Raw genomic sequence first — 1,153,433 nt, 5'->3', positions numbered from 1 at the left:
TCGGTAGCCCGTCAGCCAGAAGCACAGGTGACAACCTGGACTTGCGATTGACATCTAAGTGGAGGGTAGTCTTGTGGGACTGAGTCCTCCTCGGTGGACTCTGAATGCTCTCTTTGGGTAGAGAGTGTCAAAATTGAGCTGAATGGTGGGACATCCAGCTGGTGTCAGAAAATTGCGTGGTGTGGGGAAAGAATCCCACATCTGAATTGGGGTCAGCGTCAGCATCAGAATGCCAAAGCATGTCAGAGCCCTGAACATACCAGGGTTAAGTTCCATTTCAGTCTAGGGCTGACAGAAGATCCTGAACTCAGGGGGAGTCAAACCAAAGCTGATGTGAGGGTCCTCCCTGGAAGCCAGCTAACAACTGCCGGTGGGTCCAGACGGGTGGTGGACCCTGCCGGCCTCCTGAGGGTGGTGCTTCTCAGAAGTCTATAGGACGCAGAAGCAGTTCTCAGAAGCACCAGCAGCTCTGTTGATTAAATCTGAAAGCCACTCCTGGCACAGAGGCCAGTCCATCTTTCTCTGCCAGGCTTGTCACGTGTGTACGACTGACCTCGCAGGAGAGAATGGATTGTCCAGAACAGCCCTCTCCCCTTGTACTTACAAATAACTGTGCACCAGCCTGGTTGGGTGTTGGGATTACACAACTTACCAAGTATTACTATGAAGACCTTTGGTCGCCTTCTGGTCCTTTAGCAATTCAAACAGAGGTGTGTTCGCCAGGCTGGTGTGAACTGCTTTACTCTGCCTGCTGCAACCCTACCTTCATTCCCCATGTGTTTAAAAGCAGCTTATTTTAAAAGCTGATTAGATGAGCCCTTAATAACATTAGAATTTAAATGGCCCCAGATAGGCTTTCAACTTCTTGCTAAATTGAGATAAATGTTATATTTGGGGAGCTGAGTTCCCAGCTTTAAGGCAGCTCTGGACAGCAGACAGGTTTTGAAGCACCGGGTGTGTTACACGCCCGTTGAGTCAGCTCCGACTCCTGGTGAATGAGTGACATCTACAGTGCCCTGTTCTCAACAGCCCTGCTCAGCTCCTGTAGACTCATGCCTACGGCTTCTTTTATGGAGGCAATCCATTTCCTATTTGGTCTTCCTCTGTTCCTGCTGCCTTCCATTTCCCCCAGCATTATTTATTGTCTTTCCAAAGAACCCTGCCTTATCCTGATGTGCCTGAAATAAGACAGCTTCAGTTCCGTCATCTTTGCCTCCAGCGATGCTTCAGGCTTAATTTGCTCTAGGACCCACTTGTGCGTCTTCCTGGTGATGCAGGGTAACCGTACAGCTCTCTTCCAACACCGTATGTCAACTGAATCCCCTCATTTTCCTATCGGCCTTTTTCACTGTCCAACTTTCACATCTCTACATAGTAGTTGGGACTACGAGGGTGTGGCTGATCTTAGCCTTGGTCTCTGATGACACAGTGTGGCTTAGTCATCTTTCCTAATCCTTCCATTGCTGTCCTTTGAGTCTCAGTCTTCTCTTGATTTCTTGGCTGCAGTCTCCATGGGAATGGATGGCTGAACCAACGTAAGCGAAATCTTTAACAATGTCAGGGTCTTCATTGTCTGTGTTAACGCTGTATATTTCTTCTGTTAGTCATGAGTCTTGTCTTGGTATTCAGATGCAGACCTGCTTTGTCACTTTCTTCTTTCGCTTTCCTCAGAAGTCAGTTCAAATCATTGCTACGTTCCGCCTCTACCATGGTATCACTTGCATATCTTAAGTTATCAACATTTCTTCTACCAGTTTGCACTCCCCCTTCCCCTGAGTCTAGCCCAGTTTTTCGTGTGATACATTCTGCATACAGATTAAACAAATGGGGAGATAAAATGCACATTTGTCTGATATCGTTGCCTATAGGACACTACCTTCTCTCATGTTTTTCTGCAGCCTGAAACTGGGTTTGTGTGCGTCTGTAAGGTCTCTTTCAGCTCTAAAGGACTAGTATTGTGTATGTTGATGTGTCTTGCATTTTCAAGGGAAAGTGGTAAGTTGAGGCCAGGACAGAGTTATAATCTACGTGTGGTACTATGGGAAAACATCTCTCTCTATTCTCACACTCTCCGATAACTTTCAGTTCCCGGCAATAAACCTTTTGTATCAAGCAACTACTACTCAGTCATTTAATTCAATATTAATGTTGCTAATACCTGGCTTTTGCTGAGAATAATGCAAAATGGCCAGAAGTATGAATGTTTCATCTTGGTTAATATGTTTAGTTCCCTCTGTAACTCTTATAGGTGGGTTCAGTGCTGTGAAGGGGAAATGCACTTATCAAGCTATAAAAGTATGACTGCTTTCCAATTATACTCTTCTGTAAGTTTTAGTAAAAGTTAAACAACAGAATAGGAAGGGGCGGAGTGGGAAAGCAATGAAAGGTGAACATAAACGACTGCTGCAATATTGAGGTAAAAGTATTTTTACAAATAAAACCTCAGTTATCTTCTCTTCTCCATCTTTCCCCAACTAAACTAGACACCTGGGATTCCTTAGAATTAAATCTTGAGATTCTTAAAAACATGGCTTGCCCTTTTGATCTGGTGGTCATTTCAGCAGTGACCCTGAATTTAAGCTTCATTTTAGAAGACTCACCAAATAATAGCCACTCTTGGAGCGTTTCAGTAGAAGCTAAACCTTGAGCTTAAAGCCTGCATTTGCATTCTGGTCTGCCATGGATCCCTGGAGTGATGTTAAGAAATCTAAGGACCAGGCTCAGAGAGGAGGGGAGACTGTGGGCCTGGGCACAGCTGTGAGTAAACCCACTCTTCTTGCTCTGGCCCTAAGACCCCAAATCTCACCCATCCTCCAGAGACCCTTTAGGAGCAAAATACGGGTTGTCCATTGAAACTGTGGTTTGAATGGATTCAAACAGAAAGGACCGTTTGAATGTGAATGGCCGCTTCGCTGCCTCATGACAACAGGGTTCAGGAAGATGAGTGAAGTGGGGCTCCAGACTTGCAGGATTTGACTCTCTCCAAACTTCCGGTCAGCCTCCAGTGGGACACAGCTCACCTGGGCTCCCACGCTGCTCCACACTGAGGAGAAAGAGTGTCAGAGTGATCTCCACAGAGCGTCCTGCTCCGTTCTACTCCTTAGGAAATTAAACACCCCATTCAGCGGTGGTAAACTTTTACTAAGAGCATACTAGTACCAAAAAGGCCGTCGCTCGTTAAAGTACTTTCTGAGTATTTGTGTTTTCTCTCAACATCTTGCAGTTGATGGGAAAGGTACTGGTGTTGGGTTGTCAACTGGCCCTTTGCAGGCAAGCTCACCTCTCCCTTTGCCAAGCCTGGGGGCACGCAGAGTGGGCATTGCTTAGTCCTGCTCCTCTCAGTCTCAGAATGCCGCTGTGTGGCCAACCCCTTGATTTGCTTTGTCCTCTGTCTGGAGAGAAAGGGTCCCTGTCCTTGCAAGGCAGCCTCTTCCGCTGCGTTGACGCTCAGTCCCTTCCCTACCATCTCCTCCAGAACCGGCATCCATTCTTTGGATCCTCACTCATATTTCCTCTCACTTTCTATAAGTTCTTTCCCTTTTGTGTATAAACAAGACTTGGCTCCATTAAACAAACAAACAAACAAACACAGTTTATGAATGATTTTATGACTCTCTCCTTTTATTCCACATTCTGTGAAAGAATATTCGACATTTACTCCCCTGCGTGTAGTTACCCCATAATCCTGTGCGAAATGGTGCATCCTACCTACCCACACAACAGACTCAACTGAATTCAGCAAACGTGCATGGACCACACACTATCTGCCACGCCAAGCTGGATCTGACCATAGAAACACTCTTATAAAGCAGGCAAGCGTGCGTCTACCTTCCCCAAATTACAAAGTGTGTGGGATGATGAGAGGCATGATGGGACTTGGGGGCCGGCGTCAGTGAGGAAAGTGCCATACGAGATCTCTAGACAAATGGGGAAGTCAGGAAGGGAGAAGAGAAAAGAAGACAGGGAGGGGGCTACTCGGGGGAGAAGGAGCAGCGTGGGAAGGTCACTGAAGCCACTGAGGGAGCGGGCCATGTAGGTAGCACTACGTCCATGGCGAGGACACAAGGGGTGTTGAGGTTTCAGAGATGACAGAAATTTCATCTTCAAGTGTGAGGTCCTCAGAACCTTGACTGCTTCTTGCAGACAGTGGGAAACAGTGGAGGGTTCAAAGGCAGGCAATGACATAATCAGATTACATTTTTCTAAAAAATCACTCAGGAAGCAGCAATTAGAGGGGGCGATCAGATAAGAAGCTGCTCTAATCATCCAGATGAGAGGTGATAGAGGCCGAACCCACAGTGGCCCTGAGGGTACAGAAGAGGGAATGCTAGCACCCTCTACCCTCCATGAGGCCCCTCTGGATTCACCCAAACAGGTGATGGCTCTTCCTGCTCGAAACCCTCGCGCATCTATTGTGCTTTTCTTATTGTACTTACTTGGCTTGTATTACCGTCAGTTGTGTATTTCCGTGGTTTTCCTGATCAGATTGTATCTTTGTCTCCTCAGATTACAGTACCTTGCTCATAATAAGAGCTACAGAAAAGGTTACTTAGTTGAATTGAATTTTCGAGAGCTTCAAACCATGAATAATTGAGGAATCAGCCATGTACAAGTGCTCATCATTTACATAATTGTGTAAACAAGCTGATAAAAAATTTTCATTTTTTCCCATTATTTTCATTATCCCACAATGCCCTGCCGTCTTCTCAGGGCTCCAGATTTTAGGGGAATAGTAAACAAGTCTTCTCTCACACACACAAGTGGCAGGGGCGCGGCTTGGCTCTCACCTCTGCAGTCAAGGGAAGCTGTTAAAAGGAGGGAACAGATGATCGCATTGATTGGATATGAAAGCCATGTGCAAATATTGAGAAATGTGCTGTCTGAAGAGACAGAGTGGCAGAGCACGCTGCGTGATGGAACTGGCGCACGGCGTCCCGAAGGTCAGTGTGCAGATACAAATTGATTAAGCGAAGTACTTACTGAAATTGCTTTCCAAAGTACTGATGAGAATTGATCATAACCTGGGCCCATATTTCTAGCGAAAATGCTTATGTAAAGTTACCCTTTGGTTTGTCATCAAAGCCAATTAAACCGTCCAGATTTCCCCCCAAATAAAAGTACCTACAGGATAGTTAACAAATATGTGGTCAGGAGTTAACCAGCATTTACGATTTTGTCGTTGACGTTCTCTGTGTGTAGCCCTGATTGGCCCCATAACAGCTTTTATTGTGGCACCTTTTTATGACCCCGAGGTTAGCCTCTCCCGCTTTTCATGCCAAACCAAAGAATGCTGATTGGCTGAGAGTCAGTCCTATCTAGTGCGGTACTCAAACTGTCACCCTTAAACACAATCCCTAGCTCCTAGGACGCTAAGAGCCAGAAATTTCTTGAACCAGGACTGTCTCCAACAGGCTGAAGCCATGACTGAGAAACCCACAGCCTGGGGCACTTAGGCAGCAGAGAGGAAAAGGGGAAGTGGAATGGGGTGGGTGAAAGGAAGGAAGATAAGGGGAAAATAAGAGAAAGGGGCAGAAAGGGCAGTCAGCAAGTCTTTATTGAGTAATTCTTATGTGTCCAATACCAAAGGATGTGCCATGGGTCACACTAAAGAAGTACAGTCATGGCTCCCGCTCTCCAGGAGCTTAAGATTTAGTCCACAGGTCAATTCTAAACCCAGAAAACAAATAGAAAACCAATGCCTGACAATATGATGAAGCACTAAATACTACACCCAGGCACTGGCTGTGTCACATTCCTGAGAACCGAAAAGAGCGATTGTCATAGGCGCAGGGAGGTGGATATGGCCAACCCAGAAGACCTCATGCAAAAGGGCGTGGGCATTGAAAGTACAAGCTGAGCCTTGAAAGAATAGGTGGTACAAAGCCAGGAAGGAAAATGAGCACGACACCTCAGACAATGGAAAAGCAAGACTTACAGGAAAGGGAAAGGGAACAGGAAACGGGAAACTTTGCCGGTGCCGGTGCTGGTCAAGCAGCTACCACAGCTGCCTCCCATCACCCAGGGCCCCTGAGCCAACCCTTAGATTGCCTTGGCCGAAGACCAACAGTTTAGAGGCAGAAAATGTGCTGTGGTCCCAGTAGTCTCTGTAGAATTGGACCAGCGCCAGCCCATTTTTGTTGTCTCTGTAATCAGAAAGTGAAGCATCGTTTTTCCTCATGTTTGCTTGAGAAGAATGCTGTTTACATCGAAAGCTTCACACATCTCAGCCTGATCTTTGACAACTGAATTCTCATATTACTAGCAATTGGGGGTAAAGAACCTACAGAAACTTCACAACAGATAAGATGGCTTCATTAGCCATTAGCTGATGGTTCCATAGCCTCTGAGAAGTGGAGAGATTTGTAAATTAAGCATAATTTATTAGGTGCATTTCAAGTGGGTTTCATAGAGAGCAGGACATGCCCACAAAATATATTTCGATTGGCACTGTGAAATCACCCTGCTCTGAAAAGTACTCCCCCACCCTCCCCTCACCCACTCTCAAATGTTCAAAAAACAAAATTAAAAAGAAATCGCCTGGTTCTGCCCCATCATCTGAAACGCTACCATTTGAGAGACATTCTTGGTAAGGCATGGTGTCTCCCAAATGTCTGCTCAAAAAGGCAGGTGACCCCAGAGAGACCCGTTCATCCACATTAGAATGCTCATTATTTTATGAGATCATTTGCAGTCTAAAGGCCACTGGTGGAGGAAAATGCAGCAAAGAGGAGGAGAAATGATGGTGGAAGAAGAGGGAAAAATAATTTCAGAACATGAGGTTCTGCTGGGAAAGGCAGGATTGCGGAGGGTATTGAGTGCAAGGGGTGGATGGTCTTGAGAGCTAACAAGCAGAAGAAGGGCAGGGGGGCAGAAGCAGGGTAAGGGAGGGAGGGGAGAGAGAGAAAACACCAAGATAGAACAAAGCTAAGCTACAGTCAAATGCTGTGTCCTTTGTCGTGTGGCCTGGAGCAGGCCTGGCTGATTGGATGGCTCCTGCATCATCGTTGAGTATATTCAGGTCCCACCTGAAAGCTCCCAGCATTACTCAAAAGAAGAAAAAGAAAGAGAAACAGGAGGACAAGACGAGCAGGGAGGGCTCCTTGTGAGGGTTTGCCAGTGTAGGATGAATGTACGTGTATGCAGCTAAGTCAGGTTCGACCGCAGCAAAACCACCGCGAGTCTTCATTAGGTGCCAAGAAGATGCCTAGAGCTCACTCCCCCCCCCCAACCCCCACGCCTGGTGCAGAACAACTGAGACCATGGGCCACAGGAGCACTGTGGTTCCCACTGACTCAGCAGAGTGCAGCGAAGCTGGGAAATGATTTAAGAACTGTGATGATGAAACCCTGCGAGAACTCTGACAATCTGACACCAGAAACGCAGACCTATTAAATGTTCAGTCTAGGACTTGAGAGATTATTCTAGTCTAATCTCATCTTCTAGCCAAGGGGAAAACGGAGCCCTGCGAAGTGTTAAGATTTGTTGAGTGCTTTTAAGTGCTATTTTGATTACTTTATGTGCATTAACTTATTTACTCCTCCCAACAACCAACAATAATAGATATTATTATTATCTCCATGCTACAGATAAGGAAACTGAGGGATGGAAAGGCTAAATAATTTGCCCAAGATCAAACCACTTAGTAAGTGGCAGAGTGGGGATTTGAACCCAGGCGTTTGAGTCCAGAGTTCCTCCACATGAGCCTACTCTGAACGATTGCTCTGAGATCACACAGCCAGACACCAGGAAGTAAAATATGAACCCTGGTACGTGCAGGTCAGTGTAAGTGTCACTTGTGCAATGATGAATGCCTGTTGGAGAGAGGCCACAAGACACCTGGGCATTCCTTGTGGGGGCTGAGGGCTGTTCTGAAAGGGAAGCAGGGCATTGTGGTGGAGTAGCCTGTCCCCCAATTACTCAAGGCCACATGGTGGAACTGTCATGGAGCCACGGCCGTGGAAGCCATGATGATTATTGAGATAATGGCCCAGTGATGGAAGAGTAGATGGATCTCTCCTAGAAGAGGAGGGTAATGAAATCCTAAAAAGTGTATTGATGAGGGTTTGATAGTGATCAATGAAACAGCAATCAAGTGAGTGTAAAGAGAAAGGAGAAGTGGCGATGCATTGTCACCCAGTCACCCACCCTCTTGGGGTGCTGACTGTCCAGCTGCTAAGCACCCTGCAAAGGAAACGAGGCCTGGTCCAGCATGAGTTTGCAATGTCACAGATAAAACAGGGCAACGGTAAACAATTCACCTCCCCTGATGCGCACAGTAGAAAGTCAGAAGTGCAGGAGTGTGTCACCAGTTATATTCACATGGGCCGCTTTGAAGAAGAAAGCAGTGGTTAGGATTCTTGAAGTCAGACAGGCAACTGTAACAGGGCTTTGTAGCGGAGATGCTGCTGTTTTAAGATGAGAATTATTATTGTTTGTGACAGAGAGAGAAATGAGTAGTGAGTTGTAAATAAAAATGACAATGGCAATAGTGAAAATGCCATGGAAAGTGGCAGATCTTTTGTGGTTAACGTTGTAACGGGCAGTTAGATAAAGGAAAAGAAAGGGCTTCTAACATGAATGGGGATGTTGGAGTACATGTCTAGTGTGTAATAGGGACGCCTGTAGCTGTATCAAAGGTGGCCAGGGTCTTCCATCGTAGAGGGGTGGATAAAGACATTGAAATTGTTATGGGAACAATTATGACTGTAACCAAGGTAATAACAAAGATAATGGACCTGTAATTGAAAAGCTAGTGGCTGAAAAGAAGAAGATGAGGGCAACTGAAATGTAGAGGGGGTGATAAGGGAGGTAATGGTGGTGATGGGAAAAGTAATGGAGTTCTAATGTAGATGAAGCTGAAAGGTAATGGAGTTATAATGAGGTGATGGCTACAGAGTGGGGGGGGTTGATGGTCTTAATGGAAGCAAGAGGGACTGTGTGATACAGGTGAGAACTGTATGCAGAGTAGTCATCACAACAGCTGGGGTTGTGGGTGACCAGCAATGTAATGAATAGCTACACCCCCAATGCTCCTTACGGCAGGCATTCTAATGGACCCTGGAATAAGATAATGATGTTAATGGAAAAGATGATGGCCGCCAGGAAAACCAGGAGCCTTGTGATGGTATTTAGAACGAGCTATGTAGTGGGCGAGACGAGAGGAGGCATGGGGGTGGAGTTGAGTGTGGACTGGTGTGGACATATGTGTGAGTCCCAGGACTGAGGTTCCTGAGAGCTGTTCTCTGGGCAAGTCCCTGTGGGTTATTTGGCTTTAGTGCCATTGCTCCTGCTGGTACAAGTCACGTGTTGTGCGTGAAAAGAGTCTGGGGTGACTAGACGTGGGCATAGCAACAATTCAAGCTTACTGTCTACATTTTGTTCTTAAATTAGGCCTGACAATGCACTAACTGAGATATAATACTTCGGCAAGCACATGGGTAAACACAATGTCTGGGAAATGCATGAGTTTGCAGCAGAAGTGAGTGTGCACAGAGGATTTTTTAACATCTATGTTTTTAACCATGAAGGCCTCTTCCAAGTGGAGAAGTGGGAACTTGGTCCTCCGGTGTGTACTGTTCAACTTCAGAGACTTTGGTTGGGGAGAGAGGCTGTGGCAGCTTGTGCTGGTGAGCTGGCCAGGAAAGCTCTGAGGTGGGCTCTGGGCGAACAGGAACCTGGGGGAACGGTCTTCACAGGAGGCCCCAGTGCTGCTCGCATCTCTGCATCAAGCAGCCTAGAGATGTACACAGGGGGTAGACCATATACCTGAAAACAAACAGATGGCCCCAGACCCACATCAGGCATCCAGGAGACATGGGCAGACGTCGAGCCTCTGAGGGGAGCAGAGACAGCCAAACAGACTCACTGTCTGGACAAGGACGCTTGCATCCAACACAGGTGTTCTCTGCCTCTGGTGCCTAAATGCCAGCCCTCAGACCCACTACATCAACCTACTGGGGAAGCTTTTACAAACATACAGATTCCTAGGACCCACTTCATGAAGAGTCCGATTCTGGTGCTCAGGCACAGGACCTGTGCATCTGTGTTTTGAAAACTCCCCAGGAAATTTCCCCATGTAGTCTAATGTGGGACTGTCTATGTGCTGACCTGGGCCTTTATGAGAAGAAGGTTAGGGAAGAGGTAAGGAAAGCATATTTCATGAGTGTAGGCCAACCCAACCTTTGGAGCAGATTTGTCCTAATAGTAGGATTTGAGGGGCACTCAGAGCCTCTCTTTCTCAATAGAAAATTGCCTTCCACCTGCCTGCCCCTCCACCTGCCCATGGGGTGTACTTTTCCCTCAGTGAAGACTTACACCATTGACCTAAGCAGTTTGCCAGCAAGGGTCTCCTAGGATGGCACCATGGCAGTAGGCAGCATAGCGCCCCGACCCTGTTTCCACTAGAATAGAAGGAATGAAGCAGTACAGAGACTGCAGTATCTGAAGGGAGTACAGGAGAAAATGGAGTGCGGAGAAGTGAGGAAATGTCCAGAAAAGATGTTTCAAATACCTCTGGTTATGGGAATGGATATGGATATAGAGATGGGGGTTTGCACCCCCATGTTCTTTTAACAGTCTCTCCCACCCAGCCCTCAGGTGTCCATTTGTTTTTCAGGAGTCTCTAGGGTTAAAAAGTGTCAATATCGTAAAAATAGTCCATTTATGTTTTGGGAAGTACAAATTATTTTTGTCCTTAAATGGCATATCAATTGTGTGTCTGTCTGTACATATGTCTACACCTAAATCAACAAAATTAGAAAATGGATATGATTACTAAACAATGCATTACAAAGAAAATGTGTTTTTTCAATCGCTGAACAAAATGTTAGAATATTTCTCAATAGCCTGTGTCTTGATTCTCCCTGTTCCCTTCAACTTGAACTTTTAAAGAGTCCAGGAACTCACCGAAAGAGTCTAATACAAAGCCAGTCACTCCAGATGAAAAACTTCAGGTCCCGTTAGGACCAGCTTGCCTGAGTCTGTCTCAGAGAGAGAGAAACTCAGGGTATTAGTCCACGTCCCCTCAGGGGAGCAGTGGAGTTAATCCCTCCTTGACCCACTGGGGAAACCTGAAGCCATCAGGTTGAGGCTGTGGGAAAGTGAGTTCATGAGCAAAGTGATGGCCCTTTCCTCAGCCCGTCACTTCTCCCTCTCTCCCTGGTCACCACACCTACCAGAAAGTGGACCACACAGCCCTTTCAAAGCAGTGACTCTCTTTCCCGGGGATGGTGACCCACCACTTGAGAAGTGCCACCTTCTTCCTGAGCCCTATTGTCATTTGTTAGCTGCTAATCGTTCATTAACCTCCCAGGAACCTCACGGAAGCCAGGACCTCACCTTCTTTTGCGAAGGTGGTTCACTGGGTCCCCCTTTAATAAAATGACAACTTTAGGAAATAAATCATTTATATCAAATACAACCCCATGGCCTCCTCTTATGTTAATCATTTCAGGCAGGTGCTATTAGGTAATTCAATCACCAGGCTACAGAAAGCCACCACAGAATTAATGAGGAATGAACTCAAATTCTGAATAAGAGATTTTCTGAATAAATGGCTCTGAATGAAAAACCAGGAGCCAAGCCTATAATCACAGCAGATGACAACAATACACAATGGCATATTAACCACAGCCCTCCCTTCCATCTATTCTCAGTCCACACACTCTCATGGAGCCAAAAGAACATATAGCGTCCACCAGCAGTAGCCTTCCACATTCGTCACTTTCCTAGTATTTCCTTAGCACTTTTTCTGGTGAACTGAATAAATTCCGAAGCTCTCATCCCAATTTGGAATAAGCCTTCGTTGGTCCCCAAGACTGGTCTTTCCTTAAAAAGGGCCCATTTTCACATAACCCCACTCAGACTCTGACCTTCTCTTGCTTCCATCTGGTCCACCTGCCTGCCACCCATCCAGGACAACTTCCTCACAGCCACCAGGGTGATCTTTCTAAAACTTCAACTCTCACTGTATCACACCCTGCTTCGCACCCTCCATTCATTTGCTCAGTCCCTACCTCCTTAGCGCGTCACATGAAACGCTTCATGCCCAGGCCCCTGCTTGTCTTTCCAGCTTCACTGCTCTTGTTGCCCTCCAGGAACGCATCCTGAACTCCACCCCCATCCCAGTTCTCCACGTCTCTGAATGTTCTGTGTTCCTTCAGAGCGCCATGCTGCTTTTCCCTCCCGAGTGCCTGCCGTAGCCTAATGTTCATGCTTTAAACTTGATCTTGAACTGCAGCTCCTCCTCCACCTCTCTGATTCCCCCTTGCCTCCATTCCTAGACTGCGTTGGGTGCCCTTTCTCCATGTACCTGGGGGCAGAGTTCAGTTATTGAACATAACGCTCAATGGTATCATAGTTGGAGCACAGTCTTCCTCTCCAACAAGACTGACATCTCCTTGACCTTGTATTCCCAATGCTGGGCATCTGGTAGACGCATGATAAATATTTGATGAATGAATGCACCAGCGATAGAGTCAATGAAATCATGGTTGGCTGAATGAATGAACCCAATGAACGAGTTATGCCAATTCTAGCAGCCACACTTTCATTCCCCACCTCTGGGCAGAAACGTTTAAAAAGTTTAGTTTTGGAATCTGAAATCCAGTCAGTGAAGACCTGGCCCAGAATGAGCGAGTCTCCCTACAGCTGGTGATGCCATTACAGTATCTTCAGCCTCACCCTCTTTAGTGAATAATCTGAGAAAACAGACTCTGCAGCGTGGGTAAGATGCTGCCCTGTGGCAAGAAACCCCTTTGGGAAGGAACCACGTGGTGACGCATGTCGTTTTCCTTGGGCCCCGGCACGCGGCGCCGCACAGCACTGGATCTGGTTTTCACAGAGTCATGGCCGCCTTGCATGTATCACGCTGTGCTTCATCAGGGATTTAATGAGGTCTGAGTTTTTCACAACGTGCTCGTCATGCTCACTTAACTTAAAATCAAGTCTGTTCAGGCATTAGTGGGTCCCTTTCACTCAGTCCGGTAGTTCTGTCATTTAAAACTTTTAGAATTTGTCATCAAGGAACACAATACTTTTTTTTTTCTTTACAAAGCATCCCTTGGATATAAAGCCTCTCAGGCTGGTTTCCTAGTTGAAATACTCCAGCCTTAGGGACTCACGCTGCTATGGTTAGTGGAGTTCTTCTCACATCATATCAGTCTGGCCTCCTCTGCTACCTCCCTCTTCCAGTTTTAAGGACTCCCATGATAATATTGGGCCCATCTGGTTAACCCAATATAATCTCCCCATTTTAAGAACAGTTGGTTGGCAACCTTAATTATTTGCTACCTTAATTTTCCTTTGCCATGGAAGGTGACATCTTCACAAGTTCCAGGGATGCAGGCATGCACATCTTTGGGGGACCGTTACACTGCCTACCACACCTGTATGGCTCTGGACCTCTGGAAGGCATCCTTTGTATAACTTCATAGGTGCAGTGTGGACTTCCCACCAGCAGCACTGAAAGTTCGTTGAAAGTGCAAACTCACAGGCCCCACCCCGACCTTGGGAATCAAAATCTCCATTTTTACGAACTGCCCAGGGATTAGGTATATGTACAGTGAGTTTGAGAAGCACCACCCCAGAGGTTCCCCCAGGGGCAGAGGAGAGCTTGGACTTGGTTTTGGACAGACAGTGCTCTTATCAGGAACTGTGTCTGTAATAATGGGGGACCTCAGGGAGCTCAATCAAGAGCTTCCCTCTTCCCTGTCAAAGAACACAGATGTAAGACAAAGAAATGGGCCAGGTAGGACCAAGCTGTCGCTTGATCAGCTGAGATCTGGTAATGTAGCTTTACCTGCAGGTATAACGTTGAACCTCACAATGACATCGTGCCACCCTGCCGTGGCTGCGCTAGAGTAGGGAGTCCCTGCTAGCAGGGGCAGAGCCTTTGTAAGAGGATCTTTAGCCAGCAGGGAGTCTGAGAGCATGGGCTCTCTGCAAGCAGCTTAGCTCCCAAAAGGAAGGCGAGAAAGAGGCAGAGCTGCACGTGCCTGATTTCTCCTCCCAAATTCAGCAACCAGACAGGTCACTGATGAGTAAGGGGATAGAGATAAAATAGCTAGTGGAGCTGCCTCCAGTGGAAGGAAATATTTGGAGAGGGAATCAGCATTTCCCTGGATAAATGACGCCTATGTCACATGGTCATTGTGAAGAAGGTGATAGAGCATGCGTGGCAGCACTTGGTCCTTTGCAATTCAATTACAAGGATTATTGTGTTATCCAGAAGTTCTAACACCTGGCGACCACAGGACTACCCTAATGACTTGTTACAAGATGTCGATTCCTGGCTCCCCATCCAAGGGGAGTAGGCTTCAGGTCTAAGGGGGGGCTTGGGAATCAAACAGACCTGAAATCCTGAGCACACATAAGGGAGAACACAGCTGATGTCATGGGCCCCTCAGTCTTTTAGGCAGGACTTTCCCTAAACCAGAGAGAATTACCATAGACAAGACTCTTTGGGTTGCAAGTTACAGACAGCAACTTGAGCTGACTTACCCAAAAGGAGGAATGTGTGTAGGACCCATGGGTGTGTTACAGAACACAAGGACAAACGGTGTGTGTTGGGAGACACCTGGCCCTGGGAACTAGAAGCTTTCAGAACCCAGTGGGGCTCTTTATCCATCTTCATTTCCTCCTCTCTCTATGACCAGTGCTATCTTCTCTCTGTGTTTTCATGTACATGGTGAGCAGAAGATGGACTCTACACAACTCCTGAAGGTCTTTGTCCCAGGACTGCAAACAGATTAGCCTCTTTTAGTCCCAATTCTAAATGCCCAGGACAGAGAATCTGATGGACCCAGGTCAGGTCAGCCATGCCCACCGGGTTCAGGAACTTGAGGTCATAGGAATTATTCCTCCATCTTTGTGGGGGAGGGAGGCCAATTCTCAGAGAAAAGGAGTCATTGCAAGTTTGATGGATACCCAAAAAAATCAACTAGAAGCTGTTATCTGTCCTATGTTTCTATTTTTAACATTGCTTTCCCTTAGTAACCAAAAATCCCCCAAAACAAAAAGCCATGTGAGTTTGGGTGTCTATTAAAAATTTTTTCATATTTTTCATTTGTACTTAGAATCAATCTCATTGAAATATTAGCTCTAGTGAAATCCTCAAGATCATGTCTCTCCTGCTTATTTGGAATGTCAGCGATCTTAACTTCTTTTGAGAGGATGCTTCTATTTCTAAGTGAGTTCACTTCCCCACATAGTTCAGGGCCCTCCTACATGCTTTTTCTGGTGTGAAGAGGGTTCTTTTCCAAGAATACATTTTCTCGGCCTGACTGCCAAACTTAGGTTGTAATTATTTTTTATGAATGTGTCCACCTACCAGGTCCCAAGTTCTTCCAGACTAGAGATTCCATCTCACTCATCTTACATCTTCAGTGCCTATGACAGCGCCTGGCTCAGAGTGGCCACTGATTACATGTCTATTGACTTTAGGAATGAATGAGAGGCATTGTCCCTCAGAAATGATGTAATAATATCATGCTTAGCAAGACATCAGTATGTACCAGGGAACGATGCCAGAAGAGAGTCCCAGAATTCAGGTTTGCTATGCCCTTCTGAGAGGAGAGGGCACGATCCCCTGACTGGGGGGTGAGGAGAAAGAAAGCAGAACACTCCGAGATCTGGCTGTGTGAGAAGCGGGCACAGGAGTTAGGGCTGGAGACTCCACAACCCACACATTAAATTCTCCTCCAGGCTTTCCTCTTTCCCTGAGGAGAGGGAAAAGTGCTCCTTCTCTCCCTAAAGACATAACATCCCCTTCTCTTGTCAGTCTGCTCAGGTCCCCACACCTCACTCCAGGATATGCGTGAATCATGGGAACCAGGAGTGTTACTTCTCAGAGGTGCCAACTGGCAGCTGTCATAGGGTCCTCATAGGGAGAGGGGTATACAGACCCTTTATGAATGCTTTTTTTAATTGCAGTAAAAAAAAACCCTTAGACTCACCATCCATCATACTGCTACAAAATCGATATTACAGAGCTAAAATATCTTTATCGTGACAGTGTTTTATTTTAAAAATGTATTTTCTTCTAAAAATGTATGTTATAACTTCTAATAGAATAAAAAATGTAGCTTTGGCATGACAGTCGCCTGACATAAACGAAAACACAATTTAATGAAATAACATTTTATGAATTTAAACTGAAACAAATATTTGACATGCTTTATTTAAATTAATTTGTTGGGCATGCTCTGTTGTTCCTACCGGAGGTGAACTTTATTATGTTACACATTTACTGTGCTGGGCTCTGGGACTTGCTACCGAAGAAGCAAAGCTGAGGGATCCAAGGGGACCCAATTCTGAGGGTCCGCCAGCCCCACCCTCTGGTTCCATTGGCAGTAAAAATTGGCTGGATTGGGCAGGAAGTTGTTTAACAAAACTACTAACTAGCTCTACTCTTGCAAAGCAAGAGGCAGGGAGGCACTCAGCTCCACGTTGGTGCACTTCTGCCATATAAACGTCAAAGCGCCTTCAGTAATCCCAAACCAGTCCTCATGGGAGTTTTATATCAATTTGAATCTGAACGTTATGTATGCATGCATGCATTGTGAATACCATCTCTTTCTAAACTTTCTAGAAAAATGCTCTGTCAGTTCTAGGACGCTAATACTATCACTTCAGTTGGGAAACTGAAGGACAGATATGTTCATTAAGTTACTGTTTGGTCCTATAAGAAAAAGCGTGCCAGCCCCTGGATCTATAGAATAAAATTCATCTGCAATAACTGAATAATACTGGTTTGATTTGGAATCCCAGATATTAATTCAATTTCTTCTTTTTGCAACTTCCTGGGCCACAATAACTTGTAGATCTGATTTAAGAGTTTCCCGACAGTTTATAGTTACAGAAACTGTATTTGACTATGGTTATCGTTTGCTTTCCGTGAGCACTAACCTGACATAATGGCCTCTATCCTGGAAGGGGGGTCTGAAATAGTAATGATGGTGGTGACAGCCACCGTGATCAGGCGATGACCATCCAGGATAGATGTTGTGAGCTGGCTATGGGTCATGATCCAAAATAACATGTAACTTTCACACATGTGGATGGTAACTTGTGGTGCCATTTTGCTCTTGGACAAAAGTCTTCACAGCTCTTAGAATCAAGTGCACTTTGAAGATAAGGATATAATGTATAGACAAAATAAAGAACCTGGACTTAGGAGGGGAACCTAAATTCATTTTAAAAAGAGATTTCACACACACACACACACACACACACACACACACACACAGCCCATCTCTACCATCTTAAAAACTTCATTCCGCTTATAGAAAAAAAATGTAAATGCAGTGTAGATGGCCCCTTATCCAGAGATATCTACATTTAACAAAGCATCTATTCTTCATTGGTCAGAAATTGTTTAGATGCAGCCCTTTCAAACCAACGTCAGACAGGGTAAATTCTTAGTTCTTCAAGATTACCGTTAGGCCAAGTCATTGAGTTGACTGGAAAAGATCCCTTTCTAAAAGCCTGTGCTCTGTGCCCATTGTTTCTCATTCCCAGTATCAGTCATCAGAGGTGAGGCAGTTTGGAGGTGCCAGGGACAAACTCTTGAAATGAGAGTGAAGAGGGGAGAAGTTACTTAGGTACCCAGGCAACTGTGAAATAATGTAAATGAGATAAGGGCCAACAAAATCAAGAGGCAGCAGAAAAACTGGAAGCAAAAGAATATAGTGGATTACATTTTTCTCTAAGATAACCTGGAACAAGCTTTATCCCCCAAAGACCATTTCTTCTCTCATCTAAGAATTCAAAAAGAAGAATGAAAAGTATCAGTTCTATAGCAAAGTTCAGCTTAAGTAACATTACCAGGTAACTGAAAAAAATCTTTCAAGTGTTTGGTTATATTTTTTTGTTTTTTACTGTTATCAAATAAAAACTCTTCTGGTAGGAGAAACCGTTGTTCCTATGTAGGATCAGAGGAAACTAAATGTTGGAGAATAGAAACAATTGACTCATCAAGTAATGGCTTCTGATTTTCCAATAGGAAACAAGAAAAAAATCTCCCAAGTTAATTCAACAAACACTCTGTAAAAAAAAAATTTTTTTTTAAATGCCTATTTACTTTGTAAGATGCAGTCCCTGCCTTCCAAGAATCTGTAATCTTTGGTGATAGGACTGACTCATGTCATTAGAAAATAACATATTATATTGTGTTATCATGCGCTCACTCTAATGGTGCTGTAGGAGTTAGAAGGGGGAGACACAGGGGACCAGTTTGGAGCACGTCACTGTATTAATTACCTACTGCTGATAACAGATTACCCCAAATGTAATGATCTAAAACAATAATCATTTATTCTCTCACAGTTTCTGAGGACTAGGAATCTGGAAGAAGCTTAGTTGCTTGGTTCATGTTCAGGTTCAGGGTCTCTTGTGAGATTGCAAGCAAGCTGTCAGCTGAAGCTGCAGTCATCTCAAGCTACAACTGGAGGAGGAGGTGTATCCAAGCACACTCATGTGGTTGTTGGATGGTCTCAGCTCCACACCATGTGGGCCTCTCCACACACACTTCACAAGATGGCAGCTGGCTTCTGCCAGAACTAGCCATCCTAGAAGCAGTCAGAGAGACAGAGAGAGACAGAGAGAGAGAGACCCAAGATGGAAGCCACAGTCTTTTTATAACCTAACCTTGGAAGTGACATCTCATTACTTCTCCCATAGTCTATTCATTAGAAGTGAGTCAAGAAATCCAGCACATACTCCAAGTTCTGGAGGCTGCAAGTCCAAGATCATGGTGATGGCAGGGTTGGTTTTCTCTGAGGCCTCTCTCCTTGGCTTGCAGACAGCCACCTTCTCACTATCTCTTCACATCGTCTTTTCTCTGTCAATGTACACTCCTGGTGTCTCTGTTCTTATAAGGACACCAGTCAGATTACATTAGAACCCACCTTAGTGGCCTCATTTGAACATATTTACCTCTTTAAAGGGCTTATCTCCAAATATAGTCACGTTCTGAGGTTCTGGCAGTTAGGACTTCAACATATGAATTTAGGGGGGACATAATTCAGCCCATAACAAGGATTAAATGAGCTAATGTAAGTGGTTAGAATGTTGTCTAGAATATCATGCCATAAAAATGACTAAGGTTACCATGAACACTTTGGAAGGAACAGGTAGAAAACACATTGTCTGTCTCTGAACCTCTATTACAAAGCCACACTCTAGACTCAGCTCCTTTTTAAAAAATGTTTTGAGTTTTGAGGCTCATTCAGCAAGTCAGAAGGAGAGAGCCATAACTCAGTGTTCCTACATGGATCATGCTCCCAGGGCAGCACTGGTCCCCCATGCAAATGGCTCTCCAATCCATAATCACATCCCATCTTACCCCACAGATAACTATCATATCGTCACTTACAAAATACATTTCATCTGTTGTTTCCTACATGCTCTTCACAACAACCCTGTAAAGCCAAAATTATAATTTTACAAATGGGAATAACGTGGTCCAGAGAGGTTAAGTAACTTGCCTAAACTCACACAGCCAATTAACGCAGAGCCAGATTCAAACCCACACATTTTCACACAGCACACTCTCCACAAATGAGGTGCTGGTCCAGTCGTGGAAGTTATCTTCTCTGGATCTAAATTTCTGCTTCAGCCCAGAAACACTCTGACGTCTCAGGCCCCAAACATGGATATACTAAGGCAGAGGGCCTGACTGAGGGTGGCCTAACCAGGAAATGTCCCCAGAGTGTCCCCAGGTGAAAGGGAAGAAGGATGCAAACACACATTTAGTGGGATCTGTTCCCCACCTGCTTGGACAACCCTTTGGTGTCACTCAGCTGCCTCTCAGTCAGTCACTTGTCCTTCCTGGGGAAGGCAGAGGTAAGCATAGCCGGCAAGAGCTCTGGAGCAGGGAAGGCTTCCTGTTATGTGCAGAGCCGCTGTGTCAGCCGAGAGCTCTAGATGAACACCACACAGCAGCAAAAGGAGCACAAGTCTAGGGAGAAGCAGTGGTGGGACACCAGGAGGGGACACATCGGAGGTCATACTTGTGTTAGTCACATGGGGCTGCCGGCACAAAATACCACAGACTAGGTGGCTGAAACAACAGACATTTATTTTTTTCACTGCTCTAGAAATTCAAGATCAAGATTGATTCCTTCCGAGGGCAGTGAGGAAAGACTCTGTTCCAGGCATCTCTCCTCAGTTTATAGATGGCCATCTTCTCGCTTTGTCTCTCCACACGGTCTTTCTTCTGTATGTGTCTGTGTCCTAATGTCCTCTTCTTATGAGGAGACCAGTCATATTGGGTTAGGGCCCACCCCAGTTACCTTATTTAATTTAATCACCTCTTTAAAGACTGTCTCCAAATACAGTCACATTCTGAGGGACTGGCAGTTGTGCTTCAACATGTGAACTCCTTGGGGGGGCACAGTACAGCCCACACAGCACTGACCCAGCTTCTCTGAAGCTTGGAAAAGTTTCTGACAAAACCTTCTTTCTGAGGAGCTGGGGCCCCGTTGCCTGGCGTGGGAGCAGCACAGTGCACTGACCCCCTCCTCCCCACCACAGGGCCTGGGGTGGCAGCTGTCAGGGCAGGATATGCATTCCAGACACAGAGCCAACCTAGAGACCAGCAGCCCAGGCCAGAGCCAGTGCTCAGACTTCAGAGTGAGGGGTGAATGAGAACCTGTGTCACAGCAGAGGCAGGTCAGCAGTTAGGACAAGGTATCAGGGACTGCTAGGGGATACAAGACGGTGGCAGCTGCACCAAGTGTTATTCCCGTTAGCTTTTTTCACTGCTGTCCTGCCTCCTCCGCTTGGGTGGACGACTTATCCACTCTCTTGAAGCCTCAGTGTCTAACAGGTATGAATAGTGCCTACCTTGTAGCTGTGTAAAGAATAAAGAGAATGCATATAAAATGCCTAGCATCAAGCCTGTAAAGGGAGCCATTTCTTCAACACTGGTTGAATGGAAAGTGACAGCTATAATCACAATCATATGAAATATTAAAGACACCAGCTGAACCACCCAACCCAAGGGAGATTTTTCACCTTAGGAAATGAAACTTCCTTCAAAGGCCAGTTTTCTCTAGGACCAGCCTCATCGTGGGTGAAGCAAGTGTGAATGTTTGAAGAGTTCCTGGGGGTCAGCCCTCTAGCCCATCGTAGCATCTACCATAGGATGAGCTTTGCGAGACTCAAAGCCTTGTTAACATGGCACCCCCACATCCCATCCAGGAGGGCATTCCACACGGGCACAGTTTTGCCTTGTTCCCATTCCCAGTATATTTTTCATCATGCAACAGACTACAAATTTCTAAATCATTACAAATTTCTGCCTGCCTCCTTCTCTTTCTTCCTCCTCATCTCCTCCGTCTTCTCGAGATCTGGTAGAGGAATTTTCTTCCCTTTCATTGACTCTGCAAATTGCTCCGCTTGAATACTCTTGTTCTATGGCTCTGTGAATGGAGCGTCGTGAGCTTTCAGCCCACTCGCTCTGCAGGCAGCGATCATACTTCAGGGAGAGAGCTGCCCTTGCCAGTGGGAAGCCAGGACCCGCCTGCCCCAGGCCTAAGGTACCTTGTGAAATAGCTAATTATGCGGCTTCTCATTTGCATAGGGATTTATGGTCTCCGGCACACAGCTCATTTACATAAATACCGCAGAAGACATAATTCCTTTCATCGGTACAGTTCTTTTCCCGTTTATCAAGTACTCTCATCTATTTTACCTAATTTATAGATAATATATGATACTATGATGCTCTAAAAATATATTGATTCCTTCCATATGAATAGTGCTATTACAGCCCATTACTGAAAAAGAACATGGGCCAGCTGGTTCCTGACATGCTGAGCACCAAAGAGAAAGCAGTGTCCTTGCTTGGGACCCATCCTTGGGGCTAGTGCGGTGGGAACACAGCCTTCCAGATGCAGCTACAGGCCTTCCGTTCTTTCAGCTGTGGACCCAGTGGCTCTGTCCTGTCGTTCTAATTGATGTCACTCACTGAGCCTGGTCCTAAGGACCTGTGTCCACATCTCTCACAGCTGCAGTGGGACACCCTGCTCTCTGGCGCCCCCATGTGGTCACCCCTGGGAGCTGGATTGGGATGGGCATATATGGTAGCTGCATTTTAAGACGTGGTGACTGGGCGCTTAAGCTGTGGTCTAATATTTAGGGATTAATTGTAGAACACCTCAAAAAAACCTAAGTATATCCTTGGTTCACCCAGTAGGTGCAGTCCATCCTGCAATCTTGGTAATCTTTAAGGGGCGTATTTGGTCAGGTCCACCATACCTGTCTTTCTTTGCCACCCTCAGACTCTCCATGTCTCTGTCAGCACTTGTTATCCATTGTCTTTTTGAAAATAGTCATCCTGACAGATGTGAGGCGGTATCTCAGTGGCTTTGATTTGCATTTCCCTGATGATTAGTGATGCTGAGTGCCTGTCTTACTAGCTCTTATTCATTGCTTTAGATTGGTTTTCCTGGAAACAGACTCTGAGCCAGAGTTGCATGCGGACAGTTTATGGGGAGACAAATCTGTAAGGAAGTGAGGAGGGCAGGACTGAGCAGAGGGAGGAGGTGACTTCCAAGGTGGTTTTCGTGGAGGCCTCAGTCAACCCCACAGGGAGCTCTGGAGCTGAGAAGACCCATCAGAATTGTTCCAAACTGAGGCAACGGGCCAGGCCTTTGTATCCCTGCAAAGGACTAAAAAGGGAACCTTGGGTGGGGAAATCCCTGCGTCCCTGGGCAATGCCTCGTGAGGGGCACAGCTGGGAGCCTTCAGCAGCCAGAAGTCCCAGCATGGGGGCTCCATGTATCTGCCCCGAAGAGGGGGTCTGAACAGGACACCCCCAGCATTCGCGCTGTCCCAGTGGTTCCCACACCTGGCTGCACCAGGGAAGGAATGTTGGAGACAACCTTGGAATAGCACGCTGGAGTACAAGCCCATCGCCATTCTGCGTGGCCCTGCCTTTCTTCCTCACCCATCAGGACGGGACAACTGTCTTTGCCGAGACCTCATGCAGGTGACAGCACGACTGCTAAAAGGGGAAAGTTGGGCAAAGGGTTGTCCCGCCTTCTGCTCCATACGTACGTCTTCCGTCCAGCCCCTGTGAACAGGGCGCCTCCCCTTCTACGCCGTGGGCATGATCAGGCTTTTCTAGGGCGTGCTACATTCCTTGCCCTGCTGCCTCCCTGCAGGGAACCCTCTTTTCCTCATTTATTTTCAGCCCTAAAGCTGAGCTCAGAGGCAGCATCTGATTCTGCTTTTAAAACACAGTTCTGGCTGAATGGGACAGAGGCACACAGGAGTCAAATGCACACTTGTCCCCACGGTGACCCAGCAGCAGTCAGTCCAGCCATGGTCCTTCCCTGCCCACACCACCTCCTCCCAGCATCCTTTGTTGTCAACGCACACCTTCTATTCACCTGGGCCTATGACAGGGTCCTGGCGTCAGGGAGGCTGCAGCGAGGTCAGAGCCACTGGGCTTCAGAGACCCTCCCAAGCCCACATCCACTCAGAAATTCCACATCCGGACAAGGAAAATGGAAACTGAGGAGAATGTGACGTGAAGCTGAGTGCCACGTTTTAGCTTTCCCTTTGGCAGATGTAGAGTCTGCCAGCAACCACCAGGGCTCAACATTCAATATCTAGAAACCCAAGTGACTGATGTTAAAGTCACAGAAGTTAAACTACCCCCAAAACGCGGCAGGAAGTACTGAGTCATTCGTGACTCCCAGGTGGTGAGAAGTCAGCCTTTGCACTCCATCGGGGATGTTGTTCTGACTTTTCTCTTGTTCCCATTTTGGTTCAAGTCTCAGTAAGACTGAGGCTTTCATGGAACGACCGTCATCACCCTGGGGGGGGCAAGAGAGACATGGAGCAAGTCATTTGTGCAGTTAAAACTCTCCTCAGATGGTGGAAAGGGCTCTTGCATGGTGACCATGACCATGGGCATTGCATTTTCTGGGGTGTTTTCACTTTGAACTATTCTGTTGTGATTGTCCCATAATTTGTGTTCAATTTTAGTCTAAAAATATGATCACAGTAGCTCTGTAGTGAACCAACTGGAAATAGAGGTGGGGGGAAGGAAGATGGAGATGGGCTGAGAAGACAGGTGTGCTTCCTGCTAAGAGACACCACACAAAAAATGTAGGTTCTTCCTTCACCCTAAGGCCACATCTATGTTTCCCCACTCCAAAAGGACGTCAAGGGCAGGACACTGAAGGCATTGGATGGCTGTCAGGGGGGATCACTTTGATTAACGAGGTATGGGAGGTGACTGCTTGGTTAGCTCATTTGTCCCCAGAGGAGGCTATCCCAAAGGAAGGCCCTCAGAGAACAGGGCATAGGGATGTGAATAGAGTCTATCATGCCCACTAGGACTAAAACATGGAGACACCGAGTCTGGGGGATCCCCGAAGGGAGGGTGTGAAGGGAGGTGGACAGAGGCAGCTAATAGAAAACATGCGCAGGTCTGAACTTCAGCTGGGGGTCCAGAGGAAACACAGATGTGGGAGAATGTAGGTCAGCATTTCCGCTCAGCTCTTGTCCCTGCAGAGGGAGCTGGGCTCTACCGTCCTGCGTTTGACAAGTGTAGCTCTTACAGCTATGCCAGATCCACATTAAATACTCGGAAATGTCCGTTATTGTTACTGCAATTATTGTTACTCATGAAGGATGCTCTCCTTTGTTATTTTTGATTGGAGGGGAGGACAATGCCACTCCCAATTTCTACTCTGAAGAAATGTTTCCCTGCCCCTCTGTCTATGTTTGGAAAGGAAAAACCAACAACAAAAACACACAAACAAGGAAACCCACAGAAACTAAACACGTGATTGCAGAGATCCTGCACAATTTCAACCTTGAAGGAGCCAGAGTCCAAGAGATGTGCCTCGTAGAAAGTTGGCTTCCGTAGGTTTTGCTTCTGGTTTATGTTTCCTCTGTTGCTGTCGTTGTTGTTTAATTATGATCAAATGACCTTGTTACATAAGGTGTGGCTCGAATACAGGCAACAGAAGGTTGAGTTTAATGCCATAATCACATGCGACCTACAACCACACATACGTGATTGATAGATGGTGACACTTCTAGCTTTGCGTGCCGCTTGGCAGTTGGCCACCCCTGCTAGGCAGTGCACTTCAGTTACTACTGGGACGATGACACTTCTAGAGTCAGGTGTTAGGTGGCCTCTGCTCGGCACTCTCTGCCAGCTCTCCAGCATCTACACCCTCCCTCCGTGGTGGTTTCTCTGGCACCATGTCCCTTCTCTGCTTTGTCTCAAGCTAGGGCACACAGCATCCCTGCCTTGAGAAAAACACAAGAATCAAAGGATTGAAAAGACACCTAAGGTGGGGTGACACCAGGCGCTGAGACAAATAGACATCCCCCAACAGAATCCCAGTGGGGGTGGGCCTCATTGGCCCACAGTTTTCCTCCTTGCGGTGACTGAGGGTCTCCGGCTCCTCTGTCTGTATCCCTTGGTCCTCAGAGTTCTCCGCACCCAGGTACCCTCTTTCCCCGAAAATAAGACCTAGCCAGACAATCAGCTTTAATGCCTATTTTGGAGCAAACATTAATATAAGACCCAGTCTTATTTTACTATAAGACCAGGTCTTATCTAGCATGATATAACATAAGACTGGGTCTTATATTAATGTTTGCTCCAGAAGATGCAGTAGAGCTTATTGTCGGGGAAACAGGGTAGCAGAGGGAGAAGAGAGGGGGAAAGATGCACCTACACACCCTCCTGGGCCGGGAAGTGACACATCACTCAGGCTTACGTCCCACCAATGAGAACTTGCATGGATGCGAGCGGGATGGAATAATGCAGCCCGCGATGAGGCCGCTGCGTAGCATAGCATGGAAACAGTTGCACAAGTTTTGGGGGCAGTCAGCCGTCTCTGCTACAAGGCATTTTGCAAGAGCCAAACAGGACCTGTCTGGTTTAAGCACTAATAATTATTACCTAACACAAGCACTGGGGGTTCCTAGGAACAGACTTACGGTACTGATGAGGGATGAGGGCAGAGAACACGCACGCGCCCCGGGGAACCCGCGAGCATGTATTCTTATATAAAGTGGAAGCTTGTTGCTCCCACAAGACCCCCCACCAGCAGCTGCCCCAGGCTTTGGGATCCAGGAGCCTCTGTGAAACACAAATGCCTATTTGTTAGCCCTTTACAGCAAAACCACGTTAAGCAGATATTGGTTTCTTCAAAGGAAGCAATTGTTGTTGCCCAGCTAACTGGATACTTTGTCATGCTCCAGTAAAAATATCAGATTACCTGAATTTGTTAATTCAAAATCCATTCTTCCTGGTCCCTTGCTTTTCCAATTAATGACATTTGCTGAAACTGACATTGAGAGGGAGGGTGATGGGGCAGGTGGCAAAGCCAGGATTCCTGGAAGTCAGTGCTTTCCTCTCCCACAGTCCTGAACCTGAGGCGATGTCAAGGGAGGAGGAAGGTGTGGTGCTGGCTGGAAAGTGTGTGTACTGAAAAGTTAGATTTTAAGTACTATTTCCCCTCCGAAGGACTCTGGGAAGGAACCAGGAAGGTAAAGAAAGCCCAGGCAGCTGAAATTAGGGTCACAATTAAGAAGTTTAGAGAAGGGTCGGGGGCAGGGGAGGGGGTCCTTTTGATGGACTTTGTTCTGTTGGAGTCACCCTGGTGACACCCTTAGGCTGGGCAAGCATGACTTGAAGTCCAGGAGCTGTGAGAGGTGACCGAGGGCTTGGCACCACCGTTCAGAACCAGTTGGACACCTGTATGCATGTTACTTAGCCCCTCTGTGCCTGTTTCCTTATCTGTTGATGTCAGACAGCATCTACCTTGAAGTGTGGTTAGAAAGATGAAATGTATTACTATTTGTAAAATGTTTAGAGTGGCGCCTAGAACACAGCCGGGCCTATGCAGACGTGCATAAAATTAAAAGGCAGTTTCTTATTCGTAAAACGAGGCTCATTTTGTGGCCTCCCAGAATCGTCTCGTAGGTGGTGAGCTTCGCTGAGACTGCAAATGTGAATGTGCTTCCCCAGTGCCTGGCACAGAGCTGGCAGCTAATAAATGCTAAATGTGCCGAATGTGTAAAGAATTCCCAGATCCCAGCAAGACAGAAAATGAGAGCCGTCGGTAGGCAGTGCCAGAGAAACGCCTGTGCAGGGCAGCCCCGAGCCACCACGATGAGTGTGTGCCAGCTCACACTTTAATTTTTACGTATTTCACAGAATAAGCAGCCGTGGGTGTGCTGAGCTCCCACCCAGGTTATTAGCGAGACATATGGAGCACATCCACACAGATTGGCAGGGTGGGAAAACAAGAAGTCAGGGAATACCTGGTGAAAGGTACTTAAGTAAGTGAGATGGATTTGGCTCCCGCAGCAGGCTTCAGTGGCATATATGCTGGGAGTTTTAAAACAGTGCAGAGACACAAGAATCCAAGACAAGCAGGCACTAAAAAAATAAGAGCGACGAGCCTTTCTATTTTAGTAACAGGAAAATGTACAAGAACATGAACTTCTCTATACAGGAAAACTATCAAAGACTTCTGGAAGTCAGCTCCGAAATGCCTGGAGGAGGATGTATGTTAAACATCGGCCAGTAGGAATCAGCCAGCCTCCTCCCCCTGGAGGGTAATCCAGTGTCTCTGTGTCCCCGTGACAGTCTGGGAAAGTGACCCAAGGTAATACTCAGGGACTGTAGCAAGGCTTTTGAATTCTGCTCTTCTTTCTGAATAAATTAAAAACAAAAAAAAAGAAAAGGAAAAAAAAGACAGCTTGGGTGTGTGAGAGTTCGTGAGACTGCCTGTGTAAAACGCCTCACGCAAGTCCCAGGTTGGCATAAATGGCACCTATGGTGTCATGATTTGCACACGGTCTCGATAGACGACTTCCGTCAGCCAGCACGTACTGGTCCGGAGTGTGTCACAGGGATGGCAGCAGGCTGGAGTATTCCCGGTGCATGGTCCTGAATCTAGTGTTGGGGACTTTCGTCATCAGGGACCTCAGTAATATTTTGTTCCCCAATACTGCTCCTGAGAAGTCTAAGCTCCGGATGGCAGGGGTCCTCATTTCCATCTTTGTGTCCTCAGGACACCTTCATTCTCTCGACAAACATTCAGTCGGCACTTACACTGAGCCAGGCAGGGTGCAGGCGTGAGAGTCAAAAATACAGATGCCACACGATCCACACCTTGAGCTTATAATAGTCCCGCCAGAAGCAGACAGCAAGCAAACGTTTAGTGATGTTCTGTGGGTGCTGAGACGTTCCTTACGGAGTTCCATGGGGGAGGCTATGTAGAAAGGACGTTCAGAAAACCTCAGGGAGGAGGTTACCTTGACCTGCAGGAAACATGCTAAGTGGATGTTTGCAGGTATGATTGTTTACTTAGAATCAAATGTGTCTACATGTGTGAGAGACGGGGAGGGGGTGGGGGAGAAGGAGAAGAAGGAAGACTTGATACGTTGGGAAATTTCAGGCCATTCGGAGTCTGCTTGCCTTTGCTTCTGGGGCTTTTCCTCCACTGGGGGAGGCAAGTAATGGGTCTGGGTCCTCCATGGATGTTATGGATGAGTGTCTGTGTCCCCCCCAAATTCGTATGTTGAAGCCCTAACCCCTAAAGTGATGGTAGTGGATGTGGGGTCTTTGGGAGGTGATTGGGATTAGAGGAGGTCGTGAGGGTGGGTTCTCATGATGAGATTAGTGCCCTTATAAGAGGGGACACCAGCGAGGACTCATCTTCCCCCTGGCCTGGCCTGGCGCCGTGTGAGTCACCCAGTAGGAGATCCATTAAAGGGCATTGAATGCATGAATGAGCGTGTACAATGAGGAAGCAGGAATGAATGCTTGTCTCCAGGCCTGTGGAAGTGACTGCTGACGACAGTGTGTGAGACCTGACAGGGGTCAAGTCCAGGAGGAGATTGCACCTGGGGCCACATGTGGGACTGGATTCACTATAGGCAAGAATCTCCTGATGCTGAAATGTTTTAGACCGCGAGGACAGTGTGCCCCTTCCCTCCATTAATCCGTCCTTAGAAAGAAGCTCGCTTGTCCTCTGTCTGATATCACGGAGGCTTTGTCCACACTCTATTAGAATTACTAGGTTTCAATGGCAAAGATGGAGTAGATACATGGCATGTAATCCTTACCAACAGAGAGAAAATGGATCAGCAGCAGGTGTTGTAGGAGCCACAGGACTTTTTAGCATTCAGTGCATGGCCGGACGGCTAAGTACAAAGGTGGTAAACAGGCTGCCAGGAGCCCAGTGTCAGATACCTGCCTGTTCTACAGGTCTGTCCAGGCCTCGCAGCCAGCAGACGCCCTACATAAACCATCCCCGGCAGACAGGTGGTCTCGTGTCTCCCCCCACAAAGCAAATGCAAAATCAATGCTTCTCCACGCAGGCCGTCCTTTCCTGGTCATTCTGCTGCCGTGATAGTGGCAGCGACTCCGCCAGGGACGCGAAATCAGCTCGCATGCCCGATTAACATTCAGGCAGAGGCCCTGGTGATGAATATTTTAATATAGAATGTTTACTGTTTACTCACATGAATGGAAAGAACTTGCATCTGCCAGCGCCACCTGTGCGCATAGAACTGCAGCCCAAACAGCCAAATCCCCAGAGAGCCCAGCTGTGTAGAGAAGCCAGGGGGCAGCTGGAGGGAGGGGCCGGGCCAGGGAAGAGTTAGGGAGGGCAGATGCAGACCCAGACAGGAGAAAGGACATAAGACAGGATGGGTCGGAGGGAGGAAGAGCAGGGAGAGCAGCTGATAAGAAAGAAAATCTGAGGTTAGCAGGGTGAGCCTTTGAGAAGAGAGCTGGGAGGGCCTCCCCACTGGGAGCGCGTGTGAATCCAATGCTCAGCGCTGGTTCCAGAGGAGCCTCTTCAAGTGGGTGCAGCTCTTGGTGAGCACACAGTTATCGGGACTCCCCGGAGGACAGTGAATGCTCTTACCTCCTGCCCAGGTACTGGCTCCCACGGCCTGGCCTGGTGGGACCGTCCCCACACGGGTGTCAAGCTCAAGCAACTCTTCTCCAGCAGAAAAAGAGGGAGGGAACCCTGGAGGCAAACTGGGAGCTAGGAATGGAAAGTGTCATTCACAAGCTTAGTGCAGAGTGTTTGTGGTTTGGGAAGGGTCTGGAAGGTGACCTGGCAGCGGCTGCCCTGTCTGGAAAGGTGGTCACCACTTCTCCCACTAAGGTTGTAAGAAGCTGGCAGTGGCCTTTGCCTGGTGGGTGAGGGCAGAGCAAACTGCTCCCAGATGGGCATCCGCCAGAGAGGGGTCAGGACTCTTCTGACGGCCGGAGTCACACAGGCCCACCTCTTCTGGGCACCTGCCTGTTCTGGAAGCAATGGCCTGTGGAAGCCTCTCCCCCAAAGATGAGTGCTTCTCATAAAGCTGCCTGGGTTTTGTGTTTACTTTGTCACCCTTCTATTCCCTCTCACCTTGCTCTCTTTCTTGCATTACACCTTAGATTAGGGCTGGCCTCTGACAGAGGCTTTAGTCCACATTTGATTTCTACCAGCCACTTCTCTGGTCATATCACTAGGCTGCATGGAACCCCAAGCTTCCTTCCTTGGAGAAACTGCCAAGTGTTTGGAGAAGGATGGGGGAACAACTATGGTGCATGAGAAAAAGGCACCTGCGTTCTCATGGTGCAATAGAGAATAATGTGTCACTAAGGGAAGTGTGTCAAATCCACTCTTTCCCTCTCTCTCTCCCTTCCCTTTTGCTTCCTCCTCTCTCGGCCTCTTTCTTCTCCTCCTTTCACCCTTTCGTGTTCTCCTTTCTCCCTCATCCACACATTTCTTGCTCCTGCTATGCCTGTTTCCATTCCTGCCCTCCAATGGCCGCCCACTACCTGGAATTAATCAAAGGCCAAATAGTATTCATTGTACTTCTTGGAGCCCAGATGTAGGAACAGATTCTGTTTTTAACTTTTGATGGCAGAAAATTGTTTAAAGTCATAAAAATAGAGAGAGTTGTCAATGAACCCCATGAACCACTCAGCCCTAAAAATCACCAACCCTGCATCTCTCTTGTTTCATCCAGAACCCTCAGTCCCCACACACCCACACACCCCCATGGGATTGTCTTTAAAGAGATTCCATTTGGCCGTGTCATTGTGTCCATAAATATTCATGGGAGCAGCCCGACCAGTGCGCTGATGCCCTGACTGTCTCAAGCCCCAGAAACCAGTTCAGGCCTTGGCACCCATCTGCCTTGGAGGATGGAAATTCGTTGACCCCTCATTGTTTTATCCTGTGGATTTCATCATCTTGCCCAAAATACCCTTCTCAGCAAACCATTGTTAGAAACTAAGCAGTGTCCCAGCTCTGGACAACTTCATCGAAGGCCTTAGGCAATTCCTTTTCTTCACTCCCAGAAGAAATCATTTTGTGAGCAAGTCAGCCTGTCAGGAAACATACCTGCATGCCAGATGTGCGCAGCTGTGTGCAAGCAACTGCCCCTCCGTCTGCAGAGCTCTCTAAACGAGGGAGGTGCATTGTGAACACCCGATGAGTCGTAAGTGATAGCAGTACATGCAATATTCAAAAGCAGCAGACAACACAAACTTGGGCGTTCTCCAGGGAGAAAAACCAAGAAGTAAATGCTCCTCCCCGCTCCCTGATTTGATGAAATCTGTTCATTCATTGAGCAGGAAAACAAATTTGTTCTTGAAATGGTCACGGGGAGGCCCGAATTGGAGCCCCTCATCTGACTGCCATCAATGGCTGTTGGTTCATGCTAAGTGTTATTCCTTTATGCAACTTTTAAGTAATGCAGGGGACAACTGTCCCGAAGTTTATGGTTTCAAAGTCTGGGATTGGGCATTTAGACAGAATTACATTGGCGCTTGTGCTATGGTAGAAAGGGCAATATTTAAACTCAGGAGGTCTGGGGGCGTGATCCTTGAGGCAATTACTTGACTGGTCTGGGATTCTGTTTTCTCATCCATGAAAGGGAGTAAATCATCAGTTTAGTCTCCCTCATTGGTCAGTAGGTGAAGAAGCCAGGAGATGAAATACTAGAAAGATATTGTGAAAAGAATAGGAAATAAATTAATATTTGAATTATTATGTTTATAAGAAATCCATATCTTGTGGATTGAAAATGTATAATTCTTTTGGTTGATGTTAGAAAAAAGTATATATACTGTGTATATAATACTATTATACCATTATTATATATATACACATATATATCAAACTGTTTCAACTTTTTGAACAACACGAGTGACGATAGATATAAAGTTCTTAGAAAAATAAGAGTGTTATTTTAAATTTAAAGAGTGTTATTAAAAATGTAACATAGGGGCCAGCCCGGTGGCTCAGGCGGTTAGAGCTCCATGCTCCTAACTCCGAAGGCTGCCGGTTCGATTCCCACATGGACCAGTGGGCTCTCAACCACAAGGTTGCCGGTTCAACTCCTCGAGTCCCGCAAGGAATGGTGAGCTGTGCCCTTGCAACTAAGATTGAACATGGCACCTTGAGCTGAGCTGCCGCTGAGCTCCCAGATGGCTCAGTTGGTTGGAGCACGTCCTCTCAACCACAAGATTGTTGGTTCGACTCCCGCAAGGGATGGTGGGCTGTGCCCCCTGCAACTAGCAACGGCAACTGGACCTGAGCTGAGCTGCGCCCTCCACAACTAAGATTGAAAGGACAACAACTTGACTTGGAAAAAAGTCCTGGAAGTACACACTGTGCCCCAATAAAGTCCTGTACCCCTTCCCCAATAAAATAAAATAAAATCTTTTAAAAAAAAATTTAACATAGTTGGGCCCAAAGGGCTCTCAGCCCACCATCAGCAGTTTCTTATGAATGTTCACAAAATCAAACAATCGACAGGTGCCCTTGAACTTCTATTCAGCTGGGTCTCCCTGGGTGATGAGACCACAAGGCAGGGAATGAGGGTACACGGTCTCCCCAGGAAGGCCCACACTGACACAGGGTTCGGTTGGCTCAGCAACCGTGATTTACATGGGAGTTGGGAAAAGCACATTCTTTGTACAAACCCTGAAGGGGACTGTAGAAACGCCCAGCTTCTCCCCAGCAAGGGTTGCACCCTCTGTAGGGTGCAGCACTCATCCTTGATTCATGAGGACCTCACGAATCGCTCAGAAGTGGAGCTGGCCCGGGTGAGCCAGGCTGAAGGGAAGAACACTGGGCCAGAATTCAGGCGGTTCTGGGTTGTTTGTGGCTCTTCCTGGTTGACCTTGGACTGTTTCACTTTTCTGGGGTGGCTCTGCTTGCCCATGGATTCAGTGGGGATAATCATACCACTACTTTCCACCCTCGTAGTGTTGACAAGAGTCTAAAATGTGTGTGAAGATGGCAACAAATAAATTGATAAGGTCATCTGTGGAGTTCCAGGGCTGTGACGAATTCACCACTACACTGGGTGAATTTTATTCATCTTCCTTGGGGGAGACTTTGAATTCACTTGCAGGTTCAGATCCCCTTAACTCTGAACATTGTTTTGTCCTCTAGATTCCTGTTCCTTTACCTCAATTTCTCCACTATTTTTAGCCTTCCCTCAAAGTGCAGGCAGCTTCCCCACATCCTCACGATGTCTCATCTACCCGTCTGGGGACCAGCAAAAATATTCCCTTCTCATTCCTCCTTCTCCATGTAATCTGCCAGCTCCTCATAGTGGCAAGGGATTCTGGGAGTTTCATCTTCTTGAATTTCCTTGAGTGGCATGTGCACTGGCCCATGCAGGCACTTCCATGGCCGCCGGGGATCAATAATCAGGACTCTGACCCAAGTGACTTTCTTGGAGAGAAACGCCTGGGAAACACTTGAAACTGCCCAACTTTCCACCAAAGACTGTGCAGGGCCACTGTTGATCCCCTGCCCTGCCCACCACCACCCCCACCCAAGTCAATTTCCCAGCCTAGCAGAGAAACTGGTCAGGGTTGTATTGAATCTATTCCCCTCCATTGCCCCCCACTGAATTCCCAAATCACATCTGACTTCCAGCACTTTCTTCCAAGCAGCATTTAATCCTCAGTGGTGATCCTTTTAAGAAATTTAATTTCATCCCCCACCCTTCTCTCCCCACCCACCAAGAAAATAGTTCTGGGAATTTTCAAATTTTTTTGCACCCTGAGCAAATGCCTTTGTTCTACAAAGTACTCATTCTCAATGCCCAATCCATCGTCCAGGACCATTGGCAGGGAGGCACTGCACGTTCCTGGGGTTTATAGATCTCTCATTTGCTTGCTGCTTCTTACAACAGCAGAGAAGTTCGGCCTTTTAAAAATCAATCAGGCGCTCTGCTTTCTTGCACCCACCTCAGCGTTTGCACAGAATGGCAGTCTGTGCGCTGAAGTCTCCTGAAGATATTATTAGCTCTTATTTTTGCAACCTCCCCCAGGCCTGCAAGAAAACACCAGTGCGATGGCCTCTCCCCAGGCTCACATAGGCACATGCACAGCCATCTACACACTCAACCCCGTCCTTCCCACGAGGAGCATTTTGGGAATTTGGGTGGTAAGCTCAAAAATCCCAGGTACCATCAGAGAGCTCTAACTAGAACCCTATGAATCTGTAAATGACCAGGAGAAACAACATCAATGACAATACAGTAACAATTAAAATGAGAATGAAAAATCAAGAGCACTATTTTTTTTTTTTTTTTTTTTTTTTTTGGGAGCTCACTCCATATGAGGCACGGGCTACGTACTTTACCTGAATTGCAATCCCCAGAAAATGTTCAGTAGTAGGCAGTGTGATTATCCCCATTTTTCAGAGGAAGTCAAGGCACGAGGCAGTGAGTGACTCACTCGGGATCACACAGCCAGGAATTCATGGAGTTTGGGTTGAGTTTAGGCTGTCTGACTCCAACGTCTGTGGCAGGTGTCCACCACAACACTGCTTTCCTGAGACCAGCTTGAAGTATCTAAAGCAGGGCACAGTCTTTCTGATAAACACGCTGGGGGGTGCTGGCGGAACCAAGAACAGGAACTGAGCCTCAAGAGCAGCGGGAACCAGGGACTGAAGAGCCGTCATTGTGCTCTAGGCCTGTGGTTCATTCTCACTGTCTCCCCGCAGGGCGGGGGCCTCGCTCCTCCCGGTCATGTGCCAGAAAACATGGCTGCCACCACATGGTAGCACTTCAGACTGGCCTTGCTGTCTCTTTCTGGATTCAAAAATGCCTTGGAGGGTGAAGGGGTGGGGAATGATTAGCAGGAAGAGAGTCACAAAAACATCATGGCGGCTCCCACAGCAGCCATGTGGGTGGAAGGGAAGGGAAGAGCAGTTCCCAGAAGGAAGGTCGTCAGTTCCCCAAAGAAGAGGATGCTGGGGAGATCTTCAAACGGGTGTGCCTGAGACCTTGTGTAGGTTAAATCACCTTGTGAAACCTGGATACCTCATCTGGAGGATGGTGGTAATAGCACGTTCCTCACAGAGCTGTTGTGAGGACAAAATAAGGAATTATATGTAAAATGCTTGGCAGGGTGCCTGGCACATGGTAAATACCCAATAAATGTTCGCTATTACCATTATTAAGTCTGTGGCCGTTGCAAGCTCACAGGGCCTGGCTCAATTTTATTCCTTACAAATACACATTATTATACAGAAGCCCTTGGCACACAAAATTCTCAAAGCCAGGTCTTTTTCCATTTTGGGAAAGTGAGAATGAGCTAAGGGAGAGCCATGATGTCCCCAGAAGGATCTGCTCTAGGATTATGATGGATCCAGCAGGTATGACAGGAAAGCTGGGCGTGTCTTTCAATGCGTCTTTTCTGAGTCCACACCAGACCGGAAAGTCGAGGGCTCTGAAGTTGGCTGTGATTTCTCCATTTTGGATGCCCTTCCTCCTTGCCAATGGCCTGGTCTTCTTGGCATATTGCCCAGCCTCCTAGACACCACTGACATGGACGAGGTGAGGGACATCCGGAGTCTTTGGCTATTGAGGAAAGAAAATGGATTCCTTGCTACTTCCCCCTTCGTCTTCAAAGCCACTTATGGTTTGGGAAACTTTCAGTGCTGTCAAGACCTCTCGTGCCTTCTCCTCACCCCCTCCTCAGACTCAGGGAGTCCAGCATTCGAGAATATGTTTTGGTTGGCAGGTTGGGGCAGAATGAGGGAATCAGACACTTGGAGCCTTGAATGCCAAATGCATCAGTCTAATTTATTCAGACAAGTTTCCATCTGGGTATTTTCTATCCTACCAAACTCTGTATCCTTCAGTGAAGACATTTGTCTTAGCTGAATAAAATCTCTTAATGGCTTAATAAAAAGCACTTAACTCAGTTTTCCTAGTTTTATGAGTGCCTTGAGGTCCTTTAGGAGAGCAAACATCTTTGCTGGGATCATTGAGGGAAACATAATTATTTTCCTGCCTTCTGATATATTATTTTCTGGAAAGAACAGTTCCAGATGCTCATCATATGCTCACAAATTCTCTGAAGCTTCATCAAAGGACAGGGTATTCTCAAAGAGGGCTAAGTGTTGTCCCTTCCACCTTCCCCAGCTGACCTGCCCGTCCCTTCAAAGACAACCTCTACTTCTTTATTCCTTTCTTTGCTGAAGTAGCATCCATGCCATTATCATCACCAATCTGCTCTGTTCAGAATAAGTGGAAACAAAGAGTCTGGAGGTCACTTAGCACCAAGTGCTAGGAGCACCAGGCAAGCAGGAAATTAGGTTAGTAGAAATTTCATGAAGACAAAAACGTTTGGAAAAGGAAAGGGTGAGTAAATGAAAAGAAACAGGGAAGAGTGAGAGAGAGAGAGAGAGAGAGAGAGAGAGAGAGAGAGAGAGAGAGACCCAGGAGAGCCAGGAAGGAAGACGCAGGCAAGAGGAGAGTGACCTGACCTGCACAGGGAGGGAGAGGAGAGACGAGGGGAGGGAATGTATTAAATAGAAGAGCGAGGATACAGTGAAGGGCTGGGACATAGCACATGAACACATGACCATAACACATGAATACAACACACAATCATAGCACAGGAATCATAGCAAGGGAAAGAGAAGAGAGGGAACATGGGGAGAAGAGGAGGAAGAAGGTAAAACGGATGTAGGGGAAGAGGGAAAGCAATACATTCAGGGATTGTAGAAGGTGGGAGTGACGATTTCATAATTAGACAGGAGCATAGGGGTGGTTTCACTTCACCCATGAAGTAAATAAGGGCTCAGAGAGGGTTTATTCATCTGTCTGTCCGCTTGTTCACTCCCTCAGTCAGGTGAGCGGGTATTTGTTGGCCACCATCTGTGCTCCCTGCTCTGTGTTTGGCACCAGGGACACCATGCTAGACAAGGTCCCTGGCCTCAAGGAGCTCACAGGCCATGAGGGCAGATGGACAAGTAAGGGGGCAAGTACCACACCACAGGATGAGAGGAACAATGTGCAGGGGCCCTGGGACCCTGCAGAAGAGGCCCCTGGCAGCTGTGTGTCCCGGGGAGGGGACCTGCAGGCCCAAAGGCCAGCCTCCAAGGACCCCCAGCTTCAGAGGAGTTCAGTGACAGAGCCTGCACTGGGAGCCCAGCCTCCTGGTTTCCAGCCCCCTACAACCAGCTGCCTCTGGGTTTGGTTTTGTTCTCTTCAAACTGCAACATCCTGAGAACTCACCTCCAAACTGAGTGCAGAGGATCAAATGCAATGTTTCCCATCTGTCTGGACACGAAACATCCAGGGTTTCCTATCTGTCTGGAAATCCTTCAGTGCTCACCATTTTCTTTAGGATCCAATCCAAACTCCTTGCCTCCAGGTCCTCCCTCCTCCTCCAGCTGTCCTGTGTTCACCCTCTGTCCATCTTCTTACCCGACCCTCCTCCCCACTGTGTTCTAGCCACACTGAAGCATGTGAAGGCACGTGAATGGGGCTCCATTCTTTGACAGGTAAGGCCCTCTTTGCTGGGGCATCTGCCTCACCCATCCTTGCAGTGCCCTTGACATACACTCCGAACTCACCCCAAGACCCAGCCCAGACTCCACCTCCTATCAAAGAGTCCTCTCCCTCTCGCCACCCTCTCTGAGCGGATGTGATCAGGGGTCCCCTCCCCTGGGCTCCCACTGCATCTCTCACAGCAGTTACCACATGGATGTCTTAGTCATCTCGTGACTTCTCTGCCTCCCCGTGTAGACTGTGATTCCTTTGAAGGCAGGGACGGTGATCTGTTCACTCACCTGTTTACCACTGGCACCTGGCATAGCTCCGTGTGGACACAAAGTGCTTAATAACTGCTTGGGAAGCTGACTCGAAATGATTCCCCAGTGAGTTGTGGTCCAGGCACCCTCTAATTTGGTTTGGAGTGAGTGTCAACCTCTCGTCCCACGTGAGACAAGACACATCTTGATCTGCCAAACAGGACTGTCAGCTCCCCCATGAGAGTCCGTGGGGTGAGGTCTCCATCTGGTGAGGTCTTGCTTCCTCTCCTGGCTGTGTTAGCGCAGGTCGAATCTCTGCTCTCTTGGTGCTGCCTCCACGTTTTGTAGAACCTTAGAGAAGTTTCGGTGAGCTTGGCTCCTGCAGTCAATCATGAAGGCAATAGAGGGATCTCACCTTGTTCATTTACCGCATTGTTCCCAGCCAGTTAATTCACTCATATGTTCCACTGATAAGTACAAACTACCAGGCTAGACAGTCACCTTCTTAGTGTATCCTCTTGGTTTACATTTATTTTACATTATGCTCGAGGTACAGAGTGTTACTGTTCTTTGCTGGGTAAACTTTAATCAGTTTTGTGCTCATTAGCCTATGGTAGCATACAAGCTTATGGTTCATGCAATTCATTTTATCTTTTTAAATTTAATAAGACACAAGTTGGATGGTCATTAAGGGTCTCCTGTTGTGCGTGAAGAACCGAAAATAAACATGGATAAAATTAACTCCGGTTCATTATGTTCAGCAAGAAAAGTTGTATCCCTTGCAGTCACCATAGCAAGGGCCACAGTGGCAAATTCTGTTTTCATTCCCTTCGCTTTCCTGTCATACATGTGACAGAAGTAATGCACCATTTAGATAGCAGGTCTGGTTCACTGGGTCATCCTAGTAGCGGATGGAATCATCACCGTGCAGCATAGTGGATTTCAGTCACTCATTCTTGTAGGACTTAAAAATGAAAGAAAAGAATAACGGTCTCTGTCCTTGAAGAATTCGTACCGTGTTTCCCCAAAACTAAGACCTAGCCGGACAATCAGCTCTAATGCGTCTTTTGGAGCAAAAATTAATATAAGACCTGGTATTATATTATAGTAAAATAAGACTGGGTCTTATATTAATTTTTGCTCCAAAAGATGCATTAGAGCTGATTGTCCAGCTAGGTCTTATTTTCAGGGAAACACAGTAGCGACGTACCCAGAAAAGGACAAACTGGCCACTCAGTATGGGTATGTAATGTGATGACCCCTGGGGCACAGGTGTGGCTAAGGATGCACAGTGTGGCGGGGGCATCACAGAGCCAGGCACCCCTAGACACTGTGCAAGTGGTTCTGCCACAGAGGAATGCCAAGCAGAGCAGATATTCCCCCCGTGCCCAATAGGAGGCATTGGGACAGTGCTTTGTGGGCAAACGAGTATGCTTATTCCTAAAAAAAAGTCCTGGGTCTGTCTAGGTTCCTAGATTCCTGTCTGAGTGAAAGTGTGAATTGGGGGGTTATCTAGCATACTGCCTTCTAGGCGTGCTCTAGTCAGAAGGCGATACCAAAAAGCAGAAACTAACCTTTAGCCAGTGGTCCTTAACCCCAACCACCATCATCTTCCCCAGAGCCACCCACAGATGCGGTCTGATAGGGTAGGTTTTGCTCTGATGATTCTATTCAGGCTGGGTCTCGTGGCTGCCCCAACAGCATGGATCATTCTAGGCCCCGGGGAAGGGTCCTTCCTTCTCTCTAACTAACAGAGAGAACAATTCCTTGTGTGTATACCTGAAACCTCCGATGAAGGGCTTGGTGAGGGGAGGGAGCCCATTGAAATTCATATCTGAATCTTTTCCCCAGAATCAACCTTCAGGATAACAGAATGTTCCATGCCCCAGGCTCTCCCTTCAATGATTAGTGCTAACACAGATGTTGGAAAATGTTAACAGTGGCCCCTACTGTCCAGAAATAGTATCACCACATACTTAAATCTTGTCCAGATATTTTCATATTCATTCATTTCTTTTCACTCATTCATCCAGTCAATTTTCATTAAACATTTATCGAACATTTACTATATGTCAAGCTAGTAAGTTAATGTGATTCAAAGGGAACAGGAATGAATAACCCTCTCCCCTTCCCCTAACCTCAAATTTTCTCTCTCAGTGGTCCAGACATAAAGCCTGAGATTTGCAAATTTATCTGTCCTTGGTGTTGAGGCATAGTAGTCCACTGTGACAATGCAGAGAGTTTTCAGTTTAAGATAAAATATTGCTCCTTGATAGTCATCAACACTTTAGCAGAAATTAGTTTCTTCTGCCAGAAGGCATCCCTTGGATGAATAAATACAGAACCACGTAGTGTGGATTACTAACAGGACAAGAAGTGGTCCGGGATATACCCCTGGAAAGGGTAGTGCAATGAGGCCCAAAGGGCTAGGAAAGGAGAGTTGAGGACATTAGCCACCCGGGGAAAAGAGGAAGGTCAGAGAAAAGGCAGAATAAATGACTAGAGGCTTTAGGGGACGTGTTCTGAGTTCAAATGTGACCTTTTATTTACTAGCATTTGATTTTAGGTGAGCATTTAACGTCTCAAAACCGCCTTCCAAACCCTTTCTATAGCATTGTGGGAATTAAGTTATTTAATGTCATATGAAGTTCTTAGCACAGTGGCAAGCATAGTGTAAGCCCTGAGTAAATATTAGTTATTATGACTAGAGGGGAGGAGAAAGGAGGCAGGCTGTGGAGGCAGCGGGGACAAACTAATGCTCAAAGTCACACTAAGTCCAGCCCTTCCCTCTGCTCGTCACGGTCTCTGGGCCATAGATGCTGGTGCTGCTTTCTCAGTTTTCCGCAGCTCTCCTTGAATGAGCACAGCCTCAGAGCACATCCAAGCTCCTGACCTTGCAGCTGGGAAATGGTACCAAGGATCCATCCAGAGACCTACCTATAGGAAAAGTCCAAAGGTCACTGTCAGTCCTGGGGCTGCTACCAGGAGGCTGTGGGAAAGCCTTCATGGAGATTCTACCAGAATTTACCACATGTGGGCAGACGGGTCCCGGGCCCTCCTCCATCTGCTCCTGCTCCAACTTGGCTCGTGTCACCATCCATCCTTGTTCCTTCTAAGGAATATGAAGACAGGAGCTACTTCCTGAGGGTCTAAAATGCCTTAGCATTTTTCTAGAATCTCACTAGCATCCTATTCCTGGAGATTTGAACTAGATTTGTCGAGGGTTATGCATCTTCCAAAATTAGCGTGCCTCATTAGCTTGGTTCAGAAGTAACTGGAAATGTAGCTACCCATAGCAGCTGGGAGGGTTTTCAAGCAACCAACGAGCCACAAAGCATCTCAGAGGGATGCTATGAGATCCTTAGAACTCCAGGGCTCAGAGCTGTGTGAGTCAGTAATCAGCGAGTAGCCAAGCTGTGTTGTTATTTTAGCTTGCTATTGAGAATGGTATGTGGGCCTAATCTGAATATCAACCTCGGGAACGCTAGCTGCCAAGTTCAGCCAGAAGACCCGTGTGCAACAGGAGCTGACAGACCCATGGAGCGCTTAGAGAAATTAGGGGGTAAGTTTAAGGTACGAGGTCACCAGGATTATAATTCTTAAGGAGAAGAGGAAGACAAAGACTCTTCACTTAGAGAGTCACCATGTAAGTAGCCTAATTGCCTAACACAGTTGGGGTTGTAAGCACCACCTGAGGATAACTGACTCGGGGAGACTTCTTCAGGGGGTGTCCCTGGGAGAGGCCCTCTCAGTGTAGTCCAATCCAGTGTTAGGAAAATAGTTGCCCCAAATTCTTCAAGGAAACCAAAGAGTTATACCACCAGTGGAGAAAATGTTCTTCTTATAGCAGAGGGCCAGTTGGGGAATGAAAATCAGTGTGGGGCAAAATCTCGCCAGTGGTTGAGAACAAATTGTCTTGAGTTTGAATCCCAGCTCTACCTTGTGCATCATCTTGAACAAGTATTTTAACTCTTCTGAACCTTAATTCTGTCGCCTGTCAAGTGAGGATAATAGTGTCAAGCTAATGAAATAATGTACATCAAGGGCTTGGCACAAGATAAACGCTCCAAGAACATGGGCCAACCCAACCCATATGTCCCAGGATTTACTAGCCTGGAACCATAATGTAAGTCCTATTTCCTATTAATGTCTGCATTTGTACAGTACGGGCCCCAGTGGTCTCATCGCTAATGGTCCTAAGTGGAATTTAACAAGAGGATGCTGACGGCTTACACACAATTTCTAGAGAAACACGAGCAGGTCCTACCGTGGGAAAGCAGCCATAGGACCTTATGCCAATAAGGTCCCTCGATGTCCTTCTGCACAGCGGTGGGGGACTTGACCCAGGTATTGCTCTCCTTCCGTCCGTTCTTAAGTCATCCACCCTGGTGATTGCTTGCTTGAAGGAAAGTGCAGAGAGTGCTTTGTTGTTTTTTAATGGAGGGTGCATAGGTATCCCCATAGGATGCGGGGCCGGAAAGGATTCATTCACAGACACAAAGACGAACGTCAGGGTTGACTTGACTCTACCTCTTGAACCATACCAGAAAGGTAACTCATGTTTACAGAGCATAATCAGAGGGAGAAACTGAGGCCCAGGGAGGATACACAGGGCCAGACAATGGATCAGTGTGTACAGTAGACTCCATGAATGCTGTCTGTTGCAATCTGCTTTCTTTCTAAATTCATGTGGCTGAATCCTGCCTGCTCTGTTCACCCTCCTTTCTCTTCTTCTCTTCCTCTCATGCTCCCATCACTCCATGTGGGTAATATATGCACGCATACTGAAAGTTGGTGCAAGTTTTCTCACCCAAGACTGTGTAGGGCCGTGTATAAATTAAACGGGTACTTTCCAATTACCCACTCTACAGAGAATTGCCAACGAAGTGAAAAAAATCCAAGAGACCAATTGTGCATAACCCCAAATGGTTTGTTTCTAATGTGAGAATGAAATATATGCCCCTCTATTTGCAGCACATTTAATTTCTCTATTATGCCTTGCAATCACTAATGCTCAAGTGAATTTGCATTGTTTGAGTCACCCAGCAAGTGACAGCATAGGCAGCCAGCCACCCAGACGCATGCTGGGTGGCAGCGGAAGCCAGCTGGAGATTAAAAACACAGGGGGAGGTAAAGGGGACAGATAGTTTCTAAAGGTTCCTTCCAACCCTGTGTTTGTGTAAGAACTGACTCTCTATAGGCCTCTGTTAGAATATCCATCACCTAATTTTCCTCCAGTTCCTTCCCTAGCTTTTCTCAGATCCTCTAAACCCTGACTGGCCTTCCCTGATTCCTAAGCCAACAGCATCTTTCTGGGTCTTGTATGTGTATGATTTCCAGTGTACGAGCCTGTCTACTTTCATTCAATGGTGCTCTCCCCAGGGCAGGGAACTGGGTCCCCATGCAGCGCTAGAGCACTGTGTAGGTCCAGCATTTTATAAACAACAAACAGACAAGAAATTGGTTAATGCCTGAGATAAGCAGTTGACACAGAAATCCACATGCAGATGGCATCTCAATGAGAGGTAAAAGCACAGCCCTCCATGTGGGGTTATAGGAAGTGAGCTCTTCAAAGAGATAAATGCTACAACCCAGCAAATTTCATCAGCAGAAATATTCTAAGCAGGTTCCTCAGATTGTGTGTGGAACATATGAAAACGGCATATCTTGTTTTATGCTGGAGCTAGAAAAGAAAATGTTATTAGTGGGACTGACATATGAGAGCTTCACTGTGAATAAATATAATATAACATAATATAATATATATAATGCATAATAATGCAAAATATAATATATATATAATGCATAATAATAATACCTCAAGTCTATACAGTGCTTTTCTTCCCAGGAACTGAAAATGATCCATGGTTATTACTGTCTCATCTATCTTTGCAGATTTTTTTTCATTTGTATTTTGCTAGTGTATTACCAAAATACAGAAACGTTTAAGAGCTATTCTTTTGGCACTTCTGTCCCATGCAGTCTTACCTTTCCTTTATACACTCCTCAACATGTATTTGGGGGAAAGAGCTGTAATTCTATTAGAGGATTCTGCAGTTTATTCACAGGCCTTGGAAGCAGACTGCCTGTGTGCCTGCTGGGTGCTATTATGGGTCTCTAAAGACCAACAGGCATGGTTTGCTCCCCCAACCCCAACCCTGAGCTTCTGTGGAGTTCAACTTTCCAAAAGGGTCACCATTTGGGCTTTGAGGAGTAGCATGTCAGGTGATACGTCTCTATTACTTTACAGGGGAAGAGTCACACACAATGCCCTTATTACCTGATAATGCTTTTGCAAAAGTCACTTAGCAGATAAATTAATCAACTTTCCAGCAAGCCTGAAAGGGATTTTTGAGTAGAGACTACAGGCTTTTTGATGGGGAGTTGTGACTTTGGGAGGTTGGGAGGGAGTCTGGACTGTGAATTGTTTCAGAGGCCTCCAAGGAAGGGAGGCTCAGAGGGCCAGGCTGGCCAAGGCATCCTCAGGTCACTAAGCAGCAAGAGGACGTTGGGGACTGCAGTTTGGATGATCAAAGGAGTGAGATGCCAAGGCAGGGAAGTGTCCTGAGGAGAACCAAAGCCACCAACAGAGGAGTTCTTCCTCGAAGCAAAACCTAATCTGTACAGAGTTCTAAGTTAGAAAAGCACTGTTGGATGACGTCATAAAAATGGTAGCGTGAGGTGAGCCTCTTGAAATCTCCCCTAGAATTTACAACAAATCGAACAACTATAACTCCACCAAGGACTCCCTGCACAGCAGACAGGCAAGACGAAGAGGCTCACTACTGAATTTACCTAAAGATGGGCAAATTGCCTGAGCAAGGGAGGAGAGAAGGGAGAAGTGCAGAGACAGGGACGTGTGGGCGCAGGACGCAGACCTAGCTCAGTGCTCCAAGCTCACTGCATCCTGGAACTACCGCAGCTGCGGGACAGGGAAGAACTCGGACTGCTAGGGCTCCGTTTATGGCCCACAGGGCTGAGGGGACAGCATATAACACAGCTGAACCCAACGCTCATGGCAGAGACCTTGGAGCAAAGACTGAGGGAAGAAGCCTGAAAACAGTGGTTTAAGCCCTCACTGCCACAGAGAACAGAAGCCTTAGGCACTGAGACTAGCCGCCCTTCCCTACCCTCCCAGAGCTCTCCCCGCCCCCACTTTCCCAGTGCTAGAAGCGGAACAGTAGCAGTGTCAGATCAAAAGAACAGAATATTTGCAGTTCTGAGAACTGTGGTACACAGACACGGACTCACAGCCCAACTAGTTCCAGCAAAGGGGAGGGAGCTGTGGAAGCAGGACAGGCTGTGGTGGTGGTCGCTGCCATTGCTCTGGGTCAACTCTCACAACCCACCCTGCCCCTGTCCCCACTTATGTGGAGGGATCCCTGCAGGAGTAAACAGAGAGGCTGAAACACATGGGCTCTGAATCTGGTGCAGGAAGAGCTTTGGAACTTCAGAAGCTCTCCACATCCCCCCATGGAGGTGGTGCCCTATGACCCAGGCAAACTGTTCACAGAGAAACCTGCCTTCTAGGGAATCTCCCCAGTGTGTGAGAAGCTGGAATATGATGAGAAAATATAACACTACAGTATGAGAGAGAATAAAGAGCTGCAGTCGGAGAGAAAATAAAACATTCTACCAACACCTATTGGAAAACAAAAGAAAGACCTCTTTCTTTTATTTTTGAAAGACCTCTATCAACCTGTTGCAGAGGCCACTCCTGCAGATGTGTAGGAAGGGAAATAATAAATCATTAATTGCCATGAATAACCAAGGTAACAAGACAGCTCAGAAAGAAAATGAGAATAAGTCTCCAGAAAATGAACTTAAAGACATGGAAATGTGTGACTTAAATAACAAAGAATTCAAGATTGCAGTTCTTTATAAACTCAACAAGATGTAAGAAAACACAAACAGACAGTTTAATGAACTCAGAAACACAATGAAAGAACAAAATGAACATTTTACCAAAGAGATTGAAATTTTAAAAAAGAACCAAATAGAATTTCTGGAGATTAAGAACTCAGTAGAAGAAGTTAAGAATGAAATAACCAGCTTAGGTAGTAGAGTTGACCAAATGGAGGAAAGAATCAGTGACATCAAAGATAGAAATCTGGAAATGACATGGATGGAAGAAGAAAGAGACTTGAGACTTAAAAGAAATGAAAGAACTTTACAAGAACTTTCTGACTTCATCAGAAAGAGCAATATAAGAATAATGGGCATACCAGAAGGAGAAGAAAGAGAGAAGGGAACAGAGAGTATATTCAAACAAACAGTCGATGAGAACTTCCCAAACTTGTGGAAAGAACTGGATCCTCGAATCTAAGAAGCAAATAGAACACCTAATTACATCAACCCCAACAGGCCTTCTCCAAAGCACATTGTATTGAAGCTATCAAAAATTAACGACAAAGAATCTTCAAGGCAGCCAGGGAAAAGATATACGGTATATAAACGGAAAACAACAAAAGAACAAAACAAACAAATGAAGGAACAAAAACTCATAGACATAGACAATAGTTTAGGGTTACTAGAGGGTAAGGGGGGATGGGGTCTCTAGAAGAGTGTAAACGGGGTCTAATATACGGTGATGGAAAGGAACTGACTCTGGGTGGTGAACACACGATGTGAGATATAGATGATGTATTACAGAATTGTACACCTGGAATCTATGTAACTTTACTAACCATTGTCACCCCAATAAACTTTAATTTAAAAAAAAAAAAAAGAAAAGCACTGTTGTCAGTCACGGTTCACTTAGTCCTCTGGGCAGTCTTAGAAATCAGACCATTTTATCGATGGGTAAACTGATGGTCAGAGGTTGTGGTTTCCCTGAGATCTCTCTGTACCTCCATCATGGCACAGACTCACTTGCTTCTAGACTCTGGGCGACAGTCAGACAGTCACCAAGGACTCTTGCCTATTGTCCCTGATGTCCAAAGACGGAATGGAGTGAAAACAAGACAGCAGGCTACCAAGCATAGATGTGTTGAGGAATTTATTGCCTTTGAGCTGACAAGCGACATGACGTTCCTTTGATTCTCCCACGTGGGCCGTGTGTGGTCTTCCTGTCCAGCCCTAATTTACTGCCACAAGGCTCTTCACCCTTTGTCCTTAATGTCCCCATCTGGCTGCAGAACTAGCTTGCTCCTTCACATATAATTTTATTATAGGACTGTTGAAATTTGGAGGGACAGCCATATACTCTGCAAAAATAAAATGCTACTTTTAGTCCTTAGAGGATTTCAAACTCCTAATTATTTCTTGGGTTCTTCTTCTTCTATGTATGAATTGATAGTAAGTAAGTTGGATAGGAACAAGTTTTCTCTTCTTATCCAGGATGAGGAGTGAATTCTCATTTGGACAGCAATGAAGGAGACTTCTGAGGGAGGGCCTCTGGGCTTTAGAAGATGAACATAAATTCACCAGATTAAAAAAGAGAAGGAAAAGTGCTCCCAGGCAGAGTCCACACAGGGCTGAGCATGTGCAAAGGCACCGTGGCATCGACCCAGCACTGCACGCATTCTGCATTTGCGTAGCATAAACTGTGAGTGATAGGAAATAAAGCCAAAGAAATGTCCTAAGGATCAGATTATAAAAGACTCTTTTGGCGCCAAAGATCTTGATTTTATCCTTCGCAACCCCCAAAAAACTAGCATATCTGCAACACTTAGCACGTCATTTCATGCAATTCCTTAACCATCTCACCCACACCCCCACACCTCCTGCCCAAGCTCTTAGGTAATGGAGATCCTAAGCAGAAATGTGTCATGATATTTAAAATGTTGCTTTGGCAGAATCGTGGAAGAGACATCAGGGAAGAGAGGATACAAGGAAGGTACCCCTGGAACACAGAAGAGAGTCTAGATGAGAGTCAGTGAGAAGCTAGAGGAAAGCAGTGCGAGGGACAGAAGGGAAGGAAGGAGTCAGGGGACACTGAGGTGATAGACAGGACTTAGTGACTTGGGTGATGATGAGTTCATTGTCCCCAGGGGTGTCCTGTTCTGTTATTGCATGAGCCACTGTTACAATAGATTTCTTAACATTGAGCCAAGTGACTCACTTACTTATCAAACACTCTGCTTGTGCCAGGCCTTGCTCTAAGCACATAAAAAGCAGTAACTAATTTAACCCTCACCACAGCCCGTGAAGTAGGAACTACAGTTACTCCCACTTCACAGATGGAAAACTAGAGCATAAAGAGGTCACGTAGCTAATACCTGGTGGGGCCGGGGTTTCAGTGTCTGTGCGTCGGACAGCTATGCTATGCCATCTTTCAGTTTGTTCAGCAACGTTCAAGTAACGTGAGCTGAGCACCTATCTACCTCCCCACCTATGAAAACGCGTTACTGGCTGTTGTCAACACTGCCGCCTCCTGTGTGGCGTGCCCCAGTGTTTTCCTTCTTATCAGTGGCAGCATTTCAAACATTCACAGACAGCGATGGCCGCTACTACCAACACCCTCATTCTCTGTTTTCCAGACGTTCTCAGATGTCCCCACTAACCTCACTCCAGGAAACACGTAGCTATGGGCAACCCCCTCGGGCCCTTGGGTCACTTCCTCCTCCCAAAGAATGAGCTCATAGCGCCCTGCTCCAGTCTCAAGCTTTGGGTCTTGGGTTAGGTTGCTGGGGCTAACATAACAAAATCACAGACTGGGGGGCTTCAACAACAGCAAATTGATTTCTCACGCTCTGGAGGCTGGAAGCACAAGATAAAGGTGCCGGCAGGGTTGGTTTCCTCTGAGGCCGCTCTCCTCGGTTAGCGGGTGTGGGGGGGAGGCCTCTTGCTGCCTTTTCACATCTTTCTGTGCACACATGCCCCTGGTGTCTCTCTCTGTGTCCTAACATCCTTATAAGGACACCAATCAGACGGGATTAGGACCCACCATAGTAGCCTCATTTAACTTAATCACCTCTTTGCAGATCTTATGTCTGATACCTTCACATTCGGAAGTACTGGAGGTTAGGACTTCAATATATGAATTTTGGAGGGACACGATTCAGCCCGTAATAGGACTCTTCTCCCCATCATCTCCCCCTACCCGGCTCGTAGCTCAACTTTCTTTGGAAAGACACCATATGAATGGAAATAGAGTGACGTGAGTTGACCTATATGCACCAGTAATGTGGATCTTTCCAGAAATATGGAATTGTTGTGGATGTGATTCCTAAAATGACATTCTTCTGCCTCCCGCCTACAGAGTAGCGTGTGCTCTGACAGCTCAAGGGAAGGCAATAAGATAAAAGCACACAGGCCGGCCATGAATCTTCTTATTTTAACGCACTTCATTAAAACCAGCATTTTTATTACCAAGACCTGCCAAAGTGAATATTAGACAGAAACGCATGTTAAGCTGCCATTGATCTCTCCAGGTAGATTGTACATTAGACAGTATAGTTTCTCACTCTGTTCGCTGCTCACACATAAAAGGAAAGCAAGAATCAAAGGTAAAGAGCTTCAGCCTTATTTCTCCAACCTCAGCCCTATGTCTCCAATGCCAGCACGGCTCTCCAGTGGGGCTGAGTGGGCAGAATCAGGCCAAGGGGTGGGAGCCACCCAAACCTCGTTTCCAAAGCTTTTTAGACATCCGTGCCTTGGCCATCTTCTCTGCCCACCCATCTGGCCTTCCTGCTCCCATGAGGAGGTCGAGGCCAGTTTACCAGGTTGCTCTTTCTAACCTGGAGCCTCTGGTTCCCAGGAGAGACTCTGAGTTGTTCCATTTCTCGGGAACAACCTTTCAGCTACAAGGCTGTGCAGGATAAAGTTTTCCCCATGGTGTTTCCTCATCAAGGGGGCATGTTAATTCAAACTGTAAGCCAGGGGCATCTTTGAGGGTCCGCTGGTGATGAGCAGATGTCTGTGCTTGTGTGTTTGTATTACCATATTGACAGGGACAGAAGCCAGGCATTTCATGGAAAGAGGAAGAAAATTCATTTGGCAGCGGGGAAAAAGGTTATATGAAGAAATCGTGCGTCTGGGGTTTACTACAGCCTGAGATGGAGTCAGGGCCTGTCTGCAGACAGTTCTACAGTCCTCACTAGGATTTCTGTCTGCTAAACTCTAACAATTCAAGAGGAGTGAGTGGGGCTTAAGCGCTAAGGTCCAATCCTGCCAGAAAAAATATCATTTGTTCCAGGACCACCACTTATTTTTAAACAGTCACCTTTCCCATCACTCCTGTGTTCCCCACCTCTGCTCAGACCCTTCTGTCCTATACCCCATCTTAACTTGCGCCCCAGTGGAACCTTTCCAAGCTAGAGGCCAGACTCCTCAGTAGGGCTGTGAGATGGGCCCCCGCAGTGGCCCCGAAGTGCTGGTTTCAGGGGGCGCAGCAGAGGCCTGATTCGTCATCAGCTAAGCCAGTGGTGGTAAAGGTTAGAAATCAGAGATCCAAGCACTCAGAAGGGGCCTACACAACCTGATACCCCCTTCCTTTAAGATAATCATCTTTTCTGAACTTGACAGCTCCCCCAGTCATCGCAAGCCATCATACAGCACAAATTACCAATATTGCAACAAGTACGGACTGACGTGATTCCGGGTTCTGTTAAGGTCCCCAAATAAATATTCCTACCAGCTGTGATGCAATAACCACAGAGATGGGAAGGGAAGGATTTAGTGGGTTTATTACTCGGACCAATGTATTAACTTTAGTCTTGTCATGACTCATAAGACGGCTCTTCGGTGTGACTAGTTGCCGTGTATTTATTGCTCTGCGCTGCTGGCTGTCTAGTGCAGCTATGTCGAGCAAGACCGGTGAGCGTCCTGTTCCTGACAGTGAAGACTAGCTTCTTCCTTCCACCCCCAGGGGTGCACCCCCCACCACCCTCACTCCAAAACTGCTGACGTTTCTAGTGCGTCCAGTTACTTCTATGTCTCCATTTTGCCTGACTCTCTGCAGCATTTGCTAGTATTGAATCGTATTGAATTATTTGGCAAACGTTCATTGAGTTCCCACCTAATGCCCAACATTGTGCCAAGTTTTCATCCAACTGTGATGCAGGACTCAGCCCCTGAAATCCAGGAGTCCAGGAGCAGATGGAGAAGCAAGGGAATAAACAGAGCCGCACCCCGTGTTAGAGGGACACCCAGGAGCTTAGAGGAGGCACGTTTCTTCTCTCCGACGTCTGGCTGCTTCTCTTCTGAGTCCTCCATCGCTCTGAGTCTGCTCTTTCTACAAACTGTCCTCCTCTGCCAGCCCTTTGCGTGCAGTGTCCCCCTGCTTCATTGTCGGCCCTCCTTTTATTCCACTCTATGCATTTCCTTTAAATGATCTAATCCATTCCCAAGGATCCCGCTCCATGTTTACACTGGTGACTCTGAAATCCAGCTGCTTTCTTCCATTACTTCCCCAAATGCGCCTCTTCCCGAGCTCTCTGTCGCTTGGTGGCAATCTCCAAACTGATGGCCATTTTTGACTCCGCCCTCAGCCCTGTTCTCTGCCCATTTTAGTCCCAAAAAGTCTCGAGTGTCTGCCCTCCTCTCCATTCCCACCCCAACACTCTTTCTGACCGTCAGTGACTGTCCCTGGGACTGCTGTGCAAGAGTCCCAACCAGCGCCCCCTCCCCAGGCCACCTCCACGCACTGCCAGCCCCACGGTCGTCTTCTTGACAACAGCCCCTCCGGGGATCCCTTTTACAACTGAAGAAAAGTCCACCCTGTTAAGCATGAACCCTCTGGGGGCAGAGGCCTGCCTTGACTCCATCTTCCACTCTGCCCCGGGGATCCCTTAAGCGCTCCACGCCGGTTCTGAGGACCACGCTTTTGCGCCTGTCCACCCCCTGCCTGGAATGCCCCTTTCTGCTGGTGCTTACGACTAAACATAGGTGTCACCTCCTCTGCCTGGCAACTTTCTCAGGTTTGTCCCCACTTCCTCAAAGTGGGTGAATTCCACCTCCTCTCTGTTTCCGTGGTCTCTTCCTCGTGTTTCAGTTGTTGCACTTCCCACAATGTCCGATGAAACTTGGGGTCCGGAGCCATGTTGTTTATGATAGAAATGCAACACATGGGGCGTAAATGAATATATTTTGTTAAAGGAATGTCTAAAGTCAAAGGGAATGAGCTAATATTATTATATGCCAGGTACTTTATATGCACTCAGTTAAGTCTCACACAAACCTTATGGGGCAAGTATTATCACCCTATCCATATACGATTGAGGAAATGAAAGCTCAGAGAGGGTAAGCAACTGGCCCAGAGGTGACCAGGAGGGATTCAAAACCACATCTACCCCTCCATAACCATGCCCTCCCCTCCACATTGTGCTGCCTCTGTTACTAGACTGGCAGCAGCAAGCTCTCCTGCCCTCAGAAGGTCTCCAGGAAGGAAGGCGGCCCAACATCCCCAAGATCGACTCCCTGCCCTCCCCTGGTCCCTCCTGCTACTCTGCAAACCTCCTTCAGCTCTGCACGTCTGCAGGCGTGGAGCTGAGCAGAGCTTTCTCTGCTGCCATATCGTATTGCAAACTTCTATCTAATTTGCCGTTCCCTCTCTCCCTGTGGGCACATTTACGTTAGTACTTTAAAGGCAAGCTTCTCTCTATGAAGCAGGCACGAATCCATTTTTCACTGGCATTCACATTATGGGAAATGTGGTGCTTTATATATTAACGAGTAATTTTCTTTGCCCAATGCAGTTCAAAATTCAATAAATGCCGTTTAAGCCCAATTTTCCCACTTGTAGGTCAGAGAGCAGCCGCGTGGGGGTGGGGAAAAAATTCCCACAAATTTCCTTGCCCTCATCCCAGGGATATCAGTATGCTCAGTATGACTGTCACTAACTGTCAGCATGGTATCCGCAACCTCCAGCACCAGGGGTCAAGGACGTCTCCAGACGCATCCTGTCATTTCATCTCCCACCTCCCGATGTCTGTCTGTGGGTGGGCCCCTCAAGCATCACCCCAGTGGGCCAAAATCCCACCATGAGAAAGGTCATTCCTCTGAGTTAAGCGCTGCCTAATTCTGTCCTCTTTTAGAATGGAAATGCCCCATTGAGTCACTTACACCTTATTTTCATCAAGTTCATTGTTCCCTTTGGCGAACCTGCCCAACTTGTGGTTTGAACTTGGGTTTCAAGGGTTAAGGAAAAGGGGGAGACAGAAGGCAAACTGCTCCGTCTTTGTCATTCTTCCCAGGTGGACCTCGGGCAGCAGGGCGTGGGAGGAGGGCAGGCAGAGAACAGGCTGCCTCTGGCTCCCCCGGGGGCAGACCATATCCACCCAGCTCTGCGCACAGGACATCTGGGACACTTAGGAACATGGGGCCAGGTCTGCTCTCTGTGTTGCATAATAATTCAGGAAAATCTCAATTAAAACCAAGTCATAAATCACATTTAATGTTGCCCTGACGGGTGGACTCCAATATGCCAGGCCTTTTAATCACCTCCCAGGCCCTGGGATCCCAGCTTCCCTCTCCTGAGGAGTCAGGGGTAAGGCCTGTGTCTCCCACCTCTGCCACCATTTGATCAGACCTCAGAGAGTACGGGCCAGGGAGGTGTGGGACCAGGTCATGTCCCAAATAGGAGGCTTGGCAGCCGGCATACATTGGGGAAGCCGTAGGGTAGAGGAGACTAGGTTCCTCAATAGGCCGTTTATCTGCTGGGTGTGGACCATTCAGGTGATACATAGATGAAGTTTCAGGAGCCAGGCGTACAGTCTGCCAGGTGAACAAGTTCTCCGCAGACTAGACAATGCCAGGTAAGCGTCAGAGGTCTGAGGGAAGACATAGGGTTCCTTGACAGAAACAGATCAGTGATGGGGAGCCCCCATAGAGGCAGCTGGTAGGCTATCTGGCTGGCCCAGGAACACATGGCCATGATGGAGGGAAGATTCAGGGCAGGACTTGGGTTCCTGGGAGGGTGCAGTCCAAGCCTGGAGAGACCGTGTCAGCAGCATACAGTTCTCCTGGGAGATGGGGAGACCAGAAGGGAGGGTCTTTCCTGAGGCCTCAGGGGAACTCTGAGAGCTGAGGTGGTGTCCCTAGAAAAGCCAAGGCTGAAGAATGCTAGGACGTGAGATTTGAAGCCAGAGACTGACATTGGAGTCTGAGCCATGTCTCCCTGAGCCAGACACTATCCCCCTCTGAGTGTCCGTTTCCCCATCTATAAAATAGGAGTCACAACGTGTAATTCCCAGGATTGTTTTGAGAATTAAAGGACATAATAATGTCCGTTGTGATGCCCACATGTGACAAGTCAGGGCTCGAGTAAAGAACTCTATTGTTAGTGCAACGGTGGAAAGGCCACTTCTGCATAAGTTCAAGAGACCAGAGGCTGAATTAAGGTCAAAGTGGTAGAGCCAGGGTCCAAGTTGGTAAAACGGGAGGGATGAAAAGGTGAGGACCAAGTGAGTGCTGTCTTAAGCCACCCTACACCACCGTGGGGCCCCACCAGTGGCTATGTCAACCAGCAGGTCTGCTTACTGGGGGTAGATGGGCTTTAGGGTCAAAGGCGGGGTGGACGTGGACAGATTGCCACGCTGGGTGTCTAGGTCAGGGGGGCAGTCCTGGCTCCAGAGGTCAGCCTGGGCCATGGGCAAGGCTGCCCCAGAGTGAGAATAAGGTGGGCCTCCTGGATACTTCCTCACTCCTCCATCCCTTCCTCGTTCTTTTCTTCCTCCTTCCCTTCAACCTGTATTTCTGGGTCCCTACTACGTACCAGGCATTAGAAGCTTGATCCTAGGAACTTGGATAGAGCCAAATGGATAGGGACTCAGAGACTGGCCAGCAGGCTGCACCCCCTCCAGGGGGGAAAGCAAGCAAGTTCTTACTTTTGAAAGAGCTCGTTAAAAAAAAACAATCACATAAGGGCACTTAGCTGATCCATGATTAATACTCTTTGATATCCACTTACGCATTTCTCATCACGTCTCAGTTTATGCCGCTGACTGACACAAAATAATAGTTGGCATTTATCGAGCATTTACAGTGTGCCAGACACCGAGCTAAAAAGCTTACAGGGGTTATTTATTTCACTCTCCCAATCTAGGTGTTCTGGTAGTTTTGCTATCCCCCATTTTACAGATTAAGAAACTGAGGCTTAAAGAAAGAAAGGAACTTACCAGGGTCTTACAATAAGTAAGTAGCAGAGCTATGATTTCAATCAAGACCAGCTGTTCTTTGAACAGCTATGTGTCATAGGCCCTCCATCCAGGGCCAGCAGGGGTCCTGCTCATTTCTCCTGGCTGCCACCTGACACGCGGGCCTGGAACCCAGTGATGTTTCTCCCACCAATCTGTGAAAGCTCAGAAACAAATAACCTGATCTGCCTGCTAGCTTTGCCCAGACTCAGTGCCCACTTCCTCAGGAGCAAGGCAAGAAGGGCACCTGTCAAGACTGACAGCCCCCTTCCCCACAAGCCCAGGAGAAGCAAAGCTCTGCAAAGCTGGCTCTGCTGCAGCAGGCACCTGGCTGCTGATTCCCCAAGCCTTGCATTTGAATAATTGTCTTCATTTTCAGTGCCCTTTCCGTGGCATTAGAATGGAAAAAAATATTAAGTCAATTGATAGGGTAGGAGACAACCAAAAACAAATGTTATCTATTATAATGAGCATTTTCTGGCTTCTGCTAAGATAATAGGACAGTGGAAGGTCCTGGAAGGGCTGGTTTGCTAACTGAGAAAACGACCTCAGCCCCCATGAACTGTTGTTGTCCACGTACATCCGTTCTGTTTCCAACGTTTGCTCAGCCCCTTGCTAGGGAACAGTCCAGTGTACGATGCAGAGGTTTCGCAGGTGCTTGAATGCCTGTGTTCTGAGGACTGTTACACGTGAGGTGTGTGGCTTTCCCAGCAAGTCCTGGCTTCTCATCGCTCATCTCTGCTTCCCAGAGCCTTTTGCTCGTTTCTCATCTTCCTTGGAGCCGGCTGTGTCTTCTCGCTCGTCGCCGCCAACAGGCTTTAGGATGGGCTTTGCTCTTCTTCAGGAACATTCACATTTCACTCAATATTTTAATTCTGGGTATTGGATTTCTGAAGCCCTGGGGCTCCTAGGACAAAGGTTAACCCATGTCTCTTTAACCTGGTGGGCAAAATGGATTTGTTCCTCATTCAGAAGTGCAGACTTCAATGCAGTGGGGATTTTCCTATTATCAAATAATTCTTCTCCTTGACAATTCCCCTTTGAATTGAAGGCTTTCTGTCAAGTTTGGGGGAGAAGAGATTTGCGGCTTAGATCTTGTGAGGGAAAGTCACGTGAGGACCAACTAGTCAGAATTAACAAGCCTATGTGATAACTGCAAATTCTTGTTGGTAACACACCAACGCTTCAGGTTCAAGAATCCTAAGACAGGTCAGACCAGAGAAGGAATAAACATCACTCTTTGGAATCCCTCTGCTTCATATATTCTTGATTATGTTACCAACTCCACCGGAAATCCTATGTTCTGTGTCTATCTACCCAATAGCCTTCTCTCATTGCTGCCTTGCCACAGAATCTTAATTTGGTTCAAGTGTCTGATGGCAATCAGTTTAGGAGGAGGCTGAGTGCCACTCCACCCCCTGGTGGGAAGCGGGGAGTCTTGATCAGTCTGAACCAGTGATGGGAATTCTGTGCTTCCTTGCAATGAATATTCATGGCATGGACATGCACAATTACAGCTGCTGAGGTGGGAGGAAGCTTAAGGGAACATTCCCACTTTTAAAAAGCGACATTAAAAAGGGAGATGAAGAAGGGACAGTCCCTCTTACCCCACTTCCAAACTTTGCATATTGCAGAGTAAGGAGGTGATAACCGGAGTGGTGGCAACCATTTTGGAATCAAGAGGAGTCTCGCCTGAGAACAAAAGCCAACGTGACGAGAAAGCCAGGGCAAGACAAACATAACCTCTTTCCTTGATGATGCATCGAGCTGCTAAATAAACTGGCTTTGCCCAGGCTTTGGCTTTGACAAGTGCATCCCTTAAAAGGGTGGTAAGAGAAGAAAGTTTGAGGGTGCTGGCAAGAGCACACTAACTGGGGTTTATGAAATAAAACTAGGAAAAGGCCCAAATCTCTAGGAAACATGGAGGAATCAGGAACTCCTGTTGAAACCTTCGAGTAGGTGGTGGAGGTGAATCTAATGAGGCCCCACCTGCAGGTCACCTGCTGCATGCAGCATTCTTGCTTTGAGCTCTGGGCTCCCTATAGATGCAAACAGATACAGACTCTTTCAAGGCAGAGCTTCTCCAATGCAATTCAGAGAAAACTGCCCTTCTGCTCTGGCCCCGGACTTCTAGAAAAGTCACTGATGATCTGTTGCTTCCTCTAGTAAAAGTAAATAACACCATTCTGCATTCTGCAGAAATCATGTCCAAAACATGGTATCTCGTTATGTCAAAAGAATAAAAATTACCTTGCTGGCAAAGCAGGTTATTCACTAAAATATCCCGCTGCTCTGGGTGCAAATTTTTGCCACCCCCTCGACCCCCAGCCCTTTCAACTATTGCTCATGTTCTGTGACCTTGTCTCACTGCTGGGTTCTTGGTTTTCTTTTCTCGGTGGCTGTGGGATGTTCTTATTGTTGATAGCATGGCGTTATTTGCAAATCATCACACTCACCTTGTCAGGATGAATTAACTAACTTTTAAGGCAGCACAGATGTCCCCCCACTGTTATCATCATTACAGTTCCAGAACTGGGTCCAGTGAACCCAAACACTGAGAATGCTTGTTTTACTGAAGAATCCAACTACACAAAATTAGCAAGATCAGCGCTTGGAGAGTCGGCCCCGCCAAATAAGCATTCAGGACACTGTCTGTGTATATATTATTACATTGCGCATGAGGGTGGTGTGTGCCTAGAAAATGACTTCCCTGGACGACAGCATCTTTATCTCGCAGCCCATGACAGCTTGTTTGAACCAACGAGCACATTTTGATTTTTCTTCCCCATTTGTCACAGTGTGTCCAGTGCACGCACGGAGTGTAAGGGGACTGATGGTCGTACGCATGTCAGCCTCGTAATTCCCTTCATTGTCTAAGTTGCTTCTGTGTGTCTCATTTGACTTGGCAGCCAATCAAACCCTCCCTGTTTGAGATCTTGCACATACACCAAATTAAGGGCCTTTCTACCTTTATGTGACCTGATTAAGTCATGCAATTTAGTCTAGGTAAATTAATGACTCAGAGAAGGACAGGAAGTAGACACATTTTATGGCCAAAAGAGAAAGGGTTGAAGGCAACTGGAAATTTTGTGGGTACCTGTTAAGTGTCAGGTCCTGGGATAGGTGCTTCCCCACGAACTCTCATTTAATTCTCTAAACAGCAGTACATTGTAGGTGTGATTAGACCATATTTCAAATCTAGAAACCGAGACTTGGAGACCAGTGCAAGACTTACCAAGGTCATGTTACTATGAAAGTGGTAGAGTCTGGAGTCAAATTCGTATTCATGCCCCATCTCAAAGCCCCTGCTCTTCCAAGAACACCTCTCTGGAAAGGATGGAGGGGGAGACCCAAAGAGAAAGGTGAGAAAAGGCCCATATCCCGAGGAAAGTAAAAAGCAGAAGAACTGGCAGAAATAAGGGACTGTCTAGACAAGGAATTCATGGTGGCAGAAGGAAAAGGTCTCATCTGGAAAAAAAAAACCCTAAAAAGTGACAGAAAAAAAAAGTATGAACAGAAGCCTATAAACACTTGAACACAAGGAGTAAGATTTCCCAAGAGATGTTGCAGAAAGAAATCGAAGTAAAAGATGAGCGCTAGAGGGCTGTGTGGGGGGAAATATTAGATGTAGAGAATTCGTTTTCTGTTATTTCACAGAAAGTTCCTTGTAGATTATTTGAGTGGAGAATCGAGAAAAGACCCTTTGAGAAAATCACGAGTCAGCTCTGACATTGATGTTATCTAATCTTTGGGGAAGTGGATTTAAAATTTATTTAAAACTTTGACACTCTCTCGTCTCTCAGCGTGATTCCTAAAATCCAAAGGTGAGCCTGGGGAGGGAAAACATTTACTTAGGAGCAAGAGATGTCCTTCCTGTGAGGTAAACTACATCTTCCCGGACACTGAGTGCTATCAATCGTCGTCCCAGCAAATCATTGCCACTGACTGCTCTGAACCCCAACTGGAAGTCAGTGGCTTAAAGAGGCTGTGGATCATGATATCCCAGAACTGCAGACCCCTGTAGGGTAGAAATCGTGTCCTGGGGCTCCTGGCTGGCTCCGCCCATCCATCTGGGACCACCCCGAGGAGGGATTCTTGAGGCTTTAAGTGATTTCTCACTGCAGTGAAAGGAAACAAACTGAACAGCCGAAACCCTCTCCTACTGGGATTACTCCTGTGGCTTCAGCTGTGCAAGTGTGCATGTGTGTGTGTGTGTGTGTACCTGCACGTATGCAAGTGTGTACCTGCATGCATCCATGTGTGCGTCTGTGTGATGTGCGTCCGTGTGATGTTATGTCCCGTGCATGTGTGGGTGAATGCAGACGTGGGCGTGTACGTGTGCCCACATGTGCATAACTCCCCTCCTCCCCACACACAAAGAGCAACAAAGTGTAGACGTGGCTCTAGAGAGGCAACCTTGAGTAGGAAAAGCACTGAACTTGGAGTCAGAAAACCTCACCTAGAGCGCATTTGGAGTAAATTCTTCCTCTTACCCACTTTGCTACCATGGACAAGTTATGAAACATTTCCTAACCTCAGTTTGCTCCTCTACAAAATGGGGGTAACAATTCCTGCCTCATCGTTGTGAAGCTCTAAGGAGAAAACATGTGGGAGGACACTTTGTAAGCCCAAACACATCGCAAAAACCCATGCGTTCTCCCTTGTTTAGGGGAAAATGGAAGGTAGTAGGTGAAGATCAAATTACTCAGGTTTCACCTTCGGTCTATTTTTCAACTTGTTTGTCTCCTTGACATCGAAGGGCTGGCAGATTCGGGACAGTTTCCCAATATCCTGGTGCTTCTTCCTTCCTGGCAGGAGTGAGGGGTCCTCCACTGGCCTTGGGGGAAGCCCACCAGAAAGCTGGGGTACAAACCTCTGCACCCTCCCGGGCCCACTGGGTCTCACGGACGTAATTTGATGCAAAGGGAGAAGCTAGAAAAAGGCAGCAGAGCAAGGCTCTCAAGATACTCAGGTTCCCTGCTTCCCGGGTCCTGGTGTCTCCACCGTGGTGGCACAGGTCATCCTCTCGCCAACTCTTCCTCGGAGCCGAGGGCGCACCAAATCCTCCATCTTCTGCCATCTCCACGGCCCCCAGCTCAAGGGAGACGCCAGGTTAACCTTCCTGACACTACAGCAATGTTAAGAGCCTGCCTTGCCTGTCATAATGCCAATCCAGACACCAGTCATTCACCGTCTGTTAGAAACACAGAGACTATATGTCAAAATTCAGCCACACATGCCGAATCGGAAAAGAATCGTTATTACTGCAAACTCCATAGCCATTATTTATCAAATGAACTCTCTGCAGTAGGAATACAATTCATTTCTACTCTCCCTCTTGTTCTTTCATTTCAATAGGAGATGAAAGAAACCATTTATAGAATCTTTCTGGGCATTACTCATGCAGCAGTATCCCTGGCTAGGGTTTAAAGTCAAGGCTGTCTATCGCCTGAAGGGAATGGGCTGCTTCGAAGGGGAGAGAAACAGCCCCTGTCTGCCAGGTTTGCTCAGTCTCCCCTCTCCACGGCCCCACCTCCTGGATCTGGATATGGCTTCAGCTCTCCAGGCGCACTTGAAAGAGGTGGGGACCTTGGCTCAGCGTAAGGCAAGTACCTTTTAAATGCATTTTCTTTGTAACATCAGCTTTAACAAATTATCATAAAGTGGGAAAGATGTTCCCAATAGATCATTTGGGGTCAAGACCAGCACCCAGTTGGCCGCCCATTAAAGAACAGAAAAAGTAAAGCGCTTCCTCAGTTTAAACCAGTGTAGCCCTTAAAAGGAAGTGCACTCATGTTCATAATCATCTTGGCTGAAAGTTAGGCGTTTTGCCTGATAGGGGTGGTAATGGTAGTGGTGGTGGTAGTTATAGTGGAGGTAATGGGAGTAATAATGGTGGTGATATTAGTCGTGATAGTAGAGGTGATAACGGTGGTTGTGGTGATGGCAAAGTGGTGATGCTGCAGGTGATAAAAAATGGTGTTGATGATGGTGGTGGGTGGTGACGGGAGGATATGGTAGTGCTGTTAATGTGGTGGTGATGGAGGTGATGGTGGAGGTGATGGAGGCAATGGTGGTGGTGATGGAGGTAATGATGGTGGTGATGGAAGCAATGAAGGTGGTGATGGAGGTAATGATGGTGGTGATGGTGGTGATGGAGGTGATGGAGGTAATGATGGTGGTGATGGAGGTAATGATGATGGTGATGGTGGTGATGGAGGTGATGGAGGTAATGATGGTGGTGATGGAGGTAATGATGATGGTGATGGTGGTGATGGTGGTGATGGAGGTGATGGTGGTGGTGATGGTGGTGATGGAGGTAATGATGGTGGTGATGGAGGTAATGATGGTGGTGATGGAGGTGATGGATATGATGACAGTGCTGATGGTGGTGGTGATGCTGGTCATGGAAGTGATGGTGGCATTGGTGGAAATGATGACGGTGGTAGAGATGATGATAATAGCGGGGCATAGTGGAGGTGGTGAAGATCTTGATAATGGGGATGCTCCGTGTACTATGGTAGAGCGTGACAATATAATCTTTGCATTCGAAGCAATTTCCATTAAGGAATGGAATACTTCTTTTGAAAGAAGGCACTTTGTTCCTCTTTCAGATCAGACCTTCATAAAACCCTTTATCTGAATCCCATCCAATTTTGTGTATCTCAGAGTAGAGATTGCAAAATCAAAGTTCCATTTCTGAGAGACTGATTGCCTGCTGGTGCCCAAAATACTACCTTGACTTTGGGACTAGATGTCCTGACCACCTGATTGCTTTCGAGCCCAGCTCAAGCTCAGCTCCATACCTCTGGCCCATGCAGCTCCCTTCCTTATTTGGCAATCTATTAGCTTTCATTATTGTATCTCATGTGTAAGCTTGTCCATCTCAACCAGATTGCAAGCTTCTTGAAGATGAGGTCACATTTCTTGTCTTTCTTAAATCTCATACCCTTTAAATAAACATATATTGAACACATGAGTGAAAGGACTGATGAATGTATCTACAGTATTATCATTTTCTCCCAAAACTACATAGCACAGTGGTGCATACAATAGTCAAGAAATTAATTTGAGCATAAAGATCTTCTCTGTCATTGTAAGAAAGAGGGAATTTGATTAATAATACTACAGTAATCCCTGACATTTATTGAACTCTGTACCAGGGTCTGTGCTAAGCACTTCACACACATTATCTCCTTTAATATTCCCAATGAGTTTACGAAGTGGTTACTGTTTCCCCATTTTACAGAGGGAAAACTGAAGATCAGAGAGTTTCAGTAATTTGCGTTAAAGCCTCATGAGTTAAAAGTACTATTTTAGGATTAAGATGAACTTGGTTTCAAATGACAGCTCTGTCGTTTACCAGTTGCATGGCTTTGACTAAAGTCAATTGTTATCTCTGAATCTTGGTTTCCTCATCTGAAAAAAGGGGCAATACTTTATTGTACTAGGGAGAATTGATTGAGATGACTTATATATTTATAAATATATAAATAGTTAATATAATATTATTACAGATTTTACACATACCCACATATGCACACATACTCCTTTGCTCAGTGCCCAAGACAAAGTAATTGTTCAATAAATAGTTGCTCTTGTTTTTCCTTCTCTATTTTCTGCTTAAGGTCTTATAGCCTTTGAATGATGAAAACAGGGCTTCAACTATGTATCTAGTTGTAAAGGCCGTGCTCTCACACACCATATGTTCAGCCTCCAAAATGAACTACTTCTGTGGGCAGCGAGGGTGAGTCACAGGGCGTCTCCAGGAGTGATGGTGCCACACCACCCAATCGATGAAAACCCAGACGGGCCGGTTTGTGTGGCCATCCCTATGGTCTAACACCAGTCTACAAAGTCAATGCCTTGCTTAGTAATCCACCTGCATATGGCCGTCAACCTTAGCCTGGGACCTGGCCAACATCAATTATACTGCCAGCCAGCGCTGCCTATGCAAATACAGCTCCACCTCCATATCCAAATGGTGCTGAGGGGCAGCTTGTACAGGGATTGGGCCGGTGTGGCAACTCCGGGGGCACATTTCTCTTCTGCTGCTTTACCCAAGTGTTAAAAATTAATTTAACTCTGATCGTACTGACGGGAAAAGTTAATAGAAGTTTTATTTTTAATATATGAGGGACCTTAACAGGATTTAAACTAAATGCCTCAGAAATGGGAAGGACTGCTGACAATTTATCTACCAGAATCTGCAGACTTTAGTGGGGAGCTAAAGAAATGGAAGAAGTATTATTTCAGCAGCTGGAGGCAGGATTGAAATACCCCCCACAGCCACTGGGAGAAATCCCAATAGTCTGCCAACCCAAGGAAATTGACTCATAAATTGCCCAAATCCTCAGTTTCCCCTTATTACCCTGACCTCCAGTTTTCTTTACTGTCCAGAAAAAATATATATCACTTCGGTTTTTTAAAGACATAACAGAGCTAGCTTTTCACTTAGAATCTTAGAATTTTAGAGCTGATTTCTTCCAGCTATAATAATTTATGGTACTAAGAGATGTGGAGGGAAAGTTTATAACAGAAAATTGTGCTGAACATGGGCCATCCATTTTGTCGTAGACATGGCTCTTGGCTATTTTCAAAAGCTACAAACTTAAAAAAAATCTGTCATGCAAAACATTCTTCAGTACCCTTACACTGACCTGCCCCAGACTATTCATTGTTAGACTGTATTTCACTGAGGAGACCAGTCGACTACTTTGGCTTAGGATTTCTTTCACTGGGTATTTATCGTGTGCCTACTAAGTGTCAGGCGCTGTTCTGGACAGTTAGGGGTGCGGCAGCTCATGCAACAGCCCAACTTCCTTGCCTTTCTGGAATTCACATTCTAGCAAGGGAAGACAACAATAGGGACAAAATAAAGAGTAAGCTATATAGTCCATTAGAAAGTGATGAGTAAATAAAGACGTGAAAAAGACAAGGCTGTTGAGAGAGTCCATTTGAAGCAGGGTAGGCAGGAAGGGACTTCCTAAGAAATGACATTTGAGCAAAGACTTGAAGAAAGTGAGGGCATGAGCCGTGTCACTATCCAGGGGAAGGACATCCCAGGCAGAGGCCAGAAGGTGCAGTGAGGCTGAGGCAGGAACTTACATCGTGTGATCAGGAGTCATCAGGAAAGCTAGCGTGGCTGGCCTGGGGTGGGCAAGGCAGATGGAGAAGGAGGAAGGTTGGCCAAGGGCCTTCAATGTGGCCTGTAGGGATCGGCCTTAGAAAGCCTAGAGGTGTGCTGACCAGACATCCCAACTGCCTAGAGCAATCTTGAATTACACTGTTGTCCTGGCAGAATTATTAATAGTGGCCCTATTCATTGTCAAAGTGCCCCAGTTTGGATGAGGCATTACTGTGGGAGGAGGTCACTGAGAGATGTGGCTGCTGGTTGACCATAGAGCTAGACCGGGTCACTCAGAGGCTCCCTTCCCTGTCCTTGGAATGTACATTCTGCCCTCTGTTCCCATAGCTAGAGCCGTGTCAAGGTCAACAACACCTTGAGAATAAGGTGTTGTTGAGACCACCTATACTGAGTACATGACTGAACCCCATGGAGGGCTCTGTAAAAACTCTAAGCTTCTGGCAGGTGGGCACAGAGCTCTATCTGCTCACCTAGCAGCCGCCCTAAACAAGCCTCGTACGTAAGTCCCCTTCTTGTCACACATGCCACCTACTGATCTGGGGTGACCTGCTTCTTTCTTCGGTCTCTCCTGCCCTCTGTTTACAGTGGGCCTGTTTAGAATTTCACCCAGGGAACTCCCAAGGGTGCAAACCAACAATTATATGAGCTACTGTTCTGTCCTCATGGGCTACCATTAGGACTTTGGCTTTTACTCTGAGCCAAATAGGAGCTGATGGATTAGAACAGAGAGACTGGCCCTGACTTATATCATCAAGGACTCACTCTGGCTGCTCTGTTTAGAAGGGCCTGAGAGGCCGAGATGGGAGTAGGAAAGTGACCTCAGAGGCCTTTGCCAAACTCACGCTGTTGCCTGTCTCCCTAGAGAGGGCCATCTCCCACTTTGTCTGGTCGGTGGCCAAACAACCTTGCTAGTCTTTCGGGCCTGATTTACATGTCTCCTTCCTCTGAAGTTTTCCCTGACACAGACCCACAGCCCCCAATCCCTACATATACATAATATTTCGTAGTTCCTTGATTGATTCTTTTTTTTTTTTGCCCTTTGTCTTCATATCTATTACAAGGCTTACACATCGTACTTAGTAATTAGTTTCCATACGCACTTCTATTGCTAGACAGGGAGGAGCTTCCTTTTGAAAGGGGAAATTCCTATTTATCGGGGCCCTAATGCTATGATCGAAATGTTTGTGTCCCCCCACTAAGTTCATATGTTGAATCCTAATCCCCAAAGGTGATGCTATTATGTGTGGTCTTTATAATGGGCCCTTCGTGCTCTTTATAATGGGCCCTTCGTGCTCTTATAAAAGAGTCCCCACAGGGCTCCCTAGCCCCTTCCACCACGGGAGGACACAGTGAGAAGTCTGCTCCCCAGAAGAGGGCCCTCACCTCACCATGCTGCCACTGTGATCTAAGGCTTCCAGCCATCAGAGCTGTGAGAACTACAAAGCCGATGGCTTCCATAGTAACACGCCCAAGCTCATCTTTCTTTCCCTGTAAGGATGCTGTCCACCTGAGAACAGGGGGACAGAGTCCGTCTCTGAGAAACCGACCCTGCCCACCGCCCTCAGTAACAGCCTGACCTGTTCGTAAAGGTGAAATGTGGCTAAAATGAAAGCAGCTTCACCCTTGATCAAAGACCGCACACCAGAGACCCGAGCTCACATCCTGGCCCAGCCATGCATTGGCTGCGTGTCCCGGAAGAGCTCACCTCACCTCCGGGCCTCAGCTGTGTTAGCTGGAATTTCGTGGTCTGCAGCCTGATCGCTGCCCTTCCACCTCTAACGTTCTGTAGTGCCAGGGAATAAACTACCAATGTCTCTCCTTCCCTCAGCACTCACGCCTAAAATATGCATACATAATATACAATTTACCATTTTAACCATTTTTAAGTGTGCAATGCAGTAACATTAAGTACATTCACACTGTTGGGCAACCACCATCTCCAGCACGTTTTCATCATTTTAGGCTGAAACTCTGTCCCCATTGGACACTAACTCCCCACGCTCCCCTCCCCCAGCCCCTGGCAGCCACCATTCTGCTGTCTGTCTCCATGGATTGGGAGCTCTCTGGGGACAGAGGTACCTCTCTCCAGGTACCTCATATAAGTGGAGCCATACAATATTTGTCTGGCTGATTTCTTCTGACTGGCTTATTTCCCTCAGCACAGTGTCGTCTAGGTTTTTATCCACGTTGTAGCAGGTGTCAGGATGTCCTTCTGTTTAACACTAATAGTCTGTTGTACAGAAATACCGCACTTGGCTTCTCTATTCATCAGTTCATGGACATTTGGGTTGTTTCCGCTTTTGGCTATTGAATAATAGCGGCTGTGAGCATTGAGGTACTGAGTCATCTTTTTAAAAATACAAGTCCGTTCCTGTCACTCTCCACTCCTGTAAAGTGCTCCAAAGCTTCATGCTAACAATCAAATCCAAATGCCTTTCCCTTGTGCCCTAGCCCTCCAGGTCCCCTCTCTCTGTCTTTTCTCTCACCTGAACTTATCTGGCTCCAGTCACATCAGCCTTCTCTCTGTTTCTGAGACACACCCACCACTTCCTCATGAGGGCCTTTGCACATGCTGTTCCCCCTGCCCGAAATGTTTTCCCCAGAGCTGAGCATGGTCTGCTCTGCCTCTTGATTCAGATCTGGGCTCAAATAACCCCTCCTTGGAGAGGCCTTTCCCATGCAGGAGCCCAGGCACCCATCCAGGCACAGGGCCTGTTCCCAGGTTTCTTTGCACCCCTGACGTGACATAACATCCCTGTCAGGTGCCGTCAGACTCTCCCACCAGACTGAAGAGCAGGCTGCCTTGTTCACTGCTGAGTCTCAGAGCCCAGACAACGCCTGGCACCCAGGGGCACTCTGTGTGTGCAGAATGAATGAAGGCTGAATATCTGAATTGACAGCCCACAGAGGGAGTGCAGCAGGATAAAGGAGTCACAGGACCCCAAGACGAGCTGACAGAAGGGAGTGCAGGGCACACAGTGCGGACCCCCATTACCGTCTCGCTGTGACCTCTTCCTTTAGGCGTCTGGGGCAGACAGACGTATGACATGTCAGGGTACAGGTGGTACAGTCCTACCCAAGGCACGTGTCCACTCACATGGTGCCAGGCTTTGCGTCCAGAGAGCTCAGGGATGGCCGGGGAGACCTGGCTGGGCCCGGCCAGAGCCATTCTTCATAGACAAGCCCTTAAGTCACTGTACGACATAATATATGTCAGGAGAGAACGCATTAGTCTGTGTCCCTCCAACGTTCAAAATGCTAAGTCATTTTTCAGGCTTGGCTTGATTTCTCTTTCATCAATAAGAGCTACAATGCTGCCAAGCTGGGGACAGACCGCTCTGACTGCCCCTGAGATGGCTGGTGGCTCCATAAAAGGTGGAGGGAGTGCCAGTTGCATCCTGTGCTCAGTGGGGGGTTCCACTGTCTGTTCTTTGGGGGGCTGTTAGGGGGTGGGGAGCACAGCAGGATGGCCTATCTTGATGCCACAGTGATAGTATCCCCCAATGGGAGCACAACCGAGATTTCCGCAGTGGGAAACAATGTGGCACGGTGGACGCAGCAGCAGCTTGAAGGCCTGGAGGCCTGGCTCCCAGATTTACTAACCCTTTACTAACTAGATGGCATCGATAAGTCTTCTAACCTCTTTGGACCTCAGTTTCCTCAAGTGAAAAGGCAAGGAATTGGGCCAGAGGGTCCATCAGACCTCTTGGAACTCAAAAATTCTAACCCTTTAGTGCAGTGAAAGGGTACAGAGAGACATGTGGGGGAGACGGAAGACCCAAACGCTGCTTTAATCCCCTTTCTGCTCTGCCTGCCTTGCACCAGCTGTGGTCAGAGGGGCACTTTAGGACTCTAAGCCAAGGGTCAATTTATCTGGGTGGGAAAAAAGAAATTACTCTTCCTCCCCGCGAAATGAGTAATTGAAAATCTGCGGATGCCAGCTGATGAAACAGCTTTCTCATTGTTATAAGGATGCAACTGGCTGTGCTTCCAGGCCACTGTGCTGCAGATGGCTTCTCAGGACCCCTTAGATTTGCCTGGGTCCCTTCAGGGACAGCCCCTGGCCCTGACTACTCTGTCCCATACAGTCTACCTGGTCAGGGTTCACGTTTCCATGAAGGATAGGCTTCATTCATTCATTCATTCATTCATTCATCAAACAAAAATAAGCTGAGCACTTACTTTGTGACAGACACTCCAAATAGAGATAAAGGATATCGGCCTTGTTCTCTAGGAACTCCCAATCCAGAAAACCCAGTACACAGAGTGAACAAGCCACAGCAGTCTGCTCAGAAGTCGGGATTCAACAGACACGTAATCCTCTTAGATCGGCGCCAGCCCCAAGGAAAGGGCTCAAGTGTGCCCAAGCGGCTTCAACATTCCCTGGACACCCCCACGCTCCTCATGTGGGACCCAGTGACAGACCTAGGCTGCTGTCAGCATGGAGGGACACAGGGCAGCTCAAAGCCACAACCTGCTCCCCCGCCAGGCTGCCCTGCCTGCCACAGGGGCAGGGACAGCTCCCAGCTCAGTCCTGGACTTCTAGATGTCGCCAAAATGCGCGTCAGGAGCCTTGAACCAGGAAGCACCTGCTTCCCACCCAGGAGGGCATGTGCCTGGTCAGCTTCCCCCCACAGCTCAGCCTCTGCTGAGCCCACACAGCCAGGCCTCTTCATGTCCCAGGTGACCATCCACCTTGGCCTGGTCAGAGGTGGACAAGGGGAGCACAGTGGGCCGTGCCCACCAGACTGAGAAGCTAGCCAAGCCCCCGACCACTCCTGAGAGCAGAATGTGGGAAGTAGAGCTAGAGCGTTGGTGCCCAGGCTCAGGTGCCCAACTGGGGTGGGGCGGCCAGTGATGGGAGAATGGCACCCAAGCAAGTCACTGGGGCTCTGATGTGGCTTCAAACCACCTGTGTGCACTCCCAGTGAAGGCACATCCAGGCGTCTGTTGTCTTCTCCCTGTGGAAAGTAATAAGCAGCACGAGAGTAATAGTCATAAGAGGTAATGCTTTTGAGCCCTTACGCAATAGTCAGCATGTAAATGGTTCTCATGGATTAGCTCATTAAATCGTCATAACAGCCTGAAGAGACAGGTACATAATTGGTCTCATCTTACATGAGTTAGAATAAAATTTGATGTTAGTAACAGAAATATTTTCCATGCCGAGCACCACACACCTCCCTCCCCATGTGGAGCCAAAGCCTTCATTGCCTCAGAAGTCACTCCTTGCCCTCGAGTGGGGAGGATACAAGATCAAGAACAAAAAACAACCAATAACGAAAAACAGAAAACACGGACATTGACTGCGTCTCCAAACAGACATTGTAAAGTCACCGCAGAGACTACCGTTTGGAAGGAAGTACAACGCCTTCTTGCAAGATGCTCTGGGTTGGAAACCCTCCTCTCAGGATCAGGGGAGAAGGAGAGGCAGACATGGGTTCGAAAGTGACAGCCACAGCTCTGCAGACCTGGGCAAGCATGAAGCCCCCATCCAGCCAGAGTCTTAGAGATAAGTATGAAGAGATTTAAACAGCCGGACACACAGGAACCACATGTTTCCCAGAATGATTCAGATGAAATTATATTGTCCAGCACGTTTTAAACGCGAGGAGCTTATTTCAAACAGGGCCACACAGAGGCTACAATATACACTGTGACAGCTCAGTAAAGGAGGGCATCTATGAAAACAGGTCATGCATGAATTATTAACCTCGAGGAGTTTTCTGTCAGTTCTGGGAACGGTGGATTGCATCTCAGGTATACAATTTGGGAGATAGTCGTTCTCCATTTCATAATAAAGAGCTTGAAGCAGGAAATGTAGTTATTTCTTCTTTAAATATGTACTGTAATTATCAGTCGGCAATGACTAAATGTTATTATCCATCTGTTGGCTCTTCAGGGACCTGTAATAAATAACCCTTAGCAGGTTCATACTGTTTTCTGTAGCATAGTGGCTGGGGCATGTACACACCTGTAATGTATTAAGAATTTGTTTGGGGAAATTTTTATAGAGACCAAGAAATGAAAAAAAAAAAGAAAATCCTTGAACAATTTAAAACTTCTGTTCAAAATCTTTTGATGAACTCCTATTACAGTCAGAATAGAATCTAAGCTCCTTTGTTTAGCTTATAAGGCCTTATATGATCTGATCCATGTCGCTCCTCAACTCTGCATCTTGCCTCTTGTCTCTTTACTATGTGTCAGCCACCCTGGTCTTTAAGAGTTTTCAAAGGGGTCAGTTCTTTCCCAACTCAGGGCTTTTGCACATGCTTTTCCCTCTCCCTGAGCCATTCCTCTCCACTGCTTGCTCTCTGCCTGACTCTCTCTTTCTCACTTTTCAGGTCCCAATTTAAATATCACCAATGTCTGAACACCTTTCCTTTTTCTTTTTAAGTAAAAAAAAAATGTTTTTCAATTATAATTGACATACACTATTTATGTTAGTTTTGGGTGTACAGCATAGAGACTAGACGTGTATATAACTTGCAAAGTGATCACCCCAATAAGTCTATTACACACCTGGCACCATATATACTTATTGCAATATTAGTGACTATATTCCCTATGCTGTACATCTCTGTAACAGTTTTTATATCTGGCAATTTGTACTTCTTAATCCCCTCCTGTTTTTCACCCATTCCCCAAATCCCATCCCATCTGGCAAACATCAATCTGTTTTCTGTATCTATAAGTTTGTTTCCATTCTGGTTGTTTAATTTATTTTGTTTTTTAGATTCCACATATAAGTGAAATCATGTGGCATTTGTCTTTCTCTGTCAGACTTATTTCACTTAGCGTAATACCCTCTAGGTTGCAAATGGCAAGATTTCATTCTTTTTATTGCTGAGAAATATTCAGTTGTATAAATGTACTACATCTTCTTATACATTCCTCTATCAATGGACACTTAGGTTGCTTCCATATCTTGGCTATTATACATAATATTGCAATGAATATAAGGTGCATATGTTTTTTTGAATTAGTGTTTTTGTCTTCTGTGGATAGATACCTAGAAGTGGAATTGCTGGGTCATAAGGTAGTTCTATTTTTATTTTTCTAAGGAATCTCCACACTGTTTTCCATAGTGGCTGTACCAATTTGCAATCCTACCAACAGCGCACGAGGGTTCCCTTTTCTCCACATTCACTCCAACACTTTTTGTTTGTTGATTCATTGATGATGGCCATTCTGACAGGTATGAGATGATATCTCATTGTGATTTTGATTTGCGTTTCTCTGATGATTAGTAACATTGAACATATTTTCATAAGTCTGTTGGCTATCTGTATGTCCTCTTTGGAGAAATGTCTATTCAGGTCCTCTGCCCATTTTTTAATTGGATTGTTTGTATTTTTGGTGTTAAGTTGTATGAGTTCTTCCTAAATTTTGGAAATTAACCCCTTATCAGATGTAACATTGGCAAATATCTTCTCCCATTCAGTAGGTTGTGTTTTAATTTTGTTACTGGTTTCCCTTACTGTGCAAAAACTTTTTAGTTTGATGTAGCCTCATTTGTTTATTTTTTCTTTTGTTTCCCTTGCCAGAGGAGATATATCAGAAAAATGTATTACTAAGAATATATCAGAGAGTTTACTGTTTATGTTTTTTTCTAGTTTATGGTTTCAGATCTTATATTTAAGTCTTTAATCCATTTTGAGTTCATTTTTGTATATGGTATAAGAAGGTGGTCTAGTTTCATTTTTGTGTGTGTATGTACATGTATCTGTCCAGTTCTCTCAATTGAATAGACTGTCTTTATCCCATTGTATATTCTGTTTCCTTTGTCGTAGATTACTTGACCATATAGGCATGGGTTTATTCCTGGGCTCTCTATTCTGTTCCATTGATCGATGTGTGTTTTTATGCTAGTACCTGCTGTTTTGATTACTTATAGCCGTGTAGTATAGTTTGATATCAGGTAGCGTGATGCCTCCAACTTTGTTGTTTTTTTTCTCAAGAGTGCTGTGGCTATTTGGGGTCTTTTGTGCTTCCATATAAATTTTAGAATTATTTGTTCTAGTCCTGTGAAAAATGCCATTGGCATTTTGACAGGAATGCATTGAATCTGTAGATTGCTATGGACATTGTAACAATGTTAATTCTTCCTATCCATGAGCACAGTATATGCTTCCATTTACTTGAATCTTCTTCAATTTCTTTCTTCAATGTCTTATAATTTTCTGAGAACAGGTCTTTTCCCTCCTCAGTTAAATTTATTCCTACATATTTTTTTGACGCAATTATAAATGGGATTGTTTTAATTTCTCTTTTTGATAGTTTTTTATTGGTGTATTCCAAAAAATTCAAGACGAGGGAAGGCTCCCAAGCTCATTTTACGAGGCCACCATTACCCTGATTCCAAAAACAGACAAAGATGTTACAAAAAAAGAAAATTATAGGCTAATATACCTGATGAACATAGATGCAAAAGTCCTCAGCAAAATATTAGCAAACCGAATTCAGCAATAGATTAAATAGATCATACACCATGATCAAAGTGGGATTTATTCCTGCCATGCAAGGTTGGTTCAATATCCACAAGTCAATTAACATGAGACACCACATAAGGAAAATGAAGGATTAAAAATTATATGATCATATCAATAAGTGTAGAAAAAGCATATGACAAAATCCAGCATTCATTTATGATAAAAACTCCTTACAAAGTGTGACTGGGAGGAACATACCTCAACATAATACAGGCCATGTATGACAAACCCACAGCTGACATCATTCAGTATAGTATTGGATGCCTATCCACAGCAACCAGACAAGAAAAAGAAATAAAAGGTATCCAGATTGGAAAGGAAGAAGTAAAACTGTCATTTGCAGATAACATCATACTATATAGACAGAGCACTAAAGATCCTACCAAAAACTATGAGAACTGATAAATGAATTCAGTAAAGTAGCAGGATACAAAAATTAATATTCTGAACTCCTCTTCTTAAATAGCTTCTGCCTGCCGAGCATTATTCTCCCTCTCAGCATCCTGTTGGTTTCCTCCAGGTCACTGATTGCAATTTAGGGTTATTCAGTTGTGGGTTCACAATGTTAGGCGTCTGTGTCTCCCAAGGGACGGAACGGCAGAGACTGTGTCTGTATTATTTACCACTGTCATTCTAGCAATAGAAATGCTCCTGCTATTTATTGAACAGATAAATGGATGAACCACGCCATTTGTTATTTCTCATATGTGGTGTGTGAGGAACAGATTTGAGTCAGGACCTATAACACGTTCATGTGCATCAGGGCCCAGGAAGCTCTGCCCATAGACCAGTGGGGAAGGCACCCCATGGTGTGCCAGCTGCACTTCACGTCCCCCGTATTGCATCTCTGTGTGCCTCTCTTTTGGCATGCACCCAAGTTCCCCTTGGCTGACCCAAATCCCTAACCCTCCTAAGGACTCTGTTAAGTCTCACTTCCTCCTTTGAAAAGGTCTTAGATAGCTTGGTCAGAAAATGAAGAGACTCCTTAAAACCCTCATCTTGCAGGGCTCCTTTCTCTCCCTCTGACCCACCACAGTCCTAACTCTCAATTCACCACTTAATTATATGCCGTCTCTATCACCCACCTTGGCAATGTATGCTAGTTTTGATTTTTTTGCCAGACTGCAAGTATTTTGATTCGAGTCTCTGATTCTGGTGCCTCCCTATCCCGAGAGACCTAGATTTAATGGATAGAGACCCCCAAGTCCATGGCCAGATGAAGCTAAATCTCTCCTAGGGGCTATGGTTTCACGAACCCCTCTGCCTCATGTCCGTGTCAACTAGAAATTCAGTCCTCTATTAGATTTCTCTGAAGAGACTCTTCCCCCATCCCCCCCAAAAAAATCAACACCCAAACCGAACATTTGTAGGGGCAGTGAAATTTCCTGAAGATTTTGGAAGGTGCAAAGAAGGAAATTACATCTCAAATTATGGAGCAACCAATCTCAGAGTCGACCTTGTTGCATTCCTTTCATCTCAAATCCTTCCCAACGACTCCATCCAGACTCTATCATTCTTTCTCACAGTCCTTCCTCCTCTTTTGTTTCCATATCTCCTTTCCCCCCTCTTCCTCACAGCCAAAGCAGTGTTCCTTGGCTCTGGCAGAGAAATGTAATGATCAGCGATGGAAGCTGAAACATGCATGCACTGGGGGTCTTAGGCTCCATCCCAGACTCAACTTGGCAAAGCTTTTTAAAAATTTCTTACCGCAGAGTATGATCTTGCTTCATTATTTCCCCTCCGTCCCTATCGCAGTGCCAGGCACATGGTAAGTGATCAGGAAACACTTGCTAAGCGTTGGCTAGATGACCTGGGTGTGTGGCTTAAATATCATGAGCACTTGGTAGTGATAGAACATTCTAGATGGGCTTCATGGCCCCAGTCCTGTTGTGTGGAATTAGAGTTCCCTTCTCCAAATCTATAAGGAAACTCTGCCATCCCAAGAAAGGAAATCCATAGCTCAATTTAAAATAAGATGGCAATAAAGTGACATGCAAATATCTAGTTGTAAACGCTGAAGGGACTTAACTTAATCAAGCAAAAGGGCACAGCTTTTCTATTACAGCATTATGTAAAGGCATTTTATTACTCTGGCAATTGGCAAAAAAGTCAAATGACTTTATGGGGCTCTTTCTAAATGACCTTTATTAATGCACGTAATATTGTTGAAAAATTATACTACAGAGTAAATGTTCCACTGAGCTACAAGTTGCCTGCAGGAATGTGTTGTAAATATACTGGGTGACTATGTCGCTATCTTTGCAACTCATTTTGCACTTAATTATAGCCTTCCGAAATGCAAGTCGCACTGAGTACTTGGAAAACTGTGGGTATGTTACAATAGCATGGGTAATATACAGACAGCGTGGGTAAACTTGTGGAGCCTGGAAATACACCAGTAGTTTTAGAGTGTGGTAACCTATTTGGGAGTTGTTTTAAGCCATCTTTTTTCCAGATCCCTCGCATCTTTCTGCTTTGTTGACATTTACTTTTAGAAACCTTTTCTGGCTGATTTGAATAACTACGGTCTTGGCACTTGACAGGACTTCTCATATTTATTGTACTTTAATGCTTGGAAACAGAAGAGCTAATGGCTGAGAAGGATGCCAGGACGGATGAGGGTAAAAGCTTTCGCCTCTTCCCTCCGGTCATTCTGTATGCATCTATCTTGATAGACGATGCATCTAGTTACGGTCCAGGGATTCCAAACACAATCTCTCTTTGACTGTCTAGTCAGCTCTGAGACTCCCCTCTCCCTCTCAATGTTCTAATAATCCAGCCAATATCATTTCAGAGCCCTAGGATTCAACACCAATGTTTCAATCCATCCCTCTCCCATCTCACAGCCTCTCCTCAGGCGTGACCCCAGGGCCACTCTATCTTTATTCGCTCTCATCTTGTTTCTGCTTAAGTCTCCTACCACTTTCAAAGCTCTAAGTCAAACTGATGAGAGTCGTCTTGTCCTAAATTGTGAGGCTCATTTACGTGTCCTGCTGTCTGCTCTTCACAGTAAATTCCACACACTAGTTGAAGAAGGAGAATGGCGGGGGTGGGGGGATCCAAGAGAAAAATAAGGTGTAAAAAAAGATAGGTGAGTGAGGCAATTGACCGCACTGCTTACTTCATAGATTCCTCCAGAGGTCCCATTTTGGAGAAACGTGCCACCCCTTCTGCAGACTGAAGCCACAGCGGTCCCCGAGAACCCAACATCATCCCATAGATGTCAGGCTTTGCCCCCTCTGTTTCCACTGCAGATAGTTCCAGCTGAGAAGACTTCCAAATCCAAAATATGTCACACTGAGACATAACTTTTAAATTCTGTTTTTTAGTAATCCACATTCCCTTTCTTTGCCTATCTAACCCCCATCTTGTTGGTCTTTTATTTTTTTGGAAAAGCCCGTCTTTATGTTTTTCTCTCAGCAATATGATAGAGTATTAGAAGTGTTTGAACCAAGTCACTGAGAAGTAGGTGCTTAGAATCATCAGCTGGGAAGGGAGAACAGGACACAGTCCTACCCATTCCAGAGTTAGGAGAGTGTGGATGAGATATAGCAATGTCCCTAACGTATCTCCAGGGGCTACTAGAAGCCCCCCTCTCCCACCACAGCCTCCTCCTCTGCCTCCCATCGGCCTGACTTACCACAGTCATTTCTACAGTTGCTGTATTTGTACAGTTGGATATTTCTACAGTTGCTAGAATGTCATCCATGTCTATAACAGCAAAGAACAATGACTTCAGATGGTTTATCTAATACATGGTATTATAATTGTTAACATCTATGTAAATTGCTTTAATCTTTCTAAGTATGTATATGTAACATATACGCATATGTGTGTGTGTGCATATATATACTTATGCATTTATATGCATGCACCTTTTTAATCGAAAAGCATTTTATTTCTACTGTGGGATCCCATCTTGTTGTACAAGTCCAGCAAATGTTCTGAACACATAAATAGCGCAAAACTAGAGTGATGACACATTTCCCAGGCAACCAGAAAATGCCAAGTCATTGGGTAGAGTTTCAATACATCCACCATGCATCAGTGCCAATCATGTGTCAGGTGCCATGTTAATTGCTGGGGACATAGAGATGAATGAGAGATGGGCCCTCGCCTTCATTTTCAGCTAACAGCCTGGCTTCTTACTTCTCTGAGACATGGAAGCAACCAGAAGAGCAATCCCATCCACTTCTCCTTTCCCGTCTACCAACCCACTTGCCTTCCCTCCAGTGACCAGGCTCTTATCTAAAACCAATTCTCCCCATTTGCATACTGGATGCCATTCCCTCTTGCCTACTCAAGGACATCGGTCCACCAAGTGTCCTATTCTGCATCAGCTATTTTCCTCTGCTCTGAAGTCACTTATCACCTTCACATGGCACAATCCATGGTCACTGGTCAGTTCTCCTCTTACTGGATTGACCGGTAGCTCCTAACACAACTGAATTCTGCCTCCTCCCTGAAACACTGTCCTCATTTGGTTTTGATGAATCCACTTTCTCTTGGTTCTCCTTGTACCTCAGTAGGTGCTCCTTCTCATTCATCTATGCTGATTGCTCACCATCAATTGAATCTCTGAATGCTGGCGTGCCGTGGGGATCAGTCCTGGGGACCCTCCTGTTCTCCCCCTACACTCACTCCATCCGTTTCTGTGAATTTTCACTGACCACTTTCAAGTTTCTATCTCTAGCTCAACTTCTTCCTTGAATTTCAGACTCCCATATCCAACTCCCTCCTGAGTATGACCTCTTAGAGGTCTACTAATTACCTCAAACTTTATATATCCCCATTCGAGCCTCTGATGGCTCTGTGCTCTAACCCTGATTCTCCTGGTCTTTCCCATTCTAGTTAATGGCAATGCCATTATTCTACTGCACAGATCCCGCATTCTGGTGCCATCCTTCATCCCTTTCTTTCCCTCATCTATCATATTCAATCTATCAGCAAACCCCTTAGTTTGTCCCCCAAAATGTCCCATCAGTCACATCATATCACTTCTCTGCTCATAACTCTCCAGTAGTTTCCCATCCTACTCAGAGAAAAACCCACACTCTTTCCATGGCTTCCAAGGCCCCACGGAACCAGCACCGCTCTCAGAAGCTCTCTGACTTTATCTCATGCCTTTCTTCCTCTTACTTACTTGCCTTCTTACTATTCTTGGAATGTCTCAAACCTTACCTACCTCTGGGCATTCGCACGTGCAGGTCTCTCTGACTAGACGGCTTCTCCTCCAGATATCTGCCTGGCTTGTTCCCTCCCTTGCTTAAAGTCACTACTTAAATATTTTCTCATCAGAGGTGTCCTAAGACTTCCCAGTCTATTCCTTTTTACTCCATTTGAACTTTTTAAACAACACTTGTCATTACTTGATTTATTATATTTATGTGTCTCTTTTCTCTCCTCCACCACTAGAGTGTAAGTTCTTTGGGAGCTCATTTGTTCATGGCAGTGTCCCCAGTGCCTAAAACACACAAGGTACTCAATAAAAATGTATTGTGGGTGGCATTAAAAGCTCAGTCCTTGCCCTTCAGGAGTTCACAATCTAGCAGAGAAGACCGAAATAGAACAATACATTCGCAAGGCGATATAGAAAGTGCAATGACAGAAAGCTGTGGGGGTGAAAAGGGGGCACAATTATTACCCCAACCCAGGCAGCTTCCTGGAAGAGGTGAGAATCAGTCTTAAAATTACGGAGGAGTTAGCTAGGTAAGGTTAGCATCGGTGGGGAGAGAAAGGTAGGGAAGTAGGGAATAGGGAATAATTGTCAAGAGCGTTGTAGGCAGAGGGACAGCAGGAGCAAATTTAGAGGATTCAGTAAGTCCACGCTGCATGCTGGAACATGGTAGGAACCAGCATAGGTAGAAACATGCCTGTAAGCACAAACCAAGAGTCCCAGAGTGGTAAGAGGTGAGGTTGGAGCCCTGACGAGTCATATCATGCAGCACCTTCAATGCTGTAGGTGTCGGGGAGACATTTCAAGGTTATAAGCAGAGATAGGATGGTGTTACTCAGAAACTCCATAAATTTCTTTTGAATTAATAGGCAAAGTGCCAACCATAGGGCACTGAGGTCACAGTGTCACAGTCCAGCAGGAGACGTCTGTGAGCAGCTACAAGGCAGGAAAGGATGGAGAATGGCCTGGGCCAGGTCACCTCCCTGGTTGTGGGGAGAATGGCCAGGAGGGAGGCACACAGGAGGCAGTGACAGATCAGATGGCTGACTCTCTTTCCAATTCAGGCAAGAGATGATAAACGATCAGACCCAAGGAACGAATGTGTTCCCAGAGCCAGTCTACACCCCATATGTTGTCATCATAAAAAGGAGAGCATTTCTGGAGTCTTCACTCCTTTTCCAGCGTTTCATCGCACACCTGCTCTCTGGAAATGGAGAGGCCTTACCTCCCAGGCTGCCAGAACCTTCCTGGGAAACCAGCATGTGGATGAAGCTTGAAAATTCAAACTGGCTCCATCCTGCGAGCTTCACATGCTGGTTCTCTGGGACCACACACTGAGACACTTTGCAAGAAAATTTAACAGAAAACAGATGGCAAATGTTGGGGGGCCTCACACAACTGAGAAAGCAAAAGAGTAAACCAAAAAAACAAAGTGCTATGACCAGAGTTCTGAGAGCAGAGTCCCGAACGTGGTCCCCTCCCCTCTGCCCCTTGACTGGGAGGTGGGAAGGTGACTGACCTCCCGTGGGAGCCACTCTGCTCTCTGTGACCCGAAGGACGGTGGACAGGCATGGTGCTTAGCGTGACGGGTGGGTTGTCTCACATCTCATTCTGTTCCTTCACTCCGAATATTCTTTGAGCTTATTACAACAGCTCAGAATGAACCCTCTAAATTTAGACTCAAAGTATTTCATGTTTCCAAGGGAACTGTAAATTGCTTTGTAAATGTACATACAACGCAACCAGGAAACTCTGCTTGATGAAACCCTCTCTTACACTTGGTGTCTGAAGGCACCACATAAATTGTTGCTTCGTTCAGGCTCCAGAACAGCTGACAGCCTCAGACAGATAGCCTTTGCTTCCCCATATGACACTTCTGTCAGTGACTCTGCTGTGGGTACAAGGGACTCAAACCTTCAGCTGCTGCAGCTCCAAATCCCCAAAGTCCCACATGTGCCTCTGAAGGGTTTGTTGGATGGAGAACAGAGTCAAGGAAATCCCATGAGTATTATGAGCCCCCTAACATGAGAGTGCCCAGGCTGTCCCTCCAAGCGTCAGCGTCCTACCTGATGGTGCAGACAGAAGAGTCAATGACTCGGGAAGGAATAGTGGAGCATGGGAAACAGTTATTGATGAGGGTAGTGGATCACTTGGGACTGAGGCCAGTTGTAGTAAGAGAGACTAGCAATAACAATGGCTTCCACAACCCAGAAATGCATTTCTCTCTTCATGAATAAGAAGCCCAGAGACATCCGGTCAAGAGCTAGTTACAGCACCATCACCAACCCAGACACCTTCCATCCTCTCTCTATTCTCATTGTGTAGTTTTCATCCTCAAGGTCACTGCATGGGCCAAGATGGCTTCTGCTGCGCCAGCTATCGTGTCTGTGCTCCCATCAGCAGGAAGGAGGAAGGTGGGAGAGCAAAAAGGCTGCAGTTTTCAGCTGTCAGCTTCCTGTACGCAACTTTCCCAGAGTCCCTCTTACACTTCCCTGGCCCAAGCTTGATTACCTGGTCACTCCTAACAAGAAAAACTGGGAAACATAGTCTTTTATTTGGATGCAATATGGCCCCAGATGATATTAGGTGTTTGCCACCAAGAGAGAAGAGGAGAACAATTGTAGAGGGGACTCTAGCAGTCTGGGCTGCAGTTAGGTTGTAATCATATGAGGAGCGGAGACCCCTAAGCCCTTCACATAACACCATGGAATGTAAAATAGCAGCAAGGATTCATCAAGAGGAATGAGTCGTAAAATAATGGAAGGGCAGAGAGAAGGAGAGAACGGAAAGAACGACTGAGAAGGGAACGAAAGGGACACGAAAGGAGAGAGGGACGAAAGGAGAGTAGAAAAAAAGAGCAGGGACTAAGAAAAAGATATCAAGGGAAGGCTAAAGAAAGGCGGGAAAGGAAAACTGTAACGCAGGTGTTTCAGGGAGCCTTCATTTTCCATCCTCAGGGGTAACTTCTGCTACCTGGGGAAGTTGTGGCTTCCTCTTTCTCAAGCCCAGGGTCTTCTATGCCTCCCTGTTTCCACTTATAACCGCAGATATTCTAACCCCTTCTCCTTCAGTGCCTAGAAAATGGTACCAGCCAGGTCCCTATATCTCTGGGCTGCCCTTGACCATGAGCTGTCACCAGACTACGCGTTCTGTGTCGCAGTGCACACCCTCAGAGTTCTCTGCTCAGTTAGACAACCCCTTCCAGTCTGTTCTCTACAGCATGGGGTCCTCTAGATTGCCTCTTACAGCCCGGGACACACAGCCCCTGCATCAATACTCCCAGGCAGGCGCCCTACCCCCTCTCCCGCCCTCCCTAGAAGAGGAGGCTGGCCCACATGTCTCCTGGCATCTTGCCGGTTAGAGCAGCAATGCCTGTCCTCACTTCCATCAGTAACCTGCAGAGAGAGCATTTACGGTCCATAAACAGGAGGAATGTGGATCCCCAGTGAGGGTGAGGCTGGTGTCCTTCCTAGGTAGCCTATGAAGGAATCACCTTTCAGAGAGGCAAGCTTTGGTTTTCCTCAGCTTTTGACCCTGCACTTCAAGAACCGGAAGACCCCCCCACTATGGCCTTCACCTCCTGCTCTATGATTGTGCTAAGAGGCATTAGTTCTTTCCTGCCCTGCGGCCTGACCCCCATACAGGAGGAAAAGTCACTGTCAGCAGAAGCCCTCCTGGCCACCTGGGAGAAAAAGTGCCCACACTGATTAAATTATTTTTATTCTGGAACCTCCTGGGACCCGAAGCATTGGGTGGATGTAAGTTCATTCTTCCACGGAAGGAAGGAAAGAGGGGAAGGGGGGATGTTGCCTGTGGTCATCACCTCAGTTAGGATTTTAGCTTCCGTGGAGCGGAGCCTGTGAGCTCCCTCCATACCAAACACGGTGCTCTCCACACGTGGTAGATACTTGATAATACTCGTTAAATAAACAGAGCAGACAATATCTATTGTTTTCCAGCTCCACAAAGCTGAGACACAAACCTTAAACTTTTTTTTTTTTTAATAGCGAATGAATGTGAAACACTTCCGAGGAAAAGATTCAAGTTCTGATTTTTCTCCCAGTTGATTCGTTCCTTCCTAAGTGTCCATTTGGTACAGTCCCCAAATGAAAAGGCAGTTTTGAGAATGTCATGCCCATGATTGTGCAAAATACAGGCTGGTCCCCGGGCCCTGTGGGGGGCTGTGAACGATTCAGTTACATGAATAGGTACTCTTACGAGAAAAAGCAGGTTACGAGGACAGTACCTCTCCAGTCCACATATATACGCACAAAACAGGGGTGCCCAAACTGGGCCCCAGAGAGACTCCAAAATACTTGAAATGGCGCTAAAACAACATTTTCCTTCTCCTCATAATAAATGGCATTTTCCCTCCAAAATATGAAAGAACCCGTTATTGCAGGAATAATTTCCTTTTAAGTAATGATGTTTCACTGGACCCTCTTCTCTACACAATAGATATAAATAACTTTTATCTAAGTAAAGGGAAGTAGAGAAGAAATTTGAAGGATTACAACAAAAAAACATGATACTCTGTGGGTATAAAGGGAAATTATGAGGCAGTATCGAGAAGGAAGATTGTAAAGTGGAAAGAGCCTGGAGCCAGGGGTCAGGAGACACACATTCTAATCTCAGGTCTACCACTAGGAAGTAGCATCAGCTCTTACTCACCTGTCAAGTGGAAAGGTCTAAGGTGAGCTCTAAATTCTGCTGATTCCATCATTTGGAGTGTGTACCCATTGGAAGTACAGAGATGGGAAGGGAGGGTACAGGAAACGAATTCTTGGACATGACAGGATCTCAGCTACTAGAATGATCCTTCTATCCTGAGATATGAAATAACAAATGTTCTCACTAAGACTTTTATCTGATTTTTGCTTCAGGAACCCTGTTAATTCCTTCAGAAATTAATTCCTAAAGGTTGTCTGTGTGTCCATTGAGGCACCTCCCCCACCAATTTCTTTATCATTTTTACTATTACTATGACTACCACAACTTTTGTTGCTATTTTTCTTCCTCAGGCTGTAAACAGAGCCAACTCTAAACAAAGTTGGCTGGAAATTTGGTGACTTGGTAGGATGAGTTGTCCAACCCACACATTGGGGTTTCAGCAAACCACCTGTGGTGAAGTACTGCCGCTCTCTTCACCACCAAATGATGACTGACTCAGGGCTACAAAGTAGGTTCTGATGCAGATTCCATCCTTCTTGGAGAGATGCATGAAGTGCTATGTTGAGAGGATGGCAAGAAACAGTGTCATGGTCCATTAGCAATGTCCGTCATGAGGGAAGAAGGTAGAAGTAATGGCATGCGTGCCACTTACTTGCTGTCCCTGGGCCCCAGGCTCTTGGGCCAGCAACCTGTGCCTTCTTGGAGATGAAACTACAATGGTGAGGACCAAATGCCTTAGTGACAATACCTTTCCTTAGCAAGTGACATCATACAAATACAACACTCCCCTCCAATCTTCCAGAAGATGCCTCCCCAATCCTACCCAGTTTCTCCACCTTTTCCAACCCATGCTCTAAGTCCTTGAGAAGCATTTTATAAAGAGTATTCCATGGAAAATGAACCCCATAAGGTGTTATAAAAAGAAGAGTCTTTGGTCATACATTTGGGAAATGCTACATGCTAAATATAGTCAACATTTTCATCAAATAATTATTGAACATCTGTTATGTCACAGGTTCTGTTCTAAGTGTTTTGCATGTATTAGTTAATTCTCACCACAACTCTATTAGGTAATGTCCATTGTACAGATGAGGAAACTGAGGCAAGAGGTCACACAACTAGCAGCTATTGGAACCAGGGTTCAATCTAGCAATCCAAATTGAGAATCTATTATTTTAACCACTATGTAATGCTGCTTCCCATTTCTATGTCTATCTGTCTATTTGTCATTGTAATTGGTATTGTTACCTACATATCTAATCTAAATCTATATTTACAACTACATCTATAACTATCTTAATGATTCACAAATCACGTTAAAGGCTCTGAAAATTTCTTTTGTAAAGAAATCAATTTAACTCTGTCTAATTAGATGATTGATTTCTAAACTTATTTGACACAAGATGTCCCCTACAGACCCTTTTCTTTCCTCTCTTTGCTTAGCTTCTACTAACCACTCATGTCTAGAATGTTCTAGAGTGCCATGAAAATATTATTTTGAGGATTTTCTGAAGGATGAGAATCTTGAATCCCAGATTTAGCTTTCTGCTTTATTTAGACCATTATTAATATAACCAGAAGACTCGAAATCCACGTGAGATTTATCCAACTTTTGTGGTCCTAAATGAATTTAAGGGAGTAGGTAAATGTGAAAAACAGAATGGACTCTGTCCTGAATATTAAGCTGTTTAACTGATGACAGATGAGTTAAATCAAGCCAAGAATAAACTGATAGTAGATTCTGAGCATTTGCACTTACATAAAATGGGAATAGTACAGTACGGCATAAAAAACACGAAATTTGAACTAAGGAGATTTTCATTTGAGACCAAATTCAACAAGTATCTGGAACTTTATTCCTTGTTATATGTTCAACGTATAATATAATATCTGATAGGTGCTTAAAAACATATATGTTAATTTGAACGAATGCTTGATCTTAAACAATTCACTTAACTTCCCTGGGTCATTAGTTTCTTGGTATATAACGTGGAAGAGAATTTCAACTTTCAGGATTGCTGAGAAAATTAAATCAGATGCTGTATTTGTAAGCAAGTCTTAATTTCAAAGCCTGATGTAAATGTCAGCTGCAAGAGCTGACATCATCAATAATAATAAACTTAGTTGAATTTGAAACCCAGTATCCCAGTTCACACCAGTTCCCTCAGCCATTCTTCACCCAGAGCTACACCCTGGGTAGGGGGTGCTGGTGTGCAGCAGGTATGCAGGGAGAAAGAAGCAAGCCCCTAGGATGGAAAGAGTTTTTAAAAGGCCACAAGGGACAAAGGGGGGACAAACTCTAAGCAAATTAGCTTCTGTCCTCGTGCCCAACACCCTTAGGTGTTGCGACCTTGGTGTACTCTTGATACAGAGTAAACTCTCAGTAATTGTTTGTTGAATTCAGCTAACTTACAGGTCTTAAGGTTTACTGAGGAAGTAGAATGGTATTTCCCTAACCTTCCCCTCAACTGTTCCTCAAAGCTACAAAAAAGATAGGATTTCTAATAATAAATCCAGATACCAGTGTCAACTCCATTCTGCTATAATGTATTTATTTCTTGGTGCTAGAGTAGAAGCGGCTGGGAAATGCAGTTTCAAAAAAGAAAAAAAGTGTTGCCTGTAGCTCACCCATCTGTAAAGACTGATAAACACTTGATTTTTCTTCCCTGATGGGTCCTCTAAAGCTACCCAGGCCAAAAGGGCGTCACCAGCCCCATATGACGACTGAGGAATTGAAATGTGTCTAGTCCACGTTGAGATGTGCTGTCAGCATAAAACACATACTGAATTTCAAAAACTTAGGATTAAAAAAGTAAAATAGCTCATTAATAATTTTTAATATTAATGACATGTGGAAATAATATGTTAGCTATATAAAACATATTATTAAGATTAATTCCATGTGTTTATTTTTACCTGTTTACTGTAGCTACTGGAAAATTACAAGTTATATATGGGGCTCGCATGGTGACTTGCATTATATTTTTATTGGACAGTAGTACTCTAAAGCAGTGGGTTTCAAATGTGGCTTGGGACATATTAGGGACATCAACCAGTTTCGTGGGTTATAACCTATATTTTTTCTTCATGAAGGAGAATAGAATAAACTATAATAGACTGGATTAGAATATATTCAAAACAGTATTGTTTTGTGAAATTTGGTTTCAATTTTACATATATATATATATATGTATGTATATATATATATGATTTATGCATTACATATTGAGTTACAAAGTAAAAAATATTTCTACTACCCATAGAGCAAAGAATGTTTGAACACCCCTTTCCTCAGTGATCCATATGAGACAGAACTTCCTTGAGTCTCAAAGTTCCAGGATAAACACCAAGACTGTAGGAATTGTATCTGACTAGGGAGATTCAGAGACCAGTCAGGTCAGTGCTGTAACGTTGAGTGTTACCCAGGGAAGCCTTGCAGTCTCTCCTGACATTGTACTCAAGTGGGAGAGAAGGGCGCCCGAACTGCCTGTTAACCTGCAACCCCCCAGGGGCTCCTGGACCCCGGTAGACAAGGGTGGGGGGCAAACGGCCTCGGGGTGCCCCGAGTACCCCAGGAGCAGGGAGCATCCCCCTCAAAGGCATGTTAGACCTGGTGTTACTCATTTTATCCAGAGAAGTCTGCTTCCTCCTTCAGCACATCTCTGCGTGCCCGGGAACGTTTCTTCTCCAGACAGCTCAGGGAATTCCCAAATCCAAAGACTTCTTCCCTCCAGATAATTACATTAGAAAATACTCCCACTGTACTTTCTGGAAGCTGAGCATCAGTGATCTCAGCAGGCTCCCGAGGCAGCTCTCTCTGCGGTCAGAGGTGGCTCCGTGTTGATTTAAGACCCCACAACAGCATGGTGGGGAGCCATCGTTTGAAAAACCCTGGCCCTACAGGTGGCAGAGGGTGAGCCCCACACAGAGGTGGTCCTGACCTGACCCAGTGATCAAGGCCATCACAGCTGTGGAAGCTGCAGCTGCCTCCATTGCAACAGCTGCTTGAGCCCACGCTGCCCCGGGGGTCCCAGCACTGGGAAGAAGGGCTCTTGTTCCCCGGGGAGGTTGGAAAAAGGCTAGTCTGCCAAGTCAAGTGCCGAGGCAGTGGGCAATGTGTAGGAAGAAAGGGTGCAAACTCATGCCATTGCTGCCAGCTGCCATGTACTCTGTTGGGTCATTGTCACCAAAGGGCCTTTTCATAGCTGATCAGGACCCTGTTTCAGGAATGGATGTCACAGGTTTGGAGAACAACCAGTTCTATTCCATGCTTTTGAATTACTTAGGGTACTTAGATCAAAATGCCTCCATGTCCCACCAACGACCTCGGGAAACATTGCTAGTCGGGCTAACACACTTTGCGAGCACTTACTTTGTGCTAGGCCCTGCATTATGTGCTTCAAACAGCCCCGGGAGATCCATACATTATTACCTCTATTTCACAGACGAAGAAATAGAGGCTCAGAGAAAATGTGTCCCTTGCCCACAGTCCCAGCAGGCTCAGCTCCAGACCTGTGTGAGTCCCTAGCTCCACACCTATGGCGCCGTCTCATCTCCCACTTACAGTAGACTTAATTCAAGATCTTAGACAACGGCTGGATGAGCCCACAATAACACCCACAAGTCTGAGCTCCAAGGTCATTGTAGTGCTTGGGGCAAGAGTCTGTCCCCTCCACACCCACAGGGATGCTAGTAGTTACAACACTCCAGGTTTGAGTCGCCCTCCAGGGTCTTTGAATTGATATGGCCTTCAAACACCCAGAGCTTTCTTAGCACACCCTGCATCTTTGCCATCTTTGCCAGCAGCATGTCTTCCATCCAAACTTGGCCACTGGCCTTTCCTAACGCCCTCTGATGGAGCCTAGCCAGACAGGCTGGCACGTGGGAACCTGGGCCTTCCACCTCCATCCATCATGCCTGCTCTGGCTCCTGCTCCAGTCGCTCCCACTGTGCTGAAACTTCGTCCACCCTCCTAGGTCCCCTGCTGTTCAGATTGGTCAGAAATCCCAGCATCGGGAGGGGAGCAGAACTTTCTCTGCCATAGGCCTCTCTCTAACAGACTCGATCCATTAATCTGATCAGGACTGAAACCGAATGGCCCCACAACAGCTACATGTTCAGCTCAATTCTACACACCTGTTAATGAGGAGAACTGTACAGAGGAAGCTAGTCACCCTGTCAATGCTTGCCCAGGCTCCCAACTGACAGAGAGGTGTGCTTGGTGGCAGGGGTGGACGGGGAAACACAGAAGCTGCTCCCTTGTTGGCATCTGCCCAGCTCCCCCCACTGCCTGGCCAGGACTGCCACCTGCCTTTCCTGTGGGACCCTGCAGCCTGGCAGCTGGTGTGGACCTGTGTGGGCCTTAGACCCGCCTTCTGGGCCTGCTGGAGTGGGACAGTACCACCGGGCGGTGCTCCCTCAAAGACAGCAAACCCAAGAAATGTGTGGGTTTAAAGTATCCGTTCCAAATACTGTGCACTCTCAATTACGTAAATGAACAGAGAAAAAAATTGGGGGGAAAAACCATGCCAAAATAACTAGTGATTTTTGCTGTGTCAGGATATTAAAAACATAACCTTTCTGTATGTTCTAGTTGGTTTATAATGAATATTGTTTTTCTGATCAGAAAAGAAAAAAAAAACCTTTAAAAAATATATGGACATATTGGGTTAGCTTTAGGCCATGGGTGCAGGCATTCTAACTCCCAAGGCTTATAATGTTTGGCACAGCCCTCCCTTTTCCCTTGGGACATGTGGGGTTTGCATCCTGGTTCTCTTTACGTGTTTCCTCTGCTTTTAGTTCTGACCCTAGTGGCTTTAATCCAGCTCTGTGACTTTCAGACCCTGGCTGCACCCGGCATAAGCCACATTACACACCTCAGTCTTCCCCAGCTCAGGACAGTCCACCTTGGCGTTGGACCTGAAGATGGCCTCCTTGGTCCCATGTCCAGCTGCTGTGGCCAGGTGAATAGCTTCACCCCCTGGTGCCCCTCTGGTTTCTGGGAGTCCAGTTTCAGGGAGCAAACACAGCCCAGGAACAACCAAGGGATAATTTAGGAATCAGTGTGGTTCTCTTTACATTCTAATCACCTTGCTCTGGGAAGCAGACCATTCCCTGGACGTTGTTGACCATCTGCGTGAAATTACGGCCCTCAATACTATGGGGCAAGAAAACGCACAACGTCCTGCTCAATTCAACAGTTACCAACTCACCATCCTGATTATGCCTCTCTAAACCCTGGGGCTTAGAAAAGACCGGAGAGGAAAGCTGTCCCATGAAGAACCTCTGAGCCACGCACAGATGGAGACCACCTGAGGCATCATTCTTCACGTTAGCAATGCTGACGCCTTTCCACTGGTTACGTGCCGCATCAGAGTTTATACAGTATTTTCACATAGACTTGATTCTTACTCTGTCATTCCCACTTTACAGATAGGGACACTGAGACTCAGAACAGTCACCTGACTTGTTCAAGCTCATCAGACCAGGAAAGGGAAGGGACAGGAGACCCAGAGAGATGTTGTGCCTTCAAGGCAGGTGCCCAGCCCACCAGGAAATGACCCCTCTCCCAATCTCTCTGAGGGGCTCCCTGGAGGGGACGAGCTATGGCCAGCGCACAGCCAACAATCTCCATCAAGTCCAAGGGCAAGAAGGCCACAAATCACTCCTTCATTTCTGAGAAGAATCAAGTAAATCCATCAGAGACTGACAGGGCCTGAGTAATCAGAGAATCCAGCTTTTCAGTGAAGATGGACGCGTGGCAGATAAAGACAATTGGGGGGTGTGAACCGTCTGACAGGTACCAAGGTCAATAATGAGAAACAATGTGACAGCGGCAGTAATCAAAAGAAAAGTGAGGGGGGAGACCTATGATCCTGAAACTCTCAGTGAGAGAGAGAGGGCAGACAGATCATTATTACCCTAACAATAAAAGGAGCTGATGGCTAGCAGAACAGCGTGTCCCCAGTCCCCTCAGAGTACCACACCCGCTCCTGGCAGCAGTTCTTCTGACAACACTTCTGGGAGGAAAATGTCAGAAACTGTGGAAGCAGGAAAAACCAATCTGTGTGACTATGCAGCCACCCGAGGAGAGAAGCCTGGCTGGGACCACGTCACACATACACATGACTGTATGCGTGTATTTAGAGAGATTGAGAACCGACTAAACTTCAGGATCTGTGCTCCATGCTGGGACAAAGGTTAACTGGATCACAGACCTGCCCTCTAGGGACCCTCCCTCAGGGGGACATGTGGGGGGTGGGGGTGGGAACAACTCTGTGGATAACTACTGTGATAAGTGTAACAACCAGTTCTGCTTGAGCTCAGGGAGGGAGATAAGTGTCACAAATTCCTTCTCACATGAAGGCTCCCCAACCTTCTGGACACATCCCTTGACATCCCAAAAGACTTTGGAGCCAGGCTGCTGAAGTTTGAATCTTAGCGTCATCACTTAACGGCTTTGTGATTTGAGACGAGTCACCTAACTATCTCTCTGTGCCTCAATTTCCTCATCTGTAAAATGGGGGTGAGCATAGTAGCCTGTGTGATTGCTGTAAGATTAAATGAGTTAATATATGAAGACCTTAGCAGGGTGCCTGGCATGTGCCTAGATGACGTATGTGTCTGTCAAAGACAGACTTTCCTTTCTTCATGGTGCAACCCTGCCTGCTTATGGCGATAAGTGGACCTCACCAGGCTGTGCGGTTGTGTCTGACCAGCTTCGCTGAAGGTGGTGGGGGTTTTCTTTCCAGTCAAATGCAGCAGATTTGAACAAACCCAGCCAGCAGTCCCACATTTTCAGTCATCTAGGAAAAGCCCAGAGATCTTGTGATTTGAGAGAAAGGTGATAAGTATTCATAGTTGATTTCATACTGCGGACCCCACTTGTAGATCAAAAATTTGAATCGTTCTAGATACATGTGTGGGTCTAGACTCATGAAGGTATAATATTCCAGAACAGTAGTAGAAGGCATGTTACTGCCTACCTCACAATTATCTTCCAACACAGCCCCTGAGAGAGAAGGCATGAAAACGTCTCAGAAGCAGTTTGGGAAATGGGCCCCCCCGTGGGGCTTCCCATTCAAGTGACTCAGGCTGGTGTCTGGCTCAGCAGGGGGAAGAACACTTTTATGAGTTCCCTGCGGGAATCCTTTGTGATAACAAACTAGGATCAAAGGAATAGGTTTTCCTCTTACAAACTCCAAAGAAAGGACTCAGTTTTGAGTGGTTGCTAGGGGAACCTGAGCCCCTCAAGGTGTCTTCCCCCAACTCTTCTAGGAGGCTTGTGAGATAAACCCACAGAGAGAAACAGAGAAAGGGACCCTCTGCTGACCAGCTTGGGCTGCTCCACTCTCTCTCCTCTGACCTTGGCTGCCAGACCCCACCCCACTTCCAGCCCTGAAGCTGAGACTCAAGGGGGGTGAACCCCTTTATTCTCACCCCAGCCAGCTTCTCATTAGAGCAGCTATAGATGGCCAAAGAGTGGAGAAGAGAGAAGGCTGAATTTTTATGGCTTGTTTTTTGCACCAATGAGCCTCAGTTTACTCATCTGTAAAGAGGGCCAATATACCCACCTTACAAACTTTAAAAAACGTGTAGGAGGATCACATGAAACGATGTCTATGAAAGCATCTTGAATGCTACAGTGAGCTCTGCACGTGCCAGGAGTGCTGTTACTCCGGCTCATGTTAGTGTTTTTCAAAAGGGGAAAGGTAGAAAGATCAATGTGAGAAAAAAAAAAATGCTGAATCTTTTCACAGGCAATGAATCTTATTCTCTGCTATGGCATGAAACCACACTGAACCATGTCCACTGTTAGGTTAGTTGAAGGCTGTTGTTAAAATGAAAATGTCACTGTTATTTATGGTGCAAGGCCTACCTGTTCCCAAATAGGTTTCCGGAAGGTGTTAATTTATTGCCAATACTGGGTCTTGTATTACTTTAGCATTTGACTGCTGAGGGAATGAGGCACAGAGGACAGGTGGGGACAGGAGAAATGCCTGGGTAAACAGCCCTTTCCGGGAAGCCAGGCCCCTGGTGGTTCCTGCAGGGATGAGCACGGGAAAGCTGCTGTCCATCAGTGAGCACTCCGGACCCAGACCACCAGGGCGAGTAGCAGCTGAGCTGTTACCATCCTTATACCCCAAAGGAAATGAGGTTATACCCCAAAGGAAACTTGGCAGAGAGGTTACCAGAACCGAGAAAGAGCGTCAGTCATGCACAGAAGGTCACCTTGAGAGAAGCAATGTCCTCCCCCTGAGGGACACAGCCAGACCTATGGCCCTCCCAGAGAGGAAGCCAGGACCCCTGTCTCCTGCGAGCTGGAGCTGCAGCTCTCCTGCTGGAAAGCTCAAGAGAGATCAGGAAGGAGAAGGGTAGACAGAGGGTCTGGGGTGGGGGGGCAGATGGGAGAGCTGCAGAAGTGTGTGTGCAGAGAGAGGGAGCCAGGCCCGGAGCAGCACACAGGAAGCCTGGGGGAGGAAGGAGTAGGTCCATCGGGGAGACCAGGACACCACACACAGGTTATTTCGGGGACAATCCCAGCCCATCAGAGACATTTTGCATCCTTTCATGGGCTTCTTTGTACCCTATGCAAATCGCACGTGGACTTCGGGAATCCTCCAAATATGCTTGGCTCACCAATGCCTCAGCAAGCGGCTATACTCAGAGCCCCCTCCCTTTCGCCTGCATTCTTCATTCGTCAGAAAGGCAGCTGCTTGTAGCGAAATGGTCAATTTTTGTCTTTGTTCAGACTGAAAACATTTAAGTCCGATATTTTACAATACATCTTCCGAATTTAGCAGTCACTTAAACAACATTTGGATTTCACTGGAGCCCCCTTTTCACAATCAGGAACAGAGATGAGACTGTGTCACTTAATGGGGAGCGAAATGCCTTTTGTCGGGACAGAGCGGGAGAGAGAGGCAATTTTAGAAATTATGTTCCCTGAAAACTGTCACTCTCTAAAGTCATGGAGAAGGCTGAGCTGGGCCTCACCGACTAAATCACTGCAAACTAACATCAACAACAAGCAAAACAAATGTTTGAGTTTTTCGCATCGGAATTCATCTTTGGGACCAATTGCAACCACAGGTGTGAAAGGGTTTCTTAATCGTGTCCTGCCCCATCGGAGAAACACCGATGGCTCGACAAGCCCACAGGTCCCAGAGCCCATTCATGAAGACACCAGTCAAGACTCGCTGACATTGTCTTCGAACCTTTCATGCCTGAACACACACAGTCACCCCTAGGTCACCACCCCAGGGACCATGCCCTCCCGCACGCATGGTGTCACTCTGAGTGAGGAGTCCCTCACTCACTTCCGCTGCCTTTTCCCCTGCTGCCTCTTTTCAAACTCTTTCTAATTCATCGAGACCCATCGCAAAGGCCACCTTTTCCATAAAGGCTTCTCTAGAGCTTCTTGCAGAGCACATGCTTCCTTCTGCTGGGCTTCCAGAAGAATTTCCCTAGACCGCTGATAGGATGCTCACCACGGTCGGCTGTTTACTCTCCACTGCCTTCCTCCTGGTTGCCTGGAGGGTTAGCTGAGGTTTCTCTAGCACACCCCTGACATCTCAATGAAGCCGAGCCCAGCTCCTGGCCTGTGATCGGTGTGTAACTGAACTGAATTAAGCAAGTTGTGCTCTACCCACCAGTAGTCTCAGCGCTTCCTCACATTTCAGTTAGAAAGTAATTATGTTATTTCATGCACTAGAAAATATAATTCACCTGTGTAGAGTCTTTGGGTCAGGGGGGTGCTATTTTTTGCTCTAAGAGACAATTTACACAATGAAGAAAAAAACTCCTTTACACCTTTAGAGTTGAATTTTCATAAGCTGTCACCTCCAACATACAAGTCATCTGAAGAAATTAATGCATATCCAATAGAAAAGCAATTATTCTGCTCCTCCTGGAAGGATCAACTCCAATATAGTTATGTCATAATTGAAAACAGCATGAATTTGATATTTGAATCTGTCATTAGGTATTTTTAGAGCAGATGAAGTATCTGGTATTCTGCCTGTGGGTGGGTATAATTTTTAAAGGTGACTATTCCTAAGATTTGTTAGTTTCTAAAGGCCCTAGAAATCAAACAAACAATTTCTACATTTACAATGATAATTAATTAGATGTTCTAAGGCCACGTTTATAAATTGTCATGGCCCCACGTTGGCGTCCTGGACCCACTGGCCCATGGACATCAAGCCCTAGAAGCATTGCTCATACATGATCAGCTCCTTTTCTCATAGGCCCACACAGGGCATGTAAGTTATATTCATAATCTAGTTTTAATGGAGTTTAAACTTTTGCAAAGACTGAAGATGGTCCTTTCAGAGACAGAGAACTTCCCCGCATTTGACCTTGGGGCTCCAGTGAACTCTGCTTATGCTTTGTCCTTTGACCCCTCTTCCCACTGCTCCCCATAACTCTATCCACCTTTCTGGCATCACCCCTCCATCTGGACTGGGTCCCTACCTCTTTAGGAGGCCTTCTTCCATTACTTCTCCCACACCTACCTCTGTTCACTGTTAGGAGTTCCTATTAAACTTAAAATGAGTGATTTTCAGTTTAATAATAAAAATGGACTGCCTTGCTTTCTCTTTCCATTTTATGTGTAGGAGTTTAGTCTTCTCAACTAGATTATAAGGCCCATGAGGGCAAAGACTGCTTTTTCTATTCTGAACCAATTTCTCCATCTGTTCTAAAGAGCATCGCAGGCAGGTGATAGAAATCGTTGGTCTGGGCTACAGTATTGCTGGCAATCTTTCTTACAAGGAATTTGCTTTGCAGTTTTATTAAATGTAAAGAAGATAAAGATGAAAAATAAGACGATGACTCTTCAAGAAGAATAATTGAACAGCAAAGGGTGACACGCTGTTCTCCCAGCTCAAGGAGCACAGACGAAAAACAAATATTAATGGTAGCAAAAGGTCAGACTGTTGGAAGAATTTTTGGCCAAAATAGTTGACACTAATTAGGAATTAATTATTTATAGCCTGCCTACTTCCAAAGGATAGAAACCACTGATGGAGGGAGGCTGTGGCATCTGTAACTGAACTGAGAGTCTGGAAATAGGATTCAGGATTTAGCTTAGCTCAATTGGGCAAATCATTCCCATACTTTAAGAATCATCTATAAAATAGGAATAGTCCCATCAACTGTTGTAAGTGTTAAACAGGGCTATATTTAATGTATATACTTATATGTATGTCTTCAAATGCTCTCCAGATGTTAAGAATTCTCTGGGGTCTATAAAAATTGGATCAATTCTCACCTAAATGGGCTCTCTATTAATCAAAAGTCACGGAGGAAACCTGGAAGGCAGACTGTCAGCTGCCCAAAAGGAAATAGGTTCCTCCCAGGGGTAAAATTTGCCCAGCCTTCCCAGTTGTGTTGTAAAATGGGAATGCACACTTGGGTGACCTCACACTCACTTCCAATCGCGAGACTTCATTCCTCCCTTGGTATTAGTCCCTTGCTTGAGCTCCGACACCCTAATTTTCAGATGAAGAAGGAATTGCTCTGAGAGGTCAAGTCCATTAGTGTTCTCACAGACCATACAAGACAGAGCCAGAGGACAAGACCAGAAGCCAGATCCCACATCCCAGCCACTTCTCTAGTCCACATTGACACAAAGCCACGAACAAACTGGGCTGACCACTGGTACTGAAACATGGTTGGGCTCTTTCCGGTTCTGCACCAAACACCCATCCTGAAGATTCCCAACGGGGGCTCATCAGCGTGCACGCAGCTCAGGAGCCTTGGGCAGCCAGACCTGGTGCGAGGCGACGCCCAAGCCTGGCTTCGCATACCCTCCCACACTGCTCTGTTCCACGGCCTTCTGACAGCTCTGGGCCAGCCATGCAGCCCTGTCTGCAGGGAGTTTTCTGCCCTCAGGTTCTTCTCAGAAATCTGACAGGCCCAATAAAGTCTCCGCTGATGGAGAGAGCGGGCTCCGCGTCCTCCCAGCACTCCTGGCGCTGCCTCTGCTGACACAATGGGGCCGGCTGTAATCACATTACACCTCGTCTTTCATAATTACTCTCTTTCTCCCAGTGACAGAGTATCCCAACGGCAGGGAAGGGAACTATTTTTAAACTATTTCTAACTAAAAAAAAAAAAAAAGCCAGAATCATTTTTTCACAGATATAGTTCTGGTTTATAAATCATCCCTAGGGACAGAGTGGGGACTAAAGTTGGCAGAAGCTAGAAATCCGAATAGAGCACTGGATGCCCATATTCCCCCTATAAGAGATCGCCTCTCCCAACCAGCCCCACAACCTACACATTCATTTGTTTCTCTCCCTTTTTGTCCCTGAGGTCTCTCTGCCTATGTTCATCTCTTCTATCCCCTCTCTGACTCTAAGAGAAAAACAAAAGTACAAAGGCACAGCTTCCGTGTGAGTGACTTCTGGCCTTTTCTCTTCCTCTCCGTCCCCTCCCAGACCTCCCTCCCACGCCACACCCCGTCTTCTTGCGGCTAGTTCTCCCCTCCCTTCTCCTCCAGTCTGTGTAAAGGTGAGGGCCTGCCGAATATTTTTCTATAACAGTAACAAAGCTCTTCAATGTGAGGAAATAAAGTCAGGCGAGGGCATGGGGCAGGGGCAGGGGAGGTCAGTAAGGGAAAGGAAAGCCATTTTAAAAACAAGCTTAGCAGGGGGCAAGAGTTTTGGCCAAGCTCCAGACCTCCCGGGACAGGAGGGGACAGGAGACTGTGCTTCAGTAACTTGGTACCAACTTGGCTGGAAGACCATCCTGCCATCCTCGTATCTCTTACAAATTACCCGGAGACACCTCTGGTGCCGGCCACGGTAATTATACTGATAAGGAAGCAGGAAAGGAGGCAATGAATCAGTGGCAGCTCATGGATTTCCTGAGTATCAATCTATCGAATTACTGCAACTCTCTGGCACTGTCATGTGTGGGGTCAATAACGATCTGTCTTGTTCACCACGGTCAGTGTATCATTGCATCGGGAGTCTATTATCTGTCCCTCAGGTTTATATTGTCTCACTCTACCTATAGAACTCTTGTCTGATACCCTGGCCAGCCGGGCACGCTGCCACGTTTTTCCCCCCTCCATTTGCTCTGCTTTTCCCTCCCCTCTCCCACCTCCACTTCATGTCTGGCCCATTTTGCTTCTAGTCCTGAGTCTTACTAGCTCTAATCAGAGGACGCATCTGAGAGATAGGAAGGTAGTGAAGGGAGGAGAAAAGGCTCTGCTGGTCCCCTCCGGCTTCCTAAGTTGTTTTTGGTGACAGATTTTGTATCTAGCTCAGCGATGCAGCCACCACCTCACACCAAAGCCAGACCATGGGTCTCAGAGCATGTAGGACCCACCTAAAGGAGACAGAGGTATCAAATACAGCACCTGGGTATGCCAAGGATTAGACCAGCCCTTCCTCGGAGGAAGTTGTGAAAATCTGCCCACTAGCATGGCTGAAAAGTGCCACAGAAAGAGACCTGGAGAACAGTCAGCATTCCTAGAGATATAGAGGAATGGGACACAGAGAAAGAAGCAAGAAAGGAAAGCTTTCAGGGACACAAGGAAGAAAGGCCACTTTGAAATAATTATTACGTGACACGAGCTTAGCAAAACTAAAGGCACAGTTATTAAGCAAACATTAAATAAATGTTAGTTTTATTGCCCCTTCAGCAGGCTTCAGATGAAGAGAGAAAAATGAAGCCCCTCATGCCATCCATCCCACCCTCTCTCCCGCCTGCCCCTGGAAGCAGACACACAAGAGAAAAGCAGAGAGGTCTGTGGTGTGGTTAACAATGGCTGTGACTGAACGTGGTGGGGACTTACCAGAGGGAACTCAGAGCAGTAAATGATGTCACAGGAACTGGGGCCCCCCTGGCTTTCTAGAACCGCTGTCTCAGTGGGGAATTGTCCTGCCAAAGGGCAAATTTAAAAAATGCCTCCTGGCTCCTCTAGGAACAAAGTTTCCCGGTTTAGAATTGCTCTTGATTCTTTGGGATGCAGTGGAGACTAGGCACCATAGACAAGCCCTCCCTCCAGGAGAGACGGAAGTGATTCCTGGATAGGTGGGAAAACACTAAGCTGAAAGTCATCGCTGTCAGGAAGTCCTAATTCTGATCCTAGGAGAAAAAAGTGTTCGTTTGTAAGTCTTTTCATGAGCATGGTCTGTGGCCCCTAATTAAAGCTGGCTGAGACATAGCCGTGAAGGGTAGACTATGGTCAGCGAGATCTGGGTTCAGTCTTGGCTGCTCTGCTCATTAGCTGTGCAGCGCTGGTCAAATTCCTTGGCCTTTCCTGAAGCTCATTTTCCTCATCTCAAATAATAGAAAACAAAAGAGGACCTACCATCATAGCGAAATCACCACAGAGCCCTGTTGGTTGTTTACAGCCAATCTGATTCATTGATGCCTCTTCTGATTGGTCGTTGCCTGAGCCAGACCAGTTACTAAATATCACTCCCCCCTCTCCTACAGGGTTGTTGTCAGGAACAAACGAAATAATATAAGGAAAATGCTTGGCTTGGTGCCTGGTAAATGCCCAGTTAGCTGTTGGTATTTGTTATGGATCGAATCGTGTCCCACGGAGAAGATAATGTTGACGTTCTTACCCCCAGTACCTCAGAATGTGACCTTATTTGGAAATAAGGTCATTACAGATGTAATTAGTTACGATGCGGTCATCCTGAGTGATGGGCCCCTCATCTAAAATGACTGATGTCCTTGAAAGAAGATGGCCATGTGAAGACACAGAGACACAGGGAGAAGGTCCTGTGATACAGAGACGAAGATTGGAGTGAGGCATCTAGAAGCCAAGGAATGCCAAGTGTTGCCGGCTGTCACCAGACGCTAGGCAAGAGGCATGGAATAGATTTTTCCCTCAGAGCACTCAGAAGGATCTAACGTTGCTGACGTCTTGATTTGGGCCTTCTTGTGTAGTTTTAAGCTACCCAGTTCATGGTGGTTTGGTATGGCAACCCCAGGAGACGAACACAGTCTATAGTGGGTAGATTCCTCAAAGCCATGAACTCCTAAAGTAACAGGAAAGAAAAGTCTTTAACGTTCATTTTAGTCCAGTCTCTTATGTGATGCTTGAAAGCCCATCTGCAGCATTCTTATTAAGTAGTCTTTCAGCTTATGCCTGAACCCCTCCAGTAACCATGAACTCACAACCTATCAGGACAACCCAATAGCTCTGACTGTTACAAAAGCTATTCCTTACATGGAGCCCAATCTCTGTTTCCCCATAGATTCCTCCACTGGGTAGAAACTACCTCCCTTGCCATATACAAGTCCAATCCCTTAGCATTTAACATCCCTTCAAATACTTGCATTTCACTGAACATGCCATGTGCTTGCACATATCAGAGTTTTAGCAAATGCAATTTCTTTTGTGTATAATGAACTTCTGTCTTCTCAACCTAAAGAGTGATCTATTAAAATCCAGTTCTGTATGACATATCTCCTCACAGACTAATTTATGCTGTGGGCAAAAACAGTACCAACATCTGTGCTTTGGGAAACCCAAGGGTCATATCTCTCTCGTGTACTACACATCTGCTATGAATCCTCAGGGGCTCTCTGTTTGTCGTAGTCAGGGACCCAGACTGAGAAAGCAGCCACCAGCCTGAACATGGCCAGTCACTCTGCCAGTCACTCTGGAGGGTCTCCCCTCAGGGATTAATGCCCCAGCCCAGAATGGACACATACCACTTTTTCTCACAACTTATTAGCCAGTCCTAGTGGCACGGCCTCACCTAACCAACAGGAGGCCCCAAAATATAGTCATGGACAAGATAGTCCTACCATGTGTCTGGAAGCCAGGCCAGAAACCCTCGGCCAGGGGCACTGATGACCACCCCACCCCCTCTGAGTAGTTTTCCCCACTGTCCCAGGACACAGCTGCTCGGTTCACCTCTAGCCCTCCAGAGCATTTTGTGTCCTTGTTAGTCCCAGTAATGATCACGTTACAATGTCATTATATACATGGTCGCCTCTCCTCCATGAGACTGAGCGTTTCTCGAGGACAGGACTAGATCATAATAAATACTTGTGATGTGGATGTATTTGAGAACAGTGACCATACTTCCAGTCAAAGCCAAAGTCCTATCAGTGGTTACAAGGCCATCTCTGATCTGGATAAGGAAAGAACCAGAACCATCATTCTGGTCCAGAAACCATATTTATTTTAGTGAATGCCAGGTACTAGTTAAGTGGTGTACAGATAATAACTCAATCATCACTACAATTCTGTAAGGTAGGTACTATTATTATACCCACCTTATAGATGGAGAAACTGAGGCCCAGATGATCTACTCACAGCTAAAAAACAACACAAAGGAGCTGGGTTGGAACCAAGGCAGTCTGACTCCACAGTCTGGATCTTATGTTTGTACTGAAATCGTAACCTCTCCAGGCAGAATTTGCTCCACTGTGAGATGGGAATAATCATAACGCTCCATCATGGGGTTTTCTGAGGGTCGAGTTAGGTCACGTGTGAGCCGCACAGAGCAGTCTCCACACAGCACACGTTAGCTTCATTTGTTGCCTTCTCCTCAGATTCATTGTTACTCACACCCCATCCCTTCGTCCTTCATCTTCTTAGTAGCTCTAACGCTGCCTTAGACGTAAAGTTTGTTAAGCCTCTTTTCTGTTTTACATAGGGAATAAAAAAGAAACACAATTTCTGTAAAACTGGTTTGCATTACAGTAAATGGATTGTTCTCTGGGGTTCTTGGTGAGTCGGTAACCAGCAGAGGAGCTAATTTATTATTTTAGCAATTTAAACAGGACCTCGGCAGAAAGGGCCCCGGTGATCACTAAGCACTGGGACGGTACTAATGAGAAGATTAGAAGAAAGTTCAGCACAAACAGTCCCAGATCATCACAAATGGACCCAAGGATTATTAACAACCACAATTACCTGGAACTGTATTATCTGCCTGGTTGGTTACTCTAAAGTCAACTTGTATTGAAGAGATGAGCTTAGCGGGGTTGATAAGTTACTTTGAAGTGGCTGGCAGGGCTCCTTCATAATAAATATCTGGGGAAAGACGAGGGTGTGGCTAAGCTTCCACAATGCCCTTCATCCTAATTCTCACCCAAAAGGGAGAGGAAGCTCTGAGCTCTGGGAGGAATAGCCTCTCCACTGGGCTCCCGGGGGCCCATCCTTGCAGGCCTTCTTTGCTGGAACCACTTGCCCACCCAGGGGGCCAGACTCATGCGTTCTAGGTAAGTGTTCTGGAAATCAAAACGTCCTTCTGCAGAAGCGGCGTCCATTTCAGGGATCCATCCCTCTAGGGGACAAAGCCCCGGGCTTTTAGGATGCTGGTAGTCACCGTCCCTTCCCGACCTCCCCTTTGAAAAGCTCCAGCTGCCTGCTCTGTGGCTTTTCAGGACTGTGTGTGCAGCGTGAGATTCCCAGTGCGGGTCTCAGAGGGCGTCTTGCTCCTGCTTTCTCTTGCAGATCCCTCCACGCCGCGCTGCGTGCTGCAGGCTCATCTGGACCCCAGAGCTGTGCTGAGAGGATGGGGGCTGACGGGGAAACAGTGGTCCTGAGGAACATGCTCCTTGGCGCCCACCTGCTCCTTCTGGGCTCCATGCTCCAGCCCTCGGAGTGTCAGCTGGAGGTGCCCACGGAAAGCGTGGAGAGACAGGCAGTGGAGGAGGAGGGAGGCGTCCCCAGCATCGCCAACTACAACACGTCCGACAAAGAGCCGCCCGTGGTCTTCAGCCACGTGTACAACATCAACGTGCCCCTGGACAGCCTCTGCTCCTCGGGGCTGGAGGCCTCGGCTGAGCAGGAGGTGAGTGCAGGAGATGAGGCGCCGGCAGAGTACCTGGGCCAGACTTCCGACCCGGAGACCCAGGTCACCTTCACCCACAGGATCAACCTGCCCAAGAAGGCCTGCCCGTGCGCCGGCTCAGCCCAGGTGCTGCAGGAGCTGAGGACACGGGTGGAGATGCTGGAGAGAGAGGTGTCAGTGCTGCGGGACCAGTGCAATGGCAACTGCTGCCAGGAAGGTGCGGCCACAGGTAGGGCCGGGGAGCAGGAACTTGCCATGGGTCTCCCGAGGGGCAGGGGAGGGCTGAGCGGAGAGGGAGAGCCCGCAGCCGCTCCCTCTGGACACCCCCGCCCTCTTCAAGCAGAAGGAAACCAGAGCCCCAGGCTGCAGCTCTCTGTTAACACATCCCTAAGATCTAAATGCCATCTTTGGCGTGGGGGGCAGGCGGGACTCAGCACCACTTGCTTAGCCAGTTTGAAATACATTAACCTGATTTTGGGGGGATGAGTCAGGTACATCCGTTCGGTACAGCGACTTCTGTGGCGAGCAGGGAATTCGATGTCTGTCTTCATTCACCTTTGGTTTTCACAGGCTGTTGAATGGATATCTATCCATGTTACCCTGAGGGACTAGAGAATGCAGGCGCTGCATTCACTCAGGCACAGCCTTTCTCCCATCTGAATACATGATAGTCATCAAGATCCCCGAGTACCTGTCCCTGTCTTCTCCACGAAGCCGGAAGTTGTGGCCCCTGCCGCCTCCACCAGCACACACATGTACACACACATTCACAGAGCTTATTCCATCCCCCAAAAGGCTGAGTGTCCAAGACAAGTATCTCTAGCCTCTCCCACCCCTGACTATTAACACTTATGGGTCACTGTCTGTGACGCTCTGAGAGAAGTCATTACGTCTCCAGAGCCAGACTGCCCGAGTTCAAATCCTGGCTCTGCTACTTACTAGCTTATGACTTAAGCGAGTTCCACACCTGTGTCTTCCTTTCCCCATTGACAAATGGTAACAGACTGTAATTGCAAGGAGTTGCTAAATGTCAAAGCATCTCTTCACATGAAACCCTGGCTTCTAGTAAGCCCCACATAAGCAATAGCTGTGACCAGCAGACCGTCAATGAGCAGAAATTGTGTCTGTCCCCTTATGGGCCCATCTCCTCTCACCCAAGAGGTACCTTAGATTCATGCCAACTCATTCCCTAATGAGAAGAGGAATTTGTCTTACTATCTTGGGTTCAAGCTTTCGCTTCTATGGGGTTCAATATCCCCAGGCTTTCACAGGAATGACAGCAGAAGGTGGCAGGCATGGCATTTTCACAGGGCCCAGAGGACTCGCATGTCCAGAGGGACATCACACATGTTCACCCAGAGACACAGTGAGATTTGGGGCAGTCTCTGAGTAGCGAGATATTTCATGGGTCTTCTCACCTCTTTCTCCACCTCACAACCAAAACTATAAATAAACAACCTGAAGAAGAGAAGAAAGTCCAGTTTTTCAGACCCCCATTCCTCAGTGACATCTGTCAGGTCAGTTCGCTTTTTCCATGGAGCCAGGAATAGAGGGAAGCCATAGCTGTCTGTGGACATGGGCTCTTTGCTGCCCAGGACGCTAGGCAGCTTTTATGGGTGGCTTTTTATCTGTTTCCTACCTGGCTCCCTGACAGACGTGGAAAATTATACAAGTGAGAGCTATGTTAAACAATGTCAGTGTAGTATCCTTTCAGAACCCCAGGGGCTGCGTGAAGTGGCAGAATTAAACAGGATATAACTTACTGGACTTCATGTCCCCAGGGCCAAGTGCAGAGAAGGATGCCAAACAGGGACTGGATTGGCGTTTGCTCAATACGTTTGTGTGATTCATGTTGGCCAGATAAATTCACCACTGTAGTTATAGAGCGGTAAGCGCTAGGACAGAGGTATGCGTCGAATCCTGAAACGATCGCAGCAAACAGTCTCTCAATGAGACTGAGTTTCCAGGAAGCCTTTGCGGTGACCCTGGTGCTGAGTTGTGATGAATGAGCAGAGCTCCACGGCAGGCAGCAGAGGGAGTAGGATGGGTCTATACGACCTTGCCCTGAATAGCAGGCTCAGCGCTCAGCCTACATCCCCTCGGGGCCCCTTCTGTCCCCACAGCACCTGCGTGTCTTTGTCAGGGGCTGTCCTTGGGCTGTGGGGACCTCCTTGGCTTGCCTAGAGAGAGAATGGAAGAGCCTGGGCACTTATACACCCAGGGACAGCTTTTAGCCCAGGGTCACGTGTCACCTGCTCTGTGACCAGAGCATCCTGCAGGATGGAACCCACGTTACCACCACCCCCCCCAGGACGTGGTGTGATAATGCAGCCTGGTTTGGGCTTCTTCCCTCCCCCAATCTTCCCCTGTCCCCAACCAGTTTCTCCTGCGAGCACTTTCTAATAAGTCCCTTTCACCTGACTCCTCATATAAAGGCTCCTCCTCGGGAACCAAAGCTGAGACACACTGAGGGGGGGCTCTTGACGACAAGCGACCCGCTCCCATCCATCCTCGCCCACAGCACTGTGCGAGGCACAGACAACACGTCAGGTGAAATACTTATGAAACTGATTACACAGGCTGAGCTTAACTCTCAGCAACATAAATCTGATCAGAGAGGTCTCTCCCCACCCCTCCCCATGCACCATCTACAGGAGGTGCCACTGCTGCCCTCTGACCTTCTCCTTGGCCTTTCCAGGACAGCTGGACTATATCCCTCACTGCAGTGGCCACGGCAACTTTAGCTTCAAGTCCTGTGGCTGCATCTGCCACGAAGGCTGGTTTGGCAAGAACTGCTCAGAGCCCTACTGCCCCCTGGGCTGCTCCAGCCGGGGCGTGTGTGTGGATGGCCAGTGCGTCTGCGACAGTGAATACAGTGGTGAGGACTGCTCTGAACTCCGGTGCCCGACCGACTGCAGCTCCCGGGGGCTCTGCGTGGACGGGGAGTGTGTCTGTGAAGAGCCCTACGCGGGCGAGGACTGCAGCGAGCTGAGGTGCCCCGGGGACTGTTCGGGGAAAGGGAGATGCGCCAATGGTACCTGCTTATGCCAGGAGGGCTACGTTGGTGAGGACTGCAGCCAGCAGCGGTGTCTGAACGCATGCAGTGGGCGAGGACGCTGCCAGGAGGGGCTCTGCTTCTGCGAAGAGGGCTTCCGGGGCCCTGACTGCTCGGCAGGTAGGAAGGGAAGCTCTGAGGGGCATCTGGCCAGCGTGGTCCAGCGAGCTAACTGGAAGGGGAAAGTGAGATGGAGGGAAGGTGAAGTTTAGGGAAAATGATTCCCAATTGGGTTGTGTTCATTTGCTTCCCAAGAGCGCTGATTTCTTGAGTCCGTCCCAATTGATGAGGCTGATTTGACAGGGGGGAAGGGCGGAAACCAGAAAAGGTCAAGTTCAGGATGAAAGATGGCTCTTACCCTTGGACTGGAGCAAAGGCAATGGTAATGGTGACAGCATTGCACTGTCCTTGAGGTAGAGGAAAGCCATGGGGCCACTCTAGGCCAGGCCACTCTAACTCAGAGGGCATCCAAGAGCTCGGCCGGTTCCAAAACGCCCCCTTTGCTTGGCATCATGTCTCGGACATGTCTTCTCACAATGCCGCCGTGTGAGAAAGCACTTAGTCTGTGCTTACCCGACTAACCAGCCCCTCTGGTTATTTTGGAGCTTACATATTGCAAAGTGGTGTTCATTTATGAAATGGTCTAGCGTCTGCGTGGAAAAAAGCATTTGTAGGCAAGGAATTAAGCGTAAATGGGAATAAAGCACTAAAGGCAACGCTCAACAACTCACATTTGTACCAATTAGTACAGAATATGGAAGGCTGTGAGTCACTTTGCCCAGACGAGATATAGTAAAATGGAACCAACCCCATATACACGAGTAGTCTACACCATGGAAACCAAAACAAAGGTAATGTTCTAAAATGAAGATCTAAATCCAGCAGTGGGAAAAATACCACCTTCTCCTTGGAGACGCCTTCTTTTTGCCTCAAGTCAGATGATTTTCATCACCTCACTATTGCCTCTCTCCTCTTCTGATGAAATGAGTGACTCTTTGCTGTTACATCAGAGTGTGTTTTCAACAGTACTGATTAAGCAACTCACTGTGACCCTTTCCATTGACAGTTCAGCCTGTACCCATGGGCTCAGGGTGCCCGTGGGGGAAGATTTAAAATTTAAAAATAACAACAAACAAATATTTTTAAACCTCCTGACAGGTTGATTCTAGGAATTTTTCTGACCAGCCTCTGACATCGGTTTACGGGAGAAAGCCTAGGAGGTCTCTTTAGCATCGTCCGTGGTTCACACCTGGATAATAGACCAGTTAGACAAGGTTCCTGCACCTGTGGCTTCATCTTAAAGCCTTTCCAAAGATCAATGGCAATAGCAACAACAAAAAAGAAAGCCTCACAAACATACAATCATGTACTGCTTAGGGGAAAAGAGTCTCATGTTCCTTCATTTTATTTCAGAGTCAGTTATTTCATTGAGCCTCCTAATTTTGTTCACTGAATTGAACAATCTTTCTAAAAATATGCTGAGGCATTCTATCAATTTTTCTGCAGGAAAATTCAAGCAGAAGTTAAGCCTCGATGTTTCTGAATGTAAAGTCACTAGGTAGTTGCTGGGGAAGGGGAAGCTGGAGTGTGGCCCTAGTTCCCGCCCACAAGACAGGCTCCATGAGGCCCCATCAGAGGATGCTAAGACTCCACGGGGACCACTGCTACCTATGGCGATTCGATAGTCCACATGCTTCGGAACAGAATTGATCTCTTTGGGGCTGGACATACCTATAATGTTGTTGACCCTGCTTTTCTACAGGGACAGGTCCCTTTGCAGACAGAATTTTAACCTGATCCAGGGTCCAGCCTGAACTGGAGAGAAACCATCCTGGTCACTCAAGGAAGACTCAGCAGCTGTCAGCACAACTACAACTGGGCTGAGTCCATACCATGAACACAGGTTCCCTCCAACACATTCCCTCTGTGCTGTTCAAGGAAGACTTCTAGAGGCCCAGATAAATTACTTTCCAGGTTCCCAAAGCATGTGAGGAAGGACAGTTACATAATCTCCATCTGTTTCTATAGCAACCCTGGAGCCACCACTCATCGCAGGAGGTACTGCTCTCAATGCCTGCCTTTTAAACCAAATGCCACGGGTCGCTTCCAGAGAAGTATCTAGGTCATTATCTAAAGTGCTACTTTGCTTGCTCTTTGTGAAAAGGCTGTAGGCGAGGGGGCTATTTGTCCACTGTTGGACATTTCTGGCCAGGTGCATACACGACAGTGTTACTGCTGCTCTCGCCAACGGGAGTGAGGAGAGAAGAGTGAGGAAGGCAAAAACATGGAGAGCCACAAAATGTACTGCCTTGTAGTTCATTCTTTCCTCTCTGGAAAGGGCATGGAAAATAGCTGCCCATTGTGTGGATTTTATTCTGAGGCCCCCTGGGCAGCTGGAGCCTGAATATAATTGAATCGTGCTGACGAGGTTACCGTGTTTGACTCCTGGCCTTGATCTTTGTTCATCGTGTGTCTTGGGATGAAATCTCAACCTTTCTGCCTCTGTTCTCTGGCTGTATGAAGATAATAGGACACACAAAAAAAGAAAACTCATGAATATGGGCACTTAAAACGGACCGTAGAAAGAAGCTACTCTGGGCTTCTCATTTCACAAATTTAAAGAACAGCAGCCCAGAGACCAGAAAGATGTTTCCAGAGCCAGACAGCTAATTAATGGTGGAGCAAGAATGAGAACCCTGGTCTCCTACCAACTTCTAGCACTCTTTAATCCTCTCCGGGATGCTAAGTAAAATTAAAAAATGTAAAAGCCACATACACAAAGAAATAGTCTTTTGATATGAACGTCAAGCCCTGTCAAATGATTTAAGAATAAAATTAGATGTTGGAGGTGGGAAGAGAAGCACATTAAACCATTTGTCCACTCCTACCCCCAGCGAGGGAGGTCAGCGCAGATGCTGGCCAGTGAGCTGGCTGAAACTCATTCCAATGAGTCAACGGGATAAAAGAACCACCAGAGCAGGGACTTGAAACAATCCAGAAAGCTGTTCCCTGGACTTCAGTCAGACCTGTGGGGAGTCATGAACGTCAGCTTCTGCCTCTGCCAGCACTGCGTCCAGCCCAACCTTTGGCACCTGAAATCACTTGCTCCTTGGAGCAAAACACTGCATGGAACTAGTTCTAACTGTTCTCACCACAAATGTGCCAAAGTGATGCAAGCCTACAAAGTAAACAGCATGGCTCCCTTGCAGATAAGCAACTTCAACCGTTCCTGAAGCCACAGTGGCTCCCTTTTGAACTGCCCGCTCTTCCCCAAGTTTCAAAGTGGGAACCCCAGAAAGGAAGGCTAAGTTTACTTTGCACCCACCCTAAGTTCCCTGGATGGAGGCATAGGACTCTTTTATAGTCTGCTTTGTACTCCAGCATCACTTTGTTGTGTAAGAATGACTGACACCCAGTGTACACAGCTGCTGCTCGATTACAGAGCAAGTGGTAATGGTTTCCTCCGTTGGGCTGTCACTCTCCAGAGGACTTCTGCCAGGAATGACACTTCCTGCTTTCTCATCAGAAGTGAAGGCAGTGGCACCACCAGCCTCAGGTCTCAAGGTAGAACTTTGCCAAGTTAAGTGCTCGAGAAAAAATCCTTCCACGCCTCTTTTTTACTTTAAATTCCTAAAATGCTCTGCTTGGAGCATTTCCTATTGTCATTATTAGTTTGATTTCCTGGAAGAAGGAACCCAAAAGGAATACTGGCTTGTCCCAAATACCCCCTGGGTTGTTGGTCACTTGAAATTTGGAATGGCCATTTCTGTCACTCTGACAGGAGAAGTCCTACACAGGAAGCCTGGAAGCAGTGTGCTGAGTCACAGGAGGCAAGCACCAGAGAACCTTTTTGAAAAGAAGTTTTTACCTCTAGGAGAAGCACCAGTCTGGAAGTCACCTCCTAAAAGAGTCTGAATTATTCTCTAATCCAGTTTCCCTTTGAGGGCTGTGTGTATGTGAAAAAAAGGCATGTGGCACAATCTGTCATCCATTTGACAAACTACAGGGGAAAGAACACAAAGTGTAGAAGATCTGGGTTTGAGAATCAGTTCTGTTATGACCCAATTCCCTGACGTTTAGTGAGGGTCTCAGTTTCTCCATCTGCGAACTTGGGATCATGAGATCTACCCCATGGATGTCATAGGGCTTCCATTAAAGGATTTAAAATAAAAATTATAGTTGGATGGTATGTCTGAACATGTTTTATAGATTGTCAAATGCTATGCAAATGTAAAGTGGTGTTGTTTACTGGATAAGAGGTTCTAGACTCGTTCTGCCTGGTTCAAACCCTAGCATATGTGTTGCTGCCTGTGCAAACCAGTTTCCTGACCTATAGAATAGGAGTAGGAATAATACCTATCTCACAGCATCGGTGAAAGGATGGAATGAGATAAGGCGTGGAAGACTGTCTGACACTGTGCCTGATGAATAATAAATACTCACGATAATCATACTGATAGGTTCTATTTTGTGTGCATTTTTCAGGCTATCCCAAAATTCTTAGTGCGTTCAGAGCTTTAATAATGTCAGAATTCGAAACTATATAAGCTTATAAATTATCTTTTGAAAGTTTATTTAAATTTCATTTACAGTTATTTAGTTTCATACATTTAAAAATTATATTTCACATTTTTTCTTTCGGTCACCATTTGCCATCTTCCATCAGAGGAAGCACGGCTATCTAGGCTGTTGTATACGATGAACAGTTCTGGGCAAAAGCAGTCGAAGCAATTGCCTACCATTGCAAATGTATGTCCCTAAATGCCATCCCCTGAGTCTGAGCTCCTCATTTCTGCTGCTGACAGAGAACAGGCATCCTCCACTCCCAGGTCCCGGGCACAGCAGCTGGCTCTGCCCTACGCTCTTGTAAAGCTGGAAGAGTGCAAATTCTCAGAGGAGAAATTCTAAACCAAAGACAACACTTAAACTAACCATGCCTCCTCTACATATAAATTGATCAACTAATTATGCCCATTTAAAGAGTGGCCCGATCTTTGATTCAATCTATATGCAGCATCAATTACAGGCACCCTGGAGTTTGCCTCCTAATTGGTCTTCAAGGTTCAATTATTAAACACCACACTGCAGGTGAATCTTCCCTTCTCAAGAGAACCATACATGAAAGGCGGTATCAGTGAGGTTTCATCTTTGGCAATTCTTTGAATAGCGTTTGAAAAGTAGAACACGGGAGAAGAGCAAAGCCCTCAAGAATGTTTCTTGACCATCATCCCCAAGATCAAGGCTAATAAAAATTAGTTCAACACAAGTTTCATGTGTTTCAAAATTTAAACAGTCTCCTTTTAACAGAGAAAATGACACAACAAAGTGTTATTGAATCTCTTCAGCGGTCCATGCTATCCCGGACTCACTGTTTTGGCGTCTTCTATTTTCCACGATAATTAGGAATAAGCCGTTATTTCCACTTGCAAAATCAAATATTGGCCCCCAGGGTCATCTGGTGACAATTACTTATTAAACTACCAAAAATGTTGGCCAGTGGTATGCTGTTAAATATCTAACTAGCTCCCTGTGGGGAAAAGAGAACAAGCCCTGCTTTGTAGCATTTGCCAATTTCCATGGTGTAAACACTCCCTTTGTGACCAATTCCAAGTACCAACATGATGCCACTAAAGATGGAGTTGGCAACAGCTATTCAGCCAAACACAATCCTATAGCATCTCCACCAGAGAGACACAGCCCACATAAATTACCTTAAGGGTGCAGATAAAGAGCGGAGTTTTGAGTATTTATTAGCTTTGTTTTTAATTAATGTACCCACTTGTGAGTTTATGAAGTTTTATCTTTCATAATGGCTGTATTTAACAACTGTCTTGCAAAATTCCTGAACATTTAACAGCCAACTTTCAGGAGCCAGTGGGAGCGGGCTTCAGCACGCCGCTAACTCAGGGCACTGTGGAGATAGGAGACCTGAGCACAGAAGGAGGAGAACCTGCCCGCGAAGGGAGTTATAACCTCCCACAGCCACTGAGCTGAGCAGCACATTCAGACAGGGCACGTGGGCGAGATGAGAGGCAGAAGTTGAGTTGAGGATGGGGAAGGCGGTCCTCTGAGCTCATGCTGTCTGTGTTGCCTCCCGGTAGCTGCCCCTCCAGAGGACTTGCGAGTGGCTGGTATCAGCGACAGGTCCATTGAGCTGGAATGGGACGGGCCGATGGCAGTGACGGAATATGTGATCTCTTACCAGCCGATGGCCCCGGGGGGCCTCCAGCTCCAGCAGCGGGTGCCTGGAGATTGGCGTGGTGTCACCGTCACGGAGCTGGAGCCAGGTCTCACCTACAACATCAGCGTCTATGCTGTCATTAGCAACATCCTCAGCCTCCCCATCACTGCCAAGGTGGCCACCCGTACGTACCATGTCCCCACCCTGCTGCATCGTTCTTTTCTCCCACATGAGATCATGGGCATTCATCATAATACACAGTGTCTTGTCTTCATTCTCCGGGGACGCCTGCAGTTATCACTGCTCTCAAGGGGCAGGGCTTCCGACGTGGCCCACTTAGGAGAGGGGACAGCCTTAAACAGGCACTGCCGATAAAGAGAGTTTCCAGATTCAGTCAGCTCCCATCAGTGATAGAATCAAAGGACAAAAAGTACTTTAATGACTGAGCTATGACTTGTTATAAGCTAGAATCTGAGTGGAAGTCAAGGAAAGTATGAGGATTACGCAGACTTTGAATCGAGTTCGAGTTTCAAAACCAGGAGATGTGAAATAGGAGGTATCAGACGAAAGGGCTAAATACTAGGTCACAGATGGTAAGTAATAGCAGAGTGGGACAAATCTTATGTAAAACCATAGCTGAAAACACCCACTTCTCATAGAGAGGGGGCATCATTTCTTGCCGGTCTTTGGTTTTGCAAAATATCTTGATAGTTCACTTTGGTTATAAAAGTCGAGGCTTTAGAATACGGATTAGAAAAATTCAATGGGCAGAAAAAGAAAGCGAGACTGAGGCAGAAACAGAGAGCAAGCTAAACTGCTCACCATGAGAAATGGACTTTTTTATTTCAGACAGGGAAATACTCCCACAGGTGTGTATCCATATAGTGTATGTTTATTGAAGCATAGAGAAATTTTAAACGGTTGCATGCCAACTATTAAAATTGACTACATTAAGGAGTAAACTAGGAAGGCACTGTTCTTTTCTTTTTCTCTTCAACCATCTTTTCCGACACCCCTTACTTCTCCAACTCTCGGACGCCAGCTAGGCAGCCAACACTTCAAGTCAGTTCTGACACTATTTACCTGGAGTGAGTGTCAGATCCCACAAAGTTAGGCCACAGTCTCACAGGACTGCCCCCACTTCAGGTACCAGTCACAAGTCCCAGGTTGTCACCAGTACTTCTGACCCACTGGCTATAAATTCAAAGGGTTCCCATAATCCCTTTAGATTGGATGATTCATTAGAACAACTCACAGAACTCAGGGAAGTGCTTGACTTGACTGTTCCTGGCTTATTATAAAGGATACAAAGCAGGAACTGCCAGGTGGACGAGATACACAAGGCAAGGTGCGGGGGGAGGGGCGAGGCGCTTCCATGCCCTCTCTGAGCACAACCCCTAGCCATGGCTTGGTTTTTCTGGAGACGATCGAGGGGCCCCAGCCAACAGGTATCTCGTAATCATACAAAAGACACTCATTACTCCAGAGATTCCAAGGGCTTTAGGCGCTGTGTGCCAGGATCCGGGGACGAAGACCAAATATTTATTTTAATTATATCACAGAAATTATATCACACAGAGATTTTTAGCAGCAGCAGGGAGCTAGGACAAGAAGTGACCATGAGACATAAGTCCCGGGTCAGCCAATGAGACTTATCACCAAATATGGGATAAGAGACTGGAGCCCATATTATGTAGATCTCAAATGACAAGATGACATTCGCATGACAAATGCCATGAAAGTTCAAAAAAGGAGGAGGTCAAAGTAAGAAGACGTGGCTTGGAGGTTTCACAGAGACCCAGGGGCTTGACCTGAGCTTTGAAGGATGCAAGGATAGGGACAGGCAGAGGGGACAGGATTTGAGAAGTCGTCTTGTCCCCTTGCTTTTCAGATGACAAACACCTTGTTAGCATATTGGACTATTCCTATGAATGCTGACTCTGTTAATATGCCTATAATTATCTCTGTTTATATTTGACTTTTTTTTTTCAATTCCTCTGGTGCCTGAGAACTAGTTTTAAATATCTGCAGTGATTGTGGAATGCAGGTCACCATCTGCCGCTTTCCCCACCTTGCTCCGAGATGAGTCACCACAGCAAGCACCAGGCCTGGCTCCCAAGCGTCTTCTCTTTGATCCATGGGCACATGCAATGATGAGGTTTCCATCTCCTGTGTCATTTCTGATGCCAATTCAGGGCATCCCCTCAGGCAGGCTCCCAGGTGACAAGGACAATTCATGTAAACTCACCTGACATGCCTTCATGTGGGCTCAGAATCAGCCCCGCCTTCCCACCAGGAAGCGTGAGGAAGCTTCCACACAACAAGAATGAGACGCTCTGTTTTTCAATGGGAATATCCCAAGGGAAGCAAAGCTAAGATGGGAGCAGGCTCCCCCCAGAACTGAGTAAAGTCACACTGGCGTATTTCAGGGTCAGTACTTCCACCTAGACCTGTCCGTGTGTGTGTGTGTGTGTGTGTGTGTGTGTGTGTGTGTGTGTGTGAGAGAGAGAGAGAGAGAGAGAGAGAGAGAGAGAGAGCAGAAGAAGGAGATTAAAAGAGGAAGAAAATAACAAAATAAGGGAGGCAAAGGTGAGTGAGGGAGAGAAGAGAGAAATAATAATGGGACAACTGGAGAAAAAGAGAGAGTGAAATGAGAACAAAAACCCTGCTGTTGTCCTTTGTATGTGCCTTTGCTTTGCTCATGGACATGAAATGGAAATTTCAGACCATCCAAGACTTCATGGTTTGAGCTAAAGAAAATACTCTTACTGCCCATCAGAGGATCCGAGTTTCTATTCTGAAATGGGCTTGTTCCACATCTTTAGCCAACTCTGTGCTTCCCTTTTCCTGGGTATGAAATGGGAATGCTGATGTTAGCCATTGTATTGCTTCTCAGGAATCCGTAAGGCCTCCAAAGACAGCATTCGATTTCTCCAAAAAAAAAGGGCATTACGTTAAGTTCTAAGATTTACCACACTAGTAAGGAAAGTGTGACTTATGTATTTTCATATTAACCTATTAGGTATTGAAAGCATTAAAAGTACTGATTAGCTTGTTAGTTATGTTTACTGAACACTTTGCACAGGGTCACCATGGAGTGGGCCAACCCTGCGTCTGGGACCCACCGTGTATGTAGTAAAACAGGGCTCATCCACCACATCCATGGCATGGCGGGGGCGCCCCGGGCCAAAGCCCAGGTGGTGCTGTCCCTGCCAAGGAAGCCATGACACGGTCTCCCGCCATGCTGTGTTCCAGATCTTTCTACTCCTCAAGGCCTACGGTTCAAGACCATCACAGAGACCACCGTGGAGGTGCAGTGGGAGCCCTTCTCTTTCTCTTTCGATGGATGGGAGATCAGCTTCATTCCAAAGGTAAGGCCCACTGCCAGACTGCTAAACAGCCTCGTTTGGAGTCTTTCTACCCTCAGCGTGAAATTGGACAGCAAAGAAGGCACTGCCCAATCTCTCTCTCTCTCTGCACCACTCAGGACACAAAGGGGCATTGTGTGGGTGTCTGGGCTAGAGAATATTCCTTTCACAACGTGTGGTGAGAACCCCGCGATGCACATACTGGCCTTAGATGACAGGATGTGGAAGCAGCAGACACCATCCCCAGCTCTCTGCTCAGGAAGCTCTAGCGTTTAGCAAGCTGTGATTTTTAGCCAGTCTGATAACCAGACCTTCAAAAAGCTGGGGCTTCTCTTTAGGACCTAAGGGAAGCCACACTGAACCCATCACGTGATCTGCTCTCAACTTCATGCTGTACACAGATGCACCAAAAGTCAGCTTACGTGGCTTCAGTCTCTAAAGGTTAGAAGATTAATGCAAAAACACCTTTTATAACCTGTTCATTGAGAAAATTTTTTCTTCAACCGATTCACATTCTTGGCCTTTGAGTTAAAAGTATCCTAAGATTCCTTTCTATTCTTTAAAGTAGTATTAATCTAAAACTAATGTTTCCAAGTTGCCAGAGATACCTGACTAGTTCTAGTTTTCCAGGATCTGTTGACCCTACTGATGTTTTCCCTCACTCTGTCACTCATGGGGGTATAATGTTTTCTTATACTCCTTCCCTCTGTCTTCATCTTTCAATATCAAAGAGCATTTCTTCAGTCGTTCATCAGACTTAACGACACATGACACATTTTTGGCCAATAAGACTGTGACGACACCCTTCTTAGAGGCATGGATGGTTGGAGCTATGAAAGACCTTCAAGTTCACGGAGTACAACCCTTCATTTTAGATCCAGTTTGTGTAGTCTACAGAGACTAAGACTCTGCAAACTTAAATGACATCAGGCAGCTAATTGATGGCAGGTTTCAAACAACCACCTGGGAGTCCACTTCCTATTCCAGGCCTCTGTCCACTAAACCAGGATGCCCCCTCACCCCCGCTTATGTGGATACAGTCATGTCATCGCATGCTACATACATCTAAACAGACATTCTATACAAATACTATATCATATGTCTTATTGGTACTAACATGATCAGTAAAGTATGGCAGGCAAGTGGGTTTATAACAGTTCGGAGAGAATGATGTCACCATACTGCTCAGGCAGAAAAAAGCAATGCAGGTTTGTCTGCTATATGTCTAACGTGAAAAATAAGAGGGGTTGGCTAGGGCATGCCAAGGTCAAATACATGGCCACATAGAATACCGGTGCGATCTGTAGGTTGAGGCCACTGGGGGGCATTTGTCACACTGATTTATAAGCGTATGGCTCCAAATTACATATAGGGCATTCCAAAGGACAGGAGAGAAGGGCAGTGCCACAGAGTTCTCTTTGTCTCCTCCATTTCCAAGGACACGCATAGAAAATGTATAATAATAGACAGACAGCTAGGTAGGTGGGTAGGTTGGTAGGTAATACGACATCATCACGTTGATCTTTCTCATTTCTCTTCCACTGATTGGTCTCTTTCCTTTCTCTTTTGTATTATTCTTTGTTCCATGCTTCCTTTTTCTCGTCTCTGTCCTTCATAGTTGGTTGTGTCACTGACTCCTAACTCATCTGGGTGAAAGGGAAATAAGACATTGACAAATTTGTACCCAGTGTAACACCATGAGAAACTCCAGACATAGCAAAATAATAGCCCTGGCTCATTAAAAAATGGGAATGTCTTAGTTTGGAAAATGCTGTGTTTGTACACGGAGATGTTTACACACACACACACACACACACACACACACACACACACACTCTACTCTTCTATAGCCAGGGACATGCTCATCATGATAAATGCCCAAAAATCTGATGGATATTAACTGTAACCATCATTTTATTTATGGCAGGAGCCAATTTACATCATTTTATTTATGGCAGGAGCCAATTTACATCACCTGATGACTAATTTTTATTGGAATACTTGATAGACTCAAAAGGCCAACGAAATGTCCTTGAAAATTGGTTTTCTCCATTTGCCAAATCCTCGTAGAGTGGTGGCCTTCTTACTGAGCCTGCTGGGAGTTGTCCTGGCCCCAGACGCCCAGCTCCCAGCATGGGGGGAAAAGAAGTAGTTCCCCATTTCTAATTCACAATGTGCAAACAATGGAACCCCTTTCTCTGCCAGTGATTGTCTCTTTTGCTTTCTCTGCTTCTCCCTTCCCCCCCCCACCCTCCAGAACAATGAAGGAGGGGTAATCGCCCAGCTCCCCAGTGATGTTACCTCCTTCAACCAGACAGGACTGAAGCCTGGGGAGGAGTACACTGTCAACGTGGTCGCATTGAAAGAACAAGCCCGGAGCCCTCCCACCTCGGCCAGCATCTCTACCGGTGAGTGCCTCCAACCTCCCCCGCTCTGGTACCCACCCCGTCACCCAGGGGAGAGAGCTGCAGACTCACCTGAGAAATAGACAGACAGTGGGGTGCTAGGACTTCTCCCGGAGCTGAGAACCATGTTGGTACCTGAAGATGGAGCTACTCTACCAGATACTAAGATGAGCATCTTCCGTATTGCTTCTCCTGGCAAGTACAGAAATCTGGGAGAGAATTCTCTGGGGAAAATTCTTGGCAAAGATTTCCAGTGTATTTCTTGTGATCTGACTCGTCAGGAGGCCTCCTTTGTCAGCCCCTGGTATCTTGAGCTTTGGAACCAGCAAGGGCTGACTCACTCTTACCTACTGTGAGATTGGAAGAAAGTCATCCAACACTTCCCAAACCTTCATTCCCTTTAAGATGATGAACCATAATACTTCCTTTCTGGAGTTGACAGGAGGATAAGACAAAGCACTGGGAGTGACTAGCACTGTGTGGCCAAGAGTCCGTGCTCAGTACCTGGTACACATACACAGACTCAGAGAACACACTTGGAAGTGAACGCGTAGAGAACAAGTCGTTTAAAACCAGTAGTGTCGGCTGGGTCTCTGTTCAAGGTGATGACTTCAGTTGATTACTCTTTCATCCCCACAGTTCGTCTCATGTAAGATCATATTTCTAGGTTTGATTCATTAACTGTGTTGTGTTTTGCCATATCGTTTTCTTGGTTGACAAAGGCTGTTCAACTTGAATGCTGTACATGAGCCATTGGGGTGCGCGTGTGGAGGCCCTCACCACACATTTTCACAAGTTATAAATAGCATCTGGAATCATTCTCGGTTCTCATTTTATGGATGGGAGAGCTGAGAATCGAAGGTTAAGCAACTTTCCGTGTTAGTCACGGAGATATGTGAATATTGGTACAGCTTTATTTTTCATAAACAGAAATTGACACCTAAGAAAGCCAGTCATGGGTCGAGGACAAAGGCCGAGTTGGCCAGAAAAGGGAAACACAGCACTGGGTAATGAGACGTGTTTGGATAAATGAGTCATACTTTGCTCATTGGATCCAAACTAAACAGCATCAGGTGCTGAGGCTTATGGTCAGTCTAGAAAACATTGATTTAAAACTCTTGTGGTATTAGATTATATTTCATTAAAGCACTGGGGTTCCATGGCTGTGCCCTGAGACAAAGACAAAGTGGACATCCAGGCCTCTAATTACTCTCACTTCCATGCCCATCACACCCTTCAACTAAAGCAGCTCCATTTTTATCTGTTTTACACACTCATTTAAGATTTTCTTCTTAAAAAAAAAAAAAGAATATTATCATCCCAAGGAAGGCTTTAAAACCAGTGTTCTAATCCAAATATGTTTTAGAAGCAACCGCATAGCCATAAAACCTAAAAGTTCTCTGTAGGACTCTCTGCAGATGCTAGGGGCTTTGCTCCCCGAGGTTATCTGGAACCCTACGAGCTGATATCTCATAACATGTATATTCTCTCCTCCTTTGATATGAAATGTTTCAAGGTCCCCAAGTCCTTCTGGGAATTTAATATTCAGAAAGCATTACTAGAAATCCAAAGGCCAGAAGAAAGAGATGGTTTGTAAGAGGGCAGAGAAGAACACTGCAGTTGTAGAATGTTTTTCTTCCAAAGTACCGACAGCTCTTAGAGAAGATAGCCCAACCCGACCTTAGTCGTCTACTCAAACCACATTTTTTATGAATTTTGCAGTATTATTTGGTTTGGAAGTTTCTTAAGATGAAAATTCAAAAGTCCAGATCTAGAAATTTGTGGTAAAGCTAGGGAGAATTATTTTTCCAATTAAGAAAAAATGTCCCAGTTAATATATTGGCATTGTATACCGAGACATGAAGAAATGGAAAGAAGAATATTTATTCCATCTTACTTTTTGAGTAGGACTTGTGTTTGTTTAGAAATTAGGGCCTAAGTTGAAAGCAAGCTGATACCTCCTTGACTGGAATGGAACATCGCAACTAAGTGGCCAACTCAAGGGCAGAATCCAAGAGTGGCCACAGAAAAGATGGTTGGCTCCCAATCCTGTCTGCTGTTTTTAGAAAACAATTGTTTAATTCTTTCCTTCTGCTGAGGTCTGACCTACACCAACCGCCTCCTATGAAGCTCTGAGTCCTCACCAGGCTCTCAGACTGGCTTCTTCCAGGCAGGTCATTTGGGGAATACAAATTACAAGACTTCCTGCAGCTGGAACTATCTTTTACACCATCATGTTCTAATATGGGCAATCCATTAAGACTAGGGTTCGGGAGATAAAAAGAATTGGAGGACAAAACTCTTACATGGTCATTTGAGTTTCTGTGACTTTTTTTTTTTTTTTCTAAGTAAGTTCCAGTTCATTCAAATGCTTTCCCTTCTTTCTCGTGGATACAAAGGATCATCCATTCATTTCATATACGTAACACCAATCTACGAGTGTCTACTATGTTTCAGACATTATGCTTATAGAGCAGCTAGGAGACCATTTCCCCCATTTCACTGTTAAATGAAATTTAAAAGGCCCAAGTTATCTAAAACCACTACATACAGCATGCTGAAAACATCTGGATGTGTTCTGTTAAATCACATTATTACCCTAAATATGAAAAACAGAACTTTATTTTAACTTCAAACCAGGTGGCACCAAAATTGTCTGGTGATTTTCATTTTGGCTTGTGTTAGACCAAAAATCCTAAGCTGCTTAATAGAGAACAGGACCGGGCTAGACCCAGAAAGAGGATTGAGAGCCCAGGGAAAGGTTCAGGGTCAGACTGAGACAGTCCCAACTTAGACACTCCATTCTGGAGACAGAGGAGGTGGTGGTCCAGCGTGGATTGATTACAAAACCAGTCTCGTCAAGATTTTCTGGTAACAAGGAAGCAAAACTTTCTTAACTAGCTAAAGCAAAAAAAGAAAAATTTACTGGAAGGACACAGAGTGTCTCATGGAACCCCAGGGCCAGAAATGCATCTGGGTCTCATGAGAGACTTGAACCAGAAAATGGAAGTCGGGAATCAAGTTACAGTCTATATCTAGAAGCTCCACATAGTCACTCATTTCTGCTTCTCTCTGTATATTTGCTCCTAAAAATCTGCACCCAAATCCAGTAGGGGAGAGCACGGAGGTTCCCCACACCAAGCAATTCTCTGAGACACCAGCTGGGTGTCCCACCATTCAGCTCGGTTCTGACACTGTCTACCAAAAGAGAGCATTCAGATTCCACAGTTGAGGGCTCAGTCCCACGAGACTACCCTCCGTTTCAGATGCCAGTCACAAGTCCAGGTTGTCACCTGTGCTTCTGACCTACCGGCTACAGACTGGAGGTTCCCATGATGCCCTCTTTACGTTCAATTAATTTGTTAGAGCAGCTCACAGAATTCAGGAAACCCGTTTGCTCACTAGATGACTGGTTTATTACAAAGGATATTAAAGGATACAAATCAACAGTTAGATGAAGAGATACATAGGTCCCAAACAAAGGAACCTCTGTCCTCGTGGAGTTTGGATAGGATGTGGTAGCACATGGAAGCCTTCTGTTTCTCCAACCTGGAAGCTCTCTAAACCCAATCCTTTGGGGGGTTTTATGGAGGCTTCACTACATAGGTATAATTGATCAATTGACTAGAAATCAGGTAGGACTGAAAGTTCCAACCTTCTGATCACACGGTTGGGTCCCCTGACAATCAGCCCCCGCCCCCTTCCCTCTCTCCCCTCCTTTTGTTTCTCTCTCTCTCTCTCTCTCTCTCTCCAGCTCACATGTTTTCTATTTAGGTGTGACTAGGGTAGAGAATGGCCACACCAGCTTTCATGATTCAAATCTAAGTAGCCAGAGAATCAGAGTCTCTGGTTCCAATTCTAAATCCTTGAAGAATATTAATATGAATATGAATCAGCTCCAGCCAGAGGGGTGTAGTCACATAATAAATGCAAACATGGAAGCTGGGCCTACTCTTTAGAAGGTCATGAGTAATTCACAGAAGAGCATGCTGGCCATGCAGACATACCATGAGAAGTGGAGGTCATTTTCTGTTTTCCCCACTAAGTCCTTTCTCTTTCTATTTCCCCTCCACATTCTTTCACCTTCCCTCACCCCCACCACCATCTAATTCCATATGAACAGGACCCTATGTGGGTGCTAGAACCATGGATGGTGGGCCCCCTAGGAAACCATCCAGCTTTTCTAGGGTGATGCCATCCCATCATGGTGTCCCCTCAGCTGCTTAGCGTCTGAGGCAGGACGCATGAGGGACATATGCTGAGTAATCTTCAGGGACTATGTGTGACTGCAGTGTCCTTCTGGCTCAGGAATATGCAAGAAAGGTGGGGGAAACATAGCCCACAAGAGACTTCCAAAACTGAAGTTTTTTTTTTAAAAGAGAGTTTCACCAGAAGGTATGTTTCATGTCACAAATGCAAATGTCTGTTGGGTGTTGGTAGTCTCTTAGCAGCTGGCTTGACTGAGTTGTTCCTATGGCTGAACAGGGACATTTTTGGGTACTCATGATTCCCTGTTTAGCAACCAAGTTGGACGTCTCAGATGTTTAGATACGGCTGATAATTTTATAGATCTTTCCTCGGGGATCAAAGAAGGTGAGAGCTGGGCAGCAGGGCGTACCCCAAAAGTTCAGTTTTCAGTTCTCTGTCCCACTGTCTGCAGATGGAAGCTGTGTTGTCCCTCTCAAGCCAGCAAGTGCTCTTCCCCTGCTCAAACCGGGACAAGCCAGCACTGAAAATCCAGAGCCAATGAGAGCAAGATTCGGGCGAACTGAGTCCCAGAGCCTGTTCCCTCATTGCGAAACTATGTGTCCACAGGAAAGAGATTTCTTCCACTGTGTCTCATTTTCCTCATCTGTAAAACAGGATACCAGCATCCATCCTCTCCCTGACTGACCAGGCTGATGTATGAAGGAAGGGAGAGAGCGAATGTCAACTTTCACATGCTCTTTTCTCAAACTGTCTTTTCTGTTCGATCCTTCTCATTCAGTCATCGATGGGCCCACACAGATCCTGGTGCGAGATGTCTCTGACACGGTGGCCTTCGTGGAGTGGACCCCGCCTCGAGCCAAAGTTGATTTCATCCTCTTGAAATATGGCTTGGTGGGTGGGGAAGGCGGGAAGACCACCTTCCGGCTGCAGCCTCCCCTAAGCCAATACTCAGTCCAGGCCCTGCGGCCCGGTTCCCGTTACGAGGTGTGGGCCAGCGCTGTCCGTGGGACCAACGAGAGCAAGGCCACGACCACTCAGTTCACAACAGGTGAGGCTGTGGTGGGGGTAAGGCACGAGGAAGGAGCGAGGGGGTGAGCCTGCTGGGGGTAGGGGTTACTGAGGGAGTGAGGTGACGCGTGCTGGAGGGTCCATGTTACCACAGATATGGCAAGAAGGAAGCGAGAGGTTTCGGGGCCTCTGCTCCCAGCCTGACCTGTAACCGGATACAAGTCTCTTCCCCGTGGTCTCAGGTTTCTCATCTGTAAAATGAGAGCTCTGTCCTGAAGACATTCACGTATCCACATAACTAGCCCAAGGGGCACTTTGGGGAGAGTTAAGGAAAGGCACAGCTGCCTCGAGACAATATTGCTATTAGCTGGATACTAATAATTCTATAAATCCATTATGCCTCCCCCGCCATGATGGCTCCCATTGGATGTGTGGGAAGCCCCACCTGCCTGACGGGAAGTAGACCTTCACTGGAGATTCTGTGCCTCACTCTGCCATGTGGAAATACTACTGAGAAGGCCAGTGGGGGGCCTGCCTCCCACAACCATCAGGCTGAAGTAAGCCCATGTCAGTGCTGCCTGCCATGCCCACCCACCTGCTTCCCAAGGCTGTCGGTCTGTTAAAGAGCTTCCCCGACAGTCAGGAAAGGCCAGACCTTACAGTGACCTGCTCCCTGCCTGTCATGGAGCCCATCAGGCTGGCCATCTAGTAGGCAGATAGGACAGGCACCATCCAAAGACAGACTTCCTGGCACCCTCACAGGGCCTGTGATCACGTAGTGTGACCCAGAATCTCAGTCTGGGCCCCTCTGCCCTTGGGAGGTCACATGTCAAGGAATGTCTCTGCTAACACTCAGTTGAACGATCAAAGGAAACTGCTCGTATCCGTAAGACCCAAGAAGCAGCGTCTTCCGACAGGGTGAAGTAGAAGGAGAATCATTAATTTAAACATCCCACCTGGGTTTGTGGCCGAGGGGCTTCAGGGAGGTTCAGTAAATAGCACCCCTCTCCTCTACCTGTGTTGAAAATCAATTGATAAGGAAGGCAAAGAGTAAGACAGATGGGCGCCAAATTAGCCCCTAGATGGAAGCAGGTAGCTTAGTGTTAGAGCCAGATGGGCTTGCAGACTGACAGCCCCTGTGGACCTGGCAAGTCCCCCATCGGGTAGAAGTAGTGGAGGGGGCAGTCAAGTTCAGACTTACAGTACAGAGGAACCACCAGAGGCCTGACCCCTGGGGGCAGTGGATCCCACACGAGAGGGGAGCAGCAGGGCCGGGCCCAGGTCCCGCCACAAAGCTCACCATCGAGTCAGTCAGTCCTCCCCAATGTAGGAAAGACAGAGGCCAGGAGTCTTATCCTGGGGCTCCCTCCACACAGAAAAAAACATCGGGAGGAGAAAAAGCTTCCCTGTTAAAGGCAGCACCTGTGGACATTGATAAAATGCAGAAGACAGGGTCTGATTCTGAAAGAGACCCTCTTAGGGTTTCTCTCCAGCCCCCGGCTGGACGGCACCCCCCAGACGCACTGGTTAGATTTGTTACTGAACACATCTTGGCAGCCCAGTGACCGAGTGCACAGCTTTAAAATAAAGGCACTAAATGCTGCCTTTTTCTCTTCCCTTCTTTTCCCTCATTTCACCAAAACTGCTCAGGGCTTGGCATGAGGAGTCACCTCACACTGTGTCCCTTCACGGTGAATTCAAGGTCAGCCTTTCCTCACCCAGCCCTCCAGTGCCCCCACAACACTGCCCGCACAGACTGTGGGGGACTCCTGGGGGCCGCAAGTCCTGCATTCTTTTAAAATTTAAAATAGCAGTGGTTTGAAAAGTGGTTTCTTTGTGCTTTGCTCAGATAAGGAGTTTGAACAGGCAGAAGAGGGGATGAGGGGACGAGAGCTCTTGAGCAGCGGGATGAAAAGCCAATGCTTGATGTTTAAGTTGACAAGATGGAGGCAGGGCTGGCTGGTGGCCCAGGAAAATTCCAATCAAGACAATTACATTCTACCTCCTGGAAGCTCCCCCTGAGTTTCGGGTCTTTGCTGCGCAATTCTGTATTTTGGGCGGCCTGGCAGATTGGCAGCTGTGAGGTGGCTGCCTTCTCCATGTGGCCTCCCCCGGCACCTCCAACCTGCTCCCTTCTGCTCTAGGGGTAAGCGGGTGTGGAGGTGGGGAGATGTGAACAGCTTTGCAGACAATCCGGCAAGGCCCCGGGGTCGGCAGGTGCCGGTTGAATGATGAGACTGCCTGGCCCCTCACGGTAGGACCCTCCGTCATTTTAGTCATTTCAGAACTCCGCTTAAATTCAAATTAGCCAAAGTGCTTTTCCAGGTGATGGCTTCAACACCAGGAGCGCACTAATCGCACAGGCAATTAAAACAGAGATTAACTTCCTGCGTGGTGAGCAGGATGTCTGCCTGGGTCTTAGAGCTCTTTGGAAAGAGGAGAGCGCTGACAGAAGCGCACTGAGCGAGGCCAGCGGCCAGACAGAAGCCAGGCTCCAGACCCTCCCTGCCCCTCTTCGCTCTGGTTTCAGTTTCAGGAATGCCTGAGACTCTGTCCCCATTGGAGGCCTTCTCTCTGAGCACATCCTTCCAGCCACCAGGGTGTTCGGCCAACCAGAGGCTGCTGCTTTAACCTGAATGGCCCGGACCTCTCCTGAACGCCGTTATGGAGTTGAATTGTGTCCCCTAAAAAGACGTGGCAGTCCTACCTTCAGTCCCTGTGTGTATGTGACCTTATTTCAAAACAAGGTCTTTGCAGAAGCTCAGATTAAGCAGAGGTCATTAGGATGGGCCTCAATCCAATGGGACTGTGTCCTCATCAAAAGGGGAAATGTGGACCCAGAGATGGAGACACACACAGGAAGAACAGCATGTGAAAACGAGGGGAGGGATTGGGGAAATTCTTCTATGAGCCAAGGAATGCCAACGCTTGCCAGCAAACCACCTGAGAGAGGCAGGCATGGAACAGAAGCTCCCTCACAACCCCCCAAAAGAAGCGACCCTTCCAACACTTTGAGCTCAGACTGTATGACACAATACATTGCTTTGGTTTAAGCCACCCAGTCTCTGGTACCTTGTCGTGGCAGCCCTAGGAAACTAGGACAAAGGCCCAAGTCACAGCAGTTGGTGCCCCATCCTGCCCGGCAGTGACTGGACTCTGGACTCAAGTTCCACCCGGATGGCACCTGTCACCCCAGCTGAGACCAGCTGCCCTCCGGCAAAATGATTCGTTTCCCTGAACCACTGGCCCCAAGCATCCTCAGCCCCCACAGCTGAAGTATTGAACAAGACTTTTCTAATGGCTTTAGGAAAGAAACTGACAATCGTTATTGAGTCACTTCACATGTCCTTACTGAACGCCTACGAGGTGCCAAGCGCTGTCCTAGGCACTGAGGCGACACAATAAACAAGATAGACAAGATCCCAGTTCATGGGAGTGCCATTCGGTGGAGGGAGCTGGGCAAGGAAGAAGCAAACCACACGGGGTCATGTCGATCAGGAGTGCTATGCCGAGAAGGGAAACGGATGATGTGGACGGAGCCGTTCAGAGATGCCTCTGTGAGGAGGGGAAGTTTTAACCGTGACCTAAGCCTTGTGGGGATCCAAGAAGAGCATTCTAGGCAAAAGTAGCAGCCAGTGCAAAGGCCCTGAGGTGGGAATAAGCTTGATGTATTCTAGGAGTCAGGAACAAAAGGCAATGCAGCTGGGACACAGTGAGTAGAGGTAGAAGTGTCCCAGCATGACGTGTGAGACGCAGACGGGACTTACCTGATTGGACATGCAGAGCCTGTGGCCACGGCAGGAGTTTGTAGCGGGAAGTAAGAGGCACGTTTTCAGCAGGAGAACTGCTGGCTCTATGTTATGGTTTAGAGACGAGATATGGCTATTTCCAGAGTCCACAGCCCCAGGCTGGACCAGCTGTCTGCTGTCTTTGCCTTGCCCCAGGCTTGCTGACATGTCACAGGGGTGCCCTTCAGCTGCCCCTCCCAGAAGTCAGGCTTCAAGGCCCAGGGGAACAAGGCATTTCATTCCACTCTAGTCCTAAGACCCTCCCCTCCCAGGACTCAGTCCCAGGATTGACCTCTTCTGGGGTCATTGACATTAGGAGTATCTGGTCCCTTCAGAGAAAACACTGCCCGCTATTCACAGGACACAGGCCTTAAGACCAAAACAACCAAAAAACAAAAACCATAGTTTCCAAGGTCTGGGATTGTTAGTTGTGAAGAGCAGTAAGTCGGTACAAGACTCAACCTGAACCCTCACCCTAATTTGTATTCACTCAAGTTCCGTTCAGGCCCCACACCCCAAGCCGGGTCCAGTCCCTTATCCCAGCCACTCTGCCTGCGTGAGATTTAGGGGTGTGCAGTCCAGGGCCGTCCTCCCACAATGCCTCTCAAGCTCCCCTCTGCATCCAACTGCCAGAGAAATAGCACATGCAGCCTGCCAAGAATGCACAGTGTCTGGATGCTAAAGCCACACCGAGTAAGGAAACATTTCCCAGAAAAAGCAGCTGCAGAGACATCACTTTGCTAAAAGATTCACCCAATTTACATCACTGAACAGAGCCCTTCTCACGCAGAAGCAGCTACATGCAGACTGAGTCACATCATTCTCATCTTCCCCAAGCACAGTTGGTGGACACTTGCCCGGCGCTTGCAGATGAAAACTGTCTATTAGAGGGTTTCTCAGAACAAAGGGCTGGTCCCCTCCAAAGTTCAATCCAAGTCTCAAAGGCAAGACCTACTTAGAACTTTTTAAGTGGCCGTTTTTCATGATAGCACTTCGTTACCTGCAAGTTGTCTGTGTTGTTTGTACCAAAATAAGCCTGAGGAGATGACCAGTCCGGGGCGAGAGAACCAGCCCCCCAGGATTGTGGGAGAGAACGCAGTGGTGGTGGTCTCTTCAATGCGTTGGAATTACTGGAATCCCAGAGAGCCAGCATTGGGAGTGACATGTTTTTGGAACTCAGGAAGAGCTTTGGAGGCAACAGGAAGTCCGCCCAGGGCTGGGCACCTATTTTTACACAAGGCATCATGCCATGCACTTCGCATGGATTGTCCAACCTGTACAGCAAGCTGAAATGGCGGTGTGACTAGCCCATTTTACAGGTGTGGCCATCAAGGCCCAGTGAGGTGAAAAGACTTGCCCGTTGTCCCTTTACAAGAAGTGGCAGAACTGGGGCTCAAAACTGACACCTGACTCCAAAGTCCACGTTCTTCCCACTATATCACATCCTCTCTATATATAATTTTCTAACAGTGTCTACGCTGGTAAATCCAGGGGAAGACAGCTTATACTTCAAACTCTGGCCATCAACAGTCTTTTTGCTTGGTGGTCAAACCTGATATTACTCTATTCCATCTTAATCACTTGGACGCCATCTCTGACTTTCTCCTACTGAGCTTTTCCTTGCTGAGTTGCAAGCTTAGGATGCTAACTGGCTCATATTTAATTTCTAGAACACCCCTGGAACTTCTGAATGGACAAGGGACATACGTAAAGTGTGTTGATACCTAACTCCCAAGTCAAACTCTCCGAATGGCCCACGAGTCTGTCGTGGCCAACCTGGCAGACCAAAAGCTGAGGGGCAGCCCTGGGGTCATTCACACGTGAGGCAGAGGGTCAGGAGGTGCAGGCTGTCGCCACAAAACCTGGCAGAGTTCAGGATGCATGACAAAGGCACGTTACCCTATGTGACACTGATGATGTCTGACTCTTTTCAGAGATTGACGCCCCCAAGAACCTGCGGGTGGGCTCCCGCACAGCATCCAGCCTTGACCTCGAGTGGGACAACAGTGAAGCAGAAGTCCAGGACTACAGGGTCGTGTACAGCACCCTGGCGGGCGAGCAGTACCACGAGCTGCTGGTCCCCAAGAGTTTCGGTCCTACCACCAGAGCCACGCTCAGCGGTGAGTCAGCCCTGGCTCCCGAGGCCACGCCCTTGCCGCTCTCCCCACAGCCCACCCACCCCACATCCAACCAGAGCCAAATGCTATTGATTTAATCGCTCAGGTGCCATCACGTCCATCTACGTCTCCTGCTCTGTACCATCGCCTGGTCTAAGCTACCTCTTGGGTTTCTGATTATGCCATCCCATTGTGCCCACATTTCAGAGTTGCCGTTGCTCTTGGGAGAAATCCCAACCCTCAGCACAGCCCACATGGCCCTGCCTGGGGTCCGTGAAATCTTCCGCTGTATCCCCTCCATCCCACGTCCCCTGGGGCTCCCTGTCTCTTTCAGTTCCTCAGACAGCCTGCCCTCCTGCCACAGGGCTGGCATATCTTATTCCCACCGCCTGAAGGCTCTCCTACCACCCTCTTCGTCTAGTTGTGTCTGCTTCCCTCTCTGCTCTTGGTTGACATGTCACTACTCGGGGAGCCTGCCTGGTTCCCAGGGGCGGTCAGATCATTTGTCCTGCAGCCTTAGCTCCCTGGTTCCCACTCACCTCCCAGCACTCCTCCAGTTACCACGGCATGCTTGTGGTGTGATGATTCAGTGGTCCATCCCCACCCTCAGCCTGGAGCTCTGTGAAAGCTGGACCATAGTTGGTGTTGCTCATCATCGCCCTCCCCCCCCCCCAGTGCCTAGCACTTAGTAGGTTCTAGATAAAGCAATGAGTGGACAGATGAATGATGGATGAATGCCTGCAAGCATTCACTATGACTGGGGCAGAGACAAGAGGTCAGTGATATGCTGAGAGCCTGCTCAGGCCTTATCCGGTAAAGAGTGGGCGTGGGAATCAGTGAGAGACTTTAAATAAGGTGATGTAATGACTACATTTGTGCAGCGCTGCTGTGAAGAGATGGGAGGAGGGCAAGGCCAGAGGCACAGATCGGTCAGGAGGCTGCGCTGGGGTCACAGGGAGAGACGATGCCACAGGTCCCCGTGACGCTTGGCTGGGGAGCATTCCCTGTCCCCAGCCAGCGCTCTGCCTGGGCCGCAGACACACCCATCCAGGAAGACCTGCCTGCGGGACTTCTCTGAAAGGTAGATGACTGGTTGGTTTTCCGATGAAGGAGCCTGGCAGAGCAGCCATGCACCCGGGGCTGCCAAGGGGCTCGCAGACTCTGTATAGCTGTGTCTTGGCTTCCTACAAAAGCATCTGCCATCTTCGCAGACAAGGGACATATAGCAAAGGCTGTGTACAGTAAACAAGGGCAGTAAAATCAAAGCTGTTTTCCTCCTGAACTGAAATCCCAGGCCGCCTTGCCAAATGAGGCCAGTTAAAGTAAATATAATAAATGCTTTTTCCAGACAGATGCACTCCTGAAAACACAGCAAGGAGATGGAAAGATATGCTGACCAAGCAGGTTAATGGGGGTGAATTAGACATAGCAGGAACAGACCAGCTGGCAGAAGGGCCTTTACGGAGAGCTGGAGACATTCACAAAAATTAAGCTAAACAAAAAAAAACTGAAATGATGCAGGAGGGAACTGATTCTGAGTGCAGCCCATCCCTGCCTGGAGCCTCAGGCTGATTTGGCAATTAGCAACTTACAAGGATGCTGGCTAGCTGTTCAGGTGGTGGATGCACCATAAAATGATGAGAGAGACAGGGAAGAACCCAATCACATCCCACTCATTGTCACCTACAAGGGGGCAAAAGATTCTACCCTCAGTGATCATCTGTGTAATTCCAGGCATCTCCACATAGTTACAGTCTATTTCATCTTCATAACAACCTCGTGAGGGATGTCAGCATCCCCATTTTATGGATGAGGAAACTGAGGCTCAGGGAGCTTGGAAACTTGCCCAAGTTCACAAAGCTAGCGAAGGGCATGGCTGTGACTAGAATGCAGTTCTGAGTCCTAGTCAAAAGCTTCCCAGGCCGTGGCCGCTCCTAGTACAGGAATACAATGAAAGGGACCGTCAGAAGTGAAATGCTGCAGGCTTCTAAGGAAAGGAAAAATTATGACTGAGCAGTGAGCTCAGATAGGTCGATTTTTGTGGCTAGAGTTGAGCTGATGAAATTAAACTATAAATATCTATTACTCATAATTATCCCAGGGAGCTCACTGCTGGGGAAACCTATAAAGGCAAATACCTTTATGTGATTTAAGCAGGGATTATAGGCGTGTAAGGAAATCAAGTATGTCTGGACTTGCTGACATGCAAATTACAAGGACTGTTGGCTCTCTTGCTGTGGCGTCTGGGGAAGAGAATGAAGGACCGTGAAGACAGAAAGGCAAAAATGACGGAGAAGTTTGGCCCCAGCTCTAAACAGTTGTGTTTTCTCCCTCACTCGGGCCCCCCTTGGATGCTGAAGGGGAGAGATTGTCAGTCTCCAAGGCCTTTTTTTTTTTTGGTCTGGTTCCAAACAAGTTGTTTTTTTGCATTTAGAACCCAAGACCCTGGGAAGGGGACTCCAGACTCCCCTGCAGCTATTCCTCCCTGGCCAGAAAGAATGGGTAGGACCAGGAACTGCAGTTCTCCCCAGCCCCACCCCCATCCCCTAGTAAGAAATCTTTGGGGCTCCTAGCAGGAGGTCCCCTCTCTCACCCCAGTTTTACTTGAATGCTTTGAGGAACATATTAAGAGCCAGGACTTTAGACTCTGTATCCAGGCCTGGCCACGTCCAGTGTGGTTTGTACCAATGGACTTTACCTTTCTAAGCCTCTGCTTAATCACCTGTAAAATGGGAATGATATCACTTACCTCATAGTATCATGACGAGGTCTGAATGAGAGCTGAGAGCATATATTTACTGAGTTTAAGACAGCACTTCTAACAGCAAACTACTCCATGTGTACCTAATGATGGTGATGAAGGAGGCGGACGAGGTCAGTGAGCTGATGGATGGTTTAGGACGACGTCCTGTAATTGGTGTGGTTCAGTGCAAAACCTTGCTTCTCAAAGTGGGGTGTGGGGACCAGCAGCAGGGTATCAGCCCGAAAGAAGTTAGAGCCCTGTCCCCCCAGACCTACCAAATCAGATCCCTTGTTTTAGAAGACCCCAGTCGTCCGCGTGTATATTAGCAGGCGAGAAGTCCTCCTTAGAGCCTGGCTTCCAAAGTTACCCACTGGGGTTTGAGACCAGCGTCATAGACATGTGTCCCTGGGCATATTCCTTCAACTTCCTGGCCTAAGGGACATCATGTCTACCTCATAGGGTTGTTGTGAGGATCAAATGAGATCGTATCATCAATCTATCTATGTCTCTATCTAAGCACTTAGGATGGAGATTGGTACATAGTGACATGCAGTAGCCGTTTGACCTTTGATTGTTTTTAACCCCCACAAAGCTCAGACCTGGATCTGTGGCAACCTGGCCTTTCCCTGGTATAAGTTCACACCCCTTCATTCTCACCACTGACTTCAAACCCTTAAAGTCCTCTGGCATCTGCATTTGTTCTTCCCTGCAGAAGCCCTTGTCTCTGCTGCCCACATTTACCCTCTTGCTGTGGACCCCAGGCCTCCCTGACTCTCCAGGTCCCTGAGTCAGGCAGAGGGTTGCAGCATGCACCCCCTCCCGACCTCCCCTTCACAGACCTCACCCTTTGTATCACTCAGGCCAGGCTGGAGCACAACATACAAAACATTTCTTTTTCATTTTTCTCTCTAGCAAACTCCCTCTGGAGCATGAGTTTGTTTCTGAACAACAGACTCAGTGTCTGCAATGGTGTGTTTTTTCTCTGCACTGGTCGCTCCTGGGCCCTTAATGATACGTCTTTCTTTAGGCTCAGCCTGTCCGCCCAGATGATATCTTCATGGTCTGTGTGCCGTACCTGGCGTCCCAAAGGGGTCTCCAAATATTATATACTTCGCAGGCTCATCAAGGGGCCTCCAGGTTAAAACTGGCAGCACTCCCCAGGATCTCATGCCACCACTGTTTTCTGGGTAGCAATACAAAGCGATAAACCACACAGAAAACTCCTAAGGAGGGAGGGAGAGCGAGAGAAGAAAGGAAGGGAGGGAGGAAAGAAGGAAGGAGATTCTCATTCTTTGACTGGAATTTGGTCAAAAAGCCCTGCCCGGGACAAGTGTAAACTCGCAACCCTGCTCTGGCCTCTGCCTGAGGCGACTCCTCTCATCCGGCGTTGAAAGGCCTGTGGCTGCAGTGTTTTGCCGGAGTCTATATACTCTTGTCTGGTCCTCCCTCATGAACAGGAGCCCACCTGGACGACCCCGTGACCAGGAAGAAGGCAAAAGGAGCTGGGCCATAGGTCCTGTGAGCACGGGGCTCTAACCCAGCCCTCCAGGGCCCGTCCATCGCATCCGTCTCCCACCCCACGGGCACCTACCTGCATCCCTCCTGACGGCACTGCCCAGCCAGCTGCCTCTGCATGGTGACTACCTGGTCAATGGGATGCTAATCAGAAAAAACATCCACGGGGCTCGAAGACTCCCCAAGATATCAGAGTATAACGTAGGAGGCAAGAAAACAAAGACCTACAGCCAGCCACACCCCTCCACACCCCTCCCCGCCCCACCCTGACCCAAGGCTGCCGTCTACAAGCATCCCCAGTCTGGTGTGCGAGTCGCCACCTTCGAGGCCTCTGGTTGCTGGGGACATGTTCTCCTGGGGGCTCACATGGGGATCTAGTGGTGAGGAGGTGGTCTCCTCGAGGTGCAAAGGTGGGAGATGTGCTTGTCCACAGGAGGCTTTTCCATGAAGAAATCCGAGCCTCCTGGAGGAATCCAGCTGGCAAATCAGCGCTGACCAATGCACTCGATGTTGACTTCACCCTGTCTGCACCCTCTGACGGGCCAGGGCGCGAACACCAAACCAAGTGCCAGACCTTCGCAGGCCCTTCTGGGGTGAAGGAGTCGGGCAGCGGGCCGGGCCGGGGGCCAGGCCAGACTGTGCTCAGCCTCCTCTGGGCGAAGTCACAGTGACCCCCAGTGGTCACTTTGGGAAGGCACCGTCTGAACAAGGCGCCACCGGAGGGTGGAGTGGGGGCGGCAGAGACCCAAGCAGAAGAGAGAAAGGGCAGAGGCCCCCATGCTCCTCCTTCTCCAGAGCTCGCACCTAAGGGTGTCTGTCCCCTTCTGTCTGTTAAAGGGCTGGGCCAAGGGAACCCGGAGAAGAGCCAGGTGGGAATTTCCAGAGACAGACATTCCTGTAGAACAGGGGTTGAAAAGCCATGTTTCTCATTAACATCCCTGGCAACAATGGAGTTGCATCTAAGAGTTCCTTCGTATTATTATGTCTTTTAAAAGATAGACGTGTGGGGCCAGTCCCTTCCTTCATGTCCACATAGAATTGGCTGCTTCTCTTGATGCTTGAACCTCATCTACACTCAAAAGGCCAGGAGATGACCTCCAAAGCCTGGAGAAGCATCTGTCATTATCCCAGGAGATGAGGATGGGGACCCTAGGAGCTTAGCCCTCCATAATATTAAAAAGTGGATTGTTGCCCATCTGGTGTGATTTCAGGGGCTTCCAGAAGATTCCCTGTCTCCAAATAGCTCCCCATCTATGAAACCTCTGGTATCTAAATTCCACTGCTGGAAATTTCCCCATGAGGGGTCCTACGTTAGGTTCCTGGTTTTCATAAATTATTTGACCAGACCTGTCTCTGCATGTGTTATTCCCTCTGCCTGCCATGCCCTGTCCGCACCCAAATGTGCCCTGATCCTTCCAAACAGTTCTTCCCAACACTCCCCACCACCGCCACCCTGGTCAAGCTGCTTTTCGGCATCATTTCTGTTTTCACTATGTGACTTACTGAATTAAAATATAAAATAAAATCAAACCCCTTCACCCAAAGACCTAAAAGTCTAGTGAGGACACCAACATGAAAACTAACAATAACAATATAATAACATAATTGTTCTAAAAACTGAGAGATTGACTGCAAACTCTTTGGGAACAGGGTCCTCGGTGGGCCCCTCCCTTTGAAAGCAGATGTCCTTCAGAGGCATTACAGCCCACCAAATCCCTCACCCTAGTTTGGTAAACTTGAGCTTCACAGAACTTGACAGATGAGCCCAGGGCTTTAGCGATGAAAAGGGTCCATATTTCTACATGTTCACCTGAACCCAACCAAGCCTGCAGGGCCCAGGTGTCTTACTCCGGTTTTTGCTGGCAAGAGACAGCAATCTCCATTTCTGGGGTGCCCTCCTCCCCACTACTTCCCAGCCAGCAGCAGGAAACGTGAAGGCTAGGTCTCCTAAACGGGGAACGTGAGTCCTTCTGCCTTGATCGGCCATGTTCCTTGCAGCGCAGCTGAGAATGTACTAGTTCCTGTTGCCTCCAGCCCTAATTCATCTCTTCCTGCTCACCACGCCCCATCCTGACCACCAGAGAATTCCACAGTTCCTTCCCTCTACCTTTCCTAATTTAGGCTAGCTTCCAAGGTTCAACTCAAGTCCCTTTTCTAGAAAGCCTTCTGTAGCTACTTCAGTTCATGCTGGTCTCACAAATCCCCCCACCAAAATGATTTTCTTAGCAGCCCTTGGTGTAGCACTGAATCAGTCTCCAGTTCCAATTTGCTTACTCCACTCCCCTCATCTAGCCTGGAAGACTCTTAGAGACACCGGCCATGACGGGATGTGTCAGAAAGAACAAAGGACTTGGGCTCCAAACCATTTTATCGTATATGAGCTTCATGACCTTCGTCATGGAATGGACCTATGTGTGCCTCTGTTTTCTCGTCAGGGTGCCCTCCCAACAGAGCTGCATAGGAACTCAACAGCAGGACACATAGACTCTCTAAGAAACTGTAGTTAATAATATTACTCTTGGCCATCAGACCCTCACAAATTTCCTTTGATTTTTATCCCTCCTTCCTTCCCTGCCTTTCTTCTTCATTACTTTCCACATTACCTATTGCATGCATGTCGGTGCTGGGCATAGTATAGATGCTCAATAAATAATTAATTTCCTTCTTGAGTTCAGATTTTTTTTATCACATGGAGGGCAAGGTCGATGTCCATTCAGCTCACCCTGGTGTCCCCAGGACACAGCCTTGTGCCTGGCACAAAGGAGCCTGTCAGTCACGTCTGCTGAGTGAGTGCGCTGTGGGCTTCGGGCGCTCAGAAGAGAATGGGTGTGCAGTGAAGGAGATGAGCACAGCGTCACCCCGCCAGCGGAACAAAGGGGGGTCTGTGAGGGATGGAGACCGGTGGTTTCCAATGGGATGCGTTTTCTGAGCCATTGCTAAGAAAGGGAGCAGAGCCGTTTCTATGCTCCCACTTGCAGGAGTTGGATGGAAAGATAAAGGGAGAGAGAGGGAGAGCAATGGGAACTCTAAACGTGGGAAATCCCGTGGAGTCCTACGAGTGCTGATAGGTCAGTGCCCTGGATATGCTTCAGACACACATTTTCTTCTCCAGCAGAACTGTATTTTACCTGCTGGCAAAGAGCAACAATTCACGTGTAGCACAGGAAGAAAGCTCCTGAAGACTCAAAGGGAAGCAGCAGGCAGGAGCCCTCCCCCCCTCCCCCACTCCCCCGACAGAAGGCCTGGGAAGGGGGCTCTTTAAATTCTGCACCGGTTCTTCTGGAAGGAGATGCCTCCATTGTCAATTACTGAACATATCATTTAAGCTTCATCAATAAGAAACTCGGAGAAAACACTACATGTTAGATCCGCTTGGCAACATATAATTTCTGTCTTTCTCCCTTGATCTGTCCCCCTTCATCTGCGTCGGAGAATTTCTACTTCATTATAGGCAATTGAAGGTCTCAATCAGCTGCCTGGGAAAAGTAGTTTATGTCCCAAAGGTAATCTAATTTCTCCAACCAAGGATGTACCTGGAACTCGCCAAACATACTGACAAAGATAAATGTGTATTTTGAACAGATCTGGGGCCATTGCAATCACCCCATCAATCTAGTGACGGGTACGCAGCCCAGCCAGGGGCCAGCTCCTGACTGACAGCTGGACTCCCTGAATCACTGGTTTTATTGGAGCCAACAGGCTAAGCCTCGCAAAGCGACAACAGGTGTGCCGAGGCCCAGCCTGTATCTGCCTGAGGGAACACACTACACAGGACTCAAAATCCTGGCATAGTTCTCTAGCGAGGTTATAATGATATTGGCTTCTATCTCGATGAGCCAGACGCTGTGCTTCACACACATTGGTTCATTGAATCCTCACAATGACCCTCTGAGATAGATACAATTATTCTTCCCCTGCTGCAGCAATGGACGCTCAAGGAAGTTAAGAAATCAGTTAAACGGGTAAAACGTGGCAGAGGCTGAATATTCATAGAAGTATGGCAGGTCTCAAAGCCTGTCAGCCTTCAGAGTTGACCTCCACTGGTGTTGGCACTTTGAAGGAAGAAAGAACTAAGGGTTAGGAAATGGGTGGAGCTGATTTGAGAAAGAAAAAAGAGGGCTGATTCTAATACATTCCTGCAAGGGAGCCTGGTCAGTAAGGCCTGCTAGGTCCTGCCATCCTCATGCCTGGGGGGATTTATTGCATAGGCTGCGTGTAAGCCATACTGGGAAGGGGGTGTAGAACGCTTGGGCTTACCCTGCAGCACTCTGTTAAACCAAGGCGTTTGTGAAGCAAAGGTTGCTCCGTGCAGTTTCTCTCACGATTATTCCTGATACCTTGGGGATCTTATGGATAAGATCCACATACGAAGACGTATGAGGATTATAAAATATGAATTTTGGGGGGACACATTTAGTCCATAACATCACACGTCAGGAGATGGGACCTTTGGGAAGCGATTAGGTCACGAGGATGGAGCCCTCACGAATGGAAGGAGTGTCCTTACAAAAGAAGCGCCACAAAGCTCCCTCGTTCTTTCTGCCACGTGAGAACACAGTGGGAAGACTGCTCTCTATGAACCAGGAAGTGGGGTCTCACCTGATGTCTGCTCTGCTGGCGCACTGATCTTGGACTCCCCCATCTCCAGAACTGTGAGAAATAAATGCTTGTTGTTTCAGTGCCCCAGTCTACGGTAGTTGTTAGAGCAGCCAGAGCTGACAAAGACACCCTGGGACAACAGAGGCAGAGAACAGGTGACGCAGCCACAAGCCAAGGCACGCCAAGAACTGCCGGGAGCCACCACAGCTAGGAAGAGGCTGGGAAGGACTCTCCCCTTAGAGACTTTGGAAAGAGCGTGGCCCTGCCAACACCTTCATTTGGGCTCTCTAGGCCCCAGAACTGAGAGAGAACACATTTCTGTTGTTTGACGCCACCCAGTTTGTGGTCATTTGTCACGGCAGCCCCAGGAAACCAATGCGGATGAGAAAAGACTCCTCGTCCTCACAAGGTTGTGGTGAGGGTCAAACACGCAGCTGTTTTGAAAACAACAAATGTCCTGTCAGCACAGAAGAGTGTGACCACCAGCTATGGCTGTGGCGGCCCACACAGGGCCTCACAGAGAGCCTGCTGGAAAGACTCAGACTGGATCTCAGGGTCCCCGTGGGTGATGGTTTGCTCTTGCTGCATTTCGCTACAATCCCAGTCCTAATCAAGGAGGGTGAGTGTGATACTAGTTTGACGCCACCATAATGGCTCCCAAAGAGCCCACATTCTATCTGCCTTGGCTCCTGTGACTATGTCATCTTACGTGACGAAAAGGAATGTGTGGATGTGATTAAGTTAAGCCTCTTGAGATGAGGAGAGTAGCTTGGACTATCCAGGTGGGCCCAGTGTCATCACAAGGTTCCCGACAAGAGGGGTGCAGGGAGATCAGACTCAGAGGAGAAGATGTGATGATGGAAGCAGAGGTCGGAGGGAAAAACAGATTTGAAAACGCTATGCTGCTGGCTCAGAAGATGGATTACGGGGCCACAGCCAAGGGATGTACATGCCTCTAGAACCTGGAAAAGGCAAAGAAATGGCTTCTTCCCTGAGCCTCCAGAAGGAAGGCAGACCTATGCAACCATCTTAGCCTTCAGACCTCCTAAACTGTAAAAGTCTGAGCTACTTGCTTGTGGTGATTTCTTACAGTAGCAATGGGAAATTAATACACCAGTCAAACCAGTTAGTCTGTAAATGAAGGTGGGAGAGTATGGAGATGCCCCCAGATAATTCAGGATGTTTGTTTTAAACCTGCAAAGGATTTCCCCAGAAAGGATTATACCCTTTAACTGGACAGTTTTTGCATATTTCTCCATATTCCCAGAGTTCCCCAGCGGTCATCCTAAAATTGGAGACATATCTGTAGCCTGAATTGCCAACATTGGTAGGAAGCTCACCGCAACAGGGCTTCTGTGTGTCCCTTCATGAAAGGCCTGACAGCCCTGTGCCCAGAGAGAAAGCCTACCCACTGTCACTCTCTACAAGGGACCCAGGAGTCCCACATGGCCTCTGTCACTATCTACAAAAGGTGCAGCTTGGTCTCCACGTACAACATCCAAGATGCTTTAAAGGCCTACGTCCACATGGTCTCTCTAGATTATACTCTACTCTCCCTAGTTCACAAATGAAGCAAGAAATCCCTTCACCAGTTATAGCCAGCCTGAGACCCTAAGTACCACGGGGAGACCTTCCACAGGAGAGCATAGTTCTGAAGGTCGCGGACAACGGTAACCTCACTACCTTCCCAAGGAGACCAACAGGAAAAAGGCAGCTCTGCCCTGACCAGCTCATCCTACTGACTTGGTGTAGATTTCCTAAGTGGTGAAATTGGGATTTCCTAATAGGTAAAACTAGGGGAGATGCAGGAAGGAGTAAACACAAGATCTGAACAGGAATCTAAGATCGTTTGTTTCCCTTCTGTCAGTCTTCCCACCCACACACAGAATAATGTTTGTTTCCACATCTATCGATAGATCTGGTACCTGGTACTGAGTATGGAGTTGGAATATCCGCCGTCATGAACTCACAGCAAAGCGTGCCAGCCACCATGAATGCCAGGACTGGTGAGTAGAGGACTGGTGCGGAAAAAGACCAGGATCCCCTATAAGCCCGAGGAGCCATGGAGGCTGGCCTGGCAAGGACTGGTCAGAAGGCAGTGCCCCCCAGTGAGCAGGTCCCTGGGCATCAGCTATCAGCCTAGAAGCAACAGGCACCTGCAGTTTTTTGGTTCCCTGTGCCAAACCCCTGGCACCTGACTTGCAGGATGGAGTCCTACCCTGTTCCTCGTACATCTGTGCAGGGGCCCCTGTGGTCTGAGGGGCTGTCCAGAGCTGTGTGGAGCAGAGGTAGAAAAATCCCAAATAAGTTGCCATCATAGTGGGTCATGTTTCTTGCCCACCCCACAGCAGGCAGGATGTGGCAATCCTCACTAGGTACCACAGAAGCCTGCAGAAAGGCATGAGGTGAAGGTCTAGACTTGGAAACAACCCACGAAATCTAAGAGCAATGGAGTTTGAGGCCCTTACTGCTCTAGATCCAGCAGTTTTACTTCCAAGCCCCAGATAAATTTCAAAATTGGTACAAGCCCGAGGTTGGGCTGGAGATTTTGGACCAACCCCTTCTCCAAAGCCCAGCCAAGCCTAGAGAGCCTCTCTAAAGAACCACATGGACATGGGTCCCCAGGAGTCTTCAGATCTAGTTGCCTGCCTACCCATGGCCAGATCAGTGAAAATGGCCTCAGGAACAGGCGTAGCTACTGTTGCCAAGAATGGCATAGCCCTAATTGATGGTGGCTCCTGTTTGCCCTGGTTGGCTTCCTGAGAAAGGCTGGGAGACAATGAATTTGCAGAGCTTGAAAATCAGCAGCAGCTTTGTCCCAGAGGTGGATGTATTCCAGTGGCCTTGGAGCTAATCACGCCTCTCTGCAGATTGTCCATCTGTTTGCCAAGCCCCTGGCCATCTTTCAGAGGGAAGGTGCTTCACACAAAGTGAGCTAAGTGTCAGCAATGACAAGCTAATCCTCATGTCAGCGGGCCTGCTGTATAGCTTAGAAATCCACAGGGGGTCCAAGTCCCACAAATACTGGCCCTCCTGTGGAACCTGTGTCAGACTGACTGCTTATGTTGATCCCCAGAACTTGACAGTCCCCGAGACCTCATGGTGACAGCCTCCTCAGAGACCTCCATCTCCCTCATCTGGACGAAGGCCAGCGGCCCCATCGACCACTACCGAATTACCTTTACCCCTTCCTCCGGGATCGCCTCAGAAGTCACCGTGCCCAAGGACAGGACCTCGTACACCCTGACAGACCTGGAGCCCGGAGCAGAGTACATCATTTCAATCACCGCTGAGAGGGGCCGGCAGCAGAGCTTGGAGTCCACTGTAGATGCCTTCACAGGTAGCAGGGCAGCAGTCCCGCTGGGTTCAGGGATCACCGGATCTTAGTGTGAGGAGGTCATCCAGGCAACCCACTCTTCCAATGTCTCATTTCATTTAGAGAAAGGAGGAATGTGGGCAGAGAAAGAAGAGATAAAGGAGAAACTAATAAATCGTCAAGAGGGGATGGTTGGGAATAAAGGGGAGAGGTGAGCAAGGCTACCTACATGCCTGCAAATGTGTGTCTGGTTTGGTGTAGCCCAAGGCTGCTCCCATCCATCTTTCTCTGCCTGCGCTCAATCAGTGGGCCCTGAGAGGATCCATGGTGTCATGTTAAATTCCTTCCAGAATAGAGCTTTGAAATCCTGGATGAGTCTTACAAATAACTCACAGAGGTAATGCTGGTTTTACCCTCCCAAGGGTATTCATTTTTCAGTCTCTGGCTTGGAGAAAGGAGAGTGGCCAGGACTGGAGAGTGAGCAGGTAGAACCTCTGGGTCAGAGGGTGGAAGTGTGGTCCTCATTAGCAAGGAAAGCTGATCCCTTCAGCCAGATGGCTCTGCGAGCCCAGCGGCCCCACCACCTCACGTGTGTTTCAGAACCATCCATCTCCTCTGCTTTGCAGGCTTCCGCCCCATCTCGCATTTGCACTTTTCTCACGTGACCTCCTCCAGTGTGAACATCACCTGGAGTGACCCGTCCCCTCCGGCGGACAGACTCATCCTAAACTACAGCCCCCGGGACGAAGAGGAAGAGATGATGGAGGTTTCCCTGGATGCCACCAAGAGGCATGCTGTCCTGATGGGCCTGCAGCCAGCCACCGAGTATATCGTGAATTTGGTGGCAGTTCATGGCACAGTGACCTCTGAGCCTATCGTGGGCTCCATCACCACAGGTGAGGCTGGAGGACTGGACAGCAGGTGGTGAAGGGGGATCCCACCGTAGCCTTTGACAAATCAGTGAATTTACAAAGCAAAACACCCAAGGACTTGGAGACGGCCTCATTTGGCTCACGGGCGGTCTACGAGCTGTTCTGAAAAAGCCACCTCTTCCAGGACTGCGTATGATAGGACACTCCCATTTAGAAGGGAGGGTAGACCCGATGTCTTGAGGAGGCCAAGCCTTAAATGCATTGGTCCAGAGATACTTCTACTACCAGCCTAGGAGAAAACCCTGGGAGGAGCTAGTATCTAAGAAAAAACCCTTGTACAGTAGGAGATATCCGTTCCTATTCTGGAGAGCCACTTCTTGACTACCCAACAAGGTCACTAATGCAAATGATGCTTCCTCAAAATCAGATGGGGCTGGCATTCAACTGAGTAGGTCCCCTGTGCTCAGAGGATGAGGTTGATTTGCATGTTGTTTGGAAAACACAGGCACTCAGAGATGGATCGGCTCATTCTCGTCTCATCATCCCCAAATACAATCCCAAACATGAGTGCGCGTGTGGGCAAGGGTATCTTTTGGGTAGTTTGCTACATACTGTCAAGAACTCACATATTTGACAGGTGGATTAAACACTCACCTGTTTTGGATCCTGTGATACTCCAGCAGTCAAAAAACTAAAGTACATAGTAAAAATGAAATACAGTTTGGGAAAGTGAATTTGCTCTGGACTTGTGCTGTGAAATCCCTCTATTGTCAACAGGCAGTTTCTCCAAATTAAACCAAAGGTGGATGCTAAAATATAAGAGACAGAGACAGAGGTTGGTTTGTCCGGGAGAAGTTGGGTTTGCCCAGGGTAAAATGGCCACGTTACTCCCAGTTCAAACAAAACATACAAACTTAAAGGAAAGTTCCCAGCTGAGCTTCAGTGATAGTTGCTTCACAGGCACCGACCTTGCCAGCTTGACTTCGTGTTGTTCACTATTCTCCGTGAACATGGCTGGGACCACATCTATGAGGCTGCAGGTGAGACTTCAGCCTGACCACGGTTTTAAGGATGCCCTAGTCCTAGTTCCCAGGAAGGTCTTAGCTGCCTCTGGGACACCATTAACTCTTAGTCCACATAAAACCAGGGACAGGAATTCCTTTGTCACACTGTGCTTTCTGTCTTTTCCCCACAACCACTTGGGTCTTTGTAGGAATTGATCCCCCGAAAGACATCACAATTAGCAACGTCACCAAGGACTCGCTTGTGGTCTCCTGGAGCCCCCCTGTTGCATCGTTTGATTACTACCGAGTGTCATATCGGCCAACACAAGGTAATTAAGTAACTCGATTTCTCACAGATGAATGGGACTTGGAGCTGAGGGAAGGTTGTTATGGGAGAACTAGCATATCCCAGAGGCTATCACGCCCGGCTTGCATTTTTCCTCCTCTCTGTGGCAAGTTCCATCAGAATGACAGGGGGTAGATGAGGAGCGGCCAAGGGACCCCGACCAACTCCTCTCGCAAAAGACTGGATTCTATTCACCCAGAAAGCAGGCCTCTCCCCAGCAGAGCTCACTGGTCACTGTTACCCAGGCAGTGCAGTGAGGAACAAAGAGCCCTAAAAGAATCTACCAAGAGCCAGGGTCATGTGCACGCCCCTGAGAGAGTGAAGTCTAGACTAGGACCCAGGGGCATGCCAAAAGACCAGCGGGGCCAGATGCAGGCTTGGAGGGAACCACGGTGATGGTGGTCCTATTTCTGCCACGCCCGCCGGGTTATGAGTCGGAGGAAGTTGTCCTGGACCTCACCTGCATCCTGGCAGTTCTTACTGGTGCATGTGGCACTGCTAACAAAGTGGGGGGCACACTCACTTCCAGGGAGGCAGTGGGGATAGTTTTGCAGGCTCCTGTGTCTCTGGCCTGTGTGAACCACTCTTTGCAGTCAATGCCCTCTGTACTGCCTTAGAAAAAAACCAGCTTGTTAGAGAACCACCTCATAAGTAGTTCTTTTTACTTTGCTCCAAGGAGCCTGTGAAATGAGGGGGTGGAACCAGCATACAAGGCCCTTCAAGCGCCAACATTCCCCATCCATGAAGCTTCTCTTCCCTCCCCACTGAGCGCTCGGAGCCTTGAGCCCATGACCAAGTGCTGCCGGAAGCCCCTCTGTAGACAGTACCATGAGCTGCCTTGATGAGAGCTTCACTGACCCTTAACTGTGGCTTCTGCTCCTCCTTAGTGGGACGGCTGGACAGCTCAGTGGTGCCCAACACTGTGACAGAATTCACCATCACCAAGCTGTACCCAGCTACCGAATATGAAATCAGCCTCAACAGCGTGCGGGGCAGGGAGGAGAGCGAGCGTATTTGCACTCTGGTGCACACAGGTAGGCGAGTCTCCCTGTCGTGGGCCAGGTCAGGACCCGGGCTGAGGACCGGCCACACACAGAAGAGGCAAAGAGTGAAGGTGTCCCGCTCAAGACAGGACGCTGGTTCTGGGCTGACGGGCTCCGTTCCTGGGCGCTCCTCGGACTCACTGCGCCAGGCAAAGTAGTTGGCACCTTCTCTGCCCGCTGATAGTCCTCTCTACTCCTAGGAGTATAGTCACCCTCTAAGAGTCTCCCTGGGTGAGGTCAGGAATTTTCATGGCACTTCCAATATGAGAAGAAAGCTTTCAAAGATCCACGATGGAAGGGAATTTCAGAACAGATGTCTGAATCATCCCATATAATGTTTTTTAAAGACTCAGAGAAGGGAATGTCACCTCAGGGAAGGAAAGGTTGGCTATTCCAGTAACAACCTTTGGGGTCACAGAACCTCTCATCAAATATGTCCACAAACCACCGAGTAGCTGCCTTTGCTCTTGGTTTATGCTGCAGGGAGGAAGAAGGGGGTGGCCTTCCTCTGGAAAATAGGCTCCTTGGATGGGCCTGAGGACAGCTCCTGCAGCAGCTCCGCTGTTCCTCCCTCTCCGGCCCCTCTGCCAGCCCGCCATGTAGCACTAGGTCAGATTCACTGTAGAAGTCACCAGAGTACACAGCCCAAGTTTTCTGTCCCCAACCCCCAGACCTAACTTCCCACTTACACTATCGTTCCCATGGTAGGTGGGAAAACATCCAGCTTGCCTCATTAGCAGAACACCTGGGTTTCCTGAGATCACTTACTTTCCTCAGAGACCGGTATTTCCTAAAGGAGCGAATGGTATTACCTGCACCTTAGGATTCCTCACCGCTTTGTAGATACTCTCACAGAAACAGCATCTCCAAGGCCATGGCCAAAGAAACATTCCTTCAGAAACTCAAAAACTTATTCTTCTAAAGATACCACAGGATAGTCTAATCTTCCCTAGTTTTCTTCCAGGCCTGTGACTACAGATAACCCGGCCATGTTTTGGGTTCAGTCTCACCCCTTTCATCAAATTATTTGTAACCATTAAAGTATGAAGAAATATTGACCCAAAGTGATGGCCAATGAGTCAAAAGAAGCCCCCCTCACACCTTCCTGAAAGGAAGAGGAGGGGCTAAGAGCACATATGGAGTTAATTAATTAATTAAAAGGGAGATGGGAGGGTCAGGTACTTGAGAGGAAGACAGGGAGAACAGGAAGGGCTGATGGAACCAGAAGGGGAGAAAGCAAAGCCATCTCCACGCCACTGTTTTGCACTACACAGCAGCCAACATTCATCATGGGTGAAACTATGGGAGACACGTTGGATGGAACTATAGGAGATCATTCACGGACGTCCACCCTGCAGCTGCTCCTACATTACCTGACATTCTCCGATTCCATTTCAGCCATGGACAACCCTGTGGATCTGATTGCAACCAACATCACCCCAACAGAAGCCCTGCTGCAGTGGAAGGCGCCTGTGGGTGAAGTGGAGAATTATGTCCTTGTTCTCACGCACTTCGCAGGTGGGTGTCTGCAGGCCTATCCATCAGGCAGGTGGGCATGGTGGGGATTGCGGCTGGAGATAGTATGAAAGTAAAAAAACAACAACCAAACAAAACACTTTGTCAATCTGACGGACAAATCAGGAATTTTCCTGTGCTTAAGATGTCCCCAAACTCTATCAACGTTGGGAATTGAGAAAGCAGGATCTGAAAAGTTCAAGAAGGACATGTGACCAAGGGCAAATACACAATCAGAAAAATCACACTGGGAAGACAAACTCAGAATTGAGCTAAGACTTGCCCCAAAATGCTACAAGCAAGAAAGCAAGCTTCTCTAGAAATTTACAGAGCAAGAAAAACACTAAAATTACAGGACCATGCTTGGAGCAGATAATGCATAATAAGTGACAAAGGACCCAGAACTAGTAACCTCTTCTGTAGCCTTGCTCTTTTCTCCCCGTATCGACCCCAAAAGTTTGAGCCCGCGTAAATCTTGAGTTCCGGTGTCTTCTTCACTATGCTTGTTCACCTTACACTATCTGGAATCTAACAGAGAAGCCCAATGCAAAACAGTGCTGAGTGGTCCAAGTCTCTAGGCTTACGAAAAGGATTTCCCCTCCTAAATTATGATCACAGAATTATTGTGGGTTATACTCGGGAATCCAGAGAACAAAGATACCAGAAGACAGAAGGCAGGCAGATGTCTTAATTTTCAAAATTAAGAGAAAGCCAATTCTGTAAGCTGCAAAAAAAATAAATTGATTGTCAACACTTGGGAAAATGAAAACCAAAACAGACTATTAAACAAATTGCAAAAAGAATTAGTGATTGCCACATATCAACAGAGGTTCCCTAAGAATAACTTTTACCAAAATTATTTTATGTCCTTGTTGTTTTTTGGCAAATCTGCCAGCACATTTGTATTTCAGCCAAGTATTAGAAACACCCACTTATCACTTAGATGGTAACATACATGATGGGTCATATTTGGAGTTCCACAGAACCATAGCTGATTCAAGGACCCTCCACAGAGAGTGTATATCATTCCTCTGCGTGTGTCCTAACCCCTCTGTGTGTGTGCACTGTCCATTTCAACTCCTAGCACCTCTCCTTGCCTATCATGACCTGCATTTCTTACTTCTCACTGTGCCTTCTGTAGCCACCATGCATTTGCACGTGCCGTTTCCTCCACCAGGCAATTCTCTCCCCAACTGTCTGCTTAGAAAACCCATCCTTCAAGTCTGAGTTTCAACACTACCTCCTGTGTCAAAGCTTCCGTTAGTGCCCCAAGTCAGTCAGATGTACTTGGTTACAGGTGTACAAACATACACAGCTCCATCCTAGCAATTAACGGTCATTCATTCAACAAATCCTTCTGATGCCCTCCCAGGTGCCATATATCCTATTGGGCTCTAAGGATTCAGAGACAGAAAACACAGAGTCACAGAACTCATGCCTAGTGGTGACACAGATAAGTAAATAGTTATAACTTGATGTGAGCAATCATGGTGTAAGCAAGCACAAACTATGATGGTCCACAGTGACTGAGATAGGACTGGTGAGGGGGAGAGGGGAGACAGAGACAGGAGAGAGAGAGAGAGAGAGAGAGAGAGAGAGAGAGAGAGAGGCCAAGAAAAAGAGCAGTCTGTGTGCTTTTGCAGCAATATGAAAGAGCTTGGGGGGTGTGAAGAGCTGCCATAGTTTGGTATGGCTGCATCACTGACGATGGCAGGATGTTGCAAAGGAGGATATTAAAAAGCTGGAGGTATTGTGTGCACTCATATGGAGAATTAGTTTAGATTTTGACCTGTTAGCAGGCCTTTTTATGCCTTTAGACCACAAGAAACTTGACACCTCAGGTCTTACGTTGTTTGAAGAAGTGCCTGGTGACTTTTGTTAAATGCTGAATGACTCAGGAGTATTCTAAAGGCATAAGACAAGGCTTGGCCCTTATCTAATGAACAGTTTTATCAACAGCTTGAATGAATACAGAGAAGACGTGGTTACCAAATTTGTGTATAAAACAAAACTGTCATTGGTAGAATCCAAATTCCAATATATTCTAATGAACTGAAAGAGTGGTCTAACACCCAATCAACAAAGCAAGATGCAATAGAAATAAATGCAAAGCTTTGCCCAGGGGTGCAGAAAGTCAACTGCACAAGGTTGGGTTGGAGGTGGTTACAAACAAGGTCTTTGATGAGTAACAATCTGCTTGTGACAACAATATCACATGACTGTCTCAGAACCTAATGAGTGAACATAATTGGCACAAATTAAAGCAGAGGTTGATCCGGTTTGTCTCATTGGTCAGTACATCTCAATTATTGTTCTCAATTCTCTCCTGAGATTTACATTTCATCAGGGACACTGATTAACAATTACCTGTCTAGAGAAAGGAAGCCAGGATGGGGGGAGTTTTAGAACTGTCTCATACATGTAACGGGGGTTGGGGTCTGAATGTTCTCAGTCTACAAGAAGAGAAGGGGGTGGGAGAGGGAGGAAGGATTCCTGCAGACAAAGGGTTCGGCTTACTCTGCAATGCCAAAGGCCTGAGTAGAAGTTACAGAAAAGACAATTCGGCCTCCAAACAAGGTATCTTTTTCTCAGTTAAGATGCAAAACAAGACAAGAGGGGATCCTTGCGTGGAATCAAATGCTCAGCTAAATAATCACTAAATTATTTTTTCCAAAATTCTCACATACTGAGTCCTTGTGAAATGCCTTTGGATTTGGTCTTTCCTAAGTTGAATAACCTTATCCAATCCATATCCATCTGGCTGTAGTTGCTGGAGAGACCATCCTGGTTGATGGAAGCAGTGAGGAATTCCAGCTGATTGACCTGCTTCCTCGTACCCACTATATTGTCACCATGTATGCCACCAGTGGACCTCTCACCAGTGGCACCATCAGCACCAACTTCTCTACCCGTGAGTACATGGCCAGCTTCACATCCGACCCCTGGAGGCTTCTGTGGACCCTGAAAATGGTCAGGTTCATGTGGTCAACTAGGTGCTAGTCTCCAGGTTGGGACAGCGTGGCTGTGAGTTTACTGAAGCCCCAATACCAGTGAAAGTGAGCTGTAGCTCTCGGCTAGCAGACACACATCTATTTTCTGCTGTCATTCTGGGTCTGGTGACAGTAGTAGACCCAGGCCAAGAGAAGCCAGTACTGGTGATGCATCTGGCCCAGAAAGCCTGATGGATATTAAAGGGCTGGAGTTGGGGGAGCCAGTTGCTGGACATGGTCATGGCCGGGAGAACGGTAGACAAAGTTATAGATGTGAGAATGTTTTAAGTTCAAGAGTGAGTTCACAGACGTGCAGGTGTAACAAGGTCATAATTTCAGACAGAGGGTCAGATTGAAAGATGTCACCCCTAGGCCCAGAGGCCCTGGCGAGGGAAGGGGGGAACAGCTGTGAATGATTATGACACTAAAGGATTCTCTTTGGAGCCAGGGGGCTCCCTGTCGTCCACGCTAGAACCGGGGCAGCACGTGAGCCGCCCAGAGACCACATAGGCAGGCAAATAGATAAACCTGCCTGGAATCAAATAGGGAGGAGCCGGAGGGGCAGATGCTCCTGAGGTTTTCTCCTCTTTGCAGTCCTGGACCCTCCTGCAAACCTGACAGCCAGTGACATCACTCGACAAAGCGCCCTGATCTCCTGGCAGCCTCCCAGAGCAGAGGTGGAGAACTACATTTTGACCTACAAATCCACCGATGGCAGCCGCAAGGTGAGATTTGTCTGCAAATGGGGAAGACCATTTCTATCAAACAATCCCCAGGGAACAAACACGGTTTCCTGCGATGGATACACACAGCATGCTGTTGACGAGGAGCCCCAGTCTGCAGCCAGAGATTGGGGTACTTGTCCTGGCTGTCCCGTGTCTCTCCATACAGGCTGAGGCAGAACACTAAACCTCCTAGATAATGGGGTGTCTATCCTGCAAAGTCACTCAGGTGTGAGGGTGCTTCCAGGACGATGGTGCAAAGCACGCCGGAGACCTCCAGCCTATGTGCATGGTGCCGGAGGGCTTTTCACTGGCGGGGCTGAGCAAACATGAGCAGGATACCAAATTCAACAGCCTTTTATGCCCCTTGATAGGCGTTCTAAAGGCTACATCTGTATAGCCCACAGTAAAGAGGTGACAAATCCCTGTTTTATGTGACAGTTGAAACAGGCCTTCTAGAGCACTGCTTGTCAAACTTCGGTTAGCAGTGAAATGCTTTTTTAAAGTGAAATCACACTGAGAAGCTGAAAATACAGAACAGATATGAGCAGAGCTAGTCTGTTGCATATGGAGTAGGGAGGCCTAGGAGTCCACTTACTCTGTTCTCGGGAAGCCAAATTCAATCTGAAAAGCACCCGATTCAATCATCCAGGTGCCTACGTTTACCCAGTGTGGGCACCTGGGAGCTAGGAGGTGTCCTCTCTGCTATTGGCTCACTTTTCTCCTTGTCATGGGGAGAGAGGGAGACAGTGGCCACTGCAGTAGTGGCCCTGCTGGCCATGGGATGTTGCCCTCTCGTCCCCACTCCCCGCACCCCTGCCTCCCAGCTCCCTTCCTCTGGGAATGAGCTTCCTCATTCCACAGGAGCTGCTGGTGAACGCAGATGACACGTGGATCCGGCTGGAGGGCCTGTCTGAGAGCACAGACTACACCGTCCTCCTGCAGGCGGCCCAGGACACCGAGAGGAGCAGCGTCACCTCCACCAGCTTCACCACAGGTGAGAGCCCACCGGCACGTGATGCCTTCTCCCCTGCGTGAGTCTGGCTCCCGGGCTCTGCCGAGACCTGGCCAGGGAGGAGCCTGGCAAAGAAACGCACCTGCTTCTTCCTGCAAAGGTGTCTCAGAACTTCTGCCACTCCTGCCTTTCCCCCTTGAAAGGCCCTGCCAGGGAACCTCTTCTCACCAAAGCAACCACAGGCAGCAGCAGGATAAATCCCTGGTCCCACCTGACCAACGAAATGCGCCGTCTAAAAGCATCACGTTCCTGCTCAGATTCCTGCCGGTGTTTTTCCAGCAGTTTGTCCCTCTCTCCTTCCTCTGCTGTCTGTAATCAGAGGTTCACCTAGAAAAAGTAGCAGTCACGAACCCTTAGTATTAACTCTATGGTTCTCCTCCACACACAAAGCACTCTTGCATTCCTGGGGTCTCCACTCAGTCCTTATACCTGGTAAGGGAGGCCTTATTATCCCATTTCACAGATGGTGAAATGGGTACATGGAAATCCAGTGACTCCCATGGCTAGTGAGTAGCTGGGTCAGAACTTGAACCAAGGTCTTCTCCTGCCTTCCCTCATTCAAGCATCAGCAAAGGATACTTGAAAATGTCCTTAAGGGATAAGAGTGTCCTAATGGCTATAACAGCAAATAAACTAATATCTAACCTTTGAGGGCTCTTTGGCACTGTTTTAAGTGCCTCACATGTATGATCTAATTTATCCTCCTGACAGCTTATGAGGCATGTTTTATTATCCCTACTGACAGATGAGGAGATTGGGCCATGGAGCGGTGAGGTCACTCACCCGGGATTCCACTACTTTAAGTGGGAGAGCGGGGATTCAACCACAGTAGTTATAGCCGTGGGTTCTGTGCTGTTAATAGCCCTTCTTTCTACTTCCCACGTGCCTTTCTACCATCTGTGATGTGGGACTGCCCCATCCAGTCTGTGCTCCACATTTGGGGGGCGGGGAGGCTGTGCATGTGTGGGGCAAGTGTGAGCCTGTCCCTTATCCCTAGACAATCTCAGAGCACCAAGGTGATGGATTCCTGACTATGCCCCAGAGCCCATCCCCATCCCCAGAGAGAGAGTGATGGAAAGCCGCCCCCCACCCCTGCCTACCCAGGTGCCTTTCCCACTAGACTTGTTCTAAATGACAAAGCAGGACATCGGATCAAATACACCAAGTGTCCCCAGTGGTCCATTAAGACTGTGACATTGTGAACAGGTCCCCTTTTTTCCTGTTTTATACTTTTCAATGTCTTACAAAGTGTCTACAATGAGCACCTTAATCAGAAAACAACTTTTTAATTAAAACAATAAACCTTGGTCTCACAACCAAGACATGAATCCAAGACGTGTCCTTACCGAGTAGAACTTGGAGGACACCCCCTCTCTCTCATGGGGCTAAAGTCATTTATGCCCACTCTCCATGCCCTTTCGAGGGGCTCTTATCTCAGAACCAAGGTGCTGCCCTCTTCTCGTTCAAGGCCTTGCCTCCATACTGACAGGCCCATTAAAGCGTCCTCCATGCTCCTGTCTGCCAGCCTACCACTCAAAGACCCCTGGGTTGAGCTTTTCATTGAATTAAGAATTTCTTTCCCATAAAAGGGACACAGGCGACATAAACGTAAACAGGGATCCCATTTTGCAGGTCTAAGCTAATCATTTCATCCCCAAATGCATGGGTTTCAGAGCTTGCTCAATGTAGTATGAGCTTTTAATTCCCATCCTGCTGATGGCATAGCCGTGGTTGGGAGCAGTGTGACAATGTGCCCCAGGTTTCTGTGGCATCTTGCAGCTGTGCCTTGTTCCCAATCCACCTGGGCTGTCAACGTCTACCAGCCTCTGTGCCCACCACTGGCCTCTCTTAGCTGAAGCCACCCCAGGGGCTGTGCCACAATTTGGGTCTAGGATCGCAAGTCCAGCCGGGGGTTCGGCAAGATCCAATAAGCAGAGGGTTAACAATTCACGGAAATTTGCCGAGAAGGCCAGGGTACTGCCTGTGTTTGATGGACAGTGTGTGTGTGGGGGGGGGGCATCAGGATGAATTTAGGTGTGTGTTTGTTTTTGCAAACCTCCCGTGGACACTGGGCTCCTGGGGCACGACCAGTACCAACTTGGAAAGGAGAACTGAAGAGCTCACATTCCTATACAACCCATGCAGTTACTGACCGAGCCACTCATGCAGCGTTTAGGGTCCCAGAGAAGGACTCGCCACTACTACAGTGGTACGTGGCATAGAGGTGTCCATGTTAGGAAGCTTTGGCAGAGGTTTCCTGGAAAGCTCAAATCTGACTTTCAGTCACTGATGCTCCCAAACCCTGTGGGCTTTGTCGTGGAGATTTATCAGAGCCAATGGAATGACCGTTTGTAAAGTGGACAGAAGTAACACACATGGGAGGACCTTGCACAGAGCCTGGCACACAGCGGACCTAATAAACGGTGGTTGAACTGAATAGGTAAGTCCCAGCTGCTGTGCACAGAAGAGGGTTCTAGAAACAAGGCTCTAGAGGAGAGGATTCTCCGTGTCCCTCGCAGGGACAAGGCAAATGGGTACAGCCTGCAGAGCTTGATGCCCCAAGTCCCTCTAATGTCAGGCTCTCTCGCTGTCACCCCGAATGTAACATTCCCTGGATAAATCACACTCAGCCTGCACAGTCGTCTGAATATCAGTATTCATGGGTTCTCATTGCCTCACTATGCCCCTCCATCAGGACCCTCACTGACTCCACACACACACACACACACACACACACACACACACACACACACACACAGGAAGCCACACAGCATGCCCTGCGGGCTCCTGGTTGGAAGAAGGAGAAGAAGGAACGAAAACAGAGAGCAGAGCATACCGCTTACTGGAAAGACTGGGGTGCTGCCAGTCTGAACCCCAGGAATTACTGCTACTGAGCAAGAGGTCCGAGGGACATCAGAGCCGCCTCTCAAGGGTAAACCTGGGCTGATGGGTTTAGAGGCTAATTTTATCCTAGTAACCGGCATCCTTTGCGACTTCACTGACAGAACCTAAGCATCCTGTTCTAGGACAGGCTGGTCTCGGCCAATCATTCAAAGCATTTCGTGTGCCTTGTCTTACAAAATAAAGGGGCTTAAACTTGGGCCACTTAGGCCCCTTTCCACTGACAAACCCTCATCTTGTCCTAGGTGGGCCAAGAAAGATGCCTACTTAATAGACTGGAAAAGAGTTGAGGTGTTAAATATAAAAATAAAAGAGAGAGGAAAGAGGCGGACCAGCTCCCACAAAACCCCCTTTGATCACGACGTCTCCCCTTGCTGCATTCCTGCCTTAGAACGTAAGCCCATGTCATTCTTTCCACCATGTTAATAGCTTCCTAGCCTCTTGTCTCTGGTGTTTGCACAAGACTCTGAGGGGGGACTTAATAGAAGTACAAGGGGAGAGAAAAAAGGTGGATACATTATTTATAATTTGCTGTCGTCTGAAATTTCATCCAAGGTCTACTTGTCTTTTGGAGACGTGAATATAAATGAGGAAACAAATACTCCCCGCAGAGCAACGTGGACCGGTGAGAGGATATTCGGAGAGGCAGATTTCATTGTCTGTTTTAATACTATAAGAAGCAAACAAGGCGCTCGGTAAAGCTTGTCCTCAGAGACAGTGAACACTCTAAAAGAGGCTGTCTTGACCTTGAGGTTAAGTGAAGACAGCCACTCGCGGAGGTTCCCAGAGATGGGTAATGAGACGTTTACTCTTTCGCTTTTGCTCCTGTCCAGGCTGTCCCACCACCAGGCTGAGCTGCAGCCTGAGGCTTTACAGAAAGACTCCAAGAGTCTAACACAAGCTTCCGTTTTGGAGGTGGTGAAAATTAATGAAGGTTGGCAAACCCTGGGCTCTGGGGCCATCGATGGTGGATCGGGCCACTCCACGTAGTTCTCCGTTAATAGCGTACTATTCAGGTTATGCGTTTCATCTCGGGCGACTTTGTGGTAGAGAAGGATTTTCAAGGACTTGGTCCGTTTCATCCAAGATGTTGAATGTATTTAGATAGAGCTGTTTGTACTATTCGGTAGGACAGGGATATGGGATCCCTCTAGAGGGAGAGCAGTGGATTTTGTCAGACAGTAATACCATCTGCCACAGGTCGTAAGATGACATCGTACATGTTGTAGAAGACCTTGTATGTCACCACAGACAGAATTTGATCTGGCCCAATTTCAGTCGTGTTGCCGCAGATGTTTACAGAAAATCTCATTTTCATTTCCTTTTTCATAATCTCAGGCGGGAACATGGTGCTTACCTGGTATCATACATTTCACAAATACTGATTGAGCATCTACTGTGGGTTAAACCCTGTCCTGAGTGCTGAGATGGAGTGAAGGGCGAGATAAGTCAAATGTCTACCCTCATGAAACTTCCATTCAAGGGGGTGAAGCAGTGGGGAGCAGACAAAAGAAGGGCATAGCGTCATGTCAAGTAGTGATTGTACGATTGAAAAATAAACAGAGTAATGAAATAGGGACAGATGTGAACAGCTAACTTCTAGGACAGCTCCTATAGTAGCAGGCTTTCCTGATTGTCACTTGCCATTTCCTTCCCCTTACCCTAGAACCCAGTCTCAAGTCGGGTGGTCAGGAAAGGTCTCTCTGAGCTGAGATATTTGTGCCAGAACATAAACGATGAGACTAAATCAGACAAAGAAGAGCATTCTGGGCCTAGGGAAGAGAGGGAGGTGTACATTTGGCACGTTCAATGGATTCAAAGAAAGCCAGTGAGAGAGGGGGAAGCGTGCAAGGCAGAGCCAGGGCACGCAGGGCGATGTAGGTCATGATAAGGGTCTGGGGTTTTATTCTAATTGCAAGAAGCTGTTTCAGTTGGAGCCGCTGTATTGGAGAAGCCACTGGAGGGGTGTTGGCAAGTGAGCAATAGGATGAGAAGGGATCGCACGTATATTATAAAAGATCACTGTGTTACAATATGGAGAATGGGAACAAGTGGGGCCAGGATGGCAAGAAGAGACCAGGTAGGAGGCATTACCATCCACTAACCCTCTCCTTGCCATATTGAATCAAGAGACACAGTGAGGGACCAGGCTGGCAGCTGCCAGTCTTTGATCAACCAACCTGCCATGGAATTGGGTTTACTGATGTACGTGAATCCGAGGAATAGGGAGACTAATTATGTGGGAACGTTTGTCTGCTCTTAGGGTGCCTTTAGCTGGTCTTTAAAGGGAGACTTGGAAACCTGATGGGTAGGAGGCAGGTGGTCTGCAAAGCTTGGGACCTCCTTCAGCCGCTCTGCTTAAAATGAAGACAGCCAAGCTGCCTGTTACTCTGTTGATTCTCTGTTTCCATCATCCCCTAAAGGCTGGTGCCACCTGTCCTCTGGAGTCCCACTCCTACCTCATGAACGGGTCTTACCTCCTGTCTCACCCCCATCTGATTCATTCTCCACACCACAATGAGAACAATCTTTCTAGAAACGGGAGCTTCAAGTCTCACTGGGCTCTTCAGCCGTTTGCCTTCAGGAGAAGGTCCAACTCCTTAAGTGGCATAATCCAGTCCCTACTCCACTCCCCAAGGCTCGCTCTCACCCACCCAACCAGCTCTTGCTCTGTTTCCTGGCTTAACCAACAGTTTCCCAAACTGGCCATGTTTTCTCACTGGCCTGAGACACCCTTCTCCCACCAGTTGGTGGCTCACCTCCACATCAGTTCCTAAAATAAGAAGCCCTTTATGATGAGCACTTGCCAACCCCTACCCCATCCCAGGCCCAACTGCTCACCCTCCCCTCACCGGCCCCAGGCTTCATTGCACGCTCACTTCCATATTTTGTTAGGCCCCTATGTTTATCTCTTTTCCAAAGCACATAGAATTTGGGATTATATTTGTCTATTTCTCCCACCAGAATGGGAGCAACCTGAAAGCTGGAACCATATTGTTTTCTCCTGTATATTTCCATCTCTTAGCCCAGTATCTGGAACCCGACAGACCCTTCCTATAAGTTTGTTGGATGAATGCATAAACTAATGAACAGGTAAATGAATTAGAAATTGCTGTGAAGGAGGCTAAGGTGGTAGGTTTGAGAGCCCTTGTGGACTGACCAGGTAACCTTGCCCTCTCCGTGGCCTCAGGCTGCCCTCCATGAATCTGCCCTCCACAAACCCACCTCTGGGAGAAACAAATCTAAGTTCTGGTGGCCAGAGGTGGTCACCTGTGCCTCTCTGGAGCATGCCGCACACTGCTCTGCAGTTCGAGAGAGACCTGCTGAGTCTGTTCTCAGAGCGAGGAGCCGCCATTGGCTTTGGTTCTGATGCTGAAGCCGTAAGGGCGGGGCGGGGGCGGGGCAGTGGACAGTAACTCTGACCAGTTTAAAGACAATCCAAGAAGGCAACACAAGTAAGGCACAGGGCAGGGACCGAGAAGCTCTCTTCCTTTACTCCCAGCCTACAGGGAGCTGGCTGATTGCACTGTGTCGCACAGCTCACTTCACACAGCATTCAGCCTTCAGAAGCCCAACACAAACCAATTTCTGAGCAATTCTTCCGGTAAATGCCCCGCTCCTCTTGAGCTCACAATTACATCTAGAAACACTTAACCATGAGACAGGCAGTGTCCCGATCCTTTGGTATTGCTTTCCTCTTAACTTGGTAATCACCACAGTCTGTGCTAAAAATAAAAAAAATAAAAATAAAAAACAAGGCCTCTTTGTCAGGCCAGGCCCCAGTTATTGCACGAAAGGGAAGAAAAGCCTTCCAGTTTTGCTCTCAGTCCAAACATTTCTGCCTTGGGAAAAATTACTGGAATGATCTGTTAGGGTGAAAGGTGAGTTTCTGATAATATTAGATGTTTTGACATCCAGAGAGCTCGGGATGCCTGAAATCTGCCCCGACAATCCCCTGAAACTGTCTGAACCACAGTACACACCCCGGAAACACAGCCTAACAGAATCAGTGTCGTCCTCGTCGTTAGCTAAGCCAAATTCCAATAACCCCCAAGGCAGAACTTAATGGTACAAACTAGAACCCAAGGCTTAAGTTCAAGGGTAAATGAATTTCTTATCCCCTTTCTCCCATCCCATCCAAACTAATTCTTGGGACCCGCCCACTCAAGACACACCGACCAGGAAAGAGAGAGGGAAGGAAAGGGAGAAAGGGAAAGAGGAGAGGGAGGGAGGGAAGGAGAGAGAGAGAGAGAAAGAGAGACTCGCAGACTATTTATCCACTCAGCCATATAAATCTAGACCCTTAGGGACACAGTCTAGCTCACCCTTTACGCCTCTTGGCCTCTCTGAGAAAAGGAGACATACAGTAGAGTTCCAATCCGGTTGGTCTTCAGATTCATTGGAGGAGTTTTGGTAAAACACTGATTCCCTGGGACCCAGCCCCTGCCATTCTAGTTTGGTAGATCTGCCATGGAGCCCAGGAATCTGAATTTAATCAAGTCCCTGGCTTGGGAACAATTAGTGAGCCTCTGACTCTTCTCATCCGGTGACAAGGAATAATCGTTTCATAAAAGACTGGTGAGTGAGGCAAAACTTGTGGTAACATTGAGGGAGAGAGGACGGAGTAGAGTGGTTTCATGGTGAAGTGTGTCCTCTAAGCTCCCAGGATGTGAAAATCTCAGGTCGCTGCTCTTGATATTCTTTGGGGTTTTTTAAAAGATTTTATTGAGGAAGGAGAACAGGACTTTATTGGGGGAACAGTGTGTACTTCCAGGACTTTTTTTTTTCCAAGTGAAGTTGTTGTCCTTTCACTCTTAGTTGTGGAGGGCGCAGCTCAGCTCAGGTCCAGTTGCCGTTGCTACTTGCAGGGGGCGCAGCCCACCGTCCCTTGTGGGAGTCGAAACCGGCAACCTTGTGGTTGAGAGGACGCGCTCCAACCAACTGAGCCATTCGGGAGCTCAGCGGCAGCTTAGCTCAAGGTGCCGTGTTTAATCTTAGTTGCAGGGGGCGGAGCCCACCATCCCTTGCGGGACTCGAGGAGTTGAACCGGCAACCTTGTGGTTGAGAGCCCACTGGCCCATGTGGGAATCGAACAGGCAGCCTTCGGAGTTAGGAGCATGGAGCTCCAACCGCCTGAGCCACCGGGCCGGCCCTCCTGTTCTTGATATTCTGTGCAATTAAAATGCTTGTTGATTGTCTTTCCATCAGTGCCACAGACTACATTACAGTAAATCGAATCTGTAAGCAACCAGGTGGCCTTGCAAATTCTCAAAGGTGAAATAAGTGCACCCAGCAACTATGCATCAGCCCCTCCCACATTTGGGGAGTGCCTCCGCCAACCACCCCAATGTGGGGGCCCTTCCTCTTTCAAGGTGAAGTCTGGCGTCTTCATCCCATCTAGACTTTTAACACCCCTTAATCACACTTTATTCCTAAATTGATTACATTCCCATTTTCTGAGTTTAAAAAAATGAATTCTTCTTTTACATGACAGCGCTTCAGATATTTAAAAACTTCTCCAGGGCAAGTCATCCCAGTTTCCTAAATTAGGTTTTGGTAGATCTACCTTTAAAGCAACTAATACGTTTGAACCTTTTAAAAGGATCTCTAACATAGCTTTTACCTAAGTCGTGATCAATGTGCAGAAGCCAGCACAAGGTCATTTGTCATTTATTTACTTATTCTGAAGTTTGGTTTAGTTGTATGTGTGTATTTGTATGAAGTTGTCGTTTGGAGGTTTGGGAAAAGATGCTCTGTTGGAGACACATTGGGTGTTGGGAAGAACTTTGGGGTTCTGGCTCCTTTCAAAAGCTGACTTGATTCAGGAGAAAAGGGCTATTCATGCATAAGGTAGGAATGCGCGGAGAACATCACATCAAGAACATTATGTGTTGATCTTCTAAAAGGAGGAACTCAGGCAGTGAGAGAAGAGGGCACAAAGGAAAGCAGACGGGCCGGTTGCCCCAGAGACCAGGTAGGGAATGGTCTGGAAGCCGGGAAATAATCACGGTGTTCCCAAAGCAACAGAGAGAGGGAAAGGAGCTCACGGGCATCTGTCCCCTGAAATATAATGGTGACCTCTAGGAATCGGCGTGTCAAACGCTAACGAGCTGTAGCACGTGCTGGAGATAAAAGTTAACAGCTTCTCTGCAGCTACTAAGGAAATCAGTTTTCGGTTTTGGGGGATAAAGATATTTAATGTGAACATAGCACTATTTGAGGTCATTTTAACTTTTGGGGCTTGATGTGCTTACAAGATAAATGGAGACATTAACGAATCCTTGGCTACATGGATAGATGAATATATGCTGTTCCAGTGCCTCTGTGAGCCGAGTGCAAAGAGCACTTGACTTGAGGTCGGAAACTGAAGTTCCAGGGACCGGAGGAAGCCATGTGATTTTTTGAGTGCAGTTTCCATCTCTGTAAAATAAGTTTTTGATTTATAACAACCTGCCTTCCTCTCACCTTTCCTGCAAGAATTAAGCGAAAAATAAAAACACAAGTTCTACAGAAATGTACTGTTATTCCCTGGTGTAACCATGCCCAAAGTCGGTGGTGCCTTGGTTCTAAACTGCCTTAAATGGGCGCCACTCTCCACCGAGGTGTGGCAGCTGCCAAGGGACAGTCCTGTGCTAGAGGAGTTAACACACCTCCAGAAGGGCCTTCCGTAAAGTCTGTGGAACCCCCAACAACCTCTTCCTAACACAGCATGCTTCACTGATGATCCATGACAAGTGTCTTAGATGACCCAGGACTCCCGCGAGGTTATGTCACCTTCCTCTTGCTCTGATGCACCGCAGGCTTTCCAATTGGCCTTTCCAATTGGTCCCACCTGCAGTGCATGAGTACTGCCACTAGGGGACACTGTCGTGCCTAACACGTGAGGTCAGTACCCACCAGCCGCTTCAGGACTCTGCTACCGTCAATCACAGCATCATATTTACAGAACGTCCAGCTCTGCCTTTCACTTGCTCCATCAGCTCCGGTAGTCAGAAGAGCTCCCCTGCTGGGATGCCCGCTTCTCGGCTGTTCTGCTAAGCAGTAAAATGTGCCCTGAAGCTGAGCTCTTCAAGAAACCATTTAAGCTTCTCTTTCAGCTAATTAGATATTGTTCTACAAATTGGGCTGTTCTCCCTGAAAGATGAGCAGCAATTTATTTCCCCTGCCCTCTCCTTAAACTTAAACTAAATTGTGAAGCATGGCCGTTGGATTGTTTCGTCTAATCGGGAGATTGTTTTGCAGGAGGAATAGATATCCATCTCCTCGCTAAGGCTGAGCTGGTCTGGGCATTCCTTAGTGGCTCCTGTGACAATGGCGGCAGGCTTGGCTTAGATGCCTGTAGGGACAGAGTCCCAGAGAGCAGTTTCCAGGCTCACAGCCTCACATGGAAAGTTGCTGGCTCAGGTAGTAGACGGCCATCAGCTGTGACTAGTTGGCCGTCAGTTATAACCAGTTAGCCATCACCCACCAGTATAACTGCCGTGGCTATGCTAGGGAATTGGTTGGTTGGCAGAGAAGCAGATGCCAGATTGCGGATCGTGTGGCTCCTGCTTCCTGTATCTCCAACCCAGCCGCCAGCGAGAATATAGTGGTATGGACCCCCTATCCATGGCTCCGTGGCTGTTCCTTTTTGGCCTCACCTTATCCTGTGTTCTTGTGCGGGGAGCAGGACCAGAGACTGCATGACAATGCTTCTCATTCGTTTGAAAGGTGGGCCCTACAGTGATGTGCTGTGGCCTATACATCTGTAACCATCATCTGAGTCACCCGTCACCAGCTGCATTAACACACTCTTGAGAGGAGGACGTTTTTATTATCCCCATTTTACTAATAAGCAAACTGATGCTCAGGAAAATCAGGCCATTTGCTAAGCTAAACCAACAGGTACACGGAGGGTCCAGACCGGAAACCAGCTCTTTCCTCCCATCCCATGAGAATGTATATTGTCTTACAAATCCACCATCAGCTGGAGAGGGGGGATGCAAGCTGAGGCAGGGTTCCCACACGCCCTGTGTGAGATGCAGACAGGATGTCGTACGGCTCTGGATGGAGTACCAAGAAGCCCTCAAAGACCTTCTCCCATGCAAGGGGCTCTCATGCAGAATGGGAGACAGGACCCTTTCTGGAAATCGCCTCTCTTCCTGCGCAGGGGGCCGGGTGTTCCCTCACCCTCAAGACTGTGCCCAGCATTTGATGAACGGAGACACTCTGAGTGGGGTCTACACCATCTTCCTCCACGGAGAACTCAGCCAGAAGCTACAAGTATACTGTGACATGACCACGGATGGGGGTGGCTGGATTGTAAGTACACACAGCTGCTCTCCGTGCATGCAAACACCCTTCTGTTCTAGGCCTCCTGGCTCAGCGCCTGTGGGTTCAAACTTCACCGCCCTCTGCCCCTCCCTTCATTTACCGCCCCCCATCATGTCCCTCGTGGGGGTCCCTCCTTGTCCTCAGGGCCATTGCTCTGCAGCCCAATCATAGGTTTGCCGAGCAGAGAGCAGAATAGCATGTCGAGGCTGCAGTGGCCTGGCCCAGGGGAGGGGCACCCTCTGAGGACAGGTCATGCAGCGGGGGGGCCAGGAGAGGGAATATTGGCTCAGCCAGGCCCGGGGTCTTGCCTGCCGGGGACTGTGGCTGAAATAAAGGAAGAGGAACTGAGCCTCTATGGGGAGGATCCTTCTACCGGACGACGGCATATGGGGGAGCACAGGAGAGGGACAACACAGATAGTCACCTCTAGTTACAAAGGCCACCCCACTGCCATCTGTCCTTGGCTTCCCTGGTTCTTCCCCAGAGCTGTCACAGCCTTCAGGGAGCACCTTTGGTCAGGAAAAGAAAGACACTATTTTCTGCCACCACCTTCCTCCCACGTTTGAGAGGGCAGGCGGGGAGAAGATAAAGGGCGGCCTCACACATGGCCCCCTCATCAGTGCGGCCCACTGTGGGGATGGGAGGGTTCCCGCAGCCTGGCCCCGAAGCAGCCAGCATCCGCTGGGGTGGGGGCTGATGGGAACCAGCTTTGGAATGGAGTGAAACGGTGGCTGTGCTCACATTAGCTACTCTTGGGAGACATTTTCTTTTATGTTTCTGACATAGTTGTGCCTCCTTCTTAAAGAATAATTGGAAATTGGATCCAGGGCTGATGTCTGGGAGGTTAGATGAAATTAGCACTTAAACAGCTCAGAAAGTGAATGATACACAATAGCTTTGCCTGTGATAGGATGATGGCAGTTACTAGCTGATTTGAAGTTGGTCCTGTTCTCTTGGGGACAAATGTTTCTGCTGCACTCCATGGCCCAGAAAGATGAATTTGAGAGCCACGCCAATTTCCCCCGACTATGTCGGGGCTCGAGGCGTCCCTGAATCCTTCCTGCATCACAGGGATGGAAATCGGTGTCCACATCACCACGCAGCCTATCCATCCGGGGCCTCTGCGCTTCGAGAGAAGGGCTCTGAGCATCTCCCCGGGAAACGCTATGCAGATAGATACCCAGCTCCGTACTGCAGTGTCCCTTATCTGAGCCTCTTCAGCATCGCAGATGTAAAACTCAGTTCCAGCAGTCTTACTCACGAGAGTCTTTTTTCCTTGGCATCCCAGAATTTTCCCCCCCTTTCTCTTCACAGGTGTTCCAGAGGCGGCAGAATGGCCAAACTGACTTTTTCCGGAAATGGGCTGAGTACCGAGTTGGCTTCGGGAATCTGGAGGATGAGTTTTGGCTGGGTAACGCCTCCTTTTTGCTTTCCCTGGGCGGGCTGCTCTGGCTTTTTGTCCCCCTCTCTCCTTTCTGTGTCTGCCTGGGATTATCAGCTCCCCCCGTGTCTGCTGAGAAGTTGACAGCTCGTGAATTGCTTTCGGTACCTCTGGCTCTGTTTGGCTGCACTATTGATCTGTTTTCATCTTATGGTGGTGTTTTCCTCTTTGCTCTGTCTCTTCTCATCCTCATTAATAGTCTCTTATGCTCATGGGTTTTGATGTGAGGCGACTACAAAGAGTGAGCGGCCTGGTGGGGGCGGGGGCCGGGGACCACCCGGCTGGTCATCTCTCTCGCAAGCCGGGCACCAGCCAGGCAGCCCACCAGTCAGGACAGGACTGAGGTAGTCACTGTATGCTAATTCCTTGGAGGAATGTTATCACCTGACTTGGCAAGGGGGAGAGAAAAACGAAAATGGCAGTAGAGGCGACCGGCAATTTCCTAGAGGTCTGACCGAAGAAGGAGGTCCAGATTGAAAACTGAACTGGTGTGAGAAGCTAAATACACAGCCGACGCAGGCAGATGGCAGTGATGGCAGTGATGCCAGTTCTGGAAAGCAGTACATTTGTTGTGACCTGCGTCTCCCTCTTGGTTAGATTTTCAGAGTGATTTGTACAGGGAGGCAGGGGGAAAGGAGAACAATTGTGTCCATATTTGAGGCCTCCTCTCTGTCTTCCTGTCACTGTCCCACCCAGCCATCAGCATCTTTCTCCTGGACGCTCACCTAACAACCCCCTAACAGGCCCCCCAGCCTCCCCTCATTTCCACATGGCCACTACAATGCTCTTCACACCCCCACTCTAAGCAGTGGCTAACCCCATTTCTAAAACTTCTCAGTAACTCCCCATCACGACCAGGTGAAAGCCAATCACCTTAGCTCAGGTACCAGGCCTCTCTAATCTACCTCGGAGCCTGCTCCCCACCACTAAGGACCTGTTCTCCCCCACCCCCCACCTCCAGCCCAACATTCACAATCACTAATGTTTCCTTTGCAAGGAAGTCTCTCTCAGCCACCTTTCCGCTTTCCTATATGCCTTGATGTCCATCTACATGATAATCAAAGACCTGGAGAATCCCTCCTACACATTTTTCTCACCCTTTGCCTGTGGGAGAATTGGTCACCCCCTCTTCTGGGGGCCCAAAAGTGTCCATTTTCCTTTCTTTCTTGGCCATATTATGTGAACTTCTTTTAGGGCTGGGACCACATCATATACATCTTTTAACCCCACCGCCTATCACCGTGTCTGGGTGATAACAGACACCTAAAGCATAGAAATCAATCAATCAATCAATCAATCGTCAGTCAATCAATGATAAGGATTTATTGAGTACCTGTTAGGTGCCCAGATCTGTGTTTGCTGATGTAGGTAATGAAAATATAAGGTAAAAAATATAGAGAAAAATATTGAGAAAGAGGTCAATGAATAGGAAAATAGCCTTAGTTTCTAAGAGTTTGCAGACAGTTTGGGAGACAAACACTGTGCCCACACCAGACGGGGTTGTGTTCCCCAAACCTCGGCCACTGTGCACGGCTGTCGCAACTTTTGTCATATCTGTGAAATAGCTGAGTTATCATGCACTTCCGTTTTCTACATATCCCTTGTTTTGTTTAATTAAATCTATTGCTTTGTGAATGAAACTTCATAGCATCGCCCAACACGGAAAGCAGGGTATCACGTACAGTGATGAAAGGCAGGCTCAAAACTAAATGCAGCGCAAAGACACCAGCATTAATATTACAAAATTGACAGTGAAATGTGGGGGCTCCAAGCCTGTTGCTGGTGGTAACAGTGGAGATTAGAAAGTGTTGGGTGTTAAACCACAAAGTACTAGAACCGAGCTGAGTCTGCGAAAAGGAAACGAGGTCAAGGGGGTTGATTGAAGGCACGTGGTGGTGTCTGAAGTCGAGAAGAGAAGTCTTGACTCAGTGTCATAGGTAATAGAGAACCAGTGAGAGGCATGGCCTAGTGACGTGTTGTTTGGCAACAGTCCTCAGGTTGGGGTAACACTGTGACCAAAGGTTTATGTCCTACGTGGGGTTCCCTAGGAGCAGAGGCCAAGACAGAGATTTTTGTCCAAGCAATTTATCTGGGGGCGCTCTCAGGAGAAGGGAAGGGAGGATGCAAGATAAAGCAGGAAAAGTGCAAACTTGTGGGCTTTGGGGGAGACTCGCTTCCCCTGGCACATTAATTGCTCCCCAGAGTTGGGACAAAAGGACCAGGCTTCTGTACGCCCCACATCAGGCATTGATGGAGGTCTGCCCCAAGGTAGGCAAATGGAGAGGGTAGCCTCCAGGCAGAAGTGACTCCCGTTTGGCCAAGAGCAGTTCTCCAAGAAGGAGGCAGCTGTGCGTTGTTAGCAGCTGGAGGCTGAGAGAAAGAGGGTGGTGTAATGAAAGGTGCACAGAACCCCTTTGCGGGCTAGAGGAGATGGCCGGATGTGGGATATCCTGGGCCCCAAGGCCCGCCCTGAACTCCTCTGATCAGGGCTCTACATTTTATTTCCTTTCCCTCAAACCAAAGGAGTCACGCCCATGTGACGCCTCCTGTCACTTTCACTCAATGCCATAGTTTAGAGTGGGATGTGGCGTGGACAGGGCCAGGAATCCTGAGGCTCAGGGCTTGTAGTCACTAGGTCAAGAGTAGGTGTCAGGACCCTTGAGCCGACCTGTGGTGGGAACTGCTCAGCAGACCTGGCCACATGCAGGTAGAAACTAGAGTCTGGAAGGGTCTGTCTGGTAACAGCTTGGGAAGGGCTGATGTCCAAAGCTCTCCAGATCCCCCCTCTCCCCCATCACATTTGTTTTGAGACCACTTCCCCTCCCACTTCCAAAGCCGCTGGGGCCAGGCTCCCTGCATTCTCTGTTCTTCTCTGCAGGGCTGGACAATATACACAGGCTCACATCCCAGGGCCGCTACGAGCTGCGAGTGGACATGCGGGACGGCCCGGAGGCCGTGTTTGCCCACTACGACAAGTTCTCCGTGGAGGACAGCAGGAACCTGTATAAACTCCGCATAGGAGCCTACAATGGCACTGCAGGTACCTTGGCCCCGAGCAGCCCCCCAGAACCCCCATATTCCAGGCCCAAGTGGCCCAGGCAGTGGCAGCTCCCGCTCAGCTCATGAATTCCCAGCTCGCCCATGGGGAGGGCAGAGGTCTGCAAATTGCTGGCTCTGGGCCAGGCTGTCCCTGACCACGCAGGTGACCTGAAATCAATTTCCCAGGACTTCACTCTCCTCATCTGGAAAACCGTAATAATGATGGCTTCCCCACTTCACAGAACAGTCAGAAAAAAAATGTGATAAGTGCAGTGCACGTGCTTTTAAAGTTAAAAAAAAAAAAGTGCAGTGGGAGGGCAAAGGATTATTTTTCTTGTCTCGATTAATCAATAGGGGCTCTTATCCAGAGAGAGCGTAATCATCTACTGTCTGGGGAGAAATCTCCCCTGTAATGAATGACACCGAGGAAAGCCGTCTTTGAACTAATGAAAATAAACCGGACCCTTCCTGATTCTGAGATCCCCCCGCCCCGCTTTTATAGCGGTCATCATAACACCCCATCAAGGAGCAAACAGCGGCACTTAAATGTCCCTCACTGGCCACATTTCTTCCCCTTCCTCTACGAGAACCACGTACATGGTCACGTTTTCTCTATAGATTTTTGTGACATTTCTACTAAGCAGAACAACCATGTCTAGAAGCCCTGTCGCATTAATAGATTTGTCGGAACATAACATTGAGTCTGCTTCTGAGGCTTTGCCCATCTGTTTCCTGGGTTGTATTACGGCATGTTTCATAAAACCTGTTTTGCCAAATATTCCACTGTTTGGTACATGGAGTTCTTGGTCCTTTCATTAACTCCAGTTTTAGGGCCGAATGCTAGAGTATAATTTTAGCAACATTTTTATGCCTCTTGGAATTAAGACGACCATCAAGGTGTTGACCTTCCCGTTTCTGCATCTGTCCAGTTATTGCTCTTTTCAGCCAGGTCTATAATGCTTTCCTTTGTCATTCTTCATATTTCCAAGCATTCCCAGTGGCACTGAGACCTGCCTGTAGTGCCCAATAAAAGGTGCAATTTACCACACTTTAGGCATAAAATAGTCATTGAAATGGAGTATATTTAACAAAATATCGGACTAACTCATTTCAAAAACAACCAGGCTGCATGGGGGTGACCCAGATTGTCTCCCGACACCGTAATTCATCACGGTGTCCTCTGGAGACAAAAGGAAACACGAATGTGTGTGTCCCAGTGCTGGCCTGGAGGAAACAGATGGGGGGGGGCAAGGGGGTGGAGCTGAGTGGACAGAGTTCTGAGCAGAGGTCGGGGGATGAGGAAATGAGTGGGAGAGAGCAGCATGGAGGTCTCTGACCCCCGAGGTGAGGCGGAGTAAGAGTTCAGTACAGCCAGGCTGAGGAACCAGGTGGAAATGGGAGAGGTAAGTGGCAGGTCCCTTACATGGAGGTCAAATTTGTTGAGGGTCAAATGTCCAGAAAGTCCTGACAGAAGAGTAACAAATTGGACAGCCTGACAAATGTGTCTTTATCCAGGGGACTCCCTCAGCTATCACCAGGGGCGCCCTTTCTCCACCGAGGACAGAGACAATGACATTGCAGTTACCAACTGTGCCATGTCCTACAAGGGCGCCTGGTGGTACAAGAACTGCCACCGGACCAACCTCAACGGGAAGTACGGCGAGTCCAGGCACAGTCAGGTAGGTGACGCTCTGCTGTTGTTTGAAATGTTTGAGGGCTGTGGAACCCACGGCCCCTTAGTGTTCTGTTTGGAATGGACAGAGCTGTGAAACCCACGCCCCTCAGCGTTCTGTTTACAATGATGGAGGGCTCTGGAACCCACAGTCCCTGAGCTTTCTGTTTGGAAAGATCAGGGATGTGGAACCAACGGCCCCTTAACGTTCTGTTTGGAATGATCGAGGGCTGTGGAAACCATGGCCCCTTGTTTTTCTGTTTGGAATGGTCAGAGTTGTGAAACCCACGGCCCCTTCATATTCTGTTTGGAAAGATTAGGGCTGTGGAACCCATTGCCCCTTAGCTTCAGGTTTGGAAGAATCAGGGCTGTGGAACTTACGGCCCCTTAGCTTTCAGTTTGAAATGATCGAGGGCTCTGGAACCCACGATCCCTGAGCTTTCTGTTTTGAATGATCAGAGCTGTGGAACCCACGGCCCCTTACCTTTCTGTTTGCAATGATGGAGGGCTCTGGAATCCACAGCCCCTTAGCTTTCTGTTTTAAATGCACATCTGGGTCTTACATTCCCTGTTAAAAAGAAATACTCAGAGTCTCAGGAAAGGACTATCATGAAAAATGATGCAGATACTGGGATATTGGCAGGACAGAGTAGAAAGCAGAGGAAGAAGGGGAAGCTTTTAGACTCAGGAGCTAGAACGCACCCAGGGAAGCCCTTGACAACCAGTCAAGTTCCATTTCCTTTCCTCGTCTAGGAGATTCCATCGCAAGCGCATCAGTTCCAGGGACAGCTTCACAGGCTCAGCTTCATCCTAAGAAGTGTACCAGGAAGGGAGTGATTAGAAATATCAGGGTAAACTGGACTGTCTGTCCCCATTAGAGACCACATGGCCATAGGCTGGGCTGGGTGACAGGGTGGGGTGACAGGGTGACAGCTGGATCAACTGGGACCTTCTTAGTGTTAGCACTGCAGCAGCCAGGGAAAGCCCTTAGTCCTGCACAAACCAAGATGGTTGGTCACCGTGCATGGAAACCCCTGACTCTCCCACCAGGAAGGAGCCGCCAAACACAGTTATTCTCTTCAAAATGAGTCTATGCTGTCGGGATTTTGAAATTCAACTCCAATTACCAGTACATGCAAATCCTAAAGGCCAAAAACAAAGGTGGTGAAACGGAGTGACCTGAGACACGTTCCAGATAAATACCCAAGCCCCAGGAGTGTTTAAAAAGAAAAGCTGGAAAGAGACTGCTCCTTGTACCTTCTTTGACAAAGCTTGGTGTTCATGGAAAACGGTGAAACCACATCGTGGGTGATCTGACGTGCTTCTCTTTCTCCCTCCCAGGGGATCAACTGGTACCACTGGAAGGGCCACGAGTTCTCCATCCCCTTTGTGGAAATGAAGATGCGTCCCTACAACCACCGGGTCATGGCAGGGAGGAAACGGCGGTCCTTGCACTTCTGAGCAGTGGGCAGCCGCGAGCCAACTGACCTTTCCTGTCATTCGTTTGTATTTTAGAATCTGAAACGAGGGGTGGGGGGTAATAGTAACGTGCTTTGCAACATATTCTGAGTGTCTGAAGGAAGCAGGAAGTAGCAGGGATCAGCTGAGAACCAGCGGTTCCTCCTGCCCCCCAGGGCCTGACCCTCAGCCATCCTTCCTCCTACCCAGCCATCCTTAACCTTCCTCTCTTCTCCCACCAAGGAGGAAAAGTGAGACGTTTTCGTAAAAGACCAAGTCAAAGGCAAGTCCTGGAGTCAGGTCGTGATGGTGACAGGCACGTGCCTTCTTTCCTTCTAAGCTGCGCTTCACTTCCGGGTATCTGTGCTCTGGTCACTGCCTTCGATGGCCAGGTTCTCAAACCAGCCCATGGAAGAAACCTCTGCAAGAGAGCTTTGCGAACACCTCCCCTTAAGAGGAAACATTAACCTCACCCCATCCCAGCAACCCAAGTCCTCTTTCATGGGCCAAAGATTCTCACCTCACAACACCTTTACTCTACCAGCCCAGTGGCCTCTGTTACCTTTCAAGAGTCGTAGGTTCCCTTCATGCCCCAGTGAGTCCATCCTACCCTCAGAGTCCCACGATCCCACAAATCCAACCAGCGTTTGGATAATAGTTCCCCATGACTTGCGTTCGTTGCCCGTGACTTTCCCTGTGGGTCATAAGTCACTGCCCCCACCCTCAGGTCAGACATAGAACAACCTTCTTTGGGGGGTGGGAGGGGGAGATGGTTGTAGCTTTTAGTGCTTAGGGGGTCAGGCACTGAGGAAGGACAGAAGTGGAATTCAGGGTACCTACCATCAAGATTCCAGATCCCACGGGGAACACAGGTCTTGGGTAGCTCCATTTTCTCTATTTCTTGTCCTGTTGGTCATGGATTGTTTTCTGAATTGCAAACGGAAGGCCTCCTCCTCCCTCCAGCCAGGCTGTCCTTTGAGTAGGGGGAATTTGGGGGGTTTTGTTTTTTCCTCTTTTTTGGTCCTGTGGGAAACAGGAATGACCTCCTTAATGGGGAGCGATCACGAGAAGCCTTTCTCCATCTTCTTTTATTATTCTGCCTTTGAGAGGGAAAATGAAAAGTGCCAGAGGAAATGAAATCTAGGAATCCAAAGGTGAATAGGGGAGGGCCGGGGGCCTACCTCCCGTTTTCTGAGATGTGCTCTCTTCACTAGCTTGATTTGATTTTTAAGTCTAAGACAGCTGGAGGCTGTAGAAGCCATGACCCTTCAGCTTCTCCAAAGCAAATGCCAGCTGCAACCATCCCGATAGCATCTGCCAAAATCCATGTCCAGTTTCCCCAGCTGCCCTCTCCCCTTCCTCAAGGCCCCAGTCCCACTTTCTCTAATACCCAGGTTTACTCAAACTGGGGCATCTTGGTACCTTGCCCAACCATTTAGAGGATGCGCCCGAGAGTTCGCAGTTTTCTAACGGAAACATCCACCATCTAACCAAGCCCAGATAACCAGGAAAGGACAGTCCCTCAGGCTGATGGTCACACCTGTAGTGTTGGGAGATGACACCAGCCACCACTCTCTGTAGATGCTCTCCCGTTAGCCGGCCTCCAAGGTCTTGCTCACGGCTGTGGTGTGGATGTGACTGACATACCTGGTGCTAGGAAACAGAGGTGACATTTTCATTTCTCAGTTCACCGTGGGCGTCAGAACAACTAGGAGAAGGAGGAAGAAACAGAAACAATCCTTTCAAGAAACCTGTGAATTAAATAAGATTGAACTAGAGTGAAACACCGATGAACAGTGGGAAGCACACTGAATGAGGAACCTGGGAGCTAAGGTACAGGCCTGCCACTGCCATTTTGCTCGCTCTAGGATATGAGGGAGGTGGCTTCACCTCTCTGGGCCTCAGTTTGCTCACCTGTTGCATGGAAGATTATACTAGAATGGCTTCTAACTTTCCTTTCCAGTTTGGCAGTCAGTACTGCTGGTCTCTGAGTAGAAACTGTCATTGGTGCGAGAATACAAGTAATGAAAATTCATTAAAGCCCCACTTTATTTAGGGAGGAGAAGAGAGGAGAGGAGAATTGAAGGAAGGAAGGAAGGAAGGAAGGAAGGAAGGAAGGAAGGAAGGAAGGAAGGAAGGAAGGAAGGAAGACTGACTCAGAAGTCATAAGTAAAACACACACACACACATACACACACACGAGAAAACACTACAGACGAGATTATGCCAAGAGGCTGAACTCATTTTGTCCATGAAAACAGAGCCAATACAGCCCACCTCATGAAGGAAACTGAACTGGAAAGGGATGATAGGTCTTCATTCAAGGAGAAGCCAAGAAGCATCAAGGGAAACCCAAACCTGCCTCTCGCTGGCACCATCTTACCTGGTAGAACATGGCTATAAATAGTCTCAGCAGCATTGCCTGGATTCATTTTAAAGCAACTTCAATGATTAGCTCACCCAGTCCTCTAGAAAAGGATTTATAGATTCCTTTTATTAAGTAGAGTGTTCTCAGGAGTTTTCACCACGTGTACGAGACACAGTACCCATTCTCTCCCCAAGGCCCGTGGTCAATTTGACTCAAAGCTTTTCCCCTTTACTCACTGACTCCTGCTTAACCTGCTCCTCCAAGCACCTGTGGTCTTCCACGGGAGGACCCATTAGGCAATACTCAACCTAAGCACCCTCACAGGACACGAAAGGAATTAGACGTGGACCCTGCCCAGGGGCAGCTTAACTGCAAACACCTCAGGATATGTACTTACAAAAACAAACCAAAACCTACCCACGACTGCACAGACTCACTGCCTAGACCCAAGATCCAGTTTTCCCTTTTTGCATTTCCCCATCAGAGAAAGGTAGTTTTTAACACAGCAAACTCACGTTCTCCACGGTTATTTCTGGAAGGTAAAGGAGATTCGTACAAAAGGGGGTCGGGAGGCAGGGGGATGCGAAAGACTAATCTGTGGAAAACTCCAGCTGGCCTTTAGACCAGATTTAACTGGAGAGAGGGAGACGTGCTAAGTGTCACCACAAGGTGGCGGTCACAACCCTCAGCCCCTTCCTGTAACCCTGGGCAACTTATCTTGGGGGTGAGGACAGTAAGTCCCTCCACGTTTCCAGGAGAACTCACACCAAACCAGGACCCAGGAACACTGGCCAACACATTTGCACAGCAGATTGATTTATAAAAGAACAGCAATAAGAAAAGTGGCAGCCAGGCCACGCAGAGCAAAGTTCCACAAATAGTTAAATCCGCCCTACGCTTCACCTACCCACACCCCACTCCACTCCTCATAAAGTGGCAAGACACCTCACACCTGCTCCCTGCCGCCTGGGAACCAACCAGCACCCCGCACACTGAAAACTGTTCTTTCAAAGACAGACCTGAAGAACCAAGGCTGCCAGAGAGCTCAATGCCAAACCAAACACTCCTCACCACGTGTAGACTTTCACATCCAGTCCCAGAACAGAGCTGTAGATTAAGGGACAAAAGGTCATTATGGAACCTTTTCAAAGAGCTCTTTTAAAAGCAGCAGTGGAGAAAAAGTTTATGAGCTCCTCTTTGTCCTCTCCTCTGGAAAAAAATAAAACAGAACCCGTGAGACCAGTGGATGCACCAAACCAAGGGGGTTGAAATAGACTAGCGAGTGGCCCAGATTTGCAAATTCTCCTGGGCCTTGAAAGCATTTTTTTCTTTTTCTTTTCACCTGCACCCAGAATTTCAGAAAAGGTTGAGTCACTGACTCAGGATATGTGTTTTTCTTTCTCATCGGCAGACTCCTGTTCGATCTAATTCCTTGCTTGCATTTCTTTCCCTCCAAAGGGGAACTCTTCTTGCATCTCGCTGTCCACTCTTAAAATTTTGAAAAGGAACCTATGAAAGATTCTAACTTGAGTTCAGCTTCCATAATCCCACAGCAGCTGGGAAAGTCTGTCTGCACGCGCCTCAGATTTGTAAAGGCGGCAAGAAGGGCCTTGGTCCTCTGAAGCCTGGGGCCCTAATCTGGGCCCAGAAGTCTGCGTGATGCACAAAGCTCCAGGTACCAGACTCTGCCTGGCCTCCCTGGGTGGTCGTTTTCCTCTAGGTAACAGTGACAGAGCTATGCTGGGCTCTGAGCGAAGGTGAGTCACAGGCAGGGCTGGATTCTGGGCTGTGCCTGCAGCCTGTCTCTGGCTGCACCTCAGGGGCCCCTGGCCACGTTCCAAAAGATCTTTGACTAACTGCTTCCTTAAACTTTTGTTTCTTCCGTAACCCAACCCCACACAGATGTGATAAAGTTTTCCTCAACAAGTGTGGCACCACCAGGCCTCATGGGAAATGACCAACCAAACAAAAACCTCAAAAAAGCAAGTAGGGGAAGAACTCCAGTCTACCTGAAGAGGGTGTGCTGGTGTAGCCTCGGGTCCAATTTAAAAGCAGTGGCTCTGGTACATCCTAATTGTAGACACACTAGATTTGCTTCTGTCCATTCTGTGCTGTTCAAGCCTTGAGAACGAGCTGAGAAGAAGGAAACATAAAATATAAAATACCAAGGAACATAAAAAAATATGCTGATGGAGCATTAGAGACTAGAGCAAGCTTTCCACAGGAGGCCCCCAGTAACAGTGCAGAGCTCAGGTGTGAGGGGTCCTGGTAAAGACCTGGAGCTCCGGCCCCTGCCCTCCCACCAGAGGCCTGTCGGTTCACCCACTGCCTCTGAAGAGAAAGGAAGGCCCCAGAAGCCTGCCCCCTGCACAGACCCAGAAACAGAAGGACTTTCCTGGTTTGCTTAACCAACCCTGCCTCGACCTCCATTTTCCTTCCCAGTCCCAAGCCTGGTTTGTTACCTCCAGCATTTCTGATTAATTTTTCAAGGTCACCCCTCGCCTAAAGCATGACTTCATTGTCCAAACGTCCTTGGCAAACCTCACAGCCTTTGGACAGTGTTGCGTTTCCTCCAAACCGGAAATCCTCGCTCGCTCCCCAAGCTTAATAAGGCTATTACAGAATATCCAAATAACACAGCTCTTGTTCCTCAGAAAAACTTGGCCCCTCTCTTAATAAAACAGCTCCTAGTTGTTGTCAGCTGTGAGGCTGGGCTGATGCGAAATTTCCAGTTGAGAGATATTTAACCCTTTCAGTCTCCCTGGGGTCGCTCTCCCAGGTACTGGCTCATTAGTCCCACGGGTTCGTTGGAGGCAGTGCAGACATCCCAGGAGGCCGGGGACACCTAAGCCACAGAGCAGGTTTGGGCTCAGACGCAGGGCCAGGGGGCAAATGCATGGATGAGCACTGTTTCCTTTCTGTCACTCTTTAGCATCCCCCAGGGAGACTCTGTGTTGCTTTTTAACATCCTGTCTTTGAATGCTAATATGCTCATCGCTGTCTCCAAACGAAGGTGGAAACACACCTTCAGAGCTGGAGGGAACTACAGAGAGAACATCGGACCCAACACACAATTTCAAACTTGAGAAAACCGAGGCCCAGAAAGGTTAGGCAACTTGCCCAGGTTAGCACAGCTAATTAGTAACAGAACTGAGATCAGATCTGGCACAGGCTTTTTAATTTTTCTCTCCCCAGACGAAGACGAAGAGAAATGGTATTTATGGCACACCTACTGGTTTCCGGATACTGGGCTAGGAGATCAACATATATATTACTTTGTTAAATCCTCACCAGAACCCTGACTCAAGTTTAACCGTTTTACAAATGAGACAGTGGAGGCACAGAAAGGTTAAGAAACATGCCTAAAGTCACACAGGATTAAGTAGAGCTACAATAGGAAGCTCTTTGTCTAACTCTAAAACCCTTGCTTTGCTACTTCAGGAGACTAGAGCCTTTTATATTTATTTAGCCAAGTGGCCACCATCTTGGATTTGTTGATGTTTTCACAAAGGGGCTTCTGATACCACTTCCTCTCTCCTCTTCATCTTTTCAGAAAAGGGAGTCAGTCTTTGCGCTGTTTTTGCCATATATCCCAGAGGATCTTGAACCTCACTTGGCAGCTCTTTTACTTTCCTTTTTGTTTCGTTTTCTGTTTTGTTGTTTTGTTTTGTGGGAGGTGAGGAAGGGGGTCACAACAGGTTGGGAGGGGAAGGTAAAGAACACAACACAAACACTATTTCCCTGACCCCACTCCTTCAGGAATATGCAGCCTCTTTCTCACCCAACATTAGAAGAGTGGGAAATTGCAGAGTCATTCCTCCCAAACTGGGGCAGACAATGTACCCAGGATTGGGGAAGGGGAAGCCACAGAATAAACGTGGTGGCACGTGTTCCTAGAGTATCAATTTTATGCCTGGATTTGAGAGGAAAGTGGTTACATTATTAATATAATCAAACCAATGCAGATGGTATCAAATGCAGAAATCCTGTGAGTTTTTAGGCTAAAACCTGTATGTTACAGACTCATTGGGGTGCCCTCCTTCCAGACTCTCAGAGGTACAAAGGTGTCTTTCTTCGTGGTCCCCTGAAGGAGCACATCAGTGGAATATTTTGAGGAATGAGGCTAGAAGAAGACAGGAGACAAATTAATTCATTCCTTAGTTTCTTTTTCCCTCTCCCTACCTGCTCCCACCTCCCCCAGTGGGCTGGGGGCTCAGAGGACCGTGGGCTACAAGCTCAGCTCTCTTTGTCACTTGGGGGAGTTGAGAAGGAAATCAGTTCTTGGTAACTTGTATTTTAAGCTGCCAGGTCAAAACTCCAGAAATGAACCCCTTTCTCTTCATCGAATGACATTTCTACACACAGGAATAGATAGATCTCCCCAAGAAAGAACTCTGCATTTTAAGGTCCTCTTCCACGTGGGGGCTGTTTGGGCAGCAGTGATGCTTGCTGTTAGCAGTGACACCTATATGTTAGATGCACCAGACACCATGGTTTCTGCAAACACATCAGCCAAGAAAATGCTCTCCCACCATCCCCCTGCCTCCGCCCAGCCCTCTCGGAGGCCTAGACTCACGCCAGGGTCCCACAGGCTCAAGGTTCAGAATCTATGAGACCCTCCCTCCTATCACCCACCCGCCCAGTTATTCCAAACTCAAATATGCTCCAGGCCCAGAGGAACTCCAGGCGCCCTAAGCAAGTCACTGTGGCTTGGAGGGAGCTGATCCCTGGGGCCAGGCCGCTGACACCCACCCCGTGGTCTCTAGATGGTTGTCCCGAGAAATCCCCAACACCAAGCCCTCCACTCGCTCCGAGCTTGTGTTTGCCATTTTAACCTTTAACAGCCTTTTCAGGTAAAAATAACAAAGACCAATTTACTGACTTTATAGCTACAACGTGCTTGGGAAAGCATTTCCTCAAAAGGAAGGCTGGGAGGAAGAAGAAAAACACGACAGTGGAGTAGACACTCCCTGGGCGATGTACACGGTAAAGAACTAAACTAAAAATGAAAGCCTACGGAGGAAGGGAGCGGACAAACCAACATGCCCACCCTTTCACGGCACTGGAGCTCAAAGACTGGAAACTCCGCTCGTTAACCATTGTTAACCAGTGTTGTTAGTCCTGATTACTTTTAGCCTCTGTATAGTTCCTTTTTTAAACACATTTTCTATACGTTAATAAAAGATCCTGAAGGACTGAGGTGCATCTTCTGGGCCCTGTGGGGAATGAAGGGGACACGCCTTTCTGCACCAGTGGCCTGCCTCCCCCTTTGCTCCGTGTTCACCTGTCACTATGGCCAGATGTCATCTCTGCACCCCCCGTTCGGGTAGGCTGTTCTCATACCTGGCATCCTGTTCCCCCATCCGGGTCCCTTGCCTTCCCTGTTCCTCTTCTCGCGTTCTATCCTCACGACCTCTTTTACCTACTCCTTCTCCTCTTTCCACCGCACCCTTTCTTCCTCGCCTGTCTCCCACCCACTTTGAATCCTTCATCTTCCCCTTTGCTTTTCACGTCAGAAAAGGTCATTGATGGGTGGCAGCCTCTGCTGGCTGTCCCAGCATCACCCGATTGGTCTTGACTGTCCCACTGCCCAGCTCCCTCAACCCCAACCCCGGAGCGCCCGTGGTAGGCAGATCTCCAAGGCTCTAGTGCCATCTACGGGCGCTGGCGGAGAATGTGCAACAGGCCCAACTTGCTGAGCCTGCCTACCCTGGGCTCTGTCAGTCTCCAGCGCCTGTGACCACCTGCCGCTCAGACTTGGGCACCTGGGAAAACATTCTCCCTTTGTCTCCCTTGAAAATGGGCCCAGTGTACATTGGAAGGTCAACTCTAACCTCCAGGTAGCATTAGGCAGGTTACAGCCCCAAGAGGAGGGTCATGAGGGAGACTTACACCCAGTTCAGGGCCAGGAAAACAGAGATACCTGTAATGCAGGGCGGTGCTGAAGGTACCAGAAATGCAGACGAGCTTTCTCGGCTGGAGTGGCTAGGGGTGTGCAGGGAGACTACCTGGAGAGGTCCACCTGGCTGGGGCTCACGCCAATAGAAATAATTCAGCTTGGGGAGGGAACAGCGTGACTAAGAGTCGGAGGACAGAAACAGCACAACCTGAAGGGGCAGGGCCAGGAGAGGTGGAAGATGCCTGGCCCGGCCCCCACATTTGCCTGGCTTCCTGGTCCCTGAGGTGGTCAGGACAGACTGAACACTGTGACTCCCCAAGGCCAAGAGGGAGGGACCTTGCTCCATGTCCCCTTGTAAAAAGGGAAACAGAACGTATTTTTAAAAGGGATAGAATCTCAAACTTGGAATTAATTTTTTTTTTTAAAGGTTCATTCCTGCTAGTCTTTTCTAGGTAGAGCAAGCCCTTCTCAACCCTGGTGCCACGTGAGAAACAGGGACAGAATCCCAGCTCCCAGCCAGGTGACCGTCTCCCACTGAAGGTGCCCTACGGGAACAGGGGGCAGAGAGCTTCCTTAGCCCTTTCCCTGGGCCTCGTTTCCTCTTTCTTCGTCATTTCCTAAAAACAGATTTCTAGACAATAAAGGCCCTTTGCAAGCAGCCACATTTCCTGGTCCTGTTTCAAACAGGCCACTCTGGAAACCCATACCTTAAGATTATGTTACTGAAGCAGTGACTGTTGTTATATGCACATAAAACCTGTCACCCGCACAAATCCAAATCTTGACTCTCACCCTGCATGTTCTCTGGGGATGGGAAACTCACGGGAGGGAGGGGGACTTCAAGGAATTTCAGTAATTAGTGCTAATTCCTGAGGTGACTGAATGCTAACATTACGTTCTAACTTAAATGAGTATAATTCACCCATTGCTTAAGACCTCTGGGTGTATTTACAACCATCTGAACAGAGATTTAATTATTGCTGTGTTGTGGGAACTAAGGACTGCCAGGGGTAAAATTAAAAGTGGGTTATTAAGCAAGAGAAATGTTAGCAGCATTAGTAATCAGTGCAATTACCAAGAACCCGACTAAAACACAGTAGCCGTGTCTCTCCTGTAATGACCCAGTGTCCCTGGGGACATGTGCCTCAGCAGCAGTCAGCAGTGACGTCATCATGCAATAAGGGCCCTCGGAGCCTGTATTTCTCCTCTCGCATGATATGTGCAATATACCCCATTGCCCAGGCTTTCAGGGAATTACAAAAAGTGTGCACTCAATGCACAGACCCCACGCACCTGTGTCTCTATACGTCTTCTCTCATCTCACCATCCCCTTCAATGAGCACCTACTATGGACCAGACCCAATGCTGTCTGGATGTGCAGGAATGAAAGGCCTGGTCCCCCTTGAAAAGATGTCATCTCATTTGCCTCTTTTGCCTCTTTCGTTTCCAGCCACTTGTACCAAACTCCCCACTCCCTAATAAGCCCCTCACATGAAAGATTTTAAAACAGAATAGAGTACAATTTCCAAACTTATGTTTATGTGTTCATGAGGAACTGGAAAGAGATATGCAGTAAAAGAATTCAGCTAATTAGGATGAGGGTTGTCATTTGAATGTTGACAATATTTTTTTAAACTCAGACACATTTCAAACATGTCAAACACTAAGAAACGTGGCAATTAAGGAACTTCTGGAATCCAAAAAAGCTAAGAGAAACTTCTCAAAGGATTAATTACTATAGCATCTTCCTTGGGGGAGCTGAAGGGAATGAGGGCATCGGAAAATGTTCTGGAAGTTTTAGATGTTTATGTTCCTTCATGCCTTAAATAACAATTGCTATGAGCAGAGATCACAGCTAAACGCTCATTCATAGCTTGTGTGGAAGCTTCGGGTCTGCTCTTTGTGACAAACAATAAGCCCTTTAGAGGTTTCTGGGAAATGAGGGTACATTACAAGAAATGCGGTAGCAATTATGAAAATCCAATATGCTAGCTGTGCAGGAAATTTAAAGATCCAAGAAAAACAGTGAGAGAACGCTGAGGGAATGTGTAAATTATGTCTGTGTGCAGGCAATACCCAGTGTGATTTGTGATCCCCACTCACTTTTATGACTTTCCTTCCATAAACAAAACCCACGGAGTAATAACCAAAACTTGTATTTACAGCCAAAGCTACCCTGAAACAATTGGCCACGATGACAAGCTGGATCACTGTTGAGGCAACTCAGCTAACTTAGCTGGCCAAGAAGACTCAGTAACAACGGAGTCTGCAACACGGAAACACCTGCCCTCCCACCCTCCCTCCAACTCCATCATGTACCATTTAAATACTCTGAGAAACATTCGTGTACATCTGGTTTTCAACCCTCTTTTATTTTGTCCCAAGGAAATGACCTGAATTTTAACTCAGTTTGAAATGTCCGTGGTTGCTGTAGGGCAGGGTTTTCATATAGCAGTACTACTGACATTTGGGTCAGAGAAATCTTTGCTGCAGGAAAATATCCCACGTGTTGTAGAATAGTCAGCAGCATCCCTGGCTTCTACCCATCAAATTATAGTAGGACTAGCACCACCCTCCAAGTTGTAACAACCTAAACTATCCAGACACTCCCAAAGACAGTGTGCCCTCGGGGTGGGCAAATCACCCTCAATGGAGAATCAGAGAGAGATTTATCACCGAGAAAAAGATGACTTAGATTCAGACTTCATTAAAGCAACATTTTAAGAAGCATCAGTCAGGCCATTTCAGTCTAAAAGACAAAAGAGCCCCCCCGCAAATAGAACATTGCTATAGCTTTTCTATGGAATCTTTTTTTGTATAGGTTATAAATGTGTGAAAAGCCTATCTATGTTTTATTGTCGCTTCGTTCTGTTGGAATCACTCTGGGTATTTTTGTGGCATGAGATTAGATTCCAAGCAAAGGGAGTGGAATTTATAAGCTGGTGCTAACAGAAAATGAGTTTGGCTTACCATGGTTCGATTTATCATGGCTTTCCAGGAATCAATTAAATTCAAATCAAGGGTCACTTGTAAATTAGACCTTTAGCTCTGTGGCTTCCCCTGATGGACAATAATAAATGATATTGATTGTTTAGGAGCCCCAAATACCTCACAATCTCATATGTCCTGGAGGTTTCTTAAGAAAAAAGAAACCAAGGGTAAGTTAGGCACCAAAGATAGAAGAAAGGGAAGGCTTTGTCCCAAAATTCTGCCTACATTCCAATTCTAGTATCACTCACTGCCTGTGCTCAACAGGAGAATGTGGATATAAAGTCACACGCCTACGAGAGTGCTCCGTGACATTAGGGAAAGCACAGGGTGAACCAGACTCTCAGCCAAGGAAAACTTGAATTGTGTCACAAGAACAGAGATGGAGCAAAAGGGGAAAATAGATAGTCGTCCATGAAAGAAATCCACTGCACCCTCAGTACGTAACAGAGAAGCACACCTACCACCAAACCCCTTTACCTAGCTCACCCTCCAAAACAAGCTGTTCTGGGACACAGGAAGGGGCGTGAGGGGAGGACGCCATGCTTCCTTCCAGATTTTTTCAGAGAAAACACAATGTTGATGTTTCTGTCCCATGGTCCCAGCCATGCTTGTTGGGCCATGTGGCCTCATTTTGTGCTTGGGAAATGCAGCCACCATGGTAGATCTGTGTAATGTTATGTAGGTTGTGAAAGTCACCTGGGATCAGGAGAGGGTCAATATGCAAGTGTGATTGGCAGCAGTGGCCCTCACATTTGCTTCTCTCGGTCAGATGGGACAGGTCTGGGTCAGTCTCTCATGTAATCCGATGAGGTCCCTTCCTGCAGCGGTGTGTGTTGCCACAGAGCTCACAGCAAGTGAGGAAAATTTGGGGTTCCCATCTCGGTGCCAAAGAAGATGGTCTGCTTTCTATTGGGATCTTTTTCCCCACAGAGTCGTCTTCAGATGAAGAGCCACTGAGGCAATTCAGAAAGTGCCTCTACCATTAGGGTCGGCCTACAACTCATTATCAGACTTCTAGAACCATCTATTTCTCTTCCAAGATTAAGCTACTCTGAAAAGCTGAGCCAGCATCATCCTCTATCCACTAGGTACCAGTTGTGTTCACACACACACACACACACACACACAGCTATGACAACCAAAAATGTCCCCTGAGGGCAAAATCATCTCGCCTTGAAAATCATTGACAGGACACAGAGGTTCAGGCCTGAACAAACCAGCACAGTCATATTCGGACCCACAGTTACTGGTTCAGGGGTGAACACAAGTCTCAATTCAATCCCCGAAGATTAGAGGAAACATGTTTAGGTGACTTCAAAGAATGAAACGCTCACTCCCTCCGAATCTGCAGTATGTGGATGAAACTCTTGGAACTGTGTATCCGTTTTCTCTTCATGAAAAAGGTTGGGTTCAGAATGAAGCTGACACTACATGGGGCTAAACACAGATACCTAAAGAAACCAGGTACTGATACATTAAGGGACTGAATCCGGTCTGACCTGGATTCATGAATACATCTCCCTTTTCTATTTAAGACAGTTGGGTTGTCTGTTATTTGATACTAAAAGAATCTTAACCTCTAAACTATGGTAAGTAGGCTCATGACATTTAGACCCCAGGAAATTTTTGATCCAGTCTAAAAACTAACCTACCGTTAATTTCTAATTTTGAACAAAAACATTTGACAAAAGTTGAAATTGTCCCTTTCCATCTTTGACCTCAGCACATCCATCCCCAAAATCACGTGTGTTATGTACTCAAAAGAGTTCCACTGTATATCCCCCATCAAAATGTCCTTGATTACCCACTTGGTCAGATGGTCCTGAGACCCTATGACAGAACAGAAAGATAACTGAACACCGGGATTCTAGATATTTCTATCATTGCCTTGCTGTTGACATTGAGGAAATCACCCATCAAAGGTAGCAATTGTCAAGCTGTGGTCCATAGATCCTCAGGGGTCCATGAAACCTTTCCAGGGGATCCACAAAATCCAAACTATTTTAATAAGACAACTAAGATAATATTTACCTTTTTCACTGCATGGACATTTGCACTGATGGTGGTAAAACAGGTGCTTAGCACAGATCAAGGCAATGGCAACAAACTGTACTCATGGTCATATTTTTTATTCACAGTAAAAAAAAAAAAAAAATGCCCTGGGGCTGGCCGGGTGGCTCAGGTGGTTAGAGCTCCATGCTCCTAACTCCGAAGGCTGCCAGTTCGATTCCCACATGGGCCAGTGGGCTCTCAATCACAAGGTTGCTGGTTCAATTCCTCGAGTCCCGCAAGGGAAGGTGGGCTCCGCCCCCTGCAACTAAAATTGAACACGGCACCTTGAGCTGAGCTGCCTCCTGGATGGCTCAGTTGGTTGGAGCGCGGGCTCTCAACCACAAGGTTGCCAGTTCGACTCCCGCAAGAGATGGTGGGCTGCGCCCCCTGCAACTAGAAACAGCAACTGGACCTGGAGCTGAGCTGCGCCCTCCACAACTAAGACTGAAAGGACAACAACTTGAAGCTGAATGGCACCCTCCACAACTGAGATTGAAAGGACAACAACTTGACTTGGATAAAAGGTCTGGAAGTACACACTGTTCCCCAATAAAGTCCTGTTTCCCTTCCCCAATAAAATTTTTTTTTTAAATGCCAATTTCACTTACCAAAAAAGTAAAAATTATTAATATTATTGTATCTTGACCATGAATGCATATCTTTTCAATTCTGTGACTAAATGAGAAGAATTCTTAAAGCACTTCTGTAGCACACCAAAGTACAAAAATTGCTTCGAGGAAAAGAACTGGTGCCATTGTCTGAATGTCCAGCTAAACTAGTTGCTTTTATCATGGGCACCATTTTTACTTGAAAGAACAACTGACGGACAAACTATGGTTTTTCAGACTTGGGTATTTGGTAGACCTTTCTCGAAAATAAGCCAAGTGAGCCTGTCACTAGCTACAGTGTTTGTAGCTAGTGATAAAATTGGCGCTCTCAAAAAAAAAAAAATTAGAGTTTTGAAAAACTTGTACCCACCATGCTAAGCTTAACAGCTTCCCAATGCTAAAGAACTTCCCTGATGAGATCAACGGTAGTGTTAATAATATATATATACATAATTTTTTGATTCTGTATAATAAAATATGTCAAATTTGAAAGATCTGTATAACTCCTTGAATCATTATTCTACTAGTTTGCCTGTCATTTTCTTATTGATTTGGGGAATTATTTTTATGTATTCTAAATAGGAAGCATTTATCAGTTATGTGAGTTTCAAATATCTGTTGCTTGTCTTTCCACTCTTTATGGTATTTTTTATAAAGAGAGTTTCTGCTTTCGATGTAATCAAATTTATCAATCTTTCCTTAGTGGTTAGTACTTGTTGGTCTTGTTTCCTGATTCTGAGACGTGAAAATGGTTCTGTGTTACCTATGGTTTTATCTTTTACATTTAGGTTTTTAATCTACCTGGAATTTTTTATTAGGTAGAATTTTATGAAATAGCCTATATTTGACTGTTTTTGACCTACAAAAGAGACAGTTCTATATGGTTCAACAAAATCTATGATGTGAGGCAGGGTCATATTTTTATTTTTCCGTATGAATAATAAATTTTCCCAGTAGTATTTATTTAAAAGTCTACCCTTACTCACTGATCTGCAATACTATCTTTCTAATATGTAGTCTTTTTGCCAATTCCAGCCCCAATCACACAATAGCTCAGTTATTATGGGGTTAAAGTAAAGCTTGGTAACTATAGGGCAAGACTTCTCACTTTGTTCTTATTCTTCAAGAGTGTTTGGCTATTCTTGACGCTGTACTTCCAAACAAATTTTAGACTCAGCTTGTCAAGTCCCACGCAGAAAAAAAATTGGAATTTTTATTGGAATGGGATTGACTCTAATAATTTAGAAGAATGGGCCTCTCACAAATCTTAAGTCAATGAACACAGAATATCTCTCAACTTATATGTTCTGTGATGTCTCTCAATAAAGGCTTATAATTTTCTTCTGAGAGGTTTTACACATCTTTATTAGATTTACTGCCAGGTGCTTTTTTCGTCTGAGATTCGATTTTACCTACTTACAAGCTAATAAGTTAGCCTATTATCGTTGCATGAATGCTGGTGGAAGACACAAGCTTGACATCTGTTGGACCACCCAGGTCACAGGAATTTGACTTATATGTCCACACAAAGGTCAGCTCAAGATTTTAATCATCAGGGAGAGGTTGCTTTATTATTATTATTATCATTATTATTTATTAACTCTGTTTTGTCTGGTGCTTAGGCAAGTTGCCTTGAAATCTACTGAGTATGGAAGGGGTGCAGTTGGGTTTAGTTCTGGATTACATTTATACTTAGCCTGGAACTCACTGCAGTTCCAGGATTTGGGGACAGACATTAGACTTTGCGCGCGCTCTCTCTCTCTCTCTCTCTTTCTCTCTCTCACACATGCACTTGTCCTAAAAAACTATGAAAACTGAAGCTCAAGTTCATCAGATTCAGTTACAGCCCTCAGGGTAAAAACTTTGCTTACTTCTCTTGATTCCCTCCCTCCCTGAAATGTTGAGCTGAGAAATCCTTGCTGCTGTATTTTAGCAGTTCTTCACTGTTTTTTAAAAGATTTAAATATATACATATATATATATATATATATATATACACACACACACACACACATATATATATATACACACATACATATATATATATATATATATATATATATTCTCATTTTTCCTTGTTATTAGCAGGAAGTTTGTTTTCAGGTACCTAGCCATTATGTTACCAGAAACAGAGCTAAACCTGCAAGTTTGCAGCAAGTTGACAATTCAGAGTGAATTCCTACCAAACAGGACAATGCAGAATGAAAAATAACACTTTTTCAAAGGGAACATAAAGAAATATGATGGTAATTGCTTTTCTACACACATTTATATACCAAACTAGAAGTTTTAGGCTGGCAGAGATTAGAGGTTCAACTTCTTTTTGTCAGTGAGGCCTAGGAAAACTAGTTCTTCTCGAAGGAGACAGAATTCATTAATTCTACAAGTATTTATAGTGCAACTATTCTGTATTCTGGGACTACAGCAGTGAAAAAAAAACCCAACACGTTCCCGTCCCCACTGAATATAAATTTGAATGGAGATTCACGACTGTGCCTTTCTCAGCACCACGTTCTAACCAGCAGAGTTACATCGCAGAGTTGGGAGATAGCTCTCAGCGAGTGTCGTATTTCCTCAGCAGGTGAAAAAAGATAATAAAGTGAAAAGGTTTTTCTTTTTTTTTTTCCTGTAACACCAGTGCCCCACAGATGATCCGTTATTTTTCTTTCCTCTAAGTCTCCTTAAAGCTCTGCTCTTTCCACACTGGGCACAATTGGGAGCCACACGGATACTGTACGCCCACTGCGTGCCAAGCCCTGCTGCAGTCGGTCTGTTGCCCTTCAGTTTCTCTCTTTGAGGAAAACCAAGTTTTCTCTCTTCCTTTATAGTCTGTGTCAAATCACCATGAATGGTCTCACCCTTAAGCTTGGGGAGTGGGTGAGAAGTTCGAGATGCTCTTTAGTGAGTTGGAAATGCCCAAATACATTAAATTAATTTCAGGATGAGGAGATCTCGGCCCTCGTATCAAGTCCTGACAACCGGCTTCTATCAGAATGTACATGATCAGAGACCAAGGGGCATGACGTGGTCTGCTAGCTCAGGGCAGCAGCTGCCCCTCGTCGCCTGCTGGGTGAGCCCACATTCTCGGAACGAGAGAAGCTTCCTTTTTCTCCAAAGCCTTGTCCTCGCAGTTCCTATGGCACAGAAGAGGAAAGCAGGGCCCAGACCACCCAGGCCTCCTCAGCGCCATGATGTACGTCTCTTGCATCTACAAAAAGAGTATAAGGCAGCATTTTGCCGCATGTGCGCCTCAAAATCTTTGAGGAGTTTCCAGGAAAACACATGTAATTGTTTATTTCTTTCTTGAATCTTCTCAACATGAGCTAACATACTAAAGGTTTTGAGAAGTTAAGTATTGAAACAAAGAAAACTGTGTAATGATGTAGAACATCTTTCAAATTTCCAAAATCATTTGATGATGGAGACTTTTTCTGTCCCCATGATACCTCGTCTCCTTGGAAATACTTTGGGAAAGTGTCTTGAGGAGATCAGAGGGGTCATTATTTTTGTGTTAAAGTGATAGGATTGTGGGCGCCTTTTCAAACATTTCATAACCTACATTGTTGGATGATTTCGCTTGTTGTTTATTTAGCTGTCGAAGTTCTCAGACGCAAGCTGGGTGACTGTGGCAGAAAGGGAATTACTAAAAGATACTGGGTTGCTCATGGAGGCCCCGAGGATCAGAATCAGGGTTCAACACCACCCGTCCAAGAAAAACAACCCAAATTCTCTCATAGAACTGATTCGATGAAGATATGATTGTTGCTTCTACTGGACCAGACGCAACTGCTCGTTCCACTGACAACACTGCTACTGGATGCCTGCCCCGGTGCTCGAACCGGTATCCCCATGGACTCTGGAAGCTGGGTCTAGCTACCACAGGCGCCGTTAGCCTCACCAAGATGGGGCTTGGGTAGCCCCAGCTCTTTCAGATTCTTAGCTTCCCAGTCAAAGTCCACTCTGGCTGAATCTGATTGTGAATCGGCAGTCATGTGACTGTGGTCTAGCTGTCAGGAAAGCTGAAATGCTATCGAGCTTCTACAGAGAAAAGAGAATACTGCTCACTGGCCAGATAAAGAAGGTCTCAGAGATAAAGAGGGTCCGGGGAGGAGTTGGGTAGGAGGCCGAAAGGAGTGACAAATGCCCTCTTCCCCCAAGTATTTTTCATCCCCTGCCCCAACTTTCTTTCTTTATATTCAATTATACTTTGTTCTGCCGTCACCCACACACATTCCATCTCCTCTGTCTAGTACAAATTGCAAGTTTCAGTAATCCTAAGAGCGGACACTCTCCCGCAAGCTCTAATAGCGTGTTACTGATGAGCCGCATGCACTCAAACCAAGGGAGCTGCTACCGCTGGCAGTGACTCAGGTCTGAATGTTCCCACCCAAACTTCTGGTGTGTTTGTGTGTCCACTTCACCATTCCCGACCCCAAGTACGTAGCCATTCAGAGCTTCACTATACACACTTTCATGTTTGGAACAATTCTATTGAATTCCACAGCCCTGGAATAAAACCATACCCCTACCTACCCTCTCCCTGACCCACACACATAGCTGACTGGGTCATTTTTGCAAGGTTGGGCAATCCTTCCCCAAGAAGTTCTGGGGATTTCCTTGAGCATGTTTAGAGAACTTCTTAACTGCCAGGAAATATTCCAGGACCCTAAAATTGCTCCCTAGTAATAGCCCTTGATATGCCTGGAGCCCAAGAGAAAACCAAATCATGACTGAACATGGTGGTGGAAGGGGTCCGAGATTTGGAGAAGCAAAGGTTCCGGAGAAGTATGTTGTGGAGCCTGACGTGATCCCAACCAACCCCCTGCTAGGTGAACTGTCCATTCTGGGACAGCTGTGGGGCAAGGAGAGACTCTGCCACCGAGGTCCAGCAGCACTGCTATACCAAGCACCCCTGAAAGAGCTGGTCAGAGAGACTGGCATTTCCCAACTAACCCAGAGAAAGAAGAGTTCCAGAGGCCAACAGACCATCTGGACATATATAGAGCATCCCTGGTTGGCCGACGTCCGTGGCCAGCCAAGGACAGAGTTGTCACAGCTGCTGGCGCAAGCTATGAGAAACCACTGGCCCCAGGAGACCGAGAGATCATTTGAGATGCACAAACAAAATCTGTGAGGAAGGGCCCAAAAATATTCGGGGAGAGAAACTCCTGGAAACGAGAGAACTTTCTGCCTGCCAAAGATAGACAGGCTCTGAGCATTGATATTTTGGGTAGTACTGTAAACCTGATTTGATATCCCAGCCACAGATCTGGCTATGCCACTGAAAGATCTGGACCTTCCAGTTAGCAGGATTGTGGCTCTCCTCATTTCAATTTTAATGCACCCCTTTAAACACTCCACAGGTCAGAAGTACCATTTTACTCATGCACCCTGATTCATAGTCCCTTTACAGGGAGGAGACATTGCAATAAACTCCAAATACCAGCTTCAGATAGAACCTCCTCTTCACCCTCCCTTTGTATGTGGCCCAGCTACTCTGTCTGGAAATAGCCCTAAAGTCATGAGGTCACAACTCACACAGTCCTGGAAAGACTGAGGTCGCACTCAGGTTACTGAGGGGCAATGTCAAGATAGAACAATCAATCTAGTACTTCCTTGTAGCCAATCTAGACAGACGAGCTCCCGTAGAATAAGCTTCCTGAGCCCTTTTACCTTGGACTAGTGCTACCTGGGCACACGAACCATCCCTTTTCTTCTATTAGAAGCTTCTTGAGAGCCCAGCCCATACCTGCTCTTGTTTTTCTCTCTGTAACTCCTATGACCGTGGTGGATATTTGAATGAATGAATGAATGAATGATAAATGATAGATATTTGGAGCAGCAATGCTGTACAACCTGACAGCCCAGTGACAAATCAATCAACGCCACCCATTCTTATCACAAGAAGGCTTTTCGTTTTCCAGGCAAGAAGTTCCCCATTCATGCTAAAAAATTACTTGAAGGACGCAGTCATTCAATGCCCTCTTCTCTGGTCGGTCTGAGCACTTCATCCCATTTAAGGTTTCACATTAACACACATAGACACACACACACACACACACACACACACACACACACACACACACACACAGATTAAAATAACTAACCAAAGAATGCAATAATAGGATTGGCCAGGACCCATGAACCCCTACAAATGTTCTCACAAAGTCATTGTAGAAACCCAATGTTGTGTGTCTAAGTGGTCTCCTGAGTGAAAACACAGTCCCCTCCAGGAGATGTGACTTGGAACATGAATGGAGTTCTAGCTTGAGTTAGAGGGGTAGGCATTAAGAAATAATCAGCTTCAGCTCACTGATTCCTGGGCCCCCCAAGTCCGCTGTAATCTGGCTTCTAAATACCACCTACTCCAAAAAAACTCTCCAATGAAGGTCACTGACAACTTCCTTATCAGTAAAATCCACAGCCCCCTTAACCTCCTTATGTCACATAATATTTCTGCAGCTACCAGAAGCTACAGGCTTTTGTCCCCTAGATAGAATAACCTGCTCTTCTCTCAGAGTGGAAATGGGAGGCCATCTTCCCATAAAGCTGGGGAAACGATTTGGGGGTCCAACTCTTTCTCTAAAATAATTTGAACCAATTCTCCTGGTTTTAGATCCTCTACTTCCAGAGTGCCCATTACCTCTGATTCCTGAGACTTCGGGGGACAATCTCTGGTTCAAATTAACTTCCTATTGAGTTCTCCCCACTGCGTACTAAAGATGACAATTCCACTTTCTCCAGTCTGCTAAATCAATTGCCACTCTTCCATGTATTGCCTAGCTTCTAAAATGTCTTATCTGTGTTTCTCCTGCTCTGTTTGTCCTTACGGCTTACATATTTGTAAAAACCCATTATCATCCCTTTAATAGAGTTTTGGCAGGGAGAGGAAGAATGCCTGTGTTCACTTTATCTTCTTGAAATAAAAGTCCCCTTGGCCTTTTGATTATATCTCTTAATACCCTTCCAGACACACTGTCCTGGTGGTTCTTCAAATGAATTCTCTCTCTCTCTCTCTCTCTCTCTCTCTCTCTCTCTCTCTCTCTCTCTCACACACACACACACACACACACACACACAGAGAGAGAGAGAGAGAGAGAGAGAGAGAGAGAGAGAGAGAGAGAGAGGTTTATGTTACTCTCTCTCCTCAGATTGACTTTCTTACTTTCCCATTCCCCACATCTACCTGAAGAGGTCCCACTCATCCTGCATCAGGGCACCAGACCCCATGACCCCACAGCTCCCTGGATATCTCCCTCCTACAGCACTGTCTTCCAGATAATAACTGCTTATTTACTTTTCTTTCTTACCCACTGGACCTTAAAGACACCTGGGCGTCTCACAAGCCTCCTTCTCCCAGGGATGCCTCTGGCAAAGGGAAACTTTATTTTTTAATTGAATGGAAAACCAGAGAGTATATGAGATGTTCCCGGAAGGCAGTGTTCCAGACCAAGAGAAGGCCTTAGTCCAAACCGTTAAAATAAACTATTATTATTATTCTCTCCTAGATTAGTCCTCCAAATTAGACCAGAAATTGACTGCGCTAGAAATTATGTATAGTGCTTTCTCACTCAAACCACTTTCGCACTCAAACCACTTTCGCACTCATCAATTAATTATGATAATTTACCATCATTAGCTGGCAAATTAAATTTGCAACTGAACCTCCAGAGGAGAAAGAGCAATTTGGAAATACCTCTCCAAGCAGATGTCCACAGGCCCCGCTCCTTATTTCCTGACCTTCCACAGGAGAGTGGGCTCTGGGCTGGAACTGGGCCAAGCAACCATCCCAGGGGATCTCCCTCCCCATGATGCAGCCCAACGCCTCTCCTCTCCAGAGTTCCAACAACAAACAGCCCTAAGTGTGTCCTCCCAGGTGACACATCCATCCGAATCACAACATTCTTATTTTCAGTCAGAAGAAGAGGTTGTCTGTAACACAAATACACACAAAGTACAGAGCCCTTACTCATGTGGCCAAAAGGGGGATACATGGCTAGAGCTGTAAACTGAGGAAGGCCTGCTGTGTTTGAGGGCGGCTTCAGGAGTGTCCTTGTTGGAGGGAGTGGAGAAGATGGAAACAATGCATTGCAAGGCAGCTCTTTACAAACTTATATTGGGGGAACTAGTATTCTAACACAGTACAGTCAGACTCCGATTGATTTCTCTTCCAACCTCAGGGACTAGTGCCATATGGTTAATACCTGTGGTGCTGGATACAAACACTGTAGAGAAAACCTCGCTGACTGGGCGTGAAGAGACCTGAGTTCTAATCCAGCACTAACTAGCTGGATGGTCTTAACCTGCCTAGTAGAGACTTTCTCCTATTTTTACAGTAGATAACGATACCTGCCTCACAGAATTTTGCTTCATCTAAATGGCTTGCTAAATCGTTATTGCCATTCAGGTGAAGCCACTTTTCCAGTGAATAAATGTAACGGTTTTGAAGGCCAGGTGAGTGCACTCCTGGTGTCTGGCCCTAAACCCAGGACAAGGATCCCTGTCGGCCAGCATGTGAGCTGCTTTTTAGAATTTACCATGAGGTACACATAGGAACCCACTGTCTGTCTTTGCACTTTAGAGAAGCTATGAGATGAGAGAGGTGTCAGGGATCTAAGTGACAGTATGTCCTCCAAGTGAAGCCACGGAGACTCCGAGAGAACTCAAGGTGGGCTTACAGTGCCCTGGCCCCTTTTGTTCTTTGCAATATGAGGGCTGCTTCATCAAGCACTTTCTTCTCTCACAAGATTCCTGGGTATCTTTCTGCATGGCTCTTCCCTCTCACTGGTCACCTCCTCTGGACTGAGATTTGTTCCCTGATTTTAACTGCCTCGCTGAGTCACTGAGTCAAACTTCACTGCTAGATCCATCCTCCTGATGTGTCCACACCACTTAATTTGTTCTATTTCCTACAGCAGTTCTGTCAGCTCTCTGCCTTCATCTCTCTAACTCTGATAGATTTTAGCTGATTGCCTGTAAAGAAGCATATGATCAAACCATGTTCAATTGAACGGGAAGAGACACAGAGATCATCTAGATTCCTGCCACAAATCTAGCCACACTAGCATCACCCACACGCCTATCAGAAACGCAGAATCTCAGGCCTGCCCCCGAATCCACATTTGAATGAAATCCTCAGGTGATTCATATGTATATTAAATTTTGAGAAGTGCTGAACTAAATCAATTATGTCATGTCACAAAGAAGTCAAGTGACTGCTCTAGGGTCTCACAGCAAACCAGTGACTGAGCTGAACTAGATCTCAGGTCGCCTGATAAATAACACTGTACCACACTGCCTCTGAAATGCCATCGATTGATTTTTATACTTAGCTAGTTTATCCAGCTTTCATTTCCATATAGAAAAGTAGGCACTGACACAAAGGCAGGCCAGCATTTGGCTTTCAAATCCCTTCTCTTACCCACTACTATCTATTATTTTGACAACGTAGTCCTAGTTTTCTGCAGCCTTCTTGTCTTTCATCTCTTGATATCATTAACTCACGAGGGCCTGCTCTGGTCCAAATATGATGTGAGGACAGCTTCTCTTTAATGTATTTCTACTCACCCCTTCCTTTCCCGTTTCCCTTTTAGAACTCCATCAGCTGGATTGTCAACTAGTCTACCTTCCAATGTTTTATTTAGAATTCTTGTACCTTGATCTAAAATAAAAATACCCTAGATTTTCTTTTAATTTTAGTTTTTGGCAAAGACTTTGAGATTAAAATTATGATTGCTTTGTAATATGAATTGGGGAGTTTGAGAATTTTAAAACTTATGGTTCTCCTCGCTGAAGGATTTGGCAGGTCATACTTTATGGCTCATCTGTATTTTGAACACTTTTATGAGATTATCTTATTTGAAGGATCCTGACTACCTAAAATCAAAAGCAGAATAATGTTTTTTTTAGGCAAAATATACCACCATGTTTGAGCCTTCGAGATTTCTGGTACTTCTTGGCAAGGAAGGAAGGATGACGAAGGGGAACTAGGTCCCTCAGACCTCCCACTCCATTCCCCACTGCCCCATCCTGAAGTATATAAAGTCATGTGTGTACAATGATCTTTATCTACCCCTTGCCTTCACCCATGACCCCTCCACTAGCATTTTCCAAATCTCATCTTGTACCAAGCAGCTTAGGAAACTAGCCCTAGATTCCAATGCAGTACATTCTTGGGATTTTTTCCACTGCAGTGCCCTAACAGTAGGGAGAGAGCATTTGGACAGCTCACAGTCACACGCAGGGCATCTGATGAGTAGCATGTGTCAGCATGCACGGGCACAGACATGGGTGACCCTGAGGCCCTCCCTGGTCTGGAAAGATCTGGTCATAATTCATGTTCTGCCGCAAGTGACAAGAGAAAGAACAGAGTCTGCCACTTATTAGCAAGTGTCCGCACTGTCCTCGTCCTCACACACTGTTATTTCCTATTAAGTTGGTGCAAAAGTAACTGTGGCTTAAAAGGTTAAAAATAAAGGCAAAAACCACAATCACTTTTGCACCAACCTACTAGGTTAGAACTGTCTCAGCCTGAGGGAGTAGGCATTTAGAAGTTCCTGCTAACAAGTCTATAATCTTATCACTACCACCCCGCCCCCTCAGTTTACTTTGAGACATCTCTATGATTGGAAGAAGTTGAGGAATATAAAGAAAATCTGAAGAATCTGAAAACTTACTGCTCAAAGACAACTGCTTCCCTCTCTTAATTAACAGGTCAAGTGGGCAATTGCATCTCTAAAGTGGCCTGAAGGCATTCAGCAACAAAAGGTCTGCCTACCTCATGCATTTCCCCCCTCTCTGAAGTTCTGTCACTAGTCTGCTGATGGAAGAGCCCTCCTTCTGTCGTTGCAGGAGGGAGGAAACATGAGACACTGCATCTAAATCCAGGTGGTCCACAGTTTGCCCAGGACTACACTTGCTCTGAATTTTCCACACATGTTCAGGAGGGTAGAGAGGGTGCCAAGTGGGTATCAGGGACAACGGGGCCGGGGGATTGGAAGGGGAGAGTAGGAATCACAGAGAGAAAAACATTTCTAAACTGGAAAAGACTCCCAATCTAATGCTGTGCTCTGTAACATCCAGGGAAAAGCAAAGTCGGCAGTGCCCCTCATTCTCCTGCAGCTCTAAGAATTTCCTTCTCTGGGGAAGGATCTTTTCTCATCCAGCAACTCCGTGGGAGAACAGGATGTATAGAAAAAAAAAAAAAAAAAGTCAGCAAACACCATCTCTATGGTAGCCTGAGAATAAACATAATGGTTTATTTATGTACATGTTAATTATGTTAATTTTATGCAAATAATCCCAGAATCATAAATTGCTTTCACTATTTTTTGCATGTGGATCCATGGAGAAATCCTCTTAGCTTTCCAACACCAGAGGGGTGACAAAACAATTGGAGAATTACAATAGGATGTGAAATACGGGAACAGTGACAAGGTGGTCTGAGAGGTGTCTGCAGCAGTTGTTAGCTCACACTTCAGGTTCTGGATTGGAGCCTCAGAGGAGCTCCACCTACACACAGGTCGGGGAACTGAACTTCCTAGAGGATATGCGTGTACCTCCAGCCATTCCTTCGCCAAATACTAAGGAATCTGTACTACGGGCCAGGAATCCCTGCTAGGGACTGCTCACTGGCAGCCCAGATGTTAATAAGACTGCTCTCGACCGTCACACAGCAGAAACCACAAAGTAGTGTGGTAAACTATAGAGGTAAAATGGCAGAGTCCTGTGGTAGAATTAAGAAATGGCATCCAACTTAGAGAATTAGCTTGGCAAAGTGGTGAGAGAGAGAGAGAGAGAGAGAGAGAGAGAGAGAGAGAGAGAGAGAGAGAGAGAGTTGAGAAATAGCATGGCATGCATAGGGAATGAAAGAAACCTTGTGTTGCTGGAGCAGAAATTGTGAGGCACATGCCCGGGGATAATCCTGGAGAAGCCAGCAGGGGTCGCTCATGAAGAACCTTGTCTGTCCTGTGAATGAATGTGCACTTCACCCTGCAAATACAAACTGAGGAGCCATGGACGGAGTTCAATCGAGGGCATATCATAGTCAAACTTAATTATGAAGATGCAATCCTCTGTCAGCTGTGTGGAGGATGAGTTGGAAGACGTAGGGAGAGCACTTAGGAGGTCATTGTTGCCGTTAGGAGAGAGGAGGTGGGGGCCTGAACTGGGGGAGCGGCTGTGGGGATGAAGAGACAGGCTGAATAGGACTGAGCGCTATGGGGAGGCAACACGAACTACAGTTGGTGGCAGATTGAATAAGGAGTGGGAAGAAATCTAGTTAGAGAACACAGAAGGGAGGAAGTTTGGTAGGGAAGATGATGAATTCAGCATAGCTTTGTTAGGTTTGCGGGGAGCTAAGAGGCATCCTGGTATAGATTTCTAGCAAGTCATTCAACAGAAGGATCTGAAGGTCAGGCCAGAGGTCTGACAAAGGAAACGAAGTAGTTAAAGTTGGGTCAGACTAATTATGTTTCCTTCACTGGGGTTAGGCCAGAGCCCAGCCTCCCTAAAGAAAATGGCCACCAAATACCTAAACCAGGGTTCTGTTATCAAGAAAGAATGGGTGGGCATGGCTGTTGGGTAGGCAACCAAAGTGTCTGCCAGGTGGGGACAAATGTGGAAAAGTTTGTATTCAGGGGTAGAAATTATGTTGAATTTCCTTGATTTTCTTGTTTGTCTGCTGAGAGAGAAGGAACAGGGATTGGATAAGAAGCTTGAAGAAATAGATACGATTTCAAAGTCATTGAAGGAAATGAGAGAAAGAGTTGACTAAAGACAAAAGGTTGAGAGGCAATGCTACAAAATAAGCTGAGATGGCAGACCATGAACTTTTCAACATGCCAACCCATGTATGACTAGTTTTCTAGCATATTCCCCTATTCTGGTGCAACAGCAAAGGCGGTAAAAGTAATAGTAATAGTACCATTAGTTCTAGCTTGGGATTTTATGCGTGATAAGACAGAAGGATAAAGGATGGAAAGGAATCAAAGATGCTTGTGAAAGAATGGTTCAGCTTTCCGTAAAACCCATGGGATCAGGTTGTATAGAGAAAAAGAGTTATAAAGTTTCAGATAACTCTGAGAAAATGACGAAACCAAGGGACAGAAAGTGCATATGAGGTCAAAGTATCATGGGAAAGATATTGTGGGGACAGGACATTGTGACCAAAGAGTAGGGTGTTGGAGTGTTGTCCAACTAAGGTTGGTTGAAGAGGAAAAAAATGAAGGACATTGGACTTAATGATGTCCAGGAGTTTGGAGACTGGATTGTTGGGTGGGTTGTCTCATAAATGGTAAAGTATTCTAGGATTGTGTCTGCCTGGCCGCCATCTCGAAATCATCAGTGAAGGAAGGGAACTCACCAGGAAATAGGTAACATCAGTGACCAGGAGGAAAAGAACATGATGTAACTGGACGGTATGACCTGCAAGAGAAAAGAGTCTCTACGTGAAGGTCAGTGAGCACCGGTCTGGCAGTGGAGGTGAGCATCTGGGAGCTGCCTGTTTCCTGCGAGGGTGCTGCACGGATTGTAGAAGAGTGAGCAGCCTCCCCTGGTGGGGACGGCAGAGGAAGGCGAGACTTGGAAGAGATTGAGGTCTCAGTTAAGAAAGGAGATTGAAGGTCTTCTGAAGCATCTTTGAGCATGTAGAGAGGAGTGTATGTTAACAATGGAAGGGGGCCAAATATTGCCAGCACCCCCAAGAGTTCTCAGGTCCTTGGATGGGGTAGATGACTGTCTGACTCCATTTCAGTGTATGTTTCAATAAGTCTATGAGTCCTTCATCTACTGAGGGAGGATTTCAATGTGACCATGACTTCTAGATCCCATAAAACATTAACAGTATCATCACTAATGCAAGGAAACCTTTTTATGTCAGAGTCAATAAAAAATAAAGGTGTGAGTTTAGATATGGGGCCATGTGGCTCTGAGCAGGAATTTATATGATTCTGCTAAGCTGGCACCTGCTCACTCACACTCTTTGTTTTTCTTCATTTGCATTTTCTGGTTTCTTTTCTCATTACAGTCACTATTTACTTGACAGATGATAGAAGGCCAGCTGAGGGTGGAGTACGATTAGCATATAAACAAGATTTTGAAATAGCTGGAACAGAGAAGGACTTTGCATCCTGCTAAACCCTGGAGACTTGACCTCAAAATAATCCAGAGGAAAGTATTTGGGCAATCCTCAGCCAGTCCCAAGAATGCCCTGCCTGGCCTCTGGTAACCTAGGCTGAGTCACTATTTAACGTGGGGGCAACCTGCCCCTGGGTCTTTCATTCAGCTAATATTCTATAAAGACTTAGTAGCAAATACATAGTCCTTGAAGGCAATATGGAATAGTGTAAAAAGTGAAGGCTTTAGATTCACAGCAAACCTGGATCTGAATGTCAGTTGCCATGCCAAGCTTATTGCCCTTCACAAGTTACTTGACCTCTGACTAAGGGAAGTCACCATTTAAGGTAAGTCAGCTATAGGGCAAGTGCTTTGTGTTCGTCACCAGCTCCAACTGCACCAGCCTCCTGGGGTCAACCATCCCAGTGAAGTAGTGAGTCCCTACCTAACATACTACATTAGAGAAACTTACGCTCTTTTCCAGGATTCCCAAGGTGGGCACAAATGTTCTTTAAATTCCTACTGTCAGCTCATGTCTTCCCTCCTATGGCCATATCCCTCCTAAGCTGCTGTCCTCTGTCCTTTTCCAGTGAGAAGTGGATGCGGCCCTGCCTTAGGCTTCCACACAGCACCAGCACAAAGCTTCTCTGAGGGCTTGGTGATAATGGAAGCAATAATGGAAAGGAAGCAGACTGAAGTGGAATATCACCCCAGGCTAGCCAGCATCCCTTTCACCCCCCTGACCCTGGCTTCCATGAACCTGTGATCCTGATCTCCCACTGTGAGCTTTCTCTCTCCTCTTTCTTCTGAGCTCCAGGGCTGGGAAACAGATATTCTCTGCCACTTTGTTACGCAGGGCACCCCTAGTTCCCCTGGGTCTCACCTGGTCCCCATGCTGCTTCGCTTTCAACCACCACAAAGGGCCTTTTAATGTGGGTTTCTCCTCAGGGCTCCACCCCAAACAACACAAAGCATCATCAGAAGCTTCGAAACAGCCACTTTTCTCACACCAGCCCCAGATCACACATCTGGTCAGAGATCCCTGTCCTGTAAGTAGCTCTTGTAAGTAGAAAGGAAAGAAATAGGAAAAGTTATTCTCCCCCGGCCTTGCCAACTTCTGGGTTCTGAGGGTCTAGGATTCTAGTCTCCTGTTAGATACAGATCACTTTAAACCTTCACAGCCACACTCAGAGACATGTATGATTAGACCCATTTCACAGATGAGGAATGTTAAGCTTAGAGAATTGAAATAACTTGCCCAGTGTCACAAAGTTCAAAAGGAATAGACTCAAGACTATTCCTTTTGTCTCAGTGCTAGGATGGCTGCTGTCTTTTGGAAACCAGCTGCCACATACAAAATCCAACTGGCTCGACACCGCCATGCTGTGAGGAAGCCCCGTTAGCCATGTGGAAAGAGAGAGAGAAAGCCTCAGAGGAGCATCAAAACAAAGTGTGAGCCGGGGACCAGGGCATGCGGGAGGTGGGTGTGGCAGGGAGCAGGCTCTATTTTCAAAGTCCTCTCTGAAAAAGTGACTTTTGAGCAAAGACTATGTGGAGAAATGAAGGAAGACTATTCCAGAAAGACAGGAAAGCACGTGTCAAGGCCCAGAGGAAGAAACAGGCTTGGGCTCCTCAAGGCAGAACAAGAGGGCAGTGTGACTGGAGTGGAGGGGGAAGGGGTGAGACTGGTTGGACCATGGGGGTCCAGTGGTGGACGCCTCCATACTGCAGTGGGGCCTGTGGGTTTGATCCTAGCGTGTTGTGGGAAGGCACTGCAGGCTCTGAGTAGTTCGCTCTGACCTGCTGTGTGGAAAACAGACTCTGGAGGGGAAAGTGTGGAAGCAGAGAAGCTAGTTGGGGAGTTACTGCAATTGCCTAGAAGAACAGAGACAACAGCCTGAACCTGGGTGGTAAGAAGTGGTAAGACACAGGATGTCTTACCGCAGGTAGTCACACAGAATGAATATTTGGATCGAGTTCCTCAGCTCTGAGATTTGGAAGCATTTCTATTCTTCCAACTGATGACTGAGAGAGCTAGCTGGGTCCTTCATCCATGACCTGGAAGGCAGTGTTTGCCATTCCAAGCCTGCTGCCTGAGAGCAGAGAGGCCCAAGTCACCAGGGCAGCTCCAGGGCAAGGAGACAAGAGGATTTTATTTGATACCAAAGGATTGCTCCATGTACCCATGTGCCAGAGCTGTCACTTGCTTCTCTGCCTCGGCAGACAGATCCGGTAACTTTCCAACCAGTCAGACAACTATCCATTGAGCTCGCCCTAGTTACCATCTTGGAGATCTTAGTTTTGTGACATGTTTCTTAGAGAAGAATGTAATTAAACTCTGTGTAGCCTGACCAATATTCCTTGAGATGCAGAACTCGTTTCTGGGAAAGAGGAGGAGCGATTTGTAGAAGGAACGCAGCGTCTTCCGGGAAGGAAGGACCCTACACGCCTACACCCAAGATTTAAAATTAGGGAAACAGAAGTAGCCCTGGCCATGTTTCGTTGGCAGGAGAAGACTCCAAAGGCCCCAAAGACAAGAAGGACAAAGGGTCAACGTGCTGGGAACCCAGGGTCATCGCTAGAGCCTGAGGTTTGTAGGGCAGGGCCAGTTCCAGGTAGCAGCTGGCTGAGGCACAAAGACCCTCACAGTGCAGCCACCAGGCCCATGGTCAGTCTTTGGGGGACAATGCTTGAGAGAAGAGTGAGAGCTTAGAGAGCTGTGACTCTGGAGCCCAACCATGGGGTTCCTAAAAGTAGTGGGGAGAGACTAGACCTGTGAAGATATCACAGTACTGGCAACTAGTTTTCAACAGTGGTGCCATATGGCAGCCACCAAAACAAGTGGCATGGGACCCGTCAGACCTGGTCTTGCCACCTTCTGTTTGAAAGCAGCTCTGGCTCCCTTTGGACTGAGTGAGCCCCTGGTGTTGGTGGACAATGCCAAGAGGGAAGGAAGGGCCTCAAGATGGGACCCTGGACTTCCTGCAAATACGCAGACGGGGACCCTAGTGACTAATCAAGGCAAGAAGGAACACTGTATAATTGATAGTGAATATATGGCATGGGCCATATACATACACATACACGTGTGGTAAGGACATACTGCCTGATAGTCATGGAGATTTGTCCCTGGCTATCTTTACTGGTAGGACAATGTATGCTTTTATCTTTTTCGTTTGTATTTGTTTTCCAAATAGCTACAACGAGCATGCATTATTCTTTTCAAAAAAGAAAAAAAAAATCAAATACAAAGTAGAGAACGTTTCGTCCACATCCCTCACCCTGCCATACAAGATCCATCCCCTGTGGGTGACCCCAGAAACCTATAACCAATGATGATTCCCGGGTGTCTCTGTGGCTCCTATGCTGAACATGGAGGGTGTGATTCCTAGGCCAGTGAGTAGCTGGAACCTGCCATGACCCAGCACGAGTCCTAGCCAGCCTGTCTTCTGAGCTGACGTGAGTGGCCCAGCCCAGGACAGGACAGTGGCAGAACCTTCCCCCACCTGCTGTTACTAATCTGAGCTCCCTCAACAATTCAGCTGGCGATCACTCATGGGTGTCGGTGGGGGGGATTTCCCACACAGGTTCTCTGGCCCCTCACATGGACTCTGCAGAGTTTCACTTCAGGTACCAGGATGGCACCCACAGAGCAACAAATAGACCCACCCTCATGCGATTTGCATGCTACGGCCTATCCTCCTGGGGTCACTTCGTTGTCACAAACATTTCCATAATATTGCCTCCACATAGTCAGGGGTCTGAGCAGAAGGCTGAGGGGGACACAAAGATGAAAACCTTGACTCTCTGCCTTCAACAAGCCTCCAGTTCAGAGGGGACAGGAGACATAGAAGGGCCTGTGACACAGGTAGAAAGCACTGCTAAAATGGAAAATGGAGACCAACAGGTACGCTCATGATTGACGGCCAAGACTACTGTAGGGATCGGGTCCTGTCTTCACTTTAAGAGAGTCCCCAGGCATCCACTGCCTCTGAATGGTTCTGCCCTCTCCAGATCACACCAAGACACACACCAGCCTCGGACCACCTTTCAACCTATTCCCCGTGCACTGCCAGAAGGATTTTTCAAAAATCCGTATTTCCTCCATCCTCACTTTAAAAAGTCAACAGCCCCGGATTACCTTCTGAAGATTGTCTTTCCTGATCAAACTACCTGCTTCCTGCCCTCCAGCTCCCAGCAAATCCCTACAGCCATCCTCCTCCCTCCACACCTCCTCCCTCCACACACACCCAGAACGCTCTAAGCAGACCAGGCTTATCAACATTCCTCAAATACAGAACCGCCTAGAAGATCGGTTTCCTTAATCTCTGCTTGTCAAAATTCTATTCATTCTTCAAGGTGCAATTTCAGTGTGTTTTCCATAGAGGCTTCTTCAGAGCTCAAGTCAGAATTAATCCTACCTCGGATCACAATACCGCTTTGCTTATACTTGTATCTTCTTAAATGCCCTCATCATGTTATGCTCTGACATTCTCAATTTCACCTTGAGCTCCCAGAAAACAAACATCACATGCTTCCCACAACACAGGACCGAGCGTGCAGCCGATCCTTGGTTGCCACTTATTGAATCAAAAAGCAAGTCCTTCATATGAGGTTGGACAATTAAGTTCACGAAGTCATCCTAGAAAAAGTCCTACACACCTCATTGCTGAACATCAATCATTACGGTCACCTTCGAAGCACTCCCCTTGGGGGATATATATGTATGTATATATATATCAAGCCTCATGGCTCAGACAATGGTCCACAGATCCTAGAGGTGAGGTACTAAGTGGTCCAGGGAATGATGTCCTGCATGTCCGGCTGTAAATCTTTATAATTTAATTTTATTCAGCAAATGTACTTACATTGATGATATTCTCTCTCTCTCTCTCTCTCTCTCTCTCTCTCTCTCTCTCTCTCTCTCTCTCTCTCCCCACACACACACACACACACACTCACACACACAGATAGAGACAGCGATAGTCTATTGATTCTGTTATTTCCTTGGAGAACACTGACTATATAGCAATCAACCCTCAACAGGCCAGAAAACTAAGCAGCTCCTGCCAGTACAGAGGCCCTGGCCCTAGTGGGAATTGCATGTCAATGCAGTACAGTTGTTCATGCAGGAACATTTTTTACCAAGTCCTGATGTTTCTTCCACGTGGAGGGATATCCATTAGTGTGACACATCTGACCCTCTCTACCCCTGACTCTCCTGCTTGGTGAGTTAAGTGAAGAAAGCAGACAGAGTTGCCCAGCTCCTTCCTAGTAAAATCACTTGTTGGGGATTTTCAGAAACACCTGGGAAAGGGACAGGTTTCCTCAGACAGGCAGGTTGGGGCTCAGATTATGACAGCTAGATATTAAGAGTGGTGACCACTGATGGCTGGAAAGCCTCTTGAAAAAGAGCTAGAACTTGGTAGAGGGATGAAATTTCAATTATATTTGGAAGAAGACTAGGATTGGATCTCTAACAAAACACAGAGCCTATATCGAAGAACTTCCTTTGTTAAGTTATCACTAAGCTGAGACAATTAATTTCCTAAAAGCACTGACCAGAACGGTCCCCTCTTCCACTTGGCTACATTGCTCTCCCTGCTGGCACCACCGGAATGAGGGCCGCGCTTGCTGAGAGGACTTGATAAATCTTCCCTGATCCAATGCCAAGGGCGAGACTGAAGAGGTGGATGGGACAGCTCAGTTCAAGTAAAGCCCTGAAAGGGCCTGGCATAGCAATGGGGACAGGCAGGGTGACTTTCCCAAACCCTCACTGTTACCCATTCATTCCTTCAATAGGCCACGATCGCTCCAGGCGCTTGGCTGGAAGCTCTCTGGTTCCTGCTCTCACGGCGCTTATACGCTGGCGGGTGAAAACAGACAATAAGTACTAATAGCATAATAAATAAGTCGATCGTGTGGTATGGTGGAAAGAGATACATGCTTTAGGAAAAAAATGTTGAGCAGGATAAGGGCAATCAAGAGTCTTGGGAAAGGGGCCCATTACATTTTTAATACGGTGGCTAGAATAGGCTAACATTGAAGTAAAAATTGAAATAGGTAGGAAAAACATTCCAGGCAGCGGGAATAGCCAGTGCAAAGGTCCTGAGGTGGAGAGTGACTGAAATATTCCAAGAATAGCAGAGGCCACTGTGGCTGGTCTGTGAGAGAGGGTACAGAAGAAAGGGGTGAGAGGAAGAGGTGATAGGGGTTGCCTGCCATGTGGGGCCTTGTAAGCCACTGTTACAACTTGGAACCTCCCAGCTTAGACAGAAACTGCTATAAGCTCCATTCCTGAGGGGGTTGCGAAATTTCATCTCTGCACCCCCCACACCTGGCTTGCTGAGAGAATCACGCATGTGGGAGGCACTCTTTGTGAAGTCCTAATGGTTTGGGTCACTGCTGAGTCATCACCACGAGTCCCCACTTCCACACCCCCTTCCAGCCCTGCAAGTGTCACTGATGCAATATCAGACAGCATTGTCCCCATCCAAAAACATGTTCTCATCCGCCCTAAAGGGAGACATCACACATCTCCAGAGCCTATATGATAACAAATTCATTGAGAAAAGGGCTGGAAATACAGGTCAGTGTGAGCAAATGAAACAAGTCAATCTGTCAACCTTCTCTCAGGCCCTGAGTCCCTGACTCCACCTTTTATGGCTCTCGTCAACGCAGCCTGTCCCCTCCCTTCCTTCCCTCCCTCCTCCCTCCCACAGAGTCCATTTAATGAGCACTGAAGATTTCCTCAGGAAGGAATTTCTGTGCAGCGTCAAGACATGTATAAGGTATACTAATAAGCAAGAAAGGTGGGTGTACTCGTTTCGTTTTCATTGGAGAGAGTACAAGTCAGCATACCGAATTTTTCCCAGAGCCAAACCATGTTAGCCAACAATTGAGAAGAAAGGAATGATCAGAGCCCCGTCCTCTCCCTCCCCACTGTTACCCCACCACCCCACCTGTAAGTCGGGGCCCTCCATTCATCTGTGAGAGACCAGGTGCGGGGGAGGGGGAGGGTCAGTACAGGTCACCATGTTCTTATGAGACCTGTCTCCCAGAAAGGAGGCCAGTGACACCTCTGGGCCCCTGGGCTGTCCCACCTGGGAATAAGGTATGACTGAACTAGAAACTTTTGTAATGAAGTTTTGCAAATGCTTTTCAGATGATCAGGCCCCACCAAAGATTCTCCCTGACTCTCAGAGTTGCAGTAATCTGACAGCACCCTGGCCCCCTCTCTCAGTCACCCCGTCTTCACAGGACTCAGAGGAGCTGGCACCTGCCAGCCCTGCAAGAATCCTCATGCCTGTGGACCCAAGTCAGAAGAGAACAAACAACGCAAGTGAATGGAAAGGTGCTCTCGAAAGGTAAACACTTTAGACAAATGTCAGTCAGAGGTCAGCGGAGGTCACTGTGCCCCTTAAAACACACATCTGTTTGGTTCAAACCTCTATTTTATGTTCTAGGGAAAAATCTAATGCCTGCCTTGAGATTTCTGCAAATCGCAAGGGAACCAAATTCTCCTGTCACCTCTGGCTCCAATTTCCTGCCCTCGCTGAATTCTTAGTCTCTGCTCTCCGTATTCTGTACCTTCTTCGCCCAACCCTCTTCTCCTCTCACCTAAAAGCAATCATTTTCACGAGCGTGGCACGTCAGCCGAATTTTTATTGATGGTTTGTAGGTCACGAGGGATGGGTTACATTTTCTCACCACACAGTAAACAACCTAGCATCTGATACCAGATGTCCCATTTCTCGACATTCTCTAGGGATTTCTAACTGGCCATGCCTTAATATGAAGCACCGAGGGGCCTCTGTCCCTCTCTCCCCCAGGAATTCTTCCCATTGCTGGCTCAAAGCATGGTAGCTCCCTCCCCTGCTTTGCATATTCAAAGGCTGGCTAGAATGCAATGGAACCAAAACCCATTCACTCCTTTAGAAGAGCCAGTTTTGGAAGACACTGGCTTTAAATGGTGATCCTTTTTCCTTTGCTTCACCAATAAAATTATAACTTTAATTCTAATTCACTAGAAAGCAAAGCAAATGTCTTCCGTTTCACTTTATAAGTTCAGCCCCAGATTTCTAAGCATCCTCTGCCTACTGCCCTTTAGGCTTTGGGCCTCTAATTGCCTTCAGAGCTAAAGAAATGGACTTTCCTACCTCGACACCTCCCCCTACACATCCGGCCAACAGCACCAGCACACGGGCTCTTATGCACAATGTACACAATGTCTTGTCCTTACCATGTTATAACTGCTGCAAATGCCTCAGCCACTGAGTGGTCTTTACCAAGGGGCTTAGCCTGGGGTCTCAGAACCCCTACAGAAGCTAGAACGTCTGTGAATTCCCTAAAACTGAAGAGAGGGTTTATAACTTTAATAAGCTATCCGCCCCCCAGAAAGTTTTAACCAATATCAGGAAGCTAGTGAACAGGACCAAGGTCTGTATCAACAGGGCAGCCTGGGGTGCTCACGTAGCCTTAAACCAGGTCACTAGTTAATTGGCAGTTTGGGAAAGAGAAGAAATCATTATGAAAAGACGTAAGTTTTCAAAAATAGCTACTATGAGAGTTGTAAAAAATCAACAGGCGTTAAGGGCAGGAAAAATAAAAACACAGATCCTTGTTTTTCATGGAGAGTTTTTAAAAATGTGGCTCATTCAATAAGTGAATGCCTTTTCACAGACATCAACAAAGTAATTCTGAAACGGAGATGGTACACCCATATTTCACATTCTGAAGAGCCCAGTTTTATAACCTTAAAAATATTAACCATAAAAATACAGATGAATCAGACATATAGATGTATGGTATTCATTGGAGAACTTAGCTCAGATAAAACAATTGTGACAAATAAACCCAAAGTTAAGGATGGTGGATGCCTGCAGCCAATTAAAAATAAAAGGAAAAAGATTTAGGTCTGAAAATTGAAGATAAGGGTTGGCAATTATCCTGCTATCTAACCAAACACACAACTGCCACTGTTCTGGATGACTTGATGTGTTTTCAATGATCATATCAAGCATTTGACTCTAGAAAAAATGTAATTGACCTAAAAAATTTTGCTCCCTCCCCCATAATTCAGAGCAATGTTCCTTTCTGCCTGCACAGTATCTCTACACAGAGACGTAGTGGTGCAGTGCCTTTTACACAGCGTCATAAATTATAGAGATAGAACGCTTCCAATCTCCTGAGCTGTGTTTACCTCATATTAATTCTCAATTGAATGTGGAAATGTTTAGTTTTGCCTCATTTACATTGCTAATAGTCCTACACTAGATTAGGAGAAAACAGCTTTGAAAGGCCTTTAGAACGTAGCAAAATCGCTTAAAAGTCTTAGCCCAACTTGTTCAGTGGAAGACAATAAAACTACCCTTAGGCTCCGGGCAAGAGAGCCGCTGGCCTGGACCTCTGTGTTAGAGGAGCTCCCATACGGCACCGTGCACGCGTGCATGCTTGCACAAGCGTGTGTACACGCACACACATGCGTGCACACACAGAGTTCGTGATGACCATGTAAAGACCTGTTACTTGGGCTGTAGTGCTCAGTGCTGGAGCAGAACAACCCAAAACCCCAAACCTCCACCCTTGTTTCTAACACCCTCCAGGCCCCAGGGAAATTTTTCACACCTCTCATTCAAGGTGTCAAAACAGAAGGCAGCTGCATCTGGGTGCCCTGAAGGCTTATGGGTTTTGTTCAGCAGACATTGAACCATGGGGGGAAGTGGGGCAGCAGAGCACATAGGTGTAGAGAAGAGACAAATTAACTCATCAAATCTTTCCTCTCCACATAAACGCAATACCTCTTACAACAGAATCATCGTTTCCTGGTAAGCACCAGGTGTCTGTTTCCTTCCTTCGCTTTGTACTCTAATTGAAGTTTCCAGATTATTCGCAAATGATTGCAGTATTTACAACAGATGCAGGTAGCCGGCAAGCAACACTTTGCAATATTAAACAAATCGTCTTACCCTTAATTTGCATATGTGGATAAAGCATGATACCAATATTTTTATTGGTAACTAGAAGAAACTGTAAATGGTTTTGTTTTTTTAAAGATGCTTAAATTATAAAAACATCAAATTAAAATTCAGTTTTATTTAAAATACTTACATTCGATAACTTCTTCAAGGAAAGTAGAGTAGATATACTTAGATATACCAATTTCTTCCATTAAGTACAACTAAACAACCCTGGGCAAAAACCTTAACTGTATCAATTTTAATACCTTAGTTATAAAATTGCACAAAAGTTTTATAAGAGGAAAATGGGTGAAGGTACATGGATCTCTCTGCATTATTTCTTACAACTGCAAGTGAACCCACAATTATCTCAAAAATGTAATTAAAAATTACATTCATTTATCACTTGTATTTTTCTTTTAATTTTAATATATAATTGTAAATGCTTTAGAAGACACTTTTGCAGTAACATACATGAAAAATAATGTTAAATTTTCCCTTCTTACAGTTGACCCTTGAACAACGTGGGGATTGGGGCGCCGACCCCCATGCAGTTGAAAAATCCGTGTATAACTTTTGTCTCCCCAAAAAGTTAACTGCAGCCAAGGGTCCTTCATTACCCACAGGACACTGGTTCCAGGACCCCTCCCCCAGATACCAAAATCCACAGATGCTCAAATCCCTTATATAAATTAGTGTTGAACAATGCATGTAGTACTTCTTTCTATAACTTTGATGAAAATATACTTAAACTCATTCTGATGATGACATTCCCTTGTTAAAAAACCTTCCATGGCTTTCCAAGGCCTATAGGATACAAACCCCTTGGCTTGGTATTCACAGCGTCCCTGGTCCAGACCCCTGACTCACCCTTCTCTGCTGCCCACCTGCACACACGACCCTCTCCACGTCTAACTACTCATAATTCTTCAATGTGCTTGGCTGTCTGGCATCTCTGCCTGCTCACCCGGCTCCCTAAACGCCCTCATAGCTTTCAAGGCATCGAAGGATCTTCCTATTGTTCAAGACTCAGCAAAACCCACCTCCTCTCGGAGTCTGGCCTGTTTCTCCCCATCAGGGCCCAGACCAGCGAGAATTCACCATCCCTCTGCAATCACACCAGAGCTGGCGTATCTATAGCTCAGCACCTACCAAGCACTCCGTTGCTCACGTGGTTTCTGCCCTCTTCTAGTCTGTGAGCACCTTGAGGGTGGGCACTGTGTAATGCCCACCTGTGCATTTTCAGTGCCTCAAATAGTGCCTGGCGCATAGAAGGTGGTCGAATAAATGTTTGTGGGAAGGCTGAATATCCAGCTCATGTGACTCCTCCGTTCTGCTGGCTTCCTTGTTCTCCCTTTTCCTTATCCTTCCCCCAATATAATTCCTTTCTTACCCTCCTCCAGTCGCTTAGACTTTGCCCACAGAATTAATATGGAATAAATATATTGTCTTGCGCGAGTTCCTCAAAGACGGGCAGTGTGAATTTTTCAGACATGCTTTCCACACATCAAAGAGCCCAAAATTGATTGATTAAACAAATTGTGTGATTGATTGAATGAACAAATGAATGAGTGACCTTGAAATACCTTGTAAATTACACACAAGGTAGGTTATTATTACTATTTACTCTGCTCCAGGACATTTTAGAGAGAGAGAGAACAGAGAAAGACACACAAACCACATAACTCACAAGGAAGAGCCCTGTGTAGCAGGAGCACAAACATAAAAGAAGGGCTACGTGGTTGGACTCGTGAACACCACTGCACAGCTTTTGAATTTGGGGTTCGGTCTTGACGGACGGAGGGAGGGTGAGAAATCATCACATCGTTTCAGCTGCTTAGGAAAGAATCCCAGGATGAGTCCTATTTTCCACATATAAGGAAACAAGAGGCACAGAGACATGTCAAAATCACCAAATGGCATGTTTCAGTTTTAAGCACAGCCCTAGCCTCGAGGAACTTACAATTTCCTTTCAGTTGCTATAATTCTAAACGTTTAATGTAGTACAAAAATAATGCATGGGAAAGAGTGTGGGCCTGAAGTCAAGCCCTGGCTTGACGCTTTGCTAGGTATAGGAGCCTGCCATCTCTGAATCTGTTTCCTTAGCCGTAAAATACAGTATGAGACCACGTGCATATGGGGCAGGTGTGAGAACCAAATAAGATAATGTACGTAAATTGTGGAACATAATGCCTGGCCAATAAATTATGACTGTCCCATTAAAGCTACCAATCTCTGGATTATGAATTTCAAAACACCTTGCAGTGAAATATTTTTCTCATTTAAACTGTATTAGAAGTCAAAGTTATTACACCAGGAGAATACTTAAGAAAAGTGTATGTGTTAAAAAAAAAAATGTTCAATAGCCTGCTGGGCTCTCCATAAATACTTCTTGACTGACAAATGCATTGTCAGAGCATAAAATCACAGAGATGGAAAGAGATAACAGCAGAAAAATAGCCGTGGAATCAGCACACGATGATGATCATACTTCAATACGTATTTTATTTTTCAAAAGCAATCGTAAAGGCAACTGGAAGTCATTTGGAAAAAAATCAGGTTTTCCTTTACAGTCACAAGGTTATATGATCACCTACAGGCAGAGTGTCTGAAATGCTGGAACCTCTGGCAACATTGCTAAACTGGAAGCAATGGTAGGGAGGGGGATGTGTATTTATGACACTGTCATCACTTTTTGCCACATGACCCAGGGAGCAAGACACCCAGCTGCCCCATGCACCCATAACTGAAGCACCTGCTAGAATACTCTTTAGATCATCATGGTCCTGAAGACATGGTTCACCTACCAAGTATTTAGAGAGCTTTCCTATGTTGCTGGAACCATGTGGGCTCAGGGACCCCGAGATGGCCAGATCATACCTGTGCTCAGGAGAAGAGATGGACCTATAAAGAAATAATTGCAAGTAGAGCCTAGCTGGCTAAACTTGAGGTATGTAGGACACACGGTGGCACAAAGGAAGGGTCCACTTCACCTGAAGGAGTAAGGAAATATTTCTCAGACATAGTAACAACTGAGCTGGACCTTAAAAGATGAGACACTTGCCACACCAGTAGGAAGTAAGGGCGGTCCACGCAGTGGCACCCCTGGGACAAGTACAGGGATGATATCAGGGACATTTGTAAGTCACTCGTAACGTATGTACATGTAGCGTCTCACATGTGTAGTGTATACATATCTTACTATCCTTGTGAAATTGTCAGCAAATAATTATTTCCACTTTGTTGATGCGTGAACCATGAACTTACATTTCCTATTCCGTGAACTCAACAGGTTCACCTAATATTTTAAAATTAAACACCTACAGTTGATATCTGTGATGGGTCGTTCAATGGCCCTTGGTCATCAATACCTTGCTCTTCTTGAACTTATCTGAGAGAGGCCACCCACGGTTATGAGGTTCCTGAGGAGGGATGGGGAGGAAGATGGCTGAAGGACAGCGGGTCACGACTTCCAATGTGGGCATCTCAATAGCGCAACAAAAAAAACAATATCCTGGAGAAATAAATATTTCGGACCTGTCAGGAAGATGATAGAATTGTGAGTTGTACATGAATCAGCCATGTACATTGTGAAGCCTAAGCCATGGTTCTTTATTCCGCAACCAAAAAGTAGAAAATTTTCCATCAGGATTGAAAAAACAAAGACAAAACCTGCCAATTTGTGGAGCGACTCATAACACGCGAGGGTGTTGGGCTACTACGAATTATCTTATTTATGCTACAGAAAGAGCCAATATGTTGCACATGGGCCTCCACTACTGGCATCATGGGACGGTCTCGGTATGTTTTCCCAGTGAACCTGACATAAGAGGACAAGGTGAGGTCAAAAAAAGTAGAAATAGGGCTTTTCAGCCATCATCAAAATGGCCCCATGGTGGCATTAACGTTGCTACTGCAAAATGTCATCTTCCCAATTTCATGTCCAGACCTGCCACCAAATGGTTATGTGACCTTTCCCAAGGTCACATCATTTCTCTGGGCTTCTAATTCCTCTCCTGTGCCCAGAAGACCTGGACCTGATAAACTCCAAAGCCAGTTCCTGTTCTGACAGTTTATAATTCTGACTTTCCTCTTTACCCCACATCTGGTTATCCCAAGCTTCTGTCTGTAACTAACAACCAATTGCCTCGGGCAGCAGGAATCTAACCCCTAGTCTCTGAAGGCAGATGGGTGGATTCTTGGCCCAAACGGCACAGTTCAGTTAAAATGCTCCATGGGCCGGGCTGCTCAGTGTCTTGTCATCCCCCACCCCCCACCTCAGGCAAATGTGTGCTGGATGTAAAGCTAGAAGACAATGATCGCTGCCCCCAAAGTAGTAACTTGCAAATCAAGATTTACCTTGCCCTCTGTGGTTTCATTTCCTGCCCGGAAATGGAGCTGGGTGCTGCAGAGGGGCCTGAGGTGATAAACACTCTAGTTCAGCATGGTTTCCTTTGCTGTTAGATGCTGCTAAACACTCCAGAGCTGCTTCTTTTTGCAGATTCAGGCAGAAAGCACGTCACCTTGGATTTCCCACTTCTGGATGAAATGAGTGTGAAGTGTACCCTGGAATTTTGGTGTTAGGTGGAGCCCTACCGTCAGTGGTTTCCAGCCTCTTGGATCCAATGAGTCGGGCAAGAAGATCCCTGCCTCCCCCACCCGAGGTTCCAGCCAATAGGCAACAGGAGTGAGAGAGGAAAGGAAAAATCAATAGTCCTGAGCCTGTCTTTATTTAAAAAGTTGATATTTTCTTCACGCGTTGTTTGCATTTTTTAATTAAAAAAAAATAGTGCCTTCAATGTATTACTTATTTTGATTACTGGGGATTTTTTTGACAGCCCCCAAATCTTGCACACTCACCGAAGAACTCAGTAAATGGTAGTTGCCACCATTTTACACTCATCACACAATGACTGCACACTATAGTTTAGCACTTAAGTATCTCCTGTCTTCTATTAGTCATTGTTCCAAATACTTATGTCCTGTGTTCCCAACTAATTTGCACACTTATTAAGGGCAGTATTATGACACAGGCCATTCACCCCTAAAATGGCTGAGTGCATAGGAGAGCCAAGTAAGTACATGTCCAGCGGTAGCTCATAGCCTGTGGCAGACAATCTCCCACTCTCCTTTCTCTGATCATTTCATGTGTGTGAAGGTTTCGTTTCATGGTCCTTGAGGGTAGACATGCCATCTGGTATTTATCCTACACCACGTCCGGCACAAAGCTGGGGGGAACGGAATCAAAGAACTGACAGGGACCTTTGAGTTCATCTAATCCTACCTGTTAATTTTACAAATAAATCATTTGATGCCCAAAGAGGTTGGATGATGTAGCTAAGCCAATCGATCAGTGATGACGCTGGGACAAGACTTCAGGCCTCCTGGGCTCTTTCCCTCTGAATACTTTGTCGATTTTCTTTTATCTCTGCACCCCTTTCAGTAGCAAGCGCAGAGTTCTGCATGTAGGAAAAATCAAACTGATGGAGACTATTGACGTGTGAAACTTGAGTAATCTTTGCTAAAAGGGGGAGTAGGGAGTCACTGCCTGGAAAAGTGTATGACTATTAACAAACTCTCCACAGCTCCTGGCTCAGTGTGGCAAGGGGGTGACGGGGATGCTGGATCTGGGGGTGACTGCTCTGAGTCCTGGCTTCTCTACTTCCCAGCTATGTGACCTTGGGTAAAATAAACTTCTCCATTTAATTTTCCTCAACCGAAATGTGAACATAATAATGGTCCTTACCACATAGAATTGTGAGAAATACACAAAATGAAAACATGTAAAGAATATGGCAGACTGCCTAACACATAGTAAAGGCCCAACAAATATTAGCAACTGTCACTATTCTAAAAGTAAGCCCTAAGAGTTAGGTGGGCTTTAAGGGCAGGGATAATTATAGGTATGCTGTGTAACATACCCACGTGTTTATATTATGGTGAATAAAAATTGGGAATGAGGAGCTGACGTACCAATCAAGCACTTGACGATATTTCTCTATCTATTCCTGAGCCTCATAAATAACTCTACTATCCAATATATGCTATGGGATTTCAGTTCCACAGAACCATGACAGGGACCCCACACACACATACACCAGCTGCCTAGCTCCTGAAATTTTACAGATTTCTAAAAGCACCGGGAGCCCAAGCCAGCAGACTATAAAAAGGGACCTGTCATAAAGTCAAGAATGCCTAACCATAATTCCATTTTCAGTTCCATTTCAAGAGAAAACAAACTCTATTAGCAAGGACTCCCAATCGATAAGCAGAAGCCCAGACAAATATAACAAGACACTCTATGACCTGGAATGTTGCCAGCACAAGTCTGAACAATGGATAGAGTCACTCCAGAAAACCAGCCACACAATTGAGTTCACACAATACCTCACCTACCTTTATTCTCTTTTGCCCTCAGCCCAAAGGAAGACTAAACCTAAACTTATATGGCTCCATAGGAAGTCATGAGATAGAAGTCTGTGTGAAAAATACCCTGCTTTTTAGTACACAGAACCTGGAGGGGAAGGAGAAACAGACTTAAATACCCCAAATTTCCAGTCAAGGATACCAATATATTGCAGCATCTTTATTCCAAAATTCTCAACGCAATGCAGCTTGTCTGGCATTAGTATCTCCGAAGAAGCTAAACATTCATTGAGGCCACAAAACTTTAAAGGGCACTTAATATTCAAAGCACTTTGGTAAGAAAAATGAGGGAAAAGAAATAAAAGTGTTTCCCATCCTGGGCAAAAACCCGCCATTGGCAATCTGAAAGTTCTCTTACAATTCAAGGTTTCCCCAAAGCAATGTGGTATCCTGAGTTAGATCCTAACTGGGGGGGGGGAAAAAAAAAAGACATTTGTAGATGAATTGGTGAAATCCAGAGTCCATAGTTCAATTAATAGTATAATACCCATGCTAATTTCTTAGTATCGACAACTGCATCAGTTACATTAGCTGTTAACATTAGGGGGAACTGAGTGAAGGGTATACAGGATCTCTGTATTTATCTTTGTAACTTTTCTCTAAATCTACAAGCACTCCACAGTTTATTCCAAAATTTATTTTTAAAATAGAAAAAAAAACACCAGTATGTCATGATTTATTTGCCAAAGACCCTTTGTTTGGTGGGCGGGAGGGGTGAGGATTATTATTCCAGTGAAACAGTGTATTAAAAGAGCAAAACTCTCCAGCCTTTTCCTAGAGATCAACCCAAAGACGGTGGCCAACTCCTTTCCTCCTCCAGGTAACGTGTTGGGAAGGTAAAGAGAACTCTGAGCTCAGGATTGGGCTCTCCGGTTATGAAATGGAGATGGTATCTCCCTCAAGCGTCCCTGGGCGAATAAAGTCAGATGGACGTAGGGTACTTGACCACATCAGGATCTGGATACTGGCATTTCCCTTTCCTCCTCCCCAGAACACCCCCCGCTGGCAGCTCCTGGCAGCCCCTCAGGGAAACTCTTACAGATGGTCCCTGTGGGTGGGCGGATGGCGCCTCTGCCTTGGCAGGCTGGGCTCCCCGTGTCCCTGGCCTCCTGGGGACATGGACAGTGAGCTATGGTCTCCTAGTTCCACTTCTAAAGAGCAGCTCACTCGCTGCTGGGCTCCTGCCAAGCCCTCTGGGTCAGCTGGGTCATTGTACCACTTTTTAAACAACAGCTCACCCGTCACTCGGTCGGGACAGGGAGACTGAAAAACCTATTGCACTTACTTACAAATTTACTTTCCAGTGAGAGAGAGAAGGGAAAGAATGGGCCGTGAGCTGAGGCTGGGGTCCCAGCCTTGCCCCACAGAATGGCTCTGTGGTGACTCGTTTCTAGAGTAAACTTTGCTTCCCTCGGCTTGGCCCAGCTTTTAGCACATACAGCCCTTCTTCCTGGCATTGTCTGGTTTCATAAAAAGGGACTGTTTGGTGAAAATCCCAAGTTTTTATGTCCTACTTCCATAGGTTGTGAATTTTCCCGAATATTCCAAATATTCTGCCTCATTGGTCTGAGAAACCATCCAAATGTCCCAGAAATTGAAAATGTGTTAGTGTGTATTCTGTGCCAGACAGCCGCGTCTACCTAAAGGTGGCCACATGTTCTTGCTAGCTTACGGGCTTTCTTCAAAAGCAGTCAGAATACCCCCTGGGAATGTGGGTACAGTCAAGGACATTTGTCATGCTTTTTGGCCACTTAGCATCTGAACCCGCTTCCTATGTTTAGGGAGCCCCTCTCCTGTGGTCTGCCTCTGCGGAGGCTAGCAGTGATGGACATTTTCTTACTAGCCTCCCTTGGGGCCAGAGAGCTAACCATGAACGAGGTTCCACCAACCAAATGCACTTAGTCCAGACTTTAAGGTGGAAACTAGTCATACAAAAAAGCAGGAGTCACACAGAATCCATTCTGGCAATGGGGACCGCTCCACCCAGCTTACTGACGTACCGATGGTGGCAGATTCAGGGCCCGTCCCCAGCACAGACTGCCCGTGTGACCTGGGAACAAGCTGTAGTATCAGCGCTCAGCAGAGCACAGATCTTCACTGGACCAGTTCTCCAGCACAGCTTGGGTATTTTCCCGGACCACGCAGCCTCTGAGCCTGACCCTCTGACCTTTCTGAAAATTCTAGGAGCCACGGGTCAACAGCATGTGTAGTCACACAGGTCTCCAGGCTCAGTATGGTCCATGCTTGGTTTAATGCTCTGCTGTCCATCTTCCAAGTCTTAAAACTTTTGGACCAAGAGGCTACACATTTGCATTTTGCTCTGGGCCCTGCAAATTATGTAGCCAATCCTGCTGTGAGTTCACTAATATGCTTTAGGTCAAAGAGTTCTGAACCTTTGTGTGTCATGGAGCCTTTTGGAGGTCTGGTGAAGTCTCCGAAGTATGTAAAGAACATTTTTAAATGCACAAAATACATAGGAAGCCAATTACACTGAAATATAGCTAAACTACTTTTTAAATACATGATAGCATAATACGTGTGCTTTTTCATTAGTGCATTAAATAAATCTAGTGGCAGGTCTAATAACTGCTGTTACCCAGCAGTAGTAATAAACATAAAAAATATTTTGGAATGTCTGCGACATCTGAATTGTTACTTGAAAATATCTATAACTTCTAAAGGTGATAAAGTCACAGATACCTGGTTTGTTGTCTATATTTATGACTTAAGGACATGCTAAATTCAGTGAGAGACTATTTTAAGTGATTCATCCAAGTCACAGTCCTTACATTTTAATTAAAATTTAATTTTAAAACTTAATGAATTAAAATTAATTTAAATAAAGTCCTTTTCTGCTTCAATCAGCCAAAGCTTTTATGTTCTTGCTTACAACAGAGAAACCTGTATGATACAGGGACCCACTGTGACCCAGGCACCAGGAGAGTCCTGGATATGCCAGAGTTCTCCACAGAAAATAAGCCAACACAAGAGTCACAGTGGCCCTGGGTGAGTCAAAATGTATCCAACACAGCTCTGCCCTCAGTCGTTAGGATCTTAGAGAAGTGTCAACGGTGACACTCTAGGACGCTGTCTAGAAAACACATGACAAGCTCTGTGTGTGTGGTATAAACATAATAGTGACCTACGTGGAGGAACAAGTGGAAATCCCATCTAGCTGGGAAGATCAACTGTTAATAACGCTTCTACATTATGTGAAGGGAGATAAGACACACAGCAGTAACCGTCGTGCCAAAGCTCGCAGCCAGTGAACAATGCTGAAGAGCCCTCTTTCTCCATTTCCCAAATCCTGATCCAGGATTCTTTGTTCTAGCCTAGATCAACGCTCAGGTTTTTCAACAGGTGTTTGTTCTTTGCAGATCTCAAAGGAAAAATGATCAAAACCTCGCCCCTCATGTACTGGTCTCTTGCCCCCATTCCACGCCTCCTTTTTGGACGGAGGATTCAAAAGCCCCTTGAGAAAAAAGGACTATCTCTATCTTTTGGCCCCACTTGAGAAGCCTGGGTTTGTTTAGCAAAAGTAGCAAACACTCCATTTGCAGATATCTTGCACTTTTCAAAGTTGATTCATAGCCACGATTACACTTCAGTTCTCGGCATATATTGTTATCCCTATTGTACAGATGAAGAAACTGAGGTCAGAGAGGTTGTGACTTGCTCAAGGTCACAGAGCAAGGAAGAAAAATCCAGATTTCTTGCCTCTTTAGCCCAATGTCCTTTCCTCTGCCCACACCTCTCCTATCAGCAGATCATAACAGAAGGGGAGGCTGTCTCTGAAAGGGAAGTGCATTCATGCAGATCACGTAACAACTAAGATACCCACACCTCAGACTCAGGAGAGCAGGTGCCAGCTAAGAGAAGAGAGGCTCAAAAAAGAACACAGATCACCAAATCCCCTGGCCCTGAAGAGGCTTTGATTGGAGCCCCCAACACAGGAGAGAATTTCCTTGGTGTGTGACCAGTTCAGGATCCTTCCAATTCCTGCTCATAACAACAGTCACAGCAGGAAGAGGGCTCCATGAACATAAAAATAAACAAACTTCTATTTTTAGCAGGTCTGCAGCTGGGAGAGCCTCATTATTTGCCTTCCAGCTGCAGCCTTCTGAGAGAGGAGGGGTAAGAGTGGAGAGGGTGGGGGCCAGGACAACTAGAGACTAGAAGCCAAATTTTCCATTGCTGAAGCTAATTACATGCAGGCCACAGAAACCAGTGTCCAGCCTGGAAGTCTCTGGAGTCTGCCCGTCTGGAAAACTTGGAGAGCGTCAACCAGGAAGTAGGCCCGTGATTGGGCTCTTTTCTGGCCATATATAGAAATAAAGAATCTTTTACCCACATGGCTTTCAGAGCCACTGAAAACTGTGTTGCCTAGTGACAACATCAGAGGAGGGGAAGATAAGCTTGTAGGTGGAGACCTTTTTCCTCTTAACTTAGGTTCTAGTTGGAACCTGTGTGAAGCTCTCAGGAGCTCCGATGCAGCATCTTCCAGGCTTAAACCCTGGGTTGAGACTTCTCCATGAGCCTGAAGCGTTGTCTCCCGCCCAGCCCTCGCTGACAGCTGGCAACTTCAGGAACTTAGGAAAGGACAACCCTACTGGGAGAGGTGGGGAAAAATAGGAGCTGGGTTCTTCCTTTCTGTTTGCCTGGCACAAGACTGGACATTGAGAGAATGGAGTGGCAGGCCACCACATGGAGGGGCGGAAAGGGCCTTTTCTTATAAATGTCGCAGCAGCTTCAGGAAAAGCATACACCGGATTTGATTGCAGAAATGCCTCTTTAGCCAGGATCCCCTGTCGCCTTTATGTTCTTGTGTCCCTTTGCATGTATAGTCCCAAATATATTTTCAGTTCTTGGGGAGGAGACAGAACTGCAAACCCCAAGACAATACCGAGTGAGGACAGACCCAGTGCTTCGGACGCTGACAGGAGAGAAGTGCACGAGGAAGGAGGCACGCCATGCTCAGAAATGGCCTCCACAACTTCCCAGATGGGGTCTTACAGCCAAAGGTCTTCGTTCACTGGGAAACGTTTCCCAAGCGACTTGTGCACCATCCATGCTTACACAGAGCTTGCAGTCCAGTGTGAGGAGCAGATAAACAGGCCAGTTTATCACTGTGGCGCAGGCTCTATGCCACGTGAGCACAGAGACCCGTGGGACTACAAAAGACTGGGACCCAGGCAGGTAGAGACTGGGTAAGGTATGCGTTTCTCCTTAAATGCTGTTCACGTAAGCCTAACTCTCAAATAACAACATGGCAAGCGAACAGAGCAGGGCTAAATATATAAGAACTTAACCCCAGAACCTCAAAGATGATTTCTACCGACAAACATTCACCATGGTACTCAATAGCATTGTACTGAACAAACCAATTGCTGTTGTATTGTAAGAAAAAAGCCAGTATCGTAATGTAGTGGAATGTGAATGACCACCGCTAACAGTGGAAGGCCTAGAATCTTGGGGTCAAAAGATCAGACGGGCTACTGAATCCTCTCACCCGTGGAACAGCCCTTCTATAGGATCCTTGCCACGTGGCCATCCAGCCTCTGCTGAAATTGCTCCAAGGATGGAGTGTTCTCCAATGATCAAAGCAACTAGTTAGTTAGCTAATTAGTCAGTCTGGTAGTTTTAAAGGTAGGGGCTTGACAGTAGTCTCCTGCCATACTGTAATTTCTGACACCAGTCCCCCTGTATCTCCACACTCCAATAAACCCTGCAAAAGCCCACCAGTATTGTTCAGTATTGTTCAACATCAGCAGTGACCCCCAACTACTGACATACAAATTCTCATCTCCTACGAAAAGACCAGAGTAGCCCAGATCAGAAGGCAACATTGGTTATCGTTAGTCCTTAGGTGTATGGATATATTTCGGTTTTCTCCTCCATACTTTTGAGTCCCTCGTTTTCTGCATTCAAGAAGGAGGGGAGAGGTGCTGAGATTGAGAAAGGATCATCAAAGACTTAATGTGATTTAGCAAAAAGTCCTACTACGTACAATGGTATCTCACAGTGTTATTAGAAATTTAGAGGTGATAGTTCTAAGCTTCTCAGCACAGTGCCCGCTACTCCAAAAGCAATAAGGCAATGGTAGTTAAAACAGAGGAAGCAGGTGAGTGCGTTTCGGCCACTTAGTCAATGAAGGCTGTCCCATTATTTTATATTGTTGTCAGCCCTTCCTTTTACCTGTTATGAAAGAGCCAAGCCAAAAGAGAGGAAGTGTGTTTGTGGCAACATTGATGTTCTGAGTCACTGAACTAGTGAAGGAAGCAAATTTCAAAAGCACAGTTACTTTGTGGGCCCTCCAGGCAAGCGGAATAAACAATTTCAGCCTTCACAGAAACTTCTGCCAGAATGAATGTGCTGGGCAGGGCAAGCTGGGGATTCCCAGACGTCTCTCTGACAGAGTGGCAAACAATGTTTCACCTAATCCCCGTAAATGCTATCTGAAACTCAGACAAGGGGGCCCTCTCATAGGCTGATAAATAAAGCGTCCCCAAAAGAAGAGCAGAAGGCCAGGGCAACCACAAAGAGAGGCTAAAGAAGGACTCTGTGGGGCTCTCCTGCTACCCTGAGAACGTTGCCAGAAAAATGGAACCCAGAAGTCCGCTGTTTACCCTGGAACAAAGCCACTGCTGAGTCCCCCCAAAGCATGCGGAACAGAAGTGCCGGCCAGTTTACAACTGCCAGCAATAGTGCCATAAAAACAGCTTTCAGGACAGAGCTCTGGGGTCTGTGTGCCAGGTACAGAAAATGAAAACGGAGCCCCTTCCTACCCTAGGGGTATAAACAAATGGCCTACCAAGCAAGCACCCCCCATCAGCCCACTACTGGAAGGTGTGCTCCATTGAGGGAACCTGCAGGAACGCTTAAGAAAGCATAAAGCACATGGAGCAGGGGACTTGTGGGGGCTGGGGGAGATGTGGATTATTAAAGGAGACATTCAAGAGTGTCCCAAACTCCCCCCAGTGCCAAGATTTGGAGCTACACCCATGAAAGGAACATTTTTCCTAACCTCCTGGATGCAGCATTGAAGACTTTTGAGGTGCTGCATTAAAACGAGCTCCTAAGAAAAGTATATTGTCACTGCTCTTTTCAGAGGAGCTTTCATAATTAGAGTAATTTATGTCAGAATTGGACAGTTCAGGAGGGGAAGGTCTGAACAGAAATCTAATTGCAAGAAATAAATATAATAGCTGGTATGAAAATAGCCTCTCAAAATCTGTTTATAAGTCCAAAGCCCAAATGGATAAAGTGATGCATTTTAAAAGCACTTCCAGAGGTGGGCGGTGGGGGGAGGCGGAGGGCAGAATACTGCCTTTGAATGGCTTTAATTAAGCTGGAAAACTCGATGCTTTTTGAATAACCTGCTAAAACTGAACACGTGTGAGACTAAACCAAAAAGACAGTATCTGTAGAAAATGCTTGGCAAAGGTGAAAACAACAAGGTTTTGCAGGCTTCATGAGGCAAAGGGCACAGAGACGGTAGCATTTGGGAGGCGGTGTTGGCACTGCTAACTGGCTCAAGTTTAAGGTCTGTCGAGGCCAGGTCTCTTGTCCACAGATCCCATGTGTGCACAGCGTAAAGGGCTGTTGGGCCACCTTGAACTGCCGACCACGGGGAGTAGACCTCAGCTTCCTACAGTTCTTCCTTATGGCTCTGCCATTCACATGTCTGTCCAAACCCATCTGAAATCCATTTATGTTGCCAGCTTGAGCTACCTCTGGAAGATATTCCGTCCCATAAATTCATTACCTGCTGTGTGGTGCAGGATTTCCGCCCACTTGTCCTAAACTTGCCTCCCTCATGGTTCCCAGGCCCTACGGTATTTCAGGATCTGATGAACGAGTCTGCTCTCATCTTATCCACAGCATTCATAGGCCGATCATTTCCTCCTAACAGCCTGCGTGTGCCTGGTCAACAGCCCGTCTGACTTCCATTCCAGTTGTTCCTCAGAACATGCCGGCTCCTGTTCAGTGACTTCTAGCCTCTCGCCCAGGTGTCGCAGGCAAGTACGCACCCCAGTTTTGGGTGAGAGTGATATAATCTTCTCAGTTTCATATTTTCCGTACCTGAAGAATATGCCCATTTGGGGGCAGCACTGTCCTGGGTGCGAACACGTTATATTTGACACGGTTTCTGGAAGGGAATTTGCAAACTGATGGGAAAGTGTCTGCAGGCAACACAGGGTGACTGATGCTGACCAAAAGTGCAAGTCATGTGTGTGAAACAGGGCATGGACGGAGAGAGAAGCAGGTGGAGCCAGTCCCGGCATTCCCAGCAGGCTATGCTCTGTATTAGACACCCCACTGCTTCTCACACGCTGAGAAGGAAGCAGCACCTTTTGTCCCCAACATACTGAAACCAGAGTCGGGCAGGTGCTAGAGTTAGTAGCGGGTGGTCACTCAAATTTCCAGTCTCAGTTCACAGATCTGCTTAATTTGGCTTCTTCTTCTTCTGTTTAAATTAGATGTCAGTGCTGCTTCACTCTATTTAGAGACCACTAACCTCTTGACCACCTTCAAATATCTCTACTGAAAACATGAAAAATAATGAGCATGAAACGGAAATGGGACAGCACGGTGGTTGCCTGGGGCCATTCCTGAGTTCATCCAAGTTGGGATTTCACGGCCAAGAGAATGCAATAGTAGGTGGGTGTTCCAACCTGCTTTTTCATAAGGGATGCATCATCTACCCAGAGTGAGCGCATCCTGGCCAGACGCCCACTCCTTCTCTTCTGCCAGAACCGCATCTTCCTTCCTAATAGCGTCAACAGGCCTCGCAGGCTTGGCAACCCGTGTGAACAAGTCCGCCATCTTGCTCCCCTCGGAGTCACTGGTTTCTCTTACCTCACCTACTTCCTGAGACATCACAGAGACGCCACCTTACGAACAAGCCTCTGAAGTTCTTTCCACCATTGACAGTTATACCATGAAGCCCTGAGCTCAAGTCACTTGCTTCAGTTTCTCTCGTTCAGTTTCTTCCTCTTGTCTCTGAAAAGCAACCCTACATAATTGTCACTTAGGCCATCGCCAATCTGTAATGTTGCCCTCGATTTCCAGGAAAGTATTTCCTGTAGTTTTCCCTCCATCGGCCTCATTCCAGGCCTGAACATGTCCCCTGCTCAAGTGTGGGATTCCTTCACAGAAGGCGAGGTACCCACTACTTGATGACACAGTGGAAGAAGGATGAAATGGGGGGTGAGAAACAGCTGGACTCAAAAAACGCCTTGTAAATGTGTTGTGAAAGACTGAACGATCTGTTATGTGTAAAGCTTCTGGCACAGTCTGTCGTGTCCTTCCTTAGCGTGGACGGTACTATCCTTTCCCAAATCCTGAGGCCAGCCCACGACTTCACCACCAGCCCCCACTCGTGTCCTGTTAGTGCTGTCACAGCCTCCACACTCCTCCTTTAAGCTCCAGGAATGAGAGGAATCAATTCTACCTGGTAGATAATTGTAGGCTCCAAGTGTGATTACAGACCGGGGTTTTCCAAGCTGGTAAACACATCCACTGAGGGCAGCCCTCCGTCTGGACACTTCCATGCAGCCGTCCAATGTCTGCTGGCCCACCTGCTTCTGGGACCCACCTTCCCCCTTCTTGTTCAAATTCAGGCTGAGCTTACTTCACATGGATTTCTGGGAAGAGCGTCTCCTCCAATCTCCTTACATTGGAAGAAAACATTTTTTTTTTTCTTTTCCCTTAATCATCCTTGGCATTCCTGACTGGATGGCTGGGTGTCCTCTTTGGCGTTTCAACTCACTGCCATTTGGTTTCTCCTACATGAACAGAAAAGGGTCTCCTGTTCCTGCATTTTAATGCCCACACCTGGAGGCCGAAGGACACCAGCGCTCAAGCACAGTAAGTGAGGGCAAGACCCTGCTTAGCACCTGGCACCTAGCAAAAAGTCAAGGGTCTCATGCCCGAGTCCTGGAAGCACTTCCCGAGATGCCCCTGAGGAGCCCCCCCCCCCCCCCAGGGCCAGGGCCTGGCAACAGGCCAGTTGCCACTTTCCACACACAGTAACCTTGGAGACCTGACCCACACAGTAAACTTGGAGACCTGACCCACCGTGCAAGCTCCCTGCCCTAGGTCATCAGAAGCTCTGATGGGGGGAGTCCTGGCCCGAAGCAGGCTCTTCATTGTCTAGTGTCCCAGGTGCAGGGCCTCCGGGAACCGGACCCATGGAAATCTGAGTCAAAGTGGATGGAGAGCAACTGAGAATGAGAAGGGAGGGACCTGAGAGCTTTCTGAAGACGGTTTTCCCTCCCATCTCCGCTTCTGACAGCTCCTGTTGGTGCAGTGTCCCTTCATGCCTTCAGGGAGCCGCACACACTTTACAGAGGTGCTGCCTGCACCCCACTGAGCGGACGGCAGTTGACTAGGGGAGCCTGTCACTTTTGTGTATCCAGATGAGGCATTGCACCCTTACCCAATCCGCCCCAGGGCCTCCCTCTCCTACCCGTTTCCAAGAAGGCTGCTCTATTAGGCAGCCCTGGGCCGTTTCCACTTAAATTGCGTTTCCCCGACTTAGGTCTCACGTGCTGGGAACGTTCCAGTATCTATGAAAGCGACTGGGGACCAGCGCCCTGCGAGGAGGGGCTGTGTGTCCCGCAGGAGGCGTGTCCCGGGACGGAGGGGGCACTGACACGTAACGCGGGGGGGGGGGGGGGGGGCGTGTAACTGGCGGGAAGACTTGGAGGGAGGGCGCGGCTAGGGCGTGTGCGCCCAAGTCCTAGGGCACCACAGTCTGTGTGCCCCAGTGGGACTCCTGGGCCGAGCCCCGGAGCGGAGCGCGGCTGATTCAGGAAGTTGAGTCTCTGACATCAGGGGCAGGACAGAGTTAGAGTGAAACCTCAAAAATGAGAGGCGTTGGCTGGCAGTCGGGCAGGGAAAACAGAGGGTGCCCTTCTCAGTCTGGCGCAGGTAGGGCCGCGTGGGGCAGCCTCTGCTGACCCTGCCCTTTGGCTGCGGCCCCGCGGGAGACCGGCAGGGGCTCCAAAAAGGAGCCCGGACCTGCCCGCCGACCCGACCGCTGTCAGAGGGGCAGCACCTGGCAGATCCCTCCCTGGGCCACAGCGCCAGCAGCAGGAAGCCCTCCGCAGGAGACTGAAGGTGAGTCACCAGACTTGCTCTGGTTTGGGGGTATGTGTGTTTTAAATACATTTTAAGCTACTCTCTGGAAAGGGACTTCCTGCTCACGTCTTTCTTTAGGAGGATGAGGCCAGTGATAAGTAAGATGTAAGGGTTGTTTCTGAATCTCCTCTGGCCCCACCACAACTGCAGTTCTCCAAAGTTTCCCTTCTTTGCGGGGATTCTCCGCAGCCTCACATCTGCTGCTGGGCGAGGTCCACATGCGTTCCTGGGCGGTTGGGGTGGAGTTCTCTGACTCCAGTTGACAACAGCTGCCGGTAGGAGCGGTTTGAAGGGGACAGAGGGACATTCTGTTTGCTGCTGGAAAAGTTAGGGCCTGTGACCCTCCAAAAAGTTAGGCTTAGATGTTGCTGAATTATTCCCGGTGCAGCCAGATTTTCACAGGGCTAAGAAAGTGGTCAAAACGAAAATATGGCCTGGAGCCAGGGGTGGAATGGGAACCTGCCGGCTCTTCCATGAGTCTCTGGGGATTTCTTGTGACACAGATTGCTTCCTCACTTCTTTGACTCTTGATACGGTCCCACTCTCAGCCCCCACCCACCCATGAAGGCAGAAGGGAGGACACAAGAAGACCAGTTTCCCTAGTATTCTGAAGAGCTTCACAGGAATACGTTATGTAATAATAGAGTTAAATAAACTACAGACATTCGCCAGTGAGAACACCAGCCCTGCCAACCGAAAGGGAAACCGAAGCAGACCAGCACCACCCTAATTTCACAGGGAACCCCGCAGCCAGCATGCTTGCAGGACCGCTCTGCAGACTGAGAAAGGGGAGGGAAAGTCCACTTGAGCCTTTCAGAAGCACCTTTCTTTCAAAGCTGTTGGCATTTCATTCACTCCACTAAAGAACATGGTGAAGCTACAAAGCTAATTTTAAGGAACTTCATTTTGAAGTCCTGTTGGATAATGGGAAAGCCTTGAGTTATAAGGATCAGGACTTTAAAGTAGCATTGATGTGTCTCGTGTCCAACCCTTTTGCGAATAGTTTGCAAGTTCCACCTACAGAATTCAGCAAGGGTCTTACCATCCACTTCCCGGTCTCATGTGCCTTCCCTTTCTTTGCCCAATGCTGGGCTGGGGAGGCAGCTGTGCTGGCAAGTCTGATCTGGTCCTTTGGTCTCCTCTGAAATTCTGGCTCCCCATCCTCATCCCAGATAACAATTTTAGGAAAGAAATGCATTGCAACACAAATGTTTCCCCAGCCTCCACACTCTGTCAATGTTTAGCCTGTGAAATAAAGAGAGGATGATTTCTACTCTTTTCCCTAAAGACGAAACTCAAGAGAATAATGAACACTCAACAAGCTAAGTTACTGATTTCATCAAAGAGGGAGGTACATCTATCCCATCCATTCAGTCAACATTTACTGTACCTACTGTGTGCCAGGCCGTATGCCAAGACCTGGGAGTCCCGAGATATGAGACAGTTTCTTCTCTTGAGGATCCCCAACCTGATAAATAAGACAGATATAGAAACAAACTACAGTTCAGAATAATATACATCATAATAGCAGGAGCCACGGGACACTGAAACTATCCAAAGGAGGGAGTGATAAACTCCTCCAGGAATTATCCGGAAAGTCAACACTGCAAAAGCAACGGATGAGCAGGGTGCGGAGAATGAGTAGGAGGTCCCAGGGATGTGTGTGTCCTGGCATAAGACAGAGTATCTGCAAAGTCAAGGGCAGGTTAGGGGAACTGCACATTATGGGGGTTACATTGCTACACTGAGAATGGTGAGCTCTCTCTGGTAGGCATGGGAAGTCATTTGGGGTTTTTAAGCAGGGAATTTGTGTGTGAAGAGAGAACGAATGGCCCGATGGAGGCTGGCTTGGAGAGATGGGATGCAGAGGTAAGGAGGACCTTAACTAACATAATGGCAGCAGAAACGGGATGTTAGTGGTCTTTTCAGGAAGGAGAGTCAAAAGTGCCTGGTGCCCAAGTGGGTGTGGTGAGGGAGGAATGAATGGAAGAGAGGATGCTGACAGGTTGTTGAGCTGGGGGTGGGGGTGCATTGTGATGCCTGTAGTGCAAGTCATATGAACCACAGGAGTGGGCTTGAAAAGCGGATTATGGGAGAAGAAGACAGTGAACACTTCAGACACATTGAAGTTAAATATTCCCCGGAGATGTCCGGGTGGAGATACATGGTAGGCAGTGAGTATTTAGGTCTGGAGCTCAGGGAGAGACGGAGGATGCTCCAATGTAACTATCCAGCAGTGCAGATGGCAGCTAAAGAAGCCTGTGGTAATGCCATCGCGAGACCATGATGCTGCTGAGAGCCTTGGATTTGCCGGTAATGGCCTACCGATATTATTTTCATATCATACAGTGACCTACCAAATGACTCTCTAGACTCCCCAGGGTTTCCCCGGGTGCCTTACAGGGTGATAACCTGATATGCTGGCGAGAGTCCTGGGTTAACGGTGTACAGGTAATACAGACGCATTTAACCAAACAAGCCAATCCCCCAATCCCGAGGAATCAATTCCCTGTGTGAGAAATGAATACGTTAGTTCAACTGTAAGATGTGCCAACCTCCCCAGAACTCAAATGCCTAGTCTAGTTATTGCACCTGTGTGGGAGAGTCCTCTATCGCTAACACAAGAAGTGTGACGTTCTCAGACTAATTCTAAGCCTCTAGAACAGGGCTGTCAAAACTGCGGCCCGCGCGCCAACTGCGGTCCGCAATCCATTGTTAATTGGCCCTCAGCAAATTCCAAAAATATATTTAGTTTACTTAAATAAACCAGGTGAGACAATACGTACTTCACCTCGAGTGAGTGGCCTGGCTGTTTGTGTATTTTACCGCATATGGCCGTTGGTGAAAAACGTTGAAAAAAGTTTGGACACCCCTGCTCTAGAACGTAGGCCTTTAGGCCTGGCTGCCACTGCCCACATCAGGATCTTATATGACCTGCAGTAGAAGAAAAAAGCCTTGAACTTGGAACTAGACAGACGTGAGTTCAATTCTTGCCTTGAGCATTTACTAGCAGCCCTCGAACAAGTCTTTGAATCTCTCAGCTTCATTTCCTTTATATTTAAAATGGGGATAATTATTACTCACCGGGACAATGGTGAGAATTAGAATCAAATAAAAAAAAGTACATTTCAAGTGCTACATAAGTTATAAGGTTTTATAAAAATGTAAGGGGTTTTATTACTACTAATCTTGCCTCTTGAACCTGCAAAATCAGATGGACTGTGTAGGCATAAGATCTGGGCAGCGTCTTAGGCCCAGACTTGCAGGTTTTAACTGCATGACGTATTTTAAGGCAGTAATTATTAGGTCTTCTGCCGTCCTATCAGTGACACACATCTATCCTGGCCACTTCCCTTTCTACTCCTTACCTACAGTCATTAGAGCCCAAAGAAGTGAATGCTTTACAAACTGCATGCAGGTTGTGCTCTCCACAGGGACTCGGGGGCTCACGGAGCTGCAAGCAGCTGCTCTTTCACTCCTCAGGCCATGAGTCCAGGCCATGTGCAGCTGGGTCCACGAAGGTGACGCTTAAACCAGCAGTGGCCCCGACTCTGAGAGTCAGTTGATGCCTTGGGTATATCTGTGATTTTTACCCCCCCTGTGCTAAGCACGGAAGCCTGCCATATTCCAACCCAGTGAAGTTTAAATTTTATGCTGGCATCAAAACTTTCAAGTCAACAAACTTCTGATAAGGCTGGCTGTTGGTGAGGAAAAGGCAGTAACCACAGACGCAAAGACTTCAAATGGAAAAACACTTGAGCGAGGAGCCAGCCCCACCCCCTCACTTCACAGATGAGCAAACTAAGGTTCAGGGAGGTGAAGTGTGTGCCCGGCGGGTCAACAGCTGGGTAAGGGAGAGACCGGAATCCAAGCTCGGTCACTCCGTTCAGGAATAGTGGACACGCTAGGGTTTCCACCAGCTGGACCTTCTGTACCTCACACACAGGGACACACACAGGCGCTCGAGAGGTAAAATAAAAAGACTGCATTTGAAGCTGAGTCTTCCCCCCCAAGTAGCCTCCAGCGAAAACCAGGAGCAGATCTGTGTGATGTGGGCAGACCTCATCTCTTCTGTTCCCTCAACTTCAATCCTTCAACTGCTCTCAAGAATCCCCCAAAAATGCCTGCAGAAGGGAACTAGCACTGGGAGCCTTCATGAACTAAAACCCTTTGGTGTTTGGGGAAACTTCTCATGAAGACTGTATGCAAACCAGTGGCACGGCCAGACGTACACATCAAATATCGATACACAACTTATCACTCAATGAGAAAGGCTCGAGGAAAATCACAGGAGCTCCTGAGACTTGTCACAGGTACAGTGAGTGGCAGGAAGGCCTGTTCCCCTCTCCGAGCAGCGAAACGAAATGTACAGCAAATTTTTTGCAGGCCACAGAGCAGCTCAGGTTTCTGACTGCTCCCATCGGCCTGCGCCATCTCAACAGAGCATCACCTGGGACATGAGTGGACCTTTAGTGAAGACTGGATGAGGGGTGCTGCGTTCCAAAATGAACTTCATGCAAACACGAGATTCCTTTTTCAGGGCAACTCCCGAGGGGCTGTGGCAGTGTCCAAACCAAATCCCGGACCCTGGGAAGATGCTTGCTCCCACGACTGCAAACAAGCGGCTCCATGGAGTTTGTTGCTAAGAAATGAAAAAAAAAACCTCATCCCTGCTCTGTTTCTTGGTCAAAAGTGAAGGCTATGTGTATAAGCCACTGCAGACCTGCGCTTGCTCTAAACCGTCTATAACTCCTTCCTGTGAAGATGCTTTTTCAGTTGACTTTTATTCTCTTCAAATACAACCCGAATTTCAAGCCAGATACACTTAAGGAGAGCCCCCCAGTACTGTCTTCTCATTTTCCAGGCAAGTCATAAAAGAGAACTGCAGAAGAGAGGGAAACGCTATCATCACCATCAGGAGAGCTGCACGTTATAGTCCTTTTGGTTTTCACACTGTCCTGAGAAGGAAACGGGGGGCATGCAGGTTTAGAGATGGGTGTCGAGGCTGGGGTTGGGGGCAGAGAAGGAAGCAGTGGAAATGGGGTAGTTCCATTAGCTGTAGTATCATAGGAACAGAATGGCATCCAGTGGACATGCCGTGTCTTAACCTAATCACACGTGACCATGGCCACCTTAAAAAACAAAGAGAATTTCTGCTGCATTGCCAGTCAGGAGTCTGCCCTTCCCACCCCAACCAAGTAAGATCTTGAGTCTGTGTCCTTCTCCTGCTCTCTGATCTTAGCTTCTTATGAGCTTCCCTAGGGGGACAAAGTATTGGCCTCCCAAAGCCCCTCTGCTGTCAGTGACGTGGGATTACGGAGAGCCACTCAGGCACAGTGACCTGAAATCACCCAGGAACTAACACTGGGGTCTAAGTGACCTTCCCCATGATTAGGGACCTGGAGTCAACAAATTCCATCCAACCTGTCTTGGCCCCCACAGATTTTCAGTGTGCAGGCTAGGCTCTCCGTAGCCATTTGCTGAACTGCCGCTAAGACTCTGAAGCACACGAGAACAACAGCCATCGCGGCCCCCCACCCATCAGGTTGCTTTATGAGCCCATCACGGTTGTTTAGTCACATTACGCTTGGGAGAAGTGGCAAAGCTGAAAGAGAGCTCTTAATTAAAGCTAGTCCTGCAGACTCGCCCCATCAATCAAGCCCCTTTCTTGTAAATGACTGATGGCTTCCACCCTCCCTCCTGTTGCTCCACCTTCCACTCCTGACCGGAAACATTCCCTCGAGCCCAAGGCCCACAGTCTGCTGAGCAGCAGTTCCCAGCACAGCACCCCAGTGGCCTAGCTGGGTGACCCACACCCATCATGAAACCTCCACGGGGAGCGGGGAGCACATTTGCAGGGCACGTCACCAGACAGGACCTGCTCGGAGCTTCCTGCTTTCAAATTAGAAACTCGGATCCTGTCCACGGGGTATTTGGCTCAAAGCCTTTTGTGGTTCAGAAACAAGGCAAGACATGCAGGGGGTCAGGATACTTGCTGATTTCCAACTACTTGGTAGTTTTGCGTGAGGATATGGTTGACCCCTCTGAGGAAAGAGCTGGCTTTTCAATGATGGATGGTACAGATTTTCATAGCCGGTCATGGAAAGAATATCTCATTTCCAGACAGATGCCCTGCATGCCCCCCACCCTGTCTGGGACAAGGGAACACAGTCACAGAGCATGTGCCACATGGGGAAGAAGGTCTGATGCTCCTGACGGACATTTTCCAGGAATAAGTTTTCAGTGGTTTAAAAATATTATTCCTTAAATAATATTTATACCACTGAGGTATGTGGTCATTCATCATTTGGTTTTGGAGTGAATAAATATACCGTGTTTCCCCAAAAATAAGACCTCACTGGACAATCAGTTCTAATGTGTCTTTTACTATAAGACCCAGTATAATATAATATAATATAATATAATATAATATAATATAATATACCAGGTCTTATATTAATTTTTGCTCCAAAAGACACATTAGAGCTGATTGTCTGGCTAGGTCTTATTTTCGGGAAAACACGGTATTCACACTAAAAAATCAACTATGACATTTTATACTTCTTAAATAATTAATAATGGGAACTATACCATTCTATTCTATTTCTTATCTATTAACTTTTAAGAAATTCTTCTCATGTCTCCCTCCACGTTTTTTTAGTTGAAATTCACATTATATAAACATAACCATTTTAAAGTGAACAATTCAGTGGCATTTAGTATATTCATCACGTTGTGTAACCACCACCTCTGTCTAGTTCCAAAATATTTTCATCACCCAAAATAAATCCATCTCCACTAAGCAGTTACTCCCTATTGTTCCGTCTTCCCAGCCCCTGGCAACCCCCAGTCTGCATTCTGTCTCTATGGATTTATCTATTCTGATATTACATATAAATTGAACGGAATCATACAGTGCATGAGCTTTTATGTCTGGCTTCTTTCATTTAGCATAATGTTTTCAAGATTTATCCATGGTTGCACATCTATTGGTGCTGTATGGTTTTTCATGGCTGAATAATATTCCATTGTGTGTGGATTGCACAATTGCTCTGTTCGTCTGTTGATAGGCATTTGAGTTGTTTTTACCTTTTGGCTGTTGTGAATATACGTGCACAAGGATTTGTTTGAGTACCTATTTTCAATTGCTTGGGGCATATACGTATAAGTGGAATTGCTGGGTCATAGGGTAATTCTTAGTTGAACTTTTTGAGGAACCACCAAACTATTTCCCCTTCTCCCACAATCTTATCAACGTACTTACAAATTCACTTCCTTTTCGTGAGGTAATATGCATATTTAGTGGCATACTAAATTTCTAGGCCTGGTCTCGTATTTGTTGCCTTTGATCTCATGTGTAAATGAGATATTACATTTTGCCTCTTGTTGTCCTCGAGATGCAGAGTTATTTGGATGCTTGACCAGGAACATATTTGGTTAAATTAGAAATCATTCTTGGTGTGAGAAGGAAGAAACAGATAACAACAGCCACATTTATGGAGGACTATGCATGTGTACTGGGCCTTGCTTTAAGCTCTTCACCTACTTCCTCTCATTTAACTCCCATGACAGCTCCACCATTATCCCTATTTTACAGATGAGAAAACGGAGGTGTCTACCAAGAGCTAAGTGTTCTTCCCCTGTCTCCAGAGTACTATCCATAAGCCTTTCCTACAAAGGAACTGTGCAACTGCCACCAATAATGAGGAAGACAGTTAGTCTGTTCTGGCAAACGGACAGATGAAGAGGCAATTATAATACAGTGTCATGAATGGCATGACAGGTGTCACCACAGGGGCCCATAGAAACAGCACTTAGCCCAGCTCTGGGCAAACAGACTTCCCAGAGGAGATGAAATCTAAATTAAGTGTAGTCTTTTATTTAAAACATTTGCTACCCTTGGGAGGACTTGACTCTCCCCCAGTCACCCTTCTTTGGCACCACCCTTCACCATTGTATTCCCAGGGCACACTATCTGCCACATAATAGTTATTCACGAGACACACATGTTCTGCAAATGGAACTTCTACTGGGTCATGCTGGTACACGACTCCAATGCCTGGGACCTCTTTCAGCTCACAGGCTTTCTCAAAATAGATGTGGCCCAGGGAGCACAGGAGGGAGATGGTTAGACAGCTCATGAATGGGGGGGCCAGGCTTTGACCCAGGCGGGCCCACCTAAAAGGCGGGGTGGAATAGAGAGAGGACATGCTGTGAAATTGGAAAGCTAAAGATCAAACAAAATCCATTCGCTGGTTACATCTACCTGGTGGGTGGGGTTTCGATTTGCAACCTCTGATCTAGGTTTGCCCCTCTTGGACAAATGTCTCATTTGGTTTCTACCAATCTTGTGCTAAGAGTGTGTGTGCGTGCATGTGTGTGTGTGTGTGTGTGTGTGAGAGAGAGAGAGAGAGAAAGCTATCCCTTTAAACTAGAGCCAACTGAATCCAGCTTTGTTTACCCTTGTGACCTCAGATTTAAAATTAGGATTATCACCAAATTTAAGAACATACAAAGGGATAAAGTGTGTTTCAAGTCGGGGGGAAAAGGACTACTCCCTATCCACTCAAGTTTTCTTACACAATTTGCTTTCATGGTCAAATATGAAAAAACATCCCTGAAGGACCGATCAGGGCTTTCCAACAGCATGGTGGTAGCCTTACGTTCAAGTTGAGTCATCTAAATATTCAATATGGCACCTCATGAGGCCAGCGACCTTGGGAAGTCAGATCTCACTGCTGCCCTCTCTGTTTCTAGTCATAGCCTCACTAGACACTCAAACGTAACCAGTCACCCAAAGAGGCCTGCAGAGTGTGCCTGCATGCTGGAATGTTCAAGAATATCCGGCATCTGAGCCCAGGCTGTAAGAGTTCTCCAAACTCAGAATACCGAAATTTCAGCTGGTGGATTTTTCTCCCCTCCATATCTTGTTCTTTCTGACGACAGTCTCTGTGTGAACTCCAAAACACATGTGACAGCATGGAGCGAGCTCTGGATAGTTAGGGGAAGAACAGCCCCTGCTTAGCTGTGAGACTGTGGGTATTTCACTTCAGTGGGCTTCGGTTTCCTTGTCTATAACAATGTTCATTAATTCAGCAAATATTTTCCAAGAGTGAAACATGCCCCAGATGTTGGGCATGCCGTGATGGAAACAGATTCTGTCTATAAAGGAAGATTGACTAAATAAACAATGAGACTAAAGCAGGTTGGGGCTTGTGGTAAGGGGACAGTGAAGGGTATGAGGACGGACTGTTTACCTCAGTGAGGTCGTGGAAGCTTTCCCAAGGGCAACGCTATTTAAGCTGAGACTTAAATAAAGAGTGTAGTGGTTGGGGTGGGATTAGGGGAACGTTGGGGGTTCCAGATAAAGAAGTGTGTGTGAGGCCCCCAAACAAGAGAGGCCCCCAAACAAATCTCAAGAGTCTGAGAAATGAAAAGGCTTGTGAAGTGCAAAAGGACTGGTTACCCTCTTCGCCCCTGCTCACTCCTCCTCTTGGTGCTTTTAGGAGTTAGTGTAGTGAGAGGGCGTCCCACTGGGGAGGCAGGAAACTAGAACCCTGTCTGCCCTTGGCCACTAACCCGCTCGGCCATTGTAAACAAACTTTGAACACATTTCTGCTCTTTAGTTGCTTCGTCTGTGAAATAGGGTAAGAAATCCCTTCCCTCCTCACAGCACAGTGGACTGAATGAAAAACACGTTTGCAGACGCCTTGAACAAATTAAAATGAGGGGTAAGCGCAGGGTCTTTGATGGTTGTTCCCCCAAACATAAACCGCGCAAGCCCGTTCTAGTGTTAGTTCGAGGGCTGGAGGAGTGACTGCCTCAGAGCTTTTATCTCCCTCCCACCATTCCCAGGGGGTTGGGAGATAAATAGCAGTTTCTTTCTGCTGGGTTTGGTGATATTTCATTTCAGTTCATAATCAGATTTTGTCGAAGGGAGCAAGTGTGCTTCCTATTAATAAAAGGATTTTATTTTAATTGTAATATTTGTGATTACTGAGCCAAAGGGTTCGATCCTGCACAGGCCTGGGCTATGGCCAAGCATACTTCAAATTACGAGAGGGATCAGGTAAGAGACTGTGGCCTCTGAAACCTTAACGCTGCTCTGTCTTCCCTGCTCACCAACTTCCGGGACCTACGTTAGGCCTTCAGAGCCCTCTGGAATCTCCCCAGCCTTGCCTGTACCACCTCACTTCCCAGCCTTCCTCAGAAGGTGTCTTCACTGCCACCCAGTCCCAAACTCTGAATGTGCTGGCCTCTGTGCCTTTGCTCTTGCTTTCCCATCCTATCCAGCTCACCCCAACTTCCCTTCTCCCACCTGGATGTCCACCCCTCCATGTGGTAACAGGCAGTGCCAGGACCAGCATAACCCCATCCCCTCCACGCGGCCCCCTTACATGCTGTCGTTGACCCCTGCCTCTCTAGTGGGGCGTGCATTTTGGTATTTTCTGATACTCACGTGAGCCTCTAATTGCTTACTATTATCTCTGGAAATTAAACTTGGGAGAGCATTTTCACTTTATCAAGAATGCTCATGAGCTTATTATGGGACTTTCACAGCAACAGTAGATGGTGATGAAGTTGGGGGCTTACTTTATTCCCATCCTAGAGATGAGGAGGTTTGGGGGTTCAGGGACTTGAACTACCAGCCACCTGGCAGGACTTGCAGTGCTTCCGCTTCCAGTGAGAAACCCTCCTAGGTTAGGAACCAGTTCTCACACTTCTCTGCCCAGCTCTGCACCATGCTGCTCACAGAGTAGGTGCTTCAATTAACTAGCACTTCCAGAAATGAAATCCATGTGCCATCTCCGGAAAAGTGATTCAAAGGGCACATTTTATTAATGCAGATAATTGTTATTCATACTATTAGCCTCTTCGCATACAAAGAACAAGATGCTCACAGAGTTACTTGTATTATAGTGACCCAGTGAACAGCCTAAGGGAGACTCACACCCACTCTATACAAACCTCCCACCCCTAGTCAGTCCCTAGTCAGTCGGGGGCAGCTACACTGCACGTACCAAGCCCCTGCTCACACCAGGCAGGTTGGGCCCCACGGCCTGCAGGCAAAAGTGGAATGTGCTTGTCAGAACTTGCTCAGCAAGGTGGACACGTTCCACGCATGGCCAGGCCTGGGAAACCTGCGTCTTATGGCACATGGAGGATCCAAGTTGCCCAGCACCACTGCTGCCCAGGTAGGGTGAGCGGGGCGGTGCCCACCCATCCACTCTGGGTTAGAGGCGGGAAGACCTCCCATCATGGGAGGAAATTTCCCAAGAACTCCAGGCCACTGATAACCTGGCAGAATTGAGGAGTCACACTCTTTGCTATGTTCCAACCTTAGTCGGGAATAACACCAGTCATGACTCTCAATATTTGTCTGGCTCCTGACAGCCTAGGAGCACATTCTCGGGCATCGTGTGCTTAGACACAAGGACCTGTGAGGCAGGTATTCACTTCCAGGTTCTGGTTTACTTTAGAAAGCACATGTGTGTGTATGATCAGACCTTTGGAGTGGTACCAAGGGACTGAGAGGAAAACCAGTCTCCCTTCCAGCCCTGCCTCAATGTCCTCCCATCAAGACATCGCATACTGTCACTGTCTTGTGTATATATATACAGACTTTCTCCCCATTTTGGAGATAGAGACACTGAGGCCCAAAGCAACGGAATGCCCTTCCCAAGGACGCACGCTAAGTCACAGGTGAGAATTTGAGCTGGCTTCTCATTAACAGTCTATGAGCACCCCCTATGTTTCAGCCAAGAATTCAGCTCATAGGGTCCTAAACAAATACAAGCAGATAAACGGCAAACCCAGAACTGGGGTCCCACAGGCTCTCCCCTGAGGAGCAGAACTGTCCACCCCTATTCAGGCATGACATGATACGCACCCCCTCCTCTGGCTGCCCCAAGCCAACTCCTATACCCAGGACCCTCTCCTGCCTTCCTGCCAGCCCAGGCAGGGCCACATGTTCTGACTGACGGCTCTATCAAAAGGTTCCCACCCAATTTTCCATTTCTCCAAGACCCTGACACTTGCAGTGTTAGTCTGATCATAAAAAACAAAACAAACAAAAGGCATTCTGGGCTGCTGATGGAGATAAAGCCTCAAGGTTAGTGCTGAGCCTCCAGGCAGCCGAGCAGTGAGGCCAGAGAGCTCAAGACAAGGTCTGTGTCCCAGCCTCATCCCCTCACCCCCAGTGGCCCATGTGCTTTCCAGAAAGTCTTCCATAAAGCTTTGAGTCTCCATGCAGTAAATCCTTAGGGCACCCACATAGGTCCTATGCATACACCAATAATTATTTAGCAAAACTGCAGATGGAAACAAGCTCCACGCGACCTTAGGGACGCAGACAGGAAGTGGAGGCTCATCCGCCAACAGCATCAGCCCCTCTAAGGACCTCTGGGCTGCGTCCTCCGCAAGGCTGAGCTGTGATTGACATGACATTACTTCTGCTCACTCCCTCTGCGCTTTGGCCTTTACCTTGTAAGCCCTAATATGACAGCAAGGGAGCTCCGGGCTTTGAATTGCCCTGAACTTTTGTAAACATTAAATGAACGGAGGACATGGAGAGGAAAATAAAGCCCTATCTGTATGGCTTTTTAGTTGCATAATTGTGTGCTTTTGCGCCTCCGTTAGTTTTCAAGTGTTCCAGTCCATCAACCTCTTTCCCATCACCGCCGAGACAAATAAATCAGTCATTCTGTTATCACTGCCAAGTTTGCAGAACTCTGAGTTCTCTTCTCCAATATTATGCGACTTCTCCAGAATTATGCGACTTCTCCAGAATTATGCGACTTCAAATTTAAGGTCTGTTTTTGAAGGGTCCCCTGTGTGGGAGACTCTGAATCACACAAGTGCTTGGTTGTCTTCTTGCTTTTTCAAAAACACACTTTCCTTCCAAGAGGATATGACCTTTGAAGCCTTAACTGTCTACTGTTGGAGTCAGACACAGAGCCTCCTCCCCTTTATTTGCGGAACAGAGAAGTCACCGCCTCTCCCCAGCCACTCCTAACTCAAAAATGACCTCAAAGGCGCTGCTCACCATCTCCAAAAATAAAACTTTACCTAGATGCTTACCACACCCACAAAAACGGGCTCAAGACTCTTACCAAATAGGTTTGAACGGTAAAAATGAGAGCTGTATGACCAAGGCATTTCATTGTAACCATGGCTACAGGTTTTATTAGCACTAACACCAGGATGTGGTCAGATTGGATATATCCAGACGGCAAACAAGTGTGAGTGGTGTCAGAGTATGTGCCTGTAAATCCTCCAAATTGGAAACCTAGCTCCTAATGACACTGAGTCATAAAGGACCTGGGGGAAAGGGAGGGGAGAGGTCAGGAGGGTGGAGGGCTGCGTCAGTAAGAGCAGCCCAGGGTTCTCATTTTAGCTTTAATCCAGCTTTTTTATATAATCCACTAACATACTACTATCTTGCATTTAGATTGCAATTTTCCCTTCTCGGTGTCCTTTTCACACGTCCTGTCCTTCTTCACAATAATCTTGAGAGCTATCTGGGCTGGTTAATAGCCTCATATTTCAGATGAGGAAAGGGCTCAGAACGCTTAACTGATTTGCCCAAGGTCAGAGGCTTGGAGGTCAACTGAACCTGGACTAGAAGTGGGTCCTCTGACCCCTGGCTTCATATTCCTTCCACTGCACCTCTCAGCCAGCCTTTTGTATCGTACCTGGGGACATTCCGATATGTACTAATTCCTCTTGCAAAATGTCCCTCGTCCTTATCTTTTGATTTAGCCAAAGACCTGGGTCAGACCATCTAACTGGAGGTTATAGCTGGAAAGCAAGGCTTGCCTTTTTCTCTTTTTTCAAGCCCCCCTGTGTGGCTCTCCCCTACACAGACAACAGCACCAAGAACAGGTAATACAGTCCCCACTCTGGACTACATGTTACAATCCAGGGGCCGCGAACTTAAAATGCCTGCAGGTGAGAGAACTGGGTGAAGAGGCAGGGTGGGGCCTGCAGTGTGGAACGGAGAGAACACAGGCCCTTCTAAAGCTCCAGCCCATCTCGGGTATATGGGAAGTTAGGGTGGCCACATTTTAGGACTAGCTAAAGATTGAGAATTTTATACGCAATCAGAGGAGGCAAAAAAACAAAAGTGCCTATGGGTTGGCTATAGCTCCTGGACTGCCACTGAGCACCACAGGGAGTGTCATGCATGCTTTTGGGTCCCTAACACGCACTGTCATACGTGACACTGTTCTATATTTCTTACATTTTTGGTCCTCTTAAAAAGGGATCTCCTTGAAGGCACAGAAGATGTCTTAATTAAGCATGGGTGGGGTGTGGCACACATGGCAAGCTTTCCAATGTTTGATGGATGAATGAGTGGGTGAACACCCTATTATCCTAAGGGAAGTCCCAGAGACTAAAGTCCCCAGAGGGGGACTTTCCTGAGGATGGTGGCTGTGTGGTTTAGTGGTTACAGCAAGATGTTTGGACTCAGGCAGGACTCGAGTCAAACCTCTCCTGCACTTTAGTAGCTGCATGGCCTTGGGCAAATCATATCATCTCTGGTAGTCTCGGTTTTCTCACCTGTATAATGGGCATAAAAGGGCCCACCTCCTGAGTTGTTGAATGAGGCTGTGTTTATAAAATCCTGATTACACACAGAGTAGTGCACTTACTAAAAACGCAACAAATGGTGGCTTTTTCATTCAATGGACCGTCCCCTGTCCCTGTGAAAGGTGATAGGACATGTGCCAACCCTCTGTTTTGAGGCTTTGGCCTGCTGAGGTATCTATGTCAAAAGAGGCCAGTCAAAGGAAAACAAGTGAGCATTCTCGCTGAAATGAAGAGCAGAAAGTCGATAGTGATGGACAAAACAAGGCGCCCCTAAGAAACCAGATCCCAGAGGTCAGGAAGGCTGAAAGAGGGAGGCGCGGCTGGGAACGAATGGGGATCAAGTCAGCAAGAAAGGAGTGGAAAGGCCATGCGTCTGCCCTGATTCCCTAGCAGTTGGCTGACTCGCTCTTTAAACCAGTTTAGTGACAAACTGACTCATTGGTTACAACAAAATAAGTCTTTAAATGGATATTTTCACCTTTCACACAATATGAATAGTATAACAAATATAGTATTATGCAGTTTCCAAGGCAATTTTAAGGCACCCACTGTGTGAGGTACACTTAAGCTGCATGCTTCACACTCATGATCTCTTTTATTCCTCCCGGCAATGCAGTCACTCACTCACTCATTCATTCATCCATTCAACAAATGCTTATTGCCACCCCACTTTCTTCCAGGCGCTGTGCTAGGTCGTGAGGTTAAAATGATGTGGTACCATGGACAAGACACCTAACCCTCTGAGAAAGGAGCAAATATCTCGTTCCAGAGGAGAAAACTTAAAAAGTGCTGAATGCGCGTTGCCCAGACGCCACACTGTGTTAGTGGAGGAGGCAAAATTCTTGACCACACGTTTTCTGGTTTAGGAGCAGAAAACCCAGGACATTTCCTTGACGATCCCAGGAACGTAAATCTGAGGAATTTGTTGACTGTCTGACAGGCTGAAAGTACTGTATTCAATCATAATTAGTACAGGTGGAATTTTCACAGACTCAGACATGATTTCCAGCATCTAATCCTAAGGGTAACTGAAAAAGACGAATTATTCAGAGTCCGCGGCATGGATCTTTGGAGACGATGAAATTAGGGATAAGGAGAGAGAAAAGGAAGCAGAGAGGGAAGGAGGAAGAGGAAAGGAAAATAAAGCAACTAGAGACGCCAGGCCTCCCATCACAGAAAGCCCAGATGAAACCTTTGTGAACCATTCCCATTGTTCTTAAATCATTCTCTGTTTATTTCCCTGGTACCGTCTTTGAGTAGAGAGAGGGTGTCTCTTAGCTCCCCTGTATTTCCGAGCGTAGCTTAATTAATCCTTGATTGATTGAAAGGCTGACTCATCTGAACCTGGAGTGAAATGGAGCTTTTTAATTTTCTTTTCTGCTGAACCTGAACTAGAGCATGTAGTAATCAGGAAAGGATCCCTTGTTATCAGAAAGTCCCAGCTACAATGCGCCCTTTGTGACTGAGCAAAAAGAAGGTGGGTGAGTATTTAGGAGCAGATAAAGCACACCCCCCACTCCGCACTGCCTTCAGCGATACGGGATTTTTCTTGATCGTTATTTCCTCCTGAAATGAGTCACGTGGCTGGGGACCTGGCTGGCCTGTGGGCTAAGTGGTGGGTAATTCTCGTCAAAGGCTGGCCACCAATGAGACTGAGGGTCACTGTTCTGTGCTCTTCGCTGCCCCTCCTGTCTCTCCCCAGTGACCTGGGTTGACTGATGAACATTTCTTTTTTTCAAGATCTCTTTTCTTAGACCTTTGCGTTAACTGGCATGACTTCATTCATTCCTTCAGACTCTGGGCATCCAAACAGAATATGACAGGCAAGGGCCCTGTTCTCACTGAGCTCACGTTCCAGTGTGGGAAGACAGTCAATACATGTGCAAACAAGTGACAAGAACGCGACCTGTGAATGAGAATCTTCAGCATGGGAAGTCCTACAAGGGCCGTGAGACAGGATGGGGCAGTGGAGGTTGACTGGGGCTAGGCCTTTTTCAGTTACTTGGTTAAGAAAGCCCTCTTGATGGGGTAACAGTTGAGGTTACATTTTAGCAGAAATGCATTTGAACTGAACTCTGAATGTTACGAAGCAGTCAGTCATGCCAAGATCTGAGAGCAAATGTCCTAAAGGGACAAAAAAAGGTCCTGAAGTGGGTGTGTCCATGGCATGGCGGGGTAAGAAGCGGGGGGTGAAATGAGATTGGAGAAGGAGGCAGGGCCAGATGATGGAGGCATTTGTGGGGTACGGCGAGGAGTTTAGATGTCACTGTACAGGCGTTGGGAAGCCACAGGGGAGCGGTGGTGAGTGGAGGTGTGTGCGTGTGTGTGTGTGTGTGTGTGTGTGTGTGTGTGTTCGTGTTGGGGGGGGGGGGTAACCTAATCAGGCTCATAGGAGAACAGGCTCTAGAGAGGGAAGAACCCGAGATTGGATAGGAAGCTGTCACAGTAATCCAGGTGAGAGATGGTGGTGACCTAGCCATGGAGCGGAGAGAAGCAGATGGATTTGGGATATAATTTGGAGACAGAGCCAATGGGACGAGCTGATTGGGGTGCAGGTGGGGGTGAAGCAAATAATGTATACTATTAGTTTCCTGGGGCTGCCATAAAAAGTGCCACAAAGTGGGTGGCTTAATCAGCAGAAATGTATTGTCTCACAGTTCTGGAGGCTAGAAATCTGAACTCAAATGTTAGTAGGGCTGGTTCCTTCCGCAGGCTGTGAGGGAAGCATCTGCCTCAGTCCTTGCACCTTGGCTTGTAAGTGGCCGTCTTCTCTGTCTTCTCCCATGGTCTTCCCTCTATGTATGTCTGTCTCTATGTCCAAATTTCCCTCCTCACAAGGACACCATTCTTATTAGACCACGGGCCCACTTGACTCCAGTATGACCTCGTCTTAACTAATTACATCTGTAATAAGGTCACATTCTGAGGTACTGGGGGTTAGGACTCCGATCTATAAATGGGGGAACCAAAGACACACAGTCAGTCTTCTGAGGAGCCAAGCAGTGAAAGAATTCATTCCTTCATCAAATATTTATTAGCACCTTTTGTATGATAGGCACAGAGCGAGGTCATCAGGTCACACAGACGACTGAGACCATTGCTATCTAGGGACTGGCACGAGTATGAGAGAATCAAGTCCACAGGTTTTACATATATTTAAAACTTACATCTCAAAGAAAAATGATTATAACACAATAAGATAAAGGCCACGATAGGTTCCTGATTCTGTGAGAGCTCAGAAAAGAAAGAAACCTACTCGGGGGGGTTTGGGGACAGAGGCCCTCCTAGAGGAGGCTTGAAGGACAGACAAGAAGTTCTTCATGACTAGGACGAGGGACGAAGGTGTGACGATATTCCAGGCAGATGGAACAGCATGTGCGAAGGATGACAACAGGAAAGAACAGAATGCTGGGAGAACTTAAGGGAAATGGGGCCACAAGGGTGGCAGAGGGCGATGGTCGAGGGGCCCAGATCACGAGCGATTTGTCCTCCTTGCTAAGCAGTTGTGATCATGATACAAGCACGGAAGAGCCAAAGGGAGGCTAAGCAGGGGCCATGAACATACGCGGGTTTTAGAAAGATGAACTAGAAGAAGGAAACGCAGAAAGCAGTTTGAGGCTCGGACAGAGATGGTAACGATGGGGATGAAGAGGGGGCCGCCGGAATCTGAGGACCCTTTCTGTCTTCTCCACCCTCTGCCCTCCATCCCACGCACAGAGCTGCCTGACTTGAAGCCGGTGTCACCTTCAGGGCTCCTGGGCTCCAGCTGCACCGACCTCCTCACCCCTAGGGTTTGGGAAGCTCCTTTGCACTTCAGAGCCTTCACCCTGCTGTTCCCTCCCCCCTGGAAGGCCCTTCCCTGAGCTCTGTGCACAACTGGTCCCTGTCGACCTCAGTTCCGAGTCCCCTCCTCAGAGCCCACGCCAACTATTTCCTTCCTGGCCCTCACAGCACATTCTGGTTTATTTATTTGTGCACTTGTTTATTACGATGTACCTTCGCCCTGTGGAAAGTGGGCAGCTTTAGCGCGGTGTGTCGTTCATGACTAAATCCACAGGCCTGGGACAGGAGCGGACATGTCCTAGGAGCTCATTAAATGCATTGCACAAAGACAAAGGGACATCTGGCTGGGGGGAGAGGAAGGAACTTCTGTCCAACTGTGCCCAACAATGTGAGATCCATGATGAGAGAGAGACGAGACCGTCCCCTCACCACGCTGCTTCTCAGCAATGTCTGTATGTACTTCAGTTCTGAAATGCTTGCTTTGAAAATAGATGGAATAATTTAGAAAGAATCTCCTTACTACAAGAAAACTTGAGAGAGGAGAAGAAAAATGCCTTAAGGGAGACCTGCATAATCACAGTCGTGACGCTAGAACCATCCCAAATTCTAAAAAGGCAAACGAAATCATCCTTGGCTCAGGAGGTGAGGCATGTTTCCCTTGGCCAGGCTATTCATTTTGGGCCCAATAATAAGGGCACAGAGGTAGCGCCAGGCTTGGCTCTCACACGAGCCTCATCCACTGACTCACTTACTTTTCCCAACAGCTTATTATCATCAGCTCCACTTTACAAATGAGAAAACTGAGCCCGAGAGAGGTTAAGCAACCCGCCCGAGGTGATACAGTTGGCAAAGAGCAGAGTGAGGGTTCGAACCCGGGATATTTGGCCCCAGAACCAGCACTCTGAAGCAGCCCCCTCAGGTGAAAGCTGCACTACAGGAAAGTTAATCAACTCATCGCATCGTGGTCATCACCAACATCAGCTTGTTGTCACTTGTGTTAGTCAGCATAGGCTACTTGCTATAGCAGAGGATCCTTGAATCTCAGTGGCTTCACCCAACACAGGTGTATTTCTCACTCACTCCGCTGTTGACTGGTCACAGGGGTGCTGTGCGCCACACCCTCGTTCGGGAACACCTTCCATCTCTGTGACCCCAGGGGTCTGGGAGTCCTCTCCGGGGCCCTTTGCCCATGGCCAGCCAGCGTGACAGCAGAGAGAGAACACGAGGACCTGGGGGAGATCTCAGGAGGCAGTTCAGTCTAGCTGTGCCCAGAGTGGAGAGGTCGGCATCTTGCCAAGCATTGCCCCATGCTTCTTTTTAAGGACTTTCGTAGGAGAGACCTGGCCGGTGCAGCTGCCAGGAGTCGGCAGACATTGATTCTGGTCCTGACCCCCCAATCGCCAGCTGTGTGCCCAGTGAGTCAGAGCCTCCTGTGGTCTGGGGTTCCTTATTAACAAAGTGGGGAACCCGACCACCGGCCCCATGTCTGCCCCCTCGCAGTTCAGAATGTCTACATGATAAAGCATCATTTTATTACTTTTAATAATCGTGGCGCTTTAATCATTTCTATATTGATGTTCTGTTTTTATGCCTTTGTTCAAAACGGCAACCATAATTATAACATTGATTCTGAGAGGAAATACTATCAATTTTCTTCAAACACTCAATACCTCGTTATATACCATCTATGCATACTCCAGGGAGGAAAAAAAGAGGCTCTCCCTGTGTATTTGGACTAGTTACTTGAAGCAATTAATTAAACTGGGGAAACTACAGATTTCTATCTCATCAGGCCTAGAGCCAGATTTCAGTTAGAAACTTAATAATCTACAAGCCGATTATGTGCTGTGATGTGACAATTTTTTTGTACAAAACAGTACTTGCATCCATCTATTAGAGAGCATCTGAGCATGTCAGATGAGCAAGGTGAAAACTGCCAGGAAAATACATATCCGGACGGCGGAGTTAATAACTGACTGGGGTTCCTTGTGCCGTTCACTGCCAGAGGCCGGGCTTCTGAAGTGTGTGATGTTATCGTGACCACAGGCATGTTGTGAGGATTTTGAGAGGCGGGGCAAGGTTGGAGCAGGCAGGTGGAGACACCTGGGGTGAAGAAGAGATTTTAAACCCCCAGGAGAGATGGCGGGGAGTCCGGTAGAGACGGAAGGGATCCCTATTTTAGAGAAAATAAAACAGGCTCGTCTCAACAACCTGAGAAGCCAGGGCCAGAAGATGGAGAGCAGAGCACAGCCCAGGGACACTTCTGCTTGTCCCTCTCCCATCACATCCGCTGGAAAACACTCAAGGCAGACACTTGTCCCGCCTCCACCACCAACCTCAACCCATCCCGGCTGCCATTTTCCCTGAACCACTGTAACTGTCTCTTCTCACTCCTGCCCTCGGCGATCTGTTGTCCGTCACCTCAGTGACAGTGTTCTTTAGGAAACACAGATCAATTATGTCCCCTCCTTGCTTAAAACCCCATGGCTCTTACAGCGTACACCAGACATTGACATGACTCAGAGGTCCTGCGGGAGAGGGGCCACCTACTCTGTGGGCCTCGTGTCACCCCGCTGTCATCTGCACTCGCTGCTGTTGAGTTCAGCCACACTGTCCTTTCAGGTTCTTTATAGGAGAAGCAATGGGTCCAGTTGTTCTTCTGGAGAAAAGCACAGTAAATGCGTCATTTCCCTGTGTTTCCAGAACGTTGGGGGACACTTTATAGGTGCACTAACAACTGAACACATTGCTTTACATTTAGAGGCACTTCACCTGGAAAGGTAGCTGAGGGTTGAAGAAAAACCTATCAAGCCTGTGACTTGAAAATGTGCTACATGCTCATACATTTATTCTATGTCAAGACTTTTCAGACAGCCTGACATGTGTTTGCTGGTTTCGTAACTCAGATCTTAGTGAAGTCACCCCCACTGAGAGCCGGCCCCGACCTCCCCGAGAGGTAGCACTCACTGTCCTGGCATCATGGGCTTCTCCTTCTGGCACTTACCCACATGTCTGCTGGGCTCTTTCATGCGTGTTTGTGTCCCACACTAGACTCTGAACGCTAAGAGGACAGAGATCTGGTCTGCATGTTCCACCAGGACTCAACACATGGATCCCAGCCCATAGCAGGTGCCCCGTAAATAGTCATTGACCAAATGACGGAGCAGACCCCGTCCTGATGGCCATTTCCTTCCAATCACGTTCCCTTAACCCTCTCCAGGCCAAATTGCTTACTCCTCCTGCTGTGCTGCTCCCATGTCCCTTGGCACAGAGCGTGAACCCCGGACTCACCACACTGTACTTCTGCTAGCTGTCTCTTCTCCCGGGGCTCAGGTCTGAATGCATGGGACCAAGTACGGAGTGGGTGTGCAGTGAATGCTTACTGGGTTGAATTGTGATCTCCAGGAAAGTAGCTGGGGCCCAGATGCCCTGACTACACCAGAGCCAGAAGTGATGCCCCAGGAGGTGCCCCGAGGCAGGTGATGGTGCCGCCGTGTATGAAGAAAAGCCTTCCCCACCCGCCCTCACCCAAGATCCATTCCCTCACTCAAGAAGGCACCTGGGCTCATAGAAAAGAATCATTGGTCCACTCGCTTAGACAGCAGTTTTCGAACTTGACCATTGTTCAGGAAACTTGGGCGATTTGTTACAAACAAATCCCGGGGCCCACCTCGACCTACTGAAGCTGGGTCTCCAGGAGGGCGGCCCAGGAACTGGCATCTGTAACTCCCTGGGTGACTCTTAGGCAGCTAGCCTAGCCAGGAGTCCATCCTGCTGTCACCTGAGATCCTCGGGTGAGGAAATATGTAAGCACAGCAATAACCACAGTACACGGTAGAGGCTCCGAGGAAGCATTTAAGGCCCAAGGGGAAGTCTTTGTTCCTAGCTTTCAATTAAGAAGTGGCCCCATGCATACCCAGGAGTCTGCAGCTGTAGCAGAGGAACCTTCAAAAGTTCTGAGAGAGACCTGAATCTCCCGCCTCACCCCACCCCTCACCAGAGGGATAAAGATCTGGCCCACTGGTCACTCGAGTTGGTCTCAGGAATTTTCATCGGGTGCCATCGTGATCTTTATCATGAACATTTCTAGGAAGCATTTACTACCCGACAGATACTGTTCTACAGCTTACACATATTACTTCACCTAATAAACAGGAACAGCGAGAGGCTGGTACAAAGCAGAATGCCCTGGCCCCTGCTTGGGGAGCTCCGGAAGCATCGTGGGTCGGAGTGCCAGCGCCGGACACAGTTCTGGAGCAGCTCTTGGCTCTCAGAGGTGGATCTGACCTCCCTGGGGAAGGACCCCTCCCGGTACACTGCCAGGGGTTCCAAAGCCTGGGAGGGGGCTGGGGCCTGCAGAGGGCTAGGCGCTCTCCCTGGGGCTCACTTTATGAGCTCAACAGTCCTCCAGAGACCACCAGAAGTTCCCCAAGTGACCCTTCTCCATCCTGTTGCTGGATGCCAGAGTCTAGAATTACAACCACAGATATGGGGCCCACCCACAGGGAGGTTACCTGCAAAACCTTGGGTTTGGGGTTCATTGGGTTGGAGTCGGGGCCCACGGTTCTTTGGATTCTTTGGCAGTGAGGATTATGCTTGGACGTAAGAGACGGTGAAGAAAAGCCCAAAGCTAGAATAGGCCACTGCTATCTGGAGATAACCCACTATTTTATGGATTATGCTTTACCGCATTTAACAGTTTACAAAATATACTAAGTATATTGAGCGCTTATAATCCTCACAACATCATAACAAGGGAAGCTTATTAGCTTCATTTTGTAGCTGAGGTTCCATCACTCGCCAAGGTCATGTGAGTTGACCCAGGGCTCACATCCAGGTCTTCTGGCTCCAGGATCGTTGCTCTCTCTCAGTGCCTCACACACAGACAGACAGAAGTTTGTTGGAAGAAAGAATGAATGAATGACTCTCTCCCCAGCTAGATACTATTGAGGATATAGAGATGGATACTGAAAACAGCCTTTCCCCTCAGCTTTCTCCTCACACCCACCCCCACAACCACAAACAATCATGGCTGGCTGACACCTACTGTTGGTTTTTACAAGAATAGATGAATTACCTTTCAAACAGTGTCAGCAGATACTAAGAGCCAACAAAAGGATGGGTTCATCTGCCCAGCGAGAATTTCTAAGGCCCAAAAGGTGGCTCCTTTTGCAAAATGTTCTATGGAAGCTCTAACTTTTAATTTATACTGCCAAGGAGATATTTGATTGTTTCCTGCAAATGCTAATAGTGCAAGGCTCATAAATACTAATGAAACACTATAGATTAGCAGAGCTCAGCAAGTAACCTGGGGCATCTAGAAGAGAGTTATTAGATTAAAAAATATAAAGAATACCTTTTAATCAAGTATTCCCCAGACTGGGTTCCCAAATGTTAATGAATACTCTCTCTGGCTGTATGGAGAGCAGACTCAAATAAGTACCTTTAGGAATCCCGAAGTGAATTATTGACATAGCTTGAGCTTGAAAAGAAATCTATTTATTCAAAGGCTATTTTAGGTGCCACAGGATGGAAGCGCTTAAGACAAAGGTTGGGAGGGACACTGAGATAAACATAATTTAAATGCATACTTCTGTTTCAGCCAGCTAAGCAACCTAAGCTGGAATTCGCTTATTAAGTTTTACTTTTATGACACAATCCCTCAGTGACCATAACTCCCCTGGAATGTACAAGGCTCCATGTTATCAGAAGCTGTATCTTTGCGCTTTATTACTGAACCTTCCGTCCCCAACGGTACTTATCAGGTGCTCAATAAATATTTGTTAAATGCTTGAAGAACTCTCTTAAAACATTTTCCAGAGCTTTTCAGATGCTGTTGTCTGATCTGATCACAACATCCTCCTGTAACAAAACCCCCAAATTAATACACGCCCTATGAAGGCCCTGTCTACCCTGGCCACAGCCTACAGCCCTGCTCGCTCCTGCCCTGAGCTACAAGCTCACCAGAAGACCCCCATTCTCCTGCCCAGGTTCTGGAAGTTTCTCTGCTTGGAATCTTTGAACAACCTTTTTACCTATGTTTCTCGGGCAGACCCTACTCATCTTTCATAGTCCTCGTGACCCCCCCCCCTTGTGAAAACTGCCCTAATATTCTCCAAGGGCTCAGTGTCCTTCCTCGCTCTTCCTGGCTGAACCCAAAAGTGGGTCCCGCATGCCTGTATGTTCCCCGCGGGACCAGCCTCAGCACTGGCACAGAATTCTTTGTCAGCAAACGTGGTGGTGGTGTTATCTGATCTGAATCACAGAAATGCAGTGCAAAGAGCATTTGGTCCCAGGAAAGCTTATGTGTGGACCCAAGTAGAGAAAAGCACCCAAAGTCTCCCCACCACAAAGCAGAAAAATCCTTCTAGGTGGGCTGAAAACTACTGGGCCATCCAAGGCTGAGGTCAAAGTAAAGGTCATGGCAAAGGGAGAAAGAAAATACAGAGACAGTGGTATGAGGAGCACGGCAGCGAGTGGCCTGCGGTGAGGTTCCAGGTTACCAAGGGTGGATTTTCTCTATAAAGAGCCTGCGTGGTGGCGTGTGGGCAGACCCATGGCGTGGGGGTCCCAGGTCCTCAGAGGGGCTCGGGCAGAGCCTCCGTTGAGGGGCTGTGACTTCTCAGCATACTTTTCTCTGTTGCCTGTTGAAGTTCCGGCAGCCATATGCTTTCTATAGACCTCCACGTGAGCCAGACCGGATGTTTGTTGTATGTCTCTTCATGCGTTTGTGATGTATCCATCAACCTCTTTGCCATCTTCTATAACAGAGCAGGATAAACATTTAAGCCAACCTGGGGAAGAGCCCATTATCGGAAGATTCTGTAACTCCCGGGCAATTGCCAAATATGGATTAATTCCGCACAAAGGAAGAGGAGGTGCAGAGCAACACCTGAGAAGGGCTCATCGCTGGGGCATCTGGAGCCGAGCTCCCCACAATCAGCAAACCCAGTTTCTCCACTCACTCACTGTGTGACCTCTCTGGCTGCAGTGGGAGAATTACTGTACCTACTTGGTAACACTGTAATGAAGACTGAATGAGTTAGTACGTGTACAGTTCCTACAACAGTGCCTGGCATGTAATAAGTGCCACCTTACAGTGTCACTTCCCTTCCATAGGCCAAATGGCACAGTAGCATGTGCCAATCTACACAATCGCGTAGGTTATACCATGAGGGTGTGGGGCCTCAGTCCTGCCAACAGACCAGGACTGAGGTCAGGTGGGGCTTTGATGGACAAACCCCACCTAGGACACTTCACAGAGTATGTTTCCAAGGAAGCAGACCTCAGGGACCACCCCTGGGGTACCACACCACTGAGGTGGGGCCATGCAGTTATGCACCAGCACACAACAAAATGCCACAGAATGATGCTGGACCCAAGTCCCCCAGAGCTTCTCTCCTTCGACAGTGTGCCGTCCTGTTGCTCACTTACAACATGAAGGTGGTTGGGAAAGTATCAAGGGAAATACAAGCATAAAATCACGCCATCGTCCTGTGCTGCTGGCCCGGCAGCCTTGAGAAAGTGCAGGACCCCCTTGTCCAGATGTCTGGGTGTTCCTCACAGCTCTGTGTCCTCGGACATGTCACACCCCCACTCTGGTCTCGGATTCTTCATCTTGACGTGAGAGAGTTGGTCGGGATGACCTCTAAGGTCTCCAGCCTCAACATCAGGGACTCTGAACTTTGGGTCCTGGGCAATGTCTGGCTCCAAGAAGTCTCTTCAAGTTCCTTGAATGACGCCTGTCCTCCGAGTCTTACTTGGTCACAAGAACTCGTGGATTCCAGAACTGAGGGAGCCCCGAAGACCTTCTACTTGAGAGCTGAGGCCTACAATACGTGTGGCGAGTTGGAGGGAGTGCCAAAGGACGAGGGGCCACTCTGGACAAGCAACCAGAGCAGACCCAGCCATAAGCTGAGCTCAGGAGGAGTAGGAGGCGTCCAGCCCACCCCAGTTTCCAAGCACCATGGCTGAGCAGCCTTCGAGACTCCTTTTCCACTGAAGCCAAAGGGAACCGGCCAGGAAGGGGACTTGGGAACACTTGATGAGGGACAGGGAGCAGGGACAGGAGTAACGAGGGAGAGGACGATAGAAACAGAGAGAACCAGCAGATGGTCCCCTACCCAAAGCACCATGAGTCCTGTCAGACACAGGAGCGGGATGTAAGGGGGAGGGGTCATGAACAGGGAAGAGAGCAGGAAGGGACAGGAAGGGAGGAAGGAGTGAGGCCGATGAGGACTGGTGGCCTCGTCGCCTGGGGACGTCCACGTCCCCTGCCACAGGCAGCAAGACATCAATTTCATCTTGTGCTTACGCTTCAATGCATGTGCAAATGTCCTGCTGTGTTCACAGAAGGTCAGCTACCAAGCTGTCTGTGGGGAATATGTGTTTCACATCTATCAGGTGAGCTGCCGTGGAGAAAAGACTGAGAACTGCGCTTATGGAGAGTCCAGAGAGTCAATTCCTAACAGAACACTGAATATACACGTTGGTTCATTCATCCGACAATTTCTGAGGACCTACTATGTGCCGGGTCTCATATACTATTAATTTCTATATCCTAAGCCCAATATCATGTATAAGAGTTAGTTAATATTCACTGACTACATGCACGTATTTCTCTTCTTTATTGAATCTCAATATAATTTCTCTGAACTCTGGAAATGTTTGATTCCCTCCCCTTTCCTAAGCCTAAAATCTAGGATCTTATTAAAAACTGTCGATCGTGCCATTGCCTTTTTCTTGAATTGTCTGTTTTGCTCCCTTCAGGTGCTATCCATGGCCTGCCCAAAGCCAGAGCTGGAAGACAAGTAAGTTCCCAATGGGCAAGGCTGTGTCCTCGTGAGCCTTGGACGTGGCAGTCAGCTGAGGTTTCTCTGGAACCTACCAGCCGAGCACCATGGAGAAAATCAGCTCCTTCTTGAATGCCATCTGGGACACCATCTTGAACAAGCACGAACAGGGCCTCTTCAACACCATCTGCCTGGGTGTCATCCTGGCGCTGCCACTACTGGTGGTCCTCACACTGCTCTTCATCTGTTGCCACTGCTGCTGGAACCGGCCACGCAAGAATGGCCAACAGCCAGTACAAAACAAGGGAAAGAAGAAAAAGAAGAAGAAGGCAGAGGAAGACCTCTGGATCTCTGCTCAGCCCAAGCTTCTCCAGATGGAGAAGAGGCCATCACTGCCTGTCTAGTCGGGCAGGAAGCAGAGGTGCCCCCTCAAGGACTCGGCTGTCTTCCACCTACACGCAGGCAGGGAGCAGCGATCCCTGACCTGACACACTCACATCAACAGAGGAACTTCTCAACCAAGGAACAAACCTCAGGCGAGTGTCCCCATGGAGGGCACTCCCAGGGAGCATGTGGACAGCTCTTGGGCACGGTCTTGGCAGCTACGTGTCCAGTAACAATGCTCTTCCCTACAGACTCAGGCATGCCATCCAACGGTCCCTGGCAAACTACATATGCAAAAGCACAAGGAACATGTATCTATACATCTTGACATGTCTCCCCAAAGCACACACACACACGCACACACACACACACATGTGGGTACTTGGGCAAGTGTATTTTGTTCATCAAATGGTCACTGAATGTCTACTGTGGGCAAAGCCCTGTGCACGGCAGTACATTATCTGCTCTTACAAAAACATCCCCCAGGAAGGCCCGGCCAGACGCGGGCACATATGCACAGTTCTAGGACCAGGCAAGGTGCACATCTTCCCCACAAACTCAGGTTAGAGACGTGTGCTTCCCTCTTCCTATCCCTACATAACCTTTGACTGGAAATCCTCATCACTGGGCATCCAGCAACCTGGTCAAGCCTCCATCCCTGTACGATACAGACTCAGCAAGTTCCCATGCTTTTGACCTCCCACCTGGGAGGAAAAATTTAAAGTGTGACAGATCAAAATTCATTGACAGCTACTGTCTTGCAACTCTGGACAAGGTCCTCGTTCCCACTGGTCAATATTTAATGTGGTCCCAGACCTCCCTCCGAGACGCTAGAACCACTGAGCAAGGCGTCTACTCCACGTGAGAACAAACCGCTCTTGGTAGTGACTCCCAGAGAGCTATGGAAACCAGGTTTCTCCAGGGGAAAGTATGCTTCCCGATGGAAGGGAGGTGCTACACCCGAGTGAGGAGTCTTCCGCGGAACCGAAGGTTTTCAGCGGGGAAGGAATTACGACGGTCCCTGGGACAGCCTTGCAAGAAAGCACACTGGACACGATTTCCTACGGTGGAAATGGAGGCCTTGCATGTTGTAGGAAGGCTGACTGCAGGAGATACAGAGTCTCAAGGAAAGCAGGATGAAGCTATGTAGAGGTTTATCGATATTTATGTTGAGGTTTGGACAAGTGCCTTGCATGCAGACGGTACTCCTAACTGTCTGCGGAGGCCGTTGGCTTTGTGACGATGTTAAGGGTAAACTACATACCTCACTAATTCCCCCAACTGACCTTCTGAGTGAGTCCGCTCGTGCTGCGATGCCTGGGGGCTGAGTGTTGAATTCTGCAGGAAGGTGCACACAGAACCAAGAGTCAGCTTGGCACAGGTGTCGTTTGGACGTGTAAACTAGGTCCGTAGAGGGTTCCCCTGCCAGGCTGAAGTTGGGGGGCCATGTTAATCCACTTGTATGATGAGCTGGTTGGTGTTTTCATTGTATTGTGACCATATTACAGTGACGGGTAATTCCCAACGTGGGAGTAGGCTGTGCTGTCCAAGTTCATTTGCAAATCTGCTGGGTAGCGCTCATGAAATATTTTCCCATGGAAGCTCTTCTAATGGTGGTGAAATTGAGATTTAAGAACGTAGCTAAACTATGATATTGAGAGTGGCAAAAACTAAATTCTATAAGAGTGCAGTAATGGAAAAATGCACTCTATCTGTTCTCTTGGCCTACTTGGTACTCACCTGCCCTCCAGGTCTACTCCAGGCCTGCGAAGGGCAGGTGCTGGGTGGTGACTGCTGCACCAGGTCTTCTAACAGGTGACCCTGTGACTCATAATTCACGCCTGCATATATTTTAGGACCAGTAACGTTCACCCTCTCACCTTAAGTGGCCCTAAGTACCCGGGGCACTCAGACCCTCACTCCTAAACCGCTGTGACCAGAGGAAGAAGCGCCTTCTGATTCTCTGTCCCCTTGTCACATGGAGAGTTTTTCATGGAGCATCTGACTGTCCCCTGGACATCACAAGATGATTAGTCATCTCCCCACACAAAATGCACGAACCTCACCACGTCCACCACTGCCCACCAGGACACATTCCACTTCCTGTCTCCAGCACTCAGCACCCCCCGAAACGCATGTCTTGGGGGAGTCGTGGAGGCTGACGGCTGAGACTGGTGTCAGATATGATCCCGGCGAGCAGATCACTGGGATCAGGGCCAGCAAAGGAGCATGGCTGCCATGGCAACCGGCCGCTCATTTGAATTAAGACAGCAGTCGGTTGTCACTGCCATAAGAAGGCCTCAGTCTCCAGGTGCAGCGTCCCACTGTTTCCTCATAGAACAGACCAGCTCTACCTCCGGGCACAAAACACCCCGAAACACATGTCTCAGTTGCTTCCATAGCCTAGGACCCCGGACACCTAAGCCCTGACTGAGGCCTGTCTGTTCCCCATCCCAGTTTCCCGACAGCCTTCCCTGGAATACCTAGGACAGTGCCAGGTGCACGCACGAGCGGCCCTCCCGTTTCTACTGAATGAGCCCAAGGCAGTTACTGGTGTCCACTCCCTTTTCTTCCCACTTCATTCTCATCCTTCTCTCACTCCCTCTTCTCCTGGCACCAGCCCAGCTCCATCCCTCTAATCCTCTCCAGTTTTACTCCTTCCCAGCCTCTGTCTCAGAGCTGCCACTGGCCATGGGGGAAGCCCAGGCTGACAGCCTGCGTGGCCCATCTTGGGGGATTTAAGCTCATGAAGGACAAAAAAGATTGTAAAAAAGAGGCTTCCTAAACCAGCACCAGCTTGGGGAGGAGCCCCCAGGTTTCTACGCACCTTCAACCAGAGTCAGAGAAGGTCTTTCCCCACCCTCAATGGATTCACTTTTGTATTTCTTGGGGAGAGGGGGAGGGAGGCTACAGAGAAAGGGCAGTCGCCTTTTCAAGAAGACTATAAATGGTCCAAGTTGTATAATATTTGTCAATATTTTTTTTCTGGAAAATTCAAACACACCAACAGAAAAACTTATTTAAATAAAATACTTTGAACATAAAAAGCCATGCCTGGCTTCCTTATGTGCTGGAGTCAGACGCTCTCTTGGTATTAGATGTGACCCTCTCAATCAGATAGAGTGGGTGCAGTGACTCCTGGGATACCAAAGGCCCAGCCTTCCAGCACTGCCCCCGCCCCCGGCAGGGTCACAGGTCACAGGCGAAGGAATGCAGTCACACCACTGCCTGCAGAGCGTTTGCCTGGGGACCAGGCACCCGCAGAGGTGCCAGCTGCAGGAGAACAGACTCAGGTGCCCTGGCAACACTTACAGAACATTCCCTTCAGTGCGGTCAACTGATATCTTCTTAAAGGAAAAAGAGGAAAACAGCAAAAACTAAGTGAAAACAGACCTGTGCGTTAACTCTGGTGCGGCCAAAGGGAGAGATCAAAAGCCTCTACAGTAGCTGCTAGGGAGATAGACAGGTAGATAGATTCCGTGTTTCCCTGAAAATAAGACCTCGCCGGACAATCAGCTCTAATGCGTCTTTTGGAGCAAAAATTAATATAAGACCTGGTCTCATACTTTATATTATATTATATTATATTATATTATATTATATTATATTATACTATATAAGACCCGGTCTTATAGTAAAATAAGACCGGGTCTTATATTTAGGTCTTATTTTCAGGAAACAGAGTAGACAGACAGACAGATAGACACATGTATGTATAGGTAAATGTTTCTCTTTTTTCATGTCAGCCATAGCTTTGCATTAATTATGAAATATAATGATTTCTATGCTCCTGATCCATCCCTTAATGACGGGCATCAAAGTTGGTCATCAAAGCAGAAACCATCTAGAACAGAGCCGCCCAATAGAACAAGGAATGATGGGCCTGTCCCATACGGTACTATTAGCCACATAGAGCTATTTAAATTAAAATGAAATAGCATGAAAAGTCCAGCAACTGAGTCACGTCTGCTACATTTCAATTGTTCACTAGCCACATGGTCCAGAAGCTCGTGGGAGGCGTGGTCAAACACACTCGCCATCAGCTAGGGCTGAGGAAGGCAGGCTGATATTCCTGTGGTTTCACTCGATTCCTGGGCCCCGTCTCCACCACCACACCGTCCATGACAACCTGAGAACAGATTCTCCATTCGGGCCTCTGTTCTCTCCTCCGGGACTTCCAAACCTTTCCAGTGTAGAGGACGGAATGTTGCCCAGAAACTATGTGGGGAGGAGCAGCTGCGGCACAGCTGCGGGGACGCCAGAGCTAACTGCCATCAGCTCCACCTGCCCAGGCTCGGCCCTGACCTGAGGAGTAAAGGAAATAATGGGTAGGACGCATTTCAGACAGACAGGGCCTGGCTTATAGTAAGTGCTCAGTAAGTGTTAGCTGTTATTCTTAAGTGTAGATGGAAGATCATAAGCGAGCTGTGTTCTAGAAGTCAAAGGAGGAGAAAGTTTCAAGAAGAAAGCAAGAGTCCATCAAGTCTTATGGTGTAGTCAGTTCAAATGAGATAGGGGTTTAAAACAATGTACATTTTCTCTTCCTCTTGGTGTAATACATTCCTGATTTCACCAGACACGGCACTGTCTGCAGCACGACCAATACCCCATGAGTAAGGAGGGCTCCCAGTTTGCAGTATGTGATGGGTGAGTTTGTCCCCTCTGCCCACAACCGAGCCATCCTACGGTGACAGTGGTGCCCCCTGGTGGCCAGATCAGGAGAGTATTTGCATCAGCGTCTTACTCCCCTCACAGCAGTTTCCCTTAGAACATCAATCCAGCACGATCACTGGTCCTCAGACTAACGGTGCGAAAGACTCACTGGGTTTCCTGTGATATTCACGAATCTGTCAGGGTCAACACTGCCATGTTCATTGGACAGATGAGGGATACTCAGAATCCTAAGCCTTAATTGTTGTTACAGACATTTCTGTGACGTGGTCCTGATTTTACATCCCTGCCTACAGGAAAGCTTCCCAAACCACATGAGCCTTGCCCATCACAGCAAAAGCAGATGATATGGCAATTGTCTCTGTTCCTCATTCAAAGCACTCCACTCCCACCCGCATTAGAATTCGCTTTTGTGAGGCCAGAATTGTATCTGTCTTATTCACCACTGTATCTCCAATACGTAGCAGGGAACCTGGTACATACTACATGCTAAATAAATGCATTGATGAGGGGGAAGAAAGAGAATCACTGGGTGTCTCCCTCTGACCTTCTGCTGGATTTATTAAATCTTGGATGAGGCCAGACTACCTGCTCTTCTAGCAAGCACTCTAGGTAAATGCCAGTGGTCCCTGAATCACACCTTGGAAATGTTAACTAGATACTCAGAAAACAAGCAAATTCTATGGTCAGTGTTTGCAAAACACTGCATACTGTGACTTTCCTACTTTTCTTTGAGGTCCACGGTGAGTGTATTGCATTAGGTTCTAAGAGGCACTATAAGGCAGAAACTGGTATAACTCTGCTTAGCTCAATGCTTTCCCAAGCTTATTTGACCATGATACCTTTTCTTCTTCTAGCACATCTAGAGGAGGAAGGGTTCCGAGGAACACAGTTTGGGAAACGCTGCCAGGGAGGGTCTGCATATCCCCCAGGGTTCATCTGTTCCTATCTTTGTTTATAACTCAGTCCTATCATCCCCAAGGACACCCTTTCTGAAATGCACACAGATTCTCCTTTACCTCTCGCGGCCTTTGTTTCTCACTCTGCCCTTTGGCTTTCTTCCGTTAGTGACCCACAACAATCCTACTGGTAGCCATTCATGGCCCACATGCCTTAGAGCTGGCTAGAGATACACTTCTACATCAAGAGAAAAAAATAGAAAATCCCAAAGTTGTGAATGAAGGTATAAAGACTAAAGATCCAGGCGGCCTCCATCTTGCCTTTCCAGAGCGCTTTGAATCACGTAAGAGCCCTCAACATCCCATTTGATTCTCACAGCGACTGACACAGTACATCAGGGACTGATGTCATTCCCATTTTATACAAGACAACGAGGCCCAGAGAAGGAAAGCAACTCACCCAGAGCAGCCATGGAAACCAAAGCCTTCAGACTCCTACCCCAGCGCCCCTCCCACACGCCGCGGGGCACCTGGACCCAGGCCCACCTGCTGGTCTTGGCTCCTCAAAGACTGTTAGCTGCAGGGGCAGCTGCTCTGCTCAGAAGTGTATTGAGTACAGCGCAGGGCTCTGCCCACAAGCCCCTGGAGTCCCCGGATGTCTCCTTTAGTTGTCCCATACCTGGCTCATCTGCCTCCTCCTCCTGCTCTAATGAAAGCTAACTTTCTTCACGCATCAAAATCAAGAGCTATTTTCATTCCGTTTTTCCCCTTCTTTTATTTAAATTACAACACTACAATACCGTTGTTTTCTATTTCTGTCATAACTGCACTGCAATTTGTATTATAGAATAAGCAGGCTTTTATGGGCTAACCTGGGAACCTAACTTTTTTTACATAACATTGAAATGGAAATGGAAATGGAAACAACCCAGTTCCTGTTTCTCCTGTAGAAACCCCCTCTCTCCCCCAGCCCCCAGCCCAGTACACCAGGTGTGCGGGGGAAGAAGGGGGGGGGGGTCCAGGCTCACTAGGCCATCTCTTCAAGGTATTTCCCAGTCACTTGTTTTGCGCCTTAGTTCAGCAACCACACTGCCTGCACAACACTCAGCATGGACTGCATGCTGGGCCGTGGCCCACAGGCTGACTCTCAAAACCACGTTATCCAGGAAGCAAGAAAAATGGGGACTCCCCAGAACTCACCTTTACGGCGGCAAGTGGCGTCCAAGTGAGAGGTTCCCGATGGGACAACACTGCCATCTCCTGGCCTAGCTGGGTACAGCGTGCCTCCCGCTCTGGGCTGCTGGACCCATCCGCACTCTTAGAAACTGCTTCCTGATGCCACCGCCCTGGGGACGGGCTCAAGGGAATGACTTGGGAATTTTTGTAGTGAAGGGCTTCCTCCAGCAAATGATTCAGTTTTGCCAAGAGCTCTTCATTATTTATACGTGTTTTTCCTTCTGCCATGCTGTACCTCTGTTTGCATCGCTCCCTGTCCACATTCTTGCGCTCTCTCTCCACATACCATGTCTGGTCCTTTTCCTTCCAGGCACCCCCTTGATCACAATCCCTTGGGTCATTCTTGTCTTTCTCCCTGGCTCTTCCAGCATTTTCTGGCTTTAACTGATCTTTGAATCCCTGAGAACTCCAAGTTAAAAAGCAGAGCTCTTATCGTCTTATGACAAACACAAACTCTGGGACTCTATTCCCAGAGGAAGCGCCTGCCAGGAACCAGGTCTAAAGACCCCATAAAAGGACCCCTTCGCTGCCTTTACCACCTGTTTGAGGGGACAGGATCCCCTCAAATCCTGTCGATTCCTCCTCCTAAATCTCTCTTTAATCTGAGCCCTTAACCCCGTTCCCATTATTTTTGCCACAGGCCAAGGAAGTCATTACCCATTCCAGGAGCCTTCGTCGACCTGTCTGTGAGCCTCTACCCTTCCCCCAAACTGCCCTCAACACCTGCCTCGGAAGCTTTAAAAAGCTCAGGCGAACAGGACTCAGCTGAGACTCATTGAAGCGGAGTCCCAGAGGCAAAGCAGATCCGGGTACAGGAAGTGAATCAGCTCCAGCTGATTTCGGTGGACAGTGCCAGCTGAAAACCACGGTATCTCAGGGCCAAGACAACAGTCCCCACCCATCGCTCCAGCGTGGCCCCCACCAAGCTCTCCTCAACCCACCAGCAAACCACTTTCCTCCCTCAAACTCACCACATTCCACCCTTTTCATCTTTACCACCAAGTGTCCCTTGCCTGAGGTGCCCTGCAAACTCAGATTCATCCTTCCAGACCTATCGCCGACATCATACCCACGACACTTTCTCTGGGACCCTCGCTCTGCTCCCAGGGCCTGGTCCGTATCCCCATTGACTCAGTCTCCCCATCTCGCTACCCACTGCCGTGGTTGGTACCCACCACACTGCACACACGGGCTTTGCTAGTGTCTTGTGCGGAATTGGCAATGGCTTGGAGACTTTATCGAATGCTTGTGATCCGTCTGTCCTTGCTTCTACCCTCGTGCCCAGTGGGCAGCCTGTCCCTTCTGTGACAGCTGTTGTTTGCTTTGCTTCGTCCTTTAGGGTGGAAATTCCCTTTAAACTTCAAAGGCCCTATGGCTCATAACCTGACTCTAAGAAAAGTGTTTAACCCTCTGAAAAGCAGGCTTATCCAGAAATCCATTTCTGAGGCCCATATTCAGCTACCAGAGGGGGGGCTGCCAGAGCTGGTCACGGTAAATGAGCTTAGGCACAGAGGTTTAGGGCTAGAACGTTCTCAAACATCCTTTGAAAATGAGCTTCCTTCTACTTCCTTCTCTGCCCCCCACCCCCGTAGAACCCTTGAAGGGTCAGCTGAGGTTTTCTCCACCCTGAACCTTCGGGGCAATATGGGTCCTACAGGTGAAAGAATGCAAGAAGCAACTCCAGTTTCCCACAAGCCCTCATCTTGGCCAGTGGAGGACAGACGCTGGGGTCAGAGGACACGGGGGTGTGCGGCTGCCATCACAGATGCCTCCCAAGTGGAAAGACCATCAGTGGGGGCCCCCTATGTCAGAGCTAATCAGAGTGGTCAGTGATCCAGCTGCAGCCCCAGTCCAGACCCACTGAGTCAGAAGGTCTGGGGGTCTGCTCAGCACGTTTGACGAGCGTGTTCAAAGCCAGGAAGTACTGACAACCAGCAAGACTCCTGAGGCACCAAGGTGAGGAGCTTATGTGCAAACAGAAGAAGAGAGGACACAGAACTGGGGGCTGTACAAAGGGACCTTCAAGGCAGATGAGGAAATGAAGCGCAGGCATCCGCCTGGTGAAGCCGGATCAAGACTAAAGAACTCAGGCAGGTCTCTGCAAAGACGTCCTCCTCAGGGAGGCCTGTGTGGCCCCCCAGCTCCAGCAGCGTCTCTACCTCCATCTCTTAACCCTCCTGTAGTTTTCTTCTAGGGCACTTAACACTTCTTAGAATTGTGTATTTCTGTGTTGTTTATCGTCAGTTCCACCAGTATAAAATAAGCACAGGGGCAGGAATAATATGTTTATAGCAGCAGAACCTGACACACACTGATGCTGAATCATTATCTGTTGAATGAATGAATGAATGAATGAATTACAGCACCCACACTCCATTAGTGCAAGGACCATGTCTAGCTTGCTTGCCTCTGAGCTCACCTCTGTCTCTCCAGTGCTAAGCACACTGCCTGGTAAGAAGCAAGTAGACAAATTCCTGTGGAAGCCACGAGCAGGCATATTTTAATGACCAGCCCCAACCCTGGAGCCATACGTCACTGAGATCACCGGCCATCAGCTCCCGCAGTTATTATGCCATTGCTCAGTGTGTGTGGGGGGGAGGCGGGGGGGGATGTGCTAAAACATTGAAAGATTGACAAAACTGTCTTCAGAGTATGTCTTGGCATTCAGCCAGAGATTAAAACTGGGAAAAGCCAAGGCAGTAAGCCACACGCCGGTCCTGGAGGGGAACTGCAGCTTTTAGGGCATTTGTCCTCCCCACTCACTCACTTCTGCTCCCAAATACCATTATTTGCCACCGTGCAAGTAAGAGACCACACCAACCAAAGTCCACTATAACGCACAAAGTTCACCTCCACTGCACTTAGGTTACATTTAGAGTTCAAGTGCACTTAGGTGGGGAAAATAACACAAGGCAATTCTTTTCCAATCACGTGGCTTATTATCTTCTTCTTGAATAGGAATTTTGAGTTACTTCAATGGTCACTGATTTGCCTACAGAAAAACCTTCCCAAGAGACAGGAAAATAAGCCAAAAGGATCTGACCTGAGGATAAAACAGATCAGCGTCTGAGCTGAGCACTTTCAGGAAACCAAGGGGCCCCACAGAGTGGGGGCCAGGAAAGGAGGGAATATGAAAAGGAGTCGCAGGGAAGTCTCTGGGAGGAACCAATTATCGAGAGAGAGAATCAAATTATTTAAAGTTGAAATGAGTGAGAATTTATTCACAACATATGCGGATCTATGAAAATGATTATGCAAATGGCTGGAAAGAGGGCACTTAAAAATAGCAGTAACAGGCAGCTTTGGTTTCCAGCCTGCTGGATACTAGTCAGAACTGAGCTAAATGCGAATCCACTTGGTCCCTTTTGGTTCCCTTTATTCTGCCTCAAAACACCAGCAATTTTTTTAAAGGGGAAGAGTTACACCTCTTCCCTCAAAACGCAGTTGTACAGGGAGGTCATTAGCCTCAGGCTACCTTAGCACCTGGGTCATAAAAGAGAAGCCCTCCTTGGTGTTTCTTTCCAGAGAGGAGCTTCGTGTTAGCAAAACTTTAAATATTATATACATATCAGTTTGTATTAGCAAAACTTTGCATATTATATATATACCAGTTTCCAAAGATTTCCAGTAGGTAAAGTGCTAGGCTTTTTTTGGCCCTAATCCCATATATTTGTTACCAAAGATAGACTGAAAAAGCTTGCGGTTCCAGTGCTGTCTTTCCCATTCACACTCTGCAACTACTATTGCGTTGGTGTGCAGGCCCCCAATACATGAGGTCGGACAATTAAGTTCACGAATGCATCCTAGAAAAAGTGCTCCATACCTCATTGCTGAATATCACTATGGTCACCTTTGAAGTACTCCCCTTGGGAAGCTATGCACCAACGCCAGCGCCTAGTCCACCCTTCAAAGCAATTTTGGAACTCTTTTTCTGGAATAGCCTTCAGAGCTGTTGTCGTATTACCCTTGAGGTCCTGAATGCCATCAAAATGTCTTTCTTTCAATATCTCCTTTATCTTTGGGTAAAGAAAGAAGTCATTGGGGGCCAGATCAGGTGAGTAGGGAGGGTGTTCCAATAGAGTCATTTGTTTACTGGCTAAAAACTCCCTCACAGACAGTGCCGTGTGAGCTGGTGCATTGTCGTGATGCAAGAGCCATGAATTGTTGGCGAAAAGTTCAGGTTGTCTAACTTTTTCATGCAGCCTTTTCAGTATTTCCAATAGTAAACTTGGTTAACTGTTTGTCCAGTTGGTACAAATTCATAAGGAATAATCCCTCTGATATAAAAAAAAAAGGTTAGCAACATCATTGCAACAAGTTCACGAACTTAATTGTCTGACCTCATAGATGGGCAAAATTGCAGGTGACAGGGAAGTACCCTCTATGGTGTGGAGCTCAGTGACACGCTTTGTCCTGCAGGTTATCCAGCATCTCAGAAACTAGAGACTATGACCATCCCTCCAACTTCCATTAACCAGTCACCACAACCCACTCCACCCCAAGCTTATGCAGTCCCAACACTGGGCTGGTCTTGCCTCGTGCGATGATTGCTCAGATGGGCCGTCAGAAAGTTCTCGAATTTTTCTCCTAGTGTCCGCTTCCTCCTGCCCAGGACATGCTCCCCACTGTAGCCATGAGGGCGAATTTTCAACTCCACATAAGGAATGGAGAATTCGTGTCCTTTCCACGGCTCCCAGTTCACGCCCTACATAAAAAAGCCAACATCAAATAGAGGCACTTGGGAGGAGGGCAGGGTGGGTTACAATACAAAGGAATGCTTCCTTGTCAGGGAAACGGCACACTCACTGCTTAGGGGAGAGAAAAAGAGAGACAAGGGGTGACTGGGGTAGTTACAAGGCAAGCGGGGTGGACTCGAGAAACATGCGCCCTCTGCTGGGCAGCTGGGGTTAGACAGGCTGGCGGTTTGGAAGCCGCAGGGGTGGGAGGACCCGGGATGTGAGCCCAGGACGGGGGTGAGGCCTGGGCAGGAGCAAAGATAACACAGGGTCAACCTGGCCAGCAATGATCAAATTATCTTTGCCTCCCTCCTTTCCTTTCCAAAAAATTAAAGGCAAAATAGACATATTAATTGGCCAATTGTGTAAAATCATTTTCAATTTAGACTGTTTAGATATTAGCTCTGGGGTAAAGAACAGCCCGCTGAAAACTAAATTTCACTTTATGTCTTTTGACTACTGAGCGCAATAATATTTAATTCAGTTGATAACCTTGCAACCTGGCCAATAAAGAGCCCAAGTGACCAATTTTATGTATTTTAATTTGTGAGGTAAATGATAAACAAGAAACTAAATGCCTTGCAGACTCTGAAAAGCACATTAACCAGATGAATGTCTTTTATTAGCAAATACAGGGATGGTTTCGGGCATGCTGGCCGCTCGTTTCAAATATCTGACCTCTCTCCCATCACTGGCTTGCGTGAGTCAGCCCACATGCTGCCACCGTGATTCATGGGCCCAACCCCCTCAGCTTCCCGGGGGACACATTTCTTCTTCCCTTGGAAAAACCAAAGCACCAGGAGCCCCTGCAACCTGGTCAGGACCAAAGGACTCAAAATGAGCCTGGACTTTAGGTGCGCTAATACCTACAGTAATATCGTTACAAGGTGAGTTCTAGGGAGAGATTAGATGCAGGACTCAGGACGGGAGATTAGAAACCCAGGATGGGGACTTCGAGAGTTCTTGGAGGGGACAGATTAATGATGAGAAGGAACAAGAGGCAACTTTTAAGAAGCCAGAGGAAGCAGGCAGGAGATGCCGAGAACCTGGTGAGGAGTCAACAGCAGGTTCACAGGTCATGGAGGTTCGAGGAATTGCTGGCAGGAAAGTTTCAGGGTGAGGGAGGGGAGAGGAGGTCTCAAGAACGCTTAGCCTACGTGCATACTCGTCACCTGGGAGACCGGCTTAGCATCGTGCTCTGGGCCGACTCTAGGGGTTTGGGATGAAACGGAGTGAAGACTGGGCCTGACCTAAGGAAGGCTTTGTTTCCCTGGTGATCAAAGGACTTGAGGAAAACAGCTCTGGTTAACTGGGAGAACAACTAGAAAGAATGAGGAAATGTCTGTGTCCCCCTCCAAATGCAAGTGTGGAAGCCCTAACCCCAGGGTGATGGTATTAGGAGGTGGGGCCTTTGGGAGGTAATTAGGGTTCGATGAGGTCATCAGGTTGGGTCCCCCATAGTGGGATTATGAGGATTATTATTCTAAGAAGAGGAAGAGACACCAGAGCACTCTTATTTCTCTCTCTCTCCCCCTCTCCTCTCTCTCTTCACTATGTGAGGATTCAGAAAGAGAACTCTCACCGGGGGCTGAATCTGCCGGCACCTTGACCTTGGACCTCCAGCCTCCAGAAGAGTGAGAAGTACATGGCTGCGGTGTAAGACCCCCAGTTTACAGTATTTCATGCCAGCAGCCCAAACCGACTAAGCCAGTGTACATGTGTGACCTGGTAAAGCGAGGTGGGGTGGGTCCCACATCCTGTGTCTCTATCCAGCAATGAGCAGCCGGAGCTCCCGCCTACCTGCACGGAAGTGTGTGGCACAGTGGGAAACGCAACGTGTGGAGGACTGCCACAAATGGGGGGGGGGAACCTCAAGGCCATGGAACCTGGAAAAGAAGCCCTATTGCCCTGACTGGAAGCCTCAGAAGGAGAAAGCAGCCAAACCAAGCTGGAGGATGTCACTTTGGGAACTGAATGTGGGCAGAGCCTGGGACAAAAAAAGATGTTCACCTGTCACCTACCTCACTATGCTTGGTCTCCCCGTATCTGCCATTGGGGTTGGCCAAGTGGCAGTTCTTGTACCACCAGCCGCCATGATGCGTCAGGGCACAGTTGCTGAGGGCAACATCATTGTCTCTGTCAAAAGTTGTAAACTTCCATCCGTTGTGGTAAGTAAGAGCGTCCCCTGCAGGAGAGAAGAGAGGCCACGTTTCACCGCTGAGAGGGTGACCACACTCTGGCCCGAAAGAGGACTCAGCAGAAAACTCTCTAGGCATGAAAATGCCCAGGATCCAGTCAGTTATGTCACAGGATTCCTCTCTCAAAATGCCCAAAAGACAAAGACAGGATACAGACGACAGATTCTCTTGCCTGCTCTGCCATCCAAACTTCAGGCCTGTTTCTCCAATCGCCTTCAGAGCATTCCACGTAGGAGCTTCACAGTCATGTGAAATAGCCACATGTCCAATACCAAACTCATGCACTCTCCCCATAGTGCCCGAGCGCCCTTCTCACAAGCTAACCCCTCTCCCACCCTCCCTGTCTCGGCTCAAACATCGTCCCAGCCACCCAGATGTAGAGCCCCCAAGCCACGTCGGCAATCCCATTGTACGCCTTTCTCAAGCCCTTCCTTCTGAAGGTAACCTACGTGCACCCCTGCTCCCACGGCTGCCACCCTGGGCCTTGTCTCATCTCTTTGGGCCTTTATGAACACAGCAGCCTTCCTAGCCCTTCTGAAGTGTAAGCATCCATTATGTCAGGCCTCATGTGCCACTTCCTACCACCCGGAGGAGCATGGCTCCGCTGTTCCCAGCACAATCTCACGGCCCACTGCACGCACCAGCTTCTCTCTGCCCTTCATCAGTCCAAATCCCAACCATGCCTCAAGGCCCAGCTCAACCCACTCCTAAGGAGGAGTCGCCTTATCAACCCTCGCTCGCCCCTCCTGACACACATGCCTGAACTTCTAGAGCCTTCCTGGGCTCACATACACAATTCAGTGCTTCATCGCATCCTGTCTGTTAATCTGTAATTATTTCACAGGTACTTCTGCTATTTCCCCATCATATTTGTCATCCTTTTATAAGTTTGCTTTTTAATTCAGCTCATAAAAGGAAATAAGGACCCACATCAATCCCAGGTTTAATTAAGTTCTGTTTCTACTCTAACAACACTTATATTTACATCTGGTCTCTGAGTTTACCAGGCACCTTCACATATATATTCTCACAAGCCTCCGGGTAGATCGGGAACATTTTAGTCCCATGAGGCAACAAACTCACGGAGGTTAGACTCTAGGGACCTGTCAAGGAGCCGACCCCTCCCACCTTGTCTCCTCTCTTGTCACTGTGTCACCAGGCTCACACCTTCACTGACCCCAATGGAAGCAATTTGGGTCTCGGAGACTATTCTTTACAATATAAAACATCCTTAAAATTATATAGAAAGGTCTTGCCAGAAATACCGTATTTTAAACTCACCTATTCTGTTCCAGGGCCCACGCTAAGCATTGGGAAATAAGAGCAAATGCAAAATTCATGTAATTAAAAAACAATTAAATCATAAAACCTGAAAGACATTTTGTATTAGCAGTCAGATACTTCAGATTATGGTGTCTGTTCGCAGTCTTCTGCCATTACAGGTCGTTGAGCAGACAATTTTTGAGAAGGCCTGCAAGGTCTGCAAGAGTAAACTCCAATGGCCTTGCCTCAGCTCTCCCTACCACGTATGAGACTCTTTGCAAAAGTTACCTTATAAGACTGTCCATTTCCATGTGAGCCTAAGGGGAGCGACATGTCTTAAACAGTCAGTGGATCTGGCTGATAACACATTCCTATCTAGTTACATCCAAGTCAAAAACATGCAAAATGAAACAACAGGCCCACTTATTAGGGTTTTAAAATCTATAAATTCAGGTTTAAGTATAACATTAAAACAATAACCACCCTCCCCTCTTAAGTACAACATTCGATGGGATAATCCCCGTATTTCCATCACGATGCTCAATTTTGTTCTTTCCCTTCATAACTGAACACACCATCAACTGGCTCAAACCCAGTGAGCAGCTTATTGAGGCTAAAGATTCTGCTCCCGGCTCAGCTGCTCATTTCTGTGTTGTCACAGTCGTAGGAAGTTAATGAGATGGATGCTTTATTGTTTGAATCAGCACTTTCGTTTTTCTGTCTTCGTTTATGGCAAAGTGCCGACCCACTATTTAAATAACACACACACACACACACACACACACACACACACACACACACACACACTGCTGTGCAAAGATGGCTGCCACCCCGCTGAAGCTGAGTGAAAGGTGGGCAGGACCACGCTGTCACTCACAATGTGGGTTCATCAGCCAATGTACAGCGACCTGAATTTGTGGAATACAAGAGGAGGGTTTTCATTGGCTGGAGGTGGGGTGGGCGTTGATGTATAACATACAAATGTTCCGATTTTATGATAGTCAAGGATTGCTTTAACGACTTGGTTCACTCCCAACCCCCTGCAGGGAGCAGGGCGTGAACTGTCAATGAGGACAATTCCCCTTCGCAGGACATTCCGTCCCCTAGATCCATGGCACATGGCAAACCAGGGCTTAGACACACAGAGCAAGAGAAACCAGCAGGAAGGAAGCTATTTCTTACCTGCTGTGCCCCTGTATTTCCCAACGGTGAGCTTGTAGCGCTCCCTGGGGGAGGCTACCTGGAAGAAGTCATACACGGCGTAGGCGGACTCGTTGGCGGTCTGCAAGTCCACTCTCACCTCGTACCGGGTGGGGGTCCCAGTGGTGAGATTGTGCAGCTTGTCCAGTCCTGCAAACGAGGAATTCCAACCCCTGATCAGCTGGTGTGTGTGAGCATTCACCACCGGCATCCGAGACTTTCTAGCCTCTACCGCCTCTGCTTTCTCTTAGGGGGGCTCATTTTCTCCTGTGATTTCTTTGGCACTTAGTATAGAAGCCAAGTCCTGTAGGCGGGCACAGTGGGGTCCTCATAGGTTGAACCTGACCCACTGACGCCATCACTCTAAGGCATCAGCCGTCCTATTTGTCGTCCACTTATCTCGCCAGCTGGGAGAGGAGATCAACTGGTCACTCTACAGTCTCTGAAGGGACTTCGGACCAAGCAAAGCACAAACCTCACCTACTCTTTCAGGCACTGAGTCATGATGATGGATTCCTTCATCTCTCAGTTGGTGCTTGTGGCTCTTTCACTCTCCATGAACATCCACCCCAGAACAGAGCGGGAGGAAATGAGAGCAAACTGTCCCATAATGACTGGCATTACGGACAGAATTTCTGGGACGACTTGTCTGATCTCCCCATCACAGCCCAGAAGCCCAATTGATCAGCTCCTGTTCTACTCTGTGGTTTTTAAGAAGTTTGGGCTTCAGGCAGATCCTGTGGGGCTCAGGTACAGCATAAAGACCCTCTGGGACAGTCTGACCCAGCCCAGAGCTTGGGAACCTTCCCAGTGACCCGGCCCCAAAAACACACAGGTCGGCAGCATCCTCAGCGTGTCCCTGTCACTTGGACCTCTTCCTGACTATGGTGAGCTTCGTCGAGCTGCCTGACCAGCTTTTCGAGGGGGAAATCTCCCCTTCACATCCCAGCCCTCCTGGATTCCCAAAGATCATACCAAGCCAGAACTCCTTCATGGGGTCCCCAAAGCCTTCCACGTAGGTCCGCCAACGCTTGAAGAAATCCAACTGCCCGGTGTTCCGCCTCTGGAAGACCTGAGAAGGGAGATGGATGTTTCGCTGACACACTTGAACAGTCACGACTGAGGGACAGAGGACAGTGGCTTGAACGGGGGCTGCCCTCAGGATAGACAGTGTGAGGGTCTTGCTTATAAGAGTGCTTTGGAGAGAATAAATGTGGGTAAGACATACATATAGGGCATGATGAGACAGCGACAGACCCACGAGCCTTCACAGCCATCAGCCTTAGCCTAACCATGCCGGCTTTATCCCAGGCGTGAACTACTTCCGGTTCTATTCCTACAGGGGGTAGGATTTCTCTACACACAGCTGCAGGCCACCGGAGTGCCTGTGTCTTGTGGATAAAGAAGAACTAGAGTTCCCAGGGCTCTGGGTAACTCACAGTCCAGCCGCCTCCATCGGTGTCCATGTCACAGTACACCTGCAGGGGCCAGCTGGTGTCACCGTGCAGGTAGATGGTGTACAGGCCACTGGCGACGTCGCTGTTCTGCTGAACTTGACTGCAGTCCGAAGGATGTGGGAAACGGGCACCAACTGGGAGCCAAACAGGGGGACGGCATCGTTAAGAGACAGGCAAGGGAGAGGGCAGCGGGGCGAGTCCCTATTTTAAGTTAATTTATTGGTTTAGGGTTAGTCACAACCCACGACCACTTTGCTTCTCCCAAGTGTTCACTCATCTTATTTTTCTCTCACTCTGCTCTCATCGAACCCTATAAATGGACCACAAATAAGGTCAAATTCACATCACTTCCACCCCTGACCCAACTGCCCTCCAAAACAACACTCCTGTTCACTCTCCTCTGTAGTCTCTCTCTCATGGGATGGATTTCTCCTGACCCCATTTCCGTTTCCCCACGCCTAGAGAAAGCCATAGCTCTGCAGCCTTCGCTCCTCTGTGGACAGCATGTCTGTCCTCTGTCATGCTCCTCCCCCTACACTCTTGTTCCGAGTGCGGACATATTACCTGTGGAAAGATTGGTGGCTACACTCCTGCTCCAGTGATCCCCCTTAAAGGCCACCAAGGAGATGGGGTAGGTGACGCTCTGCTCAAGGCCTTGCAACTCCAACCTCTGGTCCCCTTGTCCGAGCCGTACCTCCTGCCCAACAAAGGAGACAGTCGGTCAACATTCAGTGTGTCACCTCCAGCACTAGGTGTCGGCAGCATTCTGCTAGTCACAGAAGCTCTCTCCCGGCGCAGGGTTTTGTCCCTTTGAGGGCTCAGTGGCAGCGCAGGATCCCAGTGGGTCCCAGCCACTGCTGTGAAAGGCCATGCTGTGTAGATTCGGCAGCGCTGGGAGCCAGCGCCCCTGGGGCAGCGCCAGCCAGGCCTCCCGGGACCTCTGCCCTCCAGACACACACGGGGGCACTCAAGGCCAGGCTGAGGAGGGAACAGGGAAGGGAGGCAGGGAGACAGTTGGTTTCTCAATAAACTTCCTTCTGACCCTGTCTTCCTTCCTCTAGCAGGGCTGTCCTAAGCATTAATTGAGATAATGAATAAATCAATGTGCCTTTTGTTCCTTCCTCCCTTCTTTCTTCCTTGCCAAGGAGAGAGATTACTAACTTTCCATTGGAACAAGTTTTACAAATTTACTGGCCTTAAGATTCCAGGTGGGAGATGTCACCCTTGAAATAAGGGTTAACCAATTCATTCAACAAATCTTAATTGAGCACTTACTATGTGCCAGGTTCTAAAGACTTTACATACAATGATGAACAAAACAGGCAAAACACCCCTGTCCTCATGGAGCTAATGTTTACTGGGGAAGATAAACAATAAACAAAATGAGCTGGGGCCGACGTGTGGCTGGCAAATACGCAATCGTCAGCTAGGAGCAGGCACTGAGGTTAGTCCTATTGGATGACAGCTCACTGTTCACAAATGACGTATTTAGCACAATCCCTTGCACACAGCAGGTGATCAATAAGAATCAACTCATTTATCAGCAGCTTGTCATGAGCCCAGAAATCGAGCTGGTTGGTCCGAGCCAGTTTATACAGAAGCCAAGCACAGGCGCCAAGTACGGACGGGGAGTATCCAGTACCTTCACAGTACCACCTGGGAGCTGGTAGGTCAGAAGGTAGCCATCAATCTGAGCAGAGGGGGGTGTCCAGGTCAACAGCCCACCAGTCTGTGTTACAGCAGACGGACGAAGGTTTCTGGGAGGGTCGATGTCTGCAGAGCGAAAGTCAGGTAATTATTATTACTAAGGTGCATCTGAGGTCAGGTAATTTTTGAAGTGTTAGCTTGTATTTTCTCCCTACATATCCTTCCATTTGTCTTCTTCCCTTCAAGCCGGTAGCAGGCTCTTTTCTTTCTTGCCACCAGGTCTTTGTGACCTTTGTTTCCTGGACCCACTGAGGACAAGGATTAAGGAGCAGGCACGTGGGTGGGGCCCACATGGAGTGAACCTGGGCTCCCACTTCCGGGCAGAGTGGTGGGTAGGAGGCTAAACTAGCCGACAGATCCTGAGGTGGCCGGGCTCCCACAGTGGCATGGAAATGAGTAAATGCAGATCAGAAAAGTCCCCACACATGGAAACCAGGATGTCTCAGCAAAGAGCTACCAAGAAAGGTGACCGAAATGCAGGATGAGCTGCTTGCGCCCGGCACTGGGGAACTACCCAAGGCTTTACATACAGCCCCGGGGAAGGAGCATGACCTTAAAGGCACTGAGATTTCTGCCCAACAGGCAGAGTGGGGCTTACAATGGACATTAGGTTGGTATAGAAATATAAAGTTCTATTTCTTACGTATCTAAGCGGATGGCCTTTAGATGCATACTGTGTACAGGAAGTGGGGGGAGATTTGTACAAAGGAGGAGTGAGAGGAGGGAAGGAGGGAGGGACGTAGAGACGGCAGAGTTTTTCCTCTGGTTCCCATGCACTTTCCCACACAAACACCAGTGGGAACACACAGGCACACATGCACTAGACCAGGAAAATTAAAGCTGGGCAAAAATTGTAGTCAACACCATAGTACTTGGTCAGACAGCTCATTTTTTTTTTAAACCAAATAAGCTATGAGTAGAAATTTCCCTGTTGAAAAGTCATTATCATAGAAGGTGATTTTCATTTCTAAGTTCCCAAAAAAGACGTCTGCAGGCTATATTCTACCCAGTAGCATTTCATCTGAGAAATGAAATGCATTTTAATAGAAATCAGGCAGCTGCTGTTTTAGGATGTTTTGACAAATTTTGAGTTTCTGTCATGTCAGCGTGGTTTGACTTTCTAAAGCGTAACATTTGGTATGGATTTCAGTGTATCCATCACACGAAAAAAACTGAACTTCTCCCTTGCAAAATCAAAGGAAAATCTGAATGATTTAAATATCTCAAGCTGGCTTCTGCCACCTCTGTGACTGCCCACCATCCCCACATATGGGCTTGAGATGTGGTCTTCGTTCCTTTCACATTTCTATGAAGTAGGAAGATGCTAACGTTGTCTTTAAATATGGGGAAAGTGAAGCAAAGAGAAGATAAAGAAGGAAGAGAGGAAGGAAGGAACAGGGGAGGGAGGAGAGGAGGGTGCAAAATACTGGCTACCCCTGAAAAGCATGAGGATGAGAGAGTCTGGGATGTGGAAAAGGGTTTTTCCTTCTACACACCCTTGCTCAGTTTGAAACTTTTTTACATAAACACGTATTACCTTTTTTGGTTCAAAACTCCAGTTAATTGTAACTAATAAAAATAATAAAGAAATTCAAGTCACCTCTAAGTCCAGTGGCCACACATGGTGGACTTGGCCACAGAGGGGACGGCCAGGCCTCGTCCAGACTGTCTAAAGGGGCCCGCGGCTCTTCTCAGGTCCCCCTGAGACCCGATGCCATAATGCTCAGCGAGACCAGCGGCCCCGTCACACACACAAAATACAGGCCTCCAGACCCCTTCATCATCGACTGGAGAGGGCAGGTGACGGGGGAAAGATGCCCCACCACTGCCCCAATCTGGAAGATGGAAACAGAAGAGGCTCCTGGCCTCCCTCTGAGCTGAGGCCCAGGCAGCTCCTCATATCCGGGGCGCTGGGCGGCTGGAGGGGGTGGCCAGGGAGGCTACCTTTGCAGGACCATTTTGCAGTCACACAGGCTTACTTTGACATCGGTTCTCCTACCCTCTTTCATCTTAATCTGAACTGTCAACGTATTTCCTCAAAAGGCAAAAAGAAAGAACCCTTTTGAAGAAAGTCCTCAGGTGAAAGAACTGCCTTCCTGGCTCTTCCCCCCACCCCCAGTTATGGCAGAATACTCTTTCCTGACACACGTGAAGGGTTCTATGTCCCGGTGTCTCACAGTACCTGTCCAGGCCTTGGTGTCGGCCTTCCTGCTCTCCTGGTCCCCCTTCTCAGCCCACACGTGGACCGTGTACTCCACGCCCGGCCTCAGGCCCGTCAGGACGGTGCTGTTCTGCTCCTTCCCCACAGGAACCTCCCTGGTGTCCCCATCGGGGGAGGTATAGCGCACCATGTATCTGTCAATCACAGCCTGCACCGGGTCCCAGGAGACGGTGGCCGTGGTCTCCGTCACCCGGTTGGTCACCAGGTTTCTGGGGCTGTCAATGTCTGAAAGAAAAAGTGTTGCTCAACATGCACTGTTAATGGGCCAGAAAGTACTGAAACTCGTGGCCATTTTGCTTGGGGTGAGACCCTTTCACGTTTTTCTATCTTTTATGCTCTAACTGTTTCGTGGACATGTCTTCCCTCCTCAGGTTGACTTTGGCTCCTCAAAGAGAAAGCATAGTGGACCAAAATCTGAACACCCACACCATTACCTCTACCAAGATTTAGCAAAACAAATCTTTTAGTTCATTTAGTAAGTGTACATCGAACTCCCGCTATGTACAAGGCATAGAGCTGGGCAGTGTATGGGGTCCAGTTAAAGAAGATGTGGTCCCTGTTCACAAGCTGCTAATAATACTGTTTCTAGCATCACAGCAATGAAGACCTCCCATTTCATACAAGAAGATTCTACCAGCCAGATGCAAATGTAAGCTCCTAGAAAAGGAGGCTATGTCCTATGCCCCTGGGGGTTCCTACTGCCTAGCAGAGGACCTGGCAAATGGAAAGTTCTCAACACATGTTGTTAAATGAATCAGCAAAAATGAAAACCTGGTTTTAATGTTCTTCACAATATCACCGATTCACTTGTAATGCTCATTTGCTGGTTAAATCACCATAGAATTATCTGGTCACACATCTATTTCACAATAAGATAAGAATATAACATAGAAGTCACCCTTACCCTCAAAACCAGAATTATCATGATTCATTCATAGCAAAGCAAACCACGGACATCTACTTTCTCTGATAGCTGTCAAGCTTACTTTTAGGAAGGTAAATTTTCAACATCGTATTATTAATATTAACATCACTTGATTTTCATTTTCTGTTCCCACTCACAAACTCAGTAGGAGACCCTCAGCTCTGTCTACGAGAAGAGATTCTTGTATTCAGAGGAACAGTGGCTCGACATGACCATCCCAACGTGGCAAAACTATAGTTTGCAGATGGCAAGGAGGACCTGACTCATAAAGAAACTGGTTCAAGGGAAGTGAGGGAAGGTGTATACAATCTACTATAAGCAACCTCACTCTGCTCTTCCATAACTTATCGATTCTGCCAGTGTCAGAGCAAGAAAACTAAACTTGACCAGCCATAGGTTTAGCATGGCAGGTCTTACATTCCCAAAGAACGAGGCTCCATTACCTGTCGGGGCCTTGGTGTCGGCCTTCCTGCTCTCCCGGTCCCCCTTCTCGGCCCACACGTGGACCGTGTACTCCACGCCCGGCCTCAGGCCCGTCAGGACGGTGCTGCTCTGCTCCTTCCCCACAGGAACCTCCCTGGTGTCTCCATCAGGGGAGGTGTAGCGCACCATGTATCTGTCAATCACGGCCTGCACCGGGTCCCAGGAGATGGTGGCCGTGGTCTCTGTCACCCGGTCAGTCACCAGGTTTATCGGGCTGTCGATGTCTGAAAGGAAAAGTGCAGTATTAACAAACATCAAAAAGTGACATTATAATGGTCAGGGGGAGGCAGCTTCCGGTTCTTAGGGTTTCCCTTCCCGTACACTGGTTTTCAGTGGGTCATGGGCACAGACCTTCTCTCCACAGCTGGTCCTCAAGGAGGCAGCACAGGACAGAAAGAGCACTGCTCAGAAGAGCTAGGTGGGTTCTAGTTGCAGCCGAGAGACACAGCAGAGAGGCAGGACGAGCCCTGGCTGGAGCCAGCAGACCAGGTATCGAGGTCCAGCTCTGCTATCAGCCACCTATGGCCTTGAACAACCTGCTGCCTCGGGCTGAGCCTCAGTTTCCTCATCTGTAAAATGGGGGCCCACTAAGTAGAGTTTAAAGTACCGTAATACTCCATGAATACGCCACAAATCTGACTCATGAAACATCAGTTAACTTTGTGACTTGTCGCGGTCACACACATGTGCTTGAAGTTGTTTCTGAACTGTCAAATGGAAATATTGATTCCTGCTCTACCTATCTCAACAAGTCTCCCTGAGGACCAAGTAAATGAGGAATGTAACTCTCATTCATTGCTAGTGGGAATGTGAAATAATGCCACCGCTCTGGAAGCAATCCAGCTGTTCCTCAAAAAGCTAAACACAGAGTTACCACGTGACCCAGAAATTCCATTCCTAGGTATTTGCCCAAAAGGACTGAAAACACGTCCACATAAAAATCTGTACACCAATGTTCACATCAGCTTTATTCATAATAGCCAGAAAGTGGAAACAACCGAAATGCCCATCAACTGACAAATGGATAAACAAAACATGTTATATCCACACAATGGAATATTACTCAGCAATAAAATGAAGTACTGATACAGGCTACATACAGCACGGATGAATCTTGAAAATATCATGCTTAGTGAGCGAAGCCAGTCACAAGAGGCCACATACTCATACTGTGTGAATGCGTCTACATGACATGTGCAGAATAAGGAAATCTATAGCGACAGAAAGCAGTTTTTCCTAGGGCTGGAGGAAGTGGGGATGTGGAATGACTTTTCACCCTTGTTAGGGTGGTGAAAATGTTCTGAATTAAGTAGTGGAGATGGAGACACGGCTCTGAGTATACTAAAAAAACCACTGAATTGTACACTTAAAAAGGGTGAATTCTACGGTACATAAATTGTATCTCAATAAATCAGTTCTTTAAAAATGAGGGAGCAGACGAAAGAGCTTTAAAAATTGTGAAGTGTTCTTATACATTAGTGCAACCTCAGAGCCCTCAGAACAGAGCACAGAGTACTCAAAAGAGGATTTACCCACTAAGAAAGCAATCACCCTTCCTTGTTCCAAAGAGATTGCAGCAAAAGCCACTTCCCTAAAGTATTTAACCCCCAGATCCTAACATATATTGTTTCTTCATATTTTTTTCCTTTCAAAAAGAAATATTTAATAATTGATCACAAAGGAAACACACAACGGGGAGAACGGCAGATGGATAGGACTACTCACCATTTATCTTTACAAAACCAACGTATGAGGCCAAATATGAGCTCCTCATTTTGAGATAACGTGTGAAAGGAAAGTGAGGGAAGGTGTGTGTAGTTTGGTGAGAAGTCTGCCACGCTGCTCTTCCATAACCCAGCGATTCTGCCAGTGTCAGAGCAGGAAAACTAAACTCGACCAGCCATAGGTTTAGCATGGCAGGTCTTACATTCCCAAAGAATGAGGCTCCGTTACCTGTCGGGGCCTTGGTGTCGGCCTTCCTGCTCTCCTGGTCCCCCTTCTCGGCCCACACGTGGACCGTGTACTCCACGCCTGGCCTCAGGCCCGTCAGGACGGTGCTGCTCTGCTCCTTCCCCACAGGAACCTCCATGGTGTCTCCATCGGGGGAGGTGTAGCGCACCATGTACCTGTCAATCACGGCCTGCACCGGGTCCCAGGAGATGGTGGCCGTGGTCTCTGTCACCCGGTCGGTCACCAGGTTTTGGGGGCTGTCAATTTCTTTAAGAAAATGTTTGGAGAAGCTTAAGTTTTGAAGCCATGGAAGAGAGACCCACCAGCCCCTCACCTTGACTTCACCTGCTGGAGCACCCTAGGCACAAGGCAATGGTAATCCCGTACTGAGTCTCTCCCTGAGTGGGAGGCAAGGGAGAAAGTGGCCCCTAGTTCTCAACTGCAAAGGGCTACTCGTCACAAACTTGACATACTTTCAGCTCCCTACAATGTGGGAGGAGCGATGTCTTCCTAGCTACACTATGGTGCATCGAAACAACCAATCAAACATCTGCCATGACGTTCAGGGTACCTAATTGATCATTTTAGCAAGGGCTACTTCACAGGTGACCATTCTAAAAGCATTACTGGGGCAGCTGGATGGCTCAGCTGGTTAGAGGGCGAGCTCTCAACAACAACGTTGCTGGTTCAATTCCCGCATGGGATGGTGGGCTGTGCCCCTGCAATTAAAGATTGAAAACGGCAACTGGATTTGGAGGTGAGCTGCACCCCCGCCCCCCACAGCTAGATTGAAAGACAACGACGTAGAGCTGATGGGCTCTGGAGAAACACACTGTTCCCCAATATTCCCCAATTTAAAAAAAACACAGTATTATTATAAGCATTGCAATGAACACATCCTCCGAACGTCTCTGCTGAGTCTGCTATAAACATGGCTACTGCACAACCTATGTTTCCCTTCTAGTGGGTCGAGGGTTTTGTGAACACGCCATCACTGTCAGGGGACAGCTGAGCTGCTCATGGAGATAGCCACTAGACTGGCTGTCCTTTTTGATCATTAAGACTTGCTTTGTAATCTCTCAACTCAGGCCACATCTTTCGGTACCACGTACATTCAAACCCACACACTCAAAGTCCGATTCCAATTGACCACCTTTCTCTTGTTACCTGTCGGGGCCTTGGTGTCGGCCTTCCTGCTCTCCTGGTCCCCCTTCTCGGCCCACACATGGACCGTGTACTCCACGCCCGGACTCAGGCCCGTCAGGACGGTGCTGTTCTGCTCCTTCCCCACAGGAACCTCCCTGGTGTCTCCATCGGGGGAGGTGTAGCGCACCATGTACCTGTCAATCACGGCCTGCACCGGATCCCAGGAGATGGTGGCCGTGGTCTCTGTCACACGGTCAGTCACCAGGTTTATTGGGCTGTCGATGTCTGAAAGGAAAATGATCATCAGTAAACAGTATTAATGGAGTGAGATCTCGTAGCCACGTTCCTTGGGGTGACGTAGTTTCCTGTTCTTATGGTTTCCCATCCCGTACACTGGTTTTCAGTTGGGTCACAGATATAGACCTTCTCTCCACAGCTGGACTCTTGGGTCCTCAAGGAGGTGACACATAACAGTAGAATGAGCACCAAATCCAGGGCCAGAAGAGCAGTGACCCTGGACAAGTCAGCTGCCTCTGGCGGGGCGTCAGCATCTCCATCTGCAAATCCGGGGTTCGGGCTGGATGGACTTTACGGTTCAGATGAACACTACATTCCCTGCACGCATCTAATTCCATACATTACTGAGTTGTTTTGTGACCTTGGGCAAGTCATTTCACGTCTCTGCATTTGTAAAATGAAGTTGTTAAAAGGTATTACACATAGCTCTCTGGGTAGCTCTGAAAACCAAGATATACACCGTCATGCAGAAAAGGGGCCATGAAAATGTTAATGTGTCACAGTGTCTACAGCCTAAAGCCACAGGATAGTCACTCTACAATTCAAAGTGCAATTGAGGGCAAACCAGTCTCTGTGCCTGAATTTCCGTCACGGCAAAAAAAAAAACAAGTGGGGATTGGGCGGATGCAGGAGGAAATGATATTAGAGTCTATCCTATAGAGCTGTTGTATTGTATGAATTAATGACATACCCCAAAGACAGGCCCTGGCACAGAGCTGATGCCCAAGGGAGCATAAGCTATTATTAATGATACCAGTTCATTGATATTTTATGAGGGTAAGAGATTACGCTCTTTCATACCACACACATACGCAGAAGGTATTCAAAATGCATTCACCAAGAAAGCCATGGCATTTCTTCGTTGCAAATAGTTCACTGGAAAAGCCATTTCCCTAAAGTCTTTGCTCCTAAGCCTCAGCACACCTGTGCAATAGTATGTTAAAGTGGAACTATTCTTAGCTTGGTTTAGAGGAAACTATACCCTCGAAAACTGGTATCTACATTCCAACCTCAGGGCCCATAGCCAAGGCAGACCACCAGTTTTGTGGCCCTTGACTGACCAACCACCTCCAGACTATGAAAGAGGAGAGGCCAAAGAGGTAGGACTTCAAGAGCGGATTTCTTTGGAGAGCTTCACTGTGAATTGTGGACGAGACCCACGCCTTGAATAAGCAGTTGCAATGGGACCCCTCACAGAGCTTGTTATGTATACTTGAGAGCAGTGGTTCTCAACCAGAGGGCATTGGCAATATCTGGAGACATTCTTTTGTGTGTTTTTTTGGTTTTTTTTTACGTTTTATTTATTTTAATTGTGGTTTTCCAGAACCCATCCGCTCCAAGTCAAATAGTTGTTTCAACCTAGTTGTGGAGGGCGCAGCTCGTGGCCCACGTGGGGAATCGAACCGGCAACCTTGTTGTTAAGAGCACCGCGCTCTAACCAACTGAGCTAAGCAGCCGCCCCCTGGAGACATTCTTGATTGTCACAATGCAGTGTGGGATGGGGAGGCGACTGGTTTCTAACGGGCAGAGGCCAGGGATGTTGCTAAACATTCTACAGTGCACAAGACAAACTCCAGCAATAAAGATCATCCAGCCCAAAATATCAGTCGGGCCTCGGCTGAGAAATCCTGCTTGGGAAACCCCAGGGGCTGGTGCATGAAATAGCTAAGAGGTGAGGAAACGCCCGGTTGCTCTGATGGGAGCCGTGAGAGGCCGCTGTGCTGCCAGAGACATACATGTACATCCTGTACATCCGGTGGATTAGACAGAAGACGTGTTCACATTCCCCAGGGACCAGATGTGGGACAAGCAATGGAGAGCCTACCTGGGGTTACTTTAGAAGCTGTCCAAGAGGATCACCAGGAGGGGTGAGGTGACCCCCCCCAGAAAGGCAATGAGTGCACCCCCAGTTATGTGGGCAGAGGAAGGGGAGTAGGAGGCCAGCAGGACAGATGCGTTTGCCCACAGGACCACTGCAGTGAGAGGTCCCAGGAGACAAGGACAGATAAGCTGTCTCTGAACAGCTCACAGAAGTGTCCCATGAGGGAAAAAGGTTAACACTTGTCAGAGCCCATGACACACCCAAGCTGGTGCAACCCTTAGTCAGGAAGTCCCATGACCTCTTGCCTTTCCTCCTTGCAGACCCTTCATTTCTCCTTCCTCCTGACCCTTTACCTCCCTCCTTCCCTCCCTCCCTCCCAGCTGTGCCAAACATAAATGGGGCAGAAAAGGCAGTTCGATGCTGGAAGGACAGTGCTTGAAGTGCAAGAAGGGAAATAAAGAGAAGCCGAACATGCTCCCTCCCAGTGACAGGCGGTGAGTCCCCAATGGCCAGGATGATGGACATGACAAGCTTTAGCGCTAAATGAAGTATGTACGATTACATGGGTGTGGGCATTTTAATTACTAAAACATACGTTTGGGGGACTAAAAGTGATGAGATATTTGCGTATTTTTAGCGAATAAAACATTCTAGCTCATAAAACATCAGCCTAATGTGTTCATCCAAAGGGCAGAAACAAAATCAAGCTCCACAGAAAGGGTTTAAACAGGTGAGGAGGGTGGGAAAGTTTGCTTTTGGATCACAATCGCCAAGCCTGGCTCCCTCAGCAGGATAGTTACTTGTGTTTCTTCGTGCTTATTACTTATCAGGGTGAAGCATTCAGTGCGTGAGAAACAAAGAAGGTACACAGGCAGAGAACAGAGGATTTGGAGCTGTGACATCAATCTTACTGCTCAAAATTAGTTTGGAGACCACAAGATGAGTCACGCATTCTAAGAGAAGCCATTACATGGACAGAAGGAGTATACAATTTACTGCAGAGGGGAACCAACCTGATCCTCATAAAACCTCCCCTTCTGACACGGTCAGAGAAGAAAAACCACCCTAGACAGACCATGAGCTTATCAGTGACACAGTCACCATGCAAGCTGCATTACCTGTCGGGGCCTTGGTGTCGGCCTTCTTGCTCTCCTGGTCCCCCTTCTCGGCCCACACGTGGACCGTGTACTCCACGCCCGGCCTCAGGCCCGTCAGGACGGTGCTGCTCTGCTCCTTCCCCACGGGAACCTCCCTGGTGTCTCCATCAGGGGAGGTGTAGCGCACCATGTACCTGTCAATCACGGCCTGCACCGGGTCCCAGGAGACGGTGGCCGTGGTCTCCGTCACCCGGTCGGTCACCAGGTTTCTGGGGCTGTCAATTTCTTTAAGGGAAATGAAAGAGTATAGCATTTACCAACTGTCCAGTTCATGAAAGGCCAGTATACACACAACTAAGCTGATGACCTCAATAAATATCAGAGACTGCTATATGCCAGTGATTGAGACAGCTTAAAGGGTTAGTTAAACAAGTGGCCTGAAATTCCAAACATGAGCTAACAGTATTCCATGAGAAGTAGGCTGTTCAGACTAAGCCACTATAGTCTCATTCTATCAACTTTTCCCACAAGTTGCCTTTGCATAAAAAGAATTGGTCTTCATATACAAATTTCTCCTTTCCTCTGGATTTATAGAATACAGTCCTTAAATTCCTGATTCCTTCTACCTGCAACAAATTATACTTCAATAAATCTCTGTATCAACTTTAATATTTTCTTGGGGAAGAGCATTATCCTAGAAGTGGAGGCTGTTAGTTCTTTCATATAAAACATTATGTCTGTGGCCAGAGAACCAGGAGAGTTTTTAATGAACAGTTTTTGAGGTCTGGGCTGATAAAAAATAATCCTACTTGTAGAATTGATAGGGTGTCTACGTGATTAAACTGTGTTAGAACCTGGGCTCCACTGTTTCAGGTTGCTAGCTTTGGACAAGCTGTATAATTTAAGTCTCGGTCTCCTCATCTCTACGAAGAGGGAAATCTCAGTTCCTGTCTAACATGTTATGGTGACTAGTAAATGAGATATTCATAGGAAAAGCTTAAATATGAGCCTTTTGTTATTGTGAATGTCATTGGAGGTATGAAATACCACGTTCTCCTCAAAATGTAGAGAGTTAAAAATCCAAGATCCTGGGTGCATGATGAGCATGCCTTTATTCTCCCATTTCCAAAACTACCTCCTCCAAAGCCTGGGCTTCCTGTGAGAGCAGCTCCAGTGCAGCCAGGTTGGGCACACAGTGAAGGGAGGTGACTTGCATTCAGAAGCAGAGTTCAGAATGCAGCACAGACGGCTGACATATAAGGACAAACAGTGTGCGCCTGGCATTCTCAGCTGGCTTTACTACTCCAGGCTCCAGAACTATGAGAAATAAATTTGTATTCTTTAAGCCACACAATCCAGGGAATTTTTTATAGCAGACCAAGCAGACTAAGACACATTCTAAGAAATACTCACTATGTGGCACTTGCTATGTGTCAGGCACTTACCTGCATTAGGTCACGTAACCCTCATAAGATCCCTATAATGGAGACATTCATATGCTCAGTTTACAGATAAGAATCTGAGGAACACAAGGGAAGTAACTTGCCCCAAACCACTCAGCTAGTAAACAGTAGAGCTGGGATTAAAATGGACAGTCAAGCTTCTGAAACCATATTTGTAACTAATTACCTGCTTCTCTGAGAGTCTCCATACTAAGTGACTGTCCAGAACAGAGCCCAGCCAATAAGGGAATCCTTTTCTCTGATTTCCTACAAGTGTTTGGAACCTCAAGGGTCCTCCAGGATCAGGATTCTCTGAATTCAGGGACAGTGCCAGAGGAGGGCTATGCCCCATGCAGCGGTGGGACACCTGCAGGCTAGTGCGGAGCAGAACCACTGGATGAACTATGCAGACCCTCGTGGTTTCTGAAGGCTTCCAGGCACAATCGGTACATTTGGTGATTGCTGATTCAGGAGGCAAGCCGTCTCCACAGCCTGACAGAGAGCTCCAGACTACATGCAAAGTGCCTGTACAGTCGCTGCCAACTGAGATACGCACTCAAATTCACTGCCCGACAAATATTTTTAGTTTTCATGTCCAAAAAATGAAAATTAGGAAGTGTTACTCTACTCTGCATGTGGGAACTGCTTGTGGAATTCCAACCTAAACAACTATGACCTTCTGGATCAGATACAAAGGCTGGTCTCTTTCATTTTAGGTTAAAAAGGAAGAAACTTATAATTATGAAATCTGGAGTTGCTTTTGCAACTCCCCACCCCAATCCTTACAAACAAAACAGCTGCGGCCAGATAGGTATCAGCCTCCTGATTCAGAAACCAGCTTCTCCCTGGCGCGAGGAACCCTGGTTATGCTCCTGTCCTCCCGTCACCTGTGAGGGCCTTGGTGCCCGCCTTCTTGCTCTCCTGGTGGCCCCTCTCGGCCCACACGTAGACTCTGTACGCCTCTCCTGGCTTCAGGCCCGTCAGGACGATGCTGCTCTGCTCTCTGGGCACTGCCGTGTCCTTGGTCTCCCCATCCGTGGAGGTGTAGCGTACCACGTACTTGTCTATGACAGCCTGGACGGGGTCCCAGGACACCACCGCTGTGTCTTCTGTCACTCGATCAGTGACCACATTGGTGGGGCTATCAATTTCTTCATAAAAAATAGATGAGAAAAAAACTTAAAAGAAGCCACTTGGCTGGTCAAGATCACAGATGCTTCAAGATCTAGTTCATCCGGGTGACCTAGTTCCACAAGGTCTCGGCAGCATCTGTGACAGGGGACAGTCTCTGCTTGAACCCTAAGCTGAGAAAGGGCTTCCTGATGGACAAAACAATCCCTTCCATTTCAGACCACAGAGCACATTCGATAAAGCTCCGAGTGTCGCTGCTTGAAATGTAACTGCTTCAAGGGAGTCTACACTTGGTAGGCATCTAAAATACATGCGCCTGACTCCTCTTCCGGGAGACCATGCGGCAAGTATTCAAGAACAGTCACTCTTCTCCTCTTAATTCTCCTCTAATCAAAACAGCTTCACCTCTCCACCTTATAGACTTACGGTGTGGTATGGTACAGTGTATGGTATGGTTATTGGAATGGTATGGTGTATGTTATGGTGTAGCCTACGGTACATGGTATGGGGTATGGTATGGTTTGGTATCATATACTTCAAATTATAATTTATGACCTGGCACTTACATCTCAACAGGCTCCTTTCTTTTCCGGTTCAGAGAAAAATCCCCAAAACTCAGTTCATTCATTTAACAATTCATTGTCATCCATGGAGTATAATGGCACCGACGCGGGACCAACGAACAAAACAATCAGAAAACGCGGTCCGTGTGGAGTTTATGTGCTAAAAGGACCAACCCAGACCAGTGTACCCTCCATGTCCTACACACTGTGCTCCCAATACCAAATCCTCAGCCACAGCCTCTGAACACCCCTAAGGTTTTCCACACATGTGCCTGCTAACCCAGGGGTTCTCAACAGTTGTCAGCTGTCAGCACCTACTAAATACCACAGGAGAGTCTACTTTAGGAGGTCTCAGCTAAGCCCTGACATCTCTACTGAGAAACAAATAAGTATATACTCAAAACTCGACAGGTGTCTCTGATGCATATCACAGGTTGCAGCCTCCATGTTAAGCCATATCTTCCCCGTTTTATGCATATATAATGCGTTTCCTGAATCCAACAGTTATCCTTATTATATTTTATCTTATGCACTCCCCTTATACCATGTTTCCCCCAAAATAAGACCTAGCCGAACAATCAGCTCTAAGGCATCTTTTGGAGCAAAAATTAATATAAGACCGGTATTATATTATATTATTATATTATATTATATTATATTATATTATATTATATTAATTATATTAAAGACCTAGTGTTATATTATAGTAAAATAAGACCAGGTCTTATATTAATTTTTGCTCCAAAAGATGCATTAGAGCTGATTGTTCGGCTAGGTCTTATTTTGGGGGAAACATGGTAATTTAGTCATTCACTCAACATGACCACTTTCTTTTCTGACTTATCATTTGCAAACTTAGTAGGTAAGCCACCTGAGGGCATCTGTCAAAGTCACGGGTAAAGACGCTGCACAGAGCAAAGCTGAGACATTCCACAAGAACCCTCCCCACACAAGACACACAAGACGGTTCCTTACTCTCAGAAATCTAAGCATTTTTCCTTCCTCCCATCCTGCTCTAGTTCTCTTGGCCCAGGGGTTCCGGCAGAGAAGTTACAACTTTACATAGCTGTATTTTTTAACACCAATTATGACACACCCTTCTAGAGCACAGTGGCAGTGTTTAATTGTGTGCAAGGAAATGTAAATGTGCCATCACCAGAGGCAGTGTGTATTTTATTTAATAAATCACTTGCCATTTATTGAGCACATACTAAGTGCTACGTGCTTTTCACACATTATAAAACCTCATAGCAATAACACAGGCATTCATCAGATCCCCCAGGGACTGGTTTGGAAAATTAATAATAGTTACTATTTTTAGAGCACTAACTATATGCCAGGCTGAGATGACTTGCCCAAGGTCACTCAGCCAGTAAATGGTGGTACTGACTCGTTCCGCAAGTATTCACTGAGTGCCTATTTTGAGCTGGGGATTCAGCAGTGTGATGACTTAAATTGTAGCTTCCCACCCCCAAAAGATATGTTGAAGTGCTAACCCTCAACACCTTAGAAAGTGACTTTATTTAGAAATAGGGGCTTTCTAGAGATAATCAAGTGAAAATGAGATCATTAGGCGTATCAGGAAAATGCATTCCATTTGATAACAAGATTCACCACAGGGCTGCTGGGGCATGGCTGTCCTCAGTTTGTGCTGGGACACCCAGCACACGTCTACACAACAGCTCCTGCCACAGGCCTGAGGAGCAGCTTTCCCCGTGGGCACTCGTGAATCACCCAGCTGATGCAGCGGCAAATGGTCCAGCAAGGAGGTGGACTGACTTGTTTGCTTTCCAAAGCCGGTCTGCTTCCAAAGCCTTGCCTTTCAGAAAGGCCCTTCCATGCACTTCAAATGTGTTAACAGGCTGAAGGTTTTCAACCCTGTGTCTTTTCTAGAATCGGATCCACCAAGTGATTCGTTAAATGGAAAATATCTGAACTGTGTCATCTCCTCCTTGCATGTGCTTACGCGGTTCTTACCTTCCAGTGTCTTTTCCAACTATGGAATGCAAAACATTTGGAGAAAAGAGAGAGTCTTCCCCCTCCCCTTAATTAATAAACAGTCTAGCTGGGCTTGAGAGCATTTCCTGTGTCTTTTTCTGTATGTTGGTAAGACACATGTCCCAAAATTGTTTGCAATCCGATAAAATATCCCATCCTGCTTTAGAATATAACTGACAGTGAAAACATTGCTTGAATGCTCCCATTTTAGTTGGGATAACATACCTGAAAGGTTAAGTACCAGTTCAAGGCCATATGCGATTAAATGCTCTAGGAACTCAGTGGCAAAGATGGCTGCCATTTAATGTGGTCCTAGACGGCCTTGGTGGAGTGGCTGAGGTTGGAGCGGAGCCTCGAAGGGGGAGTGATACTGCTATGCGCCCCTGCAGGGCAGGGATCAGGCCTTATCATCTTTGGAAGCACATAAGGGACCAGGACTCAAATGTTCAATGGTAGGAACTCCGCAACGAATGTGAGTGGAGCTGAACTGATAGCTAGAAGTAGCCATGGAGGGTTCCCTAGGCTGGGGTAACGGTATGAATAAAGCCACGGTGTAGAGACAAACCTTCTGTGTGAAGAAATGCCAAGAATAGTCGGGCTGCAGGAAGGCTTCTTGTTAGGAAGTAGTGAGAATAACAATGGCCCAGGTTGGATGGGGACACAGGCGCCAAGATAAAAGGATTCTATGTTATCCACAGGCAATGGGGAGTCATTGAAATTATTTTAGGTAGGGAGCAAACAGTATGAAAATTAACCAGAAATAATGGACAAGAAGGTAAAAGCAGGAGGCACTTTGGCTTTGTGTCCACCCAAGGGGACAGCCCAGGTTCGAATCTGAGCTCAGCCATTTCTTCCTGGGCAATCCTGAGCATAACTTCCCTAAACCTCAGTTTTCTAATATATGACTTAGAAATAATAATAGGACCTACTGCATAGGATGACAGTGAGAACTCACTGAGATAATTCACGAAACGTGCTTAGTGAATATAATGCCTGACACAGAGTACGCTCTCCATTAACTCACCTTGGGCTCTCAGTTTTAGCCCTCACCTTGGCCCTAACAAGATTTCCAATGGCAAGAAAAATTTGAAATAGGAGAAAGGTGCCTCCCCGCTTTTGCTTCCCCCCGCCCCATAGACACCAGTACACAACGACAGAACCTCTCTATACACAGATCCCAGCGTTTCTACCCAGAGAGGAGTGAGCTGAGAAACACATCAGCATCAAATATGGGAAAAGCTCCCAGTGCAGCCAGGCAGCTCTTACCTGTCCTGCCGTTCAGGATGATGGGCTTGCCCTCCACATCTCCTCTCACGGGGACAACTGTGATCTTATACTCCGTCCCGGGCTGCAGACCTGGAAACCAGTGCCGGACCTGAGTACAGGCTGCAGACCCTCGGTCCCCAGCAGTGTCCCTCCCCAGGATTTCTCTTGTGGGGCGGGGGGGGGGGGGGAGGAAGGGGGCGACGCTTCTCATCTAAAGATTAATCCATCTAAGGCAGGTAAAGAGCTGCAGGACCAGTGGAATTCAAGGCCTTATCCTTCGGCCAGACTGGGGGGTGTGGGGGCGGCGGTGGGGGGAGTGGATGGGACGAAGCTGGTGAAGCTCTGCCACCTCTATCGGGCCACCTAGCGCTGACGTCCCAACTTACTTACAGCTCAAATGCTTTCCTGCTCCCAACAATCCTTTTCCCTCAAAACGGTCTTTCCTTCGCATGGTAATAATTAGCCTATTGTTTTTTTCTTTTCTGTGCCTTTATTGTTGTTGTTATTTCTCTGTAGTCTCAACTTGACAGATTGTTCTCCATGGTACAAACACTCAGACTTTGGTGGCAAAATGCGGGCTCACCATGGAGATAATAGGCCTCGGGCCCTCACTTGCACAGGCCCCTGCCAAGGCCATGCCCAGAACTGAGCATTCACGACTGTGTCTTGCTTTCCTTAAAGAGGGCCCTATCCTCTGGATAAGCTTCTGGAGTCACACAGCGTGATCCCGCCCTGCACGGCCCGATTCCTTCGCAGCCACCTGGTTTCCTGCTCTTACAACATTAGCCTGGGCATTTGCGGCAAGGATCTCCGACAGCCCAGCCTCCCAGCACGCATCATGCCCAAAACGCCGAACTCCATCAGGGCTTGAGTGACTCCTAAGGCCTCGGGACCTGTGTGCCCCGAGTGGTACAGGTGTCAGTGCCGTGGACACACTGTCCCCGCCTCAGCATCCTCAGCAATCATCTCCCATCCCCAGCGTTGGCTCTCACCGGTGATGTCATATCGGCTCTTGGGGTCACTGCTTTTGGGCACGGTGACCTCGGCTACCTCCTGCCCTGTCAGGGAGCTGTACCGCAGCTTGTAGTAGTCCACTGCGGTCTGGGGGTTCTCCCACTCCACGTCGAGGGAATTCTCCGTCTCGTCTGTCACCCAAGCGGTGCCAAGCACAGCAAGATCTAGGGCAGAGGTGGGGGATGGCAAGAGAAGGCGGTGAAGAGCAGGTCTGTGACAGGCCACTGGCTACCAGGTCAGCTCCCTTTCTTGACACACTGAGAGCAAGCGTCACCCTGGGACACAGTCCTTAATAGGTGTCTTAGAACCACCCACGCAGCCAATAGACTGTTGGTTTGCACACTTTCCACGGAGGACGGACTTTTCTGGAGACGCCGCCTCTCCCCATCCCATCCCATTGGAGGCCATGCAGCCCTCTGCGCCCACGCTGCCATGGGCCGAACCCTGAACCACACCCCTCAGGCTCGCTACCCTAACCCCTTGGCCCAGGGCGCTGCTCTGCACTGAACACTCACACTTTAGTTACAGAGCCCCGGCCTCAAAGACTCAGTCTGGGATGAGAAGCTAGGTCCCTGTATGTAAAGTTCGGGAAATGCATTTCATATTTTCAGGAGTATAACATTGACAATAAAACCAGCTCTTCCCTCCAATCAGAAAACAAAATTACAAGGATTAACAGAAGGAATTGATCGCTGACGTGGCTCTAAGGGGAGAAATTTTAGGGGGGGGGGGTTGGACATGGGACTGGCATCTTGGGAGCACGTTGGATTCCAGCAGCCAGATCCCAGGCTGAGGTTGCCTGGCCTGAGGTTTAGAACGTAAAAGACAAGTCTCCAGACTCTGAGCCTGTCCCCTTCCTCAGGCACAATCCCACCTGGTGGCATTCCCACCCAGGCTGACTGACCCCTTGTCAAGGACGTGGGACAGAGAATGTGTGCACTGGGCAGGGGGTGAACTCTGATCTCAAGGTCCCTGGGCTCTGAACGCTTCTGATTCACTCTGTTATAAACAAAGAACCTCACAGAGCCTTTTCCCTCCCATCCACTGGCTTCCTCTTGCCAGCCTCCAGGTTCTTCCTTCAAAGATGAGAATTCCCTGAGGGAACAGGTCAAGAAGTGAGTAATGAAAGTGATTCAAGGATTACAGAAGGGGTCCGACAGGGCTCATAAATGAAAAAGCAGGAGTTTAATGAAAAAGTTCAAGATTATTATGGGGATAAGTGTCTCTCGGGCTGAGGCTCCCCTGAGGGGCCAATAAGAAGGGGTTGAACTTGAATCAGATTAGACAGAAAGACAAGGTTCAGAGCTGCAGGATTGTAGAAGCCCCTGGAGCAAGAAACCAAGAAGGGCCGCTAAGACTTTCAGAACAGCTGTCTCTGCTGTTCACTGGAGGCTTTAGACTGTTGGGAGCTGACTTGGCTCACAGGTAGGCCTTCGTGAGCTCCCGTTAAACACAATTGCAGAGTATCAACATCAGAACAGCTACTCTGTGACCGCTGCAGATCAAGACAGAACAAGACCATTCCGCGATCACGTTCGAAACCAGACAGAACCGTGAACGTGGTCCAACGATGAAACGTCCTCTCTCCTGATGAAAAGGAGTGGCCGCTGCTTCTTTACCAGTGACAGTGTCAGCCTCCCTCTAGGCTGTCCCCTTTCTGGATAAGATTCACTGAGGTGCCAATCAGAGACTTACCCCCACTTCCTGACAACATGCAATCGACAGCAAATCCCTGCCTCCTAAATCCTCCCGAACCACTGACACAGCCCCAATTCGATAGCAATCTTTCCAACACTCTCTCCATCATGACCATGGTCCTCCCATGAAGCAACAGTCAATAAAACCCACTTGTTCAACTACAGGGAGGTTCCAAGAGGGGTCTTGGGTGGGAGGGTGTTGACAAAGGCAATCACGAATTGGGCTGATAGGATAACAAGTCCCTCACGGCCCTTTCCAACACTGAGCCATCCCTACCCCACCCTCGTCATCAAATAGGACAGGCAACCTGATGTTTCTTCAAAGAAACCGTGTGCCAAAGGCCCATCCATCTGGGGCTCCCTGGATCTTTCCCCAGCGGTTTAGGGCAGCTCATTTTTATCAGCATCTAGAACAAGGCCTGGCACATCAAAATGCTCAAGAAAACATAGGATGAATCAGAATCACTCAGACAAGTAGGTTTCTCCAAGCCTTGAAGATCTGAGCGCCTTCAAGAACTTTCATGAGGAAATCAGAGTTTCTGAAAAGTAGCGATGCTTCTCCTTCCAGACATTTTGGTAGCATTGGATGGGGCCCTGGAGGCACTGTTGTCCCTTCAGAACCGTACCCCACCCTGCTCTATGTCCCAGATTATAACCTCTATGGACTGCATTTGTCAGGTTCCCTCACCCTCTGGGGTTCAGCCAGTGAGAGTCACCAGGAGATCAGTGGGCAGGAGAGAGAGTCTGGGCCACTGACCTCCTATACTCCCACCCCCAACTCCAGTGGGGGCACAATGGCTGCCTGAACCCTCTACCAAGCACCTCCCTGGCAGCCCTCTCCTACAGCTCTCTCTGGGCCCCAGGACCAACTGGCATCCCCACCCCTTCAGGCTGCTTGTCCTAGTGTTACACCATCCAAGCCCTGCCCACACCTTTGTAAATAACCTCTTCATTACTACTCTTCAATACCCTGTGTGCCCCCTCTTTTCTGCTCAGATGAATCCAACTGGTGTCTTCAGCTTGAACTTGCTGAGTGGGCTCAGAGGCTCAGTGAGGGCCTAGGGAGGCAGGTGTACCCCTGCTTACATGTGGGTGCAGGGCAATCGGACCTTACTAATCCCAGCAGCAGAGAAGACCCCTGGAGTTCCAATCCAGCAGGCTCTGTCACCGGCTTGGAGGACCCACTAATCGGCAAGTGGAGAGAGGGGAGTAAGAACCGAGACTTCTCCAGAACCCAGGACAGCAGCAGCTCTGTGTTTCAGCCCCAAATCAGGGCAACAGCCTGACTAGTAGAAGGGTGCTTGGGACAATGGAAGACAACGTTCAAAATGGGGCTTCTCCTGGGAAACCTGAGGCCTCTGGCTGCCCCCTCACCTGTGGTGGCGAGTAGATGCTGTGCACCGCTGGAAACCTCTTTCTTCACATTGCGAAGGGTGACTACATACTTGGTTCCAGGCAGCAAACCGAGGATGTCATAGCTGTGCTGCTCCCTGGGCACCTGGATCTGCCGCCCAGACAGCTCCTGCCCCAGTGGGTAGTAGCTGAGCAGGTAGTGGTCCACCTCGCTGGAGGGCTCCCAGCTCACCAGCAGGGAGCTCTCTGTGCTCTTGAGCAGCTGTAGGCCCTGGGGGGCGACCACTGCAGGAGGAACGGGATGGAGAGGGTGAGAGAGAGGGGCTGGGAACCCACAGCCAACGAGTGCTCCTGGGGCCCTACTATGCACACACTTAACACTATGGTGGTGGGTGTGGGAGACAGGGAGGCTGGTGAGGCCATTCTGGACCCCCAAAAGCAATTATCTGGTTGGGAGTTAATACTGACCCCTACACACACACACACACACACACACACACAGCCATTAGATCACATAGGACCACTGGTCCTCAAACCATCAGTAGCAGCCTGACCTTGGAACTCCTTAGAAATGCATATTCTCAGGCCTCGCCCCAGCCGGGCGGAGTCAGAAACTCGGGATGGGCCCAGAAAGCCCTCCAGGGAATTCTGATGTGGGCTACGGGCCGAGGACAAAATGCAACTGATGGTTCAACGGGGCCGTAGGGACCGCGGGTCCCGGGAAAGAAGCGAGGCTGGCGGACCAAAGCGCATCTCTGCTCTCACCCTGGGCGCAGTCCAAGCCGGTGAAGCCCTCCTCGCAGTAACACTCGCCGGTGTCGCAGAAGCCATGGCCGCTGCAGTCGCGGGGACAGCGCCGCTCGCTGCAGTCCTCGGACGTGAAGTCTGCGTGGCACTGGCAGACGCCGCGCACGCACACGCCCTGCCCGCTGCAGTTCCCGGGGCAGGCGGGGTGGGCGCAGTCGGCCCCCACGTAGGGCTCGTCGCACAGGCAGCGGCCGTCCTCGCAGCGCCCGTGTCCGCTGCACGCCCCGGGGCAGGCCGGCTGCCGGCAGTCAGCGCCCTCCCAGCCCTGCTCGCAGCGGCAGCTGCAGGTCTCGGGCGAGAAGGTTCCATGGCCGCCGCAGTGGTGGCTCAGACCTGCCAGGGAGAGGGAGACGAATAGGCTGGGGGTGAGGCCCTGCCGGTCTTAGCTCTTTCTTTGGCGTTGGGTGGGGCCCCTGAGGAAAACAGGGGTTCGGCCCCTTCCAACTTGAGCCAGGCCCTGACCTGGAAATCTACAAACATTTCTTCTTTTTCTGCCTGAAAAGCCACAGGCACCATCCTTCCCTTTCCCTACCCACCCCAAGGGCTCCTGTGAATTTCCCAGTTCCCCGCCGTCTAAAGGGTGGTCATTTAGTCTCTTTCTATGAAGATACCTCAGCTGCTCCAGCCTGGACCTCTTATAGGGCCCGCTTACAGTAAAGGGCCCGAGGTGAGATGGAGGATGGGCCGCAGCCTGTCTTATCTTGGCTGGAGGGGGCCGGACCTAGCAAGCCAGGTCCTTGAGAAATTAGCTCACATTGAAGTCTGGAAAAGTGGACCTGCAGAAGCTACGAAATAGCTCGGAAGCTATGGAGGGGAGGGGTGGGAGACGGGATTAACCAGGCTCCCCTCTGTGACCCTAGACAGCAAGAGGCATGAGTCAGTGAACCCTGTCCCTTCACCAGCCACAGCCCAGTTTCTCAGAACACCTGCATTTTCTCCTAAAAAAAAAACGCTTTCAACGTGGAGACTCCTCAGGGACAGTTCCATGCTGTCTCATTCCTGGCAGTGTCCCAGGTGCCAAGTTCTGTGTCTGACATATAGGAAGTGCTCTTAACGGTAGCAGTTCCTTCGGGCATAAAAATGTAGCTGAAGGGCCACTCATTGTTATTTGGATCAGCCTGGGCAGTTTATGCTAAAATAAAAAAACTTCTGATGGGGGTGGGGGCTCACTATGTGTAAAATCAAATTATAGTACTTTATTACTAATAAAAGAGTTAACAATTTGCTGAATATCTACGACGGTCCAGGAATCTTACGTATATCGTCTACAGTTCTCAGAACTAGACTAGTTGATAGAATTATCCTCACTGCATAGTGGAGGAACTTGCCCAAAGTCACTGAGCTAAAAAGTGGCAGAACCAGGACTTGTCCCTAGGCCTGTCTAGCTCTCTCCTCTCCACCCCACTGCTGTCCCCTACAGGAGAGACTGGACCCACGGGTAAAACAGCACCCGGAAGCAGTCTCCTCTGGAAGCATTATCCCAGGAGTCCAGACTCATTTTAAGGTCCCTCCCTGCTCAGGCTTCCAGATGCCCCCTGGAGCTAATGCCAATGATAAAGCACCCCCGGGAAAACCCAGAGAGGTGGACATGGACCACACGCGGAGTGCTTCTGAGGCTGGTGGAAGACCTGGCACGAGAAGGTGCTCATTCAGTGTTTGCTGAATGAACACCAGGTGGGGCACTCACCGGCAGCGCCTGGGCAGCAACGCTGGACGTTACACTGCTCCTTCACCTCTGCCATCTCTTCCTCCAGCTTCTTTACCCGGGTCAGGAGGTCCTGGACGCTGTCTGCCAGCTCACAGTCCTTCTGTGGTGTCTGCAGGCGGATGCTGTGTCTCAAGATGATGTTCTGTTCCTCAGCTTCCCCCTGGGCCAGGGGTGAGGCCCCACCCTCACTGAGGGGCTGAGGGTCGGCCTCCACCTGGACCATGGCGGGCTTGGGCACGTCAATCTTGTAGATGTGGCTGATGGTGACCTGTGGCTCCTTGTCGCTGCAGCCATGAGGCTCAAGAGTGGCCGGGACTGAGGCCACCAGGAGCAAAGAACCAAGTAGGAGCCCCAGAGGGAAGCAGAACATGTCCTGGAGAACCATCCTTGGAGAGATGGGGAGCAGGCCTTCCAGGAGACCTGTATCCAGAAAAAAGGCAAAGACTGCCACTGTGATTTCTTGATGGAAACTAGCATTTTTAATGCATTCTGAGAGCCCACAGGAAGCTGGAAACCCAGCAGACAGATTTCATCCTCTATCTACCGAGGTCTTTTACTATTTTTAGTTCCTTTCTCACACACCGTACATTCCTGTCTCGGCTCACACAGCTCACACTACTGGGACGCCCTTCTCGGCACTTCTAATTCTGTACTCACTTGCACTGTAATAATAACGAGAATAACGGACTTGTACTGTGTGCCAGGCTTTGATTCCCCCTCATTCCTCATCTTTACAACAACCCTAATATCATGCTCCCCACCGACAACACCAAAAATAACAGTGGAGCATGTGTGAGCTGCTTTACTGGGTCTTTTCCAGGAAAGAGCCCAATGCCTGTTCCTGGACTGGAGGAACTCCAGTTTGCCAGGAACAGGCTGAGTAATAGACATTGGAGGGCGGCTGCGGTGGGAAAGGCCTGCAGCCAAGAGTTTGTGGGGACGAGTCCCGCCATCGGTCAAGACCACAGAGAGGAGGCATCTGGGGGACGGAGCTGAGGTGCAGCCCCACAGCTCAGCAGGAGTGTGCTGCCCCCGTGGGGAGGTGCCCACCGGTAGAATGAGTCCTACCTGAAGAACCCATAAAAGGTTCCCACAAGAGGGGTGGGTGGAGCCAGCATTGGAGGCAACTGCCTCAACAGGGCGTCTGGTAACCAGAGGGAGCTGTAACAGCCCCAGCTAAATGAAAACTCCTTTCCCTTCTCTTCTGACCCCTCATGTCCCTGAGTCAGCCTGAGTCAGCAACTTGAGGAAGCCAGCAACAGCTGGACAAGAGAGGGTGGGGAGTGGAGAAAGGAAAACACAAAGCCAAGGATGGTCCCCTGCCCTCCCGCTGACCTGCGAGTCCAGCCTTAGGCCTGATGGGTGAAAAGAAAAGATGTGGCCTGAATGGGAGACTGAGGCACTGATTCTGGGATGGGCCTGCCTTTCCCAAAAGGGTTCTCTTCAAAGACCACAGGTGACCAGAAAAGCTCTGGAACCTCTTGAGATTTTTGTCAGAGGATGGGGGAGGTGAGGAGAGCCGATAGAGTGAGTTGGAAGGCAGGCGAAGGATAAAAGGACTGATATTTCACAATTGCTGTCCAGAAGTTCAGCTAGTCCCACACATATTCTCTGCTTACTCCCCAGATGGGAACCGGGGCTCAGGGCATCGAGCAGTGTATCCCCGGTTATGCACGGACAGGGCAAGGCCAGTCTCAGATTTGGGCACAGCGCCCACTAACTGAGCCATTAATCCCTGTGGCACCTCTGCCATCCCCCAAACCACAGAAAGTGATCTCAAAAGCACCTTCTGTATACACGACAGCACATGGTGTTTCCACGGCCCCAAATCCCCTCCCTGGGCAACAACAGGGCTAAACAAGCAGACCGGCCTCCTCTGCCCATCCTTCCATCCAAACCCCAGGCCTCTCATAGTGTTTGTTTTGTACAAAACCATGTAATAGTTAGACATTTACACCCCTCACAACGTGATAGCCTCCCTCCCCCAATCTACTACCCCTGTGACATCATATATAGGTGTTACAATTCCACTGACTCTATTCCCTATGCTGTACTCCACATCCTGTGACCATATATAATATATATATATATATATACACATATATATGTATATATGTATATATATATATATATAATTATAGTCGACGTTCAGCATTATTCAGCTTCAGCTTTAGGTATACACTGCAGTGGTCAGACATCTATACCATCCATGACATGGTCTCCCTAAAAAGACAAGTATCCATCAGATATCCTACCAAATCAACAAACAGTAAGTGCAACAAGTGCTGGCAAGGATGTGGAGAAAAGGGAACCCTCGTGAATTGTTGGTGGGACTGCAGATTGGTGCAGCCACTATAGAAATCAGTATGGAGGTATCTCAAAAAACTGGAAATGGAACTACCTTATGACCCAGCAATTCCACTCTTAGGTATCTGTTCAGAGCAATCCAAAATGCTAATTCAAAAATAAAATATGCACCCCTATGTTTATTGCAGCACTATTCACAATAGCCAAGACATGGAAACAACTGAAATGCCCATTGGTAGACGACTGGATTAAGAAACTGTGGTACATTTATACAATGGAGTATTACTCGGCCATAAAGAAGAACGCAATCTTACCATTTGCAACGATATGGATGGACCTAGAGAACATTATGCTAAGTGAAATAAGTCAGACGGAGAAAGACAAATACCATATGATCTCACTTATATGTGGAGTCTAAAGAACAGAATAAATGAGCAGACTAATCACAGTGTTTGGTTTCTGAAGCCTGGAATATGAGAAACCCCAGAAGCCCTTGTACTAGCCCTCGGGGTTGCCTGTCCTTGAGTTATAACAAGACGTCCTTGCTAATTATAGCCTCTCCCATTCCACATGTTGAGCTCAGATTTTCCTGGGCAGAGTGGTTGCTAGAAAGAAGAGGGGCGGGCGAACCTCAAGCCAGTACTTCTGGGGGTGACCGGCGGAGGAGCTGCCCCTGCCTGCCTGCGGTTTGGCAGCGGAGGGACGTGCCTTGGGTAAGCCCGTGACGAAGGGGATGACGACACCAAGTCCTGTCCGCACAGCAGACCACAGACAGGGCGCCATGAGGGTGGGAAGGGGGCGCACAGGGCCACAAAGCTCACCCAGAAAAATGCAGGATAATGTTCCGAATGGGGTGGTTCCTCTACTGAGGACGTTTCTCACGGAAATGGGGCGAATGCTGCAGGAATCAGTGAGACCAAGGGGGTTCACATGCAGGGGATGTATGTGCAGGAAACCGGGACACCAGGTGTCCCCAAGAGTCAGGCTCGTCCACTGATCACATCCTTAATTCTGCCTGCAGGAGGGGTGGTGGGTGGCGTGCACGGCTGGAGGCTGAGGCAGAGTCTTTAGGACAAATGCTGCATGAAACTGCTTTTCCAAGAACGGCCCTTTGAGGTGTGTGCTGCTGACCATGGGCCGGATGGACAGGACTCTACGTCTGGGGTCTATTTGTTCTTCCTTGGTGGCCACATCTACCCGCATGGCTTTAATTTCCAGCCAAACACTGACAGCTCCCGAGTTTGTATGTGAGTTCCTAGCCCAGACAACCCTGCACGCTCAGGGATGACAGTGGCCATGATTGTGTGGGTCCCCTCTGTACCCCCAGCCTCATAACACAGGCCTGGAGGCCAAAGTAATATTTGGTGTATTAAACTATACTAGCCACTGGGTTTTTTGCATATGTGCCAAACACTTTAAGAACATTATTCTCATTTAATCCACAAAATCCTGAGAGTCCATTGATATCACTTTGTTATAGATGCCCAGAGAGGTTAAGTACCTTGCCCCAGGACACACAGCTAATGAGCAGCAGAGCTGGGATGAAACACCAGCTCAGTCCATTCCCCATGTCTGTGTTCATCCTCTGTCTGCTGTGTGTCCTGCCTCAAATGAGAAAATCCAACGAGAAGATTACTGCATGTGAAAAAAAAAAGACCAAATGTCCTCTTTCCTGAAGTAGTTGAGAGGGGGTTCTTCTGAAAATAAAGGAAACCCAGGGCATAGTAGGTGCTCAGTTAAACATGAACTGCCCCATAATTAAGTCCTATGCCTGGACTTCCTCTGAGCAGTGGCAAGCGTGATCCCTGGAAAGATAAACTGGTGTTTTTCCCATAGGGAGGTTAAATCCTGAGAGGCTGGAGACTTCCCTTTCTAGGAAGCACAGGGCAGACTGACTTCTCTCTCTAGGGGCAGACATCGACTACGCCCTGGCCAGAGGAGAGGGGCAGACTCCGAATCCTAGATGGTCCTCTCCAATCCTACAGTTGACCATCTCCAGGTTACCTCATTTTTTCCAAAGGAGGACACACACCCTGGTCAGGAATAAAATGTACTATTTGCAGCAAAGAGAGCGGCAGCCAGTTTCTCAGCTGCCGTTACAGATCCTTCTGCTTAAGTCAGGGTTTTCTCTGGTTCCCTCATTACCTCATCCTGCCCTTTCAGTTAACCACAAGCAAATGAAAGCACTGCTTTGGGTTTTAGGCAAACTGCATTATCATGGATTTCCAGTGGAGTCACTTAAAAAGATACTCTGTTCCCAAATGACAGGGTGGACACCACTGAACTATGAAGGAAGGCAAGCATGTACAATGCCCAAGGTGGCACTGTGTCTGCTAGGTCACTGTGCAGGCAAACCCAGGACATATACGCACATTTTTGTTTCATCTCTGTGACACTTAACTCTGCACAGGCATTCCATATAGGACTGGGTACGAATGAAAAATTGGTTTTATGTGGTCTTACTAATCTGGTCACATTCTAGGAATCACTCTGTCCCCCTGCTCCCCACTTCAGTGGAATACACCCAGCGAGTGCCCGAGAGATCCTCGCAGATGACTCTCACACGGCTGTGTGATACCCTTTTCTTGAAGAACTCTTTCCATCAAGTCTGCCCCCACACCAGAGGCTGGCAAAGATAAAGGATGGCGTCCCTGACCCAGCCTCTGCACTCTGCCCCCTTTTCATGGGGGCCACAGGCTGGTGTGCTAGTTTTGTGCTGTCAGCTGAATCTTAGCCCACCTTGCAAAGGCTCCAACAGATGAGGGTAATGGTGGCTCCCATAGTTGAGCACCTATCACGTGCATGCCTCTGCGCATGCTGAGCGCTTTTACAGCTCTTCCTGAGCCAGGCAAAGATGCTCAATTTACCCCAGTCACGAATCCCTTTCTAACAAAAAGACCTCCCTGGTGCTCTTATGGTAATGCAAGGGCACAAATGGACACACTCCCATAAATTCCTCCTGTCCTATTTCCCCTTCTTCAAGAGTCAGCTGCAACCCGCAAACTAGGGGATGCAGCAGGGCTTGAAATGCATAAAAGAAAGTTAGGTATGTTGTTTATTTTTCCCTCCTCCTTGGAAACACTGAAACTGAGGTAGCTGCTCCCTATTCCTTCCTAAGTCCCTTCTCCCAACCATTACCGGGCATTAGTCCAAACAAATGCCAAATGCCAAAAAACACATCCTTTCCACACAGATCCTGTGCCCTGACAGCCACCAGTCTGGAGTCCTGGCTGACCAGGTGTCACCTGATACCTTGCTGCTGGCTCCGGCTTCTCTAAGAACCCCTGGACTTTAAGGCATTCTGGCTCTCGGGTGTCCAGATGTGTGTAGTTTGTTACTTTCCTCGTAGGACTTGTTCTTTGTTTAATGCTTACATAAGCAATTCAAGTTTTACACTTTGAAGAGGTTGTCCTCACTCATTCTTTTCCTCTCCCCAGTTCTCTCCCAACTGCAAAAATAGATAAATAATAAGACCTCCAAAAACCAGTCCGCCATATCATGTCTTGACATGTTTCGAAATGTCTTCTTTGAAGCATTGTGAGGGTAATAGCATGAGGATTTGGGGAAAAGATATGGTCCTCTTACAAATAAGAATCAAAACCTATAAAATTAAATATTTGAATAACTTCAAAGCTCTTTAAGTCCATTGAAAACATCATCTTAATTGGTATATACAAAATCTACAGAAGGGGAAAGTTATAATAGTAGTTTCCTAATCACAATTAAAATCAAATTTCTATTTTAGGATTTTTTTAAAGTGAAATATAACAGATAAATTACAAAAAAACAAAACAAAAACCCAACCAAACAAAAAACCAACCTTTGACATTGGAACGAAACCAGCAAAGAAATAAAGATGAGAACGTGCAAGACTTAAGAGGAAATATCTGGTACAAACCTCTATTTATTGCTCCTGGTGGAAATGTCCCTAGAATGTAACACAGACTGCATTTGACTGTCCCTACCGTGTTTCCCCAAAAATAAGACGGAGCCGGACAATCAGCCCTAATGCATCTTTTGGAGCAAAAATTAATATAAGACCCGGTCTTATTTTATTGTAATAAATAATAAAATAAGACTGGGTCTTATAAATAATAAATTATTTATTATAATAAATAAGACTGGGTCTTATTTATTATAATAAAATAAGACCGGGTCTTAATATAATAAATATAATATAATAATATAATATAATATAATATAAAATATACCGGCTCTTATATTAATTTTTGCTCCAAAAGATGCATTAGAGCTGACTGTCTGGCTCCGTCTTATTTTCGGGGCAACACGTAGTCCCGTGCTGGGACCGCCTACACTGCTAAGCACACATTACCTGAATGTTTCCGAACTGGCTTCCACCCATCACGGATGAGCCGGGAGGCTAGTTCCACAGCTGATGCTCATGCTGGGAACCTGGCCACTTCCTCCTCTCACAGGGAAAACCTCGGGAAACCAGAGCACTTACCTGGGAAGCCGCTGGGTACCACTTCTGAGCTTCCTCCACCCGGGCACTGCTGCCGTCCTCTCCTCGCCTCAGGCCCTGGGTTTAAATACCAGCTAGGCCAGGGGGTGGAGCACAGAGATATGGGTATTGCCCCCTCTGCTGGCATGGCACTCAGTTAAGAGGTAATGAGCAACTCCTTTTTCTATGAAAAGGGGGAAAATACACAATTCTTCCTTCTTTTTTACTTCGATTATGCAGCAGCTGAAAATTCTGGAGCCTTTTTCCATTTAAGTACATCCAAATAAGGTCATTAAAAGAGCTTGCCTGTCTCCTGGCCGGGAGCTGGGTCTTGGGGTTTAAAAGTGCATTTCTAAAGGCTCTTTCTCTTTTGTTGGTTGCAGACGCTCTGGGATTTATTGTCTACCACTTTTAAAATAGGGAAAGACCTTCAGCACACAAGGAAATGAGCAGAGACCCTCTGGGACAGAACCTCCTGTGACCACCCCTCCCACACCCTGACACCCCACACCCCCACCCCCACCAGCTCCAGCGATAAGTGGCAGGGCACTGATGACAGCTGAGAACAAGAAGTGCAGACCCAGGGCCACAGCCTTCCAGGACCCCCTCTGGGAGCTCTCCCACAGGCCAGCCAGCAGGAGACCCGTCGCCAGGAAAGCGTGGCGGTGCCCCTTTTCACACCTGTGTCTTTTGCCATCAGATGGACAGACCTTTATCCTTTCTGTGAGTTTTCCCATGAGGTCATGAAGACACTTTCTGTTCTCTCGACCCTCCAGCCCTCACCTGCCCTGCCCGTCGTGCAGACCTGTGACCTATGGAAGGACATATGTGTTTTCAGTACACGTAGGCATGGGCTGCCCAAGTAGGCATGGAGGGCTGTTGGAGGGAAAGGACAGGGAGAGGACAGGAGAGATGGGGGATCAAGGAGTGGACCCCAGAATGTGAAGTGCGCCCACAGCCAGAATGCCTGTGTCTGAAGCTTGTGTCTGCTACTCGCATATGACCTTTGACTTAACTTATTTGTGCCTCAGTTTACTCATCTCTAAAAGAGGGGTGATATTGTTACCGGAGAGGGGGCCTCTTCGGCGCTGTGTCCAGGTTCTTGGAGTCTCGAGCAAAGAATTGAAGGAGGTAAAGTAGTGAAAGAGCAATTTATGAGAAGAAAAAGTACACTGCAAAGGGTTTGCAGCGGGCCGAGCGAAAGGGGCTCAGAGGCAAGGACTTGGGGGTTTTCCAGGACGGGCTGTTCCTCTCTGGGCGTGGGGCCACTTGACTGACACCTGTGATTGACCAGAGGCTATTATCTCTTCTTCTTACACTGTACATGTCCTTTCCCAGAATTCAATCTATTATAATGAACTTCCGGGCATATGTATGATATTATAATGATGGTATAATGAGGCCCAAGTGAAACGAAGGTCGTGGTGGCCTTTACTGCACAGGTGTGAGTGACCGGTTTAATCTAGTTGGTCATTTTGTACCCATTTGTTCCTCATAGGGGTAGATAATTACAATGAAAAGGGGAAGTTTTGTACAGAGACGGGAGGTCTTCCGGGCAGGCGCCATCTGTAGGTTGTGTTGGACGTGCAGGAATGCAGACCCGATGCCTGTCTCTAACTGCCTGCCTTGCTTTCCCCTTGAGAGATGTGATCCCCATAAAATCTTTATGGGAAGTTGAGGGACAGGAGGTCTTTTCTTCTCAATCTGTTTCCTGCTGGACAGGGGCATAGAGCTGTCCCTACCTAGTGGAGGATTCACAGGACTCTCGCCCTATCTGATCTTAGATGAAAGGAAGGGGTCTTGAGATCCGCCTGGAAGACCATGTTGGCTTCTTTGGTTGGGACTGGCGATCTCGCTGGGGTATCATCTGTATCTCCAAGGCCCCTGCATGAGGAAAAATAGATTTTAATTAATAAATTTCTTCAAGAGGAGAGCTCAAAGCTGTTGATGCGAGGGGGGCGGGCTATGAAACATCCATCAGCTCTTATGGAGCCTGTGGCCATTCAACTGGTCACTCAGGTGGCGTCAATTGTCCAGAAGCTGGGCCCAGGATGGGTTGGAAAGAACATTAGGCTTCAATGATTACAATCAGTAAGTATAAATCACAAATTTCAGGATAAAATCTCGATAGGAAAGAAAACTTCAAGTTTTTTAGTGGGGGGGGGGGGCGGAAGGGCTATTCGCTTGGCCAGTATCAGCATATTGTCTGAGTGGGTGGTGGCCCTGGTGTAAGGTGTCCGTGACTCTGGGAGCTGGAAGATGCGTGGAGCCAAAGGCGGAGTAGACGTGCTTTATTCACTAGCTTTCTGGGCACAGCCAGCCTTGTCAGGGTACCACCCGCCTCATCTCTGGGCGCAGCCCTGGGCACAGCCAGGTTTTCTGGGCACAGCCAGCACAGCCAACCTTGTAAAATGGCCAGACCTTTTTATACTGTAGGAGACAACAGTGGCTCACAGCCCAGATGCTTACGTAAGCGTATACAGTGACACCTTCAGGATGGACCGCGGGAGCGCAGCATTCCATCTCAGGTAACCAGCGGGCCACTGCGGGCCACCAGTCAGTTTCGGGCAGGGAGCCTGACTGACTCCTTTTGTCTCTCCACATATGTTATGTAGATTTAAGTTGGAGCCAGGAGTGGTTCCCACAGAGATGCAAAACCTCTCCCAAGTCATAGGGCCAGCACTGGGGTGAAGTAAATGGAAGCACTGAAGCTGGTATGCATAGTAAATGTACGGTAAGCAGAATCACTAAAAGGCAAAGAAGGAGAAGGAAGTTTTCAAAAAGACCAGAGATCCAAAGAAAAAGGGAACTTAAAATCTCTATAGTGAGGGGGCTCTCCCATATTAGTATGGTTATGGTGAGGATTCCATGAGTTGATACATGTGAGAATTTCGACTAGTCCCAGGGTCGCAGCGAGGAGGCAGTAAATGTTAGCTGTTATTGTCGCAATTGTGACCATCATGTTTTAGTCTCCAGCCTTGATAATCTCCACTTCAGTCAGGTTGGGTCCACAGTTCTCTGCCCTTCCTTCCTTACAACCACAAATAGTCCTGCTATCTGCCCCTGGCATTGAAGCCGGCTATGCACAGAGGTGGCCACTGTGGTGTGAAGCGGAGCTCACCAGAATGCCCCCCAGCCCCCAAACATTTCTCTTTTCCCTTGGACCTATTTTTCTTTACTTCTTAAATAGCAAAGTCTCCCCAAAAGGCTCCTAGGATCCTGCTGTTTCCCCTGTGGATGGAAAAGGGGGTCACAGATTAAACCTGACAAGCTCAGGAGACTGAAAATAACCACATAGGATGGCGTGAACATGAAAGTTCCTAACTAGGGTGGGCTATGGCAGGAAGTCACATCTTTAGCCTGTAGCTTCCTTGACAAAGGTCAAGCTTTACTTTAAGTGAGTCTGTCTGTTGTCCTTTTCCACCTAAGATAACACCCTTGGAATGTCACTAATCCCTTTTTCTGGACCAGAGCAGGAAATTACAGAATCCCTCATTATTATTCTGATTGCCATCTCTATGTGCTGTAATATGCTATTAACTATCCAGTACTCACCTATGTAAAATAAGTACCTGTTTCTCCAATTTACTTTTATCCAATTCCAGAGATTTCCCCGCTTTGCTTTCTCCCACCCCTTAATCTACCACCAGTGGATTTCATGTAACCCTCCTCCTTTGGCTCTACGTATAAAATAAGCAGCAAACCGTCATTTTGCAAAGCATTTTCTCAATCCATTGAGACTTGGTTTCCTGGCAATTGTCCTCAGTTTAGCTCAAATAAACTCTTATAAGCTTTCTCTTAGGCTGGATGTTTTTTCCTCGACACCTCAAACTGCTCTTCTATTCTTAATTTCCTTTCCATTTTTCTCCCCAAATGAGTGGACTTCGCCAACTCTCTCCATTACTCCACCTTCCAGACCCTAAATAGGTGTAAGTAAACCAATGTCACAGGCTCCTTAGAAGCCACCTTCCTCCAGCCTAAATTAGTGAGGGGCAGGACATGTTGCAAGCCCCCCCACCCCCATGCAGTAGCCCAACAAGACAGAACATGATTTCTCTCACATGACAGTAGAAGAAGGTGGTCCGATGCTGGTAGAGCACATTGTCACCACTCTCTAGGGCCATCTCCCAGCCGGGGGGAAGTACAAAAGCAGAAGGGAGAGACAGCGTGCTCATTCCTTAAAAACACGAAAACAAAACCTTTTTATTTCACAACCATGTCAGACTTGCAGAAAAATTACAAGTCCTCCCCCAAAAAGGTTAAGTTTATTTGCCCCACTACTTGAACTTGGCCAACTTTTGTGAGTTCTTTTGCCCAATAGAATGTGACTAAAAGTGACACTGTGAATTCGAGTGGGGGTCTGCAGTGGCCTTGCAGCTTCTGCTCTCACCCTCTTGGAAGACAAGCGCCTTCTGGAGAATGAATGAGCACACGGAGAAAGAGGCCTGGCCCTCCTAGCCGAAGCCCTGACATGAGTGAGCCCAGCAGATGCCGTGTGAGTCATCCCAGCCCAGTCTAGCCCAAACTGCCAACCCACAGAATTATGAGCAAATAAGTAATTGTTTTAAGTCGCGGTATTTTGGAGGGCTTTGCTATGCAACAATGGAAAAATGATACATAGCCTGTACCCAAACTAAGGGAATAATTTAACTTGAAACTAATTTCAACCCATTATGTCCTCCTGTAACCCATTCCAGAACAATCTGGAAAAAAAAAAACAAAGTTACTGGTTCATAGGATGGTTCGACCAACATGTTATTATATCATCTTCTTGTATCTGAGAAAAATGTAGGAAAGAGCATTCCAACTGCAGTCATCTCCAATTTATTTGTCCTAAGAAATCACCCCAAACCCAACAGACCGATGTGCTGGCTCTGAGGAAGCCTGAATCTGCATGTCTAGTGTGGTGACCTGCAGCTCGTCTCAGCTGGTTTGGGTCTATATGAGCTGGTCGGAAGGTATGTCTTAGTTTCTTTAATTAGGATTCTGCTGAATCTAAAGGAACTGAAACCAAACTTAAACAGACCTCCACTGTCCAGATCTTGTCTCAGCTCACTCGCTCCGCTATAAATTATATACATTCTATACTCAAAGGGTCATCTTCCCTTTAGGGTAGATTCTGAATTCAAACCTCTAATAGAGCTTACAGGGATGTGCCATCTTTGACTTTAAGTGAGCAAGTGCCTGCAAAAATAGACAACAGAATATAGCATTCAGCCAAGAGAAAGGTTTATTACTCCCTTCAAGGCCATGAAAGACCTTGATTCTTCTTCCATCAATATTTTCTTCTCTTGGCTCAATACTTTTTGATATCCGTCTCAGTAGAAGTCAGTATCTTCTTATTAATCTATTTTGGCGCTAACAGTTGCTAAGAGCCATGACCTGAAGTGTGTGGGAGCAGAGGGCCGGGTTTGCAGCCTGGAACTTCGGAGGGGATGGCAGTTTGGTCCTTAGGAGGTTCTTCGTGCATCATTTGCCCACAGAGTGCTGTTGGGTAGACATCATTATTATTTTCATTACAAAAGTAACTTGTAGACTAACTAGAACATGAAGAAAAACATAAAGAAGAAAATTAACATTTCCTGTAATTCCCACACCAGAGTAACCAGATTTTTCTTCTACAAATGTGTACATATATGGAAAGATGTATATATCTGTGTGCATGTATTAAAAAAAGATTAAACAATTAAGATTATATTATATAGAGTTTTTTTCTGCTCTTTGCTCTAAACTTTATACAGTAATTTTTTTCCATTTTTTTCACATGTGTTTTCAAGGACATGCTTTTTATTGTTGCATAGTATTCTAGTATGTGCATCTAATACACGGGGGAAAGGACTGATTGCAAAGGGATGCAAAGGCACTTACAACATTTACTTATTCTGTCAGCTAATTAGGATCTCTAAATCCAACTGTCCATGTCTACACATCAGTGGGTCCACTGTCTAATAGTTGTGACTTTTAAGTGCCAGGTTCCCAGTAGGTCTTTAACAAATACACTTTTTTGATAAATTGATCTTGAGGTTAATCAATTTAAAAGACATAGCATAATTTGTTTCTAATCAAGTCGATTGGTCTGATTCAGGTGAATCTCTCTGATCAGCCAAAAGGACCAAACTGACCTGTAGAAGTCAACAATCTGAGGATCAGGATAGTAGCAGCATTCCTAGGACCACAGTTGTCTACCAAGCAGAATCCCCAATTTTGTCTGGGTGTTTACCTCTACCACATGTAACTCATGGTTAAATCCTGACTTATTCTAAGCTCATCACAGTAATTGCAGTCTCTGACATGACTTGATTTAGGAAAAGACATCTGACCCATTTCTGTCAAATGGGGCTTCTGGGAAGTTTTCCTCTGTCAGAAGAGTTGGTTCTTCTTCCAATGGCTGTTGCCATGCTTGCCTGGCATATGGCAGGCACCTTATAACCATGAGAGAAACTAAACAGGACAAAGGATGACAAAGCAGAAACATGCGAGGAATCTGGGTCCTTTATGACATTCTTGAACCCTGGAATTAACCAATGTTGGGATTTCTCATTATCTGGGATAATAGATCTCTTCATTATTTAATTAAGCCAACTGGGTTAGAGTGCTATGTTACTTGTACTCAAATCATTCTACCCAATAGGGACCTCCTGACTTCTCACAGAAATGCTCTTCAGACTGCAAAACTTTCAGGGCACTCTAAAACTGAGCACAATGACCCAGGGATTTGAAATTCTGCAAGGGGAGTTTCCAAACTTAGCCTCAGGGGAAGCTTCCCCAGCTCTGCAAGGAGACCTGCCCTCCAGGGAGCTGACGATGGGGAGTGCTGTACGTAAGTTGAACTCCACCAGCACTGAATCCCTGCCTTCTTCAGAGAGGACAACTCATCTCTATTTCTTTCCTAAAAAAGGAATAGGGTTTTGTTTAAGGTGTTTAATATATTCTTATCCTCTGAAAACGTTTGGCTATGAAGGAAGTACTGTTACATTCTAAGCAGAATAGTGAAATCTCAGCCTCCTGGACTGAGAGGGAGCCAGGAGAGGGCATGGATACAGGGGTCATCCTCCCTGGCTGAGACCTCCAGCCAGGGCTCCCCAAAACCGTGGTAGGAAGGGAATCTCAGGTGTCTGTTGAAGCAGCATGTATGAGTTTTCAAGAGCTGGTTATGCACATTTCTCCCTGACTCTTCCCAGCTCAGCACTCAGTGACGTTCCACTGGTAGCTTAAAAACCAGCCACTGTGAGAATATTTATATGATTAAAATCAAAGAAGAGCCAGCTGTTAAACATTACCAGCACATCACTGGACATTCTCTCAGTCATCCTGGGAATTAGAGGTTCCTTTACACTACCAAGGTATCATAACATCTCCCAATCTTCATGGCTGTAAAGCAAAGAGAAGAAAGACCCCACTGTCACTCCCTGTAAATGACTAACTGGTTAAAAAAAAAAAAAAAATGATAGGAAAATCCAATCATTTGCTTTACGTTCTGAGTCAGAGCCTCCCATCTCAAACGTTCTTCCAAAGGGCAGGCAGGCCAGGTGTTGGTGGGGTTCTTTTGTTTTAAACCATTTTGATTCTCCCTAATAGCCTAACTATCAACATTTTGGATTTTTGTTTTAATTACTGTTTTCTAAGCGTGTAGGATTATAGCAAGGCTGCTGTGTGGTCACTGTTCCATTGCACGCAGACAAAGCTACGGATAATGATACGGTCTTATTGTGGAACTGCTGAGGTCACCCCTTGAGGCCATCTGTGGTCTCGGCAAGATGAGTGCATGGGTGGCTCCCCAATGACTGAGAGACAGGGTTCCCACGGGGTATTTCTGCAGACTGTTATCCCTCTGGCCCTCCCTCCTCCTATCTCCTTCCATCTCGGTTACCCCATATCCATCCCCAGCTTGATCTTACAGACTCTTCTTTCTCTCATTCCCTCTTGCCAATTTCAGTGGGCGAAAAGTGGGCAAACTTCATTATTAACACAATGTCCTCCCTACTGGAGCCTAAAGCTGAAGACAGATGTTTTTGTGAGTTAAGGAATATTGCAGATATACAAAAGGCTTAGAGAAAAGTATCATCAACACTCTTATATGTCTACCCAACTTAGGAAATAGACACTACAAATACTATTAAAGTCCCTGCATATGGCTCTCTGATCATATTCCCCTACCTCCAAGAGAAAAACACTTTCCTGAAATTGGGACTATCACTGCAATGCATGTCTTTATACTTTTATTACACATATGTATACATCAAGCCTAAGCAGTATACAGAATTTCTTCTTATGCTTTTAAGATTTATGTAAATGGTATCATATATGTTTATTGTATATCGATCTGGCTGCATCTTGGTTTATTTCTATAAACATTATGCTATTATCCGTTCTTGCATTAGTTTTTCTTGCTGCATAACAAACTGCCACAAAGACAGTGGCTTAAAACAACACACATTTATTATCTCATAGTTTCTGGGGACCAGGAGTCCAGGTCTGGCTTCACTGGGTCCTCTGCTCAGGGTCTCACAGGCTGCAATCAAGCATTGGCTGGGCTGTGTTCTCACCTGGACGCCTGACTGGGGAAGAATCTATTTCCAGGCTCTTTCACGTTGTGGGCATGATTCATTTCCTTGAGTTTGTATGGCTGAGAGTCCTAGTTCCTACAGGACACTTGGGGCCCTGCCATGTGGCCTCTCCCTCGGCAGGTCACATCATAGCAGCTGGCTTCTTCAAGGCCAGCAGAAACATCTCTCACTCTGGTCTGCTAAAATGGAATCGTATATAATAGATAAGTATTATCCCATCCATTTTGTCATATTCTATTAGTTAGAATCAAGTTACTAATCAAGTTACACTCAGGGGGGCCGGCACAAATCCATGGGCACCAATAGATGGGATTATTGGGACCTGTCTGCCTAGGAGTTATCTGCCACAATGTCGATGCCTGTTACTCTACATGTCCACTTATCTCTGCTGTTATGTACCATTGCAGTGTATGAATAGGCCACAAAAATCTACTCATGTTTCTGTTAATGATTATGGTCAGGTGATATCCAACGACTTGCTATTACACACTATGCCGTGCTAATAATCTTTACAGGTGTCTTCTGCACATGGGAGAACATTTCCAGACCTACAGCACACATCTTTAGCTTCATTAGATATGGCCAAACTACAATCCAGAGAACTTATACCTATTTCCGTTCTATTGAGAAGTGTGAGACTCTTCCCCATAATTCCACATACTCTTCTACTCTCGCAATGGACACAATTATTTTTACATTTTGGTATTGTGGGCAATGGCATCTCCTACTTCTGATTTTTATTTCCCTAATTACTAATGACATTGAGTATATTTTCATATGTTATTTTGGTTTCTCTTTCTGGGAACTGTCCTGGAGTTTTAAATTTTTCTTATAAATTTATAGTTCTCGATGTACCCTGGGTCTCTTCTTTGTCTGCATTATTGCAGTACTGATAGTTTCTTCTTATTTGTGCTTCTCTATTAACTTTCTTTCTGGTATTTTGATATGCAAAAAATTTACATTTTAATTTGGTCAAATTTATCAGACTTCCCCGTTATGACTTATTCTTTTTATGACTTGTTTAAGAAATATTTTCCTATCCTGAGGTCAAAAAGATAGTCACCTATATTTTCCTATAAATTTTTTTTAAAGTTTTGCTTCAACACATTTAGGTTTATAATATACCTGGAATTTATTTTTGTCCAGGGTATAAAGCAAGCATCCAATTTTATTTTATTTTTCTATATGGATACCTGGTTGTTATAGCACTTTGTTGAATAGGCCAAGTTTGTCCCTCTAATATGTCATGTCATCCCTTACTTATCAAGTTTTCATATATGAGTGGGTTTGCTTCTGGATTCTCTATTCTGTTCCCTTGATCTGTCTGTTTATTCCTATACCAGTACACTCTGTCTTATAATTTTTAAGTAAGTTTTAATATCCAATCAGGCATACCCTACCATCTCATTCTTCAAAAAGATTTTAGTCTCTATTTGACCTTTGTTCTTTCATATAAACTTAGATTCTGATTATCCATTTCCATGAAAAGCCTTGCTGGGATTTGATTGGGGTAGTTCTCACTTTGCAGATAAATTTAGAGACCGTTATACACTCAATAGTGTTCCTCCCAAGTTTATATATTAAAGTACTTATACCTGGTACCTCAAAACGTGAGTGAATTTGGAGATAGGATCTTTAAAGAGGTGATTAAGTTAAGTGAGGTCATAGGGATAAGCCCTAATCCAATATGACTGGTGACCTTCTAAGAAGAGATTATGACACAGACGTGCCTGACTATGTGGAGACACAGGGAGAAGACGGCCATCTACAAGCCTAGGAGAGAGGCCTCAGAAGAAACCCCTGCCAATACCTTGATCACAGACTTCGAGGCTTCAGAACTGTGAAAAAATTAATTTTCTGTCATTTAAACCACCCAGCCTATGGTATAGTAGTCCTAATAAACTAATACAGAGAATATTGATATAGTCACAGCACTTGAGTTTTCCTGTCTACAAACATAGGCTATCTGTCCACTTATAGATCTTCTGTCAACGAAGTTTTATAATTGTTTCTGTGGGGATTTCATATATCTTTTGTTAAATGTACTCTAATTTTGTTTTTATTCTTATTAATTCCAATGTTTTCTGTAGATTTTCACAAGCTTCTATGTAAATAATTATATAATCTAAATAATGACAGTTTAATTTCCTTCTTTTCTATCCTCATAATTCTGACATAATTAAATAGAAGCACTGAAAGCTGGTAGCCCTGTTTTGACCTGTTTTGACCTTGATCTTCAAGGGCATGCTTCTGCAGTTTCAAGGATACAGGATATATATATATATAACTTTTATTTTTCCCTTGAAGGGGTGTTGCCACCTGGCATCCTGCAGCACATGCTCAGTAAATCCGTCTCCAGCCCCCTCTTTCTCTGGCCCCTTCTTGCTCCTCTCCTTCCATTACAATCTATCTGTCTTGAAAATAAAGTGAGTTAATGTGACGCTTCACACTCAGATGCTGATGTCTGATCATTGATCAGATGGCACATTCACATTTTGGGCTAAAAGTCGAGGCAGAAGGACTGAATGTGGCCACTGGGGGCTTGAGTGTTGACATCTTCTCAGATCCCAACAGTAACGGAAAACATCACAGTCCCCGTTTTCAACCCCCTTTTAAAAATACCACTTCTCTGATGCTTGCTATCTGGGTTACCCAGGTCGGACTAGCTCAGATGGAACCAGAAATTCCAAAGGATGGGGACTTGATGTGTCCCCTTATTTTAGTCAAACTACCCAGGTTCACACCCCACTTGCACCACTTAGTCATATGACCTTGGGCAAGGTGCTGCTCTCTCCTGCCTCAGTTTCCTGACTTGTCAAATGGGGTCACAATGGCACCTCCCCACGAGTGGGATGAAATGAATCATTCATGTAACACATAGTACACACGGTGTGTTTACTATGTGGCCACCTTTGCACTGCCCTTCAGTTACTTAGTGGGTTTTCACATTTCTTTTCTTTTTCCTTGAAATCTCACAGTATGGTATTTAAATGTTACTCTATCCCCTGTATGTTCCGCCCTGCGGCCTGGCACAAGAACACCGCTCTAGTTCATTGTAAAAGTTCACGCAACCCTGCCTGTCAACAACCACGTTACTACTCTCCGTGCCTGTTTTTCAGTATTTAGGGTTGGTTGCCACGGGCTTCCAGGCCGGCTTTCGACAATGAATGAAATGCTGAGCAAGAAGCAAGCAATCCTAAAAGGACCACGCTGAACTAACCGTAGAGACGCTGGTACGCTGGAGGACCCTGACCTCTTAGAAAGTCTAACGTTATGCTGGGGGCTCAGTAGGCCTGCTGAGCTTAATGACATTCATGCCCAAGTTGCAGGGAGTGGGGTGGCCTCGTTTTCTTCAGTAATACCCATCAAGCAATGAGATTGCCAGACTGTAATCTCTGGGAAGGCAGAGAGCTGCCGCTCCTGTTCAACATGAATTATAATTCCAGCACCTAGCACCATGCCTGATACGTACTAGGCACTAAGCAAACAGACACGATTCATTGTAGTTCTCCCCACGTCCAACCCAAATAAGGCCTAATGCAGGCTCTATACACACACTAGCCAGTTTATAAATACTGGTGGGCACCCGGAGTGGGGACTGTGCTGTGAAGTCGGGGCTAGCCTCGGTGAGCCGAGTCACCGACAGGCCCACCTGCCTTGCAATGCTCTTCTGTTATGTTTGTGTGAGTTCACGTGTCTTCAGTAAATTGCTGCAGAGATACTGAAATCACTGAACAAACATGGCTCTGTCCACACGAGGATGCTTTGCCCACAGTCATGAAGCATTGGGTGTCATTGTCATTGTCAGCAGCAGCGAATGTGTTGCAGAGCTCAGCCAGGCAAGGCTCTCTGCAGGAGAGAAGGTACCAAGACGCACAGGAGGCCGGCCTTGCCCACCAGGGAGCTCAGTGAGACTTTGATGAGGAAACAGAAGCCCTAACAGAAGGCGATAGGAAGGGACAGAAGAGCAAAGGCCAACTCTCAGGTTTGCCTCTACCTTTTAGAAAATCACGTGCTTCTGGGACCATCTCAGCTGCCTTCAGCACCAAGGTAGGAAATTTTCAGGGGATCACCCAGCTACATATGAGCCTTCACAGTCAGAGGAGCAATAAAAACACTTCTGCCTCTTTCTCATTCCAAACCTCAGGTGGATGCCTCTCTTTGGTGGAATCCAACTGGGAACGCTGCCAGCAAAGGATCCTGGGAAGTGTAGTTCTCAGGTGTCCAACCCTGAGAGAAAGGTGGAGTATGGAAGGGATGGGATGATGTTTTGGTGTCAACAGACAATTCATCGGGAAAGGCTTCTAAGTGTAAATTTAGAAAAACAACACTGGAAGGCAGTTAACCTTTGCTAAGGACCTGAGAGGCAATCTAATCTGTGTTTAAGACAAGCACTGTCATGAGAGTTGGAGCCTCAGAAAAGGGTTTGGATAGAGTCAGAACCTAAGGCAAGCCTCTGTCGAACAGGTAATGAAAAAGAGGCAGAGGACATGGAGGTGAGAACACCTACATTTATTCACTCGCTCCCTTGTGCGTTCAGTCATCCTTTCATGTATTGCTAAGCACTGAGCTAGGAACTGGGGCCCTAGACAGCGAGCAGCCACGGGTCGTGTTTAGGAAAGGAAATTATACGAAGAGATTTTTAGTGCAGGGAGATCATTTTGAAAACGCATGTGTGACAGACAACACTGAAAGAACATGCACCTCAGGGCAAACAGAGCTTGTCCCTGGATGGTGAGACTGTGAGTCATGTTATTTTCTTTTCTAAAGCTTTCAGTAATTTCCAAATGCCCTACTGCGGGCCAAGGGTCCAAAATTTTGATCCATACAGTCAAGATTTGGAGATAGGAAATAGAGAGTTGCCTAGCAAGAATATATACACAATGAATGTACATTATTTTTTATCAGGAAAAAAAACATTTTAAGAAAGAAGATAGAAAGATCAAACGGGTAACAGTGTGGAGGAAATTCATCACACATTTTTCATTTGATGTTTTTCTGACTAAAATACCCTTCCTTTCCTTTCACCTTCTTCCCCTTTACCTCCTAGTCATTCTTCAGTGTGCAGCTGAAATTTTCCTTCACTGGAAAAGACCTGCCTGACCCATAAGCCTCTGTGAGGTCTCCATGTTTGACACACTCAGCCCCTGGGGTTCTCTAACCACTTGTCATACTTAGAAGCCTGGGTTGGATGTCTGTCCTTCTCACCAGGAGGGAAGCCCCACAGGGCAGGCATCATATCTGCCTTGTTCGCAGCTGCTTCCCAAGCTCATTGGCCACTTCACAAATATTGTGGGAATGAACTGACAATGGCTTTAAAGGGTGCAAGACTGGACACAGGCAGATTAGTAAGGAGGCAACTATGACAGTCTGGACGAGAGAGAGAGAGCCGAGAGAAGGGCAGAGTGATCCATGAAGGGGAGAAAACAGCCCGTGGAGATGCTGTGGTATCGAATCTGCAGAACGTAGTGACTTCTTGGGTTTATTCAGCAAGGAGTAGAGGTTTGGGGAATGTTTTAGGGGTAGAACTGACAGGACTTACTGATGGAGTGAATGTGGGAGTCACGGAAAGAGAACGCTCAAGGAGGCCTCAAGAGTTTTTGTCCTGAGCAGTTAGACATATAATGATAAAACGGCATGAGATGGAGAAGGCGTTTGTAGGGGGAGAGATCAAGAGTTCCAATTTTGGAGGAGAAGTAAGGATGGGTAAGAAACGTAGGGTGGATCCCAGGTTTTGGCATGGGGGTCCTTCTCTTAGGAGGGGAATATAGAAGGTGAACCAAACTCGGGGAGAAATATGAATTCAGTTTTGGACATGTTGAGTTTGAGGTGCCCCCTGAGAGATCCAAGACATCCAATGAGATCATAGGGGTCTAGAGTTTATGAGAGATTTCTGAGCAGAGACAGAGATGCAAACTTCATCTTGGTGGCTGAAGCCATCAGGTGAAGCAACATGTATAAAATGAAAAGGGCAGAAAACATCCAAACCCTCAGGAAACATATTTATGGAGGAAGAAACGCCCTTAGAGGGAACTGTCAGAGTGAGAATATCAGATTATATGAGACAGAGGAGTGTCACTTTAATCAAAGCAAGAGTTCAAAGAAGGGAGTCGTGCAGTGGAATGAAAAGCAGGAGCCAGATTTTGGCGGTCGTTGGATGCAAAGGTAAAGCAGCTGACTGTTTTTCCAGCACCTTCATGATCAGTGGTGATGACACATGTGTATGTGTTGTCTGGACCTGGCTGAGCCTCCCAGCGCTGCAGGGGAATTGAGAAACACTGTGGGCCAAGAGTCCAGAGTTTTGATCCACACAGTCAAGATTTGGAGACAGGAAGTAGAGCGTGGCCTGTTAAGAATATATTTCTCATAAAAACATATGTCCTCTAACCCAAGTCACCACGGACTTGAATGAACTGGATTTCAAACCCAGAGTTTCAAAGGCCATCATTATTTTTGCTTGGTTCTTACAGGCATCCCCTCAGCAATGACAAAGGACAAAACACATCCCCCAGGAATCCTTTTGGTCTAACCAACTCCAAAACCAACCGCAGCTCATCTGATAGCTTCTATGATGAGCCTCTGTTACACAGCCTTGGTGCCACACGAACCCTGTGTTCCTGTATGTTCCAGAAGGAAAAATCAGAAAAGTGCAGGAAAATGTCTGTCCTCCTTTGCATCACAATGTTCCAGGAGAAAAATGACCTGGGGCAGGGGAACCCAGGCATGATAACTCTTATATAAACCCTGACAGCCTCACCTTTGGCCATACCACTGTGGTTTGGGGAGAGGCTTAAAGCTAAGCTTCAGAAACAATTACAAGTGCAGGATCTGGCTAAACATAACCATAGAGGAAGACGGACATGAGGTGGGTCTTTGTAGAAGGCGTGGGGTGGCTGCTGAGTATATGTGAACCTGGTGTATAGGAAGGCACCTCAGCAGACACCTTGGTGGGTGGCATGTAGCAGGGAGCGTGCGTGCCACAGGAGGACGTGCCCATCTGTGTGGGCTACAAAGAGGAACGGCCATTCAGGCTGAGGGCAAGAGCAGTAAAGATGGCTGTCCTGGCAGTGTGCCTCCAAACATCTGCATGAGACTGCTCGACAGAAACACCTTGCAGACACACTCGGTGAGGCTGCTTTCAGAAAGCCCTAAGGTTCCAGCCACTGACAAAGCCAGTAGCTGCAGAGACTTGGCTGGGAGATGAGCTGGACCGGTCTGCTGCCCTCGGAGCAACGGGCTGGCCCTGATGTAACCGGAATAGTATCATCAACAACGACGAGGTGGTACCCATCCTCTCTGACGGTCCCTGGTGTGAAAACCAACACAAAGCGGAGCTCAACCTATCACTACAGAGGGTGAAGGACAACAAACAAAGCACAAGGGGGAAAGAGAAGCCTGTAAAAGGCCCCGGTGGTGGCTGTCGACACCCGGCTCACTCACACGGATTCTGCAGTGAGAGACCCACGTGTGTGGGCCTGCTCTCTCCTTCATCACATCAGCTTTTCCTACTGAGTCACGCTTTCCCTTCATTACCGCAAATGCTCCCCGTCTTCCAGAAGCAGACCCCTGTGGTAACTAAAAGGAAGAGGCTGAGGTTTTTCACAGAATCCCAGATCAAATCAGAGTGGGAGATCCTCGGCCTGACGTCAAACCTCAAGGACAGACTTAAAATGAACAAGAGGACAAGTCTAATCGCTACTTTGCTGATTACCACAATCTGTAAGGTATCACTAAATGTAACCGAACTCCATTCATTCAAACACTTAATGAATGCAATCGTCATCATTGTTGCCCTGGTGGGGTTTCCATTCCTACAGGAAAAGACAGACCAGCATTGCCTGTAGAAAAGGGACTCAACACTAACAAAGCGTCGCCCTGGGGGTCTATGAAAGAAGTGAATGAATTAACGGTAGTTTACACACCTCATGTATCTTTCAGGGAATGTACACTAGCTTCTCAGTGCTTCACAGGATACTAATGACCCCACAGCTTGCCTTCTATGCAGATGTAGTGACTTAGGTAGTTACCACTGTACTTTTTTTCTCTCTTCTCTTCCCTGAGCAGAGAAGTCGAGGGTGCTTATTCATTATGCATTACATCCAAGGAAGGAAAAACCCAAACCCCAAATGGAACACTGAAAGCAGACGTCCAGCAAGTCAAACTCAATCCAGAAACTTACTCGATGCAAAGGCATCTAGTGAGGGCTGAATGCCTACTACGAGCTGTGCATCCTGAGAAATCCAGGAGTCCTGACATGACTCCTTCTCTCAGTCAGACAAGACAGGAAACAACTAGCGAATAACACAAGAGTACATGAGCTATTTATACAGCAAAGAACAGAGAATGAAAAAAACATCTGGAAGCATAATTTTCATTTCATTTTCTAACACAAATCAGGACAAAATTCAAGTTCACCTAATTTGATGGACAACCGAGAAACTCAGCGGAAGTAAAGGTGTATCCAGGAACATTTTTCTGATTCTAACATAACTTAGCCTGGAGGAGGGGGATGGGATAGAACTTAAGGATCTTTGGGTTTCTGGGAGAAAGCCGTGGAGGGGGGTCTTGGACAGATGTGGAATGTAAAGTGACTGCCCCAGCATTGACCACGGACATAAGGACACCACTTACAGTTGCTCTGGGGCTGCTGGGTGATAACCTACAGGGTCACCTGACCACGTATCTTCTCCAGAAAAGGGGGACCTGTGCCTTGTGCTGGCATCATCAGGACTCACCCTGTGGCTTTGCAGAGGTTTTCTACCCTCGAGTCCCACTAACTTACGGCTCTGATATTCCCATGCCCACAGCTCCCCAAAGCAATGCATTTCAGCTAAATTGCTAACATTCTGCCTTTTCATTTCAGGTGTGGAATTCAGAAAAACTAGGAAGAGGAGAAAGAAAAAGGGGGAAATGATGTGAAAGAAAGGAAAAGCTGAGTTCCTATTAATTCCCCCAAATGAAAATCTATTGAGGACACCAAGAAATAGCTATGACCTCATTCCTGAAACCACACGACACATTTTGTGTGGTTTTGGAGGGAGCTCCAGGCAGCTGGAGGAGAGGGCACTGAGTCAGTCCAAACCTCAGAGTAAGTACAGATTTCCCTCTGGTAAGAGGAGAGGGAGGTACCCACACAGCCGCAGAGGAGACAGAGCACCAGAATCCGTTTCACAATCACAAGCGCCCAGGCCTTGGGCACAGAGGCCGTGGGGCAAAGAGAGTGCTGTGTTTCTCCTGGAACCGCACTGAGGCAGGACGCCTGGGATCCCAGAAGGCCAGGGAACCCTGGGGGTCCTTGTCTCTCAAGGTAGCAGGCGAGGCTGTCCTGGACATTCAGGGGATAGCAGTGACGGCATGTGCTTGGGTTTCAGCCAGATGAATAAGCACTGTCGTCATCATCTGGGATTTGTTGGCTCTGTGCCGGGAAAACATGCTTGATCCTAGGTGTACAGAGGCCAAGCCTTGGCTCTGGCCTCACTTTCCTACCAAGGGGGAAAGACTCAGGCTTTCCCACTGTGTTTCAGAGAGGCCCACGAAAGCCCTTCACTCGCCCATCGTCCTGTGGAGGCAACTTAGGGTCCTCTAGTTACCCCCATTAGCATATGTGCCCGGTCTTTGCCAGTCTAGGGGAGGGAGAGGCAGAAGCGTACTCTTTTCTAAAATACTAGGCCAGCAGGTTGGACTTGAAGGAAAACTCCATAAGCAATGAAGAGAGAATTCTGTGCCAGTCCAGTCCTTTCCCATTCAGACTGGTGTGGTCAAAGGTGCGAGTTTGAACCATTTATGAATACCTACTACATACCAGACACTCAGCTCGGAACTTGGGTATTAAGTTGAAAACAATACTTTGCCTTAGAAACTTTCAAATAAGTTGGGGAAATTAATAAAAATACTATAGATAGATAGATACAGATATATATATATATCCAAAAAATTATATAGGAAAAAGCTATTAATTGTAATACTCAATATATACCAATAACAAAAGATGAATACAAGTCCCGTTTGACTTCTGCAATTACAAGAGGTGCTCAGAGTGGCTACCATCAGCGTCCAGACACTTCTGATTACGGCAAACATTGTTTGGTAAACTTCTGTGGTGAGCGTGTAAGGACAGCTTGGGGAACGTGTCAACCAAGAACAATATTGGAAGTATTGTATGTGAATATACCAGTCCCACCCTGCCTGACTTTGACCTCCTCCTATGAGAAATTCTAATATATGCTCGCCTTCGTATTTCTCTTTAGAAAGTCAGGATGGCCGAGTCTTGAGCACACAAATTATGAGTCACTTCTAACGGAGTCAAATAGAGAGGTGAGAATAGAAAAAGGCGGTGGAGCAGGTGGCGTAAGAAGCAGAGGTGCTGGCAACGCAGTCCTGGTTACGTTGAAGGAGATGAGTGTAGTGGGTTGAATAGTGCCCCCCACCCAAATTCCTGTTCACCCACAACCTCAGAATATGATCTTATTTGAAAATAGGGTCTTTGTAGGTGTAATTAACATAAGGGTTGTGATGAGATCATCCTCGATTAGAAGGGCCTGAATTCGAAGGAGAGTGTTCTTAAAGGAGGTAGAAAAGAACAGACACTCACGTGGGAGAAGGCCATGACGATGGGATCAGAGACTGGAAAGGTGATGCCACAGCCAAGGAATGCCAGGAGCCACCACTAGCTGGAAAAGGCAAGGAAGGGTCCTCCCAAGAGCCTTTGGAGGGAGCGTGGCCCTGCTGACACCTTGACTTTGGATTTCTGGCCTCCAGAGCTACAGGAGAATAAATTTCTGTGTTTTAAGTCACCCAGTTTGTGGCAATTTGTTAGGCAGCCATGGGAAGTGAGGACAGTGAGGAAAAGGAAACCAGGTCCTTAGAACTGGGAATTAGCCTGAAAGGAAGGAGGCAGGTTGAACAAAGATTCAAAGAGGAGTTGATAGTACATGCTTTTGCACACAGAGACTAAGGCCCTGGCTGGGAGGATAACCCTGGGACCTGGGTAGAAGGGTTGAGAATTATCTGCTGAGCTATGCCCCACTGGTTAAATAAGATTATGCCAAACAATGTCTTCTATCACCGGCACCAACTTACTGGACATCTCTGAGTCATAGCAGAATTTAAGAAAAGCAATGCAGCAGTGAGCCACGGAGAAAGCGTGGCTGGACATCAGGCCCAGTGCCCCTGGGCAGTCCAGCTTGTGCCCTGTATCCAGAGGCCTGCAGGTGGAACTAGGCCAGTGGGAAAGTAACCCTTCAGAGTCCTCAGGTCAGGAAGATACTGAAAGCGTGGATGGAAAATGAGACTCAGAAAAGAAAAGCCTCTTTGTATGCATATTATGTGCCACAAATCAAAACAAATATGCAAGCATGTCCTTGAAACTGCTGGAAAGAAAATGTACCACACTTTTGTGAGTCAGGAATGGAAACTCGAAATTGAATAACATATCCATTGCTACTAATTTAAAATGTGCAAAATGACAATTGGGTTGCCTTTATTTGGATATCGGTCTTTATGATTCATGTAAAGACAAAAATGTTTTTATACGAGGTTGGACAATTAAGTTCGCGAACTCATCCTAGAAAAAGTGCTCCATACCTCACTGTTGAATATCACTACTGTCACCTTCTAAGTACTCCCCTTGGGAAGCTATGCACCAATGCCAGTGCCTAGTCCACCCTTCAAAGCAATTTTGGAACTCTTTTTCTGGAATGGCCATCAGAGCTGTCATCATATTACCCTTGATGTCCTGAATGTGATCAAAATGTTTTCCTTTCAATATCTCCTTTATCTTTGGGTAAAGAAAGAAGTCATTGGGAGCCAGATCAGGTGAGTAGGGAGGGTGTTCCAATACAGTTATATGTTTACTGGCTAAAAACTCCCTCACAGACAGTGCCGTGTGAGCTGGTGCATTGCCGTGATGCAAGAGCCATGAATTGTTGGCGAAAAGTTCAGGTCGTCTAACTTATTCACGCTGCCTTTTCAGTCCTTCCAAACAGTAAACTTGGTTAACTGTTTGTCCAGTTGGTACAAATTCATAATGAACAATCCCTCTGATATCTAAAAAAGGCTCCCAACATTGTTGTAACAAGTTGGTGAACTTAATTGTGAGAGGCCCCCTCCCTCCTCCCATCAGAACCTTATTTTCCTACAAGATTTCACATTCTGCAAAAGCAAACACTCCTGTCTCCCCACCCAAGCCCTGCTGTGGTTCGGCCTGGTGGAAAAGTGTTTCCAGGCCCCTCAACTGGGGCGGGTCATTTTGACATGGGACCTATTCTGCGAACTGACCCCAGTCATCCCAGTCATTTGCAACGTCTCCTCCACCCACCCTTCTTGTCGCCTGCTTTACACCCCCTCAGATGGCAGAAACTACTCTGTGCCTGGTGTTCAATTAGGCATTTGATGAACCAACCGAACTGAATGGAAAGGTTGCCTGAAACAGAGTCTTCACAAGGCAGAAGGACTGAGGAGAACCTTGGAAGTTGGGCAATCCAGTGTGTCTGGAGGGGTTGGGGGGGATGGGAAATGGCGCTGCAGAGGTCGACTGCACTAAGGGACAAAGTGAGTAATTGTGTTTTAGAAAATTCAGTCTGGCAGCAGAAAAGGATGGATGTTTTCTCGGGGGAGGTAATGGGTTAAGTTAAAAAAAAAAGGGGGGGAGCAAAAGGGCAAAAGAGCAATTAGGAATCCGGTTAACACTAGTTCCGGCAAGAGGTGAGGAGGGTCTGACCTCCAGGGGCAGGAGTAGGAACACAGAAAGTTCAAAGACAACTCAAAGTAGAATCAACACCATCTGGAGGATCTGTTGGATGGGATGCTTTAGTCTTCGTCTGAGTTCCCCCACAACTCCCTTACCACCCGCAAAAGTAGAATCCAAGACACAGATTTACGTGCAGGTAGGAGATTTGGGCAACGACACCAGGGAGGAGGGGTATCAGGGCAGTAGAACAAGAAGGGACAAAGCGAAATGAGGAGGCCCTACTGTGGTGGTGACTCCGTATCCCCGAGACCTTCGTGGAACCATAGGCTCCCATCACCCACTGGTTTGTGGTGTCCCCACGGGCACCTACTGCCGTGCACTAGGCAGCCACACATGTGAGTGCCGGCAGGCCTCTGGGTCCGCAGGTGTCCGTGTCACCTCAGAGAACCTCCCAGGAAGAAGGGAGATGTGCCTGAGATAAGCCCAAGGAACTGTCTCACTGCACCTGAACTCAGCTCTTGTAGTTTATTTTTAACAGCAACTTTTTCCTAATTTTTGAACAAGGGGCCCTACGTTTTCATTTTGCACTGAACCCTACAAATCGTGTAGTCTGTCCCGTCTGTCCCTGCTACAAAGGAGGCAAACTCAGTCGCAAACACACGTCCGACCTGATGACAGGCAATGTGTCTACATGTCATCTTATTTGGAGGACAAGTGTGTGTGTGTTTCCAGTTTGCATCCGGCCTGTGTGGGAACAGGGCAAGGATGGCCCGGCAGGCTTTGGAGCTCAGATGTGCTGTATTACTGCCACTTTGTGTTCAATTCGTGCACAGCAATGGCTCCAGGAGGAGACGCCCAGGAAGGGGCGGCTGGGACACTTCCAGAATTAAGTGCTAAGGCCACCACCCACACTCCATGGCCAAGCTGGTACTCCAAGAGGGTTACTACCCGGCTGGTGGTGTTTAATGAAGTCAGACGACCCATACACAGCAGTTCAGAGCCAGGGTTGAAATGCATGTGTGTGCGTACATGTGTGTGTCTGTCTCAGTGCCTTTTTCCTTCCACGGTTTTTTCCTACACTCCTACCTTCCTCCTGTTTGTAGTGCCTCTCATAGCAGACCTCACACAAGCCCCAGAAGTCTGGCACTTTTGAGTGAAACCATATCCAGCCCTCCATATATGGGAGGCCTGGCCCTGGAGGCCCCTCCTGGGGAACCCATGTGTCGTCAGGCTGTGCCAGAGCCAAGTGGGGACAGCGGTCAGGTCCCAGGAAGCTGCTGAGTCAGCCTGGGCCTGACTCTAGTGATCACACACCAAGTAAATATTCTACTGTGTGACTCCAAGGGCTGCTGCCAGGGGAGCCCTGTAATTTACAAGACCATAAAAAGGAATGATTAATTAATCATCTTAAAATAAAACAACAGAAGTTTAGGAAAGGATCGATGTATCTGAAGTATAGACTAGGTGCCAAAGAAACAACGACTTATCCACTTATTTGATGGTAGACACACAGGAGTCCGAGAAATGAAGCCCCAAGTGGGAGTGAATGACCTAGTACTAGATATGAAGGACACAAGCAACCTGAGTTCTCAGTTTCTTCTGCTCTGTCTAGGGTTCTGACTACGCCTGTTCCCAAGGACAGGGACCACAGCGGGACTCCTTTCTTCATGCCCCTTGAGAAACACATTTTACAGATATTTTGGGTAAAATAACAGAGGCATAAAAACAAGAACAGGTTAATATTTTTAAATCAACTTCAACATGTTTGTGAATCTAAAACTAAAACGTGTAAATTATAGGGAAATTGGAAAAATTTAAAGAACATAAAAATAACAAGTAATCTGCTCACTCACCTATTACTCTAAGCATTTATTTCATTTTAATCTTTCATCTATCTGTCTAACCCATACCTATGCTTGTATCTATAAATATATATACCGTGTTTCCCCGAAAATAAGACCTAGACAGATCATCAGCTCTAATGCATCTTTTGGAGCAAAAATTAATATAAGACCCAGTCTTATTTTAATATAAGACCCGGTATATAACATAATATAATAATAGAATAGAATAGAATGTAATATAATACCAGGTCTTATATTAATTTTTGCTCCAAAAGATGCATTAGAGCTGATGGTTCAGCTCGGTCTTATTTTTGGGGAAACAAGATATTTAAAATTTTGGAACCCCTCCCAGATTTTTAAAACAAAAATAACAACACGTTATTGCTGAATTCATTTAACTCTCCCTTTATTGTTAGACTTTTATTTATTTGTTCTTATTTTAAATTACCCAATGGTAGTGTCCTTGTATATACATTTTAGAGTTTCTCGGTATTTCCTTGGACTAGATTCCTAAAAGTGGCATGACTGGGCCAAAAGATAAAACATTTTGAAAAGACTCTTGGCAAGTGCTTTGTAGACAAATTATGCCAATTTATATTTCTCCCACTAGAATATGAAATTACCCAGTTCTCCAAACCCATAAGAAACTGAATTTTTAAAAAACCTTCGTTTCTTTGCTAGATTAAATTGTGTCATTGTTTTAATTTGCATTCTATTGGAAAATAGTGAGGTTGAATACTTGAAATGTTTTTAGACACTCTGAGAATTGTTTACTGGGATTTGAGTTTAAAAACATATTCATCATTATCAAGGCTTATTAACATTTAACTCTAATTTATCTAAAATTTATTTTGATAAATGGCAAGAGGTAAAAATATAATTAAAATATTTTCCGGGCAGCTGGTTAGCTCAGTTGGTTAGAGCCCGATCAATGCTCTTAACAACAAAGTTGCCGGTTTGATCCCCACATGGGCCCCTGTGAGCTGCACCCTCCACAACTAGATTGAAGCAACTACTTGACTTGGACTTGATGAGTCCTGGAAAAACACACTTAAATAAATAAAAGTTAAAATAAACTACATTTTCCCCAAATCTTTAAATAGTTATTCTAATACCACTTGTTCAATGATTTTTTAATCCTTCCTTTAATATACAACCAAATTGTAATTACACTGGGGTTTTCTTTCTGGCTTTTCTATTCTAGTTAATTTACCTGCTTGTTGATTTTGGCACCAGTACCAAACTAGTTCAGTCATGCTTTATAACATATGGCATTTTAATATCTGGTAAGGCAAGACTGTTAGTTTTTTGTTTTGTTTTTCCTCAAAAATTTCATAGCTTTCTACCTTCCTCAAATCTTACTTATTTATATATTTATATTTTTAGATTGCCAGGGCCTGGGGGTGCAGGGAAATGGGAAGTTATTGTTTAGTAGTTACATAGTTTCAGTTTGGGAAGATAAAAAGTTCTGGAGATGGGTGGTGCTGATGGTTATACCATAATGCGAATGTACTTAATGCCACTGAACTGTACACTTAAAAATGATTAAGATGGTAAATTTTGTTATATGTATTTTACAACTATTTTTTGGAAAGTTACTAATGAAAAAGACCACTGTGCACAAAGCTGTGCATTTCACCCATTTCGTGAGATAATTACAGAAGATGACCCCTAACATGGGAAGGGAGAGAAAGGCATTGCATGGGCTAGAATTAGATGTCTGCCTGACACTGGTCCAGGAATCTTCTGATTTTATCACGGCAGGGACTTACACTGTCCTTTCTTGCCAGCTGCCTGGGTCAGTCCCTCCCCAGTCCATGTCCAATAAAATTGAACCCCTAAAGAAAAAAGTCTGCATTGGGCTTCTCTTCCCAGAAGGCTCAACAATGGAAATAGCTCATGAGCGTATCACTTCATCCATCAACACATCTAAGATACAGGTCTTTGCTAAGCTAATGTATACTCCTGGATAGCCGTCTACCAGGAGGTAGGTGGTGGCACTTGCCTTACATTCATACAAGGGAAATGGGCCCCTCACAGGGTTCATTCCAGACCAAGAACATCTCTATGAAGATGACCTAAGAGTTGCCTATACTACAGGCTGAAATCTGCAGCTTTTAAATGGCAATGCTCCCCCTCCAATACAGTATACATTTAAAACAATACACATCTACCCTAGACATATATGGGGACTACCTTTACCATCGCCATCATCAACATAATCATGATCACCATTACAGTGGAAAGGAGAGATTGGCAAAATTTCCAGAAGGGACAACAGAGGAGTTGGCCATAATTCCAGGTTTCTGGCAAGTAGCACCCAAAACTGAAAGGAGATTATATGAAGGGGCGCAGGTTGCGCCAGACCAAGAACGATTTAGAGGAAGAGAAATTGGTGGCGACGAACTAGAAGGTGGGGGGCGGGGGCGGAAGGAAAGGAGGTGGGTAGGCTCGGAGGTAACTTAAAAGTGTGTGCAAACCGAAGTAAAGGGAGCAATAAGTGAGAAGATTCTGACTGCCCCATCAGTATCCACGATGCGCCCCCAGGTTTGCAATTTGCCCAAATTCCGTTTAAATACTGCGAGAACGCAAATCCTCCTTCCTGGAGTCTCAAGACCCGCCAGCCGCCATGCCCCGCCCCCTGCGGCCCAGACTCCGCCCCTACGAGTCTGTGTGCTCGGCAGTGTCAATAAAGTTGCCGTGGTTTGACGACTGCGGAGGACAACATGGCGGCCTCCATGCTGTGCTCGCTGCTGCGGACAGTCCGGCAGGTCAGGCCAGCGCCCTAATCCCACGCCTCTCCCTCCCCGGCTGAATCCCCAAATCCGCGGGTCCCTCACTGCTCTGCCGTCTGTGTCGCCCAGTGCGGACACGTCCCAGGGGTTCCCTCCGCTCACTTTCCTCTTGCGGCTTGATTCAGGGGAGGGCGGCCCGAGCTGCCCATGTACATCGACTGCCCATGTATGTAGTCTGTTATTCGTAAACGTTTAACAGACTAGCATTAAAAGCTGCAAATTGACTCCGATTTATAAGGAAGTACTAAGTGGAGAAGAGAAAGGGTCCAAGGATTGAGGCCCCAGGGACTCCAACGTTGAGAGAGAAGAGTGGGGCAAAGCAGACTGAAAAGAGCTCAGCGAGGCAGGAGGAAAGCCAAGGGAGTGTGGTGGCCTGGAAGCAGGCGGCGACAGAGTTTCAAGGAGCAGGGAGGGGCAGACTCTGTCCTCAGAGGTGACAGGTCAGTTAAAATGAGGGCTGAGAACTGGCTGTTGGGTTTAGCATGGTGGGAGCTGTTAGGACCTTGATCATCACGCACTTTCATTGGCTCTCAAAAGAGAATGGGAGGAAAGAAATTGGAGGCGAGTACAGACAAAACATTGATATTTTGCTGCAAAGGGAGGCAGAAAAATGGGTCAGTAGCGGGGGGGGGGGTAGTGGGTGGTGTGGGTGTGTTTTAACATGACCAAAGGAACTGCATGATTTTGTGGTAAAGGGAAAGAGTCTGTAGAGTGGGAAAAATTGAGGATGGATGTGCAAGTGGAAACAATCTCTGGAGCTCCTCCTAGTGTCGGCAAGAGGTGATTTCACGTGCGATCCTTTGGTCTTAGGAACACAGACACTTCATCTGTAGTAGTCTTGTCCAACAGAAATGTAATGCCAACCACATATGTAATTTAAAAGTTTCTGGTAGCGCATCAAAGTTTTAAAAATATGAAAGTAATTTTAATAAAATATTTAACTAAGTGTATTCAAAATATTATTTTAACACATCATCTATAAAAAGGAGTTAGGAGATATTTACATTCTGTTTTTCATGCTAGATAGTCAAAGTCCAGTTTGTATTTTACACTTAGGGAACGTCTCAGTTCGGATATTAAATTTTCCAACCATTAAAATGGAAACAGTAGTCCTACCAAAACAATAAAGTTGTTTAATGTTTACATTGCTTGTTTAGATTTTTAAGAATAAATACCATTAGGAATTACGTTTTCCAGTTGCCCTAGTTAATTTCAAGTGCTCACTAGCCACGTGTGCTCAGCAGCTGCTCTAGTGGACAGAGCGTATCTTTAATCACAGGAGGGGATGCAGAGCACGTGACTCCAGGTGCTGGGAAGCGGGTGTTGATGCAGTAGTGGGAGTTTATGGAAATTTCCTTCTCACTGCTTCTAATTTCATAATTAAAGAACAAGTGAAGTCATCAGCTGAGTGTGAGGATATGGGAGCAGGGGTTTAAGGAAAAAGAGGAGATAGTGTGAAATAGTCAGGAGTACACAGAAAGAATAGTGGCAAGAAATGGAGCAAGTATGGTGAAGTGAGAGCTGCCAGGGAGTTGAGGGTGTACGAAAGGCAACATTGTATTTACGGACCACGGAATTCAGGCTGGGTAAAGGGGAGACAGGAAATCAAAAGCTGAGAGACAGTGAAAAGCTGGCAGGATCAATGGATTAAAAGTCCCAAAGGGGTTGCTAATTGGGGTGTTAGAAGGTGTGAGCTAGAAACAAGTGATAGAGAACGAGATACACAAAACTGAGATAATAGAAATTATTAATTTTTACCACTTACTGGTAATAAAAAGACCTAGTGCATAGAAGCGAATAGATGAAAAAGAGTGGAAGATGAAAATCACTGGGGAGAGGAGTTCAAGGACTGGAAAGATCAGCGTCTAACTGCATGTATATTAAGATCACTAGGTATTAAGACGGGAAGAATATTGGACAGTGACAGTGAGCCACGATCTAAATTCACTGAAAAATGGAGTGGCAGGGGCTGTCAGGGATGGGTGGTGGGAGGTATAACCCAGCATGAATCAAAACTTACTTTCAGGACGGAAGGAGGGTCTGCAAGCTGCAGTGAAGAACAAGGAATATCTCTACCCCACCTCTGCTCCGTTGTGGGAGAAAAAAGAGATAAAGGAGAAACTGTCAGGAGGGATTCAAAATTCAACGAGAGCAAAAATCTGAAGATTATCAAAAGAAGAAATTGAGGATTTAGGAGATTTTGATGGTAGTAGACCATGAGCTAAAAAGGGCCCAATGGAAGAGTTTTAGGAGGTGAAGAGGAATGAGGGCCAGGATAGCATGTGTACAAAACAGAATAAGCGGCCATCTTAATATACAAAAGCACTGTTATAAACTGATGAGAAAATACTGACAATAGCAATGTGGGCAAAGGATATAAAACATTCACAGAAGAAATAATATAATAGACCAATATATTTTAAAAGTGTATTTTAAAATATTGCTTTTATAGTCAAGGAAAAAGTTACACAAAAAACAAAGGTGTTTTTTTTTGTTGTTGTTTTTTTAATAAATAGAAACAAACCTATTAGGAAATGGTAGCGAGGACGTTGATTAGGAATAGTTTGAAAAAGAACTGAAGGAAAAAATGTTTGCTTTCTAAGTCTCCTTAACTTCCAGTTTCATAGGTAGAAGCAACCTCGTATTGCCCCTCACCATGAATTTAGGAAGAATGATCTCCCCTGATCTTATGAATATGTCTTGTTCATTTCCTTGTTTGGTTTGGATAAACTTCACCTTCTCTTCCCTCCCCTATCCCCCAACTGTATCAAAATTTGTCCGTCCTTCAAAGCCTTGCTGAAGTCCTTTTTCTAATGACACTTATTTCCAGCCATGGTGACCACGGTCTTCATTTGACTCAGTCATGTGTCAAATCAATATTGAAATTCCAGTCATGTTTGTCTTATTTCCAAAAGGTAACTGTAGAATTATTGAATTTCCCCATGAGACTTTAGCACTGAAGGTGCTGTGTTTATCTTGTTAATTGATTGAAAAACTGTTGACTTTCTAGTATAATATTCCAATTTTGAGTTTTATATTCTGTGTAATGCTTTACATGTATTTCTTCTATAAACAGCTGTTATCAGAAGTCATTATTTTCTGTAGCTGCAATTTAATTAACGTAATGTTTGCTTTGGTTTGGGAGGTACTTGAGTATCTAGTGGCCTATACACTCTCTGCCTGTCCTGTCAGTCAGAACTGGAGACTATCACCATGTAAATGTGTGACAATAAGGAGCCTACTGTCTTATTATTGGACAACTCATGCTAAGAAATATTAGGTCAATGATAATTTCAAAGTACCCTTTGACCCTGCAGTTCTGTTTCCAAGAATTTACCCTGCTGATACACAGAATATGTATGAAATGTTATTCCCTGCAGCATTGTTTGTAATGATAAATGGTGAGGGATGGTCTAGCTGCTCACCAGTAGGTTGCAGATTAAATTATGCTGCATCTGTGGGGAGGAAAAACATCATTTCCTTCTCACCCTCTAAGTTCTTAGCTGGGGCCCCTTAACAGAAGACAGATTGACAGGAGAAAAACATACAAATTTATGTTTTACATGACATGGGGGCCTTCAAAAGGAACTGAAGACCTAAAGAAGCAGTTAAAGGTGAGTATTTTTATGCTAAGTTTGATAAGGAGTGGAGAGTCATAGGAGAATGTGATCGGCCAAAGGGCATGAGCTAAGGGGAGACTAGGGGAGACTCAGCAAGGCTGGCTGGCTGGTTCACATTGTTCTCTGTGTCCCTGCCTTCAGAGATAAGGACGCTCCTCACCCCCCACCCCCACTCCACGCTGAGGGTCTTAGGACCTGCTTCAGGGGAAAGTCCTGAAGCAGTCCTGTCCGCACCTGCCTGCCATTTTTCAAATTTCTTTTGCTTGCAATAGTCAGTATGCCAAGGTGCTATATTCTGAGACAGTATCTCCTGAACCCCATCACATCCTTACAGTGGAAAGGTATGCAACCTAAAGAAGGATGCTTTTTAACATGTGGATATAAACGATCCCCAAAATTTATTTACAAATGCAAATAAAGGGGTGAGGGATGAAGCATGGGACGGAGTATATACATGTATCTGTATACACAAAAATCTCTGGAAGAAACTAGTAACAGTGGACACTTTTGGAGGTGGACATAAGTCACTGGGTAGGTGAGGTGGGAGGAAAACACTGTATGTCTTTTTATACTTTTTTGAATTTTGAATCACATGACTATTAGTCTAAGTAAAGGTCAAATAGAATTATATTAAAAATCTCAGAAAATATTTCACCTTCTAACACATTGGCGTTGTATTAATTCCCACCATTTGGGCTTAATGTACATCCATAAGTTATTTATTCTGAATTAAGAAGTCTATTATTTAAAACTATTAAAGTGATCCAAAATTACTAAAAAACGTTGGTCTTAAGTAGTGACTAAAAGAGGACCGCAGGATGACATTGACAAAGCTGGAGTCTCACTACCCTTCACTTGAACCTTGTCTCTTTTAGATGGTTCCTTCATCAGCTTCAGGTCAAGTTCGAGGTTACTATGTAGACTGGAAAATGTTGCGTGATGTGAAGAGACGGAAAATGGCCTGTGAATACGCAGATGAGAGGCTCCGGATCAATTCTCTCAGGAAGAATACCATTTTGCCAAAACAACTTCAGGTTAGCTAATTAAGTCCCTATCTACCCAAGGTTATTAACTCACATCAGATCGCTTTTGATACTGTTTGTTATGGCTTACTATCAATATAGTTTCTGGAGAATATGATCAAATACTCCCAGTCAACACAAATGAATACCCTTGAAACTGACTTCGTGAGTTTCAGTTTAACGAGAACTACTCATTCCTAACAAGCCTTTTACCCATTTGATCAGGTGACCCTTACAAAGTACTGGGGAAGGTACCAAGTACTGAGCATGGTAACCACACAGAAATGGCGCAGTCATTTTGAGCTCAGCTCTCCCCCACTTCATCTCAATCTTTCAGTGCTCAGGGCAGGGGAGGCTTTGCTGATGCACGGGGCCACATGTTCCTCACCCAGCGCCATCCCTAGCCTGCCTCACTGAACTCCTCTGTCCACCCACTTGTGTGTGCCGAGGAGGCTTTCAGTTTTGGCTGACTTTCTTAGCAGGCTCCTTAACTCGAATAAAAGGATGTCAACCCTGTTTTGCTTCCTGAAGCATAAGGGCCTGCAGGTAATACAGAATTTAGTAATCAGGTAATACGGTGATGCAGAATTCTGCATTCAAGAGGCTCATCAGGCAGTAACTCAAACTCGGGCCACTCAACAACTTATCAAAAGCTCAGAGTAAAACTAAAGTATCATTTGTAGAGGTTGGCAGAATAATACACAGGCCATTCGTTACTATGGATCCAGATTAAGCCAAACGAGAAAACAGAGTGCCGTGGACCACTCTCCTATGGCTTTGACCACAAGGGCATCAAGGTCCTTGCCTATATTTAGGGAATAAGAAGTGGCCATCTCAGCTCAAGAGGTTGTGGAGGACACTGCTTATGAAGCCCCCAGAAGAAACGTCTCTGATATGAGAACCAGCAGTAGTTGTGCAGAGACTTTGAATCCTGGGAACTGATCCTGGCTCTATGTTGCCTCCAAGTAGCTTACAAGTCAAATTGATGTCCCAGTTCTAACCAACTTACAGGCTTTCACAGCACATACTTTTGTCTCATTTTCCCTCTGTCCCAATTTCCTCCTTGTCAACTGCCTTAAATATTTTTGGGAACAAGGAGAGGTGTACACACACACACACACACACACTCATACACAGTATGCACATCCATAAACAAACAGTTTGCAGCTACTCTTTAGGTCTCCCTCCATGAAACCACTTTATTCTCCCAGCCTGGTCATTTTTCCTCTCCAGTTCCTCCTACATTACTTATTGCCTACTATTCATTGACTTAATAGTGTTGTTTGATATAACTCTCTAAGTATTTCATAATAGCAACACATGAATAAGGTTTTGGAGATCAGGAACTATTCTTAATGCTTAATAGTTTAGTGGCTTTTATATGCATTTTCTCATTTATGTATTTTTAATATATTAATTATTTTGCTTCCACCAGTTTAGCATAGGGTCAGTCACACTTGTCAGATTAAAGTGAATACACACACATACACACACACACACACACACACACACACACACACACACACAGCTTTTCAGCATATACATAACAATAAATCTCAACTGACAAAACCAAGGCACAAACTACTGCAGTAATCTCCTTTTCTCTCCCCTCAACCACTTTTGCCCCTACCAGATTCATTCTCTAAATCATAAATGGTCTTTTAAATATGTAAATCTCATCTGATCACTTATCTTTGATTCTCCATCACTCAGAATCTTTACCACAGATGTGGGATCTTACCCTGCCTCCTCCTTCAGCCTCATCTCAAACACATTTCCTCCTATTCATCTTCAGCCCAGAAGTTTCAGTTTCATGATTCAAAAATCATTTGGGAAATAACCTAACTTTACACCTCAAAGAAATAGAAAAAGAAGAGCAAACTAAGCCCAAAGTTAGCTGAAAAAAGGAAGTAACAAAGGTAAGAGCAGAAATAAATGAAACAGAGACCAAATACTTTGTCTTTAACCAAAGATCAATGCAACTGTGAACTGATTTTTTGAAAAGATAAACAAAATTGACAAAACTTTAGCTAGACTAACAAAGTAAAAAAAAAGACGACTCAAAAAAATAAAATCAGAAATGAAAGAGGAAATATTACAACTGATACCTCAGAAATTCAAAGAATCATTAAGAGAATTATGTGAATAATTGCATGTCAACAAATTGGATAACCTCGAAGAAATGAATAAAGTACTAGAAATATACAACTTACCAAACATTTGAAGAAGAATTAATACCAAACCTTCTCAAACTTTTCCAAAACATTGAAGAGGAAGGGACACTCCCAAATTCATTTTACGAGGCCAAAATTACCCTGATACCAAAGCCAGATAAAGACATTGCAAGAAAGCTACAGGCCAATATCCTTGATGAACATAGTGCAAATGTTCTCAACAAAATACTAGCAAACCAAATTCAACGGCACATTAAAAGGATCATACACCATGATCAAGTGGGATTCATCCCTGGGGTGCAAGGTTGGTTTAACATATGCAAGTCAATAATGTGATACACCATATTAATAGAATGAAAGATAAAAATTATATGGTTTTCTCAACAGATGCAGAAAAGGCATTTGACAACATTCATCATCCTTTCATGATTAAAAACTCTCAACCAACTGGGTAGAGAAGGAACACATCTCAACATAATAAACCCACAGCTAACATCATACTCAACAGTTAAAGGTTGAAAGCTTTTCCTCTAAGATCAGGAACAACACAAAGTTACCCGCTCTCGCCACTCCTATTCAACATAGTAGTGGAAGTTCTAGCCAGAGCAGTCAGGCAAGAAAATGAAGAAAAAGGTATACAAATCAAAAAGGAAGAGGTAAAACTCTGTTTTCAGATGATATGACCTTATATATAGAAAATCCTAAAGACTCCACCAAAAAACTGTTGAACTAATCAATGAATTCAGTCAAGTTGCAGGATACAAAATCAACATAAAGAATTCAGTTGCATTTGTATATACTAACAAACTGTCTGCAAAAGAAAGAAAACAATGCCATTTAAAATAGCATCAAAACCAATAAAATACCCAGGAATACATTTAACTAAGGAGGTGAAAGAAAACTGTAAGACATTGATAAAAGAAATTGAAAAAGACATAAATAAAAAGATATCCTAAGTTCATGGGTCAGAAAATTAAGTTAAAATGGCAGTACTACACAAAGCCATCTATAGATCCTGTATAATCTAACAAAATTCCAATGGCATTTTTCACAGAAATAGAATAATCCTAACATTCATAGGGAACTTCAAAAGACCCCAAATTAATCCTAAGAAAAAACAACAAAGCTGGAGGCATCACACTTCCTGATTTCAAACTATTACAAAGCTATAATAATCAAAATAGTATGGTACTGGCATAAAAAGAGAATCAAGAACCAAGAAATAAACTCACACATATATGGTCAACAAATATCTTTAACAAAGGAGCCAAAAATGCTCACTGGGGGAAAGGATAGTTTCTTCAATAAATGGTGTTGCAGAAACTGAATATTCACATGCAAAAGAATGAAGTTGGACCCATATCTTATACTAGTCACAAAAATTAATTTTAAATGGGTTAAAGACTTAAAAGTAAGACCTGAAAATATAAAACTTCTAGAAGAAAACATCAGGAAAAAGCTCCTTTTTCAATTTTTTAGATATGACACCAACAGCACAAGCAAAAAACCAAAAATAAACAAGTGGGACTACATCAAACCAAAAAGCTCCCCACAGCAAAAGAAACAACATGAAAAGGCAACCTACAGAATGGGAGAAAATATGTGCAAACCATATATCTAATAAGGTGTTAATATGCAAAACACATAAGGAACTCATGTAACTCAACAGGAAAACAATCAGATTTAAAAACGGACAGGGATACAGGTAATATAGTCAACACTGTCATAATAACCGTATGTGGTGACAGTTACTAGACTTACTGTGGCGTCATAAGGTACATACATGTCGAATCACTATGTTGTACCCCTGAAACTAATATTGTTAACTATACTTTTTTAAAAATTATTCCAAAAAAAAAAGTGTGCAGAGAAACTGAATAGACATTTTTCCAAAAAAGACATACAAATGGTCAATAGGTACATGCATTGTTGGTGGGAATGTAAATTGATACAACCACTATGGAAAACAGTATGGAGCTTCCTCAAAAAACTAAAAATAGAGCTACCATGTGTTATCCAGCACTTCTACTTCTGAGTATGTATCTAAAAGAAATGAAATCACTAGATAAAGATAGAAGAGATATCTGCACCCATGTTCATTGTAGCATTATTCACAAGAGCCAAGATATGGAAACAACTTAAGTGTCCATCAGGGGATGAATGTGATATTCAAAGAAAATATGATACTATACACACACACACACACACAGTGCAACACTAGCCATAAAACAAGGAAATCCTGCATTTTGCTATAACACGGATGTACCTTCAGGGCATTATGCTAAGTGAAATAAGTCAGATAGAGAAAGACAAATATTGTAATCTCACTTGTATGTGGACTCTAAATAAGCAGAACTCATTGAAACAGAATGGTGGCTATTAGAGGCGGGGTGGGGGAAGTGGGGATATGTTGGTCAAAGTATACAAACTTCCAGTTATAAGATGAATAAGTCCTGGGAATCTAACATACACCATCACGGTGACTATAGTTAACAATACTGTATTATTATATATACTTGAAACTTGCTAAGATAATAAATCTTAAATATTGTCACCACACAAAAAAGGGGGGGTGGAGGTGTTAACTAACCTAATTGTGGTAATTATTTTGCAATATGGCCACCTATCAAATCATCACAATGTACACCTTAAACTTAATAATGTTATGTCAATTATATCTCAATAGAACTGGGGAAAAATCATATGGGGAAACAGAAATGCATTCACATATTTTCCAGAAACTATGAACTACCCAGATGTCCATCAACTGTAGAATGGATAAATGAATTACGGTACAATGACAGTATACCACCAATGAGAATAAATTGTGACACATGCAACAGTATGGATGAATCTCACAAGCATGTTGAAGAAGCCCAACAGAAATGGATAAAAAGGAATGCATACTCTATGGTTACGTTTCTATAAAATTCAAAACAAGGAAAAGTAATCTGTGGTGTTAGCCAGGTCAGTGCCTGACAGAAGGCAAGGCAGGCCCTGGGGTGCTGATAGCGTTGTTTTTTAATCCAGTTGCTGGTTACGCTGGTATGTTGTTTGTGAAGTATCACTGAACTTCACAGTTATGGTTTGTGGATTCTCGTATGTCTATGTTACGTTTCAATTAAATTTTAGAAAATCATATTGGGGCATGTCAAACATTTGTCATTTTTCTGGTCTGTTTGTTTCTACTTAGAAGTTAAGGTTCACTACCGTGTCCAGGGTTCTTTGGCCAAACTGGTTACATTCATGAATCTAGCCCATTGTTCTCTTCCTCTAAGCACTGATGTTGTTATTTCCCTTAGGAAGTGGCTGATGACGAAATTGCTGCCCTTCCCCGGGACAGCTGTCCTGTTAGAATCAGAAATCGATGTGTTATGACATCCCGTCCACGTGGTGTGAAGCGGCGTTGGAGACTTAGTCGTATTGTCTTCCGTCACTTAGCCGACCATGGCCAAATGTCTGGAGTCCAGCGAGCAATATGGTAATCAGCTCCAGAACCTACAAGCTTGCAGGCAAACCGGTTCTGACAAGAGACTTTTCTAATAGACAAAAACATAGTTTTAATAGGGGTCCAGTATAGGAGTTTGGTCTACCAGATGTCTATAAATTACTTTTAAATTTAGATGTTTCATTTTGTTGAATTCTGGCTGTCAGTGAATTATCTTTTCTGTTGGACTTAGTGTTCCTGTGCACGGTGCAGAGTAATAAATATTTCCTGTGAAAATATACTCTGTATGCTTGCCTTTTTAAGTTTAATCTTTTAGCCACATGTAAGGGTTCTTGTATTTTTAAGGCCATTATTTCATCAAGCAGTATTACCTTAGTTAATCCAGCTGATGGGCGTGGAGCTCACCTATGGCAATGTGTAACGCTGGGCGGCTGCCCAGACCTGCAGTCAGTTTTACTATTAGTTCATTGTTAGAGAAACAATACACTGAAAGGTAGAGCTAGTGTCTGAATTATCTCACTAATGCTCAGCTTCTGTGTGACGGCTAAAAAGGCAGAACCACTGTTTTCTTGTTCCATCTTCAAGGGCCCTTAAAACAAAGCCCCTGAAAACATCTATCCCGAGGAAAAATTTTGTTGGAATAGTGTATATTCTCTCTATTCATGTTTGTCACCTGTACAGAAATGAGTCAAGGTAGCAAAAGGTTGTCTCGTGCGGTGACTTGTGTGATCAGCCCAATGATAAAAACGTCCACGGAGTAGTATGGAAGCACCTAGTGACATCGGGCAAGAACTGGAGCTGACACCTGCACTTAGATCCGGAGGCAAGGAATGAGGAGGCTGTTTGCAGAGAACAGTGGAAGCAAACTGAAACTGTAGGCACTTCAATGTATCAGAAGTATGAAGCCAAGACACGGGCCATATCATGGGAGATACCATCTATGTGAAGGAGTTGACTGAATTGAAATACCAGCTGTTGGAGAAGTTTTGAGGAATGACATCAGCTTGCTCTACCCTTGACTGACAGCTGTGTGCTAGATGGCCAGGAGAGGAAAAGGCAACAAGCAGGGTAACCGGGTAGGATGTCTTAATTGTTCAGGAAGACAAGGGCCTGCACTTGGTGATAGCACCGAAGGAGATGAAAGCATATTTTAAAAGTAGTATTTAGGAGAGAAAACTGGGCAAGACTTAGAGACTGCTTATATCTAAGAAGTAGAGGCCTCTCTGGGATCCTGGTAAGGTTGTCTAGGTAAGATGGTAGAAGGCAACTTCCAGAAAATATGGGGGCGGGGGGTGAGGGCTTAGGGGAAACAAGATATGGAAGTTCAAGTTTGTCATGTAATGTCTGAGATGCTGATGTCATCCCAACAGAGAAGTGTAGTGAGCAGCTGGGAAGCAGTCAGGAACTCCAGTGGAGGCAAAGTTATGAGAGGGAATTACGATGTACCTTGGATTCGTATTTCCTAAATTTAAATTACAACTTAAAAACTGGAGTGCTCCAGCTAATCCCAACTAGAAACTAATGGTCACCAAATTACACTATAACATCACATTTGCTGATTTCCGGCATATCACTGACAGTACTCTCCCCCCCACCCCCGCCTTTTCCTTTGTTTGAATCAGGGTCCAAGCATGATGCATGTATTTGGTTGCTATGCGTGTCAGTCCTTTTTCTTGTCATTCATTTGTTGAACTCAGGTCATTAGTTTTGTCCTATAGAATGTCCAACTTTTAGCTGTTTGTTTCTTCATGAGTCCTTTAACTTACTCCTCTGTCCCTATAAACTGGCTGCTACATCCAAAGGCTTGACTAGATTCAGGTCCCATCTTTGAGGAATGAATTTTCCCAAGTGTGCTGTGTACTCTGTGACATCACATCAGAAGGCGCAGAGCTGGTCTAACTTTTAGTGATGCTTGATCAGTGGGTTCAGCCTGATCCCTGCATTTCAAGTTCACCATTTAACCTGTCACCTATCATTAAGGATTGTGATGGTGATGTTCTAAATGCCACCATTTTTCTGCATTAGCTGGAATTTTTCTATAAGGAACTTTCCCTTATGAACAATTTATTTCTCTGAAATACATTTCTTACAAAAAGAGCAGATAAATCATGATTTTCTATCAATTTTCACAGTAAATGAGTTGGTGCTCTAGCAATTTCCAAGGTAACAAATGATTTTTTCACTGTCATGAACTTGTAGATTTTCTTCGTTTTGGGTTTACTCTTCCAGTTACTTTTTTGAAATGTGTGAGCAAATACACATTTGTGTGTCTAATTTGCACCCTAACATTAAGGTATTTCATGCCCCACAGCAGTGTTCCGGTGGTCACTGATACAGCACACAGAAACAACTTCTTTCTGTGACAATGAGTACTCCCTGTGGACATACAAGTTTACTCAGCTAGGCCCCTAGTAACTGACATTTGGGTGTTCTGATCTTTTGTATGTATCATTCCAAGTTTTGCCAGTGTTATCTTTGTGGAAAGCCTAGTAGAATAGTGAGTCAGAGGGCAAATACATATATAATTCTGGTACAGATTACCAACTACCTTTCTATGCAAGTTTCAATCTTAACTTTTCGTTCCCATATGTATATTTCCCCATATCCTAAACAACCGGTATGTTAAACTTCAGTTTTTCCAATAAAAGGTGAGTAACAGTATGTTTTTATTATTTCTCTTCTGAACAAGATGAGCATCTTTCCATGCTTAAGTTCACAATTTTGCAATCCTCTTGATATGTTTTTGGTTTTTGTGGGGTTTTTGACATGTAAACATTTATTATATAGTTAAAATTATCAATTTTTAGCCTTATTACTTCTAGGTTTTAAGTCACATAGTGTAGTTTTCCCACACTCGTAGGTTGTATTAGAGTTCTATCCATGTCTTCTAGAACTCATATGGCTTCATTTTTACATTTAAAATTTAGATCTTTCATCTATTTGGAATGTATCCATATGGTTTTTTAGTTATCTCACTATCACAATAAAAGCCCATCTCTCCCAGTCCTGAAATGCTATTATAGGCATACCTTGGAGATATTGCAGGTTTGGTTCCAGAACACCAAAAAGCGAGTATTGCAATAAAGCAAGTTGTAATCTTTTTGCTGGTGGAGGGTTTCGCCTTCAATTTGCAAAAAATGCAACACCTGTGAAACGCAATAAAGCGAAGCACAATAAAATGTCCATATGCCTTGGGTCTTTTCTATTCTGTTCCATTGGTCTGTTTATTCATGTGCCAAAATCACAGCTTTAATTACAGAGGTTTAATAATGTGTTCAGTATTTAGTAACAGTGCTCCTATTTTATAGGCTGTTTATATTAATTTTTAAATGCTACACCTACTAAATTTTACACTACCACTTTTACCAAATTCTTATAGTAGTTTTGGTTAATCCTCTGGGATTTTTCCTCTATGCATTTAATTGCTCTGTTATCTAAGTTGCATTGGCAAATGACTCCAATACAACACAGTAATGGAGGTCATAGGCACCTTGCTCTTATTCCTGATTTAGGGGGAGTAATTCCCTCTAAAATAAACAATTAAATACAAGTCTGACTTTTCCTGGACAGATAGTTAAGCTATTCCACTGAATAAAAACCTTACTTTACTGAACATGGATTTTCACATTTATTTGATTTAATTATCTGACCCATGGCAAAACTTACTAATAGGTACTATACAAAGATGTCTATTCTTGTCAAGATTAGGCTTAGTTTCAATTTTTTCATAAACAAATATATTTTAATCTATAGGAAAACATTTGTGATTGGATTATTGGGGCATAGTAATGAGTGGTATATGCATTACTTAAGCAGCTATTGGAAAAGAGATCAACTTCTACAGGCAACCTTGAAGTAGATACAAATTTGCATTTTATGCAAAAATTCAGGTTTTATTTTTTACTTATTACATTGGTGAGAACTGACATCAGGAACTTAAAAACAAGCAATAACTTTTGTTTTCTACCTCTCAGCTGAAAAAAAAACAAACACGCAAAGTGGCATTTTCATTAGGCAAGACTTGCTTCTTTACATTTCACAGGAGAATGCAGTATTACCCTTTCTTGAACAAAATCACCAGGTTACTAAGGAAACCATCTTTGGAGGAAGTGTTCAATAAGCATATTTTATTTAAGTAAATCCTCCAGTAAGAAATGGAGAATTCATTGCCTTTACTCAGAAGCAGCTTCTGTAAAGTTATCTGTTAAATTTATCTGTGCAGCTCACCAACATGTCCTTACTGGAAACATCAATATTTCCACATCACAGTTCCCAAAAGGACTTTAGTCTCAAAATTCTGTGTCTCCTTTGGCTTGCTTCTCTCTTGATTCTACCCAGGCTTTATTAATGGTTCGCTTCATATCATCATCTCCATCTTCATAAATTTTCTTTAGAACATTCATCAATCCCTCACTAGGATCTGTTTCAGTGTCATAGGAGGGCTTTCTGTTAAAAAGAAAACACAATAATTGAGAAAATACATATATATGGAGAAATATGAATACATATATGTGTGTGTATATATATGTGTGTGTATATATATATCCCATTTACTGACAGAAATCTTATATGCCTGATTACTAAGTACGGATAGACGCAAATCAGATGTCAATATTGGTAGGAAGTGGAGGGATAGAGATAAGGGGACAATGAAGGGTATCCAAAGATATTCACAATTAAAATCGCATGCACGAATTCATCTTAACGAAAACAACATATACCCATACTTAGTGCATGACGGAGTGATCATCAAAATGGTTAGGGATCTTGGGACAGTGGGATTATAGGTGCTTTTTAACAAAAAAGGTAAGTAAGCATTTTTTTCCCTGAACTTTCTTAATTTTCTAAAGCATGCTTCCTCTTATTATTTGAGAAAATACTTCGAGAGAAAAACATAAACATACATTATACAGGGACACACACTGAAGTTCACACATTTTTTGAATTAGAAAAGGCCTCCTCTAAAGCCTGAGATATACGGAGCTGGGCCTGGTGGTAAAAGCATAGTCCTTAATGTAAACAATACCTCTAATTCAATCAATGTCCGAACTGAGCCAATTAACTTTATATCTGATTCTTTACTCACCTAATTTATTAAGTGCCAGGTTATATACTGGGCACTCGGATACACAGTAAGAGTAAGACAGCGTCTGGCACTTAGGTAATTCATTCTAGATTTAAAATCAATTCCAACTCCAATTCCAATTCTAACTCTGCCAACCATATCCCAAATGCATGTTGGCTATCAGGAGTGGGAGAAAGGTGTGTCGCTAACTGACTTAATGTAGTACATTACCACGGCAAAAAATTTAAAGCAGAGGAACATGTGACACAGAATGAAAGTGTCTTTGAATAAAATTTTTTAGAATAGTCATTATTAAGTAGAATAAAAATATTCTATCTTTTCTACTCTACATCAGTGACACTGAAACTCTGTAACTAACTACGTTATCAGAAATTTCTGTGGAATTCAAAAACCACATATGGGTATCTAGGCCTCTCTGAATCTGCTGAAATGGAGTCTGGGAACATGTACAACATTTCAGAGAAGCACCACTGGCCCAGGGTTAAGAACCAGTACAAAAGAGCTGACCCAACCTACAGAGACCTACTTAAAAAGCAACTTGTTGGATATTTCAGTAGATTCTGACAGTTGGAAGCACATGTTAAGACAATCGGGTTAGTCAATGTACATTAAGAGGGAAATGGTCAAATCACAGACTATTACAACTCTGTTATCCATACAGACAAATTAAAAAGCTATAGTCCCAGCAAAGAATACATTAAAATTCTTAAAGAAATGAAAGTGAACTCACTCTTTCTCTTTGCATTCTTTTTCTACCTGAGTCAGGTACTCCCACTGTGTGTTTTCCGCTTTCTTTCTACATAAGATAATCACTGTATCTGTCTTGACCTGGAAGAAAAGCAGGAAAATAGGTAAAACTTAGAACACAAGCAGGTAAGGAGAAAGGCTCCAAGATAGGATGACTGGTGTGTTTGAAAAACAGGAAGGAAATATGGCTGGATTTTAAAGGACTGAGTAATATAGTAAAGAGGTGTTAGACAGGCAAAAAATCCAATCATATAAGGCAGTATGTATGGGTAATGAGTCTGGAAGGTGAGAAAGCAGAAAGAGCAAGAACATACAACTCTTTCAACAAGGATCCATAGAACTCCAAGGAGTCTTCTGAGTATTCCTTCAACTATGAGATTAGTAGATGAAAAGGGAGCAGTGGGCCACAAGCTAATCAGTAAGTTATATTCTAACATTACCTTTACAAGCTGTTATACAATTCTTGGTAAACATAGATGACAGAATGGCATGTCTATACACCAGGAGCATTAAACATTATTTATTTAAATTAGATAGAAAAGGGATTATCTGAATTATTGAAAAGTGTAAATAAGTTTATTAAAAGTTTATTTTTATAGTTTCTACTAACTCCAACTAGGCTAAGTGCTTAAGTCCTTTTATGTATCAAAAACAGAGCTTCTAATAGTAGCTACTATTAATTTAAACACTTTATATATTTCATTTCAGTATATCATTTCAACTTTGTGAAATAAATTATTATTCCCATTGTACAAAAGAGGAAACTAAGGCACAGAGTTAAGTGAGCTATCAAAAACCAGTAAGACTGGCATTAAAAGTCAAGTCTCACTCTTAATCATTTTAAAAACTTATTCCCCTCCTGATTTTAATGCGATATTCTTCTAATCATCTATTCTTCTACAGCAGGAATTGGCAAAACTTTTTCTGTAAAGGGTCAGTTAGTAAATATTTTAGGTTTCATAGGCCATACGGTCTGTTTTACCTACTTAATTCTGCCATTGTATCAACTAGCACAAAAGCAGCCAGACTACACATGTAAAAATGGGCCAGGCTATGTTCAAATAAAACATTGTTTACAAAACAAGGAACAGGCTATAGTTTGCTGATCCCTGTAATAGAAGATTAATTAATTCTAGTTCATCTTAATTCCAAATTGGCCAGATTAAATTTAATGAGGTTTCACATATGACAATAAAAGCAAACTTACTTTTTTTGAACTGCCTTCCACAGAGATGGGTTTCAAGAGATTGTTCACAATCATGGAGTAACTCTTCCCATTTAGGTTCTTTACCAAAAGATCAAATGACCTGCAACACAATAGCAAATACATTATCTTTCTGGTTCTATGAAAGGTGCTGTCTAGTTCTTGTAAAAAGAGCCACCAGTTTTATTTTAGGATGAGCATTTGGCCGTCCCAGATGATAAGACCCACCCCTTCAAAGCAGGTATAAAGGATAATTAGTTATAAATTTAAGCAGAATTTTAAGCAGAAACTGCAAAGAGCCCCTAACAAGGCAAGCTCTGCCTTAATGATCACTGTCTTCCCCATGAGAACTCACCTTTCTGTGAAATGCACCTGCACGTTTTCCGTCGGGACTTGATGAACTCCAGTTAACGTAATGTAGATTTTCACAAACTTATCTGACTGATCCCATCCTAGCAACAAAAACAAAAAATGGGACATGAGTAAAGTCTGATACCACCTCTAGAACAGCAAATGCGTATGGCTCATAATAAAACTCAGTAAAATGAAAATCCAGTAATAGAAACAATATGAAAATAAATATTCTAGATGGAGAAATTAAGTTTCAAAGCATTAAATAATCTACCCTAGTTAGGCATCTAACTGGTGGTAGAACTTGGATTCAAATCCAGGTTTACTGAACACAAATCCCATATTCTTTTTATTCCGTAGAACAAGGAATAACAATCCTTAAACATGCTTTAATAGCAGCTCACTTTTTTTTTATGGAAATAATTTTGTCATATACTTAAATATTGGTGATTCTCCACTAAGCTGGATGGTTGAAAATCAGTACTGTATAATTCCATAATCATTTCTACTTCTCTAAGCGGTTCAACAAACACAACCAATCCTGGCTTCCTCAATTCCCTTCTCTGACAAAGGAGAATATAAATTCAGAGTTTGATTCATCCAAATCTGCTCATCTGATGACTAACCTACCAATATCTACTGAATGCCATTTGAGTATACATTATCAAATTCTTTCCATTAGTCTCTAAACTAAATGAATTCAATCAACACAAAAAATAAACTTCACATAAAAAGCATTCATATAAAAATCTGTGTTTATTATATATATATATATCCCTGACACTTCCTCAGTCCTACAGAGAAATGTAGTATCAAAAAAAGAAAAAGGCCTACAGACTTCTATAGAATTTTTATCTTGTTTCTTTCCATTCATTCAATCCATCCTTCACATTGATGTTTCCCCCAAACACCAATCTATGTTCCTAGTTAATATGCCATAATCCTATCACCTTCAGACCAATTTCCTGTATCAACTAAGAACATGGCCTAACTCCTATAGTAATAATAGTAATAGTACATCTCTTAAGCACGACACACACATAGCTTTCCATTACGATAATACTCAGAATATATGATGCCTTTCATGTCTCTATTTGTGTCTTTTGCTCATGTGATCCCCTTTTTCACTTGTTGAACTCACCCTTCAAACTCAAACTTGAATGTCTCTTCAATTCTCCCTGTTCCTCACTTTCAGCAGAATTATTTCATCAGCTGTATTCCCATACTTTATAAATCTCTACTCAGTTAAACAAATATTTATTAAGTACTTACTATGTGGTAGATATTGTGAGCAAAAAGAAACATAACACTTCCCTGCCCTCATAAGAGCTCATCATTCAGACATAAGTTGCAATGCTTCCAAAGCAAAATAGTTCAAAGGTATTGAGAGAAAATGGTATTATTACATTGTTATGCTGTTAGTTGCATGCCTGTGTCCCAAGCACACTACGAGCAGGGATTGGGTCTTGGTCACTGCTGTGTACCCACAATTCCAAGCACAATAGTGGCACATATTAGGTGTTAAAAAAATGTTTCTTGAATTTAAATGGATTCCTTTCTCCAGTTAATACTGGTGGTAGTTTGGCAAAATGAAATGCAAAACAGGATGAAAAACAAAACAGAAAGCTGTGTCCCCTATATACTGAATATGTTTCAGAAGAGGTTCTCTTGTCGCCACTCGTTGTTGTACTAAATCATCTTGCTCTCGTTAATAGCTTCTAGAATGTATCCTTTCCTTTCTCATCTCTAAAAAAAGCATCTTACTAAGTAAGTGATGGGTCTTCTCTTTCACACCACTAAAAACAAACTCTCAAAACTATTTTAAAAATTAAGTTTGTTAATTGATCACTACTGAGGAATCGGTTGCTCAGAGGCAGAAAGACGTGGTGGTAGGGGAGCAAGTCATACCATAGTTACTGATTTTCACTGTATATCCTGTAGCAATGGGAGCAACCACAGCAGCTGGCTTTTCATTGTCAAGAAGTTCTGCTTTCTTCTGTGATTTCTGCTGCATCTTGTTCTTGATTTCTGTCTCAATCTTGGATTTTTCAACTGTAAGAGCATCCCGTACTCTCTTTCTAGTGGTCTTTTCTAGCAACGCCTTTACTTCGTCTAGATCTTTCTGTAGCTGCGTTAAAAATAAAAGGTAAGTTAGTTATGATAAATAAGATTAATAGGTTGATATTGTGCTTATTGGTCATTTCAGTTTACTGAAATAAAGCTAAGAATTAAGAGGTTCATTTATTTTCTAGGGTTGGGTTGCAACTTGGATTCTTTACTCCAGCCTCCTTAATTTTTGGAAATAATGCAAGCTTCCTTTTTTTTTTCTTAAGGAAAACAATCTTAAAGTAACAATAGGTAATCAAGCCTAAATTTTCCAGTTTGGTAGGCTGTTATCTACCTTTATTGTAGAACATTTTATTTACAAAATTCTTTTGTGATATATAAATTCGGATGAAGAAATCTTAAAAAAAAAGAACTCAAGGATTTCTTATACGAGCCAGTCATCAGATACTGGAAGTTTTTTAAGTATTAAAATAAAAAAATTGAGTACATACATGAGTGTGGTGAAATACGACAGCAGCTTTACTGAGGTAATCTACTTTTGTCGGTGATTGTGCCTCTGATCTTCCTACACCACATACCCAAATGTTACACATAAAAAAGTTTGAATTTGTAAGACAAAAGATGAAAAAAAGACTTATTTCTGCTTTCAAGAAAAAGTGTTGTTCTGAAGCTCTGGGTTTAATCTTACAGTCAAAAGTCTGGGAGTTGGTTGCACAGTAGAGAGAAAAAAACTGGGCAAACAATCCAACAAACTCTTGGAGCATTGAAAAAGCCACCTGTTCTTTTCTCGTGCCAGTATATTGCCTACTCAAGTCTATTTCTACTTTCTAGAGGTAGAGCCAACATTTTATATGGAATCCAAGAGTTAAAGGCACTCTTAAAAAATTAATGGGCTTAAAAAAAATACTAGCAATTTGACTGGAAGATGTTTCCATTTATAGCCTGAGATCACATAAAAGGCTCAATATAAAGATCTTTAAATGCTTAATAACTCAGTATAACATCCGAAGTACAGAGTTTGAAATTCTTTGTTTCTTGTCTTACAAAATGCAGTAAGAGAAAAACGGTTTCTTTTACTGGGGTCTTTTATTGTCCTACTTAACTCAGATGCCCTTGCTTCACCATCTGTAACTGATAATATGGTATAACAAGTCCAAATGTGCCCACTGTCCTGTCCATACTCCACACACCCCCAAACACATATTACTAAGATCAAAAAAAGAAAATTGCAAACTCATCTCTGGAGCATAGAACCAAGATGCTTCAGTGCAAAGCAATCTTTTTTATTATAATGATTTAAAAATTTCACATTGATTCTAATAACAACAATATTGAAATGTAAAATTAGTGCACTTGTTCCTAGACTAAGTGATTTAGCTAAAAAGTGTATCAAGTCTAAATAAGAAGTTTACTTCTTGACTAGAATAGAAATCCTTTTCCTATTAGACTCCAAAAAGAACTCTGAGAATTCAGGGATTCCCAGGCCCTATCTTCATAGCCAGTGTTGGCTCTCAAGTACTACAAACAGAAGGTACTTGTAGCCATTGTAAGTCTGAAGCAACTTACAGCAGGCCTGTTTTAGATACTCCTCAGTTCTTCTGTCAAGTGCAGACCTGAAACCAGTAAAACTGATCTCTCTGGTGTTTTTCCTGCACACACACTTTAAGATGTCTTTAGATTCAGCATTTTCTCATCTAATTTATCTTGGTACTCATTTGTTTTCCTATGCAAAATCACATATCCCCTGTAAAGCACCACCCTTAAACACATTCAAGCTTTATCTTCTAACCTAGTTCCAAATTCTTCATTAGGAGACATTAAAATCAAAGTGCTTCTAAATGGGCAAAGGACTTGAACACACATTTCTCCAGAAATATACAAACAGCCACCAAGCACATGACAAGACGCTCCGTTTCCTTAGCCAGTAAGGAAATGCACCTCAGAACCACAACGAGCTACCACTCACACCCACCAGGACGGCTAACGTCAACAATAATAAACCACCCAGAAAACACCAAGTGTTGATGAGGACCTGCAGACGTCAGAGCCTTCAGACACTGCTTGTGGGACTGTCAAATGCTGCAGCCACTTTGGAAAGTTGAGCGGTTTCTGTTAGTTCCCATAAGACCCTGCAATTCCACTCCTAGGTATATCTACTCCAGAAAATTGAAAACATATGTAAAATGTTGAAGTCGGTATTCATAGCAGCATTGTTCATGCTAGCCAAAAAGTGGAAATACTTCAAATGCCCATCATCGATGAACTGATAAACAAAATGTGGTACATCCATGCAAAAGAATGTTATTCAGCCATAAAAAGGAATACCGGCTACACCCACGGATGAACTTGAAACACGATGCTAAGTGAAAGAGCCGAAAAGCAAAAGGCCACATATTCACCTAGTATAAGATTTCATTTATGTGCAATGCGCAGAACAGGCAAATCCAGAGAGAGACAAAAGTAGGTAAGTGGTTCCAGGGAGGGAGGAGGAATGAATGGAGACTGTTTAATGGACACTTAATAGTTTTCTTTTGGGGCTGATGAAAATGTTGTGGAATTAGTGGTAATCGTTGTGCAAAATTGTGAATACACTAAAATGCACTGAATCGTACATTTTAAAATAGTTCAGTTTTATCTCAAACAAAACAGAAAACCCCTGAGTGTCCCCAAACGTTTGTTTTTAAGTACCTCAATGGAGAAAGTCCCTTGCTTCGAAGAGGATTAATACTGAGCCCTCCATATATGTGACAGTAATGTCACTTCAGAGATTCTTTCCTCAGGGCACATGGTAGGTACTCCAAGGACAATGTCTAATACATAAACACAAACTGGCAGCAAGTTATCCAGAATAATAAACACACAGACATTTTTTGTTGTTCATTTAAAGCCGATTCTTAGAATTAAAGAGTCAAATTTGAGATTCCCCCGTCTTGTTCATATTGAGGAAAAGATTTCCAGGAAACAACTCCAGTTACTAGATACCCAACACTTCACTGTGAGTAACAGTACGATGTACTGACATCTTAGGCCAGGAAACGAGCAACGCCAAGTATTATTATTCGCATTTTGTAACCGCCAAACTGTCTCCCCGACTCCAGCCTCCCCTGTTCAGTGTACAGACCTTAAAAGAGAAAAAGGCTATTTCCCACCACTGGTTACAACAAACTTTCCAATTTACTGATTTCTAAAGCCGCATAGCGCAGATTGCTGTTTGCCAAATACTCGGTCTTCATAGCCTATGAAACGGGGACGCGTGTGGCACAGAGAAGCACAACAACGGGCCCAAAGTAACACAGCGACTCCTCTGCGTCGAGAAAACACGCCTCAGGGAACTAAAGTGCTGGGACCAAAGCCTTCTCACCGGCCACGACCCTCTGCCACGGAACGACCCTCGGTTTTCGCCACCAGCTGGTATTGAACGAAGCTTCACGTCCCCGGGCAAGTGGAACGCGCGCGGAAAGGGCCTGAGACAAACGTGAAGGTGGTCAGCTCGCCGGGTCCACGGTCGGCAGTCCCGCAGCCACGAAGCACGACACACCCCACTCACCCACAGCTCGCGCGGGGCCGCACCGCCGGCCGGAGCGGCGGACGTCGGTCGGCAACGTTCCCGCGGGAGCGGAGGCCCAAGTGGCGGGGCGAGCACCAGGGGCCGCTGCAGGTGGGCGAGTGGAAGGCGGCGGAAGCGCGGGGACCCGCAGACGCAGGAAGCCGCCAAGGAGGCGGCCGCAGGACCCTCAGCACGGGAAGGGCGGTGGGGGACAGTGAGGGGCGACGGGGCCGAAAGCTCCGGCACAGCGGACTGAGGAAGACCGGGCGGGACCTCTTACCTCTTCCACAGCTGAAGCCATGGTCGGGCCGGGTCAGGCAAGAACCGAGAAGCAGCCCCGCAGCGGAATGAACCGGAAACGCCGCACCGCCACAACGCGCAGCGCCCGCAGCCTGTGCGCACACACGACCCTGCGCGAGACCGCGGCCCGCCTACTGCACGCGGCGCCTCTGGAACCTTCGCGAGTCTGGCGCCACCGCCCCCAGCCCCGCCCCACCCCGCCCCGCCTCGCTTAGCCCCGCCCCGCCGAGCCTGGCCCCGCCCCGCCCGCCATGCCGCCTAACAAGGCTCAACTCTCGCGAGCAAACCCGCAGTTCGAGAAGAGTAACGCCTCTTCCTCCCGCCGGGGCAAGTGTATGCTTATAGTACTTTGACCTCGTTTGCCCTGGCTGCTCAGGCGCAGTTCGGAACCGCCGCGTTCGCGTACCTTACCCCGACCCCGGAAATGACGTACATATCTTCAGGGTCCAAATCGGAAGCGAACTAGAGTCGGCTGCTTCCGTCCCTTCTAGGACGTCGGGCGCGCTGGGCGGCCATCTTGTTTAAGGGTAATCTGAGAGCCCCTACGAGGAAAGGACAAAAAAAGGAAAAGGGCAGCCTATTTATGTTAAAACGGGAAAAACACGAAGACGTTAAGTGTGGAGGATCCTGAAAGGAACAGATTTGATTTTTAGTGGTTTCTGGAGGTCTGGCGACGTCACCACCATGTAGTAGCTGCGACGTGGTGGCGTCATCACGGAGCGCGGTAGGACGGCGCCGGGGTTTACAGTTACAAACACAAGGCGCCACGTTCTGTGACAGCAACAGCGGTTTCTCCTTTCCGGCGCAGTGTATTGGAGCGCTTCCTGGTGCCTTCGCCTCCTTTACCGACCATTCCGAGAGTCTCCGCTTCTCACCCGAGTTTGGGTTCGATTTAAATCAGCTTATTGACCAGAGAAAATGTGGGCTGAGTTTTCCTGGGACGACATCTATTCTGCTCTGCTGGCTCCAGCAGCTCTGCTCAGTAGGGCCCCTGGGAAACCCGCTTTCTGGGTATTTTAGCCTCTGACAGCTTCCAAACGTCTGTAACACGGATGAGAACATAACAGTCACCCTTGAGGAGTCACAGAGCTGCACTCACGCAGCTTCATGTGTCGCCAAGGTAGCGATTAGAACCAGCACGTCAGAGATGGAGAAAAGCTATTAGAAAAATGCAGGTTGACCATTATCGTACAGAAGTGGAAGCATGACGTTAGGGGAAGAAGCCAAACAAACATCATGGGTTCATATAGTTTGGTTCCACTTAAACGACGTCTGAAAACAAAACTAATTAGCCTATGGTGTTAAAAATCAGGATAGTCTTTCCTCTGGCTGGAATGACAATGACAGGAAGGAGCCACGAGGGGGCTTTTGAAGTTCAGATGCTGTTCTCTCTCTTGATTTGGATGCTGCCTACAGGTGTGTACTTTGTAGAACTTTGAGCTTTAAACTTGTATTTGTGTAGTTTCGTTTGCATGTTATACTTAACTAAAAGTTATATTTAAGTAGGCCCAGGAAGGAATTTTACCAAATGGAAATGTTACAATGATACGTAACTCGTAAGATCTGTGCATTTTATTGTATGTTAATTATAACTCAGTTTTTTAAAAAGGTGCCCGATCAAATGCCTGTAATTATTTCAGTACTTAATTATGAACAAACATCCCATTACACCACCTGAAAATGTGACCTAATGCAGTGATTTTTCAAATTTGCTTGATTTTGCACCTGAGACAACTCCGCCCCCTAGATATCCTAAAGTCACAAGATTGTAAATACCTTCTATTATCCGGTGACGCTCATGTCTGTGTCTTCAGCTCCACCACTCTGAGCTCCAGACTCTGCCTCTGCTTGCATGTCTAATAAGCACATCAAATTCAACTGGTCTACAAAAACAAAACCCCTCCTCCCAGTTTCTCCTCCTCACACCCAAAATCATTTCCTCTAGTTATTCTCCAGCTCTGTGAATGGTCATCTCATTCCTTTAATTGCTCCGGCCAGGAAGCCATACTTGAGTCTTCAGTCTCAGGTCCGACAGCCCATCCTGCAGTAAGTCTTGATGGCTTGGCCTTCAAACTATGTTGAGAATCAAACCCCTTCTCACAGCCTCCACTCTACCACCCAAGACCAAGACGTCATTATTTTGTCTGGATTTTTAGCCTCCTGTTTTTTCTCTCCTTCCCCACTGTACCTTTACAATTGGTTTTCCACACAGTCGCCAGAGTAATCCTCAAGTCTTTATTTTCCTTTGCTTAAAAACCTCCAATATCCTATTAGACTTAGTTAGAATAGAGTCCAAACTCCTTACCATGACCTAGAATGTTCTACGTGATATTATCTCACCTTTATGAGCCTCACAGAACTCATCTCTCATCACTCTCCCTGGTTTAAACACTGGTATTTGGTTATTCCTTGAATTCACTGAGCTTGCTCTCACCTCTGTACTCTGTGCTTTCTCTGCCTCTGGAGCATCATATAATTTCTTCAAGTAACCCTAGGGAGGCTCATCCTGACTGTGTTAGTTAGGGTTCTGTCAGAGAACCAGAATCGATAGATAAACAGTTATTACAAGGAATTAGCTTACACAGTTGTGGGAACTGGCTAAGCAAATCCAAAGTCGCTCGGCCAGGCAGGCAGGAGTACAAGATCACAGGCAGCTTGGGCCCTATGAGAAGAGGTTGAAGCTTCCATCCACAGGAAGTCAGGGAGGAAAGAACACAAGCCTGAACTTCCTTGCAAGTAAACTTTTCAAAGATGTTGCTCTGAGTGTCCCTTTGACAGTAATCAAGTTTTGTTAAAGTATAATCTCAAAAAGGTGAAATCAAGATTCTCATGCAAATATAAAATGAACATGTGACAAATATTTTATTCATTAGTTAATGAGGGAACCAATAATATGTTAAAATATAAAGTATGTTTGCATAGCTGAGTATAACAATGGAATGGCAATTTAACAATGGAATGTTAGTGTAAGGTTGCAAAGTTAGGCACAAACTGGTTAATAAAAATCCTACAGGGTAACTATAACTGTTGGAGTTACCTGTTGCACTGGAAAGTAGGAATGTGTATCCCTACCGCACAAAAATCTTCAAGTTAATGTGTAACCACTAAGGGTAGGACCTTTAATAGTGAACAAGGAGTTCCACTTATGACCTAACTGCCAAATTAAGTAGATGTTTTCTGAATAATTTGACTATTTTACTTTTTATGTGAAATTTCTCAATTTAAATACCACATAGACCAAACAAAAGATGTCTGTGGTCTGGGTTTGGGCCACAAACTATCACTTGACAATCTCTGATTAATAGATGTTTAGTACATGCTGAATTGTACGAGGAGGACCTGACTAATCTCTTGGCTTTCACTTAGGCTCCATGGACTCTCAGAACAAAATGCAAATTAGAACAAAAAGCAGTTCAGGATTCTCTGCAGTCTGCCTCGACCTCCAGGAGAGCCTCTGGAGTTCCGTTTGCATTGTGTATCACCCACTGTGCTGCACCTTGAGAGACCAGCCATAGCCACCTAATCCAGGATTAGCCAATCATATTTTGCAAGACTTTGGAATCGGGATACTAAGATGCCAGTCCGTCTCTGCTGTCACCTGAGAAGAGGACATGTAGACTTGGAAATTGTGCGCTTAGACGCAAGGAAAGCTTGTTTGCAGAGAGAAGCAGCAACAGATACGCATCATCTGGCAAGACAAGCAGAAGAGCGGTTATGAGAACAGTTGCTTAAGTTCCAGATGGCATCCCAGTTCCTTGTCCCAGTGCCTCTCAGGCCCAACTGTTTGGCTGTTGATATCTATGATAAAAAAAAATCCCTATTCCTTTTCAATTAATTGCCTTATTATTACTTCACTAGCTTGAGAGAGTTTCTGTTACTTGCAACCAAGCACTCTCTATAGAGAGGAAAAGAGGGCATTTGGCAGGGCTGCTATACAGGATATCATTTTGCATGGTACAGCCTGGAGGAAGCTCCTGTATATTTTTTCTTTATAAATGGACTGGAGTCTAGTGTTAAATAAGAGGTGTTACATTATAAACACTGAGTTCACATGATTCAGAATAAAATCAACTAGAAAATAAATCAGACTTATATAGACTGCAGAACAAATTTTTATTACTGTTTAATGGGACCAAAGGGGCAACACAAAGCATTGAAAACATCACTGGCTCACAAAAACGGTCACCTTGTTACCTTCTTGTTTGCATTTGTTTATTTCACAAGGCTTCATTCACACCTGAAAACGATACTAATCCAATTCAAGTTCATAACAATTATAAAAGTAAACATTTGTTGGGAACAATGTACAATAAATTGCACTTTTCTTAACAAGCATTACATTTACATTTATAGCGTGTACTATACATAATACATGGAATTATGGAAACATCTAGTTGGTCAGTGTTTATAGAGGAGAGAGGCTGCTCACTAATGTTTCTTTTGTAGTCAATTAGCACTGTTTGGGCTAATCAACTCCTTTATCCCAGAACCTGTTTTCATTAGAGGAACTATAGACAAAAGTCATACAATTCATAAAAATAGATGGTAGAGAATTTCTACTACCTCCTCAGCAAAGGGAAGGTAGGAGTTGAAAGAAAGGAAATGGGGCTGACTGAGAAACTTTTTTCCCTCATTTGAACTAAGAATCTATACATTATGCAAAATACTAAAAACAGAAACTGATGTAAAAGGCTATTGAGACATCTTGGATTCTGGGACCATCTTCAGCTTTATTTTTGTGCTTTCATGACACCAGAGTCTTGATGCATTTACATCCTTATAATTCAGTTTCCTATATTTTATTCCATATATAATATATAGTTATTAAGTTACATTTTAATGGAAAAGATTTTACTGCCAATAAAAAAGGAAAGTAAAATGTTCATTTTCTATTCAGTGACTTCTTTTTTCTTACATTTTTCAGAATACCACAAATGATAAACCAGGATGGAGGTGGGGAGAATGGGACGTGCTGACAAAGATGTTTTTAGAGCCGGTAGCAAATTCATTTGGAGATAAGCCTGACATGTATGTAGTCTTTTCGATAGAAGCCGAGAAAGGAACGCCTGCTGACTAGTCACTAAACTATCAGTAAACATCCACTTTTCTCATTACAACTCAAGGTCATCTCCTACTGAGGTGCAGCCCACACTGAAGTGTTCATTCAAAGATAAGGAAATTCCCAAGGTAAAGGGCTCTGGCTTGATTGTAGAAGCCACCAGGACAGAGGAAGGATGTTTTGGAGCTCTAGTTCCAACGTGACTATCACCATGGCAACTAGAGGGCAAGAGAGTTTTACATCTGGTAGTGCCCTAGTAGGAAACAGGCCACTGAGACCTTGTCTACCCTTCTGTATTTGATGGCCGTGTGTGTTCAGGTGCATGGTACCTGGGTGTACGAGAGGCGGGGATGCTCTATAAAATTCTACCAGACACACACACACACCGAACAAGCAAGTTTGTCCACTCTCACATTTGTCATCGAAGTAAAGAGAATCCGAGCTTTTTAGAGTGTTGTTTTTAAGACTAAGTTATACAATAGGATTATCTTGGTAAGTGAAGTGTTCTTTCCCAAAGAGGTAAAATGGTGTTTTTTAAAAGCTCCTTTTTCCATTAAAAGGGTCCTGAAATCAACCACCTTAGCAGAATAGTTAGTAGACTGATTTCAGCTAAAGAAAAAGAAAACTCAATCCCTTAACAATAGTTACATACGTGATCCTCAGTAACCAGTCAACCCTGCTTAGGATCTCTATTTCGTGTGCCCTAAACTGTGTATTCTCTTGTTTTTCTCACTTTAGCTAGAAAATGAAGCCACTAGTTATTAACCGGACAATATTTAAAGAAAATAGAATAGGGGCTTGAGAAAAATAAATAATACATAGTGAAAAGAATGAAAATTTGGAAGAAATGAAGAAAGATAAATATGATTAAATATTCCAACATCTGTACAAAGATGGCTTTTCTACTTTACTATGGAGATTTAAGAAAGCCAATAAAGAAGAAATTGTTAACAGCTGGGACGGGAGGACAGATACCGGTTGTATGGAAGGAGAGGCCATAGGCCTATATGACATCCCTGTTAGTGTTTCTGATAGGCACTCATATACAGAACATTAGGTAACTGAGAGTTTGGTGTTTGCATTAAATTATGCGTAACTGAATATTAGCCAAATTGTGCCATGGCTAAGGATATGGGAAGCTAGCGAACATATGTGTTGCAAAATTCAGCTTGGTTTCTTTCAGCTTTAAAGAATGCGTTAAACAAGATTTTCAAGATGTAAAAGCTAATGAACTCAATAATCAAGTTGCATTTCATTTCTTTAATTTATTCTACAGAACGTAATGAAAACAGAAATAATCATTTTTCAGAATGTTGCAAACGTTGGATTTGGGGAGAAATATTTTATACCGTGTATCCTTGGAAAAGATGAAAAACACTCGACTACCTGAAAATTTCCTGGATGTTTGGGCTGATTAATCTCTTTTAACAAGAAGGTAAGAAAAGAGTAGCAATTCTCAAATATATATCAAAATATGTGAAATTAAAACTAGCAGTTACTTAATGCTAGGATGCACAGTGAAGGATGTGGTTTGCGACAATGCTATTACAACATATTGTATGAATAATCATATCATATACTGTATTTTGAATTTTCTTTCTATCTTTACTATTGCAACTGACCCAAAGGTATTGCAGTGAGGAACAGTTTAGATTTATGGTACCAAACACATACTCAAGTACGATATGGAACTGGAAAAGAAAAAAAAAATATCAATAGATTGCCATTATAATCTTTTTAAAGAGTTAAAAGGAAATTCAAAAGATAGACTTATTAAACGTTTGGAATGTATATACCTGGTGATTTTGTTTAAAGAAAAAATGTAAAGAGCTATGAAATTGAACCAGGTCTACAGGTAAGGACCAGGCCTAGAGCCATTCTATTTCTACCATTTAAGGAAAAGTATGCAATTTAGGCATTCTGTGGAATGTGCTAATTTTTTGGATGTGACTAAGAGATCTGTACCATAGAACTATGAGATTCACAAAAACAAAAGAACCTTTTAAATTTAGCTGGCCATTTGATAAGGCAACTTGTACAAGGTTTCTTGGAATCAAAGCATAAAATACCAGTAAAGCTAACAAATTATACTAAATGGTTTACAGAAACAAGTACCAAGATGCAATTCTCTGGCCATAATCATACAAAAAAAATTAGTTTTTCAAAACCATCATGTAGGGAATGTTAAAGTCAACATAGACACTCGGAATGCGGGGTTATTTTCCTTTTTGATGAAATGAATAGTATGATGAAAAATGTCAGAACCAAAAAAAAAAACTGTTGTAAGAAAAGTATTATTCAATGAGTGTAACCAAGGATAACAGCCCTATCAGATTATGGGTGGCAGAGGATACAAACACTTACCGGTGAAGAGGACTTCACTTTTTAGAGTTTGCTGACCATTTTAGAGGGAAGGATCCACCAGGAGCACTTTTAGTGCACGCTCCTGAAGCTTAAATGGCTCTTTATTTTCACTTCCAAGCGAGTGTTGCAACATATGTATGGCACAGATGAGAATCACTGGTGATACAGAGTTTAAGATCCTTTGCAAAGAATATGTTCAACAATAAAGCCAAGGATGAGTATTAGCAAATGTTATTGTACATACCTGACAGTAGTTTGGCTGGTGTAAAAGGACCAAAAGCCTCCAAAATAGCTTAGAAAATGAGAAAATTAGTTTTGCCCTTACCAAAGGATTTCCTGCAAGGATTATTTATATAGACATGTGAAATATAATTGAAAGAAATATTTCCACCAACATTTAAACAATAGCTTTCTTTACTTTTCCTAGAGAGAAGTATTTCTATAAAGGTTTCATATTCAATCAAAAATGTTACAAACACATTTGCATCTCTTCCTCTAGGGGTCCCAATGGCACACTTTTAGGAGCTACAGAAATCAGGAAAAGTTGCCTAACATTAAAACTGAGATGAAGTGAAGCTGGCCTGTTTCCCATTTCACAACCTTAGCAGGGTTTACAGTATGTTAGTGTTTCCTTAGCAGTAAATGTCCCAGGTTCTGTATTCCAGTCTGAACACAACGGCTGAACCTGGGACCTCCTACGCTTCTCTGGTGAAGGCTCCCTAGGACTACAGTGCACAGTATCCACTTCTGACCTTCTGATTTCCAGAACTCACACTGTATTACACTTAGCAACTTGCAATTCCCGAGTGGAGTTCTCTAAAGGACCTGTTAGAATACCAGGGCCGAAGTGATTCATTTCGTCCTGTGTTTAGCACAGTCTCAGTGCCTTTTACCTCATGTGTATTCTCAATAGCCTATCTTAGCCCATGGTTCTTGGCACTTCGTTTCCAGATGTACCCAACAGAAATGAAATAAACTAATTCTCTTTGGGGACTGTTCAATCCCAGGTCTGTTCTTTGCTGCAGACAGGATTACTGCTATCCAGGGAATCCCTTTCAGGAGGAAACCTGACAGTGGCCGTGACCAGTCCCACAGTGTGCTTTATCTGAAGAAATCCTGAAAACTTACGAGGTTTAGGTCTCAAATTTTTTTTTTTCTGTGACAAATACCTTCCTATCACTTGAACCTTGGAATAAAAGACATCTCCATTTTTATGTAAAATAAAAATAATTATGAACAGTTAGTTCTAAATAAAAAGCATTTAGTTCTGAATTACTTATTTCCAACTAAGCATCAGGCATATAAAATAATGCATTATGCTCTGATGGATCTGAACATGAACTTCCACGAAGAAGCTTGAAAACAGGTATTCAACATAAATCAGGTCAGTTTCAATAACATCCCTTTGAAAGTGTCATACAAGAAAGAGAGCTACTGAAAGATCTGGCTTGCTTTCTGGCCTCCTTTGCTTTCCTTCAAAGGGACACCAGGGAGGGTCCTTCTGGATTTCCGTCGCTTTGATCGTTGTGCTCTTGTGCTGGGGTGAGGCTGGAACTATGTGCTCTCCTTGGGTGGCTGGGTGGCCTGTGGCGGCTGCAGGGGCTGGGTGCCTGTGGCCGTTTTGATAGAGTTCAGGGTTTTACTAAACCAAGAGTTTTTTGCAGCTTGGATTTCATTCATAAGGGCCCCTCTCTGATGTTCCAGTTCCTAATTAAAGAAAGAGCATCATTTTACTTTTACAGATGTTTTCTCTCTGCCAAAAAAATCCAATAGCTTTTTGGAATCCCCAGGTCTATATAGCCATAGTTTTCCTCCCACAAAGCACAGGAGAGATTTAATTGGCTTCTTAATGCAAGAAAAAAGTTTTAGAGCTAAAAGAGTTACCACTAAAAACTGGAATCTGTGCTTTCTCTGAATACTGAAATGACACCTTATTTTCTCTTTTTCTCCCCCTGCAATTTAGGTGTAGGTTACTACCTGAGATAACATGGTTAAAACCACAAATAAACATAAATGTGGGGAGGAATTGAATTTTACTGATAGTATAAGCATGAATGGGTTCTAGTTCCAAACACACGGCCTCTGCCCCTGAGAATGTACAAGGCCCAGCGCAGGGGAAGTTAAAGACCACTAGTGCGGAGCTGCTGGCGCCATGGCAGGACATGGTGATGGGTGAGGTTCACTGGTAAGAAGGAAATGGGGGACGTCCATCAGAGGCCAGGGCTATTTTTCTAATTATGTTGTCCTCCGACATGGAAAGAGATGATGGGGAAACAGATCTGGCAAAATCAGGTACAGATGCAAAGAAAAGAATGGGTGTCAGTCAATGTTCAACCATGAGGGGAAGGATAATAGGATTTGGCCTTGCATCTCTCAGGATCAGCTACCAAAGTCACCAAGTTCAATGAGAGAAGACCTTGGCAAAAAAATCTCAGGGTAAACTAAAAAAGCGTATGCTTGGGGCGGCTGGATGGCTCAGCTGGGTAGAGAGCGAGTTCTCAACAAGGTTGCCAGTTCAATCCCCGCATGGGATGGTGGGCTGTGCCCCCTGCAACTAAAGATTAAAAACGGCAACTGGACCTCGAGCTGAGCTGCGCCCTCCACAACTAACTAGATTGAAGGACAACAACGTGGAGCTTTTGGGCTCTGGAGAAACATACTGTTCCTCAATATTCCGCAATAAAAAAAAACAAAAAAAATATGCTTAAGTTCTCACAAGATACAATTTTAATTATTAAAGTTTCATTTAAATCTATGCCTTTATATTAGTGTTTAAAAATAATGATGTCACTGTGACTATGCAGAACATGTTAGTGGCCAGAAAATGTACTGATCAAATATAGTAACATCTATGATTCTGAGCTAGGCAGGTATTTTCTAAAGTCCTAGAATATGCTAGCCCATTAACATTACTAATCTTCTGTTGCTATTGTATCGTTACCAACCTGGATTTTACACTTGGCCTCCACCAGCTGCAGTTTGGTTTGTGCCAATTCCAGCTCCATCTCCCTCAGCTGCTTCCGAAGTGAGTCCTTCTCATCGTCCGATTCGATTCCCTGGTCCTCTCTGTTTATGGCTGCTGGTTTCAAAGCGCCCTCCTTGCTGAAAATGTCACTACAGTGTTTACATGCCATCATTTTACCCTGAAAAATCCAAAAGAGAAAACCAACATCAAACTGTATTCCACAGCATAAGTCACTTCCCAAAACAACATAGGATTTGATTTTTATTTAGGTGCTGCTTGCTGCCATCAAACGCAGGCCCATTTCTGAAGGCCATTATTTTTCTGTGCTACAACCAAAATGGTTCCAGTCCGCACAAAACCCAATTATCTACGACAGGTGCTGCTTTTCCTCCCGATATCTCTAGAGAGACTCTCTCTGGGAATAGACAGTATTATTATGGCATCTCTTTGAAATCTGTTCTAGAAAGTTTGGATTACCATTACTTTTGCTAGTTGCCATGCCCCATTCATGATGCTCTGCGTGCAGCACCTCATTTCCTGCTAGAGCTGCCGTGTGAGGTGGTCCTATCACCACCCTGCCTTCTACACTCAGAGGTTAAGCAACTTGCCTACAGTAGACTGAGGCCGCTCTCACTGACCTAAATCGACCTTGCAACAAACAGTCGGTGTCCTTTTGTCCGGCTTTACGCAAAGATGATCCTTACTCAGGTAACAAAAGTACCTCGGGCCCGGATTGCCAATCAGAGCACAACCAGCACCAAACCACAGAAACACTTTTCAAGCCAGCAATGCTACTGTTTTCTTAAAATGTCTCCAAAACTAGTTTAGAGAGAAAAGATAGTACAGAATCTTTGTATTTGATGTCTTATTGTTACAACAAGCTCAGTATGTCCATAACCGCAACTCTTCCCCTCTCTACGCGCGTGCACGCATGCACACACACACACACACACACACACACACACACACACACAGCAACTCTCCCCACATTTCTGTTGTCACTGTTCATGTCACCACCATTTAGGCCTGAAGACTTTGGTGCCATCTTTTCATTAGCTTCTCCTTCATTCCATGTTCAGCTGATCACTCTGTTCTTCCTCTGACAATGTGCAAGCTCTCTCTCCCTGTCCCCGGCCTGAATCCCTAAAAGTCACCTTTGCCCCCACTGATTTCCTTCTTACCACTTTTCAGAGTTCTGCCTGATTCATGTTCATCAGACACTTAACACATGTAACTCTCTCAAGAACCTATGAGACGAAGGAGTCCAGTCCTGGCACAAATCAGCACACAGCAAGTATTTGTTATACATTTACTGTGGACTAAACAAAATGTTAATGTGGTGGCTTTTGATCCGGGTCTGCAATGACTAGAAGTTTACCAAGCTGGGTAAGCAGTTCTATTAGGCTGAAACCTATGAAGGAATAGATTAAACTCACAAGAGGGAGGAGGCCATTCTGGCAGAGAAACACCGTATGCGGAGACACTGGGACTTCAGAGAACTCCGGGGAGTTTGAGACAGCTCAAACACGGAGTAAGCGATGCAACAGTGAGCGGTACAGAGTGAGAAGAGCTCCCCATGGCCACGTGGAAAGGTCCTTAACCAGAATCCTGACTTTCTCCTGTAGAAAAGTCATTCTTTCACTTCCCCCAATCCTGTGCTGCTTGTTGGAGATGGAGCAAAGAGCCTCATGAAGCCGCAGTCTGGCAGACATGTGGAAATATTGACACTAAAATGGGGGAGAGGCTGCAGATTCCCGCCCAACATGCAGCTTCCTTAGTAACAGAACCCTGATGTTACTCGGGCTGGAAATATACCCAGTTAAAAGGTGCTATTTCCCAGAATCCCTTGAAGCTAGGTGTGGCCATGAAATTAAGTTCTGATACCATTTCCCCGAAAATAAGACCGGGTCTTATATTAATTTTTGCTCCAGAAGACGCATGAGGGCTTATGTTCAGGGCATGTCCTCCTAAAAAAATCATGCTAGGGCTTATTTCCCAGTTAGGTCTTATTTTTGGGGAAACACGGTATATCAGCCTGAGTGTGGTAATGGAACTTCTAAGAAGGCTACTGACAGGCGCTCACCCAGTTGGAGGTGGGCCTTTATATCCTTGCTTCTCCCTCTGGCTTAAAACTCTACCATGGAATGTGGGTGTGACGGTGGAAACCCCAGTTTGACTTTTAGGTGACCTTGGGGATGGAAGCCCACGCTGACGATATGGACCACTAACAACGGAGGAGCTTGGGTCACTGACAAAAAACCAAGGATCTTTCTAGCCCTAGATTTCTTTTATGAGATAATCAACATCATTTGTGTTTAAGCCAGTGTTATTTTGGGTTTTCTATATATGGCCAATCTAATTCTAAATGGATACAGACATTTATATATGGGGTTACTCATTACAGTGAAAAGGATTAACTAGAAGGGGGAAAGGGACAGAGGAAGGTTACAGGAGGGTGGGAAAATCGGAAGCTATCACATCATGCCAAATAAGAGACGAAGAAGTAGCACCAGAGAAAGATAAGGTAGTATTATGTAAGGACCGAGGGTATGGATTGTAGAGTTTAAGTCCCTGGGTTCAAATCCTGGCACTACTGCTTCTCAGCTATGTGACCTAAGGAAATGAATTACCTGTTTTGGTAATCACCAGTAAAACAAAGACACAACAAATCAGTAAAAAGAAGATATTATAGTGTCTACCTTCTCAGGTAGTTGTGAGGATTATATGGGATAATACATGTAAAGCCTTGTAACAGTACATACAGTAATTGTTTAATAAGTGTTAGTTGTTCTTTATTCTGGTGAAAACAAGTTCAAATTCCTCTTCCTGAATGTCATGGCCTTTCATTAGGTAACCCCACCTATTGTCCAACAATTTCCTCTGTTCCTTAATACATACGCTAATCACATCAGTCTCCTTAAGGAGACACTGAAATGCTCATTCCTATTTCTGAGGCTTCACTCACAGTTTCTAGCAGAATGGCATGTTTAAACCCCTCTAACTGAATTCTACCCGTCCTGTGTTAGTCCAACCAGATCCACAGTCATCTTCGGTCTACAATTCTTACGGTTTTGTTTTCTCTAACAACTCTGACTGTCACTGTCATTCAGCTCATCACTTGCATACTTTTGAACTGTTTCCTGAATGTCTCAAGTGCATGTGTGTATAACCAGTTCCTGTAAGAAAATTCTAAGCTCTTTGTCATGCATAATTTCTGTAAAAAACAGAAGTCTAAAAGCTGTGCATATAGTACATGCTCAATAAAACCTTTATGGAGCGATCAGTGTAAATCCTTGTTTCATTGTTATTTCTACTAAGATTTCAGTTCAAGACAGTTCACCTTATTAGGCCATGACACTTCACCAGCTGAGTTGTGGTCAGTGTACCCACAATATGCAAAGAATGATAAAGGCTTAGTAGGAAAAGGGGCAAAGAAAGGGGAGAAAGGAAACCAACATTTTAGCACGTTTGGGGAGGGAGCCTGCCAACTCTATACTCAGTAATAACCTCAGACTGATGTTTCGTAACAGGAAGTAAGCAACAAATCAGAATAAGATTCATATTTTCAGTTCTCATGTCTGAGATTTTCAGGTTGTAACTTATGAAAACATGCATTTATTGTGTGCCAAGGTCTAAGCTAAGCATTTTATATATATTATCTTATTTAATCTTCAAAATGACCTTCTGAGGCAGGTACTGTTATTTCTATCTTACAGAATACAAAATAAAACTTAGACAGGTTAAATAATGTGTCCAAGTTGTTAAATTATATGCTAAAGTGCCTAGGATGCATTTATTTACTAGTACTAAACCTGAATATATTCAAACAGAATTATGTCAGGTTTCCAGAACACTGGTCCCAAGAATTGGTTGTGCTAACATTGCTTCTTAAGAAGCCAGTCCATTTGGTTTACTGCTGTTTCCATAGAATAAGCAATTGCTCAAGTAATTCTCAAGTAATGAGTTTTGCCACTAGGGGGCAGCGTATAAATAAATGCTACAAGTTGTTTTTTTGTGTGTTTTTTTAAATAAACCTCTGAAAAATTGGAGGAAAAGTCAGTTACCCAACATGGGTTTTCCAGACAAGTTCCAGATTACCCATCGTGTTTACTGTTCAAGAGAGTGATGGGCTGATCCCACTGGGTCGCGCACGGAAGTGTCAATTCAGGCACAGTTGGGATGCAGGCTGCTGAAGGCTCCAGGTTTCTACCACCCAGAAGTTCCAGGCCTCTTGTGACAACGCTGAAATCCTGCTACCTGCCTCGGACAGTCCGTAAGATTCATGGGAACATAACCTTTCAGCTGGCAGGGAAGAGGATCACACCCCAGTCACGAGAGACACTATTCTCCTTAATTCCTTTAGAACAAAGGGGTGGGGAGGGGGGGTGATGTCTCCACCCATGTGCCTGTGGGGCATCCTCATATATTGGGGTCTTCCTATCAGGTGCTCACTTAAGACAGTGACTCTGGAAGAAATTCTATGACAGAACTATTGCACTCTCCTCACCTTCACCACTTCCAGTTCCTCCTTGCTGGCTGCTTGCTGCTTCTCCAGTCTGGTGCTTAACTGGGAACAGATCTAAGGGAAATAAAAGAGTTTCTTTACTGGAAAATAGAATGACTCTTGCAGCACGTGTACATAACTACGTATCAGCTCATATTACTCACATCTCTGATGCCAGAAGAAAGTTTGCAAATGACTTAGCACTGTAAACGCCCGTCTTTTCTGCAGTGAGCAGAAAGCCTGGGCGTGCCCCAGGTGTGAAGAACACCTGTATCTTAATTCTTAGAAAAACACACGGGGTAGATTTGATTTCTTTCTGTCACCAGCCTTCATGACTGGTTCCAGAGAATTCCTGTCCTCACTTTTGGAATCAACTATAGAGTCTTTGCTGAGTATCTACTTTGTGCAAAGTTCTATGCTGGGAATCTGATGAAAAGAATTGTGAACCAGAAATGTCTCCTGTCGACAGCCACAGAAAGAGTCTCTGTTTTCAACTATAAAAGTTTCCTTATGAAGTGGCAGAGTAAATACGACAAAGGTAAAATGACCAGAAAATAATAAAGACTAAAACTCTTATCAAGCGATTTCAACATAACAAAAAAGGAAAAGCCAGGAAATCCAGCTTTACTACTTTCTAAGGACATAATTGTCCTTCAGCAAATTCACTAATCTTTCTAAGCCTCAGTTTCCTCACCAAAAAGTGTTGTGCTGTGATAATCAATGGGAAAAAAAAATGTATGCAAAGGGTTTACCTTCTGCCACACGAAACGATGTCTGTACATCGATGATGTACAGCACCTGGCTGATAAGCGCTCATTAAATAAAACCTCATTATTATTGTTGCTGAAATAAGGTGCTAACCAGTACCAGAACAGGTAGAAATTAAGTGCTTTCAAAGCTAAAAACATTTTTTAAAAACACTGGAAGTTCAACTCTTGTTGAATTTGAGTGAAATACGAATCTTTTATTTTTAAGAAATGAAGTAAAAGAGTTAGGGGATGTCAAATTTTAAAGTGCAATTTGCACTAAAAACATAAAAAATCTACCTCTATTATCAAAACAGACATTTACAAAAAATCCCAGTTTACTCAAAAATAGTTCTAGAGACCAGCGCCTGCTTGTTGAGTTCAGTCTCCAGTTTCTCCAGATCCAAGCCTGGAAACAATAAACAGGCCTGTATTAGGCGATGTTAAAAAGGAGCAACCTCCCTAAATAATTCTGACAAACCATGTCCCCTTTTACATAAACCAAACATACTGAAATATAGCCAGTAATAGCCAATTCCAACTAGAGAATGCATTTAGATCATGTTTTATGTCCTAATTATCTTCAAACAGATGGGTCTGTTGCCTTTTACATTGCTGGAGGTACTTGCCAGAAAATATTCCAGAATAGTCCCAAGCACTGCTATTTGAAGAGTGCTGCATATGGTGGCCACCCATGGCCTAACATGGCTACAAAAAAAAAAAAAGCATTTGCAGCGATGGCAAGTTCCACAGTACACGAACTTTAATGTTCTTTGTATTGGTTAAGGTCTAACCATCCCCTCTCCTACTTACCCAAATTCGAAATCTCAGGAGCACTTTCAATGTTTTCCTTTGTTCTAGCAAAAAATGACGATTTTTGTGTCTCCCTCTTTTCCGTTTTCATGGCTACTTATTTTAGTTCAGGACCGTATTTTTTCTCACCTGGACTCTGTCTGTGTCTCTGCCTGTGGATCTCCACACATGATTACATTTCTCACGGGGACAGAGTAGTGCCGAGAATCTGTCCCTGGTTATGCGACTGTCCTGCTCAAACATTCCTACTACAACCACAATGAAATCCAAAGCCCTCAGCCTATCCGGGAAGACCTTCCTTGCACTGGGCTCCCGCTCACCGATGCTTCTCTTTTATACTTAAAACCTTCTGCCACATGAAACGATGTCTGTTCACTAACCTACCTCTACGCCATCACACGTGCTGTGCCCCCTTTCCACCATCTGCATCCTCTCCTTCTGTTTATAGCCCCACATTTCACGCAGTCTTTGACGAGCTCAAATCAATCCTTCTCCAGGAAGGGTTTCCTCATTTCCTATAGGCGATACGCTCCCTTTCCTCTTCTTTACGGCCAGGTAGTATGTATCACCCTCTTACAAGGCCACATAGCCATGTGGGAAAACGAGTTCCCACATTCTATACTGTGGCAGCAGAGGACACAGTGATCCCCTATTGCCACTTAATACAATCACTAAACTTTAGGCCAATATTACTAGTGTGATCTACAGGAAATGAGCTTCCGAGCAGGGCAGACAGGATCCCCTGGTAAAAATAAGCTTTCTCCTTCCTCTAAGTGTCCCAAATGTTGTAAACAAACTAGACTGTTTTGCTCAAATAAACCTCCCATGTTATCAGCAAGCATGTCCAGCCACGTCAGTTCTAGAGGAGAAAATTTGCTACCAATTTTAATGAATGCAGTGTCGCCATTGTTCTGGAAACTGTAAAACCAAAATGTTTTTTCCCAAAGAAAAACAACAATAATTACTTTTATAGCGAAAAACACCACAGCGGCACATTACCTGTTTATACTCAGCAATGATAGCTGTCGTCTTCTTTATTTCATATTCTGCCTTCTCTAGCTGTTTCCTGAAGACTTCTTTTAGCTAGAAAGAGTGAGAAACAGCAAGACTCAGTCAACATCTTAATAATAAATTTCCACAAGCATCTCGATTCTAGTATGTCCGAATCACAGCCAACGACAAAGTAAACACTATAACTCTATAAATTCTCCTCCCTGAAGTGACATCTTGGGTCATTTGAAAAACCTAATCATCTCTGGAGATACAGAAATCTTATTATCTTTCCTGTAACGTATACGAGATGAGCAATCCTGTTACAAAAGTGCTTACGCTTACTGCTTACTTTATAAATCTATTGTTAACAATCCATTCAGAAGCTACCTTTATCCTTCTGAGAGTCTGAAACAAACAACACAGCAACGTTGCAGGTACCCTTATTAGAAATGTTACAAATTACGGAAAAAACATTTAGGCCTTCCGTTCAGTCCCCCACCATCACTGCCCTTACTTCTCTGAAGGTAGGAACGAGGCTCTGGGACTGGAGTCAGAAAAAGACGGGGAAAGATAGAGCTTCTGAGGTCTGGAGACTTCAAGAAACAGTGACTTTAGAAGGAGCTCAGGTGACACACAACGCAGGTACTTGTTATAGTCACAGAAATAGTAAATTATGAATGCTAAACTTAAAATCAGTTATCTTTATAGCCTGGTAGCTCTAGAATTCTAGGTATAGGGGGAGGCAGAGATGATGAAAAATGTCGGGTGCCACAACATAGAGAGGAAAGAATTCAATTCCTCCAAGTTGTTGGCAAAACAAACAAACAAAGAAAGAAAAAACTAAAAAAAAAAAAAGTCTGGTTAATCTAGTACATAATCAGAATAGACAGAGGACTCTGCATTGCAGCATCCCCAGTTAGGAATGGGCTATAATCTGTACTTGCTAATTCACAAATTAGTACAATTTATAATCGGACTCATATGATTAGAAGATTTCTGAATTTCTTCACATTTGCGACATTCTAAAGTTCTAGAAACAATTTGTAGGTTATACTGATTCAAACTTAGTCCCTATTCTCTCTCTTACATAATTTAAGGACATAAGCCATAGCCTTCTCACCTCCTGTGATAGGGTCCCACAGACTTCAGGACAGACTTACATGGCTGCCAGGCTTTGGGCAAGTGTCACTTAACTCTCTAAGCCATAGCTTCGTCATCTAACAAAGCTCACGAGGGTATCATACGATGACAACAGGACACACACACACACACACACACACACACGGAAGAAGCATGAATGAAATTCATTTGCCAATAGCTTCATTCTTTATCTGAGGTCCTGAAGTGAGCCCCCCAAAAGCAGGAGGTAAAAGAAAAAACAAAACCCATTAAAAGGCCTAGATCAAACTGGATAATCAGCCCCTCAAACACTTCAAGTGTGTTAAAAAAAAAAAAAAATGTATATCTATCTATCTATCTATCTATCTATCTATCTATCTATCTATCTATCTCAGTCCACTGTAAATGCCAAAAATCGTTTTATCATGTTCAAAAAAACTCATAGAACCCTTTTTGTAAACCCTGGAAGGTGCTAAATGATACATTCCCTCATGAGTAACTTTACTGGAACCTTTTCTGCTTGGATGTAGGTCTTTAAAAGGCTTTGTGTTCTGTTTTATATTTAGCATCATAGGTATGTGAGGATGAAACTCATTAAAATAAATGAGTTGATCATGGCTGACCATGACTGGCAGAGATGGAGACCACTGGGGAAGCCACCGGCTCTGCCCCTGGAAAGCCGGAAGCGTTGACATTTGGGGCGGGAAGGCCCCTCTTGTCACCTATTCAGGGCTCTTGCAATGGTGGTGTCTTCCAGCTGACTAGCCTCATAGCTCCCAGAAGACGGTAGGGTGGCCTTGTATGAGCCAGGAGGCTAATGAGTCAAGGCTGCTTCCCCCAGGGAATAAGGTTTGAGAGCCCTACCAGAATGTTGGCGCCTCTTCTTCTAAGGCATGAACCAGGAAAATCAAGCATCACCGACTGAGGCAACTCCCAGCCGAGATTTCTGTGGGCTTTCAGCTTAACAGTCCTCATACACCATTTCAGAGAAGTCAGTTATCTTGGAGACACGACACGAAATGCACAGATTTCTCAAAGCTCTTGGATCGTCATCCAAAGTTACTAAACTTGGAGAAAACTTGACACTGCTGCTAGACATCTCAGGAAAGGCAAATTCCTAAAAGCTGTTCAAGGGTGGAAACGCTGCCTCCTCTTCTAACTCCTTCAAAAGAAACGTCAGGACTCAGTGCTCCTCACGTGTCCTGCGTCCACGCCACCCTTGATGACGCATAAGCACATCTCTTGTTCACAGCACTGACCAGCGCCCTGCGCCTGCGCCACACACCCGTGTAAGGAAAGCCCGCCCACGCCTCTCACCTGGGCGGTCTCCTCCTCCTGCTGCCTCTTCTCTGCTTCCGTCTCCACCAGCCTCTGCTTGGTCAGCAGAAGCTCCTTATTCAGCACGTCGGCTTTGTCTTCTGCCTGTCATCAGAGCACGTGGGTCACAGAGAAGGTAAGAACATGTGTGTAGCCTTCCTCCAATCTCCGATGGTTTTGTTCCAGCATCACCAGAGCCACTCTTTCCCGTCCCAGCTCACCCCGGGGGTGGCTGCTTTCACGGAACTCCAACTACATAGCAGGCCCTCGGCACACCTTCTCTCTATGAGCCTCAAAACAATACTTGTTTTACAGATGATGACAGTGAGGTTTGCAGAGATCAAACCAGAGACACACACCTGCTATGAGAGCCATGAGCCGAATTCAGATGTGAACGGCCATCAGAGCTCACGCTCTTTCTAAAGGTTTCTTACCCATTTTCAGATGTCACAGTGGCACTCGCTCTGAGACTGTGCAGATGGGTTGGATGAAGGGGTGGAGCTCCCTATGGAAGCTTCTAACTGGTAGTGAGTGGGGCTCAATTCAGAAAGGGTCAGCAGACAGGTGGAAACAGATGAGAAAATTCAAAGACCAAGGCGCACAGGGGTACTCACACAGGACAAGGAGCAGAGTAGGGAGAAATGAAGACCGAAACCCTGTGGTAGAGCTAGCCACGAGGAAAACTGCAATAGGGACCAGCAATCCAAACAGAAATGACCGTATTTCTAGAATGGCCAAGGAAGGATCAGACGAGTACTCTAATCTTACTTTGCATACAGAGCCAAAATTAACTATGAAAGCATTCAGTGCATGTCTCACTTAGTTAACACGCGTCTAGTTTACACTCTACAGCCCTTACCTCACCCTTTAGGTGGCAGCTTCAAGTTCATGTCTGCAGGGAGCACGGCCTGAGCCCTGCCCCACACACCCCCATCTAAATTCGTTCCTCTGTTTAAATCTCTCATATTTCCCTTGATAGCATTTAGCACAGTCTATAATGATGAATGACGTGTGACTTGTCTTGCCCACTAGACTTTAAGCTCTGGTGGCAGGAACCACATCTCTTTGGGGCATCACTCTAGCCCCAGAAGCAAGCCCAGCACCAAGGACAGAGTGGGCACACCATCAGTATTTGGTGAATGAATGGACGTGGCTCTGAGTCACTGCAGAAGCAGACTCTTGAAGTGAAGGTGGCTGAGGGCCACAGAAGAGCTCAGCAGAGAAAACCACAGGCGCAGAGGAGAAGCAGCTATCCCTGGCTGGCAGCAGCAAAAAGTTATCCAAGTAATCGTGAAAACTGGCCAGGTGGCCTCCTGTCTGTTTTGCCGTATCTCCCACATGTCCAGATGGCCAGGCCAGCAGTCTGTTGGGTACTGGAAAAGAAACTGCATTCACTGTTCTCACTGTCTTACTCGTCCCCACGTCCCATTTCCCAGGGCTTATAGCTGTTTTCAGATCATTTGGAACTGCCAGGTAGTTAAGGTGAAAAAGTCCCTATGAAAGACTCTAAAATTTGCTCAGATACGTTAGATTTTTAGGGGGGATGCGGGGAAGTGGAATTATGCAGCCAAAGAAGATCTTAAAATTACAGATGGACCTCAAAAAATGCAACAGATATGTTGCAAGTTAAGTTTTCATAAATTGTAAGATATTTGATATAGATTACGGAAACTCAAAACTGTGACTTCCAGAGCTGCAAGCCAGACGGCAGAAGCTACCCACAAAGCAGGGGGACCCTCCTCAAGGTCTCAGGCAGAGGGTCCTTGAACGGCGAATCAATGAGCTGATCCTTTTAGTGTTCATAAAAATCTAACCAAATCTCCCTATAACTCCAACCACTGGTTCAAGTTCAACCCTAGGAAATCTGAGCAACAGTCCTGCTACTAAAGAAGATTAAAATTTAACCTCCTCTTATAGCAATTTCCATCTTGTGAAATTTATAATGTATACTGTGGCACTCTGGAATAACTTATTTCCAAGTTTGGTTTCTTGAAGGGAGATTCACAGCCAAATTTTAGCCTTTTGTAAACTTCTGAAGAGTCAATGCTATTATCCTGACATTCAGCAACCAGCTTCTTAAATCCTGCAGTGTATCTAGACATTTTACAGTTTTTGGAAATGTCTGTAAGTAAAGGAAAATAAAACCACTTCCCTGAGGAAATCTTTAATGGACACCTAAATATTTCTGATGAAAGGACCTACTCTTTTAATTTCATGTTTTCTGCTGCAAATTCTTCACTAGGGCAAGCTAAGCAAGCTGACTCTTTCTGTTGTTATCAGATCTGACATCTGCAGACACTGCTGTGGGACCCGTATAAAGGAGTCCCAGAGTTTTCCAGGAAGCTTCATCTGAAGTTTCTCCTTCATGTTAAACAGTGAAGAAGGAGTGATTGTTCTGCTCTTCAAAATAGGGCCAGATCTGAAATAACCTGGTTTTCCCTCTAAAAACAATCTTCCAGGTCTTTGTACAGCCAATCTCTATACCTCATTTAAGTAGAACTCATCTTTCATGTTAAGTGAATCGCTAGGAATATAATACTAAACAGATAGATGCTTAGATTCTATCTTTGAACCCAAATTCTAAAACCTTCACCATCATTTCATAAAACTGAGTGGACCATTGTTATTATTAAGTCTTCACGTCACTTACCCATATCTTAAAACGCCTTATTGATACTGAAATTTCCAATTGCTCCCTAAAGCTTTTACAACATGTACGTGCGAGAAACGACACTGCAATGTGTGATTTAGTCATGAATCAACCGGTAACCTGATCAAAAGGCTCAGCTGTAACATCAGGATAAGGATCTATCAGAAATGGTTTCTCAAAGAACGAGCCAAGTCCATTAAATGGAACTAGCTGTTCCATTTAAAACAAACGAATTTGCCACTTATTGCCGGTAGCTTCTGTTCTGACACAGGACGTGCCGTGCTGAGAAGGGACGTGGCACAGTCTTGGGTAGCACAGGACTGGTTCTTTCTGTCTCTTCTTTCTGTTCTTGGGGAACTGGAAAGGACAGGACAGGCTGAGAGCAGGTAGCAGCAGAAACTGATGTGGAGATGCTGTATCTTTCTACATTTCTGATCACCGAGAAGCCCTTAATTAAAAGGAGTCTGAGGGAGGGTGACTGTCATAACAGAAGGCTCTGTTTGGGAGAAAAACTAGGAGCCTTTGATGCCCAGGAAGCCTGCAGCCAGTGCTGAAATGACAAGGGTAAGGAGTAATTTATTTCCAAAAAGTACCCAATTACCTAATTAGTGTTTGTTTGCTTTTTATGTCATTTCAAATACAATCTGCTTTCATGTTCGTTTAATGTTTGCCAAAGTTTTGCTATTTTAATTAAGAGATTTGATTTTGATAAACTGGGAATGGAAAAATACCAGCCGAACTGCGTGAAGGCAGGCAAAGCAAGTCCATTCTGTTTGCTCTCAGGCGAGTGCCCTTCCTGGAAGCTGGAGGGCCAGGTCGCCTAAACCACAGGGACAGAGTGTTGATAGGTGAATTAGCCCCACTCAGGCAGAAACTGCAAAATCAGGTATTAGGAGATATGCATGAAAGGGCAGTTTTCATTCTTTCATCTAGATAACAAGATTCAAAAGGCAGGGGCCAGACCTTATTTACTTCTTTAAAAAGGGACAGAAAGAGAGGCATGATGGGAGGAAATAAGAGTGAGAAGAAATAAACGAAGGACTCTTCTTCAGGGACTGACCTAGTATTCACATGAGGTAGCTAAGTTTGCAATAATCAATTATTTCAGTAGTACCCACATAGCAGTCTTTCCAGACTAATCCATAAAATGATTTTCTTGGAAAAACTTTACATATTTTTAAATAATATATTTTTATAATTATTTTTATTTTTAAATAATATATCTATTTAAATATGCATATTTTTAAAATAATTTTAATTTTTAAATAATGCATTTTATTATTTTAAAAAATTGTAAACTTTTGAAATAATGTGTTTTCTGATTATTGAAAAGTTATAATGCATATTATTATTTAAGCAAGGGTGGTTAAGTAATTTAAGGTCTTCTGATAAAAGATTCGTAATTGAAAAAGTAGAAATATAAAGATGAGTATAAAAACTTAGATTTACTTTTATCACTCAGAGATATCTAGTAGCAAAATTTTGATGTATTTCTTTGTAGGTTTTTTCCTGCTGAGGTACATTCCAGCCTCCTTTCTTACAGGACAGCCCTATGCCAGCCGTATGTCTTGTAATTTAGGTGCAAACATTACATACAGATTAATTTACTGTTTTTTAAAAATACTATTACAATCTTCCCTTGTTTTTAAAAACTATTCCAAAAAAAATTGTAGAGATACTTTCATTCTCCCCTTCTATTGGACATATGTATTATTTCTATTTTTTATTCTTACAGGTAACACTGCAGTAAATAACCTGTATATATATTTTTAACCAAATCTCTATTTTTGTTAGGATAGCTTTCCAAGTTTCCAAGTCAGAGTATACATATACATATACATATACATATATGTACATACATATATATATATATATATATATATATATATATATACACATACATACATAGAGGGTGCCAAGAAAATGTACACACCTTTTAAGAAGGGAAAAACTATTAAAATTGTAAGACTTAATATATACAGATAACAAAAGATGAATACAAGTCACGTTTGACTTCTGCAACTACAACAGGTGCTCAAAGTGGTTACCATCAGCGTAATTTTAATACAGTTTTTTCCTTTCTTAGAATGTGGATACATTTTTTTGGCACGCTGTGGATGTGTGTGTGTGCACGCGCTTTATCTTATTTAATCTTCCTAATTACTCCATTAAGCATGTATTATTTGAATATGTTATTTTATAAATGATGAAACGGGCATATGTATATACGTGTGTGTGTGTGTGTGTGTGTGTGTGTGTGTGTGTAAATTGCTAAATATGGTGCTTGGTGCATAGTAGGTACTCGGTAAGTATTTAATTTCATTCTTTTTTTTAACCTTTTAAAGGCTCGATATACACCACCAAATACATTACCTACACAACTTCCAATTTACAACTCCAGCCTATTTCACTGTATCCCCACTGAGTCCAACTGGTTAAAACTTTTTTCATTTAGTTGTCTTAAGAAAACTATTAATGGATAAAAGATTAAAATGACAGAATCAGCTGTGAGAGAAGGCCTTTGGAAAGTTAATAGGGAATTTCATTATAGTACTAACTCCCTGCTATAGTCTTATTAGTACAAAAATATAATAGCCGAGGTCAGGCTGGGTGTAACCCTGACTGACTGAGGCGGCTCTTCCTTCTTCGCTTCTTCGGTTAGGACTCTTTTGGTCTCACAGTTTTCCTGTGACCTCTAACGACTTCCAAATAGGGTGGTTGCATGGGGTTTGTGGTTAAAAGGGCCATCCCCTTCAGCTCCCCCACTGGGCTGCTTTGTACCTTCCGTATCCGGTGCCCTGAGCAGCAGTTTTTGTTTTATTTTCAAACTCCATTTAGCGCTGACTCCTGCAGCTCCAACCTCTCCCTGCTTTTAGCCCTCTTTTCCTTATGAGTGATCTTATCTGTCATCTTACTGTGCTTACAGCTGTAGAGCTGCAACATTAGCTGTTTAGGTGGGAAAAAGGAGTTGTGGTAGGGGCCATTTTTAAACATTTTTAAAATTCCTTCAATTTTAAACAGTCAGTTAGATTTATATTATTAATGGATTTGTATTTTAAATATTGCCAATCCTTAAAGCACAGATAATGCCTCTTTTTTACAGATTCAATAGTTTAAGTCTCAATTTTTCTGCACCGTTTGTTGGGAATATTCACTTTTTAAAAGTCAGAACATAGAATGATAATTTTATTATTTTACTTTTTTAAGAAGGGCGCAGCTCACAGTGGCCCATGAGGGGATCGAACCGGCAACCTTGGTGCTATCAGCACCATGCTCTAACCAACTGAGCTAACCGGCCACCCTAGAGTGGTAATTATAAATCTACACAAGACTCCTTCCATGTTGCCAACTATCTTTGAAAATGCTAGCAATAGAAAACAGGAAGTCCTAAAGCTGTTGGTACTGTTGCAAAGAACAAGGAAAATAAAACAATTTAAGGTCTTCGTAGCAACAGCTAACATTTATCCAACACATACTATTGGAAGTGCTTTACCGTATTTAATTCTCCCATCTTCCCTAGGAGGTAGACTTTTTTATACCTACGGGCAAGTGAAGAACTGCCCGGGGAACATGGTTAGGAAATGGTAATGCCAGGATTCACACCCAGGCAGTTTTGCTCTCAGCTGCTGGGTTGCCTGTCAACCCAACAATACATGTATCTGAATGTGCATACATCATGTAAAATCTTCACATTCACTGCAGGTGAGAATTCGTTCTAGAACAAAAAGTGAAGCCCTACCAATGTTAGAATGGCATTAGTATACTAACTGGTGTGCTCAGGTGATTATGCTGGCAACCCTTGGTTTAGGAAAAGTACAGACGAAGAGAGGAGACGCCAGAGAAGTTCACAGGTATAAAAAAAAGTATGTGGCACATGCTGTTTGGAAGTGACCCAAACATTTCTCAAAGGCTTGCGTTTTCCACCTGCTGCGAAGAGCACAGTCAGTCCCCTCCCACTTCCCACCCACCCATTGGTCCATCAGAGCAGCTACCTCAGTGTCAAGGACAGAGGGACCCCAGCGGGCCTATGGTGAGGCAACTTGGTCCTGGCCCTGGAGGAGGCTGTCACAGTCTTATTTCTACCCAGTGAATGACGAATTTACCTGATCCAAGTCATTCCGCAGGGCAATTTTGCTGGTTACTAGTTCATGGGCAAGGTCATCATTCTCTTGTTCCAACCTCATGCTGGCCTCCTGTAATCTCCGGTTCTCCCTCTGCAGAAAAAGAGCAAAGCCAGAGGCAGGCATTAGCGCCTGGGCATATTAGCAGCAACAAATGGGACTGGTGAGGAAAAACAAGCAGCAACAACAGAGTGGACTTCTGAAGGTGTAAAAAGAGAAGGCGCAAGTGGCACAGGGAGGCAGGGCTGTCGGGGAAACAACAGTGAGTGAAGCTGGCGGTGCAGAGGCGACACTCTCCCCACTCTCCCCAGTGACACAATTGTCCCTGAAGCCCTCCAGGCAGGACTTCATTATAAAAAGAGTGCCACAGAAAGCAACATTCCCACACATGACCCAAGTCCTGTGAGGTTTCCATATAGACCTAGAACGTAGACACAGGCAATTCTTTGTTTCAAGCATGCACAGCAACCCCACCCTGACCTCGGGAAACCACAAGACACAGTAGGGTTGAAATGGGGGAAAACCACTAGACATTTATTTCTTCAAATTGTTTTTCCAACAGCAGGGTTCGAAGTATCTGAACATATATAAGAATTATCTGTACCAAGAACCAGGCTACATGGGTTCATGGCTGCAATCAACTGACATTTTCATTCTTTGGGTAAAAATATATTTACTTTTCTGAACACCAGTTTCTGTGTTAGTAAGAGCAGTAATCCTTATGATAATGTCTCTAAATGTTTGCTTTTGGTATTTTTAAGTTTCAGATTAAAAGATTCTGGGTAAATACATTACCAAGCTGTTTTTTTCCCCTTGAACTGCCAATCACATTGCTAGGAAGTAAGGTCTCCCTTTAACCAGCCATATGATCTGTGTACATTCACATCAGAAGAGCAATTTAACATCTCCCACTCCCAAGCATCAGAAGTGTTCTCTCTGCTTCGTTAGCAGTTACAGGAGGTTCAAGAGAGAGCTGGCGGAAAAGGTTCTGCGTGATGAGACCTTCCTGTTATTCAGATTCACACTCCTAACAGTGTTTTCTGCAAGAGTAGCAAAACTCAGACAAAGCAGGGTTGCACAACCAGAAGACAAATCTATGTCCTGTAAGAGAGTGTCTTATTGCAGTGTGTGTGTGTGTGTGTGTGTGTGTGTGTGTGTATTTGGTGAATTTTATCTTCTATAGAACAATCTGGGGTTTGTTATATGGAAAGAAGAAACCCTAATTTTTTTTTTCATTTGTTTTTCAAAGAAGGACTAGGAAACAGATGATAAGGGCAAAGCCTGGGCTTTCATGGAGGCAGAGGATCTAAAACAGGGCCAGTAGAGAAGCTAAAGGACAAACCTATACTTTGACTATAACCGGACAACAGGGTTCACTTCCATCTTTTCCTTTGGGATAACTGGGGAATGTTAACACATTAAAAAAAAAATACTTACTGGAAAACGTTTAAAACTAAAAACGTTCCCAAATCACTGAGATACGTGTAAATAAACTCATGACACAGTTCCATGCATTGTTAAAATATAAGTGAAAAATATCGAATGACAGAAGAAATGCTTATGATATCCTGTAGAAAAAGAGATAACTGGAAAACCCCATTTTCATAACAACATAAATAACAGGTACTAACTGTGTGTAGTGGATTATTTTTATTGTTTTCTTTGAGATATTAAAAGTGTCCAAGTTTTCCACAATGAATATATAATACATGTATTTAAAAAGTTGTTTTAAAAAAATGAAAAGTAATTTAGAATTTCAATTGCACTAGAAACAATAAAATGTCAAAAAGAGAATTTTTTTTTTAAGTCTACTGTTAGACGCTCATATTCTACAAGAAACCATACCGGACCTTCCTTTGTGACCAAGATACAATGTAATCCCTCAAAAATGCTGCCTCCAGGAACCCTCTCCTAAGATATTCCCGGAAAAACAGTGTACATATTTATAGGAGCAAATTGTATTCATCAAATTCTGTCTGTCCCTCTATCTACAGAAGTTCTCTCCTCCCACAGAAGTAGAATAAACATGGAGACTAAAATATTTAAAAAGGCAGGGCATCTAAAGCTGAACCTTTCTTTCTTGCTTGCTTGCTTTCTTTCTTTCTTTTTTAATTAAAGTTTATTGGGGTGACAGTTGTTAGTAAAGTTACATAGATTTCAGGTGTACAATTCTGGAATACATCATCTATGTATCACCTGTGTGTTCACCACCCAGAGTCAGTTCTCTTTCGATCTCTGTTGAAGTGATCCAAATTCTAGCCGGAGCTGGACAGTTAGTCTTTCATCCTGATATATCTAACTATTCCCCCTTTTGTGGAAACAACGGACATACTTGTCGAAAAGTCAGATTTAAAAAAAAGCTTCAGAAACTTTTCTAATAAATGTCCTCTTTGCCAGGAACAGGCAGTAATACCAGCCGAATTTCATCACCACATATTTCACAATGCAGAGAAGAGATTTTTCTCATTTCTTGATAAATCCCTTCCAAGGAGACCATGGTAAGACTACCGTAATACCTATTCCTGAGTTAAGTGTCCTATTTCTGCTGAAATTGTACTTGCAGGACTCCAAGGAACAAAAAGCTCCCCTATTACTTATATCACATTCATTTGGCACAAGTGAAAGTGTTGTAGCTACCAGTTTTTCAGGTTACAGTGACATATGCTTAGAATCGAGTTAAAATAACCTCCAGGTAAAGTCACACGATGCTCATGGAAAAGCGCTTTGTTCAAAGTATTTTTAAAACGTGCCAGGTAGCTACTTCCCTAATGATTAGAGATCAACATCTGATAGGTTATATATATATATATGAAAAAGATGTGAGCTCAGCTGAAATCTGGACTGGTAACTTCCCATTACAATAACTGTTCCAACTCGAACCCTTCCTATAGACAGACACACAGCTAAGGGGGTAGGGGGTGGATGGGGGAGATCTGGGAGAAATTCTGAGTGTCTGAGGGTCCCTAAAAATCAAAATAGCCAGTGGGGCGGGGGGCAGCGCACCTAGTGGCTTTTGCTTTAGCAGGAAGCTTAAGTTCAGTGTCTGCAAAGCAAGCAGCAGAGTGGGAAGTAGGCGACTCCTGCTCTGTACTCACACACACGGGGGAAAGCAAGCTATGGGGCCAAAAATGCAGTATCGTCCTCCAAAATATGAACCTGAGGCTGGGAGGTAGCCTCAGGAGTCCTCCAGCGCCACTGAGTGCCATGGGAGCCACTACGACTGAGATGGAGATTTTCTAGGACGGACTCGATCACACTCACCAAGGGTTAAAGAGAAACTGCATTACGGGGCTATCTTTTCCAGCCTTTCCCAAGGAGCCAAAACGGTTTCAGAACGGACTGATTCAAGAAAGAAGTTTGCCTTTCTACTTGAACGGAGAAGAACGTTTCGTTTTGATGGGCTTGGGAAAGGTAGTAACCTTGCTTGGTTCACTTGGAAATGTTAGCAAGGGCTGCCCACCCAAGAGAGAGACCTGAGCTAAGCTCCGTTCGCCTCAGTGAGCCCAGACAGAGTCACATACCGGACATCTGCACGAGCAGATGTGCTCAACACTCAGAGCCTATAAACAAAACAGGCAACTCACTTCCTCTGCCTTTCAGCAAAGACTGCAGGAGACACTGCATCCCTAACCTTTAAAACTCACATTGCACTGTCTGAAACATGCTCCAGCTCACACAATGGACAGCCACTGAACAAAAAGCAGACACCAGCTTTCCTCATTCATTTCCTCCCCTCCTGCACAGGAAATGTACAGCTGGGAAAGTGCGGTAAGTAACTTTTCGGAGGAGGATACTGCATTTTTCAGAGACAGACACTGATATTACAGACACACATAGATAAAAAAAACTTACCTCCTCAAAAGTCATAGACCAACTACCGTTTTCAATCATAGGTACAAAGACAATTGAAAAAAAAAAAAAAAAAAAAGATCCAATGAAATTGCACACCTACTAATACATTTAGGAAATGGTAACAACAAGAACAGGCACTCGTTAATGCTATTTTGCTTTTCCTTAGAGTGTCATATACTCTAAGTTCTCTGTGTGAGTGCAAACATTCAATGGAAGAAAGTATACTTGAGGCAGCCAGTGGGCCCATCTCAACTCAGGAAGACTTATACACGAAAACTCCTCCCTCTCCATGAGCAATTTGCAGCTTGCATGACTGCTAAAAATGCTGTGTGTGGAACTATTAGTAACTTCGGTGTGAGCTGGCTATTCTGTGTTATTAGAGCTGGGTGGAAGGAACTTCCATATATGACAAGGTTGGAACCTTGCGAAATAGTTCATCTTCAGGCAACAAAATGACATGTCTAGGCAGGGGGATGCAAAAGAAAAACGGATCCCAGGTCTCCTGTGTGTCTGAAGTTTGGATGAAACAGTCCTAGGGATGATGAATGTCATTTTTTCCAAGATGAAAAAAGAGAAAAATGTGAGCTGGCAATCAAAAGAAAGTAACTAAGCCTTAAAGGAAAAAATGATGGGTTAGGAGGCAGCTTTATAAACTCTAGCTCAGCATTTTGGGTGTGTTGTCTGCTGCTATAATGAATTCTTGGCATTTGTTTTTGAAGACATTTAAGAGTCAGGAGAAAATGTTTTTTTCTAAAAGATCCAGTGCAATTTTATTAGCAACAACACACTCAGCTCTCACTTACTTTGTTTTGGATACCTCTTTCAAAAGAGTTGATAATCATCATATTCAAATCTCATCCGGTATTTTGACATTCAAAGACAAATGCTTACACATGAAATGTTTAAATGACTACATTGTCTGTAAATGAAAATTTGAGAAAGAAAACCTGGATGTTTAAAATCATTTTATGCTCTTCCTTTACCCAACATATCCAATCTTATTTTCCTGGTAGAAATTAAAAATAATTTTTACGTCAAACTAAAAACAAAAACTTTGTCAGTAATAACTAACTGGCAGTCGGCAAACCAGACTGCATTTCTTTTGGCACTTAAAAAAATAATAATCTTAAATTATACTTTAGCACAGGGGTCAGTAAACTTTTAATGTACTTGGACAGATAATAAATATTTTTGGCTTTACAGAACATATGGTCTTTGTTGAGACTACTTAACTCTGTCACTGAAGTGCAAAAGCAAACAATAACTAAACAAATGGGTGTGGCTGTGTTCCAATAAAACTTTATTTACAAAAACAGGCAATGGACCACATTTGGCCCACATCCCATAGCTTACAAATCCGTGCTCTACTCTAGCATACAAATCAAATTTTAAAAAAACAAATGGGTTACAGATGATGTAGAAATATATGAGTGTGACATAACTTTCTCAGTAACACTACTATAACAGGAAACAAAACTTATTAAAAATTGAAGAAATTTTTTGGTGAATCATTCTTAAGATCAATAAACATACTTAGAAATTCTTAATACGCGTAATGTTTATACCCAAGTGTTAAGTACAACTCAATCGGCAGACAAGCATCAGGGAAAACCACCTGCACCTTCTCAGCTAAGTTGCTCAAGCCTCCGGAGGCCTCAGGCTTGCATTCTCCACCATCCTACAACAAACAGCAAGTTCACTGGGTTATCCAAGCTCAAAAAGCAAGAGAGGTGGCCTTCCAAAGTTTATCATTACGTTACCACAGTTGCCATAGAAAACAGCCTCCATTGTTACTATTCATTAAAAGCACATTACTGCATAACATAAATGTTTCCAAAAGCAAGCCATAGTCTCTGCAATGTTGAAAAATAATAAAGTGTAATTTTATTTTCATTCATAAAGAAACATTTTCCAAAGATGGATTTCACTCATCTTGACTTCTCTGAATAAGGAAGGGCCCAACACAGTAAGAAAAAAAGAAACCTTTTTTACTACCCCCAGGTAAGAAGTTTAGCAAAATTTAATTTCTTCACTACTCAAGTTAAAAACAAAATGTGGTACTTGCTCTAAATTATTTCATTAGATACGTGAGGAGGGCAAATAATACAAATTTAATTAAGCTTTACTTCCAATATATTTTTTTTCTTTGCCATGTACAATTAAATAGCTTAATTTCAAATTACATGCCAGGACAATGGCTCTAGAAAAATTAGTATGTGCAAGAAAAACTTTTTATAAACTTAGAGGAATCACTTTTCTTCTGTTTGAATTACATTTTAATTTTAAAAAATTAAATTAAATTTTAACATTAAATTTAAAAAAAAGTCAAATATTCTAAGTTTAATTATACTGAACATGGATAAGATACTTCAATTAGATTATTACGTATTTACAATACTATCTGTGTCCCAAACCCTAGAGAGTATAAGCATTCCTGATTCTTTCTAGGATTTTCCTATCTAGACTAGGTAATAACATAACTTTCACTATGCTTTGGGAGATTCACTGAATTTAATTAATTAGCTGTGCTTTTTAAGGCTTAACCCACATTTGTGCAAGTAGGTCTTTAATTAAACAAGAAAAGCATAGCATCTTCTGGAGGTAGATGAAGGCTGCAGTTCTCTAAAAAGTGCCTTAATTTATTACATTGGAAAATCAACTTTCCCCAAATGGGAACAATTCATCTCCTTAAAATAGAAAATAATGTTTTAATCTCTGAAATTAGTAATTGCTTATTAGGGGCTTGGATACTAATTTTTAAAATGTATTTAATGTAATTTAAAAAAGTGTTTTCTTGGGATTTGTCTGAAAATGAAAAATTATATACATGATGTATTTCTACAGACAAATCTTAATCCTGCATTTCACTTCTTCTGAAATCAATAAATACATTTACAAACCAAAATATCAGAGGAGATAAATACTACCACATACTTCTGGCCAGCTTAAACTTAAGAAGGACAAGAAGTGTGACTTAGAATAAATATTCTATATTCTTCTTCCAATAAAGTTTCCTTTCTGTCTTGAGATCAGCCATGAAGATAAACACAAAAAAATATACCAAAGGCTGTAAGCAGTCATTTTAGAGCTCACTGAGTTTCAAATACAAGCTGATGCCAAGATCAGGTAGCAAAGGCCGTGTGCATATATATGTGTTCTCTGTGTTTATGTCTTTGAGCATATATATATATGATATATATGAAAATGAATGTGCCAACCCCTTATGTTGTCCTTTCCCCTATAAATATGGGTACACATAGGATCTATAGTCATTAATTAGCTCCAATTCTGACAGGAAGGTCTCGCCCCTACAAATATGACTTCTGCGCTGGTACCTCTGGTGTGACGTGGGGTTTATGAAAGGAAGACAGTTGGGCCGGATGCCAATCCTCCTGGACATTTTGCTTGCATTTTTTTTATAGATATAATTCACATAAAATTTATGAAAACCATCTTTTAAAATGCATTATTCAGTGCTTCCAGTATATTCACAAAGGTGTGCCATTATCACCATTAGCTAATTCCAGAACCCTTTTATTGTGTGTAGGATTCTTTTTTTTTTTTTTGTAGGTTTCTAAAATTTAAATTTATTCCAGTGCCATTTTATCTCTCTCTCTGTGGTTGAGATTTAAGTGTTAGATACAGGTGAGCATAGTGATATAACCTGAGCATGCAGATATTTGCATATGTCATAAAAATACACCCAAAGTACATGTGTAGCTAGATACAGAAAGAACGTGACTGCTGAGAGCTACCTCTGTGTTGGTCTTTAATCCCACCTCCGGCTCCCCTGCAACAGCCTCTTCTGTACACGACCATGTTCAAGAGAAATAGCACCAAACTGAAGAATCCCTGAGAATATCTTAGTGCGTGCCATCTCTGGACCTTTGTTTTCTTTCTAATTGACACAACCTTCCTAACTCTCTTGCCACATGGCAAGCTAGAGGTAAACAGGCATTGGAAGCCATATGGACCCTAATGGTTGAGAAAGGGTTGTGAGTGAACTGGTGAAGTTCTGACTCAAAGCCCCTTCCCAAGTTATTCTTAAGAATTTACATAACTAGGTTCCCAGTCCAAGATCTATGAATTATAAAATGCTTGTTCCCAGGACCTAGATCTTATTCTTGACTACGATTAAATTTAGAAGGTGCTAAAAGGTATTTTCTAAGACACTGTCCTTATATAATTAAGATCATTATAATTAGCTTCTTAAATTAGAAATTAAATACCTGAAAGAACAAATCTGTTGATGGTTGGAAACTACTCTGTCAATTTTCACCTTGAAATGTAATTATAATTTGAGGACTACGATTTTACCAAGTATATCCATCACCAGTACAAATGTCTAGACATTATGAAAACGGTATAGAGATATTAGTTAGATGGTATATTGACAAGCTATTACAAGAATACAAAAGAAATAGTTATAAAAGGTACCTGATATGTGCATACAGAAGAGGCCAAAATACTCAAACTAAAAAGTAAATCTGTTTTCAACACAAAAACAAAAAGTTTAATTCTACTTTCACCCCTCAATAAAAATTGTACACATTGATAGTCTTAGGTGTGGTAAGCATTTAAAAAAACAATATGCATTGTACTATTTATTTATACATATCTGCTTTGATACAAAAAAGGACTTAAGGAACAATTACAAGTTCAGTCCCAGACAGATTTTAAATATACAATTTTAGTCTTTCATTTTCCTCTCTTCTATTTTAAAGCACTGTTCCCAGATTTCATTTATAACAATGGTGGCAATAAGAAAATTAGAATGACACAAGCAGCAGGAGGGCTTCATTTTGGATCCTCAAAAATATTTTCTAATGAATACTTCAAACCTTTCTAAAGCAGCATGCTATATGAGCTATGTTAAGATTAGTTTTATTGAGGGGTGGTGGTTAGCTGCAAACCTTATTCTGTGAGCACCTTATGTGGTAATAATTATCTACCAGAACAGTACGTAGGGTTTTATTATCAGTTCTATAACCCGTTCCATAAACAAGGGAAAAAACACACCAATGTTAGATTATTGGATAGCAGTAGTTGTTAGAGACACGAGGAAGATCTGCCCCTGGTGGGGCAGACCCATGAAAGGTGCTGTTAGCCTACGTGATACGTGGGTAATCTGAGGCAGGAGGCCCAAGAAGGCTAAAACCACCATTTATTGCACAGCAACCATGTGCTGGATACTTAACACACACCATCCCCACCCTGACAACAATCCCTCATGGCAATGTGTATGCGGCATGTGTTGCCGATGAGGAAGAGGTTCAATAGCCAGCCCAAGAGCGGAACAATGGCACAGGGATGAAAAGCCCCCGACTCGAATATCCAAATCCTGTGCTTTTTTCGGAAAGCCAGGATTCGAACTCGAGTCTGACTACAAGACCCATATACTCCTTCTACCATGCAGCTCTCTGAAGCCCCCCACCCATGCTGTTCAATTTAGCAACAGAGACAAGATGCATTTGCATTATGTGAGCCTCGCAGCCATGTCCAGCTCTCTGACCACACAAAGGCAACTCTAGTTACAAAAGTCGTCTCACTGTGGGTGACTTAATTCATAATGCCAACCCAGTATTTGTTTTTGGAAGGACATTTTGGCACTGCTAGCATTCACTGTGAGAATACAATATTCTCTTACCCTAATATAGGGATGTAGAGAGGGAGGGAACCATGCATGTGCAGGAATCTGAAGAATTAAACATGTTGAAGACAGATAATATTTCAGTTGGAAAAAAGTCTGAAATCAGGATTTCCCCCACATTGCACACTGCATCACGGGAACTGTGGTGCTAATTACCATGGAAGAGATCCAGCTTTGTGAATAGCCCAGTTTTTTTAAAATAGTATAATGACTTCACTAAGATATTAAACTGACATCATTTCGATTCTGAAACTAAACACCGTAGGGACAAATTTGTGGAAATAAATGTCACGACCAACACCATTACTGTGCTTGATATACCTTTGTGATTTTTATTTTTCCTTCCAAATCAGTTTGCATTTTTAACATTTGCTACAGACACCAGTAAGTCTGAAACGTTCTTGTGCCAGCCTCAGGACAGGTCACCTTCTAGCAGCCCCTGTGGATGGGACCGTGCACAGCTAAAACAGTACTTAGCCATTTTCCTTTTTTGCTCATTTTTGAAAGTAGTTGATAGCCACTTTCTTTCTTTTTCCCTCTCTTTCTCTCAGCTTCTTATGAAGATTCCCAGTATAAATGCAACAGGTGGCGTTACCTACAAATATACAAACTGAAAGAAAAGAAATATTATGGTGGGCTACTCGGGAGTCTCCTGAAATGAAAATATACCTGGACAACGAGCATGGTCAAAGAGTGTCTACATCAACTGGGCAGAAACAAAGGGACCTGAACTTGCCAGAGCTGCTGCTTTAGGGTCAAAAAGCCCTTTGCTCTGCCAGGTGACCCGCGTGTCCCCTACCTTGTATCTGTCCATGGGGTCTTCCTGCTGCAGCTGGCTCTCGCGCACCGTGTGATATTCCTTCTCATATTTCTTCAGCTTCTTGGTCGGTACCTGCAGGGGTTAGAGGAAGAGCCTGTTAGACAGGAGATCATTTGGCGACACATTTTATGAGGTATTTCCCAATTGAGTCTCTGGCATTCAAACGGAACATGCCCAACTCAAAGTTAGGGGGTGGAATCTAGATTCTGGGACAGGGGCCTGCAAACTTTTTCTCTAAAAGTCAGAAAGTGTATATTTTAGGCTTTGTGGGTCACAGTCTAGGTCGCAAGTACCCCACTCTGTTGTCACACAAAAACTGCCCCAGGTGATACAGAAATAAATGAGCATGGCTGAGTTCTAACAAAACTTCCGTTTACAAAAACGGGATATAGTGGGTCCATCTCAGTTCTACAATATTGCTGATATGTCACCCTTTTCTTGCTAATGTATTTAACAGTGCTATTACTTCTGGTAACTACCTTTCCTTAAGTAAAATTCACTCACAACTACATACCGTGTTGAAAATGAAAATTATTTTATAAAACTAAAAAGTTGAGTGACAAAAAATATTTTTGAAATGGAGTTACCAGGCCGGCCTGGTGGCTCAGGTGGTTGGAGCGCCAAGCTCCTAATGCTGAGATCGCCGGTTCGATTCCCACTTGGGCCAGTGAGCTGTGCCCTCTACAGTTAAGATTGTAACAACAGCTCTCCCTGGAGCTGAGCAGCTGGAGGTTGGCGTGAACTGCCATGGGCTGCTATGCTGCCGTGGGCTACCAGCAGCCAGTGTGAGTGGCCGGCAGCCATGGTGAGAGGCCGGCAGCCGGGAGGGCTGCTGTGAGCAGCCGAGGGATGACCGACTGCCTCAGCTGGGGGGAGCGCAAGGCTCATAACATCAGCATGGGCCAGTCCTACACAACTAGACTGAGAGCTGTGTCCTACACAACTAGACTGAGAAACAATGGCTTGAACTGGAGTGTGGGGGCGGGGAGAGACAGAAGAAGGGGAAAAAAAGAGAGAAATGGAGTTACCATACCAGAGAGAAAGAAGATTCTAAAGTTTGTCACTGAACACTCAAAGGAATAAGGAATCATTGTGCTGTATGAAATAATAGAAAATCATCTAAACAACTGATCTATTTCTAGCTAAAATTATGTCATGTTTAAAAGATAGTAGTCTCCTCTTTTCTGAGAAAAGAATAGGATCTTATAGAATCTTAGGATTCTAAAAATAAGCAAATAAGCACAGCATCATATAAAGGTCATGGATTTGGCACTGGATAAAACTAAATTCTTATTAACCCCTTGGCAAACAGGTATTTAACCTCTCTTAGCCTGAGTTTCTGTAACTGTAAAATGGCAGGCAAACAAATTTTTATTTCATAATTGTTGTCAGGAAAATTGAACGATATAACATTAAGAATCTAAAATAATGCCTGGTTTATGGAAATTTTAAAATTATTTTCAATATGTATCCATTCAAAATTAATGTACTATCATCTATTTTGTTCCATGTAACAGATAAAGTCTACTTTTAGGCTTTCCTTGGACAATTAAAGTTACATAATTGATTTAGACATCAAAATCTTAATGTTTAGGTCCTAAAGTAAGTGACATGAAATGAAGAAAAAAAGTTTATTTAATTTTTAAAAATATTATAAATGTATTATTTTGCTGAATTTTGGGGGACTGGGTGAAGGCAGGGGTGATGTGTTGATGCCTCGTTGTCTGTCATGGTACGTACCAAAGTAACTGGGCCTTGCGAGGCTCTCAACTTCAAAATATGGTACTTACAAAACATGTGTATGTGTGCGAGAGAGAGCCAGAGAGAATGGCATGCACCCAGAATGAATATAAAATTTCCTATAGTTTTCTGGGATGAGGATAGTTTAACATTCTGGAAACCAGCCAGAGAGTTTGTTAAATAAAAAAGCAAAGACACTGGGTGTCATTCCCCATCTTATTCTAATTACTGTGTTCTTCCCATCCAGGACCACTCTCAAGTGTGGGCTTATCTGCTTCTCACCACAGTTGGGAAGTTTTCCAAACTCAGTCCAAACCTGAAAGGCAGTGTAAATCACTCAGCAATGATATGACGACAATCTTCACCTGACTGATGGGGGAATGTCTCCCCAGTCAAACAAGGAGGACATTCCCCAGGGTGTAACCCAATTGCAAAACCTCTGTTGGCTGCTGTTGTGAGAAGTGCTAATCTTTTATGACTCCCTCTCAGAGACCTTCACAGTCCACTGTGACCAACCAGAGCACAACGAACAGGAAAGCACCACCTGCCAACCGAGGGGCCTCAAGACCTTCAGATAAACAATAAGGAAAATCCACGATTATGTGCTAACAAAACAACATTACTTCTCCTGACTGGGGCCTCAATTTCTTCTAGTTTTCTTCTCTCTCTGTGTGTATTAATCATGCACTCAGAAAACCCAAAAAAAGACTCTCACGCTGAGACAGCAAATCACTACCATGGAAGTAGCCTGGTGCTGAGGGAAAAGGGAAGAAGTCTGCCGGTTTTAAGCAGTGACAGGTGGTTCACTTGCATTCTCAGGACCTGGGGTCAAGGGGACAAGTGAGAGGTATTGTGAGGAGGGCGCCCACTCCAGCAGCCATTTACCCACAGATCAGAAGTATTTCAGTATTTTGCAACGAATACTGGTACCCATGGGTGCCCAGTGGAACATCAGTCCCATGTGGAGGTATTTTCTACATGGTTCTGAAATGGAATCATTCACCAATGGATGAATTACATAAGGCAAGCTTGTTTCTGGACAATTTCTTCTAAAACCACATTTAAAAAAAAATTCAAACTGTAACCAAGGTTTTTTTTGTTTGCTACTTATGTTAGGAAGTTCATCTCAAAGTGAAATTTTCAAAAATGCATTAAATACCCTCACTGAGCTGATCCTTTCCCATCTGGCTGAGGTTCTGGGATATTTGGCCTCAGCTTGTTCAGGGAGACAGAACAGGTTCTCAGAACAATATGTTGCTAGGAAACCTTCCAAGCTTATTTATCTTGTGCTGTGGGGTGATATTGAGTGTCCACCTGTGATTGGCAGGAAAAGAAAGGGGAGGGAGGGCGGAGGAGGAAGAGACGGGAGAGCTGATGGGAAACTCCTGTTATTTATGAAAGAAAATGGACTATGGTTTTTAAGACTATATTTCAGGACAAAATTGATTTTGTTTTAGGAACTGTAAAACTGAGCTTGACATTTTTCTTATTAGAGAAAGGAATAAAGAAGCGTCTTTAGTACATAGTTTAAAAGAACACAAAGTCATCAAAAATTATTAGAATTGAAACAACCTATTATCTCAAGAGCAGCACAGGTACATTTCCCCTTAAGATAAATAAATGTAATGCAAGTGTGCACTTGAAGAGCATCTTAAGTTAGAAACACCAATTCTCTTAAATGTCTACCGAATTTGGGCGTCCTATTCCACCAACCATCCATCCTCTGCCTGTACAACACCTCCTATTTGGCTAAATTCTAAAAATATCCTCTAAGAATCCACAATTATTTGCCAGTGTAACTGAGAATGATCACTCACCCTTCACAGTGCTATTTATTAAAAACAAACCATCACATGGATAGAAAACAGGATTGCTGACCCTGGCAGACAACCCCTTATGCATCCGGTAGTAATTGTTTGAGTTACTGGCCAAGGCTTGACATTTTGGACTAGACAACTACATTTAGGGAAGGCTGCATTTAAGACAGAATCAGTATTTTCCTCTTTTGACTATTTTACGCTATTTAGAGATATTTCACAATGTGCTTGGCTGTGACATTTAAATTTATAACATAACCATCTATCCAGAATTAGTACATTGGAGCTGGAGGGGCCTTTGGAGACTGTCTGGTGCGATCCTTTCTCCCCGATGAGGAAACTAAGCCTGGATGGAGCCCTGGACGGAGCCTGCTGGTCCCTGCAGAGCAATCTGCGTAGGGGTGGGTCTGCTGCCTCCTGGCCAGTGTTCCTTTCTGGTACTGGGCTGCCAGGGAAGTGTTTCCCAAACTTAAGTCATTTGAATACAATTTGCACTACTTTTGCCATGTCCCAACACATTTCACTTTAAATCAACTAATTTTTTTTACATAAATTTATTTCACAAGGAAACAAATTGGAAGCAACATTCAATATAGACAACTGTGGTAGGCAGAAAAATGGCCTCCCAAAGATGTCTGCATCCTAATTCCAGGATCCTGTGAAGTGAGGAAAATTTTCATTATGACCAGTTTATGGAGGAAGTTTCCTTGCCCAGATAAAAAATACAACATTTCCTCATGTTAAATTTTAACAATGGGCCAGTCACTTGTAAGAGCTGTTATTTAGCACTTGATGAATCTGCTTCTGTACTTCAGAATTAAAAGATGCAGAAACATTTATTGATGGATACACACGCTGGCAAAGTAAATCACTGTTTAAAAAAGGGCAGGTAGGATCTGGTTAATATTTTCCCGATGATCAGAAGCCTGAGTGCCTACAAATTAACAGGACAAAGGTAGTAGCCACTATGTACGGCTCTTGATCCCTTCACACCATTTCTTAGTTTGAATATAAATGATCCTATTCATTTAATACACTAATCATTGCACAGAGGAAAAACAGTAAGTGTAATGCCATGTTTCTTGGTGATTCGGGGCAAGGGTGTGGGTGGTGAGGGCTGAGAGTTTCCAATTCAAAGTCACTTCTGCAAGGACTTGTTAAGATCTGGACAGGACGTTGGATGGGTGGCAACCAAAATTCTGGTAGTCAGTGTGCAGTAGCCTAAAGGACTTGGGAAGAAATCGGTGGGAAAGAATCAAGAGGAGAAGTCATCCAAGAAGAGGGACCATGTCCTACAGGCTTCACTTATGCTCTTCATAGTGTTCAGCTTAAAGAAGCTTCTTTGATTCTTTCTAAGCTTTTAGCATGTGGAGGAGGGGGAAACGTGGCCAGTGGTATTTTGCCCCATGGGACTAGGGGGAAAAAACCTTCCGAGCACATAAGAGCCTATAAATGATTATTAATTGTATTCTTTTTTATTGAGACATAATTGACATATAACATTATATTAGCTTCAGATGTACAAACTAATGGTTCAATATTTGTATACGTTGTGAAATGATTACCATAATAAACCTAGTTAACAACTGTCTCCGTACATAGTTACAATTTTTTTTTCTTGTGATGAGAACTTTTAAGATCTACTCTCTTAGCAACTCTCAAATATGGAATAGTTTTATTAACTACAGTCACCATGCTGCATATTATACCATGACTTACCCATTTTATAACTGGAAATTAGTACCTTTTGACCCCCTTCACCCATCTCCACCCCCGTTTTTGGTGATATTAGCTGTGTTCTAATACTGAAGGAACATATTGGTTTAAGGGGACGGGGACAAAGAAAGTACACATCTCTTGTAACTCTAACATAACTCCCAAGGCTTACAGACATCACGTGACTGGGCTTTCTTTTCCTGAATTCACACATAACGGTCCAGTGCTGCACTGGCTTCCATTCATTGGGCAGGTTCGGCTTTCCCAAGCACTCAAGCCTCGCGGTGCTCACACCTGGGACAGCATCCATGAATCACTGTATGAGGTGAGTCACTTTCCAACATGCATGGCTCATTCCTGGATGTAGTGTGTGTGACAAAGTATCTATGAAAGCTTCCGAAATACAGATTTCTACTTTCTTCATCACATTCTAATATAGGCTGTCTGGTTGTAATGCTGTAGCAACTTTAAGAGACTCTTGCATTTATTTTATAAAAACTGCTTATCTGTTCATTTCTAATTCCTCATTTCCAGTCCTATAAATCTAATCTCTTATACTATTTTTATGGAACTCCTTGGCACTTCTGCTCTAGAGTTTTCCTATCAATAAATAATATCTGGAAATGGAGTAATTTCTTTACTACCTGTGCGTTGGCAATTCCTAAATTTATAGTTTCCAACCCAGGAGTTCTACAGAGCTCACCTACATATCCAACTGTTAACTTCGTATCTTTGGGATGTTTCACATTTAAGACACGTTAAACTGGGACTCGTGACCCGACCCCAACCCTCAATGTTCTCCTATTGCTCATCTTCCCTCCAGATGCTCAAGCCAGAGACCCAGAAGTCACCTTTGACCTCTCCCCCACCAATGACCGTGAAATCAGTCACTAGATTCTACGCCTCCAAATACCTTTCTAGTTTGCCTTCTTCTCTTGAACTTCATTGGTGCTGCCCCAGTTCAAGCCCAAATCACCTCGCCACTGCAGTAACCTCCAAACCGGTCTCCCTGTGTCCATGTTTGCTGTGCTCCAAATCTTTTCTCCATATGGCAGCCACATTTTTTCAGGATGCAAATCTGATGTCATTCCTCCTCCTATAGTTTTCAATTGCTTCCTGTTGCACTTATGATAAAGACAGAAATAGCTGGCATAGCTCTGCTGGTCTTACAGGATCTGGTTTCTGTTTACTTCTCTCCTTCACTCTCTGTGGCCGTATTTTGCAAAAGTGGGGTTCACCCATCCCAGGAAGTATATTAAAGGATCCGAATAGATGCAAAAGGCAATCATTAGAATTTCTAGTTCTATTTTTTACCTCATCTCTTTAAAATGTCTATTTGTGCCTATTTTATTAAAGTACACATCCATAATTTATTTAAACATGAACATCATGTATTGGGGGTCCAACGAGACAACCAGTCTCTCCTCCAGCCACACGGTTTTCTTTAAGGTCCTCCAACCCATCACACCCTGTCCTGTCTCAGGATTCTGAGCTGTTGCTTTTGCTGACGTGAATCCAGCACCTTCATTTCAAGATTCTAATTCAAAAGATCTGAGGTGTGATCCTCTGTTTCTATAAAGCTCCTCTCAGGCAATTCTGACATATCGTCCATTTGAAAACCATTGGGTTAAAACATCAAGTGACAGAAAGGATGGACTAGAAAGGGCTAGCGAGGCTTTTATGGACGAGCTTGAGAACATAACCACTGGTTCCTAAGGGAGCACCCATTCTGAGTTCCAAACAACCAACTTATAAATAAACTTTAGGAAAGAATAAATTTGTAAGGTCAGGATGGACTTTTTTAATGTTCTAAAATATTTCAAGAACCTATTGTATAAAAAGTTTAAGGACAAAATCAAGTTTTATATAAGGAAAAAAAAATTCACGCTTCAAGAACAATTATTTAAGCAATAGAGTTTCTCTTCAATATTATATGTAGGGTGGTTTAGGGGTTAAACAGGCTTGCATTTGAAACTTTGCTCCATCAAAACTAGCTATGTAATTTTATAAGCAAATTACTTAAACCTCTAATTCAGAGCTTTAATTACTTATTATTCTTTTTAATGGGGTAACACAAACAACTACAATGACCATCTTTTACTGAGCACACAATGCTTGCCACAGCACTGGGCTAACATTTAACATACTTTCTATTACTGTAGCCTCACAAAGCTGAGCTGGCTTTACCATAACCATTCTCTAAAATGGGTACACTGTGAAAGACCAAGTAACATGCCCAGGGACCATAATAATGACCGACCCAATAGGTCTTTCTGACACCAAAGGTAAAGCCTTAATTGCAATACATCACGTGCCTGTCACCTACACTGCCTGTCACCTAGCCAGCACACACACAGCGCTCAAACCCAGGACGCTTGCTAAGCCTCGTCAGTAGACTGCTGCAAACACCTGAGCTAATCAAGTACAGAATGATGGGGATAGTGTGATTTTAACACCTAACTGGGAGAAAATGAACCTAAGATATCTGCCGCATTACCTAGCATAAAGTGGGAGCTCAGAAATATATAAACACCTTCACCCTGAACTTTCTGGGCACGCTAGAAAAAAGAGAAGGTCAGATAGACCCTAGGGTAGCTGAACCATGAACTTAATTCTGGGAGAAGCCTGCTTAAAATTCCATGAAGTGTTAAGAGTGGGTGGATTGAAATGATATATTTGCCTCCTCTTCCAATCTCTGAAGAAAAGTGTCGAGGCATGAATCACCCAGGAGACTTACAGCTTAAGGCATATTACCTTAAGGTACGGAATCAGTCTGTGCTTAGATGGAACATTTTCTGAGGCCTAAAGCTTCACTGAGAATGTCCTTTCTTCTCTATTATTTCCTTTCCTCCCTTAGTATTTCTGTCTGTTCCCACTGCTTTACATACTGACATGAACAAATAATGCTGAGTTCTTTTGTTCACCCACGCACAGCCGTTATAGGTGAGTCATGACCATTCCTTCTATTGGTTTTTAAATCTGTTTTTCTCAGACTCTTTGCACTCTTTGAAGAAAAGAAAAAAGACACTTTGTCTGTTTTTCTTTTAAACAATAAAAATTCTTATCTCACTATATTGGCCGTCCATAATTTGAGGGTGAATTATGGAAATTCTGTTACCTTTCTCTTTGCAAAAATTAAGAAGCAATAGTATCTGAAGTTGGGTATACCGTATTGGATGCTTTCTTTTATATTGGGGGAAGGTGCTCACAATCCACTGTAATATCTCAAGTAAAATGCCACTTCTGAGTGAGTCCTTGGTTAGAAACATACCACTTTAAGTTTTTGTTATAGTGTTTGAAAAACAGAATGTGTACTAAGGGCTAAAAATGAAGATTGTAAATGGTATGTAATACACTAAATCTGGTTCCATGTTGAATAGTATTGGTTCGATTCCAAGGAGTAGATTAACCAGATGCAGTCTCAAAACTGGGCCACAGAAAGCTGATACAGCTATGCATTTAGAGCGAGCTAATTAAGCTTATTTAAAACTAGACAATGAGACAGGAGAGAAAGAATGACAGGAGAGCCAAGTAGGACACTGTTCTTTATTTCATCAAATGCTTTGTTCATTATAATGGTGCCGGCCTCCCCACCACAGGATGCTAAGAAAGCTGAAGCAATATGTTATGCCAGTTGTGGTTGGCAATTAGATAAAAAGTAAATATATATTTCTTGCTAAATATGCTCACAGTAGGCAGAAGGCTATAGACATTCATGCTATAAGAAGTTTAATTCAAGACTAATATGCCCAACAGGAGCTGTATAAAAGAACCTGCATAATTCTGTCTTTGGAGAGATTCAACTTGACGATACCAGATATCTGAAAAGGATCAACAGTAGGAGAAAGAGAGAAACAGGCACCATTGCTGTATTCATCTACCTTTAAAGAAAAACTGGTGAGAAGTCAGCAGCAGTATTAAGCTGCACGATGACTGCACTGCCACTTTTATACATCAACTTCTTAACATGGGACAAAAAACTGATCCCGACTTCGCATTTTTCAAAATTGTCCATTCTCTCATTCATTCAACAAATGTGTATTATTATTAACTATGTAGCAGGTACGGCCATACAGGGACAAATGCACAGTCTGCCTCCTCAAGGAGCTTACACTCTGGTGGGGAGAAAGTCTTTAAAGAAATAATCGCTTAATTTAAATAAATACTCATTTACAAAGCAAGGTAAGTGCTCTGAGAGAAAGGTAAAGGTGAAAGGCAGGATGACAACACACACGGCTCTAATTTTGATTGCTTCTCTGAGGAACGACGTGGAAGCTGAGACTTGAATAAGTTAGCCAGTGACAGGTAGGGAGCGTCCCAGCAGGGAACAATGGGCACAGATGGGAAAGAGCAAGGCTAGCAGCATCATTTGCCAGGATCAGTACAAAATGAAAGGCGAGGCCCCTCATTCAAAAAGTGAGAATTTCAAGATGGTGACAGTAGAGCATCAAACTATGTGTGGGGACCTGCGTGACTGCACAGATCACACGTCCAGGAAGTGGCTCTGGGAAGGAGGGATGCAATTTGAGGAACTGGAGATCAGCTGGAGCACAGAGAGGAGAGAAGCAGCCAGCCGAGGCTGAAGAGGTAAGAGAGGTACACGGGCACCAGGCCAAGAGAGGTACAGGGCCTCCAGGAACCAACGTCACAGACCCACCCACTGTGTCCCCATCATGCTTCCCCACATTGTTACCAAAGAGCTATTGTGTCAGCCAGACTCTTACGTAAGTACTCCATGCTAAGAGGAAGACAAAGAAGATAGTCTTCGCTTTTAAGGAGCTTACAAATAATTCTTTAATCTAGGGTAGAATGCGATCCATTCCCCAGGCGAGTGTAAGCACCAATCTGTGGGAGAGTGAAGGCATGAAGATTACTCAGGTGAGGTAGAATATGTAAACACACAGACAGAAGGACTTCCAACTGACTAAAATCTATTCTGGCCTCACATCTATGAGATAGGTGCTATTATTCTCCTCATTTTAGAGAAGAAAACAGAGACCAGAGAGGTTAAGTAAGTTGCCCAAGGTCACTAGCAAAGTGGGGATACATTCTAATCCAGGCAGTCCAGGTCCAAGGCCCTTGCTCTGAACTACTCTGCTATACTGCCATTATACTAACATTGTTTTAGTTTGCTTTCTTTTTCAAATCCATGTGCTATACTTATGCTCATTTTATTCTTTCTCCCCGGTGTTCTGTTGTCACTTTAACCTTTTTATCTACTCGGTTAGGTATATATACTGCCTCAAATTGGCTAAGAGATATAGAAAAATATAATTTTCCTAAAGATTTTTCCATCTTTATCATCTAGAGCCAGAGTTGGCAGGAAGAACAACATGAAATACACTTAAGTATGAATTGCTGAAAGAAGATGACATATACAATGCTACTTTCATCGGCAATTGATGGCAGTCCTGATGCATCTTTGTACTGATGGCCAATTAGAGCTGACGTAGTTATGGACAATTACTACTTACTCCCTGAGAACTGTGAGCACTGAATTCATGGGACTGTGGGAACCCGCACATTGGCTCTCGGTGTCTCCATGGCCCAGTGCTGGAGCAACTCCTTACAGGCCTGAGAAGTGCCTGTATGATGTACTCATTCATTCAACAAATATCAGCGGTGGGCAAGGCATTAGCGTGATGCTATGCGGGGAACAGACACCTACAACACAACCCTTTCATTACGAAATTTGCAATAAACTTTAACGTTTGATCAATGACAGCATAGAGATAGCAGCCTATGCTATAATGGTTGAGAGGAAAATTTTTCACAAATACACCAGGAAATTCGGACAGACTTGAAGGAGGAAGTAGCATGTATGCATTATTGTGTCTTGGGGGGAGCTTTTGCTGTTGACCATTCACAAGTGTCAGGATGATGATGATGATGATGATGATGATGATGATGATGATGACAATGACGGTGGTGGTGGTGGCGGTGATTATTATTAGGTATATATCAGTAGCTTCCAAGGACTGGAGACAGGCAAGACCACGCATCTCCTCCCAATACCATTCTACCAGGTAGGAAGCATCATTCATTTGTTAGGTGGCAGTCAACAGGCTCAGTATGCTTTGCTTCAGCTGCCATTCTCCAGGGGCTAGACTGCCTGGCTTGCCAGAATCTTACTTGTAATCTATGCCAGGCTAGAGGGGCCTAGCTAGTATTTCTAGAAAACCCTACTTGAAATTATGACATCCCTTATAGTAATTAGAGAACCTCTAGTATAGATCTACATATAACAAGGTTAAATTTATATTCATTATCTCCCGATTAGGGTCTTTCCAAGGCCAACCGACTGCCCCTGGACTGTATATTCCCGTATTAGGGTGCTTCAAATATTCATCACGTCCCCGGTGTAGACTAAAACAAACACATGCTGTTTCACACTGTGTAGGCTGGAGTGTTTTAACGTAAATTACAGACTGTATACTCATAACAGGTGGGTACGACCGTAAGAGGTACGGAGAGGGCCAAGACGAGGATGGACCTCATTATTGCTTATTGCTTTTGTCATTCCATAAAGGAAGCAGACAGAAACTTCTGCAGATGAGGCATGGAGCTGAGAACTAGGGGCCTAGGAAGTGCGCTCTGCGGTTATGTTTGGGGGGTGAGGAGCTAGGAGCCCCGGGGGAGGCATCTGCAGGGCAGGCTGGGAAGAACACACTGGAGCCCGATCACAGATCTCGGCCGCTGCCAACCGCTGGAGGTCTGACCCTATTTGGGTAGTTGCTAGGTCCATAGTTTCTGAAATAACAATCAGACACGTGGTCTGAATAGATGTTTACATTCATTCTGGATACGAGAAGCAATCTGGACTAGGAAAGCACCAAAAATACTAAAATGTCTTTACTGTTTTGGTGGCTTTTAGGGCTTAGGAGGCAGAATATTTGACATTAGAACTACCCTTTTAAAAAGGCTTGTCTCAGTAATGATAAGAAGTCACAGAGGTTTTAAAATAGGGCAATAAAAGGATCAAAACTGTGCTGGTAAGAATGTTCCTCTGGAAATGGTGTCTACGCTAAAGTAAACGAGAGGACAAAGCAAAGGAGAGAGGTGGCAGTTGAAAAAATATTTGGAAAGTTATGAAAATAGTTCAGGAGAAAAGGCCTTTGTGAAGAAGGTGACAATAGAAATGGAAAGAAAGAACCACTGAAACCAATAAAAGAAAGGTCTTTTAAAACAAGTCTTTCCTGGTGATTTTGGTTAGGTCAAGTGATCCCTGCCCTCCTAAACTTCTTTAGAATTAGTTTGTGCCACTCATTTAATAATCATGTAAGGCTGTTAAGAGCTTTTCCTGGGCTATAAATTTTCCTAGACCGATGACCATGACTTAAGGCACAAAACCCCGGCCTTACTTAAACCTGGTATCGCTTGCTCCAACCTAACACAAAGCTGAATACTTTGTAGATGCCTCAAGCAGATTTGTTCAGTTAAGTATATTCTTAATATCTTGTGGTTCAAGCGGATTTTGTTAATTAGTTAAAATACTGGAATAACAAGACAAAGACTATACCTATACACTTTCCTGGAGTCTGGGTATTACAGGAGATATGTGATGACAGAGCTGACAAGTGGAAAGACATAGAAATCCACTTAACATAGGATATTTTTGTTACCTAAATGAGAACATTGTGATAACCAATTAAAAATGGCAGTTTTCCTTGATATGTTTGACAGACCCAATAATTACCTCTGCTCTGTGGGGCAATTTCTAAAATAGTGCGTGAGAATGAGACTATTTCAGGAGGCTGCTTATGCTATGCAATTGGATGCTGATCCCTAAATTGAAATTCATTTCTTTAATCTTGAGGGGAAAGACGTAAGAAGTAAAAACATCCTGCATACTAAATGCTTAACATACAAAGAGTAGATATATATGTGACAATAAGAGTAAGTCTAAGAGAATTCTTATTTTGGAAAAAAGGTTAACGCCAAGCTGACTCTGTAAAAATGGACTGAATCACCTTTTATGTGCAGAGTAGATCAAATGAGAGTATATGTGAAATTAGGGTTGGCCACACACACGACAGAAAGGCCGAAAGGTTAGCTTTTCTGTGCCTGTTGAGGTGCAGCTACCGTTGCTTACACAGGAATGATCGCTCTCCAATGCTTAGGGTGGAGTGGTGTTCATGTTCCCATTTCCACGGGGACAAAAAAAAAAAAAGTATGGGGAAATGTATATTGCAATCCTCACTTCCCTTCTTCCCATCCAGCCCTCCTCATTTCCATGGGAACAGAGATGGAAAGATCTCCAGCCGCTGAAAGAGAAAGCTCACTCACAGATTGCAGCTGTTTGAGTGTCAGCTGAGGGCTGTAAATGACAGTTTATAGCAGCTGTTAACATTTTTAAATGATGTTTTCCCTAATAAATTCCCCACTGTCATAATTTACAAGGGGGAAACTGAATATACAACTGGAAGGAGGGAAAACACTCAAAGGGGTCTTTTGAGGCTTCGTCTGTTGCTGTCTTTCATAATGCCAGTATCACATATCATTTTAAAACAAATGACTGTGATGGGAAATGCAGTGAAATGAAGAGTGTGCTCGACAAGGCACTCTGATGTCACATTCCTCCGAATGGCGGCTGTAGAAAAACTATGGCAGAATTAATTAAACTGACAGAGGAGAGGGAAAAGAACAGAGAGGGGGAGGAGGGATCTAATCTGAAAACTATTTAATTAAATGTTATTATAAGAAACTATGTGAAGATTGTCAGCTACACCTAGAGTTGGAAAACTGAGCCCAATGACCTTGGTGAGATCTAGACTTCAGCATTTGTAAAGAATTCTTTGTTTTAACTTATTAACTCCAGGAAGCATTACGATTTATTAGGAAATTAGCAGCTTTTTAAAATATTAAATGTATTGGTGTGACAATGGTTGGTAAAATTTCATAGATTTCAAGTGTGCATTTCTATAATATATCATCTATATATCACATTCTATAAACATACAGCGTTACTATCCAAATCTCTTTGGTTCCCGAGTTCAAATAGAGGTAGACCCAGAATCTTTAGCAAATGTAATTGAAAAGGACAGAACTTGCTAAAGATTACTCTTTCCCTTCATCATCCAAGGGCTTTAGAATACATAGGTAACATGATTTATAGATGGAAAATGTGTTACAAAAGCTTTTAGCTCAAGGAGAAATAGCCTCATCAATAACCTGAGATGAATGCCATCCTTTTAAACATACAAAGGTTGAAAAAGAAAAAAAAGAAGAATTCTTGTTTTACATGTCTGTAACTCAATTTTATCTCTGAGGCACCTTTTCACTCTTTTTGGAGAAGCTGTTATTCCAAATCATTCACTATAACTTGGCTTCTACTCACACATGCCTCAGGCAGATACAAACCCTGAACATTATCTCAGACAATTCAAAGGAATGGTGTCAGGAACAATAGCCGATAAGATGAGGAGGGATATTAGAATAGACCTTTGGGGCCTAATTGGGCTTCTTATTCTTACCACATCTCCAAGGTGATATTTCCAAGACAAGAATATACGAATCAACTACAGAGGAGCTCCAGATTCGGATATTGGTTTTCACTGTTGATTCGAGTCTAATTCTGTTTCTGTCAAGAAGTACATACTGAGGACCTTACCACTTGGCACCAGGTACTGGTAATTCCAACATTTATGAGTAGGATGGAGTTTCTAGCTGCCAGATACCTATTTTTTTAATGAAGAATTACTATTTTAAAATTAATCCTATAAAAAAAGAAAACATGGTAGCTGTCCCTCCCCACCCCTTGCTACTACAGACCTTGAGGTACATGGGCTTTGCCCTGAGACTTTTTAAATGTCACTTATATGACTTAAGCTGTAAAATGCAGATTAATAGTTGAAAAAATAAGTGTCTTCTCAGGACCCAAGGCGAGTCTATAAATACGGGACCAAAGTCATTGATGCACTCTGGTACTTTCCAATTCTCCATTAATATTTTTCATTCTCTTTTCATAAGCAGATTTTACTGGCTAATGATTTCCTGGGATACATTTTCAAGGGATTATTTACAAATGTAAATATGTAAGGATCAGACAAAATTAAGCCAAAGTCCATAGTAAGTTATTTACTTCATCTCCTAGACTTTGTAAATTTGAGTTGGTACGTATTTATGCATCTGTTGCTTCTAGTCCAGAAAAAGTCAAGGTTATTACACCCAGGTATTCTCAAAAATATTATTCACATGAACTCAGAACAGAAAACCTAGAAACATACAACAATTTTGTGGAAAACAATAATAAAGGCCTTCTTTGAGAACAAAGAAAATGAAAAATCAGAACTAGGAATCACCTTTTAAGAAGGGAATCAGCTTTAACTCAAGGGAACCTTTAATTTGAATTTCAAATATTTTTAATTCAGGTACTGGGTCATAATTATCCCTTTTTGCTGACAGAAAAGCTAAAGGACATAGAACATATCTGGCTTAAGAATCGAAACAAAGAACAGATTGCTGGTTAATCCAGTCAAGATGAAGGTTGCAATACTGAACAGACTATGCTTTGTTCTCTAGTATAAATGCAGATTTTTTTTGGCTTATATTTTCATGTCCTTCAAGAAAAAAAGAGATATAACTTTCTTGTTGTCAAATAGTTTTACTACAGAGCCTGCCTTATTCACCTGAAATGTAAACAAACCTCAATGTCTCTACAGAAGTCAAATTTGTGAAGCATATTTTTTTTCATTCTGGAACACGTTAAGGATTTCATTTTTCACCAGCTTTGAGATATAATTGACATATAACACTATGTAAGTTTGAGGTGTAAAACGTGAGGATTTGATAAACATATATACTGTAATGCTTACCACCATAGCGTTAGCTAACGTCTCCAACACGTCACATAATTCTCATTTCTTTTTTGTGGTGAGAACATTTAAAACCTACATTCCTACCAACTTCCGTGCATATCATACAGTATTGTTACCTACAGTCACTATGCTGTACATTAGATCCCAGAACTTACTCATCTCATCACTAGAAGTTTGAACCCTGTGACCGACATCTCCCCATTTCTCCCAGCCCTGGTAACCACCATTCTACTCTGTTTCTGAGTTTAGCTTTTTCAGATTCCACATATAAGTGGTTTAATACAGTATTTGTCTTTTTCTAACATATTTCACTTAGTATAATGCCCTCAAGGTCATCTGTGTTGTCATAAAGGGCAGGGTTTCCTTCTTTCCGTGGCTGAATAATATTCCTTTGTGTTTATATACATCACAGCTTTGTTATCTAGTCATCCTTTGACGGACACTTAGGTTATTTCCATTTCTTGGTTATTGCGATTAATGCGGAAATGAACATGGGAGTGCAGATACTTTTTTGAGATTCTATTTTCATTCCCTTTGAATATATACCCAGAAGTGGGATTGCTGAATCATATGGTAGTTCTAGTTTTAATTTTTTGAGAAACCTCCATATTGTTTTCCATAGTGGCTGCACCAATTTACATTTGCACCAAAAAACCCACAAGAGTTCTGTAGCATATTTTTGATGACTGCAGAAAACACAGCTAGTTTCAAACCAAGGCTGGCTAAAGAGAGAGGTGAACACAGTACCTCGCTCAGAATTCATCTTACACAAAAAAGTGGTTTTGATATGATCCCACACAGAGAGATAGGTACCAGATAATTTCTGTAATTCACCTGTTGTACCCTGTTTACTATTAGGTTGGTGCAAAAGTAATTGCAGTTTTTGCAATTATTTTTAACCTTTTAAACCACAATTACTTTTGCACCAACCTAATACCTGCTTACCTACCATTCACGGTGCAATAAATGGTTGACTTAGAGCATGTAGAACTCAGAACGTCACTGGACAGGCAAAGAACCACATACCAAATCAAAGCAAAACATGTAATCAGTCTACAGAAAGTGATTTTACAATTTAAATCTTATTTTAAAGATTTAAAATAAGAAGGCAAGTCTCAAAAATTTACATCTAGACACAAAATGGGCGGGAGACAGTGTCTTGAACAAAAGAGGCCAGCATGTGCAGTCTTTCACACGGGCCTTTCCGCCACTCATTTGTAGGCTCAGCCAGGAAGTGATAAGAAACAATACATTTAAGTGTTTTTTTAAGTTAAATATTAATGAAGCCTTCTGGCATAAAATAAGAGTCGTCCTTTCACTTCCTACAGTTCCCAGGAGACTGTTGGCAAGTAGTGAATGTACCTCTAAAGAATTATCAGGTTTATTTTACAACAACTTCAGATGGCTACAGCTTACCAATTAATCAGTTTTTACACCCTTAGGCAAAGAACAGAACAGAGCTATATATGTTATATAAATACAAAAACCCCATCTTCCTCCTCCCCTCATAAATCGCCAGTTGGTTGAAACAACTAATTCTGGTTCAGTATAGCTGAGTAAAACACGTGACAATAGCTGTCTTCTCTAATCTCTTAAAATTAAAAAAATTTAAAATTATACACACACACACACACATATATATATGTGTGTATATATCTTCCCAGGACTGAGGTAAGCTCAGATTTGGCTCAAAGCAGTGGCTTCTACTAAACTTGAAAAGCCTCACAGAGAAAATTCCTGAAAGAGGATCACTGAAAAAAGCATTATCTGCTAGAAGCCATAAGAAAAGACTTCCCTTATTCAAAGAATACAAAGCAAGACTTACAACTAGAGTATTAGGATAGCAATCTCACCATTAGCACTAGAATTTTATTCTTAAAATATCATGCAAACGACATCCCATCAGCTTTCTCTTTTATAAGAAACCGGAAATGTTCCTCACATAAGGAAACACTGAGTCTCCCACACACATGTATTCACTCCCACCACCCAGAACCCGGCCGGGAGGAAGTAGAAGTATATTGTGAAGCACCCAGAGAATAAACAAAATTATGCATCCATTTTGCTCACTTTGTCACTCTGTTTTGAAAGAGGGGACAATAATGGGATGATTTTTAAATATTGTCTTGATTTTAATAAAGACAAAACAATTTAAAAAACCCACTAAACTTGGGAGTTAAAAAAAACAACCAGGAAAAAAACCACAAAAAACAAAAACAACCAGACTCTTCCCCACTTGGTAAGTCGGAACTTGATAAATTCCTTTATTTGGACTTTGTTTCATATTTATATGAATTTCAAAACTGCATCCACTATTAGATTATTGTTAATTGTAGTAAGTGTGATATCAATGTTATGGTTATAATCTTAAAGTCCTTATCTGTTAAGATATATGCTTACGTATTTATGAGTGAAATATGTCTGAAAATTTTATTTACTACTCCAGCAAAAAAAAAAAATTGGAGGAGAAATGGAACAAGAAAAGCAGGAAACTGATGGTTATTGAAGCTTGGTGATAGGTACATGGATATTCATGGTTCTCTTGTCTCGACTTTTGAGTGTGTTTGATAATTTCTATAATTAAAAGGGGTTTTTAATGCAGGCATACCTTGAGGGTATTATGCTAAGTGAAATAAGCCAGACAGAAAAGGACAAAAACCATATGATTTCACTTGTAATGTGGAATATAAAACAAACAAACAAAAAATGAGCAAACAAAAAAATAAACTCAACAGATACAGGCAACAGATTGGTGGTTAGTAGAAGGGAAAGGGGATGGGGGAGAGGGGAGTGGGTAAAGGGGGTCAACTATATGGTGACGATCGGAAACTAGACTTTTGGTGGTGAGCACACAATAGAGTGTACAAATATTGAATTATACAACGTGAACTTGACAATTATATAATGTTAACATCACCTCATTTTTTTAAAAAAGGACCCTGTCTCCAAATACAGCCACATTCTGAGGTACAAGGAGTTGGATAAGACTTCAACACATGTGGGGGGTGGGGGGAAGGAGGGGGTGGATGCAATTCAGCCCATAACAATGGTTGAGCTACAAGCTTTGGAGTTAAACAATTTTGAGCCACAGTTCAGCCACTTAAGGGCATTATGATCCAGTCAAGTTGCTTTACCTCGCTAAGACTTGGTTTCTGCATAAGATTTGTTGTGATGAATAAGAGCTAACCTACAAACGTGCTTATGGAACATGCCTAGCATATAGTATACACTCAATAAACGACAGCTTTAGTGTCATGGTAAGCCCCAATCTTTTAGAACTTTACTTAGTTGATACATAATACTTTTCATGTATTTGGTTTTTTAAATAATTCTTAAAATTTTTATTCCACTAGAATCTTTCAATCAACTCAGAAGATAAAGCTTTGCTTTTGGAAAACACTGGAGCCCTGAGCTGCCCTGTAAGACATTCAGGGCGCCATGCTGTGAGGAGCCCCAATGTTTCATTCAGCAATCCCAGATGGGCTGGTCCTAATCCAGGCACCTGACACAAGAGTGAGAATCCCCCAGATGATTCTGGTCCCTAGTCTTTCAAGGGCTCACCTCCTCTGTTTGTTTGTGTATTTGCATATAAAGCCCCAGCTGTTATAGAGCAGAGATAAAGCCACGCCCACTACGCCCCAGAATTCTTGACACACTGAACCTGTGAACATAATTGTCATTGTTTTAAGATACTCTGTTTTGGGCGTGGTTAACAATAGCTATACCGCAGCTATAGATTATAGATAATCAGAACTATAGGATCACAGACATACAGACTATAGATAACAAACACAATATACTGCATATGTAATATATACATTATAGTTATCAAGAGCTATAGACTAATACAAACAAAGAGGACTGTCCAAAGTATAGAATCGACGCCCTCATTTTAAAGATCAGGAAACTGAGGCCAGTCCACAATTGCCTGATGAGCAACAGATCTGGGACACACACTCAAGTCTCTTTACTTACAATCCTAGGCTCTTTCAAAAACACAATTATCTCAGAATATACAGTTCTAGGTTATAAAAGCCCTTGACTATCTCTTGCTATTATTCAACCTGCAACATTCAGGATATTCTTCTTGTTCTCTGTCCAAGGCCAAACAGAATTATATTTCTGGGTACAGACAGTTTACCCTGCAATCCCTGGCATGTGACAGGTACTCAATAAATGTTTTGTAAAGTGAAGGATTACTAAAATAAGACAGCTGAAAAATGGTGCGGCTTGGACTTTCAGTACCTGTGTTTGAAAAAGAGAAGCAGCATTTTCAGTTTGAAATTAATTTTTTAAGTCACAAAACTATGAGAAATGAATTCTTAAGTCATAAAACTATGACAGCATCTCCAACCACCAATTCTTAAATTCTGGAACTCTCACTGACGGCCATCTTTACAATCCCTGAACAGTACCTCAAATGTAACTGCTTAATGTTCATCTTCTGACATATTTATAAATACAACTATGTATAATGTAAATAAAATTGGACGTATCACCAGCTAACTGTCTCTAGTATATGTGCTGCCGAAGCGAGCACAGCTAACTGTCTCTAAATCTGCGTTCTCCTATCATTTCTTAGTAACATATTTTTATACGGCCTTCAGCTAAGGATTGTTCCCAAACCTCCACTGCATTTAGGTATGGCTGGTGACACGTTCCGGCCAATGAAATGAGTAGATTTGTTATGTGAAACTTCCTTCCAAGATAGAGGCAGGCTCTTCCTTTCCCGTTGTCACACTTCCCTCCAACTGGAATGTGGACCTAGAAAATGTGGTGAGTACATGTGACCATGAAGGTAAGGACAACGTCCATGAAGATGGCAGAGCAACGGGACAGGAAGAGCCTGGGTTCCTGACCTCAAGGGAGCCACCAGGGTTACGGGTGGGATGGGGGCTGCCTGCAGATGAGGATGAGGGAACTTTCTGAGGTGACAGAAGTGTCCTAAGACTGGAAGACTGGATGGGGTCATGGATGCACAACTCTAATTATCCTGAGTTTCACCTGGGCTCCTGGTGACTCCTCTAAAGGTTCTCTTTCCCAGCCTTCCCTAGAGCTTGGTGCTGCCATCTGATTAAGTCTGAAAGTAGGCCACGTTGTACCAGTGTTCTTAAACGGGAAGGGCTGTGTCCTCCCCTTCCTTCCTTGTCCTGGCGGTGATTGGGCAAGAGCTGTAACAACTCCTCGAACCCACAGATGTAAGCAGTTTGCGAGGATGGCAGGGCTGACCTTGTTAGCCTTGGAACTCTCACTGCTGAACTGTGTGTGAGAAAACCACTGGATTTTAGGACAATACAATTATGTTACAGAAAATGAAGAACGGAGTCCACCACTCAACATTTGTCAACTGAAAAGTGTCTTAGGCAGCAGCTCTCTTTCTGAACCACTTGCAGCTAGCAATAAGTATGTTCTTATCTAATTACAGAAAAATTTATGCAACGACTTCTGTTCGTTTTCAATATTTAAGATCTGTTGTAGATAAATATACTGGGAAATCTATCCTGGACCTTGAAGTGTATGTATTGAAAGAATGTTCCAGAAATGTTATTGAAGCTTTGTAACTTGCTTCTATCTTTTAGGTGTCAAGATTTATTTTTCTGAAACAATGAAATACCATTTGGGGGTTCTTTTCATTCCATACAACCACTGGCATTAAAATAGCACTAAGTTAAAAATGTGTCCTTTTTCTTTTTCTTATAGTTACTCCAATTAAACTTTAAGATAGGTAAATAGTACAAAAACCTTCTGTGGACAACTCGTTTATATAAGGAAGCTAAGTATGTACTTACCTGTCACCCGACTTAAAATAGAATTGTGACAGGTAATCAACCAGGAGAGAGCTAAAAGCCAGAAGACAGGGCCCTTTTCTCTACTATAGAAGTTACAGGGTTAAGCCTTGTAAAATTTTCACAAAGTAAGAGTTTGGTAAACATCTCTCTTGTCAGGAAGATTTTATCTCAAAAGAAAGGTATGTTGTTCTTCAGGCAAGAGAAACTGCCTGTCCTGACTGACAGTCCACAGGAACAAAGTTTTATCTCTAGAATGCAAGGCGGAGGGCTCTCCCTTCCATGCAATGATGTGTATGCAAGTCAAAACTCCTGGTGGAAACTCTCAACATCCTTGCGGTTATACGGTTTTTCCTCATGGCTCTTGCAAATATGCATGTAGACAGTAGGCTATGAATGGACCTCTCTACTTAGAGCCAACAGCACAATCTGTGTCACATATAATAGACACAAGCTTTCACACAGTGCTGGGAAATAATGGAACATCGAATAATTGTGCTGCTTAATGGGTATACCAGATGACCATGGAAACGTCAACACTAACATGGCTGCCATTAAAATGGCACGTATTTTGATTATTTTCACTATTTTTTAGTTAAAACAAATAGACTATAAACAGCTGAAATAAATTTGATTGTTATATGAATCCTTTTCTGAAAATCTAGAAGAGACGAGAATTCAGTTAATTTCAACTACATGGCATGCCTCATCTCTCATTTACATTTTCTACATGAAATACACATCCGATTAGACCCAGCTGGCACTGTGCCAAACAGACTCAGTTTGTACCTCATTCATCTGTACTTGTTTATACCTTGCTTTTAAGTTGTAAGACATTTCTAGACGTGGCGGTGTTCTTCCCTGAGAATAGTGAAACTTCTTGAGTTCAAAGCACACACATTTCAGCTGTTTATAGTCTATTTGTTTCGCAATGAGGCGTGGTGCGTCTTGGCCACTTACATGCCCAGCTCCAGCCTATGCAAGGACGGAACCAGTATCCAATCCTTTGAGCTCGTTTTCCAGGACAATGATTGTGAGCTGATCTACCCATGTTCTCTTGCCTGGTCCCTTCTGTGAGATAAATCTGAGAGGCTATTGGCAGAGAAAAGTAGTAAAATCTACAGAACAGAACAGTCATCTATCTGTTTCACATGGACACAGAGCCTCTGGCTAGTATCTCATTAATGCCAGCCAGGCGTGGACAAGGCTACTCACCAATCTTTTATGTTTCTTATTTTATCTAAACAATGAGTCTGCACAAATATAAATGCTTACTCAACTCCATTTATACTTTAAGTTTTCAAACGTAAAAGCCAATCTCATCTATTTAGTCACTTAACCCATAGAGTAAAAGCAGGGTTGTCAAGGGTAGGAGCTACTACTATGAGTAGTAATGCCAGAAACAGCAATGAGAGGAAGTTTCCAAACCGAGCAGGGCGTTTGGTATCACTCTACGTCTCGTCACAGCACCGAAGCTCCAGGGGAAAAAGCTGGGCTATCTGGAATAAAACAAGTCCTGGTTCTGTAAGTAGTTTAAAAACCACTGTCTCCAGAGTCATCTACATGTGTACCCTACGTGAAGGCAAGCACAGCCTATATTGGGAAGCAGAAAGGATCCACTACTGTTCAGACTGTGTCTCTATTGTCAGCAGTTTAGAAGAATCAGAGGAGAGACGAGGGAGCTTTGATTTTTATAGCAATAAATGATGATACGATTACATAACAGCAGTGTTTGAAAGGACTGTATTCAACATCTTGAAATCTAGTAAAACAGGCAATGTCTTGACCAGGCAGGCAGTATGTTCAGAAAATTCACTGCCAGTCTTATAAGCATATTCTCAGGTTCTATAAGCATTAGTGGAAAATCTCAAAATACCCTTCATAGGTAAATGGGACCCTTTTTCACAGAAAGCTAAGCTAAAGCTACTCATCTCATACAAATTTGCACTCAATTTAGCTATTACATTATTCTGCATGTATTCGACTGAACAGTTTGTTAAATAACAAAAAGGTTTGCCTTCTTAGATACTTTATGAATTTTATGTCAAGTAAAAATATCTTTGACACAAGCAAGTTAAATTTCATCAAAATTAAAAACTTTCGTGCAAATGACATTATCAAGAAAGTTAAAAGGAAATCTACAGACTGGGAGAAAATATTTGCAAATCATATTATCTGATAAGGGTCTGATACCCGGAAGATATAAAGAAGTCCTACAACTCAAGAACACGACAAACAACCCAGTTTCAAAAATGGGCAAAGGATTTGAGTAGACATTTCTCCAAAGAAGATATACAAATGGCCAACAGGCACATAAAAAGATGCCCAACCGCATTAGTCATTAAGGAAAAGCAAATCAGAACCACCACGAAATACTACTTCACAGCCACCAAGATGGCTAGAATCAAAAAATAGCAACATCATTCAACAATGGGGTAAAATACACATTAATGTGTCTCAACTTGATATGGAACTTTAAATCCAGATGTTTTCCCCCAATTCAAGTAACTCTTCAGTCAACCTACTAGTTCCATCACACGCTTCACTGCCCGCCACATCCTGTCTTAGAGCTTTCTAATCAGTATGCCACATACTCAACCCAAATTGCTTAGCTTCTGAGCATCTGAAATCTTTCATAATGACACACGCTAAATTACTCTTATTAGCAACAATGTTTTTTGGTTGCCTCCATGACAGCTTCCCTGAAGTGACAGTGTATATCCAGATGCCACCGTTCTCAAGGCTGCAGGCAAGCACTTTTCAATATCACTTTAGAAATCATTACTGTCTAAGTCTCAAATTGGGGAAATGCTTGTGTCCATTTCTTTTCCACCTACATCCAGTGCTACATGGCTTTGTATGGTAATAGCACCAATTTGTCCAGAATTCCTTCCCCAACCCCTACATGGATAGTTTCATCTCCCAAATGAACTGTCATACGTCTCAAAGTCCATCTCTGAATCCTCAAACAGAACAGCAGCATTTGCGGAAGCGCTGTGTCACAGAAAAATGCATATCTGGTATTATTAATAAAAGTTTCTCAGTATATACTCAGACACACATTCTATTCACGATCTCAGTGTAAAGGTGCCTGCATTTCACCAGATGCACATTTCATTGAACCTTGGCAAGTGCCTGTTAACAAATGACCTCTTTTCTCCCCCTGGGTCCACTCTCAACAACCCTCTTGCTCCAAACGCAGTCACTAAGCTCTACTTCCATTGAGGGTTATAAAGTGTGCTCACTTCCTAAGGGAATAGGTTCTTCTTAGGAGAAAAATGAACTTGTGAGTCCAGCCAACTCATTCATGCTGCTCGTACTTAGATAAAATATATTCCGATCTATTCCAGCCTTCTCTCTTATCCTCATCGAGAAGGCTGGAAGGCTGGTCACTGAAGACCTTTAATTCTTGCGTAACAGTCTTGAGTGCTAAGTTACACCTTGTTTTTCAAATCTTCTTTGAAGAGTTCAAGTCGATGACAAATTAGACTACACATTTACAGAATGCATTAATACTTTCAATGGAAGATATATTTCCTGTCTCTTTAATAAGAAGGAAGCTGAGCAGCCTATACCCAAGAGAGAAAGCAATTTGCACCTTTCAGGCAGGAGCAATAAAAATGATTGTTTTATATGAAGGAATCAAATTAATGTAAGTGCAACAGTTAGGTTGGAAGGCATTGTGGAGCTTTTGGGCTTCTAACCAAAGGTCACATTTTAATTATTAAGAGAAAGTTTGCTGAGTCCAGTATTTATCACATATTGCATGGTTTTAACACTACCTTGAATATATTAAATCCCAAGGTATCAAAATTATTGTCACAATCTATCAGCTTGGAGTATTTTAATAGATAACTTAGTAAATGCACATGGGACCTTCTTGCCCTCCCCCTTATAATTCTTCGTATGTAATTGAGGAGGGAACAATTTTAAGGTACCTGTAATGCATTTATGAAACAGTAGGGCACAGGCATTTAAGTGGCGCATTAGTGACTTTGAGATGGTATTTTTCAAATCCTATACCTAAACAACAGCCTGCAAAGGATCTGCCACAAACTGTTCAAAAAAAGAAAAGAAAACAAATAACCTGTAAGTGGAAAACTTGGCTATTAATAATGCCAGGATTATTCCACAGACTTCTGAGTCTGAATAGCGGAGTCCAGCCTTTAGAAATTTAGCGTCCTGAAGACATTTTGTACGGCTGCTAATTGTTGAGATTCCAATTCGAAAAGGACCTGCCAGTGAAATGTCACAGAGGGAGAGCAGCACATGAGACTCACACATCTTTGACATGATGACATGCAAAGACTGTTCGCTGCACCGCTGTTTGTGGCAGCAAAATATTGGAAACCCTACATATGCAAATATCGGGAGTTGATTGTACATATTATAGAAATCCATGGTGAAATACTACGCAGCAGTCAATGAACAAGGGATATCTGATGCACTGACATAGGAAAACTACAACACATATTGTTAAGTGAGAAAAGCACAGTGCAGAACATGAACGGGACATTAAAATTGGCTTGCATTTGCATAAAATATTTCTGGAAGGATATCTCCAAAAAACTACTAATGTCCCTGGAACGACAAGAATGAGTGGGAAACTTCATTGGATACCATTTTATATTTGCTGAAATTCTGAAACCATGTGAATACACTACTTATTCAAAAGGTATATCTATACAAGTTTAAAAATCAAAATGCTAAAAAAAAGTGTCCACATCTTTATAAAAAAAAAAAATCTCTATTTCCCACACTAGTCCATCACTCCCTTCTTCATTCATTAAAATGAATGGGCAAAATAAATGAAGGAGGTCAAAAGGTAGAAACTTCCAGTTATAAAATAAATAAGTCCTGGGGAGGAAATGTACAGCATGGTGACTATAGTTAAAAATACTCTATTGTATATTTGAAAATTGCAAAGAGAAATCTTAAAAGAGAGATCTCATCACAAAGAAAAAAATTTGTAACAACTATGTGTGGTGAAGGGTGTTAACTAGACTTATGACCATTTCACGATATATATATCAAGTTATGTTATACACCTGAAACATGTCAGTTGTACCTCAATTTTAAAAATCATTACTTTTCTCTATTTTGATAATTATATTTCAATATAACTGGTTTCCTAGTAATCTTACATATTTTATTTTATGCATTTAAAAATAGTTTTCTGCGGACTTAACCAAACTGCCAAAGGTTTCATGACCCCCAAATTGTTAAAAACTCTTGACTTATAAATATAAAGACGGAGCAGGCTGGCATAGCAATGCTGGCATACCATAGCATTTCACAGGAGAAAAGGGATTTCTGGTTTTAATTACCTTTGGGAAGGATGGGAAAGAAGAGTGCCAACTCACTTCAAAGTTTCAAAGAAATGAAAAAGGGTAATAGAGTGCTTGGTAGTTTGAATTTCCAATCAGGCTTTATTGTACTGTCAGTGAGTACTGTAGTTCCCCAGCCCTTTGTCCACAATTTCTCTTTCTGTGGTTTCCGTTACCCATGGTCATCTGCAGTATGGAAATGGAAAATCCCAGAAATAAACAATTCATAAGTTTTAAATGGATGCCATTCAGCTAAGAGTGATGAAATCGCACATTGTCCAGTTTCATCCCGCCCAGGACGTGAATCACCCCTTTGTTCAGATTATCCAGGCTGTATATACAGTGCAACAAGATACTTTGAGAGAGAAAAAGACCACATTCACATAACTTTTATTACAGTATATTGTTATAATTGTACTACTTTATTATTAGCTATTGTTGTTAATCTCTTACCTAATTTATAAATTAAAAATTAAACTTTATCATAGGTATGTATATATAGGGCTTGGTACTATCTGCAAATCTGTGGATACACAGTTTTGTGAACATAAACTATATGTGCTGTTGAGAAATACAGAGCTTATATATTTTAGACAGCTAACCTAACCATGACAATCACAGAAAGGGCCAACTGTTATCTATGTGGCAGATGACTATTCAGCAAATATTCATTTCCCCCTCCTCCCACCTCTCAGGGAGTAACTTTCCTGCCCTACTATGTTGGAAGTGGCCCTTTGATTTGCTTTGGCCAACGGAACATGGAGAGAAAATGAAGTGTGCTAGCTCTAAGCCTGGAAATTGAAGTGCTAGCTCTTACAGAAGAGGCATCAAAAGTTCCCACTGACACTTCTGAGAACTTTCAAACTGTCATGAGAAGAACAGGTTCCAGATGGCCTGCTGATTGCAGAAGAATGAGAGGTGCAGAACAGATCCAACCAAATCTGGTCCTGGGGCTAAGTAAGTGTGGCTATGCCCAGCTATGCCCAGCCAAGATCAGCCAAACCCTAGCCACCAAAGACTCATAAGACAGACGATAAATACTTATTCTGATGTGCTGATTAGATTTATGGTTGTTAGCTGTGTAGCAATACCTGACTGAGAAGGCACTAAAAAAACACCTTGCCTGACAAACTAACGCTCTCCATTCCCTCTATAAAGAAATCTGATACTCTTGGCTATTAGGTTGTTCCCACAACTGAGTTTATGCTTTAAAAAGAGTTAACTGCATTGGTTCATGAACATGTTTATGTTCACAATAAAATGAATGTGAAAAGAAACTGAATTTTGTATGCTTCCATAAAAACTAAGTTGAACGATTTGGAAAGTTTTGACAAAGATGAATGGTTAAACACAAAAGTCACGGTCACATTAAATGTTGGCAATGCTACCATCAAAGATATACAAACAGTTATAAAAACCTCCATAAAGTTTGCACTAGATTGCTTCATCAGTTTATTCATTTATTGTCTCTCTTAAGGAGACTGAAACTAGAAAGCATTATGTATTTCAGAATACCTATTCGAAGAAAAGGGTATTAAGGGGCCTATAAAAAATTAATAATGAATACATATTTATGTTTTAAGTTAAAATAAATGTTTAAGTTAGTTAGCCTGTACTATTTTTTATGATTTATCTCCTGAACCAACTTTTTCTACGGTCCTGACTGTATCAAATAAAAGGGCTTCTTCAGTAGTTCAACTTGCTGGAAATCCTATTGTGAGTTTTTGTTTTGTTTTCCTGTGAATCCTGTTTATAAGCCAGCTTATAGTCCTTGCATTGAGTTTGAATGCTACAATTTGATTTCATATCGAGCTTAAGCACTGTGTTGACTTTTTGATGTAATATTGACTTCTCTAGTGATTTATTTATCATTTTACATATTGGTTAACCAAGCCTAAAATCTGATTCATTAGGTCTTTAAAATACAAGGACGTCATGTAAGGAATAAAAGCTGAACTTCTCCTCACGACTTAGAGGGCCCTGTATCACAGCCTGGCCCCCAACTTCTTCTCCGGCCTCAGTCCTTCCGACTGTGGGCCCCCCACTCATGTCATGGTGCTCCAACCACAATGACCCAATGACTGTTTTGTAATATATCAAGCTCTTGACCACTTCGGGGCCTTTCCTCTCAGAGGTTTCCTCTGCTGAGCTACTGTTTTCCCTGATTTTCCCTTGGATGTCATTCGGATCTGAAATGACACCAGTGAGGCCCTCCTTGATTACGTAACATAAAATCTCCAATTAATCATCTAGCACATGAGGCATAAAATCAATGATTCCATTTTAAGTCTCTGCATAACACTGACCACTAGTTAGTAACTTATATCATTAGCTAATAGTTGTATCTTATCTCTACTCAAAATCGTATCAGATTCACAATTGATACATGTTTCTCTTGTTCACACCTAGATTCCCAGAGCCAAAATTATGGCAGAGCACATAATAGTAGATCAATGAGTATTTTTGATTGATTATTAAATCGAATACAAATGTGGGCGCTAAAACAAACAGAAAACCTTGGATAAGATTTTTCTACCATGGTACGCAAACCAGGATTTTATAAAACAGAAAAATAAAAATTTTATGTTATATGTTTCGTGTCAACTGTTCCTATAATGTCTCCCGTAAAGATGTTTTGAATTAACCTACAAATCAACCCCACCTCCAGAATCAAGTATAGAAAGATTATTTCTCAACATCTGAAATGAGACTAAATGCAGAAAAGTTCTAATTATCGTCACAGAAGTTATGTCATAATTTCATATTTATTGGCAAAACAACCTAAATAATTTTTGGATAGTGAATTTATTTATAAAGTTTTGCTAAAAAATATGTTAATCTCTTTTTAAGATTCTGTAAAGGAAGAATCAGTCTGGAATCATTGATTTTATGCCTCATGTGCTAAGTTTTCTTAAGGGCTTCCTATGTATTACCTGACTTAATTCTCACAATCCTGTAAGGTGCTTCTGATTCCAACTGTACAGACGAGAACAATGGCACCCAGAGAGGACCAGTAACCTGCCCGAAGTCGGTGAGCTAGCTGGAGGTGAGGATCTGAGCCACAGAGAGGTGTGCTCCCAGGCTCCACTCTACACCACATCACATCACCTAGCACTGTGAACAGTCAGGTTGTCTCTGAGGAATCTGAATTGGGGTTCAGGGGTAGCAACTTAACTCTGTGCGTAACTCTGAGTGCTATACAGCAGCCATATTCTGCCATGACAGTGAAGAAGCAGAGAACTTGGGGGAGGAAAGATAAAGCAGTCACAAAGAGAGGAGTTAATTAGATGGCAAGAGACCTGGCGGTTGCTTGCCAGCACCAGCCCAGTGCCAGCTCTGCTGCCTGGCTGAACTCCTGCCCTTCATTTACGGGGACACACCCTGGTGTCCACATGATAAATTTCCTTTCTTCTTTGAGATAGCTCGAGATTTTCCTACTTGCAGCCATAATAAATTTAACTCCTATCAGAAGTGATAACCCAAATGAGGGGAGATTCGGCTCCTTGTACTAAACTGAAATTGATGCAACTCTGCCAAAAAAGGCACATGCTAAACAACGAGACGAAAAATTGTTGAAATAACATTTTTTAAAAATATGGATGAATCTTAATTGGTTTTATAATGTTTTATTCTAATCTATATTGGAAATGTATATCCAGTGAAGAAATAACTGTACTGATTTCATTGTTTTCCCCAGCTCCGGCAAATGGAATTGCTCTGAATTGTTTTTTTTGGTTTTTTTTTGGCATGCTAGATGAAACCTATGTGCCAATCCAGGATGGAGGAAGTAATTCAGAATGCTTCCCCTCATCTCCTGCTTATAGAGCAGAAGGACTGTAGCCCCTGAAAGAGCTGCTATTCTGGCATCTGTCAGCTATGAACGCACATACAGGGCCAGTGTAGTCTAGACGTGTTATTCTGGGTAAACAGCTTGTTAACGGACAGCGTTCTGACCACTGAATCTCAAGTCTCTCACAGTGACACTGTGACCTAGAATGTCCACATGTGGGACGCAGTAAAGCCAGAATGGGCCATCTCTGCTCTATTACATTCTTGATCTCCAACTTTCCCGTTGAAGTTGATGCAACAATCTTTCCTATTTTATCTGGGGGGAAGCTTATCGTCATTTTCAACTGATCTCAATCATTGAGTCTTCTCATGTTAATCAGCTGTTGCTTTTTCCTAAGTAATATCACCAGCTATCTACTGCAAGGCCTCACCAATGTGTGACAAATTTCTTTGTTCATCCTGCCATTGTCAAGTGCCGAAGTCAAGACATTTGTCAACTCTCTTTCCTGCATTGCTGCAATGCCCTTTAAATTTTTTTCCACGGCTCATGTGGCCCCTGTCAGTCCATTACTGCCAGATTATTGCTGCGGTAATTGATACATCTACTCAGCAGATGGTTTAGCCCATGTAAATCCCTCCCAGTGATTTTACACGGCCTCCCTCCATGCTGACACTCAAAGCTAAGCGCCACTGAGCCATATTCAGGGCAGGGGGCTTCAGTTTCCTGGAGGACTGATTTCCTGATAGTGATTCCCTAATCAAACCAAGTAATCCGCCATGGTGACCCCACCAATGCCTCTTCGCCTTTTGCCCACCCCCTCCTTCCTCCGCGCTCCTTTGGTGCCTTATCTACTCATCCCATGCCTTCCTTTAGGTCTTCTTTGAATAGTCCTTCCCTTGTCAGAGGGGGAGACAACCAGTAAGTGCTTTCTGGGCTAAATACTTTACAAATGTCTCAGTGAATTCTTACAGCCATCCAGAGAGGTGGTGCTATGTCCCTCATTTTTCAGATGAGGAAACTAAAGCTTAGGGAAACTAAGTAACTTACCAGTAAGTCGCAGATGTCAAACTTGAACGGAGGACTGTGTAAGTTTAAAGCCCTCCAGATAGCTAACCTCTCAGCCTTTGCATAGGCTGTTCTCCCTGCTCAGAAAGGTCTTACGCTCTTCTACTGGCTGCCCAGAGCCTGGTCCGTCTTCAGAGCCTAACTTTGTGCTCCCACCTCCTTGTGAAGGCTTCTTCCACATTGTTCTACCCTACGATAGCAAACACCACCCCTATAAAATATCCATTTTGCTTCTCTCTATTACTTGACTGTGAAGTTTTTGGAGGAAGGGATTCTATTTATACCCAGCACATTGTAATAAGCCAAAAATGTTTGTAATATGACATACTGGCCTCTACTAACATACATTGGAAAGCAATGTTCCTCTCATAACCATTTTATAGATTAAAAAGTTGAAATAATTCAGCAGAATGTAAATTAACATTTAACCTGAAACATTCAAGCTTGAAGGAGAATGCATTAGTTATTAAGCTTGTTCACTGTTCAAACATTAAATCATACATTTTGAATTTAAATACATATTCAAAGCTTCCTTTGGAATGCATAATAAAGGTAAGAGGTGTGATCCGTTCCCTTTATTTATACTTAGTCAGGTATAAAAATAACTGGAAATGGTGGAAGTGACAGAGAGGAATGGGGGCCATTCCACTCAGAGACAGAAAAGATAGAAGGAAACTTCAGGGATTCCCTTCCTCAGTTGTTACTGCTCCTGTGTGAGGCTCAGGATGTATTTAAAGATCCCTGTGGTGCTGGGGGGATGGGGAAGGATTGGGGGAGGATGGAGGGAGGATCGGGGGAGGGTACAACATTGTCTCAAAATGCAAGCCAACTAGTTTCAGCCAGTGAACAGCCAAAGAAATATGTGTTGGATTTAAGGGGAGGCAGGAATAGTGTGCCCAGTGAGGCCCTTTCTAGATGTTTCTGGAGTCATTTTGGCTATACTGGATTTTCCCCTGACAGATCCACTTATTTGTACTGGAAATAAAAAGTTCTCAAGTGGTGACTGTAGTTTATCTTAGTAACTACAATACTGGTCTGGGCCGTGTGTGTGAGTGTGTGTGTGTGTGTGTGTGAGTGTGTGTGTGTGTGTGACCTGGAGACAAGTTCTGCTCGGCTTCCTTATCCTTTTTCTTATCTGTGACTTGTCTAAAGGGGCCTGTTAAAGACATCTGCGAGTTTCTGGCATTATCATTCATTTTTAAAGGATCAATAGGACACGGCCGTGTTTTTCAAAGTGTAATCAAGACATTTCTGAAATCAATTAGTGGCTCCTAACTGGCCTTTAACCGATTAAATAACAAAGAACAGGGGAAAAAACACCAAACCAAAAGACTGAATACATCACATACAGCAACAGTAAGTACTATTTAGTAAAAATTTTTTTTTTCAGTCTTTTGTGTAGAATGACTCGAAATGTAGTTTTTACTGTGTCTCCATCAAAAATGTCAGAAAGCCACAGGGCTACTTAAGAACAAGAAAAGATTCCATGTCCACACCAAAACCACTTTTACATGGAGTTTTACCATTTATGGACTCAAGAGACCTCATATTATGAAACAAAGTCCAATTACAGAAAGATATTTCATTAATCCTATACTAAATACCCCCTGTAAGAGTCAGCCTAAGGCCAGAGGAGTTTATGTTAACAAGAATGTGATTTGCTTCACAGTGCAGTAATCGGACTGACTGAGAAGCAATTTACTTTATACTGTAGAAAATCTGAGTATTTATCTCTTTCATACAACTTAGAGGGTTCATCTCAGACAAAGGAAAAAATTCAATATGGAATCAAAGGCAAATGATAAATATCTTAACACAATTTTAGTAAAATTTTTCCAGATGAACCCAAATCAAGTAGCATCTCCAAAAAAACTGTACCAGTAAACTCTTTTAAATTTCAAATCTTATGAAGAAAACTAAATACCTCCAGAAAGTTGTGTAATTAAACTCAAACCCCAACATCTAGATTATTTAAAAGTCTGGTATATAGAGCAATATTTTGTGTCTGAGGCTTTCTGTATTAGTGGCCAAAGTGCATATCAAATAAGCTCCAGGCTGGGAGTCCCCTTTCGGGGAGCGGAAGTGGCATCAAGGCATAATAGATACCAACGTACAGAACAGTTGTATCACCTACAAATGGGAGAGTGTTTCCGGGTAAGCACATTAATGCTCATTCATTCATTCACTCTCTCCCTCTTCCTGTTTCCTGCGCACACGTGTGTCATCACCCCCCACACACCACACAAGGTCCTACACGTACTGGGCACAAGATGCTGCCTCGGACTCCGATACTGTCTCCCACCCTGTCTCCCCTGTCCCCTCAGCTGTGCCACTTTACATGTCTCTCATCTGGTTTCTCCCTCCCGTTTGGCCTAGAAAATTCTTACAAGTTTTTGAAGACCGCTCAGAACTCCAGGTCTTGCTTGACAAGACCATCAGAACAAAATAAAAATTAAAAATTCTGAACTCTTTGGATAAGCGTTCAGGGTAGGATACTATGAAAACATGGCTAAAATGAAGTTTAAAGATTATCCACAGCCATGGACTAGCCTATCCTGACTGAGTGTATCTACTGCGGTTAGCTGCGGGTTGGCAACGATCTCCATCTAATACAGATAATTATAAAATAGAAATTTTGTATATTCAATAGGAAAACAATGCAATAGGCTAGATGTTTCTGTATTAATGAACACTTACAGAAGTACATCCTGGTTTTGTATTTGTTTTGTTTTTGCTATTTTTTTGTCCAGCTGATTCTCTTAAATTGCATCTTAAACCGCATCTATAAAACATCTACGGACATGGAGAGAGTGTAGTGAATCCCTATGTATGCATGTCCCAGTTTCAACAATTATCAACACAGAGTCATCCAGTTCCATCCATATCACCAACCTCTCTACTACTGAATCATTTTCAATCTTTGCAGACGTTTCATCTGTAACTGCGATAGTATGTATTGACATAATATGATAGTATGTATTGAGATAATATTGAGATAGTATGTATCCCTAAGTCATTTTTAACGTAATCATAACACTGTTACCGCACCAAAAAAATGAATAGTTCTCTTAATTATCATTAAATACCTAATTAGTGGTCAAATTTCCTCCAATTACCTTATAGATGTTTTTTATAGTTTGTACAAAAGGGCATCTAAAAAAGGCCAGCCCACTGCATCTGCTTGATATATCCCTTAAGTCTTTTTAAGTCAATCTATGAGGTTCCCCTTTACTTTTTTCATTGCAATTTTTTGCTTGAAGGAATTGCCATATTATGTTTTGCAGGTTCCTATGCCTTACAATAGAAAATCAGGGTTTCATACTAGTGAGGTAACTGTTATGATAAACTGGACTCTTTTATTCTGTTGCCTGTGATGAGTACAATTAAATATAATGAGTAAGAGATGACCACAAGCATAGTTAGCGAAGTTTGTTTCTAAGAATGGATCACTGATACCTTAAACCCAACAGCCATTCTAAGAGGAGAAACAACAAACATGTGCAAGAACTTCATTTTTCTATTCTGCCAGGATGTGCACACTAAGATCCTTGGAGAATGGTAAAAAGAAAACAAACAAACATTAAATCCCAACTAAAATTATACTGGAACTTAACTTCATAACAGTTCTTAGTAATAATGTAAAGACTTTGAAGGTTATTTGCTTTTTAGATAGTTCAATGTTCAATGTCCATGTTATGGCCCACTGGTGAAAATGTTCCACTTCAAAATGACTGACTTATTTGTGTGCACATCTAGGTAGCCCCCACCTAATAACTGGATACATACAGAGAAGGCAAATCTGGGGGCACAGTGATGTTTGGCGCCACAAAGCTACTCTCGACCTATGAAAGCATTAACCTAAGTTTCACTCCTAAGACACTTGAAACGTCCTGCTAAAGTATAACACTGTTTAGTTATGTAAATAAATCATTGGAAACCCGTAGAACTTGTTTGCAGCCTGTACACAAAGCCAAGAGCAATACTTCTATTTTAATTCCCAGAAAGCGAATCCTCAACGGCTGTAGGAGTGTAAGTACCGCAGGAGAAGAGAAAAACCAGCCCCAGAGCCGTGTGCAAGGCCCCACCTACCATGGATCTGGGCTTGCTGATGGCCACCAGACCAGTGAGGAAGTCTTCATCGTGCAGCTGGCTGAAAACGTGGGCATCATAGGCTACCATAATGGAGATTTCTTCCATCATCTTGCCAGCTGGCCTTTCCACAGCAGCAGCTGCTGCCCCAGCTCCAGACCAGACTATCCAAGGAGAAATCCTACTGCAGCTCAGTGCCAATGCACACACCCACCTGAGTTTCAGGGGGTGGAGTGTCAAAAATCCAGAAGGAAAAAAAAAAAGCAGCTGCTATCACAGGCTTGTCTAGTAATTCACTCCCACTAGAAAACGAAGGGAGGTCTCTTATCTATGGAGGAAGGATACCCTGTAAACACCTGCATTCTTAACAGGCAGCTGGAAAATTCATTTTTTGGAAATCTTTAAACTTCAGAAAGAGAAATAAAGAAAAGTTCCCTAACTGGAAATATAGCAAAAATGAAAAAACAACAATAAGTAAAAAACAAAAAATGGATTTATATTATACTCTTGGTAATCAGAAATTTTTAAAGTTTATCTTCTTCAGTATTATTTAAATCAAAATTCTTCTTCTTGGAGAAGTGGATTTTCTTACTGCTTATTTTTTCACATTCATAGAAAACAAATATATGGCAACCTTTAGTTTTTCAGAATTTATAGAATTCTTGGTGCAGTTAAAAATTATCTCCTGAAGTATGAAAAAAATAAAAGATTCGTTTTCCCCTCTGAGTATTCTGTTAAAAAAAAAAGAAGTACCAAAATATAAAAATGAAACAGGGACTGCAACATCAATAATCATTTCCCCTTCTCCCACAAAAAAACACAAAAAACACGTATTTTAAACAAATTCTGGCTTTTGAGAACTTAGTTTTCTGTTGTTACTCAGAAAGCAACACAAGGGGTCTCATTTCTAAACTGACTGTTCTCCTCTCATAGAAAAAAGTTGTCTTTATCTTTTATTGTAGAGCTTTGAGTTTTCTTTTAATGACCCAAATCAGCAGATAGCCATGATTTGTTGCTGCCTTAGCTACCAGAAGTGCTTTTTTTAAGTACAGCTGGAGACTGCAGGTGAACCTCAATGTGCCCAGATGAAAAATTTGAAAGCTGCCTATAATTATCATTACAAGAAAGTATACATTACCAAGAAATATAAGGTCTGCTAATTCCGTGGAAAAAGCATTAAGCAAATAAGAGGGAAAACAGATACAGCTCCTCCAAAAGTTGTTTTTCCAATATTTATAATTAAGCTATTATCTTCTCTGCTTTTTATAGATTATAACACGGCAGCACTCTGAGAAATATTATTTGCTAGAATTAGAAATCAATCGTGGCAGTGTTTATCTACAATCAAATGCAGATACTGGTTGCAATTTTTCTCCTACGATAATAACCAGTAGCAGTATTATGTTGTGTAAATTTGCTTTTCAGAAAACAAAACTTAGAATGAGATTTATTGTATCTATTTTCCTTTGTGTTCCTAAAGTATCTTCACCTAGATTATCATGATTAAACAGTACCTTGTTCTATTTAAATGTAATTAGAAGAGTTTTGCAGCTGCTATAGCATTGTAGATTAAACAGGAGCGTGTATACAAACACGCACACACATTCAAACGAAAGGGAGAACAAAACACCGTATTGCTAGGGAACAGAAGCAAGTCTAATAGGCTTAAACAGAAAATGCAACATTTCAAATAAATCCTTAAGATTAAAACAGCTTCAAACTGCGTTTGACCCTTGTTGGAGCCGGTAACGCATTTTTACTTCATCCCCCCCGCCCCCCACAGCCTTGCAGCTTTGGCTTTTAAGCATTATTTTCATTAAGTTTTCCTGCACATTTATCTTAATGCTGACTAACCAGGTAAAAATGAAATGGTCATCAGGAGACAAGGTATTACAAAGCGTCCAGGCAGTTCATACCTTTCGAATTCCTTTTTATCTTTTCAGAAGTACTTTAAAAGATTCTGTGAACCTCTCCATGCATTCACTAGCCCCAGAAGATTTCAGATTTATCTTGCAGCACCATTTTCTAGATGGGAAAGCAATCCCTCTTGCTTTCATAGTTTTCTTTGCTACAGCGACTCGGTGCTTCTACACTGACATCTGAATAAGGTGCACTGACAAAGACACCTGTTGTGGAAGGTAAACGACTTCCCATAATGCCCTAGTCGCTGCTGGCAACCGCCCAGGGGCAAACAGAATTATAACCGCACCTGAGCAGTTAGTTGTTGGTGCAGCCGGGAGAGTGCATTCAGTGTAACAGTGGGTGAGCTTGCTTGAGAGCAATACTCATAACCCAAGGAAAAAAAGGACCGGGGAAAACAATACCAACAGTCTAGGTGCTGTGTATTAAACTCGTAAAACATTTGAGGCATCAGAACTATAAGAGTGCAAAAACATTTTAAAAAACATAATCAAAAGCTGCACAGATAATCTTAAAATTACATAAACAAAACAGGAGCTAATGACAAATGATTCAGTCCTTTTAGAATTCCACACAGGTTCTCAGGTAAACAATTAGGTATTTTTTAAAAGCTTCTGATGTATTCCCTTTAAAAGACCGTTCTAATTAGGCCCAGTGACGAGAATCACTAAGAACATTTCACTCCCCAATCCCAGGGGTCCTGTCGCAGCCACATACATACAGCTGCTAGAGCAAGGACATGAAGATAGATGTTTGATTTGCACCCCTCATTTTTTGTCACCATTAAAATGTTCCTCCATACTTCACTTTCAGAGTCTGCAAAGGAAAAATTCAAATGTTTCTTTTCTCATACCATTAAATGGACACTGTAGTGCCACAAAACACCGTATCTTTTGAAAACTGATGATTTAAAAAAAAAACACACGAAACTGTCTTTGTACTGTTTTTTTCTCTTTTCCAGTCTCAGCAATAACAGCTCCAACAATACCCTCCCAGCGTCAGTGGCCGTCGTACAGCCATGTTTACATACAGTCGCCTAATCCCTGGCAAGACATCTTTCTTACTCTTTTGCCTTTTCCCGGATGACTTGAGACCCACGGTTCTCCCAGGGCTGTTTCTGCAGTCCTCTACTTCACACCAAGCGACTCACTGAAAAAAGGCGTGGGGGTGAGGGAATTACCTGAGACCCAGGGTGTAGTGCCAACAACACCATTTGCTGTGAAATTTTACCAGGAGAGGATTGTGTATCAAAGGGGCAGCAAAAAACACGGCACCAGCGGTAACCAATAGATGGTTCCCAGTTCAAGCAGGAACTAGCTAGCTGTCTGTCCCAGGGCAAGTCATTGAACCCTCGCTCGGTTTCAGTTTCCTCCTGGTCATGTAAATGGAGAGGGATGGAATAGATCAGAGGTTTTCATGTGTGCCCTGAACAGCAATGCGTCCTAATTCTCTCCACTAAATAGGCTTCTGGGGGGTGGGGGTGGGGGTTGAAGGCGGAACTATCTTTTTAATCTATCAGAATAAAAACAAAGAGTAACATTAATCCCAGATGTTAGGAAAGTACCTCCAGAGTTGCTATAATGTGTCCCAACAAATGCAGTCTACCATGTACCCTCATTTGGATTTTCTAATATCAACTCTTCTGCCTATAAAAGAGAATTCAGTGGCAATTGTTATACTTTTTTATTAATTATTCTTTACAGTCTCTCTATTCAGAAGCCAAACCAGCTACAAAATAATTTTCAAAAGCCTCTCCGGATCTCATTAAGAAAATTTTAATAAGTAAAATCTCTAGTAATTTTAAGTGCTGTTTTAAGATTTTACATAACATAGAAAGATTAGCTGATTTTGTTCCAACAGTCATTTTTCTAGGATTACTTTTAACAAAACCATACCTGGGTCATACCGGATGAGTATGAGTCTCATAAACCATCCCTGGCCTTCAGAGAACGTCTATTCTTAAGTGTCAAATTTAGAAAGAGCCAAAACAAAAATCAAGAAAAGCCTGAATAAGATGTGAACTTTTTTTCTATTTGTGTTCTCCTCCAACGCAGCAAAGTTTCATTATGGGGACAATATTTTGTTATCCACCAGTCAAAGCAGCAAGTACATTAAAAAGCAATCGCGCGTCATTGAACAATGATCTCACCCTCACATGAGTGGTTGCAAAGAGCCTTTTCCCATGCCTGGGTTCTACTTGTTGAACATTCTCATCACAACAGCCATAAAATCAGATAAGATGGAAAGGAGGACAAAACTACCAAGATGGAAATACGGTCTAGAGGGCAGACAGGTCTTCTGTGTCCCCCCCACACACACACGGACAGGCGGGGGAACCCTGTAGACACTCTGCATTTCCCTCCCCAGTGGCCTTTGTCTAATTTCTCACGAACATCTTTACAGATCTTCCTAAGTAATTCAACATAAACATTCATGACATATCCATGATTCAAAGTTAAGGAATCTTCATAAAATGTTCATGATATTGACAGAGATAAAGAACTATAAGGAAGATGAAATTCTACAAGTACTTTCTTAATCACAGAAAACCAGTATTCCAAGTAGGTTTCTATTTACACTTAGGAGTTTATATTACAAAACCCAAAGATAAAATAAAATGAGAATGAGAAACCATAGAAGTATTACTAGAACAAAGCTGTTCAGAATATTTTGGATTTCAGAATAGCCCAGTAACACACAATGAGTTTTTACAAAAGGAAAAGAACAAAAAGATAAGCAAAATCTTAGTTCTCTTGAAAATGATGCAAAGGTAAATAAAGAAAACCATTATTCTTGTGTCAAATTCCAGCCATTCAGCTCATTATCTTTCCCATCTTTCCTAGCAATTGCTAGGCAAATTCAAAAGCTCAGAAAACAGAGCTTCTTTAACACACACACACACACACACACACACACACACACACAACACCCTGGTGTTAAAGTAAGAAGACTCAGTGGGACATAAATACTTGCTTAACAGTTATACTGAGTATCTTCCTTCCTCATTTGCATCTCACTGCAAAGAATGAGGGTGAGGTCAATTCCAGACTAGGAAAGAGTAGCTGCAACTCTTTCACAATTCAGCTTTCACCTCATTTGTAAATCTAAATCCACAGCCAACTGTTAAAAAGAAGACAACAGGCCCCAAATGTAATCACCTATGCTAAGACCCAAGTCACCCAACAGAGACTTCACTGAAATCTGGGCTCTCCCAGAAAGGGACTCTTAGCCCAGTCCGTCAGGAATTGCCTGCTCAGCACTCGTTAGGTCATCTGCCTAACAGGCCCCAGCCACCCGCTAAAGGAAAACGACTTGCAGTAACCAATCCACTTTTTTGCCTCATATAACTTCCTTGTCCCCGCTCCCTTCTGCCTGTAAAAGCCCATCATTTTGCATAACGTCGGTCGCAGAGCTCCTTTCTATCTGCTGGGTTGGACGCCGCCCGATTCATGAATCCTTGACTAAAACCAATGATATCTTTACAATTTACTCAGTTGAATTTTGGTTTTAAACACATTTGCTTAAACTTTACCTATCCAAAAATACGTTTTTCAAGGGCTCCTGAGTACTCACCAATATTTGCTATCACCCAAAATGAGGATGGTTTCTGACACATCTGAAAACACAAGTAATGCTTCACCTTGTCTCATTTTGAGCAGAATACACAACTGAATTGTAATTATAAATAACTTTACCTAATTTCTAAAGCATTCAAATACTTTTTTTTGGTTTAAGTTTTAGTAACAACCAAACCTAACCATTCCACATAGATGGTGTTTTAGATTCATTTTTCCACAAGATCTGATGGTGGGCTTAGGGAAGAGCAAACAAGTGTGAACTAGTTCTCATTCAAGTGCTCATTTGTCTCAAGTTCTCCTGCAGGCCTGGTGAGCCCAGCTTGAATACTTCCACTTCCCGGGGCCCGCGGACCCCTGCAGTAGGTCACATACAGACAGCTTGCAGTGGCGGACTTGGCGAAAACTTGACAAATTTGATGGTATGTGAATTATATCTCAATTTTAAAAAACAACAATAGCATTTACTAAATGCCTGTTATGTCCATGGGGGGGGGGTGCTTTCAAAATTTGTAATATAGTAACATGTAATCTAGTTATAATGATGACTGGTATATACCAAAAATTCTTTTATAATAACACTAAGAATAGCAGCTAATCCTTTAGTAAGTACTCACTATGTCCTAGACATAGAATCTCATTTACTCTTCACCACAAATCAGTGAGCTGGGTATTCTAATCATCCCTGTTTTATAGACGAGGTGAATAGAGTGTGGAGAATTTTAGTGATTTGACTCAACTCTCAGCTAGAAATGGAGCTGACCGAATTCACAAACAGGTACGTCTGGCTCCAAAGTGCATGCCCTTCATCACTAAAGGACGATCAGGGAAGTAAGTGAATATATACAGAGAATCAGCTGTGAGCCGACACTACCGCTTCTGAAATACTGATATCTCCTGCACACACGCAGGTTACAGAACACAATACACTCCGTCTGCAAGGAATTGTCACAGAATGAAGACTCTCTGCAGACAGGAAAGTCTTCATGGAAAAGATGGATTGGATTTGGACAGGCAAAGTGAAATCATTTTTTACAGGGAAAACTAAATTAGCCTGGCCAGAATGGTGAATTGATGTTGGGTATAGTAGCAGATAAGGTTTCAAAGGCCGATTTGAATCGGCCTGTGGTAGGTTTCAAATATCAGGTCAACAAATTGGGAATAGACTGTGTGTAGGCCAAGGGCAGTCGTGGAAGACTACAGGGTTTCTGCCTTTCTAGCCTCCATTTATGTCGTTGGAGGAAGGACATATGGTACAACAGTCAACACATGGGCTCCAGAGTTCAGAATAATCCGTCTGATACTCGACTCTGCCACATACTAGCTGTGTGACTATAAGAAAACTACATAAGCTGCTTCACCTTTGGTTTTCTCATCCATAAAATGAGAAAATAAAAACAGTGCTGATATTATAAGGAATAATAAGATAATGCACGTGAAAAGCCCTTAGTAAGCTGCCTGGTTCTAGAAAGCATTTGATTAATGTTAGTTGCTATTATTATCAATATTAATGAAAATGGTGTCTGGAGGGGCAAGAGCATCTGCCAAACACTTCAGAGAAGAAAGAATGGAAACCTTCAGTGTACAAGAACACAATCAATGCCTCCATTTTCTATTGCCTTGTCCAATAAATAAAAATCCAGGAGGGCAAAATAAAAGGCGGTCCACAACTCCAACCCTCTACCAGTTTTCCGTAAGCAGCTAAATCTTGCGAGGTCTGGCTTCATTTGGGAGCAATTTGGTAATCGACATGAGTCTTTCTCTGAGAAATAACTGAGACAGGTTAGAGGAGGTGAAAGGTTGATAACGTGTGTGAGGGGGATTCCTCTAGTGGAGCTGCCTCTCCAGTTTCCTGACTACAATGCAAACAGTTTAATCAATTACTTCTTATCAAATTGAGCAATTGTGACAAGAACAGGGAACAAAGAGAGCATTTGTCGTATAACCGATAATCGTCTGTTGTAACCTGATCAACAAAGCACAGTTACTATGGGCTATTATGTGCAAATACGTAATCCTTCTTTATAATTGTATTATAATAAGATTTTCCACTGTTCATTTTTATCTTAGAGTCAAGAGAAATATCCTATGCAATGGTTACCAGTAGCAGCTTATCTGGAAGCTTAGAACTGACTGATGAAACTGTAATTCATTTCATTTCAAAGATACAGACTGAGTTTGATTGGGGGAAGGACCGAAGTAACACATATTTAACATGTATGGTGCTGGCGTGGAGCTTGAACCACATTATCTCTTTTCGTTTTTACAACAATACTATGAAGCTGGTTTTATTACCCCCATTTCACAGACAACCACTATCTTAGAATTTAAGGTCACACCACTAGTAAATCATGATTAAAACTCAAATATGCGATTACAAAGCTTCTGGGTATTTCCCTACATACTCGGGCAGGTTCATCATAAAACGAATGCAAGAGAGAAGAAAGTAAATTCAACTTGAACTAGAAGCTTTTAAATTTCTAAAGCTGGAGTCTGTATTTCTCTTATGATATTGCTTTTACTATTATATCCTTGTATATGGAAAATATGAGGATGAACTAAAACACCATACTGCATCTAATAGTATTATTTACAAGGCATTTGCAAATACAGTGAAAAACAGAAGACTGAAGGCTAACTCCTGACAAGTGCAGTGCACAGATTAACAGTCTGCTACAATAGAAAATGTCGTGTGGATTGAGGAGGCAGCTTCCATGATGCTAAAAATTGGCATTCTGCTCAATTTAAGAGCAATAGTAAAATAATAAAAAGGTCTTAATGCTTGTTAATAGTGGTCAGAGTAGCAGCAGGTAATGCCCAGAGCATTCTCATTTCATTGATTTCAATGGGAGTTTATTTCTTTATGTTCAATCTAAAATGTTTTCCCAAAAAGCGGTCATTTCAGGTTGAAGAATTGTCAAAAAGTATCATCATTTAGAATCTCTCTCCAATATCATGAAGATCATAAAAATAGCTAAGATCCTGATGCTTTAACTACCCTTCAAATTAAGCATGAATTTAAGAAATAACATTAGTGCCTATATGACTACCCCAGGGTTTACTCCAGTCACACATTCTAACCCGATGACCACCTTTAGACCTAAGCGCATGTCTTCTGTGGTACATCCTTCTTATTTAAAATGTCCATTTGGGATCAAACCCAACCTTCAAATTTTCAGGTGAAGAGGGTTTTCAACTTAACCAAAGCTACATTAAGAATGAGAGGCAAAACAAGCCGTTCTCTGTAAGTTTATAAAATTGCCAGCTCCTCACTCCTTACTATGTTATCCTAATTATCCTGTCATTATAGTTCTTGAATATACATTTTCAACGTTCAAAATTGCTATAAAGCTATTGTTTTACATTCAACTTAGCATGCATTTGTGGAGAATTTTAACCATGCAATGTAATATGAGATTATGATTTATAATAGTAAAAGGACCAACACTTACGATTATTGAAATGATGGTATAGGGGAGAAATTTATTCTCTACCCTTCTTTTGGCCGGTCTAATAATTAAATTGACATATGATTAAGAGGAGAAAAACAAATTTAATTACATGTGTATGTTCCCCCACAACCCCATGAGATTCAAGGGCAAGGTTGGCAGCTGAGGCTTATATGCCATCTTGAGCTAAGGAATGGGATAAACAACTGGGGCTTCAAAAGCGAGAAGGGTAATTCACAGGATAATACAAAACATAGATGATTCAGATAAAAAGTTATCTCAGGTAATAACAGCTCTCTTTCTGGGCCAGGCCCCTTATCTAAATTCCTTCAGGGAGTTAAGGGAGAGGTAAAAGTTGAATCTGCTGGGTCTTGACTCCTTTCAGCTCAAATAGTCCACATGCCAAAATGGTATATTTTGGGGAGGTTTGTTTGAACCCTTTCAACGGTAAAACAAAAAGTTACAATAGGAACATGTTTACATATTAGCAAATCTGTATAAATGATTAGGTAGTAAAACATTAATAATTTGTGGAGAATTTTAATTTTTGTAAATAATAATTCCTTTTGCTTCTCCTAATGGCCAAATAGTTCTTTGACACTTCACTACTTACTGGTATCTTCATTCCAAAGAGTACAAAAAAAGGGAATGAAGGAAAAACTCTAATTAGCGACCAACTGGAACTAATTAGAATGTCATTTCTAATCATCTCTGTCACATGACTAGCTATGAGGATAAGTTAAAATTAAGAGCTAAGATAAACAAAAGTTTCAGTAATCAAATGTTTTGTCTATACTTCCAATTTTCTGTTCCCGTGTATACAGGACAGGTGCATAAATCCATGTTACAGGAAAACTGGCTCATAAGGTTGGCTAAATAAACTTAAATGTCAATGTCAAATAAAAAGTTCTAGTACAAACTTCATGAAGAATAAAATGAATCTGTTCATCTGAACTTGGAAATACGGAATCGAAGCATTAGTAACTGACTACTTTTACAATTTTGTTCACTATTAACAGTCTTGTACGTTTCTTTTTGCCCTGGAAAAAAACTGAATAGCACGCTGGTCTTAATGCCAGCACGATAATATTTCAAGAGTTTAAACTTCAACCATAACATTCTTTTCCTTCCCCTTTTCTCCATTCTCCCCCCATCATCTCTATTTGTCTCTCTCTCATACACATCTCTTAAATGATTATTGTTGTCCTAAACTATTTGACATATTACATTTATATCAGATAATTGACCAAGTATATATCTTTACATACATCTTTAACCTTGACTCCAGTTCTTAGCTACATCGTTCCCTTTATACAAGGGCTGATGATATAAATGAGATATGAACGCAATATACATAGTTTTACAAAGTTTATAAATGAATCCTATGTTAGCCAATTGTAGATAATTGTTCTATTATAGTTATTGTACCTACAAGTAATTCAATATTGCTTTAAAAAAAAAATACTTTATTTTATGTTAGGGTAATATCTTACTGAAGATATTCCATTAAAAAAAATAACACCTCTGATATATATAGAGAGGGTAATTAACCATTATACAAGATGATATCCCAGGAGTTCTTTACTGTGAAAGAAAATAAGCTGTAAATTTGCCCAGAGCCTCTGTAAGACACATTCTAAAGCAGCCATTTTATAAAGGAGCTTCATTCATTCAAAGACAAAAAGTTCCTTTGAAAGCATGCAGTTTCTCTTTAACGCAGACTGCCTTTGCACTATTAATATGTTACCTGTGCTCCTTTCATTATTAATAGATTTGTAGAAGTGGTCTTTAATTTTACAACACCACAGAATACAAAGGGATCAGTAAGCCAATTTACTGGTATTTTGTCTTTACCCCAAGGCAATTGAACAGAAGCAGGGTGAAGAAAATAGTCCCGAGAATGGATAATAATAAAGCTTTGCATGGCAGGAAGACTGAAACCTCTGACAAATGAATACACTAAAGCCAAATGACAAGAGTCTGACAGGACATTGCAATGTTGACAGCACCACTTCCCACCTCAAAGCCCTTAGCTCAGATGACTCTTCTGAGATACTTCTGGGTCAATCAACCAAAAAATAAAACCATTTTAGGTAAATATCAACCATTTCAATTTAATCTCTTCAGTATTTCCCTCTCCTAAAACTTTAATCTATTTCTTCTAAAGAAAAGTTTCTTGGCATTTGTTGGAAAACAGTAACTAAAGCAAATGATGAATCCAGAACAACATTACTACCTAAGAGGTTGATGGGAGAAATGAGACATTCATGCTAAACATACTGTGTTTTTGGTTTGTTTTTGTTACAAACAGCCTATATATGAATTAACAACAAAAAGAAAAACATGCAAAAAGTCAGAATAAATTCAAAGTGAAATAACTTCCTCTTGATTTTAATGGTCAATAAAGAAATAGATAAATTTAAAATAAATAAGTCCTTCAAGCGTTTAGTAGATATAGGCTCATTAGTTATTTTGGCAGTTGCTATGCAACGGCCTCTTCTGTAGGGCTAAAGCACATGAAATTAGCAGGTTTTTAGAAAAAGATAAATTGAATGTAAAATTAGGGAACAGCATTTGAAAGGGAAAAAGCATTAACTTATCTGTAAAAGGTTTAGTGACTTCTGCAACAGTGGTTAAACATTTTGTTTTCTACTAGCACCAAATGAGACGGTACTTTAGTACATTAATATTTTAAATTTATTTAAATGGTGATCATTATAATCACCTCTACACTCAACAGCCTAATTACTTTGAATATCTCAAATCAGCTAATTACTACTACTAACAGTGAAATCTATAGAACTCTTTTTTCTAACAAATCCGTAGTTTCAAACTATGTCACAACCCTGGTTTATACTTTAAAAAAAAATCTTAATGTAACATGAAATTAGTAAAGCTTCATGACGCTGCTTAAACTACTAGATCCCTCAAATATTTGTTCTTTAATATCAACATTTTGGAATAAAGAATTTTTTTAATAGATCGTACTGTATCAACACTATGCATAAAGAGGACTGTTATTTAATGTTAGGTATGATAATGGAAACTTTTTAAAAAGGAAGAAGGCAAATAACTGAAGGGAAAGTTACTATAGACTTTCAACTGCTGTGGGGAAGAAAAGCTAGGAAGTGGAGTACAATTCTACCATTCTGAGGACGCAGTGAACATTCCCAACCCAGCCCAACCCTGCACTTGTCCCCTTCCTCATTTTTTAAATCATCTTGCAAGTTGTGTAAAGATGTGTGGTTGCCAACTGGCTATCCCCTTATTCCCCAAATCAATTCCTCCCTGCGTTTTCTTAAAGCACATTCAGCAAAGCTTCAGAGGCTAGTGAGGATTGGCTTTAATAAATGAGCTAATGAAAAGAACCGACAAATGCAATGAATATCTTCATGGAGAAGGAAGGGCCTTGCTTGTGTCTGGGTTCTGCCACAGAATACCGTGTTAGCACTTAGACAGGCAGCTTCTCATCTATTGTAAAACAACAGCATTGGACTAAATGATTGGTCGAGTCAATACTGGCTTAACCGTCCTTGACTCCACTTTGAAGCACGCTATCATGTAAGAGTTGTCTATGAAAGAATCACTCACTCTTTAAATCTGCCCGGAAGGGACACTCAATGCCAGCTAGTAGGATCTTTTCAGTGTTTCTCTTTGTGTTTTCCTATAGTAACAACATGGCTGCAGACCAAAATCAAGAATCCATTGTAAAAATCTAATTGTCCAGGTAAGAGTAAAAGGCCAAAAATCAGCAAGCAGTTTGTAATGGTATGCATGGCTGAAATATGAGTTTTCATGACCTTCGTTTTATTTTCAAGACCCACCAGAATTAAACATGAGTAGACACTCCAAATTGCGGAACTTGTATATTGAATCAGAGTCACATATAGAAAATGTCTCAACCTTGGTACTGTTAACATTTTGGAACGGATAATTTCTTGTAGTAGGGAGCTGTCCTATGCATTTTAAGATGTTTCGTGTCATCACTGGCCTCTGTGCACTAGATACAGTAGTACCCATCCCCCAAGGTTGGGACAACCCAATATTGTCCAGACATTGACAAATGTCCTCTGGGAACAAAACTGTCCTGAATTGAGAACCATAGATATATAGTAAATGAAAATTATAGTGTCTTTTTTTTTTTTTTAAATCCCAAATGGACCTTTAATCGATAGACTTTTAAAAATAATTTTTATATTTTCGGGCCCTACTGATGTTGCCTTAGACCCTCCAGAAAGTTATCAATAAGTGAGTCATTGATTACTATCTGTGAACAACTTAGTTTTTACTTTGACCAGGTCTTTCCCCATAGATCACAACCAGAACATTTAAATGTTCTTTTCGTTTTATAGCTTTATTGAGGTAAAATTGAGAAAAATTGTATATGTTTAAGGTATACAACTTGATGCTTTGGTATCAAATACCCTTAAAATTAGAAAATCACAAATCAGTGACTGACAAATCACCTGTGGTGTCTCATTGTTATAGGTATTGTTGATGTATCCGTATTAATTATTTGATGTAGGAATATATATTATTCAACTTCATCAGTCAGTTTTATAAAGTAGTATCCATGAATTTCAGAGATAGCAGGGTTTTAAGGAGTTTACTCAGATTTTTATGTTTCTGAAGGGGATCAGAACATGCCACTCCAAAATATGCCACTTTGACATAGGAGTATTTTGAGCTGAAGGCAACTGAGAAACAGATATAGGAGGAGATCTCTGCCTTCTCCCTACCTGCCTAAGAGAGGGGCATAAACTTCCCTTTTGTAAAGGAAATTTCTATTTGTAAAGGTGCCTGCTCTACAGCCCTTATCTACCATTAGTTTCCCCCTTAGTTTCCTAGTCACATTCCCACACTTTACCCCCCTATCAGCCCCAAAGCACTTTTCCTTTTAGTCACCTCTCCACAATTTATCGCCCTTTGTTAAAATGGTCTAACAACCTCTTTGGGTTTTCACTTCCATTCTGTTAAGTCTCCATTCATGTAAAAATATTAACATTAATGAAAAAAATATGTCTTTTCTCCTGTTAATCTGCCTTTTGTCAGTTGAATTCATAGCCCCCCAGACACCCAACCTGAGAGGGTACAGGGAAAGTCATCCCCTCTACATTTCTAACCTATGATTTATTGATGGACTTATCATAAAAAAGATGACAATTATGTTTATTCATAAATATAATACCACGGGTTCATAGAGTATTGGCATGACTCGTTGAGATTATTATCTAGTTCTTGATTTACAGATGAAAAACACAAAGCCTAGTGTTTAGGCAACTGAAAAGCAAAAATAAATTACATTTTTTTAAAATGAAGGGAAGATGAAAGGGAGAAAGTGGCATAGGAAGGAAGAAGAAATGAAGCCAAGAAGGAGAAAAGTGAGCCCTGTAGTGGGGAGTGGCGGGATGTGACAAAGCACAGCCTCAGAAAGCACACACCCCAGTCGTGGGGATGCACATAGAACAAGAACGAGAGAAGCAATGGGTGTAGTTTTCAGCTCTGAACAAAGTCAGTGCTTCTGATTAAGGGAAATGGAGCTGGTGGAGACCTGTGAGAGCAGGTGACAGTGGACAGACAGAACCTCCCAGGGCAGTGATGGACGGAACCCCAGTTTCCAGGTTGATGTTTTATCCCACACGATTAACTTGATTTGCAGTTATTTGCTGAGGTGTGGGGTGGGAAGAAGGGTGTGTTAAGTACATTTTAAACTTATATTTGGAAAGTTTTTCTTCTGTGTTTATCCTGAGGCTTTTTAATCTAAAGGTATAACTTTAAAAATATAATAAATAAAACAGAGAAATAAAAGGGAGATCCAGTAAAACATAGTGGTTGACCTTTGGCTGCTTCGGTATACATTTTATGTTGTATTTTAAATCCGTCCAGGTATTCCAATGTGTAATTATTCAGTTTGATGTGAAAGCATTTGAACAGAAATAGGACTAGGTAATATTTTAAAATTAAGAGCACAAATTATTTTCCCATTTAAACTGGCCACGTAATGAACACTATGTTTTGTTAGTACAAATAAAAATGGGTCATTGCATGAAAATCAATCCATTAGTAAAAACAGGTTTAAAAACAATTCAAATACTGAAAGTGAGTTGATTTAACTTCACTTTTTCAAGTGACATTCCAGAGAACATAGTTACTGAGTGTTTCCTATGTAGAGAGAAGGCTAAACACCGGAGGTACCAGAATGGGAAACTCAAAAAAATCCAGATTTTTTACCAAAAGACCAAAGAAAGAAAATGAAAGAAATTTCTACACATAATGAAAGTAAATGTGTTCAACCCTCATTCCCCATAAAAGCACAGGTACACTGTAATCCTAGTCTGCTTTAAAATGTCTTTCATTTGAGCTTTTCTTTTCACTGCTTTTAACAGTCCCTCTTTCCCGAAGGCCTGTACCTCTGTGTAACAGATGCAGAAAACACGGCCCATAGAAGGGGAGTGGAATGCTTACTTCAGGATTCTATGAAATCACAGGTGGAATTTAGACTCATATGACGTTAAAGCTGTACAGGCCCTCAGGGGTCCTCTAACTCAGCTGCTTATGTCAAAGGCCCCAAACAGAGCTGTTCAGCGGGGAAGTTAAGATGGGAATCAGCCCTCTTGCCTCTTAAGCCAGGGCCCTACTGGAAGCAAAGGCCTGTCTTGCCTTTGGACTGTGTACAAGACACAGTCATTCTCGGTCTTCTACTGAGCACAGCAAAACTCTTAGGGCTAAATAAGGTGGAAATCAGCTTCTTCCATCACCTTTCAGACTGGAGAAGTTCTAGGCCCGAATGGGGTCATCAGAGTGGTCTATGGTGGCTGCATTGATTCAGACTTGCTATAGAATCTCAAACCAAGACCAGAAATGGATTCAGCCCTACTACCAAAACATGTGACTTAGATCAATGGTAATCTGACACCCCACACTTAATATAAAATCAGGCTTTCCTCAAAATATGATTTGGGGTAATTTATTCTTTTTATTGAGAGTATCAGACCTTAAAAAGTGTTGGGATAGGAGAGGAAGAGGCAACATTTTTTAAAAAAGCATTTACATTGAGTATTGCAGTCAGAATTTTTAATAGGCAAGAAGTTTTATTTCAAACTCACTGGTGGAATCTATAAATATATCGCTCATTTCCTGGTTGCTTAGGCCATTAAGGATCTAATCTATTTCCTGAGCTGAAACTAGCTAATGGAAAAAATATTTAGAATAGTAATCATCTAGTGAGATGGGCATTTGGCATCTATTCACCCAAAACATATTCTTCGTCGTAATTCCCTTCTGTAATTTACATGGTTTTTAAAGGAATAATCTCACTTTTTACAATGAAAGGTCTTTGCCAGTGAAACATGGTAAGGCTCCCCCTTCTCTGGCCTAATGTTTTGTGAAAAACTGAATTTACCTCCTACCTCCCCTCAAGAGGAGTCATGAAGGGCCTGCATGACAAACAGACTGACAAATAAATAATAAGGAAACAATGGAAAAGTATGTCTGACTGGCTAATCCATTGGCCAAAGACTGAGACGAGGATGTTCTGATTTCGACGTGTCCTGCAAGAACTACGCACACCTTCTGACACATTGTGATCTCCCCCAATAGTCTTACCATGACAGAGCCCAGGACACATGTTATAGGTTGTCTAAAGGATGGAAATATATTTCTTAGTTTTGATTTTATGATTATTTTATATCCCAGTGTGTCAATTGCATTATATGTGACTATTAAACGAGGCAAGGAAAGCAGAGGTGATTAAGGTCTTCATCATCTCTGTTTTGCAGTGAGGTGGGAAGAAATGGCTGCAGGAGTAGAAATCTTTGAAATGCATTAGTGGGTCAGAGGGAGAGTGAGGGCGGTCTTACATGGAGAACAGGAAGCACTTAGCTCCTTCACCTCCTCTCTCATACCTCAAGAATATCAAACCCCCTAACTCTCTGTACAAATCTCCCAACACCCTAATCTACTCAGATTGCCTGGTTACATATGACAACAAACATGTATAGAAGACAAATGAGACAAGAAATGAACTGGAATGAAATTAGGTCCTTGGCATCACTTTGGAAAAACGTGAACATGTTTTAACGGGATGCTAGCTGCTGAAATAGTTAAGTCACAGAACCCTGGTGATTTAAAATAATAGAAGTTTATTTTTGGTTTATGGAAAGTTCAACTGGCAGCAGGGTGGGGTTGGGGGTTTCTGAACTATGTTGCCATTTAGGAACTCTGATGAAGATTCTAGCATCTTCGACGTGATTTCCAACGTCACTTTGGGTGTCAACATCCAGCTGGCTCAGGAGATGGAGTGCATGGAAGCTATGTGGGAGATTTTTTTATTTTAAAACAGCCAAACCATAGTCCTTTGCCAGACTCAGTCATATGACTACACCGAACTGCAAAGGAGCCTGGGTAACGTAGTCCAGCTGCGTGAGCAGGAAGAAAGGTAAATAAGTTTGGTGAACCACTAGGCCTACCTCTGCCACAGTGTCTTTCCCCAAATATTATACTTTATCTGCAAATACCCCCAACTCTTACATCCCAGGAATGTGAATTTAAATGGTGTATTTATTCCAATGAAATTCTACCACTTAAAGCTGCCTTGCAATAAAATTTACTGTACCATAAATTGCCTGTAAAAGGTAAACTTTCGTTATCATTACATACTGGCTTATTTAAAGATGAGTTCAACTACACAAACGTATATTGAAGTCTCTTTAGTTTTATTATCTCTACTTTGACCTTCAGAGTGGCTCTCTAGTTTTACATTTTCTCCATCTATTATTACTCACTGAAGGCAGATAATCGTGTGAAAGCCGTTCAAAAGGTGTGCACTGTACTTAGGATGCAATCCAAAATCCTAAGCAAGGTCTGTGTTTCTGTAAGAATCTGCTCCCCGGCTTCATCTCCAACCTCATTTGCCAGCACAAATTTTGCTCACTCTGAACCAGCCTTTCAATTCCTTGAAAAGGTCAAACGCCTGTCTGTCCAAGGGCCTACCTACATAGTATTTCCTCTGTCCAGAAGGTTTCTGTATTTTTCTTTTTACTATGCAATATATTTTCATATAAAAGAATGTAACTGGTGTATATGACTCTCAATCACTCAAGCGCCAAGGCCCAGGGAAGCAACTAACCATCAAGGAGGGAAGGGGCTTTTCCCCAGCCCACCTACTGACAGAGAAGCCTTTCACAGGTCCTGGCATCGTCTCCTGTACGAGGCCTGTTAAAGCCCAAGATCGAGGCCACCAGGGCTTGGCAAATACCCGAAGAACAAATACAGTTTTAGAATTCATTTACATCTCAGGATTCAAGTTTTCACAGAATTTTTAGCTTCTATAAATTTTCCTTATTTTCCCACTAACTCAGCCATACATTTAAACATGTTTTTAAGTTCTTTTATCCAGAACTTTTACATGTTGTGTGCCAGAGGGAGTATACTGACATCTAGTTCACTATTTTGCCAGAAAAAAAATCCTCTCTAGTGTCCTTTGCTAGTCGTCGCCAGCGGGCTAGCTGCTATTAATCAATATGGCACCACCTCAGAAAGCTGTCCGGGATCCTCACTTCCCAATCTCAGCCAGCTTCTTACGATTTTCTCTCTTGTAACAAACTTCTCTTTCCCTTTTGAACCTCGATCCCACTTTTGATTATACATTGTTTTTGTGTTATCTGTCCCTTCCATTAACCTGTAAGCTCCAGGAGGGCAGGAGGCTTGTTTGTTGTGCTTATTACTGAATAGACTGTCTTGCTAGCTCAACATGAGGACACAGTAGGTGCACAAGAAATCTTAAGTACTTACTGAGCAAAAGAACAAGTGCGTGACATTTAATATAATCACATGGAGTCGGAGTAGTTTTAAATCCTGTAAGTGACCAATAAACACTGTCAATATTAAACAACTTATAAATATGGACTGCCTTCAAACACTATGCAGTGTAGTATGAGATGAATACAAAACTAAACAAAACAAAAAACAAAACCATGGTGAGTATAAGAGAGGCAGAAAAGCACAGACTGGAACCAGACTGCCTGGGTTCAAATTTTGGTCCTGTCACTTATTAGCCAAGGGACCTTTATGGAAACCTAACCATTGTGTGTCTGTTTTCTATCTATAAAATTGGGTCAATAAGAGATGTGAAGGGGGTGATTAAATGATAAACATGCCAGGCACCCAAGGAAGCAGGATATCATTGTGGTTGTGGCTGTTATTGCAAAGTGAATGTTAACCAGTGGGCCTTCAAACAGAAAAGGCAAGTTGCATAGACTCAAAGCGGAAAATACGCAGGAGCAGCAAGCTGTCAAAGGGACCTGAGTTGCAGAAGTGCCAGCAAGAGGCAGGAACGCACATCTGAGAGAGGCAGGAAGGAGCTGGCTGCGTGGGCCCCCTGCCAGCCTGCAGACACCACTGACACGGTGGCCAGGGGAGAAGAGGCTGTGGAGAGAGCCTGAGATGGGCCTGCCATCTCTTCTGCACATGCTCAGAGCACGCAGTTCACGCGATCCGTCACCAGCTCTCTGGGGGAAGGATGTCTCTGGATCTGATTTCAGGTTCAGTTCACCGGAAATAGTTGGGAACACCAGCCAAGCAGACAAGATGAGGTCATGTGCCTTTTGACAGCAGCGAGTGTTTCTGGGCACCAAAGTCAAGTTCTGCCTAGTTCCACAGTTTTCCTAATAAATGAAGGACTCTGCTCATGGATCCTATTTTTCAAGACAAAATACTAGATCTTTCCCATTTTCTGTGTTTCTTTTTTTTCAACTGCATTTTTCTTCAAATACTGAGAATATATTATACACTCTCCTGTCATGTGCTCATTCCCCACCACCAGATCCTGGATCCATCTATGACAAAGTCATTAGAGTTTGGATCTTGTGTTGTTGCACTGACTACAGGTCTGATTATTTTATAACAGATAATGTTTTACCCTTTTTTCTAGATGTAAAACCAGTTCTTTTTTTAGGCACCCTGAGACCATCTACCAATGGCCCTCATGAAAAATTTATATTTAGATGAGTTTAGCTACAGCACCTCTATTAAGACTCTAAAGTTACATTTGTTGGGATAAAATGACTCAAGCTGAACCCCGAGATGAATGAAAATAAAAGCAGATGAACTAGATCCAACGAAAGAGTCTGCCTACAGCAAAGAACTGAACAGCTGGGCTAGAATCACGGCGTGAGCTTTCATTTGGTTCCACCATATTTTTAATTGCTCAATGACAGAAAGAATATCAGATTGTCCTTTCTTTAAACAGGGTGGATTCATGCTTATCTTCAGAAAAAATGTAGGATATTTATCTTGAAAAACCAATCACCACAGTCAATCTTAGCTTCCTATTGAAATAAGAATATGTCAATCTAAAGGTTAGCAACTGTTCTACTTTGGCCAAGAAAGTAGGTATTTTAGAAGATTCAGATGAGTCTTTAAGTCTTTGATTGATTGCAATATGTGCTATTGTTCTAAGAATGTGTTCACTTTCATCTTGGCAAATGTATTCTTTTCTTCTCCCAGTGATTTATAACATCGAAACTGTTCTTTTTAAAGTCAACATTGTTTGAAAAATAACACACATCACAACTGAAAGATACCAAAATATTGTAAAAATAAAAATAGAATTAAATAAACATTTAATTGGGTTTCCCCCTCAAATCGCCTATAAATTCTTAATAACTATGAGGTAGAAAACTTAAAATATTTTAAGCTTCCTCTGAACTCTGGAAACCCAACTTTCTGATGTATGATAAAAGTCAATATCATAGGCTAGATTTTATTTGTAATTAGAGTAATTCTACTCAAGTTTTATTAACAATTATAAGCAACTATTGCTTCTGATATCAAGGTACCTAAACTGATGTGATGCTGGTTTCCTCACTTCACTTGTTTTGTGAATGTGGTGTGTGTTTTTTTTTGTTTCTTTGTTTTTTTAAATTGAAAAAGCAACATCAGCTCATGGTAAAATAAACTGTATAGAAGGATATTATTAAAAATATTAATAAATGAAAGTAATTATTATTAAGTGGCAAGACAGTCTCCTTGCCACTCAAAACTCTCAGCCCTCTCCTCATAGACCAAGTTACGCTTTCTGGGTACTGAAACATAAATTTGCCAGTCTAGCTTCCCAAAGGGGTGATGCCTGATCTGGGTTGGGTCTTAAGGGTGAGTAGGGGTTTGCTTGGTCCCGTAACTGCGACAGGAATTGATAAAAACATGTAGCCAGTGCTTCCCACGTATGCTTAGCTTTGTTCATTCTTACGACTTCCTTGTGCGGTGCGTATTAGCTTCATTTCATGACAAGCAACCTCATACTGGAGGAGATCAAGCAGCTTTTTCAGGATCACTCAGTCAGTAAGAACTGGAGGCCCAATTCACAGCTAGACTTGTAGACCTGCAAAGGCTCTGCCTTTTCCAGGCCGTCCACAGGGTCAAGTGTTCCAGGCAGAAGGGACAAGCTGTGACCAAGCCAGGAAGGGGTGTGACATATTGGTGTGAAAGGAGCAGATGTGTGCCAAACTGAGGGGTGTGGGGTTTATCCTGCAGGTAACCGGGGGCCAGCAGTCTCTCTGAGGAGAGGAGTGATACAATGAGGCTGGTTTGCCTAGCAGACAACTGCGGTGAGAGTGTGCGGAAGAAACCAGAGAAGACAAAAACTAAAGCCAGAGAGACCAGCTGGTCTGAGGCAGCTCTAACAGTCCAGACAAGCAATGTCAGGCGCCTGAAACGATGAATTCTGCAGGCTCTAAGATTCTACTATATGGATAATTTTCTTCAAATACTTTCCCTCATGGGGTTAATGTCTGCCATCTGACTTCTTAAACAATGGTCATCCTAAAATTTGGAAAGTAAACTATGTCCTTATGTCCCATATAGTATTGAAATTATGTTATTGCTTAAAATACTTATTCCATTATAATAGAATACAGACTTTTTTTCTGTCAATGGACATCCTGCTAAGACATAACTTATTGACTTGCAGAACTCACTGCTTCTCTTGTAGGAAGCAGGGGAGTCAGGGAGATTGTGGCTTAGATACGATATGATACAATATAAAGGTAGGACTATAATCAAGTAAATGCAAGGTGACCAGACCAGGACAGGGTAGAAGGTAAATTAGAACTGTTAACAAGCTACCATACATGCCAGAGGAAATCCCGTGCCACCCAAGTGGGCTGATGGAAATGGAAGGTGAAACTGTAAGGAAAAATAGGAGCTTTTCACATAATATTAGCGTTTAGGAGAAAAATGGAGACGTTGGGTGTGCAAACAAACAGGGGACTGCCATGTGTTATCAGATGTTGAAGATACAGCTCTTGGCTGCCAAGTAAGAGTCTTGTCTGAAGAGAACCTTTTCAGAGAAATTGGCATTCTGTTGACCATGATGAAAAAGACATTACTATGGGCTGGACTGTATGCCCCCAAATTCATATGTTGAAGCCCTGACTCCAAGCATAACATAATTGCGTTTGGGGACAGGGCCTTTAAAGAGGTAAATAAGTTAAAATGGGGCCATTAGGGTGGGTCCGAATCCAATATGGCGGAGGTTAGGAGCTAGACTACACCGTGGGAAGGCCCTGTGAGGACACAGTGAGAGGGCGGCCATCCGCAAGACACGGAGAGGGCCCTCGGGGGAAACCAAACCTGCAGACACTTTGAGCTTGGACTTTGTGTATACAGAACTGGCATTTGCACTCCAGGATTCCTCCCCAACACCACCATCATCATCGTCTTCATCATCATCACCCCACCCTCCCCACCACCACCAAGCATCATAAAAGAACAAGTATTTGAAAGAAACCCTGTGAACTACATATTATAGTGCTTTGGGTCGGAAGTGGTACAGGCAGCGAAAAGGGGAAATTCTTGACATTCTGGATGAGAGAAATAGCTCCCTCCCTCAGGTGGGAGCAACAGGAAGTCCCCAAGCCAGAGAAATTGACAGGAAGAAGGAATTGCCCATTCAATCACAACTCTCAACTACAGCAAGAAATGTAATTTTCCACTCAGCAGTTTGTTTGCCGTTAAATGGAGCTTCAGAAAACTTGACAAACAGCAGCTGTTAAAGTTTTTCACTATCTTTTTTGGGTTGCTATTCTCATTTACATGTGGTTTTCACCATTTCAAAAGAAAAGATTTTTTTTGCAGGGTGGGAGGGGGGAGGCGGCAAAAGGGCATAACAGTAAAATAAGTTAAGTTCTCCAGACTGTTGATTACACTTGGTTATTTGGCAGCTAAATGCATTGGAGAGACAGGAATATGAATAACTAAGTAAATATAATATAATTATACTTTATACTCCCCAGAGGAGAGGGCATATGAAACAGCTGTGCTTGAAGTGTTTGGAATACAAAGCCCCCCGGATCCAGTGGCCCAGCCTTCCTAAGCTCACCTATTCTAAACACCTAGGACACTTACATTTATTTTTATCACTACCTAGAAAAACAAAATTAAATTATTTCCATTGAGCAGCAACAAGGGCAGAGAGAAACATCGTATCTATTTTCTTGTCTACATCAGATCTCCAAACAGAATCGTGAAGCACATTTTAAATATAATCTTTAATATGAATTCAAATACTAAAAAAAAATTCAAAGAACTGTATATCTCACAAATAGCTGAGGGAAATATATTTACTACCATGGCTTTCAAACAGTAAAGGACAAGTTCTAACTTTAGTCTCCAATACAGATACACACAAATCATAACAACTGGATAAAAGGTAATTGGCAAAACACTGCAGAAAGGTATATGAAATATGAAAACTCCCATTTAAGAGCACAACTGTTAGTCTTACTAAGACCTTAGAAAACTGCTGAGAATGAATGAGCTGCAGGGGAAATACTTAAAGTTTAAAGGGAGAGAAACTATCAGTTAAAACAGCATTTCCGAAGTGTTCTTTTGTTGCTAATTCTACGTGAAAACTCTGATGATGACACTGCACCAAGTGTGGAATGCATGGAAGGGCATAAAGCTTTATTCCAATGATCTAGTCTCTTTTTTCCTAAAAAAAAAAAGAGAAGCCCATGTACAAATCAATTTTTGTATCCATTTATCTTATTTTGGGGGGAGGTGGCATTGGAGAATTTAATGATTTATATGGATTAGTTCATGAGACGATACCCAGTAAGTTAATTTTAAAATGTCTACATGGCTATCTGTTTAATTGAAGGAACATTACTGGTAGAAGTAGGTGGAATGGTAGAATAAAATGGCAGAAGTAAATAAAGGAGACACGTTTGTTTCTACATGAAGGAACAGCCAGCAAAGTTGAGCCTTCTGTGTGACGGCTGCCTGGAGCCCGGGCATCTGAAACTCTGTTAGCAATGGTCTCCGAGCAGGTCCAGCGTCCACAGGCTCCCTGCTCCTCCCAACTCCTGACCCATGAGAGGCGAGATCCAATGGCAGGATCCCTGTGTGCAGATTCTCAATTCCCTCCTCACCAAATGGCACCCGCCCTTTCCCCATCTATTCTTTGCTCAGTCCCTCCCGCTGTAATGGAAGAGAGGCCCATTCTTCCTGCTTATCCTGTACCTCCCTGGAGGCCTGTCTCTGAGGATATCTTCCCCTTTCTGTATCAAATCCTCAACTTTTCTCTTTTTATGGGCCTTTGCTTCTTACATGAAGATGGCGTGCTCTGGTCCCTAGATCTCAACCCTCCTCATTCTGAGCTGTTGGCACATTCGGCTTCGCCTAGGTTCTTAAATGTATCTCCCTCCCTCCCATCTCACAGTGATTGCACAGGAGCTTCCCTCTGTCTGGAATGTTTTATAATCAATCTCAGTTCAACAACGCGTTCCCTAAACCACTGTGTCAAAGTCAGGTTCCTTTGCTCTTTGCCCTCATATATCCCTATATCCCTTCTGAGCATTTATCACACTTTATAATTGTACATTTATTAAGGTAATGAACATTTCCCACACATCAGTATACATTCCATGAGCTCGGAGAGCATATCTGCTTTTATTCAATGTCTATTCCCTGGGTTTAGCACAGTGCCTGGCATATATTATGTGCTCAGTGAAGACATTGATTCATTGAGCTTTTTTAGCATTTAGACGCTTCCTTCCCATCCTCCCAAAATCCACTTCATCCTCGTGTCTATTTACCTCCTCCTCTCCTGTACTTATTCTCTGTCTTGCTGGCTGCCTCCTCCCCCCCCCACTTTCTCCCCATAATAACCCTCTTACAGGAGTTGCTTCATTTTCCTTTCACCATTTAATCACCTTCCCACTTATTCCTTGAATCACTGGCTTTTATACTTCATTCCCCACGGAAGGAAGCTGTTCTCACCAAGGCCATTAAGCAAGGATCTCTTTATCTTTAACTATTGCACAGTGACCACTTCCCACCCTTCAGTACCTTACGTAACCTTTAAGCATCATTGACACTTTTTAATTTTTTCCTTCTTTAAACCAGATACCTTTCCCCTTAATGTTCACGGGTCACAGGCTTTGGGTTTCCTTCCTGCCTTCTCAGTCTCCCTGGTTCTATTCCTCAGCCCATCTTTCATGTGAATGCATCTGTCCTCAACCCTTCCCTCTGCTCCTTTATGAGAATTCACACACTGTCATGGGTTCAATACTGATGACATCCAAACGTCTACTTTGAGCTCAGATCTCACTTCAATATCCACTTGCCTACATGACATTTCTAGGCACTTGGATGTGAATTTGTGGATATACACAACAAACTTAACATGTTCAACAAATAACTCATTATCTTCCATCCCTGTAATTTGTTCTCCTTTGTTTGTTTGTTCCCTTTCGCAGTGCGATTACCACCAAGTTGCCTAACTAAGAATCCTGAATGTCATCACCGGCTCTCTTTCCATTCCCTAGTGCTCACATTTAATCACTAATATCTGTTGATTCTCTCTCTTGAATATCTCTGGAATCTGTCCACATCTCTTCAGCCCAGAGCAAATAATCTGGTCATCTCTAACCTGGATTACTGCAATCATCCCTGAATTGGTCTGTTTCTAATACGTAATCTTACCCCTTTCAATCCAGTCTCCGCACAGCAGCCAGAACGATCTTTCTAAAACATACACTGATCATTTCTGTCTCCTATTTAAAACCCCTCAATGCCCCCAGAATAACTCACCATGGCTTCCGTGGCTCTGCCCCAGCCGTCTGGCTCCTGCTTTCTCCTTTAGCCTTCTATTCACTCCCCTCATTGCCTGGTCTTGGATGGTTCCATATTTCTTTTTACCTCTAGGACTCTGCATAGTCTTTGCATAAAACACCCTTCCCTCTGCCTCCACACACTCCTGAACGTCTCCTTGAGGTCTCACCTGAACTCTTACTTCCTCTGAGAAGTTCTCTTGCATAGATCCTGGCATACTCAATAAATGACCTTTCCTTCCTGATTCCCTTGTTTTAGTTTAATGTCAGATTTTGCAGTTTTAATTTTGCTCAAGCTATTTTACTAATAGAATAGGCTGATTTATATTTTAAATATTCTTTCATGAAGATCTACCAATGGAATATTTTAAGTAATGTGACGAATTTTGCTACCAAAGAGGTCCATTATAAATGTGGTATTTGCAACATTATTCCAAATGAAAATCAACTTAAAAAACGGAAAAAAAAGACTTGCTTCACAGTCTTTGGAGAATAAGTTTACATGTCCATAGAGCTAGGGTATGTAGGGTACTCTAACTTAGACTACAGATGTTTTACTCTTCTGTAATAAAAAGTTCTGTAAATAAAAAGTTCCTCTTTTTATTTTTATCAGAGTAATGCCAGCTAAATGAATCCCAATATGATAAAAAGTTTTGAATTTTAAATATTTCATCATCTACATATACAGCACCTATCTGAACCATACGGAGGCATAAAATACTGAATTAAATCACATACAATGTCTAATATCTGATGGCTTTTGACCAACAAGAATGATAATTTCATCAATTCAACCTAACACAATATATATGGTATTGAATAAAAATATATAGGAAAAAAAGGCAATCACTCAGATCGTAATAATCATAGAGGTTACGTATATATGCACTTGAATATATATATCCTATTTATGAATTCTTATGTGCTATAGAAATATCAATTTGCTTATTAATAAGCTTAAGATTGTCCGACAACACAGAGGCTTTTTTTTTTTTTTGAGTCACTGGGTACCCTTTAAAAAGCCAATGGAGGCTACAATTGTCTCACCAGGAAAAACTAAGTGCTCATATGCTTATATAAAGAAATTCAAATTTCTACTGATTCAGAGTCCATGAAGCCAAGATTCAAGTTTAAGAAACTATACAACAGCAGAATTTTTAACTATAACAATTGAATAATGATATTCAACAAAAGCTGACTCCCTGGGAAAGTGCAGGATAATTCTATATTAAGTAACCAAATGACTTTTTGGAGTAAAATCTGATGGGTCAACATATTTTCTGATTTTAGCCTGGCTGAAACCATGGGAACAGGAGGAGATAGAATAATTTAAAATAATGTTAGTTAAACTAGACAAAAATAAACACCAAAAGATGTTCTTGATATCTATCCAATCCAACATGGTTGGATTAATACATCCTGTTGGTACACACACAGAAATAAACCATATAGAGAGCTAACAAGTTAAATTTTACCTGCAACTGTTGCATGTATTTTAAAACCAGTCAGTTCACTGAAATAACTGATCATCTGGTTCCTTAAAGTTAGAGGAAATGATTCATATTGTTGGGTAATTAAATGAGAACATGTCCATTCAGAGAAGACCATACAAAACCATACAAAAAATTCTAACCATACAAAAAATTCTATACAAAAAATTCTAACTTTGAAAATAATTAAAATACAAAAAAGAATTATTACTTTTGAGAGAAATTTTAACTTTAATCTTAAACAGACATTGTGAGTTCAACATTTCATGCCTGTAGTCAGTCACCTGTGTCCGTGAGTGCTCTGTCTAACGTATAGCCTTGGTCAGTAAATCCATCATTACCTACAATTGCCAGTTGTCAGTGCATACTGCTATAATGATGGCAAGATGACTCACATCCTCACCACACCCCCACTTCCATTATTCAGTGTAACACCTCATCCTCTACAACCTCTCAGCTGCAAGATATCAGAGTGGAGGCGGGGGAGGTGTTGTGAACAGTGGGATATGCCTGAGTGTTTTTTCAAAACTGCAAGTCATTGGGAAACTGATGTAGTAGGTTGGGACTAGCATTTCAGTTTGGGGATTTTTCTTAGGAGGAGGGGAGAAGTTTAAAATGAAATAGGATATAATACAGTAGAAGAGGAAACATTAGAGTGCTTCATATATTGTGAAGGTATCTCTTCAGATGTGTGTGTGTGTGTGTGTAAGTATGTATGCATATATGGTCAAGTTCTTGACATAAAAGGTATTTTAAAATGTAGGTCTCAGTTTAAAAATATTTTTAAACCTTTAGGTTGGAGACCTACAATCTAGTCCTAGCACAAACCCTGAATACTGTACTACTTACCTCTTCCTTCTCTCAGTTTCACCTCTCATGTGCCTCACAGTCATGCTATACATTAAAATAATGTCCTATGATACAAAACCAATATATAAAAATCTGTTGCATTTCTATACACTAATAACAAACTATGAGAAAGAGAATTTTTTAAAAATCCCATTTACAATTGCATCAAAAAGAATAAAATATCTTGGAATAAATTTAATCAAGCAAATGAAAGATCTGTACACTGAAAACTATGAGACATTAATGAAACAAATTGAAGAAGACACAAATAAATGGAAAGATATTTCATGCTCATGGATTGAAAGAATTCATGTTGTTAAAATGTCTATACTACCCAAAGCAATCTATAGATTCAATGCAATTCCTATCAAAATTCCAATGGCATTTTTAAAAGAAATAGAACAAACAATTCTAAAATCTGTATGGAACCACAAATAGGCAAAGCAATCATAAGAAAGAACAAAGCTAGAGGCATCACGCTCCCTCATTTGAAACTATATTACAAAGCCATAGTAATCAACACAGTATGGCATTGGCATAAAAACAGACACACAAATCAATGAAACAGAACAGAGCCCAGAAATGAACCCATGCATATACAGTCCATTAATTTATGACAAAAAACGTGGAAAGGATAGTATCTTCAATAAGCGGTGTTGGGGAAACAGGGCAGCCAAATGCAAAACAATGAAACTGGACCCCCATCTTACACCAGACACAAAAATTAACTCAAAATGGATTAAAGTCTTGAATGTAATACCTCAAACCATAAAACTCCCAGAAGAAAACATAGGCAGTAAGTTCCTTGATGTTGGTCTTGGCAATAATTTTTTGGATTTGACACCAAAAGCAAAGGTAACAAAAGCAACATAAACAAGTGGGACTAGATCAAGCTAAAACGCTTCTGCACAGCAAAGGAAACCATCAACAAAATGAAAAGGCAGCCTACTGAATGGGAGAAAATATTTCCGAATCATGTATCTGATAAGGGTTAATATCCAAAATATATGAAGAACTCATACAACTCAGTAGGAAAAAAAATCCAATTAAAAAAGGAGTAGAGGACCTGAATAGGCATTTTTCCAAACAGGACATACAGATGGCCAACAGGTACATGACACGAGAAGACGCTCAACATCACTAATCATCAGGAAATGCAAATCACAACCACCATGAGATATCACCTCACACCTGTTACAATGGGTGTTATCAAAAAGACAAGAAATAAATGTTGGCACAGATGTGGAGAAATGGAAACCCTTGTGCACTATTGGTGAGAATGTAAATTGGTGCAGCCACTGTGGAAAACAATATGGAAGTTCCTCAAAAAATATGATCCAGCAATTCCACTACTGAGTATCTATCCAAAGAAAACAAAAACACTAACTCAAAAAGATATACACGTATATTTAGCATATATATGAATATATATATATATATATATATATGATTCTAACTGAATGATTCTAACTGAATCATATATATATTCATATACATGCTAACATATTATTCAGTCAGAAAAGAAGAATGAAATCTTGCCATTTGCAACAACATGGATGGACCTTGCGGGTATTATGCTAAGTGAAATAAGTCAGACAGAAAAAATAAATACCATATGATCTAACTCATATGTGGAATCTAAAAATAACAACAAACAAGAGTTTGTGGATACGTAGAGAACAGATTGGTGGTTACCCAAGGTGGTGTGTGGGGCAGGGGCAAAATGAATAAAGGGGGTCAAAAGGTACAAATTCCCACTTATAAAATGGATAAGTCATGAGAATGTAATGTACAGCATGGTGACTATAGTTAACTATACTGTATTGTGTATTTGAAAGTAGCTAGGAGAGTGGATCTTGAAAGTTCTCCCCCCCAAAAATTTGTAATTATGTATGTGACAGATAGAAACTGGATTTATTGTCATGATCATTTTGCATTATATACAAATATTGAATCATTATGTTGTATACCTGAAACTAACATAAAAAGCTTCTGCACAGCTATTATACCTTAATAAAAAAATGGTGTCCTGTGGCACTGTTTTAAATATCTAAGAAACAGATACTCTATTTAGATAATGAAAACAAAACAAAACCCTAAAAACTAACAAAACAAAATAACAACCCTATTATCACTTTTAAAATATTTATATCTATCCATTCACGGCCAAATAAATCACTCTGGTTGCACATAGCGCTTTCATTCCAGGAACAGTTCATTCAGATCATATTTTGGACTAATGTTCTATGTTTCTACATCTCCCAGATCCCATGTCTCTGGCTTGACAATTGTTAGTTACCTCCATCCTCTGAGAAATTTCATAAAATACACTGGGAAAATCTTCGCCTGTAAATTTCATATTTTGGGTTGCTTTCCCTGGATTTTTCATTCTCAATAATTTTACAGTGCTATGAGATTTCCCTGGGAAACACCTAACTTTCCACCTTACTTGTACCTCTTAACTTTCTACTCTTTTAGTCTTAGAAATGAATGTTTTATTTTAACAGATTCCTACAGCATTGCCCCAGTTTACAGTACTTTTCTCTGACAGCTCTGGAACAATCAGCCGGCTGAAGGCTATCTATCAAATGTGCCACCTACAAAAATCAATCAAAGCCATCATGACCACTGGAATGTATTTTCAAAGGCTACAGATAAATGTGCCCACACTTAGTCATTCGGCTCAGTCAAATAAAATAATCAGGTCTGAAGGCTTTAAAAGTTTGCTTTTCAGGATGAAGAATTCAAAGGTCTATCTTTCCTAATAGCTTTGGAAAATGACTTCTTTGTGTATATAGAGTTCATTTCAAAGACAATAAATTTTTTTTCTTCTCAGTTATTTACTTTCAGTATTGAATTGTACTTTTTAACATTTAGAATTTACTTTAAGGTAATTTAAAATTTAATACACAAGCGTCACACCAAAAAAGTGTTACAGTGGGTGTGGTGCTTAAATGCAGTCTATGGCAGAGCACATTTTAAGTAATGAGCTTCATAAGTCGATGGCAACTCTATTTTCTAATTGCTCAGTCCACCATCTGTGGAATCAGCTTGACTCGTCTTTTCTTCTCACCCCCATTTTGAATATATCACGATTTCCTGTTGGTTGTCTTTCAAAATACAATCTGGGTTCCAGCCACCTTCACCACTGCTCCATCTCCATCCTCACTGTTATCCCCCTAGTTCAGTCTATCACCGTTCCTCAATGGGTTACTGCAAGACCCTGTCTGATCTCATTACTTCTACTCCTACCTACCTATAGCCTGTTCTCAACACAGTAGGCAGTGCGATCCTTTTAAACATCTGACAATCAGATCACACTTGCCCTCAAAACACTGCAAGGGCTACTCATGACATTCTAAGTAAAGCCTAACTCCTTACAACGGCCTATTATCTCCCGGCTCCTTAAGCTCTCTAACTTCCTCTCCTGTCGCTCTCAGGTTCATTCACCTCGCTGCAGCTACCTAGGTCTGTCTGCTGCTCCTCAAATCCACTGGGCATGCACCAGCCTCAGGGCCTTTGAACTAGATGTTGCTTCTGCTGGAACGCCGTGCCCCACGCCCCCACCCCGTGACACTAGGTATGTCCATGACTGACACATCTCCACCTTCTCGGTGAGATCAACTCTGACTATCTAATAACAACAGGAACTTTCCCTCTCCCCACCAATCCCATCTTGCTTATTTATCCCTACTTTTTCTTTTTCCATTGCTATTTATCACCTTCTAACACATTAAATATATTCTTTATTATTTAATTGTTTATTGTCTGTTTCCTTAAGTCAGACTGGAAGGTCCATAAGACAAATTTATTTGTTTAGAAAAGAAATGTATATCCATGTCATGATTGGGTGAGAAGAGTCCCTAGTATATTCCTGAGGTACAAGAATTAACATCAGTAAATTGGTTCCAATTTTTTTAAAAATGCGATCTCTCACCTTGACACCAAACTTCCTGGATAGAGATTTCTATTTCAAATTATTTTATAAAATGTGTTTGCTTTTATCAGACATATGATAAGGAGCAATGGATCCATAGACATTTGGCAGGTGTGGGGTGGGAATGGGGAGATAGAGGCTCAAAGCTTTCCAATCCCCTTAGAGAAAGGAAAGCACTGCGTAAGCAGGGTTTTCTTGCTTTGTCCTAGCGCATCTCAAAACAGATGGCAGAAGCTAAACGCTAAGTCTGCTGCCATGGAAACCATTATCACAGCAGTCCATTCTAGAGCCCCACCTATACAATAAATGTTTGTCTTCCTATTATTACAATCAAAAACTGCCAAGTTTCATTCTAAATCCTACTACTAAGTACAGCTACTATACACCTACCAGCCTGACAAAAGTCTCAGAGAGACCAGTGTTTAAGGCATACACAATGTCACCTTAAACATAGTCAAAATCCAGCAACGTATAGGGAGAGGGTTTTACATAAATTGCCACGTTATGATGAATTCAAGTTCCACTTTTATTATATATAAGTTCATGTATCTTACCTTAATATTGCAAGCCTGCTCCATCAATCTTCTTGCATTTTCCTCTGCCCTGTATCTCTTTGGAAGCTGAACTCTGAAGAACTTTAAAGCACCTTCAAAATCAGCCTGCAGAAGGTCTTCCTTTGAGGTCTGAAAAATAATCACCAAGAATCTTCATTACGTTTTGACCTGCCTTCAGGACAAATACACTGAAAAAAGTTGTTCTATTTCCTGAATGCGCTTTTACAGCTAATATCTAGGTTAGTTCTAAAAATGTTTAGAAAGAGATTTCTAACTTCTTTACTATAAATTGAAATAATTCATCATATATCCTAGAAGTAATATAAGACTTAATTAACAGGCTAATATATTTCATTTATAATACCTGAAGATTTGAATGGTAGATCCTGGCAGAGCTAACGACGTTAGAGCTCTGAGAGAAGAAAAATGCCAGAAAAGTAAAAAAAAAAAAAAAGGGAATTCTGGCACTAATCTGTGACTTTGGCATTTGAAGGGTACTATTCCAAAGCTGGTTAAAGACTAGACAGTGCAATCAAAGCACATCAGAGTTACATGATAAACACCCAATTGGAGGATGGCTTTCCAGCAACTCTTGTGATGAAAATAAGAAATTGATCCCACACGTTAAAGAATGCTGTGAAAAAGTAAATGAAGCAAACCCCTTAACTACTGAACTTCTTATGAAAACTACTGTTTGCAACATTTACTTCTTTAAGAAATAACAACCACTTAGAAATGTGTATATGCATGCACAGAAAAAGACTGAAAATAAATGAAATAAAATGTTTCTCTGGCTAGTGGTATCATGGTTTGGTATTTTTTTCTTTATATTTTGTTTTATTTTCTGCAGTGAAGATTTTAGTAAACAACTCTAAGCAATTTTTGGCAAACGCCACGATACAAATGATAGATTCAGGCAGACTCAGTACACATAAGTAAACCAAAAAGAAATGAGATGTTCTGCTACTTATCAAACACTGTAGTAATAAAAATTAAAAAAAACCCAAAACCAAAAAAAAACCACGGTAGCTAGAAGTCATGGAACTACGCACTAGTTCAAAACACTACTTTATTTCAATTCAGAGATAAACTTGATTAGCATTCAAGACTGCATTGAAAGAGTATAAGGAAGTCAGAGAAATGTCTGCTCTTTGTAGGGCCTGAGTTGTCATCCCCACTCTGGTCCAAGCCATTGTGTGTCTCAGGTGAGCTGCTGTGGTAGCCTCCCAACTGGTCTCCCTGTTTCCTCTCTGGCTCCCTCAATCCACTCTCCTCATAGCACGGATGACACTCTTCCAGATCATGTCACACTTCTGTGTAAAGCCCTCCCGTCGTTCCTACTGTGCTCAGAATAAAATCCAAACTTTTTACCGTTGCTACAGGACCCTTCCTGATCTCCGCTCCTGCCTCACCTTCCCCTCCATCCTCATCTCGACCCATGTCCCCCTTTGTTCTCAAGCTCCAGGCACACTGGCATCTTTCTGTGTTGTGCTCACACCAGGTTCACCGCTAACTGAAGGCTACTGCCTTGCTGTTCTCTCTGCCTGGAATAGTCTTCTCCCAGGTCTTCATAAGGATAGCAACGTTCTGTGATCTAGATTTTAGTGCAAATGTAAGATCTGAGTGAGGCCTTTTCTGAGCACTTAAACTTTTCCCCTCAGCCCATTAAGTAATTTCCTACCAAGTCATTCCCTACTTCTACATCTGTTTTCCTCCTAAGGAAAGGGACCTTGTCTGCCTTCTTCATTGCTGTATCCACAGTCACACAGTGACAAGAGGAATACAGGAGGGCCTCAATTAAAATGTACTGAATGAATGAATTCTCCTTCCATTTCTCTCTCAATGTGTGTGTGCTGCACGTGTGTGTATATGTGTGTGTATGCATGTGTACACAGACACACACACAGCACACACACCCAGAGAGGAGAAAAATTCTGAGATGTTCTAAATTAAATTACAGCGGCTGGAGAGTGAGAGAGACGGGAATAATTAACCTGTTACTAGCTGGGGGCCAGCTATCAAGACTGCTTACATTCCTGAGTGTATGGTGCAACTCTGAATTAATTTCCAGGAGGTTATTTCAAAGATTATCTAGCGAGAATAGGCAGGTACCTCTGCTTCCTGCTTACGTGTAAACTTTGCTGACTGTTGCCCACCACCACTCCTAAAAAGCAAACTCTTCTTCCGTATGGACTCTGCGTCTATCCCACAACCAGCCCCACTTCACATTCTCCCACCCCCTTTTTCTGTAGCCAATGTAAATTCTTTGAAAAAAAGCTTATATCTTTCTCCACACTACTTGACTCATTAAAAAAGGCAGTCAACCCAGGACGGCGGCCATGTTGCTTTTCCCAGCTGGCGCTGCTGCTGGTGGTTTAGACTTCGTGTCTGAGGACCGGGCCTTTTCATTCTTGTCAGGAACGGCCCAATAAACCCGTTCTTTTAAAATGATTTTCACCCGTAGAAGTTAAAATTTTTGTTTACACACACACACACACACACACACGTAATATTTTTTCTCTCTTCTAAATGGAAACATGTAAAATAGAATAATATATTAATTCATACCCCAAGCATTTTCACAAGGGCGCTAGGTTGGTTCAACTTTAGATCCACAAACTAGTAATCAGGAAATAGAGGTAGGCTAACAGTGGCAGTGAAAAAAGAAACAAGCCTAAGTACATTTCAGATTTATTTCCTCCCTCCTCAATATATAGACATGATAGCAAGAAAAGTGGTGGAGAGAATGTTCAGCATGATATAGTGCTATCAACTCACCTCAACTTACTTGGAAGAGGTAGTTACTAGAAACCACTTCAGCCCAAAAGGGGGCCTCTCCAACTAAAACACCAACTGCTGATTCCCTGGGAAAGCATCCAGCTACCAGTCATACCAGATACACAGCATTGCTAGCCTTCCTTTTTCACCCGTAATACCGGTTCTGGTGATTAGTTCTCCCATGATTGTTGGGAAAATGCAAGACAGGCTGTTTATGGAATTTGTAGGAAACAGGATTAGCAGCTTTCCTCACTACTCAAAAGCCTCCGAGGGCACCTCTTCTATTTTCCATGTAACTAACCTCTAGTTACTGGTATCAGATGCCCACAATGGTGGGGAGCAGACTCCTGCTTGCAGGCAGCAGCATAGTTACCTAAATAATTTCTAATGCTGCCCAAGGCCTAATTTCAAATTCAGCCTCTGAGTTCATACAAAAGCAGAACGATTAGGATTAAACATGAGGAATCATATATCCTGTGACATTTGACCTCTGGTCGGGGTGGCAATGGAGATAGAGATGATGTTTGAAGGAGGCTGTAGTCTCAGGGGAGGGGCAGTAAGGGGCGCCCCATCCGGGCGGGGCTGAAGCCTAACTCAGGACGAGTGTCTGGAAACCGGAACGCAGGGTGTCCTACGACTGTCCTTTCCCAGACACTATTGGTGTTAATGATCTTCCATTGCTCAACTCAGGGAAACCCAGAAAGAAAGCAGCTCTGTCCCATCACGGCGCAGGGAGGCTCATGGAGAGGAAAGTGTGGGAAAATGGGAGATTTCGAACACGAGGAGAGTAGAAGTTGTTCCTCTTTCTCCAAATTTCACACACAAGAGTGTGAACTCTGACTGTGTCAGTGCTGATAGCATTTTGAGTGTGTTTTTCCCACTGAAAAATTCAGTGCAAGAGTATCACGTTTTAAAGTGATTTTTTTTTTTTAAAGGAGGCAGGGTGGGTGGAAAGGAACAGTTCTGACATTTGAGGGTTAGCTCTAGATGCTTCTATGTCAAACTTCTAACTCTTCTTGAATGATAAATCTTTCTTTAAGAGCCTCTGATAAGCAGCAAATTCTAAGTTAGGTTATGTTAGGGGATTATTTGGGGGGGAAAAATCTAGGCATGGTTTTCTTTCTCATCTGCAGTGTTTTTTCCACAAATGCCTTTTTCCTCATTTAGTTATATATAGTGTCTACCAGGATTTCTCTTCAGTTGAGAAATATTTTTGGAGGTCTGAGAATTAATTGGAAGCACAGGCTTTTGAAGAAGGAAACATTACTTAGCTGGTATCTAGGATACCTGTATCTCTTCTTTTGGTATTTTAATTTCACCAAAGAAGCATGTATTTAGTGAGTCTGCACATAGAATTTATGCCTTGTGGTAATATGTAAAATGAAGTACTTGTACCTGATTCATTCAATGGAAATTGTTCTTTATCTTTGAAGGATAATAAGCAAAAGTTCCAAATGTACTTGGTGTTCTAGCAGGTTGAGGGTCCCTCTGTGAATTAGGGAGCAACAAATAGGGCTCAGAGTCCAAATCTACAACGCTGTCTGGGTTAACCTTTTATTTGATCAGTTCATTAAGAAAGTTAATTTGTCTTATATGAAAAGACTACTGGCATCTTTCAAGTAAAATTAGGTATTTGTATGTGTTAACCCACACAATTCATGTTTAAAACAAGACTAAAACCTAAACTTCAGCGCTGGCCCTCTTGACTGGTAATGGAAAGGTCTCAAGATTGCATGTGGCAGGATTCCTCTTAGGACCACCCCGTACAGACTGGCCATCGATCCCATGCCATTAGCCAGTCCGATAAGACATGGCTGAACAACTGTACTTCCCCCGGTACACATGCTAAACTTTGAGCAGTAACTCATTGGATATCTGACCCCAACTCACAGCCATGTCTTTCTTAATTGTTAATTACAGGGCATGTGATTCCCCAAAATGTTGAGTACCCCAGTTCTCTCAATACTCTTATAAGTGCAACTCTGTATAACAAAGTTAGAAATTTCCAGATGGCTCCATGGACAACTCAGCATATACTTTTCACAAGTAATGCAGGTGGCATTATGACCTAGACTCTGAACATTAGAGCGCAAGACCACCCGAGAGGTGTACTTCCTCAGATACCTAACTGGGAAACCAGGCCAACTTTGCACAGTTGCAACATACAGATATTCGTGACCTCCCTAAGACCTGAATCTTGGGAACCCAGCTCCCTGTGGATTTTACTGTTGATAATTTGTTTTAAACTAGAGACAATTTAAATTCATCCCCTAATGCAGATTTGAATATGAGAGACATTCTTCTTTATCAATTTATGTTGTCCTTCAAAACACTGAAAATGTAAATGCTAAAGAGAGGCAGCACCAGGTTACTGGAAAGTTACCAGGGAAGCCCTCGCGACACAAAGTTAGGTAGTCTTTAAGAAAATGGAAATGTATTAGGCCAAAACTGATTCCTCCGAGAGATGCAGAGAATTTGTTGCAATATATTTTAGTACTTCTTAATGTCAAAGCTCCTGAAATAACATAGTTTTTACTTCACTTAAAGAATTTTACTTTACTTAAAATGTTTTCACTTAAAAATAAATTAAAAACCCTTTCTAACAGAACCACGAACCTTCAGTTTTTTCCTTTATGAGGAAAAAATATGATTCAGGGAAACAAAATCCAACTGAGCATTGATGACCTTATCTGGGCATTAAAACATATGTATTGAGCTCTTTTTATTTCTTTCTTAAATAACAAAAGAACTAAATTTCTCAAAAATACGGCCCTCCTCCTTATAATCATATGCTGGTCATTGCACCTGACTTCATCTTGCAACAATAAACAGACTTTCTTCAGGGTGAGAAATCCCTTATGTACATGGTGACCTAACATGTCTGTTATGATTGAGCAGGAGAGATTATATTTGCATGCAAATACATATGTGAAGATTGAATTAGTAATGGTAAAGATAAGCATAAACAAAAATGAGCGATACTGGAGGGAGACATGTGAGAGGAAAGAGTTAAATTCAGTCAAGTCAATATTGCACTTTTGAAGAGAGTCAAATATGAGAGAACCATAAGGAGGGAACAGTCTGAAATGCTAATAAACTCCATTGTATAAAATAGACAAAGCTAAATTAGTCTTGTTCAATTCTCAAAGAATGGTATCGGGCTACTGTAGACCAATTACATTATAGAACAGTTGCTAGGTACAGTTCTCAAACCACTAAAAAGAAGCCCTGTACCAGTGATTGTGGGTATTTAATTTTAACCCTTGGCAGGAAGTGAGGAAGGCTGATTTTTCTCTTGTTCAGGAAATCAAAAAACAAGCAAGCCAGACTTCCCAGATTCACAGCACAACAGCTTTAAGCTGCTTCATAGATACACAGTTTGAACATTCCAGTAGAGAAATCTACAATTTCCCACCCAAGCATTTTTAGGGGGTAAAATTCCCTATCCAAGGGGAAAAAAAAAAGTCAAATTGGCAATCAAATGGGGAGTTTAGAAATCCAACCACGGGGATCTACATAAGTAGCAATATGGTCTGTTGTAAAATTTAACCCTTTGGAGACATAAAGTACAGAATGGCTACATCAAGCACTTGAGCATTTTGCTTCATTGCTGAGCCTAGCCAGCCCGAAAACCATTCTTTTGACTGGAAGATAGTGCTACTAATGTGGCCCTGGGCTGTGGGAGAAGAGCCACCATCTCTCCTCTAGCACATTAAGGAGTGGCAAGGACCAGGCTGGGGTAGAGCCCCAGGGTCGAGGCCACCCGGCATTTCCTTCTCAGTTGAGGGGGAGAGAAGGGGAAGAAAACAGGAGACGGCAAGCTCTTCCAGGATACAAGGAATTCTCACAGAGGGGGGCAGATTCCTGACAAATGCAGTTCAATGAAAAGCAGTCTCACCGCCAGAAGCCGAGGCACAAACAGACGGTGCCCCATCCCCAGAAGTTCCAGCACCCGACACGCATACTCATTCACCAGCTTGCTCCTCTCGTCGCGCATGTCCTGGGACTTCCTGACAGGAGGTGTGAGCTTGGCAGCTGGGGCTGGGCAGGGCACCCCTTCTTCCATGAGCAGTAGGTAGGTGTCCAGAATGAGGAAGCTGGATCTCTCATCCACAATTTTAAGAAGTGCGGTGGGAGGGGAGCCAGGCTTAGGTCTCCCCAGGAGCACACACACGCCAGTCTGTGCTGGGAATTGTCAGCTAACGTCTCCACAAGAAAAACATTTTGGCCAAATTATCCCAAGTGCACGAGCCCCAAAGTAAGACTGGAAAATGAAATCAAACACTGATCTAAATGAAAAACAGCAAAAGCAACCGAATGCAAGAAAATGGCCAAGAGTGATGTAGGAGAGTTCAGATACATGCGTGAAAATGTACAAGCTGCTCAGAAGGGTCGAGTGTGTGTGTGTGTACAATGTCTGCGTGTGTGTGCGCGTGTGCGTGTGTGTGCGTGAGCAGACAGCAGCAGCAGTAGCCAGGAAGCCAGGGCAGTTGGGAAGCTGCAAGGAGAAAAGGATGAGCTCATTGCAATCCTTGATTCGTGACAAGCAGCGCTGCTGCCACCGCTGCCTCTCGCTGTGCATCAGTAATGAAGGGGTCGGGAAGGACGGGGAGGGGAGCGGAGAGGTAGGTGAATGAGCATGCAGTGTCTCGGGGGAGAATGCCGTAATGAGAAGCCAATGGCGAGCCGCTGGACAGATGCGCTTCCCCTCCCAGGCCACCTTCAATCAGCTAGTCTGACAGCGTATGCTGGTGAATCCTAAACCCACAGACAGATGAACTAGCATCTCCTGACACGGGAAGCTCACAGAAAAATCAGACAGCCTGCTAGCTACAAGGCTGACCTTTATTCACTCGTGCTTTCTAATAATGATAATAGATAATGATAAGTCTGATTTTATACTGTGTATTTAAAGCGGAAGGCTCCAATTCTTGTTAGATTACTGAAATCTCTACTGAAGAGAGGTTTAGGGCAAAATGATCGAGTATGGGCACAGGAGAGCAAGGACCACGCATCCAAGAAATGACACACCCTCAAGTTGAAGTGTTTATGCAATAGTGACGACGTTTTGCAACGCGAGGCTAGACGGAAGTGTTTCAGCATTCTGGGAAGGCTAGCCACAATTAAAAGGGAGATTTTTATCAGTTGCACAATATGATAAAAGCTACAACACAATAATAATATTAAGAGTGTACATTTAAGGAACTACTGAAGTTGAGATTTTCAAAGCCAAAATGACTTTCTTAAGCCATAGACCTTGATAAACAGTTAATTGCTCAAAACATTGTTTTGACATTCTCTGGTCAAATCAATCCTTCCTGAGTAATAATATAACTGAGAACTGTCCACAGTTTACAAATTTTACAACTTAGTATTAAAATGTTACATTAATTTACTTCATGTGAATAACCAGTTGTAGGCTAATGAAGGCAAAAGGACACGATCAACTTTGGGGCAGTTTCTTAACTTCGGCCCAACAATTAACCAATATGTGCTTAGCATCTCGGGGAGGCAGTTCTGCAGCTGGCCTGTGAAACCAGACCCATTCCTCCATGGGAGACGCAGCCTGGTGTAAAGAGAGACAGGCCTGAGAGAGCCAGAGGAAGTTCCTTCTGAGTCTTAGTTTCCTGCTCTGACAGATAAAAGTTACGGATCTCTGCAGGTAATAAAATAGAAACATATTTATCAGCATATCTCTGTGATCTTGGTTAAAAAAGTATGACTGATTATGGAATTGGGTTAAAGGGAAATATTGCCTTCCTTAACAGAATCTTGTTTGGTTTCTTATTTGAAAACCTCAGAAAAACAAGACTTTTTCTTTGGTTAAATATTTAAAGTATTAACAAAATATCGTAAATAAGATGTCTATACATTGTTATCAAGCCTTTATTTCTTCCCAAAACAATTTCTTTAAAAACTCTACAAAGTACAGATTTTAATGCCTAGCACAGAGTGGGCTCTACATAACGAGTAAGTTCCTCATTCTTTCTAGGAAGTCATGGAGAAGAGGAGAAAGGGTGTACAACGCACTGTGTTCATCGGGGTTCGGGTTCAGAAAGACAAGAAGGACTTGGGATGTGTTAACATCAGAAAGAGAGTTAGCCAGACACTGAGATGGATATTCCTGTGAGACCAAGTGCCTCTTCAGTCCATGCTTAAGATTTAGACACTTTAATAATACATAGAAAACGATGACACGCTTTCCCAACTAGGAGAGGTAAAGATGCAAAACCTTAATTCTCTAGCTATCTCTTCCTTTGTCTGATAGACAAAAGACGAACCCTAATAATTCGCTACGTTCCTACGATCCCACAAACAAGTCAAATAAAGGTGACACATGAGTAGTGTCGGTAGCTTGGGACCGTACAGTCCCACACAACTCACTCTGCCATTCACGTCTTGATTCTGCTCAACACTGTGCTACGTCCTTCTGGGGACAGAAACATACATCAGATGCTGCTTCTAACTTTATGGATTATTCAAGCTACTTGAAGAAAAGGCTAAACTGAACTGTACTGAGACTGAGCATACGAGTCACGTCGCAGGGAAATGAGTCTCATTAGTTTATAGTTGGAACTCACACTGAAGAATTAGAGTAAAACTAAAAGAAAACACGTAATTAACTGACACCGTGGTGGGTAGTTCAGGTAACGACAAGTCTATAGGAATTCAAAGAAAGAAAGGAAAAAGTTTCCTGTAAAAGATTATATATAGACTTACCGAGTTTTTTAGGTGTGTTCTGACCTCTTGGGAGACTTAAGGCATAACAACCTTAAATGAGAATTTTGTTTTGTTTCGTTTTTAAAAGAAGAGAGAAGTTTCCTCCACCAGAAGCAATGTAAGAACATTCTGAATAGTCATGGCAGCATCACCGTTACCTTAACACCTGACCCTGTGATCGGATTCTAGTGCAACGCCTTTGTCAAGGCAAGAACTTCCACAGTCTCTTTGAGAATTGGTCATTTTGCCTGGGCTTCCATTTCTTTATTGACAAGTAGCTCAAAAGGCTGCCTATTTTATTACTGGACAGTTATATTTGTTTAAAAAGGACTCTGTACAGTAAGCCAGAAATCTGAAACTCCCCGTCACTGGATTGGCTTTTAGAGTTTATAGCACAGAGTAAGTCTACTGTTTCTCATGTGATGCTAAGGAAAATATTTGAAGACAGTCTTAATTTCCTTTTTTTCCCAAGATAATCAACCCTGCTGCTAACTGGGCCTCCTATGAGCTGGTTTCTGGACCATTCTACACTGTTCACAATCCTACCTCCTGCCCCAAGGACATGTTTTTTTTTTTGGCCAGCGTCCCTCAATGAAGTACCACCCACACTGAAAAGGATACTCTAGATACGATAACAGAATCATAAATAATGTGATGTTGTTAGATGCTAGCAAACATCAGTCTAATATGTGTATCCTATTGATGAAAAGGCTGAGGCAGCAGATAAGTAAGCTGCTCACGATCATAAAACTTGTCTGAGGAAGAGCCAGGAAGCCAGGCTCGCAGACCACAGGTGCCCAGCCAGAAACTCACCAACTTCTGCACCATCACGTGGGCAGGAGTAGTAGCCCATTGAAACGCTATCTTACCAGGAAGACTGCCCCACCACGTCATTCCATGTGGACTTGGTCTGGAGCCTATGCTCACCATCCGGCATGGAAGAAGCTAAGAGTCTTCGATTTGAGTTGAGAGGGGGCTTCCAGACGCCTGCCTTGACAATAGTCACTCTAAACACAGATGTGCTTATAATAATAACTGAGCAGCACCTCTTCCTCAATCAGTTAGAGAGGCTACATCCTTGGCACAATGTCTACACATGGGCAGCCTTCCCGAAGCCATGTTGGCGGTGCAAGTTTGACAATGAAATGATGTCTGACTTAATCCATCCGCTGGGCAGAGTGTGCAGGGCTCGCCTGCATTTCCAAGCGGAAGCAGAAGGCACATGAGAGAGGGAGTTGGGGCCTCCCCTTTAATTTTAAATCGATCAGATTAAAACGATGACTTGTAGAATCTCAACGACTCCTTGGTCCTCTCCAGCTACATCAGCATTTTACTTTTTATTTGCGTGTGTGTGTTGTCATTGTTGCTACAAATAATGAGGTGCTGTACTCATCGTGGTAAGTTGTAAATTGCCTCTGCCTCCTTCTTCTCATCCATCTCCAGTTCTCTATTAAATTTGCTATCTCTGGCATCTTATGTTACACAGAATGCTAGGTGTGGTTTAACAGCTGTCTCTGTGAAAAATAATATGTTCAGTGGAGGAGTTATATGGCTCAGCCCATGTTTAGCAAGTGAATTTGTTTCCCCAAAATGAATATGTCAAGAGGGGGACAGTCATTCATTCATTTATTTATTTAGAATAGACAAGTCCGTTTTCTGAAATAAATATGGTGATAGATTGTACAGCCATGCCATTTCCCCCCCCAACCTTGCCTGCCCCCCACTCCCTCACTCATCCATCGTTTCAAATGGATTCAGTAGAATTTCCGAAGTAGCAAAATAATGAGAGTGGAGGTGATTTTCCCTCTGCTTTCACTGGAGGTGATCAGCTCCCTCTCCACCTCCCTTACAAGTTCAGCACTTGAATCCCTAGTATTGCCACAGGCTGTCTTACAGGATGATAGTAACAAGTGAACAAGTGGATACGGGTCTTTCCTGCCTGGGGGGCTCCTTTACCTATCTCACACTCATGCTTGTTCCAAGCAGGGCTTAACAAAGCAACTTACACATTGCAAACTCTTGATAAATATTTAAGGGACTAAAGGAATCAGTAATAACAGCTACCATTTCGTCAGTGTTTATAAAGGTCAGGAACTATGCTAAGGCCTTAGAGTACGCATAACTGCCTTTAATCTGAACAAGCAATTAAGCCCACTTTACATAGGAGGCACCCGAGCCTAGAAAAGCTAAGTGATTTGCCCAAGATCGTGTAGCTTGGAAGTGGTAAGCGCAATGACAATTTTTTGGATAACTACTCATCTGATATCTAAGTATCTAATCAGGATTATTTGAACCAACGAAGGAGGTAGAGTTAAACAAGCTATACCTAGAGGCTAATCAATAGTCCAGTGGAAACAGCGGATTTACACGGTTATGTCACTATGAACATAGAGGGACTAAAGTGTCTTGGGTTCCAAAAGAAAAGACAAAAACAAATGTGGAGCAAAACCTTATGCTCAAAGAGCAGTATCTGCACCCTGGTGATCTTATCCACACCCTCCTTGATTATTGCTATTGAACAACCCAGCCATGAGGCCAGCCTCTCCCTCTCTCCAGAGCTCTTTACTGGACATAAGCAGCATCATACACAGCTGAATCTCAGCACGTGCAACGTCACCACTTCTTCCCCACTCAGTTCCTCCTCTGATGCTGTCTACCCTGGCTGACAGTATCCTCATCTACCCAGTTATCCCAACACACACCTGGGTGTCATCCTAGAGGCCTCCTTTTACCTTCCTCTTCCCCCCACCCATCACTCAAGTCTGGTTGAGTCAACTTCCTCACTGTCTCTCAAACTATCTCCTCTTTGTTCCCATCTCTTGATTGGAGATCAGCCCTCAGTATATATGCTGGGACTTCCACCATCCACAATACTCAAATCACTGGAAGTTCCCTGCACATAGCAGCCGGTAACTAACTGCATGCTTCCAGGTCTTTGTTCCTGCTTTCTCCTTTTTTAAAACTGGATTCTCCTCTAATTCACTTACCTTTTCCTAATTTGTCAAAATTCAACTCTGATATCACCTCCTGCAGGAATGACTCCCTCAGTCCCAGCATTGGGGTACACAGCCCCGTTTGCTCTCTTTCCACCCATGCTGTCTCTCTCAGAGCACCTGCAGGCTTATACTTAAATGAGTTGCACTAAAATCTATTCTTAGAGCCCCTCTCGTCTGCTAAGACGCTTAGAGATAGGTATCATGAATTCTTCTTTATGTCCTAAAAACCGGGCAGAGGCAGTTACTTGACAGCTAGTGGTTACCCCATAACTGCTTGTCGAAATGGTTCAGCATTCAAAATGGAGAATATGATTATTACCCATGGAAGCAATAAACATTTCTCTGATTAGAGATACTGGTGCTTTAAAATTTCTGAGCCTTTTCATTTTTCTTCCCTCTTTCTGGAATGTTTTCCTTCAAAAATTTTAAAAACCTTCAACATTTTGTCATGGAAAGAACAAAAGCTGAGATATCAGAGAGACCTGGGTTTAAAACCCAGATTGGATGTCCAGTAGCTGTGTGACTTCGGGAAATTGAACCTCTTGAGTCTCCGTTTTCATGAAGAAAATGAGGTTTAGAATAGTAATCTTATGAAGTTGCTAATGCTAGAAACATCTGTGACATTGGTAGCTTGGCAAACTGGGATGATAGTCGGATATTAACTAATAGGGAAAGCACTGGGTCTAGGAGAAGACGAAGGACGGATGGAGTTAACAAGGCATATATGGCGATCTGTCGGAGGTGCTCCGTGGGCCATGGGAAATATAAGTCTGGAGCCAAGGGGTGACTTTAGAAAGCATGGGTAGTCATGGCCAGATGAATTCTGGAAACGAATGGGGAAAACTAGGGAAAATATAAGAGCCACGAAGAGACATTCTCAAAGTACGTCTTGATAGTCTTCAATTATCCCAGTGGTGATTTAATAACAGTTGCATAATTCCATGTTAGGGAACAACCCCACCCCCACCCCCACCAGACAGCATGTTCCTTAAGGGGAGGCAATGTGTTCGCTTCCCTTACCAGTATGTTCCCAGCATCCATACAGTGACTACAGAAGGAGCTCCTATAATGCTCACCAATGGGCTATCTAATCATTTGCTTGAAATTTGGTGGCCTACATAGTGATGTGAGAATACAAATTCCTAATGCAAAAGTGCTGAGATGGGGGAAAGAAGAAAACCTCACACATTCCTGTAGTGGTCCAGACGTTGTGCCATCCACTTCCATTCACAATATCATTTCAGTCCTGCGATATGTTAGCGTAAAATCATTGCTAAAATAAATGATTTGATCACGGTTTTCAAAATCAGTTTGCTCTGTCTCTACATCCTTGACTTCTCACTTTCCCTCAGCCTTCCAAATTCAGTGTCTCTATAAGTCCTGTCAGCCCTATCTATAAAATTCTCTTGAATTTGTCTTCTTTTTCCATCTTTGCTGTCACTACCTTGGTCCAACCTACCATCATTTCCTGTTTGTCCTACTGAAATAACGTCCTAACTAGTCCATGTTTCTACTCTCTCTTTAAAATCCACGTCCACATACTAGAATTCCTCAATCAGTGTATTAAAACTACAAATCAGATCTAATGTCTTCCTGCTTAGAACTTAGACTGGTTTCCCATTATACTAAATGCTTTGCTGCGGCTTCTGTCTCTATAGATCTGAGCCTACAGAGCTCTCTGACCATACCTCCTTCCTCTCCACACAACCTGCTCACTAGACTCCAGTCACACTGGCCTCCTTTCTCTTTCAAATATGAAAAGCTTCTTCACCTCAGGCCCTTTGCACTTGCTGTTCCCTCTGATCTTCATTTGGCTGGCTCCCCTGCATCCCGCAACTCCAAAGTTATTTTGCTCACAGAGCTTTCTCTTTCCGTCTTATGTAACGGCGGGCAGTAACATATTAGATTCTCATGTCTCATTTCTTTCATGACATCTATCTACTTGAAATTGTTTACTTCTTTCTTATGTATTCTCTCATTCTCCAATTAGAAAATATCAGGAAAAGGCTCACAGAGGAGAAGAGAGAACTATGAAAATCTTTATCAGCAAGTAATTAGTGAAAACAAACATAAAATTAGATTCTTGTCTCAGCTTCTTCCATTCACGCCTTCATTCGTTCATTTTTACTTTAAAAGATTACTAGGGCTTTTTAAACAAAACTTTTTTTCTTACTAGGCCTTTTTAATATCTCTTTTCTTTTGCAACCAGAAGTCAACTAAAGTGACCATTGACATTTACAAATGTAATATGTATTGCTTCATCTCTCTGAGAGATCCCACAAGGTCACAGCACAGCAACTTGTGGGTCTGCCGAGGGATGGATTTAGTTACTCTCATGAAGCAGATGGAGAGTACGCTTAGCTTATAGTCTTTTTCTTCTCAGTTATTACATGTTCGGATGGCAAATCAGTTATTTTATCTCAACTTTATAAATAAAGAAACTGAATTAAAAAGTCATACTGGTATTTAAAAATTAGAAAATTTAAGAGCATATTAAAATACATCCTTCGTGAATGCCAGGTTGTTTTTTTCCCTCTGAACCTATGTTTATACACATTAAAGAAACAAACCATACTCCAGCTAAATAGGTCTACCTGCAGTAATGCCATGATGAATACCAAATGTTATGCTTCAAAGAAGGCTACTATTAATCTATAACCATCGTAAAGACTGGCCACAGGAAAATGCAGAGCCCATTTTAAACATGCAAGTTGCTGAGTCATTGTGGTTTTTGGTAAAGAAGAGAGAGGCTTCTCTATTGAAAAGCAAAGATATGATAATATTGTTTTTTTAAAGTATCCTGCAAGCTTTAGATAATATATGCTATATAACTGTCAACTATTTTAGAAAGGAGAAGGAAATGAACAACACAAAACAACCAGAAACAGCCCTCCCACCCAGTGGGGATAGAGAGGAATAAATAAATTGGGGTAGAGGGCGAAAGAGGAAATAGTCAATTCTCTGTGCACATGCCATGAGCCCAGAGCTGTGCCTAGCACTAGGTGGATTACAAAACTAGCACATAATGGGGTCTCTATCCTCAGTGGCATTATAGACTTTATGGCGGAGACAAGACACAACATGGGGACAATTAGGGGACCCACATAACAGTGTAGAATAATGTGCCTAGTAGGTACATTGGATGCCAGATTATGGTGAAAATGGAATGCCAGACGATGGGCTTCACTGGACAAAAGACAGGTAAGTAATAAACGAAGACAATTCTTTAGAAAGACTAATCTGGTAGCAGAGGCAGGGGAGTTAAGAGAGGAAGAGACTGAAGGGAGACGAGTCATAGAGCTCTTGCAGCAAGCCAGATGGGAGAGAATGAGAGCCTGGCCCTGTGTGGTTGCCATGGAAACAGAAGGCTTGCTTCTGAGACGCATCGTGAAGGAAAAACAGCTCTTTGTTATCTTTGTATAACTTTCCAAGTACATGTGGCTTATTATGTCTCCCTTTATATAATTCATTGATGCAAAACTGCCAGAGATAATATTCTTCACCAAGTCAGGGGAGGAAATGGAACGTCCCCTGATACGTGGACATGGTAGCTCTCAGAGTTGCTGCCTTTGAGGCACAAAGTTTGGTTAACAGATCAGCTGGTTTGTCACTTTCTCTGAAAGCCTAATTATTAATGGAGCTCAAACCATAATACATTAAGCGGAACCAAGCAGAGGTTGATCTGGTAGCACTCTTCAATTGCCTAGGGACACCCTGGTTTTCACTAATAAGTGAGAAATAAGTGAGAAATATGTAAGATCTAACAAGCTGCCTTCTCTACAAAACACACTTTATATGCAGTACCTTTCCTTAAACTTGAAGAGAGAACATGACACGGAAGTTTTTAAGAGGATGAGAAAGAGAGATTAAAAAAATAAAAGTGGAGAATAGCAGTGACTCTTTTTTTAAAAAATATTTTTTCTTTCAATTTTATTAGTTTCAGGTGTAAATAGGTAGACATTTACACCCCTCACAAAGTGATAGCCCCTCTCCCCCAAGCTACTACCCCTGACATCTTATATCACTGTTACAATACCATTGACTATCACTCCACCTTCCGTGACCACATATATATTTAATTATAGTTGACATTCAATATTATTCTACTTCAGCTTCAGGTGCAGTAGTGACTCTTAGTATTCATCATCTGACACATCCAAATGTCCCCAAGTCCCCCAAAAGCATCTGGGAAATGCTGCTCAGTTTGCCCGTCCCTTCCCATCTCTATTGGTACAGTCTGGTTCAAGAAGCCTTTGCTAGATGAGGGTAAACAGGGTCAAATACAGGGTGATGGAAGGAAAACTGACTCTGGGTGGTGAACACACAATGTAATATATAGATGATGTACTCCGGACTTGTACACTTGAAACCTATGTGATTTTACTAATCATTGTCACCCAATAAATTTTAATTAAAAAAAAGAAGTCTTCGGGATTTCTCCCATCCACTATTCTAATAGTCTCCTAACTACTCACCATACTTATTACCAGTCTCTTCACATTCAGTCTCTCTCTCTCTCACTCTCTCCAGAACTATCTTCCCAAAACACCATACCTGATGACCACATAACTGTTGGGAGGTACCTGCTGGCCCACAGGTTCAAAGGTTAGCACACAACCCTAACCAGAAGACACCCTTCCGACAATCTAGACCTATCCTACCTTTCCAATTACATCTGTCCCCTTCACACCTCATGTGTGATCTTTTCACAGAGCTTCCCAAACATACCGTATTTTATGATGACTGTTCCTCACATACGTTGTTCTCATTGCCTAAAACATCATTCCTTGTGTCCTCCTGCTAATTTTTCAAGACTCAAATGTCCTTTTCTCTTTCAATTACCCCTGCCATTACCTCCGTCCTCTGCCTTTGCATCCACCCTGCTTGTTCATGACCATACAATAACTCTTCTTTGGCAATTATTTGTATACCTGTCCCCCTCACCTCTCTGTGAGCCACTAGAGATGGACTACAGCACACTCATCTTTGCATCTTCACTACCAAGACTTCTAGTCACTGTCGTCACAGATCGTTTAAATAAATATTGAGTAAATGAGGAAATGACTGACGTTTAAATGAAGAGATGAGTTATAAATAGAATTAAAACATGGGCTTAATTTTTTAAAAGTCATATATTAAAGTCATGTATGGTAAGTGTGTTTCTCTTTTAATGTCTAAATTACTAAGAAGAAAGGTCAAAATGAAAGCAAGTACGACGTTTATAGATTTCTAAAAGTAGAGAGGGAAAATACTGGCACATAATGTCAAAGTCACAGGAAAATAAATGAAACTCAATGTTATTTTCCAGGATGTTAACTAAACTTGAGCTGGGGAGCACAGGGGCTCTCGTCATCAGGCAGGTTAGTGCTCTGGCAGTGGATTCCTGGACCCAGATACTTTGCGGGATGGACACAAATGAAGCCCGGAAGTCATTGTTTTAGTTTGGATTTTGATATGTAAAATATATTGGGGGAGGGGAGTATTAAATAAAACAATATTTTCCATTTCAAGTGGAATCAAAGTATAAGTGTTAATTAAAGTAGTAACTTATTTGGCCATAAGTAATAAGTATTGCAAAATAAAATCATTTAAGTTCTCAAAGATTTCTAAACAATGCCCACACGCACCTGAACTAATATTAACGTAAAATATACCTTTAAAAAAACCATCTGATTGACAGGTTTATTTGCCCAAGAGCACAGATGCTCAGCATTTACTAATAACAGGATTAAAGTCAAACTCAAGAAAATGACACGGAAATCACTGTGGTAAATGGAAGACACTTCCATATGTCTCCCCTACCAGCTATTACATTTAGAGAAGATACAAACTACAAGTAAATGGGTAAGATGTTTGAAATGGAATTAGCTGGGCTAGATAAACACATTAACCAAAGAATTAAGTTCCAGTTTCCATTTGTTTTATATTTACATATACAGCTGACCCTGAACAAGACGGGTTTGAACTGCACAGGTCTACTTATACGGGGATTTTTTCCAATAAATACATACAGGAGGTAAATGTATTTTCTCTTCTTTATTATTTTCTTAACACGTGCTTTTCTCTAGCTTACTTTATTGTAAGAACATGGTATATAATATGTATAGCATACAAAAATATGTGTTAATTGACTGTTTATGTTATCAGTAAGACTTTGAGTCAACAGTCAGCTATTAGTAGTTCAGTTTCGGGGGAGTCAAAACTTATACGTGGATTTTAGACAGTTTTTTAAGCTGGACTTGAAAAACATGTAGATTTAGAAGGGCTGAAAGGCTATTCCCATAAGAAAGCAGACAAGCCCAAGTTGCATGCGGCTAATCTAGTTCACTTCCAATTTAGATGGAGCAGAGATACATGATGAGGTTAGAACCATCCACGTAAATAGGGTTTTGGAGGGTTGTCAGGCCGAAACTAAGGTATATGACGTCAATTTTCAATCTTTAGGAGTCAGTGAATTTCTAGTAAATACAGGACAAAAGAGATGGAACTGTCTGAGGCTGTACTTAACACTGATCATTTTAATTGAGGGAAATTTTAATCAGGGCATGTCATGCAAGTAAAAAAATTAATTTCAGAAACATGGACTTTTGAATTCAAAGGAAAAGAGTTTTATGCCTACATAATCTATGTGAAAAGATCTGTATTTACTGTATAAACAATTAACAAATATTCATCAAGAGAAGCAAGGGTTAATGTGGTTTCTTTTTCTCCAATATTAAACTTTAAAACAAAGCATGGATCTTTAGGGAAAAATCGAAACTACCTCAAATATTGCTTTAGATGGGATGTAATCTACTGAAATGCAACAGCTGGAAAAAGGATGGGGTTAATCCTCCGGCCCTTTGCTATTTTGTACATCAATCTGGGAGAGAGGGATGCTTGCTGAACAGGCAGGAATACACTTACTCTCTGGGGGGATACAAAGGAAGCTTCAGACTGTCTTTAAGCAATAAACAGTTTAATTGGAGAATATAGGACATACACATAGGAAACATTGAAATAAAACAAAAAGCAGGATGCTCGCTTCAAAGTGAATAATATATTTTGTAATTGCAGCAGACGCTCGTTTCTGGCAGAGTCAGGAACCATCCGTTAAAGGAGGCAAGGTTGAAGCCAGAACATAGGGGATAGGAAGGCTCTGTATAAACACAAAAGGGGATGTGCTATGCGACACAAAGACACTTCCAGATACAATGCTAGAGTTTAGCTCCAGGAAGGGAGGATGAAAAGATGCAGGTAGCATCATCAAGGACACGTTGTGCAGACGTGCAGCTCACTGTCTGTGTAAATGGTGCCCCTGGAGGTGTGCTGTGCGTAAGAATATTCTTACCCACAGAAGAATAATGATAATGGAAAAGAAGTATCAAAGGCCTCTGAAGATTTTATAGAGGGCGGCTGAAGATACAAAATTGGAACGTGAGCTAGGACAAAATTTAGGAATTATTCTCTTTGGAAAGTGAATTTATGCAATGCAAAAAAGCAGAAGGCCCAAGGACTTATCTATTGCTGAAACTGAGAAGAGGAACCCACCAGAGGGATGGGCAGAGAGGCAAGGGACTGGAAGTGTACAGAACTGTGGAAGAATGGAGGTACCATTACCCGCAAAATGCTTTTTCATCGCTGCTCTGTCTAACTAGAGAGTTAAGACTAGGAGGGAGGCAAATCATGAAGACTTCTGTTCTGATAGTCAATCGTGTGCTGTTTTTCTCAGCAGCTTCTATGTCTTAAGTCACAAGATTGACACACCAGTTGTTCAGTTGTTGGAATATAGTATCCATATGATTATGCTTTCATTGTCTCCAGTTAGTAAAAATTTCAAGTTGCACAATTAAATGTATTATGCTAAGAGTGTTCTTTAATGGATATAGGGCTATGCAGGCGATCTCTTTCGTCTTGAGTGAGCTTTGATGGTTTGTGTTTTTCAAGGGATTTGGCCATTTCATCTAAGTGGTCAAATTTATTGCCATAAGTTGTTCATAATATTCTCTTGCTCTTTTTAATGTTTAGAATCTGCCGTCATGTCATCTTGCTCATTCGTGTTACTGGTAATGAGTGTCTTCTCTACTTCTCTCTTGGTCTGTCTGCACTGAAGTCTTATTAGGTGCATAAGTGCTCATCATCTTGGTATGTGTTTTCTACTTAATCTGCTCTTCTTTCCCTTTTCCTTTTTTTCTGCTTCTTTCATATTGACTACTTTTTAAGGTTCTCTTTTATTTCTTTTGCTGGCTTGTTAGCTATAACTCTTTGTTTTGTTGTTTTAGTGGTGGCTTTAACCTATCTCAGCCTACCTTCAAGCGACATTATACACATCCTATATAGTACAAGTGCCTTACAATGGTATACTACCATTTCTTCCCTGCTGGCGCTTATTCTGTCCGTGTCACACATTTCTCTTACACATATGTTATAAACCCCCCAACACACTGTTATTATTTTTGTTTAAACAGTGATTTATATTTTAGTGATATTTAAATAACAAGAAAAGTCATATGTTTAGTCAGAGGATTCAGTCAGAGGATTCCCTTTAACATTCTTAGTAATTCATATCTACTAGTGATTAATTATTTCAGGTTTTGTATGTCTGTCAAAGTATTTTCCTTTAGCTTTAAAAAAAATTTTTTTTTGGTTTAGTACTTTAATGATGTTGTTCCACTGTCTTATTGATTGCGTTGTTTCTACAGAGAAATCTGCTGTAACACTTGCCATTGTTCTTTTGCAGATATTGTGTCTATTTTCTTTGGTGGCCTTTAAGGTTTTTCTTTTTACCACTGTTTCTGAAGAATATGATTATGACATGCTTTGGTGTAGTTTTCTTCATTTTTCTTTTGCTTGGAATTCATTGAAATTCTTGGGTTTGTGGGCTTACAGTTTTCATCAAATTTGGAAAAACTTTAGCCATTATTTCTTATTTCTTCCAATGTTTTTTCTGCCCTTTTCTCCTTGCCTCTTCTTCAGAAACCCCAATTACATATTCAGGAGGTCTTGTGAATTGTCTCACAATGCATTATTCCTTTCTTTCATTGTTTAAACTATTTTTTTCTTTGTATTTAATTTTGAATCATTTCATTTGCTAGGTCAAGTTCACTAACCTTTTCTTTTACAATATCTCACCCGCCATTCATCCCATTCAATATATTTCTTAGTTCTATTGAACATTGTAATTTTTATCTCTTAAAATTCAATTTGGGTCTCTTTCATATCTCACATTTCTTTACTTAACTTTTGAGCATACAGAATAAAGTTATAATTACTATATTAATGTCATTGTTAATTATAACATCAGGCCTATTTTGATTGGCTTTCCTCTTCATTGTGGATCAAAATCTGCTTTGACCACATAGATGAAGATGATTCTAAGATACTATAAAGCAATGTTTTGCAACCAGAGTGATTTTGCCCTCCATGAGACATCTGGTAATGTCTGGAGATATTTTTCTTTGTCTTAACTACTGTGAAGTGTTACCAGTATCTGGCAGGGAGAAGTCAGAAATACTGCTAAACATCCTATATTGCAAAGGACAGCCACCTACAACGAACAATTAGCTGGCCCAAAATGTCAATAGTACTGCGTTTGACAATCCCTACTGTAAAACAATAGGATGAAAGAAACTTGGGACCCTGAATCATGGAGCTGAGCTGCATACAGGCCTGGACCACAGGGCTATCTCTATAGCCTGTCACATAAAGAAGAAAGAACTTCTTTTTTATTTAAGCCACTGTATTTTGGGTTGAAATGGCAGTTAAGCCTATACTCTGACATAGAAATTGGTACCCAAAAATGAGGTGCTGCCAGAAATTAAAACTTAAAATAAGCTTCTTGGCTTCATGACTCAATGAAAGACAAGGCAAAAAAACAAATATTGCAGGCTGGAAAACTGGTGATCCTTTTTAAGCCATGTCACTGTACTGTTGTCTGTGCTAACGTCAGAGGTAGACCAGGTATGTGTCTGTGATACCTGTCGCTCTGAAGAAAAGTGGTCTATAACCTAAAGTGATGAAGTACAGTGATTTGAGCCCTCAGAATTGGAAAATCTAACTTGCCCCCTAAAGAGAAGGATAACTAGGTTCTCTGTTTTTTCACAAGTATCTCTCATTAAGCCATCTCAGCCAAAACATAGAGTTAGCCAAGAGGCAAAGATCAAATTAAGGGTAGTGCCTCAGGGTAACCAATATCAAGATGGAGGAAGAAGAGAATGGGCCACTGAAAACAGACAGACAAACAAATACAATTAGACTTAAGAACTATGTCTAGAAGAAACCTTTGGATCTCTTTACTCAAAACAAACTGACTAGAAAAAAAAAACAACCCAAAACCCTACAAAAATATTCAGGGAATTAGTTCCCAAAAGAAATCAAAAGGCCTAAAAAAAAGCCTATATTTAATCACTAAAACAACTCTCAGTCCCCAAATCTCCGCAAAGGGAAAGCAAGCTTTGAAAACTGTACATCTTCCCAGGAAGGGATACGCTCTAGCACTAACTGTAGATGTCACCACAGAGACAATGGATAACAGTGTGTAGTTCCCAGAGATGAGAACCAAGGGGCAGTCAGATGGGCGATCCAGAAACCTTCTCTACTACGAGAGCAGGGCTCTGGTGGATTCCTGTGGAGCGCTCAGTACGCTGTGCTTCCCTTTCCTCCCTTTGCTGAATGAGAGCTTTTATTACAGTTACACTTTTCCTATACTTTCCACTTCGGTACTTGGATGTGAGCTGAGCAAGTCAGCGGACTGTGAGACACAGGACTGCGCATCATCCAGAGGTCCCTGGCTTTGAGCAGATAAGGTAACTGAATGAGGCCTCTGAATGCGTCCCTGGAGAGGGAGGGAGTGTGTCCATGTCGGAGTAAAGGTGACCACATATACTGAATGGCCAGAGGGGCAAGCTGTGACAGATTCTAATTGTTTTCTAATAAACTGCCCCCTTGGTCCATAGACATAACCATTTTAACAGGGCACATGGCTGCTGATGTACACACTGTATTTCCTAGTGCTCTTGTAGCTAAGTGACCATGGACAACATTTGTGTCAATGGAATATGAGCAAAAGTAATGTGTTCAACTCCCTCACTATTTACTTAAAAGGGAAATTGTTTGCCTTGTACTTTAGCTTAAAATTTCTCTCTTCCTCTGAATTGGAACTTGGATGTGGCATTGATCTAGTTTTAACCATGTACATGAGGATAAAGTCCTAGGAGATGGTGGAACAAAAACATACCCTGTTTCCCCCCAAAATAAGACCTACTCTATTAATATAAGACTGGGTCTTATATTAAATTTTGCTCCAAAAGACGCATTAGAGCTGATTGTCCGACTAGGTCTTATTTTGGGGGGAAACAGGTTATATGGAACCTAAAGCCCTGAGTGACCTCATGGAGCTGAGCTGCCTGCCTTCTGGGACCAGTCCTCCTCTTTGTGGACTGGTATGTGTGAGAGAAGTAAACTCTTATTTAAAGCACTTTATTTTTTATGGTTTCTATTTCATGTGCTCTTTCTCTTTTTAAATAGCAGCTTAGACTATACCCTAATTAATCAAGGTTATATATGCCCCAAATAAGATTCTGTTCTAAACTCATTTAGTGTTGCCCAAACCAAATTTCCTTAGTCAAAGGAAAACAACAAAGGAGAAAAAAAAAAGAGCTAGCCTATGGGGTTTTTGGCTATTGTATTTCCAGGAAAAGAAGCATATTTCAACCTGCATAAACCAAGAATTAAATAGATTTTTATATGTTTCAGTTGAATTTCCTCTAACTGGTTATACTATTGTGATAATATCGATTGATTCCCAGAGTGAGTCATCAACCCTGTCAGCACTTTAATGAACAAAATCAGTCTATTTCATGCTGAGAAGCAATACCAGCAACTCTTGCAGATAAAAAGGGTCATAAAAACTTATTGGGCAGTGACATCCTCTGACAAAAGCCTCCTGATAATATCGCCCTGTGATCAGCTCACACACAGAGATTGGTCAGCGTGAAATGGAGTTTGAGTGGGGTATTAAATAGGATTCAGGAATAACTTCACACATCCTAAAGGCTGTGAAAGAAGAAATGGCCAGACAAAATGCAGGAATCAAATATTATTCTAGTGAGTCAAGTGCAGAGAATATTTCAATTTCAAGATCATTCTCGACAGTGAGTGTGTTTTCACAAATTCAGTTGTTTGTTGACATAACAAGGCTCCTAGCTGCTGTTGCTCTGTTTCTGTCCTGTTCAAACACTGGCATTTAAAAACTGGACGACTATCTTTGAGCATGCAGTTGACCAGGTTCAGAACACACTACCCCAAAATATGGCACCTGGGCCTATTTGATATTTTAAGCTGAAGGAAAAAAGGGTAGAAAATGGTAAAAGATTTCTCTGACCTTCCCCTGCCCTTGTCCCTGAAGCAGGTCATGAGACCCTCAAGTGAGAGGTGACCTCCCTATACCTGGAGGAAAGAAACATCCTGATCTCCCAACCAGGTGGATACTGAGAATACAAACACACAGGCCTTGCGATGTTTTCCCCAGTTTTATTACATTTAGCTCACACCCCATTGGTCTTATCACATTTCTACATGACTGTCCCCTCTTCATCGAATCCAGCATGAAGACACTCAAGTTTCACCAGTTTTTTGGGTCTTCATTTCCTTTTAAAGGCTCCCATGTCATGTAAAATATATTAAATACGTTTGCACGCTTTCCTCCTGTTAATCTGTCTTTGCCAGTTTAATTTTCAGATCTAGGCAAGGACCCTAACAGGGTTAAGGAAAACGTTTTCCTCCCCTACACAGTCTTCTAAAAACTTGGATAAAAAACTTTCTTTCATTCACAGTACAATGTCAATGTGGATTTGTGAAATGGAAGCTGATTTCACTACAATTTAAGGGTCTCCTGCTATACAATGTAAAGAAGCATGGAATTTTAAGTGAAAGCTAGTGGGACTGAGTATCAAGTGGGAATAATATCTCTTCCTCACAGGGTAAACATAAGGTTTAACAGACACACACACACACCCCATAATTTAGTGGTTAAGGGCATTGGTTCTATAGTAAGACCGCCCAGTTCTGAGTCTGGTGTGTCATTTAACTGAATGACTTTAGCCAAGTTACTTAACTTCTTAAAGCCTTTGTTTCCTCATCTGTAAAATGGGGATATTGATGCATATCTACTTTTAAAGGATTGTTGTTAAAATTAAAGGTCATATATTAAGCTAAGTGAAGTAAGCCAGTTATAAAAAGACAAATACTGTATGATTCATCTTTTATGAGGTAACTAAATGAGTCAAATTAATAGAAACAGAAGGTAGAATAATGGCTGGTAGGGGCTGGGGGAGGGGGGAAATGGGGAGGAACTGTTTAATGGGCTCAGAGTTAGAATTTGGGAAGATGAAAAAGCTCCAGAAATGGGTGGTGGTGATGACTGCACAGCAATGCAGCAATGTGAATGGTCACTGAACTATGCTTAGAAATGGTTAACATGGTCAATTTTGTGTTACATATATTTTACGATAATAAAAACAAAAGAAAAAAAATGAAAGGTCATGAAGATTAGTTTAAAAATGCTTAGCACAGCAGCAGGCACATTGTAAGTGCTCCACAAGTGACAGGCATATTACTATTAAGTTGATTTATTAACTATTTTTGAAGTGCATTTGAAGACTCATCAGAAACAGTAAATGCTATACAATTAAATAATTATTGATGATAGTTGTCAGAATTTTAAAATACAGATCCAACATGTTACATGGTATCTGGAAATACCTGCTAAGACTAACAGTAGCACTACACACACACCTACCCACACACCCGCCCTCACACACCCCTATACACACAATAACATTTCACTAATTCAGAACAAATGGGTTGTTCATATTCAAGAATGGTGCTAAAAGGCCTTTTGAATGTGATGAAAATAATTTGCTGGTATTATTTTTAACTATAATAGATTGAATATTCTTTTGCTCCTAATTTTATTATCTTGCTCCACAAACTCTTTTTTGTAAGAGAGACAAAGATAAACTTCAGCCAAGCATTTAAACAAGAAATATGCTAATTACAAGATGATTCGTACCTATTCAAGGAAGGAGGGAGCTGGCTGTATGCACATACAGTGTGTATCTATGTACATATGTATGCATACACACATACACATATATACACACATGCATTGGGAAATAGATGGACAGTTGGCAAGACAGAAATTAAGAGCTCTAGGAACCATAAGTCTCTGTCCCCTTATTTTATTAATAAGGAGATTAAGCGTGAGAAAGCTTAGATGATTTGGTTAAAACCCCACAGTGAACTGGTGGCGGAAACGTAATCCCTGCCCCTCAGAGCCCCGCCCCATGCCTCACCCTCAAGCACCATGGCACAGGATGGCCTTGCCACTCTTCCTCGTGCCACTTTTTGGTTGCTGTTCACTCTGCACAAAACGTCCTCCTCTAAGTTTAGTTGCCACCTTTGGAAAGTCTTTCCTGCTTCCCCCAGAATAAATTTGGCACCCTGTCTTTGGGGTCCCCAGGCTCCCTTTTAAGACCCCAGAGTAATCACATGGAATTATAACTGTCCACTAGTCTGCCTCCTACACTAGACTCAGGACAACTGCAGGACAGACTGTCGTCTCTGCACGCTCCCACACCTGACCCAGAGCCTGTCAGCAGTACGCGCTCCCTGAATGTCTGTTGGATACGTGAACTAAGCAACCATCACAGGCTTCTCCAAAGGGAGGCAGGAAAGTTGGGATCAAGGACGCAGATGGGAAGTTAGCCTTGGGATGAAGGCAGAGCTTACCTTCATTAAAGACAGGAGCAGAGCAGAGGAAGACAAAGGTGGAGCAAGATTTTTAAGAAAAAAGGAAGGGATGCTTGAATGACTTTGTGGTAAGAGTACTTTGCTTTCTCACAAAAATGTCACTGAGGACATTGGATTTTGTGGTTCTTATCTCTGTCAAGTGACCTCATAGAGCACATTAAGTTTAAATTCATTACTGACAACTTGGAACATGGCATGTTTAGCCAACCATCCTCCTTCCCTGGCATTCTGGATGGTCTCATGAGAAATAAATAATGAGAAATCACTTCAACAAATATAAGGTGTTATATAATACTTGCATGGTACTACGATGAAATACACTTTTTCCTGACATTGATCTCTAATCCATGAAATGCATTATTTCTGGAACTTTAAAATTCCTTGAGTATCTTGTACTAGTTAGAAGTCCACGTTCCTACTTGTTGGTTGTTTTAGCATTTACTAGATAGCACCCCAAAACTAACCTATCATTGTACTGAAGATACACTAGAGAAAAGTTAGAAACAAACTAAACATTCGAACAACCAATTTTGTTGGAAGGGAAACCAACATAAAGGAATAGCAATGTCACAGCATTGAAGTGCTCCACTATGAGCGTCTATTTCCAAAGGAATAGTGTTTTGCTGCCACCAACAGGACAATAGGAGTTCATGGAAATTACAAAACTGAATGTGCAAAAATCATTCAAACCCAAAAGGATATATTCGTATAGAGAACCCTTACAACTCAACAACAAAAAGACAGATAACCCAATTAAAAAGTGGGCAAAAGATCTGAATAGACGTTTACCAAAAAGAGATATTTGAATGACCAATGACCATCTCACCTATTGGGTGTGACCGCCCCTGACTCCCTACTTAATACTGTAAAACCTACCCACAATTCCCCTTACCCTGCCGTACTTTTCCTTTTCCCTCGAGCACTATTACGGGTCACATACTATGTTTACATATTTGTTATGTGTATTGGTTATTAACTGTCTACTGCAAGAACACAGGCTTCATGGAGGCAAGCATTTCTGTTATTTCAGTTCACTGATTTAGTCAAGCACATAGAATCATTCTGTCTCTGAAAAGGTGTTCAGTGAATATTTGTTGAATAGTGAGTAATAAAATCTGTTTAAAAAGATGATTCTGGTGACAATATGGGGATAAATTGGCCAACTGTCACAAGTAGATGGGGGAGAACAGTCATCCACTTGTCTTAGCTCCACTGCTAATACCCAGTCAAGCCACCAACTTCTCTTCGCTGTCACACTCCAGCACAGGCCTTATTTCTCTTTCTGAAGCATAGAAACACCCTCTGTAAGGACTTTGCACGTGCTTCTTCTGCCTAGGAGGCTCATTCTCCAGATTTTGGCATCACAGGTTACTTATTTTCATTCAATTTTCAGCTCAAATATCATCCTTAGAGCATTTTTATTGACAAGCAAATCTAAAGAAGGGATCTCCCTTCTCCACTCTGCACCATCACTCTCCTTCGCAAACCTCAGCACGTGCTAAAATCACTGTATTTGTTCAATTGCTACCTTTCCTTCTTCAGAATGTAAGCTCCATGAATGCAGCGTCTTTCCTCACCAATACTTAATCTCTGATGCCTGGAAGAGTACCTAGCACTTCGTGGATGTTCAGTACTTGTTACTGAAAGAGATCACTTAACAGTCCCGATCAGAGAGCTTGGGGCCTAAACTACCAAAGTGGGAAGATTCTAAAAGTTCTCAACTGGATCAATTAAGGACACTTCAACTCAGCGGTACATACTGTTTCTATGCGAGGTCAGCACTGGGACTCATACAAGAAACGGGTAGAAACACAGGCCAATAGCAGTGAGGAGGCGCTCCTTTCACCTGCTCTAATTCGCCGAATTCCCCAAGATGATGTTAGATGAGTGTCTATTTATAACAGAGAAGATACAAAAGCCTTTCTGCCCAGTGGCTAAAGAATGTCCTCTGCACAGGCCATAGCTGAGTGAACCTGGCCAAAACCAAATGCGAATAATGCAATCAAGCCAAAAAACCCTGTCAATCAGAAAGGTAATTTCCCAGACGGGCAGAGTACTAGACTGACACAGTCCAGGGCTGATACACGAAAGGAGGTCGTGGCACTGAGCATGTACTGAGTACCGGTAAAGAAAGGTCATCAAACGATGAGCAAAGGCATTTGGGGAAAGATGTAAATATCTGAGACGCAACAAAAATTAGACGTGATAGGAAAAACCAGGACTGTGTTGGACTTCCTTACACTTACTTTATGGTTTAATATTGTTTTAGTCTGGATTACATACTACTTTCACAACTGGGCATTCTACAAGTCTTATTCCAGGCCTATACAGAAAGCACTGTAGAAACTATTTGGTTTGGATTTAACGACAAAAAAAATAAATAAATTAGAGGTAGAGATCCATCACTTCATTAAAAGATACATGCAGATATGTTGGTGTTATTTTATGGAAAATAGTTTATTTTCCTAATTTCTAAAAGAACTGACTTTGGCAGAAGAATTGTTCGTATCTAAACTCAATGATTTAATGAACAATTTAAAGTACGTTTCGTGAACTTCACACACACACAAAACAGCAACAATCGTTTAACAGAATAAGAGATGAGGGGCAGCGACCCTCTTCCTGAGTTGGGTAGGACCCGTATGACATCATGCTTTTGCTCGGAACCATTTAATGGTCAAGTCCGGAAGCTCTCCTAGAACATCAAGAGGCTCTCGGACGCTGTCAAGTCATTATCTTTTGGGAAATGTGGAAGAATGATGGGGAGTCCAGAAACTAATTCTGGGTTTTCATGTGACTACAATAGTAATCACAATAATGACAGTTAACATTTATTAGGCAACGACATTTTCTAGACACTGTTAGAAACTTTTTTAATTCTTAAAACAATCCCATAGATTAGTTTCCATTATTATCTCAAAACTCAGGGTCTGAGCACTTAGATTAATTTGTCCAAGGTCATACATTGGAGGTGAAATTAGAACCAAATTTGTCTGAATCCCGTGTTGCAATTTTAACCACTATGTTTTACTGGGGGAAAGGTGAGCCTGTATCTTTTTATAAACAAGGCAATTATCGCCTTCAATAACAGAATTGTCTCTTTGAAGGACAAAAAACGACTGGGTTATTTTCACCAACTCTACAGCAAATGTCTTGCCACACTGTTAAACCTGCATTGATATGTTGATAAATCTAACATGGTAATTATAATTGAATTCTCAAGTGTCTTATAAATTTCTAGCTATCAGAGAAAGAACTGCAAATTGAAATGTAGCAGTTTCTTTTTCAGTCAGTATGTTACAGAAGCTTTCTAATAATTCAATTATATGTTTAGATACCTCCAGGGATGTTACTATGGTAAGAAGTAGTTTTTTTAAAAGATGGCATCATTTTGACAGAAAGCAAGGTTTAATTTTTTCTCTCATATCATCCAACTTGTATGAATGAAAACATGAAAACTTTTTTTAAAAAGTAACTGGAAGGAATGCTATGGTAGCAAGATTAAATGGATTATAAGAAAAACAAACAAACAAACAAAACTCTAAATAAACAACAACAAAGAATGGGAGGAGGAGAGAGAATCAGAGTTACTCAGAGAAGTCTTTTTTTGTGTTCAAGAATATAGACTGGGTCAAAGGCTGTAAATTGAATTATGCCCAGTTCCAAGGGCAGAGAGGTAAGAGAGTTTGGTAACTTAAAAATATAAACAGACTTACTTTCAGAAGAGCCAAGGCTACATGAAAGATGATGTTCAAACCCTGAAATAGAAAAGAGAGTCAACATCAGTACAGCATACAATATGCATTCAATAATAATTAAACCATGAGATTTTTTAAAAAAGTAACTTCCTGTTCTGAGAGGCCTATTGCAAAATTTAAGTGCTATTTAATTAATGTTCACATAAAATTATTGTTTTTACAATAAATGATTGTCCTTCAATCTATTTCTGGATTACTTGCATGATCTTAGGCTTATAAAACTCAAGTTTCTAGATGAAAATGGCAGTGATGCAGAAGTCAAAAATTATTCATTGAAATTCGTGAGGCCTTGTCTGTACCTCTGGCTGATGTGGCTACACAGCCAGTGGCAGACAAAACAAAACAAAACAAGACAAAACACAAACAGTGGTTGCTGATAATGGAGACAGAGCGTATGAGGGGAGTTGTAAGCATCACACTGGATTTCCACTACAGTTCTTATCGTTGTAATGTTTGTTTTCGTGCTTGCTTTCAACTAGAGACTGCGATTAGGAGCTATCTGCTAGACCTGCTTTTCCTTTTTGCCCCCTGACAACCAGAGCGGTATTTCTTTAGGAGTAAGCACATTAAATAGCCATACTGGCGCTGAATTGTGAACTCTGGATTAAGCCCAATGACTCTGAAGAGATGCTGAGATATTAAATTCAAGGGATGGAATCATACACTCAAGATGACAGCGTCAGAAGTTATCATACATGAGGAGAACGATCTTTCAAGTAGGAGCTGACATCTCCCATAAGTCCGGAGTCTATCTGATGTGCACTCTTCATCTTAGTCACAAATACCTGTCTGCCTTTTGGACATGGAGCTCTATCAGACATATTATGCAAAGAACTGCTAAGAAACCACCCTTTGTCTCCAAAATCAGAAGTGAGGATTAGGGCAAGGTACTCAGAGTGCATTCCTGTCATAATTTGCTAATGTAATCTTTCACATTAGCCACCAAAAACATAATGTAACGATGGAAGGGACGAATGATAAACAGAAAATACTTGGCTGGAGGTTCCGGTTTACTCAATTCATTCTTTAAGAAACCAAAAGCAGTAGGAACTAAGAATAATCGGGCCAGGAGACAAAAACAAATTGACCCAGTTCATCACGACACCAAGTAACGATCTAGGCTGGCTCTGATCACTCATTTATCAATTAGAAAAAAGAAAGAAGGCTACTGCAGACCAAAGCACTTGGGTTACAATTAAGCAACATTTGCTTTCCTAACCTAAATTTGCAACCTCACCCACTAGCTGCTGCCCACTGTGGCTGGAACTTGCAGACCAAGAGATAAAAGACCTCCTGCCTCCTCCTCACTCCCTCCTCCACCCCCAGCTCACAGCTGGGAGGCAGTCCTGAGTTCTCACAGCCCAGCCTCACTGACATGCCATCCGGACTGAACCCACCAAGTCCCTGTCTGGTTTCCCTGGTCACTGCTCAAAACCTAAGTCCCCTTGTCTCTAGCTCTCTAATCCCCATGAGGCTCTGGTCCCTTTCCTAAGCTTTCTCCCACCCTCCTCTCCTTCCCAAGCCCCTCAGTGCACTCTGTGGAAATACCACTCTGTTCAGCCAACTCTTCTATATTCTCAGCCTCCCTCCCAAGCGCCGCCCCCTTGAGGGCACAGGAAGAGCGAAATCTCATGGATTCTCATAATAACATGCATTAGAATGCCTATTTTTCAGACTATTAACTCGACTAGCCTAAGGTTATACATATATTTAGGAGAAGGCTGGGGACATTCCCCAATCCTCCTCAGATCTAGTTTAACAGTATTCTCACCACACAGGGCTGGCGTAACGTACACAGTAAGTGCTTATCTGATGACTGAACGATTCAACTATATCAGCTCTCCCAAGTTTTCTGGGATTTATTCTTTTCCCGTGGACCCAACTAAACCAGTTAAAGAATCATCATCAAATTATGGTAAGAAACCTTTTCTTCAATTATCACAAAGTGAAAGCATGGGACAACCGAGCTATAAAAAAAGCAAACACAAACTCAGAAATTAAAAAAAAAAAAATTAGAGATCTCTAAATGGCCAAAATAGCTCTCACTAACATCAAGAGAAAAATTTACGCAAATTTTTAATTCATATACATTTCAAATTAGTTTGGTGATATATGACTTTATAGTTTACAGATATCAGAAGCAGCAAACTAAAACTGCAGTGTGTACTAGATGAGATTAGGATCAGAGCCTGAAGAGACAGTTGTCAGAATTCAAACATTAGGTCTGACAGAAAGAGAAGATATACTTTAGAAACCTGTGAAACGGACAGCTGTCTTGACCCTTCAGTAGTTAACGTGAGCTCATTGTGATAATCCAGCAGCGTTACCTTATGTTCAACAAATTGTGCGTAAGAAGGGAGCATAGTATGTGTTTTAAATAAAAAGCAGATCATTTTTTAAGTGTGGGAAACTAAAAGAATAACTTTCAGTTACCAGGAAAAAATGTATCTATGTAAACTCTTCAAACAAGTTCAGAAGAGTCAAGTGTTATTGCAGCTGCTTAAATGAAGTTCTAGACATTATCCAGAAAAATCATGAAAAGCAAAGAGTTCACGAGCCGTAAACGAAAGTAGAATAGCATGGCCAGACCAGGCAAACAAGGATACTTCCTGACCTCTGAGTTGCTGAAAATGAGGAAAAACTTGCTAATCTACCAAGATCTTTATTTCACTGCAAGATGTATCCTGATTTGCTAAGAGGAGAGTAATAAAGGCAACCTTAGTCGGATAGTTTAAAATATCTATTTTTTTCTTTTAAATAAGGCGCATTTTCATTTAGATGTATAATTAGAGGTATCATTAAATTACAGGAACCATCCACATTGGGTCTGTTGGAAAGGGGGGCAGAACAAGCAGGTTGGATTTAAGATGATAATGTCCTCAGCTTCCCCGTCAACAACGGGAACTAAAACCACCATGAACTGAACCCCCATTATTACTTTATTGCCCACCTCGTCTTACACGATCCAACCTTTGCCTACTTCGGCTGAAATGTATTTTTTGAAATACATTTTCCAAAAAAAAAGATGTTCTACGTTTTCAAGATGCCCCCCCTTTTCAGAAATACGTAATCTGCTGCAGTTTGCTTGCTACTCAGGGATAAATTAGGCTTCCTAACGGGACTCAATGGGTAAAACATTCGGAGAGTCATTAAGAGCAAAAATAACAAGTAGATAGGTTATTATGGCTACTTGTTATTTATAGTGAAAGGTCCAACTCCAAGTGTAAGACAATAAATAAGAGCCAGTAGCCACCGAACATTTTCTATGTTCTAAGATCTGGATTAATGACATTTGAAAACGTGTCCTTATTTAACCCCACAACAATCCTAAATTCCATTTTACACGGGAAATGAAGACAGAGCAGTCAAAGTAAATTTCTCAAGGTCACACAGCTAGTAACTGGATTTTAACCTAATCGGTGCAACTCTACGAGTCGTACTCTTAACCACTAAGTTAGCAAAGTTGGCTCCATGAGTCAGGGAATGAACGCATGAATTCCTTAGCTGGGTATTATTTACATGTCCTCTAATTCCGATCACAGTGCTTCCTCCCATGTAAAGGCAAGTAAATTTGGAGAGCAGAGATTGGAAAGGTAACAAATAGGTGACTTCTACCCAAACCACATTTCACCATTTGTCTCCATATTGAAAACACTCACAAAAGTAGCGGGCCGCTTACAGGATGTGAGGCAATAACCTCAGCTCGCTGTGGAAAGAAAGGGTCACCACCTTCGTCCAGTGACAACAGGGTGAGATCAGCCTTGTGTGCATGAAGATGTGGTTCCTGAACTGGGAAGCTGCTGTTCCAAAATTCAGTCACGGCCTGGAAAAATCTTCGCTTCCAGAACACCTACCTACGAGTAATTGCCCCAAATTAAATAATTGCTCCAAAGTACAGATGCTCGTGTTCCTGGGTAGGCCAACAACGCAGCGCCCACGATCCCGCATGAAGGAAGGCTGACAGCAGAGCACTCGCTGAACAAAGACTGAGCACATGTCGGCTGTGATGAGGAGGCAGCCGTGGGCTCAGAGGGAGCTGACAGACTGTGTGAGGGGCTGTCAAACGCAACGCTGACAGCACTGAGAACGGCTGCTGAAAAGGTAGTGTCAGAAAGTGCCAAATGTGCCTCGGCACCTGGGCCTCAGGGATCAAAATAAAAGGGAAATAAAGAGTATGTGGGCATTGAAGTCCTAACGCTAAGGCGTTGAGACATGATCAAGCCCGAAGGGGCCACGGTTAATGATGCCGGCCCACAGATAAATGCAGCTAAAGCCAGGGGAAACGCACGCTGCCCTTTCTGGCTCATCCGATATGGGCATTCCACCCCAGGAAGGAGAATGACTAACTGAGACAGCACGGAAAGAGCAGATGAATGAACTGAACCCTTGCTGACTGTTTGATAAATGCTCGCAATTATTATTAGGGTCACGTATTTGCTGCCACCACATCCGGTATTTTATTTATTTGTTTCACTTAATTCTCTCAACAACTTTATGGCCTATGGGTTACTGCTACCGTTATAGAGATTGAGGAAACTGAGGCTCAGAGACACCACTGTTAGTAAATGGTACAGCCAGGTCTGTCAGATAAAAAACAAATCCACGCTTTTTTCACAGAAGCTATGCCCATACTCTGGCCTTACGTGTCTGACAGCTTCCATGCCTCTTCTCTTGGAGTATTTGCTCTCAGAAGTCAGCCACCATGTAAGAAGTGCGATTACACTTAGACCCACATGCTCTGAGAAGTCAAACAAAAAGGAAAGGGCCTGGAGGACGAGGTGCCATACATAAGAAAAAGAGGCCAAGGGTCACCCATGTGCCAGGTATATGAATGAAGATGTCATTTTGAAAGTGACTCCTCCATCTTTGGCTGCCTCACCTAAAGCCATGTGGATCAGAGATGAACCACACAGCAGAATCCTTTCCAAATTCCTGACTTATGAAATTGTGAATAAAAGAAATGGCTGCTTTTAATTTTTCAAAACCTTTCATTTTGAAATGATTTCAGATTTAGAAAAAAATTGGCAAAAATAGTACCAAGAATTTCTGCACATTCTTCACCTGGTGTCATCCCAAGTTAACACCTTACATAACCACAGAATAAGTATCAAAACCAAGAAAGTAGTATTTAAATTTTTGCAGATGTTCCACTAATGTCCTTTTTCCGGTCCAGGACCCAATCTGGGATCCTACATTGAACTTGGTTGTTATGTCTCCTTGGTACATCTGGGACAATTTTCAGTCTGTCTTTCATGAACCTGACACTTTTGAAGTGTACTGGCCAGTTATTTTGTAAAATGTCCCTCAGTTTGACTTGTCTGATGTTTCCTTATGATTAAATTTAGATTGTGTATTCTTGGCACAAATACGACAGAAGCAACGTTGTTCAGCGCATCGTAGCAGGAGGCTGTGGAATGTCAGTATATCCCACTCCAAAATCATTGCTTCAGAGCCACTCAGGCGTGGCGTAGTGTGTTATGAGGTAACCAGAACAGAACCCCTTTGGCTTCTCTGTGATAAACTTCTTATTTCTGTGATCTATAAAGTAATGCATTTTTCCGCAGAAAGAAGAAAGTAACAGAATGATCATGCAAATATGGCTGCTCTTCAAATATAGGTCCTGTGGCAAGAACATTGTAACATGTTAGCCAAATTTGATTTTACCTTATTCTGCTTCTGTTATTGTAAACTCTTTAAAAGGTCAATCTTTTAGGATGATTAAATAATGGAGTTTGATGGAGTAACCAAAAGAATGAGGCTTCAGTTTTGGTTTTTGTTTCTAGATGCCCTCTAGAGGGCAGTATTGCAGCACTGAAAACCAAGCAGCAGCTTCAAAAGAGACCAGGCACCCTCAAAGCAGCCTCCCATACAAACTCATTTAAGTTTTAAAATGCTAATGTTTTAAAACCCTCATGGCTCAGTCTTCCCTTAGGTCTACCCCTCATTTGCTAGCATAAGCTAAAATATGACAACTTGGATAAGTCCCCAGTTTTATTATATATTTTCCATTTTTATTATAGATTTATTTGTTAGTTTTTTTGGTAAGTAGAGTGGTGAAGAAGAGAGTTCAAGAACGGGGAGGGATGAGACATAAATTTAACATATGAATGTATCTGTCTAATCATAGGTAACTTTTAAAGAAAATCTTTGCTTGATTTGCATTGGTTTTTATAAATGAAGTACTGGATAGATGTATATCTTATAAAGTCTGAGTCCTAGATTATGAGTGACTGGGAATTCTAGAGGTCCGTGATGTCTGAATTAAATAAACCTTTCAGAAACAAGGCAGGTAAAATAAGAGAAATTAATCAAATCAGAGGTTTTGACAGGTATTCATCAAATCAGAGGCATTCTGAGGATTATTTAGTACATACAAGCATTTGTATGTTTACAAGGATTTGTAACTCTTCCCTACACCAAGGGTCTCCAAGACTAAGACAGGAGGTAAAAACATAAACAGACATCACACCACCCCTGGGTAATAAAGGACAGGTGTGACCTAGAAAGGACCTTTTAGCTCCTATAAAGGTGACCTATTGGTAGCGAACAGTGGCAACCACCCTTCTGTTCTCAAATCCCCTCAAGTCACGATGTGCCTTGGATTGCAGCCTTCCAGCTACAGTTACCCGGTGACCACTCCAGGCTGCGCGCGGTTTCTGATGGCTTCATAATGACAAAGGACTCCCACCAATTCCTTGGTGGACCAGCTGAGCTTGGCCCTCTCCTGCCAGTCTCCCGCAAGTTTTCATCGACCCAATTCACCGAGCTGCCCTCTGCACAGAAGGAGCTCTGTTAGGAGCTGGACAGGGAGGCAAGTGCCCACCGCTTGCTGGCACCCCCTGACCCTTGCAAACGTCCAGGTCTTGGTCCATGTCACTGTCAGCCCTAGAGATACTTGGGCGACATGAAAAACTTTCATTTCCCTTAAAGTCTGACCCTCTTCCTGCCTTTATCTCTGTTGGGAGAGTCGGTAGAGTGTAGGGGTTATGAGATGGACTCTGGAGCCAGCCCTCCTAGGTCTCGGTCGACCTCTGACCTCCCCTCAAGCTGTGTGACTCAGAGCAATTATTTAAATGCTCCTGCCTCAGTTTCCTCCTCAATAGCAGCTACCTCAGAGCTGTGGTGAGGATTAAATAAATGCATTACTAAGTGGAAAGCACTGAGAACAGCACCCGACACAGTTAAACATTACATACCCGAACACATCATTACAGTAGAGTCCTCAAAACGCGACCTCTCAGAATTTTTATAAGGCATTTCAGTTATTTAAGGTCTCAAGGAATTTGCTACATATTCTGATAACAACTGACCCATACATTTCTTGTGTAACTTCTTAAAAAACATTCTCTCCTTTCTCTCAATTTGATCGTATCAAAGACTCAGTCTTAAAAGGATGAGCTTAGGCCACTAGGAAATGGAAGGGGCTAGAACTTGAGGAGAAACAGATCAAAGGATTAATAAACCGTAAAAAACAAATAGAGAGGAGAAGTGTTTATAGGTTTTGTTTCTAGCAAATGATAGAAGCTGACTAATTAAGCCTTTGGCATTTATTCCTTAACTGCTAGTTGGAGTTTAAAGAAATTATTTCAATTAACCAGAGCTCAGTTGCACTGAGAATGTAGAAAGTTTGCCCTGGGTAGGCTGCTGTCTCGCCTCTAACACTCACTGCTAGGTAGACTGCAAGATCGCCGAGCTGGACAGGATCTCAGCTCGTGCATCCGTCAGGCCCTGAGACGTCAAATCCCAACCACGGAAACAATAACCAGAGAAGGGGAGGAAGATAACCAGGAAGCTGGATGTCCCTCCTGTTCCAGTGTTTACTGCTCCACTGTGTGTGTCTGCCTCACATCTAACTGCCGTTCCTGTCGCTACAGCATCCATTGACTTCCTTTTGTTCTGTCCCCAAAGGAAACGGAGAACACCTGATGGCAATTTTTCTATGTCATTGAAGATGCTTTTGAACGTATACTTTCCAAGGGTAAATATTCTTAGTTCCTTTCATCTGTCCTCATATGTGCTAATTGCAAATTCTTTTGTTGTTTGCCTATGAACTGCCTTCAAGACCTTCATAAATCTCCTAATAAAAAATAAAACTAGATAGTATGCTGTAGCATAGGTCCAAATAGCACAGACTACTATTGGAGAATTACCTACTACGTGCAGAGTATTAAATTTAACCCTAATATTACACTAAACGGCCTACTCCTCCTTTGAGCTTCAGATGAGCTCTGGGTCTTACAACCTTTCCTGCTGTACATATACAAGTCCTCGTCTTTTAAACAAGGGCTACTGGTTTAAACTACCCAAGTTTCACAACCCATCATTCTTTATGATTTGAATACAGTAGCAACACTAGATTTTCTGGATTCAAATTAAGAACAGACTGAATAAATTTATAGAGACATAGCTGGCTTTGAGTTCTAGTTCACCAGAAGATGTACCAAGTAAGGCATCGATATCACCAGGGTGGATTTTGGAAACCAAGACTCATTTATAGAATATGCCGATAGAATCTAGCCTTTGTAAGACTGGAGGGATTTCCAGGCACCTTGCAAACTTAAACGGAGGGTGAGTTTATGAATAAAAGTAAAGATGGGCCCCCAGGAAGAGTATGGAAAAGAAATTTCTCAACTTGTAAATCTAGGGTATTAAAGAGTTTTGTTTTATTTTCTTTTGTGTTCTGGATTATCCATTGGAACATATATCTGTCCTCCAAAAAGGAATGTGATCTATTTTTCACAAATATTGAGACAAGCAAGATAATTAAAAATCCTGAAAAAGTTACTAAAGTACAAAACTCTTTCCTAGACACCGTAAACATCGGGAAGAACATTCACTTGAAAGGGAGACCTAAGTGTTTGTAGACAGGAGGACCGTGAAATCTGTCTCCACAATTCCCAGGGGCCCTCTTGACCCTTCAGTAGTCTCACAGCAATGCTTCTGAGGGCAGTGAGTTTCCAAAGCAGGGTGTCCTCACAGGAGGTAGGCAGGAAAGCAACGCTGTTCTTTCACTTCAGGTTGAATTGGGGGGAAAGGCTCTGCCCATTACATTTGTTTCTAGGCCATAACTTGTATTTTTTAATCAAATTCCTATGTCCCCAAGGAGAACTTATTTTATGCCAGTTTTACTTTCCTTTAGGACCCTGAAATTGTGTGACTCGGCTGGATGACCCCTCAGGTGTGAACAACTCTACGCCTGGGGAAAATCAAAGGCATTTCTCCTCAGACAATAAGTAAGCGGGGGGACACACCCCTGGGAGCCCACATGGTGCCCGGGAAATGAGACTCCTCATTTTACATACAATCAACTAGTGTGTGGGAAAGTCCAAACTTCAAGAGAGACACACTGTATCGCCAACCCACCAAAACAAGGTCTTATTTGAGTCAAGCAACTGTTCTAGAATTTACATTGAGTTATTGAACTAATTTGTTTATTAGCTTTTCATATTTTAATGCTGTAAAATTTTAAAGATGACATAAAGGGAAATAAATGGGTAACAAATTACAAATAGAAATAAAAGTGGTAGTTGAATTTTGAATTGGTTCCAATTAAGTATTTGGAGGTTACAGTGTGTGGAGGTTACAGTGCTTGGAAAACAAATGACTAGGTCTTGAATATAATTCTCTAAACAACGTCACTTCTGAGAGTGAAGAATAAGAAGTTAGCCTCCAATGTCTTCTGGAGAGAGACTCTGTATTCTTTTTCTTCTATACAAAGAAATGCAGTTCTGATGATTATACATGATTCACTGGGTAAAAGGAAAATGGGGATCTTTATGAGTTGTTTTTTGTTTGTTGCTTTCTAAAGCGTTGCTACAGAAAGTATGCTCCAAGGACGCAGTATAGGTATCATCTAAAAGTGACTTAGGTGGTCGGACTCCATGTCCCAGAACCACCAACCCGGAATCTGAATTGGCATTTAAATAGGATCGGGAAGCGATGCAAATGCATATTAAAATTTGAGACCCACTTTTTCTTTTAGACATTACATATCCATTCTGCCGAGTTATTCAAAATACAGTCTACTTCCCACGAACAGCACACAGCCCCATGCATGCATCAGTGAAAGAATGACAAAAAGTCATAAAGATCAAGCTGTCAAAATTGATATCTTTTTGAAAATAACTCAAATTTTCTAATTAGCTTTATAATAGTGACAGATAATTTAAAAGACTTCATTTTGAAATATTACTTGAGATGAAGAAATTACTTTTGATCCAGCCTTGCTGATCAAAAATTGTGTGAGGAAATAAGAGGAAAGAAATCTACTAATTTATAAAAAGTCTGCTGCAAATCAATTTATAAATAGAGCTTCTTAACAGAGATATTAGCCTCTATTTTTCCTAACATGAAAACCCCATCCCAGCAGAGAGTTCTGGAAGAATAAAAATTCAAACGGAAAATGCAAAGGGCCAAAGTATTAAACAAACAAACAAATCTAATATATAAAGGACCATAAAGTAATTATTATATCTTCAAAACTGATTTCAAGCAATAAAGATAACGTGGGAACTGTCAACTATAGCTAACACAGAATTATATTTTTTGCCACCAACCACATCACAGTTTCTTTCTTTGACTCGCAAACTCCCAAAAAACGGTTCCAGAACACAGTAAAGACCTAGGCAGCCTACTAAATAAACACTGTCAGAGGATAAGTGAGCCCTTCCCTCTTTGACCCAGTAAGCCAACAAGCAATAGACATTATTTCAAAGGCTGTTTCATTCTTGGAAACATAAAGCACCTAGACTATCGTTTTCAAAGACAGAAAAGAGATTCCATATAGACACAGTTTCTATACAAGTTATAGAAGGAAAGTGAAAGGTTAAAAGGCAAAAATAAAAAAAGTAAAGTGATGTAAAAGCTTGTACATTACTGATGTTTCCAATTTGTAAGTCTAACTTCCATTAAATCTCTTTTTCCAAACAGAAAACTTGTCGGGGAGAAAACAGGAGATCATGTTTTCAGAAGTTAGAAACAAAAAACAAAAAACAATTCGTCAAAAATTTCCCTGCAGTGTATTTCTCTTTCTCAACCTTGAAACTATGTGTGTAGTGTTGGGGAAGGGAGATGCTTGCCACTCTTTCAGACAGGTATTTCACCTGGGTAAATTACAGCAATAATACTTCTTAAGAGTTTAAGTTACAGTTAGCTTTGACCTTCAATTGCAGAAGTTCATTTTTAGGACCAAACAATAAATAAAGGAAAATGGAAAATCCAGTTAACAAAATGCTTTTGGCTATAGGCAGGCTTTCCAATTCAATCCAATTCTGTTCTACCTGACCTCATCTTTCCTCATTAGGTGTCAGAATCCATCCAAGGGCTCCCCAATCCTTAACCACGCCCTTAACACCAATCATGGCCTCCATTTCTGAAATATGAATTCATCCACCTCCACCCTTCACCTCCTCAGCTGACATTTTCAACTGACCACCATCATCTCCTCATGGACAGTGGTCCCTAACTGGTCTCCATGGTCTCCTTATCCCCTTCAGTGTACTGACAACAGCCATGGTCATCTCTGAAACACTTAAATCAGACCATGTGATCCCATGCTTAGAGATCGCCAATGGCTTCTCGCTGCACTTGGAATGAAATCCTGTGTCCTCCCCAACATGACCGCCGAGCTCTGGGATTATTGGGTCCACCCCCCTCTTCTTGACCAACTGCTCTCAATGTTCTAGAAGTTCTGGCTCTCTTTTAGTTCCTCCCACCAGAAAGCCTCACATATGCATTCCCCCACCCATCACTGGGAATTCTCCTACTCATTTCTCAGATCTCAGCTCTAAATGTCACTTACTCAGAGAGACCATACTTGAAACTCTGATCTAAAATAGGTTTACTTATTACAAAATTTGAAGCAGCTTGTACTTGCCTTCCTAGCTTTTATTATATTGTATAATCATATCGATGTCTATTAAGCTGATCTTATCTAATGTGACATTTAAGGCCATTATTTCCTTATTAATTTTCACTCTGGATGATTTGTCCATAGATGTTAGTGGGGTATTAAAGTCCCCTACTTTACTGAATTGCTGTCGGTTTTTCCCTTTATAGCCATTAATATTTGCTTTATATATTTAGGTGCTCCTATGTTGGGTGCATAGATTATAATCATAGAAGCGCTTGTATTTATGTGTTATCTATCTGCCATTAACCTGTTAGCTCCACAGTTGCAAAGACAACGTCTGTTCCATTAACCATGGCGTCTGTTAGGTCTAGATCAGCGTCAGGACATATTCAGGCATTCAGTATTTACTAAGTGAATGATTAGATGAATAAATAAGACACTCCTTTTCATGAGTCTCTCTGGTCCCCTATATATTGAATTGATGAGCTATTAATTATTATTTTTCTGAAGACAAAAGACAAAGCCTCACTTCAAAATAATTTGGAAGCATATGCTGCTCCTAGTTTGGCTTTCCTGGCCTCCTCCTGACTGCTTTAAGGACTGAAATTATCAGTCATCCACTTCTCACTCCTTTTTAATGCTTTTGAAAGTAAATTAGTCATGAGTCCTTTTAGGCTCCCATATAAACCTTTAAAAATCTATTAAAAATCTAGTTACACTGCTGATACAATGCAACACACTAAATAATGTATTTTATGAATCCTTTTCCCCCAAATATAAGAAACCACATTAAAGAAAAGGCTATAAAAGGAAATCTAATCTAAAAATTTTGCATACATTGTATGTGTTCCCTCCCCCATAATTGTCCACTGGTGGACAATTTAGCATTATACCATATAGTCTTAAATGTTTACTTAGCACAAAAGATAAAAGGCACAAGTACTAGAGGACAGACTTCTAAAAGCCACAGTCCACAATGTCAGCATTCATTCTTTCTTTCAATTTATTTTTTTTTCATTTTTTTTAAAGTTAGTTTCAGGTACACAAGACAAAGCAATACTTAGATGTTTATCATTTATATCCTGCACACTGTGTGATCCCTCTGACATCGCACACAGCCATTACATTTCCACTGTCTCTATTCCTAATGCTGTACTCCGCTTCCTGGAACCATATACATACATATATATACATACATATATATACATATATACATATATATATATATATGTATGTATATATATAATTATAGTTGGCATTCATTATTGTTCAGCTTCAGGTGTACAGTGCAGAGATTTATTGAGTTATAGTTAACATATTTTATAGGTTTCAGGTGTACTACAAAATGACTCAATATGTGTATAAACTGGGAAATGATCACCACAATAAGTGTAGTTTCCATCTGCCGCTATACATAGTTACAGTTTTTTTCCTGTGATGAGAACTTTTAACATTTACTCTCTTAGCGGTTTCCAAACATAAAACACAGTCTTATTAACTCTAGTTGCCATGCTGCACGTTACCTCCCCAGGACTCATTTATAACTGGAAGCTGCACCTTTTGACGCCCTCCACTCATTACACCCATATCTCATACCGCTCTCGCAACCACCAATCTGTTCTCTGTACATATGAGCTTGACTTTTTTGTTTGTTTTGTTTCAGAGCCCACATATGAATCTATGATATTTTTGTTTCTCTGACTTACTTCACTTAGCACAATGCCCTCAAAGTTCATCTATGTTGTCGCAAGTAGCAAGGTTCCATTTTATTTTTATGGCTGAGCAATATTCCCTTGCATATATGTACCACATCTCCTTTATCCATTCATCCATAAGTGGAAAGTTAGGTTGTTTCTATACCTTGGCTATTGTAAATAATGCTACAATGAACATGAGGGTGCAGATATCTTTTCAAGTTGGTGTTTTCATTTTTTTCAAATAAATGCCCAAAAGTGAATTGTTGGATCTTATGCAATTCTATTGTTAGCTTTTTTTGAGGAACCTCCATACTGTTTTCTATAGTGGCTGCACCAATTTACATTCCTGCCTACAGTGCACAGGGTTCCCTTTTCTCCACATCCTCACCTACACTTATTTCTGGTTTTTCTTCTTCTTCTTCTTTTTTTTAAATTTATTGGGGTGACAATTGTTAGTAAAATTACATCGATTTCAGGTGTACAATTCTGTATTACATCATCTATAAATCCCATTGTGTGTTCACCACCCAGAGTCAGTTCTCCTTTCATCACCATATATTTGATCCCCTTTACCCTCATCTCCCACCCCCCACCCTATTTCTGGTTTTTTTGATGGTAGCCATTCTAACAGGTATGAGGTGATATCTCACTGTGGTTTTCACTTGAATTTGTCTGATAATTAGTGATGTTGAGCACCTTTTCATGTGCCTGTTGGCTATCTGTATGTCCCTTTGGAAAGATGTCTATTCAGGACCTCTGCCTGCTTTTTAATCAAATTGGTTTTTTGCTATTGAGTTGTAGGAATTCTTTATATATCTTGGATATTAACACCTTATCAGCTGTATAATTTGCAAATATTTTTTCCCCTTCAGTAGACTGCCTTTTCATTTTGTTGATGTTTTTCTTAATTATGCAGATTTTTTTTAGTTTGATGTAGTCCCATTTGTTTATTTTTGCTTTTGCTGCCTTTGATTTTGGAGTCAGCTCCAAAAAATCACTGCCAAGACCAATGTCAAGGAGCTTATTGCCTATGTTTTCTTCTAGGAATTTTATGGTTTCGGGTACAATCAAGTCTTTAACACATTTTGAGTTCATGTGTGTGTCTGATAAAAGACAGTGGTCTAATTTCATTCTTTTGCACATGGCTGTCCAGTTTTCCCCAGACCATTTATTGAATAGTCTATTTTACGCTGCATATTCTTGTCTCCTTTGTTGTAGATTAATTGATCATACATGCGTGGTTTTATTTCTGAGCTCTCTATTCTGTTTCACTGATGTATGTGTCTGTTTTGGCCAGTGCCATATTGTTTTGATTACTACAGCTTTGTAACATAGTTTGAACTAAGGAGCGTGATGCCTCCAACTTTGGTTTCTTTATCAAGATTGCTTTTTTGACTATTTGGGATCTTTTGTAGTTTCATATAAATTTTAGGCTTGCTCTATCTCTACAAAAAAAGGCCACTGAAATGTGGATAGGGTTTGCACTCAGTCTGCAGATTGCTTTGGGGAGCACAGACATTTTAACAATATTAGTTCTAATCCATGAGCATGGAAATATCTTTCCATTTATTTGTGTCGTCTTCAATTTCTTCCATTAATGTCTTATAATTTTCAGTGTATAGGTCTTTCACCTTCTTGGTTAAATTTATCCGTAGGTATTTTTATTCTTTTTGATGCGATTGCAAATGGAATTATTTTCTTAATTTCTCTTTCTGATAGTTTGTTGTTAGTGTATAGAAATGCAACAGATTTCTGTACATTGATTGTTTATCCTGAAACTTGACTGAGTTATTTTTATTGGTTCTAACAGTTTTTTTTTTGGTGTAGTCTTTAGGGTTTTCTTCATATGTAAAATCATGTCATCCTCAAATAGTGATAGTCTTACTTCTTCCTTTCCAATTTGGCGGTCAGTATTTATTCTTTATGGTCTTATTCCCACTAAATATTACGTCGGTTGATATTACAACACAACTATTTTGGCTCGCCCCAAAATTCCTTTCTAAACCATCTATTTCATTATACCATTACCCCAATGTAAACTTCCCGTGGCCCCCCATTTATATAACTATGCTCCCTAAACTGGGATATGCCAAATCCAAGGTACAGCATGAGACAAAAAGAAGTGGGAAGAGTTAGGCACACTCCTGTTTCCACACCCTAACTGAACAAAGTATTTGTCCTATAGCATATTATTGGGCTTACAATATAACAAAATCATTCTAATAATCCATATAAATGTAGACTCCTTCAAGCTCGACCACGTATTTTTATTGTCAAAGAAAAAAATAGGCTTAGTCAAAGCGAGGATGCCTGAGATCAAGCATGAAGAATTTACTGAGCATCAAGCTGCACTTCTACTTTATATAAAAAGTGATTTGTGAATCTGGCTTTTAAAAAGTTTTGATTCTTTGGGAAAAGGGAAAGTTTTAGATTTTCAAAAAAGATTTTAAAGCTCAATATATATATATAAGATATTACTAATGATCATATATCATTTTCTGACTTAGTGAAAGTCCCCTAAATAGTCTGTATTGGAAAAATACAGATTCATCTTCATTCCCTATTTGGCAACTGCTAACTCTAAAAGGTTCCGTCTTGTTCTTTGCCTAAATCTTCATGAAATAAAATATCTGCCTATTTTTAATCATAATTTGTCCAGCTGCAGCATTGCTGTGAAACAAACCTGATGCAGATATTAGCGCCGAGGAAGTTGAGCTGTTAAAACACTCATCTGTTCTCTGTCAACTTGGCTTTGCTGCTAGGCCCACAGTAATATCTGTGCAAAAGAGTCTTGACAAAAATCAACAGACCCAAGTTTTTACCCCCAGAATCAACACTAAAAATACAGCCACCACAGAAACATTGCTGGATATTTCCCTTAAGTTTTGTGTTTCTCTGAATTAATTACCTTGAACTGTTACTTTATTTCCTAGAATTTGTCAATATAATGATTTCTAAGAAATGAAAAGGTGCACTGTTTCATGCCTCTCCATTTCACTCTTCCCAATCCTCTAGAGAAAGGACTAGGCCTATGGAATGTGACAACTACTATACGGGACACAAAGTCGTTCCCAAAATACTCTGCTGCTTAAAATGACCAAAAAGCACATACCCTTCAGCCCAGACACACTCCAATGTACAAGTACAGCAATTGTTAAGTCAGCATTCCTTAAACTTGGAAAATTAAAAACTTGGGGGCATTTGTTAAACATGCAGATTCCTAGGGTCACACCCTCAAAGAATCCGGAGTTTTAGGAGGATCTATAGAGTTTGTATATTTAACAAGAACTCCTCAACACCCCTCCCCCCAAAAGTGATTTTTAAAATTGAAATATAATTCAAATACCATAAAATTCACCTTTTAAAAGAGTACAATTTAGTGGTTTTTAGTATATTCACAAGGTTGTACAACCATCCCCACTATCTAATTCCAGAACATTTCATCACCCCAAAAAGAAACCCCATGCGTATTAGCAGTCTATCCCCAAGAATAAGGACTGGATCATATTTCTAGATAGGTGAACAGGCAAAATGGTATTTGTCTTCTAAAGGTGACCTGTTTTTCAGAAGCCTGAAAACCTCATGTGTTTCAAGGTTGACTCATGGTATCTGGATATGTTTAGTACTATTCACTTCAACTCACAGTCACTGATTATAAGCTGTTTACTTTTCAAGTTGAAAGCTTATTAATTACTAGATAAAATGTGCTATGATTCTAAAAGAGCATTTAAAGGAGATGCATTACCAGTATTGTCGGACAACTATCTTTCATCCTTTTACAAAAAGGCATATAGTAATACTAATAAATGATCTTTTAAAAATATTTACAGTGAAAAAAAGATTTATAGGGACAGAGAGATTTTGAATACCCAGAATGCTCTAATTTTTCTCTGTGTTAAGGATTCTCTTGGACAAAATGGACTCTTGCCTGTCTGCCAGTTAGCATAAACAAGAGATCTAGATGTAAGTAGTATGTTAGGCCTACTTCACCGGGAAGTTGGAGAACAGCTAGACCTTGACCATGAAATGCCTTAAGTAAGAAACGACCGCCAGATGGTGATACAGTCCAAGCTGCAGTGCAATACGTCCACGAGGCACTGGAACACGCAGGAAATTGCTCTATTCAGTGGAAATTTTCTGCCATTACTCCTCAGCAAAAAAGGAAAAAAAAAAAAGCAAAATGGACTAGATTACTAGGACATGGATAAGAGGCAAAATGTCAAGTGGACTTTTAAAAAATGAGTTTGAAAATTCTGATAAGACCATCAGAAAAGCAGGAGACCAGAAGGTCCTATTATGCCTTTTTAACCAATGTAATCAGCAGTTCTAGTGCTGGTAGCTGGATATTTATTGTATATCTTGATATAATTCAGAGGCCCTGGGGAAATGATAAAAAGGTCAAACTATTGTTTGATTAAAAATGCCAAACAATGGGTGCTGATGGGAAAGGACCTGAAGAGGGAAGCTGGAGCCCACCAGGCACATCAGCAGAAGCCATTTCATGGCGAAATTCTGTTAGACCACAGAAGAGCACCTGGGATATGATGGCAAGAGTCTTGGACTGAGAGACCCAAACAGACGTTGAGGATTGATAAGACTGACTTTTAAAGGACAGGATAATGGGGACTTCTTAGAGAAGCAAACACCATTGGTCTATTTGTCACAGAGACAGACAAGGGTAATCTGGCTATCTGCTCATGTCAATTAAAAACCAAAAATTTCAAAAAGTGATTTCTAAGTTGGCCGATTTAGAAGCTGAGAAAGGTGAAGGGCAGCAGTTGGCTTGGAGAAGGTAAAAACATACAGGAAAAGAGATGTCAAGCTTTTAGGCCAGTGTGTGGCCCAGAAATACTCTCCAGAAAAGCCTGCCAGTACCCTGTCCTCAAATCTTTGCGACTTAAAAATAGAAGCCAGAGAGTTTATCAGCAAAAACTGGGTATGAATAAAACCAGATGGTGAAGACAAGTAACTACTCTCCAAAACAAGGTCTCGTTTTCAATCTACTTTCCGCTGATACTATACGATAGAGTTCCTTTTCTATTGTACAATCTAACTAATTCATAAATTGGGGGTCTTGGCCTGTAATCTCGCCCTTCACTCCTCTCCAGTGGGGCCCTAGGCTCAGTCTTCCTCCTACTCACTGTACTTCAACACTGGCCCTCTTGTAGTTTTTGGAATGTGTTTATTTAGTGGGAAACGACAGAAGGGTCCTCAGCAGAGGACAGACATGATCTGATACGTGTTTTATGAAAATCTCTCTGGATGCTATGGAGAATATGGGATAAAAGAGACAGGAGGTCAAATGGAAAGACCAATTAGGAAGTTACTAAACAATCTGTTACTAATAATTGCAATGGAGGCCTTTAAAAACGTATTAGATGCTTTCACAATAGAATTTCCAGACAATGGAAAGCATTCAAATATTCTATATCACTTTGCAGATAATCATTAAAATAATTTATATAGACCAAAGCCACATGCTGTCTTTACTCAAAACCCTACCAACAAAAATTATACCATGAAAATAATTTGGAACACTGCTACACTTCAATCCCGAGGACCATAATTTTTAAGATTATACTCTATATTAAAACTGTGCAACTCCCCATTCTAATGAAATAAATATCCATGGCTGGATAATATATAGCTCGTTTTTGAGATGCATTAGTCTTATTTAATAAGCATTATGTTTATCAAATGCCAAATTCCAAAGCAGGCAACACGAAGAATTTTAGTCCATGAGATAGATATATGTACACCAGAAAGATTTGGTTAGGTCAGATTCAGCAGTACCCTTCTCAGAAAATCTGCCTCCTTACACAGCTGCTGTTGAGTGGGCTGTAGGTCATGTGACTCACCCCAAAACTACCCTTGACCACGGCATACTGGGCAAGAGATGGACAACTAGCCTGAGGTGAGCCATCCCTGTACCTATGACTATGCAGGCTTATTTTAAAATGTGAGCAGGACCAATTAGGCTGTCCCTTAGAAATTCCATCTGAAAGACTTAAGAGATTGCCAAGACCTGACGATACAAGAGCTGAAAAGTCATGGTAGATCTTTCTGAGATATTTTAGGCTCTGTGCAAAACAAAGCTACAGAGAAACAGGTCGGGAAAGAAGGGAGAAGACCCAATTCATAAAGAGTGACAGAGAGCAATACAGAGGAGTGTCTGGAGTTTCTCTGGCACCTGTTCTTGCTGAGGTCCACTCACTCATTTTTTGCAGGATTCCCTCTATATTTATAATAACCTCCCACTGTACTTCAGCTACTATGTCTGGGTTTCTAGTTCTTAAAATGTCTTAAGACAGAAGGAATTCCTAAACATATTAACTTAATTTTTCTCTTAAAACTCAAGAGCAAAATTATTTTTCAGCCTGTAGGATTTCATAAACACATTTAAATGAAGACAATGAAAGTAATTTCATTCATTAGTTCTTTGTTCCTTTTTCCTTCAACAGCTATTGCTTGTGTGACTAGGTATATAGCAGTGCACAAAAGAGATACGGCTTCCTGTTTCGGAAATTTATAATCTAGTGGAGGAAATAGGCTTTTCAAAAATAATACACAGTAAATAAATAACCAGCAACTACAGGGTGCTATTGGAGAAAGTAAAAGGAAGGACCTACTTAAAGATGGTAAAGCTTCTTAGAGGAAGTAACATTTAACCTCAGACTTGAAGGAGTTAGCCAGGGAGAGCGAAGAACACATTCTAGGTGAAGGGAAAGAATATGAAAACGGTTTTAACTTGAACAGATAGTAAGTGTTCCAAAAAATAAAATAAGTTCACTGTATGTATTAATGCCTTTTTGTATGTTTTAAAAATTTAATCATAAAAATAACAGAATATGTTTAGTTATTTTACTCAATCCACGTATAAAAGTTTAACCGCTGTGAGTTTTTCTGCAACAAAAAATACTATAAAATTTTGGTAGTTATTCCAATGCATGATGACCTGTATGATTTTTGTTAGAAAAATAACTGTCACCCTGAAACTTTAAATCAGTGATCTTTGTTTTAATTATGAGAACTAAACCACCGCCAACTGAACACTGAGGGTTACTCAACAGGTTCAAGGTACATAAGGTCTCTGTGAGTCTTCCAAGTAACTGTGCGTCTGATTTTATTGTAGCAAAGTACCACTCCTATTTTTAGCAGTAAGCACGTACCTTTATTATAAAGTATGAGGTCTTTACTCCCCCACTGATCATCTTTTTTAATTATTCCACCCTCTATATTTCTTACTTAAAGGCGCCGATAATGACCTTCCATGTTCCCAAGGGTACCGATACCTGCCTCTAGAACAGACATTGCAGACAAATGGTGATGCAAGCATCGCCAGAATATAGCATGCATGACTAACAATAATATTCCTCATCCCTCAACAATGTCATCTGTCTCCCAGACGCTCTCCGAAGCGTAGAAGCCGCACGACCAGCCATCCTTTCCTCTCACCACTACGTTAGAGGAAAACATGTCATCAACAAAACTTACCCCAGATGACCCATCATCACATCCTGTCCTGTCTCCCTTTGAAATCTGTCTGGAATTCAACCACTTCTTACCACCTTCACTGCTACTAACTTGGTCCAAACAACCCAGATCACTGCAGTCGCCTCCTAACTGATCTCCCATGTCTCCCTTTGAACCCCAGAACCCCCCTCCCAATCTTTTCCAACAGGGCAATTTGAGTGACCTGGATAAAATATACATCAGAGCATGTCTTTCCTCTCCTCAAAACTCTCCAGTGGTTTCCCATCTCAGTCCAGTAAAACCTAAATTCTCTCCAAGGGTCAGAAGACCCTGTTAAAATCTGCCACATTCCTCTTTCTTTCATATTTGACTGCATGGCACTTACCACCTTTGATATACTACATATTCTACTAGGCCATTTGTTTGTGGTCTGTCTCATCTGCAAGGATAACAACTAATGAGGGCAAGAGTTTTATCTGCTTGTTCCTTCCTGCTGTACCCCCAAAGTTGAACAGTGTCAGCCTTTAACTGGACTTCGGCACATGTTTGTTGAATGAATAAGCAAATATTCCTCTAAAAGTCACAGGAAGCACGGACAATGGTTCTGTCATGGTAGCTTGAGGTTTCTGTCTCTTTCAGTAAAGACAAAATTAATGATAATACAAGAAAGCTGTAATACAACCAGTGTGAGAAAAATAAAGGCCTTGTAGGTGGGAGAGAAGTTAGGGTCCAGAAACAAGATTTTAGAGAGAGTTTTTTCCTAGTCCTGAAGATTTTTATTGCTAAGTAAAAGTTAAAGCAGCCAAGTTAGGCAAAGCATTCACCCTACTGACTCTCGTGGCCAATTACTACTTGTGAAGTTTTCAAGAAATTTTATATTTATAAATGTTAGGAGTCTTAATCTTCCTTGTATCAGCCCATTCTGATGCATTTTAAATTCAATGTGTTACTTGATAAAGGTGTTAGTTAACGCTACTGTCATAATAAGATTGCAATATATAACCAACACATATCAAACCAACATTCTATGTACATCAGACTTACAAAACATTATATGTCAATTTTACCTCAATTTTATAAAATTCAACATATTTCTGTTTGAGGGAGGAAGGTGAGGCAAAGAGTAAGAATATTATATAATGAATCTACTCTTCAGATAACAGCTTTAAAAAACTGCCTTCAAGGGGGGATTATACTAGGTGGTATTTAATAAGATATTTCAAGTAATGTCATTTTTTAAAAAAATTACCCTTCTAAAAAGAAAGGAGAGGCAGGAAATATCCTCTAATTTGAAGGGTCAATGATTTCCTTAAATTTCATGAAATACCAAGTTACTATATAAAGCTGAATATGTTTGATACTCTAAAAATTGAACTATCTGGAAAGAGTCAAATTCAAACACCAGCTGTCAGTTATCTTGTCAAGACTGAAAAAAAAAATACTGTTTTCCTTATGCCTTTAGAAAGAAGGTGGGAAAAAAAAATACTTTTGGAGGACTACTTGAATCACTCGGCAAAAGGAAATAGAATAAAACTTCCATTAAGGTCAATGGCTAAAATTTTGGTTTTAGCAAAGAAGAATCTCAACTGGGGAAGGAAGGGTCACATTTAGAAAGGTAATAAAGAACCAACAGCTAGCTCCCCCTCTCTTAGGAATCTCTGAAGTCAGCCAGTTTATTGAAGAAACTGAGAGCAACTAGAAGGGCTCTCCAGGTAGATGAAGCAGAATGGAGGGTAATATTATTAACTGAATATTTACTACATAGTGGGGACAGGGCTAAGCACTTGAGAGTTGTAGTCTCATGTCATCCTCTATATAAACCTGGGAGCTTCATTTAACAGAAAAAGAACCTGAGACGTGTACAGATAGGTCAAGCGATATGAACAAGGTGATACAGGAAGGTCAACTAAAAAGCCAAACAGCTTAACTCCAATATGAAGCTGTCTCTATGTTCCTTCTTCTCTAACTGAATACATAGCAGGATTTTCCCCATCAGGGTAACTTCTCTCACAGGAAAACAGAAGTGATTGAGCTTTTAGAGCCAGCTCACTCCCCATCTGTATGCAACGGTCAGAGATCAAGTAAATGACTACAATCACCCAATGAGTTTCATTTTGTTTCGTATTCATGAACTCTAATCTGATCCAGGACCTTCCCTCTAAAACAACAACAACAACAACAACAACAACAACAACAAAACCATGACAAAATAAAACAAAAACCTGCCCTTGACCGCAAGGAAGACTTTTACTGAATAAAAACAATTCAAAAGGTCATGCTCAAAATACTTGGAAAGCTGCTTGGTGGTAACTACTAAACCCTAGCATATGCTTGCCCTGACCCAGCAATTCCACTCGTAGATGTATACCCACAAAAGTGCATACGTATGTTTACTAAAAGACAAGTTTAAGAATGTTCACAGCAGCACTCTTCATAATAGCCCTGATCTGGAAACAACCCAAATGCCCATGAACAACAGAATGGAAGAATGGATAAACTGTAGTATATTCACACAACGGACAAACAAACCATGCCTAGAGGCAACTACGTGGATGAATCTCATAAACATAATGATGAATGAAAAAGCTAGACAAACAACAGTTCATATTGGATGGTTCCATTTATATAAGGTTCAAAAACTAATCTATGGTGGTAAAAGTCAGAATACTGATTACTCTTCAGAGGGGTGATTGAAAGGGCAGCTACGGGGAGGAGATCCTCAGAAAATTTTTTGAAAAACTAACACCTTACCATCTGAGAATTTCCTAGCCTTCCATTTGCAACTAAACATTAATCCATAACCATCAAAACTTGAACTGTTTTTCGTTAAAAAGAGAAAATATGACAAAATGGATGATTCTATTTAAGACTATGTTACTATTTCTTTTAGAATATTTTATCACATATGAAAGAATAGCTTTAATGTAAATATTTTATTAACTCTAAGAAGGAAAGGGGCAAAGAGAAAACACAGACAGGCAGGATATAAAAGTTTACCTAAAAATTTCCTTTGCAAAATAATACTCTGACAAAGATGAGTTAGTGGAAAGAATGAATATCCTGAAGCGCAGTCCAATATGATTTCCAATAGTTTGTTTTGAAAAGCTACTTTACTCTGTTAAGGGATGTTATTTATTTCCCTGCTTCACATGATGCTGTGATTGCAACTTACTCCGTGGTGTGGAAAGCTATGCAACTTCCTAAAACAGCTACAAAGCACAGGTGGAAGAGACGAGAAAGTAGCATCTATCTGTGAGCTCTTATTAATTTTAATGAGCCCTGAGATCTTTCAAACAGTATGATTGTGAATCACAGTTGACAAGTGATGAGAAGACTTATAAATTTACTTTTCTTTTCCTTCCCATAAATGTTGCTAATTTTCTTAGTAACTGACATTAGAAATTCAAGTATTTTCAAGATGAAATTTCCCGAGAAACTGTGAATCTGGGTTCCAGAAGACCCAGGGATGATACTCTAATATCAGGTAGGGACAATTTTAGAAAGTCACTATTCTAGTGAGCACCATTTTGACTTTGAATAAGGCTTTAGCTCCTAATTCTCCATTCTTCCTATAAGTAAATTCAGATAGGAATTTTAGAAACTAATTTGTAAGTAAAACAAGTAGGAGAATTAATGTGTTATCAGTCAGGTTCTCTAGCTGTTATATATTCAGAATTTGAGAGCTAATTGTGTAACCCTCGGCAAGTCGCTTGACCCTTTATCAAAACATATTGCAAATGCTTAAAAATCTTACATGCCTACAAAATGCTCTGCACCCTTCAAGTACTGGGCAACTGCCAACTAGCAGCTCTGAAAAGCAAAACCCAGCTATGCCTGAATATATAATAGTTACTGCTGTAGTAAGCTGAGAAATAACGTTATGCTTTATATAGCTTATACATTTCCTCCTTTTAAATCTTATTTTTATAATTAAATTTCTAGCTCCTAGGGTGGTTAAAATAGACTTTTCTTTTAAGAAAGAGGAAACTTTATGTAAGAAAAGTAATATCGTAATACAAAACTGTTTAGATTACATTAGGCTTGTACTTTTGATGAATTACTCCAGCTTTTAAATTTAAGACAAGTATATTTTATATACATTTATATTCCCAATTTAAAAAAATTCTTCTCATCCAGCAAGTTCCCATCATTGCTAAGACTGTCAAACATTTTGATGGTCAGTACCTGTGGTATGTATGTGTAATACTGCTTATTTCTTCAAAACAGTAAAGTAAATAAGTGTAGCCATCTAACAAACTAAAAGCAATAAAATAAATAAATAAATACTATAGATACTTAAGAAATTGTGCAAACTAATTTTTGAAATATTCTACTGTCTAAAAATATAGTTATATGACGCAGAAACTTTATCATTTCTCTATTTTCTGGTAGGAATCTCAAACATCATATACAGAGAGGTATCTTATGAACGGAAGGTTTAATTACTATAAAATTTTCATTTATATTCACTCAGAATATAATGCATTACCATTACAAAAACCTGATCCTAAATTCATTTAACTTTCAAGGTCCTTTATATTAGTAACCCATTACTACAGAGATATAGGCTTATTATGAATTTAATTATAGAAATTTACTCATTTTACTTCCTAGGAATTACATATGCCTTCATATTCTCATTTCTCACAAATAATAAAATTGCAATTCAAATAGTCTTTACTGAAAAAGGCAAACGGAACTTTTCGGTCAGTATTTATGGCTTCGAGTCACAGGAAGAAAGAACAAAAGAGCACGGGAACCACTGTGAGTGGCACTCTTTTCCGTTTGGCTCAGGCAGGAGAGATGGGTGTCACTGTACCTCACAGAGCAGTAGGTCAATGATGTGGAAGACCATGCAAAGTGGGAACTTGGCAGTGAAAAGAGTCAGAAACCACTGAGACGCGTACATATGAGCTTCCAGGTTCAGGTCACAGAAATGGCTGTGCAGGTCCGGTAACTGCTCCTAAAAGTCAAAGTGGGAAATTTAGGGAACAGAACACTGAAGAAGCTTTATTTCCTGCCCCGACTGCAATGTATGGCAAGCTTTCTACGAACACTTTGAATGTACTGCAGCCTTCCCTGAATTGTATGGAACTACGCAGAAGTGATGACAGGAGATGAGAATTAGGGAGATGACAGATCACTGAGGAAAATACAGACAGACCTGTTAGGAACAAATAACAAAGATCATCTCTTGCTCACTTGACTGGTCTTGTTCCCTTGGGAAACGCTCGCTCTGACAGAGAACCCACCCGCCGTCTAAGGAATACCATGACACCAAGACCCAGTGACAGTCCCCCATTTGGGTCCAACTCCTACCTCACTAGGAAAGAAATGTATTTAATGTCAACATCATCTGGCTCTACGATACCACTTCAGTGTATTTTTTTTTGACAATTTAGAGAAGACCGAAACGTATCCAAATTGTTAAAAACCTATCTTCGCTATATTAGAAAAAGTGGCGAAGTACAGAAGTGGCACATGTATAATGCATGAAATTGAATGTCTCCTTAAAACGACTTTATGCTAGCTTTGTCTTTTTTCCCTAGTTATGCAAGTAAATGCTTTTCAGGAGAATACAAGGCACAGTGCAAAGCGTTAGCATGGTATTCCCGTAACTGAAAGACAAAGGCAGCGCTATGTAAAAACCCACTTTAGTGTTGTTTGTATAGACAGCAGAAACAAATACAAAAAAATCCACTCCTTGCACGAGATGCTCTTTGAAAACCACCCAAATGTGCCCATCTAGTACTTTAAATGGGGGGGTCCAGTGCTCATCCAGTTAACAGACAAGAAGTGCTAACAGAAAATGTGTTTGGGTTTCTTCATAGCACCGTGAACTTGCTATTCATTTATCAGGTGCAATTATTTGACTCTCAAAGCGCTGAAGAATTGTGACCTTTGAAAAAAATAGCACTTCTGTACATGCAAGGTGAAATGCGAATTATCCCAAATACTTACTTGGAAGAATTAAATCTCTAAAAGAGCCTATTGCTTTGAATGTCCACAGTTGCCAGATTCTTCTATACAATCTTTCCCCCCCTCCATGCTCATTTGTCATCGTGCTTATAGTTCATTTGACATCCCTCCACCCGTCTGTTTCTTCTTCACATTGAAGGTCTTCCACCCTCCTACACCCCTTCTCCCAGTAAAGCTGTCCTCAACCTCACTGCAATCTCTCCGTTCCCAGTGCCCCATTCTTATAGTCTCCTCTGGCTTCACTTCCCTCTTCAGACACCGATGGAGCTTCTGACAGGGCACGTCAATGCGCTCCTCTGTGTCTTCTGCACCATTCCACTAACCTTCTCCCCAACCACTTCACTTTCACCAATATGGAATCAATCCGTTCACGTATTTTTTTTCACATTTCTCTTAGGTTCCCACAACCTCATACAGATCCATCATAAATGTAAGATTTCTAACCTCAGGTGGAATTTCAAAGCTACTCTGATTCCTTTTATCAACACTAGTCCATAAGTTTGCCCTTGCTCACAATCTTTTTTATTATGTAATGTTTGACATATATATGAATGTTTCTCAAATATATAAATTTATATATACATATTATGAAATAGTAATAATATTGGTTGAGATTAGGAAATTATGTGGGGAAAATTTTAAAGTACATCCCTACACTATAATATTTTAGGTGTTTTTTAATTCTCTTACCAATATCTTTCTGTCTCATCCAAGTGTTCTCTTCATGTGGACTTAAATATGGTACTGGTACTAATTAACACAGAGAAAGCTCTCAAGTATTTCAACTTTTATTATGTCAATATCTTCATTTCTTTACAAATAATACTCAGCAATCTCTTCACTGACTTAACTCACTATATTCACACTTCAAAGTGTATTACAGTTGAATGTTTAAAATGGAAAACTGTTTTTAAAATGGTCAAATGGTTAAATAAATATTTTGTAATATGAAGAACAATGTAGATATTGGTCAGAAACCAAATCTACTTGCATTTTCTGTAGAATTCCATTAAACTTTCACAAATCGTTATTGTTCATCAGTTTTATTAGATTTTTTTTCTATAACTCAACCAATCCCTGAGTGATAAAAGCTCTAAAATTTTACTTACCTGCATTAGTCTCTCCAACTGATAGAATTTGCAATGAAGATCTTCAAAGTTGTTTTTGTAGAGGTCTCGTAAACCATAGTCATACATGATTTTCACCAGAACACAGAATGCTTGCTCCTCTGGCATCTACAGGAAAACAAATACAGAATATGACTGAATGGCATTTGGCCAGGATGTCAGACAATTTTCTTCATGTTATTTGTCTCCCACATTAATGGTTGAAGCCCTCTAGTGAATTAAGCTGTTCAGAGGCAGCCTCCTGCAGTGATATAGGTAAAACCTGCCTTCAAAGCCTGTGGATGAATTTTCCTCTTTTGTGGATTTTAATTATCCTTTCATTCATTCATTCCTTCATTAAGTCATCTTACAAATAGGTAATACAGGCATGTGATTCAAAAATCCAAACAATTCAAAAGCATATAAAGGTAAAAACCTCCCTCTTCTCTATCCCCTTGATATTAATCCCTGTGCCTGCCTGCCCCCCTGGTTGCATAACTTTATAACTACTCTTAAATAATTTTCATGTTTCCTGCCAGTGTTTCTTTATGCCAACAAAAGAATTACACATCTTATTTTTTTTTCCTTTCTCTACACAAAGTATAGTATTCTATATACATTGTTATACATCTTGCTCTTTTTTCTTTTCCTCAATAATATTCCCAAAGAGGGATCTCTGGGTTAAAGGATAAATGCATTTTTAGTTTTGACAGATAGTGCAATGTGATATTGTCCTCCCTCTTCTTGACGTTGTTATGCTTCTTTCTATAAAAAACAGTTTTCAGGAGCCAGCCCGGTGGCTCAGGTGGTTGGAGCGCCGTGCTCCTAACACCGAGGTCACCAGTTCGATTCCCACATGGGCCAGTGAGCTGCACCCCCTACAGCTAAGATTGTGAACAACAGCTCTCCCTGGAGCTGGGCTGCCCTGAGCAGCCAGAGGTTGGAGACAGCTGCTGTGAACAGCTGTGAGCGTCCAACCAACCGACTGCCTCGCCGGGGGGAGCACAAGGCTCGTAATACCACATGGGCCTGGGAGCTGTGTCCTACACAACTAGACTGAGAAACAATGGCTTGAACGGGGGGGGGGGGGGGGGGGATGGTGGTGGAAGAAGGGGAAGAAAAAAAAACAAAAGAAAGTTTTCTGAAAAGAATTTTATGCACTTCTATCATTAAGATTTAAATGACCAATAACATCTAATATACCCTCTCACAGGTATTTTTATCTGAACAGAGAATGAAGTCTGAAATCAGAGAAACAAGCTCTAAATTGTGGTATCAATAAGCTGAAAGAATTGAGAGAGACATAGCCAATGTTCTAGAAATTGCACCAAGCAAAAAGAAAAGGCTGTCCTTACTCACTGTCCTGGCAAGTAACTATTATGTAAACATCTACTTTAAATGTCACTCCTTTGAAAGTCTGACCTTGGCTGATTATGGTATTTGACACCTTTGTTAGGCTAACCTCCTGCCTGAATAACTGAACCACGTAGAGTTCTATTTACCCACTCAGAAATGTAATTGTTTATTTAAGTTCCTATACAAATTGGCCCCTTCTATTTTCTACTTACAAACCCTGAAATACACAAAACAGTTAAATAAAATCTCCTGAAGTTAAATAAGTACACTTAGCTGTTACCGTTTTTGATTCTCTAAGTATTTATTTACTTCTAGTTTATCAACGAACTGTTTCGGGCCTTGACTTTGACCCCAGATGTTCAAGTCAGCAAACATTTTTAAACTTATATTCAGTTATTTAGAACATAAGTACCCTGCATTCTTTTCTCCGTTAGCAAATCTGCCACGGAAGCCTCCAGTGACACTAACTTGCACATACATGGTCTACAATCCTCTTACCACCAGTTCTCAGCCTCTCTGATCTCTATGAAAACGGCTCAACAAGAAAGCGGCACGTTAATAACTGCACCCAGCCCCAGAGCAACGAAGTCACTTTCTGTCCCCCTCTTTCTAAGTGAATGATGATGATTTCTTGAATATTTTACCATCTGGTATCATTTTATAAAGGGGATGAACCTTTATTTCCTTAACTGTGGTAGAACCGTTAAAGTGCAGAAAAGGCTTAAATGCCTTCGGTCATTCATGCATGCAGCCACTGAACATGAGATGAATGCACTGTGGTCAGTAGGCCCTGGGGATACAGAGGGAAAGATGTAGGCCTTCCCAAAGTAAGCAGGAACTCTACTGGAGTTTGATACGGACACAGAAGTCTTGGGATAGGGGAAGTTGGGTGTGTGGATGAGGAATTAAGATATCACTACAGCTAGAGTACACGTACAAGGCTAGCTGGGTATGGGCTAGACCAGGACAAATAATTCAGGAAAATGACAAATAAACATAAATCTCTGCTCTGCTTTTAGGCTTGGAGCTTAAATTCTCTCTCTCTCTCTCTCTCTCTCTCTCTCTCTCTTTTTCTCTCTCTCTCTCTCCCTCATCTTTTCTCCCCCTTCCCCTTGCCTTACCCCTCTCTGTCTATCACACACATATACAAAAACAATATATTTAATAAATGTTTTTCAAAACAAAATTTTTGAAAGTTTAAACTTCATCCCTAAAAAAATAAAACTGACAATCCTAGCCCACAACCTTTATTTAAAACATATACTTATATTTGGGGGAGGAAGATAGTCTTGGAATTAGTATCCTTCATGTCTAGCTTTAGTAATACAGCCAAGGTTTTGATTTTCAGTTAGTTCATGTGCCACATGAAAATAGTAGGCTAAACCTATAAAATACCAGTCCAGCTGGGGTAGAATCAATACTGGCCATCTGTGAAGACTAAGGTCAGCTCTAATAAACTCTTATGGGATTTCAGATATTATCTCATCATAAAACTGACTAAAAATGAAGACAGAAAAGGAATGCTAACAAAATGAGTGAGAGAGTAATGGAAATATGTATAGTGCCTAGGAAAGTGGAAATGCTACCTTCTCCCAGTTTAAAGACGAAATGGAATCTATTTAGCATGTCTAAGGTTCTTGAGGTATATTTCTTTCTTCAATTAATGTATTCCTTATCAGTAGTAAGCATATAAAATTTAGCAAAAATGTCAAAGATTTTTAAAATGGAAACAAATACCTAAAAATGTATAAAATATGCCTAAAAAAACATATACTGATTGACATTTACATTGCAGAAAAAAGGAAATTCACATATTGACATAATGGTATTTTGCTTTTGAAGGTAAGACAATGCATGTTTAAGGAAGATGTTATACCTTATTAAAACGCCAATAACATGGAGTGAAGGCTGAGCCTAGATTGATGGTATTGTAAAACATAAGATATATGATAGGAAAATATATTTTGAAAATCGTGAATAATAATCATTTTTTTGATAGCCACTAATAACTTCAATAATGGTAGGACAATTTACTGACAACAATAAATTATTAGCTTTGTCAATGCAAATAAACATCATAATTCCAATAACACGCGGGGTAATAGGGACCTTGCTGTAGCTTTAGCAGTATTTGGCCATTACTGTAACTCATCAAATACTAAAAAATAAATGGGAAGTGATATACAGCAACACGACCATAAACTCTGAATATATCTGCCTTTATCAATGAAAGCATTTCAACAAGCAGGGCAATCTGTTGTCAGCTGCAAAGGTAAGAGTCAACAAAAATGCAGAAGGAAACAATTTGGAGTGAAAGTGGAAGCATGGGGCAGCCAAACATAATTATAAAAGTACTTGATTTCTTTTAATATTATTACAAATGCAAGACATAAGAAACTTTTATAGATGTGTACTTTGCATTGGCTATTAAGCTTATCCCTTAATTAGCATAAAGAAAATCAATCAAGATTTCAGAAGCAATACCTAATTCTAGTTGTACTATCAAACCTCACCTTATTACAAGAGTGGGTTCCCCCACTAGGTAGTATTGTGGCATCTGCCTACTTTTTTTAAAAAAAGCAGTAAAATAATGATTTAACTTATTATAATGATGAGTATTTCATTGAACTAGGCAATCCAATTTATCATTGATATGCAATTAGTCTAAAGTACAAAAAAATAAATCACTGAGCGATATATTTTTAAATAAAATATTAAGTTGGAGCACGGTGGGCCTCTAACACTGAATATGCATCTCTGCTGTTATGGAGGCTTAGTCATGGAATCAGTGTTGTTTTATCGGGAACGGAGGAAATAAACATTAAAATCTTGTAATTTAAGGTATCAAAATGTCATCCATGGCTCTTTGAAATACAAACCCAAATACCTGCTTCACACGTACAATCTAAGAGTCAAGCGTGACATAAGCACTGTTTGGTAACAAGTATTGATTGCCATCTGTACTAACAAAGATAATCACTGAATGGAGACAGTCTCCACGCGTCACTGCTTCTGTCTGCAGCGAACCATAAAGAAAGCCGCTCTAAGGCCTTCCAAGTCTTTAAGACGCACCAGAATGAACGCACATCAGGACGTTTTGTGAAGTAAAATTAAATGTTGATAATTTAAAATAATCCCCTTATTAGGATAAAACTAAAATTTCTATTCTACGTGATTGTGTTTTCACATTTTTGTGTAATCAATCTACCTTTTTTTCTGAGAAGGCACTGAACATTCCATGATTTTTTGAATTTTCTTCAGCAAAGGTGGAGGCTAGTGACTATTTTGAAAATCATAAGCTCATAAGTCTTCATTTTCTGTTTACACATTGAAAAGCAAATTAAATGAAATTTTCTAGCTGTTTATTTTCCTTTTAAGTCAAATATATGCTAAAATACATTTAAATTGAATGTCTGTTTATAAACCATAAAACATACCGCACAACATATTAGTCTGCTACGTGTGATCGATATAACCAATGGGACCAGGGTCCAAAAGAAAATTGGCTGTGCAAATAATTATTAATGTTAGAAAGAAAGCAGCAGTTACCATTATTAGAGGCATTCATTTATGATCCTAGTTGATCCTTACCAAATACAAGGTGTGATCAAACGATAATGTTTGAATTAAAAAATGTTTAAATTAAAAAATATATTACAGAAAAAGACATATTGCCATTAATCCTCCTCAAACTACATCCCTTCACTTCAAACACACTTATACCATTGTTCTTGCCATTTTCTGAAGCAATTCTGAAAGTCCTCTTTTGTGTCTTTAGTTGCACTGTTGTGGCTGCCTCGATGTCCTGAATCATTTTGACTGTGGGCAAGAGCCAGAAGTCCCATGGTGCCAGATCCGGTGAATAAGGTAGATGAGGACACATCGTAATGTTTTTATTTGACAGAAACTGCTGTGACACAGAGCGTTGTCATGATGGAAAATGATTTATAGCTCACTTTCAAACATACCTTCTCTCAACCATAGTTCACACCCGACTGCACTGAACAAGTTGAAACTTGTCACTGTTACTAAAGTTTGACGTGCCACTTCCCATATTGAAGACCCCTGCTTTTCCACTGGATGGCACTTGGCAGCAGCATTCACCGTATTTTGTGATCACAATGGAAAGGCTCCGTGTCACACATCGCTTCTGGTACAGCAATTTCTGTCAAATAAAAACATTACGGTGTGTCCTCATCCACCTTATTCACTAGATCTGGCACCCTGCGACTTCTGGCTCTTCCCCAAAGTCAAAATGACTATGAAAGGTAAATGTTTTGAATCAATTCAGGACATCGAGGCAGCCACAACAGCGCAATCAAAGACACTCACAAAAGAGGACTTCCAGAACTACTTCAGAAAGTAGCAAGAATGATGGGATAATTGTGTTCGAAGTGAGTAGAGGTATTTTGAGGGGGATTAATGACAGTGTGTCTTTTACTGTAACTAATTTTTAATTTAAACATTCACTGTATTTTCTTATCACACCTTGTAAATAGATATTATTTTTACATTTTAAATATTAGACCAGTGAAGTTCAAAGATGTTAAGTGAATTGCCAGTAACTACACATCTATTAAGTAAAGCCTGGCTTTAATCCCAGGGCTGCACTCTTTTTGTGTCAGATATAAAATAAGACTCTTTATGTTCATAATATAAGGTATTCAATATTCATAAAGACCTTAGAAAGATAGTATTATTCCCATTTTAGAAATGAAAAATCTAAAGCTCAGAGAGCTTAGGAAACTTGCTCAAGGGTAATATAACATGAAAGGGATTAAACCACATCAAATTCATAGTTGTGCAATTTACTATCCTATGAATGAATTCGGCTTTGAAAGGGCAGATAAACCTGAGATAGCTAAATGGGAGGACCAAAGAGGATTTTTCTTTTTTTTAAGGTAAAATGTCTTGAATACGACGAGTATGTTTACAGGACAGAGAGAAGATACTGGGAAAAGGCTCCAAAGCACCGATGCAAGAATTAACTCAGAACAGGAAAATTTCTTGGATTTTAAGAAAAAAGTGATTTGGGAGTATAAAAGGACTTGTTTTAAAAATCCACTAAAACTCTTGTAGTAAGGATATCACTATAAGACAATGTGATGTTTCTGTCTAGCATCCTCTCTCCCTATCGTTTGGTCGCAAACCTCCTTTTCTTCTAGGAAAACCGTTCATTGTTCAGGAGGAACTGATTCAGCTCACTGTCAGAAGTGAGGTGGACTCGAGGCCTGGTCCAGGCCCATCAGAATAGCCTAACTTCCTGGCCCTAGTAATTGATTCACGGATGGCAGGTGCCCAAAGCTGTCCAATTAGAGTCCTCCAGGGATTTTTTTTTTTTTAATGCAGGACCTTTAGGAAAAGATGGTCCTTTTAAATGAAGTTGTAAAAATGAAAGGATATGAAACCAGGCCAGTCAGCAGCTGTGTTGCCCACTCTGTGACCTGCCCATTTAATTAAGGTAAGAAAATTTCAGCAGAGACTCAGATTCCTGATGACAAAATGTGATCTCTGGAATCCAACCAGGTCAAAATCATCTCTGCCCTGGACTTGCCAGTTATGTGAGCCAAAAGGTTTCCTTTTTAATTGAAGCTATTTTGAACTAAGGTTATGTCACGTAGCAGAGAATTCTGAATAACACAACAGCACAAATATTTTTACATATACATATATATTATATATATGTATATATGTATGTGTATATACATATATATACATATACATATACATATATATTATATATATGTATATATGTATGTGTATATACATATATATACATATACATATACATATACATATACATATACATATACATATACATATACATATATAAACTAGGAAGCTTCTACCTTGTCTGTAGAATCTTGAGTTTTCTGAAAAACTAAGAAGAAAAAACTCTGCTTCTGATTTCTTAGGTCTATTGGTTAAATCTTATCCTAAGCCTGTCTTGTTTTTGAGGGGAGGGTTCATTAAAGGATTCCTAATTTTTAAACCTTATTTTATTTTGAAATAAACCACACAGAAAAATATATAAAAGTTAACTTTCTTCTTCCGTGGATAATTGATTACAGAGTAAAACAGGTTAAGCAATAGAATAGTGTCAACACTTCTGAAGACCCCTGTGGTCCCTTCCCAATCACGACGCCCCGTTTTTCCTCGGAGACATCACTGTCCTGACTTCAACAGTAACCATGTCATTGGCATAATTTCTAGTTTTTCCAGCTATGTAGCATCCTAAAAATAGACTTTAGTTTTGTCTGTGATCGAACTTTACACTAAATGGAATCACATCAAAGGATACCAAATATACTGTTTTCTTATTAAACTTTATGTTTGTCTGAGTCATTCACATGAACCTATGTAGCATAAAACATTTGTTTGTCATGGCTGTATAGTGTTCCACTACATAAATAGACCACAACTTATCCATTTTAATGTCTAATTATAATTCTAGTATTAGATATCAGTGTGCATTTGAATTGCTTGACTATTATAAACACTGATTGTAGGACAATTTTAATACATGTACATGTACATAAATTTGACTAAGGTATATATCTAGGAGTGGAATTGCTGAGTATGTATGTTTTTATCAGATAAAGGCAAAATTGTTTCCAAAGGAGCTATGCCTAGTCAAAGATTTTATTAAAAAATTCAATAGTTTTAAACATTCTGGATTATGCAAAAATAATACATTTTTATAGCTGGAAAACTTCCACACATGCCAATATTAGTATGCAAATAGTAACTTAAACCTTCAAAAGGAGCATGATTTTTCTAAAGGTCTAAAGAAAGTATATATTCAATAAGAAAAATTTTCAGCTGCTTGGCAATGAATGTTAGAAAAGTATGTTGGATTAAAAATTATCTAAAATATTTTACATGGGTTTTCAAATAAATGAAATCTATAAAAATACATTATTTATTATAGTTCCAATTAAGCAAAGACTAACACCATAATAATGATATGACTGATTATTATTGCATGTTTAATTTTAAAGGCCGGTGAGGTGAAAACTATAATGGTGACCAGCAATCTGTGCCATAACATTTTTCTCCAACTCTAAATGATAAATTTCTTGTAATTTCATCAATAGGTAAAACAGCATCTATTGGGATAAACAGTAAATTCTTCCACTGCTTAAATTATGACAAGTTACAAAGTTATTATCAAAGCATCTGGAAATTTCCAAGCACCAGGAGAAGCTAATAATTTCTTAAAACTACTTAGACATGAAAACACTTAAAAATTATCAACTTTTGTTTTTGCACATACTTTCATTTTTGGTCTTTCTTTCCTCTCCGGCAGTGAATGTGAAATATAAATGACCATAGGTGAGGAAAAGGCAGCATCCCAAAAAGAAGCAGGTCCTGACAGTGATTAATACGGAGCTGCCAAGGGATGTCTGGCAGCAAAAGGAAGCCATAGCTTATGTAACTGATAAAAAATTAGTCAGTAAGACCTCAATAACGTATCTCCCTGGAACCTGAGATAGTGTGTTTGATGAATTATTTAAGCTAGACCGTATTCTTCTACCTGTTTAAACCATGGAGGCCAAAATATGGAAGAAAAAATGACAGTGAACTTCTCCTATACAAATTGGTAAATGGGATGGATTGGTCAGTTAATGAAATATGCTGATTAACAGAAATATCATACATACTGTCAATTAAAAACTACAGTATGTTTTTCATTTAAAGGCAGTATGTTGAATATCAGTTCATCTTTCCTCAAGAATTCTGAAGTCATTTCTGTATTTCCAGTTATTTTATAAGCCATGGCAACAACTGCACAATTCTCTTAATGTAGAAAGTATAAGAGCCTAGACTGAATTTCTATCCATCTTGTGACATACTTTGGAAGCAATTTTGCTGAATAAGTTTACAATAGCCGACTTGCCAAGTGACCTTTATAATAGAAGAGATAATGTAGAAAAAATTCTGGGTATTTGACTTTCTAGTTATTTGATTCACTCTCTCTTTTTTTTCAGGAGGAGGTGTTTCCAAATAAATATGATCTTACAATTAACTAAACCTCTGCTAAATCTCAGAACATATTTCTCAGATATTCTTCTCACTGAATTTTAATCAACATATTATAATGTGTTTAACAGGGCTACAGGTCCAAAATACTAAACCATGATATACTCCAAGAGTACTTTGTAGAAGACAACGCTTCTCCCTCATGGCGGTGTTACTATAAAGGTTCCTTTCTCATCAGAATTACTGTAAAGGCTCCTTTCAGAAGGACAATGGCTCTGACCCTTGGTGAATATACATCCATGTCCCTGCTTAGATCTCCAGCTCCTTGCGATATGGAGCTGACTATTCTAGATACTAGGTAGGTTTAGTAGTAGAACAAGGGCTCCGAGAATTTGACCACAAAGTGCTTTATTACCACAGGGCATCCCAAGAAGATGGGTTATGGAATTATCAAGAAGGAGGGGTGCCAAAGACAATATCAAGAAGAACAGGTAATACTAGAGCAGAGGAAGAACTCAAACTCAAAGCTAAGTAAAGTGAATAATCCCACTACCACTGTATGTCATTATCATCAGAATCAAGTTATCAGAACTAGCACCATGAAGCTACTATAACTGTTTTCATTTCCAGAATGCAAATGTAGAAGACATGTTTTCGTTTTAAACTTGCCGGATCTCTCCCCTGCATTTGACATTATACATTGCTTCCTCCCTACTGAAAATCCAGAAATTCTTCAAGGATTCCTCTTCCTCATCAGCTCTTTAAATATCTGGCATCCCTGGGCTCTGTGCTGTTCTTCTTACTCTATCGATGCTTCTTAGATGATCTGGTCCACTCTTGGAATTTCAGCTTTCATTTCCCTCAGTATCAGTCTACAGTATCCAACGGGTTGCTGGATAGCTTCACACAGATATCCCCCAAATATACCAGATGCAAAGAATTCAGAACAAAATTCATCGTCAGTTCCTAACCTTTTTTCTCCATTCAATCTCCATGGATGTATTTTTTCTATCTCAGCTCAAAATACCACAGTTCATCCAGTCACCATAGCTGGAAAAGTAGGCATGTTACCTTTAACCTTTCCTTTGTCAACCCACCTATAAAATCTACCAATTTTGCCTCCTACATGTTTCTTAATTCTGTTTCTCTTTCTCTGGGTTCCAACATCTCTCCTGTAGCTTAACATTTCCTAAATGGCAGCTTATTCTCTTCAGTTCCACGCTCTGCATGGGTATAACAAGAATTTATGGGAAATAAACCTCTGATTGCCATTCCCTTGCTTCAAACTCATCAACGGCTCCTCAATAGCTTTACAATAAAGCCCACATTTCTTAACATTATTACAAAGTCTTCAGAATGGTCCTTGCCCAGCTGACCTCTCCCTGCGTACAATTCCTATAGCAACTGTATAGAAATTGTATTTCATATTGTTCCCTTTACATGCTGTGCTCCATTGTGTTTCCATACATTTATTCCTATTGTTCCTTTTGTCTGGCAATCGCTACTCTACCCCCTCCCTGACCCGTCTGGTCTCTCCCAAACTCAATTATTTCTATCTTGGCAAAGCTACTATCTCCTCTAAAAAGTCTTTCCTTAGAGTTCCAGCAGAGCTAGGTTGGGTAATTCCCTCTATTCTCTTGCTCTGTGTGTCACTTTCGCTAAGCACACTGTAAGTTATTTAGTGAACACCAGAAAAATCAACACAGTGGGCTGGGGATGAGGGAGAAGGTGAGGGGATTAGAAAGCACAAATTGGTATTCACAGGATTGCCACGGGGATATGAAAGACAGTCTGGGGAACATAATCTATAATGTTGTAAAGATTTTGTAGGATGTCCGATGCGCACTTGTCCTATTATGGAGACCACTTCACGGACGGTATAGATGCCTGACCACTGCACTGTACACCTGAAGCTGAATAATACTGAATGTCAACTATAATTATACACACACACATACACACACACACACACGCAAAGGATATAGAGTACAGCATAGGAACTGTGTCAATGGAATTGTAATAGCTATATACGATGTCAGAGGGGTAGTAGATTGGGGGAGGGGTTATCACTTTGTGAGGGATGAAATATCTAACTATTACATTCTTTTGTACACCTGAAACTAATAAAAAAAAAAAGAAAAAAAGAAAAATCAATAGAGACACAAAGAGTAAAAAGAATAAGTATGTGCCTACATTATCTGTGGACCATGAGGCCTCTGAGAACACAAATCATAAATTATTCATATTTGTAATGCCACTTCCTAGCCCAGTACTGACAACTGATGCTCAAGAAACGTTCTGTTAAATACAGGTGGCTGAGAAAAAAGAGAACATACAAAAATAAATCACAGAAAAGACAAAAGATTTCCTTGTCACATTCCTTCCTAATGGTCCTGTCCTGCTCATATTGGGCAGTTATGTTGACCTCTTTAATTCTGTAGGGTTCTAGTTAAAAATAACTCCAAGCAAGCAATTTATTCCCTTCTCGCCAATAAAATTAATTCTATTGAGAAACTGTCCCGTTCTTGACATCTTATCTCTTACTTTATCACCAAAGGTACATTTTAAAAAGACATGCCAAGTGCAATCTCCATCAGGCACATGGAAAATAAGAAGGGAAAACAAAACCACGCAGAAAATAAAATAAACTTGGCAGCAAGTTTATTTTTATTACATGGAAAATTACTTACATGCAGCAGCAATACAGCAGCAAGAAAAGACTGCCCTTGACAGTACCCGATATCTTCATCGTAGACGGAATAGGCCTAGAGAAAAGACGGAGAGAAAGAAGGCTCATAAACATTTTCAGATTTTCACGTACGTGTTAGCTCACATCAGGCTGCTGACTTTCTGTTGGGCTCTCTGCCACGACTTCACTGATCCTTCCACTTGAATGTGGGGGTGACTAGCACAGAGGGGTCCCCCAAAGAGGCGGTGCACTTCCTAAAGCAATTCCAGATGTCTCATTATCCCCAGGATTGTCTTTAGAAATTGGAGTAAAGAGACGCTCAGAGCACCTAAATTAATTTAAAAAGATCCTTTATGGTCTCATCAGACAAATGAGATCATGGAAGGCAGGCGCGAAGGAAGGGAGAGGGTGGGATGGTCCTCCAGTTGACATGGGAGTTCTAATGAACACTGCAGCGGAAATCTCATACTCCTGAGTCGGTAGTGCAGACCCCTCATCTTACAGACAAAATAATCACCCTCTACAACCTCTAGAAGTTCTCAAACACCTTCTAAACTACTCGCCCACTTTCTAGGAGGCTGAAGGGTAAATAACGACTCTTCCCATCTATTCCACTGGGGTGAACCAGAAACACTTATCACTGCCTGCACGTTTTGCACCTGGTGAAGAGAGAGCCTCATGTCACATGTGCACTTACTATTAGGCGCTCTGCTATTCACCATCTTTAATGGCATTCTAACGCGCTCGGCTGGTACAGAGCCAAAGAAACCCACTCACAGGAAACACACCACTCCTTGCAGAATAGCTATCATACCATTCAACTTAGTATGCATCTTAGTCTTCAGAGGAAAGGAAATAGGTTATACTTATAGAGTATATACATATATAGCTTAATATACATTAACTAGTACTTCGAACTGCTGAGATTATAATTAAGACAAAAAGATGCCGTGTACAAGTTTTTTAAGAGGTTGAATTGGTTACAGTAAGCATGGCGTACTAATCAAAGAGAAAAGAATAGGAATTAGTAAGCTTTTCCTGTAAAAATCAAAAGAGTAAATATTTTTGGCTTTGAGGGACACTTACGTATCTGTTGCATATTGTTGTTTTTATTTTTAAACAACCCCCTAAGACATAAAAAAGCATTCATAGCTCAAGGGCTGTACCAAAGCAGGCAGCAAGTGCCATAATTTACCGACCTTTGATTTAGAACAAAGAATCATTCGGGTGCTCCCACACTTGTTTTGAAAAGACAAATACCCCAACTGTGCTGCTTGGGTCTTGTCCTGGACGTGTATCCCATCCAGATGCTGTTCCTCACTTTAGTGAGGGGATTTCCATTTAATGTGCCAATAATTACAATGCATTACGATTGTGGGAGGATAAAGATTGCCTCGGTCAGGGCCATGGTTATCGACGATAACCAGGAAGCATTACCATAGGGAGGGTCTGTGTGGCCTCTCCCATATGCAAAGTGGGTCAGAGCACAGGGTCTTGAATTCTTTTTTTAACTTAAAACAAAAAACAAAAAACACTTTACTGAAAGATAACTTGTGTTTAATGAAATGCATACATTTTAATTGCACAATTCCTTGAGTTGGGTCATTTATGTAACCCCATCATTCCAGAATATTTCCATCATTCCAGAATATCCCTCAGGCCTCTTTGCAGTCAAATCCCAGGCAACCACTGATCTGATTTTTATCACAATATATTATTAGCTTTGCATTTTTAAAGAATTTCCTATCAATGGAATCATAGTGTAAACACTCATGTGTGCCCCGCTGCTTTCACTCAGCAGCACGTTTCTGAGGTCCTTCCATGCTGTTGTGGGTATCAGCATTCATCCCTTTTCATCGCTGAGCACTATTTCACTGCGTACACATACCACAACTTGCTGATCCATTCTCCTGTTGATGGACACTTGCTTTTTTCCCCAGTTTTTGGCTAGTGTGAATAAAGCCGCTATGTATACACAAGGCTTTTTGTATATGTAGGTTTTCATTTTCTTTGGGTAAATACATAGGAGAGGATACTGAAGGTTCAAGTGATAAGCGTATGTTTAGCTTCCTAAGAAATGACAAACTGTTTCTAGAATGGCTGTACAATGATTACCCCCACCCAGCAACTATGAGTACTCGTTGCTTCACATCCTTGTCGCTATTTGATATTGCCAGTCTCCTTCCTTTTATTAAAGCCTATGGTTTTGTTTGTTTTTAAAGATTTTATTGGGGAAGGGGAACAGGACTTTATTGGAGAACAGTGTGTACTTCCAGGCTTTTTTTCCAAGTCAAGTTGTTGTCCTTTCAGTCTTAGTTGTGGAGGGCGCAGCTCAGCTCTAGGGCCATTTCTAGTTGCAGGGGGCGCTGCCCACCATCCCCTGTGGGACTCAAGGAGCTGAACTGGCAACCTTGTGGTTGAGAGCCCACTGGCCCATGTGGGAATCAAACCGGCAGCCTTCGGAGTTAGGAGCACGGAGCTCTAACCGCCTGAGCCACCAGGCCGGCCCCCTAAATCCCATGGTTTTGACTTGCATTTTCCTGACGGCTAATGATGTAGAACATATTATCATGTGCTTTTAGGTAGTTGATATATATTATTTTGTGATTATCTCTTCAAGTTCTTGCCCATTTGTTTAATTAGGTTGTTCACCTTCTATTGTTGATTCACAGGAGTTCTTAATACATTCTGTTTAAAAGTCCATTGTCAAACATATGCGTTGCCCATATTTTCTCCCAACCTGTGGCCTACTTTTTCATTTTCTTAATGGTGCCTTTTGGAGGACTATTGTTCTCTTTTAATCTTCTTCTGTTAATGATAATATTATCACACTCTCTTGTAACTGAGTGAAAAATTAGATGATGGAGTCATTACCTAATGAATCTGAAAGGAGCTTTTCTTCATTATCACCAGTTTCCAGAGCTCTGCCTAATTTTAAAATTTGAAAGATGGATTAGCATTCTTTTACTTATTTAATTTTCTTTGATTTATAGTTATATTTCTGATTGCTTCATCTGTACTTTTGTCCAGCGCTCATAGGTGTGTGTCTGTGTTAGGGGTCGGAAAAAGGATTATAGACAGAGAGAAGAGAGAAGGAGCACAAAGTGACGAAAGCGGGGAAGGTTCTAATACTCTCCCTCTGTGGAGGGTGCTCTGGCACTTCCTTTCCCATAAACAAGGAACTCTGGGATTTGCTGAGGACAGAGAATGTCACTTGAGTGATGAGTAGATTTTCAAGGCTTTCTCTTCCCCGTGGACGATGTCTAAGCTGAGGACTCCTTAAAACCGGATCTCCAAAGGCCAATCATTCTTCATCAACCCTGACACCATCCTGACAAGTGTTTGATCCATCTTTATATATATATTTAACATTAAGTGTGTGGTGTATGTGCTTGTTTGCGTTACGAGAGAAGTCCAATAGAAAATCAAGGTCCACTACATCAGACAGAGAAGATATGAATTCATTGACTCCACAGACTATTCTCTAACTGGAGAGCTGAGGATAAAAGTGCAAATCAGTAATGCATTAGTCATACTCTCTACTTGTTTTATGGTTTTGGGTTAGGGTAGTAGCAAAAATGACTTCTTCAGAGGCCCCTTACTAAATTCATTTTATGATTCACAGTTTGAAAAGCACAGTGCTCTAGCAAGTTCTTTCCCTTGGAGTTTTTCCAAGCATTGTTTGGCTTTAGTCTAAGCCTTCTCTAACTGAACTGAACCAAATTCTTTCCCTCTATACAAAACTTGCCTCCCCACCCTGACTTTTCTGGGCAGACGCATGCTCAGATTGACTTTCAAAACCATCTAGGTACCACTTCTGTAATGGAGAAGTAGCTCCTATTGCACCAAACTTCCCGTGAGTAACAAATTTAAACTATATCTGGACAAATAAATCAAACGAATAACTGAAGACACTGAAGAACTAAATAAAAGCAGGAAGAAAGTGGAAGAGAGAATAAACGTGAAAGAAAGAATGAAACTGGGTAAAATTCTCAATCTTCACTGCTTTTGCTGGAGGTCAGGCACCAGTGGTACCACACTGGATGGCTAAAGCTTGGATACAAACTGTAGTCTTGCTGGCTTAAAGAAGCAGAGAACAGATTGGGTTATCACAGCAACAAAAAGTAATGACTCATTATACGCATGGCACAGAAGAATCTTAGCATTATTATGCTGTGGAAACTACACTTTACACAAAATTGATCATACCCCAGGGTTCCACTTACATAAAGTTCTATAACAAGTCAAAGTAATATATGGCTAAAAAATAAAAACGAAGATTGATTCTGGGGAAAGCATCTAGGATTAATTGAGAAGACAAAGGGGAACTCCACCTGCAAGGCTCAATCTGTGTGGAAAGTCTTTTTCCCAGGGGCGTTTGTTGAAACCAATTACAGGCAATTATTTAATTTTGTGACTGTCTGTGGTGGTGCATAAAAGTTGGAGCAGACCGTAGACTAATCAAAAGGCTTAAAAGGCAAAGCTGGGGAATGAGATGTCCAAAAGGGCTTCGAAAGACTCAGACACATTTCTGAGAATCTAGGGGGCCAGGCCATGCATAGAGCTGTACAGAGCCAATGCCTTGTAGGTGCTCAGGAAAGGCCTGCAAAGGCTCTAAGCTCTCACTCTGGCTGACTTCCACACTCTGCGCAAACAGAAAGTGAAGGTGAGACGGAGTTGTCACAGACTGGCTGGGTAATGAACGCATGCCTCAACACACACACAGAGCCCCTTGGCAAAGACTGGGAAACTTACTGGTTTCAGGCATTTTCAGGAAATCTCTGTCCAACCGTTAGCTGACCACCAAACAGAGACTTCCGTGGCCACACATGACAAAGAATATAGACTATAGAACTAGTTTATAAAAGTCACCAACCAAATAAACTACTGTAACAAACAGCAAAACCTGGCAAATCCATAGAGATGGAAAGTGGATTAATAATTGCCAAAGGCAGAGGGAGAGATGATGGGGAATAACTTTTAGGTTTCTTTTTGGAGTGATGTCAGTGTTCTAAAATACCATAGTGGTGATGGCTGCATAAATCGTAAATATACTACAACCCACTAAATTGCACACTTATTTAAAGGGGTGAATTTTAGAGTATCTGAATTATATCTCAATAAAAAAGAAAAATATGATGCACATGTTTGTGTGCACACATATGCATATGTATGTCTACACATGTATTCATATGTACCTACACTCCCTAGCTCTGTGCACTGAGATAACTTAGCATGCAGATCTTGCTTTCATACCATTTTTGACTAAAGGAAAAATGGATCCTTGGAGGAATGGCTAATTCTAGAGTTGGGGCAGAGAAATAAGCCTGGAATATTTTTTTGAGCCAGAAAGCAAAGCAGTGCTCATAGAATGATAGACTATGTCAAAAGAACACAGAAGGCAGCTTGAAGTCTCCCACTGTCCAACTGGAGACAATCTGAGCACCAAAACAAACAGTGAAAGTAAGAGAACATAATCCACTGAACAAAAGGAGAATTCATGGGTCAATTTGAATATGATAATAAATAGAAAGTCTGATGAGGAATAGGATATTTACACAGTTACAAATGATCTCACACAAAATACTTATTAGTGACAAAGAGAAAAAGAGTAACTTCATGGTGGAGAAGGCTGGTAAACAATCGTATTGATGTGATCGATGTGACCACCAGTAATAGAAAAACCGCAGCAGTGTGCTACCTGAAAGGAGTAAGCATAGATCATGTCTTCTGTTATTCCTGCCGAAGATATATAACCCGAATCTAATCGCGAGGAAACAACAGACAAACCCAAATTGAGGGCCAGTCTAAAAAAACGACTGGCCTGTAATCTTCGAAAGTACCAAGGTCAAGAAAGAGAAGGAAAGGGTGAGAAACTGTTCTAGATAGAAAGAAATCAAGCTGCTATGACAACTAAATGAAATGTGTGATTCTGAACCAGATCCTTTTTCTATAAAGGACATTATCTGGGCAATTAGTGAGACCTGAATGAAGTCTAAAGCTTAGGTAGTAGCGATGTACCAACATTCCGCTCCTCATTTGGATGTTGTTAAACTAGAATATTCTTGCTTGGTAAAAGACACCCTGAAGTACTTGAGGGTGACAAAGCATCATGGTGGTAGATCACTCTCCAGTAGTAGAGGAAACCAAATTCTGTACTTGCAACTTTCCTGTCAGTCTGAGATTGTTTAAACAATATGTAGAAATATGGAAACATACACACATGCATAGATAAATAAATTTGACAGGATTATTTTGTCTGTTGACTCTAATAATAAAAAATTGGGGCTTAAAAAAGGGTTATTAAGTTTGTCCTATATGCTGGTAAAAAGGAGGGTATCAACATGAGCTCTAAAAATAGATTCACTAACATGAAATAATCTAAGCACTGGCGATGACAAACACAGAAGGCTAGATGGACAAATATTCACTCACTCACAAAGCAATTTTCTTACCTAACATATCTGGCAAAATTCCTAGATGTAAGTTTCCTTTTATATAACACTTCAAAAAAAAAAAAAAAAAAAGGCCCTTGGCAACAATTCAAAACTGAACTGATATATGCAGTTTTTTTAAAAAAGGAAAGGACATGTAAAATAACTAGACTACCATATCCTTAAAAAAATTTTTTTAATGTCTCTATTATAAGTAAACTACAATGTGATTATGGTAAATTATTCAGAATGTTTATTTTATATTCTTCGACTTTTGATTTGGAAAAAAAAAAAGATGCAAAAAGTATTTCCATAAAATAAAGAAGAGCAACAGCCCTGCTCTTAAGGAGCTTAGCCTGAATAATTTTTATGAATAAAATTACTTTACAGAAGAACAAAATGGTAAAAATAGAGAGCTTTTTTAGAGTTTATATACATGAAATTTTCATCTAAAATATCAGTATGGTGACCATGAAAATGCACCACTCAAATCTCCAAAAGCAGGTAACATAACTGACCAAGGGTCCCAACTGCTGTGCTCTGAAATCCATCCTTACATTTGCACCATGGGCTGCTCCCAGCCAATGACTAAGCACAGTGAGACTCCTAAGGCAGGTCAACCCCCGGGAGACCTGGGACCTCACAGGCTACTCTGACTGAGGACTCCCCACCAGCCTTGCTAAACTTTCCTTCCCCTCCCTCCCTCCCTCCCTCCCTCCCTCCCTCCCTCCCTCCCTCCCTCCCTCCCCTCTCCTTTTCCCTTGGGGTCAGACTAGCACCAGGGTCCATGGCTCTCCCAGAGTCCTCCCCATTTTCTCTTCTAGGCATTTCCCCTGATATATTTCCTGTGTTGGCAGCAGGCTTCTTAGAGAACCTGGACTAACACAGGCAGTTTCGTCCAGTCAGTTATACTGACACTGTGTAACTAGTACTATACTCTGCTCTCTGAGACAAAGACAAAACACGTCAGACATCGCCTTTTCCCTCAAAGCCTGAACATACTGCAGAAAAGATTTAAATGGGATTAATGAGACAATGTTCGAAACATGATCCACAATCATAATCTCCATTTTATAGAGTCCTTTTAATCTGCAAATGACTGTGGGTAGAAGTGGGCAGGACGAGCTTCACAAGGAAAGTGGGCAACTAAGATCTGGACAGATGGGAAGGAGGAGGAAAGCAATTCAGATTCACACCCTTCCTAGGTCTTGAAAAGATGCAAGAAGAGGTCTGGTTAAGGAGGAGGCTTCAAAATTATAAAGATACTGCCAACTGCCTCCCAATTAGTAAACAGGAAATAAGTCCCATAATTCCATAACTAGTCCACTCAGGAATAACCGAGTTTATCATTTAGGATATTTAAGGCATTTGAACCTAGTATAGAAATAGATCCCTATGTTGTTAAAAATCATAAATTCAGGAGGCACCACGAACAGCATTTTATTTGAAGGTTCCTTGTGTTATGTCCTTGCAGGTTAGTTTTGTTTTTCCTTTTCCCTCTATTTTAAAAAGTACTCTTCCTCAAAGAGTAATGTTTTCTAAAAAGAAGAAATCTAGTCAAACCCGCAGGATAAATACTAATCCCTGTATTCTGATTTTATACATTTTTACATAATCCCACCCTTTCTTTTCTTTATGCTAATAATGGTGTGATGGCTTCAATTAACCTTTCAGTTGAAAGACTACAGGATCCAGAGAATCTACAAAGCTATTTCAAGAAAAGCTCTTACAGGAGCAAGCATGTAAAGAAATTTTAAAAATCTTCTCAGATACTCTTAAAAGCATCACAAATCGTTCATTCTCTTTCCAGGACTCCAGCTTCATAAACCTGACCTTTTCACTGTTACAGTTTCAGAAGAAAAATCCATATTTAAAATAAGATCTTATCTTCTTAGCGGAGTTCTGACTCAGAAAGTCTATTCTATTAATATGTATATCAAAGAGGACCAAAAAATTAAAACCTAAAAATAATCCCTCAGTGATACTAACAAATAAAAAAAAAATTGCTTTTGAAATGTATTGTAAGCAAAAGCTAAGCACATTATGGGAGCTAAGTAATATCTCATAGAAGGGGGAATTTTAGAAAAAGCGGCCTGCAAGAATACTAAGAACAACTAAGCAGAGATTTCAATGGTCTCACAGTGTCAGGGATACAAAAATTGCAGGGTGGGGCCCATGCAAGAAGAAGGTCTTTAGTAAATGCTTCGGAGTTTCAGTTGAGATCCTGGAAGGGCCAACCTGTCTCCCAACTAAAATAGATTTTATGTCATATATAAATTAGAAAAGTGCTAAAGATACCTGGGGTAGTAGCTTATTGTCCTCCTTTCAAGGACACTATTTAAAAATACATTATTGCAAGACAGGGAAGCCCAAAACTTTATATTTTCGGAATCTTATGAATTCTACTATTTTACTTTCAGTTCAACTTCTACACATAAATTTATGACAACAGAAGAATCTTTGAACCATATCAATTTCCTCCTACTTTGAAAATGATATTGAGAGGCAAAAACTGAAATTGACAGGGCCATTAAAACATGACAGCAAGTTTTCAACAGTCTTCCCTCGAATCTGACAGTTCAGGTCATTTCTCATTTCACCAGAGCCACAGAAAACTTCAACTGCAAAGTCAGACTCTGGTATCCTTGAAACCAGAGTTGATTTCAGCACTTATTCCAATTGAAATTTTCTTAATTTCTGTCTCAATTTAAGCGCACAGTATATTGTATTTCTAGTAGAAGCTCCACTGATGAGGAACTATCAGAAATAAATGAGGTAATAAGTGTAAAAGTACTCTGTAAATTTGAAGTGATTATAACACATGGAAGACAATGTATAAAAAAAAGAAAAAAAGGTCTACAAATGTGTTGCTGATGTAAGATGCACCATCCTTATGGGTAAATCACTAGATGCATTTCCCTTACAATCAGGAGCAAGACAAGGATGTCTACTATCACTGCTTCATTTTAACACGATAATGGAGGTTCTGGCCAGTGCAGTATGACAAGAAAAAGATTAAGAAAAAAAAGAAGAAGAAAGAAAGAAAAAGAGTAAAACTTAGTAAATAAGAAGCAAAAGTGTTCTTATTTACAAATTATGTCACAAAGTAGCTGATTGAAGATCAAGACATTATTAATGTTTATTCAGTTGGGTGCAAGGTATCCAGAACAGAAACTCAAAGATATACTGCTGAGCATGTGAGGTATGATGTCGGATATTATTCTAAAAATTAAAAAGATAGAACAGGAAGACCATACTTAGTGTCCCTCACGTCACACATAGTAGCTTTTGAGGATATGGGATGATCATAAAATGAAAGACTATGGTTCCAATTGAATACAAAAAGCGTAGGACAGTGGAAGCACAAAGTTGAGAAGAATATCCAATTCTAAGTCACTCCTAAGTTTGCTGTACTGTTGGTGGGTTATCCCTACCCCAGGCTTCCGCGCATGAGCCCCTGACGAGTCATCAGACAGGTCAGGGAGGCACAGTGTCCATTAAAGCCCAAGCGGCCCACATGGGAGGACCCCAGCAGATTTGGTTTCTCCACCATTTTCTGATCTATTCATCTCTGCTCTCCTCCATCAGCAAAGACTGCTGTAAACTTATGTTTAGATAACTTATGTTTTAGTACAATATTACAAGCTTTAGCAACTTTCATTTACTATCGTGTATTTTGAAATGCTTTTAATATGATTCTTTGGTTTTCTGCATTTTCACAAAATCTAGTGCCCTTTATTCAGCAGTTAGAAAGTATCTTAGGTTTACATTCTTTACTCAGAAAAAGCTTTAAAACTATATATATATAGTAGCTACCCAAGCTGTGTGAATTACTAATGAATATTTTCTACTCAATTCAAGGTTGAATCATTAAACTGCAATATCAAAACAAGGAGTATCAACTACTTAAATGTACCAACTATTTAAGTTTTACCTTTGTGTTTAGCAATGTTTCAGATATTTCCCTCTAAATATTACATAATGAGGCAAATATTGTTTTTACTACTATGGAGCAAAACTGTAAGTCAGAGGCTGTAAGCACATAGAACCATCTGTTTAGTTATATGAAAAAATATCTAGCATCAATCAGAGAAAAATTGAGGGAAAAGTCACTCATTGGCTGAAAATACACTCAATTCTAGGGGGAAAATGTGATTCCATATACCATAAGCCAGACACTTCTATATAAACTTAAAAACTACATAAATTTTGATAGCCTCCTTATACAAGTCAGAAGCTAATTAGCTTGTAGAATTTCAAAACAGGTAGAAACTTTTTAAAATTATTACTTTTTCCTTTTACGAGCAGGTAATGAATATATCATGCATTTTTGTGCTGTCTGATGGTTTTGGGCATTTTTAAAACTAGATGATGTATCACTCCAGAAATCAGTACACTCTCAGAGTGTCGGTTATTTATGCATTTCTAGCTCCGAATGATATATCCATAGAAAAATAGTTTCTGATCAATGTATATATTTTTAAAATCCCCCAAAATGGCTACATCAAGAAAAAAGAAAAGACAAGACAGGAGTGGGCAGAGGGCTAAGCCACAAACACGCAAGAAGGACTTTAATGGAAGCTGAGCCCTTTGCAGAATTAAACGTCAATCCTACTTGGTCAACATACACAGGCGAGTGCTTTTTAAAGTGCCATTTCCATTTCCAAAAACAGCATGTATAAAATGACACCGATATGTGAGTATACATCTGATTACCTACTGGCTAATCTCTGCTACTCAAAAGGCTAAATTTTATTATTTAGGAGCTGATTACCTAACTTACACATTAGCCATGGTGTTTGCGTTCCCTCCATATTATTACAGGATCCCCGCGTGTTCATGAACAATCTACTGGCTTGGTAGCTGAGGACACTGTTCAGTCAACCCACCACACTTTGTAGGGTAACTTAAGTTTGGGGATAAAGAGCAAAACCTTGTTTAATGGACTTGGTGCTTTTGAGTCTTTGGCCTCAATTGGCATTGACAACACGAGTTAATCATATATAATGACTTAAAAAGTCATTCTGCGTTTCTGTTGGAACCCTGTTTTTGAACACTGCCAAGTTCTCTGCTATTGTTGATATACTCTGCGTTATGTCACATCGTACATCTTTGTGTAGCTTTTAGGTCCCATTTTGAAATCTTTCTTCGCCCTCATTATTAGTAGGCCTGGAAGAAAACTGTTTTCCTGATTTTCATTAAATATGCTCTGCTCGGATACAAAAGATTCTGTCTCTGTCAGTGTCAGCGAGTCATCAGATTATTAATTTCTCTAGTGCCACGCTGCTTCTTATTCTCACCTATTGTCAAAAAGTTGAGACAACTGTCACATTATCTTGTCAGCAGGGCAGAGTCATCGGGAGGCCTCTGAGCCTTGACTGCAGTCGCCGGAGAGGACCGTCTGTTCCTTTCCCATTAGCGGCAGAGCCAAACTCAGGCCATCCTGTGCCTTCTGCCTCACAAGGAGGCACGGAACACGCAGCCAAAATGTCACTTTTAGGAGCCAGGTAGAGTAAGTGTAAAGCTGAGAACATGGCACAGTGCAAATAAGAAATGAAGACAGAAAAAAAATCTGAAAGTCTTGAAGATGCGTTTCTAAACTACAGCCTTGTAAAATACATGAGAAAAAACGAGGGGCGGGGGGGCCCACCTTGCAGATCTTGTAGAGCGATTCCTGGCCATCTCCTCCGGTATCCTTAAAGTAATCATGTGCAGGAAACGTACGATGAATATCTCGAGTAATAACACTCTCCTGGGCTGAGTCCTGAAAAAGAGAAAATTTGAATGTCTTTTTAATTAAGAAAACTAATATACATACATGGTAAAAAAAATTCAAACAGCACATAAAATGTATGCCCCCTGCCCCCCGACTGTCTTCCATCCCAAACCCACAGTCCCATTCACCAGAGGTAAGTGCTAACCGATAGTTTCTTTTTTCATTTTTTTTCTTTTGAGTTAAAGTTTATTGGGGTGACAATGGTTAGTAAAATTACATAGGTTTCAGGTGTACAATTCTGTAATACATCATCTATATATTGCATTGTGTGTTCACCATCCAGAGTCAGTTCTCCTTCCATCACCATATATTTGATCCCCCTTACCCTCATCTCCCACCCCCACCCCCCTTACCCTCTGGTAACCACTAAACCATTGTCTGTGTCTATGAGTTTCTTTTGCATCCTTTCATCCATCTGTCTACAGACGTGCGAATGCATCTTCATGTGAGGGGAGGAGACGGAGGGGAGTTGTATACATACATACATCTCCATCCTTTGCTTTTTGAAGCAAACTAACTTCTCCATTCATGTAATAGGATAACTTATAGAATACTCCTTATCAATACCTGCAAATGTACTTCATTCTCCTTAAGGGCAGTTATTAAAAAGAATGAGGTACATCTGGAGCTGAATATATCATAATTTATTTAATATTCTCCTAATAACGATTTTTTTGCATTTTTCTATTTATATTACAAATAATATCACTAGGAACGTTTTCATCCATGCATGTTCAAGAATAGGTTCCTAGAGGTAGAATTGCTAGGTCAAGGGAATGAACATTTCCATTTTTGATAAAGGTACTTCCCTCCAGAGTTGTTGTACCCATAGGCAGTCCAAACAACGGTAAGAGTATGTGTTTCTCTACACCTGTTCAATACCACATTATCTAACTTTGTAATTTTTGATCATCGGATAACTGAAAACTCACACCACAGTAATTTAAAAAGTAAAAACATTATCAATCTCTTCCCCCGATAGGTTAATTACCCAACTTACTCCAGAAAATAAAACAGCCCCAAACTACTATATTAAGATGACATGTGCTTTAAAGATAAATCTACAGAAGTTGTTCAGACAGATTCACAATCCAACAGCTCAAAATTGAGTAAAATTCTAAACCTTACGAAAATGATTCATCATTCACTTGGTTTTATTTTATTTCTATAGAGGTTGTTTATCTGTTTAAATGTCAAGAAAACAGGATGGGACTGCTTCTAGCAACCCTGATGATGGAAATACTTTGCACAATTTAAGGAAGCATCAATGACTACTACTGCAAATTGAAAACATTGTTTAAATGGAGTATTACTCAGCCATGAAGAAGAATGGAATCTTACCATTTGCAATGATATGGATGGACTTAGAGAACATTATGCTAAGTGAAACAAGTCAGACAGAGAAACACAAATACCATATGATCTCACTTATATGTGGAATCTAAAGAATAGAATAAATGAACTAATCAGGAAAACTCTCAGAGACATAGAGGAAAAACTGAGAGTTGCTAGATGGGAGGGGAGGTGGGGATAAGGGGAAAGGCGAGGGGATTAGAAAGCTCAGTCAGTAACCACAAGATGGCCACAGGGATACGAAAGTCAATTTGGGGAATATAATCAATAATGTTGTAAAGATTTTATAGGGTATCCGATGGACGCTTGCCTTATTAGGGAGACCACCTCAGGGATGATGTAGATGCCTGATCACTGCACTGTACACCTGAAGCTGAAGCTGAACAATAATGAATGTCAACTATAACTTTATATATACATATATATAATATATATATGTTACATATATATATATTCACAAGAAGTGGAGTACAGCATTAGGAATAGAGAAAGTGGAAATGTAACGGCTCTATGTGATGTCAGAGGGATAGTAGATTGGAGGAGAGGGGTTATCACTTTGTGAGGGCTATAAATGATAAATATCTAACTATTACAGTGTTTTGTACACATGAAACTAAAAACAAAGAAAATATTGTTTAATGTGTTGCTTCCATAAAAATTTGAACAAATTGTCTCTTTCAGTTAAAATCAAGAAAGGACAAACATATTTAATATATGAGTTACTTTAATGTATGCTATTCCCTTTCTCTCTGTAGCTGAGAAATATATAAGAAGGAAGTAGCTGATTAGCTCTGTGTTAAGTCAGGGTTTTCTCCTGCTGCCTGTTTTATTTCAGCTGCCATTTCATGCTGGGTAGTAATTAGATCTTATATCATGTAGAGAAAGGACACAAACTGCAAAGTTCCACATTTGCTAGCAAACACCAAACATATTGCAAATCAGTCCAGAGAAAATTCTGATGGCGTATGGGAGCGGAATGCTAGAGTTGAATAAAAATGAAACCTCCAAAAATTACCGTAAGTAAAGTTACACGTAGAAAGTTTACATTTAATAAGGTAAACGGAGCTTTTAACGATAATGGTAAAGAATATTTTTGGGTGAGGTGGGTGTATAGAACACGGCAAACATAAAGGTCATGTACAAAGAGAAATACTATGAAATGATGTTTTATCTGCTCTGGTGTAGAGTGTATGCAGAACAATCTGGTACCAGGGAGAAGAAAATTTTCACTGCCCATGTTTTCTCCAAGGAATGTTCTCTTTCATACAGTAATAGTTTCTACTTATGAACTGTTTGAAAAGATGACCAATAAAAATGGTACTACTGCCATTGCTGAACTATTTTAGGGGCAAACAAGTGCCTAGTGGTTCACAGGATAACTCTTTTTGTACTTTTCAAGACTTTAGGGGAGAGAAATCATTGGACTATATTCCCTAGAAACTGCCTACTCATGTGGCATCATGCTGTGTTTAAACGGTACAAACAGTCTGATTCAGAGAAAGGGAAATTGATCAAAATTTTCTAGAAAGTAAGTTTGCGTAATACTGAGTAATTTTTTCTATGCATATTTGAATCTTCCTTGTTCATTTGTTTAAAAAGTAAAGAGGCAAAAATCAAATGAAAATAAAAATCAGAAATTTTTCTTACTTAATAAACTGTCCCTTCTTAGGATTATTTTTAAATGCTTTCTACACTTGTGTTTCTAGCGTTTTCTTCCTACATATTGATCTCAGTTGGCTAAGGGAAAAAATTCTTGAACTTCACTTTGTAGACTAAGCTGTTTTGCGACATCATCCATTGATCCCTGTCACATAAGTGAAGGTCAACAGGTACACTAGACTCTAATAAACAGATTAATATGAATTAAATTGTGCACGAGACTAAATAATCTTGTTCTGAAGCGAAAGCTAAACTTAATCACCCCCAATTAGCCATACTGTTGAGAATAGGAACAGTATGTATTTCAGGAACCCACACTTATCCCCCACATTCATTCACTCACTTATTCAAGAAACATTCGAGTCAGGGAGTCACCAAACCTAACACTCCGTAAAAGAAGGATAAAACAATGGTTCTCTTCAATATTAACTCCTTTCTTTTTAGAGTTATTCCAATTACAGTTGTCAATTTTTACAAGAAATAAAATGAACAGAGAAGAAGAACAAGAAAGAGGCCATACAAGTATCTGGATTTAAAAGGTTTCATATGAAAACTATGTTTGTTTGTTTGTTCTTACAATGACCAAAAATATTTTATAGCACAACCAAAACCGGTATGAGGTCATTTTCTCAGAGGGTCCCCATAAGCAGAGACGCCTCAAGTCCTGCCAACCATCTTCAGAATGAGAAGAGGAAAGTCCTTCCCTTCTGAGCATCCACTTCACCAGCATCTAGACTCACAGCTTCACCCAGTATTTACTTCCCAGGACAAGCAGTTTGAGTCCTGATCCCCAGGCCAGCATGGTGGGGTAGTGGCCTTGGATCCAGATAAACTCACTGCTTCTATAGCTGGCTACCCTACTTAATACCTACAGACACTTCAGTTTCCTTATCTGTAAAATGGGATAATACCAAACTCATGTCGCTTAGAATAAAATAATGTGTGTATAGTGCTTAGCACACTGCCTAGTATAAAATGAGTACTCAATAAGTAAATAAATAAAAATAATAATTATTATTTCCCCTTCTCCTCAACAATCCCATTTAACTGTTTAAATATTTTGGTGAACATATATTTTAGACATCCTTCCGCATTTATACTCTAAATAATAAGCAACTGTTTTTCTTGGGACATCATGAACATTATGATTACAAAAGCAATTCCCGTCGAGTTTTCAGCATGACGATGTATTAATGCATACACACCCTGACCTGAATTTCTTATCATGTACCTTATGTGTCCTAAGTTATCCTTCTTTCTATTCATTCGTGAATAAAGGGAAAAGTGAACAATTATTTGGACGAAGTGATGTTTCTATGAACTGATCCCCACCTGGCCCCAGCTTTGCCTGTATCCATGGAACAAAGACGTCCACGAGTGCGCCCCGGAGGAGGATGGGAAGGACAGGGTAGAGTGGAAGCTAAATTTGTCAGAGCAGCTACCACTTCCATCACTTCAGAATTCAGCTTCAGAGGATCCAGGAAGGGCTGAAGTCATGGTTATGGAGAGGACAATTGCCACTGTCACCATCGCATGCCTCCCTTCTGGACCATCACCACCCAGAATGGAACTGGTAGGCAAAGCCATTGAGATCATCTTCTATTCTGCCTGAGCAGGGGTCAGGTTGGGCCACACACAACAGCTGACTCAGACCAGAAACAGGGAGCAGTAGTGAGAGGTGTGGAAGAAAGTCTTAAAAGTTGAGTTTTATCCCCCCCGACCCACAGCTCTGACACTACCACCACACAGAAACTAAATTTCTATGTAGTTTACCTTTCCAGGGTTTTCTTTCATTTCCAAACCACTAAGTCATAAGACGAAACATCTCCAAAAGGACATCAATCTCGGTTGCAATAACATCCGTGGTCCAACAAAGGAGATAATTCGCTTTGCTGAAGATCAGTCTGAAACCACCTCCAGGAGGTGTGCTGAGGAGCTCAATTAACTGTTGATCATTGTAAGTGAATTCAGTTTAGAGCTTCTATCCACTGTCTAACATGAGCTGTTTTCCAGTACAATGTAAATAGCCTGACAGTTGTGATCCTCGTAATTCCTAGTCGAAGAGAAGCATCACTTGCTTGTTGCGAGCAAGAAATGAACACAGCACTCCCGTGTCAATGAGTATTAGGAAGACAGGTGCGGAGGATCGCAGCCTACTACTTTTTATAAAGCAATTTCTGGGCTGTCAACAACTGAAAAGGCGTTTGAGTGAGAATGACTACTTTCACATGTGACCTTAGCATCAGATGAAGTGGCAACGTAATGTCCTGATAAATGAACACCTTGACGGTACCTTGATTTGCTACATCTTAACAACCATAACGGCATCTTTTTTTTTTTTTTATTATTAATCTCTTGTCAAGAACTGCATTTTCATTTTTCATCTACTACAAAATCATTTCAACTTTCTAAGTCCCCTGCCAATCTTTTACTGTCATTAAAAATGCCAATGGAGACCATGCCTAGCCACAGTCAGTCGGCAGATAAATGATTCAGAGCTTTAAAAAAATTTGACCTTAGAACGTGCCTTCTTTTCTTACTCCACGGGGATGCTCCTTTAGTTCTATGTTGGAGCTAGTTCTATGGTGAAACATCACAGACTGCATGTCCCTGAAAGCAGATGGGTTTGCAGTGGTGGGTCTGATTTATTTGCCTTGATGTTTGCCAAAAATCCAAAGAGGCAGAGATGAAAGGAGAAAATATAAAAGTGCATTCTAGTTTCAAATGTGCCACTAAAATCATGAGCTGGAAACTGTCACACAAAAGGCTGGATCACTGCCAGTCTTCCTTCCTCGAACATGGGGGAAAGTCTTAGCATAAGTAGGGTAATATGGAAGCAAAGAAAGAAATGTCAACTAAATCACATTGTGAGCGAGGTGCTTCGTGGGCATGGCACACATGTGCCGCCAAATGTCTCAGAATCAAAGCCTGACACAAAGGTCAAAAACGTAAGCCAGATTCTGGCTTCATCTAGAAAGAAATCTCTTCAGAGAGAGTAACAAGACGATCTAAGGACGGGGGAAGCGAGGGTAGAGGAGGAAGTGTATTGATAAGGCCAGCCAACGTTCATGATGGAGACCTTAACCCTACAGGAAGAGCCAGGACTGGAATGGGAAATATTCGAATAGAACAAAGGATTCCTTTGGAACTGGGAGACTGCGGAGCTCTGCACTTTAGCCTAAATTTTCCTGAGAGCCTAAGGAATCTAGGTCAGAGGTACAGATGACAATCTATGACAGGAATCTGGGGTTACTTTTGGTCTCCAACTACTCCTACCAAATGCATCTATGGCCGTATGTGGACATGTCCTCATTCCCAGGGTTGTCGACCACTCATTGTCCAAAAATAAAGGTTCAACGGGGACACTCGGCAGTCTTGACAATGATAAACCCTGCCACTCCTGTTAAAATGCACAATAAATTCACTCCATGCTGTTATTTTCGAAAGTTAGATGTGTTTCTAACTTTCTTTTTAAAAAATGATTATGGTTTTTATCAAAGCAACCGTTTAAACTCTTTTGAAATAAACATTTTAAGAGCTCCGTATTTACTACCCATTGTGTAAAAATAACATTTTTTCATTTTCTGCAAAACTTTAAAGAATGCCTCTGATAACTAGCATTTGATAAATGTGTCTATGTTACCCTAATCATTATATTTTATAATTTTATTAACTCTGACCATGTATACATCTCATTCTTGTTTTTATAAGGTTGAATAATTATTCAAAATCTTAGAAAACATTCTACTCGTCCACTCCTTCAATCACTTTAGATGTTTCTCTTTGAAACTCTTTGACCTCAATTACATTTTGTTGAACGACATAAAAAATTAAGCTTTCTACTTGCTATACAGTACAAATCCGTTCATGTCTGAGTACCTACTAAGAATCAGACACTATTTTAGGTGCAGAAGACGTAATTGTTAGCAAGACAACGTCCCTCCCTTATGGAATTTAGACTCTAGTTGTCGGGAAAAGACATAAAAAACAAATATGTGGTACTGGTTAGTGGAAAGTACTATTAAAAAAATAAAACAAGATAAAGAGATAGTGAGGCAAGGGCTGATATTTTAGGTATGGTGGTTTTGCCTCTCTGAGTGAGGGTTCAAATATTTAGAGAAAGAGCATTGCAGGCAAAAGGGGAAAGAAAGCGTAGTCAAGATCCTGAGGGGGAGCAGAACGGTAATACATCTCGAGACATTTTCCAGCATTTTGCTGACTTAATGTTTGTAGATGTCTTCAGCGAATTACCAAAAACAACTCCAAAGCTTTCCTGATGAAATGGCTACCTCTGACTGTAGGTATAACTTCGACTGTTGTTACAAGATGTTTTAAACACATACTTGAATAATATGCTCCTACATGCACATATTTATATGACAGGTTACCATTCACATATGTATCTAAACTTTCCATGTGCAAGACATTGGACTAGGATGTAGGGGATCCAAAAGGTTAGGATATAGTCCATGACGTCCCCAAACTGCAAGAGGTTCACATCTATTTGGAAAGAGAAAATCTAGGTGTAAATACCGATGGAATGAAAACATCTACTAACAGCCAAATAACTGATACAGGAATTCAGCAAAGGAGGTGATGGTAGAAGGGTTCAAGTGGTGACAGTGGCCGTCCACAGGACACGGGGCCTGGGCTGAGTACTGGAGACAGGGTGAGCTCAGCAAAACTGAAAGATCCCACGAGAACAGAATGACAGCAAGGGCGGTGTGAGCAGGGGCCTCAAAGCAGGAGGGCAGCTGGCATGCCCAGGAGGTGTGACTCTCACTGACTGCAGGAGGGAATTCAGAAAGGGGCAAGTTGAGTGGGATGGAGAACACGCGAAAGTAATCTCGAATGAAGACGTTTTAACTTAATCTTGTGGACAAGGAGCCGTTTCATCTGTCACAGTGTTTCTGGTCACAGTTTAGTAAAAGAATTGGCATGTAGTGAGGATTAACACTCCCCCAAAAAGAGGGCTGGCCTTTGCCACTGGCCACTACATGATCATGGAACGTCCCTTGGAATGTCGTGCCTGAAACGAAGTCTCTGCATGCGGGCCTCGGCCCCCCAGCAGCCTGCCAATGTGATTTCTGATGGAGACTGGGCCATGTAGTATTCGTTCTACCTGTGGAGAGGCTGGGGACTAACGGTCAGACACGGGGCCGTATGTCATGACCCCTGTAAGACCTCTGGACAAGATGCAATGAGCTTCCCTAGCTGGCAATACTCAGTGGGTGCCATCACACAGGAATCCTTCATGTTTACATGGTAACTCTTTCTCAGTGAAATAGCTTGAAGTAGTAGATTGAGATCAAGGTTAGGCAAGAATCAGGAAATTCTTTCCTAGTCAGAATACACGTAGATTACAGTATTTAATAAGCCCTAGTTCTTTACTGGTCTTAAGGCCACATTAAATACAGAGCCTCCTCTTTTTTGATTTAGGGTGCTTTAGCAGTTAGAAATGAAAAGACTAACACCTTCTATTCTACTTCATAAGACTGTAAGATATTCATGAAAAGAGGATTTTTTTCTATCTTTGCACTTAGTTATTTAGGTTCTAGAATACTGGCATGAAAAAAAATAGAGATTAAAACAGCTGATGATGTGGTCTTTCTCACTTCTAAAACACCACCCCTCTTTTTAAATCAACATACATATTTGCTTCTGATTTCAATGCTATGAGGGCCACAGATTTTTATGGACTTTTTTCCCCTAATGGACTCAATTTGCTAAGAGATGATTTTTAAACTCTGAATTTCTAACAAAGGGAAAGAAAATGCAACTGCTGTCCACATTAAGAAACTGTAAAAGTAACCCCCCTTATTTCTCATTGTGGAAGGTCCTTTGACTTGATTCAGTAGCTACAGGGGCTGGAAGCAGGTTTCCTTCCAGGCACTTGTGTGGCACTGCTATTTTACTGAGGCCTGGTTCTACAAATAAAAGCTCTCTCGTTTTTTCAAAGCTTTAACTAGTTGACCCCAAATTACATATATATACAGAATGGTTCCAATGTTGCACAGTAATTCGGTCTAACTGGTAAGTGGTTCACAATATGAAAATCACTAATACTATTCTTTAGACAAAGCGAACCCTGCTGGGGTCAGCTGGGACATGTGTCCTCCTCTGGCACCATCACCGTACTCAGGTTATTATCACTTTATGCTTAGACTATTTCAAGGGCCTCTTAATCAGCCCATAGAAGGAGAGCCCTCCTTTAATCAGCCTGCACAGTACTTGAAGGTTAGTCTACCTAAAACACTGTTTCGCTCGCATGTAACATTCTAATCTATTTACAACAGTCCCCCCTGCTAGCCTCAAATAGGAAAAAAAAAAGAAAATCCTTTTCATTCCATCCGAATCACATCCCATTCTGCAAAGTTGCACTCTTCTCCCAAGCTTGAAATTTTCTCTGCCTTACAGTGGAAATGTAATGGCTGCATGCGATGCCAGAGGGGTAGTAGATGAGGGGAGGGGGGTTATCACTGTGTGAGGGATGTGAATGATAAATGTTTAACTATTACATTGTTTTGTGCACCTGAAACTAAAAAAAAACAACGTTAAATAAAAATTTTTTTTTTCCTCTGCCTTAGATGGCCCTAATTCCCATACCTTCCCCTTTGAATTCCTGTCCATTTATGAAAGCTCACGTCGGCCTTCTTCTCTGGTTCTTCACTAATGATTCCAAGTGAAAATAATATCTTCTTCCTTTATGGTCTTTTAATAACAACTCAAATATACTCACATAAAAAGTATTACTTACTGACTTGGGGGAAGATGACGTTTATCTCCACTCAGCTCCTGGCCACTAGAGGCGGTGTCTAATAGTAGCACATGGGGTACCCTATTTGTATGCAGTCGGAGCTGAACAAATGCTCGTTGAATAAATGATGCTATGACAGAGAGAAAAGGTGAACCAAGGCAAAAGGCAGGGAACAAAGAACGTTTGTGTTGCTACTTAGGTGAAGGGTGGGCCATGCCCCACGCTGAGCCGCAAAGTGAAAAGTAGACAAGCAAATTTTCCTTCCATGGGCACTTATGTGCGCCCTGTGAAATACTAGGAGCTGGCTCTACTGGAGACGGGTTATCAAAGCCATCATAAGGCACAATGTTATCTGATTGCCACAGCCAACACCACAGTTCACAGAATTTCACCCACTAGAAAAAGATGTCTCATTGTTCAAAGCCCTGCTTTGCCAGGGGTTACTGGGAGGTAAGTTTAGAGCAAGTCATCACAACTTAGTTCGTAAGGCTAACATCCTGATGTATAGAAAAGAAGAATCAAAGACACCTTTACACAGATTTACCAAGATCAACAGAAAGCACACATTTTGCTAAATCTACCTTCAACCCAGCAGAGGCTCAAGTGCTTTATGAAGGGGGTGTTGGGCTGCAATTATCGGAGTAGCCACTGGCAACAGCACTTTGCCAGTTAGCACTTCTTGCTGACTGGCTGTGATACCGCGTTCAAGGTCGTAATGGTAAATGATGCAGCCCCGAAACACAACAGGGGTAGCAGGAACCAGAGAAACTGTCACACATGTAGCAAATCGGAAAGCCACAGGGAGAGGAAAGGAATGGTGGCTCACTTCGATCATTTAAACAGATACAGCAATCTGACCCTGAGTATCAGGCAAGATACCCCAGGTATCTTGGGTATCTTGTAGGGGTTGCCAGTAGGGAAATACCTGCAACCTTTGAAAGTCAAGGAGAGATGCCCTAAGTGAGACAAAAGAGGGTCTGGCTCTAACAGTGACAGCAGGTACTGCGACACCACTATAGCACTGCCCTTGGGGAGAATCAAGGAAATGTAAGCACGAAGTGACAGGAGGAAAAAGAATGACACTGAAGGTGAGGAGGGCACAACATTTTATGAGAAGAACTCTTGTTGGCTTTTCGTTTGCATTTTACTGAAGGATTTAAGTAGGGTACTACGGTAAGAATCAGTGTCCTACAAAGAAAATGTATTCAATTCAACATGCTCAACTATACTGGGGTTTAGTTATCCTACAATTTTATAATTCTACAAGGGTTAAAAGTGACTATGCTTTATCCCAGCTTTAGGGTTCCCACATAACATACAGGATTCCCAGCTAAAATGCATGGGATCTACTAGTGCCTGGGACATTCTTACATTAAAAAATTAGTTATTGTTTATCTGAAATTTAAATTTAAGTGGGTGTCCTGTATTTTTATTTGCTAATTCTGGCACCCCACCCCACCCCGGACTACTAACATCACAGCAATGGGAAATTCAATTCCTGAGGACTCTTCATACATCATTTTGTTCTTCTTTAAGTTGCTTCTAAATACTTTGGTCTGAAAGGTACCATATTCGATAGTAAGGAATCACATTTGACTTTTCAAGCAAGCTGTGTTAAATTTACTTAATGAAAATGAGCAAATATTAGTTAAGAGCCACGGCCACTGCTATGAATAGAATCAGTGAGATCTTTTTTAAACTAGAAAAGACTGAGGAAAATGAGGACACGTAGATAACAGCGGACAGACACCATTATTAGTGAGAATACCAAGCCTGGGAGGCACAGAAAAACTGAATTGATGACCTGAAAAATAAGATCAAATTAAGATACAGCAGACTGGTCTGAAGTCCCCGAAGACAGAAAGGCAGGGAACAGAGATTCTTCCTGGTGAATGAAAGACAAACATACTTGAGAATGTTTATTTGTCAACACCGTTTCTCCTCTGTTCAAATGCTAAATAAACATCAATCAATTGACATCTGAAAACTTTTCTGATCACAGGAGAAAGTGGCTCCACTATTAGCAGAATGATAGAAACCTACTGCTGAGATTTTAGCACAGTGCTATGCCTTCTCAAAGGACCATTTATGTCTCTGGTGTTTACATTGCAAGATAAGAAAAAGAATCTGCATAAAACTTGAAAGTCTTGGTGGATGTGGTGGCCTGGGTGGGGACAAGCCACTGCCAATTTGTACATAACTGCCAACTCAGGTAAAATAACAGTTTCTGGGTTGCAGATTTTAACTAAATTTTTAATTAAGAACTTTACAGTAAATAAATGAACCTACACTTAAATAGTCTTGGTTATTTTTCTGTAGGGTTTTTAAATGTTTATTGAAATTTCATCAAGTAAGTAACTAGCAGGCACTATAGTATCTGATTACAATGGTGCACTTTTAAGCAAACTGTTAGTCTTTCTTTGGTTACATTGCAAATTAATTGAAAAATATTTTTCTTCTCATACTGTATTCTTCAAAACAGAGTTTTCAATTGAAAACAATTTAAACAGCAACTTCTTTAATACACAATCTCTCTCTTTCTCTCTCGCTCTCTCTCTCACACACACACACACACACACACACACACACACACACACACAAGATAGTCCACTTCCTTTGAAACAATTTTCCTCAGCTACGTTTTAGCTGCAACAACTAACCACAGCAGGAGCTTAGCTCCAAAGCTCAGGGATTCACAACCTGCCACCTCCCGCCCCCCCCACCCCCCATGACCCCCTTTAGGGAGGCCTGACCAAGGGTTTGGTGGTCTCTGAACATAAGCCACACAGACTATGAGTAGACAAACCAGGGGCACTGAAAAATAAGGAGCACAATTACTGTATTTTGCCGTGTATAATGCGCACCCATGTTTTTGGCCCAAACTTTCAGGGGAAAAAAATCTTTTGTTTTAACTTTTTAATTCATTTACTTTGTTTAATTCATTTAACTTTTTAGTGTTTATTTGTTTACATTTAGGTACTTTCTTTTTGTATTACAAAGGAATTTTAGCATTTATTTTTTAACGTATTATGGTACAAGAAATTTTACGTAACAAATAATTACAAAACACAAGAACAGATACAAGGCACAAGAAATTTTATGTACTGGTAACAAATTTACGATATTTAAGCATCATACAAGGCCAAGAACTCTTCATTGTTACAAGTAAGTTCAGCAAAACCGATGATCGCATTCCAGGGTCTTATTTTGCATAAGGATATTGTTATTGATTTCTAGAGTCACACTTTTAACTCATAAGCATAAGTAAAAGAATTAAAAACATTTATATGGATATAGAAGTAGTATTGGTACTACCCATGTATAATGTGCATCCTTATTTTTCCCTCCCAAATTTGGGCCAAAAAGTGCACATTATACACGGCAGAATACGATATGCCTCCAGGCTTCAGACCTACATTTCCAATTTTGTACTGAGCATCTCCACCTGGTTGCCCCGCAGGTACCTCAAACTCAGTGTGTTAAAAACCAAACCCATAATCTTTTCCCTATTCTTTCCCTCCCATATTCCTGCCCCACTGTGAATGGCACCACTCTCTATTTGGTATCCCGAGACAGAAATCTGGGTGTCCCCACATATGCACCCTCTGTTCACTGTTGTCAAAATCCATTAAAATCCCTATCTGTTCTTTCTCATTACTGATCCCTAAATCCACCATGATTTCTCCCTTTCTATTTCCTCTAATTTATTTCAGTACCTGAGCTTCCTGTCCCTAGAATATTATAAACCTTTTTCTTTTTAAAATCGCTTTACTGGGCTGTAACTGACTTACAAAAAAATTCACCATTTAAAATATACAGTTCAATGGTTTTCAGCACATTCGCAGAATTGAGCAATGGTCACCACAGCTGACATTTAGAAAATTTTCATAACCTAAAAATGAACCTCATACCCATTAGTCATCATTCCCCATGACCACCATCCCAAGGCAACCTCTATGTTATGTCTCTATAAATTTGCCTATTCTGGACATTTCATATAAACATCATGATACAACACAGAGTCTTTTGTGACTGGGTTCGTTTACTAGCATAATGTTTTCAAGGTTCATCTATGTTGAATCATGTACCAGTACCTCATCCCTTTTTATTGCTGAATAATATTCTATTGCATGGATGTACCACATTTATTTATCCATTCATCACATCTGGATTGTTTCTACTTTGGGGCTCATATGAATAATGTTGCTATGAACATTTGTGAGCAAGTTTTTGTGTGAACGTATTTCAGTTCTCTTGGATATGTACCTAGGAGTGCAACTGCTAGGTTATATGGTAATTCCCTGTCTAATCTTTTAAGGAACTGCCAGCCAGTTTTCCAAAGCAGCTGCAGCATTTTTACATTCCTACCAGCAGTGCATGAGGGCTCCAATTTCTCCAAATGCTTGGAGCACTGGACTTTTTGATAATAGCTACCATAACGGGTATGAAGTGGTACCTCACTGTGGCTCTGACTTGCATTTCTCTAATAACCAATGACGTTGGGCATCTCGTCATGTCCTAGCTGGCCATTGGTGTATTTTCCTTTGGAGGAATATCTACTCAGATCCTCTGGTCATCTTTCAGTTGGGTTATTTGTCTTTTTATGATTGGGTTGTAAGAGTTCTTTATATATATAATGTATAATAAACTCATTGGTTATTCATGCAAAAATATTTTAACTTCCTTACACAAATTGCCTCCATTTGTGACCTTTTAAGTGGAAGGAAATAAAGAGGTACTTCTTACGTCATATTGTAAGTAATGATCACTATAGGGAGGAAACATCCTGTTTCTTATACTTATTTCTGATTGTTAAGAACAATTTTTCTAGCTTTACAGTATAATTTTTCATTTTATAATTATATTTCTACATATAATAGAATGGTGTTCCAAGGTATTTAAGCTATTTCCAGCTAGACAATGTTTTCTTCAGCATTTAACCCAGTGTTGGTAATTGAAAGAAGAGAAGCACAATCTGATTGGTTAATTAAGATTTCAAAGCACCTGATGGTCCCTAGAGGGGAGGCTAATTTCTCATTTATAAGCCCATTTATAACTCCAGCTCTGAGAAATGGTCCTAATAAAAGTCACAGTTAAGTAGGCCTTCAAATGCATACCAGCCATTAACATTTGGGCTGCCTGCTGCTAGCAAAATATTAATATTTGATGCTACAGCATTTTCATTTTATAAGACTATTTAGCATAAATCTGTCTCAGGGTCTTATGAAATAGCTTTCTTTATGTGTTATACGGATTAAACTCGGGTTGTAATAGTTGGTTTTAGAATGACTCCAAAAATAGTATATAGCCACTAGAAAACTATGTTTTTTTCTGATTAGATTATTGGCTATATTGCCTACAATAACTGCAGGAGGATATACTATTTTTAGGACAAAAACAACTTATTGTAAAGTTCTTTGAAAAGGAAAAAGAGAAAAAAGAGCCAGGAAGAGAGCAAGGAAAAAGACAGCAAATTGAAGGAAATAAAACCACTTTACCTTGTTACCCTGTTTTCCAGTTTACAGAGCACTTGATATAGTATATTACTGCCTCATCTAATGCCCATCGAATGCTCACAGCTATGCTACGAGGTACACAGATAATTACCACACCACATTAAAGATGAAGAAACGAAAGCTCCAGAAGAGTTCAACTACAACTCAGTCACTGTGACAGTAGCTATAAAATGGCAGAGCATAATTAGAATCCAGGCCTTGTACTAAAAGAAAGAATTTACTCATCATATTTAAGCTGTGTCTCAAATCTTCAAAAGTGTAAGAGTATAAAGGGTTGTGTGAGCGCGCACGTGGAAAAGAAAGAAAGAGAAGTGAGAGGGGAGGGGAGGGGAGGGAAGGAGAGAAGAGGGGAAAGGAAGGGAGGGAGGTGAGGACGGGAGGGGAGGGGAGGGAGGGAAGATCCCAGGCAGAAGAACGTGCATGGATAAAGGCATGAAAGCATGAGACTGTTTACTGGCCCACCTCCTTCCTTAGACCATAATCTCTTCGAGAGCAGGGAATGTGTCTTTTGTTCACCACTTAAATCCCAGGACCTAGCAAAAGAGAACCATAAATTCTGGCTGCACAAACAACTGAGCGAAAGGAACCAGAAACTAAACGAGAATGGTGATAAGGACAACAACTAAAATACCTCCCTTGGATAAAACAAAGAGACTGATATTGATTCTGAAGGCTGGAGGGAGTCATTTCTACTGAAGAGATGGAAGGAAGACAGTCAACCAATGTTCTGCAACTTAAATCTCTATCTCTTCTCTGGTGTGTTAGGTAGAGAAGGTTAAAGAGTTGGGAATTATTTTCTGGACACAATAAGGATCAAACTGATATTCCTCTGGGGTCTAGAGAAGGACAAGGACAGAGGGAAAAAGACAAGCCAAGTACCAAATAGTAAATCCAGGCAAGAAGTTATCTCATCTGGATTTAAAAAAAACTCTAAAAAGAGGTTAAAAAAGTCCTACCAGGGAATCCATTCCACCCTCGGTCCACCGAACGAAAACAGTTTGACTGGTTCCTTCAGCATTACCAATGAAGTCTGAACCTTAGGCTATTTTCATTTCTGCTTGTGCTATTTAAATGTTAGGGGGAAAAAAATGACCAAAAATTAAATGGTACAACAACCAATCCATTGTTTGGTAATAATGATGCCTCAGAAGGATATTTCAATAGTTAACAAAAGATGCCAGATCGATACCTGTAACAATGATAGCTACATAATGTCTTTTTCTAAGGAATAAAAGTACCATACCACTTTAACATGTGATTGTTCCACACGCACAAAAACAAAAGTGACACAACTTAGATATAAGCTGTATTCTCTGAAAAATGAAAGTACTGATACCTCCTTTCTGTTTAAGGTTTCAATCTTCACATCAACAGGAGACACACATTTCTTTAGTCTTTGCTCCATCAAAGAAAGAAAAACGAATCCTGAGAGCTAAGAAGATCATTACATCCATTAAGACCAAGAGCAACATGAACCTTCAGACAGGGAGCAATTACAAAAACAATGTAAAAGAGATTTTAAACTTTCTCACTAAAAGGGTAGTGTGGGAAACTACAAAGGATGATGCTTTCTAACAAACTCAATCACCATCTTTTTTTCCCCCCATACATCAGTATCTATTTTGTACGATATATCAGGAAATGTATCGTTATTTGCTTAAAGTCCGTTAATCAGGGCAATGCTATGAGAAAATGATTTAAATTTGTACAATTCTCAATTACAAAATAATTATAAAGAAAGCAAACTTATTACTTTTAAGTTCCACCCAGGGACAGAAAGGTCTTGGAAGCCCTGCTGTCATGAACAGATAAGGTGCCAGTTAATTAGCATGGCTCTCATGTGTATGTTAGTTGGTATTCCCAACCACTGAAGGCTGCTCAGAAACATTTTGTTCTGTTAGCCGTTTAAAACATTCCCTTTCTAATCTTGCTCACACTCTTAGTTTGCATAGGCAATGAGGAAAGAATCCTGGGAGCAAAAGTAAATTTCATTTCAGGCACTATTTACAATCCTTAATTTGGAGTCTAAATTAATGAGGTTTTTACTGAGTTTGGTTTTACCTTTTCTAATCATTTCTGTAAAGCATTTATTACTCTCAGCTATTTTTTTTTTCATTCAATAGTTTATTATGGTAAAAAGATGAAAAACAAGTGTGAGACCAATAGTGGCCATTTCTTACAATTTCTACCCACATTTCGGAAGCAGAAAGAAAAAAATTGTGAGGCAAAAGTCTACCATAACATAGTGAGATAATAAATCAAATCTCTTAAGGATAAGTTTCTTAAAAGAAAAGATCCCAGTGCCTTAGGAAAAAAAAATTAGTATTCAGTAATTATTTTTTTATCCTAAGAGCAAGGACCTCCTTATATAACCACATTATAATTATCAAAAATATTAATAGAAAGCTACCAGCTATTTTTAATGGTAACATTTCTTGAAGCCAGATTTCATTTCAAATGGTCCTTGACATTGGAAAATGACAAAAATTGTGCATATACTAAGTCAATGATTCAAAAGACAATGGCAAAGTGAAATAAGCACTGGCTTGGGATTCACGAGGTTCTGTGTTTTCTGCCATTTCTAGTTAGGTAACTTTAGGAAAGTCATTCATCTCTGGATTTCAGATCGCTTAACCACAAATGAAGGCAATAGCTTCACTGGCTCACCAAGGTCTCTCCCAGTTCCAACGGGCTATGATTCTGTATAAGGACTACTGAAAATGGAAAACTACTGTTTGTTTTACAACTCAAATATATGAGATCTTCAACATATTGTTCTGCCTTACACTTCACGGCCAAAGTAGGGCAGTAAGTTTTCACCAAGTGCGTCCATTCTCTTGAGTCTCTCATGTTAAGAAATAAGGTCTTTTAAAACTGCGTGCTCTGACATCAATGTATATAAAACACAACGTTTAGAGGCTTTAAAGAAAAATGTAAGATGTTACACAGAAACAGGCCAAGTGTAGTAACATCGAATGTTTGCACAGTCCCTTAAGGTTTATAAGGAACTTTCATATTGGTGTGTGCTCTTTAAAAGCCTGTGGCAGATAGCTACAAATGAAAACTACCATTCTCTGAAATGACTACGCAACCAACCCATAACCAAGGCTTGCTTTCCCAACTATGTAGGTAGTGCCTTCAGGAAAGTAGTTTTGTGCACACGCACACACATGCACGCACACATGCTGTTCAACAAAATCTTGTTTAATTCAACTGAATATTCAAAGTCTCACAAAAACACAAATACACAAGTAATCTTAGCAATTATGTCACCAGGATTCAAGGACCATTCCATCATCTCCGTTTTGTAAATGGCTCACCTAAGGCACAGAGAGGAGAAGCGATGCTGTTTGGATTATTCTGTAAAGCTGACACTGACAGCTATGGTTCTCTGCCTAGCGTTTGGGAAGTCACCGAGCCCTGCGAGAAACGCCACAAAACATCAGCCATGACACGCAGACTGAGATTAAAGCACAACAGGGCGGATACTGATGCCGCCTGCAGCCCTCTTCCTCCACCCTTTCTCCCTGCAGCTCCAAATTAAAGGGGTATTTCAAGACACTAACTCAGAAGAGGCAACTATTACCCACCCAGAGTGACCATGATTGAGAAACAAACCAAGGTGGCACCAGTCCTTCAAGAAAGTAACCTTCACCCCTTCTGGTTAGGAGCCTCCAAAACCTTCTTTAGTTGAGTCTCTGCCTGCTCACAGGCCAGACTGTTCCCCATCTGCCACCCCTCGCCCTCGACCCTCTCTGGTTACTGACAAGCAGCAGAATGGAATTTCTCTCACTGCTCTCTGCTTAGCTTCAGTGGGAGGTACAAATTGTAAACAACAATGGAATTACCAAAGATTCACACCAGAGAAAAAAGATGCAATGAAAGCTAGAGTATTCACCAACCGGATGTTTAACAACTAGAAATGTCACTGAGATAGCTTTGCATTTCTTGGAACAAATTCTAAAGGGACTTAAGAATCCTAATTAGGAATTGCTAATATAATACTACACCGGAAGATCAATACCTACCTGTCTGAATAACAGCTCATGGCTTTACATGTATTAAAGAACCAAAGAAAATCACATCTTTACTTGTATATAAGGAAAAGGGTCCCACTCAAAAGCAGCCAACTCTGCAACACATTTCTCACAAAGTGAACGATTTGATCAGCTTCCTGAAGCATCTCTCCCACCCTTTTCCCCCTCAACTACTGTAGCACCTTCTCAGTCTCACTAAACATTCTATGCCGAAGTTTCCAACACAAAGCAACTGGGACACGGGGAAGTACGGCTTAGGTAGAATTTATTTGGCTTGTGACTGGTACTTAAGCTATATTGCAGCTCAGCTTTGTTTGATATTAGAAATTTAAATTCAGAAGTACTAGGAAAATTCTAAACTGTGTCAAGTCCAGACAATGAATACCTTATAAATATTATGACAATTAGTTTAATATTAACATATACAAAGGAACTCAGGGGAGAACAGAAGGAAAGTGTAAACCAAGGGAAGCTAGGGGGGTCATAAAAGGAAGGCAAAACATTAACTGGTCAGAAAAATAAAAGTGAAGGCCATTGGCAGGAAACCAAGTAGGCAGAGAATCCTGCAATGAGGTTAGTAATAATTAAAATCTAAGGAAGCAAAACCCCTCTACCGGGAGTAGGTGATGTAGTATGTCCATACATAGCCGGAATGAAAGTAGGGAAATATGGGGGAACCACATTTCATTACATGTGTCTCAAGATTGGGAGACACCTGCTAGGTTAGGAAGTAACTGATTCCGGCCACAGCTCTTTTATGTTCCGGTTGCCTGAGTGTGGTCTTATACACGTCCTGCTACCCACCAAACCCACCCCCTCTACTAATCCCCCTACTAATCTACTAAACCACTGATCCCCCCTCTCTGCCTGCATATCCTACGGTGCATGCTCTCTGTCCTTTCACACAGAATCATTGCAGGTATGGCAAATACTTCACATTCTGTGGGAAAATGACTGTTGTGTCAAGAAGATGAATAGCACGATACTATAAAAATTAACTTTTGGGGGAAAATTGTATTGTTTTGTGGGAAGTAGAAGGCAGTTAACCGTGGCATGCATCCAAGGTGGCCCAACCTTATTTCAGGTTTAGCACTTTTAAGACAGTTTTACTTCCTGTACGATTGAGAGAGTTCTAAATACATTAAATAACAGTTCCTGCCCGCCCCCCCCAAAAAAATTTCATATATATTTAACTTCTCTGAAGTTGATACTTCTAGCCCAGCAACAAGTTTCCAAGGCATGTGAGGTGCCTGGCCAGAGTCTTCAGAAGGCAGAAGTTCCTGCTGGGAAGGAGAGAGGCCCAGCAGCCCCACCACAGGAAAATGGGACCATGAAAGGAAAGCATGTGAAGAAGGGGCAGGGCAGGTCCCTGGACCAGCAATTGGAAACTGCTTTCAGAACCCTTCCCACCACACAGGATTTCAAGGCACTCAGATGAGTCCCAGGTCATGGTCTAGGTAAAGACCAACGGGCTCGTGGGGCTCTGTCCACCCTCCTCCCCAACGCATGGATCCCAGAAAGACGGCCATCTTAATACATATGGAATTCCAGAGACAGAGACTGCTCCTACTGAAAACCTCAGATTATTCTAAATTCTTTCTCAAGATTGAGAAAATACCAGACATTATGATAATCTTACACCACATTTTAGAAATAAGGGTCATTCTTTTGGAAGTCTTTCCCAGGGCAGAGTGATGCTGGAGTTCCACACAAAAACCCCACTCAGCCTTCAGGTACCATCTCTTCCAGAAAGTCTTCCTTGACCCCCTGCCATGGGAGTCATATGCTTCTATGCTCCCATAACCATCCTCTAGAAAGGTCTCGCTGAGCACATACTATACTAAAAAGTCACTGATGTTTTATCTGTCTCCCCAGGCAGATTGCACAGCCTCAAGGAAGAGATTCCCTGTGAGTGTACTAGTAAGTATTCAACAAAATGTTTGTTGAGTCAATGAAAGATCATCTTTCCTCTCTGGGGATATTTGTATTACATCTGTCTCCCCTGCCCAAGGGTCTGAGGTGTTTCGATGGAACAGGAAAAGAATATAAGAAGGCGGGAAGGGAGAGTGCTTAAGGCGGTTAGAACCTAACACACTTGTTTTATATTTTTCCCTTTTTGGTTCCTGGTTTTATTACAGAATTGTGTTTAAGCCACTTATGGATGAAAACTACTTTTATATACTGTCTACTGACTCTATTCATAGAAATGTATGCCCAACTCTTAGGTCTTTTCCAGAGAAGGAAAACAAGCAAAACAGATTCTCTTGAATATGGAGAATTTAGAAATGTAATTTTAAAAAAAGAAACAAATGAACAAACAAACAAGACAAAACAAACTCATAGAGACAGACAGCAGATTTATGGTTGCCAGAGGGGAGAGGAGATGGGAGGAGGGTGAAATGGGTAAAGGGGGTAAAATATATGGTGACAGATACAAACTAGAGTTTTGGTGGTAAGCACACTATAGCATTTACAGATATCAAATTATAATGTTGTACATCTGAAACTTTTTTAATGCTATAAACCAATGTTACCTCAATAAAAAAAAATACTCACTACATCTTTAATCACACAGTTGGGTTTAATGCCAAATGTGTGACTCTGAGCATGTTACTTGTCTATGCTTCACTATCCTCACCTGCAGAATGATGATAATAATAGCAGTCACCTCACAGGCTGCTGTGAGCCTTAAACAAAGCGATCTATGCTAAGGACCTGGCAGAGTGGCTGACTGGTCCTAAATGGTCCCTAAATGTTAACTCCTGCTGCCAAGGAAAAAACAGAAAGAGGTAGGTTGGGGGATGGATTTTACATATCCTGAGACTTGCTTTCTGGTCATGTGGCCGAGACTTAGTAAACCACAACCTCTATGCGCCTCAGTTTTCTCATCTGAAAAATGGGGATGAAGATAACCACCTGCTTAAGCTTGCCAACCGTGAGGATCAAATAAAATCATATACATTGCATGTTCACCACCCAGAGTCAGTTCTCTTTCCATCGCCATGTATTTGATCCCCTCATCTACCACTCCCCTCCCCCCACTACCCTCTGGTAACACTAAACTATTGTCTATGTCATGAGTTTTTATTTCATTTGTTTGTCTTGTTCCTTTGTTATTTTCAATTTTATATACCACACATCAGTGAAATCATATGGTTCTCGACTTTTTCTGTCTAACTTATTTCGCTTAGCATAGTAATCTCAAGATCCATCCATGTTGTTGCAAATGGCACCATTTCATCTATGTAACTTTACTAACAATTGTCACCCCAATAAACCTGAATTTTAAAGAAAACCAAAAATAAGATCATATACATGAAACCACTATAAATTACACACATGTGAATTTTTATAACACGGAGCTCTGCATTTTTAATTGTGTATAATATATGTCTTCCTAATGATAAGCAAACCATCACCTTTGCCTTCTTTAGTAAGGCAATGTAATGATTAATGCATTGTGCACATTATTTTAAGAATGAAAATCTCTTAAAAAAGAAATACTTGAGAAATGTTCTGCATGGCAAGTTATTTAGGTGGAAAAGAAAAAGGATTATTTTAGAGAAAGAATTTTTTAAAACCTAATGAATATTTTCTCATTCCCCCCAGGCATTCCCTCTACCCTTTAGTGTTCCCATAATCTGTATTAAAGCACTTACGATATCGCTGCCTACAATATATTTTTTAAAATTGTCCCTCTCGCCAAATCAGTCCCAAAGGGAACACACAACTTTATTTAGGTCCCTAGTTTTTTATACAGTGTCTGATACTTAGAAGGCTGTAAGGCTTGTGGAATCAGGACAGATACACTATGAATAGTCTCTTCTGGGAACATAAAATACTCATTGTCTATACAACTCATTTGAAAATTTATTATGAAAAATAATGTGGCATCTCTTGGAATACTTTTGGAATATGGTGTGATTTTTTATATTGCTATTTAAGCTTCTCTGAGTGTATTATGGTCTTCTCCTATAGTCAGAAACCCCTTGAGGGCATCAATGCCTTACGTTTCCTTCCCAATTCTACATTACTTAGTATCACATCTCACATACAGGAGTTCGATCATTAGCTGCCAGCTGATTGATCATTGCATATGTGGCAGCCTAACATAATCAGTATGTCCAAGGAAAAAAATGTTGGAGTAAAAACTTCGTCTTGGTACTTAACTGACCTTCTGTTTTTTGTTTTCTATCTAGGAAATAAAGAAACGAAAACTGGTAATATCATACAAGAGGATGAATAAGACCATCTGCAATCATCTTTGTGCTCTGGGGCAAAATGATACTTCATGAATAGAAATTGTATTAAAATGTGCATTTCTAGGAAGCCTTGTGCCCGGGGTTCCTAAACCCTGATTGATACAAGGCAGAGTTTTGCATGAGCTGGACTATTCATCCCAGGGAGGGCACTGAAAGAGGGAAACATTTTGAAAAAGCCATCACGTTTTTTAGAGGTAATTTATTTTCTACTCGTGGGGTGACAACATTTTTTGTGTGACTTAAAACTAATCTCTGGCTGTAATTAAATAAGTCGCCTGGCTTAGACACCAATTGAACACTTTTCTTCTATTCACTCATGTCTGTACAATGGAGCAGACCAGACAGAAAAGGGATATTCTGTGCCACGGAGGATGTTGGCATTAGAGGAAGAAATGAATTAATTATTTGCCCACATTTTACTGTGAAAACAACTATTACACATTCACATCTTTAAACTGTACTGTTAAATAAAGAATGACAGAGGCTAAATACAAATCAAGTTGATATCTGAAACCGTTTGGCTATCATAGTAATATGTACGTGCCTAATGGATGCCAAAGACTGTTCTACGTGCTTTGTGCGTGTTAATTCATGTAGTCCTCAGAGGTTTTAATATTATCCTCATTTTATAGTTGAGGAAACCAAGGCACAGAGAACTTAAGTGACTTGTCCCAGATCACAGAGGAGTAGAGCCAGGATTTGGACCAAAGCAGTCTGGCTCCCAAGTTTCAGCTTAGTTAATGGGCTGCATTGTATGTCTACATAGCAGCCAGCACAGATGTATGCAATAGCTGTTAAATTGAATTTCATACCTAATTTACATACTTGTACAAATTGAAATTTTTTTCCCACCAAAACCTTCACAGAAAACCAAACAATTTAAAATTTAAGCACTCATGGGTCAGTGCATGGGAAAGGATATTCTGATGAAATACTCTAAAACACTCTCAAATCAGGGGGTGGACAAAATTCCTCGGTAAAAAGTCAGATGGTAAACATTTTAGGCTTATGGCCCAAAAATTTCTGTAAGAACTACTCATCTCTGCCCCTGTTGCACAAAAGCAGCTTAGATAATGTATAAATGATAAATTTAAAACTTTATTACAAAATAAGTGGCAGGCCACATTTGACCTGGGGCCTTGGTTCGCTCACCCCTCCCTAAATAAAAACAACATACACACAAATAAGAGCTCTACTGCGGTGAAAGTAGACCAGCTGCATTACTACAAGGAAGTTGCTTTAAATAATTTATTTGGTTTAAAGCAGTAGCTTTCAACCAGGGGCGATTTTGCCCCAGGGCAATGTCTGGAGACATTTGGGGTTGTCACAACCAGGGGTGTGTTACTGGCATCTGGCAGGTAGGTGTCAGGGATGCTGCCACATCCTGCACAGGATGGTCCCGACAACAGAGAATGATCCCGCCCCAGAGGCCAATAGAGCTGGAGTGGAAGAACCTGGATTTTAAGAGTGACAATTGATGTGGAGGATCTTTTCTACCTAAGCCCCTTCAAAGAGCTTTCCTAGTTGGCCCTGAAATAATCCCGTAAAGAAGAGAAGGTGGGCATGTTTATCTCATTTTCTACAGCAGAAAACTGATATTCAGAGAAGCTCACAAAGCCAATTACCCATCAGAGCTAAAATGAAGTCAGGTCTTTATCTGTTAAAACCTGCGTCCATCCCCACACACTTCATAGGATTTTAAGACATGTTTATAAGCTGCACTTGAACAGGTGCTTTTCAAAATTGTGTTGTCAACATATGGAGCTAACAACATTGAATTCCATGTTTTGGGTCTTGTTGAGTTGCTTTCAGAGTCAATCCGGGAGGTAGAAAAGGAAATTTTAAAATATTAAATCAGTTTTCAAAAACCTCTAGGAGACAATCATCACATACGTAACTTAGAAAGTAGAACTCTCCTCCCCCACCCGCCATGTTCCCTGCTTACCCATTTATGGTGTCACACATCAATCTCAATATTCTTTGCTACTCACAGTTCTGAAATTCCTTTCTTAACTCTTGGGTGGGACACCCATTGTGGGTATAACTCTGATCTGACTGCAAACAGAACTGAATACATGGCACATTTTCGGTGGAGATGGACATGTACTTCAGTTTCAGTTGGCAGAATCAGGGAAGTCCCCTGCAAAGCCCAGAGTATTCCCTCCACTGAAACCAAATGGGAACTACAATTGTCAATCCTAAAATACAGCTTCCATAAAAGGGAATCTTTTTGAACACATTTAGCCGCTCCATCCTCACAGTGCCAGGACCATTGGTTTTGTGGACTTTTGGCAAAATCAAGAGTCCATTAGACTCCCCAGGTCATGCTTCTGGCTTTGTCAACTCTAATTCTCATCAAGATGACATCACCGAACCAGAACCAGAAAAATTGACCAGTGAGGAAAGACATAAAATAGAGTGGCTCAAATGAAATTATGTCTTCCATCCAATTTTAATTGTATCTTCAATCTCATTCAACAATACAAAAAAACTGACTTCTACCATCTTTACAGAAATCTAAACTTAAAATTATTTTGATTTAGAGAACGTTTTAAGTATATTCTTCATGTTATCAGTCCAGGACAGTTTGGTCTCCAGCACAGAGGAAGTTATTCAGAGATAATCTACATCGAATAATCAAAAATGTGGATAAGTCCCCTAACAATGCAATGATTTCAGGTCTCTATCTCTTCCACTCAGTATTAAATAATTTGAATTTGCAATTTCTGGCAATCTCTTTTGTTTGATGAAGTAAATTTTGCATATATGTTTTATCAGCATCTGGTTTTCTAAGCTCTAGCTGAGGGATAATTCAAGTGCAAAGGGATAATTCATGTCTCGAGCTGGACAGAACAGATGGCACAAGATTTCATCACGCTACTCAGAACGGCATACAATTAAAACTTATGAATTGTTCATTTCCAGAATTTCCCATTTAATATTTTGGACCTGAGATGACGTGGGTAACTGAAACCAAAGAAAGCAAAACTTTGGATAAGGGGGGACTGCTGCATAACTTGAGACCTTATTTGGAGTGGAGTCCAGCTATGTCTACCTTTTCGGAATCATGGCTCCTCCTTTCTATAGAAAGATGAGCCAAATCAACTGTGGAGATCAAAAGAATGACAGATATCACAGGCAGAATTTGTATTATCTCCAGGGAAGCTGTTAGCAAAACCTTGAAAGTGAGACAAGGTTAAGCGAGGTAAAGAAGCAAACTGATTAAACGACATATATTTGATTCGATGGCCACTTTAATGTACTCTGGCAGTGAAACTAGAAAACAGCATAAGGAGTTCCCTTAGGCTGAGACAAAACATCACGGCCTTTACAGAAAGCATCACGGTGGCTGCACGCAAGTCTGGGGGGACCTTTCATATGAAAAAGGAGGTCACAGCACAATTGAACTATGGGAAGATTAGCATAGATTTTAGACATGTCGGGACCTCAGAGTGGCAGGAATGAGCTGTCCTTGCTTTCATATGACTTAAAAATTTCTCCGTTCAAATTTTGGAGAACACTCTGAAGGAGGAGGATATTTTCTTTATCCGTTTCCCTTTTAGATGCTGATCAGGAAGTGGCTGCAAAAGACTACAATGTAACAGTTAAAGCGCAGGGATGAAGCTCCAGTCCTTTCTTTTCTTCTGCAGAAGAGGGCGGAGGTGGTAGCACCAGGATGGCCTGCTCTCTGACCCCAAGTTGTTGAGGTCTATTTGCTTTCCAGGGCCTCATCACCATTCTTGATGTGCATCGAAAAAGACGTGAGACCCTAGCCCTTAAAATGGGGTCATATTTCTAGAGGAACCCAGAGCGTCATCTCTGCTTCCAGAGGATTAGATGCTCAGGCCACATCTGTAGCTCATCTGAGCCTGGTATAAAGACAACGAAACCATGGGGATCGCAGCTTGGGCAGGCAACAAGTAAAAACCAAGAGGCCACAGGTGATGTGGTTCAGGTACAGCCTCTGACCGGATCTAACCAGAAACTGTTCATTGGGATGCTAGCGCCTGGTCTCCCATCAAGGCTATGGTAGAGGCGCAGGCCCCCAATGTGGTGGAACTGGAAAGAAAGGGTAGGGTTATGGTCACAGCAGTGAAGAGAAGAATGCCTGGAGGATGGCTGTGTGGTATATAGCACATCAATGGTTCAGCCAAACTGGCACCTAAACGCGAGATGTACACATGTCCGTCAAATCCACAGAAGTGATACTGGACCCACGCCACTTGGCTTCAATCATTTCAGCAATTTCCAAACTATCAGTAATTTCCAAATGGAAGCTATTAGACCGGCCATGACCCTGAAGAGCTCACCAGAGTCTCCTGCTTGAGCCTGAGCTGAACTTCCATGCGATGCTTAGGGAAATCATGGGAACTCACAGTATCATCAACCATGGGTGACTGCAAAGACTGCTGCACAAGCCAGTCAGGCTGACGTTTCCAGACACAGAGACTAGCGTGTGGATGCAACTTAACCCCTTTGCTCTGGTTATTTACTTCCCAATGCATTAGTGTCATTCAAAAGTGTATACAGATGAGATCGGATCCTTTGCAGACATGTAGCCTGAAAGAACTGCATTTCCATTTATACAGACAAAGAGTCCTTCACGTGCTGAAGTTCTGGATGGGTGACACATCAGAGACATGAAGCTCCCTCTACAACAATGTCCCTACCTCATCGATACAAACCTCCAGCTTCCTCCCTCAGACCGTGGGCAATGCTACTATAGGTTATCACTTGGCTCAACGTACACCCATCGACTAGCAGCAAGCTGCTTTCAAAGTTGAGCCCACTTCATCTGTCTATGAATAATTCCAAATTTCTTGAGCCGTCAGTAAAGAACTTCCCCAGGACCAAACAAAGTAAATGAACGCGCCAAGTCTATTTCTCTTTCAATCTTTTAAACCTGGCCCCAGAGTTCTATTCAGATTGCATCCTAATCTGGACTCTGACTCCCATTTCAAGCTCCTGCCCCCATACAGCCAGTTGATGAGAAAGAAAAGTACAGGGAGACAGGAGAGGGCGAAGGACCATGGTGAGGGTCTCCTAACTGGCCTGTCTTCAGTCATTCCTTTCCTTATTTCATCCATCCATTCATCACCCAATTAGTATTTCTAAAAACCCCCTTTTCATGTTTTTACTTTCTACTTTTTGCTTATCAGTATATTCTAAACTTTCTAAAATAGACATATATAAGGAAATTTTAAAGAGTCAAAAGGCAAACTCGGCTTTCATGATTTCACTCTCAGAGTGCAGTTCAAACGCACAGCCCTCTACCAGCCAGGTCCCCTTGCACTGGTCTCTTACAGATTCTCCTGCACAGAGTCACTACACCCCTGAATCTAACCACTCTAGTCACATTCCTTGAGTACCTGCCATCCTCTTGGCCGTCCCCGTAATTTTCTCTTGCTCCTCTGCCACATGTCGTCCCTAAGCCCTCCCCTTATCGCCATCACCTTCACCCTCACAGAGCCCATCACTTTGGGTGCTGTTTACATCGACTGCAGACCAAAAGTGATACCGTCCCCTTCCTTAAAACTGCCCCCCAAACCGAGAGTAAACTGATCATTTACTGCCAGGGATTATTAGCTGTTTTCCTCTGTAAGCACTACATCTACCTGTATTTTCACTAATTACACTAAGCATTGGGGAAAAAGAACATCTTATAATTTTCTTCTCAACAAATATTTATTGTACGAATCCCTAAAATACTTACAATGCTTTACATATAATTAAATCAGGTCTTCAATAAATACCTGGTGTTTATATGACTAAGGGAAAGAATTGCAAGGGCTTTTGTCAGAAAGCTATTGAAGGGTATCCAATGTATATTCTAAGCACATTATGCAATGTTTTAAAGTTTAAAGAATGTTCCTATTACTCAAGGGTGGGTAACCAGTGAGGGAAAACAGTTAAGATTGAGTATGGAAGATAACTAGTACCCCGGCATACTTACCATCCTTTATAGGAGGCTCTAAATAGGTGTTCCACTCATTCAACATGTAGATGGTTACTTTTCAATGCCTCACTCTAAGAAAAGAGTTCTCATTTATGAAGTACAATTGTGAAAGAACGCTTGCTACTGTGTCGATTTTCTCTAACCACGACCAAGGGGAGCCTATGAGGACGGACTGCAGTGCCATAAACCAGGCACCTTCTTGCTTATTCTAGCTGCTGGAAACCTCATTAAGGAGTAATAAACTGTCTCCTGTGCGCTGGCCTTGGCCACTCCAAGTGTAAGCAAAAGATGACAACTTGGAAACAGTTATGCAACTATCACCATTTATTATTCGCTCCAGAGTTATTAAGCACCAAAAAGCAAAAAGAGTATGTCACCGACTAAATCTAAACAGGACTTTTATTTTCTTCCTTTAAAACAGAATAAAGGAAGCTATGTGACCCCGCCACCACCACCCCGGTGAACATTTTATTTTCAGAGAACCAACACTTTAATTTAGAGGGAAAATGGTAACTTTAAACTTCCAGGAATGTACTTTGATGAAAGAAACTATTTCAAACAAGTAGATGTCTTCTAAAGAAGGGAATTACAACATATAAATCAAACCAAACACTTTATCCTCATGATATACATTATGGTACATTTTACTTTGAAGTAAAAGTACTGCTTTTTGAAAATCTACCACCACAAAATTTCAAGGAACTTACTTGCAAATGCCAAGGAGATATAGTGTACTATAACTCTAGCTGATTTTAATTTTACAGCCACCAGGTCAGAAAGAGGAAAGTTTAATCTAATAATGAATACATTGCAAGAAGCATTTTTAGATACCTCCTTTAAAAGGGAAGAGAACCGCAGATTAAGCAGGTTCAATACTCAGAAAAATGAAGTTACAGAAAAGGTGCAAAGGATTTCTCAGAACAGACAAATGAGAGAAGGCTCAATTTTTAAAGTTAATACCAAGGATTTGGTCCAATTTGCAAAAGTAATTATCTTATACTTGAAAAACATTGTTGATACAAATGAAGAGAACAGAACGACACTACAAAAACCTGCTGAATTTGACGATAAGTCACTTCATTTTCGAGGCTGAGGCTATAGCAGGAGTAACTAAAAGAGCACTGGACTGAGCTTTTCATGAGCACAACAGACTTTGATTATTAATCTCTAAGAGGAGGAATATTAATTGTAATTACTTGTGTTCTATGATTCCTATGGAGGATTTCTGCATCTAAGTACATGAGGTCCATAATTTTCTTTTTCTGTACTTTTTCTTTTTCCATTTTCTTAAGATAGAAAGTTAGGTCTCTTGAGGGAGTAAGTTAGATTATTGATTTGAGATCTTTCCTCATTTCTAACATAAGCATTCAATGCTACAAATTTCCTGGCCACCCCTGGTGGATATTTTAACATGTTTTCATTCATTTCTATGTATTTTTTAAAAATTTCCTTTGAGATTTCCTCCATTATTGATTTCTACTTTAAATCTGTTGTCAGAGCACATACTGTGTCTGATTTCAATTCTTCTAAATGTGTTGAGATTTGTCCAATGTCCCAAAATATGGTTTACCTTGGTGAACGTTCCACTTGTAGTCGGCTACTGCTGGGGAGCACGTTCTATACGTGCCAGCTAAGATTCTACTGGTTGATTGTATTGTTCAGGTCTTTTATATCCCTGCTGACTTTCTGTCTACTAGTTCTATGACTGCTGAGTCCTGGGTCCATTTACATTTCAACATCATTTCAATAGTGGCCACATCCAACTTACTTTGTTCTTTTGTCCACTAAATATTCAGGGATGAATGCTGAGCAGGTCTACTGAACACATAGTAGCGGCCACTGACTGGCTGACTTACAGAAACCTGGGGCTGCCATTGATTGGTTAACTTTCCGAAGTGTAGCTACTGCAGTGACACTGTTATTGACAGGTTGATGTTCAGAGGCATGGTCCCTGGAGTGAGGCTGTCGCCCACTGGCTGATTTTCACAGCATGTGCACTGATCCAGAGTTATTTCTATTTAATGATGGTTACTTTTTCAGGATGTGGGATTTTGGGCAAAGAACAGTCTTTTCCTTTCTTGAACATACAAATTAAGTACTTTTAATTCTCAGTTCCATTCAAAATAACCTGCAGGAGAGACTACACAGATCTATATTTCTGCAGGTATGATTTCCAGCTAGCGTTCTCATTTAAACGATTTAAGTGCCAATTAAAGTAGCTCTAACTCCCACATTTTTTATATTTCATTGAAAAATACTGAATACATGGTATTTAGTGCATCCTAATAAAGTCCATATATGACGCACAATAAAATCATTAAATACATGACGACTGGCTACCTTAATTATAAGGGAATGTGTGTGTCTTGATAAAGACTTTGGACTTTAGACAATAAGAACCACGAACAGTTTGGAAACAGGAGAAAGACACGTTTAGATTGTTTTAGACAGATGGGGGTGACCCATCTGTAATGATTAAAGGAGGAAGATTAGTTTAAACGTAACAGTAATCCAGGAAAAATATTAAAAATGAGATCCCTCAATTATTACAAGGGTACTTCCTTAAACTAAGGGGGGATGAGGATAGAGGAAGGGATTATAAATTAAAACAGAGTTGGCCTCTCGATAGTTTTGGTCTTAAGGGTTTCAGACTGGCATAGTGCTTAAGTCCTATCTAGTGGCAAATCTAATTCCTCTACACTATTTATAGGAAAAACCTAAGCTTCTGGAATTACTCTTAGTTTTAGAGATTCGGGAACAAGTTGACTTGGCTTTTTAATAGTTTTACTTCTTCAGCTATTTCTATTTCTTGAGATCTCAAGAGCTATTACTAAAAGTCTAAAGCTTTCACTCTATCTCTGCATAATCCCAAACTTTGGCCTAGAATGGTGACCACCGCTGTACAAACCCAAAAGTGGCTTATCTCTTCACCAGTATTCTAGGTTTAAATACCACTATAGTCTTGTATCACAGTATTTAAAACCCAGTCTCCTCTTCTAATGCATTATTACTCTATCTTTCGAGTACCTAGAGCCACCACTTTCCCTGTCCTCTGCAAACCAAGACAATTTTGAGTTTTATTTTCTATAAGTTTCATTACGAACAGAAATAGTCGAAATAATGCACCACCCTGTGGAAATAAGGCTGCGTCTTCTATCTTCTTTTGAGAACTTCTAGTCTATGAAAAAAGTCATATGTTTAAGAGAAGTGAGGGCAAGATACAAAGAGACGTCAATAAAAACTGACAACAGCGTAGTCCTTGGCTTTACTACCACTCCAGAGTTGGCCATGACCTGACAGATGGATTTAAGACAAGGCTCTAGTCTTCTCTGCTTCACTTCACTGTTCACAGGGGACTCAAGGGCGGGGATCCAGGTACACTGGCAAAACTACTTAACATATGCTGCATAACATCTGCCTATACTATTTGAGGAATCAGTCATTGAATTTTCAAATCTTCATGGTATAAACATAGTAGTAAGAAATTTGTATAATTGTGATATTCTCGTTTTTCAATCTATGTCAATGTTGTAGTTTTAAATTATTTTTTAAACTTTTTTGACATGTCTAACTAGCTTGTAAAATACCAACTAGAGATTCAGATATACTTTTTTTAATAACATTTTTCATTAGTTTCAGGTGCACAAAACAATGTACTAGTTAGACATTTATCCAGATATACTTTTAACGTTACTTAAACATATGCAGCTAAAATAACAAGTAGTTATTGAATGTTAAACTTAAAAATCAGAAGAGTAATAAGGAGACAGAGTCTGAAGCTTCAGCTGAAGTTAAACTTTCCAACCAAGATGAGTTAGTTAAGCACAATGAGCCATGTACTGAAACATTGAAAGATGGGGGTCATACCGAAGCTCTCTGCAAATTTCTATGGGGATGAAAGAAGTGCATCTCAGAAACAGAGGGAAAGTAGAGGTCTTACTCTCCTGAAAAACTTAGAGAATAGTTCCATTTATAAACAGGCATGAGAAAATCAGGTTGATTATCATTATATTTATCTCTACTGCTCAGCATATATGATATATGCTTATATATAATATGATATAGCTATCACTAAACAAGTTCTGGTTTCTTCGTTATTTCTATTCATACTCTTAAAAATCCTGGTAGAAAGTAAAGATTATAGAGCACTTTAGCAACAGAAACTATCATTTCACAAACAATAAATAAAAAGGCAAACAATTTAACTCTGTATAGCAAAGAGTTTAGAAATCTTCGATCATTTGGCTTCACTCTGGCTCATGCTTCCTATTAATTACCTTCACCCTGAGCATGTGAATTATCTCGACATACAGTGAACATGTGTGACACCACCCTGGGAAATGGCCCATAATGTGGCTTCTGAACTCCAACCTCCCACACACAAAGGGCAGCACTCGAGCTGCCAAGGGGCACTGACAAATTTAACAGGCATTAAACCTCCTAACAAGTTGGTGTTTTAAGACATACTTGTACAATTAAGGATCATAAAAGGAACTAGGAAAAAAATGGGAGAAATGAGAACATCTAAGTTAATGTAACTTCTAGTTGGTGACAGGCTGTCACAAAATCTAAACTGCATTTTATGATCACCTTTGACTGGTACACAGTCTGTCTCGACGTGAAATTCACTTAATCTTGCTCAAAGACAAAATAACTATGATCCTTTCAAATGTCGTAGGCAATCAATTGATGTGTCTGAGGTCAGTTTAAGTACTAACTGTATGACTAGAGCCAATCTTTGCAGAGAAATTGCCCATGTCTAAGAGAGCTCAGGTTTACTCTGAAGGTATGTTCTTTTAAGTCAGTCAGTCTCAGCAGCAGAAGAAATGCTTGCTCTTTCATCACGTCTGCCACCATCATAATAAATGCTGACATTCTCTGAGAGCTTGCAGACTCCCTTTTTATACAAAAATGAACTTAATGAAAACCTACTGGCTTTGTTTGAACTGTTTTTATCTTAATCCAAAGGATGCAATTTAAGAAAAACAAATAACGAAACAAATAGGCTCTATAATCCTTCCCCTCAATTTCTGTAAAGCAATTCTGAGTGGTTCTAAGTCCCCTTCCTAACCATGACCACAGAAGCATCTTTAAAAGAGCCTCCTACGGAGCAAGACTGAGAGCAAAGCTCCTACTTCCCTTATCATATACGGCCCATTACAGGAAAGGAAGGACCTGATGAGGTTAGAAAACTGAGTAATACCCAAATTATATCACTAGCAAATATCAAAACTTTTTTTATACTAGAATTTCTGCTTCCTACAGCCATTCTCCAGAGCAGTGATTTGTAGTGCATGCGTGCACACACGTGTGTGTATGTGTGTGTGTGTATCTAAGTCCCCAGCTCTATAACTTGACACTTACTAGGTTAGCTATATGCACAGTCATCCTATATATTAAATATTTTTAGATAAAATAAATATAAATAGATGGTTTAATATATTCCCTTACCCACTGGGTTACAGTATACTCCTCGCTTTGGAGACCATAGAGCAAAAGACGCAGAATTTTTCCAGCGTCTTAGTTCTCTAGGATTGCCTCCAGACCCAACTTCAGGGCAGCTCACGGGCTTTTTCTAACACTCAGGCGAGCCTATGCAATGTCCAATCTGACGGCCCAAAAGAGTTTTCAGGACAGGTCTGGAAAAGTCTTATTTTCTTTAAATTTCCATGTAAATGTTTTCTTCTTTAACTTTATGATTTATCATTAGAAGAGATTTCCTTTCCACTTAAAAAGTTCTACTATTATGTTAAAATAAATAGCACATATAATTGAGGCAGCCTGTGTAAAGAAGACAAAGGCAGAACATCGTAACTACAACTAGTCACCAATACTTGTTAAATACGTATTATCACGCACCAAGCAATACGTTAGACCTTTTATATGCATTATGTCATTCAATTCTCAAAAACCTAATAGAGGCTTGCAATCAATTAGATAACTCCCACAAAATTATATACATAGCACAGGAAAAGCAAAAAGTAAAACTTAGAGTTATCTGATGCTAAGCTCTTAACTACTAAGTTTAACCTCTAACAAGAGTGAGCTTGTATGACTTCTCCATGGAAAGATTATAATAATAATAACTGGCATGTGTTTAGTATGTGTCAGTGTTAACTTAATTATTCTTGAAAACAATACTCTAAATCAGAGTAGTTATTTTTCTGATTTATAAATGAGGAAACCAGTGCATAAAACGGTTAAATAGCTTGTCCAGGTCACAGAAGGCTAAAAAGTCACGTGAATCTAGGAAGTCCATCTCCAGAGCCCAAACTCTCAACCACTACATTAAAGTTATATGTTTTTCTGTAACAATTTCAGCCTTCTAAAAATTTAACAGACAAATGTACCATGGTTCAGTATTGGTATCACATTACAAAATGAGCTTATAAACATGAAAGATTATACACGCATAAGTATTATTACTTATTACTCTCTAGTTCCAGATTATTTGATGTATATACAAAATTGTCTACAAATTGTGTTCAAAACTTCCATATTACAGAGGCAAAATCCTATTATTTTTCCTATGAATTTGACCATTTTCCTCCCAGGTTGCTCCAAGTAGTTCTTTGATAAATAACATAATTTTATAACAGCGCAAAATACCATTACACCCACTATGTTGTTAAAAAATAACAACTAAGTCATAGAAAAATTAAATGTCAGGCAGCAATTCAAAGAGTAAATGGCAGCACAGCACTGGGAACAGAATACAAAAGTCGCTCGATTAGTGGAATGGCTGTAAGGTTAGACTTCAACTTGAGCTCAATTCAGTAGACATGTATGGGGCACATACTAGACACGATACATGACAGACAACATTAGGTTTGGAAAATGTAAAAGAAAATCATTCTTAAGTAGCTTGTAATCTGGCCGTAAATAAAAAGAAACCTGGATAAGGCATCTAAGAGAAAGATGAGGTTAGGTACTAATAAAAACTGTTGAAAGATTTTCAAAGAAACCAAAAGAGGAAAAATTATACTCAGGTTGAAAACTAGGGGACAGCTTCAAAAGGAGCTGGCATTTAATCCAGACCTTACCGACAGTTACAATGTTCGCACATAAAGGTAAAGAAATATGCATTCCAGACAAAAGTAGCATCAGAAGCAAAGAAACGGTTTTCCAAAGAATAGTTCCGAGATGATCACACCACACACAGCACGTGTAAGAAGGACAGTGCAATCTAAGAATAGAGAGGCGGGCTCGAGGCAGATCGCAGAGGTAAAGAGCATGGAATTTTCTTCTCAACTAAGAAGAACAAGGAAATTATATAACGGAATGTGAGCTTCCGGGAGATTGCTCTAGCAACATTTTCAGAAGACTGGCTAGGGAAAACAGTCACTAACTGGGCGCATACTTGTTGAACAATAAATAGTGTGCTCGCTTGGAATATGTGAAACCACTGGATACTCAGGGAAAATCTTTCTTAAAATTCAATTTTATTGGAAGATTTGTAGAGTTGAAAACAATTTTAATGTGTTGTGTTCCTTGGAAGGTTTTACACATGCATCAGAATCACACTTCCCACACTGATGACACACCGTAGGGGGTGATGTCACACTCACACAATGGCGGATCATTAGGGCTCTGCTCTAACGCAGAACCACCCCCTGCTCTCTCCTCAACCCCTAGTTCCCTCTCCTTCACCAGATGTTGAGAGCTCAAGGTGAAAACGTTTGAGAAACACTGTATGAGGTTTTAATGATGTCATTAGGAAGGTCTAACGTGTGACAGTTACAGGAAAAATGGGAAAGGGGGTTGGGTGGGCCAGATGTTAGGGGTAAGGTAATGCTGGGCATCCCCTCCTTATCTGTGCCCAGACTCGGTTAGGTGCCCATCCTGCAACTTGCACAGAGCACTGCACACCGCTGGCTCAGCACTCAGCAGATCACATCAGAACTGCCTGCTTCCCTGTTTGTGTTTACCTCACTTCAACTCACACCATCTCAGGGACTGCCTTGAGTTACACTTGCATTCCTACCAGTTGGCGCAACTTCTGGCATCGAGTAAGTATTCAGTAAGTGTCCACTGACTAAATACTTACAGGGGCAATATATGCAATGGTCTAATTACTCGTATTTCCCTTTCACAGAGGAAGGAACTAACCTACCCACCCAAGCTGAGGATTCTGCTCCTTTATCAAGGATTTAATCAGGTCGAAAGCAAGAATGTACTCTCAGCCAAGGGGAGGTGTGCACGATCAGACTACTGTGTTTCCCCGAAAATAAGCCCTAGTCGGACAGTCAGCTCTAATGCATCTTTTGGAGCAAAAATTAATATAAGACCCAGTCTATTTTACTATAATATAAGACCAGGTCATATAACACATGATATATAATATAATATAAATAACATATAACATAATATGATATAATATAAATAATATGTAATATAATATAATCAATATAATATAATATAATACTGGTCTTTTATTAATTTTTGCTCCAAAAAACTTTTCTTTGCTCCGTTAGAGCTAATTGTCAGGCTAGGTCTTATTTTTGGCGCAACATGCTCAGGGACACCTTCAAACCCTCCCCCCCACCCTGCCCCCACAATTTCCAAAGCGAGCTCAGCAGCAGCCACTGCGCTGGGCTGCCGGTAGCTCCACCCACTGCTGAGTGGGTAGCATGCCTTCAAGTATGCTGCAGACAAAGCAGAGGCACGTCTGTGGATGTTGGACAGTTACCCTGAGTGACGTAATGAGGGGACCCCAAAAGCAACCTCTGCTATGTTAGTGAGGTTCGCTCTGGACTTAGGGAGCCGAGTCAATGTTCGCTTATGTGAATGTGAATATAAATTTCACATTTATATGTTTATGTTTAAAATATTTGGCCTAGAGGTACTGGTCTTGAAGGAACATTTCTTAATGGAGTAATGATATACCAGTTATAAACCTAGTGTATCAGTATCTCCAGGTAAGATTAGAATATTCAAAATTCCTCCAGAAGGCCACGATAGTTACACAAGACAGTTTTATTTTCAATAAAATCTTTAGCAAAAAACAAAAATATACAGTTCAAAAATATGTCTCAACAATAAGGGTCATAAATATTTAAAACAGTGATGTTTTAATGAGCTTTAAAATGATATATAAGGCTTGGGGAAAAAACGTGACTCTTCAAGTTAATTTTACCATCATAGGTTTTCAGAATGAAAAATCTGCAAGAAATAATCTTCATCTGCTTCCCTACTTGTTTCCTTTCTTGAATCACTGAAAAAAAAGTACTTGCTCCTGCATGTGTGGCACAGAAGACAGTCCAGACCCTACTTTTAGAGAGCTCAGAATATTAAAAAGGGAGTAATCAGAGCAAAAAGCTGCTCTAAGTGATGTGATGAATGCTGATGATAGAGCAAATGAGCAAAGTTACAAGTAACCTTGTAAAAGTAAATAAATAAGGACCACGTATGATTGTCCCATTCAGTCCTACCAGCCTTATCAAGAAAGCCATTTGGAGAAGTTTACTAACTGGGATACTGAATGGGGCATCTTGAAACTATGTCTTCCCTAGCAAAGAGTACTTAAAATGAGGGAAAAACAAAAAAAAAATTTCTTTGTATGTCATTGTAAAAAGTCAGCATATAGTACTTTAAAAATCAAAGAATGATTCTTTGTACTTCATGGTAGAATATTAAAAATCCTACCAGGAAATACTCAACAATAGGAAAATGGTTAAATATATACAATAAAAGCCTTACAGTAAAATATTATGCAGTGATTAAACATCATATTACGGCAAAAATATTTAGTGGCATGGGAAAATGTTCATAATGATTTGTTAAGTGAAATTTAAAAACAGGTTATAAACAGAGCATAGCATATACAAAATACACATGATTAGTTAGAATGGTAGCCCTATTTCTCCATGAAGAATCAGGAGCTTTCCTGGAATTCAGGGAAAAGAAACAGAGATCTTCTGTTTCCTATGTAAACCTGTGCCTCTCCACTCTGGTTTTGCATATTTTCATTCTGAACAACCAACACTTTTTCAGCAGGAAAATGAAATCTTTTCATTTCATCTACCCACAGTTCCTTCTAGAAATGTGAACATAAATTCATTACATATATATTTCTTCCAAAAGCTGAATTTTCATTACCCAGATGAATTTTATTAGCCATCTCCTCAAAGAAATAAGGTTGCCAACTTTCTTCTCTTTTATTCTTCTCTTCTCATTTTTAGTTGCCAATATTCTGTAAATGGAAATCTTTTCTTAAAATAAAGGCCAGTTAAAATGCGTTTGCTTTCCTGCCTAACACCTAAGCTTAATGTCCAATGGCACGTTATTAAGAGAACATTAGAATTTCTTGGTATACACATAGATACACTTTGCAATACTCCAAAATTCTACTGAGAAATACAGGATGAAGAAAATTGTAGAATTCAATTTAGAATATTCCATAAATAAAGCGGAAAAACAAACAAATTTCCTTTCAGAATCAGAAGCACAAGAATTGTAGCTTTTATTAAGCACCTCTGCTGAAGACTGGGTGTAGAAGACTGGGGAGAGAACCATACAGATGAGCCTGTGTCCCCAAAATCTTTTACCCATTCCCACAAATGGGAAAGAGAGGTGCTCCTAGGAAGATGGGTTCTTGGTAGCAGTTGAGTTCAGGGCTACAGGCTCCATTGACTCCCACAATTAGCCTTTTGTCCTTTGAGATGAAGACAAGTCCCTTTACATCCACCCCCGGTTAAAGATACCAGTACAGATAGAGCTCTGTGTTTCTCAAATCTTATTAAGCTACTTTGCACTTGGTTCAACCTCATAATACGAACTGTCATAGCAACTCATTCAACTGCCTCCCACATGTAAGTTTATAGTCTATTTTTAATTGAAACTTCATCTAAATCATTTTAGAAAAACTGGCAAAAATGCGAAAGCTCAGCTGGAAAGATTTCTGAAATTATCTTTATGGTTTGGCGAGGGAGAGAAGAAAGGCAGCTCGATATTTCAAAGAAATCAATAAATGAGATTGTTGGCCTTTTAAGTCAAAGAACCAACTTCAGAAGCAGCAAGATAAAATTTCACTATCTAACTACGTTCTATAACGTAAAAATCTCCTTAGTTTTAGATTTGTTTCACCCTATCTCACTAAAGAAACTTGTTTTTAAGTGTAAAATAAACATACAATATCTAAATCTGCTCTTTTCCCTATTAAAAATAAATAAATTTTTTAAAAGATCTAGGGTGAAACCATATCAGGCAATAATTCAAATACTCTTACCTTCTGCTCAAAAAACAACAACAAACCAACCAATATTCCTTGCTCAATGTTAGAAAAGTTCTTTATAGTGACTATAAAATGTTTTTATGTTAACATAACACACACCGTTTTCCAAAAGATAAGTCTTTCCCCTCTAGTCAATGATTTACACTATTATCTAAAAACAATAATCAAGTTTATCTAAAAGTTACCATTTGTTAATCTTATTACTGCTTATTTTAATGAAAATCATTTTTTAAAGGAAAAAAGTAAAATTCTTCCCCACATAAAAGGAAAATGCTTAATTTTCTTTCTCCTTAATGTATTTCTCAGTCACCAGGAAATGTGCCAGTTTCACAGAACGCACATATTCATTCTCATCCTCTTTCAGTCTCCCCACCCTCCCTTCCTCTACCTCTCCCTCCTCAGTCTTTTCACACACACACACACACACACACACACACACACACACACACACACACAGTTGCAGAAAGTCTAAATTCTTTTTGCTTTGGAGTTTTTCATTCTCAAACTGCCCTTTAAGAAAAGTGATATAAACAACGAGAAAGGGCCATACATTAAATTTTCACAGTGCTTTTATTCCTGATGCTGAAATTATTCATTTGAATAAATTCTTCAAAAGCAGACCTCATCAATAATTAAAATACTGATGAAAAGATATTTTCAAAGAGGAAAAAATGTTATGATAAAACCTGAGCGTGAAATAAGGACAAGTTTACTACAGAAACACACGTGTATTATTTTAGCATTTATGAATTCTATTAACACAAGGCTATCATATTCATCTAATAAATATTCACTGACATCTGCAGACAATATTCTACAACAAAATGAAGTTGAAGAAAATATGAAGTTTTCAAGGACAGAACCTTTTTTGTTCTTATAAAATCATACACATTCAATTTACTTTTTAAATATGCTCAAGTTTTCTATAAAGCTCATGAAAAATTGAAGTTTTCTAATTCAATGAAAACCTGACAAGCAATTCGGAAAGATGAAAGTCTGCTGTCAGAGCATTTTTCATAACCACAGGAAATTTTTTTCCATTTATTTTATATATGTCTTTAGAGTGAATACCATTCATTCACATCAGGTAAGCGGTACTTCAAAGTTCTAAAGTCCCAAAGGAAAGAAGCAAATTATTGTGCCTAAAAGATAAGACAAAGGAGAAGACAGTAAAGATCCTAGTAAGCTATCTGAAAGTAAGCACTTAAGAAATAGTCCCGTTACCCACCTCTCCTCTACTCCATTCATGTATTATGAGGAATTCAAGTGTGAATATAATACAGGTTCACAAGTATCCACAATGGAGAGCTGACTAGTAAAAGTATTCAAAGAAAGTTCTGTGAGTTCTGTGGACTCATAAGGTGGAGGAAATGATATTCAAATGGAAGATGTAGGCATCTGAGCTGGGTTTTACAACATAGGTAGTATTTTGACAGATGAAGACAGTCAAGAGAAGTTCAACACTAAAGACAGTGGGAAAGCACAGGGGATTTCAGAAGCCAAAAGGGATGCAACAGGCGAGAGCAGGAGTCTACAAGGCTTTTCTGAAATGGCCAGATAATAAATATTTTAGTCTTTGTGGGCCATGCTGTAGCTGTTGCAACTACTTACTCTGTCCTTGGAGTACAAAGCAGCCTTCCACAATAGTAAATGAATGAGCATGGCTGTGCTCCATTAACAGTTTATTTATGGACACTGAAATTTGAATTTCATGAAACTTTCTCACGTCACAAAATAGTACTCTTGTTTTGACCTCTCCACATCATTTATAATGTAAAAAACCATCTTAGTTCTCAGGCCACACAAAAGCAGGTGGCAGACCAGAGTTGGCCCGCAGGTTGTAGGTTGTCAACCTCAGCTTGAAATGTCCAATAATCAGTATCATATAATAAAAGTTTCAATTTTTTTTCAACTTTTTAAAACTTTATCTTACAATATTCAAAGTTTTATTTTCTTTCTCCAGAGCTAAATTTATTTTATTTTAAAAGACAGCAGGTAAATAAAAGAAACTCAGGACATCAATCTTACTTCTTATAATTCAATAGGCTTATGCTCCTTTGGTGATGAATCTCACTCAATGTTTATATATTAAATTGCTTTTCTTAATTCCTTCACTAGGTCTCATTAAGTGTTTTACTGTTTTTCTTTGTACAGCTTAACTAACTATGGTTATCACTACTTAGCTTTCTTCTTGATACACATATTTATACCTTCTTTTTGTCTCTTGTAGTGTTTTTGTTTTGTTTTCCTCTCTTGAAGCTTTCGTGGCAACAACAATTAGATTCCATTTCACTGTACTTTTGATTTTAAAATACTCTAGTTATTGCCTCCACCTTTGAGATCTGAATATTATATAGAATCTTAATAAGAGTCTCAAAAGCTCTATCAAAAAAGAAATGTCCTATCCTAAAATCATCTTTTTTATCTACCAGGAATATTAAGATCTCTGGACATGGTAGAAAGGTTTGTCCATATTGGCTTAATAAAGATAAAGCAAAAAACATCATATTCAAAAGAGAATATGTAAAGAGTTACTTGAGTAAAGGCACCAAAAAAGAAAACTTTTGCAATTAAATTAACCAAAGATAATCATCTCTCTATAGAAAAAGAAGTGCTTACGAAAATACACATCCTTTATATATGTGCCTTCTCATGCAATATACCAAAATTGAAAGAAGAAAATCACTTCAAAAATCATTTTGTCCCAGTGGTCTGAGAAAAGAGAATAAAAGATATAACATGGCATACCTTGAAACAAATTATAATTTAGAAACCACTACTCACCTTCAAATCTAAAGAGCTAATATTCTTAGATTTTATTCTTTACCTTATAATTACATAATCCAATTTGAATCCTAGTAATTAATGATAGATACTTCAAAAGTTCACCTTATCTACAGTTCACCTAAGTTTAGCTATTTCGAAAAAAAGTAAGGAAGTACCTGTTTATGGCAAATGACTCATTTTTAGGAAATAAAATACTTAATGTGACATAAAAATTGTCCCAGGGGGAAAGATATTGATGGTGATAATTTTAAGTAACAGCTATTAATAGTGGTTGTAGGTTTACCATGAGCCAGACACTGTTCTTTATACTTCACATGTAATAATCATCACAAAATTTAATTCTCACGACAACCCTATGAGGTAGATGTTATTATAATTCCCATTTTATAGATAAGGAAATTGAAACACAGTGAGGTTAAATATCTTGTACAAACTCCCAGAGCTACAAAGACGCAACGCCAAGCCAGAAACTCAGGAAGTTTGGCTTGAGAGCCTGAGCTCCTAACTACGACGCTATTTACTATGACACAAAAAGCTGTATTTAAGGAAGAGGACGCTGCTTTACAAATTGGAATCCAAACCACTTAGGTTTGAACTGTGCAGGTTTACACATAATCTCAAGGACAGTAAGGTTAGCATTTAGTCACGCTACAAACATTTTATATTATTACTTAGTGCCAAGGCTAATATTTACTAGTCAACAGATGGTTGAAAGCTGTCTTAAAATGCTGCATGAGTATTATTTTGAAAATGTGACAGTTCAATATGATGAATATCTTAAATTGGCATGCGCCGATGAGCGGCAGACAAAAGACCTCGGCTGTACTTTAGAATTTAGATCAGTGGTTCTCAAGGTGTGGTTCCCTAGTCCACGGCCTCAGCACTGAGGAGCCCGGCTCCTGGTTAAAAACCTACGTGTGATTTCTTTAGGCGAGACCAAAGGCAATTACAAAGGCTTTGCCAGGCAAACCCCATGGGGAGAGCTGCATTCCCCAACACCAGACGTGGTGCGCAGCTGATGTGTAACGCATTGCAGTCGTTAAAAGGAGTTGCAGTCAACGACTCAGGTCCCCTGGCTTCTCATTCTCTTTCATCTATTTATATTCCAGCCCAGGTGCCTTCATTCCTAGGTCTCTTTATCTGAGGCCTTGTGCAGAGGTCTTTTTCAGGCTTCTCTGCTATGAGCTTCTGAAGGCGGGGAGCTGGACACTTTTCTCCACTATTGACTATTACTCCACTCCTAGCATTTCCCTCTCCCCCTCTCCAGATCTCATCTGGAACCTTTTGTTCAGGGCTCCCTCCACATTGAGAAAATCCCCTTGTTAGGGCTGACCCACGTGACTCGCAACTGGTGTGCCCTTGAGTGGGGGAAAATGGAAATAGGGGAGTCAGCATTTCCTCCATTTTCAGACTCTTGCTTATACCATAGCAGTAAGTGATAAAAGGCTTAACTCTCATTTTTTGGCCTGTAGCTTTAATTGCTTCTGTGATACTCGGCAGTTCAGGGTGCTCTCTTATCAGCCCAGCTGAGCTCTAACAAGCGTCACCTGGGAATTAAATTTAAAAAATGCAAAATCTCAGGCCTTACCCTCAAGTGGATTGAATAAGAAACTGTGGGGGTGTGTCCCAGCAATGTGTCCTTTAGCAAGCTCTCCAAGTGCTTCCAATCAACACAAAATTCTGAGAACACTGCATTAAGAAACTCTCTCCTCTCTCCCAGGTAAAGAAATGATTCTAATTATTTCTTCAGGCATTTCTTAGGAGCACTTATGAGGAATAACCAACCAATTCACAGTTCAGAAATTCTGGAGCTGAAGAATACAATGAATGAAATGAAAAATGCAATAGGAAGCATCAAGAGCAAAATGGAATAAGTAGAAGAAAGTACCTGTGAAGTAGAAGACGGGTCATTTGAAATTATCTAGTCAGCGGAGAACAAAGAAAAAAGAATGAAAAAGAGTAAACACAGACTATGGAATTACAGAATACCAATAAGAGAAACAATCTATGCATTATTGGAGCTCCATAAGAAGAAGAGAGGGAGAAAGGGGTAGAAAGCTTATTTAAAGAAATAATGGCTGAGAACTTCTGATATGTGAACATTCAAGTTTCTGAAGCTCAGAGGAACCCCAAAATTTTATACCAGAACACTCTTCTCCAAGACATATTATAATTAAACTGTCTAAAATGAAAGATAAAGAGAAAAATGCTAAAGTAGCAAGAGAAAAAATTTCCTCACGTACAAGACAATCCCTATAAGGTAATCAGCAGATATCCCAGCAGAAACTTTGCAGGCCAGGATAGATTGGGATGATATATACAAAGTGCTGGGGGAAAAACTGCCAACCAAGAATACTTCAGCCAACAAAGTTGTCCTTCAGAAATGAAGGAGCTAGGCTCTCCAAGAAAAACAAAAGCTGAGGTAGTTCATCACTGCTAGAACTGCCTTACAAGAAATGCTGATAGTTCTTCAAGCTGAAATGGAAGGATTTTAATTAGTAACATCAACACATATGAAAATATAAAACACAATGGTTAAGGTAAGTACATAGCCCAAATTAGAATACTCTAGTACTGTAACACAGTGGTGTGTTAACAACTTAACTTTAGTATAAAGGTTAATGGACAAAAATAATAAAAACTACAGCTACAATCATCTGTGAATGGATACACAGTCTAAAAAGACATACATTGTGATGTCAAAATGTAGTGGGAGTGGGGGGTATTAAAGGGTAGGATTTTGGTACAGGATGGAAGTTAAGTTGTAGTCAGTTTAAAGTAGGCTGTTATATCTATAAGATGTTTTATGAAAGCCTCATGGTAACCACAAAGCAAAAACCTACCGTAGGTACACAAAAGACAAAGAGAAAGGAAGCAAAGCAAACCACTATGGAAAATCATCAATTCATAAAGGAAAGCAACAAGAGATGTAGAAAGAAAAAGGGGAACTACAAAAACAAACAAACAAACAATCAGATGGTCTTAGTAAGTCCTTAAATGGACTAAAATCTCCAATCAAAAGGCATGGAGTGGCTGAATGCTTAAAAAAAACCCAACATCCAACTATATACTGTCTACAAAAGACTCACTTCAGCTTTAAGGACACACATAGACTCAAAGTGAAGGGATGGAAAAATATTCCATACATATGAAAACCAAAAGAAAGCAGGAGAAGCTATGTCTATTTATCAAAGTATAAGCCATAGAAAAGTAAAAATTTTAAATCAACTGGTTATTACATCTAAATAAACTCATATGAAGTGAAAATGGACAGATTCTTTGTCATAATTTAGAATATGAGTACATAATCTGCTAAATTCCAATACATCCAATCAAAATATTTTTCTTTTACAACCATGTTTGAATCAAATTAATTTCTTCAAGCTGAAATCTAAATTCTTTATTTTCTGTAGAATATAAATTTTATTAGCCACTATCATTGGCTCACTGCTGTATTTCAGATTATCTGGATCACCTAAATTCTTTAATAGGTTTTTTCAGTTATCAACTGATTGTGTTCTTCATAATAAAATATTTTTCAAGTCAGATGCCTGAAGGATAAGAAAACCTAGGAAATTCACTGCTCTTTTAATTTTGAATACAAAATTTCTTTCAACATGCTAATTTTATAATATAAAATTTTTATCAGGATTTTGGACAATTAATATATTTTAAAAACAAAAGAATCAAATGTGAAACAGTTAGCTTGTGTTTTTTCTATGGCAATCAAGAGATGATTAGTGAGGAAGCAAACACTAGTCATAGTTTAAATATTATATCTGATGGTGTATAATGATTAGTTCTTAGCATAACTCTATCTATTCTTAATAATTAAAATTCACTCTGCATCAGTTGCTATGGCAGCACAACTCCCCTGAATAATAAATTCCTCAAGTTCTCCTATAAAGGACGCTGCTGACCTAAAGTCTTTATTTGGAGAACAGGGAGAAAAATATATAATTTTCCAGTTCATAAATGTCTAATCAATACTTGGAATTGCTTTCTAATCTTTGGCAAGAGTTTTGCTCTCAGAGTCCTGGGGACTGTGGCTTTTTATTTGGCTTTCATTTCCGTATCCCTTTAATAAATGAAAACATTCTTGATAAGAACCATTTCAGCAGGGCTCACCTCAGGCAAATTGGCTCCAACTATAAATAGTAAAATCTGCCATCTGCCTTTCTATTCTTGTGCTGAATGCAGTGCAGGCATTGTGTTCACACTTCACTGGGGCCAGGACTGATGCTGTAGAGCCAGCAGCAACGGAAAATAATAGTGCAAGACAGAGATAATGAGGTGAGGAACAGAAATGGTACTACTATAATTAACTGCTGTTTTGATATTCGCCACAATAAAGCGTATACAATGGTGTTGGAGAGAGCCTAAAGCCACATCTCGTCTCAGCCCTATAAATGGGTTTGAAATCAAATGTTGGTAGAGCCCAGTGATTTTACATCACTGATGATTAATTAAAACATAAAGAACCCAAGCACAGTTAGCAACATATGTTTGTCAGGTTAGCAAGAGGCTCCATAGTTGTACCACATATTTTTTTATGCAAATGATACTTAATGAGGCATTTCTTTCTATAATCATGGGTATTTTCCTGTTCTGTTTTAAAGAGATAAGCTCATCAATAATGAAAAGCCTTTTGCTGTACCTGACCTTTCCCCACGCTCTGTTCTGAAACCCCATGCAAATTTTCATTTCACACACAGCTCCATTATTTCTCTTGGGATATTTTAAGTACTCAGCTACTGTAAGATAGAGATTGTTTCTCAGTCTTGCCGTAACAGACATCTGTCCTATTTTAGGTAGAGAGTGACTATGAAGGTAGTCATTTGTATCTTGGAATTGAAGATGAATGTATACAGGGAACTGCCATATTAGTAACCCTGTCATTCCTTATCAGTAATTACTGACGCCATCAGCTTATTTAGATAACCCACAGCTGACTCGAGTAGGGACCATTCAATCCTGGAGTAAGTGCCATCCATATAGATCACATTAGGAAAGGTGTATCCTAGAGTTATGGAACACACAGTGCTAAATGTGTATTTAATACCCAAGAGGAGATGAGAACACAGCAGACCATCCAATGCCATGGCCCCCAACCCTGGCCACATGTCAGAAACACCAAGAGAGTTACTTAAAAATACTCCTGTCTGACTCCTGCCTGTGCCTCATCCCACAGTTAAATTAGAATCTCAGGTGATAGGGTCTTGGCATTGTTTTTTTGTTGTTTGTCTTTGGTTTTGTACGTTCTGTTTGTTTTTAAGTTCCCCAGCTGGTTTTATTGTACAATCAGGTTTTACTGAAAAATCACTGGCCTAATGATATATCTGATCCAGTCTTTCAAGGCAAAAACAAATTGATTTAGCCATCTGACACCCTAAAAATGTTGACCTAAAACTTTTACCTAGCTTTACCATTACCAAAATCAGTAACATTCTTAACAGATAAATGCTAACAAACATTAAATATAAAGCATCATGTCAATGCAAAATAACTTTGAAAACAACATCATCTTTGTAAAGGTATAAAATAAAGGGATCTAGGGATTTGTAATGTAATACATCAAAGACTATGAAATATTTGGGGGGAGCTGAACTCTGCTTCATGAGGGAAATAAATTTACTGAGATGAGCGGGGTACTATCTGAAAAGGTCTACTATAACCAAATAGCATTTATAGTCGCCTAGCAATTTTTTATTTTCTAATAAGGAAGGAGGATGTTTAACTGGTACAGCACAGACTGACTTCTACGATGTATGTCTACAATGTCTATTTCTATGGAAACAGACTTTTTAAAAAATGTGCCTTCATAGAAGTTTTATCAATAGCCCCTTAGAATTGGGGGTTATTATTTGTTTACTATAGATCTATAGTGTCTTATCACCTGTCTAGTCACTTGCCAAGAGAGAATTTCTGGCTCTCTTTCAAATAAACCTGGAGGATCATACAAGAATTTTCAAGGATACAAAAAAATTGCAAAAGATATATTTCTCTCAAATTATTTTTCATGTGTCCTCAAAACTAACCAAATCCTGCTTCTACATTTCCCCCTAAAAAGCATACATCACATGCAATATTTCCATAAGGTTTAACTCAATGTTGTAATAAAACCTATTTTAGTATCAATTGTTAACTTTAGATTTCATCCACAATATTCCACTAATGATAATAATGTTATACCTTAGTGGAATATTATCCAGATCTGTATCTGAACCCTTCCCCTTCATGAAATTGTAGGGACCTTCCAATAGGTTTCTTTTGGAAATAATTCATAAGCTCCACATCTTAAAAGAATTGTGAGCTAGCACTTGAATACAGAACTACATTTACTAATATGAATTTTATAGCATCTATAATTAAAAAAAAAAATCAGTGTTCAAATTCCTGGGTTCAAATATCAGCTCTACCAATTACTGGGGCTATTTAACTTGGTTACCTCAGTTTCCTGATCTATAAAATGAGGGTACTTATAATACCTACTTTATAGGGTTGTTTTGAGAATTAAATGATATAAGGCAATACGTAATAGCATTTAGCATAGGACTTGGCGGATAGTATATACTCAGTAAATATCATCCATTATCATTATCTCTTATGCTTTAATCATGAAAACTGATCTAAATTTGGCTTTACATTGATATAATAAGCACTTTTTTAGAATGTTTTTCCTATTAATGTGGAAAATTTAATGATTCAGTTTTAGTCTCTTGACTTTCATAATTATCCATAGAGCTCATATTTTTTGGCATTTGAATATTTGGAAACAGTCTTCTAAGAGCCATTACTCCTATTTTGATTAACAAAGATTTAGCAGGTGCCTAAGAAATGACTCTAATGGATCTAAATGACAAACATCATATTAGTACCCAAACTCAAGACGAAGTACTAGCTACATTATTTTTTAATAAAAATAATGTTCAGAGTTATGCCTTTAATGCTATTATGAGCAATAAGACTATCTTTACAGTAAACTTGACCTGAGTATGTGTCAGTCAATATGTATTAAATGCTCACTATGCACAGAGCACTTTAATGCAATACATCTAGGCATGGTAGGTTACTACAGAGCTAAAAAATATCGTCACTTTTCTTAAGGAACTTTAGATTCAGTGAAAAATATGTAAGTATGGTTTCAACAACATCAAACACATAGAAAGTAACTAACAACATATGTGTGTATGATGGGCCATACGTAGAAATTGGCCAATTTGCAAATGAAACAAATCAATCTTCCCTTTGCAAATAGAAAGAAGAAAGGACAGCAGATTGGGAGGAAAAAATCCCACTGGTGTAAATAACTGGAAGACAGCACAGCGGTCAGGATTTTCTAGCTGCGGAGAATGCCGGAAATCGGCGGTAAACACGCACATGCGAACTAGACAGATTGAAGATGGCAACAGGCAAATAACCTCAAACGGTCACCTGTGAGCCTCAAGGCCCTTTCAGAGGGTCCACAAGGTCAACACTGTGTTCCTGCTAATACTAAAATGTTATTTGCCTTTTTTACTCTCTCTTTAGTATACACCGGAGTTTTCCAGAGGCCACATGACATGACAAGGCAACAAAGTGAATCAAAATGTAGAATACCATCACTCTTCTCACTAAATTATTTTTATATTGGAAAATAGTTATTTTTCATTAAAAATGCTATGGTAACATACAATGGGCTTATTAATGATATTTTAAATAAATTAATAAAGCATTTTTAAAATGTCTCGGATTTTTTATTTCTAGTAAGGTAAATATCAATTGATAAAACCCACATAAACAAGAGCTTTCAGGGGTGCTCAATAATTTTGAAGCATATAAAGCAGTCCTGAGACTAAAATGTTTGAGAACTGCTGTGACAGACACATAAATTACATTCTCAGGCCCTGGGTTGCAAATTTAGATCCAATCAAAAACCTGTCAGAAAAAAAAATTGTGATTAAAAAGAGTAGTGTATCTTGTGAAAACAAAAATGAAAAATCACCATCTTGATCAAGAAACTAAGATTAGCTAATACAAAAGGAAGAGGGAAAGCAAAAGTTCTCTAAGGAAAAATGCTCCTCATTGAATCTTTTAAGCTCGTGGGGCTGTAGGTTCTACTCTTATCTTCTTATACACAGAATTTGTCCACTTATGCGTCTACTTAGCAAGTGATAACTGGGAGTGTAATGTTTAAACAAATGAATATATTTAATGCATAACAAAATTCAGCAAACCATATGAATTATAACTTACAGGAAATTACCCTTGTCTATCTCATGGTTTCTGATGTTGACATAACTCTTTCAAGATAAAGCTCCTTGAAGGAGTGGGCTACCTACACAAGCTGCTCCACTCCCTTCCCGCGTCTTGTTCCCTTATGGTCTGGCTTCTACCCCAACCTAAAACTCTCAGCTTTTAAAGGTGGCCAATGAACCCCACTGAAGATAATCTCCTCCCTTTTTTGACTTAAAATATAGCACACGCTACATGATTTCAAAATCAAATAGCACAAAATGACCCGTTATTCCTCTTTTCACACGATTTCTCTTCCCAGGAGCAACTTTTTTTTATTCTAATAACAGTTAGCATTATACCTAAATCCCATATGCTTATATGGCTAGTTCTGATTTATTCATTTTTGATTTTGCCTATAGGCTCCTGCTCTGCTAACTGAAGCTTCATCTTTAAATGAATAGCAGCATTCATTTATACCATCTTTTAATTTTTAAGATTTTCTCTTCCTTTCACTTTCATCACACTATATATCATCCCCAAATAACCACAAACTCATATAAGCGTGTACAGTTAATTTGTTAGTTTAGTTTTATAATTTTTCATATGAGTGCTTAAGATAGTCTTGTTACACCTCTAAGTTATTTATACTATACATTCATTTTAAATAAATAATTTTATCTAAATAAAATAATTTGAGATAATTTCAGTACACCATTAGGAAACATTCCACATCAAAATAGACAAGTGGTGAACAAACTAAGTTTTAAAAATATTTTCTCATTAGTCAAAACATGTCAGTAATATGTCTGAGCTTACAATATGATGATTTCCTAGAAAAGTGGCAATCTACAACAGCTACGAGACTCAAAGTTTATTCTTTAGTTAGCAAATAATCCATTAACTGTCAGACATTGCATTTCAAACTAAATAAAATATATAAAACTTAAAAATATATTGAAAAAATATTGAAAGATACAATAGAATCATGGTTTTAGAAGTACTTAATGGGTACAAACTATTTAGGCCTCAAACGAATGATTAAAATTGGAATAAAAGCATAATCTGGTTATAACATTAGCAACTATCATGAGGTCTTACGGAATGCATACACTCGTACGTAACCCTGTAGCATGAAAGTGCCGGATCAGAACTCATTCTCAAAGAGACATGGCGACCAGAGAGGCCTAACTCCACCACATTCTGGCACTAGAGATAAAGAACGTTAGCAGGAGCTAGAAACCTGAACTATACATCTCTGTATTGAAAACCATCCTGACTAACATATATTTCATTTACGTATATGTCTACATTTTCATTCTTCTCTGAGTAGAAGAATCTAGCCAAAAGCAATGTCTTCAGCATTTTGGGCTCCAGAAAAGAGTACACATTTAGCACGACTGTCACAGAGGGCCCCCCCTCAATTTACCAGGTGAGCCATGTAAACCCAGATAACTACTAATTTACCTAGCTACCCCATTTTGAATTCTTGTCCTGTACCCACGTGAAAATTTACAGAGGATTAGACACAGACTGAAGACTTAAAGTATGGTCACTATGCTCTCAAAACATGGCTTTTTATATAAATGCAAGATGATGAATTTCAGTTGGCCCCTGCACTTCCAGAAACGAGACATGTTACAGCATAACATGTACATTCTAGTACTGTCTTAAGCATTGACTTCTTCTGTGTGCATTTATTCTCCTTATGTTCCTATTTTAGAGTTTTGCATTTAGGCCAGAAATTTTGAATCCCAAATGGTAAGTCCTATCTTCTCATGAGCACACTAGTGCTGTGAGTATACGAGGTCGGACAATTAAGTTCGCTAACTCACCCTAGAAAAAGCTCTACATATCTCATTGCTGAATATCACTATGGTCACCTTCCCCTTAGGAAGCTATGAACTGACGCCAGAGCCTAGTCCACCCTTCAAAGCAATTTTGGAACTCTTTTTCTGGAGTGGCCATCAGAGCTGTCGTCGTATTACCCTTGATGTCCTGAATGTCATCAAAATGTCTTCCTTTCAATAGCTCCTTTATCTCCAGGTAAAGAAAGAAGTCATTGGGGGCCAGATCAGGTGAGTAGGGAGGGTGTTCCAATACAGGTATTTGTTTACTGGCTAAAAACTCCCTCACAGACAGTGCTGTGTGAGCTGGTGCATTGTCGTGATGCAAGAGCCATAAATTGTTGGCGAAAAGTTCAGATCATCTAACTTTTTCATGCAGCCTTTTCAGTACTTCTAAAAAGTAAATTTGGTTTACTGTTTGTCCAGTTGGTACAAATTCATAATGAATAATCCCTCTGATATCAAAAAAGGTTAGCAACATCGTTGCAACAAGCTCATGAACTTAATTGTCCGACTTCATATTTGAGACACACACACACACACACACACACACACACACACAAGTTGAAATAAGGCAAAAAGGCAAGGCAAAACGAATGGTTTTAATTTATAAGCTGTTATGTTATTAGTTCACGTGAATTTCCCTTCTTCAGTGGGGATATAAAATAGGGTATAACAATTTATCTTACTCAGTAGTATTCACTAGGCTAGTTTTGATAGCACAGAGAATTCTAAGCTAGGATTCACTATTTTGAATGTAAGGCATTAAACCTAAAATAAAGAAAGAGTATCTGAGCAAAAGATTTTCATCATTATTCTTCAAACCTTAATTACCTTTCTCCACCACTATCTGAGACTAGCTATTTTTACTCAAAGATCTAGTCAAAGATGCTCTAATTACCTTGTCCTGAATAGATTTTGCTCATCCCTATTTATATAGTGCGCTCAACATTTAAAATGCACCAGTAGTTTTTAAAAGATGGTATAATACTGTATCATCCCAATTTAATTAAACGCAAATGTGCTTCCTACGAAAATGAATACAACTAAACAGGACTTGAATGTTATATAGAAGTAATAGAACAGGCATTGTTTGTATATAAGTGTCACAGTTCTTTAGAGTCATATAATGTGTATAATATCACTATTTCCAGGATGAGAAGGAAATAAGTTTTCCAATAAAAATATGTGGCATTCATTTAGAAAGCACAATCATTTCCATGAGATACCCTTGGTCTATATGTGTCTGACAGCTACATTCCCATGAATAGCTTTTCTGAGGAATGGTGCTGTAACAATTTCTCTGGTACTCCCTGGAGGAGACAGCTCCCCCAAATAGAGATCTGGGTAGAATACACAATTGCAAATGACACGCCAATTCATCACATGTCATCAGATCTTAACTGCTTTTCCTCTGGCCAAGGTACCATTTAGCTAAAAAGCAATCAAGATTCTTCCAAAGAGAACATTGCAGAAATGATGAGTAACGATATTAAGAAGGAAGAAAATAACACTGAGATTCAATAGCATGTAAGTTGCATAATTGTATTGGTTCAGAGAAAAAGCAGAGGACTGTGAAACAAAAGCATATAGCAGATTTACTAAATACATGTCAAGGAATATTGAAAGCCCATTGTAGAAAACCACTTTAAAAATACGCTTTCTGCCAGGATGTTGGAATTTAGAAAATAAATAAATAAGGAATCTTGGGCTTTGTTTTACAGCAACATGCTACTGGAATTGTGTAGGGAAGATACAGGCTCCCCCTGCAACAAAGTGGAAATTGGCAGAATCTTTATTATCATTAGCACAAACCCTGCATATGTAAAATCAGGAAAAAGAAATGCTTTTATTCCCGGGAATGTGAAGCACAGCATAGGGAATATAGTCAATAATATTGTATCAAATATGTATGATGTCATATGGTTAATAGACTTATTGTGGCGATCACTTCATAAGGTACATAAATGTCTAACCACTATGTTGTACACCTGATATTAATATAATATTGTATGTCAACTCTGTGATTGAAATTTTTTAATTAAAAAAGAAACGCTTTTATTCATTCAAGATTTCATAATACACAATTGTTTATGCACTTCCAAATTTAAGATGCTTTTGCAACCCAGCTTCAACGTGCTACCATGTTTTCCTGAAAACAAGACCTAGCTGGACAATCAGTTCTAATGAGTCTTTTGAAGCAAAAATTAATATAAGACCCCATCTTATATTATAATATGTTAGATAAGACCGGTCTTATTTTACTATAAATAAGTAAAATAAGACCAGGTCTTATATTAATTTTTGCTCCAAAAGACTCATTAGAGCTGATTGTCCAGCTAGGTCTTATTTTTGGGGAAACAGGTATGTCATTGGCAGTGAAAATCCCTTCATGATAAAGCATGCCTCTACTGACATGACTATGTAGGCAGGGGTGTCGAAACTGCGGCCCGCGGGCCAACTGTGGCCCACAATCCATTTTTAATTGGCCCGCAGCAAATTCCAAAAATACATTTAGTTTCCTTAAATAAACCAGGTGAGGCAATACGTACTTCACCTCGAGTGAGTGGCCCGGCTGTTTGTGTATTTTGCTGTTTGTGTATTTTACTGCATATGGCCCTTGGTGAAAAACGTTGAAAAAAGTTTGGACACCCCTAATGTAGAGGATGCAAAGACTGAACCAAGTGTGGTTTCTGCCTTTAAAAAACGTGTAACTATGTGAGAGATGGCTCTACCTGGTGAATATAAAATACAGCACATTAAAGATACTTAATGGTGCATTAAAGTCCAGTGATATTTTACTATCCACCACCAGGTTATAAGGTTTATTGCCTCCCAGGGATACTCATCTGACTCACTTTGAACCAGTTCACTAGCCTATGGATTACCAAGGCCATTGCAACCCATTTATTATTTTCTGCTCTGGTCTTTTTACTATTATCACCTCCACAACGGTGCCAAAATGATAAATCAGTTTTGTTTTTGTTTTCCTTTCTTTCTTTCCTCCTCCTCCTCCTCCTCCCTCTTCTTCGTTTTTTCTTTTTTTTTCTTTTTGCATCTTGATTGCAACTATAGTAAAAAAAAGTTGCTACATGGGAGTTTTGAAACTACTAAAGTAAAGCCATGGAGGTTATCTGTGAGTATCAATCACCTATTATAGTTGTCCCGTAAAAGCAAGTAATAAAAATTGATAGGATGGGTTGTTGGAAGAAATTCTTACTTTTTAATATCTATATATTTTCTGTGGCATCTCTGGTACTTTTGTTTAAATACTTGCTGAAGCCTGCATATCTTCAGTGATACAATGGAAGCACCAGTATAACATGGCAATGCTACATCAACAAACATAATCCTGACAGCTTTTTAAATTTTTTAAAAATTATTTCTTTAACAAGTTTTATCAAAGCAATAAAAGTACACAATTTAAAAATAATACTATTAAGCTTCAATGAAAAGCAGCAATATTCTGTCCCATCTCTTCCTATTTCTCATTCTTATTCCCCTGATGAATCCTTTTTAAATCTTTTAGCTATTTCTTCCTGTATTTACATGCACGCCCTTCAGCAAATCCCACTGTGTATTACAGATACTGGCAGTGTATGCAGTATGTGCATGTTATTTAGATGGAGCTGTGACCTGCCTGGCCAGCCCTTCGGGAGTCTTTTCTTTTGGGACGGTCAGTTTCCCCAGAGAAGAGTCCTTCAATTTATTAACTATATGGTACAACTTATTAATGTGAATAGAAAACCTATTCCATTGATAAGAGTTCATTTCTAATATTAACCAAAAGGAATTTAAAATATAGAGGAAAAACTCTTCATTGCAATACATTCTGTAGCACATCACTGACTATTATTGGCTAACAGATTGTTCCTCAGGAAAGAGAGCTTCTTCAGTTGATAATACATAGAAATCAATGGAAATTACTATCTCAAATTTATTTCATGGTCTCATGGGAGATAATACCTATCAAAGAGTCAATTCTTAGCTTTTAAGAGGAGAAAATAATGCTAGATAGTCACAATGAAATTTCTGTTTCAGTTAAAATATGCTTATTCCCCATATTCAAAAGATTCAATAAAACTTACTGATAAGATTTACTGGAGTCTACATTATTGCTGAATGGGAAATCATTAAAACGAAGATTATAAAACATATTTGATTTCAACAAGCTCTCCATCAATTAACATACCTATGTGAATATTATATACATAATCACATATAATTAATATTTATGGAAGCATATGCATACTTCTATAATAGATTTACATATAAATTTACATATAACCTCAGTCTTGCTTAGCTGACTCATTGTACTGTTACTAGTACCATATTTCAATACTAAATAAAAAATACAAATTAGTTCAAATCTCAAAACACTGAAAGGGCTAAATTGTGACATCTTTTCCAAGCATCATTTAGAAGTTTAAAAATATGGAATAACAATATAAAAATGTTTTTCTAAATGTGATGAAAGTAATATCCATGAAACTAATAGGATCTTGGAATAAATCAAGCCAGTGAGGTGATGTGCTTTCGGGGATTTCATTTGCCCTCCTGGGAGACACTGCACTAATCACCGTGTAGTTAAGACCTCTGAGACAGACATCAGTGCATAAACTTAATGCGGAGGTGGTCACTGTCAGAGCTACTGATACTGGAGTGTGCAACTCCTTGACATTAATAGAGACGCTCAAGCACAGATGAAGTGGCGAATCAGTTTCTTCAGTTCAACAAATCAATAGCCAACCTACACAGGGTTCTTGGAAGCTTTTGTTCAAATGACAAGGCTGTTGCTCTTTCTAAGCAGTCTTTGTTGGAGAGAGAGAGAGGGAGGGAGGGAGGGAGAGAGAAAGAGAGAGAGAGAGGAGGCAAGGGAATCTGCAAGAAGCTGCCAATGACCAAAGGGCAAAGAGTGGGAGGGGTGAGAGCATAAGGGGCAGGCTCAGAGAACCAGAAATCAGGACAACAGAAAGACTTCAGGTGATAAAAGGAGGAAAATAAAACTCTCACAACACTGAAAGACCGAAAAAACCAATGGGACAAGGGACCATGGAAAGACAAAGAATTTACACCAAACACAGTGGAGTTACCAAGGAAGGGCCAGAAGCAAAAATGGAAGGATTTGATATACCTCCCTCCCTAAGAGTAGGAACTCCGCTCTCCAATTCCACAGGACGCTCCTAACTTCCGTGTGCCACTTTCCTGCTAGAAATGAAGTGACCTTCACAGCATACGGTAGGGGCATCCTCCGTATCACACACGATTCACAGTCTCCCCCTTGATTTGTCTGTGTATCAACCCATACCCTCTCCCCTTTCCCTGCCTACAGAAAGGGTGAGGTTTACAGTAACTAGGTCCCAGAGTAAACAAAAGCCACACTGAGTGAGAGTGAGAGCAAACACGTATAAGGAGGAGAGAGAGAGAGAGAGAGGAGTTTAAAATGACATCCTAAGCATCAAAGATTCAGCTGCTAGGAATTCTTTCTGCTGGCCAACTTAAAATTTCACATTAACGATGACAACAAAGGAAATAATTAGCTTTATTAACTTTAAAACTGCAGGCAAAACAACCTAGTGGTTAAGATTTTGAAACCAAATATAAATAGGCTCCCGTCTCCAGGGAATCATTTCATTTTACGGGGAAAACCATAAAACCTCTTGTAAATTACAATTACTTTGTAGAAATTATCTCAGAGGAAGTTTTTTCCCCCAAGAAAAACAACAATAATAATTCAGCTGGGATGAGAGGAACAGAATGTCAGCCTCTATCAACCAGTTCTGCAGTGCTTTAAATAGCAGCAAAACAGGACCAATTTCCTTCCCTACCACGTTCTTATCTTACAAGAAACAGCACCTATTGGCCAAGGAAGAAGCAGTACATCAACACAAAAGCGGCCTGGCTGAAGGTGGTTGTGGCTTTATCTGCAGGAGCCCATCAGCAGACATAAGCCCACTTAATTCTACATAAACCCTTCCAAGCCTCCAACAGAGTATTATTTTCAAAAGGCAAAACACAGATCAATGCCATTTTCTCACTAAAAAAAAATTATACACAGTCAATGTTCTAAATATATGCTCTCAAAAATACTAGACTCCAGTGAAGAAAAGTCACAGAAAAGTAAAACTATTTCTTGAAAAATAATATCTATGTTTAATATGGCAACTTTCTAGAACTATTTCAATTCCAAAATAAAAGTGAAACAGATTAAGTCTTGAGATGAAATGTCAAGTTGGAAGTTTGGATAGACTTCAATAGTCTATTTAAAAATAAAAGTAGATTTTACTATCGGAGATTGCCTTCTCCCTATAAAATTATTATGAACTTTAACACTGGGTAGGGCTATGAATTTCAACAGATAAGCAAATAAAGAGCCTGAAAACAATACTTTATTAGTACTTAGCTAGAACATATTATTGTTTTGCACATTTGAGATTGTTACTATATTTCAAGAATGTCATTCTACAAATATTTATCAAATACACACTATGCCAAGCTCTGGGGGTGCAATGGTGAACAAAAAAAGACACGGTCTTGACCTCATGGAGCTTACACTCTAGTGAGAAAGACAGTTACATGGGTAATAATAAGGCTGAGGTAGGAAGTACAAGATGCTATGGGAACAAAGTAGGTACATCTGACCAGGATGGAAGAGGGGGGGGAGGGGTAGTGAGTGGTGAGGAAATTCAAGAAACACTTTCTTCCCCAAAGATTTAACTTAAACCGAGCCTTTAAGGACCACTAGGAGGTACGCAAAGGGAAAAGGGAAGAAGGCGCCCAGTAAAGGAAGCATTTTTTTAGTAAGAGAAGAGGGGCAGGATAGGGTGGGTAGGGAGAAGAATATAGGCCTTTGAGAAACTAAAAGTAATTCATTGCTTGGGGAATGAATGAAAACATTCTCCTTTCACTTATCAACTCTATTTGTTCATTCATTCAATTAACATTTATTGAACTCTGATAAAGTTACTCGCATATCAGGACCCACAAAATGGAGGCTGCCACAGTGGCTTGGCCCACGTCACAAACCTAAACCTAAGTCAGCCTGCTCTTACAGGAAACACCTCATTGTCAAGGAAACCTCACAATCCTCCACCTCAGCTTCAGCTCCCTTAACCTTCCCCTCAAAAGGGATCTGCCAGCCTAGGAAGGGAAACCCTGACCTCCTAGCCAATCGTGCCCCATTTCTATGTTGCCTCTTCTAACACTCTGTAAAACCAGCTCCCAGATGGTGGTGTGGGGAAAACAAAAAACCTCTTGTGCAAAATTCCCTTTGGAACCGAGCTGCACCGCCTCTAAGGAACTATGCTCCCCCAACCCATGGAATGTCTTCTCTTGACTAAAGGACATCAAACTCGTTACTAAATTGTTTTTAGTTTTGTCGTTTGACAGTGCCTACTATCTAGCATCCCCGTTCAACAAGGGAGGTATCTTTTTCAAATTATAAAGCCCAAATAAAAGGACATCAATACATCCTATAAAGGGCTCTTTCTCGTTAGAATAATGACTACATTCCACAGGATTCCTTTGAAAAACAACCAGAAAAACACACACAAAACACTGAATAAATTCCCTGTGAAGGAATTAACTCTCGGAATAATTGGTTTGTTTTTCTGTTTTCCTTATCTCACTGCTTCTGAATTTGCAGAATACGTACATCTTACAGCTCAGTAGGTCAGAAATCTGACGTGGGTCTCACCGGTAAAATGAGCAGAGCTGAGTTCCTGCTGGGGGCTCCAAGAAGAGAACCTATTTTCTTGATCTTTTCCAGATTTCCAGGGCTGCCCACATTCCTTACTTGTGGGTCCTTTCCTCCATCTGTAAAGCCCGCACATTGCATCACTCTGACTCTCTGCTGTCTCCCTCTTCCATTCTTAAGGACCCTTGGGATTACATTAGGCCCACCTGGATAATCCAGGATCATCTGCCTTGGAGGCTAACTAATCAGCAACCTTAATTACATCGAGCGCCTTAATTCCCCTTTGCTGTGTGATTTCACATATTCAGAGGTTCTGGGGATCCAGACACCGACCCTGTGGGGAGTCGCGATTCTGCCTTCCACAGCACATTAAATATTAAGGTTACTGACTGTACACAACACTGAGGAAGCTGCAATGGTAACCTCTCCCCTCCTGTGATTTCCATCTGCTAGGATAGATAAGAAATGTGCATGAAATCTCCTGTCTATGAAAAAATGCATCCCCAATGTACTTCATGAAAGAATTAGATGAAGTGAGAAAGAACCTTTTCAGCTCAAAGGAAAGATGGCCCAGGAAGTAGGTGCTAAAGCACAGGTAGGATCAGTAACAGGCAAAGATGGGGGGAAGGGCCTTTGTATGACTAAATGGAAGGCAGATAAAAAGGAGACATATTTAACAAGTCCCGGTGGGGTGGAGGGAAGAGCTCTCAATGGCAAGCCGTGGGAACTTAGCATTTCAAGGAGAAAGTGTACAGAAATTCAGCTGTGGCAGCGATGAAGGGGCACAATGATAGAAGAGGTCACTGGGGCTTTAATTAGTGCATCATGGGTGACCTTCAAATAAACACTCAGTCAAGTGCTGGTGGCAGGAGCCAGACGGCAGCTCTTACAGGGTGGGCTGGCAGCAAGCATAAATGATTCTTTTGATACATCTGCAGTTGAAAAAAACAGCAAAATATTTTTTAAAGAGAAGTTTGAGAAGACAGTAAGATGAAAGGTTTGGTGGTACATAGTATTGCAAGGGGAAGAGTCAATGATCCAGAAGAACAAGAGTAAAAAATCAGATCAAAGACACAGGTTGTAACCCTCAAGCCAATACTTAAGGGTAAAGATCTTTATAATAATGTTTGTTAACACTGTCACTTAAGAAACTCTGTTCTAAAGTTTTCATTTTTTAGGAGAAGAAAAATATATTCACTGTTTGAATCCTTAAGATGTCTTTCCAGGGTCTCTCGTAAATGTATGACAATAAAACACGTGTTTGGAGAGCACTGAAACAACCTAATGATTGACAGACCAGTTGTTAAACAGGAGTCACAGCCCTCGAAGGTTACCTCACTGTAACTGTCTCTCTTTGAAACAGAGACTGAAACAATATTTGTTAAGGTGTTATTCTTACAATATAGGTAATACCCAGTTCTTCTATGCCCATCTCTTTTCTCCCTTCTGATAATGTAGTCTTTTGGATGCCTCTGTTTAAATAACCACTAACAATATAATTAAATATCTAACTGTGTAGCATGGAAGAACTACCTTTGACTTAAATGCAGGTCTGTTACAACCACTCTCGTCTCTGTTGCTACATCTCCCATGAAATATGAAATAACACTGGCACCAAAAAAATGTCAAGAACAGTGGTGGTCAAGTTTTGCCCATGCAAGAGCAGGTGATGGAAAGCAGAAAGGCTGTTGAATGTTCCCTCTTAACTATGATCTTTTGTCACGCTCTTGTTTAAACTCCCTGAAGGTACAACTAGACATTTAAAAAGTGAATTACAGAAGACACGAGCAATAGGGGACACAATAAAAATAAAGAAAATGGCAAATATAAAAATTTGATTCCAACAGAATGAAATGTATAATGAATAAAAATAATAAAACACTAAAAACATGAACAGCAACTTTTCATTTTCTAGTAATTTCACTTACACTTACTTTCACTTATAATACTACACAATTATACTACCTGTTCAGAAAATACACACAGAATGTTAGAACATCCCCAGTCCCTGCACACTTAGCAAACGAAGAGTACTACTCTTATGAAAAGCTTCATTTCTGACTGTGATTTCACTAATCTCAAAATTATTTTAATTTGGAAGGTTTTGGTTATATATTTCAGCAAAACCCCACACAATTGAAGCCTCAACTCAATAATAATATTTCACAATAATAATATGATAAACTATTACTTTAAAAAATGAAGCGCTAACTATTGAGCACTAAGTACACAGAAAATGGGAACAACTGGGATTATTCAGCTAAATTTGTGATTTCCAAATAATCTCTCTGCCCCTTTAAGTGAGGCAATGCTATTTGTTTCCTATTGCTCTCCTAGGCTTGAGAACATACTACAGAAGACTTTTACTCCTGAAAAAATCATTCAATTAAATTAATTTCTAAATATTAAACTTCATCTCTCATTGGCTCTTATGAGGAACTTGACAACAACAAGCCCTCTCAAGAGAAAAACATTACCACTCAGCTAAGACATTTCCCATCCTCACTTACAGTTAATATTGGCATTGTGAAAAAATATAAAATAGAAGACCTAGCCAATGACATATAAGTCAAAGTGTTCTATGACAGTTAAATGGGAACTCCTCTTTAAAAAGAGGGAAACTTCTTTCCCTTTTCCCTGTTTCCTCTGGCTGGAATGCATACTTGATGGCTGGAGCTGAAGCAGCCACCAAGAACCACAAGGTAGAAACTATGGGGCAGCAGGGCAGCAACAAAACAAGAATGAGTTTAGGTTCTTTACACCCTGAAGCAACCTCATTTGTTTTGACTGTCTACCTCCAGACGTTATTTCCATGGGAGGAAAACAATTTCGTACCTTCTGTGAGCCACTGTTATTTACAGTATTCAGCGTTATGTAAGAGAATCTAGTCCTAACTGATGATACAATGTGCGTGCGCATTCTAAGAATTCCATGCTTGGCACATGCTCTCAAGCCTGGACCTGTGCTGTCCAACAGAGCTTTCTGTGATGATGGAACTGCTAGGTATCTCTGCTCTCCAATCCAGGCGCCACTGGCCACGTGTGATTAACAAGCACTTGAAATGCTTTTTAACATTTAAAACATTTTAAATTTGATCTAACTTCAATGCATTTAAACTTAAATAGCCACGTGTGACTGGTGACTGCTGTATTGGACAGCACAGCTCTAGGCATCAGTGAGCACCAAATTGTCACTGAGTTAATTTAGGATGACATGAAGTCCCTCCCTAATGTGTATATAATAACAGCAAAATTCTAAACGTGATTTTCATTTTCATAAAAGATGCCTGTAGTTACATTTTGCTAGAGTAACTTCATTATTTCTGTCTTGAGCCATACCTGCAGACACTCAGAAAAAGTGGTGACGATGAAGACACGTGACAGTGGGTCTGTAACAGACTTTCCGGGTTAGTACTCAAAGCTGTTCTGGTTTTCTTCTGAGTTAGAAATCCACTGGTCTTAAATATGTGACAGAATTGAAATACGTTTTATATTTCTTTTCCATTCACATGTTCTCTTATCCCCAAACAGCTGTAATATAAAAAGTAATATCTACAAAAGTGTAATGCCTATTCAATTCGTTAACAACGGACCTGATATTGTGCTGGAAAATATCAAAGCAAAATTCTTACTCAAATTTCAATAAAAGACTTCCTAGCACACAGTGAAAAATTTTTTGGTTTGCTTTAAAAAACTAGTAGACATTTTTCCTCCCAATGCGAACAATCTTTGTGTTGAGAGGTATGAATATTGTGGATTGTAAAGCACAGTTCTTAGATTGCTAATAAACTCGAAAATTCACCACGAAAAGCGGCTGAAAAAGGTCGGTTAGCTTATACCCTCATCCCGGAGATGAGGTTGTACGTTAACTGCCCTCAGACCTGTTGTCTACCTTTACCTCCCGTTTCCCTTCAGACAGAATTAATGTCTCTCTGTGACCATAAAGTATTTGGGGTGACAGACACCCTTCTTCTCACACAGCACTTACTATATTAGTTTATGGTGGTTTTCAAAACTGTCTCTGCTCTGGACCTTGAAATTTTCAAGGGCAATGGAAACCTCAGAGGGGTATTGTGGTGGCAGCACAAAACCATCCAGAGGTAGCACAAAGGAATCTGCTCTTGAGGGCAGAGGAGCAGAAAAGGAGGAAGGTAATCACAGCTCACTAATCCCACATTTCTGTCCAGGGCTGACCTTGGTTACAATTTACTTTAATTCAATTCATCCTGTAATTCATTTTGGGGTAGACTTCTGTTTGCTTAAAATTTTTGAATTGCACAATCATATGCAAATCAGCAAATAAACGAGATAATAAATTGAAGCATATGATGGATTAATCCTAAATAAAGCTTTTAAATCATTTTGGTTAACATTAGACAGTTTGTTGAACACAGTATTATTCTCTACGGCACTCACTGTTTCTGGTGAAATTATATAATAGCTGCAACCTCTGCACAACCCTTTTGTTTTAAATAATTTGTATAGAATCGATTAAGCATTATATAAATACCACTCACATCTTTAAAACGGAAAGAGACATGAGCAGATGAATACATTTAAAAGTTATGAAAAGATGTCATTGTAAAAAATACATACTTTGAATAGAATGCTTTTAGAATTAAACCGCTGTCTTAAACTAAAATGACAAACTCATTAGTTATCTGAATTCCGAATGATTTTTTTTAAAACTTGAGATCCAACTCTGTACTTTATAGGGGACAGGCTAGTCCTGTGATACCAGGTAAATACAATAGGTACCGTTAGAGATGCACAGGTATCCCAGAGAGAGAAATACGGTCAGAATACCCAGGAGAAGAATCAATACCGACATCCATTCACCATCATTAATATACCTACTTCCCTATTACTTCCAAGCAACTATACAATTAAGAGCCCTTCATAGTTAATTAGGGAGTGAATGAAGCCATGGTCTTCTCCACTGATACACTATAATAAAACTCTGCCTGAGGCAATGGGATAGAGCAGAGAAACATGCAAAATTACACCACTGCTTCCTCATTAACCAAATACTACATTGGCATTCGAAGCAATCACCTTTCAGAGGGGCTTTTCATCGTATCTTGGCTTTAAAAAGCTGTCAGTCCAGACAGGACTATGAATTTCCATAGCGCTTCCAATCTTTAAAGCCCTATTTTTCAAAGTGCAGTCTTTCTTAGTCCACTTGCATCAAAATCTGGGGAGTTTTGAATAATGCTGATTCTGGGGCTCCAAAGGCCCACCCAAATGAACTGTAAAATGGAGCCCAGGCACGTATATTTTCAGCAAACATGCGAAAGTTTGAGAACCATTACTCAGCACAAGCTAGTCCTGTGGCCCTTGGTGTACGCATTGAGAAGCGCTCCACAAAGAGCTATAACCCATCCTTTTCAGGTATGTTCCTCAGGTCAGGAGCAGTGGAATTACCTAGGAGCTTGTTAGAAAAGTAGACTCTCAGGCCCATCCAGCCCTGCTCTTTCAACAAGATCCCCGGTGATCTTGGAGCATTATTATTGGATGCAGCTGTCCCGGGACACGTTACATCAGTCAAACAGCAAAGTGGACTGGGGATATTACGGTAAATACCGGAAATATACTTTAGCGTGAAATCAAAGCCCAGGCCCTGCTGAAATGCAAAGGGAAGGGTCTCAGTATCTTTTGGTGAATTTTAAAATTCTCATGGTATTTCCATTCTAGTCTACACCAAGCAATGTATTAATCATGAAACAGTCATTCAAAATACAAGTGAGAACAGACAAAAGCTGGAAAAGAGGTTTTGGAGCAGCAATGGTTTTTGAGTTGCTTTGGTCTCCAATTTAAGATCAATTTAAGATTTAAAAAAATAACCAGACCTTATTCATTTAATTCAGCATATTCTAAGAGTTGTTTTCTCAGGTATGAATGCACTTGAGGTTGGGATATAGTTTCTTATTTAATAAAAAGACTTGCTAAAAAGAATAAAACACAAAATGTTCAGTGACATTCCTCCTTGAATCTTTTTTTTCCTTTAACAAGGTGGAGTAGAAAACAGAGAGAGGACTAAAGCCCAAAAAGATACACTTGCAAAGAAGACAGGTCAACCAGGAGCTAACGTGCATATTCTAGATAAATATTATGCTGCCTTATAAATAACACTCAGAAATGACAACCTGTTTTCTTCATCATAGAAACAAATTAGTTATCAATTTTATTACTAGTTAATGGTACTACTACCACTCAGCCATAGGAATACAATCTACATATTCTGCTTATTTATAAATTATATGATGCAGGGTTGATATAAATACTTCTTTAAAATTTTGGAGAACTGGTATCTAAGCACTCAATTTAACTCATCTCAAAGCATTTACTGAAAATCTTATTAATGTGAATACAGTAAGAATAAATTTTAGGTGGAGTTAAGTACAAAATAAATGTCAATATCCTCTTGAAAAAACAGAATTTTGTTATTACCATGTATTATGTCAGGGTCCCTGCTGCATTCTACAATATTAACTGATTATTACATCACCTTTAAACATAAAATATATAGCACAGCTTATGACAACACTGGCAGGAAAGAGAATGTATCCCGAAGTCCAGTACCTCTCCCGTACCTCAATAACTTGAAAACTGAGATGGAAAACAATGCTACCGGAAGCAAATACCAGAAAATCATTTGGAACAGCCATCACCTCTTTGCTGACTTTGAACCAACACTGAACTCAAAACTGACAACACTTCCTTGTCTACTTTCCATACTAGCAATGAGATAAAAATACAACGCTCAGAAATACAACTGCTCATATGTCCTAAGTGTTAGACAGTGATTATTACTATATCACAACAATGGCTACAATCGAGAAAAGAATAACTCCAAGATGCTCAAAAGCTCAGTGGAGGTTATATTTGCTTCTGAACGGCATAATTTTAGCCTGCGATGCTGTTTGTTCGTGTCTTTGAATAGTCCGGATGCCATTCAAACGTATAGATTAGCTGCAGAGATTTGACAAAGACGCCTACCCAGTAATAACTTTTTCATTTTATCTGGTACTGAAAATAATACTTTAGTTGTCATAATCTGCAGAGGTCATACGCATAGATTTGGTATCTCAGCATACCCAGTCCTGCTCTTGCGACGTGGGTGCTCAAGCAGTGGCCCCCTGAGATCCAGGAAGGAGGGGACACTGCCACAGACGCTGTGTTTCAGAGGACCCCAGCTATCACAAATACCCCGAATTAAATCTATACAACACAGGGGTGCCTTCTGCCACTAGGATCTGGTGCTCAGACTGACACAGTGTGGGACCTGTGACCCCAAATATCTACTCTTCACAAGTCACACTTTTCAAGCCCCAGAGCAACGCTTTCCCGCATCTCTTGCATTTCCTCCTCAAAATAAAAAGGGATTATGTCAGAATGCCCCAAAGGTTTGTGGGCTCCTCTGCTGCTGAAGACAGAGATAGATACTGCTTTGCAGCTTCCGGAGGATTTGAGCAATGAAAGCACTTAAGTAAAAGACAAATTAATTAACTGTTCAAATCTTCCCCTTAGATATCATGAATACAATAAATCCCTGCTGAAGCAAGTACCATCTCCCAGGAATGCCAAGCTCTATTTTCTTGCTTCGTGTATTAATTTGTGGTTCTGGGGGTGTTCACACATTAACATGGGGTTTGCTAGAGTTGCATATACGAGTAGTGGCTGAAGGGTATTTTACAATAGTAAGGAATTTATAAATCTCTTGTTTTGTCTTTTATACACACAATTTTGCACATATTAAAGGAAAAGTAACCTGAAAATAATTATTGTTTTAAAAAATTTCACATTTTCTTAAATTTACATATTTATAAAAATGTATTCAAATTTTGATGAAATGTATGAAATCTTTGATTTGTCAGTAAATTGTTCCAAAATTTACTATTACAATCTTATTAACAAAATGAATACAATAAAAATATAGGCATAGTAAACTAATTTTTAGAGTACTTAATAGTAAAACTATATCAGTCAATGCTGTAGATTAGAAAATTAGAAATATTATAGGCAAGAGCTCTTCTTATATAGAAGACTGAGAGCTTCACTGAAAAGTTCTCTTAGTAAAGGATCGTGAATGCATGAAAAAGTTAGAACTAACTCTGACCTTTCCAAGGTCACCCTCTTACCCTTTGTTGGAGCCCAAACCAGAATTCATATGTCGTGACTCCCAGCCTAGTGCTCTTCTACCTTCAATGCAGGAAGATTTATAAGGTTCCTCTGACAAGAGATATTTTGGTTTACACCTGCAATTTCTTGACCTGGAGGTAGTAATTCATATACACCAGGAAGAAAATGGCCCAAGATCTGATCTACCTTGATGTGCAAGAAGTCCTCACTTAGTATCCTCTCGAATTCAAAACCTCCAAAAGCAGACAGGACCCTCATGTGTACCTTAACTGTTCGCCCTTAACTGTTTGATACTCAGCACTGTAAGCTTTAAAAACAAATGTACTGTGCCCTTGGCATTTTAACAAACAGAGGTGTTGAAAGCTATGCAATGTGTAAGTGCAAGATATTATTGCTAACTAACTGAAAAAACACAGTCACAATGTCTGACAAGACATATAATGATTGCAAATGAAAATGCAATCATTCAACGTATGTTAAAAGTAAACAATGCACGACTGAAATCTTGGCTATTTCAAGTGCGTTCTCTACGTCATAGCATCAGCACCGCCCGGCTCACAGAAATGAGGCATCTCAGGCATCACCTCAGACCTACTAAATCTGAACCTGCAGTTTAAGAGGATCCCCAGATGATTCGTACGATGTTACTTACCATTTAAACAACACTGGATTAGCACGTGGCGCTGCACATGTCATGTGTTAATTCACTATCACACGATAGGTATTATTTTTTCTGTGTTACAGAAGATAGAATTGGGGGTCAGAGAGGTTAAGTAACGTGGCCACGGTCAAAAGCTAGTAAGTGGTGAATCCTGGATACAAAGGCATGAGGTGGATGCCACCAAGCTGCTGGGGCCACAAGAACCTGAGAGCTGGGGCACGAGAGGAAGAACATGAGATGGTACCAACGAGGTTCTTGAGTGTATGCGATGGCGAGAGCTGCGATGGGGAGCATCAGAGAGATACCAAGAACCGTGTGAATACTCCTGGACCACAGTTTTGCCCGTTAGGGTCAGGAAACACAATTTTGGGGACTCACAGAAAATAGAGGGAATAACCTGTTGCTGGAAAAAACAACAAAGAGACATGACTGGCCTACTTTGTTCACTGCAGCTGATTTTTTGGGAGGGAGTAAATTTGTTAGCATTATCATTTCTATTGCAGGGAGTTTGGTTCTTAGCACTATTTTGGAGACCATGAAAAATTACCTGGCTCTAATTATATGAAAAAATTCCCTAGAGTAAAACAAACAACATGAACGGAACTCTCCTGACTTCATGACAAAAATCAGAGACTGAGCCAAATTCACTGTAATGTAATTATTATATTTTTTCTTTCCCCATCATAATTTTTTATTAGACTTACAATATTTTCAACACTCGGTTGAAATGGATCTTCGTGGGGTTTTTCTGTTGTTGTGGTGGTTAATGTTTAACTAAACAGCAAGACCCTGGACAAACATTTAAGACAAATTCGTGTCCTAGAACTCAAGAGATAGCAATTTTCATTTTCAAATTTCAACTAAATATTATTCTGGAAATGATCCTGGATAACACTGTTCTTGATGCTGAGTTTTGCAAAACCACCTAATGGGCTAGCTCATGGCTCATTTCATGTGAAGAAAGTTAAAAGTCCATTTAAGGGGCTGTAGATTTCACAAACACTGAATTGCTCAAATGGCTCTCTTGGAAATTAAATTAACACAGCCCATTTGATTTTCAACATGTTCACTTTTTAGTCATGCCTATTTTTTAGCAACCAAGCAAAAACTCAATATTGTGGCAAGTTACAGAATCCTCCTACAAACTTAATGTTTTCTTTAGATTCTTTGGGGGTAGTAATGTCCAGTATTAACCTAAAGAACTAACCACTATTTGAAATTCACTCTTTGATATTTATACAAAAATATCTGTCATATGGAACGTGCTTAATTTTACTTCATAAAAATATTTGTTTGAACTCGAAGTAGATAACTCTATTTTATGCTATAACTCTGCAAGTTTACAAAACCAATATAGAATATGAATTCATCATTGAACAATGATCAGGATGTCCTTATAAAAAATAAAGTATACTTTATATGTAAACAATTTTGTTCGTCAAATATACCTTAATAAAGCTGGGGGGAAAAGATTGTAAAACCAGGATATCAGATAATAAGGATGATGTCTATTTGCATTTTAATATTTTTAAGTATTTTTTTATAAATATAGTTGACAGAACATGAAATAAACTATTATTAGAAGTTTTGATGAACCAAAGAAAAACTTAAAAATGAAGCAGAATTATTTATTACGAAATCAGCCTACCTGTACTGATTTTTTGTGTGTAAAACTCTCTTCCAGAATTTTAGTGTAAGTCATTCGGATCTATCCATGATAAACTGGATCACCATGGTATTTCTCACGTACAAAAGAATTCTAAAATTTCTATTCATTTATCCCTCATATAGCAGGTTTGTGTAACCATTAGATTACAGAAATACAAAAGAAACTTTTAAAATACAACGTATTATAGAGAAGTATAATAAAGAAAAGCAAGAATTGATCTTAAATCACAATCAAAATAGTTCAGATACAAAAATACTAAACTAACTTCCTTATAATTTATCCCACATGTATGTTGTTTACGTAGCCAGAAAATAAAACTCATGACCAAGAAGTTCTCTTCCACCCTTAAGAGTCCACTATTTTATAGTAGTTCTAAACTGCTAAAGCTTTTCTATCTAAGGAAATTTGGTAACTTTAATCAATTCTCTGACTTTACAATCTCCTCTACAGCAATGCCTTATTAGTTTCCCAGGGACAGACGTCTAGTGAAAGAAAAAAGAGTAGTAGTTTCAGTTTGACATACATGTCAGTATAATGTTACTTGCCAAACAGTAGAAAGGAATGAAAAGCAGCATATATGGCAGGGGAAAGGACATGGTTTTGGTGTCAAACAAAGCTGGACTCAAATGCTATAGATTCCACCACTTGGTAGATGTGAGATGACCTAGGTATTTAAATTCTGATGCTAATTTCCTCGGCTGTGAAATGCAATGACTAAAAGGGTTAAATAAAAGAATCTATATAAAGATGTTTTCACAGTGCTTTTCATAAGTAGTTGTGTTATAAATGTTATTTCCCTGCCCTGCTACAGACAATTTTATTCTCTGTGCTAACAGACCTGAGAACCATGACTAAGTGAAATACCCAATTTCCATATTTACTTTCAGCATCCCATGCCCATATCTCATGTTAGGCTAGGCTCAAACAAAGATAACCCAAGGTAGCTATTAAAAGATCTAGTATTCTTGCTAATCTTTGAGAAACGATGGACCACTGGAAAGATGATAAATGACTAGAGAAGGCAAAGTTTAAGCTTTCAATCAGAATATATGGATTTCAGAGATGGTAATTTTGATGTTTTATCTAGTAAAATTCTACACAGATGACTTAGAAGATTTAAAAAATAAAGTGTTTCACTGTGTCAATCCCTACCAAAAAAATGGCAAAAATCTATCTATGTGTATATTTGCGTACGTGCACATGATTTAAAGGATTTTAGATCTGGAGAGCCCGAGACAGAATATATTTAATTTCTGCAGGGACAACAACAATGACTACAGCTGCTATTACTAGTATTTATTGAGCTCTTGTCTATGCCAGGCACTGTAATAGATGATTTATATTCATTATTTCATATACCTCCATGAAGCAGGACAATTATTAGGACACCAATGGTTAGAGAGGTTAGGTAACATGTCCTGTATTACACAAATAACATGAGACAGAGTAAAAAATTAAAATCCAAATCAATTTGACTCTGAAATGCAGGATGAATGACTATCCTTCACTTTCTTTAGTAAACATCTCATGAAATAATTGAAAACAAGAGGGCACAAAATTGGAACTAAATATTAACACTAAATAAGAATGGGAACTAGACATTAGGTAGAGTCAGACTCAAAATATGCTAATTACATAAAGCAAAATCCATTTAGAAGGAACTTTCCTGCTAAATTCTATTCTTGGTATATACTCTTCCGTTTACGTCATCATTGCTGACTTGAAAGACAACAGAGAAGGTAAGCTTTTCAAAACTACAACAAGATACAAAGGGATCACATAAAACGAGAAGCAAGGGCTCGGAGATGAGATTAAATTTTACAGAGATGACTGTAAAGCCCTTCAATTAGGTTCAGTAAATTGATTTTCCAAGTTCAGAATAGGAAAGATCCGGTTGAAGAAGAGTTCAAAAACAAGACTGTAAAAAGTTTACTACAAAGCCAGGCGACCGTGCTTTTGAAACAGCTAACTATACGTGGGGCTGCACTAAAGCAAGCCCATTGTCTAGATGTGGCAACTGCTAGGCCCACTGTACTAGGAAGAGCACACTGAGCGAGAGAATCCCATGTCCACATCCCATAATAATGGCAAAAGTTTAAATTTTTGTGTCTTGCTTTTTAATAGTGGCCTTACTCATAAGGTAGTCCAAATAGCTCCATTGCATATATAATTAAGAAGCTCTACCTTCCTATGTACACAGAGGATATTAGCAGGTCAGAAGTCCCTCCCATTGTTATAGGGATTTGAAAAATGCCCAAGGTAATGGAGGGCAACCAAGGTGATGAGACCTAAGGAAACCGAAGCACATGGAGAAGTAGTAGCCTCCCATCTCTATGCCTCTCAAACCTGTAACTTTGCTCGATTTTCCTTACGGCATTTATCATAATCTGCGACTATCTTCTTTTTTACTTGTCAATGTCTTAATTTGGAATACTTTTTGTTCACCTCTATTTGGAATGAGCCCTATGAGAAAAGAGAGCTAATTACTCTTGTTCACCACCATATTCCAAGTAATTCAAGTAGTACTTAAGAGGTACTCAGTGAATAGTTGCTGAATGAATGAATGAATGTGGGGAAATAAAGAGGTTTAATCTGGGAAGAGAAGGAAGATACAAGAGCTGTTTTCATATATCAGAAGAGCTATATCAAAAAGAGAGAAAACTTATTTCTGTTTTTATCGAAAGAGATGGCATAGGACCAAATGGTGGACATTCCAAGAAAGAAGATTTGGGCTCACAATTAGGAAGCATCTTCCAAGTCATAGAGCTGTCTAACAATTGAAGAGGCCACCTTACTAGTTCTGAAAGGATTCTTAGAGGTAGGAAGCTGTTTCCTTAAGTTACCACTTAATCCAAATCTCCTATGATTCAAAATACATAAAGAATAAAAATAAAAAATAAAAACTATACATGAAGATTGAAAGAAAGTGACCTAAGTGGTTACTCAAAGAAGGTATCTTAGAAGACAGTAAAGAATGAATCAGTAGAAATTAGATTCTAAATGAAATGCGGAGTGAGGGAGAAGAAAAGGCTTGATAGTCTTTTTCCAATGACCAGTGATTAAATACACAGAGCCGTAAGTTATACCAATGAAATTAATAAGAGAACAAAAGAAAACGAGACACTCAGTTTAAGGAATAAAAATTGGCAATAATGATTTCCCTTTGCAATTGTTCAGGTTTCAATTTTTATGAGAAATCCAGAATAAGAAGGTGAGATACATGCAACTGGAGGAAAGGTACAGGGCCAAATTTAAGAGCTCCATTTCAGAACATGTGGCAAAAGGATGGTATTTCATCCATGAGAAAGGATGTCTCTCTGTGGAAATATTCAAGAAGAACAATAAATGAGGGATGGAGAGAGCATCACAAAATTATAGCTCTGCAAGGATCAATTTTAAATGTCATCCAGTCATTCACATGTCCTTGGGCAGAACTGCACTTAAATGAAAAACCAAAAGGTTATTATCTTTCATCTTCTTAAAAATCTTCACTAAAAGGCATTCTTAAAAATCTCTCTGCAAAATATGTTCCAAATGCTAAAGATGCTATTAAAATCTTTCTATATGTTAAATGTAGTTATGGAATACACAGCGTAAAATTTCTTAGAGTAAATGCTATCAAATAATCATATATTAAATTATAGTTTGATTTGCTAAATGAATAAGCAGAAAGACTTTTTCTCGGCCTTTTAAAAATTTGCAATTCTATATTAAGCATAAACTTAGAAAATAACATATTCTCTTCTGACAAGTCCAAAATATTTATTTGTATTACATCAAATTAAGCACTTCTCATACAGTAAAAAGGTTTCTGCATTTCTATAAATGCCCTGGTACTCTAAAACAAACAGTATCTTTCTGTTAAATAAGATAGTTTATGAAACAAATTATGGAGATTGAGTTGTTTTTCCCATAAAAATTGTAATTTTGCTGTTGCTGTTAATGTTAGTTCTCTTCTCAACTATACACAATCATAAGCAAGGTCAAAATAAGAATAAAAATTAGAGGAAGATTAGCTTGTATAAATTGTATATCTCTTTGAAATTCAGCCATTTGGAAGTCCGGAACCTATAAAAATTAGTAACTATGTTGCAATTAGTAAAGAGGGGGAAAAAGGAGAGGCAAAGGTTGTTAAATATTCTTGCCAAAATTACATATTAAAACCGTTGTTTAGAAAAAAAATCAACATCAGTGGTAAGGTAAGGTGTATTTCACATGAAAGGTCTACTGCTGTAAAAACAACAGGTCTAATCTCATCAAAAAGGCCTACATTGAAAGTTACATCTATGAGCATAAAAAGAACTGCATGACTCTCCTTGGTGTATATATAGGAAATTGCATCCCACCAATATACTAAAACACCTACACTATGCATATACTATTCTAGTAAATGTCAACATCACATAATGTGTATAAAAGAGTCAATACCGCAGGCCAGAGACTGCCTGTCCTTAGAACAGCCTCCTCTCGCGGCTGGCCCTTGGCTGGCTTCTAGGAACTTGGCTGATAAACAGTTCCCTACAATGATATAAAACTTCTCAGTAAGAGTGGCTCCCTGTGCCTGCACTGTTCATGCAAACAAACAGTTTATGTTAACTATCTGCTTTCCTTCTGGGAGTCCGGGCTTTGGAAGCTGCGAGGCAGAGGATGCCTACTGCATATGTGACCAGCGCCCAATAAAATCCTTGAGAGCTGAGTCTCGGATGAGCTTCACTGGTACATAACAGGGCACTCGTTAGTGCATACAATTCGCGGAAGGAGTTAAGTGTATACTGTGTGACTCCACTGGGAGAAGACTCTTAAAAGCTTCCATGTGGTTCCCTTTGCTAATTTTGCTTTAATCCTTTTTGACTGTAATAAATCTTAGCCACGAGTATGACTATAAGCAAAATTTTAATGAGTAGTCCTTCCAACAAATCGCCAAACTTGGGGGTGGTCTTAGGGACCTCTGACAAAGATCGTTTGAGATTGATTTCTAAACATCAATTAACTGGAATTTATACATTAAATATGTTTATCACATTTGCAGATGGTAAAATCTTAATGAATATATTCAAAGATACAATGAAGATTCAAAAAAGCTAGAACAAATTGAGTAAACTCTATCTAACATGATGAAATTTAAAGATGATAAAGGTAAGGTCTGAAATTGTGTTAAAAAAACACAAACCACTGCACATGTAGGGAAAAAGAACATATAATTAAGCAGGGGTTAAAAAGACTTAGGGGTTTATTGAAAATAAATTCAATATGTTAAATGGTGAAATATAACTAACAAAGATACCTAATTTACTTCTGCGCTGAATAGATAGCAGTATGGTATATAAACCAAGTGAAAATGATAACCGCACTTTCCTCTTGTACCATTCATGTCACATACAGAACACTGTATTCAGCTCTGACCATTTAAAGAAGGAGATATTAGAGCATAGTCAGGGAAAAGCTGGTGATGCGCTTCAAAACCATATTTTACAAGAATGGTTCAAGACTAAGGAGACTGGAGATAGAAACAATAGCTCCACTAACATATATAGAAAGTTCTTGAGTAAAACAGAATTTTAATTCTTTTCTATATAATCATGGTGGGAAGAAGTCAGACAAACATTCGTTTCAGCTGAATATAAACTATTCAGCTGCATATAAATTATCCAAAATCTAAAGTTACCCCAAAGTGCATTCACCCTCTTTTAAAACACATATCCAGAGCCTACAAGTCAACTGAATGTGGATTTTGGAAGGAAGAATTCAGTCAGAAAGGATGGCTATATTAAATGATATCTATATGAAATACTCTTGCAACTCTCCTTATATACTCTTTTCCATAGCTTCTCCAGTTTACACTAATATAAAGGCAGAGGGAGAAAGGATTCTGAAATAATCTTCAGTCCAATCACACCCTCACCTGAGGTGGGGGGAAAAGTGGAAAGACGCAAAACTACAGTTAATCGGGATAATTAAGTTCAGTGCAGCTCAACAAGTAAATGCCTTACTACACAGAAGGCACTTGATACTCAGCTCGACAAATGTTGAGTAGCCACCATATACACAGCACTGAGGAGCCAGAGACCTGGGGAAGACAATGAGGGGAAGAGGCGCAGACGTTCAAGCACCCCTGCTCCTTAGCCATCCGCACCAGGTGTGACTGCTCCAAGGTGGAAGGCCACTCACTCCCTTCCCACAGCTCCCCTCACCACAGTGGGAACCACACCCACCATTCTGCAGGTCACGGAAGTCCTGGTATCAAAGCCAAGCCTGGGTCCTCAGCCCTTAACAGCTAAAGCCTTGATGTCCCCATACTCTCCAAGGACAAAGGCCTCAAAAGTTTCTGCTTAGGAAAGGACCCTCCCTACCTTGAGGGGCCAGGAGGGATAGCGGCTGTGAAAGAAGCAGAAGAACACAATGGAAAAATGGCCTATGTATTTCTCAAACTCTAGGACACAGGGGCCGTGTGGCACATGCAGCATAGAATGAAACAGGCAACACTGAAGACAGCACCACTGATGGGAGAAGAGTGCTGACAGAACCTGTGTTCTTAGCATAACACCTGGTCTTAAAGCAGCAGCACAAAATAAACAGTGAGCTTATAAAAGTGAGAGTACGAACTGGGCTCAAAGACTTTGGAAATAAAGGATTTGGGCACTTTGGTTTAAATAAGGTTCAGCAGACCCATCCTAGTTAACTTTTATTTTTCCCCTTTCTTTTCTTTCTTTAGTGTTAGGAAGAAAAATACACAAAGAACCAAATTAACAAAACAACCTCTTCTAGGAGCTCGGAGGGGATAAAGTGAAAATGAAATCAATTTCCTTAATTTACTTGTTAATGGAGAATGGCTGCTGGCAAGTTTCTGGTGAACCACGTAGTTTGATGGTTATTGGTGTGAAGATAAACTGACTCACTCCCCTTGGAAAGCAATTTGGTAAAGTGTATAAATAATCTTAAAATGGCTTCATACAGTATTTCTCTTTTTAAAAAATCGTAAGGAAATAATACTAAATAGGGACAAAGTTTTATTTATAAAGATGTTTATAAAGAATATGCAATAACACAGAAAAATGCTTAAGATATAAATAACTACATTTAAAAATCCTTTACATAGAAAAAGTCCTAGTCCACAGTGGGAAAATGGAAGAAAAAAATGAAGAGTTGTTACATCTAATTATATGTGGGTAATAGAACCATGGGTGATTTATTCTCTTTTTCATGCTTTTAAATCCCTAAATTTCCTTAAGGAGTAATGTCTCTTTAAAAATTAAAAATACAAACAACTAAAATGATTCTTGATTGAGGATGAAAAAGAGGAAATTAGTTATATAGAAGGGACGAGAATTAGAGGGGCAGAATTTGAAGATAAGTTTACAGTGATTAGCTTAACTCATCCTTTTATAGAGTTGTCTGAAATTAAAAGGTGCTACTGTGGAAGCGCAAGTTGGTGGATATATGAAGTAGCAAAAACATCAGCACTCAAATGATCTCTGTAACAAACCCCTGAGGTCTTCTCTTAACACCCTCCAGTCTATTGTCTGTTCTGCAAAAGGTAGGAAGACCTAGCGAGTCTCTGAGATTTTTCATTTATAAGTAAACTAATGGACACCTGAAAATTTACTGTCTTTAATATTCAGCTTTACATGAAATTATCTTATTCATTTATTTAGAGAAAATGTATGTTAAACTATTAAGCTGTTCGGCCTGACTATATGGGTTGAAATAATGACTCTACTGCCTCAGTGACTTAGAACAGAACCTAGTGTATAGAAAGCATGTGTCTACTTTTATTCTAAAGAACCAAACGAATGTCTTCAATATCAATGTCAAGGTCATATGTTCATTTTTCTCATGCACGTGACTAAACTTAAGGAAAACCAAAACTTTCTCATAGATTAGTTTAAAACACCAAGTTTGGCTCCTGTACAGCTAGATCTGTTCCTTGGTTTTCTGTTTTACTGCTTATTAGAGCACTGCAAAAGAGGCCTCCTTATTTGTAAGTAAATCAGTTCTTTCAGAATGTAAGATTACCAGTTACTGGAAAAAAGTATAACAAATCGTTTTGATGTTTGAAGATTACATCCAATGTTAAGTATTATTGACTCCATGTTTAAAGGTAAAATAATGTGTGGTTATATTACAATAAAAAGACTAGAAAGTGAGTTTTAATAGAAAAGAACTTTAGCCAAATAAGAAAAGATATAAATATAATAAGTATGCAGATTAACTATACAAGGTAAGAATCAAGTAATTAGAAAGAGTAGGTCTGTGTTTCACTTGGAGTGAAATATTCCATTGACAAACACTGGAAGCACAGAGAAGAAATCAATATCTAGGGTTTTGCCCATTTGCCAGAAATTTTCCAGATGCCTGGATAAATCAAGGTGAAATTAGCAATCCCTCCTTCTGAGATCCTTTGGCAATTAGAAAAGCACAACATTCTATTACTGTGAGCACTAGATAAAAAGTATTTATAATGTCTTAGACCAGGGGTCAGAACGTTTTCTTCTAAAAGGGCCAAGTGGTAAATATTTCACTTTTTGCAGGACATAAATCTCTGTCACAACTACCTAACTCTGCCATCACAGTATGAAAACAGCCATAAACAATACATAAGTAAATGGGCACAGCTATGTCCCATTAAAACTTTACTTGTGATAGCAGGCAGTGGGTATTAATATGTCAATTCCTACCTTATGCTATAGTTATCTACATATAGTCTGTATATCCCCTATTAGTCTACATGCTCTTGGAGAACTGAAAACCTGTTTTATTCACAAATCTCATTATCTTGAATGGAATTTGACACACAGTAACAACCTTATAAATACTTAAACAAATGAATAAATGATTCGATTAATCAAAAAATACCAGGTCCACATGATATAATTATCTTGATGGACAGGCAGACAAGTAAAAGCCTGCCTGTCATAAAAGTAGCCTCTAGATAGTTAGAGTCACCTACAATCAGGTGACAGATATTAGGGAACCCGACTCCAGGAAGCGGTCTCAGATGTGACTTGAGTTGGTGGAATGTGTGCCATGCACAGTCCCTCAGGCTCCTTCCCAGGCTGAATATTCTTGTTCTAGCCTCAAAGCTTACACTTTCCACTTAAACTAATGATTTTATTCTAATCAGATTTAATCTACATAAGAGAATATTTTCTTTTTATTGTGCATTTCTCCCCACAGTGTTATTGCACTGTGTCGAACGCTAAACAGTACCTCTCCTTTCACTTTTACAACTTCTCACGGTGTCCTCTGACACTAGAGCATCCAAACACATGGCTAAATATCGAGGTTAATTCATTTTTTGAAATGAATCGATCCCTCTAATTTTTCAATCTATTGTATTTTTCCTAAGACTTTCCTTCAATCTCTCCATCAAGTTTTGGAAATTAGATAACCTGCCACCTTGCCTGCTTCCCACAATTCAATGTTATTATTTGAACTTAAAAAGGTCCAGGAGTACTACAGAACCACAATTTATGCCCTACACATAAACACAATCAGTAAGTATTTATTGTCCTAATTTGTCATTATGGAATGTAAAGATCTGGTTAATTCAGATTTCAATAATTTGAATTTTTCAATGATTCATCTTGCAAACTCTTTTAATGAGTACCATAAATTAAGTCGTCATAAGTTATCATGGAAATTTTAAATATTTAAGATAATAAACCTTTTGAATAAGTCAGTAGAATTAATTTATACTCAATTAATGCATGTACTAGGAACTAAGGAAGGGCTTCATCTAAGGACATTATAAGGCAATCAATCCCGTCCAGCCTATTTTGAGTTCCTTTAATTTTTCTCTAACTATATTGTTTCACAGAAATAAAACTGAATTGTATATTAAAAGGGGTTGATTTAAAACATCACACATTCAGATTGATCCGTCCAATTGCTGAGTTTTATTTTATAGACTATACACAAAACATATACGGAGGGTGCCAAAAAAATGTATACACATTTTAAGAAAGGAAAATTGTATTAAAATTGTAACACTCAATATATACCGATAACGAAAGATGAGTACAAGTCATGTGTGACGTCTGCAATTACAAGAGGTGCTCAAAGTGGTTACCATCAGCATCCAGACACTTCTGATTACGGCGAACTACTGCTTGAGCAATGTTGACTAAAGTGTCCACTTGTATACATTTTTTGGCACCCCCGGTATAAAGCACTGTAGCCAGACGTCTCAAAACCTTTACCATCATAATGTTTCAGAAAAACCCATCCTATCATGCCTTCAACAACACTACAGATCCATTACAAAGAACATTCAGAACAAAGAACATTCAGAACATAAAGGCATGCATGAGACTTGTTTACTTTTCAAACCTTGTTATATATAGTCTGATTTTTGACAATTCTTCATTAAGGTTGTAGTTTTTAAAATACTTTGCTATAGTCATGGGGATATGAAATACGTACAGTATGGGGAATATAATCAACAATGTTGTAAAGATTACGTAGGGTGCCAGATGGGTACTGGACTTGTCATGGAAACCCCTTCATGGATGGTGTAGATGCCTGACCACTGCGCTGTACACCTGAAGCTGTGCCTACATATACATTACATAGAAGTTGTTTTCTTACAAACAACAAACTTTGGTCTATTTTGAAATTGATAACCTCAAGCAATTCTAAAATCCAAATTTTGAATCATCTTCTCCTTGCCAAAATAATAAATATAAGAAAAATCCAAATATAATTTAACTTGTTAAAATATTATCAAGGAATTCGGCCTGGATTTTCAGGACTTTTTTATCTTCTTCTTCCTGAATTATCTTTTAACCTGCTCTAAATCTATCATTTATGATATCAATTTTACCAAGTTAGCATTTTATTATACAATTCCCGAAAGAGTAAAGGGAATAACTGGGAAAAGCCTATTAGTATAAGATGTATGATCTATAATACCTATTTTAAACTTCAAACTCTACTGGAAACATAAAGTACATGTTTTAAAATTGCATTTTACACAGAGTGCACACATGAATACTTGCTTGTATCAGGCATAACTTCAGACAAATGCGCTGATCATCTCTCACTAGATTCGTAGTCTGTACTGCATTCAAAGATATACTTTGAATTTTAAAGAACAGGCTATATAATTTTTGTACTTGATTTTTTGGTGGGCCTCCCAAATAAAATAATGCCATACTTTGAATTTGTAAGATATATCTGGGCATTGTTAATTGGCATCAACCTTATGTATACTTGCTTAAATAGAAAATATAAAGTAAAACTGAATTCAAATTTCTAAAGTCAAAGATAAAAGTGATTTCTCTTGCACAGAGTAGCATTTGGGGAAGTTTTAGAATTTAAGCGAATATTTCCATTTAAGATTCTACCATTGTGTGCCATGTTTCTTGATATTTATCATCTACATATCTTAGAATTTTAGAATATCAAAAACTAATCTGGTCCCATTTACCACAGTAAAAGTACTGATTGTAACACACCAGCTAGACCTCATTTCCTTCATACAGGGTTATCTTTCTGTTAAAAATGTGAAAAATGCTAGAAGGTGCCATCAGTGGTGCATTAAAAAACCCTACATTGATTGAGATCCATTTCAGATTCAGCAAATAACACTTCAAACCAATTGTGTTGAAGCAAAAATGAGTAAGAACATCAAATATCATAAGTAGAAGGTAATCAAATTTCTCTGAAAATTTACCTGAAATAACAAATACTATAAAAGTCAGAAAACTATATAAACTATCTTAAAAAGAAAATAGCATTAAGACAAAATTGGATAATATTACTTATAAAATGAAAAACTGTTTTGTGAAATGTCAAAATATTTTTGAACTAGACAGCATTCTTTTTAATAAAATAATTTCTCAATTAGAAAAAAGTAAATGCACATTGTGAAAAAATAGTATTACTAAAGAAGAAAAATCTATTTACATCACTTTTAATATTTTAAGACAACCACTTCTACTGTTTTAAAACAGTTATGACTATTTTAAATTATAGAGCAAAACTAGCACTGGTGAAAACTTTCATTCACTGGAAACACTGAAACGGGAATCTGTCTTTTTTCTTTTCTAATAATTTTGATTTTCCCCAACATCTATACGTTTGGTTGTAGAGTATTCCACTTGCTACATGTCCTTCTTAATCCTAAAATAAAATGTTGCTCAGGGAAAAAGCAAGTATTGGAACCTAAACATCAGAACACAGCATCCATTCAGTAACCTAACCTCCTGTGCATAGCGATGGTTCCACCTGTTTGAACACAAGCGATGCTATACTCAGCATGTCATTCTACCAATTTCTCCACATCTTAGAATCTTCTGCACCTGTTTATCACACTAATAATTAGCTTCCAGGGTCAGGAGAGAAAGAGAAAAGTTCTTTTAGGCAACAACTTCATTTATTTCTACACTCATATAATGATATATGTATAACGAATCTGCTTACTCATCTTTGTTTTTTCCAGGTAACATGTATATGATAAAAGAAATACCTTAAATTCTACATTAGTGAGGAAAACTAAAGTGCAAAGACAAATGGGAAGACATTCCTGAACAATCCTTTCCTACTATCAACAACCTGATGAAGGAAAAATGTTGAAGCACATTTAATACAAAAAAGTAGGGAGGTAGGTTAATCTCAGAATCATCCTGGTCTCATCCCAACATGTGCTTGCTGGGTATCTTTAATCTCAAATGATGTCTTCATGAATAACTATTACTGGGAAATGTGCTTTCAGAAATTATGGAAGTTTTCTATATTTAAAAACATCTGAGTTTCAGCCAAAGTCTGAGTTTAAACAGATTTGGAAAAAAAGAAAATGCTGTTTTAGAAAATCCTAATGCTCAATGGATTAATTCTATTATAAAATACAATTTTCAAAAAAACACAATAAAATTTCCTGAAATTGGAATTACTGATGTTTAAGTTGTGATGGCAATAAGCGTGGCAGCCGCGAAGATAAAACAGCAGTTAACAGTGTTATTCTGAACACTTTCTATGTGCCAGTAACCATGCTGAACACATAGACGGCATTATCTCATTTAGCCCTTAAATCCAGCCTAACAGGAAGGCACAAGTGTCTGGCTTTTACTGAGGAGAAGACTGAAGACTTGGACCATTCAGCATGTTACCTAAGACCGAACAGTTTATAGAAGCCAGGATCTCAATCCAGGTCTCATACACTGGTAGGTTATAAAGACTTTCAACATGACATAACTTTAGAAACAATCCACAGATAATAGAACCCTTAGTAACAGACTACAGCATTACTGCTTGGCTGTCATTTATAACCAAATTGGATAATTACCATAGAATACAATATAATGATGAAAATAATAGCTATGCTTGCTATTCTTAAAACACATTAATCTAAAAAAGACAGTAATTTCAAAATAAGTGTTACCTTATCCTATAAACATATTAAAAGATGTCGAGAGGAAGTTGGTTTACCCTAGAGTTAGTTGCACATGAAAATAAATGGAGAATCTAAACCTAGATCGTGCCTCACAGAGGTTCCCCTTACAGCCTACAATAAAGCATTCCTCCTCCACTCTTCTTCAAAACAATTTTTTTCAGTAAGAAATGTGCAAAGATTTGACAACGCTACTCAAGGAAAACTTAACAAAACTGAACAAAAGTAATATCAAGGAAACGCCACGCCCCACTGTTTCAGTTTAAGTATAGACTGACCTGGCCAGTTTGGGCTTATCAGATTGCTGTTTTAATCAAAGAGATTTGTAAGATCAAGGAAAAACATAACACAAGAAAAGAACTCAAGCAAAGATCTGGGTGAGAAAAACAGAAAGAAAACTCAAGAGAAATTTTGTAGGAAAAAGGTATAGACCAAGGTACAAAGGTTTGAAAGCTTTTGAAAAAAAAGAAAGCAGTACAGCGTAGCAGTTAAGTGTACAGGCTTTGGTGCCAGGCCAACTGAGTGTGACAGAGCCTCTGACTGATTGATCTTGAATAAGTCACTTTTCTTTAGTTTCCTCATCTCTATAATGGGAATAACAGTACCGTGTTTCCCTGAAAATAAGACCTAGCCGGACAATGAGCTCTAATGCGTCCTTTGGAACAAAAAGTAATGTAAGACCCGGTATTATATTATAGTAAAATAAGACTGGGTCTTATATTAATTTTTGCTCCAAAAGACGCATTAAAGCTCATTGTCCGGCTAGGCCTTATTTTCAGGGAAACTTGGTAGCTATCACAAAGGGTTCTAGTGAGGGTTAGATGTTATATGTAAAACATAACATGGTACCTGGCTCATAATTCTTGGTGTTAATAATTAAAAGGAAAAGTCAGAGGAAGAACGTACAATAAGCAGGGCCTCAGGTTTTCTGTACAGGGATCTCCTGAGTCTCTTCTAACTATATGTATGTGCCAAGCCAAAGGAGTCAAAATAATACATATAACGTTGAAGATCCTATTTATGACAACTGGAAAGTCATAGAATTATGTTTCCTTGAACTTTGTTTTCCTTGAACTGGCCTGAACTTAAAAGGCACATTTCAACTTATCCAAGATGCCACTGGCAAACAGGGGACATGAATTAATATAAACAACCCAAACCACGGAAGTGTAAAACTATTAAATTTTAATCCCAAACAAGTAAACTTTTGTTCCAAGTAAATGTTTTATTAAACTGAAGCAAAGTCTGATTTTGATATATAGAATACTATTTTATTCTTTATTTTAAACCTTTCTTACATGTTTAAAAATATACAGGGGTTCAGAACAACCTCAGTAAAATGATGACATTTCTATAAAGGACCTCTGAAGCCAAACCACCAGTGTGTGACAATGGCGGGCTTCCACAGGCACATTTCATTAACGCATTTCGTAAAACAAAGAAATCAAAAATGCTGAGAAGAAAAATACTCAGTAGTTTGATAGAAATTTTAAAATATCTGTCAGGCAAGAAACTTAGGGTAAAAAAGTAAGATTTAGATGTTTTACTACTCACGCCTGCTTCACTACTAATTCCCAAATATCATTTAGCTACACCCAAACCCCTGACAATTTATTACACAATTCCATGTAGCACACTAAAAAATAAGCTAATTTAATCTCTGAATATGAAAACAGATCATTACAAAAGAAAATACTGACAGCTCTTACCTGTACTTGATAATTAAGTATATTGTATTCTCAGCAACACTAAGAATGCAGCTTGGTCTAATATAAATATCTAAATAACAACTAAACAAAAGTATTCTTCTCTTAAAAGAAGTTTTTGTATATTTTTTCCAATGTTGATGACTTAAGGAACATTGATCTATATATTGTGCTAAGAAAACATTAGGCACAGGTCACATAATATAATTTACATTTTCTTTGTTGTGAAAAATGTGGTATGTGCAAACGCATGTCACACAAATGATTAGTGGACAGAACAGTAAGTTTTGTAGTCCTAACACAAAAAGGTCATTTTTTTACTCAAAAACAACAACAACAACAACAAAAAAAAAAACCAGGACACACCAAGTAGCTTTAAGAGTGGTACCTCATATCTGGGTGAGTCCCTGCATCTGAATTCTTTGTGGATTTTCTTAAAGGAAAATGAAGCTTTACTATAGAAAATGGGACACCATTTGGGCACATGAAATAATTTAAAAGGAACCAGAAATAAGTGTTTCCAAAAGCCATTAAAAATATTTAACACAATATCTCAAACAGGCTAGAGATTGCTTTGTCGGAAGAAATAAATTATTTAATATCATGATTGCTTTACATAGTAGATTCTTTCTTCAGCTAAGACACTTCTGGATTAAGGTACCAAAGGATGCAGATCAAGAAAAATGGAGAGAAAAATACAGCAGGCTGCTAGGAAAGGGGGAGGGGACGAGCATAATTTTACGGTAATGAAATAAAAATACTGTGTCTTTTTATTCATAGCAGAAAATTTGTGCTGCAGAGATTATAAAAACACAAGCAAAAGGGTTGTGTGGCAGGTACTAAAACACAACGCTTACTATGCATCCTCCATGGAGAGACCACCTATGGATTTCAGACCAGTGTGTTTAAAAGTACACTTTGATGCAAAAGATTACACTTGGCCACATATATAATATGTAGCATTTTCCATAAAGGGCAGTTTATGTAAGTAATTTCCACAAGCACAAAGAGAGCGAGAGAGAGAGAGAGAGAGAGGGAGAATGAGAGACAAAGACAGAGGAGAGAGTTCAGTCAGAGAGAGACAGAGACAACGAGGGGCTTCGCTCACGTCCTGTGGAAGAGCTGAGATACTGTTTTCATCCTCAGTGCTTAATTTTTCCTATTACTGCACATTTATACTCACACACTATAATTATCTCATGAGATTGCCCTCTATACATCCTTTCCTTTAGTTTTTTTCTCCATGAGAAAAGAAAAAGAAAAAAAAAAGAAACCTTTAGTCTTTTCATCTCACAGTCAACTATTCAAGTAAATATTTCTCTAGTGGCAAATTTCCAGATGAATGAAGAATATGATCGCAAACCACTGTCAGATTACATTTGATTTCCTGTGTAGTTCTCTTCAAATGGAGCAGGAATTAGCCCGCTTCCTGGGTTTGGGGTCTCGTGTTTCCTGATCCTTCACACACATACAAGATGTGCACATCGTCTCGGACAGTCTTCGGAGGCCCAGCCGGAAGACACTGTTGGAAAGGCTGTATATTACACAGTTACAGAAACTATTACTTATAGCCAGCCAGGTTGTTAAGAAGGACAGTGTTGGATTGGCCAAGACCCGGGAGCTTTCCAGCAGAAAGTAAATGATATAGGGGAGCCATAGCATGTAAAACACACTGGTTATCCGAAACAAAACCATGGCGTAGCGACGGTCAGGGCTGTGTCCGGTCTCCCCAGAGGCACCCACCTCGTGGCTAGGGAATCGGGACCTCCGGTCATGTATCTCTTTGGTGTGCTGCCGGCAAATTTTGAAAATGTGGAAGTAAGTGAAGCAGACAACAAAGGCGGCAGGAGCATAAAGTAAACAAACAATGAAGCCCGTGAAGTAGGCACTGGTGAGCCAAGAGGTGGCACACCATTCAAAAATGTCACCATGGTAACCAGGTTTCCCCCAACCAAAAAAGGAAGGCAAGAAAATCAGGCAGGAGTAGATCCAGATTAAAATAATGCAAATTCTCAGTCGACAAGGGGTGACCAGTTGATTGTAGGAAAGAGGCTTGGTTATTGCAAGATAGCGATCCACACTAATGCAGGCAAGACATGCCATGGAAACACTTTTGAGAACCGAGATGATATATCCAAAGACCTGGCAAGTCAATGACTCGTGGATCCCCGTGGAGTAGTGGAGAAGTGAGAGAGTAGGAACCAAGCAGCTGACTCCAACGAAAAGGTCAGCATATGCCATGGTCTGAATGAAATAGCTGGTGGTGTAATGGTGCAAGAGTGGAGCACAGTGAAAGACAAAGATGACCGTTAAATTCCCAGCAATGATTAGAAATGTCAGCAGGACAATAACAATCGTCTCAAAGACGCAGACGTCCACCGCGCCGTAATGACCAAATCCCAGTGGGCAGGAGTGGCGCTCGGTCACATTCACGAGGCCACTGCTCAGGTTCAAGGTCCTCCATTCAGTCCACCTGGATTCATTCATGGCTTGGAATCAAGGGAACCTGCAGCCTTGGCTACAGCAAGCCGGTGCCCTGCCCGGCATCTGTTAAACTCTGCACGAGGGTTTCAGAATCAGCTTCCGTAGACAGTGGCAGTGCTTCTGTCACAGCTGAGCATCCCAGAGAGTGTTCCAGGATCTTCATCAGCCTCAGTGCAGCAGTGACACACCTCAGCTTTGGGAGGGGAGCGAGAGGAGGGAGGGGATAAGCTACAAAGGCGGTGAAAAAGGGTCACTCATGAGCTTCCTCTGGTGGTCTCAAACAACTTTTTGCAGACACAAGGCACTTCTAGAGAAAATGGGTTTATTACCTTGCACTATGAAAAATTAAATCTGCAACAAAAATAAATAAATCAATTGCCAAGGGAAGAAAAGCTTCTGTGGGCTGTATGTCCTCCTCAGAAGGGCTGTTTCTTAGGGATCAACTAGAAAGAATGAGAAAAGAAAAGGTCTGAAATTGTCTCAGGCTTCCTGTTTCATCTATCACGAGAAGTGGATTCATAGTTTAGAATTTAAGGAATTAAGATCTCAGATTTGGTTGGAAAGCTAAGAAAAAGTTCATTGTGACGAACAGTGTCTTTGGAGATTTGATGCTGTTGGGTCAACTTTATGATCCGTTTCTCTCATTTCTTTAAAAAGCTACGAACCACCGACCCATTTCCCAACAAAAGAGTCATCTTTATTTGGGCACAAAGGAGCAGAACAGAGATAACAGACTCCAGATTGCCCTATAGTTTTCATGAGGAGAAAACACACATATCTCCAGTAGGGAAGGTATAATATGAAATGTGTTAACACCTGACAAAATATGATAAACTTCTGAAGTTTCAATTCTGCATGCAATTTTAAAACATTCAGAAGAAAACAGTTTTAGTCTATTACAGTTACTGGTGCTACCACCAGCAATGTAATTTATACTTCTTCCTTTTCAAAAGGAAAATAATTCATTTTTGCTATTAATTTCAGCATCAGTAACTGAGAATAACTTTCATTGTCTAATATGCCACCTTCCTTATAATAAAGCATGATCATAGACTATATAGTTATTTCTCACCTTTGTAACCACACCTATATCTCATCACATATATAGGTAACCATACATTAAATTTAGACAATAAGAGAAAGTTTCCTATAAGCACCCTGAGCTTATTTGACAAGAAATGTTGCCATTATTTATTACTGAGGCATTTCTATTAGGCTTCATAGTCTATGTTTCTCTACCTTTTCTATTTTCATTAGATGATTAGCAAATTAAATCATTACTTCAACTAAATCTTCTGAAAGTGGAAAATTACCTTGTTTGTTACATTTGCAGTTATGTAGCAGCCATATGTTTAAAAAAATGTCTCTTCTATTTCTGCATTCTATTTTGAGCAAGTGCTCAATTAACACAGGGGCCATCAGGCAGGTTGTAAGACGGTCTTGTTTTAAAATACCTCTAAAGCATTGAGATGCGTTTATATCCTAGAGTTTCAAATACTGAAAGGCTGGCTAGATAGAATCCATCCAAAAGGCTTCCAAGGTCGTTCTGATATAAGGTGAACATTGTCAAAGGTCTTTTTTAAAGTACAGGCATTTCAAAGAGTCTCTTGTCAGCCTTTGTTGTCATATCTTTTGAAGAAATACCATGCATTAAAAATAAAAACACTTCCTCAGGAACAAAGCAGCAGCTTCATAGAAAGCATTCTTCCGAAAGTTATTTTCTCGTGCAGCAGCAAGTCCTTCAGGGCGGTCCTTCCTTTATAATAGCCACGGGACAGTCCTCCTTGCACATCCCACTTTCACTTGTCACCAAATAGTTCTCTCATTGCAGGGATAAGGCAATGCTTCTCACCTACATTCATTCTCATCAGCTGCTAGGCTGGGCTGCTTGATTCGGAAGTCCGACTCACTGTGATGCAGTTACCAGGATGCTGTGGGGCTATTCTTCACAGTCTCAGCATCACTGCCTCCACCTGAGCCGGAGCCCTGCTCCTCCTCCTCCTCCTGAGCCGATGCAGAAGAACTCACCATCAGAAAGGTGACTCGGTCCTCCTGCCCCAATCAACAGCACAGCCAATGGCTACTGCAGCTGAAACTGTCACTAGGTAACAGTTGCCAGGCACATGCAGGCTTATAGACTCACTCGTCAAGCTCCGATCAAGATTGACAAAAGAAGACAATGGGACTGACCGATCTTATAACATATTAATGGCATGTATGAACTTCTAGAGGTATTCTTCTTAGAGCATTTGTAAAGATTATTTCCTATGGGCAGGACAGAAAAAAACAAAACTGGGATACACCTTTAAACCTGCAGAGAAACTACCACAAGGTACTTTGACACTAAAAGTCAGCAGTAATCTAATGCTTATTGGCAGAAAAAACTTATTAATTATTAAACATCAGTTAAGTCTTCATGAACTCCGGTAATATAGCTACTATTTTTATTCTCGAAAATATAGCTATGTTTTGATTAATAGAAGTTAAAAATCACGTAATCGCTCCCATCCCTGCCATACCCACACTAACCTGCTGAATTTGATGTATTCAACTGTACAAACAAAGCATTGGAACTAACACCTGTATACTAAACCCTATTTGGGAAAACATATAAGGTCAAATATGACCTCAGAAGAGTAGGCATTAGAAATAAATAGAATGACTGTTTAGTCCACTTTTGAACCTAACATAAAAAAGATTCAAAGAGTCAAAGAACTTTGTCATCCAATGCTTGAATTAGAAGGAAGTAAATTAAGCTCATTTATTTGATGGAGGTTAAAAATATTTCCATTTATTTTGACTTACTATTGATAAACATTCACTTTTAAAAAGCAAATCCTCTGGAGTCTGCACTCTTCTTAAAAGTGACTTAGAACTATTTTACCAATTATTTCAGAATTAAATCAGGAAAATTAAGATGAGAATGGAGGATAACTAACGTTTATCTATGTGCCAAGCATTATGCTGTGTGCTTTATATGTTTTTTCTCTATAAAAACCTATGAAGACGGTACCATCATAATCATTTTCCAAAGGAAGAAAATAGGCAGTAGAGAAAGTAACTATAACTTGCCTACTATTATTACAGAGTTTTGAACCTAGGATTGACACAGGTCAAAACTGTCATTCTTAATACCACACTGATGAACCCCAATCTTTTTTCCTCTCCTTTCCACTGATGGCTACCAGTCAAGAAATGTCTAAGAAGAGTTCTTTTGGATTTTAAACAATGATTTGTAAAGAGTAGAAAGGCCTATTCTTTCCTTCATGTTGAATGGCCTTTCAAAAAGACCACACTATTGCTAAAATCTCAGGGGTTTAGGTGAAATTGTAGAACGGACGCGCATTTCTCATTTCAAGAAAAATTTATGAAACAAGTTAGAATAATCTTAGAATGAGAACATGTTGAGGTTTGAAAGTAAATATTTAAATTTAATACAACAAGGTTAATGTAAATTTTGCTGCAACGGACATGGGGGACATCCAAAGAACATGAAATACTAATTCAAAGAGATATATGCACCTCAATATTCATTGCAGCATTATTTACAAAAGCCAAGATATGGAAGCAACCTAAGTGTCCATCGATACACAAATGGATAAATAATATGTGGTACATATACAAAATGGAATATTACTCGGCCATAAAAAATGAAATTTTGCCATTTGTGACAACATGGATGGACCCAGAAGGTATTATACTAAGTGAAATAAGTCAGACAGAGAAAATCAAATACCATATGATTTCACTTATACATGAAATCTGAAAAACAAAACAAAAAACAGACTCATACAGAAAATCAACTGTTGGTTACCAAAAGGGGTGGGGGTTGAGTGGCAGGCAAATTAGGTGAAGGTACAAAATTCTAGCTGTAAAATATTAATAATAAAGTCATGGAATATAATGTACAGTATAGACAATATAGTCAAAAATATTGTAATAACTTTGTATGATGTTAGATGGTAACTAGACTTACTGTGGGGATCACTTCATAAAGTGCGATAATACAGTATCACCATGATGTACACCTGAAACTAATATGATATTGTATGATAATTATATGTGAATTTTAAAAAATAGCTAGAAAGTCCTATTTTGCAGGGAAGCATTTTGACTTTTAGGGATACCTAAAAGTATTAAAATCAAAGAAAACGGGATGTAATTAACATTCGTTTACAATAATAATAATTATTCAAAATAAAAATTACATTTGATAAATATTCATAAATGTGGACAGACCTCACATTCCATATGAAGAACAGTTAAATACCAAGCTTTACTACAAAACCACTGAAAAATAAAACACTATCAATTATTAAAGCTTCCTCAAGTCACCCAAATCTAAACAAATCATTTTAAAAGTATAGACTTTACACATTTTAAAAATACTTTTGAACTGTAGTGTTTTGAATACCAGGGAAATGGCAAAAACAACTCCCTTTAGAGAAATTAAAATACTCGATCACCTTAGTTTGACACATTTCTTTCCCCAAAATCACTGGCAGGGATTTGACTCTAAGACTACTGTAAATAACCCATAATTGTACCTGCTTTCAAAGGTATGTGATGAGATGAGAAGGAGAGTTCGAGGAGCAGTGCTCTGACCCACCAACTTCCACCCAAAAGCTTCAGTAGTTCTAACAAGATAATGTTCTTTTCAGAGATTGACTGCTTCGACTGGCTCCTCACTTTTCCTCCTTTCCATCTTTTTTTGATCTGATTTTAATAAGAACTAATTATAATGTGAAGCTCTAATAACAAAAGACCATTAATATTGTTATATTTACATAGCTCATTACATAAAGCATTCTTTGTTTTTATATTAGGCATAATTCTCTTCATTTTAGGGGTCATTAGGTATTTTATTATTGCCATTCTTAATACAATCATCCTTCTCCTTTCAACTGATGAATGCTAGTTGGAAAGTCTCTAAGAGGAATCATTATTTGGTATTACTTCAGAATTACTTCTAACAGCTAAAACTGTATAACTTTATGACATGACACATCACAAGTATTTGATTTTTCACTTATGCCTTAAAGATGTTTTATATATTATTTTATATGTATCAATATTTCAATATTTCATTATTAAACCTGTAAGTGACTTGAGCAACTACTCAATAGGACCTAAACAGTAAAGCAAGATAGAGACATTAGCCATCAACGGTAAACAGAATAAAGAGTAGGCAGTGACTATCAAGGGTAACCACACAACTAAAATATTAAAAAGTAAACAAATATAAAGTCAAAGGTTTTTTAAAGTACTCTTTAAATGTCCCCCAGGTGTATGCATGCGGAATTTATCTATTTCTTCAATGACTCCTCTCATTGGTTAACTTCTCTCCATCTGCAGTGTCACTCCCCTAAGCAAGCCGGCATCAGCTTGTGTGTGGACTACTGCAGCGGCTTCCTGCGTCGTGTGCAGCCTCTTTTCAATCCATGCTGCACAAAACAGACAGAACAGTCTTTCCAAAACGCAAACCTGATTATATCACTCCCCTGTTTAAAAAATTAAAAATTAAAAAAAAACACACTAAAAATATAAGAACAGAATTACCATATGACCCAGCAATCCCTCTTCTGGGTATCTATCTGAAAACATTTATCCATCAAGATAGATGGACCCCTATGTTCATTGTAGCATTATTTATGGTGGCCAAGACAAGGAAACAACCAAACTGGCCTTCGATGGATGATCGGATAAAGATGTGGTACATACATACAGTGGAATATATTACTCAGCCATAATAAGAGATGAAATAGTGCTATTTGTGACAACATGCTAAGCAAATAAGTCAGAAAAAGTCAAGTACCATATGACTTCACTCCTATGTGGGATATAAAACGGAAAGCAACAAACGAACAAGACAAACAAACAAAAACTCACACACACAGATAACAGTTTAGTGGTTACCAGAGGGTAAGGGGGGAAAGAGGGTGGTAGGAGAGGGTAAAGGGGGTCAAATATAAGTGATGGAAGGAGAACTGACTCTGGGTGATGAACACACAATGCAATATACAGATGATATATTGCAGAATTCTACACTTGAAACTTGTATAATTTTACTAACCAATGTCACCCCAATAAATTTAATTTAAAAAAATACTTCAGTGCCCTTAGGGTAAAGACCTAACAGGTCCTACAAAATCCAGTCTCTACATATCTATCCAATCTTAACTTCTAGTCTATGTTGCTTAGTATGAGCTAAACTGGCTCTACCTCCGCCCACTCCACCGGTCCCCAAGTCCTACACATGTCTCTTACGTTCCCTGCCGCCTTAAGTTCTCTGTACCTGCTGCTTACTATGCTTTCACACTTGTTTTAGTTCATCCCGATGCAATCTTCAGGTGTCGATTCAAATGCCTCTTCAGGGAAACCTTCCTTGAATTCCCAGATTAGAGCATATTCCACACTTATCATAGGTTATAAGAACCTATTTCATTCGATTGTGTCTTCCTGACTAGATTGCAAGCCCCATGAAAAAGGCAACATCTGCTTTGTTCCTCATTTTCTCTCAGGTGCCTACACTACAGTGTTCGGCATAGAATAGGAGTTGAACAAATAAATATTTAATATAATTTAATGGAAAGCACATAAAAATCGCTTGAAGAGTCTATAAGACGACAGAAAAATATTAATAAACAGTTTTGTGACACTCAGAATACACAAAGTTCCTTGGAATCCCTTGTATAACATACAAGATTCACAAGAGAGCTATAAAATATATGACCAAATTTCAGAGGGAAAATAATTAGTCTAATATATTCAAATTAAGAGTAACATTCATCAATACTTCTACTTAAACCCAATTCAATACGAATATCTGACTAGTGCTTTGAAAAATCGTACCTAACAAGAGATACTGATTATTTACTTATTTTAATAATGACCAATGTTGCAAGATGCCATATCAATGTATTTTAAATGTAGTACTATTAAATGTGGTATCAACAGTATAAGACAACTTGGTTGAAGTACTAAACAAAAAAAATAAACCCTCTGAAGTGGCACATGTTACATTCCGCTGATTTAGTGACTTCTCAAAGGCCAAAACAAGTTTATATTGTTAACTTCATTTCATTATAAGACAAGTTACACTTGTTAAATATTTTTCATTGTTAATAAACAAGTGTTAAGTTTGTGGCACTGCAAAAGACAACTTCCTTAATCTGGGAAACACTCTATGGGAAAATCGACAGCTAACGTGTTATTTAATGGTGAAAGAGTAAATGCTTTCTCCTTAAGATCGGAAATGAGAAAAGATGTCTGTCTGCTCTCACCACTTCAATGCACATAGTACTGGAGGTCCCAGTCAGCAAAACAGGCAAGAAAAAGAAATAGTTAAATCATACAAGAAAAGGAAGACATAATTGCCAACATAGGAAATACTAAAATAAAAAAAATCATCCCCATTAGAATGAGTAAATTTTGTCAGAATACAAGGTCAACATACAAAAATCATTGCATTTCTATACACTTTCAACAAACAATAATAAATAAAATTCTAAAACAATAAACCATTCACAATACCCTCAAAATGCAAAAAAAAATATGAATAGTCTTAATAAAAGATTTATAAGACCTCTACCCTGAACACTACAAAATGTCATTGAGAAAAATTAAAATGTCCTAAGTCAATGGAAAGATACACCATCTTTATGAATTAGAAGATTCAATATTGTTAAGAATGTCAGTTTTTCTCAAATTGATCTATAGATTTTTTGCTATTCCAATTAAAATCCAAGCAGATTTTTTTTTTTTAAGAACTTACAAGTTCTTTCTAAAGTTTACATATAAAAACAAAAAAACTAGGATAGCTCAAACAATCTTGGGAAGGGATAAAAAATAGTTGGAGGACTGGTATAACCTGATTTCAAGACTTACTATAAAGCCACAGTAATCAAGACTGGCATAGGACACATAAACATACCATGGAAAAGAATAGAGTCCAAAAATAAACCCACTCTAATCAACTGAATTTCAACAGAATCTAAAACACATCAGGAGAAAAGAAAATCTGTTCAGTAAATGGTAGTAGAAAATTTTGGATCTCTGGGGGAAAGTAAACTTAGACCCCTTCCTCATACCATACACGAAAAATATTTGAGATGATCATAGATCCAAGCAGAAAAATTAGTATTATAAATATATAGCATCCAGAAGAAAACATCCTAGAAGAATAATATTTTCATGACATGAGAGTAGAAAAGGATTTTTTAGGATACTGAAAGCAATAAATACAAAAGAAAAATTTAATAAATTATACTTAAAATTAAAAGTTTGCTTTTCAAAAGATATCATTAAGGAAATCAGTAAGCAAGTCAAAAGAATGGAAAAAAATATTAGTAAACGTATATCTAACAAAGGACTTGTACTCAAAATATATAACTGACTTCTATAATTTGTTAATAAAAATACAAATAACGCGATTGGAAAATGGGAAAACACTGGTATAAACATTTCACAAAGGAAGACACACAAATGGCCACCAAGGAAGAAATGCTGAGCAACAACAGTCATCAAGAAAAAGCAAACTGAAATCACAGTGAGATTCCATGATATAGCCACCAGGACGGCTAAAATTAAGACATTGACAAATACTAAACGTTGGTAAGGATGCAGAACAACAGAAACTCATAAATTCCTACTGGCAATGTCAAATGGCCCAACTTTGAAACAGTTTGGGAGTTTCTTATAACAATAAACATATCTACCCTATGATCCATCAAATCTACCCAATAGAAACAAAAATATATATCCATAAAAAACTTGTATAAAAATGTATATAGCAGCTTTATTTTTAATAGTCCCGAGCTGGAAACAACCATACATCCATTAATAGGGGAATGGATAAACAAATTGTGATATGTCCATATAAAGAAGTTCTGGAAGAGGCAGAACTAATTTTTGATCAAAGAAAGAACATCGTTGCCTCAGGAGTGTGTGTGTGTGTGTGTGTGTGTGTGTGTGTGTGTGTGTGTGTTGAGTGATGAAAAGTATAAGGAAACTTTCAAGGATGATAGAAACGTTTTGCAGCTTGATAGCTGTGGGTTACCTGCATACACACGTGCAAACTCACCAAAATGTAACATTTAACATCTGTGCATTTCACATAGATGCAAGTTCTAGCAAGAGGATGATAAAGCTAGGATTTCACTTGCTTGTTTCAAGAGCTTCATGTCTGTGTAAACCCACCAAATTAGAGCCCTACATTGAGCAATTTTAAGGCACTGCCAGGAAATCGTATGTATTGATGTTTGAAAAGGAAAACACCAGAGCCCTCCCAAAGCAATGTCCCGTCAAGAATGAGAGCTACTGAAATGTCTACAAGAACAGATACTGCTGGACAGAATAAGCACATCAAGCCTGTGCCTGCTTTCACGCCGTCTGAATCAGCACACCTGACTCAGGGCCCAGTGTTTGTACTCACAGACACAATAGCCCAGATGCAAGTGAGACACTACGTGAGAAAAGCCTTCTTATTAAAGGCCGGTTATACAACACTCAGACTGCGCTCGCTGGCTGGGATCTAAGACAACTGGTCAAGAAAGCAAAGCCTTTGGGAGATTCCATTAGTTTTAGTCAATCACAAAGGAAAATGGAGAAGAAAATTACAATATACATGTATGTTTAACTCTCAGAGGGGAAATCCTCAAACAAAATACATGATTAAAAGCTAATTGGTCAAAAATAGTACGCAGAGCAATCAAATAAAACCAGGGACAGTTTGACCTTTCTATTTTCTCTCAGTTATGGTTTTACCTACAAGAAACACTACGTTTGAAGACTAGGAAAGACCAACTTCCAGAAGAGAGTACAGGCTTTAGAGTGAGCCAGACCGGGTTGGCACACTGGCTGAGCACTCGTTATTTATGAGGTCTTGGGTATGTCATCCTCTCCACGTGCAAAACGGAGGTGATAATACCCCCCTTTTAAAGCCGGTTATTTAATTAAAAACTAAAAATAAACTCTGAAAAGCACATAGCAGTTTTTCATTCAAAGCTCACTAATAGTAAGGTAAGCATATTCTTTACTATCAACTTGCTTTTGTTTAATCATTGCTCAAGGAATGACACCCACAAGTAACCTGTTCGGATTGGGAAATTAATAACAATACTTGCACTATTCTATTGAGTTGCCAGCTCCCTCAACATTCCTTTAGAAAAGTACATTCTTAAAAGCAATACATGGTCTGAAGGTGACTCTGCATCTTAGGATATTTCTGTGATCAGCAACTCAGGAACACAAAAATTACGAACCTTAAGTCCCTGAAAACCTCACTTACATGGATCCTGCCATTCCCAAAACAGCTGAGACTGTCTCTTTTGAAATTTAAAAAATTTTGTTTTACTCTATCAAATTTTACATTTAAATCTTTATAACAGGTATCACCCACTCCTCTGCCTTCTTAATCTGGGAATTGTGAACATAATTGAATGCTACCTGGTAGGCTGGAATCATCACTGTAACATCAATTAAAACACCTATAATACAATCATACTGCTGTAGCTGCTGAATTCAATTACAGGTATATTCAGATATACATATAAAAGAGACTGGCTTAATTTACACAACTAACTGGACATCTAGAAAGAATATATAGCTCCCTATATTTTCTGACTCTATTTATTTGCATAGCAAATATAGCAGTACCCCTCCTTCCTCTTCTAATTCACTATCTTTAATCTTCTAGAGGCTTAAGTATCAGAAACTACACTTACAGGAATTTTTTTCCCCAAAAAGTAAATAGCAGAACTGCTCTGTGACTAAAGTACCATAGCTCAGGCTTTGGCTGTCAGTTATTTCTAGATAAGAGAGGTGGTAACTGTTTTAATATGGCAACATATATGACAAATACACTTAAAAATAACACAGGAAAAAGGAAATTCCAAGCTAGCTTATATTTTCCATGGAAGAGTTATCCATCAATCATGTTGTTCTCTTATTTTATGAAATAACCAATCTGGAAATTATACTGTTTCTAATAAGATTTTTATATCAGTAAAATCCCATCAAATATTAATATTATCTCACAGAAAGGGTTCAATACATCCACTTTCCTTTAATTTTTGTACAGTAAAAACATAGAGGAAAAAGTTGAACCTCGAAACATCTCCTTCAAAAGTCTGTTAAAATTGTATGGAAACAGAATAAGACAATTACATTTTAAGTAATGGAGTCACATTACAGGAAAGAAATGTTGATTCCAATTGATTTTTAATTAAAAGAGATTTTCTATTATAAAAATTCTATTTTTTAAGATATCTTATTGTTATGGCAACTGAAAGCGCTAAAAATAATAAAGAAATATCAAAGTTGTTATAGCAACTGGAACTTTAAAAAGCCTTCAAGTGTAAAGTAAGCAAACCTTTACTTGGCTTGAAATGCAACATCTATGACTCAGTTTTCAAAAGAAAACTTGAAATACTCATGCTCTTGCCTTCACAAGTTGTCTCTGGAGTCCAAATTTAAAGACAAAACCTTCAGAATAAGAGTTGAAGTATTTTTTATATTCCTATATCCCTCATCATTCTATACATATTCAACAATGTGGCTTTGATAACTATACGAGTTACCGAACTCCATCAATAGCAAGAAATGCTGATTACTCAATAAATGCATGTTGATTGAACTCAACTATTCAGAGTTGACACAGAATCTGGATTTTCTGGCCTTCTGACTTGCTTCTCACCTGCCATCTTCACTGCTCTGCTCTACAATATACTAAAGGTGGAGAAGATCTGCTCATTGTCAATGCTTTGCCCAGATTCATCCCAATAGTCAATGACATTACAATTTTTACTGAAGGCCTATTGCCTGCTGGGCAATTGATGGAGGCTCTGGAGCCTTTCCTCATACAGGTCACAGGCTAGTAGAAGATGAACTAAAAGATGGATATAGCGGGATCTGCAGGAGAAAGTTCATAAGCAGTGGTATGGTCTTTGGAGTCTTTAAACCTAAGAGTAACTTAATTGATTCTTTTCCCAGAGATAGCCAGATTAAGAAATTACAATTTTAGATTTACATGCTCTGCATTAGAAATTCAAAGCAAGTCTTTACTTTCATATTTTCATTTGTTCCTTTCTAATATTATAACTAACGGCCAAGATTCGGGCGACAACGTAGTAGGATGTTAACATAGCACATTTCTCTAGCATTTATGGACTAAAGAGAATTGGCTGGGAAGAGACCCCTATGTATGTCTCTCCATACCCTCCTGCTTTACTGTCATCTTTACCCATCCCCTTTTTAGTATTTTCCCCCCCAAGAAACACTGGCTTATGTTTAAGCTAGCAGTGGTTTGTCTTGTGAGCTAGTAGAGATGATTTGAGAAGTTCAGACTGGGCTCGGTGGGAAGAAGAGCCAGAAGAAATATTCCCCTTACACCTCGAATGGGGGCGCTGCAGCGTTTGGTTAGTAAAGCGTCCTGTTATATAGTCTGACAACTCTGCAGAACGAGAACACTTTCATAAGCGTAAGTAAGGGCAAACTCTGCCCTTACCCGCCTTACCCGTAAAGATGACTAACGATGACCACTACTGTTTTACTACATGGTCCAATACAATTCTGCTGCCTTTTATGAAAATGAATAACTGTCATTGCCCTTTAGATGAAAAATTTCCAATACTTGGTTTATTCTTAACCCATGATTATCAGTATCATCCAACAAAATCTTATTTTTCCTCATTTTTACAAAAAAAATACAAGCACTCAAGAACATCAAACTGTACCTTCAAAATAAAATTGCTAATAGTAAACAGATAACTTGGTCATTATAGTTAACAATGCAGTAATTTCTATACATGCAGCACCTATGTGATTAACTTTATAATAGTTCTTGGATTTCTACTTGTTTATGCCACATATAGTGTCTCTGTATATGTACATATTATACATTTTATAATATTTCTCAAACTAGTATCGAAGGAATCTTTGAGAATATATCTTTAGTGGTCCATAAACATAATTTTTTTTTAATTTTCAGTGTTGACTTTCAAAACAATCTAAAAGCTTTAGTAGAAGTAGATTCTGATAATCTGGCTGCTATCTCATAGCAAAGCACTGTTCTGCAGTATTGATGCCAACATTTGTTGAAGCATTTACCATGTGTTGAAGCCGAGGTATTCTTAATTTGTTGCAGACTAAGAAAGTAGAACATAAAAGCATTTAACATGTAAATGATGCATCAAGTGAAGGTCACATGACCTAACAACACACTATACAAATAAGTTTTTCCAGTGGGTTGGAAAAGTGTTCTGGGAAAGCTTGAGTCATCTGAAGGCACATGGTCCCATAAGTATGCCAAGCTCAAAAAAATCTATGTTGTAGCTGTCAGCATCTCATTTACACTGTGAGCGGCAATTTAATTTCAGGAAAATAACTGCATCCATAACATTAAGTTAATACAACAAATATACATTTTTACTGATTTTATAGTTTGCTTATATTAAATTTATTATGGTCACCAGAGCTAAAAGTTTAAAGAGTTTATATTTAATTTTATACTGCCATATATTTAGGTAACATTGAAATAATACGTATTGTCAACACAGATGGAAGAGGATTGCTAAGAACTTCCCCCCCCATGAAATGGTGTGGCATATTATTCAAAGTTGAAAACCCTGACACGTACAGTAGCTGATATTTAAAATATGTCTTTTAATAATGATGATTAAGTACCCTGGCAATACAAGTCAAAGGGAAGCAAAGCTAAAGAAAACTAACTAGGCTGATAAGAAACTAACAATATCGGAGTCTACAGCGCCCATAAGCTTATGGAAAATATCCAATTACAAGTCATCTGAACAGATGGAAAAAGTTATAAAAAAAGATATAATTATCATAAGATGCTCATTTAAACATACATTTGCTTTTACATGAAAACACTAAAGAAATGTCTTGATTGTGACCCTCTTCCGCACGAACTCCCCCGTACCCTGTTTCTACCTCATACGCTGCCCGCTCCTAGACCTACACAACTGTCTCCTTTATCTTTCTTTCGCTCATGGAACCCAACACACAGTGCTTCAGTCGCACATGTACAGCGCATGTTTGTTGAAAGGATAATGTTTCTGTTGACTCGGCACTTTCCCCCCAAAGATCTCATAATGTTTTATAAACAGACATTACCAACTTTATAAATATACTTATGGTTTACTGAAGATCACATTTAAAATATGATGGAAAAGGAAATGTCAACAGAAAGAAATGGAATGAAACCATCTAACCCTCACACCAGGGATGTATTAACCAAGATCGTTGAAAGTCTGTTGCAGGGGCTTAAGATCATTTACTTAACAATTTAATTCACCAACCGATAGAGATTTGAGTACATTCAACCATCTTCTTCCCTAGTTTATGAGCTCCTCTAAAAATCTTTCTTGTTACGTTATCCTCAGTGGCAAGCAGTGTCTGGCACATAATAGAATAATATTTGCTAAATAAATTGACTTATTTGTGTGCCTCCCCTGCTGAATATTGACACAAAAGATCATTTTATGAAGCTAGAGTCTAATCTAGAATAAACAGCAGGATTCTCCTAAAACATCAGAAATTGGGGTGGCTTAAACTCACCCGGAATATACACCGTTTTTAAAAGAAAGCTAAAAATATTATACTTCCTCATCGTCTTTGGCTCATGTTATGGGGGAATGAGGAAAATAAATCAAGCGATTGACCTACATCTGCCAGTACAACTTTGTTTTTCACCGGGCAGCTTCAAAACTAAGTGGCTAAAGTGATTTGGTAGCATAGGGAACAACTCAGAACATTGAACCTTTGACAGAAATCACTTTTAAGAGACAGAAATTGAGAAAGGAAAGAATAAACCTATTATGCTGTTTTCAAGACATGCCTAAAAGTAATAAATGTTGCTGAACTGGCAGAAGGCTAGTAAGGAAGTGTCTCTATTAAAAAGTATTTGGATCAAAGAAGAAAACGTGATCAAAAACAGAATCCGAAGGCTGAAGGTAGGCATCAGCGATCGGTTTGGCAATGCTGACCCACTAAGTTGCACCTGCAACAGTGTTTACAACTCCTGAGTTGGGGGCTAGGACTTCGAAAGTCCACAGAGGCATGAACACACACACACATATTCACAGAGATTAAATGTCCCTGTTAGTCTGACACTGACATCCCCACCATGCCAGCTTCAGCCCAGCAACGCTCCAGATGATGGCCACACACAGGCTGACGCTTGGTAAGTGTCAGTCTGCAACAGGGACTCGTCACAAATGTCACCCCCCTCTGCTCTTCCCATTCACTCTCTCACCCATCCCTACTTTCAGATGCTGAAATAACCGGGTACACAAACAGTATAAAACGGATGAGTTATAGAAATAGTGATTTAAAAATTGAAGCTCTGGGGAAAAAAACAAAATTTTGTTCAAAGAAAACTATGCTTTGGGTTAAAAGCAGATGCTCATAGTGCCAGTAAGAAGCTTTAATTGGGCATTTAAAATTCAGAACCCCAACACCAAGTAACCTATGATCAACATTTTCACTAGGAAAAAAGAGCTCACAGAATTTTATTAATACCCACGATTCTGAAGTTGCCTGTAAGTAACAATGAAATAAATCAACTTCTGATTCTTTTGTTCCTTTTATCATATATGAAGCCTTCCCAGGGCTGAGCTTTTTGAATAGTAGCAAAACCTTGGAGGGTTAATCGTCCAGTCTTTCAGCAGTCTTCCCAGGAAGAAGGCACGCATGAAGATGTATTTGTGAAAGAAAAGTTTTAGAAAATTGTAGAAAACCATATATCCAGTATCCCTAGTATATCTTTATATTTGTGAATTTGCTAGCTCTAGTTGTTTAAATGCTTATATTATCTGGGTACCAAAAGATAGCTGCAGAAATGTCAGGGATTCTAGTTATAGTGATGGGTTGGAATGACATTTTCCTTAATAACTCCTTTTATAAATGTACCGCACAAGCTGAATGTCATTATGGGACTATTTATAATTTAGAGCTTTCTGTCATGATGATTTTATGCCCTGACATGGCACAGAGTAGGCTGGAAACAGCTGTATGCCCCAAAGGGAAATGAAATGATCGGTGTTTCAGAGCGAAGGTATGAAACATGAAAGTGCGAGTATTTCTTACAGATCTTCATGAGACTCATGACGGCTAATTGATTGTAACATACAGTAAAATTATGCCACTCAAGCAGTAACAATTACAATAATAAATGTTATTCCACCAATAAAGTTTCTTTCTTTTAAGTACAGGAAACTTAATTATAAATATAACTCTAATCCTTTGAACTTCCTAATAAACTACATGTATGGCACTATAACAATTAAGGTTTTTGTGCACAAAATGGGTGTTAAAAAGGTTTTGGAAAATTTCAGACAAATCATTTACCCAGTAACAATGGAATATCTTTACACTTGTAAACTTTAACTTTGCAAAAGTGGATTTAACTAACATAAACAGAATCAAGAGAAAAATGTAAATTATTAGGTAACATGAGGATGTACTACTGTATTTGTGGAAAACGTCGGTCTAAACCCCACCATGAATAAAAGACAGTAGGAGGGATAATCAAACTGTCTTGTTTTTGTTTTGTTCTGTTCTGGTTTACTTATTCAGTTTTTTAAATCCATTAAAGTAAAAAATATTAGGTTATGTCTAATTTGCTCCTTATATTTTGGGGGATTTTCATAAGAATTCAAGTTTGTGGAGAATTTTGAATATAATCGTGACAAATACTCTTCATATCTCAAGCTAATGAACTAGAAATGAGAGAAGAACGTTCTAGTTAACTTGTTCACTAGATGACCGGGAGAAAGTCACTTGACTTCTTCTAGTTCCAAGTGCCTAATCTGTCTCATTTATGAAAGGAGATACTTACCAAATGAAGCATGCAACAGCAACAGCAGATGCTTTTTTTAAGTTCTTGAGAACCCTGAAATTTTTATATTCACATGGGTACCTACTAAGAATATTATAAATGTGGACTGAGATACAGAAAACTACTGATAAAGAATAACATACTACAGTAGCTGTTGGTTACACAGGTCAACTCTTATCTACAGCAAATGCCGTAACAAATTCTAATGAAAAAACTCAGCATGACAAAAAGATTCCCCATGCTGTGGCTGATGGCCCACACATCTCAAATAATATTCAGAATATAACAGTCCTTACCAACTGAAACAGAAAAAAGAAAAAAGTAGAAAGTCCTCTATTATTTGCTTGCACTTGCCAACAAAGACAATTGAACCATTCTGTTCTAAATGTTAAATGAGAATCCAATATTGTTGGTTTATTTTAATCCCACAAAAACTTGCATTCCCATTGTATACTATAATTTGTAACAATAATATTACCAATAATTTGTTAACCATAGGCACAAATGAAACATAAAGGTGTGCTGTAAATGATGCAATACACAGATCAATCAATGAATTAAAGGTTGGAATTTATGCCTGTTTTTATTTCATAGCAGCTATGCGACACTTTTGAAAGAGTGTGACTTCAAGAAGATTACTGCACTGAATGTGGTTTGAATCACTCAGCACCTTTTTCCAGCACCTTTTTGTTTCCTATGAAGTGAACAAAAAGCCAACAGCTGCCCAATTTTGATTTAAAATATGGTTATTATTTATTTAAAATATGGTTGAGTACACATGGCTGAGATGCCTTAGAGTCTAAAAAGTAAATGATAAAATATTTCTGAAAGTCAATACAACATGCACTTTTATCATTATCAAAAAGCATTTAATCACGAAAGAAATTCAGAAATGACATGGTCTTGAGGGAAGAAATGAAGGTTACATCTGCATTTTACAAATTTTAAATGTCAGGCTGAGAATCGAAACGTAGCAGCAGTTAACCTGAGCCAGGGCTTGTGCTTACCCTAAGGGCACGAAGTCTGAGAGTATGGCTCATAAAGGTTAGTATTTTCATGTCATAGGAAGGTCTTGTTCGAAGCCTGCATTACTGAACACGGCCATTTTACAAACTCTCTTCGGTAGTGCATCAGGAAAAAACAAATATATCCTATATTTTATAATACATGGGTCATGAAAACATAGTCCCACATTTTCCTCCATCATCATTCAGTGAACTTCCTCTGGCAAGCCTACTGTATACTACGCTTTCTGTCTGACAGACTTTGGTTTGGGTCAAGTACATCTTTTCTTATAAACTGAAGTGGCTTTGCCTTTAGGAACAAGATGCTTCTCAGATCATTTTCCTTTGGCCTACATATCCCAAAATAATTTTTTTTTTTTCTGTTTCTGAAAAAAAGTTTAGTTCCAAACAGATGTCATATATAAATCAAAAGTAAAATGAACACTCAGTCTACCTTCTGTACTTAAATTACCCACAGAAGTTGTTCCAGAATTAGACTTGGGCCTTGGCAGAAGATAGAATATAGCTTTTACAGAACAGTACTCTAGTAGGAAGAGAGGAGGAAAAGGAAGGAGAGGGGAGGGAAAGAAGGAAAGAAAGAAGCAAAGAAAGACAGAAACCTTCAAAAGAATCTCCGAAAAAGGTTATGTAGAAAATTATTAAATATAAATATTTATAATGCATTTTCATCCCAAAGCATATTACTTAGCATTTAAATAGTCCCTTTGGCCCAGGAGTCAACTTTTTTATTAGTTGATTCATAATTCAAAATACAGGTACATGGCAGTATGGAAATATTATGCAGTTCATTTTGAGATATAGAAAAACCTTTTTAACATAGTACATTTTCCAGAAGAGAATAAAGGAGCAAAAAAAATAAAAAAGCCATCAGGAGATATTACAAAAAAATATATTTACATTCATTATTTGTTGATTCAATCAAGTGTTAAGTGTTTCCTACAACGTCTGATGCAGTCTAAAGATACTATGGAAAAATGTTGCTGAGATAAATGTATTTTCTGTATTATCATAGTCACCTATAAGCAAAAGAAGACAATGCAGTCTTGAGCAGACACAGAACTTAGTATCAGAGATCTAGTCTATAGCTTCAGATCTGATCATTTTCACTTATTTATCTCATACAAATAAGTGCTTATACCTTTGGATTGCTCATCTGAAGGGTAATATACCAATTGTCTTGCTTATCCCAGATGGGTAGTTGGAACATTGAGACAGTATTTATGAAACTGTTTTGGGGAAAAGTGTAAACTATGATTTAAATGTCACTAATTTTACCAATAATACTTAAAAATATCTTAGAGCAGATTTCAATCAAAGAAGAATGGATACCTGACCAATATAAACTATTTCATGTAACTTCCCTTGGGCCTCTATTAACGACACATCAATAAAGGGGAGAGGGAACTATTAGTAGCCTCTCTCAGTATTACAGGAAGCTTTCAAAAGGCTAAAATCAGAAAGTATATAGAAAATACCTTATAAACTATGAAAGGCTATTTCTGTGGACTGAATGTTTATATCCCACCAGACTTCATATGTTAAAGTCTAGCCCTCAAGGTGACAGTAATAGAAAGTGAAGCCTTTGGGAGGTAATTAGGGCCCTTATAATGCTTCCCAGAAAGCTCCTTGCCCCTACCACCTTGAAGACAAAGCAAGAAGGTACCATCTATGAACCAGGAGTGGATCCTCACCAGACACTGAATCTGCCATGTTCTCGAACTTCCAGCCTCTAGAACTATGAGAAGTAAATTCTGTTGCTTATAAGCTACCTACTTTCTTTGTGGTATTTTGTTATAATAGTCAGAATGGACTAAGACAGCTATGAAATATAAATGACTATTCTTATCATAACGAATTTTATTTTCTATCCTTAAAAAAAGAATTTTGGAAGTTGTCCAAATGTTTATATATATATATATATATATATATATACACACACACACACACACACACACACGCACACACATACACACAGAGGGTACCAAAAAATAAATATACACATTTTAAGAAAGGAAAAAACTGTATTAAAATTATGCTGGTGGTAACCACTTTGAGCACCTCTTATAATTGCAGAAGTCAAATGTGACTTATATGCATCTTGTGTTATCGGTATATAATAAGTATTACAATTTTAATTCAGTTTTTTCCTTTCTTCAAATGTGTATGCATTTTTCGGCACCCTCTGTATATTACTTTAATCAGGCACAGGCAGCCTAGACACAAGATAATTCTCACCCAGTAGGCAGAGAAGATATTCTAGCTGGTTACATTTTATAATATGCAAGTGTTCAAACTGGAAAAAAACAAAGGGCTCTTTTTTTTCCTCATGAAAAGTATTCAAAAGCATATGCCCTTAAACCAGACAACTCTACTGTTTACTAAGACTTTGGGCAAGTTACATAAAAATCATTGTGCTTCAACAGCAACCTCATAGGGTAAGATGAAATGAGTTAATATATTCAGTAATGAATACTCAAAAACATCAGCTATTATTATATATCATTTAAAGCATTATAAAATTTCTACCCTCTCAGAACAATATGCTAATAAAGCTCAGAAGAATCACTCTTGCTTCCCTTCAAAGCACTAAAGCTTGATACATACAGGGAGTTGTGCTTCTGGTATTATGGGGTAAGCCCTAACAGACCAACTATAAGCTCTAGACTAAACACACACACACAGACACACACACACTTCACTGAGGGCTCTGGAGAGACAAACAGAGCAGGTATATTTTGGAGAAGTAATGCAAACTTGGAAAAAGGAAGAGCTGGGATGAGTTTGCATTTTTGCAACTTTGGCCTGAGGGCAGGACACACTCACAGTGTGATGCAGGATTCCTGAAGCTCCAACAGAAAGCCCACTATCTTCCCTGACTGAGGAACCAGGGAGAAAGCCCAGAATGATCACTGCTGACACAGAGTGAGGAGGGAAATAATGGAAAGAAAAGAGTCAGAAAACGAGAAACCTAAATTCTTATATAACGTCTGCCCAAGTCTTGGGTAACCCCCAAACCAAGCATACGTGTGACAGACTACAAGCTGGTAGACTCAAAATAAATGGACTGAACAGAGAATTGGGCTGCTGAACACCCACAGGCAAGACTGAGTTTATAATTTCAGTAAAATCAAGTTAAACACTTGCTAAAACAAAAAAATCGATACTCTTACAACATTCACAATTTCCAGGAGATAATTCCAAAATTATTTGACAAAAGAGTACATGAAAACTGTAAACCCATTTGCAAAGGAAAAGACAATCAACAGAAACCAACCTTAAGATGATTCAAATGTTGAAATTATCAGACAAGAACTTTTAAGCAGCTATTATAACTATGTTTGTTAATGTAAAGAAAATTATACTTGCGATGAATAATAGGAGAGGAAATTTCAGGAGAGAAACTAAGAATATAAAAAAAAATATCCAAATGAAAATTACAGAATACAAACATACAACAAAAATTAACTGGAAGGACTTAGACTAGAGATGAAAAAGGAAGGGGTAAGTGAACTTGAAGACAGACCAAAAATTATCCCAGCTGAAGAAGAAACAAAAACAGCTGACAAAAAAAACACACAAAAAACCCCAATCTGAAGGGATAATATCAACAGTCAGAATCCCAGTAGTAGAGGAGATAATTGAGGAGTAAGAGATATTTGAAGAAATAATGCCGTAAATCTTTCCAAATTTGGTGAAAGACACAAATTTACAGATTTCAGAAAGTCTGTGGCCCTAAACAGGATTAACTGAAAAAAACATGCCTAGACATACTATAGCCAAACGGCTGAAAACACAATGAAAGAGAAAATCTTGAAAGCAGCCAGAGAAAAACAACAAATTACATATTGGGGAACAATAATTCAAATGATGCAGGACCAGCTATATAGTTTGTGGGTATCAGTGTAAAATGAAAATATAGGGCATATTGTTCAAAACTATTAAGAATTTCAAGACAGCAACAGCAGAAAATTTAACCAAGCAGAGCCCTGCGAAGTGTGGGGCCTTATGCAACGGCACAGGTCACATGCCCATGAAATCAATTCCGTAATGATAATTTACTCCCATCAGGAATTATAAAAGCCAAAAGGCAGTGAAACAACATCTTCAAAATGCTGAAAGAAAAAAAACTGTCAACCCAATGGTCTATACCCAGGGAAACTACCTTTCAAGAACAAAAGCAAAGTAAAGACATTTTCAGATAAAGGAAAACTATGTTGTTACCAACAAATCAGCACTGATATAATGCTAAGAATTATTTCAGGCTCAAAGGAAATGACAACAGAGAAAAACTTTGATCTCCAAGAAAGAATAAAGAGCACTGAAAACAGTAATAAATATCTGGATTTTGTTCTTTATCCTAAATACATCACCAAAAGTTTTTTTTTCAAAGTTTTCAGACTACAGTGTGGAGAACACGCTGTAGGAAAGTGAGGTATGTGAAAAAAATGGAAGTGGGAAAAGCATTTAGAAAGCTACTGTTGTCTTCTTGGAAAAAGATGTACCTAGGACTCTAACAATGCAAGGAAGATGGAGAGAGCCTGTGTTTGAATCCCAGTTGTAACATATAACCTATGCTCTTTCCATCTACACTGGACTACACTTCAACAGGAAAAAAGTACGAAGTATTTTCTTAGTTTATGATACTGGCAGAAGATAAAGCTTGTGCTTCACTCTATCCTGGAAGGGTCTCTAGAAGTATGTTCACAACATTATATGCTTTTGTAAAATTTGCAAAAAAGAAGAAAAAAAAAGATTTTTCCTTAAGGAGCTCCCCCCAAAAGAATTATATATGCGTCAAGCCCCACAAAACCTGAATCCATACTGGATACTCAGATAAAACTTAGTAAAGTAACAGGGAGAGATGAAAGGCATACTAGAAATGAAAATTACAAGTTTATAAATCCTCTTGAGCATTTGCAATAATACTAAACATGTCTCGAATGATGAGTGTCATTGAAAAAGTACCCCCACAAATTAAATTAGTAATATTCAACCTAATGCTCTCTAAATCAACAATCTCAGATTAACATATTGTATGTTCAAGATCTTATAATTATGTCTATGTCAGTGATCAAATATGCCATGAATAATATCTAAACTCATTTTCTCCCTGGGAGTGATTTCTAAAAGGCAATACTAATAAAGCTGCTCTTTGGGTTAATGCATTTAGTATGCATCACTTCATTTCCACAGCAGAGGTATCGGCCAAGTTTTCCTCGAGGACTTTTTGTTACAATACCTTCCTGGCTACATCTTCATCCATTTCCAAAAGGAAAAAAAAAATAAATAAAAATAGCCTTCCAGTAACTTTAACTTCTGTGTTGAGCTACTATCTCCATGATAGAATATTTACATTAATGTGGTCGCTTAAGTATAGGGCTCTTCTCTCAATATAACCCGACAGAAGGAATGTGAAGAGGACTTATCTTCCTGGGAAGTAAAGTGTGTTATGGTTTTAAATGTGATGTGTCGAGTAGTACACGAATGAAGATTAATGGAAGTAAAATTTAATTCTTGTTCTTTGGGCTCAAATGGAAAACCTAAGAGGCTCCATACATTTTGAGAATTAAAGAAGCCTGAATCGAAAATGAAAGTGGACAGCCAAAACCCAGGAGAGAAAAACTGTTCAGAAAAATTAACTTCTACTTCTTTGATTCTTTGACTTTCCTTCCTTCTTTTCCATCAAGTAAAAGCCAAATGTCAGACGATGTAGATGTTACATAAAGCATAAATTAAGAAAAAAAACTTAAGCCTTATAAGGCAGCTATGTTTAACCCATTTTTGTGATTATCATTTTATATTTATTTGCATAGTATTATTTGTTTTTAAACTATATTGTCTTATCTGTCCACCTTTTCATAACAATAATAATGTTTAGTTATGAACTCTGTATTACAATGAAAACCACCCATGATTATGAAAAAATTTATGAACTACTTAATAGTAAATATTAAACTACATGATGACTTTTTTGTATGTTTATCTTTCTTAAATAAGCCAGAAATAATTATATGCTAATAATCATTCAAAAATATTTCAGAAACATTTTAGAGTTGAAGGTCTAGGACCCAGACCTTTGTTCAATTTGTGGATCATGAACTAGTCGTAGTGTTGAGATCACCTGATGGGTTGTTAGAAATGAGAATCACAAGTACCACCTCAGACCTACTGAATCTGAATCTGCATTTTAAGATCTACACCTGTTCTTAATGCACATTCAATGTTGAGATCCGTCCTACATAATGATCCTGACCAAAAAAAAAAAAAAAAGGCAATAGTGAAATTAAAACTGAATATAAAAAACCACAAACAGATTCTCAAGAATCAACTCAGTGCTTTAATGATTAAACCAAGACGTGCAGACAGGTACAGAATTGGTGCCTTAGATTGTAGGACTCTAAGTTTATAGGACCAACGTGACATAATGTTGGCATTTTTTACACCGCCATATTTTTATGGAACTAAGCAATCCTTAAAGACCCTTTGAAGTGCCCCTAAAGCATCATGGAATCCTTAGAGAACCCTTAAAATTACCAAGGTAAGACATGGATTCCTCAAGGATGCTTCACTGCTGCAGGCATTCTTAGAAAACATCTCTATCTCAAAGAAAAAGTCATGATGTAATTGTACACATTCTCCCAAAGTATTAATATGCCACCAGAAGACCCGTATATTCAAGAATTGTCAGTGACTTAAGACACCACCGAATTTGGTACAAACTGGATGGAACTGGGCACCAACCAAGAGAACTTTCCTCTTGTATGATAATGAAATCATTCCATAGAGGCCCATACACATTATCAGTGGAAATAATATCTCCTACCTTGCTGAACCTGAACATGACCTGTTACCTAAGAAAAGTAAGTGATTTGAGTTTCTAATTGGGACCAGCTCAGCCTCATTTTGGAGGGAGGCACTGCTTTCATTCATGCCACATGAACACCAAGGAGGGTAGGTACTAACACTGGTGAGCAATTCAGACAACAGACACAAGTTCCACACGGGTGCTGTCATGCCTCAGCAAATTAACACAAATCCACAAACCCAAAGGTCAAAGGAAACCGTATACAAAAATAAATCCAGAGACAGAAAACCTGAATAAAAACTATGGCTTCCGGCCTTTATAACGTTCTTTTGAGATACTCTCTTGTCCCCATCAGATGCATTACATATAATACAGGTCAGTGGCATTTGGGGGTTAATAACTTTTTCTTCCTTTCTTTAAAGAAACTACAAGTCTAATAGAAATGCATCGACCTTTAAAAAGCAACTAGTCTGAATTCACAGGACTTTGTTGGCCTTTGCTAAGCATGCCAGGAGGTTTGTAAACATTAGGTTGTGTTGTACCAGCAATCACCTGTACAAGATTTGCCATCTTGAACTATAACTGATTTGAAATAATAGCACAGAATAAATTGATCCCAAAGGGCCACAATTCAAACCAGCTTCATGAAAATATGCTCAGAGTCTGCTATGTGCCAGCAGATGGGAAGGCTACAAGGAAGAGTAAGTTATAATTCCAATCCTTCCTAAGGATAGCTTTCCAGTTCTTCACTTCTTAATTTTTCCGACTCCCGTTTTAGAAACTAGTAAAATTTTGTATATATATTAAGACAAATATCAAAATACAATAAAATTAGCAAAAGCAACATTAAGAACAATTGTAAAGTTCTCATTAGTAGTCGTAACTAATTACCATTTGGTAAATTAAGCAATATCTGATCTGCTGACTAAAATAATCATCATACAAACCAGCCTGGGAAACGAGACATATAATACATATATAATGCACATACTCTTCTAAAATTAAAATACTCTCTCTTACAGTAATTCTCTGAAAAGACTTCAGTTAAGCCAAACAAACTATTAAGATAACAGGAATGCCAAAATGATTTAAAAAGATAAATTCATTAATAGTTGTTAGATATTTATGCATACTTGGATATAGGTGTGTGCATATTTGTTTATATTTACATATATCTACATCCATGCCCAAATGTTATCTACTAAGATTATAGCTAAGTAGCATGTTTTGTTCCAGGATTTTAATAAGCGTGATAAGATTACAAGTTAAAAAGCCTTGCAGATCAACCAAAATATTCTAACTCCAAAATGACTGCCCCTGTATAAATTTACATCTGAAAAGTAGTCCATTAACTATTAAAGTTTATCATTACAAAATAGAGTGTGCCAGAAATCCTTAAATTGCCCCTTTCAATGGGACAGAAGCAGTTAGAATGTTGCTAGGAGCTGGGCAGCAAGGAGCTAAGTCTACAGTTTCTTTCTGGAAACTAGCCTGAGCAGGCAGCTGATGAGCAGTTTCCTTTTTAATTAGAGTCGCTTCCTGATTAATTAGTCCCAGAACACTTAATGTAAGGCTCCACTGTGCCACTGGGACCAACAATGACTCTCCTCGAGGTACTAGGTATCTTTTTGTCCTGAGGATCAAGCTCAATCTCTTTTCTGTTCAAATGGGAAAAGGTCTTTTCACAGAAGAGGGACGGAGAAACTGTAATTCAGTATCATCATCATCAGTCTCAACCAAAATAAAAGGGATATTTAAATTATCCAGGGGAGCTGCAGAAAATGTTGATTTTAAATAGTATGTGATAAAGATCAATTTCCCTTATGACTGCGCGATCAGCTCTAAAGGACTCGATGAGACAGAAATTTTGTAAACATACACAAATCATTGATGCACACAGTTCAGCTTCGAAACCCATCCAAGTAAAAATCTGAGGTCCCTAGAAAGTAAAAAAGCTATAGAGACTTTGATTAAATAATCTGCATGAAGACATGGACCCTTACTTAGAATACCTAAGTGCCAACTAGACAGATGGGTAGGAAAACTAAAATAAGCTTTCAATTAAAAATTGCCATTATAGTTTTTCAAACAAGAACTGAAGATTTAAAGAGTTAAACCTTTTCACATCATTTTTGCAGGTATCAAGGTAAAAGTCATCCATTAAAATGTTAAGTAGTTTTCATAAACATGTCAGAAATCAGTGTCTTAAAAGGTAGAAATGATTGATTTATTCTGGCAGTAGTAACAAGTAAAGCTTTCTCTTACAGAAGAAAGTCTGCATAACCATAATATTCCAATCCAGGAATAAAATAGTTTGGAGCAAATTTTACCTGGTGTATTCATTATTCATTAAGAATAAAACTGTTCATAAAAAATTAAAGTCTATTATGTGCTTAAAAGAAGCATTAACTGATAAAATAAATTGTGAATCCAGAAAGAGTAAAGATTTAATATGGAGAAAAAGGGAACCAAATGAGAATCATAATAAATTATTATGGTATAACTATTCTTTTAAAATTGCAACACATTGAATTAATTACAATACTTAGTTTGAAACGCTATGGAATTAATATATTAAGTAAACCAAAAGCCAGTTTAGGAAATAAAGCTTTCAAGTCTGAAAAAATTTTGCAGTATCTATAATACCCCCAACATGGTATTTATCTAGGATCTTCTTGAGGAAGCACAAATTTCACAAAGGAACTAAACTTTTCTATGGTTCACAATAACCTTAAATTTACTCAGTGGTCTTTTGCTTTTATCATTTGTTGTTTTTTGTGTGTTTTTTTCCGATCGAAAAAGGAGGTAGGAACAAGGATATGAGTTTGCAATAGAAGATATATTCCACAACATACTTTGGAATCTTTGTGTGTACATTAACAATTACATATCTTCTACATAAGCTCTAAAAAAGTCATTATTTATTTCATAATGAAAAAAATGTTTGTTTTTTTAATTAAAGTTTATTGGGGTGACAATTGTTAGTCAAGTTACTATACATAGGTTTCACGTATACAATTCTGTAACACATCATCTGTATATCATGTTGTATATTCACCACCCAGAGGTAGTTCTCCCACCACTAAAAAGACAACTTTTCAATGCCTACTATTGAAGGCTAGTCCCTAAGAGCTACTCATGAAAAGTGAAGACAAAAGTGAGACTTCAGTTAATCAGCTCTGGTCTATAATTCAATATGTTCTATTAAAAAAAAAATTATAACTTCTAATCCAATTCTTCAATTACAATGCTATAGCCAATTAACCCCTCTTTTTTTTAATTTTTTAAAATCATACAGCACAGCCCTATAGAATTTAATTCATTTGGTCATTAAACAAATATTTATTAAAGGCTAGTGCCAGGCTCTGGGGATACAAAGTACAAAAAAAAAAAAAAAAGCCAGTTTCTCTATGATGATACAGTCTACTATCTCGTCAGTTTAAAAATCAGCTAAAAGCTATGCAACTAAAAAGCAGCCTGATCTGAGAAATTCACAGGGAACAGAAAACCAAGCAAATACAAAACAACAAATAATGCAAACCACTTTTCAGAGCTCCACTATGGAGAGTTAAGAAAGGGAGGCAGGTATAAAGAGAACGGAAGATATGATGATGGACAAAGAAATATAAACGGTAGAGACACAAAAAGAGAAAAGAGGATACTGAGAAAGAATCATCACATCATCAAGGAAGAAGCTGCAGAACGGAATGGCTACCAAAACATGAGGAGAAATGTGTGCTGTGTTAGGAGGCTTTTTGGTACTTGTCTCCTAGGAACCCGTGGTCTCTCCTTCTTATTTCACCTTAACACTAGTGAATGGTAAACATATCTAACCATAAATTTGAAAGGAAAAGTAAATCAAAGCCAAAGCAAAAACCCTGGAGAAAACTCGTCACATCGTATTACCCAGAAAATATAAATCCGTATGCTCTAGAAATATGTGAAGAGAAGGTCAATAAAGGTATTATGAAATTGGGATCCAGGAGTCACACTGTAATCCCAGGCTCTTGAAAATTTGTGAGATGTAAGAAAAACATGCCTGCTTTCCCCTTCTCGTTAATTCTATAGCTATGAAGACAGCTTTCATGCCACTGAGTCACCTGCGCTCAACAACATCCCAAAGCCTTCCCCCCGCAGTGCACGCCTACTCTCATTCCATAACATGAAAATGAAGTAACTTTAGAAAATCATCTTTAATTTACCTCCAAATGATTTACTATGTGAAAGGATAACAAAAACAATATTTGTTACAAGAAACAACATTGTCACTTAACTACCTGAAAATAATTAAGAATATATTTTTCACTGTTGACAGAAAGATGTCAGTGCTGGGGTGGGGGAACCTTTTAGTTCTCAGTTTCACAGATAGTGGTAGTTTTCATTACATGCAGGTGTCAGTAGAGATATGATAGAAAACGAACAAGCTCAGAGGATGAGGACCAAGAAAATCTGATTCCCATTATGCTATGAAAAAATAATAAGCAAAGGCATAATTATGGAGTAGGAAACTACTGTCCTGGTTATGCAAGAAAAGAGAGAAAAGATAGTTTCCTTTTTTTAATAATTAAAAAAGAAGGTACATTTTCTTAAAGAATCTCTTTCCATAATTCTTGGTTCCCTTTAATAAAAACCTTCTGTTATATACATGTCAAAGGCATTTACATTACAACATAGTGAATAGTCTTTACTCTCCTTGCCCACCTTATTGTTATTAGTATTTTGGTTAATACATTTTTTAAAACTATAAATTTTCTGGATAAATTTTTGTAAATTTTATGGCTACATCAATAGCAGACTAGTATAAGAGCGTGTGGCGTTTATAAATACCAATGGTACAGACCCAGCTGGAATAACCCCATTCTATCAAAAAGCTCATTTCCTACAACCAGCCAAGGTGGTGACAGAGAACAGAGCAGCTGTGTAATTAAGCAATGAAATCTAGTGTTGAGTGTTGTTTGACTAACATACTGTATTGGATTTTTAAAACATCAACCAGGTAAAGAAAAAGCAAACATCTACCTGTAGAAATGATGAACAGAGTTTCATTTAGTTATAGAAACTTATCAAATTAAAAAAATAACTGATATCATAATTTCACTTTTCAATTAAATACTCACTAAAGGTTATTCAATCATAAGAAAAATACCGATTTAAACATTTCCTCTTGAGAATGTCCAGTGGCTATAAGTATAGTACATTCCAACAAAAGAGGAAGAATTTTTCTGTTGCTACATGTTTTATTAGAAGCCATCTGCTACAATAATGCGATGGAGAACAGAAAGAAGACAGGCTTTCTCCCCTGAGCAGTACCAATAATTTGACAAGAATAAACACGGTGACGCCTTATCTGTCCAAAAAATGCTCAAGAAAACAGAGAACTTGCAGAATCTTAAAATGGTTGTTTCTTATTTATATTCCAAAAAAGCTTTTTGGCAGCAACTGCCAAAGTAATATTTGCGTTGCCCTTTTAGTTCTCTGAAAGAGGTTTGACTGCATGCTCTCTGTAGTTTCTGAAATTGCACTTCTTCGTCACAAGTTTATACTCTTTTATATTTAGCCAATAGATGGTATTGTTTTCAGTTCATTGAGTTGAAAAATTAATATGCATTCCCATCCGAGCACAGTACCTGGTAGACAACAGGTACTCAAAGATCTATTGAATAGACACTATAATACTACTTATTACAACTCCGTTACATCAATCCTAGGTGACCAATTAAATAGTCTTGTGATACCATTTTGATATGACATTTTCTGAGGTTTTTCATTTCATATGTTTATTCTAACAAGCATAAACTTGTATTACACTCTTCCCATTTAACAAGGGACAAGCCTTGATCCATGAACAGTGAATGCAGTTGGCCACTGCGGTGGGAGTGAGGGAGGGAAACAGCACACTGATTTCACTTTCTAAGGCTCCCCCGATAATCCAAACCCAGTCACTAACTGGCAGATGAATCTACATAACTCACCCCTACATGGCACTCCCTCTCCTATCCTGCTCAGGCATCTGTAATTCCAAACTTAGACAGACATCATCTTCCCTGTGCAGTTTTCCGGGGCTCACCCAAGCAGCGCTGTCACTACCTCTTCCTGATTTAAGATACCTATTCTTTAAGGTATCTTAATAGGTATCTTTAAGATACCTATTCACTACTTCTTGATTTCAGATACTGTTATATAACCTGTATCATAATATACTTGATCTACCCATGTACAGGCCTGGCTGTGCCTAGGCTACACTCTGCAAGGCTATAAACTCTTTTCGTCTACACAGCCCTAGAAACGATGAAGAGCCTGGCCCCTAAAAGATGCTCAATAAAGAGTTACTGAATAAGTGAGTGAATTAGTAAGTGAATGAGATTAATACCTGCCTTGCTATCTTGATTATATCAGACAGTCACTAGGAGTGGTTATTAGATAGTATCATTTGACTTTATGATACACTTAAATACGCATAATCACTCAAATATGAACGCATATAATCACCATAAGTTTTAGGGTTCAAATATTTCATGCTGTTCACCAGCTAGAAAACAACAAAAAATAGCAAAATATAAATCTGACACTTGATGCTTGTAAAAATATTCCTTCTCAATTCCACCAGCTGTTATTCACATAATGTGCTCTTGTGAAAAAATTATTAAAGTAGAAATATACACACATATTAAAGCAGAAATATACACTGACACCAACATCCATTCTTACTATTATCATGTTTTTGATGTAATATCGTGTTGGTTAAAAACAGAACTAATCTCGAATACTTACTGTGTGCCTGGCACTTTGTCATTTTATTTTATTTAATTCCCACAACAATCCCATTAGGTACTACTAACATGCCTGCTTTACAAATGATGAAACTGAGACTTAGAATGTTGGGAATAACGTCTCAAGGTCACAAATGAGTACGTGGGAGGAGTGAGACTCAAATCCAAGAGGAAACATTGGTGCTCACTATGGAGGGAGATTCTGGGTTCAGATTTTAAGCTCTGCTGCTTCTGACCTTGGGCATATTCCCTACATGACTCCTGGCATACATGGTAAAGCTCTTATCACATATATGAGCATATACTGTATTGTCAAGAGTTCACAGATAATATGGCGAGAAATTACTCTTTATTTTTCTCCCAAAGCCTGAAATCTTAAAAGATATGAATTAACACAGCTGCTTAGCAGAGAAAGGGATATGGCAGCTGTTACGCCATGAGCAGCAATTGAAAGTATGCAACTTGTTATTTACACGAAAAAGTGATCTGACACCCAGTGATGGTCTCTGAACATTTTTGCTCAGCTAGCCCCATCAATAAAAACTTTTTTGAGCATAAACTTCCAACATACTCGTATGCTGTATACAAGTATAACTATATTGAAATCTCATATAACATAAAAGAATAATTGATAACACTTGAAATGCAAATACATTGCTAAATAGTTATTACAAAGTCACTAAAACAGAAAAATGAAAGCCAAGGCATAAAGTGCTCACGGGTGACAGTGGTGTATTGTTTACCATCATCAACAAGTGTTCACAACACAAAGTAGAAGTGTTCCCTGCACCCCACCAATGCAGTTTTTAAATAGGTTCAAACATTTGTGACTTATTGGAGTTATGAAAACAGGATTTATGTAAAATGCTGTCCAGTGAGAATAATATGAAAAGAGCTTCCTACCTTTGTGATGAGAAGTCGGTATCTATCCAGCATTGCCTGGTTGTCATGGCAGCCTGCTAACAACTGCCATACCTCTGCCCTCAAAGCTTCAGGGACGCCACTCTTCACCAGGGTGGATAGCCCTTTCGGTCGTGCACCAAGGTTATTGTGCCTGAGCAAACAAGAAAATCAAATGTTCGTATTCCCGTCACCATTGCTGACCTGCTCTTATGGAAAGTACATTAATGAGTTTATAAAAAAGAGTAAGCCTGCATCAAAAAAAGGGGGGGGGGGCATGACATTGTGACAGCGTTTAAGCTCTGTGATGCCTTTGACTATTTTTCTTGATCATTTCTTCTTTATTGCTGAGCCATGTTATCCCACCGTCAAGAAAAGGGTTACTCTTTTTTTCCCCTTGAATTTTCTTTTTTTAATCATCCTATGAAGTTACTCATGAATGAATGTGTTAATTAAATACTCCTAGGCAGCATTTCAAGGCATAAAAAGAACCATCTGAATCCCATGAGATGAATATATGGCAAGTTGGCTAATGGTGTGGGGTCTGGAGGGGAAGGGATGCTGAAGCTGAAGGTGGATCACAGGCCTATGCCGCCTTGACTGTACCCCTACGTCCTGACCCAAAGTGCCCCCTAAGGAAGGACCTACCCCTTTCCTACAAAACCTATACAACTTCACCTTGCTCAGGGAGCAACACATACTCATGGGTCTTACCCACTTCCCAGCATGTTCAGAACTGGAACAAAGGCAAATGTCTCTTATCATGAAGTCACTGATCACACAGTAGGTATGCTACTATGATAACCTGCCAGTCTGAACAAGAAACAACTGCAGTTCCAGTCTTGTGAATATAAATTCTATTCCTCAACTTTTTCGGGGTGTCTAGCTTGAACCTGAAGCTACGTTCTCTGCCTTTTTGCTCAAATTTTATCTCTACTTGAATTTGCTGCTCACTTTTGATCTTTTAGAATGGACCCTGGTGTAACCATCTGGACTCCAACCCTTGATGATGTACTCTGGTTTGTTCTAACATCCCAGGCTCTCGTTTCAAGTTTTAAACCTTAGAAGTCCTAGAAACCATGCGCCTGCTTTCTAAAATTGGCCTCCCATCTACTCCACCCACTTCTCTAGTGCATAAACCCGCTTCTGTCTCCAGCACAGTGCCCCGTTTGGGCATGCCCTTTCCATGCTGTCGCCATACTGTCCTAACTGGGCCATCTGGAAAAACCGTAATAACTTTGACAACTCAAAAGTTCAAGTGAACTCATCCCATTAATATTTTTAAAAATCTAGCATATTTATATCCATTCTGTTTTCTTTTTTTCTCTTCAAGGAAAACTTTTATACTGTTGAATTAGAGCACTTAGGCTGACAATACTACCAGGCCTGAGGCAAAATGAAGTAAAGAGAGGTAGAGCTTATACAATTTCCCATGCTATGCACGACTCAAGAACAGTTATGCTGCTAAGTGAACAAAGCAGGTTCCAAAATAGTGCCATATATGGTAACATTTTAGATACACATCCTCTCTTTCTCAAAATTGTATATATGATATTATTTTAAATATTCATATTCTTTCTCCCTTTCTCTCTCCCTTCTCTGTCTCTCCAATACATTTTACTCCCTCACAAACCCCATTGCTGATTGCTTTTTAAAACCTGCTTTTACCATGTATAAGGAAAGATGTGGAAGAATAGACTCCAAAGTATCTGTGTAATAGAATAAAGAGGGAAAGAATTCCTTTTACTTTCCTGTGCTGTTTGAAATATTTAGAATGATCTTAAATTCTTTTGTAACCATACACAAAAAAATGCATTTCAATTCTTTAAATTTCTCTCATGTACTTAAATTAAAATGTAACTTTGGTTAACTTGGAAACACGCCATAGCTAAATATGGTCCACAAAATATGTCAAGTAGAGAGAGAGTACTGGTTATTCTTGAGAAGACTTACACCTGAGTAAACTATTTGACACCTGGAACTTTCTTCCAGCTGCCTCTTCTTCACTATCCAACTGAGTTTAAGATTAGCAAAAGAAGTTAGCTATATTTTTAATAAAAATTTTTTAAAAAGAGAGAGAAAGAGAGAGAGAGATTAGCAAAAGAGTATTATGCCACAAGAGAACCTGGGTCAGTTGTAAAAGGATCTTTTTCATAATGTATTGTTTGGTTCTGATTATACTTTTGAATAAGAAAAACATTTGTGGTTTGAGGGTAGCTGAGTTTCCGTACTCTCGGTGTAGAAAACTGACAACTAAGCACAAGTGACACCATTTGAAAACAAGAAGCAGTTATTCAGAAATAATCCTTCCGAATGCCTCAAATTCAACAACAGGCCCAAATGGAGTCACTTGTGCTAAGCCCCATGTCAGTACACCAAAACTTCATACCTACTTAATGGAAGTTTCGGCTTCCCAAGGAATGCAATCTTAGCCAGTCAACCTGGAATTTCCTGGTCAGCACTTGTGAGGCCATCTGCCTGCCAGGCCCTGTCTTCCACTGAAGGCAAGTGACCTGGCCTGAAACAACGCACTGTTTGTTAGTCCCACCCTGTCCCTGTCTATGAAAGTCTTCCATTTTGTACAGCTCTTTGGATAGGAGATGCCCGATTCATGAATCATTGAATAGAGCTAATTAAACCTTCAAATTTGCTTTGAATTTTGTTTCTTAAATTCTTAACAGAATCTGCCATCCTTAATACCTGATCACTCTGTATCTAATTGGGTACCTCGCCCTTCACCATCCCCAGGTGACAGCTGAGCATCCTGCCTGTAGAATCTTGCCAGGGGAATTCAGCCGGGATCCCCTAAAACCCCTGGAGTTTCCTCTTACTGATTTTCCATCCACAGACCTCCACTGTGCTCGTTGGCCATAAATTCACACTTTTCTTTGCTGTTATTTGGAACCGAGCCCAGTCTCTCTCCCCCACTGCAAGACCCCATTTCAGGATCCCAATACCTATCACAAGAGACCCACTTTGAATAGTCTACCTAACTGTCGTTAACAAGTGTCACGAATAGTTTTGCTTTAACACTAACTCGGGGCCATCGAAATTGAAAATTGTCCATCTTAAAGAGGGGAATAACATAAATGAAATTAGTAAAAACAGATAAGATGAATTTAGACAGGTGGACGACGTTTACATGAATACACTAACTCTGGACATAGTGTATGGGAAAACTGTGAAAGATTTTCAATGCGGGCTAAAGAGATTACTGAACACCCTTTCAGTGGTATGTCGGAGCTTCTCAGAATTATCTGATGCCAAAGGGGTATAAGCCTTTGTTTGTACTTAACCAGGCTAATTTACAGCTCTCAACAAATAGAAGATAATGTGTAGAAAGCTGATAATAATGCAAAAGTTTTTTGTCCCTAGCTAGGCAAATGAATTTCAGGTAGAAAATATGAATCTCTAATTCAAACCCTCATTTTGAATGGTTTTAATACCTTACTGATTCCTTATTAATTAATGAGATAAAGAAATTCTGAGATTTGTTCATCTTATATTTGTACATGTAAGATAAATTATATTTCTGTTTAACAAAGGCAAGGCAGCTGGCCTCCTTCCTCTTAGGGTATCTCCCTAAAAACATATCAGGCTCAACACTTTGATCAGGAATTGGACAAACCAGTTTCCAGATTCTCCAATGAGAAGTCATGAGCCTTCCAAGCCTTGGATCTGTAAATACACATCTCCAAATTAACTCAAGACTCTCTCAGGATATGCACAGGAGATTACCATAAAAAACATTAACTTGACTCATAAGAAGATAAAAGAAGTTTTCATTGTTCTTTCTTCTACTGTATAAAATGTGAAATTCTTCCCAGACTTTGTAGTTTCTCCTGGACTACCTGCAGGCTTATCACCTGATTCGCATACTCAAATAATCGTGTTTTCCATATGTCTATATTGGTATGGTGGAATACTTTCGTTGGCAAGATTTTTCCATTTTACCAACATATGATCTTTTTAAAAAATTTAATTATAATAAATATAAACAGTACTTACAATAAATATAAACAGAGTACTTTTTTGTATCTCCAGATAAAATACTCCAAAATGTAAAGTAATAGTTTTAGTCAGAAAGAATAAAACAGGCTGAGCTACAGTTCATAATTAATGGTGAAATGAGTATTTCTAAACTCTGCAGCCCCTTTTGGTAGAAACAGACTTAGCAGAGAAAGGAAATGTAACCCTTTAACAACAGATATTTACATGTGTCAGTAATAAAGCATAAAATTGACTACTCTGAGCAATGTTATGTCTGACTGAAATAAAAAGGCAAATAATCTTCCAAAAGCAAGTTAAATAAGACCCTGCTGGAGGGAAGACCTAGCCAAGCATAAAAAGTATCTATGAATTATATTTTAACTTTTATGGTTTCAAGTACATTAAAATATTGATATTAGGATATATAAACACATAGATTTTAATTAATACAACAAATTATGTAATATAAAATTTAACTACTACAACATCAATTATATTAATATAAAATTTTTTTAAAAAAATAAAATTTTACCATCTTCCTAGCAATTCTCCCCAAGAATATAGGATCTTCTGGGAACAGTCCTTAGACACATCACCTGTTCCACTTGAGAGTTCATTATCACTCTCTGCAGAAGAAACACAAAAACAAAGACAACAAACATTATATTATATATTATATTAAATATTTACATATTATAAAACAAGAAACATGACTATGTGGCTAAAAAAATACTTCTGATTATATTATTACACCCATTGCAAAAAATATTAATAACAGTAAAAACTTTATTCATGTAATGTTTCTTTAGTGTTCAGAGAAACATTTTCAAAGCATAAACTTTTTATGAAAATACTTACCCACACTTTACATAGTATGAAATTGAAAATACCTACAATACCTTTATCCAAAGAGTAACATGTAAAAGCTAATGGTAACATAACTAGAAACTCCTATATGATGCTCTACTCACCAGATTAATAGTCTTAAATAGTTATATTTTATTGGTGAGACTAACAAACACTAAAACCAGGGTCAGACAAATATATCAATATATAACACTGGGAAACACATATATAACGATACAAACAGACCAACAACAACCTGAAAGGTAAAAATAAAATTTAAGGTTTTAAACATATATTCACAAGTACAAGATATTTTTGACTAAAGGAAACTGTTTGGCCTTTTAAAATGGCAACTTTACAAAACATTCCAAAACGTAAAATAATAGTTTTAGAAAAAATAAGATGGGTTGAGTTACAGTTTACAATCAGTGGTGAAAATGAGTAATTCTAAGTTCTATCAATCTTTTAAGGGGTAACAGAGTTACTAGAGAAAATAAATGTAATGGGCACAATTTATCTACATTATAACAAGGACTTTGACACAGTACTACCTAAGAGAAGGCTGGAGAAGTACTGCCTGAATGATAAAATAAGCCAGATAAGACTCTGGCTGGCTGACAGCAAGTACAAGGTTTCCCGATGCTGCGACCCTATACTAGGGAGTGGCATAAAGTGACTCCCACAGGGATCTGTGTTAAGAACAGTATTACTGAGCCTACTATACATCCAATGAGCCAGGTATCAATTAATCCAGATTGGTAGCTAATTCAACACCAGCATATCATTACTGTGATAGGTAAAGGTTTATTTGGCCAGGTTAAGAGATTTGGTCACATCCACACCCAAAAACTATATCCTATTTTTAGTAAAATATAATCAAAACAGAGGCACACACACAGGACAATGCTTCAACAGCTTTCAGACAGTATTGGATAAACCAGAATTATGAGGGACATATTACTGAAAAAGCGAACATTCTTCTGGAAATGGGGATGAAGGGTCAGAGGGTGGACACTAACACACGGCTCTACAATGACCTCACACAAGCATCTTTCCAAAGTCTGCAACAAGTTCACCATGAAAACAATACACATCAGAGATGTTTTCAAAGCTAAAGCAAATGAAATATTACTAAATATTGGAGTAATAATGTAAACAAAAACAACTAAAGCCTTAATAGTAAAGTATCTTCAAGAACTATCCTCTGTAAACAACTATCGTTTATAATCATTATTATTTTTCATCTAAACCGAGGCACTTTTGAGAGTTAAAAGGGTCACTATTAAAAATCACAGAAAACAGGTCAAACTTAGACTACACCTCAGGCAAGCAGGGACTGCTTGCCACCTTTCTTGCAAAGTGGCACCAAGTGTTTAATGTAAGTACTTAGAAATTGGTATTCAGTTAAACAGGATCTAAGAAGGTCCCATCTTAAACTCTATTTGCTCCACAGAAAATATGACAAATTTCCAAAATATTTGATGAAGTTGTACATGCTAAATTGGAGAACAAAATCTAAGAACACAATGAAAAGGAAAAAGAAAAATGGGAAAAAAAACATCACCAATCTTGATTATAATAAAAATCAGAAATTACTATTAATATAGAGAATCTGTCAGATTCTTGTGGGAACAGGAAGCCCTAAGCGTGAAACAAAACCAAAATGCCAGAAGAAATATTAAGAAATCTGACTACCTATAAATTAAAAACTAAGGTATGCAGTATATTAAAAAAAAAATTCCAACATATTACACAGAGCTATTTTCAATAATATACCAAGGTTTTACTAAACAAGAATATCCAACAGAGAATTGGGCCAAGGACATGAATAGAGCATAGGTCACGAAATATAAAATACAACTAGCCAATAACGAAAGCCCTATCTCATTAATAGTTTTTCAATGCAAATTAAACAATGAAACATATTTACCAATTAGATTGGCAGAGAGTATAAAGAATAAAAATAATACCTGTGTTGTTAAAAGTATGGGGATTCAGGCAAGAAAGTTGATGTTTAAATGAGAGCAATCTTTTAACTTATTAAGATTCTAAATTAATACACTTTTAGATCCAGCAGCGCTATTTCTAGAAATTTATTCTCCAGAAATACAATTGCCAGAGATAGACATAAAAGGATTTCCATTGTATCATTGCTTGCAATAAGAAATTGAAAACTATCAAGAATCCATCAACAAAAGTTTTATTAATTAAATTAAGGTATAGTCATTCAAAAACTACTATCCAGTATTTAAAAGAATTATGTAAAACTTTATATGCTAATATGAAAACCACCCAAAATATATTATTTTGTAATGAAAAGCAAGAAACAAAAGCGTAATTTTTAAAGATGGTTTTATTTTAGTAAATAATATTGCTTATGACTACAAAGACCTTTAAAAATTGCTGTAAGAATATACACCAAGCTATTTCAGCACCTAATAGTATGTTATCACAGAGTAGGCATTCAATAAATATCTGGGGAATACATCTTTTACTTTTAAGTTTTACATTTCTGTAATATTCTTGTCTTTTACAATAAGTCTGCATAACTATAATAAGCATGGGAAAAGGATTTTTATCTTTTAAATAATTCCTACTGCGATATGAAACAAAAACCTATTGTATTATTATAAAGCTCTGCTAATGAACCATAAAATCATCACTGATAAATAACAATGTATCATTTTCCTGACAATCTTCCAAGTTATTTTCCACCACAAAAAGGAAATCAGAACTGTAAACACCTAGATTAGCAGAGGAAAACCATCAGGAGAAGGGAAGAAAATAAGCACACTGAATGAAGTACTCGTAAAACCAGATCCCTGATGAATAATTAATGCTGAGAGGACAGCAAGTCAGGGGCCAAATATTTGGAAGAAAAATCAGACTTAGCCAAGGAAGATAGAAATCCCCGTCTTTCATTTATTTTTTTGTTATACTTATTGGGGTGACAATGGTTAATAAGATTGTATAGGTTTCAAGTGTACAATTCTGTAATACATCCTCTGTATATTGCATTGCGTGTTCACAACCCAGAGTCAGTTCTCCTTCTGTCACCATATATTTGATCCCCTGTTCCCTCTTCTACCTCCTCCTCTCCCTCCTTACCCTTTGGTAACCACTATTCTGTTGTCTGTGCCTATGAGTTTTTGTTTGCTTGTCTTGTTCATTTGTTGCTTTCAGTTTATATCCCACATATGAGTGAATCATATGGTTGTGAGTTTTTTTCATCTAACTTATTTCGCTTAGCATGATATGCTCAAGACCCATCCATGTTGCCACAAATGGCGGTATTTCATCTTTCCTTATTACTGAGTAATATTCCATTGTATATTGTACCATCTTCTTTATCCAATTATCTATCAAAGGACACTTCAGTTGTTTCCATGTCTTGGCCTTCATGAATAATGTTGCAGTGAACACAGGGGTACATATATCTTTACAAATAAATGTTTTCAAATTTGGGGGTACATACCCAGAAGAGGAATTACTGGATCATATGGTAGTTCTATTCTTAATTTTTTGAGAAACCTCCATACTGTTTTCCATAGTGGCTGTACCAATTTATATTCCCACCAGGGAATGTAAATCGAGGGTTCCTTTTTCCCCCAATCTCTCCAACACTTGTTATTACTTGTCTTGTTGATAACAGCCATTCTAACAGGTGTGACATGTATCACTGTGGTTTTGATTTGCATTTCCCAAATGATTAGTGATGTTGAGCATTTTTTCATATATCTGTTTGCTGTTTGTTGTGTCTTCTTGGGAAAAGTGTCGGCCTTTTTTATTTATATTCTAGGCACTACGAGTATTCCAAGTTTTATAGGTATTACCTCATTTCATCCTCCAAATAACCTAATGAAGTAGTCACTACTCGTTTGCCCACTTTAAAGATGAGAAAATTAAGGCACTGAGAGGTTACATAACTTGCCCAAGGTTACCCTGCTAATAAGTGATGGAGAGATGGGATTTAATCTCAGTTTGAAACTAGAGTCAAATATTCAGTTTGAAACCAGAGTCAAATACCTATCCTTATAGTTTTTCATACCATGTTTCTATAGGAGACTGTGTTTGGCATTTATCAGATACCAGTCTGTACTAATTGCCAACATCTAGCAAATACTGGGAACCAGAGCCAAGAATGAAAAAGCCAGGCACATTTAAAGCAACATGCCCAAGAAACACTACATTGGGAACAACAGATTTAATGGAGAGGTTTTAGGGGTATTCCCCTTGGTGCTTAGGAAGAATAAATATGAAATTGATATCCCAGTGACATCAAGAGTGTGAGCCAGATCTCTCTCTTCTTTGCTGCAGAAACTACTGCCCATGAGTGTTTTAAATACTCATTGGCCATCCTGGGAGACAGGGAAAAAAAATGGGGCTGAAGGAAAGTAAGTTAAAGTTCCTACGATATTAGGCCAGACAGAGCTTCTAGATAGGATGAAAGAAATAAATAAGAATGAAAAAGACATCGGAGACCAACGTGCCGTAAAAAACAAACAAACAAACAAACAAACAAACAAACAAAAAAACCATAGTGAGGAGGTTGGCAAGTAGAACATGACAAAGAAGGAAAAAGAAACAATGGAACCATGCAGCTATGTAGAAGGGTAACTCCGAAAGTTTTGAAAAAGCAACTGTATCTCATTCTACATTAAAAAAAAAAAAAGACAAATGCTAGAAGGTTGGGATCCCATCCTTGGCTAAATCCCACCTTTCCACCCAAATCCAGGTTGGGGGTTACCTTCTTCTGGCTGGGCCAAGTGCCCCCCCTCATCACAGCACTTATCACACCATATTACAATGTCTACTTTCTTCTACATCTTCTCCCATCAGACTTTCAGTTTCTTGGCTGTGGAGACTAACTTTATTTCTATATTACAACTGAATAGATTAGTACTTGGCCATAAGAGTGTTAAAAGTTGCCTGAATGAATTGGCGGGGAGGGGAGAAAAACGGGTGGGGAAAGGAGGGAATGTAAATCCATTACAACTAGAGAGAATGTATTCCTTGAAAACTGGTGACATTTAGTATATAGGCATCTGTGCACAGACATGGGTAGATTGAAATCAGGTTCATTCAGTCATTCATATCTTAATGAATTTTGGAGCCAAACTGCCTGGATTTGAAACCCCATTCCGCCACTCACCTGTGATCCAACCTCTCTGTGCTTCGGCTGCCTATTTATAAAATGGAAATAATAATAGTATCTATAGTATAGTTTTAGGAATTAAGCAAGTTATGTGCAAAACACAGTGCCTGGCAAAAGGCAAGAGCCATATAAATGTTAACTATCAAAAGCTGTTTGGGGGCGGCGGAATGGCTCAGTTGGTTAGAGCGTGAGCTCTGAACAACAGGGAATGCCGGTTCGATTCCCACATGGACCAGTGAGCTGTGCCCTCCACAACTAGATCGAAGACAACGAGCTGCCACTTGCAGAGGGGTGACCGGATGGCTCAGTTGGTTAGAGCACAAGCTCTTAACAACAAGGTTGCCGGTTCAATTCCCACATAGGATGGTGGGCTGTGCCCCCTGCAACTAAGATTGAAAACAGTGACTGGACTTGGAGCTGAGCTGCGCCCTCCACAACTAGATTGAAGGACAACGACTTGGAGCTGATGGGACCTGGAGAAACACACTGTCCCGTAGTATTCCCCAATTAAAAAAAAAAATGTAATAGCTTGTGCACAGATAGTTGATAAGAATGTCCTCATTAGCTTCGGTAAACTAAGCATATTAAAAAAAAAAGCTGTTTTTATCCAACAAATATAATGCCTATAATGTAGAGTACTGGGATAGAAGATAGAGTGCAAGATTGAAGAATGAATGGGTGGGAAGTGGAGACAGCAAATGTAGAGTTTGCTTTATGCAAGCTCATGAAGTACAGGGAGGTGAGAGTAAGATAGCTAAAGGGAACTGCAGGGTCCACTGAAGCATTACACTGCCTTTGTCAACTCCCACGCCCCAGAAAACTGGCCCATTCTTCCTTTTTGGCTCCTGCAACAATATCTGTAAGGCTTTCATGAAAACATTCCTGTTTTCATTATTTACTCATGTACTTAATATCTGTAACATTCATGTTTTGCAGGTCTGTTTCCCTCTCTTGTAATCCAAGCTTTGAGAGGGCTGGGACGATGTCGTATTTGTCTTTAGACAGTAGCCTTTGGCATGGATGGAAAGATCCATTCTTTGTTACTGCTTTACTTTTAGAATATGTTCATACAGTTAAAGTAATTGAGTAGTCCCAACTTCCTCTATAAAGTTTCACTTCAGAAGAGGTCTCTGAGAGACTTTGCTTAATTTAGGGAGTAGGGTTTGGTAGAGACTCCTCTAATATCCCTAACTTCAATCATTTTTTCATGAACATTTTCCTCATTGATTTCAGTTTCCCTGCAGTTATCGGTCTCCTTCAGAAAGCAGGACCACACAGCTGCAGTCAGACTGATACTATAGGACTACCGCTTTCTTTAATCTAAACATAAGTGAAATGGTAATGATAGCATCAATCACACAGTGCTGTAAAAATTAAGTGAAAATGAATGTGAGGTACTAAACGCAGTGCCTGGACACAGTAGTACTCACATGTTAGTTGTTGTTAAGATATTATTATTCAGTCTTCAGTTTCTATTATTATTATTGAGTCCTCAGTTTCCTGCCCAGCATTTCAAAGTAACTAAAAAAGCATCCCACATTTTTTATTATCCACTAATTTCTAATATGCAGAGAGCGGAAACCAATTTTACAACATCAAGACAAGATACATAGATGTAAATTTTTAGATCAAACAAAATAAATAGGTATGATGTATGTATGATACTTCAATCAAAATAATTTCAGTTTTTTCCATAAAAAATTGTGTTTCTAGTAGCAATGTTTTTCATCCTACTCATAAAAGAAAATTTTCAGAACTCGTATCAACAGACATTGTAAAAGGAAAAAAAAATACATACACAATGCTTTTTTCAAATAAAGTTTAAAACACATCACAAAATTAGGAGCAAATAGGCACAAAAATCTCTCTTCTTTTGAACTGAAGGATTATTCATAAAATAAAAACGTTGAAAAGTAAGCACAGATAAAATGTGACTACTGAGGGTTTTCGGAAATTTCCCCCTTAATTTTATCCCCTTTTTATCAGTAATAAATGTTTGCTGAAAATAACACAAGGAATCAGAGCTTGCTATAAACTCTCTTCTAAATAATTGGGAGAAAACTCCACAACCTTACTAATTCTGCAAAACCTATAGGAATACAGGTCTGTATAATACCTGTCAACCTAAAACAGTACAAAAGTGATTTATTTTGATTACTTAGTAGTAAATAATGTCATTTTGAACAGCCAAAACTATAACCACATTTGTATGACCTTGAATATAATATGATCTCTCACATGACAGAGTTAGAATATACTTGTTCTATATGAAGTTGATATACAAATGTAAATCATTAAATTTAAACAAAAGATCATCCTTAATTTCTGAAAAATTTTAACATTTCTCAGTGTTGAAAGCAAGGTGATTTATTACAGAGAGAAGATTCAAGATAGAGGAGACCACACATTGCATGATTTCTTTCCAAAAGAATCATCATCACTGTCATTCTGAATCTAATTACAGGTTTCTAATTAATAATCCCTGTAGTAGCTAAGCATAAGTGATTAATAAAAATGTATCATAAATCGCTGAAACCCATCTACCATACTCAAGAGAACTAGGGCAGCCAAGACACTTCATCTGAAGGACAATTAACAGCATTCAGCAAACTGCTTTCTTAATCATGAGGCTGACATATTCTTCCGTGTTTGTGTATGTGTTCATCGCTTTTTACAGTTTTCTGGGATATTAATAACATTTAGAATTTATTTAGATATTTATTATATTTTGTATTTCAGTTATTGGGAAATGCATTTAAATTTTCTGCACATTTTCTGTTTTTTACTGCTTTATTGAGGTATGATTGACATACAAACAGCTATAGATATTTAACCTTTTCCCTGCGTTGATTTCAAGTTTGTTCTCCAAAATGTGTCAGAAATCCACAAAAAATAATTACAGTATTTATATTTTAAGTAAATACAGTCAAGGTGCTACATTAAAATAAATGATTGCTTTAAAGTATAAAAATTTCCTATTGTTATTCATTCTTGAAAAACACAAAAATATGGGAAAATGTATGTCTGCTTTCCTAAACTTCCTTTCGGGAACACTGAGCTCGTGGGGTAAAGTTGCATGCCACAGTCAGTGGCATGGAAATATCATTTGACTATTGACCAATGTCGCAGTGAAAACGTTTTAATGTATACAGCTCGTTATGTTTGGAGAAGCTAGTATAGTTAAACAATTTAAAAAATTTGAACCTGTCTATTTGAATGTATTATTTATGACTCTTATTTCAAAATAAATTGAGGGGTGGTAAATATATTCCCCTCCCGAGTGTCTATACTTCTTAATATGAACCAAGCTGAGCTACTGAGAAAACGAGATAACTATTCATGATAAGACAGAGTAACTATCCATCTGCCTGCATGTGTAATATGTGAGTTGAGTGTGTGTGTGTGTGTGTGTGTGTGCGCGTGTGTGCGTGTGTGTGCGTGTGTGTGTGTGTGTGTGTGTGTGTGTGTGTGTGTGTACAGAGGGAGAAAACGAGGGAGGAAGAGAGATGGATAAATGTTTCCAAAGTAGGGGAGGAGGGATAGGAGGTGAGTGTAAAATCTGGAAGAAATGGGTTGTACATAAGGGAAAATGGACTGACTGATAAAGAGATTGCCAACTATAAAACACAATGGGTGGGGGGAGGGGCACAGAAAGTGCCAAAATAGATTTAGGTTAGTCTTTAACATAGACTGGCTCTTGCACACAAGGACTTTAAAAATCAAAAGTGGCAATAAATTGTAATTGTGAAAACAACAGAAAATAATGTATTCCTTAAAAAAAAAAAAAAACCTCGAGATTTAGGAGTGTCAGTGCCATTCTGATTGGCCTGCTAAGCATTCTCTGCATGGCCCTATGGTAACACATCTCTGTGCACTGGCCTCAGTACTTGCCTGCCTTCCTTTCAGGACTAAGTGACTTGCTTAAGGAAGAGACTGTTCCAGTCATCATTGTATTCCTCACCTTACCGAAGTACTTGGCAATTGGGAAGCATTCAATTAATGTGTGATAACTAAAATGAGAAACAGTATTTTCAGAACCTGTATATCAATTGCCTACATGACATTTCCATGTGGGTATCTGATAAGATCGCAAACAAAACTCATTCTTCCCATACCTGTATTTCCCTGACCCCCCGCACCCCCACACACACCAGTTGCATAAATGACAGCACTATGAATCCTATCCAGTTGTTCACACTGAAAATCGACAAGTTATTCTTGAAGCCTTCTACCCTTAACACCTACATTTCATTACTCGAGCTGGTGACTCCACCTCCACAACATCTCTCAAATCTAACTCCTTTTCTCCCTCTACAAATTACAAGCCTAGTCCAAGCCGCCAGCATTTTGGCAGAGGTTACTGTAAGAGTCTCCCAAAGGGTCGCCCTGTTTCTACGCCCAGTCCACCGACCTCCATTTTGCAGGCACAGCCGGTGTGGTTTTTCTAAAACCACGAATCAAATCTTCCATGATGTCACCTAGCTACCTGTCTACATCTGTCTTGTCCCCTCTCGTGCTTGCTCCCTACCCTTTGGTCATCTGTCCTCCTTTCTCTTCTTCAAACACACCAAGCACAGTTCCACCTTTGAAGCTCTGCACTAACTGTTCCCTCTCCTGAGATGCTTTTTTCCCATTTTTCAACGACTGGCTTCCTTGTGTCACTTAGATCTTAGTTTAAATGCCTCCTCCTCAGAGAAATTTTTTACAGAACACCCAATCTAAAGCAGCTACCCAGACCAGCTAACCAATTTTAATTATCTGAATGGTTTTATTAGTTCTTGATATTTTCTTATTTATTAATAGTCATCTCTCCCTGAATTAGAAGGAGAGAAAATTTATTTATCTTATTATATCAGAGGTCTTCAAAATCACCCCCAAGTTCATTGATTTGCTAGGAAGACAGGACTCAGCATTTATTTTTACTTACACTTACAATTTATTTTTTATTTTAATTTTTTTTAAAGCTTGTAAGAGTTTATTTGAGCCACACTGACAACTGCTGGGAAGCAAAATCTCCAGGGATTGAGAAAATGCTCCCCACTTACGATTTATTACAGTGCGTGGATACAAAGCAAAATCAGCAAGGAAAAAGGCACATGGGTAACTTTCCAGACTTCTCTCCCAGTGAAGTCACATAGGACACACTTAATTCCTCCCCAGCACGAGTGAAAGGTTGTCTGCCAGGAAAGTTCATGAGAGACTCAGTGTCCAAGTTTTTATTAGGGCTAGTCATGTAAGTTCCCTCTGCCTGGGGTGTTCCAAAATTCCAGACTCCAGAAGGAAAATAGGGGTTCAACATAAACCATATTGTTAGTACAAACAGTTTAAGCACAGTGAGCCACTCTTCTCAGGTAGGAAATGGTGGGAACCCTCCTAAAACGTAAGTTTTTCAATACCAGCCAAGGGCCAACCTTGCAAACATGCTTTTCTAAAAATAGCAGTCTAAGGCCTGCTATGCTCTTTTCTGTACACTTACTTACCCCTGTATCATCTATTAGAACTTCCATTAACAGATTTTTGAAACACAATATGTTGTTGCTCTCTAAATCTAACATTTAAAAGAGATTTCCATTCATTAAACAAATATTTACTTAACACTTGCCACACACTAGGCAATAGGAACTCAAAGAATAAAGTACCATCTGCCCCTTAGGAACTCACACTCTAGAAGGTGAGAGAAATGAAATTTTAAAAAGATCATACTTGTAAATAAAGCATTTTAAGAATTATTATAGTGGTTGGTGTGTTCAAAGTACCATTAGAGCAAGATGGTAGGAAGACTAACACTGCTTCAGTGTCTAAAGGAAGACTCCCAGAAAAATAATTAAGGGGAAAAGAAAGTGCCCACTTTAGCCAGAAGTGGTAGGAAGACTATCTGAAGAGGTGACACTTGAGCCTTGAACTGAGGTCTAAAATAAGTGATGAGAAAAATGAGGCTAGCAGAAGTTACTTCCAAACAAGGAACAATATATGCAAGGGCCCTGAGAAAGGTCCATTTGAGGGAAAGCTCTAAGTACCTAGTTTACAGTAAACCATCAACAAATGGTAACTATTATTATAATATCACATCCTCTTCATGTATTAAGAAACTGATGATTTAGGAAATTAGATATATAAAGCCCACACCAGTAGTGCATTGTATCTTATTTATATCTACCTTATCCATTTACAAAAAATAATTTGAGGCAGAAGTTAAAAACAGATACAAGTAAAATGAACCAAAAATTAATCAATTACTCATTCATTCAAATATTTACTAAGCACTCACTACATGACCAAGCTTAAAAAGGTGAAATGGACATATTCCCTGCCTTTAAGAAATTTACGTTCTAGTAGAGAAAAAGAAATGGATATAGGTATATGACAACAGAGCAGAATATATTCTATAATAGAAGTAGGAACAAAAAAGTCCAGAGTTGGACTGGGTACACAAGATGCCTTAGATTAAAACACCTAAAGCAACATATAACAGGTAAATGAAACACTGATCTTTAACCTTCTCCAAAAACAAGACAAAGAGAAAAAATGATAGAAGTCCTGGACCAGAGATGACTTCACAGGTGAATTTTACCAAACATTCAAAGAAGAATTAACACCTATCTTTCTCAAACTATCACAAAAAATTCAAAAGGAGGGAAGCTCATTTTATGAGGCCATCATTACCCTGATTCCAAAACCAGACAAAGGCATTACAAAAAAAGAAAATTATAGGATAATATCTCTGATGAACACAGATGCAAAAATCCTCAACAAAATATTAGCAAACCAAATTCAACAACACACCACAATCAAGTGGGATTTATTCCTGGTATGTAAGATTGGTTCAATGTCTGCAAATCAATTAACATGATCTACCACATAAACAAAACGAAAAATAAAAATCATACGGTTATATCAATAGATGCAGAAAAACGTTTGACAAAATCCAGCATCCATTTATGATAAAAACTCTCAGCAGAGTGGATATAAAAGGAACATATGTCAAAATAATAAAGTCCATACATGACAATCACACAGCTAGTATCATACTCAATGGGGAAAAGCAAAAAGCATTCTCCTTAAGATCAGGAATAAGGCAAGGATGTCCAGTATCACCACTGTTATTCAATATATTATTGGAAGTCCAAGCCACAGCAATCAGAAACGAAAAAGAAATAAAAGGCATCCAAGTTGGAAAGCAAGAAGTAAAACTCTTTATTTGCAGATGACATGATACTGTAGATAGAGAACCCGAAAGATTCCATCAAACTGTGAGAACTGATATATGAATTCAGTAAAGTAGCAGGATACAAAATTAATATCAGAAATTGGTTGCATTTTTATACATCAATAATGAACTGTCAGAAAGAAATTAAGAAAACAATCCCATTTATGATTGCATCAAAAAAATAAAATATCTAGAAATAAATTTAACCGAGGAGGTAAAAGACCTGTACTCGGAAAACTGTAAGACACTGAAGAAAGAAACTGAAGAAGATACAAATAAATGGAAGCATATACCGTGCTCATGGATAGGGAGACTTAACATCATTACAATGTCCATTCTACCCAAAGCAATCTACAGAGTCAATGCAATCCCTATCAAAATATCAATGGTATTTTTCACATAAGTAGAACAAATCATTCTAAAATGTATATGGTTCCAAAAAAAATACCCTGAAGAGGCACAGCAATCCTGAGAAAGAAGAATGAAGTTGGAGGTATAATGCCACTTGATATCAAAGTATATTACAAAGCTATAGTAATCAAAACAGCATAGTACTGGCGTAAAAATACACACATAGATCAATGGAACAGAAATGAGAGCCCAGAAACAAACCCAGGGCCTATGTGGTCAATTAATCCATAACAAAGGAGGCAAGACTACACAGTGAGGAAAAGGCAGTCTCTTCAGTAAATGGTGATAAGAAAACTGGACAGATACATGCAAAAAAAAAAAAAAACTGGACCACCTTCTTACACCATGTACAAGAATAAACTCAAATTGGATTAAAGACTTAAATATAAGAAATGAAACCATAAAACTCCTAGAAGAAGACATAGGCAGAAAACTCTTTGACATTGTTCTTAGTAATATTTTTTTCTGATGCATCTTCTCGGGCAAGGAAAATGAGAGAAAAAAATAAACAAATGGGACTACATCAAACGAATAAGTTTTGCACAGCAAAGGAAACCATCAACAAAACGAAGACAACCTACCAAATGGGAGAAGATATTCACCAATGATACATCTGATAAGAGGTTAATACCAAAATTTATAAAGAACTCATACAACTTAATACCAAAAAACAAACAAACAATTCAATTAAAAAATGGGCAGAAGAGCTGAATAAACAATTCTCCAAAGAGGACATACAGATGGCCAATAGACATATGAAAGATGCTCAATATCACTAATCATCAGAGAAATGCAAATAAAAACCACATGAGATATCACCTTACTCCTTCAGAATGTCTATGATCAATAAGTAAACAAACAAGTGTTGGCGAGGATGAGGAGAAAAGTGAAATCTCGTGCACTGCTGGTGGGCCTGCAAATTGGTGCAGCCACTATGGAAAATAGTACGCAGCTTCCTCAAAAAACTGAAAATAGAACTGCCGTATAATCTAGCAATTCCACTTCTGAGTATTTATCCAAAGAAATCCAAAACACTAATTCAAAAAGATACATGCATCCCTATATCCATTGCAGCATTACTTACAATAGCCAAGATATGAAAACAACCTAAATGTCCATCGATAGACGACTGAATAAAGAATAGTGGTACATATATATATATATACAATGGAATATTACTCAGCCATAAAAAAGAATGAAATTTTACCATCTGTGACAACATGGATGGACCTAGAGGGTACTATGCTAACTGAAATATGTCGGACAGAGAAAGACAAATACCATATGCTTTCACTGAAAACCAAAATAAATTAACAAAACAGAAACAGATATAGATACAGAGAACAAACCAATGGTTGTCAGAAGGGAGGAGGGTTGGGGAGCTGGGTGAGAAAGGGGAAGGGATTAGGAAGTACAAATTGGTAGTCACAAACAGTCACAGAATATAAGCACAGCAGAGGGAATACAATCAATATGGTACAGCAGAGGGGTTACAGTTAATACAGTAATAACTATGTGTGGTGTCAGGTGGGTACTAGACTTATGGGGGGGATCACTTTGTAAGTTATATAAATGTATAACCACTATGCTATACACCTGGAAATTAGTATAATATTGAATGTCAACTGTAATTGGCAACAATTAAAGTTAAAAAAGAAAACAAATGAAGGGCTACCTATACAATTCTTACTGAGTGTTAAAAAATAATTTTACTAAGAGTGATACCTTTTCCCAAGCTGTGTGATCAATTTATCTTTTAAATCCTTACATCAAATACCTGAATAACATAATAAATTATGTGCTAGTAGACATTTTACCACTTCTGAAGCAGTGTGTGCTATACCAACCCTTGATTAAGAACAGAAAATATGAAACCAGCATGACATGTGAGAACCTCCACTACCAGCCTCTGTATTATCGTATCTGATCTCTTCTCCCATCACTTCCCACCCTTACAAGTCAACTGCGCGTATTTTCCTGCACACGCCATGCAGTTCCTCAACACCCAAAGTTTCCCTCTGCCTACAAGGTTCCCTTACCAAGGCATCAGATACTTCCAGCTGAACAGCATGCATTCACCAAGACGGAGCTCAGAGGTAGGGCCTCTAAGTCTTCCCGAAATCTTCAAGCCAAACTAAGTGCCTTTCAGTCAGTTCACATTATACCTTGTTCATACCTTACTACTGTATTTATTACATTTTACTAAAATTATCTACTTATGGGTCTTTTTTTTTTTTCAACTAGTCCATATAAGCTCTTCGAAGACAAGAGCCAAGTCTTATTTATTTTTGTGTCCATAGCACCTGGTAGAGTAGTGGGTGTCCGCTAAAAGTTTACTAAACTTTTACAAGTTAGATAAAAACCTACTGAATAACTAATTTGAGTTACAGATGGCTTTTTAATGATCTGAGCTGATCCAGGAATCACACTTAGAAAACACAGAAGAATAAATCATTAATGGTTTCTTTAGAGGGGACACCCTGCATATCAATTGTCTACATTTTTCACAGTCTGAAGTATAGACTCTTCAAAACTGAGATCATTAGCAAGTACCAAATGTACCTGTGGTCTGCACTGTGAACGACAGGAGCTCCATTTGCTCTGCCACTTGTTAAGGGAATGGGTGGCAAAATGAAACTGCATTTCCGAAGTCAAAGAGCCTTCCATACATTCACAGGTGGACTGAGGGCCACTGATTCTCAGCATAAGGGATCCTCTGTATTCAATGGTTCTCAATTCTTTCTCCCTCTATATCACTCATATATGCAGCCTGTTCTCATGAGTATTTTTCAGCGCACACCGTGAACTATCAACTGAGGACACACCCCAAAGTAACAACACACTCTCACATTTTGAGAATGCCTTCTACTTATATTATTTCAATTCAAAAAGATCACATAATCTGATATGCTCATCTTTTTAATGAGTATATTTACAACATAATACATTTTTTCCTTTAAAAAAATGTGATAAAGGCCAACATATAAAATGTTGACGTATGAGAAGGTCAGACATTAAATACAAACCACACAACCCATACTTCTGTTTCTTTGCCATAAAGCCTGGCTGCTGGTCATAGCAAACAGAATGGGAATCTATTGCATAATTCTATGATTCAAGTGTATTATTCTACTTACATAAAGTATCATCCTCTTTTCAAGAAAAGTAGTGAGAAAAGAACTCAAGTTTTCTTAGACAGTTTTCATGCCTTCCCAGAATAACATGGCCATTATAAATGTTCGACAGAAATCTTTGGGAATAATCATAGATGCATAGCCTTCAAGAGGATTCCAAATTCTAACCGCTGGAATTCAACTTGTCTTTCTCTGAGTGTCTGTACCTCTACTATCTTGAATTTATTTTATGCAGGTCTTTTTCCATCTCAGACCGTAAGCTTCTTAAAGACTGAAACTGTTCTTAGGCATTTAATATAGTGCCTTGCATACAGTAGGCACTGAATCTAATTAAATGTAGAAAGAATGGAAGAAAGGAATCTGAAAGGGAACGGTAAGTGAAGCAAGTAAGAGAAAACTAGCAGCAGGGAGTCATAAAGGTTATGGGGAGAGAGATGATTACAAAGACTATTAAACAGGTTATAGTTAGGCCATTCTGAAGAGACATGGAAAATCTGATACCATATTTCTCTGATATAAAATTTGTGGTTTTTGTACCAAGGACAAATTAAAGCTTTAATTATCTAAAGCCAAACTTCTGTTTTATTTTTTAAATACCACTCAAAAAACTTTAATGTGCTCAAATATGCCACTTAGAAATGTGCTTGGATAATTTGCCCATCTCTATTTACAGTATAATGCGAACACTAACAGTCTCTATTGTGTAGCCCTCTGCTGACATTTTACAAATATTTACTCCAGCCCAACATTAAAGCCAGTGGGATATTCTGAGCACTAAGCTTTCAGAAAGCGCAGCTTTCTTCCTGTGGTTATAAGAGATCTGAGTCACTCACCTCCCAACGCCATATTCAGATCATTAGAACACCACATCCCCCTGATGTGACAAGAGCCATAATTTCTCCAACTGAAAAATTAAGCTCTTTCCTTCTACTGCTAACTACTGCTAAACAGAACGGCACAGAAATTACATCATTCTGCAAACAGTTAGTAAGCTTTCGGTCTTGCTTCAGGTAAAGGAGTTAATTGTATACAGAATGCAATTCTAAAGTAATCAGGAGCTGAGCCTCTGCTCCTGACACTCTCACTCAATCTCAGGGTCTGTTTCCAGAGCTATAAGGGAGATAGTTCACTGAAATAAAATTCAAGTAAAATTGATTGAGTACATTGCGTGTTCAAATACATAACGCCTAAGATGTTGCCAGGCTCCAAAATGTAAATATTTTAATGAGTCGAGGGTAGCACAATTTTCCTGATTGTAGTAGATTCTATAAAGAGAACCTGACAAGAGCCCCTCAGACACCCACCTCCCTAAGCCCCGCCCACCCACACACCTGGGAGTCTCAGGTGCCAGCATCAATTTCTGACTTCAGCCCAGCTCCCAGCATGAGGCTGATGAACAATGGGAGTCAGCCCACTGAAATGCAGGTCTGGGCCTGAGGAGGAGGAGAGATTCAAGCAAGGTCTTAACCAGAAAACAAAGAAAAGGTTTAGAGAAAGAAAAGGAAAAAAAAACATTCACACACTGTGTGACCTTGGGAAAGCTGCTTTATCTCTCTCAGCTTCAATTCTTCTGTACAAAAAAAAAAAAGGACGAAATACCAGCTCACAGGGCTAGTGTGAGAATTAAATGGATACTTCACAGTTTTCCACACATATTTTCCATTATTATTAATGACAAGAAAGTGGAACTGGCTGCCTTGTGAATCAGTTATTCAATCTGTTTCCACAGAGACCTGTCTACCTGCCAGGTACTGAGGGAATTCTACATCAGGAGAAAGTAAACAATAGGAAATGCTCTAAGATCTCTTCTAATTTAAAGAGTCACTGGAAATACGCGGCTGTATCACCATGGCCACCAGGGTGTGTGAATGACGACGCCAAGGTGGTTCCCACCATCTTTCAGTCTGAATCCTAATCACTAAGTGGCAGCAGAAGTGGGTGAGGTGACCACATAAGCGCTCCCGGCCACAAGGGCTCCGCTGTGGTTTTACATCACAGCAGACCATCTACCACCACTTACAGGAACAAAGTCCAGAAGCCAGAGGGGCTCACTTCACAGTATGGAGAACAGCTGTAAAATGCTGAGTCCCAGGCATGCGTAAATGTTCAATAAAAGTTAACTCCTATTATTGCTATTATCACATCACAGGAGCAGCTTCCAGGGACGATCACAAAAATAAGTTCCAAGGACTAAATGCTTTTAGGCACGCTATGTACCTAATGCTACTGACAAACTGTAGGGTCTCCAGATGTCACTGGAGGTCATTCTCCAGAACATTTAAATTTCTTCAGCCAGTTCAAGCATGATTAAGATGTCTTAATCTACCGCAAATGCATTTTGATTTGATTTGTGACCACCACGCCAAGTAAAGCGGTGCTGGTCGAGGGCGAAGTCGGCCTGGATGCACAGAGTGCTGACAGACATCTGGGAGGGAAGGAGAGTCCTAGGGGAAGGGGAAATCCCTCCCCTCAAACAGGCTGTGTTATATCGGGGTGTCCTAGTCATTTTCATCAGTATATGCATGGCATGCTGGGATCCCAAAACGATATACACCCCAGAACAGATAAAAATCCCACAGCTGTGGGTGTGAGTGGAGGAATGGTTTCTCATGACTCCTCCCCAAACTACTGCAAAAGTAATGCAGTACTGATTTCCCTTTAGACTAACATGCAGGCAGACACACAAACCAAACGAGATTTCTAGAATTTGACAGTAAGTATTGTGAACTATTAAATCTCTGACAGGAAGAGTAGTGTATATGAGGATTAACAGTCCATGCAGGCACTTACAGAATTAAATGTATTACCCTAGTAAACGTAAAATATGTTCAACTTCACCTGTAATCAGGGAAATGTAAATAAAATGAGACGCTATTCAGCACCAATCAGAGTGATCAATATTTAAAAGACTGATAAAGCCCACTACTGTTGGTGAAGGTATGAGGGAAGGGTACTCAGATACACTATGGAATGGGCATATATTTGCACTCTTTCAGGGAGCAGCTTAGTAGTACCTACTGAAAACCAGACTGTGCACACCACAGCAGTTCGATTTCTATACATGTCTGTGTGCTCCAGAGTATATGTACAAGGAAGACTATTCTTTACAATGTTTGTAACAGCAAAAAAAGAAAAATGGACATTGCTCTTAGCACCTTCAAAAGAAACATGGAAAAGGAAATTATGCTATATCCATGCTATAGCGTGCTATATCCATACAATACTATGCCATTAAAGAGAGTGAGAAATAGTTTAATGTAGTGTTTGTAACAGATAAATTAGAAAAGGAAGTTGGCAAACAGGATATACTCGATGTTCCTTTTGGAAGAGATACATATTTCTCCTGAGAATTACTATAGAATTCGTGGGCGGGGGGAGTGGAGGGTCCCTTTTATATTTATTAAAATTTTTTAAACAACAGAAGAGAAAGAAAACATGTATTTCCATGTGTTTGTTTTCTAAGTAATACAAAGATGATTATCTTCCCAAATCATAAATCTGTAACTGGCTTTTTACATCAACAATTTTTCAGTAGTTCTATTAACTTATTTAAATATCTTAAAGACTTAATTAAGTAAGTGATTTTCAAAGTCAAAAACCATTTTAGCTGATTCATATACTTGGAAAAAATCAAAATGACAAACATATCAACATTTGCTAGGGAAAAAACAGAACATGCTATTACCATAAGTTTATCTCAGAGAAAATCCACTTGGGGTTTTTCTATGACACTTAGTTTATCATTTGTCAACAACAATAATTATTTTAAGAATACCAGCCTGTTTCCAATCGATCTCCTCTCTTTATTAGGTTACCATTTAAAATGCTATTGATATATTATTGTGAATAAAAATTCTTATCTTCTTAGCATGCTGAATCTAGACAACCTTTTCAAACACAATGCTTTATTGAACCACTTAGGAAAATATAATTACACATCAAAATCTTAATAAACAGATAAATAAAATCAAGTGAAATTTTTACAAAAGCTGTGTGGCATTTAGCCAGCTGGATTGACCCTTCAAGTAAAAGGGTTACTTATCCATCGTTTAAAGGTCAGTCCTACTAACAAAAACATGTATAGAATTAAATTAAGTCTTTCAATCTTCAAAAAAAGTGTATAACTTTATTTACAATACGATTGTTTTACATGTAAATATGTAAGATTTCTGTATAGTTAAAACATTATTTCAATAAAACAAAAAACTCAAAATCCTCAGGTCATGAGAATATTATTTTCCTTAAAAAATAAATGACAAGAATGAATTTTGTATTAACTTAAAACTTTAGATATCAAAAATTCTTCCCCAATTCCTAATTATTCTATGAATTAAATTAAGTAGAAGAAAGGGGTTTTGATGAAAAGGGAGGAAATCCCATTTAAGTTAAATTTCAAGGATTTCAAATAAAAACATCTTGGTATGTAATGTAAACTCTGAATAATACCGGTAAGAAACAAGAGTGCTCAAGTTTTCATCCGAACTTGACCTGGATGTAGCACTAGCCTTGGTGCTAATCCAACAGTTTGCATAACCAAATTTGATTGAATTCAACCTCCCTCTTGCCTTGTAATATTCTTTCCTACCCAATCTTCTTCCTAACCGCTATTTTCAGAGTGTTGACAGGGAAATTATAAAGGCAGCATTGTGACAATGTCTCCAGAATAGATTAGAAATTAATTTTAATTTCCATCTTTCAAGAAGTTTGAGACATGAAGCCAGGCAAAGAAGCATCACATTAGCTAGCATTTGGGAGAGTTTAGGGGGCTGGGAAATGTGAAGCATTTGTGACACTGTAGTTAGAAAAATTATGAAGGACAGCTGCATGCATGTTAGAATGACATGAAAATCGCACTAATACGAAAGACATGGGACGACTTTCAATGGGGATACTGGTTAATTCAAAATTAATTTTATAACTTCTAAAATTAATAGTTTTAAAAATTAAAAAGAAATGTATAAAGGGAAACATGATCACTTAATTCTTAATAGTGTATCTTTATATTAATAATGTTTCAGATAATGTAAATAGTATATCTACAAAGTACTAAATGAACTAAATTTGACACCAGCATGAAAACAAAAACACCAAAAGAAAAAAAACAAACAGGAATAAACCAAACCTATAAAAGCTTAATAACCAAATTGGAGCATTTAGAAACCAATACTTATTTAACTCCTTTCTAAATGCATACAATATAAAATTCATGACTCATGTTTACTGCAGTCACAACCTTATACTTATCATAAAGTTAAAACTTAAACTTCATGCAATATATTTATATTTTTAAAACTCTTGGATAAAATTATCTTCAAGACTGATTTTATTACCAAAGATTCTGCATCATATTAACACTGAAAATAAATCCTCCCTCAAAGAGGTTATATAAGTAACAATACAAAAAATATTTTTATGATCTTAAGATGTACTTTTTCTATTAAATTATTCATTTATGATAGCTTGAATTAAGTATAGATTTGGGACTAGCCGAAACAACCAACAGTACAGTTGTAACCTGAATTATTACCAAATTGTTCAGACATATTTAAACACCAAATGAGAAAGAAGGGTGTCTGCCCCCACACCTATATGAAAAAACAAATTCTAGCATGCTTTTCGTTTTTCTTGCTACTCCTCATATTTCCTTTCAATTAATTTATTAATTTTCTATTAAGAACAAAGTCAATTCATAAAATTTGAGTTGAGCTACTTAAGGTCCTTTCAAAATGCAAATATATATACATATATATGTGTGTGTGTGTGTGTGTGTGTGTGTGTGTGTATATATATATGTTGTTGTTTTTTTAGATTACTTCCTATTAGAAATACAGTAAAATTTTACTTTAAGACACTATTCACAGTAAAAGGTTTTATAAGAACAGTTTATTTTGGAGCATTCATACAATGGGCACTTATTATGTAACCAAAAAATAACATCGTCTGTAAAGTGGCCCCATTTTATGTTCACAAAAGAAAGTAAAGTAATAACAGTACACTCCATAGAGTTTCAGAAATTCACAAAACATACTTGAAGCTATTCACAAATATGCTACGACTAGCACGGTTGGCCACTTTTCTGTAAAGACCCAAATAGTCAATATTTTTGGCTCTATCATATGTTCTCTTTCTTCTTTCTTTACATTTTTCTTGGGGTGGGGAGAACTATTATCACAACCCTTTAAAAATATAAAAACCACTCTTAGCTCAGAAGTCAGACGAAACACAGGTTGTGGGCCTGATTTGGCCAGTAGGCCATAGTGTGGCACCCAGGGACCATATCTCAGTGCAACAATTCTTTTTTTTTTTTAATTTGCTTCAAAATATTAAAGATGAAAGAATTTTTTTAAATGCTCAATACTACATTTTCCAAAACAACAACTAATGTCATTAAAAATGAGGGTATACTTATAGTACATATTAAAGACTAGACTATTTACTTTACCACTTAAATATAAATCATTCCCATACACAATAAACATGATAGAATCAGATCTCAATCTGCCAAATTCAAGAATCTTATCACTTAAAAAATATAAGACACTAGATTCCAGTGAATTTTCCACCAGCAGAAGGTAGGATAATAAACTTCCCAAGCACAAAAATATTGCTGCAGGAAATGATTAAAATATATTCTTTGTCAAGCTAAAAGGTCAATTATTCTTTAAAACTGTATGAGGATTTCTTTTTTTTCTTTCTTTCTTTCTTTTTTTTTTTTTTTTTTTTTGGTAAAAGACATGCAACCTAGAAACATGAGAATGTAGTTTACTTTCTTTTGAATGCTATAGATTTTCATTCTTTAGATGGGTTGTATTTTTAAGATATAAAGATACTATATTATTGAGGTGGAATAACATTAGGCCTTAACAGATTGTACTCATGAATTAAACACCACAATTCTGTACTTTAAATTTTTAAGTGAAATACAAATCACAAGGGAAGGAATTCATATTAAATGCTTGAGTTCAGTTGACACGAGACCCCATCACACTCAAACACGCAATGGTTAGAGCTCATGTGGTTTTTGAAACACCACTGGTTTTCTTTAGAGGAATAGGTCACAAGCCCAAAGGGCATTCTAAATTAATCCCACAGCACTTAGGATCTAAGCACACACTTGGCACTTAATTATATTGGGTCGAATGCAATACGCACCGTGATGTTTCAGAGTATTATTCATGTAATTTCTGCAATGATTTAAAATGTTTATTCCCACCTTAAATGTAAATAACCTTAGAAGAACTTTTGTCACTCTCAGAACCAAGCATAGTGCTAAAAAATATAGTCGGTACACAATATTTCTTAAATGAATGAAATTAATTACTATACAAATATGCTCTCTTCCAGGGAGAGCTAACCCAGCACCGAGTGTTTGAATATGGCAATTAAAGACTGGTATGCCTCACTCATCTTGTCATGTTAATTATTTCCCTAAAATCGGTCATTTCTCTATTTCAAGAACCAGCACCCTTATTCAGGCCTAATCTCTTCAAATTAGACCTATGTGTCCCAGATTCTTCATTGTTCTTAACTGCATTTTACATAGTTTACTGCCTGCTTACTCTTCGTAATTTACATCTTTGCTCAGGCCATGCCCTAGGTCAAAATCCTTCGATGACTCTTCATTGCTTTACAAACTTAAAGTCTACCCTGATCAGTTTCTAGTGGGTTCTCCAAGGTCTGCTCTCAAGCTGCCTCTCCAACCTCACATTCACTATCTCAGGCATAGTTCAGATTCTGCTTGCATCTATATTTGTTTCACAAATGTCAAAATGCTACGTTTCCTACTTTCTACTCTTCAAAATCCTAATAACTCTTTCTCACTTTCCCTGACTTGGTGACTTGAAAGTGAATTAAAACAAGCTTTAACTGGTGAACCAAAGGATGAATTAAGGATCAGTGCTTCTCAGAAGGAATTTTCAGTCAAGCAGGGAAGAGAAGATACATGTAACTATGATTTAGCAAGGAATGTCACAAATGCCATTAAGCAAAATTATAGTGGAATTCTATATTTGGAGGAAAGAGATCACTTCTGATGGGGTAAGTAGAGGTAGCACGAGGAAAATGTCATTTACATCGATAGCTAAACCCTGGCTTCAATAGGCAAAGACGGTGAGGGCGTCACAATTAAAGGAAATCACTTGAGAAAAGACACTAGAAACCTATAGCAATCAACTCGCTTATCATTCATTTGGCAATTCATCATGTACTGTTTTGAAGAGGTGCTTAGATCGGTTTTTGTTTAGCTAATACTGTGTATATTTACATCCTTGATAGGGTCTAACCCAGTAGGAGAAATGAGACAGATACACACTTATAAAATAAGGGAGTAATAGTACCTATGTTGCATAGTTATGGTGACAATTAAGTGCGGTAACATGCATGATGTCAGTGTATAATCCTTACCCTGGAGTATGGGTGGCACACATGAAAATGATGGATGTCATGGCTGTGACTAGGTTGTGTTAAATGGCAAAGGTGAAGGGATTCCACAGACCAAAGGTCCCTAACCAGTCTGACTGAGTTACTCAAAAGGAGACTATCCCGCTGGGCCTGCCCTAATCAGGTAAAGCCTAAAAGACAGCTTGGGCCTTCCTTTAAGAGTAGAATCTCCTGCTGGTCCTGAAGAAGCAAGCACCCAGGGGTTCTACAGAGGAAAGGAAATAAATTTGGTCAACAATCACATGACCTTTGAAGAGCACCCAAAGGCTCAGATGAGACCAATGCCCAACCGAAACTTTGACTACAGCCTCATGAGACTCCAAACAGTGGACCTAACTAAGCCACCCCCAGACATTGATCCCCCCAGACATGCAAAATGTGAGCTAATAAGCGCTTGTTTTAAGAGGCTAAATTTTTGGTAGCTTGTTATGGTGCCATAGAAAACTAGTATACTCTCTCCTTCCACTTTCTGTCAAATACCTTCCCTTATCAAATATATTTGTAATCATTTTAATTTGTTGAAATAGATAATATAAAAATGCAAGAATACAATAACAATATTATAAAATCCTTTCCTCCCTATCTTTCTTTCTCACATACACACACATTTTATAAATATAGAAAGTGTCTGATTGGTAAAGAAATAGTATCTAGCATGCCAAGATTGTTTCTCAGAACGTATTTTCTCATCTGTAAAATGAATACAATAGCATCATCCTTATAGGGTTGATATGAGGATTAAATAAATAAAAACAAGTAGGTACTTTAAACCTTTGCTACTCAAAGTATGGTGTAACCAATAGCAGTGCCATCTGGTAGGATATTTGTTTAGAAATGCAGATTAGTCCCCATCCTAGACATAAAAAAACAACTTCATTTTAACAAGATCTTCAGGTAACACATGTGTACCTTTAAAGTGTGAGAAGCTCTTCATTAACCAGAGTTTGTTCCATGTAAGGGCTATATGATCATTATACTTTCTTTAAAAACTCATTTCTTTTATATATCCTTTACTTTCTTTTCATTTGTGTATAAAGAATTTTCATTTGCAAACTGGTTTCTATAGTAAAAGCTGTTTATGATTTTTTTTCCCTCTAATCAGACTATGAATTAAGAAAATGAAAGAAAATAAAAAAGTTCTAGTTAAGTTTGACACTATTTTGCTCTTTCGTTATGAGTGAGAAATAGTATTACTCAGCTAATAGTCACTTAAATCAAGGGGAAAATATTCTTTAGATAGCATTTTAACCAATCCAAATATAAAAACAAAAAAAAAAATGCAGATTATACTGAACATAAAAGGTATAAGGAAGAATAAAACTTACCTAATATTACTGTGATCTGGTCTTTTACAATTACTTGGGCTTGTGTCCTAAAGGAAATCATACTGTACTTGCCATCTGGTACTTCCTGTAACTGACTATCCATGTTACAAGGAACTAAATAACTAAACACAGCTGGTCCTCCAATAATGTGGTCCCGTTCAACATGGTTTTTTTATAACCTTGAAGAGATGCCACAGGAACTTAACTCTTGTTTATATCAATTAGCCTGTGGTATTATAAAATTGGTTTTGTTATACGTCGTTTCGCTTGAAGTCACAGAACCTGTCGACGACATCAAGTGAGGGCTTACTGCACAAGTGTGAGATCAACAAACAGAAACCCAGTCTGAAATTCAGATGAAGCAGTATCAAGTGAGCCTCGAGTTTCAAAAGCAGGAGCAATTCAGAACGTGTAGGAGTATACAAAGCTGACGAGGTAATTTAAAAATAATCCCTATAAAGCTGCATTGATGAACTTAACTTTCTGCTAAGAGTCCTTGCATTCAAATTAATACCCTTTAACATATTTCATTTTTTGAGCTCCATTTGAAAAAATATGCAGATACCTTAATTCATTTTACTTTAGATCTTTCCCCAAAAATTAAGAGTAATTTTAGGCCTTTTAAATCTGTATCTCTTTTTAGTTAAATTACAGGCTAAGGGTAAGACAATTTAGAGTGACTTGAACTTCCACTTTTGCTTTGACAGGCAAATTACTGAAAATAATTAAATAAAAGAATACCCCAATCCCCCCTGCCCACCCCCGCCAAGGAAAACATTTCTATGCCACCTACAGCTCTATCTTGATGCTTGCGTTGACAGAAATGTCAATTACAGAACTAATAATAAACTGTATTGAAAATGTATGAAATATCTGATCTATAAAAGAAAAGAAACCATTACTTCCTACTCTGTGATTTTGTAGCTTTTTTAACATAGGTGATGGCTAATATATTTTCAAAAGACATGGTGACATCTCACATAGTGAAAAACTGTTAAGAACAGAAGTGAAAAAAGGAAAATCTGTTCTTATTCAGACTATATATAAGAATGAGAAACTGAAATTTTTATGTATGTTCTTCATATTTTCAAGTTCAATTCCAAAAATGTTATTTCTGTTTTTCTAGTCTTTCTCAGCATGGAATTATTTTGATGCATTAAACTATTCATTCATCATTAAATATTTACTATAATAGATATAATATTATTTTCATGTATTATTTGTTTATTCATTATTATTGTTCCACTATTTACTGAGCAGGCACGATCTCCTTGAGAAGGTGACATCTGAGGAAGGTTAGAAAGGGGGAGAGAGAACGTGTGGCAATCTAGAAAAAACAAGGACTTCCAGCCCGAGGGAACAGCAAGTGCGACAGCACAGAGGCAAGAGCACACCTGGCACGTTTGCAGAACGACAAAAGGACAAGTATGGGATTTGTGAGGCAGAAAGTGATAGGCAATGAGGTCAGACGGTAAAATTCAGCAAGATCAATCGCATACGCCTCGTAAACCATGGTAAGAACTTTGGCTGAGTAAGTAAGAAGCCAACAGAGGGTTTTAAGAAGAGGAGTCATGTGATCTGACAAATTTCAAAAGGATGACTACAGCTGGTGTACGGAACACAAACTATGGGAACGGGGACCAGGGGGACAGGCAGGAGACCAGTTAGGTGGCACTACAATAACCCAGTACAAGAAATGATAAGGCCAGAGGGTGGTCGGATTCTAGACTACTAGATTCTGGCTGACAGGGGAAGACTGAAGGCTTAGTTGTGGGAGAATCAGGCTTCCGCCATTTACTCCACCAGGAACACAGGTTCTCTCCATAGAATGTAAAAGAGGCAAAACCACTTAGAAAACAGGATTGTGGAAACAGCTCCATCACACACATGCAAGTTCTCACATCCCGCATGGAGGTGGCCCTCTCTGGTCTCTCCTGAATGTGTGCACAGCCTTCCGGACCTCCAGCGGGATGTAGGATCTTCCGAAGGCCCACTCATTCCTGAGATGTCTGCCGAAAATCTCAGCCAATCTGTGGCTTTCCCCAACCAGAATTACAGCTGCATGCTGCTGGCTACATATTGGCCTTCCCATTCTTTTGCCACAAAAATCGCTATTGTTTCCAACATCGTTCCAGAAATATGGGGTTTTTCTATGTTTGCTTCAAATCAAGGGAGCCCCTCCAGCAGCAAAAGTGAAGCTACCAGACTTCACCACTTGCCCCACCAGGAAAACCACCAGACACGTCAGTGGTGGGAATTCGCAGACTTGGAGCAGCCTTCGGGGCTAAAACACCAGGCTGTTCTTACAGGTTCAGTAGTTTTTCTTGAATAAATGCCTCTCAATTTTTTTTATAGTTTTAGGCAGTTTCTCAAGTCCTAAACTGGCTGTTTTTTGACAATTTTATCCATTTTATCATTGATTTTTGCTAAGTGGATTTGCCAAGCTCCGTTCCCAGCCATTCTGCATTAATACATTTTAAACGTAATTTGCCTGAGCAACCTACTATAAATGTCATGGACAATATTTTGAAACATTTCTAAGTACAGAAACAGCCCTATGCTAAAATCACTATTTTCTTTTGCCTGCTAACAGGCCTTTGTAGAAGAGCTTCCTCAAGTGGCCTTCAGCTGGGGAGCCTGTAAGCAGAGTAAATGCATTTGCAAAGACACAGAAGCATGTCAGGGGACTGACTGCACGGTTAGGGGCTGGGTACACAACTGCTCCCTATTTTCAGCTCTCCCTTTCCAATTACACATAAGCTCTTATGTCCTAAAAATGCTCCTTCTTGGCCAGATACAACCCAGCCGTTTCAGTCTAAGCTCTTTCCGCTTCTTCTCATCAACTTTCTAAAAGACTAGAACTCTGTTCTCCCTTCCTCTAGTCACTCCTTTCACAATGTCATTAAAATCGCCCTCATAGGGGTTCAGGGGCCTCTCAAGTTGACCAAATCCAATTAACAGTTTGGGTCCTTATGTTGAACGTCCATGTTCCATGTGACAGTAGTGCCTGTCGCTCCCTCCTTGCCACTCTCCAGTCCTACACTCCCTTAGTTCTCCTCCTACTATGCCATCGTTTTCCTGCAGATCCTCGAGCTGGGCCTTCTCTTCCTGCATCTACCCCTAAAATGGCAGTGAGCTCCTAAACTTTACTTTTAACCCACATCTCCCGCATTTTCCCCCAAGGACATGTCAGCCATTCTCATTGCTTCATGCTGATTCTCTCAAACCTTTATCTCCAGCTACAAAACTTCCCTCACAGTTTATGACTATATCTATCTAATAACTGAAAAATGGTCCCACTTTAATGTTTCCCAGTGAAACATTATGAAAACATGTACAACATCATTAGTTATGAGGGAAATGCAAATTAATACCACAAGATACCACTAGACACCCACCAGAACAGCTAAAATTTTTTAAACTGACAATGTCAAATGTTGATAAAGATATGGAGCAACTGACTAAAATATTGTCAATATGGATGGAAAATTGTATAGGTACTTTGAAAAACAGTTTAGTGGTTTCTTATAAAGTTAAACATACACTTACCATAAGACCCAGCCAGTCTACTCCTAGGTATTTACCCAAAAGAAAGGAAAGCATATATTCACCAAAGACTTGTATTTAAATATATATTCGTAGTAGCTTTATTACTAATAGCTAGGAACAACCTAAAGGTCTGTTAACTGGTGACTAGAGAGATAAAGCATGGTATATCTTTGCAGTAGATTACTACTCAGCAATAAAAGGAACCCACTACTGACACAGCAAAAGTATTATGCTTTGTGAAGGATGCCATATACAAAAGACTCTGATTCCTTTTATATGAAATTGTAGAAAAAGAAACACATGGTGACAGAAAACGGATCAATGGTTACCAGACACCACATGTGAGGAGAAAGAATGGACTGTAAAGGGTAGAGGGAAGCTTTTTGATGCAATGGAAATTTTTATATCATGATTCTACTGGTGATTATACAGCATTTGTCAAAATTCAATGAAGTGTACACTTAAAACAGGCATATTCCATCGTATATGAATTATACCTTCAGAAAGTTTTTTAATGAAACACTTAGAATGTCTAGCATATAATAAGCTCTCAATAAATATTAGTAAAAAAATACCAAGATTTTTATGGCCATCCAAGAAAAGAATGGTTTCATAGAGAGAAAGACTGAGAATTTTAAGATGCTTTTTTCAGATGATGTAAATCCAGAAATTTACTTTTAATAAACCCTCCCCTATGAACAGATACTATAAGGGCTTCAAGTAACGACCTGTCACTCGGCTCTAGTTTCTATAAAAAGAGTACTGAGCACAGAGCCAGATGAAGTGTGAGTCTCGGGAGGCTGGGGAGCAGCTCTCAGCAGCACCCATGCAGTAAACAGAGCAGAGATCACCCTACTCCACAAAGTGAGTGGTAAGTGACAAGGCAGCAACAAAAAAGTCGGAAGTAAATTATGTCAAATGAGTAGGACATAACATATCCCTGAAATTCTAATAACACTTGAGAGAACTGGAAACTTCTCATTAAACACTTCAAAATACTTCAAATAAAATAGGAAGCAAACGGCAAAGCGAGACTCAAATGTAAATAGTTGCGTAAGTGGCACTGAGGACTAGGCAATCAAGAAACCAAATGAACCCAATTCTCTTCTGCATCTAGCAGAAGCCAGCCATAGAGTGGCAGAGACTAGGAATAATCACCACTCCTCCTGCCACCCCTTGCACACACGTGCGGGTACACACACGCGCACGTGTGCACACGAACACACACATACACGCACGCGCGCGCACACGCGTACACACACACACACACACACACACACACACACACACACACTTTGAGACCTGTACATAAAGCAGCTGTGCAAAGACAGGGAACTAAATACATGTCACTTCTTACCCTCTTCGGCTTCATCCTCCTGGGGTGACAGTGGACCCCCTCCACTCGTGGGAGTGACTGGTTCCTCCTTCTCAGATTCTCGATGTAGACTCACCACCTCATATATCGCATCTCCAGCACTGGTATGGCCTTTTCCCTCCGACTGAGAAAGATATACACATGTGTTTCAATACTATAAACCTGAAGGAAACACTAAAAGACAGTATTTCAGCGGTTCATGATGAACAGCTGAAATGAAGAGCAGCCTGTGTCACGTCTGATCAACAGCACGTCTGAAATTGAGAACAGTTTTGAAGTGCGTTGTTCTTGACATGATATTCTAAACATGTAGTTCTTCTAGTATTATTTTAAACAATACAATGTTAGTAACCTAATACTAACAATTTGGGGAGAACTCAGTCTTTTTTAAAATCAGAAAAACCTGAGACATCACAGATTCTAGGGCAGGCAGATAAGCAAGCGATGCTAGATTCTTAGGACTGACTACCTCGCACTGAAATAAAGAAGTAGCAGCTACATCCGTCAAGCAATTCATGGAAGTAGATGGTTTTTACTTAAAAAATGGTTCACATTCTAAATTGACTAAAGGAGGTCAAATTAAGGCAACTTCCAATTAATGAACTGAGCCTGGCCTGCAGTGTCCTAGATAAACTGCCTCCAATCTCATCTTCTCACACTCAACGTGTGTTACTGCACTCCAGCCACTCTGGCCTTGTTTCAGCTCTGGGAACCTTTAAACTTCTTCCCAACTCAAGGTCTTGGGACATCCTTTTCTCTGCCAACACAGCTCTTCCTCCTACTCTTTGCTAAACCCCATCAGTCTTGGATCCTTACTTCTCATGTCACTTCTACAAAGAATCTAAGTTCCCACGTTTCTGATTCTCATCATGCCCTGTCTTTACCTTCACTGCACTTACCATAGTGTAGTTACACATTTATTATCATACTTATTTGTTTAATGGTTGTCTCGGCCACAAAACGGTAAGCACCATAAGGTCAGGGACTACATTGATTTTCAATCAGAAATAATACAGTACTCACATATAGTAGGTACTCAACAAATACCAGTGGGATGAATGCCCTTTTCCCTTCACTACTAAACAAAAATTATACGTATTACCTACAAACACTGCCTAATTTAGGGACGTCATAGAAACCCTAATTTTGTTCATTTTATATTAAAGTAATTTTGTAACCTTATTGATAAGTCAAATAATAGATTTATATAGTATTATAGACAAAAGTAACTATGACAATTAGTCAGTTATGACTTGAAAGTGTTTTCATTATAACTTTATAAAGGTATGATATTTCTGTGCCCTGTCTTTTAGGTTTTAAATTATTGTATAAAAAGGGGCGGGGGAAACTTGATTTAGATACAGAATCAATATTTCTATTAAGTATGTCGATACTTTATAGGTATGCATTACAGGTTGCTAGGGGGGAAAATACATAATTATTACAACAGCTGGGGTTTTGTTTTTTTAACTTACATAACCTAGATGTGGAATTTTCAAATACTCTGTTGATTCTAAACATCACTTGATTAATTTTATTGCTTTGTATTGCTACTTAAGGAACTATGTTGGCATTTAAAAAGAATGATAAAAAAATACATATGGGGCCGGCCCAGTGGCTCAGGCTTTTGGAGCTCCATGCTCCTAACTCTGAAGGCTGCCGGTTCGATTCCCACATGGGCCAGTGGGCTTTCAACCACAAGGCTGCCAGTTCGATTCCTCCAGACCCACAAGGATGGTGGGCTCTGCACCCTGCAACTAAGATTGAACACGGCACCTTGAGCTGAGCTGCCGCTGAGCTCCCGGATGGCTCAGCTGGTTGGATCGTGTCCTCTCAACCACAAGGTTGCCAGTTCAATTCCTCGACTTCCGCAAGGGATGGTGGGCTCCGCCCCTGCAACTAAGATTGAACACGGCACCTTGAGCTGAGCTGCTGCTGAGTTCCCGGATGGCTCAGTTGGTTGGAGCACATCCTCTCAACCACAAGGTTTCCGGTTTAATTCCCACAAGGGATGGTGGGCTGTGCCCCCTGCAACTAGCAACTGGCAACTGGACCTGGAGCTGAGCTGCACCCTCCACGACTAAGACTGAAAGGACAACAACTTGACTTGGAAGAAAGTCCTAGAAGTACACACTGTTCCCCAATAAAGTCCTGTTCCCCTTCCCCAATAAAGTCCTTAAAAAAAAAAAAAACATATGTTATGATATGAAAAGAACAAAAAGGTCCTACCTGTTTCAACCTCATGAAGAAAGTCTCCGTGAAAGTCTTTCTGCTGAAATACCAAAATCGCTCATTCGCAGGGTACACACGTACTACTGTCTCCAGGAGAAAGCGGACGGGCTCCACCACCTCCGTGACAACCATATCCACGGCCACGGTCATGTACACTCGTTTATCTGTAGCAGAAATGTTTCATATTTTATGCTGGCTTTATTATTCCTTGATTATTTAAGAAAACAAAGTTTCCTCACTTATGAAAGAACTAAGGTTCTTTCTAATCATGTTATCTTCCACGTTTAATTTTAAATGTTTTATTGTCACTTTGATTAACTAGGTAACCAAGTCCAAGCTTGCTTCTCAACACACCGGATCCTATCTTAAGTGTCCAAATCATATGGTATTTGTCTTTCTCTGTCTGACTTATTTCACTTAGCATAATATCCTCTAGGCTGGCAAGTGCTTTTAGAGAACAATAGTATGCTGTTATCAGTCAAAATTTCAGTTATTATTGAAAATGTTTACTTGCCCACAGCCTTCCTTTAATTTGAATCTAGAATCTTCCAGGCTAGTATCTACTGGCTTTCTTCAGTTTCACAATGATAGGCGGAAATACAGATTTCATTTTATTTTATTTACCCTGCTTCAGATTCATTGCGGTTTTTGAATCTGTGGCTTGGTTATTCCATACCATTTTGTCATTTCTTCTTTAATTTTCTTTTTTAATTTATTATTTCAACTACTTTTAGTTCTCAATTAGAGGAAAGATTAAATAACCAAGCCCACCGTTAGAAGAAAACTTCAATAGTGTGTTTTTAAACATTATACAACATTTACACTCATCAACTACACTTCTGTTAATACCAAATTCAACCAAAATTATATTATATTCCCATCAAATATATGCATTCTACCTGCTAATTCAAGAAAAAATAGGATTCTCTAGACATTGTACTTGACCTAGAAGACCTTAAAGTTTGAGGGGAGTAGAGGGTTAAGAGAGAATAACACAAAACCACAGACTATAACACACGACTTGGTATAATGAAAAGATCCAAGACATTTCCTCTCTCAGGGCTTCAACTTCTTCTATAAAAATCAAACTATAATTCATCAATCTTCTGAATAACTTATAATACCAAGGACACCATTTGGAAATATTAGAAATCAGGTCAATATATTTGTGTAGCATATGAAATGATTTAAATTTAAAATACGTTATCTTTTAGATCAGAACATATTGCAATACAGTATTACATAGTTTATTTTAATAGAACAAATAAAACTTAAAATATATTCTCTTTTATTTGAGAATCAAATGTATATTAAAATACAAAATAAAACTGAACAATGTGTTACATTAAAAACAGATAAAAACTGCTATGACTACTTATTTTTTGAAATTCCAATATTTTATTCTTCAAAATTATCAATCAGCTTATTTTTCTCATTTTTGTGTTTTCTTTCTGAATGATTATATGAAAAAAGTTTACAGGCTGGTATTTACAAACCTATCTCCAGAAATAAAAAACCTGTGGTGTAAAAAATATTTATTCCTAATATATGAAAAGGTAATTTTACATAATCATTATTTTTCTCCATTTTTAGCCCTAATTTGAAGTAAACAGTTTGCTATGTGGTTACAGGACTGGTAAAGACTCTCTTTAAGGAAATTTGAGAATAATTGTCATTTTAATGTTCTTCATTAATATATTATATTTCCATATTAGCATTCACTAATGTTATCTTGCACCAAAACTCTACTGTGGGTATAAACAAAATAATGTTAGACTAAGATGAAAAAAAACTGATCCATTATTTTCTCAATATAAATTATTGGTTGAATGACAGTAAAGCATTTAGTGTAAGATTATTACTCATGAGGTAAAACTTTAATATTAGTTTGAAGGCAGATAGAGGAAGGGAAAAATAGGCAATTAACAGATATCTGGATAAAGTAGGAATAAAAATAAACTGGGAAAAATGACAAATGTGACTATATATCATTTATAAATTCTGTTCAACAGTAGCCATATTAAACAAAACAAAAAGGTAAACAACTAGGAAAAAAGTGTCACAAATGAAATCTTTAATATACACTACTAAGATCTAAGAACCCAAAGGTAAAAAGACTGGAACAAAAAATTAATAAATCACAAAATATGAGTAATCTATAAGATCATTTTTAAAAGTTAAAATACGTATCAAAGATATGCAAATTTTCAGAATTTGCTTTCATCATTTCTTTCATATTCTTCCATCATTTCCCCACAAATAAAACAACTCTATAATGACATATGAAAAACAAAGCACAAATATGTTCTACATAATCTAATAAAATTAATTCATGTATCTTGGGGAGAGATTCTTTTTTTTTTTTTTTTTTAAGACGATAGAACCAGTAATTTTAATCAAAATAGGGAGACCTCCTCTCAAGAGGAAACTGCCCAACATTTAAAAACATTTTGGGAGGGATTCTTTTGAATAATGGAGGTTTTTCTCCATAGATACATAAAGTATGAAAAGGAACTTCTAAATAAGAATAACTCATTTTAAATGAGCACCAGATTTTTTTAAAAAAATATAGCAAAACAACATTTTCCATAACACAAAATTTTAAGCTAATAATAAGAAATCTTTTAAGAAAATTCACCTTTTGGGGTTTCTTCATTAAGTGCCAGAAATATTGGTACATTGGGGTTCCACATGCCAGTGATAACATAAGCTCTCCCATCATAGCTCTTCCCCATGGATTCCTGTAAAAGTTCAAACAGGAATCACTGAGAATATATACATCAAGAAAATCACCATTGAAAATTATAAATGTATCTTACTTTAAGCAACACAATTTAGTAAAATTTGGATTTACAATTAAAAAAGGGATTTATTTTCTTTGTAAAATTTTTTCACTCTACAAAAGCATTTATTTAAATATTAAATTCTTCTACAGCTTTCTTCAAACAGAGTTTCTGTTTAGAGACACATACCTCTTGGGTAAAAGAGGTATACTCTTACATGCTGAATCACAAAAACATTATATTGCTATGAAGTTATATTTAACTTTATCTCAGGCTGGGTGTCAAAATCTCATATACTTACACATACAAGGATGCTCATAGTTTCTCTGGAAACTATACTACAGATCTCACTGGATACAGTTAAATTGAATTAATAGCTAATCACAGGAAAAGAAGACAGTATTTTTCTTCTAATATTCTATTTTTTAATATGCTCTTAAATATTAATTTACTTTGTCATAATCAATATTTTTAAAGTTAATTCTTTTCTACCATATGTATGTCAGATATTTGCACTTTCTTATAATCATAAACCAATATTAGAAGTCTAATTAATAATGGTTTGTAATGAACACGAAAGCCTAACTATCTCTCTCTATCCTTATACTTACTCCCTCCTTCTTCCCTTCTCTCCTTCTCCCCTTCTCCCTTTCCTCTTCATTTCTTCCACTCTTTAAGACTTTTACCAAACCAGCTCCTGACTCTCACTAAAGAAGCCAGCAATTCGTATAGTGAAAGCAAGGACACATAGCTGTGTATATGTGTCTGCGTGTGTGTCGGGGGTCAGGGAGGTTAGAGGTTGTCCCATGGGAGAACAGCACACAGAATATAGATACGTACATATGGAAAAACGAATAATATCCACAGTGCTTTCAATTTTCTGTACCCATTTCCTTATATTATGAATAGAGAGTACGTAAAGGGTCAGACTGAAAGAAAAACTTTTTCTTCAAAATTACCCCCACACACAAATGCTTCCCTTGAATCCTTAAAAAATTGTTTTAGTCATCTGGTAACCACTATATATGTGTTTCTAGTGTATCGATGGTGTTTCACTAATCAGATTGCATAGCTTGAATGCAAGGACCACATTCAATGTAATATACTCATGGTCACATGAAAGGAAACCCACTCAGTACTTTCAACATACTCATATATTGATATTCTCTCTCTCTCTTTTTCTCCCCCTTTTCCCCTCTCTCTCCCTCTCTCAACTTGTCCCAATCCTCTCTCTCTCTACCTTCTAATTAGACCCCCATTCAAAACAAGGAAAGGCATTAACCAAAAAACCCCAATCCATCTGTGGACAAAAGCTGCACTATACTTAAGTCTAAAAAGATGAGCTAAACCAATGAAATTATTTCCTTCAATTAACAAATATCAAGAAAACTGAGCAGTTAAAAGCAGAGCTGAAATGTTTTGGTAAGAAGTAGGTGATGATACGCCACACACAAAATGAAGTTAGACATGTGACAATAACAGAAACTATGTGGGAGGGAAAAAGATATAAAGAACAGCAGAGTATTTGGAAACTGCTAAGTGCTGAGAAAGAAATGGAAAAAACAATTTAAAATCCTTTAAAATAATTAATCATGCAGTTAAAAAACAAAGGCAGATATTGGGAGGCAGGAAGGGAGGGAAAAGCAGAGAGAATGAGGAACAGAGAGAAAAGGGCAGAGAACGGGCAGGACGGGAGACAGAAGGGCAAGAAGTGAAAAGAGGAGGAGAAACGGGAAAAGAGAAGGAAAGAAAGAGGCAAAGAGAGACTTTTCAAAGTTTGTAGGAATAAAGTGTAAGAAGATGAAATTTGTTTTCAAAAGTGTTCACATAATGGACATGTCACAGAAGCAGAAGTATTAACATCTTGCTGTAGGGGGTAGAAATAAGACAAATGAGGCAAAGTTATAAGGAATGTGATACCAGGTGGTTACAGAGAAATAACTTTGTAATAACCAGAACTGTCCCATGGTCTTCATTACAAAGTAATGAGTTCCTTTTTCTTAGATGTACTCTAGCCATAGCTCAACCACCATGTATGAAGATAGTGTGAAGAGCAACAGCACTGGGTCATAACAAACCACAACTGTTGGTAATTGCAAATAGAAGCCCTCCCACTTGATCAACTCTTTGTTGCACAGGTCAGCCCACTTCTCCTTCCAGGAGCCTCAGTGTTGACAAGCCTTTGGTTTTCATGTGAACTCTTAACCGTGGAGAACTGCACTGCAAATGAGACACACACAAGACTAAGGGAACTCCAGAGCTCATGACAGGTCTGCAATCCTATAATCTGAACTTTGGTTTCATGGAAAAATCTCTGCCAGGGATTCATCTTAACCTTTTAAACTCTAAAAGATCATGACTAGTTAGGACCTAGGAGCTTTGTAAGTGCTCATGTCCCTGAACTACCTCCTTATGGCTTTTTCGGGGCTCCCGCATGCTGTGGCTTGCCTTAGGTAACACCACTTGCATTACTGATATGTTGTAAAGAGGGATGGAGGGGAGATGGATCCATAGCTAATTTGTTTTCACACTCGATGTAACTGGTTGTCCTTACCTCACCTGTGCATGCAGTGCTTCCTCTGAATTTCTGCGACTCATTGTAATAACTGTATGAGGGCACTTAACCCATTGCTGTAGTTACATACTTAAGAGGTTTCCATCACAAGATGGTAAGAGTAATGTTTTACCTTATCTACAACCCCAGCACCTCATACAATGTTTGGCACAGAATTAGGAACTCAAACAGGCTGAATGACCCATTCTAGTACCACCAGAAAATCAATGTGATGTTACCATGAAATAACTCAAAGAAAAATGTGATTATAACTGGTGACATTCAACAGACATTTGCAAACCACAGCCGAAAGAAAGAAAACATGTAGTACTTATTATCACTAATATAAAAGTCTTAGTTAAGTATGAAAAAAAATTATAGTTACACTATGGTGACTATTTCCTATAACATTTTTAAATCGCAAAGTAAATGTTTCCATTAACTTCTATATTAGAAGGCATTTCTGTTCAAAAGTTAAGATGACTTGCTATTTTTACATTAAATACCAACTCTTAAATATATATTCACCTTTAAGGGCATTCCTGAAATAAATACCACTCCTACAGTAAATACACTTCGCTAAGGACAGGTAATCGAGGAGGAGAAATTCAGAAAAGGAAATGCTTTAAAGAAAACAAAAGCATCCCTTGCAGTACTCAAATTAATAACAGTGCATTAAAATAAATAAAAGGCACCGTATTCACTCTGGATGTGTCTCTTATAATCACCTACTTGTTATTTTTGGTTCAAACGAAAGACATCTTCCTAAGAAGCCACACAGACAAATAAATGGATATTGTCATAACTCTGTCCTTTTACTTGCTGTCAACTTGCATATGATTTTTTGGTGGAAATTTTCCTAAATCTCTCCTTCATAAGTAATTTTAAGTTCAGGTTTCCAAATTTAATTATTACTGTCACACAGCTGAAAGTTAGAAACGATTTTGACAATATGGCAAAATTTTAAAATAGAAAATACTTAAAAAATATAAAATAACTATCATCTCTATGTGGTTAAGGTGTTTAAGATTATCATTACCATATCCAGTAAATGCATGTCACTGTTCTTCACGTTTCGACCTGGGCTTAATAACATTCCAAAACATCTGAAAATATTGGGGGGGAAAAAAAGGAGAAATAAGGTATCAAGAATATATCGAGAAGCTCAGTGAGCAAAGCCTTTTTATAATAACTATACAATCTGAGCTCTGTACTTACAAATAGCTTTAGTTTTCTAGAGAAACACCACAAAGAATTCATTAAGATTTAATAAAATCACATAGGAGTAGGTTACTTAAATTCTCCGATCTTTATGTTTGCATGTGAAAGACTACCAACTCTCAGAAACTCTGATAAAAATGGCCACAGAATCATTGATTGAAACAATACAGTAGTGAGATATGAATTAGTTTCTAGGTAGAAATGAGATTTTATTTGCCTTATTCCAAACATATAGGTCAAGATCAACTAACTCAGTTAAATTAAAAAGGATGATTTTTTAAAAATATATGAATAAGATACTGTTTTCTCTCTTTGCATCAAACTAGATTAATAGGAACAATTACCCTGGCCCTCAACAGTCATGTTCACTGAGTAGGCTATTAATACTATATCCTCAGTTTGGAAAAAAAAAAAAGTTACATAAAACACATTACTAAATGTATTATTATACCGGGAGGTGCCCAAAAAATGTATACCCATGACTTGTATTTATCTTTTGTTATCGGTATATATTGAGTATTACAAGTTTAATACAGTTTTTCCCTTTCTTAAAATGTGTATACATTTTTTGGCATCCTCTGTATTAGTGAAAATATTATCCAACATACTATATACTATTAATGATTCACTAATTTTTCCTGTGCTTCTTGATGCTAGAGAAGCTTTAGGAATCCCATCAACGCTACCCCTTTATTTGTAAGGGATTTTGCATAAGCTCCAAAATTCAGCTAAATATAACAGTTTTATATTTGTTAGGACATTATTGTTAATTCTGCGTTAAGAGAAAGTAAAGTCTAGAGATGTTAAACAATTTACCCAAATTCATGTGGCTATTAAATAGGTCTTATAACTTGAGAGGCGATGTGATGTGTCCCTCTGCCAACAACACACGCCGACACTTACGAGAGTATTTTTCCTTTCTTACCAGAGTGTTTTTATTGCAGCTTTCCAAAATTCAAAAATATGCTAGAGAGTATTTTACACAAGGAGCAGACAACGTAAATCAATTAAATATAAGATTGTTCAAATTTCAAAATAGTGGCAGCTGACCAGTCAGTATTTAATGTCCTCCTTGCTGTGTTCCAAAGGTTTACTTTTCTAGGAGCATTGGTTTTTTTCTTCCATGAACCAAGTGATTGGTCCTATCCAAGTAAAAGCTCAGTAAGTGGTAAAACAGTATGTACTTCCTGAGTATTGGAGGATATTTTGCTCAGGCTCCCTTTTGGCATCCAAAACAAATCAAGTACATAACAAACATCAAGCTGATAAGCTCTGAAGATAACTTTCCAAACATATCATTGCTCATCACTGAACAAAAGACAGTTTACTACAACAGAGATAATTAATCTAATAGTAATAATTTTAATGTGATTACTATGTACAATTTGATCTCTCTTATTAACTCCTATAATAAACACTGTCTGTATAAATTAAATGTCCATTAACCATGCAATTCATTGTACTATTTTTTCTACTAGTGCCTTAAAATCTTGATAAGTAAGAATAGAAGAGTTAATTCTTTTCAGATATAATATTTGGTCGCCCAACTAAGAAGTCAGGTCAGTGAGGACAGAAGACTTGTCACACATTCCTTACACAGCAGTCCCACTTGTCAGCGGGGGCTTCTTTCCAAGACCCCAGTGGATGCCTGAAACCGCAGATAGTACCAAACCCTACATATACTATGCTTTTTCCTGTACATGCATACATACCTTTTCACTTGAGGAAGTACTTTGCGGCTTCTCCTGGCATATCCGAATTGCCAGGAGAATCACTACTCTTGCACTTTGGGGCCATTAAGTAAAACAGGTCCTGTATCACAAGCCTTGTGATAACTCGACCATCAATAACTGAAACAACTATTAAGTGACTATGGGAGAGGAGTAGTACACAGCCTGATTTCGTCACATTACTCAGAACAGCACACAATTTTAAACCTATACACTGTTCATTTTCCATTTAATACTTTCAGACCGTGGCTGACTGCAGGTAACTGAAACTGCGGGAAGTGAAACTGCAGATAAGAGGGAACTACACAGTATGCACGTACTTTGCTTCAGCTTTCATCCATCATGGATTTTTTTAAGAACAATTTTCTATGTTATAGAGTTTTTAAGCTATAAAACTATTATATACTCGTTGTAGAAAGTTAATAAATACCAACGTATATGGGGAGAAATTAATTCTCCCTTCTCTCTCTATTTCAGCCCCCTTAGAAACCAATACTTCAGTTTAATTTGCATCTTGCCCACCTTTCTTTCTGCTTTTTTTTTTTTGAAAATTAAACTCTTCTATTATTTTGTTTGCCTAGCACTTGTAGGTAAATACTAAATGGGTATAATTTTATATTTTCATAACATTTCTATGTTAAAATCTACTGCAAAAGGAGCCTTGGAAGTAAGTTTTCCTTAAATGGCAACACATCTTATTTTGATGATCTCTGATGCACTGCTCTTTTTCTGGGTTATAAATAAAAATTCCTGCCACCAACCAGCAGTGTGACCTTAGATAAAGCACTTAACCCGCTTGGGCCTCTGTTTGCTCTTTTAGAAAATGGAAAAGGTATAATACATAAACTCTAAGGGTTTTTCCAGCACTAAAATTGCACAACATTTCTTCTATCAACTTGTATTAGTCATTTCCGAAATTATACTTCATTGAAGCACATCAGGTTTCCTATGGGGACAAGCAAAATCTATTAGGAATAATGTATCAGTAATTAGATATTATTAATACCACAAACACCTATTGCAAATATTAAATGTTTCACTGGGGAGTTCAAAGCAGTCAACCTTCTCTTATTAACTCTATAAATAATGTAGGAAGCAAATTGCTATCACAGCTATTTTCTCAAGGAGCTCACGGTCTAGTAGGCGGGGGAAGTAAGCAAGCAGGCGATCACAACGTGATAGAGTAAGTTTTCTGATAGCTGTAAGTGCAGAATGAGTTTTCTGATAACTCCGAGAACAGCGCAGACAGGAAACGTACCCAGCACTATTTATAATACAGTCAACAGCTGACCTACCCACCCAAAATTTGAAATCAAATCTCCTGAGAATGAGATGGTGATGTTATCCTATTAATAATTATTACCATATTTAATTATAGTAGCTACTGTATTAATTATAGTAGCTACTGTATTGAATGCCTTAACTTGAAGTCAGATGTTACTATAGTGTCCCATTTACATTTTAGAACAGCCTTCCTACAGCATAATAATAAAACTGCTTTTCTGAAAGTACACGTGATTTGTCCAAACCACACACCTGTTAAGTGATAACCTACGATTCAAGACCGTGTGACTGCAGAACCGCATGGTCTTCTCATTACACTCTGGCCAACTCCCTGGCCTTTCGGTAGAAAAGATTATAAATTCCCTGTATGATCCAGGGTAAGTCACTGACACACTTCAAAGTGTCACCACATTTTTGAAATTCAGCTATCACCTGTTTACATGTTCACTATGCTAATGTAAAGTTGAAATGAAAAAAAAACTCATGGTGGAAGGACACTGTCAACTACAGAGCAGTTGCCAATTAGGAATTATTATTACAATGACTACTGTCATTGAAAACATTTAGCATTCCCTAATACCCAATTAGTTTTTACTCAAAACAGAACTTTAAACAGCTTTGAACACCAAATTAGCATCCATACCAACACCAAAAGCTCGTTGTGTCTCTCAATGCTTTAGAGTTAACTGATAGAAAAATAAGAGAGAAAAATAAAGATATATGTTAATATATTGCAATAGGAAACTAATTTTTTTTTCCACTTTTGTCCATCAAATCATTAGGATTCTATATAACTCCATGAAGGCCATGGATAAAAATTAAGAATGAAGGAAAGGAAAAGGAGGCAGGCTCTGAACAATATCAGTTAAACAACACTGTCTCTTATTAAACTTTTGTTATTAAAACTGAAAAAGTGACAGTATGTCAGAAGGGAGTAAACAGTACTACAAAGAAGAAAAGCTGTAACTCAATTATAGTTTTTTAGAACAATATACAAAAACTCTGAAAATTAAACAATTTCGTAAAACTTGGAATCCCAGGTAGTCTCACCCTAAAGAAACTAAAGCAAAAGATGATTGGAAAAGTCTCCTACATAAGACTCATTGGGATTGTTTTTTGCCATAGTAAGGGAACGAAGTAGAGAAAGACATACCGACATTCCCCCCTCTGCGCACAATAACCACACAAGCGGAACCGTGCAAGAGCAATCTTACCATCCATGGGAAAAAATATGGTTGCCCTGTGACTTGCAAATATTTTTGTCAAAACTTTAAAAAATTCTCTTATTGTCAATTATTAATATACAGGGAAATGAAAAAAACAAAAGTATTATTTATTTAATACTTTGTAATTTAAAGCACTTTGGAAACATTGACGGCTACTAAACTATTATGGGGTAATATAAATTTGTGTATTAATTTTGAAATGCCAAATGAAGACAGGAAGTTGTTGGGTGCATGAACTGGGCATTCAGAGGAGACCTCTCAGGTCAGAGATAAAACTTTGGAAGTCATCCATTTATAGATATATTTCAAGTTACAAAACTGGATGAGGTAACCTACGGAATGGCTGTGGCCATAGAAAGACTGCTAAATGATGTCAAGAAGGCAAAATGGAATTAAATCTAGTCTATGGGTAGGAAGTTGGTCATCAGAGCATGGACATTTCATCCAGAGTAATAAGAGAGAAGGCAGAATGTACGGTACCCGAGATCGATTGATAGACACAGTGATGGGGACATCTAAAGTCCTATTCTTATTGCTTCTATTATCTTAAATAAGAAATGATCACTGGCTGAGAGTAATCATGGTAGGAGACATGACAGAGCTTTAAACAGATGGTGTGAAACGATCTAGGACAGAGATGAAACAGCTTGTGGAGTAAAATGAAACAGAAATGCTATCAACACTAAGATACAAGTGAGCTCATGGTCATGAATCTGAGGTGAAAGCAATTAGCATGGGTATATATTAGTTTTGTTTTGTTTCCAGCAGCATTCAGTTACAAGTGTTGGCACAAAGGAGCAAAAAGCTGGAATTAACTAGAGCTGGGAATATGCCAGGAGTGCAGGAAAATGGTAGAGAGAGGGCAAGAGAACTCTGGGAGTATATAAAGGAATAATTTATAAAGATAGATCATGGAATATGAGTTGGGAAGGAGACAAGAAAAAACATGGAGTGGGTGGGTGAGGAATAGTAAAACATGACAGGACCAGAGATTACTAGTCTCTGTGGGATCAAAGACTAAAATTAAGGGGGTGGGGGAAGTGAATTAGAGAGATGAGGTAATGCTCAGAGAGTGGGATACCTGAAATTGAGATTATGAAGGAGTACAGTTGTCAGGACAAATCGCAGAGTCTGACCACAGAAGCAGGTGATTGAGGTAGGGAAAAGGACAAGATCTTTGGACAAGCAGAGGTCAAGAAACTGAGAAGCTAGTTTATTATAAAAATCACCTACACGGATATTGAAATAGCCAAAAATGAAGATTAACCTAATAATTAGAGAGTGACTGTGAGCCAGGAGCTGAAATCTTCAAAGACTGATGGGAACCCAAGGCTTGTAGGTAACTAGGAGAGAGCTTAGCAGACGTTACAATCTGAGAGGATGAGCTTGGAAGCTGGGAGTTTTTACGGAGGAAAGAGAAACAACAGTCTGGCAAAAGCAAAGGCGTGCAAGAAAACTACTTACACACCTCCAGGCCGGAGGTACAAGGGGTAGGAAAACAGTTACCATTTAAAAGGGCTGTAAGGGAACCAGTGGATTCAGGCAAAAGCCGAGTTGTAGAAAGTGAAGGTGCCATTCAGAAATCAGGTGGAGGGCAAAAGGCATTGTGCTGATGATGGACTATGAGTTGCAGAGCATCAAATAGAATGGGTTAGGAAGTTGGGTAAAGGTGGGTACGGGTGTCCGATGGGGGGATACACAGAGTCATGTGGGTGTTAGAATCTGAGCACTGAAGGAAAACCAAGGACTCCTGGACTTCTACAAGGCCTGAAAGACACGGGCAGAATAGAAATAGATTTCAGTGAGGCTGAAGGGTGAGGGTAGGAAGAAGGATCTGGGCAGAGCTCCGGGGCACCTGCTTTTCTACAGTTCTGGACAACTCAGGTGCACAGGCCAAGGGAGAGGCATGCGGTGTTCTGAGCACCCTCTTATGTTACTGACGGGAGGAAGGAAGGAACAGAACATAGGAGTGTGAAGGAGGTTTTACGTGAAGTGCATCAAGAAAAGACAACTACTTCTGGGTGTCCAGAGACACTCTCAGTTGATGAGTTTGCCAAGTTGTAAACCCACATATGTATTTATTTTACATTAGCTCATAACCTCATGTTACAAATGTTACTGCTCCTCTCAAAACAAGGTCCAAAAAAGCTGTCCTGTGTCCTCACAGAGATCTTCCATTAGGCAAACACTTTCTATAATCAATAAAAGTTACACATGCGTGCGAGCGCACACATGGACAGAAATAGTGATTTTGAATGTGATTCCTACATGAAAAACCAGCCATAACAAACTGCCCTTGTGTTGGAGCCCCAAGACCACTCTTATTACAAGGACTCACAGAACCCATCCTAGAATTGTATTTAAGGCCATTTCTTAGAATCCATAGAAATGAAGCAAAACCAGCAAAGGTAAAAGGCTAATGGGGTGAAGTTCAGGGAAAACCAGGTGCAAACTCCCAGGGTCTTCTCCCTGTGGAGTCACTACTTAATACCTCCAGCAACGAGCTGTGACATGTGTGAAAAGTTTAGTGTGGCAGCTGACAGAGATGCAGTGTCCAAGATTTTATTGGGGACTGATCGCACAAGTAACCTCTGTCTACCACGTACTAAAGTCCAGACTCCAGGAGGAAAGCATAAATCAGGTTGTTTGCACCAAAAGTTTAGGCACAGTTAGTCACTCTTCTCATGCTGGGAATGGTGGGAATTCTCCCGAAATCCAAGTTTCCAGATGCCGGTCAAGAATTAACCTTATAAGTGGACCTTCAGGAACAGAGTCAGGCCTGCTATCTTAACTCCTTTCTGCACAGCCCTATTTTGGTATTTACATTTCGCGAAAGAAATCTTTAATATAAAACAATATCATTTGTGTGTAAAATAATATTGATTCCTCAGATGCTCAACTTCGTTTAAAACAGTTGAATCAAGCAATATAAAACTTTGATCAGTTGTCAAGAGAATAACAGTTTTCTATAGTGGGACATACAAATAATTTGTCTAAATACATAAACCTTAAAGAAAATAGGTGAATAACAATTAGAAAAATGACATGAGAATAAAAAGGATAAGTAAGCACAGATAAAAAATTTCACGTGCAATACTTTTTAAACTTTTGTTAAGTCCTACTAAATAAAAATAACATTTTATGTAGTTCTTCCCCGCTCTTCCCTTCAAAGGAACCAACGATCTTTAAAAATAAAAAAAGCTATGCTGCCATTATACATAAAAACAAAATATTACTAACAATGTTTACTAGTGGTACAAAATAATTACAGTTGACCCTCCATATCTGTGGATTCCACATCTGTGGATTCAAGCAACTATGGATCGAAAATATTTGAGAGGAAAAAAAAGTTGCTGACGTGTACTATGTAGTTAGGCCTTTGATGGCTGTGTCTCTACTGAACATGTACAGACATTTTCTTGTCATTATTCCCTACAGTATATAACAAATATTTACATAGCATTTACACTGTATTAGGTATTATAAGTAATCTAGAGATTTAAAGCATACGACAGGCTGTACGTAGGTTATATGCAAATACTACGCCATTTTATATAAGGGACTTGAGCATCTCCGGATTTTGGTATCTGTGGGGGGTCCTTGAAACAATTCCCTGCAGATACCAAGGGACAACTTTTTATCATATATGTAGGTACTTAAAACCTCCCCTCTCCCTTCCCCCTAAAAAGTCATACAAAAGAGTCAAATGGAAAGGCTTTAGGAAAAATAGCAAGCCCTGAATTCAAATCAAATCATGTTGCCTCTTATCAGCTATGTTTCTTAGCAAGGAAAAAAATAACATGCTTTAGTTCCCCCTCCCCCCAAAAAAGCAAATAAAAAGGTAATCCACTTTGCAGGGTTTCTTGCTTTAGTATAAAAAAGACTATGCATTAAACACTTGGGATGGATGTGGAAATCATTAAGTAGTAGTAATTATCCTTGCCATTATTATGAAAGTTCAAAGACTACCTAAAATAACCAGTTGTTGATGTTTTCTTCCCGGAAATGTACCAGAAACTTTATCTATGGGACTGGTTAATTTCATTAGCTACTAATTCAATTAGATACTGTCAGTAGAGGTCCAATGAGGAGAGAACCCACAGTAATTTGAACAGGGAAAGTTTACTATAAAGAATTATTAAATGTAATAGGTGAGTAACTATTGAGAGAATCCTAAAGAATCCTCAAGGATAAGGGAGAGTACCTAGGGGAACAATAAACTCGGAAGGAGGGTTCTCTCTCTAAAGCGGGTATTCAGACCCCAGCAGCGATGGTATGACCGCAGCCCAGAGGATGACGAAGAACTTTACTGCCAGGCAAAGCTTGGCTACAAGCAAGCAGGAACCACCCTCCAGGTGCAGGCAGCCAAGGGGGCGGCAGGCAAACAATGGAAACCAGGACTCCTGGAGCCAGCTCACTGGAGAGGGTTGTGAGGTCTGGAGCCCACAGAGTTTGTGCCTGGAGGGCCACAGGAAGATCTCCCAGAGCCAGAACCAGGACGATGAGCTCAAAGAGGGAGAGCGTGCACTGGGCGCACAGCTGGAGCACAGCGCCACTGCACGTCCCAGAATCTTGCAGCAAGAGCAGCAATCACACCAGAACTAGGAAGTCCCTTCCTTCTGCAGTGTCTCCAGCCCCCTCTGCTGGTACGATTTAATACTGTGCCTGCTTGCAAAGAAGAAATGCGGAAAGCGCTACTAATGCAGACCGAATAAGAAGGTAGATTTGGAGCCAAGAGGTAATAAATTGATGACTGGTGTAGGATATAATTACAAATACCCCATCTCTTCTAATTACTTAACAGCCAGGTTTGAAATCACAATTTCCTAAACCAATAAATAAGGAATTATTTTCTTAATGTAAATTAAAAATGTAAATTGGTTCAACCACTATGGAAAACAATATGGAGGTTCTTGAAAAAATTAAAAATAGATCTACCATATAATCCAGCAATTCCACTTCTGGGTATACATGCAAAAGAAATTAAGGCAGGATATCAAAGAAATGTGAGATGTATGCACTCTCATGTTTATTGCAGCAATATTCACAATAGCTAAGATATGGAAACAACCTAAGTGCCCAATGGATGAATGGATAAAGATGTCGTGTGTGACACACACACACACACACACACACACAGGTATAGTGTTCAGCCATGATAAAGGAAATCCTGTCATTTGTGACATCACGAACAGACCTTGAAGACATTATACTAAGTGAAGTAAGTCAGACAGAGAAATAAATATTACATTATATCACTTATATGTGGAATCTGAAAATGCCAAACTCATAAAAACAGAGTAAAATGGTGGTCACAGTGGCTGGGGAGTGGAGGAGGAGAAGATATATTGTTTACGGACACAAACTTGCAACTAGCAGTAAATAAGTACTAGAGATCTGAAACACAGCATAGTGAACGTGTATTATCTTATAATCAAACTTGCTAAGAGACTAATTCCTAATTATTCTAACCACAAAAAAAGAAATAATTATGTGATGTTATAGAGGTGCTATCACTACAATGGCAATCATATTATAATACAGAAATATATCGAATCAGTAGGTTGTACACCTCCAATTTATAGTGTTACATGTCAAATATATTTCAATAAAAAATTGCTTTTACATTTGAACAACCTGGAATGCTCCTCAGCTAGGACCTGGCAGCCTCTATGTCCACAACAATCTTGATTTGTCACCTTAAGTTAAATAAACCTAAGTAAAGATCTTTTGCCACTAGAAAAAAAGATGCCTCTGGGATTGAAGTCACTGAGCAATCACTTGAATATTCACATTTTCAAATTCTGCTGGAAATACACCAAAGAATATCGATTCATTTATTTTCTTACAGGTTTGGTTAATTTTAAGCTTAGTGTATAATCATCAAGAGTCAATTGGGTACAGTCTTTAAGAGGATACACTCAGGAGTGAGATGGCCTTTGCTTAAACCCTGGCTCTACCAGTTTCTGGCCAAGTGACCAAAGTTATTTAACCTCATTAAGCATCTGTTTCATCATCTGCAAAAATAAGTTAATAGTTACACCTTCCATACATGTTGCTATGAAAATTAAACTGTACAACAGTCGTCATACAGTGATTGCTCAATAAATGTTGGCTGTTAATATCATTTTCTCTCTCATGTCCAGTTCCTAAATAAAGATGAATATGTAAAATCTAACATGGGTGATTGAGGAAAGCAAAAGAACATTAGAAATTTTCAAGACCTGCACAAGAGCAGTTTTCACATATCCTCTAAACAAGGTAGGAATTTTATCAGATGTATTGTTGTATTATAGCCTCCATATTACAATGAATTTAATCAATGCTCTAAATTTATAAATGTCTTATAAACTTTTTATTCATTTATTCAACAAGTATTTTCAAAGAGACAGTAGAGACTCAGAACATATATTCTGGTACCAGATGGACCCAGTATTTAACTGTATGACCTCAGGCAAATTATTTAACCTCTGTGTCTCAGATTCCTGAACTGTACAACAGCTGATAATCGTACCTACCCCTCAAAGGGAGCACAGAAGACAGTGCTCAACAGAAAAAGTGCTAAGTAAGGATTGAGAAGCTAACTGCAAAGGTCTGTTCCTAGTAGCACTGGGCTACCTGTTGAAGGTTCTGGGATCAATAGCATAGTACTTGCCTTCAAAGACGTCAAAATAGATCATGACAGTCTAATTTGTCAAATATCTACATATGAGGAACATTTGAACCCTTGAATGCACAGAGAAATGGCTTCATTCATAATAAAAATTAATAATTTAAAATAACCCAAATTTTGAAAATTAGCATTTGGAGTGAGTGATGGGTGCACTCGGATTTAATATATTATTCTTTCTACTTTTGTGTATGTTAGACATTTTACATAATGAAAAGCTGTTTTTAAAAATGATACATCATTTTCTCTTTCAAAAGATAAAACAAAATTATGCCATTTGAAGGATTTTCTTTCAAACCAATGTCTTCATGCTACAAATTTGTCAGCAGCAATGTTCGCAAGTCAGAGATAAGAATTCTCTTGACAAGATTGCCACCTACTGGATTATCTTAAATTCCACTATTTACATCTTGTGATTTAAACACATTAAATACCACATATAACCCAATAAAAGACAAGGGTTGCTTTTTCCAAAAAAGATAGTAAATCTAAGTATTTACAAAATGTCCCACATCACAGGAAATTCTGTTATGTTGAACAAAGTATTGTTTGAGGAAGACCCATTAGCCTGAAACAATCTCAGTCAATTTTAGTGTAGATGCTTACAGAGGTCATCTGATAGAATGTGTGAGAAACTTAACATGGATTTAGTAATTACTGCAGATGTAGGAACCCACAGTTCTTAGATATTATCACCAACATTAATGATATTAAAATAAAAGAAATATAGTAAGTGATTATATGTGGAATGGTTTTTAACTATCCTAATATTATGCAAATGGTGACTTGGGGCTTAGGTAAAATTTCTAATGATAGCAATATATACTGACTCAAAAAGTACTTTATCTCAAACAACTTAGGCAGAAATTGAGATAATGTGCTCTTAAAAATACCTGAAAACTATTCAAAAAGTAGTTTAAGTGATGATGAAGACCTGATGTTGAAGATTATTGAAGAGAGTATGAATAAAGTTCTCTTATAAATATAATGGACAAAAAGCACCATTTCTAAGTTATTTTGTGTAATATATTTAAAATGTATGCGTAAATGTTTAAATTAACCAAGAAAATACTATAATTGGGCATTCAGATGTTTCACCTATATTCATCAAGGTTTCTACACTCAAGTAGATCAAACTGGGAGCTTTTCATTGGGAAAAGGAAGGAATCCATCTTATACACACACAGTCTAGGCCTCTATATACCATTTAATCATAAAACTAAGGTTTTTAAGTAATTACTAAGTTAAATTATTCAATTCAATACCTCATACTTCAGACTGGAAGTTACTACAGACTTGATGATTGGACAGCTGTCTTTTGTTATGCCAGAAAGAAAACGCTGGAGACATGACATAAGGACATAGAGTTTAAAGGGGGTCCCACTGGCAAATTCTGGGACCATGTGAGCACCAAAATATTTAAGCACGGTAGTGAATTATAATCTATTGTGTGTGGGGGGGAGGTGCTGGAATTCAGGAGTTTATACCAATAATAAGTAGACAAATAAATGGAAGAGAAGGGAGAGGTCTTGGCATCAGAATGCCAAGGGAGAACTGGTAAATCTAGAAAAAGTGCAAGAGATAGAAAATTATCATTTTACATTCATCACAGTAAAGACTGGATCAGACAAGAATCATGAATGAATGAATAAATGAACGAATGAATGAAATAAAAGAGGACATTTGGATGAGAAGCAGGATATTTTCATGAGTCTCCCGACAATTGCAGGAGAGAAAAAAAGAGGAAAGACAGTGGAGAAATCAGACATCTCGACTAGGTAATCAAAACTAACATCACCAGCAAGAGCCAGATGGTCATCAGACACACCCAGAAGTGACACACTGTGAAGGAAACATCACCTACGTAGCAATAAGTAATCTGAATCTACTCATGAGGAAATGTTAGATAAACCCCAAATGAGTGATGTTATATTAAAAAGAGGGGAAAGTAATGTATTTTTCAAAAATGTCCATGTCATAAGATACAGAGAAAAGCTGTGGAAATGTTCCCAGATTAAAGAAAGCTAAAGACAAACGGCAACTAAATGCAATTATCTGACCCTAGTGTGAATCCTGAACTGGCAGGGACATTATTGGGTTAACTAACAAAACTGAAGACAAATGGCAGGGTAGATAAAAAGTATTGTATGAATGCTAAATTTACTGAGTTGATACATAGAATGTGGTCATAGAAGAGATACCCATTTTTCTAAGGAAGTATATAAGGGAAAAATGTCATGAGGTATATAATTTAATCTTAAATTGTTCAAAAATACAATCACATGTGTGTACGTGTGCATGTGCTAGCGTGTATGTATGTCTTTGTGTATGTGTATGTAGATAGGGAGGGAGAGAATGATTAAGAGATGGAGACAGTTGGGGAGGCCGGTTGGCTCAGTTGGTTAGAGTGCAGAGCTCTTAAACAAGGTTTCCGGTGTGATCTCTGTGTGGGTCACTGTGAGCTGCACCCTCCACAACTAGATTGAAACAGCTATTTGACTTGGAGCTGATGAGTCCTGGAAAAACACACCTAAATAAATAAAAGTATAAAAAAAATAAAAAGTGAAAAAATAAGAGATAGAGAAACTGGAAGATCGAAAGATTGAGAAAGTAGATGCAAAGCAAATGGAAATTACCAACGGGTGATTCTTAGTAAAGAGTATACAGGTATTCTCTGTACATGCTGTATTTTTTTTAACTACTCTGTAAGTTTGAAATTACTTCCAAATAAAAAGATGAAAGCATTACTATATCTACAGCTAACCAAAAAACAAATTTAAATCTCACCATCATTCTTTCAGGACAAAAATATTTAAAATCAACAATACTTTTATTTTCAGCTATTTTTCATCAATTTTAAGAAGCCATCAATTTTAAGGCTCACAGTATTTTTTATACCACTAAGAAAGGGAAGAAATGATGACAACTTAATTATAAGATGCCATCAACTGTTAAACACACCACAATTTCAGAGATGTTAAATATGAAAACATGTACATCTTAAAATTGATGAAATATGGGGATTTATTTGTTTTCAAGTGAAAAACACATACATGCATTACCATACTGAGATACCGTATAGAACTTTTCCTATTTTCTGGATACTAGCAGTAGGATCCAAAGATGGGAAGAAAGTAGAGCTAAACACCTGACATTCTAAAGAAAGGTGCAGATAATTAGGGGCCAGACACCTCCTCCTAGATTTAAGAGGGACAGGGATTGCCATGATGCCATCAGCCAAGACCTCAACTGACCCCCATATTCATCCCAGCCTAGAGAATGGAGGTTTGGGGGGAGGTGTGGTCATAGTATACAACAGCATTGGTAGAGAGGCTTTGCTTTCTCTTGTGGTCATCACCAATTTCTCCCAGCCCTCCAAGCCAAGTAAATAGGCATTTGCTTTTACTTCCAGTTTTTTGCCACCATAAACAATGCTGTAATAAACATCTTTAAAAACGTCCTTAGATGGCATAGTTTCATTTCCAATAGGATAGATTCCCTAGAATGGAACTGATGTGTCTAATTACAGGTATTTTTAATCTTTATAGATGTTGCCAGATTGCTTTTCCAAAAGGATGTACTAACACTTTACCCTTTTTCCCCATATCCCCACCAGTTCCACATGTTATTTTAGCCAATCTGATATCTTATTGTAACCTTAATTACATTTCCCTATTTGTGAATTGGGACATATATATATATACATACACACACACACACACACATACATACACATACATATATGCATATATATACATATAAATGTATATAAACATATATAATTATGTTATACATATTATATAATTATATGTTACATATTATAGATATTACATATAATATAGGCTATATAATTATATATAATATATACTATATATAATTATAGTGTAATTATATTATATAAAGTATATATACTATATGGTATATGTTATATCATTATATATACTATATTAGTATATATAATATATACTAATATATATACTATATATACTATATTAGTATATATAATCTAAAAGAATATATATATAATATATAATATATACTAATATAATATATATAATATAATATAATATAATATATTATATATATTACATAATATAATATATAATATAATATATGCTATATAATATAATTATATAACATATACTATATAGTATATATACTATATATATATCTATTACATTACATATATATTATATATATGTGGATATGTTTGTTGGCCATGTGAATAGCTTTCCTATGATTTGTCTATTCATACATTGTTTGTTTTTCTTTTTTCTGCCAACTGTTATGAAATTTATATATACTATAGATAATAACTTTCATCCCTCACCTACATTACAAATATTTTTTCCAGAACTGTCATTTGTTATTGACTTTCTTATAGTATCTCTTGTCCTATAAGATTTTGTTTTGTTGTTTTTATATGGTCAAATATGTACATAAATATATAAATGCACATACACATATATGTATATGTGTGTATGTATATGTGTGTGTGTCCGTGTGCATTTATGTATTTAAAATACATACATACATCTTTTAAAGCTTCTGAAATCCCATTAAGTAAATACTTTGGAATAATAAAAAATGAATGAGAAGTTAAGGTATCTGCTCATTATGCAAATAAGGGACAGCAGGACAATGGGATGTGACCAAACAGGGATGAAGCAGTTATTACTGATAAAGCAAAGCCATGTCATGTTTGTTGCTGACATCAATTGAGCTGTTCAGTGAACCGTTACATTTAACTTATTCCAGTGCACGGTACATTATGATTCTCATCCTCATTCTCGTGAGAAACTGAAAGGTGAAAAGCCACGTGAGCACTACAGCTGAGATTGAACAGTGTGTCTGTTGAAACACAATCACAATGTCAATACAAATTTTGGGTAGCATTAGGAGCAGGTTGCTTACCTTTCAATAGCTAATTCTTTGTTAGAAAGTTGCTGCACTGTAATCACAACCTTCTTCTCTATTCCTTGTTTTAATTTGAAATAAAATTTATCTCTATCCTTAGGTACAGGACTGGAATATGCAAAAAAAAAACACACAAAAAAAACACAAAAAACAGAAATTATCAATACAGTAAATAAAACAACAAAATAAGAAAATCTATCCCAAAATTAGAATGAAACAACAAAGTATGTAAGCAACAACACCTTTATTCTTAAAATGTACTAAACTTTCATCCTGCCACAGAGTAACAAACTATAAATTGGATACTTGACAAAACCTAACTGAGGTTAAAAACAGGATTTTTTAAATAACATCATTTCAAATTTGTTTTTAAACTTAACAAATTTAGGAATATAATTTAATACTTTTAAGTCACATTTCTGGTGTAGCTGGTGGTATGGTCATGAGTTCCTTTAACATAATGAAACCCAAGACAAAAACAAATTGAGGAGAAGAGCTTACTTTTAAACATCTAGAATTTGAGATGACTGTGACATATCGAGGTGAGCATAAATAAAAGATGGACAAAGGTATAGATTGGGGCAGTGTAGCCTAGGCCAGGCTGACTATTCTTAAGAATGATCACTAAAACAATAAATGTTTAAAGTATATATATTGTCTTATCTGAAAAGAAAAATGCCTTGAGCAATTTATTTGACCTAAGGCTCGATCTCTTTTTCTGTGAAAAACAGATAAAATAACTAACAGTTATTGTTAGAATTAAAAGCACAGTTAAGGCACATAGGTAATAATTAGAGTATAACTGTGTCCTATTATCTGCCTATTTTTGAACTGGAGAAAAACATTCTAAATATACAATAGAAGGAAAGTGTTAAGTAAATGATGATCAAACCACACAACGTACTATTGGGAACCATTAAAAATGATTTGGATTAAGAACATTTTAATGGAAATATTCTTATATCACAAAGTTGAAAGAAAAATATGTATATATAGAATTGTGTGAAAATACCCCCTAGAAATAAATGAAACAAATCCAATATTAAAAGTGATTGTAACTGACAATAGTTTTTTACTCTACCTTTATCATTTTTACTAAATCTTCTATAATAAATATCATTATTTTTAAATATTAAGAAATCATTGACATAAAATATTTGAAAAGCATGAGAAAAGCGAAACATATTAAATTCACCAAACATTTCTTTAGCATTTTAAAGCTTTATACCGACATTGTATATACAGTTTCTGGAATCTTTATAGTAGCCAATATCACATTTCAGGCACAATATCAAATTTTATTTTTCCCAAATAACCTCACCTAAAGTTTCCTTTTCCATCATCTTCTTTTACCTCCAAGGAGACACTGAAGGTAAACACATCACTGTCAGGGGTGGGAATGACTGAGTCTTTAACATCAGACACTTGTCTGGAAGAACGTTTGAATGCTGTACAGAAACTATACAAAATTCTGCTTACCTAAAACAATAAAAATGGAAGCACCGTTAGGCAAAGGCTTTAACTGCATTTTGATACCGTTTCCCTCCTAATTCTTGAATCTATAACTCCCATGATCACAATTTTCTTTAGCAGATACAGTCTAAGCATATATATAGTTTATAATATATTGTTTATAACTTATATTAGTTTGTAGTCTAAGCATTTATATAGCTACATACATATACAGTTAGTTCTTCCAATCTGGCAGTTAAACAGTAATAAAGCAGTTTAACTAAGTTCACAAAAGAACTCTATTTATTTATTGGTGTTTCTAGGACTCAGAATATACTACATTGCAATGAATGAATCCTAAGATAATTACTAGAAGGATACTGGCATCTAAATCTTCCCAATGAACACAAACAAGGTTTTCACCCAAGTGGTCAATTTTTCTTTCCACTTCCCTCAGCTTCAGAGGACTAGATACTGAGTCATAAAGTAAATACTGGTTTCAGCAATAACCAAACATGGTAACGTGATTTACAGAGCTCCTGGTGTTATGCCACGTTGCTGTGGTATAAAATGCAGGATTCCCAAAATGAATGCTGAAATGGTCTTATCTATTTTAATAGTACTAAGCTACCCAAATGACTACTTTAAATGTGCATCTATACTCTTCCCCTAAACTGGAAAAGTACTCTAAGTCCCACACTCTTCCAGAAGATATCTTCCTTGGTTCCAAAAAAAAGCGTCATACCACCTCACACTTACAAGCCTGAAGTACAAAAGGCCTTCAAATCTCTCGGACCACCCATGAGTTGAACAAAGAAAACAAGGTGAAATAAGAAGTTTCACACAGGTCATATTTTCAAAACTTCACATTAGAAGGAACAAGTAAAGAGACTTCTCTAAATGCTAACAAATCCTTCACTTTAGATAAAATGAATTCAAATTATTCACTGAATTACATTAGTCTAGAAATGTAATATTTTGTAATTTTCTTGAAACAAGAGCACTTTCATCAACAGCAGAATTTCCTAAAGTACAGGGTCTTTCCTCATTTTTCTATTTTTGTTATATTCATATTTCTATCTTTTCTCATACACTGTGTCGTATTAAAAAACAAGTGGTCCTCAAACCTCCAATAGCAATATTTACATATATTAATCAATGATAACCCTAAACTGCCTTTTCAATGCCAAATTAATAGTTTCTTAATTATTACTTATATACTTTTAACTGTAGAAGAATGCTTCCTGCAAGCCTAAAGTTCAACTTCAGCAGTGGCATATTTGTATCATCTTCATAAAATTGTAAAAATATTTTAATGTGTGATCCCATTATAATTTTACATAAATGAGTAAAAACAATAAAAGCAGCAAAGGAATGCTATTAATAAGAACTGTAGGCCTCAAATCTTACACAGTTAAGACAATGACAAATTTACTCGTTCGTTTCACAAATATGTTTGAACACATGTTATAAACTAAGTATCATTCTAGGTGCTGTGTTACTAAGTATTAGACAGCAGTAAACATGGAGCTTACATTCCCTCACATGGAAATTGAAGGAGAAGGGATCATTAAGCCAAAAGCAGAAATGTTGAGCCTAAACTGGACACTTATTTGACTTCGCTCAATAATTTAAGTATTATAGAGAAAACACAAAGAAAGAACATGTTAGGAATAAGTCACTGAAGATCATGCCTACAAAGTGTAAAAAGGAACTTGAAACTTTTTAGTCCTCTGAGTACTCCCCACTTCCTAACCCCAAATATAATAAAATATCAAGTCTATTGTTAACTTTTTATACATTCAACTTCAACATATTTTTAAGAAAATGTATGTGAAAATAGGGGGATGCCTGTACATAACTTGATACATTCATGGGGTCAAACCCCAACCATATTTCTTTTTTCTCCTCTCCCATATCTTCCTCTATTTGTCTTTGTGTCAAGGCACCAGCAAGCCTACACCAAAAAAGTCAGAGAACTTGGCAAATTCTAAAGTAGATGGCAAGGCTCAGGAATTTCTTTTGGAAAAGGTTAAGTACTTTTAACTTAAAAGCTGAGCCAGAGTGGCAGAGAATGATGGGGGCAGGGGCATCAGACCACACCTTTCTCTCTTTTTGGAGGAAGGACACGACAGGACGTTAACAGCATTTACAGCAATCAAACTGCCTTTAGTCCTGACCAAGCCTTACATGTTACTGTTGCCAACAAGGTTAAAATCATTTGTGAATTCTAGAGTCTGTGAATAAGCTGGAAAGGGGACCCATGGATTGGTAAGGCAGAGTAGCTTCAGAAAAAATGATTACCAATGTCTATAGTTACTGGATCAAATTGGGTGAACAATTACACCATGAAAATTAAAAACACATACCATAGCAAACATTTCTATACATGTCACACTATTACACACACACACACACACACACACACACACACACACACAAATAATCTACTAGAATAGGCATTTTTGCAGAAGGCAAAGGTTTATTGACAAATAATAACAGTACAATTTTCCCCAGGAGGCAGTACCTAGAGAAAGCACTAATTAAACACAAAACTTTCTGTTGAGGTTGTCGCTGCTGTTTTTGAAGAGATGGAGAGGACACATGTAGATATATGCAGAGGAGGCACACCAAAATCTTAACTCTGGTGGAATCTGAGTAACTTTCATTTTCTTTTTTATTTCAGTATTTTCCAAATTCTCAAATATGTATTACATATTAATAGTCAAAAAATGTTATTAAACAAAAAGGAATTTACTTAAAATAAATAACAGCCAATTATTCCAAAATAAACCCTTTGGTGAAAAAGAACCAACTCTTTTAAAAATACCATATGCCAAGAAAATATTCACCCAAGAAATAAATATAGAAAAATCATTCTATAAATGACCCTCGGAAAGATATGTGTTAAAATTTTATAAACATCTTGCTCAAATATATTACTCACTGAAAGGAGCTAAAATAAGAGGCAAAGCATACAAAAAACTTTCTAAAAATTATAAAAATCTACGCAAGGAAAACACAAACAACATAATTTCTGAATTAATTTCCAAAGTTAAGGCGTTTTGCTAAAATAACATCTCAATAAATATGTTTAAAAATATTTTCCCATGTAAGGAATAAGGTGTCTTTTATATAGTGGCATATCAGCAACTCTAAGAAAAATCCCGTTCATTCAGAACAAAGGTCTGTCCAATGATACCCTTGATATTTATCATGAAATACCTCTGAATGCCTTTAACACCAGATAACAACAGTGTTTCTAAATTATTACACTGAGAATTGCTAGTAATGATGAGTATGTTAAAACATACAAACAACACAAACATCAAAATCTGTTTTGAAAAAAATTACACTGACTAGGAGAAATAAATTCCTAGAGAGTCAACTAAGCTTTTTAAAGTATCTTTAAAAACAGATCCATAAAAGTGCAATAATAGGTGTCTGCCTAGCTCTTTTCGCTTGCTTTCTGATACTCTGCTTTGTCTGCAATTCTCCAGCAGAAGCCTAGCACATCATTCTCCCTGAACAAAAGCCACGGGCATCAAGAATCTTCTGGCTGGATTCCCCAACTCTTTTGCCACAAAGAACTGAGATTCACTCCAGCAGAGTCCTGCAGAAGAACATCCAGGGGAACAAGTCAAATGTGTCCTAACCCTTCTGTGGAACCCCTAATCCTTGTGCCACAGGTCCAACAAAGCCATCCCTCTCGCCGGACTTCCCCTCCACCACTGCCGGGCCTGCTGCTTGTGGGATTTTATGGTGAAAAAAGGGCATCACGGCGACAGCTGGTAGCGACAGCCATGCTGCTTCTCCTGCTTGAGAAGACGTCTTCTTGCCTTTAATAAACTTCTTCAGGTCTCATCCAGAGACTCTTCAAACAATAGGAAAGAAATTAATTAGCAACGCTGCTGCACAGTACATATTTAAGCAATAAGAATGTGTCACTTGTTCCTGAACTATCTTTGCCAATTGTTTGTGCCCGTCAAGAGGGACTCAAATACTACAGACTAAAGTTTTCCCTTCACCAGCGCAAGAAACTTCTGGGAACCAGATACCCAGATAACTAGTAGATTGCAACTAAAAGACTTCAGATTAAAGGGTAATTATTTTTTTAGGGTAATTATTTTTAATTATTATTTGTTGGACATCTTTTGTGAAAGGCATGAGTAAAACCCAAAGGTAGCTGCTGGGATGTAAGCTATCTGACCAATCAATCCCTTTATAAAGCATATTGAAAGACAAAAACCCACAGCTGCTTAATACAATATTTAAGCAACAGGAAAAGTTGTTACTGAAATTACATGGGTCTCCAGAGTCAGAGAGTTCCAGTGGAAACCCAGCTCCATCATCTATTCTCTTAGCCTTGAGATAAACAAAGGGTAGCCATACAATTTGTCAGCCAAACCAGAGCACTTTTGAAAATAAAATGGAGTGGCATTAATGACATATTTGGGCAACAGGCATAAACTAGGCCTGCTCCAGGTAAGGGAAGCTAAGATGACTGGTCTAAATAAACGCTGTCTATGTCATGGAGATGTCATGAGCTCTCTATGTATACTTGGCTACTGTCACTCAGAAATGACTCCTTGTAATAAAGTTTAATGACAATTGTCATGTATTTCGCCTTCAAACAATGAATTTTACCACCAATGTCCCATAATGTAACACTTTGAAAAATGTACTCTAAAAATAAATAAATAATACATGGACATGAAATAAAATGGACATCACTTTCTCACAACCTGCACTGTACCAAATATACTCTCTAGAGATACAGTTAATACTATTTAACACCATATCCAAAATGTTAAGGCCGAGAATTACCTAGTTTTGTCCTCTGCTTTCCCACTGTTAAAGCTCTCAAAAATGACAAGTAGATGCTATAATCCAAAGCGAGTTTCATACCGTCAGTTATGAAAAATGCTTGCAGCCAGGTCCCTTTCCACTTCTTTCCATAGCAGTCTTTCTGCCTCTCCAAGCAGCAGGCTCTCCAGTTCTTCAAAGTTCATTTCCTTGCTGTTGAGTGTCAAGTATCCAGAAACCACACAGGTATGTTAAATGACGGCTGCCAACGTGAAATGCAAGGCCTCTACCAGCCGCTTCCCCACCTCTGCAGTGGGGTTGTAAGGATCAGAAACAGATCCCCTCATTCACAAACAGACACATATTCTTTCAAAATATTTATATTCACTGCCTCCTACATTCCTGTATGACAGGCACACGTATACTCACTCATTCACTCTCCTATCACACCTTTTGGCAAAGGAGAGAGAGGGAGAGAGAGGATGAAATAGACTCAGAACTACTTCTTACACAGGCGAACTTCCATTGCTACAGTCTAAACTATGTGTGTCTGTGCATGTTCATCTTAGTGTTCAGGGCACAAGAACTGACATACCCCTCACTCTTAGTATCAAACACACAGAAATCTGCATTTCTATGAGTTTGCATGTTGTGGCCAAAAATAAACTCTCAGAACTCCTGTTAATACAACAGTTTATGTGTCATGGTAAAGAGAAAAGAGGATAAATAACTGCTGCTTTCAGCATCTTCTGCTGACAATTTATATTCCCAAAAGCAAACACACCTGAGACCTTGCTCATCCAACCCACTTATTAATGCCTTTGAAATGGTTGTACTACTAATGTTCTAAAAGTGCAATTTATTTTTAATTTGGGGAGAATTCAATAGATACAGAAAAGAAGGCAAATTCCCCACTGTAAGGCAGGGACTCAGCTCCCGCTCCATGCACAAGGCGGCAGGATATGGTGAGGCCAGAAAGAACGCCAACAGAGCCATAGATAGGGGAGTCATACCACTATGTTCTTGATGGCGGCTGGTCGAGACACAAAAGCAAACATCCGCCAGTACCCCAACGAGGGGTCTTCCTGCACCCCAGTCTCGCTGGTGGCCGGGCAGGACACAGGCAGGAGGATCAACACGATCCACAATCCACAATCGGCTTGCTAACAGCACGTGCTAGCCGCCATCCGCGCTTGCTAGCATAGCCACGGTAGTTATATTAGTGGCTAATGGCTAACTAGTTACAGTTGATGGCCATCTACTATCCGAGCCAGCACCTTTGCACATGAGGTCGAGAGCCTGGAAACTGCTCTCTGAGACTCTGTCCCTACACCCATGTATCTAACAGCCATTTGATCTGAACTAGTTCTCTAGTCTAAGAAGAAACCACCACCTAAGAATTGCTAAAAGGAACTTACTGGCACCTTCAAAGGCCTATAGACTGATACCCCTGCTGTAAACGAGTATTCGCATTTTTAATTAGGCCAGTTCTACAGAGCAAAAGCCAGCCTCTGAGTGAATGCAGTAAAAATAATCAGCAGTGAAAACCACAGAGCTCTATGAAATAATCTTAGTACAATATCCAGGTGAAAGCAGTCTGCAACTATCAGGTCCAGCAGAGGAAAAGGTATTGTTAGAGGCACTTTTTAAAATCACATGGGCCAATCAACTTGGGCAAAATAATATAAGCGGTGCAAAAATATTCCCCCTTTCTAAGCTGGAGCAATTACTACCATGGTGGGGTGGGAGGACAGCTCATCAGTGGGATTTTTCTGTTACGTCTGGTAAGCTGGGAGTGCCCCACCTACGATACCACTTCCGTGAAGTTATCAAATTTAGCTTTCCATATTCAGTTCTACACCTCTACAAATGTTAACTTTCTCTTTAGAAATATACTCCAAATTTATGGTATGTGCTCATATACAAATTTATATGACAGTGAGATTAGGGTTCAAAAATATTACCCTAACTCACCTCTATAGCAATTACTACAATATATTATACTTACTGCCTCTTTAATTTCACAGGTGAAAACATGTATCTGAAATTCTTCTGAACCATGGGAACTCTCTGTGAATGCAAAGCAATTGCTCTCTGTTGTCCCATCATGTCCACGTGCACAGAACAACACCTTATAGATTGGAAAAGATGCTATCTCCATATTGTTGGCTTGTTTTATAATTCTGAAGAACAGTGATAGAAAATGAGATAAAATATTAATTATCAAGGCACAAAGGCAAACAGTTTTACTATGCCAATAACACATAAACATAGTGATCTTAAAAACCCAAAATAAACTGGAACTAATAATGCAAGAAAACAAATTATCTTCAGATCCTTGATATATGTACGTGTGTGTGTATGAGTATGTACACACAAACAGATATGTACACACACACACACACACACACTTCACCTTCTTTTGAAAATTACTTCATTTTTGTGTTTCCTATGATCCAATTCACTTCCTCCCAAAGCCAAGTATACACTGCCTGGTAAAATCTGTGTCACCCATCCCTAAATGCTGGTATTGTTCTGCTATAGCAAAAGGAATGCCAGTACAGAATAGCACAGACCATGCAGGGAGAGTTCATTTCTATTCAGAGCAGCACCTGTAAGCTCCCCAAGCCACAGGTCACTGTTCACCAGAACCTCTGTTACCTCCACAAAAGGTCAGAGTGGTTACAAAGATCAAATTAACAACAGAATTTAAGAGGTAAAGGGAGTCTGTGGGATTTAAGATCAAACAACTCTCTGACTTTCCCTATGCAAATCCTAAGCCCTCGATTGATCTAAAAACTCAAGACCATTTCAGGATTTCAAACTCTGAAACTGAGGGGCATCCACTAAAAGTACAGAGACAAGTCAAAACACTAAGTCTCTACCAAGGTGTTGGCACTCTGAAACTAACAAGATAACATTAAAAGGCACTCTGACATTTTTAAGGGATTTTGTACAAACAATATATACAATATAATATACACAAAACCCTTTCCTGAAAAAATTCAAAGCATTTTTAGGAAAACCTTGTAATTTGCATTGCTATTATTTTGGTACGTAGAATTTAGCTAACATTTTCTCCCATGCTAAACTTTAGAGAATGAGGCCAATCAAAAAGGGTTTGAAAAAAGATTAAATTAGCCTTCGGGGAATATTATAGGTTCAGGACACATTCAACCTGATTTCCCAGACTTGTACATTTATTTGTTCATACAACAAATATGCACTGAAAACCTGGACCAGATACCACTCTAGACACTGAAGCTATAGTAGGGAAAACTACATGTAACCTGCTTTCACAAAGCTTACATTCTAGTGAGGAAGGCAGACAACAAACAATTAAGTAAATAAATATATAACATAATATCGAGTCAAGGAAAAGTGCTATGAAGAAGAAAAACTCCCATTAAGGGGGAAAAGAGGCATAGTTATATGATACGATCAATGGAGGCTTCGTTTGCTAAAATGTTTGCGTCGAAATTGCAAAGAAGTGAAAAAGCCACTGGAAAACCAATGAAAGATTGTTTAGGCAAAGGATAAAGACTATACAAAGGCCCTGAGGTAGGAATCAGGACTGTGTGTGAGAAAACAAAGGGGCTGCTGTGACTAGAAGGCAGTGAATGAATGCAGTGAGTGACTGAAGTGAACAAAGAGAAGGTCAAGGAGAGGCTCATCGGTGACCAGTCACAGGAAGGATGTCAAATACAACCACACGTATAATTAGAAACCACCGGAGGGCTGAGTGTAGAAGAACAACATTACCTGCCTTACACTTAAAGAAAGTCAAGTTGCAGATGACATTAAATAGTATTCCTAATTAAGCATAAGAGAAAAAGCCGTTTTGCTTCTTTCTAGCCTGATGTAAAGAGCTTAAAAATCTAGGGCTCACTCTAGTTCTTTGAACCACTATTACATGACAAGGTGAAGGCAGGTTTTCACTCTCCTTCAGAATAGAGAAACACAGATTACAGATATTTCTACAGTGATATTTCCATTTATAATATTCTAAGCATCGTTTTGCAAGTGCCCCTTGCAAGTAAGGAACTCAGTCTAAGCCTCCACACGTTTATTTTGCATGTCTACAAAGTGAAAGTGAATTAACAGTGAGTCCTAGGCCTGATTTATGATATAATATCATCACCCTCCCCAAAAAAACTTCAGTATGTCTAAGAGGGAAAAAAGGGATTAGAGCTTACCTCACAGAACCTTCTGGAACATTTGGCACATATAGAGTAACAGGAAAGGGGTCCTGACTGGAAGAAGATTTCATAGTTGCCATTGCCCGTAAAGCCTCCACTTCATTACGTGGGGAGGAAACTTTCATACATCCTAAGTAGGTCAGTTTGTTAAATAAAACGCTATCTTCTTCAGGCACTCCACTTGGAGAAGATGGTCTGGGTGTAGAAATTTCTGAAGGGAAAAAAAAAAAGAAACACTCAAAAGTTAATGCAAAACTTCACGGTGTAATTTTGCCTATTGTCAAAAAACAGATGAAAAAATTGCAAAAAACTTAGGTCTGTTTTCATTTCTTTTAATGTTTATCTTATATTTTGATCCAGAGTTGCAGAATTGGCCATTTTATACTTTCAAATCTCTTAAGGTATTATTTACTCAACTATAAATTATTTAGAGGAAAAGAAAAAATGCTAAGCTTTACATTAAAAAAAAAACCACAGTTTAAATGATACAGAAAATAAGGAGAAAAACCTATACTAGAGACAGTGTGAATTAGCCTAAAAATAATGAAGATTAAATAAAACTAAAATCAGTTAAAAGCCTCTTTTGGTTGTATAAACAACCTAACTTCCTAAGCAAAAGTAAATAAAATGTTAAGATGTGACATCTCGTACCAGTAACAATAAAAGTCAAGCTTCGTGCTAAGAGAAATAAGTCAGACAGAAAAAATCGAGAACCTTCTGATTTCACTCATATGTGGGACATAAAACTAAAAGCAACAAACGAACAAGACAAACAAACAAAATCTCATAGACACAGACAACAGTTTAGCGGTTATCAGAGGTTAAGGGGGGAAGAGGTGGTAGATGAGGGTAAAGGGGGTAAATATATGGTGACGGAAGGAGAACATACTCTGTCTGGGTGGTGAACACACAATGCAACGTATAGATGATGTATTATAGAATTATGTACTTGAAACCTATATAATTTTACAAACCAATGCCTCCCCAATAAATTTAATTAAAAAAATTTAAATCCTCAACAGAACAAAAAAAAAGTCAAGCTTCTTACTTTGCTCCTTCCTGGGACTGCTGGCTTCTATGAACTATGTAAGTATTACAAGAGAAATTTTTCCTCAAAATAATTGTTATTTTGATGACTGATCCTATAATTGTTTCCTCCAATTCTCCTCTCCCCATTAATGAGTTTCTTTAAACAAAAATTGTTCACTTTACTTGTAAGCACAGCATGCCGCAAAGGCCCAATTGTGATTAGCGTATCTATCTGCATATATCAGGCAGGATAAAACTCTCCCTTTGCCACTCTCCCCATCCTCACTTAAAAATGCAGCTAGTCTCCAGCTCTTCCTATTACCCATAACCATACTGCACAAAATTAAGCTGAAAGCAAAGATAATGAAAAAAAAAAAAAAATACTGATAGTAGATAGAGAGAAACAGCATGTTACAAATAGGAAAACAAGGAGTGATTCAAACGACTGCAGATTTCTCATCAGAAACTATGGAGACAAGAAGACAGTAGAAGAAAGTACTTTTCTTTAAAGTACTCAAACAAAGAAAAGAATTATCTAAATGCTTTTCAAAGGACATTGCTCCATGGAAATCTAGGGGTTCTGCTCGGGCCTATATACCCTGTCCCACACCCATTTTAAGCAGGTATGTTATAGTTATTGAGCTTGGACCTAAGATTTTTATTTCCAGGTTTAAGATTTCCAACACTATTGATGATGATGACGACAAACATTTGATTTGGTATTTACTTTGTGCCAAGCATTTTATCTGGATGATGTCATTTAATCTTCCAACATCCCTATGAGGCAGGTTCTATTTTAGCTCTATTTTTACAGATGAGGAAATTGAGCATTAGAGAAGTTAAATAACTTGCCCGTGATCACATAGCCACAGGCAAGAGCTTGAGTTCAAACCCAGGCCTGACTTCCAGATACCATGTGTTAACCTGTATGAAAGGTCTAAAATAGGATGAATTAAAGGCAAACATAGTTCTTACTCTACTCTCAATTATAGAGAGTCTCAGCTCTTCAAGGGAAGAAACTGTTCTATCCTCTTTTCATTCCCAGCTCCTATTAATGATGTCTAAAAGACTAGATATTCAATATATATCAAATGAATTAATCACTAAATAAATAAAAACTTTTTAAGGCTAGTGGTCCTTTTAGCAGTCTATTACGGCAAACACACATCACCTGGCTACCACCTAGCCCCTATCCCATCAACAAATGTAACTGCAGCCTTCATGTAGACAAAACTCATTGGTAACGATCCAGTGGAAACCAATGGAGATCATGAATTATGCAGACAAATAGCAAAATATTTTTAGACCTGGTAAAATCACATACCGACATAAGGAATTCATTTCTACCTATATATAAATTAAGTCCTATTCCTCAGCTTTGATTCATTCCATCACCCCTTCCTCAGCAGAAAGATGCAAAGAGTAACAAAGCATGAGAGAGAAGACTCATCTATGTAGCAAACTATTTTAGTACACTGCAGTAAACTAGCAAAGATTTCCTGTTAGGGCTGAATCCAAGCAGCCGGGACATAAGGTCACCAAATGACAAATAAACAAACGCTCTCATCTATCTAGTTTTGTAACTGGCAAACAGCATACCTTTAATGCTCACTTTAGACCATTTAAAGCTAGACACTTTTCAGGCAGTCACTTGCCATTGAAGTTATGTGTCATTTTAAACCAACCACAACAATTTTGTTAGCGAAAACTGTGTTGACTGCAGCTATGAAAAGGCAGCTGAAATGTCTTGTCTTAGCCTGTTCAGTCTGCTACAACAAAATACCACAGACTGGGTGGCTTATCAACAACAGACATTTACGTCTCACAGTTCTGAATTCTGGGAGTCCAAGATCAAGGTGTGGGCAGATTCGGTGTCTGGTGAGGGCCAGCTTTTTGGAGGGCATCTCTTCACTGTGCCGTCACACGGTGAAAGGGACCAGCTAGCTCTCTGGAGTCTCTTTTATAAGGGCACCAATCCCAATCATGAGGCTTTCCCCTCATGACCTAATCACCTCCCAAAGGCCCCTCTTCCTAATGTCATCACGTTGGGGGTTAGAATTTCAACATAGGAATTTTGGGGAGGACACAAACATTCAAACTATTGCACTGCAGGCCTTTTTATTAAAACTGAAAATTGAAATATATAACTAGAAAAGAATACTAAAAATCTACTTTTAAAGCAAAGGAAATTCTTATCCACTGAGATCTTCAGCCAAAAATATGTTTTTAAAGTGTATTTAGTGTAATGGGTGTTGAGAACACACAAAGGTACACAGTACATGGTACCCATCAAATATGCTCAGGAATAAGAACCACACTATCTAAGCCATTGCAAAGGATAGTTGATTCCAACAACCAATCAAAGCTACATTAGAAAAGGTACTTCTTCCTTTCCATTAATACATTAACCAAAAATAACTTAATTATATGAATGTTGATACCAGCATGCTTTGGATTTTTGGGGACGAGTGGGAATTTAAGAAATTCAAAAGATAAATCAAAGCATAACGAATAATATAATCTCTCACGTTCCTTCAATCAAGTACTACCAAAAATTAGTACTTTGTAAGGTTTGTTTCCAATCTCGTATTTTTAATTTAAAAAATATATACATAGATAGCTTAAATCCTGTTGAACTTAAATCTAGCCATGAGTATGACTGTACTCTGAGAACTATGAGTCTTTATAGTGAATCACCAAAGGATGGGGGGATGCTCTTGCAGACCCCAACACAGTGCAACTATCTTCTCCTAGCCTGTCTTTTAACCATATTTATTAAGGTAACTTTCTCATTCAGAAGATTTAAGTTTTTATGTATTAAAATATAACCACCTTTCCCTTTCTGATTTGGGTTTTTCTACCCTGACAACCACAAAAATATTCTCCTATATTTTCTTCTCATAGATTTATCTTCCACACTTAAATATTTGACTCACGAGGAGTAAATGTTGTGTATACCGTGACTTACAGCCATCATGGCCCCTCTGTGTAGCACTCTGGCCGTATCTACACTCACTCTACACCAACCTTCAGAAAGGGACTATGAGTGTGCTAAGCCAATCAGGGTAATCTCACCTTCTCTGTCAGAGGAAGTTACTGAGGGGACTGAAGATAAGCAAGTCTCACACCCATCGGTTCATGTCATCCCCCCTGAACACTAGAAAATGGATCTGTTGACACAATCAGTGTAAAACTCACAACTTGTGTTCAGTGGGTAAAAGAACCCAGCCTTTCTCTCTGCCATCAGGCATGAACAAATCACCTGGCCTTACTTTTAGATTTCTGCTGCTAACTACTTTTTAACCATAAAGGAAGCCAGGTAAGGAGGTGACATGGAGCCAGGTAAGGTGACATGGAAAAGATCACAGTTGAATAGTTTACAAAGAAACACAACCAGAGCCCAGATCAAATGACACCTCTAGGGTTTAAACCAGCTGAAGCAGGAGTGGAATTTGCTTTGGTTTGGCTTTTCTTGTATCCAAAATCATTTTGATTTACTAGCTGTCATTCCTACTACAAATCCTACTCATTCATGGATGAATTTATTATTTAATACACTGATGGAGTAGGTATGGCATTTTACTTAGAACTTTCATAAATCATAATTTGAAATAACTGTAGTCAAACCTAGTTTAAAAAAGCACATCATATAAAAGACTGTGTATGTTACACTATTCTCTGATACCCAAAAATTTATTAATTTCCTCAATAACTATTGAGAGCCTACTATGTGCCAAGTACTAACGGTAAAATGAAGTCCCAGACATAGCCCCTGTTCTCAAAGAACATTGAGACTGATTTCACAGGTAGAAAGACAAACAGAAACATAAGAACCAAAGTGGGAACTCTCAACCAAAACTGAAAAGTTGGTGGCCCTGATCTTAAAAACAAAACTAACAGAATTTTCTAATTTTCATCTTAAATTTTTCATTATCACTTTATCCCATTTCTCTTATGGTTTCTATGAGTTCAATACAGTACCTGTATTCGATGGATCCAAAATTAACTGAAGAGATGGCTTATTTGTTTCACTGGCTGAAACATCTCCAAATGAATGGTCTGAGATCTCACTGGAACTTTGACGATTAACAAGAAGACTGCTTTGCCCTTTCTCCGAATCTCTCAAAATCTCTTCCATGGCTTTTTCCAATTGTTCATCACCATTAGAAACTATCTATAGACAAAGCAAGACAATTCTGTTTCAATCATATTACACTTCTGGAGTTTAATGAAAATATTTCATTTCTAGGAGAAACTCAAACAATCTAAATACTTAAATTTAAATATAGGTACTGAATACCAAGAATGTATACAGTTGTGCCTAATTTCACTAGATATATAAAATCCTGAATTGCAAAACCAACTAAATTAGGGGATTATTACTTTCAAAAAAAGATTCCTCAGAAATCACTTCGGGCAGTGTCCAACTACATCTGATCTAAGCTCTTATTTCAAGAGATTTCCTTCTTATTTTTTTCTTTTCATTTTTTAGGAACACATTCCAAAACCAGATAATCTTAAACGTATGTCTTTTAAAGAGAAAAATAGATAAGTTTAAATAGACAGTGTCAATTTAAATAAATAAACAAACATTGTGAATATATTGTGACTATCATTTAAAAGGTCTTATTTCTTATCAGAGCATAAACATATTTCTGATTTCTTTAAATTTTGCTTGTTAGCTGCCACGAGTAGTATTGTTCATTTCCTTACATGTAACGTGACTCATCTTTTTCTTAAAAGCAGGTGAGACACAAAGCCTAATAAATGATGTGTTCAATTAAACATATTAATACTAAAGTACAGCTGTTTAAATAAATGTAAATAGTTGCTTTTTAAATAAAACTTATTATTTTAATAAAATTGTAAAACTATATATCCTCAACATAATGTAAAATGCGTATTTAATAATCTGATTTTTATAAAACTTTATTAGATTGGTATACTAATATACCTTTGATACCATAGTCAATATGAAATGAAAATCATAAAAAATATGTAGCGCTTTTGACTAATTTCTCTATTCCTGTTTCTAGAGGGTAGATAGCAGTTTTCATATATGTGTACCTGGGTTGGTTTGGTTCTTTTTCTTTCAGTTAGGGAAGGCAACATAAAAATGAAAAAGAAAAAGGATCATATCCAAATAAAAACTCAACTGCTAAAAATATAAGCCAGAGACTTAAAAAATATTTAAATGAACTCAACTGTTAAGTCACATACTAGGGTGTTATCAGCTGATTTAAAAACCATAAAGAAAAGTCTCTGAAGTGAAAGTAAAACAGAACTGTTTATATAATTAACTTTAACCCAGCAGTAAGAGAGACAAAAACATCCAGATAAATTAAACGTATGCAAGATTTACCCATTAAGTCTAATTCCCAATTATCCTTTCCCTTTTCCCCCTCCTATTCCTTCTTTCTAAATGCCAGTTTAAAAGATAAATAAACAAAAGCAAAAAACTTCAAAAATATACAAACCAAATAATGAGCCTCTAGATAAATCAAACATTGATTCTATTCTCCAAGTCAATACTTGAGAAAAACATTTGGATTTTACACATTGCATTTCATCTAGTTAAAAGCCAATCATTTAAAATAGTACCATTTGCAGAAAAGAAAAAAAAAACTACCTTCAGTTCAGGTTTTCCTTCATCTTTTGTAGAAGCATCATCTGCATGCTGAGGAACCAAAACAAATTCTTCACTGTTCAAGGTAGCCACACAATCCGATGGCCCAGTAACCTTCTGTAATGAAGCTCTGACCTCCATTTCAGTTCTGCAAACTTCTTTTCCCACATCCACCTGGTCAAAACCACAGGGGTAAAAAAAACAAACAAACAAAAAAATAAACTATTGAACAAAAACATCAGTATCAATCGTTGGCCTTTAAAAATGGTTCACCTGCAGAAGAATTCTGCTGACTAGATAATTATCTCAAAACTAGGGAAGCTACTGTCTTGGACTGGGCCACATAATGGAAATGTCCTCTTTTGATCCTGAATTTCCAGACTAAAAGAACCGTATTGTTCCCTGAAAAACAACACAAGCCCGCCCATATCTCAACTAAACAGATTTACTACTGATTGACTCTCTTTATAGTTCTCCTAGAAATACTCTTTTTGCTCTTTTTTATAAATAGAGGAAATAATTAAGCATGACACAGAAGTACCTACAAATTCACAAACACACAAAAATACATTCACTGAAATTACTTTATAATTACTTCTAAATGTCTCCAAAACTTATCTCAAGACCATGTATACTACCTTAAAATGTTTTTTCTGTGCCACTGAAGTCAACTAATTAATATACAATTCAACACCCTAAGCCATGTATCTTTTTTTTCCAGACACATAACCCCTTAACAGCAGGAGGGAAGAAAAAAGCCAAAACTTTCACACTGCATTCATGTAGCAAACAATGTTTCAGTAATCAAATACAATGTAATTCTGTTTTCTGGATAGGTCCCTACTTCACACCACAGAAACTCAACATTCTATTCACACGACTAATTTTAACTCAATTTTAACTCAACGTGAATACTACATAACAGGACACTCAGCACTTGGGGTTACATGAGTGAATAAGGCAGACAAGTTGCCTGTTCTCCTGGAGCTGACATCTTGTAAGGAAACAAGCAAGGAAGCAAATAAGGTAATTCCAAATTACTCTAACGGCTATGAAGAAAATAAAACAGGTTAATGCGACGAAGAGTAGCTATAAGAAGTGTAGGAACAACTGCAAGTAAGGTGCTAGGAAAGGACTCTGAAATAGAAATATTTGAACTGAAATCTGAAAGACCATGTATTACACAATCTGCTCAGTGACCAAAGGACCTGTAGGCCAGGGCTAACACAGACAGGAGCCTGTAACTTTGGTAAGTCTGCTGATCTGTGCCTAAAATGCCCCCAGAAATGTTCTTTTTCTCTTTTTTATTCGGTGCTTTTGTTCATTGCAACAAATAAACATGGCTGCAATATCTCATTTTGCCATTTAGGTGACACTAACACCTGTACACCGGCCCCTACCCCACCCCAAAAAGGATTTACTTCCAGCTTCAAGTTACACTTTAAAAAATTAATTACTTCCCAACTTTATCAAAAATCAAAATTTCCAATAACATGACAATAAAGAATAATTCTACTCCTCAGCTAGTGTAATTAGCTAGCCATCATTTATTTCTGGTATGCATGTTGAGGTCCTTCCTTTTTGAAACCCCGGAAGCACATTTATCTGTCCTCTAAAGGTAGCTCTCATTTTGCATATTATGTGTCTGAAAATGCAGTATGTCTTAGAAACCACGTCTTTACCCTTCCAGACTGCCCTATGCATCCTTGGTCCCCAAAGCACCACACATTTCAGGGGTTCTCTGTGTGGCCAATCCTGTCAGGTGCCGTTCTTCCACTTGACATCTAAATGTTGGATATTCCCCAAGTTCAAGTTCTGAGCTTTCTTCTGATTTCTTGCCACACACATTCTCTAATCTCTCTCACTGTCGTGGATTTAAATACGACCTATATGCTGACGGTGTCCCAAATTTCTATCCCAACCCAAACTTCTCTAAGTTCCTGATTTGGCAGCCTACTCTCTACTTGATATTTCCATGTGGAATTCCTATCAGTGTCTTACATGTGACCCTAATGTCCCCTCCAAACTTGTTCCTCCTTCAGATTTCCCATTTCAGTAAAGAAAACCACCTTCTACCAAGCTGCACTAACAAGAAATCTGGACATCAGCCTTGACGCATCTCTACTGCTTCACTCCTCACACCAGCACGTCAGTCCCACCTCCAAAATAAACCCCACATCTATCCCATCTTTCTCCAAGTCCGTGTTTACCAAACTATTAATAATTCAAGCAATGTTCTCATCTTCTGTAAAAGTCTCCTAACCTATCTCCTTCCTCCAGTCTACTCTTCACAGAGCTGCCAAAGAACTCTTTTGGAAAATACGCTGGATTACATTAAAACTCCAAACTCAAATCTTTTCACTAAAATTCCATCAAAATCCAAACTCCTTCCCAGGACTTACAAGACCCAACACACCCTTGCCTCTGTCACTCTATCATTTCGACTCTATAATCACAGAAAGTTCTGTCCTACTTTAGGGTCTTAGCTCTTGCCTCCTACCTTCGTACGGCTAACTCCTACAGGTATCAGCTTTCATTCATTCATTCAACAAATATTCACTGATCCCTCTGTCCTAGAAACTATAATGGGCACTGCAGACTAAATGATGAGCAAGACCAGTGCAGCCCTGGTCTTCCTAAAGCTAACATTCTTTAGGAAGAGATAATACAGGAGAAAATAAACCAGAGTCACGTACTAGACTAAGGACTCCAAAAGGATGAGAAAGCAGGAGGCACTATGGACCCAGTTGACATTTGGGCTTAATGAGTGAGCCGTGGAAAGAATTAAGGAGAAAGAACTTGATGTGAGTGAGAAAAGGCTTCCTGAGAAACCGAAAGGAGGCCATGCGAGCTAGATCATGAGAGCGGGTGAGAGCAGTATGAGATGCGATACGGAGAGGACGGCACAGAAGCCCGAGGCCGCCCCAATGCCATGAGGCTAGCTCAGTAAGCCCTCTCCCCAATCCCAAGTGTTTTGTTAACCAGGGAATACTCCATGCCTAGAGCAGTACCTAGAACATAGCAGATATTCAATTAATGTGCTGAACACATTGTTCTTAAAAGCACCCATTAGGACACAGGGCAAATGTGAAGCCAGGATTCAGACCAGGTGGTCTGAGCCCAGAGTACATGCTCTGACCCACACTGCACGATACTGTCTCTTTTTTTTTCAATTACAGTTGACATTCAATATTACTTATATCAGTTTCAAGTGTACACAGCATAGCGGTCAGACATTCCCGTAATTTACGAGGTGACGCCCCGATAAGTCTAGTGCCCACCCTGCACCATTGTCTCTTCGTCTCCTCATCTGCTGAGACCCGGGGTTGGCATCTGCCTCGCTGGGCATCACTGTGTACACTGAACCTCCCGCACACTTTCCTCCTCAAACCTTCTCTGCCTCTTCTCCCAAAGCATTCTTCTTAGATAAGGGATAAGTAACCTGGTAGTTAACTATGAATGAGGATGTTAACAAATATTAATGGTGGCTCAATTCATATGAGTTTTGCAGGGATCTTTTAAACAACATGGAGCTCACTGTTCTGTGAACCTAAGACTAAAACATCCATTTCAATTCAGCACGTAAAACAGAGCAGCCCACAAAAGCAAAGCTGCTTTTAGAAGTATTCAGTTAAAAGGCTGCCCTATTATAATCTAAAAATTAGAATGTACATTCTGACAAAGGATTTTTATGTCTCTTCAGGTACCAGAAAAAACAAAAAACCCCAATACTGGGAACTATAGTCTACGCACAAACATTTTTATTTTCAGGACATTTTAAAAATCTTTATTAAATTTATTTTTAGGACATTTTAAAGGTGTATGAGAACAAGGGACAGAAAACTTGGCAGTGCTACCAAAAATGTGATACGTTTCTTCTATTCATCCTTTTCTTCCCAGCTCTGACCCCAAAGGAACTCAATAAATATTCTTGGTTGAATTAAATCACTTAAAACACACATGCCCCACACCAACAGCAATTCTACCCAGTGAAATCCCTTTTAGTTCTTACTTCAATGCCACATCATTTTTGTCAAATAAGCAATGTACTATCTAAATTAGCACCTCACTTGGAAGCCTAGAAGTACAATTTTCACATAGACTAGAAACAGTATAACAACATTCAGCAAAGTCTAACTGGAAGCGCTCTTCTTCCCAAAATAACTGAACACGTTCAAAAGCACAAAATTGTGCACATGGTCTAATTTCTTTCTCTGCCAAATGTGGTTAATCTGCTTCTTGCTTTATATTATGTGTTTGCACCTATTCATTTTTAAGTGCCTCTTGAACTAAAATGGACAACTGAAAAACTGAGCGTAAGTCAAAATTGGATAAGCTGGAAGGACTACAGGCGTGAGAATTAGAATGACTACAGTAGACCCATTGCAAAGGTGGAGACCAGAAATGCTCTGAATTTACACTAAGAAAACAGACATGAATGATTTAGAAAAACATTTACCAACCATACTTCTTCTGTGCTTTGAAGAACTAAGCCAGGACTGGAAAACACTACCATGACCACCATTTGCTCACCAGTCCACCCACTAGTCAGGCAAGAGCTACAAGGTACGTACGTGTGCGTGTAAATGCAAGTGTCCCTACTCCTGCAAAGGGCACACGAGGACCTTATTCATTCACATTACTTTAGTGGGCACCTGCTTTTTATTTGCCTAGCAATAATCTCCAAATCTTTTTTTCTGAGAATAAGGCTTCCCTCTACTCAAACCATATGGCTTTTACAGAAATCTCAACACCATGGCCAACCAGATCCAAAAGTAAACACTGAATCCACACTAGACCAATGAACCCATTTCCTAAGATTTTGGGGTGAAAGAGTTCATCATGACAGTGTTTCTCTAACAGCAGAAATTTTTAAGATGTAAACTGGGAACTGTTGGTGGCACTGTTTTTCCCCATACGAAGAATACCAGTGTGTAGGGAGAGAGAAAAGTAAATCCTAACACAGACAAGCACGAGTCTTTCTTAACTGAGTCCTATTACTTTGCTTGGGTCATTCCCGCGGCCTATTCCCACCTTGTCTTGTTAAATCCACTGTTCCCTTAGTTCTATAAAATATCCCTTCCAATACTTTTTTTTTTTTGCATAAGCTAGTTTAAATTGAGTTTTTGTCACATGAAGCCTAACATGCTAGCAAAAAGACATACAAGATATACATATGGTTTCATACAGTACGTACAAGAACAAAAATCTAGGTGAAAGAAGAAGAGAGAATCTGAAACGCTGACAATAATTTCCCAGATAAACAGTATGATGTGTGTGATAATGGGTGTGATAAAAGAAAGAAAAAGTAGAGAAATGATTTACTTGAAATAATTACAGGAACAAAAACAGGATAATACAAGGGGTACTTACAGTCATAGGTTGGTTTAAAAGACAATAGAAGAGTGTTTTATAACCAAAACAGGAAACCATCAAAGGACAAAGAGGAATTTAAAATAGTAGGCATACTATGATTATTGCTACATAATATTACTATGTCATAAAAATAGAATGCAATACAGGAAAAAATGTTTTATTTAAAAATCTGTATTAGGGTGGTGAGATTTATAGGTAACTGTGCTAGATCAGATTATTTTATTTAAAAATCTATATCAGGATGGCAAGATTTATAGGTAACTGTTAGATCAGATTAGTTTTATTCCCTCCCTACTACAGAATTGTACAACTGTGCCCTTTGCCATTTGACTTTGTAATACCTCTCATGAGAATAAATGGAGCAAAATATTTCCCTGCCCAAATCATTTTGGGCTTAGCCATTTGCTTATTAGTCAATAGAATATCAGGAAGCAAAACTTGAGCAGAGATTTTACATGTGCTTAAGTTATCTGGCTTGGTCTCCTGAGAAGAACATGTCCCAGGAAGCCAACTCAAAATGCAACATGTGAAAAAGACCTGCATAAAGTAGAGTCTCCCTCACAGACCAACAGAACCATGAGTTAAAAAACTAAATGTTTATGTTGTAAGCCATCAAACATTTTCGCATTGTTACATAGCATTACCACAGCAATAGCTGACTAATTCAGTGACCCACTACTTTGACATTTCTTCAACTTTATTGTACTACCTTTTGATTAAATAAAAATCAGAAAAAGTTAGCACAGCAACTAACAAATCAATCTCTCAAGGAGATATTGATATGGTTCTTCAACTATTACCTAAAAATCTCCAGTGGTTTCTGTAATTATTATTTATATTCCACTGAATTAAAATGTACTTTAACAGTCTACACTTCTAATACTAATATTCAACTCTAGGTATACTCAACTGTTTAAAACTTTGACCCATGCATTATATTATAGTTTTAAAAAGTCTACCCAGCAATAACTCCTATTTATATTATTATATAAATAAAAAAATATTTTGAAAATAAATATAGTCAAAAATTTTAGTAAGGTTGACTTTAACTCTAGATTTTTCTCTTGGTTTTCCTGCTATAATCATATATGCAATCAATTCAAGAGTAAGGTTTATAAAATTATATACATTACATAGTCACTGATTGCCTTGAAAACCAAGGATTGCCAGCTATACAGTTCCATAAACTTGGCTTCGTGCTAATAATCAGCTTTGTGTCCAGCGGGAATAGGCAGATGGTTAAGGGGGAAAACCCTCTCATGACAGAACACACCAAGGAGTCCACATAACTTTAGTCCCACCCCTTTCCTCTGCTGGTGTAATAAAATCAAAGTTTTGTGATCTTTGGGTCACCACTGAATACTTGGTATGTTGTGTGATGGTGTAGAAAGCACAAAACTCAGGCAAAAACCTTGAGTTCTTTCTGGTCCAATGTGTCCACGGGAAAAACATCCCACTTTTGTGAACACACTGGTTTCTCTATGTGAACAATAAAGGGTTGGACTAATTGATACCCAAGATCTCTAAGCTGTAGGACTTCTACACATCATTTGTTTTATGAATATTTCTGCATATGAAGAAGATGCCAGTTCTCCTCAAGTTGATTTGGAGGTTGAGTCTAATGCCATCAAAATGTTAAGAAGTAGTTCTGTGAAACTCGCCAACATAATCTAAGCTTTAGGATGACGGTTGAGGGCATGAGCTCTAAAGCCAGACTGCCTGGGTTTGAATCTCGTGTTTCCTCAGCATAATGTGACAAACTAAGTATTAAACCCAGCTGCACCTCAATTTTGCATCTGTAAAATTGTGATATAACACCAACACCCCGGGTTGCTATGAGGACTGTATGTGAAACCTTGACCCAAATTACTTACTCAATAAATATAAGGTAGTATTAACATCTGGAAGAAAATATGGGGGGGAATAGTCAAGAAAATGTGGGGGAGGGGAGAAGGTGTATTACTACATATAAGATAGATTAATTGAAATTATGTAATACTGGTGTAAGAAATATCAGGCAAATCAAAGAAACAGAATAGAGAATTCAAGAGCCTACCAGCAGAAGTAAGAATATGGTATAGGATAGAAGTGGCATGTTACAAAGCATCGGTAAAAGGAAACTTTTATTCAAAACATTAGTGGAAGGAGGGATTATTCAATAAAGATGATAAGACAATTATCTATTAGGGAAAAAATTAAATTTCATCCCTATCTAAACTCAAACTCCAAACAAATGTCAAAGGATTTTGGTTCCTTGTTAAAAAACAACAACACAAAAACAAAAAAACACACACTCTATTTCTGAGACCAGGCTAGGGAAGAACTAAGCACAAAGCAAGGGGAGAAATCATTTTAAAAAAAAGACTGATAAACTTAACTTCACAAAAATTTAAGACTTCTACATATCCAATAATATGAGCAAAATTTAAAGGCAAGAGTTTAAAATGGTATTATCCCAAATACATAACAAGCTCTTAGAATTAACTAAGAAAAAGATGAATATATCAATAGAAAATGAAATAAAGGGCATATAGACAAATGACCAATAAACACTGTATTTAATGTTTTCTAGCATCCTAGCTATCTCTCCCCCAACTGTGTACCAGCCCCAATCCCTGGGGGTTGTTGAGTCTCTAACTGAACTCTAAGCCAATTAATTAATACCTTTTACTTTGTTCCAGGAGGGCGCTAAGTCTTAAGCCAATTAACATAACATTTTCCTGAAAACAGCTCAAGAAAGAATGTAAGAATTGAACTGTCTGATCAGACTGAACCCTCAAGAGAACGTACTGGAGAAAAGAGAAACTCTCCTCCCACCGGACAGTACAACATAAGATATCAGGCCTATAAGAGATCTCAGGTGTAGGGGAAAGGGGAAAGAGTGGTACTGAAAAAAGTGGGAAACTTTTCACTTCACTAGAAGCTAAAGAACCTGAAGAGACATGCTTTGCAGATAATTACGTTTTAGTTTAGACCGAAAATAAGAGTAAACTGGAAAATAACATTTGAAATATTTTTCAGAGAACCAGCTACTAAGACATTGAACAGGTTAGACAAAGCTAAATCCTGTATCTACTGTTGATCTGTATCTACTTGTATAGAGAAAGTTACATAAACACATATTTTCATTGTCCAAGGAAAGTAAATGTGTTGGAGAATTATAATGCCCTGTACAAATCTTACTGAAATTGTTTAGATGAAAAGAAAGGTAAAGCTTCTCTAGAAATGAAAATAATTATTTAAGAGACCTACAGCAGTTTATAAAATGTTTGCACAATAGTTTGTGAGTTGCTAGGTAAGAAAAATGATCATCCTCAGCTGGTCTATAAAAATGATTTTTATATTAAAACTTAATTAGTCATGCAAGAGGAAGGAGAGAACAATCAAGTTAGCAAACAAATGCTCCTCTGTCCAAGAACAACATTCGTTCAGCCTAACGGCAGTCGTCCACATTGACACTGTTTCCTATCTTCCCTTACTCTGAAATAGAATAAAAATGAAATTAATACATTGATAGATGTTTGAGGATTTCTTGAACAGTTTTCCCTCAAGAGAAGATCCAGCTATTAGAGTTTACTGAGCACTAGTGACTAACATGGGAAACAAAAAAAAAAGAACACTCTAAAACTGAAACTCCAAATAACTTTACAAAAAGTCAGAGATAAGCCCAAAGGCAAAACAGGTTTTGCTTAACGTAGAAAAGAAAATCAGAGGTAAGTTAATTAAAATAAAATAAAAGATGCCTTTACTTGAAAATGTATACTCTCCCTGGAATTAGATAATGGTGCACAACCTTGTGAATATACTGAACACCACCCAACTGTACACTTTAAAATGGTGAATTTTATCGCATGTGAATGATATCTCACCAACAAAAAAGTGTAACTAACATTTATATGCAAAACCTTCCACAAAGACAAAGAAAATATATGTAAAATGACTGTTAATCATCAGAAATGTGTGTTTAGCAAAAATCTGCTATTAAGTTATAGTTTCTATGGGTTCCAAGATTCCTTTTCTCAGAAAAAAAAAAAAGAGGGGTGGGGCAAGTATCTATTTTGTCTCCCTGGTATGCCATGAGATTTTATAATCCAGGACATGGAGACCCCCTGCTAACATTCTCCAGGAACAGTCTCTAATCGGGAACCTTGTGCAAGCCTACTACACACGTATTTTCAGTTTAGAGTGGCTGCTCATCTGGCTTTTTACATTAGTCACTGGCGCTCAGTATATTCTAACAGCTGGATCCTCTCCTGTGGGAAAAGTGCTCGTGTCTTTGCAGATCTAAGCTGGGAGCTGAGCTGCCTGATCCCACTGACAGCTGTGGTCATACAACAAAGAATGGGACTATAAAACAGAGTCACCTGCCACTTTCTTTTTTTGGGGGGGTGTAGGGGGGATCAAACCATTTTATTGAGAGCCTTCGGGGGAGGGTGGAAGGGCTGGGAGGACGATGAGATCCGATGCCTTCGGCCGTCTGAGATGTCTCCAGCTTTGCTGCTGAAAAGACCTGCCACTTTTGATTAGGAGTTCTGTGGTGTCTAGGCAAGACAAGCTCTAGGTTGGCTACCCCAAATAGGCAGGTGACTGTCACTGCTCTATAAAGCTTCTCCATCCCGGACACAACCCACATGAGCATGATTTCTCTCTTCAAGGAAACATAAGGCAGAAGTCATCTAGGGGAATTCAGAATAGCATCTCTATCCTGAGCCAAAGTGATGTCGTTTTTCCCTTTGTTCTACAAAAATAAATAAGGGATCACAAAAAGTATACTCTAATTTGCATTTCATATGAAAGTATTCTAAATAAGTAAATATTAAGCTGTTATTATAAAGTTTTATTTTTATAGAAAAAGCATAATTGATTTGACTGTAGACTAAATACTCAATTCAGATAGGCAACAGGGTCAGGAGAAAACTTAGCCAGCTGGCTCACACCGGCAGCCCAAGAAAATATTACTCACCGGAATTACAAGAAGCATGCCTATAATAATAACCATTTACTAACTATCTATGTATTTATAACACTTCCGCAAACTCTACAAGGTACCTATGACCCTCATTTTATAGATATGAAAGCAGGAAAAGAATAGCGTTAAGTAACCTGCCCAAGGTCTGAGTGTTAGTATACAGCTGAAGCAAAACTCAAATCCCATTCAACCAGACTCCAAACAGCCTGCTTTTTCCACTGAGGAATGATGCCTCTCAAAATAAATTTGTACAATAATAATCTCTAACATTTATCAAGTGCTTACTGTGTACTATGCACTTTATAATCCATCTCATTTAACCCTCATAATATAAGGTAGAGCTAATTTTGTTTGTTTCCTCTATATTCCTTTTTAAATTTTTTATTGGTTTCAGGTGTACAAAACAACACAATGATTAGACATTTACACACCTCACAAAGTGATAACCCCAACAAGTCTACTACCCCTGACACTGTACAGAGCTGTTCCAATACCACTGACTATATTCCCTATGCTGTACTTTACATCCTGTGACTATATGTATTTTTAATCATAGTTGGCATTCAATATTATTTTATATTAGTTTCAGGTGTACAGCACAGTGGTTAGGCATTTACGTAATTTATGAAGTAATCCCCCAATAAGTCTACTACCCATCTGACACCAGACATAGTTTTTACAATATTACTGACTATATTCCCCATACTGTATTTCATATCCCCGTGGCTATTTTGTGACTACCAATTCGTACTTTCTAATCCCTTCACCTTTCTAACCCGTCCCCACCCCCCTCCCATCTAGCAACCATCAGTTTGTTCTCTGTATCTAGGAGTCAAGGTAGAGCTAATATTAATCCACTTTTAGAAATGAAGAAACAATAGAATGGTCAATGACTTACTCAAGGTCACAAGACCACACAGCCGTCCCATGAGAGAGGCCATATTCTTGGCCACTACACACACACAATGGCTACTACCACTTATGTAGCAGGCACTGGGCTATCTACTTTTCTTTCTCTTTCTAATGTAATCCCTCCAAGGACAACTAAACAAGCTCTAGAATTTTAAAAGTTCAGCAGCCATTATACCTCAATTAAAACAAGATTTTCTGTTTGCTATTCCAATTACTTTTTCAGATGGTGAGTTTAAGAGAAAAAGTAGCCTATATCCAGAAGACAAATTTAGAGAGTCCTCGACACCTTAAAAATATAAATTTACTATGCTGCCACAATTTTACCAATTGTATAATCTTCCTTCATCCTCAAGTGCAAATACATCCTAAATTTGCATGACTTACTCTGCTTTTCCTTTAATAAACATGTAGTCTGAAGCTGGTAGTTATTATTAGCCTTGACCATTTTACTATTTGTTCGTTGCTCTGCCAGGAGCTTTACAGTATTTGTTAATTAATTTAATTGTTAATTGGGATTAAAAAGGAATTAAGTAACTCACCCAAGAACTACGCAACCAGTAACTGATGGAAATGAAATGCAAACCCAGGTCTCCTCCAAAGTACCATTCTCGAATTATGCTATACTTAAAATCTAAGGAATTTATTATAAGAGATGTATCTAGATTGAAGAAGTGGGGAGCGGAACAGAAGCTCCTATAGTTAAGAGTAGGAATAATGTTGGAAAGCAGAAGCTAGTTGCTCCATCTTAGAATTACTTGAGAAACACTTAAATGACCACTGGTTAACCACAACAAAGTACAAGAATACGGAACACTAGATAAAAACAGAAAATGTCTATAAATGGCCAGTCATGTTTCTCCAACTTTGAGAAAATGAAGCAACTATGTGTTATAATTTCTGAAAATGCCCCCAAAAATGAAGAAAAATAATGAAATACTTTCCCAAAAGACGCCAAAATTAGTTTTTTAATTTGCATGCCATAGATTCACTAATTCAAACACTGACTGGATGTCTATGACATACTTAACACTAAAAGCTGGGGATTTAGAGAAGAATCGAACCTGTGGGCTCTTTGGCCCTAATACCTGCAACAGTACAGAGGGTCCCCTGCAGCTTCCCCAACCGCCATATACCGTGTTTCCCCCAAAACAAGACCTAATGGGACAATAAGCCGTCACATGATTTTTCAGGATGTTCGTAACATAAAATAAGCCCTAATGCGTCTTTTGGAGCAAAATTTAATATAAGACCTGGTCTTATTTCCAGGGAAATACAGTAGGGCTTATTTATTTTACGAGCATCCTGAAAAATCATGCTAGGGCTTATTTTGCAGTTAGGTCTTATTTTCAGGGAAACACAGTACCTTGTGGATTATTTGATCTCTTTAAAAATAAAACAAAAATTTCAGTACTTCCAAACAATTCTCCCCAACTCCCCAAAATTATTAGACTCTTAGAGCAAACCATTTATCCTGGCCAGTTACTGACTGAACTTGAATACAAACTAAAAATGAGAATATTTCAAAACCAGTAAGAATTAAAGGGCCAACACCAGATGCATGTAACAAGTTCAGAGACGGAAGCCTTCATCTAAAGGAGGTTGATCAGCTCTTTCTATTAGTGGTTCCTTAAATCATATTGCAAGCCACAAAGCACGCAGCTTTAATGTAAACTTAACGTAAACAAACCAAAACAAACAAACAAGAAAATGAAGTTAAAAGAGAACCACTCATTATTTGATTTGAGTTTATTTTTTATCTCTCCTGTCATCATATTCACATCTTACTGCAGTATCTTAGGATCTCTCTTATTGTATCTTAGTAAATCAGTGTACAGCACAAGGCCAGTCAACAAATGACCTGAACAATAATTTACTAAACAATAATCACGTGCAAGGCATCCATACAAAGTCTGAGGCAGGTGGATGACTTTTGTGTCTTGCTGACACACTGACATACTTGTAAATGACACCTTTTTTTCAAAATATCAACATATTGGTTCAAACAAATTAAAGCTCCTATTTCAAGTGACACTTAAGAGAAACAAGTAAGTGTTCCCTAATGCACAGTTCACCTATATGCTCCCTCCCCCCAAAATACGGAGAATAGTATTGAGATTTCATTCTGACAAGAAAATGAAAACCTATACCTGGGGGGTCTGTGTAATATTCACATGGTTGTCTGTACTCTAAGGGCACATCAGCATAAAAGCAATTGTAGCCTTTTGCTTTCATGAAATAAGTCAAAGAAGCAATATTAATTTGAAGGGATACATGTTTTCTATTAACAGTACAATTTAGGAATGTAACAAGTATCACATACTGTGTGTTTAATGTAGCAGTTGGAAACATTTCAGGCCTAGTTTGTTGAGAATAAGTTACTATGTCTTTCAAATGACAGTTATTTTATTACCATTAGTTCCTAAATGCTTACTATGGACCAAATATTATTGGGCATTCTAGTTATCTTTTTGTTTATGTTCACAACAACCACTGAACTAATTCCAAAGATTAAATAATTTGTTCTAGTTAATACAGCTAATCAAATATGGAGTCCGGGTTTGAAGCAGCCAAATCAATCTCAATTTGTAGTGGTCTGTCTCCTCCAATGACTGCATAGGTCAGGTGCCATCTCAAGCACAGTGGTGGAGGGGAGGTTAGAAGGTTTAAAACATGTCTGCCCAGTTCCCTGCCCAAAGTTTCCATCTGGAGGGACTGTGGCTGTGGCAGGTGTCATGACTCACTGCACTGAAAAGAAACCCCTATTCTTCTGTTCGCCTACGTCTATGTGGGGCTTTCACTTCGTGCTCGGTAGAGTGCAACACTAACATCCTCACCACATTTTCCAATCTACCTTTACCAGTAATAAAGCTCTTACCAGTACTTTATTCTGTCCCGCATCTGGCTCCTTGTTTCTGTTCTCAATCAGTTGAGAATCTGGGGAGGTGCAGAAGTGACTTAATTACACCCTCCTGAATCTCCAACTGACATGTGCAGTGAGGTTAGAGAAATAAATGGGTTTGAGATCAAGAAGCTGTCATTAATGAAACACACTAGAAACACACTAACAACATCAAGAGAACCACAGGGATGGGTATTATCATTTACAAAATAAGCCAGTAACATAACTTCTTTTTCTGTTTAACTATAAGGTTTCAGATATAATCTATTTTTGAGCATGCACTTACTTCAATGTATGAAATCTTCAGACCCTTATACTCTGACCATTTAGGAGAAAAAAGGGGGTGGTTTGCTCAGTGGTTAGAGCACAGTGCTCATGGCACCAACGTCGCCAGTTCGATTCCCACATGGCCCAGTGAGCTGTGCCCTCCACAACTAGATTGAAAACAACGACCTGACTTGGAGCTGAGCTGCGCCCCCACAACAAGATTGAAAACAATGACTTGACATGGAACTGATGGGTCCTGGAAAAACACAGTTTCCCAATATTTCCAAATGAAAATTAAAAAAAAAAAAAAAAAGCCTAAGTAAACACCACCAGCTTTGTTGCTGCTCAGAAATTGGACTCTCTCAATGCACTCAGTTGTACATTTCTAATCCCAAGCTTTATAACCCGGTCCCTCTCTCCCTTTATTAATACAGGAGTCTTCCAAGACCTTTCATACTTTGATGAGCCAAATCTCAGTGTTTTCCTGTGTCCTGAATGCTCCTGACTCGGCTTTTCTCTGCTATTCCAGGAACTTCCCTGGTTATGTTCCAAGCACTGTCTAGTGTTGTTCTCAACGGAGCAATGGCTGATAAAGACCAGCAGCGCAACAAGCAAGCTGACCATGGCTCACCACGCAGTTGTGAGACCAGGGGCAAAGCCCAGGAGGAAAAAAAGGAACAGAATGTGGGGGTGGAAGGAGGAAACAGGCAATCAGCATTTAATGAGCAGCTACTATACAATCTCCTCCCAACAAAAGTATGGGTACACATTATTAGCCCAATTTACAAAGGCAACAGACTCAAATTGAATAAGTTTCCCCAAGGCTACACTACAGATACAAGGATGAAGAAAAATGCAATGATCCATGATCTAACTGACCCATCTGTTTCTTCTCAAACCAGTACACATATATCCCCAGGCATAAACTGAGGCATGCTGGGAATACACTAAGAAAATGAAGGTGAATGCTACATCTGGTATGTAGTGTCAGCTCTCTTCATTCACCCGTTTTCCACAATTAATTGACCAGAAAGGATTTTTTTTTTCCTTTTCTGGTTATAATTAAAATATTTCTATATTTATATAACCAGGATACAATGAAATGCAAGATTTACCTGAATTCTTAAAATAAAACAGAAAATTTAAGAAATTTTCGAGCTGCTCTGAGGCACATCCTGAACTTCCAAGGGGTACTCTTACTCTCCTCTGCCTTTGAGGTTCTTTGCAGCTAGTTTAAGGAGCTCAATTTTACACAAATTTGGGAGGGTAAAATTACAATAGTTGCATTTGTCTGGATTAACAAATCTGGAAATCTTCTCCAACCCTTCCAAAAAGAGTCAAGCACTCCCTCTACAGTGGTTCTACAATGTTTTACATTAATTTATATCCCTACTCCAGCCTTTATCTTACCACATAATTATTTATGTATCTACCTCATCAACTACAATTAATTCCTCTTGGACAGCAACTATATTCACCTTTGTATTTCCAGCTCCCAGGAAAGTGTGAGGACACCACCTGAGAATATCACACTTATTGGATGAATGAATGAATGAATGGCTTATCCTTACACATCTCAAAGACCAAAATAATTTCTCTCTAGCAGTATCATTTCAACACAGAGAATTTTTTAAAATATTTTACTTACATTAGACAACCCATACAAATACCAAACCCAAATCCACTTTACAACCATAATGGGATTTGAAAGTGAATTCAGTCCCCCATAGTCAAGAAACCACATTCCACAGACTCAACATAAAGACAAAAGCTAAACACTTACAGCACACAGTGCATTGTATAAAGCACACCCTTTCAAATCAGAATTTCTGATCATACGAAAACAAAACCGTGATTAAAAAGGAAAACCTTCACAAATGATGCCTGCCATTCTGCTTATCCCGTCACGTCTTATTAAGGGCAACATATCTTAAGACATAAAAAATCAGAATTGCAGTATATTAGTTTAGCAATAATCACTTATGCTCTACTTCGAGTTCTATACTCTAAACCTATTTGGCTCGCCAGAGGGCAAACATCACTACATTACGCAGTCTCAAGGAAAATGTTAATTATTTTAGGGGGGAAAAAAGGCTACAGTTATTTATAATAGTGCCTATCAACTCCCTAGCTTTTCAAAGCTTTCCACGACATGATCAGGATTCTCAAGATAATATCAATGAAAACTGGAGGAATAATCACTTTTAAAAGGGTAAGCAACATTTTCTCCCATGTTTTAAAAAGGGTTTTAGTTATTTTTAGTATAAAAGTAGAACATATTATCATCTGAAAATGTAAATGTCCTATATTTTATCAAATATAATACCTACTTGGATGTACACATTTCCACTTAAAAAAATATATATTTTAGGTTACCAATATGGTGACTAAATGCTGTTTCATTAATTAATGCCCCCATGTGCCTGATAAATGATATGCAATTAATAAACATTTGATTAAGTCTACAAAAACTTAAGGTTCTTTATATACGCCAGACAATGCTCTAAGCACAGACTATTATATACCATAGGAAGCCTAACAGATGTGGCCCTTGCCTTCATGCAGCCTTTGGGCTTGTGAAATAGATAGAAATTCAACAAATAAACAGACAAATACATAATTATCAAAGGTGGCAAGTGGAATGAAGGAAAACGAAGATACTGGGGGGGAGGCTGTCCTACTTTAGACAGGAATATTAAGGGAATATTAAAGATGTCTCTCTGAGAACAGGACATCTAAGAATCTCCAACCAAAGCTCAGGAGAACAGATCATTCCAGGTTATGGAACTGCCTGTGGAAAGGCCCTACGGCAAGTTTCAGAAATTGAAAAGCCAGTATAACTTGACCACAGAAAACCAGAAACCTTAGAAACTGGCAAGGAGCCAAGTAATGTACAGTTTTGTACCACATGTTAAAGATTTAAGGTTTTATTCTAGGTGCTTTAAAAAAATCTAAAATGAAGCTCATAGGTTGAGCATATGCAAGAAAGACCAAGATGTAGAATGCCAAAAGCCCTTGGCCCTACATCAAAAGCTTGGTAAATAAAGGTACACAGATTTCAAGTTAACAGTATAAGGTGTATGTGTGTTATGTTTTCATGATTCCGTACTTTAAACAACTTTTTCAATTAACCCACCACACTCTCTTCCCTTTCCTTTTATATGTCCACAATAGCAGAGATACAAGTGAGCAATAAAATGGTCAAATAGAGAGGAGAATAAAAGTATATGGAGAATGACAAAATGGGAAATCAGCCCTGGAATAACTGAGCTGACTAGTTCTGCAGGTTGGGGTAGAATACAGATATTCTGAACTGTTTAAATGTTGACCCTACATATTCATTATTTTTTAAACCAAAACATTGACTATAATTATTAAATCATGTAACTCCTTGCCAACACATCACCAAATCTTTCAGAAATTACTTCTACTTATTAATAAAAATGAAAAAGTGAGTATTATTATTCTGTGAGATTAATTATCCTTACATCTTTACCATCTAACTGAAGCTCAGCTACATAGAAATTTTCCTTGGGAGTTTCTACCTACAATATTCTATACAATAAACATATTTCATTATCCAATGAAACATCTTTCATCTCAACCAAAGTTGGAGCACGTGTCCAAAAAACACTAGAAATCAACATTTAACTCTGTTAGAATTTTTTTAAATTTAAACCAACTTTAAAAAAATAAATGTACACAATGCTCCAGTAATCCATCTGCAAAAATCTGTCCTAGATAAATACCCCCCAATATGTGAAAATACAATTACAAGAACACACATATTAGCATTGCTTTCAAGGGAGGAGGGTGGAGAAAGGAGGCAATCTAAACATCTAACAATAAGGAAACAGATCAATAAGTTACGCGGTATTTTGCTGCCATAGAATTGTCACAGAAAACTATCTAAAATATACTAACTCTACTATAAGCTCATTTCTTTTTATTTAAATGTTTGTGTTTACTGAACAATGTATATGGAGAAGTAGAATTTCACTTTTTACTTGTACCCTTCTTCTAAATGTGTTACAATGATCAGATACTTCCCAGGATTTTCAAATAAAGGCAGAAAATTTTAAGAAATAATTATTGTAATGTATACTTTGATATTTCTTTAAGTAAAACAAAATAACATTTTAATTATAAGTAAACCCTAAAAGAAATAAAATTTAAGATTACCCTTCAAAGTATAATACTTTAACTCTATAATTCTCAAAGCAAGCTGCATACAATTATCTCCGTCTCAACTGGGATATTTACTTCCCAAACAGTCCTTAACCAGTAGACTGTGAAGTAAGACCTAAAACTTATAAGGCATCTCCTGATCCTTCATCAGTTCCCAGATCCTGTCATCAGAAAAAGGAAGATGGCACAGGGCACTCATAGCCCTCCCAGATTCCTCCTATCCCTAGAATCACATTCCAGTGGAGTCTGGGAACCCTAAGAGCTCAAGAATCATTGCCCTATACAGCAAACAACAACACGAGCACAACACACAACTCTACCCTGACCCCAAGTGACCTGGTATCACCTTCAACACCACTTACGTTGAGCATCTTCAATAAGGTGGACAATCTTGGCACACAAGCGCCAAAATCAAAAGTTAAATACCCGTGGCTACCATAAATGAAAGATATAAAGAGAAGTAAGTCTTAGTCTGAGAGTCTGACCTACTGAGAAGTCCTGAAGCTAACACTGGAAAGCTTCATGAAACTTCTCTACTACAAGAGACTCTAGGCAAGAACAAGCCAGAAGACTTCAGATCAAAAAAAAAAAAAAAAATTAACATGGAACACTCAGGCCAATCTATTCAACCTCAATCTATGATTAACTGTTACCAGTAGTTACATTTGGAAAGAGAAGAGGAAGTAGGAAGAGGGCGTGTTACATGCAAAGGAACTTTCACTTTTACTCCATATATATACACTTGTCTATTTCTTGACTCTTTCACCAAGAGAATAAGCTCATGTGGTACCAATGTGATGTTTTAAATATAATAAAGACTAAAAAATATAAATATCCCTGAAAATCTCTTACAGTTTAGTGTGAATAAGTTTAGCAGAAGTTTTCTACAGGGAATACAGTAAAGAGCAGAGAGTGATGGTGAGTAGATGAAACGATGGAGTGATAAATATTAAGTGTTAACACTTACTAAGCACTTACTGCAAGTCAGGCCCTACTCTCAGTCCTTTATATTTATCAACTCATTTAATCATCACATATTATTATCCCCTTTTTACCAAGAAGGAAACTGAGGCACAAAGAGCTTACGTCACTCTCACAAAGTCACACAGCTAATAAAGGATGGAGACAGTCAATCAGATTCTAAAGGACTCATCATTAACCACTAAGACATAGTGTCTGTCCCATTACCTGTAAGAGGGGAAAAGGGGATGAGAATAATAGCATGGGAAAATGAACAACCCGATTAAGAACTGGGAAAAGAGCTAAATGAACAGCTCACCAAAGAAGACACCCAGATGACAAGTGTATATGAAAAGACGCTCCACGTCATATGTCATCTGGGAAACGCAAATGAGAACAATGGTGAGACACCATCACGTGGCCTATCAGAAAGGCCAAAATCCAGAACACTGACCACACCACGTTCTGACGAGGACATGGAGCAACAGGAACGCAGGTTCAGCAGCTGTAACAAACGCCCCAGGCCGACGCCCCATGGTGATAGTGGGGGGCCGTGCGTGCGTCGTGGTTGGGGGGATATGGGAACTCTGTACTCTCTGCTCAGTTTTGCTGTGAACCTAAAACTGCTCTGAAAAATAGTTTATTCAAAAACTAAAAATAAATAGAAACAATAGCATCTTGGGGTTACACGCAATAAGATAAAAGGAGGCTGCTCATGTGACTTGAGAGCCTTGTTTCCACTTTCTTCCTGAGGTTCGCTGACATTTCAAATGAATGGCTAACCAGGGCTCTTTCTGGCCAAGCATCTTTAGGAGTTTGACATTCCTGAGAATGCCAGGTTGGGGAGAGGTGTGTGTTGCTCCAGGAGCAACAGACTCAAATCCACCAACTGAGCGCTACTAGTCTAATGAACCATTTTCCACACATCTTTGGTATTCTTGCTGCCCCTACCGGATTTTAATGCCTATCACAGTGTTTTCCTTCACCTTCTGCCATTGTAGGAGGTTTCTATGTAATTCTTCTTTATAAGAATTGCCATTTCAAAGAGATTCTATTCTCTTCTGTTTGGCACTGTACAGGCAGTAAGACTGAGGAAAGGACCAAACCAAAAGAAAAAAAGAGGACGAAGAATGTGTACCACCTATCACTTCAGCCAAACGCCAACAAGGTGCTACAAGGATCTTACATCCCAAAAGCCTGAATTTAGTTATTCGGCCACTTTTTTTATACTCTCTCAGCTTTCAAGGAAGGCTGAGAAATGTAGTCTTTATTATGGGTGACCATGAGCTCAGCTTAAAAAGCTACTACTTCAGAAGAAAGGAAAGGCAGCTACTGAGGGACAATTACCAGGCTCTGCCACACTCATCCTTACAGCCTTACCACAACGACTGACACACACAAAGCTGGCACACAACAAATATTTTATTTCTTAAATCAACTCAACTGAAAATAATCAGACATCTACTGACAGTCTCCTGTCTCAAATTTACATTCCTCTGTTTTAAGATTCCTTCACAAGCTAGTCCCATCCTCCTTTTTAAATCTTATTTCTTAATATTTAAGGGCAACTTAGTGTGCTCCACAAAAGCACAGGTCTTGTAACCCAACTGCCTGAGTTTAAATCCCAGCTGGCAACATAAATTGTGTGATCTCAGGTGAGTAATGCAATTTTTCGGTGCCTCAGGTTTCTCAGGTATAAAATGATACTAATAATACCAATCTCCTAGTGTTATTTGCAGATTAAATACACGTAGTACACTTAGATCAGTAACTGACATAATGAAAGTGCTCAATAAATGGCTAGTTATGTTCCACCCAGCATTACCGGGCAACTAATAACAATTGCCCCGTGATCTTTTATATTATCCTTGAGACTTCAGCAGATCCCCCTCTAAGGTGGTCATTTTTACTTTTGTTCTACCTCTTGAATTCATGGTAACCATTCCAATCTTTTGATCTTGAGACATGTAATTTTCCATAACTTTGTTTATACTGCTTGGCCTGAAACACCGTGTTTCCCCAAAAATAAGACCTAGCCGGACCATCAGCTCTAATGCATCTTTTGGAGCAAAAATTAATATAAGACCCAGTCTTACAGTAAAATTAATTTTTGCTCCATAAGACACATTAGAGCTGATGGTCCGGCTAGGTCTTATTTTGGGGGAAACACAGAAGTAAAGCCTTTCTCTTTCCTCCTATTTAAGCATCCCCTCAAATGCCACCTCCCCCACAAAATCTTCAGGTTATCTTATTAATTCCGGTTAAAGAGTATGCATTGGAGGAGATCTTCAAATGCCTACACTCTCAGCTTCTTCCCCTCAAGATGAGGGTGGTTAAGGTAAAGCTGAATGGCCAGACACTCTTCATATATTTCAAGCCAAACAGCACACCACAATCGAGTGAATGCAACAGCAGATATGAGAGTCTGTCTTCTACTATGGCGAACACTAAAGGGATTTGCAAAATGTAAAACAATGCTATCTTCTCACTAAATTGTTGTTTTAGAAATAGTTACTTTTTACTAAAATATTTATGTTAACATGCAATGAGTTTATTACTGTTATTTTTAATAAATAAGCATTTTAAAGTATCAATTTTAATTTCTAATAGAGTAAATAGCCCCCATATACATGTCCAAGTTCTTCCCTTTTCCTAAAACACTCTTCCTCGCTCATCTGGCCACATCTAGATGCTACCAATCAATCCTTCAAAAACTCAGCTCAATAGCTACCTCTGTTTTCATCTTCTACCCTCCTACTGCAAACGATTTCTTCTACTTGAATGGCCAACTCACTTTATCTGAACTTCTCTCACAATTAACGTCTCTAAATGATTTGTCTTCCTTGAGTGCAGACTATTCATCTTGTATCTCCAGCTCAGCTCACAGAGGGCTTAAAATGAAATTTTGCAATGAATATTTCAAAAGTTGATAGTTGATAACAAACTATATCTCAAAGAACAAGGAACAAGAATATAAGATGACGTTTGAAAACTAAGGATGGGTAAAATGTCACTGCAGATTTAAAGAGAACCTCAGAAGACACTGGGTCTTAGACATCTTGATTTTAGACGTCTAGTTTCCAGAACTGTGAGAAAAGAAATTTCTGTTGTTTAAGCTGTGATATTTTGTTATGGCAGCTCTAGTGAACTAACACAAAGTTTTGGTATAAGTGACAAATTTTTTTTATGATATTAAGAAATTGTTCATTTAGATGTGAGAATGTGATTGTGATTATGTAAGAAAATGTGATTTTTGAGAGATGTGTTTAAATATCTAGGGATAAAATAAATCAATTTCTGTAATTTACAGTGCTACACCAAACAAAGAGATGAAAGAAGATGACAAACAGAAGAATTGTTCAATTTAGATAGTTATGTGTATATTAAGTAAACTATTTCCTTTCTTATAAATTTGAAATTTTCCATAATAAAAAGTTAAAAGAAAACATGTCTAGATGATATTGATTTAAAGAGAAAAACTGATCGTTCAATAAAACAGAGATTCCAAAACTGAATACCTACAATGAAAAGACTCAAAATACAATAATAGAGAAAACTGTAATTATTCATTGAACAAATGTTTGTTGAGTGAATACTACGTGCCAAATACTACGCATAGGAAAGTCAACAAGCGATATGGTCCTGCCTCATGGGCTTACAATCTAATATAGGAAAGAGATGTAACAAAACAAAATAAACAGAAATAGAAATAAACAGAAAAAATATATATAAGTATGTAAGTTTTTAGAAACAAACATTATTATTTTTTTTTTTTTTTAAGTTCCTCTTCCATTTCCAAAAGGGAGTTCCTCAGAATTCTGTTCTGGGCCTCTTCTACTCTATTCACTTAGTCATAAAAAGCGCATTTTAAACCCAGACATCAACTTTTACGATAACCATATGTCAAGTTGCCTATAGACATCTACAGTGTTTCACTCATAGACATCAAAACCTGAAGTCATATTTTTCTTCTCCCCAAACTCTGTTCCTCCTTGAATCTCTCTTGGTAAAGCTTCCCAAGAATCAGTGACTCCTTCTCTCTCACCCTTAAATCTAATATATCACAAAGTCCTATTGATTTTATCTCACAAAAACTTCTTAAATCTGTTCACTCCTCTCCATCCTCTCTACGTCCACCCTAGTTCACTTACCTGGATAGTCGTAATAATTTTCTAAATGGTTTTCCTGACTCCAGCCTTATTTTTTACATTCTATATACCCAGGCAAAAATAATCCCTCTGGAACAGAAATCTAATGTCACACTATTCTTAGGATAAAGCGCAAAATTCTTAATGATATAAGGCCCAGCATTACCTGGCCCTTGCTCATCTTTACACCACCTGTTGTCCAATCCACATTGAGCTTTCTTTTTTCATTCTTCAAATGTGCTATGTTCTTCTCCACCTCTGAGCTCTCATATCTGCTCTCACCCTCCAGCAACCCACGTCAATGACCATGACTAACTCCTACTCTTCTCAACGTGGACGTCATCGCTCTTCCGGGTAAGATGGCCCTCCTCCGAGCTACCAGCTCAGCTCATCAGGGCTGTCATTGTGCTATCACTGAGCACTGTAATCCCGACAACCTCCTGAAACGATTAACTCCATGAGGGCAGGGTCTCTACCTGGTCACTTAGTGCCTAGTACACCAAAGGCCTTGAGTGTGAATACATTAACTCCATCAACAATAATTACTAATCTTCATTTTCATATGACTTATCTTGAGTTGGATCCCCAAATCTTTTTTATAAAATGTATTGGGGTGACATTGGCTAATAAAATTATATAGGTTTCAAGTGTACATTTCTATAATACATCCTCTGTATATTGCATTGTGTATTCACTACCCAAAGCCAATCTCCTTCCATCAACATATCTTTGACCACCTTTGCCCTTTGCTACCTCCTCCCTCCCTTACTTTCCCTCTGGTAACCAAATTTCTTATTATATTTCTCAAACCAAAAAGTTATGACATTTTGTTCTGTGGAAAGATTATCTATTTTTTCCTTTAAGACTTAGAAAACTGCTGGAATTTCTTAATAAATGTCATTTTATTTTCACTTCAAATGTGAAATTTACAAAAAAAGTCCCAGTTTTCAAAGTAGAGTAGTTACAGCCCTATTTCCCCTTTCCTACTATTCCAACTTTCTTGACCTCTCAAACACTCGACTAATAAGTGTGCTATAAGGAAAGCACCTTCCCAGATATAGATATGTGATGTTTCATTGCAGAAATGCCACTATTTTTAAGACTGATAGCTTCACACACCATCCTTCTACCTAATGTAAACAGCATCTAATATTATCATTGTGTTAAGTACACAAAAAATGATCATATACATTTGTTAAACAATAAGATTTTTTAATTACTTTTGCCAAACATTGAAGCATATTTCCTTCAAGCATCACCTAAAAACTAGTCCTGAAATAAAACTAGACCATAAGAAAAATTCTTCCAGCTAAATAATCCTAGTTTTTTTTTTAAGTTAATGGAATTAAAAACAACAGAATTATTTGGGAAGCAGAGTGTCCCAACATTTCTCAATTAACATTTAACTATAATTAAAATACGTTACACTTGGGGTTATCAGAAAAAACACAGGACACCCAGTTTAAATTTGAATTTCAGATAAACAAAAAATTTTAGTATAAGTATGTCTCAAACATTGTATTTTTATTTTCTAAATCTAGCAACCACAGTTATACTAACAAATTATCAAAGGTAGCAAAACCTGAGTTTACACATTTTTCATTATAAAGGTTACATAAATTTTGAAAATTTAGAAAACAAAAGAAATCCATAATCCTATCATGCTAACACAATTAGCATTCTACTGAATTCCTCATCTTGTCCTTATATACTTTAAATGATTATATTCACTATTCCTTAAATGTATAAGTATTTCTTTATGCTAATTGTAATTATTTTCATGCTACATAATAGATCTCAGAATAAGTGTATCTATCATAACTTAAAGTCTCCCATTGTTGGAAATTTAAGTTGCTTCCAATATGCTGCTACTATAAATATTATGCTCTGAATATTCTCCTGCAACACCTGTTTTTTTATCTTTTCCTTTTTTTCTATAGTTATTGCTTTAGGATATTCTCAATTTCTAAATTACTAAATCAAAGGTTTATTAAAAGGTTATGAATAGTCTAACAATTCTAGATATATACTGCCAAATTATAATCCACTAGCAATATTTACATATCCCTGCTTTACAAAACTCTAACCATTAACTCCAAACAATAACCAGTATTACATATTACTATTTTCAAAAAACTTTAAATAGGCATAAAATAGTATTTTATTTTGCTTTAATAAACATTTATTTGATTAGTGATAAGATCTAACCAACCAGTTCCTTATAGGTTGTATTTCCTCTGCTATCAACTGTCTGCTTATCTCCTCAACCCATTTCAAAAATGTTTTTGTTCATTACAATGCTTTCCCAAGTAAAGAATGAAAGGACCAACTGCCTAAAATTCTAGTCATATGGGCCAAATGAAAAAGTATAGTTTATATCTACAATCCCCACTGCCTCCCAGAAATTATTACAAACATTACTTTTTATATAAACTCCCATTTTATTTATATGAATATTACCTCAACTTATGATTCATATACATAACTCTCATAATTAAAAATAATTAAAAAGTTGACATGAGTCAAATTTCCTTGTAGAGTCAATACCAGAAAGATCTATTCAACCTAATACCTGGATATGCCAAAGAAATGTATCTTAATTAATTTGATCATCAGAGCAGAAATCAAGTTGCAGATGTAATCTCTTTAATAATCTAGAGACCTCATTCTACAATCAGAGTGGATTCTCCAGTGCTGTCAGTCATTTTGCAAATATAAATATGTACTACTGGTTTCAAGAGAAGATAGTAAGAAACTAAGTAGCTCAGCACAAATTCAGCAGCTCCATTAGATCAGTACTCATAGCTCACATCAAGCTAATGGCAGGCCTTTAAATGACAGGGATTTTAGAGTTATCCTGATTCAATCTCTTTCCTCTTCAATCCCCCACCCATTTTGCAGAGGAAGAAACCCAGGGATAACGAAGTGAAAGAATTTTCAAGAAAGCCTTAAAGCTGGGTAGGGGCAAGAATTTCTGCTTCATTCAATAATAAACAAAATTTTGAGTGCTTTATTCAAAGCTCTAGAGACATCAGAAGTGAAATGCAAGTCCTTGCTCTCAAGGAGCTTACATGCTACTGTGGAGTGGGAAGAAAGGAGGGAGGGAGAGAGTTTCTGTGATGGGGTAAGTATTTTGAATTACGCTACATAAAGCACCATGGCAGAGCAAGCCTGGAGGATCAAGGACTGCTTCAGACTGGGTGGCTTGGGAAAGATTCAGAGAAAATGGAGAAAGCTGAGATCTGAATGACAAGGAGAAGTCAGCACCAGGAAATTCGAACGAGAGAGCATTCTGATTAGAGAGTCACTGATAATCCAAGTATAACATTAGGCAAGGTAAGCAGGGGGTGAAAGCGATGCTTCTTTTGATCAAAACGTGACCATTTAAGTATGAAAGATACTGCAGGCAAATTCAATAACAAATATGGCACTAATCTGATTTTTTTCAAGTGATACATAAATTAAGATAAAATGCTGTCATAGGAAAATATCTAAATCATGATGATTTAATTTAATCTACTTTGGAATGATACATAGAACGATTTACCAACTTTTCAACAATCACATTTGAAGGTATCAAAATAAAGACACTTTAAGATGTATAGATAATTTTTAAAATCCGTAGACGATATTAGTGAAGAAATTACAAGACAATTATAATATTTTCAAATAAGATGAAAGATTAACATTAGCCAAAAACTTCAGTTTCCAATTTTCCTATTAATTTGTAACACTGGCAGGCACAGCAGCCTAAGAAAGTCTCCCAGCGAAACTATTTATCTTTAAACAAATGATGCTAGGGATACTGGACTCAGAGAATATGTTTGTTTGTTGTCAGTAATGCTGGTCTTTTAAAAAATCAGTTATTTTTAACACATGTGTGTATTAGTTTCGCCACCACAGCCAAGTTCCTGAAACACGTGGTGTATGCTTCATACCTCTTTACATTCCTTCACAGCACCTAACATGGTGCCTTGCCAACAGCAGAGATGCAATGAAATAGCAGATACCACTAGCATAGCAGCATATAGACCTCAACAGCTTGTGACATTAAAGGGGAAAAAAAATAACTTCATTCTTTGAAATGTCTTAACACATTATCATAAAACGATTCAACAGTCCATAAGCCTTGAATAAATTAGACTCAGCTCAATCAGAAAAAATCATTCTCTAATCAAGTAAGCATTTTAATAACTAAAAGAAACCCAAACTACCATCCATTCAGTTTATCAGGTTTTCAGCCGGAATATAGATGTTATGCCACATCTGATCCAATCTGGTTCCACCTATTGGCCTTTCACAGAAAGCCACATGCCTTCCCCACCCCCCACCCCCCACACCCGTCCTCGTCTTCCACTGGAGGTCAAGGGCACAGGTTCTCTGCCCTCATTCCCCAGGTCACCCAATTCTCTCTCCTTCACCCTATTTCTTGGTTTCTTGCAGTCAATTAAAGTTACTACTAAACAAGGAATACTGAGGATTCCACCTTGGTAGCAGGGCTGAGAATACCAACATGTACGGAGTACCTTCTAGGCACCTGACACCTATTTTATTCCTTAAATTTCACAGTCATGAGGTATTATTACTTTCATTTTACAGATATATAAACCCCAAAGTAGGATTACTTACCCAAGGTCACACAGTTAGTAAGTCTGTCAGATTCAGGGTTCCTTCCTCCCCAAAAAATAGATCAATAACAATCCCCTCATAAAAAGGCCAAGACGATGGCAATGAGAGGCACAGCCACCAACACAAACGGACAAGGTCAGAAAGCAGCAAGTCCAGGTAAAGAAACTCTACAATCTTTTCCACCTCCTTGAAACCCACTGCCATCAAAACAATTACAAGCTTGACAAGGGCTGGACAAAGTTTTTCAGGCTGGTAATCTAACTTGGAGACAAAATAATTTGCTCCCATGTAACTCAAAGACTGTATTTTTATGTACTAGTTATTATTCATTTTAAGAGATTTTCATTTAATAAGGTTAATGATAGATAGATAGATAGATAGATAGATAGATAGATAGACGATAGATCTAATTCAGTTCTAACATATAGCTCACGAATTCACTTAAAAAGTATGATTGAGGGAGGCCAGGTGGCTCAGTTGATTAGAGCGCGAGCTCTGAACAACAGGGCTGCTGGTTCAATTCCCACATGGGCCAGTGAGCTGCACCCTCCACAAACTAGATTAAAGACAATGAGCTGCCACTGAGTTGGCAGAGGGGCGGCCGGATGGCTCAGTTGGTTAGAGCGCGAGCTCTCCATAACAAGGTTGCCAGTTCAATTCCCGCATGGGATGGCGGGCTGCGCCCCCTGCAACTAAAGATTGAAAACGGCGACTGAACTTGGAGCTGAGCTGCGCCCTCCACAACTAGACTGAAGGACAACGACTTGGAGCTGATGGGCCCTGGAGAAACACACTGATCCCCAATATTCCCCAATACAATTTTTTAAAAAAAGTATGATTGAAAGTCCTAAGCGCCAGACACACAACAAGAAAGGGGAAGAAAACATTTACGCGAACTGAGTTATGCGCCAAGAACTGCTATGTCTCCTCTATGATTGTTAACTTACTCAAGATAAATAACCCTGTGTAATGAGTACTATTATCCCCTTCTACAGATAACTTCCCCGGTGCCACACGGAACCAAGATTCAAACCGAGGGCACACCAATTTCAGGGCCCCAAACAAAACAGATTTGTGCTGTTGAAAAGCCTATAGTCTAATGCAAAAACAGGCAAGTTACAATACAACGTTATTAGTATTAATATCACAACAGGAGGAAAACAGAATGCTCTGGAAGCTGCCCCATCCTTGCCACACTCCACTGCATTTCTGTTTCTCCGCTACGACTGTCAGGTCTTTAACAGACGCTTTCTTATCTCCGCTGCCCTAGCACTAAATCCATACACTGTCTTACAAATGCCTGTCGAATAAACAAGGCCAGAGAATAAAATCAACTGTATAAAAAGCCATAAAGCTGTAACACTCCATACAATAAAAACGACCTTTCATACCCACAATGATATTAACTTTCTTCTGAAAATACACACTCAGGAAATCTAAATTTAAGGGAAAGTCATAAGAAAAGTATCAAGCATGTGACAACCTACGATTAAGCTGTTTTAGTCACTGTACCCTCAAAAACGTATTTTTCTCTTACAGGGGGAGGGCAAAAATACCTAACTATATTTTTCCCAGGCAACTGTAACTTTTGTTCAACCTAAGGGCAAGAAATTGACATTTAAAGAATGGTGACTCTTGTCACATGGAAGTGAAGTACAGTGTGGGGAATATAATCAATAATGCTGCAAAGACTATGTAGGGTGTCAGATGGGCACTGGACTTATTGGGGGATCACTTCATAGATTACGTGAATGCCTAACCACTGCTCTGTACACCTGAAACTAAACTAAAATCAAAAAGAATGGTGACTATGGATGATCCAAGCTAAAATGAAAATGTTATTTGGAGTGTATCTAGCTATTCTGAGGTATTAGAATAGAAGAAAAGTCACCCACTACAAAGTCTCATAGATTCTTAATGTTGGAAGGACCTTAGGGTCACCTATGTTATTTACATGTGCTCCTCCTCATTGCAGAAAGAGTTCAGGTTGCTAGAAACAGTCCAGTCCACTTTTTATTCAGTACACCCTACACGTCTGCCTCCCTTCGCCTTTTACTCACTGAACCTCTGGACTCACACACACAATGTACGTCTTCTACTTTGCAGATGGCAGCCTTTCAAATATTCATTTGTTTGACTTATTTTATGTCGTTAGTGATTACAGAGTAATATATGTGCTTATCTACTTCAAAGATTTCTTTGATTTCTCAAAAACTATCCAGCAAAATGAAAACACCAGGCACACTTATAGGTGTTCTTTGGTAAATCTCACCCTTTTTGATTCTCATAACCATGCCCATGAAACAGGCAAGGAAAGTATCATCATCCCCATGTAAAGAATCAGCAACGTAGAGCAGGAGTTGAGAGTCACTACAGCGGATTTCGGAGCTAAAGAGACCTGCCCCTTAAGACCTATCTGATCTTAAGCAAGTTACTGAACTTCTCTAAACCTGTTTCCTCATCTGCACACTGGGAATATTATAATCGCTCCTATATCACACCGTTTTTGTGAAGATCAACTAGATAATGCACATGATCTTATAATAACTAACCCATATAAACACTCAATTAACGTTAGTTCACTATTATTATTATTATGCAAAAAGAAAAAAACTAACAAATCACTTACTCTCTCTGAATCTCAGAGCAGCACTAGATCAAGAAGTAAGGTCCTCTGTTCTACCTACATTGTCTAAAAACACCAAAAATGTTTTTTCTAGTGACTGCACCTTAATCACGACTTTTCTTCACCCACCCAGTCACCCCTTAACCAACCAAAATTCCTAAAATCTACTATTGTAATCCTCTTCCAAACAAAATTCTCAAAAGTACAAAACTGCTAAAGCTCTCACTTAGAAAAGCAAATGCTCAGTGGAACATAATAAAGTTTCACTATAATTAGCATGCAAAAATAAGGAAATTTATACGTAAAATGGAAAGTATCATATTAATTGCTAAACAAACTGGCTTCTCTAACCTACTATTATTAGATTATCTTTTAAAAACTTTACCTGGTATCTTCAAATTGTAGAGATTGCTATTTTATTGTTTGTGAAAGCAAGTGCAACAGGAGAAACCTGTTTCATCTATCAAAACTATCGACAATGTTGATAAGAAATATAAAATGCAGGCCAGAATTTAGAAACACACACACAAAAAAAAACCAAAAACCTTGAGGTTTTCACTAAACTCATTAGTGAAAAATTAAGCTGCATAAGTCATGCATAAACATTTTATAGGTTCACTGGTATTGGCAAATTGGTGGTCCTAGGATTTGGATAATAATATCTAATTTCATTTTCTCATTAACTACCAGGAAGCTTGGGTTAGTGTTAGAGTCAGTTCTAGAATACTGAGAGGGAAAATGGATAGAGGAAAGGAGACATTAACTGAATTACAATTCAGTACCAATTTGATGGACCGTAATACGTCTTTGTACAGAAAGACTGGGACAAAGGCAAATCAAAACATTAGTCCAAACTTGGCCATGAACAGCAGGACAAATATGAAACAAAGATTTAAAATGAAAGAACACAGTTCATGAGAGAAGAAGTTTGTGGAACTAAAACAATAAATGAATAAGATCTGATGGCAGATAGCTGCCGAAATAACAAAATTCCTGTAAAACCACCTAAGAAACCATATTGTTGCTAGTATATGTATAGACTCCCTTTAATGGTTGACGTTTCACTACAGTATAATCTATTGAAAGTGTCAGAACAAAATTAATTTACTACAAAGAAACAAGCTACTCAAGGAAATACCTAATAACCTCGCTAACAACCATTTGCATTTACATCATGCTCGTTAGCAGAGGGCCTCAAAATGACAAATACATCTTGAAGCACAGAATAAAGACTCTATACGGTTTATCAAAAACTAGTGTTATGTGTCTCTTAAACCTTAAAAACAAAAACCACAGGTTTGTATTTTTTCTAAAAATAGTGTTTGTTATTTGCATCCTCTGCAGAGGAAGTCTGTTTTTAAAAGTCCTGTAATTTTGATTACTGCTAATAATGAGGGCAAAATGTTTAAGTGTATATGTGGGGTAGAGGAGAGGTTGAAAAATGATTCACTGGTACATGAGTGAATTCCACACTTCCCTTTTAAAATGTGCTCCTTTCTTGGAATTTGGCATACAAAAAATCCCTTTGGGTTTGCATAACCTTCATATTTATGACTATTTCACATGACAGTCTTCAAAGGTCGGACACCTGTTTTTAGTCAATGCCAGGTACAGTAATTTCACCACAAATTCCAACAACTAATGGGTGTGTGTGTGTGTACATACACACACACACATACACACTATGTGTATGTATATATCCTTAGAAAATGTTTGCATAGTTTAAATTAAGGACGTGTTATACATTTTATATTGCAAAAAAAAAAAATGATAGAAAATTTGGAAGGGTTCTAACAAACTCATTTTGGGAAGCCTAACACGTCTCAAAAAAAAAAAAAAAAAGAAAGAAAAGAAAACAACTCTGTGCTAATGTGATTAGCTACTCCATTCAACCGGTGTGTGGTATCTGAGGCAGGCCACATCTTACTCTTATCACGCTACTGGGTGTGCTAGCTTGTGGAGCAGTTCAGATGCAACTGCTGAAACCTCCTGAAATGACAGGACAATATACTTTACATGTCAGAGCTTAAATAAATGAGGAAAACAGTACGGCAAAGACACAATTCATACTTATTTTGGAACCAAAGCTCATCCAAAACTCTTTGTCAACCATCCAGAATTAACCCAGCTTTTTACCAACCGAGCAGTTATTTACTATAGCAACTTCATTACCAAGATTACCAAAATTTTCCACACACTTCCAACAGTCTTTGTATGTGTTGTCACCTGGGCAACAGTCTAAAAAGCTTTTACCTTTATAGAACTAGTGGGTCAAAGAGAGTAAAGCGTCTTCAAATTGACTGCATCATTTTAATTAGAAGCAGTAAGTGTGAAATCAAAAGCAGGCAGAAAATCCTGAGAACTAACCCCAGTGCTTCAATGTGATTAACAGGCACAACCCACTGCATTTATCTTCATTTCTAGCCACCCAATTCCCCTGTGGAATAAGGCAAGCTCCATCCAGGACTTCAAAACAGCCTCAGTCATACAGGCTGGGACAAAAATCCAAGGAACTTCTCAGAGTAAAGCATCTATCAATCCATCACAGCAGGCTGTGGTATGAAATGCCCAGCCTTGCTGCCCTAAATTCTGAAAGCTGGTCAGCTCAGGGATCTATATAAACTGCCTTTCTGCCTGAACCAGACCTGCCTCCAAAAATTAAGACCCCGTCATTTAGAAATCACATTTTACGCATAGAGGGCGCTTTGAGAAGACTTTCAAAACTGCTGCCTGCTCTGCTGCAGCCAATCTGATGCTGTCTATTTGGCAAAACAAAAAATAATGGTATCTCCTTACAAAGAAAATATTGTTCCCTTTCCGACAGTTTTAGGATTGGAAAGCTCAAGGTTGTTTCTCTAACACTGATACTTTTCCCTTCAGCTTTTACTCTAAGGATCAATACCTAAGTGCTTTCTGGGTCACATTCTAATCAGGAGCACAGCATATAAAGTTTATTTAATGTTAAGAAGCACTGGGTGACTCCAGAGACAAAAATGAAAGATCAACTGAAAAGCAGAAAGGAAAGCTGGCAATCAAGGCTCTTCACCATCTGCTGCTGACTATTTCTTGCCTGGCTCTTCCCTCCAGGCCTTTGATCATCCTGGTCCAGGAAGGCCTTTCTCGCCACACTAGTTGTCTTATTTCACCATGTCCAAATCCTACGCACTCTTCAAAGCATGGTTTAAAAGTCACCTTTTCCCTTACCCTTCAACTACAAGTAATCTCTCCCTCCTCTCTCTAAACGGCTAGCATCTTACCTTTATCTCTTTGCCACATATTCCTTTCTGCCGTATCTTTGTTTCCATATTAAACCCCCCACAGGAGCAAGGTTCATGCCTTATTCATCTCTACTCAAACTGTTTTAAACACGATGTCTTGCAAATATTAGGCACTCCAACTGAGCTTCATGAATGGCTTGAGTCAAGCGAGGAGAGAAGCCCACTAGAGTCAAGCTTGAAAGCGAGGAGAGAAGCCCATTAGCAGTCTGGAGACCTGGCTTTGCTAATAACTACCTGTGTGACCTTGAACTTCAGTCTCTTAGGGTGTATATCTGCAAAGTGAGGAGGAGGTCTAAACCACTGTGGGCTGTTACGTTAGCTGGCTGTAAAATCAATTTGGGGTCCAAACTCATCTTTTTTTTTTTTTTTTTTAATAAAATGAATCTACCATTTGCTGATTTCCCTGGTATAAATACTCCCACCATAGCCAATTTCAAGCTACCAACATGGTGTCACTGAACATGGAGCAAAGTGGGAAGAGAAAGGCAAAATTGCCCTTGCAAACCAGCATGACGAGCCAGCTCCAGCAAGGTCCTGAAAAGGACCTCATTTCGCCAAACTTTTCTTTCAACTTCATCTGTGTATGCGTGTGTGTGTGTGTGTGTGTGTGTGTGTGTGTTTTGAATCAGGGTATACGTATTAATGTTTCTTACTATGAGTTAAAACAATTCCGTCAAAACAATTTAGCAAGTATTCCGCTAAACAATCACCTAATCTCTTCCCTGTATACTACACAATGCAATAAATCTTACTCTTGGTTCCATATGTAGTCTCTTCACCACCACAATTTGTATTTCTCTTCAAAAATGAGAGTTAACAGAGATGCCTGCTGACCTCACCAGAAGGCAAATTACAGAGAGTGGAAATTTGGCTTAGGAAGTATCAGCAAAAGGCCAATATTCTCAACTTGTGTGTTCTCAGCCTGCAAACCTAAGGGACACAACATATTCCTACAAGTAGCAGTGGCTCTTTTACTCAAGGGTTGGGGGCAGACAAGGATGAAAAGAAAAAGAAATCTATAGTATGAAAAAAATACAAGTATTGTGACATTTGTACCCTTGCCCCCACCCCTCTGCGAACCTGGGCACAGAGAAAACCAGTACTGTAAAAAAGGAACTTTCCATACCTGATGTTTCCCAGCCAAATTCTCCAGCACACACTTGCATCAGTCAACGAGATCTCCTTACTGAGAATTCCCTACTGGAATTAAGTTTTTGCCATGGATTAGAGACTGACAGTATTCGTTGAATTTAAAATAGACAAGGGGAAAAACATCACAGCAAACAGTTGTTAGACATGATATTCTGGGAAAATCAGGCTTTTCCTCAAAAAAAAATACTTTCTTATTTTCTTACTTCTTATTTAAGCTTACTAAACTGGGTGAGACAAGGGGAAGTTTCTTGAATATATTTTTGGCTGTCCTATGTCTATCACAACACAGTCTGTAACCAGATTTTTCATGAGTGTTTATAAAGAATTGTGTTTTCTATTTTTAAGGCTATTTAGAAAACAAGAAGGCTCAGAATTTCAAATATACTAATAATCTTTGCCCAAATCTAACTCCAAATGAACTGAAATATTAATATGTGCCTAGAAGTTTCCCAGGAAAATCCCCAAAAATTACACCAAAAAAAAAAGAAAAAAATTTCCAAAAAGGAGTCAGCATGAGCACAAACTTGCTATACTTAAACAATGATGGCATCCTATCTGTTGAATGAGTACAATATGGAAAGTAAATGAAATATGAAAAGGAGAATGTTGAGATACAAGTTCTGCTTAATTCCACTAACTCTTCCTTATTAGAGTCCCCTTTTTTTCACATCCTTATACCCAACTGCAAACACTTGCCATAAAGTGAAAATTATTCCTCACTCTGAAAAGCCAAGAGTCAAATCAAGTCTCCATGCTCAGCATATTAAATCTCTCCTTAAAACTTGAATATGCTTTACCATAACTCAGGCTCAAGGCTGTACTTTCTCTTCCTCCACTGCTTGTGACGGCAAATGCTCATAAAACTGTCTCCATAAGAAATTTCTGAGCTATCTCTGAAGAACCAGAGGCTGGAATAGCCTTGGACGGCTGGTCATCTTCAGACCCAGGGGTTGACCTATTTATATAAGGCATGAGCTGTACACATGTAGCAACTCATTGAAACTTGTGGGACATAGCAAAAAAGCTCTGTGCCTGGGAATCCCACAGGCTACAATATCGATTTCACTCTCCAAACACCCTCTATCCAGCCATAGTCAGCCCCACACCACTTCAAGACAATGGAATGCAGACCCAGTTCTACACCCTCAGTACTAGACATTTTTGCTACTTAGCTACTACTCTCTTCAGAGTCAATCTCTAGAAGCCTGGCTATTCTCCCACTCACAATATTTTTACTTTGCACAACGGAATTCCTTCTTTTGACTACTCCAAAAGAATGGATAAAAAGACTTTCAGCTTTAATACTGTAACATCTGAGCTCAAATAAATATACAGCAATTTAGCAAGTTCAAGTATGGGTTAAGACAAAGAAAAAAAATTCAAGTACAAGCTGTTAGAAGTCAGAAGTTTAGAATTAGTGAGCTGATAAACATGAAAACTCCTGTTTCATATGCCAAAGAAAATTCTGTCATTCTAATAAAAAACATCATACCTACTAAAGTGAAAAGAAAATGATATTAATCATGAAACGAATAGCAAAGGAATAAAAATTCTCAGAATATTACAACTACAATATACAAAAATTGTCATCAAATAACTCAAGCCCCAAGAACACTTCATATATTTATAGTCACAGCTTTTTATGTTGATTGGTATATTCACTATATGTCTCAATAGTACTAGGACTTACTCCACTACCTGTTTCCAGCTTTCCAGAATACAAAGTAGGTTATATACTTACATATAGCCACTGCCCAACTACATCCAATTCTCCCCAGATGATTTATTAATACAAAATACCAGAGCACATTTTGAACTGATTTAATACACCGTGTTTCCCCTAAAATAAGACCTAGCCAGACCATCAGCTTTAATGCATCTTTTGGAGCAAAAATTAATATAACACGCGGTATTATATTATATTATATTATACTATATTGTATTATATTATATTATATTATACTATATTATATTATATTATATTACACCCAGTCTTATAGTAAAATAAGACAGGGTCCTATACTAATTTTTGCTCCAAAAGACGCATTAGAGCTGATGGTCCGGCTAGGCCTTATTTTCGGGGAAACATGGTAGATACCACTTACTCAGAGTCTCAACTAACTCCCCAAGAAGGTAAGCATTTAATACAATTTGATGACAGTGTATACATAAAATTCATCTGGTCTTTCTCCTTTACAATTTCATCACCAGTTTCATACGGGACTATCTGTTGAGATAGTTAATCACAGGCCAGTTTCCCAGGGATAACAACTTCTGGACCAATATTTTCTGTGGACAAAATCCACTTCCAATTTGACTACAAGCAAACTTCCTGTTTGTATCTTCTGATGTCACAGTATTAGATATCTGCAGAAGTGCAGCAGAAATCAAATATAAACACTATCACGAAAAATGTCAGAAGGTTTTCGTGAAATTGTGTTTTCAGAATTGTAACAAGCAATTACGTACTTCCCCCCATGCACAAGAAAATTTAAAATGTATTAAGAATGCCTCAACTTTCCAGTATGAAAAATGCAGGCCTTGAAATCAGTTTCCAGTCGGCGCTGAAATCTGTCAAGCAAGCAAAAGTTCTCCTCTCTATCGCAGTGTTAATTGCTTGGCATTTCCCTTCAGTTGCATGAATCTTCAATTCTGCCACTGGCCACCTAAGTTCTGGTACGTTTTCTAAGATAATCCTGAGAGGCACAAAGCGGAAACACAAGCATCTGGACACACTGCCCTGGGATCAGAAAGCCTGTCAGTCCAGTCCCCTCGCACCCAGTCACCTCCTGCTGGCCGGTGGCCCCTTTCCACACGCTGACGCACCGCTGCCCAACCCTGCGCCGTTGGCGACCAGTGCAAAGTACTGGCCAAGTCTCAGAAAGTTTGACTCAGTTATCAGGGCACTGAGCGCCCACAGCCTGGACGAGGGGTGTCTGTCACGGCCAGGCGGTCAACTTTGAAGCGGGGCATTCCTTGCAGGTACAGATCTGCCCAGGATGCAGCCCAACCCAGACGGCAAAACCACAGCATCCACAGTAGGAGCGGAGCAAAGTGATGGGCGGAGACAGGGGGAGTGCGAGGGCCGGACACGGTCACTCTCAGAAGCCTGAGTGTGAGCAAGAAAATACCCTAACCACACACACCCGGACGCGGGGCTGCTGGGACTGCGAACCCGGCAGCAGCCACGAGGCAGCGGCTGAGGCGGCGACAATGTCAGGAGGGCACAGCTGGAGGCGAGCGCCCGAGTCACTACCCCGCCCCCAGGTGAGGGGCAGCGACCCCGCCCGCCCCGGCCGCGAGCAGCGGCCACTCGGGAGGACGGCGGGTCCGGGCAGCGATCGACAGTCCGGAGCTCGCCCCGTGCCCTCCTCCCGAGGTCCTCTTGCACCCCATCCCCGGCCGGGCCCCCTCCTCAACCCACACCAGGCTCAGACCGGGCGCCAACACCCCCGGCCCGGCCCGTCGCTCCCGGCCGCCCGTCAGCCCGCCGGCCCCTAGGAGGCCGCCCTCGCCTCACCTTGTCACGTCTCCGCCGGCAGGGCCGCAACAACTCTGCCAGGCGCCCGCGTCCCACCCGGCGCCCGCGCTCTGAGGCCGGGTAGGTCCCGTTCACTCGGCGGCCGCCAGAGCCCCGGGAGGGCGGAGGGAGCCGGGCGGAGGGAGCGGACAGGGAGGGGGGAGGCCGCTGGCAGGAAGAGGCGAGGGAGGGGGCGGGCTGAGGAGGAGGAGGTGCGTCGGGAGCGCGCGCGTCCGGGCCCCTCGGCGCGGCGTGCGCGCTCTTGGGGGCGGCGGCGCGCACGGCCCGGCCTGGCCGCGGATGGGCTGGGGGCGAGCGTGAGCCCGCGGAGAACACGGGTTATGAGAGGAGGGACCCGGGAAGGGGCGAGAGGCCCACCGCCCCTCAGAGCCGCCGGGACGGTGTCCGCGCCCTGAGCCGGCCCGCGCGGGCGCGCTGAGGGGCGGCCCCCAGCCCGAGCGCAGTGGGCTCAAGCCCCGCCAGCGGGTACGGAGTCCTTAGCGAATTCCGAGTTGGGGGCGATTGTGCCCTTGCTCATAACCTGGTTTACACGTTTTCATTAACGCCCAGTCATCCTCAGGGACGTCACCTTAAAGAAAACGAATTCTCCTCTCCAGTTACTCTTGTCTGCGCCTCTTGAACGGTATCGTGTGCTCAGGAAACGCTCCCTTGTTGGTTGGTTCTGTGGGACTCGGGGGACGTAGAAGAGGGAATAACCCGCGGGGAACCAACGGGAAAGCGCTCAGCCTGCTTGGTATTTATATCAAGAAAACATGCCCTCAGCTGGACCTCTCCATCCTATTGGGTAATAAACAGGCGTACAAGCTGCGTTCGGTAGAGAGAAAACAAACCAACTCTCTTTCCTCTACAAATATTGTACTGATCCTTGAACTGTCGACTTCCTCCCTCCTAGATCTTGCAGCCAGAAAGGACATGGAAATTTCCCCCGTGTCCTAAGCACTCTGTTTCTATTAAGTTTGTGTCACCTAATATTCAACCTTAACTAGGTAAATCTGTGCAATATTTTATCCCCCTAGAGAATCCTTGAGAACCTGCTTCATGCCTTTGTACATCTTCCATCGTACCTAGCATAGTGTTAGGCTCCTAGAAAGAAATCCGCAAATGTTACTGCATGAATAAGTGAATATAGGGCAGCAAGATTTAAGTTTATGTCTAATGATTTGAGCTCTACAATGTCTCCTTTAGTTTAAAACTCTCCTTTCCATCCCACTGCAATTCCTGTGCACTCATTTGTCCATCTAGATCCAAAAGCTACCCTGAGAAATACATTTGGCCAAAGGGCCCTCTCTCTCAAGTTCTTTTTCTTTTTTCCTTTTTCCTAATTTAAATGTCCGCAGATGCTGGGACGATTGAGTATTGTTAACGATGCTGTGTTTCCCCTCCCTGAGAAGGTCCTTCCTCTGTATCCCAAAAACCTACCTGACTCAAACGCTGGAAGTTTGATATTTAATAAAGTAAGGGTTAGAATAACTCAAATAGTCTGTCGATTTCCTGAGACATACAGTATCTAATTAATAAATCAGCCAACAAGTAGGTACTGAGCCGCTACTAGAGAAAGTACTGGGAAAGTTACACGACACCATGAGAAAGTCAACAGTGAAAAGGCCATAGTTTCTGCCTTCTGGTATCTGCTAACTAGAGAGAAGCTCTTTGACAAAAAGGGCAACACTGTGGTAATTATCTGCACTCAGAAAGAAAGTTAGCCAAAGGAAAAAGAAAATAAAATGTTTAAATCATAAGTCCAAAATAAATATGGTGTCCTAAATTCAGTTCCATTTGTCTCTGAAAGCAATAATAATGGCCATCATTAGCTGTTGCCAGTTAATTCTTCTATTAAAGTTAGCATAGCATCTAAGTTACTTACAGGATCAATCCATGTACCACCTTGTTACACGGAAAAGAAAAACTGTCCCATTGCCACATGTCACACCTCTAATCACCAGGGGTCATTCTGTAAAACTGAACTGTTCCTCACAATAGAACCTAGATAAGAGACCAGTCACAAGAGAACCTAGATAAGAGACCAGTCACAAGAGAACCTAGATAAGAGACGGTGAAGGTGATTTGGTACAAACTCATCCTTACCATCAGGAAACCAGTTCTAAGTACATGCCGAAGAATTAATAACAAAACATTCTTCATATAATGTGTGCTGCTCACTTCTGTCCCCACTACGACTTCCTTTACATTAAAAATATCCTAGCAACGCTGGTCCATAAAAGGACTGAAGCTCTTGCTTTGGAGGAGGTGTTATAAAATATTATAGCATGACTCATAGCATGACAGAAACTGGTGGCCTAGGTCCAGATCTAACCCACAAATGTTTTTTGAGCACCTGCATGGTGTTTCAAAAAAAATTAGCCAAAGGTAAAAGTTAGAAGTCAGAAGATTTCACATGCATTCCAGGCTTCTCTTTAAAAAGTGGAAGATTTGGTTAACAGTGGACTTATATTTTCACCTGGTGACAATCAACGAACGACAGGACACACACTCTTTTTTCCTCCCACCAGTTTCTGCGTTCCCTATTTTACCACACACTGCCCTGTTTCTCTCCTGTAGGTTCACAACTCCCAATTTAAAATGTCATAATACCAAAAAATTAGAAACAAGTTTAACATTGAACAAAAATGGAAGAGTTTAAATTATGACATTTAATGGGGTAGAATATTATAATACCTTCATAATGGGCATTGTTAGTTGACTCCCAGAATGTGTTTCTTCTCCTCTGCAATTGTGGGGCAGCTGTCAATGTAAGAATGTCCAAACCTGTAAAGAAGTTTCATAGGAATTTATTTGAGCCAAACTGACAATTGCCAGGAAGTAAGATTTCAAATGGTCCAGAGAATAACAGTTTTGCAGTTTCTGTTATGCATTTGAAATTAAGGAGGGAATGTAAGGGAGATTACATGAAGGTGAGAGAAAGCAAGGTGGGGATTGGATTACAGAATAGTCAAGATGATGTGCTCTCTTGAGGGTGGTTACACTGTTGAGGGGTATTACTTCTGGCATTTCAAAGGTGTTAACCTAGATGCCTAAAGACAGTGGACAGGGTTGGTTTTAAAAACTTTCACTAAAGGAGTTATAGGCCAGGAGTGTGACTACCCACCATGACCTGCCCAGCTAAGAATTTATTATCAGATTGCCCTGTGAGGTTACTTTGCATAGAACCCCTTTTCTGTCCACACAGTTCATGATTTGAATGTGAATAGGCCCAACTCCAGCTCTAGCTCCAGGTGTGGGTCCCAACTGATGTGTACAGTCAGCCTACTCTCGTCCGTCCTCAAGTGACTGTCAGTATTCACGCAGGTCTAAAAGCCTACCCCTTTCTCTGAGTAAGTTCCCCGAGCCAATAAATTTTCTTAGCTATGTAAGATAGCTTGCTTTTTGCTTTTTATTACTAGTAGCCGAAGCTAAACTTTCCATGTCTGGTTACAGAGGAAAAAAAAAAAAGCTGTAGTTACATTATCTGACTCTTCTGAAAATATAGTTCTAATGGGAAGAATCGGTAACAACATACTTGGTAAAATTTCTGAGGATGTAGAAAAGAACTTGACCACCCAAAAAAATCCTTCCCTGACTAGGTTACCTGATGCCTGAAAACCCATCACTACACTGTTTTTTTTTTTTTTTTTGGTTTTCACTTAAATCCTGGGGCCTGTTTACATCAACTTTCCCTGAAAAGAGTACTTCATGACTCTAATCAGTAATCTTGTATAAATGAGTTTATTGGATGGTTTTTGAGTGTTGTTTTTTGTTTGTTTGTTGTTAATAGTGGGAAGATTGGAAAAGAGACACTGGAAACGTGAGGAAGGATGGAATCACAGAGGGAACAAAGAGTAATAGCCCAGAGATAAGCTTTTCTATTTCACAGCTTTAGGTAGTGCTCTAAGCCCGAGTAATGCAGGCAAATCATGCTGCGCCTATATGATTAGCCAAACCTGTTACAATCACCCTTTTAAGACTGAAGAAGAACAAAATCCAACAATATGTATATATGGACCACAAAGTTTCCCAGCAGTGGAGGAGGGAGGCAGAGCCATAAATGACTCTGAAGAAAACTAGCTAATGCACTACTTCTGTAATTGGGAAAGAGACGATAAGGACCCCTACCAAAAACTGTTTTTCCCATCCCTTGTGGCAGGTGTCTGAAATTCATCTCATCAACCGTCCTTTTCTTTGGTCTGGGGCAGTGATCCTCTTTAATGTGTAACAACATCACCTTGGAAGTTTATAAAGAAAACATGCAGACCTCTATGCTCAACTCCTAAGAGATTCGGTAACTAGAGGATGGCACCCAGGACGTGTTTTATTTTAACTTTTTATTACAAAGGTGTGTAAGTGCATAAAAAGTATGTGAGTCCTCACGTGCTAACCACTCAGCTTGAACAACGCTCAACATGTGGCCCATCTCTTCCTCCCCACGAGTGTATCAGTCTCAAGCATGTTTCCAGTTCCATTACCCACATGAACCACTGGGCTTCAGCATGGACTTGGCTTCAGTCCCTCTAAAGCTGGTTTTCTGTTTCTAGAATCTGGGATATTCCCCTCTCTTGCTTTCACAATATTGAAATTGGCAATATCTATTTTCTCAATTTTCAGGTTATTATCTAGCACTTTTATATTTTTAGAAAGGTAGCGAGTTTGTCAGCCTAGTTTGCCATATTCATCTGAAATTAATTTTTTGACAATGTTAAAAAAATTGTTGAAAAGGAACTCCTTTTTAACCATGAAATGAAATTGCTGAAAATAAACTCTATTTTTTAACAATGTAAAGAAACTACATAGTCAACGAAGGAGGCTGCCTCTGTGCAGATGTGGCATCAGCCATTTTAGCGGCGTTCTGCTCCCTAATGGGTTTGTTTCCGACTCTAGGCAATGCTTCGGCAGGGACCCCAAGTCCCCTTGAAGTACTTGCCACAGGTCTAGAATTTAGGTTTTGGACATAAAAGAAATATTTCTTAAATACATATGTTTTGCAGAAAAGCAACTTCAAAAATTACACATCCTTTCATGGTAAAGCTAGGAAAATTACCACTTTCCTCTTGAGTCAAGGGAAATTCATGCCCTCTCCCTTCCCTCCCCACATGACATTTTTTAGTCTCGTTTCCCTTTGCTACATAAAATATGAGCTGCAAATTTGAAGGGGATAAAAAAGATTTATGCCTAAATTCTATAAAAGTCTAACATAAAGTAATTGAGAACTATTAAAGGACAAAACCTGTAGCTTTAGAATGTATGAAAAGATTCCTAACACTTTCTCTAACACATCTCCAACTTCAGGAAGATTCTTAGCACTCATGAATTCTTTGATTTGATGACAATAACAACCTCTTATGGTATTTATGATATTTACACTTATACTTATTATTGCTAATAAATTCAAACTTCATACCAAAATCCAGGTTTAGAATTATTTTTAATAAAAACTATGTCCTACGATTATATTCATAACATCTTATCTCAAGAGGTAGATGGTGAGTAAATGGATGTTCATTGTGTCAGTCTTTATGCCTTTTGGTACATTTAAAATTGCATATACAGAGAACAAACTGATGGTTGCCAGATGGGAAGGGGGTTTGGGGACTGGGTGAAAATGTGAAGGAATAAGAATATAAATCGGTAGTTATGATTAAAAATAAATAAAATTGCATAATAATTTTTAATTTAATTCCACCATCACTTTGTGCCTCACTTTGGATATATACCCTTCAATCTCTTTTGTAGAATTAATACCTCACTCTTCTGTGCCCCAACACCTGGTACATACTTTCTTACAGCACCTATAACACTTTCTTACATTCAAAATTTCTCATAACTATCTCCACTAGATTTTAGTTCTTTGGAGACCAAAAAAAAAAAAATCATCTTGTTTTTTTCCCTAGTACCTAAACATTCAGTAAATGTTTACTGTATGAATGATAGAATGAACGAATACATTCACAAATTTGTTTTAGAAATGACTGAGTGGTTTCTTTTCTCAATGAAACAGAGAACTTAAATAATATAACTAATTACTGAAAATTGATCATAAATTAGTCTCTCTTTGTTTGCAAGGGACAAAAATGTTCTGTACAGAGAAAGCAAGATTTTAAAGAAAATCATACCTGCCGCACGATCAATGATCCTTTTCAATAATTCTTATTAGTAATCAATGTTTGACCTAGACATTTTATTAGCAGAACTATATTTAAGTCTGTATGCCAGTGACTCCTAACTGCTTGCCTCAAATCCATTTTCTCTTTCCACTTTAGTAAAAGAACCCTACATTTATTCAAGATTAGAATGTGCATCGTTAAAAGACTACAATTCCTGGCTGTCGTGCGGGGCGGCCTGCGGGGTCTCTGGTCCCGCTCCCCATACAAGAACGCAGGATATGGTGAGGCCAAAAAGGAACACCCACGGAGCCATAGATGGGGGAGTCATACCACTATATTCTCTCTGGCGGCACTATACTCACTGGAGGCTGGATCCACACTGTCCGCAAACCGCCATCCACGCTTGCCAGCCCAGCCGCCATCTTCTTGCTAGCCCCCATTCTCTCTCCTCTGCTAGCATAGCCACAGCAGTTATATTAGTGGCCAATGGCTCACTGGTTACAGCTGATGGCCATGCAATCACAGTTGATGGCCATTTACTACCTGAGCCAGCACCTGTCTATGTGAGGCCGAGAGCCTGGAAACTGCTTTTTGGGGTTTGGCCCCACACTGGCCTCTGTTGCAGCCGTGTATACTAGCAAGAAAGAAATAACTGAAAAATTGTCTTCAAAGAGAAGGAATGGGCTCTTCTTTCCTCCCTCTTACTACCTGGAACATAGAATGACGGTTGAAACTAGCAACCATCTTGAATCAGAGTACAAGAATGCACCGTAGGAATGTGGAGTGATGAACTGGAAGGAATTTAGGTCCCTGGTGACTTTGTAGAACCTCCAACCCACCTGAAATGCCAACTTCCAAACTTCTTTGATACAGAATGAAATCTTGCATATTTAGTCCATTATTAATTATTATTTTGGGTTTTACTCACTACAGCTGCACCTAATTCTAACCACTGCTCTTGCCCTTAAACCTTATTTTAGGGTCATACTCTTATTGATTCACATGATTTTAGGATAAAGAATGAATATAGTTTCATAATACTGTAATTCCTTTAAAGTTAAAATTCTTTATTTGGACCCATCATATCTAGAAGGATAGCTGATACAGGAAGGTTGTATGAGAATGTGAGTAATGACTGTCTTAATAACCATGACTAAAGATATGTTTTCGTTCGATAATCTTTTTCCTTAAAGTACACTGCGTTTTTTTCCCTGCCTTAGGAAGAATGATTTTTGTTTCATTCAAATTTTATATTTATTTCTTCCATAAAGTCTGAATAGTCTACATTCATTTCAGGATTCTACTGTAGTGACTGGTGAATGAAACTAATACAAAACTTGCAAATATTTTCATTTTATAAATTTGGGCTTGCAATGCTCATTTCCTCTTAAGACTTGTACCTACAAGTTCTGAAAGGTTTCTACTCACTATACACTGGAAAATCTGTGTATATGTTATAATGAACTAGTGTGATTTGTGAGATATAGTCAAAACATAACTTCTCAGAAATGAATTCAGAGGGTGAGTTTTTCCCCCTGCCACTGCGGTGTAAATTCCAGCTAGATTCGTGAGTTTTCTGCACACTTATTCTTACATCCCTTTAAATCATAAAGTTCAGCCTCAATTTGACATTTAGAAAGGAAAGCCTCAGAGAAAAAACATGCAGTCAGGTGCTTCTCCCTTTTCTGCTTACTTTCTCCCCTACTCAGGAGCAGCTGTTTGGGGTACGGGGAGGGAACAGGACAAAGGGAGCAGGAAGGTCTTACCTACCTGATACTGTAGTGAGCTGACTTTGTACTCTCTGGGAGTGGCAAACCTTTACAGCTGCCTCTTTGTCTTGTGGGAAATTTTGTGAGCTCCTCTGAGGCTCACATGCCAATCAAGCTACAATGCCTCTGACAACTCCTGTGACACAGGTCATATATTGTATTCCTCTTGCTGTCACCTCTCCCTTAGCCTCAGATTTTGTAGATCCACACCATACAGTGTTTCCTGTTAGAGCCCAATTGATGTCTCAAGCAGTTCTCTTGGGCAGGAGCCAAAAGATCTCTGGACTGGCTCTTTTTCCTGTGTGGCCCACATCTGGTCTGTGGAGTGCATTATGCATCCTTTGTCCTGACAAACTCTGAGGGAGGCGACTGGTCCCAGTGCAACTGTGTATATCCTCTCTAATAACAAAGAGCTTGCCAGGCCCTCTAGGTTTTCCTGGGCAGGGAGTCAGACATCAGCCCTTTATACCCCATCCTTCCCATCAGTTTCCTGAATAATCCTGTAAGAATCCCCACTCACTAGGCCAGGAATGAAGGGGCAAGTACCCTTCCCTCCTTCACTCCTGTAAGTGGGTACAGGATGCAGAGGACAACTTCCTCTAAAGAATACTCTTCACAAATTCAGCGTGATTTTCCACTGTCTGAAGGTCGTGGTTTTGAAGAACCATCTACCCAGTGGAAATTCATCTGAAATTTCTGCTTGGTGGTCTAGCACTTCACGCTGAAAAAATCAAACCTGTTGCATTGAAGCTCTTCTGTCAAAAATTTCTATGCAACCTCCTGTTACATTTGTTACAGCTTCAGGATTCAAATATAATAAACACAAAGGTCACTTTTCTAGAATTTTATTTAAATAAAATCACACACTCTCTTTTTTGTCTGGCTTTTTTTATTAAACATACTCTGAGATTCATCCATGTCGTTGTGTATAGCAATACTTTATTCCTTTGCTTTGCTCAGTAATAGTCCATTCTAATGAATATGTCAACATTTATTTATCCATGCACTTAGTGATAGACTTTTTGAGTGGTGTGAGCCAGATTTTAAATAGTTTTGTTAGACTTGAAAGTCTGTGATTTTATCTGCCATGTAATAATACACTTTGTTGTGGACTGAATTGTGTCCCCTCAAAATTCTGATGTTGAAACCGTAACCCCCAATGTTACTATATTTGGAGAAAGGACAGTTAAGGAGGTAATGATGGAAAAATTTCTTGAGGTGTACTGATATCTACCTCCAAAGAAGGATGGGACCTAGTGACCGAAAAAGCCGGCGAACAACTCTGGAATTGAACAAAAACTTTATTAAGGGAACTTATGTGCTGGCATCGAAGAAAGGACGGCTATGAAGAAATGTTTCCCACAGAAGACATCTGAGCTGCATTTTGGATTAATGACATTTTTCATAAACTGTCTAGTAAAACCAATAGAAATCTTGATGAGCAGTGTTTAGGGAACTGAAGCATAGGTAAGTGAACATATTTCTCCCAAGAAAATATAAAGCATATGGTTTGACATCTGATTTGGCAACAGGACAGAATATTTGAAATTGGGACTCTCCAGAAAGAGAGAGCATATGGTCACTCTAAGCAGAGGGTAGAGCTTGGGAGAAGGCTCTAAGGTGGGAGAGGAATGAGCCAAGAGTGCACTGAGATTACACGATTGTCTAATGTCATCAACATTGACTGCAGAGCATTAAAAATAGAGCTAAGATACAGAAGCCAACCGAGGCCCCCAAAGAGTTTCCGCCTACTCTCCTCTCCCTGGTGTGACTGATATTAACAGCCTCCAGCAACAGCCCAGCAAGTGGGCTTTAGAAGTGGGTGATGATTGATTTTGAGGTAACAGTGGACATAAGGGTCAGTAACACAAGAGCAAAGTCGTTGGGAAACAGGCAGCAAATACTGCAGAGGTACTAACTGACTTCCTCTCAACTCCCACCTTTTGTGTGCTGACAAACACCAGCATTGCAACTATTTTATTTAAGAGTTTCTATGTTCCTCAAATAGAAGAGAAAATCAAAAGATGTATTTTTTTCTTTTTAAAAGGGAGATTTTTTTTTTTTTTTTAAAGGGAGATAACATTTTTAACCGAAAGAGAAAGCTGATTAAAACAATTGCATTTTGGTACTATCTGCTTGACTTCTTCCTATACAAAGTACAAATTCCTAAGAATCTATATTTAAGATAAGGAGCATATTATTAGTATGGTATTCATAGGAGAAAACAAAATAAAGTTTCAAAATCTGAGGACTTCTTGTGAAGGAAATAAAAGAATAACAATCAACTAGAAACCTATTCAAGGAGGTAGCAATTTTTGTAAAAACCAAATAGTTAGGTGATGATGACAAAGCTATGTGGTTTTTCTTGGAGGGGGTGATAATTATTTTTAGAAATTGAGTGTGCTTCTTTGCATTTCAAGGCAGAATCTCATACATCCACAGTGAAGAAAATGGGCACTTGATAAGAGTAGATAATGCAAAAAAGAAGAAATACAAAGCTAAAAATATGTTTAAATGTTTAGCCTCGCTAGTCCAATGAAACAATGAGATATCTCTTTGTTTACATATAGATTAAAAAAGAATGATAGGGCCAGCCTGGTGGCTCAGGCGATTAGAGCTCCATGCTCCTAACTCCGAAGGCTGCTAGTTCAATTCCCACATGGGCCAGTGGGCTCTCAACCACAAGGTTGCCGGTTCAACTCCTCGAGTACCGCAAGGGATGGTGGGCTGCGCCCCCTGCAACTAGCAACGGCAACTGGACCTGGAGCTGAGCTGCACCCTCCACAACTAAGACTGAAAGGACAACATCTTGACTTGGAAGAAAGTTCTAGAAGTACCCACTGTTCCCCAATAAAATAAAAAATAAAAAAAGTATCTATCTATCTATCTATCTATCTATCTATATATATATATATAAAGAATGATAATATGCAGTGTTGTTGACAGTGGAAAGATACAGTCTCAACAAGACTAGAGGGAGAATAAAAGGCATGACTTTTTTGGAAAGCAACTTGGCAAAATATAAGAAAAGTCTCAAAAACGAGCATAGCTTCTGCTGTAACAATTCTACTTCTAATATTTATGTTTTTAGAAAATAATCATAAACATGTTAAACATAGGTATATAATTTTTAATAGTATTGTTTATAAAGCTTAAAATATCTAAGCATTCATTGATGACCTGCTATAATGCCTCTGTACATTGTGAAAGTGTGACTCATTTAATATTATATCTTATATGCATATGAGCGTATACATGGAAAGAAATTTATAATACTGATATTAAAGTGGGTTCTGTATAGTGGGACCCAAATTTTTAAAAATCCTATCGTTATAGATATGAATGCTTACAAAAAAGGAATACAAGATGTTAGCAGTGGCAGAATTATGGATGCTTATTTATATTTGTCTTCTTGTATTTTTTATTTTCCTTAATAAAGGAAAAAATAGTTTAATGACTACTTTACGAACAGGAGTATCTTCACTGAAGGTTTTCTCTCCAAAAATCCAAGTGCAGGGGTATGAGGACGTCGTGAAGGTGAAGCTGAACGACAGGTGCGTGTGGTCAGGAGGGGTGTCTAACAATCAGGAGAAACAACAATGAACTTTTACATACTCGGTATGCTCCAAAGATGCATAGAGGGGGAGTTTTTAGGTCCTACTTCCTTTAATTAATTTATTTTTTCACTTTAAAAATTCTTTATCTGGAGAAATAAGCATTCATCGATTTCAGGGGGATGGGATGGGATAGGATGGGGGGAAATAGATTTTCTGTTAGTACCTTTGCTTTTAAGTAATTTTACATTCTGTGGATGTGTGTTTATCTTTCCATCAGGGGAAAATGGTTCTTGTTGGCTCAACCATCAGAAATATCTCAGGATTTCAAACATACAGTTACAATAATCATTATTAATGCTTTTGCAGCATCTTTCAAAATAGTAAAAGGTTTCACTCACATTAAATAGGGTCCATAATGACCCTCTCAGCCAAATCAACCCAACGAGACTCACAGGGCCATTGTGAAGCACAGGTTTCCGAACTGCTTACACACAGAAGTGTCTGTTTCAGCCAAGGCTCTTAGTGGCAGTAATAGAGACCAACTCTCGCTGATTTAAGCAGAACAGTAGTTGATTAAAAGGATATTGGGTTATACTTACATAATTGTTTTAAAGGACATTGAGTGGCTCCCAGGATGCTGGGAGGGATGGAAAACTAGTCCTGAAGCCAAGCAGTGGTGTATAAACCACCTACAGGACGGATCTGATGGGGAAGTTGGCTAGAGTAACCAACCATCCTGCTTTTCCTGGGACTCAACCATTTCCAGGGATTTGGAGCTTTCCACGCTAAAAATGGGAAAGTGCTGGGCAAATTGTGACAAGATGGTCACCCTACATCTGGTGCCATGGACATCAAGCTCTAGACAACACACTTTGCTCTTTGGCCACTTCTGCATTGGAAACTATAGCTTGCAGTAACTTCTACTGCCACCAGGCATTGGGGGGGGGGGGTGAGGAGAGAGAGAGAGAGAGAACTATTGCTTGTATCATCAGCTATGAGCCAAAGGTCTAGCATAGATGTCTGACTGAAAAGCCTAGGTCACATGCCTGCACCCTAGCTGCAAGGAAGACAGAGAAAGTGAGTATATGACATCTTCCACGTCCATTATGGGAGACATCTTTGCTTGCCACCAAGATTTACAAGGTGAGGAATTCTCGAAATATAGGGAAGCAGTTCAAGTGGCCCAAATAATGATCAATTTCCACTGCAGTATCCATATTATTTTTAATTCTCTAATATTATTTATTTAAGAACACTAAGGCAATCACTTGTCTGGTGTATAGTGGTTTCTTTGATATAAAATTAAATTATAAAAGTCAGATTAACAGACTGTTACTGTAATATTATCTTAATTATTTGGCCACACAATAGTTTATGCCTGTTATAAACTTTACAACTGTATAATAAACAGAATCCTATACTTAGGTTGTAAAAGTTTAATCCTTCTAACTTTTGCTCCTCATAAAGTATTGTTCCATTTCCATCATTTACCCAAGGGGTTAAAATCTTTTTTGTTTTTTCATATTTCTAGAGAAGACAGTAGTTACACAAAGGCCACGATGTTTGCCAAGAAGAAATGGACTTTAAAGAAAACCTTTTATCTAAGACAGACCTGAGGAACAGTAATGGACAATGAGTTCTGTACAACTTTTAGCTTTCACTCTTACATTTTTTGTGGTCAAGTGATTTGAGCAAAGGATTTCAAGTGAATGCTCATCTATTTTTTCTTAGCTGTTCATTTCTTTTAACAGAATGACCTTGAACAAACCCTTTTTGTCTTCATATACTGAACTATAAAATGGGAATGCCTGTAATTAATCAAAGATACTGTTTTTGCTGATTGATGGTAAAGAACAAAATAATGGAACAAGAATTCTAGTCCTGCCTTTCATGATGTAGTTATGAGGTCTTGGCCATGCCATATCACTTAAATTCTCATGTCTCAGTTTCCTCAATCTATAAATGATAATAATACCTGCATTACATCCGTGTGTTTCAAAATATATATGAGAATGCATTTTTAAAAGTATAGAACAATAAATGCAAAGTGTTATTACTGAATTACATCTTCCAGCATTTAATGCTAAAAATGCAGAGTGCTTCCTTTGATTTGATCTAGGAAATGTCTCTCAAAATCAATGTAAAATTAAGAGGCTAATACATAAGTCCTTTTAAGTTTGTGGCTGTCTTCCGTATGGCAGATTTTTAAATGGTAATTATTAATGCAGTTTTCTTGCACTTACTGTTTCCTACACTCCATTCTTTCCAAAGTTTTCTGAATTACATTTGTAGTCCCCGAAGTCCTGGGGATGCTTTTCTGAGTCGTTTTTTGATTGTTGTTGTTTGTTTGTTTTTTAAAGTATAATAAGATGTCCAAGATAAAATTCCATACAGGAGACAACCATTTATACAGCAAACAGAAAGTAGTGGAGTAGTCCTACTTAAAACAATTGCCCCCTGTTGGAGGCATGGAATATAACCTCCATTTACAAAGAGAGGAGAACAAAGGGAGAGGAGGAGAATCTGTTGAAAGACATTTGCTTGACAAATATAACGTATCTACTTTGTGCAAGTACCAAGTGCCTGAGGACTAGAAAAGTAGCCACATACCCACTATGAAGAGGCTCCTTTGTTTCCTTGATCTCTGGCCCTTAAATAGTGTCTGGATCATCTCATAGTAACTCTCTGTAGCTGTGAATTTATAGATTAAAAACTGCTGATGTAGGACAGTCATGTAATTAATCAAGACACCAGAAACATAAGCAAGCAAGCAAGAATGCTTATCCTGGCAGCTTCGTAATTTGGGCTGTTCAGTGGGAAAAAAATATCTCAAGCCCGTTCCTTTACAAAAGTTCTTTCTATAGCTCACCTTCACTGCCTAAACCTAAATAGAATTCCTTTCTATTTTTAATCCCCTTTCAACACAGTGAAAGCTGAATTGACACACTGGTTTTTGTCTTTTATCCATCAACACTTTAGTTGAAGACAAACTACACTGCCTGTTAATCTCAAGTGGGATAAACCCTTCCATCACTTTTCTCACACCTACTGAGTGTATTTATCACAAAAGTTTGGTTTAGGGCAAATGATATGATTTAGAAGAGACAGTGCTGCCTGTGACCTTGAGCGATCTCTCAGATTATTTTCCTAGAGAATGTAATACAGTTAATAAAGAACTGTGTGATCTATCTTGCCCATAACAAGTATTCAAAAAAATTTTGTTGGTTGATTTCTTGATTGAGAGGCAGGGCTTAGATTCACAGTACTGAAAAGAGTCAATTTTATTTATAAAGTTAAACATTCAACTGAGGATTGTTTACATGTTAACTAAGAATATAAAGGAATTTGACTTAATTTTTTATGAGACTTAAACATGCAAAATCCCATACATTAATACAAGTAAAATGTAAATGATGCCACACTATGTCCTGAAGGAACTATAAAGATGTATAAGAAATAACCCCTGATCTCAAGGATCTTACAGACTAGTACAGACTTGCTACAACTTTTGACACATTTAAAAAGATTCCATTCAAAAGAAAACAATCAAGATGATTCACCATGTACAAGGCATGGAAAACAACAACAACAACAATAATAATAACTATGGCAGTGTCCTAAATAATGTCTCTGAAAAATATTCAGACTATCAAATAACTTTTTGTCTTCATTTTTTTAAAGTCAACAAGTCTTACAAGATATATTAAAAGACAACTTCTTTCAACTCTAGATGATTTTCTTCACATGTACTTTCAGACTCATGTAAAAAACCTGCTTGTATTGCTACATCACGTTCTTTTAGTTGTAGGCATTCTCTAGTGTCTTTCCTCGCCCTCCCACTAAACACATACATACACAGTCCCCACTCCTCATCATCACAATGTAGTGATGACATAAATATATACTGATTATGAGTACACAGGCTTTCAGAACGGTGATGCAGTCAACGATAATTTTTCATTTCCTGCAAAATGTCTTGCTTTCCCTGGAGTTAATCATTTTTGCATGTGTTTAGTTAACTCTCTAATCCCTAATGCAATCAAACTCTGTCTCAGTTGTTAAAATTTGTTAACGTGGTCTATCAATTTCAGCTTCCTAAATATTTCTGTCCCAGGGCCTCTGACCCACTCCAACTTGGTCTTGTTGCGTAGTTATCGTCTTAAGATCTTCTGTGGTAAACATTTTGGATATTCACTTCACTTCTCGCCTACATCTCCTGTTTTGGTGGAACACAACCTTCAGTAACTTCATGAGAAAAAATACATGGGAAGCAAATTTTTTGAGAGCTTATATGTCTGGAAATGTCTTTTTCCCCCCTCTATAGGCATACTGGGTATAGAATTCTAGATTGGAAATAATTTTCCTTCAGAATTTTGAAGCCAATTTACCATTGCCTTCTGCCTTCTAGTATTATTGCTACTGAGGAGTCAAAAGACACTTTGACTCTTGATCCTTCATGTAAGATTTCTTTTTTTTCTTTTTGGAAGTTTGTAGGATCTTCTCTTTGTCTTTAGTATCTGAAATTTCATAGTAATGTGTCTGAGTGTGGGTCTTTTTTCATCTCTGATGGTACACATTCAGTGAGATGTTTCAGTCTGAAAACTCATGATCTTCAGTTCTGAGAAACTTTTGTAAATTATCTTGTTAATACCTTCCCAATTGTTTTCTTATTTTTCTCTGTCTAGAATTCCTATTATTCAGATGGAGTCCTTCTCTGGATTTTTTTCTTCTTTTTTCTGCTCTTGGTCTTTTTGCTCTACTCTCTGGAAGATTTCCTCAACTTGATTTTCCAACTTTGCGGTTGAGTTTTTTGTTTATGCTACCATAATTTTAATTCCAAAGAATAATTTTTGCTTTCTGAATATTGTTTTTATATAGCATCTTGTTTCATCAATATAATAACTTCTCTTGCATTTAAGTTTTTTTTCTCTCCTTGCCTAGTTGTGATTTCCTCAATTTTCTTTCCTGTATTTATTCATTTTGGTTTTATCTTTCTTTTAGAGGATTTCTTCAACTTTCTGATACTCAATTGTTTGTTTGCTCATATTTAAGGGTAGGATACTGATTGAAGTAAAATCAGTAAAAGCTGATTGAAAGACTTGCTCATACATCGACTCTGAGTTTTAGTGTGAAATGATATGGATGGGTCATTTGTTGAGGAACCCCTGAATTGTTATCTTTAGCTTTCTAGTCTTATCACAAGAGAAGGACCTTCCAATCTCCTGCCTAGAGGGTCTAGGCTTGACTACTAGTGTCTTGGAGTCAACGGAAAACAACTGGGAACTGAAAATATCCTACATGATATGAATTTTCCATGCAACATTGCTTCAGCTAAAATAACTCTGTGTGTCAATAGTCTGACACCCATTGGATTTGCAAGTCTTACCTTGCACCCCATCACCCGGAAGCCATCAGTGCTGATCTCAGAGAACAGTGACATGACTATTGAAACTTCAGTTACATTACCAGCTGGGGGATCATGCTGTATTGAGGTGTGAAGTTGGGGTGTTGCCCTACAGGATGAGGTAAATGCTCTAAACCTTTGACTAATATAAGGTGCACTTTTTCCTCTCCAGTAACCAAAGGAGTGAAAATGAGGGTTATGCCTCCCACACTTTTACCACATGGCCCTTGCACAAAGTATTTATTTCCTATCCCCTGTGACTTTGGGCTCTGCTAGTTTAGCAGTTTTGATAATTAAACTTAGGAGTACATCCATCAGGGACACAAAAAAATTTTGTGGAGGAGACATATAGAAATGTCTTTTAATCAGAAAATAAAGGATGACAACTTAGGTGAGAAGACAGAACTAGAGACAACGGTTTGAGAGTCATCGGGTGTCAGATGTAAAGGTGTAAGAGTAGATGAAACCTCTGAAGGAGAGTGCAGACTGAGCAGCCAGCCAAAGAAGCCAAAGACTGTGCCCTAGGAAATCTGTCAGAGGCTGGAAGAACAGGCTGATGCAATCACAATAAAAATCAATGAGGCATTCTAGTTTTAAATGGTATTTGGCTAGCCGATCCTGACTCAGCCTCTCCCAGCTGCTGCCCTAAAACACATAAAAAGACAAAGAAAAATGACAAAATCCATACCAATGCAGAAGATAAAGAATGACGGGCTGCTTATTGCCAGAACGAATTACCCTAATTCATGAGGCCGATGGAGTTCAATTCAGAGAAACAACCAGCAGTCTATGCATACTGTGCTTCATGATACGGAGCAGATCCACTCCTTCAAAAGAATCTGAGCATCCCTCTGGGAGTCTGAGCATCCCTCTCCCACTGCTGGCTTGCTGACTCAGAAAGCCAGGGTCCATACAGAGTTGCAAACAGCAACTGGACCTTTTTTACCTCCAATTCCCACAATCCTGCCCTTTGGTTACAGCACTGTTAGAGGCTATCAAATATCTGTGTGTATCTGGAGACTGCAACTTCCAAACAGCAGTGGAGACGGATGAAGTGGGGATGGAGGGGCAGGTAGTGGTCCATTGTGCCCTGGCAGATTTATCTCTATGAATAGTCTACAGGCAGGGTGCTGGTCACAGTGTTTGCTGAGCTATAGCAGATCACGAGTTCATTGGTTGGGTTTGTCAGAGAATCTGTTCCTGTCCTTCAGGCAGTGACAATGTCTTACCACAGTATAGCAAAGCCATGGAAGAAAAAACACTGGGAATTACTCTGGACATGAGCATATCAATCTGACCTCTAGTTAGAGATCTGAACGTGAAGCCAAAGGAAATCTATATGTCCTGCCTGGGTATATGATGGGTATACTAGATGGAGATGAGAAAATAAAGAGGGAAGAAAACTGTCCAAACTGACTGAAGGCCCTAATAATTCCTTCTAAATCTAGCACTATGAAAAGCTATCACACACTGTGTGTTTAATTTCCTCAGGTTAACATTCCTGGCTCTGTCTCCAGACAGAGGGCAGTCTTGCCTGACAACCTGTGAAAAAGGCCCAGTTCTTAAGTTCACCTTCCCCTACAGATTTATTGGTTGTTTCTCAAGGCTGCTTGGCCAGGCTCTTGGACGTGGGCTCCTGTGTGCTCCCCACCCAAAGCTGGTGGCCAGCTCTGCCTACTGGCACACAACTTGCCCCAAATCCCTGAAACCCTGGTCCATATCAGACACCCAAACCCTCTTCTTGCCCAACTGACATATAAAAAATAATATAGAGTGCTCGCTTCGGCAGCACATACACTAAAATTGGAACGACACAGAGATTAGCATGCGCCTGCGCAAGGATGACATGCAAATTCGTGAAGTGTTCCATATTTAAAGAACGTACAATCAAATAATATAGGAAAAGGAACATAATCAAGAAGATTCAGAAGACACATTTATCTCTGATAGTGATTTTCATTTAGAAAACTGTTTGACATCCTCAATAAGAAAGTGAGAAGTTATGGCCTGTACAAAACAGAATCAGAAGGGGAATAAAAGAGGAGGTGAGAAAAACCCAAACTGGGAATTATGAGTACGTCTGAGGAGGAACCCAGAAGAATGGGACAGAAGTAATAGTAAATCAAAGATAAATTGAATAGAAATGTCTGGACCTAAAAGAAGACTTAAAAATAGAGAAAAATGTGACACAAAATTAATGGAAAAGACCCACATCTAGACATATCCTGGAAAAAAAATGGATAACAAGGATTTTATAAGCATTCAGGCAGGCTAAAAGTATACTTACGAATGGCCAAAAATTACTATCTTCATTCTCTGAACTTAACTATAACAGAGTTTGCAACAAAGTTTGGAGGAAAATTTGAAATCTAAGCTATTGTTTAAGTGTGAACCAATGTGTTTATGTATGATGTTAGAGAAAACCATGAGAGGTTTCAGAATAAAAATACCATTCATGTTCTCTTCCTTAAAGAAATCATGAGTATATATTCAACTAAGAAAGAAATCAAAATAAGAATTCTAAATGAGGAAGTTGTGGTATAAACTATGGGCAGGGGACATTAAAGCCCATTTAACATCATTCATTCATTCATTCATTTAACAAATATTTATTGAGTCATTGCTACATGCTGAACATTGGAAATTCAACAGGGAACAAGATTATTGTCCTAGAGCTAGTGGGAAATAAAGAAAATTCAACAAGTAGTTATAATCAAGTGTGTGCTATGAAGCACATAGTAGAGAAACTGGCCTATTGTAGGAATCAAAGAAGACAGACTAGAAGCAGTGAAATTTTAGCTGTGACCTAAAAGATGGCGAGGAACTAGCCAGGCAAACAAGTGGTAATATGTGTTTGTCTATGAATGTGGAGGTGGTAAATAGTAGCAAATATGTCATGTATATAATATAATAACTAAAGAATGATACTACTTTATTAAAAAAATACCATAGTAAATTGTCACTTGAGCACTACTAGAATAAACCAAAGTACGTGGAAATTCACCACACATTCATTGAGTGAGTTCTGAGATGGTCACTGAGCTGGGTACTAGCAGTATAATTTCTTCATGTATATAATATAATATAAAACTAAAATATTAGGATATAGCAGCATGGCGTGTTATTTAGAAATCTGAGTCTAATACTAGAGCAGCCCCCAAAACACTTGAAAGAGGTGGCTTCTGGGAAAGGAAGGGAGGGGGCAGTTTTGGGGGAGACATGGAACCAAAGATTGCACTTTTCATTATAAGCCTTGTAATCCTATTTGGCTTTTTAAACCATGCATATGCATAAATGTGATAAACTTTTAATTGAATTTTAAAAACCCAACAAACTGATGATTTTTCTCTTGTTAAAATAAAAATTAAAATGTGGCGAACTTCTTTTGACCAGTATAGTAAAATTCACAAAACTTGTTTGTTCCTATCTTCTTCCAGTTCCATGATTTCCAAATTCCTTCTTCTCTGTGTTCCTCACATTTTATTCAATGAAGATTATTTACCACCTTCACAAAGAATAAGGAAGAACTAATCTGTAGTGATAAAAATCAGAGCAGTTGTTGCCTGGCATTGCTGGGTAGCAGAGGTACAGGGAAAGGGATGAAGGGCTTGAGTAGAAAGGTGCCGGAGGGAACTTGCTGTGCGGATGGAAATGTCCTGTGTTTGTACTGACTGGGGTGTTTGTTACATGAACATGTACATTTGTCTTCATTGATCAAATTATAACATAAGATCTATACATTTTACTGTATGCATATTATTAAAATTAATCACTGAAAAATAAATTGTATAAAATTTTAGTGAAATTTTCAAAAAGAATTATTTCAAAATTTGCCTTATTTACTAATGCACTGAGAAAATGAAAGCACTCAGAAGAGAATTTCCACAAGTTCCTAACATTATCATATCTACCCACCCTATATCTGCACCCAGATGCTGTCTTTCCTCCTGTTTCTTCATTTATTTGAACACTAAATCCCCTTCATGCTCATCTCATTTCATCAAGGACATTACTATAGTAATTCTTCCCTCACCCTCCTGCACACCAATTCTTCTATCCCTACGGGGTCATTCACATGAGCATAGAAACATGCTATAAAATACCACATCGAGAAAGAGAGGAGAGAAATTCTCCCTTGACATGACATCCTCCTCCAGCTCCCACTCCATTTCTCTATTCTTGTTATAACAAAACTTTTCAAAAATGTTGCCTATGTTCTCTGTTTACAAGTTCTTTCCATGTGTTTTCTTAAACCTACTCCAATCAGAGTTTTGCCTCCATTTCACAACACAAACCGTCAAGATCAACAATAACCTCTATGTGGCCATCAAATGGTCAGTTCTCAGTTCATTGAGCCCTCTTTTCTCCTTGAGACACACTCTTCACTTGCTTCTAGGAATCAGTTTTCCTCTTACCTCATTGGCCATTCCTCCTTTGCTGGTGCATCTTCCTCAGTCTGATCTCTAGAGGTTGGGTTTGGCCCTTGCACCTCTTTTCTTCCCCGTCTCACTCATTCCTGTTGGTGAATAACCTCATCCAATCTATGGCTTAAATATAACTTATATGCTAACACAAATTTAAGTTTAAAAAAATCTATCTCCTCAAGACCCACATGTAGGATTCTACCAAACCTTCAAGTCCACACCAGTAACGAATTCCCAGGATACAGCTCAGAAGGAAAATCGTAAGATCTGCTGAAGAGGAGGAAACACCATATATACAGAAAACACAGCAATTAAAGGACAACTTGTATTGACAGAATCTGGGAAACATGTTTAGAGTATGCTTTTTTTCCTAGAACAAAAACAAGGAAAGGAAAAAAGAAAGGCAGGAAGGAAGGAAGGAAGAATGGAAGGAAGGAAGGAAGGAAGGAAGGAAGGAAGGAAGGAAGGAAGGAAATACAACCCATAATAAGTAGGAAAATATTAATAAATAGAAAGACTGAGAAATGAGACAGGTGATATAATTGTTAGGTAAGAACATTAAAATTCCATATGTTGTACAGGGTATAGAAGAGATTGAATAATGATAAGTAGAAACACAGTAGATAATAAAAAGACCCAAATTGAACTTCTGGAGAAGATGGAAATAACAGCAGATTAGACATTGCTGAAGAATATTTTGGTGAACTTGAAGGGATAGTAACAGAAACTATCCAAGATAGTTTTTCTACATATATGTCCAGATTTTTTTTAAAGATTGAACTAAAAAGAGAATCAGCTATGGGACAATTTTAAGCAACCTAAGATAAATGTAATTGGAATCCCTGAAGGAGAGTTAATTTTAAATATGAGTAAACACCAAGAATCATCAGACATTTGAGAAAAGTCTCTAACAGGGAAGAGACCAGTAGAAATAGTCAAAGGAACTTGGAGAAAACTGAGAAAAGTAGGTAACTGAAAAAAAAAAATCCCATAGAAAACAACATAATTTAATATCTTTAAAAAGCTAAAAGAAGAGCTAACATCCATGAAATAAGATAATGAAGCTATTTTTTAAAAAGAACATTTAAAGAACAAGAAAATACTCTTGGAAATGGAAAATATAACAAAAATTTAAAATTAAGGACAACAGTTAAAAGATAAAGTTGAGGAAATATCCCAGAAAGTAAAACAAAACTATAAAGTGAAGGAAAATGAGAAATTGAAAAAGAAGAAAACTCAGGATAAGTTGAGCTCCAACACCCAAATTTGGAAAGAAATGGGGGGAAAAAAAAGCATATAGGAAATCATGGAAGAAATAACACAATAAAATTTCCTATTGCGAAAGGACAAGTTCTAGGACTGAATTGAGTATCCAGCACAACAAATGAAAAAGATCTACATCGAGGCACATCACTGCTGAATCTCAGACCTGGGATTAAGAATAGATTGTAACAGCTCTTAGAAAGAAAGACGGGGAAAAAAGTCACATGCAAAGGATTAATCATCAGAATATTTTCAGACTTTTCAACAGCAATAATTGAAGCAATGCTATTTCTAACCTAGAATTCCATCCCCACCAAACTATCAGTTATGTGTAAGGGTAGAATTAAGACATTTTTAAACAAGGTATTAAAAAAAGTACTTCCCATGCACCCTTTCTTAGGAAGCTGCTGGAGAATGTGTGACCAAAAAGAAGGAACGGACCAGACAGCACACTCAAAGTAGGTTAAGTGAAGAGAATTTAATAAAAGGACTATTTAGAAAGGTGTGGGCAGGGTTTAGGCAAAGAAATAGAATTAGTGTAACACTCAGAGCCTGGTAACACCCCTAGGCCTGAAGGGAAGCCAGAGACAAAGCTATATGACGAGGGTCGCCTGACAGGAGCTATGGCTTTAGATAGAGGAAAGGAGCCAAGAGAATAAATACCTCATCTTCACTTTCCTCCCTCCTTCAGATCCAGTGCTGTGCCTCCCATTGTCTGAAGCCAATCAAAGGCCTAAGAAAAACATTCACTTCAGCCTCTTAGGGAAGGGAGTAGTTGAGGAGAGGGAAGAACAACTGGAACATATCCAGTACAAAGGGAGACAGAAGATGCAGTGGGATCCAATAACGCACCAAGAGAAAGGGATTTCTCCACTTGAAGATGAAGCAATCCTAGATGACTGCTGTGTAGCAGAGTCCAGATTGGAACGAGACATTGGGAAATTATGGAACAAAAATCCCAAAAATACGACTCATATTAATAAAGAACAGAAGGATAGATGGGGAAAAGGGAGGAAAGGAAGAAAGGGAGGGAGGGAGGGAAAGAAAAGAAACCAGTGAATTACCTAATATGTTTAATGTCCTGAAAGGATAATTAAACTCTTCCTAAGAGTTGGGAGAGTAATTTGTCATAGCTGTATAGCAACCTAAGCAAAGGAACCAGGCAACCACTAATTAAGGAAAAATAAAAAGTAGTGTCAGAAAGGAAAAATAAGAGTCTTCATATTAGTTCAACTGTGAGTAATGTGTATATAATAGCCATAATAATAAATACTGAGTATTCATCTAAGAATGTGACTAGATGAGGGAATGGAGAGAGGGAAAGCATAAATATGTGTTTGTCTATGAATGTGGAGGTGGTAAATAGTAGCAAGTAGGTCATGTATATAATATAATAACTAAAGAATGATACTACTTTATTTAAAAAAATACCATAGTAAATTGTCACTTGAGCACTACTAGAATAAACCAAAGTACGTGGAAATTAATTCCCCACACATTCATCGAGTGAGTTCTGAGATGGTCACTGAGCTGGGTACTAGCAGTATAATTTTTTCATGTATATAATATAAAACTAAAATATTAGGAAATAGCACGGCATGTTATTTAGAAATCTGAGTCTAATACTAGAGCAGCCCCCAAAACACTTGAAAGAGGTGGCTTCTGGGAAAGGAAGGGAGGGGGTAGTTTTGGGGGAGAGATGGAACCAAAGATTGTACTATTCATTATAAGCCTTGTAATCCTATTTGGCTTTTTAAACCATGCATATGCATTAATGTGATAAATTTTTAATTGAATTTTAAAAACCCAACAAACTGATGATTTTTCTTTTGTTAAAATAAAAATTAAAATGTGGCCAACTTCTTTTGACCAGTATAGTAAAATTCACAAAACCTTGTTTGTTCCTATCTTCTTCCAGTTCCATGATTTCCAAATTCCTTCTTCTCTGTGTTCCTCACATTTTATTCAATGAAGATTATTTACCACCTTCACAAAGAATAAGGAAGAACTAATAAAAAATGATTGATAAGTACAAAGAGACCTGAAAAGATGGGAATTAAGGGCAAGTCCTTTGGCTAAAAATTGTTAGAACATGAGCTATAAAAAAAAATTACAGGACATGGGTGTTTTCTTCAGAAATGTCCTTCCTAGAGAGAGATTTTTTAAAATTAAACAAATAGATCTTACAAATGCTGTCAAGTATAGCAACAATCAGAGCTGCACTCCAATGCATCACTCAGCTGGTAAATTCAATATTCAAGACAAAACCTGCTTAAGCTCAAATATAACAAAAATTACTAAAACAATAAAAGCTACAATAACTGAGCATTGCTAAGTGACAAGCATTGTACTGAGCCTTTTATTTACATTCTACCATTTGAATTCTCACGATCCTATGAGTTAGATTTGACGATTGCCTCATGCTGCATGTGGGAAAACCTTTTAAGGGATAAGTCACTTGTTCAAGGAAGTGTCAGGCTGAATTTAAACTCAGATCTGTCTGACTCAAAAGCCCAAGCTCTTGCAAACTTCCAGAGGATTTTAAGCAAAACCAAAAATGACAAGGTTGGGGTGGGAGTGGAAAAGGATTAGAAATCACTCTGGCTGCCAAGTCTCAAGGCAGGGATATAGCAGTAAAAGAGAAAATTACTAAGAACCAATGGAAACTACAAAAGAATGATACTACTTTATTTAAAAATGCCACAGTAAATTGTCACTTGAGCACTACTAGAATAAACCAAAAGTACATGGAAATTAATTCGCCAAACATTCATTAAGTGAGCTCTGAGTTGGTCACTGAGCTGGGTACTGACAGTATAATTTCTTCATGTACGTAATATAATATACTTAGAAATAATGAAAGATTTGTTGAATATTCACTACAAAATTGGAGGTCCTTGGCTATCCTGAGCACACTCAATAACCAGTTTCTTAGAAGAAATTGTTATACCACAGCATTTTCAGTAGAGGGCACTAGGTGATTGAGATAGTTTTGAACTTCAGTTTATCAAGAGTTCATAGGGATATCTTTTAGAACTGTGTAGTTATGATTTTCAAAAGCATATCAAGTGTTCCAAAAATGGAATAAGCCACAAACCAAAAAAAAAGAGGTCTGATATATGAATATTGACAAGACCACTAAGGTCAATATTGTAGATGCTTGCACAATGATAGATTTTTTTTGAGTGATTCTATTTATAAAACGATTGCCATTACTTATCAGCAAGTCTCTATTAGGGCCATTTGGGAAAGACCAGTTTAACACCTAGCACTTATGAAAGAGATGGCTTAGGATAATAATAGAATAAAAATAGGGCCAAAGGTCAAAATGCTAGAATTTGTGAGCACCTACCCGTCCCCATTGCCTTGTGCTAATGATGTGGCCTGGGGATGAATTACTTAATCTCAGTTTCCATACCTCTAAAATAGTGATAATTTCTCCCTTGAATGTGAAAATGTGTTACAAAGTGTTGGAAATACGTAAGGTATTATTATTAAAGTATAAAAAGTCAAACTATTAGAAAAAGAAATTCCAGAAAATTGACAGAATGAGTTCTTTTAACTCGTTCAAAGAAGTCAAAGCTCTTAACAAGCACTTAATCAATTCACTAAATATTTATTGAATACCTCCTAAGTGTATATAAATGAAATCTGAGAGATATCACTCCTCCTCAAAATGTTTACCAGGTTGGGGGCAGCCGGATGGCTCAGTTGGTTAGAGCGTGAGCTCTCAACAACAAGGTTGCCAGTTCAATTCCCCCATGGGATGGCGGGCTGCGCCCCCTGCAACTAAAGACTGCAAACAGCAACTGGACTTGGAGCTGAGCTGTGCCCTCCACAACTAGATTGAAGGACAACTATTTGGAGCTGATGGGCCCTGGAGAAACACACTGTCCCCCAATAAAATTTATTTTAAAAAAAAAAGAATTTTGGACTTCTGTGGTAGGCAGGATTCTAACTGTAAGACTTCCCCATCCGCTGCGTACATGTGTACTATGAATACGATCGATGTCTCTCGCATGCGTACTAAAAGTGCCCATTTTAGTTTCAAACCATATAAAACTGTTTTTCTCTTTGAGGCAAGCATATCTTCGGTGAAAATAAACAATAAAAAAGGGAACATGAAGTGAAATGGAGCTCTACAAATTAATTAACTATCAATGGCTTTTTGAGAGGAAAACTGACAACCCTCTGATCATAACAGAGTCATTTCCATGTTAGTATCTATTTTGAAAAGCAAAGGCATTTTTATTTTATGTGTCAAACAATAGAGCAGTGTTGTACTTTTTGGAGCACAGGAAACACATTTGTTACGGCAAGAAGGGATGGAAAGCAGTAAATTGAAAATGTCTTAGGAAATAGACTCAACAGAACTTGGTAATTGATTGCTAGATGGATGGGGGCAGTAATGCCATGGAAAGTGTGAGAAAGGAGGCAAGAGTCAAGAACGGTTCCCTGGTTTCTGCCTCAGAGTATCTGGGGGGATGGTGGAACCACTTTCTGAAACAGAGACATAGAAGAGGAATAGAATTGGAAAAACAGGAAAGAATGCAAGTTTGATTTGACACGTAATCAAATAAAGTACCTATGGGATACCCAGGTAGAGAGGACAGGTGGCAACTTGATATGGAGAAGAAGAGCTCATAAGAAAGATTTGGCCTGAAAAAAAATTGGGAATGTAACACTATAAATAAAATGATTAGAGTGAGGGGAACAGGAAAATCCTTTCCTAGGAACGGACCTGCTTTGCAAACCCATGTAAGAGGCCAGGCTTTAAAACTCTACGGGAAGATTGACAATTATAAGTTAGAGAAGTTGAAAAGTACTAAAATTACTCTCAGAGGAAGTTATATGAAGGGTTAGGAAGAATGACAGACCCTACTGGGGCTGGTAGCATTTGGGGAAGGGGACAAAAATGTCTGACAAGGAATTTAAACTATTTGCTGTGTGGTATGCCTTATAAATCTTTATCTTTTTCTTTCCATGAAATCTTTAGCTAAACAATGGCTTTATTTCTCAGTATTTTGTGAAACAGATTTATTTTTTTGGAGATGTGACAAAAAAATGAATTGCGTCTCCAGGTTTGTATAGAGAAGCCAGACACAGCCATGGGAGGAAGGCTACGTGACTATGGGTATCATAGGCAAAGCATTAGGGGAGCATCTGCAAATGTCTCCGATGAAGGCGAAAACAAAGCAGTACCCAAAGAAGTCACTGTGGTGACACAGGAAGGTCTCTCATAGTCGTAATTTTTATTTATTTATTGGGAAACAGTGTGTTTTTCCAGAACCCATCAGCTCCAAGTCAAGTCATTGTTTTCAATCTAGTTGGGGAGGGTGCAGCTCACTGGCCGATGTGGGAATTGAACCAGCAACCTTGGTGTTACTACTGCGTTTCCCTGAAAATAAGACCTAGCCGGACAATCAGCTCTAATGCGTCGTTTGCAGCAAAAATTAATGTAAGACCCAGTCTTAGTTTACTATAATATAAGACCGGGTCATATAATAAACATTAATATAATATAATATAATATAATATAATATAATATAATATAATATAATATAATATAATATAATATAATATAATATAATATAATATAATATAATATAATGCAATATAATATATTGATACCAGGTCTTATATTAATTTTTGCTCCAAAAGACACGAGCTGATTATCCGGCTAGGTCTTATTTTCAGGGAAACATGGATGAGCACTGCGCTCTAATTAACTGAGCCACCAGGCTGCCCCTTTTGTTTTTAATGTTTTGTCGTTGTTGTTATTGTTCTTCTGTCTCTGCGTTAATGCTTTTTTTTTTTTTTTGGTGTTTTTAAAATTGAGATATAATTGACATATAAAATTACAATCATGCTGCTTAACCAATGGGAATACATTCCGAGCCAGCAGAGGTTTACAATAAACTGCTAAGATTAAATTTATTTTCAAAGTTATTACATTGATTCTAAGTGACAGGGGGTGGTGGCAGCAAAAATAGAAAGCAAAGTGTGGATTTTCAAAACCTACACATTACAACATCTTAGAGGCAAACACATCAGAAACTAGAAACTATCTTTGCCTCTAGGAAGGGAACAAGAAGAACAGAGAAGAGAGGAGGGAGGAAGCCCTATTTTTCACTTTGTATCAGAAATGACCTTGTGAATTTCATAGCTCTAAAATTTTATGGATGACGGAGCCTTTACTGACACAAAGGCAGGAACCATTGAGCCAATGGCACAGAATCTAACCAAATGAACCTCACTGCTCGAGTTTCCTGAAGATTCTCTGAGGGGATGCTGAGACCATCTCTCCAGCCTTTATTGTGACACAGAGAAGCCAACTGCCTTTGTTCTCGGTTATCACATGATGCTGCATCCAGCTGCCTGTTGGAATCCAGGCTCAGTTGTTCCTTACACATGACTCAGCCACTGCTTGTCTTTACAATGCATCTTGTCAGGTTGAACCCGTGAAGTCACCACCTAACAAAAATTGGCTCCCTCCCTCTTTTAAAGTTTTGGGTTAGTTGACTAGTGTTCTTCAGTTTCCCAACAACAATGAGAAAGAGATTTTTAGTCTGTGAAGGTCCCCTCTTTCCCTTTACCTTCTGTTTTCCAGACTTAAAGCTTGAGAGAACAGAATTAAAGTTTCAAACCGTTGTTTCATTTAGCTATTTGTCTTGAATGATTCTGATATAACTTTGCCTAGAAAACTAAATTTCTGAGTGTTTAGCAACAACACAGTGCATCAAAAAGATGTTATTAATTGTGTCTACCTTTTCCAAAGAGTAAAATGTAACTATTAGAGATAAAATAATGTACGCTGGAAGAGGGAAATAATGTTCCCTGGGAGAGGGGAAGAGTAAGAAACATGGTGGTGGTGGTAGGGGAAAGGCTGGATCTGGGAGTACTTTAGTTGATATCCTATTTTCCTCAATTGTTTTTGTGCAAGAATTAAAAATGTTTTTACTGACAGCAACAAAATACAATTTTACAGCAGAAAGAATAGGCAGTACCATATGTCAGAGCCGTAAATATTAAAATAATGTACTAATAAAAGGGGTTTTCTATATATGTGCTTAAAGACATCCATTTTAGTTTTATATCACTATTTTCCTCTTCATCCATAAACAAAGAATAAAAAATTGTGATAATTTTTGACTATTACTTCTCTGTGCTCTGTTAACTGAACTTGGAATACATTCCGAGTGTTTTCTTTCTCCTGAAAGCATTGTCTCTGAACTTTCCCCAAATTTAACACTGTAATCCTACACATGGCAACTTTGATTTCTTATTTAAAACCTAAGCATGATTTTTTTTTAACCAAAGTAAATATACTGAAAATGCAAAAAGAGCATGAATTAAAATACTCAAACCCTGAGGAGTTTATTCCATTCATTCTGTCTCTTGGAGCCTAATTATCTGCTGTATGGAGTGAACCGTTCATTTGTCCCTTCTCACACCAAATATAGTTGCACTTCTGCCATTGAATGGCTCATTTTCTTCTCCCACAAGGATCTAGGAGAAATGGAAGAAAGACCCAATATTTCAGCTCTTGAACTCTGAAGAGGATAGTAGTTTATATAGTACAGCGGAGGCTGTGCTCTGCCACTCCAGCTGCCAGGGATATTGACTGCTGGCTCCAACTTCGAAACTCGCTGCAAATTGCTCAGCTGATGAGAGCCATTTCACTGAAGTCATGTCCTCAGAAGCTCATGCTCCCTTCCTGGAGACAGTTCTCAACCAATAACTGGTTTCTTGCCTCCCAATATTACAACTCTGAAGGAACTCCCAGCTCCCGAACTTTTTGTGGGATCAGCTAAGGCCTCTGTTGTGACCGCACTGAAGACCAACTGTTCCCACTGCCTTTCACTCCCTTACAGCTGTTGTCGCAGAGAGTACTCCTCAATAAACCTTTCTCCACAAGTAACCGTCTAAATATGCTTCTGGGGAAACAACCTAAGACATATGGGTTGAGTTTTTTCCCCCCACCAGAGGTGAACTGATTTATAGTGATAAGTCTTTACTCTTTTTCTCACCATTTAATTTCCCAGTATTTTTGGTTCCTTTTAGGTTCCTGTAGCAGTAGGTTGCCAAACCAAGGGACTGGTACTTTCTACAAAGCTTTCTCTTGACTGTAACGAGGAGCCAAGGTGTTAACTGTTGGTTAAGTGACAGGTAAAAGGGGTCTTTCTTATGTCATTCTGTCTCCTTTTGTATCTGTTTGAAAATTTCCAGACTGAAAAGTTAGAATAAACGTGGGTTCCCAATAAAGAGAAAGGTGTTAACCTAGTTTCCTTGAACAAAGCATTGGTTGGTACGGAGGCTTGACTGTTCGCTGAATCAACTTAGACAAGAAAGAGTCCATTTTTTAAGGAATATTTTCCATATTATAAATTCTATTTTTGTTTTTATCGTAAAGAGCAGCCTACGTGACAATAATGAAGATTTAATCTTCAGCTAAACAGGCTGGGCCGTCACACCCCTGAAGGAGAGACCCTCCAGGGAAATCTAGGTAGGAAGCAAAGTGTTGGTGAGTCAGCCTGTGGCACACTTTCTGTCCGTTGGTGCTGAATCAAAGCTGCAGGGAAAGACCGGGACCTTTGTTGCCTAAGCAGTAGTCTTGGGAGAGACAATACGATTGAGGGCGTAGCTATTAATAGACGCTGACACTTCCTTCTTTTCTGGCGTGTTTACTGCAAGAGTCCAAGTGTAGCTTGTGGAAACCTAGATAAGTTATTATTTGGATAATGATTCTCTTGCTGAAACTCCATTGGTGGTTTTAGTTACATAAAAGATGATGCTCCCTTTCCTGCTCTGAACTATTTGATGGGGTTGTTTATACGTGAAGTAGTGCCAAGGCTAGTCTTCTCCACAAAGGCTGTGTTTTACTGGTCCTTTGGTGATTCATCTACTATATACACATAAAAATTATAGTTCACAGGGTTGTTGTAAGAATTAATTAACGTTTGCTGTGCACCTCATGATCCTGAGATAAAAGGCACTAAGGAAATGCAGTGTGTCTACATAAAATAATAACATCAGTACACATTGTAAAGAAGGTTGGAATCTTTTTAAATGAAAGATGGAGTATTAACTTCAAGTTATTTTTATTAGTGTTTGCAGAGGAATCAAACAATATTTGGAGGAAGATAATAAAACTCTAGGGATTTTCAGGTGAGCCTGTAACTAACGAAAGTAGCAGACAATAATTCTGCTATAGACTAAGGAAAAATAGCCTTTTGCTTTTGGATACCTAAATATCAAAAAGACAAAAGTAAGAAAGAAAAAAAAAAAAAAGGCATATGCTCAGTGTTCAGAGGAGGCAGCCTAAAACCAATAATGGAAATCTTTGATTCTTGAGATACTTTCCCCATTGAGATAAACAATTATAAACTGGCCCAAAAGAGCTTATCCCAAATATTTGATCTTATCTTGTTCCTCATAGTTTTACATGTGGTTGGGGGAAGACTTCAAAGGAAGGAGAAGGAAGAGTGGGAGGAAAACTTGTGTAAATATAAACATCAACGAACACAGGAGACCTGAGAATTATTTTGACCCCATCCTTCTATTTCACTCCTCCTGATAATGAAGGCCTAGTAATATTTCCTCCCAAATACCGTGTTTCCCCAAAAGTAAGATCTGACCGGGAAAGAAGCCCTAGCATGATTTTTCAGGACATCCCCTAAACATAAGCCCTAATGCATCTTTTGGAGCAAAAATGAATATAAGACCCGGTCTTATTTTCGGGGAAACATGGTATCAGTTCCTCCTGTCCCTTCCCACCCGCCTCACCCCAGTTGGACCGCTCAGTGTCTCAGATTTAGAGCACCCCAGTACCCACCTAGCTGGACTCCCTGAACGTTCTCAGCCTGTATATTAAACGCATCACAGCTAAACTCTCTTCCTACCTATGAAGGCCTGTTTTCATCATGCCCACTCTCTACCTGTCCTGCAGTAAGTTTATTCAGTCACATTGTTCTCTGTGGAAGTGATCCCCTCCTTCACAATCTTGAAACCAGTGGGACATACTCTCCCTCCCCTCTACCAATCTACATTTAACCCGCTCTGAAAGCTTCGGATCGGTTTGAAAGCTTTCCCTGACGATGCCAGCTCACAGTAATCATGATCTTTTCTGACCGGTTTGGTATCTGGGCACCTAGAGTTTGTACCACGGACTCCCATGCGTGTTGCTCTTACCTACAGAATGAGGATGGACCCTCCTTGAGGACAGGGACTGTTCTTGATACACATTCTGCCTGTCACAGAGTGAAGCACTTACAAAAAGCACAGGAAGCGTGTGTCTGACTGGCTGATCCTAACTGGTTCACCATTGTCTCCCTTTTAAAGCAGGATGGTGGGGTCCGATGGGGACCACTGGCTTTGGCATCAAAGCTGAATGACAATCCACCTGGGTCACTTCTATTCCACCTCTGTTGTATGAATGTGAGGAAGATGTTTGTTTTCTAACACCTAGAGAGCTACCAAGACAAACGCTTGACATGTCTATCCAGCCTCTGACCTGCGGAGAAAGACATCAGATCTGGGAACCAGAGCCAGCAGGTTCCGTCCTCTGGCATGGGAGAGGAATGTTCCATCAGCCACGTCCAGAGCCCAAAGGAAATGTTACCCCTCACGTTTTTTGACTTCCCTTGCTACAATTCTTTTCTCACTTTCTGTTTTTCCATGTTCCCTGATACCAGCAAGAGTGAGTCCCAGACAGAGGGGAAGAGTTTCTAGACACTGATAGAGCACATGACATTATGGCTGCGTATTAGTGTCTTAAAAGTTTGGTCAGTAGTATGAATTGTTTTCAAGACACTCATTATCTTTCATTGAGAAAGTCCAGTTTTTTTAAAAAAGCTGACGGACAGTCACTGGGCAGTGGTGACCCTGCATGTATTTTGCCAAAAACGCCTGCCAGAGCAGCCAGTTCCTAAGCCACACTCCCAACTCAGTCTCCGCCAGACTGCCACACACTTCTGCTTGTCCAACCATCGGTCCCGATTTTGGCTTCACCAGAGGAGCCAGGCAGTGCAGTGGTCAAGAAAGTAGACTCTAGAGCTGGGTGGCCTCAGTTTGAAGCATGGCTCTATTATTTACTAAGCCACTTCAAGCCATCAGTCAACTCTTCGGGGCCTAAGTTTCCTCATATGAAATAAGATGTCAACTTCACCTACTTCACAAGGATGTCAGGAAACGCTTACATACATAAAATGCTTCAAACAGTAACCAGCAGATAAGTCCTCAATAAATAATAAGTATGCAAAAAGCAAGCTACAGGTAGCACTATGATAAAATTTGTTTAGACCCAGTCTGCTGACTTATTTTGGTAAAATATGAGGCACAATTTAAAGAACTTGTTGAAAGTTGGTGAGTATGTGTGACTTCCGTCTTTCACAGTTTCTTTTGACCACAAATTTGTTTCCCCATAGCAATTGACAGTAATTCCTTAAAAACAAAAAAGGTCTCTGGGCTTTTTTTTCCTGAGGTCATTGAGGATGGTTAGAGAAAGCTGAAGAGGCAGTTTCGCAGCCTTGTAAGGAGAAACACAGATGGGGGCGGGGAGGGGGCAGGAAGGGTGGAAACTGTGAAAAAGAAAGGAATACAGGAGCTATCCCATAAACCTGAGGGAAGAAAGGTCTCCAGAGATATCACTGGATCTCAAGAAATGCTCCATCATCTCAATAGGGTAGGTAGACAGATAGAAATGAGCAGAAGGAGAGACCTAGGCCGGTTAGGAAGCCCCTTGCGGCAGCTCCAACTAAGGCACTGAGGCCTTAGTAGCCCAGCAGGATTCCAGGCTCACACATGCCCCTAATCAAAGGGATGTATTATTAGAAGCTAGAAAGAGAGAAACCATCCTGCTTATCAGAATATACGCCCTGCTTCTCAGGGCCATTGTACTGAACTCAGACAACCTTGGGAGCAAGAAAGGAGAACGAGGCACGTCAGCTGGGAGAATGAGGTACTGCAGAGGAAGAGGCGGAGACAATTCTACCTGTAGACATAAAAACTCTCACGCAATGTAAGGAGAGGCTGCTTCCCTCTCCTGGGTCAGCCACTCCGTGTCTCGGAGTGTACTCGCTCTTACTAATAAACTTCTTGCTGTCCTGTGCTGCATAAACTCTGTCTCTTGACTGAATTCTTTCCTTCAAAAAGACAAACAGCTGAGGTACATGTCATTTCTGGTAACAATCTCCTTCTGAACCAGACCTTCCGACTTCACTAAAGGTTGGCTTGATGCTTGCTCTCAGCTGTACAAAGGGACTGTCCGCAATCCTTCAGTAGGTAAAGTTGTTTGTAATACAACTAAGATCTTAGTTAATACACAGGAATGTGCAAGACATGTTTTTTTCATGGACATTCTCCTAGGAGATTGAAATATGTTGTATTCAATATATTCTTTGGATGATTTAGAACACTGATGTAATTCTTTAAAAATTCACTCCAACCTTCAACAAATATTTCTGAGTCTTCAAAACTTATGAAGGTTCAAAACCAAATTGATCTTTTGATTTAATTCCAAAATCTCCACTGAGTGTACTTGAAAATATGTTTTCTCAAATCCAAATACATTGGGTGGGTTTTTCCCTCCTACTCTTTGGCAGCACAGCCTGAGTCCAGATTTCTGGAGCCGACTGTCAAGACTCAATTCCCAGTTTTTTGATGAGTGACTTCAGGGCAAACAACTTGATCTTTCTCCTTCCTCCATTTCCTCATTTGTAAAAGAGATAATAATAATACCAATTTATAAGTTTTAAGAATTAAGTAAGTCAGTACATTTAGAACAATGTCTGACACAGTAAGCACTCAATCAACATAAGTTGCTATTGTTACTCTTATTGTTGTCACTTATTGAATTGTCCCAAAATTCATTTTAATACATCTTACCTAAAAGGCCAAGTGTGGTGAGCACATGACTGTAAAAGGCACGATAGCACGGATTTACCTTCCTATCTTCTTCTTCTGGTTCCATGCAGTCTTCGTGAAGTTACTAATCAAGGTCCCCATTTTCCCGACCACAAGTGTGAGCACATGCGACAGTTTGGGCCAATTCCTTCCTCTCCGGGACTTCCCTGCGTGCTGTGCTGAGGATGAGGTTGTGTCATGCAGGGTGTCATGCATGGTCTCAGCTCCCGCTCCCCACATGAGAACGCAGGATATGGGGAGGCCAAAAAGGAACACCCACAGAGCCATAGATAGGGGAGTCACACCGCAGGATATGGGGAGGCCAAAAAGGAACACCCACAGAGCCATAGATAGGGGAGTCACACCACGATAGTCTCACTAGCAGCTGGGTTGGAGACACAGGAGGCAGGAGCCACACAATCCGCAACCTGCCGTCTGCTTTTCTGCCAACCAACCAACTCCACTTGCTAGCTGCAATCCACTGTGCTAACTGCAATCCGCGCTTGCTAGCTCAGCCACCATCTTCTTGCTAGCCCCCACTTTTTTTGTTAGCGTAGCCACAGCAGGTATATTAGTGGCCAATGGCTCACTGGTTACAGCTGACGGCCAACTAGCCACATCTGATGGCCATCCAATCACAGTTGATAGTCGTTTACTGCCCAAGTGAGCACCTTTCCACGTGAGGGTGAGGGCCTGGAAACTGCACTCCTGGCTCTGTCTCCACAGGTTGAGAATGGGAAGCCTCCTTGTTTTTGCCTTATAAGCTATAAGAAGGTAGCCCTGGAGAAACACACTATTCTCCAATATTCCCCAATAAAATTAAAAAAAAAAAAAAAAAAAAAAAAAAGAACCTAGAAAAATGCCTGGCTCATATCAGGCACTCAATAACCATGTGAAAGAAATGAATGAATGAATGAATGAATGAATGTGCAGGATAGGATGGAACGGAATCAGGAGAGTTACAAAGGTAAAGGTAACTATTTCTTAAACTGGTGATAGGTTCATAGATGTGCCTTTTAAAAAATTTTTATTATATATATACGTATATTGGTTTATAATCAATATTTCATAAAATAGTAAAAAAATTCCTTTGTATGGACAGGTTTTTTGCTAATCTTCTCTGTATCGTTCCAATTTTAGTATATATGCAATCCAACAAGCATTGGACAGGATTTTTTAATCCTTTGATAATATTCTTTTTCTAATTAAGTTTTTAAATTGTGGTAAAAAAAACTGCACAAATTTACTACCATACCATTTTTAAGTGTTCAGTTCAGTGGTGTTTACTATATCCACATTATTGCATAACAAATTTCTAGAACTTTTTTATGTGGAGAAACTGAAACTCCATACCCATTGAACACTCCCAAATTTCCCCTTTCCCCTCCCTGGCAAACACCATTCCACTCTGTGTGTGTTTCCATGAATTTGATTACTCCAGATTCCTCATGTAAGTGGAATCTAACGATCTTTGTCCTTCTGTGACTTGCTTATTTCATTTAGCATACTGTCCTCGAGGTTCATTCATGTTGCAGTACATAACAGAATTGCCTTCTTTTTCAAGGCTGAATAGTATTCCGTCGTATGTATGTACTACATTTTCTGTCTAATCATCAGTAGATGGGCATTTGGGTTGCTCTCCCTCTTATCTATTGTGAACATGGGTGTGCAAAATCTTGAGATCCGACTTCCAATTCTTTCAAACATACCCCCACAAGTGGGATGGCAAGATCACAGGTATTTTGATCTCTCACTAATGACACATGAAAGAATTAGTTGCTCCATAGCCTTGCAAACTTTGTGTGTGGCCAGTCTTGGACGTCAACATTTAACTGTCTAATAGAAGAGGTGAATCTATGAAAGGAAACTGAGGCACAGTGACCAGGGGGATAGGAGAAAATCCAGGTGTGATTTCATAAGAAGGCAAAGGAAGAGGAGGTTTCAAGAAAGAGAAACTAATCCAGGTCTCCTCGTGTACTTTTGCTCCGCCTCCAATACATTTTCCACTCCACAATTAGAGACTAATTTTCAACAGGCAAATTTTACCATGTCCCTCAGCCTTTCAGACCTCAGCTAGTATAATAGGGTTGCCAGGGTTAGCACATAAAAATACAGGAGGCCCAGTTAAATTCGAGTTTCATGTAAGCAACGGATAATTTTTTTCAGTATATGTTCCATGCACTATGTGGGATATACTAATACTAAAATATTGTTGTTTATCTGAAATTTAAATTTCAGGTACATATCTGAAATACAAATTTAATTTGATGTCCTGTATTTTATCTGGCCAATCTATCTTCAAACAAAGTTTAAAATTCCCACTGTGGGTTCCATTGCCTACCCGCCTACCTTTGCAACATCTTTTTGGCTAGGGTCCCTCTGACTCTCTGTACTTTCTCCAGCCAAACTGGATTTCTGTTAGTTCCACAAACACATCGTGCTTCTTCCTGCCTCAGTTCATTTGCATATGCTGTTCTTGCTGCCTGAAATAGTTTTCTCTCTCTTTGCCTACTTAATTTCTATTCATCCTGCAGCTTTCAGCTTACATGTGACTTTCTTGAGGAAGCCTTCTCTGTTCATCTCAGACTAGGTCAATTCTCACTATTAAATATGCCATATACTTTGGCCTTAAAACTTGTGGCTATTTAACTATTTATAAGTATTCTATCTTCCCTGCTAAACTATAAGCTCTCTCAAGGAAGAGACACTGCAACATCTCCACAGCATGGTGACTGGCACAGAACAGGCTATTAAATATTTACTGTGATTGTCTCTAATAAAGTAGATGCAAATTAATTTTGTTCTGTTTGATTGAGAATATTTATATATCATCAGTTGAGAACACTTGAGTCTGGCTAGATGTTGCAGACACAAGGTTACAAATCTCTGCAGAAAAGAACCATAAATGAACACTTCAATTGTGGTAGTTGAAATATTTTTGCAAATATTTTTAAAAGAATCCTTTTTCCATGTAATTTTAGCACAGAGGGTTTTGATTATCCCAAATGAAATCCTTGATTAGGAAGATTCTTATTAGCAAAAGGAATTCAAGAAAAAAACTAAAAAGCGCTTTGCATTTGAAATAATGTTTAGCTAAAGAGAGATTTATATGGAGCCTTTTCCCTTGAGAAATCTGTGCAATATTCATTTTTAATGCAGACACTAAACATTCTTGGCAGAATGAGTAAAAAAATTCCAATCAAAAGCTTGAGAGGAGTGCTTATAATTTGGGTGTAATCAATGAACTGAGTTAACAAAAGGAATTTAGGACACCTTCACTTCAGTTTAAATGAAATGGACACAACTGTACTCTTATGTTTTGAGATTCTAATGACCAGTGCAACAAAAATCAGGGCCCAAAGAAAGAAAAAATATGGATAATTCCATTAAACTGAGCAAAGGGCAAATATATGAGAAATAGGAAAATGGATTATTTCTGCGGACCCTTTGATTTCTGCACCCTTCCCTTATATGTTAAACTATGTCAGTGGCTAACTTAACCAGAAAGGGAATTTTCTGGAAGAACATTGAGTGGCTCACAGTTTTGATAGTAAGAAAGGGAGCTGAGGAAGCTAGAAAGCCAGAAGCATGGCTAGATCAGTTCGGAAATGGCCTGGTAAAGGAACCACTGCCATTACCAGTGGACACCACTCCAGGGATTGCTGCCATTGTCCCACCAAATCCTGATATCACAGGTGCAAGTGGGATGAATTCTACTTACTTTTCTGTAACTCAGTACAGATTCAAATCCCAAGTAAGAGTACCCAGTCTACCAAGAATCTTAGATCACTTTTCCTCACCTACGATTGCTGTGGCGCTGCAGCTGAAGGCAGAAAACACAAAACAAGTATCTGGGCTTTCTGGCCCCTGAGATCCTGTGACCCACAAAAATTCCCAAGTGGAAAATTCCCACAGAGTGTGAGGAGAGGGTAAGATGTTGTGCAGCCAAAAATTATAAATATTCATTATTATAGGTCCATCTTTCAGGGATAAGATAATTTTGCTCTATCCAACCGCTACAATTACAGCATTTCTACAATTGTAGACAATAGGTTACTAAATTACCAATCACTTGATGTAAACATACACACACCCACACACACACACCCACACACACACACACAAATTGATCCACTGACTTTTCTTCTAAGTTTACTAATATTCCTGTTGAGAAAGGGAAACATTTTTCTTTATTCCAAGTTAAATAAGGAAACGGTCAAGTGTCGTTAAATTGCAACCATAACACAGTCCCTAACCTCAGAGGATAAATCAGACTATGATGTATTTTAACAAAGAAATTACAATTGAGAGAAGGCAAGTTCAGCCATGCGGAGAACCATGAAGTCCTATTTAAAAAGATGCTCCCTTACAGCCTTTTGCTGAAAAAGGGAAGTTAGTCTGGGGCATTGTTCTCTTTACATTGGTTCCTGAATGAGCCCTCTTGCATTTTTTTACCATAGCTGATATTTGTAAATCAAGAGCATTATCAAAATCTGCCTACCTCTAAACTCAGTTTCACATTTAGATTTGTATACTCATGTTTATACGGCAATTACTCATTCAGGAATACTTATAAATACTATGCCTGTGCTGTTGTTGCTTTACATTACTAATTCCTTGGAATGCAGGAACCTTGTTTAATTAATTATGTTTAACACCAAATCTTGCTCATTACATGTAAGGCTTTTAATGCTGCTGTTGAACATAATAATAATACTTTCCCTAGCTATAGCAAATATAATCTCTCTTCCAATAAGACGTGGTTGACAAACAACAGTCTGGAAGTTAAATCCAGTCCACCATCTCTTTTTGCAAATAAAGTTTTATTGAAACACAGTCATGCTCATTTGTTTACATATTGTCTGTGGCTGCTTTCCTGCTACCATGGCAGAGTTGAGTAGTTGACAGAGACCATATGGCCCACAAAGCCTAAAATATTTGTCTGGACACTTACAAAAAAGCTTACTGGCCATTGATCTGTATCAGTCGTTCTTAGCTCAGATGGTAGGATGGGATAATGTGTAAAATCCCTGAAAGGTAAAGATCCCTGGCCCCACACCAACACCTTATATCAAAATCTCTAGGGTCAGAGCAGTTTTTAAAAGTTCACAGCAAAACTGAAAATCACTGGTCTAACGCAACACTCAGTACCTGGTATAATTTTAATAACTCTCATTCATTGAGTGATAGATGTCAGGCATTGTACTTGATATTCTACATGTATTTTCTCATTTTAATCTCCATAAAAACCATCTCAGGTACATTTTACAATCCCTTCGTTTATAGTAAAGTTAATTGAAGCTTTCTAAGCTTAACTTGGAGAAACTCACACAGCTAGTAAGTGGTGGAGTTTGGGTGGTAATAAGTCTTTCTACCTGTCCAACACTGACAACAGAAGACAAATATCCAGGTAGAGAAAGACTCTGACTCTTATTCCCTGAGATTTGCTTCTCCTCTGGGGGAGCTGGAGGTATTTCCCATTACGATGCTACATTGGCCTGCATGAGAACGACTGGCCTAAGTATGGCTGCAGAACTCTCCTGTTTTTAGAAGGTGGCACAGCTGAGAAAAGACGGGGACATTACAATAAGACTTTATTCAAATGGAGAGGATAAGAGTGAAATAAACTCATGGAGGAACATGAAGCGGAATATTCACCTTCAATGAGGAGTCTACCATAGGGACATCTATCTGGTTCGTGACCTGCCTCCAAATTACAGAGCTCATCTTGAATCTCTAACCTCTTGAAACATCGTAAAGAACTCTAAAAACTCCCCCAAGTCCAGATCCTACAAACTAAGGCATGGAGGAAAAAGAAGGTTCGATTCCATCTTGCTTAAAGCACACTTTCAAATTCTGGTTTCCTGAATGATTTACACATGAAATGTCCAACTTTTTCTTAACTGGCTACTCATGACATGATAAACCTAATGTTGCCTAAGAGATAGTGAACATACATTTGGCTTGCAGGCTATCATTTGCTTATAAAATACATTTGACCGTAATATATCTATAATTGCTTATTTAGACAAGATGGAGCTCTAAATGAGGTTTAAATCATTAGCTATATAAATATGAATCCTTTCATACTAATCATGAGTCTATGCACATTCTGGTACGTGTTTTCTAGCATCTTGTGGTGTGACTCAGATAATTTTGGTAATCAGTTTTTTTATTCTAGTATCCTATTGGTTGTTGCTAATGTATACCTCCCAAGCATTGATACTTCATGATGCAAAGAGTAATCAGAAAAAGAAGTGCTTCAGATTTAACTGGGTAGATTTAAAACTGTTCCTTCAACAAGGGTGCCTTTTATTCATAAGTATGGTATTCTTAAAGCGAGCATTTGTTATTATTATGTGCTGAATTCTGTCCACTACTCCCCCCGCCAAATCATGTCATAGGCTTAACCTCCAGTACCTCAGAATGTGACTGTATTTGGAGAAAGGATCATCAAAGAAGTAATTAAGGCAAAATGAGGTCATATGGGTAGGTCCTAACCCAATATGCCTGGTGTTCTTGTAAGAAGCAATTAGGACACATACAGACACACAGCGAAGACAGAGGGAGAAGATGGTCTCCACAAGCCAAGGAGAGAGGCTTTGGAAGAAACCTCACCTGCCTACATCTTAGACTTCTAGCCTTCGTGGAAATTGTGAGAAAATTTCTGTGGTTTAAGCCATCCAGCCCGTGGTATTTCTCATGGCAACCCTAGCAAACTAACACAATAGTGAAAACCAACAATATTCCACTGAGTTTTGCCCAGTGAAAAGTGGAGCTGCTTTCTTTTATCACAATGTTTAAAGTAGCACCTACAAGGAGCCTCTTTGCAGAAAGTTGTTTGATGTGTCTTTAATAAAAGGGTGCTGTTTACTATCACCCTGGGATAAGTCTTAGGAGGTCAACTGAGGTTCAGACATGCTCAATGTTGGGAGGCTTTCCTGGGAGGTAAGTCCGCTCAGAAGTAATTGCAGGTAAGAGGCAGAAACATCGTTTTATTTAGCTCTTTGGCAATCAAGTCTATAGGGATCCAGCTCCAGAATTCCCAGAATTGACTTGGCCTACATCTGCCATGATTACTTTGGATTGTTACCCTGAGTCTAAGGCAACCCCTTAGGCCTAATCTGCAAATGTTGACTTGGGCCTAGTTGGGACTGGGCTCTAAAGGAGAAGGGTAGGTCAGAAACTATTCGTTTCCTCCTATTTCCTTAGTGTAATGGCTCGAGACATCTGTCTCTATTTCTTATTTCTTTTCTAGAGATTTATCTTAATGGACACTGGTAACAGGAGTGAGGTCTGGGGAGGGAGTAGGTTATGGAGAATCTACGTAGAGGGGAAGAGGAAGGAGGGAATGATGGAGAGGACTCAATTGGCCTCCCATCCTTATTTTACCTAAAGCAGTTCAGAAAATTCAAATGATCCCATTCCAGTACTCCCATTTTGTGCGTGTCTGTGTTTTAGGATGTTATTCCCCGCTACCCCTATATAAATGATTTACACTGAAGAGTTCTCAGGTCCCACCTGTACTTTAACCAGGTTTTTTACTCAATCCAAACTCTATTGCCACACCTCCAATTTCCTATTCCTTGTTCTTCCTCATCCCTACCTGCCCTGAATTGAGAGCTGACTGTACTTCTATGCCTCTGGATACATATCTAATATCATACATAGTATTGTCACTGGTCAAAAGGTAGGTTCTGTGACATTAGAATTAAGATTCATACTATTTCTTCCTTTTAACTTTCATAGCACTTGGTAGTTTGTATGCACTATCACCAAGCTACTTTATACTCCAGTAGTTGACACGCGTGTCTTATTGTATTCCCACTATGGCATTAATTTTTTTTAAGGCACGGACACATGACTCATTCACATGTGTATTTTCCCCTCCCATCCCAGCCCTTACAGCTCTCTAACCCCCTCCTCAATAAGAGTGTTTATAAATAAGGAGTTGGGTAGATAGGTGGCCTATCTATCCTTTCTTAGTCTCTATCTCATTTGTTGAAATAAGTGGGTTAGTATCTAAGGTCTTTTCTAGCTTTAATACAACAAACAATGCTTTAGATGGACAATTACACATTCCAGAGCGATTTGTAAGTATGCAGTATCTTAAAAAATCATTCAGTATAACCTAAAAAGCAGACGTTATTCTCAAAAAACAAATAAATAAGAACAATATAGTGCAGGCATTGAAAAAATTAATCAGGCATCATTCTAATTTGTGTGTGATCTAAAAAGTAGCATTACTTTTTTTAGAGTTCATGTCAAGAGCAAAAACATATTTGATGATTTGTCATCCTTATTTGATCAAGAAACTAAAGACTGTAACGACACAAACATAAAATGGATTTTTAAAAAATTTGAGTACTTACTATGTGCCACGCTCTGTTCTAAGTCCTTCACATGAAATGATTCACTTAATTTTCATAGCATATCAATGGTGGAGGACGAGACAGGGTCTAAATTTCTAGGCATTCCACATCAGAACTAAATAAAATAGAAAATAAAACTAACTTGTTTAAATTGTGTTAAAGCTACAAAATAATGATTCCTAAGTATAATGAATATAAAACACTTAAGCTGTTCGTCTTTAGTAATTTATTCTTAATGTGTTACCTTGGCTCAAGGTAATTCTCAAACACTATTTCACTATATTAATACAAATTTCACTGGATTCAACAAATTATATAATTTTAAGTTTAGAAGTTTAAATATATGTAATCTAAAAGTCAACATGTCTTATTTAATCTTATTTATGTTAATTCACAACACCCTGAAAAATGTTACCATTACATAACAATAACATAGCAATAACTTAAACAGCAAAATCAGGAAAAAAAGAGCTTAATTCACTAGCTAAAATTCTTACAGAATTAATTTGGGAATAAAATCCAAAATATCTTTTTTTTCCCTTACTTAATAACCTAGTATTTTTCTTCTAAATAGACTCAGTCTCAGGAGATAAATTATTCTCTGTATCTTCCTATACGTTTAGACTAACTGGGTAGTTTAAAGAATATAAACGGCTTCTCTTAGATTAGTTTTTATTGTAAACACTTCAGTGTTTTCTTCAAAGCTGCTCTTCTGCTAAATGTTTCTGTTTAATTATATTGTTAAAATGAATTTTGGGAAGCCCTTCCATTTCCAACTTATGTTTAACTGAAATATTGATGAAATTAATGTAACCTAAAAGTCGTATTTTTTAAAGGGAAACTTGAACGGGCTTTACCAACTGAGGTACAACTATTAATAGTTCAAAGAAATTATATTATCTAGGTTGCTAGGTTGTAATGGAAGTTGGGTTACTAGCTTCACCTAAACAAGGGAGATTGGCATGTTTGCCTAGCAACAGCCGCTAAAACCTTCTGTTGTGGAAGGTTCCCTAGGAGTGAGAAGGGAGGGGGAGGAAAAGCAGGAACAGATTAATTTGTTTTTCCTAGCAGGGGATTGAGGCTTGGCTGTTTGAGGGAGATAGCCCTTAGGTTAGCCCACACTAGCCCGATCCCTCTGTGATAGCTAGAAATTTACTCTTTGTAGGACTGGGATTACTAACTAGTAGGTTGAAGAGGTTACTGATGTAGTCCCACTTCGAAGGCGGTAATTTCCAATCAATAGGAAGACATCAATAGGTCTAAAAAGAAGCTGAACTCTCAGGTACAAGAGGGTGTTGGCAGCTAAAAAAAACTCTTCCCTCCTCAGAGTTTAGGAAGGTGTGTGATATGTTATTTACAAATAATAAAAACACTACCTGTCATAGTGATTGGATTTACCACGATAAAGGCAAAAGCGTCTCTAAATATAGTACGTTACTCTCCTTGGTATTGGTGATGTATGCAGTGAACAAAGGACAAGAAAGCAAAAATCTCTGCTCTTGGTCAAGACCTGAGGCAAAAAAGGGGGATGACGATGCAGAGGACTATTAACTGGGTGATTATTTGAGGACAATCTCCCTCCTCTATACCAGACGACTCATTTTGAAATTAGGACTGCATGGTATGAAAGGATTCCATTCCTCTCCCTTCTTAAAAGCAAGGGTTTGGCCACACCGCGTTGTCTTGCAGGGGTCTCCCATTACCCCAAGTCAAAATGGCTTCTTCTCCTTGAAGAAACTTTCAGTAATTACGAGGTTAGCGCTTAGATGCAGGCGCTCTTCTAGGGGCCAGGTTTTCCTGTCCTCCCCCCAGAGGGCTCTCACGGTGCACACAGGCCTGGAGAGACGTTTGGGGGCAGGGAGCGTACTGGCCTTCGGGCTGTTTCACCCAGTTGGGAGGCTGGACTCGTTCGGGACTCTGTGAGAGGGGTGACTTGGGCAAAGCTGGTGTGATGGAGAACCCGGATACAAAGAGTTAAGAACAAATTCTTCTGGGGGGTGTGAGGGGAGATATGGAAAAGAAACAAGAGTGGAGGGACAGGACTGAGAAAGTCAAGGGGGCTGGTAGATGGTGGTAGTGCGGGATTGGATGGAAATGCCAGCAATTTTGCAATTCACCTTCACCGTCTGGCCACCTGCCCGCTGGGCGCAGAGGCGTTGGTGGGGGCTGGGCCGGGCAGACGGATGGACCAGTTCTTCGGCTCAGGGCGTGGGTGCGCTCGGGTCCCGGCGGTGAGCGTCGCCAGCCTCGCTCTCGGCGTCGGGGGCCGGTGACTCAGAGCTTTCCTCCTTAGCCCGGCCCGGCCCGGCCCCGCCCCTCCGATCGCCCCGCCCCCGGAAGGAGGGGCCTCGCCCTGATCTCCGCCCCAGTCTCCGGGGCGGGCCGGAGCCCGAGGAAGAGGAAGGGGACGAGGACAACGAGCGACCGGGCGGCGAAGGAGGAGGAGGAGGAGGAGGAGGAGGAAGGGGAGGCCGACCAACAAGATGGCCCCTGCTGCCGGAGCAGCCTCAGCAGCAGCAGGTGGGAGGCCGGAGGCGGCGCTGGCAGTGACGGCCGTGGCCGTGGCCCGGCGGCCTGGGACAGAGTCAGAGTCGACGGTGGTAGCGGCGGCGGCGGCGGCTGCCGCGGCGGTGGCGACGGCCGCGGGGACTCGGAGCTGAGAGGAGCTGCTGCTCGGACCAGCGCGGTGAGCGAGCGGCGGCGGCGTGGGGAGCGGGGCGGCGCGGCCCGGCCTCGGTCGGGAACAATAGGCAGCGGCGGCGGGGAAGGGGCTGTCCTCGCCTGCCCTCCGCTCCTCGGCGGCCGCGTCCGCCCGCCCGCCCGCCGGGCCTCAGGCCCCGCCGGCGGCCGAGGGGCTTGTCAGTGGCCGGCGGCCTTCAGGCCTCAGGCCTCCGCGTGCCGCCTGGAGGGCCTGCCGGGGTGGGGAGGCCGGCCGTGGGGAGGTGCGGACGCCGCCCTGGACGAGGGGAGGGCGAGCGCGGCTTCGGCCGGAGGCTTGGGGCCGGCAGGCTGCCCAGCTCCTCTGTGACTCTGAGGGCCCGGGCCGGGAGGCCTCTGCGCCCCGGAAACGCTTTTGGACCCTCAGCTTGTGGGGTGGGGGAGGTGAAGGCGTCTGTAAACAGGCGCCGCCTCTGCCTCCCTCCCCCTCAGGGCAGCTCCTTTCCCCAACCCCTTAGGCGCTCCCCTTCCCCGGAGGAATGGGTTTTACGACGTCTGTTTCCCTGGAGATGGAACGATATAGTCTTTCTTCCTGGCGGCGATAGGCACATTGTGTATGCAGGTGTCTTTTTTAAAAAATATGTAAGTGCAGAAACAACAAATGCAAGGTAAAAGGTGATTAGCGATGAAGGATGGAGAGGGATGGACGTCTATCTACGGGACGTTCCTCTTTAAACACCTCCCTGGGCATCAGTTCTCTCTAAACATCACTTATGCCCACGTCCCGGGTGAGAGTGGAACAAGGACGCTTTTGGAGCAGTCATCATAACTCTTGACATCCCAGAATAGTCCATGAAACTGGAAACAAAGCCATTTACTGGCAACGCAAAGACAGATTGTAATGTTTGAATAGAACTTTTCTCCAAACGAACCGTTTTGAATTATTAATGTGCCGCATAAGACACAACAACAGCTCGCAACGGACCTCGTGGAGCATTTCTTCAGGAGACAGACGCGGTTCATCTGCAGGCTAGAAGTTCTTGTGTCCTGTCTCATGTTCTTATTTTGTCTTTCAGTAATTTGCCCGAAAATTATGCAAGACCAGCCCTGTCCTCTGAGTTTGAAATTTGGTTTCTGAAGCAGATTTGATAAGGTTTCAAAACTTGATTATATTACAATTTTCAAAAACTGGAAACAACTGTTGTTGTTTTGAATGTTTAAGCTTGTCAAGAGACAGCTGTTCATTATATTTGCCCTACTGTAGTGGTATCTGAAACTTCAACAATTACTATTTCTCCTTAACTTAGTTTTTCAAAGGCACCTACCACGTCCATTTACAAATGATGGGGGGAAAATAATTTAAATTTCTTTTATTCCAGTTTCTACCTAGGTGTGCAGAAATTTATATTAATGTTGTTTGGATGCATCCAAGTAGATTGCTCCACTATTTAACATTCAATTGCATAGTCCTTCTAGTTTGTGTTCTTAAAAAGGAAGATTGACCTGTGCAGAGAAGATGCCAGTTAATATCTTTCACCTGTGTTTAGGGTAAATTTCTCATTGGAATTGCCTATGTCGTAATTCAAAGCATTTTCAGGTTACAGTATATGAAGTTTAATGAGTCCTTAGGTCTTCCACAAGAGTTGACAGTAAATAGACTAGCAATTGAATAAACACGGTGGTTGAACTATCTCATTGTTTAGGAGTAAAGTATAGTGGATGAATATGAATGGCTTTCCTTTTATGCATAGATGTGTCAATGTTTTGACTAAGTGAAGGAAAGAACAACTTTCACATGGCTCTTGTTTATGTGAATTTTCTGGGCATAAGTTTCAGAAAGGACACCTTTCTCTAAGTGCTCAAATCCATGATTTTTTTAAGGCCAAGTTTTGTTAGATCAATACAGAATGCAAGTGAAGTCTATATTGCAACAGATTCTGAAATTTATCTGTGACCCTAACATTGCAACAATTGTAGTAACTTATGAATTTGTAAATTGTAAGTCATTAGGGTGCTTTGTTATGGAAAAAAAATCTCTTGTATTATATTATAATCATAAGTTATCATTTGCCTCAGGCCTAATACCATTTTTCTAAAAACAAAGCTTTAAGTGTTAGGTTTTGTGTTTGAAAGTAGATGTTGACGCAACAATTTATGGGTTGAGTCTGGGTCCCTATAGCTGTTTAACATTGAAAAAGTTCTTAGAGAATTCTGTTTTTGTGTCAAAACTGTTCTAAGATGTGATCCCTCAATTTTCATATCATCATTATCAGTGTTTATTCTGATTATTTCAGTTCAGATTTTCTCAAGTAGTGTTTAAGAATTTCCTTCTAAGAAGTTTTGGTACGATAACTTAGGAATCAGATTTGCATTTACTTGATAATATTGAAAGTTAATAAATGTTTGATTCATTTCAAAAGATTTGAAAGTTGTTTTGTTTTTGTTTTGTTTTTTTGTCCATAAAAATATTAGTTTTTCGAAGTATATTTGTTGAATGAGTAAAATGTTCCCATTTAATTCTCCTAGTTAGGCTATAACGTTGGTGGTATCGTTCTCATTTTGTGTATGAAGAATGTGAGGCTAGGAGAAGCTAAGTAAATAGCAAAAAGGCCACACAGTAATTAATAGGTAAAAGAGCTTACTCAAACCCAGGTCCTGTGACAGATTAGATGCTTCACTACTGCTACCATATGTTTCAAGGTTAAACTTTGAAGCATCTAACGTATTGTCATATTCCTTGTTCTGACCATGAACTATGTCTTGTAATCCTGTATTTGCCTTTAGCCCTAATATCCGTTCAAGTATCATTATTTGTACCCTGCCAAATATTCACTTACAAGTTTGAGAAAATATTTATTCATGTGAATTACGAAGGAAACACTTATTTTTGCTTTTAGCAGATCTAAATACTATGAATATAGAAACTCATACCATTTATATACGACAGATTTGTACTATTACTATAATTGTTTCATGGCTTTAATTATGTAAGCAGTTACTAAGTTGTGCCTTTGAAATACTTTATGAGAATTTAAAAATGATGTTAGTAATATTCAGTGATATTAAAGTTGGGTCAGCTAGCATTTGAAATTCTTCAGTTACATTTTTTAAAGTCATAAACCATTTAGAATTCGGCAGCATGTTTTTAATCTCTAGATCATAGGGCTTGAAATGGAGCTTGATAGGATCTAATCAGGCTACTCGTGCATATATCTTGAAAGTGGTTGGCATCCAATAAGATGAAGAATAAGCTGATAAATGATCCTTGTTTGGTGGACACCTTGGAGCAACATGTTCCTTGGCAGGGTGTACTGACCTGGTTTAACTTCGGCCCCGTCAGTGCTCCGGTAGTTCAAGTATTCCTTGGGGTTGGATTCCAGTGGATTTAAATTCTCAGACTGGCCTGCATCAAAATAGTCACAGTAGATTTTGAAATCAGCCTGTTCTGTAGGCTCCTCTTTAAGGTCTCCTCTCTTTTGTTTAATTCTGGAGTCTAGGCTGGATTTGGACTGGCCCCAGAGGTTATGACATAATGTCAATTTTGTCAGGCATTTATACAAAGGAATTTTTCTCACACCAAAGTTTCTTAAGGTAAATTCTATACATTTTCAAGTGCGAAGTTTACTAATCTGAATTAATGTTGCCCTGCATCCCTAAGACAGCTTTAGCATATTTGTTTATATCCATATTGGTCAGACGTGTGCCTGTTTACTTATATGATATTAGACACTTCTTACCAGTTCACGGTGTTTTCCTGCTTGGTTCAGGAAAAGAATTCTAGTACAGATTTTGAGTTTACCTTACATGCACAGTGAAGCTGACTGAAATTGCATTCTGTCTTAGAGGAATAAATGTTTTAAGGTTCATTTGTATTTTTCTTTGAAATTATTTACAAATGTATGTCTGAGCAATATTCTTTTGATGTTTGTCAAGCATTTTAGCACTGATGTCAGCACACTCATTATTGAGCATATATGGTAATAATTTAACTTGTAATTCATTTTAGCTCAAAATCTCTAAGATCTAAATAGCATTTGCACATGGTAATGTTTTTGAAGAGTCCTAAAGAGGTCAATTTTATGTGTGTATCTTAACATAAATTTTTTTCATTGAGATTCAATTCACATAACATAAAATGAATCATTTTAAAATAAACAGTTCAATGGCAGTACGTTCACAATTTTTTGTTTTGCAACTACCACCTCTAATCCCATAACATTTTATCACCCCAAAAGGAAACTGTGCGCATTAAACTCCCCATTCCCTCTCCCCCTAGTCCCGGGGCAACCGCCATTCTAATTTCTGTCTCTGAATTTAACAACATTATTGTGAGGCAAGACCGAGGAAGAGTGCTATGTATAATTGAAATTGCAGAACAAAACTTTGGGGTATGATTGTTAGGAATCAAAAACCACCTCATTCTTTGCATGCTTCTCTAAGCACAGTAGGCACACTGCCAGGGACTCTTGATGGGAGAAAAGTTGGAAGACACAGCAATTTGCAGTTTTAGTTTTGATCACTCCAAAGAAGTTGTACTCTCAGACTCATTTGTATTTCCTCATTGGGTTGAGAGAATTAACAAAATTTCATTGTTACATACAAATGTGAGCAACTAATATTTAGTCTATCTACAATTTGTTTGCCTTTTGGTCTTAATATATACAGAAGCAACGTGGAATATTAACAGACTTCTTTGGACTTATTTGAGGTTATCTTGGGAAACGATTGTTAGATTGAAACTGTGAATCTTATGAATAACTTTATGACTCTTTTGTTTGGCTAATCTCTGAGAATATTTAGAGTTATGATTTACCTGACACTGCTTTTAATCCCTTGTTAAATAAATCTTAGAAACCTTGGTCGTGGCCTCCTATCTGACTCCCTCCAAAAACATAGACAATGTTACAGAAGCAATTGGTTTGAGCCTTTTTAATTGTTTTAGTTGTTTGAGGGAGAAAAATTTTTTTTTTTCTTTCTGGAATAATGTATAATAAAATTGGGCTTTTGTGAAAGTAGAATTGCTTTTAAATTTGAACTTTCAATTTTGAGCTTTGAAAATATCCTTAAATTTAAATTGATACTTCCCTAACTAAACTGAAATCTTAAAATTTATGGTGAGAAGTGAGATACAGATTTCATGTTATGAGTAAAGATTTGTAGTAAGTTACAGGAGAGCTAAGTGGAGAAGAATTTAAATTTTGATATTAATCTCCCCTCTTTTAGGGAAAGTTTAATAAATTTAGTAGTAAGGACAACTTAGAGTGATGAGAAAGAATTATATAAAAATATTTAGAACTCAATGCAGTAAAATTCTGCTTTTTTTTTTAATAGTGACTTTTCCCCCAGGAAAATATAACTGTAAATATATTTCTGTGTTTTTATGTATACCTTATTAAGTTTTGATAGTAATACATTTTGGAAAGCTAGTGACTAATCGTAAAAATAACATTTAAATGGGAGATGTCTAGAAATCTATGCTTGGAAATATGGTTTAGTGGAAGATTTGTAAATAGGATCTTATGTTTTTAGCTTTATTATAGAACAGTATTTCATCTATCCAGGTTCCAGTTTAGAATAAGAAGTAGACAAAACGACCTTTAATTGTCGCAAAATTAATGAACTAAATCATCTGCACAAAGGCATTGGCTTAGAAGTGCTCTTGCTTTGTACGTAATTCTGTGCAGTTTGATGATATGTTTTCTAATCCACAGCAGATTAAAAGGTACAAATTAGATGTGGGAGTACAGTCACTGTTGGTGAGATGGACAGCAAGGGAGGTAACAGGAAAGAAAACCACATTAGCTTGGGGCCATTTAATGTAAGGACAACACCTCATTAGACTCTGAGTATATCGTCAATTAATTAATTGTATTGTGCTATATCACTTATTCAAAAGGTTTAGAGAAGAAGAAGAAAGAAAAAGATCACTCCAGAAATTAGAAGTTCCTGATAATAAATTCATTCTGGGAAAATTAAGTTACGTTTGTAATTTTGGGAATCACAAAAATATGTACAGAGTATATTAGAACATAAACTTTGGAGTCAAATCTAGCTAGGTTCTCATCTTTTATCCCTTAAGTTTTATGATTCTTCATCTCTAAAAACAAATGGTAATACCTTCCTTTAAAGATTGTTTTGAAATTTAAATGAGGTGTAGTATACGTTTAATATAGTACCTGACATCTAGTACCCATTCAGTAAATGTTGTTTTGCTCCTTAAATTCTGTTTAACAAAAATGATTTAGAAAGAGATTCATCTAGAATATTTGAAAAAGTTGTGCTGTAAAATGTTAGTATTCAAGCCACATACAAGCTTTGTATAGTTTACGATGAACTGTGTTGTACCTTCGGGTGGTGGTCGGAAGTGAAATACCATTCTAATTTTCTTCCCACATTAGTCTTTCATTAATATGGACCCGTGCTGTTAAAATACAGATTACTAGCTAACTACATGTGGCTACTTAAATTTAAAATTTTTGATGGACTATATTTTTAGAGTAGTTCTAGGTCTATAGAAAAATTAGGCTGAAAGTACGGAGTTTCCATATACACCTTCTCACAGTTACCTTTGTTAACATCTTATATTAGTGTGGTACGTTTGTTATAACTGATGAACCAATATTGATAGATTATTATTAACTATAGTCCATGGTTTATATTAGGGTTCCCTCTTTGTGTTGTACACTTGTATGGGCAAGATTGTCTTCTTTCACTTAGCAATGTATGTTTAAGTTTCCTCCATGTCTTCGTGGCTTGATAGTGCATTTTACTGCTAAATAATATTCCATTGTACTTCATGTGGATAAATTTAACTTTTAATTAATTAAAACCAAATAAAATTTAAAATTTAGTTCCTCAGTTGCACTAGCCACATTTCAAGAGCTCAATAGCCATATGTGGCCAGTGGCTACTATATTGGAGAACATAGATGGAGAACTCCATCATCTCAGAAAATTCTGTTGAATAGCGCTGATACAAGCTGTTCCCCCAAGGTCCGGTTCTTCATGTATATTCACTCTCACAGAGAATTTACCTATTTACACGGCCTCAAGTTGTCCTCAAGCCTACATTGTCAATGCTTTGTTGCTTAGTCTGTTGGCAGCCCTAAACTTTACATAATTTAAATTCCTTTACTCCCCCAAAGACCCAGCCTTTCCAAATATTGTCCATCATAGTAAGGTTTCCTCAGTTTCCTATCAGAACATCATCTTTTACTGCACTCTTCTTTGTTCCTAAAATCTGGAGTCATGGTTTTCTTTCTTGCTCTAAACATTTTGATTATTTATCAAAGGTATAAAGATCTCTCAGAGCAAATAAATGATAACGTTGAGATTAGAATCTAGATCTCCCTATTTCTGTTCTCTCTTGGGGTCCCCACAAGTTGGGGTTGCTTTTACAATCACTTTTGAAGTTACAGTTGCTTTTAAAGTGGTTACCGGGGGCTATTTGATTATGTACTATGTAATTTAAAATATACTAACCGAAAGTATAGAGGCTGTTGCTACAAATTTAGTAAATAATGGTGTATTCTTTAAACATTTAGAATCTTAAATGAAGAAATTTATATTTAGCATATTTTTCTCTATAATTCATTTATGATGAAATTTCCTTTCCTCCATGTATTATCCATTTTAGATAATAAAAATTAATTGACAGTACTAATATGAATTGGCTGGTAATGATTAGAATTTGAACATTACTGGCACCAAAATTCTCTGTTGGCACTGATTTACATTTGGATTCTATTCAAAATACATTTTGATCTGTTAAATCCAAATTGCTTACCACATGAACTTGTATTTTTCTAAATTCGTTATGTTAAAGTTTCCAAAGCTTGAAAAATGGAGAGCCTCATGTCAGTTTCCTTTGCTTTTTGAGGTAGTCTGTACCTCTACTTTGCTGAAAATAGCCACGGTCTTGATTTGACCGTCTCTATATACAGGCTATGCTTGCTCAAAAGTCCATTTTAGGAGTACTATTCGGCGGTAAGAAAAGATGAAATAGGACCATTTGTGACAACATGGATGGATCTTGAGATTATTATGCTAAGCGAAATAAGTCAGACGGAAAAAGCAGAGAACCATGTTATTTCACTGATATGTGGTATATAAACCAAAAACAACAAAAGAACAAGACAAACAAATGAGAAACAAAAACGGGGATCAACTATATGGTGATGGAAGGAGAACTGACTCTGGGTGGTGAACACACAGTGGGATTTATAGATGATGTAATACAGAATTGTATACCTGAAATCTATGTAACTTTACTAACAGTTGTCACCCAATAAACTTTAATTAAAATAAAAAATAAATTTTAAAAAAGTCCATTTTATTAGAGACATTCTGTTAAAGAGTTTAGTCTTCCATATTTAATTACTGTCCTTTAAAAAAAACCACCTGGATTTTAATCTTCATTTTGAAATGTTTTGCCTGTAATTACTGCTCTTAAAACTCATGTTTTATATGTCAATTTTTACATTAATTACCCCATTGATAGCAGTTTTTGAACTATTTTGATTTAAACTGTCACTCTGCTTGAATCTAGCCTCTTTATTAAAAACTTGAAAAAATACATGTAACTATTTAGAAAAATTGAGTTATAGGTTCTTTGGATTGACTCCATTGATCTGCATCAGTTTTTTCAGAAATGTCATTTTGTTATGTACGTCTGCAGTTAATGAAAACCTGCTCATAAAGGCACAAAAGGTCCTTTCAATTTATTCTCTTTCTACCATATTTCCCCGAAAATAAGACCTAGCAGGACCATCAGCTTTAATGCATCTTTTGGAGAAGAAATTAATATGAGACCCAGTATTGTATTATGTTATATAATATTATATAATACAATACCAGGTCTTACATAAAAACAAGACCGGGTCTTATATAACATAATACAAGACCGGGTCTTATATTAATTTTTACTCCAAAAGACACATTAGAGCTGATGGTCCAGCTAGGTCTTATTTTTGGGGAAACACGGTACCACTATTTTTTTTAAATGTTGGCTTATTGGAATAAAATCCCTAGAATAGAAAACGTGAGATGTAACTCTCTTTAAATGCATTTAAGAGTAACTTAGACTAGCACAAAGCCTTGAACAGGTGATAATCTTATGAAAGCATTACTGAATATTAAAGTGGTAGCACCTGTTCCCCTAACAATTGGCATTCATTAATTCACTGTACTCAGATGTTAAGATAAAACTTGAAGCATCCTGTTAAGTGCATAATGACAAAATGGTGAGTGAGGCGGAGGGGAAAGAAGGGGGAACAATTCCGTCAGGATCTCCACATTTGAGAGAGATTTCAGGTTCAGTTATTGATCATTTTTATTATCTTTTTGTTTTTAAAGACTTTATTTTTTAGAACACTTTTGGATTCGTAGCAGACTTGAGAAGAAGGTACTGAAATTTCCCATATACCCCCTGCACGCACAGGTGCACAGCCTCCCCCATTATCAACATCCCCACCAGAGGGACATTTTACAACTGATGAACCTATGTTGACACTTAAAAGTCGATAGTTTACATTAGAACTCACTCTTCGTGGTGTACATTTTGTGGGTTTGGACAAATGTATAATGACATTTGATAATTGATAATCCATCATTATAGTGTCATACAGAATATTTCATTGCTCTAAAAATCCTCTGTGCTCCGCCTATTCATCCTGTCTCACCATAGCTCCTAGCAACCACTGATCTTTTTTATTGTTTCCATAGTTTTGCCTTTTCCAGAATGTCCAAGAGTTGGAATTGCTAAAAAGAAACTTGCACGGCCAAAAGCTTTTCTAAAAGAAAGGGTCTATTGAGCTACATACTAGCCAGAAAAGGACTAGGTCCTGGGGCATGCAATCTAAATCACCAGCAGCAGGGCTGGATGGAGAAGACAGCGTGTCCACCATCCTGGGATTGACCAGCAGTTTGGGGAAGAAAAATCTAAGTTGTTTTGAAAGAATTACATAGGCTACAGATAAAGGGGATGGGAGAAGGTGAAGTGGGGCTGGTTCTGGGGTAGGTGTGTAGTCCGTACGGAAGAAGAGTTTGCTCTTGAGGATTGGTGGTGGGCAATAGTCTGCACAGTTCACACGTAAGCAAGATGCAGTGGCTGCTGGTGGTTGGCTGTTCAGTCTCTAGATAATTGTGGAAATATATACCCCTCTTTGGGTTGTTTCCCAATTTTGTAGAGCTTTTTAGGAAAAAATGCTATGAACATTTTTGTATATGTTTTGGTGGACATAAGTAGTCATTTCTTTTGTATAAATACATAGGAGTGGAATTTTGGGGTCATTTTGTTTGGCTTTGTTTGGCCTAAATAGATATTGCCAGTTTTCCAAAGTGAATGTACCAATTTCCAGTGCCATCAGCATTATATGAGACTTTTACTTGCACATATTTTCTTTAATACTTGGTATTGCAGTTTAAAAAAGTCTTTAGCCATTCTGGTAGGTGTAGCTCATTGTCATTTTAATTTAAATTCCCCTCATGAGTAATAATACCCTGTAACTCTTCAATAAGCATATAATATGCTTGTTGGCCATTTGGATATCCTCTTTTGTGAAATGTCTGTTCAAGTCTATTGTCCTTTTTTATTAAGTTGTTTGTCATGGAAGGAAAACAGAGCAGCAGTTGTAAGGATGGTGGAGGAAGATGAGATCAGTTAAAAGGTTACTCTGTGATCCAGGTGAGAGACTAAGCTCCATGAGGGTGGGGACTTCCTTTCATTCAGGCTGGTATCTTCCCATCTCAGGACACTGGCACATAGTAGGTGCTCAAAAAGTGTGTGTGTGTGTATATATATATATTTTTTTTTTTTTTTTTTTTTTTTTTAACTGAATGAATGTGGCCCTCAATCAGGGAAGTAGAGATGGAAAGGAAGCTATAGATACAAGAGATAATAAAATGCCTTCACGGGAGTAAAAGAGGATGGAATTAGGGTGAGTACCAGATTACCTGGTATGTACATTGAGTGTCAAATTGGGGATAGTGCTGTCATCAAAGAAATAAATACTACAGAAGGAATTACCAGTTTAAAAATAGGGATAAGTTTAGTTACCGTGTGGACTGGAGCATATTACCCAACATCTGTACTTCAGTTTCCTCAACTCTAAAATTTAGCTGTACTGAGGCCTAATAGGGTCATTGTGAGGCCTAAATGAGATAAAGCATATAAAACGTGGAGAATAGTGTTTGGCACATAGAATGGACTCCAGAAGGTTAGAGATAGAAACAAACAAAATCCGTCTTTATGGAGCTTACATTTTAGTAGTGGTGGGTGTATATATAACAAAATAAGTAAAAACATAGCATATTGGATGGTGAGAAGCATTATGGAGAAAAAGTGAATCGGGAAAGGCATGAACAGCAGTTGTGCATGGTGATAGTGGAATTGGGGTTGAGGGATCATTTTGAATAAGGTGATCAAGTAAGTCACTCCCTAAGGAAATTCACATTATGCCTGTAGGGAAATGGGGCAAAGATTCAGGGTTAGGGAAAGAATGGAATACACTGTCATGATTTTTTTTTTAAGATAAAGCAGAGCTCCCTATTTTTACCAAATAGAGTGTAATATTAGGTTTATCTGTTTTATTGTGTAGCCCACAGCAGTTACTTACCTCAACCTTTTATCCCCTCCTCCCTGCATCTCTCTCTCTCTGTCTGTCTCTCTCCCCCTCTCCCCCTCCCTCTCTCCATCTCTCTCTCCCTCTCCCCTTCTCCCTCTCTCTCCCTCCCTCCCCCCCTCCCCCCTCTCCCCCCCCCCCCAAGCCTAAGCATGAATTTAATCCCTAAAAGATTATCGTTACATATTTTGGAGGAGGTGTTTTATGTTTAATTCTGATATATTAGCAACAAATTAGTAGGTTCTCTAACAGTAGTTACTACTTGGGAATCAGCAAAATGTCTTCTTTCATAATTTATATATACACATGTTCCAAACCACGTTATGTATATAAATAAGATATAGCTATAGTGTCTGGAGTCCATGTAGCAATTTGTTCATTCTTTTAAACTTCTCAAAATGAAATTTGCCTGGAATAACAGTCTACAAATAATTCTAAAATAGAAAGACCTTTTTGGTTTTTTTTTAGTAGCATCATTTTTCAAGTATGTGCAATTGAAAGTCACAAGAACTGTTTTCTGGAAATAGTTTGAATTCTAGCAAGTATATTCCACAAAAACAGAAATAATGTAGATGTCCGTAAGCCTAGGCCACTAGATTATGGGCACAATACATTTTAATAACACTAATACTGTTATTTTATTAAATATGCTAGATTATATCTTTAAAAATGTAAAAACTCCCTAGCTCAGAATATGCACTTGAGTATCACTTGACTAGTGCAAAAACAGCGTGTTGCATATCCCGTTTACCTGTGCTGAATATCTCTGCCTCCTTTCTCTTTGTTGCCCAGTTCTAGAATCAGTCAAAGCCCTACGGTAGCAACCAAGTGCCGCAAGGAAGTCTAAGGCATAAGGTCCCTGGAAAAAAGCAATAGAAGCAAGTAAAAGGAAAGAAGTGGGAGCTATTAGTGTGACATGTGCTGCTGTGTTTTCATAAGACAGGATTCTTTATTCTCAAGTGTTATTGACACCTGTTTTTGTTCCTTCAGTTCAACACAAGAAATTTGCTGCATTCAAAATCCAAATGTCATCACTGCTCCAAAAATGAGTTCGTAAAAGGTAGCTTCCTAACTGGGGTCAATTTAACAGGAGTGCTTTGTAACATTTTAAAAATATAGATGTAGAAAAACTTAATATGTAATGTTGAATGAAAGAAGCTAAAATACAACAGAATATATGTACTGATGATTCTGTTATATAGGATTTTAAAACAAAAGTGATCTAGAGTAGTAGAAGTTGGGGTAGTAGAGAATAAAGGGGTGGCAAGGGGCCCTTCTGGGGTGCTGGTAATGCACATCTTGGGTGTACAGGTATGCTCACCTTGTGATAATTCATTGCGCTGAGCATTCTTACCTTTCTGTGTATGTTATACTTCAGTACATACAATTAGGATTCATTTTCTATTTCAGTGTGGATTATTTCTCAGTGAAGTGTTCTAATAAAGTATTCCTGTGGCTCTCTTCAAAGGAAATGTAGTAGTTGCTATAACCTGATTTTTCAAATGGATAAATAAACTGGTAGGCCTAAACAGTTTCCCAGTCCTGTACTGGCTAGCATATGGCCTGTCTTGGAGAGGTTCCATAGGCACTTGAAAAGAATTCTCCTGTTGTTGATACAGTATTCTAAGGGTGTCTTTTAGGTCCAGTTGGTTTATAATGTTATTCAAGTCTCATATGTATATCCTTGTTAAGCTGTGCACACTATTCTGGGTGGTAAGGCCCTAGGTTTCTTCCCTATCTGCTTTTCTTTAGGCCTGTGGACTGTTGGAGAAAACTTAAATACTGCAGCTTGGTAAGTTTGCTAATGTATATTGGCTAGCTGCTTCTGTATTACAGTCATAGAGCAAATAGCAAGAGAGGAAGAAAACCCAAGATAGTCTCTGAGTTTAAGGAATTTACACGCCACTTATAGCCTAGCCTTGCTTTATTGAGGTCACGGTTATCAGGGATACCAGTTAAGAAACTGTCACAGTAATCCAGGTAAGAGATGTTGGTAGCCTAAACTAAGGTCTTGGGAATGGATGGGACGGTTTTAAGACACACTAAAGGAATACAATGAGTAGGACATGGTGCTAGATTTGTTGAGGGGGAGGATTTGAGGAAAAGGAAGTAGTCAACGACGATCCTCATGCTGTGTCAACAGCTAAGTCCGTCAATCATTGACATAGAGAATAAAAGGTTAGGTAAGGTGGCATGGTTTGAGACTCAAGTTGGACATGGGTGACTAGCTAGCTGGTTATATGGCCCTGGCACTCGGCAGAGAGCTCAGAATTGCCATGTAGATTTGGAAGTCAGCTTCTACTTGGTATTTGAAAGCTGAAAATAAATGACATCCCTCAATGACATTTTGTAGAGAAGAGAATCGAGGAATGAATTCTGAGGAAGATGAGCAGAGAAAGAGAAGCCCTCAAGAGAGACATGCAAGGAGTGGCCTGCCACTTAGTGTGGTTCTTGCACTGCCATTATAGCAGTGAAAGAGGGGCAGCATTTGCAGGATTAGCTGGTCGACATTGTTAAATACTGTATATATAGGAAGAAATAAGATAAGGACTAAGATGGAACCATTGAATTTCATAAGATTGTTCATGTGCTAGTTAAGAGTCGTTTCAAAATAGTGGTTGGGACAAAGTAATAGTTTGAAAACTGAAAAGTGAGGGGTGGGGAATAGCGTTTAGGAGAAGACAGGGATTGAATGACTTTTAAAAAAAATAAGACAGGTTCGCGATAGAAATGAGCTTTTTAGCTCCTCTGAACAAGGATTTAAGTGTGCTAGTGGGAAAAGAGCTGGTAAAGATGTGTAAGTTGAAGAAACAATATTAGTGTTGCTCCTTAAAATGTCTCAATTCCATTGGGTTCCTCAGGAGTCTATAGGTTGGTATTTAACAATCTAAAATACAAGTTTATGAGGTACAAGTTAGATTTTCTTTTCATTGTGAGCATTTTCCCTTACATTCAAGATATTGAGTACTTGCCAATCAGATTTGTCATTGTGTCTCAAAATAACTCCTGGGACATACGGAGCAAACTTCCTCTATAACAAGGAGTCGTTATTGTGGAAGGATGATTTCAAACTGTGACCTGAAAAGCTATTTAAAGGCTTCTTAAAATATTTGCCTAGTCTTCAAAACTTTTGACTGAGTTATCTTTATGATTTAGCAAAGAGCCTTAATTAAGGAGACATCAATTTTCACAAAGAAAACCAGTTTCAGAAATTTGCCCTTAATTTGAAAGCAGTTAACAAGATAGCAGATATATTTAAAATGCCTAGTATGTTCCAGAATATTCCTGATTTGGGTTATTAGTTCTTGGGATGATCTTGATGTTTGGATTACCACTAAATGGTGATGACGTACTTACTAACTTGATATTAATAGTAATAGTATATGTAATATTCATCGGTGTTAATGCAAAAACTGAAAAAAGAAAATTTCCCTTTGCTGTTTTGCTACAGTGGATAAGTCTTTTTCTGCTTACTACCTTCACAGTCCCTTTAAAGGCAATGCTTTTGAGTCTGGCCTTTTCATTCTGCCACCTTTAATAACTGCTGATGTCCTCTTCAGTGTAGCAAATGTACACCTAACATATAACTGAGCTTCAAACTATATACACAAAGTTAGAGACTGATTCACTTCCTAGAGGACTGTTTCAACTTCAGATCAGACAGCTTCTCCATGAATGGTTTTTATCTTCCTTACTGTTTCTTTTAAATTTGGCATTAGGTTCCAGGTAGAAATGTTTCTTTTTGTCCCTCTGAACACTGGGAAAGTAAGCCACCTAAATTAACCCTTTGCAGCTTTCTCAACCCTTCTTTATCATGATCTATTTTTCAGGCTTGTCCACCTTGAAATCAAAAGCCCTTCTCTTTATTCCTATCCCAAATATTTCTCCATTTGTACTAACATTAGCATATTTATATCTAGGATGTTGTGTACAATATAGGGCTACAATTCAACCCATATATTTTTGGAAGAGATATTTTAACAGTCAAAATTGGGTCTTCACAGTATTATTGCTGGAAAAACCTTGAGCCTCCTCAAAAATCTCAGACTACTATCTCATCTGTAAATTGATACTCTGCTGGAAATTATAACACTGAATAGTGTAATAATAAGTCTTCTTTTATTTTCTTTTTGTTTTTTATTTCCTGTATTTGGCTTCATTTTTCAAGATAGTTAAAACTTTTCTCTGATGTTGCCCTGCATGTTGGTTGTCATGGAAATGTTCCAAAGAAATGGCAGAGTAAATTTAAGGTCAAGGATAATGAGTTAAACTCATCTCATGAGGCAGGGCTGGGTGGGAGTAGATCCAAGATTGTCTTCTTAAAGACTTTCAGGTTTTGTTTGATATCCTATCTTTCTCAGAGCAGTTTATAGTTCAAATTCACATGAGAGCTGAGTTTCAGTCTTAGCTCAACAGTTTATTAGCTTCAGGCAAGTTATTTGTGCTACAGAAGCCAGGAGTTATCTATGAAATGCACATAGTACTGTATCGGAGGAGTGACTGGCCCAGAGTAGATACTTGATGAATTTTACTTTCCATGTTTCTCTGATTTCTCCAAATCAGAGGCAGGTAAAATGAACCTGTAATAGAGGAGATGGTGATAAATTTTTAACAGTTTTTTAAATGTCAGTTTAATATATTTATATGAAATCTTGAAAGCAACGTAATTTATTTCATAGAACTATTGCTGTGCTCATAGAAGAAATCTGAATAATATCTTTATATTTTTAAGTTATCACATTTAAAAATTTGAAAACTGACTTTATAAAAAGCCTTTAATGACTTTTAACAACTTTATTGACGTATAATTTGCATACTATAAAATTCGCTTATTTTAAGTGCACAATTCAATAATTTTTAGTAAATTTACAGAATTGTGCAGCCGTCACCACAATCCAATTTTAGAGCATTGCCATCACCCCTCAAAGTTCCCTTGTCTTAAAGACTTAACTTTTCACCTGTAAGGTGACACAAATTATAGGATTTAAAAGTACCGTTTTGGGCGTTAGGCCAGCCTGAGTTTGAATCATAGTCTTGCCACTTACTAGCCTTGTGTCTTTGGATGCTTCTCTGTACTGTGGTTTCTTTTATCTTCAAAGTGGAGATAATGACATCACAGCATTGCTGTGAACATTTAATTAATTAGATACTACATATAGAGCATTGAAAGTACAGGCATGTAGTTGGTGCTTAACAAGTATTGGTTACTAGTGGTTCTCTATATTGTGGTTTAGTTTTATGGTAGACATTTAGAGAAGAGAACCATCTGAAAACACCTAGAATACTGCCTGACACATGTTTTGTTTTCAGAAAACCAAGCTCTGTTATGCATCATGTCCTCATAATTTTGTCTATAGTAGCTCTTTGGCAGTTGCTTTAATCACAGTTAAACCTTGAGGTTCACAATATATAGTTATTTGTTACTTTGCAGAGGCATGGATTTGAATTGAATAGCTACAAGGCAGCTGTACGAGTTGAAGTTTGATATCTGCAGACTGGTCACTTAGCTAGTGGAATGGGTCCTTGGTCTTACTGTTTACTGTTCATTGAAATAATTTTACTCTGATAAGATCTTATTTATTTATTAAAAAAGCTCTGAGAAAAGTCAAGTGATAATATTAATGATTAATTTTATTAATATAAAAAATTATTTTTTTAAGTGATAGTTTTTCATCAGAATTTAGAAGTTGGAAAACTCAGTAAAACATCAAATGTTAGATTCTGTACAGTAGCTCCAATCTGTACAGTGACAGGAGGAAGGCATGAAACCAAATCGTCTTTTAAGTGTTTTCTATGAACACTTTTCCTGGTATAATGTGTATATTATTGGTGAAATTATATTTTTTAATTTGGACCTTCTTCAAGGTGGACTGATTTCTATTATCATGTGTATTCTGAGTTGTCTGTTATCATTTAGCTACAGTAAAATCACTAATTGTTGCCATTTGTGTAGGAGGGTAGACCTTATTTAAACTGATGGGAAAGTTGACCATTGCTCTCATCACTGAGCAGCTTTTGGATTTTTTTGAAATAAAGACTCATCATTCATGCTCTGTTTCTGATTAGTAAGGTTCCAGTAGAATGTACTCCTAATGAGCTAGATTTGGGCTGACCCCCAACACATAATGATTTATCTGCAGGCCTTGAGCTCGTGTGCTTTAATAGAATTATTCAGCTTTTTTTTTTCTTTTTTCCCTGGCAGAATCTTGCTCTAAGGAAATTTAAAAAGTCAGTGTTGGTATTTTAGCAATTTTATTTCATATGTTTACTCTTGACTGAAAGAATGTTTATTACATTCACTGAGCGATATGTCCTGTGTGGTTTAGATATGTTTTATGGTTGAAGAACATGTAAACACTGTCTTTGAGAAGCTTGGAGAATGTTTGGAAAGATGACTTTGGAGAAAGATGTTTCAAGAATGAAGAAGGGGAAATTCTTCTTAGATCTAATAATTGCAATTAATGACAGACACTTTGTCTCTAAACAATACCTTTGCCTTCTGTTTTTATAATTCCTGAATTAGAACCATCAAAGAGTGACTTACTGTTCTTAGTCATCAAACTTTCCCAAGCAAAGGCAAGCTTTTACAATGCTAGTTTACCCTTGGTGTCTCAGACCTATCTTTATGGTCAAAAGCTTGCTTTTAGTTTTAGTGAAAAACGGGGTGCTGATTCTGTATGTTTATTCTATCTAGTTTGGTATAGTTGTCTCCAGAGCTAGTTTACTAGAAAATGTAAGAGGTTAGCAACTATGTAATCTCATTTTACTAGGTTAATAAACTATGCTAGTTCTTTAAAATAGATAAGGTATACAAAAGTTTATAAGGGTTTTTAATGAATTTTGAAAAGAGCTAATAAAATTTTAATGTACCTGAATTGTAGTGAGGAGCTCTAGTTTTCCTAGTAAACAACACAGACTAGGTCTGTGCTCTCGTGGAGTCTGTCTTCTAAATAATAGGAGAACATAGACATTGAGTGAACAAAAATATAAGGAAGAAAATGCAACTTATAGATGATGGAAATGTTTCGCAGGGAGTTTAAATACAGTGATGGACTAGAGAAGAATTTAGAGGTTATTTGAGAGTTTTAAGTGTTCAGGGAGGTCTGCTGAGGAGTTGCCATTTTTAATGGCATCTAAATGATAAGGAGTGGCCTCCATTCCAAAGATTAAACAGAGACTAGTATTAACATTCTAAGATGGAACCAAGCTGCACTTGAGTAGCTGGCGGGTAGTGGGGTGTGAGGACAAGTGTTAGAAAATGAAGTTGGAGGGCTAAGTGTAGGTCATAGCATTCAGGTCATTGTAAACCAGGATAAATCCAGATTTCATTTTACATGTAGTGGGAAGCCAGTTCAGGATTTTTAGCTGGAGAATTAGAAAAGGAAAGTCAAGATAGAGACCTGAGGACTCCAGAAGTTTAAGAAATCAACACCATAGCCAGTGAATTGGGAATGTTGAGGGAGGGCAGTGTGGTTCATTATTGACACTCTCAAGGAGGAAGTAGTCATCTGTTTCACATCTTGTTGAGAAGTTAAGTGAAATTAGAGCAATGCCCTGACCCTTAGATTTGGCAACAAGTTTGCCTGAAGAACAGTAGTATTAGGGAATACAGCTTTGTGACATTGGGTTTTGAACAAAACTGGAAGTAGTTCTTCCTTAATCTGTGAGTGGTGATGTGGTTAAGAGTGGGTTTTGAGCCAGAATATTTGGGTTAATAGCTCTATTTCTTTTTAGAGTTTTCAGCATCTCTAAATCTCTCTAATTTTTTTAAATATCTGTAAAACCCATTTTAACAGTAATTACCTACCTTTTATCGGTTTGCTCTATGTAAGGCATTTAGTACGTTATGTGCACATAGTTTTATAAGAAGTAAAAATTATAATGACCTGCAGTAAAACATTTCTTTTGTGCTCTTTGGGGTTTGTACAGTTTATAGTGTTTAAGGAAATAAACTGCTGTTTTGTCTTGACTTTATGATTAACAAATTTTAAGTTCTCTACACGGCCATACTAGTAAAAAGGAAGGAACCATCAACTCTGTTTTGCAGGGATTAACACAGGATCCTATTCTTTGCAGGTATTAATATAAAGCCATGCTAATCCATAGAAACATTCGTGTAGGTGATACTTTACCGGCTTAATCAGCTTCAGCAAACGTATTCTGACTAATACCAGTTCTTGTTGCAAATATTACATCCTCTAAACACTTACCTTTTTTGTTCTTTATTTTAAAACATTCTGCAACCCCATGCAGTTGTATTGTTGGACTCTACTATTGAGTACAATAACTAGATTCTGTATTTTTTTAGCATTCCAGATGATAGTTTCAATTTATTAAGTAGTAGTAATTTCATGTAAACTTGCAGCTACTCATAATTTCTTTTGTTAAAAGTATGTATAATTAAAACATTATAGAAATCAAAATGTGGGCAGTTTCTTTTGCGGGGGGGCAGGGAGGCAGTTTCTTTATTGTTATCACAGGGCCATTTGAACACACATGCAGATAACTTTAATTTTAGATCCTGAGCATGAAATTAACTTGGTAACTGTCTGCTAGGCCATTAATTTTTTTTTCATTGTCCATTTATCCGGTAGCATGCTTTGCAAAAACCCAAACAAAGCTGAGGTTACTCAGAAGGCAGATAACTATGTGCTGTGTCACTGTTTCCCCAACAGTTCAGAGTCTGTCACATAGTAGTGCTTAGTAAATATTTGTTGAATGAATGGATAAAAGTTTTAACATTCTTACAAACTGTTCTCTTATCAGTAATGGACTTGTATTTAAGGTTATTTCAATAAAACATGAATTCAGTGTAATGCTTCAAGACTTACGGTATATAGATTACTAGTTAATTACAGCTTAATTAAGATTTTTTTTTCATCTTTGTAAGTAGTCTCTACTGAGCATAATCAAGTCTTTAAGAACTTGGAATGCTATGTTACCTTATTGTTCTGTGCATCAGTTCTCATTTTTCGAAACTACAGTTATAGTAAGTTTGGTACATACCGTTTAAGATACACGCTAGAAGTTTCTGGTTGGGTTTTATACATAAAGAAAATTTCTGTTAGACACAGCTGATGAGTTTTGTGTTTGATTTGGTGTTTATCTCCCACCAAAAATAAGAGGATAGACAGTGAAAATCAATTATACATGAGTTCCCATTAATATAATTGTTCTATCATTCTTAAATTCGATAATTTAAAAAAGCTTTTGAAGTAAATTTTAACTGTGTTCTAACACAACACACAATAGCAAGTATAGGAAGTACTGGGGGGTTAAAGATACCAACAGTAAATAAAACTCTTAAGACTATGTAAAACCCTTAAAAATAAACCTGAAAAAATTCTGTATCTTTTCGTCTCATTATCTATACAAAATTACATGATAAAATCTTTTAAGGTAGTTTTTATTCTAGGCTAATTTTTAAAACCCTTTTTACTGAGGTGTAATATTCACAGAAATGTACTTATTAAAAGTGTAGAGCTTGATAAATTTTTACAGCTGAACAGAGTCACGTAACTGGTGTACAGGTCAAAAAACACTATTATTAGCCACCTTGCAAAGGCTAATTTTTAAATATAAAAAATCATAGATTTAGAAAAATTTGGAGCGTTAGGTCTGGATCTAACTTTATAACTAACTTCAAGTGTCAACCTCAGGCAAGTTATTTTTTCTTCTGGGGTCTGCTCCCCATCTTTAAATTGAGGGGATGAGACAGAATGTTTGATTACAGCTCTAATTCTGTAAAAGTGCAAAAAGATGGGCTATGGTAACGTAAACATGGTGTAAAAGGTTGTAGGTAGTAGGATGAGAAAGCACAGTTTAATTGAAAAAGGAAGACACTTACTTTTTTTCTTTTTCTTTGTTTTCCAGGTTATATTTCACACTATGTGCTGACTGTATCTACAGAAGATACTTAAAAAAAAAGAAAAAAGAAAAAAAAAAGATAAACTTTTTTCAAAGATTTTGATTCCAGTGGAATCTTTGCTTTAGATATTGTGTGCGTGTGTGTGAGTGAATCGTAACTCCAGAAGCAATGCCTGTACAAGCTCCACAGTGGACGGATTTCCTTTCCTGCCCAATTTGCACTCAGACTTTTGACGAAACAATTCGAAAGCCCATCAGTTTGGGTTGTGGCCATACTGTCTGCAAGATGTGCCTGAATAAACTCCACCGCAAGGCTTGCCCATTTGACCAGACCACTATCAACACAGACATTGAGCTTCTTCCCGTGAACTCAGCGTTGCTGCAGCTGGTGGGTGCTCAGGTAAGAGGAGTGACTTACTCTTATGTTTTGATTTCTGTGTGTGTGTGTGTGTGTGTGTGTGTGTGTTCTTCCTGAGAGAGGCTTGTTGAATTAAAATCGGGTAACATTGCCTTCTATTTCAATAGATAAAATTCTGTTCAGTACTGTGCAAATCCTTTATTTCAGTCTATTAGACTTACTGTCGTGCAGTATTTCTCAGTCAGAGTGCTGTAACATCCATTTAATCTGCTGGTCAGACTTTCTCAACAGTCTTAGCTATTCAGATCACTAGAGAAAACTAGGAAGTCGCAAGGGCTTTGTAATATTGAGGAAAATATTATTCACAAAACCACTGTATTTCACTTACTAGGAAAAGTGAAGCTGCTTCAGACAATTTTGCTTAGTAGAGGCTAATTGAAATGAAAGATAAAGAAGATGACAAAAACTGGAGCGCACACAGCCTTTGGGAACCATTTATCTAGAGTAGGAGCAAATATCCCGAGGTACCTATAAACTTTAGTGTGGTAATTCTGAAAGTGATACTCTGAAAGTTTTATGTCAGAATTCTCAAATTAGAGATTAGTGGTATCCTCAGAGGGTTTCACAAAGCCTGGGAGGCAGATTTTTGAGACCTAGGTTCACTGAAATAATTCCTCACTAAATTAATTTGCATAGTGTGAGTCTAAAGTACCGTACATTTACCATAAATTCTTTTCTGAATAAATATACTGGAACTTTGGAGTTATTCCCACTAATGTCTTCCTATAAGTTGCTATAAACTAGTGAAGGTTGACATTGTGTATGTTGGACATAAACAGAGCAGTTCTAGAATAGCTTATTTAAAAGGATAACAATATATTTACATACCTTTCTTGATGACGTCACCAACAACACTACAGAATATTTGTCAAAAAGGAAAGTGCCGTTGATTTTTTTTTTCCTTCTGTACTTAATTTTTCATTTCATAATCATTTTTATTTTGAAAATCCCAGTACGACATTTTGGAAACGTTTAAAAAATAGACTTATTGGGGGTAACAATTTTAGAAATATAATATTTAATAGGAACCAAGGTTTACTTTTTAAAATAAAGTGGATTAAAGATGAACTGATTCTTTTTCTACAAAATGAGTAAGACCTTGTCATAGCTTAACAGAAACAACTAATGTTTGTGAAATATGAGTATATAGGACATTTAAAATAACTACTATTTTAACCTTAAATATTTCTGTTTAAAAACTGTTTGAGCTAATAAATTAATTAAAGTTTCAGGATACAAAATCAACATGCAAAAATCAGTTGCATGTCTGTTTATACACTAACAATGAACAATCCAAAAGGAAATTAAAAAGACAATTTCACTTACAGTAACATCAAAAAGAATACAATACTTAGGAATACATTTAGCAAAGGAGGTGAAACACTTGTGTACTGAAAGCTATAAAACAAGCTGAAATGAATTTTAAAAGATGTAAATAAATGGAAAGACATCACGCATTCACATATAGGCAGATTTCATATTATTAAGATGACCCCAAAGTAATTACCCAAAGTAATCTACAGATTCAAATGCGAGCTCTATCAAAATAAACCAATGGTGGTTTATTTTTCAGGAATAGAAAAATTCACCTAAAATTCATACGGAATCGTAAGGGACCCCAAAAAACAATCTTAAAAAAGAAGAACAAAGTTAAAGGAATCACACTTTCTGATTTTGAAACTGCAAAGCGACAGTAATCAAGACAGAATGGTACTGACATAAAGGCAGATATTTAGATCAGTGGAATAGAAGAGAGAGCTCAGAAATAAACCCACGTGTATAGTCAGATGATTTTTGACAAGGTTGCCAAGACCATTCAGTGCGGGAAAAGATAGTCTTTCCAAAACATGGTGCTGGGAAAACTGGATATCCAAATGCAAAAAATTGAATTTGGACCCCTATTTCACACCACATACAAAACTTAACTCAAAAGGGGTCAAAAGCTAAATGTAAGAGCTAAAACTACAAAACTCTTCGAACAAATAATAGGCATAGAATTTGTGACCTTGGAATAGGCAGTGGTTTTGTAGATAGGACACCAAAAACACAAGAGAAAAGATAAATTGAACTAAATCGAAATTTAAAACTTTGTGCTTCCAATGACATCATCAAGAGAGTGAAAGAACAACTCACAGAATGGGAGAAAATCATTGTAATTCATATACCTGATCAGAAACTTGTATCTAGACTATATAAAGAACTCTTACAAATTAATAAAAAGAACATAATTTTAAAATGAGCAAAGATCTGAATAGACACCTCACCAGAGAAGATATACAGATGGCAAGTAAGCAAATCAAAAGTTGTTCAACATCATTTGTCATTCAGAAATGCAAATGAAAACAATGAGATGCCACTGCATACCAGTTAGAATAGCTAAAAATCCCAAACACTGACACCACCAAACACTGAAGGAGTATGGAGCAACCGAAACTCGTTTACTGTTAGTAGGAATGCAAAATGCTAGTCACTTTGGAAGTTACTGTATGATTCTATGTTTCTGTTTATATAAGATGTCTAAAATAAGCAAATCCATAAAGACAGAAAATAGATTCATGTTTTCCTGTGATTGGTGGTGGTTGGAAAGAAATATGGGAGGGGGGCAGTTAAAAGAATATGGGGCTCTTTGGGAGGTAATGAAAAATGTTCAAAAATTGTGAGGGTTGCACAACTGTGAATATACTGAAAACCATTGATTTATGTATCTTAAATGGGTCACCTATATGGTATGCAAATTATATCTCAATAAAGTTACAGAAGCAAAACAAAACCAAAATAATGCAGTAAACTGTGTGTGTGTGTGTGTGTGTGTGTGTGTGTGTAGAAAAGGTCTTTTGAAAGAATCCAGTAGTTTAGTGGGAGTTTTGATGTTACTGGTGTGGACAGTACATAAGCACACTCATTAAAACATTTGTTTAATTAATTGGTGAACACGGACACAGACCTTTTCTTTTGACATCTAGGTCCCTGAGCAGCAGCCCATTACTCTGTGTAGTGGGGTTGAAGATACAAAGCATTATGAGGAAGCCAAGAAGTGTGTAGAAGAATTAGCATTATACCTGAAACCACTCAGCAGTGCTCGAGGTAAATCAGATGCCGTTAGCAACACTAAGTAAATGTTAATCAAAATACTTTTATTACCAGAAAGATTGTGGGATCTAAGTGAATGTTAATGGCATTCATTTATTATAAACCAAACCCATTGGTGCTAAATAATGTCATTATAAACCAAGCAAATAAAGAAGTGAATTTAGAGTTTATGTTGGAAACGTTTGAATGAGTTGCAGAGGTATAAATACACTGATGATTTCAGGAGGACTCTCTATTATTTGACAACTCTGAATTGTCTGCCTTCCATTCAGTTTCATACGGTATACTGTAGGGGATGTAATAAAACTGGAAGTTGCCATTACTGTCTCGTCATTACAGCCTATTTCATTAGGAAGGGAAGATTAATCACTATGAAATATATGCCAACGCTGTTATGACCTCAAGATCTGGATCTTAAACTAATTATTATCTAGCTTTTTTTTTCTTTATTCTTCCATGATTAACATGAATAATGGTGTATTTATTGTTGTGTTACATTTGCATGAGATGACAGCTTTCGTATACTTGTAAAAATGCTTCACTTGTGTAATTTTATTTATTGCTTATTTTAAATGTTCTGGTAGAACTCCCGACTATTCACCTACCCATAAGTCAGTCAGCCCGTTAGAAGAAGTTTTCCTGGTCTCTAAAATTGCGTTGTAAACCTAGAAATAACTATTTGCTCTCTTTTAAAGGAGTGGGTCTGAATAGCACGACTCAGAGTGTTCTGAGTCGCCCAATGCAGAGGAAGCTGGTGACTCTGGTCCACTGCCAACTAGTGGAAGAAGAAGGCAGGATTCGTGCCATGCGGGCAGCTCGGTCTTTAGGCGAAAGAACAGTTACAGAACTCATTCTCCAGCACCAGAACCCCCAGCAGCTCTCTTCCAACCTTTGGGCAGCAGTCAGGGCTAGGGGCTGCCAGTTCCTTGGACCAGGTATAGATTTAATTTCCTATTTACTATGCAAGAAATTCTCAAAGTATGCTGTAAGAACTGTAAGTTAGGTCCAAAGTCCAGTTCATTGCAAATTCTGTTATCAAGTAACAACCCTCTTGACAGTCATGGCTTGGGTAATTCCATGTCAGTTTTTCAGAGCACTTAAAACTTTTAATGTCAAAAATTTGTTCATTTTGATAGAAGTTTTTCTTAAGTGTTTTCTTTAAGTTTTTCTTAAATTAATTTTTTATCTGATTTCTTAAGTAAAATATACAGAATGTAATACAAAATTGCCCCCAAAAGGTTAACAAGTGTAACTGTGTCTGTCATTGTGTTGTCCATTCATTAAGTGATACCTGCAAAAATTATTGAATATTGCCCTTCTAATAAGTGGATTTATCTTATCTCTGCACATGATAAATTTTAGTTTTGCCCAATTTTTCCTAGCAATGCAGGAGGAAGCTCTAAAGCTGGTTCTCCTAGCCTTAGAAGATGGTTCTGCTTTGTCAAGAAAAGTATTGGTTCTCTTTGTGGTGCAAAGGTTGGAGCCCCGGTTTCCTCAAGCCTCTAAAACTAGCATTGGGCATGTTGTCCAGCTTCTTTACAGAGCGTCCTGCTTCAAGGTAAGAACCTTGGTCACATTTCAGCTTAAAAGCAAACATTGTCTTTCCCCTAAACTTACGTAGTAAGACTTGTAGTTTAATAAAATTGCCTGTATCTTTTCAGGCAATTTCAGCAATTTTTCTTTTTTCTTTTACAGAATGTAGATGGTGTCCTATTAAAGTTGTCTTTTTGTATTAAATTTTGTATGTTAGATATTGAACAACATAGATCAAACCAAGGCTTACAGATTTTTGCATTTGAAGAGATTTTTGTATTTGAAGAGCTGTGTCAATTTTCCACCAAGACTACAAGCAGACTTGGTCTGAATAGAGGGCCCTTGAAGCAGGAAAGGTTTTATTGGGCTATTTGCTTCTGATAGAATTCCACACATACAGTACTGGAGTCCCCCTTGCCATTTCGGTTTCAGGGTGTAGAGTAATGCTGGACAGATTCCTTGGTACCCCAAACTGATGCTGCACTACTTCCAGCATAGGTGCCCACTATATATCATTTATTGTTTGTCCTGTTTTCGTGACTTCTTAATGTTAAGGCTTCTTGCTTCTGACACAACACATAATCAGTACTTTGTGGATCAGGGAAGCATGTCTCTAAAACATTGTCAGTTCATACAAGCTCTACAGAAATCCATTCCTGAGGTCCCCACATTCCTTCATCTGACACTCAAACTAAAATAATCCCACATTAGCCTCCTACTAAATTCTAGTCTCATTTTTTGAAAAGGATAAAATGATTCACAAAACAGCAGCAGAGTAGACAGAATTACTGTAAAAAATGTTTTTAAACTTCCATCTAAAGGCCAACATTATTCTGTTTCTTTCTAAAGTCAGATTATGTACTGAAAATGGGATGTGGACTCCAGGTGTGTACCCACTCCTCTCATTTTCCGTAGGTGCCTCTGGAGCTGTCACAGCCTCTAGCGAAAATAGCTCCAACTGGTGCACATTGTCCCTGAATAACTCAAAGTTGTTACAGTGGTTGAAATAACATGATTGTACAGAGTAATCCAGCATACACTTCAGAATGGCTACCTGCCTCCAATGTTGTTTGTTCTCCATTAATAGCATCAGACAGATACAATATAGAAAGTTTAAAAAATAAAAAGAGAGGTAAGGAAATCCAACCTTCCCCTGTGAAGAATAATAAGGGGCTCATAAGCCCCAGCATAGCCACAAAGTGAACTTCACAATCCTAATTAAAAACATTAATAGTGATTTTTTAAAAGATTGGAAATTTGTAAAAATCTGATTTTCCGCTTGGGTCATGATTCCCTTTATTTCATTGTCTGCCTGCTTTTTTTTCTCTTGGTGGTCGTTTGTACTATATATACTCTCAATCATGAAAAGTTTATCTTCTCTCATTGCAGTAGGGTCTATACCCTTAACTATTCACTATGGCAGAGTTTCTGTTAAGTGTCTACCAAAACCATTTCATCTTCCTCACAGAACTCAAATCAGACTGCATTTTCCATTCTTTGTTGAAGGTGTATGTCCATGTAGCTGTGTCCTCCTATCATCTCTCTTATTTCCATTTGAAAACCTTTTTAATCTGTGGGATAATTCTGTTAGTTCTTAGTATATAGTACAATTCCAGGACTTTAGACAGTGCTCTCTTTGAAATCCTTGATTGTCTTTTAGTTAAAGAAAATTTTGAGAGCCAAGTCTAGGGAACCCCAGTATGTCATACAGAAAGCATAGTCTACATTTTAATGAGGTGTATCCTATATTGACAGGGAGTTTTCATAATATACACGTGTATTTGCTCTTTTGACTTGCTTTTGAATAGTGTCAAAATACGTATTTTTTGTGACCATAATTCTTGATTTTTTATTTATTTATTTGATCTTTCTGTGGACTTATCTAACAAAATTTAATTTAGACCTTCTTGTAATAAGAATGGAATACATTTTTAAATATAGTATCAGTATGACCTAAAAGTATGACTGAAATATTGCCAAGCTTCTTTAGTGGGAGAAAAAAAAAGGGAGGGAAGTTTCTACTACAGGAATTTGCGTCTGTATGGGAATAAAAGGTCAACAAGGCAAAATATGTAGGTGATCTTAAACTAGAATTAATTATATTACTTTGATTGGTTAAGCCTTTGGCCTAAATCCAGCTTGACTCAAAATGTGAATCACTGGGTGTGATAACAATAGTACCTGCCTCAACAAGTTTAGAGAATTAAACATGGTCATATGTCAGTACAATGGTTAATAAGGTAACTTAACACACCAACTGGCACATACCAAGTACTCAATAAGTGTTAATTTTATTTACTAAAAGGTATTATTATCATCATGATTATTCTAATTCAGCATCTCAGAATTTGCACTTTCTAATGATGGCTCAGCCTATAAAATTCCATAGAGAATTAAGCCAAATACAAATTAGTCATACTTAGAATCACACCAGCATCTGAAGCTCTTTTGTTTATGAGTAGCAGCCAGCTCAGTGCCAGGCAAGCCAAAGAGTAATAATCCACAGTTATGGAGAAGAAACATACATTGTTTTTCAGAATAATTGTACTTTGTATGAGTATTTTCTTCTTTTCACACATGTATATACACACACATACAATTTAAGCTGTATTATGTATTAAGATCTGCCTATTCAGTCTTTGAATTTTGTTCCAGCGTATATTCTTTCTGTAAGACCTGTCCAGAAGATTGTGACATCTGTAAAGGGGGAAATGTTTTACTGGCAAAATGGTGTGCTCCATTTTAATCTTGCTATTGTGAAAAGAAATTTGTTACATTAAAAATGATCTGTTACCTATATGTGGTCTTAGAAAGTATAAACCCATTTTGTTCCTTACCTGACTCATTATGAGATTATATGTGTCTTCGTAGGTCACCAAACGTGATGAAGACTCTTCTTTGATGCAGCTGAAAGAAGAATTTAGAACCTATGAAGCTCTGCGGCGAGAGCATGACTCCCAGATAGTGCAGATTGCTATGGAAGCAGGCTTACGGATTGCACCAGACCAGTGGTCCTCTTTGCTCTATGGAGACCAGTCTCACAAGTCGCATATGCAGTCCATTATTGACAAGGTACACCCTTTTTTGTTCCTTACTCTTGGGCTAATCCTGCAGATTTGGTAATTCCTTTATTTAATAGATGTGTATTAGTGACTACTCTATGTCAGGTTCTTGAAATTATATTCTCTGTAACCAAGTGTCATAACTCGTCATCATAATTCCAGTTTGTTAATATAAAGATTTGTTTTAACTGGGTTATAATTAACATTGTTGATATAAGATTTCATTAGTGTTATAATGCTTTATCCAGCACGCTGTCTTTCATTCCTTTGAGAGGGTCCTATCTCTCTTTTGATATCACTTCTTTTATTGTTCTCTGAGTTTTGATCATTGTGTTAGTTAAATCCATTTTCTAAGTGCTTTTATTGTCCTCCCTGTAGCAGCCATTTAATGGTCTGGAAGATGTACACATTGAGGTTTCATATCATTCTCAGCTAGAATAATTTCACATAATAAATTACCAGCCATTTTGAGCTTGACCAAATATTCAGTAAATTTATTTCTACTTTAGCTCTTGTTATAGTGAAGAAATCACGAGAGTACACATGAATTTTAGGTCATGAATTTTACGTCAGGCTCCTTTATTTCAGATTTTAAGAGCTATATTTAATAAAATTGGAGCATACTATAGCAGTGTTGTAATTCAATGTGAAAGTTCTATAAAAGTCTTTTAAAGCATCTTGTAAATATGTTATGTTAAATAACAGTATTTAATTTTTACTATTTTACCTTACATACTTATAATCACAGAGATGATCACATATTAGAGTCTACCCTACCATTAATTGAGAGAAATAAGGTCAAGATGTAAAAGTTCCCTAAATATAATATATCTAACACTTACTGAGAGTTAACTATGTGCCTGGTGTTTTAAAGAATTCATTGAATCTTCTAACAGCCCTGAAAGACAGAGAGAGGTTATGTACATTTCTCCAGTGACAGAGCTGGATTTGAACTCGGGCATTCTGACTCTAGAATCTATGTTCTTAACCACTAAGCCTCTTTCCATGCAGCATGTGTGTGTGTGATTTTCCATGTTTTTTTAGTGTATACCTTTTTTAAAAATTACCTTTTATAGAGTGACCTTTTGGGAGAGAAAAATTCTCATCTATATTAATAAACTGCTAAATTTTTCCAAGTAAAAACTCTTAGTTACTATCACATAATCAATTTTTTCCCCGTTAAAGGTCATGTTTGGCCACCTTAAGGGAGATAATCCAATGTTTATCATTAAGGCTTAGGAAGATACATAACCTGTTAGCTTCCAAAAAAACCAAACCAATAAAGGGTTTTTTTGAGTTGGAACGGACTTTTGAAATTATTTAGTCCGTATAACAGATGTGCTTCAGACTGAGTCTGTAAAGGTTACAGCCAGTGTCACAGTCTTTGGTCTAAAACAGAATTTGAACTCAAACTCAGTTTGACTGAGTCCAGTTTCATCGTTCTTGGTATTGTATACCATTATCTCTAGACAATATTTCCAAATTTCAGTTATTTGAAAGAACCCCAAGAACCAAACTGTAAGAACGTAAAATGGGAAGAATACTTCCAAACTGAGAAATTGAGAACGGTCTCTCATTTGAGAAATGTGACAGCAGAGGGAAGAGAGTATACAATAAGACAAGCTGTAGCTGCAGGGAAGTGCAGGGTTTGCTCAGGTAGCAAGTAATTCAGTCTGGCCAAAGTATGGGGTGTCTGGGAGAAAAAATTAAATTTAACAAATTGCAAAAATGATTGTGATATTGTAAATAATCTTCACTTTAAAAGGATTGTCTGGGCTTTGGGAAAGTTAATATTTATGTTTTTTAAGTTGCAGACCCCAGCCTCTTTTGCACAAAGTGTTCAGGAACTAACGATTGCTCTTCAGCGGACTGGAGATCCAGCAAACTTGAACCGCCTGAGACCCCATTTGGAGCTATTAGCAAACATTGACCCAAGTCCAGGTAAACCCAAGGGAAATTACTGGACTGTCCTGTGTGCCTTGGTGCTGCTCAGTGATTTGTTAAATTATTTTGTGTTACATTCTAGCATTTCCCTGGGTGGTTATTCATATTTTTTCTACAGTATTTAAGTTTCTGGCCCCAGTCTTCTCTGTCTGTCTCTTTATTGCTTCAACCAATGTTTATTTAATACTTTTTATTGTACTCCTCACTTCACCAGTAAATTCTCTCTGTGATCCTTTGTTTCCTCTTTCTCCCACTGTAAAATTGTGCTGTTCTACCATTCTCAACTCTTGACAAAACTCAAGTTTTCTCATTTTTTTCTAAATCATATGTCGTGAGTTGCATTTTCTTGGTCCCGTTTTTTTCTTCTCTATGATAATATCATTTCATCAAGTATCTCTTTCAACCCCTTTCCTGTTCTTTCTTCTTGACCTTAAAATCACCCATCCTTCACTTTTCACCTAATACTTACATTTAAGATATTTTAGCTGGTCTCTTATTGCTGTGTTTTTACTACTGAGCTAAAACTTTCTTAACATTCACTAGTAATTTCCCAGTTTCTAATTCCACGGGCTTTTTCTCAGTCCTTAAATTACTTGATTTGTCTTCAGCATTTCATAATGTTGTTGATTACTTCCTTGGTATGGAAACTCTCCTGATACTGTATTTCTGTAGCCTTACGGTTCTCTTCTGACCTGTCTAAATGCTGCTTCTGTCTTATTTTGACCACACTTTCCTCTCCTGCCAGCTTACTTAAGGAGTAAGCTGGTTCTGTGCTTGGAATTTTGTTTTCTCTACACTCTGTTGGTGAAGGTCATTCAATCCCAGCATCAGGTATCGCTTTATAGATAATAGATGCCCAGCTATCTCTCTCACTGTTATCTCTTCATCACTCCACACCCACTTTCCCAAATGCTTTCTGAGATTCACCCTCATCTGTGTTCCATCTTCACTTGATACCTGCTCTTCCTCCTGTGTTCCCTGTCTCTGCAAATGACCTCATTCTCGAGGTATGTAAGCTTACAACCCGAGTCTTCTGTTACTTCATATCTTTTCCTTTCACTTGCTCTACATACCATTTCAGACAACAGGATCTATGTGTTTTTCTTTCATAATATCCCTCTATCCCATGCCTGTTATTTCTGCCTTAATGAGGACCTCATTCCTTTTCCTGAGACTGCCTTCCACTTTACTCTTTTAATTGTTCCAATCCATTCCACTTCTACTGCTGCAAAATAAATCACATTCTGATCTTATTTCCACACTTACAAACTTTCAGTAATACCCCAATGCTTACAGAAAAGTTTAGAACTCTTGACTGTGACATTCAGAGCTCTCTAATTTTTTATCAGCCTGCCTTTGTAGATTTACTACCAAAATTGCATAATCAAACCAAATCAGATCCGTTCCTAGAACACAGTGATTTTTTCCCCACTTCTGTGCTTTGATCATCCTGAGCGATCATGAGAGCACTTTGCCAAGCTTACCACCCCCATCAGCCACCAACCTGTTTACCTGCATCTGTGCCAATGTATCCTACTCTCCTTGTGTAACAGTGGATAACTGTACTACGAGCTAACGCCGTCCTCTCTCCTCATGTGCCAATATCATCTTGTCAAGAATATCCTGCCAGTATCATCTGTTTCTTATATCATCAGTTTCCTTCTCTCTGGAGCATTTCTGACAGCAGTCAAACATGGTATTATTTCTCTCATCGTAACACACTTTTGACACCATTTGCCATCCACCTACCACTCTGTTTCTCCTCTTTTTATAGCACTCTCTTGAACTCACTCTAATCAGGCATTATCACTCAATCAAAACTGCTTTTTGTCAAGGTGACAAGTGACTTCCATATGGCTAATATTGTTCTTGGCACTCATTATATTTGACCTGTTAGCAGCATTTAACATTGTTGCTTATTCTCTACTCTTTATAACACTTTTTTCACTTCTAGGTCACCACTCTCTCCTAAGTTTCCTTCTTTCTTTATTGGAGCCTCCTTTTCTGATTTTTCCTTCTCTCTATAGACTCTCACCTTTTCCCCCCACTGTAGCCTGACTTTTGGAGTGCTCCCAGAGATTAATCCTCGTATCTCTTCCCCCCCCACTTCTCCCGCCTCCCCCCCACTCCAGTTCAAACCGTTGTTTCTCAGTCTAGCTGTGTAGGACACAGCTCCCTGGCCCATGTGGTATTATGAGCCTTGCGCTCCCCACCGGCTGAGGCAGTCAGTCGCCAGTTGTTGGTCAGCCGCTCATGGCAGCTCTCACCGGTTGCCGGCCACTCATGCTGGCTGCCGGCCACTCATGATGGCAGCACACAGCAGCCCACGGCAGGACTGCAGCACACGGACGCTCACACTGACCTCCCGCTGCTCACCGCAGCCCAGCTCCAGGGAGAGCCGTTGTTCACAGTCTTAGCTGTAGAGGGCGCAACTCACTGGCCCATGTGGGAATGGAACCGGCAGCCTCCATGTTAGGAGCACAGTGCTCCAACCACCTGAGCCACCAGCCTGGCCCTCTCTTTTCTATTTATACCCATTCACTAGATAATCTCATCTAGCCTTGTGGCTTTAAATATTTATATGATTCGTGAATTTACTATATTTCATCAATTCTGAAGTACATTTTTTTTCAGATCTTAGCATTTCTGAAATTGGGATGAGTTTGTACAATCAATGACATCATAATTTAATTAGCAGTCTTTTTTCTAGCAATCTTTTTGGTGGCACAGAAAATAAGGATATGTGTGTATTACAATTGATAGCATTTTAGAATCTGTGAAACACAGTATATCCAGATTCTTCCCAAATTCTTTTGTATGTCAACCTGTCTGCTGAATATCCAACAGCTCCACTTGAATATCTAATAAGAATTTCAAACTTAATCTGTCCAAAAGTGAGTTGTAAGCCTCTGTCCCAGCCCTGCCATTCCTGTTAGTGGCAGCTCTGTCCTTCCGTTTCCTCAGTCCAAATACCTTGGCAATATCGTCTTCAACTCGTCTTTCTCTCTTTAAGATCCATCTACTCTATCAGCATATCCTGTAGGCCCTTCCTTTCAAATCCATCCGGACTCCATCTGCTTATCACTTTCACTGCTACCACCCTTATCTCTCTTCGTGGATTATAGAATAGCTTCTTATTGTCTGTGGTTTTAGCAGAGGAGCCGGAGTGCTCTTACCCTTGTGCTCCAAAATTCTTCAGTGCTTTCATCACTCAGTAAAAGGCAAAGTCTTTTCCGTAACCTCAGGCCTCGCATGACTGGTCTTCCTTTACCTCTCTCCTGCGTCGTCTCCTACTCTTTTTCCACCTAATTTAATTCCTCTCTAGTCTTACTTCCATGGAACATGCCAGACGTACTCCCACATCAGGTCTCTGCACTTTTCTTCCCTCTTCCTAGCATGTTTTTCTCCTAATATTATCTGTAAGTCACGCTCAAACTCTTCTTTCGGGTCTTTAATCAAATGAAACCTCAAGGAGGCTTCTGAGGCCACCCTGTCTAAAATTGTACACATGCCTATCTCACTCCCCTTCTTTATTCATTCAACTCAGTATTCTCTAAATATTATACTTTGTATTCTGGTTATTTATAGCCTTATGGTTAATTTTTCCTTTATAAAATCACAGTGCTGGCACTCGACAAATAACTTACTAAATGAGGACAATGTATAACAGAGTTGATTTATATAATAGCTCTTCTATTAAACTTTTTAAATATTCTGTGTACCAGTACTTGATTTATACAAAATTTCAAGACAGACTTTACAGATTGTCTGACTGTAGGCAGTCCACAGTTACATCTTGTTGGGTCCACACAGTGTTGACCTGCACAATATTCTAAATTTTTAGGTATCAACACTCATAAACTGGGTAATTTTACCGAAAAATCTCACATTTCAGCTTTCCCTGGGAAACAGTGGTGTATCTAGCAGTGCCAGCCTTGCTTCTTCACATAACAGCAGTCAGCTAAAGTTAAATGGTAACCATAACCTTAGACCTGAGACATACTCTCCAGTTCCACATGCCCTGTCACTCACTGTTGTGATTTCCAACACTCAGGGTCTAACTGCAGTTGCCATTTATTGTCTGGCCTACTTATTAGTTCGATTATGTTACCTTCCCTGTCCCTGTAGTTATTTTAGTTTGCAACCCTACCTTTGAAAGACTATATTTCATTAAAATGATGTTTAGGTGAATATTACCTACAAAGATGTAATAAAGCTTAATTTGATTCTACTGAGGTGCTGACACAGTTCCTTTGTTAACTTAGTGTTGAGCAAAACATTGACTAACATAATTAAAAAAGGTTTTTTTATTTGTTGTATAGATGCTCCTCCTCCTACTTGGGAACAGCTAGAAAATGGGCTGGTTGCTGTGCGTACAGTGGTACACGGGCTGGTTGATTATATCCAGAACCACAGCAAAAAAGGAGCAGATCAACAGCAGGTAAGGCAGAAGTTTGAAACTTAGAAGGAAACCACTGTGGGTATCCTTAAAGATACAAACAAAGCCAATAACAATACACGAGCATTTTGAGACTGTAGAAACTATAAATTAGTTTAGCATGGTTAGCAGCCAGTTCCTTGGATTAGCCTCATAATTTTATCTGACACACAAATTAAATAATTCTTGTGGGTCTAATGTACTGGAGTCACTTTTCACATTGGACATAGTGGCAGTTGATTCTGTGCTAAAGCTTATTCTATTTAAATCAAATTACTCTCTTTGGTTACTGTTATATTTCTGTTGGACAATAAGTATCACTTTTTAGTGCTAATGCTACATCTCTCCAATATTATTCACACATTCATAAATGTTTTTCTATGTTAGTATTTGAAAATTTTTCATTCATAAGGTCTGTTATACCATTGCATCAATTTTCCTCAAATATTCTTTTTTTTTTCAGTTGGGAAATATTGGGAACAGTGTGTTTCTCCAGGGCCCATCAGCTCCAAGTAGTTGCCCTTCAGTCTAGCTGTGGAGGGCACAGCTCAGCTCCAAGTCCAGTTGTTGTTTTCAATCTTTAGTTGCAGGGGGCGCAGCCCACCATCCCATGTGGGAATCCAACCGGCAACCTTGTTGAGAGCTTGCGCTCTAACCAGCTGAACCATCTGACTGCCTCTCCGAAAGCTCAGTGGCAGCTAGTTGTCTTCAATCTAGTTGTGGAGGGCGCAGCTCACTGGCCCATATGGGAATCAAACCGGCAACCCTGTTGTTCAGGGCTCGCGCTCTAGCCAACTGAGCCATCCAGCCACTCCCACTAGGTCTTTTATTTTGCAGCAGTAAGCTTGAGAAATTAAAACTTTGTAATTAATTTATGTGGCTCAGGTAAATATTAATAGATTATTTAATAATCTTATTTTCTTTGGGAGGTAAGAAATATTAAAACTGTCCTAAGAATAATAATATGTATACAATTTTCCTCATCAATCTAAGCACAGATCAGAGCTTTATTTTATGATTCAGAAATGGAAGAAATTAAAACCTGTTTTTAACTCCCTGTTCCATTAGACATCATGAATGATGTAACAAAAATAAGATTAACCGTTGTGTTCTGCCAATAAGTGATAAAATACATTAAATTTCATTTAGCTTAGTATTGTGTTTGGTATCTCAACTCCCAACTCCATTGTCCTGCCTTATTCCTGAGTTCTAAGTAATAAGTCTGATTTGTACTTTTTGAGGTATATTAAGTCCTTGATATATCTACATGTCAAGAATTGGTTACAGAATACTTTGCAGTTATAGGGCTTATTGATGATTTGTGGTGTGTTATAAAGAAACAGAATTACAAGTATAGCTATACTAAACACTGTTCAAAACAAATATTTGAAGACAGCTTAAACATTTGAAAGTCCTAAACTTCAGTGGTTTTCCATTATAAAACTTGGAAGGAAGATCATAGAGCCCTCATGAGATTTAATCAAGAATTTATGTGATGGTACATGTTTGAGAACATACCAGAAAAATCAAGACTACATTCTTTGTAATTAATTTATTTTTGGACTCTGAGACTTCAGGCAAGATGACTTTCCAGCACATTTGCTCTAGGCAGTCTAGATAAGTGTGTGATTCAATCTGAATTGTTCATCTAGATTATCAAGATTCAAAAATGGCAGTGCAAAATATACATCTTTATTGAATGTCTGATGCTTTAATTTTGATCTTAGCCTCCACAGCATAGCAAATATAAAACATACATGTGTCGAGATATGAAGCAGAGAGGAGGATGCCCTCGTGGGGCCAGCTGTACATTTGCACACTCACAGGAGGAACTGGAAAAGTAAGTGTAAAAAGTCATTCAATTCAACCTTCCAATAACTTGTAGAATAAGGTGGAATTACTCAGTAGAATAATTTGCTGCCATTGAGAAAGTAGAAAAACAGTACTTGCATTCTCCCTAATGTTTGGAATGTAGTACAGACTTTAAAAAAAAAAAACAACTGAAGCAGTTTCTTCAGCTTTCATTACATTGTGCCTAAAAATAGGAAACTATGGTTAGCTAAATCTAGCAGTGAGTCACTGTCACTACCAAACAAATTAAAATTCTAAGAATTTTTATCAGTTTTAACTGATTGATTTTAACTAATTGAACAGTGCATTTCCAGTGGGATATATTGTCTTTTGCGGTAGTCAACAAATTATTTTATTGCCAGGTTCAATTTCATAGATTTTTTTTTGTCTTCAGATTTCAAGGATCAGATAATTCCTGTGTTGTTACATTTTCTAACACATAGTGGAAAGAAAGGAATACTTCTTAATTTTTCTATAAAGCCAGTAATAAGTTTGACAAAGACAGCACAGTTAAACTACAAATTTATCTCACGTAGTAATATTTTTAAAATCCCAAATATTAAACTTAGAATTCAATAATACATTAAAATAGACACCATGATTAAGTGCAAAGGTAGCACAATATTAGTTACTGTAGGTTAGAGAAGAAATACCGTGTGATCATATCCAGAGATGCCAAAAGGCATTTGAATAAAATCCAGTGTCCATGACAGATCAAAATCCCTTAATAGAACAAAAATGTCAGACACTTTCTCAACATGATAATCATACCTTCAAAGCCAGTATGATAGTATGATTAATCAATAAAATGTTTCATCTAGTCTCATTAAAGTCAAGAGGAAGGCAACATTTTCTACTCAGACTATTAGTGAATATTCTGGAAATAGTAGCAAATGTATATAAACGAGAGTAAAATAGCTATAAATATAGATATTACATGAAACAGCTCAAGAAAAGTACTGGAAGCTAAAGAAACAAGAATATAACAAGGTGGCAAATCAAAAAAGTTAGTTTAAAGGAATGAACTGCTCTTATATAAACTATAAAAAGAAACAACCAGTTAAAAAGAAAAGTGAAATTAAGGATTCCTTTTGTATTAACAACAACAAAAAGATAAATGCCAAATAATAAACTAATAAGAAATATTCAGGACATAAATGATTTGAACTAGTAAACTGACTAGGAATGGAAGAGAAAAATTGAATAAATGAAGAATACTATGTTGTTGGGTAAGACGGGGCATCATAAAGATTATATTTAGTCTCAAACAATAAATTCAGTGAAATCCCAGGTGGAATATTCACATGATGGTTGTTAGTTGGGACCTAACAAAGTCATTCCCTTGGAAGAATATGTGCCAATAGCCAGGAAAATTCTGAAAAAAGAAGTGTTCAGCAGGGACTAGGCTAATAACTATTAACTGTATTATGAGTTAAAATGGAAAGACTGTATTAGCATAGGAATAGATAGATTAATGAAATATAATAGAAAATCTAGAAAGAGTTCCAGATACATGTAGGAACTTAGATGTGCTAAAAGTTGGCATTTCACATCACTAATAAAAATGATGGTGGAATAACTGCTATCCATTTGAAAAATAATTAGAGCTAGATTCTTTACACCAAAATGAATTATAAAATATCAGATTTAAATATCTAAGCAGGAAACCATAGAATACTTAGATTTTTTTTATTGTTGTTACATAATCTTACAGTAGGAAAGGAGTTTTGAAGAATAACCCAGCATCCATAAAGGAAAGATTGATAAATTTGATTACATAAAAATTAAAAATTAAGATATGGCCTAACCACCACAATTGAAAAAAAAAAAAGATTAGTGGGGAAATGACCTACCAGAGGGCTGCTATCCTGACCATAAAATGAGCTACAGCTCTGTCAGAGAAGAACCGGTAGATACATGGATCACGAACATAAATGGGCAATTTGTAGAATACTAACTGCTAGTAAACATGTGAAACTATGTTCAGCTTCACTAATTGCTACAGAATGCAAATTAAAAAAACCTTGATATCTTTGAACTATCAGTTAACAAAGACTGATACCACCCAGTGTTTGATGAGATATTGAAAAAAGACATTTATTATCAGGAGTGATAATAGTTTGGGAGCATTAAAACAATTTCTAATGTACATACATTAGACTTAGAAATTCGACTTAGTCTAAGGGTGCAAACACATGTACATAATTATCCATTACTACATTTTTTAATAGCAAAAACTTAGGAATAACTTAAAATGTACTGATATAAAGGAATATCCAAGATTATGAGGTGGAGGAAGGGAATTACTAAGCAGTTATATATGACCCTATTTCTGTAAATAATAATCTTACATACATATGAATATTAAGGCAGTTTATAGAGGGAAAATCTGTATGATTATTTTCCAAACTGTTAACAGTGGTTACCCCTGACAGGTAGGTTCCCTCCTCCTCGCCCCCCACCCTCAAATTTGTCAGATATGGGAAACATTTGGAAAAATAGCATTTATCTTTTGAGGGTTTGTGTTTGAAATTATTTTTTTAAATGCACTAGATAGTTGTAAATAGATTTGCTTTCATTGGTGAACAAGGATACTAGAGTCTGATGGTTTAATTTTTTTTCCTGTGGTTAGATTTAGAATCTACGTGCCTTTTATACCAGAGCATCTGTTTAAATTTAGGCATCATTCTATATTGTTTCCATTATCTCAATTTTCAAATAATTTCAGCTTTATGTAGGCACATGTAGCATCAGTATTTCTGAATTATATCTGATACAAATTGCAGTTTTTGATTATTTAAAAACTTTAATGGAATAAATAGTAAATTTTTTCTCAGTGCACACTGGTTTGTTTTATTCTTAATTTATAGTATAGGCACACTGTATCCCAAGGCATTTGAGGGGAAGCTAAAGTAAAATGTTTCAGAAACTATCCTCTGAAAGTTTTAGAAATAGGAATTTCTAAATTTCGTCCAATAAGTTTTAGAAATAGGAATTTTAATAAAAGTAAGTTACGCTTATTATTAATACAAGTATTAATTGGCACAATTTGTAATGTTACAAATACTCATTACAAGGAATTTTATACTTAATCATGTGTGCCTTGCTTGAGATTTTATAGAACATATGTGTACACATACGTTTTCAAGATGACAGCTAAAATCAAGGTTTGAAGAGAATTTCTAGAAGATAATGTGCTTGGAATCTTTAACTGTTGTATCTTTCTTTTAAATACATTTTAGTTCTTGCTTTTGCTTTTATAATTTTGGTTTTTGGTGTATGCCTCTGCCTTTTCTATAGATTTCGTAAAATGAACAAACGCCTGGTCCCTAGGAGACCCCTGAGTGCCTCTTTGGGTCAGCTTAATGAAGTGGGCCTGCCTTCAGCAGCCGTCCTTCCAGATGAAGGTGCAGTGGATCTGCCCAGCAGAAAACCCCCTGCTATGCCAAATGGAATTGTGTCAGCAGGGAGTACGGTAACTCAGCTGATTCCCCGAGGGACAGACCCCAGCTACGACTCCAGCCTGAAGCCAGGAAAGATAGATCATCTGAGCAGTAGTGCCCCTGGATCTCCTCCGGACCTGTATGTCATTTTTCCTAACTCTGATTTTAAAGTTTCTTTGTAAACATGACGAATAATCTCTATGTTTTCTTTCAACTCATTTTTTGGCCATTATTTTGTTGTTTTATTTCTATTTCTTGTATTAGTGATTTTTAAGAAACAATTAGCATAGGTGAAATAAAATTAAAGTTTGCAAAATTTGTAGAAGCAATGACTATTGGAAGAAATCAGTTTACCAAACTGTGGCAATTTTTCTTTGTATGTTTAAGTTTGTATACATTAGAAGTATTTTTGAGGCCTTAAACATGACTTGCAGAATTTTGTTCCTATAGGTTAGAATCTGTCCCCAAGAGTATTTCTGCCTTACCTGTGAATCCGCACCCTGTACCTCCAAGGGGGCCAGCAGACCTGCCTCCTATGCCTGTCACCAAACCACTTCAGATGGTCCCACGGGGTTCTCAGTTATACCCGGCACAGCAGGCGGATGTGTACTATCAGGACCCTCGAGGAGCGGCTCCTCCCTTTGAACCAGCACCTTATCAGCAGGGTAACGGTCTTTCATTTGTTTTGCTCACTTCTCACTTTTCTTAATGAGAACCATTCGAAGTAAGAGGAATCATATTTGCAGTGGCCTCTTTAAGATAAATAGATGTATTTTTTTTAATACTTCAGGAAAAAACGGATTTTATAACCAACGAGTATGAAATGAAGTAGCAAAGCTGTAAAAGAAAATTGCCCTAACTACCAAACGCACTTATATATTAAATATGTTCATATATTTCTGGAAATAACAAGTCACCCCAGTAGGCAGTGGAAATTTGCTGACAAAGGACTGTATATTTTCCTGAACAAAATTTTCTTCAAATATAAAAAAGGAATTTAATATTACAGTGGGTATAAATTAAATGTGCACATACATTTTTCTTCCTTTCAATTATCCCCTACTATTATCTGGGCCCTGTAATACATATGAAAAAATGCAGCACATAATATACACTTTTAGAGAGTTTCTGGCGTAGAATCAATGTTAGTACAGAATAGAAAACTAACATATATGCACAGGCAGACCTTGGAGGCAGTGCAGGTTTGGTTTCAGACCACCGCAGTACAGCGAGTATCGCAATAAAGTGAGTCACATGACTTTTTTGGTTTCCCACTGTATATATGTTTACACTGTGCTGTAGTCTTTTAATGTATGTAGTAGCATTATGTCTAAAAAATATTGTATATACCTTAATTTAAAAATACTTTATTGGTAAAAATGCTATCATCTGGGCATGTTGGATAAATGACACTAATAGACTTGCTCAGTGGAAGGTTGCCACAAACCTTCAATTTGTAAAAAATGCAGTTATATGTGAAACTCAGTAAAGCAAAATGCAATAAAACGAGGTATGCCTGTTTGTGTATGTATGTTCATTTTAGTTGCGGTTAATATTAGTGTGATAGAAATTAACTGCAAGACTCAAGGGAAATCATTAAGAACTTGAGGAATTAAAAAGACTTTATGGACAAGTGCTTTAAATAGAAGTTTTGGGCACAGAAAGAAAAATTTACTAGTGGATTGCAGAGGAAAGTCTCGAGTCAAGGAGTGGTAAACTGTTACTCATTCAGGTGTGAGTGTTGAGGTTGGATTAGTGTGGTGGGAAGCAAGAAGAGACTTTTAGAAAACATACAAGTTGGAAAAATCAGCCAGTTTACTAATGACAATAGTAGGTATGGAGGGTGAAGGAGAGGAGGTGACTGAGGGTTCACATACACAGTTCATAGAAAAAAAATAAACATCAGATTTTTAAACTGGAGTGTTGGATCGCTCTGTCAGAAACAGTATAGTGCTATTATTTTTTAAACTGGGAAAGATTAAAGCTGTTCTCCATTTCCTTTTCCCAAGGCTGTCTTAATTTTGAACCAGAAATGTCTTCTCTGATTTCAAAATAATGGTTTTAAATTGGCACAGCATTATTAATACATGTCGAACTAAGATAAAAGTTGGTTTGGATCTTCCTTTTGATCATCCATTGCAGGAAAAACCCCACTACTTTTGTTGAAGTGACCTTAAATATAGTGTATCAGTCAGGGTTCAGTATTAAGCAGAAAGAGGTTTGATGCAAGAGGCTTAGGTGCCTACAAAATCAGTGGAAGGTACTGGAAATGCAGGCTTAAGCTAGGTCTCCAGGAACAAGTTCCAGAACTTGCTGCAGATAGAACCTGTTACAATGAAGCAGTAGAAATTGGAAACTTCTGTCCTAACTGCTCGCTTCAGAATCGCATCACTTGAGACAGAAGTCTGGAAATTGGGAAGCTACTGTGGTAACTGTTGTCTCAAGAACTCTAGAGCTATGCAGTAGCTATTGGATCTGCACCAGCAGAATGGATCTTTGTGCCACATCTCTCCATTTAACTCAATTTCACATTTAAAACTCATGTGAGTGATTCGTGGAATCTATGAGTTTCAGGGAAAGAAGTTTTTTGCTTTCTAATGTTTGCATTGCATTAAGGCACACCAGAAAATGTTCAAACAAGTGAGAGAGCCAGTCTATTATTGTAGATTATAGATTAGTTTTTTCATTGAGTTTTAAGGATAATTTTTACATTCTTTTTCATAAAGCTAACTTGACTACATAAGCAGAGGGAAAACATCTAAAGAAATGAGTGGATTGTTAATTATTTAGTGTTAAAATAGTTTTAAAGGAAAGGTTTCATATAGAAAAACCAATTGGCTCATTGTGCTTTTGGGTCCTCTTTTGCATCGTATAGGTATGTACTATACTCCACCGCCACAATGTGTGTCTCGCTTTGTCCGACCTCCACCATCTGCTCCTGAACCAGGGCCTCCCTACTTGGATCATTACCCACCCTACCTCCAAGATCGTGTAGTTAACTCGCAATATGGCACACAGCCACAACAGTACCCACCTATGTACCCACCACACTATGATGGCCGTCGAGTATACCCTGCTCAGTCATATCCAAGAGAGGAGATTTTCCGGGAGAGCCCTATACCCATTGAGATTCCACCTGCGGCAGTACCATCCTATGTACCAGAATCCAGAGAAAGATACCAGCAGATGGAGGGGTACTACCCAGTGGCACCTCATCCCACTCAGATCAGACCTCCGTACATCAGAGTATGCTGTATATTTTTTCTTTTTTTCTTTTCTTCTTAGTACATAAGTTTAATTTGATTGTTGCTTGCAGTGATTTTTTGTTTTAGTAAGAAAGCTTCCCCTTTTTCTTGTCTTTTCATAATTTGGGTAGGTAATATTTTATTTGTTGGATTTTTTGTTAAACTATTAAAAGGGAAAAAATTCCCACCCCACTCTAATAACCCTTCTTTTGTTTCTGGACATTAGATGGTTTTAACATTTCTAGACCTACTTGGAAATTATGGTCTCTGGCCAAGAAAACAAAACTTAAATTTGGAAATCCTGAGTTTTGGGGAGTTTTGTTTGTTTTGTTTTGCTTTGTTTTATTAAGTCTTAGTATTTCCGAATGTTAAGATGAGTAAACAGGCTGCTTATTTAAAATATGTGCTAAATAAATGAACATGCTCTGAAATTTGTTTTCATTTTTTACTAACCTTTGCATTTTCAGGAGCCTCCTTATAGCCGACTTCCTCCTCCTCCCCAGCCCCATCCTAGTCTAGATGAGCTACATCGAAGACGAAAGGAAATAATGGCCCAACTAGAGGAAAGGAAAGTTATCTCTCCACCTCCTTTTGCACCTTCACCGACATTGCCTCCTACCTTCCATCAAGAGGAAGTAAGACATTATTTTTAGTCTCAGTTTATCAATTTTTCCTTTATCAGTGGTTTATTGTATCCTGTTTATCTTCTCCTATTATAAAGATTATAAAGATATTTTCCTGTGCTTTTTTCTAAAAGGTTGATTATTGGATGGCTGGTTAGCTCAGTTGGATAGAGCATGGTGTGGGTAGCACCAAGGTTGCTGGTTCAATCCCTGCATGGGTCACTGTGAGCTGTGCCCTCTTTAAAAAAAAAAGGCAGTAAAATCTTGATTATTTCATTTAGATCTACTGCCCATCTAGCATTGATTTTTGTATTATAGTCTAGGGGTCATGATCCATTTTTTATCCCCAAGACTATCTCATTGACTCTGCACCATTTAATGAAAAGACCATCCTTTCCCTAGTGCCCTGCAGTCACCTTTATCATAGTCAGGTCACCTTTGTCGTGGTCAGGTGACTATATATGTTTCTGGACTCTGTTCTGTTTCATTGATCTGTTTCTCTGTCCTTATACATACCAACACCACATTGGCTTTAGTGTACTTTTATAAAAGTCTTAATATGTGGTGATGTATGTTTTTCAGTTTTGTTGTTCTTCTTTGCTATTCTTGGTCCTTGGAATTTGCAGACACATTTTAGAATCAGCATTTTGTAGTCCACAAAAATATCTGCTGCATTTTTTATTAACCATTACATGGAATTTCTGGATCTATGCTGTCCAGTATGATAACCACTAGCCACATGTGGCTAATGAGTGGTTAAAATATGGCAAGTCCAAATTCAGATGTGCTATAAGCATAAAGTACACACTGGGTCTCGTTAGTGCCCCCAATAGTAAAATGTTGCATCAATATATTTCTGTTAATTACATGTTAAAATGGTAATATTTTGGATGTATTAGATTTAAAAATATGTATTGTTAGAATTAATTTCATCTGTTTCTTTTTCTAATTTTTTCTTTTCCTTTTTTTCCATCTGTAGTTTTTGGATGAAGACTTGAAGGGACCTGGGAAATACAAAGGAAATGATTATAGCCAGTATTCTCCCTGGTCATGTGACACCATCGGCTCCTACATTGGAACCAAAGATGCAAAACCCAAAGATGTTGTGGCACCAGGAGGTGTGGAGATGATGGTATGTGTGATGACTAAGCTATAAGTAGCACTGGTCAAGGTTAACCCCACAAACTACCCTCCATTATAGTGGAGGCACAAATCTTTGAGCTTTGCTCAAGAGTTTCAGGCTATATTCTATACTATGCAATTGAATTATATTTAAAGTATATGGCTCTTTGTTCCTTTCAGGATAAATAAAAATCCTCTCATACTTACTCGAGTCAAAGAAGGACATTTATATTTCTGCACAGCCAGCAGTTAACTCAGCAGCTGTTTAGAACCAGAATTATTTTGCATAATTAATCAAGCTCTTGGATTTTTTGTGCAAGTAATTGATAACCTTTGACAGCTCTGAAGTTTAAATAGCACAGGTGAACCTAGTAAACAACAATGGTACTTGAGTCAGAATTGTATTAGGTTGGTGCAAAAGTAATTGCAGTGTAAAAGGTTAAAAATAATTACAAAAATCACAATTACTTTTGCTCCGACCTAACAGCTACTTAACCTCAAGTAAGCTGTGGTATACTGAAATGTTATGCTTATGCGATTTTGTTTTTTAACAAAAAATAATGAAACACCAGTTTATCGAATACCCAAGCTTACAGTATATCACTATTTTATCTTAATTGCTTCTTTATTTTTTGAGGAAATAAACCTTTACAAAAGTAGCACAATCTTCCTGTGTATACTTCCCTAATCTCATTTTTGTTTCCTTCCCTCCTTCCCTGGAGGTAACCTGTATCCTGAATTGAGAGTTTATCATTTCATGGATAATTTTATACTTCCTAAACAGTTTTGTTTTGCATGTTTATAGACCTTATATGTTATATACTTCAACATGCATTTTCACTCAGCATTGTTTTTGAGATGTATCCAAATTTGAACCTATAGTTCAAGGTCATTAATTTTAACTACTTTTATCATATACTATTGTATAATAACTGATATTATCCAATGTATATAAATTATTTTTTATTTATTTTCCTGTTACTGGGCATTTAGGCTATTTTTGATCTTTTACTATCATGCTCATTGCTACAGTGAACACGTTGTGTGTGTCTCCTTGTGGACATGCATGAAAGTTATGCTTACATGTCGTATTGCTGGGTCAAAGGTATGCCTTGACTATTATTCTTAAAGCATTTGCCCTTATTAGCTATAAAGTTCCCCGGGTTATGATGTTGGTTTTCATGGATGAATACTTGTCCATTTGGTTAAGAGAAAACTAATTCTTGGTAATAGAAAAGGAAGACTTGGATGCTAATACCACTATCCGTAAGTGAAGTGGTATCTATGGCATAAATATGATTAGATGCCAGCCTTCCCCCCCACCTCCCCAAAAAAGAGGGGGGAGGGCGAGAGGAAGGGATATAGAAGAGGAAGAAGCACGATGAACCTTTTGTTTTTCTGTGCTGTGATTAGAGGCACATTGTTTTTTAAGGCCATAGAGAATAGCCCGCCTAAGAACAGGAATGAGCTGAGAAGGTGGAGGTGAACAGGAGCCCTTGCTTTGTACCTGGTTTTCAGAAACGGTGCTTATATGAAAGTAACATATACCAGCAAAAGAAAACTCATTGCCTTAAATCAGTAAAGAATAAAAATGTTGGCCAACTTAGTCTAGTGTAATTGGAAATCTGCTAAGCTGGTGAAAGAAGTCTAGCCCGATGTTTCTAAAACATTAATGTCCATATAAATTACCTAGGGATCCATTAAAATGCACGTCCTAATTCAGTCAGAATTTTCTGTTGGGAGCTCATTTCTATTGAGTTCCCAAGTGATGCTGGTGCTGCTGGTCTTCAGACTATATGCTTTGAATAGCAAGGGTGTAGCAATTAGATTTCTGTTTCTATTTATCTTGGTACCTACCGTGTTTCCCCAAAAATAAGACCTAGCTGGACCATCAGCTCTAATGCATCTTTTGGAGCAAAAATTAATATAAGACCCGGTATTATATTATATTGTATTGTATTATATAAGACCGGGTTGTATATGATATTAAAATAAGACCTGGTCTTATATTACATTAAAATAAGACCGGGTCTTATATTAATTTTTGCTCCAAAAGACACATTAGAGCTGATGGTCCTGCTAGGTCTTATTTTCGGGAAAACATGGTATTAGGTTGGTGCAAAAGTAATTGCGGTTTTTGCAATTATTTTTAACCTTTTAGACTGCAGTTACTTTTGCACCAACCTAATTATTTCTTTCTGACTGTAATCCCTTTAAAAACTCTGTATTGGCCTTATATTTTTAAACAGTATTTTGCTAACGATTGAGTTTTGAAATTAACTGAATGAGTCATGATGGGCCTTTTTTTTAACACGTTGCTTACGGATCACGAGAATCTTCGCGAGGGATTTAAACCCTGCCGTACGCAACGTGTTAAAAAGAAATGAATTCAAATACCATACAATATAAATACAAGAGTACATTACCTATAGTAAGGGAAAACATTTGTCATGAAAATATATTTGAATGTATATAGGTACTGGGTCATGAAGTAAAATAGATTTCTTATTGGGGACTGGTCAGAGGTTTAAAAAACAATGTCTTACTTGACAACCAAAGGCAATAAATGATTTTGGTCTTACCAGTAAGCATTATACTCTTTTTAACTTTATTACAGAGCTAGAGGAAATTATGTTAGAGATCTAATTGTGGGGTGGATTTCTCATTTTACTTATTATCAGAATGTAGAGAGTAAAGGAATGAGAGACCAGCGATTGGATCATCAGAGAAGAGCAACAGAAACCAGTGATGATGACCTCATCCCTTTTGGAGACCGACCAACAGTATCTCGGTTTGGCGCCATCTCTCGAACTTCCAAAACAATATATCCGAGTGCTGGCCCAATGCAGGCTATGGCACCTCAGGGAGCTCCCACAAAACCTATTAACATCTCAGGTAAGATTCTCAGAGGTAAGAGCATTAGAGGGTTCACATGCATGCCCCTTGGCACCATCCCTATTACCCACTCACAGCCAGTGCTTTCCATAATCTTCCAAAACAGTAAGCTTCAAAACTTTTCCTTGGAATTATCCCAATAGAAAGATAATTATAACCCAGGGGTACAAATGAAAATTAAATATCTGTACATGAAGAGTGCCTATTTTTCAGTAGCTCCCTTTTATTAAAATAATACATTCTTATTTTTTAAAAATTCAAACCAAAGAAAAAATTACAAAGACTGTTTCATTGGGGAAAAACAAACCCCAGTACCCTATTACCATTTTGGTAGATATCTTTCCAGGTAGCTGTGTACACAATATGCCGATGCCTTTTTGATTATAGCTCTCTGAATAGAATCAAGTCTGTGACTTCCTCACACTAGAGTGAATTGTTCTCTTACAGATTATAGTCCGTATGGAGCCCACGGTGGCTGGGGCGGTTCTCCATATTCCCCTCATCAAAACATACCTTCTCAGGGACACTTCAGTGAGAGGTGCGAGTCTTTTTTTTTTTACTTTTACAAACCTTTAAAATTATTCACTTTCTCTTTGCTTTTCTGGTCAATAATTTAAAATAAATAAATAAACTTTTAAATTTATTCCACACTTTCTTTCTCACTGAAGGGAGAGAATATCCATGTCAGAAGTGGCCAGTCACGGAAAACCCCTTCCATCTGCTGAGAGAGAACAGCTGCGACTAGAATTGCAGCAGCTAAACCATCAGATTAGCCAACAGACACAGCTACATGGACTAGAGGTACCAGCCAATAGATATTTTTTTATTTCAGTTTTTCAAGTGTTCTCAAAGAGATTTTAAAAGGAGAATCTTGAGGTGCTGTGAACACAAATTTTAAGGTCTGCTTCTTAAGAGTTAGTGTAGGTGCCCATTCTTCAAGAAGTACTTCAAAGAATTTAAGTACTTAAGAGTTCAGTTCTGGGACAATAGGAAACTTAGAATTTTATTACCTAAGAATAGATGACAGTTTATCTAAAATGTCCCAACAGGAGCTTTTATAATCCCTGGTGGCACATTTAAGTTATACAGTGTTTATCAACATACATTTTCTCTTAAGATTGGTTTTTAATTTCTCATATTTCTTTAATTGTTTTTAAAAAGTCTCTTAATTCTCAGCATTTATTTATAAATCTTTAAAGAGTAGAAGTTTAGAACTTTGACTTTAATAGCCTCTCTATAATCACAACACCTTCATTAATACAGTTCTTTTCAGTTTATAAATTATTGTCACCTCTTATTTGATCCTTACATGTCCCTGACAGGGAGGTTAGGCAGGTGTTATTATTCCCCTTTTTTGGTTGAAGTTTATGAGTTTCACAGAGGTTGAAACAAACCCAGGTCTTCATACTCCAAATTCAGTGTTCTTTCCTTCATGCTGCCTGACACTGAAGGGAAACAAAATAATCAGAAAACAATGTTTTTTTCCCAAATCCTTTAAGTACCACTGAAGGAAGACTAGGCTTTGTTTATGTGATCCTTTACATGGGAACTTACTCTTTGAATATGGAAAACTAAAGACATCCTAGTGATAAATACATTGTTTCCTTGTGGAGAAAAAGATACTGTTAGAACATTAGACTTTACCTTTCTCCCAAGATCTTTAATAAATAAGGCATCACTTTGGAAATAAATTTCTTACTGATTCTTAGACTTTCTTATAAGGAAGACCAATAGTAGATTGTCTTTTGGAACCCATATCTGGCTCTTGCTCTTATATAAGCAATAAAGTTTAGAAATGGGAAAACCTATGTAATACTCACATTTTGTCTCCTTTACCCTTGCATTATTTACATTGGTCCAAAATTTGCTGATACCTGTTGTAAAAAAAAAAAAAAGGAATGCTCTCTCTGATTATGTCCATCTTTTGTTCATTAACTTTTTAAAGATTCATACCTTTAACTCCATAAAGCATTATTCCTTATTCTGCTAATTCATGGCTTTTTGTCGTAGTTGAAATTTCTAGACCCATTTTTTGTCCCAAAAGAATATCAGCATCATTTGGAAGCTTGCCACGTGTTTAACTCACTGTGGTTAAAAGTCCTTGCCATTACTGAGGTTCAATTGAAATACATTACAGGATGTACTTCAGAGAAAATTAAATAAAGAGGGGGAGGAACGTAGATTTATAGTTGACTTCTATAAGAGCAATTTACACCTAAGATTAAATTACTGTTCCCTAATCTCCTATTTTTTTTCTTTTTTACAAATGATACTCAAAGAGAGAGTAGCTTATAGTTGTATCATTTTTATGCAAATACCTGAGTGATAAGCTGCTTAAGGCTGTGGTCTGAAATCAGACCTGGTCATTCTGCATGGTGTGTTAAGTTGTGTACATGCTTGGCTTTTATGCACTAGGCTGTTAGTAACAGGCCGGTGTTGCAGCGGGAGGCGAGTGCCCTGGCAGGCCCGTCACAGCCCCCACCACCACCTCCAAAATGGCCTGGAATGATCTCAAGTGAGCAGTTGAGCTTGGAACTGCACCAGGTGGAAAGGGAAATCGGGAAGAGAACCCGGGAACTCAGTATGGTGAGTGTTATGGTGGGAAAAGAGAGGGAAGGTGAAAGGAAAGCTTCTTTGTAGTTGTGTCACAGAACTCATGGCTCCAGAGTTCTAGAATCATCCAGAACTATAAAATCATCACCCCAAGGTACCCCAATGAGTGATTAATACTTAAAATAAGTTTCATGATGATAGGCCGCCCCCTCCTCCCATTTTATCATTCCTCTCTTTGGTTTGAGTGTATTGTCTTAGATTTTGCATTATGAAAAACGTTTAGGGAAAACAAAGTAGTTAATTGGAAGTTACTAAATTTCTGTTAAACATACTGATTAGGGAAGCAGTGTGGGTGGTTTGGTGTTTATGATTTACCAATACCATCATGTTATGTAAAGATATATTACCAAATAACATCTTAGCTTTCATAGCCCTTAAGTTATTGGTGATCAGCTTTTTGTTATGAATGAGATGCAATCTATATATCCTTTCCTGTGAAATTGTATCCATGGATATGCTAGGGTTTGCTTCATAGTTCATTAATGTTCATTTCAGTAAATTCTGAATTTCGGCGACTGAACCATTCCACCAGGATGCATGTAACTGACTTTTTTGTTGCATAATTTTCACATTCTTTCTAAGTAAATAAATGGGGTAGTTTTTCTGCTTTCAATAAGTATACTATAGGTATGTATTATATTTTGTCTTACTTCTTTTCTATGTCGTCATTTCTGTGAGATGTTTTCCATGTTGACCTAAGGCATTCTCCCCAATTATCCAGCCCGAGTAGTGTGCACGTGGGTGTGTACTCTGCTGTGCTTCGTATAGGTCTCTCTTTTTAGTCGGCCTGTTTCCTTGGTCATTTTACAAAACTCAGTGATTTCTGGATCATCAGTTTGTATTATCTTTAGTTGGTCTCTTCCATTAGCACCATGAAATAGAAGATAACTGAATTTATTTTCTTCTCTTTCAAAGGAGAACCAGTGTTCTCTGGATATGAAAAGCAAATTGAGTACAAGTAAGCAAGCAGAAAATGGACAACCAGAACCACAAAATAAGGTTCCAGCTGAGGACCTTACATTGACATTCAGGTAAAGAAAGGGACATTTCCACAGTCTTATATATTACCCAGTCATGACAGAAATACCCTTAGAAATATGATTTGATTTTTAAAATATTCTGTATACATTGAGAAAATAATATATTTACATAAATTTAGGAGTTATAAAACTTATTTTAGAACAGATCCAAGGTTAAATTATCTGTTAACTAATGAAAATTTTCTGGTTCAATTTCCTTCTTCCCCTTGTTTCTAAATTATTTAAAACCAATGTTCACTGTTGGACACCTTTCCAATCTCTTTAAAATGTGTGGGCATTTAGCTTCTTTCAAATCCAGCCACCACGACCCCATCCCCCTGGTTTTTAATTTGGTCTATCCCATACCATCTAATATTCTTCTATAGCTGTGGAAGAATGCATATCGTTATCATGAACAATCATACAATAAACAATATTTAATTCTTTGCGCATCTTTAATTATTTTCTTAGTGTACTTTGTGGTTTTTGATATATAGTCCTGAGCTGTCCTCATGATGATATATAACAGTGTCTAATGCCTGGTGCTTTCAGGCTTAGGTTTTGGCTATTTCATCCATGTATTATCTTAGGTTCAAAACAATTTCTTTTACTAGTAAACCTGGTAAAGCAGACATGAGCACTTTTTCTTAAAGGCCACATTGTTAAATATTTAAAATTATGAGTCCTACAGTCTCTGTCAAAACTCTCAGCTTTGCCATCGTAGTGTGAAAGCAGCCATAGACAACACGTAAACAAATAGGCGAGCTGTGTTCCAGTAAAACTTTATTCACAAAAACAGGCAGCTGTGTAGGCTTAGTTTGTCAACCTCTCGGCTATAGAGCTGTAAATTAAAGTGTGAAAGCCATTCATATGTTCACCATACTGCTAAAAGAAGGCCCTGTCAATTTTATTCTACTAAATAATCATTTTTATCTTCTTTATTTAAAATTCCAACTCTTTTTTTTTTTTTTTAATTAACAGTGATATACCGAATGGATCAGCCTTGACCCAAGAGAATATCAGCCTCCTGTCAAACAAGACCAGCTCTCTGAACCTGTCAGAGGATCCGGAGGGAGGAGGAGACAACAATGAGTCCCAGAGACCCAGCGTTGCACCCAGTTCTGCTCCCTAAAATACGAGGAGCCCTGCTTTTATTCTTGGCTCCTAATCAATTTGTGGGGCATAGGGGTAGAAGAATGTGTAACTTCTAACCCTTTTCTCTGAGAGTGGTCAGAGAAATCCAGGAGAAGCACCGGAGGCAATGTGCACAAACACCACTACTAAAAACAAACTCTGCACATAGATCACATTAATGCATTTTTTAATTTAAAAAAAGAAAAAGAAAAAGAAAATTAGCAGTATCTGCAAGGAATTCAGATTAAATTTGTTTTTGTTCTGTGAATGAACTTTATTTTAATAACTTTGGACGCCTTGGATCCAGGGCTTTAAAAAAAAGAAGATATTATATATACACTCTGTTTGATTAATTGTATGATCTTAATGAAGTAGGTTTTTCTTGTATTTTGGTATTATTACATACCCAGTGTATAATTCCTTACCCACGGTCCTTTCCAACTCTCACAACCCCAGCAATTAAAACAGACAAAAAGCACCGGCCTTTCTGAGAATCTGTGGTGCTTGACAAACAGAGACAGTAACAGACCAGTTACTAGAAAATGTGCAGCAAACCCACTTTTTCCAAGAACTGTTACTGGAAGCCATAATTTTCTTTCCGTTACTGGGTCACTGTCTTCATGTGTAGGATTTTCCCAGGGCATGAAAACTTTTTTTGTTGTTCAGTAGGGTTTTATTCCTTGTTTTTGTTTTCAGTTTTTCAAAAAGGCAACTAATTTTTGAAGTTCACATTTCCATATTATGGGGTCCTCCTCGTTCTCTAATGTAATCAGAAAGCCAAGTCAATGCCTTAGTTGGTTAGATTTACATGGAGATTATTTTAAGAATTAACAGTAATTTATTAGCACTGAAAATACGTTGTTGGTGTATTACCTATATTGAACTGATGGTTGAAATTTGGAGCTGTGCTTTTCCAAATTGAACTTCTGCTGAAATCATAGAATGTTAAAAAACCAGAACAGTCAACCACATTTTAAAACTGCAGTACTTGATCTGAAGTTAAAATGAACAGAGCAACATTCATTCAATGGATGCTTTTGTTTTACTCTCAAAACCCAATAGTATGAAATAAAGTCCCTATATAAGGGCACCTCTGGCTTTCGAAGAGATTTGCCTGGATCTTAAGGATAGTTTAGGAATTGATTGGTTATGACTGTTCAGAATCATTAGCACAAGTAGGTAGTAAGTACCTAGAAGTTAATTTTCATAGACTTGGCTTTATAAATATTGGAAAGATTCTTCATGGAAATGTCAAAAAGAACAAAGAAGCATTTTTATTATTTAGTTCTGCTGCACATACTCTATGGCGCTTGTCTATACTGAACTAAGACCCTATAAAACACGTTCGATGTGGATTATTTTATATAGTCAAACAATCCTCCCCATCCCTCTGTGTGCCTGATTTTTAAAACTTTCCCTTTCTGGATTATACTACTAAAACAGAAAGCACTGGTTATGTAATAAGTTACTGCATTGCCTTGGTTGGGTAAAAGCAAGAGTTTGTATTTTTCTTGTTTCTTACTTTCTTAACCCTTAACTCCTGCTGAGGTCCTAACAACCTCAGTCTAAGCTCTGTGTCCATCATACTGTTAACTGAAACAAATTGTGGGGGAGGGGGGAGGGCAGTACAGTCCTGCCATTGCCTACCAGTAGGAGAGTCCAAACAGAACACTCTTTTGAGTAGCAATTATTTAATTTGCCCAGTCAAGGCACCGTGTTTATATACTATTTCACATTGAATTTGATTATGCCCTACAGACCTGGCTGGTCAAGGATTTGATATACACATATTGGCTTGGGATTCGAGCTTTCTTTTTTATTTAAATAAAAATTTATATATATATATTATATATATATACACATATACATAGCTATATCTGTATATATATTGGGTATGTTTTAAGGATTTTTTCGCATGAGCGCAGCTGTTGCGATCAAATGACTGATTGGGAGGTAGAAGCACTGAATGAAGATGAGGCATTTTTTTCCATTGAAATCCGTGTTTTCCTTTTTTGTTAATACACTTGCTTTTTTGTTTGTTTTGCTTTGCTTATAACCCTTTCATATTTACTCTTTATGTGCTTATTGTTTTTTTTGGCAGGACACAAACTTTGTATTACTGACAGTCCCAGAATTTTCTTTTCTCTGTGGAATCATAAAAGAACATCCGTGGCCTCCAACCTTCTATAGGCAGATTTGAGCAGATCTTCCCCTTTGGACATGTTAGTTAATTCCTAAATTTTAGAAGCAGTTGATTCAATTTGGAACTCAAAATGATTCTGGTATTGGAAAGGAACTTACGGGTATGGATTTTGTTAAAGTTCAGAATAAAAGTGAAAATTCCATTTTGGGCATCTGTTGAAACCCCTAATAACTCAACTTCTGTTACTCTTGTTCTTGTTTCCTTCAAATACACTCATTCTTGCTTTCACCATTTTGATTTTGTAAACTAGGCAGGCGTAGGGACTAATTTCTACAGCATTCCTATTCTGAATAAAATCTGAAAAGCTACTGTTTGAATTGATTTAAAATAGTCCCTTTCACTTTTTAAGGCATTTTCATTGGGGGGGGGGTGGATCTCTTAAATTGTGTCCTTAAATCTAGCCATACCTCTCTCTAGGGCCCCACACTCTAAAGGAAACCTAGTTGTGTAGAAAGGCAGAGGTATCTGTCGCATTGTGCCTACAATTCACCTACTTTAAATTGGTCTTTCTGCCTTACCTCGTGGGTCTTCTCACAACTGTCCTAGTGCTCACAAGCAGTTCTAGGAATACAGTAAATCTCCAAAGTTTGGGGTTCTTTTTCCCTTTTCTCTGTCATATACTTTGTGATACGAAGAATCTGTTAAGGGTAAGTGGCCCGCTTTGGCAAAACGGCTTAACTCGAACTGCTTTTTTGTCAAAAATCTATAAAAGGCATTGATTTTTCTGGCTTTTAATAGTTATACCTTTTTAGACAGGTAAGAGATGAAACCAGATAGAAGTACAATTTTAATGCTTTATACTTATTAAAATATTAATTTCTCCTGAAGATGACTTTATTTGCTTCCACTGAATTCAAAAGCAAGACTCAGACATCTCAGATGAACATGAGCAATTCTGAGAGGGCTAAGGTAGGAGTAATAAGCACTGTGTTCACTCATGTTAAGATAAAACCAGGACTTTATTAATAGGAATAGAAAAGTGCTTTGACTTTTTTTTTAAAGGTGTCTCTGAACAAGTGTAGAAGAACAGAATAAGATACCTAGATTCAATTTCTCGACTTATATGTAGTTCTCTTGCCTGACAGATACTGCCACAAGGTAAGTCCAGTAGCTGCCCTGTCTTGGGTAATTTCCAGAGGCTGAAGTGACCAAAGATCCATTCCTTGTTACTTTTCTAATCAAAAGAAAAGTTAGTTATAGCATAGGTTTCTAGTAATATTATTCAAATGGTAAGACACTATTTCTAATGCCAGCTACAAATATTCAGCTACTTAGAATGTATAAAAATTTATTTGGTACAGCATTAACATGGCTGATTCCCTTCTCACCTATTTCCCTTCCCCTCTCCTCGTCTTCCTCATGTATTTATTCTTTTGCCTAAAAGATACAAAATTGGTATGATTCTTATTTGCTTACCTTGCATATTTTAACTTCATCAGACTTTCCATAGGTCTTCAGGGTTGGAGCTTAAAATTTTATTTTTTATTTTTTTTTCCTGGCCCTTTTCTATCTCGCAAATTCCCCTTGATTTACCCACCACCCTCCCCAATCTGCAACAGTGACAGTTTGCTGCCTCAAAACAGAGCATTCACATGAATTCGCTTAGCCAATAACTTCTGTGAAGTTGCCTTTTCTAATGGTGTTATTACTCAGTGATGCACAAATGTGGTATTTGCCCTACTGGTAGGCAAACAAAGGTCTGGTTAAGAATGGTGACCTGCTGTTTTTTGGGTTTTGTTTTTTGTTTTTGTTTTTGTTTTTTTTTAAGGAGAGCCAAAGACTTGTGCTTTACTCTGTTTTGATTTTGGGGGGAAATAGTAGCCATTTTGATTGTAAAACCTGTTAAGTATTTGTGAGTTGATTGTACTGTGTAAGTAGATTTATCTAAAGTTAACTGTTAAAGTTAGCTGGCCTTATAAAATGTAAAAGTAATGAAAATTCATCAGTTTCTCTTTCGTCATGGAATATCATCTTTAACAATATTGTATGTAAGCATTCCCTTCCCCCTTTTTTCGAGAATATGTCATGGTTTTTTGGGTGTGTTTTTTTTTTAACTTGTTCCTAAAGAGCAGTCTACTATCGCTGTGGTCAATGGGACGGGGTAAAATAACTGATAAGCAGGTGGCTGGTGAGAAGTAACTGGTACATACCAGAGTACATACCAGATCAGATTCAGTCAGAAACAAATAGGTTCTTTTCACTGAAGAGTATTTGTTATTATATACAAATAATGATGGATGGAGTTCTTAACCATCTTTTTTTCCACTTTCTTTTTTTGCTCATTTTAAAGAATTTAGTAAAGATTTTATATATGCACTCTGTCTGTAAAAAGCACCTGTAATGATTTATATTTCATTAGAAGGAAAGGCCAGTTACTTTTTAGGAGAAATTAATAACCTGCCTGGAAATTAACTGCAGTGTTGCTAAGATTTTTACCCAAAAAGAGTACCGTTGTTTTTATTTTTTAGTTGGTGTTCCACTGTTATAGTGTTCTCTTCCCCGAGAAATCTCTCCTGTCCTTTTAGATGAAAATTCGAGCTCTAAACTAAAGCAATCACATTCAACATTAGGGATGGAACAAGCAAGCAGGTGACTGCTGTCGTCATTTTACCTGAGTGCCCATTTTGCCGCTGTACACCAGCCTTGCTACCTTGGAGAGCTATGATTTTTATATTTCATTGTTGCTTCAGTTCAGCTTGATGAAATTTTCCTGCTGAAATGATTTATTGGGAATTGTGGGTGGATTGCAGTGAATTTTTTTTCAACTCTTAATTTAACTTTTCTCAGCCACTTAGAAAGTTGTTTTGGTCAAAATGTACTATTAATAGTGAATACCAACTTAAGATTTAATTTTTAAGATTTTATTTCTTTGCTAAAGATATTTCACATATAATAGATTCTAATTGATAATACTAGCTATAAAGTTAATAAAGAATAGGAAACTGCCACCACCAGGAAGAAGTAACACCTTTTTTTAATAATGTGTTCCCAATAGTTGGATTTGCAATACTGCACTGAACAAAGTGAGTAAAGAGTCTTTTGAAATCCCATTGTGATAAAGGGACTTATCTACCACTGGAATCCTTGTTTTCAGAGTCTGAATTTTCAGCCAAACACTGAATTCCTCCTAAACTTTATTCCTGAGCAAAACATCCCTAGAGTAATAACCTGTATTTTCACAAGAAAATAAGGCACAATAACCTAAGAGAGAGAACTTAAATCTCAAGGCAATACTGTGTCCAAAAAATGTGTATTTATAAAGACAAGATCCTGTGGAATTAGTATATTATACACTAGATAAGGTGAGTGGTTTTCTTGTATTGAGGTCTCACTGTTTCTGGTTGGTTGGCTTTTTTGTTCTGTTCTGTTTTGTTCAGGTAGACAGAGCTCACAAGTCTTTGGCGTCCATTCTAGGTTGTACACTCAAGAGTCATAACTGGAAACAGTCAGCTAGCCCCCTCCCCCCACCCAAGGTGTTGTATAAAAGGGTCAAGAAAAGGATGGAAACAAACTATTGGGTGAATAATTGGTTGTCTTTTTTTTTCTTTTTGGGGTTTGTTTGTTTTTGGCCTGATTTTAAAAAAGCATTTATTAGTGTCTCTCCAGTGATTGGCTGCCATTTTCACAATAATGTCTGAACCACTCTGTAAAATATTCCACTAATGTGAGGGCATTTTAAGCTTTGTTTATTATTTTTATATCCTCTTCATCTAATACACTGTCCTGAGAGCTACTTTGAACAGATCTATTGTTGGCTTCAATTTCTGTTACCCTCTTTCATCCTTTCTCCTCTTCCCACCTGGGAATGAAAGGAACTTGGGGGGCAGTTTTTTTTTCATTCTAGTCATTGATCCCTAGGCATCATATCTTACTTTATGCTGAATCTATGACTTCTTGAACAAGAGGAGTGGACAAAGTGGATTAAGATAATGAATGAAAACCTTCACCCACTGAAACATTTTCCAGTTGTGAGGTTCCTCTTCGTGAGTGTGTGGTCTCTTCCGTGTCACTTCTGTTGCCCTTTTTCCCCGACTCCGGTCAGTTTGGTCTTTAGGCTCATACCAGTCTCCCCGAGACAGTCTGCAGTCAGCACCTTTTTGGGTGGATTTTATTTTGTTTTTTTAAATATTTAACATTGATGCATATTTGCTTGGGACAGAGCTTGTGTAATTTACCAATCGTATTGATTGTATGTGATTGTGCCCTGCAGAGGTATATTTAACAAGATAAAACTAACCTCGGTTAAAAAGGAGCTCATGAGATTGGAGTCAGATTATAAATGATTTCATGAAATCACTTACAGTTTTGGATCGTGAGAATTCATATCTCCTGTTGTTGTACATGAGTGCTAAATGAAATACCATTTTTCAAAAGTTTCCTGGCATTCCTGTTTTTTTCTCCTCCCTCAGCACCCTGTTCTTTCTTGCCTGCCTCCACCACGTATCCAGAAATGAAAATGTCCAGCCTTAAAGTGACAGCTGTTTTTTAAATTGCAGACGTTTGTGAAATTTTACTTTTTCCAAGTGTTTCCAACTTTAAAAAAAAACCAAAAGTGAAGACAGATAATGAGTTGGAATTTCCCAAACTGTGAATAATTCCTTAGTATTTGGCAAACTGTGAAATCTTACTTGAAGACGTCATTTCCTAAAAGTTCTTTTGGAATAGGGAAAAGAAACCTGTTTGAAGTGAACCATTTTCCTCTCTTTTTTAAATCTGTTTGTAGTTCCAATTTTTAAACAGCCTTCAAATCAAGTGAGATGGGGGAAAAAATAGGAAGATGTTCAGGGCAGCAGAACTCGGGGTCTGAATAAGTGCATGTTCCACTTGTTGCAGGGTTTTGAGAGGATTCGGGCTGTCTTTCAATTTTTTATTATTTATGTGCATGTTGTTTATATCAAAGATGCCACATTTTGTTAAAATGCTATTTCTTTGTTACTTTGGAAACTGACTCAGCCTCATGTTGCTCCTAATTAGTGTTTAAGGTTCCCATGAGTTGCAGATAAAAGGATTATTCTAACAAGTAGAAGGAGGTGATTCACCTTTTGGTTTGTAAATATACATGAAAGTGTCTACAAGGTCTTTATCTGCTTTCTGTCAGCATTTATATTAAATGATAAACTAATGAGGAGAACTGTGTAGTCTCTTGTAAATGAGTCTGTGCCATGTTATTTTAATCGTGGGATTTTTTACAACTTTCTTTAGGTGAAAAATAAAGAAATAGATAATGTGCACAACAAAACATACTTGTAGTAGCCAGTTTTGCAGAGATCACAGGAATTAATCCAGCCTTAAATACACTACTGTCCAAACTCTTTCATCTGTTACACAGTGATTGTACATCAGGATTAAAGGCAATGAGATCCTAGGGTAAGTGTTCAATGAGACCTAATGGCTAACAACGTAAGTCCTGGTTTTGATGGCTTCTCTTAAAATCAGGACCTTTATGCTTAACATGCACTAGTTCTGAGTACCTTCGAAATGCACATAGTTTTTCTCTTTCCATTCTTCTAAGTGTCCCCACCCATTAGTTATTCCTTGCAGTTAGAGGATATATGTAGGTTTACTTTCTCGTAGAGGTCACTGGAAATAGACATTAGTCACCAAGCAACCCAATGGCATGAAGAAGTCAAAGGGAGAGGACGACTCTAGACTAAAAGAAACTTAAAAGATGCCAAAAGCAGATGCAACATGGGGACTCGGTTTGGATTCTGATTCCAACAAACCAGATGTACAAATACATTTTTGATGTAATTAGCAAAGTTTGATTTAAGTATTGGGTGTTAGATAATACTAGGAAATAACATGTCTGTTGAGTGTAATAATAGTGTGATTATAGAAGAAAATGTCCATATTTTTTAAAAATGCGTAACTAATAGTAGTTGGAGTTTCCTTTAAAATTACTAAATACTTTTAAAAGAAAAATACACATTACCAGTGGAAGTTATTTACTACCAACAATTAGCAATCAGGTGCCCATTGGTACTGGATCTGACCTCAAGGGAAGGGGCCGGAGTTTAAAAAAAAAAAGTTCACAAGGTATGAAGGGTAGTGATGACTGCAACCGTCCTTCAATGTTATAAAATCTCCAACGGGGATTCCACAACCAGACCTGCTGCCTTTACCACTTACCCAGGCCTACCTTGTTCACAAGCAATAGGCTACTTTCTGACCCCTTTGACTAAAACTTGCAGATGAGTGAGTACTTTTGTGTGTGCATTAGCCTGTCAGTCCCAGTAACCAGCTAATCGGCAATAATGGATTAGTAAAGCCCTCTGCTTTCCAACATGGTGGCTCATTTAGTTAATGGCTGCCACCCTTATTTGGAACAACACTTTTTTCACTTGTCGCTGAACACCCATTGCACTATTTACTAAAGGAATTTATTGGGTACTCCCTATATGGACACTACATAGAGGACCAAGAGAAAGTACTGTTTCTGACCTCACGGAGCTTAGACTCCATTTACCGAACTTGACATGTATACAGTTTAAAAATCGGTAACAATCATCTCCAACACACTAGACAGAATTACCAAAGAATTATTCAACCATGATTGTCCCCAGACGAGTGAGGAGCTGTGAGACCACAAAGAAGACCTCACTTTGCTGGTTGGGCAGCACAGTCTTTCCCAAGGAAGTTACATTGAAGGTAAGACTTGAAGAATTGGGGGCGGGGTGTTGGAGACAGAGACTCCTAGTCAGAGAAAACAAGACGTGTGAACTCTGAATGAAGAAAGCACCTGTGTTACGGAAACGAAGGTCACTGAGGCGAGAGTAGAGGAAGGGAACAGTGGCTTGACTTGAGGCAGAGCCAGGTCCCGGAGGCCTGTGGGTACAATGCCAAGGTGTCTGGATTTTAGTGAATGGAATCCTAGGAAGGGCTGAGAGCAGAATGAAGGATCAGATTTGTGCCTGTTGGTTCACATTTATTGGGTCATTTGTCTCACTGCTTCGCAAGCCTAATTCGCAGGCAGTTCACCTGGGGCTCGGAGGAAAGCGGTTATTGTCCCAGCAGGTGTGGAGTGGGGCCTGCGCTCTACTGCCCCCAGGTTGTGCCAGTGTGTAGTAAGGCTCTATGTGATAGGCAATTTTAGCAGAAAGATCCAGTTTCTGCTCATCAGACTTAAATTTGTATGAAATGAATGGTATGTGTGACGTGCGTAATTAGCACTACCTGGAGTGCTAAGTAGTAGTCACTTGAAAGAAAACGTGTAGGGCTGAGGGAGCAAGGTGATTCAGGAAAGCTTACGTCTGAAGCATGGGTCCTGAAAGGTGTAGAAGGGTTTGTGTGTTGAACAAGGTAGAGAGTGGCGACTGCAGCCTGGGAGCACATATACCATCATGAAAGCAGGTGGCCTTGTAATGGGACTTAGGGAATTCGGCAAAGCTAGAAAACTTAGGCTGGCCCGGGTCTTGAAAAGCTTTGCGTATCATTGAGTCTTCTAGATTTGTCCTTTAGCAATTAAACACCGTAAAGATGTTAAGCCAGAGAGTGATGTGATTATTGTGATTTGAAGTGGAACAGGGTCTGAGGCAGAGCCCAGCCACGACTCTGTTGCAGTGGACTTGTAAGAAACCATGAGAGCCGCACGGGACAATGGGGTTAAAGAGGACAGAACTTCTAAGACGGTGTTTGATTGAGGCACAACTTGAGAACAGGCCACCAGTGTGACTGGAATTACCAAACATTCAGTCTTCACAGTTCATCATTGCCTTCCTCTCCTCCCAAGTCCAAAAATGTGCAGGTTATTGTGATCCAAAAGGTGCCCCCTGGTTTTCCTCAGTCGACAGTTGTGCTTGTCATCCTCTAACTGACTGGGCCTTTTCTTATCCTGACAACAAGCTAGGGAACCTGATGAACTCCTGGGCCTTGGACAGGACGGGCCGCTTCTGCAGAGTGGGCGGGCCCATTTCTCTAACCGAGCAGCACCATTCGCTGGTTCACTGAGCTTCCCTATGGAAATTCACCTAAGACCAACTAAGAGGTGAGTCCTGGAGCTTGTTTCTGTTTGAAGTTAGAATAACTGGTGCCCAGGCGGCATCTGCTGGTTTGCAATGCTGACCATTGGGGAAGGGCCTGAAACCAGCCATGTGTCCCTCATTTCTGCCTCATCCCTCAAACAGACTTGGTCACATCTGCTAGAGCAGCCCTTGGCAGAGGTGAGAAGCAGGCGTCAGTCACATAACTGACCTGTACTGATCAAAACACAAACCCTTGGCCGTAGCTTTACTATGCGTTTCTCCCTAGGCCTGTCCAACCCATCCCCTCTCCGGAAACTTTCTCCTAGGACCTTGACCTCTGGGCTCTGTCTCCTCCCCTTGTCTCTCTATTTCTCTTTCACCACCTACAACTTCCTGAGCTAATGTTGAAGCAATGAGCTTTGACTCCATGCCACTCTCTTGCTCAGTCCCTCAGCAATACCCTTGCTCAGTGTTTCTGTTCTTTCAAGGGGTCAATTCCTGTGAATAAGTAAGCATGTTTTACTTTACTTGATCACTTTCCACTGGGGAAGAATTGAAAGTATTTTCCTGTTAACAAGTCAGCAAAATTACTCTGAACCTGGGTTTCTTCAAACACAAATATTTATTGGGTATATGGTACATTCAAGACCCAGTAGCATGCGCACTGCACGTGTTCAGTAAATATTTGTTTTGATTTGGTTTCCCTAAAACCAAAACTGAACTTTCTAACGGTTGTGAGAATCTAAACAAATTCCAGTAAGATGCTTTGAAAGTCTCACCTGAAAGCTGCCAAATGATAATGCAGGATTTATTTTGATAAACTTTATTTCACCTTAATTAAAATGTCACAACCACCTAGTAAACTGGAAGCCGGGGAGAGTTACAGGCAACTCTGGTTTTTGTGTTAGATGTTTTGCCAAATTTCCATGGAAGTTAAGCTCTGAGTTACACAGTAACTACAGCAGGAGCTCAGCTCTGCTGTTTGCACCCCACCAAGGTCTTCCTCTTGGACCCAAAGGAAAGAATAGAATAGCCCCGGATGTGAGGCAGTGGCAAGGACCAGCTGAATAACCTGCTCATAGGAGCTGCTCTTGAGACTGGAGGCAGGGCTAGGGAGAGGGGAATGTTTATTGTATTACTGATCTCGAAGTATTAAAAAAGAGAGAGGGTGATTGGATGCTATATTCTTTCCTTTTCCTGGCTCCCCACACCTACCCTTAACACAGCAAAGCAAAGAGCTGTCCTGCGAGCTTCCACTCAGATGTGGGGAAGCCTTTTCAAAAACTAGTATGTACTTGGTAAAAGTTCCGAAGTCTGCCTCCAGTTCCAGAAAGGGTTACCAGTTTCCATGAAGAATTTGATTTAAACATACTTTTATATATTAAATATTTACAATGATTAAAACACTACAGAATACTAATGACAGTGTGTGTGTGGGGGAAAGACAGATGATTAGATAGATAGATAGATAGATAGATAGATAGATAGATAGTCACCCAGAGCCCTGCATACACGCTCTCTTTTCCTTTCCTCATCAAACCACCTAAGACGAATCAAGAGGAAGGGGACTCAGGTCATCAAAATCTAGACAGAGACAGGCAAGAACAGGTGTGAGCAGTGAGAACCAGACTAGGCTGGTGTGAAGGACCCCAGAAGAACAACTCAGAAGCACATTCGGAATGTGCATCAGAGAATGTTTTCTACTGAAATATGGGTAACCACAGAAAAAGGTGGCAGTTCCTGGGTTCATTTCTAGGCCCTGGATTTTGAGGGAATCATGGACAAACTTGAAGAGACTATCCAGATGGTGGCATGTCATAAACCCTGCCCCAAGAAAACAATTGGACAAAAAGACATGGATGTTTTCTTCACAGTCATCATGTAGGAGCCCAAGACCTGTGAGACAGGCAGACAAGGATTTGCATCTCAGCTTTGCCAGCTTTGTAATTTGGGGCAAGTTCTTAACCCTTGTGAACAGCCGTTTTCTCATCTCTAAACTGAGCAGAATAGGATCTTCCTGGTAGAGCTGACAAGAGAGTTATATAAGCTAATGCCTGCACAGCACTTAGCATGGATCCTGGCACGTAGTAAGTTAAAAAACACACACCACAAAAAAACATATGTGTGTGTGTGTGTGTGTGTGTCTGTATGTGGGTATGTACATTAGCTTGTTTATTTTCTGTTTCAGTCACTAGAATATTTGCTACGTAAAGGCAGGGACCACATGAAATTTACCATTCTATTCTCGGTGTCTAGAACAGACCTTGGCATATCAGGTTCCATAAACATTGCTGACTAATTTAATTGACCTAAGTAGATCAAATGGCACTTGGGTTGTCAGACAGTAGACTTCCCTTTAATATTATGTGCTACTCAGAAGCTACTAGTTAATAATGGAAAAAGGAAACCACATCGCAGCATTTCTGTAGGATTTGGGTACCAGCTAACTTCTATACAACTGTAGCCGTAGTCAAATTTATGTTCACGTCATAGTCTAATGAGGGCCTTCTGGGAGTACAGTCATTTAGCCGCCAAGTTGGATGATGGATATATCCTCCATGTTCTTCAAAGTCCTGAAGTCATCTATCCTGAACATGGAGACAGAGCTTGGAGGACTGTGGGGGCCATTTTAGGAGACTCTGCTGGAAATGGCATACTTCATGGCCAGCAACACCCCATTACCCAGAATGTAATCCTGTGTCCCCACCTAACTAGGGGAGGCTGGGAAGGAGAATTCAGCTGTGTTCCCAGGAGGAAATGTAACTATGTGAACTCTATCACAGTAGACCCATGGATGATCTTTAATCCTTAAAAATCCCTGAGAGATCAATACTCTGTCCCCATTCAGAGATTTAAAAAATGTGACCCTGAGAGAGGTGAGCTGCACAACCAAGATCACATAGCTAACGATATGTGACAAAGCCAGGGCTTCAGCCTGGCGCCCTGTGACTTTCCCTGCCATTCTAGGAACCAGAGCATCAATCATTTTGATGAGGCAGACTTCCTCATGATTTTGTCTCTGCTTACACATCAATGCAGAGTGCATACAGACCTTGGACTTGAATCTCTTTTAATGCCTTTGTTAACATACTGTGATTTTTCTGGATAGTTCAGTCCTAATCACTGTCTCCTCTGATCTTAACCAATCAGTATTTCAAAATATAACAAAACTCTTTTTCACATGATATTTTATAGAATTCTGTAATAACTGTGTTCTTTTATATATAAACATATATGTATAGTAAGTGCTTAAAATGGCACCTGTTATTATCATATTCAAAGATTTAAAGAATTTGACCTAAACTAATAGAGGGAATAGTTAAATTATAGGCAATGGAATATTATACTGCCATTAGAAAGTTTTTGCCAGGCAGGGCACAGCTAAGCAGCAGCTCTATTCCACCTTCGGACACTGAACTGGGCTGGTCTCACTCACCTTTTCTCCTTTGTCACCAGCCAGGGGCTCAGCCTGCTTCTCGTTCCTCTCTGGTGCTGCCTCTACCTCCAACATGCCCTGAAGTCCCCTCTCCCCAGGCCTCTGTGGAATACAACACTGATCCCCTTCTGCTCATAAAGTCAAGGCCTTTTGAGGAGGGGTAAATACATTGACATGTTCAAAAGTAGAAAGTGGAATAAGGAGGTTGATGTTGGCAAGTCTTCCTCCCATTTCGGGTGCCCACCCCTCAGCCCCGCCATTCCCACTTTGTGATACAAAAGGTGACATACTAGAGACACTGCTCAGCAGCTTGCTTTTCCCCCATGAGTTATCCTGAAGCTCTTCCCTGGCAGCACACAGAGAGGAAACTCATCCTTTCTGACCAGGGCTTAGTTTTCCAGTGGGTGAGGTACCTTGGTTTATTTAACTGGTCTCTTGTAGATGGAAGTTGTTTCTAATCTTTTGCTGTTACAAATCAGGTTACAGTTGGTGATCTCATGCATACCCATGCAGGAATCTCTGTGGGAGACATTCCTGAGGTGGGACTTCCAGCTCAAAGGGTAAATTCACTTGTAATGTTGGTATTGCCAGATTTCCCTTCGAAGGGTTATTGAGCATTCTGCACCCCTGCAGCAATTCATTAGGGAGGCCTTTGCTACCACCCTTTCTAAAATGGTAACCTCCCCACCTTCCCCCATCACTTTCTATCCCCTTGCCCTGTTGTATTTTTCCCCATGGCTTCTGTTAATACTGACTGATTCATACACTGATTCTTTATGTGATCATTGCATGTCTCCTCTGACTGGGGTCCCCAGCCCCTAGAACAATGCCCAGGTATTGCCCAGGTAATGCCCAGGTACTGGACACAAGTGGTTGGACAGGAGAATTTTCAATTGTCTTTAATCTGGAGTGACAAGGAGCCTCTAAGCATCCTCGGGTCCTTTAGGACAGGTCCTTGTAACTGTTCGCACTGCACATGGGAGTCCGTAAGGTGTCCAGGCTCTAAATCAGCCAAGAACTTACACACAGCTTCAGTCCAGATAGAGATTTCCTGTTTCATGATTAGAGAACTCTCTAGAATTCCTATGACTGTACCAACTTCAAAGAGTCTCCACACAGAAGGTGCAGATGTACCCTGTGAACTGTTGTAGCAATCCTGGTGGTACTGTGTTTGGCTCTTTAGGAAGAGGAAAATATAAATAAACGGGCCCTTTATGTCCATTAGTTTGAATTCATTTCACCTCCCCCAACTTTACTAAAATAAGTGAAAATAACAATGCATGCAAAAAAAGTAATTTGGTTTGTTTGCTTTCAAAAAGGTATTGCAGCAGTTGTATGATTTTACCGGCCCCACACACTGCCTCCTGACCCCCAGTCGAATTGTGTTAAGTACCTCCCAACCAGCTCATCCACCTTAGAAATATCGTTGGCATGCACCCCAAAGATACTTGTGCTCTTGTGCTCTCCTCCCGTCACTTCAGGGCTGAGCGGGGAAGGGCTCCATCTGCGGACCACAGGTGTAACCATCGTGTGTCCTGATCTGGTTCACAGATGCGTTGACTGTTAGAGGCCTGAAAGTAGCACTTTGTTCCAGAAAATTCCTCTTCTTCCCGCTCTGATTAGATAATATGGACTCTCTCTTGCTTCTCCTAAAGAAACCTGTGAAAGAAAGGGTATTGCACTGAGCAGGTGGAAGGCTAGAACTTTCCAGACACTCAACTTGGCTAGTTATATTCATCTATTTTCTACTCCTGGTTTGGGTAACCAGGAAAAAAGAATCCTGCAAAGTTCTCCTCAGTCAGGCATTTTCTGACCTAATTTGAGTTTGTGAACACATTCTCCTTTTCCTTTTCTATGATAAAGATGAGGAAGAGATAGAGGGAATACGGGTAAGAAAGGTGGGCCTTGCTTTCCCTGGGCCTGACTGAACTTTAAAACTTCTCTACTAATTAAACAACATGGGGCTCCACACTTTGCTTAACCCTGAGTCTGGTCATCAACCTTTGACCTCAGTCCTCCCCTCCTCCCCTGCCTCTCCCCCACCTTCGCCTCTGGAACCTCAGTTAGATTGGGAGGAAAGAGCCAGTTTCCAGAGGGACTGCCTCAGACCACACTATCCTCACTTGCCCAGCCCCGTGGAGGATTAGCGGCCATGTTTTCCAATGGGATAGGAACTGCAGCTGCTGGAAAAAGGTAAGAGGGGTGAGCTTCCCCTTTCCGTGCCCTCAGTGGGTCTTCTGACCTCTGAAGGACTCAGGAAGGTGACCTTGACACCTTCGAGGAGACCAAGCCCTCTCCCTGGTGGTTACAATCAAAGAACTTGTTTGGAGGACGTCATTCCCAGCGCCCTCCCTCTCACCCGCCTTGGGGTCAGGCCTTTCCCTAAGCCACACCTTGGGTTCTTAGCTCAAGAAACAGGACGTCTTTCTTCCCTGTGTGAAGACACCGCACCAGCCCTCACAGTCCAGGAGACCCTCCAACGGGAACTCCAGGGCTTGGTCTACATCTGAAATGAGGGCAAATTTTAAACTGTGAGGACCTCCTGACACCCTTTTCGCTCCTCCTTCCCCTTGGTTGCCCCCCACCTCCCACCCCAAGATCTCGGTGACCTTTGACTGACGAAAGGACAGCAGCCCTCTCCTCCCTCAACACTACACACATCGCCTTGATCTGGGTTGCTGTAGGAAGCTAACAGGAAGGCTATGGCTCGATTACCTTGGTTTTTCTTTGTGCTTAACAGAGCTCCCAGCCTCTACTTGTATTTCCAAATGTAGGTGAGGGACAAGACGGGAAAGAGTAGGCAGCAAGAGGGGGAGATGAATGACAAGATTCTGTCTCTGCTTCTTCACCCCGCCTTCCACAGCTCCCTCAGTGCCTCCACTTCTCTCCCACTCGAGGCCTGTGTTCTTCAAACAGCTACAGAGTTGGCTTCAGCTCACACACGAAGCCAAGTCCCCCCAGCTCCCACCAGCCAGGCCCACACTGGCCCAGCCGACCTCCTCAGCTAATCCTTTCCGCACTGCATGCCTGTCTGTTTCTGCCAGGGGAAGACAGAAGGCTTGGTCCTCAATGCACACTCCCTTCCCTAGACGGAGGGACCCAAGTCCGCCACAGGAAGCCCCTGCCCCCGCTCCCCCCACACCTGTCTTATCTACGGAATACCACAGTGTTTATCTCCTGCTTTGCTTACTTGGGTGTCACAATTCTCCTAATTCACCAATCTCATGGTCTCATTTTTTAAAAAGTGAAATTAGTTTCATTTACTTTTAGTGAACCCATGTTGGAAGCTATTACAATTTCCAGGCCACAGAAAAGGATGAGGCCTGAACTAAGGCAGTAAGAGGGCAAGGAAACAGAATCGATCAAATCTAGGGTCTGACTAAATGAGGGTGAGGGAGGAATCAGGGTGACCCCCAGGGGTCTGGATTGGACTGCAGGGTGCATGAGGGGCCCATCTGCTGAGTTGGCGGACATGGAAGGAGAAACAGGTATGTGGGGAAATTGGCAAGTTCAGCTTGGCCGTATTTCACTAAGGAAGGAATGTGCAGGACGTCCAGGTGGAATTGTGCAGCCAACAATCGGTCTGGAGCTCAGCGGAAGGCTGGGGCTGGAGCTACTGTTCCGAGGTCCTCCCCACACAGATAGCGCCTCTGCCCCATTCATTCCTTCTCACCCTGCTTGTATCTGAAATCTCTCCATGGTACCAATCAAACTCCTTCCAACCCTGACACCCAGGGTAAAGTCCATCCATTTCTGAGGCCTCCCTAGGCAGCTCTGTAAACAGCTCCTCCTACAAGCCTCACTCTTCACTGGGCACTGTTTTTCATGTGTGCACATCCCATGTCACAGCTGGAGGCTTTGCATTCTTTCTTCCTCTCAGCATGGGGCGTTGGGCACACAATACTTGAGTAAGCATCAGTTGCTTCAATAGTTGATTCTAATTTCGACATGACTATGTCCAGGCAAGTGGAACTATCCACTCACTAGGAATCCAGGACTGGACTCGTCCTGGGCTCTGTACTTTACAAAGCACAAGGCCACACTGGGCGGGCTGGCGTCCTAAGCTCTCCTAGGCCAAGTCTGGGCTGGGCAGTGGGGATAGGGGGTCTCCCAGCCTAGCTTAACTCAGCTTTTTGTCCCCCTGTAGGAGGGTATGTCTTCTCTCCTTGCTGCTCCTTGGTCTCTGGGGTTGTGTGACCTGTCACTGGAGCCCCATAGAGGACATCTGCACTGCCAAGCCTCGGGACATTCCTGTGAATCCCATGTGCATTTACCGCTCCTCAGAGAAGAAGGCAACTGAGGACGAGGGCTCAGACCAGAAGATTCCCGAGGCCACCAACCGGCGGGTCTGGGAACTGTCCAAGGCCAATTCCAACTTTGCCACCACCTTCTATCAACACCTGGCAGACTCCAAGAATGACAATGACAACATTTTCTTGTCACCCTTGAGTATCTCCACAGCTTTTGCAATGACCAAGCTGGGTGCCTGTAACAACACCCTCAAACAGTTGATGGAGGTACAGTCCACAGCCCTTCTGCCCAGTGTCCTTACTATGTATTGGCCTGGAGCCCTTTAGAGACCTTAGGTCGTATCCCAGTCTCCTTGTGTTTCTTTTTTCCTTTCTCCTTCCTACCCTTTATTCTTCTTTTAGCCATGTATACATTTAGAAAGCATGAGTGGAACATTTATGTTGTGCCAGGCACTGTATTTGAAGGAGGTCACACCAGAGGTGGCACTCGGTCTGGGGCTGACTGCAACGTGCTCACCACGTTAGCCCGGATGCCCCATCAGACCCAACAGCATTTTCTTTTGGCTTCTACAGGTTTTTAAATTTGATACCATCTCCGAGAAAACATCTGATCAGATCCACTTTTTCTTTGCCAAACTGAACTGCCGACTCTATCGAAAAGCCAATAAATCCTCCCAGTTGGTATCAGCCAACCGCCTTTTTGGAGACAAATCCCTTACCTTCAATGAGACCTACCAGGACATCAGTGAGGTGGTGTATGGAGCCAAGCTCCAGCCCCTGGACTTCAAGGTGAGTTGCAGACGTCATCCCTGACCTCAGAATTCTTCCTTTCCACTTAGAGAAGCAGGACCCAAATGAACACTGCTATGCAAGTGAAAGGCAGGTGTCGGGGTGACTGTAAGCCAGATCCCCGGGAATCCTTACTCTTGCCGGAAACCAGAAAAGTCAGTGGTATCTATAGATTGGTGTGGCTGCTCCGAAAAAGTTGTCCAAGTAATAAGTTCCTCACATACATACCAAAAGATGTTCTGGAGATTCCCGTCCTACAAGATACCTTATTTAATTCAATTTTTAAAGGTTACCATGGTCAAATAAAATTGGTGCATGGTGCATGTTATATTCTCCTCTTGGGGATCCATGAACCTGTTAAGTGTACTGAGGGGTCCTGGAATAAAGGAATCTATTGACTGTATTCAATCAGCATTTCTCAGACATTGTTGACCACATGGGCATCCCTCTGCCCCCTCCCCCATCCCGTCACTCATTAGCTTCCCATAGAACAGGGTTTGGAAACCTAAACTGTTGTGAATTCATGTCACTACACTAGGTATGTGAGGGTTCCCCAATCTGGGCTAGAGTGATGGCTTAACCAAATGGGTGAAAGGGCAGAGGGATGATGAATAAAGTAAAATGCTGCATGGGGAATAGAGAAGACGACTGAACAGCACAGGTGAATAGGTTTGTTTCCTGTTCTCCTCAGGAAAATGCAGAGTCGTCCAGAGTGACCATCAACCAGTGGATATCCAATAAGACGGAAGGGCGTATCACTGAGGTCATTCCCCCGGATGCTATTAACGAGCTCACCGTCCTGGTGCTGGTCAATACCATTTACTTCAAGGTACTGCTCAGAGTGGTCCTACAGAGACCCCAGGGTGACTTCTTGCCCTCCAGCTCCCCCTCTTTCACTCCATCGGGCACGTGTAGGTAGATCACTTCTGAAAAATGGTACATGCATGGTCTGGGCATAAATACAAATTTGCTAAGAGTCTAGAACCCTGCCTAGGGCTGTGGCTGCTGGGGTGAGGTCCAGGGGATGCTACCATGTTTCCCCGAAAATAAGACCTCGCCGGACCATCAGCTCTAATGCTCTTTTGGAGCAAAAGTTTATAAAAGACCCAGTCTTATATTAAAGTAAGACCAGGTCTTTATAGTAATTAATATAACATAACATGATATAATATAATATAATATAATATAATATAATACAATATAATAGAATACAATAGAATACTGGGTCTTATATTAATTTTTGCTCCGAAAGATGCATTAGGGCTGATGGTCCAGCTAAGTCTTATTTTCAGGGAAACACAGTAGTAATGTCTCTGGGCCCAAGGCAGTGTCCAGCCTCACAGCCCAGCATGCCCTGCAGCAAGGCATGAGCAGTGATGAATTCTCATCACCGCTATGTGACAAGTCTGCTGTCCAGTTAACTCCATTTTGAAATCTGGAACAAGATGACTGAGTCTATGAACAACCCTCAGCGATGAGATTTCCTCCGTCCCCTGGAGCAGCTTCTGCAGTGACTCCAGGTTCCCCTCGCCTGAAGCTTCCGAACCTCAAACATTGCAGGGACCCTGTGATTCGATCATGCAGATGGCCTTGTCTTTCTCCGAGTCGAGAATTCTAAAGACTGTTCCAAGTTGATTACAATCAGGAAGGAAGATGAGGGAGAGGGTGCAGGGAATACACAGCTCACGGACACTGCGGTTAAGGCAGGCAGAATGGTGGCACATTTGCCCCTCCGGGATCGTGCCCCATATGCAGCCCCTCCCCCGTCAGGGCCCAGGAGGTTAGCCAGTCACTGCTGTAGCCAACCACTCTGCCAATCAGGGTGTTCCTCTCCCCAAGAGTGGAGTAGGCTGTGTTTCCACCGTGTGCATCGCCCTTTACAGTTTGCGGAACACTTGGCCATTTATTAGCCCTCCTGATCTTCCTAACGTCACAAAGAAGACCTTGGGCCCCTCCGACAGGTTACTTAGTTTTAATCCAGACTCTTCCATTTCTGACTGCGTGAACTTGGACTAGTTACCTGAGACCTTTCTATGCCCCACTTTCTGCATTTATAAAGTGGTGATAATTAATAACACAGCTACTGAGGGGAATGACTAAGCTAACACAGGAAGAATGCCCAGAGCAGTGCCTGGCACAGTAAACGCCCTACAAATACTGGTAACCACCAGCTCCTAACTTTACAGATGAAGACCCCCTCTCAAAGAGTTCAATGACTTGTCCCCAAATCAAAGAGCAGATGATGACAAGGAATGGAAATGACAACCGAAATTCAAAGGAGTGTCTCTATCCCCTCCCTCTCTAAACAGGAACTTGGCCAGGACTCCCCTCTGCCTGGCAGAGGACGCCCTGGGTTATTATCTGTGTGTGGCCTGTATTCACGGGGCAGAGCCCAGCGTTTTGGAGAACGGCCTTGGAGGAAGAGGCTGATGGGAGGCAAACAGCAAGAGGCAATTAGATTTCAACTCAAGAAGAGACTTGTGAGAGGCCAATAGGATGTTCTTGGTTTCAGTTTTAGCTTTTCTCGTTATACAAGTAAATAGTCACTGCTAACAAGCTGGGAAATACAGGAAAGGTCACAGAAAGAAAACTCTCAGGATTCCATCACTCTGACGCAGTCATTGCTCACCTTTTCACGCATATCCCTCTGGTCTCTTTTCCTGATAATTCTATTTACCGGTTAACGTAATAAAAGAATGTCAGTCTTCTCCTAGGGATGGTTTTGTGATTCTCCCACCTGGTGTTTTCCTCCAGGGCCTGTGGAAGTCGAAGTTCAGCCCCGAGAACACAAGGAGGGAACTTTTCTATAAGGCTGATGGGGGGTCGTGCTATACATCCATGATGTTCCAGGAAGGCAAGTTTCGCTACCGGCGCGTGGCGGAAGGCACCCAGGTGCTCGAGTTGCCCTTCAAGGGTGACGACATCACGATGGTGCTCATCCTGCCCAAGCCTGAGAAGCGCCTGGCCAAGGTGGAGCAGGAGCTGACGCCGGAGGTGCTGCAGGAGTGGCTGGACGAGCTGGCGGAGACGCTGCTGGTGGTCCACATGCCGCGCTTCCGCATTGAGGACAGCTTCAGCGTGAAGGACCAGCTGCAAGACATGGGCCTGGCCGACCTGTTCGACCCCGACAAGGCCAAGCTCCCGGGTTAGTCGTGGAAGGCCTTTCCTCCTCTCTCTGCCCCCACGGCAGTCTGACCAAAGGTAGAAGACTCGGAGAAAGGGAAAAAGAGCAACCAGTCAGGACACCTGGCTGCTAAGCCCAGTTTTACTGCTAACTCAGGGAAATCTCTCTTCCTCTCGAGGTTTCCATTTTCTCTTCTGGAAAAGGGGGAGTTAGCTCTTGAATCTCCCTGGGCTCTGCCGGCATGGGAACCCTTTGAGTCTGTCACTGATAGAGGAGATAGGACCTGGTAGAGAAGAACTTGAAAAGGCGTCGGAATTCACAGTACAGACAGACAGGATTAAGAAGAGCTGGGGACGTCTGGGTCCCACAAGATAGTCCTAGCTGACATTTAGTAGCCCCTCACCTAATCTTCCAAAGGGCTTGTGTGGTTTCCTTATGGTCACTTAGACAGATACAGCCAAACTCTTCCCCGTTGTGATACTTCAGTAATGGTGTTCAGTTGGCTCGGTTCTTCCAACCCACCGTCCTTTAAAAATATAAACTAAAATATCTCTTTTTTAACAAGAACTTTACAGTGTTAAGTAACTGGATTTACCTTTAATGGGCTGTCCTTTAAGCTGGGTCTGAAAACCAATCCCGCTCTTAAAAAATGTTGCCAGACTGGAAAGAAAGACATTCTTACTCGGTGGAATAAGTTTTTCTTGAAGAACAGAATCCCCTGACCCCCCCATTCCCACCTAAGAACTGAAGTATGAGATTAATTCCCAGGAGCCAGGCTGAATAAGCCCAAAGTACTTTATTGTTTTTAACACGTAATTGTATCGGGGGTATGGTTAGGTGAGGCTCCAGGATTTCTTCCAGTTTTTCAAAAAAGCCCAAAGGACCTCTGAACTCAAACTGAATTCCCTTCTGTGGGTTGAAGCCAACTGTCTCCCACCTCACCGAGTCTTCTCTGGCTTTCCCTCTAGGTATTGTTGCAGGAGGCCGGGACGACCTTTACGTCTCAGATGCATTCCATAAGGCATTTCTCGAGGTGAGTACACCTCCTTTGGCTCTTTCTTCTTCGGCTGTTTTTTCATTCCTGCTTTACTTTATTATTCATACATTGATATCTCATGTGATTTGTCACTTGGGAGTTCTTGCTCTATTCATTCTCATGGTATAGACAGCAGACGCATGAACAGCAGGAGACAACTGTGGAAAGGCCATGTGTCCAGTGTCCCGGCCCCAAAGCTGTAGCCCACTCCTCAGTGAGGCCTGCTATAATACGGCCGGGCCCTGAAGCCCTCGGGGTCGAATTGGTCCCCCCTTCCTCCCACTATCACTCCTGAAGCAGGTCAAACAGGCACACGAACAGTCAGGGGAAGGTGACACAGGAAAAGGAGCCAGCAAAGGCCCCTAAGAAGGCATTCAGAGGAAGAGAATCAGGAGAGTACGAGCCTGTGGGAACCCAGGGAGAAGTTTTAAGATGGTGGAAAGTATCTATCAAGGAGATTGAGATGTTGTGACCATAGCTTACTTCTCCCTGAGGAATCTGGACAGGATAATGAAGGCACGTGCCGAATTATATGGTTGGAGAACAAATGGATGGTAAGGTTCCCCTGGTGAGTGGGGATCATGTCCTGAATTGGGCTCCAGAGAACGACAGCTCTAGACCACCCTGCAGATAACAGAAAGTTAGGTGGTGAAATCAGTGTATGCCCTCTTCTTGGGAAATTAACAAGAATTAATGCACACTGGCAGGTTGAAGTCTGAGAAGTTCCACAGTGAAGAAAGCACTTCAATGTTTATTGTTAACCTGGTATTGCTCCGACTAGGGTGCCACGGACCCCTTTACTGCAGTAACAGCTGTGTAAAGCCTGCAGAACTTCCGGTTCTCAAACAAATACCAGTAGCATTAGTTACTTGGGGGCTTGACTCTTGTCGAGTCCAGGATGAGGCCTGAGAATCCAGATATATTTTCAAAGCACCTCCAGCGGTTTTTGATGCACGAGCAGGTTGTGTAGACTGTTCCTTGGGGAACCAGGCTCTGGGAGAAATGAGATGGGCCCATGTTAGAAAAGGTCACAGGGTTGAGGAAATCACAAAGAAGGCAGGCTGTGGTCAGAATGGTTCCAAAGCCTGGTGCCAGTAAATCTAGTCACAGGGTCCAAGCTCGGTGGGAAATACGTAGTTAGGAGGAAAGTGGAGGTGTCAAGGGAAAGGAGGACAAAATTCATTGTAACAGGAGTGAGAAAATGTGATGGCCTGAAAAAACAGGTTCTGTCTGAGAGAAGGATAATGTGTCCTTGTGCTGAGAAATGGCAGGTCTGCGGTGTAGCCATGGGACTGGTTTGCTCACGTAGACTTGAAGGTAACGCTCACTGGGTTTGATGAGATGAAAGAAATGGGAGGTTAGGGTGTCTACTGGGTCTCCTACCGAGCTATTTTAATTGTCTTGGTCAAATGATAGCAGGCGTGGGGGCTATGAGCTAGGTGCCAAAATCCTTCATGTGGATATGTAACGCACAGGACAGTCAATAGATGTCAGATAGTAGGACAACAGCGAAAGGAGAGGGATGTCACTTAAGATATTGAGATCATAACAAGGGATCTAACATGTACTGAATTAATGGTTTCGGAAGAATGAACAATACTACTGTCACCCCCTTCCACTTAGAATGTCTGCAAGGGAAGATGCGTACTCAGGGCATCAACTATGATTGAAAATCCTCTTCTCAGGACCCCAAATAAAAGTGGTCAGCTCAGACATCCTGGAGGGCATTGACTTACTACTGGGGAGAAGCGAAGGTCTGGATTCATTTTATCCACCTGAGCCCACTATACAATGATGCCAGGTTTCTCCGTGGCTCTTAGAACAAAGTTGTTTTCCTTGAAAACCTTGGGAACCCAACACATAGGACCCCAACTGATTGTAGATCTCCTGGGCAGTCATTAAAAACCAGAATCTGATTTGAATAAAAGGATCCTGGTCTTATAAAAGCTCCAGTCTGCTCATAAATTTGGTCCTAGAATGATCATAAAATAGGTAGTATGGAAGATGGGGAGGAGGGGCAGGGAGGAGAGAGGAAGAGCGAGGAGGAGGGAGAGCGCACCGTCAATCAGCTCCGCAAAGCTCAGGATCTGAAGTGCCTTTCATTAAGAAGCAGGGACAGAGTTTTCGTGATATTCTGGGTCCCCAAGTACAATGTCCTGAAGGAGTCCCCCTCTACACCCATGACGGTTCTGCTTATCAGCAAGTTCAGACACCACCGTTTCAGTCTATTACTCCAGGAAACACTCATCTCATGCAGCCAGAGTACCTGAGTGGCTGCTTGGGGGCATTTTATCTGGGATGTTGATGCTCTGAAAGCGGTACTATTTCAGCTACAGAGCTCTGATCTTGAGTCAAAATCTATTTTAGCATCAAGTACAAGATAATCCTCTTGTAATACCACATCCGATGGTGCCAGCCAGAAATGTGACACCGTTGTATACATCCAGATTTCTGGTTCAGCAGTTATCTGAATGGAAATTATTATTCGAACACAAGTGCTTACATCAGTATTCATTGGATGGAAGAATGAGTAAAAGTAGGGTTCCGGAGGGAACCCGACCTGATCCAAATGTATCTTCTACTGGGTAACAAATAGCATTTTGAGGGATTGTTGTGTCTTTGGATGATCTGCCTGCATAACACAGCAGTTTGTTTCCTGTCTGACCCGCAGGTAAATGAGGAAGGCAGTGAAGCAGCAGCTAGCACCGCCATCGTGATTGCCGGCCGTTCGCTGAACCCCAACAGGGTCACCTTCAAGGCCAACAGGCCCTTCCTGGTTCTCATCAGGGAAGTCGCTCTGAACACCATTATCTTCATGGGCAGAGTAGCCAACCCTTGTGTTAACTAAAGTGTTATTCTCTGCACCTCTTCTTACTTTGGTTTGTCATGAGAGGTAAAAATAAATACAATTACTCCCATCTCACAATTATGAATGGACATTGCCACCTGGAATGAAGACAAGGAAGGGAGAAACTCATGGTGATGCTACTGGCATTTGGTAAAACGATGCTTTCAATTGCTCTCTACCAGTGAGCACACGTGGGTCAAGACCGTGAAGGAGGGAGACATGTCACTGCATCGTCATGCGAGGGCCAGGGAGAGGGGCTTGAAATCTTGGTAGTCCTGTCACAGTAAAAGAATCCAACAATTTAAAACAAATTAAGCTATGTACAGAAAAGACAGAGATTCAAATCTGAGTATTAAACCATTTAATTCTCAGACCACTCACATGCATAATGTTCTTTTACACAGTGTTAAAATAAAGAGGAAAATGTATTTTTATACAAACAGAATTTCAAGTATACATTAATAGACTTTTCAGGTTACTAACCAAGTTGCTAAGATTTCATTCACATTGTTCTTAAAGCTGTTCAACAAGAAAGCTTTTGCTAAGCTGCTTTAAATATGTTTATATAAACCCTTATCTTCACTCTCTCTCTGACTCTCCCTCCCCCAACCCGAGTCTCTGCCCACCCTCCTGCCCGCCCCCCTCCCCCGACACACAGGGCTGGGGCTCTAGGAGACATGCAACCCCCCCCCCCCCCAAGAAGTATTGGCTTGTCATCAGGGGAAGGAGAGAACCTCCAGGAGGAGAGGCCGAGAACACCTGTCAAATCAAGGGTGAGAACCAATCTGATCCTTAGAAATAACATACGTCAAGCTCACATCTTACGTAGCCTTTGTGTTGTCATTGACTTTTTAACAACAACAAAAAACTCAGCCTCCCACAAAACAACCCAGAAGTTTCTGACAATTTGATAGCTGAGAAAATAAGTCAATATTGGGTATTTTCTTCAGTGAAACTTCTCAAATCAGTTGGCATTTTGAACTTTTTCATAAGGTTGTGTTTTTTTTCCCCCCTTTGGCAAGGTTTGGGGGCAGCTTAAAAATGGATGTTATTATTTGTGTGTTTACATTAAGGTGTTTGGTTAATTTCACAGGATCTGGCAAGCGTTCTCCCTCCTCACTCTCCTCCTGAAGTAATCTGGCTCTAGGGCCAGGAACAGCCACTCTCCTTAGGAATTAAAGTGCTTTCTTTTTTTTCAGTAAAAGGGGGTGGGGGGAAGTGTGGTTTACACTTAAGTGATAATGATTAAAAGAAGGTGGGGAGAGAGAAAGTCCTATTCCTATATATAGGTATTTATAATTAAGGTCATAATAAAAACAGATATTCTCTAAGGAAATAAGATGCACAAACGCAGCCCAGCACCCCAGAGGTGCGAGAGGGCGAGCCTGGCTCACTGACTTTTCTGAGGCATCTTTCAGCGATTTGGAGTAATCGCTGCAGATGAAAGAAACAAACCTTAAATGTTAGTTTTTTCAAAGGGAAAAAACAGACTGGTAGGTTCTTATAGTTAAAAACTCTCATTCCCTTTCAGGGAGAACAAGATTTTAGAAATTGATTGTCTGTTTTAACATGAATCCTTGATTAGCAAGTTGTGGGAAAATGTTAGGTAAGTTTGTTGCTTACAAGCATTATGGTAGCTTTTAAATGTCAGGCAGAGGGGGCATCGCTGAGCCTTGCTATCAATTCCTATCAGCCGAGGGGAAGTGAATCCCCCTATAATCTCTTTATTTGGTAGCTACCACTGACTGTTTCCTTTAAATGCTTTACTGTTTCTTGGACAAACCCCAGAGTTTTCCAAAGAGAAGTCAATGCTACATTATTAGCTATGCGAAGAAGTGACGGGCTCAAGATGCGGAGGGGGGGAAATTGACCTGGATTCTGACCTTTGAGTCCAGTGTGATCTGCTTTTCACAGTGACCAGTGGGAAGGCACAGCGCCAGGAACAGGTAGATGGGGGACAGCTGTCACCCACCCTATAAGCACCATAGAGAACACTTGACAGATTTCTTCCAGACCATGTCCATCTGAAGGAAACTGAGTTTCGGCCGCATGACTGTCTTTGAACCCTCAGCCTTCTCTTCTCCCAGAGGCAGAGCTCGAGTGGGTCCCACCCTGAAATCAGGAAGAGCTGATTCTAGTGCTCTTCCAATGCACGTCTCCCTTTACTCGCTTATGCCAACATGCCAAAAACTGAGAGTTCTGGTTTTAAGATTCCTAAAGAAGCCATTGGGTCCTGACTGAACTGGCAGATCTATTTAAGTCCTGCTATTAGATCACAACATGATGGAACAGGCTAAAACTGTGAAAATAGACCATGACAGATGAAAAGTCAATGAACGGAGAGACAGAACACACTGCTTCTGCCTACAGTTGGGGAATGTCCGTCTTTTGCTGAGAGTAGGGGGATTGGGTAGGGGGTGAAACTGTGTAGTGAGACTAGCATTTGTTTAGCTGTTCCAGGAAAAATTTCTTAGAGGTTTCAGAGGAATCAGCAAGCCAACCCAGAAAGGCAGAAAAACTTGACCGAACTTCACAGTCCCAATAGAGAATTTTGTTTCACTCCTGACTTAAAATATAGTACAAGATTATATATTTATTTTTTTTACCAGTACTTTCCCATCCACTTCCTCTACTCCCCCCACTCTCAAAATCCAGTGTGGTATGATTTGCACAAAGCTCAATGATGTTTCACAGTATTCTACAATGTTCTTCAGCATGAAAACCCGACGGGCTACTCTCCGGATACAGACAAGTCCCAGAGGCTACTGCTTTTCAATCCCACCAATATCAGGAAGCCTTCGCAAATTTTCTAAGGCATAGGGAGGAGTTTTTTAATAAGTGACATTGCAGCATTTACATGCTAAGTAAATAGCCAGGCCTTAAAGTTACCATAATGAAATGTCATAGCCTGAGGCTAACTCAGTCCTCTGCACTAACCAATCTTTCCTTCCACCCACTTGTTCTTCTCAAACAGACCACCTATTTGACATTTAAATGGTCCATTATTTGTAGGCAATATATGAGTGAAAATTTCAACGGTGCCCAAAATTCTCCTAGAAGAGAAACTGCTATATTTAAACCTGTTCTTAAACACAGCTCTCTTTCATGATTAGAAATCACTTGGTAGCTAGTTAGTTTGAACAGTGATTCCCATTTTTAAAGGGTAATCAAACAGTTCCCCTTCCCCTTACCACGTGGGAGGTCTGCCATGGGCAGGGGTCTTTACTATCACTATCGGTGGGAAGAATGAAAGAACCTCATTTGGGAGTCACTGGATTAGGTCTGTGACAGCCTGCAACAAAGATGCTAAAATGAGTCATTTCACATTTCATGTAAATTTAGAAATATTAGCTAGTGCATTTCATTTGCAAAGAAGTAAGGAAAAGTGAAAGTCACTTTACATTGAAATCCCACTTAGAAGACATGCTAAGAGACAAATAATCAAATGTATTATCATCACCCCAGGAAGGAGTCATTTCTTTCTCCATTAACTTTAACAATGCTTCTTGTTTATTTTGCAAATAGAAATCACCCTAGGTGGCTTGGGCTTGGCTCTTTTAATAAGTTCAAGGGCTCTATTTTAGCTAGCAGAGTTAACAAATCTCCACTGAAATAATATGCAAAGGAAAGAGGACTCTGGAGACCAGACTTTGAAAATTTGTTTTGCTGACTTTTGCATATTTTATGTTTGGTATTGAAAGGGAACTGGATGGATGGCAACCTCTCTCTCCAATATGTGAGGACAAATGGATGATCCATTGTATCACCTTTGCCTTGGCCTACTGGAAGCTTTAAACCCAGAGCCATGCCTGGGGTATCAATAAAGGGATCTTATGAGAAAGACAGAAACATATTAAGGTTACCCTGCCAAAGACCCCAGGGTCCCCAGACAGTGATTCTCATCCTTGGCTGCCCATCAGAATGATCGGGGGAGCTTTTCAAACCCAGGCTGCACAGCAGACCAATTAAACGTGAATGTCAGTGGTTTTTTAAATGCCCCAGATGATCACAGCACGCAGTCAAGATGGAGTCGACTGGCTCTGGAATAGAAAGCGTGGAGGCCAGTGTTCACCCAGCAGAGGGAGGAAAGGTAAGCCCCCATGCTTGCTCCCAGATTCACAGATTTAACCTGCCTCAAAGAAACTCCCTAGGCATTTCTCACTTTTTTATTTTTGTTTTCATGTAAATCACTTTAGCTATAAGAGGCCACATGCTAACAGTGAATTATTGATTTAGGTAAGACTGCTCCTTAAGTATGAGGTACAGCAAAATAGCTGGGGACAGGCCTAGGACAAGACTCGGCATAAACAAAAGATAAGCCAGAAGGAAGAATTTTCCTAAGCAGGACTTCATTCCTGAGTCTAGGACATTAACATGGCTTGTAGGCTGACAGTTATTCTACTGTTAGAAAAAAACAGCTGTGGTGAATAGATTCACATTGAGTTTACTGCCTCATCCCCCTCCAGGAGTCATAGTGTATTCAGGGAAAGGTTACTATCGGGATCAGTTGTCACCCATGAGTAATGCTGTCTCACTGTTTGGAATTCCATCCTGTCGGAATCATCACTTGCCCTACCCAGTCAGCGGGTAAGGAAATACTTATCAGCTAGTACCTGAAACAGAGATGCCAACCTTGAAAAATCTGAAAAACGATCACTCTCATTTTCACACCTAACCAGAGAATCCCTGTTTAGACATTACAACCAGCCAGTGCCTTCGAATGAAAAGGTAGAAAGCTTCCCAGGGTACCTATCAAGGGGCCAACAGTCCTTCCCCAGATGTAACAAGTGTTCAAATGGTAGACATGGCTCAGTGTACTCGTTCCCCAAACAGCCAGTCAGTTGGCAGCTACATGTGGCTGTAAAGATTAGGAGGCCTGCTAGTGGCATTTTCCTACTGAAATGACATTTCTTGGCACCCACAACATTCAAGTGAGGCCATCTTGATTATTATTATAACAGTATCAGCATTAAAAACAGGAATATCTGGCTTGGGAGGCTCAGGACCCCGTTAGGGTACGAGCATTATATCTGTTACGTCTGTTACACCCGTTACCAGAGAGGCGTGGCCACTGGCGTCCGACGAAATGTGTCCTCACTGCTCGCTTCCCTTAGGGTCCACTAGATGCTGGATGAATGCTGAGTGCTTTCACTACTGTCAATGGCAGAGCAGGAAGATTACAAATAAAAACTTGGTGAAATATGAGGACCCCCGCTCTAACCTAGGCGACAAATGGTCAGGAATTGAATGTTCGTGGAAAACAGAAGCTCCTACTGTTTGCCAGATGGCTCCCTCCGGAGGAAGCCAGCCATTGTGTTGTGAAGACATTCAGTCAAGCATGTGGACAGGTCCATATGGGGAGGAACCGAGGCCGCCCTCCAACAACCGGCACCACCTGGACAGCCACCTTGGAAGTGGGCTGTCCAGCCTCAGGCAAGCCTTCAGGACAGGCCTTCCATGCTGTTTACTCGTCCTTTGACTCGTCATACAACCGGACTGAGGATCTTGCATGCAGCTGGCTATACATTTTATTCACTGTATTAGCTAACACTCAATAGATAATTCCTAATGACTCTTAGAAGTAGGAAAGAAACCAAAAGTATCTACCAGACACCTAAACAGCTGTGTTGTTTTTCAGTCAAGAATAACAGAAGGATGCCTGTTATTACTGCTCCTACTCATCACTGTAGAGGGTCCTAATCAATTTAATGAGAAAAATGAAGCACTGGAAAGGAAGAAACAAAACGTATTTGCATATGAAATGATGGACAACCTAAAAAGCCCAAGTGAGTCAACTAATCTTTTATTGGAAGTAATATGAGAATTGATGGCTGGATACAAAATCAAGAGATCAACATGCAAACCTCAATAGCTTTGCTACATACTGTGAATAACTGACTAAAAAGTGGAAGAAGGACCCGCTTATAATATCAAGAAAAAATGCGTAAAGTACCTAGGAATAAATTTAACAAAAACTGTGTAAGACGTATGTGATGAAAACATTAAAGCTCTACTGAAGGACAGACAGGAAGAAGAAATGAACACATGACGTGAGATACCGTATTTCTAGAATGTTGTAGAGATGTCAATTCTCCTCAATTGACAAATTCTCCTCAATTGACAAATTCAATGCAATCCTATTGAAATCCCAAGATGGTTTTTTAACAAAAGTAGTCAGTTGACATTTGGTAGAGAAAATATGAAGAATAGCTATGAAGTGTATGAAAAAGATCAAAGAGCAGGAGCTTACCTTACCCGATATCAAAATACACTATAGAGCAACGGGAATGACACAGTGTGATACTGGTACTGGTACAGGTACAGGAAAAGATAACTGGATCAATAGAATCGAGTCCAGATAAAGATAGTATTTTACATCAGTGAAGAAAAAACGAGCCATTTAATGAAAGATTTTAAAACAATTGGGTCTTCATGGAGTGAAACAAAGTTGGATACCTGGGCCACACTAAAAAACAAATACAACAAATTCTAGATGGATTAAAAAATATGAAAAAACAACAAATATTATAAAAGTTCTAGAAGACAATGTCAGAGACTATTTTCATGCCACGAAGTGACCAAGGCCTCACTAACAAAACCCACACCCCATACGCCATGAGGAGAGGACAGACTGTAAACAAACACACATCCACTCTTCACAGCCCGTGCCCTCTTCTGCCCTGATTGTCTTCTTCCTGTTGATTTACAAAACTCTCTTAAATATGAAATACATTAATCCTTAAGAAAAAACAAAAACAGGAATATCTGTCTTTGGAGTGATGAAAAGCAAAACAGGTCATCCAAAAATCCATGTCACGCACACCCCCACGTCAAGGTGCTAGCAGAAGGCTCATTATCAGGAAAATATGGTTAATATCCCAGTTCTCTAAAATGGACTGCAAATGGCAACGGGAAAAAGAAAACTCAGGATTCCAACGACTTTTTCACATCGTCATTAGAAGTTGGGTGCGTCTTTAGAAAACAACAGAAAGACTCCACTTCTACTGGTGACTCTTGCCAAATAGAAGCCAATGGACGAAAGCACCACACCCAAGTGTTCTGACACTGATTTGGGCAGCAGAGGCAAACGTTAACATCCAGATGTGACAAGGAGAACTAGATACTGCAGCCTCTATATTTTCCTTGCTACAGAAAGCTACACTCTTTCTTCAGCCAAGTGCTCAGAGGTAGAGGAGCTGAAGCGAGTACAGAAGAGAATGGGGTGCACGGTGGCTGAGGCATCCAGCCTCCTGCCCACGGGGCTACAGGGCAACCTTGGAATATGCTCAGTCTTTCACAGGAGGTAGAATATTCTACGTTGGCTTATCTGCCTTCATCAGACACCTTTTTCTCACATGCACACATAAAATCACATACACATAGCTGGCAACTCACAACAGCATTGCAATTGCTGCAACAGCACGCCTCTCCCAACACCTACTTTCAATCTAAGTTTTGTACTGTACCCAAGCTCTTCTCAGGTAGATGCAAGCCAGGTTGGTTATTTTGAGGACCCCTCCTTTCACCAGGCTTTTAAAGAGACATTTCACTTTAATACCTGCATCTTTTGTCTCTGAAGAACAGCTGCATGAAGTGGGTGCAATGTGTAATAACATCTTTATAAATAGAAAGTGCAAGAAATAAATTCTTTAGCCAAAATACAAACAAGACAACAAAAGCTCTCATAGCCTACTGTGCCAAGAATTAGATTTTGAGAGTCAATGATACAACTAACAAAATGCTTCTAATACTAACTACCATGGTCATAGCGGATGAGTAAATATATTTATAAACATACATTTATGAAAAAGATATTAAGAAAATAGCCGAACTTCCCACAAAAGTTATTTGCATGAATGATACCACTCTGTGTTCAACACACATGCATATACAATTGAATTATATTAGTGTTTTTATTGGGCTAGTTTTCCAAAAAGAAAACAGGCTCATTTTTTTTTTTTTTAAACTTCAAGTTACATCATTTAAAATCATTTTTGTAAAAATATTAGAAATACCATATAAATCCTAAATATCTCTGCTATCTGACTGATAGCCATTCTAGAGGTGGATTTCAGTCATACTCTTAAGCGACCCCTGTTTTAGCATCTCAGCTTTCAGAGGAAACACTTGAAGCTTTGTTCCCTGTGTTCTCATCCTGTTTCAAGTAGTCCTTGAAGAACCACTAGAGTTAGGGTTCTGTTACCTTATAGGAAACTCAGTAGATCATCTTCAAATGTGACATAAACATCTGCGTTAAGATGTAACTACAGGCAGAAATCTAAACCTTAAGGAATTTCTACTCACTCAGGTTGTTGTGACTGGCTTGAAATGGTTTAGACTTGTGATGCTGAAAAGAAAGAACAAATATTTTGTCAATCTACAGGTTCCCTTTCTTCTGACTTTGTTCTTTTTTGCAATTCAAGACCACAGTACAGAATTTTTGTGTAACCACCAGATGCTTTCAAACGTAAGAGGCAGAGAATCCAGACGAGGCCCAGGGAGCTATCCAGTCCAGAACGAGAGACATACATTACCATAAGATTTTTCATTCCCTGGCAATGTATTTTCAAAGGCTTTCTCTGTCACAAATTGCAGATTTTGAGGTACACCAGAGTGGAAATGTGGATCAAAAAGACTATGTGAAGGCTCCTTTATTTTTATTCATTACAATTTGCCCGTCTTTACCTGACAAAACCTAATTCATCTTGCTGCCTAAATGCCTCAAGCATTCCCTCCCTGGTTATCCAGCTACGAATGCCCAAGTCTTCTCTTTCTCTTCCCAGCTTTTTGTAGAGCCCTAGACGAAGTCTTCAGCCCTGAGTACCCCTTTTGTTCCTGTATTTGCAATTCCTGAGGCCTAAGGCCAGAGATCTCTTTACTACATAACTGGAGGTGACCAGCAAGAAGCCCTCCCAGCTAACTCTCCAGCAATCCACTGCACGAGGAACGGATGGATAATCCCAAACCTTCCTTCTCTTAGAAAGTGTACTGATTTGGGGATGATGATTTTTAGTGCAGAACTTATTCTCTGCCCGTTTCTTATGACGGCAGTAACAGTCTAATGATGATAAGCCACAAGGAGTTATAATAAAGCATCCTGAATCTGACAAATTAACCAAATACCATAAAACCTGTTATTTTAGATGAGAGGCTGGCAGCAACCACTAATTTTAAAGGATTAACAACATACCAAATTGGGCAGTGGATTTTCCCATCCAACAGGTAATGAGTGGGATGAACCCACTCATCTCCAGCACAAGACTGAGCCAGGGGTGGTGCGGAGGTAGTAAAGATGGGCTGGGAGACGTAGGCCAAACTTTCCGTTATCTCAACACTGGGATCCCTCGCGCACTCAATAGAAACTCCCGTGGAAGGAGATTTATTACCTATATAAATTTTCCATACCACAGGAGTTTTCACCTATTTGTAAACTTAAAATATAGCTGACGTCTCTGATAAATCACGTTCAGAACAGTTTTTCACTCCCTCTGGGGCATTTCTGTCTCAGCATGTTCAGTTACCGCGGCTTTGCAGAAAAACAAAACGAAAGAGGCCAATGCTCACAACTGGGAACAAAAGACAAAAATGGAACTTTGGGGCTAAGATAAATGAAACTTGGGGGCTGGTAACTAATGAAATCTGTTGCAGGTCTCCTCCTTCTAGCTCCTTCAATAGCAGATATAATAAATGGTTTCTATGGCACAAACCATGAACTTGAATGAGTGAACACGGAAGACAGACAAAAAAAACGAACACTACCTGTAACGGATTAAAGATGGCCCCCGAATCCTGACACAGCTTCCATCGAATGGTAAGGTATTTCCCCTCCCCTTGCATCTGGGCTGACTGGTGATTTCCCTGACCAACAGTGTATGGCGGTGACTCTAGGACACCTGTGGGCCTGACGTTTAAGAGGACTGGCACCTCCTCTCCAGCCTCGTGCAGGCCTGAGCTGCCACTGTTAATAAGTCTGACTGCCCTGATGGAGAGACCACAGAGTCCCTGAGACTCTATGCCAGAGAGGGAGAGGAGGCCTGTCGAGCCCACCAGTCTGCTAGCCCTCCCTGCCAAAGCATGTGAGTGACATCCTCTTGGATACTCCAGACCAGTCCAACCATCTGCTGAATAAATACTACCAAGTGACCTGAGTGGTCACCACAGGGAGCAGGAGCATTGTCTAGACGAGCCCCTCCTGAATTTCTGGTCCCCAACATCACAAGATACATAAAACAGTTGTGTTAAGTCACTATGGTTTAGGTAGTCTGTACACAGCAGTACATAACTGGAATGCTAGCTGTCAGGTTTTGCCTTGGTAGTAACTCATTCTTTCATCCACCATTAGACCTATCAAACAGGTGACTCCTCTGAATCAGTGGGCAATGTCTCCAGGAAACATTCATCATTCAACATCTACTCAGAGATCAACTGCATTAGCTTTCGAAGAAATCTTCCAACCTCTTGTTGAATTAATAGTTCACCATAAGCAGTACTGTTACTCGCTATTGTATGTTCCAGTTCACCCCAATTCTCTATTAGTAAACAGTCAGCATGATGCAGTGGAGATAGTCTGGGCTTTGGAATCAGGCTGGTAAGTCTTGGCTGTCAGATTTATCCACTGTGTGACCTCGGGCTCATCGTTTCCTCATCTGTACGTGGTATAATTATATCTATTAAAGGCAACACAATCTATTAAGAGTGTCAACTCTAGTGTGAAACTGCAGGGTCTACCTCTCTGCATCTGCTTTCTCCTTTCTAACATGAAGATAACAACAGTATCTACCCTCATGGGATTGTCATAGGATTAGAGTTGATCAGTGTGAGGCACATACAACTGTGCCTGGCACACAGAAAGCATTCAGAACAAGTAAGCTCCTTTGAGTTCTACTGTTGTTACCACACAGGATTTTCAGGATTAACTGTGATTATGTCACTAACGCACTTGGTACAGTTAATTCTGGTCCCTTCTTTTTGATCTTGTATCTCTAGTGAAAAGTGCAGGCTTTGAAAAAGCATTCATCCAGACTCCAACCAAGTGGGTTTAGGATTCTCAAGTACAGGAAGCCACATCTAAACTATGCCTAAAATCACTTTTGTTATACAAATTCCAAGCATTGTCTGGGACCCAAAAGTACTTACTAATTACTTAATGGAGCAGATTCCCCAGTATGCTACCTATCACTTAAGGTAAGTAACTTCACAGAGAGAAATATTTTTCCATGAGATACTTCACTTTTGGCATTATGGATTAATTCAGATTCTAAGATTCACAGTATATTAAATTGTGCTGTTGGCCACATGAGATGCTGTACATACATCTCTCTTCACTAGATGGTGAAAGAAGCAAGCATTAGAAAACTTTTGTATTTTTCATAACTGCTCTGCCTTTGTAACTTCTACTTTGTTGTTTACAGCTTCCACTCTTTTGAGCTAGTGGGCCTTTCTTAACCGTGTTAAGATGGGAGGTATTTCTTATATAATGGGAAAGATGTGCGAGAAGAAATTTATTTCCATATGTACCCTCTGTGAGGACACTGTGTAGTACTATTTGCCTTTTAAGTCGTTGTTGTTCCTCCCAGTTGAAGGAAAACATAGTCTGCCTACACAATACAACTGGAGAGTCTGTACAGGTATCTTCCAGGTTTTGATATCATTGTTCCTACTAATTACATCCTTTGGAATGTAACTAGGTCAAGTGTTTCAAAGTACTCATAACTTCCAACTTTGGCTTGTCCTGGGCAAGAAAATCTACTTACTGTAAAGTAAAAAGACTGGCCCTGGGGAAAGCACCAATTAAGAATAAGAAGATTGAGAACAGTGAAAGAGACTAGATAGAAAGCAAAGAATGCACAACGTGAGACTGATAATTCACAAAGAAGCCATAATGCTTGGCAAACTCCACTGCTTTCAACAGATTCCTATTTAAATGACATCTACCACCACGGCCTCAGGCAGACCTGCAGACAGACCTGCGTGCAGATGACTGACTCACTGGGCTCTTTCCCAAGTCCTGTGACCCGGATTAATCAGAAAAGCAACGCTCCAAAATCTCAAGGACTCGCTATTACTATGAGTAGAAGGGCTCTAAGACAAGCTGGAGCTAATCTAGGCGAATATTCTGGAACCTTACAGATAAAGACTATTCATTACTAAGAGGGTATATCATATAAAACGTACTAATATCCAATGTAAGTAGTGAAGAGGTGCCCTCCAGAAGGCTAGGTCACTCATCCAAACTTTGTGTGTGCTGTGGAGCTTACCACAAATAAGAATCGAACTCACTGCATTGTATCAGCATGGCCTCGAACACTTCATTCGTGTAAGTAAACCGAACTCAGAAGACCATGTATTGTTTCCAAATGGGGAACAAATATACCCTCCTTTTGCAAAGAATTATTTATTGTTATCCTAACATTTCCCATTTTTTCCACATCTAGCATGAATAAGCAATTTGAACGGTAAGAATAAACATTCACAACACAAATATGTAAGACCCAATATATGTTCAAGAGAATTACAGACAGCAACAGAAATTGGAAGATAGGTCTCAGAAGAATTTGAAATCCTCAGATGTTTCCTAATGTTTTAGAACATTCATTAGAAAAAGAAAAGGACGATGTGGCTTTTTACTACTCCACATGGAACAGAGTGAGTTTACTTGAGAAAATTAAAGTGAAGACTTACAGTACAAGCAAAGATTAAAGGCTTCTAATCTAGAAAAACAGTACTTTGGATAAGAATCAAACCACTTATTATAACAGAAATAAATTTTTAATACTAATGGGAATAAATTCATCCTTGCCATCATTATGCAAACCGGTTCAAGTTAACCCAGAGGAATGGCAAGACTGATTTATAAAAAAATTAGTTGTTTTTTTTACAGTAATTTATGTAAACATGGTACTCACTTAACCTTACATCACTGCGTGGGAATTATTTTTTAAAATTACTTTGTTATATCTGTAACTACCACCCTAGACTTTAATCTACCTGCACCTCTGAGGCAAGGTAAGCCTATTCCAAATGCTCTTAAAGCAATGGGAATCATTAAGGAGCTCAGAGAGGGTTGTGAGAAAAGGAACGAGAGAAAGATGGCAAACTCTGTCAAGAAACTGACCTATATATGGCGATATGAATCGAAAACCTTTTTAAATTTATGAATATATAAAGGCAAAATGGCAGGATTGATGAATTTTGGGGGTAATTCCTCCAAGCCTAATTCTGAAGCTGGCAAATTCTTCTGTCAAGTATCAGATAGTAAATACTGTATTTTAGGCTTTGCAGGCCATGTGGTCTCAGTCACAAGGACACAACTTTGCTATGAGAGTAGAAAGCAGCCACATGCAATAAATACCTCAATGAGTAACTGGGGCACTATGCCACTATCACTTCCTTTACACAAACAGGTGGCCTCAGGATTTGGCCGGAGGAAAGCAGTTTGTGGAACCCTGACCTAATCCATAAATCCCAGAGGTATACTTTGCTAAGGGGCATCCTCTCAAATTTAGGGATTTACCTGGCTAAATTGCTTCTCGTCCCTTTTCTAAATCTCAGCAACCAAAATACTTCAATATTTTGCACTCTTTCCCATTTAGCATAAGAGCTCTGTTTTTAAAGTTAGTAAAGACTTATCTGTTAGTTCTTGAACAAGTTAAATAACAGATAAGGAAAAGGATGTTTGAGAAGGAGGAAAAAAACCACGTCTGTTGTGTCTGAAAAAAGAAAAACTTCCAAGATTCCAACTCTTTCCTGATTAAAAGCCTTTCCACTATAATTAAGAGGTAAACTATTCAATTTATTTTCCTTTTCATTACCTGCTATTTCTATTTCTTTAAGTTAGATCTTCTAGTCAAACAAAATGGTTTTTAACAGTTAAAAGAAACAAAATTACTATCAAGTAACAGCTAAAACTTTTTAAAAGTGATTTTTGATCAAAGACTATTCAGTTATTAAGGATGGATTTCATATTTCTGCCAGATCACTTCCAACCAAGTCCAAATTTCAACTACTAAGTTAGGAGGAAAACGGTTTATTTCTATTGTCATGCCATCTTTGGAAAACCATGTTTCACTGATGTAGAGGGAACAAGAAACATTAAAAAATACCAAAAAACAAAACAAAAACAAAAAAAACAAACAAGAAAACTGCTTTAACTGCTATCTCCCTTCTTTAATCTCTAGCCTATAATAACTAATTTATTTTCTGTATTCAAGATTAGATTAAACACTCTGGTCCAATGAAATGGCTTGGGGGTCGTTTGCATCTTACATACAATAAATCTCAGCTCAGTTCAGAGGTAAATATGGTTCTGAGTAAAGAGAGAACAGGTCATCAGAAAGAGCCTTTGTGCCTACGTAGTGTTCTGTTACTGTTGGTGCCAGTGCTGTGTGTGATCCGCGAGTTCCGAGAGATCAAAGGCGCCCCTTGGAATGAAAGCAGACTGCCACACTGCCATCTCTTCTTTTGCTGAGAACATTGGGTGGCTCCTTCGCTATGAAGAGCCACTCAATGAAGGAAAAAAGTCCCAGTGTTTGCTATTTCACGGCCTTAAAGCACTCAGTGATGATTTAGCTCTCATTGCTAATGCAGTTCCCTTCACAAGGTGACACGTGCAAGTTAAGATTTGGTAAGGAGGTTTCAGCATTAGCTCAAGTCCATTTAGTACATACACCCATAAGGGAGGTATCCTCTGTGCACACAACACAGTTAGTCACTAATGTAGATAGAACACTGCTAACTCCTAGGACCCTACAGTGCTGTGAGCTAAGAACTAGTACATGTCACAGTGAATCTACGTAAGAATCTTGGATAGTTATTTAGAATAATAATATCTCTTCTAACCAAAATGGGAAAATTGCTATCAGAAACTTGAATTTGTTTAAAAGCTGGCCTGGCTTGAATTTTCATGAATCTCACAGTTCTGGGCTAGACCAGTTAGGAGGAGAGACCCAGCAAACACGATAGTGCTGACATGGTCCCAGGTGACCGAGAAGCACTCTATTCACAGTATCAATGCAGCAAAAGCTATTAGAAGTGAATGAGAAAGGAGCGGGAACCCACCAAACCCTCGTAGCATTTCCACATTGTTAGAGAGTCCCTACTTCATTTAAAGTGTTTGCTGCTAACCCTGGATGGAGTATTGACAAATGTTGCAAAGTTTGTCTTTACAGAAATTACTGCACTTCACCTTTACAATTTGGTAATCGTTTAAGAAGCTCTACTTTCTCACATAAAATCTAAGAAACTAACAAAGCAATAAAGAACTTTCCAGCATACTATTTCTTAAAAGTAGGATGGATTTAGTCTTTTTTTGGTAGGCTGAAAAGCTCCATCTAGAGCAGCATGTTCTATACTTCTCGCCTATTTAGTGATGGCAGAGTCCACTGAAAGCCTTGACTACCAGTTGAAATGTTTCCCTCAAGATTTCAGTCTAATTTCAACTCCTCTTTTTCTAGGCCACAGAGCATAGCTGGTCCCTAAAAGGGCCCTAAGTGATTTTTCACCTGTTGTCCAACGAAAGAGAATGCCCCAGTCTATGTCTTCTAAAGATAAAATAAAGCTTCAACACTATGTTTGAGGGTAGGCTCTTAAAAAATGGTAGCATCATTACATTCCTATAAAAAGATGCATTTCTGTTTTTCCAGAAAATAACCATTCTCTATTGATACGGTGCAACTGTACGTGTATGTACAATTCCCAGATTGCTTAAGACTTACCCTTTGCACTCCATTTTCCTATTATCCAAGAAATGCCATCTTTTCTACCCTCCTTTCCACAATCACAAAGCATCCTCAGGAAGGGAGCACACTAGTAATATTCTCACAAATGGCTCACCAGTGCAGGCGTGACCAGCCCCTCTCCGAAATCTCTTAAAATTATCAATGCCTCTGCACCAAAACAATTTCTTAAACCACTACACATTTAAATACTCTTAAAATATTAATGATCATTAAGAGAAGCTAGCAATTTTTCTTTTCTATTTGCACTTGTAAGCATCTACTTGCCTGCATCCATTAGTAATCCTCCTTCATTCTCTGCATGCAATACAGGGCATCTAAAACTATGTTTGGTAAGTTCGTTCTGACTCAGTGCCGGATGAAGAATCTCTGAAATACCCAGAATTACCAAAAAGGTCCCTTGAAGTTTTAAAAATCTTAGGAATGATTAAGTAACCAAACCTGATCAAAACTGACGCCTTGATCAGTTTATTGCAACATGACTGTGCATGATGTTTTCTGGTAAATGCCCTGTACTGTATTATTAAAAAGCAAAGCTCTTGGAGTCACCAGCAATTTGCTGGTGGTTGGTTTATGACTTACTAGGTTTGCAGACATGAGACATGGATTTAGTGAGGTTCTTCTATTGGACTGAAAATATGAACTATCACATATGTAGAAGGAAATGGATTTGTGGTTGCAGTAGGAACCATAACGTTGAATTTTTTCAACCACGATACCGCAGAAAAAAATGTTTAAAACTTCATATAAAAATTATCAAATATGGAGACCTGTGGATTTAAGATACAACCCAGGCTCATTTCACTGGAAAGTGACATTTTTGATGTATTATAATATTGCTGTTACGTGAAACTAGGAGCCAGAGACTGGATGAAACTTTGGTAGTCAGCCTAACACATTAATGCATCTGGACTAGAGTCATCTCCTAACACCCAAAGATACACAAGCACTATGGTTTACAAATTCCAATCAGTAAGTTGCAGTAGGCTCTGTGCTGTTCCACATTTGCAAACCAAAGACTTCCTTCCCTGCTCCCCTCACCTCCACACAGCACTCGAACCCCGAAGTGTAGCAGTACCTATTGCAAACACTGCTGCTCATTTCACTTCCAGTTGCCTAAAGTGCTTCCGGGGATGCTGCCCACCAAACACTCCAAGATGGCTGCTTACACGAAACAATCCGGCAAAGTATGAGATGCCCGATCAGGATAAAGATAAGGTCTAACCTTTCAAAACAGTAAGAAGCACCAAGATTCTTTTTTTTTTTTCCTTGAAATGTGAAACTGCATGTTCTGGCAAGGAAGGAAGAGATTCCTCATCGTCACCATCATGACTACTTCCTTCTCACTTGTGATTGGCTGGTTCAGATGATCAAGGCTCATGCTGCGTTTTAGATCTGGGCAACTACAGCCACGAGGATGATATGGACCAAAGTACAGTCTTCAAACGTGACTGGTAGATAAATGACCATTTGTCATTGTTTTGTTAAAAAATTTCTTTTCTTATAAAGTTAACAAACCAAGGCTGTTGATCCCTGAATTAGAAAGGTGATTTGCTTGATAATTTTCCAAAGAGTGAGGTGGGAAGAGGAGGGGAAAAGCCTCTAGTGCTTTCGTGGATGTTGCTGGTCCTCTAGTTTGGCAACATCTTCCGATTGAGTGATGTGGCATTTTGTGAATCAAAGTACCAGCCCATGGCCGATGCTGGCTGCTCACGGCCCAAAGGGGAAGAGGGTCTGCCCCCTCCCCCTCGATGTTTCAGTCTGGGCCAGTGGTGGACACAGAGCCCTGGGCCGTTTCCCCAGGAGCAACTGTCTCTTCTTGTGAAGGGGACTCTTCCTCAGCTTGTCCTCGAGATGTGACAGTTGTTTCAGGGGAGATGCTATGAGGCCCCTCCAGGGGTATACAGCCAGGGTGGTTTTTGCGAAAGTGCTGATTCAAGATGGCCTGGAAGGGAAAACTTTTGCCACAAACATGACAGTGAAAGGGCTTGTTGCCTGTATGCTTGCGGATGTGATACTCCAGCTGATCTTTCCGGGTGTACTTCTTGCCACACATGCGACAGACAAATGGTGTGATCCCCATGTGCAGGCGCATGTGCCGGTCCAGGCTCCCCTTCTGGTTGAAGGATTTGGCGCAGTAGATGCAGGTGAGACGGGGGTTGTACCGGAACCACCGCTCGGATACTTCCTGCTCTCGGAGGTACTCCACGTAGCCGCTTATTCCCATCACTGCGGACTCTTCTACCTGTGCCAGGCGAGCAAGACAAGCACACGACAACATAGACGACTAAGTGGGCATGGTAAAGGAAAGCAAATCTATTTTTACCTCTGCTATGAAGCTATATGCCTATGTGTAGCAGCGATCCAAACAGGAAATTAATTACTACCAAAAAGTAAAGATGTTAACAGAACAAAAAAAATCTGAGGACACTATATTCCATTGCCATAACAGAACAAGACAGTAGAGTTACTTTCTGGCTAACAAACTGCATGCTTCTTATTAACCCCCCATTGAATGTTCTATTTTGCAGCGACAGGAGACTCTGAGGCCACACATACCATCCTCTGGGAATCTAATTTGCAATTATATCTAGATAATCACGTAGGTACTCAGACAGTACTGGTCGACTAGAACTTTCTGTGATGATGGAAATGTTTATTTATCAGCACCATCTAATAGAGTAGCTATTAGCCATATGCAGCTATTAAGCATTTGTAACATGGCTAGTGTGACTGAGGAACTAAATTTTTCATGTTTTTTTTTTTTAATTTCTCATGTTAATTGCTTTCAATTAAAATTTAAATAGCTACATGTAACATGCCTAATGGCTAGTATATCTGACATTATGACAAGCACATTATAAATTATACTTATGGCATTATCATTGATACCAAAATTTAATCAATTAGTAACTGGCTTTATAAAAACGTATACAATTTGTAGGCGACAGCATTCCTTTTTATCCCAAAGTATTTCAGTGCCATACTAACATATTATCTTCATTCCAGCACTACTCAAAGTTTAACTGACCTCAGAGCAAACTGACAGAAGAGCTGGAAAAGGAAACGAGACTGAATATGAATTTACTAGCTGGGTTACTCTTTCCTATAAGCTTTTCACAAATTGATTCTCAATAAGTATTTACTGACTGATTACTGTCCATCAAATACAATGTCAGAGCAAGAAGTACAAGACTTGGTTTCTGATTTTACTCTCTGAACTAAAGATAAAACGTTTGAACAAAACAGACAAAACAAAGAGTAACGGGAAATACACATTCCTAATGACGTTGCTAATTCACTTTTCCAACTGTTTATACTAAAGGCAAACAAATTACTATCTAATTTTATATACCTATTATTTGCAGTTTTTTAATTGATTTAAACAGATTATTAAAAGTACACAGAGTAATCTCCAACCTCTCTTAATTTATAAAGTACCTCCCGCCAAGTTAAATTTCTTACATTGCGATAACTAATTTACTTGACATTAAAAAGCAATTATTATAAAAGCAGAATTAGAACTCTGCTGTTGGACAACTAATGCTTTAAGTCATTGCAAAATAAATGCTATCCTTTTCTGATTTACTTTCTTTATGAAGGCCAAACGATATATGTAAACTTTTTATTAGAATTTTTAGACAGAATAGTATGTTGAATACCATCACCCAACAATTATGAATCCATGGACAATTTTTTTATTTACCCTCATGTATCTCTCTCCTTTCTCATATTATTTTTGAAAAAAAATTCACAGACATAATTTCATCCATAAATATTCTAGTACAGATCTCTAAAATATGAGGATTCTTTTTTCTTAATATAATCAAAATGCTACTATCACACCTAAAAGGAATAACTAATTCCTTAATATCAATTAAATAAAACCTCAATTTTTTTTTTACCTAATCTGATAATGATCTAAATAGTCAAAGTATTTCATATGTGAAATAAACATGGGTTCCTCTTATCTGAAAGCTGGAGTAGAAAAAATATATTTCTTTGAATTAATAATTTAAAGATCTTGGGTTTATAAACGGTTTTCATTCAAAATTCTATATTAAGATATTAGCATTCAGAAATTAGCGTTTTTTTTTTTAAACTTTTATTTGTATTTTAAGTGTTTTTCCAGGACCCATCAGCTCCAAGTCAAGCAGTTGTTTCAATCTAGTTGTGGAGGATGCAGCTCACAGTGGCCCAGGTGGGGATCGAACCAGCAACGTTGTTATTAAGAGCACCGTGTTCTAACCAACTGAGCTAACTGGCCGCCCCAGAAATTAGTGATATTTTTAGCCTGCTGGCTTCTGAACTTATTACGTGTGCGCGCACACACACACATGCATATGCAATTAATCTTGTGCCCTTTTCTTAAATGTCTAAAAATGTGTTTTGCCTCCTTTCACATACATTAGCTACAATGCTCTTCAGAATTTCCAACAGAACAGAGGCAGTTCTCAGCAGGTTTGGGAAGCAGCATGTGCAGTCACTCACGGAACAGCTAAGACTGAGGTTTTAGATGATTTCTGATTTGTTGGACATCAACTTCCTTTCTGCTCCAATTCCCTGGATAATACAAACTGAACTCATCCGAAGACTGAGGGATTATCCCAGTAAGCGGTCCTAGGTAACCACGGACTATGCGCAGAACACCTTCTCTGAGGTTTAGCTTTCTCCTCTAAAATGAAAAGGTCAGCAGGTGCTTTGCCAGCTCTACTGGAGTCTCAGGAGACTCAAACATGGTCACAGTACTTTGAAATACGCATTTTGAACCCATGTTACTGTACTGTACAGCAAACGATGCTGGAACCTGGGTGCAAATCTGTGTCCTACTTACTGACTTTGAGGAAGTTATTTAACTACGCTATGCGTCGCTTCATCTGTAAAATGAATACAATACTAGCATCTATCTCATAGGTTGCTAAGAGCATTGAATGAGATAATGAGGCTCAATGAATAGTACCTACTAAGAAACATTACAAACCCACATTATTCATAATCTTGAGGATACACAGTATTATTCATAAAAACAACCTGCTTAACTTTCTAAGGAAAGTACTGTCATACCAGTATGGCCCATAAGCAGAAAAGTAAATGTATTTTAGCCATCTGTGATGAACTGTAAGCACAAAACTCACACATTGTGGTCAATCTCATGTAAAAAAAATATTGCAGTAAAGCTGCAATGGAAGAGCCAATGACTGAGCATGAACTGTAGATTAGGTCCTTGTCAAAGGCAATGATGTATTTGGTAGTTTTATTCCTTAGAACTTTAAAAAGAGGCAAGGACAAGACTGGCTGCTCCCAGTTCTGTCACTAAGAGGTGGGTCACTTCATTCTTCCCACTGGGCAATTCCATACTAGACTGTAAACTCTGTGAGCACAGGGACATCTGCACTGCAGAATATCCCAGAACTGGACCAGTGCCTGGTATGTAGTAGGTGTGCAGTAACTATTTTTTTAACGAAGTGTTCGAAATAATGAATAAATTCCACATAAATGATTTCCCCATTTTTCAAAACAAATAGCAGTCTAGATTCTTGACATGGTGTTCAAAGCCATCCACCATCCTAACCTTCAATTACAATCGGAGACTCACAGAACTGAAGGAACTTCAAAAATCATCTGAGCTGGTTCTTAATTTTATTTAAAGATCTCCAAAACTGAAGATTTCACAGGCAATTACATACCCTCCTACTTAGTAGGTGCCTCTTTATTGGACGACTACTAAGTAACCTCAGTTACTCATAATTACTTAGTGGCAAAACAACAACTACTTATTGGGTGCTGGATAAGACAATGTCAGATACAAAGATTACAAAATATGGACTCCGCTCTCAAGGAGATTTCAATCTAGGAGACACAAAATTAATGCAAATAGAAAATGATTTCTATGAGTCAGTAGAGAATTAGGAAAAATTATATCATACAAATACTACAAATACTGCCAATACTATAGGAGTTCAAGGAAAGATCAAAGAGGTCTGGGCTAGTTAGGGCATTGGGCCTTGGGTGGATGCAGATACCCGGGAAGAACAGGGCATCCCAGACAAGGTGCTGAGACAGGAGTAAGTTTGATGTGGTTCTGACACACAGAGAAAGTCCGCCTGTTTGGGATAAGACAGTGAATGCTGATGGGTGGTTAGAAAAGCTGGGTTAGAAAGATTGTAAATTCTGTGGAACGTGAAGCCAAGTATTTTAACCTTCACATGGTAGAAAAAAGAAAACAACCGGAGAGTATTTTTGAGTAAAGAAGTGACCTTAGTAGTCTGTGCCAGTTTAACCACCCTTAAAATCAGGAAGCTCTTCAAGTCTATTAAAATTTGTTCTCGCTGTAATGTAAGTCCATGTCCTGTTTGGTTCTTTGTGGCGGGAAAAAATAACTGGTGAGTAGACTCACCATAATAAACTTTCATACATGTCAGGGCATATATCACCTCATCTTTTAATACCATCTCCAGACAGTATTACTTATCTTCTATTCCTTTGTATCCTGTACCTTCTGCTTCAGTCAGCTAAACACCCTTGTAGAATTCCAGTTTTTATCCCTATTCCATCTACATATGGAATAAGTTATCTCTTTCTAACTATTTCATGAAATATTGCATTTAAACTCTCCTGAGTAACACTTTCCTTAGGTGGATGTTGATTCTAGTAACTGCCTTTTAAGTATTCCTGTTCCCACCTACTGTTACTGAAGTCTAGTTTTATCTATATGTGTTTTGCATATTTTGTTAGTATTTAAATAAAAACAGTATCTCATAGCTGTATTTATTTGTATAAGAGTCACCTTCCCATAATCATCACATCTTATTTGAGAGATGAGGAGAAAAAGTGCCCTAATTATATGAGTAAACTTACTTTTCCTCCATTCTCCTAACATTTTCTCTAACACCTTATTAAAACTAAACAGTTCTCTCGTAATAGTTACGATTCCTTTTTTGGTCTGAAAAATTGGCATGATAATATGAAAGTAAATATAGTTTGTAACAATGTCTCGCTGCTGTTACTATACTGTGGACACAATAAACATCCACTGTTTAGATAAAAACTAAACAAGATACTATCAGTATAATATAGAAGCTAAAAAAATTAGCAATGTAATCTTAATCCACCAGTTTCCGTTTAAAGAGCAAAAGTGTATTATGTTCTACTTGGTGAGTTCACCATCTTTTTAAAAATCAATGTCCAATGATAGAGACCTGTGAGAAAAAATAAACAAAAGTATCAATCAACTACTTATACTATTTGCTAAGGAGAGTTGCAAAGAAAATAGAAGACATCATTCCTACCCTTTCTAGAACATTTTAGTCTAACAAAAGATTCACGAAGAAAATGAATGAAAAGATACAAGGATACAAAAATGAAAACGTATACAAAAATGCACAAGCATTGGTTTACAAATACATAATATTACATAAATTAGTGAATTATGTAGTGTTATACCCACACACATACAGAATCAGACTCTCCATCCCAGGTCCTAAATGACCCACATGTAGTTTTGGGGGTTATTTTTTTATTACTACTCTCAGAACCATACACTAGTTCTATAATCAGGAGAGTTCCACAATCTCATCTTTTCTATTTCCCAAACTCTGCTGATACCAAAAGTGTATTTCCTGCACGCTCACAAGCAAGAATGAAGACAAAAAGTCATCACATACACTGTTTATTTAACAGGCTCACCATTCCCTCTCCTACGTCTTTCCTTTTTGAGTCATTTATTCTGTCACACACAGTGGCAATTTCTTCAGCCACCTCAGCAATCCTACATTCACACTACATACCTGGGAGCTGGGCTGCTTAGGCTCATCGATTCTCCCAGGAGACTCACTTTTGGCTCTGTATCTCTCCATCAAGGGGACAACACTGCCGGAGGGGCTAAATCTGTCGGAAGAGGAGCAAAAAGGGGACTAATAGCAAAGGAGTGTTAAGGAACTTCAACAATTATGATGTCCACCCTCTTCATCCCATGGCTTGAGGAAGGGGGAACAATCTGAACAACAGATTACTAAGAAATACTTTCAGAAAGTTAATATATACGATCTGACTTGAAATAAGACAAGAAAGGTTGCCCTAGTAAATGTAAGAAACACAAAATGACATAGCAGATAGGCCACACGACCCGGTGAAGCTAAGGCTAAATATAAGCTTCTATCCTTACGTAAGTACTGGGAGACCATAAAAGAATTAATTGAAACCGGGTCTATGGGGCGGCCGGACGGCTCAGTTGGTTAGAGCAGGAACTTTTAACAACAAGGTTGCTGGTTCACTTCCGGCATGGGATGGTGGGCTGCGCCCCCTGCAACTAAGATTGAAAACGGCGACTGGACTTGGAGCTGAGCTGCGCCCTCCACAACTAGATTGAAGGGCAACGACTTGGAGCTGACGGGCCTTGGACAAACATACTGTTCTCCAATAAGCCCCAATTAAAAAAAACACACAAAAAAAACAAAATGGGTCTATAATTTTGTTTTTTCTATGTAACTATTAGATTTTTGGTTGTTCCTTCCCCCAGACTCCATGATAATTTGCTACATATTTTGGATTGTTGATACATAGATCATAGAGATTTAAAAGTATTGGGCATTTAAGCTATTCGGATACAGTACTAACATGAGGGACAACAAGTATTGTGCTCAAGAATGTTTTAACTATTAAGGACACAAGAAGGAAAACACTCAAATCAAGACCACCTGAAGTGGGTACAGCATATACTATCTGAATTTCTGTGACACATGTCTCTTAAGACCAGATGTGAACCAATGGAAAAAAAGAAATATTCAACAGAGACCGTCTTTCAATTTACTTATATTAAAACTATTGCTATTTCTACCGAAGAGAACTGTGCTAACAATTGCAATGTACTACAAAGAGACAAGGGAGGCACAGGTCATGGTAGCACTGGTTATAAAAACAGACTCTCAGGCTTGTGGTAGTAGCAGGCATCAGTGAAAACCAGGGAAGACATCACCAAAGGACAAGTGAAAAAAGGAATGAAAACCATCCAAAAAGCTTTTCTGTGGAATTCCCGTACTGTGATTGCATTAACTGAAAAGGAACAATCAGTGCTGGTACCGTACTTCCTCTCATCTGGTAGGTGGGGGCAAAGAAAAGTGAACAGTGCTACAAAGGCAAGTAAAAGTCCTCCCAGGCCACCCACCTGTGTGACAACATACCGGCTGATGGTCAGCTCCCTGCCTGGCACTTCCAGGAAGCCCTGGCAATTACTGATCCTCGGGTGGCTGCAGATGGTATTCTGATTCATGAAGTGTCTAACTTTACCATAGTTCTCACAACACTGTGAATACTTCAGGACTAGAGCTTCCTGCTTTGAAAAAATAAGAATGCAAGTCTTTTGGCACACCTCCAGTTTCCCCAACACAACTTATTTTGGCTGAGAACCTCAAGTAAGGAAGATGCTCATCACACAGGGGCCCATTTTAGTGATGTCTGCACCATGGCCAGTAGGCGGGTAACCAAAACTGAACGTACCTGTCGATTTCACTGCTCGTGGGCCGAGCCGCCTTGGCTCCTGAAGATCCGAACGTGTAATTTTCCTGTGCCACGGAACCATGGCCGGTGGTGTCAATCACCATTGCAGTGACTTCCTCCGCGCTGCTCCCATCTTCTCCGGAAGGCTGATGCTCAGGCCCAAGCCACTCCTCCAGATTTTCAGTTTTGATGTGGACGGCTCCAAGAACCCTCACTTCATCATCACTGCGTGCCCCTCGGTCGGCTACTCCTGTCTCCACGTACCACTGTCCTGCTCGATTGATCCGAAGGATGGGCTCCCGGCTCTCCACGTCAGAACTCTGTTCAATGATCTGCGGGCTGGTGGACTCCTCGGGAGGACTGAAATCCCTGATATCCAGCACGGCACTCACCTGACCTCGCCGGCTTCCCTTTGGGGCATTATGTTGTGGGCTAAGGGAGCGGTTTAGATTGGGTGTCACCGTGGGAGACTCTGGTGGTCTCTCTGGGTGCTTTGTCCTCGTCTGACTTAATTCCGCTTCCACCTCGGCCACGTTAATTTTGAAATGAATGCCTTCCAGGATCTGTGTGCATTTGTCAATGATATGCTGCATCTGCAGAAAACTGGCAGCTGTCAGGTAGCTGATGATATCTGCCAGCTGCAGGCATATCCTCCCGGTGTAGCAGAAAGAAAGGAGCTGTTCAAAAACAGTGGGGTTCTTGATGACTGAAATGGAGACAGTACTCATCTCGTTCAAGGACATGTGATCCCGGAAATAGGGGGAGCTGGCAGCCAGGACCACTTTGTGAGCCCGAAAAGCCTGTCCTTGCACGTTGACCACGATATCACAGAGCCGGCCCTGCATGCGCAGCTGGTTGAGATGGCTCAGGACGGAGTTGCTGAAGTCAGGGATCTCCAGTTGTATGTTACCACCTTTCTCCATGGTGGGGCCCGAGGGTGCAGGCAGGCATTCAACCCTGCTGAAAGAGGAAACCATATTCTCATCAGTAATTATAATTTCACTTCCCTCATGCTTTCCAATTCAAACCTGTTTACAAATATTACTTGGCAAAATTTCAAAACCTTCCAGTAAAAAGAGATAACCTGCCTTATGTTTAGATATAGAAAAGTAGTACCAACAGGTTTTTCAGTTCAGGTTTCACAGCAAGATGCTGTGAAAACCAAAAAATGATTGTTAGACTCCTAAAAATTCTAGTTATGCCCATGTTTTCTTTACTAACAAGCTATGCAACATTAAAACAGAAGTTCAATAGAATAGAGGGGGGAAAAGCAGTTGTGACCGTTTTTTTGCGTTTTTTTTAAGTGTTAACTATAAGGTATTTGCACACACTATGAAATCCTGTGACAGCTTTTCTTTGGAGGAAATAAATGAGACTTAAGTTTTTTGAATCAATGTAATTACACAGATGGGTTGATTAGATACCCCTCTTAGCATTTGACTACTGTTTCGTGAGTTATGTTTATTATTATAGAAAGTCACTAATATCCCACAAGAATGTAAGCCATTATTTCTAAGCTGAAGAGCCACAGCCTTCACAAAAAAGGCTTTGAGTTTAGGACTGAGGCAAACTCTAGGTTAGGAAAGATGCTACAGGACCCAATCAAGATGCAGAGAACTTGAACTTCACTCTCAGAATGAGAAAAGGGTAGATATACCTGCCTCTATCTAAATTCAAAGTTGGGAATTTCAGGGTGGTGGTGATACTTTAATTCTGAAATTTGGTTCATGAAAGCTAGTAAAAAGTAGAGCATTTACCAAGTATGGCCAATATTTCTACATTAAGAGTTTTTAAAAATACCGGAAACACTTATGTCTGTAATTGCATCCAACATTCTTCAGAGGTTGAGAACAGTTTGCATAAATCCCAATAGGAAAGCACTGACTTGAGCCCAATGTGTTTTCATTTATCTGTAAATTTATAAAACTTCAGTTACCTAAGACCTGAAACTTTGGGAACTTATCCTGACAAGCTCCCAGTATTGCCCGCATTTAGGACACACTTATCACTACATAGGAAAGTGTACACACTGCTTTTAAGAACCAACTTTAGCCAATCTGACCTTTTTCCAAAGCGTTTTTGATTGTTTGAAAACTTTTAATCCAGTAAGAGCCTCTGTCGATGTCATCATGAATTCAGATGTGTTTATTTTGGAGCCTACACCAGCGCCTGTTTTGTTTGCTCGTTCCGGCAATTCCCCAGTGAGGAGGAAGCCCCTGGAGTAAGGTCTTTCTCTACCGTCGGCACTGGAGGGGTGAGAGCTGTAAGAGGGAGAATCGGGAACGGCTTGGGGTTGGCCGCTCCGGTACTTGAGCGGCTTTCGTCGGCGTTAGGAAACGTGGGGAGCCGGGAACTGGCTGAGCGGCGAAATGTCACCGAGGGGCGGGGGACGAGAGGGGGAGCAAGGCGTGCGGCCCGGCAACGAGCGATCAGGTGAGGGTAAAGGACCGGGAAGGGGGCGTCGCCCCGGGACCGGGTCCAGGCGGCAGGCGTAGGCGGGCGGGGAGCTGCCCAGAGGTGGGTGTGTGTGTCTGGGTGTGGCCGGGCTCCGGTGGGGGAGGGGGCCGCCCATCCCGGGGTCCTGAGGGAGGGGCTCGGCGAGGGGGCGGGTCCGGTACCTCCGCCCGGCCCGGGGCCAAGAGGGTGGAAGGTCTCCGGGTGCCTTGCGAGGGGGTGAAGGGAAGTGGCTGAGCGCCCCAGGAGCAGGTTGCAGCGGAGATCGGGCAGCGCGGCCCCGGGGTAGGGCAGCGGGACCGGAGTGCGGGGCCCGAGCCCAGTCAAGGAGCAGCACCTACCTCCGGGGGTGGAAATGGGCCGGAATGGGCCGCAACACCGTCCCGGAAGTGAATCCCCCCACCCCCTCCCCCAGAGCGGGCGACGTGCCGGAAGGAAATCACTCACTCTTACACCGCCCGCCTTCCCCCTCCCCAAGCGCTTTCCGTCCCTCGCGCCCCCTCCCCTTCCCTCTCTTCCTTCTCAGTCGGTAGGAGGGTGGGAGCCTCGCGTCACGCGGCCGTTCGTATCCCCGCCCACAATGATGAGGGGGCGGGCTTACAGGGAGGGAAGGAGGTGGGCCTGGAGGCGGAGCTGAAACGACGCTGGCGGGGGGAGTGCGTCATGACGTCATGGAAAGGAATCCTTATATACAGGCTCCTGGACGCCATCTCGGTCTTTCGAGGCTGGAAGTCGGGTTTTTGGTATGTCTGTTATCTTTTTGAAGCTGCTAAATGGGTTCGTGGCTCGAGGCGTCCAGGCCTTGGCAGTTAAAGGCTTCTTAAACTGACTGGCATTTCTAGGCCAGTCCCAAGCCAGTGCGTGATCCACAAGATAAGGATGGTGGGGGATTGCGCGTTGAGTGCAGGCTCGACCTAAACTCAACTACTCGGTTTTTTGGGCGGAACTGCGGAACAACCTCGGCTCATATGCTCTGCCTCTGATGAAGCCTGTGTTGGTAGGGACATCTGAGACTGTTGATGAATGCCAACAGCTCTGATGGCGGCGCATGCCGAGTCACCCAGCCTAGTAGGCCTTTGTCAGTGACCTGGGCCGGAGTCGCTTCCTGCTGGGAGGCCGTTAATTGGGGTAATCCACGTGGTTCTTTAAATCACTGCATTCTGCACCATTGATTCCATCAGTGGTTCTTAATTTGAACTTTGTGCAATGCTCGATATCTAAGTGCATGCAATGAGTGATGTAAACGATTTGCATAGGTGGTAGAGAAACGACGAAATGCCCAATTTAGAACAAACTGAACTAAAAGAACTAATTTTTCTTTAGGTATGCTAGGCACGAATGCAGCGTGGCTTTTGTTGGCCTCTGATGGACAGGTAAGAAACGTAAATAACTGGGAAGAATGAAATCTGCTTGAAAGTGGTCTTTTTGTTAAGCCTATGATGGTTTAAGAGTAGTGGACAGAAGGGATTTCTGAAAAATTGTATTCTGAGGCTTAAATACTTAAGGATATTAATATTGAACTTGGTTGCACAGTATGATTGATTGGGTATTCTTTGTGTCTGTTTTCTAGCTCTGTGACAAAGGAATGAGAACAGTCACTGGGGTAAGTTACTGAAACTCCCTCACAAAGGGAAGTTAGGTTGAAAAGTCCGCTGAGTGCCACAATGATGACATTTTATTTGCTACTCTTGACTGTGAGAATGACGAGAATTATTAACCACCATTATACTAACTGAGGCACACAAAATAGTGATTTAGAGAACATAGAGGTTGCACCTAAGTTTACATGAAGCTTTTTTCTTCCCAGATCCTGAAGCGTAAGCATCACGCTCAAGCCATGGGCAGACAGGTGAGAAGCATTTTCATAGTCATATTACCCAGTACCTTTCAATTATTTTTAGAGGGATAACAAGTTGTCAGAACTGCTGATGTTTAGGGTTTTCCTGCCTTTCTCAGACGTGAACTTCTGCATTCTGATATTTTATATTTAATGCTGGGGGACACCTGAAACAGATACTATGATGGTTGCATAGTTCAGCAGATTGAATTGTGAAGAGATGTACCGTTTATTTGTCTGATGTGTCTGGTGTTGGACAGGTTTGCTGCTAATAGTATAAGCAAAGTACCACTACTGAATCTGGTTTCATTTTTGTAGGCACTAAAAGGAACTGGCTGAAAGCTGACATGGTAAGTAAAATTATAATGAAACGTCGGTAATGGGGCAAACATGACAGAAGGCCAATGGTGTTCAGGGGTGCCTTGTAAATGCATAGGAAGCATTCATTCGTACCATGAAGGTTTTGAATGCTGTTCTCAATGCACTGAATGCCAGAATCTGTCCTGTTACCTTTAGTAAGATGTTATGATTTGTAAAAGCAGCCTGTATGATGATAAGCAAATACTGACTGAACGTGAAGGTCTTAATTATTAGCTCTACCTGATTTCAGGCCTTTCCTTGGATTTATGAGGAGAAAATTCACCTTAGGCTATTGTAAAACCACTCTTATTTTGTAGGTGGACTTGACTCTTTGACCTGTCTGGACTGGCTGTATTGTTTTGGTAAGTGTCAGTTTAAAAACATTTCAGTAAACTCAAAACTTACTGAAAATGCTGATAACGTAGTGCTTCACTACCAAGCATCTGATTACTTCATATTTGCTTAGTGAACGCTTGTTACGCATGCTCCGGGTAGGGTTTTTGTAATGATGTTGATCAAATGTCTGACCTGAAGTGAGCGTGTAGACACATCTAACACTGAAGAACCCTGCGACAAGTAACTGAGGAGAGCATCTAATGGTATTTGACATGCTAATGAAAGATGTTTTGTTTCTCTTCTAGCTACTGGAGCCACATTTTACCCATGGATGGCATGCTCAGGGTAAGACGAGAAACAGGTCTTGGCCTCCTGGTCCTCAGGTTTATATTGCTGAAACGTGATCGTTGTCGACTGTTAGTGTTGCCAACCACTAGGCAGTTGGAAGAAATAAGCAGTCTTAATTTTTTTTTCAGGTGCAGATTTTGGGAACCTTTTCTATAAAGGTAGGTATTTTGTTAAATCTTACCTAATCTTAGTAAGCAAGATGCTGTTAGTGATGATTTTTGAAATTTAAAAACAGATGGGAATCTCTCTGAAAAAAAGTGAAGATTTTTTTAAAAACTGAAACAGTACCTGGGAAAATTTAGAAATTGACCTATTAACTTACTACCTGTTACTAAATTTGAGTCAATTTCTGCAGGTGTGAAGAGTCGTGTTGGCTACCGGTCTGGAGCAGAGTTTAAGCAAAGGTATAGCATCACATTTGTTTTCTGTGTTAAGTGCTTGAAAGCCGATACAATGATGATAACATAGTTCAGCCGATGAACAGTGACGAGCAATGTTGTCTTTCGCTCCTATCTGATGTATCTGGCTGCAATAATCCTATTTCTAACCTCAGAAAGGGGAATTAGCCATTGTCCCACAAAAAACATTCAGGGGTTTGGACCGCTAATGTCTCATACAAATGTTCTATTGCATTTAAGGATTAAGTCGCATTTGGAGAAGCGCAGGTAGCATTTTGTGAGGAAAGGTTTGTGGCTTATATGTAAATCTGTAGCTAATACCAGAATGGGTTATCTAGCTGTTTTAGTTTTTAATTAAGTTGATCATTTGTACTTCGATTCACAGTAAAATTGAGTAGGAAGTGCCAAGTTCCCATATACCCTGTATTTATACACCTCATTGTTGATAACCCAGCCACCAGAATGGACCTTTTGTTAAAGTTATGAACCTGCACCGACCTCACTACCACCCAAAGTCCATCGTTTACATTAGGGTTCATTCACGGTGGTGTGCTTTCTATGGGTTTGGACAAATGTATGATGAAGTAAGTGCATCCACCATTATACGTGAAAGGTTCAGAATAGGTTCACTGCCCTACATGTTACTTTTCCAAAAGTTAAAGATGAAACATGGATTACAAAAATGGGGGGAATTAAGTGGGGCAAATATCCAACGCATGTCCTTTCATCCAACAGGCAGACCTTCCGTTGTGAAGATTTCAAGGTAAGTCTGTCTTTGGTATGTATAATATGTTAAGATGTAACCAGTGATGTAATGATTCTGCCAAATGAAACAGAATGATATCACTAATAAAACCGTTCCATTTTTATTCTGAGGTTACTTTACTAACGTTGCTTACGCAAGCTCTTTTTACCATGATTAATACATGATCTTTGTTTTTAGGGCATTTATGACGGCAGTCATACAGCTGACTTGTTGAGGTAAGCCTTCAAAATATCGGCAGTGTTGTCTTATTCCAGAATACGTGATGATCTCACCCCAACTTGAACTCTCTCACTGATTACTTGATGATGATAAAAGATCTGATATTCTGTGTACTTCAAATGCCTATTTAGAATTGAAATTTGGAAATGTGACTGAAAATAGCTTTGTTCCTGCAGGCAGCTGGATGGATGCTCATGGATAGATCAACTTTCAGTTTAAATAAATTTTTATAAACCATCTGGTCAAGTCTGCTTATTTCACCTTTAATGGGATGAAGGCAAGAAAATGGGACACCTTTGTAAATAAGACCCCGTAGCACTAGCTGCCCTAGTGTGATACAGCCTGTTGGTTTTTTACAGGATGTCTCAGGTTTGAAAGTGCAATTAATGCCGAGGAACAACTGCAGCCCTTCCTTAGTGGTCCCCTTAATATCCAAAATAGGCAAGTGCGCCATCAAAACAAATACACAGATGAAATTGCATCAAGCAGATGCTCGTAATGTCAACAGTGGTACTGAATGCAGAAACTGGAAAACTTGCATTTGCTGAAAGCACCTTGATGAGTCTGGCAAGTGTTAGATGCCACAATTGATGTGTGAGGCGGTGACTGGTTGTCTCGGGTCTCCCCAAAGATGCGTATTTTAAAAGGAAAGCGTAGAAAATGGGACAAAACCAAATTTTGAGGTCATTAGTATTGTGGGTAAATAGTCCATTGGGAAATCGTTATTTAGGAGAACTAATTGTAAATCAAATGAGGCATGCACTTAGGTTACTTAATGAGAGTTATACCCAGTGGGTTGCCAGTTACTCCTTACATTCCCAGAGAAACCATTAGCTCTTTGGCTTCTTGTAACAGAAAAGCCCCAATAGTACCTGCCAGTCAAGTTTCAGCTCACTTTCTAATTTAGCATTTGGAGTTGGAACACTGCCTTGCCATGTTGCCATTTAGGATTTCCCAGTTTGATAGCTTCACTATGAATATTGCAAATCTGGATAAAAGTGGCTACTTCCCCGAATATTAGGTGCTGCTGGTTTCTGTCAGTTAAGAGTATGAGGAAATACTACATTCTGCTTTGACCTGTTAGTTAGCTCTATCCACATTGATGTCTATGCTTCAAAATTTTAAGCTTTCTTTCCTTGGTTCAGGAAAGTTCCAGCACCCACATTTTAAGTTCCTGGTGCCTACTCAAATTGCTCTTCCCATAGTCCCTGACACTGAAATGGAACCGTCACCACCTGCACTACCGTGTTTCCCCAAAAGTAAGACCTAGCTGAACCGTCAGCTCTAATGCGTCTTGGAGAAAAAATAGAAGACCCAGTCTTAAAGTAAAATAAGACCGGGTCTTATTTTTGCTCCAAAAGACCCATTAGAGCTGATGGTCTGGCTAGGTCTTATTTTCAGGGAAACATGGTAGCTCTTAAATTATACCGCTACTTGGCATGTATTTGTTAACTGAAAGAATTAGATGTGATGAGTGAATCTTTTAGAAGTTTTGGGGTAGGGTAACAGAAGGCTGAAGATAAAGTACCCTGACTTTGAAGTGGGGCATAAATTACTTCCTGTCACGGACTGGTCTGGATGACTGCCCTTAGGTGAACACGATGGCTGGCTGGTGGGAAACTACCCAGAAAGTGAGGAAGCAAATCTGAAGGGACATACCTAGTACAGGCATTAAACCTGTCTCTGATAAACGGGTGATGAGAAATACCTGTCTTGAGTGTTATGTGCTAAGTTTCAATCTTTTCAATGACGGCAAAATAGGAATTCTCTCCATTTTACAGATAAATAGGATAGTTACCAGAGGCTACAGGTAGCTGACAGTCAATATACTAGTTCGTCATATTTGTAATTGACAGAATTAATACTGAAGCATTTCTGAGTACCGGAAGAAAAGGCCAAAACCACTACAGGCAGGAATAGGAACACTACAGGCAGGAATATTAATCTTGATCTGAAAAGTTAGTGTTTGTGCTTGGGATGGGGGAATGCTGGCTTCACAGGAGTTGAGGCTTTGTGGAACGTGAACCCTGTATCCAAAAGGACTGCTGATTTAAACACTAACGTGACGTTAGGCTGGCACTGGTGGGAGGTTGGACTAAGAATCTGATCTGCTCATTCTAGTAAACATTCTACAACCCGTCACTTGGACTGGGGAAGCTGTGGGCCAATGGGGTGTGTAGGTTGCTGTACAGCACTGGTAACTAGTTTGAATCACTGATTCTGGACTTAAACTTCCAATATCCTCATTGATTTGGTCCCCTGAAAAATGACACCCATTTACTAAGGGAGATCCCATGTAAATGAGTTTCATTGAGGAAATGGAAAACCTGTTAATTGATTCAACCCATCACAGCCAACAAACTAGTTTTGAGTTGAGTACACCATCTGTCTAGTATGTCCTGCCAACATCACAGGGCCGCCATGCAATGGTAGTCTCAAACTAGAAAGCTGGATTCTGGAATTCAAAACCAATGCTTGTTGATCCTTCAAATGTCAGCTTTTAAGGTAAATTGATTTTCATCTTTAAAAAAGCTGTGTGTTCACAGTTTTTTAAAAAGATCCTCAAGCTCTTTCACATCTCTGGGATTAAAAATGATAAATGTTATGCTTACTCCAGGTGTAAAGCTAGGGAAAGTGTTGGTGTACTGATGAGAAAGCCGAGACTGGACCTGTAGTGACCTACCTGTTCACCCCAGGCATTTAAAGGAAGGTCTGTGCCAAGAATTAAGCTGGCATAGCAACAAGCTGCCAGCATTTGAGGCAGTCTGCTTTAAGAGGCCTTCCCTCTTCTCTGCATGGCTTCATGTAACAATTTACCAAATATCAACATCACTCTGGGTCTCCCCTACCAGGCTGAAATCTCTAGGATGAGGACCACAATTTATTTCCTTGCCCCTCCAGCTTCTAGTCCAGAGCTGGGTATGTATTAGTCTATCATTGATAATTCATGGGTGCTTATTGGGCACCTACTATAGGCCAAATGGTGTTTTCAGTGCTGGGAACATCCTGGAGAACAAACAAAAATCTCTGCTCCTCAGGGAGCTTACATTCTAGTCTGGCAAACTAAGCAAAACGTATCAGACAAAGGGATTAATGTTACGGGGGAAAATACAGTGGGGGCTGAGGGCGGAGGGTGCTGGTGGGAGGCAGGAGCTCATTTATATTTGGTTGTTGGTAACATCCTCACTGGAAAGCATTTGAGCAAAGACGGTATTAGGGTGTGAACAATGGAATTACTTGGAGGAAACTTGCTGGGGTAGCTAGGACAAAGGCCTGAACATGGGCTCGTGCGTGGTGAACACCAGGGAAAGCAAGGACACCTGTGTGAGTGGGGCAGAGGGCGCACAGAGGCGTGTGGGAGGACACGGTCGGGTAGTGAAGTGGCAGGTTATGCCAGCTTTGAGGCCAATGTAAAGACTGGCTTTTCTCTGATAGGGGATCGCTGGAGCATTTTGAGAGAGGACTGATCTTCCCTAACAGACCGGTGAGGAATTCTATACATTATGTATAAAGTTTGTGTATTCTCGTTCCCTCTTTTATATTATATATAAGTGCCCTTTTCTGATTCGGAAATCTTGGAGAGGCATATTTAAAGATTACAAATTTGGGTACTCTTTCCTTTATACAGCATTATATTATCATTCTGGAATTTCAGTTATTAAATCTCGACATTGACTATGTCATTTTAATGTTTTGTGTGACAATAGGAAGTACACATGAAGCACTTCTGCCACTTACCACGTATAGTTTTTTTCCTGGAAAAACCATGTATCCGTGTTTGTTACAAGCTGAATTACCTGCTTTGTCCATAGAACATCATTTTTACTTGAAAAAAAGACAGGCAAATTAAGATCATATTTGGCAGATATTTTCTCAAAAATAAACAAGTAAGTTTGGAAAAAACTGATGGTATTTGTTGCCAATGATAAAATTGAAGCTTTCAAATGAAAATTAGAATTTTGGAAAGTTTGTATGTCACTGTGCACTTACAGCTTCTCCATACTTAGACTTGTGATGGGATCAGTAGTGATATTAATGTGATTTTTTAGAAATTGCATAATGAAATGTGTCAACATTTGGAAGATTTGCATAACAGTGAACCAATCATTTCCAAATGATCAATGTGTACTGTTAAAAATTATGCGTAGGTAAAAGTTGTATTCAAAATACGACATAGACCTATGGACTTTTAGGAAAGTTCATTTATATAGTTCAGATTCCACATTGCAAGTAACCTTTAAGGAACTTGTCAAGTTCTGGTGTAGTATCAAGGAAGAATATCTGTAACTATCAGAAAAGGCTATTAAAATACTCCTCACCTTTCCAACTTCATATCTGTCTGAAGCCAGATTTTCTTTATATATTTCAATCAAAACAATGTATCAAAACAGATAGAACACAGAAGCAGATATGGGAATCCCGTGTCTTCTATTAAGCCAGACATGATTTGCAGAAATGTAAAACAATGCCACTCTTCTAATTTTTTAGAAAATACTTTTTAAAATAAAAATATGCTATTGGTGTTAATGTAATGGGTTATATTAAAGTGAATTAATAAATACATGAGAAATCTTAATTCCTACCTGCCATACTAGTACCGTGTTTCCCCAAAATAAGACCTACCCCAAAAGAAGCCCCAGTTAAGATCGTCAGTCAGACGGACACATTTAGTACATATGGCGATGTTCCAGAAGATGACGTGACATGACTATTTGAATAAATGTAGATTGTTACACATGAAAAAATAAGACATCCCTGAAAATACACCCTAATGCATCGTTTGGAGCAAAAATTAATATAAGACCCGGTCTTATTTTCGGGGAAACATGGTAGCAGACCTCTTTAGAATCCTCAGTATATTTTAAAGAATGTAAGGAGTCCTGAGATCAAAAAGCTAAGTCCATTGTCTTAAATGCAGGGGACTGAAATGTGCACAACGTATACGACTGTTGTATAGATACCTCATCTAACATTTTTTACTGTGTACCTGGTTATTTCTCATGTTACGGGAAAAAGCATCCTTGAGGCAGTATCCTTAAGGTGAGTTATGTGTTAACAAAAAATCAACAGCGAGGAATGTGACCATTGTCAGTGTTCTGGCTCTTCAGAGGGGAACTCTGGGAAAGGGAGAGCAGCTGTGTGATGCATTGTTCTATTCAACCAAAGCCCAAGAGCATAAAACAGTCCCATCAGACTCATCCTCTGACACATCTCTTCCCAACAGGGAGAATCTGTTCCCAAGACAAAGCTCTCTGGAAGCTAATAACTATGTTGTAGCTGGCAGTTGCTTACTGTTTTTAAAACTTGCAATATAGGACAAATCTAAATTCCCTAGGAGGTTGGAGATTGGATTTGAAATAAACTCGGCTTCCTGTTTACAATTAGTCTGTCCATTACAAAATCCTGGTTGTGTTGTTTTCAACTTTATTAGTAAGTAGTTCCTTAATTTTTGAGAAAATATTTAAAATTTCACTCCACCTCAGTGATAAAGATCTAAAATAGTGACCTTTCCCTGGATTTCAGAATAAGCTTCCCCCCCCCCAGGCAGGACTGAAGAAAAGCTGAGTGACTAGGTCTCTGAGATACCAACACAAGATTGATTGACGCTGGGAACCCGGGACATTTGGTATTTGTAGCGTAGAAAATATCCTCCAGATTTTGCATGTTTTTGTAACTCTAATTCCAGGATGGAAAGACAATATTTTGGTCAGAATCAGGCTCTAAACAGTGAAGTGAATTGCTTCTATTTAGAAATTAGGTAACGTCCATGTGGGGTAAATGGATGTAAATTGCACTTTCCTACCCAATAAAAGGGTAGAAATTCTTTCCACTGCGAAAGGATAGGCAGGGTGGGCATCCTTTCCCACCATGACAACCCTGCCAGCAAGGACTTTGTCTCCGGAGTACACCCACAGGTGGGGAGCCTGGTGAAGGACGGACTTCAAGGAAAAGCGCCCCCTAAAGGCAGACCAGCTCCCTGCAGCAGTGAAGGACAGTCTCACTCTTTACAGCCGATTGCGCATCCCAAAAGACACCTGGAAGTGAAGCTGATTTTATTTCCAAGTAGAAAAAGATTAACGTATCGCATTGCTTAGAGCACTGAGAAAACAGACAAGGATATACCACTGATCCTTGGTATTTATACATTATAAATCAAAAGAATATCAAGGCAAAGTGAAGATAATGTAGAAAAGGCCAATTTCTTTAAAAGGCCTTGTTCCCATTTTATAATTATTAGTCATAAGCTTTTATTTCTGTTAACAGAACATATAAGAAAATAACAGTGAGATTCAATGTCCACTTTTTTATACATTTGAGGTTAGTCTACGTTCAATATTTTCAATTACTTATAATTGAGGGAAAGTGTTATTCAGGGACTAATAAATATTTTGAAAAATAGAAACATAAACAATACTGATTAAAAAATTTACTGTTTTTCTTTGACTACAAATACCAGTCTTGTTTAGTCTTAAACTATAAAATATATAGATATACCTGTATCTGTTTACAGATGGATGGATAACCCTACGTTTGTATCATGCTTTACAGTTTCTCAAAACATTTTCATTCATTTTATCTTCTACATACATTGTCTCCTGATTCTGGCAAGAAGAGCCCTGTGGAGCCTCCAGGGCAAACATGGCTCACATTTCACATAAGCAGGAGGGATGCTGAGAAGCTTATGTAACTTGCTCAAGCACTTAACTAAGATTTGGTGACTTTCATTTCAGTGATTTTTTTGCATTGTATCATGTTGCTTGACGATATTACGTTGCTAGTTGAAATATCACTGTCCACCTTAATTTATAGGGTTCTCCTGATGAGGCTGCTTGAACTGATTCCTCCTTCAGCTGACCAGTCCAAGGGGCAGGCATTTGCTCTCATTTCACACGATGTGATTACTTCTGTCCTAAGTGAACAACCTGCTATCCAGGTATGGAAAACATGATTAGAAAACACTTAGCCATTTTATTACTGCAACACAGAGCCACCTTTCACACCTCTCCAAGGAAAAAGGAACTTCAAAAAAGGCCCAAACAAAAAAATCCTAATAATGCATGTTTTCAAGTCAAAACTGGATACTTTCTGTGTCTTCATTGTGAAAACTGTTGCCTGGGCTCTTTCTACCTAAATACTTGTCAGACCAGAACTAAGGATCTCATTTGAGCCTTGAGGAAGCAAAGAGGACAAGACTCCAAAGCTCAACTTTCTGGACAGTGTGGATGATTCAATGATTTCTTTTCTGCTGCTGAGTCAGTTGGCCAGGAGACCTGGATGTGATAGGGCTTCAGTTCCTCAGGAGGGATAAAATCTGGGGCGTCACTCATGAGGTCGTGCCCCCGGAAGGATTTCGGGAAGGCTATGACATCTCTGATGCTTGGTGCTCCAGTGACGAGGCATATCAGTCTGTCTAACCCTGTGAGTAAGAGACCAAGTTAACAAATGAGCATGTAATCTAAGGCTGGGAGTGACTTAGTTTTTCTATAACGTTGTCGGGAACTTTTAAATAAGAATCTTGAACAAGTTGCGGGCAAGCATAATCCCCTGCCTTTTCAGTGAACTTTTGTTTTGAGAGGTTCTTTTTTTTTTTTTTTTAATCTAATTAAAGTTTATTGAGGGTGACAATTGTTAGTAAAGTTACATAGATTTCAGGTGTACAATTCTTTATTACATCATCTATAAATCCCATTGTGTGTTCACCACCTAGAGTCAGTTCTCCTTCCATCACCATATATTTGATCCCCTTTACCCTCATCTACCACCCCGAGAGGTTCTTTTCTATCTCGTTTTAGAAAAATGCTCAGGACTGATACTGACGTGCTACTGGGATTAACAGTGACAGCAGTTACTGCGTCCTTCGAAGGGCTTACTAAAGGTTGAACAAAATGAGGTGCTGTCCTAATAATTCTCCCCAAGAACACAGGAGTTCTCTGTTGTCGAGGGCCCATAATCTCGGTGAGCTTCCTAGAATTCCTCACATTCTTCCTGCTCGATAAAACAAGCAGGGTGAGGACTGCGGCCATCAGATGGGCCCTGGCAGGTTCCTGTGTTCACAAGCGGAACCTGAGGAGGCAGCAGTGCTTTCCAGACTCGCCAATGTGTCAGCCCCTGGGATTTGAGCAATATTGATTTAAGACTGTGCAGTTTCATTCTATTAAAAAAACCTTTCAAATGCAAATTATCAGTTAAGTTTTTATAACTGGTAAAATGTTTTAAAAATATATCAGTGAAATGAAAACACAAACTTAAGTTCTTGTAGAACCCTTGGCTCGCCCCCTACCTTCTTTATTTCTCCATCCATTCCCAACAGCTAAGAGCCCACAGTTGAGACCTAATGCTATGGAATGAAATATAACTTATAAAAGGACAGGTTGTTTACCTAAGGCAATTCCTCCATGAGGGGGCGCCCCGTAATCTAAAGCCTGGAGCAGGTGGGAGAGCAATTTCACATCTTCCTGAAATTAAAAAAATAATTCAATTTAAATACACATTGAGGGTCTGCTAAGTGCCGCATGGTATGCTTAGGCACTAAAGGGAAAACAGTCTAAAAACGACCGTAAGAGGTTTACAGTTTAGTAAGAGAATATGACAGTTCACCGATACTAAAACGTAGAGAAATGCCGGGTGCTCAGTAATGCAGCTGTTATTATACTGATAAGGCAAACAGAGTAAGACCGAGCAAAGATGTGGAGGTGTGGGCTCTGAAAGGTAGGGAGAAAGCAGGAAACCATCCTGTCACAGGGACCAAGGGAAGAGAACATTAGGAAGCAAGTGTCAGATGCTGCTGGGAGAGGTTGGACAGCTTGAGGGTCATCAGGCCACTGGATTTGATGACTGCAAGTAACTTATGGGGCGATGCATGTAGAAACGTTGACGTGTGTCTGAAAATGGTTCTCTAACCAACCAGGCTGCAGATCAGCATCAAATAGGGAGCTTTTAAGGGACAAATGCCAAAGCTTTTTCTTCTATTGGGCTGGGGTGCAGCTGTCTGTGTGTTTTGTGTTCAGCGCCTTCCAAGTGATCCTGTTCTAATGTGCTGCAGGGCTGGGAACCACTGGCATGTAGGGAAGCAGCAGAAGCGATGTATTCTCACTCTTTTGAGAAGGTTGACAGTGAAAGGAATGAAAACATAGGCTGGAGAACTGCTGACTGGAGGCTTAGACTTGGGGGGAGAAAAGTTTGGGGAGTTCACAACGTCCTTAACGCTAAAGGGGCATCTGGCATTTGGAGTTCTGCAATGATGCTCTCAAAGTTCTATCCCAGCTCACGCCTGGGAGTCAGTCCCACAAAACGATCTTTCAGGGTCTGACTTTCTTCATCTTTTCTTTCCGGAAGCCTAGCCTAGCCTTCTACAGAATCATCAAACTAGATTCTTAGCCCTGCTTCTGTACAGACTTTCTTTTCAAACTCCTGATGAACCCACTCTCTCACTAAAATCTACCTGCTACCCCAAATACAACTAAAGTAGTACCTGGTAGTGATAAATGTTGTTTCAACCCCCCTCTCTTTCTTTAGCATTGCCAGCATTTTCAGTCATTTCATCAGTTTTTGAGCAGTGTAGTGGTTAGGAGGTTGGGACCTTGGGATCAAGGGCAACCTGTCTGGACTCGAATCCTGGCTCTGCTTACTTCTGTGCTGTGACTTTGGGCAAATGCTTTAATCTGCCTCAGTTTCTTACCTGTAAAATGGGCAGAATAAGGGTATTTACCTCAAAAAGGGAGAATTAATGTGTCAAGGCTTATACAGAACTTCACCAGTGCCTGGCATTAGTGCTTTCTAGAACTAATGAACAGCTATTACCATTTACTTTTCAAAGGCTTACACTGAAGTTAGAGAGAGAAGCTGGTACTATTCTCTGTCTAGTGAGTCCTCCACTCATGACAAGTTTTAACAATCAGACAGAACAGGCCCAGTCAGAAGACGATGTTACCTTCAGGACTGCTTCTAGGACGTGGTGCTGCAGCCGTGCCTCGTGAATCCGGATGGAACCACCTCCTACCTCACTGCCGTTTAAAACCAAGTCGTAGTGTTGGCTACGAGCCTAGGAGATTCACAAACCATTACGTTAGAGAAAATTCCTGGCTCTCTCTTCTGTAAATGGAAGACGGAGCTACTTAGAGAAGGTTAACTACTGACTCCAACCCGACCATTTCTCCTGGGGCTTCCAGAAGTGGGTCAGACTGTGAAATCTGAAGTTCTCTGCCTTTGTTTCCACATTTTATTTGGAAGTACAGATAAGGTACCTTTTCGGGCTCAGTGTACAGGAGGTGGACGTCACTGGGGTGGGGAGCAGTAAATGGGTGATGGGCTGACTCTAGCTCTCCGGGATTTTCCTCCTTGGGAAGGAAGAGCGGGAAATCCACCACCCAAAGGAAGGAGAACACAGCTGGGTCTCGGAGCACCACTCCTCTTGCTTCTAGAAGGTCAGCACATTCTAGTCGTAATTTTCCCAACAAGGAGCACTGCAAAAAGAAGATGTGAACATTGAGTTAACCGCTGTGACCGAGCAGGCAGCAAATGACACAATCTGGAATCTAAAGCCAGGACATTCTTGGAGAAAGGAGTAGCCAGTTAACAGAAGTGACACTCGAAGCTTCTCGGGAGATAAAGGTCTGAAATGATCTGACTGCAACATGATTGAGAACAATTGTCAGACTCAGCAACTGGGTGAGTATCTCCTAACAGACTGAGAACACAGGCTCTCAGAGCTTGACTGACCTAGGTCTGTATCCCTAACTTCTCTGCACCCTTTTCCTAGTAAAATGGAGAGAAAAGTATCTACTCCAAAAGACGTGTGATGGTTCAGTGAGATAAATGTTAAGGTGCAATATGCACGGCAAGCATGACAGTTACTGTTTCCTCCCTGCTCCCGAAGGGTTGTGCAGAGGACCCGATGAGAGCCTGGCACAGTTCATGTTCCGTAGATGTTGGCTGATATTAGAAAGGCAATAGGGATTAGAGGGTAACTTAGGAGTGTGACTTCTGGAACCAGACTTTGAGAGTCAGAAAAAAAATTTTGGCTCCTCCACTTCCCAGCTGTATGTGTGAGCAAAATTTTAACCTTTGTGCCTCAGTGTTCTTATCTTTATTTACAATGGCAACAGTATCAGTACTCTCAAGAGGATTGGCATGAGGATTTAATGAATTAATATATGTACACAAAGTACAACAGTGCTGGGCAAACAGGAAGTGCTTAATAAGTGCTAACGATGATGCACAGGGTTTCCCTGGAAAAGGGCACCTAGGAGAGAAACATGCCTGGAGACGTGTACAGGGTGTCACTTTGTGGCCTATTCTATCTCACATTTAAATATCCACAAGGCACTATCACTGTTACTATAAAGAAACCATGCTGTAGTGCAAGAATGAATTTATGCCATGCTTAAAGTGTATTTTCAGGGTTCATGTTTGACTTTCATACCACGCTTTTGTCTATTTTCAATGATCTCTAAAGCTAGATGCAGTCTTCCAGCTGTCTCCTGAAGGATGGTGACTCAGCCAGTGCATGGTAGCTCTCAGCACCTGCCAGCTGCTGGGAGAAGGACCCTGCCAGTAGCAAGTCAGGGCCAGGGCTGTTGGCCAGCCCAGCAGCCCTCCAGCGGTCTGGTTTGTCTGTCCGCCACATTTTCAGGAGTGCATTATGTACAGAAGTTAGCGGTTATCAGATTTTCTTAATGTGCAAAACCTCGAAAATGAAACTAATTTTTCATCGCTGCACCTGAGTGCCTTTCTTAATCAGAGCCAAATCGGATCTGTGTGAGCAGTGCTCACGAAGGCTGGTAGCTGGTGCCAAAAACTCTAGTTTTCAGACAGTGCATTATAAAGCGCTGGAAGATACTTATTCATATAAATATTCATATTCATAAAAATTCACACAGAGCAGCTCCATTTAAAAAAAATGAACAGCCCATTGCAAATACGTGCTCTATACATAGGAAAAGAGAGCTTCATTCAGCCTGAACAGCCCAGCTGCTTGGAGGGAGTTTTTCTTACTGCTCTCCTGTGCTCTCCAGCGGTTAGCAGGACCACATCCTCCTCTTGGATCTCCATCAGTCTGGTTAGGCCCAACCCTTGCTCCTCCATTATGAAGTTAGCAACTGGAGAATTCCAGTGCCTATTGGCTTTTAGGAATACAGGTAAGACTTCCTGTAATAAAGAAAAAGACTTATTCACATTTTTTAAAAATTGGGGTTGATTTATTTTTTGCGTCCTACAAAGGTTTATTGTTCCCAATGGAAGAGAACCTATATGAGATTATCTCTATTCCTTCCCTGAACCCCTTCAAAATGATACTAAAGGAATTAAAAAAGTAATTTCATCATAATGGGGGGAAAAAAAGAATGAAGGGTGAGGAGGAATAATCAGGTAAGAGATTTCTGCAGATTTTTGGCAGGTTGCAAGTGAATGGAATAGGAATGAGTGAAGAAGCAAGATGAAGGAAGGTCTGGCCCAGAGAACAATGGAGCAGCCTCAGCACAAGAAGGAACTGATTTTACCCGGCAGAATCCTAGAGATTCTGGACTCTTTCAAAGCTTTGGGTCCCCAGGTTAATGACAAACAGCCCTACTGCTCACCCTAATCTGAACCTAACCGTTTACAAGCTCCTCCAGGAACCCTGTCCTCACGACCAGCTTTTCAAACACCTCATTCTTAAATGTGTATAATCAACAATCGTTATACATTGAAGAAACTCTGCAATATTAGAAAACACACAGGGGTGACCGGTTAGCTCGGTTGGTTACAGCATGGTGCTAATAACACCAAGGTTGCCGGTTCGATCCCCACATGGGCCACTGTGAGCTGCATCCTCCTTAAACAAACAAACAAACAGCCACAGACACACAACCAAGATAAACAGAAGAAGGAACCCAAGTGGAAAGAGAGAAATTAGGGACCAAAAGAGGGCTTGAACCTCAAAGGCACTCAAAAATATATTTTTATCAATCAAACCAGAATAAAATGCAGTGAAAAGAAGCAAGAAAGAGCTACTGGAAATAAAGATGTGTTGCTAAGAAACCAAAAAACAAACAGAAAAAACTCAGAAGAGTTGAAGAAATGTCGTAGAAAGAATCAAAAAGACAAAATATGGGAAAAGACCTAGGAACAAAAGAGACATGCAAGCTACAAAAAGGTCCAACATACAGCTAAGAGAAATCCCAAAAAGAGAGACTAGAGAAAATGATGAGGTCAGATTGACAAAAGAATTTTGCACACGTGAAAGACATGAGCATCAATGTGCTGGAAGGGCACTTCAAGTGTGCAACACACTCAATGAAAGAGGACCCAAAGCTACACACACTGTAAATTCATACCAGCATCAGACTTCAGTAATAGCAGATATAAGAATAAAGCAGTGCCTTCAACGAGTTAAGGCTGTACTGCTAATACAGTGGCCAGTCACATGCAGCTATTTAAATTTAAGTTAAAATGAAATGAAATTAAAAATTCTATCCTTCAGGGATTCTAGCCACATTTCAAGCATTCAATAGCTACACTGACCACTGGCTACCACATTGGACGATGCAGCGATGAAACATGTTTATATTACAGAAAGTTCTATTGGACAGTACTGTTCTAAAGGGGTGTTACTGCCCATGCGGAATTTTGTTTGTTTGTTTTTTGTTTTTATTTTTTATTTTTATTGTTTTAATTTTTATTAAATTTATTGGCCATGTGGAATTTTATACTAAGAAAAATTACTCATCAAATGTGAGGATTTGAACATAAAGACATATTTAGACATGTAAGGATTCAGAAAGTTTCTCTCTCACATTCATCCCTTAGGAAGTTACTGAGGGTATATTCCAGCACAACCAAGAAAGAGGAAGAGATGGGATCCAGGAAAAGAGTGGCTTCAATTCAGAAGAGGAATAAGAAAAGGTCCAGGAAGAGTAACTATGTAAGGCCTGTGTGTATGCACCTCATCTCTCATTGCAGGAAGGTAACAGATAGTTTAAAATGGATAACTTTTTTTAAAAAGGCAGTATGTAGACATATTTCTGACAACAGATACGCTGGTATGGGACTGGTAAGCAAACACTGCGTTTCATTATTAACCTTTCTTGACTATTGGTTTATTTTACTGTGTGCGTGCACATATTGCTGAACATTAATAAATACAATTTAAGCCAAATCAAGTTAAAGCATGATTTTAAAAAATAAGTAGTACCCGTTTCTTATATAAAAATTCAGAAAATTAGGAAAGTAAAAGACAGGAGAAGAAAGAGTAGAAGAAGAAGAAAATGTAATAATAGTCCCACCAACTAAAGGCTGCCAATTTAACCTTAAAGCTTATTTCCTGGTCCTGTGGTTCTTAGGTACAGATTTCAAATACTAGTAAAATAAAAATAAACAAAATTGGGAGATAGAGGGTTGACAGTTTTGAATTTTATCAAGAGTATAAAACAAACCCCAAATAATATCTATTACTATCATTATATAAAAGAAAGAACATTTCTACAGAAAAAAAGCAAGAAGTAAAGGATACTCCTTTAATTCCATGAAAAACATTGTTTCCCTGACTTCTCCATTTTGCGTTGACCCACTTTGGAAACCACTATCCTCATTTTTCTTTCTTATTGAAAAGTCCCATTGAGCTTGAGGTAAAAGGTTTGGGATATGACGTTGGTAGAGGTGGGTAGTCCATTTTCAATACACAAATAGTGTGTCTACATGGTTATGGCCACTGCATATGTAATTCTGTATTCTCCTTTTATTATGAACACTTGCCCCATATTACAAGCTTGTAGGAGACAAAGTTTTAAAAAGAAACATTAGTATCAATTCCCTTAATTCCTTAATTTATTTCATCATTTCCATATGGTTTCATTTTATTCCTATAACGAATGATACTGTGATGAATGATATTGTGATAAGCACAAAGTCTCCTCATATTTTGGATGCTTTCTTTAAAGTGTATTACAGAAAGTTACTGACTCAAAAAAGCATGGCTGTTTTTAAAGTTATTGATTCCAAAGTGGCCAAAGCAATTTACACTTCCAGTGACAATGTAAGACACCCATTTGCCATTCCTGCTGCTCCCGATTTTAACCACACCAAGAACACAGAATGTGTGTATCAGAGGTGTATTCAGAATGTTTAAAAATGGTATGGAAAGAACAGTGAATACAGGGCCCTGCCACGCTTTTATCCCAACCTTGGGCACATGGGGCTCCGGCAATTTTCCTAATTGGATTAAGAGTACCACTGTTCAAGAGGCTATGTTGAACTTTCACATTCGGATTAATGGTGAATTCGACTAAGTTGAAGTCTTAGAATTATACCCAGGGGTAAGATTAAGTTTAAAAACAAATAGAGGAAAAGTAGAAAAATGATCTGAAACATCAAGAGCCTCAACACTAATGATGGCGTAAGAGCTCAAACAATTATTAGTTAAAAATACTGAATCCCTAAAAGACAGGAAAAAAGCCTGCTCTAATTAACTCCTTACCTGATTAAAATGATCAGCTGCAAATTTCCTAATGGGCTCAATGTCTTTCCTTTTTAAGTATTTCTGGTGGAAAAAAAATCAAAGTAAACTCATCAGTATGACACTTAGCTTCATAAACATGTTTATGATATCAAATGGGATACAAATATAGTTGGTGTCTTTCCATCACAATAGTGGGATTCAGTAAAAGTTTAATTCCTGCTGCCGATTGACAGCATTTTTAAACTTGTTATAGGGCTTATTTTTTTTCAATTATGCAGGTCTCATTAGTAATCGCGGTGAACGTATTCCGTGTAATATGCACAATAAAGGTTCAAAATGAATCTTTACAGCTGGATTGTGAAAGAAAAAATAACTTTCAGTTCAGTAAGATGATTCAGAACTTGCTTATTTCAAGACTCCTTAAAATTCTTTAACTTTTTAAAAATTATCTCAGTGTCTTTCTAAGTGAGACACTATCATCATAACTAATATTCATGGGCACTCAACTAGCGATGGAAGATACAAAAGGGTGGGAACAGGGTTCCCAACCCAACAGTTCTTATAATCTACACGAGGAAGGATGGACGTCCTCTGATTGGAGTAAACAATACAAGCAGCATATGTTATGCTGAGCTTACCTGAGTACGTTCATTATGTTTGGACTGGAGTATGGACTCCAAATTACTTTCCACTGAACATATGAAGTGAATAAAAAGTAATGAGACTGAATTCTTACCCCATGTTGAATATACTTAATATGCTTATATATCCGAATGAGCAGTCTTCCAAAATAGTAATCTTTTTCAAAAACCAACCTACAAGGGTTAGGCTGGGGTAAGCTAAGCCTTTGGACAAACTGAGGCTGGAGACAGAATGTGAATACTATTTTATGCTCATCACTGGTGGAAATGATCCCAAATGAAGCACAGGAGTACTCTGTAGCATTGCGTAGAGGGGAAAAAAGCTCTATCTAGATCTTGAGTATAAACTCATATCCATAAGGTTTGATTGCTTTCTACTTATAGTTTTAGGGACACTGTTAGAGTTAAAATACATATTCTCATTTAAAAAGAATTGTTCTTTCTGAAGTTTAAATGCACCCAGGCTGAACATACTTACTTCCCAAATATACATTCTAGAGACAGCCCAGAACTATGCTTCACTTACCGCTCCACCAGGGACACGTATGGCTTTGACGGCCCCCTGGGGTTTACTCAGTGCATCCCGAAGAAATCCAACCTCGGTGTTTCTGAACACATCACTGATATCTACAATCTGGAAAATGGGTCAAAAGCAAGGTAACTAAACGTGAAGTCATTTTTATCTCAAAACATTGTACAAATAAGATTTTAGAGAAGAGAGCAGACCTTGTTAACATTTAGAGTGCAGTTAACCATGGGTTGGACACCATGGCAGGTGTTACTGTACTAATGTATTACTCATTAGTATTTGTTTTTTTTGTTTGTTTGTTTTTTTAAAAGATGCTTATTGGGGAAGGGGAACAGGACTTTATTGGGAAACAGTGTGTACTTCCAGAATATTTTCCAAGTCAGGTTGTTGTCCTTTCAGTCTTAGTTGTGGAGGGCTCAGCTCAACTCCAGGTCCAGTTGCCACTAGTCCATATGACAAAAGAACCAAGGAGCTGGCAGCTGTAAGTAGGCAGTGACAACTTTTTGTGTATTCCATTTTTTCATTCTAAGAACTGAGCACTGTCTATTCACAGGTCAGGAGGAACTCAGTTTCTATGGAAATTGCAGTGAGAACAGATACAGAACTGTAACCATGGTCACAGACAAAGGGGCGTTGCTTTCTACAGCAGATGATGAGCAGCTCGCTAATGGGAACTGCTCCGTGTACACTCCACCCTTTCCCTTAGTTAAACATGCATGGATCTTAATAATTTGAATAAACATTTCCATATGGTTGAGCTCTTTGAAGACCAGGGGAAAAAGAATAACTCTTAATCATTTGCTTTCCAAGTGCCATTTTAGTTTAAGAAAAATTGAAGAGGAAAGAATAGGGTTTTTTCCTTTTAAGTTACCATTCATGCTCTTATGATTAATACCTTGTCAGTAATAAAAAGTTTATAACAAGAACCTTGCTCTTGGAAATGGGTCTTGGAATACAGTAGTTAGAAAAGAGTATTATAATGCTAACACGGTATTACCCTCTCCTGCTACATGTAGCTTCATAACAAAAACGGTAAGCTAAAGTAACAACAAAAAAATATGATAAAACAGTGTGTGTAGGACTGCAGGACTATTTGGGGGCAGAGACCTGGAAAGGTGACAAGAAAAGTACCTTCATCCCAAAGCGAGTATCAGGCTTATCAGTTCCATAGCTGGCCAATGCCTCAGCAAAAGTCATAGAAGGAAAAGGAACCCCCAAAGGGCCTTTGTCATCGGGCCAGGAATACTGGAGCAAACCCTCAGTTAGTCTCTGGATCCCGGTCTGGTCTACAAAAGACATCTCTATGTCAATCTGAAACCAAATAACATATGGAAACTAACTTGAACAGCCACAATATTAATATGTATGTATTTATATATTTCTCTGGTTTCAAGTTACCATAGGATTCTGTACGTAACGCATGGGGGGGATAAATATTATTGTAAATCTGTTTTATGTCAGGTACTGTGCTAATGCTTCAAATATATCAACTTGTTTAGTTTCCATGACTATCGCACAGCTTAGGACTCAGAGGCTAAGTAACTTGCCTCTGTATATGTAATTAGTAGTGAAGCGACATTTGATCCCAGGTCAGTCCACCTTTGAAGCTTATGATTTTTGTGCTTCACCACACTGATTAATATGCTATCATACAGAAATTAAATTGTAATAGTTCTGATGAGCCCACAGATTAGAGAAATAGATTAAATATCAACAATATACAGAATTGTTGGTTTTTAATGCAGACGAGATGTTTTGAGAACTTTATCACATCATGACCATTAAAACACTGTAGGAATCTCTGGCATTCCTTAGTTGATGACCATATGCTTTCTAAAAAGGACACATGAAATAGATCAAACATTAAATAATTAATGCCTCAGCTGCAGGTTAGTATCATTAAATATCTAGTGGGTAAATTGTAATGAGAAGTAAAGTATATGTAATTACTGTCCGGGCCTGGAAATACTTGGCTGTGGCGAGGCTGAATCAGTAGGAGATGAGTGAACATAACGTGGTACCTGAGTAAACTCGGGCTGTCTGTCCGGTCTTGAACCTTCATCTCGGTAACATCGGGCAACCTGAAAATACCTACAATTGAAAACTAGCATTAATTGAATCAGGATTCTAGGAAGACATACATACTTTTCCACAAAAGTTCAGGGCAATGAAGCTATGAAATAAATTAATGATACCTAAAGGACTTAAGAAATTTTAAAATCCTTCGTGATGCTCTAATCAGATACATAGCTGACCCATGAGAACTGAACTATACATTGCTTTAGCAATAGACAAGGGCACCTTTGGCTATTCACATATTAGATGGGCATGCAAGGCGGTCCATGCTTCTTTCTACACTCTTTAGCTTGGGCCAAATTGGAATACATATTATTGCTCTGTGAGTAATACACTTGAGCTTTCCTGGGCTCTACCATCCCACTCATCTTTATCTGCTGAAATGTAGCTCTGTCCCAGAAGGCTTCACTCAAAGTTTTTCATGATATTTCCCAAGACAACATAATTTCAAACCTTAATACCTACTGTGCAACTCTCAATGCACTTATTTCTGGTTTATATCACAGCTGGTTTTATTTATTATCCTATTCTGTCTTACTAGATTCATTAACTCCTTGAGAGCAAAACCTATTTTTTGTTTTGAATCCCCTGCTACATACCAGCATAGAGCTGGCCATCCAATACATCTTTACTAAATAATGACTACAAATGTTTAGGGTATTTTGCAAGTATTTTTCAAATTCTCCATTTTCTAATCTTCTTTTACGAGATCAGACAATTTTTCCTTCCCCCTCCCCTTTCCTTTTCTGACAAGCATTTGCATAACGAACGCTCACCTGTCTATACCACCAACCATCAGAAGCTGCTTAAACTGTTGAGGACTCTGAGGGAGAGAATAGAACTTCCCCGGTTCCCTGGATGGTATTACAAACTCTTTTGCACCCTTTTAATGAGAGAGAGGAAGAGGAGAGATATCATTAAAAAATGCAATCCTAAGAACTGGTGGAAGTTGATACCACCAGTATCAACTCATCAATGAAAGTAACTAACGAGCATGGTTCCCACCATGACAGATCATTTCTTGCTCATCTTTTAGTACCCCCAAAAGCTTGCACATAGTAGGCTTTAAATAATGTTTGGACATAGTAGGGATTAAATGAATGCTTGCTGAAATGAATTCCCAATTCTGTTACTAGCTAAAAGAATTTTGTGCATCAATTCCTATTCAAGTATTTCCTGACTGCTTTTCTAAATTATAGTTTTATAAGTTCATAGGTTATATAAATAGATTAAATATCAAGGTTTAGAAATGTCAGTTATTAACAATGGATTTATGTTTAAGGAATCAATTCATTATTGATTAGCATCTATAAACCTCAAGGGAAAGAAAACTCATGTAGAATAAAAGGATTCTGACTCAAAATACTGACCCATATAATTTTCTCAACTCTTAAAAAAAAAATCCCAGTTAGAGTGACCATTCTGAGGCAGTAAATAAAAGAAATACAACCAAGTGATTATAAAAGCAAAGTGGTCAGTTTCATAACAAACAGGACATTAGTAGGCTGATTTAGGGAATACACATACCCCTGGCGTCCTCTTAAACAGTGTTGGTGTTTCTACATCCACAAACCCTAAAAAGAGAAACATCTGAATTTACCAGATAGGAATTTGTCAAATAGGATGTCTGTAGTCCAGTCCAACCAATCTGAGGCTCCTCTTTAATTAGGAATCTTGACCGAAATAAGTTACCAAGCCTACAGATGCTGGTTTCCACAAACCCAAGAAGGAAGCTGAAGATTTTCCTAAAATCCTATTCTGTTCATAAAGCTGATAATTTTCTCATGAAACAATTCTAACTAGTTGATGGATTCTTGTCTACTGAACTGTTCTGGTTTTCTAAATGTTCTGCTAGTGTAGTAAAAATAACAAATATAGTAGGAAAAACCCCAGGACTGATTAAAGAGTCTAGTTCAATTCACATGACATTTCTGAGCTCACACTAAATGACATACAAATGTGATAAAAAATTAAAAATATATATACCTAACAAGCCAAAGGCAGTCCTACCTTCAGTGGTGATGGGAAATACTTAGTGTAACAGGCACTATCACCTTTAAAAGGCTGTATTTGTGACCCAGTTAGGAACTAAATTATGCACCAGGACAAAACACCTAGATGTCAACCTTCAAAAACTGCTTTACACATTCAGTGAATTCCAGACCTCTGGCAACATCTGACCTAGTGATGCTAAAGAGGGGATACAGTAGAACTGCTGAATAAAACCGAGGAGGTGCCAACAAGCTCCAAAGAGCACGCAGGCATTCCCCTTACCGTGTAGATTACAGAGATATTCCCGCATTTTCATGACCATCTGGGACCTCAGCCGCAGGTTATGCTGCATTTGGAAACTACGCAAGTCTAAGTAACGATACTGCAAACGAAGAGCCTCTGTTTTCTAAACAAATGTAAACATTTTTATGTTTAAATATTTTTCAAATATTAAAAAGATATTAACTTTAGATACAGAGTTGAATTTCCAAAAACTTCAGCTCTAGAGCTTCCAGCGTTTGAGTATACACTGCCATCCTTAATTCCTACAATGCCTAAGTTTGTTACTAGTACAGATTTTACATTTATTACTACCCATCATTATTAGCATCACCCTTCACCCTATTGAAGTTTGCCTCACTACACACGTATCCATTCATGTAGGCCTGTCGTTGAGTCTTGATCTCAAAGATCTTTGAAAAATAAACACTGGAGTCAAAAACAGCTATGACTTTATCACCTGAATGGGACTACAAGTGTAAGAAATGCAAGGGAACAGCAGAGGACTCTCCACTTCTGTGCTTATAGGAACACATTGCGGTTTGCTTATTCTTGAGGCTGTAAACCTCTGCATCCCTCTTTATGCTGACTTTTAAAAAAAGTAATTCCTAACTGCTTTTCTAAGTCAAACTGTAGTTTTGTAAGTCTGCAGATTGTATAAGTAATTAAGTATCAAGGTTTAATTTAACTAAACTCCACACCTTTCCCTGGAATAGCTTGTTTCTTTGATACTCAAAATAGAAGAACTATCTGTCACTTCTCTTTCTGAAATCTTAACTGTGTATTTCCTTTTTTTTAATCTCATAACGGGGTCAACTCTAATTATATTGTTTTTTCCAATGAAAAGATTAGTATTGGGAACTTAAGTATTGGGATCTTAAATGTAAGACAAAGTGGCTTTTGCAATTAATTAAAAAATCCCTTTATAGATCAGTTTACAAATTAGGACTATGCAGGTTACAACTGTTAAATAATTGTGACAAAGCTAAAAATCATCTGGGTGTACTTATCCAGTGCTATCTAGCTTCTTCAACCCCTCAATCTTTGGTAAAGAGCATTCTAAATTACAGTAATCATATTTACATGCCTGGGAAGTCACGCCAACCTCTTATCACTGTTAGAGGCTTAAACTTAGTAGATGCAGGGTCTCCTGTGTCATTTGGCCATTTCCAAGCTAGACATAAATTATTTTTCAAAATGTAAAACAATAACAGCAAAAAAAGTAAATAACCTAACACCCTGAGTCTTAAAGACAGAACCACGTTTCATTCAAGCGGTCTGAAAAACAGTCTGGGTGTTTAGGAACTGGAAGCTTAATGAATTGTGACCATTTAGGAACAGTTCACCAAGACATTTTAGATCCAACAGAACAAGTCATGATACATCTGTAACAAAATGCTTCATGCTCTAGAAGTTAACGTTTTTCTTTAAAAAACTCTGAAAACACTTCATTGTTCATCAACATTTTCTGGATTGCTCTGTTAGTAAAGAAGAATGGCACCTTCACAAAGTCTTTAATTTCAAAGGGCAGCTTCTTGCAGGAATTCAGAAGTTCAGCTGTCTTAACCTTGATTTCAATCTCACCTGTTGGCATTTTCTTAAAGAGAAAAAGAAAAAAGACCAATTTTCAAAATCACTCATCAGGACGTATACGGTCAACATTTGTAAAACACGTGACTTATTTACATATGTAAAGTGTTCAGTGCTTACAGCATGTAGTTTAAATGTCTATGCATGACTTTGACATTCTTTTGCATATTTGGCTGGTGTGAGTCATCATTAACAAATATTTTAACATGTATATTAATATAGGCGTGTGTGTCTGTAGTGAAGATCTTGAAATCTAAGTTCATTCATAGACATCACAGAGCTTTAGTGCCTCATGGCCAGTAGGTGCTCAGCCTCTGTGGCCCAAATGTGGAGACAGTGCAAATGTTTGCAGGGAAAATTCGAAACTACTAACTGGATTCTCTTGTCCTGGAGGTCGGGAAATTACAGTCCCAGATACTTTCACCACAGATTCCACGGGGGCTTCACATAAAATCTTCTTCACAGAAGCAGCTGACTACAAAATAAAAGGGAAAAACAGTTCCATGAAACATATGAGCTTAAAGGAATCTGTAGTAACTGCGGTCTATGGTTTAGAAAAATGTTAGTACTCATCTAGCTTAACTGCCATAAATACTGGCGCTGCCATTCATGACTTTACTAAAGAATTTGGTAAGTTGCACCCCCATTTTGACTCCATTTAATACAACAAGTCAAACTCTTAGTTAAGAGTTTTAAATTTTTTTCCTTAAAGGAAAATAAGGAGAAGAACAATTAATGCAAACAAGTACCACATACTTTAAAGCCAGCTGTCTCCAGGGTTAGTCTTAGGGGCAGTTAAATCCAGGAGCAATAATGGAGTCCAAAGAGAAAGGAGTTCTCCTGGGTCAGCTATGCTCATCTCTGGCCCCTGACCCCTGAAAGATGATTCACCGCTCTGTACTTATTTCAAACACTAAGAGCTGAGTAAATCATGTTTTTCTTAGGCATAGAAGCATTTGTAAACATCACTACAGTAGAAACCAATGTTACCCAACAATCATGATGAGACTTTTTAAAATTTTAATGGTAATTATTTTTTGAGCCGGAAGTACCTTCAGATGGCTCAAAATTCAGAGAGTACAAATAGATCCACAGTGAAAAGTCTCCCTCCTATTCTTGTCCTCCGGCTCCTTAGTTCCTCTCCCCAGAGGCACCCAGTGTTACCAGATACTCATGTATCCTTCCAGGGCATGTCACAAGATACATACATACATGTCCCTTTTAATACAGATAAGTATCCAGTTTTTTCTGTCTAACAATATACTTGGGTTCCCCCCCCCACGAGCTTCCTTTATCTTATTTCTATGGCTGTAAGGATATACAATTTTTGATACCAGTCTCTTATTGGGGAACATCTAGGTTCCCAATTTTTTTCCTATTAAAAATAATCCTGCAATGAATAATCTTGTATTTATGTCACTTTGCGTTGTGTAAATCTAGGTATAAGATAATTGGTTAGAAGGGGAAGGAATGGTTCCAAGGGCATATGCGTTTTTAATTCTGGAACTGCCAAACTGCCCTCTGCAGAGTTAGTGCCAATCTGCACCCCTCCTGGAAAGTATGGGCACTTGTGTTCCCAAGGAGTGTGCTGTCGATCCAGTGTGCCAAAAATTACAATTTGGTGTAGTTATAATTCACAGTTCTCTATCTATGAGTGGGGTTGGACATATTTTCAGATGACTATAAGCCATTTATATCTTCTTTCCTATATTTTATGTTCATATCCTGGGTTCATATTTCTACTGGGTCACTGTTTTTTGTGTTTTTTTTTTAAATTGATTTGTAGTAGCCTTTTAAATATTAGAGAAATTAGCCCTTTGTTTTGATGTGCTCATTAACAAATATTTATATTTATATAGGTGTGTGTGTGTCTTGATATTGCTTACATTTTTTAAGTTTCCATTAACTTCTGAATTTAAAACCTCGAACATACTTAAGTTTACTCTAACCACAGCATCTAAGAGACTTTCAGTAACACTAGAAAACTTATTACCTCATCCTGGGGAATGACAACTTGAACAAGCCCGTGGAAATCTCTTAGGACCAGGAAGATGTTTTGCCTGATTAATGAAGAAAATGAACATGTTACAATAAAATCTCTGAGCCCCAAATTTAAGCAGGCAAAACACATTAAACAAGCAAAAACCCGTACAATTTCTCACATCTTTTTTATAATAATGATGTGATTTCATTAGCCATAGTCATGACATTTTCTATGGAGCTTATTAATGAAAACAAGACTTTTCATTTTCAATTTCAATTTTGAGCTATATATACAGCTTACTAATGTTATTCAGATGGCTTACTAATGAGGGAAACATTTAAAATTTTTTTAAAAATTTTATTGGCTTAAATCTTTATAAGAAAATGTTATTAGAATAAATTTGGAAACTTTCCACATTAAAATTCAAGATAATATTTTAAGATATTAGAAATATCTGATTGGTGATTCTTGAAATACAGCAACATAAAGTATTTTCCTAAAAAAAGATACAATCTAAAATTTTCTAGAAGTCCAACTACTAATTTAATACCTCTATAACTCTCAAAAGCTCCCCCAAATCCCAACATTTTAGCATTTAACCTGCATTTCTCATACTTTCCTTAATATTAAGAAGAGGTTCAGAAAGCCTCCTGAGATTTTGGGTTGAGAAGATAAAGTCAACAAATTTATGGGTCAAATATCCATCCATTTTGGACATGTGCTTTAGAAAGTTCACACAATCTATGTACTTTGTATCTCTTTATTGTGAATTAGTATACTATTCAGACGTGTTCTGGATTACAGAGTGAATAACAAACAAATGAGCTCTTAAAGAATCTTTGTTCTCTACCTCAATTTAGTATAAAATAAGCTTTTTTCATGCTCTTGAAGCTCACCAGCTGACTCATTCCCAATTACTGGTTCTAGGGACTGTTAAACAAAAAATTTAACTTCTATTGTTGAAAGTATTTTTAAAAGAAAAGGGTTTATTAGGCCATTGCTACCCAAAAAACAAAAAAACAAAAGACTGGTCTTGGAGCACGAAGTCTAAACCACCAGCAGCACAGCTAGGTAGGAAAGACAACATGTCCGTCATCCCAGAGTTTTGCAAGCGTTTTTATATATCAAGTAGGGGGAAGAAAGATGTAAGCCATTATGAAAGAATTGGCATTAGCTATAGACAAAGAGAATGGGAGAAGGTGAAGCGAGCGAGTTGTGGGATAGGCACAGAATCCGTAAAACTCATGAGTAAACAAGAAACAGAGGCTCCTGGGGTTTAACAGTCCTGGCTATTCACTCTTTTTAGATAATCTCAGACATTAACCTGGAAGTTGATTAATAATTCCAACATACACTAACGGAGTGTGAGCAGTCTTTTGTTGGTTTTGAACCACAGTGGTTAACGGATTAACCCCTTTTGGTTTCTTCCTTCCATCCTCCAGTCTGCTGTAATTTAATTTAGGATGTCTCAGAATTTTTTCCTTGTCAGGACTCTTCAATCTTGGTAAGCCAAGGGACATTCCAGACCATTGGTGGATCACACTTCATTATTATACCCTTCAACAGATGTTACGGGTACTTACTCAGTGACACTATTTGGGTCTTTCAAAACAAAACTGAAAATTCAATGAATTGTAAGACTGTTGCAGGAGTTGCAAAGTTATTTTCCTGACTGGTTGAAAATTAATAAAGGTTTGGCATTGCCTTGGGAAAACAACACCAGGCTTTTTGAAACCATCTGCCTCAACTTACCTTCGGTATTGAATCCATCCACACAAGGTGACTTCTTGGCCCAAGTGAGAAGAACGCAACTCTCCACATGTGTTGGTCCGGGCAACAAAGCTACTGAATTCTTCAAAAAAGAAAAAAAGCAAGATTAAAAATATATTATTTGAAAACTGCTTAAACATAAAGACTCAAATCACATCATTTTAGGTATTTCATGTCAATGGATAAAATTTGTAAAGTAAGTCAAAATATGTCATTTGATGTAATCACTATTAAATTTACCTGCAAATGTGTCTTAATGTACATTTTTGCCTTGTTAGGGAAATCTAATTTGTTTTCATCACCCAGCGTTTGCATTGACCAAAAATTATTCTATTCTTAATAGTGCACATTTCTTTCCCAATGAAATAGGATCTTAGGAATCACGGAAGTCTGATGGTGCAGTAGCTAAGTTTCACTATGAATCTAGAGTGAAAGTCACTTATACACTGAGAAAACACCACTGAAAAGTATTCTCAACTGTGAACGAATTCTTGAGGCTTATTAGTAGCATCAGCTGAAAGGAGAATAGCCTACCTATGTGACTACTTGTATTTTTAAACTCCAGGAAAAAAAACTACATTGCAAGAAAGGAAGAGAATGAATGATCTGCTTCTACACATAAGGCCATCCAGCTAAGACTAGGGGCAAAATGAAGTCCTCTGGTTGTCAGGACAGAGGAAGTGCTGTTCAAAGGACAAGAGCCCTTCACTGCATTCACCTGGAGTTCTCCTCTGTGAACTCAGCACCAGACTTCTGGAGAAACGACCCCAGATCAGCCGGGGGATCCTCCCGGTGGGGGTGGCTAAACCCCTGTTGAGCCGACTTAACCAACAGAACATGTTGGAGCCGCAGGATGGCGAGAGGCGCTCACGACTCCCACGCTGCCGGTGTTGGATGGCGGTCAACAGTCAGTTTTGGAAATACACAAATCCCTTAAAATGCTAGCACTTCCCCACTCTCTTCTCCAGTATTTAAGCCCTTCTCCGCTGAACATGCAAGTACACGTGTCTGACAATTGGATGGATCGGCCAGGTCTTTGGGGCCCTTGGGGAGCGGGTAGGATTGCATCAGTTTCCACTTAAATGTTAACAAACGCAGCCGGCGCCAGAAGTGCGAGAACGATTGTACAGCAGCGCAAGGCGGGACCCCGCGAGCGCGCAGACACCGAAGGGGCCTGTCATCGGACGCACGCCCCCCTCTTTCACGCTGCCCCGGAGGTTCCCGCGGGCAGAACCGGAAAACAGAGGAACTCAGCCTCGCGTTTCAAAGCTCCGAGACGTGGCGGCCGACTTCCGATCTTCAGAAAGAAGAAGGAGGGCAAATCCAAAACGTTCTGAGGGCCCGAACCCACACGGAGATCGCCGGGTAGTGGTACCAGTGGTGGTGGTGATGGTGGGCGAGTCAAGCGCACCTCAAACCGCCGGGCGAGCGCCCAAGATACTGGTGAAGGCATTCAACCAATCAGAACGTAGGTGCCGCCGCCATGCTTAGTGCGGGCGGAAATTGGAAGGAAAGCTTCGCGCCTCTAGAAAAGCTGTAGAGCAACATCCTCACGCTTAGGAAAATTGGCGATAGCGGTAATAAGTCGTTCGACCGTGCCCTCAGTTAAAATGGCGACCTGAGTTGCTTCATTAACTTGGAACCAGCGCTCCTTAGGCTTCCTGCGTCGGGCCGCAGAGCGAGTCGGGAAGCGAATTTAAACTGAGGCGGCGGCTGAGGGGTAAATTGCGGGATTTCAAGGGCGGGATTGCGTGGCTAGCCTTGGCCCCCGAAGGGCTCAGGTGGCGAAGGCGAGTTGGGACACACTGTCCCTTGCCCTGCTGTCGGGGGTCGCCTCTTCAGGAGCGAGGGTCGCAGAGCTGGGTGGCTGTGTCAGCGGAAATCCCTCCGGGTGAAGTCTCAGGGCTCACCTGGCGTCCGAGGGAGCGGAGGTCCCCTTACTGGGCACATTTGTGTTCCTGGTGAACCCGCTTGTGGAGCGGGAAGGAATTTGGAAGGGCCAGGTATTCCTCCGCTCTCTCCCTCAGCTGCCATTGGGGCGACTTTTTTTTTTAATTCAGGGGATTTCAGTCTGTACGTGGTTTTGGATCCGGGCTTGAAGAATGATTCGTGAAGCCGGCTCGGGTGACAACGTCATCACAGCATGTCATTGGTAAGATGCTTTGGATTGCTCAGGACTGGCAGCGAACTTGTTATTTCGCGCTGTTGTGTGGTCATTATTTTTACAGTACTTGTGTGTGGCGGCGTGTTTCACACACGCCCTTAGCGCCGGCCAAGCCCTGGCGTCGGGGCAGGTGGTTTCAGGGTTTGGGAGCCTCGTAGAAAAGGAACTCAGGTTCCGTTCCTTCCCAGGCTTAGCACAAGAGAAACAACGAAGCTGTCATTGTGTTACGAAGTACAAGTGCAGAGTTGGCGGGAGAGCTAGCTGATTTTAAAATTGTATAAAAAGATTCAATAAGTGTAAATTACCTGGGTTTTTACATTTTATTTAAGCATAGTTGGTATATAACATGATGTTACATTAGTTTCCGGCGTGCAATATAGTGAGCTGACATTTACATACCTTACAATGTGATCACCCCCCTAATTCTAGTAATCTTCTGTCGCTGTGCCAACTTACCACAATATTATTGACTATGTTCCCCGTCACCTTTTTCACCCCTCCCCCTGGCAACTATCAGTTTGATCTCTTTCTATGAGTCTGTTTTTGTTTTGTTTGTTCATTTTTTTCTTTTAGGTTCCACATGTAAGTGAAATCATCCAGCACTTGTCTTTGTCTGACTTATTTCACGTAGCATAATACTCTCTAGGTCCATCCATGTCGTCACAAAGGGCAGGATTTCATTCTTTTTTTCTGGTGCCGTAATATTCCACTGTATAAATGTGTCACATCTTCTTGGTCCATTCCTCTATCAGTGGACACTTAGGTTGCTTCCATGTCTTGACTATTGTAAACAATGCTGCAGTAAACATAGGGGCGCAGATAGCTTTTCGAATTAGTGTTTTGTTTTCTTTGGATAAATACCCAGAAGTGGAATGGCTGGGTCATATGGTAGTTCTAGTTTTAGTTTTGGGAAGAATCTCCATACTGTTTCCCATAATGGCTGCACCAATTCGCATTCCCACCAACGGTGCAGGAAGGTTCCCTTCCCCCCCACATCCTCACCAACACTTACTTGTCTTTTTGATGGTAGCCAACCTGACAGGTGAATAGCCATCTGACAATTGCTCTCAATTCAGCAGGTTGATAGGTAGGGTACTTTTCTTTTGTTTTCCAGTAGATGGTGCTGTAGTTCAAGTTCTTGTTTTATCTGCTCTTGAACCTTCGAGATTGCGGTGCAGCGGCGACGTTTAGGTTACGAAAAACGCTGCTGAGGTTGCGGGTGTCCCGTCTGTGATCGACTGGCCTCCGTTATGGGGCACCAGGAGAACTGGTTTTTCGAGTTCCAGGGCCACCTCCCTTTTCTGCTGTGTTTTTGGCTTTGGCGGGTCGGAGCCTCAGCCCCGTTTCCAGTTAACGGTTGTTGGCACTGCTGTGTTGGTTGCAGTTTCCCAGTCGTCTCTACCTGGCGAGAAGGGAGATGCTTTCTCCATGAAGGAAACCAATTCTGTCCCTAGTATTACACTCCAGGCTGTAGTGTGAACAAGAAAGTATATGAATATGGACCAAAATGAGTGATACAGACTAGGTGACCTGAGAGAGCCCTGTGGGCTAATATATCATTAGTCTCCAAAGATTTTATAAAACATTCTTGAGGGATTTTGTTAGGCCCATCTGGAGGGCTTTTGGGCTTTTAAAAAATATTTACCCCTGTTATTTCATTGTATATATACACACACACTGCTCCAAGGAACGAGCCACTGATATAATAGACATAGATATTTTGGGAGAAAAAAGATTAACAAAACCCTACTACTTGCAATTGGATTAGATCAAGCATGGTCTTAAAAGGGAGAATGGAAAAGGACACTTCAGATTGGGAATATACCGGGGTGCCAAAAAAATGTATACACATGACTTGTATTCATCTTTTGTTATTGATATATATTATTATAATTTTAATACATTTTTTTCCTTCCTTAAAATGTGTATACATTTTTTTGGCACCCTCTGTAAAAACATGAAGATAAGAATATGTTTATGTCTAGGAGAAGTAGAAAGAGAAGGGCAAGCTGAATTATGAAAGATCTTAAATACAGAGCAGAAGAGGATTTATCTCATCACTGTAAAGGTTTTTGCACAGGTGTCTAATAATAAATTGCCATTTCTGAAGAATGATTACCATTAAGTATGGAAAATGCTTAGTTGCTGTGATAAGAACTTGGCTAAGGAAGGAGCTTTGGGGATGGATGACAGACTGTTGAAGGAAAAACTCAAACGAGTGTGTTTAATGACTACGTGTTAAAGAATGAAAGTGGGAGACTACTTAAATGAATTTAAATTAACTTAGAAAATTGACAGGAATTTGAAAATGGACGAACTAGCTTTTGGAAGGAGGAGGAGTTGAATTTAGATTTGAAAATACCTTTTGAGTTACCTGTAAGATAGTAACAAAAATAGCCTATAACCAATGAGAAATGCTGGACTTGGTTGAAAAGTCAAAACTGGGGGCAGAGAGGGGGAGGGAGAGAAAGAATTCCTTTATAGTGAAGAGAGGAATCATTGAAACTGTGCGCGTGAATTAAGTTTTTAGTGTTCAGAATTCTGGTTTTATTTCTTTTTATGTAGATCATGGATTCTTATACTGCACCAGAATCAACTCCCAGACAAAGTGCATCGTCAAGGGTTAAAGATTACTTTATAGGTGCCACCCCTCTGCAGAAGCAATTAGAATCAGCCAGGAAGCTGACTTCATTTGTCCCCACTCCACCTCGAAGGAAAATCCCCCAGTGTTCACAGTTGCAGGTATGCTTTTTTTTTGTTTCTTCCTGATACTCAGTAATTGAGAATATATGTGAACAAAACATTTCGATTTTTGTTACTTTTCTAGTATTTTTAGTATCTTCTTAATCCTTCAGGTAACAAAATAAATGAGAAACAGCTCAAAGAAACAGTTGTTCACACACTCAATACCACCTCTGTTATGTCTTTTAAACTCCTTTAGTCTGGAACATTTCCACAATATTTCTTTGTTTTTTATGACTTGTGAAGAGCATAGTTTCCTTCTCTCCGCTTTTGAAATAGACTATTCCTCATTTTGTGTTTGTCTGATGTTTCCTCACGATTAGATTGGAGTTACGTATTCTTGGCTGGAGTACTGTATAGGTGCTATTGTGTCCTTAGGGAATGATGTCTGGTACCACGATAGGTGATGTTAGTTTTGATCATCCTGTCAGGGTGTTACCCAATAATTAATTTATTCCCCCTCTGCAGTTGATAAGCAGTCTGTGGGGAGACACTTTACAATAATGCAGATATTCTGTTCCTCGTCAAAATTTCCCCATACATTTAGCATCCTTTGATAATTTTTGCCTGATCCCATCTTTATCACGATGTTGCAAAATAATGATTTTCTTGTCAGTGTTGTATGCATAGTATCTTTTGGGATATGAAAACATTTTTGTTTCTTTGTGAAAACTGTCTTAAACAAAAATGACTAGTGCTGGTAATAAAAGTGATGGTTCCTAACTGAAAAATAGAAATTGTATATAAATTAAAGATTAGAATGTCCATCACATATCTGTGAGACAAATAATTTTGCTATACCTTTTGATAATAAGAAAAAAGTTTATAACTGTTTCCATGAATACTCTAGTCAGAGCAAATATGTATGTTTTTTTTAATTGGGGAAGGGGAACAGGACTTTATTGGAGAACAGTGTGTACTTCCAGGACTTTTTTCCAAGTCAAGTTGTTGTCCTTTCAATCTTAGTTGTGGAGGGTGCCATTCAGCTTCAAGTTGTTCTTTCAGTCTTAGTTGTGGAGGGTGCAGCTCAGCTCCAGGTCCGGTTGCCATTGCTAGTTGCAGGGGACGCAGCCCACCATCCCTTGTGGGAGTTGAACCGGCAACCTTGTGGTTGAGAGCCCACTGGCCCATGTGGGAATTGAACCGGCAGCCTTCAGAGTTCGGAGCATGGAGCTCTAATCGCCTGAGCCACCGGGCCAGCCCCAGAGCAAATATTTTTGTCAAGTAGACAATTGCAGTGAAAGTTCCACGAGATAGTTGGAGTTGTGAGACTGTCAAGAAATATGGATTCTATAGAAAAATTCAATTAAGGATAAAACTAGCAGCCTATAGGGTGTTTGTGAAGACCCTCCATAATGCCATAGGGCTAATACAGATGAAGTGTTTTTGTTTTTGATGGTATGTGGTTCTAATCGAGCATGGCAGAAATACTCCCAGGTATTATTTTATTTAATCCACTGAATTAAGGCATTGTGTCAGAGTGGATTTACTGCCAAACAATTTTAAAAATTACTGAATGAAAATCAATCAAATTAGTTGTGCTAGGAATAATTAGTATTTTCAAAATCTATAATTTGAAGTGTCTAGGAGTGAAACATCATTGTTCATTCAGTACGTATTTATTGAACACCTGTTCTAGATGGCCTCGTTTTAGGAGTTGTAGTAGAGATGTAGTAGTGAATGGAATAGACAAAATCCCTGTTTTCATCAAACTCATACTCTAGTAAGGAAAACAGACAACAAAACTCAGAGGAATATATAGTATCAGAGAGTGATAAGTGCTGTGAAAAAATAAAGCGTTGTTAAGGAGATATAGAGTGACAAAGTTGGAGTGGGTGCAAGTGCTACTTTAGCAAGAGTAGCCTCTTGAGTGACATTTGGGCAGAGACCTGATTGAAGGAAAGGGACATGCTGTGTGAACACCCATGGGAAGAACATTATAGCAAAAGCAAAGGCCTTTTCGAGGGTCTTCAAAGAATCCTACAAACTCCAGTTTGGCTGAGTGCAAAGCTGAGGTCCCCAGTCATAGTTTTGTATTAAATACTTAAAATGTTATGATTCAATCCTTATTTACTAAAGTTTCCTAATTCTTCAACTTTTTTTTGTCCTGATTTATTTTTTTTTTAGGAAGATGCTGAACTTCAAAAGGTGGCGTTCCTTCTGCATAAGCAGTGGTCTTTATATAGTTTAACTCCCCTATATAAATTCTCCTATACTAATCTCAAAGAGTATTCTAAACTTCTGAGTGCATTTATTGCTGCTGAAAAGCAGAAAGGCCTTGCTGTGGAAGTGGGAGAAGACTTCAATATCAAAGTGATTTTCTCTGCTCTGCTGGGAATGAAAGGAACACAAAGGGACCCTGAAGCATTTCTTGTCCAGGTAGAGTATGTAAGCAACCCTTGCTTCCTGTGGGGGAGAATCTGTGTTGTCTTGGTTTGGAAATTGTGGTGGCGGTTTGTTTTTTGTTTTGTTGTTTTGTTTTTACTGTTTTGAAAATTCTTAAGCCTGTGATTTGTAACCTCTTTTATGTCTTATTTGACCAAATTATAGTAATTAGATATGGCCTACATTAAAAAAGTTTTTTTCCTGTTACAATTTAATCACGTTTATTTTAGAAACTTAGAAAATACATAAAAGTACAAAGAAAGTAAAAACCACAGTTTAACATGTTGGTATATAGCTATTTTACAATAGACAACCTGAATAGGCCTCTATCTATTAAAGAAATTGAGTCAATACTTAATAACCTTCCAAAACAGAAAGCACCAGGGGTAGCTAGGTTCACTGGTGAATTCTACCAAACATTTAAGAAAGAAATTACACCAGTTCTCTGCATTCTCTTTCAGAGGTTAGAAGCAGAGGGAATACTTCCTAACTCTTTCTGTGAGGCAGCATTACCCTAAAACCAAAATCAGACCAAGACATTGTGAGAAAACTACAGACCAGTATCTCTCATGCACATAATACATCTATTTGGCTGTCTGTATCTATTAAAATGGGGATCATATTGCCCATAATTTTGCATGATGGCATTTTTACTAATACTCAATGTTGAAGATAATTACTCATGTCATTAGGAATTCTACAGTTCTGTGGTTTTTACTAGGATTAAATTCCTAGAAGAACTTTAACAAAAAATATGTAACATCATTACATATCATGATATCATGCCAAGTTACTCTCAGAAATGTTTACATTCCTTCCTGTATGAGTATATAAAAGTAATACGAGTATGACTAGCTTTTGATTCATTAAGAAGCCAGATTTATTTTATTCATGCCTGCTACTTCTGTTTCTTTTAACTCATCTTAGTCATTGATAAATTCTGATGCAGTTGAACAGACCTAAATTTATTTGTTTATTTATATAGATCAAGGGTCAGCAAACTATGGCCCCCAGGGCCAAGTCGGACCTGCTGCTGTTTTTTTACAGGAGGTTCTATTGGACCAGAACCCCTTTCGTTTGTTTGTGAATTGTCTCAGGCTGCTTTTGTGCTACAACCGCAGAGTTGAGTATTTGCTACAGTGACCATATGGCCCAAAAAGCCTTAAATATTTACTGTCTGGTCCTTGATTGTGATATTGGCACAGATGTCAAGATTCCTAGGATTAGATTCAGCTGCATGTAACAGAAAGCCTAAACAATAGTGAATGAAACGAGAGAAAGGTTTATTTGTCTTATAAAAGTGGTCTCCGTAGGTAAGCTGTTCAAGGCTGGTGTTTGCTTTATGATATTAATAATCTAGGCTCCTTCTCTCTTTCATCCTTGGTGCATGGCCTCCATCCTTAAGGTCATGTTATAGTCTAAGATGGCATCTGGAGCTCTAAATATTGCATGCAAGTTCCCGGCAGGAAGCAGGAAGAGGATGGGAAGGGCAAACAGAATGCCTGGCACTGAGTAATCTTTAAGGAGACTTACTGAGACCCAGCAACTTCTCTTTACATCCCAGTTGGAAGGGAGACTAGAAAAATTTTCTTTGTTAGTCGGTACTTTGCCACCCCAAGTAAAAGCACAGTTTTTCTCTGGAAGGAAAAATAGATGCTGGGTAGACAGTAGTCTCTGCCAGGTGAAGCAAGCAGGTGATGCCTAGAGAAGTTAAGGGTTTGGTTGGCATGTCATCAGGCAAGCAAATGTTCTTGTGAGGAGTAGAAATGACCTCCTAAATTTTTAACATAATGTCCTAATAGTTTTCAAATTGTCATGTCCTTGACAGGGTTATAGGACTCTTAAGATTTAAAAGTATGACAGCATAATATATACAGGCTTTAAGGTATTTGAGATCTCTTATAATCTCTTGAACAAGAACTATGGTAAAAGTAACTATGGTTTAAGTAACTGATCACCATTAAAAGGATATGATACTGGGCCGTCCTGGTCAACTTTAATTAAAACTTAACAAAATCTTTTAATATCTGGAAGGTATATTGTATAATTTGCAAATGCAAAGTTTGAAGGGTTAGTCAATCTGCTGGAAAATATAATTAAGATTCTAAAAGATCTCAGTGGATTGGCACAATGGGCCAAATTGAAAGAGATTAAAATTTCAGTAGGGATAAGTTTACTGTCTCAGTATAGGTTGGAGGGGAGGGGGGAGATTTACCTATTAACAGCAAAAATGAATATGTAGGGCTAATTTATGTAAAGCTGTCAACTGAAAACCAGAAAACTACTGCAATGTAAGATTATATTGGTAGGAGTGTAATCTAGGTTAAAGATGGTGGCAGTCCTGTAATCAGACCTTTTGGAAGAAATTATGTTCACTTCTGTTCTCCCATACAGAAGAATTTCGGAGAAGAGTGACGAGGATAGTGTGAGAACTTGTCTGTATGTCATAGAATGAATGGTCAAAGAAACTGGAGATGCTGAACTTGGCCTACGTGTGAGGGGGATCATTAAATATTTGAAGGCCTTTTCCTGTAGAAGAGATTCGGTTTGATTTGTTCTCCATGCATGTAAGGAAGAAGGCAGGGCTAGTGTGTAGAAACCACAGGGCCCTACCTACGAAAGAACATTTCCGGTTGATAGAAAGAACGGCCTTAGGAACTAGTCTTCCTCCATACGAGAGTTCAAGCACGTTCGTTTGGGCACCTTTACAGTCCCTTCTAAAGCTGAGATTTTTTTTTCAGGATACTGTACTTGCTTATACCATATTGGCATCCCTTATTTTGCATTTTGGTTGTATGAAGATCTTGCCACACACCATGTCTCTAGTGTATAAGAATATTAGAAAAAAAGCATAAATTAACTTGATAAACCCTAATAATGACTAGGGACACTATTTCCTCTTGTGTTTTTTTGGCAACTAGCAGAATTTATCTTCTTATTTTGTACTAATGTGCTAATTAATTTTGAGAAGATGTAATTCAAGAGTAAGTGTACTTTTGAACTTAATGAACGTGTTTCCTTTTCCTTTTTTGCAGATTCTGTCAAAATCTCAATTGCCATCTGAGAATGGAGAAGGTAAAGTCTTGTGGACTGGTTGGTTCTGCTGTATATTTGGAGACAGTCTTCTGGAGACTGTTTCAGAAGATTTCACCTGTCTACCCTTATTCCTTGCAAATGGAGCAGAGACTAATACAGCCATAATCGGAACCTGGTTTCAGAAAACTTTTGACTGTTATTTCAGTCCCTTAGCAATCAGTGCATTTAATCTTTCCTGGATGGCTGCTATGTGGACTGCATGCAAAATGGACCGTTACATGGCTACTACTGAATTTCTGTGGTCTGTGCCCTGTAGCCCTCAAAGTCTGGACATTTCTTATGCCATACATCCAGAGGATGCAAAAGCTTTGTGGGACAGTGTCCACAAAACACCTGGAGAAGTTACCCAGGAGGAAGTTGACTTATTCATGGACTGCCTTTATTCCCATTTCTATAGGCATTTCAAAATTCATTTATCAGCCACAAGATTGGTTCGTGTTTCAACATCTGTAGCTTCAGCACATACTGATGGAAAAATAAAGGTCAGTTTGAACAAATCTAGTTAAGTAATTTTTCCTTATTGCATAGTTTTCAGAATGTCTGGTAATTGCATTTTTCACATTGAAGAAACACATTTGAATGTCTGCCAATTCAAGAGAGTGGAGAGGTTTTATTTTTTGCTTCATAAATCATTTACTCAAAAGTCTTCAGCCTTCCAGATGTAGCTTTAAAATGGAAGGATACGATATGCTGCGTGCTACGGCTTTTGGTAACAATATTAATTATTCTGTAGTAACTCTGAAACTTGCAAAATTGTTTCTTGTTAAACTTTGAAATAATGATCAGATAACAGAGGATTGTGTGTATTAGATAAGAAAATTGTAGCCAGAAACAGAACTAAGATATATGATATATCTTTGTATTTTAGGCTTTTCTATCCCTACTGGGAAAGAGATAATAAAGACATTGTTTTACTGTTTATGAAGTTCTTATTGGAGGAAGTATCAGAAATAAAATGAGAGTAGGCACTTAAATATATTAAAATATATTATGTTACTATATTTAACATGTATTAAAATATAACCACATAAACACTCAGTGAATATTGGTTTTGTCACTGTGCTAGGAGTTTAACATATCTTTAGGTGTTTTTATCCACATTTTATTTTATTTTTATTTTTTTTATTTTAAGTGTGTCTTTCCAGGACCCATCAGCTCCAAGTCAAGTAGTTGTTTCAGTCTAGTTGTGGAGGGCACAGCTCACAGTGGCCCATGTGGGGATCAAACCGGCAACCTTGTTGTTAAGAGCCCACACTCCAGCCAATTGAGCTAACCGGACACCCCCACATTTTATTTTTAAAACAATGAAACTGAGATAGGTTTAAGTGACACATGCAAGATAGCTTAGTAAGAGGAGGTGTCAAGATCTGAATGTTTCTCTCTTAGGTTCCAAGAATTTCGTACTCTGCCTATAAACACTATAATAGAGCTTTTCAAACTGGAGGTCACAATGCAACAGTAGGTTGGGAAATAATTTTGATGGGAATAGACCACCTTTAAAAAAATAAACAAAAAAAGAAATAAAATAGAAAATACAAAAACGAGAGTGTATCACATGTGGTAAGGGTATACATTTGTTTGTACTGGGTGATGTTAAATTTATTTTTTACTATGGTTTACAGTAAAAAACTTGCAAGATTATACTCTATTATATTATTTTGACACTATAAAGGAAAAAATTTACATTTTAGCACCTCAGAATTCAACATTCATGAAGTCCTTATATATTTTTAAATTTTGTTTCCATATGCCCACACTGTTAGTAAACTACATTTAAAAACTTTTATATAATGTGTTCTTATCCATCTATGTATATGAGGGTGGTCCTTAAACACATTTATCTATTCTGAATCTAAGAGCCTCTCTTAGTAATGTATGAAAGTAACTGTGGCTCTTGGGCTCAAATAATGCCATAATGATAGCTAGCATTTATTAAGCAGTAAATTGTGCCAGGCATTATTAAGCATTTTACTCGTATTGTCTCATTTAGTTTTCACAACAACCTATGTACAGTTTGTAAATTTATATAGGTTGTAAAGAGAAAACTAGCGCAGAGATCACACAGCTGTTAAGTGGAGCTAGAATTTGAACCCAGTCATTTGCCTCAAAAGCTTATACAATTATTTTAACTGCAACACTGTACTCTGCTTCTCCAAAGTTTGAAATTAATGCATTAACCAGGTTTCTGCCATCTGCATGGTTTCTACAAGATACTTTTGGAATTGTATATACCTTTGAGAAGAAGAGTTATGGAACTTCTTTCTAGAAAATGTAGACACTCAATTTGCATATAAGCCCAAGCATGGAAGCCAGAATAAATAAGAACCCCACTCTAATTACTTCTAAGCACCATTGACTATAGTTGTAAATTTATTAAAGTTAGTAGTCTTCATTAAATAAAATTTTATTTGACTAAAGCAGAAATGGTTTGGGTTCATATTCACATCTTAGCTTGCAGATAGGGAATTTAACATGAGCCTGGAATATTCATCAAATATTAAACTGCTTTGCTATCATAATTCTATTTTAATTTTAAATGTCATTTTTTAATTTTTTTTTTCAGATTCTGTGTCATAAATACCTTATTGGAGTGTTGGCATATTTGACAGAACTGGCAATTTTTCAAATTGAGTGAGGACTTGTGGGGACGATAAATTATGGATTATATACCTTTTTCTCATTTATTATTTGCCTAATCGCTAAGCTGAGAGGGACTGCAAGAGAAATGGGCATCCATCTCCACATCTGTTTCCTACAGCGCCTTTGGAGTTGCCCCGATGGAAGCCAAGAAGGATCTAGAAGAAAAGGGGGTAGTGGATGAACCACAGCCAGGTGCTCATATAATTGTCATGATAATCTGGGATGCTGAGTTGTTTATTGACCATATTTCTAAAAAATGTATAATGTTTAGTATGTCAAACTTTTAGAATTCAAATGAGGTATCTGTAATATTGAGTATTTCAGATTTGGGTCTTTAAAACCTTTAATCTCTTTTAAGCATTTTAGACTTGCATTCAGAGAGAATTTCTGTCTTGTAAAGACATTTTCCTAGCACCATTTTGCTTTGGAGAACCAGCAATTGAAAAACCCTCTCAAAGGAAACAAAAGATTAGATTTTTTTAGCCACTAATATGCTCCTGTTTTTAATATTCAATTTTTATTGCAATGTTAAATTAAATATTTACTTTTAAAATGAAGCAGTGTGTTTATCAGTGTCTTGGTGACAGATCTTTAATGTCTCAGGAATGGGAAGTCATGGGCCTTTTCTCTAGCACAAAGATTAAAAACCAGCAATTAGAATCATACAAATTGTAGAGTTGAAAGGCACCTGTGAGCCTCTTTTGAGGGCAAAGATTTTCTTGTTTAACTTTCATATCCCTAATTTTGCTTTAGCACAGTGCTTGGTAAATACCTGTAGATTAAATGAATTTTAACCAATTCTTCCATTTTATAGATGAAAACTGAGATGCAGCAATTTAGATACCCAAGAGATTGTATCTAAATCTCTTCTTTTTACTGAGCATAGAAAGGTTTTGTTTTACTTTAGAAACAGTGTTTTTAAAAATCTTGTTTGGAGGAAAGTAACTCTAAGAGGCTGTCATTCTAAAAAACAAAAGTTAACTTCCGGAGTGTGGTATTTCACATATACTAGGAACAACAGAGGCAGTAGAAAAAGCATGGGCTTTGGAGTCAGGCATTTGTTCATTCAACTGATACTAATCTCCTACTGTATACTTAGAATTGTATTGGGTAACAGCAGCGAAGATAAAAAAGATCCCTGTCCTGTGGAAATTATATTCTAGTAGAGAAAGGCAAAAGATAAATAATTTCATATGGAGATAAATGCTGTAAAGAAAGTAAGGCAGTGGGATATGAAAGAGGTGGCTGGGACAGGGCCTGCTTTACATACAGTTGTCAAAGAAGGTCTCTGAGGAAGTGACGTTTGAGCTGGGTCCTGAATGATGAGAAAAAACCAGCCACATGACGGTCTGAGGAAGCTGTGCTAGGCGGGTATCACTGCAGAGCGAAGGCCTTGAGCCAGGGAGAGCGTGGCTTGTCTGAGGAAGGAAGGGAACCTGTGTGGCGGGAGCAGTGGTGAGGAGTGGAGCGGTATGCGATGAAACAGGACACTGCCACAGACACTTCTTCCATGTGCTGTCTCCCAACTTCTGGCTGGGCACGTGGCTGCCCAGAATAAAAAGGACGTTTTTCCAGCCTTTCTCTTGGGTAGGTGCAGTCTTGTTTAAGCTACTGTTTTTTGGGTCTTTTGCTCATAGCCAAACCTGAGCCTACCTGACACAGAGAGGCAGGAGCTTGTTTTTATAAGTACTGTGAAGAGATTGGCTTTTACTCTAAATGCAATGGGAAGCCACCAAAGTTTGAAGCAGGAGAAGAATATGACCCAATTTGTATTTTAGACGTTATGAGGGAGAATGAGTTGTAGGTGGACAAGAGTGGAAGAGGAAAACAGTTAAAAGGTTGTTAGAAACGGTACCACCTCTGTGGAGAAGTTAGCTGTCTATCAAAATTGTGTGATGTACCCTTGGACCACCAAGCCCACTTCTAGGATTCTGTCCCCAAAATCACTGGCAAAAATACAAAATGAAGGCTATTTATTACAACAGTATTTGTAATAGTAAGACTAAAAACAATCCAATGCCTGCCAGAGGCAGACTGAATAAATTATGGTTTAGCTGCCCAATGAACTACTATGCAGCTATAAAAAGGTTTGAGGACGACGTTGAATACTGCTAAGAGTTGGTCTCTTGGAGATGTTATGTGGAGGAGCAAAATGTGGGCAGAGTGTTTAACATGCTGTGTTTTACGGAAGGAACAGAATATGAGTATGTGTGTATGTTTCCTTATGTTTTAAAAAAAACAGTGGAAGGATAACCCAAAAACTAATAACAGTGGTTACTAATAGGAGGAAGAAACTCAGTAGAGGGGACAGGGATGAATGTTATGACTTACCTGTATATTACTTGTTTTTAGTTTGGAACAATATGTTTTATATAATCATGGAACAAAATTGGATCAAAAAGGAAAAACCAAAGCACTCCTAAAAACTGAAAACAAGTGAACCTAAATATAGTAAGTCCATGCTATAATCACACAAATTATTTTTAGTATCTTTACTCCTATTTTTACTGTTCATGGTCAGTGAGCTATATATCCTAGGATAAGAAGAGCAGCAAAGGAATCTTAAATTGCATTTATGAGTAATGTTGGTGTTACTATTTTACCAGTATTTATAATAAGATGAAATATGTAATTATAACAATGTTAGGAACCAAGATTTTCAGTATAAGAGAAAAGATAGATGATTATAAAATCAGGTAAGCTTAAGTAAAAACTGTAATATTAAATTTGAATTGAAATTATCAGAATGAATTCGTTTATTTTTGAAATGCAAGTTTTCAATTTTGATAAGGCCAATTTATCAATTTTTTCCTTTTATTTCCTGTGCTTTTGGTGTTTTTAATATATCTAAGAAATCATTGCTTAACCAGAAGTCCTGAAGATTTACTCCTGTTTTCATCTAAGGATTTTATAATTTTAGCTCTTAAATTTGGGTCTGTAATCCATTTTGAGTTATTTTTTATGTATGGTGTGAGTAAGCATCCAAATTCATCATTTTGCATGTATTCACGTTTTAGCACTATGTATTGGAAGACTATTACTTTCCCATTAATCAATTGGCCATAGATGTTTGAGTTTATTTTTGGACTCTCAATTTTATTTCAGTGATCTATAACATGTCAGCCCTATGCCAGTACCACACTGTCTGATTACTGTGGATTTGTAGTGTGTTTTGAAATCACGAAGTATGAATTTTCCAGCTTTGTCCTTTTTTCAAGATTGTGTGGCTATTCTGGGTCTTTTGCATTTCCTTAAGAATTGTAGGATCAGTTGGTTGATTTCTGTAAAGTTTAGCTGGGATTTTGGTCGTGATGGTGTTGAATTTGTAGATCAATTGGGGGAGTATTGCCATCGTAGTTCTAAGTCTTCCAATCTATGAACATGGGATAGGATATCTTGCCATTTATTTCTTTTCAAAATTTCCTTCAACATTTTACAGTTTTCAGCATACAAACATTGCACTTTTTTGTTGTTGTTAAATTTATTCCTGTGTATTTTATTCTTTTTTATGCTATTGAGAATTGTTTTCTGAGTTTCGTTTTTGGACTGTTTGTCGCTAGTACACAGAAATACAATTGATATGGCTCTTGTATCTTGTCACCTCGCTGAACTTGTTCGCCGTAGTATTTTTGGTGAATTCCTTAGGATTTTTTATGTACAAGATTGGTGTCATTTGTGAATAAAGAGTTTTACTTTTTAATTTCAATCTGTGTTTTTATTTTCTCATGCCAAATTGCCTTGACTAGAATCTTCAGTAGAATGGCAGATAGAAGTGATGAGAATGTATGTCTTACCTTGTTCCTGATCTTAATGGGAAAGCATATTTCACCATTAAATAGGATGCTAGCTATAGGTGTTTCATAGATGCCCTTTGTGCAGTTAAAGAAGTTCTATTCCTAACTTGTTGAGGGTTTTTTATTATGAGTGGAAGTTGGATTTTGTCAAATTATTTTTCTGCATCTATTGAGATGATTCATGATTTTTCTTTTACTTGAAACTACACACTTCACTTCTCCCAGTTTTGTATGTAAGGAGGTTGGAAGTTGCTACTCTGTCCTAGCAACAAATAAAAAGCAGAACATATGGAAGAATCAACAACTCTTCTTGGATCCACAAGAGAGGGGAAGACAGAGAGCAAACAGATTGGAGAGACAGGCGAATACAGGGTGTCACGCTGTACTTGAGCAGTGACTCAGGAGCAGAAACAAACCCTGTGGGAACCAGTGCCAGGGTAAGAAAACCTGAACTATAATTGATAAGTGAGAGAGGCTCACTGTAGACAAATCTGAGAGTTAAAAACTCCAGGAGACCCAGTTAGAGATGTGGAAATAACTATGCAAGTAAATTAACAAAATACTCTATTGGACAGCAATGTCTGTATTGGAATAGGTACCTTACACTCAATAATAAACTGGAGCACCTTTGGTGGAAAAAGAAAAATATCTTTCAATCTCCAGTGAACACTTTGGCCAGTGCTGTAGTTCCTGGGTTTCTCCTCTTGACTCACTGCCATATGTATTGCTCCCATTGGGGAATTTCCAATTTAGGGAGAGTCTAATCCCTAGAATTTAGTTCCTGTTATCATTCCTCTCCTTTTCTTCCAGTACAGGTAATAGTAGAGTCTTGAGAAATGCGTGATTTTGCCTGGAAGACGGGCTGTTAATGATGCAGTATTGTAAGGATCTCATCACAATTTTTATGCCTTTTCAGTGTTGCTTATCAGACTACTTCAAGTCTGTTAGTGTATTTAGTTCCAGGCCATGTTTCAGGTAGGCCTGCAGTGGCAGTGTGGTCTAGAAAGAGAAATGGAGTGGGAGTCTGGGGAACTGATTTCTAATGTTGGTTCCATCACTATTTACTCTATTTACTCTAAGGAAGGACTTCCTTGGTTTTCAGCCTTAGAGCAAAGAAATAAATGGGTTTGTTAGGTGTCCTCCTAGGTCAAAACTATGATTCTAAGTCTTATACCAGAAAATAAGTTTAGTGGTTAAGTAACATATTAAATATGTATATTATAGAAAATATAATTAATATAAAATAATGTAACATATTAATATAAATATTGATGTTATATATTAAACTTTCATATAAATTTGTTATATATAAAATATAATTCATAATTCTAGCTAGCAATCCCTTTATTCCTTCAGGTTTTTGAAAATACTTTTAATTTTACATAAAGGAAATATAAATGATATAGAAACAGAAAAATCTAAATAGCAAAGATACAAGCATTAAAAAACACAAAAATTTTTTATGGTAAGTACTATCTTTATTTAAAAAAGTTATACATGCTAGAAAAAAGCATAAATGATACACGTAAACAATTGTTTACCAAATACTTATTTTTTTCCTTGTAAAGGTGCAAATGATTTTTAAATGTAAACACAAAAGTTGCCAAACATTTTTGTAGTGGGGGGGAGGGGAGGAAGGAGGAGAAAGTTATTCCTTTTGGTTGCAGATAAAGTCTTATTCAAAGACTTTCCTGCAAAATACATTTAAACCACTGAAATTTTTATCATTGTTTCCTTAGAACTTTTAAACTTTTCTCCAAAAAGTGCAATTTGAGAGAATTAGGAACAGTGGCTTTATAGAATGAGGATAATGATAAACAGTTGTATAAAAGAACCAAGATATTATTAATAAAATGCCTCAATCGGTTTTATACCCATTAGCATGTACTACATGAACTGAACGAGTCATCCCTTGGAGGCTGTGATTACAGGTAAGCCTCAGCTTCAGCAGGCCTGAGCATCAAGTGTAAATTGCATAACAGTATTCACTGCTGGGGAGAGGGCATTTCTCCCTGCTGGTCCTTAGTAGCAATAAGAAAAGAGGAAGGAAAGTTGCTTCAATCAGTCCATAATGTTTTTGAGTAAAAACTTGCAGAGTTGCACATGATTCTATTGGGGATTCTCAAGACACTGAGAATTGTGTACTGTTTTTTGTAGAGGCACTGAGCAGAGCTCTAGATCTAGCAGAAACTCTTATGAAAACGTTATGAAAAAAAGACTTTACACAACAGAAAACAAGTTTGTATGGAAGAAAACAAGATGCAAACTTCCACTGATGAAAACTCCCAAGTCCTGGTTTTACTGACTTAATTTTCCTTTTGAATTATACTATTTAAAATGAGATGCTTCCTTTTATTTTTTTTATTTAGATTTCAAGTCTTCTGGTACTTAGTGCAAGAATGACAGCTAACTAATACACTTTGCATATCTGTCTTTGTCACTGGTCCTTGTAAGTAGTGGAGTCTTGTGGATGGAACACCTAGAAATAACTAGATCACAGATAGCCTTCCTCCCCTTATTAGCATTTTCAAACTTAGTATCTTAAAAATAAAGTTTTACTGCTTGGAATTTTTCTTTTTTTTTGTGGGAGGAAGGCCAAAAAAAACACCAAAAAAAACCCCCCAGGAAACCAAGAACAAACCAATAACAAAAAAAAACCCATGATAAATTAAAACCAAAAATAAATATTCTGCACAGAACTGAAAATAACTGTGCAAAGATGGCATCCTGCAGGCGAAGGACTTTCATTGTATCTGTATTTCCATTACGTCGAGGCACCGGCAAAGAATAAAATTAGTTCTAGTGTTTTCTGGAGCTGTACAAAGTCAAAGCTCTCCAGAATACAGAGGAGCACGTACATCCTCAATGGTCGTCTAGATGTTCACCAGATATGAGATTCACAATGTGTCATTTTAATAACTCCTACACCGCCCCCGAGCCGACGGTAATTCATCCCGCCATATAACCTGCAAAGAAAGAAACAAGATCAGATTTCTAACTGGAAAAAGAACTGTTTCTTCCATAACTAAGACATTAATAAAACACATTTCTATGTTTTATATCACAAGTAATATTTTTATCTTTCATACATCTCTTCCAAAGATTAGGAGCTGGAATTGAGCACTGACAAGTAGAATTATTTCTGACACTGACTGAAATGCTCTCACTTATAGGAGACTTGTAAGAATAAGAGCGTCATATCTACTTTTCATATCATAACTATGACTTTACATGTAGAGTGACGTCCAGCAATTATACAGAATCATATATTCTACACTGTGTCCAGTTTTGACCCTAGCTAAGTTATTTTCCCTTTGTCTAAAATTCATCGATTATTTATTTTTATCCTTTTGTACTCTTAGAAGTCTCCTCAAACCCTTTATGGAACCAAACTGGATATGAGTAAATAAAACCTGCATCTATTTATAGTTTGTGACATGTGACCAAGATCATCTTCAAAATCAGGGATTTCCATGAAAAATATTAAACCTGCCAGCTGTGAGGTAAAATTGGTTTTAGTTGGGGATAATTACGAATTTATAGTTCTCTCTCAACAGTTACCTCAATAGATGCTCCTTAAGAATTTAATGAATATTTGTTCACATATTACTAATTCTATTTAGTGAGAGTTACTGAGAAACAAGTCCTTACATGGGATCATAGTGACTAAGTGGCAGAAGTAAATTTGTCTCTTAAATCATGCTTACTCAAAGTCCCACTAAAAATAGAAAGCTGTACATGGAAGAAAATACGCCACAAGAGGGAGGCTCCGATTCATGAAAATCTGCCATTATTTTCCCCTTACCTCTGTTAGGTTTTGCTAAAATGTTACCTTTCCAGTGAGGCCTTCCTAGACCCCCTCCCGCTCCCCCTGCTTTTGCTATCCCCCATAGCACTTTCAGCCCCTGGTAAGGCACTGTCTCCCTCACTATGTCAGCTCCAGGAGGGCAGGGAATCTTGTTTTGTTCACTTTTGGTATCTCTAGAGTTTAGAACACCCAGTGAATATTTACTACTGAACAAGGTCATGAGACTGTAATGAGAAGCAAAAAGTGCTACAGGGTCATTAGTCTCACTTTAGAATTGTGATCACTGAACCATACAGAGCCATGAGAGACCATACAGAATCCAAAGAATGTCAGCTAAATATCTATAAAAGTTGTGGCTCTCCCAGAGATGCAGACTAGAAAAAGAATTCAGTTGATCATTATTTGAATCTTGATGAAAAATCTGGATGGGTGGTTAGACTCAAAATTAGAAAACGTATAGACTCAAAATTAGAATATGTGTACTTAGAATACAGCAGGAATGGACTATCAGACTGCCCCTACCCCTTTTGGAATGGTGACTATAAGATAGACCTCAGCTTATCTTTCATGGTCATGAGAAAATCTCTCAGAATGTCTGCTGCCTCAGATCGCGTGTCCAGGCTGACATCTGGGGTTGGTGTGCAACCTCAGCACTGAGATGGTTACCCTAGATTTGTTTAGGCAAATAAGCCCAATTTATTGAGAAATAAACCCCAAATTGCTTGGAAGGTAAAATTGTTTCCTTAGAAGACTAGTATTTAGACTTAGATATAGATATGAAGTACATCAATCTCATTGATATTTTGTATTAAGTTTGAGAATTAACTACATATTTAACATTCTAAGTTCTTAAAATGTTTAAGAGACTTTGGCATATTAAAGCATCTATCAGATTAGTTTTGTGAATCAAGTACAAAAATAGATGATTGAGTATAGATTTAGACCTATGATTTTAAGTTTAAATGTATAAGAGAATTTTGCTAAATTTTAAAAGTTTTTGAATATTTAAAATAACTGCAAAAGTCACCTGATTTATGTGAATTTATAAGAACTATTTAGTACTTAGGAAGGATTTGTCAGACAATTCAGGATTTAAAATCAAAGTAAAATTAACCCTATAAATATAGTTAAACATAATTCAACTCTTAAATAAGATGTAACCTAAAAGTTTTAAAATTTACTAGACTTTAAAATAGGGTAATAATATATTTAAGTAGAATTTTAAAGTGCAAGGAAAAAACAATTGGTTTTAAAATGAAATACTACTTTAAAAAAGTAAATGCAATTTGTTTTTCCTAGGCACAAAGCTGCCCACAAGAACACCAAGAAACTGTACTGACAGATGGAGAACCAGAGATCTAGGTTCTCATTCTAACTCTGTCACTAATTTGCTCAGGCAAGTCATTTTATTTCTTGGTGCCTTAGTTTCCTCAGCTGCACGTGACGGGTCTAGAGAGGAGAATGTTTTTCTGTTTTTGCCACTTCTAATGATAAAACTGGACAGTTACCAAAGAGAAGGATTTTGTAAGATGTCAGCCACTTTAGAGCAGGTACGTCAAAACAAGCCATCAAATCTGGGTCCCTTCAGCCCTCTTCAAAGTACCGCGAGAGGTACTTCACGGAGCTGACCATGCTGACCTTGATGGTCAGGGGCTGTCTCCAGCCCGTAATTTTCACGTCAGCAGTGAGGTGATTTGCAACATAGCTGAAAGGTTACCTCCATGTATTGGCATCAGGATCAAAAACTTCAATGGTCTTCAAGTATGTGGTGCCATCGAAGCCTCCTACAGCCATGAGCTGTCCATTCACCACTGCCAGGCCAACCTATGGGACCAAAACACAGGCTGCTGAGGAAACTGCCTTTAGAACAGTTTCTAGAGAAATCTCCTAATAGAGACTTTGGGTTGTTTGCCTCCGCAGTGCACCTCCTCCCCGTCCCGATGTATTCTGTGCTGGGGGTCAGCGCTCGCCTCCCGCACAGCCCGCTCCTGTCCTGCTTGGTTCTCAGCTCACCGGAGCTGCCACTTACTCCACTTCGGCGGGATGTCATAGCCACGACCGGAGACCACTGGTTCGTTCTGGGGTTGTACCTCTCAGCACTGCTGAGCTCTGTGGTGTCGTCACGCCCTCCGACGGCGTAGATCATATCCTGGTACACCGCACAGCCCAGGTGTTTCCTCCGGGTGCCCATGGGCGCGATGGTGTGCCACCTGTTCTCCTGGGGATTGTAGCGCTCCACTGCAGGGCAAGGAGGACCAGTGAGGCCCACTCAGCCATGTCCTCTCACCCCTACTCTTCTTCCTGGCCACTAACTTGGCGATAACGTATGTGCAGCAAGTCACCTGATCTTGGCTTCTGAGGGCAGTTTGTGTGCCTTTGGACAGTCCTACCATACTGTCTTCAGGGTCTGGTCTCAGGTATGGCAGGGAGGAGAGGGCGTGCGCTGCAGTCAAGGTACCCAGTTCTAGCTCTCACTACGTGCCTCATTATCTTTAAAGGAGGGGATTAGACTGTACGGTCTGTAAGCACCATTGCGCACTGATAATTTACTGTCATCATCAGACAACTTCCAGACTCGTGTCCTCCCTTGCCTGTACTCCTGCTACTTTCTCAGCCAGTGAAGGGAAGACATTGGACAACGAAGCTGGTGTGAGCGCCACACTGGCACCAGCCTGAGGCAGAAACATCCGTCATCTCTCATATAAATAGAAAGGGCTAACACATAAACCAGTTTTTATTTATTCCTTGATTATAATATAGAGGTGTTTTTTTTGTTTTTTTTAGAGGTGTTTTTTAAAAGAGAAATGGTTGGGGGAGGGGGAAGAAATAACATATTAAGAAAGTAGTTCTTTTGTTCATTATAAATTCCCAGCAGCTTGTGAAGTAGAGGGGTAAATAAACATTTTGGGAACACACTCGAAGCCTATGGCTGCTTAAGTAGCTGGGGAACAGCTAAGAGTTGCACTCGTCTAGAAGGAAAGCAATTTTCCTAATAAATGGTAGGATACCCCGAACTTTGTATACGTTTTGTAGGGGGGCTGTCCTAAGGAAAATGCACTGACTTTGGCAGGGACTAACCCGTGTTGAGTGGCGACGTCCCGTCGGAGCCCCCGACGGCATACAGGAAGCCTCCTAACACGGCCACGGCCACGCCCAGTCTCCTGGTGCTCATGGAAGCCACGCGAGTCCACTTGTTCTCCTTCGGGTCATACCTGCAGTGAGAGGAACCGAAGACTGCATGCATGTTTTTAGTAAGTGCAGCCTTTTTCACAAAGTGTGAAATCATGTTAAAGATGTGTTGGAGACAAAGACTTGCTAAGGTCAAATGCAGTGGGAATCTCACATGTTACTTAGTTGTTAGAAGAAACACTCGGAATCTGTGCTTGGGTCAGTTAGAAGCTATTCTGCATACTGACTTCTGAGGCTGGGGCCAGAGAAACTACATTTTCCAGCTCTCTATTAGATTCTGCGGGGAAGGAGGACTGGAGACGGGGTGTCCAGGGGAGGAAAAGGGCTGCTCCTTCTGTTCGTTTGCCGACCCTGTCAGTGTGGACTCAGCAGGGGCCCTTCGCGCTGGACCAGTTCATTTCCGCTTCTAGCCTTTTTCTGGCACTTCCCAAATCAGCCTGGTTGTGCCTCTCGGAGGTCTCGGTCACAGCTCTGTGAGGTCCTCCTCCGAGCTCCTCAGGTAGGCGTACCAGGCTTCCCAAGGAAGTTCTGGCTCCGGGGTCTCACGTGGCTGCTGTGACACTGGGCACTGCTGTGGCCGGGCACTGCAGCAGCTGGCGGCTGGCTGGGCATCTCTCCACACAGGTGAGTTTGGGCTTCCTCTCAGCGTGGCAACCTCAGACAGCTCAGCGCTTCAAAGGTGAGTGCCCCAAGCAAGCCAAGTGAAAGAGGTGTCACCTTTTATGGCCTAGCCGCCCTATGGTTCCTACAAGTTACTTGAGTGTCCTTTGTTCATTTTTTTCAGCCCTTCAGTATCTGCTAGCCAATTTTTAAACATTAAATCCTCTCTACTAAAATAACTGATATGGTTTTTGTTCTCTTTACTGGGTCCTAATTGATAAATTACTAGCTTTAAGAAACAAATATGACAGCTCATTTGGAATATGTGCTAGGCATTTTACTTTACTACATAGGTACAAAATTCCATTAGTATATTAAGTACTACATAGGAAACTATATCAATATTACAGGAAATATAAAGTAAATGATACTAAAAATAGCCCTTGTTCTTAAGAAGCAAGTGAGGGAGACAGAGCACATTCTTAATCTTCTTTTTAAATCTTTATCTTTTAAAAAAATTAGGTAAAATTGGTATGAAATTATGTAGGTTTCAAGTGTACATTATAGTTCAACATCTGTATACATTACAAAGTGATTACCACCAAAAGTCTAGCTACCGTCCATCACCATACAATTGACTCCCTTCACCCATTTGGACCACCCCCCAACCCCCTCCCCCTCTGGTAACCACCAATATGTTCTCTGTAGCTATAAAGGTTTTTTTTGTTTTGCTTGTTCATTTGATTTTTTCAGATTCCACATATAAGTGAAATCATACAGTATTTGTCTTTCTAACTTATTTCACTTAACATAATACCGTCAAATGGCAAGATTTCCTTTTTTAAGGCTGAGTAATACTCTATTGTTTAAATGCACCACATCTTCTTTATCCATTTGTCTATCAATGGACACAGGCTGTTTCTATATCTTGTCTATTATAAATAATGTTGCAACGACACTGGGGTGCATATATTGTTCTGAATTAGTGTTTTTGTTTTCTTTGGATAAATACCCAGAAGAGGAATTGCTGGATCATACAGTAATTCTATTCTTAATTTTTTGAGGACCCTCCATACTGTTTTCCATAGTGGCTGTACCAATTTACATTCCCACCAACAGTGCACAAGGGTTCCCTTTTCTCCACATTCATGCCAACTCTTTGTTGACTTATTGATGATAGACATTCTGACAGGTACAAGGTGATATCTCATTGTAGTTTTGATTTGCATTTCTCTACTAATTAGTGATGTTGAACATCTTTTCATGTACCTGTTGGTTATGTGTATTTCTTCTCTGGAAAAATATCTATTCGGATCCTCTGCCCATTTTAAAATCAGGTTATTTGTTTTTTTGTTGTTGAGTTGTATGAGTTCTGAGTATGTTTTGGATATTAACCCTTTGTCGAATATATGATTTGCAAATATCTCCTCCTATTCAATAAGTTGCCTTTTCATTTTGATGATGGTTTCTTTTGCTATACAAAAGCTTTTAGTTTGATGTAGTCCCACTTGTTTATTTTTGCTTTTGTTTCCCTTGCCTTTGGAGTCAGAGCCATAAAAATATATTTCTAATTCTGACTTATGTAGCATTTTCACATCTTGCATCATTTTCCTAGTATGTTTTAGCACATGTTGAAATAGTTGATTACAGTTTTGATCTATTCGGTAGGTGTATCTTTCTGATGTGCTATATTGTCTATAGATGTTATTCTGCTGCTTATCCTTCTCTCTTACATTAACTTTGTATGGGATCTAAACTCAGTCCTTTGCTGTTACTGATTTTTATATGAAAGAAGTTTTCCTGAATTTTTAGAAGGAGTGGTTCGTGATAATTTTTCTACCTTCATGAAACTCCCTCTTGTTTTTCTCATGTAGCAATCAAAAGCACAGTGGTTGCTGCCTGAGATTTACTGGCTTTGTTCACTGCTCCTACTTTTATCTTGGCCTTCTCGTTTCAGTTTATCTGTTGTCCTTATCATGCTCAATCTTGATTCTACACCCAGAAGTGTGGGCTCTGTCCTGAAAAGTCATTCTGGCTGGTTCTCAACTGGGGTGAGTTTGTCCCCTTTCCCCACAACCCCACCCCCAGGACATTTGGCAATGTATGGAGATGATTTGGTTGTCACAACCAGGCCTGTGCTATAGGCACTTACTGGGCAGAGGCCAAGTGTGCTGTTAAATATCCTACAATGCACAGGACAGCCCCCCCCACAACAAAGAATTCTCTGGCCCCAAATGTTAGTAGTGCTGAGGTTGAGAAACCCTCTTCCAAGTCCTCAGATCTTGTTGCAAGTCCCTGTACTTTACATGGGGAATGAGCAAAACTCTTCGTACTTGCAGCTGTTTAAATTTTCCCCTTATGCTTTCTAGTAAATGTGTATTGGCTATTTCGGAGGTTTTCTGTTCTTGTATCTGTCAGACTTCCGATTGCCTGTCTCTGTTTTCTCCTGCACAGACAATGATATCCTGCAGGTCTTGTGGCTATTGGTAGTTTGTCTTTGCCCATTTGTGTTTTGGGGTTCACAGGGATACCATTTCCCCTAGTTTATTTTAAATGTTGCCCATAGAATTTTTTTATGTTGTAGTAAATATAGATAAAATTTACCATTGCAACCATTTTTAAGTGTACAGTTCAGTAGTGTTAAACATATTCATATTGTCAGACAACCAAGCCCATAACTTGTCCACAGGTTTGTAGCTTTGCTATCTATTCTTTTGTCTGTTTTTATGCGGGCATTTGGAGAGATTAAAAAACTATGCTGTTTCTACTATATATTCCCTGAATCCTCCTCCTGCATAGAGTTTTGAAAGTGGAGCAATGAGTTTCTTGACAGACAGATAAAAGGGAACTGGCATAGCATTCAAGAGTTACCTGCAACTATCTCTATTTAAGACAGTTAAACTCTTCAATGTAAATATGGTAACTAACTAGTAAATGCTATTTCAAAAATTCTGAAGAGTCATGAGCATTTCTTTTTAAGACGTGAGGATGAAATATGGTATGTTCTTGCCAGTAATCACAGCACATGAGACTCCAAAATCTAATCTTTAGGACAGAATCACAAAAAACTGATGGGGCAAGAAATTAAGAACAGAATCCATTTCACCAAAATTAACTGATTCGTAAAAGTATAAAGTAAACCTTAGCAGCTCACCCAGATTTCCCTAAGTCCACTTCAAGAATTAATGAGAATCCACATATTATGTGGGGTCTTTATAAGACGTGCTTGACAAAGAATTAGTACTTTAATCATTTTTCTGGAAGAAATCTGGGAAAAGTCATGCATTAAGTACACTCTAAGAACAGATTTCCGAAGTAGTATGCTTGATATAATTTAAAATATGTAATTTAAATAAAGAATGCAATTTAAAATATGATTCCAACACTCTGATGTTAGGCTCTATCAGTGTAACACAGTTTAAAAAACTAGGTTGTACCTTTCATCTTCCTACACTTTAAGATCAACTAAAAACATTCTCCTTAAAGCCCACGGGAAATCCACTAAATCGTGGATCCCCTAGTGTCCTAAATTGTTTCTTTCAAAGAGCCCTCTATATTCTTTTAAGAAATTGAAAATAACGTGAAAAAAATCACCTCTCAACAATGTTGAGGCAAGACACGCCGTCCTGGCCCCCCACAGCGTAGAGGAAGCCGCCAAGCACCGCCACGCCCACGCTGGTCCTACAGGTGCTTGTAGGGGCCACGTCGCTGCTCCACTGGTTTGTTTTGGGGTCATACCTGCAGAGAACATCAGGAGCCGAGCTTGTGTTACACAGAGCGAGGTGGGCTATGCTTACATATTCACTGACATATAATGTCTATATATTCTCTCCCTAACATATGACTAATAACTAAAGCTTATGAAAGTCTAATTTGTTTTACTTTTTAAAATTCATTTTTACTTAAATATGTTACACATGACTATATTTTCTTTTGAAAATGTTTTCAGAATGTTATAGACAAAGCTAACGTGCCCTTTGAGTTCCACCTGATTTCTGGTGTCTTCCCATTTTGATTTGGTGTATATCCTTCATAACTGATCAGTAAAATACTTTTAAATAGGTATATATCCACATACGTATTCTTTATAGGCAAGCATGTTTTCTTTACGTAAATGATGCCACACAGCAGACACTATTTCCCAGGGAAAGAAGAACAGAATGCAGATCTAGAGGGAAAGAGGCATGAAAGAGTAGCGTGCCCAAGGAACTGCAAGCATGTGGGGGCCTGCAGCAGCGTATTTAGGGCACAGGTGCACCAGGGGAGACAGACGGGAAAACGGGAGGTCAGCTCAAAAAGGACCTATATGTCCCACTAAGTGGTCCAGGCTGCCACAGATGCAATACTAAAGCAGCAAGTCATAGCTATTTCCTAATTAACATCCCAAATGAAACTCTATGCATAGTAGAGAAAAAAACGTCACATTGACCTGCTTACCTTTCAACACTATTGAGATAAGAGGACCCATCATGGCCCCCTACTGCATATAACAGGTCGTCCAGAACACTGACGCCAACTCCACATCGCCTCTTGCTCATGGAAGCTACCATTCGCCATTCATTGGTCTGCGGGTCATATCGTTCAACACTGGAAATGGCATCTCCACTGCACCAGCCACCCACTGGGGAAGTAACAGAAATGGTCAGGAGAATACCCATCCTTAAATACCCAGAGGTGTCTCACTCCCTGCTGACCTTTGAATTGTGACCCAGTGTCTCTCGCAAGAGATCAAACATGTTGACTTTTACATATCCCACTGGGATTGCTATAATCTTTAATTTTCCAAACAAATTAGTATTAGGTCCGTTTTACAGAGGAGGACAAGGATCCAATTCAGATCGAATGGTAGGTGGTGTGGTATTTAATGGATAGAACACTGAATTTGTTAGAAAACAGGCTTGACTGCTGTCTCTACTAAGCTATGTGATCTTGGTGAAATCCTGTAAACCACCTTATTTGTAAAATAAGGCATAAACATTTTAAAGTAAAATAATACATATATGAAACTGTTTCCTAAGGCATAAAGCACTACATCAATGTAATGTATAATTAAAAGCCAAAAGAAAAACCATAACTCAAAAGCCTTTTTTTTGTTTTGTTTTGTTTTCACTCCACTAGGGGAGAGGGATTTTGGCTCTATTCATGATCTCTTTGTACGTCCTCTTGTGACTCAAAATAATACAAAATTTCTTACGATTTATATTACAAAATATTTCACTCTGTTTAATCTGTAGTCTGGACTGAATCTGAATTCTGTTATTACCTACCATGACATTTAAGATCAGAAAACATTTTGAAGAAATTACATTTTTCATAAGTAATACTCAGAATAACAGGTTCAAACTGAGTTCCACAAAGCTTCTGAGTTCTCCCTGAACAGAAGTGTGGTTACAGTAGAAACATTTGATTTATTCTTTTGAACGCTCTCTATTTCAATCCAAAAGGAAGAGCTAGATATTAGAGTTTAAAAAGTGAAGTACTACTACTTCACCTCAAAACATCTGAAAAATGAATGTTTTCTAGGGAATCTCAATTACTTCCAGAGCCAGACTGAAATAGAAATAGTTTCCAACCTTCTAGATGGATGTGAAAATTCACTTCTTTATTTCAAATCTCAGTATGCTGTATACATTTTATTTTATTATGGTTTCATTTAAATCAGGGTATTCAATTCATACTAAATCACAATAAGTTTTGTGTATATTAATTTGCTTAAATTTGAATTCTGTTCTAGGATATATGCCAGGAGTTTCAATATCAAAGAAAACATCTTAACTTCCAAAATAAAATTTGGTTACAAATGTGAGGATTATGAGCATTTGAGAGAAATCAAATAGCCTAATCATTAAACCTCAGACAGAATTTTATAATAGAAGCCATTAAAACCAGTTTTTTATTGGATTACATGGTTCCAAATCAAATTAATATCACTTCATAAACTGTGTTCTTTGATACTAAAGAAAAACATAGGCCTTTAGGAAACCAGTGTGTACTTAAGGAAAAATGTTACTGAAAAGGGACACGCAGTTTTATATGTGTGACATGTTGACTCTAAAAATAATTACTTTAAAGACAGATTTGGTTAAAAACTGTTACCTTAAAGAAGGCAGCTTTCATGGAGTATCTGGAATAAGGATTATTGAACTGTGAACACTAAAAAATCCCCAACAAAATGGAAAACAAGAGGACAAACTAGAAGATACTAACAGGCGTAAAATGCTCCTGAGTAAGAAACTATTGAGATTATAGATTTGATCTTAGGCTTCCAGGGTTTATTTCCACAGAATGAATAAGAAAAGAAGACTCAATTTTCCAAAGTTAAGTAAGAATTGGTACTTTGGCATTCCAAAGATAATGAAAACAAAATTGCAATGAAAACCAAAGCAAAGGGAAGATTAAGTTTTACGTAGAGACAGATGGGTCAAGATTTAAAATAATGTCAGCGAGGAATATCAGTCAAGAATGGAGTTCATATCTGAGAGCATAAAGGCTGAGAAGAGGGAGAACCAATGCCAGCTGTAAAGAAAAAGACCTAACGGCTTTTCTCTACAAATGAAAAAGGAAACCTTAATAGTGTAAAAACAGTGGTGGATGATTTAACTTTTTTCTTTATATTTTTCTGTGTGAATCAAAACTTCTATACTGTATGTGTATTCACTTCTGTAATGAGAGAAACAAAAGTGCTACTTCAGGTTATTTTTCGTGTACAAACTGACATTAGTAACCCATTACTGCTACTGGCATGTGCTCTGTGGTTTTCTTTTTCCATTAATCACGATGGGTGGATAAACATTTCTTACTAGACTCCCCGGGGTCAACAGAGGTGGGGCACACAGTAGGAACAAAATGATATGGCAGGTTGTCCTGGTATCGATCTAGCTCAGTAGAGCAAGGAAAGAGTGTAAGTGTTTAATGTAAGATACTGTTTTTTGAAAGTACCATGTAATTATGGGGCAACTTACACACCGGTATATAAATTAATGCATATGACTCATTTTAACAAGACATCCAATGCATGCCATTTTTAGATTTATATAGAGCTAGAGCCGTCCTTTATCAGTGCTGGATCACAAGTGAAGAGTCAAGCTCCATGAAAACTGATTATGTGTTTCTTATGACAGTGCCCATCACAATTGTCCAAAGGGCCACTCAAATGACAGTTTCTCAGATGGGAGAAAATGCAGTTTAGTCCTAGCACATTCGGATGCAAACCTGCAAAGAGTACTTCTCCACATCGGATAGGTTTCCGTGGTCTTGTCCTCGGTCCTTGCATTAGTGGTCGTTCTTGAGGCAACAGGAGATAGTTTTTGGCCTCATCGACCAAGTCTCTGTGGAGGAAATTCTGCTTTTATTCTAAATGTCTAAACAACATTGTTAGTCAAACCCCAGGATGGTTTAAGACTATGTAAGTTGGCAAAGAGAAGCACAAATCAAACCAAATCATGAATGCCAACAATATTAAAAGGGTCACACACACGAGAGCAGCGATGCCAGTCACACGCGGAGTGGTGCACTGGCTGGCATGTTCATCGTGACTGCATCTCTCTGCAAGTTTAGCCTAAAACACAACATGCTGGGGGCCCACACTAACTTAGGGGAAACTGAAAATTACCACTCAGTTACCAACTGGCAAAGTTACTGCTTTCTGCTAAATTCTATTAGAGTCACACCAGCCATGGCCCTAGGAGCTTGCTGGATTAATTACGGTACTAAAACTAGGTCACCAATTGTCTCGCTAAAAGGAAACTGTACCATCATTTAATACTGACATGCTATCCAGTACTGTCTGAATGGTTTCCTCTCCACAAGTCTGCTGAGGGTGAACAAAATGTTTTCTGTCTATTAAGGTGTTTGATGAGAAGAACCTAGTATCTGTACCTGCTAAATACAACATCCTAATGCAAACTATTTACGTTATGTCCTTATTTCACTTGAGTCCTTTGCCTGCTGCGAGGCCTGCTTAGCTCAGTCTGTTACTCTGTTTTCTCTCAGCTAAAAGTATTTCCTAAGCTACACTATATTTTCATTTCTCTAGTTATTTTGTTACTAAGAGTAATTTATTCCTGCTGATCGGTCCCCAGGCATGACCCAATAATGCAGTTCTAATATATGGCTTTGCTAAGGCCCCTTCTGAGTTTATCTTAAAAACAAAAACAAACAAAAACCAAAAAAAGTCCCCAAGCTGATGACCAAGTTTTTTCTTAAAAACAAAGACTGTGATCTCCTTCCTAATAGCTGTTTTTCAATTAAGTTGTTCGAGGTTTCCTGGAAAGAGTACTATAGTGCTAATACTTAGCAGACCAACACCAAATTAATAGTAACGACAACAACACTTAGAGCTGTGCGACAGTCCCATCACAGCTCTATGCAACAGGTACTGTCATTATACTATCCCAACTTTATAGATGAAGGAACTGGCAGAAAGAGGTTAAAGTAACTTGCCTAAGGTCACACAGCTAGTAAATGTTGAGGTCAGGTATCAGGGGCCGATTTCAGGAAGGGGCTTCTTTTAAAGCTGACTCTGTAATTACATTTACTTTCGGCATCAGAATCAGTACAATCTGATTTCTGTTTTATGCGGGAGGGGTACCTTTGTATTGTTTCTTCAGATTGTTTCAGCAGCCATCATTCCTATGGTTTTCCTCCTGCTAGTGTAAATATTTTTGGAGGAAAACTGCCATTTGTCTGTTTTTTCAATTTAACAGGTAAACATCTACAGCCCGCTCTGACATCTGTTAATGGGACAGACTTGGGATTACAGAAGAAATGCAAAGGCACGTTCATGACCTCCCTGTGTCCTACAGATTCCTGACTTGAGAACAAGTTTCTTCCGTCGCTAAGGGAGACCCACAGGTCAGTGTAGTTTAAGGACTTCTGAGTGCTGACTTGCTCTTCCATTTGTATATATGGAACATGCTAGGAAAAATTGGTTAAAAACACCATATGCTTTCAGATTTGAAACTAAATCTTAAAATCTGTCAAACTGGGAAAAGTAATTTATTAAATTTTATATGTATTACAGAGCTAGCCCAATGAAGTAGGTGTTTTGTTTGTTTGCTTGCATTTAGAGTTTCTTTCAATCAAGAAACATGAAACTGAGCTTTAGTGGGAATCTTCCCACAGCCCCGTCAGAGCGTCCATAGCCTCGGAGAGCAAGGCCAGGCCTAGTCCCTAACTGGGCATACGTAACAGAATGAAAAAATGCTCCTGACACACTTTTTAAGAGTCAGTAGCATTATTTATCTCAAGAAAAAAAAAATCTATTAGCAGAGAATAGCCTCTTCAAAGTCAAGCTTGCATTAAAATCTTAGAAATCTACCTCTTTCTTGCCACTTCTACACAAATAAGCACCACACATAAAAAATGAATGGAATGGAATACTGGAAGTTCAGTCCTTTCTGCTTCCATTTCCTCCTCTTGACCCAGAAGAAAAACCTGTTTAAGTACTGCCCTGGTTCCAGTGCTAAGAAACACCATATTTAGGAAGCAATACACCATATTTAGGAAGCAATACAAACGAAATTCGGAGAAAACGGAATGCTCAGTTGTTGATTTTTCCCATCCAGGGCCATTCATACCTGCATTCTTCATCACTTTTGATGAGGGGATCAGAGCCTACGGTGCCCACCAAGAACTTGGGACTGAGCAAGGGCAGCCGGACGTGCTGCAGCACCTACAAGACAATGAACTATTAAAGGCACGAGCGCCCGTCTGCAAGGTATTTCAGAGAATTCTACCCACGCCTCCGTGTTACGTTTCTGTTGTGTGGGGATCTAATTGAATTAACTTATTAATTGATCTAATTAATAAAAATGAAGAGGGAGGCAAGGCATAAATACTAAAACTAAATTAAATTTATTCTAACCACCAATTCAATGATTAGAATACTCAGAAATTGAAAGCACACTAATATTTAGAATGCTACTTTAAGCTTTCAGCAGTATGTTATAAGCTCTTCTATAATTAGTTTATATAACGACTCTAATTAACAATCTAGAAGAATATCCTATTAAATTGCTAAAGACAACAGTCATAATAACAAGACCTTCAAACATTTCGTTTAGTGATGACTCAGACCCCATATCATCCCTTTACTCTTCAAAATGTCATGGGATTTCCAAGTCATAGGGAAGGGAAGCATGACAGTCGCCTTCCCACTTTCTATTGTTCATTTTGTACCATTTAGGCTCTGACTTGCGCTATAGCCCAAAGCCAGAGCTGATGCAAAATAGAAAGGAAGCAAAGGAGCACAAAGTTCATAATGATAAACACTGAAAATGCTTCTAAACACTATCTTCTTGATTATTTGGAAACAGATGGTTTTTCTTATCGTCTAATATAAGGGACAGTGATAACTGTTTCTTTTTGCAAGTCAAATACATATTATTTCATCCAGGACAAAGCAGTTACTCAGAGACGCGTTTCCATCCTACCTGTGGTAACTGAGGGCGTCTTTCCTGGATACTGTACTTGACCCAGGCCATCACTGCATTGAACACCTGTTCTTCACTTCGGACGTTTAGCTCATCACTAGATATTATATCAATGAGCTGATTGGCTGGAAGCAACATGAACTCTTCACTTTCCATCACCTGTTCAGAGGGAGGTAAGAATAAATTAAGAAAAAACCTTGACATCATATTTAATTTATTGTCTCAAGGATTATGAAGGAAAGCTCTATTTTCCAATGGAGCTGAAATTCAGAATAGTACCAGAGGAGACAAAAAGTTTAAAAAGAGAACAAAGATGGGCAGAGCTGTTTTTAGGACAATGAAACTATCAGGTATAATACTGCAATGGTGGATACATGTCATTACACATTTGTCAAAACCCATAGACTGTACACCACCAAGAGAGAGCCTGATGTAAAGGATGGACTTTAGGTGATAATAACATGTCAGTGTAGGTTCATCAGTTGTAACAATACACCCTTCTGGTGGGGATGTAGCTAGTGGGGGAAATTGTGTGTGTTTGGAGACAAGGGAGAGACGGGAACTCTGTATTTTCCGCTCAATTTTGCCGTGAACCTAACACTGCTCTAAAAAATAAGGTTAATTAATGTAATAAAAAAGGAAACAAAGGAGAGTACAGAGAACACAATTAAAATTTAGGAAAAATAATAATGTGTGATTCAAGTAATTTAAGACAAATGACATTTTTTAAATAAAAAGTATCAAAATAAAAATTTATATTCAAAATAAACTAAACTAACCATATCAAATTATAACTCCAGATATATAAGAGGCATATAAAAAAAATCAAGAAAGCTTTCAGAGGAAGATTAGTTGCTGAAAGAGTTGTGTGTAGGGCAGAAACACCAAGGGGCCAGTTTAAAAAAGGATTGAGTGTGTCAGCAATTTCATAAGCAAGAGTGAATTATAATGAGTCAGACCCAGGGAAACCGCTGAGGACCAACCACTCTGATTATCTATCTATCTATCTATCTATCTATCTATCTATCTACTCTGTGGGAAACTGTAAACACCAATAATTTATCTTTATCCAAGGCTGGGGACCTGTCAGAACGGAGACAAAATGACAAGGATATCACCTTGTTGTGCAGTCCGGCCACAAATCCCAAGGTCTTGTACCTCTTGCCATCAGTGTGTAGAGTGAAAGGGACAGGGTGCAGTGCAGAGAAGGGAAACAGTCACTGCCACACTCCGTGTGGTCTGTTCTCTCAGGCAGAAGATCGTGCCACGTGTGATGTCCGTGAGTGGCAGAAGGCTGTGGTGAAGAGCTCAGTTCCCACTGTGTGACCTCTAATGCAGGTGATGTAGTCTCTTGGGACAGGGTCATTTTCACGCTCGTTAAAAAGTCAGACTATTTACCAGGATACGAGACAAGCCATAACAATCTGAATATTTGATTAATAATGTTTTTGCCACGTACATTAGAAAAATATGCGAATCTCAAAACCGTGTAGGGTCATAAGGTCAGCTATATTTTTAGTAGAAAGTACTAATGAGCACTTCCATTTTTATGGCACAAGTATCAAATCATCTCAGTGAGAGACCTTCTGGGGCTCAGGAAATTAAATGGGTAATCTTTTAAGTTTTAGCTAAGGTTGCTCAGCCAGGCAACTTAGCAGTTAGAATGACGGCATTGTACTCTCTGTGGCAGAGATGTCAGATTTAGCAAATCAAAACACAGGACATACTTACACTAGAAAATCATTAGTTGTTCATCTGAAATTTAAATTTCACTGGGGTTCCTGTATTTTATCTGGCAACCCTACATTAGGGGCTATAAAGTTCAGAGTCAAATCTGGGGCCTCGCTCCAAATTAAGGGCATGGGCCTTCCCAGCGTGCAAAATTGTAGCCTTGGCTGCAGCCCACTTTCCTCTTATTTTCTTTTCACTCCAGTTTCTTTACTTAAATACAAGTAAGGTATCGTGTAGTTGTGGAGTGCCTAACATTCTTTTTGGATCTTGTCAGAGCATAAACTTTCCCCCCAACTTAGTGATTGTAAACCAAATGTTACACATAAGTATCAGTGGTCACCAAATTTAAAGTTTACGAATGAACCACTATGGTATTAACCACGGAAATCGGTGTGAGAAAGGATTTGTTTGGCACTAAGAGCAAAGAGTAAAAACAACACTTTTAATAAACAAAGTTTGGTTAAAACGTTACGTCTCCTTTTCCACCAACAAGAAGATATTAATGATCTACCATTAGAGCAAATGTAGCACTGAAGTCTATCCTTGAAGCGAACAACCAGGTTAAGAAAAAAATGCCTGAAAGTATCTGCTTTTCCAAATAAGAGTTTACAGGAGACCTCAGTTTTAAATCCCACACTATTATGGTAATTTCTTTCATAGCTTTAGGGTTATATTGGTTTTCTGTTTCTTTTTGAGTCAGTTTTTGTATATATATACAATATATAGTTCCTCCTTCTTAAAATAATCCCTTTGCATTTCATGACCCCACATTCCTAGTTTTCCTCTATTCTATTTATTCCCAGTTTCCTTTGCCAATTGCTCTTTAGCTAAGCATCTTTCAATACTGGAAAAATTTTAGGACTCTTTTCTTCTCTCTCCCCACTCGGTGATATCATTATCATTGGCATTGATTTTTTGACCTTGTTCATGTTGCTTTTTTGTTACCAAAAAGTTTTAAATTTGTATGCAATAAGATATATCAATCTTTTCTTTTATGGCTTCTGGGTTATATCCTGCCTAAAAAGGATTGGACCATAGTTTAATTACTGTGACTTAATAACTATGTTGATAACTCCTAAATTTTAATCCCAGCCTAACTTCTTTTTTAAAATAGACTCATAAACAGTGGCCTGCTTAATATCTCTACTTGGATATCTCATAGGTATCTCAAATTGAATATATCTAAACACAAAACCCATGATCTTACCTCCTCAAACAGTTCCCATTTGTAGTACAAATTTCCAGAAATGAAGGATTGCTGAGTTGAATGTGTGCAAGAAGTGTGTGATTTTGATAGATCCTGCTAAATTTCTTTTGAAAGGGGTTACATCAATTTACACTCACACTCCCAATGTAGCTATTTGGTCCATGGCCTTGTCAATAGGGTCTGCAATCAAACTTCTGGGCATTTGTAATCTGGTAGATAAAAAATAGTACTTACGTGTAGTTTTAATTCATGTTTCAGTTATTATGAACAAGCTTGAGCACAGTTTCATATGTAGGGCAATCTGAGTGTCTTTTTAACGGCTTACTTTTCTATTAGATCATTGGTCTAGGATATTGACCAATAGGAGCTCTTGATTGATTAAGATTACTGCCTGGGATATGAATTGCAAGTATTTGCCTCCAGTTTGCCTTTGCCTTTGTCTTGTTATTGTTGTTTTGTTTTACCATGCAGAAATTTTTTATTTTTATATAGTCAAATCTATCAATATTTTCTCCTATGCTTTCTGGGTTAGTCAATTAGGCCATCTTCACTTCAAGATTAGGAAGGAATTGCTCCACGTCACCTAATATTTTCATGGTTTCTTTTTGTACTTTTAAGTCTTTGATCCATTGGAGGTTATACTGGTAAACTGAAGATTGATATTAAAGTGTAACATGGACTGTGTCTTTCCTTTGCTTAAAACATTTTAATGGTTTTCTATTGTTCTTAAGAGTAAATTTCAAATTCTTCACATGGTTTGTTAACTTCAGTGTGATCTCGTTCTGTTCTTTCTGTAAATCATTATGTGACATCCTCCCTTTTACTCTCTGGATCTCACTGGGTTTCTTTCTGTGCCTCAAACTAGTTATGCTTCTTCATGTCTCAGAATTCTGCATAAGCTGTTCTAGAACCAAAGTTAAATCTCTCCGTAATACACTGTTAAATCATCCAGGGCTGCTTCTTTGTAGCAACTATTCCTGTAATTAATTATTTGTGTAATTATGCATTCAATGTCTGTCTGCCCTGCTAGATTACGAACTCCACAAAAATAGACACTCGGCATCTTGTTCACTACAGTAGCCCCTTTTCTCTAACACAGTGGCTGAAACACAGTAGGTTTACAAATATTTATTAAATGAATGAATGAAAAATAACAAGTTTAATGAAAAATTCCTTTGGTAACATTTAACTTCATTTTTTCCTGATTATTAGTTCACCAAATAACCTCTGACCTATAATTTGTTCTGCTAAATAAGCCACATAATAGGGAAGGACATGCTTCATGTAAATGACTGATACCAGGTATCCTAGCTCCTTATGAATTTATAAACTGTATTCTGGCTTATTAAATTAGCCTTTTATGAATATGGCTAGGGACAATCAATCCCTAAACTTTCACTTTTGCTGATAAACACAGAATTGGCCTCTAAAATAAAAACCGGGTTTAGAATTTATAACAATTTAGTTCTTTGATGAGTCAGAATCAGCAGTAAATACCCAAGCAGCTATGTGTTAGTCAGCAGAATGTGAACCCATATGGCTCTCTTGACAAACACAGATGAATACATTCAAACCACTACGTACAACTCACCTCTTGAAAGTTATGTTGAGTGAACTTGTCTGCTATTCTTAGCAACTCCCGACATGAATGTGTATCTGCAAAAGCCCGAATGCCCAGGCAGTTGGAAGGATCTAACTGTCTCTTTAAGAACTCACAGCAGGCCTCCTGTATCTCCGCCAGCTGGAGGAGGCAAGCAGCTGGCAGGAGGGTCTGCACATTGCCCTCTTCCACAGTTATCTGGGAGGTATACGCGAAGTCAATCAGCAGTTCCATAGCCCTCTCGTCTATGTCTCGGATCACGACTTCTGTCTGACGGCTCTCTGCCAATTCTCCTGTAAACATAGCTCGGAAGTAGGGGCTACAGGCGGACAAAATGACTCGGTGGGCATAGATCTTCTTAGCGCCCACCACTAGCACCACATCGCACAGCTCACGGTGCTTTCTCAGGAGGTTAATCACTTCCAAGGTTTGTCGAGGGTGCTTGTCTGAGATGTAGGGCATGCGAGCAGGTTGGGGAACCCCTTCTGGCAGTTTGTTGGGGTCTCCAAGGGTGCAGCGGCTTGTTACATCCATTCCAGTCTCTCCTGGTCGAATGCTGGTACACCTACAGGAAGGTGGGGCGAGAGGGAAGAGAAGATGGCAATATTATTAGAAGCCATAAAGTGTTTCTAAGTAAAGAGACAGGGAAACCTGCAGGTAATCAAAAGAGAGACCTGGGCCCCCACAGCGCTTGTTTTCTAAGAACTCTAGTCTCTTGAAGAATGAACAGTATTAATTCCAAGTCAGCACTTTAACTATGCACTCCCAGAAAGGACAATTCTTTCCTCATCTTAGAAGTAGTCAGACTAGACTGTTTGGCCATATCTTTTACAAAGGCCTGCAATTTATGAAAAACATTTATAAATTATGATCTCTCTGCACAAAACAGACCAATGGACTTAATTCCTTAATCTGGTTTAACCAAAATCTTGATATTAGTTATTTTTTAAAACACAGAATGTTGATTTCTGATGCCCTCATTGATTTTTTAAATTGCTCTAAGGTTCAGGACAAAATATATAAAATATAGCTCATGCTGCATGAACAGATCAAAAGGAAATAGGCCAGGGTCCAAAAATGAACTTTATATGGAGTACTGTATTTCCTGTATTCTAAGATGCTTATTTTTCACAGTTTATACAGTCAATCGTAATAGTTCTAAAGAAGTAAAAAACAAAACTAAGGAAAAAGGAAAAACAGTGTCACTGGGATGGCATGGATAAAGGCTGAGGACCAGACGTAATTCGGAGGATTCTTTTTTTAAAATTTTTATTAAATGTATTGGGGTGACAATGGTTAGTAAAATTATATAGGTGTCAAGTGTACATTTCAATAATACATCATCTAGAGACTACATTGTGTGCTCATCACCCAGAGTCAGAGGATTCTTTAGTCGGTGAAAGAGAGAAAAGCTCAAAATACAGCTTTGTGATGTTGAAAACTGAGGTATCAATTATATGGCTAAATATGTGCTATACTGCCAGCTAGTAAAAGCTTTGCATGCCTTTAATACAACATTCACATTTCTAAAAAGTTGTTCCTAAATCAACTGTGTGGCTTAGAAGTGAGGAAATATAGTAAATAACTATGTATTTGCATTACAAAGGCATAACTTGAAAACCAAGAACGTGGTCCTTCCTTTCTCCAACAGCAAGCTGTTTTTCCAAAGTACTCATCAATTCAATCTTTCTGTGCTGGGCCTCAGCCCACAAGTGATTGTGTATTCTAGAGTACAAACTGTCCATAATTCCTGATGTGTGGCAGAAACAGCACTGTTTATGCTTGACAATCGAAAGACTGGAATATAAAGCCGAGCAGTTAAAGGTATATTTTTTCCACCCGCATTTAAGAAGGCTTTTAACAATTTAACAATTCAGAAGGCTTTTAACCACAGTGCTTAATGGTGCCTTGTACGTAGTAGATGCTGAAAGAATAAATGACATGGTTAACAGTGGTATAATTAAGCTTTGAAAAAACAACCACCCACTATTAAAGACCAAATTCTTATCCTTTCTAGAAGGTCCAGCTCAAATATCACCATCTCTGTGAAGCTCTCATTTCCACAGAGAAGAGGTTCCCTCTCTCTGCTTACATCCCTATTAAAACCGTTTCTGGTGTATTATGTTGTCTGTTTACATGTTTTTCCATCATTTCATCTGTATATAAGCAGTACATAGGCATAGAACAAGTACCACGTAAATGTTTGGTGAGTGAATAAGCCAATTCCTAATAAGGTTGGGCTCAGCTTTCTATTTATATATTTAAGGAAAGATGGAAGAATTACATTGCAAAATGTTTTAGTGTGTCTAAGTGAAATAATTAAAAAATAATCTTTTGGGAAACAGGCACATTGTTGGTGAGACTAGAGATTGGTATAATCTCTAAGGAGGGGAATTAGTCAATATCTACCAAAATTTTTACATCTAAGAATTTATTCTATACTTACACATTTGGGCAAAAACCAGTTAGAAGGATATTCGTTGCAAAACTGTTGGTAACAGCAAAACATTTGAAATAATTTGTCTCTCAAAAGGAATGGTTAACTATGATACCTACAGATAAAACTATGTAAAAAGTTTTAAATAAAACTTTTAAAAGTTTTAAAACTATTAAAAAGAATAAGGTAGGTTTATATGTATTTGTCACAAAGTACAAAATAATTTCTGAAGTGAAAAAAAAGTTACAGAAGAATGTGCAATTCATATGCTGACATTAGTGTTTTTTAAAAAGGGGAGATATTCTATATATGCTTGTACATGCATTACAATGTCTGTGAAAGAGTGCATAAGAAACTGTTTACAGTGGTTGCCTCTGGAGAGAAAAACTGAGAGCTGGGGTCAGTATTGGGAGACTTACTTTTCATTGAATATCCTATTTTATCTTTTTAAATGTTGTATTGTGTACTCCTCCACATAATAGCTAGTTAAATGAATGCAATGAAGCTTTACTAATAAAATGCCAATCAATTTCACAAAACTTGATAATTAAGCATTAGAATCCCTTTAACAATAATTTTCTTGTTCATAGTCCCAGCTCCAGGGGAAATGTCTGCAGATAACCATTCAGTCATTCAAACACTTACTCAGTGATCATTAGGTTCCAGGGATACAAGGATACAGAAGACATAGGAGACTCAAAGAGCTCATACTCTGGTAGGGAGAATGAATATGTATTCAAATAATTTCAATATAAGGAGTTACTTCTCATTCAAAGCTTCTCCAATAGCAGCTAAGTATAAACTCTACTTCCCAGAGACTGCCCTCTGGGTTGCAGCAAGAAACGCAACCCAACAAGGAAATGCCCTTTGGAAGTGTGATCATGACTTAATGTAGGCATTAGGTAAAAGTAAAACCAGACAGCCATGGGTAGGCCAGGCTTTGGCCAAATGATGGTGATGAAGAAAGAGTCGTAACTTAATTAATGGCATCAGAATTCTCCAACATGATTTTGAATAACTGGCAGTGTTATATAATAAAGCAAAAAAAAAAAAAAAAGTATGAGTAATTAAGTTGAATATTTTATACAGAAATTACTGATAAAACCATCCTCATGCTGTGCCTTCCTTCTCTTTTTAAAAAATAATGCGCTCTCATTTTAGCCATTACATAAAACACAACATTTACGGCAGCTGGGGATGAGAAGCAGTCAGTGGCTTCTACAGTCATGTTAAAAGTTGAAGTGATGGAGTATTAATACATGTGTAGTTAATTTCATGTACTTTCAGGTTAAACACTATTCAGGTTAAATAATTATTCTTATATGGCAACAGAGTCCTGTACATTCTATAGGGAACTGAAGACTATAATAAACCCATACAGTACCATAGTACACTTAATGATTATCACAAAAAATTACCATGCAGAAAGGAAAATTTAAATGTTAGCTACATAAAATTCATAGTACTCTTTAAAAATTCAAATTCTGTATTTTACCCTATTAAAAAACTAATTCCTTTTACTTTTGACTTATTTTAGAACAAGAGTCATTAGTTCGAGTAGAATTTTTAAAGATTTGTAAACATTTTTTTTTAAAAATTCACATGAAGCCTTGAATTATCACGCGCTGAATTTCAATCCGTGAAACCGAAGGTTTTCTTGCTAAACGCCTACCTGCGCATTGGCTTTCCTTCCATGCACCATGGAAAGTACCCTTCACCACACTCTAAAGCCGAACCTAAGACAACAGAAAAGCAGTAACTTAATACAAACGATTTCTGATCTTTCCAGTAACCATCTCTATATAATCATTTCGTTCAGTGATAAGCAATTTTATATTCCATTGTATCAAAAGGGTTTTGCAGATAAATAATCATAACTTTTACCTAGTACCTGTAAGATAACTATCTTTACTCTGAATGCTAAGCCGGTTGTAAGTGAAGGTGCGAGAAAGTGCTCTTTTAATAGTCCCGGTTGCTAAGTTAGTACTGTCTCTCCTCCAAAAGTGCTTGGAGACATTTAGCTTTGGCCTCACCATCAAGTGGACCTACAGAGCACTCACCAGATACCCACAGCAGTACCAACACGAGAGATCGGAAAGGGAACACGCTGGTTTAACAACGCATCTGAAAGGAACTTGAGCGAGTGACGGAAGCAGGAGGGGGGCATTTGCCTTTAAAAACAAACAACTCCACTTCCGACAGCGCGGGCAGCTTGAACAATACAGAAAAACTACGGTTCCGAGATTCAACATTCTCTTTACAAGCCCTTTCCTCAGTCCCCGAAACAATGTCCACCATCCACTTGACAGCGTCGCGCTAGGTCCCCAGGGTTAAATGGGACGCACAGCGCCCACTTCCTTCCCCCGAATTCCAACCCGCGTCTGGGTGAGCTGGCCGAGGAAGCCCAAAGCCCCCAGGCAGAGCAGCCCAGCGCTTTCCCTGGCTCGGGGGGAGGCCTGCCAGCCAGCGAGATCGCAGCCTGCTTGGTACCCCCGAGGCCCAGCCCCAGCGCCCCAAGTGCCCCCACTCGGCGCCGACTGACAGGCGGCGGGCGAAGCACGGCCCTCACCCCACCCCGCGGTTCAGCAATTCGGGGCTACAGATTTGCACAGCGAGCGCGGGGCGCTGTCCACTGTCGCTGCTCGAAGGAGGCTAACTTACCGGCTCTGACACTTTCTCTTCCTCGGCCACAGCCTCCCCTACCTCCTCCGCCCGCCGCCTCCTCTCTGCCGCCTCCTCTGCGGCCGCTAGCGCAAGCAGGATGCAGCTCCTCGAGCTATTTCCTCTCTGTCCCTCGCCCCTGTGCAGCAGCAGGAAGTGGTTCTGATCCTAAATCGTTCTCCCCAGGAACACACTTACTCCGCCAAGAGGTTCCGGGGCGGCTCAGGAAGTAGCAGCTGTCTTTGCTGGGGACTCAGCTAACCGCAAGCACCGCGCGTCTTCTTTCTTGTGTTCCCAAAGGGTGACCACTTTGCGAGTTCATCGCTGAATGGCAGTATTTGAATGCTGAAGCCTCCTCCTTTCCTCTTTTTTTTTTTTCCCACAGGAGAAGGCAACAGAAAGATGGGAGTAGTCACGGAAAGCTAGGAATTTTGGGTTATTTGTAGCAGGTGAGTCTCCTGTTGGCACAGTCTTGTCCCTAATTGTGGATTGAATGAATGATGCATGCATACATGGGGTCCACATGTACCTATTACCCTGTTTCCCTGAAAATATGACCTAGCCGGACCATCAGCTCTAATGCATCTTTTGGAGCAAAAATTAATATAAGACCCGGTCATATATAAGACCCGGTATTATATTATATTATACCTGGTCTTATATTAAAATAAGACCGGGTATTATATTAATTTTTGCTCCAAAAGATGCATTAGAGCTGATGGTCCGGCTAGGTCTTATTTTCGGGGAAACATGGTACATCACCTAGACATCCGTAAAGAATGAAGGACATAATCCCTCAGCCACTAGAAGTGCTGTTGACTGAGAGATCTTATCTGGCAGCCTTCTGGGAAGCACCTTTGTGGAAGAAGTTGCCTGCCCACAGCCTCACTCCTTTCCTGGGGTTCCTTGCAACCAGTGACTCACTGATGATGGTTTCCTTGCCCCATATTGGGACAGTTCTGAAGGGCCATCCAAACTTCAGAGCTGCCCAGAGGGTCTGTATAGGCTTTTGTTGAGATTACGTTGTAGCCCAACTTTCCCCTCTGCTTTGTTTCCTTACCTTTCTTTCCAGATGTTGATCTCAAGAGCATCCCTTAATAAATTTCCTGCCTGCTAAACTCTATCTCAGAATATGCTTCCTGGGGAGTCCAGGAATGACAGGAGTGGTTCAAGAAGCAGTCACTTAGATGGGATTTTTGGTGTGGACCACCTGCTGCCAGGCTAGAAAAGAGGATGTCATCACTGATGCAAGAGGGAGTACAGGTAGTCCCTGACACAATGTAGTGCCACTGTTGAAACTATTAGCAAACTGTATATTCTGGTGGAAGGAAACACTCTAGTAGGTGCAATATATTAGGCGTTAGAGATATTTAGAAGAAATATGGGTGGGCTGTGGCTAAGCTCATTTGATGCTATCTGATGAAATACAGTGATAAATTGGCTATTAAAAACTAAGCATCAACATCAAAGATTGCCTAGGTAATGAATACATCTTCTGCCACTGGAGAGCAGGAAAATCTGAGGAGCAGGTCCAAGACTTAATCATGAGTAGGAGAACCTCAAAGAAGAGTAAACTCAATATCGGCATGTCTGCTATGCCAAGGACAGGGTGCTAGTTGGGAAAGAGTGGGACTTTCACATATGGGATGGGGACATCTTGCTGAGTACACATGGGACTGAATTCTTAGAGTGCTGGATCAACGGAGACAGAATACAAAGTTAAGTAAGGGAGACTTAATTAATTTGGAAGCTCTCTCCTGGGATACAGGATTTAACAACTTCACAAGGATCTCAGGAGATGGTGCAAACATGCTGAAAAAAAATGGCTTCATAAGCATGGAGAGGAATGGCCCATACTAAATGAGGTCAAGATGCCAGGATTGACGAGGAAGGCAGTGGAACTAGGGATTAAACGGTTCAAAAACGTGAGCAAGCTAGAGTGAATATACTGTGTAAGCCTGGAAAACCCACCAGGCAATTACATTCCTTGGGAGGGACCAGAGGATACATCATTTAACAAAGTAATAAGGCAGGTGCTGGTGAGAGGGGTACCCAGAATCACTAGTGAGTTCAGTAATGGCTCTCCTCCACAAACTAGATTGATGGTAGGAGACTCCTATACAGAACTGGGCTCATGGATTGCAATGGAGACATTAAGTATTTAGAGACCGTCCTCATTTTTTTTTTTTACAGCTGCATAATCCTTGTGAAAAAAAGAACGTATCAAAATGTTCATTTTCAAACCAAGCTACTCAACCTTCAGCTCAAATGTTCTGAGCTCTTCAGCTCAAATGTTCTGAGCTTCTCTAAAATATTATATCCTCCCTAATGATTTTCTTGTAGAAATAGTAAAGAAATGAATGTTTTCTTTCACCCTTTTGTCTTCAGTAGAAAAACGTCCCTGTCTTCACTCTGCTCTATGTGAATATTTTTTGTGAGGTCTCAGGAAACGCTTCTTGTTGGTGTCAATGACCATAAACCATAAGAGAAAGACCTACAATACTTAAAAAATTAAGTGAGCTGCGCCTTATAATTACGATCTTTCATAGTTTTTAGAATGCATCTTCATCTTTCTGGAAAATTCTTCCATTTAAAGGCCAAAGATAATACTAGGACAGGCCGGCAATCAAAGCGCACTTCTTATTTTTAAATTTTATTTTTTAAAATGTAAAATAAATACAGACCACATTACATAAAACTTACAAAATAAAGAAAAAACCCGCTGTCCACCCTCCGAACACAACGCTTTGAGCCACTGCTACTTGAACCATCGTCTCCATCAGGCCCCTCCCTCTTCCCACACCTTGCAACTTTTACCTGCGCGCGCAGCCGGAACCGCGGCGCTGGGGTGGTGCTACGGCGCGCCGGGTGCGCCGTCACCATGGTAACCGCGGAAGCCCAGGGGCCAGGAGAGCGGTGAGTGCAGGTTACCCGCGCCGAGGGCCGTGGTGGCAGTGGGAGGAATGGGCTTCTCCCAGGCGGGTGCTGGAGGGGAGGAGTGTTTGCCTGCGCCCTGAGCTTTGGGTAGCGGGACCTGTCTCGCGGGCAGCCTTGGGCTGGGGGGGGGGGGGCGGGGTTGGGGGAGACGGGGAATCCCGGGAGGTCCCTGCGGGATTCAGGTCCAAAGGCAAACTCCGCTGCCCAGAAGTGGCCGGTACCCCCTCCGCCAGACCTCATGGGTCGCAAGGCAGGGCTGCCACTCAGTATCCTCTTTCTCAGGCCTTCTTTTTGTTTAATCCTGGTGCCCAGGGCAGCCCTTGGGAAACTTGTTCTTGCGCTGGGACTTGAAATCCTCAAGGGGCTGCATTTTTAAAACTTGGCTTAAAAATTAGACCCCCAACAGCAATTCCTCTGCCACAGCCTCATGCTGCCTCGTCTGCTTCCTTGCCCTTTGTTTATGCTCCTCCTACCTGGATTGTCTTTTCCCCCGTTCTTTTAAGGCCTCTACTCTTCAATACTGAAGTGTCACCTCTGCTGGGAAGGCTCTACTGGGAAAAGTGGGGACCTCCCCACTTTTCTCTCCTTTGCTCTCAAAGCGCCCTTTGCTGATCTCCCTTATATCCTATATCTCACGCTGTCACTGATGATTTACTGGTGTCTCCCCCACCGGACTCTTAACGGCCATTGGGGTGGGGACCTGTCTGATTTTCTGTTCTTAGTGCCTTAGCTGCCTCCAAAGAGTTCACTTTATAGTAGTTAAAAGGAAAAGTTAATAGGCTCATTTTCCCACGCTAATTTAGTAAGGCAGAGCAGGTGCTATTCTCATTTCACAAATAAGGAGAGTTCAGAAAATTCACATAATAACCAGAATCAGAAGGAAACCATGGGTCTTCTGACTCACAGCCCAGTAGGCCATTCTTCATAGTTCCAGCCCTCCCTCTGCCTCCGTCCACTCTTACTCTATGAACTTTGGTTATATGTAGTGGGGTTGCAATTTTGATTCATGTTATAACTTTTATGGGCAAAGAATGTAATTTATTTTTGTCTGTGATCTAGTTTCTTTCATGAGCATTCATTGATTTTAGGAAAAAATAATGGAAATGTTCGATTGGTTTTAGAGTTGATCTCAATCGGTAATTGTCTCCTTTTGCAATATGTCCAAATCATTATGTTGTACATTTGAAACTAATACAGTGTTACATAGTAATTTAAAAAATGCAATAATTAACAACAGCAACACAAGAGTCAAGATTCTGGGATTGAACAGCTGACTGGCTGAGCCTAATTTATGTGTCTGCCTCCACATGTGTGCTGAGATGGAGAGAAGGAGGCTCTTGTCTCTTTGACTTCTGCAGTGGGAAGTCAGCTTTATCTTCATTAGAAAAATTCTCTAAAACAGAGATTGGGATTCTTTAAGGAAGTGTGTGTGTGTGTGTGTGTGTGTGTGTTGGGAGGATGGAGAGTTGGACTCCAGGCACTCAAAAGGATTCCAAGTTTCCTTTCTGCAGTATTCTGTAAAATAAAGGAATTGAAGGAAACAATCTCAAAGATAAGATTTGGATCCAATCTTATGGTTGATTAGCTCCCCTTGCATTCCTACCCCTTCTACATTGCTTGCTTTTGTTATAGAGGCAGGGAAATCATTCTTTTTTCCTCTGATCTCCACAAATGCAGACGCAGTAACAGGAATTATGATGGCCATCTTGTTACAGTAAAGCAACCACCATGATAATGGAAGTCTTTCCATTATGATGGAATACAAAGATAGGAAGAGCTTGGATATATGAGTATATTTTTGAGCTGCTGAATCATCTCCACCTTTAAATTTCTTGTTATGTTGTGAAAATAATCTGCTTTAAAAAGTCAATCTTACTATTTTTGTATTACTTGCAATCAAAGAATTCTTAACTTCAACAACTTACGTGTATAAGTATTACACACATTTAGTGACGGTAGAGATTAATGTAGAGCTATAGTAACAAGAGACGTTATTCTTTCTAACTAGATTTCTTTTCCTTTTGACTTCTGAATGACCAAATCTTGCCCACTCTTTATGGCCCAGCTTAAATGACATTCTTTGCTAAATATATGATGCCCTTTATCTTATTTCCTGCATCTTTCCAGCCCCACTATCCTGAATCTTATGTTCAATCTTGCTTTTCTTCTGCTTCATTTTAGAATAGTGTCATTGAATTTGTATTCCTAAAAAGTCTATTTTAATTTTAATGGCTTCGAACGTCACAAAAATATACTACATATGATATGTATATATTCTTTTGGATTTACTTTTTTAGTTAATATTGTATTGTTGAGATTCATTCATATTGTTGTGTGCCTTATTTATTGCCGTGTAACAAATTACCCACAAACTCAGTAGCTTAAAATAGCACACATTCATTATGTCTTAGTTCCTCTGGGTCAGGAATCAGGGCACAGCTTAGCTGGATCTTTTACTTCAGGGTCTCTCATGAGGCTACAGTCAAGGTGTGTGTGAGGCCACAGTCATCTCAAGGTTCAGCTGGGGAGACCCACTTCTCAGGTCACTCAGCGGTGGTTGGTGAATTTAAGTTCCTCATGACCTATTGGACTGAGGGCCTCAGTTCCTTACTGGCTGTTGGCCAGAGGTTGCCCTCTGTTTCTTGAAAGGTGGACCCCTCCATCATAGAATGTGAGAAGAGCCAGGGAGAGAATACCAACAAGACGAAAGTCACAATCTGTTATAACTGAATTACAGAAGTGACAGCCCATCACATTAGGAGAAAGTCACTATGTCTAGCCCGTGTTCATGGGGAGAGAATTACACCAAGACAGAGGTGTGAATACCAGGTTGCAGGGTGAGGGAGCCATGTCAGAGCTGCTTGCCACTTGGTATACGACTGTAATTTACTCACTTTATCTCCTCTATACGATTTGTGTAAATATGCCACAGTGTATGCTCCTGTTTGTGGGCATTTTTTTTCTTTTTCCCCACCTAGGATTTTTGCTGTGTGAACACCAATGCTACAAACATTCTTATAGATATAGGAGGGAACTGTGCCACTCTTCTCTGAAGCGTTCCCAATTTAATATTCCATCTGGATTTTAATTCTATCTGGAATTAATCTTGTCCCTTCTAAACTTGCATAGCACTTCATCTCTTACGATACTTTCCATCTGTGACCTTTTATTACACTTATTTTGCACATGTCACCTTTTCTCCCCCGAAAAAGTAAGTTGTTGAGGGCAGGAAATAAATGGCATTCTTTGTAGTTTATATAATGTCTACACAGCATTGAGTACATTAGTAAGCTTTCAGTAAGCATTACTGAGGCACTGAGTTCTTTTTAAACTTCAGTGCCTAATGTTTTAAGGTCTTAATAACTGGCTCCAATGATCCAACTGTATTTCTCACTTCTTTGCAGTATGGACCCATGTTTAGGCAGGCGAGTCTCTATCATTCTCTTTCACTCTTTTCCCAATGAATCTAGCCCATCTTGATCGCTACTCTTTTTTGTATTGAATTTACCATTCATATCACGTATTCAGCATTTTCGTATGTATTCAGGCAGTGTATTGACTTACGGTAGGTACACCATAAACGTTGTTAATTGAATGGATAAATACCTTATTTCATAATTATTCAGCCAGTTAAATATTTTCATCCCATCTATATTGTCAGTGGACTAACCGAATAAATCAATAAATACCGATTTGTCTGAGTATATTTCTATTCCTTTTTTTTTTTTTTTTTTGTCTCAGGTAGTTTTGGAGTAAATGGAGTCAGAAGGACCCCCAAAGTCAGAAAGTTCAGAAAAATCATTATTTTTCTCACAGCAAAAAGAAGAAGCTGAAGAAGGAGCTGAAGAGAAAGAGGAGCAGAAAGAGGAGAAAGCAGACACCATTAATCCCCTGTTGCAACCTGCTCTCACGGGGCATGTGGAAGGTTTACAGAAGATTTTTGAGGATCCTGAGAACCCTCATCATGACCAGGCCATGCAGCTCCTCTTGGAAGAAGACGTCATTGGGAGAAATTTGTTGTATGCAGCTTGCATGGCCGGGCAAAGTGATGTGATCAGAGCTTTGGCAAAATATGGTGTGAATCTGAATGAAAAAACTGCCAGAGGTATTTTGTCTTTTCTCTCTTCACTATTACTTAGGACAGTGCGAAGATGTTATGTGCTGTCTTCAAAGTCAGATAGAGTTGATGTGCCTGTTGTATGTTTTGCAGATATCATATATGCACGCACACATATATGCGAATGAATGTGTGTATACATGATGATACGGTACAGCATGGTATAGTTAAGGGCATTTGCTGTGTGACTTGGGCAAGTTACCGAATCATTTTGTGTCTCTGCTTCTTCACCTGCAAAATGGGGCTAATAATTGTATTTTCCTTAGAGGGTGTTATGAGGATTAAATAAGATAAGTGTAAATATCTCCTAGTACTCAGCACAGCGTAGGTTGGTCAACAGTCAGTGCTTAGTGATATTACTGCAGTGATGAGCCTGGCTGGGCGGCATCCCTCGCACCTGAGCGTCTTCCCCTTGTCGGTCAGGTTACACGCTCTTGCACTGTGCTGCAGCCTGGGGGCGTCTGGGAACGTTGAAAGCACTGGTGGACTTGGACGTTGACATGGAAGCTCTGAACTTCCGGGAAGAACGTGCTCGAGACGTTGCCGCTCGGTATTCCCAGACCGCGTGTGTTGAATTCCTGGACTGGGCAGGTAAGGAGGCTTGCAGGGTGGGGGGAGCTGACTGACCACCTGTGCACTTTCCTGTGTTATGTGATGCTTCAATCAAAGGTCAAAAACACTATGCGTTCTTTTGAGTTTTACTAACGTTCTGCGTAAGTCATTTCCATAGGCCTGTAGAATATAGCTGAGCGATTTTAGGGAGATATACCTGTGTATGCGTACCAACAGTGGGTGAAAAATTCGTACTTAACGAAGTTCCTGGCATTCGCTCCTGCAGTTATTTGCATTTGTGTTTTCAGGCATTTTTTAAATGCCCACTGAGCACAACATTGTTGTAGGTACAATTGGTTGCCCCTGCCCTCTGGGCATTTGGTAGGTGGGGGATGATAAGCTGTAGACACATCCTACAGTTAAATAACAAGAGAAAGATGGAGTAAGGATAAATCAGCAGAATGGGGATATGTGCTATGGAGTGGTCAGAGCTTGCAGGAGCTGAACTGGGCCTCCTAGAAGAGATGGGATTTGAATACACAATTGAAGGGAAAAGGGTGTGAGCAAAATCTTAAAAGAGCTGGGAAGGAAAGTGGCACGTCGAGGGATGGAGGTGAGTGACGAGGTTGCCTTCCTGGAACTCAAGTCAGTTTGCACAGGTAGGCTACAGCGCAGGCAGAATAGTAAATGTTAGTAAGTACATTATTTGACTTGAAATACTGGTGTTTCCGCTTGAAACCTAAGTGACCAAGGACAACATACTTACATTCTTTATACCTCAGTTTCATTTTCCAGAAAAAGGGGCCAATAATAAGTCCTTCCACTTGCAGGTTGTTGTGAGAATTAAATAAAATGATACAAAGCACTGGAGCCACTGAAAACTTATGAAGAAGGGAAGAGGATGAAAGTGATAGGAAGAGTCACCTGGTAGCAATAAGGAGCTTGCTTATCAGTCAAATGAGCAGGGGACCAGGACAGTTAATAGAAATAAGGAAGCTGAGGGGAGGAAGCACATTTGGGAAGGAGAAGGTGAATTATACTTTGTGGATTATTTTATAGGTCATTGTCCTCTTGCACTAAATGTTTTCTAGGGGCAATAGTTCTGTCCGTACCTTCAATTTTTATGATTAGATCTGTAAGTAAAAAGAAAACAAATAGCAAAGAATTGAATTGATCCCACAATGAATAGTTATTGTAGGTGAAATTCACATTATATAATTTATAATCCATTTTTAAAGAATAACCCCCCAGTACTTAAAAAACACAATTCAGGGACAAATTTTTCTGGAAAGAAACAGGCTGGGGCTCTGGGTGTGGAGTTTCATTGGTGTCCTTCTCCCTAAAATCCATGTTTTAGTTCAGTCTTTACATTCTTGGGGGAATTATACCTAACATGTCCCAGTGATAAGACGAAAGAAGACGATAATACTATAAACTAGTATTCTGTTTCCAGATCAGCTGTACACTTGTAGAGATTGGAGCTTCATGGTAACGTAGCTCTGCAATGTAGTCTGAAACCAACTACTCAACATGAAATTTAACATTGTAGTTCAGACTTACCAAGAATACAAACTACTTCCCATTTCTTGTTCTAGTAATTAGAGCAGGAGGCACCTGGAGAGGGGTTGAGGACTCCCTACCCCAGAATCCCCTCCATTCTGCTGAAAATGCCATTAGAGGTAAATGTTTTGAGGTTTGGAGACTTTTTAAGTGTTCGAGAGTCCTTCATTAAAAGAAAAATATATCAGTGTTCTCTTCAAGGGAATTATTTGGCAGTTCAGAACTCTGAAGGGATGGAACAAACAATAATGGAAATATGGGTAGGGTTGTGCTAAGGAGTAGAGGTAAGGAGGAGAAGGTGGCAAGTGGAATCATAAACTTTTCATAGTCCGCAGTCACCCAGCGCAGGCACTGTTCTTTTCTATTACTTGTAAAACTGTAGAGTTGCCCATTTCTGTTTCAAGGATTGTTTTTTAAAAGTTGTTTTTTTTTTTTTTTTTTTTAACAATATGTTACAGATCTGGCATATTTTTCTGGGATTTTAGCATGTTTTTAATGAACTCTGTCCTAGTCTCAGATCAGTCTCCTCCCAGTTTTTGTTGGTAAGTGTGGTAACCAGACTTCTGAAAAATTGAGGTGGCTGAGCAACAAAATTCTGAAATACTTCTTAAAAATTGAGGCATCTTATCAACAAAAGTTGGACATTTTAAAAATGTTGATATTTAGTTCATCATTTACCAAACTGAACATGGAAACCATTATATTTAAAAAATTAATCTGTTCCTTAATACTTTCATACTATTTTAACAACATGAGATGGGAAATTAAGTTTCCTTGTGGCCATAAAATTTGTTCAGGAATGTAAGAAAAGTCACAAATATTTAAATCAGGGATTTATTAAAACACTAAAGACTCTATTCTACCAATCAGTTGATAATTAGTAGCCTAATATACTAAAAAGAATAAAATACTTAAACCTGAAGCAGTGACAGTGTACCATCTTTTCCCCAGGACTTTACTAAGCGTGGATGACTGTTTAAGCTGAGTAGAGATCACTTTTCAACCCAGACTTCTTTGGAAAGTTTCAGTAACGGTGACAAGAAATTACAAAGGCTCGCAAAGAACCATTTTTATCCTCACCTGAGTTCTCAATGGATTTCTTGGGTACTCTCCACATTGGACAGGGCTACATTTGTACACGGGTCTGTTTAGTATCCTCTGGCCACTTCTCCTTCACACTTCTTCTTCTTTGGTTTTCGGTGTTTGACTTTCTTTGCCAAATGATGATGGGATACCTGATTCAGGTACTCGGTCATCATCGAAGTTGTGGCAACCAGTTTGCAGAGTATTTGGTCAATGTCACAGAGGGACTGGCTTTGTAGGTCATTACCAAATGTATCTAAGGAGACTTTGTCTTTCAGCTAAAAGGAGAAAAATGATATTATCGTGTGTTTTTTTGTTTTTTTTTACTGCAGTTCAAATTAAATTTTTTTTCTGGATGTATGCACTTAAACTCCAAACACCACACGTTACTTATTTGTACAAAGGAAAGGTTACTATAGAAGAAAGGTACAAGTGGAGAAGACATACTCTTTTGTATATGCCCCCATATAAGATTATAGTCACCACCATCAGCACACATTTAAAAAGTGCTTTTTGTGGTTAGCACATTCTACTGGGAGAAATTATTTGAATATTATCAAAATATTTCCCTTTGCTAGACCGCCTCAAGGGATAACGCAATCAAATCAGAGTCATTTTATAACTATCTAATTGTCGTGAAGGTCATTGAGCTTTGACGATTGCCTCAGAATACGGTTCCCTTGGCAAAGTGGGAAATTAGTTTAAGAGTGCCATTTGCCCGCAAGTTCTGCGAACACCAGAAATTAGTGTACAGTCCGTTTAAAAGAATACATGCCAATTTTTATATACGTAGTCTTCTTAGATAGATCTGGAAGAGATCTAACAGATCTCTTGTTGCAGACCCTTTATTTTGTGGATGAGGCAGCTGAGGAAGGTCAGATGACTCATCTCAGCACCCAGACGTACCTGCAATTCCTATACATTCTACTCATTAGAGCTCACTACTTTCCTGATATGTGTTGTGCCTTGAAACAGAGGGATTCGACTGGATTATTTTAAGGACTTTCTACCTCAGTACATATTTTCGGGCACCGAGTATCTACAAGACACCGCTAGATACTTAGTGGGGGTGAATGGCAGGTGCCGGGTGGGGGGAGGGGGGAAAGGGGGTTACAAAGAGAAATAAGACGTGGTACTTTCCCTCATAGAAGCTGATAATCTTGTGTTTTAAACTCTGATATTCTATAACTATTGCTGCTTGCATCACTAATTCACCTTTTTCTTGTGTTTCTTCCATTTCACCAAGAGATAATGCACAGATAAAACAGACAGGATTAAAAAGAGAGCTTGTGCTAAAATATACATGAGATGTAAGCAATCCTGAAATATATCCATATTAGCAAAATCGCAGCACAGTTTGTTCATAGGGTAAGGTAGACAGTGAGATGGAGAAGGCTTAACTTTCAGATAATGCATTTCTTCTGGAAAAATCTCCCATCCAACCTTTGTCCAGATAGTTCCATCGCAAATGCAGAAGCTCTCCCTTAAGAAGCAGAGAAACAGCAGAGGAAAAATCAGAGCTATTCCTTGAATGGACATCTTTCTTTCTCAATTGGGACAAAACAAATCTATAGCCGAAAACATGGTCAGAGACAGCAGAAGTGCCCTCGGTATTAGTGAGGGTGGTGCTCCGATTGAGACATTTAAGATAATCTTCCTATTTTGAGAAACATATACTGACAATCATTGTCACATAGTCCTAGTGACTCAAGGATAGACTCAGTGATGTCATAAAGAACCACACTGGAACTAACAGGTGTTACCTAGCAGTCACTTGGGTTTCTCAGGGATACGTTTTGTTTTCTTGCTTTTTGCCAGAATGGTTTGAACATCTCCCATTTAATGAAAAATGAAGACTTTACTAATATTTTGCTAGCTAATAAATTCAAACTGTAGTCCTATTAATGGAATTTCATGGAAACAACTTACCTATATCTCTTCCAACCCTTTTGAAGTGTGGCAGTTTTACATCTGCTTAAAAAATACCTCTTGCTAGACCATTTCACACAACCTACATTCTGCTTCTATTTTTTCACTCTGAGTGGTCCTTCCCTTCAAATAGTTAAGCAACTACTGGGTGCCTCCCCCTTTTAACTTGTGTCCCTTTGGTGGCAATGTGGTGCTATTAGGTAGTGGGTGAGAGGTGGGCAATGTGGCATGGTGTGTGAGAAAAAAGATGAGATGGTAAGATAGCGTGGCATGGTACGTGATAAAAAAATGAGACAGAGACCCTGCCTTTGAGGATCTTAACAATCTAGAGGTAGAAGCAAAAAAAAAAAAAAAAAAAGATAATAAAAGTTCCAAGATACTGCAGACAAAAATGAGAGCTAATTATAGTCATGTAACAGTTGCTAGAGCAACGAGCTCTACCGGGGGAAATAAGGAGTTTCATAGAAGTGTGTTTAAGTAAGCTATGAGAAATGAGTAGAAGTTTGGTGGGCGGCGATGCGAGTAGGGCATCTGAGGTTGAGGAAACTTAATAAGCAAAGACAGTTTGTGTCAACATTCATATGACAGATGTTTATTGAGTATCTCCTGTGTTCTAGGATCAATGCATATACAACTAGGCACAAACAATCTTTCTGTGCATGGAGTTTACTTTCTAGTAGGGAGACATAGAAAATAACATCTACCTAAATCTGTATCTATGGAATGCTGTAGAGAAAAATAGAGTGGTACGGGGGTTATGAAGTTGCCAGCAAGTGAATGAGTGAGTGTGTGTGTTCTTTTACAGAGGGCAGTCAGGAAAGCCCTCTCTGATACGATGGTGCTTGAGCAGAGACCCAAGGAACTGAAGGAGTGGGCCATGTTGACATCTGGGGACAGTAATAGGAAGTAAATAATGGATAGGCTTTCGGGATGAGCATTGGAAGGAATAAAGCTGGAAAGGTAGCTTGTAGCTACATTGATTGTGGAGGTCCCTGTATTTTAGTCTATAATCCATAGGGTGTCATTTATAATTTTGAGGAGAAGCATGACATCAGCGTATTGAGTGCATTACTGCGTACCAGGCACTGTGCCAAGATATTTGCATGCATTGTACTGCATTTTGTTCCATCCTTGTGACAACCCTGTGAGCGCTGTTCTCTATTACTTACATTTTATAGATGGGGAAACTGAGGTTAGAAGGTTAACGTATTGTTGTCATCTCAATGTTTGTGTCCTCCCCGAAGTCACATGTTGGAATCCTCATGCCCAGTATGATGGTGCTGAGAGCTGCACAGGACATGAGGATGGAGCCCTCAGGAATGGGATTAGTGTTCTTATCAAAAATTCCCCGCAGAGCTCCCCAGCCCCTTCCACCATGTGAGGACACAGTAGAAGGTCCTGGCCATGGAGGAAGAGGGCTCTCACCAGACTTGCAACCAAGTCGGTGCCGTGATCTTGGATTACCCAGCCCCCCGAAATGTGAAAACTACGTTTCTATAGCTTTAAGCTGGCCAGTCTGTGGTGTTTTGCTATGGTGGCCTGAATGGACCGAGACAGGTATGGGGGCATTTAGAGGATGTTTGCAGTAATCGCCTGTCTCTACCAAGCCGCCCCAAATACATGTGTGCTCTCAATAAAATCAGTGTGCTTGTTACACAAATGCAGTTTCATGGCAAGTCCCTTAGTTCCCTCGTCCAACTAATTCTTCCCCTAAACTTCATCCTCTGTTGAAATTTGTGGAAACCACTGACTCCACGTCATCCAACTAGTGGAGCCAAAACCTAAACCTTGGATTCCAGTTTAGGTCATTCATTCCGTTCGCCACGTAAATGATGGGTTTGAAGCTGTGAAGGGCTGGAAGCAAGAAGACTGGTTAGCTGGTCCATACACATTAATACTATTCCAGATGTGGGTCCGAATTTGACTCTGGAAGGTACTTGTATTATGTCTACTTTACCGATATGCAGACGACGCTTAGAGAGATTGTTAGGTACTATAGGTGATACAGCTGAGCTTTAGAGTGATTTCATTAAGCCTCTCAAAATTTTCTGTTTGGAATTTTACAAGATTGCGTCTACTGGTGATGGTAGGCTGGACAATGGCCCCCAAAGATACCCGGGTAACGGTCGCTGGAACCCGTGACTATTATAGGGCAGAAGAAGCTTTGCAGATATGATTTGGTTAAGGATCTTGACATTGGGAGATTATCCTGGATTATCCAGGTGGGCCCTAAATACAGTCACAAGTGTCCTTATAAGAGGAAAGAAGAGGGCTGTTTGATACAGAAGAGAAGCTGGTGTGATGCTGGAAGCAGAGGGTGGGGTGATGCACTTCGAAGGTTTGGAAGGGGCCACAAGTTGAGGACTATAAACAATCGCTAGGCGCTAAGGGATGGGTTTTTTCCTTAGAGCTTCCAGAAGGAGTCAGCCCTGCCAATGCCTTGATGTTAGTCCAGTGACACTGATTGCGGACTTCTGGCCTCCAGAACTGTGAAAGAATAAATTAGTGCTGTTTTAAGCCATCCAGTTTGTGGCAATTTGTTACAGCAGCCGTGGGAAACTAATACAGATGCTGGTACCTGGAAGTGTGGAACGGCTAGCACAGATGCCTAAATATGTGGAAGCGACTCTGGAATTGGGTGGTGGGTACCTGGGAGAATTTTGAGGGGCATGTTGGAAAAACCCTAGATGGCCGTGAGCAGACTGTTGTTGGAAATAAGGCCATTCAAGGTGCTGCTGGCGAGGGCTCAGAGGGAAATGAGGAACCTGGTATTGGAAACTGTCCCCTGGTGGCAGAAAACAGCTGAATTGTGTCCTGCCATCATAAGGAGCACAGACCTTGTACGTGATGAACTTGGACATTTAGCTGAAGAGATTTGCAGGCAAAGTGTTGAAGGCATGGCTTGATTTCTTCCTGTTGCTTATAGTGAAATGTCAGAGGAGAAAGGTGACTTGAGGGAAGAACCCATGATGCACCGGGGAAACAGGACTTGATGCTTTGGGAACTTGTCAGCCCGTCCAGATTGCGAAAGTGCTAAAATTCAGAGATTCGCTGCCGGGAACCAGAGCGCTGAAGGGAAAGCCTAGCATGGCTGGGGCTGGGCAGTGCTTTGCCAGTGCTGAAGAGATGAGGCCTGTGACTCATGGGTCCCCACTGCCATCCCAGTGGAAGTCAGGGACAGAATGACACTGTCCAAGAGGGGACCCGTGGAGAAGCCTCTTGTCTAATGAATGAATCTTCGTGACATGCAGAGAGACTCACAAGGTTTATTTGAGGATGTCACACTAGTGGGAACATTGCCAGTTTGGATAGAGGGACAGAGAGAGGACAACGTGAAAAAAGGCTGCCAGACTCCCAAAACTCTCCAGGCAGGAAATGACTGATAAAATGATTGAGCTGCAAGAAATGGGCTACCTTTCGTGAAAAAGGAAGGACGACTCGGGCTGGAGCCGCAGACCAAGGGGATGGAGCCTCACCACAAGGGCTTATTCCCAGGCCTTGACACCTGATGGAATTTGCCCCGTGGGATTTCAGAATCGCTTGGGATGGGTGACTCTGTTTTTCCTTCCATTTTCTCCCCTTTTGATGGGCAGTATCTACTAATGTTACTCTGTACCTGTGCACCACTGTAGTTTGGGAGTAGAGAACCTGTTTTCTAGTGTCACAGGTCTATAGGTGGGAGAGGAATTTTACCCCAGGATGGAAGGTCTCACCCATATCTTGCTGAGATGATTTAGATGATGAGATTGGAGACTCTTGAGCGGATGCTGTTTTAGATGAGCATCAGGACACAGACTGATGTCATGGGTTGAAACTTTGGGATGTTGGGATGGGGTAAGTGTATTTTGTATGTTGGATAGCTGTGAATTTTGGAAGGCCAGAGAGCAGAATGTGGTAGGCTGAAAAAGGGCCACCAATGATATTTAGGTCCTATCCCTGGAACTTCTGAATGTTACCTCAGATGGCAAAAGGGACTCTGCATAGCCTTAAATTAAGGATCTTGAGACCAGGGATTATTCTGAATTGCCCAGGTGGGACCTAAATATAATCACAAGTGTCCTTATTGTAAGTGAGAGGAGGACACAGAAGAGGAGAAGGTGACCTGATAGAAGTAGAGATTGGAGTGATGTGTGCTAAAGGTGGAGGGAGAGCCAAGGAGTACAGACGGCCGCGAGAGGCTGAAAAAGGCAAGAAAATGGATTCTCCCCTCAGAGCCCACGGAAGGAGTCAGCCCTGCCAGCACATTGACTTCTTAGCAGAGCTGATGTCAGACTTCTGGCCTCTAGACTCTAAGAGGATAAACATGTGTTGTGTTAAGGCACTGAATTTGTGACAATTTGTTCTAGCAGCCACGGGAAACAAATACATCACTGTTCAGTTAATGTGGGGCTAATCGACAATTTATAATATTCAGTTGTTCCATCTAGGAAAGTGATAAGCCATCCAATTTATCGAGTTTTATTTCTCTCAAAGTGTTACAATTTTATCTAAATGGATCTTGCAAATGTTGTGATATTACTACGGGTGCTATGGTAAATGGGATTACTTTAAACACTTTTTTTTTAAAAGGAAAGCACTTTTTAGATTTATTTTGAAGGATCAAGAAGAGTAAAGCAAGCGACAGTTTGTGTATTGGAAATGTCTTTTTTGTTCCTTTCTCCACAGTAGATATTTTAATAGAATATGGTCTCTTTGGGATCAGGTGTCACATCTTATATTTATTTGTTCTTCAAAAATTCTAGGAACATAGTGAGTGCCCCAAAGTGCTGTGTTGGTTGAGTGTTAATCTTTCTTCAAATTCAATGAAAACAACCATACAAAATCTCCTACATACAGTCTTTTTATAATATAAAATAGCACATTTGAAACAGTTGAGCATATTTCTTTTTTTTGGTCTTTGTCATATTATTGTGTCTTTTACTGTCTTATTCTTTCAGATGCAAGGCTGGCTCTGAAAAAATACATTGCAAAGGTCTCTGCAACTGTAACAGAGACAGAAAAGGGACAAGGGAGACTCGGTAAAGAAGACAAGGTACTGCATTGTGATTACTGCTTATTCTGAGGTCTTTTGAGGTTTTTTCCTCATAGCTTTAATTTCTACGCTAATGCTTTAGAGATAGTGGTGGTCCTTATTGCTCTCTTCTCCGTCCATCTGTCCGTCCCTCCCTCCCTTCTTTCCTCCTTCATTTCTTTCTTAATAAACTACTGGTAAGAGATAGACTAATAAAAATTAAATTAAATAATATTAAAGAGTGACATAGAGATGTCCTAAGTATCTCACCCGACACGAATGAATCTTAGAAATGTAGTGTTGAGTGAAAAAAAAAATTGCCAAAACTACATAGATTTTTATAAAGGTCAAAAACAAGCAAAATCAAACTGTATTATTTAGGGATGCCTACATATGGGGTAACACAATTTTTAAAAGGAAGGCAAAGGTATGCATACAGATTGTGACTAACTCTTGGAGGTGGGCAGGGGGATGGGAAGGGGAGGGACACAGAAGAAATTAGAGGGCTCACCGATGCTTGCTCATTATTTTGCTTCAAAATTTAGGTACGCGTATACATCATATATCTTCGTGTATATGTACATATACATTACATATTCTGTAATGTATCAGATTTTACACAATGGTAAAAAAAGATACCCAGGTATAAAGATAGTTCATTTAAAGCCAGCGTGCCACATTTACTGTATACTAAGTATTATGTGTGGACTGGCTTTGGCTGTGCAGACACGCAGAAGGGAGATATGCAAGGTATCAGGAATGTGGGTGGGTTTTAAATTATTTCCTGCATCTCTGTGCAGGATGTTCTGTGACTTTCTGATGAAAGAGAATTAGCCAAAAGCATAGGCATCACCAAGTCTGGGAACATGGTAAGTTACATATTTCACCTGTGGTTTCTGAAACACTTTACAAAATCTCCTATGAAACAAACAATATAGGCAAAATTCTGTTTGACTAGCTATTGGAGCTATTAGATCTGCAAAACAAAATTATCCTGGCACAACAAACGAACAGTACTTTGTCAAACTAGTTACTATAAAGGCCTTTTTAATTTCTATTTTTAAATATTTGGTTATTTGAACTAGCAAATATTAGGCACATATAGTAATACTTAGAATAAAATTGAAATGTCTGAAGCAAACTTAATAGTTTTTCTTTTCCATTTCCAGTCTTAACCACCCTGTGGTTCTAACACTTTTGAATTAATTTCACTGTACTTTCCCTTCAATTATATACACATATGTATGCACACATATAGTTTTATAAGAGATTTTGTGTTTGTAAAAATGGGATCATGCTATACATATTATTCTTTAATTTGCTCTTTTTCCTTTTATAATATATTATGGACATCTTTCCTAATCCACTTCATGCTACATACTTCTGCCTATGCTGCTGCTTATTTAATAATATGGAGAGGACTTACATTTACTCATTTCTCTTTATTATTACAAACCATAAAACCGTATACCTCTTAAATCAAACCCTAGCAGTTTGCTGCACATGTACACAGAGATGGTTTTGCAAAAGGGAGGTTTTCAGGGAGGTGGGGCCCTTCCTGAATTTTCCTCACTTCCTCCTCTGTGAGCCATCTGAGGAGTATAATATCCACCATGTCTGCTGAGGCGCGTGCGGCCCACACCTTCCACTGACTCCCAACCCGCAAACACTTCTCTTTATCACTGGGTTCCATGAAAATAAAGAATTAGGGACAGGGTGTGGACTGGCCCAAGGCTTCATGGCTCTACATTGTGAGTTTCCTTATACTCCCATTTCACTGATGTGAGAGCTATACTGGCCAATACAGTGGCTGCTGGCCATTCGTCGCTACTTAAATTTGAACTCATTAAAATGAAATAAAATGAAAAACTCAGTTCCTCACTAGCCACTTTTTTAGTACTCAGTGGCCATGTGTATGTCTGATGGTGGCTGTACTGGACACTGCAGGCATAGAACATTCCATCATCACAGAGAGTTCTGAGGGACAAAGCTGGGTTAGAGATACTATGGAATTTTAGTTTTCCATTAATAAGTGGCAAGTAAATTGTCTGTTTCTGTCTCTAGAATACCATCCTTGGTGCATGCCGTATAAAAAGTGAGTGGTTAGAAACCCATTTGGAAGCTCCTATTAATGAGCTTTTTGAGCAGAAACAACAATTGGAAGATATCGTGACTCCTATCTTCATAAAAATGACCACACCACGTAAGTTTTGCATAAAAAGTGTTTTGAATGTCAGAAAAGATGAAAATTAGGTTCAGTGTTGTTATTTCTGAGATACTTTGATTTTAACAATCTTCATTAAGTAGCCATTAACCTTTTTACAGGCACTAATCTGTGATATAACGCCCTAGTTTCATTAATAGTTTTAATGTTAATAACTTAAAATAATAACTGAATTATTTCTATAGAGAATGTCTACTACTAAACTTAATGTTATTACCATCATTGATCATTTAATTTTATATAATTTACTATGCTTTTGATTTTGACCAGTGATTTTCAACTAGGAAGGCATGACCTCTTAGGAGACAGAGTAACAGAATTTGAGTTCTAAAAATAATCACGGGGAAGCAAAATACAGGATAGGGAATATAGTCAATAATATTGTAACAACTGTGTATGGTGTCAGATGGGTACTAGACTTATCAGGGGATCATATAAGGTATATAAATGTCTAATCACTATGTTGTGTGCCTGAAACTAATATTGTATGTCAACAGTAATTGAAAAGTAAATTTAAAAGAGCATTTTTAGTATTATAACTATAATTTGAAAACCCTATTGTGGAAATACTGTCCTGTGAATGGGGGTGGTGGTGCAATATTCGAATCTTGGAGGCAGTCATACCTGAGATTTAAAAAATTACCAGCTTTATTGAGATATAATTCTCATACCATAAAATTTCCCATTTAACAATGTATAATACAGTGATTTTCAGTATCTTCACAGAGTTGTATAATCATCACCACTATCTAATTTTAGAGCATTTGATCAACCCCAAAAAGAAATCCCATACCCATTCCTCTCTCCCATAAGCCCCTGGTAACCACTAATCTACTTTCCATCTGTATGTGTTTGCTTCTTCCGGACGTTTCATAAATAGAATCATATAATCTGTGGCATTTTGTGTCTGGCTCCTTTCACTCCGCATAATGTTTTCCGAGTTCATCCATGTTGTAACATGTATCAGTATTCCTTTTTATGGGTGAATAATATCCCATCGTATGGACTCAGATTTATCCATTCATGAGTTGATGGACCTTTGAGTTTCCGCTCTTTTGACTATTATAAATAATGACTATTATAAATAAACTCTTGTGAATAAATTTTTGTGTCACCACATGTTTTCTTTCCTCTTAGGTACATACTTAGGAATGAAATTGCTGGGTCATGGTACCTCTTTGTTAACCTTTTGGGGAACTGCCAAACTGTTTCCAATGTTTTATTTTCTACAAGCAGTATATATGAGGGTTCAAGTTTCTCCACATTATCAGTATTTGTTTTTGTTTTCTAAAAAATAATTTTAGCCATCCTAGGGTGTGAAGTGGTATCTTAATGTCATTTTAACTTATTTCCATTTCCTTCATTACTAATGATGTTTAGGCGTCTTGCGTGTGCTTACTGGTCATTTGTGTATTTTCTTTGGAGAAATGTCTATTTGAATCCTTTGCGCCTTTTTAAATTGGATTATCTTTTTATTGTTGAGTTGTTAAGAGTTCTTTATGTATTTTGGAGACAAGTCCGTTATCAGATATATGCTTTGCAAATATTTTTCCTCATTCTATGGATTGTCTTTTCATTTCCTTAATTATGTCCTTGGAAGCACAAAAGGCTTTAAGTTTGATGAAGTCCAATCTGTCTATTTTTCCTTCTGTTGCTTGTGCTTTCATTGTCGTAGCTAAGAAACGCTGCCGAGTCCAAGGTCACAAAGATTTATGTTTTTCTGTAAAGAGTTTCATAGATTTACCTCTTACATTTAGTTCTATGATCCATTTTGAGTTATTTTTGTATATGACGTGAGATAGGGGTTCAGCTTCATTCCTTTGAATGTGAATATCCAGAACCTAAGGTTGTTCTGTTTATCAAAAGGAGCTGTGGTTTTTTTTAAGGTTAAGACACTTGAATCAGTCTAGGTTGTGTGGTTCATTATCCCTTCCATGTATACTCAGCATCTACTGAGCACACGTGTACACACACACACACACACACACACGCACACACACACACACACAGCGCTCTCCTAGATCTCCTGCAGGGAGACAGACGCTTTACACTGTGGTTGGCTTTAAGGAGCCTCTCCCGAGCAAGCGCACTAGGAAAGACAGACTACGTGCTGTGTATGTTCAGAGAAGTTCAAATGCGGGAACAGGGCAGTGGTCAGTATCCCTCTGGCTGATTGTCATTGAGTCTTATTATTACTAAGGCACAGTAATAATAAGTTAGAAAGTTAACTTGTGATCATTTCGTGAAAAGTACTGAATTGTAAGCTTAGAAAGTTTGGGCTTCGTTATCAGGCTGGTGGGCTGCCATTAAAGGCGTTGGGGTAGGAGAGAAGAGGGATTAAGTAGGGGGCAATAATCTGGCTTCCCTTGTAAAACGGGTTGGAGGGAGAAGAGACTAGAGGGAGTGAGACCCGGATAGTCAGGGAGTGAGATGATTAAGACCTGAATTATTGGTTATACAGCTCAATTCCCACCTTCTCCCCCTGCCCCACCTCTACCGACAGCCTGGCCCAACAACCCACCCCACCCTTCCTCACATCTGAGGAAGAATTACCTCTCTCCCCAAGTCCCCTATATGTCCTCCAAGCACCCCAGTAACTTACACCTTCATATTATGAAAGTGTTACATCTTAATGGAACGTCCGAAATGTCCCCTTCATTTTACAAAGAGGAAAGTGAAGGTAAGAGAGGTTAAGCAATTTATTAAAAAGTTACTCTATCTAGTTGCAGAATTAGGAACAGTAAGACTGATTTTGGGGGAAATGTGACCTCACAGCTTTAAATATTTTTAAAAAACCTGTGCGGGGAGAATGTGAGTACTTGAATTGATTGATATACCAACACCAAGTTTTAATTAATGACTGGTTTCAGGCTGGGACATACTGATTTATTTCATAACTGTTTTACAAACTGGCTTTGTGTTGGTTTTATGTTACAATCCAATTAAACGTAATTTGAAAAATCTGCTTCCTTTCAGGTCAAGTGAAAAATGCCAAAACTGTATAAGCCATGGTCAGAAGAGAGGCCAAGATCATCCTACTAAATGTATATTTTATAAAGTCCACATTTTCTTCTAGAATTTGTAAAGGCAAACCTATTCATGACAATGGAAGTTGAGAAAAGAGATGTGGAGTTTCATAAAAACGTTGAAATACGAAATTAAGTCACCCATGTTTTGTTTATCCCTCTTCAGCAGGTTAGGGGCTCTCCCTCTGCTCCCCCAGGCACAGGCCCATGTGACCTCCTCATGCTCCTTCCACAGAGCACTTGGGGATGAATCGCTCAGAATCTAATAATCTTTCTGTGTGATTGAAACAGGAAATTTCCATTCATTTGAAGAATTTTGTATATATAATAAAAAGACATTGGCAATTTCCAGAGGAAAGACTTGTTCCCCCTCTCTCCAAAGGAGAGTTACGGGATGGTATTCTGGAGCAAGGAAATATTCAGAGGAGTTTGGAGCCGGGCCCTTTGCTCTTACTTTTCATGTCCAAATTAAATTTACCTGTAAGGTGCAATATAGTCTCTTAAGTAAACCTTCTTATGTATTTGTCTTTAACCTAGGTCTCTCTTTAAATGAGTAAACACAAATCTGTTTAGTTTCATATTTAGATTTCCTGTCTTCTGTAGGTTTGGTGATACAGATATTATAACTGGACTCTACGCCATTGTCACTTCTGTTCTATTTTATATTTCTTAGGTTTTAAATATCATTGTTGGTTTCATATTTAGTGATTTGAAATGTCTTTTTTTTTTTTCACTTTAGCTAAATACCCCTGATCTATTATACTTACTGGAAAAACTTTATAGAAAGACAATGTTTTTAAAAAACATATTTACTCATTTTTCTTATACTTTTTCTTCTTTATCCCACCCTAAAAGCTAGTTTTTCATTGTAGAGAGGAAGGAAAAGAAATAAGCAATTCAGTAATTTCTTGTCAGCTGACGTTTTCTCAGCCACGGTTTTGAGATGATACTATTTTAAATTTGTCTCACAAATTTTAAAGTTTTGAGATCTTTACGTATGGGCAGTGCAGTTTCAGTTGCCTTTAGTAAAAGAACAGGGCACTCACGCCACTCCCCTCTCTGGTAGTTCCAGTGGGTGTTTATGGAATAGAACAAAGAAGACCTGTTTGCTCCGTTCTCTTCACACTGTGTATTGTGAGAAGTCTGTTCTCTTTAAGCACTGTAGTCATTTGGGAAAAGGTCAGGTGACGTTTTTGTTGTTTCTACTCAAATTCTACGTTTTCTGAGCCTTATCTTGACTATGACCCTACTTTCCAGGCATTTGGTCTTGGTGATTAGGGAAGGGTTCCTGTCTCACGTCCAAGAGTCCTGGATAAGACCGAGGCACTTCTGGAGACCCCTGGTATGAAATAAACCTGCTTCCTCTGTGCATCGTTCACTCACTATCCTCAGACTTTTTGTAACTTTTGATTTATTTGCTAATGCTGTCTTCTTGAAACTCCTTGTATTGGCACTTTTATGTCATTATAGGTCCTCTACTTTCTTACAAACTACTCTTTCTGACTTTTACCCGCTGCTGTGGTCTCAGTATGTTTGTATCCCTCCCCCCCCACACATCCTCCGCAGTTCCCTTGTTGAAACCTAATGTCCATTGTGGGGCTTCTGGGAGGTGATTAGGTCATGAAGTTAGAGTCTTCACGAATGGGATTAGGCCCTTTCCAAAGAGGCCCTCGACAGCTGCTTTGCCCCTTGCGCCATGTAAGGTTACAGCGAAAAGACAGCCGTCTAGGAAGGGGCTCCCACCAGACACCGAGTCTGCTGGCAACTTCATCTTGGACTTGCCAGCCTCCAGAACTGTCAGAAATACATTTCTGTTGTTCATAAGGTACCTACCTGGTTTATGGTATTTTTGTTACCGCAGCCCGAACGGACTAAGACGCCAGGTCCTCTTCATCTTGCCTCCAGCTATGGGAACTTCTCAAAAGTCAATCCTATCTTACAGTTTTATATGTCAGTTATACCTCAGTGAAGCTCGGGGAAAAAGTCCATCTTGACCCTTGGCAAAGCAATCTATAATTCTCTACCCCTGACCTTCTCTGTCCCTAATGTTAGGAAGAACGAATCCCTCTTTCTTTGGGCACCCATAGTGCTAATAGCCTCAAACTGTCTTCTACTTGCTTGTTCATGGGGAGACATGCTTGCCTCCCCATGTGAATTGTGAGCTTTTGGGGGGTAGGGGCTTTGTCATGTTTTCCTTCGTACCCAAAGAGCTCGTAAGAGAGTGAGTTAGGAAATAATAACTGGATGGATTCTCTTTTGGTGCTACCTTAGTCACAAAACTCACTGATCTTTATTCATTGATGGAGTATATTCACCATTATAAAAATACCTCCTGAATTCTCTCTCTACGTCTTGTTTGTGCCAGGGCCCCATTCCACTCCCACTCCTCCAGCAAACACGCCATGCACATACCCAGAATCATGATGTCTGTCTAGTTTCTTCACTGACCTTCATCTTGAATGCCATGTTTCTTCTTAAGCATGTAAACTTGGAGATTCCCAAGGGATTCCTGTCTCACTTCAAAGATTCCACTGATGTGAGGATCCGAATATCCATTTATATCTATAGATCTATAACGTTAGTATGTTTTGAGAGATATGCTACTTCTTCTGACCTTTTGTTGCATTGAATTATAGAAATATTGAAATGCCCTTATGTTTTGAATTTGAGCTGTTACACAGGTAGTTGCATGACATGTTTTGAACACCCACAGAGTAATTATTATTTCGAAGTGCATACTAATAAATTAAATGATATTATGTGAGAGGTGGTCAAGCAAAAGCTAGGTTCAGTGTTATAGCTTCTAGACAATGATTTCTTAGACTTTCGTATGTCATTGATTGGAAACGTGTAAAAACATAAAGGGAGGAGATTGACATGACATCATTAAGAAAACTATCTGCTATTACTATCATTTAATAAAAGAAAAGATATTTTAATCCCAGAAAAGAAGGAAAAATATCTCAGTAAGACTCCGCCCTTTAAGTTGAATAAATTAAGTTTTCTTATAGACTTTAATATTTCTCATTTTGTCATGTGTGATGGAACTTTTATCAAGAATCACAGCTGGCCTGTGGTGCAGACTTTGAGACCTACTGCTCTGGACTAAGCCAAAGCAGGCAGACTGCTGTTTGGGTTAACATGCAGCACCAAATTGCAAAGGGCTGACAGTTCATCCCAGGGTTTGATCTAACACGTGATAGATTGTATTTTCCAAGATGGCCACATCTGTCATCCCACACGCTCTTCTTACAATGTGGTCATGACATTCCTCACATAGAGAGGTGGGTCTTTGTCCTCTCTTGAATCTGGGCAGGCCTGTGACTGAAGAGGAAGGAAGCTGTGTGATTTCCATAGATCACACAAGATCATAAGCATGGTGCAGTTTCTGCCTAACTCTCTTGAGATGCTCGCTCTTGGAAACCAACCTGTGGAGAGACCCATATGGACAGAGACAGATGTCGCAGCCCACAGCCCTGGCTGAGCCGCCCCCAGCAGTCACCCCCAACTTGACAGCATATGAATGAGCCATCTTGGAAGTGGATGCTCTAGTCGAGCCCCTGCAGCTGATGCTGTATCGGCCAGAGATGAGCCTCTGTGGATCCCTGCAAAGGTGCAGGTTTCAGCTAAATAAAGGATTGTTGTTTTAAGCTGCAAAGTGTTGTGTCTGTTTGTTACACAGCATCTATAACATGCAAATTTTGGAACCTGGAAGTGAGAAATTGACATAACAAACCCCCAAATATGTGGCATTGCCTTTTTAGGTCTGGGCTGTGGGAAGGAGCCAGAGGGGCCTAAAGGGGAGTATTAGTGAAAGCCTGCAGGGCCTGAAGTAGATACTTAGCAGAATCTTGAAGGGCTTCTAGGGGGCTGTTAGTGGGAATTTATAGGAAAGAGAGGAAAGTGTCACTAGAAGCTGGAGAAAAGGGGCCCTTGTTATGTGATGGCAGTAGGTTTGGCCATCCTGTTTTCTAAGTAATAAACTCAGTGATCCCGCTAAGGATTCTTCCAGGCAGTGTTCAGGTACCACGTGGCTTCTACTGAAATGTGAGAGGAGATGAATTGAGCTGAAGAAGAGTAGTGAGTTTGCAAATAAAATCTCAAAGAAATATAAAGGAGCCAGTACTTGGTGAGTTTGAAAATAAAATTGTTTCTCATTCCTAACCTTGCTAGGTGGCAGAAAGTTTTCAAACTAAGAAGTGACTTCTGAGAAGAGATGAAACCTCCGATGGGATTGTGAGGTCAGTTGTTAAGTAAGATGGTGCCTCATGGACCCTTTCAGACTTGAGGTGGGCTTCTCAGGGCAGCTGGGAAGATGGCCTCCAGCTGCTTAGGCAGTCATTGTCAGAAGAAACCCAAATGGAAAGAACAGCACTCTCCCAATAATGGTGCATACATCCAGCTAACAAACCATCTGATTGGTCCTGTCCGTGTCCCAACCATAGTGTGTGTGGGTGGGGGTGCGGTGGGGGTGGGGGGGAAATGGGAAACGTGCCTGTCTCAGTCAGATGGTATATTATCAGAAGACGGGATTGGGAAACTCCCAAAGCTACTAAAGTCTGCTCAGTTGGCTCTACCAAAAAGGGTGGAATATATATTTATTATTGCTCTTTCGAACTTTATGGAAAAGATCGTAATGTAGAGAATTTTGATTATCTCTGTATTTCAGTTATGTGCTGTCTCTAGCTCTCAGATCTATACATAATCAAGAGCTGAGTCTGAATTTTGTCCAAGTGTTCTCCAAGCATGAGGACTTCACTAAAAAGTCATGGAGCATCTGAATTTTGAAGGGTAAAACTGCATGAGTCTTACCTGTAGGGTCTAGGTGAACCAAGTCAGACTGAGGAGACAGCAGTAGGATAGGAACTAGGTAGAACCTGGAAGAAAATCACTCAAAATGATTGGAGGCAGTGCAGTTGAGAGAAATCAAGGTGATAAGCAGTATAGACAAGGTGAAGGTGAAAATGGGAGAAGGGGTAGTGAACTTGATAAGTAGGAGAGTTAAGTAAGGGCAGGATGGGAGAGAGCAAGGAATGGGTCTCCCAGGAGAGCCTGTAAAGAACACCTTTTTTCTTTTTTAACATGGACCTAGGGAGTTGTGGTAGGGACGGGCCCTCACTTAAAAGAACACCACCAGACACCGACAACAAAATGTAAAGCAAATATTTGGGGGAATGGTGTGTGGGTGCCCATGGTGGTGGTTGCAGTCAGGGGCAGACAGAGCTGTTGCCTGAAACTATTTAGTCTCAAACAGAAATTAGTTCTTCGATTTATCCAAGTTCCCTTGATACCTAGTGATGGAGAGTGAAGATTGATAATCTCACTGCTGTGATGTTATCCTTGCTGCCCTGGGGAAGAGGATTTGATTAATGTAGCACAGGAATGAGAGAGCAGAATTTCACTGTCACAAAATAACTTCCTTGAAATTAAACTACAGATTGATTAATAATGTTCATCTGTTTAAATTTGTACCGTATTTGTTTTTAGCGATTAGATTTGAGGCAAAACTATGTACGTTAGGCATCACGGAGTTTGGGATGCATTTGTTCTTCTATGAAGAGTGGGTGATATTGTTTCTTCAAATTAAGGACCCAAAGCCAATGACAACTAGGAGTCAAGGAGGAAAATGGGGGTGAGAAACTCCCCCTGAAAAGGAAGGAAAGATAGAAAAAGAGAAAATAGAAAAGGATGAGTGAAAAAGTGAGAGGGGAAACACAGCAGTATTGAAGAGCATTAGAGCTAAAGAAAGAAAAACAGTATATATTCAAAATACATATAGGAGGAGGTTCTGTCTACATGGTCAATGACTGTTTCAGCTATTATGTCAGGCAAAGAAAAATCAGTTAAGACAGTTGCAGGTTTAGACACAGCTTGAGCAATAAGAAATGCAAGCTTCCCTGGAACTGACTCACTTAGCTGCTTCTGGATTGGCAGTGGCAATAATGTATGTAGCCAATCAGAATGAAAGCAAATTGGCAAGCAACCAATGGGATATTAGGCATGGAAATAGGTGAGATATCAGTTGGCAGTTCTGTTCCTGGCAAACAGACGCAGAGAGCATCCTTCTTTGTGATTTCCAACAGCCTTCACCTGGATTTCAGCTCTGAACCAGCTGAGGCTTGGTAGAAGGTACTGCTGGTCTTGGTAGTTAGAAGAAGAACTTGACTGGAGAGTGACGCTGTAATGACAAGTGGGGACAGCAGGATGTGAAGATGCCAAGGGCTAGCTGAGAGACAGGTGTAAGGGTTTGGAGATGTAGCACTCCACATCTCATTTCTGGCCCGCTCTATGCTTCCCACTGGAATCACTGTGGTTTGTAGACCAAACAAGTACAAAGCAGAGAACCAAAGATGAGCTCTAAATATCATCAGGGATATGTCAGGAACCTCAGGAATTGTTAGGTTAAGGCTGGCCACAAGGAAAAATAAAACAGAATGAGTCCTTCGCAGGACCACCAAATAGGGCACCAACGTGGGGGTGGGGTGGGGGGGGTTAGGGCTGAAATCCAGGGCTCTGACATAATAGCTGAAACTGTCATTGACCATGTAGACAGAACCTCCTCATATATATTGTGAATATATGCTCTCTCTTTCTTTCTTGAGCTCTAACCCTCTTCAATACTGCTGTTTCCCCTCTCACTTTTTCATCCATCCTTTTCTATTTTCTCTTTTCCTACTTCCTTCCTTTGCAGTGGGAGTTTCTCACCCCCATGTTCCTCCTTGACTCCTATTTGTCATCGGCTTTGGGTCCTTAATTTGAGCCCTGCTGTCAGGAGCGGGGACTTTTGCTAATTCACTCAAAGCTCCATAGGATCAAACCTCAGCATTAGTCTTTTCCTTGGTTTTTAGGTTACTCATCACCCCACCCCCGCCCCACCCCACAGCCACGGGCGTGACTCAACGTTGACCTCATTTGCCATGTTGGATTTGAAGGGACCCGAGAAGGGGAAAAAGGGGAGATGGGATTGCAGTAGGAAAAGGGAATTCCAGAATGATTTGTACCCATGGAAAGAGTTCAGTTCATCAAATATTAATGGAAAGCCTATTACGTGCCACATACTATGTGCACAGCCTTAAGACAAATTAATATTCAGCGCTAGCCCTTGAAAAAGTTACTGTCCCATGGGGAAGGCAAACACGTTACCATTGTCATAACAACCGTCAGTGCAAAAATCTGTACAGTGGCTCCCGCATATATATGTAGTCTGAGGAAGAAGCGCTGACATGCTCTTCGTGTTGCTATGAAATGTTATTGGAGCAAAAGCTGAACCAGGAGGTATTAGCATGTGCCCTGTGGCAAGAAGAAATGTGCTCAGATATGGGGGTACTGCAGTCTTAGGTAGAAAGACTGGGTGCATTGGGTCCTGGCAAGTCTCATTTTCTCTTCTGCATATTAGAACAGGTTGGTCAGTAGTCGTGAAAGTGTCAATAATAACTCCCGTATGACTTCATCAAGTAAGGACTGAAAAAGCAATGGCAACAACGAACTCTTCCTTCTGGGATGTAAAAGGAGGTAACCGGTCTGATTTAATCTGCGGAAGGTCGGCTCACTATACGTTCGGAAATAGGCATTTTCCAGCGCTCCTATGTTCCATAATTGTTCTGGGAGGTAGGTCATGGTGTTTAAATGTCATCTTTCCTCTGCCCTCTGAATCTTTGTCAGTGCAGAAAGTAATCACAGCTCCATCAAAAAAGGGGTCCAATGAAATGATGAGATGTAACTGAATGCTGTCAGTCTAGCTTCATTTAATTCTAAGTAGCACCTACACTGTGTTCCTTCACTCAGTCACATTTGCTGAGCACAGGCAGTGCCATAGACATAGGAGAATAAAACAGTTCTTAGCCTCAGGAAGCCCTCTCACGGCTGGTGGGAGGACAGGCAAATAAATCACTCCGGTGCAATGCGCTTAGTGTAACTGAAAGGTATGGTCAGAGATCTCAGGTAACGAGGCCGGAGAGCCTCATCCTGCCTGCCAGCCAGGTCGAACCCGACCAAAATATCTGGGATGTGGCGGGGGGGGGGGGCATGGGGGCAAATAGAACCTAGACAGAACGATTCACAATTTGCATAGTCGGCGTCATCCATTTTCTCTGTTCTATTATGGCTTTTGATGTGATTTTTCTTTGGGAAAGATGCAGCACCCAACCCACCCCTATCGGGGAATTAGGAAAGGCTTCACAAGTGAAAACTTCTCAAACAACGATTAAGAATGTAGAAGGTATGCTGAATGATATTCATGCAGATAAAATGTCGTCAAAAATGCAGGTGCTTGATTCCACAATTCAAGGCTAGCGATTAGAGAAGTTTCTAGCCCCCCTTTAAAAAGTTTTATTTGGGAAAAAAATGTTAGCTGCTTTGAAATCCTTTCCGGAAGTAGGAAGACTATAAAGAAACAAGCAAAGAAGCAAACACACACAATAAACTTCAATTTTACTCATTGTATCAGGGAGTGAAATGGTTTCTCTGGGGTCTTTAAAACTCTCCCTAATGACTTTGTACGAGGTGCTGGTGACCATAAACTTCACGAGCCCCAAATCCTCGATGATTCCATGGAGGCAAGTGCTCCAGCAGTAAAGGGACCTGCAGAAATAGGGCCCCTTCTGGCCTTCCAAATAAGAATCTTCAATAAATATTTACTGACTTGGCTTGACCTATAGCTAGAAATCAGAAAATGCACAATCTGGGATAGTAGTGAATCTTGCCCGAGGCATAAAGTAATTGGAATATAGTCTGTGTATTGCTTCTGGAAAGAATGAATGGAATAATCTTAGAGCAGAGAGTTTCAGGCAAGAAAATGCTTGTAGACAGAATTAACAAGTGTCTTTTGTTACTTGTCTGGTGAAAGCAGTTTTCCCTATGGTCAGAGCTCAGTTAAAAGTATTTCCGGGGGCCGGCCCGGTGGCTCAGGCGGTTAGAGCTCCATGCTCCTAACTCCGAAGGCTGCCGGTTCGATTCCCACATGGGCCAGTGGGCTCTCAACCACAAGGTTGCCAGTTCAGTTACTCAAGTCCCGCAAGGGATGGTGGGCAGCACCGCCTGCAACTAAGATTGAACAAGGCACCCTTGAGCTGAGCGGCCTCCCGTATGGCTCAGTTGGTTGGAGCGCGGGCTCTCAGCCACAAGGTTGCCAGTTCAATTCCTCGAGTCCCGCAAGGGATGGTGGGCTGCGCCCCCTGCAACTAGCAACAACAACTGGACCTGGAGCTGAGCTGCACCCTCCACAACTAATATTGAAAGGACAACTTGAGTTGGAAAAAAGTCCTGGAGGTGTACACACTGTTCCCCAATAAAGTCCTGTTCCCCTTCCCCAATAAAATCTAAAACAAAAAAAACAAAAAAAAAAAATTGAAACTCACTAAGTTAAAAAAAAAAATTTCCGGCTTTCAGGAAAAACTATAGAATATATGTTAGGATGAGTAATTATTAATATAAGGTATGCTACGTAGATATGAAGTTTGGCTTTTCATAATTCTTCATTAGATCCATAGGTAAGACACCTGTACGGTGATCCTAATGTTTTTGGAACTTCAATGTTTTCCAAATTCACCTGTTAGAAATGCCTCATAGTTAAGTGTGTCTTATAGTTAAGAGAGAGCATTTGTAGCAACTGTCAATTATTTATTCATAATGAGATGACGCTGAGGGGAAGTTTAAAATTAAATCACCAGAGAGGAGATATGAAATTGTTTTGGAACTATATGTTATGTCTCAGTGACAGATACATGTGTTTCTTTAGGATTTCTGAAGGCATGCTTAAAGAATTCTGAAGTCATTGTCTTGGCAATTCTTTTTCTGGCAGGATTAGTGATAGGACATCTGGCCTACAATTTTGTTGAGGTAATGTATGTATAATGTATGTATGTATAATCAACTAGAGAATACATGAAAGAAAAAAGACCCCAAAGCAGGTCCACTCCCACCTCTCTCCCTGAATATATGGAATTTTTTTTTTTTTATGTGAGTAGCTACTGAAAAATATTCCTCTGTTAGTAAAATTTTTGAAAGTGAAAAAACCATAGAGTCAAGGAGACGTAAGTTAGAGATGCTTAAGAAAAAACACTAACCTGCAAGTGAGGAAAATCCAGTGGCATTTTTGGGTTCTCCATCACCTCTGGAGCCTCACCCTGGTTTCTTTCTCCTGTATGTGAACTGGCTTCTTCCTGCTATTGTCTGCAGCACTTGTGGAGACTAGAGATCAAAGGCAGCCGGGATTTGTGAGGAAGCATGGCCGCTCTTTTCTAACTGCCAGATTAAACGGCAAATATGTGTCATGTATAATATAGATAAAATAAAATGTTCATTATTAACTCCTGATTTCAAATGCATAGCGGTACGATCAATAACGCTTTGTCTCCACGCATTCTGTCATTTTTCTGAACATGGAGACCATGCTTGTACCTGTCTAGGATTGTAGAGGCCTCTAGTTCCTTTTCTGAAACACCACCACTGCTGCCAGCGAGCATTTCTGGGCATTTGCTATGTGCCAGGCTCCCCTTTCAGTGCTTTGTATTTATTAATTTATTAACTCTTGAGTTAACGCATTTGTCATCCCAGCAACCCATTGGAAGTGGTTACTCCATTCCTATTTTACAGATGAGGAAATTGAGGCACAGAGAGATTAAGTAATGAATATTAAGCTATTAATTGGGACCAAAACCTTTTAAGAGGGAAGCCTTACACTTCAGTCATTGTTGCTGTGTTTTCCATTCATCTGGGTACAACCTTCACGATTTATCTCCCATATACACATCTGTCCTAGTATCTGTGTATTATTTTTCTCTACTTGACTCACTGAAAGATTTTAAAATCCTAAGCAAATGTCTGCAACATCACAAGTACCTATGCCAGGTTCCTTTTTCCCCACTTAATTCAAATTCGAATAAATCTCTAACAATCAAATAAAAAAATACTTACCTGTGAATCACCCAAAATGGTCTCAGATCACCACTGGTAGGGGTTTCCACTTTTGAAAACACCGATTACTTATCACAAGCAATGTTCTTACAGCCCAAAGTCACACAATTCTCTAATGAATACGGGACTATACATATAATCCATCTGGACAGTTGGGTCAAGAAATCTACCCCAAGACTCCCGGGACTAGCCTCATAGATAACCTGTCAATAGTTGCACATTAGAATATGCTAAGATTTATATTGATCGACGTACTGTCAACCTAATTTCTGAAACTTCAAAATGGCAGCACACTAATTTCTTGTTTGCTTTTGTTAGTTTAGATGCACGAAATTATCTACCCTCTTCTAAGAACATCAAGTTTTTCACTTTATTGTTATTTTTCACCTTTAATTATATTTATGGCTGCTTTGGACGTGGACTTTTATATACTCAAGAATGTGCTTTGGCAGGTAAGAACACATTTTAAAAACAAGTTGTGGTCAATTCTTGCTTATTCATGTTGGGAGACCTATGACTACCTATAAAGAAGACGAATAATTCACAGATTTGTAGTTGTTTTACCCTCCTCATTCTGCATAACCAATAATTAAAGAAAGCTGAAGGGAGAGAGAATCAATGACTATTTTCTGATTGACCACTTTGGCTGGGCCCTGAGTAACTATCATCCCCATTCACACATAAGCAGACTTCATGTCAGAGGTTACAAACCTGGCTGAGAAATGGCAGAACCTGCATTCTAATTCCACAGCTGACTTCACCTCAGCTGTAGCTGTACGTTTGCCCATTTTTGCTGCTAAGATTGTTTTATTTGTGCCTTTCTTTTTTCTTAACCATGCTTGCCAGACTATTTTAGTTTTCTTATCAAAGAACATTTTACTTTCTTTGGTTTTATTTTATTTTATTTCCCCCCTGTAACATCTTGAGTTAGATATTAGTTGTTTGATTTTTCAGCTTTTTTATTTTTGGTTTTTGTACCTTTAAGGTTTTAAATTCTCCGGTAACTACTCTTCTAGTGTCATCCCACATGTTTTGTTTTTAGTGTTTTTAGTATCATCCCAGTCCTACCTAAACTTTATTGTACTTTTTTGACCTGTTATTTACAAACTGTTTTTAATATTTCCAAATAGAGCTTTTTATTACTATTTCTCTCATCACAGTGTGATCAGAGAATGTGCCTTGTATGTCGATTTTTGTGATTTGTGGAGATTTGTTTTGTGGGCTAGGACATGATCAGTTTTCCAAAACGTTCTGTGTTTGTGTTACCAAAAGTATGTATTCTCTAATTGTTGAGTGCAGAGGTGGAAATTTGCTCTGTAGATTGTTTTGTTAATTATGAAGCTTGATACATCTTGCAAGGGAATATTACTCGGCAATAAAAAGGGAACAGTATCGATAGATACAACATGGGAGAATTTCAAATGTGTTATGCTGAGAGAAAGAAAATGAGGCTCAAAAGGCTACATATTGTATAATTTCACTCATAGACCTTCCTTCTAGCAAAAGCAAGATGACAGGTTTGGAGCATAGATTATTGGTTTCATGGGACTGGGCATGAGGGGAAGAAATTGACTACAAAGGGGCAGTACGGGAAGTTTTGGGGAGTATTGGATCTGTTTTGTTTTTTAACTATGGTCCTGGTTAAAGGACTGTGTGCATTTGTTAAAAGTTATATAACTGTACACCAAAAGAATGACTATTACTAGATGTAAATTTAAAGATAAATTTTTTTTAAAAATTAAAGGAAATAGATTTGGACTTATTTCTCCCATATGGTTTTGTACTTTGTATTTACCATGCTTTCCCTCATGCTTTCTTCCCTTCACAGTCAATTCAGTTGATTCAGTTTCCTTTATCCTTTTGTTCCTTCTGCTTGTTTAGAAGTTTTACATTTTACTTCCATTTTTGAGGCAGGCGCTGCCGATTGCCTATTTGATATGTATTCTCCCCTTTTTTTCTAACAGAAACTTACTATTTTTTGTTTGATATGGTAGTGGGCCCGCTGGGAAATACTACATTTCCCGGCATCCCTGACATATGTGGTACCCTTAGAAAAGTTTGGCCAATAAAATGTACTATCAAAAAGTTTGCCAAATAAGGTTTCTTCTAGAATGCCCTTAGGCAGGGGACCAAATCAGCTGGCATGTGCTTCTCGCCTTTCTGCCTGGAGCCCTGCAGACCGACACTGAGGTAACCAGGAAATGTTTTACACAGGAGCAGGAGAAATTTGCCTTCCATTTTAAGAACACTTTGATGTTGAGAACTGTTAAGCTGGCCTAGCAACAAGAAAGATGGGGCAATTGGTCTTTTAACAATAGGGTAGGATCTCATTTGTTGGGAGGGCACGGTTGCTTTGAGGCAGGTAAACTAGAATACCTTTCAAAGTTATCATCCAGGGGAATCGTATAAAATATATAACCAAGATCTGATTCTTACATAAGTAAATGAACTTGGGTCATCTTTAGATGTGAAAATCTAATACTGTGTAATGAACTGGTTTCACAGGTCTTGTTAACTGGATTAATTAGCTGTTTTGTGGCAGTCGTCATTGTTGGAAATGTGGTTATGAAATTCAATAACGACTCATGGGATTTGCAGTCTTGCCTGCTCTTTAGCATGACGATTGCCATTACGGATCCTGTTCATTCTGTGAATTCGCTGAAAACCATCGGTATGTCAGATTTACTTCTTTCTCTCATCTTGAAGATAGGAGGATGATTTATTTTCTTTTGGTTCTACTTTTATGCTACAAATTGTGCATCCAGCAGAGTAGATATGTGTGCTGTTTTTCTTGACGACAGAACATTGATTGACTTGAAGGGTGCATTGCAAGCACATCCACTCCCGATCTGGATTACATAACACCAGTTATAATCTCAAAGGATTTTTTTCGAGAAGAAAATGTAACCCTTCTAGAAGGTGATAAAAATTAGCATTCTTATTCCATTCCACTGAATTCTAAGCCATAAAGTAGAGACCCTGCTCTACCCCAGTGAAACTTTTTCAAGGTCTCTCTACATTTTGTTAGAACTCCATTTTGGATGAGCTGATGTTGGGCAGGGGGTAGAGGGGGGTCATAGTTTATTGAAAAGAAATGGGGTAAGAGTGTAGTCTGGCAAGTACGTTGTTCAATAGAAGCTTATTCCCAAGAAGGTTTGGGGTCCTGCATACCTACTATCTTATTTGGTAAAAGATGATTTCACTCTGAAATATCCCCCTACTTATTTTATTATATATATATATATATATATATATATATATATATATATATATATATATATATATGTGTGTTTTATTTACACAGCAATACAAACATGAAATGGTTAGATGCCATCGTTTCTGTTTTTGACTCAGAAATATTTTTCTTACCAATTTTAAGGTACTGGTTATATTTAGTGGAAATATATTGCCTTATGATTGGAGGGGGAGACCTCCAACCTTTATAGCAAATGACATTTCCATTTTATACCCTCTTATACCTACAGCTAAGAAAACAGGAGGCTTTAAGACACTTGTCATGGTAATATTCTAAATCGTCACAAGATGTTTCTCAGAGTCTGATCCTGTCCTCTTTTCCTTCTCTCTTTCTTTCTAAGTTCAGTGTTTTTCTTTCCTTCACCTGTCTTTCCCTTTTAATCATTTATATTCTCTTCCTTCTCCCTTTTCTGTAATCTCTTGATTCAAAGTGGCTACAATCAACTATAAACTTTAATTACTTACTGCAGTTTCCATATTAAAAAAAAACGTTTTTTCTCCTATTTCTTGAAAAGAAAACTAGCAAAGGTATTTGGTTGATGTTATCTTTATGTCAGGTGGTACATGGGTTCTGGATCCAATAACCTTTTTTCCTAATAAAGCAAATTTGACTGATTTTTATGAGGGAAAATCATTCTCACAGTCTCACAGAGCCATCATCTAAGCCCCATGTGTGAGTTAGATATATGGTCCTATCTTCAGAACAGTTTACGTCTATCTAATTGTCATAATACATGCATTTTTTTTAAGGAAAAATATTTTTGCCATATGCCTAAAACTATCGTTAGAATATACAAAAGTAGAGTTCCTACAATGTGAATGGTGCTTCTTTCAATGTGGTGCCCTCATGCGCTGTAAAAACTGCATTGGCCCACTAAGAAAAGTTAGTGGATGTACACATGAGAGTTATCAGGCATTTGTCTATTTATTACCTGCTTTAAAAGAGTGCATAGGGCTCAAACAGTTTTTACTTTAAAACAAATCTGGAACAGGAGCTTGTAAAGGAATAAAAGACAAAGTGTTCGTATGATCTCAACTGAGTGAAAAGAATTAGATGCTTTGAAAACGACTGCACCATTAAAATGGTTCTAACTGGGTTGTGGAATTACAGATGGTTTCTTGTTTTATTCTTTTCCAAATTTTACAATGAATTCATGAATCTAAGTTAGTTCTACATGAAAGCAATACAAATGTGGGGAGTAATTCTTGTGGTGTTTTGCTATTAAAATAATACTCACTCTGAATATTATAACTATCATATTAAAAACTTCATACACACAACCATGTATTTTACTTGCTCCTGGTTCACTCACTGAATTCGAGGGGAGGATGAATGGATTGCTTGACCAGCTAAGTCAAATCTGCTAATACTCTCCAACCCTTTTTAACCCGCATATTTGTGTTTCGTCGACGTTAGTAATACGAAGTAAGACGAGATGATTGTAACTTATCTTGCCTTTTATTATCTTTGCTTCTTTATTGGCTACAATAATGAAGCAGGAATAACAGAAATTCCACAATCAGACACTGAGTAATATGAAATTCTGTAAAATCCTATCATTCAGGAGACTTTTGTAAAGATGTTCCCTTCAGCTAAGTCACCACTCCCTCCAAGAAATTTCCTCAAAGTCCCACTCAGTAACTCCCACTTATATCTTAGTAGCGACTCTTAGAAGCCGGAAGTTGGGGAAAAGTAGTTGTTTAGCTGGGCATGGTCCCACCCTGAACAAAACAAGTACTGTTACCAAGAACAGGGAATGGATACTGGATAGGTTGGTACCAGTCACTAGCACCCTACGTGTAAGTTGTGTATCACTAGGCAACTAATTTGATTACATTTTCTATTAACCTTAACTGTTAATGAATGTTAAGTGCCAATAAGATTTTGTACTTATTTTTTTATAGCAGCTTTGTTGCGATATCACCCATACCATAAAATTCGCCCTTTGAAAGTATGCAATGCAGTGGTCTTTAATGTATTTACAGAGTTATACAACCATCATCACTATCTAATTTTATAACATTTTCAGCACCCCCAAAAGGAATCTCTTATCCATTAGCAGTCACTCCTGGTTCCCTCACTCCCCAACCCCCTGGCAACCACTTACTCAATTTTCTTTTTATGGATTTACCTATTCTGGATGTTTCCTATAAATCACATTGTGCAATATGTGATTTTTGTGTCTGGCTTCTTTGACTTAGTGTCCTGCTTTGAAGGTTCATCCATGTTGCAACATGTATCAGTTGATGCTTCATTCCTGTCTGTGGCTGAATAATATTCCATTGTAGGGATAGAGCACATGTTGTATCCATTCATCAGCTGATGGATTATGGGTGCTTTCCACTTTTTGACTCTTATGAGTAATGCTGCTATGAACATTCATGTACCAAGTTTTGTGTGGACATGTGTTCTCAGTTCTCTTCGATATATGTCTAGGAGTAGAGTTGCTGGGTCATACCGTGTACTTATTTCTAAAATGGGATTCTTGTGGGGTCTAACGATTCATGTTTATTGAAGCTAAACGTAGTGTCCTGAGAAGTGTAATGTCCTTCTGAAGCTCAAGCATGATCTGAGGCTATGGACACTTCAAAGAGTGCCGCTGCCATGTTCCTTTGCCATTGGAGATATAGAAGGCACAGTGGATAAATTAAAAGTAGCGATTGTGATTGTCTTACAGACCCATCCCAGTCATGGCTGCCTTCTTTTTTTTCTAGCATATTCCTTCTCTTCTGTTTTTGTGTTTCCTGTTTCAGAGCATTGTTTTCATATTAAATTATATTTTATATTTCCTTTTCCAGGTATTTCCAAAATGTATACCGATATCATTAGAGGAGAATCAATGATCGTCTGTAGCTTCACATCCATTATTTTTGGATTTTTTCGGAACAACATACTTCACATATCTGTATTTAGGGGTAGGAGCATATTTTTGTCTGTATATTTTCTAAAATCATGTATGGTGCATTCCAATTCATACTGAAATTTAAGTATTATACATTCAAGATGTCTTAACTTTAGTGCTTTCTCTGCACTTGGACCAATTAAAATAGCATATCAGGCCACGAGAAAATAATTACATGCCAACTGTGTGTATTTTCTTGGATACTAAGGGGAAAGTGTTAAATTATTCCATCTCCCTCAATACGCATGTGTGTGAGTACACACACACACACACACACACACACACACACACACTGTTCTCTGGGGCTCAGATTTCCTTCTTTCCTGGATCAATCTGGATCTCAGTGAGTAGATGCTAAGCATTGGCTCAATCCTGGAGTTGAGTCTGAGTGTGGAAACTGAGTATTTCAAGCAGTACTGGAGCATCACATCCTGGAGGTGATTCTAGACAGACTCAAGTTATTGCGACTATGGAAAATTTCCTCTCTCCATTTCCCAAATGCCACCTGCGCTGGGGGAAGGGGTCACAAACGGACTGCAGGTTGGTGGGGACCCCAGCAAGGTTTGCTTGGCCCTGACGTAATTCGTAAAACATTTGAATTTGGGTGGATATTCAGGTATCTTTTGGTTGGACCTTCACTCTCCAGCTTGTCACAGGCTTTTCACTTTATTCTCCATGACTGGCTTCTGAGGGCATTTGAGTCTGCCATGCCTGGATAAGCAACCCTCAAGCTGCAGACCGTACGGGAAATATATCCCCAGAGGGCCTCTTTTGCCAGGCTCTCATAGGAAACTCCCATCTGCTGCAGAACAAGGTCTCCATTCAAAATCTCAAGAGCAAATCAATGGGTGTAGACCCAAATGTCATCAATGAAAGAAACAGGTCCAACTTTGCTTTTTCTTGTTTCCTTTCTCTAGAGTACCACATCCTCGTGGACCTCATCTTGAACGTCTCAGGAAGCATAATGTGTGGATATTGGTGTGCAAGAATCATTCATTTTATATTCACTGACCTTTATAGCAACACACTGACTAATATCGTTCTTTACTTTTCGATGGTGTACATGATTTTCTACCTTGGTAAGGCAGAAACAAATACCAAACAAATGCCATCCTCAGTGTGAACTTCGTTCGTCACCGTATCCCTTGACCTTGAATCCAGTTGCTTTTCCCCAACTGCTTCCCCTTGTTGTGGCCCCTCTGTGCCTCTGGTCATATTATCTTTCTGCCACCTCCAGCTCTTTCCTGGTCTCTCCAAGTTCCCTTAATTTACCTACCTGTCCTTTCCCTTTGCATTCTTCCTCTATGTGGTTACTCTTCCTCTTTCTGAACTCCATCCTTTGACCTTGTCTTTAGTCACTGGCAGTCCCCTGGAGGAGGAATCAGCACTCAGTGATTCCTGCTCTGACCCTTAATAACCCATCTCTAAAATGAGAAAGTTGGGAGAGATGCTCCTGAGGTCTTTTCCAGTTCAACAGTCTAATTTACTGTGTCTCAAAATGGTGGCTGGCCCTTACCCGAGGCTAGGAGGCAGGAAAGGAGAGGTATATCTGGTATATCTGTATCTGGAAGAGAAGCAAGAGAGTGGAATAAACAATCATTTGCTAGTTTAGTCCTGAAAATTATGTGGAATTCAAATTCCTGTATCATTATTTATGGGACACTCATTCGTTTACGTGTTACCTATGGCGGCTTTTTCACGTGGAGTCGTGGCAATAGGGACCGTATGGCCTGTAAAGAAATTAGGACTAAATACTTATTACAATCTGATCCTTTACAGAAAAAGTTGGCCAACCCCCGATTTTCAGGCTTAGGCCAATTCATTGAAGCAAATTTCCAAAAAATACTGCCCTTGAGTTTCCCACCAATCCTTTGCTCAACTGAGTGTGCAGATTTGAATGCAACTCATTTCATTCATTTTTTTTTCCTCCCTAGTGGAATTTTTTGGAATGTCAGGAATGGTTGCTTTAGTCACCGTGGGACTGAATTTAGATTCCTTAAGCTTTAAACCAAGGATCAAGTTAATAATTACCAAGTAAGTCTCCTATTGTGTACATGGTATAGATTTTGTAGAAATTTAGTGCTTCAGTGGTCCTGCCTTTGTGACACTAATAAAACTCCCTTTTTATAACTTTTTCCTACCTTTTCAATTTTAATTTTACTACCAGTTATATTTGAAAAGGACTTGAGGAACCAACAATTATTGACATTAATTGATATTCCCGTGCTGAATAGTAGTATCAGTGGCTCAGAGACCATAGTGGTATTTATACAGAACTCTTTGATAAAAATTTATTTTGAGCTGTGGGAAGTGAAGAAAAATACTTTTTTCCTTTATTTCCAGCTCTTCCCATATTAGGATACTGTCATTTAAGTTCATTGTTAATGAAACCTGAATGACAGTATCCAAATATGGGAAGAGCTGGAAAAGAAAAGTAGCAGAAAGGTGCAGCTCCACCAAAACTCTTAGCTACCCTTTACAAAATGTCACACGGCCCTCTCTGGACAGAGGGAACACCATTTGCTTGTCTTCTCAGACAAATGAATTGGCCCTTCTCTGAGAAACTGTGCTGAAATATAGATTTATTTCAGAATTATTTCCCACCAAGTCATACTCTGATGTAGAAATTCTCACATTGGATGAAAGCAAATGTTAAAATGAGAAAAATAAGCCATAATCCTGAGTTTTCCCATGAAGATTCATTACTTTAATGTAAAGGACTATCCATTGCTTTGAAATTATGTCCTTTCTACTTTTATGATGTTTAAAATGTTGTTTCTTTTATGAAATTCCAGTGGTAGAAGATGGTACTTTTTAAAAATGAAATTCCAGTGATAAAAGATGGTATTTTTTGGGGGGGAGGGAAGGGGAACAAGACTTTATTGGGGAACAGTGTGTACTTCCAGGCCTTTTCTCCAAGTCAAGGTGTTGTCCTTTCAGTCTTTGTTGTGGAGAGCGCAGCTCAGCTCCAGGTCCAGTTGCCGTTTTTTCTAGTTGCAGGGGGCACAGCCCACCATCCCTTGCGGGAGTCCAACTGGCAACCTTGTGGTTGAGAGCCCACTGGCCCATGTGGGAATCGAACTGGCAGCCTTTGGAGTTAGGAGCATGGAGCTCTAACCGCCTGAGCCACCGGGCCGGCCCGGTATTTTTTTTTTATAGCTCTATTTGGCAAAATAAAAAAATTGACACCTATAACTATACTAATTTTGTGTAAATGTGAAGACACTTGACTGGTTTTTAAAATCCGGGAGCTTGGGAATAATGGATTCAAAGAACATGTACATTTTGTCTGAATTTGGACAGTTTTCTGAGCTAAGTCGTGTTGTCTGTCAGCCTCATTATAAATTACTCATTCTATTCACTCAGTTGTTTATTCTTTCACCTCATCAGCTCATCCTTGGTCAATGTCTACTATGACCTACCTAGACCTTATATCTTAGGTTTGGGCTATGAAAATAAGTCCCTTCTCAGAAGGCACTCATTGTTAAGTGGTGGATGTGTTTGTGTAAGAAGCTAATAATAAGTGTAAACAATTAATTATATGTTTGTTGGGGTCCTACGATATGTAAGACATTTTTCAGGTCCTGTGGAGATATTTAAAAAGGTATTCTGCTCAGCCAGTTAGCCCATCATTTCTGAATTTTCAGAAAACTGAGTATTGGAATTTGAGGTCCACTCATACCCTTTCCTTGTAGGAGTTCTGAAGTAATTGAATGAAGATTGGAATCAAATAGAGGGTCACACTATCTGCTTAATTGGAGTAATGCTGTATCCGAAAACGTAGTTTATAACTGCAGCTAAAATGAGGTTTCCTAATGCTTCTTTCCAAATGTAGAACTTCAGACCCACCTACAGGGACACTGGTTTGTGGGACAGACACAGCCACCCAGTCAGCAGAAGGGGAAGTCCCAATAGAGGGTCCAAGAGGAGATGTGGCTTGGGATCTGTCTGTAGAGGTCAGACCTGGCCGTGACCTAGGTGTGTTACCACATGAAACCAGAACGGCCCCATGGCCTAACCTCAGTGCTCTGGTATGCTCAGTAAGAATCTCTGGGATGGGGCCAGGCATGTAGATTTTTAGAAAGCAATCTGGGTGATTCTTCATGCTCTTCTCTGCTTAAGCACGTGGTGGAGTTGATGAAGGGCACGGTGGGGATGCAGAGGAGGGTCGCTTCCAGAGGGTGCGTAGGAAGGTTTTGTGAAGAACACAGGATTAGAGTTAGGCTCGCAAGGTGTTTCGGAATTCAGTAAATGGGAAAGCAGACAGGAGAGAGGTTCAAGGGAAGGGACTCTGATGCAGACCACAAAGGAAGAAGTCATGCAGAGGGCACGGAGGTGATCCGGTCAGCCATCACAAAGTCAAGCTTAACCTGGCGGCTCCTTGCAGCAAGCCCGGCTCTGGGTGTAGCTGTGGCAGGCCCGACCGTTGATATGCTGCCAGCTAATCTCACTGCCACTGCCACGTCGCCAGCCTGAGGGTGAGGGCTGCGGATCCTCACTTTTCCGCCTTGCTCTTACTGTTCTGCTGAGAGAGGCAGCCCATGGTATTGGTGTGATGAGGGTATTGGGGAATATGGAACTGGGTGTATTTCAGTTCCAACAAAATACTTTTAAATGTTGATTGTAGCAGTGATGGAAGCAAGGACCTCTGCTAAGACAAGAATGGCAGATATGTGAGACACTATTTTGTGTGAAAAGGGAACTATTTAAAAAAACACATTGCTAAAATGTGATTTCCATTCTCTTCATCCTAGGTTCCTAATAATGTTTTCATCCATGTTCCAACATTTAATATACACTTTCTTTGGCATTGTAATTGGATGTGGAGAAACCAAATATTTTAGAGCGCACACTGTAGTTTTCATTTTAATCTTATTTGCAACAGTGAATATTGTCAGGTAAGAATTGTATTTTAAAGTTTTCTTACTGGTCCTAGGTTCTCAAGCCCATAATGACAATTGGGAAACAGTGGGTTACAGCGAAAGAGAGCCCTGGGCGTGCAGTCAGAAAGCCTGGGTGGTTGTCAAGGTCCTGACAATAGCTTGCTGTGCCATGAGGGGTGTGTGTGTGTATTTACTCTTCAAGATTTCATCTATAAAATCAGAAGGGGCAGCACATCAGCATCAGCGTAACCCATGTGATTGATAGAAATGCAAATTCATGGGCCCATCCCAATTTATGGGGTTCAATCTCGAGATTCACAGAACTGTTTCAACATGCTTGTTAAAGTTGGAGTACCCCTGGACCAGATTAATGGCTCCTAACGTTTTTGTTGACTTTCATTATCATGTATTATCATCATATGAAGGTATGACAATTAAGTTCGTGAACTTGTGGCAACGATGTTACTAACCTTTTTTTTTTGACATCAGAGGGATTATTCATTATGAATTTGTACCAACTGGACAAACAGTTAACCAAGTTAACTATTTGGAAGGGCTGAAAAAGCAGCGTGAAAAAGTTAGACCACCTGAACTTTTTGCCAACAATTCATGGCTCTTGCATCACGACAATGCACCAGCTCACACAGCACTGTCTGTGAGGGAGTTTTTAGCCAGTAAACAAATAACTGTATTGGAACACCCTCCCTACTCACCTGATCTGGCCCCCAATGACTTCTTTCTTTACCTGAAGATAAAGGAAATACTGAAAAGAAGACATTTTGATGACATTCAGGACATCAAGGGTAATACCACGACAGCTCTAATGGCCATTCCAGAAAGAGTTCCAAAATTGCTTTGAAGGGTGGACTAGGCGCTAGCATAGGTGCATAGCTTCCCAAGGGGAGTACTTTGAAGGTGACCGTAGTGATAGTCAGCAATGAGGCATGCAGCACTTTTTCCAGGATGAGTTCGCAAACTTAATTGTCCGACCTCATAGCTATGATAAAGCCATTTATTAAGCACTTACCATGTACATTATGCCGTTAATATTCATACAACCCTATAAGGTAGGTGTCATTTCATCATTTCACAGATGAAGCATGGAGAGGTTAAAAACTTGCCTAGAGTCACCCAACTTGTAAGGGCAGAGTTGGGATTTAAACTTGACTCCCATGAGCGTGCTTTTTCTAGAATGCCATTGCACACTCGTGGTCGTTGTGTCTCCCGTAAGAATTTAGGACAGTGTCTTTGCAAAACATTGTCATTTCCACTCAGGGTAGGCCTAGCCAAGGGCACTCACTTTCTAAGATGTTCTCCTGGAATGTGGCTTCTGCCGCCTCTGAAGCCACTGCAGGCAACTCAGGTAGTCATTCGCACACAGAAGGATGTGTATATAATTTCCATTTCTTCACACCATGGGAGCTCGTGTGCAGGTTGAAGAAAGATGCATGGTTTTTTTTGCATGTGGTTTGACTCAGCTACACATCCATGATCTCATCTCATCTTCATTACAACACTAGGAGATAAGAATTATTCTATCTTATAGATAAAGAAACTGGCCAAAAAAAGGTGAGGTACCTTGCCCAAGTTCAAATGGCTAGTGGGTACCAGAGATATTGTGTGAACTTATGCTTCCACCTCGCCAGAAGAAATGCTTTAATGGAGAGCGTCATCCTAAGGGGCCCTTAGACTGTAGGTGGCCTTCCTGTAGAGACTTGTTGAGAAGGACATTTCAGAGAGGATGAAGCAAACAAAGGCCTGGGTATAAGAATCGTCACTAACATATTGAACACTGACCACATTCACAGCCTCATTCTAAACCCTATATATGGTGCCTCGTTTAATAATTGAATCTTCATAATAATCCTTTGAGGCAAGTACAGTTATCATCATCATCTCTATTTTACAGAAGAAGAATTAGAGAGATTAAGTAATGTGCTGAAGTTTACGTAGTTACTAAAGGAAGCCTAAATTTGAACCCAGGTAGACTTACTCCAGAACCTTCGATCTACTCCTCCATTTTTTTTATATCAGGAAACAACACAAGTTGTTGTATTTTGGCTGGACTCATGGAATTTTGGAGAAATATGATTTAGTAAGACTGGAAAGGTTGGGAAGAATTGCTTTGCAAAAGGCTTAAATACAAGGCAGAGAAGGTTGCCCAAATTAATTATATACATTATAGATGGTAATTGTAGGTTTTTCTGTTTCTTAATGACAGGAACTCTCTAAACTGTCTTGTGAAATTCCAGCTTAGCAACTGACACACAATATATTTTTTGTTTCTGAGAACATGGCAGTTTTATTTCTGCTGAAATCTTATTTGAAGGACATTACTGAAATTTTTTTGGCGCAGATCCCCTAAAGACGGAATGTAAATTTTGTCACAGGGTCTTATAGAAAAATGATCTGTAGAGAAATAAGGTGCAAATGGAAATTATTTGTGGCATTTAATGTATGATTCTTGTGGGAACTCAAGAGAAATTTGGTTGGGCTACCCTGTTTACCCAAAAATAAGACCTAGTTGGACAATCAGCTCTAATGTGTCTTTTGGAGCAAAAACTAATATGAGACCCAGTACTATACTATATTATATTGTAGTATAGTACAGTATAGTATAGTATAGTATAGTATAGTATAGTATAGTATAGTATAGTATAGTATAGTATATATAGTGTAGTAATCTGGTCTTCTATTATAGTAAAATAAGACCCGGTCTTATGTTAATTTTTGCTCCAAAAGACTCATTAGAGCCGATTGTCCGGCTAGGTCTTATTTTCAGGGAAATACGGTAAGTTTGTTAATGTGTTTACAATAATTTTACTTTCTGGCCATGATCTGCAGTCCTCTGGCCTAATTTCTGAATACAGTCATGGCCTTTCAGGGAATCGATTAACTGATTGATATTATTTGAGGAAGTTTCCCTACAGGAATTTACTAACAAAATCCAAGCAGTACACCCTGGTGTAAATGATCATTCCTTATATTTGTATAGAACTTCTAGCATTATTTTTCAAGATTTGAATATTATGTGCAAGATAGTAGATTTGGTTAGTTCCAGAAAGTTTGAACAACGTATCAAAAAACTAGATTGTCTTCTCTTTCCCGAAAAATTTTACATGAAATTTAGTATTTAGTATATAGTTCCAACCATGAATCACATTCATACATAAGGTGTGATTTAAATGCTTTTCTCCCCACAGATTGGTTACTACTGTGTTAGTGAGTCCTATTCTGATGTATTCGACTTATGAGTATAATTGGAGATGGGGAGCTGTGATAGCATGGTCTGGAATTAAAGGCGTTTTTAACTTGCTCTTGACTCCTGATGTTTATAATCTGGCTGAACAAAAAATAGAGTCGCCACAAATGGTAGGCAAAAATCATGTCTCATGATTATTCATATTTACTTATTCATTGTATTTACTTTGTAGCACTTGTCCTGGTACCCGATAACACATTTAACCTTTTTTTAAAATTGGATTCGAAAAATACTTTTTTTTAAGTAGGAAGGAAATTTTAGAGGAAAGTTTATTGACAATGTGAAAGGGACCAGCAGTCAAGTAAAGTTTACAGACTTGGGAACTGGGTCGACTTGGGGTCGAATCCTGGCTCCGCCTTTCACAGGCTGTGTGATCTTTGGTGAGTTTCCTAGATTTGTGGAACTTAAATTTCCAGTTGAGGATTTGAGCTGATGCTTAGTAAAATACCTGACATTTAGTAAATGCTTAGTAAATGTTATTGAGCATATAAATGCTACTGCCCAATAGCTGTCAGAAATCATAAAAAGCAAAACCCTATCTACGACATTCCAATTCCTATAGCTAGTAGAGCAAAAACTGAAGTGCTAGTTCAATATACTAAAGGAAGAAAGATTTTTTTAAATGTTTGAACTAAGGATCTAATTATATTGATGTCTTTAGGGCTAATTTTTAAAAATTAATTTCTTTAAAAAGTTTGACTGAAGACTACATTATCTTATTGAAAAACAAAACTTGGTTTTCTTTCCACTTTCTCTCAAAGCCCTTATCCCATGGGCTAGCCGGTGGGCTATCTGGTGGTGGAAGCATCTGTGGTACTAAGAATCTAGGAATGATTGCAAGAGCCCAGTGGATCTGCTGACAGTTTTAGGGTACCATGTCATTTGTGACAGTTCTGTGTGAGCTAGCTGGAGAAGTTGCTAGAAGGTTCTAGAAATCCTCAGGAAACTCCCACCACCTCCCAGTCAGGTGAATCCCAAACCTGCCCCTGGGAAGGATAAAAGCACTTGAATAATGTAAACTAAGAACACCTGCCCACCTCCCAAGAAACTTCAATCTGGAGGTAGATATACAGAGGTTCCTGATATTATCCAATTTCCAGCTCAGGATTTTCTCTAGTTTGCTATTTTGCTCCTGTCCTAGAAGGCCCCAGGAGTTCAGTTTTTTTTCAAATAGCTTCTTTTTGTGAGCAACTATCACCCTCTGCTTCTTGCATGTGCAGAAATCAAAACAGAGAAGAGCATGTTAGGGAACGAACTCAGGTGCCCTAACTCCCAAAAAGGGAGTGCTTTTGTGTGTGCTTTTTTGTGTGTGCTTTTTTTGTTGTTTGTATTAATGGAGTATATCGTATCCTTTCCTGTCTTTCCTGAGGATTTACACTTTATATCTGTGGGCGTGATCTGGGAATTAATTTGGAATTCAAACAAACCTGTGGTTTTGCCAAGACTGTGGGTCTTTTCATGCTTGAAAGGAAAAGTGTAATAACCAACATCTGAGCTCCTTCAGTTTTCTTTTATGCAAGGAATTGGCCTAAAACTAATCAATGAAACATTAACTCACATCTGACTATCATTTTACATTGTTTCCCACATGTGTTTGACGTTACGAATCCCTCTGGCTCCACCCCAGACCGACAGAATCAGAATCCATGGGGAAGCCTGGGAGCCAGTGTCTTTAAGAAACACTTCAGGTGCTTTATGCTGTCAGTCAAGTTTGGGAAACGCTCTCCGGAGGACATATTGCAATTAACTCCATTTTTCAATGAGGAACACCGAGGCTCAGAGTGGTTGACTGGCCCCAAATTCCATGGGTGATAAATGGCAGAGCCACCAGCTCCAAATGCGGTTGTGTTTCTGCTTTGGCGTGGCACCTCCACACGCCACCAGAGCTCCCACCTGCTTCTACGGCGCCTCTTGTCCAGTTGCAGCAAAATGCTTGTGGCAGGTGCATTTCCCTCCCCCACCTGTGGTCTCTGCTGCCTGCCGTTGCCGGGGTCTCTCCCCCACCGGTCTGTGATGGCCCCCACCTTGCTGGTTTTGCATGGCTGCTGCTGAAAGCTGTGGAGTGCTCTCCTCTCAGCGTTCCTGTCCCTCCCAGAAATGACAAAATCTTTTTTTTTTTTTTCTCATCCACATTGACAACTCATTTCTGCCTCAGTATATTATATCCAATCAGTTTTCACAAAGCCATCCTTTTGCCTCAATTTATTTTTCAGAGGCAGGATTTAAAAATGTAGATTAAGAATTTCGTGGGTGGTTAATTGAACAATGATTCCCTTTGGAGAACTTATTAATGTTTTGGTTCTAACTATTTGTGCGTTTTGTTTTATAGTTTATATTGTATGTACAAGTGGTTTCATTAATGACTATGGGAATAAATTCATACATGATGACTCATTTTGCCAGGACATTAGGTAACGTATATCTACCTTCCATTAATTAACTGGGGAGAATAATGCAGATAGATGATATTTATGCACAAATATGATCAAATCACAAATAAACACATGGTCAATAGAGAAATCCACGATAAGCTAATCGGTGGCAGTGGGGCCCAGATAGGAGGGAGAGAGCGGGGTGGGGTTACACCAGGTCAGCGTAGGGCCTTAGCATAGTCCTGTATCCCATGACCCTGTCTTCAGCTTTGCTGGTGCAGAGAACTGATTCTGTCATGGTCTCTAACTGATCAGACTGCTGGAGACGTGCATATACGGCACTCACAGAAGAATATGGATAAAGCAGAAAATCAAATTATTAATGTATAATGAGGATTATTTCTTTCTATGTCTGAAATAATTGTGATCATTATTCAGCGTATTCACCTCGAAATACCAATTTCCTTGATAAACCATTGGTAATCAGAATGTTTCTGCGTAAGTAAGCTTGGAACTAATGAGAGGTCGACGGAAGCTAGAAGGAGAAGGTAGAAGGACTGTGGAAGGAGAGTTCTTCTAAACAGGGAGACACCCGGTGAATTTACCCCGTCCTACCCACAAGAGACATCACCTCTGCTGATGTCTTCTCACAGTCCTGCCTGTGCCTGAAACCGTGCCCCATCACCACCATTGCAGAACTTCCTGTGGCAGCTCCAATACGGAAACAGGGCTAGGAAATGGGGCAGATTTGGGGCAGCTCTCCCCTTTCCCCAGTTATGGGTACGCTCTCGTTTGCAGTGACACGGTGTGCTTGGGTCAGCAGAAGCCTACACTGGAGCATGAGTGAAGTTCATTTGATCTCTGAAGGTCTGCCCTTCCCCTCCCAGGCCTGCTCTGCTCTCTTTGCTTAGGACATAACATCTGGGTTTCTCCCATGCTCCCTTTCTTGTGATTCCGCTTCCTAAGCTACTCAAAGACAAGATCAAGGGGTTTAATTATACTATCATGGTAATGTTTTCTCCTTCTCTTATTCTTCCATTACAAAATGTTTATTGTGTTAACCAGACCACAGGATGTTCGTTTGGAAACAAAAATATGTGGCAAGCTTTATCCTCTCAGAATCAATGCTCGTCCTTTCTAGAAATACTGCATGGCACACGTTTATCAGGCACTTCCTGGAACTGGCTTTTTAAGTAAGAATTCCAAACCAACTTCTTCCATCTGGTCTAATGCTTTAAGGTGGTGGCTCCTCACTCTCTTCCAGGATCGTCTTCAACACAGGGAGTCCATTAAAATGTAGCAGGTGCCACCAGGTGGTCTGCTTAGGCACAGCGGGCCAGAAAGTGGCTTCTGCCCCATCATATGGGTAGGATGGCATTAGGCAAATGAATGAGCTTTCTACTTGTGTTGTCTCAGCCACAGGAATTTTAAACCCAAAGCTGACACCTCCTAACTCTTCAGCTCGCTGTCAAATGCATCCTTGCTGGGGACCAGAGAGAACAAAGAGGGATATGCCTCTAGGCCTTTCTGAATCCCCAGAATTTTAGACAGCACTGTTGCACACGGTGTCCCTTAGAGAGTGCAAAGAACTTAAACGGAAACATCTAGAACCCATTTTAACTCTTTGTGAGACATTTCATATGCAGTTACGAAGAGAAAACCATTCTTTGGAGGCAGCGTTTCGAGTGAGTTGGCTAAGCTCGCTATTTAAATTCCTCTTTTTGGTAAGTGAGCCTCATAGCTGTAGCTTTAAATTCATACCTCAAGAAAATACAAGCTGCTACAAGTTTTGGACATGGAGGTTTGCTAGCCAGGCCAGAGAGATGTTAAATTTAAGAGATCGCCATTGCAGTGGCCTTTAAATTGTATTGTGTATAAGAATCAGTTGACAAATGGAAATTTTCTTATCAAGTGCACACATGTTTAAGAGTGAAACATTATGTTTCTGACAGAAAGTTGGTTGTGTGGTTGGACGTACATGTGAATCTGTGTTGGGGGAGTGAAAAAAAAAAAGAATCCGTTGGAGAACTTGTTAAAATGCAAATTCTCAAGCCAATCTGATTCTCCAGATATGGAGTAGAGCCCAGGAATTTGCATCATTTAATAAGCAGCCCTTCTACCTGTAGAAGAAATACAGGGAGTTCTCCACACTTTGAGAAATACCCATTGGGTGTCTTGAAATAGTGAGTCATGTCTCTAGCTATAGGGAATGAAAGGAAACTGATAAAACATTCCTTTTTTTTTTTTTTTTTTAGATTTCTACATATATATAATTAAATTTATTGGGGTGACATTGGTTAGTAAAATTGTATAGGTTTCAAGTGTACATTTCTATAAAACATTTTTCGTAGTTGGGTCAGATCAAGTTAAGCTGTAGAGCCAGAAGGAAACAGAGAGTTGGGTAATTTCCTAGAAAATTCTGGACAAAATGTCCTTGCTCTAAGCACTCTGGTTTGGCTCTGCAGGTGATGCCAAGATTCCACTACATCATGTGACATTTTTGTTTCCCCTCACAATCTTCAGTGTATTCTGTTAAGGTTCCTGCTTTCCTCCGTTACAGGTTTGTGTACCATTTCTCTTCCGAGACAAGTGGCCATGCTCAATGCCATTAAACACATACAGGAGATAATACAGAACACAATAACTTTATTTAAAACAGAGAAAATTTTGACAAATGTTAACTGGACCTTAGTAGAAGAAAAAACGAAGATTAGATACAGCATTCCTGTGAGTCCTTCTTTCTTTCCCTGGGTCTGCCTCTCTTGCTTTCGTTTATTATAAAAAACTTGATTCTGCTAATTAACTGTCAGAAAATTTGGGAGAGGTGTATTTACTAGCTTTGCTATCTCGGTTAAAAGACTTCGTTGAATTCTGTCTCGGACAAGGTCATGGTGATCTCACCTTGTTTGCCAAATACAGGAGAATTTATGTTTTTACAGATGGGTTGGTTGAGTAACTATGAATGGATTCTGCCATGACTAATATTCTAACCTGTGGCGATGTCTCTCTGGATAAGGCTTATAAAAAAACAGAAAACACAGGCTGCTTCAGAGAGCAGTCAAGCGTAGACAGCTTGGGGGAAGAATTCCACCTGTAAATAAATACTAGTTACTTTGCCACAACTGAAAGCAACATTTCTTACATGGAGAACGTTAGCCACTTACACGAGTACATGGCTCTTCATTTTAATAATTCTGATTTGAATTATTTGAAGCATTTGACAGCTCCTAATCATTTTTACTGATTTTTAACTTTATCTCTGCATGCTTTTAAAACAGCCTGATGCTCGTCAGTTTTACAACATTTCCCGTGATGGCACCGGGCAGGAGTCTACAACAGATGATGCTTTAATAGAAGAAGCCAGATTGCATATAGCTATGATACAAATGGTTGGTACTGTTCACATAATCTGCTTTCTTTCTTTTTTATTCTTGCAATACTTTTAATTCTTACATATGGTTTTCAGGTGACTAGAAAGAAATATTTTCCCCATTTTTTGATAGTCTATTGGTTGTTAAAATTTATGTCTGATTTATGAAAATTAAAAAATGAAAATGAAAAATCTCATAGGCTTTAAGTTCAAGTAACAAATCTTATTCTAAGTCTAGTAGATTTTAGCAGTTCACTTTTCAGGGGTCTTTGAATAACATTTGGTGCCATTTACATGTTTAGTTAAACGTCTTCATAATATTTGAAACTGCTTTTATAAACTGAACATATTTGAGTTCCTTTTATACAAAATTCTCTCAAGTATTTATTAATTCTTATAAATCTAATAAGTTAAAATAAGTCTAATGAATCAAAATTGTTTTAAAATATTTCAGATTCAATATTCAAATGTTCTAATATAAACATAGGACGATTACTAGGTAATGAAATTTAAATCAACTTATCAAATCACACATTTTAAATTGGAGTTATATTCTAATCAGACAAATTTTACTCAACATTACAAGGATATGAAATACTCATTATGCCGAGTCCTTTTTAACTTCAATTTTAAAACTCATTATTGTGGAAATTTTCTCACATGTACAAAAGTAGATAGAATAGTGTAATGAACCCCCATTATCCATCACCCAGCCTTAAAAACCATCCACACCTAACCAAACCTGCTCCATCTGCACTCACATTCACCCCCACCTTTCATATTATTTTGAAGCAAATCCCAGATATCCTATCATTATTTCATCTTAAATATTTCAGTATATATCTCTACATTTTAATTTCTTTTTAAAAACACAGTAAAATACTAACTTGTGACCTGAATTTAATAATTCCTTAATAACATCAAGTATTGAGTCAATGATCAAATTTCCAGTTGTCTCATAAATGTGATCAACACGTATCTTAACAGTTTACATTTTTTAATTGGATTCCAATAAAGTTAGCACATTGCAATTAATGGATATGTCATTTAAGTGTCTTTTAATCTATAAATTCCTTCTTCTTTCATTTTTTTCTGTTAAAGAACACATTTCTTCTTAATAAAAAATATTAATATTATGTTTTCATTCTTTTAAATGTTTCTCTACTTAATTTAAAATATTCTCAGAGTTTGAAAGGCTCTTATCCAGAGCAGTGAAATATAGTCACGAATTCTTTGTAGAGTCTCCTATTAAGATGTGGTGTCTGTATTCCTCCCCCATAACTTTGGGCTGTTCTTGTGAATTGTTTTGACCACTAAAATGTGCGAAAGGTGATTTGGGAAATGTTCTGGAGCCTAGCCTTGGGGAAGATTAGCAGCTTCCACAATGAGTACATTATAAACAATGTGTACATTTATAAAGTACATGGTCAGCATGTGAGGAAGGAAGTAATCCCAGGAGGTAACTTTATCTTCTAAGTTTAATATCAGTGGCACCTAAGAGGTGTGACTTTGCTCGTAATTTATTTTAGGGGGTAGAGATTCGGTTGACACAAGAATACTGTCTAGTTATATCTGTAAGATGTTTTATGTAAGCCTCATGGCTTACATAAAAAAAATATATAGTAGATACATAAAAGATAAAGGAATTAAAGTATGCCACTACAAAAATAAATAACAAAGGAAGACGGCAAGAGAAGAAAGGAACAAAGGAGCTAAAAAGCATAAACAAAATGGCAATAGTAAGTCCTTATCTACCAAGCATTACTTTAAATGTAAATGGACTAAATCCTCCAATCAAAAGACAAAGTGCCTGAATGGATAAAAAAAAACACCAAGATCCAACTATATGCTGCTTGTAAGAGACTCACTTAAGCTTTAAGAACACATGTAGGCTGAAAAGTGATGGACTGGAGAAAGATAAGCCATGTAATGGTAACCAAAAGAGAGCAGGAGTGCCTATATTTATATCAAATAAAACAGGGTTGAAGTCAAAATTGGTCACAAGAGACTAAAAAGGTCACTATAGTGGGTAGATGTTGGTCAAAGTGGAAACTTTCAGTCATAAAGTGAATTAGTTCTGGGGGGGTCTAATATACAGTATAGTGACTAGCTTTAACAATATTGTGTTACATACTTGGATGTTACAAGGAGAGTGAATCTTAAATATTCTCAGCACACACAATAAAACTGTAATTATGTGAGGTGATGCATGTGTTTCTAACATTATTGCGGTAATTATTTTACAAAATATATGTATATCAAATCATCATGTTGTATGCCTAAAATTTATACAATGTTATATGTCAACTATACCTCAATAAACCTAGAAAAAAGTTTTTAAAAAGGACACATTTACTTTTCTTTCCTGGTAGTTCATTTTGAGGCTGACATGCTATTTATATTACTAAAGTAAACTCTTTGAGTCATATAGATTTTGAATTTCCTGAAGCTAGGAACCTTTGTATCTTTTAAAACTTTCAGGGCAGTACTTTGCAAAAAAATAAATACTCAGTAAATACTTAAACTGAATAAAATTTATTGCCTGCTATAGCATTATTTTGGGTAGAAGTATATTTTCATATATTAACTTCAATAATAATAGTCAACCAAAGTTCATTACATATATGTTTTGGTTCTTTGTAATTTTTATTTAAAATTATATGTTTAGAGTAGCTTTGAAAAACAGTGTAAAGATGGAATCCTTGATGTAGAGGCAGCTCGGATATTAATTGGTGCAACCAAAAGCTATTGCCCCATCCAAGGAAAGTAAGTATAATATATCTTTGATTGATATTTCCAAAATTGAATGGGTATGTGATAAGGAATGAATGCACTGAAAGTTAAATGTCCAGATTGATCAATCTTTTTATCTTGTCTATCTTCATCTACCTGTCCGTTCATCCATCCATCCATCCACTTCCTATTTAACTTGTTTACATTTTTTTCCCCAAAGGTTTATAACCTTGGTGACATTAGGAGATTCTGGAGGAAGTTCTGATTACAGTATAATTAGATAAGAGACTAGGGGAGCCATGAAAGAAAACCCATATAATTTCATTCAGTTACTGTTATAATTATTTTGTCTTTATTTAATATTCACTAAATTCCTGGGAAGGGGAAGTGGGGAAGCCTGGAGCCTGCCATTAGATTAGACTGCTCCCTGGGGTGCAGCAGGCTCTGGAGTGATTGGCCCACCTGATGGCCCACCTGATGGTGTTGGTAGATGCAGTTCAGTCTGGTGGGAAAAGCTCCATATTTCAGAGATTCATTGATATCTAGTCACAGTCCTGGCAAACATTGGATAATGGATGATGGGGCAGCAAGGATGAGAGATCCTGCCTGGGTGACAGTTCACGTTTCAGCAGCCTGGCAATCTATCTGGGAGATCGAGTTCCTACACAGTTTGGGAAGCGTAAGGCCTTCAGGCCTTTGGAGACGCTTGGGCTAGGCAAGGCATAACAAAGGGAAGCTTGATTCCAAACCCGAAAGAATTGGTCTGGAGAAGCTTCAATTATGTTCTACCTCAGGTCAGGAAGGGTTCCAGGAACAGAGGCAGCAGGAGTCTCCTGCTAAAAATGTTCCTGTACCATGAGCATGAGTGGGTAGGCGGATGGATACAGAGGCTCACAACTAAGCATGTTTAATACACCCACATTACACTTATATTTAGCATAAATTTCCATTGTATATTACCCCAAACTATAGCACTTGCTTTTCACTATAACATATATCTATATTTTTCTCTGTTAGATTCATGAGTATCTATGATGTTTTTACTTATGTAAAAGCGAGAAGTTGGCTTATGAAGTTTAAAAACATGTTAACTTTCATGGAATATCATAAAGATGAGTCATTTTTTATTCTACCGTGGTAAGTCTTGTGAACCTTTAATAACAGTGTGTTGGAAAATACGACCTTTTCTACATAGTCAGAGTAGATGACCTTGATTTGCCTTAGTAAGAGCAAACTCATACTATGGTCAACTCTTACTGATTGAGTGCCGAAGGAGCAGAGTGCGTGCTCCTTTCTCGCCATTCGGTTTCAGCAACTTCATTCACATCTGTATTAGAGAGTGGGAAGGAAGGAGACAAGGATGTCATATCTGGATTCTTCAAGTTTTCATTGCCATGTCTTAGGGTCATGTTACACACGGGGCAGCCCACAGATTCTGGTATTCTCCCGGGTATAACACCGGGCAGGGTGAGAAATACCAAACTCGTGGATTAGATCCAGCTTTCAGCTTAATTTCATCTGTGCCATAGGGTGGTTCTGTTGATGTTTGTAATTGGGAAAAACATAACATGGCATTAATAATACCTATAACCTACTTTCCAAAGTATCACAAGATACAGATTTTATTTCACTTGGGTATGTTCTTTGTTATGTAAGTTGTGCACTTACATGCTTTTGAGAGCAGGAAGACAAGATTTTTCTACTAATAGAGTATGTCAAAATGAGAAGATACTGGGAGCATTGAAACGACTAAATTTTAAGTGGGAGATAACGTACCTTTCATAACAAGTTTTGATAATTTTTTACTTTCTTCCATTTATTAAGTTTAAAAAGAAATATATAAAAAATAAAACCCTAGGGATAGTCTCTTTTCGTTCAGCTCTACTTTTGATGGATTGAAAAACTTTAAAGATACGTCATAGTAATTATAGATTATTTTTTTCCTGTTTTTAATTTTAAACAATGCTGATGTTTTCCTCTAAATTTGTTTTTTGCTTTCAGTGTACGAATCTTTGCACTGTTTCCTATGTATTATTGCTTCGATTTAAAAATTCTCCCCATCCCTGATATAGATTAATAAGAGCCATATTTTTATCTTTCTCCATTATGACTTTTATATACAGAAAGTATGTTTTAGATTTTTGCTTATCTATTGTTTTATATTATTTATATTTTCTTCAAATTAATGTGACTGGTTTGTTTAAGCACATGTTGAATTTCACATCTTAATTGTTATGCTTTTAAAGTGATCTGACATTCTCTTTGATCTCTCCTTTTTTAGGAAAAATAAATTTCTCGTATTTGCATATCACGTTGTATTTTCAGAAGAATTTGAATACACAGGACATATTATATCATTCCTGTACATTTATCCTATGATACTTCATCTATGGCCAATGGCAAGAAAATTAAATGTGTTGTCACTGATATTAGTAAACCACTATTTTGTCTTTTTGTATGTATTACAGTCAGCATTGAAGGTACTGTTTAAAATAGAAATGTATCCTATAAAAAGAACAATTCAGATATTGTGAATTTATTTTTGTCATATTTTTGAAGTGACTTGATACAAAAACCATTTCCTCTAACAGTTGATAGAATCCTAGAATTTAGTAATCTTTGAATTTTCTGGGTTCAATAATGAAATCAGTATAATAGTCACGGTCTTGGATATCAGATAAGTATCATCATAAAAGTGGAGAGTCTCAAAGATCAGGTAAAGAAACCTAAAAATCCAGACTTGGCGTGTCCCACAAATACTCTCTGTAATGATGCCAAAAAATAAGTAAGTGAATAAAAGCAAATTATTTTGCTAGGTCATCATCATAACAGGAGAACTACTTTGTACTTCAAAGATGATTTATCAGCATTGCCGTTTTCATTCTATAATTATTATTAATAGTATAGCAATAAACCTGTTTATTGCTATTTTCCATGGCTAGGTTTTGGCATTCCAGCTTCATTATCAATTGTATATTTTGAATCAGATTATGACTTTTGATGTTGGATATTAAAAATAATTTTTTGGGATTCCCAATGAATAACCTAAAACCCAACTTTTGGAATATAACTCATTTGTAGTTGAGGATTTAACTTAATTTTTAAGATTCTTTCCCGCCACATCACTGTATCGATGCTATGAAATGACATATGTTCCATTTGTTTTCTAAACAGATACTAATTTTGAAAAAGAGGTATTTTCACCAACATTGGAATACTGTGGAATTTGTTATCATGCTCATTGGAATTGTTGATGTCTTTTGTATATATTTTGTCAAATTGAGACCGGAAAAGTTGGTTCTTATTCAGATTACAGTAATAATAGGATATTTAAGAATAATTAGGTTTATTCCTCTCATCAAGGTATGAAGCTTCACATTTTAAAATATTGTTGTTGTTGTTTTTTGTTTTGTTTTTTCCTACACTGTTGGTTAAATGTGTTAAGAAACCTCACTGTTTGGAAAGGAATGAGGGAAAGAGCTGTTTCTGTTCTGGAATACTCGCTCTACGGCTGTCTGCTTGACTCCCCTTGTGTAGAATGGCAACCTGTCCTCCATACGCCCAGCTTCCCATTCCATCTTCTCGATCCTTCTCCACCTGCTTAAGTTTTATTTTCCCCCATAGCATTATCACCTTCTTACTGTGTGTCTCCTGTACTCTCAGTGAGGTAGGGATCTTTGTTTTGGTCACTGATATAACCTACAACTCTAGAATGGTGCCATCGCATATAGTAAGTACCTAATAAAGAGTTGTTGAGTGAATGAATGGAAAGTCTGGCTGCAGGATAACCTAGAAACAAGTTCTCCAAGTTTTAGTAAAATGTGCTCGTAAAGCCTTAACTGTGGTAGCATGAAAATATTTTCTCTACAGTCCACACTCACATAGCATACTCCCTATGGAATTTAATTTTACTGCGGCCTTCACAATGACTGTTCCTTCTTTCCATGGCTCTGGTTTTGACTGTGAAGGTAGATTTTCAGATTTTCAGTCTCCGCTCTTAAGCCTCTTTTCTCTTTCCAAAGGAGTTGGATTATATAAGCTTTTAAACTTGGGAGCTTTAGATGATTTCTCTTGCCACTCCATTTTTTTCCCCAAGTCATTTAATTCTTATTACGTCAAATAAGTCTTAGTATGTATTGAAGTTATAGAAGCTAAATATTTTTTAAAAGTTGCTGTAAACCTGATGGTAAAAGGTACACATTAGAATCCTCCATCTAGTCTCTATTCCCCAAGAAATGGAATAGTTGTCTTAAAGGCAGAATTGTTTAAAGGCCCAGACTTGTGCTTGTGGATGTTCTTTTTTTAGTTCCTTCCTTGATTCTACGTTAATGTTACCAAACTTTAGTGTTCATAAGAAATTTAGAGCTACTGTACAGAGTTGTATATACAAAGCCTGCTTAAGGGATAATTTTGATTATTTATCATTTTTGCCTGATGAGCTGAGATTAGAGCTGTGTGCTCTCTGAAGGTGTAACTCCGCCATAATACACACTACTCTAGAAATCAGAAATGAGTAGCGAGAAGCTAGGTCTTAAAATGGAAGGTAGAAGCTTCCTTAAGTAATTAGGTTTTGTAAAGAGATCTTATGCAGATGAATGGAAAATAACTATTTGAGAAGTAAGTCGTACTTTGTGAAAAGTCTCTCTGAGTGAAAGAAAGATTTAAAGGTGTATTGTGGAAGTCAACTCGATTTAGAGTGTGAACTGGTTGCCACTTCTGTCCAGCACACTCTGATAAATCTCAATGAAATTATTTAAGGTATTAATATAATTAATGAATATAAGTAATATAGTCATGATTAGCTTAGTTTATTGAGCACTTACTATGTTCCAGGATCATAGTATTAGGTTGGTGCAAAAGTAATTGCAGTTTAAAAGGTTAAAAATAATTGCAAAAACTGCAATTACTTTTGCACCAACCTAATACATTATCTAATTAAATCATTATAATAGCGCTCTGAAGTACATGTCGCTAGTATATCAAATTAGATGCTTTGGAAAGCTTGGAAAAGTATTGGAGATTTTTAATTTAGATCCCCTTAGGATTCAGCTCAAGGAGGGTGTCAGTGCAGCATGGAATAAAACTTGTAAAAATCTTTAATATCTCTCGCTCTGCCCAAAGTTTACAACCCAAACAGCAACAAAACAACAACAACAACACCTCCCCTTTCTCTGCTCTTGTAATTCCTTTGCTGTGATCTTCTCCTGCTCACGTTGTCCTCCCTTGTCACCTGGACCCTCACCATCTGCCCTGTGCTCTGACGTGACTCTGTCTCTGTGGCTGACGGCACTGCTCGTGCATAAGGAGCAGGTCCACTGGGCTTCTGGTAATTAGTGGGTATTCATGTCCTCGTTTGACACGTGAGGTCGCTGAGTCCTCAGTCACGGGTTCAGGGTCCCAGAGATAGTGAATGGGAGGGTTGGTATTTGAACTCAGGAAGAAAGATTTGTATTTAAAATCCCATTCTCTTCACTCATTACACTCTTCTGCCTCAGTGGAGGGTTCGAGAAACTTCGAGCTCAGAAGGATCTTAGATACCCTAAGTTTCTTATCTTACGAGTGAAGAAACTGAGGTGCACAGAGATGATTTATTTGGTTTGTGACTGGGTATGGAGAATGGGGGGAAGGCAGCGGCAGAAACTTCCCCGTACAGCTGTTGAGCTTTCATTTTTTTTAGAGAGTGGCTCTCAAACTTGAATGCACATAGAATCACCTGGAGGACTTGTTAAAACACCGATTCCAGGCCCCACCCACATGGCTCCTTGTTCAGCAGGTCTGGAGTGGGGCCCCAGAATTTGTGCTTCTGACAAGCCTTCTCAGTGATGCCATTGCCGGTCCGGAGACAACACTTTGAGAACTCTGCCTTAGATGGTGTGCTTTTCCTCATCACATTTTTGTGTGTGTTTTTTTTTTCCCCTCTCCATTATTCCAGTTAATAATACCGTTACTGATAAAAACTGTCGAGGTGCAGATCAAAAAGCGCCTCAGCTTGATGTATAGTATTACAAAAGGCTATGTCAAAAGTCAAGAGGATACAGCATTTTTAATACAACAGATTTCTAGCCGAGAATCAATCTATCAGGTGAGAGAGATAAGCACTAGTCATTTGTGGGGGTGGGGTGGGGGAGCACTTTGGTGTATTCATTTCTTTTAAGACTGTTTCCGCCTGTTTTTGGCCCAATAGATAAATTATATTAGGTTGGTGCAAAAGTAATTGCGGTTTTTGCCATTATTTTTAACCTTTTAAACTGCAATTACTTTTGCGCCAACCTAATAGCAGGTGAAGGGGAGTCGATTGTTTATTATGTTATACGAGGTGCTGCCGAGAACGATCCATGCTCTTTACATGTCAGCTGCTTATTATCAATCTCATTTATGAACTTCATAGAAGAAAATCTACTATTTTATTTTCTGAGTACACGGTAGAGAAGGGAGATCGTCTGTCTGGGTAACACTCTCTAAAGGTGGGGCCCTTGAAAAAGGCATCATTCCAGCAGGCCTTCAACTCGAAGGCGGCCTCAAAGAAATGGGAGGTCTGAAGTGGAGAGGAAGAGAGGGAAAGAGAACAAAGGTTTGGCAGTGAAAACCTGCAATGCTGGCACCGAGGGGTGGATGAGTAGTGGTATTATTCATTTATTCACTTTTCATCGTTCAAGACTCTCCTCATTTCCAGGCAGAAGGCAGTAAGGACCCGATGGGAGGGCGCACATACGCACCTTAGGATCTCAGAGGTGGAATGAGTCACTTGCTAACCAGGTTGTCTCATGCCAGGCTGTCCACTCCAGACCGCTCTGCAATTTAGCAGAGGAATGTTCCTTAAAGGGCTATTTTAAGTTTCATGCGTGATTTTCTGCTTTTTTTCTGCTTAAGAACATTCAATGGCTCTGCATGGCCTTAAGGGTAAGGTCTGTGACTCCATCTACAGAGGGTGCCACAAAAAGTATACACATTTTAAGAAAGGAAAAAACTGTATTAAAATTGTAATACAACAAATGACGTTAGCATTCATTTGATTAACGCCATCTTTTGGGCGAACGTCACATTACACATTGCTATTGTAATTCAATACAACTTTGAAAAGTAATACATAGATAACATCTCTTAAAACGTGAACATTTTTTTGGCACCCCTGGTATATACAGTATATGTATGGGGGGAGGAGAGAACACAGAAAAGATGGTGGAAAATGATGACAAATTTTACAACTTGAAAGTAATATAATGACCCTCCACTGTACCCCTTCCCAGAGACAGCCTTAAAGTCACCATTCCTGTGTTAAATTCCCCTTAATTTAAATAATATGCATGCGGATTTAATTCTCGGTTTGTTATTTCTAAACAGCTTTTATGTACTCCCTGCCATGAAGTATAAGATTAGAACATTCCTCTCCTTTCCCCTTTTCTTTTCCTCTCCCTCTTAAATTTTTGGAGCTATAATTTTTGCAGGGAAAAGGTTTATGACATGTACCTTCTATCCTGTAAGTATAAGTATGTTCATTCTTTTCAGTAGATGACTCTATACACGGAAAACCAAAACACAACTGTACTGTGTTATGATTTTATAAATATTCTTCACTGTAGAACCTATCATTTGATTCAATCCATAACAAAGGAAGTGTGTTCCAATATCATTAAACATTCACTTCTTGAAAGAGATGCTTCTAAATGAAACAGTCAAATGGATTAATTTTTTTTTTTTTTTTTAAACCTTCTTTCTCTTCGTTTAGGTTTTATTCCACAGCCACTCTTTCTGGAAAGAGTTCTGTGTGAGCCTCCTTTCACTTTCCTGTATATTATGCTGGATTATGTCCATAGTCATTTTTTTCCATAGCATGTGTGGACTGAATATGTACAGAAATCTATTTTGCTCTCATAATTAATAGGTCGATGTTCCAAAACCATTTTCTTAAATGCATCGCCCCTCTGTCTCCAGCATTGTCGATACGTCTGATTTTATTTTTGCTTTTGTACGTGACTTTTCCCCCTCTCTCTTTAGAGGTTTTTAGGGTTTTCTCTTTATCCTTGGAGTTCTGAAATTTCACCAGGATGTGTCTAGGTTTGATTAAAAAATAAATTTATCTCATGCAGCCCTCGGTGGTGCCTTTTACTGAAGATTGCCATCTTCTTCCATTACTTCCTTGATTATTTCCTCTCCTCTGTTGTTTCTCTTTTCTTCTTTTGGAACCATTTTAAACAGATTTTTGATTTTCTGGATTTAGTCTATTTCAATTTTTTGTCATAACTTAGCTATTTCTTCTTTGCAATGAGAACCTCTTAACTTGATTTTCCAAGTCACTAATCCAGCCTTTAGCTGTGTCCATTCTGATATTCAACCCATGTATTAAATTTTCTTTTTTCGACACTTGTGATTTTTTTGAACTGTGATTGCTTCTTTTTTTTTCCATAGCAACTTTTTATTGATGTGCTATTCTCTTGAATATATTTATTTTAAAAATATGTGCTTCTTGTATTAATTATGTTTTCTTCAGGTTCATTCTTCTATTTGTTGCATTTGGTTCTTGTCTTTCCTTCTGTTTTTTCTGCCCCATGTTTGGTGATTTTTGGTTATATTTTCATATGTGCAGATGAGGGTCTAAATTGAACAGTATCATAACTGAAGGGTATTTTCTCAGCCCATGTGCGACTCCTGATTTTTAATATGACAATAAATTTACATCATAGTTACTAAAGTTAGAGATCTAATGATTGTGTCATAAAGTCAGGGGTGGGCTAGAGGCTATTTATGCTTTCTGTTTGTGATGCCTAATTTTATGATGACTGTTTGTTCCCTCGGGCCCTCAGCCAAGAAAGGGAGGCTCTTTCCTTATTAAATTCAGGAAAGATGAAGAAGCTGTGAAGATACCTATCTGAATCTCTTAATTTCTAAAAGATATATTGTTAAATGTCTTTAACATTTAAGATTTTCTCTTATAATCAGGGACCACTCTAGGAAGAGTATAGCTGAATTTTAGGAAGGTATCTGACACCTTTCATGATATCTTTGAAGATAGGCTAGAGGAATGTTATCTAGATTTATCAAAGAAGTGTTGATCATTGGGTCAAATATTAATGTGCAAGAGAATTCTATCCTGCTGATTTGCTTTGAATATTGGAGAAGGAAATTAAAACAGCTATGGAAATTCTAGATTGATCTATATTAGAAAGAACATCGAGCTATTTATAGGAGAAAAGATTTCAGAAACAGGAAGAAAAGAAAAACAAGAGCCAGTGGGAGCAATTAAGAATGTGTTTTGAGAAGTTTAGGAGCCAGCATAGAGATTTGGGGGCAGTTGTCTCGAAGTGTAAGAAACGAAACATAGTCCCCTTTGGCCTTTTTAGAGGAGACTTCAATAAAGATTTAAGTGGCTTTTTGAAATGTGTTTAGATATCAAACTTGTGTTTATTCTGAAAGTGACATGGTTCACAAAACTGGCTGGTGGCAGCTCATCTTTAGACAAGTCACGTATATGTCCAGGCTTTCACGATTATACTATTCCCTTCGTAGGCGGAAGTTAGTTCCTACGCTCTCTTGTGCAGTTTTACAGGGTTTGCTATGGGTCCAGTTTGGTACAAAGGGGCTTAGCTGCTCTCTATGCAGCTAAGCAAGCAGGATTGGACCACGGTATGTGGGTGCTGTGTGCAGTGTAACCATCTGACACCTTCCCGATATTGATTCAATGTTATCGAGTGAGAAGAAATAATTTAATAAATGAGCTCTGATACTCAAAATGAGGGATTTTTTATATACGATTTTTCTAAACCAAAAGCTACTTCAACTGTAGATAACAAACCATTTGTTCCCTGTACATAGCACTATGCTGTGCCATTATATGAGTGCAGAATTTCAATCCCCTGTGCCTAACAGTCCTGGGGAACTGTCATTATTTGGTCCCAGGGCTGTTGGTTCCTGAAAGACTCAAAACTAGAGAATAAGCCCCATGAAGAGCCTGAAATGGAGCTGTTTCTTCAATTGTGTCAGGAGTTCTCAGTGGGAAACGTGAACTAACTGACACCGTCTATGAGAATTGTCCCTGGTGCGCAGTGGAGCGCACACAGTGTTTTCTGAGAAGTCCCAGCACAATGGACACAGAGGGGAGAATTGAACCAAATAGCTCCCCAAATCACAAATGAAGTGAAATTTCTACTACTGTACTTATGTTTCCCTCAGATTTCAAAGACAGAAGTGCACTTGGGGTAATAAACTGTTTTTCTTAACTTCTCACAGAAATTATATAAAATCTTGGAAATCAACAAACGAGATGCTGTCAAAGAACTAGGTAGGTCACGGGAGTGTCTGGTTTCCTGAAGTCACACCGTGTGTGTGTGTGTGTGTGTGTGTGTGTGTGTGTGTGTGTGTGTGACGTGCTGTTGACTCAGCTTCGACTCCTGGTGACCCTATGAATGAGTGACATCTACAATGTCCCATCCTCAGCAGCCCTGCTCAGCTCGTCTGGACTCATGCCTAGGCCTTTTTTTATGGAGTCAGTCCACCTCATATTTATTTGGTCTTCCTCTTCTGCTGCTTTCCCTTTTCCCCAGCATTATTGTCTTTCCCAAAGAACCCTGCCTTCTCATGCTGTGCCCGAAGTTAGGACAGTTTCAGTTTTGTCATTTTTGCCTCTGCCGACGTTTCCGGCTTAATTTGCTCTGAGACCCACCATATCGTAATTTAACCACATGTGAAGACAAGTTCATGCTTTCATTCAATCATTCATCCATTCATTTACTTACCCAGCAAGTATTTTATTGAATACATGGAACGGGATAGGTACGCACACACCTTGAGGAGGAAAAGAGCAAATCAGTAGACAACTGCAGAAAGTTCTATTAGTTCTGTGGGATCACAGAGAAAAGAATGAGTGTGGAAAGTGCATTGAGGTGGCAGAATCACATTCCTTAAGGCTGTAAGAAAAAGACATGTGAAGATTCCCAAAGGGTGCTTTTCGTTTTGTTTTGTTTTACTTTGTTTGCGAAGGGATGTGGTTTCTTGAGCATCTGTAGTCACTCTGCTTGAGTTTGAGGACACTGCACGAGCCCTAGGGTTTTATATAAAGCTTCTTCGGTCTGCTTGCCTCCTGAGGCAGTTGTGGGCCAAGCTTTCAGTGTGTGAAAAGTGTCCAGTAGAGAGCCTGGTGTGTTGTGGACCCTTAATCAAATGGAAATTATTATAAACGAAACGAAGAAAAGCCACTTTGCATTCACATTATCAAATGCCATATGGATTTATGAGGATCCTACTTTCCAAATCAAAATAGAAAGAACACGGTCTAACGAATGAAATTTTAACTTTGGAGACAATCGGTCAGAATATTTTGGCACTGTCTCAGAAAACCCAGGATCCATTGTTGTCATTCACATACAGGCAGATTTTTATTTCTGTGCTTTTAAAGATTAGGGCCTTAGGAGCTGCTGACTTACACGACCTCAGATTAGTATGGAATATGACAAAGTTTTCTTGACTCAGCCCTGTAAAAGGGAGTGCCTGTTCCCACGTGGTTACTGCCCCTGAATACTGACTACTGGTTACGTCAGGAACAGTGTTAACAGCTTTCTGTACATTATCTTACTTCATGCTTATAATTACTCGATGAGACGTGTACTATTATCATCTTCATTTATAGAAGAGGAAGCTGAAGTTTAGAAAGTTGAACTCGCCTGAGGTCGTGTGGCTAGTAAGTGGTGAGCCAGACAGATCGCAGTGTCTGACACTACAGTCTATGCTCTTGATGATGGTCACCTGCATTGTACTGGTCATCTCATTTCAGTTAAAAAAAAGACTGAATCCCTTCCAGATGCAAGGCACTGTACTCCGTGTTGGGATTACAAAGATGACACAGATGCAGTTTTAGCCTTGACTCCCAGTCCCGTCCGTGATCTCTCATATTCATGAAGGAAGGAAAAGTATGGGATTTGATCTCAGACCCACCAGCCAAAGCCCAAGGGCTCTTTCATTAAGTCATTTCTTCATCCACACAACAAAAATTGTATAATATGGACGATGAGACAAGTAAAAATAATGATACTGCTGGGTAATGAGTTCCGTGATGGAGACACTAGGTAGGAGTGCCATGGAAATATGGCAGAGAGAGTGACTCTCTCCTAGCTGGGGGGGGGGAAGCCAGTTTTCACCTTTCTCATCCATAAGATGGAGATAAAAAGAACTGGTCCTACTGACCTCACAAGTTCCTTATGAAACAGAAACAAAAGGATATTGCGTAACTGCTTTGGAGATTACGAAGTATTATACAAATATTTGTTATCGTTGTGGTTATTGCGTTGTTTGCTTGCTGATAGCTTTGTTTGTTCAGGACTCATCGAGCATGAGGGTCGCAATGTTCTCATTGCCTTGAAGACCAAGCAGGCAATCCGGAACGTGATTGCTAAAGCTCTGAAAAACCTCACCTTCCTTTGGTCAAGAGGCATTATTGATGACCATGAGGGCATCGAGATGAATAAGGTAACAAAGCAATTTCCCGTATTGCTCGATTCCACCAGCCTGGCCCCTCAGCCTGCACTGTTACTGTGGCAGAGTACAATGAATGGAAAAGATGGGACAATGAGTGATTAACCTCAGTGTCAAGTCTAGTTTGCCTATAGCCTTTGTCAGTGCTACCTGGTGTCCTCCATGTCAAAACTCCGTTCTTGGTTCATAACAGAAACTTGCCTGGTCTAGATTTAGCAGAGAAATGGGGTTGGGGGACTTATTGTATGGACACAGAGTACCTTACAGAACCCATGGTCCCCAGACCACGTGGCCAGGCCTTGGGGGTGGGGGGCACTTGAACAAGGACCCAGGTTTTTTCCAGATTCTCCAGTTCCTATCAGGCTTGCCTTCTGTGCCATCTTCTTTTGGTTCTCTCTACAAACTCACTAGATCTTTTTTTTTTTTCTTCTCTATCGACTCGTAGGATATTCTGCCCGGTCCCAACAGCTGTGTCAAGGGTGGTGGGAGTCATATAATGTTAACATGGTAGGGAGGGGACCAGTGTGTGTGTGGGGGGGAGGGGTGTAGGCATTTCCGAGAAGAGAGGCGCAGGGAAGACACCCTAATCAGTTAGCTGCTCAATGGACTTTTGAAAAGTTATAAATATATTTTCAAAAAAAGAAAAAACTTAGGAATGTAAGCCAGAAGAAAAAAATGTTTAATGTTTAATCCTAGCACTCGATCACATTTACCATCTAGACTGTGTGTTTGTGCAACCAAGAATGTTCTTTCCATCTTATACAAGGGTCTGTCTGCTTCTTAGCATAAAGCACAGGAATGGAAGTTTTACCCACTGATAAGCTTCTCCTGGATGTCACATGCTTTTCCTTGTTACCGGCCACTCCCAGCCATAGACCACCATGCACTGGATATAGTCCCTCCTCGATGGCCCCAGAAGGGATGTGGGTGTGGGACAAGCCAGCTTGCCCCTTTATGGCTCTATGTATGGTCTCTACAACATCATGGCAGGGGACTAAATGGGTAATGTGATTTCTCCTTTGTGTGTGTGAGAGGGAAGAGAAGGGCTACTTTAGAGCATTCTTCAAGCTAAACACATTGTGGTTTTTTGTTTTTTTTCCCATTTATCACTTTGAAGGCTCTATAAGATTCAATTGAATGCTGAATGCCCATTCATTAAAATAAATATTTACATAATAGCCCTTATGAGGAGAGAGACTTATTTTTTTCCTATAGGTTTGTTTAGAAAGTAATGGGTAAACAGTCATTCAACAGTTACTAATTGAATGTCTATTAATTGTTTAATTGTCAGCCAAAGAGATATAATGATCAATTGCAAGTCATAAAGAGCTAGATAAATCTATTCAATTTAAGAAAATATGTCTTGGATACTTACTTTGTGGTGTGGACTCCTGAGATGAGGGTAATTAATGAATACAACATTGCCTCCAAGTCCATGAGCTCTTTCCCATTCTTTCATTTAGTCATTTATTCATCCAATCAACAAAAGTCACATAATATGGAGGGTGAGACACATAAGAAAATAACGATACTACAAGGTAACGCGTTCCATAAGGCTTACCTGTAGGAGACGGCATGGGGATGAGGCAGATAAGTGATTGTCTCTTGCCTGGTGGGAGAAGCCAGAGAAGGCTTTTCAGAGCCCACAAAACTGAAATCGTATCCTCCAAAATTAGAAGGGTTTAGGGAAGCCCATCATAAGCATGAAAAAGATTTGAGAGAACATGGCAGTAAGTCATACCGTGAATTTTAGATGATTTGAGATTAAAGCAGGGTAGTTGTGGGGACAGCGTCCCAGAGAGCAGTTTCCAGGCTCTCGGCCTCAAGTGGAAAGGCACTGGCTCGGGTAGTAGGTGGCTATGAGCTGTGACTAGTTGGCCGTCAGCGTTAACCAGTTAGCCATTGGCCACGAATATAACTGCCGTGGCTAAGCTAGCAAGCTCGGGTTGGAGCTAGCAGGTTGGTTGCCGGAAGCGGGTGGCGGATTGCAGTTAGCAAGGAGTGGGTTGGTTGGCAGAGAAGCGGACAGTGGATTGTGGATCATGTGGCTCCTGCTGCCTGTGTCTCCAACCCAGCCGCCAGCGAGAATACAGTGGTGTGACTCCCCTATCTATGACTCTGTGTTGTTCCTTTTTGGCCTCACCATGTCCTGCGTTCTTATGCGGGGAGCGGGAGCTGAGACCCCGCATGACAGAATATAAGTGTTAACTGGATTATAAAGACGATAAATTGAGTATGAGATGTATCAGTGAAAATAGTGATAAGGGGAGACTAGGGACCAAAAAAATTAGAGTATAATTTAAATTAGGTGAGAGAAGCTCAGATGCAGCAATCAAGGTTAAATCTGTATACGGTAGTTCATTTAGATTTCCTTAGTTTTTACCTAATGTTCCTTTTCTGTTACAGGCTGATCACTATTATTTTGATTGTTTTTAGGTACTTCTTGCAAAAATTAAAGCACTGAATAACTTTCCAATGGAAATCCCACCTCCTACTCCTGACAAATATCTTCATAATATTGTTTGGCTGCAAAATAAAGATGTTCTCATTGAGTTCTTCAAGGTAAAGTTTCTGTCTTCTATTCTGGCTCAAGTTTGATGATAATTATTTTCCACTCCCTAATGCAAGATTAACAAGAAAACGTATCCAAAGCAAGAAATCCCGTAATGGTCAGTAAAGGATAAGTCAAAACAGAGGCCCAGCAAAACCCAGACGAGTAGATTTTATTTTGAGCCTAAAGGGTAGAGATAGTTTTTCACAATGGCTTGTCTGCTTAGGATGAGCTGTCTGTGTGACCTAATTGTACCAATCCGTCCCATCGTACTTTCTGCTGTCGAAAACTAAGAGTGATGTCCGAGAAGCCAGGTAAAGAAAGTGTTTCAAAAAGGAGAAAGTGATCAACTAAGTGAAATGAAGCTGAGAGATCACATAAGATGAAGACTGGAAATTGACTATTAGATTTAATAACGTAGAGGTCAGATTTTTTTTTTTTTAATTGGGGAAGGGGTACAGGACTTTATTGGGGAACTGTGTACTTCCAGGACTTTTCCAAGTCAAGTTGTTGTCCTTTCAATCTTAGTTGTGGAGGGTGCCATTCAGCTTCAAGTTGTTGTCCTTTCAGTCTTAGTTGTAGAGGGTGCAGCTCAGCTCCAGGTCCAGTTGCCGTTTCTAGTTGCAGGGGGCGCAGCCCACCATCCCTTGTGGGAGTCCAACCGGCAACCTTGTGGTTAAGAGGACACACTCCAACCAACTGAGCCATCCAGGAGGCAGCTCAGCTCAAGGTGCCGTGTTCAATCTTAGTTGCAGGGAGCCCACCATCCCTTGCGGGACTCGAGGGATTGAACTGGCAACCTTGTGGTTGAGAGCCCATTGGCCCACGTGGGAATCGAATCGGCAGCTTTCAGAGTTAGGAGCATGGAGCTCTAACCTCCTGAGCCACCAGGCCGGCCCCCAGATTTTTTTTTTTTTTTAAGAGAAGGCATAAATCTGAATATTTATGTGAAATTTCCAAATGTTTAACATTTGGCAACCAATTCAAAAATTTAAAAATACTGTGCAGGTCAAACAAAATACGTCTGTGGACTGGATGTGACCCATGGACCACCAGTGTGTGGTTTCAGTATTAAAGGGCTATTGTATGAATGATAAGGTTTACAACTTTTTCATCAACCTGTTAAAACCTGTTAAATGTTTAGAATCAGGAAACCTGACCAAGAATGGCAGTTACTTTGTCACATTTTGGTTGTAGTATACCTTGTGATCCAGGCATGTAGATATGTAAAGCATCTGTCTGACCGTAATAAGGACATTTTTCTTATTTTCTAGAAAGAACAATCATAGTGGGGTTCTATCAAGCTGTGAATATCTGGTTCCCCTTATGCCATAGTAGTGTTTTCTTCGTGTTATCTTTGAGATCGCTTTTCCAAACTATCCTCTACGGCCTGGGCCCATCAGCTTTCCTCCTCCTCCTCACGGCCACGTCAGCTCATCATACTTTGGCTGTTACTCTTCCTCCCGGTCTCAGCCGAGCTGTTCTTTCCTCTGTAAAGTCTTCCCTTGACACCCAAGACACAGTCCTGTGGCCTTTCTGGATCTTTCCAGAACATCCCGTTCTCGTCTCTTTTGTCAGAATTATCACAGTTTATTGTAAACATCCTCCCAACCTATCATTTACCGGGTGTTTCTATCAGTCACTGGGTAGAAATCATGAAGTCTACAGTTTGCTTGCTTGTCCCTTCCTTTCTAAAGGTTAATGAGATATGTCAGAAGGTGATATTTCATTAGCAGACCTCAGAATATAGTTTGTGTTTTTATGCTACCTGAAAGCCATTTTCCCTTTAGATTTTATTTCTATTTAGAAAAGTAGACTATGATGCTTTTAAGTTGACTTTTCTTTCCCTATCTTTTTTTCTTCTTTCAGCAAAGAGCTAAACTTGCCTATTTTGACTATGGAGAAATCATTTGTAAAGAAGGTGAAATGCCGCAAGGAATCTACTTAATTATTTCGGGAATGGCAATTGTAAGGAACTATTTATTCTTTACTGAAAATGTATTTTGAAATATGTGACTGTAACATAGGAGAAATTTAGGAACCAAAAGAGTTTCCAATTTTTAACATAATCTCTTTTCCAAATGAAACTATTTCTGTCAGAGTGAACACTACTGCAGAGACGTGATGATAATACCTAATGTCTGAAAGGTCCTTTCCGTTTTACAAAATGCGTTCAGAGTCATTACTTAGCCCTCACAGAAACCCTGGGAGGAAGCAGTCTTTTCCATGATGTTTGACTAAGGAACCCAATACTTGGAGTGGCTGAGTCACTCACTTAAAGAAAATGAGAGTCAAGAATGAGAGAACAGACCACAATGTCACATCCTCTCAGAGGTCGAATAGGATAAGAATCAAAAATACAACTTTTAATCTGACTGATACCATGTTTCCCTGAAAATAAGACCTAGCCGGACCATCAGCTCTAATGCGTCTTTTGGAGCAAAAATTAATATAAGACCTGGTATATTATATTATATTATATTATATTATATTATATTATATTATATATTACCCAGTCTTATAGTAAAATAAGACTGGGTCTTATCTTATAGTAAAATAAGACCGGGTCTTATATTAATTTTTGCTCCAAAAGATGCAGTAGAGCTCATTGTCTGGCTAGGTCTTATTTTCGGGGAAACACGGTACCTGAATAATACATGGGTGAGCCCCAGTTCTGACCCAAAAAATTCCCAGATCCTCGATGACGGTTACAAGCGACAAACCCTCATTCTAATGAAAATAATATATTTGGCTTTCTATATTTTGGAATGAGTATTTCAGACTTTAAAAACACCAAAATTGATTATGGAAAGAAACTATTATAATAAAGATACACTGCTGTAACACATGTACAGCACTTATTAAGTGTCTGGTACTTTTCTTCTATTCATTCAACAAGTAATTACTACCGTGCAGCAGGCACTGTTCAATTGAAGCACAGAATTGACAAAACAGACAAAAAATCCCTGCTTTCTTACAGTTTACTTTCTGGTAGAGGCATAGAAGGAGCTGGGACAATGAACAAACTAAATCAGTTAAATAGATAGTATGTTAGAGGTGATGGAGACATGAAGAGGTTGGTCATAATTTTTAAAAGGGTGGCCAAGAATGGCAACATGTTATGACATTTAATCCTTATAACAACCTTATTGTGCACCTGAGAAAATTGATGCACAGAGAAATCAATTCACTTGTCCTGCTAGGGCACATAGGAAGAGGTCAAGGAGGGCTTTGAACCCATGGGACCTGCCTCCAGCATCCATGTTCTTAGCCATTATTTCATGCGCTTCCATTAGAATCCATGTGCTGAGCCATTGTGCTGTGTTCCCATTAGATTCATAACAAAAATATACCACTATCAGTATTTATTGTGGATGTCAAATCAAACGCTTGAAAGTGGCCACATACGGCTTCCTTTGGAGAATTTTCCTGCAAAGACTGGGCTACGAAGTCTTCTTAAAACATAAGTCCAGTGATATTTCAGCTGAAAGTGTTATATTACTGTTCTATAAAAGCCATGGCAAATCACCACAAGTTTAGCAGCTGAGATTTATCATCTCACACTCTGTAGTTCAGAAGTCCGATGGATTTAGCTAGTTTCTCTGCTTGAGTCTTACAAGGCCAAAAATCAAAGTATCAATAGGGCAGTGTTCCCTGCGGGAAACTCTGGGGATGGAAACCATTTCCACGCTCACTGAAGTTGTTGGTAGAATCCAGTTCCTTCCCGCTTTAGGACAGACGTCACTTGGGACCCATTTTTAGCTCCCGGAGGTCCTCTTTGGTCATTGTATGCTGGCACTCACATCTCAGAGCCAAGGCACATTCAGTCCTTACAATATGGCGTCTTTCTAACTGACTCTGCTTCCTTTTCTACTATTGAGGGCTCATGTGATTACACTGGGTTCCCCAGGATAATCCAGAATCATCTCTTTAAGATTAGCTGCCTAGTGACCTTAATTCCATCTGCAAAATCCCTTCACAGCAGTACTTAGGTTAGTGTCTGTTTGAATAACAAAGAGATAGGAATCTTGGAAAGCATTCTTTAGAATTCTGCCTGCCACAGATGCTGTCTTAACTTGGTTTATAAAAAGCAGAGACCTTCTTTATCGTCCAAAGGGCCTTTGAACTGCCTTCAAAATTAAATTTAAAAATGTCCAAGTCCTTTGGAAGCATGAATGCCTCAAAAGTTTGAATAGTAATCACCAGGAGAAGGAACACTTTTCACAGCAACTTCTTCAGTGACCCTTGGTTCTGTTTCCGGTGTCTTGAACAATAGCTTTCCTCTTTGATGTTTACAGCTAAACTTTCTGGAAAATTCTGCAATCCTTAACTCAACCATCATGGGTTCACCCTAAAAACGTTGTCTGTTGCTGTCTCGTGGTAACTATTCTTAAGCATCTTAAATGGAGACAAGGCTTTTACTGAAATCACGGCTTGGTTTGGAGGTGTATTAATTCATGATGTCTGATTTATGCCTCCATGTAAGCAAAAGTTTTTTGTTTTATTTTTCACCCGAGGTACTACTAGCCTGTTATGATGAGAATATCTAATAGACTCAGAAAGGAGGATTATTTTACTTGCAGATTACAATTACTACTTTTGGTGGGATTTTTTTATAAGGAAAGTATAAGTAGAAAGCTGTAACTAGGGGCCATCTCTAAAGCTGAAGATTGGAAACGTTCCTTGCCTTGGAGAGTTGAAATGTGAGAGAAACCATGATTTTTGTGAAGCCTAATTTACACCTGAATGGATTCATAACGAGTCTTTTCTTTCCATCGTAATAATTGCAAGAAAGTGTGGAAACTCCTCTGGTTTAGTCAAGGGTTTTAATTGTGGATTTCTCTTTGCATACGTTTGTCCCTTTGCAGGTACATGGTTCATCTCCTACCTTTGGGATAGACAGCAACCTTAGGTCTGACAGAGAATCCGTTACCAAGTTTACAGACTACTATACTTGTGGGGACATAATTGGAGAGTTGAGCTGTCTTCTTAAACGAGAAAATGAATATACCGCCACCTGTGAAACCATTTTACAGGTAAGAAACTGGTTCCCTCTGTATTGTGGGTTATTAGTTAACGCTCCCTCAGTAAAGAAGGAATGCCAGCATGTTTTCTTCCTCTGGATTCCCTCTGGATTCTGATCTCTAATTTAGTCACCCTACCAGCCGAGAGGGCAGATTTTGTGTCTCACATCCTTGGTGCGGGATCAACAGCAAGATAGTTTTAACCTTAAAAGAGAGAATATCTAACTTTTGATGCTGTGAAGATTAGGAAAATACCTATGGACAGTGCCTGGCATGTATAGGCGCCCTGTAAATGGTCACCATTACAAGAGCAGTGTTTTTAAAGAATACTTGTTTTTAAACTCCCTTTCTTCTACTTTTCATTTGCTAAGTAAGAAGTTATCGGTTCAACGAGTAAGTGGCATGGTATTCCACCAGCTGTGGGGGATCCCAATAGAAATAAGCCACTGTTCCTGCTTACAAAGAATTCTCCAGCCTTTGGGACTTTTAGATGCAAGAGAGCAGGGACCAGTCGTAGTCGTGTGTGGAACAGAGGGGATGTCGCTTTATCAGTTTCATAGCATTTCGTTTCTGGAAGAGGACAGAAGGCATATGAATTCAGTCGCGAGGCTTGAGTTTAATTCACTGAAGTTCATTTAGTTTGAATTCTAAAAATGCAGTCTTCATTCAGGCAAGCAGTTTGCCTCTGGGAACAAATACTGTACATGAGCCCCACTTTACCTACTGTGTCAGTGAAAAGAGATAACTTTATGTGGCTTAGTTCCTACGTCCTGGGTTCATGAGCCGTATGCTGTATCATAGCTATTGACTGGTATGGATTTTCCTGGCCTCTTCGTAAGTCTATCGCTTTAATTGCACTGAAAATTGTATTATCTTACACATAGCGGACTACTTCTCCAACAATACAATGCTTTAAATGGCACAGTATCATAATTATATTAGACTTTATAGTCAGTTTTTCTAAGAGGTTTGATGAAAATTAAATCTACAGGCATCTTGTTTTCTGACAGCCTTGTAATTTAGTTCTGAATCAAGCTTGCTGCATGATACCTTGTGATTTCAGGCCTGCTTTATCTCCCTGGAGGATTTATATGAAGGCTTTGATGTCTTCTGGCCATCCCTGGAATATAAAATATGGCTAAAGCTTGCTCTCAGAACTGCCTACCAGTATTTCGAATCAGCTCTCGTTGATGAGGTAAGTTACATGATTCAACTATTAGTGAACTTTTATTTACTGTATTTTTTACAAAATGCACTTCATATTTTTGTGACAAAGATAGAAAGGAAAATTGTGCCCAATCTTCTAAAATGAGATTCTAGAATTTTACCACGTTCTTATCCTGACTTCCTACAGTTTGTCAATCCTCTTACTACAGCCAATTTTCCCAGACTACATGCAGTCATCTCTTAAAAATAAATAAAGGAGATTCAGAAACTATTAAATAGGTAGATCCCCAAGAACCAAGCATAGCATTGATTACAACGAGTTAATGAACACTCAGCTGGTGTTTATTGTATTCTACTCTGTCTACCCACATTGATATAAATCTCCTGCTTTTTCAAAATCTTTACTGAGTTAACTGAGTCTCTTCTATGAACTTTCTCTCCAGAAAGCAGTGATTCAAGTCCGTTCTTAGACTGTACAGTTTTCAATCCCATATTTGTATCCGATTTAATAATTATTTGAGCCCTTACTATGAGTCAGGAACTGGGGAAGTGACAGACCTGAGGTTCAACGATATTCACTGAATTAAGAAAATGGGTATAAATGTTGGATTTCAAAATTAGCATGTCTCAAGAGAATGAGAAGACAAGCCACAGACCGGGAGAGAATATTTGCAGGAGATACATCTGAGAAAGGACTGTTATCTAAAATTCACTAAGAAGTCTTAACACTCAAGAAGAAAACAAACAACCCAATTGAAAAATGGGCCTAAGATCTATCTTAACACATACCTCACTATAGAAGACATGCAAGTGGCAAATAAACATATGAAAAGATGCTCCACATATGTCATCAGGGAATTGCAAATTAAAATAACAGTGAGACACCACTGCACACCTATTATTATTAGAAAGGCCGAAAGTGAGACACTGACAACACCAAGTTCTGACAAGGCTATGGAGCCACAGGAACTCTCACTCATCGCTGGTGGGAATGCAGAATGAGACAGCCACTTTGGACAGCTTAGAGGTTTTTTACAAAACTAAACATAGTCTTGCCATTCAATCCAGCAGTCGTGCTCCTTGATATTTACCCAGAGGAGCTGAAAACTTATGTCCACACAAAATCTTGCACACGGCTGTTTATAGCAGCTTTCTTTGTAATTGCCCAAACTTGGAAGTAACTCAAATGCTCTTCAATAGGTGAATGGATAAATCAACTGTGGTCCATCCAGGCAATGTTATTCAGCACTAAAGAGAAATGAGCTAGCAAGCCATGGAAAGACATGGTGGATCCTTAAATGCATATCACAGAATGAAAGAAGCCAATCTGAAAAGGCTACTTACTGTATGATTCCAACTCTAGGACATTCTGGAAAAGGCAAAACTATGGTGACAGTAAAAAGATCAGTGGTCGCTAAGAGGTGGAGTGAGAAGGAATAAACAGGTGGAACACAGGATTTTTAGGACAGCGAAAATACTCAGTATGACACTACAGTGGTGGATACATGTCACGTACATTTGCCCAAACCCAAGAGTGAGCCCTGAGGTAAACTATGGACGTTGGGTGATTATGGTGTGTCCATGCAGGTTCATTGATTGTAACCAATGTGCCCTCTGGTGGGGATGCTGCTAATGAGGACACCGTGTATGTGTGGGGACAGGAAGTAGAGGGGACATCTCTGAACTTTCCTTCCCATTTTGCTGTGAAGCTAACATTGCTTTCAAAAACATTGGATCTTAAAAAAAATCAAAAAACTTAGCATGTCATACTAAGGCAGTCATGTTTCTTTTACTATGTGGCAATTATAATTTTCAGAAAAATTCTAGCAGAAAGATGAAGAGGATTAGATTCTTCCCTTTCCTTTTGGCCTTGCCTGTTCGTGAGAAGCAGGACAAGTTCAGGGTCGAGGATGAAACTTCAGAGAGACTGAGGACCAGCGGGTGGCAACTGCTACTGTGTAGAGTGAGGCTCGATGCAATAATGAGGCGAATGTCCTTGCGTTTTCTTAAATTCACAAACAACACATATTCATTATGTAAATTAGAAAATACAGATACAAAACAGAAGAAAACAGTAATAACTTTCAACCCCCATTTTACTCTCCAGAGAATCTCTATTGAACACTGGTTTATTTCCTTCTAGTCCTTTTTCATTCAAGAACTAGCCAGTTAAGACATTTGAGATACCCCCCCCCACACACACACACTAATAAAATTATGCTGCACCCCCTCCTCCAAGCCATTGAACTCACAACTTACATGCGTTGAAAAACCGAAATAGCTTCTTTTTAGATTTTTCTGGTTGCAAAATTCTAGATGTTTGTTAACTTTCTTGTGTCTCTGGTGCCTCAGCTGTGCTGGTGCCCTCGGCAATTAAGTATTAGATTTGCTTGTCAAGGACCAATGTCCACGACCTGGGTCATGTGGCCGTGCACTTCCTGTGGGGGGAGATGTTCAGAAGGCGCTGAGGGCCCCTGTCAGGGCATTTTCCAGAAGATCCCTACACTGGATGGACTCTAAGCTCCTAGATTAGTTTGCTGGGGCTGCTGTAACAAAGTACTACAAACCGAGGGGCTTAAACAACAGAAATCCATTGTCTCAGGTCTCGAGGCTAGAAATCTGAAATTAATGTGTTGGCGGGGTTGGTTCCTCCAGAGGGCTGTGGGGGAGAATGGGGTCCAGCCCCCCGCCCTTGGCCTGTAGATGACTGTCTTCATCTTCCCACAGAGTGCTCCCGTATGCATGTCTGTGTCTCAATTTCCCTTTTTCATAAGGACACCAGTCATGTTGGATGAGGTGCCCACCCTACTCCAGTGTGACCTCATCTGAAACAATTGTATTTTCACAACCCTATTTTCAAGGAAGGTCACATTCCGAGGGACTGGGGGTCAGAACTTTAGCATAGGAATTGTGGGGGGACACCATTCAGCCCGTAACTGTTCCCTTCCAGCTCTAAAGCCAGCATGATTCTAAGCCTCGAGGAAGTATGCCCCCGACTCAGGACCCCGCTGATGTTTTTGTTTGGCTCTTTGCTTTGTTTGTTCTCTTGTCTGTTGGGACAGTTGCTTACTGCTAGGTAAAAGCTATGCATCGTTGCGCCTGCGATGACTGATGTAGCACTCACGTCAGCTGACAGCCCAGGCTGGGCAGCCACATCCAGGGCCACCAAACACAGACAGCGTAACTGAGTGCAGAGCCTCGTCAGAGGCCATTTCGAACTCTCCATAAATTCTGTGTGTCGTTTTCGGGGCCCATTTATTTGCCATTTGACACCCTCAAAGAACTCTGCTAAATCAGTGAATTTGCTTTCCTCTTAATGCCATATGTCATTTTCTATGAATTAGAGGGGGAAAAAATGTAATTTTATTGCAGGACTTAAAGTTTCAGAAGTGTGTAGCGCTCAATCTGGCCTACGTGGCGACTTTGTCAAGCTACAATGAAATGACTATCGATAACACAACCATGAAATTCGTTATTGTTGTGTACGGCAGTGTAATTGATACGAGGACAGAGGTGCCATATCTCGCACCTTGCATCTTACCTAAAACCTGTGAGCAGGTAAGGAGGATCATTTCTAAAGTCATTTGCGATTCATGGTGCCCCCAAAGTGACTGACCACCCAACTGACCACCTCAAAGAGAAACAACCCGGAAAGACCCTGCATTTCTCACCCACCCTTAACAAAACCATCCATATGTACCCAGGGCTTCTGTGTACTGTTGTGCAGTTGTGGCCTGCACAAGGTATGACCGAGGGGCAGGTGGGGTCTGGAATCGGCCTGCTTCCTGCTTGCCAAGGGGTGGGGCTGTGCCTCCCCAGAGGAAGAATGGGGTGCGATTTTCCTAGTTCATACCAAGGTGATGACACCGTATGTTGTGTGGCGCTGAAGTGTACAAGTATGCACTGAATAATAAGAGTGGGGGCCACGTCACTTTCTTGCCACATTAGGGGCTCTGGGTACAACTTGAGAGGGGGCCTTGGGCCTCATCATTCCGTGTAAGGAAGGAGGAAGTGTGAACCCCTAGGAGGTAATGGGGGATGGGAAGAGCAGAGGCAAAGTCCCTAGGAGGGCAAGGTCCCTAGGAGGTCACCTGTCATTGGACCACAGGGGATGGGAGGGTGGAACCCAGGAGTGGGGGAGACCAAGAGGCCGTGAGAAGAGCTGACATCTCCTTAATCTAGTAGTAAGTTTCTCCTCTTTGGGAGAGGGAAAGCTCATTCATTTAATGAAAATGCCCGTCCTGGAGAAGTTGGCAAACCTCCTAAAAAGTGCATTTCCCCCTTTTTTGACATTCTAATTTTGTACTGCTCAACAATTCAGAGGCTGTGGAAATTTAAATGTTTTTGTTTGTTAATAGAAAATGAAAATCTCTTTAGCTTTGAAAGATGGGGTGGGGGGAGGCCGGGGATGACAGGAACAGCACCCACAGTTTAGTTTGTTGAGACACCAGGGTTTGGAGTCCGGTATATTTGGATTTAAAGCCTGACCCCTGGGCCCGTGAGGTGTGTGCTTGCAGGCAAGCTGCCTTCTGCCCCTCAGACTCCTCATTAGTATGATGAGGGTAATAGTAGCTGTCACCACATAAGGTTATTGTGAGGATTAAATGAGATGATGTGACGTATTTAGAAATGATAGTTACAGTTGCTTCTTGTATGCTACTTGCATTCTAGGAGGGCAGATTTTGTGGGTGAAAACTCTTGAGAAGACTGTCGTGTCACGTGGGAAGGCTGGGCCCTGAATCCCAGGATGTCAGTATAGGAGTAAAAGTAATTCAGAGGGGATCCCGTTTCTAAACTGGGAATTTCTAGTCCACTTATACAAGTCAGGTGTAGAAAATATTCCTTTCCGGTGTCTATAGATATGCAAAGGAGATAATGTGCTGGTCCAAGACTTTTTGAAGCAACGTTGGAAAGGATTTGAAATGGGAAAGATAGAGCTTAGGTTGGAGGCCCATTTCTAGGTTTGGGCTTATTTCTTATATTCCTTTGGAAAGGTTAGAAAGCAGCCAGCTAAGAGATCAAAGAAGGCTCTTTTGACTACTTTGGATTTTTCTCCTGTAGGTTCAGGGAACTTCAGATTTAAGCAAGCTGCTGGTTGTCCAAGCTTCTGAGCCTGCCAAAAATAACAACCACCCCAGCGTCATAGGTAAGTGGGTAGCCCTGTAGTGGTAGGAAAACCACTGAGAAGGAATTCTGATACGTGTAAAATTCATTTAACTGTAAAATGATTTGAGGGTATTGTGTGGGTTTCTCATCAGTCCCCGTTGTTGGGCCCACCCTGACAACTACGTTGCTTCTGGGAGGTCAGAGACGTCCAGACCCTGAAATCCGGTGGCTCCTTCCTCTTATGTCCCTCCCTCACACCTTGCACTGATGGTGGCAGGGGGAGGGTGGTAGGTGGGTGGGTAGCTTCTATGCTGTACTCTGTCCCTGCCTGGGTAGGCTGGAGCCACATAGCACTGCTGGGGGCAGAGCGGAAATGGGGAGGGGACAGACCCACACAGGTGCCCCAGCTTGAAAACGATCATCCTCGATTTGCTTCTCTAATTAGCACCGTCCCCAGTGTTTACAATTTGTGTGACCTGCTAGCTTAGACATTATGCAATTCTTAATGCATTATTAATTTGGGGGCAGGGGAAGGTAGTGTACATGATTTCAAATTGTGTGCATCAAGTGACATTTTATTAGTAGTTTATAGCTCATTTCTCATCTGCATAATTCATATAAAATTTGACCACAAGCACTGGTTGGTGAGTGAGCCAAACAAGACTTCTGTCCTCATGGGGAGAAGAGACAGACATTCAATACCTGATTCCACTTCTCCCCGAGAAGCGAGTTCAAACTCAGACATTCATATGGCTCACTTTTCATGCCTTGTTCTGGGGTTACATGCAGTACCTCATTTTGGGGAGCTCCCTCTGCTCCTGGGGTCTCCTGTCCAAGCTGGCTAACACTGAGATGACCTTTCCTCCAGCGTTTGGTCTCTTCAGGTCTGTCACTCTGTTGCTTCCCCTGCACTCGTGGGATGCAGGAGTATATGGCAAGCTTCGGCGCGCCCTGAGGGCTGCCGACTCAGAGATCTTAAGGGAAATAAGGCACAGGTCTCAATTGTAGGCCTCTCTCCTTCCTCGACTGATTCCAGAGAGACCGAGGGAAACATGGCACTCTGTGTTCCCCAGTGAGTTTGGGACAGAAGTCCCAAGAGGTAAGCCCATGGTCTGGATCCAGCCGGCACACTGAATTTGGCCCACATATAGGTTTTCTTTTAAAATTTTTAAATTAGTTGCCAAGTATAAATATCCAGAAAGTTCACATTAAAAAAAAAAATCCAGATTTTGAGCTGTTCTTGAAAAAAATCAGAAAGTCGGCCAACCCTCGGTCCTCCTTCCTGTATGTGGCAATAATCAGACAGAGCTGAGTGTCAGCGGGCGACTCCAGGGGAAGCAGATGCTCTCCCATTTTCCATGCTGTTCCCTTGAACCGGTGACCTTGGTGTTATTAGCACTGCGCTCTAACCAACTGAGCTGACCAGACGCCCCTGTCCAGCCTACTATTTAATCATGTGTGTGGGGACAGAGCCAGCACCTTTCCACGTGAGGCCGAGAGCCTGGAAACTGCTCTCCTGGCTCAGTCCCCACACTCCACCCCTACAGGCTCTCGCCTCACAATCTACGCGACAAGCGTCTTCTGTGAGGGGCCCTGTGTGAGGAGCCTGGAGGTGAATGCAATATCCTGGACACAGCCAGGCTCTCTGGGCACAGCCTGGGTTTCTCAGGGCACCACCAGTCCTTCTGGGCACAGCCAGACTTCCTGGGCACAGCCAGTCTCTCTGGGCACAGCCAGGGTTTCTCAGGGCACCACCAGACCTTCTGGGCACAGCCAGACTTCCTGGGCACAGCCAGGGTTTCTCAGGGCACCACCAGACCTTCTGGGCACAGCCAGTCTCCCTGGGCACAGCCAGGGCTCTCAGGGCACTGCCACTCTCTCTGGGCTCAGCCCGACTTCCTGGACTCAGCCACAGCCTGGACACAGCCAGGGTTCTCAGGGCACTGTGGGCTCAGACTTGCTGGAACTGGAGAGTCTCTACAGCCTGGAAGCAAACAGTCGTCAGAGCTGGACCTGGAAGGGGAAGACCTGTCCCACCAGCACAGGCTGGACACAGCAAGGTCTGTGGCTGGGGGTGCTGCTGAGGCCCTCTCCTCCAGGTTGGGGAGGACTTGGAGCCCTCGCCCTGCGGAGAGGACACACATTGTGTGCTAATGCACAGCCCTGGAGAATGACTATGGACTATGGAGAACTGCCTTCCATCCCTAATTTAATGGACCGTTTGACTACTGGAGGGTCTGGCTGGCTGTGTCCAGGACCAGTCTGGCTCAGAGAGTTCCAGGAAGTCTGGCCCTCTGTGCCCAGACTGGTGGTGCCCTGAGAACCCGGGCTGTGCCCAGAGAGCCTGGGGGGGTGAGCCTCTTCGGGCAGAGCCAGGAGAGCAGTTTCCAGGCTCTCGGCCTCACATAGACAGGTGCTGGCTCAGGTAGTAAATGGCCATCAACTGTGATTGGCTGACCATCAACTGTGGCTAGTTGGCCGTCAGCTGTAACCAGTGAGCCATTGGCCACTAATATAACTTCTATGGCTACGCTAGCAGGAAAAACGGGGGCTAGCAAGAAGATGGTGGCTGAGCCTGTAAGCGGCGCAGTGAGGGTTGAGAATTGTGTGGCTCCTGTTTCCTGTGTCTCCAATCCAGCTGCCAGTGAGAATATAGTGGTGTGACTCCCCTACCTATGGCTCTGTGGGTGTTCCTTTTTGGCCTCACCATGTCCTGCGTTCTTGTGAGGGAAGTGGGAGCAGAGACCCCCAAGGCCGCCCTGCATGACAAATGGCGCAGCCTGGAGGGTCTCCTGCAGGACAATGTGTGTGACCTGCCTGTTCTCATTTGAGTTTCGCAGCCCTTGTCTTGGACTTCTGGGAGCCTCTTAACAAACCTCCCTGAGGGAAGAAAGTAAAGAGCCCACTTGGAAGGGAAAGGAAGGCAAAGGGGAAACCTACAGGGAGAAAGCAAATTGCTGTTTCAAAAGATTTTTCTGCTACTTTTACTCTTACGCTCCTAACTTAGTTTCTTTCTGGTTGATGCATGTACTTGAATTGGCTCAGCCATAACTGATCCTCAGATGACCGACAGAGAATATAACCGGAAGAGCAAACTTGAGGTAATTAACTCGACCCCTTGATTACATTCTTCTTACTGTGAATACTAAACTACACAGCTGAAATAAATTATGAAGTCAAATAGCAAACTGTAGGTGGGGAAACAAATTCATTAATTTGGAAAAATTGGGGTAAAGCTCACCTGAATTCCTTAAGAATTAAAATTATAGACTATTTTTGAAAGGTGTCATTTTTTTGCCCCATTTTCCCCCTTTCTGGTTCCCACCTGCTTACCCCCTTCCCCTGATGTTTAGTTCAAAAGTAGGGATCTCTGGGATTAGGGATGGGAAGGGTCACACATCATGCATCCCAGATGGACATTAGGGTCTAAACACTGATGCTTCTCCGAACTTTGGCGTGTGCCTGCTCCACGGACGTGCGGGTGCTCTGCTGGGGGCATGTGGGGCCACGGGCCGGTCCTGGGCGTCTCCCCAGGGTGCCAATTTGACTTGAACATCTTTTCAAGGGAGAAGTTACCTCATTTAACTGTTATTTAAAAGGTTTCATATTAAAACAAACGTTATGGACTCGGTTGACACATTTTCAATGAATTTTTAAGCTAAAACAAGAGGCCTCAAAATAGTTCCTTATGGAGTCACTTAGGTTTTGCCCCGACACCTCTTCCTACTTTCCTCAGTAATCAGGGCTAATTTAGAAAAGCCTGAGGCACGCTGGGAATCATGCCTGGAGTTGGGGAGGGAGAGGGCTAGTCACATGGGGCCAGGAGGAAGTAGAGGCACGCGTGGTGGGGAGGAAGGTAAGCCTGCAAGACTCCTTACTCAAGGGGGTCTCTGTTAGGGCCCCTCACAGCTCATTTGGTCCTGCGCCCACTGCTGAGTGGACAAAATGGCAGCTCTGACAGGGTCATAGGGTGCTGGGCAAATGCAGAAGTGGGCCAGGTACCAGGAATGGTGCCAAGAATGGGCTGCAGGGGCCTCCAGCCACTCCCCCAGCTGCCAAGTCACCCCGAATAAACATGCCCTCTAAACACATGGTCTGTGTCAGTGCAGCTTGCAGCCCTCCACATCCCCAAGCAGAGAGCCACCCTGAGGCCACCACCGTTTATGATAGTCATGCTGGTTTGCAGTGTGTTTGTTGGGGATAGGGAAGTGGCTGACCAAACTTATGGTTAACATTCCCTTTAAACAAAGCCACTTAGTTCTTTTTAGGCAGCTTTCCTAGAGACATCCTCTCCTGTTTCTTGTAGAAACCCTATTTCATAAACAGAAAACCTAACTGGGAGTCAAAGTAATTGGGTTTCGTTCCTCATTTGTCACTGTTATTTTTCAGGCCCCGTTGTTTAATAAAAATTTTTCATCCCGTTTTGTAAAAAAGTTTCCAGTTACCCTGCAGTCAGTCACAAAATTAACTGGATTTCAACTCTCCTAACATTTCTCTTTTCCTTAAGAGAGAAACTACTTTAATTGAATTAATGTAGTATCTCTTTACAAGATGCCCTTTAATGGTGTAGACATGCACACGTATTTACTTGTAATGTATCACTCAAAGTTCTTAATATGTAAGATCTTTTGGAGGAAATGTTCCTGATAATCAAATGGAAAATTTTCCTACGTTTTTCTGGTTGTACTTAGTTTTTTTTTTCTGAAACGCTCATAGTCTAATGTTTTACTTTTGACTTTCTTTTATAGCTGGAAACCGGATTCCATTCTAGAAAGGGACACTGATGGCACTAATATGATACATTAAATCAGGTTCAAGACCCAGCCGATACCACGGTTCAAGTGCTGAAGGGTTATCTGGCAAGGAGTTTACTTAGAATTTGCTGGGACAATTTGCTGCTGCATTTACTTTATAAGCAATTGATGGGGTGCTGCAAAAGGTCTAATTTTAAGTAGTTGCAGTATACTTGAGATGGTCAAAAAAATTCTTCAGGATAGGATATCCCAAAACTCATGGCCTACGAAATGAAACCCTACATCTAGCTGAAAGCAACTTATAACAGAGTACAAGTTAGTCACAGCATTCTACGGTACTGTCTGAAGCCTCGGATCGATAATTCTGATTTGTGATATTGCTATAAGAAGTGCCTCCCCAACATTTTCCAGAGTGAAGTTATTCCCTACTTTCCCCAATTTAGTAAATGTTGAAAAGTGGAACTGTGTTCCCATAGTCTTAGTTACTGAAAGCTAAGTTGAGGAGAAATTAACAATTTTGCATTGCATAGTACTGTTTGATACCACTTTTCCTTTTATTTTTGAGTGAAATAAAGTCAAATTTTATGGTCTGTTTATTTAGAATCCATTGTTCAACAAGACTTTGAAAGAATACAAGGTTCGCTAAGGAAAACCGTAATAGAAGTAAGAATAGATGGAAACACAAGAGAAAAAGTCAAGCCTAACTATTTATTAAGAACCTTCTGGATACCTAGCACAGTAGGGCAGTATTTCTCAGCGTGGCCTGGGCACACTTGTGTGTCTGCAAGTATTGGGTGTGGCCAACGTTACAGAAACCCGGCCCCCATGGCATGATCACATAGGACTTCATTTATCTGATGTAACCAGGTGTCCGGAAATAGGACTGGTGCAACAGGCTGAGGAAGTGATCACAGACCCAGACTCCTTGTAGCCTCTTCCTCCTTGGCTGGTAACTTTGATTCGGAGGACAACTCCAGGCCTGCTGCCCTTTGCTTTTCAGTAGGGTAAGGACCTTTCCCTTTACCAGGCTTTGCCTTTTAGTCAGGCTGCGACCCCACCCTCAGCCAGCGTTGTCACAGCTATCATCTTAAGATGCCTTTGGCCCACCTTGCCAGCCTTGATCCATTCTGTTTCATAAAGCAGGGCATGGATATTGGGTGCAGTGTCTGCTGGCATCACCTGGGTTGTTGCAGATGAGGAGCTCAGTGGCCACCTGCAGTCAGTCTCTGGAAGTGGGCCCCGGGCTCTGCCTTTGGATTTGTTCCTCATGTGATTTAATGCATATCGAAGCTTGAGATCACTTGTAGAGAATAAAGAAGCAGAGAACAGATGTCTGCCCTACACTTCGGTGGGACATTACCTTACCTTATATTTTTGAAACAGCTGGAAGGCAATACTTCACTCCATGCTGCTGCATGTTTGTTAGATGCTGCTTGTTTGTTAGGATGCCTTTGGCCTCAGGTGCCAGAAAACCCAATTCAGAAAGGCACTAAGGAAATTGACCACTCACATCCCCAGTTTTTTTATTATTTCTCAGTTTAGTTACGTAGAACACAGCTTCCTGAGCGAGGAGCCACACGCATGACTGTGACCACACACACACACACACACACCCCGGCTGCCGGCCAGCGGGGCCACCGGCCACTCAGGGTAGCACACAGCTGCCCATGGCAGGTCACTGCAGCCCAGCTCCGGGGAGAGCGTTGTACACAACCTTAACTGTAGAGGGGAGGGCGCAGCTCACTGGCCTTCTGTGGAATCGAACCACGGCCTCCGGCATTAGGAGCGCATTAGGAGCACGGTGCGCCAACCACCACGGTGCGCCAACCACCTGAGCCACCGGGCCACCCGGAAACCTGCTTGTTTTATGTAGTATAAGTCCGGAGGTAAGGTGGTTTGTGGTCTGGAGACTCAGTGAAGATGATGATCAGGTGTTTTCTTTCTCTCCACTCTGGTGTTGAGCTTTGCAATCTCGTCCTGTGGCTGGTTCCCTGTTACCAGCAGCAACCAGTGCTTCATGTTTTCTTGTTCATATTCAGTAGAAGACAAAACAAATGGCTTCCAATTGCTTTAAAGAGTAAGAAAGAATTCTTCTAGAAACGCCAGTGATCCCTTATTTGGGTCTCCTTCCCAAGAACTGAATCACATGCCCATTTCACTGAAAAGGTCGTAATGACCTTTTCACCAGTTAATGCACCATAAGCTGGAATCAGTTTTATTTCCTCAACTTGAATTGCCCCTAAGGGGTGGGGTCAAATGGAGTAAATCACTAATGCCAGCTCGCTACATCCAAACTGGCATCATTTAAACACAGCCATTCAGCTGCTTACCCGTTCACTGAGCTTCTCCTCAATGCACATTTCTGTCCTTAGGGTGGAGGCTGGAGGTGATATCAGGTGTGGGGCAAGACTTTATCGCTTTGGAACCAGAGTTTATCGCTTTGCTAAACTTGGAACACCATTCTAGCCAAAGCATTTGATGATTTTTTGATAAGTCACATGGACTGCCTCTCAAATTCCTTATGCTTCTTCCATAGCCACCATGGTCATATATTAATTCACTTTCGGTCACTAAATCTTTGGATACATAATGCAATTTATTCTGTTCTCCCTATGAAAATTGAGAGCAACAGTTCTTGATGGGGGAACTCTACTCTCCACGCCCAAGTGTATTAAAACTGTACTGTGGGGACAGAGTCAGGAGTGCAGTTTCCAGGCTCTCGGCCTCACGTGGAAAGGTGCTGGCTCAGATAGTAAATGGCCATTGACTGTGATTGGATGGCCATCAGCTGTGGCTAGTTGGCCGTCAGCTGTAACCAGTGAGCCGTTGGCCGCTAATATATCTGCTGTGGCTATGCTAGCAGGAAAATGGGGGCTAGCAAGAAGATGGTGGCTGAGCTAGCAAGAGCGGATTGCAGCTAGCAAGTGGGGCTGGTTGGTTGGTACAAAAGCAGACGGCAGGTTGTGGATCGTGTGGCTCCTGCTTCCTGTGTCTCCAATGCAGCCGCCAGCGAGACTATAGTGGTATGACTCCCCTATCTGTGGCTCCGTGGGTGTTCCTTTTTGGCCTCGCCATGTCCTGCATTCTCATGTGGGGAGCGGGACTAGAGACCTGCCTGACACCCTGCATGACACATGGCACAGCGAGCAGGGTACAGTGCTGGCCAAAGCCCTCTGAAGGGCGATGGAGCAGTTTGTGCGTATGAACACTCAGTCTCAGGAAGACCAGGAGGAGCAGCTGCCGGAGAGCTGGAGCCCTGTGGAGGGGTGGGAAGATGTGGACGGTTCCCCAACCAGCAGAGGCTGGAGAAAGCAAAGGACATTGCGGCCCTGTGGGCTGGGAAGTGCTTGCTCAGGCAGCCCGGATGCAGGACTTATAGTCCCAGGAGGAAACGCTTGCTGAGTCCTCCGTGGAAGATGAGGGTGAGGTCAAGGTCATCCTTCACCCCCAGCACAGCCCTGGCGAATGACTATGGACTATGGGGAATTGCCTTCCATCCCTGATTTGATCGACTGCTTGACTGTTTGCTTGGGAACTTACCACCATGTAGTGGAACCGGTGGAGGTTTGCTTTTGTGTCTCGACCAGCCGCTGTTGAGAATATGTAAGCACCTTGACTGTGAGCCGCTGTCGTTCCAGCACGGTACCCTGAGAGGCCCAGAGAGAGTAGTGGTACCCTGAGAGGCCCTGGCTATACCCAGAAAGTCAGGCTGTGCCCAGAGGGAGTGGCAGTGCCCTGAGAGCCCTGGCTGAGTCCAGGAAGTCTGGCTGTGCCCAGAGAGAGTGGTGGTGCCCTGAGAGCCCTGGCTGTGTCCAGGAAGTCTGGCTGTGCCCAGAGAGAGTGGCAGTGCCCTAAGAAACCCTGGCTGTGCCCAGAAAGAGTGGCAGTATCCTGAGAGGCCCTGGCTGTGCCTGGGGAGACTGGTGGTCCCCTAAGAAGCCCAGGAAGTCTGGCTGTGCCCAGGACTGGTGGTGCCCTGAGAAACCCTGGCTGTGCCCAGATAGCCTGGCTGTGTCCAGGACATTGCATTCACCTCCAGGCTCCTCGCACAGGGCCCCTCACGGAAGACGCTTGTTGTGTAGATTGTGAGGCAAGACCCTGTAGGGGTGGAGTATGGGGACAGAGCCAGGAATGCAGTTTCCAGGCTCTCGGCCTCATGTGGAAAGGTGCTGGCTCAGGTAGTAAATGGCCATCAACTGTGACTGGATGGCCATCGGCTGTAACCAGTGAGCCATTGGCCACTAATATATCTGCTGTGGCTACACTAGCAGGAAAATGGGGGCTAGCAAGAAGACGGTGGCTGAGTTAGCAAGAGCAGATTGCAGTTAGCACGGTGGATTGCAGCTAGCAAGTGGGGTTGGTTGGTTGGTACAAAAGCAGACGGCAGGTTGTAGATCGTGTGGCTCCTGCTTCCTGTGTCTCTAACGCAGCCACCAGCGAGACTATAGTGGTATGGCTCCCCTATTTATGGCTTCATGGTGTTCCTTTTTGGCTCACCATATCCTGCATTCTTATGTGGGGAGCGGGACTAGAGACCCCGCCTGACACCCTGCATGACATGTACTTAGTCACTTCTACCTAGAAATGCATATTCACTATGTAGTATTTTATATTTGGAAAAGAAAACTTTCAGTCCCATGGCTTCATGGCTCTCTAGTGGTATGGTCGGAACTCAATTTGAGGGCACATGACCCTCTTTTTGAGTTTTTTAAGCGTTTTTATGTTGACATTATCCAGGTGTGTAGAGTAAATATAGCCAAAACATCAAGGTTTGGGTGCCTGAGTGAGTAATGAGAGGGGTAATAGGTTTATTGGGGGAAAAGTTGATGCATTCAATTTTGATTTTGCAAATTCAATGGCAAATGTTCCATCAGTCAGTAGACTCAAGTTTGCATAATTAATGCTGGAGATTCAGACTTTGAACCATTAAAGATCGTTTGCATTAAATGAAGTTTTATGTGTCCGTCTGTCTTGGAGAAAAGGACCGATGCCATCCCAGCAAGGGGCCGTCTGCCCTCAGCACTTGAGTCTACGCGAGTACTTCAACATGTGACAACAGAATTCTCGGATCCAGTTGTAACAAAGGATTTATTGGCTAGATCCCCAAAAAGCAATATTCAGAAAATACCCACCCTGCCAGCAAGAATACTTCTATAATAAAACAATTCCAGTCGCCCTCTCCTCCCTCCCAAGGTGGGCCCCTTCGGTGTCCATCACGGTGGAGCAGACCCACACACGGAAAAGACTGCATGAAAGGCACACGGCACTGTCATTCTGCTCACACCTCTGCTACGCCTCCCGGCAGGTAAGGGGAGACTTTTCTGTACCTTCCCTCTTTTGGTAGAAATGTATTGAAAAGTTTCTGTTAGCAAAATATTTAAAGATCCCCCTAGACCCCCAAGCAATTCCCACTTCAGTTACCTACTGGAAAAGAACAGAACTGAAAAGTTTCTCCCCTTAGTTGTGATCAAAACACTGAATGCTGCAGAATATCTGGTTTAGTAATTTCTTGGGTTATAAACTGAGAGATCTACAGAGGTAACCGAACCTCAAGTCCTGCTGCTCCCCAAAACGTGGAAGAGGAGAGGATTCGATTAGAACAGCTGAAAAACGGATGGTCATTCCATGATGGAGCAAAGCGGGCTTTTTCAACCACCAACGGATCTACCTTGTTGCTCACAAACCCTGCAGAGATCCAGCAAGATCTGCGTCTCAAATACAGAATGTATTTCAAAGAGAGCCAGCGGACGGCTGAGATACACAAACAGAACAGAATGCTGGTGAAGGCACAGAGCAGAGAACCCCACGGAGTTTTTAGTGCCATTTTCATTTAATAAGCCAGTACTGTAGCAACCTAAAGACCTTGGCTGTGATCACACTGGGATGTGTTTCTGGAATTGCTGTAGGAAACACTGAGTGGCAGGTGGCACCCTCTGGCTCACTGTGCTGTGAGCTCCAGCGCCAATGCCTTGGGGAGACCTACGGCTGGGGCGTGTAGCGCAGGTATTTCTTGCCAGATGGGAGCTCTTTGGTGAAGACTCCTTTGGGGAAAATTTTCTTGGCCTCCTCTTCAGGGATGGTGGGAAGGACCATCACACTATCGCCGTCCTACGGGAAGACATTGAGAGTGGTGAAATTCAACCGTAAAGGCCAAAGGCAAGAATTCACTTTAGAAAAGTAGCTACAGGTACTCATGAGAAGAACCAAGCTTATTTACTCCCCTCTGAGGAATTTTTTCACTAGCTGATCTCCGGCACTTGCTGAGAGAAGCACTGCCCCATCTTCCCAAGAAACAGTCGTGTCTTAAACCCAGTACTGGCCACCACACTTTAAAATTTTCCCTCCACGTCCTTACCACTGCCTCCTCGCTTGCCCTGCCTCCTGGGCTCCCTCCCGGGCATGCTGGCTTTCCTTCTATTCCTGGAACACGCCAAGCTCACGTTCAGGTAAAGCTCCTTGCACTAGCTGTTCCTTCTGAGGGCTCTTCCCTCACAAATATGCATTGAGTTGGTCTCTCTTTCATCATGTCCTCCCCACAGGTCCCTGCAGAGAAAGGCCTCCGCTGACAGCCATTTGGAAAAGCCACCCTGCCATTCTCTGTGCTCCCGTTCTCCCCTCCTCTCTTGATTATCCTATCACTTCCTGCCACCTACCATCCTATAAACTGGTAAATTGTTTGTCTACCCACTGGAATGTAAGTTCTAAGCGGGGAGGGGCTTTATACTGTTCACGGCTGTATCCCAGTGCCCACTGTCTGGGCTCCATAGACCCATGTTTAATGATGTTTAATGAAGGCATCCAGAAGGTTCACTGATCTGCCTATCAGAAAAAACAACAACAAAACAACCAGGTACACAGGTTAGCATATTCTAGAAATGAAGCACCGTTAAGACACTCTTGTGACATGATCCACGTCCTACACCCTGCAGACATCCTAGAGATTAAAAGTTTATGAACAAGTTTCAGAGACTTCTACGTGGGCTGAAGAGACTGACGCTTAAGAGAAATGAAACGCTTCCTGACATTAACACACCAAAGCGTTTTACAGCCATTGACTTACGTGGCCAACCTAAGTTTTGTTGTAAATATTTCGCCATCAGGGACAGGTTAAAGGTTTAAAAGAATCCTTTTATCAGGAAAAGGAATCAATTGACTGATTAGCTTGTCCAAAAATTGTAAAAGTTAGAAAGCAATATAGGGAATCTGTGTTTAATATAAAGATGTTAAGAGACCTTGAAAACAGCCTCTTAGCGTATCTTAAACTCAGCCATAAGGAAAAACTGTCCCAGTGTAATTGCCTGCCAGAAACAGGCCCGGGTAACAGGCTGAGGGTCATGTAGACACTAGTCCCACAGGCCTTGCAGAGAAGATGGGTCTCTGCCCTTAGAACATCTTTACCTTCCAGTCAACCGGGGTGGCAACCCTCTTCTCTGCTGTCAGCTGGAGAGAGATAACGACCCTCAGAATCTCATCGAAGTTCCTGCCGGTGGTAGCTGGGTAGAGGATAGACAGCTTCAGCTTCTTGTCAGGACCAAAGATAAATACCTGCAAAGCACACAGGCGCATAAATAGGAAGCGTGCTGAGTGGTTTTGATAGTAAAGCCTCTTAGAAAACGCTTCAGTCATTAACAATGTTCAAGGGTGTGAAAACACAAACAAACAATGTCTACACATCTAGAATGACACATCCAACTAAATTTGGGTGGCTGGAATCTAGACACTTTCCTTCTCCATATTGTTTTTTTTCTTTTTCAATTACAGTGGACATAGAATATCATTAGTTTCAGGGGTACAACAGAGCGTCCATGTTGTTTTTCTAAACTTAGAAGGGAATTATATTTGGTTCTGGCTGTCCCAAGTAAGAAAAACTGATATGTAAACTGAATCCAGGAAAGGGCTCAGGAAGGTACTATGCTAACTAGGGACTAGGATCACAAAAATAATACCAGTAGGAGTTGATATCGGTCCTCAAACAGTTGTCCTTTTTACAGATGAGTTTATTCTCCAGTGAGGAAGGACAGAACAAAGAAGAATTCAAAACCAGAGCTGCCTCATGAAGGCCAAGACCCATCACCTAGAGAGAGGGCTGTCAGGAGCGCTATAGAAAAGATCCCTCAACTCTAGGTGACTTCCTAGGATAGTACTTGTTTTATGGAGATCTCCAGAAGCTATGAATTAAGCCGTTTAAAAATGTAGCTGATATTTTTGCATGAGCGTTACTGACGACCGATTGGCACCAATACAGTGATTTCCTAATTGGCTCCCTTCTCCTGATTTCCTCTAGTAGGTTGAAGCATTTGCTTGGGCAGACAGCCTGGCCCATTACGATGACCACGGAATGGACGTCTGCAACTCACCACACGAGCCGTCACAGGCATATTCTTCTCGTCCTTCTCGGCCGGGTCCAGCATGCCCAGCAGGATGGCGAGATCCCGATGGCGATCGTCAATGATGGGAAAAGGGAGCTTCTCGGTGGGCTTCTCGCCGTTGTAGGCATTGATATCCTAAAATGCAGGTAAAAGGAAAGAGAAATCTAAACCGGGCGCATCCTCGGACCTCAATCAATGAACAGCCGCCATACTGCAAGATAGAGAAGAGGACCGCGACCACGATCATTTCTCTAGGCAATTTTAATACATCAATGAATGGACGCTCCTCATCCTAGACAGGAACAACAGGAGGGTATCGACTTCAGTTACCACCACAGACCCTTTCCACGCCCAAGTCTCCACACAGCAGATAATACACGGTGCCTTTACTGCTATGAGAAACAGCAGCCAATTTTTCAAAAATTGAATAATGTAGCCTTAGATCCCAATCCAAGGTGCCTCTGGGGACCCCAATACTGCAAAAACCGTCAGAAATAATGGGTTCCTTAAGTCCACCACATCTAGAAACAGTACCACATGCAAAGATAATGCTATAGATCCGGTCCTTGCCTGAAAAGCATCCTGACTCACACATGAAGCTACTGGGAGACAGATGTTAAGAAACAAACAAACATCACAAAACTTAAAGCAAGAACAAGAATGGAGAACTGAATACACACACACACACACACACACACACACACACACACACACTTCAAGGACAAACCAAATGTAAATCTTGTATTGGTGAAATGGCAGAGATAAACTTACACTAGGGCGAAATCCACATAGAAAACAAAGCATTTCAAGTCGGAACTAAAAGGACAATAATGTACTCCATCCTCTAACCCTCCTCCCCTAGTAAAACCTCATTCATTTCTACTTTTCCTGTCCCTGGAAGTATTTTTTTGGGGGGCAGGGGGGGAATCCAGCTTCATGACTTGATCTAGCACTGCTGTAGTGCTCAGGGTGAGCTAAGCGTTACGGTACGCACATGTGCAACACAGCAGAGGAAGACACACTTCCTGCCTTCAAAGGAACTTCTAAGTTGGTCAGACGATCCCCAAGTGAAGTAGTGGCAAACATAAGACTATAATATGTAAATGGCAAATGCTGGAGTGTATGAACATCCCCATTTGTGGGACTGCTAACTTAGGAAAGGCTTCCAGAAAGGGGTGTGACTCCTACCTGTGCCTTTGAAGGGCGGGTAAGACTTTCACAGGGCACAGGAAGGCATTTTAGGGAGAGGGAGCAATGAATGAAAACGTAGGCAAGTCTCAGCATAAACTGTTGACTGGAGAATGAGGAACTTATCTGGGTAGAGGTTTCAGAAGTAAAGGAAGAGAGGATTTAAAGTTGGAACGAGGTCTGCTTATTATGTGGAGCCTTGAAAGCAAAACAGCAGTTGACGGCATACATTATGCCTTAAAAGGTTTTGCATAATGGGCTCTAAACTCTTGCTTGGCCATCTGTAATTGTGGCTACGTAGTAATTCAACCCTGCCACTTGCATGACAGGAGTTACATTACACTCATGAACACCAAAGATCCTCATGCTGCAGCTTTATTCTGTCCTAAATCAGGTTAATTCCTACTCTCTATATCGTCCAGTATCAAAAGAAAAGCATTAGTCTGAGGTCCAAATCACAATGCCATCACTTTCTAGCCAGGAACCTTGAGCAAGTCCCTCCAACTCTCTGCGTGAAATGCCCTTCCCTTTTGTCCGCTACAGGATTCTTCTTCTCAGACACTTAGGATTAACTGGTATGAAGCGGCCAAGGGATACAGCCGCAGGGGCCATCTCACATGTCAGAGCTAATGTTATTCAGGAGCATGTGAAATGCCTGACATAGAGTCTAGTACACAGTAAGCACCTCTCCAGAGTCACCTCTCATTAGATAGGAGCACACGGTAGCAAAATCGTTACCACTGCCCCAATTACTATCCAAGGAAATCCTTTTGTTCAAAGTAGACAGTTCCTTTAGTTCGTTCATTTGGTGAATCTAACCTGCCCCCCTGCCCCCCAGTACCGAGCAGTGCCTCAGCAGTGGCAAAACAGGGGTCCACCTTGCTGATCCTCCACTCTGGTGGGGACAAACAAACAAACGGAATTAGCAATGTGCACAGTATTTTAGATGGTGACAAGTGCTAAGGAGAAAAATTAATCAGAGGGGGATAGGGAGTACGTGGAGGACGGTTATCATGTTAGATACGGACGCCAAGGACAGCCATTACGTGTCACTTGAGTCGAGACCTGAAAGAGTTGAGGGCAGGTCACAAAGATACCTGGGATTCTGGATATATTTTGAACGCACTGCACACAAGTTTGCTGATGGATCAGATGTATGACGTGAAAAAAACCAGAGGAATTAAGTACGATTCCTGGATTTGTGGCCTGCGCAACTACACTACAAAAACGCAGTTGCCATTAGCTCAGATGAGTAAGACCCTGGGATGAAGAAGGGAAGGCCAGTTTTAGACACAGAGTTTCAGATGATGGGACACCCCGGGGGAGATGCCAAGTAAGCAGGGGTTGTACCAATCCCGGCTGGGAGAGTCTGGCCTCGAGATGGAAACTGGGAATCAGCACATGATTGCGAGCGTGTGAGATCACCAAGGGAAAGAGTGTCGATAAAAAGAGTAAAGTCCAAGAAATGAGCCCAGGGCAACTCCAGCATAAATTAGGAATTGGGAGACCATGAAACTCAGTCTGCGCCTGAGCAGGAACAGCTAGCAATACGGTGACCTAGAAGCCAAGATAGGAAAATGGGATCAGCCAGGCTGAATGCTGCTGGGAGGCCAAGAAAGATGAGGGCTGAGAACCGACCCTTGCACTGAGCAAGGCAGAGGTCACCGCAACCCAGGTCATTTTCAAGTGATCAGTGAAGTCTGAACCTGAGGTTTACTTGTACCTTCACCTCCAAACACCCCCAGCTGCTCTGTAATTGATAAGTTGATCTAGAACCTCGAAGCACACGCCCCTGGATACTATACCTTGCTCCAAGCAAGATGGTCTTCAACGCTGTCTATTGAAAGGGCAATCAGCTTCACGTTCCTCTTGGCGAATTCCGGGGCCAGCTTTGCAGCTCGGCCAAGCTCCGTGGTACACACTGGGGTGAAGTCCCGAGGGTGGGAGAAGAGAATGCCCCATCTGAAGCGAAGAAAACCAAGGTCACGACTGAATGAAGAGGTTATCGCTAACATCATGTAGCACGAATGAGAAGCCACAAATCCTGGATTAAAAATGACTTTCTTTTTTCAATGAATGCTTATGAAGACAATTACTTTTAAACTTTTCTGTTGAGGAATGCTTTTTGATCTTTTTACATCCAGAAAAGGCAAGGTTTAAAGCCCAATTCAATCAAGGATATGCAATTCAAGATGACATATTTTAAAAGACTGTAATTTACAGTTGCCTCTTTTAATAACAACAGAGCCACCCTGACCCCTTTTCAACTAATAAAAACTATACTACTCAAACCAAGTACATTATTGAAATAACTTTTTCTTTCTTCTTACCCTCTTCTGCATTTTTTCCTACGCACACAGCCCCAATACGGGGCGTCCCCATAAGCCTTGAATCCAACAAATGCCTGACTGAAATAATAAACAGATTATGTAATCTGCAATAAATAGGCTTCTGTCCTCTATTTAAATGTAAAATTAAAGTTGCCACGTGGCGTCTTTGGAGTGAATGGATATAAACTCTTTTGTAAAACTGTTTCACTGATCTAACCTGCCAAACAGGACACCCAATATTTGTATCCTGACCAAACAAGAATTTTACCTATTTCTTTATTTGTGGTTTTCCTTCAGACCTAGTACGTAGCAAACTGACAGCCTATAATGTAGATTTCTACAGGTAAATACTAATCCCTAAATCATCATTGCTTAAGGTTAAACTTGTATAGATTCTCAGCACCTATCAAGCTGAGTCACCAAGAACCTTTGGAGTACCATTTCCTTCTTGTTGGCGACAGAAACTACGCTACTCTCTACCGAAAAGGAAAATTTAACGCTCAATTTTCCATACTCCCATGGGCTTACAACATTAAAGCAGGATCTTATCTAGTACTTTACTAAATCTAGCCTAGATGCCAAGCTGATTCTCTCCGAAGTTTGCCAAGTTTCCCCAAGCACAAAGAACAAAGCAGACGCAAGGGTACCCCCTTCTCACTTACACCTGTCACTCAACTCCCAGAGCTTTAGGAAAGGAAAAGACTGTCTTACAAAAAGGATTGAGGATCCTATGGCAAGACTGGGAAGAAAGAGGTAATAGTTTTAGGAGTGTGTGCTATAAAGGGCAATAAGAGGGGCATATATCTTTTGAAATAAATAATGTATCTATGAGTAAAATCCAGGCCTTAGATTCTATGGAAAAGGGTTTGCTGTAGGGTCAGTTGCAACTTCTGAGAAGAAATGAAACAGGCCATTCCTTGTTAAAGGGGTGATGAATGAAGAAAGCTAGGTGTTCTCTTTCCTTTTGAGTCAAGAGATCGTTTTGCTGACTCATGCTAAGGAACTCATTTTCCTCCCACTTCACATCCTCCCCACCCCAGGAACCAAACCCCAGTTACCAGTTGGCTAGGAATAGGACAGTCTCTGAGAATGTCTGCCTGTGGCCTGCCTTGCCCTCCAGTCCCTTCCTTACTGCTGCTCTTAAGAGTAATTCAATTACATTATCCCATTTCCTTCCTTCCTCATTTTCAAAAGACAAAGGGTTTGTTTCCTCCTTTAAGGGAACAGTCCGTACTTAGTAACCTCCAGAAAACCCCAGGAAAACATAGGTTTTGTTTGGTGAAGAAGCTGCTTCTGCCATGTACGTACAGAAAACAGTGATGAGGCTCAATAAACTCATCAAATACAGCCCCCCAACCCCGTAGTTGTGTCCAATTGTCAGGGGTAGGATAGGTACCTCTAACATTTAAAGTTATTTTATTTTTTTTCCTCCAGAAAAATACCTGAATCAAAAATTGACAGTCTGAATGGAGATCACATACAGAATGGAGTTTGGAAAAAATTACATCAGGCCGAAATCCACGTATTATAACTTCTTTTGGGGATGGAGCAGGGAATAGCCCATGCCTGACCCTGGCAGACTTGCCAAGTATTCGCTTATAGACACAGATACTTCTCTCATCGTCCCAGGGGTGGGTCCCTGGGAAGGTATACCACTTTTAATCAAATCAAGATAGATCCGAGGCCAATAAATGACAACGTCCCTCCCCGCGCCCCCTTATGGTGAGCTTAAATAGTGACAGCATTTATAATTATTGTGATAGTAATTATGCATTATGTTAATACTTACCTTTAATCCATAGAACCTATGAGTTCTGGTAAGATTTTTATGTTTTACGGGGGTGAGGACCGTGGGTAGAAATGGGAAGGAACATACTCTGAAAATCCCACAGGGGTATTGGAGAAAATACTAATACCTAGATTCCAAGTGGCCTTAGTCTGTATTTCTGAAGCCTTTTCCTGCCTTCAAGGTCTGAATGTTCCATTTCTCATTCTTTTTCTAGTGGCGTCCTCTCTTTCACAAACGTTAGCTTTTCCCTTAATGAGTGGCTGGAAAATGGACTTAAGGGGTTGTTAGGGGTTGGGTAGTCCTAAGGTATAGAATCTCTCCCAGGTTCTCTGCACAGCCCTGTCCAATCGTTAATCTCATAAACTCCCTTCTCTCTCTCTCTGTCTATACATATAGATAGATACCTGGACACCGTATGTAAAAGGGAGTCAAACCCGGGAGGAATTGTTAAGCTTTAGAAGACCACAGGGTGGTGGAGCCACTGGAACTCCAGAACCATACATACTGTAACTAGACACATCTGGGGTGTTTCAGATTAAGCAACTAAACATTTGCTGATTCAGGAGCTGTAAACCAGGATGACACCAATTTACTACTAGTCATAATGGTATGATTGCCAGGCCAATAAGTCACTAATTTGTCTCTCATGAGCAAGGCCATGTGCAGCTGGAAGCAAGGCAGAGAGGGAGGGGGCAGTGAGGGGCACACTAATGGGAAACAAAGGGATCTCAGAGTGCTGAGGGACAGTGTCCTGGCACCCTCAAGGGCCAGCCCAGGCAAGAACAGGTCACTGCAACGGAACCACTCCAGAAGGCCCTCCCCTCAAAGTGTTGCAAGTTCTGGAATGAAGGACACACCTACATACAGAGTGTTCTGGGTTCCTCCCAAAGCTGTTGCAAATCATGTCCTGGCCACTAAAGGAGGCTCAGGATAAAAAGTCTATCGGCCTCTTATCTAGCAACTAGCTTGTTTAAAATGTTACATTTGTACTGAGAAGCCTGCAAATACCACGCAGCAAACAGAACCCTCTGATAACACGTTGGGCCTCCCTGAGCCAGCAGCTGTGTCCTCCAACTCGCTTTAGACACCCACCTGCCCCAGGGAGCAAATTCCAGAACGCAGGGAGGGAGGGGGTACGACCCTGGGCACAAGTCCCGGGAAGTGACCGCCGAGGCCGCCCGGCCTCTGCCCCCGTAGGGCCTCGGCGGGATCACGCTACTTGCAGTTTATCAAACCGAGTTAAACAGGCAAAACAAATCCTCCTCTGCACCGGCCTGAGATTCCCGGGACCTGGGGGAATCCAATTTCGTTCCCCTCCCCCTTTCCCGCCCGGAGACAGTCGGGCCAGGCCGGGGGCTGGGACGTGAAAGCGGATCAAGTGGCCGACGTGGGGCAAGGGACAGACGATGAGGGGCACGTGCAGGAACCGGTGCGGGAAGGAGGAGGAGGGAGGCGAGCAGCCGCTGAGCGGCAGGGAGTACGGAAGGGAGAAGAAACAGGGCAGGCACTGCGAGTCCGGGTGCAGCCAGGGCAGGGCGATGAGGTGGCCACTTACGAGTCTCCCAGGTAGTCGTGGAAACGGATGCGGCCGATGGTAGTATTGGCCTCGAAGTTGGGGGCCTCGTCCCCGAGAAGGAGACCTCCGGGCATGGCGGCAGCAGTGACGCGGGAGGATGGTAGGTACTACAGCTAAGTGGGGCCTGGAGGGGCGGGATGGGGGCGGGGTGGGCGGGGCCACGGCGTGAGCGACGGGCGGGGCGACGGGCGGAGCCGGGCCTCTAGCGGGGTGGGCGGGGCCGCGGCCGACTGGGGCGGGAGCGAGGGGCGGAGCCAGGACTGGACCTCCCTGGCGCTGTCCAGTGCCCCGCCACGCGTCTAGCGTATCCAGAGCCTGTGGGCACTATCCTATTTGTCCTTTCATGTGACTCAATAACTTTGCCTTCTGCAGGCTCGGCGGTACGCACGATTTGATCCTGCAGTGCGTTTGGGCTTTGGAGGGGAAAGAAAGTCAAATGCAGTAGGAAGGGGGGCCCCCAACGCGTAGTATCACGGGGGTGGACAGGCTCCGGTTAAGGCCGCAAGGTCTCCCCGGTAGCCACAGAATCCGCGCAGACCCTCCTGCACACCCGACGCGAGCGACTGCTCCACTCACCGCTCGCTTAGCGTGAGCGTCTGGAATCTGGCCGCCCCAGCCCGCCCAGCCATCGTGCACTCTGTCGTATCAGAGGATGTGGCAAGATCCAGACGGTGGGGGACCTTATGTCAAAGGAAGTGGCTTTCTTATTGCAGCAGAAGTTCCCGCACCCGTGTTAGTCAGTGCTTGCGGGACTGTGACCAAACTTTTATTTTTTTATTGTACTCCCCTCTCCCAGAGCTCATTATGAACTACAAAATAATCAGCACAATTATCCTGAAATCCATATATAGATTTTAAAACATACTGTGGTAGATTACTCTGTGCTCAAGTCAACTCTGCCACCAAAGGAGGTGGGGAGTTTAGATTTATTAATTTGCGTTCTATGTGCCAAGCACCGGGTAGACACGATGACTGTTCTCTTGGAGCTTTCATTCTAGTGGGGGAGATATAATTAAACAAAAATACTATATTAGACAGCAGTAAATCCTATGCAGAGGAATAAATAATGTTGTGTGCTAGAAGGTGACTGGATTGGAAGGTCTGGTCTGGGAAAGTCTCCAGGGAAATGTGGGTAATCTACTCAGCACATCAGGAGTGTTCTGGAAATGATAGCTCTTATTTGGGTGATGATAATGGTTTATGAAATAACTCTTGCTTTGCCAACTACATGTTAGGAATTGTGCCAGGCCTGGTAATACACGGGAGACGGATATATATGCGTTATTACAAGAATGTAGGGTAAATTCTGATGGGGGGAGGGTGCCAAATGGTGGGAGTTCAGAATTGGGAAAAATCCTCTGGATGGAGCCCTTCAGGCTAAAGGAAGGCCCATGGACAGTGTTAAGAGAAGTGACTCACATACTGTGATTTCAGTTTTCATCATAGTGATGCCTTCCTGTGTGTGTGTGTGTGTGTGAGTGCATGCACACACTAATCCTATTTAATCAGTTCTCTGAACAAGGACTTACAGTAAGATTACTGCTAAAATTTCTAAAGCTAGTATAATTTAATCTCTAAACAAATTTGACTCCAAGCTTTGATTCTAAAATCACTCATTTGGTAGGGGAGAAACAGAAGAACAGGAGGGTCATTTGACCATAAGACACCATTAATAATGTTGTGGAAATAAGCTTGAAAATAAAGATATACCACAAATATGGAGAATGAATACAGAAACAAATTATTGATCTCCAGAAAAGGCACAATTACAGAACTGTCTGTTGTAAATTAAGCAAATATAATAAGATTAATGCCTGTTAGAATTTACAGTGCTGAGGACTCCTTCACCTTGCAAACCTGTCTGCTTTAGCCTTTAGCCTTTGCAGCATTTTAAATTCTCTTGGATTAGCTGTAAACATTTTAAAAACATGATTTTTCACAAAAATGTCTGGATGTCTGTGACCTGAAAAGTCAGAAGAGCTAGCTAGCCACACTGGGCCCCTGTTCTGCTTGACAAACACTGACTGGAACATGCCTATGTAGAGTGTGTATTTTCCCTATTTATTCAGAAAGTCCCCCACCACTTACTGACATTGTCTATTGTCATTTTAGCCCCATTCATGCACTGTTATTTTTCTTAGAGTAGAATTAGGAGGAGATGATTCCTATCCTAATGCATCCCTGCTCTCTCTGTCAAAACTGTGAAAATGAAAGCATGACTAAGGGCCATATGTTTCAAGGAGGAATAAGATAGAGCATATTTCTTTGTGAAAGTCAACAATGTTCCCATATACTTAATATGCAAACAAAGTTGGACAGGACACTATTTGTCCTGCCTTTGTAGGCAGTTGGGTTTACTCTCTGTACCCCACCCACGGTAGGTGCTTCATGTGCAGTGCCCCATTCCAGAGGAAAAAAGTTAAACTACTTTCCCAAGAGCTAGGAAGAAGTGCCAGGGGAGGGGCGGCCGGATGACTCAGTGGTAGAGCACAAGCTCTGAACAACAAGGTCGTTAGGCAGGGTGTCATGCGGGGTCTCTGGTCCGCTCCCCACACAAGAATGCAGGATATGGTGAGGCCAAAAAGGAACACCCACGGAGCCATACAGAGGGGAGTCATACCACTATATTCTCTCTGGCACTGGCTTGGAGACACAGGAAGCAGGAGCCACACCATCTGCAGCCTGCCATCTGCTTCTCTGACAACCAACCCACCAACATAGCCATAGCAGTTATATCAGTGGCTAATGGCTGACCGGTAACAGCTGATGGCCATCTACTACCTAAGCCAGCGCCTTTCCATGTGAGGCCGAGAGCCTGGAAACTGCTCTCCTGGCTCTGTCCCCACAAAGGTTGTAGGTTCAATTCCCACATGGGATGGTGGGCTGCGCCCCCTGCAACTAAAGATTGAAAACGGCGATTGGACTTGGAGCTGAGCTGCGCCCTCCACAACTAGATTGAAGGACAACAACTTGGAGCTGATGGGCCCTGGAGAAATACACTGTTCCTCAATTAAAAAAAAAAAAAAAAAAAAGAAGTGCCAGGGGAAAGGAGGGAAGGAGGAAGGGCAAAAGAGGCATTGCAGGGAGGGAGCAGCATGTGGGAAAGGGAGAGCTAGGTTAAGGGAAGGATTTACTTTGCAGACAGGGTGGAGGCTCTGTTTGCTAAAATGACAATAGACAATGTCAAAGTTGGGGAGAACCTCGAAGTCCTCTGAATCATCTCTGGAGTGACAGGAAGGCTGGGACTGCAGGAACTTTCAGAGGGCTGTGACAGTCTCTTTCTCTCCTTACTGCTTTGGACAGATTGAAGAAAAAGGTGAAGGGATTGGCAATGGCCATTTGGAAGAATAAGAGTGCATTGTGATCTCTCTCTCTCTCTCTCTCTCTCTCTCTCTCTCTCACTCTCACTAGGTTGTGAACTCTTTAAGGTTTGGCTGTATTTTAATGATAAGCATTTGTGACTTGTTAAAGATAAGCATTTGTGACTTGTTAAAGATAGTGCGTGGGGGGCTAGATTGCACAATGTATTAGAGAAGCATTTGGCTACCTTCCTGCAGCCATAGTAACAATTTCTTGTCTGCCAACAGCTGGGAATAAAAGAGCAGTGTGTCCCTAGTTATATAATTTGTAGCTACGTAAAAATTCTTATGCCTGTGTTTGACTTTATCCTTACTAGGGTAGAGTGTTCTAGAAAGGAGAGCCCAGACCTGGGCCTGGGTTCTTGTCAAGAATTTTGTACCAAAACACATAAATCCACAACCAAATCTCAGTCCTGAGTCAGACTGAGTGTGACCTCAGCACCCATGAAATGGGAAACTGGCTGCTTGAGTGTGATAAGGGACTTTTCAACCCTGGAAGATGCACAAGTCTTGTGATGGTGAATTAAATCAAACTCATGGTTTTAATACTTCTATATGAAATTAGGAATAAGTTGATAATCTCTGTGGTAATGTATATTTTGTTAATTGTCTAAGACGCTTGAAAAGTTTTTCATTATGATCAGACTTCTTTCATATTTGGGATTTTAAAATGTTCCAAAGTATTTTTCCATCTATGCAAATCTATCCCTCATGTTTTCTTCATTTATACTTAGGAAGTCTTTCAATTCAAAGATCATATAGTATTTGTGTATATTTTCTTCTAGTCATTTACATGTTCCATTTCTTTTACGTCTCATGTTTAAATTCTAATTCCCTAATCCACCCTGGATTTATATCAATTTATGGTATAACTGAAGTAAAGATTGGGTTTTGTTACTAGAAATCTTGGAGTGGGTCTGCTAAACACATTTCATTTCTCAGGTCATGTTTTCTGGGTTGAGCAGCTTTTTGTAAGAATGCCAAGCTTGTGACTATAAATTAATTCTGTGTACCTGTGGGGATGGATCCTTCCAAGTGAGTTGTAGCAACACATTTTTACAGATGGTGCTGGTGAAATAAGCTGCTTAATTCTGTAGCCTTCAGAGGACTCACAAAAGCCCCAGAGGACACCAGCTGACAGTTGAAAAATAGTCAACATTCTTTCATCTAAAATGTACCTTATCAGAAACACTAGGAAGAAGCCGTTGGCTTTTAAGCCATTATGAAAGGAATTTAATTGCTTAAATTAAATGAGAACATTTTATTACCCCACTGAAGGGTGTGCCAAGAAATTCTGTATTTAAAAATCACTAAGAAAAACAAGGAGCTTTGACACAGAACAACTTCCAAAAAGAAGATGGCCATAGTTTAACATAGACTCAAACAAACCAACTCTTAAAACTCAAAACAAAACCCAATCTTTACTTCAGTTATACCATAAACTGATATAAATCCAGGGTGGATTAGGGAATTAGAATTTAAACACGAGACGCAAAAGAAATAGAACACGTAAATGACTAGAAGAAAATATACACAAATACTATATGGTCTTTGAATTGGAAGACTTCCTAAGTATAAATGAAGAAACCATGAGGAATAGATTTGCATAGATGGAAAAAAATTTAATTCTGTGAATCAGAAAATGTAATAAACAAAATTAAGGGGCAAATGACATATTGGGAAAAATACTTCTATCTAGGAAGTCAAAGTGTTATTATACTTAATATAGAAAACAGGCAAAGGGTACAGTTCACAAAGAAAGAAATGTAACTAGCCAATAAATACATGTGGAATCATTCAAACTCATGAAAAATCAACGAAGTGCATATTAAATCCATAGATACTTTTTTTACCTTCTCAGATTGGCAAAAGGACATTTTCAATTTTATATAATGGCCGTGGAAGTGAACATTTTCGGAATAACAGCAGTGTGCATGAAGAACCATCAAATTTCTTTCCTTAAGGTCGACAAGAAACTTGAAGAACACTAAAAGTTTTATGTATTTATTTTTACTGTGTAGCATACGATGGTTCAGTTTTGTAAACATATCAACTTTCCCAAACTTAATTGTTACGTTGAAAGCAATTCTAATGAAAAACTCTAGCAGGATTTTATTGGGGGAGGCCGATGGGAATTGACCAAGAAATTCTGTACTTAAAAATGACTAAGTAAACCAAGTAGCTTTGACATGGAATAACTTCCAAAACGAAGATGGCCGTAGTTAAATATGCAGACTCAATTTCATTTTTCTTTTATGTTCTGAATAAAGCATTTTCTTCGGGTGCAGAAAATTTTATTATGGAAGAATAAATAAGAAAGTACGCCAAGAAGATTTTAAAAAGGAACAAGAAAGACGTGTGCAGTGGAATATTAATATGTATTATTAAAGCCATAGAAACTGAAGACGAAGGTGGTGCAAGAAAAACAGCCATATAGATTGAATAGAATAGTGACCACACATACAAACCCTAGTGTATGTGGGTATTTATCATGTGTAATGTAGAAAATGTAGAAAAATACAATCATTCAAGAGATGGTGTGGGGTCAATTGAGAAACTATTTGGAAAAAAGTAACAATAGATTTTTACCTAATAGCATATAACAACAAATTCAAAGTGGAATTAGTTAAATGGCGGAAATGACACTGTAAGAAACTAGAAAACATAGTTGAATATCTACGTGATTTTGTAGTGAGAAAGGCCTTTTTAGTAAGTAGACGAAAACTATAAAGGGAAAGATTGATCGAACTGATTACACAATAATTTAAAACTATCACAGTAATAGGCAAGTGACTCTTCACCACAAAACATAGCACAAAGTTAAAATCCTTCAAAGAAGGAAAAAGTCTGGAGACCTCTCAGTGACTAGCCTCAGGGTCAATTATTCACTAAAACGACTACTCAGGAAAGCATTATAGTTATGATTATAGTTTTATTATAGTGAAAGGAAACGGTAAGATCAGCAGACAGAAGACACACATAGGGCACAGTCTGGGAGGGGTCTAAACATGGGGCTTTGAACAGTCCTCTTTCCATGAAGTCATGGGTGGCCTCACCTCCTAGCCACCATGTGTGACAATATGTACATAGTACTGCCAGCCAGGCAAACTCACTTGAGCCTTTGGTGTCCAGGACCTGTCCCTGAACATCTAACGGCCAGTATTTTCATCTCTGTGCCTGAGAACTTAAAAAAATAAAAGCTTTTTAATAAAAAAAGTACAGAAGGCCCTTTGTCCCCTCCCTTCAAGCAGCCTTCACTGTAACGACTCTTGAGGTTGGTATATAATTACCCTGCTCCATCAGGGGGCATAATTCTGAGGCATTTCACACTATTTCCAGAATTGCCCTACAAGGTGAAGTTCTAGGTGTCCCTGTGGTAGTTGGATAAATAACTCCTTCGTTATCAACTGTCTTTGCTTCTGGGTACTACTTACCCATTTCCTTCCCTGTCCTCTATTACTCAAACTTCTTGCACCTGAATCCTTGTCTCAGGGTCTGCTGGGAGACACCAGACTAAGATACAAAATTAAAAACAAAATTCAGGGGTGGCATGAGTATTTGGAATAGATATTCTCATCCACTCCTTTGTGGGGTGTGAACTGCTTCAACCTTATTGGTGGGTACTTGGGAAATATTTATCAAATAGCCTTAAAATATGCATGACCTGCAACTTAGTAATTCTATTGCCCAACGTGCAAGAGTAGTGATGCTCGCAGAAAATGCTTCCTTTAAGTGAAAAGGTGAAAGTTCTCGACTTGATAAGGAAAGAAAAAGTATTGAATGCTGAGGTTGCTAAGATCCACGGTGAGAATGAATCTGCTATTCGTGAAATTGTGAAAAAGGATAAAGAAATTTGGGCTAGTTTTGTTGTCACACTTTACAAACTAAAGTTATGGCAACTGCATGTACTAAGTGGTTAGTTAAGATGGAAAAGGCATTAAATTTGTGGGTAGAAGACATGAACAGAAAATGTGTTTGGTTGACAGCAACATGTACCAGAAAGCACTGGGCCTATATGAAGATTTCAGCAAGGGGTCCCCTGAAACAAGTGACACCAAGCCATTTACTGCCTGTAAGGGATGGTTATAAGATTCAGGAAGAGGCTTGGCATCTCACATCATCACAAGAAGAAGGGTGAGTAACATACAATATTTTGAGAGAATGAGAGAGACCACGTTCACATAACTTTTATTACAGTATATTGTTACAATTGTTCTATTTTATTATTAATTTTTGTTGTTAATCTCTTACTGTGCCTAATTGATAAGTTAAACTTTATCATAGGTATGTTCGTATATATATATATATATATATATATATATATATATATATATATATGGGTTTGGTACTATCCATGGTTTCAGGCATCTACTGGGGGGTCCTCTGGAATGTATCCTCTGCGGATAAGGGGGGATGACTGTGATTGGTTGGTTTTCCAAGGGCAAGGGGAACTGACTGGTTTCTACCTTCCCTGCACACACTTTGCTGTCCCATGTCTGTGCCTTTGCTTAGTGTTGCCTCTTCTACCGGAATATGCCATCTTCCCAGCCTTCGCCTGGCCAACTCTAACTTCCCCAGTCAGGGGCAGCTGAGGTGTCATGCTAGGAAATTCTCCTAACCCCTTTTTGACCTGCTCCACTGGCTTAGGTTCTCCTGGCCTGAGCTCCCATGCTGCCCTGGGCATCTCTCTCTCATTGCACTGTGATCACACTGCACTAATAAAGACCTGCCTCTGAGACATCTCACACAGCCATTACATTTCCACTGTCAATGTCAGAGGTGTAGTGGATGGGGGGAGAGGGGTTGTCACTGTGTGAGGGATATAAATGATAAATGTCTAACTATTACATTGTTTTGTGTACCTGAAACTAATTAAAAAAATGTCAAAACAAAAAACAACAACAACAAAAAAAACCACACGCAAAAAAAAGTGAAATTAAAATTTGGGCATTCAAAAAAAAAAAAAAATGACCTGCCTCTCTCACGAGACTCCCCACCCTTCAAGACTAGCACTAAGCACTTACTTTAAAAATGATTGTTGAAGGAATGAGTGGACTTTCTCTATTCTCTCCCAGGCCTATCTTTTTTCCTCCAGGTAACCATTTATTATGTCTCTTTCTACATTGTTTATGGCCTATTAGTTAAAAAACTACCTCTGGATCTTACCATCACTATAATCCCCAGGTTTTAAAAACAATGATAGCACTAGATCACATGTACTCAGCTCTTATTGTTTGCCTGGTACCCTCAAGTACTTTTAATGTACAAACGACTTTAATTGTTCCTTTGTTGCCAATTTTTTTTTTTCTCTAGAGATTAATTTTGACCTTGTGGGGGGCATGCTGCCCTCTTACAGTGCCACCACAGCACCCTAAATCCCGCAGTGAAACACAGGCTGGTTAAATCTATTACTCAAACATTGGAAGATCTGACTAGAAAAAAACAATAAAAAAAGTACTGAATATGATATCCTTCTAGCATAATGACACTACAGTTTTTTTTTTTTTCTCTTTATGTTTAGGTTTAAATTACTATATTATGTTTCAGGTAACTTAAGCCAGAAGAACAACTTGGGAAGGGCTGTGTATTTAGATTTTGGTTACGAGAGGTAGCCTTGAAAGAGTCACAGAAACATGAATACCAGTGCGAAAAAAAATCTGAAGGAGGTTGTCATCGTTTTTCCAAAGGAGGTAAACTAGCAAGGAAGATAGATTTGGGAAAATTCGTCTGAAAATTCATCTTTCAGTGACTCCTTCTTGGCTGGGTAGGAAAGCTTTTCTTCTGATTAGCTGGGAATGGTGACATGGGTTATTTTACTAGAAGATGGAAGCAGCTGGCAGATGAAGTTCCTGCATAGGCAGGGACAGAGCAATATAATACGGAGGGAATGGGGTTCAGTGGACCTGGGGTTCAGAGCTCGGCAACACTGCTTACCAGGTGTTAGCTTCGGTCAAGTTACTTATCTTTCTGGAGGAAGATAAGTAATCATTTTTCTTATCCATAAAAATAGGGGTCGGGTTGCCAGTTTTACCAAATAAAAATACAGGATGCATAGTGAAATTAGAATTTCAGATAAACAACAGTTTTTTAATATAAATATGCCCCTGAAATATTTGTGTCTCATGAAATATGTGTCTCATATTGCATGAACATACTTACACTCTCTGAAATTCAAATTTAACTGGGCATCCTATGTTTTATCTGGCAACCCTAAGTGGGGGGTGACATAAATAATTATCTTGTAGGGATGTTGTGAGGACAAAATAATACCACATTCAAGCCTTACCACAGTAACTGATGATTAGTCAAAATTTGAACAAATGGATGTCCTTCGTAATAGTTAATATTAATAAAAGTCTTTATTTTATAATTTAAAATGTCAGCTTTAATGTGGTATAATTGACAAATAAAATTGTAAGACCTTTAAAATATATATCCTGGTGATTTGAAATAGGTATACATTGCGAAAGGATTCCCCCATCTAGTTAATCAACCTTTTCGTGAGAACATTTAAGTCTTATTCTCTTAGGACATTTCAATTATATGATACAGTATTATCAGCTGTAGTCACCATGTTTTACACGAGATCCTCAGATTTTACTCATCTCAGACCTGAAAGTCTGTATACTTTTTGCCACCTTCTCCCTCTCTCCCTTTTTTCTTTTTTCTTTTTTAAGATTTTATTGGGGAAGGGGAACAGGACTTCATTGGGGAACAGTGTGTACTTCCAGGACTTTTTTCCAAGTCAAGCTGTCCTTTCAATCTTAGTTGTAGAGGGTGCAGTTCAGCTTCAAGTTGTTGTCCTTTCAGTCTTAGTTGCAGGGGGCGCAGCCCACCATCCCTGAGGGACTCGAGGAGTTGAACTGGCAACCTTGTGGTTGAGAGCCCACTGGCCCATGTGGGAATTGAACTGGCAGCCTTCGGAGTTAGGAGCATGGAGCTCGAACTGCCTGAGCCACCGAGCTGGCCCCTCCCTCTCTCCCTTTTCCCTCCACCCTCTCCCTGCCCCCTGCCACCACTTTTCTACTACTATTTCTATGAGACTTAAAGAAAAAAAATTCCACTTATAACTGATGCCATGCAGTATTTTTCTGTTTATCTCTGGCTTATTTCACTTAGAATAACGCCCTCAAGCTTTATCCAGTTTGTTACCAATGGCAGGAGTTTCTTCTCTCTCATGGCTGAATAATATTCCTTTGTGTATATATTGTACCACGTCTTATTGACCCATTTATCCATTGATGGGCACTTAGGTTGTTTTCATATTGTGGCTATTGTGAATAATGCTGTAATGAACATGGGGGTTTAGATATCTCTTTGATATCTTGCTTTCATTTCCTTTGGATAAACACACAGAGGTGGGATCATATGGTAGCTCTATTTTTAATTTTTTTAGGAACCTCCATGCTGTTTTCCATAGTGGCTGCACCAATTTTTATTCCCCTCCAATGGTGCAAAAGAGTTCACTTTACTTCACATCCTTACCAACATTTATCTCTTTTTTATGATAGCAATTCTTACAGGTGTGAGGTGATATCTTTTTGTGGTTTCATTTGCATTTCCCGAATATTATTGATATTGAGCACCTTTCCATGTACCTATTGGCCATTTCTATGTCTTCTTTGGAAAAATGTCTATTAGGTTTCTTTGCCCACCTTTAATTGGATTTTATTTTCTATTGAGTTGTATCAGTCCTTTATATATTTTGGGTACTAACCCCTTATCCGATATATGATCTGCAAATATTTTCTCCCATTTGGTAAGTTGCCTTTTCATTTTGTTGATTGTTTATTTTGCTGGGCAGAAGCTTTTTAGTTTGATGTTGTCCCACTTGTTTATCTTAGCTTGTGTTGCCTTTGCTTTCATGTCAATCTGAAAAATTATCTCCAAGAACAATGTCAAGGAGCTTTTTCTGTATGTTTTCTTTTAGGAATTTTATGGTCTCTCTCAGGTCTTATGTTTAAGTCTTTATTCCATTTTGAATTGATTTTTGTGTGTGGTGTAAGATAGTCCAGTTTTGTTTCTTTTTTCTTTTTTTTTTTGCATGTGGCTGTTCCGTTTTCCTAAAGCTATTTATTGAAGAGACTGTCCTTTTTCCACTGTATATTTTGACTTCTTTGTTAAAAATTAGTGGACCGTGTGGGGTTATTTCTGGGCTTCCTATTCTGTTCCTTTGATCAGTGTGTCTGTTTTTATGCCAGTACCATATAGTTTTGATTACTTTTGCTTTGTAATATAATTCAAAATCCGGAAGTATGATGCCTCCAGTTTTGCTCTCCTTTCTCAAGATTGCTTTGGCAATTTGGGGGGGTCTTTTGTAGTTCCATATATATTTTTGGATAGTTTTATTTTTTTTTGATTTCTGTCAAAAATGCCATTGGATGGGTGATAGGGGTTACATTGAATTTGCAGATCTCTTTGGGTAGTGTAGACATTTAACAATATTAATTCTTCCAGTGAATTATATAATTCTTTAATTACTTGGAAGATTTTTTTTTTTATATAGGAATGCAATGGGCTTTTGTACGTTGATTTTGTAGCCGGCAACTTTACTGTATTCATTTATTGTTTCTAATAGCTTTTCGGTGGAGTCTTTAGGATTTTCTATATATAGCATCATGTCATCTGCAAAGATTTTCTTTACATTTTTGCTCCCTAGGGTGTTGTTAAAGAAAAAATTATTCAATGACCCTTATTAAAGATGGTCAGACAGACTTTATTCAGGACATTTTGATAGGTATTAGGTGTACTGCAAGGAGATTTTACAATGGGGGAGAGAGATTGGGCTCCACTCCACATACAGCATGGGCAAGTAGGAGTTGATAGTCAAAGAGTAGCGTGGAGGTCAGTGGATGGAAAATTACTGAGAGGAAATATCAGGGGGTAAGGTAGGTTCTGGCTATATTGATCTAACAAGGTTCTTCCCGAAGACAAGCCAGGGTGATCCAACGGCACCTGGGGGGTGCTGGAGGGTGAGGAACCTGGGTAGATATATCAAGGGTGACTGGATATTAAGGGTGAGGGGGTTCTGGTTAAGCTTAGCAGGGTTCTTCCTAAAACTAGATTTATAAGGAAGTGCACAGACGTGCCTAGGAGAAGGAGCCTAAAGTTTGGTCAAGCAAAGAATCTTTATTAGTATCACTTTAACATTATATTTAGCTTGTGCTAGTCAAGTTTAACCAGTTTGTGGTTTTAGGTATTTATTTTCTTTGTTTTGTATTTAAATGGAAGGAAAGCATATTTAGCTTTATCTTAAGGAAGTTGTATGGCCACGTTAAACCTATTAAATAGGCTCTTCTGGCAAGGAAAAAGGCCTTTACTCCCACCTGGTGGCCATATCATCTTACTGCAACGTGCCCAAGAGCCGACCTAGAGGAAAGCCAGCGTTTGACCTTTCGCTGAATCCTGAGGATGCTAAGGCTGTGTGTCATGACATTAAGAGCCACAAACAAGAGTGTTCTTTCCCCCAGTCTCCTCTTTCCCCAGGCGTGGTTGCGAGTTAGCAGCTGGCTAAGCGAGGCGGAGCAGGGAAAATGGTGACGTCCATGACCTTCCCCTGGGCCCTGTGGGTTTCCAGGCCTGAAGTGAGAAGCCACAGAGGGAATTTTCATGGAGTGGAGAACTATTGATTACATTGGCCTGGCCTTTCAAAGGCCAAGACAAAGTGCCTCTTCGTTTCATGGCTAAGAGTGGCTAGGAAACCCATGGTATTGCTCAGTTTTCATCCAGGGAAAGTGCAAATGCTGGTAGAGGCATTGGAGGGACAAAGAAAAATGAAAAAAAATGTGCATGTTCCTTGCATGGCGTTGCGTGCAGCTCATCCCATAAACATGCTTCAAATGCTTAAATGTACTGTGAGGAAAAAAGAATCAGAGAAAGGAAGCACAGTGATGCTGCTAGAGAACAGGCCAGCTGAGCTGCGTTTGGACGCTGGCTTTCTTCTGACACGTCAACAAACCGAGGCCAAAATCAGGGAAGCCACGAATCCAGCGGAAAGGGATCAGTAGAGTTGCTCCAGGGTTCTTAGTACATCTGTTTATTTATTTATTTTTTAAAAATCCTTTAAAAATCCCTAAGTCCATTGTAGCAGGGACACAAACAGAGTTAATTCTGGCCTCTGACCCTGACCCAACCATGGCAAGGAGAGCTGTTTCCTTTTGTTCTCTCTCCTCTGTGTGGCTCATTTTGCAGGCACTGCAGGGAAGGTTGGAAGCTGGTTCGATCAGTGCCTCTTCCCCAGACTTCAGCCTCCTCTCCTTTCTATGAACCCCGTCTTGCACCTCTGTACCCCCCCAAAATGCCTAAGCTTTGAGTTCTGCCTGGCACAGCCCAGGCTTTCACACCCACTAACTCAGTGAGCCTTCCCCTCCTCCCAGGGAGACATTAATGTCTCTTACTCTCATGTGAGGGTCCTGAGAGCAGGCGCTGACTTGCCCAAGGCCGTCACACGTCTGTAAGTGGCAAGGCCAGAGTGGGTACCTGGGTCATGGACACAGGTCCTGGCCTCTCTCCATTGCATTTGCAGCCTTAGCATGCCCGCCCTCAATTTCTGGCTTCCCATTTTGGACTCTTTTTTTGTTTTGTTTTTTTAGTGTGAAAGTTTTCAAGACGCCCACGAGTGGAAAATGCTCCCCACCTCCCCAGCCAAATCAAATTTTGCCAGATTCCTTACAGCTGTGTGCATTGAAATGACTAATGAAAGAGCCCTCTGCTGCTGGTGGAACTTTCACACATGACACTCTTGCTACTGCTCACCAGGACCCAGGCCTGTGTATTTACATACTGGATGTCACCCCAAAAGCCCCCGACCAGGGGATTTCCGGGATGTAATAAGAATGGCGCTATGGGCCTTGGAAGGGGCAGTATCTGAGCGCCCATCCTACAGGGCAGGAAGGGGGTAGCATTTCAGACCTCACCCTCCCTTGGCACGGGCTCTTCTCCTGGGAGGATGTCCAGAATTAACCATGGAGCCACTGGGAACAGGGTACTGCCTGCCAGCTATGGACTGAGGTGCTGGATACATCAGGATGAGGAAGTCAGAGCCCCTGAACACCTGGGGCTTTATGCCTGGTTAATTTCAGTCCGTCATGGTGCATTCTGTAGCACAGGTGTGACGGGGGTGTTCTCGAAGCTCTGAAGGGGCATCTAATGTAGGGGTGCTCAGGGAAGGCTTTCTGGAGCTCGTCATGACTGAGCTGAGTCTTCAACATTTTCTTAAGAAAGTGCTTTAAAAAAAATAGTTACGGAGGTCATACATCTCATTGCAAATAATTTAAAATTTATAGAAATAGGTTCCTTTTGAAGTCCAGTGGGTGAAGAGGAGGAAAGAAGACTTGATCAGTAGGATTGCTACTCAGTTGAGCTTATGGCTTTTTTCCTGAAAAAGAGTCATGTGTGAGTGTGTGCATGTGTGGGTGTGTAACGGGGTGGAATGGCACCAAAAAGAGGGAGGCGAAGACTTGAGGGAGACCTTGTCCTGTGGTCAGAACTGCTTTGGGATAACGTCAGCAGGGGGTCACTTACTGGCCACCTACCCCCTATGGGAATCTGGTTTCTCCAACCTGAATTTCTAAGTTTTGGTCTTGGCTTTTGCTGTCTTATAACTTTGGAGTCTCAGCTCTGCCTACTCCCCCAACTGGTCTACCAAGGTGTTTTCCTTAAGGAAATTGATCTCTTCCTAAAAAGAAGGATAGGACCAGGGCTAAGATATTAACAATATGTAACCTGCTGTGATGCCAATAAAAGCTCACATTTACTGAAGATTTTCCTTGTATCAGGTATGTGCCAAGTGCTTTATTAGTCATAACATGAATCCTCCCAACAACCTGATGAAGTAGGTGTTTCATTATTCCCATTTTACAGATTATACTACTAAGGTTATTACTTGCTCAAACCACATAGCTAGCAGTTGGCAGAGCCTGCCCTCAAACCCAATTTTCCGACTCCTATCTGTCATGAACAAGGTCATCTGCTGCAGTATTTCTCAAACATACTTGGCTAAGGAAGTGTTTTCCAATTGTGTGACCCTTATGTCTCAGCACTACCATTACCATGCCATGGAACACAATTTGGAAAATGCTGCCCCAGGAAAACACTTCACCCTGTCTGTAAAATAGAGATAATAACACAATCGCTGTGTTGTCATGATTAAAATATGTTTTATAAAATGGGTGAATGCATACCTTCCACCAGGAACATGTGTGTTTTAAAAATAACATTTGCAATGTCCTTGGTAAAATGAAGTCCTGTTTTGGCTGAGATGACAATGAAGATGATAGTTACCAAACCCAGAGGCCCTTGGTACCCCTGATCCCTTCCTTCCCCCTGCCCTCTGGTTCTCTGCTGGGCACCTGCCTTGGCTCCTCTGACACCGTGAGCCCTGGACCGCACTAGCATGGCCGGACCACCCTCCAGAATAAACGTGCCTTGTGGTCCCTGCAGCTCGGAAGCAGTGCTACCTCCTTGGCACAGCGCACACCGCCCACCTGCATTCTAGCTGCAAGGAAGGCTGGGAAAGTGAGCAGTCGGCCTTTCTAGCAAGGACAGTGGGTGGTGTCTCTGCCTTCCTCCAAGATTCATAAGGTGGGGAACTTCCCCAAACAACAAAAGGAGGCTCAACGTGCCAGATGGCCAAAAAGAATGACAAGTTCCCCCACAGATACAGGGGAATCTTACAGAGCCCCCAAATAGAAAGTAGAGTGTTGCTTATAGGACCCAGGTTACTCTGCATGGATTGCTCTGTACGCTCTCTTTCTCTCTCTCCCTCAAGACTGGGTTTTGCTGATTCCCTTCTTCACGGTGAGGTCCACCTCCATCCCAGCTGTTGGAAATTAGTTGTCCACCTGCACGTCTTCCAGGAACACCTCCCAGTTCCCTGTTGAGGGCCCCACCTCTGTCCATTCTTGGTCTCAATGGGCTCCATCCCCAGCCCTAGGGATGAGCCAGTCGACCCAGGCCCAAGGCAACCATTGTATTCCCTGGTCACAGTAATGGGTCCAGAGGTGGCATGGGACCTAAAGCAGCCCGGCGCTTTAAAAAAAAATTGAACTATAACTTACATGTTGTAAAATGCACAAATCTTAGGTGTACATCTCAATGAATTTTACGTATTTATAGACCCATGGAACCACCACCGAGATGGAACTATGGAACATTTCCAGCAGCCCAGAAGACTCCCTCACGTCACTCTCTGTTAATACTCCATCCAAAGGCAATCACTGTTCTGACTTCTATTACCATGGACAGAAGTTTTACCTTTTTCGAACTCTACTTAAATGGAATCATACAGTAAATAATCTTTGGTGTCTGGCTTTTCTGCTCAACATTATGTCTGTGAAAATCAGCCATGTTGTTTTATGCAGTATTGGTTCACGTTTTTTCACAGCTACATGGTATTCCATTACATGAATTATACCACAATTTATTTATCCATTCTACCATTGATGGATCTTTGGGTTGTTTCTGAGGTGGGGCTATTAAACAATGTTGTTATGTACTTTATTGAGTAGATCTTGGTAGATATAAGCAGTCATTTCTTTGGGTATTTATCAGGACTGGAAGTTTTGGGTCATTGAAAAAAATGCATAACGTTAGTAGGTATTACCACATAGTTCTCCTAAGTGATTGTACCAATTTACACATCTACCAGCAATATATGAGACTTACAGTTGTCCTACGTCTTTGTCTCTACTTGCTATTGTCAGCCTTCTAAACTGCGGCCATTTTGCTTGGGTATCATGTTGTAGTCCTAATTTGTATTTCCACGATGACTAGTGGTGCCAAACACTGTCATCTGCTAATTGGCCATTTGGAGCTCTTGCTTTGTCAAACCTTTGCCCATTTCTAAAAATACATTAGGTTGTCAGTTTTTTAAAAAAATTGATTTCCGGGAATTCTTTATATATTCTTGCCATGAGTCCAGATACAGCTATTTGCTTGATGTACATATTGCAAATATATTCACCTAGCCCATGGTTTACGTTTTCACCCCTGAATGCTGTCTTTTTAGTAAGTTCAATCTGTTAATCTTTTCTATGGTTAATGCTTTTTAACTTGTTCTGTTTAGGGAATCTTTGCTCACTCTGAGATTATGAGCCAGTCAGCGACTTCTGAGGGAGGTAGAGGTAGATGGCTCCTTCATGTTGAACTTGAGGTTGTGAGTTGGTGAGGCTGGGCCAGAAATTGCGGCAGAAGCAGACAGAATTGCAGGGCTGGCCTTGAGGGGAGCTCTGTCAGAGCAAGGCCATTCGGAGCTTCCCAGGAGCTGTCGCCTGGGCTTGTGGCTGAAACAAGAGGCAGGCTGAGAGGATGTGGTGGGGCAATTGATTTCCGAAGATGATTCTTTTCCTTGATAAAGTATTGACTGAGTGCAATGTGAGACTCGCATGCAGCTTCTTTATGAAAGGATTTTGGACATTATTTAAAAACACTTCCTTTCATTGCAGATTAGGAAGCCCAGGTAAGGACATGATCATTTTCTGGTCATCGTAGCCAGGGCAGAACCACTGCTACACCAGAGCCACCGCTAAAACCAGGTCTCCTGGTTTGAATGTCTCTCCTCCCCTCCCCCCCACCACTCTGGCAAAGAAAGGCCTGACGATGGTGGTGAGGCATATCATCCCCTTTGCCTAGGGCTTAAGGGACACTAAGTCTGTGTCACGGGGGTGGAGGTCTTCCTGGCCAAATAGTTAGTGAGATCTGCTCTGGTCTGCAGCGGCAGTGGCTTCAGGAAGCCCACACAAGTGAAGGGGCTAATGCAGACCAGTGCAGGGGGAAACCAGAGGGACTTCCCTGGGTCCTTCCTGTCAAAGAAAGCAGCATTAGAGATCGTTGTGAAGGAAAAAACAACACCTCAAGGACAATTCCAGGCTGTGTAAATGTCTCTCGGGGGGGGGGCTGCCCCCCTTGGGTTTGACCCCAGGACACTGGGCTCCATCCTGCTGTGGTCAGTTCCAAGAATCTGGGACTCACAGTCCTAGGCCACTCTCAGCACCAGGGTCTTCTCGGTGGCAGCAGATGGAAAGCAGTGGGCATATGGGTGTCTTGGTATCCACTGATGAACTGGAGGCCAGTGACGTGGTGAGACGGAGACTCCGTGAGGCCCCTTCTGGCCCCCTTTCCTACCTCTGACTTTCTCTACACAGACTGTGAGCCAGCACCACACGGCTTACTTAGACCTGTTCAAGCATCATTAGGGTCTGTACACCGTGTATCTCTTCGACTTCCTCTCTGCATTGTTATGGCTTCTTTTTATGCCCTAACTACACATTAACATTGCTGAGTTATATAAAACCACCCAGACTAAATTTTACTTAATTATAAGCCGAGGATGTATTATTATTTTGATTTTATCATTGAGGAAATGTACCGAGAAGTCATTTGCCCCAAATCGCCTAACTTGTAAGTGCCAGAGCCGAGGTCTAAACGTGGGACTGTGGGATCCTATAGCCAAAAAGGGCAAAGCTGAGGGGAATATTCTTGTACAGCAGCGGAAGGAGACACTGCCTATTCACGTGCTTCTCGTAGGCTTCATAGTTTATGTTTTGAGTGTTTGCCTCCTTGTAAAGCAGCTCAGTGAATTCATGGGTACACTTCAAGTTTTGCCAGCTCAACCCTTCCCCACACAGGGGAAGCAAATGGATGAAACTAGGGCCCATCTGTAATGCCTGGCTGACTGGCATAGATACCCTGGTATCCTCCCACTGGGATAGAAGCACAACCCTAGTCAGAGCCACCATTTGAAGGCCACCAGGTTCACGTCTGACGAGCATGAAGGACAGAACCATTGGGTGGAGTAAAGAGCCAACCTGTGGAGCAGAATCTAAGTGCCTGCACAGTTGCAGTGTTTTTCTGATTGAGGGACTTGAATTTCCAGGTGGGAATTACTCACCCTTGGTGAGGCGGAAAAGGCTGGTCCACTTAGACTGGTTGACATGGGAGGTACACCCCTGCTACATGCATCACACAGTAGATGGGCTCCTTATTTCTCCCCACATTCTCTGGGATACTGCCACCAGCATTGTGTAGATGTCAGCACCACGTGGGCTCACTCAGACACGCTCAGAACTTTTCAAGTCTCATATTGACCAAGGCCCCTTACAATAAACATCTTCGAATGTTCCCTCAGGTTCTTAGAGGAAGGCGGTAACAGTCTGGCAGTGAAGTTGGATCTTACTGTCCACTCTTGCGTAAGACGACGTGGAGAGTTGGGGAGCAAGTATATTTTTCAACTATTCTGAGCCCCAGGAACCTTCTATCTTGAGTTGCTGTTGAACCCCCAAATTAAGAGCTTCCTTTGGGTTAGTTTTATGGCTCACTGTTGAATTGTGTTAGATATGTAGTTCTAACAAAACTGTCATCATCCAGTGTTTAAGATGGATTGTGGATGATTTTTAAGATTAGGTACTATTTTTTTTCATTGAAATCTAAATTTTATTGAAGCATAACATGCTTACAGAAAAGAGCACAAATCTTAAATAGACAGCGTGAGGGAATACAAAAAGGATATACACGCATGTACTCAACCCTTAGATCAGGAAACAGATAATACTAGAATTATAGAAGTTCCTCACCACTCTCTTTTAGTCACTACTTCCGCTTTATCCTCCCACCAGGGTAACCAAAGTCCTTGCTTCTCATTTATAGATGAGTTTTGCATGTAGGAGCCATATTTTTGTCAGAAAAACACACACAAAAAACTTGATTTAAAAAATATTATAAATCACTAGAAGCACATGTCCTTCAGGGAATACACAATCACTCAGGTACGTGTTCTGTAGTCCTTGGCTTTACCTGTAAAAATTGGAAGATTTTCAATTTAATGTCATCTCCTTATTTTCAAATAAAATTTCAAACTGAAAGAAATCTGCAAGAATAGTATAATAACTTCTTTTCCTGAACCACTGAAGAGGAAGTTGCTGGCATTGATGCTTTGTCACCCCTCAAATAGTTTAGTGTATGATTCCTTCCTGGGGACATTCTTCTACATAACGATAATAGAATACAACCATCAAAAAATCAGAATAATATTGATACAGTATTATCCAATAATCTGCAGGTGCCATTCAAGTTTCACCAAGTCCAAAGTCACGTATTGCATTTAGTTGTCACGTTTCTTTAGTCTTCAAAGCAGAAGAGTTCCTCAACCTTTCCTTGACTTTCAGGACCTTCGGACTTCATACAATTGCAGGGCACAGGTATTTTGTGGAATGTACCTCGGTTTGATTTGCCTGATGTTTCCTCATAATTAGATTTAGGCAATACTTTTAAATTATTTTTGGCAGGAATATCATAGAAGGGATGGTCTTCTCATTGTCTTCAATAGGTGGTACGCAGTTTCAATTGTTTTATTAATGGTGATGTTCACTTTGATCACTTGATTAAGAGTGTCAGCCAGGCTTCCTTATTGTAAAAGTTTTCTTTTTCCCTTTATAGTTAGTATTTTGTGGGAGATACTCTGTGACCATTTAAATATCCCGCTCTGTATTAAATGTTCACCCATTAGTTTTAATATCCATTGATTATTCCTGTCTGAATCAATATTAGTATGATGGTTGCCAGATAGTGATTTTCTAATTTAATGTAATCATTCATTCTACATTTATTAGTTGGCATGCTGCTGTAAGGAAAAACTTTCTCTAATCCCTATTAATCGATTAATTAATTAACCAATACATTCATTTATATCAGTACGGACTCATGGATTCCTATTTTATTCATTGGGTTCTAATCTATTATCATCACTATTTATCAGATCTGTTTTCAAATGGTCCCAGATTTGGAAGTGTCCCTATTATTCCCTGTGTACTTTCTGGAATACCTAGATATTCCAAGCTCATCTTGTAATTTTCCTGCCATTTCTTTTGAGAGCCCTGGTTCCTTTTAGAGGAGAATAGAATTTAGGCATCAAAATGTGGCTGCTAAGTATGTTTGTTGCTATTGATATGTCACTGCTCACAGATCTAGGATAGGGCTAGGGAACACACAAACTCACACACACACAGCCCTTTCTGTCTGTATTTATTTTTGTATCTCTCTATATTGAAAAGACTAAATCCGGATACTGACCATTTTAAAAGCATGGAGTTATTGTAGTTTTCTCTCCTTCCATATTTGTAACTCCTTTTCCTGACTGTGAGAAACTGCTCCCCCTGACTCTGGTGGCTCAGGCTGTGACACCCCACACCGGACTGTGCTAATTCCCTCCTCATCCTGCTTGGGCCCCACACTCCATGCCAGGCTGTTTCTTCTGTTCCCCTTGCCCTCCAGGACATCCTCCGCACCCCACAGTGGCTTTGCCATGAGCCACTGCCAACACCTTTGCTCCCTTGCGTAGAGGCCTGCCTTACCTCACTCGGCCTTCGACAGCCGGCCCTGAGGTGTGTGGTCATCCTCCCTCCTCGTCTGCTCCTGCTCTACTTGTCCTGCCTGGCCATCGTTCCTGTCTCCCCAGCCTGCAACTAGATCGGCTCCTCACCCTGCTCAGAACCTAATACCCCCAGCAGGCAGCTGCCACTGCCCCTTTCTGCACAGACACCCTCCTCACCCCATTGCCACAGCGCCCTCACTCAGAAGCTCCCGTAATTACCCCCTCTGGACTCGCACACCCTGGAATTCCACCTGTCACCTCCACCCATCTCGCTCAGCCCCTTCGAATACCTTTTGGACAGAGGTATTGAGGCAGAGACATCGCAGGGCCAACTTCTTCATTAGGCACGGCAGACACAATGCCGAGGGCCCATGACATCTTGAGGGACCCACAGTGTGGTCATTTTAATTTTTTTTAATTCAGAAGAAATGATGAATATAGAAGGAATCCAGTCTGAGTTACATTTATGTTTATACCAGTGCAAAATAAAAATGTTAATATTTTTGAATGGAGGAAGGGCCCCCAGGGGAAAAGAGCCTAGGGTCCATGAAGGTTGTATGCAGCCCTGCTGGGTCTTATTTAGCTTAGTAGGACCAGTTCTTTGTGGAGTTTCTGGAACATAGTATGTACTCAATAAATGTTTGTGAAATAAGTGAATGACTAAGTGGCTAAGCACTGGGGTATTTCTTGTACCTGTTTTTCCCCTGGCAGGCAAGAACAGAACAGAGTAAATAATATTAATTGATGGCCTGTTTTACTAGAATGAGGGCTTTTTTCTTCCCTCTAGGAGTCAAAGCTATCTATATACACCTATTCACCCACTCACTCAAATATTTACTGAGTACCTACTCTATATCAGGGCCTTTTGTGTGTCAGTTTGCGATTGTGGAATGTCTATGTGAGTCTCAGGAGAGCAGGGTGTCTATAGGGACAAATCCCTGAACTAACAAGCCATTGCAGGGCCTAAACTGGCCTGCCACCTTAGCGGGGCCCTCTCATCCACGGGCCCACAGGTAAGAAAAGCGCCCAAATCATCCTCTAGCTTCAAGAAGACCCACCCTCGTTCCATGCAGCCTTCTCTGTACCACTGGGATTAGTTAACTCCATCTTTTCTCAGTATGAGTCAATGTCAAAAATGCACATGTCATCATGACTGGTTTAGTTCCTAGTTCTCTCAGTTCCTTTTTAAACAATACTAAAATCAAATTCAAGACACATGCTGAGAAGTTGTTTTACTGATAAGGTACAATGTGAGATAGATGAGATGCTTTGGGCCAGAATTGTTTCCCATTGACTATTTTTACTGAGGACTTCCTTATTTCAACCTTACTAATTGAAATGTGTGGTAATCCAGATATGGGTAAAGTTAACTATTGCTGTGCTGACTACAGCAAGACACTTGGCAAACACAATAACAACATAAACATAATTGTATAAGGAATTCTTAATATACTTAAAATAACAGAACACTTTCATGTATCCTCAAATACTTCAGCATTTGTACGCTTACTTTGTTCTAGGTCAGTGGTTGGCAAACTGTGGCCCATGGGCCAAATCCAGCCTGCTGATTGCTTTTTGTGAGGCTTGTGAACTAAGAATGTTTTTTACATTTTTAAGTGGTTAAAAATAAAAATAAAAAGAAGAATATTCTGTAACACGTGAAAATTATATTAAAGTTTCAATGTCCATACGTTTTTTTGGACCCAGACACACCATTTGCTTATATACTATCTGTGTGGCTGCTTTCGAATTATATAGGTGGAGATGAGTAGTTGCAACAGAAACTGTGCGGTCCACAAAGCTGAAAATATTTGCTGTCTGAAACTTGACAGAAAAGTTGCCTTCCACTGTTCTAGGTACTTGGGATACATCCGTGAACATGACAAAGATCGGTGTGTTGGAGGAGGTCATTGAAAAGACGGGACTGTCGCTGGTTGACAGAGAGCTAGACCGGGGAAATCAGAGTTCTTAGAAAATAAGACCGAGCCAGACAATCAGCTCTAATGCGTCTTTTGGAGCAAAATTAATATAAGACCCAGTATTATATTATACTGTATTGTATTGTATTGTATTGTATTGTATTGTATTGTATTGTATTGTATTACATTACATTACATTACATTACATTATATTACATTATATTACATTAAAGACCAGGTCTTATATTAATTTTTGCTCCAAAACATTCATTAGAGCTGATTGTCTGGCTAGGTCTTATTTTCGGGGAAACACGGTATTAATTATTCCAACCCTGCAGAATTGCAGATGTGGTGTGCCTTTGGCTGAGGTGTGGAAAGAATAACATAAGAGTGCATCTTTTTTTTCTTTCTTTCTTTTTTTTTCTTCTTACATTTTATTGGGGAAGGGGAACAGGACTTTCTTGGGGATCAGTGTGTATTTTTCCAGGACTTTTTTCCACGTCAGTTTTCCTTTCAATCTTAGTTGTAGAGAGTGCAGTTCAGCTTCAAGTTGTTGTCCTTTCAGTCTTAGTTGTGGAGGGCGCAGCTCAGCTCAAGGTGCCATGTTCAATCATTAGTTGCAGGGGGTGCAGCCCACCATCCCTTGCGGGAAATTGAACTGGCAACCTTGTGGTTGAGAACCCACGCTCCAACCAACTGAGCCATCCGGGAGGCAGCTCAGCTCAAGGTGCCATGTTCAATCATTAGTTGCAGGGGGTGCAGCCCACCATCCCTTGCGGGAAATCGAACTGGCAACCTTGTGGTTGAGAACCCACGCTCCAACCAACTGAGCCATCCGGGAGGCAGATCAGCTCAAGGTGCCGTGTTCAATTTTAGTTGCTGGGGGCGGAGCCCACCATCCCTTGCGGGAGTCGAGGAGTTGAACCGTCAACCTTGTGGTTGAGAGCCCACTGGCTCATGTGGGAATCGAACCGGCAGCCTTCAGAGTTAGGAGCACAGAGCTCCAATTGCCTGAGCCACCGGGCCGTCCCCATAAGAGTGCATCTTTGATCCAAGACCAAAGACACTGACAAATTTTACCACCCCGCCCCCACAACATAAAACTTCTGAGCACAGGAAATGAAGCTCAGAATTTGAGAGAAAAGGTTAAAAATATCCTTGTGAAAAAGCCATGGGTTTTCAAGACAGTATTAACAAAGCAAGTACAAGTGAACAATAAGAAAATGATAACGGTCTCTAGCTAGTACATGGGCCAAACTATTAGGTTGGTGCAAAAGTAATTGCGGTTTTTGCAATTATTTTTAACTTTTTAAACTGCAATTACTTTTGCACCAACCGAAATATAAGGCAAAAATAAGGACGAGCTAATCAGATCTGACAAACGTTTGACTGCAAAATATAGTCTTATCAACATTTTTCAAAAAATGGATTTATTTTGAATGGTGAGACTTGCTCAGATATATAGTGTACCTTGAAACATAAACTAACAATAGCATGAGGCCAGCTTGATTGGCAAGACCTTTGAAAACGGAACATGAAACAACCATTTCAGTGCCATTTAAAAGTCATACAAGCCTGAGGTCAGTATTTTACAACATTTCCCCAAACTCACTGATATGTTTTCAGAAATCATTTAGACGTTTCTAGCTTATAATGTCAAAAGGCAGACAGCTCCATACCATGAGGGAAAAAAGCATATGCTTCCCATTGAAAGAGAAAAGTCTGAAGTAATTCAAAGGAAAGATGGCATGAAATTGAATGCATTCTTTGTCAGGAAATACTAGTGGAAAATATGTGGAAAATAACGCTACATGTCATCTGAAGTAAGAATCATGACAAATTACTTCTTCTGAGATGCTTGTTGTACAAAGAGGATGAAAGTACAGAAGTTTCTCAGCTAATGGTAAGTGCTAGATTTTGTTTCAGTGGTGGCATTCAGGAAAAATAGTCCGCGAAGGAGGCCCTGGCTGTACTATCAGCGGTTGGGGTTGCAATTAAGGAAACTCATTCTTATTCTCCAGGTCCCACTGGTCTCTGGCATGGGCTAACATAGGGGATTAAATAGGGAGATATTAGGCATTGCTTCTCCTGCCACTTGATATTGCCTGAGGTGTTACACTTGTATTGTTTGGCTTGGGAGGAAGAGCTGTCCCAAAGTCTTCTCATGGTTGTTCCTACAATGATAACTCTTATTCTGAAGGTCACGGCAGTGAGGGTATTCCGCCATGACACCGATTCTAATGTTATTCTCTTAAATTGGAGGAATAATTACAGCATATAGAAACTCCCTGGGGACAACTGTGAGGTGACATTGGGGTAGAACACTATTTGTCACCTGATTCCCATAAGTCCCTGCTCAGACTGGAATATTCTCGAGTGGATTTATGGATCCTTAGGAATTAGTATTAGCTCAGGGTTGATAGCTAAAAAATTCCTGAAAGATTTGGGGATATTTTTTTCAGGTACATGGCTACAGGCTCATTTGGGCAAAGTTATAAAGTTGAAAGGTCCTGATGCTTGAGCATGCTGGCTTCCATAAAGTATTTATTTGCAAAGTCCTGCTTTCTATTTGTATTTTTGTAATAAAAATCACTCAGAACTCTCAGTTTTGTCTTTGGAGGCTCCATCGTCTTACCGTGTTTCCCTGAAAATAAGACCTAGCTGGACAATCAGCTCTACTGTGTCTTTTGAAGCAAAAATTAATATAAGATCCGGTATTATATTATATTATATTATATTATATTATATTATATTATATTATATTATATTATATATTATATTATTTATATCTGGTCTTATAGTAAAAAAAAAATATTTTTTTGCTCCAAAAGACACAGTAGAGCTGATTGTCCGGCTAGGTCTTATTTTTGGGGAAACATGGTATAAGCCAGATTTAGAGCTCTCTGGGCATCACTACTCATATTTCAGGGTAATTGCTGGTCATCCTCACTCCATTTTGGGGTTCATTTACTGCCAGACCTATAAGCTAGAAAAAACTCTCAAAAGCAATTGGCAACTAGACACTACCAGACATGTGCAACATTTCAACGAGAGTAGGTGCAAAACATTGAAGTCATATGGCTTGGACCATGAAAAAAGCTGCAAGACAAGACAGGAAGTGAACTTACTTCTACCTGAAGAAGTGAAATGTGTAAAAAAAAAACAAAACCACAGCTAGACTTCACTTTCTTACAAAGAACGAAGTCAGGTACTAGACAAGCCTCAGAACAATGAAATGATCAAACTGTCTATCATATGTGGTTTCTGGAATGCATTATGAAAAATGAAAGGGCAATTTGCTGTGAAGACAATGGTCCCTCATCAGAGCCTGCCAAGACTCGCTGAAACCTGACTCTTTCAACTCTATTTTTGGTTTGTAAGAGTTTCTAAAGAAGAGACAGTCTTTCTGCTTTTTCTAATAGGCCTTCTCATCAAAGTGGGACTTGGAATTGCGTCATTTCATGACCACAGGTCAGAGGGATGCCTCTTCTGAGACCTGAGTTTCTAGGAATTCTTGGTGGAGATGCAGAGGTGCGTCTTCCCTGAAGAGCTAAAACATTCCTCTGCTACATTAGTTGTTTGCTATCCCAAAAGCCTGTTTTATTTTCCTTGCAAAGCTGATTGATATCTGACATATTTTATCGATTTGTGTACCTTTGGGGTGTCTGGCTACCCTGCGAGTGACGAGTGGGGATGCTGGTTTAAGTGGCAGGCGAATTTTCTTTGGCCAGCATAGTGCTATATTTATCAATTTTGAACCGGAATGTCTCTGGGCACACGGAAACCCTCGAGATCAACGTGACAATCACCACTCCCTACCGTCTCACACTTGGCTTCCTCACATGTCTGAGCTCTCTGTCTAGCGTAGGAAGGCATTTGAGTGTGGGAGCTGTGTTTCCTGGGAGACCTGTAAGTACATGGATGGGGACCTCATCTGTACCCCAGCGTGAATAATGGTAAGCATTCAACAAGTATATGTTCACTGGGGTATAAAGTGAGAGGGTTTTATTTCTGGCTCCTTTTGACTTATTGGAGGTCAAAGATGGGGTGCTTTACCTTTTTCATACTTTCACTTTCTCTTCTGGAGGACGATTGCGTGGTGCAGTGTACATGGAATTGAGAGGGAAACTGGTGGAGGCCCTGTTAAGATGGAGACCCTCAATCAGTACTGCCCAGACAACGAGAAACCTCCTTTATGGAGGCTTTTGCAGAGAACTGAGCTGCCTCCTTAGGGAATAAAGGTTAACGTGTCTCAGGGATGTAAGGCTTGTCTCCATGACAGCAGAGGGGTGAAGAGGTAATCAGTATGGGAGCAGAGTAATGGTCCCCCACCTCCAGAGATGTCCATGTCCTAATACCCCACACCCGTGAATATGTGACCTTGCATGGCCAAAGGGACTTTGAAGATGTGATTACGTTAGGGTCCTTGAGCTGGAGAGATTATCCTGAATTATCCATCCAAGTGGTAGTCACAAGGATCCTTAAAAGGGAGGCAGGAGAGGCAGAGTAAAATAAGAGAAGGCTAGGCGTGTGATGATGAAAGCAGAAGTCAGAGTGACACCATTGCTGGAAAGGGGCCATGCGCCCAGGAATACAGGCGGCTTCTGGAAGCTGGAAAAGACAGGAAATGGATTCTCCCCTGGAACCTCCAGTAAGAACGCAACCCTGCCTGCACCTGTGCACCTGATTTTAGCCCAGTGAGACCTATCTGGGACTTCTGACCTTCAGAACTGTGACATAATAAACTTGTGCTGCTCTAAAAAATTAGGTTTGCGGTCATTTGTTACAGCAGCAGTAGGAAACTAATACAACGGTACCTCGGTTTTCTAACGTAATCTGTTCCAGAAGACCGTTCGAGTTCTGAAACGTTCGAAAACCAAGGCACGGTTTCCCCATAGAAAGTAATGCAAAATGGATTAATACATTCCAGACCTTTAAAATCAACTCCTAGAACTGCAAATTTAGCATGAATTTCACTATCTAATGATACCATAGATCCATAAAATTTATGGCTTTCGTAAACCGAAATGTTTGTCAACGGAGACATCTATTGTGAGCCGGGAACTGTGCTATGTTCTCAGAATAAAAGGTAGACATGGTCCTTATACATACTTTAGGAGGGAAGGAAAACATTAAACCAGTGTATAAAAATAGCTGAATAATTAGAAGTATGAGAAATGTTGCAACAGAGAAATTCAGAGTGCTGTGGAACCATAAAAGCTAGATTGGGGTGACTCAAAAGGCATACTTAGGCTGAGATCCAAATGATGGGTTGTAATTAGCTATGAGAAGAGCCCAGGAAGAGCCCAGAGCGAACATGGTGTGTTCAGGGAGGAGGAAATCCAGTCACAGGATGTGGGAAAGACAGGTGGGAGCAGGCAGGTTCAGACAGCACATGTTAGGATTTTGGACTTTTGTTGTTCAAAACTATAGGAAGTACTCAGAATGTGTTTTTTTTTTCCAATGGGCTGTTCGGAAGAACTGGATTTTCTGTTTACTGTTTAGGTAGATGGAGAGTCATTTCTGTAGAAGCTTCTGGAACTTTCCCATACCCTCTTCTCCTTTCCTCTTCTTCCAGGGACGGGAGAATGTTTCACTTCCCTATCTCTTTGCAGGTAGGTGGAGCCAGGTGACTACTTCTGGGCAATGAGCTGTGAGCAAAACTAACATGTTATTTCTAGGTTCACAAGTTTGATTGCCAGCGTGAGACCCTCCAGGATTGTTTTCTCTGTTGTGTCAACTTGGGAAGCTGTGAGTTTTGGATGTTGCAGCCAGAGGATGGCAGAGGCACCAAGAATCTACTTTGCTGAGCTGGTGCATGGGGGAGTTACTCCAAAATCTCTTGGACCCCAGCAAACTTTGAGTTAGAAATAAGCCTTCGCCGTGTTAAGCTCTTGATGTTTGGTATAGTTAGTGCATAACCTTGCTTTTCCTTATGAATCCAGTCATTTAATATAGTGGCTCCTAGATTATCACACTGAACCTGGGGAATAGTTGAAACAGAGTTTTGGATACACACCCACCCCGTTCTCAGGCCTCAGGGAGAGCGAGGGAATTTATCCATTTGTTTCATGGTGGGAATCACATTCTACAACGCTGTCTGTAGCCAGGATTTCCGGAACTGGGCACGTGAGCACTCCTGCCTTGTGTGCAGCATATGTTATTCAAAAAAAGAAAGAAAACATTTTAATGTCATTGTTGTCTCGGGGATCCTGAGACATTTTTTGAGATAGTCGTATATTTGGGGATGTCAGAGAAACCAGGTTGATGAGTTTGCTAGGGCTGCCGTACCCAAGTTCACAGACAGGGTGGCTCATACAATAGAAATTCATTTTCTCACAGTTATGGAGGCTGGAAATTGGAGGTCAAAATGGTGGTTTCCTCTGAGGCCTCTCTTCTTGGCTTGTAGATGGTGTTTCTCCTGTGTCTTCAACGTGGTCTTCGCTCTGGGCCTATCTGTGCCCTGATCTCCTCTTCTTAGAAAGACAGAGTCATATTGCATTAGTAATGACCTTGTTTTACCGCTTTAAAGACTCTATCTCCAAATACAGTCACATTCTGAGATACAGGGATTGGGACACCAGCAAATGATTGTATAATTCAGCCTATCACATGGGCTTTAAGGAATCACCTTCATTTTGTGTGGTCTGTGAAGAGAGGAATTTGACTCTGGAATGCAGGTATTTCTAATTAAGAGCGGAGGTACATGAGTTATGTAGTACTGAGCCTGATTCACACAGTTCACTTATGACATGTGCATTCTCTACAGTAAATATATTTTGTAGAATAAATGACCATGTAGTGTTTTATGTGCTTCTAGGTTGAAGATTCCATTCCAGGGAAAGTTTACATAGGAACTTTGTATTCAACATTGAATGAGTGTGGCAGGAGTGGGGAACTCTTGAAAATCTTGGTGTCTTGCTTTTTCTTTGAAAACAGCAATTGATATAATTCACATTAAAATGTTTAATTGCATGCATATATTTATATGTTTAACTTAAACTTTAACAGAAGCTTTTAGCTATTTGTCTGTTCTCATAGTTTCTGATGCTCCCAAGGGTCTGGAATATAAACATTTCTCCCCCTAAACTCTTTCTTATCTTACTGAGGAGGGGGGGATAACCAAGTCCAGTACTTAAAAGATTTTAATCACTTGTAGATTATTTATTCCCAAGGTTTATAATTGTAACCTTTAGAATCTTTTAGGTTTAATCAGGGTATCACCCCACTATAATGAGAAAGGTAAGACTGGGGAAATCTAGGTGACTCGTGAAAGCTGCTTTGTCAGCTAGAGACAGAGCCAATATTGCAGCCTGTATACCTGCAGTCTTTTGCTAGAGCTATGCTCCGCATCCATCACTGCAGAAGGGATTTATGGTACATTTATAGGATATTCATGCTATATTTATAACATGGTTCAAAAAGCCTGTTGAATATGTTTAAGGGCTTCAATGGATTTCCAATCAAATGCAAGGCAAAGTTCTGTTGTAAAACACCAAACAACCAAAGAGAAAGTAGAGAAGCTTAGAGTGCAGAGTTGGGAAGATTTTTCATTGCTCGCTTTGGTTCAGACCCCTGCTGGAAAGAATACTTTGTCGGTCAAGAGAGGCTCGGTTGTGCTGCAATAACAAACAATTCTAAATCTCAGTGACCTAACAGCACAGAGAGTTTTACTTTCTCTAATGAGATTCCCTATTTGTTGAATGACTGTCATCATAATTTAAAAAAATTCTTTGAACTCAATTTTTTTAATGCTTTGAGCATATTTATTATGGCTGCTTTGAAATCTATATTTGGTAAATCCAACATCTGCTGTGCCCAGAGTCAGTTTCTACTGACTGCATTATCTAGCTCTTTGTCTGTCTATCTATCTATCTATCTATCTATCTATCTATCTATCTATCTATCTATCTATCTATCTATCTATCCATCCATCCATCCATCCATCCATCCATCCATCCATCCATCCATCCATCCATCCATCCATCCATCCACCCACCCACCCAGCTACCCAGCCAGCCAGCCAGCCAGCCGGCCAGCCACCCATCCATCCATCCATCCATCCATCCATCCATCCATCCATCCATCCATCCATCTGAGTATAGGTCACTTTTTTCTGTTACTTTGCATGTTTTTTTTTGTACTTATGTCATATGATGCTTAATTGAAATACTAAACATTTCCTTAATATGTTGTAGGAACCCTGAATTTTGTTTCACAATCTGACTCCTCTGCTTTGTACAGCCATCAATTTTTATTTATTATTGTTATGATTTCCAGGAGTTCCCTGTGTGTATTTCTATGTTAGTGGTCAGTCAATGATGTGGACAGAGATTATATTTAACCACTTCATGCTGATAAGTCTTCCATTTCTGCTGATAGATGTCTGTGTGGTTTGGGGACCAGCCTGGTCTTCCTCATGTCTCCCTAACACAGATGTGTAATTTATCCATTAGTCAGAGATGTTTGGAGAACTTACCATGGCCCTACTATGGCTCTCTTAATTCCAGGAACTTCCTGTTAAATTTGTAGCTTGTCCACTGCTTACCAAATCAGGACCTCAATCTCAGGCTAGCAGTTTCCCCCCACTCATTTCCTTTTGAGTCTGGCACATTTTCATTTTCTACTGAGTTTGCCACTGACAAAGCCATGAATCCCCTTCTCTTCCTTGTGCCATTTGAAGTGTCTCCCCTCGATGGCAAAGCAGTTGGTTTTCCCAGGCATTCCCACACTGGCTAAATCATAGTTCTAGCCAACTTGGCTGATAGAGGGGTGGGGAGGAGAATGGAAGCAACCATAAGCCAGAAGGCTGCAGACGACTGCTGTTCTTACCTAAAGCTCTAGCAATTTCTCAAGAATAAACGCTTCTCATTTTTTTTTTGTCTGCTTTTAGTCAATTTCAAGAGCCCTGAAATGGTTGTTTTGGATACTTATGTTCAATTTTGTACTCTTTTTTTTCCCTTTTGTGGAGGGGATTCTTTATCTTCTTCATGGTGTCATAACTACAAGTACTTCCCAATGGCACTTTTTAATAATTTTTATAATTGTTACTCATTTACAGAAATACAATTTTTTTTTTTTTTGGGGTATACTGACCTAAATTCATTAGGAATTCTAATTGGGCATCTAGCTTCTTTTAAATTTTTTCCTATACCTAATTTATGATAATGGCAGTTTTAAAAATACCTTTTACCTCTTTTTATTGTTTTATTGCATTGACTAGTACTTCCAGTACCATGCTGAATTGAAATGCTGAACAGGTATCTGACTCATTTCCAATCTCAGCGGTAAAGGTTTCAGTATTTTCCCATCAAGTGTTATGTTAGCTGTAGGATTTTTGTAAATCTTGTTAATCAGATTGAAAAAGTTCTATTCTCTCTAGTTTTCCTAAATTTTGAATGTTCGTGAATAAATGTTGAATTTCACATTTTTTTAATGGATTTATTGATGTTACCGTGCTATTGTTTGAATATTAAACATTGCATTCCTGGAATAAATCCAACTTGTTGATAATGCATTATTTTTTATATGTCTCTTGATTCAATTTGATCATATTTTGTTTAGAATTTTTGAATTGGTATTCATGAAAAGACTGTAACTTCTCCCTCCTCCCTTTCTAATATCCTTACCATGTTTTCGATAATAAGATTATGCTGACTTTATAAAACCAGTTGAGAGGTGTTTTTAGTTTTTCCTATTCTCTGGAAGAGTTTGAGTATATTACTATTATTTCTTCCTTAAATGCTTGGAAGAGTTCACTGGTGTGGGAATGTAGGCCTGCAGACTTCTTTGCAGGAAGCTTTAAATTATAGATTCCATTTATTTATATATATTAATGTTTGAATTTTCTACTTCATTTTGTTTCAGTTTTAATATTTTACATTTTTAAGGCTTGTCTATTTCATCCAAATTTTCAAATTCATTGATATAAGGTTGTTCCTAACATCTCATGATATTAATGTTTGTAGGGTTTGTAGTGCTGTGCCTTTTTTCATGCTTGAGATTAACAATTTGTGCCTATTTTTCTTTACTATTCTTGCTAGGGATATATACATTGCATTAATTTTTTTCAAAGGATAGGTTTAGGCTTTGTTGATTTTTCTCTATTATATGTTCATTCATATTTTGCTGATCTCTGCTTTCATCATTACTATTTTTTTCTTATATACGATTTGGGTTTGATATGCCTTTGTTTTTCAAGCTTTTTGAGATAGGTACTTAGATTATTGATTTTCTATCTTTCCTCTTTGCTATGCATTGAAAGCTATGTTTTGTTCTAAGTACTACTTTAGCTGCATTGCATAAATTTGAGAATCACTGCCTTAGACTCACTCCCAAAGATATACCTCAGAACAGTGATTTTCAATGAGGTGTGATTTTTGGTGCCACCCACCCACCTTGCCCACAGAGACATTTGACAATGTCTGGAGACATTTTGGGTTATCACAATTGGAGGAGGGGAAACTACTGACATCTAGTGAATATGTGCTAGGGGTGCTGCAGCAAATTTTACAGTACATAGGACAACTCCTCATAGCCAATAATTATCTGGCTCAAAATGTCAATAGAGCTGATGTTGAGAAAACTCGTGGACCTAGAGTTATTTATTAGCAATAAATGTACCCTCCTCCCTCATAATGTCCTCTACATAGCTTATTCCAAATGTGAGAGCTGGTGGCCTGAGCTCTGTTACTTGGAGCAGAGTGAGGGAATGTGGCTCAGTTGGAATCCACCACGACTTCTAGCCTTTGGTGTGCTAAAGGATACTTGAATTTCCCATGAACCCATAAGATTCCACAGGAGGGAATCATATTGGGTTGTTTCAAAGGGAACTCCACACAAGAGGACCAAACCCAACCATAGAGTGGGGCATAAGAAACCAGTAGCTAAAGGGGAAGTTGTAAGTGGCCAGCTGGAGGAGGCATCGTGTGCGTCAAAGGAATTGTAGGCGAGAGATCCCCAGTGATGGAAGTTGTGTCTAAAAAAGCCACAAAACCACTCCAAGAAAGAGAGAATTGACATTTAGAACATCCCTCACAGAGAGAAAACCTACACAAAAATATAACTGTCCTGTGAAACAGTACTTTTGTTTATCCTTCCTTATTTTCACTCATCTCACTCCAATCCATGAAAGGTCCCAAAACATCAGTTAGGGAGTGAAGTAGAAGGAGGAATAAGAGATAGAGATAAATCTAACCACCACCCCCCTTTTTTCTACTATGGACTTCCAACCTGACATAGGCCAAAGCTCAGAAAAGGGAGAAATTTTAAATTTGATGAAAATAGAGCTTTGATTACTATTCTTGACTTCAATACCTGAAGAAAGAAATTACTGAATTTCATTGAATCTAAGATGCTATTGATAGAAGATGCTCCATTATTTTATGTACCACTAAGAAAGGAAAAAAAAAATCCAATTATGATTATAAGAGGACGTTGAGATTCCAAGATGAAATGTTAAAATGGGAGAATAGGTTCATCTTAGAGCACATGGAATATAGTAACATGTTATTATCTGAGGGTGATTGAAAAAGCTATGAGATCTACTTTTCATCAAGGGGAGGGTAGATGAATTACTTATAGAGGGTTTAAAGAGGGGGCAGTGGTTATAAGAAGTAAAATTTATTCCTGCCTGTACCCTACACTGTCCAATTGGTTCAATAAACTGGTTAAATAATGTAATTTCTTAGTCTAATATCAAGCAAACACACATACATGAGCAAAACCTGCCTTTCACAGAAGCCTGAACAAAAAAGGGGACCCAGGTGCTTGAAGGCTATTTTTAAGTTTCACCTTCCCCAAGTGAAATATGCCTAATCCTGCCCAGAGGGCAGAGAACAACACCCCCCCACCCCCGCCCCAAATGCTAATGTAGGTACCAGATTTTCTTGGTTGGAATTAAAAATTGGGATACATGGACATAATGAAGTATTTATGTTCTCATAATCTCTGAGGACTAATGGGAAAGAATTAGATCTTATGCTATCAATATCACATTTGATAGCATGTGGAGGTTAAGAGTACAACTGAAATACCACCTGGGCTCCCTGCCTCTCAGATGTCTAGATAAACTAACCCGAACCCTCCCAACTCCATGGTCTATGCAAGTCTGAAGAACTCCCTTTAGCTTTTGTGCATTCCTGGAGAAGTTTGTCTCAATGATCCTCTCAGCCTTTGGCTCTCACATGCATCAACCTACATTTCAAACTAGAGTCTGGAGGTAGTTTAAAATATGTCCCAACATTCTTTGACGTCCCTCTCTTCAAGAGATGATACTTCATGTTTTTCTCCTTGAGTATGGCATGAACTAAGTGACTCACTTCTAATGAAATGAATATGGTAGACGTGACATTGTCTGACTTCTGTGACTAGGTTGTATGGCACATAGCTTGCTCCTTGCCCTCTCTCTTGCATTGCTTTCTATGGAGGAAGCTAGCCTCCATATCATGAAGACATTCAAGCAGCCCTCTGGAGAGTGAAGAACTGGGGCCTCCAGTCAATAGCCATGTAATTAAGCCATCTTGGAAGTGAAGGTCGGTGTCTTTGGCAATTTGTTGAGGGCAAGGGACATTTTGGATGAAAAGGCCGCAGTTTGTATTTCTACTTCTGTCAGCAGTGACTATATCAAGGCCCAGACTCAATTTGCCCCAACAATATGTAATACCTTAATAATGTAATACTTTAAAAAAGTAAAGGTAAAGTATTAATAAGGTATAACACTTAATACCCTAAGAAGGACTTTTCATTCATGAGCAACCAGGTATCCTTGTCGTTGGTTTTTCCCATTGTAAACCATCATCTTCAGCCACGGAGATCTTCCTACATCATTTCTCTGATCATGCTATTCCCCAGTTAAAAAATGCATCCATGTCCCACCAACTCTCATTGCCTTGGGGATAAAATCCAAACTCCTTTGCTTGGTTTATAAGAACTCTTAAGTACTGCCACAATGTGAGATTGTGGTCACGTCTCTGACCATAAGCTATGGTCAGAGATTTTGAATCTCATGCAATAAAACATTTTATTTTTCACAAATTCTGTGTGAACCAGAAGATCTTTACCTGGAGACTTTTTTGTTCTAGAAATGAATCCTTATTTCATAGCAATATTTGTCACATACACTGAATTAGTGGACCAAAGCTTCTGGGAAAGAAAGAAAGGAGTGGTTTCATACCTCTATGGTAGGAGCAACTAAAATCTGTGGATAGTTGAAACTGGACAGGAGCATGAAAAGAAATGGGTGGAGCAATATACCTTTCTTCTAAAAAGATTACTGTATTAAATTCTTGAAGTAAAAGAAAGTAATAATCATGGTATATCCACTATGTAGCTACTGAAAAGAAAGAGGTAAATCTACTGGTGTCTTTCTGACCTGGAACATTGTCTATCATATGGAGTGGAAAAAATGATGAGAGAAGAGTACACAGAAAATGATCACCTGTAGGTAAAATAATATATATGCACAAACACAGTATAGAAAGTACTATATCAAATTGTGAACAATGATTGTCTCTGGGGAAGGGGCTTATGAGGGCAGTTTGTGGAGTATTTTCTGTATTACTCACTTCTGAACTTTAAAAACTATGCAAAAACATATCCTTTCATAATTTAAAAAGATAGTTCCATTTTATAGGGACCACAACAAGAAACTTTAACATCTATGCCTTGTCTTCACAGACCCTCATTCAAATTCTTCTGGAAGGATGGACAGTTTGATGTCAGGGCTTAATCGCATCTTGAAATCATAGCCCAAAGGTATCCTTCACAACCTCATCAGTAGTGAAAACACTGGATCTATTACTCAGCTCTTCCTCACAGCTAACCCTCCTGTTACTCCCCACATATACCCCCCCTCCACCCCACCCTGAGTTCAGTCAAATCTGGGAAAATAGAAAGAGTTGATAATTCTCTCTTTTAAACCATGATTCAGTGATTTTAATTGTCTTTTCATAGCATGTTTCCCTTTTTCTAAATTTCTTGCCCTTGATCATGTCTTGGAAGCAACATGGTGAAAAGCAGTAGCGTGGGGTTTGAAGTTGGAGGACGTGGCCTCACAGCCTGTCTCTATCTCCTCCCAGTAGGCTACCTGTGGATAACCTTAAATTCTCTGAAGTTCAGTTTCCTCCCTATAAAATGGGATGACCGTGGCTGAGACGATCAGGAGCTAACAAAGGTGAGTGTGAGGTAAGCAGTCGTAGCTTGCACATCTGCTCCTTGGCCCTTCTCTTCCTTCTGCCCCCCTTCCTCTCTTTTCATTGCTTCTTTGCTTCCTATCACACCTCTCTACATCTTGGTAGCCTCTTCTGTAAAACAGAGTGAAAATAGCCCCTGCCCTCCTGTACTTCAAAGGGTCACTTTGGTAAGACTCAGCTGGACAAATGCATGTGTGAGCGTGGGGTAGAGAACAGGGCCCTAATGCTAGCTATCTGTGTATTTTGTCACCTGACAGCCCTAGAGCGGGATGTCAGAGCAGACATCACCCATCCCACTTGACGATAAGGACACGGCTGGAGAGGCTGTGACTTGCACATGGGTCTCACAGAACCGGAACCCAGTCTCTGGGTTACTAAAGGCCCTGATTGAATTTCATTTCTCTTCTGTCAATTCCATGATCTCAACTTTTTTAGCTTTTCTTCATAAATTTCACACATCAACCTAAGCAACAAAGCAAAGCAAATGAGTTGCTCAAATGGCTTTCTTCTCTGGAATCTCGCCATTAGAGTTTGGTGGAATGAATGAGCACCGAGTTTAACCAGCACTATTCAGGACACACGAGAAGACTTGTCTCCTGCCTTTATAGAATGTATGTTCTGCAGGGGTTGGGGTGGACTGAGTGGATGGTAAGCAGGAAATATATGAACAAGATAGTTTGCGGTCGTGATAAGCATTGTTTGAATCAAATAAAGCATGGTGACCACAAGGGGTGAGTGTGGTGGTGTTGGATGAAGAGATGTGACCTCGACTGAGTGCTCAGAGAAGGGCCTTGGAAGGCGATGACGCTGGAGCTGAGACTTCAAGGAGAGCAGGGATTTTGTCTCCACCATTGTCCCATTCCCAGTGACTAGACCAGTGCTGTGTAAACAACATGTGTTCAACGGATATTGATTGAATGAATCAGTGAATGAAGGAGCCATTCATGCAAAGATCAAGGAGTGTTTGGAATGCTTTTGCTATAACAGTTAATACTAATTGCTGCTCTTGACCTTGCTTTTATTACACACCATGCTGAAAATAGGGTCAATTTGTAGTAAAAATATTTTAGAGGTTGATCACAGAAATTACATCAGTTTGGATTGAGTGTTTACTCCTTCCAGGACACTGGAAATTATGTTGATTTTATTTATTGCGGAGTAGGGGAGGAAATTTCTCTCCACCCAGAAGTAAAGGGTAGAAAAACTCCCAGTTACTTATAGTTCAGTTAATTCCTGTAACATCACACCTCTGAAGATCCACAAAATTCACTTCATTTGGACAATGAGACAGTTGACTGTGGCAACTACAGAGAGGGAAACTTGACAGAGACTCTCGGGGAAATCCAGAAGCTAAGAAAATTCCTCCAAGACAATAAAGTGCTCCAGAGACCTTTGAGATTCTCTTAAGGGCTGATAAAGTGCAACTTTAACATCAGTGGCAGATATTATCTCTCATCTTGGCTGAATGACTGAAGATTGCTGCCTCTGATACTCTCCTCTTTCTCAGGAAGTTCCTGGCTGGAGAAACCCTTAATATGGGTGGACCCTGGGGCTGCTCGGTCTTCCTCAGGGGCTTTAAAGATCAACTTCAACTTTTATTTTATCTATCATCTATCTATCTATCTATCTATCTATCTATCTATCTATCTATCTATCTATCATCTATCTATCATCTTCATCTATTTGAAAGGAGGGGGGATTATAATGAGTAACTATTAAACAACCAACAGAACCTAGGAATTTATTGAGCTTGTAAAACAGATCAGTAAAACATGCCTTCCAGAGATTGGGAGAAACCAGCCTAAAAGTAACTTTTGCCATTTGAGGCTATTTGAGGATTATAGTTGAGGAAACCCTCAGTCATGATACTGTACCCCCCCCCGCCCCCCGTTCCCCCATCCCTACATTCCCACACACTTTGGGAACGTGCTGGAATCCTAATTAATCTAGTCATCACAGTCTGAGAACACAGATGAACTCTGTATTCACGATTACAAATTTAGATTATTTCTGCAAAATCATTGTGATATGGTATCCCAGAAAAAGCCTAATTCCAGGCTCATAAATCGGTCAATACAAAAAGCACTTCTGAGTTACTTGCTGTGAATCATCTGATAAAACATGGTGAAATTTAGGAGTGAGGCTGTCCTAGACTAGTGAAAAAATATTTTAAGGAAATAGACAGAAAAAATCCTCAGTTCCCTGAATTGATGTAAATGTCATGCCTGGATCCTTTGAGCTAGTTCTCTGGCATTTCAAGATTTGCATAACATTACTCTCCCAAATGGATTACCATAGTTATGGTAATGAGCTAAGAACAAAGGTATCTACATTTTATAACTGAAAATAGCAGGGGATGCACTATTTTCTGTGGCTAGAATTTACACCCCCATCCGAGTTTTGCCCCAGGATGTATAGCTCCATTGTGCACTTGCCACGCTAGACTGGAATCATTTCTTTGTTTCTTTGCCTCCCTCATGAGGCCAAGTCCTTTAAAGGCAGCTGACAGTGCCTGTCTCACTTACTAGTCATAGATGAGATTCCACTGGAAAACATCTACATGAGACGGGTTTGTGTACAGGGGTATTCTCATGAGCAATACCTGCGTGGGAATGACGGGAGTAGGATTGGGCAGAGAGAAGAGTCGAAATGCCTAACAGTCACAACGAACACCAAAGGAAACCCAAGAGACATTCTGGATAACTCTAAAGCTGGGATGGCCCCTTCGGAATCCTTCCACGTTAAGGCCAGGGAAGTGGGCTTTCGTTGCTCATCACTAGTCAGTGGGTATCAGATGACGCTGCAGTGAGGTCGGATCTCGGGCAAGGCAGTTCCCAGAGAATAACTCAGCTAAGAGCTGCCAGCTGCTGCCAATACTCCCCAAAGCTGGGGGAGTGATGAGTGTGCTTTAATTCTGAACACAGGGATGTGAGTGGCATTACCATAGCATCAACAACAATGCCGAAAAAATATTATTTTTTAAAATAATTTAAAATATGTTTCAATTATAGATGATGTAATATTATGAGTTTCAAGTGTACGACATAGTGATTAGACATTTAGATTAACTTACAACGTGATCACCCCAATAAATCGAATATCCACCTGACATCATACATAGTTATCACAATAGTATTGACTATAGGCCCTATGCTGCACTTTACATCCCCATGATTATTTTGCAGCTGCCAATTTGTACTTCTTAATCCTTTCCCCCTTTTCACCCAGCCCCCAACTACCCTCCCATCTGGCAATCATCAGAATGTTCTCTGTAGCTATGAATTTGTTTCTGTTTTGCTCGTTTATTTTTGTTCTTTAGATTCTACATACAAGTGAAATCATGTGGTATTTATTGTTTTCTGTCTGTCTGACTTACTCCACTCAGCAAAATATTTTCTAGGTCCATCCATGTTGTTGCAGATGGCAAGATTTCATTCTTGTTTTATGGCTGAGCAATATTGCATTGTATATACTTGTATGTCTTTTGATTGGAGCATGTAATCCATTTACATTTAAAGTAATTGTTCATAGATATGTAGTTAGTGCCATGCTATTATTCATATTTTTGATCTTTTTTTTCTTCTTAAAGCAGTCCCTCTAATATTGTAATTCTTGTTTGGTGCTGATGAACTCCTTTAGCTTTTTCTTGTCTGGGAATATCTTTCTCTGTCCTTCGATTCTAAATGATAGCTTTTCTGGGTAGAGTTGTCTTGGTTGTAGGTCCTTGCTTTTCATCACTTTGAATGTTTTGAGCCAATCCCTTCTGGCCTGCAGTTTCTGTTGAGAAATCGGCTGACAGTCTTATAGGAGCTCTTTTGTAGGTAACTAACTGCTTTTCTCTTGCAGCTTTTAAGATTCTCTCTTTGTCTTTGGCATTTTAATGATGATGTGTCTTGGTGTGGGCCTCTTTGGGTTTATCTTGTTTGGGACTCTCTGTGCTTCCAGGGTTTGATTACCCATTTCCTTCATTAGGTTAGGGAAGTTTTCAGTCATTATTTCTTTAAATAGTTTTTCAATTCCTTGCTCTCTCTTCTCCTTCTGGTACCCCTGTGATGTGAATGTTGGTAAGGTTGATGTTGTCCCAGGGACCCCTTGAATTATCCTTTTTTTTTTTTTTTTTTAATTCTTTTTGCTGTTCTGATTGGGTGTTTTCTGCTACCTTATCTTCTAAATCCTTGGCTTCATCTAATCTCCTGTTGATTCCCTCTAATGTATTCTTCATTTCCAAGTAGAGACTACAGCATCATATTGTTGGGAGGATAGGAAAACCACTCTATTTGTTTAGTTCTGGGAGTTCTTGGCTACAATATAAGATCTATCACCTCCACACCACTTTGACTCAACATGCTCTTCCGAAAGCAAGTGGGAGTTTATTTCTAAGTCTCTCTTTATCTCTTGCTCCCTTTTTGTTGTGGTCGTGGTTTCTTTGGTCTCATGTTTAATCTTTCCCCATGACAACCCTCTCTTAGCTCCTGTCCTGAGAGTAAGTGATCATCCTTCAGGTCAGGGTGGAGTTAGCACGGACTTCCCCAGACCCTACCCACAGCAGCAGGAGTGTTTCTTTTGAACTGTAAGCTTTTCCAACCCTGAAGGTACAACCTTCACTTTGGTAGAAAACTGGAGAAAAATGTCAGGTGATCAACCCCGGGAAGGTGGAGTTGGTTCATTTCTAACCAGAGGCATTTCCCAACTGGTTGCTCACAAGAGGCTAGTTTTCCCTTCTACCCCACAAGTTTTCTGTTGCATGTTCTGCTCTCCTTCCTCTGTTCTTCCTTCTCACAATCCATCCATTGATCCACCTCCCTCCCTCCCTCTAGTTAAGAAACAACTTGGGTGGCAGTGCATATTTCATAGCCTCCATGGCTGGGCCAGATGACGATGAACTGTGCCTTCAACCTCCCGGGACCCACATGTTTTCTGGCCTGACCTCCATTTACGGGAGCTGGTGATTGGCCAAGGTAATTTCAACAAAGCAGCAGGGCATATTGGGGCCAGACCTGCTTTGTGCTTCCTGTTATTTCAAGATTTATGGGTTGGAGGAATCTGGCACTCAACCCTGGCATTGCCAATAACTTTTTCCCCCTTTTAATCCATAAGTTACCGTAGAAGGAGACCAAACCAATGCTTAGGAAACCCGACTTTACTTGGACTGTGACAGATTGGCCTCCATGTCAATTCTCTTTTTTTCTGTGCAGCCAGATAACTATCCCCTAACCCAGGGTTTCTTAAAGGAAACAAGGTATCACACATCATTAGATGGTGTATGAATATAATAGAAGCATTTTTCTCATGGAGGCCTGCCCTGACCCCCCGCCCCAGAGGTAGCCTGGGTACCCTTCTTATGCACTCTAATGGTACCATGTACTTTCTCCTGTATTTTCTGTATCTTTCTCTCCTTTTAGACATAAAGACCAAAAAGATCTCTTGTCCATCACTGTATCTCCAGAGTCTAGAACACAGAGTATCAGTATATATTTGTTTACTAATTAACTGAACTTTGGCATGTGTGGATCTTCTTCCAGTTTCCTGAGAAGGAAGAGAAGAAGCAATATCTGCCTTTCTGGGTGCCATCTACCCAGGGCTCTGCGGCCCACTGAGATGTAGTGCTGACAGTAAGTGAATGATGCATTTTTACATGTGACTTTGCCTCTCCATCACTTGTGTTTATCTATACCACCCCCATTGCTGCTCCTAGAACTTGCCGAGCGCCGTCTTCTCTATGGGGGAAGTGTGGCTGACAATGGCTAACATTGGTCAGGAGGAAATAGGGAGCTGCTGGTCAACACACTTGCTCTCCTGCCTACCCATGTCCATTAACATAGTAAAAAGATGTGTGCTTAGCAGTGTATCCATGCTGTCAAGATTCTTCCCAAACTTCTATTTTTTCCTTCTTCTGTCTCCCTACCTCCCCCTATACGTCCTTCTAGCCTTCTCTCCTGCCAGTTAAAAAGGCCGTCACATCAGACATAACTTCAAAGGATCACCAGTGTGTGTGGCATAGGTGGCTTTTAAAGTTGATTTGGAATACTATGCAAACCTGCATCATTCTTTGCCTTTAAGCCCCAACATATTGTGAACTCCTTGAAAGCATGGCTCTTCCTCACACTCTCCCTCTCTCTCTGATTCCAGTGTGTAGAATAGATGCTTTCTATGTAGCAGGACTTTCATAAATATTTGTTGGGCAGAATTGAAGTGCAGGTAGTTAGACATCCAGATTGTGATGGGCAGATGTGCCTGATGCCATCATCTCTGGTCTCTAAGGGGTCAGATCTTTGAGTCACGCACTTTCTCCCCCTAGCTCTTTGTCTGGCTAGCTCGTACTTATCTTAAGAAGCTTCCTCTGAGAAGCCCTAGGGAGATGCAAATTTGGGCTGTGTTCCTCCTATGTGCTTTGACACCTTTACTCCTGCATCTCATCGGAATGTATCATAATGCTATCATATTGTAACTGCTTGCATCATGGGTCTTTTCCTCTCTTGAGACTAAACATTTTTTGAGGGCAGGGTCTTCTCTTTTTTGTACTCAGACTCTGAGCGGTGCTGTCCAAGAGAACTTTCAGTGATGATGGAAATGTTCTATTTTGTTCTGTCCAAGGAGGTAGCCACTGGCCAGATGTGGCTACTGAACACTGGAAATGGAACTAGTGTGACTGGGGAACTACATTAATTGTATTTACTTTAAATTAATCTGTATTTAAATAGCCATATGTGACTAATGGTTGGAGTATTGAACAGCGCAGTCAGAAGTTGGTCTACTGTTATTCTTTCCAAAGGACAAACTTTCGGCTTTGTTGATTCTCTACTTTGTTTCTTTCTTTTCTATTCCAGTCCCTTCTGCTCTACCCATTTCCTTCTACTTTCTTTTTGTTTTTCCCTCTTATTCTTTTTCTAACTTCTTAACTTGGAAGCTTATAGAATTAATCTGAACATTTCTTCTTTCTATGGTAAGTATTTAAAGCTGTAAATTTTTCTCAGCATTGCTCCATTATATTCCACAAATTCTATAGTATTTTAAATAAACTAGTGAGATTTAATTTACATACATTATAGTGCACCCTTTACAAGATACAGTTAGATGAGTTTTGGTGAATGTATACACCTATTCAACCACCACTACAATTAAAATATAGACTTTTTCTATCACCCCAAAATGTACCCTCATGACCCTTTGCAGTCATTACCTATCTCATTAATCTATTGTTACTATGGGTTAGTTTTGCCTTTTGAAAAGTCTTTGCCCCTGTTTCTTTAGTTCAGCAGAATGTTTCTGAGAGTTATCTATGTTGTCGCATATGATTACTTCTTTTATATTATAGATTAGTATTCTGTGGGATGGATAGGTCACAACTTGCTTATCCATTTATTTCTTAATGAATGTCTGGATTGTTTTTAGCTTTTAGCTATGAGGAATAAAACTGAGAACATACATGGATAGGTTTTTGTTTGGAGATGTGTTTTCATTTTTCTTGGGTAATTACTTAGGTGTGGAATTGCTGGGTCATATGGTGAA

At 41.1% G+C, this 1,153,433-nt stretch overlaps 17 protein-coding genes, 6 long non-coding RNA genes, 11 other non-coding genes and 1 pseudogene across 58 annotated transcripts; 22 read left to right on the top strand and 13 right to left on the bottom strand.

Moving 5' to 3' along the window:
• The first annotated feature begins 100,823 nt into the window (after positions 1 to 100,823).
• TNR (tenascin R) lies at positions 100,824 to 175,615 on the top strand. Of its 3 annotated transcripts, XM_074322509.1 has the most exons (23): positions 100,824 to 100,841; positions 101,077 to 101,416; positions 101,516 to 101,645; positions 104,115 to 104,591; positions 110,573 to 110,836; positions 113,908 to 114,023; positions 116,278 to 116,428; positions 121,413 to 121,682; positions 127,365 to 127,550; positions 138,321 to 138,410; positions 139,481 to 139,744; positions 140,347 to 140,616; positions 141,806 to 141,925; positions 142,830 to 142,976; positions 144,384 to 144,503; positions 147,268 to 147,411; positions 148,085 to 148,215; positions 149,077 to 149,209; positions 160,278 to 160,429; positions 161,756 to 161,852; positions 164,761 to 164,922; positions 166,437 to 166,600; positions 167,935 to 175,615. In XM_074322509.1, exons 1-23 carry the CDS (start codon positions 100,831 to 100,833, stop codon positions 168,052 to 168,054), a joined length of 4,059 nt encoding a protein of 1,352 aa, XP_074178610.1. In that variant the 5' UTR covers positions 100,824 to 100,830; the 3' UTR covers positions 168,055 to 175,615. The 3 variants fall into 3 exon arrangements, with proteins under 3 accessions (XP_074178610.1, XP_074178608.1, XP_074178611.1); XM_074322507.1 differs by having other exon boundaries at positions 101,077 to 101,645; XM_074322510.1 differs by lacking the exon at positions 110,573 to 110,836 and having other exon boundaries at positions 101,077 to 101,645.
• On the bottom strand, positions 101,640 to 104,561 carry LOC141569390 (uncharacterized). The gene is made up of 3 exons (XR_012493008.1): positions 104,455 to 104,561; positions 103,180 to 103,596; positions 101,640 to 102,874 (listed from the first exon to the last, which is right to left on the bottom strand). It is a non-coding gene; the product is annotated as an uncharacterized LOC141569390 (long non-coding RNA).
• LOC141569389 (uncharacterized) lies at positions 164,917 to 169,708 on the bottom strand. Of its 3 annotated transcripts, none has more exons than XR_012493007.1 (4): positions 169,592 to 169,708; positions 167,851 to 169,074; positions 167,296 to 167,403; positions 164,917 to 165,935 (listed from the first exon to the last, which is right to left on the bottom strand). It is a non-coding gene; the product is annotated as an uncharacterized LOC141569389 (long non-coding RNA). The 3 variants fall into 3 exon arrangements; XR_012493006.1 differs by lacking the exon at positions 164,917 to 165,935 and adding an exon at positions 166,595 to 167,161; XR_012493005.1 differs by lacking the exon at positions 164,917 to 165,935 and having other exon boundaries at positions 166,595 to 167,403.
• A 47,548-nt stretch (positions 175,616 to 223,163) lies between the features above and the next one.
• KIAA0040 (KIAA0040 ortholog) lies at positions 223,164 to 254,212 on the top strand. The gene is made up of 2 exons (XM_019726988.2): positions 223,164 to 223,593; positions 250,759 to 254,212. The coding sequence occupies exon 2, from the start codon at positions 250,889 to 250,891 to the stop codon at positions 251,183 to 251,185; it is 297 nt and encodes a 98-aa protein (XP_019582547.2). The 5' UTR covers positions 223,164 to 223,593; positions 250,759 to 250,888; the 3' UTR covers positions 251,186 to 254,212.
• Positions 254,213 to 261,161: 6,949 nt separating this feature from the next.
• On the bottom strand, positions 261,162 to 300,676 carry TNN (tenascin N). 2 transcript variants are annotated; one of them, XM_019734627.2, is made up of 19 exons: positions 300,225 to 300,676; positions 293,432 to 293,872; positions 291,703 to 292,077; positions 290,959 to 291,222; positions 287,866 to 288,051; positions 286,874 to 286,963; positions 282,803 to 283,066; positions 280,495 to 280,758; positions 277,279 to 277,542; positions 276,115 to 276,378; positions 274,122 to 274,385; positions 272,715 to 272,978; positions 270,468 to 270,598; positions 269,390 to 269,522; positions 268,808 to 268,959; positions 268,344 to 268,440; positions 267,351 to 267,518; positions 264,729 to 264,892; positions 261,162 to 262,676 (listed from the first exon to the last, which is right to left on the bottom strand). In XM_019734627.2, exons 1-19 carry the CDS (start codon positions 300,367 to 300,369, stop codon positions 262,476 to 262,478), a joined length of 4,131 nt encoding a protein of 1,376 aa, XP_019590186.2. In that variant the 5' UTR covers positions 300,370 to 300,676; the 3' UTR covers positions 261,162 to 262,475. The 2 variants fall into 2 exon arrangements, with proteins under 2 accessions (XP_019590186.2, XP_074178338.1); XM_074322237.1 differs by lacking the exon at positions 274,122 to 274,385.
• A 25,305-nt stretch (positions 300,677 to 325,981) lies between these two features.
• Positions 325,982 to 336,657, top strand: MRPS14 (mitochondrial ribosomal protein S14). Of its 2 annotated transcripts, none has more exons than XM_019726858.2 (3): positions 325,982 to 326,091; positions 330,611 to 330,769; positions 336,234 to 336,657. In XM_019726858.2, exons 1-3 carry the CDS (start codon positions 326,047 to 326,049, stop codon positions 336,414 to 336,416), a joined length of 387 nt encoding a protein of 128 aa, XP_019582417.2. In that variant the 5' UTR covers positions 325,982 to 326,046; the 3' UTR covers positions 336,417 to 336,657. The 2 variants fall into 2 exon arrangements, with proteins under 2 accessions (XP_019582417.2, XP_074178196.1); XM_074322095.1 differs by lacking the exon at positions 325,982 to 326,091 and adding an exon at positions 326,133 to 326,555.
• A 3,572-nt stretch (positions 336,658 to 340,229) lies between these two features.
• On the bottom strand, positions 340,230 to 349,844 carry CACYBP (calcyclin binding protein). Its single transcript, XM_074322094.1, has 6 exons — positions 349,662 to 349,844; positions 345,676 to 345,895; positions 343,772 to 343,868; positions 343,420 to 343,519; positions 342,196 to 342,293; positions 340,230 to 340,825 (listed from the first exon to the last, which is right to left on the bottom strand). Exons 1-6 carry the CDS (start codon positions 349,680 to 349,682, stop codon positions 340,669 to 340,671), a joined length of 693 nt encoding a protein of 230 aa, XP_074178195.1. The 5' UTR covers positions 349,683 to 349,844; the 3' UTR covers positions 340,230 to 340,668.
• A 3,944-nt stretch (positions 349,845 to 353,788) lies between these two features.
• On the bottom strand, positions 353,789 to 777,614 carry RABGAP1L (RAB GTPase activating protein 1 like). Of its 8 annotated transcripts, none has more exons than XM_019725918.2 (26): positions 777,472 to 777,614; positions 737,962 to 738,132; positions 736,314 to 736,506; positions 731,301 to 731,514; positions 729,113 to 729,287; positions 722,168 to 722,325; positions 720,844 to 720,954; positions 704,838 to 704,904; positions 701,100 to 701,202; positions 698,459 to 698,625; positions 696,212 to 696,353; positions 665,321 to 665,414; positions 660,802 to 660,952; positions 538,947 to 539,060; positions 526,864 to 526,938; positions 514,838 to 514,963; positions 512,569 to 512,712; positions 486,687 to 486,728; positions 455,687 to 455,815; positions 386,634 to 386,726; positions 376,315 to 376,425; positions 369,562 to 369,666; positions 367,132 to 367,215; positions 364,577 to 364,648; positions 360,050 to 360,247; positions 353,789 to 358,811 (listed from the first exon to the last, which is right to left on the bottom strand). In XM_019725918.2, the coding sequence occupies exons 2-26, from the start codon at positions 738,097 to 738,099 to the stop codon at positions 358,659 to 358,661; spliced, it is 3,159 nt and encodes a 1,052-aa protein (XP_019581477.2). In that variant the 5' UTR covers positions 738,100 to 738,132; positions 777,472 to 777,614; the 3' UTR covers positions 353,789 to 358,658. The 8 variants fall into 8 exon arrangements, with proteins under 8 accessions (XP_019581477.2, XP_019581400.2, XP_019581638.1 ...); XM_019725841.2 differs by lacking the exon at positions 777,472 to 777,614 and adding an exon at positions 776,883 to 777,072; XM_074322089.1 differs by lacking the exons at positions 353,789 to 358,811; positions 360,050 to 360,247; positions 364,577 to 364,648; ... (1 more) ...; positions 369,562 to 369,666; positions 376,315 to 376,425 and adding an exon at positions 386,142 to 386,444.
• Positions 386,660 to 391,802, top strand: LOC141569323 (uncharacterized). The gene is made up of 2 exons (XR_012492842.1): positions 386,660 to 386,787; positions 388,642 to 391,802. It is a non-coding gene; the product is annotated as an uncharacterized LOC141569323 (long non-coding RNA).
• Positions 625,456 to 630,918, bottom strand: GPR52 (G protein-coupled receptor 52). 2 transcript variants are annotated; one of them, XM_019726424.2, is made up of 2 exons: positions 629,754 to 630,918; positions 625,456 to 628,883 (listed from the first exon to the last, which is right to left on the bottom strand). In XM_019726424.2, the coding sequence occupies exon 2, from the start codon at positions 628,441 to 628,443 to the stop codon at positions 627,358 to 627,360; it is 1,086 nt and encodes a 361-aa protein (XP_019581983.2). In that variant the 5' UTR covers positions 628,444 to 628,883; positions 629,754 to 630,918; the 3' UTR covers positions 625,456 to 627,357. The 2 variants fall into 2 exon arrangements, with proteins under 2 accessions (XP_019581983.2, XP_074178291.1); XM_074322190.1 differs by having other exon boundaries at positions 625,456 to 628,633.
• Positions 777,615 to 778,637: 1,023 nt separating the features above from the next.
• Positions 778,638 to 822,954, bottom strand: LOC141569324 (uncharacterized). Its single transcript, XR_012492844.1, has 3 exons — positions 822,808 to 822,954; positions 820,691 to 820,805; positions 778,638 to 779,669 (listed from the first exon to the last, which is right to left on the bottom strand). It is a non-coding gene; the product is annotated as an uncharacterized LOC141569324 (long non-coding RNA).
• LOC141569409 (U6 spliceosomal RNA) lies at positions 795,502 to 795,604 on the top strand. The gene has a single exon (XR_012493021.1). It is a non-coding gene; the product is annotated as a U6 spliceosomal RNA (small nuclear RNA).
• On the bottom strand, positions 813,389 to 813,481 carry LOC141569414 (U6 spliceosomal RNA; annotated as a pseudogene).
• Positions 822,955 to 823,079: 125 nt separating the features above from the next.
• Positions 823,080 to 884,599, top strand: RC3H1 (ring finger and CCCH-type domains 1). Of its 3 annotated transcripts, none has more exons than XM_019725730.2 (20): positions 823,080 to 823,376; positions 844,842 to 845,235; positions 848,217 to 848,337; positions 849,039 to 849,278; positions 849,726 to 849,901; positions 852,748 to 852,948; positions 854,747 to 854,879; positions 859,205 to 859,323; positions 861,048 to 861,160; positions 864,472 to 864,753; positions 865,065 to 865,279; positions 867,490 to 867,860; positions 868,327 to 868,494; positions 869,462 to 869,614; positions 872,286 to 872,499; positions 872,947 to 873,037; positions 873,168 to 873,300; positions 874,942 to 875,085; positions 876,028 to 876,143; positions 877,113 to 884,599. In XM_019725730.2, exons 2-20 carry the CDS (start codon positions 845,005 to 845,007, stop codon positions 877,261 to 877,263), a joined length of 3,372 nt encoding a protein of 1,123 aa, XP_019581289.2. In that variant the 5' UTR covers positions 823,080 to 823,376; positions 844,842 to 845,004; the 3' UTR covers positions 877,264 to 884,599. The 3 variants fall into 3 exon arrangements, with proteins under 3 accessions (XP_019581289.2, XP_019581129.2, XP_019581203.2); XM_019725570.2 differs by having other exon boundaries at positions 874,915 to 875,085; XM_019725644.2 differs by having other exon boundaries at positions 823,105 to 823,376; positions 854,753 to 854,879; positions 874,915 to 875,085.
• Positions 884,600 to 892,900: 8,301 nt separating this feature from the next.
• SERPINC1 (serpin family C member 1) lies at positions 892,901 to 902,990 on the top strand. Its single transcript, XM_019725093.2, has 7 exons — positions 892,901 to 893,058; positions 895,013 to 895,382; positions 895,689 to 895,904; positions 896,596 to 896,733; positions 898,659 to 899,049; positions 899,997 to 900,061; positions 902,736 to 902,990. The coding sequence occupies exons 1-7, from the start codon at positions 893,018 to 893,020 to the stop codon at positions 902,910 to 902,912; spliced, it is 1,398 nt and encodes a 465-aa protein (XP_019580652.2). The 5' UTR covers positions 892,901 to 893,017; the 3' UTR covers positions 902,913 to 902,990.
• A 266-nt stretch (positions 902,991 to 903,256) lies between these two features.
• Positions 903,257 to 930,983, bottom strand: ZBTB37 (zinc finger and BTB domain containing 37). Of its 8 annotated transcripts, XR_012492841.1 has the most exons (5): positions 930,204 to 930,891; positions 928,142 to 929,098; positions 926,434 to 926,533; positions 919,872 to 920,891; positions 903,257 to 911,259 (listed from the first exon to the last, which is right to left on the bottom strand). XR_012492841.1 is itself a non-coding variant. In XM_019724876.2 (4 exons), exons 2-4 carry the CDS (start codon positions 929,062 to 929,064, stop codon positions 920,403 to 920,405), a joined length of 1,512 nt encoding a protein of 503 aa, XP_019580435.1. In that variant the 5' UTR covers positions 929,065 to 929,098; positions 930,937 to 930,983; the 3' UTR covers positions 903,257 to 920,402. The 8 variants fall into 8 exon arrangements, 7 of the variants coding, with proteins under 7 accessions (XP_019580435.1, XP_074178192.1, XP_019580105.1 ...); XM_019724876.2 differs by lacking the exon at positions 930,204 to 930,891 and adding an exon at positions 930,937 to 930,983 and having other exon boundaries at positions 903,257 to 920,891; XM_074322091.1 differs by lacking the exon at positions 930,204 to 930,891 and adding an exon at positions 930,937 to 930,981 and having other exon boundaries at positions 903,257 to 920,891; positions 928,142 to 929,101.
• Positions 930,984 to 931,563: 580 nt separating this feature from the next.
• Positions 931,564 to 931,643, top strand: LOC141569419 (small nucleolar RNA SNORD74). The gene has a single exon (XR_012493028.1). It is a non-coding gene; the product is annotated as a small nucleolar RNA SNORD74 (small nucleolar RNA).
• Positions 931,644 to 932,026: 383 nt separating this feature from the next.
• LOC141569426 (small nucleolar RNA SNORD75) lies at positions 932,027 to 932,088 on the top strand. The gene has a single exon (XR_012493034.1). It is a non-coding gene; the product is annotated as a small nucleolar RNA SNORD75 (small nucleolar RNA).
• A 164-nt stretch (positions 932,089 to 932,252) lies between these two features.
• Positions 932,253 to 932,335, top strand: LOC141569415 (small nucleolar RNA SNORD24). Its single transcript, XR_012493024.1, has one exon. It is a non-coding gene; the product is annotated as a small nucleolar RNA SNORD24 (small nucleolar RNA).
• A 273-nt stretch (positions 932,336 to 932,608) lies between these two features.
• LOC141569424 (small nucleolar RNA SNORD77) lies at positions 932,609 to 932,680 on the top strand. The gene has a single exon (XR_012493032.1). It is a non-coding gene; the product is annotated as a small nucleolar RNA SNORD77 (small nucleolar RNA).
• Positions 932,681 to 932,974: 294 nt separating this feature from the next.
• On the top strand, positions 932,975 to 933,038 carry LOC141569420 (small nucleolar RNA SNORD44). The gene has a single exon (XR_012493029.1). It is a non-coding gene; the product is annotated as a small nucleolar RNA SNORD44 (small nucleolar RNA).
• A 254-nt stretch (positions 933,039 to 933,292) lies between these two features.
• LOC141569425 (small nucleolar RNA SNORD78) lies at positions 933,293 to 933,357 on the top strand. Its single transcript, XR_012493033.1, has one exon. It is a non-coding gene; the product is annotated as a small nucleolar RNA SNORD78 (small nucleolar RNA).
• Positions 933,358 to 933,676: 319 nt separating this feature from the next.
• LOC141569417 (small nucleolar RNA SNORD79) lies at positions 933,677 to 933,763 on the top strand. Its single transcript, XR_012493026.1, has one exon. It is a non-coding gene; the product is annotated as a small nucleolar RNA SNORD79 (small nucleolar RNA).
• Positions 933,764 to 933,921: 158 nt separating this feature from the next.
• Positions 933,922 to 934,001, top strand: LOC141569421 (small nucleolar RNA snR60/Z15/Z230/Z193/J17). The gene has a single exon (XR_012493030.1). It is a non-coding gene; the product is annotated as a small nucleolar RNA snR60/Z15/Z230/Z193/J17 (small nucleolar RNA).
• A 674-nt stretch (positions 934,002 to 934,675) lies between these two features.
• On the top strand, positions 934,676 to 934,753 carry LOC141569418 (small nucleolar RNA SNORD47). Its single transcript, XR_012493027.1, has one exon. It is a non-coding gene; the product is annotated as a small nucleolar RNA SNORD47 (small nucleolar RNA).
• Positions 934,754 to 934,891: 138 nt separating this feature from the next.
• On the top strand, positions 934,892 to 934,968 carry LOC141569416 (small nucleolar RNA SNORD81). The gene has a single exon (XR_012493025.1). It is a non-coding gene; the product is annotated as a small nucleolar RNA SNORD81 (small nucleolar RNA).
• Positions 934,969 to 940,895: 5,927 nt separating this feature from the next.
• DARS2 (aspartyl-tRNA synthetase 2, mitochondrial) lies at positions 940,896 to 962,567 on the bottom strand. Its single transcript, XM_019724344.2, has 17 exons — positions 961,872 to 962,567; positions 961,136 to 961,235; positions 959,393 to 959,459; positions 957,773 to 957,874; positions 957,311 to 957,406; positions 955,813 to 955,936; positions 955,066 to 955,112; positions 954,315 to 954,421; positions 953,484 to 953,553; positions 952,594 to 952,773; positions 951,460 to 951,567; positions 950,311 to 950,373; positions 946,854 to 947,006; positions 945,104 to 945,322; positions 944,791 to 944,901; positions 943,240 to 943,315; positions 940,896 to 942,276 (listed from the first exon to the last, which is right to left on the bottom strand). The coding sequence occupies exons 1-17, from the start codon at positions 961,990 to 961,992 to the stop codon at positions 942,062 to 942,064; spliced, it is 1,959 nt and encodes a 652-aa protein (XP_019579903.2). The 5' UTR covers positions 961,993 to 962,567; the 3' UTR covers positions 940,896 to 942,061.
• On the top strand, positions 948,643 to 952,585 carry LOC109444130 (uncharacterized). The gene is made up of 3 exons (XR_012492843.1): positions 948,643 to 948,759; positions 951,432 to 951,590; positions 952,016 to 952,585. It is a non-coding gene; the product is annotated as an uncharacterized LOC109444130 (long non-coding RNA).
• A 186-nt stretch (positions 962,568 to 962,753) lies between the features above and the next one.
• Positions 962,754 to 977,886, top strand: CENPL (centromere protein L). The gene is made up of 6 exons (XM_019725215.2): positions 962,754 to 962,873; positions 963,214 to 963,305; positions 965,883 to 966,059; positions 968,187 to 968,438; positions 971,480 to 972,022; positions 974,104 to 977,886. The coding sequence occupies exons 2-6, from the start codon at positions 963,297 to 963,299 to the stop codon at positions 974,173 to 974,175; spliced, it is 1,053 nt and encodes a 350-aa protein (XP_019580774.1). The 5' UTR covers positions 962,754 to 962,873; positions 963,214 to 963,296; the 3' UTR covers positions 974,176 to 977,886.
• Positions 977,887 to 979,430: 1,544 nt separating this feature from the next.
• On the bottom strand, positions 979,431 to 1,005,785 carry KLHL20 (kelch like family member 20). The gene is made up of 12 exons (XM_019724208.2): positions 1,005,641 to 1,005,785; positions 1,004,652 to 1,004,715; positions 1,000,534 to 1,001,107; positions 996,005 to 996,163; positions 995,150 to 995,244; positions 992,784 to 992,899; positions 990,009 to 990,192; positions 989,166 to 989,309; positions 984,861 to 984,994; positions 983,812 to 984,020; positions 983,500 to 983,606; positions 979,431 to 980,940 (listed from the first exon to the last, which is right to left on the bottom strand). Exons 2-12 carry the CDS (start codon positions 1,004,672 to 1,004,674, stop codon positions 980,856 to 980,858), a joined length of 1,830 nt encoding a protein of 609 aa, XP_019579767.1. The 5' UTR covers positions 1,004,675 to 1,004,715; positions 1,005,641 to 1,005,785; the 3' UTR covers positions 979,431 to 980,855.
• An 83-nt stretch (positions 1,005,786 to 1,005,868) lies between these two features.
• ANKRD45 (ankyrin repeat domain 45) lies at positions 1,005,869 to 1,031,729 on the top strand. Of its 2 annotated transcripts, none has more exons than XM_074322149.1 (6): positions 1,005,869 to 1,006,089; positions 1,012,319 to 1,012,682; positions 1,013,118 to 1,013,285; positions 1,022,756 to 1,022,850; positions 1,024,894 to 1,025,032; positions 1,028,030 to 1,031,729. In XM_074322149.1, exons 2-6 carry the CDS (start codon positions 1,012,334 to 1,012,336, stop codon positions 1,028,056 to 1,028,058), a joined length of 780 nt encoding a protein of 259 aa, XP_074178250.1. In that variant the 5' UTR covers positions 1,005,869 to 1,006,089; positions 1,012,319 to 1,012,333; the 3' UTR covers positions 1,028,059 to 1,031,729. The 2 variants fall into 2 exon arrangements, with proteins under 2 accessions (XP_074178250.1, XP_019579649.2); XM_019724090.2 differs by lacking the exon at positions 1,005,869 to 1,006,089 and adding an exon at positions 1,008,455 to 1,008,556.
• On the bottom strand, positions 1,015,757 to 1,018,102 carry TEX50 (testis expressed 50). Its single transcript, XM_019726185.2, has 2 exons — positions 1,017,105 to 1,018,102; positions 1,015,757 to 1,016,167 (listed from the first exon to the last, which is right to left on the bottom strand). Exons 1-2 carry the CDS (start codon positions 1,017,426 to 1,017,428, stop codon positions 1,015,955 to 1,015,957), a joined length of 537 nt encoding a protein of 178 aa, XP_019581744.1. The 5' UTR covers positions 1,017,429 to 1,018,102; the 3' UTR covers positions 1,015,757 to 1,015,954.
• A 523-nt stretch (positions 1,031,730 to 1,032,252) lies between the features above and the next one.
• Positions 1,032,253 to 1,094,156, top strand: SLC9C2 (solute carrier family 9 member C2 (putative)). The gene is made up of 28 exons (XM_074322251.1): positions 1,032,253 to 1,032,320; positions 1,035,476 to 1,035,687; positions 1,037,816 to 1,037,916; positions 1,039,317 to 1,039,445; positions 1,041,499 to 1,041,664; positions 1,045,048 to 1,045,164; positions 1,046,069 to 1,046,230; positions 1,047,086 to 1,047,185; positions 1,049,906 to 1,050,049; positions 1,053,238 to 1,053,406; positions 1,055,626 to 1,055,707; positions 1,058,229 to 1,058,395; positions 1,058,947 to 1,059,057; positions 1,061,707 to 1,061,804; positions 1,062,789 to 1,062,908; positions 1,064,053 to 1,064,251; positions 1,064,946 to 1,065,134; positions 1,067,704 to 1,067,853; positions 1,071,996 to 1,072,047; positions 1,074,079 to 1,074,227; positions 1,076,670 to 1,076,795; positions 1,078,654 to 1,078,752; positions 1,081,653 to 1,081,820; positions 1,082,872 to 1,083,003; positions 1,086,348 to 1,086,533; positions 1,088,037 to 1,088,121; positions 1,091,127 to 1,091,182; positions 1,092,830 to 1,094,156. Exons 2-28 carry the CDS (start codon positions 1,035,552 to 1,035,554, stop codon positions 1,092,863 to 1,092,865), a joined length of 3,429 nt encoding a protein of 1,142 aa, XP_074178352.1. The 5' UTR covers positions 1,032,253 to 1,032,320; positions 1,035,476 to 1,035,551; the 3' UTR covers positions 1,092,866 to 1,094,156.
• A 3,748-nt stretch (positions 1,094,157 to 1,097,904) lies between these two features.
• PRDX6 (peroxiredoxin 6) lies at positions 1,097,905 to 1,108,226 on the bottom strand. The gene is made up of 5 exons (XM_019723781.2): positions 1,108,067 to 1,108,226; positions 1,104,198 to 1,104,354; positions 1,101,193 to 1,101,339; positions 1,100,234 to 1,100,380; positions 1,097,905 to 1,098,943 (listed from the first exon to the last, which is right to left on the bottom strand). Exons 1-5 carry the CDS (start codon positions 1,108,159 to 1,108,161, stop codon positions 1,098,815 to 1,098,817), a joined length of 675 nt encoding a protein of 224 aa, XP_019579340.1. The 5' UTR covers positions 1,108,162 to 1,108,226; the 3' UTR covers positions 1,097,905 to 1,098,814.
• Positions 1,108,227 to 1,111,771: 3,545 nt separating this feature from the next.
• LOC141569353 (uncharacterized) lies at positions 1,111,772 to 1,131,379 on the top strand. The gene is made up of 3 exons (XR_012492895.1): positions 1,111,772 to 1,111,953; positions 1,115,433 to 1,115,580; positions 1,124,563 to 1,131,379. It is a non-coding gene; the product is annotated as an uncharacterized LOC141569353 (long non-coding RNA).
• The last annotated feature ends 22,054 nt before the right edge of the window (positions 1,131,380 to 1,153,433 follow it).

Source organism: Rhinolophus sinicus, linkage group LG17 (genome assembly GCF_036562045.2).
Source record: "Rhinolophus sinicus isolate RSC01 linkage group LG17, ASM3656204v1, whole genome shotgun sequence".
In the NCBI taxonomy this organism is placed as follows: Eukaryota; Metazoa; Chordata; class Mammalia; order Chiroptera; family Rhinolophidae; genus Rhinolophus; species Rhinolophus sinicus.
This window is presented reverse-complemented; position numbering and strand designations above follow the sequence as displayed.

What these genes read in the sequence shown, in the direction of transcription:
- TNR (XM_074322507.1), top strand. An exon ending in CTCGGCCAGCATCTCTACCG is followed by an intron (nt 116,429 to 121,412) that starts GTGAGTGCCTCC and finishes CTTCTCATTCAG; the next exon opens with TCATCGATGGGCCCACACAG. An exon ending in CACTGTAGATGCCTTCACAG is followed by an intron (nt 139,745 to 140,346) that starts GTAGCAGGGCAG and finishes TCTGCTTTGCAG; the next exon opens with GCTTCCGCCCCATCTCGCAT.
- KIAA0040 (XM_019726988.2), top strand. Translation starts at nt 250,889, where the DNA reads ATGGAGAAAATCAGCTCCTTCTTGAATGCCATCTGGGACACCATCTTG.
- TNN (XM_019734627.2), bottom strand. Translation starts at nt 300,369, where the DNA reads ATGCCAGCAGAGGGGGCAATACCCATATCTCTGTGCTCCACCCCCTGG. An exon ending in CGACACCAAGGCCCCGACAG is followed by an intron (nt 277,543 to 280,494) that starts GTAATGCAGCTT and finishes TTTTCCTTTCAG; the next exon opens with ACATCGACAGCCCAATAAAC. An exon ending in TCCCAGGTGGTACTGTGAAG is followed by an intron (nt 269,523 to 270,467) that starts GTACTGGATACT and finishes TTTGTTGGGCAG; the next exon opens with GAGGTACGGCTCGGACAAGG.
- MRPS14 (XM_019726858.2), top strand. Translation starts at nt 326,047, where the DNA reads ATGGCGGCCTCCATGCTGTGCTCGCTGCTGCGGACAGTCCGGCAG. An exon ending in TGCTGCGGACAGTCCGGCAG is followed by an intron (nt 326,092 to 330,610) that starts GTCAGGCCAGCG and finishes TGTCTCTTTTAG; the next exon opens with ATGGTTCCTTCATCAGCTTC. An exon ending in TTTTGCCAAAACAACTTCAG is followed by an intron (nt 330,770 to 336,233) that starts GTTAGCTAATTA and finishes TATTTCCCTTAG; the next exon opens with GAAGTGGCTGATGACGAAAT.
- CACYBP (XM_074322094.1), bottom strand. Translation starts at nt 349,682, where the DNA reads ATGGCTTCAGCTGTGGAAGAG. An exon ending in CAGGTGCATTTCACAGAAAG is followed by an intron (nt 343,520 to 343,771) that starts GTGAGTTCTCAT and finishes ATTGTGTTGCAG; the next exon opens with GTCATTTGATCTTTTGGTAA. An exon ending in TGGAAGGCAGTTCAAAAAAA is followed by an intron (nt 342,294 to 343,419) that starts GTAAGTTTGCTT and finishes CTTTTCTTCCAG; the next exon opens with GTCAAGACAGATACAGTGAT.
- GPR52 (XM_019726424.2), bottom strand. Translation starts at nt 628,443, where the DNA reads ATGAATGAATCCAGGTGGACTGAATGGAGGACCTTGAACCTGAGCAGT.
- RABGAP1L (XM_019725918.2), bottom strand. Translation starts at nt 738,099, where the DNA reads ATGGAGGTCAGAGCTTCATTACAGAAGGTTACTGGGCCATCGGATTGT. An exon ending in ACATGCATTTACTGGATATG is followed by an intron (nt 701,203 to 704,837) that starts GTAATGATAATC and finishes GAACTTTTACAG; the next exon opens with GAATCCATGGGGAAGAGCTA. An exon ending in AGTTGGAGAGACTAATGCAG is followed by an intron (nt 512,713 to 514,837) that starts GTAAGTAAAATT and finishes TTTGACTTTTAG; the next exon opens with GAGCAGTTACCGGACCTGCA.
- RC3H1 (XM_019725570.2), top strand. Translation starts at nt 845,005, where the DNA reads ATGCCTGTACAAGCTCCACAGTGGACGGATTTCCTTTCCTGCCCAATT. An exon ending in TGCAGTCCATTATTGACAAG is followed by an intron (nt 852,949 to 854,746) that starts GTACACCCTTTT and finishes ATGTTTTTTAAG; the next exon opens with TTGCAGACCCCAGCCTCTTT. An exon ending in CCTGGATCTCCTCCGGACCT is followed by an intron (nt 864,754 to 865,064) that starts GTATGTCATTTT and finishes TTGTTCCTATAG; the next exon opens with GTTAGAATCTGTCCCCAAGA.
- SERPINC1 (XM_019725093.2), top strand. Translation starts at nt 893,018, where the DNA reads ATGTTTTCCAATGGGATAGGAACTGCAGCTGCTGGAAAAAG. An exon ending in ACTGCAGCTGCTGGAAAAAG is followed by an intron (nt 893,059 to 895,012) that starts GTAAGAGGGGTG and finishes GTCCCCCTGTAG; the next exon opens with GAGGGTATGTCTTCTCTCCT. An exon ending in TCCATAAGGCATTTCTCGAG is followed by an intron (nt 900,062 to 902,735) that starts GTGAGTACACCT and finishes TCTGACCCGCAG; the next exon opens with GTAAATGAGGAAGGCAGTGA.
- ZBTB37 (XM_019724876.2), bottom strand. Translation starts at nt 929,064, where the DNA reads ATGGAGAAAGGTGGTAACATACAACTGGAGATCCCTGACTTCAGCAAC. An exon ending in ACGAGCAGTGAAATCGACAG is followed by an intron (nt 926,534 to 928,141) that starts GTACGTTCAGTT and finishes CTCTTCCGACAG; the next exon opens with ATTTAGCCCCTCCGGCAGTG. An exon ending in CTAAGCAGCCCAGCTCCCAG is followed by an intron (nt 920,892 to 926,433) that starts GTATGTAGTGTG and finishes CGCCTGGCACAG; the next exon opens with GTAGAAGAGTCCGCAGTGAT.
- DARS2 (XM_019724344.2), bottom strand. Translation starts at nt 961,992, where the DNA reads ATGTTCTGTTGGTTAAGTCGGCTCAACAGGGGTTTAGCCACCCCCACC. An exon ending in CTCCAGGACAAGAGAATCCA is followed by an intron (nt 957,407 to 957,772) that starts GTTAGTAGTTTC and finishes TTTCTCTTTAAG; the next exon opens with AAAATGCCAACAGGTGAGAT. An exon ending in TGTACACTGAGCCCGAAAAG is followed by an intron (nt 944,902 to 945,103) that starts GTACCTTATCTG and finishes TGAATCTCCTAG; the next exon opens with GCTCGTAGCCAACACTACGA.
- CENPL (XM_019725215.2), top strand. An exon ending in CTGAAGCATTTCTTGTCCAG is followed by an intron (nt 968,439 to 971,479) that starts GTAGAGTATGTA and finishes CCTTTTTTGCAG; the next exon opens with ATTCTGTCAAAATCTCAATT. An exon ending in ATACTGATGGAAAAATAAAG is followed by an intron (nt 972,023 to 974,103) that starts GTCAGTTTGAAC and finishes TTTTTTTTTCAG; the next exon opens with ATTCTGTGTCATAAATACCT.
- KLHL20 (XM_019724208.2), bottom strand. Translation starts at nt 1,004,674, where the DNA reads ATGGAAGGAAAGCCAATGCGCAG. An exon ending in GAAGGAAAGCCAATGCGCAG is followed by an intron (nt 1,001,108 to 1,004,651) that starts GTAGGCGTTTAG and finishes ACCTTCCTGTAG; the next exon opens with GTGTACCAGCATTCGACCAG. An exon ending in TGGAGAAGTACTCTTTGCAG is followed by an intron (nt 990,193 to 992,783) that starts GTTTGCATCCGA and finishes TTACTTCCCCAG; the next exon opens with TGGGTGGCTGGTGCAGTGGA.
- ANKRD45 (XM_074322149.1), top strand. Translation starts at nt 1,012,334, where the DNA reads ATGGAGTCAGAAGGACCCCCAAAGTCAGAAAGTTCAGAAAAATCATTA. An exon ending in GACTCGGTAAAGAAGACAAG is followed by an intron (nt 1,022,851 to 1,024,893) that starts GTACTGCATTGT and finishes TTCTGTCTCTAG; the next exon opens with AATACCATCCTTGGTGCATG. An exon ending in CATAAAAATGACCACACCAC is followed by an intron (nt 1,025,033 to 1,028,029) that starts GTAAGTTTTGCA and finishes GCTTCCTTTCAG; the next exon opens with GTCAAGTGAAAAATGCCAAA.
- TEX50 (XM_019726185.2), bottom strand. Translation starts at nt 1,017,428, where the DNA reads ATGTCCATTCAAGGAATAGCTCTGATTTTTCCTCTGCTGTTTCTCTGC. An exon ending in GGAAGAAACACAAGAAAAAG is followed by an intron (nt 1,016,168 to 1,017,104) that starts GTGAATTAGTGA and finishes TTCTCCTTTTAG; the next exon opens with CTGAAAGACAAAGTCTCCTT.
- SLC9C2 (XM_074322251.1), top strand. Translation starts at nt 1,035,552, where the DNA reads ATGGCAACAACGAACTCTTCCTTCTGGGATGTAAAAGGAGGTAACCGG. An exon ending in AAATAGAGTCGCCACAAATG is followed by an intron (nt 1,053,407 to 1,055,625) that starts GTAGGCAAAAAT and finishes TTTGTTTTATAG; the next exon opens with TTTATATTGTATGTACAAGT. An exon ending in GGTTTATTCCTCTCATCAAG is followed by an intron (nt 1,065,135 to 1,067,703) that starts GTATGAAGCTTC and finishes CCATTATTCCAG; the next exon opens with TTAATAATACCGTTACTGAT.
- PRDX6 (XM_019723781.2), bottom strand. Translation starts at nt 1,108,161, where the DNA reads ATGCCCGGAGGTCTCCTTCTCGGGGACGAGGCCCCCAACTTCGAGGCC. An exon ending in CACGACTACCTGGGAGACTC is followed by an intron (nt 1,104,355 to 1,108,066) that starts GTAAGTGGCCAC and finishes TCTTCGCTTCAG; the next exon opens with ATGGGGCATTCTCTTCTCCC. An exon ending in CCACCCCGGTTGACTGGAAG is followed by an intron (nt 1,098,944 to 1,100,233) that starts GTAAAGATGTTC and finishes GTCTTCCCGTAG; the next exon opens with GACGGCGATAGTGTGATGGT.